Source organism: Heterodontus francisci, chromosome 10, assembly GCF_036365525.1.
Source record: "Heterodontus francisci isolate sHetFra1 chromosome 10, sHetFra1.hap1, whole genome shotgun sequence".
In the NCBI taxonomy this organism is placed as follows: Eukaryota; Metazoa; Chordata; class Chondrichthyes; order Heterodontiformes; family Heterodontidae; genus Heterodontus; species Heterodontus francisci.
In genome coordinates this window covers 16,085,623-17,173,142 of record NC_090380.1, presented here as the reverse complement: position 1 = coordinate 17,173,142, position 1,087,520 = coordinate 16,085,623, and the positions used below count along the sequence as shown (strand labels likewise).

Here is a 1,087,520-nt window from a genome sequence, read left to right as displayed (position 1 = left end):
ATTCCTTGACCTTGCAACAATCCTCATTAGTGAATCAAGACAACATTTTAACTAATCTGTCCCATATCCTGCTGAAGTATATGGACTATTTAGTACTGCACAAAGGAGTTTACGACTCACACAGTCATCATAGGACTAAAATTCCTTTTGAGCAGTATAATTTGTTCAGATTCATCAGTCTTCATCCTCTTCCTCATAATTCTGTTTGTCATGAGTAATTTTGAGGACCCTGCCTCTTCACCAGGCAGGGCAGTTCACCACCATAATATTTCAGATCACACCTGAAGAAGCTGTTCCTTGGGCATTCCTGGGATTCATTCACCCATTATTTTTGTTCCAATTTTGTTCTGCTGCAATATCCTGATCTGCTAAAAATGCTTTCATCCTCATTCTGCCTGTCTTCAATCCCTCCATTGTATTGATGCCCGTGTTGGTTATCTGGACTATTTGAAAATCTGGCAATCATTGAGACTTCTGTTCATTGTGTCACTTCGGAATGTCTCATTTGTTCCATGAAGGCTTAAAGAAATGAGTGTTTCCCCAGGATTTTTTTTTAAAGCAGCAGACATTTGATTCATATGGCCTCATTCTCCAAGAACAGACCACCAATTACAGCCAGTTGTCTGTCCAAATGAGAACCTTAGCACAATCCAGTAATTTAAATGCTCGCCCTTATCCAGGGACTCCCAAATTGAATTTTGTCAATCTTTCATACAATCGGTTGAAGTTCATGATACATCCCTCCGTGGAATGGCCGTCTGTTTTCTGAAATCTTCAGATTTGGACCATGCCTCATAAGCATTTAATAGATCATCTTGTAGAATTCAGCTAAGGATGATGACAAAAGGCCCAAACCTTCATCACTGTCCAATGGACAAAGACACATCTCACAAAATATTTTACTTCTAATGTTACATCATGTAGAAAGCGACAGTGCCAAGGTCATACCTTGTTTTTTTGTTAGGAATGTAATCTGTGTCCACATATCCATTCCATTCTTCTACTGGTCATTTGGTTCAGACTCCAAGAATATTGGAGGGTAACCATACCCTGATAATTTATACTTGCTTTCTGCCATTCTCCACAGTGGCCACTAGGATTTTAGTTTCCTATCTGGACATTATTTTTCTTCAGCTTCTACTAATCTTTGCCTTTAGGCAACTCTCCTCTGCTACCATGTTCTATGACAGAAAGGATAGAACTGAAGCCCATCTTAACACTTTATAAATTTACATTCTGAGATACACATTACAGACATGCTCCTCCTAAGCTAGCCCCTACAGTTTCAGTCTGTTCTTATTTGGAAGAACACAAGTGAATCCCCAGTTAATGCCTACCACCTGTGCATACTATTAAACACAATTAATACATCAACAATACTGCAATAAAATTTATAAGCAAACAGTACAACAGTAGTGCAATTTTTGTTTAGAGTACATGCTAGTTCACTCAGCCCTCCTCTTCTGGTCTATTTGAGCTAAAGAAAGGTTATTCGATTCAAAAGAAGATTGCAGACCTGTGCAGAGACCAATTCATACCCTCCTGCCAAAGGAAGTATAGTAATCAATACTGCAGACTCAAGTTCATTTATCAAGATAGAATATGTTACATTGATCTTTTGATATAGTAATCATTTATCTGCATCTTTTCTATCAAACACTATGATTCTGGATTCCTTGTATAGTACATTTGGCAGGCAAACAAAAATCCCTATCATATTATATTCCATCTTTTGTAACAGTATTATATAACTAAGCTTTTGGTCAGGGAATTTTTTTTCGCCTGTCAGATTTATTTTGGCAAGATGAAATACCACAAAGGATATATTTTGAATATGGATCCTGCACTCATCATGGGTAATAGCTTAGCTTGAAGGGTCAGGGAAAATCACATGCTGGGAATGACTGAGTGTAATGTATCCAGGTTTTCTGACAATACAAACCTAGGTGGGAAAGTAAGCTGTGAGGAGGAAACAAAGAGTCTGCAAAGGGATACAGACCTGTTAAAGTGATTGGCCAAGATGGATAAAGTGGGGAAAGGTGAAGTTATTTGCTTTGGTAGGAAGAGTAGAAAACAGAATTTTTTTTAAATAGTGAGAAACTATTAAATGTTGATGTTCAAAGAAATTTGGGCATCCTTGTATATGACACACAGAAAGTTAACATACAGGCACAGCAAGCATTCAGGAAGGCAAATGGTATGTTGGCCTTTATTGCAAAGGGCTTGGAGTTCAAGAGTGGGGAAGTCCTGCTGCAATTGTACAGGGCTTTGGTGAGATCACATCAGGAGTACTGTGTACAGTTTTGGTCTCTGTATCTAAGGAAGGATATACTTGCCTTAGATGGGGTTCAACAAAGGTTCACAAGATTGATTCCTGGGATAAGAGAGTTATCCTATGAGGAGAGCTTGAGTGGAACGGGACTATACTCTCTGGAGTTTAGAAGAATGAGGTGATCGCAAAAAAACAAGGGGCTTGACAGGATAAATGTTGAAAGGTTGCTTCCTCTAGCTAGAGTCTAGAACTGGGCCGCATAGTCTCAGGATAAGGGACTGACCATTTAGTACTGAGATGAGGAGAAATTTCTTCACTCAGGGGTTTGTAAATCCTTAGAATTCTTAACCCGAGGGCCACGGATGCTCATTGAGTATATTCAAGGCTGAAATCGATCGACTTTTGGACTCTAAGAATATCAAGGGTCATGGGGATTGGACGGGAAAGTGAAGTAGAATATCAGCCATGATCTTATTGAATGGCAGAGTAGGCTCAAGGGACCAAATGGTCTACTCCTGCTCTTATTTCTTATATTGTGTTATCAACTCACTGCTCAAATAAAATCACCCTCAAACACTCTGTCCTTGCAAATTTCCACCCCACCTCCAATCTCCCTCTCCTCTCCAGAGTCCTTGAATGTGTTGATGCCTCTCAAAATTCTGCCCACCTTTCCTGCATCTCACTGTTTGCATTGCTCCCATCAGGTTTCTGCCCCTGTCACAGCACTGAAATGGCCCTCAAAACCACAAATGATATCCTCTCTGACCATGACTGTGCTATACTATCCAATGCCCAATCTCCCTTGCATGCTTCCACTCTTACCTGACACTAAGTTAGGAGGCACAATAAATTTACGTAGGCGGAAGCACAACTGTAACTAGAACATCTCCTGCAATGGCTACTCTTCACACCTCCGTACCATTACCTTCAGGCCTCTCAAGGTTCTGTCATTGGCCCCCCAACACTGCCTATTGTAATAACATTACCTGCAAACAGGGTGTCAGCTTCACATATACATGCTGACATCCAGCTCTATCTCTTCACCACTGCCTCTGTGTTGTCAAACTGTTTGCCTGACATTCAGGCTGGATGAACAGTAATTTCCTTCAGATAAACACTAGGATGTCAGAAGCATTGCTTTGGGCATCCAGCACAAACTCTATTCCCCTCATCACCAATCCATCTCCTGCTCTGGCCACCCTCACCAGCTGAACTAGACTGTTCGCAAAATTGCTGTTCTACTTAAACCCAAGCTATGTTTCTAACACCTACTCCATTTTCTCCATCACAAAGGGCGCCTATTTACACATCTGTAGCACTGCCCGCCTCCATCTATTCATGAAACCCTCATTCATACCGGTCACCTCTAGACTTCACCTTCTCAATGCTTTTTGGGCTGGCATCCCTGCTTCATAACCTTCAGCTCATGCAAAGTTCTGCTGCTCATACCAAATCCCACTTACCCACTACACCAGTCCTTGTTGACCTACATTGGCTCCTGGTCCCCATAAGTCTCAAATTTAATATTCTCACTCCCATCTTTAAATTGTTTTGTGGCTTTGCCCCTCCTCTTCTTTGTAACTCCCTCCAGACCTAAAGTCACCCCCTCTTCAACTCTCCATTCCTCTAAACTTGTGCATACTACCTCCATTAGCCCCACTTTTGGTGGTTGTGCATTCAGCTGCCTGGGTACAATGCTCTGGAATCCCCTGCCTATCCACCTCTCTCTCCTCTTTAAGATGCTCCTTAAAATCCACCTCTTTGTCCAAGGCTTTGTTACGCCAGAACCTTATGCCTCACTGACCTATGTACATCCCTGGTCTCCTGAAGTACAAACCATATTTATGAAGTCTGTTCTTGTAATTTAACTCTAAGCCCTCTTACAATTCTAGTGAATCTACATTGTTACCCCCTCCAAGGCCAATTAATCTTTCCTGAGGTGCAATGCCCAAAACTGAATGCAGTTGTCAGGGTGGGGTCTGACCAGGCTCTGTACAACAGAAGCATTACTTACTCACTTTTGTATTCCTACATTCCGGAGTTTCCATTATTCTTTTTGATTACTTTTTGTACCTGTACATTAGGTTTTAGTGGTGTGTATGTGGACACCTAAATCCCTTTACTCCACCACAGCTCATCATTGCGAAAATATTCGGATTTGTTTTGTCGGTCTCTGATCCAAAGTGAATGACCTCACCCACTCCATCTGCCAGTTTTGCTTACTCAGTTCTGCTTCCACCTGCATAAATTTGCTGTGCCTAACTTCGTGTCATCTGAAAACTCGGATATGCAACTCTCTATTCCTTTATCCAAGTCATTAATATACATGATGAAAAGCTGTGACCTCAGTACAGATCCCTGGGGACCACCACTTGATACAGCCCACCAGTGGACGTCCCCTGTCTCCTACCACCCAACCAATTACCGATATGTCACAAGGTTTCCTCCAATTCCACGCACTCTCATTTTTCCTAATAATCTTTTGGGTGGAACCTCATCAAATACATCCTGGAAGCTCATATTGACAACATCCATAGACACACTCCTAGTCACCATACTAGTGACCATCTCAAAAAATTGAACTAGATTAACAATGAGGTTATACTTGCCAAGTGCTCACTGACTCTGGCCTTGATATTGGCAGGGGCGGGTTTGGTAAGCAGGAGTGGGGCAGTGGTGGAGTTTTGTTTGTAGTCCAGGTTTCCCAGCGTGATGTGGAATTTTAACTGGTGAGTGGTTGGGTGGCTGTTCCGATCCAAGGGAAGGAGGTAACCTTCCTGGGGTGGGGCGGAAGCATGCAGCACTGCCAGCCTCATTAAGATATTTAAATAGTCATCCACCTCCTGGGAGCAGGTTGACTGCCTGCCCCTTGCTCCATGTCCATTAAATCTGGAAGTGGGTGGGTTTGAGATTTTTAAAAAATGTAACATCTCACCGGATATCAACCCACCTGACTTTTGAGGGTTAAAATTCATCCCTCTGTCTCTGATGACGGATTCCAGTAACTTTCCTACAACTAATGTTAAACTGAAGTGTCTGTAGTTACTCAATTTCTTCCTCACTTGTTCTTAAATAACGGAGTGACATTTTCAATTTCCCAATTCAAGGCACAATTCTTGAATCTACACAGCTTTGGAGAATTAAGACCAACACATCCGCAATTTACTCACAGGTTTCCTTTAATACCCTGGGGTGGGAAACAGCAAGTCCTGGAAACTTGTCTATCTTAAACCCCATTATCTTCATCATTACCATTTTTTAAAAACTTAATTTAAACCCAATAAGTACCTTCCTTTGGCTTAGTTTTAGGTTCCCTTGAACTACTGGCATTGTGTCCTCTTTCTCTACAGTGAAGATGGATACAAAGCATTCATTTAACAAGTCTGCCATTTTTATATCATCTCATGCTTCCAAGGCTGCCTCCTTGTACCCACTGTGCCAAGTGCTTTCAGCCACCTGCGCCCCTCCAAGTCACAAATCATTTATCCTTTCCCAACCTCCTCTGCCCATCTAGATCACTCCTGGGAGAGGAGGAGAGATGTAAACGATACAGAATGCAAGACAAGTGGAGGGGCAATTACAGGGAGAGAGAGAAAGAGAGACAGACACACAAATTTGATGTTTGCTTTTCCTTGAGCAATGCCTTAATAAATTAACTAATACTTTAAGAAATGTTCTGTTAACTACAGAGCAGTGGTGTGCATCCTCTGCCTTCTTTCAGTTCTCATTCCAAACTGAAATTACATAGTTTATATTTGCATCAATTTCATATAAAAGACAGAAGTCATATCTCACTCTAAGAATACAACTGGGGAATCCATCAGGTCAGTATGACCTGCATTTCTATTTGTTTTTTCCATTTTACAGAGAAAATTCATTACCAATTGGGATGCCTTTTAATTACCAGTTGCAAAGAAGAGAGTAGTAACTTTTGATGCGCGGTGTTCATTTAGTTCGTGTTTTGAAGTTGATTCTTACTGCTTTAAACAAACAGAATGGAGCATTGATCGTAATTTAATTTGACTCTATAACAGTCAAAAGTCTCCACTGCTTCCAATTGTATCTTGCTGACGGAGCATGAATCGGTAGTGTGAGATATATTTTGCTTTTTATTTTAAATAAATTGAAGCAAATATTAAACTATTTGAAAATGAGCAACACAAATGGAAATGCGAGGGTGAATTTTTTTTTTTTTTTTTTTACAGACTCCATTGAGAAATCCTAAAATAGTCTACATCTGAGGCCTGAAGCTTCTTTTGCAACAGTGTAAGGCCAGATTCCTTGCAATGCTAAATAAACTAAAAATATAGCGAGATTAGCAAAAGTCAGACAATTTTTGATTATATATACACATATATGTATCTATGTATTCAAAAGTCATAGAATGGTTACAGTACAGAAGGAGGCCATTTGGCCTGTTGTATCTGTGCCGGCTCTCTGCAAGAGCAACTTAGTTAGTCCTGCTGCCCTGCCTTTTCCCTGTACTGCTGCAAATATTTTCACGTCAGATAATTATCCAATTCCCTTTTTAAAGCCATGATTGAACCTGCCTCCATCACACTCTCAGGCAGTGCGATCCAGATCATAACCAGTCGCTGCGTGAAAAAGTTTTTCCTCATGTTGCATTGCTTCTTTTGCTAATCACCTTAAATCAGTGTCCTCTGATTCTTCATCCTTCCACCAATGGGAACAGTTTCTCCCTGACTACTCTGCCTGGACCCCTCATGATTTTGAACACCTCTATCAAATCTCCTCTTAATCTTCTCTTCTCCAAGGAGAACACACCAGCTTCCCCAATCTATCCATGTAACTGAAGAGATAGGGTAGATGCAAAAAGGATGTTGCCCCTGGATTTGGGAGGGGAGGGGGGGGGGGGGGAAAGATAGGGATGGGGGTTGGGAGGTCTTGAACCAGGGGACACAGTCTCAAAATAAAAGAGGTAGGCCATTTAGGACAGAAATGAGGAGGAATTTCTTCACTCAGAGGGTGGTGAATCCTTGGAATTCACTACCCCAGAGGGCTGTGGAGGCTCAGTCATTGAGTGCATCCAAAACAAAGATCGATAGATTTCTAGATATCAAAGATATCAAGGGATATGGGGAGAGTGTAGGAAAATGGAATTCATGTAGATGAGCCATGATCTAGTTGAATGGCCTACTCCTGCTCCTATTTCCCATGTTCCCTCATCCCTGGAACCATTCTCATGAATCTTTTTTGCACTCTTTCTAATGCCTTCATATTCTTCCTAAAGTGTGGTACCCAGAACTGGGCCCAACACTCCAGTTGAGGCCGAATCAGAGTTTTATGCAGGTTATCATAACTTCCTTGTTTTTAAACTCTATGCCCCTACTTCGAAAGCCCAGGACCCCATATGTTTTATTAACTGCTTTCTCAATCTGCCCTGCCACCTTCAATGATTTTCAACAGAGGCCCACTGCTTCTGCACTCCCTTTAGAACTGTACCCTTTATTTTATATTGCCCCTCCTAATTCTTCCTTTCAAAATGAATCACTTCACACTTCTCTGCATTAACTTTCATCTGCCACTTGTCCACCCATTCCACCAGTTTGTCTATGCCTCGAAGATTACCACTATCCTCCCCACAGTTCAAAATCTTTAAATTGGTAGTACCATCATGCCCCAGTATATTGAAATTAATGAGAAATGCTGTAATAACAATGCCTGTAATTCTTGCCTTCTTCACAGCTGGTGCTTATTCATTAGGTTACTTTCACCTGTCACTGATATAAAAGCCAACTGCAAGTCCAATATGAAATTGGCCCTGATACCCTTTCTTTGATGTCTCATGAATCAGTGTCCTCTGATTCTTCATCCTTCCACCAATGGGAACAGTTTCTCCAAGTAACTGAAGCTCTTCTGTGTAAAGTACTAGCAAGACCCAAGTCAGTCAAATGGATATTATGTATTTAAAAACAACTATTTGTGGGCGAGGGAGGAAAATGCACATAAATTTTGCAACTGCTGCTGCGTTATCTGGTAGAAATCTGCTTGCGTGCATGTGGACTATCTCCACAGGGTATATGGATTTTTCATGCTCCTCTTTCTAAACAGTACAGCAGAAATGCAAAGAATGGACTTCATTTCTGTTGATGCTCTGAATAGAACAGACTGATGACTACAAAAACACATCAATCACAATTTGTTACCCTTAGGGGGGGGCAAACAAAAATCAGATACCTTAAACTGCAGCAATATTTTTAAAAATACAACATTTGTAGTTTCTCTCAGGACCATAAAAGTCAACTCATTCTCAATTTGGAGTGTTAATCAAACAAATATAATATTTGGTCTTCCACCACCCAGATAAAGTTATTCACCAGGACTGCACTATAGCACATCAAAAGTGATAATTGTAGTGTGACATTAGCCATACCTTTAGCGTTGTTGATGGCTGCCCGACAGGTTTCATTCACCTTTGCAAACAAATCTGCACCAGCCAAGCGCTTGGATATTCCAGCTCGTAGCAGGATTGCACCAGGAGTGAACTTTAACAGAGCAGCTCCAGGCTCCCTGGGCTCTTTGGGCTGCTTGGGCAACAGACTTGACCAATCGACATCAATCACATCCATAGGATCTACAAGACAAGTATTTTTCCTTCAGTTTACTTTGTAACACATCTTTCGGAATCGAATGACAAAACACCAACACAAAATAACTCCAAAAAGCATGTATGGTGTTGTTAAAGCAGCAAATGAGGATCGTCATTCAACAGACCTGGTCATGCCTCAGAAAGCCGTAGCCAGCATTTGAAATTTTTACACGTTATCAAAAAGGTTTAGAATAGTCAGTTCAAACACAGAGCGCTCCTGGCATCTCCAGAAATCTCAATTCACACACAGAGCTTGTATCTACATCTTTATACTAGTTAAAACACAGTAGTGCTGGTTTGTACTTAAAATACTCCAGTTCCATCTAGAGAACTACAATAATGTACATCTATAACAAGACAATTACTCCCTACTTCTATTCACTATTTTGGAGGTTTCTTTTAACATTAATTTTACAATTGGCAATTTATATGCTTACTTTTGTCCTATTAGGAATGCAATATATGATTGCTTGGTTAGAGGTGTCATATTTGGGCTTCATAAAAAGGTCACATCTTACAACTGTCTTTTGAAGTTATGAAGCCTAGTAGACATTAGTGACTTTGACATCCAACAGTACAGCACTAGAGTTCTCTATAAGTATTAGTGGCAATATATTGAGCTGAACTGAGAACTGGCAGAACGCAGACAGATTTGGATCTGTGTGGAGACTGGTCAACTGTGGTGTCTCACAGAGATCGGTATTGGGACCGCTGCACTATTTTTATTAATGATCTAGATGTAGGTGTTGGAGGCACATTCTGTGAATTTGCAGATGATACTAAGATCTATGCAAGTGTCAGGCCTGTAGACCCCGCCCATCTGCTTTAGGTGGATCTTAATGTGTTGGGAGATTGGGCTCATGACTGGTAAATGGTATTTAACTTGAATATGTGCAGTGTTACGAATGTGGGCAGAGTGAATGCTCAACATTCATACATACCTGAGGGTAATACATTAAAGAAAGTGGAGAGAGAGACAGACAGATCTGGGCATTCTAGTGCATTCACCTTTGAGGGTACATGAGAGATGCCGTGAAGTGATAGCTAAAGCAAATAGGGCGTCGGGGTGCATTCACAGGATGACGGAGTATAAGACGAGGCATACTATTTTGCCTGTCTACAAGACCTTGGTCAGGCCTCACTTGGAAAACTGTATCCAGTTTTGAACCCCTCACTTGGTTGGTGATATTAGGCAGGATTTTATCCTGCACTTGGAGATGGGAATAGAGGCTTCGGGGGACACAAAATGGCATAGGGTGGCATCAGATAATGTGCCAGACGTTGTCCATGCCTCTTGCAGCTCCTTGCCTCCTAGCAGGCTTGGGGGTGGGGACGCGATTTGCCGAATTCCTTCCAGAGAGAGTTGGATCAGTTTCTGGTTGAGGCAGACATTATTTCTTACAAACGGTAGGTACTGTAGAGAATTCAGGGCCAGAGTGATTTCCTGGAACAATCTCGATCACCTAGGTCGGAGAGGAATTTCCCAGATATTCCCCCACCCCCCCCCCCCCTCCACACCACATGTTAGCCTGGGTTTTTATCTGATTTCCTACCTCTATGAGATCACATGGTTTCGGGTGGGGTGGGTGCGTATATATTGTACTACAGAAGGTATTGCAATTGTGTGGGACAGACTGGATAGACCAGACTGTCTTTATCAGTCCAGTATTGTTTGTATCTTGGTATTTTTACTGGCATCTTCCACATATCACTGAAATCATAACTGCAGAGGAGTGAACTTCTGGTGAATTCTAAACTGATCCACATAGTGTTTAGTAAAATATGAGGATTGCTTTACATGCTAGTTTTACAGATATTATGCATTCCAGTATTCTTGAGATTAGCACAAGAAATAGTGATGAAATGGATTAAATAATCTTTAGTTATCATACAAGAGTTCTTTCTTGCTGATAACAATGGGCATGTTTAATCATTCAGTGATGAAAAAATTTGTGCCCAAATTCCATTAGAAATGAAGAATGGATACAACAGAGAAGCTGAACTCAAAAACATTGGTTTTGCATTGGTTACATGCAACATAACCAGGAAACAAGCATGGTGAAGTTGGTTAAATAAGAGGTTAAGCTACAGGGCACACTGCTATGTTGGGATGACTTTCTCTATTTAAGGTCTATGATTCCACCTCAGCTCCTGAAGGTAAAGGTGGGGATTGATTCCACATGCCCCGGAAACCCTCTGGTATCTCCTTCAAATGGATGTTGGCAGGCTGTCTGACTACTGTGGGCAAGTCCAATCTTATTCGAAACTAATACTTACAGAAATGTATTTTCCAGCGGAGGTAACTGGACATTTTTCAGGGATAACTAGATTGACAATGCACACCCCCAGCGCCCAGGCTACCTAGGCCAACTGTTGCATCCATACTACCGCCCCTGCTGAAATCCACTAATTCAGTGTAGCCAGTGTAAAATAGAATAGGTTAACAGCTTGGTGTAAGTAAAGAGAATCATGCAATCGTCCCTAGAGCATTAGCCTAGGTCTCTGGATTACTAGCCTGCACTGAAGGTGGTGAGTGAGTGCATTACCTAAAGGGTTGAAATTATGTTGAATACGAAAGACCTTAGATTGAAGAGACACTGAATAAAAATCAGTATGCTGGGAAATTAATCCATTATCATACTGTACGAAGGATCCTACATTTTATTACTTACTGGCAGCATGCAGTTCTACAGAAACAATAGTAGGATGTGTAACAGGTTGTGGCATTACCCACTTTCAGCAGTTTTGCAATGGTTAAATTGAACAATTAGAGGAAGAATGCATGTGCCAAGAAATAAGCACTATACAAACAGCTGGATAAGATTCATAAGCAGCACAGCATCACTCAAATGAAGAGTGCTCACAAGAAGAAAGGAAATTCTGACAAACGCATCAACTACCAGAGAGCAGTTCCCAAGACATCAAGGTCTTGAGCTCCAGTCCCCTGATAACATTGTATAATTGCTTTGTCTGGTGAACAGTCAATGAAATTGTTATGCAAATATTATTTCAAAATAATGTCTGGCTGGGCAGTAACCAATAAGTTGAATCCAAAAATCTAAAATATGACACTCTAGGATATTGCCAATGTATCCTGTTTCTCATGTCTCAAATAGATTTTTTGTCTGAAAGGAATTTCAAGTAATTTGACCTGCAGGTCCATGTAATTATTCTCAGCCAGGTATACAAGGAAAGCTTGGTTGGGCTCTCCACCCTAATTGAGAAGCTAGATGACTGATGCCAAAAACTGCGAAACAAAGTGAGGCAAACTTGCAAAGATTGAATGAACTATTAAACTGATGTAATTTAACACCAACAGTGTAAACTGCTAACTGAAGATCCTTTTCTTGCTGGTGTAAACCACAATTGCTCACAAGATGGTGAAACCAAAACAGAGAGTCTAGAGTGAATCCCTATGTACTCTATGGGCCAGGGCAATATTATGGTTTGTAAGTTTGCTGTGAGGAGACCTGGCTTAAAAGGTTTGGTGCCCAATACAATCTTATTTTGCACTGAGATAAATTGTGCACAAGAAAGAGAATATTCAAATTTAGATTTTGTAAATACATGCCCCTTTAATTTCTTAACCATATGCAATTATTATTTAAACATTACAAAATAAACATTACAAAACCTACTGTACAAAAACAATGCAGGTTTTTAAAGGGTTACCTGATACTTTTTCTTCATCCTGGTTCTCTTCCCTTTTTCCTGCATCATCTGCCAGTATTTCATCCAGCTCATCATCACTAATTGGTTCATATTCTTCACAAGCCCCTGATACAGAGGACTGTGCATCATCTACCTTGCCATCTTGCTCACCTGCAAATGCAAAAAATATGCTGTGGCTGAACCAATGGAATAAGCAGGAAACTTCAGATACTCACTCTCCTTACCCCTACCCCAAATAATTTAAAAACAATAGACCATTTTGGTGGTGTCCATTACTTCTTAGGATACAGTTTTACTATAACTACTTATCAGATTGATAGTTACAAGGTCCAGTTGCAGCTGGTAGCACCTTCACAGAGACGGCTGGTTCCAAGAGAGACCCACGAGCACGTCCTTAATATGCAGTGCTGCTCCCCGCTGTTACGTTTTTAATTTAAGAACGTGGACACTAATGTCCACAATTTCCGTCCATTTAAATAAGTTCTGGGTAAAACATTAAACGCCCAAAAGGTCCAACGGATCTTCTCAACACTTTGTACGCCTTGTCCGACACCCTACTGGAGCAATACTCCATGCTGTCTGAAACTTAAACTGCATGTGACAGTCTCCCAGCACCCTCCTCTGCAATCAGAATGGGAACTGACTCTGGAGTTACATTGCAACTTAAAGTACTGCTGTGAAGAACAGCAAATGTTGTGTGGCAACATTTTAGTTTTACTTGTTCAAAAGATGTGGCCTTTGCCGGCAAGGCCAGCTTTTACTGCTCATCCCTAATTGCCCATGAAGGTGGTGGTGGTGATCTACTACAGTTCATGTGGTGTGGGTATACCCACAGTGCTGTTAGGTAGGATTTCCAGGATTTTGACCCAGCATGAAGGAATGGTGATATATTTCCAAGTCAGGATAGTGGATGACTTGGAGGGGAACTTGCAGGTGGTGGTATTCCCATGCACTTGCTGCACTTAGCCTTCTAGGTACTGGAGGTCTTGGGTTTGGAAGGTGCTATCGAAGAAGCCTTGGCGAGTTGCTGCAGTGCAAATTGTAGATGGTACACACAGCAGCCAGGGTGTGCCGGTGGTGAGAGTGAACGCTTGTGGTGGATGGGGTACCAATCAATTGAGCTGCTTGGTCCTGGATGGTGTCAAGCTTTTAAGTGTTGTTGGAGCTGCACTCATCCAAGCAAGCCTTGTCCTGTCGATGGAAAGGCTTTATGGAGTCAGGTGGTGAGTTGCTCACTGCAGAATTCCCAGCCTCTGACCTGCTCCTGTAGCCACACAATTTACGTTTTTATTATTCATTCATGAGATGTGGGCATCACTGGCCAGGCCAGCATTTATTGCCCATCCCTAATTGCCCTTGAGCTGCCTTCTTGAACTGCTGCAGTCCATGGGAGGTAGGTATACCCACAGTACTGTCAGGGAGGGAGTTCCAGGATTTTAACCAAGCGACAGTGAAGGAACGGTAATATAGTTCCAAGTCAGGATGGTGTGTGACTTGGACGGGAACTTGCAGGTGGTGATGTTACCATGCATCTGCTGCTCTTGTCCTTCGAGGTGGTAGAGGTCGCGGGTTTGGAAGGTGCTGTCTAATGGAGCCTTGGTGCGTTGCTGCAGTGCATCTTGTAGATGGTACACACTGCTGCCACTGTGTCGGTGGTGGAGGGAGTGAATGTTTGTGAATGGTGTGCCAATCAAGCGGGCTGCTTTGTTCTGGATGGTGTCGAGCTTCTTGAGTGTTATTGGAGCACCCATCCAGGCAAGTGGAGAGTATTCCATGACACTCCTGACTTGTGCCTTGTAGATGGTGGACAGGCTTTGGGGAGTCAGGTGAGTTACTCGCCGCAGGATTCCTAGCCTCTGACCTGCTCTTGTTGCCACGGTATTTATATGGCTACTCCAGTTCAGTTTCTGGTCAATGGTAGCCCATAGGATGTTGATAGTGGGGGATTCAGCGATGGTAATGCCATTGAATGTCAAGGGGAGATGGTTAGATTCTCTCTTGCTGGAGATGGTCATTGCCTGGCACCTGTGTGGCGCAAATGTTACTTGCCACTTATAAGCCCAAGCCTAGATATTGCCCAGGTCTTGCTGCGTTCCTACACGGACTGCTTCAGTATTTGAGGAGTTGCGAATGGTGCTGAACATTGTGCAATCATCAGCGAACATCCCCACTTCTGACCTTATGATTGAAGGAAGGTCATTGATGAAGCAGCTGAAGATGGTTGTGCCTAGGACACTACCCTGAGGAACTCCTGCAGTGATGTCCTGGAGCTCAGATGATAGACCTCCAACAACCACAGCCATCTTCCTTTTCACTATGTGGCCAGTCCAGTTAAATTGCTGGTGAATAGTGATTCCCAGGATGTTGATGGTTGGGGATTCAGTGATGATAATCCCTCTGAAAGTCAAGGGAAGGTGGTTAGACTCTCTCTTGTTGGAAAAGGCCATTACCTAGCACTTGTGTAGCTCAAATGTTACTTGCCACTTATCAGCCCAAGCCCGAATGTTGTCCAGATCTTGTTGCATGCAAACTCCTTCAGTATCTGAAAGTTGCAAATGGAACTAAACACCGTGCAATCATCAGCGAACACCCACAATCTAATTCTTGCATACTGACCTAATGATGAAGGGTAAATCATTGATGAAGCAGCTGAAGATGGTTGGGACTAGGACACTACTCTGAGCAACTCCTGCAGTGATGTCCTGGAGCTCAGATGATTGTCCTCCAATAACCACAACCATATTCCTTTGTGCTAGGTATGACTCCAACCAGTGGAGAGATTTCTCTGATTCCCACTGACTTCAACTTTGCTAGGCTCCTTGATGCCACACTTGATCAAATGCTGCCTTGATGTCAAAGACAGTCACTCTCTCTCCTCACCTCTGGAAAGCAGTTCTTTTGTCGACGTTTGGACCAAGACTGTAAGGAGGTCTGGAGTGGACTGATCCTGGCAGAACCAAAACTAAGCATCGTTGAGCAAGTTATTGGTAAATGCTGCTTGATAGCACTGTTGACGATACCTTCCATCACTTTGCTGATGATTCAAAGTAGACTGATGGGGCAATAAATCGTCTGGATTGAATTTGTTCTGTTTTTTGTGGACTGGACATACCTGGGCAATTTTCCACATTGTCGGGTAGATGCCAGTGTTGTAGCTGTACTGGAACAGCTTGGCTAGGGGCACAGCTAGTCTTGGAACACAAGTCTTTAGCACTGCAGCCTGGATGTTCTCAGGGCCTTTAGCCTTTGCTGTATCCAGTGCGCTCAGCTGTTTCTGGATATCATGTAAAGTGAATCTAATTGGTTGAAGCCCTGCATCTGTAATAGTGGGGACCTCAGAAGGCAGAGATGGATCACCCACTCAGCACTTCTGGCTGAAGATAGTTGCAAATACATCAGCCTGGCCTTTTGCAGTAGTGTGCTGGACTCCCCCATCATTGAGGATGTTAGTTGTTTAATTGTCCATCACCATTCATGACTGGATGTGGCAGGTCTGCACAGCTTTGATCTTTTTCAGTACAAAAGAGATGCACTCTCTCTCAGGTAATATAGCTTTCCTAACATAAAATAAATCATAACAGCATGAGAAAGAGAGAGTTATGTGTCACTTCATTGTGGTTCTTGGACTGAAATTCTGCTCATGGGTCTCTGCAGCCCCATTCAAACCTCTCGTGATACAAACCAATTTAGTTTATAAGCAACATGACCAAATTCTTCCTCCCCCATTTCATCACACACTCCCCACAAATGGTTGATGGCAATAGTGTTGACATTTCAAAAACTCGGATTCTACAGCGCTTCAGAACATTGCGAGGACACAAAAGGTACTATGTAAATGCAAGCCGCTACTTCTTTAAGCAGCTACTTCAAAATCAGTTTAATAACCAGGGAGTTGCGTAGCTGCACAATGAACATTAGAGCCTAAGAAATAGGCACAGGAGGAGGCCATATGGCACTTCAAGCCTGCTCCACCACCTCGACTCCAACTATCCCCACATGCCTTAATTCCCTCAGCACCCAAAAATCTATTCACGTCTATCTTGAATATACTCAACGACTGAGCATCCACAGCTCTCTGGGGTGGAGAATTCCAAAGATTCACAAACCCTTATAACATCAGCGTACTTTGACCACTAACTCCATTTCACCTGAAGACGATGCTTGCTCTTGCAAAGTATGTGTGATGCAATGAAAGATGTCTCAGTTGGTAGCACTCTCGCTTGAGTCAGAAGGTTCTAGGTTCAAGTCTCGCTCCAGAAACTTGAGTGTAAAAATTAAGGCTGATACTCCAGGGCATTACCAAGGGAGTGCTGCACAATCGGAGGGGTCACCTTTTAGGTGATACTTTAAACCGAGGTCCTGTCTGTTCTCTCTCAGGTTAACGTAAAAGATCCCATGGTACTAACTTGATTGAGTTTTTTTGAGGAAGTAACAAGGAGGATTGATGAGAGTAGTGCAGTTGATGTGGTCAACATGGATTTTTGCAAGGCTTATGGCGGACTGGCTAAAAAAAATAAAAGGATCCAGGGAAATGTAGCAAGCTGGATACAAAATTGGCTCAGCGGCAGGAAACAGAGAGCAATTGTTGATGGGTGCTTCTGCGACTGGAAGGCTTTTTCCAGTGGCGTTCTGTAGGGCTCAGTACTAGGTCTCCTGCTTTTTGTGATATATGTTAACTATTTGGACATAAATGTAGGGGGAATGATCAGGTTTGCAGACAACACAAAAATTGGCCACGTGGTTGATAGTGAAGAGGATGGCTGCCAACTGCACGACGATATCAATAGACTGGTCAGGCCACAATTTGAGTACTGTGTGCAGTTCTAGTCACCTCATTACAGAAAGGATGTAATTGCACGAGAGAGGGTACAGAGGAGATTTATTAGGATGTTGCCAGGACTGGAAAATTGCAGTTATGAGGAGATTGGATAGGCTGGGGTTGTTCTTGGAATAGAGGAGGCTGACGGGAGATTTGAGTGAAATGTACAAAATTGTGTGGAGCCTGGATAGAGTGGATGGGAAAGGCCTATTTACTTTGCAGAGTGGTCAGTGACTAGGGGGCATAGATTTAAAGTAATTGGTAGAAGGATTGGAGGAGGGATGAGGAAAACATTTTTCACCTAGAGGGTGGTGGGGGTCTGGAGCTCACTGCCTGAAAGGGTGGTACAGGCAGAAAATCTCATCTCATTTAAGAGGTGCCTGGATCTACACCTGAAGTGCTGTAACCTGCAGGGCTACGGACCAAATGCTGGCAAGTGGGATTAGGCTGGGTGGCTGTTTTAATTTGGCTGGCGCAGACACAATGGGCCAAATGGCCTCCTCCTGTGCCATAAACTTTCTATGATTCTATGAGCAGAGGAGTTCTCTCCTGTCCTTGCCAATATTTATCCATCACTAAAAACAGATCAGCTGATCACTATCACATTGCTGTTTGTGGGAGCTTGCTGTGTACAAATTGACTGCTGCAATTCCTACATTATAACTGTGACTACACTTAAAAAGAGGTTGTAAAGTACTTTGGGATGTCCAGAGGTCGTGAAAGGCACTATAGAAATGCAAGATTTTCTTCTTTTTAAATTAGGTCGAGGACATGATTAATTGACAGAGGTGATGATAATGATGGAAGGCTAATGGCAGCGATATAAGAACAATTAGATAAAAAGGTATGTTCAGAGGACTTGTGAATGTTTGTGAAAAAAGCAAAGGGGGAGGGAAGCCTGGAAAATATGGCATAGTAGAGAAGCTCCCATGGCCAGGAACGCATTAGAGAAAAAATGCAGGTTGACTCCAAGAGAACGAACCACCCTGCCATCTGTGTATCAATAATGGATCCCATTCTAAGTCCCATCAACCAGTAACTTTGATGCACTTACTCTACATAACCAGCACCTACTGTCTGAGAGAAAATAGGGCATGTAGTTAAGGTCTGAAGTTGTTCAAGTGAATGTTAAGGCCAAAGGATTGCGACGTGCCCAGCAGAAAGCCAAGGTGCTGTTTAGCGAGCTTGCATGGAACTTCACTGTAACAGTGCAGGAGACTAATGATAGGGAATTTACAATGGGATTGGGACATAGAATTAAAATGACAGGCAACTGGAAGCTGAGGGTCACACTTGTGGACAGAACGGAAATGCTCAGCAACATAATTACCCAATCTGTGTTTGGTCAATCGAATGTAAAAGAGACTGTGCAGAGAGTAGCAAATATAGTATACCAGGTTGGAGAAAGTAAATTATCTTGCCTGGAAAGATTATTTGGGGTAAGGAAAGTGATGTCGCATCTCTTGTGCTTGCATAGGAAGGTACCAGGGATGGAAAAGCAGGTGTTGGGGTTGATGGAGAAGTGAACCAGGGTGTCACAGAGGGAATGGCCCTTTCGGAATACTGAATGGGAAGGGGAGGGGTATTTGTGTTTGGTGGTGAGATCGTACTGGATGCGATGCAAATGGCTGAGGATGTGTCGAACATGGAGTGGAAGGCAAGGGCAAGGGGGACCCCATTATGGTTTGGGAGGGACGAGACAGGTTGAGTGCGGAATTGAGGGAAATGGGACACTGTCAAGAGCCCTGTCCAGCACAGTGGAGAGAAATATTTGGCTGAGAATACAAGCCAGTGTTCCAGGGCCAAAGTTGCTTCCACTTTATCTGATTTTTCAGGTGCCCCCTCCTCTCTATCATCCTGCTGCAAACATCCCCACATCATCTGAGCACATCTTTTCTTTCTCTAATTTTTCTCAGGATCACCACTTTTTGTCTTAGCAGGGTTATCAACTCAGTCCTTTAATCATCTCCTGTCTTCCACCTAATCATACACCACCTATTTTTCTTCCCTCCCCAAAATCTCCACCTACTCACCTTTCCCTGGCTTTGTTCCTCTTTATAAACTGTTTAGCTGCAACATGTTGCACTTCTCATGAAATGTCATCAACCCAAAACATTAACCCAGCTTTTACTCACCATAGATGCTGCCTGACCTGTTCAATCTTAGCAGCATTTTCCATTTTTATCTCACATTTCCAGCACTTGCAGAATTTTGCTTGCACCTCACAGTGCAGCACTCCCTCAGTACTACAATGAATTGTCAGCCTGGATTATGTGCTCAAGCTTCTGGAACCCACAACTTTCTGACTCAAGAGGCAAGAGTGCTACCATTGAGCAAAGACTGGCACCTAGTGGCCAATAAGAAATGAGACAGGACTGTCCTTGCTCCCCCATCACCTCTTTGCTCAGATTATAGATGTAATGACAATAGGTTGAAGTACAAATCCAGGTGACAGGTGATCTGTATCACCACCACCTGTTATCTTCTGAAAGAACTTCAACCTGCTCCCAAGCCACAAAAATTCTACTTTGTGAGAAATCTGCATGCATATCAGATATGGGCAGCGGATATTTTAGGTGCAAAAGCAACATTCAGACTCTTGACTGTGCATAAAAGGAATTCCTTCTCTGCCATGCCCTCCAAACTCACTGAAATGCAGCTACCAGCCTAGACTGCTCCTGGCTAATCCACCTTCCTTACCTATTCCAAATACGACAAGTCAGCACCCTAATACAACAGTTCTACAATATCTACGGATGCGTTTCCAAATTCCTGCAGACCGGCAATTGAGCACTAGTGCGCCTTAGTCTTCCGTAACACTTCAAATTAAAGGGAGAAATTGTAGACTGAAACAATTTTCCCAGCCCTATGGTGACGGGCTGGCAACATGGTGGGGGAAGGCATCGGATGGGGAAGCCCAGCTTCTTACTGCCACCACAGCATATTAGAATCATAGAAAGCTTACGGCACAGAACGAGGCCTCTTGGCCCATTGTGTCTGTGCCGGCCGAAAAACGATCCACCCATTCTAATCCCACCTTCCAGCATTTGGTCCATAGCCCTGCAGATTACGGCACTTGAGGTGCATATCCAGACTCCTTTTGAACGAGTTGAGGGTCTCTGCCTCAACTACCCTTTCAGGCATTGAGTTCCAGAACCCCTCTGGGTGAAAAAGTTTTTCCCTCCCCTTTAATTTTTCTGCCAATCACTTTAAATCTATGCCCCCTCGTCACTGACCTCCCTGCTAAGGTGAATAGGTCCTTCACCTCCACTCGATCCAGGCCCCTCAAAATTTTGTACATTTCAATCAGATCTCCTATCAGCCTTCTCTGTTCCAGAGAGAACAATCCCAGCCTTTCTAATCTTTCCTCATAGCTGCATTTTTCCAGTCCTGGCAACATCCTCATAAATCTCCTCTGTACCTCGAAGTCAATAAAAACAGCACTGTGGGTGTACCTACCCCACATGGTTCAAGAAGGCAGCTCACCACCACCTTCTCAAGGGCAATTAGGGATGGGGAATAATTGCTGGCCTGGCCAGCGATGCCCACATCCCATGAATAAATAAAAACACCCCTCTCTAATGCAATTACATCCTTTCTGTAATGAGGTGTCCAGAACTGCATACAGTACTCAAGTTGTGGTCTAACCAATGAATTATACAGTTCCAGCATAACCTCCCTGCTCTTATATTCTATACCTTGTCTAATAAAGGAAAGGATTCCATATGCCTTCTTAACCACCTTGTCGACCTGTCCTGCTACCTTCAGGGATCAGTGGACATTCAACTCCAAGGTCTCTCTACTTCCTCTACACTTCTCATTATTTTCCCATTAATCATGCATTCCTTCGCCTTGTTTGACCTCCCCAAATGCATCACCTCACACTTCTCCAAGTTGAATTCCATTTGCCATTTTTCTGTCCATCTGATCAGACCATCAATATCTTCCTGCAGCCTACAGCTACCTTCCTCGCTATCTACCACAAGGCCAATCTTTGTATCGTCTGCAAACTTCTTGATCATACCCCCTACATTTACGCCCAAATCGTTAATCTATAACCACAAAAAGCAGGGAACCCAGTACTGGGCCTTGCAGAACGCCACTGGAAACAGCCCTCCAGTTGCAATAACACCAATTTTGTATCCACCTTGCTGCATTTCCCTGGATCCAATGGGATTTTATTTTTTTAACCAGTCTGCCATGTGGGACCTTGTAAAAAGCCTTGCTAAAATGCACAGAGATCACATCAACTGCACTACCCTCATCAATCTTCCTTGCTACTTCTTCAAAAAATTCGATCAAGTTGGTCAGACAAGATCATCCCTCAACAAATCCATGCTGACTATCTTTGATTTATCTGTGCCTTTCTAAGTGACAGTTTATCCTGTCTCTCAGAATAGATTCCAATAATTTGCCCAACTACTGAGGTTAGACTGATTGGCCTGTAATTATTCGGTCTATCCCGCGCTCACTTTTTAAACAGAGGTACGTTAGTAGTTCTCCAATCCTCCAGCACCACAACTACAACCATTGAGGACCTAATAATGAAGGTCAGACCTTCTGCTATTTCCTCTCTTGCTTCTTTTAACAGCCTGGGGTACATTTCATCTGGCCCTGGTGATTTATCAATTTTCAAGGATGATAATCCCATTACCTCCTCTCTCTCTGTGTTTATCACATCCAATACTTCACACTCCTCCTCCTTAACTACAATATCTGCATCATCCCTAAAGTACTACCAATGGCATGAACCTCGGTGGCGTGGCTGCCCACTGGATGGCCAATTAAAGCAATTAATTGCCCAATTAAGGGCTACCTTCCACCCCCACTGTCATTTTACCGGTACTGGGAGGGGCCCCCACCATGTGGGGAAGCTGCCAGGTCAACTTGGCAGGCTCCCAGTGGGTTTCTGGTTGGGGAGGGCCTCGTTGGTGGGTGCTTCATGGCCCATGGAGGGGCTAGCTGACAGCAATGGCCACTGCTGGAATAATCACCCTAACCGCCGGGGCCTGCCTGCCTGGCCCTGGCTTCCTCAAAATAACTTCTGTCTTCGAGCACGTATCGGTCTTGAGGCACAATCTCCTGTGTGCTGCAACCTCAGCTGTGGCCACCACTAATGGTGGCGCTGCCAAGGCTGCTGGTCCTCTGACTGGGCCGACAGCTCTGGGAGAACAGGCCACCATCCTCAACTGGACCGCAGTACTGGCAGTGGCCTCTTAATTGGCCGCCATTGGCAAAATGCTTCCTCAGGGTCCCATTGCCTGCAGACAGAGATGGCTTCCGCTTTAGGCCCTGGCAGCAGGATTTGATCCCCTTCGAAAAAATTCAGCCAATGTTCTCAAAACAAAACCGGAGTCAATTTGCACTACACTGATGCAATAGGGCACTCCAAGAAACATTTATCGTAAGTAATTTCATAAACTGTGATGGGAAGGGTATCACCAGACTTGAATAAGTTCTCATCATGGTCAAATTGTGTCTTTGTAACAATTAGCTGACAAATTCCACTCACCCAAAATACATGTTTCAGTACTTCCCAGACCCAGTGACATTTCTTCAACTCCCAAAGCAAACCAACCCCGCTTAGAATGATACCATCTCATGCCCAAGGATTTCCACAGGGATAACTTTCCACATTCACTGGACTTGCTTCTGCAATAGCAAAGACCATATAAAACAAGAAGAAAATCTGGAAAATATGACCTAGACGGTCAGATAACAGGAGAAACGGAAAGCGTTTGAGATATAGAATCATTACCACTACATGTAGCAACATGCAGGAGAGCCAAGTCAAATAAGTCTCAAAAATAAAAACAGAAAATGCTGGAAATAATCAGCATGTCTGGCAGCATCTGTGGAGAGAGAAGCAGAGTTAACGTTTCAGCTCTGTGACCTTTTTTTCATCAGAATGGACACAGACCTGAAACGTTAACTCTGTTTCTCTCTCTACAGAGGCTGCCAGACATGCTGAGTATTTCTAGCACTTCTTGTTTTTATTTCAGATTTCCAGCATCTGCAGTTTTTTGCTTTTATTTTATACAAATAAGTTTCAATCCTGTCAGCCAGGTAAGAGCTGGAGGAACTGAAACCAGACATGTGCGCAACCTTTGGTCCCATCCCTAGATCCAAATATTCCAGTTGGCAATTCAGGGCACCACAATCCTTCTGATCACATCAAATCCACTTCCCTGCCCATGGCTTATAACAACATAAGAAACAGCAGCAGGAGTTGGCCATTCAGCTCTTCGAGCCTGCTGCGCCATTCAATAAGATTATGGCCAATCTTCTACATCGATTCCATTTTCCCGCCCATATCCCTAGATTCCCTTAGTATTCATAAATCTACCATCCTCTGTCTTAAATATACTCAATGACAGAGCATCCACAGCTCTGAGGGGTGGAGAATTCCAAAGATTCACAACCCTTTGAGTAACGAGATTTATACTTATCTCAGTCATAAATGGCTGACCCCTTATTCTGAGACTGTGACCCCTAGGTCTCGACTCTCCCAGCCAGGGGAAACATTTTCTCATCATCTACTCTGTCAAGTCCTCCAAGAATTTTATGTTTCAATGAGATCACCCCTCAATTTTCTAAACATAGGGAATACAGACCTTGTCCACTTAATGTCTCCTCATAAGACAAATGCCTCATCCCAGGAATCAGTCTAGTGAAACTTCATTGCACTTCCTGTAAGGAAAGTCCTTGAGTAAGAGAACCAAAACTGTACACAGTAATCCAGGTGGGGTCTCACTAGGGCCCTATATAATTGCAGTAAGACTTCTTTGCTCTTATATTGCAATACCTAATAAAGAGTAACATACTATTTTTGTTTTCCTAACTGCTTGCTGAACTGCATGTTAATTTTGTTATTTGTGTACAAGGACACCCAGGTCCCTCTAAATACTAACATTTCCTAGTCTCATCTTTTAATATATTCTGGTTTTCCATTTTCCCTACCAAAGTGGATAACTTCACACTTCTCCAAATTATATTCCATTCGGCACATTCTTTCCCACTCACTTAACCTGTCTATATCCCTTTTCAGCCTCTTTGTGTCCTTACTTTCCCACCTAGCTTTGTATCCTGGTTGACTAACCTCACACCCACTGCCGAGTGCAACTTTCATTACTGACAGTAGTTAACTTGCTGCAGTGGAGGCACACACATCCCCACTACAAACATGTAAAACACCTATGGATCTAAGCCAATCAAAACAGCACTATTCAGGCTTTGTCTGAGGCTGAAAATATTAAGCCCACTTCCTAGAATCCTACATCACTCCTGCAATACACACACCAAAGGACAGGCAAAGTGGGAGTATCATTTCTCCCAACCTGCCGCAGGTACAAGATAACTAACTCAGCCCAATTATCCACTGCCAGACACCCTGATCCTAAAACATGTAACACCACATACTGTGCCAGATTAACTTCATATTTGTGTCTCCTCACAAACACAATGGCCTACTTCTGCACCTGTTTCTCATGTTCTGATCAGTGGATTTGACATGATCAGAAGGACTGTGGTGCCCTGAACTGCCAGCCGGAATGACAGGATCTAGGGATGAGATCAGAGGTGTGCACGTGTCTGGTTGCAATTTCTCCAGCACTTGTCTGTCAGGCAGGATTGAAAATTATTTGACTTGGCTCTCCTCTACGTTGCTACATGAAGTGGTAATGATGCTATATCTCCAAAACACTTTCCATTTCTCCTGCTATCTGGTGGTTTGATAAAGAAACCAATCCAAAAGCTTTGGAAAACAAAAGTGAAAAAATTGCTCATATTTAACTGTATAGATCATCGAAGTCACAAAACTGTGATCCTCCTGGTCCATCTTGACCTCTCGACAGCTTCTGATATGCATAAACATACCACCCTCCTCCAATGCCTTGCCTACGATGACCAGTTCAGTGGGTCTGCTTGTCCTTTGTTCCATTCTGGCCTATTCAATAACAGCCAGAGCTGCTCCAACAATGGCTAATCTTCCCTCCCCACATTGTTACTTTTGGAGTCCCCAGTGATCTATATTCTTGACCTCCTTCTCTTCCTCATCTAAATGCTGTCCCTTGGCGACATGATCTGAAGACATAGGGATCAGGTTCCACATGTAAAATGACAATGTAGAGCTCTACCTCTCCACTGCCTCTATGGTGTCAGATTCCTGACTGACACGTAATCCCAGATGAGCCACAATTTCCGCCAATTAAACCCTGGGAAAACCAAAGCCATCGTCTTCAGACGGACAAACTTCGTACAATTACTACCGGTTCCATCCTTTTCCTTAGCCAATCTCAATATCTTATTTGGCAGCGAACTGAGCTTCCAACTCCTTAACCTTGTCTGCCTCCGTCCTGCTTCAGCTCATCTGCTGCTGAAATATTCCCAAATGGTTATCACCTCCAGACTCAACTATGCTGCTGCTCCCCTACCTGGCCTCCAATTCTCCACTCTCCATAAACTTCAAAACATCCAAAACCATGCAGAATAGCGTAGAGGCAGCACATAGTCCCACTGACCCTTTACCCTCATGCTGGCTGACCTACATAGGTCCCAGTTCCTCAATGCCTCAGTGCCTCAAGTTTAAAATTCTCATGCTTGTATTTAAATCAACAACTTTATCTACATAGCACCTTTAAATGAATAAAACATCCTAAGGTACTGCACAGGAACATTATAAAGCATAATGCGACACTGAGCCACATAAGGCGATATCAGACAAATGGCCAAAAGCTTGGTAAAAGAGGTAGGTCTTAAGCAGTGTCTTATAGGAAGAAAGAGAGGTAGAGATTCCAAGAGTTTTAGAAAGGTAATTCCAGAGCTTCGGGCCTCAGCAGCTGAAGAGATGGTCACCATTGGTGAAGAAATTAAAATTGGGGATGCTCAAGAGGCCAGAATTAAATGAGCACAGATATCTCATAGGATTGTGGGGCAGGATGAGATTAGAGAAAAGGGAGGGGCGTGGTCATGGAGGGACTTGAAAACAAAGGTGAGAATTTTAAAATCAAGATTTTGCTTGACTGGGAGCCAATGTAAGTCAGCAAGCATAAGGATTATAGGTTAGTAAGACACGGGCAGCAGAGTTTTGAATGGCGTTAAGCTTACGGAAGGTAGAATGTGGGGGGCCAGCCAGGAAAGCATTGTAATAGTCTAGAGGTAACAAAGGTATGGATCAGGGTTTCAGCAGCAGATCAGCTGAGGTAGGGGTGAAGTCACGTGATGTTATGGAGGTGGAAATAGGCGTGGATATGTGGTCGGAAGCTCAGCTTGGGTCAAATATGACACTGGTGTAGCGAACAGTCTGAAAATCTTGAAAATCCTTTCAAGATTCTGTACCTTTCTACCCAGTAACCTTCTCCAGTCCAATAATGCTCAGACAATGTAATGCTTCTCTTACTCTGACCACTTGCGCATCCCCCAATCCATTCGCCTCATTGACAGCTGTGCCTACAGCTGTCTAGGCAGTACACTCTGGAAACTCCTCCCTAAATTTCTCCAATTTTAAAGCCTTCCTTCAAACACCCCCTTTAAACATCCTTTTAGTCACCCCTTCTTCAGCTTGGTGTCTTTTTGTCTGATTATGCTTCTGTGTTGCACCTTGGGGCATTTTCTGCATTAAAGGTGCCATATAAATGCAACTTGTTATGATGCAGTGACTAAACTTTAAAAATATTCACATTTATTTTCCCTCCAATTAATCTTGTAAACACTGGAGCAAAATATAGAGAGGTATTAGCTCTCCTTTGGAACAGCTCAGCACCATATTATCCGTGTTGGTGGGATTTGTTTGTTTCAAGACCAGACCTCCACCAATGCTACTCTATAACCAGTCATTAGAAACTGCACAGAACAAGTTGTTCTCCTAGGCCTCCATTAATCTTAGAACTTTACATCACAGAAGGCAGCTATTCGGCCCACTGTACTTGTGCCTGCTCTTTGAACGAGCCATTCAATTAGCCCCACTCCCCTGCTCTTTTCATAGCCTTTAGCCCCGCAGCTCCCTTTTTCCAGTATTTATCAATTCCATTTTGAAAGCTACTATTGAATCCGTTTCCACCATCCTTTCAGATAGTGCATTTCAGAACCTAATAACTAGCTGCGTAAAAATAATTCTCATCTCACCTCTGGCTCTTTTGAAGATTACCTTCAACCTGTGTCCTCTGGTCAATGACCCTTATGCCAGTGGAAACAGTTTCTCTCTATATGTTCTATCAAAACCCTTCAATATCACTTTAAAACCAGCCAATAGAAGGTGCACGGAACAAGACGATAGATAACTCTCCAACGATTTTCTCTCATATAACTATATAATATATATATATCTTTGATTAGTGCTTGGTTCAGTTCAGAGTTTTACACAAATATTCTCTGTTCTGTAATTAAACTTTACACTTCAAACACTACCTTCAATGCTATCAATGGCTTCATCGACTTGGATCTCTTCATTCTCTGGCTCTTTTACCAGCTCGTTTACATCTCTTTCGCAGCTTATTACAGCTGCAGTTTCGACTTGCTCAAATTGTTTCTCAAGTTCTCTTTCCAGTCTCGGTTCTACTCGGGGCTGTTCCAATATGGAAGCAGCTTCCAGAGTTCGTTCTTTGTCTTTATCGGGCAATTCTGCTGGTGGTTTCTCTCTCTCCTTGTTGATCTCTCTTCTTCGGTCTCTATTTCTATCCCTGGTCTTAACCCAGTCCCGATGTTCCCCATCCCGTTCCCATTCCTTTCTCTCTCGCCTTTCTCGATCTCGGTCATGTTCATTCTCCTGAAGCTTTTCTCTACTCTCAAAGGATCCAGCCCTGGAGCGCCCTTGTCGATCAGATTCAGGGGAGCTTCGTCTAGAACTGTGACTCCTTGAATCCTGACGATCTGTAAAACACATTAAGATCACATTACTCACTCAAATGAAAATAAACTTTTAAAGGTATTTTTTCCATGAAATAGACTTGTATTTATCAAAGGGATGGCACAAGCGACTTTGAACAGCTGCATGACGACACCATCTATTGTCTTTCTCCAATCAATAGCTACAGTCAGTTACACAAGCAGTACATTTGCAGTGAATCCAACATACAAAACAAATCCTTAAATAAACACTGAATTGTAGAATCAAAAAGAAAATTTAGAAAACAAATGACATTGTTACCAAGAGTTCAATCTATTGTGTTTTCAACTGAACAATGCTCTTGCTGTGATACAAAGCTTTTTTAAATTTAACTGGTGCAACATGATACTGTAAAGGTTTTTGCTAAGGGTTGTGGGGATACTGATTGCATGCCCTCCCTTGGCATCTCTGAACATCAAATAAAATGGACAGGTCAACGTTCTAAACGAGTAATGTTCCAACGATAGGGCATGTCAATTTTGAGATCAAGCCTCTAGTGTTATAATGCAGTGCCTATGACAGGTGTTTCAACTTCAGGAAAAGCACAAGCCCAATGAAGAGTTAAACTTGTTATGCACTAGGTCACATACTTAATTCTACAACTAGACACCCTACTGCCTCACATTAATTTTTCTATTTTCCACATTAGCAATCTCACTCAGAGAAGGCAGGTGTAGGAAATCAAAAATTGCCATACTGGCACAGTAAGGAATGTCTTTTGCATGAGAGATCAAACCAAGATCCCTTCTGCTCTCTCTCTGGATGTTAAAGTACTCAGATACTACTTTGAAGAGGAGAGCTCTCCCATGTCCTGGCCAGTATTTATCCCTCAATCAACATCTATGAAATGGATTATCTGATCATTATCCCATCGTATTTGTGGGAGTTTGCGGTGCACAAATTAGCTGCAGTGTTTTCCTACTTTACAACAGCGACTATACTTCAAAAGTACTTAATTGGCTATAAAAGTGCTGTGGTGCAGCCCGAGTTCATGAAAGGCACTATAGAAATACAAGTCTTTGTTTTTGTTGTTCTTCTGAGGTTTGAGGTGAGACATATTTTAGAAAAAGGCAAAGGGAGTTTTTAAACCACGTCCTGATCTGGGAGTATTTCATTTGTGAGATGAAAATGGTTCTTATCCTCAGTGCAAACATTCTCAATTTTGATGAGAAAAAAAAATCAAAGCTAAGTCATTGAAAAAAAAAATCAGCATTTGATTACTGGAATGCTTTTAAAACCATCACCTGTTAAAAATACAAGTAGCTCTGGAAACATTATACAGATGTTTATAATTCCCAGATGAACAAATGTCAAAAAGAGCCAAAAGGTTGATGAAGGAAGATTCTTTATGAAGTTTTGTGAAAACGATTTCTGCTGGTAAATCAGTTCATCAGACTGACCTGTAAGTGCTTTGGGACCGTTTATTACGTTAAAGGCACTATATGAATACAAGTTGTTGTGATGGATCACAATCAATTAATAAAACAAAGAGACCTGTGGAATTTTTTTTTAAAATCACAGAACATCTCCTTTGGAACCTTGCAATAGATCTGGCATTCTCATTTTCAAGAGGAATCCAATATACAATGGGGGAAGAACACTTTGATGCGAGTCAATTTTTAACACAACTTCCATGTTTTTCCCTTTGGCAATTTTCTCTGAAGGCACTAACTCCTTACTAGGATACATGCATTTGCACCGCAACAGGCAGCCTCTGATATCTCGTGCCAACAATCTTTATTAACATGCCAGCCTTCACAGTGAGCAGAAGGTTATTCTAACATGGGAGGGCATCAGAATCTTGCAGGCATGCATTGGAAGATTTTACATTGACCCATGTGCCAAATCAAGGAATAAGCAATGAGATGGATTTATGGCAAAAAGAGCCAGAGGGTTCTGGCCTTCACCAAATTGTCACCAATGAAGAGGAAGTCAGTCTCACCAGGGATGCCTCTTTCCCATACCCCTGCACATAAAACCTACAGTTATTAATGAGTAAGCCAGGTATATGGTAGCAGACCTGGACATCCAGAACATTAAGGTGCTTGGCATGGACAATCTGTTCATCTGATAATGGCTGCTATAAGGTATTATTTGGAGGGTGGATATGAGAAGACATGCCGTGAATGGGCTCCAGAGAGTTGCCGCTGCTGAAGCTTAAACTGGTGGAAATCACCATTCAATACATTGCATGTGTCCATGCTGAGTTTAGGACGGGTGGTAGTTCACTCATACTAAAGCAAATTATACAGCGCTCCGAGCCACTTGTGAGGGGATCCTAATATCTGTTGGTTGCCAAACAAGGCCTCAAACCTACACTTTTAGTTGCCTAATAAGAAATTAATGATAATAGTTTTTTAGTTTTAGTGATACAGCACTGAAACAGGCCCTTCGGCCCACCGAGTCTGTGCCGACCATCAACCACCCATTTATACTAATTCTACACGAATCCCATATTCCTACCACATCCCCACCTGTCCCTATATTTTCCCTACCACCTACCTACAACAGGGGCAATTGCTAATGGCCAATTTTACCTATCAACCTGCAAGTCTTTGGCATGTGGGAGGAAACCGCAGCACCTGGAGGAAACCCACGCAAACACAGGGAGAACTTGCAAACTCCACACAGGCAGTACCCAGAATTGAACCCGGGTCACTGGAGCTGTGAGGCTGCGGTGCTAACCACTGCGCCACTGTGCCGTCCAAAAAGACCCTCTGGCTCTTTTTGCCATAAACCCATCTCATTGCTTATTCCTTGATTTGGCACATGGGTCAACGTAAAATCTTCCAATGCATGCCTACAAGATTCTGATGCCCTCCCATGTTAGAATAACCTTCTGCTCACTGTGAAGGCTTTCTTTGGAAGGGGAGGAGTAAGGTAAGTTATAAATCTTTGCAGTTGAGATGGCTCCAAGATGACACTTCAAATGATGGAAGATTGGAATAGAGTCAACCCTTTGTTGTGGACCCTTATGCCCAATATCTGAAAGAAATGGTTCCGGAGTACTCTTGGCCATGTTGAAGACTGGTCAATCAGCCTTCTCATTAACAGGATCTTAAGTAGTAGCCCTGTCACTGGGGGCTGGAATTCTTCCTACTGACCTCCAGATAACTTTGGACCCCAAAGCCCTAATGGATCAGGTAATCCTGGCTGGACAAGCAGCAGAAACCTTATTCACACTCTCTATTGGCACGGTATGTAGTGTTAGTTGGCTGATGTCCAGTAATACTGCCTGAACATACCTGGGGACCCTAAATCTTGGCTCTCGTCCAAGTACTTCCAAACTCTCTCGACTTACCTTTGGTGTCCCTATGCTGAGTGCTCACTCTGTCAGGTCAGCATTAGCTCTGTCTGGGGCAACTTCTCAGTAGCTTGGTTTGGAAATTCTTAAGCATGGCGATGCGCATCAGACATCCAGCTGAACAAATAGTTTTAATCTTATATTCACACATCCAGCCAGATGTCACAAGATAGTGATCAGAAGCAAGGGGCTTCTTTTTGTACTTTAGTTGGGGTACTGAAGCCAAGTCTAATTTCCTTATGAAGATCAACTAACAGCACTAGGGATGAAACCTGGGACCTTCCTGGTCTATGTGGCTCAGCTGCTTACTGGTTTAACTAAGCTACTGAGATGACAGTTAGTGTTCGATTAAAAACATCACCTATTTATTTTTAATTCCACCTGCAGTATTCTACAGAGTACAGTAGAACCTCTATTATAATGGATAAATAAAGAATGTCCAAAGATTTGGTCTTACACTTACAGTGCAGTGATACCCTAGGGCATGGGAATGAAGATAGATACAATAAAAATGACATAAAATAATGCCAATCCTGACAGGATTGTCTGGTTGGATTTTTATCAATCAGAAGGAAATTGGTATGGGCGTGCAGCAAGGCGGTATCTCAAGCAAAGCTCTGCACCACAAAAAATTCTGGCAGATAATCAAGGGCAATTGCAGTGCGATTAAGTGAAATTCCACTGTTCAATACAATTATTGGTACTTTGAATAAACACTAACATTTGTGCTGTAATAATGGAATAAATTTTTTCCAGTATCAAGTATGATCAATCATTCATTGTATAGGTTGACTCAGGATCCTGGCTATAATAGACTGCACCATCATTAACAGTAAAGCTATCCTAGTTTGGTGCAGGTTTCTTTACATGGAATTTTTTCACTCTGTTGTGACTATTGGATGTAAAAAGATACCAGTCTACTTTGTATACTTCAACTCGTGCATGCTAACATATCAAGGGAGAGTCAAAATCTTACTACCTGAGGAAGTGCTGCGGCTGGGTTCCCCACGTTTGAGCTGATCTATTCGGGATTTCCGTTCACCAGACTCGATATTTCTATACTTCTGTCCATCTCTCGAAGTTCCATGCTGCAGTCTCCTTCCACCACTCTGGTCATCGCCGCTGCGATGGATAGACTCATTGGACGGTGATCGTAAACGACTTGAAGTCCGGCTTCGATTACTGCCAAGGCTGCTGCTTCGTTTGTGCTCGTCAGTTTTACGTGGACGATCATCTGCTGTGGTAGGAGGCTCGATTTTATCCATCTTACTTCTATGGCTTTTCCTTCGAGATTCATCAACACTCTTGTCAGAAATGATACTTTCCTCACGATCTGGCACATCTCCATCTGACCAGTCACTGAAAACCACATCACCTCCTCCCTGGGCATTTCCTTCAACACTCTTCTCAGACACTTCTTCTATAGATTCTTCCTTTAGTGTTACTGGTGGAGTCCTGGGACCCTTCCATTTTTTGGCTTGTGGAACCACTTCTTCATCAGAAGGTTCTGAATCACCTTTAGAGCGCTTTCGCTTTTTATCAATATTTTTCTTCTTTGGAGGTTTCCTGGGTGATAAAACTAAAGTTTCTTCCACTATAGCCTCTGGAATGTATTTTTCTGATACAAAGTCTTCATCTCTTCTATTTCTCTTCTGAGACTTTCGCTGTCCTTTAGTCTTTTTCTTACCATATTCATGTAGTCCTATAGGTACCTCTCTATCCTCAGTAGCATGGTGAGCAGTGCTGTCTGACTCTCTGCTTCGTGAGCTCTCAACAGTGTCTGCAATATGCTCCCTTTGCTTGTCCCCTGAAGTAATCCTCTCTCTCATCATATGGTCTTCCCGCCTCCTTGTGCTTTCCTTTTTATCTGACTTTCTGTCATCCTCTTTCCAGCTGCTTGTTCTGTCTTCAATGACACGTGGTGGACTAAGTGAGCGAGAATCTTGTGGGCGTACAACCTGACTCAATAGCCGGTGCTTTTCACCTGAAACAAAATGCATTTCGTTCAGAAACTGACAGAACATTAAAAAATTAATTCTATAGCTGCATCACCTACTTCTGCTGCATTTGTACACTCCTCCCACAGAATCTTGGGTGTAAAGTTTAATTTTGTTTAATTTATCTTTTTGCCACCACGCTTCTTGCCTCACAGGTCAAAAGGTGTCCTGTGGAAATACCTCAACAGGAAGCAAAATTCAATTTATTGTATCAGCTTATTTTATTATTTTACCGCATTTACATGCACCCCAAAGAACTGCCAGTTGAATTCTGAGAGCTTTTTTAAAAGATTTAATGATTGGTTCCATTGTCAGACACTGCCAGCACTGAGCAGAACTCATAGGGGACACTCTATGGGAAACCACGGGCAGACAGCCTGATTAATTTAAAATAAATACAGAAAGTGCTGGAAATACTCAGCAAGTCTGACAGCATCTGTGGACAGAGAAGCTGTCTAAAAATCAGGCACTACGGGTCTGCAAGTTCCTGACTAACATTCCCAGTGCCTCTTACTTGGTGACTGCACAAGCTGTTCGGCCCAGTCACTAATAAATCCATAAAGAATTCAGCAGAAACTTCTTTACTCAAAGAATGATTAGAAAGAGAACCCGCTGACATGGAGCAGTTGAGACGACTGGCATAGATGCCTTTAAGGGAAAACTGGATAAGTACATGAGGGAGAAAAGAACAGAAGGACATGCAGATTTGGTTAGAGGAAATAGGGTGGGAGGAGACTTGTTTGGAGCATAAATACAAGCATAGACCAATTGGGTTGAATGGCTTATTTCTGCACTGCAAATTCTATGCAATCTGGAGAGTGATAGTGGGCTACAGGCCCTAAAGGGTGCAACCATTAAGATATACAAGAAGAAAATAAGTCAGACTGCTGTACAGGTCTGTGCATCTCAATTTATCCATAGTTGGCAAGACTGAATTGGATTCTTCTTGAAATCCTGCTCCTGTACATAGTGGGAAGGAGGCTTCTGAAATTGCAATGCAGCTTCAGGACTAACGAAGGAATCACAGGCATAATCTCTGTTGCTCACCAAATTTGGAAGGCGCACAATAGACTTTTATATAGGCATTTGTTGATTTGAAAGCTTTCAACATAATCAAGCCAGACTAAAGAATTAGGATGAAACGTTGTCGTCCAGTGAAGCTTGTCGGTTCCAAAACAACTCCATGATGGAACGCATGGCTAAGTGTGCACTGACTCTATCGAAATTGTTCCATTTTGAATGGTGTGAAACAAGACTATGCAGTGGGGCACAAAGAAGAAATGCTGGAAATACTCAGCAGGTCGGGCAGCATCTGTGGAGAGAGAAGCAGAGTTAATGTTTCAGGTCAGTGACTCTTCATCAGAACTGGCAGATATTAGAAATGTAACAGGTTTTAAGCAAGTAAAGCGGGGGTGGGCAAGAGATAACAAAAGAGGCGTTGATAGGACAAGGTCACACAGAATAACTGACCAGAAGGTCACGGAGCAAAGGAAAACGGTATGTTAATGGTGTGCTGAAAGACAAAATGTTAGTGCAGAGAGGGTGTGAATGGACAAAAAACTGAGCAGCCCGGCCTCAAGCACAAACATGAGAAAAACAGTGGGTAGGCACAGTAGAAACAAACAAAACAAGCTAAAATAAAACAAACACATAAAAAAGAAAAAAATAATTAAAAATAAAAAGGGGGGCCCGTCATGCTCTGAAATTACTGAACTCAATGTTCAGTCCGGCAGGCTGTAGTGTGCCTAATCGGTAAATGAGGTGCTGTTCCTCGAGCTTGCGTTGATGTTCACTGGAACACTGCAGCAATCCCAGGACAGAGATATGAGCATGAGAGCAGGGGGGAGTGTTGAAATGGCAAGGAACCAGAAGCTCGGGGTCATGCTCAGGGACTGAACGGAGGTGTTCCACAAAGCAGTCACCCAGTCTGCATTTGATCCCACCAATGTAGAGGAGACCACATTGTGAGCGGCGAATACAGTATACTACATTGAAAGAAGTACAAGTAAATCGTTGCTTCACCTGAAAGGAGTGTTTGGGACCTTGGATAGTGAGGAGAGAGGAGGCAAATGGGCAGGTATTAAACCTCCTGCAATTGCAGGGGAAAGTGCCGTGGGAAGTAGACGAGGTGGTGGGGGTAATGAAGGAGTGGACCAGGGTGTCGCGGAGGGAACGATCCCTTCGGAATGCTAACAGGGGAAGGGAGGGGCAGATGCGTATGGTAGTGGCATCACACTGGAGGTGGCGGAAATGGCGGAGGATGATCTTTTGGATGTGGAGGATGGTGGGGTGTAAAGTGATGTACTGGGGCATTGCTCCATAGATTTTTTTTTTTAAAGTTCTGTTGGATAATGCAACTTGGGAGTTTGAATATAAATTTGCACAACAAGGAAACTCTTCAATCTATCAAGATTGTGAGTGCCAGCTAAGATTGAGATTTAAGAAACAAGGTTTCACCTCCATAAACAATACCGTGGGAGATCAACTGACTTACAATAGTGCAATTTTAAAAAAAAAATTGCTATTAAATTTAATAGACGTTGTTCACTCTGGAAAAACGTCCTGCGTGACTTAATTCATCTGAACCATTTCTAAGCTAATTCTCCCCAGCCGTCACTCAGATACGACGCAGTGGATAAATTCAGCAATACTGCCATATGGCCAATTAATTTCACAGTCAACTGCCAAATGGCAGTTTAAACATTTTTACCCCTGGCAGTGCTTTATTGCACCCTTGCTTCTCCACAACAGCTTTCCATACCCGTGTAGTCACAGGAATGAAGATCTCCATCTGCTGGTCTGGGTCGCAGAGCGAACGTGCAGGCAAGTGGCTCTGTTGTTGTTGACCAACATGCAAAATTATGCTGCATTCAGCTAAGGACAAGGTTTCTGGAGCAAATTCAAAGGCAGGGAAATGATTTATTATTAAAAGTCACGTGTGCAATGAGACAAGGGAATGACTTCAGTTTTATGCATTGTATATAATCTTGCAAAGAAAAACTGGTCCTGATGATGTGCGAGAGATCCCGCATATGTGGACTAAATAAACCCGGGAGATATCAAACACAGAATGGGATTGCCATTGCTGCAGTGTGTCTTCATCCCATTTAACTTGCACGTTGCTATGCAGAGCAAAAAAAAATAAATCACATAAGCACCTCAGGGTGTGGAAAGGAAGAGTGGAAGGCTAGGCTACCTATCGCCATTACTGCACATACAGCCAACTAAAGTTTAGCATTGAGAGAGACCTTAGAGTAGCTCTCTAGCCTGTCTGTGTCAGTGGATAATATGGAAGATAAATGAGTAGGGAAGAGTAGATTTTTTTCATGAATAACAATCTCCAACAAATTAACTTTTACAGTGGCGCAGTGGTTAGCACCGCAGCCTCACAGCTCCAGGGACCCGGGTTCAATTCTAGGTACTGCCTGTGCGGAGTTTGCAAGTTCTCCCTGTGACCGCGTGGGTTTTCGCCGGGTGTTCCGGTTTCTTCCCACAGCCAAAGACTTGCAGGTGATAGGTAAATTGGCCATTGTAAATTGCCCCTAGTTTAGGTAGGTGATAGGGAATATGGGATTACTGTGGGATTAGTATAAATGGGTGGTTGTTGGTCGACACAGACTCGGTGGGCCGAAGGGCCTGTTTCAGTGCTGTATCTCTAAATAAAAATAAAATATAGAATCTCCTGCAATTTCATATCAAGTATTGAAGAGGCTGCAGTGATTAAAGCCTTTCGCTGAACACACCTTCGCGACAATATACAGCTGATTGATTAGTCACCATTTTATAATTTGAAAAAGCTGGTTATGTTAAATGAATACAAGCTAGACTTACTTTTCTCATCGCTACTGTTGTAGGTATCACTATCAGGAGATTCCTCACGGGCACGCTTTGGCAATGGACTGAGGCTGCTTTCAGTTCGAGGACGTTTTCTGGTAGAAAAAAATAAATAAATTCAGCATTACGGATACACTAGATGCATAGCAACTTGTAAGGTCCAGTTGTACAGCCACTCTTGAGTCAATGGGAAGCACTTTAGGGTACATATTGGCACAAAAGTGACTCAGGAGTCAGATCCCAACTCCCACTCCCTAAGGCCCCTCCAAGAAGCTGCATCACACCTGTTTACGCTACAGAAAATTATGTTATTCATAAAATTTGTAAATACTTGGAGCTTAAAACATTAAAAGCCGAGGTTGCAATTTCTATTTATTTCCCCCAAAGTTGCATTTATTAATCCTCTGATTTTCTTCTAGTTCTTAAGATATACTCATGCTGGGGTATGGCTCCTTGGGCACTAGCAACCTTGTGGCACTCTGTTTAAGTTGCTGCTATTCAACAGCAAACATAGACAGTTACAAATAGTGGGATTTGAAGGGATCATCACAGCCAACTGATCTGGTCCTTGCCCACTGATCTACAGACATACATTCCCAGCACAGGTCACCAGGAAGCATTCAAGAGCAGAAAAATGGGTTGATTTTTCCCACGGCCCACTGTAGTACCATAAATACACATTGGTCAAGATCAACCAAATTGTGCAAGTGACTTGTTGATCTTCACAGTGCAGTATCACACCATGTGGTGCACAAATTTGTCTGAAAAAAAAAACAAAGAAAACATTACCGTTTTAACTGAATGTGGTGGGCTGTTTTTACTTTGGTTGTGCAATGTAATAATGTTTCTTGTGAAGATGGACCCTTTAAATATTCAGCTCACGTTTTTCTCAATTTACACTCAAATAAACCTTGCATGTGTATGTTTGAGCATGAATCCATTCATTATCTATTTAAAGCATTACTCAAACAATTTTATAATAAAAGCAAAATACTGCAGATGCTGGAAATCTGAAATAAAAACAAGAATTGCTGGAACCACTCAGCAGGTCTGGCAGCATCTGTGAAAAGAGAAGCAGAGTTAACGTTTCGGGTCAGCGACCCTTCATCGGAACTGACAAATATTAGAAAAGTCACAGGTTATAAGCAAGTGAGGTGGGGGTGGCACTATCCCAGGCCCCAAACACTCCTTTCAGGTGAAGCAGCGATTTACTTGTACTTCTTTCAATGTAGTATACTGTATTCGCTGCTCACAATGTGGTCTCCTCTACATTGGGGAGACCAAGCGCAGACTGGGTGACCGCTTTGCGGAACATCTCCGCTCAGTCCGCAAGCAGGACCCTGAGCTTCCAGTTGCTTGCCATTTCAACACTCCCCACCCTGCTCTCATGCTCACATCTCTGTCCTGGGATTGCTGTAGTGTTCCAGTGAACATCAACGCAAGCTCAAGGAACAGCATCTCATCTACCGATTAGGCACACTACAGCCTGCCGGACGGAACATTGAGTTCAATAATTTCAGAGCATGACAGCCCCCCATTTTACTTTCATTTTTAGTTATTTTTTCTTCCTTTTTTTTTTACATTCTTTTTTACAATCATTTTTTTGCATTTATTTCATTTCATCTTAGTTTGTTCACCCACTGTTTTTTTTCAGGTTTGCACTCGCTGCTGTTCAATATTCAGTGTATTGACACCTAATCTGTACTAATGCTTTGTCTTTCAACACACCATTAACATATTGTTTGCCTTTGCTCCGTGACCTTTTGGTCAGCTATGTGGCCTGGTCCAATCTAGACCTCCTTTGTTATCTCTTGCCCCACCCCCACCTCACTTGCTTATAATCTGTGACTTTTCTAATATTTGTCAGTTCTGATGAAGCATCACTGATCCTAAACGTTAACTCTGCTTCTCTTTTCACAGATGCTGCCAGACCTGCTGAGTGGTTCCAGCATTTCTTGTTTTTAACTCAAACAATTTTAATGTATTAATTTAAACAACCAATTTTTTAAACAAAAATTTTGTGCATAATCTACAGTTAAAGGTTTTCATAACTGCTGGTAAGTCATCCTGACCCTACCATGACATATTATTCTACACTAGCCCATTCACATACAAATTTGGTAAGTCACATTTACACACTCCACATAAAAAGGGCACTGACACGGACACTGACCAATTTATACATGTTATTTCTAACATGCTTGAAGCATCAATCCATAATGCAGATAGAATAAGCATGTTTTTAACCAAGCTCTAATTTGCTCTTGACCGGATTCAGTACCAGTGTTCCATAAAGATTAATTACATACCACAGAAAATGGCAAAACTGATGGAAATTGATCTCAATAGATTTCTATAGGACTTTGCTCCAATAACTCAAACAATCCATCCTGCAGCCTAATTGTGCAGGGCCATCACTAGGTTGATAAGGTATGCAAACTGGTCACACATGGTGTTAAAGCATTAATAAAGGAAGGCAAGAGTGTGAATTTTTCACATGTTCAGTACCCAATGCCTGCCATACAACTGTGGATAGGATGTCTCATGAAAAAAAAGAATGCTCAGCCTCAGTCAAGTTTATACATCTGAACTATTTAGCAGATTGTAAGAATTGCATGTTACATGCTTTTCCTGGTACATTTCCATACAGGAAATAGAGAAAGATGTTTAGTCTGGTGTAAAATTCTGGGGCAACAGATACGGTAACATTGAGAATAATGAAAAAAGATCTACAGAAATTAAACAGTACTTCAACTTTGTTTTGCCCCACTGAAAAGAAACTGGATAACTAGAGGTTCATTAAATGATGCACTGGCGAGTGAGCATTTTTCTGTTTTGCGGAAGATAGTTGTTGATAATTGATTAGAAGATAGTATTCACAAAATTAGCTAAGTTAAGAGGAGAGGGCAATCGATTAATGATCTTCCAGCCTACATTTAGTAATAGCATCAGACTTTGGACTAATTTTTCTTTAATCCCATAATATCACTCCCATGCATTAGTGAATCTACCCTTAAATAAGACTGAATATTTGTTCCGTTATAGCCTATGGATTACATTTGCAAATGTACTTAGAACGAATGTACCTTGTTCTTCTTTCCCCATGACTTTCTCGCAAATCTCGATCCTCTCGTTGATCGTCCTTTTTATCTTTGCGTTCATCTCTTCCTTTATCTTTCTCATCCCAGTCTTTTTGCTTCTCCCTCTCCCGGTCTCTATCTTTAATCTTCTCCCTCTCTCTCTCTTTTTCTCTGTCCCTTTCTCTCTCTCTCTCCCTATCCCGCTCTCTCTCCTTGCCCCTGTCACGCTCTCTCTCTTTTTCTCTCTCTTTTTCTCGATCTCGTTCACGGACTCTTTCGCGTTCCCGCTCTCGATCTAACTCCCTTTCCTTTTCTCGCTCTCTGTCTCTATCTCGATCTTTGTCACGATCTCTTTCGCGTTCTCTTTCCCTTAGCCTATCATCCCTCCTCTCTTCTCTATCTGATCTCCTCTCATCTTTTCTGTCCTCATGGTCATGATCATCAGTCCGCCCTGGATGTCGTGTAGCAGAACTAGCTGTATGCTCTGTAAAATAAAAAGAGTACCTGGATCAGTAAAGAACAACTTATATAGAATTATTGTGCTGTAAACTTTTAGTAAGTGGAGGCAACCATTTGGACCATCATATCTGTGCTGAACTTTTTGAAATACCTATCCATTAGTCCTGCTCCATTGCTCTTTCCACAGAAGCCCTACAAGGTTTTCCTTTTTAAGTATTTATCAAATTCCCTTTTGAAAGTACAACTGTGAAATTTCACATCCATTCTGTCACAGCCCAAAAGTATTGCATCAAAGTCATCTCCAAAGATAATATGCGTTATTTTTTGGCAGTTTTCAAGTATTTTACATGTTTCATGAAGGGTATCCTCCAGGACAGAGTCTAAGACAAAATTTTGGGGAGTAACTACGACAGTTGAGGGCTGAAAACTAAATTTAGGCATAGTCTGTTTTATATAGACCAATTTTTTCTGGAACTACATATCAAAGTCTTAATGTTTAAATTACATGGCCACGTAAACAGTGCATTATAACATTAGAGAGATGTGGTTATGAATTTAATACGTTTCTCTGAGTGTTGCTGGACTCCTGCTAATTTTAGATATTACTCAGCAATCTCCACTCTAACACTATTGTTGCAGGATTATGATTTTAGCCAGTGTTCTTGCTACCAGATTTTCCAGCCAGTCAGGCAGAGAGGAGTTGGTGGGGGGGGGGGGGGGGTGGCGCAGAGTGGCAGGCAAGGGCAAGACAGACATTTTTAATGCAATTTTTCATCCACTGGTAGCCTGACCATTATTTCAGGGATTATTATATATGAAAGAGGGGATAAACATCAGTTGCTCCAACTCATCTGGAGGGAAGTAGGACCCATTGAATTAGACTTTAAAACAAATCACCTTCCAGAGAGATGAAGGTAAAATAGGTCTTGAATGTTAAACAAATCCCAAATACTTGGGGAAATCAAAAACGCAATGTCTGTTTCCACATGTATGGTGACTACACCCAGATTGACTTTGTCACCGCTTTTCACGACCTTTTCCCAATTAAACACTGGGAAGCATGAAGCCATTTTCTCTGGCCCCTAGCTACTGATTCTTTCCCTGTCCCTGGTCACGGTCTCAAGCTGAACCAGACTGTTCACAACCTCAGTGCACTTTTTTTTCAGGGGATGTGGGGATCGCTGGCTTGGCCAGCATTTATAGCCCATCCCTAATTGCCCTCGCGAAGGTGGTGGTGAGCTGCTTTCTTGAACCGCTGCAGTCTTTGGGGTGTAGGTACATCAACAGTGCTGTTAGGGAGTTCCAGGATTTTGATCCAGCAACAGTGAAGGAATGGTGATATAGTTCCAAAACAGGATGATGTGTGGCTTGGAGGGGAACTTACAGGTGTTCCATACATTTGCTGCCCTTGTCCTTCTGGGTGGTAGGGGTCGTGGGTTTGGAAGGTGCTGTCGAAGACTTGGTGAGTTGCTACAGTGCATCTTGTAGATGGTACACACTGCTGCCACCGTGAGCCAGTGGTGGAGGGAGTGAACGTTGAAGGTGGTGGACGGGGTGCCAGTCAAGCGGGCTGCTTTATCCTGGATGGTGTCGAGCTTCTTGAGTGTTGTTGGAGCTGCACCCATCCAGGCAAGGGGAGAGAATTCCATCACATTCCTGACCTGTGCCTTGTAGATGGTGGACAGGCAGTGGGAGTCAGGAGGGGAGTTACTCGCCACAGAATTCCTAGCCTCTGACCTGCTCTTGTAGCCACAGTAATTATGTGACTACTCCAGTTCAGTTTCTGGTCAATGGTAACCCCTCAGGATGTTGATAGTGGAGGATTCAGCGATGGTAATGCCATTGAACATCAATGAGAGATGGTTAAATTCTCTCTTGTTTGAGATGGTCATTGCCTGTCACTTGTGTGGCACATGTTACTTGCAACTTATCAGCCCAAGCCTGGATGTTGTCCAGTTCTTGCTGCATCTGGACACAGGCTGCTTCAGTATCTGAGGAGTTGTGAATGGTGCTGAACATTGTGTAATCAACGAACATGCCCACTTCTGACCTTATGATGGAGGGAAGGTCATTGATGAAGCAGTTGAAGATGTTTGGGTCTATGACACTACCCTGAGGAACTCCTGCAGTGATGTCCTGGGACTGAGATGAGTGACCTCCAACAACCACAACCATCTTCCTTTGCGCTAGGTATGACTCCAACCAGCAGAGAGTTTTCCTCGATTCCTATGGACTTCAGTTTTGCTAGGGCTCCTTGATGCCATACTTGGTCAAATGCTGCCTTTTTATCAAGTGCAGTCACACTCACCTCACCTCTCGCGTTCAGCTCTTTTGTCCATGTTTGGATAAAGGCGACAATGAGGTCAGGGGCTGTGCAGCCCTGACGGAAGCCAAACTGAGTGCCAGCGAGCAGGTGGCAAGTGCCACTTGATAGCACTGTCGACGACCCCTTCCATCACTTTGCTGATGATCGAGAGTAGACGGATAGGTCAATTGGCCAAATTGGATTTGTCCTGCTTTTTGTTTACAGGACATACCTGGACAATTTTCCACATTGTTGTAGTGTTGTAGCTGTACTGGAACAGCTTGACTAGGGGTGCTGTTAGTTCTGGAGCACAAGTCTTCAGTATAATTGCTGGAATGTTGTCAGGGCCCATAGTGTTTGCAGTATCCAGTGCCTTCAGCCGTTACTTGATGTCACATGGAGTGAATCGGATTGGCTGAAGTCTGGCATCTGTGATGATAGTGACCTCAGGAGGAGACCGAGATGGATCATCCACTCAGCACTTCTGGCTGAAGATCGATGCAAATGCTTCAGTCTTGTCTTTTGCACTGATGTGCTGGGCTCCCCCATCATTGAGGATGGGGATATTTGTGAAGCCTCCTCCTCCAGTTTGTTGTTTAATTGTCCACCACCATTCACAACTGGATGGGGCAGGACTGCAGAGCTTAGATCTGATCCATTGGTTGTGGAATCGTTTAGCCCTGACTATCGCATGCTGCTTCTGCTGTTTGGCATGCAAGTAGTCCTGTGTTCTAGCTTCACCAGGCTGACACCTCATTCTTGGGTACGTCTGATGCTGCTCCTGGCATGTCCTCCTGCACTCATTGAACCAGGGATGGTTCCCCCGGCTTGATGGTAATACTGGTGGGGGATATGCCAGGCCATGAGGTTACAGATTGTGGTTGAATACAATTCTACTGCTGTTGATGGCTCACAAGGTCTCATGGATGCCCAGTTTTGAGTTGCTAGATCTGTTTGAAATCTATCCTATTTAGCACGGTGGTAGTGCCACACAACACGATGAAGGCATCCTCAAGGACTGTGCAGTGGTCACTCCTACCAATACTGTCATAGACAGATGCATCTGCGACAGGTAGATTGGTCAGGACAAGGTCAAGTAGGTTCTTCACCACCTGCCGCACACCCAGTCTAGCAGCTATGTCCTTTAGGATTTGGCCAGCTCGGTCAGTAGTGGTGCTACTGAGCCACTGTTGGTGATGGACATTGAAGTCCCCCACCCAGAGTACATCCTGTGCCCTTGCTACCCTCAGTGCTTCTTCCAATTGTGGTGTTCAACATGCAGGAGTACTGATTCACCAGCTGAGGGAGGGCTGTAGGTGGTAATCAGCAGGAGGTATCCTTGCCCATGTTTGACCTGATGCCATGAGACTTCATGGGGTCCGGAGTCGATGTTGAGAATTCCCAGGCCAACACCCTCCCGACTATATACCCACCTCTGGTGGGTCTGTCCTGCCGGTGGAACAGGACATATCTTGGATGGTGATGGCGGTGTCTGGGACATTGCCTGTAAGGTATGATTCCGTGAGTATGACTACGTTAGGCTGTTGCTTGACTAAATAATAGCTCTCCCTATTCTGGCACAAGACCCCGGATGTTAGTAAGGAGGACTTTGCAGGGTCGACAGGGCTGGGTATGCCATTGTCGTTTCCAGTGCCTAAGTCAATGCAGAGTGTTCAGGTCTTGCTGCATCTGAAAACAGACAGCTTCAGGATCTGAGGAGTCCCTATTTGACCATTAGCTGAGCTTCCAACCCCATATCCTCCATATCACGTAGACTGCCTACTTCCACCTCGATTACCCATCTCCACCTTGCCTCAGCCCTTCTGAATTGCCGTAAAGTCTAGAAGGACAAAATTTCAAATTTACTTTCAATATTGAAAATAGGCCATCCTTTTTCAAAATGTAGGACACTGAGAACTTTCAAAAGAAACATTTACAGATCTGAGCTCAAGTTACAGGAAGACTGATTTGCCTTCAACATACCACTGTCACCATCAATTGCTGCCCTTACCTCTTTCGCGATCTCTATTTTCACGTCTATCCCTTTCTGTATGACCACGCCTGTCAAAGGAAGCATCTCTGCTTTGGTCTCGATCATATCGATCTCTGTCTGTGTATCCACTTCTTGTATCCCAGTTTTCATGGTAACTGCTGCTCGTGCTGTGTATGTCAAATTGAGTGCCTCTAGTTGTTCCACGGCTCCCTGCAGAGATCATAGAATTGTTTATTTTGTGATACAAAATGAGCACTTCACCAGAAACTTAGCAGATCCTCTTTATAATGAGGTCTTTGATACTATCACTGAATAAGTATGAGGATGTTTTCTACAGAATCTCGATTAATGAACAGAAAAGGCCTTTCGAAATTTAAGGTCAATTACAAAAATTGACTGCCGTCTCAAGTTGTGAAAATTAGGGTTGAATGTTGTTTTTTACTCAGATTCCATGCTGTCAAACATCTCTAATGCCTAAACAGTAGTTTCATTTCTGATAAAGGCTGTGCGGTATGACAAGCAGAACAATGTAAATTTTTACTCATTTCCCTTTATGTAGGCAAACCCACTGACAAACTACAGGAAGCACAGGTAGCAACACAGATTAGAAGAGATAAGTGAAAATCTGAAGGGAATGTAAATAGATCAATTTGAACAAAATAGCAGAAAGATAGTGTGAAGAGGACCTCTTCATGCTATGGTGCAAATAAAATGGACTCTAACTTGTTAACGAACATCAGGGGGAAAAACTCTACTAGTTGGCCAAGCCATGCTTAATAATGGATTACCTAAAGATTATAACAAATGCAATTGCCAAGTTTAGCAAAGGTCCTCAGTTCTATCAACAAGAGACACTAGAAAAAAAGAACTTGGTTGCATATAGCTCCTTTCACATCCTCAGAACTTCACAAACGATTCACAACCAATTAATTACGTTTGAAGTAATTTGAACATAAACATTATTGGTATAAAGGACCAGTTAATGTTTTGGTGGTGGCGCAGTGGTTAGCACCGCAGCCTCACAGCTCCAGTGACCCGGGTTCAATTCCGGGTACTGCCTGTGTGGAGTTTGCAAGTTCTCCCTGTGTCTGCGTGGGTTTCCTCCGGGTGCTCCGGTTTCCTCCCACATGCCAAAGACTTGCAGGTTGATAGGTAAATTGGCCATTAGAAATTGCCCCTAGTATAGGTAGGTGGTAGGGAAATATAGGGACAGGTGGGGATGTGGTAGGAATATGGGATTAGTGTAGGATTAGTATAAAAATGGGTGGTTGATGGTCGGCACAGACTCGGTGGGCCGAAGGGCCTGTTTCAGTGCTGTATCTCTAAACTAAACTAAATGTTAGCTTTTTATTGCTGCACTGAAGTGTCAGACTAGATTATTTGTTCCAAGCCCTGAAGTGGGGTTTGACTCAGATGCGAATGACACCAATCAGTCAATTTTTAGGTTTTGTAAGTAGCAAATATCTTCCTGCTTAGATTGTTGGCATCATCCACCTACTTTTACCAAGATCATACAATCTCATTCAGGGCAGTAACTTGACATGCAGGTCAGATTCTCTGTTTTCCAGTTTCTAAAATCAGCCATCCACAGCTGCTCTGGATTCTGTGAAACCATTGATCAGTGTGTCAAGGTAATAAGCTCCTTCAATTTAAGGGACGCGCTGCTCACGAGAATGGTGTTACTCTGAATTAATGTACAAGTAAGTCACCCAGATTGTAGTTTCCTACTCTCAATTTCAAGCAGGGGGTACTCTCACTCCCAGTAGTTTTATTCTACATAGAAATATTCAACCTTTTGTTAATTTAAGAGAGGTCAACTTTTACTTTCAGAATTCCACATATTCAAACTCACAGATCCACAGAACCATAGAAAAATTACATCACAGGAGGCCATTCAGCCCGTTGTCTGTCTGCCGGCCAGAAAAAAAACTAGCTGCCCAATCTAATCCCACCTTCCAGCACCTGGCCCATAGCCTTGCCGGTTATAGCACTTTAGGTGCATGTCCAGGTACCTTTTAAAAGAATTGAGGGTTTTTGCCTCCACCACCGTTCCTTGCAATGAACTCCAGACCCCCACCACCCTCTGGGTGAAAAAGTTTTTCTTCATGTCCCCTCTAATCCTTCTAACAATCACCTTAAATCTGTGCCCCCTGGTAACTGACCTCTCCACTAGGGGAAACAGGTCCATCCTGTCAACTCTATATAGGCCTCTCCAACCATTAGATCAAGACCACCAGGAAATATCAGCAAGGGAAGAAAAGGCAAACCAGGCAGGAGAAGTGATGGTTACAAGTCAGGACACTTCAGCGCATGCCATTTGTGGTCAGGTATCTGAAAGAACCTTTGAGGGACAGATGCTGAAAAGATGCCAGATCAGGTCTTGTCCTAGCGGAGCAGTGAATCAGAGCACGTCAGGACTTGAGTGTGCAACTGCGGCCGAGGAGGATGATTCAGGTCAAATAAAACAATCAAGTAAATTTGGACCCAAATCCTAAAGCACAGATTACTGGAATGACAGCTCAATTCATGAGCCAGGATGCGAGGAGATACAAAATTATTGGCACAATGGAAAGTCGTGTTCCAGCCATCAGTGTGAAATTCACTTTAGAAGAAACATTTGTTGCATTCTTTTGGCAACAATTTTTTAAATGACAAGCACATTGGCAAAATTCAACTTATCAGTGTGCACTGTTAATCTGTGAATTATGCATCAATTGTTTGATTATACACAAGTGGACAGTGTTAATTGGAGTCTTACTTGAGCACTTAAAAGCGTCACTTAGTGAGAATGGTGAAGGGTTTTGAATGAGGAGCTGCATGTTTGTAATCCATTTACGTTGTACAATCAATGTGAAACTGAATAAAGAGAGGCTCCATCATTATCCTTCCATAATAAGCTTTCTGGAGTTTAACATGTATGACTTATAAATTAAAACTTACTTACCGATCTCTCACTCAAATTAAGTCACTCATCACTCATCTTCAGTAAGTCATGTATGAGATGATTTTCCTGCTGTTCACCGTCGCGAGCAGAATTGTAAATGTTCTTTGTACACATTTCTGATTTCACTATTGTGACCATCAGAAATCTCCCACCGAACTCTCTTCTCTAGTATTTATTTTGGGTTTTACTATGCTTGCAAAATTGAACTAGAAAAGATTCTGGAAGTCTCCCTCAGGAATTGAGTGCACTAGTGGTAGTAAACCTTGTGTAATGGACCCAGAATTCATAAGACTAAAATAAAAACATTTAAGTCTCACCCTTTTCGGTTAAATCTGATCCTCTCCCTCTCCCCCTGGCTGTCCTTTCATTCCTGCTCTCGCTCCTGGCGTCATTCCTGCTCTCGCTCCTGGCGTCATTCCTGCTCTCGCTCCTGGCGTCATTCCTGCTCTCGCTCCTGGCGTCAGTTCGGGAATTTTCATCTCTGCCATGGCTACGGCTGTAATTGCGGTCTTCATGATACTGTTCATCTTTCCGATGGGAGTCTCTGCTTTCTCTATAGTCATGAGCATCTCGTCCAGAACGTGGTTCTCTCAAATCGCGAGAGTCTTTGCTGTCCCTGTAATCTCGAGTGTCTCTTGTATCACGTGCCTCACGAGATTCCCTGTGCTCTCTGCGTTCACTATTCTCTTTTGTTTCTTTGCGATCTCGACTGTTTCGGGTATCGCGGCTTTCCCTGTGCATTCGCTCATCCCTTTCTTGGAGTGTACCCTGATCCAGTTCATAATCCCGTTGGTCACGACTATCTTTGCTCTCCTTTTCTCGTTCCCGTTTTCCTCTGCTTTCTAAAAAGAAAACCTGTAATTAGTGTTAGAACAAAATGAGCTTTTTAGTTAGGACGAAGTATGTGTTGTGCAAATTAAGCATCCAGATAATTTCAAGTAAATAAAAGCAAAATACTGCAGATGCTGGAAATCTGAAATAAAAACAAAAAGTGCTGGAAATACTCAGCAGGTCTGGCAGCAACTGTGGAGAAAAGCAGAGTTAATGTTTCAGGTCAATGACCTTTCATCAGAACAGATAATTTCAAGTACTGTTGAGAACCTAGTCATTGGTCATAAGACAATTCGGTTCCAAAGAAGGGTCACTGACCCAAAACGTTAACTATGCTTCTCTTTTCACAGATGCTGCCAGACCTGCTGAGTGGTTCCAAGATTCTGAAGGGGTTTGACAGGTAGACACAGAGATTGTTTCCACTGGCTGGGGAATCTAAAACATGGTGCACAGTCCCAGGATAAGGGGACGATTATTTAGGACTGATGAGGAGAAATTTCTTCCCTCGAAGGGTTGTGAATCTTTGGAATTCTCTACCCCAGAGGGTAGTGGATGCTCCATCATTGAATATATTTAAAGGCTGGGATAGACAGATTTTTGGTCTCTCAGGGAATCAAGGGATATGGGAAGCAGGGCAGAAAGGTGCAGTCGAAGCCCAACATCAGCCAGGATCATACTGAATGGTGGAGTAGGCTCAACTAGCCCTGCGAACTACTCCTGCTCCTATTTTGTTATTATGTTGAACCATTCAGTAATTTGATGCAATGAATATCTACAATTCTAGAGATAGCAGGGCAAGGTACTTAATGAAGGGTGAGTACCACTTATTCCTGGAGACAGTGGGGACAAAGAAATCTTCATTGTACTAATTTTTGAATTCAATGAAAGAAAGATTTAACTTTGCGATTTCAGAAATATATTAAAATCTGTTGATTGTGTTTTTTTAAAATATCATAATCTGAGAACCTAATAGGGTATAATTCATTGGAGTAATCCACCGAGTAGCAGTGTCCCCACAAGCTGTCTGCAAAAAATGTGGCCTAACCATCAGTTTCAAGAAAACAATCATGGGACAGGACATCAGAAATGCTCCATCAATCAATATCGGCGACCACACTCTGGAAGTGGTTCAAGAGTTCACCTACCTGGGCTCAACCGTTACCAGCAACCTGTCTCTCGATGCAGAAATCAACAAGCGCATGGGAAAGGTGTCTGCTGCTATGCCCAGACTGGGCAAGAGAGTGTGGGAAAATGGGGCACTGACACGGAACACAAAAGTCCGAGTGTTTAAAGCCTGTGTCCCCAATACCTTGCTCTACGGCAGCAAGGCCTGGACAACGTAGGTCAGCCAAGAGCGATGTCTCAACGCATTCCATCTTCGTTGTCTCTGGAGATAACTTGGCATCAGGTGGCAGGACCGCATCTCCAATGCAGAAGTCCTCGAGGCAGCCAACATCCCCAGCATGTACGCACTACTGAGCCAGTGGCGCTTGAGATGGCTTGGCCATGTGAGCCACATGGAAGATGGCAGGATCCCCAAGACGTATTGTGCAGCGAGCTCGTCACTGGTATCAGACCCACCGGCTGTCCATGTCTCCGCTTTAAAGACTTTGCAAACGCGACATTAAGTCACAAACCTTATTGAGTTTTTCGAGAAGGTGACCAAACAGGTGGATGAGGGTAAAGCCGTGGATGTGGTGTATATGGATTTCAGTAAGGCGTTTGATAAGGTTCCCCACGGTAGGCTATTGCAGAAAATACGGAAGTATGGGGTTGAAGGTGATTTAGAGCTTTGGATCAGAAATTGGCTAGCTGAAAGAAGACAGAGGGTGGTGGTTGATGGCAAATGCTCATCCTGGAGTTTAGTTACTAGTGGTGTACCGCAAGGTTCTGTTTTGGGGCCACTGCTGTTTGTCATTTTTATAAATGACCTGGATGAGGGTGTAGAAGGGTGGGTTAGTAAATTTGCGGATGACACGAAGGTCGGTGGAGTTGTGGATAGTGTCGAAGGGTGTTGTGGGGTACAGAGGGACATAGATAGGCTGCAGAGCTGGGCTGAGAGATGGCAAATGGAGTTTAATGCGGAGAAGTGTGAGGTGATTCACTTTGGAAGGAGTAACAGCAATGCAGAGTACTGGGCTAATGGGAAGATTCTTGGTAGTGTAAATGAGCAGAGAGATCTTGGTGTCCAGGTACATAAATCCCTGAAAGTTGCTACCCAGGTTAATAGGGCTGTTAAGAAGGCATATGGTGTGTTAGCTTTTATTAGTAGGGGGATCGAGTTTCGGAGCCACGAGGTCATGCTGCAGCTGTACAAAACTCTGGTGAGGCCGCACCTTGAGTATTGCGTGCAGTTCTGGTCACCGCATTATAGGAAGGATGTGGAAGCTTTGGAAAGGGTGCAGAGGAGATTTACTAGGATGTTGCCTGGTATGGAAGGAAGGTCTTACGAGGAAAGGCTGAGGGACTTGGGGTTGTTTTCGTTAGAGAGGAGGAGGAGGAGAGGTGACTTAATAGAGACATACAAGATAATCAGAGGGTTAGATAGGGTGGATAGTGAGAGTCTTTTTCCTCGGATGATGATGGCAAACACGAGGGGACATAGCTTTAAGTTGAGGGGTGAAAGATATAGGACAGATGTCAGAGGTAGTTTCTTTACGCAGAGAGTAGTAGGGGCGTGGAACGCCCTGCCTGCAACAGTAGTAGACTCGCCAACTTTAAGGGCATTTAAGTGGTCATTGGATAGACATATGGATGAAAATGGAATAGTGTAGGTCAGATGGTCGGCGCAACATCGAGGGCCGAAGGGCCTGTACTGCGCTGTAATGTTCTAAATTCTAAAGTCTTGCGACATTGACCACAAATCGTGGGAGCCAGTTGCCAGCAATTGCCAGAGCTGGCGGACAGCCAGAAAGGCGGGGCTGAACAGAGGCGAGTCGAAGAGACTGGGCAGTTGGCAGGAAAAGAGACAGCAGTGTAAGGAGAGAGCCAACTGTGAAACAGCCCTGACAACCAACTTTACCTGCACTGCCTGTGGAAGAATCTGTCACTCTAGAATTGGCCTTTATAGCCACACCAGGCGCTGCTCCACAAACCACTGACCACTTCTAGGCACTTACCCATTGTCTCTCGAGACAAGGAGGCCAAAAAAGGAAAGGAATTCATTGTCCACAAATAGCTCAGACTCATTCGAACAATGAAACAAATAGCAGACATAACCAAGGGTAGTTAGTTTACAAAACATTTCTAAAGGGCTGGCACTTGTCGTAAGAATGGGCCTGTTTAGCAGTTCAAGGAGTTTGTCATTAGTATCTCTTTTACAAGTTAAAGAAAGAAAAGATCTGCATTTCTGTAGTCCCTTTCAGATCGCAGGACATCTCTAAGTGCTTTACAGCCAATGAAGTGCTTTGAAGTGGTCACCACTGTAATGTAGAAAACAGGGCAGCCAATTTCTGCACAGCAGGGTCCCACAAACATCACTGTGATAATGATCAGATAATCTGTTTTTGTGATATTGATTGAGGGATAAACATTGGCTGGGCCACCAGAGATAACTCACCTGCACTTTAGTGTCATGGGATCTTCTATATCATTTGAGAGGAAAAACAGTACTTTGGTTCAACATGTCATCTGAAAGAATGGCACCTCCGACAGTGCAGCACTCCCTCAGTACTGCACTAGAGTGTCAGCTTTGAATTTGTACTCAGGTCCGCAGAAGGACTTGAACCTACAACCTTCTGACTCGGAGGTGAGGGTACTATCAACTGAGCCATGGCTAACACCATCACTTAAATGATCACAAAGAATTCAATTAGTATTAATGATGCACTGTGAGAGAACAAGTTAGAAGGAGTAGCTGAGCCAGAGAGTGGCCTGATATCTACATTTGAAATGACATGATGCAGCTTGTGGAGTTGCCATGCAAAAATTAGTCAAGTGCATTTGGATGTGAAAAAAAAATTCTATGACATGAAAGGAGCAATACAGGACAATACAGTTAAAATTTCATGCTGGTTTCAAGGATTGAAAAATTATTATATTGTATACTCATATACTGTATCCCACATCCTGGAAGAAATCTAACTCAACTGCATTGGAATAATTCAATACTAACTGCCTCTACCTCTGGAAAGGCTGGTACTGAAAACTAAAAAAAAGTGGGTATCAGTGGAAATATTATACATAGATATGTAATTGGTTGGCCAATAGAACCCATAGGCTTGGGAGGAACAAGTAACTTTGGACCTCTATTTCTAAAGCTCTCTATTACTGTGGGTTTCTTGCCTCATATCGAATTCTGTTGTAGACTAACTGATCGAGATTGATGGCTATAATTAGCCAACAGCTCCATTATCGTTTTGTGATGTAACTACCAGGATAGAAGAACGAGATTGACCTTAGTCTTTTTTCATCTAGCAATTCCAATGATCCCAAGTCCTCTCCTCTAAGGGCCTGTAACGTACCTGTGATTTGTTCTCACGTTCTTTCTTAATTTTATCAGATGATTGTTTTGATGTTCTGTCTCTCAGTTGACAAATAACCTCCTGGAGATCATCCCCTTGTGTCAGGATTCACTAGAGAAGCATAGAGAGCCTGTTCCATAGATTTACCATTTGCTCACTGAAATAATGTTTCCACAGATTAGTTTTAAAATTACCTCTTTGAAAAGTCCCCTGGTTCGACTGTTTTGGTTAAGGTTAAACTGCTAGTCATGATATTATCTGGTCCATTTAGTATCCTAAGAACAGCAATCAGATCACCTCTTAACCTTTCATCAGTGAGAACATGCTTAATTTACATAATTACTCCTCATAATCCAATCTCTCCACCCCCTCAATCATTCTGGTTGCCTCTCTTCTGTATCCTTTCAATACCTGCAATATCGTTTTAGTACTGAGAGAACCAGAACTGTGCATAGCATTTTAACTGTGCTTGCAATGTTTTATGAAGTGGCAGGATTACCTCACTATTTTTGCTCAATGTTGACTTTTTAATAGATCCCAACATCTGATTTGCTTTACTCACTGTCACTTAGCATTATGCAGATACTAATCAAGAGATTCCATAAAAAATCCTTGTGGGACCCCACTGGTAATATTCTTTAAGGCTGATAGCAATTCCTGCACCACCACCCTATGGGTTCTATTGGCCAACCAATTACATATCTATGTACAATATTTCCACTGATTCCCACTTTTTTTGTTATTTTCAGTACCAGCCTTTCCAGAGGAAATCCAAGTACATCACATCTACTGCCTTACCCCAAACAAACCTCTGTCACATCCTCAAAGAAAACTAGAAAGTTACATTGACAAAACGTCCCCATCATGTATGCATATTGGCTGTCTTTTATGATTTTATTTCTATTCAGATGCTTCATGACCTTATTTTAAATAAGGGTTGCCATAACTTTACCGACAATAGACATAAAACTCACTGCTCTGCAATTTCCTGGGTGCTTTTTGCTACCATTTTGTTTAAAAATAGTGAGTATTATCTGTTTTTCGCCAGTCGCCAGGCACCTCTCCAGCAGTCAATGATTTCTGGAAGATTTGCACCAGAGTTCCTGCAATTTTCCCCTTCCGTTGTTCAGGATCCTCTGATACATCTTATCCAGCCTGAGATTTATTTCCCTTAAGACTGCACAGCTGTTCGGCAACACTCTATCGAGTTCCCTACCCAGATCAAATTAATTACCAGCCTCCTCCTTGGTAAAAAAAACTGAGGCAAAAAATGTATTTAGCACTTTTGCAACCAATGTAATATCAGTTGTCGTGTCCTCATCTCATCTCAGTGACCCCATTCCTCGGTCTTCATTATCTTTTAAAATAACTAAAAAGCTTATTATCCTTCACTTCTCTCACCATATTCAATTCAAAGGTTTTTCCTTTGCCCAATTTCTTCCCTTCCTCTCTACTGGTGGCTCATACGAGAGTATCTTCAGTCTCAAGTCTCACTTCCTGCTTGGGTTCATTGCTTCCTTGATAAGTACTTTGAGATATTCTTTGATTCGGATGGACTACACAAGTAAAAATTGTTGCTCTTCTAGGACGGCCATCCACCTCGCCAGACCCTCCCATTTGTCAGGATGACTTGGTAAGAGAATTGAAAATTCACTCCCAAGTACTTAGTGACAAGAAAAGCTGAGGGCAGTACATCATCCAGCAGAGAAGTGTAGAAGGATAGGATGAGAGGACACATAACAAATAGTGTGGCTTTCACGAAGAACACAACATCAACATAGAATTGGAAATCTTTTGGTACTCCTCTTAATGGGAATGTTTTGACAACCTGTTTAATGATGGATAACATCAGAGTCCAGTTGCCACTCAGAAGAAATAAATACACAAATTAAAAAGGCACAAAAGGAAAGAAAAAAGGTGATAATTTCTCTGGAAACACCATGGAGGCAGGCAAAACTTGAAAGCCCCCAAAAATGGGCGCAGGGATCACGCTGTGTGATTAATCAGTGACCATTCCCTCCAATGTAGGCAGCATGCAAACTTTGCGCTGCCTGCTAATTTAAATGATAGCAGCGTGTAGCCCAGCACTAAACGCACTGTTGAGTGGCTGTTGACCTCAGCAGGGGGCCCAAGTTTGTACTACTAGCACCACTTAACGTCAGACAGCACCTCTTAAATGTCTGCTTTATTTCAATTAAAAAGTAATTCATCCTGCCTTAGGGAATGCACACACCAGGCACAACTTCCACATTGAGAGGTTTGAGATGCTTCAAGGCTGCTGTTGTTGGTCTAACTGGTTTGTAAAAGGTACACAAAGGTCCAACTGCTCCTACTCACTCCTACTACTTTGATAAGAATAGAGCTCACTATGTGGGGAATTGCATATGTGAACCAGTGTCTTACTCTGTGCAGTAGCAGGAGTACTTGTAACAATATATAAAAAAATCAAAGTTTATAGATATGATTCTCTCATCAGTATTCCAGCACACCAGATCTGATGCAACCAATTGGAACTTTTTGTTTTAAAAAAAGGTGTACTTGAACTTTGCTTAATCTTTCTCAAAAGCCATTTGTTTTTACCTTCCCTTTTCTCACGACGTCGCTCTTGCAATGGGGATTTTTCTTGTTCGTGTTTGCCTTTTTCTCTTCCAGAGGACCTATGTCTTATTGGACTCTGCTTTCTCTGCGGAGAAGAAGAACGTGGAGCATATGGTGAAGGGGAACGTCTTCGAGAAGGAGATGCAGCACGACGGTAGGACGGCGAAGTGGATCGTTTGTGGTGTGGGGAAGGGGATCGTCTCGTTCCAGTTGAACCTGACCGTGATGATGGGGAGTGCTGTCTAGATACTGTGGGAGTTTGATGTTGTCTCTGGGAAGAAGGTGATCTGCTAAAAGGGCAACATTTTAAAAGTTAATTCAAATACTTAAAGTATTTTTAAAAAGCCTTGAAATATCAGTGCGATTCTGCAAATATCAGAATAGACTGCAACTTATATTCAACCAATTTACATCCCGGTTCACATTTGGCATTGAAGTTTTCAACAAAGTTTTGAAATGGGAGGCTCCATTCAAGCAGACATCCCTATATATACTAGGTTTTCTGCCAGAACAAATGTTTTCAAGCCTGCTTGTGTCCTTTGTGTTGATGAAAAGATACAAGAAACCAGTGTTTAAACACCTTCATAGTTAATCTTAAGTTTTCTCATTCTGAGTTATTGCTGTATTTATAAGGGGTATAATTGTGAATTTTCACTCACAATGCAATCATTAATGGTGGGGTAATCAGCAAAGATGGGGACGACAGTGTTCCAACCAACATTGGTTGCCAGCAATACTCCATGCTGGCAGTGGTGCCATGTAAAACTGCCCCTTGTAATCTGCTGGGCTGCTTCACTAAGTTTAGAATATAACACATATACTAGTGTATGCGGTTCAATATTTTAAAAGAAAAGAACACAGCAGTACACAGATGTGAGGGCAGGAACCATGAGCATCTATCACTGCTGAGGACCGCGTGACCACAGGCTACGGGATCTATTTAGTCTTCCACTTAAATTAGTCTAGAGACGATGAGCAGTTGTAAATTTCTGAACAACCATAATAACTATAAATCACACATCACAGAACGGTTACACAGCATGGCAGGAAGCTATTTGGCCCATCGTGTCTCTGCTGACTCTCTGATGGAGCAATTCACCGAGAACCTCTCCCCCAGCTTCTCCCCATAAACCTGCACATTCTTCCTTTCCAGAAAACAATCCAAATCCCTCATGGATGCCACGATTGAACCTGTCTCGACCACAATCTCAAGCTGTGCATTCCAGATCCGAACCACTCACTGCGTGAAAAGTTTTTCCTTTTGTCACCATTGCTTCTTTTGACAATCACCTTAAATCTGTGCCCTTTCGTTCTCGATTCTTCCACCAATGGGAACAGTTTTCCCCTATCTACTCTGGCCAGACCCCTCATGATTTTGAATACCTCTAACACAGGGTTATCCAACCTTTTCGCGTGGGAGGGCCACATTACAGTTTTTGTCTTACATCGGTGGCTGGTGAGACAATTTCGGAAAGATAAAGGCATTAAAAATTAATCTTATTAATCAAAACAACAAATGTGCATTTTGTGAAGAAGCTTTGTAATGCGAAGATTAATTTATTGACTTACCTTCTTGTCATTATATTGGACACTGATTTAGTGAGATACCTGGCATTTTTTGCTTACAAGAGTAATCAATATTTGCCCGCACACTTGATGTCGCGATGCAGAGTATTCCAGATAGATATCCATCTTCCAGGAGTGATCTTGATCACTCTCTCTCCCTCTCTGTGCCTCCCTCTGTGTTGTCCTCGCTCTCTGTGCACCCCCCCAAACTCTCTCTTGCGCGCCCCTCGTCTCTCTCTCTCTCCCCCCCACCGCCCCCGTCTCTCTTTCTCCTCCCCCCCACCGCCCCCGTCTCTCTTTCTCCTCCCCCCCACCGCCCCCGTCTCTCTTTCTCCTCCCCCCCACCGCCCCCGTCTCTCTTTCTCCTCCCCCCCACCGCCCCCGTCTCTCTTTCTCCTCCCCCCCACCGCCCCCGTCTCTCTTTCTCCTCCCCCCCACCGCCCCCGTCTCTCTTTCTCCTCCCCCCACCGCCCCCGTCTCTCTTTCTCCTCCCCCACACCGCCCCCGTCTCTCTTTCTCCTCCCCCACACCGCCCCGTCTCTCTTTCTCCTCCCCCCCACCGCCCCCGTCTCTCTTTCTCCTCCCCCCCACCGCCCCCGTCTCTCTTTCTCCTCCCCCCCACCGCCCCCGTCTCTCTTTCTCCTCCCCCCCACCGCCCCCGTCTCTCTTTCTCCTCCCCCCCACCGCCCCCGTCTCTCTTTCTCCTCCCCCCCACCGCCCCCGTCTCTCTTTCTCCTCCCCCCACCGCCCCCGTCTCTCTTTCTCCTCCCCCCACCGCCCCCGTCTCTCTTTCTCCTCCCCCCACCGCCCCCGTCTCTCTTTCTCCTCCCCCCACCGCCCCCGTCTCTCTTTCTCCTCCCCCCACCGCCCCCGTCTCTCTCTCTCTCCTCCCCCCACCGCCCCCGTCTCTCTCTCTCTCCTCCCCCCACCGCCCCCGTCTCTCTCTCTCTCCTCCCCCCACCGCCCCCGTCTCTCTCTCTCTCCTCCCCCCACCGCCCCCGTCTCTCTCTCTCTCCTCCCCCCACCGCCCCCGTCTCTCTCTCTCTCCGCCCCCCACCCGTCTCTCTCTCTCTCCGCCCCCCACCCGTCTCTCTCTCTCTCCGCCCCCCACCCGTCTCTCTCTCTCTCCGCCCCCCACCCGTCTCTCTCTCTCTCCGCCCCCCACCCGTCTCTCTCTCTCTCCGCCCCCCACCCGTCTCTCTCTCTCTCCGCCCCCCACCCGTCTCTCTCTCTCTCCGCCCCCCACCCGTCTCTCTCTCTCTCCGCCCCCCACCCGTCTCTCTCTCTCTCCGCCCCCCACCCGTCTCTCTCTCTCTCCGCCCCCCACCCGTCTCTCTCTCTCTCTCCGCCCCCCACCCGTCTCTCTCTCTCTCCGCCCCCCACCCCACCCGTCTCTCTCTCTCTCCGCCCCCCACCCCACCCGTCTCTCTCTCTCTCCGCCCCCCACCCCACCCGTCTCTCTCTCTCTCCGCCCCCCACCCGTCTCTCTCTCTCTCCGCCCCCCACCCGTCTCTCTCTCTCTCCGCCCCCCACCCGTCTCTCTCTCTCTCCGCCCCCCACCCGTCTCTCTCTCTCTCCGCCCCCCCCTCTCTCTGACAGTTGCAGGGAACAGGAGCGCTCAGCACAGGAACTTTAAGAGTACAACTGGAAACATCATCTGTGTTTGTGGTTCGTCAGTTCTTTTTAAAAACATCGTGCTGTCACTTTCATATTTGACAGCAGGAACAGAGCTTTCCCAACTTTGGACAGATTCAGGATTTTCTGGTGGGTTCCGACTTTTCTTTTTAAAAACCTGCTGGAAAACTCCGAACCTGTCCGAAGTTGGAAAAGCGCTATTCCTACTGTCAGCCGTGAAAGTGACAGTGCAATGTTTTTTAAAAGCCTTTCTGGAAGAAGAAGCCAATGGGAAATTTCTCATCTCTGAAATACATCTGTGGGCTGTATGTTGGACAACCCTGCTTTATCAAGTCTCCTCTCAAACCTCTCTTCTCCCAGGCAAACTGTCCCAACTTCACCAATCTATCTACGGAACTGAAGTTTCTCATCCCTGGAAGCATTCTCGTGAATCTTTTCTGCACCATCTCTAATGCCTTCACATTTTTCCTTAAGTGTGGTGCCCAGAACTGAACGTAATACTCCAGTTGAGCCCAAACCAGCGTTTTATACAAGTTCAATATAACGTCCTTGCTTTTGTACTCTGTGCCCCTATTGTTAAAGCCTAGGATGCTGTGCGCTTTATTAACTGCTCTCTCAGCTTGTCCTGCCATCTTCAATGATTTATACACATACACACTGAGGTCCCTCTGCTCCTGCACCCCCTTTAGAATTATACCCTTTATTTTGTATTGTCTCTCACATTCTTCCTACCAAAATAAATCACTTCACACTCTGCATTAAATTTAATCTCCACTGGTCTGCCCATTCCACCAGCCTGTCTATATCCTTTTGAAGTTCTACACTACCTCCTCACTGTTCACAATACTTAAAAGTTTTGTATCGTCTACAAATTTTGAAACTGTATCCTGGACACCAAGGTATAGGTCATTAATATACATCAGAAAGAGCAGGGGTCCTAATACTGTTCCCTGGGGAACTCCACTATAAACCTTCCTCCAGTCTCAAACAACCATTAACCACTACTCTCTGTTTCCTGTCACTCAACCAATTTCATACCATGTTGCTACCGTCCTGTTTATTCCATGAACTCTAACTTTGCTCACTAGTCTGTTGTGCGGCACTTTATCCAAAGCCTTTTGGAAGTGCACATAAACCACATCAACAGCATTAGCCTCATCAACACACTGTTACCTCTTCAGAAAACGCAAGCAAGTTCATTCAACACAATTTGCCCGTAACAAATCCATGCTTGCTTTGCTTAAGTAACCTGCATTTGTCCAACTGACTATTAATTTTGTCCTGAATTATTGTTTCTGGAAACTTCCCCACCAAGGTTAAACTGACTGGCCTGTAGTTGCTGGGCTTATCTTTACACCCCTTTTTGAACAAGAGTGTAACATTTGAAATTCTTCAGTCCTCCGGCACCACCCGAGTCGATGGAAGACTGGAAAATTATGGCCAGTGCCTCTGTAATTTCCAGTCACTTCCCTCAGTACCTGGTCCTGGTGCCTTAGCCACTTTAAGTACAGACAGCCTACCTAATACATTCTCTTTATAAAGTTTAAGCTCCACAAGTGTCTGAATTATCTCCTCTTTCACCAATACCTGTGCATCTTCTTCCTAGGTAAAGACAAATGCAAAGTATTCATTTAATACCTTAGCTATGCCCCCTACCTCAATGCGTAAATCCCCTTTTTGGTCCCTAATTGGACCCACTCCTCCTTTTAATATTTATATGCCTAGAGGACCTCTGGAATCCTTGTTATGTCAGCCGCCAGCCTCTTTGCATTTCTCTTACTTGATTTTTCATTTACCCTCTGGACCTTCTATATTCAGCCTGGTTCTCAGTTATAATATCCACCTGACATCTGTCATAAGCACACTTTTTCATCTTCACCTTTATCTCTCATTATCCAGGGAGCTCCGGAGTTGTGTGCCCTACCTTTCCCCTTCATGTAAGTATACCTTGACTGTGCCCAAACTATCTCTTCTTTAAAGGCAGTCCATTGTTCAATTACCGTCTTCCCTGCCAACCTGAGTCCAATTTATCTAACCCAGATCCATTCCTACCCCATTGAAATTGGTTTCTCCCACTTAATTATTCTCACTCTAGATTGTTCCTTGTCCTTTTCCATAGCTAACCTAAACCTTATGCTACAATGATCACTATCCCCTAAATGTTCCCTTACTGACACTTGATCCACATGGCCCACCTCATTCCCAAGAACCAGGTCCAGCAATGCCTCCTTTCTCATTGGACTGGAAACATACTGCAGTAGGAAATTCTCCCGAACATGCTATAGGAACGCTTGCCCATCTATGACCTTTACACTGTTTTTTCCCCATGGGATGTGGACGTCGCTGGCAATGTCAGCATTTGTTGCCCATCCCTAATTGCCCTTGATAACGGAGTAACTTGCTAGGCCATTTCAGAGGGCAGTTAAGAGTGAATCACATTACTACGCAGTCTATATTCGGATATAGAAAGTCCCCCATTATAACTATTCTATAATTCTTGCACTTCTGTAATTTACTTGCAAATTTGTTCCTCTATATTTTGTAATTCTAACAAACTTCTAATTAAATTGTCTTTTCGGATAAAACATCAAAAAACAAGGTGTGCGCCATTTGTAATGATATTTTCTGAGTTATCCAGCAACAGGTTGACCACTTTCATCTGAAAAAAGATAGCTAGCCAATAGGCTACCAATGATACTAACTGCATTAATTTTATTTTGTCAAAACTATTTGGAAGGAAAGAGGCGGCATTGATTAACCCTCTCATAAGTTTCTGTATATTGAAGCATCATTCGTCATGTAATATCAACTTCCAAAACAGTTTCCTTGCCTTCTACAGCCTCTTAAACCTGGCAGTTTTGGGAATGTTCCTCTTGTAATCGACAATCTTGTCCATAAGCAGGAGAAAATTTGAAAGGGAACAATTAGCTAAAACTAGGGCCCTATCAAATTCATGGTCAAATTTTGCAAATTTCACGGTCACGGCATTTTAAGAATTGTGAATTTCACCTATTTAAATGGTAAATTTCAGTGTTGCAACAATCCATGAAAATTATCACTTTAAAGCAAAAAAAGACAAAGGAGGTTTCTGGTTTCAAATGGCATTTATTGCATACTCAAAAACTACTGTAAAAAACTGACTATATAAACAGGTCATATTCTTCACACAATTCAGTGGTTGAATGTGAGCATGGAGCAATGTCTCTTTCTTAATTTCCAGTTTCTGATCTGTGAAGACCTGTGTTTAGACACAGCTCTCTCTGCGTCCACAGAGTATATTGGAATTGTCAGACAGTGCCGTGCTAGCCTTGCAAGGTGGGGGAATCTGCATTCCACAGACTTCATCTCCTTGTAATGTGTAGCAAAAAACCTTTGGTAGGTAGGACTGTTGTAGTTTGTTTGCACTTAGCAAGCAACCACCATTTTGCACATTACTTTGAATGAAGACAGCTTTGGATGATTAAGTTTTTCAAATGGTATCTAGTAAAGTGGTATCAGTTAAGTGATGGAAGGTGTCACTGACAGTGCTATCAAGCGGCACTTGCATAGCAATAACCTGCTCAGTGATGCTCAGTTTGGGTTCTCTGCTAGGGCCATTCAGCTCCTGACCGCATTACAGCCTTGGTTCAAACATGGACCACAGAGCTGAACTCAAGGAGGTGAGGTGAGTGTAACTGCCCTTGACATCAAGGCAGCCTTTGACCGAGTATGGCATCAAGGAGCCCTAGCTAAACTGGAGTCAATGGGAATCGGGGGAAAAACTCTCCGCTGGTTGGAGTCGTACCTAGCTCAAAAGAAGATGCTTGTGGTTGTTGGAGGTCAATGATCTCAGGTCCAGGACATCACTGCAGGAGTTCTTCAGGGTAGTGTCCTAGGCCCAACCATCTTCAGCTGCTTCATCAATGACCTTCCTTCAATCATAAGGTCAGAAGTGGGGATGTTCGCTGATGATTGCACAATGTTCAGCACCATTCGCGACTCCTGAGGCTGTCCGTGTAGAAATGCAGCAACATCCAGGCTTGGGCTGCCAGTTAGCAAGTAACAACCGCGCCACACAAGTGCCGGGCAATGACTAACTCAAACAAGAGAGAATCTAACCATTTCCCCTTGACATTAAATGGCATTACGATCGCTCCAATAACACTCAAGAAGCTCAACACCATCCAGAACAAAGCAGCCCGCTTGATTGGCACCCCATCCACAAACATTCATTCCCTCCACCACCGACACACAGTGGAGCTATGCACCACGGTTCCTTAGATAGCATCTTCCAAAACCACAACCTCTTCCATTCAGAAGGACAAGGGCAGCAGATGCATGAGAACATCACCACCTGCAAGTTCCCTTCCAAGTCACACACCATCCTCACTTGGAACTATATCGCTGCTCCTTCACTGTCGCTGGGTCAAACTCCTGGAACTCCCTTCCTAATAGCACTGTGGGTGTATCTACCCTACACAGACTGCAGCGGTTCAAGAAGGCAGCTCACCATCACCTTCTCAAGGGAAATTAGGGATGGGCAATAAATGTTGCCCGAGCTAGTGACGTCACATCTCAAGAACACATGAAAAAAAATGCTGGAGCTTGCAAAAGCATCCATAAATTCCACTGTAACCAACTGAATTTTCTGAGCTCTCTGTCAATTTCTTAAAAAGAGATGAAATCGTTGCTTTTTTTTCTGCATGTTCATTTTCCAGCAGTGTGGTGTCAGATACTCTCTGCTGCGATGGCTTTTGGACTCTAAGTAGTGATGAACCAATGCCTGTCATGTGTGATCAAATGAAACATTGCAGCCTTGATGTGGTGCAGTAATGGTTGTGGCCATTTTAGATTTGCTCATTCTGGAATTCTTACTTGCCTGCTACTCTCAAAACTACACCGGAAGCCCTCCCTCATCTACCAGTGAGTTGAGCCTTTTGTGTCAATCAGTAAAATGCGCAATGTTCACAACATGCCCAGCAATTAACGAGTTGAGCCTTGTGTCAATCAGCAAAAGGCGCGAAGCTCGCAAAGTGGCCAATTTCATGGAGGACCCGAGGTTTCATGGTCCGTGAATTTGGTAGGGCACTAACTATAACTGAGACCATGCTCTATGTCTGAAGGCGCACAAGACAATGGATCTCGTAATTTAATATGGGTGCCTTTTCAATATTCCACTGGGCTAAAGTCCAACCAAAAACTTCCATAGGTTACCAATTGTTAACTTGAAGAATGAATTATGGCCTCTGATCATTGCAAAATGTTGACCCTCCTTCAATTGGTCACTAGTTGCCTAATCCACACACCTGCCAAATACTTCATCTGAAATTAGACCCAAAATTATTCCTTACTTAAATGGAAAAAAATCCCTTCAAAAAATATGTAAATAATTTGACACTTGCATTCTCATCTCAGAAAATTTTAAAATAATTTCTTCAAAAGTTGCATTATCAACATTTCTTAATGACTTTCAGAAAGGAGAAAACAAAATTGAACAAAAATATTATTCTATTGGGGCGGCACAGTGGTTAGCACCGCAGCCTCAGAGCTCCAGCGACCCGGGTTCAATTCTGGGTACTGCCTGTGCGGAGTTTGCAAGTTCTCCCTGTGACTGTGTGGGTTTTCGCCGGGTGCTCCGGTTTCCTCCCACATGCCAAAGACTTGCAGGTTGATAGGTAAATTGGCCATTATAAATTTCCCCTAGTATAGGTAGGTGGTAGGAGAATATAGGGACAGGTGGGGATGTGGTAGGAATATGGAATTAGTGTAGGATTAGTATAAATGGGTGGTTGATGGTCGGCACAGACTCGGTGGGCCGAAGGGCCCGTTTCAGTGCTGTATCTCTAAACTAAACTAATTCACTGAACTGTTTTATCATTGATATAACTATATGCAAAGTTACAACAGTTAAATCCCCAAATTTAATGCTCCTAAAGAATTATTCATATACTTATTACTTGAAATTGAAGATTACCCCCAAATTAATAATTCCCTGCTTAATCAACCATCAAAATAAACTTCCACAACAACATATTAAACAACTAGCAGAGACCCCAAAGCATCTGCAGTGAAATTAGTAGCTTTATTGCATCAGTATTTCTTTGAATTCCCATCCCATGCCACCCCCATTCACATTCCATTCATCCCCATACCATTCCTTTCATCCTATGCCATCCCCATTCCCCATGTCGTCCAGTTTCCACACCCTCCCACAATCTCTCTAGCCAGGGTTATGTTTGTTGTTGGGCTCCCTCACTTTCCGCTGTTTTTTTTCCTCCACCAACACCCTCCCCCACAAGGCTGCAGAAGGCACCCCCCAGTTCCACAATTAACGTTTGGAGGGAGTTTGTGCTTGGAGGTGGGGACAGCATGTGCTCAGCTTCACTTCCCAAACCCTGCGTATTGGGAGGATGAGAGCAGTCGCCGGGGGTGGGGGGGGGTGGAGAGATATGGGACACCTCAACTGACCGTACTGAAAAGGCACCTCGCTTGACTGTACCCGGGGGGGGGGCGGAAGAGAGCTTGACCCTACCCCAGGAACAAAGGGGGTCAGCAACTCGCCTGACCCTATCCCAGGGAGCATTTTTTCTTCCTCCTAGTCAGCAAACACTTCCCTTAAATATCATTTTCACAAATTTGTCATGCATCTCACCCCACTAAGAAAAGATTTCATTTCCACTCCTCACCTCCAACCCAGTAGAAAATGGCGCTGAAAACTAAATGCGGCCCACGAGGATGATGCTCAGATATCACAAAGTTTAATTTAATGCAATAAACAGAATTGGGTTTACAAAGAATTTCAGTTAGCAGCCACTTCCCTGAAACAACATTTTTAAAAACTGTCATGTATCTTACCCTATTAAAAAATTTCATTTCCACTACTCACCCCCATCCAAGTCGAAAATGATGCCAAAAACTACACCCCGGCACTTCCCACCAAATAAACCCACCAACAGACGAACCCAGTTATTGAAACATTTTATTGCAACATTAAGGTAGCAAGTGTACTGAATGCAACAATTTTTGATCCATTTGTTAGAAAACCACCTGGAACCAAGGTTCTAAACGAACAGACACACTCCTTAACCTGAGCAAACAAAACAAGCTGGACAGACTAAAACTGCATAGTATTATAAATTAAAGAATTTAGTCATGCATAATAGTTCAATAGTTTCCAGGTTTTCCAACAAACTCTCTTAACTGAGCACTTATCTATAGGATCTCATCGCCCTGTATATTTGCAGCTTTCATAAAGAATGCTAGCCAGGAAAAATCCCACTATGGCATTAACCAAGGGAGAAACAGCAACACTGGGTAGCAAAGTCAGAGCTAATTCACTCCCAGAGTTGCTTATACCAGAACTATTATTTTCACGATTAAGAAACATCAGAGGACCAAGGCACAGTTTCACAGAGCAGGTGGATACAGGCCCCATTCTGCTCTCTACCACATGGCAATGCATTCGTCAGAGGTCAGGAATCTCCCTCTCTACAAAGAGAGAGAAGGGAAACTCGTTGGACTGCCCCTGCTGAACTGCTATCATTCAGCTCTTGGCTTCTTGGACACAAAGACATGTGACCCAGGGAAGTGCCTTCTAAAAAGGGCACGCAAGTTTAACAAAAAGGTCACCACATTACAGGAAGGACATAACTGCTCTGGAGAGAGTAGAGAAGATTTACAAGAATGTTGCCAGGGCTTGAAAATTGCAGCTATGAGGAAAGATTGGATAGGCTAGGGTTGTTTTCCTTAGAACAGAGGAGGCTGAGGGGTGAGTTATAATTGAGGTGTACAAAATTCTGAGGGGTCTAGATAGAGCAGATAGGAAAGACCCGTTTCCCCTAGTGGAGAGGTCAATTACCTGGAGGCATAGAATTAAGGTGATTGGTGGCAGGATTGGAGGGGACATGAGGAAAAACTTATTCACCCAGAAGGTGGTGGGTGTCTGGAATTCACTGCCCCGGATCGGTGGTGGAGGCAGAAACCCTCAACTCATTTAATAGGTACCGGGACCTGCACCTGAAATGGTGTAACCTGTAAGGCTACGGGCCAGGTGCTGGAAGGTGGGATTAGATTGGGCAGCTAGATTTTCAGCTGGCGCAGACAAGATGGACTGAATGGCCCCTTTCTGTGCCGTAACTTTTCTATGGTTCTTCTCCATCATTTGAAGGTAATTACCATAGCCTCAAAAAATTACAAGTATATTTTCCTCAAAGTTACAATCCCTTTTTTTTCAACTTTGCAGAGTAAAATTATGCCTAGGTTATTATAACACCTGGGAGTTTTTTCACATCCATATGAAAAAAAATTATTACTTGCTACATCTGGAGAAAGCATTCCTTCTTCCAGCAAAATGTTTTTGCCTTGTGTAATCAGTCCTAATTAGGATCTGCTTTGACTGTTGGATCCAGATACACGAAACCAGCAAAACATCTCCTACAACTGAAGAGTAAACTGCAACCCAGCTTTAAATTCTAACTATTCCATACATCATGTATGCATCTATACACAATGCATGCTTTTATACACTAGAATCATCCATTAAAAAACTGTTCTGCTACTTACTAATAAAATATATGTAAGAATTACACCCTTTTTAAATATTAAAGATATTCTATTTCCCTGTAGCCATCATCTTCACTTGCTTCTTGTCATAATTTTGAGGATTCTATACCTGTGACGTGGGGAGAAAGAATGCTTCCGAGAAGAGCAAGATGAAGTTGACTTAGGTGGAGCCGGAGAGGCTGATTTTCTCCTTGCTGGCGGTGGGGAATATTCTCTGGAACGAGAAGAGGTGCTGCCAGACTGTTCCTCGGGGCTTATAGACCTCTTCTGTCTATGTAGGCTAACAGAGTGATCCCTGAAAGTTGAACAAGACAGAGACCTAACCTGCAATGATCTATTATATCATTTCTTCACTCTATTGGCTAAGTGTGGCAAAAGCCATCCACAATCTAAAATATTCAGAATTTGTTAGTTTGTTCCGTATGGGGCACAGCAAAAACATAAATGTATATTTTAAGAAAAACTATTTCATTGATGACTTTTCTAGGAAGAATATTCTTGCACAATTTCACAATTGGATTTGATGAATATATGGTAATGTATTTAACTTTTTTGTATTGTCCTCACCCCATTAATAGATGGCCTTATGGGAAATAGAAAAGGTTTTCAGTGAGAGTACCAAGCACTCCCTAGTAGGTCACACTGATTTGAGAGAGAAAAAAATGACCCCAACTGCACAACTGAGACATTTCACATCGCATTCGAGCCCTTTGAAACGAATTAATTTTGACAATTATTTTGTGGCTCAACATGTCAATTTTGCAGAGTGTTGTAAATTTCTTGCACATTTGGAAAGACCAGATTGCTACATCATCTGTCTGGTCTACTTGAATGCAGATCAATGGTAAAAGGTTAAAATGATAAATTCCTGAGAGATCCATTCATGTAGCTAAATAGAGATTAAATACGGTGCAACATAGTCCAAAATTCATAATTTATAACAAGTTTCTGATTTTAATCTTACATTTTTCTCTGAGCAGGAGTCAAACTATTAATAGATTAACAAGCAATTAAATAGAAAAACAAACTTTTCTAGAAGTAATCCTCATGTTTAATGGGCAGACTGCTCTTGTAAATATCAACTTGATAATTGAAGCAAATTTTTTTTTTAGATTTAGAGATACAGCACTGAAACAGGCCCTTCGGCCCACCGAGTCTGTGCCGACCATTAACCACCCATTTATACTAATCCTACACTAATCCCATATTCCTACCACATCCTCACCTGTCCCTATATTCCCCTACCACCTACCTATACTAGGGGCAATTTATAACGGCCAATTTACCTATCAACCTGCAAGTCTTTTGGCTGTGGGAGGAAACCGGAACACCCGGAGGAAACCCACGCAGACACAGGGAGAACTTGCAAACTCCACACAGGCAGTACCCAGAATTGAACCCGGGTCGCTGGAGCTGTGAGGCTGTGGTGCTAACCACTGCGCCACTGTTATTTAAACACACACTGGGGGACATTTAATTGCAAATGTAAATGGCCTCAAAATGCAATAGTAGATCAATGCATTGATGCTTAATTTTTGGATGTATTTTTCAACTCTAATGTGTCAGTGTTGTTCTGAACTAAAAAGCTTCGAATGGATGAAGTTGCTCAATTTAAGTCCTCATTCATCATCTGAAAAGCGCACTGAGACACACTCAACTGACACTTAAATGCGGCTGCACAGGGCCAAATATAATTAGGAAGAGAGGCTGTTTGGGATAGTATTTGAATCTTTTGGAAAATATATTGCACAGATATGCTAAACATAAAAAACATTTTCAGGGAAAAGAACCTTCATGTTTATGAGTAAAAGGCTTCATTATGATCCTTTAAGCCCTATCTTTTGTTGGCCCGTCCTGGTTTATGGTATCTATTAAATAACACAAAATAATGCATTGAGGTTAAGCTATTAGAAGCTGTGACAGTAATTATAACTAAGATACCATCCCTAATGTAGCTTGTTCAGTATGGTCATACCTAACCATCTGTCATAGCTACTGTGTATTTTGCAAGGAAGGGAAATAATGAAAAATAAGATTAAATTTTATCAAGACATAGTATCACTCACCTGTGTTTTTCTTTTTTCTCTTTATGTCTTTCTAAATCCCTTCCTCTTTCCCTGTCTCGGGTTTTTTCTTCAGATCTTTCCTTTGCCCTTAGCTTTTCTTTATGCTTTTTAGTTACTGGAATTTCTTCAAGAATAGGGGGTGGTGGACTGGGAGTACGTGGGCCTTTCTTTCTACCCTGTTGCACTTTTGAAGATCTTCTGGAAAGGAAGACAGTGAATTGCTTACAACAAAGGCCTCTACTTAGTTAAGTATTAAAAGTACATCTGGCTTACTAGCAAGCTGCCAGTTTCAAAGAAACAAAAACGGCACTTCAGTAAGAACAAATGCAGTTGTGGCAGTGCATGTACCTTAAAATAAATCGTGCCCTGATGTACTGTGTAATAGCTACTTGTTTAGAGAAAGGAAAAAGCCCTTTTCAAGCTTTTGACAAGGTCCCACATGGCAGACTGGCTAAAAAAAAAGCCCATGGGATCCAGGAAAATGTAGCAAGCTGGATACAAAATTGGCTCAGTGGCAGGAAACAAAGGGTAATTGTTGACGGGTGTTTTCATGACCGTAGGGCTGTTTCCAGTGGTGTTCCACGGGGCTCAGTAGTAGGTCTCCTGCTTTTTGTGGTCTATATTAACAATTTGGATGTAAATGTAGGGGCATGATCAAGAAGTTTGCAGACGACAGAATTGGCCACGTGGTTGATAGCGAGAAGGATAGCTGTAGGCTGCAGGAGGATATTGATGGACTGGTCAGATGGGCAGAAAAGTGGCAAATGGAATGCAACCCAGAGAAGTGCGAGTTGATGCATTTGGGGAGGTCAAACAAGGCAAAGGAATATACAATTAATGGGAGAATACCGAGAGGTGTAGAGGAAGTGAGGGGCCTTGGAGTGAATGTCCACAGATTCCTGAAGGTAGCAGGACAGGTTGATAAGGTGGTTAAGAAGGCCTATGGAATCCCTGCCTTTATTAGCTGAGGTATAGAAAATAAGAGCAGGGAGGTTATGCTGGAACTGTATAAATCATGTCACCTCATTACAGAAAGGATGTAATTGCACTAGAGAGGCTATAGAAGTAGAGAGGTGATTTACGAGGATGCTGCCAGAACTGGAAAAATACAGCTATGAGGAAAGATTGGATAGGCTGGGGTTGTTCTCCTTGGAACAGAGAGGCTGAGGGGAGATTTGATTGAAATGTATAAAATTGTAAGGGGCCTGGATAGAGTGAATGTGAAGGGCCTATTTACCTTAGCAGAGAGGTCAGTGACTTGGGAGCATAGAGTTAATGAATTAAAGTTGGTGGAAAGAATAGAGGAGAGATGAGGAAAAAACTTTTTACCGAGAGGGTAGTGAGGGTCTGGAACTCACTACCTGAAAGGCTAGTTGAGGCAGAAAATCTCATCTCATTTAAAAGATGTCTGGATATGCATCTCAGTGCCGTAACTTGCAGGGCTACGGACCAAATGCTGGAAGGTGGGTGGCTCGTTTTTTAGCCAGCACAGGCAATGTGCCAAGTGGCCTCTTTCTGTGCCGTATACTTTCTATGATTCTATTTATACAGTAGCATAGCAGTTATGTAACCAGACTATTAATACCTGGACCAATGATCCAGGACCAGAGTTCAAATCTGACCATGGCAGCTGGGGAATTTAAATTCAGCTAATTACATAAATCTGGAATTAAAAAGCTAGTATCAGCAATGGTGACCACAAATTTATCAGATTGGTGTAAAAACCCATGTTTCATTAATGCCCTTTAGAGAAGGAAATCTACCGTCCTTAACCAGTCTGGCCTGTGAGACTCCAGACCCACAGCAATGTGGTTGACTCTTAACTGACCTTCTCAAGGGCGTTAGGGATGGGCAATAAATGCTGGAATTGCCAGCAATGCCCCATTCTGTGCATTAATTTAAAAAGATCTATAGTATTAAAGCAATGGTTTCAAAGCCAATCTAATATTTTGTTGTCAGCTGTGGCTCATTAGGTAGCACTCTCACCCAAGTCCGAAGATTGTGGGTTCAAGTCTCACTCCAGAACTTGAGCACAAAAATCAAAGCTGAGGGAGTGCTGCATTGTAGGAGGTGCAACATTTCAGATGAGACATTAAACCGCGGCCCCGTCTGTCCTCTCAAGCGGGCGTGCAAGTTCACATGGCACTATTTCTGAGAGCAGCAGGAAAGGATAACAAGGCAAGGGAATAAACAATAAGTGATAGGATACTGAAGTGTAGAGAAACAGAGGGATCTTGCAGTGCGTGTCCAGAGATCTCTGAAGGCGGCTAGACAGGTTGATAAGGTGGTCAAGAAGGCATACGGGACACTTGCCTTTATTAGCCAAGGCATAGAATATAAGAGCTGCGATATTATGCTGGAACTGTATAAAACGCTGGTTAGGCCACAGCTGGAGTACGGGCTCACCGTTCTATAGAAAAGATGTGATTGCACTAGAGAGGGTACACAGAAACATAGAAAATAGGACTAGGCCATTCGGCCCTTCGAACCTGCACCGCCATTCAATACGATCATGGCTGATCATCCAAACTCAGTACCCTGCTCCCACTATCTCCCCATATCCCATGATTCCTTTAGCCTTAAGAACTGTATCCAACTCTTTCTTGAATATATTTAATGATTTGACCTCAACTGCTTTCTGTGGTAGAGAATTCCACAGGTTCACCACTCTCTGGGTGAAGAAATCCTTCATCTCAGTCCTAAATGGCTTACTCCTTACCCTTAGATTGTGACCCTTGATCCTGGACTGCCCGCCATCGGGAACATCCTTCCTGCATCTAATCTGTCCAGTCCTGTTAGAATTTTGTAGGTTTCTATGAGATCCCCTCTCATTCTTCTAAACTCTAGCGCATACAAGCCTAATCGACCCAATCTCTCTTCATACGTCAATCCTGCTATTCCAGGAATCAGTCTGGTGAACCTTCGCTGCACTCCCTCCATAGCAAGAACATCCTTCCTCAGATAAGGAGTTCAAAACTGCACACAATACTCCAGATGTGGTCTCACCAAGGCCTTGTATAATTGCAACAAGACATCCTTGCTCCTGTACTCGAATCCTCTCGCTATGAAGGCCAACATACCATTTGCCTTCTTAACTGCCTTGCAGCTGCATGCTTACTTTCAGCAACTGGTGCACAAGGACACCCAGGTCTCGCTGTACCTCTGTATAGAGGAGATTTATGAGAAGTTGCCTGAACTGGAGAATTTTAGTTATGAGGAAAGATTCCATAGGCTCAGGTTGTTTTCTTTGGAACAGAGGAGGCTGGGGGGACATCTAATTGACGGGCATAAAGTTATGAGGGGTCTAGATAGAGTGGATAGGAAGACACATAGGGCGGCACAATGGCGCAGTGGTTAGCACCGCAGCCTCACAGCTCCAGTGACCCGGGTTCAATTCTGGGTACTGTCTGTGTGGAGTTAGCAAGTTCTCCGTGTCTGCGTGGGTTTTCTCTGGGTGCTCCGGTTTCCTCCCATAGCCAAAACACTTGCAGGTTGGTAGGTAAATTGGCCATTATAAATTGCCCCTAGTATAGGTAGGTGGTAGGGAAATATAGGGACAGTTGGGGATGTGGTAGGAATATGGGATTAGTGTAGGATTAGTATAAATGGGTGGTTGATGGTCGGCACAGACTCGGTGGGCCGAAGGGCCTGTTTCAGTGCTGCATCTCTAAAGCCCCTATTCCTCTTGGTTGAGGGGTCCATAACAAGGGAGCATAGATATCGGGTAAGAGGTTTAGAGAGGATTTGAAGAGTATTGTTTTCACCCAGACAGCAATGGGGATCTGGAACTCACTGCCTGAAAGGGTGTTAGAGGCAGAAACTCTCACTACATTTAAACAATACCTGGATATGCACTACAAGGCTACGGACCAAGAGCTGGAAAGTGGGATGGCTCCCTGTCACCGGTGCAGACACGACGTGCTATAAAGTTCTATGATTCTAGGAATTATCCCTGGCATCCCCATCAATATATATCGCTCAAACAACATCACAAAAAAAAAAAATATCTGGCCATTGTCACAATGCTGATTGTGGGAGCTTGCTGTGTGTAAATTGGCTGCTACATTTCCTACAATGCAACAGTGACTACACTTCAAAGTACTTCATGGCTGTAAAGTACTTTGGGATGTTCTGTGGTTGTGAAGGATGCTATATAAGTGCAAGTCTGTCTTTTTTTCTTGAAAAGAGGAATCTCTACTTGTTTACTTTCTGGGTTTGTCTTAGCCATTTATACAGCATAGTTTTGTGTTTGAGACACACAAAGGAAGGCAATTTGATTTTCAGTTCAGTATTCCAACTATTCCAGTAGTTATACCATAGGCAATTACATCTGTTCATATATACATGGAGGAAGTGCACTGTTGAGGATCTACAGAGGCATGAATAGGGTATTTTGAACAGGGCTGGGGAGGAGAGGAACAAAGGGAAGCACATGGTGATGAGGAATGTACTATGGAGAGGGCAGATTGCTGAATATATGAAAAAGGGATGTGAAGGAATGATTGCGCAGCAGCTGATGGGGATAGTGAAGGACTCCTTACTAACTTACCCCTCAACAGTTCAGCAATATTATGGTGTTGCAAGAGCCAAAACTGCAATGATGGCTGGCAACATCTGATAATCTACGTGATGGTGGAAGCAGCTGCTTGTTGTTTGTGAACCACATGCACAGCTTGCGTTGATACAAAATGATTTTGACTTCACACAGAACAACTGTTTACTGCATTTCGCCATGAAGTCTTTCAAAATGCAGGAGGTAGCCTCACAGAGCTTTGGCTTCACATTATTGCAGTACTGCAGTAAAGCAGCTTTAAAATGTTCATATGTGGTCCATAGGAAGTTGACTATTTACCAGCTTTCAAATTCAGTTGAGAGGAGTGCCATATTCTCTTGCAGTGTAAACTGGGTCCACTGGCCTGCATCACTCCATAAAGGCACAAGTCTCAGACCAGCACCTATAGCAACACCCTAAACACCAGGGAACCGAATAGGGGATTGTACAAATGTAGGAAAATGTAGCCACTGTAACAACAGAGCTGAACTTGAAGTGAATTTCCTTCAAGGGCATTCTACTGTGTGTCAAATATCAATACTGCAATGTGGACTAACTGCAGTTTGATAACTCAATTAGCCAGCCAGAAAGGGTTTCTTCATTGCAATTTCAGCATAACCATAAACTAGGCTTAACTGATTATAAGCAATCGGTAAATAAAGATAACAATGGCACAATTTGCAGTTGTCGTCAATAACTACAATACATCAGAAACCCAAGCAAGTTTATTTTTGTTTGCTGATGACTGATGACCTTTGCCTGCATTCGACGAAGGCCTCCAAGTTAGCGTGGACCGTTTCTCGGATGCTTGTAAGAAAACACTATCAATCTGAAGCAGACAGAAGTTATACACCAGCCTACCCCTGGAAAACCTAACAATATCATTGAAGGACACATGCCGTTTAAAATGAACAGATTCAACAAGCATCATGTGATGTAATGCCTTCCCTGGCGATGAGGTGAACCATAGATTGTTTAAAGCTAGCAGTGCTTTTAGAAGGCTCTGTGTACGGTTGTGTGATTAAAAGGGCATTAAACTGGTGTGAAAACTTAAGGTCTACAAGGCAGTAACTGCAATATCTGTTATATATACACACACACAAAAGCTGGGCCACCGCATCAGAAAACCCAATCATTTCAACCTAGGTTACCTCAGAAAGATTATGAAAATTCAATGGTGCCACAAGATCAATGAGATTCTCAGAACAAATACGCCTGGCACAGAGGCGACGATATTAAAAGGCACAGCTAAGGTGTGCTAGCCACTTATTCTGAATGGCTGATATTGGACTAGCCAAGGAAGTACTTTAGTGTGAGCTGAAGCCCTAGTAGTCAGTTCAAAAAATTATGGATTGCCTGAAGACCAATCTAAATAAATGTGGAATCTTAACTGATACGTAGGAGCATGCTTGTAACAGGAAATTGTGGCAAAAGGTGATTCAAGGTGGCGTGACAAAACTCGAAGCAAGTCGTATCCAGTTCGCCAAGAAAATAAAGAGAGCCCAAAGCAAATGAAGGAAAGATCAGCACTTCAGTCAATGACATCTGATGTCCCATGTGTGGGAAAACATTTATTGCAAAAATCCGACTTTAGTCATGTGAGCATCCACAACCTGTATTAATTAGGAGATGACTCACAGGCTGCCGCCATCACCAGCGACAGACAAGCTACCTGCATCATACCAGACACTAAGCTACTAAAGGTAAAGGATGACAGAAGTCCAGATTTTCATGGGCCCACTGGTGACATAATTTCCAGTTAACAGTATTAATTTGCAAGGACAGCCTCCACTACTTTTTTTAAATGCAAGTGTATTTGAACTTTTAGAAGACTATACATTAAAAAATGGGAGAGAGGTTGTGCTTTGCCACAATCAATTCTGCCACTGTGGTGTAATGATAAACTAGTTTTAAGCTACACAAGTTGATATATTAGTGATTACAGGAACTATGGAACGGAATTTCATTTTGTTAAATTTCAGTTTTACTTCCGAGATCGAACCCCATCTTGTTGGTATGGGGATGAGATACATGAGGGTTTCAAATTGCCCCAGTTTGGAAGAGGAAAGTCAACTGTCTGGAACCCACTGTGACCCAAATCAATGGACGGTTACTCGAACTGTAACATCCCCCCCACTTGTAGTAGTTAGGGTGTACTGATATTTAAAATACACTTTAAAACCATACCAACCTTTGTTGGTCTCCTGCAGGAGATGAAAATCTTGATCCTCTTTTCTCCTTCTTACCAGATAAAGATAACTTTGGACTTGATTTACGCTTAGGAGATTTACTAGCTTTTCTTGGAGATGGGGAGTGCTTACTTCTTACTGGTTCTGGAGAAATCTGTAAAATAGGATTTTTTTTAAAAATCTGATGAGACATTAAAATATGCAAAAAATAAATGAAGCTGAGTGCTGTCCCTTTAAATTATACACGTAGGTATTTATGACACCTGTATTCACCCAAACTGTTTTACCTATGCTGCAAAGTTAGTTGTCATTAATGTGTACCTGCTAACAGGCTTCAGAAAGAAGTCCGTCACACACTTTCAAATATAAATTAACTTTGTGATTGGGAAATTCAGTTACAGACATGATAGCCTTTTTAAAAAACGATTATGCATAAGAAACAAAATTTATAAAACAGTTTAGCAACAGATCACTACTTTCTCTTTTGAAGAAACAGAAGACAGAATTTCTACTATATCTATATACATTTTATATTGTTACAATTTGCTAATTCATTGTTTACTATTAATTTGTTTAATAGTTCAAAATTAGAGTGAGGTGTGATTTTTTATTACTTATTGAAGATTGGAAAGGGATCCTGTAAAGGCATAGGAGTAATTCCAACAGTTTGAAAATAACCACAGATCAGTTTCCTGTTGTGTTAATTTGGGCCCCGAGCCAACATTTACCTAGATTGTAAGACTAGTAAAGATACTCTCAAAGACATAGGGATTGGAACTCACCTAGGAGAATATTCTAAGTTAAGAGAATCAAAACAAAATCTAGAGTAAAAAAAAAGGGGGCATGGGGAAAGGCCCATAAACATAACAATACTGTTTCTAAAAGATAAAAGCGTCAAACTGTCGAACTGTTAATTTAACTGGACAATGCACCAATGCACACCCCGCCTCAATTAATCCTTACGTATGCTCAAAAGATGGATGATCTACCTCATTATTACATCATTGTAAATACAAACAATAAAAAGTTCAAAATTGCTGTAAACATTTTTTTTTCATGTTTAGTACATATGTTCAATTCAGGCTTTGGTAAGAAGAGTTATTCAGCTTTAACTATCAATTGTTAGTATGGCTTGGACCATTATGATGCCTCAATCTTGCTACTGCAAGATTACACGTAATTTTCCTTGCTCACAAACCTCCTTCTTGATGACTATTTCCTCTCTCTTTTCCATATTCTCCTGTTCAAGTTTCATCAGTTCCCGTTGTATTTTCTGCCGCTTCATTTCAAGGGATAGCTCATGATCATAATCATAGTTAACATCTCCATTATCAGAATCTGTAAACACATAGTACTATCATGAAAGAAAACAGCCACACTTGAAAGAAGAACATACTTGGCAAATACTACGTAATTTCTCCACCCCTCTCCCAGGGAATAGGAATACTGAAATCATGAAGCCATAAAGAAACATTTTCAAACAGTCTGCGAGTTTTTAAAGTTTCCCCATTTGTGACCAGATAACTTTGTTCCATTTACTTACAAAAAAAGTGCCCTTGGTTTGGCTACTGGTTAAATGTCCTGACTCAGGTATAAATGTTTAACAGTTCAAAATAAGAATAAGTTATAGCTTAAGTACGACTTCCTGACACTCATATTCTAGTGGGTTGCTTATTCAATTCAACATTCCACTTGCTCTGCTGATAGCATGTCAAGTCACTACAGGACTTCATAGTGGCAAGTGCAATATAATCCTAGGTCTCCAACACTTTTTGGTGCACATTTCATACATACATCTTTGCATTTATATTCATCTGCCTCTCTTTGTCTTAATTACACATTTTACATAACTCATTCAACTCCTCGCCAAAGTTTAGTATCATCTACATATGTAGCTAGTTTACACCAGACTTCTGAATCTAAAGTTGTTTTTATACTGAAGGCTGGGGCAGCACAAGAACAATATAAAAGCAACACAAGTTGTTAATCTAAATTAGAAACAATAAGGGTCCCTCTACCAATCCCTCAAGCACTCCGCTTTCCACCACGAATACCATTCAACAACATTGAACCAATTTCTTATCTATTCCCAAGTTTTATTTTGAATCCCTAACATTGTAAGCTGAAGTAGCCCCTATCTGTGTGGGAATTTGGCAAAACCTTTCACGAGTTTAGCTACGTCACACTGTAGACCTTTCTACAGTATACTTGGGGTGTCACATCACAAAAGTCAATAGGATTAGTCAGGAACTATCTTCTTCTGAACACAAGTTGATGTTTATTTCAGTTAATCATTCAGGAAGGCTCCAGTTTACCTTTGACAATCTATTCCATTGCTTTGTCTGAGAAGTTTGCAGCTGCCTGGCTTGGTCTGGTTATATTTTTAAAATGGATAACATGTTGGCATCAGAGACACCCACAGTACTCAAATGACATCCTCATAATTGTTAGCATCTCAATTGGTCTCATCCTCCATCTTTCAGTGCCTCAGAATAAACCTTATCCTTTCCTTTGGAATTGTGGCCCCAAAAATAGAGGTTCCATCGGACTCCCACCATAATTCTGCAGGGATCCAGCAGAACACATTTTTTAAAAAGGCATGGATCTGGTTGCGCTGGGTTTGCGCCATTTCTGGGATGGTGCTCCAATTACTCCTCATGAGACAAATTCAGTCAGAGGGACAGCGACTCCCTACACCCGGGGTACTCACTTCTTTGGCTTATTTGCAAGCTACTGTAGCACTGGAGGCCAGCGCTGAGCGTGATGAAGCATGCCAGCCTCCAGATAGACAGAAGTGGGCCCCAGCTGGGAGAGTCTAGACCAGGCAAAGCAGACCGAACCCCTCAAAAAGCTTTGTTTTATTTTATTTTAAAATCTTCATTCAGTGCCGAATAAATATAGCAATCGAGGGTATTGGTGGGTGCAATCCCAGGGCCCCCAGGATGGCATTTCAAGAATTTTCAGTGCTTGCGCTATTTAGCTCGACAAGAACCTTCATCTTATTTATGGTGAAGTCGTTCATCTTACTAGAATTATCACTAGTTATGGAGGACAGGTCACTTGCATCTTTCCTGGTATTTTGTAGTATTTTGGGGCGGCGCAGTGGTTAACACTGCAGCCTCACAGCTCCAGCGACCCCGGTTCGATTCTGGGTACTGCCTGTGCGGAGTTTGCAAGTTCGCCCTGTGACCGCGTGGGTTTCCGCTGGGTGCTCCGGTTTCCTCCCACAGCCAAAGACTTGCAGGTTGATAGGTAAATTGGCCATTGTAAATTGCCCCTAGTGTAGGTAGGTGGTAGGGGAATTGAGGGGATGTGGTAGGAATATGGGATTAATGTAGGATTAGTATAAATGGGTGGTTGATGGTCAGCACAGACTTGGTGGGCCGAAGGGCCTGTTTCAGTGCTGTATGTCTAAATAAATAATCATTTGGCTATGTATTCTTGTTCCTCCTCAGTTTTGGACTCATTGGCGTCATTTAGGGTTCTCATTATTCTTCTTGTTATGGTACTGGAAAATCTTTCATACCATTATGTTAAGCAACTGCACTGGATTCACTCCCAGATTCCTCTTTGCCCCTCTGACTACCTTTTTAAAAATGTTTGAGATTTCTTACATTCATCTCAGTGGCCACCCTCACCTACCTTTCTTTCTGCAAGATTTGTGAAATGTATTTTCTTCCTTATTTCATTCTGACCCTTTTTTGATCTTCATCACCTTGTCCTAGGTTATGGTTAAGGCAGTTAAAACCATTGTTTTGTTTCCCAACAGATGGCAGTAGCAGACCATCACAGGATCCACATGGGTGAGCAGCAGAATTGAGTTAGCGAAATATCACAATTTTTAAAATTATTTCCAAGCATAAAATATTTGTAACAATAAACACTATTCTTCCCCCTCAGTCTCACCCTGCAGACACATGCAGTGATCTGGTGGGAAACAGACAAGTGCTAAACATATGGACAGAAATTATTAAAATACTTGAAAAAACTGTTTTCTGTTTTGTCCATTTTGAATGGTCTCCTTGCTTGGTCTGTCTTAGTAGATTTGCTAAATCTACCGATATAGTTAGGCTCATAATCTTAACCTCAGTGATTTAGAAATGCTACATTCACATGCAAGTCTTTTTTGATTATAGAACTAGAATCTAATTTACCATCCCTGCCTGCTTCCCAATCAGCTGGTTCTTCCTCACTTTCTGGGGTACGTTCTTTTGTAATTTTCAGGTTAGCGTCTTCTTTATCTCTGTGTCTGCTCCTTGAGGTCTCCCTCTAAATAAAAGAATGTTTTTCATTATACCACAGAAAAAACAAAATGCATTATTGCAGGCTATTTCCTTCAGTTTACTTTTCTACAATTTAAGCTTTTGCATATAAGTTGATACAAAGAGGTTGTAATAAATTTACAAGCACAAAATTCTAGTACACCATGTTCTCCCCTTTGTATGCAAATCTTATTTTAAACACAAATTTGGGTGGCACAGTGGCGCAGTGGTTAGCACCGCAGCCTCACAGCTCCAGGGACCCGGGTTCAATTCTGGGTACCACCTGTGCGGAGTTTGCAAGTTCTCCCTGTGTCTGCGTGGGTTTTCGCCGGGTGCTCCAGTTTCCTCCCACCATCAAAGACTTGCAGGTTGATAGGTAAATTGGCCATTATAAATTGCCCCTAGTATAGGTAGGTGATAGGGGAATATAGGGACAGGTGGGGATGTGGTAGGAATATGGGATTAGTGTAGGATTAGTATAAATGGGTGGCTGATGGTCGGCACAGACTCGGTGGGCCGAAGGGCCTGTTTCAGTGCTGTATCTCTAAATAAAATAAATAAATTTTTGGACTAATAATTACTATTCAACGATTTCAAACATTTTGACATCTGGAAACAAATGGAATTGCTTTAGTTATTATGAGCTTGCATAGATTCCAAAGTGTAAGATTCCAATGCAATTAAATCTAGTTGCATTGAAACAAAATAGTAAATTAAGTTATTCTACTTGAAATCTATTTGAAAAGACTAAAGCATCATTTTGTACTACCAGCCTTCAACTTGGCTATTAATGGACATCGACAAATATTTACGGTTACAGCCCAAAATGTTCCACTACCAGACACTCTAATAAACTAGAACACTCTCAACAACTTGATTTACATTATTTAGAAACAAAAATTAGTCCCTAAAACCAAGGAGAAAGGTTCAACCTTTACTGGAATATCTGTCAGTTAAATTCATAAATTCTGAAATGGGATCCTTTCTCACCCTTGGAGGCGATGAAGACTCATCCTGGGCTCTCTTCTGTGGCTCAGATTCCACATCTTGCCTTTTGTTCTTCATTCTCTCTCGTAAATCACCAGTTGGCCTTTCTGGAGATCTGCATACCCACAAAATAAAGTAACACACTTTTCTCTGTTGACACAAAGCAGAAATTCCCCTAAGGGTTTCTTGCTTCTATTCAAGTTTAGGTCAAAAACACAGACAAGGGAGCATGCATATCCACAGCATTAGCGACATGCAGAAGATATAAAACAGCCCATGCAATTACCACCTTCAATTTCATTATACAAGGCACAATGTAGATAACTGATAAAAGTAAGCTCATCTTTAACTTAGCAACTGGAATGTCAAGCACATCCAAGCATATTGCTCTGAAGCCATGACTTTTCCAATTAGCTGCTGGGCCACCATTAATTACTGACTACTACTGTAAAATCAAAATTAAGGGGAAAGATAAAGAAACCCATAAATTCAAAAACACTTACAGTTCTATATAGATCTTTTCATCATAAATCACCATTAGTAACATACAGAAAAATTCTTTTCTTGACGTTAGACAAAGTATGGATATATGGAAAGCAGAAGTGTAAAAGCTTTTTGAGAAACTTTGAATACATTGATAAACAGATCTTCAATGCTGCAGCAGTCATTAGTGCCACCAGATCAGTCAGTAGACAACATTTGTTTTGTGCGGTTGCTTGATATTAATGCAGTGTTTTACTAGCAGTTCTACAGCAGCTTTAGCAGCACTTTGTTTAAAATCAAGCCCTAGGTTACACAAACAGTAATCGATTAATTAGTTGAAGGATCTTCAAAATTTTGCATCAGCCTTAGTTGGAAAAACTAAAGCAATTCTGTACTTAAAAAGCTTAATAACTTCCGGACCAAAAGAAATCTCATCAGATCACAGACGATTAGCTAGGCGAGATAGTCCAGGCTGTGGGCTTCTATTTGGTTCATCCAGATTGGGTAGACTTCATGATAATATCCTGACTGTGGCCTTGCAGGCTTTAACAGTAGGGAAACCATGGGATTGTAATCTGGAACCATTCACACATCTCACAGCTAACTATTTTAAGTTTCAATGCATGAAAGTTAAACTGCTGCACCCACAACAGACATCATAGCCCGAATATTATTTTAAAAACTGCACATTTAAAATTTTAAAAATATTTATATTGTACATATCGCATACACATTGGGCTAATAGTAGTTAAGGAATAAAAATCAAATTGTAAGCCTACAACTCATTTGGACCTGTGGCACTGGCGAGGTATTCAGTTGCCCTCACGGATGGGAATAAATTACGTTCCTTTCACATGTGGGACAGGCTCTGCATTCAAGGGCTCAGTCATAAATTTCACTGTCCTCAGGGAAATTATAACTTTATGAGATCATAATTACTATTCTGAAGTCACAGCAATTTCACCGTGACATCATAAAGTACGCGGTAAAGTATTTTCAAAAAATCAAGTTCATCCTGTCATTTCTTCCTGTAAATGATGAGCATGGAAATATAGTAAGTTGACGCTACAAGGAGAAGAACCAATATTTATATAATGTCTTGTCACATCTCTCAGAAATGTCCCAAATGCTTCCCACACAATGCAATGTTTTGGAACTTAGTTATTCATGTCCTTTAGGCCAACCATGCAGCCAAAGGGCAATGCCCCACGAAGAGGATGAGTTCAGGCCCACAATTTCCCAAACTGCCGGTTCTGATCTTAGCTGTGCATTCAATGAAACTACTGGGTTGTAGAGGCCAGCCACTTCTCCACTGAAGGATGGACAAAGTAGGAAGAAAGAGAACTGTGCGGTATAAATACAAACTAGAAAGGGAAAGCATACTTGATTGTTGTGGATAATCTATACTTCACAATTCAAAAAGAGGGTCATTTCCATCATGTAAAACATGGTCTGTTTGGATTGTCTTACCTGCTCACTTAGGTCCTTTTTTCGTTATTCTCTCTATTTATAAAACAAAATCTCCCTTTCTTTAGGGCCCTAACAGAGCAGCCTACATCCACCCAAGAGGATGAGCAAACAACACTGTAATATGGATAGATGTAAAGGAATGTCCCGAGTGCCTTTCAAGCTTGGGACTTCCCTTTGGAGGAGGCTTTCTCGCTTCCACCCTTTGTAAAGTGCTGTAGCACATTTTTCTATGTTAAAGATCCTATATAAATACGTTGTTGAATGTCTAGGCAACATTGGAGATTTTTTTCCAGTGCTATATTTATGTTTCTCACTATTATTAACTCCGTTCTCATTTTTCCATTCAGTTTACTAAAATTTTGGGGCGAGTCAGTTATCTCTCTTGCTTTTCATCTCAAATTGCTTTTTGCTTCACTTATTTCTTATTCTCATCCAGATTTATTGTTTTACATTTTGCAAAATCTGGTCCATCTGTATAATCCAATCACTGGTACTAGTTTTCGACATTCTCACTGTTTTATTGGGACAGAGGGGAAAGCGGATTCCATTCCTGTTACCAACACATGGATGTTGTACAAAGCAACACCTAAAATCAGTGCATCATCGGACAAAGGAGAAAAGAATGTGGACACTTGCCATGAATTTCAGATTAATTCAGAAATGTGTGATGAAGCTGCTTGTTTTAATGTGTCAATAAACCTATTCCGTACTTTGGACTTCGCTCTTAGATGGGCAAGGTTGAACAACCTGCCCCCTGATCTTGTGTGGAGGAAAATTCCTTCTTCAGAGGATTTGAACACATGTGAAAGCAGCAGGGAGAAGAAAATCCCAAAAAGAGTGGGTGCGAGAACACAGCCCTGTTTCACACCACTCAGGATAGGAAAGGGCTCTGATGAGGAGCCACCATGTTGAATTGTGCCTTTCATATTGTCATGGAATGAGGTGATGATATTAAGTAGCTTTGGTGGACATCCAATCTTTTCTAGTAGTCTGAAGAGACCACTCTCTGCTGACGAGGTCAAAGGCTTTGGTGAGATCAATGAAAGCAATGTAGAGGGGCATCTGTTGTTCACGGCATTTCTCCTGTATCTGACGAAGGGAGAACAGCATGTCAATGGTCGATCTCTCTGCACGAAAGCCACACTGTGCCTCAGGGTAGACGCGCTCGGCCAGCTTCTGGAGCCTGTTCAGAGCGACTCGAGCAAAGACCTTCCCCACTATGCTGAGCAGGGAGATTCCACGGTAGTTGTTGCAGTCACCGCGGTCACCTTTATTTTTATAGAGGGTGATGATATTGGCATCGCGCATGTCCTGGGGTACTGCTCCCTCGTCCCAGCACAGGCATAGCAGTTCATGTAGTGCTGAGAGTATAGCAGGCTTGGCACTCTTGATTATTTCAGGGGTAATGCTCATCAGAGAACTCCTCTTTGCTGACGATGCTGCTTGAACATCTCACACTGAAGAGTGCCTGCAGAGTCTCATCGACAGGTTTGCGGCTGCCTGCAATGAATTTGGCCTAACCATCAGCCTCAAGAAAACGAACAGCATGGGGCAGGACGTCAGAAATGCTCCATCCATCAATATTGGCGACCACGCTCTGGAAGTGGTTCAAGAGTTCACCTACCTAGGCTCAACTATCACCAGTAACCTGTCTCTAGATGCAGAAATCAACAAGCGCATGGGTAAGACTTCCACTGCTATGTCCAGACTGGCCAAGAGAGTGTGGGAAAATGGCGCACTGACACAGAACACAAAAGTCCGAGTGTATCAGGCCTGTGTCCTCAGTACCTTGCTCTATGGCAGCGAGGCCTGGACAACGTATGCCAGCCAAGAGCGACGTCTCAATTCATTCCATCTTCGCTGCCTCCGGAGAATACTTGGCATCAGGTGGCAGGACTATATCTCCAACACAGAAATCCTTGAAGAGGCTAACACCCCCAGCTTATACACAATACTGAGTCAGCGGCGCTTGAGATGGCTTGGCCATGTGAGCCGCATGGAAGATGGCAGGATCCCCAAAGACACATTGTACAGCGAGCTCGTCACTGGTATCAGACCCACCGGCCGTCCATGTCTCCGCTATAAAGACGTCTGCAAACGCGACATGAAATCGTGTGACATTGATCACAAGTCGTGGGAGTCAGTTGCCAGCATTCGTCAGAGCTGGCGGGCAGCCATAAAGACAGGGCTAAATTGTGGCGAGTCGAAGAGACTTAGTAGTTGGCAGGAAAAAAGACAGAGGCACAAGGGGAGAGCCAACTGTGCAACAGCCCCGACAAACAAATTTCTCTGCAGCACCTGTGGAAGAGCCTGTCACTCTAGAATTGGCCTTTATAGCCACTCCAGGCGCTGCTTCACAAACCACTGACCACCTCCAGGCGCATATCCATTGTCTCTCGAGATAAGGAGGCCCAAAGAAAACCTATTACGCTCCCACTTAAAATTTGCGATTACTATTCTAATTTCGCATTAACTTCAAAGTTGCTAGTTGCAGCATCTTAAGCGTTCTGTTTATTTTGGGCAGAAACAGTTGTGTTTCCTCACCAGTACGCACTTTAGATTAGAGATACAGCACTGAAACAGGCCCTTCGGCCCACCGAGTCTGTGCCGAACATCAACCACCCATTTATACTAATCCTACACTAATCCCATATTCCTACCAAACATCCCCACCTGTCCCTATATTTCCCTACCACCTACCTATACTAGTGACAATTTATAATGGCCAATTTACTTTCTCAAGGTACACCGAATGCAAGAACAAACATAAGGTGTACTGAATGCAATAAGATATCCTTATTGATGCTGACTTCACGTCCCTTAGGCTTCCATTTCTTCTACAATTTAAAATGCAAGTCTCCAGATATTCCTCTAAATCCTTAATGTTCACTGAGCTTCCTCAAGTAGAAAAAAACCCAAGAAAAGACTGAGGAAGCGCTGGAATGCACTGCCAGCGGTGGTAGTAGAAGCAGATACATTAGGGACATTTAAGCGACTCTTGGATAGGTACATGGATGATAGTAGAATGAAGGGTAGGTAGTTAGTTTGATCTTAGAGTAGGTTAAAGGTTCAGCACAACATCATGGGCCGAAGGGCCTGTACTGTGCTGTACTGTTCTATGTTCTATGTTCTTAAGCAGACCAATTTTTGGAAAGCAGCACTGATGTTTTAACTGTCCTCTTTCTAGCAGTCTTTAAAGCTGCAAAAACAAATCCTACTCAGCAGCCACTGAAGGCTGACTCACTAGAATTATTTTTTTTAATGTCAGTAACAATTTGCATTTATATGGCACCTTTTATGTAGTAAAACATCCCAAGCTGTTTCACAGGAGCGATCAAACAAAATGTGATACTGAGTGACAGAGATATTAGAGCAGGTGACCAAACACTTGGTCAAAAAGCTTATTTTAAGGAGCATCTTAAAGGAAGAGAGAGAGGTGGAGAGGCAGAGAAGTTTAGGGAGGAAATTTCAGAACTTAAAGCCTACACAACTGAACGGTCAGCTGCCAATGGTGAAGCGAAGAAAACTGGGGTGCACAAGAGGCCAGAATTGTAGAAGCACTGATATCTCAGGAGAACTGTTTGCCTGGAGGAGATTACAGAGATAGGGAGGGGTGAGGCCATGGAGGGATTTGAAATTAAGAATGAAAATTTTAAAATTGAGGCATTGCTGGACAAGGAACCAATGTAGGTCAGCAGGCACAGGGGTGATTGGCGAGCTGACATGTTTTACTGCGTATAGTGGGTAAATGACATTTGCACCAAAGCATCTGCTGTAAGCAGTGGGCACAAGAGTTAATAGTTAAAAAGTTGCATTTTCCCTCCATCCTCAACATTGTTCCAAGGTCTGTGGTGCTGAGAATTAATGAGACAGAGCCAACTTTCATTACCAATGAGAGTGATTTTATAAGTGAAACATGGTGCAGTAATCTCTCATGTTCTGAACTTTATCCAAGAAAGGAAAAAGCAGTCAGAACAAAAAGGTTTGGAAGAATGCTATCCTATTTGGAAAATTACAGCTATAAGGCAGTTGGTAAATCTTCCCCTCTTTCATAGAATCAGAGAAACTTACAGCACAGAAGGAGGCCATTCAGCCCAGCGTGTCCACGCCGGCCAACGAGTAGCCATCAGCCTAATCCCACTTTCCAGCTCTTGGTTCATAGCCTTGTAGGTTGTGGCACTTCAAATGCATAACCAAGTATTTTTAAAATGTTATGAGAGTTTCTGCCTCTACCACTCTTTCAGACAGTGAGTTCCAGATCTCCACCATACTCTAGTTGAGACAATTTCCCTTGAATTCCCTCTAAATCTCCCCCTTACCTCTTATCCTAAATCTATGGCCCCTGGTTATGGACCCCTCAACCAGGGAGAAGAGGACCTACCAATCCACTTTACCTAGACCCCCTCAGAATTTTATACACTTCAATTAGGTCTCCCCTCAGCCTCCTCTGTTCCAAAGAAAAAAACCCAGGCCTATCCAATCATTCCTCATAACTAAAATTCTCTAGTCCAGGCAACATCCTCGTAAATCTCCTCTGTACCCTCTCTAGTGCAATCACATCGTTCCTACAGGGCAGTGATCAGAACTGCTCGCAATACTCTAGCTCTGGCCCAACTAGTGTTTTATACAGTTCCAACACAACCTCCAAGCTCTTATATTCTATGCCTTGGCTAATGAAAGCAAGTATCCCGTATGTCTTCTTGACCACTTTATCTACCTGTCCAGCCATCTTCAAGGATCTCTGGACATGCATTCCAAGATCCCTCTGTTCCTCTACAGTTCTTAGTATCCAAACAGTTATTGTGTATTCCCTTGCCTTGTTAGCCTCCCTCATATGCATTAGCTCACACCCCTCCAGATTGAACTCAATTTGCCACTGTTCCGTCCACCTGACAAGTTCATTGATATCTTTCTGCATCTGCAGCTTCCTTCTTCATCATCAACCATACGGCCAATTAATGTATCGTCCGCAAACTCAATTACATCCCCTACATTCAAGTCAAAATCATTCATACACTCCACAAAAGCCAAAAGACTTAGTACTGAGACCTGCGGAACCCCACTGGAAACAGCCTTCCAGTCATAAAAACACCTATTGACCATTACCCTTTGCTTCCTGCCTCTGAGCCAATTTTGGATCCAACTTGCCAGTTTGCCTTGGATCCCATGGACTTTCACTTTTGTGACCAGTCTGCCATGTGGAACTTTACCAAAAGCCTTGCTAAAATCCTTACGGACTACATGAAATGCATTACCCTCATCGACCCTCCTTGTTACATCCTCAAAAAATTAAATCAGGTTAGTCAGACACAACCTTCCCTGAGCAAATCCGTGCTGATTTTCTTTGATTAATCCACATATTGCTAAATGAAGATTTATCCTGTCCCTCAGAAGTTTTTCCAATAATATTTTTACCACCGAGGTTAGGCTGACTCACCTGTAATTACTCAGTCCATTCCTTTCTCCCTTTTAAAACAATGGTACAATGTTAGCAGTCCTCCAGTTCTCTGGCACCATATCTGTAGCTAGAGAGGACTGAAAAATGATGGTCAGAGCCTTCCTTACTTCTTCTCGTTTCCCTTAATTGCCTAGGATACATTTCATCCAGCCTGGGGATTTATCCACTTGCAAAGATGTTGGACCCCTTAATATGTCCTCTTTCGTTACATTAATTTCATACTCCTCCTCCCTGATTGCAACACCTGTATTGTCCCTCTCTTTTGTGAAAAAAGACACAAAGTATTCTCAAGAACCATACCAACATCCTCCACCTCCACACACAGGTTACCCTTATGGTCCCTAATAGACCCTATTCTTCATTGTTAAAGTTATCCTCTTGCTCTTTGTGTTTATAAAATATCTTTGGGTCTGCCTTGATTTTACATGCTGATATTTTTTCACCCCTACACTTTGTTTACTCCTCTAGGTTTTCTGCAGTATTGAGCTCTCAGTATCTGTCAATCTTCCTTTTTTTCCCTTTATTCTCTTCTTTAAGCCCCTTCACATCTATGGGGCTCTGGATTTGTTAATCCCATCCTTTTTCTTTAAGGGAATATACTTGTTCTGAACCCTCACTATCTCTTCCTTCCATGCCTCTCTCTGATCTGGCACTGGTTTACCTTCAAGTAGCTGTTTCCAGTCCACTTTAGCTAAATCACATCTCAGCTTCGTAAAATTAGCTTTTCCCCAATTGAGAATTTTTATTCCCGAACTATCTTTGTCCTTTTCCATAACAACCCTAAATCTAACTGAATTATGATCACTTCCACCAAAGTGCTCCCCGACTACTACCCTTTCTACTTTCCCAGTTTCATTCCCTAAATCTAAGTCCAGAATGCATATTAAGAATTTTGCTTTTTCTGTGCCTTTCACACTAATTCACACTGTGCCTAGTTAGTATTAAGGTAGTTGAAACCTCACTATTACTGCTCTATTGCTTTTGCACTTCTCAGAGACTTGCTTACATATTTGCTCTTCTATCTCCCTCTGACTGTTTGGGGGTCTATAGTACACTCCCAGCAGTGTGATTGCCCCTTTTTAGCATTTGTTGATCCTTCTACTATATCATCCCTCCTCACAGCTAAAATTGTTTCTTTAAATCAATATTGCAACCCCCTTCCTCCTTTTTTTTTTAATCCCCCTCTCTATCTCGTCTGAAAAACTCTGTAACCAGGTATATTCTGCTGCCATTCCTGCCCTTCTTTCAGCCATATCTTAGTAATGGCTACAATATCATACTTCCACGTGTCAATCTGTGCTCTCAGCTGATCTGCCTCATTCCCTAGCCTTCTTGCATAGGAATATATACCACTTAGCACTGCCAAACTCCCTTGTTCTCTATTTTCTAGCCTTTGTTTCCTCTGCCTTTCAACCACGCTTACTAATTTTCTGCCCTTCATTTCCAAATTTTCTTCTCTCTCTTCTGAATCTACTCTCAGGTTCCCATTCCTCTGCCAAGCTACTTTAAACCCTCGCCAGCAGCACTAGCAAAACTCCCTGTGAAGATATCAGTCCTGACCCTGTTGTGGTGCAACCAGTCTGGTTTGTACAGGTCCCCATCTCCCCCAGAAGCATTTCCAATGCCTCAGGAATCTAAACCGTTCCCTCCTGCACCATCCCTCCAGCCACATACTCATCAGCCTATTTCTGAACTTATTAGCACGTGGCACCAGGAGTAATCCAGCAATTTTTTTTTTAACCTTTGAGGTCCTGCTTTTCAATCTCTCTCCTAGCTCCCTAAACTCTGTCTGCAGGACCTCATCCCTCTTTCTGCCTCGGTCATTGGTGCTGATATGGACCATGACCCCTGGCTGTTCACTCTCCCCCCTTAAAATGTCCTGTTGCTACTCAGTGACATCCTTGACCCTGGCACCAGGGAGACAACATACTATCCTGGAGTCCATCTGAGGCCGTAGAAGTGGCCTTTCACTACCGAATCTTACCCCCCTACCATGCTGCTGAGCTACCCATGGTGCTGTGAACTTGGTTCTGCTCACACCCCCCAGAGGAACCATCACTCTGGTTGGACAGTGAGATGCATTCATGGGATCACTGCCCAACCTGCCTGGTCCTCCTTGTCCTTCTGGTGATCACCCATTCCCTCGCTGCCTGCACATTTCTAAGCTGCAGGGTGACTACCCCCAGAAACATGGTATCCATCCATGCAGCTCTCAGCCTCGTGGATGCCCCATGGTGACTTCATCCACCACTCAAGCTCCAAAATTGAGGTGCTCTAGCTAGTGACACTTCCTACACATCTGGTCTTCCAGACTACAAGAAGCATCCAGGATTTCCCACACGGCAAAAGATGTGAATTCCACGGGTCCCTGCCATGCCTTTACTTTCTAGACTATTAACTAGAAATATTTACCAACTACTCACCAATCGGCACCTTCCCTGGTTGTGATTCTACTATTGCTATTTTACAGATGTTGCTTTTATGGTCAGTAATTTCTCGAGAGGCTCTTCCCCTGCTTTAACCCCTTGGTCGCTGCAATGAGTCTCCATCGGGATCTGCCGTCGCCGCTGCTGCCTTACTCTATCCTGCTTTAATTCCTCCATTGCTGCACTCAGTCTCCACCAGGTCCACCGCCATCACTGCTGTCAGCGAGTCCTTTGCCCTTGCCCCGCCGCCACCCCCCACCCCGGCAACAAAGGCAGCAATGATTACAAGCTGGGATAATTGTCTATCCTTAATTATATGAAAAATACTCTTGACAAGGCAAGAAATATTTCATTACATTGCTGGCAGGCATTTCTAACTATTAGAAAAATCCTTGAAAGATATATCCTTGAATGTTGCTGTAACACAAACACCTCAGTTCCAAATGAAGAATTATTCAGGGAACTAAAATCAGATTTCCATGCCATTGCTTTTGATGCGAGTAAAATCTACAGCTTTCCCCAATACTGGCCTCCTGTCTGTCCCCAATTCCTCACTCACCAACTGTCTAGGCCCTAAAGCTCTGGAACTTCGTACCTAAACTTCTCCACCTCGCTCCTCCTGTAAGACCCTCCTTAAAATCTGCCTCTTTGACCAAGCTTATGGTCACCTGTCCTAATGTCTCCTTCTTTGGCTCAATGTCAATTTTTGACTGGTTACACTCCTGTGAAGTACCTTGGGACGTTTTACTGTGTTAAAGGTGCTATATAAATGCAAGCTGTTGTTGTATAGGTCTATAAATGCTTACCACAGAATCACAGAATTGTTACAGCACAAAGAGGCCATTCGGCCCATCGTGTCTGCTCCGGCTCCCCGAATGAGCAATACACCTACTGCCATTCCCTGCCTTCTCCCTGTAAACCTGCACATTCTTCCTTTTCAGATAACTATCTAATTCCCTTTTGAATGCCTTGATTGAACCTGCCTGCGCCACACTCTCAGGCAGTGCATTTCAGATCTTAACCACTTGCTGTGTGAAAAAGTTTTTCCTTGTGTTGCTTTTGCTTCTTTTGCCAATTACTTCAAATCTGTGTCCTCTCGTTCTCAATCCTTTCATGAAAGAACAGTTTCTCTCTATCTACTCTGTCCTGACCCCTCGTGAATTTGAATATCTCTATCAAATTACCTCTCAGCCTTCTCTGCTCCACGGAAAACAGTCCTAACTTCCCCAATCTATCTTCATAACTGAAGTTCCTCATCCCTGGAACCATTCTCGTGATTTGTTTCTGCACTCTCTCCAATGCTTTCATACCTTTCCTAAACTGTGGCGCCCAGAACTGGACGCAATGCTCCAGCTGAGGCTGAACTAGTGCTTTTATAAGTTCAACATAACCTCCTTGCTCTTGTCCCCTTTGCCCCTATTAATAAAGCCCAGGACGCTATATTCTTCATTAACCACTCTCTCAACCCGTCCTTCCACCTTCAATGACTTATGTGCAAATACACTCTGCTCCTGCATCCCCTTTAGAGTTGTACTCTATCATATTGTCTCTCCATGCTCTTCCTACCAAATGAATCACTTTACATTTTTCTGGATTGAATTTCATTTGCCACTTGGCCGCCTATTCCACCAACTTGCTTATGTCCTTTTGAAGCTCTACACTATCCTCCTCACAATGCTTCCAAGTTTTGTATCATCTGCAAATTTTGAAATTGTGCCCTGTACACCAAAATCGAGGTCATTAATATATATCAGGAAGAGCAAGGGTCCCAACACTGACCCCTAGGGAACTCTGCTACAAACCTTCCTCCAGCCCAAAAAAAATCCATTAATCACCACTCTCTGTTTCCTGTCACACAGCTAATTTCATATCAATGTTGCTACTGTCCTTTTTATTCCATGAGCTATAACTTTGCTCACAAGTCTGTTGTGCGGCACTGTATCAAATGCCTTCTGGAAGTCCATGAACATCACATCAACAGCATTGCCCTCATCAACCCTCTGTTACCTCTTCAAAAAATTCCAGCAAGTTAGTTAAACACTATTTTACCTTGACAAATCCGTGCTGGCTTTCCTTAATTAACTCGCATTTGTCCATGTTCCTATTAATTTTGTCCAGAGTTATTATTTCTAGATGTTTCCTCACCACCAAAGTTAAACTGACTGGCCTGTAGACGCTGGGCTTATCTTTACATTTCAACAAGGGTGTAACAATTGCAATTCTCCAGTCCATATGTAATTATGCAGAAGACCAGAAATTCAAGTCAATTTGTGGACTGCAACTTTGGCGACAGCATTGCACTCAACTCACTGGGATAGATGACGCCCTCTCACTCCAGGAGAACATCCACCTGAACCCTTCCCAGACTCCTGGCCACATCTCTCTCAGGTTCTTGATTTCCTGCTACCTCTCTGAGATTCCAATCTCCTATTTATTCCTGGTCAATGTGCAAAGATGGCCACACTTAAACCAGGCTGTGGTATTGAATGAAAGGTGGTTGTGTGGCTGGAAAGTAGAAAGTTCTTCTTAGATTGGAGTAAACTTAGATGGGAGATCGACCATTGACATGCTGTTCTCCCTCCGTCAGCTACAGGAGAAATGCTGCGAACAACAGATGCCCCTCTACGTTGCTTTCATTGATCTCACCAAAGCCTTTGACCTCGTCAGCAGACGTGGTCTCTTCAGACTACTAGAAAAGATCGGATGTCCACCAAAGCTACCAAGTATCATCACCTCATTCCATAACAATATGAAAGGCACAATTCAGCATAGCGGTGCCGCATCAGACCCCTTTCCTATCCTGAGTGGCGTGGAACAGGGCTGTGTTCTCGCACCTACACTGTTTGGGATTTTCTTCTCCCTGCTGCTCTCACACACGTTCAAGTCTTCAGAAAAAGGAATTTTCCTCCACACAAGATCAGGTGGGAGGTTGTTCGAACTTGCCCGCCTAAGAGCGAAGACCAAAGTATGGAAAATCCTCATCAGGGAACTCCTCTTTGCTGACAATGCTGCATTAACATCTCACACTGAAGAGTGTCTACAGAGTCTCATCGACAGGTTTGCGGCTGCCTGCAACGAATTTGGCCTAACCATCAGCCTCAAGACAACGAACATCATGGGACAGGATGTCAGAAATGCTCCATCCATCAATATCGGCGACCACGCTCTGGAAGTGGTTCAAGAGTTCACCTACCTAGGCTCAACTATCACCAGTAACCTGTCTCTCGATGCAGAAATCAACAAGCACATGGGAAAGGCTTCCTCTGCTATGTCCAGACTGGCCAAGAGAGTGTGGGAAAATGGCGCACTGACACGGAACACAAAAGTCCAAGTGTATCAAGGCTGTGTCCTCAGTACCTTGCTCTACGGCAGCGAGGCCTGGACAACGCATATCAGCCAAGAGCGACGTCTCAATTCATTCCATCTTCGCTGCCTCCTCAGAATCCTTGGCATCAGGTGGCAGGATCGCATCTCCAACACAGAAGTCCTCAAGGCGGCCAACATCCCCAGCTTGTACACACTACTGAGTGAGCGGCACTAGAGATGGCTTGGCCATGTGAGCCGCATGGAAGATGACAGGATCCCCAAGGACACATTGTACAGCGAGCTCGCCACTGGTATCAGACCCACCGGCCGTCCATGTCTCCGTTTTAAAGACGTCTGCAAACGCGACGTGAAGTCCTGTGACCTTGATCACAAGTCGTGGGAGTCAGTTGCCAGTGATCGCCAGAGCTGGCGGGCAGCCATAAAGGCGGGGCTAAAGTGTGGCAAGTCGAAGAGACTTAGCAGTTGGCAGGAAAAAAGACACAAGCGCAAGGGGAGAGCCAACTGTGTAACAGCCCCGACAACCAATTTTATCTGCAGCGCCTGTGGAAGAGTCTCGTCACTCTGGTATTGGCCTTTATAGCCACTCCAGGCGCTGCTCCACAAAGGGCGGCACAGTGGCGCAGTGGTTAGCACCGCAGCCTCACAGCTCCAGGGACCCGGGTTCGATTCCAGGTACTGCCTGTGTGGAGTTTGCAAGTTCTCCCTGTGTCTGCGTGGGTTTTCTCCGGGTGCTCCGGTTTCCTCCCACAAGCCAAAAGACTTGCAGGTTGATAGGTAAATTGGCCATTATAAATTGTCACTAGTGTAGGTAGGTGGTAGGGAAATATAGGGACAGGTGGGGATGTTTGGTAGCAATATGGGATTAGTGTAGGATTAGTATAAATGGGTGGTTGATGTTCGGCACAGACTCGGTGGGCCGAAGGGCCTGTTTCAGTGCTGTATCTCTAATCATAATCATAATCAAACCACTGACCATCTCTAGGCGCTTACCCATTGTCTCCCGAGACAAGGAGGCCAAAGAAGAAGAAGGAGGAGTAAACTTAATATTTCATACCATCCAGTCCGTCATTTGTCAAAAGCAATTTGGCTTAAGTAATAGCTATTAGGCCCTGCCTTACTTCAGTACATTCAGTCATGGTGCCAAGCACATGGTCACAAAGTCCAATCAGTGCTTGTTGATTGCAAGAAATCTCAAGTCAAATGCTGAGGATAGATCTTAAATAAATGCGTCTGGAACAGGAGTTGGGGAATTATACGAGCAAGCTGAATATTTTTGAATTTTTTTTTTTAACATTATGCTTGAAGTTTTCTTAAATCTTTGTACTGTTAACTGACTGCGAATAGAGTCCAAAATAATTCAGAACTATTTTCAGCATTTAATTGATTTACCCCCTCTTTTTTGGTAGTTACTACTGATCACTCCATTTTCATTTTTTTTAAATTCAAGACTGAAGGTTCTTGATTACTGATTATTTGCTCCTGAAATTTGAGCCAAATTAGGTGGATGTGTGGCAGACAAAATGAGCACTCGATGTACTTTTTAAAAAATATATAAAAACAGCAGATCTCCTGTAGTGTTGCTCAGGGTGATTTGAAACAAATATTTTATAACAGGGTTATGTATCATATATATTTTAATTATAGTGAGTGATCTTAAAGAAATCTTGCAACAATGTCTACACAACGGTTATTAAAATCATTTCTTTAAATTTTTAAAGATCAGTTATATTTTACCTTCTGTATGTGGCACTATATCCTTTACCTCTGGGTGAGGATCCATGCGTAAACCTACAAGTGTTCCCATATGGACAGTGGCCCGTTTTCATCCAATTACGGCATTGTGTCTAGATAAAAATACAAGGAATTTGTAATTGTACAATTGTTGAGAATAACTTTTAAAAATATATGCGCCCAATACAATAAACATGGATTGTCCTTTTTATAACTTTTATATAAAACCAGTTACAGAAAACAGACTTTCGTTACAGATATTCAAACATTTAGCCCCTTCAGTGTTCAAGTTTTGGTCAAACATTTACAAAATGGGTTGCCATGCCTTTTGGTACAATGTAACATTCACAGAAAATGGAGCACACAACTTACACAAAAATATTCATTGAAAGCCAGTAGCCCAAGATGTCCAATAACATTACTGGACCAAGTTACTGCATATGACTAAATAAATACATTTCTAACACTCGTGTTCAATGATAATGCAAGTTGCGACAAGATTGGGAAATTTATGAACTAAAATTCTATAAAGATAGACGATTACAAAGAATTGATAGAAAATTAATACAGGACGCAATTTCATCAATCTCAATACCAGTTCTCGATTTTCCAAAATGGCTTCCCAGATTTAACAGAATTTACAGTATAGTCCAAAGCTATCAAAAACTGTCAATTATCACTAACCTAGGCAAAGTTCTACTGTACAATGAAAATAAAGTTGAAATTTCTGCCTCACGAATAATAAATTCCTAAAGTAAATAAAACAAACTTTTAGAAGTTGTCTGCAGCCACAGTGGAACACAATTAATTATGCCCATTTGAAATATCAAGAGGTTTGACTATTGTTAATTACCAATTCTGGACAACCCTGGCGTGAAACTTTTATAAATGGACTGAAACAATTTATAACAACGGCCATTTTTTCTACTAATGCTACTATTAGAAACTGGATAAGAGTTCTCCTGGGATTTTGAAAACTAGATAGACATGTTTTCCTCTTGCTCCTGGATCAAGGTTTGTTTTTCTTGGCAGATGCCAATTTTTTTTTATAATTGTTCGCTGTTTTAGTATGTAGAGCTCATCACACAATAAAAAAGCTACTGCTGATGTGAGCAAATTATTAACTTGTTTATTTTAGTGTCATTCTATGCAAGCTAAAAATCTAATGCTTTAACAAAATAGTCAACCCATGGAGATTCAAATTGCTCAGGACCTGCTGACCTATTAAAATATTCTGTTGAGTAACTTCTTATATTTGGATTATTGCACATTTTTGACAGAGGGTACGTTGCTAAACTCGTTTACCTATTAAATGTCCTGGTCTTGCAGATTTTTTAGGAATTCATGGGCATGTTTCTAATTCAACAACTTCAGATTTAAAAACTTAGTTTTATAGGTATACAGTCCATCACCCTCATCTCCTTAATTTAAATTAACTTTTTCTTGTTTTGAACATGAAATGAAAGTGAGTCAGAATGCTGCACCATTCAGGAAAATTAATTTTCATGACTTCTGTCATGTTTGGAAACTAAGAAGCTACGATTCCAAACTCAGCTCTCTTTTTCAACTATGCACTTCAAACCACTGAAGCAAGCCACAGAAATCAAGTAACTTTGTTAATACAGTTCTAAAGATATATTTCAATCCTGACTATTTAATGTAGTTATGAACCAAGTACGTTACGGGTCTCAAAACAGATTTAAGAAAACCTTAGTAACAAACACCATGATGGATCAGAGTTTCTGAAAGCGTATCTTTCACATATTGCAATTTGGACATCTCTGTTGAACATTGTGTAATGCACAGATAGTTTTAAAACTGAGATTAAAAAGCAAATTACTGCAATCACTGGAAATCTGAAATAGAACCAGAAAATGCCAGAACACTCAGCAGATAAGTCAGCATTTGTGGAAAGAACAGACAAGTACACATTTCCTCAGAGGAATCTCCTCATAAAAGGAAAACTCGGCTGTTTATTGCACAAGTGTTTAAAAATATGACGTGTGTTCATTTTACAAACACGATGTAACATTGCAGCTCGATGTTCTGAATTTCTCTAGAAATTTTACTGAGGTTATTGCTCAGTACATATATGCAATGCATAAGTTTCTATGAAGTACATACAGTGTCTATTTTGGTTTGATAGCGAATAAATGATCAAGGATATATGGCAATTATTTCCTTTTATTTAATGAAATGTTACACAATTGGTTATCAACAGGACAATTTACTTTTAAGAGAAAACATGTGGTACACTATACAAGCTTTCCAGCCAATAATGTTTATCCTACTATGAGGAGCAAGTTGAGAGGTCAACCGTCATCTAATTACAAAATCCGATATGCTTGCCAACAGTGGAAGTCAGCTGGAGGAACCTAAACAATGGCTGCAGACAGGGCCAAGTGGTAGAATCAACAGATGCTGCTACTTCATGCTACCTAATGACAACGATTACCTTTTCCCCTTGTTCATGCAGATTACTCTAAGTAGCCTGACTAAAAATATTCCAAATGCGACTGGCAGCTGAGACTCACACTCATTGCTCTCACTATCAATGACAATGACTGATGAGGGATGTTTTCTGAGTGATGTGTTTGATGTGCATTAACACATGACCTGTATGGCCAAGATTTTTAGTCAGCCTTGTTGCGACTCAAATAATTCTGACAATTATACCATAAATATGCACCAATGTATTTATTCAACAATGCTATTGCAAATCTTACAAGAGCATTTTTAATCTCATATTATAAAATTATGGCTAAAGTCTAAATACCTTCTGGGGAAATCATGCCTTACAACGAACGTTAAGCACAGGGTCACAAAATCATCTTTGAAATGAAACTGGTGGTGATATAGGCGATTTCTAACTGAAGTCATACTGTACTGATGAAGAAATGAACCTCACAGACTATAAAATACGTGCACAAGCTGCATCTCATGCATTTTCCGAACGCACAAAGCAGAATATTTTATAAACTGGTGTAATGCATAGGAACATAGAGTAATTGTGAAATAAAAGTATGACTTTATGCTAATTTTAATATTTACATTTTAAATTTTTCAATTATGCTGCTTCAACATCCTTGAGACCATTCTCTTCACTCCACAAAAAATGGTCTACTGTTATAAGTAAGTGGTGTATCCTTAACTCTCTCAAATTAACCCTTTTCTGTTTCTTTTTTTGGAGGGAGACATTTTTCTCAAAACAACAGAAGCAAAAAGGATCATCTAATAAGGCCTGTTGAGTGTATCATGCAGTGGGAATTACTGTACAATATTTTTTCATATTATTTTGAGAAGAGAGAACTGGCAACAGGTAACACAAAATGAGAAGCGTGGAGCATACCACAGCACAGTAATGAACCAGTAGTATCAGTCTAACACTTGAAGTCACAGTGCGAATTCTGTGCTTTACTTCTGGATGCCACAGCCACACATCTGAACAAAGTGCAATGTGAAAACACAGACTGTATTCAAAACAATTGAGCATGAAATGTTTATGAATACATTTCTCTATTCTACCTTAAAAGCTGTACTCCAGGGAACCAGAAACACATTAGGTTTAACTTAATATTTTTAGTAAATTCAGTCATGTGGACACTTAATATTAGGAATTGGAACTGTTTCCCAATTTTGGCACTTAGCGTCATCAAGCACTCCCAGATCTGGTACATCCTAGGATGAGTCTCTGATCTGTTCTAAAAATGTGCTTTAACCCTATCCTCAGAAAACATCTTCTACTAAATTAGTGGAAAGAGTACTTCCTTCACCAAACATTCTTGTTTCCTCTCTAATCAAGGCTGCCAATCCAGTGCCAAATGATTAAGGTTCTGTGTAAGCGTTTCAGTTAAAGCCCAGAGTCAGTAGAGACAGGAGTAAGGGTGCTATTCAGTCAAAGGTGAAAAGACTGAGTTTCCATACACTGCACTATCCAGTTCCCAGATCACTACTCAAGTCACTATTGCCAAGCACATTAATATTTTCAAAACATGGCCCTTAAAAATTGAAGTTGGCGCAATTTTATTTTATTTAAGCTGCTCAGCATATTGTCATAAATACCTTTTCAGAACAATGGCTATCTTATGGAAGGCTGTAGGTTTCTAGTCTATTGAAGTACAGGAGTAAAAATGAACTGTAAATTGTTGTACTATACCTGCAAATGATCAAGACAAAATACACCAAACTAACTAGCTACAGGCAGGCAACTGGCTGTCAGGATGAACAGGAAAAAAATAAATACAAAGGACTGATATATATCACAAGTAAAATAATAAATATTCTAAAAACACTATGCTGATTAAAACTTCATGTTTACATTGCAATCAACTTTAGCATCTGATAAACACTTCTTTGAAATATCCAAATGTTTGAGGCGTTCCCACCAGGTCTACTTACAGACTGTATTAATGTTTGGCTTAGGGTAAGTTACTCTGCAATCCAAGTGTTTACTCGAAGGTTTAGGAGATATTTACCACACAATAAAGCTCATCCAACCTCCTCCGCATGCTTTAACTTGCATTTGATTTTAGCAAATCACTGAACACTCCCTACCCTACCTCTTGGCACTCCACCTTAAAATAAAATATATTTCTCTGATCAATGATCATTTGCATATATAGTTCAGGAGTCCTCTGGCTATTTGTTCTGTGTTGTTTCAGGGCAATAAAGGAAAAACACAAGATATTAAAAATGTAAAAGGGGCCACTGTTCTGGGATATTGTGGAGGCAAATATATAGAAGTGTCACAATGGTAATCAATTTGTTTTAATATTAGCAATGCTTGACACAGTGGCACATGCATTAGAAAGTGAGTTTGAGCATGCCCACCCTCAGCTTGAAAATAGTGTATAGGGAAAATGGAGAAATAAATTTCAAAATGGACCAAAAATAAGGTCAATTCCTTTTCAGAACATGCATCTGAAAATATAAACTAAATCCAAAGGTATTATTAGATTAACAGCACTGCAGTAATTAAATGCAATTGTACCATTTGTTATATTACAGTATTTGTTTCTGTTTGCCCAGAGTATCCTTTTAAGAAAATATTTAGTAGAAATACTGGAAAGTAGAAGCTGTCCCCATTATGAAATACTGACCTCAGCACTTGACCCTGTGCTAGGTCCAAGCCTTTCAAACACACTGGGTCTACGAGACGTGCTCTCAGAAATGGTCTTTGAATTTTCAACAGTAACCTTCCGCCTCACTTTTGACATTCTGATTCATTGGAAGCTAAAAATAAAAAGACAACCATATGAAAGTGTACAGGACAACATCTAGCTTCTTCATTTGCACTTTTAGCTTTAACCATGATAAATGGAAAACCATAATGCTAAATGTAGCTTTGAATTAAGTAGATTATACAACAAAAGATTGTTTCCTGGGAACATGAATTTGGAAATTGAAATACCAGGTTTATAAAAATAGGCTTCCAAGCCTAAAGCAGATGCACAGTCTTGGGGTTTGGTTTATTACACCTGATAGGATTATCTGGCAATAAATTGCAGGATATGTTTATTCAGTGCTCAATTTCTTTAAGAATTCACAGCCATACTTTTCAAAAGATCACAAAAACACAAGACAAATAAGAATAAGTTCAGCCCATGTTAGCTCATCCATTCAGGGAAGCCTACAGTTCCCCCATTACTCTAACCAGCTACCCAGAAGTTCATTTCATATGATAATTACTCTTTGTGAAGAACTTCCTGATATCGGAGCTAAATTTGCCTTACCTTTTAAGGCTTTTCCCTGGTCACTGTGGGGGAGATTTCCATTATATTTGTAAGAAAACATAAAAATGTAAGCATCTTAGGATTAATTTTGCAAGGCCCTGTGACCAGAGTAGGGCTTGATTCGCAGCGAGTGCAGGCCAGAGGACGGGGTTATTGTGTCATAGTTGTGTCTAGCAAGGCTCTGCTCTGACAGCAAAATCTTGTGGTAATGCCTGACTTGTCTGTGTAGAAGATGCCCATCAGTAAGCTGGGCAATAGGGAATTAACACAAGAGGGGGAACATAATAACTATCCCATAGACGTGAATACAGAATATACAGGAAAGTCAACACAAAAACAGGAGCAGGCCATTTTGCCCCTCGAACTTAGTCTGCCATTCTATTAGACCATGGATGATCTGTACCTCAACACTATGGGGGTGAAACTGGATCCACACCAGCAGCACAAAACAGGCTTGCAGTGAATTAGCAGCCAATTTTTCACCATGCCAGAAAACACCACCTGCAAAATACTGTCAAGGTTTTCAATTTCAAACCAAGTAAAAGCGACAATGAGACGTGGAAACAGGTCTCCAAAAGGAGTATGATCCATCGCTCTATGAACTCCAGTGGGAAGATGATCGGGCATGGTGAAGAATCAGCTGCTTTATTCTCTACAAGCTGGTTTCACACTGCTGGCATAGACCAGTTTTCCCTCCTATATATTTGCCTTTTCGCCACACCCCTTAATGTCCTTGCCTAACAAACATCCATCAATATTAGTGTTATGCAGACCCCCACCTGCCAAGAATGAGGCATATTCATTTTGTCTTATGAACATTGATTTTAAACTGTTGCTGAAGTAAAGAAATTACTTGTTTGAAGATCACCAGACACTGGACTGGAAGGATATTTGCATACGAAGACGCTGCAAGTGGAGACAAAGGACCATTCCCTGCTCCAATTAACCCAAATAGATTTTGATCACCAGCCACTGAAGGTGTAAGGAAGTGCATTCCAGGGCCTGCTAAAATGATACAATCCACAAAGCCAGGACTGGTTAAACCAGCTGGTCATAGTGTGTTGGTCATATGACTAACTGGCTGGTCCAGGTTTTTTGCACTACCCACAGGGCAGCTTAAATTCAGAAGGCAGTTATGCAACTGAAGCTGGAACAAGCAAGTCTCTCGCCTGGCTGTCTCTCTCTCGCTTTCTCCCAAGCCACCGGACCCACGGAAGAACACGTACACCTCAAGAGAGGAAAGACTTCAACATCGAAACAAGTTGAAGAGTGCACTGGGCCCCAACTAACAGAGGGATTTACCCGCAACCAAAGACTCTACATTCAACTTAACGGACTGTAAATACCCAACAGATATTGCCTCAAACTGTTCCCCTTTATTCTTTCTACTTTTTCTGTCTCTATCTGCGTGTGCGTTTATCGCATATGCATGTCGCATATTCATAGTCGTTAACCGGATCAGAGTTTAAGATTAATAAACTTCTACCTTTCTTGTTTAAATCTAAAGAAACATGTCTGATTTCTTTGCCTTACAATTGGAGCAGTGAACAAGGATTCACTGAGGAGTGTTTCTAAAATTAAACTCTGTTACGGTTAAACCAGGCAAAGGCTGAAAGGGAACCCCTAGTCCCCTTCTCACCTGGTCGTAACAATTAGTCTTGAAAATTTTAATTGATCTAGCATCCAGAGCCTTTTGGGGGAAGTGTTCCAGATTTCCCCCACCTTTGTATGAAAAAATGCTTTCACACTTAACTGGCCTAGCTCTAATTTTAAGATCATGGCCCCTTGTGCTAGACTCCCCCACTAGAGGATACGGTGCATCTATGTACCCTATCTAATTCCTTTATCATCTTAAAGATCTAAATTAGATCATCTCCCAACCTTCTAAATACAAGGGAATATAAACCAAGTTTATACAACCTGGCCTCATAATTTAACCCTTTAGCCCCAGAATCATTTTGGTGAATATGCACTATATCCTTTCAAGGGGATGCAGTTCTCCAGATGGGGGTCCCACCTACATTCTGTACAACTGAAGCATCACTTCCTCACTTTTGTACTCCGACCCCCTAGAGATAAGAGTCAACATTCCATTAGCCTTTTTGATTACTTTTTGTATCTGTGAACTAACTTTTAGTGGTTTGTGTACATGGACACTCTTCCACAGCTCAAATATCACCAATTTAAAAAACTCAAATTTCTCCCTTAGATCTAAAGTGGAAGACCTCACCTTTCACCACATTGAACTCCATCTGCCACTTTGTGTTGCTTTGTAAATTTTTGCTTCAATTAACAAAATTTATTATGTCTCCCAACTCAGTACCAACTGCAAATTTGAACAAACATGTTTTCCTACTCTGTCTCCTACCTCCCAATAATCTGTGTGGAAATTTATCAAATAACTTCTGCAAGTCCATTTAGATGACTTTCATAGAAACTAACTTATACACCATATGCCACTATATATACATATCTGCTACTGATCTGCTCAAAAAAAGCCAAGTTAATGAGTCAGGCATGATCTCTCCTTCACAAATCCATGTTGGATCTTTTAGATCAGTTCATACTTCCCCAAGTGCTCAATCGCTCTGTTCCTGATGGCAGTTTCCAATAAATTTCTCCAGAAGTATAAAATAGTCCCATCAGGCCACATGATATCATACATGTCTCTCATGATCATGTCATATGTAAAAAGAATGCTTAGTGACACAAGGGATGTCTTCATATATGCAAGACAATGACACAGTGACCATTATAGCTATGGTATTATTTGTGCAAATGACATTCTATTACAGAAAGCAGGGAGGCGGTGGCATAGTGTTATTGTCATTGGACTAGTAACTCAGAGACCAAGGGTATCACTCTGGGGACATGGGTTCGAATCCCACCACGGCAGAAAGTGGAATTTGAATTCAATTAATAAATCCGGAATTAAAAGTTAGTTGAATGATGGCCATAAAACCATTGTCGATTGTCATTAAACATCTGGTTCACTAATGTCCTTTAGGGAAGGAAATCCGCTGTCTTTACCTCGACGGGCCTACATGTGACTCCAGACCCACAGCAATGTGGTTGACTCTTAAATGCCCAGCAAGCCACTCAGTTGTATCAAACTGCTACAAAGTCATCAACAGGGGTTCAAAACGACAGCTCACCACCACCTTCTCAGTATATATCAGCACCCTTAACTGCCCAAGATGATAGTGAGCTGCCCTCTTGAATCGCTGCAGTCCATGTGTTGTAGGTACACCCACAGTGCTGTTAGGTAGAGTACTCCAGGATTTTGACCCAATGACAGTGAAGTAATGGTTATATAGTTCCAAGTCAGGAAGGTGTGTGGCTTAGAGGGAACTTGGAAAGGGGTGGTGTTTCGACGTGCCTGCTGTCCTTGTCCTTCTAAGTGTTAAAGATATCACGGGTTTAGAAGGTGCTGTCGAAGAAGCCTTGGCAAGTTGCTGCAGTTCATCTTGTAGATAGTACGCTGCAGACAGGGTGCACCATTTGTGGAGGAAGTGAATGTTTAAGATGGTAGATGGGGTGCCAATCAAGCCGGCTGCTTTATCCTGCTTATTGTTGAGCTTCTTGAGTGTTGTTGGAGCTGTACTCATCCAGGCATGTGGGGAGTATTCCATCACACTCCTGATTTGTACCTTGTAGATAGTGGAAAGGTTTTGGGGAAGCAGGAGGTGAATAACTTTCCACAGAATACCCAGCCTCTGACCTACACTTGTAGCCACAGTATTTATGTGGCTGGTCCAGTTGAGTTTTTGGCCAATGGTGAACACCAACACTACAATCGCCGCCCTAACCCCCGCCCCAAGGATGTTGATGGTGGGGGTTTGACAATGGTAATGCCATTAAATGTCAAGAGGAGGTGGTTAGACTTTCTCTTGTTGGATATGGTCATTGTGTGGCGCGAATGTTACTTGCTACTTATCAGCCCAAGCCTGATTGTCATCCAGGTCCTGCTGCATGCGGCTATGGATTGCTTCATTATGAGGAGTTGCGAATGGAACTGAACACTATGCAACCATCAGTGAACATCCCCACTTCTGACTCTATGATGGAGGGAAGGTCATTGATGAAGCAGCTGAAGTTGGTTGGGACTGGGACACTGCCCTGAGGACCTCCTGCAGTGATGTCCTGGGGCTGAGATGTTTGGCCTCCAACAACCAAATCCATCTTCCTTTGTGCTAGGTATGTCTCCTGCCACTGAAGACTTTTCTTCTGGACTCCCATTGACTTCAAATTTAGGAGGGCTCCTTGATGCCACACTCAGTAAAATGCTGCCTTGATGTCAAGCACAGTCCCTTTTGTTAAACAGGCAGATGTCCATTCACCAAAATGAGGAAGCCAATGACAGCTGTGGAGCAGAGACTGCTTTTATTGTCCATTCATAGTTCAGTCCAGATATCAGTTCCCACTCTTCCTTCTGGACTCTCTCTCTGTCTAGAGGCAACTCTCCCACTGGGCAAAAACGCAGCCCTTAAATGCAAAACTATAATGAGCATTACCTGCTCTCTGAAAATGAGACCTGCTTAATTAAAGGGACCAGCATTTTCAATATCGCCTGATTCCCTTTCAAGAAAAAAAACATATTTCTGAGTATATATTTTTAAAAATTCAGATTCCCAAACGTTACATAGCGAGACATCCCCCTTCTAGAACCAACATTTCAGTAGCGGCATTCCTCATAGGTGAAACAGTGACTAGCATTTACCCATCTTAGCTTAGAAATTTCTTTCCTTTCCGACATTTGCTTTAAATTGGCTATGTCTATCCTCAGCCTTTATTCATTTACGCTTTTTGCCGAATGTACATTATCCTACAGGGATCGATTATCTATGTAACATTCAATTGGTATTGAATTTTCAGTCTCTCTTTTATATAACATTTCTCCAAGATCTTGGACAAATATAACACCATATCAACAGCATCCGCGAGTGCAAGAGTTTCAGCGGCTATTGTGCTCTTCACCACTCTTATTTTTTTGGCCTCCCATGCCAATGAGCAACTTTTCCCATTCTCTCCCACAAGCAATATCACAAACCCTCCTGCACTGGAAAATCCATCACCAAGGTTTGCATGCAAGGCATCACTAAAAACTATTAATCTCATATTTTTGGGATCACCTAAAGCAGGGAACTTCAGCATACACTTCTCTATTTTTAATTTTTTTAAAGTACTGTTCACCCTCAGGATGTCTTCAACCTTAGGATGTTTCATCACAAGACTAAGTTCTAGCACATCAAAACTTGCATCTGGTCTCGTTTGTGCGGCTAACCAATTGAGCTGTCCGATAAGACTCCTCAACTTTCCATTTCATCCTTGGACACAGCTGTGTCTTTCTGTCCCGACCTGATGCGACCAACTGTGATGGGAGTGACATTTTCCAAGTAAGAATTCTGATGTAAAACTACATCCGACTCACCCTGTTTTACCTCCAAATCCACATATTTAAAAGCCCCAGAAGCTTGACTGCCAATTTTAAATTCCTCCATAATTCGATGAATAACATTCTTTGCAAACTCATTCATACCATCCCACAAAAAATCGTCCACATCTGCCTTCATTTGTGAACAACCTCTCTTCTAACCTATTAGCAGCTACAAGCACTTCACGATCACGGGGACCTCTGCTTCTGACCTCATCCCGAAAAGGTTCTCCACTATCCAGGCTACATCTGCACCTCGTCAGGCTGCGGCCTCTCTCACGTTGAGCTCTCTCTGGACTACCCCCGTCAAAATGTCTACGAGAGGTCCTGTCCACTGTACGAGATCTTTTCCTCCTCCCAGATGTATCTCCTGAATCATTACCTGAACTTGAGCTACGTTTTCTCATTCTCCATTCTTGTACTCCTGCTTGCCAATCCATGGCCTTCACTTCTAGTCCCTCTTCTTGGACACTTAACCAATTTTTGTATTTGCCTATAGACTTCCCTGCCCGTCCAACTATCATAACCTCCCTCCAGTTATCGGATGCTGGTGGCCGGTACACCACCTGGGGAACCTACTTTGGGCAACTGATCTTTGGATGAGATGGCTTCTTTTCGTTCTTCACGATCAGTACGTGCATTGGTATCTATTTCTTGAGCTCTGATATCCTGCCCTTCTGGCTCAAAAATCACACAATTCATGGGTATGCGATGCACATGGTGCCTCATGTTCTCCTTGTTCGAAAATTCATAACACATCCCTATTACCCACAAAGAATGTGCTTTAATGGTTTGATTCCCATGTTGTATTACTAGAATTTTCCAGTCACATCCGATAATTTTTCCCAGACTTTTCCATCCCCTATGCCCTTCTCTCTTATAAACAAGATCGTCAGAACTAAATTCTTCCCCAGACTGTCTTAAGCGATGTATTAATGCTCTCCAAATTTTTTCTGATGCTTCAGCTTTGCTAAACGCTCTCCTGCCAGCATGTAGCGCATTTAGGTGAGCGGAGAAAGCGGTGCTAATAGTCGTTCCCTCCAGGGCCGGAGGATCGCCACATAGTATGGAAGGTAATTTTGGATTATGGCCGTATACAAAGTAGTAAGGGCTATACCGCACCCACCCCCCACCCCCCCCCACCCACCATTTGTAAAGGATTTTTTTGCGTGGACTGCCTATGCCAGGGCCATTTGTAGCTTGCAGTTCGGTTGATCCGCCAGTATTTTGTGTAACATTTCATCAACTATCGCATGATTTCTTTCACACAAGCCATTGCTGAATGGACTTCCTGCAGCAGTGTTCATAACGACAATATTTAAGTTCTCACACATGTCCCAAAACTCGTCATTTGCAAATTCCCCTCCGTTGCATCAGAAATTTTGCTGGCATTCCAAGACCCATACCAACCCACTTTTCATAACTTTATCCACTATTGCCCGTTTGTCCTAGTTGTTTATTACCGTACATATGCTGAACCTAGTTGCCATATCGACAAAATGCAACAGATAAATACCTTGATCTCTGTCCCACACTTTCAGGTCCATAGCCACCACTTCATTAAATTCCCGAGCTAATGGGACACTCACAAACAGGCACGGCGGTGTCTTCCGATATTTAATACATATGTCACGTTGAGATATAATTTGTTCAATAAGGGAGTCGTATTCTTTATCCACAACACCGGCATCCTTTAGTAGTAGTTTTACCTTCTGAGATGAAGGATGGGCAAATTGTCTGCACAACTTCCTGATAATTCTACTCTTCTTAGCCAGACTCTTGTCTCCAGAGCTCAATAATACTTCATGAACTTCTCTGCAAGAAATATTGTTTCCTCAACTGAATACAATAATGTCCCGATCCAGTGAATTGTAAATTTACCGCTTTACCAAAGACAAACGCTTTGTCATTCTCCATGTCCAATCTCATCTTCGCTTTTTTCATCGAAGATTTACTCGGTAACTGCAATATGTCACTGAACCACATCAGTGATGATGAACTGACGTATTCCTGCTATTTCACAGGGGAGGAACACTCTATTTAAAGACACTAACATATTATCGTCTCCAAACCTAAAGCAAGCAGCGCTTTCATATTCTCTAACTTTACTTCTGTCTGCCTTGTCAAGGGATTCCAAGTAACAGTTCAGCCAATTGATTCCACACACAGTTGAGGTACAGCCACTATCTAATATCACAAAATTGAATGAAACAACAACCAAAATGCTCATGGCCCGACTCAACTTTTCAGTCACCAATATGATATTGACATGTCGTTCATCATCATCATTTTCATCATCAGAACCGCCCGTCTCGTAAATTACTTCAAATTTTCGATTCCTAGTTCTAGGACAATTCCTTGCGCAATGATACATAAGACTCACATCGAAAACACCTATTAAACATTCCCGCGCATCTCTAGGATTCATTCGCCTTTGGCGATCATCCCAGTCTTGCCTTCTGTTTTGATCCATAAATCTATCAAAAGCGCGACCCACCGCAAAAGTTCTTTTAGCAACTCTCTCTTCGTACAAGCGCCTGCGAAGGGGCCCCATCGATTTTGAGTGTCAGTAATCATGGAGTCCTCCATTCTCTGCATCACTGCAGAATTTCCAATTTGGAACATGAAGGTAGTTGGAAACGACTGTTTTCCTAAACATTTCTTTAGAGCAGCAGCCATTTGCTCAAAAAGAGAATCTTTACCATGAAACTGAACCCGTCAAAACCAAAAATCTATCCATGAGAGATTTGTGTACAATCTAACAATTTGAACGCAAACACAGACACAGGAATTTCCAGATTGATTTTTTTTAGTCCGCCTTCATAAATTTATCAAAAGTCGACCATGCCTCATAGGCTTCCAACAAATCCATCTCTTTTGTAAATCTTGTCCATAAATTGTATTAGAATTGGCAATCCCTCTTCAGCATCCAAGTCAGTAATGCCCAGTTCCAAAAATACTTTATTGTTAATCTTACTTTTTCCTGGTAAAGACAAAGCCAAGGCCATACCTTGCTTCCTCTTGGTTAGGGAAGTGACCAGAGTCCACATTTCCACTTTATTCTTCCACTGTTCATATGGTCCCAATTCCAAAAAGAACGGTCGGTAATCATAGTTCGTGAGCCTGCCTCAGCCATTTCACCCAGAAAGCCACCGGGGCCTTGCTTTGGTTAGAGAAAGAAACTATATTTTTTCTTTATATTCCCACCTGAAGAGATCGAAGTTAATCCACTGCTACCATGTTAAACAGGCAGATGTCCAGTCACCAAAATGAGGAAGGCAATGACAGTCACTGATCCACAACTGTTTTATTGTCAATTCATAGTTGAGTCCAAATATCAGTTCCCACTCTTCCCTTCTGGACGAACTCTCTGTCCAGAGGCAACTCCCCAACTGGGCCAAATCCCAGCCCTCAAATGCAAAACTATAATGAGTATCACCTGCTCTCTAATTAAACCAGTCTCATTTCAGTGTTAATAAAGGGAGCAGCATTTTCAATATTGTCACCCCCACCTCACCTCTGGAATTCAGCTCTTTTGTCCATGTCTGGACCAAGGCTGTAATGAGGACTGGAGCCCAGTGGGCCTGATAGAACCCAATCTGAGCACTGGTGAGCAGGTTATTGCTAAGTGCCGCTTGGTCGCACTGTCAATGACACCTTCCATCACTTTGCTGATGATTGAGTGTAGACTGTGGAGCAGCAATTGGCCTGAGTGGGTTTGTCCTGCTTTCTGTGGACAGGACATACCAGGGCAATTTTCAGAACTGTAAGGTAAATGCTTTGTCGTAGTTGCACTGGAACAGCTTGGCTAGAGGCGTGGTAAATTCTGAAGCACAAGACTTTAGCACTACAGCCAGGATGTTGTCGGCAGCTATAGCCTTTGCTATATCCGGTGCGCTCAGCTGTTTCTGGATATCAGGTGAAGTGAATTGAACTAACTGAAGACTGGCTTTTGCAACGGTGGGGACCTCAGAAGGAGGCTGAGATGGATTATCCACTCTGCATTCATCTTCAGTCAGAAGTGCCAAGGCTTCAGAGTCTTGTCTTTTGCAATCAGTTGATTGCTCTGCCATCAAGTTTATGGAGCCTCCTCCTCCCTTTAGTTTTTTTTATTCATTCATGGAATGTGTGCGTTGCTGGCTCAGCCAGCATTTATTTCTCATCCCTAATTGCCCTTGAGAAGGTGGTGGTGAGCTGCCTTCTTGAACCGCTGCAGTCCATGTGGGGTAGGTACACCCACAGTGCTGTTAGGAAGGGAGATCCAGAATTTTGACCCAGCGACAGTGAAGGAATGGTGCTATAATTCCAAGTCAGAATGGTGTGTGGCTTGGAGGGGAACTTGTAGGTGGTGGTGTGCCCATGCATCTGCTGCCCTTGTCCTTCTAGTTGGTAGAGGTTGCTGGTTTGGAAGGTGCCAAAGGAGCCTTGGTGCGTTGCTGTTGTTTAATTGTCCACCATTATTTACAACTGAATGCGGCACGACTGCAGAGTTTTGATCTGATCCACTGGTTGTGCGATCACTTAGTTCGGTCTAGCATGCATGCAGTCCTTTGTGGTAGCTTCACGAGGTTGGCACCTCATTTTTAGGTATGCCTGGTGTGGCTCCTACATGCTCTTCTATATTCCACACCGAAACAGGGTTGGTGCCCTGGCTTGGTAAAGTGAGGAATAGGTCCACAATGCCTTTTGGATACCCAGTTTTGAGCTGCTAGATCTGCTCTGAATCTACCCCAATAAGCATGGTTATAGTGCCACACAATACAACGGAGTGTGTCCTCAGTGTGAAAACTGGACTTCGTCTTCACAAGGATTGTGTGATGGTTACTTCTACCGATACAATCATGGACAAATGCATCTAGGACAGGTAGATTAGTGAGGACAAGATCATTTAGGTTCTTCCCCACGTGCTGGTTCTCTCACCACCTGCCACAGGCCCAGTCTAGCAGTTATGTTCTCAGCCAGCTTGGTCAGTATTGGTGTTACCAAGCCACTCTTGGCGATGGACATTGACGTCCCCCACCCAGAGTACATTCTGTGTCCTTGCTACCCTCAGTGCTTTTTCCAAATGGTATTCAACATAGCAGAGAACATTCATCAGCTGAGGGAGGGTAGTAGGTGGTAGTCAGAAGGCAGTTTCCTTGCCCATGTTTGATCTGACGTTCAGTGTGAGCAGAGCTTATTTAGTTTGGGGAGATGGGGTTGAAGAAAACCTACAGAATCACATACAAGCCAAGATGCTTTAATGTTACAAGATATGCTTCCTATGTGATCCTCTGATTTCAAAATTACTTGCAACACTCATGTCAGACCTGCGAGTACTAAGATTACACCCTGATGTTATATAGTTCAAGGTGGCCAATCCACATACAATTCAAATTTGAGAGAAAATGTTTGCAATTGTTCCTGTTGAGGTCTCCCCCCCCCCCCCCCCCCCCCACCCACACTGTTCAAGGGGACATAGAATGAAAATTAACACATCCTTCATTATGCTTCACTGAAATCATAGAGATAATATTGCAGCTGTCATTAATCAATTCTGCCCATAGCATGGTAATATCACAAACTTAAACATTCGCATTCAGCAGTGTTTTAATGGAAGCTTGAGATTGTAATACTATGTTTACCAACTGAAAAATGGGCATCAGAACAAATGCTGATTTTTGGATAGTAAACCTTAGGTTGTGCCTTGACATAAAATATTTTGAGTGATAGAAAACTAAGGCAAAGCACTGGTAATTAAAGATTTGTCAATAGCGACAAGAGCCATAGGAACAATTTGAGATATTGATCTACAAGCCTCACACATGAAGCATAATTGCATTAACGTGCATTGGTTCAGCTTCCCCAAGGGCAGAATGTAATGGAGCTATTCAGGCTGGAAGGAATCAGGCTTGATTTCTGACCTATATGGAGTTTACAGATCTGAAGCTAGCAGCAGTTGGATTGAGCCATGGAGAAGAGATGGAGGTCAGTCAGAATTTCTACTTGATCAGTATCCAGTGATGTCAGCAAGAAAGTGAATGTGTTGACATCTGGGGGATAGGCCTGGGCTTGGCCATGCTGCTGCCTATAGGACAACTACCACCATCCAAGCCATGATGCAACAAGCATACAACCTGTACATTTAGCGTACTTGCATGGATATTCGATAGGAAGAATACCCTAGTCATCCACTCCACACCTGAAGAACAGACATTTAAACAAGACACTGTATAGCAACCACAGCAGTGGAAACAGAACCCAGGAGTTAATGTCTTCAGAAGGGAAGAAAATTGGCAAAAGAAATTTAGGAATGACGGGAAATAGCATTTTGGTTTCAGTTTAATTTTCCTATAGCTTATTAACAATGTGCTGAATAAATTGTCTGGCAAAACTGTTAATGTGTGAAATTGTACAACAAAACTCAGCCAGTACAAATATATCAGTCTCCATAATTAAAATACAAACTGAAGGGGAAAACCTGATAGGATAAACTTGCTCGGTGGAAAACTAACTGACCAACAGAATACTGGAACTTCCTTGCATAAACTAAAATTTCACTCATTTATGCCATTCTGAACTAATATTCAGAAGTGCACAAGGTGGCATGGGGATAACTCACACTCCCTCCAACTGGGGGGGGGGCGGCAGGGGAGGAACGGAGTTAATGACTGAATGGGTATCCTTCCTACCTAATATCCATGCAAGTACTCTAAATGTACATGCTCATGGCCCAAAATTAAAAGTATTTACTTCCTCCCCTCTCACTTCAGCAGCATGCACTGCTCACATTCACAGCTGAAATAGATCGGATATTGGCATGCATTCAGCATGCAATACCAGTAGTGCATTGTTGTAACAAGCATACTTGGGACTTGCATTGCACCCAATACAACCTTTATTTTCACCTAGCCACTATTTCTATGCTTACCTTGGACCACATAAAACTTTATCATCCAAACTTGAGGATTGGAGGTGAAACTTACTGCATTACTCGAGAATTTGGAACCTCACGTGAGGTCTCATTGTGGTATTTTTTTCTTCTGTCATCCTTCCACTGAATAGTGATCATTCTATTGCTCACATGCACAAAAATTCTTCAACACTAAATTCAGACCATGCATGACTAATTTAATTTGAGCTGCTTATGACCCCTTTAACATGCAAAACTTTTTATGTTGTTGCTCTTCCACAAAGAACATCTACTATTCCTCAAGCTAAATTCTTTATTCAATAGCCACATATGTGCTTCAGTCAAAGGCTCTTCTGGCCAATTTGATTTCAGCTGACACCTCCACCCAGATTAACTTGTATATATATTAGTAAACCCTTTTAAGGAAATACCCAGAAATGGTGTCTATATCGCCCCCACTGCACAAGTGCAGTTTGCTGAGGGGTTATCAACAGGGCTGATTGTGATCACCTAAAATGGAGTACAGGATGACATCATTCAATACTTGACATACCAGCAAAGTCTTGGAATCGACCCCATTTATCAAACTGAAGAGATGGCTTTCCAATTCAGACAGTAAACTGTTCAAAATTATTTCATAAAAACTACTAGCAAAGTCATGCTCCTGGTTGACACACAGGGTTGTGAACAGGTTGGGGTGCTCTGGGTCTCTCAACCCATTCCAGATTTTGCTTGAGTATTAGTGCCAGCGAACGGACTATTGCATTGTATTCAGGTCAATCGTTATCAAACAGTGTCTCAATGACTGCAGTAACATTGGCTATCTCTGTCAGCAAAGGCCAAAGTCGCATTAACAAATCAGAAAAATATAAAAGAAACAGAATGCATCCGTAACAATCTTCATCCTTCTCTGGTCTCCAGGTATTCTTCCCAGCACTAGGTTTCATTAGCAATGATTCTGAAAGGATAGAATTCCAATCTCTATCAAGTTACTTGAGGGGATTATACCATTCAAGTTGTGATAGAATCAGTGGTTGCAAAGCATGTTTGTTTAAAGACCCTAACGGAGAGGGAAACTAGAATTGAAACAGAAACTGAAGCTGAAGTTGGAGAAAGAAAGAGAAAAAGAAATGTGAAAATTTGCATTAAACCTTGAATTGAAAAAGGAAAGGCTCAAAGCTGGTGGATGTGAATTGGAGGTAAAAGGTGAGGATGACCACTCCTCAGTTTTGATTTGGCAAAGAATATAAGCTTGGTATCTAAATTTAGTGAAGAGGGAGCAGAAATGTACTTTGTGTTATTTGAGAAAATTGCCATGAATTTGGAGTTGCCCAAGTCATCTTGGACAATGCTGCTAGAGTGTTTTTGTGGGGAAAGCTTTGGAGGTGTAATCATCTCTGTCAGATGAACATGCACAAGACTATGACAGAGTAAAGATGGCTGTTCCCAATGCCTATGAGTTTTTTACCAGAAGCCTACAGAGAGAAATTTAGAAAAAGAAACAGGGCAAACGTATGGAATTTGCTAGAGAAGGAAATGGCATTTGATAGGTGGTATAGATCGATGAAGCTTGCACAAGACTTTCAGAGCCTTAGGGAAGTGATTCTGATGAAAGAATTCAAAAACACTGTCCCTTCAGGAATAAGGTCCCATCTGGAAGAGTATAAAGTTGGTAAAATAACGGATGCCGCAGTGATGCAGATGACTATGAATTGGCCCACAAAAGCAGAAGTCACAGAGCCCAGTTTGGAAATTTTCAGAGACGTTGGAGATAAGAAGCTTGATAAAGGAGCGAGATCTGGTTCTATTGAGAAAGACAGCAAAGGTAGCTTCATCGATCTATACCACCTATCAAATGCCATTTCCTCCTCTGGTTAGCAAAAGAGAAAGCCAGGAGGAAACGTTTGGATCAAGGGGGCAGACATGCTATTTCTGTCATAAGAAAGGACATGTGAAGGCTGAGTGTTGGAAGTGGAAAAACAAACCTGTTGCATGTGTAGTCAAAGGGTGTTCCCCTCGGAAATACTATCTGGTGGGTGATGTTCACGTCAAGCAGGTACTTTCTCCCACACATTCACTGACAGAGTGAATCAGATTGCAGGGACTATAGAAGTTTTCTGTTTAAAGGTGAAGTATCTCCACAGTTGTCTAGTGTAAGCAAGTCAATTGTTATCCTTGGAGATACAGAGGCAGCACAGTCACTACTGTCAGCAGGTGACATGAACTTTTTTCCCCCCGGTAGTTTGCTGAATGCGAAGGTGTTAATCCAAGGGATAGATAGAACTTATTTGTCTGTTCCTTTATATAGAGTTAATTTAAAATGTGACTTGGTCACTGGTCCAGTTACCATCGGTGTTATTCCTAGTTTTCCCATCGAGGGGGTAGATTTCTGCCTAGGAAATGAATTCACCAGGGATAATAGTAGTTCCGGAAAAGCTAGTTGAGGTTGCTGAAACAGGAAGAATTTCCCGGTATATTCCCAGATTGTGTAGTGACTAGATCCCAGGCTTATAGGGTTAAACAAGATGCGAAGGATTCAGTTGTTGATGACAATTCAGGTGTTTGGTTGGTTGAAACCTTTTTCAAGGATTTAGATGGGGATGTTGGTAAAGGCTCCAAGGCTAACAATGGTGAATGGTTTGGAAGATCCTTTTTGAGGCACAACAGGCAGACCTTGACTTAAGAAGCCCATCTCAGACTGCATGTTCTGAGGCAGAGGCTAAAAAGGCACTGAGTGTTATTATATCAAGAATGACGTTCCGATGAGCAAGTGGCCCACTGATGAGGACTGGTCTGTAGTCCATGAAATTGTGTTGCTCCTTGCTACTGCAGTGAAATTTTGAGAATTGCCCATGAGATTCCATTGCAGGTCATTTGGGTATTCTGAAGACTCAGGCTAGGGTAATGATGCATTTTTATTGGTGGAAACCAGCCAGGGATGTGGTAAACTTCTGTAAGACATGTCAGATCACTGGGAACCCACAGCCTTCGATTAAGCCAGCCCCATTAATACTGACACCTGTATTTGATTACTGTTTAATAGGGTTCTTGCGGATTGTGTTGGGCCCTTACCTATAACTAAGTCAGGTCATAAGTATCTCTTAACCATCTTGGATTTCCAGAGGTATTTACAGAGGCAATACCTTTGAACAAGATCACAATGGAAATTGTGATTGAGGGGTTGGTCCTATTTTCCCCTCAGTGTGGGGTGCCAAAAGAAATTCAGTATGACCAGGGGACACATTTCATGAGGTCATGCGTAATTTAAGAGCGAAGCAGCTCAAGTCATCTGCTTATCACCGGCAGTCCCAAGGTGCCCAAACCCTAAAGAGTATGATTAGGGTCTACTGTTTTGAGTATCTCCATGACTGAGATAAAGGGATATCATTTTTGTTATTCACAACCAGGGACACACCAAATGAGTCTGCTGGTTTTAGTTCCTTCAAATTGGTCTATGGGCATGAGGAGAGGGGCCCTCTTAAACTCATTGAGAGCTTTTTGGCACAGGAGGAGGTAGCTACCATCCTGGATTGTGTGTCAGAATTGAGAGGGACTCACAAAAGCTTGTGAATTGGCCAGAGAACATCTCAAGGTTTCTCAGCAGGTGATGAAAACCCAAGCAGATAGAACAATCAAGGCATGTAATTTTCAACCTGGAGATTAAGTGCTAGTTTTGCTGCCTTTGCCTGGTGAATCATTAAAAGCCAGGTTTAGTGGACCCTACTGCATCAAAAGGAAACTCAGTGAGGTGAACTATTTGGTTAGTATCCCAGACAGATGGAAAAGTCAAAGGGTGTGCCATGTGAATAAGCTAAAAAGAGGTACTATAACCGTGAACATAGTTAGCCATTAGGTGTAACACAACTGGTAGAGAATGTAGATACAGATACTGGTGCACATGATGAACCAGATGATGAGTCTGAGACTAAGTGTTCCCAGGTTGAGCCACGTGCAGTGAAGCTAGTGAACACAGAGGTATTAGAGGATCTGGATGAGGTGTTATAGCATCTACATGAGCAATAGAAGAAAGACAGAACTAACATATTGAGGGAGTATAAGCCTGTATACACAGATAAGTCAGGTTGTACTTCTCCGGCAATTCATGAGGTTGATGTAGGAGAAGCTAAGCCAATTAAACAAGACCGCTACTGACTCAATCCCAGTAAATTGGCAAAAGTCAGACAGCAGGTTCAGTACATGTTGAGTAATGATATAATTGAACCAAGTTAAAATAGCTGGAGTTCTTCTGTTGTTTTAGTACCAAAATTAGACAGTTCTCAAAGATTCTGGATAGATTACCAAAAGGTTCATGTGATAACGAAGACGGACTCCTGTGGGGAACTCGGACTTCGTTAGCAAGATTGATTTGTTTAAGGGATATTGTCAAGTCCCCTTGACTGATAAAGCTAAAGACATTTCTGCTTTTGTGACACCAGATGGTCTGTTCCAGTGTAAAGTTATGCCACTTGGTATGAAAAATGCACCAGCTACATTTCAAAGATTAACTAATCAAGTGATTGCCAGGTTGAGTTATTGTATTGTGTACATCAATGACCTTCTGGCGTACACTGACACTTGGCGTGATGTCAGACATTTGAGAGCTCTATTTTAAGGCTGGCCAAGGCTAAACTTGTCACAAACCCGACAAAGAGCAAGTTTGCCACGGCCAAAGTTACTTATTTAGGATATATCATGGGTCAAGGTCAAGTATGATCACGGAGGCCAAGGTTCAGGCAATAATATATTTTCCTGTACCCAAGACAAAGAAAGTCTGCGTGGGTTCGACAGGAAATCGGTCCCTAATTTCAGCAAAAACAATGCAAGTTGGCATCTCTGTTGATATCTGCCGAAAATACATTAGGTTTTGTAGATATGACCCATAGTTAAGGATTCTTCATGTAATTAAGAGATGAGTGTTAGCTTACAAGAGATCTTAGTGATTTTTTTGACTATGTATCAATCTCCTTTTTATTTTAAAATGTGGAACACAGGTCAATCATGTTTTCTCTTCCGCAGTAACAGAACAAGTAATATTACATGAACTGAGCAATTCTCCCCAATGGCTTAGCTGGCTAAGATAATGAACCATAATGGCCAAGAAGGCTTCAGGTTTAATCCCTGGTTTGTACTGAGGTAGTTGGTCTCTACCAGAGCAAAGGTGGGAATGGAGGATTACTGCAACTTGTCTCAAATATATTGAAGTGGGAGGGAGCTATTGAACAAGTTTGCTTTTATGTAGCATCTTTAACATATAAAAATGTCCCATGGTAACACAGGGGCATAAGGTTAACAGATGCTGAACCAAATAAGGAGTGATGAGAAGGGATGATCAAAAGCTTGTTCAAAGAGATGGTTCTTAAAGGATGAGAGGAAGTAGAGGCAAAAGAGTTGAAAGAGAAATTCCAAAGAGCGGGCTTAGATGGCTAAAGGTACGGCTGTCAATGGTGGCGCGATGGAAATGAAGGACAGGGCAGAGTCTGAGGAGATGAGAATATAGGGGCAGGGGTGGGGGGGGGTGGGGGGTGGGGGGGGGGGGGGGGGGGGGGAAAGAGAGAGTTTTGTAGGGCTGGATGAGATTACAGAAATTGGGAAGGCCGAAGCCATGCAGGGATTTATACACGAAGATGAGAATTTAATACTTGGAAGTGTTGTAGGACCGGGATCTAATCTAATTATCAGATTTCCCTGAAACAATGAGCGTGATGGGCAAGCACAACTTGGTGCGGGATACCACAGGCACAGTAGAAATTTGGATGAACTGAAATTTACAGAAGGCGCAGTATGAAAAGCCCAGGAGAACACTTCGAGTAATCAAGTCTGCAGGTGACAAAGGCACAAATGAGAGTTTCAGCAGATGAGATGAGATAGGATGATGTTGTTGTGGAGGTGGAAGCAGGTAGCTTGGCTATTTTTATTCATTCGTTCATGGGATGTGGGTGTCGCTGGTTAGGCCAGCATTTATTGCCCATCCCTAATTATCCTTGAGAAGTTGGTGGTAAGCTGCCTTCTTTAACCGCTGTAGTCTTGGGGTGTAGGTAGGTACAGCAACACTGCTGTTAGGAAGCGAGTTCCAGGATTTTGACCCAGTAATGGTGACATAGTTCCAAGCCAGGATGGTGTGTGGCTTGGATGGGAACTTGCAGGTGGCAGTGTTTCCTTGCATCAAACTTAAGGAAAAAGCATTTAATTGCACAAAGATGAGTGGCAGGTCAGATTGGTCAGAACATAAAGAACGGCAGAGAATGATTAAAAGATTAATCAGGAGAAAGAAATTAGAGTATGAGTCGAAGCTAGCTAGAAATGTAAAAATGGACAGCTAGAGTTTCTACAGGTGTTTAAAAAGGAATAAAGTAAAGTGAGTGTTGGTCCTCTAGAGAGCGAGAATGGTGAGTTAATAGTAAATACTAAGGAAACGGCAGATGAAATGAACAAATATTTTGCTTCTGTCTTCACTATAGAGGGTACAAAAAACATTCCAGTAATAGCTGTAAATCAGGAGGTGGAAGGAAGAGAGGAACTTGGTGAAATTACAATCACTAGGGAAGGGTTACTGAGCAAACTGATGGAGCCGCAGGCTGACAAGTCCCCAGGTCTTGATGGGCTTCATCATAGGGTTTTAAAAGAGGTGTCTAATGAGGTAGTAGATGCGTTGGTCTTAATTTTTTAAAATTTGCTAGATTCTAGAAAGGTTCCATCAGACTGGAAAGTAGCAAATATAACTCCTCTATTCAAGAAGTGGGGGGGGAAGGCAGATAACAGGTAACTATAGGCCAGTTAGATTGACATCTGTCATGGGGATGGTGTTAGAAATGATTAAGGAGGCTATAGCTAGACACTTAAAAAAAAAACTCAAGGTAATCAGGAATAGTCAGCATGGTTTTGTGAAAGGGATATCATGTTTAACCAATTTATGGGAGTTCTTTGAAGGAGTAACATGCGCTGTGGATAAAGGAAAGCCCATTGACGTACTGTATTTGGATTTCCAGAAGGCATCTGACAAGGTGTCACAGAAAAGGTTATGCAAAATAGGTGCTTATGGTACTGGGGGGGGGGCGGGGGGTGGGTAACATATTAGCAAGGATAGAAGATTGGCTGGCTGGCAGAAAACAGAGATTATACATAAATGTGCCCTTTTCTGATTGGTAGGATGTGACAAGTGAAGTCCTGCAGGGATCTGTGCTGGGGCCTTAACTCTTTACAATTTATATCAATGACTTAGATGAGGGGAGCGATGGCATGGTAGCTAAATTTGCAGATGACACAAGGATAGGCATGAAAGTATATTGTGAAGAGGACATAAGGAGGTTGCAAACTGATATAGATAGGTTGAGTGAGTGGGCAAAAATCTGGCAGATGGAGTATAATGTGGCAAAATGTGAAGTTGTTCACTTTGGCAGGAAGAATAAAAAAAAGCAGCGTATTACTTAAACAGAGAACAACTGCAGAGGTGCAGAGGGATCTAGGTGTTCTAGTGCATGAGTCACAAAAAGTCAGTATGCAGGTACAGTAAGTAATAAAGAAGGCTAATGGAATGCTATCCTTTATTACGAGAGGAATTGAAAATAAAAGTAAGGATGCTATGCTTTAGTTATACAGGGCATTGGTGAGACCACATCTCGAATACTGTGTGCAGTTTCGGTTTCCTTATTTAAAGGAAGCATGTAAATATGTTGGAGGCAGTTCAGAGGAGGTTTACTAGATTGATACCTGGAATGAGCGGTTCTTATCAGGAAAGGTTGGACAGACTGGGCTTGTTCTCACTGGAGTTTAGAAGAGTGAGGGGAGACTTGATTTATTTAGAGATACAGCACTGAAACAGGCCCTTCGGCCCACCGAGTCTGTGCCGACCATCAACCACCCATTTATACTAACCCTACAGTAATCCCATATCCCCTACCACCTACCGACACTAGGAGCAATTTACAATGGCCAATTTACCCATCACCTGCAAGTCTTTGGCTGTGGGAGGAAACCGGAGCACCCGGCGAAAACCCACGCGGTCACAGGGAGAACTTGCAAACTCCGCACAGGCAGTACCCAGAATTGAACCCAGGTCCCTGTAGCTGTGAGGCTGTGGTGCTAACCACTGCGCCACCCTTGATTGAAGTATACAAGATCCTGAGCGGTCTTGACAAAGTGGATGTGGAGAGGATGTTTCCTCTTGTGGGTGAGTCTAGAACTAGGGGGCACTGTTTAAAAATTAGGTGTCGCCCTTTTAGGGTAGAGGTGAGAATTTTTTTCTCTCAGAGGATTGTGCGACTCTGCCTCAGAAGGTGGTGGAGGCGGGGACATTGAATATTTTTAAGGCAGAGGTAGATAGATTCTTGCTAGGCAAGGGAATCAAAGGTTATGGGGTAGACGGGAATGTGAAATTCGAGACACAAACAGATCAGCCATGATCTTATCGAATGGCAGAGCAGGCTGGAGGGGCCAAATAGCCTACTTCTGCTCCTAATTCATATGTTCATATCTGCTTCCCTTATCCTTCTAGGTGGCAGACATTTGGAAGGTGCTGTTGAAGAAGCCTTGGTGAGTTACTGCTATGCATCTTGTCAATGGTACACACTGCTGCCACTATGCATTGGTGGTGAAGGGAGTGAATGCTGATGGTGGAGGATGGGGTGCTGATCAAGCAGACTACTTTGTCCTGGATAGTGGTGAGCTTATAGAGTGTTGCTGGCATCCAGGTAAGTGGAGAGTATTGCATCACACTCAAGACTTGTGCCTTGTAGATGGTGGAGAGGCATTGGGCAGACAACAGGTCAGTTACTCACCGCAGAATTCCTAGCTTCTGACCTTCATAGTCAATTAGCTTGCTTAAACACACTTTCTTGGCTCACAGAATGGCCATTCAAAAATCAAAAAATTGCTATCTGCCTTGGAATAGTACCTTAACATGAGTAAGAGTATCCTGAAGAGGAAGGGAGAGAGAGAGAAAACTGTACGGAGAGAAGGGGAAGCCAAGGGGGGAAAATGTCCTCATCATTCTTTCCAGTTAGATCCTTAATGCTACCTCCCTTAAACACAGAATTTGGAAGATGACCACTGGTCCACCCACCTCCAAGGAAGTGCATTTCTGCAGTGATGGGGAGAAATCTGGTAATCTTTTTCTTCTGTCCTTCCTCTCTATTTCCTATTCCTCCTCCACCTAATAGAGCATACTGTTTCAAGGGCCCAACAGAGAACCAGGCAAGAATTCAAAAACTTGACTCTTAGGCCAGCTTTATGAATGATTAGTTCTCTGATTACAAGAACTGCTGGGACTCCTCTCAAATTTCAAACAGGATTGCATACAATATACAGTACAGAAAAAGGCCATTCAGCCCATGCCAGCATTTAGGCTCCACTCGAGCCTCCTCTCATCTTTCCTCATATAAATCTATCATTGTAACCCTCTATTCCCTTCTCCCTCAAATCCTTGCCTTAATTCTTAATGCAGTGAAATTTTATTTAGCATTTAGCCCAAACAGTGATTCAGAATTTAACTGATTGACCATTTAAGGAGATGATGGCACACAGACAAGGAAGACAGCCATTTCAAAATCTATTCTAAACAGAATTGTGTTACAAACAATCCTGGGAAAGTTTCCTAGAGCGGAGCTTGAAAAGTGTTTTAGCGAAGTATATATAAAAGCTTTAAACGCAAGGCAGGCAAAATCATCAAGCAAACTTTTTTAAAAAAAAATTCCCAGCTTTGCCTCACCTAGCTGCAACCTGAACACGACTCCACAAACATTAACAGCCCTGTCGCACTCGCTGAAACACGTCTCAGCACAGCCAATGAGCATCAGCAGGTCACGCATCAGCCCATTATAAATGAGCCCAGTCTTCTTGTTGCTTGACATTCAAATACACTTACAGGATCACTAAATACTGATCAGGAACAGGAGCCCTGGCCAATCCTCCCACTCTCCAGTCCAGGGACACTGAGGCAAACTGTTGCATCACCCCAACAAAGACCAGCCAATCTAGCACAGACCAAACCCAGGAATCCATCAGTCTGCATTGCTCAGTTTCATATTGGGTGACGCATTTACCCAATCAGCCACTGGAGAAGCTTTCCCTTCTGGATGAGATTATTTGCCTGTTTAAAATAAATTTCACAGTACACACATGCATTATACAAAGATACCAGATGAGTGTGAATGGCATACAAATAAAGAAAACCAGAATACAACTTCAAACTAAAGCATGCCATTAAGGCAACAGGGTACCAGTTTAAATTATTGAAAGGCAAACTTAAGACTGGTATCTGGAAGTTCTTCACACAAAGCTTTTCAGGTAAAGCAACAGGCAAAAGCTGGAGAGTCACGAAAAAACTGCTGGATGCTTTCATGGGTTTGGGGCGGAGATGGTGGTCGGAAGAGAAACTATAGGCTCCTGTTAGATGAATAAGCCACAAATGCCTTCCCGGTTCATATTTCTCTTGTGATCTCCACATACATGGTGCCTTACTTCAAACCATAGTTAATTTCTCCAATCTGGCATTTGGCAATTTTTTTTGCCCTCCTTTTCCCACTAGTTTTCTCCCTCGTGAAAGGATCAACTCCTTTTTGAGGTCCTGTTCCACAATATCAGTTGTTCTCCAATGCCTTGCCCAGTTAGTCTTGTCTAGATGTGAATTTAGACTGTGGCTGCAGGCTATTCAGCCACAAAGCCCTCACACCACATGCCCACATATGTATTTCAAGCAGAAGGTGCTGCAGAGCAATTACCCTCATCAGTTTTCTCTTCAGGATGTCAGACCCAATTGTGGAACACTTATCATCACCCAGGCTGAAATCAGCTGGGACCTAGCCTGTGGGGCAAAGCTGTTAAACCATTGGGGAACAACTTTTTAATGTGCCTTATCTTTTCAAAGAACATAAAATGCAAAACTGGAACAAGCCAATGCGTGCAGTAGTGATTGAGGTAAAGATCACTCTTCAAATGGCCACGTGGCACCAAACTCTTCAAACAAGCATGCCAGCATTTCTCCCACTATTTTGAAAATACCCTGTTCATTTTTACATAGAGGTTGAACTATCTTCAGAAGGTCTATCAGAGGGCCATAGTAAATCAAACATTCTCAATTCACAAGCACAAAGGGCAGTGACCTAATTCTGTGCTGTAAGGCACTATGATTGTGAAAAGAAACAACAGTTTTCTTCCTCAAAATTGCAAGTTACATAAACCTGGAAAAGTATAACACCAGATGCACAAAAATTCTTTCTCGCACTGCAAACAGATGGCTGTGATGGCAAGCTTGCCAGAAGTTAAACAAGGAAGCAAAGTTTAGGGGAATACTGTTCATTAAATTACCCACAAAGAAACCCTTGAGTGGGGTATCTATCCTTGAGCAATCATTTCACAATTGTCAATGATGGGAAGCTCTATTGAAAACAGGGATTGCAACTTCAGTTTGGACCAGAGAGCCAAGCTAGAATCACAGGGCCTCAACAAAGTAGACTGCTTCCCCAACTATCAGCTTGATTTTATAGGTTGACATGTTACATAATTTTTTGGGCCAGTTCAAAGTGATGATCCCCAAAGTTTCAAATTGAGTGATTCCAAGGCACGCAAGAACACATGGGAGCAGAAATTCATTTCTGGCAGTAGCACAAAACTGGCGTTATGGTGTTGGCTGCCCATCATATGTCATGACTGCTAAGGAACTGAAAATTGGGCTTGGGCGTACAACAGGTGGCGCGTGTACTATGGCCAATTTTACAAGATACTTTACAGATGAGGGAGGCTATTCAACCCATCTGAATGCATCCTTCCAATACCACCTCCCAGTCACAGCTGCCTGGCAAGGAGGATGAAACGCAGAGATATCATTCTTGTAACTTTGGCCTTTCCAATGGGTATGGAGGGGGAAAACAGCTTGAATAAAAAGCTCCCACCCAGACTTTAGTTCCCCTTTAACGTGCGCTGATGGCTGGCTATGCTCACAAAACATGCTGGATTGTAAAAGCCAATATAGAGTTGGACCCAAATTGCTGTACCGCTGGCAACTCGTCTTCGTCCCTACTGTTCCCCCCGCATTGCCAGGGAGAGCGGGGCCAGTGCCCGAGGGTCTCCAGACGCCCCGCTTCGGGGGAAGGGCCCCAGCGAGCTCCTTGGGCTCTCCACCGGCTGTCAAGCCACTCCGCCACCCACCAAGCGGCCACCGGAGGTCTTTTCGTCGCCTTCTCCGCGGCAGGCGAGCACACAGCCAAGGCCCAGGCTCACAGCCACCCCCTCAGGCCTAAGGGATATCGCGCCCAACCTCCCGCCAGGGCAGCCAGCGGCCTCTGTACGGCGACTAAGCCGGTAAGTGTGGGTACCTGGAGCGGTTGAGGGTGTCGCTGAGTGTCCGGCGGGGTGAGGGTGAGGTCCGGGTCCGGACAGCCGCTGCCTCCCCTCCGCCTCGAGCCCTCGCTGCTGCGCGGTGAGTGGGGCGGCCTGCTAACGTCATCACTCGGCGACAGAGGCTCTCTGCAGTCGCTGAGGTAACCAGCAGTGAAGAAGCTGAAACCTGGAGCTCAAAGAAGCTTTGTGCTAGTAGACATTGCCATTTGTTTCAGTAAATTAACCCTTTTTTAAACATCACGAAAACGCCCCTGAAGAAAGTGAAGGTCTTTCCCCTCATGGAGAAGAAAAAAACAAGATGCACTGCAGCAACACATTATGGCTCCTTAGACAGCACCTTCCAAACCCAGATTCAAGTCCCACTCCAGGACTTGAGCACAAAAATCAAGCTGGCACTCTAGTGCAATACTGAGAGAGTGCCGCACAGTTGGAGCTGCTGTCTTTCAGATGAGATGTTAAACTGAGGCCCCAACTGCCTGTTTTTTAATTCGTTCATGGGATGTGGGCGTCGCTGGCCAGGCCAGCATTTATTGCCCATCCCCAATGTCCTTGAGAAAGTGGTGGTGAGCTGCCTTCTTGAACTACTGCAGTCTATGTGGGGTAGGTACACAATGCTGTTAGGAAGGGAATTCCAGGAATTTGATCCAACGTCAGAGAAGGAACGGCAATATAGTTTCAAGTCCAGATGCTGGGAGACTTGCGGGTGGTGGTTCTCCCATGCATCTGCTGCCCTTGTCCTTCTAGGTGGTGGAGGTTGCGGGTTTGGAAGGTGCTGTCTAAGGAGCCATGATGTGTTGCTGCAGTGCATCTTGTATATGGTACACACTGCTGCTACTGTGCGTCAGTGGTGGAGGGAGTGAATGTTGAAGGTAGTGGATGGGGTGCCAGTCAAGCGGGCTGTTTTGTCCTGGATGGTGTCGGGCTTCTTGAGTGTTGTTGGAGCTGCACCCATCCAGGCAAATGGAGAGTATTCCATCACACTCCTGACTTGTGCTTTCTAGATGCTGGACAGGCTTTGGGAAGTCAGGAGGTGAGTTACTTGCCGCAGAATGCCTCGCCTCTGACCTGCTCTTGTATCCATGGTATTTATATGGCAACTCCAGTTCAGTTTCTGATCAATGGTAACCCCCCTCCCAGGTTGTTGATAGTGGGGGATTCAGCATTCGTTTTGCCATTGAATGTCAAGGGGAGATGGTTAGATTCTGTCTTGTTTGAGATAGTCATTACCTAACACTTTTATGGTGCAAATGTTACTTGCCACTTATCCGCCCAAGCCTGTGTATTGTCCACTTCTTGCTGCATTTCTACACGGACTGATTCAGTATCTGGGGAGTCGCAAATGGTGCTGGACATTGCGCAATCATCAGCGAACATCCCCACTTCTGATCTTATGATTGAAGGTTGATTGATAAAGCAGCTGAAGTTGGTTGGTCCTGAGGAATTCCTGCAGTGATGTCCTGGAGCTGAGATGACACAACCACCTTCCTTTGTGTGAGGTATGACTCCAATCAGCAGAGAGTTTTCCCCCTGATTCCCAATGACTCCAGTTTTGGGCTCCTTAATGCCATACTCAGTGTTACGACCGCAGCGGGAGCAACACACTGTCAATTCAGTCCCGTCACTGCACAGGTCGCAGCATATTATTTTATGGTTTTTCATCCAACCGGAAAACAACCAAATTAAACACTCTAGTAGCCCCCAGAATAAAACAGACTAAACCAGGTATCTTTAGACAACAACAAACTGACTATTTATTAAAAACTAAATCTTAAACACTATTAAGAGAAACCTATGTCTAAAGACCTTATAACTTATTTTAATCTAATTCACACACATATACTCAAAAATAACAGTAGTTAAATGGTTTTAAAAGTGGCGTTTTTAAAAAAATTAGCTGCTTCTTGAGAATAAATAAGTCTTTGTGGGTTACGTTCCTGATGGATGAGGTATTCTAATGTGGAAATAGTCAAAGGCCACTCGAAGTCTTCACGTGGATTTGATGCAGTTGTCTATTCTTAATAGACATTCAAACTCTTTGGTTGCAGCAGGCATCAATAGTTCCTTCAGCAATACAAATGGCTTCTTGAAAAAAGAAGGCTTTTCTTCTTTAGGCAATTAACTCGTCCCATAGCTCCCTGTAGAATTTTTGCTGAGAGAAAATAGACAGCTTTCTTCTCTTCAGTAGTACACCTCCCTGGAGAGTCTCTCAAAACCAATTGGTTCAGACCAGTTTTTGCCAGTTTTACACACTACACAAATTGAAACACTATACCATGTGACCTCTCTCTTGCTGTCGCCAAGGGTAACAAGTGCAGTTGTTGGCACATTGTGCCTTAGTAATTCCAGAACTTTCTCTTCCTTAAAGGTGCACTGTTTTTAACAGAGTCTTAAAGGCACTCACTGTTTTAATCCAAAGAGAATAAAGATACAAGTCCGTGACAACTCCGCCCTTGGCGAAATGAAATGCAATTCTAAAAAATGCATTTCATTACAATGCTAAAAATAAATAGAAACTGGGTAACATTTTTTCACATACATGCATCATTCACTCTACTGATAATTTACAGCATTTTCTTTGTACCATCGCCAACTATATAAGTTAACATGGTTAAATTTGTGACAAACTGTCAGCCATAGCATCATTTTTTCCCAAAGAGTGTACAATTTCTAAAACGATAAGGCTACAACAATAAACTCCATCAAAACATTTTGACTGTACATTTTTTACAAAGGTTTACATTCAGCCCATTGCAACCTTCCAAACATAGTCTCCCAGTTGTTTTATGTTTTCTTTCCAAGTGTACCTATAGTCCATCACCTCAGCCAGCTGAACTGCACAGCTAAGAACACTGGCCACTACTGGGTTCACTGTTCTCTGAGAAGTTTCTCAAGTACCCGTTAACCTGTGTGGTGTCACTTCATACTGAAAAACCCCATCCAGTGTAACAAGAACTGACTTTTCTTATTTTGGGGTGTCTAAAGAATGTGACAGTATCCCTCCATCACATTTGTCTCTTTCAGACACATGGCGCTGCCCACTCTTTCCACACAATCTTCTGAATGAGAAATTGGGTAGGAGACTGCCTTCGCCACCGCACTGAGTTTTCGTGTAGTCTATGCAAATTTGGGCTGATCCACCAGGTATAAGCATCAAGACCACCGGCAAATTCCAGCTGTTCTGACTAGGCTCAACTAAGCTGCCCTCCAGCATGCTTTCGATCTCTGCTTTTATTTGGGCCTGTTTGTCTAGACTCAAGCGGTACGAATGTTGTTTTAAAGGAACGGTTCCTCCTATAGCCACATCATGTGTGGCTAAGGTTGTACATCCCAGCTTATCCCTACAAACTCTCTTTTAAAATGTTGTGAAAAGCCTGGTTCGGTCTTCATGTTATTTTGCCTCGAAGTGGGAAAGCATGTTGTCCAATTTTCCTACCCATTCTGTATTCGCTAATCTGATAGTTGGAGGTTCAATCTGAGAATTTTCTAGGCCTGCTTCTGCCTCATCCTCCCTATACTTTCCCTTCTCAACAGTCCCGATTACCTTACATACCTGTTCTGGCTTATCCTCCTCCCTGCGATAATATTGCTTTAACATACTGATGTGACACAACTGGTTCTTCTTCCGGCGATCAGGGGTGTCAATCAAGTAATCTACCTTACCCACTCTTTTGATCACTCTATATGGGCCACTGAAGCGTGCTTTTAATGGTTCTCCCTGTAATGGTAATAACACTAATACTTCATCCCCTGGTTGAAAATTGAGGGCTTTTGCATTCTTGTCTGCCAATTTTTTCATATTGGCTTGGGATACTTTAAGGTGTTCCTGAGGCACACCGCAAGGTTTTGTGAGCCTTTCCTGGAACACAGATACATAGTCCAGTATTGAAGATTCATTCTTCCAACAGCTTCCAACCTCATAGTCCCGCAACTCCGGACAGCCCGCTTCTACCTCCTTCCCAAAATCCACAAACGGGACTGTCCCGGCAGACCCATTGTGTCAGCCTGCTCCTGCCACACTGAACGTATTTCTTCCTATCTTGACTCTATCTTTTCTCCGCTGGTCCAGTCTCTCCCCACCTACATCCGTGACTCTTCTGACGCCCTAAGTCATTTTGACAATTTCCAGTTTCCTGGCCCCAACCGCCTCCTCTTCACTATGGACGTCCAATCTCTCTACACTTCCATCCCCCACCAGGACGGTTTGAGGGGTCTCCACTTCTTCCTTGAACAGAGGCCCAACCAGTCCCCATCCACCACCACCCTCCTCCGCCTGGCTGAAATTGTTCTCACATTGAACAACTTCTCCTTCAACTCCACTCACGTCCTTCAAGTAAAAGGTGTTGCTATGGGTACCCGCATGGGTCCTAGTTATGCCTGTCTTTTTGTGGGATATGTCGAGCATTCTTTGTTCCAGTCCTACTCAGGCCCCCTCCCCCAACTCTTTTTCCCGTACATTGATGACTGTATCGGTGCCGTTCCCTGCTCCTGCCCCGAACTGGAAAACTTTATCAACTTTGCTTCCAATTTCCACCCTTCTCTCACCTTTACATGGTCCATCTCTGACACTTCCCTTCCCTTCCTCGACTTCTCTGTCTCCATCTCTGGGGATAGGTTGTCTACTAATATCCATTATAAGCCCACCGACTCCCACAGCTACCTCGACGACATGTCTTCACACCCTACCTCCTGTAAGGACTCCATTCCATTCTCCCAGTTTCTCCGTCTCCGATGCATCTGCTGTGATGATGCTACCTTCCATGACAGCGCTTCTGATATGTCTTCCTTTTTTCCTCAACTGAGGATTCCCCCCCACTGTGGTTGACAGGGCCCTCAACCGTGTCCGGCCCATTTCCCACACCTCTACCCTCACCCCCTTCCCCTCTCTCCCAGAACCGTGACAGGGTCCTCACTTTCCACCCCATCAGCCTCCATATCCAAAGGATCATCCTCTGCCATTTCCGTCACCTCCAGCATGATGCCACTACCAAACGCACCTTCCCCTCCCTTCCCCTGTCAGTATTCCGAAGGGATCGTTCCCTCCGCGACACCCTGGTCCACTCCTCCATTACCCCCACCACCTCGTCCCCTTCCCATGGCACCTTCCCCTGCAATCACAGGAGGTGTAATACCTGCCCATTTACCTCCTCTCTCCTCACTATCCCAGGCCCCAAACACTCCTTTCAGGTGAAGCAGCGATTTACTTGTACTTCTTTCAATGTAGTATACTGTATTCGCTGCTCACAATGTGGTCTCCTCTACACTGGGGAGACCAAGCGCAGACTGGGTGACCACTTTGTGGAACACCTCCGCTCAGTCCGCAAGCAGGACCCTGAGCTTCCGGTTGCTTGCCATTTCAACACTGCCCCCTGCTCTCATGCTCACATCTCTACCCTGGGCTTGCTGCAGTGTTCCAGTGAACATCAACGCAAGCTCGAGGAACAGCATCTCATCTACTGATTAGGCACACTACAGCCTGCCGGATTGAACATTGAGTTCAATAATTTCAGAGCATGACTGGCCCCCCATTTTACTTTTATTTTTAGTTATTTTTTATTTTTTATTTTTTTACATTTTATAGAATTTTTTTTTAATGTTTATTTCATTTCATCTTGGTTTGTTCCGTTTGCTTACCCACTGTTTTTTTTCTTGTTTGTACTTGCTGCTGTTCAATCTTCAATCCATTATCACCCTATCTGTACTAATGTGCTTTGTCTTTCAACACACCATTAACATATTGTTTGCCTTTGCTCCATGACCTCCTGGTCAGCTATTCTGTGGCCTTGTCCAATCTACACCTTCTCCTTTGTTATCTCTGGCCCCCGCGCACCCCCCCCCCCCCCCCCCCCCCCGCTTTAGTTGCTTATAACCTTTGACATTTCTAATATTTGCCAGTTCCGAAGAAGGGTCACTGACCCGAAACGTTAACTCCGCTTCTCTGTCTGCAGATGCTGCCAAACCTGCTGAGTATTTCCAGCATTTCTTGTCTTTATTATTATTGAAGATTCATTCCTTTGTTAGAAGCATCTGTCTTTTATGAGGTTTAGAAGACAGCTTACTTCATGTCCATAAAACAATCTGAAAGGACTGAAGCCTGTAGACTTATTCGGTGAGTCTCTGGTGGCAAATAAAAGAAAATCTAGTCCTTTATCCCAGTCATGCGGATATTCGTGACAGTATGTTCTAATCATTGTTTTGAGAGTTTGGTGGTATCTCTCTAAAGCTCCCTGTGACTGTGGGTGATCTGCTGAAGATTTCAACTGTCTAATCCCCAAATTGCCCATGACTTCTTGAAATATCTTAGACATGAAATTATAACCTTGATCTGATTGAACGTCAATTGGTAACCCATATCTCATAAAGAATTGGGTTAACTTTTCTACCGTTTTAACAGTAAATGTCCTCAAAGGAATGGCCTCTGGAAATCAAGTAGGCATATCCATGATAGTAAGTATGTATTGATGTCCTACTTTTGTTTTGGCAAGGGTCCTACACAGTCTACCAATACCCTGTTAATTGGTTCCTCAATCACTGGTATGGGAACTAGTGGTGCCAGTTTTATGGTAGGTTGTGGTTTTCCCACCATTTGGCATGTATGGCACATCCTACAAAATTGTCTCACATCCTTTGTAAGGCCAATAATAATGTTGGCTTATATGTGATTTGGTCTTCCGAATTCCCCTATGTCCTGCAAAAAGAATGTCATGTGCTAACCTTAATAATCCCTGGCGACATTTAGGGGTACACTATTTGTTCAACAACTGTCCAGTCTTCATCTGCAGGTCTATAAGGCGGTCTCCATTTCTTCCCCAAAACCCTGTTGGCCATATAATAGCCTTCTGGAACTCCTTTCGCCTCCGCTTCTGTCAGAGCCATCTGTGCTATTTGGTATATCTCTGGATCAGCTTGCTGTGCTGCAATGAGAGAAGATCTATTAAACATCTCATTTGAGTTATCTAAATCCCCAAATAAGGTTTCAGAGACTTAGCTATCTGTTTGTGGTGCCACTTTTACCTCCGACAATGAATCCTGTTCAGCCATTGCTCGGGTGACTACATACACAGGAAATATTCCTGGAACTTGTTCCTGCAATTGCTCCGTTTCCCTAACTTCACTTGGTTCCTCTGTAATTATAGGAGAAACTGATACCTTTGATCCAGCCAAATAATTTCCTAGGAGTAGATCAATTCCCTCTACTGGCAAACTGTGGACAACTCTACGGTTACCATATTACATCACTTTCTAGGCGTACTTTACATAAAGGTATGGGTATATACTCCCCGACAACTCCATTAACTGAAACTTTAGCATTCAAGGCACTCTCTGGTGGAAATGTTATATCTTTCCCCAGCAAGAATGTTTGGGTTGCTCCTGTATTCCTGAGTATAATGTTAGGTTTTCCTGCCTCACTTAAAGGATATGGAGTTACTTTCCCCTTTGACAAAAATTCATTATTACTTTCGGGTATTTTATTCTTAACCTCGACACTCACTTTCGTTTATGTATCTTGTTTTATAGCTGTCATTAAAGCTGTAGCCTGCTCTACTATACTCTCAATCAGAGTCTTTTCCTCCAGCATTAGCTTTGCGTACCCCAACAAGTCCTATGGGTCTACCTTGCAATTTTCAGCATTCTGACCAAAGATTTGTGACAATGATAACACTTCCTTTCTGGCCTGAGGAGGTGATCCTTGGGCATTCCCAGCTGTTCCTTCTTGTCCCCAGCTACCTGCCTTCCTTTCACTCTTCCACTTTCTATCCTTCTCGGGTTTATGGGAGTGATGGACAAAAGTTTTTGGCTTATTCACAAGCTCAAAATGATCAGCAATTTCCACTGCCTGACTAGCTTTCAAAACTTTCAGGTTTTCTACGAGTTCTCTCTACTGAAGGAATGGAACTTTTAAATTCTTCCAAGGGAATCAACTCTCGAAGGTTCTCATATGTGTTTCCATCTTTAATGCCCATATCCAATGATCAAAATGAATTTGCTTCACCCTCTCAAATTCTCCATACATCTGCTCAGCAAATTCCGAAAATTCTGACAGTAAGCTTCAGGGACTAACTCATATTCAACGAGAATAGCCTTTTTTGCTGTCTCATAATCTGCAGAAGCCTATTCAGGAAGCATGGCATAAACTTGATGAGCTCTGCCTACCAACCTGCTTTGCATGAGGAGTGTCCAGCTTTCCTTCGGCCATTACATCAGTTTGCCTATTTTTTCAAAAGCTATGAAAAATGCCTCTACGTCCCTTTCCTCAAACTTAGGAAGAGCTTGTATAAATTTAAACAGCTTTTCTCTGGGTCTTGACTGAATTCAGATTCTTCCTGACTCAAATTTTCCCCGGAGTCAAAACCACCACATTGTCTTAGTTTCATCTCTCTTAACCTAAATTCCCTCTCTTTCTCCCTTTCCTCTTTTTCTAATTTTAAATGTTGGACTATTACATCAAGTATCACTGCTTTTTTGGCAACTGATTTCAATCTAACCCCAATTTTGCTGCCAATTCTTTTAGTTTATTCTTAGTTAAAGTTATCAAGTCACCGAGGGAAATATTCTCCTTTCCCGGAAACTCTGCTGCAACTGCTAATGCCATTCTGATGGTATAGACCGTACCTTATTACACAAGAAACCTGGTTCCTTTTATTTTTTTCATAATTGGCGTTAGATTTGGACCCCAACAATTGAGTTTCCAATTAATATGATCCCAGACTCGAGAGCAATTAATATGATGCCAGAGGCAAGACCCCAATTTATGTGTTATCGCAGAGACAAGCGATTAATATGATTCCATACGCAAGTCCCCCAATTAACCTGATTCTGATCTCAGACGAGCCACCCAATTAAATAATATGTTACGACTGCAGTGGGAGCAACGCACTGTCAATTCGGTCCTGCCACTCCACGTGTCGCAGCATATTATTTAAAGTTTTCTCACCCAACTGGAAAACAGCCAAATTAAACACTAGTAACCCCGGAATAAAACAGACCAAACCAGGTATCTTTAGACAACAACAAATTAACTATTTATTAAAAACTAAATCTTAAACACTATTAAGCTAAACCCTATGTCTAAAAACCTTATAACTTCTTATTTTAATCTAACTCCCCCATTCACACACATGCACTCAAAAGTAACAGTAGTTAACCGGTTTTAAAAGTGGCGTTTTTAAAAATTAATTGCTTCTTAAGAATAAATAAGTCTTTGTGGGTTACGTTCCTGATGGATGAGGTATTCTAATGTGGAAATAGTCAAAGGCCACTCGAAGTCTTCACGTGGATTTGATGCAGTAGTCTATTCTTAATAGGCATTCAAACTCTTAGGTTGCAGTAGGTATCAACAGTTCCTTCAGCAATACAAATGGCTTCTTGAAAAAAGGCTTTTCTTCTGGCAATTAACTCGTCAATAGCTCCCTGTAGAATTTTTGCTGAGAGAAAATAGACAGCTTCCTTCTCTTCAGTAGCACACCTCGCTGGAGAGTCTCAACAACAAACTGGTTCAGACCAGTTTTTGCCAGTTTTACACACTACACAAATGGAAACATTATACCATGTGACCTCTCTCATGTTGTCGCCTAGGGTAACAAGTGCAGCTGCTGGCACACTGTGCCTTAGTAATTCCAGAACTTTCTCTTCCTTAAATGTGCACTGTTTTTAACAGAGTCTTAAAGGCACACAATATTTTAAACCGAGGAGAAAAAAAGATACAAGTCTGTGACATCGGTCAAATGCTGCCTTGATGTCAAGGACTGTCACTCTCGCCTCATCTCTTGAGTTCAGCTCTTTGGTCCATGTTGGAACCAAGGCTGTAATGAAGTCAGGAACTGAGTGGCCCTGGCGGAACCCAAACTGAGCGTCAAAGAGCAGGTTATTGCTAAGCAAGTGCCGCTTGATAATACTGTCAACGACACTTTCCATCACTCTACTGATCATTGCGAGTAGACTGATGGGGCGGTAATTGGCCGGGTTGGACTTGTCCTGCTTTTTGTGCACAGGACATACCTGGGCAATTTTCAATATTGCCGGATAGATTCCAGCTGTACTGGAACAGCTTGACTAGGGGCGTGGCAAGTTCTAGAACATAGGTCTTCACACCCATTGCTGGAATGTTGTCAGGGCCCATAGCCTTTGCAGTATCCAGTGCCTTCAGTCGTTTCTTGATATTGCTTGGAGTGAATGGAATTGGCTGAAGACTGGTATCTGTGATGCTGGGGACCTCAGGAGGAGGCCGAGATGGATCATTCACTCGGCACTTCTGGCTGAAGATGGATGCAAATGCTTCAGCCTTGTCTTTTGCATTGATATGCTGGCCTCCCCCATTGTTGAGGATGGGGATATTGATGGAGATGCCTCCTCCTGTCAGTTGTTTAATTGTCCACCACCATTCACAATTGGATGTGGCAGGATCGCAGAGCTTAGATCTGATCCGTTGGTTGTGGGATTGCTTAGCTCTGTCTACCATATGCTGTTTACTCAATTTGGTACACAAGTAGTCCTGGGTTGTAGCTTCATCAGGTTGACATCTCATTTTGAGGGATGCCTAGTGCTGCTCCTGGCATGCCCTCCTGCACTCTTCATTGAACCAGGGTTGATCCCCCACCTTTATGGTAGAGTGGGAGATATGCCAGGCCATGAGGTTACAGATTGTGGTTGAGTACAATTCTGCTGCTGCTGTTGGCACACACACCTCACAGATTCCCAGTTTGCGTTTCTAGATCTGTTCACAGCTGTTAGAAAGAAATAGAAGGAATTTTAAAAAACTTTTACTGAAGAGAAGACATGGAAGTGCTTTGTTTTGGTGAGGTGTCCCAAAGTCAAATAATTGGCTGCCGTTAGGATTTTTTCCAGGCGAGGTTGATGAACAGTTTTGTTTGGAGTGGGCAGTCAAAGAAATTCAACTGCAGAAGGCTTCACATAGGTCTTACAGTAGGTGTGCAGCAACAGAGGTGTCAGTTCTCACACACAATCGATGCAAAAGTCTTTTTTAAGATGCAAGGTTTCTGCAAGCAATCAGGATGTCTTCAAAATTACAGGAGGCAACAGTACCACTTCATACAAGCTTTTGCTTTTCAGGAGCAGGGATTCTTTAATAGTTATATGGTTTTTCTTCTGATCTCCTGGCAGGACCATAGGCAGATTCCAACTACCTGCTTTTAATCCAAAAACCAGCATCTTTTAACTGTTCAAAGTAAAACTAAAATTTTTTCCAAGCAAATCTCATGCTAATCATAAATTCTCTATTGCCACAACAAAGGATAGCTCTTAAGTCAAACTTCTTGTGGTTTACATGAAATCACCTGGTTTCCAGTATTTGTTTACTGGTCAAAACCAGGAATCTCTTGTTGCCCTTGCTTTTTTTGAAAAGCATCCATAAAGTTCAGCTATCTCCAGATGTTTCAATGCCCATCAAATCCTTTTTTTAGTTTTCAAAAGTATAGATTCCTAAGTTTTAACACAAATAATGGAAATTCTGTAATAGTATCCTCAATGTGAAAATGGGACTTTGTCTCCACAAGGACTGTGCGGTGGTCACTCCTACCAATACTTTCGTGGACAGATGCATCTGCGGCAGGCAGATTGGTGAGGACGAGGTCAAGTATGATTTTCCCTCTTGTTGGTTCCCTTGCTACCTGCCGCAGACCCAGTCTAGCAGCTATGTTTTTTAGGACTTGGCCAGCTTGGTCATTGTGGTGCTACCGAGCCACTCTTGGTGTTGGACATTGATGTCCCCCACCCAGAGTACATTCTGCGCCCTTGCCACCAGCAATGCTTCCTCCAAGTGGCGTTCACCATGGAGGAGTACTGATTCATCAGCTGAGGGGGGATGGTAGGTGGTAATCAGCAGGAGGTTTCCTTGCCCATGTTTGACCTGATGCCATGAGACTTCATGGGTTGATGTTGAGGACTCCCAGGGCAACTCCCTCCCGACTGTATACCATTGTGCCGCCACCCCTGCTGGGTCTGTACTGCCGGTGGGACAGGACATACCCGTGGATGGTGATGGTAGCGTCTGGAACATTGTCTGTGAGGTATGATTCTGTGAGTATGACTATATCAGGCAGCTGCTTGACTAGTCTTTGGGACATCTCTCCCAATTTCGACACCACCCCCCAGATGTCAGTAAGGAGGACTTTGCAGTGTCGACAGTGCCGTAGAGTTTCTGGTGCCTAGATCAATGCCAGCTGGTCCATCCGGTTTCATTCCTTACTGACTTTGTAGCAGTTTGATACAACTGAGGGGCTTGCTAGGCCGTTTCAGAGGACATTTAAGAGTCAACCACATTGCTGTGGGTCTGGTGTCACATTTAGGCCAGACCAGGTAAGGACAGCAGATTTCCTTCCCTAAAGGACATTATTTATTTATTTTTTACAGAGATACAGCACTGAAACAGGTCCTTCGGCCCATCGAGTCTGTGCCGTCCAACAACCACCCATTTATACCAACCCTACAGTAATCCCATATCAACTACTTACACTAGGGGCAATTTACAACGGCCAATTTACCTATCACCTGCAAGTCTTTTGGCTGTGGGAGGAAACCGGAGCACCCGGCGAAAACCCACGCAGACACAGGGAGAACTTGCAAACTCCGCACAGGCAGTACCCAGAATCGAACTTGGGTCCCTGGAGCTGTGAGGCTGCGGTGCTAACCACTGCGCCACCCCAGTGAACCGGGTGGGTTTTTACGACAATTGACAGTGGTTTCATGGCCATCATTAGACTAGCTTTTTAATTCCAGATCTATTAATTGTTCAGGTGGCCGTAAAAGACCCTGTTGCACTATTTCAAAGAGCACGAACGTTATCCCTTGTATCCTGGCCAATATTTATCCCTCAATCAACATAACAAAAACAGGTTATCCGGTCATTATTACATTACTGTTAGTGGGAGTTTACTGCATGCAAATTGCCTGCTACATTTCTACATTACGACTGACTACACTTCAAAAGTACTTCATTGGTTGTAAAGCACTTTGGGACACTGATGGTCATGAAAAGTGCTATATAAATGCAAGTCCTTTCTGAAAAAGGTGAATCTCATTGAAAATGTGCTCTTCTGTTTGCAAACATATGAGTGTAAGTATATCTGTTACTGATAGACTCTCAGCTAAAGTAAAGCTAAAATGTCTTGTGGGAATACCAACTTGCTCATTCACACAGTGAAGGCTACAAAATACAGTATTTTTATTCAAAAAGGAATTACATTAGTGTAATGAAGGATAAACAGGTCCTCATGTTTTGTTTAAATAATTTATGTAGTTTTATAAATTCATTATCTTATCCTTCCTAATAAGTATATTGGTAAGTTTTATTCTTTATGTCAGCGTTTGTATCAGACAGCCTATATAACTGCAATCACTTCATCTCAGTAAATTAATTGTGTGTGAAATACTTTGAGACATTTCTGAGATGAGTTAATGTGCTGTCTAATTGCAAGGGTTGCTAAATTCAGTTTTATCTTTTTTGTCAATCATGGTTGGTTGGCATCCTTACATCTACAAAAGATGACAAATATACAGCAAACAATCTGTTTAGGTGGGGTGTCTTCTCTTGGTGCAGCTTTGCTGATGGCTGTGAAGAACAATTTTTGAGAGGCAGGTTCTGCCACAAGTGCTACACGTGAAGCTGCCAAGTGACTCTGTAAGTTGTTGTTTTCGATGTTGGCTCCTGTTGCCAAGCTGCTGTAGCCACTGGTTGTCGTGGTAGTGCACACCAGGCCACAGGATGTGTCACATTTCCCTCTTTCACCAGCTAGTGACTCCCGGCTGTGATCACCGACTTTTAGAGCCTTTGTGGAACGCTTACAAGCATCTTGAAGTGGAGCTTTGGGTGCTTCATTGGTTGTCTTGTCCTGGCTACTTCACCATACAGAAGGTCCTTGGATATGCCACTGACGTGTCCGATCCACCAAAGCCGCCTCTGTTGGATTAGTGACAACACACTTGGGAGCTCTGCCTTGGAGAGGACACTGTATTTGTGATTTTGTCCTGCAAGGATATACCCACAATGCACTGTAGACAGCGATGATAGAAATTATTGAGCTTTTCTGGTAGCTGTAAGTTGCCCATGTTTCACAGCCATATAGCAAATCTACTGTGGACATGATCTTCTCCATACACCAGCTACAGGAGAAGTGTAGGGAATAGAGTATACCCTTTACTTTACTTTCGTAGGTCTTATTGAGGCATTCAACACCGTCAGCAAAGCAGGGCTGTACAAGATTTTGGGAAAAATTGGCTGTCCACCAAAACTCCTCAGTCTCATCCGCTCCTTCCATGACAACTGTACAGTCTGATGGCTCCACTTCCAACAGTTTTGGAGTGAAGAATGGAGTGAAACAGGGTTGTGTCATAGCCTCCACTCTGTTTGGCATCTTCTCCATGCTCCTGACCTTCACCTTCCCTGCAGATATGGAAGGAGTCTACTTGCACACTAGGTCAGACAGCAAGCTCTACAACCTATCAAGGCTGAAGGCGAAGACAAAGACCCATCGTGTCCTGATCAGAGAACTCCTCTATGCTGATGATGCTCACACCGAAACTCAGCTACAAAGACTCATGGACTGTCTCTCCCCTGCCTGTAACTTGTTCTCCTTGACTATGAGTCAAGAAAATCATGGTCATCGGACAAGGTGTTGCCTCTCCGCCCCTGATCACACTAAATAACACCCCACTGGAAGTGGTTAGCAAATTCTGCTACCTTGGGTCCACGGTGACAGACAATCTGTCCCATGATGCAGAGCTCGATACACACATAGGGAAAGCAGCTACCACCTTTGGCCGACTTGCGAAATGCTCATGGGATAACACCAAGCTGACCCTTAGGACCAAGCTGATGGTTTAGAAGGCCTGTGTTTTTTTTATTATAACGCTAAGAATAACAGTGTGAGAAATACAACCTTTCCATTTTAGCATAATCTGATTTAATGGCTAATAAGGATGCTTATGAATAGAAATTGAGAGGGTCAACAGAGAGGCTTCAAACAGTCATTTTAGGGAGATGTTTGGACTTCAGATTGTGTCACCACCTAATGAATTGGTAGCTTGTATGGAGGGAGAATTCCTAAAAGCTTCTCAATGTGAGAAGGGGAAAGGTAATGATCTTGACGGAGCTTGATTTCTGAGGCTGCGATAGAATTCTGTTTGAGATAATTATACCCTTAGTATTTCATTGTGTAATTTTTGTCTGTCCGCAAGCAGGAGAAATGTGGTCAGTCAGAAAACTACTAAGGAATCTTGCTGATAATATGGCTCTTACAATGATTTTTGGGTTATCTCAGCATCTTTATCTGAAGTAAAAGCAAAATACTGCAGATGCTGGAAATCTGAAATAAAAACAAGAAATGCTGGAACCACTCAGCAGGTCTGGCAGCATCTGTGGAAAGAGAAGCAGAGTTAACGTTTTGGGTCAGTGACCCTTCTTCGGAACTGTCGGAACTGGAGACAAAAAAACAAAGCATTAATTATCCCTAGCCTTCTAACAGGAAAACATATGCACAATAGAATTGACCAAAAAGTGGGCTCTGGCAATAAGGGTCCTTTGCATATTCATAATTTTCCCATTTTCTGCCTTGGGATGTCTATCTGGCTACACAGATACTGAAGCAGTCCGTGTCCATTTGCAGCAAGACCTGGACAACATTCAGACTTGGGCTGATAAGTGACAAATTACATTCATGCCACACAAGTGCCAGGCAATGACGATCTCCAACAAGAGAGAATCCAACCATCTCCCCTTGACATTCAATGGCATTACCATTGCTGGATCCCCCACTATCAACATTATGGGAGTTACCATTGACCAGAAACTGAACTGGAGTAGCCATATAAATACCACGGCTACAACAGCAGGTCAGAGGCTAGGAATCCTGCAGTGAGCAACTCACCTCCTGACTCCCCAAAGCCTGACTACCATCTAGAAGGCACAAGTCAGGAGTGTAATGAAATACTGTCCACTTTCCTGGATTGGTGCAGCTCCAACAACACTCAAGAATCTCAACACCATCCAGGACAAAGCAGCCTGCTTGATTGGCACCCCATCCACCACCTTCAACATTCACTCCCTCCACCACCGACGCACAGTGGCAGCAGTGTGTACCATCTATGAATTGCACTGCAGCAACTCACCAAGGCTCCTTAGACAGCACCTTCCAAACTCACGACCTTTACAACCAAGAAGGACAATGGCAGCAAATGCATGGGAACAACACCACCTGCAAGTTCCCCTCCAAGCCACACACCATCCTGACTTGGAATTATATCACTGTTCCTTCACTGTCGCTGGGTCAAAATCCTGAACTCCCTAACAGCACTGTGGGTGTACCTACCTCACATGGACTGCAGTGGTTCAAGAAGGCAGCTCACCACCACCTTCTCAAGGGTAATTAGGAATGGGCAATAAATGCTAGCCTAGCCAGCGATGGCCACATCCTGTGAAAGAATTTTTTAAAAGTTATTTTCCGTTTTAAAGGACTTTTCAGTGAATCATAGAATTGTTACAGCACCGAAGAAGGCCATTCGGCCTGTCAAGTCTGCTGTCTCTCTGCGAGCAATTAAGCTAGTCAGACCCCGCTTCCTTTCCCCATAGTCCTGCAATTTTATCTTCAGGTGCTTATCCAATTCCCTTTTGGAAGCCACAATTGAATCTGCCTCCACCACACTCTCAGGCAGTGCATTCCAGATCCTAACCACTTGCTGCATAAAAAAAATTCCTCATATTGCCTTTGGTTCCTTTGCCAATCACCTTATAGCTATGTCCTCTGGTTCTCAGCCCTCCGCCAAAGGCAACAGCTTCTCTCTATCTACTCTGTCTAGATGCCTCGTGATTTTGAACACCTCTATCAAATCTCCTCTCAAATTTCTCTAAAGACAACAGCCCCAGCTTTTCGAATCAGGGAGAGTCCGGATGGCTGTATTTCCTGCCCCGTGCCAGGGTTCGGGACATCTGATTAAGGCTGGAGAGGAACTTACAGTGGGAGGGGGAGAATCCAGTCATCGTGGTCCATGTCAGTACCAACGACATCGGCAGGACAAGGAAAGAGTTTCTGCATAGTCACTATGAGGAACTAGGCGCCAAATTAAGAAGCAGAACCTCAAAGGTAATAATCTCTGGATTATTACCTGAGCCACGTGCAAATTGGCATAGGGCAAATAAAATTAGAGAAATTAATACGTGGTTCAAAGACTGGCATGATAGAAGTGGGTTCCGGTTCGTGGGGCACTGGCAGCAGTACTGGGGAAAGCTGTGGCTGTACCTGTGAGACAGTCTACATCTAAACCATACTGGGGGCGGTGTTCTAGCGAGCCGTATAACTAGGGAAGTAGAGAGGATTTTAAACTGAATAGTGGGGGCAAGGGATCAAATTTGGGAAGATATGGTTAATCAAGGAGTAGCGACAAGGCAAGAGAGAAAGGTATTAATATGGGAAATGATAGACTGTGACAGGAAGGGACAGAGCGTACAAATCTAAGCGTGAATCAACAGATAAGGCTAGAGGTTACAAAAATAATAAAAGGACATACCTAAAGGCTCTGTATCTGAATGCACGTAGCATTCAAACAAAACAGATTAACAGAGCGCAAATAGAAATAAATAAGTACGATCTGATGGCCATTACAGAGACATGGCTGCAGGATGACATAGATTGGGACCTGAATCTTGAAGGGTGCATGGCATTTAGGAAGGACAGGAAGCTAGGAAAAGGTGGAGGGGTAGCTCTGTTAATTAATGATGGTATTAGCGCAATAGAGAGGGATGACCTAAATTCAGGAAACCAGGATGTAGAAGCAGTTTGGGTAGAGATGAGAAATCATACAGGCAAGAAGTCACTTGTGGGAGTGGTGTACAGGCCACCTAACATTAACCACACCGTAGGACAGGGTATAAATGAAGAAATAATGGCAGCTTGTCAGAAAGGTACGGTGATAATTATGGGGGATTTTAACCTACATATAGTCTGGAAAAATCAGATGGGCAGAGGTAGTCTAGATGAGGAGTACATAGAATGTTTTCGGGATAATTTCTTGGAACAGTACGTTCTGGAGCCAACCAGAGAGCAGGCTATACTAGACCTGGTATTGTGCAATGAGATTAATTAATGACCTCATAGCTAAGGCGCCCCTAGGTAGCAGCAATCATAATATGATTGAAATTTACATTCAGTTTGAGGGAGAGAAGAGTGGGTCCAAGACTAGTATTTTAAACTTAAATAAGGGCAATTATGAGGGCATCAAAGCAGAGCTAACTAAAGTGAACTGGCTAAAGTGAACATATATGGGGATATTTCAGAATACACAGAATAGATACATTTCACGAGAAATAAAAATTCCAAGGGTGGGGCCCACCATCCGTGGTTAACTAAAACAATTAAAGATAGTATCAAACTTAAAAGAAAATGTATATAATTGCGCAAAGATGGGAGGCAGGTCAGAAGATTGGACAGAATATTAAAAAAAACAAAGAATGACAAAGATTGAAAAGGAAGGTAAAATTAGAGTACGAGAGAAAGCTAGCTTGAAATATAAAGACAGAGTTTCTATAGATATTTTAAAAAAGAAGAGTTAACAAAGTGAGTGCTGGTCCTATAGAAAGTGAGTCTGGGGAATTAATAATGGATAATAAGGAGATGGCAGATGAATTGAACAGGTATTTTGCATCGGTCTTCACTATTGTGGATACAAGTGACATCCCAGTATTAGCTGTAAGTCAGCAAATGGAAGGGAGGGAGGAACTCCAGTAAATTACAATCACCTAGGAAGTGGTACTGAGTAAATTGTTGGAGCTGTGGACTGACAAGTCCCTGGGTCCTGATGGACTTCATCCTAGGGTGTTAAAAGAAGTGAGATAGTTGATGCGTTAGTTTTAATTTTCCAAAATTCCTTAGATTCAGGAAAGGTTCTGTTAGATTGGAAAAGAGCAAATGTAACTCCTTTATTCAAAAAGGGAGGAAGATAGAAAGCAGGGAACTACAGGCCAGTTAGCTTAACATCTGTCTTAGGGAAAATATTAGAAGTTATGATTAAAGATGTTACAGCAGGGCATTTAGAAAAATTCAAGGTGATTAGGCAGAGTCAACATGGTTTTGTGAAAGGGAAATCATGTTTAGCCAATTTATTGGAGTTCTTTGAGGGAGTTACATGTGCTGTGCAGAAAATAGAAGCTCATGGTGTAGCGGGTAACATATTGGCATGGATAGAAGATTGGCTAGCTAACAGGAAACAGAGAGTAGGCATAAATGGGTCATTTTCTAGTTGGCAAGATGTAATGAGTGGTGTGCCACAGGGATCTGTGCTGGGGCCTCACCTTTTTACAATTTATATAAATGACTTAGATGAAGGGACCTAAGGTATGGTTACTAAATTTGCTGATGACACAAGTTAGGTAGGAAAGTAACTTGTGAAGAGGATATAAGGGGATATAGATTGATTAAATGAGTGGGCAAACACCTGGCAAATAAGGGGGCTACAAAGGGATATAGATAGGTTAAGTGAGTAGGCAAACACCTGGCAAATGGAGTATAATGTTGGAAATTGTCCACTTTGGCAGGAAGAATAAAAAAGAAGCATATTATCGAAATGGTGACAGATTGCAGAGCCCTGAGATGCAGAGGGATCTGGGTGTCCTAGTGCATGAATTGCAAAAGGTCAGTATGCAGGTACAGCACGTAATTAGGAAAGCTAAATGCTAATAGAATGTTATTGTTTATCGAAAGGGAAATTGAATACAAAAGTAGGGAAGTTATGCTTCAGCTATATAGGGCATTGGTGAGACCACATCTGGAGTACTGTGTATAGTACTGTTCTCCTTATTTAAGGAAGGATGTAAATGCACTGGAGGCAGTACAGAGAAGGTTTACTAGACAAATACCTGGAATGGGTGGGCTGTCTTACGAGGAAAGATTGGACAGGCTAGGCTTGTATCTGCTGGAATTTAGAAGAGTAAGAGGCAACTTGATTGAAACATATAACATCCTGAGGGGTCTTGACAGGGTGGATGTGGAAAGGATGTTTCCCCTTGTGGGAGAATCTAGAACTAGGGGTCACTGTTTGAAAATAAGGGGTCACCCATTTAAGACAGAGATGAGAAGAATTTTTTTCTCTGAGGGTCGTGAGTCTTTGGAATTCTCTTCCCCAAAAGGCGCTCGAAGCAGAGTCTTTGAATATTTTTAAGGCAGAGGTAGATAGATTCTTGATAAGCAAGGGGGATGAAAGTTTATCGGGGGTAAGTGGAAATGTGGAGTAATCAGTTCAGCCATGTACTTATTGAATGGCGGAGCAGGCTCGCGGAGCCGAGTGGCCTACTCCTGCTCCTAATTCACATGTTCGTAATCTATCCTCGTAACTAAAGTCCCTCATCACAGAAACCATTCTCATAAATCTTTTCTGCACCCTCTGTAAAACCTTCACATCCTTCCTAAAGTTTGGTGACAAGAATTGGACACAATAGCCCAGTTGAAGCTGAACTAGTTTTTCACAAAGTTTCATCATAACTTCCTTGCTTTTGCACCCTATGCCTCTATTTATAAAGCCCAGGATCCCGTATGCTTTTTTAACCACTTTGGAACCTGCCCTTCTGCCTTCTACAATTTGTGCACATATATCCCCAGGTGTCTCTGTTCCTTCTCCACTTTTAGAATTGTATCCTTTAATTTATATTGCATCTCCTTGTTCTTCCTACCAAAATGTATCACTTCACATTTCTCTGCATTAAATTTCATCTGCCACGTGTTTGCCCATTCCACCAAACCTGTCTGTGTCCTCTTGAATCTATCACTATCCTCCTCACATTTCCAAGTTTTGTGTTGCCTGCAAGTTTTGAAATTGTGCCCTGTACACCCAAGTCTAGGTCATTAATATAATCAAGAAAAGCAGTGGTCCTAGTACTGACCCCTGGGAGCACCACTGTATACCTTCCTCCAGTCCGAGAAACAACCATTCATCACTGCTCTCTGTTTCCTATCACTCAGACAGCTTTGTATCCATGCTGCCACTGTTGCTTTTATTCCCTGGGCTTCAACTTTGCTGACAAGCCTCTTATGTGGCACTTTAACAATCACCTTTTGGAAGACCATATACACCATGATGATGCATTACACTCATCAGCCCTCTCTTACCTTACCAAAAAACTCCATCAAGTCAGTTAAACACGATTTACCTTTAAGGAAAGCCAGCATGGATTTGTTAATTAATTCACCCTTGTCCAAGTGACTGTTAATTTTGTCCCAGATTATCATTTCTAAAAGTTTTCCCACCACCAAGATTAAATTGGCCTGTAGTTGCTGGGTTTATCATTAAAACCTTTTTTGAACAAGCTTGTAACGTATGCAATTCTCCAGTCCTCTGGCACCACCCCGTATCTAAGGAAAATTGGAAGATTATGGCCAGTACCTCCATAAATTCTGCTTTTACTTCCCTTAGCATCCTTAGATGCATCCCATCTGGTCCTGGTGAGTTATCAACTTTATGCACAGCCAGCCTTCCCCATCCAATTTCCTACTCCTTCACTGTGATTTTGGCAACATCTTCTTCCTTGGTAAAGACAGATGCAAAGTACACATTTAATACTTCAGCTATGCCCTCTGCCTCCATGCATAGATCCCCTTTCAGGTCCCTAATCAGTTTCACTCCTCATCTTGCTATCCTTTTAGTATAGGCCTATAGAAGACTTTTGGATTCCCCTTTAAGTTAGCTGTCAGTCTCTTCTTATACTCTCTTTTTCTCTCTCATTTTCTTTTTCAATTCCCCTCTGAACTTTCTATATTCAAGCTGGTTCTCACTTGTATTATCAACTTGACATCAGTCATATGCACCCTTTTTCTGTTTCATCTTACTCTCTGGCTCATTCATCATCCAGGGAGCCCTGGTTTTGGTTGTCCTACCTTTGCCACTCCTGGAATGTACCTTTGACTATACACAGCTTATTTCATCTTTAAAGGCACCTCATTGTTTTGTTACAGTTTTTCCTGCCAATCTTTCATTCTGATCTCTCAACACACTGAAACTGGCCCCCTCCTATTAAGTTTTTTTTACTCTAGAATGCTCCTTGTCTTTTCCATAGCTAACCTAAACCTTATGATACTATGATCACCATTCCCTAAATGTTCCCCTGCTGACATTTGATCCACTTGACCCACCTCATTCCTCAGAACCAGATCCATCAATGCCTCCTTTCTTGTTGGACCAGAAACATACTAATCAAGAAAGGTCTCCTGAACACACTTCAGAAATTCTGATCCCTCTCCGCCCTTCACACTATTACTATTTCAGTCTATATCAGGATAATTAAAGTTTCCCATTAACATTATAGTTCTTGTACTTTTCTGTAATATCCTTGCAAATTTGCTCCTCAATATCTTTCCCACTAGTTAGTGGCCTATAGAATACACCCAGTAGTTTTTAATACCTCTATTGTTTCTTAACTCTAACCAAATAGATTCTGTCCTTGATTGCTCCAGGACATCGGCTCTCTCCAACCCTTTAATATTCTCCTTGATCAATACTGCCACCCCTCCTCCTTTCTTTCCTTCCCTATTTTTATTGAACATCTTGTATCCATGAATATTTAGTACTCAGTCCTGCCCCTTTTTGAGCAACATCATCATATTTCCATGTGGCTGTTTGCACCTGCAGCTCACCAACCTTATTGACCATGTTTTGTGTGTTTACATACATGCACTGTAAACCCGAATTATATATTATTGCATTTTCAGCAATGGTTTTTGTGACTGCATTCCCCCCCCACCCCACACACACACACACACACACACACACACCCTCCCCTGTATCTAAAAAGCTCTCAGGGTGCCAAAGGTACAATTTTCAAATAATGTGTGCTTGTGCAGGAGTGGATATTGTTCACAGAATGGGGAAATTTTCCATGTTGAAGACTTTTTTAAGCCCCCTCTTGGGAAAGAAAACATTCCTTCAACACTTTGCCAATAAATAACTGTCATAAATTCTGGGTCTACCTTAGATACTCAGTGTCACCAGTTTCTTCCATAAGTGGACCCGGTCCCTTATAGTTAAAAGTTTACTTTTATCACCTAACGTCTAGATGTACAATAGCCTAACCAGGGGATACAACTTGTTGCGTGAACTGAATGTCTTGATCCTTGCACATGCCCTTAAGCACTTTTTCCCAATCTTCTGAAAGGTGCAGTGATTAACACTTTAATGAAACAAGGCCAGACATGAATCATTAAAGCTGCTTTATTTTACAGTCAGTAAGTGGACGTATAGAGCAACAGTTATAGCAAATCTCACCTTATTTTAACTTCATTTCGGTTCCTCCTTGATAATGAAGAAAATAATAGAAAATACACCACATTGTTCCAGTTAGCTGTCTCGGTAATACTTTCTTCTGGTCAGCTTACTCTGAGCCTGGTTAGCTTCCCTCAAGGAAAACTGCACTGGCCTTACCTATAAATGTGCGTTTTCCTTTCAATTTGTTTCTTCTGAGGCCAGGAAGCTGAGGGCCATACCTCCAACTTCTTCCTGGTCCAAGGGTTTGCCTGGTGGGCTGGCCAATTAAACTGACTACTGCCCTGTTAGGTGGAGACTCAGCCACACTATGTCCTGCTGTGTGTGCATAAGATCATTTCCTGCCAGGATCCCACATAAAAACATAAATCAGGCTTCCACTATTAGTCTGTTGTTAAATATACTCCAGATATGAATTTTTGGTTTTTCCGATTTCATTTGGCATAATTCATATTGCTTTTCATACAGTAAACCTATGTGCATAGTACAGTTCTTTATTTAAAATATTGTTCTCAATCAGATACAGTAAACTCGTAATTCAAAGTCATTTAAATTCAAATTTTAAGCATAGAATTTCCACATTATGTTATTTGTTGCTAAATTCAAATAATTGGATAATTCAATTAACTTGGTACGAAAACGACTTTGAATTATCAGGCGTAGACTGTAAGCTACACTACTGAAATAGTAAGGCAGTATTATGGATACGAATATCAGAGAGTAGTTGTAACTAGACATTTCCATTGATACTCTTGAGCAGAGATGACTGTGTTCAAACGTTTTGGATGGTATAGTGTAGAATTTCACTCACAGCAGCTGTAGCTTCTTCACAAGTTGGTTTTATTAGGTAAGGTGGAAGTAAAAAGCCATATCTCCCAGTATCACGAAGTTCAAAGGTAAATGAATATTTGATGCCCAAGTCATAAGCCCAGTCATCTGAACACCCAGTAGATAAATCTGTAACAATAATGAGAAAGCGATTTAGAAATCTATTTTGGAAGTACAAATGTTGATTTGCTAGCCATCATTTCTTATGAACCGTCCCCAGTCGAGGAGATCATCTTACAGGTCAATTAATTCATCCAGTGAGTAACTGAGACATACAGATCCCAGGTTCGATTCCTGGTCTGGGTTGAATCAACTAAGTTGACTATGGCAGCAGTGGAAGAATTACAGTTGACCTCAGCTGCTGATTTAGGTGTGGAAAGGTCGGGTGGTATTCCAGCTCCTCCTTGCTCCTTGTCCAGTGACCTCTGCTGGAAGTGCAAGCGTGTGGACATCAGATGAATATTTGGCCTGTCCGTGACTCCCTCTGTCACTGAAATTCATGAGAGCCAATAGGAACTTGTAACTGGTAGGTCATGTCCAACAAACCTAATTGAATTTTTTAAGGAAGCAACTAAAACAGCAGACAGAGGAATGTCTGGATGTAGTTTATTTTGACTTCCAGAGGCATTCAGTAAGGTTACACATAAGCAACTGTTAGCTAAAATTAAGGCTCATGGAAATGTAGGCAAACTACTGACCTATTTAGGAGATTGATTAGGTAGTAGAAGGCATAGAGTCGAAAATAAAGCACATGTACGTGACAGTAAGTAAGTAAGTGACTAGGGGTGTCTGACAAGGATCTGTGCTGGGGCCTCAGCTGTTCACTATATTTATTAATGACTTAGATAACATAATAGAGAGCCATATAATCAAGTTTGGTGATGGCAGTAAAATTGGCAGTGTAGTAAGTAGTGTAGATGGAAGCATAGAACTACAAAGAGACATTGATAGAGGAACTGAATGGGCAAAACTGTGGCAGATGGATTTCAACCCAGGTAAGTATGATGTCATCCATTTTGGACCAAAAAAAGGATAGATCCAAGTATTTTTAAATGGTTAAAAACTAGGAACAGTGGAGGTACAAAGAGATTTAGGGGTATATACACAGATCATTAAAACATAGTTATTTCAGATTTCCAGCATCTGCAGTATTTTGCTTTTATTAAAATATAGTAGTCAGGTACAAAAAAAATCAGAAGGATGAATGGCATGTTAAACTAGAGGGCTAGAATAAAAGGGGATGAAGTTTTGCTACAACTGTACAAAGCCCTAGTTAGACCACATCTGGAGTACTTTGTAGTTTCGGGCACTTTACAAAGGATCTAATAGCCTTAGAAGAATGCAGTACAGATTCACCAGAATGCTACCAGAACTCCAAGGGTTAAATTATGAGGAGAGATAACATAAACTAGCTTGTATTCCTTGGAATATAGAAGGTTGAGGGGTGATCTGATTGACGTTTTTAGGATTTTGGAAGTAATTAATGGAGAAACCTTTCCACTGATGGAGAAGTCTATGACAAAAAGAAACAACTTCCAAATCAGAGCCAAATCATTCAGGAGAGAAGTTAGGGAACACTGCTTCATTTAAAGGGTGATAGAAGTGTGATCCTCTTCCACAAAAAGCAGTAGATGATAGTTCAATTAATAATTTTAACACTGAGATTGATAGATTTTTGCTGGTCAAGAGTATTGAGGGATATGGAGCTGAGGCAGGTAGATGGAGTTAGGATACAGATCAGCCACAATCTAATTGAATTGTGGAACGGGCTTGAGGAGTTGAGTGACCTCCTCATGTTCCTATCTTCATAATAAGGCATTGACATTCATTTTAAGGTTTGTGCATGAACAATGTATTAAAGGCAAGGTTTGGCAGGGGAGAAAAATTGGAAGAGAAAAAGTGATTGTCGTGATTTTTTTATTCATGAGTGTCGCATCCCGAATTGCTCTTGAGAAGATGGTGGTGAATCTGCCCTCAGTTAAGATCACTTGCTGTCAGAAAAAAAGGATGGAAGCTATGATATTTTCAAGCCAGAAGCCCAAGAATGACAAGGTAGGAATCAGGAAGAAATACTGGATGAGGAAAAGGAACTAGAGGCGGATTTAGGAGACAACACCAACACAAATGATGAAAGGTTGTTGACCTGAAACGTTAACTTTGCTTCTCTCTCCACAGATGCTGCCAGACCTGCTGAGTATTTCCCAGCACTTTTTGTTTTTATTTCAGATTTCCAGCATCTGCAGTATTTTGCTTTTATTGTTATACCAACACAAATATAATTGGTGGTCTAAACATTAGTCAGTACATGTATGGAACTTCTGCACATGCTAATTCATAATCTACAACTAACCAATTCTGACACAACCTAACTATTATGACACCACACAAACTAATTAGCAGGGCATGACATCAACACTGACTATGCAGCTAACTACATGGTATCACCCTTATATGTGTTACAGGCTGTCACATCACTGTCCCAGGCAGTTAGAGTCATAGAGTGATACAGCACTGAAACAAGCCCTTCGGCCCACTGAGTCTCTGCCAATCAACAACCACCCATTTATACTAATCCTACATTAATCCCATATTCCCTACCACATCCTCACCATTCTCCTACCACCTACCTACACTAGGGGCAATTTACAATGGCCAATTTACCTATCAACCTGCAAGGCTTTGGCTGTGGGAGGAAACCGGAGTACCCGGCGGAAACCCACGTGGTCACAGGTAGAACTTGCAAACTCCACACAGGCAGTACCCAGAACTGAACCTGGGTCGCTAAAGCTGTGAGGCTGCGGTGCTAACCACTGCGCCGCCCACAGTTAACTACCCAACACCACTAACTACATGACATCGCTGCTGGCAGTACCACTGGTTACATAACATCACCAATGACTGCAACTAGCTATGTGACGTCACTACTGAATGTGACATAATCACCGACACTGTAACTAACTGCATACATCACCACTGACTGTGTAACGAGCTAGATTTGCCCTCTCAGGTGAACAAGATCCCCTACGCTATTCAAAGAAGAGCAGTAAGTTCTCCCCAGTGTCCTGGCCAATATTTATCTCACACTCAACATCACTAAAAATCATGTCATTTTCTCATTGGTCATTCTGGGATTTTGTTCTGTGCAAATTGGCTGCTGCCTTTTCTACATCACATGTGACCACACTTAAATACATACATAACTGCAAAGTGCTTTGTGGCATCCTAAAGTCATGAAAGGTGCTATATAAATGCAATTATTTCTTTCTCTTCAACGATATGACATCACTGTTCGACTACCGACATGACATCTCCTCTGATGGCTGCTAGCGTCGTGACAATCACCGACAGTAAAGTTAACTACAGGACATTAAAAGTGTTGCAGGCTACACAAAATCACCACTGATGGTGCCCTTAACTGCACAACATCACCACTGTCAATGCCCTTAACTGCACAACATCACCACTGACAGTGCCCTTAACTGCACAACATCACCACTGACAGTGCCCTTAACTGCACAACATCACCAGTCAGTGCCCTTAACTGCACAACATCACCAGTCAGTGCCCTTAACTGCACAACATCACCACTGACAGTGCCCTTAACTGCACAACATCACCACTGACAGTGCCCTTAACTGCACAACATCACCACTGATGGTGCACGTGAGGGGAAGCAGTCGTGTAGTGGTAATATCACTTGACTAGTAATCCAGAGGATGAGGCTAATGCTCTGGGGACATGGGTTTGGATCCCACCACGGCAGATGGCGAAATTTGAATTGAATTAATAAATCTGGAATTGAAAAGCTAATCTAATGGTGACCATGAAACCAGTGTCAATTGTTGTAAAAATCCATCTGGTTCACTAATGCCCTTTAGGGAAGAAAATCTGCTGTCCTTACCTGGTCGGGCCTACATGTGACTCCAGACCCAGAGTAACGTGGTTGACTCTGAAATGACCGAGCAAGTCACTCAGTTCAAGGGCAATTAGGGATGGGTAGTGACACTCATGCCCCACAAATGAATTTAAAAAACCACTGACGGTGCCCTTAACTGCACAATGTCATGACTGATGGTGCCCTTAACTTTGTAACATCTGTAGGCAAAAAACTCTTTTTGAATGAATCCACAGAGAAAATGCCCTTCTGAAACAAACTGGGCTGAAAACAGAATCTTTTGTGCAAATTTCAGTCTTTATAAAATAAACCTGCTGAACTGGGAAACGAAAACAAATGCTATCTGGAAAAACACCAGAGATAGTGCAGGCAAGTGAGAGACACTTGTATTTTGAACTCATGAAAAATAGGCCTTGGGAGGATGGTACAACGTCGATAAGATGAAGCTGAGTGTTTCAGCAAAATACAAACATCTTTTTCTTGAAAATTAACTGCAAGGGGCTTCACACAATGGAAAATTTCTGGAGAAAGTGAAAGAAAGATGGACAGCTTGCTGGGCAGGCTCAAATCATATGGTTTAAAGGGCACAGAATTGGGTATTGTGCTTTTAAAAGAAGCTTCATAGGATTGGTGCGATCTGTCTATAAATACAGGTTCAGCCACTGAAAAGGGGTTTAAGAGATTGAACACACAGAGAACTTTACTGCAGTCATAAGAGACCAGCACTGCACTCGAGGGAAGGAGAACCTCAACCGAGTGTTGGAAGCCCAACCGAGCAATGGAAATAGACTGTAATTAATGGGAGCTGGGCACTTTGGGTAACTGTATAACTCGTTGGTAATATATTTGAACATTCCAATGCTAGATATTGTTGAAGCATTCATTTGCTGGGATTAAAGTAACAAAGCAGTTTTGTTTTTTTCTTTTCATTCTCAGCCTGTTAAATCTGTGATTATTTTCTGTAACCATTTTGATTTTTCTCTAATCATTTTAAATCTGCTCGTTCTAAATCTGTAAAGGTGGGTACAAATAAATTAATCCTATTAAGCATAACAACCTTTTGAGTGCGTCATCAATTTGTTCTCTTGAAATTCGTGGGTCAAAACAAACCATAAGCCTGAGTGTTTTGGAAAAGAAGGTTTTACACATCACCATTGACGGTGCAGTTAATGACACAACATCAGCACTGATTGCAGTTAACTACACAACATCTCCACTTAGTGTGCATTTAACCACCACCACCACAACAAGAATAACTTACAGTTAAATGGCACTTTTAACATAGTTAAACATCACAAGATGCTTCGCAAGAGTGTTATCAAACATAATTTGACACTCAGCCACATAAGGAGATATTCAGATAGATGACCGAAATCTTAGACAGGTAGATTTAAAGAAGCACCTTAGAGGAGGAAAGAGAGGCAGAGGGGTTTAAGGAGAGAATTCCAGAGTTTAGGGCCTTGGCAGGTGAAGGCATGGCCATCAATGGTGGAATGATTAAAATAGGGAATACACAAGAGGCTAGAATTGGAGGAGCACAGAGATCTTGAAAGCTTGTAGGGCTGGAGGAGGTTACAGAGATAGGGAGGGATGAAGCTATGGAAGAATTTGAAAGCAAGGATGAGAATTTTAAAATTGAGGCATTGCTGGACCAGGAACCAATGTAGGTGAACAAGCACAGAGTTGATGGGTGAGAAGCCATTGCAGGTGATTCTCTAACAAGACTAGATAGATGGCATCACCACTGACTCTGCCTCTAGCTATTCAGCACCACTCTTGACATAAGGCTGCAATCTGGCAGATTGATTCTTCCATTCAAAGATTTACCAGCTTCTGCTGGACTAGCACTTGAATTTAAAGTTTTTCAGTAATAATATATTTGAGCCACTTCAAGCAATAAATAGTTTCAAGATTTTTTTCAATGACTGGAGATCAATTGAAATCCTTGTGAAATTTGGCATTTCTAGGGTTATTGATAGATTTAATTATCAAAAATGTTATGTTTTTCTGTAGTTTTTCATTTAAATGATCAATAATATTGCTCCGATGTTCTGTTCCCTCTGTGATAAAGCTATGATTTAGACCAGATATTAATGAAACCTTCAGAAACCCCAATAACTCATTTTAAACATCTCAATAAGGAAGTGAGAGATTTACTGTGACAAGGTTCATACCGTTAGAGATTTATACAGCTTCCCCATTATGTTTCTTTGTGCAGGGTCACTACCAATTTTAACAAGGATACCAAAGACTCCAAGTTGGGTATTAAGTGGAATAATCTGAGTAAGGCACTTGATTGTTGAAACTTGATGTGCCTCTCTCCCAGATCGGGACGACATTCATCTCTGACTGCGCTTATTTAAATCAATAGTGTTTCATTGTAAATTGTAATGATTAAAGTTGCTATGATTCAAAGCTATGGGGTAGAAATTTGTTTCAAGCGATGGCGCAAAATGGGCCATATCGATTCAATTGGCCGTTATACGCAGCGCCTGATATTCACTGAATGGGCAGCTGATCCAATATCGCCTGTTTTGCACCATTGCCAGAAATGAGTTTCTACCCCATGTTTATTAGGGTGATTGGCAAAAAAAACAAAGGCGACATGAGGAAATTGAAGACTGAAATGTAGCATTCAGAAGAGAATTGGATAAATACTTGAAGGAACAAAATACAGGGGTATAGGGAAAGTGCAGGGGAGTGAGACTAATTGGATAACTCCACCAAAGAGCCAACACTGGTAAGATGAACCAAACAGCCTCTTTCTGTACTGTATTCTGTATGTTGCAGAATTCCATTTTATGCCTCAAAGAAGAATTCTTAATCATCTGATTGCAATAATATCTGCTTTGGGAACTGCTCTCCTCAATACGTGATCTACTTAACTTTAAAAATGTAATAGCCATACTCACAGATAGTTTTTGCTGAGTTTCCATAATCATAGCTGGCCCCATGCACAGACCTGACAGCAGTGACTGCTTTCCACGCGATGTAATTCTAAAGAACAGGGAAATTCTGTGTCTTAGTTCACCTGCACACTTTTACGCAAATTGGCTGCAGGTTCATGTGCACACATGTGCAATTTTACATGAACATTTAAGTAATCTCTTACCAACTCATTATGATCCCTGGACTTCGACATTGTGTAGGAATACGGAAACATAATCATTTGGGAGTATGAATGGACGGAGATGTAGCACTTGATGTGATTTGATCTCTGTCTGATGAAGCTAGCTACAGCTTTCACCTCTGGCTCAGACTCAGGATAACGTCCACAGTATGTTTCACTGCATGGGTTGCTTGATGCCCCTTGACCTGTACACAAGAGAATAACCAAAATGATTATACAAACGAACTGTTAAATTCTCATCACACACATGTATAAATGGAGGACAGTATGCCATCAGAAGTGAGGCATGAATTGTTTATGCTCTTTTCCTGAACCCTCTAACAGTTTAGATTACTGTACTATCTTAAATCAGTGGCAGACCACTGCTACTATTTATCATATAAGATAGCTTTACCAGGACATTGTTGTGTAAAATGTTTTATTTTTATGAAACAGTGGGTCAAATTGCAGGACTTAATTTGGTTGGTAGTGCAGGTTTCTTGAAATTTTGTGGTACTGTGTGCTCTCAGACTTCAGGAGTATGAGCTCTACTCAGTATTAGTGAATTATTTGAGGGTGTGACTTTCAGAAAAAATGGTTATGTGCGGGAGGTTCTCCAGTGCCATCATTCACAGGAGCCCTGTGACACCGCTCACATGCCAGCCAGAAGACGTATCATAGAATCACAGAATTGTTACAGTGCAGAAGGAGGCCATTCGGCCCATTGTGTCCACTCCGGCTCTCCAAAAGAGCTATTTACTCAGTCCCATTCCCCCGCTTTCTCCCCATAACCCTTCACATTCTTCCTTTTCATATAATTGTCTAATTCCCTTTTGAATGCTTTAATTGAACTTGCCTCCACCACATTCTCAGGCAGCACATTCCAGACCTTAACCACTCGCTGCGTGAAAAAGTTTTTCCTCATGTCACTTTTGCTTCTCTTACTAAATACTTTAAATCTCGTTCTCGATCCTTTCACAAGTGGGGACAGTTTCTCTCTATTAGTCTGTCCAGACCCCTCATGATTTTGAATACCTCTATCAAATCACACCACTGTGGTGAACATTTTGTTATGCTAATATTTCTGTGATCTGTGCAGTTGGTGAGTTCACATCTTCCTGATTGGCCGCCTGCTGTGATGGAACAGCTTCTCCAGTTGTGCGTATGTGTCTGTGGTTGCGATGGTATATCAGGTCATTCTCTTCCACCACATACGATCGAGGTGACAACTGCTCTACACAGGTCCCAAGTTTCCACTTGGGCTGACTTTTGTTGAGAGCGTTGAAGGTTTGTACCCTGACTGGCTCTCCAATGCTCAATTCTGGCAATGGTTCGGCAGTTTTGTCAAAATGACATTTGGCTTTCTGTCATTTCGCCTTGATGTTGTCTGCCCGCTCTGTGGAATCCAAGTGCTCCTTCCCCACAGCCTCCACCTCAGGCGCCTGAGCAGACGACTGCCAGATATTCCTCTTCCTCGCCGCCTGTATGACTAGCATCACCTTGCGACTGGCAAAGCTGTTTTCGTTCCAGTGTCGGCACCTGCTCCTGTAGGCCATCTCCTGGGTTTTCTCTTTTTGCATGTTGAGAGTTACCAGTCCAAGCTTTAGACTTACTTCTGCTAAGATGAGTGGCTTTTGCTTGCTGTCTATGATCTAGAACTCCTGATCTTCATTCTTGTCATTGCATTGGGCTCTCAGAATAACTTGTCCTCTTGGCACTAGTATGGTGCCATCATGTAGCCTCAGCCTTACTTTCGTGGGTTTCATTTTTGGATCACCATGTTGAGCCACTTTGCTCAGGGCTGTGAAGGTCATGATATTGCATGATGCACCAGTGTCTATCTGGCACTTTATGTTGACTTGATATTCTCCTTCTGTAGTCATCATTCTAACTGTCACAAACCATTTATCACTGATTGAACTAATCTGGTGTATGTTGTATAGCGATTCATCAGAATCTTCGGCTGATGTCTCTCCAGTGGCCATCTGTACCTGCTTGTTGTGCTTCCTTCTAACCAAACACTTGCATGCAAAATGATTCAGCTTCTTGCAATGAGAACACTGCTCTCCCCACACTGGACATGCCTTCTTTTCCTGTGCTTGGTGTCCTCTGCAGTATTTGCATCCTGCCCTTTGTCTGTGATCTTACTGTCCGTTCGGCCTGGAATGTCTATCAGCATAATGCAAGGCCTGGTTTGTTCTGCCATGAATATGGTCTAGCTGTTGGTATACAACCTCAGCACTTCTGCACATATCGATCGTTTTCCTGAGAAGAAGTTTCTCCTCTCTCAGTAGATGTGCTCTCACTACGGGATCTGTTATGCCTAATACAATCCTGTCTTTAATTAGATCATCTTTTGGTTGCACAAATTCACAGGATTCTGCGAGCTGTGTTAATACAGTCATAGTCTGGTGTATACTGAGTCTTCATTGAAACTGATGGTAATGGCTGCCTGCTGTCAGAATGCCTCATGGTAGAGGTCACATGACTATGGCAAGCCAGGAGGCACATTGGTACAGTATTGCATTTCTATCCCAAACATAGAAAATAATGATAAAGGCCAATGGAATGCGGTCTTTATATCTAGAGGACTAGAATACAAGGGGTTAGAAGTCATGCTTCAGCTGGACAAAGCCCTGGTTAGGCCAGACCTGGAGTAGTGTGAGTAGCTTTAGGTACCAAATCTTAGGAAAGATATATTGGCGTTGGAGTGAATGCAGTGTAGGTTTACCAAAGCAAGACCTGGACTTCGAGGGTTAAATTATGAGGAGAAATTACGCAAACCAGGGCTGTATTCTCTGGAATTTAGAAGGTTAAGGGGAGATTTGATTGAGGTTGTCAAGATATTATGGTGAACAGATAAGGTACATAGAGAGAAACTATTTCTGCTGGTTGGGGAGTTTAGGACTGGGGGCACAGTCGAAAAATGAAGAGCCAGACATTTCAGAAGTAAAATTAGGAAACACTTCTACACGCAATGGGTGATAGAATGTTTGGAACTCTCCTCCCAAATGGCAATTGATACTAGATCAACTGTAAATTTTAAATCTCAGATTGATAGATTTTTGCTAACCAAATGTATGAAAGGAAATGGGGCAAAGGTGAGTATATCGAGTTACGTCACAGATCATCCATGATCTCACTGAATGGTGGAACAGGTTGCAAGAAATATACAAGTGTGTGGTGTTACAAAATCAGTAGAGACCATTAACTTTAAACAAAAGATATGAACTTCCCAGTGACCAATTAAAGAATCAAATGACAAGATTTCACATTTTAAGATTTTACTATGACAACTAAACTAAAAATCGACATTAACTAAGCAGTACTTAGTGGTAACTAATACACAAAATTACAGTGGAAGATATTTCCCATTAATTTATTAATACACTCAAAAGCCCCACACACTTCTAAGTTACATAGTGTTCCCATAGAAAGGGTTTCCTTGCAATTAAGAGTCCCAAACTCCTCCCAGTTGCAATGGGTTCGATCTCCCAGTCTTTCTTAAAGCCAATGTCCTCTTGGCTCACTTCTTCTGAGCATATTCGACTGGATTTCCATTAATGAGGCAATCTCTGGTGATCCCATTGGTGTTTTCTCCTCCCCAAACCTCAAGCCTTTGAAACGAGCTCAAATCTTAGCAGCCTTTTGTTCTATCAGTGATCTGACAGAAGTTGTTTTCTCAGAAACAGCTCACTGGTCTCTCTCTCTCTCTCTCTCTCTCTCTCTGTTTAGGCTGTGCAGCAGCTGCTGGTCCAAGTTTCTTCCTTTCAGTCTCCAGACCTAGGAAAGCCTGTGGAATTTATCCAGATCAACAGTCAATAGTCATTTGCCTTTTACAATCTTCAAGAGTCCATCTTTTTTCTTATTAGTTCCTGGGATGTGGGTGTCACTGGCCAGGCCAGCATTTATTTTACATTCCTAATTGCCCTTGAGAAGGTGGTGGTGAGCTGCCTTCTTGAACCACTGCAGTCCATGTGGGGTAGGTACACCCAAAGTGCTGTTAGGAAGGGAGTTCCAGAATTTTGGCCCAGCAACAGTGGAGGAACGGCGATATAGTTCCAAGTCAGGATGGTGTGTGGCTTGGAGGGGAACTTGCAAGTGGTGGTGTTCCCATGCATCTGTTGCCCTTGGCCTTCTATGTGGTAGAGGTCACAGTTTTGGAAGGTGCTGTCCAAGGAGCCTTGCTGCGGTGCATCTTGTCGATGGTACACACTGCTGCCACTGTGTGTCGGTGGTGAAGGGAGTGAATGTTTGTAAATGGGATGCCAATCAAGCGGGCTGCTTTGTCCTGGATGGTGTCGTGCTTCTTGAGTGTTTTTGGAGCTGCACCCATCCAGGCAAGTGGAGAGTATTCCATCACACTCCTGACTTGTGCCTTGTAGATGGTGGACAGGCTTTGGTGAGACAAGAGGTGAGTTACTCGCCTCAGGATTCCGAGCCTCTGACCTGCTCTTGCAGCCATGTTATTGATATGGCTACTCCAGTTCAGTTTCTGGTCAATGGTAACCACCAGGATGCTGATAGTGGGGGATTCAGCGATGATAATGCCATTGAATTTCAATGGAAAATGGTTAGATTCTGTCTTGTTGGAGATGGTCATTGCCTGGCACTTGTGTGGCACGAATGTTACATGCCACTTATCAGCCCAAGCCTGGATATTGTCCAGGTCTTGCTGCAATTCTACACGGACTGCTTCAGTATCTGAGGAGTCACAAATGGTGCTGAACATTGTGCAATCATTTGTGAACATCCATGATTGAAGGAAGGTCATTGATGAAGCAGCTGAAGATGGTTGGGCCTAGGACACTACCCTGAGGAACTCCTGCAGTGATGTCCTGGAGCTGAGATGATTGACCTCCAATAACCACAACCATCTTCCTTTGTGCTAGGCACGACTCCAACCAGCGGAGTGTTCTCCCCCTGATTCCCATTAACTCCAGTTTTGTTAGGGCTCCTTGATGCCATACTTGGTCAAATGCTGCCTTGATGTCATGGGCAGTCACTCTCACCTCACTTCTTGAGTTCAGCTCTTTTGCCCCTGTTTGAACCAAGGCTGTAATGAGGTCAGAAGGTGAGTGGCCCTGGCGGAGCCCAAACTGAGCATCACTGAGCAGGTTATTGCTAAGCAAGTGCTGCTTGATAACACTGTCAACCACACCTTCCATCACTTTATTGATCATTGAGAGTAGACTGATGGAGTGGTAATTGGCCGGGTTGGACTTGTCATGCTTTTTGTGTACAGGACGTACATGGGCAATTTTCCACATTTCAGGGTAGATGCCAGTGTTGTCGCTGTACTGGAACAGCTTGACTAGGGGTGCGACAAGTTCTGGAGCACAGGTCTTCAGTACTATTGCTGGAATGCTGTCAGGGCCCATAGCCTTTGCAGTATCCAGTGCCTTCAGTCGTTTCTTGATATCATGAGGAGTGAATCGAATTGGCTGAAGTCTGGCATCTGTGATGCTGGGGACTTCAGGAGGAGACCGAGATGGATCATCAACTCGGCACTTCTGGCTGAAGATCGTTGCAAATGCTTCAGCCTTATCTTTTGCACTGATGTGCTGGGTTCCCCCATCATCGAGGATGGGGTTATTTGTGGAGCCACCACTATGGCCTGGCCATAGCAAAACCACCTGCACCCTCCTTTGTTTCCAGGTATTAACCAATGCAACTTGAATTCGCATATTAGAGCCCACGGCTCCCTGTTTACAATCTGAGAGTCTGACAGAGCAAAACCCATTGTCTTTTAGGTGTTACAACCTAAGCGTCTTTGATCTAGGTTCCTTGTGTCCGTGATAACCAAAACGCCTGGCTTGGCTCTGGGCAGAACACAAAAATCTTCTACAGGCATGCAAATAGTAAGCAGGTATTAGGAGGCAGGTTGGAGCCTATTACGGACAAAGAAGGTGATATGTGCTTCGAGGTGCAAGGCAAGGCTGGAATGAATACTTTGTATCGCTGTTTACTAAGGAAGAGGATGTTGACAAAATATTGGTACAAATGGAGATGGTAGAGGTAATGAAAGGGGTGAAAATTGAGAGGCAGGGAGTACTGGAAAGGCTGGCTTTGCTTAGAGTGGATAAGTCACCTGGTCTGGATGGCTTGCATGTAAGATTGCTAAAGGAAATGGGGGTGGAGATAGCGGAAGGGTTTACCATACTCTTCCAGTCTTCCCTCGAAATGGAGAAAGTGCCAGAGGATTGGGAAGTGGCAATTGTGACATGCTTATTCAAGGGTGTAAGGACATTCCAAGTAACTACAGGCCAGTCAGTTTAACATCAGTGATGGGTAAGATTTTATAAACATTAATCAGGGAAAACAATCAGCAGGTACTGGGAGAGGTTTGAGCTAATTAAGGATAGCCAGCATGGATTTGCAAAGACAGATCATGCTTGACTAGACTAATTTAATTTTTTGATGTAGTAATAGAGATTGATGAAGGGAATGCAATGGATGTTGTCTGTGTGGATTTTAAGAATGTGTTTGACAAAGCACCGCATGAAAGACTGGCTAACAAAATTGAGGCTCATGAAATTGGAGGGTCAGTGTCAGCTTGGATAAAAAATTGGCTTAAGAACAGAAAACAGTGAATCAGGGTAAATGGTTATTTTTCAGATTGGAGAATGGTAGACTGTGATGTTCCCCAAAGGTCAATGCTAAGACCACTGCTTTTCTGATATATATCAATTACTTGGATGGTGGAATTGAGAGTAACGTTTCAAAATTTGCCAATGATACCAAACTTGGAGGTGTGACAAACAGTGATGATGACTCAAATCGACTGCAACAGGACAAATGGAATTTAATACAGAGAAGTGTGAGGTGATGCATTTTGGCAGAAGGGGTGGGGAGAGGCCATATAGACCTTGTTTGGGATACAAATGCAATACTGTACTAATATGCCTCCTGACTTGCCATAGTCATGTGACCTCTACAATGAGGCACTCTTGACTGCAGACAGCCATGACAGTCAGTTTCATTAAAGTCAGAATACACACCAGACTGGTGTCCTGTGAGCTTGTAACATGGTGTCAGAGTGGAGCTGAGATTGAGTGGTGAAGTGATGTTGAAAAGCACAGCTACACAACAAAAGCCACAGGAATGGTCACAATTGCTAAAAGCCGTTAAAAGCCAGAAGAAGCCACAGAAAAGGAACATCTGAAAGCACAGGGTAAGACAATGGCTGCAAATTTTCCTCTGCCTGCGCCGGTCGAAATGAAAGGCGCTATGAAGCAAAACTGGCAGTTTTTCCATTTGCAATGACAAAATTATGAAATTGCGGCAGATTTAAGTGACAAACCAGAACAGCCAAGAGTAACTACATTTCTATCACTATTGGGGAGAGACTGTTACAAAGTATATTCCACCCTAAATCTCTCTGAAGAGCATAAAAAACAGCAGAAATTTTGAAAGCCTTGAAGGCTTTGAACCCCAAGTGAACGTAACCTATGAACAGTATGTGTTCAATATTAGGTTCCAAGATGAAAAAGAGTCCATTGATCAATATGTGACTGCACTAACACAGCTCGCAGAATCCTGCGATTTGTGCAACTAAAAGATGATCTAATTAAAGACAGGGTTGTATTAGGCATAAGATATCCCGCAGGGAGAGCACATCAACTGAGACAGGAGAATCTTACTCTCAGGAAAGAGATCGACATGTGCAGAAGCACAGAGGTTGTAAATCAGCAGTGACAGCAAATGCATGGCAGAACAGACCAGGCCTTGCATTATGCTGATAGACATTCCAGGCCGAAAGGGCAAAAAGATCACTGATCAAGGGCAGGGTGCAAATACTGCAGAGGACATCACGCACAGAAAAAGAAGGCATGTCCAGCTTGGGGAGAGCAGTGTTCTTACTGCAAGAAGCTGAATCATTCTACACACAAGTGTTTGGCTAGAAGGAAGCACAACAAGCAGGTACAGATGGCCACTGGAGAGACATCAGCCGAAGATTCTGACAAAGCACTATACACCATACAATAGGTTGGTTCAGTCAGGTCGATCGGTGATAAATGGTTTGTGACAGTTAGAATGATGATTGCAGAAGGAGAATATCAAGCCAACATAAAGTGCCACATAGACACCTGTGCGTAATGCAACATTATGGCCTTCACAGACCTAAGCAAAGTGGCTCAACATGGTGATCCAAAAATGAAGACCTCAAAGGTAAGGTTGAGGCTACATGCTGGCACCATACTAGTGCCGAGAGGACAAGTTACTCTGAGAGCCCAATGCAATGGCAAGAACAAAGATCTGGAGTTCCAGATCATATACGACAAGCAAAAGCCACTCATTTCAGCCGGAGCAAGTCGAGAGCTTGGACTGGTAACTCTCAACGTGCAAAAAGAGATTTGCAACGCGTCGCAGCACATTAAACCACTGACCGTGGAATAGATCCGAGAGGAGTACAATGATGTATTTACAAGCTTAGGATGTCTCTCTGGAGAATATCATCTCAAAGTCGATGAGAGGGTAAGACCAAAAAGAAAGTTCCAGCGGCCCTCAAGGCTAGCCTGAAAGACAAGAAAGAAGAGCTGGGAAAGTATGGAATCATCAAGAAAGTGACAACTCCTACAGAATGGAATAGCAGCATGGCAGTAGTGAAACAACCTGGAAAGCTGAGAGTATGCATCGACCCAAAGGATCTAAATAAAGTTCTGAAGAGATCTCACTACCCCATACCAACCATCAAAGGAATTTTGCCACAGTTTGCAAAGGCAAAAATCTTCACTACCCTAGATGCAAAGGATGGTTACTGGCAAGTGAAGCTGGACGAAAGCAGCACTTTCTAACTACATTCTGGACGCCGTTCGGGAGATACAGATGGTTACGCATGCCGTGTGGCATTTCCATGGCTCCAGAGGAGTATCAATGCAGACAGCATGAGATAGTTAGTGATCTTCTTGGAGTGGAAGCTATAGTGGATGATCTGCCAGTTTATGGATATGGAGACACAATGGAAGAAGCCATTGCTGACCATGATCAAAATCTAGTCTGACTTCTAGACAGAGCTCGCCAGATGAACCTGAAGCTGAATAAGAACAAATTGCAATTAAAGATGCCCGAGGTCAAGTACACAGGTCATGTACTGACTTCAAAAGGTCTTCATCCGGATCCCGAAAAGGTGAGATCAATAGCAGCAATGGACGACCAACAGATGTAAAAGCAGTTGAACAATTTATTGGATTTGTCAGCTATTTAGCAAAGTTCTTGCCCAATTTGTGGTCAGAGTGTGAACTATTACGCCAACTCACTGCCAAGGACGTGCAGTGGTATTGGGGCACAGAACAAGAAGCAGCGTTCACTAAAATCAAGCAACTAATGGCGGCACTGCTAGTGCTGAAATACTATGACGTAAATGATGAAGTCACTCTGCGGTGTGACGCCAGTGAGGCAGAACTTGGAGCAACCCTAATGCAGCAAGAACAACCAGTTGCATTTGCATCCAGGACATTAATGCAAATAGAACGATGGTACGCTCCGATTGAGAAAGAGTGCCTGGTCATTGTCTTTGCTTGTGAACATTTTCATCAATATCTACTTGGAAGAGACAAAGTGACAGTCGAGTCCGACCACAAGCCACTTCAAAGCATTTTTCTCAAGCCACTACTATCTGCTCCAAAGCATCTGCAAAGAATGTACTCCAGTTACAGAGAGTAACATTCTCTGTGACATACAAGCAAGGGAAACAGATGTACATTGCTGGTATGCTGTCGAGAGCAGCACTCCCTATGAAGAAAGCAGAGGATACTACGATAGAGTGTGAAATCTTCCAGATCCAACGTGAAGCTGCAGCTCGATATGCTCTGGAAGTCATCAACCCAGCAGAAACATTGAATCTGACAGACATGCGCCTTGCTCAAATCAAGCAAACTCCCAATAAGATGCAACTCTCCAAGTGCTGCAAGAAGTAGTGATGAAAGGATGGCCTGACTGTATCAAGGACACTCCTGTGGTCACAGGAGCATATTGGGCATACAGAGATGAACTCACAGCCCAAGATGGCGTCTTGTACAAAGGAAATAGAGTCATTATCCCGAAGGAGATGAGAGGAGAGATGCTAAAGCGCATCCGTGCAAGCCACCAAGGAATTGAGTTGAGTTTGAGGAAGGCAAGAGAAGTGCTCTACTGACCAAACATGAGCAATGAAATCAAGGACCACATCAGCCAGTGTAGTGTGTGTAACGAGTACCAAGCTAAACAAGTGAAAGAGCCGCTGAAGACACATGACATCCCAGACAGACCATGGATGAAGCTGGGAGCAGACCTCTTCACTCTTGCAGGAACTGATTATCCAGTTACCATAGGCTACTGGGAGGTAGATCAGCCGACCTCAAAGACTACTGGTGAGATTGTAGAATGCGGTCATTACGGCATCCCAGACATTGTGATGAGCGACAATGGCCCTCAGTTCACGAGTGATGAATTCAGCCGCTTCATCAAGGATTGGGAAATTCAGCACCTTGGTTCATCTCTACACTATTCCCAGTCAAATGGAAAGGATGAGGGGGCATTGAAATTCGCCCAAGGAATCATAAAGAAATCGAGCAAATCTGGTACAGATGTATACAAGGCAATCCTCAAGTGGAGAAACACACCTACCGAAGGCATGGAAAGTAGTCCGGTACAAAGACTAATGTCACGTCGCACCCAAACTACTGTTCCAATAGCAAAAAAACTACTGAAGCCAGAAGCGGTAACAGGTGTGAGTGACAACATCAAGGTGAAACAGCAGAAAGCCAAATTTCACTTTGACAAAACTGCCAAACCATTGCCAGAATTGAGCATTGGAGAACCAGTCAGGGTACAAACCTTCAGCATTCTCAACAAGAGTCAGTCCAAGTGGCAACTTGGGACCTGCGAAGAGCAGTTGTCACCTCGATTGTATGCAGTGGAAGTGAACAGCTAGATATACCATCACAACCGTAGGCACATACGCACAACTGGAGAAGCTGTTCCATCACAGCAGGCAGCCAATCAGAAAGATGTGAACTCACTGACTGCACAGATCACAGAACAACCATCAGTCCCAGAGGTCCACAGCACCCCAACAATAGAAATGGAACAACAACCGCAGCAACAAGTGACACTGGCTAGAGGAGTAAAATCAACCAAATGATCAACCGACGACAACGTGCACATGTACCATTAAGAGAACGGCACAATTTAATGACTATGTGTGCAATGCATGTGCAGAGACTGACAAGAATGACAAACTACTAATGCATGAGAACAGTTGAAACATAGAAAATAGGAGCAGGAGTAGGACATTTCAGCCCTTTGGGCCTGCTCTGCCATTTAAAAATGATCATGGCTGATCGACTAATTCAGTACCCTGTTCCTGCTTTCTCTCCATATCCCTTTATCCCTTTGGCATTAAGAAATATATCGATCTCCTTCTTGAATATATTTAATGACTTGGCCTTCACTGCCTTCTGCGGTAGAGAATTCCATAGGTTCACCACCCTCTGAGTGAAGAAATTTCTCCTCATCTCGGTTCTAAATGGATATCCCTTATCATGAGACTGTGTTCCCTGGTTCTGGACTCCCCAGCCATCGGGAACATCCTCCCTGCAACTGGCCTGTCTAGTCATGTTACAATTTTATAGGTTTCTATGAGATCCCCTCACTCATTCTTCTAAACTCTAGTGAATTTAGGCCTAGTCAACCCAATCTCCCCCTATACGTCAATCCTGCCATCCCAGGAAACAGCCTCGTAAATCTTCTTTGTACTCCTTCCATGGCAAGAACATCCTTCCTCAGATAAGGAGACCAAAACTGCACACAATACTCCAAGGCCCTGTATAACTGCAGTAAGACATCCTTGCTCCTGTACTCAAATCCTCTTGCAATGAAGGCCAACATACCATTTGCCTTCTTAATTGCTTGCTACACCTGACTGCTTGTTTTCAGCGATTGGTGTACAAGGACACCCATGTCTCGTGGGCACCTCCCCCTTTCCCAATCTATCACTATTCAGATAATAATCTGCCTTTCTGTTTTTACAACCAAAGTGGATAACCTCACATTTATCCACATTATACTGTATCTGCCATGCATTTGCCCACTCACCCAACTTGTCCAAATCACATTGGAGCCTCTTTGCATCCTCCTCACAGCTCACATTCCCCTCCAGCTTTGTTTCGTCTGCAAACTTGGAAATGTTACATTTAGTTCCCTCACCCAAGTCATTCATATATATTGTGACTAGCCGGGGCCAAGCACTGATCCCTGCGGTACCCCACTAGCTACTACTGCCTGCCACCCGGAAAAAGACCTATTTATTCCTACTCTCTGTTTCCTGTCAGTCAACCAACTCTCTATCCATGCCAGTATATTACCCCCAATCACATGTGCTTTAATTTTTCACACTCAACTCTTATGTAGGATCTTATCAAAAGCCTTCTGAAAATCCAAATACACCACATCCACTGGTTCTCTCTTATCTACAGTAGATTTGTTAAGCATGATTTCCCTTTCATAAACCCATGCTGACTTTGTCCAATCCTGTTTATGCTTTCCAGGTGTTCTGCTATCACATCCTTTATAATAGATTCTAGCATTTTCCCCATTACTGATGTAAGGCTAACTGGGCTGTAATTCCTTGTTTTTTCTCTCCCTCCTTTTTTAAACAGTGGGGTTACATTTGCCACCCTCCAATCTGTAGGAACTGCTCCAGAGTCTGTAGAATTCTGGAAGATGACCACCAATGCATCCACTATTTCCAGGGCCACTTCCTTTAGTACTCTGGAATGTAGATTATCAGGCACTGGGGATTTGTCAGCCTTTAACCACATTAATTTCCCCAGCACTATCTTTTTTACTAATACTGATTTCCTTCAGTTCCTCCCTCTCATTAGACCTTTGGTTCCCTAACATTTCAAGAAGTTAATTTGTGTCCTCCTTTGTGAAGACAGAACCAAAGTATGTGTTTAATTGTTCTGCCATTTCTTTGTTCCCCATTATAATTTCCCCCGTTTCTGACTGTAAGGGACATACATTTGTCTTCACTAATCTTTTTCTCTTCACATATTTATAGAAGCTTTTACACTCAATTTTTATGTTCCCCGCAAGTTTACTCTCATACTCTATTTCCCCCCGCTTAATCAAGCTCTTTGCCCTCCTTTGCTAAACTGCTCCCAATCCTCAGACTTGCTGCTTTTTCTGTCAATTTTATATGCCCCCTCTTTGGATCTAATACTATCCCTAATTTCTTTGTAAGCCACAGTTGAGCCACCTTTCCGGTTTTATTTTTCCACCAGACAGGAATGAATAATTGTTGTAATTCATGCACACGTTCTCTAAATATTATCCATTGCCTATCCACCATCAACCCTTTTAGTAAAGTTCCCCAATCTACCATAGCCAACTCGCACCTCATACCTTCGTAGTTTCCTTTATTTAGATTCAGGACCTTAGTTTCGGATTCAACCACTTCACTCTCCATCTTCATGAAGAATTCTATCATGCTCCTCCCCAAGGGACCCCGCACAACAATGTTGTTAATTAGTCCTTTCTCATTGCACAATACCCAGTTTAGGATAGCCTGTTCTCTGGTTGGTTCCTCAACGTATTGCTCTAACAATCCATCACGTACACAATCCAGGAAATCCTCCTCCACAGTATTATTGCTAATTTGGCTTGACCAATCTATATGTAGATGAAAGTCACCCATGATTACAGTTGTACCCTTAGTTGTGTGCATACTTGGGAAACTCACAGTGTAAATGATAATGCATGCAAAAATTTTTTTGTTTTTTTTGTATGAAAAGGGGGATGTTTGGGATAGAAATGCAATTTTGCATTAATGTGCCTCCTGGCTTGCTGTAGTCATGTGACCTCTACCATGAGTCTGCAGGGTTCGAGGAACCTGGGAGTGCATGTGCCTAGATTTTTCAAGGTGGCAGGACATATTGAGAGAGTGGTCAGCAAAGCATATAGGATCTTGGGCTTCATAAAATAAAAGTATTATGTATAAAAGCAGGGATGTTTTGCTGAAACTTTACGAAGCTCTGGTTAGGCCACAACTAGAGTATAGCATCCAGTTCAGGTCACCACTCTTTAGAACGGATGTGAGGTTCCTTGAGAGTGTGCAGAGGAAATTTACCAGAATGGTTCCAGGGATGAAGGATTTTAGCAACAAGGTTAGGTTGGAGAGGCTGGGATTGTTCTTCTTGGAGCAAAGGAGATTGTGGGGAGATTTGATAGAGGTGTACAAAATTATGACAGGTTTGGATAAGGTAAACAAAGAAAAGCTGTTCCCATTATTTAATGGTACAAGGATCAAGAGACATAGATTGAAGGTTTTGGGCAAGAGCTGCAAAGGGAATGTGAGGAATAACTTTTTTACACTTTAAATGGTAATGACCTGGAACTCGCTGCCTACAAGGGCGGTGGAAGCGGAGACAATCAGTGATTTTGAAAGGAGATTGATGGGAACTTGAAGGAAATAAACATGCAGGGCTATGGAGATAGGGGGGGGGGAATTTGGGACTTACTGATTTGCTTTATGGAGAGCCAGCATTGACTTGATGGGCTAAATGGCCTCCTCTGTGCCGCAAATGACTCTCTATGACTCTATGACAGTCTCAGAAAAAGGGGATTGGTCATTGAGGACTGTATTGAGGAGACATTTCTTCACTCAAAGGGTTGTGGAATTTTGGAATTCTCTGCCCCAGAGTGTTGTGGATGCTTAGTCGTTGAGTACATTAAAGAGAAAAGTCAATAGATTTTTGGATACTAAAAGAATCAAAATTAACTAAAGGGATAGTGGGGGAAGGTGGAGTTAAGATAGAAGATCAGCCATGATCTTGTTGAATAGTGGAGCAGGCTCGAGGGCCTGAATGACCTACTGCTCCTATTTCTAATGTTCTCATGTTCTTAAGCTCAACACATTGGGTTTGTCTGTGTCTCGCTTATTCTCACTTTTCCCTTTTCCTTTCTTCACCCCTCCCTAATAGCATCTTTCTTTCTGTTCCTTGGGCCACTGTGCTGCTGCACTAAATGAAGTCAGTTTGTTCTTTGGAGAAAGACTCCTACAAACGTGCGTATCAGGCCATCTTTATTCATATTCTTGATCAGCCATGCTCCTTCTCAAACTTTTCTTCGGCTAAGATTCGCCACATCAAACTTTCTTGGACAAACCTCCAACAGAAAGTTCTCAAAGCCTTTGATGCCAGCTCAATGGTTTAGGGTACTGATAAGTCTGCCAACTCTCTTTCGTCCACTAGATAAATCGCTCTTGCAGAGAGCTGGCAAGGACATGATGGGCCGAAGGGCCTCCTTCTGTGCTGTAACCATTCAATGGTTCTATACCTCTACTTCAGTTTCAATTTGTATCACTCTTTGTTCACTTCTTGCTTTCTTCTTCTGCTTTTCTCTTTATCAATATTATGTTTAATTTTTCTTATTTCTGTCTAATTATTTCCTGATAACACTTTCCACCTCTCAGCATTTAGTTTGGTTTCTCCTCCTAGTATTTAATTTTGTTATAACTTCCTGTATTAGGTTTTCTTTCAATATTCTTCCTGCCAGTATTTTACTTACTCTTTCTGCATATACCTCCCTCTATCAATATTTTATTCTCTCTTGCTAGTACTTTCTGATATTGCTGTAATTTCTTCTCTTCGTGGCCCAGGGCTTCACTCAATCTTCTCCAATTTCGATCACCCAACTCTGGAATCGACCAGCTGGACTGGCACATACTAACGTCAGCGACTAAAACTTCAGTCAATATATTCATGCTAATCAAGTTAGCTGTTGTTGGACCACATCAGCAGCTATACCAATAGACTTGGGCATGAGCTTTAGGCCACTGATTCATCAGCACTGACTCAGTGGCAATGTTTGTCCTAGAAACCTAAGGAAACATAAGAAATAGGAGCAGGAGTAGACCATACGGCCCTTTGAGCCTGCTCTGCCATTCAGTATGATCCTGGCTGATCTTCTGCCTCAACTTCACTTTCCCACCCACTCTCCATGTCCCTTGATTCCTTGAGAGATCAAAAATCTGTCTATCTCAGACTTAGATATTTGCAATGATCCACAACCCTCTGGGGTAGAGAATTCCAAAGATTCACAATCCTTTGAACGAAATTTATTTTTCTCATCTCAGTCCTTATCCTGAGACTGTGTCCCCATGTTATAGATTCTCCAGCCAGGGGAAACAAGCTTTCAGTGTCTATCCTGGTCAAGCGCTTTCAGAATCTTGCATGTTTCAACGAGATCACCTCTCATTCTTCTAAACTCCAGAGAGTATAGACCTAATTTACTCAGCCTTTCATCATAAGACAACCCTCTCATCCCAGGAACCAATCTATTGAACTCTTACTACATTGTCTCCAAAGCAAGTATATCCTTCCTTAAATATGGAAACCAAAACTCTGCACAGTCCTCCAGGTGTAGTCTCATCAAAGCCCTGTAAAATTGTAGCAAGACTTCCTTATTCTTGCACTCCAATCCCCTTGCAACAAAGGCCAACATGCCTAATTGCTTGCTGTACCTGCACGCTAACTTTGTGTTCCTTGTACAGGTCTTTAGAGTAAAGGGTAAGGAGCAAGAGGAATTTCTGAAATGTGTTCAGGAAGGCTTCCTTAATCAGTATGTTCTCAGCCCAACTAGAAAGGAGATTAGGTGCTGGGAAATGAGGTGGGCCAAGTGTCTGTTGGAGAGCACTTGGATAAGAGTGATCATTGTATCATAAGGTTTAGACTAGTAATGCAGAAATGAAAGGAATAGGTAGAATGGTGAGATTGGAAGAGGGCTAATTTCCACGCAATGAGAAGGGATCTAGCCAGGGTAAAATGGCACCAAAGACTGACAGGAAAAGCTGTAATGGAACAATGGGTTATCTTTAAAGAATAGATGCTTCAGATACAGGCTAGGTACATTCCAACAAGAGTGAAAGGTAGGGGAACCAAGAAAAGGGCTCCTTGGTTGACGAGGGAGATAGAGAATAAGATTAAACAAAAAAAGAGTGTAAGATGCATTTTAGATGACTTCATCAAGTGAGAACCAGGCCATATACAATAAGTTGAGAGGGGAGGTGAAGAAGAAAATAAGACTGGCAAAGAGAGAATATGAGAATAGAATGGTAGTCAACATAAAAGGGAACCCAAAAATCTTCTACCGGCATGTAAATAGTAAGTGGGTAATAAGAGGTAGAGTGGGGCCTATTAGGGACAAAGAGGGTAATATATGCTTAGAGGTGCAGGGCCAGGCTAGAATACTTAATGAGTACTTTGTATTGGTGTTTGTTGTATATTGCTATCAGCAATTGGTTGGTCTGGCTTGCATACATTTCTGAGGCTTTGGTTAGTTTAAACAATAACTTATTTAGTACATTACAGGAACTATATACATTTTCACTTAAGCATGTCTAACCATCTGCTGACACGATGCTTCTTCTGTCCTTCGAGTCTCTTACACATGTGATCTCTGACATCATCACAGTGGGAAGTCTTACTCACCCGGTCCCAAACGTTAACCCTTTCAACCCCTTATACTAAAGTGTTTACTAAGGAAGAGGAATCTGACAAAATATCTGTAGAAGCAGAGAGAGCAATGGGTAGGGTAAAAATTGAGAGGGAGCAAGTACTGAAAAGGCTGTCTATGCTTTGAGTAGATAAATTAACTGGTCTGGATGGCTTGCATCCCAGATTGCTAAAGAAAGTGGGGATGGAGATAACAGAAGGGCTTGCCATAAACTTCCAATCTTCCCTGGATATGGGGGAAGTGCCGGAGGATTGGAGAGTGGCAATGTGACATGCTTATTCAAGAAAGGGTGTAAGGACAGGGTGGTGGAAGCGGAGACAACCAATGATTTCAAAAGGAAATTGGATGGCCACTTGAAGGAAATAAACTTGCAGAGCTATGGGAATCGGGTGGGGGAGTGGGACTAACTGGATTGGTCAGCGGAGAGCCAGCATGGACTTGATGGGCCGAATAGCCTCTTTCTGTGCCATATATGACTCTATGACTCAACACTCAAGTTCCTCTGAACATCAACATTTAGAAGTTGCACGCCTTTTAAAAAAAATTCTGCTTTTCTATTCTTACTATCAAAGTGAATAACCTCACACTTTATACTCTATACTCCATCTGCCACCTTGCTGTCCACTCAGTTAACCTGTCTATATCTCTTTGCATCCTCTTGTGTGTCCTTCTCACAGCTTGCATTCTCACCTAGCTTTGTATCATCAACAAACTTAGATACATTACTCTCAGATTCTCTGTCTGTGTCATTAATATAGATTGTAAATAGCTGAGGCCCCAGCACTGTTAGAGGTCCTTAATAATACATTCCAGCATTTTCCCAATGACTGATGTCAGGCTAACTGGCCTGTAGTTCCCTGTTTTCTCTCTCCTTCATTTACTGAATAATGGTGTTCCACTTGCTAACTCCCAATCCACTGTGACTGTTCTAGAATCTAGGGAATTTTGGAAAATTATAATCAGCACATCTACTATCTTTTGCAGCTACCTCTTTTAAAACCTTCAGGTCCTGGGGATTTGTTGGCCTTTAGTCCCTTAAGTTTCTCCAATACTTTTTCTCTGCTGATTTTTGGTTTATTTATTCTTTCATGGGATGTGGCCGTCGCTGGCCAGGCCAACCTTTACTGCCCATCCCTAACTGCCCTTGAGAAGGTGGTGGTGAGCTGCCTTCTTGAACCGCTGCAGTCCATGTGAGGTAGGTACACCCACAGTGCTGTTAGGAAGGGAGTTCCAGGATTTTGACCCAGCAACAGTGATGGAACGGCGATATAGTTCCAAGTCAGGATAGTGTATGACTTGGAGGGGATCTTGCAGGTGGTGGTGTTCCCATGCATCTGCTGCCTTTGTCCTTCTATGTGGTAGAGGTCGTGGGTTTGGAAGGTGCTGTCGAAGGAACCTTGGTGAGTTGCTGCAGTGCATTTTGTAGATGGTATACACTGCTGCATTGTGCGTTGGTGGTGGAGGGAGTGAATGTTGAAGGTGGTGGATGGGGTGCCAGTCAAGCAGGCTGCTTTGTTCTGGATGGTGTCAAGCTTCTTGAGTGTTGTTGGAGCTGCACCCATCCAGGCAAGTGAAGAGTATTTCATCACACTCCTGACTTGTGCCTTGTAGATGTTGGAAAGGCTTTGGGGAGTCAGGAGGTGAGTTACTCGCCACAGAATTCCCAGCCTCTGACCTATTCTTGTAACCACAGTACTTATATGGCTGGTCCAGTTCAATTTCTGGTTAATGGTAACCCGCAGGATGTTGATATTGGGGGATTCAGCGATGGTAATGCCATTGAATGTCAAGGAGAGATGGTTGGATTCTCTCTTGTCGGAGATGGCCATTTCCTGGCAGTTGTGTGGCATGAAACTAACTTGCCACTTATAAGCCCAATCCTGAATGTTGACCAGGTCTTGTTGCATATGGACACGGACTGCTTCAGTATCTGAGGAGTCGCGAATGCTGCTGAACATTGTGCAATCATCAGCGAACATCCCCACTTCTGACCTTATGATTGAAGGAAGGTCATAGATGAAGCAGATGAAGATGTTTGGGCCTAGGACACTACCCTGAGGAACTCCTGCAGTGATGTCCTGGAGCTGAGATGATTGACCTCCAGCAACCACAGCCATCTTCCTTTGTGCTAGGTATGACTCCAACCAGTGGAGAGTTTTCCCCCAATACCTGTTGACTCCAGTTTTTCTAGGGCTCCTTGATACCATACTTGGTCAAATGTTGCCTTGATGTCAAGGGCAGTCACTCTCACATCACCTCTTCAGTTAAGTTCTTTTATCCATGTTTGAACCAAGGCTGTAATGTCAGGAGCTGAGTGGCCCTGGCGAAAACCAAACTGAGCACCAGTGAGCAGGTTATTTCTGAGTAAGTGCCACTTAATGGCACTGTTGGTGACACCTTCCATCACTTTACTGATGATTGAGAGTAGACTGATGGGCGGTAATTGGCCGGGTTGGACTTGTCCTGCTTTTTGTGTACAGGACATACCTGGGCAATTTTCCACATTGTCGGGTGCCAGTGTTGTAGTTGTACTGGAACAGCTTGTCTAGGGGCATGGCAAGATCTGGAACACAAGTCTTAAGTACTATTGCTGGAATATTGTCAGGGCCCATAGCCTTTACAGTGTCCAGTGCCTTCAGTCGTTTCTTGATATCACGTGAGTGATTGGCTGAAGACTGACATCTGTGCTGCTGGGGATCTCAGGATGAGGCCGAGATGAATCATCCACTCAGCACTTTTGGCTCAAGATGGTTGCGAATGCTTCAGCCTTGTCTTTTGCACTGATGTGCTGGGATGGCAGGACTGACGTATGAGGAGAGATTGAGTCGGTTAGGATTATATTCACTGGAGTTCAGAAGAGTGAGGGGGGATCTCATAAAAACCTATAAAATTCTAACAGGACTTGACAGGCTAGATGCAGGAAGGATGTTCCCGATGGGGGAGTCCAGAACCAGGGGTCATAGTCTCAGGATAGGGGGTAAACCTTTCAGGACTGAGATGAGGAGAAATTTCTTCACCCAGAGAGTGGTGAGCCTGTGGAATACGCCAGCACAGAAAGCAGTTGAGGCCAAAACATTGTATGTTTTCAAAAAGGAGTTAGATATAGCTCTTGGGGCTAAAGGGATCAAAGGGTATGGGGGAAAGCGGGAACAGGTTACTGAGTTGGATGATCAACCATGATCATAATGAATGGCGGAGCGGGCTCGAAGGGCCGAATGGCCTACTCCTGCTCCTATTTTCTATGTTTCTAAGTTTCTGTGTTTCTTCGTTTCTATGTTTCTTCTATGCTGGGTTTCCCCATCATTGAGGATGGGGATGTTTGTGGAGATTCCTCCTCCTGTTAGTTGTTTAATTGTCCACCATGTGACCTTGTTAAAGGAGGACAGAAATGGAAATAAGCATATGTTCGAAGTTATAAACTGGAGTTGGAATTTCTGATCAAAATTTCAATTCGTATGGAATTTTGTTTTGTTAAACAAATTTGTGGTTCAGCCCAACCCTGTGTCCAATTTGTCCTTTATAAGATCCTAAAATTAACCCAAAAGTAGTAAAACTTAAGACTATAACTACTATTCACGACTGGATGTGGCAAGACTGCAGAATTTGGATCTGATCTGTTGCTTGTGGGATTGCTTAGCTTTGTCCATTGCATGCTGCTTCTGCTGTTTGGCATGCATGTAATCCTGTGTTGTAGCTTCACCATGGTGACACCTCATTTTTAGGTTTGCCTGGTGCTGCTCCTGGGATGCCTCCTGCACTCTTGAACCAGGGTTGATCCCCCGGCTTGATGGTAATGGTAGAGTGGGGGATATGTCTGGCCATGAGGTTACAGATTATGGTTGAGCACAATTCTGCTGCTGTTGATGGCCCACAGCACCTCTTGGATGCCCAGTTGTGAGTTGCCAGATCTGTTTGAAATCTGTCCCATTTAGCATGGTGATAGTGCCACACAACACGATGCAGGGTATCCTCAGTGTGGAGATGGGACTTTGTCTCCACAAGGACTGTGTGGTGGTCACTCTTATCTATACTGTCATAGACAGTTGCATTGGCAACAGGTAAATTGGTGTGGATGAGGTCAAGTAGGCTTTTCCCTCTTGTTGGCTCCCTCACCACCTGCTGCAGACCCACGGCTGGATTTAGTTCTCTGCCAAACGTCGGGTTCCGTGGCGGCGGGGGGCCTGAAGATGCCTCAAGGAGAGGGCCACCACCACCCCGACGCTGGGAGGGCCCGGCCCGATAACACTGGTGGCGGCGAGTCCTCGTGGCGGCCCTCCCACCGCATGGCGACCGGACCCCAATTTGAATATTTAAATACATTAAAATGAATGAATTAATGACGCTCATGTCACCGCCTGATGTCCCGTTGCGATCATCGGCCCGGTGACCGGCACTTCTGTGCCTTCGGATCCCCGTCTGGAGAAATGAGGCAGCAAACTGGTGGGGAGGGGAGAGAAGATATGTTTATTAGTGCAGGAGGTGCAGGAATGGGGTCAAATTAATGTCATAGGTGTTGGGGATGGTGGGAAGGGTTGGAGTTTAAAGTTGGTGCAGTTTACAGGGGGAAGGTCAGATGGACAAGGTCTGTGTTTTGTGGGGGGCGGGAGGGGAGGGGAAAATAATTAATTTAATTGTTAAGGGGGGTGGTGGGACAGGGGCAAAAGAAATGTATTTATTTATTTTTGTTTACTTTACCTTTAAATATTTAAATTTCCCGGTAGGGCTGACAGCCCTTTAAAACTGACATCAGCGCCTGCACACAGTGCTGGGGACGGGCAGCCCACCCTCTCCATGTGATTGGGGTGGGGCCGTCCCAGCTATTTAAATGAGCTGCTAAATGGAAGATTGCGGCGGCTCCACAACATGAGCAGCCCGCTGTTTTTTCTCCCGCCTCCAACACCGGCAGTGGGCACAGCAAATTCAGCCCCCTGTCTTGCAGCTATGTCCTTCAGGACTGGCCCAGTAGTGGTGCTACCAAGCCACTCTTGGTGATGGACATTGAAGTCCTCCACCCAGAGTACATTCTGTGCCCTTGCCTCCCTCAGTGCTTCCTCCAAGTGGTGTTCAACATGGAGGAGTACTGAGTCATCAGCTGAGGGAAGGCGGTAGGTGGTAATCAGTAGGAGGTTTCCATGCCCATGTTTGACCTGATACCATGAGACTTCATGGGATCCAGAGTCGATGTTGAGGACTCCCAAGGCAACTCCCTTCAGTCTGTATACCACTGTGCCACCACCTCTGGTGGGTCTGTCCTGCCGTGGGACAGGACGTACCCGGGGATGGTGATTGCAGTGTCTGGGACATTGTCTGTAAGGTATGATTCTGTGAGTATGACTATGTCAAGCTGTTGCTTGACTAGTCTGTGGGACAGCTCTCCCAACTTTGGCACAAGGCCCCAGATGTTAGTAAGGAGGACTTTGCAGGGTCGACAGGGCTGGGTTTGCCGTTGTCATTTCTGGTGCCTAGGTCGATGCCAGGTGATCCTTTTAGACTTTTCTCTAGTGTTTTGGTAGAACTGAGTGGCTGCCTAGGCCATTTAAGAGTCAACCACATTGCTGTGGATCTGGAGTCACATGTAGGCCAGACCAGAATTGCCACTCCCCCTCTTTTCTTATCCCCCTCCCTAATGCGTCTGAAAACCTTGTAACCAGGAACGTTGAGCTGCCATTCCTGTCCCTCCTTAAGCCATGTTTCTGTAATAGCTATGATATCATACTGCCACGTGTCAGTCTGTGCCCTCAGCTCATCTGCTTTATTTGCTATACTCCTTGCATTGAAATAGATACCCTTGAGCACTGCCAAACTCTTTTTTTTAATCTTCTAACCTTTGTTTCCTCTGTCTTCCAGACTCTTCCATTAATTTTCTGCCTTCCATTTTCATTTCTGATTTTGTCCCAACTGAGCCCACCCTCAGGTCCCCATCCCCCTGCCCAACTAGTTTAAATCCTCTCCAACAGCACTAGCAAAATGTCCCGCAAGGAACTCAGTCCCATCTCTGTTCAGGTGCAACCCATCCAGCCTGTACAGGTCCCATCTCTCCCAGAGCCGGTCCCAATATCCCAGGAATCTAAAGCCCTCCCTCCTGCACCATCTTTCCAGCCATGCATTCATCTGTCTATTTCTATACTCACTTGCGCATGGCACTGGGAGCAAACCGGAGATGACTACTTTTGAGGTCCTGCTGACTAATTTCTTACCTAGCTCCCTAAATTCTGATTGCAGGACCACATCCCTCTTTCTACCCATGTCGTTGGTTCCGATGTGGACCACGACTGCTGGCTGTTCACCCTCCCCCTTCAGGATTCTCTCCAGACACTCAGTGGCATCCTTGTCCCTGGCACCAAGGGGGCAATACACCATCCTGGATTCATGTCTGTGGCCACAGAAATGCCTGTCTGTTCCCCTGACTATTGAATTACCTATCACTATGACCCTTCCAGTCTTCCCTGTACCCCTTGTGCAGCTGAGCCACCCGTGGTGCCATGGACTTGGCTCTGGCTGCACTCCCCAGGTGAACTATCACTCTCATCAGTAGTCAGAACTGAATACCTGTTGGAGAGTGAGATGCACTCAGGGGTCTCCTGCACTACCTGCCTGTTTCTTTTTGACTGCCTGTCTTCTTGCGTACTCTTAATCTGTGGGGTGACCACATCGATAAACATGCTATTCACCTAGCTCTCATCCTCATGAATGCACTGCAGTGTCGCTAGCTGCTGCTCATGTTCCAAAACCTGCAGCTCAGGCTGCTGCAATTGACGACACTTTCTGCACAAACATTTCTCCAGGGTGCGGGAAGCATTTTGGAGCTCCCACATAGCACAGGAGATGCATTCGACGAGTTTGAGCAGCCCTGCCATGCCTCAAATTATTTATTTACTGCACTAAAAATTGGAAGCTAAATAAACGCAATAAAAATCTTATAAATAGAACAAACAAATGGGTAATCACCTACTGACTACTGATATTTTAGCTTCTACTTAGTAGATAGACTTAAATGTTAGAGAAATATTAAAAATAAAATTCAGCAGAAAAAAAAGAAAATAAGCAAGTAAAAAAGTACCCACCAGATACTCACTGACTAACTCCCTATGCCTCGCCACTCTCTCTCCCCTCTCATGCTGCTCACCCAGCCAATCACCTACTTGCTTCCCTTGACGTCACACTACGATTTTGCTTTCTGATCGTGTGCTCCGCTGTTGGAGATGTGGAAATGTGCTCTTACCAAAACTAATCTTCCTTATCACTATTAATACACCCTACCAAAACTCCTCTTTCCAGGTGTGCTCTGCTGCTGTCTCTTTGCCAGTGGTTCCAACTCTCTTTTTAAACTCCCCTCTCTCGATCTTCCTGGATCATTTTGACTAGATTGCCATCTTTTTCTATAGCATTTCATTCATTAAACCTATTGCTGTGGCTTGTTTGGACTGAATGGTTTCACTTATTACTGGTAATAACTGACCGTGTGGTAAAATGTCTCCTTACAGTTTGCTATGGTAAACGCAGATATTGGTCTCAGTTACCACAGCAAGTGCCAGAATTCTTACACCACTGAAACAGACTTCATGGAGTTCTGAAAATGAGTCATGGATTCACCCAAAGTGAAAGTGAGAACAAACACTATGGATTAAGCTTTATGCTTTGAAATCTTTAAACACCTTACCGCACCAACTTGCATCCCAGTTGCGGTTTAGATCAGTCCCTACACATCGACCCCTTTTGTGTTTGGAAAGGTTCTTCCTCCAGAAGCGGTCCTGAAATATTCAATTCACAACATTTTTTTTTTGTTTTTAATTGTCATTAAGTTATAATCCAGTGACAAAATGGGAAATTCCAAGTTGGGAGATTTTGTAGTAATTTTTAAATGGAGCACCACCTATTCGAATGACAATTAGAAATTGATATGTATATTCCTAGTACCTTTTACACAGTGTTATTATAGTCTTGCTTACCTGCTTTTCAGTCCTATTTTATTTCAAAACCTGTATCACAGAAGTCACACCACTCCAAAGTGGGAGAAGATTCCGACTGAAGTCTTTACAACGCATATTGAAATAGCTTTGGACAGCACGTGAATTTGCAGATTTGGTGGCATCACATCCCGTTAGCATTCATGACTGCCGGGAAGGATATTCTCCATGTCAGAGAGGAACCCTGCAATCTCTCTGTTGGGTCTTCAGTTACACTAAGCCAAATCTAACAGGAAACTGCTCAGGGCTGGTTGCCCCCGGAAAAAAAATGTGGAGTAGTTGTCATTGGCAGCATTTTCGTGGGGCCTTTTTTTGTTGCAATTGAATCCCAATGGATTCATTGACAGAGAAGTATATCCAGTACAGAATAAATGAGAAGCGAAGCCTTATTAGACAGATGTAGTTAGGGGACAGAAGGCAGATCACAATCACCATATCTACAAAATGGTCACATCACAGCAAGGGCCTTCAACAATTTGTCCAAGATTCCAAGAACTACCTCTGGATTGCCGAGGACATCTGTTGTATGTTTATCATTACGCAAGTGAATTGTTAATTTGTTGGGTGTTACCTCTTTGCAGCAATTTTGAGTACAAATCTCATATTGATTAGATTGCTTTGTTATAGAGAATAAGAAGTGTGTGAATATAGATTTCAGAAAGATGCTTGTTTCTTGCCCCTCATGCTCCAGTTGTTAACAAGAGGATGCACTGGCCTGACATTTATTATGCACAATATTCTCAATAGAATTTGCCTGAACAATATGGAAGCTGCCATCTCTATTGTCCAGTAGTCTAGTGGTTATGATGTTGGGCGGGTAATCTAGAGGTTGCGAGATCAAGTTCTACCATGGCAAGTTATGACACTGAGCTAAGTCCAAGCTCACACTATGTGGTTGACTCTTAATATCCTTTTGTATCTTTCAGCATTGATCCAGACAGTTCCTTCATCTTTGCTAGGCCAATATCCTGGAATTCTCTACCTAAGAGCACTCTGAAAGCACCATTGCCATAAACATTGCAGTGGTTCACTCAGGCAGCCCACCAGGTCAAGTAGGGATGGGCAGTAAATGTGGTCTTGCTAGTGTTGCCTACATCCTGGAACAATATTTGAAAAAAGGTGTGCTCCATCATTCTGTTAGACCTCAGACAGTACACTAAAAGTCTCAAGATGGCAATATTTCTAGTAGTTGATAAAACTGCTGTATAGAATGTATGAAGTATTTTAGGGCAAGATTTGGATGTACTGTTTTGACTTTTTTTAAACTGCTGCATATCAGCTGGAACTCAGTGGTAACACTCATGTCTCTGAATCAGAAGGTTATTAGTATAAGTCCTCCTCTAGGGACTTAAGCCCAAAATCTAGTCAATCACTCAATGCAGTACTGAAGGAGTGCTGCAGTGTTGATCGGAGAAACATGTTAAAAAAAAAGAAATGTAGTTGAATTTTTGTTTTTGCTTGATTTGCCAGCATTTGGGAATAAGGGTAGTGAGGGAATTTTGTAACTGCTGCATTTTCATGAAGAGTAAATGGAGATCAACTCTAGTACAGATCATAGAGTCACTTATGGCACTGTAGGAGGCCATTCAGCCCATCAAGTCCATGCCGGCTCTCCACAGAGCTATGCAGTCAGTCCTACTCCCCGGCTTGATCCCCATCAACTGCATTACAACATTATTTCCTACATTACCACAGTGACTACACTTCAAAAGTACTTCATTAATTTTGAAGCATTTTGGGATGTGGTGAGCACGCGAAAGGCACCATATAATTCTAAATTATTTTTGAACGGGTCACTGACCTGAAGCGTTAACTCTTCTTCTCTCCCCAGAGATGCTGCCAGACCTGCTGAGTTTTTCCAGCACGTTCTGTTTTTATTTAAGATTTTGAGGGGGTTTGATAGGGTAGATGCTGAGAGGATGTTTCCCCTCATGCAGAAATCTAGAATGAGGGGGCACAGTTTCAGAATAAGGGGTCTCCCATTTATGACAGAGATGAGGAGGAATTTAAGACAGCATGGTTTTGTGAAGGGGAAGTCGTGTCTCACTAATTTGATTGAGTTTTTTGAGGAAGTGACGAAGATGATTGATGAAGGAAGGGCAGTGGATGTTATCTGTATGGACTTCAGTAAAGCCTTTGACAAGGTCCCGCATGGCAGACTGGTACAAAAGGTGAGGTCACACGGGATCAGAGGTGAGCTGGCAAGATGGATACAGAATTGGCTCGGTCATAGAAGACAGAGGGTAGCAATGGAAGGGTGCTTTTCTGAATGGAGGGATGTGACTAGTGGTGTTCCGCAGGGATCAGTGCTGGGACCTTTGCTGTTTGTAGTATATATAAATGATTTGGAGGAAAATGTAGCTGGTCTGATTAGTAAGTTTGCGGACGACACAAAGGTTGGTGGAGTTGCGGATAGTGATGAGGATTGTCAGAGGATACAGCAGGATATAGATCGGTTGGAGACTTGGGCGGAGAAATGGCAGGTGGAGTTTAATCTGAACAAATGTGAGGTAATGCATTTTGGAAGGTCTAATGCAGGTGGGAAGTATACAGTAAATGGCAGAACCCTTAGGAGTATTGACAGGCAGAGAGATCTGGGCGTACAGGTCCACAGGTCACTGAAAGTGGCAACGCAGGTGGATAAGGTAGTCAAGAAGGCATGCGGCATGCTTGCCTTCATCGGTTGGGGCATAGAGTATAAAAATAGGCAAGTGATACTGCAGCTGTACAGAACTTTAGTTAGGCCACACTTAGAATATTGCGTGCAATTCTGGTCGCCACACTACCAGAAGGACGTGGAGGCTTTGGAGAGGGTACAGAAGGGGTTTACCTGGATGTTGCCAGGTCTGGAGGGCATTAGCTATGAGGAGAGGTTGGATAAACACGGATTGTTTTCACTGGAACGACGGAGGTGGAGGGGCGACATGATAGAGGGTTACAAAGTTATGAGTGGCATGGACAGAGTGGATAGTCAGAAGCTTTTTCCCAGGGTGGAACAGTCAGTTACTAGGGGACATAGGTTTAAGGTGCGAGGGGCAAAGTTTATAGGGGATGTGCGAGGCAAGTTCTTTACACAGAGGGTGGTGAGTGCCTGGAACTTTCTGCCGGGGTAGGTGGTGGAAGCAGATACGATAGCAACCTTTAAGAGGCATCTTGACAAATATATGAATCGGATGGGAATAGAGGGATACGGACCCCGGAAGTGCAGAAGGTTTTAGTTTAGGCAGGCATCAAGATTGGCGCAGGCTTGGAGGGCCGAATGGCCTGTTCCTGTGCTGTACTGTTCTTTGTTCTTTGAATTTCTTCTCCCAGAGAGCAGTGGAGGCTGGGTCATTGAATATATTCAAGGCTGAGTTAGACAGATTTTTGATCGACAAAGGAGTCAAGGGTTATGGGAAGCAGGCAGGAAAGTGGAGTTGAGGCCACAATCAGATCAGCCATGATCTACTGAATGGCGGAGCAGGCTTGAGGGACTGAATGGCCTACTCCTGCACCTATTTCTTATGTTCCTATGTCCCTAATGATTTCCTGAAATATATTTCCACTTGTTTTTTTTCTGTTTAAAGGCTGCAAATTTTTCTCCACATCCACATCCATTTCTGTACTGCAATTGACTGGAACGATACAGTCCGTGGGCAAAGGCCAAAGGGATTCACTACGATTCCATGTCATTCCAACCTTCAAACAAATTATGAGCTTTATTCATTACTTTTTCAGGAATTATTTGTTTCTAATAAGTATTCCTGAAACACATTTAACAAAACAATTAGGTAATCAGCAACTTTTGATTTAAATCTGTTTAAACTTCCTTGCTGATTCCTCTACACTTTTTTTTATTTTTCATGTTGGATTTCCTCTAATTCCTCCTTTATTTTCTTTCTACCTCCCTTTTCCACTCTCCATTCACTGGTGGGTCTATTTAAAACCTTTTACCCAAATCAGACAGCTAACTAGGCTTCAGATTACACAATTACCAGAAAAACTATTTTTAGATCACTTTTTTCTCTCCGCAGTTTCTTCAAATGTAGTGATCACGCAAGTGTAATATTAACATATATTATATTATTATGTTATATTATATGTATTATATTATGTATTATATTAACATAATATTAACAAGTAAATAAAAAAGACTTACAGTTGTCCATGTGTACTCATAGCCATCAACATTCCACACAGGAAGGACATATATTTCAAAAGATTGTAGAATGTTAGTGATCACCTTGTCCCGTGCATCTACAAGCTAAAACATGGCAGACGCATTGACAAAACCATTAACTATATAAAACCAAAGACAGGTGTATGTAAATCTAGAATTTTCACATCTTTACAGTGTGCAAAAAATGGAGCCTGACATTTGTTCTGACAGAATTGTGTGCAATATTATGTAAGCAGGTAGGAACAGGAGCAGACCATTCAGCTCATTGAACCTGCTAGAGTCATAGTGTCGTAGAGTTATACAGCACAGCAACAGGCCCTTCGGCCCACTGTGTCCGTGCCAGCCATCAAGCACCTATCTATTCTAATCCCATTTTCCAGCACTTGGCCTGTAGCCTTGTATGCTATGGCATTTCAAGTGCTCATCTAAATACTTCTTAAATGTTGTGAGGGTTCCTGTCTCTACCACCCCTTCAGGTAGTGTGTTCCAGATTCCAACCACCCTCTGGGTGAAAAGATTTTTCCTCAAATCCCCTCTAAACCTCCTGCCCCTTACCTTAAATCTATGCCCCCTGGTTATTGACACCTCCGCTAGGGGAAAACATTTCTTCCTATCTACCCTATCTATGCCCCTCATAATTTTGTATACTTTAATCAGGTCCCCTCTCAGCCTTCTCTGCTCTAAGGAAAATAACCCTAGCCTAGCCAGTCTCTCTTCATAGCTGAAATGCTCCAGCCCAGGCAACATCCTGGTGAACCTCCTCTGCACCCTCTCCAGTGCAATCACATCCTTCCTATAGTGTGGTGACCAGAACTGTACACAGTACTCCAGCTGTGGCCTAACTAGCCATCTTACTAACCATAGAAGATCTTTTAAATCCCAATTCCCTGCCCCATACCAATACCCTTACTTTCCAAGTAAAGATTTACTTGGGGGCGGGGAGGGGGGGGGGCAAGATGCATCACAGCCTCATGTTTGTATATAATCTGTCTTTGTGACACTCACATATTGTACGAACCACTGACAGAATGCAGGTGCTATCCATTCTCGGCCATGGATACCACAGTCAATCCACAACGCACCTTTCGATTGGACAGTACCGTTGAAGATCTGGAGAAAGAATAGTGACACGGGATGAGGACCTGGCCATTATTAAAGAGGAAAAAAACAGAAATAAAACAGAAAGCACCTTTACCTTTAAGACATAAATTAGACGCTTCTCAGATGATGGCCCAATAAGTATTTTTTGAATGAAGGATGGATATGCTTTCGAAATTTGTGACATCCATAAATAAATCTGTAAATAACATCTAGGCATAAGAGCAAGTAATTAATATAATTTACATTCTCATTTTGTCACAAGTAATTGGTTTGCTATGATGTTATACATCAAAAGGCTAAGTCTGGGAGAGAAAGGGATTCAGCAATTTCTTACCTTTACGATCTTTGTCATCGGTATGTACCAGGAATGTTCATTGTTTCCAATGGCATGTTGGTCATTATTATGTTTGAACGTATCATTGAAATGCAGGGTACAAATAGATTATATCACCTAACCTGGCATTAACAATGTCAGCTTGGCTCAGCTGGTAGCATTCTTGTCTCTGAGTTAGAAGGTTGTGGGTTTAAGTCCCACTCTAGGACTTGTGCATAATCGTACCTTAGAAGGACTTGTGGTCAAACTGTATAGTGCTGTGAGCACCAAAATACAAGGGAGGCAATCAAACACTGGAGGGAAGTGCAGAGTAGAACCATGAGGCTGACCATAGTGTTCGAGTGACTGAGGAAAGACTGGAGAGACTTGTGTCTTCAGCCTGCAAAGGAGGTTCTCTGACAGAGATATGCAAGACAGTTAAGATTATGGTAAAGATTAATCTAGAAAGAACATTAGGGTACAGGCTCAAACTGATAAAAGATAAGTTTATGAAGATTGCAAGACATTCTTCTTCTCCTCACACAAAGAGAGATCAACAAATGGAAAGGACTCCCAGATAAAGTGATAGAGGTGAAAACCTAAGAATAATTTAAGAAACATTTGGATGCAGCAATTTGGGGGACTGTTGGACTGTTTTAGAAAGATGAATTAAGATGGCCTTTGTCGAAAAAATGCCCAGAAATATCCTCAAAGAATGATTTGTAGGAGAAATATCCTGTGAACTGCCTGAAATATGCTCATAACAGAGTTTTACCTTAAAAGTTGCCAACTAATATGGAGTTCAGCTGTTGAACTGAATGCTGGGATGTGGCTGGAAACAAGGTTTTCCGCTAGTCAAACACAGGCTAATCAAGCTATGAAGTTTTAAAGTTCATGACATCATTAAGATTGGTGAATAGAAACCCCGCCAATCACACTGTCCCTGAAAACCACCGATATCCAACAAATGAACATGACCATTTGTCTGATTCCAAAGGCTCACTGTATTAAGTGGGCTGGCTATTTCGGGGTCACCTTGCATCTGCCCGCATCCTCTGCCGTTCGTTCTAAAGCACTATTTGAATGTACGCTGGTGCAAAAGCAATCTAGCTGAATATTTTTATAGAGAACTCGGGACTCACAGATTAATTGTACTCAGTAGATGTATTTCCTCCTATGAATCACCTCCTTATTACTGAGCCAAGTTTTAAAGTTAAAACTAATTTACAGCATCAGTTGGAGCCTGAATCCTACATCTATCAACATCTGGCCTTTGATGGCAGATTCCACTGTTCAGAAATGAGTTCTGGCAAAATGTAAGCCAACCTCTGGGATATGTTAAAACCCAAGGCTACCTGATTCCACAGTCACTGTCAGTATTTATTGGCACCTGAAAGTGCAACACTGCCATAGCCAGACATCAATCCACTCTAACTAGCCTGACACTTTAACCTTTTCCATCACTTTGTACTACCCAACTCTGTCAAACACTTTACTGAGTAGTGATGAGATTCCATTCGTAAAACAATGATACCATTTTCAGAATTACAGTGTGCTAGCTGTTGGCAAGAGTCTCTGCAGAATTAGGGGTGATATGATATCAGCCTTTAATATCTCACCAGTCTTCAACTACTAAACAAGAGTAGACATTTTATAATAAACAGTGTCAGGGTTAAAGAGGTATTAAAACTGTCACTTGTCACTAATCATTGTGCTTCTTTGTATTCTGATAATTTACTATTGTTGAATATTTTAGGGTTAATTCATTGATGTTGTGCTTTCAGTTTTGGATTCATCTCTCTGATTGTGTTCTGTTCAAGCACAGCTCCCTGTTGGAAGAGTGGGATTGGTGAATTTACCTTGTTAAAATAGCTCCATGTTATCGTGTTCCTGTCAATCAGCACATGTGTTTATTCTTCTACTTGATTGTTGGGCGTGCCTGGTGTAATTTGCTTGCTAAAGTAAGAAGCTAAATTTAAACAGGAACATACTGACATCTGAATGGAATTCTCTGAAACCACTTTCCCATCACTGCCTCGTTGCCCACCCATTGCCTCACCTTACCTGGTCTCCAATTTGCTCTAAGATTTGTCTGAAATGGAGAAAAAGATGCTTTTCTGGGTGGAATTGTGATGACTGCTTCAGTCAGTGATGTTGAAATGCCCACCAAAGGTTGAAATAGAGCAGATCTCACAAAGGGAAAGGACAGACTGATCTGAGAAAATAGGAATACACACTTTGTACTGTTGGTGGAGGCATCTTTAGGTAATTTGAACTTTGCACATACACCCTACCCATTCCACTAACTACCACCATCACCGCCAAGCCTAGTGTCTTTGGAACTCCACCTCAGACACAAACTTCATAAGACATCACCATTTGTGTTAGTTCCTGTCATCTCGATTAGCATTAAAAAAACAAAGTGATGGTGAACAAATGAGATCCAATTTCCTCCAATTAATGTCCCTGCCACAGCTGAAGTGATTCTGAAATAAATTTGTCCACAATTGTGTATATTGCATCTGCCTTCGGTGACACAAACGGAGCATGTATTGTGGTGTAAAAACAAAAAGACTGGCAGCATCTGTGGAGAGAGAAGCAATAATTTGTGTTCTGCATGTTTTGTGGTATTGGTTTCTTGTTTTCAATTATGGTACATATGAGGTAATCAGGTTCACTTATAAAGAGGCTACAGCTTATTTTGTTGCACTGTTAGATGTAGTTGTCTGGGTAAGGTATACAATAAGGAGGATTCAAATTATTCAGATAAGATGCAAGTATTTATGAGTTTTGTTTGAATACATTTTTGATTGAAAGCTCTTTTTGAATTTCACAGACTGTCACGCGCACAACAAGTACGGCGATGAAAAAATTAAGGACTAAAACTGTGGAGTTATAAAATTGACTTTGCCTTTTAAAAAATGGACCTGCCTTCTAAAAAGTGAACAATGTGCTCCAAAATGGCCACCGAAGGTAAAAGACTTGGCTTTTGTATATTCAAACTGTCGGGCAGGGACAAAGGAATTTCTTCAAAGCTAACAGGTATCAATAGCATCTATTCTACACCCATCCTGAAATATTCCTGAATTGAATGGGTTCTTCTGAAACAAGGAAGGTGTGAAGTAGCCACATCCTGGATCATTGTCAGAAAAAAATCCCTGTCTCCCAGCAGAGGGGATGTAGCAAATATTTACCTTTAAAAGGAAGCCCTAGAGAGAGAGACACCCAGAAAGAAGCCTCACCAAGAAGCTTATTTCCAGCTAAGAGGCTGGGAGAAATCCAGCAAGACAGAAGGGAAGAGCCCTGCTGTAAATTCTACAGCTTTACTTATGCAACAGTGAAGTAGAAGTGATTCACTGTCTTCAACTGAACTTTCAACCAGGAGAGAAAACTACAAACACCTCAGGCCTGCAACCAACGAGAACTTGACTTCCAAGAGAATTTAACAGGTTTACCGTGACCCCTGAAACCTACCCCACTTATAACCACTTACCCCTTTTCCTCTCTGTCTCTTTGTCTGTGTGTTTGTTTGTGTGCCCGCGTGCGAGCAAATGCATGAGTGGATGCCGTTGAAACAATTTTGGGTTAAGGCATATTGATCAATAAATAATTGATTTTCTGTTTTAAACCTAGAAGAAAACTTGTCTGTTTATTTGACAAATAAAACACCAAAAGGGTTAAACACTAATAACAAAAAACACTTGCTGTGGTCAGGGAGTTGAACAGTGGGAACCACCCACACACCTCACCACGTGGCCGTAACAGAGAGGCATAATTAAATCCAAAGGGATTGTTCCCTTCGCGACACCCAGGTCCACTCCTCCATTACCCCTGACACCTTGTCCCCTTCCTACGGCACCTTCCCATGCAATTGCAGGAGGTGTAATACCTGCCCTTTTACCTCCTCTCTCCTCACTATCCAAGGCCCTAAACACTCCTTTCAGGTGAAGCAGCGATTTGCTTGTACTTCTTTCAATTCAGTATACTGTATTCGCTGCTCACAGTGTAGTCTCCTCTACATTGGGGAGACCAAACACCGATTGGGTGACTGCTTTGCGGAACACCTCCACTCAGTCCGAAAACATGACCCTAAGCTTCTGGTTGCTGGCCCTTTCAACACATGCCCCACTCTCATGTCCACATCTCTGTCCTGGGCCCACTGGAGTGTTCCAATGACCATCAATGCAAGCTCAAGGAACAGCATCTCATTTTCCGATTAGGCACACTACAGCCTACTGGACTGAACATTGAGTTCAATAATTTCAGAGCATAACTGGCCCTTTTTTATTTTTATTGTATTTTATTTTGTTCCTTTTTTTTGTTTTTTACCATGTGCCTTCCTACTGTTTTTTTCATGTTTGTGTTTTTGTCTAGGGCTGCTCATTATTCTGTCATTAACACTCCCTCTGCACTAATGCTTTGTCTTTCGCTACACCATTAGCACACTCTGTTTGCCTTTGCTCCACGACCTCTTTGTCAGTTAATCTCTCTGGCCCTATGTCCTATCACACACCTTCCCTTTTGTTCTCTTTTCCCCCACCCCTGCTTTATTTGCTTAAAATTTATTACATATCTAACCTTTGCCAGTTCTGATGAAAGGTCACCGACTTGAAACATTAACTCTGCTTTTCTCTCTACAGATGCTGTCAGACCTGCTGAGTATTTCCAGCACTTTCTGTTTTTATTTTAGATATCCAGTATCCGCAGTATTTTGCTTTTATGTCAGTGCCTATCCCTGGTCGTAGGAACATAGAAGCAGGAATAGGCCAATCGGCCCATCGAATTTGCTCCGCTATTCAACTTGATCATGGCTGATCTTTATCTCAAAGCCATTTTCCCACACTATCCCCAAATCCTTTGATATCTTTTAATATCTAGAAATACTCTGATCTCTATCTTGAATATACTCAATGACTGAGCCTCCACAGTCTTCTGGGGTAGAGAATTCCAAAGATTCGCCACCCTCTAAGTGAAGGAATTCCTCCTTATCTAGTCCTAAATGGCCCACCTCTTCTTCTGAGACTGTGTCCCCTGGCTCTAGACACCCCCAGCCCAGGGGAACACCCTTCCTGCATCTACCCTGTGAAGCCCTCTAAGAATTTTGTATGCCTCAATGAGATTACCTCTCATTTTTCTAAACTCTAGAGAATATAGGCCCAGTCTCCGCAATCTTTTCCTTTTTTTTATTCTTTCATGGGATGTGGGCGTCGCTGGCCAGGCCAGCATTTATTGCCCATCCCTAATTGCCCTTGAGAAGGTGATGAGTCACCTTCTTGAAATGCTACAGTTCATAAGATGTAGGTACACCCACAGTGCAGTCCATGTGGGGTAGGTATACCCACAGTGCTGTTAGGAAGGGAGTTCCGGGATTCTTACCCAGCGACAGTGAAGGAACGGTGTTATAGTTCCAAGTCAGGATGGTGTGTAGTTTGGAGGGGAACTTGCAGCTGGTGGCGTTCCCATGCATCTTATGCCTTTGTCCTTCTAGGTGGTAGAGGTCACAGGTTTGTAAGGTGCCGTTGCAGGAGCCTTGGTTTGTTGCTGCAGTGCATCTTGTAGATGGTACACACTGCTATCACTGTGCATCGGTGGTGGAGGGAGTGAATGTTGAAGGTAGTGGATGGGGTGCCAGTCAGGCAGGCTGCTTTGTCCTGGATGGTATCGAGCTTCTTGAATGTTGTTGGAGCTGTAAGTGGAGAGTATTCCATCATGCTCTTGGCTTGTGCCTTGTAGATGGTGGACAGGCTTTGGGGAGTCAGGAGGTGAGTTACTCGCCACAGAATTCCCAGCCTCTGTCCTGCTGTTGTAGCCACTGCACTTACATGGCTACTCCAGTTCAGTTTCTGATCGATGAAAGCCTCCAGGATGTTGATATTGGGGAGTTCAGCAACGGTAATGCCATGGAATGTCAAGGGGAGATGGTTGGATTCTCTCTTGTTAGAGATGGTCATAGCCTGGCAGTTTTGTTGTGCGAATGTAACTTACCACTTATCAGCCCAAGCCTGAATGATGTCTGGGTCTTGTTGCATATGGACACAGACTGTTTCAGTATCTGAGGAGTTGTGAATGTTGCTGAACATAGTGCAATCATCAGTGAACATCCCCACTTCTGACCTAATGCTGGAGGGAAGGTCATTGATGAAGCAGCTGAAGATGATTGGGCATAGGACATCACCCTGAGGAATTCCTGTAGTGATTTCCTGGGACTGAGGTGATTGGCCTCCAGCAACCACAACCATCTTCCTTTATGATAGGTATGACTCCAACCAGTGGAGAGTTTCTCCTTGATTCCCATTGATTCCAGTTTTGCTAGGGCTCCTGCCTTCCTTCCTGCTCTCTCCATTGAACCAAAGTTGATCCCCCAGCTTGATGGTAATGGTAGTGTGGGGGATGTGGCAGGCTATAAGGTTTCAGATTGTGGTTGAGTACAGTTCTGCTGTTGCTGATGGCCCACAGCACCTCATGGAGGCCCAAATTTGAGTTGTTAGATCTGTTTGAAATCTATCCCATTCAGCATGGTGGTAGTGCCACATAACATATTGGAGAATATCCCCAGTGTGAGGACGGGACCGTCTCCACAAGAACCATGTGGTGGTCACTCCTACCAGTGCTGTCATGGACAGCTGCATTTGTGACCAGTAGATTGGTGAGGATGAGGTCAAGTATATTTTTCCCTCGTTGACTCCCTCACCACCTGCCGCATACCCAGTCTAGCAGCTATGTACTTTAGGACTCAGCCAGCTCGGTCAGTAGTGAGCCTCTGTTGGTGATGGACATTGAAGTTCCCCACCCAGAGTACATTCTGTGCCCTTGCCACACTCAGTGCTGCATCCAAGTGGTGTTCAACATGGAGCAGTACGGAATAATCAGCTAGTGGGGGTAGGGGTGGGTGCAGTAGATGGTAATCAGCAGGAGGTTTTCGTTCCCATGTTTGACCTGATGGCGTGAGACTTTGATAGCGACGTTTAAGAGACATCTTGACAAATATATGAATAGGAAAGGAATAGAGGGATATGGGCCGTGGAAGTGCAGAAGGTGTTAGTTTAGGCAGGCATCAAGATTGGCGCAGGCTTGGAGGGCCGAATGGCCTGTTCCTGTGCTGTACTGTTCTTTGTTCTTTGTTCATGGGGTCCCGAGTCAATGTTGAGGACTCCCAGTGCAACTCCGTCCTGACTGTGTACCACTGTGCTGCCACCTCTGGTGGGTCTGTACTGCCATTGGACAGGACATACCGGGAATGGTGATTGCGGTGTCTGGGACATTGTCTGTAAGGTATGATTCCATGAATATGACTATGTCAGGCTGTTGCTTGACTAGACTGTGGGATAGATCTCCCAATTTTGGCACAAGCCCCCAGATGTTACTAAGGAGGACTTTGCAGGGTCAACAGGGTGTGCTGTTGTCGTTTCTGTTGCCTATATCGATGCCGGGTCCGTCTGGTTTCATTTCTTTTAGAGTAGGCATGACCAGATTTCCTTCCCTAAAGGACATTAGTGAACCCGATGGGTTTTTATGACAATCGACAATGGTTTCATGGAATTTAAATTTAATTCCACCAGCTGCCATGGTGAACTTTGAACCCATGTCCCCAGAGCATTAGCTTGGGCTTCTGGATTGCTAGTCCAGTGACATTACCATTCCCCACCGCCTCTCCCAATCTCTCAACCAAGGCTCTGTACAACTGAAGCATATCTTCCTTACTTGTTTATTCCACCCCCTTGGTCAGCATTCCTTTAGCCTTTTTGATTACTTTTCTACATGTGCACTATCTTTTCATGATTTGGGTACATGGATACCTACATTTCTTTGCTTCTCCACAGCTCCAAATCCTTCACCATTTGTCTTTCTCAGATCAAAAATAGTTGACTACACTCATTGGACTCTATTGTGCTATAATTTTGCCCACTCACTTAGTCTGTGCATGGCCCTTTATAAATGCTCCCATCAACACAAATTGTTATGCCTCTTAATTTAGTGTCATCTTCAGATTTGTAAATATAACTCTCCATCCTCTTATCTAAGTTATTGTTACATTTTGGGAATAGCTGAGGCCCCAGTATGGATCCCTGGGGAAAACCACTCATTACATCTGCCAATCAAAGAATATTACCTGTACCCCTACGCTTTGTCTCCTACCTCCCAACCATTTATTCATCCATCTCACAAGGTTACCTCTAATTCTGTGTGTCTTCAATAATCTCTAATGTGGAACTTTATCAAATGCCTTCTGCAAGTCCGTTTTGACAACATCCATTAGACACTCTCCTATCTACAATGCTACAATGACCTCCGCAAAAAAAAACGTAACCAGATTAGTCAGACTTGACACTCATTGGTCAACTCAAACTTGTCCAAGTGCTCAGCCTAATGATAGATTCTAGTAAACTTATCTTAAACTGAAGATTTGTAATAACCCGTGTTCCCCCTCTCATTCTAAATAATGATGTGACATTTGCAATTTTCCATTCCAAAGGTGCAATTCCTGATTCTACAGCCCTTTGGAGAATTATGACTAATACATCTGCAGTTTACTTTGGGCTGTAAACCATCAGGTCCTGGAGATTTGTCTATCTTAAGACTCATTATTTTCTGTGAAAATGGATACAAAGTATTCATTTAACGAGCCTGCCTTATTGTCCATTATGCTATCATCTACATCTGTCTTTAAAGGTCCCACATTGTCCTCCACCACTCTCTTTCTCTTAACATATTTATAAGTAAAAGCTTTTAAAAAGTTTTTACCTCTTCCAGTGGATGATACCTTTCATAATATGAAGAAAAGCCACGGGGCAGAAATGCCTCATTTCCAACTTTCTGTTTCTTTATGAGCTGTTGAACGTCCTCAATCATTACCCTAAAAATGATACATATTCCAGTATTGTGGACAAGTGAGATTGCTGGAAAGTAAATGATCAGCCAAATAAAATGAGTAAAAGACACACCGGAGGTAGTAGCAAACTTCAGGGGCTTGTAATGTAGAAAGTGCTATGAGAGCTCCCCTAGTGGGTCAGTTGGTAAGTGCAGTGTATATGCAAATCCAATGGACCATCTGGGGCAGCAGTGGGAGTGCTACCATTGGAACTCAGCACCTCTGGGTCAAGAAGAGGAAAAACACCCAGGGTTCCCACTCCCGATGGCTATCCAATGACCCCTGCTGGAAGGTGTGTGTGTTTGTGGCTGTCAGGTGAGTACAAAATTCAGGCTCAGCTGCCAGAACTCACTTTCTATCCTCACACATGAGGAAAGCTGCAATACCAAAGGGGCTTTGCAACACTTACAGTACTGTATTCTATCTGTGACACCTGCATCATTATAAAAAAAAAAGTGTTTGGCATACCTATAACTAGTGGTTGCTGTAGCCAGCTGAGTTTTCACCTCTTCAATATTAGATGCATTGAAGTAAAGGTGGACTTCTTTGTTGATTCTGATATCATTGATTGAGCTTGGTTGCCACAGAACAGCCTGCAGATAATGAATTCAGGTTGTTACTAACATTTTTGTACAATATCATCAAAACCAGCCTTCACTTAAGTCACTAATTATAACTATACTCAAATTAACTGGAATTTGTATCTCAGAACCGATTTCGGCCAGACTGACCACTGATAAGAACAGGGTAGAATTCCATTGATGTTCCCGATGAGCATGACTCCTTTTAGGGGAACCACCCAAGACTCGGTGTTCTAGAATCCTGCACAATCCTTGCACAATACTAAGTAAAATGTATCCCATGCACCTTAGCTAAAACCGTATTGGAATGTCAATCAATGAAACCCACCTAACATAGTCATTTGATATTCCACTGTTTGTTTTATGGCAAATCCAGTCAACTTGCAGATTGAGGTGAGAAAGATTCCAGAAGTGGTTAGTTCAGAGCACTTGGTTGAGAAAGATGGTGTACTGGCATCACACATAATATGAGGACCCGTCACACATCTACAATGCCTCTATGACTGCTTAGGATAATCTTTGGTCAAGGCCATGATTGGTATCTGTCGCTGAGAATCTATTCATGGTTAAACAAATAATGAGACATTGCCAATCAGACAGAGCCAAAGAATACCTGGTCCGGAACTGGAATTAGAATGAACCCAAACACAAGGGAAACTTACACCTTGCACTTATATTCTTTCACTTGAATGAGGAATAACATTCATTGTTCTGCTCAAAGTATCATACAAAATTTTTGGAGGGAAAGATGAAAAGGTTGTTAAAAGAACATGTGGGATCCTTGGTTTTAGAAATAGAAGCATAGAGTACAATAGCAAGGAAGTTAAGCTAAACCTTTATAAATCACTGGGTAGGGCTTGGCTGGAGTATTGTGTCCAATCCTGGGGAACACACTTCAGGTAGGATGTCAAGGCATTGGAGAGGATGCAGAGAAGATTTACGAGAATGTATCAGAGATGAGGGACTTCAGTTTGTGGGATTGTTCTCCTTAGAGCAGAGAAGATAAAGAGAAGATTTAATAGAGGAAGGGATTTGATAGACTAAGTACAAAGATGCTGGCTCCACTGGCGGTTTGTGGGGGGGGGGGGGGGGTCAGAAAACCAGAGAACACACATTTAATAAAATTGGCCAAAGAACCAGTGGTGAGATGAAGAGTGTTATGAAAGTACTTCCGTTTTTAAAAATATTTTGTGAGGACACGTGTTTTAAAATTGTGGAAATGGATTCCTTTGGAGGATTGAAGAGGTCACATAGATGCTGGACATTTTTTTTTAGATGAGGTCATTGGGAGGACTTTGGGACTTAGTTTAGAAACACACTTACTGTAAGTCACATGTCTTCAGCTCAGTAAACAATAGGAGCATTGGTGACTCGGGGGAGTTGTTTACGGAGAAGTGACTTGTCAAGTTTATGGTGGTCAAGAGTTGGTTTCGTTTTGGATTGTTTTGAGTCAATTGGGGGTCAGCCTGCTAAGAGAGAAGATACCAGTTAATCCTTTCTCCACCTCTCTGAGAAACCCTGAGAATCCAGTTTGATCCCTGATGCCGCATTTCTCCTGGAAAGCCTGCCAGACTAATCCTCGATGTCGCCTGAAGAGAACTGCTCCAAAAAGATCCCAGTGACAGCCATCTATGTGTATTTGGGATGCCAGAATAAAGGGACAACTGATATAATTCCATATCTTTTCCTTTTCCTTCAAGAATTAACAAGTGTTTGGCCAAAATATTTTTTTGTCTTTTTTGTAAAGAGATCTCTGCAGAGAAAACCTCTTTATTTTTTCTTTAACCAGGGTGTGTGTGTGTTAGGCGAATTTAAAAGGGAACTTTTATATTTCAGTCTGTGTGTTAATGTTTTGCATATTTACTGGATAAGTCTTGTTTTGTAATAAGTTAATAATTTTTTTGTTTATTAAGGAAATCTGGTTGGTGAATTTTATTCTGAAATAAAAATAGAGTATATAATTGACTGTATTGGTAACAGGGTAAACATTTAAATATATGTTGTGACCTGTGGAGAAGTGGAACTAGAAAAGACAGTGCACTCCTCCTGCCTCGGTTGTAACAAAAGACTTTTTTTTGCACAGCAAATTGTTATACTCTGGAATGCACTGACTGAAAGGGTGGTGGAAGCAGATTTGGTAGTAACTTTCAAAAGGGAATTGGATGTATACTGGAAAAGAAAAGAATTGCGGGATATGGGGAAAGAGCAGCTACATGGGAATAATTGGATAGCTCTTTCAGAGAGCTGGCACAAGCATGATGGACCAAATGCCCCTCTTCTTTGCTGTATGATTCTACATGTGAGGCCTTAATATTGGAGCCCAGCAGCCTGTTGAGTATATTCTTTTGAGAGAAATTTGCAGCAGAAACTTTCAATACGTCTGGAGCATTGGATTCCCAACATGAGGAAGAGAGGGCTAGGAAAAATGATCTTGAGACCAATGGTCAAAACAGAAGTGAAGCCCAAGATGTAGTGCCATATGGGGCACTGATACAACTAATAAAATGGTAGAATTTAACTTCAGAGCCTGAGTAGTGACATACCACATATGTGGATTTCTCTCCCTGGCAACAGTCTGAGGCTGAACCAGGCTGTTTACACCCTTGGTGTCGTATTAGACCCTGAGGGGAGCTTCCGAACACACATCTATTTCCATCTCCGTAACATCACCTAACTCTGCCCCCTTCCTCAGCTCATCTACTGTTGAAACTCTCAACCATGCCTTTGTTAGCTCCAGACTTGACTATTCCAATGCACTCCTGGCCGGTCTCACGTGTTCTATCCTCCATAAACTTGAGATCATCCAAACCTCTGCTGCCCGTGTCCTAACTCACACCAAGTCCTGTTCACCCATCACTCCTGTGTTCACTGACCTACATTTGCTCCCAGTTAAGCAACACCTCAATTTGAAAATTCTCATCCTTGCTTTCAAATCCCTCCATGGTCTCACCCCTTCCTATCTCTGTAATCTCCTCCAGCCCCACAACCTTCTGAGATATCTACGCTCCTCTAATTCTGGCCTTTGGGAATCCCGATTTTAACCTCTCCAACATTGGTGACCATGCCTTCAGCTGCATAATCTCTGAAATTCCCTGCCTTAACCTCTGCACCTCTCTATCTCTCTTTTCTCCTTTAAAACGCTCCTTAAAATCTACTTCTTTGACCAAACGTTTGCTCATCTGTCCTAACATCTCTTTAATTGGCTTGGTATCAAACTTTATTTAATAATACCCCTGTGAAATGCCTTGGGACCTTTTATTATGTCAAAGTTTCTATATATAAGTACATGTTGTTGATAGTTTATTGTTAGAAAGAAATCCAGATCTTGGATTTATATTGCAACTTTCACAACCTCAGGATATCCCAAAGTGTTGAACAGTCAATGAAGTATTTCTGAAGTGTAGTCATTGTTCTAATTTAGGAAACATGAAAGCCAGTTTGCTCAAAGCAAGCTCTCACAAATCACAATCTGACTATTACCAGCAAATCTGTTTTAATGATGTTGGTTGAGGGGTAAATACTGGCCAGGACACTGGGGTGAACACCCCTGCTCTTCTTCAAATAGTGTCATGGAATCTTTGAGGGCAGGTGGGGCCTCGGTTTAACGTCTCATCTGAAAGACGGCACCTCCGGCTATGCTGCATTCCTGCAGCTCTGGACTGGAGTGTCAGCCTAGGTCGCGTGGAGCATAAGTACCGACATGAACCTGGTGGGCCAAATAGCCTGTTTCTGTTCTGTAAATATTATGTAATGCTATGTAATTTTGTGCACAGGGATATTAATATGGCTTTTTTATTTTCTACTGGTATTGAGCAACAGATATTGAAATAACAGTTTGAAAGGGGGAAGGGGTGAATATGTATTAGGGATAAAATTGTATCAAAGAGGTTGAAAGGAGATGAAAAAGGAATAAAACACGGGTAAGTTTAAAGTGAAGGGTCCAAAGATGTGGTGTGTGCATTACTTCCAGAGATGTTGGGAGCATATATAGAATTAAAGGAAATTTAGCTTCTATAAGTAATTAAAATGATGTGCACAGCAGGAAGATGCTTTTGGAGATGACTAGGGCTCCCCGGGAAGTAACTGGAATTTGCCCAGTGAGGATGGTATCCCAACATAGGTTGGGAGGTGGTTGCTAATCTGATGTTTTGGAGTGTGAAAAGACAAAAATTGGTACTAATTTAACTAGTTTAGATGAGGGAATGTGTAAATAAAGAAGGACTTGCATATCCATAGTGCCTTTTGTGACCTCAGAATGTCCCAAAGTGTTTTACAGCCAATGCAGTACTTTTAAAGTGTAGTCTTTGTTGTAATGTAGGAAACATGGCAACTAATTTGAGCACAACAAGCTCCCACAAACAGCAATGTGATGATGACCAGGTCGTGATTTTAGTGATTTTGGTTGAGGGATAAATAGTGGCCAGTTGGTGAACGTGGAAGAGCAAAATGTTGTGACTGACCAAGAAGTGGAAAAATACTCAAAGACAAAGAGAAGAACGCAATCTTGCTGTATGTGCTCTGGCTACGATCCGATAGGTACGAGTGGAACCAAATGCAGACAATCCCACGAGCTGAACAATGGAGGAAAGGTGCTGGATCTTGATTAAAAGGAAACTAGACAATTAAATGGTCTAAACTGCTATGTTTGAACACTGCTCAAACACATTACATGGAATTCTAAAGGAAATTATTCAGCAATAGGTAAAGTTAATGAACTGTATGAAAACATTGACTAATGCCTAAAAAAGAGGTAACCTTTACCTTATATTGGTTGGATATTTGTTTGATAAATTGAATCTCTTCATCCGACTGGGGCTGAATAGACAAAACCTGATCTCTAAAAAAACAAAAAAATGTGATGTTGAATTAATGATGACTCCTGAAGATAATATACAGACCATTTTTAAATGGATGATTTCACACACTCATTTCATATACAAAAATGAATATTGATCAAATGCTACCAAGATTTATTTGACCCACATAAACAATGTCTGTCAACTGAAAGTACAGCAGTATGGCTGAACCCAAAGCGAATTGCTGCAAGCTGGTTTAATTTCTTCCATGAAAGAGTCCCGAGCAGGAATCAAGGCCAGCTCTGTGACTGCCATTCCAGTTTGATTGATTGGGGTTTGATTATTGTCAACTCCACAAACAAAACAGGCAAATTATCCTAATATGATTTGAAGGTCGGGTAAGATTCCGTAGTTACCTTACTTTCTCTGTTGGTGAAGAGGCGAGTACTGCTCCAGTGAAGGTAAATAACAAACAAGCTAAAATATAAAATGCCATCTTGGGGGGGCACCGGAAATACACAATGTAGAAAGATTTTTGTGTTCTGTTATTTGACGTGGACTATTGATTCACGGGACTCAGTATTTGTACTCTAGTTAAAGTTTAAATAGACTGGAATCCAGTTTACAAACAAAGTTGCTGCCAGAAGCAGGTGGAGATGGATCATTGTTGGGGGCGTGGTGGAAGTAGGCACAAGGGTGACAACACTGGGTTCTGTTTCTTCCTGCTTTATGTAATGGTGTCAGTCAGTACGTGTTCTGTTATTGCCGCTCAGAATTTCTGGCACAAAACAATCTCCCATCACCTACCATCGCCCACCCTGCCCCCATCAAATTATCTCAAGTGATTTGACCCTTCCCAGAATCTGCCTGCTGTGTCCCCAAATAGCTGATTTTAATATATTTAAATGAGGGCCAGTGCAGTGGCAGATCCAGGAGTTCCAGTTTTACACTTGCAATGCAACAGGTTTCAAGTTACATTGCAAAATAAAAGGCTCAACTGTTACCAGGATTGGCAGACGTAGTTATCAGGTGTTGTTGTGGGGTGCTGTTTTCAGTGTTGCCTCCTGTTGTCAAGCTGCTGGAACCACTGATCGTCATGGTGACACTTACTGGCCCACGGGTAATGTTACCATTTCCCTCTGTTGTTGGCTAGTGTCTCCCACATATGAAAATCGATGCTTAGGGCCTTCATGTCAGACTTTCAAGCATCCCTGCAGCAGAGCTTTCGGTGTCCCACTGGTCTTCTGGCTCCAACTACCTCTCCATACAGGATATCCTTGGGAATGCATCCGTCTTCCATTCTACAAACCAGCCCAAGCCAGCAAAGTCGCCCCTGCTTGATGAGTGCTCGCATACTTGAGAGATTTGCCTTTGCGAAGACTGTCACATTCATGATTTGGTCCTTCCATGAGATGCCAAGAATGTGCCGCAGACATCGATGAAAATTGTTGAGCTTCCTTTCTTGGTAGCTGTAAGTCGTCCATGTTTCACAGCCATGCAACAAGGTGCTGAGAACACGGGCCTCATAAAACCAGCAAATTGGTCCTCAGGGTGAGCTTGTTGTTTTTCCAGACACTGTTCATGAGTCAGCCAAAGGTGGTAGATGCTTTCCCTCTCTGTGTGTCGAGTTCTGCATCAGTAGTCAGATTGTCTGTCACTGTGGAAAGAAGGTAGCAGAATGGTTAACCACTTCCAGCGGAATGTTGTTTAATGTGATCAAAGGTGAAGATGTGACATTCTGTCCCATAACCATGGTTTCCTTGATGGTTATAGTAAGGGAAAGCAGGCTACAGGCATGGGAGAGACAATCTTTGAGTCTTTGTAGCTGAGTTTCTGTGTGGGCAACTAGCATGGCATCATTAGCATAGAGCTCTCTGAACAAGACATGCTGTATTTTTGTCTTCACTTTCAACCTGGACAGGCTGTTGAGCTTGCTGTCTGACTTAGTATGCAGGTAAACTCCTTCCATATCTGCAGGGAAGACAAAGGTCAGGAGCATGGAGAAGAAAATAGCAAACAAAGTGGGGGCTAGGACACTGCCCTGTTTCACCCCATTCTACATCCTGAAACTGTTGGAAAAGGAGCAGTTGAACTGTACAGTACTGTGCATGTTGTCATGAAAAGAACAGATAACATTAAGGAGCTTTGGTGGAAAGCCAATTTTCTCCGAAACCTTGTAGTGTCCTGCTCTGCTGACAGTGCCAAAAATGCTTTGGTGAGATCTACAAAAGCAAGATAGAGAGGGTACGTCCGGTTCTCTTGTAGCTGGTGTATGGATAGGATCACATCCACTGCAGGCCTGCCAACATGGAAGCCAAATTGCACTTCTGGAAACACTTGATCTGCAAGTTGATGGAGTCTTTTCAGCATGACCCCAGCAAAAGCCTTCCCAGTGGAGTGTGATGCCCCTGTAGTTTATTTATTTAGAGATACAGCACTGAAACAGGCCCTTCGGCCCACCGAGTCTGTGCCGACCAACAACCACCCATTTATACTAATCCTACATTAACCCCATATTCTCTACCACATCCCCACCATTCTCCTACCACCTCCCTACACTAGGGGCAATTTACAATGGCAATTTACCTATCAACCTGCAAGTCTTTGGCTGTGGGAGGAAACCAGAGCACCCGGCGAAAACCCACGCAGACACTAGGAGAACTTGCAAACTCCGCACAGTTAGTACCCAGAACTGAACCTGGGTCGCTGGAGCTGTGAGGCTGCGGTGCTAACCAATGCGCCACTGTGCCGTTGTTGCAGTCTCCTTTGTCGCCTTTAATTTTGTATAATGTCATGATTTTTACATCATGCATGTCCTGTGTAACGGATGCTACCCTTCAACAGAAAAGGAGGTGGTCATGAAGGTGTGGCAGTAGATGGTCTTTCTGTGCTTAAGGAGTTTGGCTGGAGTTCCATCCTTGCTGGGTGCCTTTCTGCTTTGGAAGGAATCAATGGCTTTTCAAGCTTGACTGATGAGGGTTTTGCATCGAACTCATCCATGACAGGAAGCTGTGGAAGAGCATTAAGCACACACTGTCTGTCTCATGGGATTACTGCTCACAGTAATGTGCAGCCCATCTTTTTGCTTCTGTTAGTGAGAACTTCACTCTCTGCCAATTTTAGAGAGGCAACTTTGATAATGGTAGGATCAAGTGTCCTTTTCATTGGCACAGGCAGTTTGGATTCCTTGACATAGGTTGATGCAGGGTTTATTTATGCAGTGTCTCCCTGTCTTTTGCATGACTGCCTTGGCTACTTTCAAGTCATGCAGTGTCCTGGTTATTGGCTTTATGTTGGGCAACAGATAGGTTTTGCTTTTTTGCTTCAATGATAGATGTCATCTCTGCTGAGTAAATCTCAAACCAGTCTTTGTTACAGGTTCTGCCTTTACCAAATGTTGCTGCTGCTGTGTTATACTCAGCGACTTCCAAGCTTCATCAATATCAACATCGGCCTTTCCTGGTAAGCCTTCAGCAGATATCAACAGCTCGAGGGTCAATGTGAACCACTGGTATTTGGCATCATTTCTTGCACCAAGGATGTTGATGCGTGGCAGGCGGTCAGGTTTAGAGCTGTGAAACTTTCGGGGTATCACCTTCACTCTGCTAATGTGTGGGTATGGAGAATGGTCAGTGTCTCAATGTGCACTGTGGTAGGTGTGGGTATGGAGAATGGTCAGTATCTCAATGTGCACTGTGGTAGGTGTGGGTATGGAGAATGGTCACTGTCACAATGTGCACTGTGGTAGGTGAGGGTATGGAGAATGGTCAGTGTCACAATGTGCACTGTGGTAGGTGTGGGTATGGAGAATGGTCAGTGTCTCAATGTGCACTGTGGTAGGAGTAGGAATGGAGAATGGTCAGTGTCACAATGTGCACTGTGGTAGGTGTGGGTATGGAGAATGGTCAGTGTCTCAATGTGCACTGTGGTAGGAGTAGGAATGGAGAATGGTCAGTGTCACAATGTGCACTGTGGTAGGTGTGGGTATGGAGAACAGTCAGTGTCACAATGTGCACTGTGGTAGGTGTGGGTATGGAGAACGGTCAGTGTCACAAAGTGCACTGTGGTAGGTGAGGGTATGGAGAATGGTCAGTGTCTCAATGGGCACTGTGGTAGGAGTAGGTATGGAGAATGGTCAGTGTCACAATGTGCACTGTGGTAGGTGTGGGTATGGAGAATGGTCAGTGTCACAATGTGCACTGTGGTAGGTGAGGGTATGGAGAATGGTCAGTGTCTCAATGGGCACTGTGGTAGGAGTAGGTATGGGAGAATGGTCAGTGTCACAATGTGCACTGTGGTAGGTGTGGGTATGGAGAACAGCCAGTGTCACAATGTGCACTGTGGTAGGTGTGGGTATGGAGAATGGTCAGTATCTCAATGTGCACTGTGGTAGGTTGTGCGTATGGAGAATGGTCAGTGTCACAATGTGCACTGTGGTAGGTGTAGGGATGGAGAATGGTCAGTGTCACAATGTGCACTGTGGTAGGTTGTGCGTATGGAGAATGGTCAGTGTCACAATGTGCGATGTGTTAGGTGCGGGCATGGAGATCAGTCAGTGTCACAATGTGCACTGTGGTAAGAGTAGGTATGGAGAATGGTCACTGTCACAATGTGCACTGTGGTAGGTGTGGGTATGGAGAATGGTCAGTGTCACAATGTGCACTGTGGTAAGAGTAGGTATGGAGAATGGTCACTGTCACAATGTGCACTGTGGTAGGTTGTGCGTATGGAGAATGGTCAGTGTCACAATGTGCGATGTGTTAGGTGCGGGCATGGAGATCAGTCAGTGTCACAATGTGCACTGTGGTAAGAGTAGGTATGGAGAATGGTCACTGTCACAATGTGCACTGTGGTAGGTGTGGGTATGGAGAATGGTCAGTGTCACAATGTGCACTGTGGTAGGTGTGGGTATGGAGAATGGTCAGTGTCACAATGTGCACTGTGGTAAGAGTAGGTATGGAGAATGGTCACTGTCACAATGTGCACTGTGGTAGGCGTGGGTATGGAGAATGGTCAGTGTCACAATGTGCACTGTGGTAGGTGTGGGTATGGAGAATGGTCAGTGTCACAATGTGCACTGTGGTAGGTGTGGGCATGGAGATCAGTCAGTGTCACAATGTGCACTGTGGTAGGCGTGGGTATGGAGAATGGTCAGTGTCACAATGTGCACTGTGGTAGGCGTGGGTATGGAGAACGGTCAGTGTCACAATGTGCACTGTGGTAGGCGTGGGTATGGAGAATGGTCAGTGTCACAATGTGCACTGTGGTAGGTGTGGGTATGGAGAACGGTCAGTGTCACAATGTGCACTGTGGTAGGTGTGGGTATGGAGAACGGTCAGTGTCACAATGTGCACTGTGGTAGGTGTGGGTATGGAGAACGGTCAGTGTCACAATGTGCACTGTGGTAGGCGTGGGTATGGAGAATGGTCAGTGTCACAATGTGCACTGTGGTAGGCGTGGGTATGGAGAATGGTCAGTGTCACAATGTGCACTGTGGTAGGTGTGGGTATGGAGAACGGTCAGTGTCACAATGTGCACTGTGGTAGGTGTGGGTATGAAGAATGGTCAGTGTCACAATGTGCACTGTGGTAGGTGTGGGTATGAAGAATGGTCAGTGTCACAATGTGCACTGTGGTAGGTGTGGGTATGGAGATCAGTCAGTGTCACAATGTGCACTGTGGTAGGTGTGGGTATGAAGAATGGTCAGTGTCTCAATGTGCACTGTGGTAGGTGTGGGTATGGAGAATGGTCAGTGTCACAATGTGCACTGTGGTAGATGTGGGTATGAAGAATGGTCAGTGTCACAATGTGCACTGTGGTAGGTGTGGGTATGGAGAATGGTCAGTGTCTCAATGTGCACTGTGGTAGGTGTGGGTATGGAGAATGGTCAGTGTCTCAATGTGCACTGTGGTAGGTGTGGGTATGGAGAATGGTCAGTGTCACAATGTGCACTGTGGTAGGTGTGGGTATGAAGAATGGTCAGTGTCTCAATGTGCACTGTGGTAGGTGTGGGTATGGAGAATGGTCAGTGTCACAATGTGCACTGTGGTAGGTGTGGGTATGAAGAATGGTCAGTGTCACAATGTGCACTGTGGTAGGTGAGGGTATGAAGAATGGTCAGTGTCACAATGTGCACTGTGGTAGGTGTGGGTATGAAGAATGGTCAGTGTCACAATGTGCACTGTGGTAGGTGTGGGTATGGAGATCAGTCAGTGTCACAATGTGCACTGTGGTAGGTGTGGGTATGGAGAATGGTCAGTGTCACAATGTGCACTGTGGTAGGTGTGGGTATGGAGAATGGTCAGTGTCACAATGTGCACTGTGGTAGGTGTGGGTATGGAGAATGGTCAGTGTCACAATGTGCACTGTGGTAGGTGTGGGTATGAAGAATGGTCAGTGTCACAATGTGCACTGTGGTAGGTGTGGGTATGGAGATCAGTCAGTGTCACAATGTGCACTGTGGTAGGTGTGGGTATGGAGAATGGTCAGTGTCACAATGTGCACTGTGGTAGGTGTGGGCATGGAGATCAGTCAGTGTCACAATGTGCACTGTGGTAGGCGTGGGTATGGAGAATGGTCAGTGTCACAATGTGCACTGTGGTAGATGTGGGTATGGAGAATGGTCAGTGTCACAATGTGCACTGTGGTAGGTGTGGGTATGGAGAATGGTCAGTGTCACAATGTGCACTGTGGTAGGTGTGGGTATGGAGAACGGTCAGTGTCACAATGTGCACTGTGGTAGGCGTGGGTATGGAGAATGGTCAGTGTCACAATGTGCACTGTGGTAGATGTGGGTATGGAGAATGGTCAGTGTCACAATGTGCACTGTGGTAGGTGTGGGTATGGAGAACGGTCAGTGTCACAATGTGCACTGTGGTAGGCGTGGGTATGGAGAATGGTCAGTGTCACAATGTGCACTGTGGTAGGTGTGGGTATGGAGAATGGTCAGTGTCACAATGTGCACTGTGGTAGGTGTGGGTATGGAGAACGGTCAGTGTCACGATGTGCACTGTGGTAGATGTGGGTATGGAGAACGGTCAGTGTCACAATGTGCACTGTGGTAGGCGTGGGTATGGAGAATGGTCAGTGTCTAAATGTGCACTGTGGTAGGTGTGGATATGGAGAATGGTCAGTGTCTAAATGTGCACTGTGGTAAGAGTAGGTATGGAGAACGGTCAGTGTCACAATGTGCGATGTGTTAGGTGTGGGCATGGAGAACAGTCAGTGTCACAATGTGCACGATGGTAGGTGTGGGTATGGAGAACGGTCAGTGTCACAATGTGCGATGTGTTAGGTGTGGGCATGGAGAACAGTCAGTGTCACAATGTGCACGATGGTAGGTGTGGGTATGGAGAACGGTCAGTGTCACAATGTGCGATGTGTTAGGTGTGGGCATGGAGAACAGTCAGTGTCACAATGTGCACGATGGTAGGTGTGGGTATGGAGAACAGTCAGTGTCACAATGTGCACTGTGGTAGGCGTGGGTATGGAGAATGGTCACTGTCACAATGTGCACTGTGGTAGGTGTGGGCATGGAGATCAGTCAGTGTCACAATGTGCACTGTGGTAGGCGTGGGTATGGAGAATGGTCACTGTCACAATGTGCACTGTGGTAGGTGTGGGTATGGAGAACGGTCAGTGTCACAATGTGCACTGTGGTAGGCGTGGGTATGGAGAATGGTCAGTGTCACAATGTGCACTGTGGTAGGCGTGGGTATGGAGAATGGTCAGTGTCACAATGTGCACTGTGGTAGGCGTGGGTATGGAGAATGGTCAGTGTCACAATGTGCACTGTGGTAGGCGTGGGTATGGAGAATGGTCAGTGTCACAATGTGCACTGTGGTAGATGTGGGTATGGAGAATGGTCAGTGTCACAATGTGCACTGTGGTAGGTGTGGGTATGGAGAACGGTCAGTGTCACGATGTGCACTGTGGTAGATGTGGGTATGGAGAATGGTCAGTGTCACAATGTGCACTGTGGTAGGTGTGGGTATGGAGAACGGTCAGTGTCACAATGTGCACTGTGGTAGGCGTGGGTATGGAGAATGGTCAGTGTCTAAATGTGCACTGTGGTAGGTGTGGATATGGAGAATGGTCAGTGTCTAAATGTGCACTGTGGTAGGTGTGGATATGGAGAATGGTCAGTGTCTAAATGTGCACTGTGGTAGGTGTAGGTATGGAGAATGGTCAGTGTCACAATGTGCACTGTGGTAGGTGTGCGTATGGAGAATGGTCAGTGTCACAATGTGCACTGTGGTAGGTGTAGGTATGGAGAATGGTCAGTGTCACAATGTGCACTGTGGTAGGTGCGGGTATGTAGAACGGTCAGTGTCACAATGTGCGATGTGTTAGGTGTGGGCATGGAGAACAGTCAGTGTCACAATGTGCACGATGGTAGGTGTGGGTATGGAGAACAGTCAGTGTCACAATGTGCACTGTGGTAGGCGTGGGTATGCAGAATGGTCAGTGTCTCAGTGGGCACTGTGGTCGGAGTAGGTATGGAGAATGGTCAGTGTCGCAATGTGCACTTTGGTAGGTGTGGGTATGCAGAACAGTCAGTGTCACAATGTGCACGATGGTAGGTGTGGGTATGGAGAATGGTCAGTGTCTCAATGTGCACTGTGGTAAGAGTAGGTATGGAGAATGGTCACTGTCACAATGTGCACTGTGGTAGGTGTGGGTATGGAGAATGGTCAGTGTCTCAATGTGCACTGTGATAGGTGTGGGTATGGAGAATGGTCAGTGTCACAATGTGCACTGTGGTAGGTGTGGGTATGGAGAATGGTCAGTGTCACAATGTGCACTGTGGTATGTGTGGGTTTGGAGAATGGTCAGTGTCGCAATGTGCACTTTGGTAGGTGTGGGTATGGAGAATGGTCAGTGTCGCAATGTGCACTTTGGTAGGTGTGGGTATGCAGAACAGTCAGTGTCACAATGTGCACGATGGTAGGTGTGGGTATGAAGAATGGTCAGTGTCACAATATGCACTGTGGTGGGCGTGGGTCTGGAGAATGGTCAGTGTCACAATGTGCACTGTTGTAGGTTTGGTATGGTGAATGGTCAGTGTCTCAATGTGCACTGTGGTAGGTGTGGATATGGAGAATGGTCAGTGTCTCAATGTGCACGGTGGTAGGTGTGGGTATGGAGAATGGTCAGTGTCACAATGTGCACTGCGGTAGGTGTGGGTATGGAGAATGGTCAGTATCACAATGTGCACAGTGGTAGGTGTGGGTATGGAGAATGGTCAGTGTCTCAATGTGCACTGTGGTAAGAGTAGGTATGGAGAATGGTCAGTGTCACAATATGCACTATGATAGGTGTGGGTATGGAGAATGGTCATTATTTCAATGTGCACTGTGGTAGGTGTGGGTATGGAGAATGGTCAGTGTCACAATGTGCACTGTGGTAGGTGTGGGTATGGAGAATGGTCAGTGTCACAATGTGCACTGTGGTAGGTGTGGGTATGGAGAACGGTCAGTGTCACAATGTGCACTGTGGTAGGCGTGGGTATGGAGAATGGTCAGTGTCACAATGTGCACTGTGGTAGGTGTGGGTATGGAGAATGGTCAGTGTCACAATGTGCACTGTGGTAGGTGTGGGTATGGAGAACGGTCAGTGTCACAATGTGCACTGTGGTATGTGTGGGTTTGGAGAATGGTCATTATCTCAATGTGCACTGTGGTAGGCGTGGGTATGGAAAATGGTCAGTGTCTCAATGTGCACTGTGATAGGTGTGGGTATGGAGAATGGTCAGTGTCTCAATGTGCACTGTGGTAGGTGTGGGTATGGAGAATGGTCAGTGTCTCAATGTGCACTGTGGTATGTGTGGGTATGGAAAATGGTCAGTGTCTCAATGTGCACTGTGGTAGGTGTGGGTATGGCGAATGGTCAGTGTCACAATGTGCACTGTTGTAGGCATGGGAATGGAGAATGGTCAGTGTCTCAATGTGCACTGTGATAGGTTTGGTATGGTGAATGGTCAGTGTCTCAATGTGCACTGTGGTAGGTGTGGGTATGGAGAATGGTCAGTGTCTCAATGTGCACTGTGGTAGGTGTGCGTATGGAGAATGGTCCGTGTCTCAATGTGCACTGTGGTAGGTGTGGGTATGGAGAATGGTCAGTGTCACACTGTGCACTGTGGTAGGTGTGGGTATGGAGAATGGTCAGTGTCACACTGTGCACTGTGGTAGGTGTGGGTATGGAGAATGTTGGGCAAATTGTATCTTCTGATGATGATCAGGTTAAGTTGGTGCCAATGGCCAGATCTTGGATGATGCCGTGATTCCTGTGGCAATGTTTGCCATGAGAGAAAGTTTCGGTGATGCAGAGTTCATTCTGGACACAAAGCTCAAGAAGTTTTTGTCTGTTGTCATTGATCTTGCCCACCCCATGATGACCAAGGCACGTTGGCCATGAATCTCTGTCCGATCCAACATGTGCATTGAAATCACCTCGCATAAATAACTTCTCACCATATCGAATGTGCTGCAGAACATTGTGTAGAGAGTCACAGAATTGATCTTTGACAAAGACGTTGACATTCAAGGTTGGTGCACAAGTGCAGATGATGTTGACAAGTCCACCATCAGGAAATAAACGCAGAGAGATGAGGCATTCATAAGTCACTACTGGTGCCTCAATTGACCGTGCCACTCTGTTGCTGACTGCAAAGCCTATACCATGTTCTCGTCAGTCTTCTATGCTCTTGTTGTGCCCATTAAAAGGTATGGTTAGCCTCACACTTAAAGCCTGTGTTGGCTAATCGAGTCTCCTGTAGAGCAGCAATGTGGACATCAAGCTTGCATAGCTCACTACCAATCAATGCTGTATTGCCTACACTCACTATAGATCATAGGTCATTGTACATGCCAGGGCTTGTCGTCCTGACGTTCCAGTTTCCAAGCTGGAAAATTTCTCCTTCTTGTTTGTTGGGTACTCGCTTTCCATCTGCTTATTGAGATAAAGATCTCTTATCCTCCTGCACCCAGAGAGAAAGGCAGATGTTGGCAGGTCAGTACCTTACTGGCTAGGGGCTGCCCTGCTTGAGGCAGATGATGTCTGATCAATCGGACATAATGATTCATCTTACCATCGGAGGCGGCCTGCAGTGCTCTTGCTCTACACCAATTGAGTTGGATTTATAACCTGCAGACTGCCACTTCCCGTGTTTGTTTCCTCACTGGTGAGAGTAAGGATGAAGTGAACTCTCCATGAGTTTCCTACATAGCTTCGACATGGTTTTAGAAGGTGCAGACTGGTCGAGCAATGGAACCCAGTGCCTCCCACTCCTCTCGACCTAGTATGCTAATATCCTGAGGAAAGATGAATGTCTATATGACTGAGGCCCAGACAGTTGCAGGAGCAGCTGGAAGGTGCTTGCTTGAGAGGCATCACCAATCACATAATGGGAGTCCACTTCAGATTTCTTGTCGGGTTTACTCCCTTAGCCTTTAACTCGATTGACGACAGCACTAAACCCCTTCAATAAACCCCCCATTTCAGCAGTAACCCCCCTCAACAAACTACCATACCTCAACACTAAATCCCCCTCAACAAACTACCGTACCTCAACACTAAACCCCCCTCAACAAACTACCATACCTCAACATTAAACCCCACTCAACAAACTACCGTACCTCAACATTAAACCCCCCTCAACAAACTACCATACCTCAACACTAAATCCCCCTCAACAAACTACCGGACCTCAACACTAAATCCCCCTCAACAAACTACCGTACCTCAACACTAAACCCCCCTCAACAAACTACCATACCTCAACATTAAACCCCCCTCAACAAACTACCATACCTCAACACTAAATCCCCCTCAACAAACTACCGTACCTCAACACTAAATCCCCCTCAACAAACTACCGTACCTCAACACTAAACCCCCCTCAACAAACTACCATACCTCAACATTAAACCCCCCTCAACAAACTACCATACCTCAACACTAAATCCCCCTCAACAAACTACCGTACCTCAACACTAAACCCCCCTCAACAAACTACCATACCTCAACATTAAACCCCCCTCAACAAACTACCATACCTCAACACTAAACCCCCCTCAACAAACTACCGTACCTCAACATTAAACCCCCCTCAACAAACTACCGTACCTCAACAGTAAACCCCCCTCAACAAACTACCGTACCTCAACATTAAACCCCCCTCAACAAACTACCATACCTCAACAGTAAACCCCCCTCAACAAACTACCGTACCTCAACAGTAAACCCCCCTCAACAAACTACCGTACCTCAACATTAAACCCCCCTCAACAAACTACCGTACCTCAACATTAAACCCCCCTCAACAAACTACCGTACCTCAACACTAAACCCCCCTCAACAAACCACCATACCTCAACACGAAACCCCCCTCAACAAACTACCATACCTCAACACTAAACGCCCCTCAACAAACTACCGTACCTCAACACTAAACCCCCCTCAACAAACTACCGTACCTCAACACTAAACCCCCCTCAACAAACTACCGTACCTCAGTACTAAACCCCCCTCAACAAACTACCGTACCTCAACATTAAACCCCCCTCAACAAACTACCGTACCTCAACACTAAACCCCCCTCAACAAACTACCATACCTCAACATTAAACTCCCCTCAACAAACTACCATACCTCAACATTAAACTCCCCTCAACAAACTACCATACCTCAACACTAAACCCCCCTCAACAAACTACCGTACCTCAACATTAAGCCCCCCTCAACAAACTACCGTACCTCAACACTAAACCCCCCTCAACAAACTACCGTACCTCAACACTAAACCCCCCTCAACAAACTACCGTACCTCAACACTAAACCCCCCTCAACAAACTACCGTACCTCAACATTAAGCCCCCCTCAACAAACTACCGTACCTCAACACTAAACCCCCCTCAACAAACTACCGTACCTCAACATTAAACCCCCCTCAACAAACTACCATACCTCAACATTAAACCCCCCTCAACAAACTACCATACCTCAACATTAAACCCCCCTCAACAAACTACCATACCTCAACACTAAACCCCCTTCAACAAACTACCGTACCTCAACATTAAACCCCCCTCAACAAACTACCGTACCTCAACACTAAACCCCCCTCAACAAACTACCATACCTCAACACTAAACCCCCCTCAACAAACTACCGTACCTCAACATTAAACCCCCCTCAACAAACTACCATACCTCAACACTAAACCCCCCTCAACAAACTACCGTACCTCAACACTAAACCCCCCTCAACAAACTACCGTACCTCAACACTAAACCCCCCTCAACAAACTACCGTACCTCAACACTAAACCCCCCTCAACAAACTACCGTACCTCAACACTAAACCCCCCTCAACAAACTACCGTACCTCAACACTAAACCCCCCTCAACAAACTACCGTACCTCAACACTAAACCCCCCTCAACAAACTACCGTACCTCAACACTAAACCCCCCTCAACAAACTACCATACCTCAACATTAAACCCCCCTCAACAAACTACCATACCTCAACACTAAACCCCCCTCAACAAACTACTGTACCTCAACATTAAACCCCCCTCAACAAACTACCATACCTCAACACTAAACCCCCCTCAACAAACTACCGTACCTCAACACTAAACCCCCCTCAACAAACTACCATACCTCAACACTAAACCCCCCTCAACAAACTACCGTACCTCAACACTAAACCCCCCTCAACAAACTACCGTACCTCAACACTAAACCCCCCTCAACAAACTACCGTACCTCAACACTAAACCCCCCTCAACAAACTACCGTACCTCAACACTAAACCCCCCTCAACAAACTACCGTACCTCAACACTAAACCCCCCTCAACAAACTACCGTACCTCAACACTAAACCCCCCTCAACAAACTACCGTACCTCAACACTAAACCCCCCTCAACAAACTACCATACCTCAACATTAAACCCCCCTCAACAAACTACCATACCTCAACACTAAACCCCCCTCAACAAACTACTGTACCTCAACATTAAACCCCCCTCAACAAACTACCATACCTCAACACTAAACCCCCCTCAACAAACTACCGTACCTCAACACTAAACCCCCCTCAACAAACTACCGTACCTCAACACTAAACCCCCCTCAACAAACTACCGTACCTCAACACTAAACCCCCCTCAACAAACTACCGTATCTCAACATTAAACCCCCCTCAACAAACTACCATACCTCAACACAAAACCCCCCTCAACAAACTACCGTACCTCAACATTAAACCCCCCTCAACAAACTACCATACCTCAACACAAAACCCCCCTCAACAAACTCCACCACCTCAGCTCTAAACCCCCTCAATAATCTCCCCCACCTCAGCAATAAACCCCCTCAATAAACTCCCCCACCTCAGCACTAAACCCCCTCAATAAACTCCCCCACCTCAGCACTAAACCCCCTCAATAAACTCCCCCACCTCAGCTCTAAACCCCCTCAATAATCTCCCCCACCTCAGCACTAAACCCCCACAATAAACCCCCCCACCTCAGCACTAAACCCCCTCAATAATCTCCCCCACCTCAGCACTAAACCCCCACAATAATCTCCCCCACCTCAGCACTAAACCCCCACAATAAACTCCACCACCTCAGCACTAAACCCCCTCAATAAACTCCCCCACCTCAGCACTAAACCCCCTCAATAAACTCCCCCACCTCAGCACTAAACCCCCTCAATAAACTCCCCCACCTCAGCTCTAAACCCCCTCAATAATCTCCCCCACCTCAGCACTAAACCCCCACAATAAACCCCCCCACCTCAGCACTAAACCCCCTCAATAATCTCCCCCACCTCAGCACTAAACCCCCACAATAATCTCCCCCACCTCAGCACTAAACCCCCACAATAAACTCCACCACCTCAGCACTAAACCCCCTCAATAATCTCCCCCACCTCAGCACTAAACCCCCACAATAATCTCCCCCACCTCAGCACTAAACCCCCACAATAAACCCCCCCACCTCAGCACTAAACCCCCTCAATAAACTCCCCCACCTCAGCACTAAACCCCCTCAATAAACTCCCCCACCTCAGCTCTAAACCCCCTCAATAATCTCCCCCACCTCAGCACTAAACCCCCACAATAAACCCCCCCACCTCAGCACTAAACCCCCTCAATAATCTCCCCCACCTCAGCACTAAACCCCCACAATAATCTCCCCCACCTCAGCACTAAACCCCCACAATAAACTCCACCACCTCAGCACTAAACCCCCTCAATAAACTCCCCCACCTCAGCACTAAACCCCCTCAATAAACTCCCCCACCTCAGCTCTAAACCCCCTCAATAATCTCCCCCACCTCAGCACTAAACCCCCACAATAAACCCCCCCACCTCAGCACTAAACCCCCTCAATAATCTCCCCCACCTCAGCACTAAACCCCCACAATAATCTCCCCCACCTCAGCACTAAACCCCCACAATAAACTCCACCACCTCAGCACTAAACCCCCTCAATAAACTCCCCCACCTCAGCACTAAACCCCCTCAATAATCTCCCCCACCTCAGCACTAAACCCCCTCAATTATCTCCCCCACCTCAACAGTAAACCCCCTCAACAATCTCCCCGACCTCAACACTAAACCCCCTCAACAAACTACCATACCTCAGCACTAAACCCCCTCAATAATCTCCCCCATCTCAGCACTAAACCCCCTCAATAATCTCCCTCACCTCAGCACTAAACCCCCTCAATAATCTCCCCCACCTCAACACTAAATCCCCTCAATTATCTCCCCCACCTCAGCACTAAACCCCCTCAATAATCTCCCCCACCTCAACAGTAAACCCCCTCAATAATCTCCCCCATCTCAACACTAAACCCCCTCAATAATCTTCCACACCTCTGCTCTAAACCCCCTCAATAATCTCCCCCACCTCAACACTAAACCCCCTCAATAATCTTCCCCACCTCAACACTAAACCCCCTCAATAATCTTCCCCACCTCAACACTAAACCCCCTCAATAATCTCCCCCACCTCAGCACTAAACCCCCTCAAGAATTTAACCCCCTCAAGAATTTCCCCACCTCAGCACTAAACCCCCTCAAGTATTTCCCCACCTCAGCACTAAACCCCTCAATAAACTCCCCCACCTCAGCACTCCACCCCTCATGCAGTGGTTAGCACCGCAGCCTCACAGCTCCAGCGACCCGGGTTCAATTCTGTGTACTGCCGGTGTGGAGTTTGCAAGTTCTCCCTGTGTCTGCGTGGGTTTCCTCCGGGTGCTCCAGTTTCCTCCCACAGCCAAAAGATTTGCAAGTTGATAGGTAAATTGGCCATTATAAATTGTCCCTCGTATAGGTAGGTGGTAGGGGAATATAGGGACAGGTGAGGATGTGGCAGGAATATGGAATTAGTGTAGGATTAGTATAAATGGATGGTTGATGGTCAGCACAGACCCGTTGGGCCGAAGGGCCTGTTTCAGTGCCGTATCTCTAAAAAAAAATAGACTCCAGCACCTCAGCACTAAACCCCCTCAATAAACACCCCACCTCAGCACTAAATCCCTTCAATAAACCCCCTCAATAAACCCCACAGCTCAATACTAAGCCCCCTCAATGTGCCCACACCAACACTAAACCCCCTCAATAATCTTCCCCACCTCAACACTAAACTCCCTCAATAATCTTCCCCACCTCAACACTAAACCCCCTCAATAATCTCCCCCACCTCAGCACTAAACCCCCTCAATAATCTCCCCCACCTCAACACTAAACCCCCTCAATAATCTCCCCCACCTCAACACTAAACCCCCTCAATAATCTCCTCCACCTCAACACTAAACCCCCTCAATAAACTCCACCACCTCAACACTAAACCCCCTCAATAATCTCCCCCACCTCAGCACTAAACCCCTTCAATAATCTCCCCCACCTCAGCAGTAAACCCCCTCAATTATCTCCCCACCTCAGCACTAAACCCCCTCAATAATCTCCCCCACCTCAGCACTAAACCCCCTCAATAAGCTCCCCCACCTCAGCACTAAACCCCCTCAATAATCTCCCCCACCTCAGCTCTAAACCCCCGCAATAATCTCCCCCACCTCAGCACTAAACCCCCTCAATTATCTCCCCCACCTCAGCACTAAACCCCCTCAATAAGCTCCCCCACCTCAGCACTAAACCCCCTCAATAATCTCCCCCACCTCAGCTCTAAACCCCCGCAATAATCTCCCCCACCTCAGCTCTAAACCCCCTCAATAATCTCCCCCACCTCAGCTCTAAACCCCCGCAATAATCTCCCCACCTCAACACTAAACCCCCTCAATAATCTCCCCCACCTCAGCTCTAAACCCCCTCAATAAACTCCCCCACCTCAGCTCTAAACCCCCGCAATAATCTCCCCCACCTCAGCACTAAACCCCCTCAATAATCTCCCTCACCTCAGCACTAAACCCCTCAATTAACTCCCCCACCTCAGCACTAAACCCCCTCAAGAATTTAACCCCCTCAAGAATTTCCCCACCTCAGCACTAAACCCCCTCAAGAATTTCCCCACCTCAGCAATAAACCCCTCAATAAACTCCCCCACCTCAGCACTCCACCCCTCATGCAGTGGTTAGCACCGCAGCCTCACAGCTCCAGCGACCCGGGTTCAATTCTGTGTACTGCCGGTGTGGAGTTTGCAAGTTCTCCCTGTGTCTGCGTGGGTTTCCTCCGGGTGCTCCAGTTTCCTCCCACAGCCAAAAGATTTGCAAGTTGATAGGTAAATTGGCCATTATAAATTGTCCCTCGTATAGGTAGGTGGTAGGGGAATATAGGGACAGGTGAGGATGTGGCAGGAATATGGAATTAGTGTAGGATTAGTATAAATGGATGGTTGATGGTCGGCACAGACCCGTTGGGCCGAAGGGCCTGTTTCAGTGCCGTATCTCTAAAAAAAAATAGACTCCAGCACCTCAGCACTAAACCCCCTCAATAAACACCCCACCTCAGCACTAAATCCCTTCAATAAACCCCCTCAATAAACCCCACAGCTCAATACTAAGCCCCCTCAATGTGCCCACACCAACACTAAATCCCCTCAATAAACCCCCTCAGTAAACCCCCTCAATAAAAGCCCCACCTCAGCACTAAACCCCCTCAATAAACCCCCACATCAACACTAAACCACCACAATAAACTCCCTCAATAAATCTCCCACCTCAGCACTAAACCCCCTCAATAAACCCCCTCGATAAACTCCCCACCTCAGAACTAAACCCCCTCAATAAAAGCCTCGCTTCAGCACTAAACCCCCTCGTTAAACCCCCTCAATAAAATCCCCACCTCAAGACTGAACCCCCTCAATAAACCCCTCAATAAAAGCACCTCAGCACTAAACCCCCTCAATAAACCCCTCACCTCAACACTAAACCCCCTCAATAATCACCCTCGATTAAACCCCCACCTCAACACTAAACCTCCTCAATAAATCCCTCACCTCAACACCAAACCCCCTCAATAATCACCCTCGATCAACCCCCACATCAACACTAAACCCCCTCAATAAACCTCCTCAATAAACCCCACACCTCAACACTAAACCCCCTCAATGAACACCCTCGATAAACCCCACACCTCAACACTAAACCCCCTCAATGAACCCCTTTAATAAACTCCCCACCTCAACACTAAACCCACTCAATAAACCCCTCACCTCAACACTAAACCCCCCAGCTCAGCACAAAGCCCCCTCAATAAAAGCCCCACCTCAACACTAAACCCCCTCAATAAACCCCCCACCTCAACACTAAACCCCCTCAATAAACCCCCCACCTCAACACTAAACCCCCTCAATAAACCCCCCACCTCAACACTAAACCCCCTCAATAAACCCCCCACCTCAACAGTAAATCCCCTCAATAAACCATCTCGATAAACCCCCCACCTCAACACCTAACCCCCTCAATAAACCCCCTCAATAAACCCACCAGGTCAGCACTAAATCCCCTCAATAAATCCCCCACCTCAGCACACAACCCCCTCAATAAACCCCCCATCTCAGCACTAAACCACCTCAATAAAACCCCCCACCTCAGCACTAAACCCCCTCAGTAAACCCCCCATCTCAGCACTAAACTCCCTCAGTAAACCCCCCATCTCAGCACTAAACTCCCTCAGTAAACCCCCCATCTCAGCACTAAACTCCCTCAGTAAACCCCCCATCTCAGCACTAAACTCCCTCAGTAAACCCCCCATCTCAGCACCAAACCCCCTCAATAAACTGCCCACCTCAGCACTAAACTCCCTCAGTAAACCCCCCATCTCAGCACTAAACTCCCTCAGTAACCCCCCCACCTCAGCACTAAACCCCCTCAAGAATTAACCCCTTGAATATAACCCCCATTTAGCTGCACTAATTCCCAGCAGCCATGGAGTCCTAGCAAAACTGAAGTCAATGGGAATCAGGGGGAAACTCTCCACTGGTTGGAGTCATACCTAGCGCAAAGATGGTTGTGGTTGTTGGAGGTCAATCATCTCAGCTCCAGGACATCACTGCAGGAGTTCCTCAGGGTAGTGTCCTAGGCCCAACCATCTTCAGCTGCTTCATCAATGACCTTCCTTCAATCATAAGGTGAGAAGTGGGGATGTTCGCTGATGATTGCACAATGTTCAGCACCATTTGCAACTCCTCAGATACTGAAGCAGTCCGTGTAGAATTGCAGCAAGACCTGGACAATATCCAGGCTTGGGCTGATAAGTGGCAAGTAACATTCGCGCCACACAAGGGCCAGTCAATGACCATCTCCAACAAGAGAGAATCTAACCATCTCCCCTTAATGTTCAATGGCATTACCATCACTGAATCCCCCACTATCAACATCCTGGGGTTAACATTGACCAGAAACTGAACTGGAGTAGCCATATAAATACCGTGGCTACAAGAGCAGGTCAAAGGTTCGGAATCCTGAGGCGAGTAACTCACTTCCTGACTCCCCAAAGCCTCTCCACCATCGACAAGGCACAAGTCAGGAGTGTGATGGAATACTCTTCACTTGCCTGGATGGGTGCAGCTCCAACAACACTCAAGAAGCTCGACACCATCCGGGACAAAGCAACCTGCTTGATTGGCATGACATCCACCACCTTCAACATTCACTCCCTCCACCACCGATGCACAATGGCAGCAATGCACCAAGGCTCCTTAGACAGCACCTTCCAAACCCGTGACCTCTACCACCTAGAAGCAGCAGATATATGGGAACGCCACCACCTGCAAGTTCCCCTCCAAGCCACACACCATCCTGACTTGGAACTATATCACCGTTCCTTCACTGTCACTGGGTCAAAATCCTGGAACTCCCTTCCTAACAGCACTGTAGATGTACCCACTGACATGGACTGCAGCAGTTCAAGAGGCAGCTCACCACCACCTTCTTGAGGGCAATTAGGGATGGGCAGTGAATGTTGGCCTAGCCAGGGGAGCCTACATCCGAGGAACGAATAAAAAAAAAAGGACATCCATGAGACGCTGTGGGCCGTCAGCAGAAACACAATTGTATTCAACCAGAATTTGTATTCCTACGGCCTGGCATATCCCTCACTCTACCACTACCATCAATCCAGGGGATCAATCCTGGTTCAATGTAGGAGAGCATGCCGGGAGCAGGACCAGCCCTATCTAAAAATGAGGTGCCAACCTGGTGAAGCTGCAACATAGGGCTACATGAAAGCTAAACAGCGTAAGCAGCATGTAATAGAGCAAAGTGATCCCGTAACCAATGGATCAGATCTAAGCTCTGCAGTCCTGCCACATCCAGTCATGAATGGTGGTGGACAATTAAACAACTAACAGGAGGAGATGGCTCCACAAATATCCCCATCCTCAATGATGGCAGAGCCCAGCACATGAATGCAAAAGAAAAGACTGAAACTTTTTAAACCATCTCAGCTAGAATTGCTAAGTGGATCATCCATCTCGGCCTCCTGCTAAAGTCCCCAGCATCACAGATGCCAGTCTTCAGCCAATTCAATTCACTCCATGTGATATCAAGAAAAGGCTGAAGGCACTGGATACTGCAAAGGCTATGCGCCCTGACAAAATTCCGGCAATTGTACTGAAGACCTTTCCTACAGAACTTGCCGTGCCCCTAGCCAAGCTGTTCTAGTACAGCTACAACACTGGCATCTATCCGGCAATGTGGAAAATTGCCCAGGTATGTCCTGTACACAAAAAGCAAAGCAAATCCAACCCAGCCAATTACTGCCCCATCAGTCTACTCTTGATCATCAGTAAAGTGATGGAAGGTGTCATTGACAGTTCTGTCAAATGGCACTTACTCAGCAATAACCTGATCACTGATATAAAAGCAAAATACTGCGGATGCTGGAAATCTGAAATAAAAACAAGAAATGCTGGAACCACTCAGCTGGTCTGGCAGCATCTGTGAAAAGAAAAGCAGAGTTAACGTTTCGGGTCAGTGGCCCTTCTTCGGAACTGATCACTGATCACTGATGCTCAGTTTGGGTTCTGCTAGGGCAACTCGGTTCCAGAACTCATTACAGCCTTGGTCCAAACATGGGCACAAAAGCTGAATTCCAGAGGTTAGGTGAGAAAGACTGCCCTTGACATCAAGGCAGCATTTGATCGAGTGTGGTATCAAGGAACCCTAGCAAAACTAGAGTCAATGGGAATTGGGGGGAAAGCTCTCCACTGGCTGGTAATACCTACCACAAAGGAAGAATGTTGTGGTTGTCGGCGGCAAATCATTGCAGCCCCAGGACATCACTGCAGGAGTTCCTCAGGGGAGTGTCCTAGGCCCAATTATCTTCAGCTACTTCATCAATGACCTTCCCTCCATCATAAGCAGGGATGTTCGCTGATGATTGCTGAGTGTTCAGTACCATTTTGACTCCTCAGATACTGAAGCAGTCCCTGCCCCCATGCAGTAAGACCTGGACAACATTCAGGCTTGGGCTGATAAGTGGCAAGTAAGTGCCAGGCAATGACCAACTCAAACAAGAGTGAATCTAACCATCTCTCCTTGTTGTTCAATGGCATTACCATTGCTGAATCCCCCACTATCAACATCCTTGGGGTTACCATTGACCAGAAGCTTAACTAGACCAGTCATATAAAGACTGTGGCTATAAGAGCAGGTCAGAGGCTGGGAATTCTGTGGTGAGTCACCCACCTCCTGTCTCCTCAAAGCCTGTGCAACATCTACAAGGCACAAGTCAGGAGTGTGATGGAATACTCTCCACTTGCCTGGATGGGTGCAGCTCCAACAACACTCAAGAAGCTCGACACCATCCAGGACAAAGCAACTCGTTTGATTGGCACACCATCCACCACCTTCAACATTCATTCCCTCCACCACCAGTACACAGTAGCAGTGCAGTTTCTCCCACTTGTGAGACTGTTCACCGGTGCCAGCTGAAATCAGTGAAATAGTTTCAGTGGTGCGTATCTTTGAGCATTCTGTTGCGACTGACCGCTCCTGTCAAAGCCCCCAATCAAAATATACGATTCTGATTGTGGTGGGACCAACGCACTGTTAATTCAACCCCGTCGTTCCACAGTTCGGCTAACATATCATTTAAAAACTTTCCAAATTAAAGAAAGACCCACCAAATTGTACCATCTATTAAGCCCCGAATGAGGCTAACCAAACCAGGTGTCTTTAAAACAACAAATTAACTCTTTAATTAATAGAACTAAATTCTTAAACACTATGAAGATATAAAAACATTTAAATAGAAAAAATTAGAGTCCTTGCAAATTTACAGACTGAGATTGCTTGAAGTCCTCACAGTTGTCCGATACAGGAAAAAAGTTTCTTCCACAGTAGAACAGTCCGTAGTCTAAATTCAGTAGGTGATGCTTTCCTTCTCCAGCGAATTTCAACAATTAACAACTTGCAAACACTTTCAATGGAATCAATCTGACTTTAGAGTTTTTTAAGGGATAAAAGATTGTCACAGTCTAACTTCCCTTTCTTCAATTTAAATGACCAGAGATCTCTGTCTTGATGTTTTTACAATTTTGAGAGATAATAATAATCAGACTAAAATCCTCTTCCTTCAGTTTAAACAGTCGAGAGCTCTTTTTTGGGTGTGCTCATCACAGCTCTGTGTCTTCTGTCTGTGTGTTCAAACTGTCTCACTAACTGCCAGTTCAAACTGAATTGTAACAAATGTATCGCATCAGGCTCACTCCCAGTGGCTATGGTAACGAGAATGCAGAACCCTTTGAATTGCAGTCCCCCAATGGCTGTTTCTAAGGCAACGAAAATGCATCTTCCTATAACTCCTGAGGCTTGCCGGCTCTTAAAGCAATACTGATCCCTTGCAAGCCTGAAAGGCAAACCGCATATTCCGAAAGAAAACCTACAGGACCATGACAATTCATCGACAATTTATTCATCAGGACTTTTAATAAAATGGTATGCTATCTGTGAGAGGTTCCATGTCTCTAGGGCTGGCGATCTACTTTGCTGTGAATCTGAATCCATGCCCAATTGTTGCTATGCTTCATCTCTCCACCTCCCTGATCAATTCTCTGCATTTACTCTGCCTCTATTAATGGGTGTATTTTCACTATGTTTAGTATTTTAATGTTACTTCCACCAACATGTCCAGATGAGGTTCACCGCTATCCATCTTCCGCCCATGTGCTGCTGGATTACCAGCTTTACCCTCCTGCAGTCTGTTTCCTGGCCAGGAATTGTTTTTCCTGTGTTATAGTCCATACCTCTTCTGCTTCTGAGCTTATATTGACCAACAAATTCCATACCATTTTTTTCTGCTGTCACTTTCTACAAAATGCCTTCTGTCTCCCTTCATCTCATGCTTCCCGTGTGATCCATTTGCAGCATTCCTGAGCTGCTGACATCTATGATGGCTACTCCAGTTGATACAACAATGCAATTTCTTTACATCCCTGGAGCTCGACAGTTATGACAATTTCAACTGTAAACTGGAGAAGTTTCAACAGGTAATGTGGTCTGCCTGCATACCCGGGAAGTTTTACTATGTTAATGGTGCTGTTTAAATGTAAGTTGTTGTTGTTACACCAGTGGGGAGCCTATTTAAGAATCACAACAACGAATCAGAGGATGCACGCTGCACAACAATGATTATCCATTCACCAGCTGGCTGATGGCTTCCCCACAACCCAGTCACTCAGCACCAGCATTCATATAATGAGATACACGCGACCAGCAAGAAACATCATTGAGCAGCGATTGGGTGCTGAAACAAAGATTTGTTGCCTCAACTGCTGTGGAGGAGTCCCCCAGCATTCCCTGGAGTGCATGTTCCACTCGCTGCTGCCGTGCTGCATGTTCCACAACCTGGAAATCATGAGAGCACAGCCCGTTGTCACAACAGATCTGGCAATAACCTCAGGAAGAGGGAGAGGCAGCATGACCACCATTGCCGGATTTCAGGAGCTATCCACCTTACCGTCATAGGGCTGATTGTGGAAGTGAAAACAATGGTTGCCCACTCGTGTGGGCCACACGTCGCGGAGCTGCTGCGATCCTAAGCGCGGCGGCTCATTTAAATAGCCAGGGTGGGCCCCCCTCCCCGATGATGTGGAGGGGGTGGGCTGTCCATCCCTGGCAATGGTGTCAGCTGCCTGTGCACCTTTATTTAGCCCCTATTCCAGCACTCCCCAATAAACATAAAATTCATTACTTGCCCTCTCGCCCCCAAAACACTTACCTTGTCCACCTGACCTTCCCTCCGCCCACTAAAGTGCAAAAACTTTAGCATCAAATCCTTCTCACCATCCCCCCTACACCAGTGATGTTACTTTGACCCCGTTTCCCCACCCCCGCACTGAGAAACTTACCTCCTCCCCGCTCCCCACAAGCGTTCCACCTCGTTTTCCCGGATGGCGATCCGAATGCGTGGGAGTGCTGGCCAGTGGCAGGAAGATCACAGCGGGACAGACAGCGGTGGTGTAAGTATAATTAATGCAGTCATTTTAATTTATTTGAATATGTAAATGAGGGTCCCATCGTGAGCAGTGGGGTGGCTGCCACGAGGCCTTATCGCCGCCGGCAATATTAGGCCACACCTCCCAGCATCAGGGTACATAGCGGCCCCCTCCTGGAGTCATTTTCCACCCCCCCCGCCACGAAACTCGATGTCGATTGTGGGGGGGAGGTCTGTAAAATCCAACCCACAGAGTCATTCACCAGAGAAGGAGGACATTCAGCCCATTGAGTCCATGCCTGCTCTCTGTAGAATAATCGAGTCAGTCATATTCCCCTGCTTGATCCCCATAGCCGTGCCAGATTATTTCCGCAAGTGCCTACCCAATTTCCTTTTCAAATCATTCATCGTCTCTGCTTCCACCACTCTCGTGGGCAGAGAGTTCCAGGTCATTGCCATTCGCTGTATTAAAATTATCTTCCTCACATCCTCCCTGCATCTCTTGTCCAAAACCTTAAACCTGTGTCCCCTAGTCCTTGTACCATCAGGTAATTAAAGTCCCCCAATATCACCATTCTATAGTTCTTGCACATCTCTGTAATTTCCCTGCAGATTTGCTCCTCTATCTCTTACTATTTGGAGGCCTATACAATACCCCTAGTAACATGGTCATACCCTTTTTGTTCCTCAACTCTAACCAAATGGATTCTGTCCTTGCCCCTTCAAGGACATCTTTCCATTCCAGCACTGCAATGTCTTCCCTAATCAGGACTGCCAACACACCTCCCGCTTTTTCCTTCTCTATCTTTTCTGAACACTTTATGTCCTTGTATGTTAAGCTACATTTCCATTCTTGCCGCTACATATATTCCCATACTGCTATTTGTGTTTGTAGCTCACCAACCTTATTCACCACATTTTGTGCGTTTACACACATGTATTGTAATCCTGTCTTTGCATTTCTCATAGTCCTTCTCAGTCCACTCCCATCTAATACAGAACTACTCCCATCTCTAGTACTGTCTAACACTCACTCTGACCCCACCTAATACTTTCCTATTTCCTTTTCTAGTGCTATCTGTCTCTTCCAATTCTCTGTGCACTTTGGTGTTCCTCCCTTGTATTATCTCCTGGTTCCCACACATCCATATATACTCCTGCTTTATTTATTTCAATATGTAACTGGAATCAATTTAACATTTGGTGCTCTTTTTAAACTGTTCTCCCTCCCACTCATTTACTCTGTTTCATCTTTATGTTTATTAACCCCTTTATTTCACTGTTTACTCAACCCATACTCATAGTTGTTATATCTCAGCTCTGACCTTAAGGCAACTTGCGACCCCTTTTATGCTGATAAGTCCAAAAATCTTGAAAACTTTGATGGCCCTCTCAGTCATCTGCATGGGAACACTTTCAATTAAACTGCCCTGGCAAAAAGGCATAAGTGACTTTCCTTATAGAGAAGTGCACAGCAAATTGGCCATGTGGTTTTCTGGAATGAACCTATGGCACAAATGTTGAGAGCTGTAGTCACTCTCTGTTCCCTACCGGGAGCTGTCCGCAGTATCGACATTGATTGCAAATCTGGCTACAACAGCAAACAGAGCTGCTCCAAAGCTTCCTGAAGGAAGCACACTCTCTGGAAGCAGAGCCCCTAGGAAAGGTCTCAGAAAGTATGCCTGGATAGATGTCTGGGGTGTAGAGCTGCTGCCTTGAGTTGACTCTAGGTAAAGCACTTCTTGTGTAAGTATTGTGATAGTGTATTTGTTAATAGGTTAAATATAATCATTTAAATATATGTTTATGCTGATATTGTTACAAGTGGTTCAATTTTTCTGTTAAATTTTAATGATTTGTGGCAGTCTGGACTGTAAACAGTTACCAGAAGGTAACATCAAATAATTACCCAGCAGGGGTTGTTTTTGACTCAGTGAAGAGAAGTGACATCAAGGTTTATAGTGGTCAGGAGGCTTGATTCTTGTGACATTGGTTTTGGTTTCGCTTTGGACAGTGGGTTGGAATATGGACAATGGTTTGAAAAGACAGTTGGAGAAAACTTGCCAAGGAAGCAGAACTCCAGCTCAGTTTGTTCCATTCTTTGAAAAGCCGACCAGTTTTCCATCTCTTGAGAAGCTGGGAAGCAACTGCCTGAAATTCCTGTTACTGCATTTCCTGAAAAGCCTGCCCAAACTGATCTTCCAAGTCACTTGCAAAGAACTGTTCTAGGAAGATCCCAGTGACAGCTGCCTATACGCATTTGGGACACCAAACCAAAACAAAGGACATCTTTCCATATCTTCTCTTTTCTCTTCAAGAATAAACAAGTATTTAACCCCAGTGTTAGTTGTCTTTTTTCTTGTAATACAGCTCTAAAACTAAAATCCCTTCTGGTTAATGTGTGTGTGTGTGTGTGTGTGTGTGTGTGTGTGTGTGTGTGTGTGTGTGTGTGTGTGTGTGTGTGTGTGTGTGTGTGTGTGTGTGTGTGTGTGTGTGTGTGTGTGTGTGTGTGTGTGTGTGTGTAAGTAAGAGGCTAAGGTAAAAAGGAACTTTAATATTTCAATCTGTGTGTTCATGCTTTGCTACTTTACTGGTTAAGACGTGTTTTATAATAAACTGAGTGTTTTGTTGTTTATTGAGGAAACCTGGTTGTGGTGTTTTGTTCTGGGATAAGAATAGTCTATGATTGACCGTATCAGTAAGTGGGAAAAAAATTTAATTATATGTTGTGACCTGTGGAGAAATGGAATTCGAATGAACAGTGCACTCCTCCCACCTCAGTTGTAACAATATGTATGTCATCACAAGAAGTAATGCAATACCATGGGCTTCAGTTCTCCTGCACAGTTAGTTAGCTCATTAAACTGAAGCAACAAGAAGTCTTCATTAAAGCTCTGTTTTCAAACCTTTAAGCCTGCCCTTCAGCTTCATTTGTATTAGTGTAGAGATAATACAACAGCACAAGCGTGTCAAAGTCACCACACCAACCCCTGTGTAACTGCTCCTCCTCTACCGCCACTGTTATCAACTTTAACCCAACAAGATTTAGTTGTAAAGTTTTTAATGTCTTGCCTCACTAGGTGGTCCCAAATACCAACTTTTGCTCTGGTCTGTCAGCAACTAATGCAAACAGGAACCTGCAGAGTGATCCGTAGATGAAGTAAGGGCTGAGATCTGGCCTTTATGCTTCACCACCCCACCTGTCAATGCAGACACACTGCCAAGAGGTGCCCTCCTCTCTAATTTCTCTGAGCTCCTGTGCGCTGGGCTTGAAGGACTCTGCACTGATCCATGTCACCTTTCTGCTTCACCATACCCACCTGTCAATGCAGACACGCCCTAAGAGGTGTCCTCCAATGCAATTTAGATTAGGTATCAGTTCTGTACCCATTTAAGTAAAGTTATGTGACAAGACAGAACATTTGTGCCTGCACCTCCAATGTAATGGGTTCATGACTACCGAGGTCGCAACTCTTTCTTCTGCACACTTGGTGACTCTTAAAAGAGCCACTGTTGTCCTTGATGCTGAAGCTGGGTTTTAGGCGCGTTCCCCGCGGATGTGGCGGGCCAGCTTGAAGTCTTTGTGCATGATGGTGATTCGCTTGGCATGGATGGCGCACAGTTTGGTGTCCTCAAAGAGCCCCACCAGGTGAATCTCACTGGCCTCCTGCAGGGCCATAACGGCCAAGGTCTAGAAGCACAGTTCTGTCTTGAAGTCCTGAGTAATCTCTCGCACCAAGCACTGGAAAGGCAGTTTACAGATGAGCAGCTTGGTGGATTTCTGATAGTGACAATCTCCCTCAGAGCCACAGCGCCAGGTCTGTAGCGATGAGGCATCTTCATTCTTCCTATGACTGGATTGCTCTTCCAGGCAGCTTTGGTAGCCAGTAGTTTACAAGGAGCTTTCCCTCAAGTCAACTTGCGCACTATCTGCTTGGTCCTGGCCATTTTCTATCGGATCTCATCACAATCTGGGGCACCCGGGCTGTTAATATGGAATCTGCTGTACATCCGCCTTTTTAAGCTCTGTGAGGGATCTCCCATGCAGATCCCAGGATCTAGTTGTCGTTTCCCAGCTCAGTAACTGTTGAACACTCTGAACCGTTGCTCCTCAGAGTGATTGTTCCACAGATTCAGGAAAAAGAACCAGAGCTGTGACTGTTGTCATGCTCATGTGAAGTGGAATGATTGAAAATACAGAATCCAAACTGAGGAGGTATAAAAATGGGCAATGTGCTGTGAAATGGCCACTGGAGGTCAAACAACCTAGCCCTGTATATTCAAACAGTCTTACTGTCTGTTAAGGACAAAAGGATACGTTCCAAGGTAAGGAGTGTCAATTACATCCATCCTGAACACATCAAGAGACATTTATGAATTGAATGGAATGTTCTGAAACAAAGAAAGTGAAAAGTAGCCACATTCTGCACCACTGTTGGTCACCACAGGGAAAGGGATCTATGTCTCCCAAAAGAGGCAACTTGTGAGAGACTTTTACCTTAAAAAGTAGTTCTCTGGAGAGAAAGGGAGAAAGTCAGAACAACATCACAAGAGCCTGTCCTGCTGAGAGCTGTGAGAATTCCAGCAAAAGCCAAAGAAGGAGAACTGCTGTGAATTCTACCCTTCAACTCACTGCAGCAGAGAACTGAGTGTGATCACTAACTCCAGACTGAAGTCTCAACCACCAGAGTAATGTACAAACAACCCTGGCCTGCAACTTTAAAAGAGAAATTGACCTCCAAGAAGATTCAACAAGTTTACTGTGAACCCCGAGCACCTACCTCACTTCAAACCACTTACCCTTTTTCCTCTCTAGCTATCTATTCTTTTTTTGTGTGTGTGTGTGCACACGTGTGAATGTGTGGATGGGTGCAGTTGCAACAATTTCGGGAATGAATATTACTCAATAAATAGTTAATCGGTTTTAAACTTACAAGAAAACCTGTCTCTGTCCATTTATTTGACAAATAAAAGACAAAAGGGGTTTAAACCCTAGTAATTAAAAAGCTTGTTGAAGTCAATGAAGAGGTGAACAGTGGAAACCACCCACATCCCTTACCAACTGGCCCTAACACAGGGTTAACCCACATCTGGTTTTACATTATTAATATTGTTCATACATATCAATATCTTTGATCGATGTGAAATTAAATGGAGTTATTCGCAGACAGAAACACGTTCAGCTATGCATGAACTGTCAGTGCAGGGATGGATAGCCATAGCATTGATCCCAGAATCAGATGTAGTTTCAGAGACAGAGAATGAGGAATGATCCTGAACTCTGAGCAGGTAGTTAGATTTAGCGAGTCCCACACAAAGAAGGGCAGTATTTTTTTATAGTTTAAATTCATTCTCAGATGTGGACATCGCTAGCAAGGACGGCACTGACTGCCCATTCCTAGTTACCCTTGAGAAACTGGTGGTGGTCCTCCTTCTTGCAATCTGTGTGGTGAATGTGCTCCCACAGTGCTCTTGTTCAGCCCAGTGCTCCAGGATTTTGACCCAACTGCATAGCCGTTCCGCTTTTAATCTCTGTAATGTTTTTGCTGCGTTTAATACAACTGAGGAGCCTGTTGGGCCATTTCAGAGGGCAGTTATCAGGTAACTACATTGGTGTTACATACAGTCACATACAGTCCAGACTGGGTAAGGGCAGCAGGCTTTCCTCAATCAGTCACTGGTGGTCAGTAGGCAGGAATTACAGGGCCCCGGTTGGCTGAGCTCAACTGATGTCCTGTCTACTCGCAACTGACCAACCAGAGATGGCTTGTTATTTGAAGAAATCTCATACTCAAGAGTCAGATGGTGACAAGGACAGTAACTAGTGTTGGTTCTGTTCTGTGCTCAATACCCAGAGATGGCTAATTACTAAATAAATCCCACACCCATAGACAGGCTATTTCTGTCTACCTTCCCATACAGGACTGGAGACAGATAAATGCACCATCAGACCTGCACATACTAATATTAGAAGAGACAAAGTCCATCTCACTTGCAACACTGGAGTGTGTTCACAGACACAGTAACAGTCCAATTTTCCATACAGTATGGGAGACACCCCATTGGAGAAGATCTCCTCTAGTATCCCACCTTGACGTGCATTAGGGCCACATTCCCATTTCTGGTTTCTAATTCAGTGCTGGCTCTGAGCTGTTGAAGCCACCAGACTGAGGATTTCTGCCTAAACAAAGCGCTCCCAGGCCGGCAGCAGGGAACAATCAGTTGCCAGTTCCTTTAGGCTGGGAGGACTCTGTGCTGATCTGTGCCATCTTTCCACTTCCCCACACCCACCTGTCAAAGAAGATGCACTGTCAAGGCATGACTTCCCCTCCATGTCCTCTGAGCTCCTGTGTGCTGGGCTTGGAGGACTCTGCGCTGATCCTGCCATCTTTGGTGCGGGCAGCTGCGTACATGCAGGAAGTGTGCCCTCTGCAATTGCTGTGTCACCACATACAGCCATATTAAAAGGCTTATGCCCACAGTGCCACCACTGAGATATCGAGAGATCGACCATTGACATGCTGTTCTCCCTTCGTCAGATACAGGAGAAATGCCGCGAACAACAGATGCCCCTCTACGTTGCTTTCATTGACCTCACCAAAGCCTTTGACCTCGTCAGCAGACGTGGTCTCTTCAGACTACTAGAAAAGATCGGATGTCCACCAAAGCTACTAAGTATCATCACCTCATTCCATGACAATATGAAAGGCACAATTCAGCATACGGTGCCTCATCCGACCCCTTTCCCACCCTGAGTGGCGTGAAACAGGGCTGTGTTCTCGCACCCACACTGTTTGGGATCTTCTTCTCCCTGCTGCTCTCACATGCGTTCAAGTCTTCTGAAGAAGGAATTTTCCTCCACACAGGTTATTCAACCATACCCGTCTAAGAGCGAAGACCAAAGTACGGAAAGTCCTCATCAGGGAACTCCTCTTTGCTGACGATGCTGCATTAACATCTCACACTGAAGAGTGTCTGCAGAGACTCATCGACAGGTTTGCGGCTGCCTGCAATGAATTTAGCCTAAACATCAGCCTCAAGAAAACGAACATCATGGGACAGGATGTCAGAAATGTTCCATCCATCAATATCGGCGACCACGCTCTGGAAGTGGTTCAAGAGTTCACCTACCTAGGCTCAACCATCACCAGTAACCTGTCTCTCGATGCAGAAATCAACAAGTGCATGGGAAAGGTTTCCACTGCTATGTCCAGACTGGCCAAGAGAGTGTGGGAAAATGGCGCACTGACACGGAACACAAAAGTCCGAGTGTATCAAGCCTGTGTCCTCAGTATCTTGCTCTATGGCAGCGAGGCCTGGACAACGTATGTCAGCCAAGAGTGACGTCTCAATTCATTCTATCTTCGCTGCCTCCAGAGAATCCTTGGCATCAGGTGGCAGGACCGTATCTCCAACACAGAAGTCCTCGAGGCGGCCAACATCCCCAGCTTATACACACTACTGAGTCAGCGGCGCTTGAGATGGCTTGGCCATGCGAGCCGCATGGAAGATGGCAGGATCCCCGAGGACACATTGTACAGCGAGCTTGCCACTGGTATCAGACCCACCGGCCGTCCATGTCTCCGCTTTAAAGACATCTGCAAACGCGACATGAAGTCCTGTGACATTGATCACAAGTCGTGCGAGTCAGTTGCCAGTGATCGCCAGAGCTGGCGGGCAGCCATAAAGACAGGGCTAAAGTGTGGCGAGTCGAAGAGACTTAGTAGTTGGCAGGAAAAAAGACAGAAGCTCAAGGGGAGAGCCAACTGTGTAACAGCCCTGACAACCAATTTTATCTGCAGCACCTGTGGAAGAGTCTGTCACTCTAGAATTGGCCTTTATAGCCACTCCAGGCGCTGCTCCACAAACCACTGACCACCTCCAGGTGCGTATCCATTGTCTCTCGAGATAAGGAGGTCAAAGAAAGATGCCCACAGTGCCACCATTGGCAGGAAGTTGTAACTACAGGGTGTCAAGTTTACATCGGCATTTTTGATTCTATAATGTCGATATAGAAATTTACAATGGAGTTATCAAAGTACAGGCAGAATGCATGTCTTTATAATGAGGACTCAATTATGTCTTTACACCCAGGCCCAATTAGTCCCAGGCATTTACCACTCCTTCACTTGTGATGGAGTCCACAGTCTGCTGGACCAGTGGGGGAGCATGTGCAAGCTATTCTCTGAATAGATGAATTGTCATAATGCTCTAATAAAAGCAAAATACTGTTGAAGCGTCACTGATCTGAAACGTTAACTCTGCTTCTCTCTCCACAGATGCTGCCTGACCTGCTGAGTGTTTCCAGCCTTTCTTGTTTTTATGTCATAATGCTCTGTTATGTGCACTGAGCCTGGTTTCAAAGCTTGCTTTTTTTTCTGAGACTGACCCTAACTGAAAGGGAAACTAAAACTGAAACTTCGGGTGTCTGGGGAAACTGATTTTTTTTTATTCATTTGTGGGATGTGGACATTGCTGGCTAGGCCAACATTTATTGCCCATCCTGAATTGCCCTTGAATTGAGTGGCTTTCTTGGCCATTTCAGGGTCAAACACATTGGTGTGGGTCTGGAGTCACATGGAGGCCAGACCAGGTAAAGACAGCAAATTTCCTTTCCGAAAGAATATTAGGGAACCAGATGGGTTTTTCGCAGCAATCAGCAATGGTTTCATGGTCACCATTAGACTAGCTTTTTAATTCCAGATTAATTGAATTCACCTTTCACCATCTGCCATGGTGGGATTCAAACCCATGTTGTGGGTTTTTGGGTCATTAGTCCAGTGGCATTACGACTACACCACCACCTCCCATACATAGTGGAACCAGAGAGAAGGACACAGAGCTATCAGAGCGCAGATCACACAGGAGCAAAGGCCGGATCTAGGAGCTGGCAATAGGCAAATATGCATTGCTGCAGCTGTTTCTGTTATTTAAAGTAACTGATTAACCATATTCGGCCATACAGTGCATAGGGTTGTCATTTAAGGGCTGAAATAAAGGTAATACTGGTGGATCCACATCATCAAGATTAGTGTGAGCAAAGCTGAGGAGTTTCTGTAGATGGGCTTGCTAAGCGGTTTTCCATTTTGGATACTGGTGAGAGCAATGGTTCCTCAGGGGTGTGCAGCCAGAGCAAAGTCCACAGTGGCTCAGTTGCACAGGAGGGGAGGAAGAAGAGTGGAAGAGCAATAGTGATAGGGGATTCAATAGTCAGGGGTTCAGACAGGCATTTCTGAGGCAGTAAACGTGACTCCAGAATAATGTGTTGTCTCCCTGGTACCAGGGTCAAGGATGCCATGGAGCGGCTGCAGGACATCCTGAAGTGATTTATGACTTTAACCCCATATAGGGACTAAACCAAATCAAATGTACATACCTATGAGTCTCCCCTAATTACTTTCAAACTAGACAGATTCCTACAGACACTTGTTTGGGTCTGAAGAACTGAACTAGTCTTCCCTCAAAGAAAGAAAACTAACAGAGAATATTACTATCTTTCAGATAGCCTATTTTAAAAATAATTATAGCTACGTCATACATATCCCAGATATTATAAGGGTCTGGGAAACTCTCTTCAATAAGTATCTCCCCACTAAAGGAGACATAGAGAGGGAGTTCTTGTAGTTGTATACAGAATGCTACATGAGACGATTTATGAACTTTTATATATTTATTAAAGAATTGAACATGCAATACACTTTAAGTGGCTAAGTCTACTACAATAAATCCTTTCCTATCCTGAGTGGCGTGAAACAGGGCTGTGTTCTCGCCCCAACCTTTTTGGGATTTTCTTCTCCCTGCTGCTTTCACATGCGTTCAAGTCTTTTGAAGAAGGAATTTTCCTCCACACAAGATCAGGTGGCAGGTTGTTCAACCTTGCCCGTCTAAGAGCGAAGTCCAAAGTACGGAAAGTCCTCATCAGGGAACTCCTGTTTGCTGACGATGCTGCTTTAACATCTCACACTGAAGAGTGTCTGCAGAGTCTCATCAACAGGTTTGCGGCTGCCTGCAACGAATTTGGCCTAACCATCAGCCTCAAGAAAACGAACATCATGGGGCAGGACGTCAGAAATGCTCCATCCATCAATATTGGCGACCACGCTCTGGAAGTGGTTCAAGAGTTCACCTACCTAGGCTCAACTATCACCAGTAACCTGTCTCTAGATGCAGAAATCAACAAGCGCATGGGAAAGGCTTCCACTGCTATGTCCAGACTGGCCAAGAGAGTGTGGGAAAATGGCGCACTGACACGGAACACAAAAGTCCGAGTGTATCAAGCCCGTGTCCTCAGTACCTTGCTCCTTGCTCTATGGCAGCGAGGCCTGGACAACGTATGTCAGCCAAGAGCGACGTCTCAATTTATTCTATCTTCGCTGCCTCCAGAGAATACTTGGTATCAGGTGGCAGGACCGTATCTCCAACACAGAAGTCCTCGAGGCGGCCAACATCCCCAGCTTATACACACTACCGAGTTAGCGGCGCTTGAGATGGCTTGGCCATGTAAGCCGCATGGAAGATGGCAGGATCCCCAAAGACACATTGTACAGCGAGCTCGCCACTAGTATCAGACCCACCGGCCGTCCATGTCTCTGCTTTAAAGACGTCTGCAAACGCGACATGAAGTCCTGTGACATTGATCACAAGTTGTAGGAGTCAGTTGCCAGTGTTCACCAGAGCTGGCAGGCAGCCATAAAGGCGGGGCTAAAGTGTGGTGAGTCAAAGAGACTTAGCAGTTGGCAAGAAAAAAAACAGAAGTGCAAGGGGAGAGCCAACTGTGTAACAGCCCCGACAAACAAATTTTATCTGCAGCACCTGTGGAAGAGCCTGTCACTCTAGAATTGGCCTTTGTAGCCACTCCAGGCACTGCTCCACAAACCACTGACCACCTCCAGGCGCTTACCCATTGTCTCTCGAGATAAGGAAGCCAAAGAAGATACTACAATATCAAAGATTACTCAGAGATGTAAAACATAATTTTATTTCTAAAATAGAATCCAAAAGTTCAAAGTTTTTTGATTCAGAACTTTCATGTTTATATTATTTCTAATCGATCATCTCATCTTTTGAATGTAGGTGTTACCTTTCTGTGTGTGTTTTTCCTGCTTTTGTTATCCATATATGGTAATATCATTAGCTACTGTTCTCACTTAATTTATTTACTGAAATTTCCCTTCTCTTGAAGATGTGAACTTTTATCTGGTCAAAATGTTTGTAATTGTCTAACTAACTTGATTGAATTTTTCGAGGAGGTGACTAGATGTGTAGATGCAGGTAAAGCAGTTGATGTAGTCTGCATGGAGTTCAGTAAGGCTTTTGAATAAGGTCCCGCATGGAAGATTGGTTAAGAAGGTAAGAGCCCTTGGGATCCAGGGAAATTTGACAAATTGGATCCAAGATTGGCTTAGTGGCAGGAAACAGAGGGATTGTTTTTGTGAGTGGAAGCCTGTGACCAGTGGTGTACCACAGGGATTGGGGCTGGGACCCTTACTGTTTGTCGTGTACATTTAGACGTGAATATAGGAGGTATGATAGGTAAGTTCACAGATGACACAAAAATTGGTGGTGTCGTAAATAGTGAGGAGGAAAGCCTTAGATTACAGGGCGGTATAGATGGGCTGGTAAGATGGGTGGAGTAGTAGCAAATGGAATTTAATCCCGAGAAGTGTGAGGTGATACCTTTTGGGAGGACCAACAAGGCAAGGGAATATATAATGGATGGTTGGACCCTAGGGAGTACAGAGGGTCAGAGGGACCTTGGTGTACTTGTCCATAGATCACTGAAGGCAGCAGCACAGGTAGATAAGGTGGTTAGGAAGGCATATGGGATACCTGCCTTTATTAGCCGTGGCATAGAATATAAGAGCAGGGAGGCTATAATGGAGCTGTATAAAACGCTAGTTAGGCCACAGCTGGAGTACTGTGTACAGTTCTGGGCACCACACTGTAGGAAGGATGTGATTGCACTGGAGAGGGTGCAAAGGAGATTCACCAGGATGTTGCCTGGGCTGGAGCATTTCAGCTATGAAGAGACACTGAAAAGGCTAGGGTTGTTTTCATTAGAGCAGAGAAGGCTGAGGGGAGATATGATTGAGGTATAGAAAATTATGAGGGGCATAGATAGGTTAGATAGGAAGAGACTTTTTCCCTTAGTGGAGGGCCCAATAACCACGGGGCATTGATTTAAGGGAAGGGGAAGGAGGTTTAGAGGGGATTTGAGGAAACATTTTTCACCCAGAGGGTGGTAGGAATCTGGAACACACTGCCTGAAGGGGTGGTAGAGGCAGGAACCCTCACAACATTTAAGAAGTATTTAGATGAGCACTTGAAATGTCATGGTATACAAGGCTACGGGCCAAGTGCTGGAAAATGGGATTAGAATAGATAGGTGCTTGATGGCCAGCACAGACATGATGGGCTGAAGGGCCTGTTTCTGTGCTGTATGACTCTATGAATTGGGTTTACCTGACATCTGCTTTTGTAAGTGCTATTCCATTTTCTGCTTTATCATTTGTAATTGTCCTTTTATGGTACCTTGTTCTATCCTCTAAGTCAGTCTGTCTATATCACTAACACTATCAACTAATTGGGCGGCACAGTGGTGCAGTGGTTAGCACTGCAACCTCACAGCTCCAGCGACCCGGGTTCGATTCTGGGTATTGCCTGTGTGGAGTTTGCAAGTTCTCCCTGTGACCGCGTGGGTTTTCTCCGGGTGCTCCGGTTTCCTCCCACATGCCAAAGACTTGCAGGTTGATAGGTAAATTAGCCATTATAAATTTCCCCTAGTATAGGTAGGTGGTAGGGGAATTGTGGGGTGTGAGGGGGGAATGGGATTAATGTAGGATTAGTATAAATGGGTGGTTGATGGTTGGCACAGACTCGGTGGGCTGAAGGGCCTGTTTCAGTGCTGTATCTCTAAATAAATAATTAAGTTTATAGTTAACAGTATGGACCTCATATAACATGTCTCAGTGTGCTTCATCTTCTAATTCCATTGTAACAGAGACCTTGGAATGGATTTTTTAACTTAAAAGGTGCTTCTGGCTCACATTCTATTGTAACAGGGATGTTTATGGATTTTTAACTCTGCTCTTAAAGGGGAATTTCAGTGAATCTTGAAAACTGACCATTTATTCAATCTTTAATAATGCATTAATTATATCTAAATACTGCCTAATTAAGCCTATTATACCGATGTTTCATCACAATCCTTCTGGGGGAGGGTGAACAGCCAGAGGTCATGGTCCACATTGGTACCAATGACATAGGTATGAAGAGGGATGAGGTCCTGAAAGCTGATTTTAGTGAGCTAGGAAGGAAATTAAAAAGCAGGACCCTCAAAGCAGCAATCTCAGGATTACTCCCAGTGTCATGTTCTAGTGAAAATAGGAATAGGAGGATTCATCGATTGAACACGTGGCTGGAGAATTGGTGTAGGAGGGAGGACATCAGATTTCTGAGGCATTGGGACTGGTTTTGGGGCATTTGAGGCCTGAACAAGATGGACGGGCTACACTTTAACAGGACACGAACTAACATCCTTGCAGGGAGATTTGCTAGTGCTGTTGGGGAGAGTTTAAACTAGCTTGTCAGGGGGATGGGAACCTGAGGGGTAGTTCAAATTGTACGGAAGTAAATCTGGTAACAGGAGGTAGAAAAGTAGCAAGTGACATTAGAAGGCAGGTGAAACAAAGGCGAGCATCAACTAGGCTTAGAATGCAGAATATCAAGAAGACAAGTTTTAGGGCACTCTACCTGAATGCATGCAGCATTCACAACAAGGTTGATGACTTAAAGACCCAAATAGAGGTAAATGGGTATGATCTAATTGCCATAACAGAAACGTGGCTACAGGGTGACCAGGACTAGGACTGAATATTCAAGGATATTTGACATTTAGGAAGGCCAGGCAAAAAGGAAAAGGAGGTGATGTTGCGCTGATAATAAGGGGTGGGATCAGTACATTAGTAAGGGAGGATCTCAGATCAGAAGAACAAAATGTGGAATCTGTTTGGCTGGAGCTAAGAAACAGCAAGGGGCAGCAAACATTGGTAGGAATTGTTTATAGGCCACCAAACAGTAGTGGTAGTATAGGGTATGGCATTAATCGGGAGATTAGAGAAGCACGTAGCATGGAAAATACAGTAATCATGGGTGACTTCAATCTGCATATAGACTGGGTAAACCTAATGAGCACCAATGCTGTGGAGGACGAGTTTCTCGAGTATGTTAGGGATGGTTTTCTAGAGCAGTATGTTGAGGAACCGACGATAGAACAGACTATTTTAGATCTAATATGTAATGAGAAAGGGTTAATTAATAATCTTGTTGTAAAAGAACCTTTAGGGATGAGTGACCATAATATGATAGAATTTTACATTATCTTTGAAAGTGAGGTAGTTCAATCTGAAGCTAGGGTGTTAAATTTGAACAAAGGAAATTATGAAGGTATGAGGGGCAAATTGGTTGAGGTGGATTGGGAAAATACATTAAAAGGTATGACAGTACATAGGCAATGGATAGTCTTTAAATAAATATCACATAGTTTACAGCAACTATACATTCCTTCAAGGCACAAAACTCCCAAAAGTAAAGGCAATCAATCATGAATAACAAAGGAAGTTAAAGATTTTATAAGATTAAAAGAAAAGGCCTATAAAGTTGCCAGAAATAGTAGTAAACCTGAGGTTTGGGAAGATTTCAGAATACAACAAAGGAGGACGAAGAACCTGATAAAGGGAGAATAGAATCTGAATGTAAACTAGCAAAAAATATAAAAATGGACTGTAAAAGCTTCTATCGGTACATAAAAAGGAAATATTTGGCTAAGACGAATGTGGGTGCATTACAGGCAGAGTCAGGAGAATTTATAATGGGGAATAGAGAAATGGCAGAGAAGCTAAGTGATTACTTTGTGTCTGTCTTCACTGAGGAAGATACAAGAAATCTCCCAGCATTAGATATCCAAGGGATTGGGGGAATGAGGAATTGAAGGAAATTAGTATTAGTAAGAAGGTTGTATTGGAGAAATTAATGGGGATGAAGGTTGCTAAGTCCCCAGGACCTGATATTCTACATCCCAGAGTGTTGAAAGAGGTAGCTATGGAGATAGTGGATGCATTGGTGATCATCTTCCAAAATTCTATAGATTCTGGAGCGGTTCCTGCAGATTGGAAGGTAGCAAATGTCACCCCACTATTTAAGAAGGGAGGGAGAGAGAAAACAGGGAATTACAGACCTGTTAGCCTTACATCAGTCATTGGGAAATTGCTAGAATCTATTCTAAAGGATGTGATAAATGGACACTTGGATAATAATGATCTGATTGGGCATAGTCAACATGGATTTATGAATGGGAAATCATGTTTGACGAACCTGTTGGAGTTTTTTGAGGTTGTTACTAACAGAATTGATAGAGGGGAGTTGGTGGATGTGGTATATTTGGATTTTCAAAAAGCCTTTGATAAAGCCCCCCACAGGAGGTTGGTTAGCAAAATTAAAGCACATGGGATAGGAGGTAATATACTGGCATGGATTGGTTCACAGACAGAAAACAGAGAGTAGGAATAGACGGGTCTTTCACGCATTGGCAGGCTGTGACTAGTGGAGTACCACAGGGATCAGTGCTTGGGCCCCAGCTGTTCACAATATATATCAATGATTTGGATGTGGGGACCAAATGTAGAATTTCCAAGTTTGCAAATGACACAAAACTAGGTGGGAATGTGTGTTGTGAGGAAGATGCAAAGCGGCTTCAAGGGGATTTGGAAAGACTTAGTGAGTGGGCAAGAACATGGCAGATGGAATATAATGTGGAAAAATGTGAGGTTATCCACTTTGGTAGGAGGAATAGATGTGCAGAGTATTTCTTAAATGGTAAGAGATTAGAAAGGGTAGATGCACAAAGGGACCTGGGTGTCCTTGTCAAGAAGTCACTGAAAGCTAACATGCAGGTGCAGCAAGCAATTAAGAAGGCTATGGTATGTTAGCCTTTATCGCACGAGGACTTGAGTACAGGAGTAGTGAAGTGTTGTTTCACTTGTATGGAACCTTGCTTAGACTGCACCTGGAGTACTGTGTACAGTTTTGGTCCCCTTACTTTAGGAAGGATATTATTGCCATAGAGGGAGGGCAATGAATGTTCACCAGACTTGTTCCTGGGATGGTGGAACTGTCCTATGAAGACAGATTGAGGAAACTGGGCCTGTATTCTCTAGAGTTTTGAAGAATGAGAGGTGATCTCATTGAAACCTACAAAAATACTTAAAGAGATAGATAGGGTCGATGCAACTAAGATATTTCCCCAGGTTGGGGAGTCTAGAACTAGGGGACACAATTTAAAAGTAAGGGGGAAGCCACTTAGGACAGAGGTGAGGAGAAATTTCTTTACTCGGAGGGCTGTGAATCTTTGGAATTCTCTACCCCAGAGGGTTGTGGAAGTTCAGTCATTGAGTATGTTTAAAGCAGAGATTGACAGATTTCTAAATACCAATGACATAAGGGGATATGAGGATAGTGTGGGAAAAAGGCATTGAAATAGATGATCAGCCATGATCGTATTGAATGGCAGAGCAGGCTCGATGGGCTGAATAACCTGCTGCTGCTCCAATGTGTGCTGTTTTGGTGATGGCCATACCCATGGGGCTTAGGATTGAAGGGAAACTGCTGTCAGATGAGAACTCTTAAATGCCCTCTGAAATGGCCCAGCAAGCCACTCAGTTGTACCTAACCGCTACAAAGTCAATAAAAAGGAATGAAACTGGACAGACCACCCGGCATCGACCGAGGCACCAGAAACAACAACGGCAAACCCAGCCCTGTCGACCCTGCAAAGTCCTCCTGACTAACAACTGGGGGCTTGTGCCAAAGTTGGGAGAGCTGTCCCACAGACTAGTCAAGCAACAGCCTGACATAGTCATACTCACGGAATCATACCTGACAGACATTGTCCCAGACACTGCCATCACCATCCCCGGGTACGTCCTGTCCCACCGGCAGGACAGACCCATAAGAGGTAGTGGCACAGTGGTATACAGCAGGGAGGGAGTTGCCCTGGGAGTCCATAACATCGACTCCGGATCCCATGAAGTCTCATGGCATCAGGTCAAACATGGGCAAGGTAACCTCCTACTGATTACCACCTACCGCCCTCCCTCAGCTGATGAGTCAGTACTCCTCCATGTTGAACACAACTTGGAGGAAGCACTGAGGGTGGCAAGGGCACAAAATGTACTCTGGGTGGGGGACTTCAATGTCCATCACCAAGAGAGGCTCGGTAGCACCACTACTGACCGAGCTGGCCGAGTCCTAAAGGACATAGCTGCTAGACTGGGTCTGCGGCAGGTGGTGAGGGAACCAACACGAGGGAAGAACATACTTGATCTCATCCTCACCAATCTGCCTGCCGCAGATCCTTCTGTCCATGACTGTATTGGGAGGAGTGACCACCGCACAGTGCTTGTGGAGATAAAATCCCGCCTTCACATTGAGGATACCCTCCTTCGTGTTGTGTGGCACTATCACCGTGCTAAATGGGATAGATTTCAAACAGATCTGGCAATGCAAAACTGGGCATCCATGAGGTGCTGTGGGCCATCAGCAGCAGCAGAATTGTACTCAACCACAATCTGTAACCTTATGGCCCGGCATATACCCCACTCTACCATTACCATCAAGCCAGGAGACCAACCCTGGTTCAATGAAGAGTGCAGGAGGGCATGTCAGGAGCAGCACCAGGCATACCTCAAAATGAGGTGTCAACCTGGTGAAGCTACAACCCAGGACTACTTCTGTGCCGAACTGCTTAAGCAGCATGCGATAGACAGAGCTAAGCGATCCCATAACCAACGAATCAGATCTAAGCTCTGCAGTCCTGCCACATCCAGCCGTGAATGGTGGTGGACAATTAAACAACTAACTGGAGGAGGTGGCTCCACATATATCCCCATCCTCAGTGATGGGGGAGCCCAGCACATCAGTGCGAAAGATAAGGCTGAAGCATTTGCAACAATCTTCAGCTAGAAGTGCCGAGTAGATGATCCATCTTGGCCTCCTCCTGAAGTCCCCAGCATCACAGATGCCAGACTTCAGCCAATTCGATTCACTCCTCATGATATCAAGAAACGACTGAAGGCACTGGATACTGCAAAAGCTATGGGCCCTGACAATATTTCGGCAATAGTACTGAAGACCTGTGCTCCAGAACTTGCCGTGCCCCTAGCCAAGCTGTTCCAGTTCAGCTACAACACTGGCATCTACCCTGCAATGTGGGAAATTGCCCAGGTATGTCCTGTACACAAAAAGCAGGACAAGTCCAACCCGGCCAACTACCGCCCCATCAGTCTACTCTCAATCATCAGTAAAGTGATGGAAGGTGTCATCAACAGTGCCATCAAGCGGCACTTGCTTAGCAATAACCTGCTCAGTGACGCTCAGTTTGGGTTCTGCCAGGGCCACTCAGCTCCTGACCTCATTACAGCCTTGGTTCAAACATGGACAAAAGAGCTGAACTCGTGAGGTGAGACATCTAGGCAGCATTTGACCAAGTATGGCATCAAGGAGCCCTTGCAAAACTGGGATCAATGGGAATTAGGGGGAAAACCCTCCGCTGGCTGGAGTCATACCTAGCACAAAGGAAGATGGTTCTGGCTGTTGGAGGTCAATCATCTGAGCTCCAGGACATCACTGCAGGAGTTCCTCAGGGTGGTGTCTTCGGCCCAACCATCTTCAGCTGCTTCATCAATGACCTTCCTTCAATCATAAGGTGAGAAGTGGGGATGTTCGCTGATGATTGCACAATGTTCAGCACCATTCGTGACTCCTCAGATACTGAAGCAGTTCGTGTAGAAATGCAGCAGGACCTGGACAATATCCAGGCTTGGGCTGATAAGTGGCAAGTAACATTCGCGCCACACAAGTGCCAGTCAATGACCATCTCCAACAAGAGAGAATCTAACCATCTCCCCTTGACATTCAACGGCATTACCATCGCTGAATCCCCCACTATCAACATCCTATGGGCTACCATTGACCAGAAACTGAACTGGAGTGGCCATATAAATACTATGGCTACAAGAGCAGGTCAGAGGCTAGGAATGCTGCAGCGAGTAACTCACCTCCTGACTCCCCAAAGCATGTCCACCATCTACAAGTCACAAGTCAGGAATGTGATGGAATACTCTCCACTTGCCTGGATGGGTGCAGCTCCAACAACACTCAAGAAGCTCTACACCATCCAGGACAAAGCAGCCCGCTTGATTGGCACCCCATCTACAAACATTCACTCCCTCTACCACCGACACACAGTGGCAGCAGTGTGTACCATCTACAAGATGCACTGCAGCAATGCACCAAGGCTCCTTAGACAGCACCTTCCAAACCCATGATCTCTACCAACTAGAAGGACAAGGGCAGCAAATACATGGGAACACCACCACCTGCAAGTTCCCCTCCAAGTCACACACCATCCTGACTTGGAACTATATTGCCGTTCCTTCACTGTTGCTGGGTCAAAATCCTGGATCTCCCTTCCTAACAGCACTGTTGGTGTACCTACCCCACATGGACTGCAGCGGTTCAAAAAGGCAGCTCACCACCACCTTCTCAAGGGCAATTAGGGATGGGCAATAAATGCTGGCCTGGCCAGCGATGCCTACATCCCATGAATGAATAAAAAAAATAAAAAATCGGTGACTGTACCTTGGAAAACAGGAGCTGGGCATCTACCTGAGGAAGTTCAGAGCTTTGAAGAACTTTGTAGCTGTAATTGATGCCATATATGCTGAGTGGACTTCCAGTATATCCATTAGATCTATCTACTCTTGTATCTTTACCTTCTGAAGGGGTGCTAGAGGCAGGAACCCTCACAACATTTAAGAAGTATTTAGATGAGCACTTGAAATTAGAATTAGAATTAGAACATTACAGCGCAGTACAGGCCCTTCGGCCCTCGATGTTGCGCCGACCTGTGAAACCATCTGACCTACACTATTCCATTTTCATCCATATGTCTATCCAATGACCACTTAAATGCCCTTAAAGTTGGCGAGTCTACTACTGCTGCAGGCAGGGCGTTCCACGCCCCTACTACTCTCTGAGTAAAGAAACTACCTCTGACATCTGTCCTATATCTATCACCCCTCAACTTAAAGCTATGTCCCCTCGTGTTTGCCATCACCATCCAAGGAAAAAGACTCTCACTATCCACCCTATCTAACCCTCTGATTATCTTATATGTCTCTATTAAGTCACCTCTCCTCCTCCTTCTCTCCAACGAAAACAACCTCAAGTCCCTCAGCTTTTCCTCGTAAGACCTTCCCTCCATACCAGGCAACATCCTAGTAAATCTCCTCTGCACCCTTTCCATAGCTTCCACATCCTTCCTATAATGTGGTGACCAGAACTGCACGCAATACTCCAGGTGCGGTCTCACCAGAGTTTTGTACAGCTGCAGCATGACCTCGTGGCTCCGAAACTCGATCCCCCTACTAATAAAAGCTAACACACCATATGCCTTCTTAACAGCCCTATTAACCTGGGTAGCAACCTTCAGGGATTTATGCACCTGGACACCAAGATCTCTCTGTTCATCTACACTACCAAGAATCTTCCCATTAGCCCAGTACTCTGCATTCCTGTTACTCCTTCCAAAGTGAATCACCTCGCACTTTTCCGCATTAAACTCCATTTGCCATCTCTCAGCCCAGCTCTGCAGCCTATCTATGTCCCTCTGTACCCTACAACATCCTTCGGCACTATCCACAACTCCACCGACCTTAGTGTCACCTGCAAATTTACTAACCCACCCTTCTACACCCTCTTCCAGGTCATTTATAAAAATGACAAACAGCAGTGGCCCCAAAACAGATCCTTGCGGTCCACCACTAGTAACTAAACTCCAGGATGAACATTTGCCATCAACCACCACCCTCTGTCTTCTTTCAGCTAGCCAATTTCTGATCCAAAGCTCTAAATCACCTTCAACCCCATACAAGGCTACGGCCAAGTGCTGGAAAATGGGATTAGAATAGTTACGTGCTTGATGGCCAGCACAGAGACGATGGGCCAAAGGGCTTGTTTCTGTGCTGTATAACTCTGTGACTCTATGACTGAATGTTAGTTAATATGTAATTTGTAATATATATTGACTGTGATTTGTCTGTTAATTCATGTTTAATTTGTTGATTTTGGTTGATTGTTAAAATAAAAATAATAAAAGTGAAATGTCTGTTGTTTTTTTTTATTGGGGTCGTTCAGTAAAGTCGTTTCTTTTGGTTTATTGATCTCCATGGGGATCATAACAGCCTACTTACATGGTGACATTTATGATTTCATCTCGGTCTCTGCTGACTTAAGATACTTTGTTAAATTCCTGCAAGCTCCCTTAATGGGTTTCAGTGGCTGTTGGTTGAGGTTTTGTGACCAGAGAAAACCTTGGTATATAAACACCTTTTCCTTAGAGTAGATTCAGAGAGGAGCCACTCAACTCATACCTAATTTAAGGTCCATTAGTTAGCAAGACAGGCTTAGAAAGCTGGAACTTAATATCTCGCAAAAGCATAGATTTCAAGAGGATATGATTGGTCTTTCCACTAATAAAGGAATACGTTTCTGTTGTGAAACCAGTGGAATAAGTTGGTAGCACGAGCAGTGAATAGAGCTTTGCTTCATGCGTTCAAAAGGAGAGCTGGTTGAGTTCCTGCAAGTGGAAGACATCTTGAGATCTGGAGAGTGACTGGTTTGACCAGGATATTGGTACTGGTCATGGTGATCACTTGGACCCAGTTTGATCATCTACAGGGAGCTGGAGAGGAATTTCACAAAGAATTTTCCTAAGTTGGGGTAAGGTTTCTTTCTTTTTTCACCTCTTCCAGGAGGTGGCGGGGGGGGGGGGCGGGGCGGGGGGTGGGGGGTGGGAGTTGGGACAGTAGGGGAGGGGGACAGCAAAGGGAGGGGTTTTGTTGAGTGTAATTGTGAGAGGAAGTTGCACCCTGTAGGAGAGAATAGATTTGATGGATCAGTTGATCATTTCCTGGTTCTTTTTCATATAGTTGTAACATGCTGGAAAATATTTTCAACATGACTTTGGATTTCTACCATCGAACCGACTATCCACGGATGCTGTGCCATCAGAGCACCTTGCCCACGGGGAATGCAAGTCAGGAAATCATTCCTCCTCATAGCTACAAATGATGCTGTTTGCCATTTAACAGAAGAATAAAACAAGGTAGCTCCACTGCTCGAGTCCTTCATTTCAGCCAGTTTAGCCTGTGCAGTTTGCTTTGTGCAGGGGAATTCTGACTGAATATCTTATTTTATGGCTAGTAGAACCATTGATCTGCCTGTGGGAGCTTTTTGTGTTGTCATGGTGATCTAGCAAAGAGCAGTGGGGGTAATTCCTTCCCTCACCATCTAATCCAGTCAAACGTTCATCCTGACAGCCTTTCTGCAACTTGGGCACAAAAACTCTCAGCTGACGTTTTAATTGTCTTGAGATGCAGCACCATGATGGAAATTAAATTAAACTATGCAGTTAGACATACAAACATTTTACCTGCAGGCAACTGCAGGCTTTGACAGATTTGACAAAAAACAGTGTTAAGAGGAGCAACCTCAGGGCCAGAAACTAATATCAAAATGAACCACGAGTTCACAGACAATTAATTTTCAGCCAGAAGGACCTAGAGCTGTTCACCAAGGATTGCTATTGAATAACGTCTTGGGCACTATTACATTGTTAAACTGTGTAACTTGTGCCTTGAAATAATGCTGAGCAATATTATAATGAATATATAAATGCTTTTCTGTATAAATCCCTTGGTTAGCTTAAATAAAGGTCTTCAATGCATTCATTATTGCATAGCCTGATTTCTACCCCTTAGAGGGTAATCTGTAAATGCTTATCAGTCAGTATCACTGCTTTTCCTCATCCGGTCCTTCCTAATTTATGGCCGGCATGATATAAGGACAACAGAAGGTGGAAAACAGTATCAGAAGTAAACATTCAACAAAGACAAACTTGTATTTACCCAACTTCAACAGAGGGGGAATAAAATCATAAATGATCCAGGAAGGGGCCAGGCCGTGGAGGGTTTTAAACAGCAGAATGACAATTTGCGATTTCAGACCAGAAACCAATTTAAGTCAGCAAGCACATGGATAATGGGCAAGTAGGACTTGATATGAGATTGGATGAGGGCAGCAAAGCTTTGGATGAGCTGGTTTTCAAAGGGTGGAGGATAGGAAGCCAGCCGAGAGTGCATTGGAGTGATCGAGGCTGGAGGTGACCAAGGCATGAATTAGGGTTTCAACAACAGATTAGCTGAGGCAGGATCAGAGATGGGTAATGTTCGAGGTGAAAATGGGCAGTCTTTGTGATGGAGAGGACATGGGGTCAAAAGCTCGACTCAGGGTCAGACAGTTGCTGTGGTTGCGAACAAGCAAGAAATGGGGATCCTGACCCTTATTCAACATTGACCCTGATAATAGTGAAGATACTTATTTCTCTTCATTAGTCCCAACCTCTATCTAGAGAGAATATTGGAAATTTGGGCACTGCTGGGATCTGCAAGGGGAGTAAATTTGGACAATTTCACACTCTGTGCCAGGAGCAAGGTCTCATATACATACACAAAAGGACATTGAGTCAACCAGAGCTGATGCATCTTGGAGCTTCATTTTTAGGGGATGCTGCTGAACCCTTCAACATCCATTCACGTGTCACTCAAAGTCCAGTCTAAATCATGCCCAATCAGATTATCTAGGCTCCAGTACCATTTATTGCATCTTCCATTTAAAAGTATGTCTTTTTCTCTTGTTGTAGTCAGGGAGCATTCTCAGTGTCCCAGAACAAGGTAGCATCTCACATCAGTTTCCATGTCTCTCAGCAACATTGGCAAGCACATCTACACACATCCCTCAGGCTACAGTTAGTCTGAGGAGGAAGCACAGGGTGAGTTGCAGTGCACAGCTGAGAAGGACCAAATGGTGTTGGAAGAATAGGAGCAGGAACCCTCTGCCTCAATAACCATATGGCTACAATCAATGATCCCCAATATTAAATAGGATTTACTGCACAGAAACAGGCTGTACAACCCAACTGGTCTGTGCAGGTGTTTAAGTTCCACACAAGCCTCTTTCCACTCGCCTCAGCATATTCTTCTATTCTTTTCTCAGTCATGCATTTATCTAGCTTCCCCTTGAATGCATTTATGCTAGTTGCCTCAACCATTTCAATGTGGTAGTGAGTTCCACATCCTAACCAGTCTCTGACTAAAGAAGTTTCTCCTGAATTCCTTATTGGATTTATTAGTGACTATCTTACATTTATGACCCCTAGTTTTGGAGTAGCCCACAAATGAAAATATCTTCTCTATGTCTGTTCTATTGAACCCCTTCATAATTTTAAAGAGCTCCATTAGGTTACTCCTCAGCCATGTTCCCTCTAAGCTGTGTGGTCGTGCAAGAACCCAAACGTCTTTGTGCACTACTGGTCTGCCCAGGTCACGGGAAAAAAACCTGACAAAACCACATCGGATCAGAGTCCCTCCATTTTTTCCTGAGCCCGACCACCAGAATGTTTACTTTACCTTCCGACTCCCAATCTGCAGGAAGGTGCAGCATTAGCATGATGACTTCATAGTGACGATCACTCACTCCCTGCGCAGACTCAGAGTTTCCCTCCTTGACATCCTGGACTCCCAGCTCTGGTAGGTATTTTTACTTTTGACACTTACCAGCAGAGCAAAATGCAATTCTTGCTTTGTGTGTCCGACCTGGACCTGGCCCGGCCCGACCCGAGCCCGAAAGCCAGACCCGAAAGAGCGACCCGACCCAACCCGAACCAGACACATCGTCGGGTTTGGGTCAGGTAGCAGGCCTTTATTGAGCGCAAGTTGGCTCCTTTGAGTTACCGTGTGCGCATGGATATGCAAGAAAATTTAAAAGGACCGTGCACTCTAACAAATCCCCCAAAAATTAGAGGCTATGCTGCTCAGCCCGCTCTTTTCTAAACAACCCTATCCCGTTCAATCTTTCCTGATAGATACAACCTCTCAGTTCTAACATCATCCTTGTAAATCTTGTTTGCACCATCTGCAGTGCTTCTATATCCTTTTTGAGACCAGAACTGTGCACAGTACTCCATAGTGTGGTCAACTGTTCTTAGCAAAATGTAGCAATGTGATGAAATTGTACAACTTTGTCATGTTAATGCAATTATTAGTTGTGAAAGGAGGTGCAACTGCTGGCTGTTCTAACCAACACAGTCACATGCTTGATACTTGCGTGCCTAACAGGTTGGCTGATAATACAATTCTGGACGAGAAGCCGTAAGCAAGGAAGTAATTTTTACTGTCCCCTGGCAGCGGTATCCCTATTGTGCATGTTACTTTGAAGCAGAAGTTAACAGTTCTGCAATTGGTTTCCTGCCAATCTAGAGACTGCAGAGATAATCATTGCTGGGTCAGGAATGTGCTAGTGCCCACAGATGCAGGTGTGGGTAGTCTGGCTCTAATGCCTGCTGATCTCCTTGGCACATCCTTTTCTTATCTTGTACTAATCAGCCATGAAATATCGTATTGGGACTGTTTCAGAAAAAACCTCCATTGTTGACTTATCAGTCACCCTGGAACTCTGCCTTGCACTCGCCGTTCTCTCAACTCCCATGGAAGCTTATATTGTAAGAGCTCCTGTTTTCAGCCCTTCCTGTTCTATCGTAGTCTTTGAAATGTGTTGATTACAGCCAGTTTTCTAATGAATCAACAGACAATATTCAGCTATTTAAGGTTCCACATCAACCTTGCCTTCTGTTCTAAAAAAAAAATTAAACTCATTAAAAAAGTATTGACAAAAATGTCAAAAAAGCTAACCAAAATGGCACTGAAAATCTGGTCATTAAAGGTATCAAAGAAAATGCCTGGGCTCCCTTGGAATTACATCACACATGGAGCCTCCCTTAGGCTCAATCCAGATGGGCAAAAGGTGTATCCAATATAATTCTGTCCCAAGTGGACATGCCATGCATGCAAGTGAATTATGCCATGCTTCAGTTAAATGTATTCTAATATTTAAATGAGCCTCCTGCATTGAAAGGTCAGCAGTCAATCACGCATAGGACATGGAAATAGAGTTGGTCTGATGGATCATTGGTCTCCGACTGCCTGTTGTATCACGGCCATACTATATTCTTTACCTGTCTAAGAATATATCAGTCTTTTCCTGAGCTACACAATGTTTATGCCAGGACTTGTCAAGCTGTTTTCACAGTTTCAGTCTCTTTGGGTTGACTGCAGGTACACATGGTGAAGCATAAAAGTAAATAAAAGTAAGGTGGGAGGAGGCTTGCGTGGTAACACTGGCATAGATCTGTTGGGCTGAATGGTCAGTTTCTGTGCTGTAAAATTCTATGTAATTCTATGCAAAAGTAAATGTATTCTGCTATGTCAAAAGAATGAAACTGTATGTCATGCAAACTGATACACCTACATATTTATCTCCAAGGTTCGAACAGGGCTATCCCCTGTAGTCTTTTACCAATAATTGGAATAATTACCCAATAGATAAACTGTGAAATTAACGTAGCTAAATTCAGGATTCTCTCTTGATTTGGTGAGTAACAACAGTGTGGTACTGAGCCATGCAGATGAGGGAACTCACAGGTTTAATGAGCTTTGTAAAACTCTTTCAGTAAGAATGGCATACCAGAGCACTTGACAGTCAGTTAATTACTTTTGAAGGAAAGCACTGACATGTGGCAGCCAGTTTTCACACAGCAAAGTCCCACAAACAGAAAACGAGATAAATGACCAGCGCTTTTTAGTGGTTAGCTGAGGGAGAACAATTCTTCGACTAGTGCTGTGGGATCTTTCACATTCTCCTCAATAAGCAGGCAGGGCCTTGGATTAACATCTCATCTGAAAGATTCCACCTCCGACAGTACAGTATTCCCTCAGCTCCACGCTGAAGTGTGAGCATGGATGATATGTTCACGTTGGGACTTGAGCCCACAATCTTCTGACTCAGGTGACAGTGCTACCACTGAGCCACAGATTGATCCTGTAGCTCCTGCTCTGTTTTAATTGATAGCAGTTAGGGCAGCAGTGAGAATGCTACAATTAGCTAGTGTCCCTGGGCGAGACAGAGGAACAAAAAAATAATCAACCAAGGTTTCCATTTGTGGAGGAAATAGAAAAAAAGTCAAATGATGTGGGTATTCAATTTTCTCTTCCTTTACTTGCAAGAAAGCAAATCATTTTAATTTCATTGGTATTTTTATATGAAGGCATGAATGTCTGGGTGGCAAGTATCTTTAATTAACAGCACCTTATGCTTAAAGCTGGCATTTCAACATGGATTTTACAAAAGAAAAATAGAAAAACACACTCTTTTTGGGTAGAAAAATTAGTTAAGAAAATGAAGTGCAGTAATTTAATTTCTCTAGTATTGCATCTGTGCAGGAAATGAAACAATGCATTAAGGGCCCTTTTGGTTAGTTTACATTCAATATTGTTCAATCATTTCAGGAATTCAGAGAAGGAATGACCAGAGACACATTCTGTATGCACAAATGCATACGTTTATTAGTTTAATAATTAGTTTATAAAGCAGGGCCAATTTCCAGTATTTATTTAGACGATATTACCCAGGGTGGACTGTTGACAGGGTTAATGGACACACAACACATTTGCAGGAAATTCTGCTCTCTGCTATTGTAGCAGAGGTGTTAACCCACTTAAAATGAATGGATCAACACATATGTTGCAACAGACTAAGGAATGTAAGTATTTGTTCCCTATTGTTGCCAAATGGTTTCTGAGCTAATGTGTAGAGATTACACAAACTACAATTAAGATCTGCTTTGATCTGTGTAAAGCACATTCTAACTGCTAAATGTAAGGATTTTTACTGGGGCAATGTGCATGTTGCACCACAGGTTAGCTGCAATCTTAGGTCTGAATTTATCTGTACCAAAAAATGTTGGTTTATTATATCAGCCTGCAATGGAAATGTCATTGACCTGATAAAACAAATGTGCCAGCTTTTTCTGAAGAAAAATGGCATCTGAAAAGACACACCCTGTTATTAACTTAATAATTGTCCACATGAAAGTTAAGTCTAGTAATTAACAACACAAGTATTGTTTTAATGTGACAATTGTTTCTGACCCAGAAAGTGGACAATTTTAAGTGTGCAGAGTCTCATTTCATCAGTTTGCAAAGTGTTCTACAAGATTCTAAAAATGTCAAATTTTAGATTAAAATTTTTAATTTTCTTACATTTTCCTGTGACTTTTTTTATATCTCTCAATCCAATATTTCTTTCCCTCTCCATTTCTCTTTCTGTAACTGGTTTGACATTGAATTCATTTTCCTTCGCAGTCTTTTCCTATTTATTTCCTAATCTTTTCATCTCATTGGTTAAGGAGATTGACACTTTGGCCTGTTCACCAAGGTTCTAGATGCCCTGTTGCTCTCACTGCGTTATCAGCTCGCAACTTTGTGTGCAACAAATTTTAAAAACTAAATGCACATGAAGTTTAACTAACTGGGCATGCAATGAGATGGCATGTTCCAGCAAAATCTGGGTCATTTTACAGAGGGGGCAAATGTCCTCACAGCGTCTTGCACTGCACTGCCATACAGGGGTTTCCTGCAGTGCAGCAAAACAAGCTCCGAGAAAATTTGCCTCCAAATAGTCTCTCTTTGATACTGCTCAAGTGGTATTTGTTGAAATGCGTTAATGGCTTGAGCAATGGTTAAGTACTGTGATTGGTGTTATTTAAGCACCAGTTACAACCCGTTTTGGTTTACTGCAGCAGGTTTAGACAATGCACAGCAGTTCTGTAGCTCAGCATGCATCCTAGTAAGCACTCTACTAAAAGTTTTTTCTTGACAGTGACTGGGGAAAAATGGAACTTCAATCTATTATTTTTTCAGCAGTAGCAAAGCCAGTTAAAATGGTTCTGATAAAACAGGGGCACAGCTAAGCAAATGTTCTACGTTTGAAAGGTGCACCCAGGCTAGGAACTGGTGAAAAAAAAATCAGTTTAACTTGGGTCAGATCTTTCAGACCTTCTTCATTCCTTTTCCCATCAGACATGCAAAAACAGTCATAACCATTTTTGGTTTTACTTCCACTAGATCCTCTGGAAGGGCATAGACTCGAGTTCCAATTTTTCTTGCCATTGAAATGGCGTACCTGGATAAAAGCAACAAAATAAAATGTATTGGGTGAGGCACAAATTTTTAATAAAATCAACTTCATAGTTCCAGTCATATGAGTAAACAGGCTATTTAACGACACTATCTTAAATATTGCTGGCAGATTTGCAACAGTTCTTGTGGATGGTAGCTTGGAAAAGCTACAGAAACTTGACAAGCAGTGCTGAATAAAAAGACAAGTTGTGTTGTTATAGGAACAAATTACCGATGGTACAGTATATTGTAAGGTATCAGAATAAATATATTTATTAAATTTGAGGGACAAGTAGTGCAAATGAAGAAATTGTAGACTTCTGACTATTTTGTTTATTTGCTTCCTCACTTCCTGCTTTTGGTTATGATCAGGCATCAAACAACAACTTGCATTTAAATAACACCTTTAATGTCATACAATGACCCAAGGTATTTCATGGGAATGTAATCAGACTAAAACTGACACCGAGCCACATAGAGAGATATTAGGAATAAAAACAAAAAGTGATGGAAATACTCAGCAGGTCTGGCAGCATCTGTGGAGAGAGAAGCAGAGTTATCATTTCAGGTCCGTCAAACTTTGCTTCTCTCTCCACAGATGCTGCCAGACCTGCTGAGTATTTCTATCACTTTTTGTTTTTATTTCAGATTTCCAGCATCTGCAGTATTTTGCTTTTATTTTATTAGAGAGCTATTAGGACGGTTGACAAAAAGTTTGGTCAAAGAGGCAGGTTTTAAGAAGCCACTTAAAGGAGAGAGAGTTGGAGAGATGGACAGGTTTGCAGGGGAATTCTGGGGTTTCCAGCTGAGGCAGCTGAACACATGTCTTCTAAAGGTGTGGTGAAGGAATTGGGGGTGCTTAAGAGGCCAGCTCTTTTGAGATATTCAGGATCAACACACCACATGTTTCAAAGAAGTTTAAGTGCAACTGATTCCACTTCTTACAACTTCTGTGATAAATTAAAGGGAAAGCAAATAATGTAAATAGATTTGGAGGTTGTGTTTGCGGAGAGAAAAGAGATATAGCAAGAAGGCAACAAGGTGGGATAGAGATCGTTCGAAAAGGGAATGCTTGCTGGGTCTAATGATCCTCAAAATAATATGCTTACATATACAGTTTCTCCAGTGCTAAAATGTATTAACTTCAGTTGAATTTTGTGCAAGCTACAGTCAAAGCCATTAATTTAAGAACATAGGAACAGCAGTAGGCTATTCAGCTACTCAAAAACTGTTCTGCCATTCAGTTAGATCGTAGCTGATCTGTCCCTCAACATTAGCTGTGTTACTGATACCCAGTTCTCCAGGCTCTGTATAACGAAAGTGTCACTTCCTTATTTTTGAATTCTAGCGCTTACTTCATCTGTTTATGCCCATTTGTAACTTCCTTCTCCGATCCACACAACTTACTAAGCCTGCTGAGTGTCATCTGCAAACTTGAGTGAAGGAATGGAGAGTATATCCAAGTAATATACATGGGTGAAGAAACTGAGGCCCCAGTACAGATACCTGTGGAACACCACTTGCCACATCCTACCAATTTGATGATGGCCATGCCATCTGTATAATCACTCATGGTCCTAAAAGTGGTGCCAGTGTTGAGGAATCTGAAACCCTCCCGACTACATCAGCTTCCTGCTACATGTTGACACCCGTAATTTTGCTCTCCCTGCCTGCTCCAGTACATGGCATTGGAAGTACTCCAAATAGGTCTAGACTATAGTCAGTTTGGATACCATGTGCAGTGAAGCTCTGCACTATTCAACACGACTGCAAATTGAGGGATGACCAACTTCATTTGCTGCCTCAGAAAGGGTTACTTTTACAGCTGGCTAAAAATATATAATAAAGAGAAGTTTGAAACTAACCTCAAGCAGCACAACTTACACTTATCTACCACATCTAACATAGTAAAATGTCACAAGGCACTTCACAAGAGTGATATCAATAAAAAAACATTTTGGAATGATCAAAATCTTGATCAAATGGTAGGTTTTAGGAGAAAGTGTTGGAGAGGTTTAGCGAGGAAATTCCAGAACTTAGAGCCTTGACAGCTGAAAACATGGCCACCAATGGTGGACTGATTAAAATCAGGGTGATTTTATGACTGGAGGGCTGTTTCCAGTGGCGTTCCGCAGGTCTCTGTACTGGGTCCCCTGCTTTTAGTGGCATATATTAACAATTTGGACGTAAATGTAGGGGGCATGATCAAGAGGTTTGCAGATGACACAAAGAATGGCCGTCTGGTAGATAGCGAGGAGGATAGCTATAAGGTGCAGGAAGATATTGATGGTCTGGTCAGATGGGCAGAAAAGTGGCAAATGGAATTCAACCCAGAGAAGTGTGAGGTGATGCATTTGAGGAGGTCAAACAAGGCAAAGGAATACATGATTAATGGGAAAATACTGAGAAATGTAGAGGAAGTGAGGGACCTTGGAGTGAATGTCCACAGATCTCTGAAGGTAGCAGCCCAAAGGCATATGGAATCTTTTCCTTTATTAGCTGAGGTATAGAATATAAGAGCAGGGAGGTTATGCTGGAACTGTATAACTCATTGGTTAGGCCATAACTTGAGTATTGTGTGCAGTTCAGGTCACCTCATTACAGAAAGGATGTAATTGCACTAGAGAGGGTAGAGAGGAGATTTATGAGGGTGTTGCCAGGACTGGAAAAATGCAGCTATGAGGAAAAATTCGATAGGCTGGGGTTGTTCTCCTTGGAACAGAGAAGGCGGAGGGGAAATCTGATTGAAATCTACAAAATATTGAGCAGCCTGGATAGAGTGGAGGTGAAGGGTCTATTCACCTTAGCAGAGAGGTCACTGACTAGGGGCATAGATTAAAATGATTGGTAGAAAAATGAGAGAGGTGATGAGGAAAACCTTTTTCACCCAGAGGGTGGTGGGGGTCTGGAACTCACTGCCTGAAAGGGTAGTTGAGGCAGAGACCCTCAACTCATTCAAAAAGAGTCTGGATATGCACCTCAAGTGCTGTAATCTGTAGGGCTATGGACCAAATGCTGGAAGATGGGATTAGAATAGGTGGATCATTTTTCGGCTGGCACAGACACGATGGGCCAAGTGGCCTCTTTCTGTCCCTTAAACTTTCTATGATTCTATGCGCAGGAAGCAGAATTGGAGGAGTGCAGAGACCTCGAAGGCTTGTAGGGCTGGAGAAAGCTGCACAATAGGGAGGGGCAAGGCCATAGAGGAATTTGAAAACAAAGATAAGGATTTTAAAATTGAGATGTTGTTCGGCAGGGAGCCAGTGAAGATCAGCAAGCACAGGGGTAATGGGTGAATGAGATTTGGAACACTTTAAGGTACAGATTGCAGAGTTTTGGATGAGCAGTCTAAAGTGAGGTCCAATTTCACTTACAGTTATATCCTGGAGCTCCACCTGATTAACCAATATGTGTAAGAAACAGAAATATATTCCTGCATTATCCAATGATACTAGTATTACATAGAATTTACAGAGCAGAAATAGACTATTCAACCCAACAGGCATTTATGCGCTACATCAGCCAGAGTCTGTTTCATAGAACATAAAACATAAAACATAGAACAGTACAGCACAGTATAGGCCCTTCGGCCCACGATGTTGTGCCGAACCTTTAACCTACTCTAAGATCAAACTAACTACCTACCCTTCATTCTACTATCATCCATGTACCTATCCAAGAGTCGCTTAAATGCCCCTAACGTATCTGCTTCTACCACCACTGCTGGCAGCGCATTCCACGCACCCACCACTCTCTGTGTAAAGAACCTACCTCTGACATCTCCCCGAAACCTTCCTCCAATCACCTTAAAATTATGCCCCCTGGTGATAGCCCTTTCCGCCCTGGGAAAAAGTCTCTGACTATCCACTCTATCTATGCCTCTCATCATCTTGTACCCCTCTATCAAGTCACCTCTCATCCTTCTTCGCTCCAATGAGAAAAGCCCTAGCTCCCTCAATCTTTCTTCGTAGGACATGCCCTCTAGTCCAGGCAGCATCCTGGTAAATCTCCTCTGCACCCTCTCTAAAGCTTCCACATCCTTCCTATAATGAGGCGACCAGAACTGAACACAATATTCCAAGTGTGGTCGAACCAGGGCCTTATAGAGCTGCGGCATAACCTCGCGGCTCTTAAACTCAATCCCCCTGTTAATGAAAGCCAACACACCATACGCCTTCTTAACAACCCTATCAACTTGGGTGGCAACTTTGAGCGATCTACGGACATGGACCCCAAGATCCCTCTGTTCCTTCACACTACCAAGAATCCTGTCTTTAAGCCTGCATTCCACATTCAAATTCGACCTTCCAAATTGAATCACTTCACACTTTTCCAGGTTGAACTCCATCTGTCACTTCTCAGCCCAGCTCTGCATCCTGTCAATGTCCCGTTGCAACCTACAACAGCCTTCCACACTATCCACAACTCCAGCAACCTTCCTGTCATCGGCAAACTTGCTAACCCAGCCTTCCACTTCCTCATCCAAGTCATTTATAAAAATCACAAAGAGCAGAGGTCCCAGAACAGATCCTTGTGGAACACCACTGGTCACCGAGCTCCATGCTGAATACTTTCCATCTACTACCACCCTCTGACTTCTATGGGCTAGCCAATTTTGTATCCAGAAAGCCAACTTTCCATGAATCCCATGCCTCCTTACTTTCTGAATGAGCCGACCATGGAGAACCTTATCAAACGCCTTGCTAAAATCCATATACACCAGATCCACTGCTCTTCCTTCATCAATGTGCTTTGTCACATCTTCAAAGAATTCAATAAGGCTTGTGAGGCATGACCTGCCCCTCACAAAGCCATGCTGACTGTCTCTAAAACTAGAGGGCATAGATTTAAGGTGAGAGGGAGGAGGCTTAAAGGGGATCAAAGGGGTAAATTTTTCACACAAAGAATAGTGGGTATCTGGAATGAGCTGCCTGAGGTGGTGGTGGAGGCAGGAACAGTAGCGACATTTAAGAGGCATCTGGACAGGTACCTGAATGAGAAAGGCATAGAGGGATATGGAATTAATGCAGGCAGGTGGGATTAGTATAGATAGACAATATGGTTGGCATGGACGCGGTGGGCCGAAGGGCCTGCTTCTATGCTGTATGACTCTATGACCTCACCCTAACATACCCTTCTATTCCTTTCTCCCTCATGTGCTTATGTAGCTTCATCTTAAATGATACTGATAGCATATAGATGCTACTCACTTGGCATTTTGGAGTTTCTCTTCATCGGTCAGGTCTCCAGTCTTCACAAGGTCATACCTGATTGATGCAGGCTGAATGGCATCGATCAGATCCAGTACTGGTATACTTGTGCTAATTTCTTTGTCCTGTATATTGATTAACATATTGAATGACATAGATCATAAAAGCTCTGTACATACTATACACTTTTACAGGACTGGTGGTCTTGCACAGGGAATCAGTAACAATCCCAGACACAGGGACTCCACTATCTCCGACAGACATAGCTGGCATCAAAGCCTACAGCTAGGAATGACACTGACACACAGAAGGGGTTCAGGCACTTCAGATCTGGGCTGCACACTCTCTGCCACATGCAAGTGCATGTGGGATGTCAGCTTCAAATGGTACCCAGATATCTCTCAAACTCTTTCCTTACAAGAAATTACTGCAAACCTTTGTTTCACTCAATCTGATTACTAGACCTGCGTGTTCAGGGGCAAGGGAACAAAATGAAACAAAGGCCGTATATGGTGACACCACTAGGCCAGAATGGAGGTGATTGGATAATTCCCCTTCAATTACACCTGGAAAACGCACTGCTATAAGTGAATGGGGTTGATTTTGAGCACATAATGTGTGTCAAGTAACTGTCCTTCACGCACTGCATTTTGCTGGAGAAATAATCCTACTTTAATCAGGAGACTCTGCTATGAGCTCTTTAAATAGATTCTGCTGTAGTGCATAGTGTTTGTTTAAATTGACTGTTTGCTGAGTAAATAAACTCTCTTTTCTGTAAATCCCACCCTACCTCTAACTTATTGGCTGACACAGTGGTGTCAATACTCATGCTGTTAAACAAAACACTGAGTAAATCAGCATGGAAGCTAGCTGTGAAAGTAAAGCTGACTTGTGTAAGAGTGAGGAAAGTCAGTGCGTTTATTGTATGAGTGTTTGAAGGGCAATTAGGAGACTTAAGTAGGTACTGTGGGTACATTTCAGTATACACAAATGTATATTATATATGACAAATTTGTTTATTTAGTATGTTTCTCATTCATCAATAATTTATTGCATTATCATTTGTGAGCAGAGGGTGAGAGGAATACTATTCCTTTAGGTACTTAGCTTTAAATAAAAAAATTCGATCATTGAGCAATGTCAAGGGAGATCCATGAGTATAATATTAGGGAGGTGGATTACCTTAAAGCTTGTAATAGAGGAACATTTTCCTGATTCGGATAATTTCTGATTCACCCATTTTATAATGATATCATCATTGACCTTTTCTCCATCACCAATCTCCTCCAGCATATTCAATGTGTACCTAGGGGCAAAGAAAATAGTATTACTTTGATCTGGAAATACTAAGCACGTCAGGCAGCATCTGTGGAGAGAGAAGCAGAGTTAACATTTCAGGTCTGTGACCTTTCATCAGAATTGGCAAAGGTTAGAAAAGTACTAGGTTTTAATAAAGTGAAGAGAATAAAAGGGAAGGTGTGTGATAGGGCAGAGGGCAGGAGATATTAAATAACAAAGCTGTCATGAGACAAAGGCAAAGAGAGTGTTAATAGTTGTGGTGAAAGACAAAGTATTAGTCCAGAGAGAGTGTTAATGGCAGAATAATGAGCAGCTCTAGCCACAAGCACATGAAAAACAGGCACATGGTTAAAAAACAAAATAAAATTTTTAAAAAAACATAAAAAAAGGTCAGTCATGCTCTGAAATTGCTGAACTCAATCTTGAGAACAGAAGGCTGTAGTGTGCCTAATCAGAAAATGAGGTGCTGTTCCTTGAGCTTGTGTTGCTGTTCACTGGAACACTGCAGCAGGCCAAGGACAACAATGTTGGCATGACAGCAGGGTGGTGGCGGGGGGGCGGGGGGTGGGGGGGGGGGGGGGGGGGGTGGTGTGTGTGTTGAAATGACAAGCAACCGGAAGCTTGGGGTCATGCTTTTGGACTGAGCAGAGGTGCTCTGCAAAGTGGTCACCCAATCTACATTTGGTCTCCCCAATGTAGAAACGACCACAATCTGAGCAGCGAATGCTGTATACGGAATTGAAAGAAGTACAAGTAAATTGCTGCTTCATCTGGAAGGAGTGCTGGGGGCCTTGGATGGTGAGGAGAGAGGAGATAAAAGGGCAGGTATTACACCTCCTGCGATTGCATGAGAAGGTGCTGTGGGAAGAGGATGAGGTGTCAGGGGTGATGGAGGAGTAGACTAGAGGAAAACCATGGTATCACTAAGGAAACAAATGTATGCTGTGATGAAGGGCTGTGGGGTCTTTTTGGACAGAGAAGTTAAGATGGGTTGAATGGCCTTTGGCATCCAGAAAAATCTCGTAACCAAAGTACAAAGGTACGATGTAAAGACCATATTTCAACAATCCTCCTTCATGGGGATTTGCTGACCATAATTCTTTTTTAAAAATTCTTTCATAAGATGTAAGCATCACTAGTAAAGCCAGCATTTATTGCCCATCTCTAATTGCCCTTGGGAAGGTGGTGGTGAGCTGCCTTCTTGAACCGCTGCAGACCTTGGGGTGTAGGTACACCCACAGTGCTGTCAGGAAGGGAGTATTGGAATTTTCACCCAGTGACAGTGAAGGAACAGCGATATAGGTCCAAATCAGGATGATGAGTGATGCGGAGAGGAACTGTTACCATGCATTTGCTGCCCTTGTCCTTCTAGGTGGTAGAGGTTGGGGGTTTGGAAGGTGCTGTCGAAGGAGGCTTGGCGAGTTGCTGCAGTGCATCTTGTAGATGGTATACACTCCTGCCACTGTGTGCTAGTGGTGGAGGGAGTAGAGTAAGGTGATAGATGGGGTGCTGATCAAGTGGGCTGTTTTGTCCTGGATGGTGTTGAGCTTCTTGAGTGTTGTTGGAGCTGCACTCTTAATTTGTGCCTAGTAGAACAGGCTTTTGGGAGTCAGGAGATGAGTTACCGCAGAACTCCCAGCCTCTGATCTGCTCTTGTAGCCATAGTATTTATATGGCTGGTCCAGTTCAGTTTCTGGTCAATGGCAACCACCAGGATGTTGAGAGTGGGAAATTCAACAATGGTAATGCCATTGAATGTCAAAGGGCAATGGTTAGATTCTCTCTTGTGGGAGATGTTCACTGCCTGGCACTTAAGTGGCAAGTAACATTCGCACCACCCATCAGCTCAAGCCTGAATGTTGTCCAGGTCTTACTGCATGTAGACATGGATTGCGTCCGTATATGAGGAGTTGTGAATGGTGCTAAACACTGTGCAATCATCAGTGAACATCCCTACTTCTGGCCTTATGATGGAGGGAAGGTCATTGATGAAGCAGCTGAAGATGGTTGGGCCTAGGACACTACCCTGAGGAACTCCTGCAGCAATATTCTGTGACTTAGGTGTTTGGCCTCCAACAAGCACCTTTGTACTAGGTATGACTCCAACCAGTGGAGTTTTCTCCTCCTGATTCCCACTGGCTTCAATTTTGCTAGGGCTCCTTGATGTCACACTCAGTCAAATGTTGCCTTGATGTCAAGGGCAGTCATTCTCACCTCACCTCTTGAATTCAGCTCTTTTGTGCATGTATGGACCAAGGCTGTAATGAGGTCTGGAGCCAAGTGGCCCTGACGGAACCCAAACTGAACGTCACTGAGCAGGTTATTGCTGTTTAAGTGCCGCATGATGGCACTGTCAACAACACCTTCCATCACTTTGCTGATGATCAAGAGTAGACTGATGAGGCGGTAGTTGGCTGGATAGAACTTATCCGGCTTTTTGTGGACAGGACATACCTGGGCAGTTCTCCACATTGTTGGGTAGATGCCAGCATTGTAGTTGTACCGGAACAGCTTGGCTATGGGCGCGGCAAGTTCCGGAGCACAAGTCTACTGCCGGGATGTTCTCAAAGTCCATTGCCGTTGCTGTAACCAAGCCTTTGCCCGTTTCTTGATATCGGCTGAAGACTGGCATCTGTGATGCTGGGGACCTCAGCTGGAGGCTGAGATGAGTCATCCACTTGACACTTCTGGCTGAAGATGGTTTCAAATGCTTCAGCCTTGTCTTTTGCACTGATGCGCTGGACTCCCCGATCATTGAGGATGGGGATGTTTGTGCAGCCTTCTCCTCCTGTTAGTTGTTTAATTGTCCACCACCATTCACTGGATGTGGCAGGACTGCAGAGCTTTGATCTGATCCGTTGCTTGTGGGAATGCTTAGCTCTGTCTATTGCATGCTGCTTCTCTTGTTCAGCCTGCATGTAGTCCTGTGCTGTAGCTTCACCGGGTTGGCACCTCATTTTTAGATATACCTGGTGCTGCTCCTGGCATGGTCTCCTGCACTCCTCATTGAACCAGGGTTGATCTTCTGACTTGATGGTAATGGTAGAATGAGGGATATGCTGGGCCATGAGGTTACACATTGTGGTTGAAAACAAATCTGCTACTGCTGATGGTCCACTACACCTCAAGGACAAGGATAGGCACCAACGTGTTGCACTAGGGATATTTGACAAAATTATTGAGTCCGCCACGGACAGGAGGGCAATTAATCTGTATATATCCAATCTGATGCCATCAAAACACAGTCCAATTTAAAATACATTTCTCCCTATAAACAAAATAGCTAAGCATACAAATATCAATGGAGAGCAGCACAACTGTATTAGCTAGCGAGCAAGCAAATTAGTATGCAATTCCAATGCAAATTACATTTGCTGCTAGGTTATTTTAAAACACAAGGTTAAAGGCTTGAAGCAGGGGTGCCCAATCTGTTTGTGTGGGGTGGGGAGTGGCACATCACAATTTTTTCTTACATAGGGAGCCAGTGAGACAGATTCAGAAAGATAAAGATATGAAAAATTTATCTTACTAATAATTAAAACAACAAAGGTGCAATTTTGTGAAGAAGCTTTAAATGAGCAGACTAATTTATTGACTCATTTTCTAGTCACTATGTTGGACACTGATTTAGTGAGAGACCTGGCTTTTTTGCTTGCACAAGTAATCAAAGTTTGTCCGCACACTTGGTGTAGTGACGTGGAGTATTCCGGATGGCTGCGTATGCTGACAATGCAACCACTTGGTGGTGCAGACATGCACATGCGCAAATGCAGGCTCTTCAATTGGAATGTCAGTGTCTGTGACATTCAGGCAGCTGCCAGGATAAAAGATGGCACTGCTCAATTTATCGCAGGAAATGCTTATGGCTAGATCGTTCTAGAAAACTAACCTTACATTAAGTTGGACAGAAGCCTAGTAATATGCTACCTTGTAGTTTCTCTCTAGCACCCCCCCTCTCTCTCTGGCCCTCCCCACCCCCACTCTCGCTTTCCCCTCCCCCCCCACTCGCGCTTTGGCCCTTCCCCTCTCTCTCTCTCTCTCCCTGCCCCCCCTTCTCTCTCTCTAGCCCCCTCTCTCACTCTCTCTGGCCCCTCTCTCACTATCTCTCTCTGCCCCCCCCCACCCCCATCTCCCTCACTCTCTCCCTCTCTGGCACCCCCCTCTCTCTATCTGGACCCCCTCTCTCTCTCCCGCTCTGCCCTCCTCCCTCTCTCTCTCGCTCTACCCTCCTCCCTCTCTCTCTCTCTCTCGCTCTGCCCTCCTCCCTCTCTCTCTCTCTCGCTCTGCCCTCCTCCCTCTCTCTCTTGCTCTGCCCTCCTTCCCATCCCCCTCCCTCTCTCTCTCCCTCTCTCTCTCTCTGATAGTTGCTGTGAGCGGGGACTCTCAGGTTTGTGATTGGTCCGTTTTTAAAAAGTTGCAGCTGATGTGTTTAGAGCGGGGACAAGCGCTTCCAATTTGGACAAGTTTTGGATTTTCTGGCGGGCTTTTTGAAAAAAATCAGAACCCATCCGAAAACCCCCGACTCGTCCGAATTGGATGTGTTGTTCCCGCTCTAAACACGTCAGCTTTGAAACTGACAGCTGTGATTTTTTTTACAAATGGACTCGTTGAAAGAAGAGGTCAATGGGAAATTTCTCGTCCCTCAAATTACCAGCCACAGACAGCAAAAGGTGTTACTACGGACAGTGATGTCCGCGTACGGACACGTTGCTGACCCCTGCTCATGGATGCCCAGTTTTGAGCTGCTAGGTTTGTTTTGAATCTATTCCATTTAGAACGGTGGCAGTGCCGCACAAAGTGATGAATGGTATAAAAACAAGAAATGCTGGAAATACTCAGCGGGTCTGGCAGCATCTGTGGAGAGAGAAGCAGAGTTAACATTTCAGGTCAGTGACCCTTCTTCGGAACTGACCTGAAACGTTAACTCTGCTTCCCTCTCCACAGATGCTGCCAGACCCGCTGAGTATTTCCAGCATTTCTTGTTTTTATTTCAGATTTCCAGCATCCGCAGTATTTTGCTTTTATTATGATGAATGGTATCCTCAGTGTGAAATCGGGTCTTCACCTTCACAAGAATTATGCGGTGGTTGCTCCTACCAATACAGTCATGGACAGATGTATCTGCGACAGGTAGATTGGCGAGGGCAAGGTTAAGCACGTTTTTCCCTCTTGCTGGTTTCCTTGCCATGTGCCGCAGACCCAGTCTGGCAGCTATGTCCTTCAGGACTTGGCCAGCTCAGTCAGTAGTGGTACTACCGAGCCACTCCGCCAACTATGTCCACAAGTGCTGCTTTTATTCAAGAGTAGTGAGCTTGCAGTAAGAAATTTTAGCTAATCAACAAAGCTTTGTGAATGGGTGATAAATAATACGTTTTTACCCAATGGTTGGATTGGAAAGTCTTAAAACATGCATTCCATTTAATGGCATTTCTGTGTGATAAAAATTGTAAAAGTAGAACTGATTGTAACCTTAAGCTAAGAATAGTTTTGTATATAGATATATATATATTTAAAAAAACAGACTTACAATGTTATACTTTGAATGTATTGTCTGATACCAGGTCATATTACCCAGTAAATTATGAAAAGTAGGATATAAGGCACTGGCCTAGATCTTCCACTGTCAGGACGCCTTTATTGTGGCATAAGACGGGCGCTTGGTAGTGGAAAATGAGCTGGAGTTCCATCTTGCCAGATCTTTGTGCCCCAAAGTAATCTCTGGGGGTGGGGTGGTTGGTGGGGGCGGAGAAACAAGACCATCAGCATTGGAAACAAACAGCACACTGCCAGCTCAGGTTGTCTAAAACCCCCAATAGTAATTTGAGTCGAACTCATCAGTTAGACCTCATTTTGGTGCCATCATTGTATTGCCTTTTTGAATCTTACAAGTTAAAATATACTCACCTCCTCATTAACTGCCACAGCAAGGCTAAAGTTAGCATGTGTTTGCCTTCATTCAGATCTTGACCTGCAATCCCAACGAGCGAAAACTTGGCTTTTTTCTTTCCCAGATCAACTGCATAGTTACAGTTTTCCAGCTGTTGGGTAATAAAAGCTACATGTTAATTCTCTGGTTTGATTCATGATCAATAAATGCAGTCCTTTTTTTAAAAAAAAGTTATTTGGTTTTAACCAAAAATGAACCAAATGCCTGTTGGCTCTAGTGATAGAGCTTCAATTCCAGTCTTATCTGTCATTAGTGCTCACTTCAATTCAATGAACAAATCTCACCAGCCTTTTGGAATACTTATGTTTAAGTCATAATTAAGCAGAATAAAAGCTATTCAAGAACAGAAAGACTGATTCACAGCCTTGAACGCAATCACAGAGATCCCTCCTTTAAGATGTTTTCAGTTGAGCTACAGCATTCTGTACTGTACAGTTCCGAGATGCAGGTCCGCATCCATCAATTTCTGCAGTGGGATTTCCTGATTTGGCTGTGGGGAGGCGCTGAGGGGATGCTGCTGGGCGGGGAGGTGCTGAGGGGGTGCTGCTGGGCGGGGAGGTGCTGAGAGGATGCTGCTGGGCGGGGAGGTGCTGAGGGGGTGCTGCTGGGCGGGGAGGCGCTGAGGGGGTGCTGCTGGGCGGGGAGGCGCTGAGGGGGTGCTGCTGGGCGGGGAGGCGCTGAGGGGGTGCTGCTGGGCGGGGAAGGGGGGGGGGTGCAGAACGGGTAGAAGTTGCTCACCAGTCTCGCGCACCCAACGTTGGCCATCTTGACAGATGGTAGATGGAGAGGCCTCTAACCTGTTCTCTTGGGCACATCATGCTGGAAGGCACCACAAATGGAGCTCCATTTAACTATAGAGCAGGCAGTGCTGGAGCCCCATTCCAATATCGGGCTGGATTTTGTGGTCCCAATAGCAGCGAATGCTGTGATGCCCGCTGCTATTGATGGTCATAATGGCACCACAACTTCCACCGTGCGCACAGTTGTGCAGAAAACCAGAAGTTGTGGTGCTCCATAGAGGAGCCTCCCTGATGGTCCTGCTGAGCCTCTCTGTAAAGCAGGGACCCGTACTTCAAAAACGTGGGCTGATTGCCCACAAGTCACACTGATTTTCACTTTTTTTTTTAAACAGCTGATATTAGCAGGCGTAGAGGCGGCTCGGGAGTGGATACACCACTTAGCATCTGTTAACACAATTAAATTATATGCAAAGCTATCAGTGGAAGGGATGACGACTGTGTACTGCGGACTTAAAAAAGGACATTGACACAAAAATAAACAGAGCACTTGTGTTCTTTCACCGTGGTGGAAGATCTCCAACAATTTGCTAAAATAAAAACAGCTGTATCCCTGTAGAAGGATGATGCCAACATATTTGGTGTTAGGAGATAGAGCTCACAATAAATTACTCCAAAATAGAGATGGATGATAACACGACCTTGATTTATACTACACAAAATATTCACCTCAGTGATCATCAGCTAGTTTAATTTTAATCAGCTACCCGTGATTTTGTCAGTTTCATAGAAATTCCACTCACAGCTGAAGGGAGGCAGAGGCCTTCTATGCAATTTTAGTAAAGTGCCTAGCTCTTTGTGAAATGAGTGCAGATTGTAGAAACATAAACACAGCTACTCGAAAGATGATATCGTGCATCATTACATGAATACGGCTTTGATGAAATGCTACTGTAGAAATCTTTAACGAGAAGTGGATGGGGTAAATATGTAATCTCAATGTTGGCTCAGCAAAAGGTACTGAAATAAACTTATTTTTTTACACCTATTAAATCATGTTGGTTTTAAGGGTGAATTTTCATCATGATTGCCAAATTATTTGCATGAAATAAGAACTTTAAAACCATAGGCAAATAAAGTATTGAGATTCAGTGTATGAGTCATACCTCAGTAGAGGTCAGATAAAAATGAAATAGTTCTGAAAGAATACTGTACTTTAAAGTACGCATGAGTTTTTAAATCTCAGGTGTTAAAGAATTATAATTCAATGGAAATTGCATTCATCCTAAGACAGGAGAATGGATTTCTCAGAAACCATTTTACACTTTCAGTCAGGAAAAAGGGATTATTGGTTAGCATTCCACTGGAGATATCAGAATGGAAATGTCATGCTTGGTTTAACAAATAACTATGAAGAATACAAAGAACTATGCATAACATATGAAGAGTTTGCATTATGCTAGTCTGAATGGTTACTTGATTCACTTTTATTGGAGAACAAGACAGTGGCGCAGTGGTTAGCACCGCACAGCTCCAGCGACCCGGGTTCAATTCTGGGTACTGCCTGTGTGGAGTTTGCAAGTTCTCCCTGTGACCGCGTGGGTTTTCGCCGGGTGCTCTGGTTTCCTCCCACAGCCAAAGACTTGCAGGTTGATAGGTAAATTGGTCATTATAAATTGCCCCTAGTATAGGTAGGGGAATTGTGGGGATGTGGTAGGAATATGGGATTAATGTAGGATTAGTATAAATGGGTGGTTGTTGGTCGGCACAGACTCATTGGGCCGAAGGGCCTGGTTCAGTGCTGTATCTCTAAATAAAAAATAAATAAAGACATCCAATTTGGACAATGAAGTCTCAGGCAAATTCCAAATCAACGGATTACAAATTTAGTACTTGTTTTCTTGTATTAGTGGTGTAATAAGGATTTCAATCCTAGTTTTTGCACATCCTTTCTCTACACATGTTTGAAGAGTAGGGGGAAAGAGACATCTTCTGAATCAGTCTGGACAGTTTCAGTGCAGTTCCAGAGTAGAAGAGAGAGAGGGAGATTTGTGAGCTACTAGTTTGAGATGGGGCCTGAATTTATTTTATGGAAGCATCATTTGTTCTTCTCTCTGATCATTTTAGGCATTTCAAGTTTTGAGGTCCACTATGGACAGACAGCTCCTGTTGAAAACCAATGCAGTTTGACCAAGATATTCCCGATGGGGAGTCACTGGGCATTCAAAGTTTATGGCACTGCTTAAAATCATTATAAAACACTCACTTGCCTTTCAGCTGAAAACTGACCATAATGAGCATGACTTCGGCTCAGGAAATCACCAGGGAGGGTGGCTTCACCCAGAATGTGCCTGGCTGCAAGGTCTCGCTGTTCCTCGTGTTGGCAGGCCACACTGCAGCAAGAAGTTGAAGTTCTCACTGCAGCCAACGAACTAGCTAAGTTCGCATTTCTCAGCGCAGTCAGCAGTGAATACTGCCACTTCGCCACTGACTGCAAAATCCAGGCCATCAGTTGGGTTTAATTTCGATCAGAGAAAGTCACCCTTTTTCTGATGTTGAGGAGTCTATTATTTTAACAATATTTACCAAACACGTTGATTTATTTTTAAAGTATTAAATGAGAGGTTAGAAAATTCAAAATAGTAAAAGGATGGTAGAAGCAGATTCACTTGTAACTTTTTAAAAGGGAACTGGCTATATACTTGAAAAGCAAAAAGAAACACTGCAGGGCTATGGGGGAAAAGAACAGGGGAGGGATGAACTGGATAGTTCTTTCAAAGAGCTAGTACAGACATGATCGTCAAAATGGCCTCCTTTTGTGTTGTATGATCCTATGAATTTCTGAATTTCATTACTCAAAGGGCAGTTGGAGTTTCGAGTTCTCAGGCACAGACTGGTAAAGCAGAGTTCGTCAATCCTTTTAGCAGTAAGTTGCTTGAAAAAGAGGAAATATTACAAAGAATGGAAAGTCAGCATGAGAGTGGTATTAGACTAGGTTCAAGTGGAGAAAAAGGGACTAATACAGATTTGATAGGCCAAATGGTCTGTTTATGTGCTGTGGCATTTGATATTGCTTTAGTGCAGGGAAAAATAAAACACACTCACTTACTGCTTATACCCTAATGACCATTAGGATTGTTAGATTTGGGGGAAGGGTTCGCCCCAAATTTGGAAGGAAATTTGGTCTCGAGATGAAATTTTGGGAGAATTTTTCTGAAACATTCTTGGTGATGGGGGAGGTGATATGAACAGCGAATGTCTGCCGTGCATTGTTCAAGAAATCAGTTAGAGTACCTTGGAAATATGTTCCACTTCAAACAAGTCATGTGGCACTGAGTAAGGTATTAGCCAGCTCATAAGTGAACACTTTCATGTATGGCTAGACAGTAGTTCACTTAGAGCTTGTACACCTAGAACCAATAAACCAAGAGACCGTTGCCTTAGATGCTGGGTCATGAAGATCAGCCGACAGTGCAGTCATGTGGATTGGCAGTCAAGAATACTGCATTTTAATTTAATATTTAGCTGCAAGGACTGCATGGAAAACAGAAAGTCTGTCCATCATTCATCAGGCAAAACCAAGCAGTATTTCCCTTTAAGGCGAACTAATTTTTCCTTTGGTACATATACACCCAATTTTGAGCTGCCCACCATTCTCCAGTTCCCACCAATGCACAGCTATTTCTCTCCAAGGAGAATTGTTTTTGTCTCTTCTGTTCTGTGGTTTCAAATAGGTATTTTGACTAAAATCTTTTAGTGTGGTTCACTATTTCACATCATGAGTTTTCAATGGCAGACATTTTTGATACTCCTCAATCCAGGTAATCTAAAGTGCTCTTACTTCTGTTTTAAAAACAGCAAACATCTAAAGCCTATTTCGATTCTGATATATACGGAGGAATCTTAGAAATACAAAGGGAGCAGCAACAGAGGCAATTACCCTGAGGCATCAGGGATCTCAGGTGACCACAGTTATACAGCAAACTGTTAAGTTGTCAGAATCTCAGTATTTCATTGACATGATTGCAGTCAGTCCATACAAAGCTCTTGGCATCCTGCCAAAGATTAGAATCTCATTGAAAACTTACTTTCTTCATGTTCGCACCCAGTTTAGGATAAGGTGGTTTGTTCACCCGACTCCAGTCCACTGGAACCTTGATTTTTTCATAGAGTTGCAGAATCACCAAGGCATCCTCCAGGTCACTGCAACAAAACGGTTTGTAAAGAATTAAATCATTTCCACAGTAACAAATGATTTGCCAATATTGAAATATGAGAGAGCTGCAGTCAAAGAACAAAGAACAGTACAGCACAGGAACAGGCCATTCAGCCCTCCAAGCCTGCGCCGATCTTGATGCCAGCCTAACCTAAAGCCTTCTGCACTTCCGGGCTCCGTATCCCTCTATTCCCATCCTATTCATGTATTTGTCAAGATGCCTCTTTAATGTCGCTGTCATACCTGCTTCCACCACCTACCCCGGCAACAGGTTCCAGGCACTCACCACCCTCTGTGTAAAGAACTTGCCTCGCACATCCCCTCTAAACTTTGCTCCCCTCACCTTAAACCTATGTCCCCTAGTAACTGACTCTTCCACCCTGGGAAAAAACTTCTGACTATCCACTCTGTCCATGCCGCTTGTAACTTTGTAAACCTCTATCATGTCGCCCCTCCACCTCCGTCGTTCCAGTGAAAACAATCCGAGTTTATCCAACCTCTCCTCATAGCTAATGCCCTCCAGACCAGGCAACATCCTGGTAACCTCTTCTGTACCCTCTCCAAAGCCTCCACGTCCTTCTGGTAGTGTGGCGACCAGAATTGCACGCAATATTCTAAGTGTGGCCTAACTAAGGTTCTGTACAGCTGCAGCATGACTTGCCTATTTTTATACTCTATGCCCCGACCAATGAAGGCAAGCATGCCGTATGCCTTCTTGACTACCTTATCCACCTGCGTTGCCACTTGCAGTGATCTGTGGACCTGTACGCCCAGATCTCTCTGCCTGTCAATACTCCTAAGGGTTCTGCCATTTACTGTATACTTCCCACCTGCATTAGACCTTCCAAAATGCATTACCTCACATTTGTCCGGATTAAACTCCATCTGCCATTTCTCCGCCCAAGTCTCCAACCGATCTATATCCTGCTGTATCCTCTGACAATCCTCATCACTGTCCGCAACTCCACCAACCTTTGTGTCGTCCGCAAACTTACTAATCAGACCAGCTACATTTTCCTCCAAATCATTTATATATACTACAAACAGCAAAGGTCCCAGCACTGATCCCTGCGGAACACCACTAGTCACATCCCTCCATTCAGAAAAGCACCCTTCCACTGCTACCCTCTGTCTTCTATGACCGAACCAGTTCTGTATCCATCTTGCCAGCTCCCCTCTGATCCCATGTGACTTCACCTTTTGTATCAGTCTGCCATGAGGGACCTTATCAAAGGCTTTACTGATGTCCACATAGATAACATCCACTGCCCTTCCTTCATCAATCATCTTCGTCACTTCCTCAAAAAACTCAATCAAGTTAGTGAGACATGACCTCCCCTTCACAAAACTATGCTGCCTCTCGCTATTAAGTTCCTGTCCCGAAGAATCCTCTCTAATAATTTCCCTACCACTGACTTAAGGCTCACCGGCCTATAATTTCCTGGATTATCCTCGCTACCCTTCTTAAACAAAGGAACAACATTGGCTATTCTCCAGTCCTCTGGGACCTCACCTGTAGCCAATGAGGATGCAAAGATTTCTGTCAAGGCCCCAGCAATTTCTTCCCTTGCCTCCCTCAATATTCTGGGGTAGATCCCATCAGGCCCTGGGGACTTATCTACCTTAATGCTTTGCAAGACACCCAACACCTCCTCCTTTTTGATAATGAGATGACTGAGACTATCTACACTCCCTTCCCTAGGCTCATCATCCACCAAGTCCTTCTCCTTGGTGAATACTGATGCAAAGTACTCATTTAGTACCTCGCCTATTTCCTCTGGCTCCACACATAGATTCCCTTCTCTGTCCTTGAGTGGGCCAACCCTTTCCCTGGTTACCCTCTTGCTCTTTATATACGTATAAAAAGCCTTGGGATTTTCCTTAATCCTGTTTGCTAATGACTTTTCATAACCCCTTTTAGCCCTCCTGACTCCTTGCTTAAGTTCCTTCCAACTGTCTTTATATTCCTCAAGGGATTTGTCTGTTCCTAGCCTTCCAGCCCTTATGAATGCTTCCTTTTACTTTTTGACGAGGCTCACAATATCCCGCGTTATCCAAGGTTCCCGAAACTTGCCAAACTTATCCTTCTTCCTCACAGGAATATGCTGGTCCTGGATTCTAATCAACTGACGTTTGAAAGACTCCCACATGTCAGATGTTGATTTACCCTCAAACAGCCGCCCCCAATCTAAATTCTTCAGCTCCTGCCTAATATGGTTATAATTAGCCTTCCCCCGAGGACTACTCTTATCCTTATCCACAAGTACCTTAAAACTTATGGAATTATGGTCACTGTTTCCCTACTGAAACTTCGACCACCTGGCCGGGCTCATTCCCCAATACCAGGTCCAGTACGGCCCCATCCCTAGTTGGACTATCTACGTATTGTTTCAAGAAGCCCTCCTGGATGCTCCTTACAAATTCTGCCCCATCCAAGCCCCTAGCACTAAGTGAGTCCCAGTCAATATAGGGGAAGTTAAAATCACCCACCACTACAACCCTGTTACCTTTACATCTTTCCAAAATCTGTCTACATATCTGCTCCTCTACCTCCCGCTGGTTGTTGGGAGGACTGTAGTAAACCCCCAACATCATGACTGCACCCTTCCTATTCCTGAGCTCCACCCATATTGCCTTGCTGCATGACCCCCTCCGAGGTGTCCTCCCGCAGTACAGCTGTGATATTCTCCTTAACCAGTAATGCAACTCCCCCACCCCTTTTACATCTCCCTCTATCCCGCCTGAAGCTTCTAAATCCTGGAACATTTAGCTGCCAATCCTGTCCTTCCATCAACCAAGTCTCTGTAATAGCAACATCATAGAGCTTGGATTAGTACTTGGAACTAAGTTCATCTGCCTTACCTGTTATACTTCTTACATTGAAACAAATGCACTTCAGACCACCAGTCCCGCTGTGCTCCGCAACATCTCCCTGCCTGCTCTTCCTCTTAGTCTTACTGGCCTTATTTACTAGTTCCCCTTCATTTATTTCACTTGCTGTCCTACTGTTCTGGTTCCCACCCCCCTGCCACACAGTCATAAATAACTTATTTGCAGACCAGTCTTCTATATAATGGAAAAAAATATGAATTGAACATTCAAACTGTGTGTTCAAAACAGCTCAGGTTGGAGGTGCAATTATGGATCCTGACTGGACCCAGATCCGTTAACTGTGTTTTCAGATCCAGAGACTGCTTTGGGTTGCATGCAGACCAAGAAATTGCTTTGACGTGTATTCAGACACAGAGACTGGTGCATGTTTTAAAACAGGAAATAGGTGAAATTCACAGAAGGTTGATTGGCATCACAAAGGGGAAAAGACACATTAACCTCATATAGGAACTTTGGTAGTTGGGATCACAGAGGTAGCAGGCTACAACACAATGCTCTTCCCAGAATTCAAACCTGGTGCAAATCAACAACTAATAATTAAATTTTTTTAACATAGTAAACCTGAGAGCAAAGAAAAACATTCAACTGTCAAAATGCACCAACGGGGCATACCTGTATTGGCAGATTTACACAAGCTTGTTTACATGACCCATTCCTTAATCAAAAGTTTAATAGTCTCAACCTGCTACATTTTAAATTGATTTAAAAGACTGGTAAATATTAAATAAATATGTTTGACATGTTCTCACTAATTGCACTAGTATTCATTTATAGGTTAACAGTATTTTTTGGATTAATAGTTTAGAGTCTACCTTTGGAAAGCAGACATTTGGTGCAGTTTGTTTTATATCTAATTGGCTGAGAGAGATTTAGCATACACCCTGAAATCTGATTCATACCCTGCCTGCTAATGTTAAACAATTGTAACTGTGAAAGGGAAGAATTTGATTCAAACAGTGCACTGGTACCATCTAATGGTGGTACTGCAGAATTACAGTACCATAACACAAAGCACTTACTTATTAATTAATTTATGCTTCCACCTCAACTGCAAATTGTACGGTTATGTAAAGATTTCTTAATCTATTAATTCTTCAGGAAGTTTCAAACAGTATTAACATTAAATGCAATTTACTTAATATGCTGTTATCAGTCAGAGATTAACCCATTTCAAATAAACAGGTTAACTAACACCTACCTACAAGTAGCAAAAGGAACCAGTGGAGAATGAGCTACACAGAGCATTCATAACCTGAACTTCAATTGAAAAGCACACCGACTGTGTTCAGTCTGCAACTGATTTCTAGGTGGCAGCTGTGGCTCAGTGGTAGCACTCACCTCGGAGTCAGAAGGTTGTGGGTTCAAGTCTCAACGTAGAGATACGAGGACATTATCCAGGCATATCCACTGCATTGCTGGAGGTGCTGTCTTTGAGATGAGACATTAACCTGAGGTTTGTTTTCCGTCTCAGGTAGATGTAACAGATCCCATGACACTATTAAGAGGAACAGCAAGGAAGTTCTCCCTGGTGTCCTGGCCAACATTTATCCCTCATGCAACATCACTAAAACAGATTATCTGGTTATTATCACACTGCTGTTTGTGGGAGCTTGTTGTGCCCAAATCGGTTGCTGTGCTTCCTAAATTACAATTGTGACTACACTTCAAAAGTATTTCATTGGTTGTAAAGTGCTTTAGGATGTCCTGAAGTTGTACTATTACAATTTATAATGAAGACTGCCTTGGAGCTCTCAGCATGGAAGAAGCTGCAATTGGCTGCACAGCCACACTTGCAAAGTATTCACATGTGATCGAGCTGTATGGCCATGACATTCAATTATTGAGACTGAGGCATGTGCCTCTGGATTCACTTGGTTCGTGTTCTGAGGTGGGCAGTGCAGATGGAGCAGTAAAATCTGAGCATAACGCTGGAGGTGGGGTGGGGGGCAGGGGGGTATTCTCATTCTTTTCAGTTTCCCTCACCTGTACAAATGGTTCACACGAGGAGTCACACCAAGTGAGTTCATCCAGTTTCTAAATGTCCTTTCCTCTCTTGTTTCACCTATAGGTTTAAAAAAAATGGTTAATTTGTCTGAATGATTCATAGAAAGTTATTGAAACAGGTCGGAAGTACAATTAGTTACTGAATCATGCAAATACAGTAGCTATAATTCTTGTGCTGACATTGCGATTAAAGAAAGATGGTGGATAAGGGAGTGTCTATGGACATTGTCTGTATGAACAGGCATTTGATAAGGTTCCACATAAGAAATTAGCAAAGGTTAAAGCACACAGAATTGGAGGGAAGCTTGTGACACAGGAGATAAAAAGTAAGGGTCCCACTCTGATTACATAGGAAGAAATAGGAGCAGGAGTAGACCTTTTGGACCCTCAAGCCTGCTCCACCATTCAATACAATCATGGCTGATCGGCAGGATGTGACGAGTGATGTTCCAGAGGGATCTACTCTGAGGCCTCAGCTTTTACCATATACATTAATGACTTGGATGAAGAAATGAGAGTTGTAATTCAAATTTTCAGATGACACTAAGTTAGGAAACATAGCAAGGAATTTACAAAGGGACATAAGAGTAAGTGAGTGGACAAAACAATGGCAGATGGAGTTAGGTCACATCTTAACCTTCTCAGCTCAAGTGAGAAAAGCCCTCATTTACTCAAAGCTGTTGTTATAACTGTAGCCCTGCCCACCCCCACCCTGCTACCCAACCCCCAATCTCTGATAACATATTCATGTATCTAGGTTGTGTATTTCGCAGGGCATTTCTAACCTTTCTGTAACAGGGTGCCCGAAACTGTGCAGAATACTCCAACGGCAAACAAGATAGAACATTGGCTTCAATTTTTCTTGGCAATATTTACATTAATTTGATAGAACAAATTATGAAAAATTACACACCTTTGTACTGACTGATTCTATGACAGTAATACCATTTCCATGTTTCCACCAATAGCCTGGCCTCTTGGTTGCTGAATTAGCACAAGAGTAAATTTACCAATCGCTGTACTTCCAGTTGGAAGCCTCACTCGAAGGGAGCAGAGGTGTTGGCCAGGCGACAGCATGTAGCGTTGATTCTCTGACCCATACACCCATTAACTCAGGCTCACTGTTGGGAATGCAGATATAGTAAGTTTGTCCTACAACAAGGGGCACCAGAGCAGGAGCTGCTATCTATCAATGGGATCTCAGACTGAACTAACCACATTGTTCATAGTTGGAGGGATTTTGCCCACTCAGAAGCATTTTAATTTTCTCAGAAGCTTACCCTCCAGTAGGCTCCAGTCTATGTCCTGGTTCTCAGGCTTCTGAAGAGCTGGATATTTGTTGAACAAATTTGCAACAAATGCCAAGTTTAGCTTGGGGTTTCCACGAACGACATCTGTTGCTGTGACAAACTGTCTGCAGCCAAGCCTATCGGCCTGTTGAAGCATTGACTCTGCGCGTTTCAGATCATCATTTTCCTGTACAAGTAAATGAAGCAATCAGGAGAACAACTCATCGCCCACCTTCCCCTACGAAAAGTCAACATCTTCGTTAATACTTTAGTGTTAAACTCCCATTGATACTATTTTGGTGCAGTTGTCAATTCATTTAAATGTTAAAAAAGTAAAAACAAGAACTTCTAATCAAACCTGTTAATCAATGTTACACAGAAATAACCCGTTAACTACTGTGTTACACGGAGAAATTAACCTGCTAACTAAGAGTAATTAAACCCATTAACCAATGCATTACATAGGGGAAGTTAAACCCACTAGTCAGTGTGTTACACAACGGAAGTTAAATTCATTAATCAGTCTAGTACATGGAGGAATTACATTTCTATTAACTTCTAATCAATTAACTCATTGATTAATGCAGTAACACTGGAATTAAACCCATTGAGCTAGTATGTTACAAAGTGGAAGTGAAACATGATAACAAGTGTGTTACGCAGGGGAGGTTAAATCCGTTAAGCAGTGTGCTATGCAGAGCAAATAAATTCCCGTTAACTCTTAAGTCGCCTTTAAGTCTTTTAATAGATATAACCGATCTTTGATTAAACTAAATGTTATTTTTCACCATTTTGGAGAAATGTAACATGACAAGATGCATTGTACAAACAGGTCAGGGAAGGCTACAAGTTTTAGTACCTACATTAATACCAGACATATCAACTGGAATCGGAGGTTGTCCCTCTTCATCACCTTTTGGTGCGATTTGATTGAGGAGGTGGTAGTAAGCTTTTGAATCCTGCGGAATTAGTGAGAAGACTTAGAAACTGGCATATTCATTACAAAAATAGGTAGAACACACTGAAAGAATGCTGCTATTACTACATAGTTCTCATTGATTCTGAAAGAAAGTCCAAATCCTGCACGCAAGATACAGGATAAATGAAAATAAGCGAAAGCTAATTTAATTGATCAACTACATTACCTTTAGGCACATTAAATCCACCTAACCCAATACATTAAAAACTATTTGAACAGATACCTTCATCAAGTTACAGAAGTCAGTCAGCTTTTGAGGTCGGCCATATGACAACAGTCCAGAAACACAAGACATCCAAGAGGCAGCATTAAGAATTCAAACAAAGAGTAGAGGAAAGTAAAACTGGACAGGATTTCGCATTCGAGGGAGACACATCAAGGGTAAAACATTCAAGGTACCATTACTGCTAGCTGCAGCACAACAGTAAAGATATGCTTCCAGTCATGTGCTAATTGCCTCCTCTAATAATTGCTACTTGGCAATGCAGACAAATTGTAGTTTCATGAAGCTTCATAGGGTATAGTGGTGCAGTGATGATGTTACTGAATGAATAATCCAGAGATAACAAATTCACTCCCTGCACGGCAGTTTGAGAATTTGACATCAGTTTTAAAGTTTGGAAATCAAAAGTTGGTGTCAGTAAAACTGACCATGAAGCTGTTGGAATGTATTAAAAATACAAATGGTTCACGAATCCTGGAGAGAAGGAAACCTGGCGTCCTTATCCAGTCTGACCTATATGTGGCTCCAGTCCCACACTATTTCAGCTATCTCTTAACTGCCCTGTGAAGTGGGTCCAGCTAACCAATCTGTTGTATCAAACTGCTATTAATGGTTCAAGAAGAGGGCTCACCACAACCTTCTCAGGACAACTAGGGATAGGCAATAAAACCTGGTCCTGCCAGCAATGCCCACATCTCGAGAATGAAGGTGAATAAAAAAGTTTAACTTTGTATCATTTATGGCAATAAAAGTATTTAGCAGTTCTTTTTTCTTTGTAATATTCCCCTTTTATATTATTGACATTTTTCTCCTAGCACTATTTTTATGCAATGTCCAAAATATTTAAAACAATTGATGCTGGACTTGGTTGTAGCAGCCTCGCCTCTTGAGTCAGAGGCTTTGGGTTCAAGCTCCACTCTAGGACTTAAGTAGTAATCCAGGCTGACATTTTAATGTTGAGGGAACGCTGCATCATTGGAAGTGCTGTCTTTCAGATGAGACATTTAGCAGAGTTCAGGTGGTTGCAAGAAATCCCATGGCCCCACTTGAAGAGTAGTAGGGAGGTCTTGCAGTAGCCTGGCCAACAGTATTCACTCAACCAAATCAAAAACAGATTGTCTGGCCATTCATCTCAGTGGCTGTTTGTGGGATCACAAAATGGCTGCGCTTGCCCAGGAGAATAATTCATTTTCTGAGAAGCACTCTGGGACATCCTACAGACATGAAAGTGATTGCATGCAAGATCTTCCACATGAATGGTGAATGCAGCTCAACATATAAATAATAAATTTCTCTTTTTCTTTGCATATTTCTATCAAGGGGTAGATATAACCATGGAGAACTAGAGTTCAATAATTTCAGAGCATGACGGGCCCCCCTTTTTATTTTTAGTTATTATTTCTTTTTTATAATTCATTTGTTTTATTTTAGTTTGTTTCATCATTCATTTTTTTTACCATGTGCCTACCCAGTTTTTTTGATGTTTGTGCTTTGGGCCAGGGCTGTTCATTTTTCTGTCAATTAACTCTCTCTGCACTAACGCTTTGTCTTTCAGCACACCATTAACATACCATTTGCCTTTGCTCCATGACCTTCTGGGCAGTAATTCTCTGTGACCCTCTGTCCTATCAACACCTTGCCTTTTGTTAGCTCTTGCCCCACCCCTGTTTTATTTGCTTAAAACCAAATACATTTCTAATATTTGCCAGTTCTAATGAAGGGTCACTGACCTGAAAAGTTAACTCTGCTTCTCTCTCTCCACAGATGCTGCCAGACCTGCTGAGTATTTCCAGCATTTCTTGTTTTTATTTTAGAACTAGAGGCTCGTTAGATTCATTGTGCCAAGAACTGGGATACTCGGGCTCAAGTCCTAGTTTCTGGTGTCCCTTTGGATGTTGAGCTCCAGTGTAAGGCAGAATGTTAGAAACTGCTCAGCCCCCAGTATCTTACAAAAAAACATAGAAAATAGGAGCAGGAGTAGGCCATTCGGCCCTTCGAGCCTGCTCCGCCATTCATTATGATCATGGCTGATCATCCAACCTGTTCCCGCTTTCGCCCCATACCCTTTGATCCCATTGGACCCAAGAGCTATGTCTAACTCCTTCTTGAAAACATACAATGTTTTGGCCTCAACTGCTTTCTGTGGTAGCGAATTCCACAGGCTCACCATTCTCTGAGTGAAGAAATTTCTCATCTCAGTCCTGAAAGGTTTACCCCTGGTTCTGGAATCCCCCACCATCAGGAACATCCTTCCTGCATCTACCCGGTCAAGTCCTGTTAGAATTTTATAGGTTTCTATGAGATCCCCCCCTCACTCTTCTGAACCTCAGCGAATATAATTCTAACCGACTCAATCTCCCTCTCGTACGTCAGTCCTGCCATCCCAGGAATCAGTCTGGTAAACCTTCGCTCCCTCTATAGCAAGAAAATCCTTCCTCAGATAAGGAGACCAAAACTGCACACAATATTCCAGGTGTGGCCTCACCAAGGCCCTGTATAATTGCAGCAAGACATCCCTGCTCCTGGACTCGAATCCTCTCGCTATGAAGGCCAACATACCATTTGACTTTTTTACCGCCTATTGCACCTGCATGCTTACCTTCAGCAACTGGTGTACGAGAACACCCAGGTCTCGTTGCATATTTCCCTCTCTCAGTTTATAGCCATTCAGATAATAATCTGCCTTCCTGTTTTTGCTCCCAAAGTGGATAACCTCACATTTATCCACATTATACTGCATCTGCCATGCATTATCCCATTCAGTCAACTTATCCAAATCACTCTGAAGCCTCTCTGCATCCTCCTCACAACTCACCCTCCCACTCACTTTTGTGTCATCTGCAAATTTGGAGATATTACATTTATTTCCCTCATCTAAATCATTAATGTATATTGTGAATAGCTGGGTTCCTAGCACCGATCCCTGTAGTACCCCACTAGTCACTGCCTGCCATTCGGAAAAAGACCCGTTTATCCCTACTGTTTGTTTCCTGTCCGCCAACCAATTTTCTATCCATCGCAATACACTACCCCCAATCCCATGTGCTTTAATTTTACACACTAATCTCTTACGTGGGACTTTGTCGAAAGCCTTCTGAACGCCCAAATAAACCACATCCACTGGCTCCCCCTCATCTACTCTACTAGTTACATCCTCAAAGAATTCTAGTAGATTTGTCAAGCATGATTGCCCTTTCATAAATCCATGCTGACTCTGCCCGATTCTACCACCGTTCTCCAAGTGCTCTGCTATAAAATCTTTGATAATAGATTCTAGAACTTTCCCACTACCGATGTTAGGCTAACTGGTTTCTCTCGACCTCCCTTTTTAAATAGTGGGGTTACATTAGCTACCCTCCAATCTGTAGGAACTGTTCCAGAGTCTATAGAATCTTGGAAGAGGACCAACAATGCATCCACTATTTCTACGGCCACTTCCTTAAGTACTCTGGGATGCATACTATCAGGTCCTGGGGATTTATCGGCCTTCAATCCCATCAATTTCCCCAACACCATTTCTCTACTAATACTGATTTCCTTCAGTTCCTCTCTCTCACTAAGCCCTGTGCTCCCAAACATTTCTGGTATGATATTTGTGTCCTCCTTTGTGAAGACAGAACCAAAGTATGCATTTAGTTGGTCAGCCAGTTCTTTGTTCCCCATAATAAATTCCCCTGTTTCTGACTGTAAGGAACCTACATTTGTCTTCACCAATCTTTATCTCTTCACATACCCATAGAAACTTTTACAGTCAATTTTTATGTTCCCCGCAAGCTTGCTCTCGTACTCTATTTTCCCCTTCTTAATCAATCCCTTGGTCCTTCTTTGCTGAATTCTAAACTGCTCCCAATCCTCAGGTCTGTTGTTTTTTCTGGAAAATTTATATGCCTCTTCCTCGGATCTAATGCTATCTCTAATTTCCCTTGTAAGCCATGGTTTGGCTACCTTTCCCGTTTTACTTTCCCTCCAGACAGGGATAAATAATTGTTGCAGTTCATCCATGCGCTCTTTAAATGTTTGCCATTGCCTATCCACCATCATCCCTTTAAGTAACGTTTCCCAATCCATCAAAGCCAACTCGCGCCTCATACTTTCGTAGTTTCCTTTACTAAGATTCAGGACCCTAGTCTCAGAATCAATTACGTCACTCTCCATCTTGATGAAGAATTCTATCATATTATGGTCGCTCATCCCCAAGGGGTCTCGCACCACTAGATTGTCAATTTTTCCTCTCTCATTACACAATACCCAGTCTAGGATGGCCTGTTCTCTAGTTGATTCCTCAACATATTGGTCCAGAAAACCATCCCATATACACTCCAAGAATTCCTCCTCTACAGTATTGTGACTAATTTGATTTCCCCAATCTATATGCAGATTAAAGTCACCCATAATTACAGATGTTCCTTTATCGCATGCATCTCTAATTTCCTGTTTAATGCCATTCCCAACATCACCACTACAGTTTGGGGATATATATACAACTCCCACTTACGTTTTTTGCCCCTTAGTGTTTCGCAGCTCTACCCATAGATTCCACATCATCAGAGTTAATATCTTTTCTCACCATCTTAACAAGGAATGGTACAACACCACCAGCCAGACTGACCAATTCTCCTGGTCAAAGATGCCAAGGGTATAGGAAACCCAGATGTTACATGTTCCTGACAGCATTCTCCCTACTTTGATATAGTAAATTCAAACTCTGCTTTTTTTGTTGTTGTATCTAATAAACCATGAGAGAATGTCTTACATGCAGGCAGGTACAGATGTTTTGCTAACTATCAGAACAGGTTTATCAAAGATTGCATTAAAAACCAAGGGTGAGAAAAGTCCATTCAGCCCAATGCTCTGGTAGCAATTCTCCTGTCTTAGCATCCAAACTGCTTTTTATACATTCTTAATTCTTTAGTGTTGGCTACATGTGTATTCCAAACACTCATTAAGTGAAGAAGTTGTCTTAATATGTTTTACAATGATTTTTCACTAATTAGAACTTCTCTCTGTGCATGTACAATGGTCATGGGTAAGTTTTACCACTCATGGAGCAGAGTCTTACTCAACCAAGTTGGGGCAGTGGGGGAGGGGGGGGGTGGTGGGCGGGTGGTGGTATGGTGGTGCGGTGGGGCCACAGATTGGATAATCAGGCATGTAGGTCGATTCCCAATGATAATCGAGAGAGATTTGGAGGGCAGTGAATCAGAAGTGCTCATCTCCATGTTCAATTTGGTGATCTGCACCCCCGTTGAACAAGGCTCCATGTTAGGAGTGCTAACATAACATTTACTCCATGTTGCTACATTCGGGAAATCATTTTAACATTTGTACTGGGTTTGTCATTTGCCCATACATCTTGAACAATTTCACACAACATTTAGGGAGAAGATATCAGGGAACTGCAGGCAGTAGGGTTTACAGTGATCAGACTTACTTGATTTTCTTCAATGGATGACTAGTTTTTGTTTTAAAAAAAAGGAAAGATGTTACATTTACAGACAGACATTGTCTACTTTAGAAAAGTCTTCTCATGAATCAGCAGTGAGGCACTGCTCTAATGCACCAACGTGGTGCACCACAGAATCAGAATGCTCTCTTCCATCGGCCCCCTCTCCTTTAGGAATTCAGACATCAGCTGATCTGAGGAGGTCATGACAGATAATCTTGAAACCAACATCAGTTAAACAGGTTATCTGATCATCCTTCTCATTAATGTTTATGGGACCATGCTATGTACAAATTCACTATCATGTTTGCCTATATTAAAAAGTATTTCATTGGCTTTAGATGTTTTGGGATGTCTTTGAGGATGTGAAAGCTGCTATATAAATGCAAGTTCTATCCTTTCTAAAGAATTTAGGAGAAAATAATTTATAAAAGTAGGGTGCAATTGAATGATTTCTTTCAAGAACTGCTAAATTATTACAAAGGTTCAGGAAGGGGACTGTTAAAATACTGGTCGCTTTATCTTTTGCAACCAGTGGCAGCACCAAGTGTTGAACAAGTCTTGTATAGCATGGGCCAAGTGCAGAGTGAAAGCTGTCCTACTCTTCCCAGCAACATGGCTTATTACTAATGAGTGGAAGAATAAGCAAAGTATGCCTATGGTAATTGCACTACACCAGTCATCCGGAGAGCCTCTAACAGTCAAGACTGCCTGTGCAGTGAATTCCCCACCTAACACCATCACCACCAGGACTGTAGTGGTTCAGGATGAAGATCCACAATCATCTCCTCAGGAGAATTTGGGATGGGCAATAAATGTGACCTTGCCAGCATCACACACATATCCAGAGAACAAATTAAAAAAAAGTTCAGAGTTGTGGGCTCATATCCTATTAGGAACTGGATGGAGAATTCTCGAATATTTCTTTATACCAATGAGGTAGTTAAATTGCAGCCTTGTAAAAATCATATAAAGCATAATTCTATGAAAGAACATAAGCAGCCACCAGCCTCAATAAAAAATTTGGGTGGATCACATTCCAGTCAATTTAAAACAGCATAGACCATAAAGCCTATCTTCCATCAGCTTCTCTCATATAGTACATGAGATTGAAAAATACTAAACAATTTTCTTCTGAACTTGTCATTTGTACCTTGATATCAGTGCTGAAGTTGTTAACTTTTGGGCAGCCGGCACCTTCCAGATGGTAGTTAGCCCAACGTAGCAGCAGCTCCTCAGGGGACAGTTTCATCAGGTCCTCCAGATCTTCACCCTCCCGGAGCAGGGCAATCAGTGCTGAAAACAAACGCCTCTTGTAAATAACAGTGGCTGCTCCCTGTTACTAATAACTCATCAAGGTCAGCATTCTGTAGTGGTGATTTGATACAGACAAAAAGCAAAAAGGGGGTAACAGTGGTATACTTCCATCATTAATAATTATTGTACAGCATCGATTGCCAGCTCTGCGCGGGGGAGGTGGGGAGCAGAGGCTTATTTGCAGTTAGATAAAAAGTACAACTTCTATGATGTATCAGAACGCAATGTTACAACTGACAACTCTTTTTCCATGAACTCAACTTTGCTGAATGACAACTAGTTTCAAGCAATTACAAAATGATCAATTAAAAAACAGGCTTGGTGAACTGATACCTTGTAATCCCAACTTAATGGAGGTACAAGGGTCACTGATTAGACATTTTACAGGAGGAACTGAATTTGTCACCCAGTCTCTGATTCTTTCCACCCATTAATGCTATTGGTTATTGACCCCGTGCGGGCAGCTTATCAAAAAATCAAGGGAGCACTGCCCACAATTCGCATGAACGGGTGGAAAATCACGCACATTGTGGGACATCAATTTGTGTATTAAAGAGACCCAATGCTATCAATCAGCAGGCCCTTTGAAGATTGAATAGTGGCGTAAACAGGGCAGCAATACACACTCGAGCCGCTACTGCACTGTTCACGCATGGTGACCCAGGTTAAAATCTAACTCTAATTTATTGGTAATGGACATCCTCGTGGATAAAGATGTTATACAGGAGGTTATACAGGCTGTGCTCAAGCTACGTCTGAGAGAACGAAAGAAACATTCACGTAGATTTTTCACCCCTTGACTATGGCTGAGGAGGGAAATTAAAGAAAAGTTTTAATATTCATTCTCAGGGTGGATTCATAGACCAGGAAATTATAGACCTACTGGTCTAACATCCATTGTGGGCAAGTTATTAGAATCTGTCATTAGGGACAAATGGAGTTGGTGTGGCGCAGATTCATTAGAATGATACCAGGGCTAAAAGGTTTGAACTATGAGGGCAGGTTGCATAAATTAGGCTTGTATTCCCTTGAATAAAGAAGATTAAGGGTGAGCTAACTGAGATGTTTAAGACAATTAAAGGAGTTGACAGGATAGATAGCTTGAAACCATTTCCTCTGGTGGGAGAGTCCAGAACAAGGTTTTTGCCGGGTGCTCCAGTTTCCTCACAGCCAAAGACTTGCAGGTAGATAGGTAAATTGGCCATTATAAATTGCCCCTAATATAGGTAGGTGGTAGGGGAATATAGGGACAGGTGGGGATGTGGTAGGAATATGGGATTAGTGTAGGATTAGTATAAATGGGTGGTTGATGGTCAGTACAGACTCGGTGGGCCGAAGGGCCTGTTTCAGTGCTGTATCTCTAAATAAAGTAAATAAATAAAATAAAGGGAGCACAACCTTAAAATTACATCTAGGCCATTCAGAGGTGATGTCAGAAAGTACTTCTTCAAAGGGTAGTGGGAATCTGGAACTCTTCACCACCACGCCCTCACACCCCCCCCAACAAAAGAATTATGTTGAGTCAGGGGGTCAATTGAAAATGTCAAAACTGAGATTGATAGGTTTTTGTTAGGTAAAGGTATTAAGGGTTACGGAACCAAGTTGTTGGAGTTAAGATGCAGATCAGCCATGATTTAAATGAATGGCAGAATAGGCTTAAGAGACTAAATGGCTTACTCTTGCTCCTATGAGCTGAATAATTCTTGCCCTTTCTTCCTCAAGTCTTAATTAATCTTAAAACCAAAAATTGTGAGGGGTCTGATAGCTGCCTATCAAGAGATACAAGCACCTACCTTCATTTTTGCTCAGTTCGATGTCCGCAAACAGGCCAATTTTGATAACCTGCCACAAAAGACCTAACACAAGGTGAGGCTTCCCCTCTTTAAAATCCTCAGCACCGATATTAACAACATGGCACCCAATTGCTGAGGCAGAATTCAAAGCCAGATTCAAATTTTCCTGTAAAAATATGGAAGATTGGAAGCAATGGTAAACATCTGCAAGTGTAATGTTTAGGACAAAACAAAGTCACTGTGATGGCTAGCAATGTATTTGGTGTCAAAGGCAAGCACATCAACTCTGGTGTTAAAATGGCGTGCATGTTTTAACTAATTTAGCCAATGCATGTTGATCCCAGTACCTGTATAGTGAAAGGGGTGAGCTTCTTTTTGTTAATCGTCCTCTCATCGATGGTGTCAGGCACTGACAGATTGATCATTTTACTAGATTAAAATAGAAGTTAAACAAGAATGTTCAAAATGATTAAGATCCATGACAAAGAACCAGTAACCTGCAAAGCAAAGAAAATTGAAACAAACCAACCTCACAATAGGTTACCTTTTCAGAGGCAAGTACGAACAAGAGACAATTTGTTTTTTAAAAAAATCAGATATTAAATGGGATGTATAGTATTATCTTATTCATTCTTCCATTTTGGATCCCACAACACTATGAAGAATTTTCCAGTTATGACAGCAGATATGTGACTTGCTTCTAGGTTTCCATCAGCATCACTTGGATATGCCTCCCTGTTTCTGGATCTAGGAGAATTGATATCTTCATCGACCATGTTAATAGAGTCATAGAGTTATACAGCACAGAAACAGGCCCTTCGGCCCATCGTGTTTGTGCCAGCCATCAAGCACCTAACTATTCTAATCCCATTTTCCAGCACTTGGCCCGTAGCCTTGTATGCTATGGTGGTTCAAGTGCTCATCTAAATACTTCTTAAATGTTGTAAGGGTTCCTGCCTCTACCACCTCTTCAGGCAGTGTGTTCCAGATTCCAACCACCCTCTGAGTGAAAATTTGTTTCCTCAAATCCCCTCTAAACCTCCTGCCCCTTACCTTAAATCTATGCCCCCTGGTTATTGATCCCTCCACTCCTCAATGCCCCTCATAATTTTGTATACCTCAATCACGTCCCCCTCAGCCTTCTCTGCTCTGAGGAAAACAACTCTAGCCTTTTAGTCTCTCTTCATAGCTGAAATGCTCCAGCCCAGGCAACATCCTGGTGAATCTCCTCTGCACCCTCTCCAGTACAATCACATCCTTCCTATAGTGTGGTGCCCTGAACTGCACACAGCACTCCAGCTGTGGCCTAACTAGCATTTTATACAGCTCCATCATAACCTCCCTGCTCTTATATTCTATGCCTCATCTAATAAAGGCAAGTATTCCATATGCCTTCCTAACCACCTTAACTACCTGTACTACTGCCTTCAGTGATCTATGGACAAGCAAGGTCCTTCTGATCCTCTGAACTCCTTAGGGTCCTACCATCCATTGTATATTCCCTTGCCTTGTTAGTCCTCCCAAAATGCATCACCTCACACTTCTCAGGATTAAATTCCATTTGCCACTGCTCCGCCCATCTTACCAGCCCATCTATATCATCCTGTAATCTAAGGCTTTCCTCCTCACTATTTACGACACCACCAATATTCTTTCATTTTCCATGAGGACCTTTTCATCATCAGAAACCTGGCCAAACCCAATTTACTTCCGACAATGACGGTTTCACACTTAATGTATGTTTAATACCCAGTGATATTAGCTCAGCTGCAAACAGCACACTTCCCGAGTCTCCCCCCTGGGAAAAGGGAAACTCCGTTCACCGATGGACCTCTGTCTGAACCTGTAGTGCAGGTCATAGAGAGGAGAGGGGCTCTTTTCATGGCAATCGGAGTTGACTCCATCAAGGTCAGGCATCAAAATATCTAGCACAAAGTTGCTAGAAGTGGAGGTGAATGTTGTATCCTTCTGTCCCTATTGCCAGAACCGATGGGTCAGTCAGGGAACAGCTTCACAACTCACACCAAAATCACAATGCTAAACCAACATTCGGTAAAGGTAGTGGCAAAAGGAGAGATGTGAATTGTGAAACCACCTATGGCAAGCTGCTTTTAGTTGAAGAGTACAATTGCCAATAGCCCCTGACACATATGGGGCAACGGTTGAAATAAATGGCAGGCCTCCAGTTCCCTAAAGACAGGCGACTCCCTGGAAACAGAGAGGTAGGACATTGGTAAGAATTATGGACACTCACCGTCATTCATGCCATGCTTGCAGTGGTATGTATTACTCTATATTTGATTTGGCACCATGTGGCATGAATGTTAGATTACCTTGGAATAAGAAAGTGCTCCTTTGACTCATCTGTGCAGATATAAGGACCCTACATCGGTGTATCTGCCTTAGGCAAAACTATTTGTTAAACCTAAACATTTTGTTAGTTTTATGTTAAGATTGCTTACTATATATTAATGTAGGATTAGCATAAATGGGTGGTTGATGGTCGGCACAGACTCGGTGGGCCGAAGGGCCTGTTTTAGTGCTGTATCTCTCTATGACTCTAATATCAGAGCCAGAAGTGGGATACCACTGAGAGAAAACCCTGCTGTTTTGAGAAGCATCATGTTATCGACAGTTGAACCTTTCTAAGAGTAGCCAACCCTGAGATGGGGGTCCACAGTCCCATGAGGTATGTGCTGGCCTACATATGCTAAGCAGAGGACATCAGTGGCAAGTATTACAGTAACCAGACAGTACAATGATGACACAATGGTGGGCAGATCCGATCAACAAGGATGCACTGATTTGATCCAGTAACGTCAACCAAATTTCATCAAATGTGTCTCCCACATATCCCCTGAAAATGCAGGCATAGCTAGGACCCACATTTGTTCCCATAGTGACACCTTTTACTTGGAGGAAGAGAGTTTTTTTTTTTTAGTTCTTTCACGGGATGTGGGCATCACTGGCTAGGCCAGCATTTATTGCCCGTCCCTAATTGCCCTTGAGAATGTAGTGGTGAGCTGCCTTAGAGTCAGAGTCGTACAGCATAGAAACAGGCCCTACGGCCCACCGTGTCCATGCCGACCATAATGCCTATCTATACTAATCCCACCTGCCTTCATTAATTCCATATCCCTCTATGCCTTGCTCATTCAAGTACCTGTCCAGATGCCTCTTAAATGTCGCTACTGTTCCTGCCTCCACCACCTCCTCAGGCAGCTCATTCCAGATTCCCACTATTCTTTGTGTGAAAAATTTACCCCTTTGATCCCCTTTAAACCTCCTCCCTCTCACCTTAAATCTATGCCCTCTAATTTTAGTCACCCCTACCATGGGCAACAGACTCTGGCCATCTACCCTATCTATGCCTCTCATAATTTTCTATACCTCTATCATGTCCCCTCTCAGCCTCCTTCGCTCCAGGGAAAACAGACCCAGCCTATCCAATCTCTCTTTATAACTCAAGCCCTCCAAACCATGCAACATCCTTGTGAATCTTTTCTGCACCCTCTCTAGCTTAATCACATCTTTCCTGTACTGCCTTCTTGAACCGTTGCAGTCCTTGGGGTGTAGGTACACCCACAGTGCTGTTAGGAAGGGAGTTGCAGGATTTTGACCCAGTGACTGTGAAGGAACGCTGATATAGTTCCAAGTCAAGATAGTGTATGACTTGGAGGGGAACTTGCAGGTGTTGGTGTTCCCATGCATCTGCTGCCCTTGTCCTTCTAGGTGGTAGAGGTCATGGATTTGGAAGGTGCTGTTAAAAGCCTTGGTGAGTTGCTGCAGTGCATCTTGTAGATGGTACACACTGCTGCTACTGTGTGTCTGTGGTGCAGGGAGTGAATGTTGAAGGTGGTGGATGGGGTTCCAATCAAGCCGGCAGCTTTGTCCTGGAAGGTGGCAAGCTTAAGTGTTGTTGGAGCTGCACTCATCGCGGCAAGGGGAGACTATTCCATCACACTCCTGACTTGTGCCTTGTAGATGGTAGAAAGGCTTTGGGGAGTCAGGTGGTGAGTTACTCACTGCAGAATTCCTAGCCTCTGACCTGCTGTTGTAGCCACAGTACTTATATGGCTGGTTCTGTTCAGTGGTAACCCCCAGGATGTTGATAGTGGGGGAATCAGTGTTGGTATTGCCATTGAATGTCAAAGGGAGATGGTTAGATTTTCTCTTGTTGGAGATGGTCATTGCATGCCACTTGGGTGGCACGAATGTAACTAGTCACTTATCAGCCCAAGCCTGAATGTTCTCCAGGTCTTGCTGCACATCAATGCGGACTGCTTCAGTATGAGGAGTTGCAAATGGTGCTGAACATTGTACAGTCATCAGCAAACATCCTCACTCTGACTTTATGATGAAGCAGCTGAAGATGGTTGGGCCTGGGACAGTACCATGAGAAACTCCTGCAGTGATGTCCTTTGTGGTAGGTATGACTCCAACCAGTGGAAAGTTTTCTGGATTCCTGTTGACTCCGGTTGTGCTAGGGCTCCTTGATGCCACACTTGGTCAAATGCTGCCTTGATGTCAAGGGCAGTCACTCTCACCTCACCTCTGGAATTCAGCCCTTTTAGACCTAGGCTGTAATGAGATCAGGAGCTGAGTGGCCCTAGTGGAACCCAAACTGAGCTTCAGTGAGCAGGTTAGTGCTGAGTATGTGCCATTTGATTGCACTGTCGACGACACCTTCCATTACTTTGCTGATGATCAAGAGTGGACTGATAGGGCAGTAATTGGCTGGGTTGGATTTGTCCTCCTTTTTGTATACAAGACATATCTGGGCAATTTTTCACATTGTTGGGTAGACGCCAGTGTTGTAGCTGTACTGAAACAGTCTGGCTAGGGGCGCGGCAAGTTCTGGAGCACAGATCTTCATTACTAATGCCAGAATGTTGTCAGGGCCCATAGCTTTTGCAGTATCCAGTGTCTTCAGCTGTTTCTTCATATCATGTGGATTGAATTGAATTGACTGATATCAAAGGAGAATCAAAGGAGAAGTTGTCAATCAAGAACAAATTGAGCCAGGCGGAGGAGGGTGGTGATGGATGGAGACTGTTTGGAACTCCATTCATAAAGGCATCAGAAGGTCCACCGAATGTCGTGGTGGGGGCTGGAGGTGTGAAAGGATTGGATGTCCATGGTGAAAAGACGACGATCAAGGCCATGAAACTGGAAACTTAGTGGTGGAGGACATCAGAAGAGTCGGGGGTATAAAACAGATGCGAGATAGGAAATAGAAATTGCGCGGGGCAAGAACAGGCTGAAATGATGGTTCTACCAGGGCAGTCCTGGTTGTGGATCTTCGGAAGGAGGTGGAAGATGATTTTGTGGGGTGGGGGACTAAGAGGTTAAAGGTTGAATGAACAGATAACCTGTTTTAATGCTGTTCATTGAGGAAGGAATATTGGCCAGGACACTGAAACACAACTCAAGATTAATACCCATTTGAACAAAATTTCTGGAATTACTCGAGCATATAATATACCTAACTTTCTCTGGTGTCACACTTTGAATATGTAATTAGATCATGCCTGTATAATGTTTATAATATGAAGGAAGATGGCAGAAATAAATATGATTTATTCATTGGAGGCCAATCATCGCAGTCCCGGGACATCACTGCAGGAGTTCCGTATGGCAGGGTCCTAGGCCCAACTATCTTCAGCTGCTTTATCAATTACCTACCTTCCAACTTAAGGTCAGAAATGGGGTTCTTCGCTGATGATTGCACAGTGCTCAGTCCCATTCATAACTCTTCAGATAATGAAGCAGTCCGTGCCCGCATGCAGCAGGACCTAGACAACATTCAGGCTTGGGATAATAAGTGGCAAGTAACATTCATACCGCACAAGTGATAGGCAATGACCATCTCCAACATGAGAGAGCGCCTAATCACCTCCCTTTCATATTCAATGATACTACCATCACTGAGATCTGCATCAACAACCTGGAAGTCACCACTGACCAGACAAGAACTGGAATAGCCACATAAATTGCATGGCTACTACAGCAGGTCAGAGACTGGGTATTTAGCCCTGAGTGGCTCACCTCCTGACTCCCCAAAGCCGCTCTACCACCTACAAGGCACAAGCCAGGAGTGTGATGGAATACTCCAAGTGCCTGGATGGGGGCAGTCCCAACACTTAAGAAACTCAATGCTATTCAGGAAAAAGCAATTCACTTGATTGGCACCCCATCCACTGGCTTAAACATCTACTCTCTCCACCCTTGGCAGAGGTTCAAGGCAGTGGTGCACCACCACCACCTCAAGGGAAAGTAGGGATGTGCAATAAATACTGGCCTCGCCAGTGACACCTACATCCTGAAAATGATAAACATATAAAGCAGTCTGAACTTAGGATTTAAACTGCAAATTGCCTTATCTGTATGGTGTTATTAGTGGATAGTAGATAGAAAGGATGCTCAAAGTGTATCTGAAACCCATGTACAGTGAATTTAATTTTTAAATAAGGGTGGTTAAATGGGTTTATAGCCATTGCTAGGATCTATGTGATATGGAGATGATTTTGAAATAAAGTGTAGGTAGCACAGAATGATGGAAGTTCAATTACCACCATCTCCTTGTCTTAGATACATTGCCTGGGGCAAGTTCCTGGCCTCCACTTGCTGCATTCCCATCAGGAGGAGGTAATATTGATGCAAAAGGTGCTGCCAGTTTATTGCCCTTTGTTGCCTAGCTGGTATCAGAACTGCACTCCCAGCTATGAGGTGGGGTGGGGGTGGGGAGGTGGTGTAGAGGAGAAGAAGAACCCTTTTTAACAGAAATAGATCTTGGAATATAAATGGAGAAATAAAGAGAGCAACGATAGTAGTCAAGCAAGAGGTCCCTGAAGACCAGATGAAGTTGGATATCTGCATAAGGAAGGCTGCATTAAATAAAACAGGAACATAGGAACAGGAGGAGGCCATTCAGTCCCTCAAGCCTGCTCCACTATGGATGATCTTATAAAGCAGTCTGAATTTAGGATTTAATTCCACTTATTTTCCTTTGCTCCATATCTCTCGGTACTCTTGCTTAGTAAAAGTCTATCGATCTCAGACCTGATAATTTCAATGGACCCAGCATCCACAGCTGATTGGCAGAAGAGAATTCCAGATTTCCACTATCTTTGTGTGAAAAACTGTTTCCTGATTTCACTCCCGAATGGCCTGGTTCTAAGTTTAAGGTTATTCCCTCTTGTTTTGGATTCCTCCACCAGAGGAAATAGTTTCGTTGTATCTACTCTATTAAGTTCTTTAATCACCTCTAATCTTCTAAAAATCAGGGGAATACAAGCCTGGTCTATGGAACCTGCCCTCATTATTTAATCCTTTAAGCCCTGGTATCATTTTGGTGGAACTTAGAAGGTTAAGGGGTGATTTGATTGAAGTCCTCAAGATATTAAGGGAAACTGACAGTTTCTCTTTATCTACCCTATTTCTGCTGGTTGGGGAGTCTAGGATTCAGCGGCATAGTCTAAAAGTTAGAGCTAGACCTTTCAGGAATGAAATTAACACTTCTACATGCAAAGGGTGGTAGAAGTTTGGAACTCTCTTCTACAAGCAGCAATTGATGCCAGATTAACTGTTAATTTTAAATCTGAGGTTGTTTGATTTTTGTTACCCAAAGGTATTAAGGGATATGGAGCGAAGGTAGGTGTATGGAGTTTGGTCATAGATCAGCCATGATCTCATTGAAAGGCAGAACAGGTACAAGGAGCTAAATTGCCTACTCTTGTTCCTATGTTCCCATGGTAAATCTGCACTGCACCTCCCTTCCAAGATCAATATAGCCTACCTGAGGTTTGAATGCAACACTCCAGTTGGGGTCTGATCCCCAATTCTGCAAGTAATACATTTGATATTTGAATGTTCACTGAGCAGAGTATATGTTCAGATTCTTCCCACCTATTCTAAAAATCAGTGGTGACTATTATGGCAAATGCTTTTATTTTCTTTTTATTTATTTATTTAGAGATACAGCACTGAAACAGGCCCTTCGGCCCACCGAGTCTGTGCCGACCAACAACCACCCATTTATACTAACCTTACAGTAATCCCTTATTCCCTACCACCTACCTACACTAGGGGCAATTTACAACAGCCAATTTACCTATCACCTGCAAGTCTTTGGCTGTGGGAGGAAACCGGAGCACCCGGGGAAAACCCACGCAGACACAGGGAGAACTTGCAAACTCCACACAGGCAGTACCCAGAATCGAACCCGGGTCCCTGGAGCTGTGAGGCTGCGGTGCTAACCACTGCACCACTGTGCCGCCCATTTATAAAAGTTTAGTCTTCTGTAAAGTGCAGACATAGAATGCAGCAATGGCACTGCTGCCAGTGGTTCCTTGGTGACAGGGGCAACACAGTGGTGGCACAGTGGTTAGCACCGCAGCCTCACAGCTCCAGCAATCCGGGTTCGATTCTGGGTACTGCCAGTGTGGAGTTTGCAAGTTCTCCCTGTGACCGCGTGGGTTTTCGCCGGGTGCTCCGGTTTCCTCCCACAGCCAAAGACTTGCAGGTTGATAAGTAAATTGGCTATTATACATTGCCCCTAGTATAGGTAGGGGAACTGAGGGAAGGTGGGGATGTGATAGGAATATTGGATTAATGTAGGATTAGTATAAATGGGTGGTTGATGGTTGGCACAGACTCAGTGGGCTAAAGGGCCTGTTTCAGTGCTGTATCTCTAAATAAATAAATAAAATAAATAAATTGGCAAAGGCAGGGATGCTGTTGGTGGCAGTGCAGAAACAGGTTTAGGTAAAGGTGCTTTTACTGCAGATAGCCAAACCAGAATAGGCTCTTATCAGTTATAGGACAAATGTCTTATATTCCCCATTCTACTTGGTGAAACAGGGGGCAAAGACTGACAGACTGTTTTAGATCACAGTGACCCTGGCAGGTATTTATGAGGAAAAGCTGAAATACTTACCAAAGGATAATGCCATTCCCAACTGCAGCAAAAAGTTCAGTGTCACTATTGGCATCCATAGGAATCATTTGCTGACAGTCTGGATCCTTCTCCAAAGCCTTGTTGATCCAATTAACAAAGGCATATCTTTCTTCCTCTACAAGTAATAAGATGATACTTGAATGGTAATTTATTGCTCCAAGATGATAGGAAAGGCCTCAGAGTGCTGAAGATTTCTAGACCAATCAATGTCTTCAAAATTTTCTCAAAAGTATCTCTTTGGTTTTCCCCTCCCCTGTACATTATATATAGTACAACGTGCAGTCCACAGTATCTTACAAGACAGTAACATATCAATAATTGAGAGCACAAAATTCATACTGCCAAAATTAAGAGGGACAGACTTTTCAACACTTGTCACAAAACACTTGTTCCTGCTTAAAAACAAGCATCAACAAAGAAATGTGAGCCAATAACATAGTATTTGCAATCAGAGTCCTATACACTTCAGTTAAGGAGCCCTAGTTTTATCACTGATCTGTGCAGCGTACAGGGACTCCAGTTAAATGACTCAATTATGATCGGGGAAATTCCACTTCACCCACGATGTCCTGCATGTGTGCAAGACACAGTGAGGAGGCTACTGATAGCTGCAATCATCAATTCCTGCAATGTTTTAAAAAAAAGCTTCATTACTTTAACCTTTTCTCAGAAATTTGCAAATTTTTTGGCAGTACAGAACTTGAGTACTGCTGAAAACAAACATTTTGTTGAAGCTCTTCGTCTTGCACTCATCAGGACAATTCACAAGAATACTAATGTAAGGGAAAGCAACAAATTTATACTGTATGAGAAGAGAGTGCTGATTGGTTGGCAAGTGGACTCTGATTGGTAGAGGCATTGCCATGGAGAATACACTAGTTTATGGCAACTCTCAGTTAACTGCCAAGCTTTGTTTGAAATTTAAACCAGGCAGCTTGACTTTGATTGGTTAAGGCATTGCCCTGAGGAATGAACCAGCAAGTGGCATTACATATCATTCATATATGAGATGGATTCGAAATCTTTCAGGATTAGATAGCTGCAACATTCACTTAATACTGAATTGGTTTGACGTGCTCTGCAGGTTATTAATTTATATTCACATACCAGAAATATATACATTAGTAAAGATGATAGAGTTAGATTTAAAAAGTAATAACTGTAATAAGTAAAATATTCAGTACACAGGAGTGAGTCTATTAAATGTTAAAGTGGGGTCAGACTGTGCATTTTTATATGCCTAAAGCCTATGAAAGTAGTAGATTTGTGCAGGTCAGAAGGTAAATGCAAGGGAAGGAGGTCCTTTGGCCCACTAACATCATCTATCCAGAATTTAAAACAACAATCTACAGCCATCATCCCACCATCTGGCTGTCTCTTTTCACCTCCACTACTCTGGTCCAGAAGAACATTCCAAATGTTAACCACTCTAAAATGACGTCCTGCCTGACGCCTGTCCTCAATTATTCTTTTGCCAATTTTAATCTATGGTGCTTTATTCTAGTATCCAGGTACAAAAACCTTAGTCTGAAAAGAAACACTCACATGTGCATACATTGCAGAGATGAACAGGTCTGTGATACATATATATCACATGTCACACTAGCCTCAGCTTGTGCAATGTTTCCACATTTCAGACCAAATTCTAGTTCAATGTTATGGAAGCTAATTAAGCCATAGCCGCTAAATAGGATGTTGTTCCTGTGTCCCTGGACCAAAGACCATTAAAATGGAATGTATTTTTCTGAGGCTGCATTTAGACTACACGATCACTACATATAATATAGTACCTATACATATGCATTCTGAACCCTTACTTTAAAAGTAGACTAGGTGTTCAGCATAAAATTATATAGAATACACAGCACAGAAATAGGCCACTCAGCCCAACTAGTCTATGCCTTTGGTTAGGCTGCACATGAGCCTCCTCCCACCCTTCTTCATCTAACCTCAGCACCAAAACCTCCTATTCCTTTCTCATATGTTTATCTAGCTTTCCCTTAAAAGCATCTATCAAAAACATTCCAATCCACTTTGTTGCACCAAACTAGAATGTAGTTTAATTCAAACTATGTGAGATGAACAAGTCACCCTGAAGTACCTGAGTAGGAGTGCTGTGTTCCTTCACTGGATTTTTCAGTCCCATGAACAGCGCAGATTCCCTCCTTCTTTAAGAGTTGCTTTCTGAATGTTTTAGCAACATCACTGCTCTTTAAACCATAGTAAAGCTGTGAAAATGCAAGAGATGAGTATTTATCCACTGTTATTCTTATATTTCAATAGGGGAGCTAAGATTTATCAACATCAAGCAAGTTCTGGCAGTGAGCTTTATAAAAATCAGCAAGACGAACACAGATGATAAATCAATTTGGAGCTAAGACTATGAGGAGCCACTGCCAGTGTGGGGCCTTGTGTTTATGCTTCATCCCAATGAGTGTTATTTGTCAACCATCCATTAAAAAAAAGTATGCAGAGTAACAAGATGGCATGAAAGAAGGCAGCAACAGGTTTACTGCAGCAACAAGTTACCACAATGGATTCAGGAGGTGAAAATGGAATCAAAGGATGTTCTAGCCCAGAAATGGGCCATCAAATCTGGGTGTGTGCTTTTCTCCCTAAACCACTGTCTAATCCTGATCTCCTACTGCTCCCACACCCTCCAATTCCAGCAACCATCTAATTCACTTTGAAAAGAACTTATGAACTTTAATTTAACACAGCTTCTGACAGAGAGCTACACATTCTAAGAAGCTTCCATGTGATGAATTCTTTTCTAACCTCCCTTTAATACCTTCTGTGATTCTTTCTATTTCATGCGCTCGTTACTATCATCAACCAGTGAAAACAACCCATAACCTTCTCATAATACTTCATAATCTTGAAGACATTGATCAGGTCACCCCTTAACTTACCCAACTCTAATGAAGTCCAGTTTATCCTCATAACTGTAACTTCACTCCTTGTTCAACCATAGCAAACCGCTAAGATTCAAAGAATCTGATTTTAGGGAAAAAAATTCCCTGGATAATTCTAGATTAAAATTACGTTTATTTATCTGAGGATTTTTACTTTAAGAACTTTGTCATTTTTCTCTCTCCTCTAAACAGAAACACATTTAAGAACTTATATTTACACCTTTCACATCTTCAGGATGTCCCAAAACACTTCATAACCAAAGAAATATTTTTGAAGTGCAGTTACTGTTATAATACAAAAAATGGCAGCTGCCTTTTTGCAAACAGCAAAATCTCACAAACATAATAGTGATAATGTCCAGATAATGAAGCTGATTATTTTAATACACGATTTATCTAGACAATTTTCTTATATGATGAAAAATTTGTTGAAAGTTTTTACGCTGATTCCCAGTCTTGATCACTCAGAGGAAGGCAGCTCAAATAGTTGTGGAACTCAAGCCCAGAAGGGAAAAAGTCTAATATATTATCTCAAAGGCACAATATTTTAGCAGCAGTATTTTGTTTAGGTATCTGTTACTGACCCCTGTAACAGAATTAACCTGCACTTCAAATGGGTGAAGATTTTTCTTGGGTTATGACCATGGTTCCAGTCTGCAGTTACAGATCGCATCCACCCAAATACACATGCTCCCTCTTTCATTTCCATAGCAATGCCAGATTTAAGTGGGGATGGCCCAAAAACAGCATTGAGGCTCAGTGCTTTTGTTTAATTAGTAAACATGTCTTACACACAAGAATTTCCCAGGTCTGATACTTTGGTCCTGTTCGGAGTTAGTTGATCTCTGCATAGAACTACTCAAATTGGTCTCAGGACCTCTGGGTTATGCAGGGGAAAATGACCAGGGCAGCCATTTCTCATCATTATCTAATGACTCCCACATGGATTGGATGAGAATAGGATCAAGCTGAACTGTGATCCTGCTGTGGGGGGGGGTGGGGGGGGGGGGGGCGCGGGCGGGGAGGGAGAGTGGGGAAGAGCTTTTCAGTTCAGACTCAAATTTAAGTAATGACTATTTGGGCAGGAGAGTGCCTGGTGTTTATGAATCCATGAGCCAGTAAAGGGCCAACATCAAGAAAGGAGGGAAAGGGAGAAAGAGGTTAATTGGTGAGTAAAAGAAGCAAGAAAGGTTTTTACTAAGCTTCCTGCCGCTGTAACAGGGCCAGTTTATTGTTGTCTACCTAAAAGAGGAGGGATCTATCTGCCTGAGGATAAAATGTAGGATTGACTCCTTACTGGCTGATTTTGTTATTGATTGATGTAGCTATTGAAAATGAAGCAAAGTATTCATTTTTAGCAATACGTGTCCAGTATTTTAGAATAAATCACTTATTTAACAAATTTGTAAACAGTATCATGGAACCTAACTTTTTTGAAGAGGTTACAAGAGAATATTTCCAGCCTGCTTCAGAGAGAGAGAAAATGGAAGGGAAAGGGGCCAGGGAGGGATGGTTAAACACCCCTGTGCATTGTGAAAATCTAGTTTTATGTTATTTAATTAGAATTGGAGAGGTGATAGTTACTTGCAAAATAAAGTGCATCTAAATTGATTTAAACTCGAGAGGCAGGAAGATCTTTATTTTATTTTTATTTAGCACTGAAACAGGCCCTTCAGCCCACCGAGACTGTGCCGACCATCAACCACCCATTTATACTAATCCTACACTAATTCCATATTCCTACCACATCCCCACCTGTCCCTATATTTCCCTACCACCTACTTATACTAGGGGCAATTTATAATGGCCAATTTACCTATCAATCTGCAAGTCTTTGGCATGTGGGAGGAAACCGGAGCACCCGGAGGAAACCCACGCAAACACAGGGAGAACTTGCAAACTCCACACAGGCAGTACCCAGAATTGAACCCGGGTCGCTGGAGCTGTGAGGCTGCGGTGCTAACCACTGCGCCGCCCCACTGAATGCTTCCTTCCAGTAGTGGATACATGGCACAAGAAAGTCAGGAGTTTGTAAAGGCCATTCAGACTCCATGTGTCGTTACTCTGCCATCATCTAAATTTCTTCCCCCATCTTCCCTTAAAAAATAATTAAGCAGTGCTATTAATGCTTCTTCTGAACATCCTTTTTCAACAGAGATCGTCAAAGTATCAATTCATCCGAAATAACAACCTCCCCTGAGAGTCTACTCCACATGCTGACTATCTTGCAGAAAAACAAGTTTCCTCTAAACTTTAATCTTGCTTGAATTGTGTATTTTGTACATGCATCCTCTAATGCTATACACTTTCTCCAGGGTAATTAGTTTAGTTCAATCTTATTTATACTTATTATTTTACAGATCCATACCATGCCCTCCGTCAGTCTTTGCTTTGACATAAACAGGTCTATTCCCTTCAGCTTTTCTTCAGATTTAGTCTTCAACCCCAAAGCCTGGAATTATTTTGATTACTTCTCTGAAGCCTTTCTAACACATCTCTAGCTAAAACTGCAGATCATACTCCACATTGGTCTCACCACTAATCAGTAGTGTTAGTACGACTGGTTCTGGTTTGGAACTTAATGCCTCCAAGGGTATTCCAGTAGTCAATCTACCTTATTAATAATTGCTTCAAACTGACCATATACTTTCAAAGGATGATCAAGGTTCATTCGCAAGTCCTTTTCCTTACCAGATCTTAACAGTGAAGATCCTTCTACATTATGCACTCATTAATGGCCCATTTACATATATCAACCATGCTTGGACATAGGAGCACAAGGGAAATGTAGTACAGTCATCTGAATAATACATCCAATGAAACCACTGTGACACAGTTTCTATTGCTGGCTATTTTTTGAGCAAAAGCTGTAAAACCCTCGAGACTTTCTGACCCATATCAGAGAAAAAAGAATCCCTATGAATCTCAAACAGGACTAGCCACTTTGGGACAGATTTCCTACCAAACTCCAGGTAACACAGAGTTCCAGTGAGCTCATGCCCTCTGTAAACACATGATGGTACCTCATTGCAACCCTCAGTCCACAGAAACATCTATGGTGTTCAAAGAGAGTGCTCCAATTCTCAACGATATTGTATTTCTTGAACACTCTGAGCTGAACTTTTGGGGCCCATGAAAATAACGGCGCTGGCTGGCATGTCAGTTTATAGGACACTGTTCCTGGCGTCGGCAATGATAATCAGGGTGGGGGTCAGGGCAGGACAGAAATCCTGCTCTCCTCCCTATTGAGGCCAATTAAATTAGTTAAAAAGCTTGTTAAGAGCTTGTTAGGGGGGAGGATGAAATAATTAAAGGGGCACATGGATTGCAGAAGCTGTCAGTTTCTATTCAGCTGAAGAGAGGCTGGTACAGAGTGGGGAGTCAGTCAAGGCTGCCCCAGGGCATCACCCTGGCACCATAAGAAGGTAGCAGGGCAAAAGGGGACTCTGATTTTGGTAAGGAGGTGTCCTTGGCACTGCATAGGTGGCAGGGAAAGTGGGCACGCAGCATTGAGCACTGAATGGGGTAGTCACTCCCTAGCACAGTAGAGGCAGAAGAGCAGGGAGCAAGGCTGCCAAGGACAATTGGGTGGCCGCCTGCTCAGAAGGAAGGCTGCAGTTGGCAATGGGGGCACTACTGTCAGACTTTGGGTCAGAAGGGCAGAACTCCAGGCATCAGGAGGGCATGGGAGAGGAAAGAGGATCAGGAAGGCAACAGAGGCCAAACCCTCAACACAGGATCTACCACTGAAGACAGAGCTACCTGGGGATGACCAAGATCCAATGCTTGAGGAGACTGTGACTCTCCAGGCAGATGGTCACAGAGATCTGTGCCCTTGTCGCCAAAGATCTTACACCTCACAGCACTGCTCACTATGCCCTGCCAATGGCCGTCAAAGTCACTTGAACTTCTTTGCTGTGGACCTCAGTGGCATCTCAAAAAGCTGTGCACCACTGTATCTTGGTGGTCACTGATGCCCTCTTTGCCAGAGCTGCACAGTACATTCACTTTATGACAGATACCGCATTGCACGGGCAGAGGGAATTGGGTTTCGCCTCCATCGCTGGATTCCCCCAAGTGCAGGACATCATTGATTGCCCCCATATGGCTGTGAAGGCACCCAGTGACTGGCCAGTGAGATTCATCAATAGGAAGGGCTTCCACTCCTTCAACATCCAACTGGACTCCAGCACAATGAGTTTCCTCCGTGTGTGCATGCACTTTCCTTGCAGCTGTCATGACGCCTTCATCCTCAGCCAGTCCAGGCTGCCTCAGATCTTTACTCTGACCCCCATGCGTGGATGGATTCAAGGGGACAAGGGAAATCCCTTGAAACAATGGGTTACTGACCCCTCCATGGGAGGCCCAGACAAAGGCACAGAGGCAATACAGCCTATGCCACCTGCTCAGTAGGACAACCACTGATCAGACCTTCGGGTTTCCGAAGAGGCAATTCCAGTGCCTGGATAGGTCAGGTGGCACCCTCCAATACCCTCCTGCAAGGATTCCGTCATTGTGGTGGTCTGCTGCACTCTCCATTACATAGCCCTCCAGAGAGGTGTGGACCTTGAGGAAATAAGACCATGGAAGGAGACAGCCCACTGGGGGAGGAGCCAGGAACAGGAGTTGGGAGAAGAGGCGGCATAGGGAGATGATGCTGAACAGAGAGATGCCTATGCTCATGACGAGGTGACCGCCTCCTGCCACCCTCTGGGAAGAGGACCTTTCTCCTCTTTCTCATGGCATCCAGCATTAGATCCAGGTCAGCATTGGTGAAGCGAGGAGCAGTCCTGCTTCAGTTGCCAGACCTCTGGCTCCCCTGCAACTTCCCTCTGGTACAGTGGAAGGTTTTGGCATAATCAACTGATCTCTCCCTGTGGACAGCCAGCAGCCTCAATAATGGCTGCCATGGGGAGTCTAAATGAATGCAACACTTCATCCGACCCAGCTCCACTCCTGCTTCCACTGGCTCTAAGTGGACAGGAAACCAGTCTCCATAACAGAGGCTTCCCCACATGAAAATCTTAGTTTTAATCAGCTCCCCACAAGAGGCAGGTTTCTGACACCCCCAAAAACTTGGCGCCTATGTTGTGGAGAGGGGTGGGAGAGAGAGGGGGACGTGGGGGAGAGAGAAAAAAGGAAAAAAAAAAAACTTAACATTCTTAAAATCTCCAACAATTAATACCTGAAGGAATGAAACTCCACATTTGTAACAGCTAATTTGCAGATCCAGAGAGGTTGTTTGACAGTAATTAACACTTGTCACTCTATTAAAAGGGTACTTAGGCTGGAATGGTGAAGACACAACTTTCTGTGGTAAGTTTAATTCATATCTACCATGCAAATACAGCAACTTCATGCCATTCAATGCATTTCAATCGCGTGCCAAACAGCGAGATGCCGTTTTTGCGAAGCTAATGGCGGAATGGCGTAACTCTGATAGCGACTTTTGCACTTTCGCCTTTAACTGTGCAGCCACCTGAAGCTGCTGCACCATTTGCACATAAATAACGGCCAGAACAATTATCCTCACCATTATTTTGATAGCAAAATCTAGCCCAACAAAAAAATGGGTTGACAACTTCATTAAACAGCAAAAGTAATTTCACACCTTTGTAGCTTAATTATCACATAGCGTGATTTCACGCGATTTGGTCTTCAAAACAAACATTTCTGATGTACAATAATATCTTCAATTCATCCTCAGCTCTACTTTGAATTAAACTTTCAAAATTAAGAAAGAATAGGGCAGGGCATATAGAAGCAGACTGTTTGCCATAGTTGAGCTGTCTAGAATGAAGGGCCGTTGGTACAAGATTAAATGTAAGAGATTTAGAACAAATGTCAGAAGAAGCTTCTTTACAATGGTGTAAGGCTGTGGAATTCACATTCAGGATTAGTGGTTGATGCATAAAATGTCAACATTCAAGATTAAATTGCTAAAAGCACGGCCACCAATAGTGGAGTGATTAAAATTGGGGATGTACAAGATGCAAGAAAATTGGAGGGGTGTAGGGCTAGAATAGGTTACAGAGATAGGGAGTAGAAAGGCCATGGAGCGATCTGAAAATAAGAATGAGAATATTAAAATTAACATGTTGCCAAACCGGGAGTCAATGTAAGTAAGTTAGCACAGAGGTGCTACCAGAAGGACGTGGAGGCTTTGGAGAGGGTACAGAAGAGGTTTACCAGGATGTTGCCTGGTCTGGAGGGCATTAGCTATGAGGAGAGGTTGGATAAACTTGGATTGTTTTCACTGGAACAACGGAGGTGGAGGGGCGACATGATAGAGGTTTACAGAGTTATAAGCAGCATGGACAGAGTGGATAGTCAGAAGCTTTTTCCCAGGGTGGAAGAGTCAGTTACTAGGGGAGATAGGTTTAAGGTGAGAGGGGCAAAGTTTAGAGGGGATGTGCGAGGCAAGTTCTTTACACAGAGGGTGGTGAGTGCCTGGAACTTGTTGCCGGGGGAGGTGGTGGAAGCAGGTACCATAGAGACGTTTAAGAGGCATCTTGACAAATACATGAATAGGATGGGAATAGAGGGATACGGACCCCAGAAGTGCAGAAGGTTTTAGTTTAGACAGGCATCAAGATCTGCGCAGGCTTGGAGGGCCGAATGGCCTGTTCCTGTGCTGTACTGTACTGTTCTTTGTTTGTTTCTTTGTTTGAAAGGGACATGGGGTGAGTTAGGGATACAGATAGCAGAGTTTTGGATGAGCTCAAGTTTATGAAGGATACATGGTGGGAAGCTGGAGCAATGGAATAGTCGAGTTGAGAGGTAATGAAGGAGATTAACAATGGTAACAATGTAAGATTCAGCAGCAGATGAGATAAGGCAGGGGTGAAGATAGCAATGTGATAGAAGTGGAAGTAGGTGGTCTTGGTCATGGAAAGAATATGGGGTTGGAAGCATCGCTCAATGTCAAATAAGACACCACGGTTGTGAACAGTCTTGTTCAGCCTCATACAGTTCCCAGGGAAAGGGATGGAGTTCGTGTCTAGGGAACAATGATTGTGGCGAAGACCAAAAACAATGGCTTTGACTTTCCCAATATTTAACTCAAGGAAATTTCTGCTCATCCAGTAGTGGTTGTCAGTCAAGTAGCGTGACAAATCAGAGACAGTGGAAAGGGTCCAGAGAGGTGGTGGTGGTGTTGTAGGTTCTGTGTATTTCTATATAAACCCATTTCTTTGAAATCAAATTCGCTTCAGGCTCGATGACCTTTTTAACCTTATTACTGTATTTCCCATATTCTCGGTCACATTACTATTCCACTCTACACAACATATACACCTTTTCCTTGGTTCGTAATTCAATTTACAGACAAAGTAAGGAAGAAAGTTTTGGAGATTATAACGTCAGAGTTCATGAATTGTACCATACTTTATGTTTCGTATGTTTTAGGTTCAAAAAGTAGTTAATTTTACATTTATGAAATACAGTGTTGCAGTTTGAAGGGAAGTATGACAAACATATAATCACATGCTAAATTCAGACATCTTTTATATTGTAGCAAAGGTTAAATTAAGAATTACTTTCTTGCCTATATCAAACAATATTTGTCCTTCAGATGAAACATTAAACAGAGGCCTGCTTGCCCCCTCAGACAGATGTTAAAGATTCCATGATGCTATTTGGAGAGAAGCAGGCAAGTCCTCCCTGGTGGACTGGTCAATATTTATCTCTCAAACAAAATCACAAATAAAATCTGGTCATTTTCCTATTGCTGCTTGTGGGACCTTGCTGTCCCAAATTTGTTGCCCCATTTCCTACATCACAATAAAGTAGCTACACTTCAAAAGTACTTCATTTGCTGTAAAGCACTTTGTGAGATGTCCTGAGTTCATTCATTCTTTATATTAATTTTATAATGATAGGGATTTAGCAATAATGTTCAGTAACTCAGTCTTCTCAGTCAAAAATAACTCCAAAAGGACACAGAAAGTAACTTACTGCAATAAAGTCATCAAAACTGATCTGGTCCTTTGAACCTTCAGAGGCCATTAGGTTTTCTTTTATTTCTCGTATTTTGTGGCCTGGTAATGGCAGATTGGCTTCTTTAAAGAGGTTCTGGAGTTCATTGTTATCAATGTATCCAGACTTATCGATGTCTGAAAAGAAAAAGGAGGTCCGATTAAAGCTTTCAAAATCCTTTAAATGACAAAAGAACTAATGTCTTTCCCCATCAAGGCCATTCCCACCTTAGTCTGAGTATTAGACATCTGGGAGCAGAGTTTCCGCTTTAGGTGTAATCTGCAATCGGGCGCAAATTGTGTGTTTTGAGAAGTACTCATCAAGTTTCCACTCCAATTTATTGACATATTGCTGAACATAAATGGCACTATTAGTGCAGCCAAATCCTTGACCGTCTGGCAAGTCTCCTCTGCAGCCTTCATCAACTTTGTTTTGAGACAGTTACAAGGATGGTGGTGGGGGCGGGGGGGGCGGGGTTGTTGGTTGGTCAGTTACCAGCATGGAAACATTCATAGAGCATAGTGCAGCTAGATCTTCTATTAGCTGAAGGTAGGTTGGCATGGCCAGCAGAGAGAGTGGTAGCTGCATCTTCAAACTGAGAGCAATGGAATACCAGTGACACGTTCCCACAATATGACTTAACCGGAGGTACAATCAATACACCTTCAGTTCTGTCAGTCTCAGTTGTTCTTCCCGAGTTAACTAGTGTTAGGGTTATGTAATTAGATTACTCACCAATTTTTGAAAATGCAGTTTGAAGCTCTTCCAGCTCTTCATTGGAGATCTGTACTGTATCTGCCATCTTCCTCGAATATCTCTGTACAAGCAAATAAATCTGAAAAAAAAAATTAGAATACGTGGTTTATTACTTTCAGGTTCATATTCAGAAAATGTAATTTCTCTCAACAGTCCTCATTCCTACAATTTACTTTAAATGATCCAGAAAGACTTAACACAAGAAAGCAAATACATTATTTTTCTTTGTCAGTTGATATTATAACCCTGATCTTGGGTCATAACCTTATAATCCTCTCTTTCTGCCTGACAATTTGAAATCACAAGCTGTATAAAACACTAGCTAGGCCACAGCTGGAGTACTGTGTACAGTACTGGTCACCACACTATTGGAAGGATGTGATTCTACTGGTGAGGGAGCAGAGGAGATTCACCAGGATGTTGCCTGAGCTGGAGCATTTCAGCTATGGAGAGAGACTGGATAGGTTAGGGTTGTTTTCCTTAGAGCAGAGAAGGCTGAGGGGGGACCTGATTGAGGTATACAAAATTATGAGGGGCATAGATATGGTAGATGGGAAGAAACTTTTTCCCTTAGCGGAGGGACTAACCAGGGGGCATAGACTTAAGGTAAGGGGCAGGAGATTTCGAGGGGATTTGAGGAAAAATTTTTTCACCCAGAGGGTGGTTGGAATCTGGAACGCATTGCCTGAAGGAGTGGTAGAGGCAGGAACCCTCAACATTTTAGAAGTATTTAGATGAGCACTTGAAATGCCATAGCATACAAGGCTATTGGTCAAGTGCTGGAAAATGGGATTAGTATAGGTGCTTGATGGCCAGCACGGACACGATGGGCCTGTTTCTGTGCTGTATACCTCTATGACTCTACGGTCGTAACAGCAGCAGTGAGAAGTGCATTCCTAAAGCACTTTTCACGTCTTCATCACCCCAAGGCAGTTTACAGCCAATTTGCACACAGCAATGTTTCACAAACAGCAATGAGATAAATGACTCGTTAGTCCGTTTTTGCTGTCGTTGGTTAAGTGATAAATATTAGCCTGGAGATCAGGACAACTCTGCTGTTCTTCTATGAAGAGAGGGATCTTTTACATCCACCTGAATAGACAGAAGTGGTATCCATTCTACACTTCCAAGACAGACTCTTCAACATTGTAGTACTTTGAGTACTGGTACTCAAGTGCCAGCACAGGTCACATGCTGAAGTCCCACAGCAGTGCTTGAAACCCTGACCTCTGACAAAGAGGCAAATCTGCTACAAAATGAGCCAAACTGACATATACACAATTTACATTCCAGTGGCTTAACAACGGACAGAAGTTGTGCAGAAAAGTGCTATACAGTCAGGAGGGAGTCTTCAACATTGCCTCTGGACCTCAAGGTGTCTCATGGCACCAGTCAAACAGACAAGGAGACCTCTTGCTGATTACTGCCTATTGTACTCCCTCAGCCAATGAATCAGTACTTCTCCACTTGTGAGAAGTACTGAGGGTAGCAAGTGCACAGAATAGGTAGGGGACTTCAATGTCTATCTCCAAGAGTGCCATCACTACTGACCAAGCCCTGTAAAACACATCTGCCAGACTGGGCCTGTGGTAGATAGTGAGAGAATTAGCAGGAGGGAAAAATCTATTTGACCTCGTCCTCACCAATCTACCAGTTGCTGGTGCATTTGTCCATGACTGTATTGGTAGGAGTGACCACTGCAAAGTCCTTGTGGAGATGAAGTCCTGTCTTCGCACTGAGGACACCCTCCACTGTGTTCTGTGGCACTACCACCCTGCTAAATGGGATAGATTTAGAACAGATCTAGCAATGCAAAACTGGGCATCCATAAGGCACTGTGGGCCACAGCAACAACAGAAATGTATTCAGCCAAAATCTATAACCTCACGGCCAGACATATTCCTCACTCAACCATTACTGTCAAGCCAGGCGACCAACCATGGTTCAAAGAAGAGTGTAGAAGAGCATTCCAGGAGTAGCACCAGGCATACCTAAAAATTAGGTGTCAGCCTGGTGAAGCTACACAGGACTACATGCATGCTAAACAGTGGAAGCAGCATGCGATAGACAGGATTAAGCAATCCCGCAGGCAATGGATCAGACCAAAGCTCTGCAGTCCTGTCATATCCAGTCATATATGGTGGTGGACAGTTCGAGAATTAATTGGGGGGAGGTGGCTTCACGAACACCCCATCCTCAATGATGGCAGGGCCTACCACTGGAGTGCCAAAGACAAGGTTGAAGCATTTGCAACCATCTTTAGCCAGAAGTGTCAAGTGGATGACTCATCTCTGTCTCTTCCTGAGGTTCCCAGATGACAGTCTTCAGCCAATTCGATTCACTACACGTGATAGCAAGAAATGGCAGAGTTCACTGGCTATGGGCCCCGTCAACATCACGGCTGCAGTATGAAAGACTTGTGCACCAGTACTAGGTGCACCCCTAGCCAAGCTGTTCCAGTAAAGCTACAACAATGGCATCTACTGGCAATGTGCAAAATTGCCCAGGTATGTCCTGCCCACAAAAACAAGACAAATCCAATCCGGTCGATTACCACCTAGCCAGTCTACTCTCAATCAGCAGCAAAGTAATGGAAGATGTCATCAACAGTGCTATCAAGTTAGACTTACTCAGTAATAACCTGCTCACTGATGCTTAGCTTGCACCCAGACCACTCAGCACCAGACCTCATTACATCCTTGGTCCAAACATGGATAATAGAGCAGAATTCCAGAGGTGAGGTGAGGGCGATTGCCTTTGACAGAGCTTGGTATCAAGGAGCCATAGTAAAACTGAAGGTTGTTGGAGCTCAATCATCTCAGTCCCAGGACATCAGTGCAAGAGTTCCTTAGGATAGTGTCCTAGACCCAACCATCTTCAGATGCTTCATCAATGACCTTCCCTCCATTATAATGTCAGAAGTGGGGATGTTCGCTAATGATTGCACAGTGCTCAGTCCCCTTTCTAACTCCCCAGATACTGAAGCAATATTCCATATGCAGCAAGATCTGGACAACATCCAGGCTTGGCCCGATATGTGGCAAATTCATGCCACACAAGTGCCAGGCAATGATCATCTCCAACAAGAGAGAATCTAACCACCTCCCCTTGACATTCAACAGCATTACCATCACCAAATTCCACACAATCAACATTCTGGGGATTACCATTGACCAAAAACTTAGATAGGCCAGTCACATAAGTACTGCTGCTACAAAAGTACATCAGAGGCTGGGAGTTCTGCAGGAAGTGGATCACCTCCTGACTCCCCAAAGCCTTTCTACCACACAAAAGGTACAAGTTAGGAATGTGATGGAATACTCTCCACTTGCTTGGATAAGTGTAGCTCCATTAAAACATCCAGAACAAAGCAGCCCACTTGATTGTTTAAGGTGGTGGTCAGGGTGCCATTCATTCACGCCACCACCAGCACACCATGGCTGCAGAGTGTACCATCTACAAGATGCACTGCAGCTAAATTTAGATTGGGGGCGGCTGTTTCAGGGTAAATTTAGATTGGGGGCGGCTGTTTGAGGGTAAATCAACATCTGACATGTGGGAGTCTTTCAAACGTCAGTTGATTAGAATCCAGGACCGGCATGTTCCTGTGAGGAAGAAGGATAAGTTTGGCAAGTTTCGGGAACCTTGGATAACGAGGGATATTGTGAGCCTAGTCAAAAAGAAAAAGGAAGCATTCATAAGAGCTCGAAGGCTGGGAACAGACGAAGCCCTTGAGGAATATAAAGACAGTAGGAAGGAACTTAAGCAAGGAGTCAGGAGGGCTAAAAAGGATCATGAAAAGTCATTGGCAAACAGGATTAAGGAGAATCCCAAGGCTTTTTATACATATATAAAGAGCAAGAGGGTAACCAGGGAAAGGGTTGGCCCACTCAAGGACAGAGGAGGGAATCTATGTGTGGAGCCAGAGGAAATGGGCGAGGTACTAAATGAGTACTTTGCATCAGTATTCACCAAAGAGAAGGACTTGGTGGATGATCAGTCTAGGGAAGGGAGTGTAGATAGTCTGGGTCATGTCGTTATCAAAAAGGAGGTGGTGTTGGGCATCTTGCAAAGCATTAAGTTAGCTAAGTCCCCAGGGCCTGATGGGATCTGCCCCAGAATAGTGAGGAAGGCAAGGGAAGAAATTGCTGGGTCCTTGACAGAAATCTTTATATCCTCATTGGCTACAGGTGAGGTCCCAGAGGACTGGAGAATAGCCAATGTTGTTCCTTTGTTTAAGAAGTGTAGCAAGGATAATCCAGGAAATTATAGGCCGGTTAGCCTTAGATCAGTGGTAGGGAAATTATTAGAGAGGATTCTTTGGGACAGGATTTACTCCCATTTGGAAACAAATGAACTTATTAGCGAGAGGCAGCATGGTTTTGTGAAGGGGAGGTCGTGTCTCGCTAACTTGATTGAGTTTTTTGAGGAAGTGACAAAGATGATTGATGAAGGGCGGGCAGCGGATGTTGTCTATATGGACTTCAGTAAAGCCTTTGACAAGGTCCCTCATGGCAGACTGGTACAAAAGGTGAAGTCACACGGGATCAGCGGTGAGCTGGCAAGATGGATACAGAACTGGCTCGGTCATTGAAGACAGAGGATAGCGGTGCTTTTCTGAATGGAGGGCTGTGACTAGTGGTGTTCCGCAGGGATCAGTGCTGGGACCTTTGCTGTTTGTAGTATATATATATAAATGATTTGAAGGAAAATGTAGCTGGTCTGATCAGTAAGTTTGCAGACGACACAAAGGTTGGTGGAGTTGCGGATAGTGATGAGGATTGTCAGAGGATACAGCAGGATATAGATCGGTTGGAGACTTGGGCGGAGAAATGGTAGATGGAGTTTAGTCTGGGCAAATGTGAGGTAATGCATTTTGGAAGATCGAATACAGGTGGGAAGTATACAGTAAATGGCAGAACCCTTAGGAGTATTGACAGGCAGAGAGATCTGGGCGTACAGGTCCACAGATCACTGAAAGTGGCAACGCAGGTGGATAAGGTAGTCAAGAAGGCATACGGCATGCTTGCCTTCATCAGTTGGGGCATAGAGTATAAAAATTGGCAAGTCATGCTGCAGCTGTACAGAACTTTAGTTAGGCCACACTTAGAATATTGCGTGCAATTCTGGTCGCCAAACTACCAGAAGGACGTGGAGGCTTTGGAGAGGGTACAGAAGAGGTTTACCAGGATGTTGCCTGGTCTGGAGGGCATTAGCTATGAGGAGAGGTTGGAAAAACCCGGATTGTTTTCACTGGAACGACGGAGGTGGAGGGGCGACATGATAGAGGTTTACAAAGCTATGAGTGGCATGGACAGAGCGGATAGTCAGAAGCTTTTACCCAGGGTGGAAGAGTCAGTTACTAGGGGACATAGGTTTAAGGTGCGAGGGGCAAAGTTTAGAGGGGATGTGCGAGGCAAGTTCTTTACACAGAGGGTGGTGAGTGCCTGGAACTTGCTGCCGGGGGAGGTGGTAGAAGCAGGTATGATAGCGACGTTTAAGAGGCATCTTGACAAATACATGAATAGGATGGGAATACAGGGATACGGACCCCGGAAGTGCAGAAGGTTTTAGTTTAGACAGGCATCATGATCGGCGCAGGCTTGGAGGGCTGAATGGCCTGCTCCTGTGCTGTACTGTTCTTTGTTTTAAGTTCTAAATTGCATAAAGGAGGGGAAAGTGACTAGCTTCAACTTCAAGGCAGCATTTGATCAGGTGTGGCACCAAGGAGCTCTAGTAAACTCGAAGTCAATGTTGATCAAGGGGCAAAAATCAGTGGCTGGAACAGAGGAAGATGTTCCTCCGCCATTTCTGCCACCTCCAGCGTGATACCACTACCAAACGCATCTTTCCCTCCCTTCCCTGTCAGCATTCCAAAGGGATCATTCCCTCTGCGACACCCAGGTCCACTCCTCCATTACCCCCACCATCTTGTCCCCTTCCCACGGCACCTTCCCCTGCAATCGCAGGAGGTGTAATACCTGCCCATTTACCTCCTCTCTCCTCACTATCCAAGGCCCCAAACACTCTTTTCAGGTGAAGCAGCGATTTACTTGTACTTTCAATGTAGTATACTGTATTCGTTGCTCACAATGTGGTCTCCTCTACATTGGTGAGAGCAAACGCAGACTGGGTGACCGCTTTGCAGAACACCTTCGTTCAGTCCGAAAGCATGTCCCCGAGCTTCCGGTTGCTGGTCATTTCAACACTCCCCCCTGCTCTCACGCTTATATCTCTGTCCTGGGATTGCTGCGGTGTTCCAGTGAACATCAACACAAGCTCGAGGAACAGCATCTCATTTACTAATTAGGTGCACTACAGCCTGCCGGACTGAACATTGAGTTCAATAATTTCAGAGCAGGACGGGCCCCCCATTTTTATTTTTATTTATTTTTTCTGTGTTTATTTTATTTTAGTTTGTTTCTACTGTGCCTACCCACTGTTTTTTTCATGTTTGTGCTTGGGGCCAGGCTGCTCAATTTTCTGTTCATTAACACTCTCTCTGTACTAATGCTTTGTCTTTCAGCACATCATTAATATACCATTTGCCTTTGCTCCATGACCTTCTGGTCAGTTATTCCCTGTGACCTTATCCTATCAACACTTTTCTTTTGTTATCTCTTGCCCCACCCCCGCTTTACTTGCTTAAAACCTTTTACATTTCCAATATCTGCCAGTTCTGATGAAAGGTCACCGACCTGAAACATTAACTCTGCTTCTCTCTCCACAGATGCTGCCAGACCTGCTGAATATTTCCAGCATTTCTTGTTTGTGCTTTCGAGGAAGATGTTGTTGTTGGAAGACAATAATCTCAGCCCTTGGACATCATTGCAGGAGTTCCTCAGGGCATCTGTGTAGCCCAACCATCTTCATCAATTCAGCTGTTTCAATGACCTTGGTCAGAAGTGCAGATGTTTGCTGATGATTGCACTGTGTTCAATTCTTCAGATAATGAAGCAGTCCGTGGCCAGATACAGCAAGACCTGGACAACATCTAGGCTTGGGCTGATAAGTGGCAAGTAACATTCATGCCACACAAATACCAGGCAATGACCATTTCCAACAAGACAGAATCTAACAACCTCCCTTTAACATTCAATCGCATTACAATTACCAAATCCACTATCAACATCCTGAACATCACCATGACTACTGCAGCAGATAAGAGGCTGGGTATTCTGCAGCTAGTGGATCACCTCCCAACTCCCAACCGCCTTTCCACCACCTACAAAGTACATATCAGGATTGTTATGGGATACTCTCCACTTGCCCGGATGGGCACACTCAAGACACTCGACACTGTCCAGGACAAAGCAGTTTGTTTGACTGGCACCTCATCCACTAGCTTTAACATCCACTTCCTTCACCATCAGCACACTGTGGACTTTAAGAAAGTGTTTGATAAAGTACCATATAAAAGGCCAGTTAACAAAACTCAGGGTCCTGGAATAGGAGTGTCAGTGTACAATTGGATAAAAAATTGGCTTAAGGACAGAAAACAGCGAGTCATGGTAAATGGTTGTTTTTCAGACAGGAAGATGGTAAACACTGGTGTTCCCCAAGCATCAGTGCTGGGACCACTGCTTTTTTTGCTATATATAAATGACTTGGATCTTGGAATACAAAGTAGAATTTCAAAATTTGCCTATGGTATCAAACCTGGAGGTGTGGCAAACAGTGTGGATGATACAAACTGCCTGCAACAGGACATAGATAGGCTAGCAGAATGGGCAGACAAGTGGCAGATGGAATTTAATACGAAGAAGTGTGAGGTGTTACATTTTGGCAGCCAAGGGATAGGAAGAGGCAATGTAGACTTAATGGCGCAGTTCTAAAGAGTGTGCAGGAACAGAGGGACGTGGGGGTGCATGCGCATCGACCTTTGAAGGTGGCAGGACATATCGAGAGAGTGGTTAGCAAAGCATATAGGATCTTTGGCTTCATAAATAAACACCTGTAATGTAGACAGCTTCCTTTGTAACATTTTCTGAAATATGCTTGCCAATCTCTTGTGGCATGTCCACACAGTAAGTCAAGATCAAGTATTGTATTTAGGTAAAGTGGGTTAGATGATTACATCAAAGTGTACAGATTTAATGCAATTCCCATTTGAAAGCCATGTATCCTCTGATTTAAAAAATATATATATATATTTCTATTCTAAATTTAGGTCCAGAATTATAATAGGAACTGCCCATGTAAACTTGTCACACTTTAATTACATCTTCTTGCCAGTAGTGGAACTGCAGTGCTTCCATTAGGAAGGGAGGGTATATTTGCATCGTAACAAGTATACATAGGCAGTTTCCATTATAAATATGGACATAATTTTCAGAGAAAATGTTGGCATGACGCATGCAGATGTCAGACTTCTAATAAATTAGCTTGTGGCTCCCATTTTGTTCTTGTTTCTAGATCATGGAGACTAAAGATAATTAGCACATTAAGGTATTTTGAGCTTTTGTTAAATGATTCAAAATGCGGCTAATTCTTTCAAGGAATACTTTTCAAATATTGAAGTTGTTGCTCATGATGTGGGTGACTGATTTCTCTACATAGAATACACTATTTCAATTATATGATACATATTTCTGCATACTTTAAATTATGACCGTGCTTCAAGGGCCCTCACAATCTTCGATCTGTTGATGAGCTGGATTATAAATGAACATGAATAGGAAGTTAAAATAGCCACAAGTCACTTTCACACAAATCTGCGACTCGTGGAGTGAGGGTATACTTAATATAGGGCATGATATAGGAAATGTAGCTTCTGTGACACAGCTCAGTATTTGTGATAGCTTATGTATGAGCTATTTTTCCCTGAGTGTTTGCACCTAACCAAAAAATGAGATGTTGTCACACATCTGTCTGCTGTAAATTCCATGTAAGCCTGTGCAAGAAGAACTTGTTTCCAAATTAGACATCACTACCATACTCGCAGCAGCTTTGAAACTGAATTTCTAAATGCTTTATGATTGATAATGCTGCTTCTATTGAAGTGGAATGTGCATTCCCCTGTCCCTCATCCATTAAACACTAGAAAATAAACCCTCGACAGCTGGATAGTAATTTCAATAAAATTGTGCCCGTTAACTTCTGTTACAGCTGTTTTGAGGCATGCAGTTTCAAATACATCAGAGTTCACTAAATGTGGATTCCAGTCTAATATATACTTTAGATTTAATGTAGCACTGGCACCTTTTAATCCCAAAAGTATTGTGCTTGAGCACCAACAGACCAACAAAATATGATTAATTATTTCTTACTCAATTTGTGATTGTATTTGGAGAGTAATTTTATAACAGGCATGTTTCACACTTCCTCAGAAATAAAGTGTTGATTTTACAACAGTTTTTTAATTTTTTAATTCATTCACAGGATGAGAGTGTTGCTGGCAAGGCCAGCATTTATTGGCCGTCACTAGCTGCCCTTGAGAAGACAACATCTACCACATTCCCTTCATCAAAATATTCAATTAGATTAGTCAAGCATGATTTACGTTTTACAAATCTGTGCTAACTATCCTAACATTGGCATCTACCCGGCAATGTGGAAAATTGCCCAGGTTTGTCCTGTACACAAAAAGCAGGACAAGTCCAACCCAGCCAATTACCGCTCCATCAGTCTACTCTCAATCATCAGTAAAGTGATGGAAGGTGTCATCAACAGTGCCATCAAGCAGCACTTGCTTAGCAATAACCTGCTCAGTGACACTCAGTTTGGGTTCCGCCAGGGCCACTCAGCTCCTGACCTCATTACAGCCTTGGTTCAAACATGGACAAAAGAGCTGAACTCAAGAGGTGAGGTGAGAGTGACTGCCTTTGACATCAAGGCAGCATTTGACCGAGTATGGCATCAAGGAGCCCCAGCAAAACTGGAGTCAACGGGAATCAGGGGGAAAACTCTGCTGGTTAAAATCATACCTAGCGCAAATAAGATGGCTGTGGTTGTTGGAGGTCAATCATCTCAGCTCCAGGACATCACTGCAGGAGTTCCTCAGGGTAGTGTCCGAGGCCCAACCATCTTTAGCTGCTTCATCAGTGACCTTCCTTCAATCAGAAGGTCAGAAGTGGAGATGTGCGATGATTGCACAATGTTCAGCACCATTCGCGACTCCTCAAATACTGAAGCAGTCCGTGTAGAAATGCAGCAAGAGCTGGACAATATCCAGGCTTGGCTGATAAGTGGCAAGTAACATTTGTGCCACACAAGTGCCAGGCAATGACCATCTCCAACAAGAGAGAATCTAACCATCTCCCCTTGACATTCAATAGCATTACGATCGCTGAATCCTCCACTATCAACATCCTATGGGCTACCATTGACCAGCAACTGAACTGGAGTAGCCACATCAATACCGTGGCGACAAGAGCAGGTCAGAGGCTAGGAATCCTGCAGCGAGTAACTCACCTCCTGACTCCTCAAAGCCTGTCCACCATCTACAAGGCACAAGTCAGGAGTGTGATGGAATACTCTCCACTTGCCTGGATGGGTGCAGCTCCAACAACACTCAAGAAGCTCGACACCACCCAGAACAAAGCAGCCCACTTGATTGGCACACCATTCACAAACATTCACTCCCTCCACCACCGACGCACAGTGGCAGCAGTGTGTACCATCTACAAGATGCTCTGTAGCAATGCACCAAGGCTCCTTAGACAGCACCTTCCAAACCTGCGACCTCTACCACCTGGAAGGACAAGAGCAGTAGAGGCATGGGAACATCGCCACCTGCAAGTTCCCCTCCAAGTCACACACCATCCTGACTTGGAACTATATCGATGTTCCTTCACTGTGGCTGGGTCAAAATCCTGGAACTCCCTTCCTAACAGCACTGTGGGTGTACCTACCTCACATGGACTGCAGCGGTTCAAGAAGGCAGCTCACCACCACCTTCTCAAGGGCAATTAGGCATGGGCAAATGTTGGCATAGCCAGTGACGCCCGCATCCCATGAATGAATAAAAAAAAATTAACTCAAGCTTCTCCAAGAGTTTTCTCTGATTATTGTTTCTAAAACTTTACCCACCACTGATGTTACATTATCTGGCCTGTAGTTGCTAGGACTGTCCTTACACCCTTTCTTGAATAATGGTGTCACATTTGCCACTCTCCAATCCTCTGGCATCTCCCCTATATCTAGGGAAGATTGGAAGATTATAGCAAGCCCTTCCACTATCCCCACCCCCATTTCTTTTAACAATCTGGGAAGCAAGCCATCCAGACCAGGTGACTTATTTACCCTAAGCAAAGCCAGCTTATCCAGTACCTTCTCCCTCTTAATTTCCCTATCCATGCCTCTACTCTCTCCCCTTCTGCTGATAATTTGTCAGCATCCGCTTCCTGACTAAACACCAATGCCAAGTACTCATTAAGCATATTAGCCTTTCCCTGTGCCTCTAAGCATATATTACCCTCTTTGTCCCTAATAGGCCCCACTCCACCTCTTATTATTTATATTCAGTGGTTCGTCAGCAATTACTTTTACTTCAGTCCTACTACTGGCCCATGCGTGCCTAAAAAAATGGGCAACACGGAGGTGGAAATCAGCTCCACTATTCCATATTAAATGAGAAGGTATTTTGTTAGATTAGATTAGATTAGAGATACAGCACTGAAACAGGCCCTTCGGCCCACCGAGTCTGTGCCGAACATCAACCACCCATTTATACTAATCCTACACTAATCCCATATTCCTACCAAACATCCCCACCTGTCCCTATATTTCCCTACCACCTACCTATACTAGTGACAATTTATAATGGCCAATTTACCTATCAACCTACAAGTCTTTTGGCTTGTGGGAGGAAACCGGAGCACCCGGAGAAGACCCACGCAGACACAGGGAGAACTTGCAAACTCCACACAGGCAGTACCCAGAATCGAACCCGGGTCGCTGGAGCTGTGAGGCTGCGGTGCTAACCACTGCGCCACTGTGCCGCCTGTTGTTTCTAACATCGGGTATTTCCAGGTATATTTTTGCTCTTGAAGTGTATTTATGGAGATACTGCAATCTGTAAACAGGTCTAAAATTCAACTTAACTTGAACAGAAAATAATTTATTGGTTGAAATCGCGATTGACGAGTAACAAACATGTGGCCTCAATTCAGTGCTCAAGGAAAACCAGAAACAGGAAATGACTAATACAGCAGGTTCCATTTTGTGTGGTATCTTAGATACTGAATACCACAGAATGAATCTTAAACACGATAACATGGCCCGGCTTTTATCACAACAACTCAAAGCCTTGAATCCTGGAATAAAGTATAAACTGCAACACGAGTCTCATTTTTTGGGAAGTGAAATCATACAGGTTATGGGGTATTCAGAGTTTTCAAGATTGCACTGTATCTGAAAGCAAACCAAACAGAAACAAGCTGGGCTAAAGTATATGAACTGGCTTTAGCAACATGGGGCAGATTGTATTAATTGAATTTGTGTTAAACTCAAAAAAAAAGTTCAATATTTAACACAAAGTATTTTGTCTAATAGGAACCACTTTCCTTTGTCTATAGGATACAAATTACAGCTAAAGACCCATAAAACCAGAGGTTTATAGCAGAGAAGGTGTGCCTGTTGTGTCTTTGCAAAACTCATCCCACTGCCTTACCCTCTCACCATAGCTCTGCATCTTCCTCTGCTTCAAAATATTTACCTATATTTTTCTAAAAAGAATCCCTGCCTCACTCACTCAGTGTGGCAAAGCAAGCTATGCTCCAATCACCCTCTCTCTAAAGTGATTGAACTTAACCTACCTTTTCACTATTAGTAATGATTGCAAAGTGAGGATTCATCATCATTCACTCCTCAATTAGAGGAAGTGCTCTCGAAATACTAGAGGAGTTCTGATGAAAGGTTAACTCTGCTTTTCTCTCCACAGATGCTGCCTAACCTGCTAAGTATTTCCAGCATTTTCTATTTTTGTTTGTGCTACAGGAAATACTCTTTCCCTGCTTACTCCAGCAAAATCCATCATCATTTTAAAACCCTCTACGGAGTGGTCTTAGCTTGTGTTGCTCCAGTGGAAATAGTTCCAGTAATTTAAGTCATTCAGTGTAGCTATAGTATCCCTAGCATAATATTGGTCCAATCCTTGGGTTAAGTTATATATTAAGTTATAGATGCATTACCAAAAACCCAAGAGACTTTTGTGTTTCAACTATTTGCATGTGAATTTTTCTAAATAACCATTGCCAATCTCCAATAATTAGCAATAGTGTGAATAATGAGTAACAGCAATAAGACATTCTTATGATAAAATGATATATTTTACAACTTTATGCCCTGAAATGTATTGTAGGTTTAGCTCCTCTCTCACCCATTGCTGGATCATGTGTGACATGGACTGGTTCACAAATCAGGATAAGAAAAGCAAACCTGGTGATCACTACTTCTACTGCTCCTCATCTCAGAACTGTTCTAATTTCTTGTTTAGTAGTTCTCCCCACAACTTACCCGAATCACTGCTTCTACTTTACAAGTGCTCAATGCTAAAGTTATGACTCAGCAAGTTGACTTTAAAGTTATTGTCCTCACTTTCAAACTCCTCCATAGCCACATCACACCCTGTCTCAGTGATCTCCTCCTGGCTTGCTTCCTCAAATGCAGCTTCTGCTTGTATAATGCTGGGCTTCTGTTTGTACCCATTCAGCCACCATGCTTCTAACATCATCTTCCACTTTTCTATCTCCATCTCTTTCAAAATCCTTTCCAAAAACCCTACTCTTTGATCTACAACCCTAATCCGGTTCAATTTTCCCCTTTCCCCTATTGCCCATTAATCAACTGTTTTGTCTTCCTCAACTGAAAGCACTTTGAGGCATTATGCAATGCAAGCAGAACTATAGCAATACAAGTAATATCTGTATAAACAGTAGAGCACTGTACCAGAAAGAGATTTAGGATGTGAGTTTGTACACATATGGCTATTTTCTGATCTCAGTAATGTCACTGTGGGGAAATGCCAAGCAGAAGCTGGGGACTATCAGAGGAACAGTCATCTGTAGCCACTCAAAAAACATCTCTCACTGGCTGCTTCTAAGGCATTAGAAGTAGTAGCCTAGAAACAGAACCCCACCCACTTCCCTCAACTGAGTTGCAGACACATGAATAAAAAAGAACTCACTTCAGACGATTTCAGACAGAAACGAAAAAAAGCTCACAAAATATACTTAATTATCTATATTGCTACTTAAACCAACTTACATTTTCAACAGATTCTCTTTTTTTATGTATACTTTTTATTTCACTATTTCCTATCTAATTATCTCACTGCTCATTTATAACCATCGGCATCTACAGTCCTGAACCAAAGATTTACATTCTATTCATTTGGCAAATAATGGAGGTGGTCAAAACTGGAAGATAAAATTCTTGTAATATTCCTAAAAGATTTTCCTCAGAAACAAGCTACAAATAGAGTATGAAATGCTTTTGCAATGTATAACCTATGGTTCCTTAATATTCAGTTCCACAACTTCCCTTCGCAGGGCATCACTTCTGCTTGCTCGATCAGTTCTCGGTAATGTTGTACTATGTCACTAAAACAAATGTTACATATGGGCATTTAATAAAGTACCCAGTTTAGCTTGTCTGTGCAATGAGCAAATTCCAGTATTTCTGTGATTTCACTGCTTCCAAGACGAATTATCGATTGGATTAAAAATAGGCAGCTTATTAGAAAAAAAAACAAGCTGCATCAAACTGAGACTTCTAAGTAAATCTTAGAAATTTGAAGGAAGATTGATTCATTCAGTTCAAATACTCCATCCTTGATTTATATACAGACACAAGTCCAAGAATAAATTCGAAGTGTTTATTACATTGTAATAGTGGCTTTATAGCATAAGTTTGATGCAGTATTTAACAGATTTTAGGACAAATTTTAAAAACTGTATGTACACTTTCTTAGGCGGCACAGTGGTTAGCACCGCAGCCTCACAGCTCCAGCAACCCGGGTTCAATTCTGGGTACTGCCTGTGTGGAGTTTGCAAGTTCTCCCTGTTTCTGCGTGGGTTTTCTCCGGGTGCTCTGGTTTCCTCCCACAAGCCAAAAGACTTGCAGGTTGGTAGGTAAATTGGCCATTATAAATTGCCACTAGTATAGGTAGGTGGTAGGGAAATATGGGGATGTGGTAGGAATATGGGATTAGTGTAGGATTAGTATAAATGGGTGGTTGATTATCGGCACAGACTCAGTGGACCGAAGGGCCTGTTTCAGTGCTGTATCTCTAAACACTAAACATAAACTTGCAAATAAGAATTAAATGATTTTTTTTTAAATCACAAAAATAAACAGGACATCGCATTCGGCAACTGAATCATTTGGAGGTTCTGTGTAACATTTTTTATTTCCACTGAAAGACTGCAATATGTTAAAGTACATGCAATCAGATTCCCGATGCATTAGGTACACCAGGCCTAAAATAGGACACAAGAAAGTGCCTTTAAAATAGTATTATTTTAAAACAGAAAGTACCAATTTTTAATCTAACAAGACCAAAGATAGAAATAAGGTGATGCAGTAACAGAAACTAGCTCTGTACTAATAGCACGTTGCATTCTGTGACCCAATATCATGCTGAGTAACCTTGACAAATATTAACAAAGGTGCATAATTTACCTGACCATGCCAAACACATACTGCAGAAAGAGCACACTAATTGAGCATTACAGATGCCACATTTGTTAATGATTTCCTTTCAAAAATTTCAAACTGACAGTTGAAGGTGGGGCAATTATATACTCACAGCCTGACTATCAATATGTCTGCCTGGTACACAGCCTTACCACAAGCTTCCTGCGCTTTTGCTTTAAGATATAATCACATGCTTACAGCATTGACTGTGCCCAACGCACGTTGACCGATTAATTCCAGCACAGCACACCAAAGCCCAATTTTGGTTCCTTTGCATTGAAAGACAAATTTCTTTCAGCAAGATGCACAAACCCAACACCCATCATTACCTTAGTGAAGCAGAGTGACTTTTTTTTTTACTCTGTGATTGTCTTAAAGGAGTCCTCACTTTCTTCTGTAAGAGAACATAAGCACTGTATGTCAAACAGTTGCATTTAGAGGAAGGAAGTGACTTGAGTTGCGATAAGTAACGTGTCATCCCAAGAGTACAAGATTTGCCTTTATAAGGTAATTCAACAGTGGATATGGTTATCGCATGAACCAACTTACCGCCTGTTTTCAGTCTTCACTTATTTCCACCTGCTTAATCACTCTCCAAAAAGGCTTCATGCTATAATCTCAGATTCCAATCACTTCAACTCCCAGCATCAAATAATCTTGAGGAAAATCCTCCTTTGTATTAATTTAAAATTGGAAAAAACAAACACCCTAGTGATTAGGAAATATCACATTACCGGAAACAAGTAACTAACAGCATCGATAGTTTAGAAGCAAATTAAAGCTGGCAGTTCCACACTCTATGTTCTTGCTTTAATACATGTGTGGCTCATACTTTTCTGGTTAAGTCCTAGAACGATTTTCTGCAACTGAAATTGATTTCAATTTTTGATGAAATGCAATGTATGAATTCAAGTCAATTGATATACAGCTCATCTGCATTGCGACCCTTTACAGATAAACTTAATTATAAATCTTACATCTGTGCACACTTATGTCAATTTTTCCCCATTATAAATTCCTACGTCCACATTTATATCGGAAACTGTCCATGTAATGTTAGCACTCTGCAATTACACACTGCCACCAGTAAAAGCACTGCTTTGAGACCACTAACAGAAAAGTGTGGTTAATGTGATAAGCTCACATAGACAATTTTCATTGATAAAGTGGATACAGGAATTTATAATGAAACTATAAAAGTAAAGGAAGAATATATGACTTTAAAATGGAGACATTTGCACACCCTGATCCCATCCCTCTAACCTGGCCTCACTTGAAGATTGCACTGTGCAATGATATGGGAGATTGAAGAGTTTTGCATATTATTTTGAAGTGCTCCACTTAAATACTCCATAGCATCATGGAATTATGAAGTGGAAATGTCAGGAGCAGAGGGCCAGCCACATGATAATGTAATAGTGTAATGCGAGTTACATGCACTTCCCCAATATAATGGAGAGTTCCCATGATGACCTAGGCCTTGAACTATGCTGTGCAAATATTAGTGCACTTTGTTACGACCTGGTGAGGAATGTGTCTCGGAGTCTTTGGCTGTCTTTACCTGGTCTTATTGTAACAGTGTTTAATTTTAAACATACCGTGTTTTATGAATCCTTGTTCACAGTTTCCAATTATAAGGCAAAGAAATGAGCACAAACAGGCTTTCTTTGGTTTAAAGCAGAAAGATGAAATTTAATAAACCTTAACTTAAACTCTAATAGGGTTCACGCCTACGGATATACGATGTGCCCATGTTAGCATACATACGTGATATAAACATGCAGCTAGGGACAGAAACGAGCAGAGGAAAAGATAAGTAGAACAGTTTGAGGCAATATCTTGTTACTGTTTCTCCAGCTCGCTGTAGTCCTTGATTGAAGATATGAATATAGAACATAGAACATAGAACAGTACAGGTCCTTCGGCCCACGATGTTGTGCCGAACCTTTAATGTACTGCAAGATAGTCTGGTGTATCGTTGGGGCCCAGTCGTCGTCTTAAAACCTTGTTCACGTAGGAAACCTTTATTCTCTCTGAGTTTACGTGTCCTCAATGGTTTCAGTTCCCTGACAGATGAGCAGGCAGACAGGCAGGAAAGGAGATGTTCTCAGTCCATGAGCACACAGCGTTCTCCCTCAAATCCCTCTGTTGGGAGTGCAAATTCAAAAAACACTCTCAAGTTGCCTAGCAGGTTAGTGATGTGACTAGCTCCTTATATGGAACAGTCTCTTCAACATCCTTTGTTGGAAGTTCAACAGCCAGTTAGCCATGTGACTAAAACTGGTCTGACCACTTCTGTGTATTGGAGAAGCAACTGCTGGGTCCCCATTGTTTCAACATTGTCTGGTACTATGTAAATGTCCTTCCAGTCAGGGTTTTCAATTTTTAAGTTTTAATCTTCATGTGGTGAAATAATGTGTGCCTCAGTCTTGGCAGGTGGGGTTTGCCTGACAACTTGTTTATATGAAGTTTCCTCATCAGCTATTCCAATGATAGCATTAACCAGTTTATCAGTAAATGAAGGTCAACATGGTTTCAGAAAGGGTAATTCCTGCTTGACCAACCTATTTAATAAATTGGAATTCCAAGTGGATGTTGGAAGTCATTCTTAGGATATGGGCATTGCTGGCAAGGTTGGCATTTTTTTTGTCCATCTCTAGTTGCTTTTGAGAAGGTAGTCGTGGCCTTTCATCTTGAACTGCAGCAGTCCATGTGAAGGTGCCTGAAATGTTGTTAGGAAGGAAACTCCAGGATTTTGACACAGCACTGAAGGACTGGCAATGCATTTGCAAATCACAATGATGTGAAACTTGGAGGTGACGGTATTCCCACGCACCTGATACCCTTATCCTTCGAGCTGGTGGAGGTTGCAAGTTCGGTCTGTGTTTCCAAAGAAGCTACGGCAACTTGCCACAGTCAACAGAAGAAAATATTGATTGTATAGCCACAGCACAACCATTGAGTAGCTACCGTATGCCAGTGGCCGAGGGATGGATGTTTAGGTGGTGGATGGTTGCTGATCAAATGGACTGCATTTTCCTGAATGCTATCAAGCTTCTTGCATTGTTGAAGCTGCACACATCCAAACGAATAGTGTCCCATCACAATCCTGATTGGTGCCTTGTAGATGATGGAGAAACACCAGGGAGTCAGAAGGTGAGCTCTTCCCTGCAGAATACCCAGCCTCTGATCTGCTCCAGTAGCCACTCATTTATGTGGCTGTTTTAGTGAGTTTCGACTCAATGTTGACTCCATGATGTTCTTAATGGGGGGATTTGGTGATGTGGTTGGGCTCTCTCTTATTAGAGATGGGCATTGCTTGGTGCGAATGTGACTTGCCACTTATCAGCCTTGCTGCATTTGGGCATGGACTGCTTCATTATCTGAGGAATTGATAATGGAGCTAAACATTGAGCAATCATTAGCAAAAAGCCCCACTTTTGACCTCATGATGAAGGAAAAATCATTGATAAAGCAGCTGAAGATCACTGGGCTCAAAATACTGCTCTGACAAACTGCTGCAGTGGATCTGGACTTCAAATACTTTTGCTGAAGTTTCACATAAAAGGCAGCTCCACAAACCTTGGGTGTAACAATCCTTGGGAAAACTTAAAATTAGGTATGCAATTGGCTGAAAGCGTAGGGGCATGCTGTTTTCCTGGAGAGATAAGCTGAGTACAGTGTATCAGGTAATAAGGACTGGAGCAACTACAGTTAATAACTTCTAAAATTGATCTGTATTCCTAACAAAATGCATGTTAGTCTGAAATAAAAACAAGAAATTCTGGAAATACTCAGCAGGCCTGGCAGAATCTGTGGAGAGAGAAGCAGAGTTAACGCTTCAGATCAGTGACCCTTCTTCAGAACTAGCAGATATTAGAAACCTGAAAGTAAGCAAGTAAAGCGGGGGTGGGGCAAGAGATAACCAAGGAGAAGGTGTAGATAGGACAAGGTCACAGAGAATAACCGACCAGAAGGCATTAGAGCAAAGGCAAACAATATGTTAATGGTGTGGTGAAAGACAAAGCATTAATACAGATCGGGTGTTAATGGACTGAAAACTGAACAACCACAAGCAGAAATATGAAAAAAAAACTGTGGGTAGGCAAACTGAACAAACGAAGATAAGATAAAATAAAATAAAATAAACACAAATATTAAAAAAAAGAATAACTAAAAAGTAAAATGGGGGGTCTGTCATGCTCTTAAATTATTGAACTCAATGTTTAGTCCGGCAGGCTGTCGTGTGCCTAATCGGTAAATGAGATGCTGTTCCTCGAGTTTGCTTTGATGTGCACTGGAACACTGCAGCAATCCCAGGACAGAGATGTGAGCATGAGAGCAGGGGGCTGTGTTGAAACGGCAAGTAACCAGAAGCTCAGGGTCATGCTTTCGGACATAGCGGAGGTGTTCTGCAAAGAGGTCACCCAGTCTGCGTTTAGTCTCCCCAATGTACAGCAGACCACATCGTGAGCAGCGAATACAGTATACTACATTGAAAGTACAAGCACACTCCTGAAAGGAGTGTTTGCGGCCTGGGATAGTGAGGAGAGAGGAGGTAAATGGGCACATATTACACCTCCTGCAATTGCAGGGGAAGGTGCCATGGGAAGGGGATGAAGTGGTGGGGGTAATGAAGGAGTGGACCAGGGTGTCGCGGAGGGAACGATCCCTTCAGAATGCTGACAGAGGAAGGGAGGGGAAGATTCATTTGGTAGTGGCATCACGCCAGAGGTGATGGAAATGGCGGATGATGATCCTTTGGGTATGGAGGCTGATGGGGTGGAAAGTGAGGACAAGGGGAACCCTGTCACGGTTCTTGGAGGGAGGGGAAGGGATGAGGGTAGTGGTGTGGGAAATGGGCCGGACACGGTTGAAGGCCCTGTGAACCACAGTGGTGGGGAATCCTCAGTTGAGGCAAAAAGGAAGACATATCAGAAGCGCTGTCACGGAAGGTTGCATCATCAGAGCAGATGCGTCGGAGATGGAGAATCTGGGAGAATGGAATGGAGTCCTACAGGAGGCAGGGTGTGAAGAAGTGTAGTCGAGGTAGCTGTGGGAATCGGTGGGCTTATAATGGATATTAGTAGACAGCCTAGCTCCAGAAATGGAGACAGTGAAGTTGAGGAAGGGAAGGGAAGTGTCGGAGATGGACCATGTAAAGGTGAGAAGGGTGGAAATTAGAAGCAAAGTTGATAAAGTTTTCCAGTTCAGGGCGAGAGCAGGAAACGGCACCAATACAGTCATCAATGTACCGGAAAAAAGAGTTGGGGGAGGGGGCCTGAGTAGGACTGGAACAATGGATGTTTGACATATCCCACAAAAAGACAGGCATAACTAGGACCCATGCGGGTACCCATAGCAACACCTTTTACTTGAAGGAAGTGAATGAAGTTGAAGGAGAAGTTGTTCAATGTGAGAACATTGGAGGAGGGTGGTGGTGGATGGGGACTGGTTGGGCCTCTGTTCAAGGAAGAAGCAGAGAGCCCTTAAAACTGTCTTGGTGGGGATGGAGATGTAGAGAGATTGGATGTCCAGAGTGAAGAGGAGGCGGTTGGGACCAGGAAACTGGAAATTGTCAAAATGACATAGGGCAACAGAACAGTCACGGATGCAGGTGGGAAGAGACTGGACCAGCGAAGAAAAGATAGAGTCAAGATAGGAAGAAATAAGTCTGTTAGTCTGACTTTGGGTGGGGTGGGAGGCAGGTACAATCAAGTGGCAGAATTTTGGCAAATGAAATTCAATACAGGTGTTTCACAATCAAAGAATAGTGTTAAACTGGCTATGGAGGAAGCTGGAGGAAATTCAAGTTTCTAGGGATGGCCTTATCTCATTCTTCTGCCCTTTTGTCCTCTCTCTCCGGATTGAAATTATGCTTTGTCCTTGACCCTCATTTAGGCTTCACATGCTAACTGAAGCAGGAAGATTCATTTTCAGAGGTGTGATCGACCCCTATTTTCACTCTCTCGCAGTCCCCAATCTAGGGGTTTAAAATGCCATATTGCATCTTTGATTTGCCTGGAGATCACAGCGTAGTCAAGTGTCTGTGCTCCTTAGTGATCACCATCTCCTCTATGATATGCCTGACACCAGCAATTTGTCTACAATTGCTTGCTTGTCTGTCTTGCTGACGATGTCTATTTCAAATTAAATTGCACACAGGATGGGTGTCAATCAAACTTCATTTGTGCAGGCCAGACACAGTAATAGCATCAGACATAAATACTTCCACTGTTGCTATGCAAACTTTGGGTCAAAACTCCAAGATGCTGGCATTGAACCCTTCACTTGCTTGGACGAGAGTTCCAGGAAATACTGAGGGAGAGATTCTGAAAACTCAAATGCCTGCTCAGAGATCAATGAGCAACAGGATGAAATGGCCTTTGGCAATGGTCTGCTCTGCAAGCAGACAGTGACTACAGAAAAGTGACCCAGGCACTGATGTAGTTCCGCTAGGATACGTCACAGTCAGCAGGCCTTCAGCATCCTGGCGACTTGCCAACTAGGGGAAAACTTACTGGCTTGGCATATGGACAACAAACATGGTGATGGTCATAGCATGAATGGCAAAAATACATGCCCCAATCATAAAATTAATTCACTATTAACCTATCTTGTAATCCATCCATCTTTCATTGTGAAAGAAAGAAAGCATCAGCTATCCAAAAGCAAAATTCAGTGGCTAATTCCAGTAACATTCCCTGCAGGCAATTCATAGGTTCCATGTGGTATAAAAGATGAGGGTAGTGGTGACATTTGCTGAAATTGTTAGTACACAGCACCTTTTTTTTTAAAAGCATTGATTCTGCAGATGTGGCTGTCACTGGCAAGGCTGGCCTATATTGCCTATCCCTAGTTGCCCTGTGGTGGGATCTTCATTTTGAATCACTGCAGTGCACCAGTTTGATACAACTAAGTGATTGCTAGGCCACTTCAGTGAGCATTTAAGAGTCAACCCCCCACTTTGGTGTGAAACTGGGGTCACATATAGGCCAGATTGGGGTACAACAGCAGGTTTCCTTCTCCACAGTAAATCAGCTGGGTTTTTAATGACAATATGACAGGTCATTTTCCTGAATTCAAGTTCTCAAACTGCAATGATGGGATTTAAACTCAGTTTCTCTGTGATTTTAGTTCAGGTCTTTGGATTACTAATCCACTAACAGAATGGTATCCAAGCAGGTCTTCAGGCTCTGGTGAGCTAGTCTCCTCATGTATTGATACTTCGCCATGAGTGAAGTTGAATCTGTAGTACACCCACTCCCTGGGTGAGGACCTGTTGTATGCCATTCACTGTGTGCTCCTGGACCACCACCTTCTTGACTATGAAATACCGGTCAGCAGTGGTTTTTATATCCATGCTCTCAAGCAAAAAACTCTACACTAATGCACTTTTTAAACTGCTGTTTCTAAAAACTCTTTCCTGAAACTTAGTAAGGACAGGTCTGATTTTGAATAATATAAGCCTGGGAACTACTGTGCCAGTCAGGGCTAATAGTGAGTTACTAAAGGTTATCAGAAATCTCACCTCCTATTAACCATCAATACTACTACATTGAGTAGGATGTGCAAGCTCCCACTCACAAAATGGACTGGCCAATGAAGTGATAGGACTGATTAGGAAACTGGGTAGAAGTGAAATGGGTCCAGCATTCACTCAAACCCCTGAATTGTGCTGTCTTTGGTTTAGCGCTACAACACGGCTATTAATGGCAGCTTCCCAAGCAGTGCCACTTTTGGTCATAGCTGCCTTAAAGCAGGTGGCATAGCTCTTAAAATGTGTGTACCTAAAGCAGATGCTGGAGACAGTGCTTTTCAGTCACTGCCAGATAGCAATGAACCATACTTCATTAGTGGCCTTTCCCTCTTCCTTCTCATATTCGTCCAATAGATCAGGACAGAAAGAAACCCCCAGCGCTGTGAACTTTCTGATTCACAAGTCTGATTATCACTGCTGTAGTTGCCTACCAATTCCTGACATGCACAAACCTGAATGTCCATAATATACAGGCAGAACTGGCATACTGTCATACATTATACGTACAACACTAATTTTATGGTCTGCTTTCCCTCCCCAATTTAACAAACAATACTATCCCAAACTTACATGTTGAGTCTAATGCAATCTATGTGCCATGATGCACCACCAGTTCAAAAGCCCTACAGCAATTTTATGATGGCATTCAGCAGGTGAGAATCAGAACTTGTTTCAAAATTGCTGCCCAATGTTGTATGATTACCATGAAACTCATACATTAAACTGACAGCAATTTCTGCTCACATTGATTATGCATCTGTGGAATACTGCATATTGAAGAACCACAGCAAAGAGACAGTCATTTTGTTCATCCACTTTTCTCTTTCAGGGAGTTGTTGAACAGACACCCCGACTGCCCTCTCAGGTGGATGGTAAAGGTGTCATGGCATCATTTGCAAAATAGCAGGTGAGTTCTCCCCAGATGCTGGCCAATGTTTATCCCTCAACCAACATAACCATAAAACAGATTATCTGGTCATCACATTACTGTTTGTGGGAGCTTTGTGTGCAAATTGGTTGTCATGCTTCCCACATTACTACAGTAACTACACTTCAAAAAGTATCTAATTGGCTGTAAAGTCCAAAGATCATGAAATGCGTTATATACATGCAACTGTTTCTTTCTTTGGAGGTTTAGAATTTCTCAAATCAGTGTTAATGAAAGATACCACTGGTGTCATCATTGCTTAAACACAGGTCTACTCTTTTTGCCCATTACTTTTTCTGTCTTGTGGTATCTAATAACTGGTATCCAAGTAGCATCTATCGCCTCAACATAACTCGTGGACTAACGGTCAAAAACGAGTGAGCTCTGGTCTTGATCATCCAGACCTACTATTCTCTTGGATGTTTCTGTGCCTTCTTACTCTGGAATCAGTCCAAAGGAAAACAGACCTATGCCCCTATTCTATTACTCCCATCGAATTGATATAAATTAGAAGGTTTATTTCTATAGAAAATACTGATGCCACAAAACCAATACTACCTCATGTCAGTGGTACACAATGTTACGAGTAGTTGAGTTGTGACAAACAGTCGTGCAATGAGGTCCAATACTGTAATTTCTTTCCTTAGCATACAAAACCACTTACAAGTGCAGCAGGATTAACAGATGGAGTACAATAAGTGTAAGCATACATTCTAACATTGTACTACCTTTTGGAGCACAGAATGTCAGTCACCTGTCTTAATATCATCATCTTTGGCTTGTTGTCAATTTTTGTCTGATTATGCTCCTGTGAAGTGTCTTGGGATATTTCCGACATGAAAGGCACTTTATGAACACAAGCTGTTGTGTTACTATATTTCTTTCATCTCTTGCCTCTTTCTTCGCAGTCCAACGACAGACAAGAGGATGGAGGCAGGGCTTTCTTCACATTCACAGTGCAACCTATAATTTAATAGAGCACTTTCGCTATGAATGCTCCACTTCTATTCTCTTGGTATCTCTCATTCAGGAGCAAGAACAAAACAGCTGGATTACACAACTGGGAACCTAAGTGGTCTTTGGAATTGAGACTAGTAACTTTTCCAGCCTTGTAATCAGGCTGTCCCAGCCAATGAACAGGGAGGAATATTTTTACTTGGCTGTGGATATAATGCTGGGTAAAAACTGGCCCTATCCTTGCAAATAGCATCACTGGTGTCAGCCTTTGGCTTCCTGGTAACACTCCCACCTGAGTTATCAGGGTTTGAACCTCGCTCCAGACAGTGCCAACGCGTGACACCAGAGTTCTGGGCTGAGATCCAGCAGGAGACACACATCTGACGTGTGACAGTATGGGCTCCAGGGGTTGTGGGAGCCCATAAAATCCTCATGCCACATAGGAGAAATCACCCTATTGAATTAGGTTGGTTATTACGGCTATGGTAGGAACATTCACATTGTGACCTGCAAATCCTTCTCAAGCTTTCCTTGAAGGTTACTACGAAAACATTAGCATCATTACTGAGCAAAAAAGGGAATAGTTGCGATGGCCCATAGCCCAGTAGCACCAATGTGCTGCAGTATGAGGTCTGTATACAGTTAAGTCCCTGATCATCAGAGGAAGTGGTTAAGCACTTCCCCACAAGGATAGAAAGCAGTGAGAACAGATCTTAGACCAGGAGAGTGGTGCTTTGTGCAATGGGTCCTCAGAGGGGAAAAAAAATACTGTAAAAATAGTTTAAGAATACAAATTAAAATAGCTTGCAAACATGCAGCAAGTAGCCCCTTTTGCCAACTATTAGACTCACTTTGCTAACCTCTGCTGGTGTACTGCTACCTCTGAAATTTATTAAGGCAAAGTAAGTTGGGAAATTAAGCAATGCCCAGCAGTGCGCTTTCACAACAGAGACATCATTTTTCATCTTTTAACAATTTGCTACAGACTTACTCCTACAAAATAAATCATGAGCAATAAGAACTAAGAACAAAGAACAAAGAAAATTACAGCACAGGAACAGGCCCTTCGGCCCTCCAAGCCTGCGCCGATCCAGATCCTCTACCTAAACATGTCGCCTATTTTCTAAGGGTCTGTATCTCTTTGCTTCCTGCCCATTCATGTATCTGTCTAGATACATCTTAAAAGACGCTATCGTGTTCGCATCTACCACCTCCGCTGGCAACGCGTTCCAGGCACCCACCACCCTCTGCGTAAAGAACTTTCCACGCATATCCCCCCTAAACTTTTCCCCTCTCACTTTGAACTCGTGACCCCTAGTATTTGAATCCCCCACTCTGGGAAAAAGCTTCTTGCTATCCACCCTGTCTATACCTCTCATGATTTTGTACACCTCAATCAGGTCCCCCCTCAACCTCCGCCTTTCTAATGAAAATAATCCTAATCTACTCAACCTCTCTTCATAGCTAGCACCCTCCATACCAGGCAACATCCTGGTGAACCTCCTCTGCACCCTCTCCAAAGCATCCACATCCTTTTGGTAATGTGGCGACCAGAACTGCACGCAGTATTCCAAATGTGGCCGAACCAAAGTCCCATACAACTGTAACATGACCTGCCAACACTTGTACTCAATACCCCGTCCGATGAAGGAAAGCATGCCGTATGCCTTCTTGACCACTCTATTTACCTGCGTTGCCACCTTCAGGGAACAATGGACCTGAACACCCAAATCTCTCTGTACATCAATTTTCCCCAGGACTTTTCCATTTACTGTATAATTCACTCTTGAATTGGATCTTCCAAAATGCATCACCTCACATTTACCCTGATTGAACTCCATCTGCCATTTCTCTGCCCAACTCTCCAATCTATCTATATTCTGCTGTATTCTCTGACAGTCCCCTTCACTATCTGCTACTCCACCAATCTTAGTGTCGTCTGCAAACTTGCTGATCAGACCACCTATACTTTCCTCCAAATCATTTATGTATATCACAAGCAACAGTGGTCCCAGCACGGATCCCTGTGGAACACCACTGGTCACACGTCTCCATTTTGAGAAACTCCCTTCCACTGCTACTCTCTGTCTCTTGTTGCCCAGCCAGTTCTTTATCCATCTAGCTAGTACACCCTGGATCCCATGCGACTTCACTTTCTCCATCAGCCTACCATGGGGAACCTTATCAAACGCCTTACTGAAGTCCATGTATATGACATCTACAGCCCTTCCCTCATCAATCAACTTTGTCACTTCCTCAAAGAATTCTATTAAGTTGGTAAGACATGACCTTCCCTGCACAAAACCATGTTGCCTATCACTGATAAGCCCATTTTCTTCCAAATGGGAATTGATCCTATCCCTCAGTATCTTCTCCAGCAGCTTTCCTACCACTGACGTCAGGCTCACCGGTCTATAATTACCTGGATTATCCCTGCTACCCTTCTTAAACAAGGGGACAACATTAGCAATTCTCCAGTCCTCCGGGACCTCACCCGTGTTTAAGGATGCTGCAAAGATATCTGTTAAGGCCCCAGCTATTTCCTCTCTCGCTTCCCTCAGTAACCTGGGATAGATCCCATCCGGACCTGGGGACTTGTCCACCTTAATGCCTTTTAGAATACCCAACACTTCCTCCCTCCTTATGCCGACTTGACCTAGAGAATAAGATGTAGGTTGTACAAAAATACAACACGGAGGTTCTGCCTGTGAACAAATGAGGAGACATGTTTTCAGAAACAATTTTCTTTTTGTCAAATTGTTGACACACAAGCAAACGCACCATCATGCTTACAAATCTAAAACCAAGAATGTCACATAAGCAGAGTTTTAGTGGGCTAACAAAGCTCTCTTGCTTGTATAGGTGTCAAACAACAAAGGAGAACCATCTAAACATGTCTTATAGATGACAAACTTAACTTGAATTGAGATTCTATCATTGAACTGAAATCAGAAAGATGAGAGGAACCTATTGCTCTCATCAGGATGATCTCAAAGAACTATCTAAGTTTAAGTTAGTATCACTGTTACGACCAGGTGAGAAAGGTGTCTGGGGGGTCCCGCTCAGCCTTCACCCAGGGTTTAATTTGAAATAGGATACTGTGTTCTTAACTCCCCCTTGGTGAATCCTTGTTCACGGCTTTCCAATTATAGGGCAAAGAAACCAGCACAAACAGGCTCTTAGGCTTAAAGAAGAAAAGTTGAAAGTTATTAAACTTTAAACTCTAATTCGGTTGACGCCTGTGGATACACGACGCGCCCACGCTAGCATGCATACGTGATACACACATGCAAATAGAGACAGAAAAGAGCAGAAATAAAGTGGGAAAGTTTGAGGCAAAATCTAAAGAGTTGCTGTTACAGTTCTTGAAGCTCACTGTGGAGTAATTGATTATAGGTAGATCTTGCTTTTCGTTGGGTCCCAGTATTCTTCTTAAACCTTGTTTGCCATAGGAGACTTTTCTCTCTTGGGGTTCATGTGCCTTCAGTGAGAAAGAGATGGGTGCAGGCAGACAGGAGAGGCTGTGGCGAGCCAGCCAGGAGAGATCTTCTTAGTCCAGGAGCATTCTGCTTTCTGCCCAAATTGTTTGCACAAATCCAAAAAACGCAGGTTGCCCAGCAGGTTAGTCATGTGACTAGCTGGTTTGACCATGTCCGTTTGTGCATTTGGCCATCTTAGCAGTCAACCTGGAATGCGAGCTCCCCCATCTTCAACGCCTGGTGATCAAAAGTCCATTGTGGGTTGAGTGTGTCAGGGAATGGCTGCTTTGTCCTTCCAAACACTGTGTGTTAATATGCAAATGGCTTTCCAGCCAAAATCTGGCAATTTTATAAAGCAAGTCCTTTCTTCACTTCAACAACAGTTTGAAATTTAATGTCCATGTGGCGAAATTAATATGCCTCGTGCTTGGCAGGTGGGGGCCTGTATGACAATCACCAAAACAATTCGGACAGATGCCACTGGCAGTTTTTAATTGACATATTTGAGATGCTCTCCTGAGCAATGTAAAACACACTTGGAAGGAGTTGTCAACACTGCTATCAAGCAGCACTTGCTCACCAAATAACCTTCTCATCGATGCTCATTTTACATTCCGAAAGGGCACTCATCTCCAGGTCTCATTGCAGCCTTAGTCCAAATATGGACAGCAGCTGAATTCCAGAGGCAAGCTAAGAATGAATGCCCCGGATATTGAGGCAGCATTTGATTGACTATGGCACAAAGGTGCCCTCATAAAATTGAAGCCACTGGAAATCAGGAGGAAAACACTCCACTGGCTGAAGTCATACCCAGCACTAAGGCTTGTGGGTGTAGGAGGCCAATAATTTAAGCTCCAGGATACTGCTGCAGGAATTCCTCAGGGAAACATCCTAGGTCCAACTAACCAGCCGCTTCATCAATGACCTTCCTTCCATAAGGTCAGAAGTGGGGATGTTTGCAGTGTTCCGTTCCATTCATAAGTCATCAGTTGATGAAGCAGTCCATGTCCACATGCAGCAAGACCTTAACAACATCCAGGCTTGGGCTGATATGTGGAAATTAACACACTCAAGTGTTAGGCAATGACCATCTCCAACATGAAACAGTCTAATCACCTTCCAATGACATTCAATAGCATTTTCAGCTGGTCAGATCCTGGGTATTCTTCCCAAAGCAGAGACCAGAGCACTATGGGAGAGGACTGAAAAAATATAAACAGTGTGGCGGCGGCAGCAGAGACCAGAGCACCGTGGGACTCAAAAGCAGACTGTCAATCAACAACAAAAAAAAAAATCAATGAATGACACCACAGGACAACAGGTAGGTGATTGGTTGATGAGTATTGCAGCTTTATTTTGCTCTTTAAGTTAGGGAGGTGTGTAAAACACAGACCTATGAATCTGTAATTTATTTCTTTATTAAATTAATAAACTAACAAACTAGGTAAACTTTCTAATATATAATTTTTAATATGTCTATAGTTATTTCTGTTAAGTTTCATCAGTCTAATAAATAGAGGTATGGCAGGGCATCTCAATCCTGTGGAATACACATCCTATGCCATGTGGGAACACCAGGACACTTCACATGTCCTGGGCAACTATAAAGGCAGGAAGTGTCGTCAGCTGGAGCAGCTTGAGCTCTGGGTTTCAGAGCCTGAGTGGCAGTGGCATCATTGCAGTGTATCTATGAGACAGAGTTTCGTCGATAGCACATTTCTGGATGAGGTCACCCAACAGCTACCATGCAGGCAGATAGGGAATGTGAGACCGCCAGGCATTCGAAGAGGACCAGACAGGTAGTGCAGAAGTCCCTGGAGTGCATCTCACTCTCTAACTAGTATTGTTCTGAATACTGGTGAGACTGATGGTTCCACTGGGGATTGCAGGCAGAGTCAAGTCCACAGCAACATGGGTAGCTCAGCTGTACAGGGGAGGAGGAGGAAAATTGGGAAAGCACTACTGAAAGAGGATTCTCTAGTTAAGGGAACAGACAGTGTTTCTGCGGCCATAGATGTGAATCCAGGATGTTATATTGCCTCCCTGGTGTCAGGGTCAAGGATGGCATTGAGCAGCTGCAGAGCTCTCTAAGAGAGAGGGTGAACAGCCAGCAGTCGTGGTCCATATCGGTACCAATGACATAGGTAGGAAGAGAGATGAGGTCCTGCTGGCAGATTTTAAGGAGACAGGAGGACACTAGCAAGCAGGATCTCAAAGGCAGTAATTCAGGATCACTCCCAGTGCCACATACTAAGGAGTATAGAAATAGGAGGATACAGCAGATGAATGCATGGCTGGAGATGCTGCAGGAGGAAGGGCTTTAGATTCCTGCAATAGAGACCAGTTTGAGGGAACTGGGGTCTCTACGGACCAGACGGATTGCACCTCAACAGCGCAAGGACCAACGTCCTCACATGGCGGTTTGCTAGTGCTGTTAGGGAGGGTTTAAACCAACTTGACGGGGGATGGGAACCAGGATATAGCATTGGAAGCATAAACAAGATTCACAAGATTCGAAGAAACAGATAGCACTGGAGTGAGAAATCGTAATAGTCAGACTAAGGGGAAATACAGTAAGAACTAATTCAGTCTTACAATGCATGTATATAAATGCATGGAGCATGGTAAATAAGGTTGGCGAACTGCAAGTGCAAATAACCGCATGGGAATATGATGCATTGCGATAATGGAGCAGGACTGGTTACTAACGATCCCTGGAAACAAGGTGTTCAGGAAAGACAGGGAAGGAAAGAAAGGAGGAGGAGTGGCAATATTGATAAAGGAGAACATTACAGTGCTGGAGAGAGAGTATGTCCTGGAGTGGTCAAAGCCAGAATCTATTTGGTTAGAGATAAGCAAAAACAGAGGTGCCATTACACTACTGGGTGCATTCTATAGGCTACCTTCTAGAGGGAAAGATATAGAGGAGCAAAACTGCAGGGAAATTAGAGATGCAAGAACTGTAGAGTAGTGATAAGGGGAACTTTAATTATCTTAATATAAACTGGGATAGCAAAAGTGTAGAATGCAGAAAGGAAGAAGAATTTCTGAAGTGTTCTCAGGAGAATATTCTTGATCAGTATGTTTCTGGCACAATGAGGAAGGAGAAATTGCTGGATCTGGTTCTGGGAAATGAAGTGGGTCAAATGGATCAACTATCAGTAGGGGACATTTAAGGAAGAGTGATAATAGTATAAGGTTTAGATTAGTTATGGAAAAATACATTAGAGAGAGGATCTGGATCGGCGCAGGCTTGGAGGGCCGAAGGGCCTGTTCCTGTGCTGTAATTATCTTTGTTCTTTGTTCTTTGAGCAAGATAGAGTAAAAATACTTAATTGGAGCAGGGCCAAATTCAGTGGGTTGAGAACGGCTCTGTCCCAGGTAAACTGGAAAGAAATATTGGCATGACCAATGGGCTGCCTTTAAAGAAGAGATAGTTTGGGTACAGTTGAGGTACATTCCAACAGTGGGGAAAGGAAGGGCAACCAAAGCCAGAGCTCCCTGAATGACAAAAGAGATGGAGAGTAAGATGAAGCAGAGAAAGGAGGGGTATGACAGACGTCAGGTTGATAATAGAGGCAAGAACCAGGCTGACTACTGCAGAGGGGCAGTGAGAAAGGAAATTTAAGGGCAGTGAAAAAGGAAATGAGAGGCAAAGAGAGAGTATGAGAAAAGACTGGCAGTTAACATAAAGGGGAAATAGGCATATAAATAGTAAAAAGGTAGTAAGAGGAGGGGTGTGACTGACTAGGGACCAAAAAGGGGAGGCAGATGGCATGGCTGAGGTACTAAGTGAATACTTTGCATCAGTCTTCACCAAGGAAGATCTACCAATGTTATAGTGAACAAGTAAGTAATTGAGATACTGGATGGGCTAAAAATTGATAAAGAGGAGGTATTAGAAAGGCTGGCTGTACTTGAAGTCGATAAGTTACCAGGACCAAGTGAGATGCATCTGAGGATGTTGAGGAAGTAAAGGCAGATATTACGGAGGTACTGGCCATAATTTTCCAATCCTCCTTAGATACAAGGAGGGTGGTGTCAGAGGACTAGAGAATTGCATATGTTCAAAAAAGGATATAAGGATAAACCCTACAACTCCAAGCCAGTCAGTTTAACCTCAGTGGCGGGAAGACTTTTAGAAACAATAATCGCAGACAAAATTAAGTCACTTGGAAAAATGTGGATTAAGTAAGCAAGGTCAGCACAGATTTGATAAGGGCAAATGTGTTTAATAAAGTGCCACATATCAGGCTTACCAGCAAGGTTGAGGGCCAAGAAATAAAAGGGACAGTAGCAGCATGGATACGAAGTTGGCTGAGTGACAGGAAACGAAGAGTAGTGGTGAACAGTTGATTTTCGAACTAGAGCAATTTGCATAGTGGGGTTCCTCAGGGATTGGTATTCGGAATACTCCATTTCTTGATATATATTAATGACCTAGACTTAGGTTTGCAGGGCACAATTTCAAAATTTGCAGATGACACAAAACTTGAAAGTATTGTGAACTGTGAAGAGGATAGTGATAGGCTTCTAGAGGACATTGACAGACTGGTGGAATCAGTGGACATATGGCAGATGAAATCTAATGCCGAGAAATGTGAAGTGATACACTTTGGTAGGAAGACCGAGGAAAGGCAATATTAAAGGGTACAATTCTAAAAGAGGTACAGGAAGAGAGAGACCTGGGGGTATATGTGCACAAACCATTGAAGGTGGTAGGGCAGGTTGAGAAAGTGGTTAAAAAGGCACATAGGATCCTGGGCTTTATAAATCAAGACATAGAGTACAAAAGCAAGGAAGTTATGATGACCTTTTACAAAACACTGGTTCAACCTCAACTAGAGTAGCATGTCCAATTCTCGGACCACACTTTAGGAAGGACGTGAAGGCGTTAGGGAGGGTGCAGAAAAGATTTATGAGAATGACTCTAGGGATGAGGGACTTCAGTTAGAAGGATAGGTTGGAGTTGGGGTTGTTCTCCGTGGAGAAGGTTGAGAGGACATTTGATAGAGGTGTTCAAAATCATTAGGGGTTTGGACAGAGTAGGTACAGAGAAAATGTTGTCTTTGTTGGAGAGGTTGAGAATCAGAGGACACAGATTTATGGTGACTGGCAAAAGAAATAAAGGTGACATGAGAAAACATTTTTTTCCCACAGGGAATGGTTAAGATCTGGAATGCACTGCCTGAATGGGCGGTGGAGACAGATTCAATGTGGCTTTCAAAAGGGAACTGGATAAGCACCTGAAAAAAAAAAATTAAAAAATTGTATGGTTACAGGGAAAGGCTGAGGGGAGTGGGACTAGCTGGATTGCTCTTGCAGAGAGCCAGCATGGACTTGATGGGCTAAATGGCCTCTTTCTGTGCTGTAACCATTCTATGATTCGTTCTATGGTTCTAAGGCTCTCCGCAACCTACAAGGCGTAAGTCAGGAGTGTGGCGCAACACTCCTCATTTGCCTGGATGAGTACAGCTGCAACAACATCCAAGAAGCTTAACACCATCTGGGACAAAGCAGTCCGTTTGAGTGGCAGCCTACCACTGCCTTAACCTCTACCAGCAGTGCACCATGGCTGCAAAGTGTACTATCCACTGGATGCAGTGTAGCAATTCACCAAGTATTCTTCAACAACATCTCTCAAACCCAGGATCTGTACCACCTAGAAGGACAAGGGCAGTAGGCACATGGGAACACCATCACCTCAAGTCACCCACTACCCCAACTTAGACATACATCATCATATACATCATCGCTGGGTCAAAATCCTGGAACTCCCAACCTAGTGGACTGTGGATGTATTATTTGACAGACTGTGGTGTTCAAGAAAGCAGCTCTCCACCACCTTTTCATGGGCAGCTAGGGATGAGAAATAAATGTTGGCTCTTCTGATTGTCGACTTCCTTATTAATCCGTAACAACAAATATACTGCAACTGTCAGCCCATTGCAGGGTTAGATGAGGTGGGTAAAGTATTTTCAGGCATTTGCCCTACTTTTTTGCACTGTGAGGCTACTCCAATACCTAGGATTGAAAGCTTTCAGAACAGCATTATAGCATGCACTGTACAACGGAAAGAGAATGGCATTGAAGAACTTCTCACACCAGCATCCACTTCCGAACATATAATATCCTAATCTGCAAGAAAAATGTGATTAAATTATTTTGCATAAAAATAATGAATATCTCATTCAAAGGACAGAATACTTTAATCCAAACATTGCATTGAAGAACGCAGCATCAGCTCTATTTTCATAGTTATCTAACCAGAATGCATATTCTCACTGCTTGCTTATATTCTCAAGTTGGTAGAACTTAAATCCATGCATAGGGCATTGCCCACTGGCCTCTCACTGTAGCAGTGCAGTCTGTACTGTACTGTACTAGGACAATGTTCAGCTCTAATGGTGACTCCAAGCAGTGGCACGGTGAGCTTGAATTTAAGCCAAGATAGGCTGTCCCATGTGACACATGGAGCCAGCCATCTCACTTTACATGCATTAGATGTTTAAATTATGAGGGCAAGTTTCCTACATTTGGCTGGTATTCCTTTGAGTATAGAAGATTGAGGGGTGATCTGATCGAGGTGTGTTCCTCTTGTGGGAGAATTCAGAATGTGGGCATAATCTTAAAATTAGAGCTAGGCCATTGAGCAGCAAAATTAGGAGGCACTTTTTCCACACAGTGTGAAGTAGAAATCTACAATACAATCCCCCAAAAGACTGTGCCTACTGAGACAATTGGGGTTTCAAGATAGAGATAGATAAATTTTCATTAGGCAAGGCTATCAGGGGATATGGAGCAAAGTTGGGTAAATGGAGTGGAGGAGTCAATCAGCCGTCATCGAATTGAATGCTGGAACAGGCTTGAGGGGCCGAATGGCCTACACTCCTGCTCCTAACTCTCAAATGTGACATTTATAAAGTGGCAACAACTCTGCACTATGTGCAAAATCTTCTATTATAACAATTTGATGTTTTCAAATAGCATTTGTTCTCGTAATGTAACTTTTCCGTTTAGTTTTCCATGAAAACTGCATGTTGTTCTTACTCATTACACTCTAAAGTTGCTGACAGAAGTTGAAATCACCGTCAGTAATACGGCTACGAGCAGGACTATGCAGCTTCAATAGTTTAACTCAACTTTTTTTTATTTGGCTCTCTGACTGGAATAGTTTTGAAAAGGAACGGGACAGCATTGGAAATATTCAAGAGCAAGGCTTAAGTGATGAGGTAGATGAATTTTGCAATGGTCATATTCAGATTACTAAAATGGTAATTTGAGTGTCCACTTTCAGAACTTAAACAGCTGCCTCAGTTATAACTAATTAATCACATTCAAATTCATACCAGATTAATTGAGATTTCTTCAGTTTGGCTTAGTTGAGATACTTGTCTCAGTCAGAAAATTGAGGGTTCAAGTGCCATTCCAGGAATTTGAGTCCATAATCTCGGCTGATAGTTCAATGCAGTACCAAGGAAGTTCTTGATGTTCCAGGTCAACATTCCTCCCTTAATCAAAGTCAAATTAACTGGTCATTCAACTGTTTGCTGTTTGTTGGACCTTGTGGCTGAAAACTAGCTGCTGTCAGACAATGGTGACATGCAAAAAGTAATTAATTGATTGAAGCTTCATGGGACATCCTGAGGGCACAATAAAACTCTATATTAATGCAAGTTCCTTTTTCCACTCAAATGGCTCAAATGTAAATATTTTTGATGATCGGTGCTACCCACAAGTTACTGTTGCTGTCCTCTTCATATCCAAAACCATGGATTCTACCAGACAGTTCAAGGGATCTCAGTTTTCTGTAGTGCTTGTCTCTTTCACCTCTGTCTGCAGATGGTCACCAACTCCTGTCATCTGCTTAAACTCTTGTCTCTCTCGACTATTTGCCTGACTGTGGGCTTGCCACCTTATGGAGTGTGCGATCCAGAGACTTCCCATCCTCCCAGATATTGCGAAGACTTTGCCCTCAAGCTCAGCCACAACACGCTCAAGAACTTCCACCCCTCTGGCACCTTACGCCAACATCCTGGATACCTTGGAGATAGGATATCTTACATTCTTCCCACACCCTTATAGTCATCAATTCTAATCTTACAAAGAGAAACTGTTTACTCATTGACTTCCTTTTGTACAGCATTCAATTCTGGGCACCACAGCTCAGGAAAGATATATTGGAGACTTATCAAAATGATACTCACACATTAATACATTGCCTATTTCCTGACTTGAAAATAAAGTTCTTTTCCAGAATCTTTAAATGGGCCTCCTTTTTTTAAAAACACATTTAAGTATAAGCCTTTGCCTGATGAAATTCTGTCTCTCTTACAAATACAATTGAAAGAACTATCCCAGGGCTGCTACCCATATAAATCCCTTCAACTTACCTTTAGTACTGCATGATAATGTTTAAGGTACAGGCTTTCAAGCTTTGCTCAGAGTCAAACAGGCCACCGAGTTTGCACACTTGAGCAGAGGGGAGCAGAATACAAATGGAGTTACCGGTGGGAGTTCCTCGCAGGAACCATGGCTTCAGTCTTGCTGGTAAGTTTGTGTGAAAGTTTTAAATTCATCCCCAAGTTGATGTCAGATGGAACAGACACACTGGGCGGTGGTGACCATATTGGTCAGGTTGGTGGTGAATAGATAAGAGCTAGCTGTTGTCAGCATATATATGGAAGCTGACTCAGGCCTTCAGGATCAGTGTGTAGATTTTTAAAAAAAGGACTGAAGATGGCAATTTGGGTCACACATTGTATCTGTACTACCTCTTGACGAGAGCAATCCAAAACGAATCCCATAGCCCTGCTTCCTCCCCAGATGCTGTATCGATCCAATTTTCCCTTAGAAGTTGCAAAGACTTCCGCTTCAACCACTCCTTGTTGCAAAGCATTTCATGCTGCAACCACCTTTGCATAAATAACTGTCTCTTAACTCTCTACGCACTGAGAATTTTATATTTACATTTTTACCTATTATCACGGACTTCCCAACCACTATATCCATGCACGGTACAGCAATACAGCAGCAGGACAATCCATCTGATTTTCGTCAATGGGTGCAAAACCGATCTGGTCCCAGCTCTGGGGTAGACCTAATTGCTCCTTTTTGAAAAATATTCATGCACAAAGTTCTTCTTTGCAAATTCACTTGTAATTTTATGATTCAACGGTGAATCGTGCAGTCCTGAACAGAGAGCGACCAAAAACCAGTGATCCTGCAGCTTGCATTTTAATCTAAAAGCCCAGTCGATAAAAAGGAAATCAATTCAGCCCGTAGCCTACCACATCCCCTGCGCTCTGATAACCTTGTTCCAATGTCTCTGCGTTGAATGGATGGAGCATGACATTAGAAAGACGTGTAGTATTCTTTTCTGTAGCCTATACTTTACATTTCAACTTGCATAATTAACGTATGCAGGCGAACAAGAAGTATTTTACGACCACCTATTTATCTTAAATAGCCATTCCCCCGACCCTTGCAGTCATTTAACACGTTCCACAGTAATAGCTCATCAGGTAGCACAAGGAAGAAATGAATTCCCTCCGAACTATCAAGTACCTGCAAGTCTTCCTCTCAGCACCTGCCCACCCACTCACGGGAGTTGGACTCAGCCCCCGGCTCCTGCCCCTGCTGGATGCAAACTGCTGCCGGCCCATTGCGACAAGCCGGTGCCGAGCTGGACGTCTCCCCACAGAGAGCACGTAGTTCATCAATGGGATCAGAGTGACGTCCCAGTCCTCGGCAAGACCCACCCCTCCTGGTCAGACACATACCCCGCACACCCTGCTCCAGTGGCCGGCGGCTCAAGGTAACTTTCTCCCCCCCGCCGCCTCACCCTCACAGACAGGCTTTCCCTGTTTGTTTATGCGGCGCTGCTGGCCCTGACAAGAGCTCGAGCTGCAGCGCCAACGGACTGGGCAGCGCGAGCACGGCGCCCCACAGCGAGGCTGCGACCGTTACTATGGTCGTTGCTAGGGCCGAACCTCCTCTGCGCTGAGCGGCGATGGCGGGTCGGTGAGGGGACCGCCAATCCCCCTCTCTCACCGGTGTAAACCAGACTGAACGGAAAGACAAGTTGCGTCTCGTGTACCATGAGCTTAAGCTGAGCGGGGCCGGGTCTGGCTTGGGCCCGTGGGCGGCCGCCGCACTTCCCAGAATCATTGGCTTCAGTTCGTAGGCAATGATCTGATGTGACACAGTTGCCCACTTAAACCAGCCGAAAGGCACTGAGCTCGCTTTTCACATTTTCTCTTATAGCGTGGGCACTTTATGTTAAATTGCCAACTAGGCTCAGTGAAGCAGTGAAGTTCCACGGTGCTGTCAGGTTCTTAATTCTCGGATGATGGAGTGAGATTGTTTCTCGCCATTAAAAAATAGACAACAAAAAGGATCCGAGTTTTAAGATTGGTTTATTTTGGAAAGCATTTAAACAAGGACTTGCATTTATCTACAGACTTTCACAGCCTCAAGACGGCCCAAATGAAGAGCTTTTTGAAATATAGTCACTGTTGCCATGTAGGAACTGGGGCAGCCAAGGTCCCACACACGGCAATGTGATAATCACCAGATAACCTGTTTTTAGGTGATTTTGAGGAGTAAAAGTTAGCTAGACACTGGGGGAAAACTCCCTTGCTCTTTAAAATAGTGCCATGGGCTCTTCTATGTCCATTGAGTGGGCAAACAGTTTTATGTGTCATCCAACGCCTCCAACAATGTAGCACTCCCTCAGTACAGCATTGGAGTGTCAGTATAGGTTTTGTCTTCAAGAACCTATAATTTTCTGACTTGGGTGAGTGCTACCAATTGAGCCACAGCTGACAACATAAATGGCTTTGTAAACCAATTCTAGAGAGACTTTTAAACCACAAAACAGTCATAAAACCCAGTTGATGGTGGAGCGACAGCAGACCACCTTTCTCTTCTTTGGCAATTCTAACTTGTTGAAACTCATGAACTCACTGCTTGCATATGGATCAGTTTGTGGTTGTTGGTTTCCTCCCATGTGTGGACGTCAATACCATATTTTATTGGGTTGGATTTCAAAGGCTGACAGCACTTCTTTGGCTGATGCTTTGTTCCAAATGAAATAGTTGTTTTGTCAAGTACCTGTAACTCCTTCCAAGCACCTGCCCATCGGCGTGAGCTGAATATTAGTCCCCTGTCCTTCCCCTGGTGTCCTTACTTCTGTACGCAAAATGTTGACAGTCCATTGTGACAAATGGTACAGAGAAGATTTTTAAATGGGGTTCTCATCCCTAATTGTGGGATAAAACCTAGTTTCCAGGACTTGAGCACATAATGTAGTATGATGGAGTTCACGTGTAGACTGCTATCTGAACTTTTGAATGTACTGCTAGGTGCATTGACTTTGGATTCAAAGCTTGTATTTTTTCTGAGACTGTCATTTACTGGAGAAGGAAACTTGAAAGCTTCAGAGTCTGGAGAAGATAGAACTGGTTAGGACCAATTAAAACAAACAGTCATTGGATCAGAGGTGTGACCAGAGACATGTGACTGGAGCTCAGGTTTCAATTTACCAGATTGAAGCGAGTAGCATGTTGTGGTTGTTTTAAAGGGAAAAGCTGCTATAATTGGAATCTGTTTTTCTGGAAGCTGGCCCTTGGCAAATGCAGGTTGCTACAGCTGTTTCTGGTGAGTTAAAGAGTTCCTTAAGGCAACACCATTGGAGCTATGACATCAAGACTGTTGTGAGCAAATCTACTGTAGTTCTGGAAGTTTTGGTGGAGACAGTATCCATGGAGTTCAGGTTGCAGGTGAACTGCTATCGAATGGAAATCAGCGTTTGCATCTTGGAATACAGGATCAGGAGATCAACTTGAAAAGTTCAAAGACCTGAAGGACTTTGTGGCCATAAGTGGTGCCATCTTTGCTGAGAGGACTACCCAAATTACTCGTGAGATCTAACTTTGCTGCATCTGATAATTAATGTGTAATCTTTAATCTGTATAATATAAAATATATATACTGCATTTTAACCTTTAATTCACGTTTTGGTTTTGTTTTGAGTGTTAAAGTGAAATCTTGGCTGCTTGTTTTTTTTTCTAAATTGGAGTCGGTTGGTGATAGGATTCTTTTCGTTTGTGATCTCCTCGGAGATTGTGACACTAGCTTGACACTTCAGGGAAGTAGTAAGGGAATGTTGCTCTGTCCAAGACGTCATTTTTCAGATGAGGTGCTAAACGGAAGCCCTGTCTATGTTCAGGTACATGCAAAAGATTCCATGGTGCTCTAAAGTAGGGCAGGGACTTCTTCATGTTTCCTGGCCAATATTTATCACTCAAACACAACCACCAAAAAATAGACTAACTGGCTAATGCTCATTATTCTCAGTACTGTTTGTGGGACCTTGCTGTGTGCAAATTGGCAGCTGCGTTTGCCTACAAATCAACAGTGACTACACTTGAAAAGTAATTCATTGTAAGGTAGTTTGAGGACTTGAAATGCATTAGTTAAATGCAAGTTCTTTCACTTTGGTGAATGGTTCCACTTAATTGCACATCAGGGTTTCTTTTAAATATCGGAAAGGGCTACAATAAATGAAGGTGAAAAACAGTTACTGAAGGAACAATTCAGGAAAGTCTTCTTTAGGATCTCCTTAACCACTGAACATAACATGCCATATATGCTCTATTTAATGTTAACCTTGGCATTTTGTTTCAATTAACTATTTGTGGTTGAAAAAAACCCCAGCAGGTTTGAACCAGGCGCAACATGTCCAAGCATCCAGAACTTCTTCGCAGACCATTGCCACCAAAAGATGCATTTCCTCCAAAATCCTGTGAACCCAGGAGTAGACCTCCTGGTAAGTACAGTATTTTTATTGGACTTAACATCGGGGTTAATTGCTCTAGTTTGTGGCTATAAAATGTTTAAGACCATTTATTTATTGCTTTGGTCTCAAATAATTTTGTTTCTAGCACATCCATTTGATTTGCAGATGTATTTTTAAATGTTGTGTCATGGTGCCAGCTGTGGTTCATTTGGTACCAATCTTGCCTCTGAGTCAGCAGGTCATGTGTTCAAAGCCTGCTCCAGAGACTAGAGCACAAGAACCTAGCCAGACACTCCAGTGCAGTTATGAAGGAGTGCTGCACTGGCGGAGGTGCCATCTTTCGAATGAGACATTAAACCATAAACCAAGGCTCTGCCTGCCCTCTCAAGCGGACATAAAAGATCTTATGGTAATATTTGGAGCTATCTGTGGTGTATCAGCAATATTAAGCTCCCTGAATGAATGAGTGCGTGGAACTTTGCACCCTGGGCAGCTTGTTTTTAATGTTGAGAGGGAGAGGCTTGGAGTGTCTGCTTTCTGTCAACATTAAAAACATAGAACATAGAACATTACAGCGCAGTACAGGCCCTTCGGCCCTCGATGTTGCGCCGACCTGTGAAACCTGTAAAAAGGCGTTCATAAAGTGGCCAAGTGTCCATGAGCTTTCAAATTGCAGCTTTACACTGGGTCAGAGTTATACTTGAGCACCCAGTGTGAGACAGCATTTTGAAGGGGGTTTTGCACTATTTAGCTTTACTGCATTTGGGAACCAGATCAGGAAAGTGACAATACAACTGCATCCCTTGTTTGTATTAGTCACTTTAATGGAAGACAGTAAATGGCATTAGCATCAGCCATTTATAATTTTGATCTATGAAGATGTGCTTTCAAGAGACCACTGGATACTGAGCATGAGCAGGAGTCCTTCTTGATGTGTCCACTGCAGCCCCCACTCCCTCGTCTTGGGTAGATGAAGTCAGTTGTAGCACATCTAGCACCACTCCAATTGAGGTCAACATGACACAAATTGAAGCGGTTCTTTATGTCTCTGTCCACACCATGTGCTGCATTTACCCATTGATGCACTGGAAGTGCTAATTTGAGTCTCTTTTGGATCTAAGGTTTTAAGTCCAGTCAACTTAGTTGTTTTTTTCTCTGTACTCACTCAACTACATAAATGTCCTTTTCACCATGATCTGAACGCCAAGACTCCCCCACCCCAGACTCCCGAAGTTCCCGACCACAATAGCAGTTCCCTGGCTGCAGCCATGTAGTACAGGCTTGCCCTGCCCAGCAGCCATTCAGCCTTCAATCTGTAAAAAAAAAAGTTCTAATGAGGTTCTGCCATTAAACTCATTGGGGCATCTCTGGGTTTCCCAGCTGTTTATGCATGCCCCTGCTCCCTCCCAATCGCCCTGTAAATATCAGGGCTGATGCGTTTTTGAAAGGCTGGTGTAGGAGGCTTTTAACATATCTGGAACCATAACATCAGGTTCCACGTGTACTCCAATGACACCCAACTGTACCTCACCACCACCTCTCACTACTCTTCAACTGTCTCTAAATTGTCAGACTGCCTGTCCGGCATCCAGTCCTAAATATTGGGAAACCCCTGGCTTCAGTTCCCACCACAAACTCCATTCCTGGCCACGGACTTCATCCCTCTCCCAGGCAACTGTCCGAGGTTGAACAAGACTGTTCGAAACTTTGATGTTGTACTTCACCGCAGTGTGAGCTTCCACACCATATCCACACCATCACCAAGTGGAGTTATTTCCACCTCTATTCCTGCCTCAGCTGATCTGCTGCTGAAGCGCTCATCCATGCCTTTGTTACTCTAGACGTGAGTATTCTGACACACCCGTGGCCAGCCTCCCGTCGCAACTCTCCCTTAACTTATGCTCATCGAAATCTCTGCTGCCCATGTCCTGTTTTGTACCAGTCCAGTTCACAGATCACCTCTGTACCCGCTCACCTATTTTGGTTTCCAGTTAAGTAACGTGTAATTTTAAAATTTTTACCCTTGTTTTCAAATCCCTCCGTGGCCTGGCCTGTCCTATCTCTGTACTCCTCCAGCCCTACAACCCTCGGTGATATCTGACCTCTTGCACAATCCCGATTTTAATCGCTGCACCATTGGTGGCTGTGCCTTCAGCTAGCGAGACCCTAAACTCTGGAATTCCCTCCCTAAACCTCTCTGCCTCTGTCCCTGTCTTTCATCTTTTAAGAAACTTTTTAAAACCTGCCACTTTTTTAGATTAGATTAGAGATACAGCACTGAAACAGGCCCTTCGGCCCACCGAGTCTGTGCCGACCATCAACCACCCATTTATACTAATCCTACACTAATCCCATATTCCTACCAAACATCCCCACCTGTCCCTATATTTCCCTACCACCTACCTATACCAGTGACAATTTATAATGGCCAATTTACCTATCAACCTGCAAGTCGTTTGGCTTGTGGGAGGAAACCGGAGCACCCGGAGAAAACCCACACAGACACAGGGAGAACTTGCAAACTCCACACAGGCAGTACCCAGAATCGAACCCGGGTCCCTGGAGCTGTGAGGCTGCAGTGCTAACCACTGCGCCACTGTGCCGCTGTGCCGCTTTGACCAATGGCCGACTTTTATTCTCAAACCGCTGGTCCAGAACTGGGCATGAGGCATGTTAGGGGCAGGTGCGGCTGGCCACACGCGATTCAGTGGTGGCCAGCCGATTAAGCCTCACGAGCCGTCACCTGATCAATTGCGTGGTCGGTATTGGGCCCGGAGGCAGGGAGCATGGCGTCAGGTGACGCCACGGCAGGTGCTGGCACCATTTTAAAGGACTGCCAGCCTTGCATTGAACTCTGGATTCTGAATGCTTGGAAGAGGAGGAGGTGATAGCAGAAATGAAGGAGGTGGTTGAGAGGAGACCCCGGGTGGCCCTATGCTTCCCTGATACCTCCATCTAGGTGCTTCTGCAGGCTGCAAGGGAGAGGAGGGACATTTTGTTCCTGAGGGATGGGAGGACGAAAGCTGGGAGCCAAACAAAGCAGGTTTTTCTCCAGATCGCAGAGGAGGTCAGCAGCCATGGGGTAACACATGGGGTAAACAGATATCATCGAGGGTTGTAGGGCTGGAGGAGTACAGAGATAGGACAGGCCAGGCCACGGAGGGATTGGAAAACAAGGGTAACACAGGGATTCAGTGCTGCAAGTGTCTCAGCGATCTCATCCTGGCTGCAAAAATGAGTACCTTTTAATGCCTTCATCCTCCTGGGTCTTAAATCTGACAAAGCAGGATGGTGTGTTGGGAGGAGAGGGATCAATCCCCATATGTAGTCAGAGGGCCAGCTCATGCAAGATGTCTGCATGTGGCATGGTGGGGTGGCCCTGAAAGAAGGCTCCCTGTCATAGCGCATTCTCACGAGTTCCCTACAAAGGGGACACATGCAGAAAGTGTCTCTGTGCCCCCGTCAGTGGCAGCTGGACTGCTGCCAGCCTTTGTGTTGGGATTGATCTCGCTTGGGTCCAACATTTCCCTTCCCTCTGTCTCCAGGAGAAGATAGCACATAATTGGAGAGCATGGGCCCAGAACGATGGTGGGCTGCTCAGTCTGCACATTTTAAGGCCATGGAGCTGGCTGAACTGCAAGACTGCTGGAGTGTGGCGAACGGAGAGGCAGTAGCACCTTCCTAAAACAGTAAGTAAGGCCATAAGGCACAAGGCTGCATCTGCAGTGATGGAGCCATGCTACTCATCAGGCATGTGGTGCTCACAGGGGTCTGTAAAGGTATGTGCTATGGTGGGAAGGCAGGCCCTTAACCATCACATGTCTTTGTTCTCTCATGCAGGCTAAGCGGTGTCAAATCCAAATCCGCGGGGGAGCCTGCCACCTCTGAGGGGGAGGAAGGAGCCTCAGAGGGTCTATTGACACCTCCTACTCCTTCACCTTCCATCAGCACAGATACTTGCACCTTCGTGGATTTGTGCTCGAGTCCAGATCTAGGCACACAACCTGGTGAGCACAGCACACATGTGCCTGAGCAGCTTACGGAGGCTGTGACAGCCCAGACCCCTGAGAGTCAGAGGACTGTGGAAGGCCAGGCCCATGCTGAGCCCCAGGCTCATGATGTGCCTCTGGTGTTGGCAGTGTCATGGGAAATGCTGCAGCAAGGGGTTCAGCAACATCTGACAGAGATGCCAGGGGCACACATGTGCCCAAGCATGGACAATGGCCTTGAGCTCGACATTGTTTCTGACTCATGCACGAATGCCGTCCTCCATTGAGAGATTGGTGGTTCTGATGGAGAGCCACACCAAGCAGAGCACTCAGTGTCTGCAGGACCTTTGTGCAGACCGACAAACCCTTGTCCTGGCCATGGTGCAAGGCAGCAGTGGCAAGGCGAGTGGGGGACATGGTATGACTGTATTGGCAGTGCCATGTTTCTTACAAAGATAGATTTGTTAATGGGATACTAGCAAATTTCTTTAACACCCCGAGCTAACTAAATATCAGATTTTGTCACACCGGATGGTCTTTTCCAGTGCAGAGTGATGCCATTTGGGTTAAAAGATGCCCCAGCAACCTTTCAAAGACTGATGAATCAAGTGGTAGCCAGTGTTCCTAACTGTGTAGTGCACCTTGATGCTGTGCTAGTATACAGTGACACTTGGAAGGAGCACTTGAAAGAACCAGAAGCTCTGTTTTAAAAAAAATTACAATCAGCTGATTTAGTAATAAACCTTGCCAAAAGCTAATTCGCAGAAACGAAAGTCACTTACCTCGGGCATATAGTAGGGCAAGGACAAGTGTTGCCAAGAACAGCAAAATTACAAGCATTGGTGGAGTTCCCTATCCCTAAGACTAAGTGAGAAATGAGGTTTTTTGGGATATGTGGTTTCTACAGAAAATTTGTACCAAATTGCAGCATTGTAGCTGCTTCACTAACAGATTTGCTACAGAAAAAGAAAACCAAGGTAGTGTGGTCAGAGGTGTGCCGAGCATCTTTTGAGAGGCTGAAAGCTATTTTGATTAATGAACCGGCGTTGGCTGCTTCAAATTTCACTAAGCCCTTCAAGGGTAGCAATTGATGCTAGTGACCTGGGGGTCGGTGCAGTCCTGTTACAAGATGATGAGTTGCGCATAGAAAGAACAGTGGGATACTTTTCAAAAAAACTAAATTGACGCCAAAAAATTATTCCACAGTGGAAAAAGAAACCTTTGGCCTATTATTGGCTTTTAAACATTTTGAAGTCTATGTCTGGCACGACTACAGAGAGACACTGGAATATACTGATCATAATCCCCAACCCTTATGGAAAACTTTGAAACCCAGAATGCCAGAATATTCCGATGGAGTTTACTGTTGCAGCCCTATCACTTAAAGATTGTCTACATTTTGTAGAAAGTAATATTATCACAGATGCTTTGTAACAAATTTAACTTTGTTTGAGTCATATGACTGCAAAGATGGTACAAAGCAAAATTTTATTAACTCCAGGTAAAGAGTGAATGGTGATGAGTGTGAAAAAATGTGTTTTACAATGTTTTCAACTTTTTTTTTACATTGTAATGAAACACGTTCAAACATGGTGTTTCATTTCTCCAAGGTCGAGGTGTTACGAGATTTCTTCTTTTGTAGAATATGTTTTAAAGAACTTTTGTTGAATTTTGGACATTAGAGTCATAGAGGTATACAGCACAGAAACAGGCCCTTTGGCCCACCGTGTCTGTGCCGGCCATCAAGCCTATCTATTCTAATCACATTTTCCAGCACTTGGCACGTAGCCTTGTATGCTATGGCGTTTCAAGTGCTCGTCTAAATACTTCTTGAATGTTGTGAGGGTTCCTGCCTCTACCACCCCTCAGGCAGTGTGTTCCAGATTCCAACTACCCTCTGGGTGAAAAAATCTTTCCTCAAATCCCCTCTAAACCTCCTGCCCCTTACCTTAAATCTATGCCCCCTGGTTATTGACACCTCCGTTTCTTCCTATCTACCCTATGTATGCCCCTCATAATTTTGTATACCTCAATCATGTCCCCCCTCAGCCTTCTCTCCTCTAAGGAAAACAACTGTAGCCTATCCAGTCTCTCTTCATAGCTGAAACGCTCCAGCCCAGGGAACATCCTGGTGAATCTGCTCTGCACCCTCTCCAGTGCAATCACATCCTTCCTATAGTGTGGCGACCAGAACTGTACACAGTACTCCAACAGTGACCTAACAAGCGTTTTGCACAGCTCCATCATAACCTCTTTGCTCCTATATTCTATGCCTTGTCTAATAAAGCCATATGCCATATGCCTTCCTAACCATCTTGTCTACCTGTGCTGCTGCCTTCAGTGATCTATGGACAAGTACACCAAGGATCCTCTGACCCTCTGTACTTCATATGGTCCTACCATCCATTGTATATTCCCTTGCCTTGATAGACCTCCCAAAATGCATCACTTCACACTTCTCAGGATTAAATTCCATTTGCCACTGCTCCGCCCATCTTCCCAGCCCATCTATATCATCCTGTAATCTAAGGCTTTCCTCATTATTTACAACACCACCAATTTTCGTGTCATCTGCGAACTTACTGATCATACATTCTATGTTCTCTTCTGAATCATTAATGTACACTACAAACAGCAAGGGTACCAGCGCCGATTCCTGTGATGCACCACTGATAACAGGCTTCTAATTGCAAAAAAAACCCTCGACTATCACCCTCTGCCTCCGGCCACCTAGCCGATTCTGGATCCAACTTGCCAAATTACTCTGGATCCCATGGGCTCTTACCTTCTTAACCAATCTCCATGTGGGACTTTGCCAAAAGCCTCACTGAAGTCCATGTAGACTATATCAACTGCTTTACCCTCATCTACACACCCTGTTATCTCCTCAAAAAATTCAATCAAATTGGTTAGCCATGATCTCCCCATGACAAAGCCATGGTATCCTTGATTAATCCCTGCCTCTCCAAGTGGAGATCAATCCTGTCCCTCAGAATTTTTTCCAATAGTTTCCCTACCACTGATGTTAGACTCACTAGACATTGATTCATCTGGAGATTGCTGAACTTTGTGTTTTTTTTAAATAAGGAATGTCAACAGAAGGTTTGGGACTGAATGAAATGTTACAGACTGCAAGGCATCTGTGTCCAATTAACCCAGCAGTGGTTGTGCTTTTGACTTGGGAAAAAATGTTTGCAAAGGAGTGACAGACCAAGATTTATGGTTGTCATGTGACTTGCTTCCGAACAGTTTTGGTTTCATTTTGAACTGTTATTAAAAAGTCAGTTGCTGCATGCTCGACAGGAGAAGACAGCTGATACCTTTCTCGGGAGAAAAAAAAATTCCTGCATTAAGTGTGTTTACTATTTCCTCCTGTATTTGAAGAAATCTTTACTGTTATTGCTGTTATAAGGCCTAAAAGAATCCTTGTTGCTGCTTCCGGTTGTAAAACCTGACTGGAGCTTTCTGTGCTTCTCTTGGAAAGACTACCCAAACTGATCTTCAACATCACCTGGAAGGAACTGTTCTGGGAAGATCCTAGTGACAGCCACTTATTCGCATTTGGGACGCCTAACTAACAAAGGATGCCTTCCCATACCTTTTTAGCCGAAGTGGTTTTATTTTTGTGAACTGTGTGTGTGTTAGGATAAATAAGGGGCTTTGGCATTTCAATTTGTAATTATGTTTTACTTCATTGTTGGTTAAAACTTGGTTTATAATAAACTGACAATTTTGCTGTTTATTGGAGAAACCTGGTTGGTGTACTTTATTCTGGGGAAAAGTAGAGTATATGATTGTTTTGGTAAGTGGGAAACTTTAAATATATATTGTGACCTGTGGAGAAGTGGGCTGAATTAACTGTGCACTCCTCCTGCCTCGGTTATAACAGTTCCCTTCCACTTTGTTCCCTGAACATTCAGCCCCAAACTTTTGGTGATCTGCGCTAATATCTCCTTATGTGGCTTGGTGTCAAATTTTGTTTGAGAAAGCTCCTATGAAGTGGGTCATTTTATTATATTAAAAGTTCTATGTAAATGTAAGTTGTTGTTGTTGCTGTTGTCACTGCTAATAAAGCATCTTGTGATGTATCCTAGCAAAACACTTCCTTTTTTTTTAACTTTCAACAGTATTCAGCTGATGTGCAGTGTTTTCCATGTGTATGATAACATTTACATTTCAGGTTGCTTTAAAAGCTTTACAGTAAACATTCCATCAGAATTTTCCTGAATGTATGTGGTGTCTCTTGTACTGGTTATGTTTATATGTTTAGGTTTCTCATGTGACAGTGTTTTGGTCAGTCATCCGAAACGTTACAATACAATGGTGTAGTAACTTGAAAAAAGACTTTTAAAATTTTTAAACCATTTTACAACCTTTTCAAATATATGTTATAGATACTATTTCAACTAAAAAGGCATCAGCCCCTGATGGTGAATACAAGAAGGAACGTGACTCTACCAACCACCCAGACATTTCTTGCAGATCTTCTGGTCCAAGTGGATTTCCTTCACGGATTTTTATTGCACACAGACAGCATGATCCACATTTTGCAGAGGATGATCTTCAGTACAATATTCCAAATGAGTTCACACTGGAGGATTTTTTTCAGGAACCTAGTGCAACTGTTCCACCTTTGGAGACTAAAACGATAGTTTTATCCCGCTACAACTATAAAAAAATTGTGAAGCTCCTTGCATCTAAGTTATGGAATCAGAACCAGGAAAAAGTGAACATAGTAGAATTGCCTATCGATGATATTCCAGTGGTATTGAGAAGAATCCCTCAGAGACAGCATATTATTGGTATGATATTTCTACAGTTTGGGAAAATTACAGATATAATTCTAGGAATGTCTCACTTACTGTTAGGACCAGATGATGAAGGGGTCTCAAGCTCCCCTTTTGCCCCTTCTCTGGTTTGACCGCAATAGGCGTTTATCCTTTTAACACAGTGAGCACTTGCTCCTGTTCCTCTAATATAATTGTAAATGAACCAATCAGACAGGTTTTATTGAGTTTAAACAAGAAAAATGTGAGTTTATTAACCCTAACACTCTAAACCGATTAAAATTACTAAAATAAGCGACACATCCACGCTCACATTCACACGAGAGGCACACACACATATAGATTATAGAGGATAAAACATAGTTGGGAGGTTGGAGTAAAGTCCGTAATAAATAGAATTTAAATACTGAAGATTAGACCCAGAGTCCTTAGTTGAAGTTGTAGTCCTGATGTCCTCGCTGGGAACACGGTTCGAACTTGTTTCTCAGGTTCCAGAAAGCAGAAGAGGGGCTTTATCCATGTCCCCTGGTTGCTGTGCTGGGCTATGGGTTTGCAGCTGAGACTTCTCTGGAACTTTACTGGAGAGAGAGAGAGATGCTTTCTTGGTGGGTTTCAGTTACAGTTTACCTTCTGAGTCACCACTTGCACATCTCTAGAGGGCCCAAGCAGTCCTGTGATAGGATCACCTGTTTGTGTTGGAATGAGAATCTTTTGGAAGGGTCTTTGAAATGCAAGGTTCTCCTCTCGAGCTGTTTAAACATTCTTGGTGGGCAGGAGGGTTGGCTCTTTCAAAGTCAATGGGTGTCGATGGCTTTTGACGCTCAACATTGACAAGACTATTTCAGATAAGTGAATCAGAGAGCACCTCTATTGTTCTGGTTAGGCTGAGTAATCACATCTGTCTCCAGTCTGATTCTTTAGCTTTTCATGTGTAAATTGTGCATGACCATCTTGGCTGCTCTGTTCTGTTTTTTAAAAGTTATTTGTAACAATTTCAGTAAAAGTCTCAGGCAAAGTTCCACACGATGAAATGAATATTTTCCATTTGGCATGTGGCGTTTCTGTCCCACCTCCGTACCACGCCAAATGAAATATGAAAAATGGAGCATTTCATTATAGGAGATTAAAAAGAGAAAACACAGGAAAACACGCATGCATTTTTTCATTCACTCTCATCCACTCAGAAATCCTAAAATTGTTGCAGCTTGTCTTTTTCTCTCTGTAGCAGTAGTGCTGATTTAAACTGCCCTTTTTCCCTTGAGGTTGTTCTGGCATGGCTAGGTGTTGTACAATGGGTTTAAAGTTTCTTTAGTTTGTAATAAGCTGGGAATGGACATCTCAATAAACATGTGGTTGCTGGGGAAGCTTGGTGTATGCACATTTTCATAATTGTCTAGGGGAAGTTCTCCTTTGTGCACGAGCTTTGACTCCTTAGCTGCTATTTCTGCAACATGTGGTTCTAACCCTTCAGGTTCCAGTACCTTGCTAATGTCTCTCCCCATCGTAATAGTGGATAATAAACAATTTAGAGGTGTCTGATATTTCCTCCGGGCCTTTGTTCTTGCTGGAGTCTGAAGTAGTATTGTTGGATTTGATTAGCCCTAGGTTTGAACTCTGATCCTGGGAGCCTCCAGTGGGTAGATCCACTCTGACCTCACTTTCAGTGTTCTGGTGAGCCATACAAGTGCTTCTCACTTTAGGGCATTTTTGTTCCCCTTTTCTCCTGACTGTGGGAAGGGTCTCTTTGCTAATCTCCCCATGTCCTCTGGGACATTCCTGCTCACAGGTATCTGTCTAGATTCCATTGCATTCTCCTGCAACACATCGACTAGGTGAGACATCACCCTCACTGGCCTGCCTTTTTAGGAACTTTCTTTGTCCCTGCAGGTTTCGGTGAATGCTGTTGGCAGCCCTGGTACGGTGCTCCTGTTATCTGCATTTACGTAGGAGGATATGGGGTCTAATTTTTCCAACATTTTGGGTTTGGCTGACTGGACAGTAGGGGTTTCATTTGGGAATCTTCCCGACCCTCCTTTAATTTGTCCTCACTGTCTTTTTCGTCCCATTCCTCCCTAATTCTCTGCCAGACCTGTGCTTTCTGCCCCCTTTTTGTTCTCAGCAGGGGGTCCCTCACAATTCACCAGCCCTCTGCTGAAGGGTCCTCCAAAAACCAGTATAGGGATTAGGGGTGAAGATGTAACTGCAGGTTGGGGCTTCCCCTCAACCTGGTACATGTGACAAGTTTTACAGTACTCCAGTATATCCTTGTGGAGCCTTGGTCAGCTAAACTGCTGTGTTATGCGGGCTTTGGTTTTTCGTACACCGACATGGACAGCCATTGTAAGTTCATAGGCCATTCTTAATATTTCTCTACGGTACCTCGGTGGCACCACTAACAGATGAACCACTGTCCACTCTTTGTCCTCAGGTCTGTGAGGAGAGCTGCACTTCCTTATCAGCACCTCATTCTTTACACTGTAGCAATCAGGGACTCCCTGTGCTTCACTTTCAGTTTGAACAGCCTGTGCTAACTTCCTTAATACTGGGTCGGCTTGCTGAGCCTCAACTAGGGAAGATTCGTTTAACCCATTCCCTGGGTCCTCTAACTTCCCAGAGAAAGTTTCAGACAACCAGACAGCATGGTCATCTGTCTGTAGTGCCAATTCAGTATCCTCTGAGAGCGCTGGTTTGGCCATGGCCCCAGTCACTACACAATCAGGGGAATTGCAGGGGACCGTATCCTGTCATTTCCCTATCTCTCTGACCACCTTCTGTCTCTCTGCCACTACTGGGGAAGCTACCACCTTCACCCCCGCCAGATCATTACCTAGGAGCAGATCAACCCTGTCCGCAGGCAAACCAGAGACAATCCCCACGGTGACCGGTCCCGAAACTAGGTCACGCTGCAAGTGCATCTGACGTAAAGGTACGGGTGTACAGTGCCCTCCGATACCATTCACGACCATCCTCATATTTACTGTACTCTCTGGGGAAAGGTTATGCCTTTTGCGAGCAAAAGGGATCTGGTGGCCCCTGTATCCCTGAGTGTGACGATGGGCTTGCTTGCCCCATTCGAGGAGTATGGGGTTACTCTCCCTTTAGATGAAAAATCCTGATAACCTTCAGGGATCTTATTAAATTTTCATGCACCCACATGCGTATGTTTCCTGGGTCTTACTGCTGTTGCAATTAAATCCACAGCCTGCTCTGCTGCGCGTTCCATCAGGGTTCCTTCTGCACTGGGTGAGTGTTCTCTGATTAACCCTACAGGCTTTCCCTGTAGTTTCCAGCAGTCAGCTCTGAGGTGACCTGCCTTATTACAATGGAAACACACAACCTCTGGCTCTCATTCCTGCTTTCAGCACTATTTTGTTTGGTTTGAGGAGGGCCCCCTGTGTGTCCAGCTATTCTCTCTCTCTCTCCAGACTGTTTGGGCTCCTATCAACCTCCCACCTCTTATCTTTTTCAGTTTGTGGGGGTGACTAGGGAAGGTTTTTCCTTGGGGAACCGACTTGTATATCAGAGCAAACTCATCAGCTAGAACTGTGGCATGCTGGACCTTTTGTTCCTCTACATGGGTTTTTATACAAAGAGGGCAAGAGTTTTTAAATTCCTTGAGTAGAATAACCACTCTGAGGTTTTCATACGTGGGCTGTACTTTAAGAGGCCTCAACCACAGGTAAGTTTGATCAGCCTGTTTCTGAAGGTTTCGGAATTTATGGTGGTATGCTTCTGGTACTAGCTCATATGTCCTGAGGATAGCATTTTAGTCAATTCATAATTTAATGAACTTTTCATTTGGCAACAGGGAATAAACCTTATGGGCTTTTCCTGTTAGCTTGCTTTGTAGCAGGAGGGTTCAGCTCTTGGCTGGCCATTTTAACTGTCTAGCAAGCTTTTCAAAAGTGTCAAAAAATGCTTCCACATCTCCCTCATTGAACTTTGGGATCAATTGGGAGAAATTTAAGAGCTCAGTTCATGGATCTGAGCTGTGTAGCCTCCGTATTGGCCATGCTTTCACTGGGGGTTACCCTATTGCCCCCCAGCTAATTTAAGCTATCATAACTCCCTTTCCTCCTCTTCCTTCTGGAGCATTTTTCTCTCTCTCTCCCTGTCTTCCAATTCAAGTTTCCTTTGTTGCAGTTGTATCTTAGCTAACTTTATCCTGTCTGAGTCTGACTCCAATCTTGTCTCTGCATCTTCAAGTTCGAGTGAAAAATGGTTGGCCACAAGTCTTCGGAGTTTGGATTTCTTAGCTTTTGCACGGAAAGTAATCCCAAAGTGCCCAGCCATATGTTTCAACTCTTCCATAGATAGGGCCTTTAACTTATCCCAAGTTACTTCACCCTGGCTTGGGAAGGTTGTGACCTCGGATGCGGACATGCTAGTATTCTAGCAACAGAAACCACAAGAATGTTTTTGGGCGGCATAGTGGCGCAGTGGTTAGCACCGCAACCTCACAGCTCCAGCGACCCGGGTTTGGTTCTGGGTACTGCCTGTGCGGAGTTTGCAAGTTCTCCCTGTGACCGCGTGGGTTTCCGCCGGTGCTCCGGTTTCCTCCCACAGCCAAAGACTTGCAGGTTGATGGGTAAATTGGCCATTGTAAATTGCCCATGACGTAGGTAGGTGGTAGGAGAATGGGGACATGTGGTAGGGAATATGGGATTAATGTAGGATTAGTATAAATGGGTGGTTGTTGGTTGGCACAGACTCGGTGGGCCAAAGGGCCTGTTTCAGTGCTGTATCTCTCTCTCTCTATAAAACATGTATTGAAGTTTTTTTTTATTGGGATCAATTTGGTTTCCCACTTCCCACTGAGGGATCTGGGTGTTCTTGTACATGAAACACAAAAGGTTAGCATGCAGGTGCAGCAAGTAATTAGGAAGGCAAATGGAATTTTGGCCTTTATCGCTAGGGGGTTAGAATTTAAAAATAGGGAAGTCTTGTTACAACTGTACAGGATGTTGGTGCGGCATACAATTTTGGTCCCTGTATTTATTCCTTAGACAGCACCTTCCAAACCCGCGACCTCTACCAACTAGAAGGACAAGGGCAGCAAATACGTGGGAACACCACCACCTGCAAGTTCCCCTCCAAGTCACACACCATCCTGACTTGGAACCATATCGCTGTTCCTTGACTGTCACTGGGTCAAAATCCTGGAACTCTCTTCCAAACAGCACTGTGGGTGTACCTACCCCAAACGGACTGCAGCGGTTCAAGAAGGCAGCTCACCACCACCTTCTCAAGGGCAATTAGGGATGGCCAATAAATGCTGGCCTGGCCAGCGACGCCCACATCCCATGAATGAATTAAAAAAAAGGAAGGATATACTAGCATTGGAGGCAGTTAAGAAAAGATTCACTAGGCTGATTCCTGGGATGAAGGGGTTGTTTTATCAAGAACGACTAAACAGGTTAAGCCTTTATTCATTGGAGCTTAGAAGAATGAGAGGTGATCTGATTGAAACATATAAGATTTTAAGGGGGCTTGACAGGGCTGATGTTGAGAATATGTTTCCCCTGGTGGGGGAATCTCGAACACGGGAACATAGTTACAGAATAAGGGGGCACACATTTAAAACTGAGATGCGAAGGAACTTCTTCTCTGAGGGTGGTGATTCTCTGGAATTCTCTACCTCAGAGTTGTGGAGGCTAGGTCACTAGGGAGGAGGTAGATAGATTTTTTGAAATCTCGGGGAGTCGAGCAGTGTGTGGAGCACTCCCGAAAGAGGAGTTGAGGCGTGGACAGATCAGCCGTGATCTTATTGAATGGCGGGGTACGCTTGAGAGGCTGAATGGCCTACTCCTGCTCCTATTTCTTATGTTTCAATTGCTCATTTTTCTGTGGGTACAATGCCGGACTAGAGCCCCCAAATTTCTGTTACGACCAGCTGAGGAAGGGGTCTCAAGCTCCCCTATTGCCCCTTCTCTGGTTTGACCACAACAGGGTTTATCCTTTTAACACACCGATTTAACTTACCACCTCAGTGAGCACTTGCTCCTGTTCCTCTAATATAATTGTGAATGAACCAATCAGACAGGTTTTCTTGAGTTTAAACAAGAAAGATGTATGTTTGTTAACCTTAACACTCTAAACCGATTAAAATTATCGAGGGGGTTACAAAAATAATAAAGGACGAAACTAAAGGCTGTGTATCTGAATGCACGTAGCATTCAAAACAAAACAGATGAACTGAGAGCACAAATAGAAATAAATAAATATGATCTGATAGCCATTACAGAGACATGGCTGCAGGATGACATGGATTGGGACCTGAATATTGAAGGGTACATGGCATTTAGGAAGGACCGGAAGCTAGGAAAAGGTAGAGGGGTGGCTCTGTTAATTAATGATGGTATTAGCGCAATAGAGAGGGATGACCTAAGTTCAGGAAACCAGGATGTAGAAGCAGTTTGGGGAGAGATGAGAAATCATGAATGCAAGAAGTCACTTGTGGGAGTGGTGTATAGGCCACCTAATGTTAACCACACTGTAGGACGGGGTATAAAGGAAGAAATAATGGCAGCCTGTCAGAAAGGTGCAGCGATAATCATGGGGGATTTTAACCTATATATAGACTGGAAAAATCAGATGGGGAGAGGTAGCCTAGATGAGGAGTACATAGAATGTTTTCGGGATAATTTCTTGGAACAGTACGTCCTAGAGCCAACTAGAGAGCAGGCTATGCCAGACCTGGTATTGTGCTATAAGATAGGATTAATGACTTCACAGTTAAAGCAGCCCTAGGTAGCAGCGATTATAATATGATTGAATTTTACATTCATTTTGAGGGAGAGAAGAGTGGGTCCAAGACCAGTATTTTAAACTTAAATAAGGGCAATTATGAGCGCATGAACGCAGAGCTAGATAAAGTAATTAGGTTAAGGGATAGGTCAATAGAGATGCAGTGGCAGACATTTAAGGGGATATTTCAGAATACACAGAATAGATACATTCCAATTAGAAAGAAAAATTCCAAGGTGGGGGAGGGGGGGTGGTGGAGGCGGCGGGGGTGAGAGACCCGCCATCCATGGTTAACTAAAGCAGTTAAAGATAGTATCAAACTTAAGTAAAAAGCATATAATTGTGCAAAGATGGGTGGCAGGTTAGAAGATTGGACAGAATATTAAAAAAAGCAAAGATTGGCTAAAAGATTGATAAGGAAGGTAAAATTAGAGTACGAGAGAAAGCTAGCTAGAAATATAAAGACAGATAGTAGAGTTTCTATAGATATTTAAAAAAGAAAAGAGTTAACAAAGTGGTCCTATAGAAAATGAGTCTGGGGAATTGATCATGGATAATAAGGAGATGGCAGATGAATTGAACAAGTATTTTGCATCGGTCTTCACTATAGAGGATTCAAGTAACATCCCAGAATTAGCTGTAAGTCAGGAAATGGAAGGGAGGGAGGAACTCAAGAAAATTACAATCACCTAGGAAGTGGTACTGAATAAATTGTTGGAGCTGCGGGCTGACAAGTCCCCAGGTCCTAATGGACTTCATCCTAGGGTCTTAAAAGAAGTGGCTTGTGAGATAGTTGATGCGTTGTTTTAATTTTCCAAAATTCTCTAGATTCAGGGATGGTTCCTCTGCACTGGAAAATAGTGAATGTAACTCCTTTATTCAAAAAGGGAGGGAGACAGAAAACAGGAAACTACAGGCCCGTTAGCTTAACATCTATCTTAGGGAAATGTTAGAAGCTATTATTAAAGACATTATGGCAGAGCACTTAGAAAAATTGAAGGTAATCAGGCATAATCAACATGGTTTTGTGAAAGGGAAATCATGATTAACCAATTTATTGGAGTTCTTTGAGAGAGTTACATGTGCTGTGGATGAAGGGGAACCGGTGGATGTATTGTACTGAGATTTCCAGAAGGCATTTGATAAAGGTAATTGCAAAAATTAAAATCCCATGGTGTGGGATGTAACGTACTGGCATGGATAGAGGATTGGCTAGCTAACAGGAAACAGAGAGTAGGCATAAATGGGTCAGTTTCTAGTTGTCAAGATGTAATGAGTGGTGTGTCACAGGGATCTGTGCTAGGGCCTCAACCTTTTACAATTTATATAAATGACTTAGATGAAGAGACTGAAGGTATGGTTGCTAAATTTGCTGATGATACAAAGATAGGTAGGAAATTAGGTTGTGAAGAGGACATAAGGGGGCTACAATGGGATATAGATAGGTTAAGTGAGTGGGCAAAAATCTGGCAGACGGAGTATAATGTGGGAAAATCCGAAGTTGTCCATTTTGGCAGGAAGAATAAAACAGAAGCATATTATCTAAATGGTGAGAGATTGTGAAGCTCGAGATGGAGAGGGATCTGGGTGTCCTAGTGCATGAATCACAACAGGTTAGTATGCAGGTACAGCATGCAATTAGGAAAACTAATAGAATGTTATTATTTATCGTGAGGGGAATTGAATACAAAAGTAGGGTGGTTATGCTTCAGCTATACTGGGCATTGGTGAGACCACATCTGGAGTACTGTGTACAGTACTGGCCTCCTTATTTAAGGAAGGATGCAAATGCGTAAGAAGCAGTTCAAAGAAGGTTTACTCAACTAATACTTGGAACAGGTGGGCTGTATTATGTAGAAAGATTGGACAGGCTAGGCTTGTATTCTCTGGGATTTAGAAGAGTAAGAGGCGACTTGACTGAAACATATAAGATCCTGAGGGGTCTTGACAGTGTGGATGTGGAAAGGATGTTTCCCCTTGTGGGAGAATCTAGAACCAGGGGTCACTGTTTGAAAATAAGGGGTCACCCATTTAAGACAGATGAGGAGAAATTTTTTCTCTGAGAGTCGTGAGTCTTTGGAACTCTCTTCCTCAAAAGGTGGTGAAAGCAGAGTCTTTGAATATGTTTAAGGCAGAGATAGATAGATTCTTGATAAGCAAGGGGGTGAAAGGTTGTCAGGGGTAGGTGGTAATGTGGAGAAATCAGTTCAGCCATGAACTTATTGAATGGTGGAGCAGGCTCAAGGAGCTGAGTGGCCTACTCCTGCTCCTAATTTGTATGTTCGTATGTACTAAAATATGCAACACATCCACGCTCACATTCACACGAGAGGCACACACACAAATAGATTACAGAGGAACAAACAGAGTTGGGAGGTTGGAGTAAAGTCCGTAATAAATGGAATTTAAATATTGAAGATTAGACCCAGAGTCCTTAGTTGAAGTTGTCATCCTGAAGTCCTCGCTGGGCTACACACGTTTCGAGTTTGCTTCTCAGGTTCCGGAAGCAGAAGAGGGGCTTTATCCATGTCCCCTGGTTTCTGGCTGTGCTGGACTGTGGGTTTGCAGCTGAGGCTTCGCTGGAACTTTACTGGAGAGAGGGGGGGAGAGAGAGAGAGATGCTTTCTTGGTGGGTTTTAGTTACAATCTGACTTCTGAGTCACCACTTGCACATCTCCAGAGGGCCTAAGCAGTCATGTGATAGGATCACCTCTTTGTGTTGGAACGAGAATCTTCTGGAAGGATCGTTGAAATGCTAGGTTCTCCTCTCGAGCTGTTCAAACATACTTGGTGGGTGGGGGCGGGGGTGGTGGTTAGCTCTTTCAAAGTCAATGGGTGCCGATGGCTTTTGACAATCAACATTGACAAAGCTATTTCAGATAAGTGAATCAGAGAGCACCCCTATTGTTCTGGCTAGGCTGACTAATCATATCTGTCTCCAGTCTGATTCTTTAGCTTTTCATGTGCAAATCGTGCATGACCATCTTGGCTGCTCTGTTCTGTTTTTTAAAAGTTATTTGTAACAATTTCAATAAAAGTCTCAGGCAAAGTTCCACACGATGAAATGAATATTTTCTATTTGGCATGTGGTGTTTCCGTCACACTTACAAACAGGAAATTCCTGCTAAAAGCTGAGATGACGATCTTTTCAGGGATTTAGAAAGTAGATTTTCCTGATTAACTTCTGAATAATATATTTGGAATTGTAGTAACTAAAGTTGGCTGAAGTATCCCTGCAGTGGGAGGAGGAGGGGACGGGTGCTAATATATTAGCCAGTATTCCTACTCCTCATTGCCATACAGCAACTACTGCTGAAAGTGCATATGTGTGGAGAATAGTTGAGAACAGGAAGATTCGAATCTGCTATGTCCTCTGTAGCAAAATAATGTAACAGCACTCATTTTAAAGATTCAGACAGGATGTATGGCTGGTAAAACAGGTATCCTAGGGAAGAGTCCATGCCTTTTGGACAAGAAGTGAGATGCCAAAATTGGCAGACACAAAGGGAAAAAGAACTTATGGAAGAAATGCAGGAGTAACAATTTTTGAGGGATCCCTCCACTGCTCCCTGCCAAACCCTGGTCATAAATGGTGTTGTCTGAGGAGCTCCAGATACTGGATCTGAGATCACATTATAATGTATATGACACAGTGGATGAAGGCCGAAGAAGGAAGTACTGTAAATTTGGGCCAACGCTAGTGCAACGGGGGGGTGCTGGCAGTGGTTGGTGCATTGGGTGAAAGCAAATGGGGCCTCTGGTGTCAGGGGGTATCAAGTGTCAGGGGATTGGGACAGTAGAAACTGTTGCCAGGGCCTGAAGGTCGGGAATCTTGGGACTGGGAGAAACCACGATTGAAATGGAGCTTGTAATAAACGTTGACTTTTTTTAAATGTAGGCAGTTTATAGCTTTGGTTTTCCACAAGGAGCTAGTTGCCTTGGTGCAAACCAATGTTGCAGCAGGGACCTGAAACAGGTGTTAGGCTCTTTCTTCAATTCATTCATGGGATCAGGCCAACGCAAGTAAGGACAGCATTTATTACCCATCCCTAATTGCCCTTGAGCAGATGGCGGTGGACTGCCTTTTGAATACAATTGAGTGGCTTACTGGGCCTTTTCATCAGACAGTTAAGAGTCAACCACATTGCTGTGGGTCTGGAGTTACATATAGGCCAGACCAAGTAAGGAATGGCATATTTCCTTCCCTAAGGGACATCAGATATATGTAAAGAACCTGTTCTACTTCAGGCATGGGTAAAGGACACTTCTTTGTTCTTGCCCAGCATTATGAGTGGCACATTTTCTGCCTGCCATTTTGGAACCTTAGGAAGCTGTTTTACTCCTGCATGGCACAATTTAACCCCTTTGTGTCCATTCTCCCAGCATAGAAACCTGCCACTAGCCCTGGGGGGGAATGATTAGGTGCCATCAATGGGCTTGAAATCCAATTCAGATGGAGAGACTTGAAAGCTTCTGTCAGTTGTAAGGGTCCCCTGCCAAATGATTATAGGCTGTCAGAGCTGCTAGTTTTGGGCATGGCCGATAGAATCACAGAATTGTTACAGCAGGAAGGGGTTCATTCGGCCCATCGTGTCTGCACCAGCTCTCCGAATGATCAGTTTATCTAGTTCCATTCCCCCACCTTTGCCCCATAACCCTGCACATTCTTTTCATATAACTGTCTAATTCCCTTTTGAATGCCTCAATTGAACCTGCCTGCACCACACTCTCAGGCAGTGCATTCCAGACCTTAACCGCTTGCGTGAAAAAGTTTTTCCTCATGTCGCTTTTGCATCTTTTGCCAATGACTTCAAATCCGTGTCCTCTCATTCTCAATCCTTTCATGAGTGGGAACAGTTTCTCCCTATCTACTCTGTCCAGACCCCTCATGATTTTGAGTAACCCCCATCAAATCTCCTCTCAGCCTTGTTTTTAAGGAAAACAGTCCCAACTTCTCCAGTCTATTTTCATAACTGAAGTTCCTCATCCCTGGAACCATTCTCGTGACTCTTTTTTTGCACTCTCTCCAATGCTTTCACATTTTCCTGGCGTGCGGCGCCCAGAACTGGACGCAGTACTCCAGCTGAGGCTGAACTAGTGTCTTATACAAGTTTAACATAACCTCCTAGCATGAGTTCCCTGTAAATCAGCAGAAATTGGTAATAAATTAGTACTGCCTCAGAGAAACTGTGAGAAAGGTTGGTGTAGGAAATGGAAGGTGAATTGCTTAACAGAATCATAGCAATACCTGGCTTTGAAGTATGGAATTTCTGAAAATGTGATTCTGTTAATGGGTTACTGTGAAAAAGAGGCATTCGCCTTTTTTTGTTCAAACTGCACCTCGGAGAATCGAAGGTGCTCTTCTAGGGATGTTACTAGTTCTGTGCTGGAACCAGCATGTGTGATAATCATTTGTTAATGGTAATTCACTTACCCTTGCTTTTAAATTTGCTCCTGGCAATAAACTTTCTTACACACAGACCCCTTTGTCCACCAACTGCTTTTTAATCTGCAATGAATGCAACGCATACAAATTTATTCAAAGTTACTTTATTTCCACATTGTATTAATTTTATACTTGTACATTTCATACTGGTATCAAAGCACTGGAGGTAGCAGCAGAGTTGCAGTAGTGAGACAAACAAAAAAGGTGGACTGAAAAGCCCTTTATTGAGCGAGGCATTGTTTTAAACTAATCCTGATTTAATTTATGATATGAACAGAATACAGTTTTCACTGTGAAAGTTGTCAATTTCCTGTATTCCTCAGTTGTGAAAAATAATAAAGATGCTACCTTACTATCTCTGTAGATTTAGGCCAACTTTTCTAGTTGAGCTAAGCCAAAGCTAGCTGGTCTACATTTTCTGTTGCCAGGCACAGCTCACATGCTGTGTCCAGGGAAAAGAGAGAACTTTTTTAGGTCTGTGGGGATAATTGGAACGCAGGGTTCGGCCAACAAAACAGGCAAGCAAGATCACCACCCTAATTGAACACCTCCCCTTTGATCCAGGAGCACAACATCTGCCTCAGTCAAAACAACTGTGCAAAGGTAATGAAACAGCATCTGGCCTCTCAGGTGTCACAAGGAAGCCAACATGTCACACAAGCGTGAAATGCCTGAGATTGTACATAACCAACCCAACATTTGTTTACTGATTGAATTGGCACTTTAAACATCAAGATGTGTCACTCACTTCCCAAGAACAAAGTTTTAAAAAACTGACTTGGCAGTGCCCTACCCTGTTCTATGTAGAACTCCTGTACATTAGCCTTTCCTCATTCGTTACCAGAATGAGATCCATCACTACCTTCTCAAGGGCAACTAGGGGTGGGAAACAAATGCTGGCCTTCCCAGTAATTCCCACATCCTAAGCATGCAATACAACAGATTTGCCAGGATAATATCACTAGTGAACTTTCACATTGTAAATCAACATTTGGTATTAGCTTGTACTAATAACTGGGAATTTTATTCTTCCAGAAATGATTGCTGCCTCTAGAAACCAAGAGCATTTCTTAAGATATGGTGCCAGCCCAGAATTGCTCAACTATCCAGGTAATAAAAATATAGAGAAAATATGAGAATTATGCACTAATGGAATGTAAAAGCATAATTACATTAATAGACCATTTGCTATATGATATTTGAAAAATCATCATACTCTGTTCAAGGTAGTCTTATGGAACACATAATACAAAAGAAGTATATCAGCAAATACCACAAAATTACCATTTAAATATAGATACCTCATGGCAGAATGTGACCTATAGAGGATACATAATGAATACATGTAGGATAGTGCTGATATTTAAGAAGTCTTATTTCACAATTCCTTGATTAATAAAGTAGCCAGTTTTAAGAAGACATGTAGATAAGCTGGCTCTCTGTCTTTATTTGCAGATTCTAATTTCTCAAGGTCCATAACTTAGTTCACCTCAGAATCCACATAGTTTCTTAGAGACACTGTCACCATCTCTGGCAGTGAATTGAGTTGCAAAACATCCTATGACATATAAGGTGATAGAAAATAAAGTCATTTGTTGAGTGCTGATATGTATCTGAGGTTTCAACTTAAAATGGAGGGTGCAAGCTGGGATGTAGGGATGGAGGAATTTGCAGAATATAGGATATATTTGCATCATGGACTACTTGTAGGTGAGAATAAGGATTTTGAAGTCAGTTTGACTGAAGTCAATGTGCTGGTGGTCAGTGACAATGGGGTGAAAGTGGGGAAAGTGTTCACAACCATTTTCAACCAGAAGTACCAAGTAGTAGCTCCAAATTGGACCCCTCTTGTGATTCCTACTATCACAGATGCCAGTCTTATTCACTCCACACGATATCAAGAAGTGATAGAGTGCACAAGATGCAACAGAGACTATTGCCCAGGTCCATCCTGTCCACAAATGCAGGACAAATGCAATTGACAGTGCTGTCAAGTAGCACTTACTCACTAACATCCTGGCTGAATTGCTGAAGACTTGTGCTCCAGGACTAGCCCTACTTCTAGCCAAGCTGTTCCAGTACAGGTACAAAACTGGCATCTAGCTGACAAAGTGGAAATTTGCCCAGGAATGTCCTGTCCACAAAAAGCAAACCCAATCCAATTGACAGTGCTATCAATCATCACTCACTCACCAATAACCTACTCATCAATGCTCAATTTGGGTTCTGCCAGGATAAGTCAGCTCCATGGCTGGAATTTTACGCCACCCCAAAGAGCGGGATGGTGGCGGGGCCATGGCTTAAAATGGAGCTGGATGCTCCAGGGGCCCTTCCCGACCCACTCCCGCCTTTGTCGCCGCTTTACGCAGGGCGGTGGGGGTGAAAACGGCTCGCCCGCCCCAAGCCAATCAAGGCCCTTAAGTGGCCACTTAAGGGCCTTTTCCCGCCTCCACGGGGATTTTACCCGTGGCTAGTTGGGCAGCCGAGGACTGGGAAAAGCCGTCTGACAAAAGCAGGTGGCTCTTGAACGTCCCGGGCGAGGCCCTTGTGATTGGGCACCCTGTGCCCGATGGAGGGCCGCCCCCGATGCCCCAACCACCCCCAACACCAACACACCCCCCCTTTCCCCACAATCGACCGCCCTTGCCTCGCCGGGGCCCAACCGATTACCCCCAGCGAGGCAACCAAAACCTACCGTTGCTCCAGGCTCCCCGACATCGTTTCTTGATGCTGGGCTGTAGTCCCAGCAGTGACCACCACTCCCAGTGGCACTGCTGAGACTAAGAGCTCCCGCCCCACTGATTGGCTCTATTAGGCGGGACTTCCTACCTCAAGCGGGTGGAAGTCCAGCATCACACCAATTGAAGCCCAGCGACCTGCAAATTACGGGTTGGATCCCCAGGCGAGGCGGAAACGGGTTCACCACCGACTTTTCAGTCGGTGGCCAGCTCCCATCCGCCTAGGGTTAATATCCCAGCCTATGTCTCATTACAGTCTTACTTCAAACATGGACGAGAGAGCTATATTCCAAAGGTGAGTGTGACTGCCTTTGACATCATGGCAGCATTTGACAGAGTGTGACATCAAGAAGCCCTAGCAAAATTCAAGTCAATGGTAATCAGGGGGGAAACTCTCCACTGGATTGAGTCATACCTAGTACAAAGGAAGGTGGTGTGGTTGTTGGAGACCAATCACCTCAGCACCAGAACATCGCTGCTGGAGTCCTTCGGGCAGTATCTCAGCCATCTTTAGCTGCTTCATCAATGACCTTCCCTCTGTCATAAGGTCAGAAGTGGGAATGTTCACTGCTCAGTTTTCAGTTCTAGTTGCATCCTTGCAGGTAATGAACCAGTCTGTACCCATGTGCAGCAAGACCTAGACAACGTTCAGACTTGGGCTGATAAGTGGGAAGTAACATTCATGCCACACAGGTGCCAGGCAATGACCACCTCCATGGAGAGAAAGTCTAACCACCTCCCTCTGACATTCAACAACATTACCATCATCAAATCCGTCACCTCTCCTTCATGGTATCTGCCGCATAAATACAATGGTTATAAGAATAGGCCAAAGACTGGGTATTCTGCAGTGAGTGGCTGACCTCCTGACTCCCAAAAGCCTTTCTCCCACCTATGAGGCAGAAGTCAGGAGTGTGATAGAATACTCTCCATTTGCCTGGATGATTGCAACTCCAACATCACTCAGAAAGCTCAACACCATTCAGGACAAAGCAGCCCACTTGATTGGCACCCTCTCCAGCACTAGCGCAGTTTGTACCATCTATTAGAATTTGCTGCAGCAACTTGCCAAGGCTTCTTCAACAGCACATCCCACACCCAATGACACCTACCACCTAGAAGGACAATGTGTGCAGACACATAGGAACACCACCACTTGCAAGTTTCTCTCCAATTCACACACCATCCTGACTTGGAAATATATCACTGTTCGTTCAGCGTCGCTGTGTCAAAATCCTGGAACTCCCTATCTCACAGCACAGTGGGTACCTTCACCTCACGGATTGCAGTTTTTCAAGGAGCCAGCTCACCACCACCTTCTCAAGGGCTATTAGGAAAAACAATAAATGCTGGCCTTGCCAGTGGTGCTCACATTTGAGTGATTAAATACAGGAAGAGCAGAGTAATGGATGACAAAAGCAAAATATTGTGGATGCTGTAAATCTGAAATAAAAGCAGAAAATGCATGGAAAACACTCAAGCGGCTTCGCTGGAGAGAGAAACAGGTCAATGATTTGATGAAAGTCTTTGACCCGAAAACGGTAACTCTGTTTTTTGTTTCACAGAGTAATGGGTGAGTTGGAACTTGTATAGGGTTGCACTCTGCCCGGATGTTGTAACGGTTGGATGGGAGTTTTAGAGGCAGGGCAGAGGCAGGAGTTTGATTTATAAGGATTTGTTATGGATTTGGGTAGATTAGTCTATATTTAACAAAGCTGTGGAAGGATTTCCAAGCAAGGACAATTAATTTTTGAAGTCACTGCACTAGACAAGAGAGAGTGAAAATAAGGTCAGTGATGTTGGAGTAATAGGTGAGCAGCATTTGGTGTAGGATAGGATACAGATGATGGATTTCTAAGAATTTATATAAGGTTTAATGAACCTCAGGAGGGTGGCATTGGAAAAGGTTAAGTCTGAAGGCAGGAGTGATTGAGGATATCAATAGAACAGAGATGGAAATATTTGAGATTGAGGTGATCGTGTTAATAGACTTGATCTAAAGTTTGAAGTTGAGCTTGGATCTGACAGGACACCAGAGTTGAGTTTTAGTCTTGCCAATGTTGAGCTGCACAAATATTTGGTTCATCCATGACTAGATCTTAGGCATTTGGACAGTACAGGCATCCAGACAGGCATTCAGACAGTGTAGCTGCACTCATTGAATTATGAGTTGTGTCAGAGATGTAAAGCTGGAAATCACTGTGTGCATATAAAAGCTGATTTTATGTTAAATAATGTTGCTAAAGAGTAGTATATAGAGAAGGAATAGGAGAAAGCCTTGGAAGGAAAGGAGAGATTCCTATAAGTAAGTTGCCACAAGTGGGCCTTTGTACATCAGTAGTTAATATATTTTGTAGAACAGACAGAATGGTTGATCACGGTCAAATTCTAAAAGAAAGGGCAAATGCTGAAGAAGTAAAGGTGATAAGTCGGGATTGGATTGGAGATGAAAACCATGATACGGCCTTGGTGATTTGAGCAGGGAAACATAGTAAAAAATAGAGAGGCAGTTTGATCTTGCTGTGAATCAGCCAGATTTCATTCAAGCCTAGAATGTTAGACATTGAGGATGAGGTCATGGATGGGAAGAGCCACATTTGTAAGGGAGCAGATAATTTTGAAGGGTAATGCAAAGTGAATGAGTAGCAGGAGACCTGTGTGATCAGAGCAGAATGTTGGGGGTGTTGTAGAGGAGTTGGAGAAGTTTGTTCGTGGAGATGAAGGTAAGTGAAGTTCTACCAATAGAGATGCTTGAGGCAATGGGCATTGCTGCTTTAGGAGAACCAATGACATGTATTGCATTCACTGCTTGCAAGTAACCCCTGCAGCAATGTTAAATTTCCAGGAAAATTAGAAAGAAAGTAAGCAACACGGGTTATTTTATTTTAGCAGCTCCATGAATGCATATGCTGTACTTGTGGACAAGTAGCATTGCACCTCTCTAATATTTATTATTGCTTTATATGGTTAAATTAAGCAGATTTTTGACTATTATTTTAAAGTATTGGTGCAAAAGTTGAAATTGTATAGAATGTCAGCTTTTTATATACAGTATCGCTGCATTTTGGTTCAATCCCTCTCTTTAAATCAACCATCATCATATCTCTTCTCAAAAAAAACTCTTGACCCCACCACCCTTGCAAACTACTGCCCATCTCCAACCTCCCTTGAATGTGATGTCGCCTTCAGAATCCGTGCCCATCTTTCCTGGACTTCCATATTTGAATCCCTCCAATTGAGTTTCCACCCCGCCTCAGGACCAAAACGGCTCTTGTCAAAGTCACACATGACATCCTATGTGACTGTGAAAAAGATAAACTATCCTTCCTCATCCATTTCAACCTGTTGGCAGCGTTTGACATGGTTGACCATACCATCCTCCTCTAATGTCTCTCCACTGTTGTCCAATTGGGTAGAACTGCACTCGCCTGGTTCCATTCTTATTTATCTAATCGTATCCAGTGTATGATTTGCAATGATTTCTCTTCCTGCTCCTGTGCCGTTACCTCTGGTGTCCCCCATAGATCTATATTTGTTCCCCTCCTATTTCTCATCTATATGCTGCCCCTTGGCAACATCATCCAAATACATGGTGTTAGTTTCACATGTACACTGATTTCATCCAGCTCTATCTGACCACCATCTCTCTCAACTCCTCCACTGTTTCTAAATTATCAGACTGCTTTTCTAATATCTAGTATTGAATGAGCAGAAATGTCCTCCAATTAAATATTGGGGAGATCAAAGCCATTGTCTTCAGTTCGTGCCACAAACTCCACGCCTAGCTACCAACTCCATCCCTCTCCCTGGCAACTGTCTGAGGCTAGACCAGACTGTCCTCAACCTTGATTTCATATTTGACCCTGCCATGAGCTTCCAACCACATATCTGCCGCATCACTAAGGTAACCTATTTCCATCTCTGTAACATTGCCTGACTCCGCCCCTGCCTCAGCTCATCTGCTGCCAAAACTCTCATTCAAGCCTTTGTCACCTCTGGACTTGACGATTCAAATGCACTCCAGGCCAGTCTCTCACACTCTACCCTCCATAAACTTGAGGTCATCCAAAATTCTGCTGCTGTGTTTTTACTCACACCAAGTCCCATTCACCCATCACTCCTGTGCTTACTGAGCTGCATTAGTTCCTGGTTAAGCAACGCATCAATTTTGAAATGCTCATCCTCGTTTTCAAATCACTTGATGGCCTCATCCCTCTCTATCACTGTAATCTCCTCCAGCCCCACAACCCTCAGAGATCAGCACTGAAGACCTTGCTCCAGAACTTGCCGCACTTCTAGCCAAGCTGTTCCAGTATAGCTACAACACTGGCATCTACCCGGCAATGTGGAAAATTGCCCAGGTATGTCCTGTCCACAAAAGGCAGGACAAGTCCAACCCGGCCAATTACCGCCCCATCAGTCTACTCTCAATCATCAGTAAAGTGATGGAAGGTGTCATCAACAGTGTCATCAAGCGGCACGTGCTTAGCAATAACCTGCTCAGTGATGCTCAGTTTGGGTTCCGACAGGGCCACTCAGCACCTGAGTGCATTACAGCCTTGGTTCAAACATGGACAAAAGAGCTGAACTCAAGAGGTGAGGTGAGAGTGACTGCCCTTGACATCAAGGCAGCATTTGACCGAGTATGGCATCAAGGAGCCCCAGCAAAACTGGAGTCAATGGGAATCAGGGGGAAAGTTCTCTGCTGGTTAGAGTCAGACCTAGCGCAAAGGAAGATGGCTGTGGTTGTTGGAGGTCAATCGTCTGAGCTCCAGGACATCACTGCAGGAGTTCCTCAGGGTAGTGTCCTAGGCCCAACCATCTTCAGCTGCTTCATCAATGACCTTCCTTCAATCATAAGGTGAGAAGTGGGGATGTTCGCTGATGATTGCACAATGTTCAGCACCATTCGCGACTCCTCAAATACTGAAGCAGTCTGTGTAGAAATGCAGCAAGACCTGGACAATATCCAGGCTTGGGCTGATAAGTGGCAAGTAACATTTGTGCCACACAAGTGCCAGTCAATGACCATCTCCAACAAGAGAGAATCTAACCAAATAAAAGCAAAATACTGCGGATGCTGGAAATCTGAAATAAAAACAAGAAATGCTGGAACCACTTAGCAGGTCTGGCAGCATCTGTGGAAAGAGAAGCAGAGTTAACGTTTCGGGTCAGTGACCCTTCTTCGGAACTGACAAATATTAAAAATGAATCTAACCATCTCCCTTTGACATTCAATGGCAAAACCATTGCTGAGTCCCCCACTAGCAACACCCTAGGGGCCACCATTGACCAGAAACTGAACTGGTGTAGCCATATAAATACCGTGGCTACAAGTGCAGGTCAGAGGCTAGGAATCCTGCGACGAGTAACTTGCCTCCTGACTCCCCAAAGCCTGTCCACCATCTACAAGGCACAAGTTAGGAGTGTGATGGAATACTCTCCATTTGCCTGGATGGGTGCAGCTCCAACAACACTCAAGAAGCTCGACATCATCCAGGACAAAGCAGCCCGCTTGATTGGCACACCATCCACAAACATTCACTCTCTCCACCACCGACGCACAGTGGCAGCAGTGTGTACCATCTACAAGATGCACTGCAGCAACGCACCAAGGCTCCTTGGACAGCACCTTCCAAACCCGTGACCTCTACCACCTCGAAGGAAAAGAGCAGCAGATGCATGCGAACATCACCACCTGCAAGTTCCTGTCCAAGTCACACACCATCCTGACTTGGAAGTATATCGCCGTTCCTTCACTGTCGCTGGGTCAAAATCCTGGAACTCCCTTCCTGACAGCACTGTGGGTGTACCTACCTCACATGGACTGTAGCAGTTCAAGAAGGCAGCTCACCACCACCTTCTCAAGGGCAACTAGGGATGGGCAATAAATGCTGGCATAGCCAGTGATGCCCACATCCATGAATGAATAAAAATAACTCATCTAATTTTGGCCTTTTCATTTTCCTTGGTTTTAATCACTCCACCATTGGTGGCCCTGCCTTCAGCTACCTAGGCCCTGAGCTCTGGAATTTCCTCTCTAAACCTCTCCACCTCTGTACCTCTCTTTCTTCCATTAAGATGCTCCTTAAAACATACTTCTTGACCAAGCTTTTGGCCTTCAGCCCTAATATGTCCTCATTTGGCTCTGTCATGTTTTTTATGACATTCCTGTGAAGTGCCTTGGGAAATTTTATTACCTTAAAGGCTCTGTATAAATAGTAGTTGTTTAATTGTCTTCAATATACTAATAAACCTACATTTCAGCATTTACAGGATTTATACTTTTCTGACTTTAGGTGCAGTTCTGAATGTTGAAGGACGTAAAGAATTTCTTGAATCAGCAGACACTGAATCCTCAATTATGGAGGAAGATCCAGAAAGAAGAATAAACCCATATCAATTTCTTATTCTAAGAATCCTAGCAGTAGGAGGTGATTCTTTAAATCTGAGGGTAAGTAGCTTAAATATCTATTCACTTAAAATTTAGCAATTTTCAACAAATGTGCAATTCAGATTTGTACTATTCGAAATTATGTGAATACTGCAAGATTACCAGTTTCAGAACTTCATTGCATGAAATGAATGAGCAATTGATAAATTAGCAATGTGTAACCTGAACCTGGCGGAAGTGCAGCTGACTGGAGAAAAATGAAGGACAATCAAATACGATATTATGAACATAAAAGCATACAAAAATGATGGACTGGAAAAGACCATTGAGCCTGCTCCACACAGTTATAATGCCTTATGCATCGTGATCCACAACATTCCCCACCTATCATCAGCTATGTAATCTCCTGGTAGAGGCAAAATAGATTTTAAAACTTAAGGCCCATTTAGGGGGAAAGAATCTGAATTTCCTCTCCCACTTGCCACATGATCAAAACTAATCCAGAAGACCATACTGATGATGACTTATACTTACTAAGTATTCCACCCATCTTTTGTAAGGTGTGATCTCCATCCCAGTCAGGAACAAGTCTTTTGATGGTATACAGTGTGGCATTCGAGCAGAGAGATCCACCATTGACATGCTGTTCTCCCTTCGCCAGCTACAGGAGAATTGCCGAGAACAACAGATGCCCCTCTACGTTGCTTTCATTGATCTCACCAAAGCCTTTGACCTCGTCGGCAGACGTGGTCTCTTCAGACTAGTAGCAAAGAGCGGATGTCCACTCTTTACTAAGTATCATCACCTCATTCCATGACAATATGAAAGGCACAATTCAGCCTAGCGATGGCTCATCAGACCCCTTTCCTATCCTGAATGGTGTGAAACAGGGCTGTGTTCTTGCACCTACACTGTTTGGGATCTTCTTCTCCCTGCTGCTCTCACATGCATTCAAGTCTTCAGAAGAAGGAATTTTCCTCCACACAAGATCAGATGGCAGGTTGTTCAACCTTGCCCGTCTGAGACCGAAGACCAAAGTACGGAAAGTCCTCATCAGGGAACTCCTCTTTGCTGACGATGCAGCATTAACATCCCACACTGAAGAGTGGCTGCAGAGACTCATCAACAGGATTGCGGCTGCCTGCAATGAATTTGGCCTCACCATCAGCCTCACCATCAGCCTCAAGAAAACGAACATCATGGGACAGGATGTCAGAAATGCTACAGGAGAATATCGGCGACCACGCTCTGGAAGTGGTTCAAGCGTTCACCTACCTAGGCTCAACTATCACCAGTAACCTGTCTCTCGATGCAGAAATCAACAAGCGCATGGGAAAGGCTTCCACTGCTATGGCCAGACTGGCCAAGAGAGTGTGGGAAAATGGCGCACTGACACGGAACACAAAAGTCCGAATGTATCAAGTCTGTGTCCTCAGTACTTTGCTGTACAGCAGCTAGGCCTGGACAACGTATGTCAGCCAAGAGCGACGTCTCAATTCATTCCATCTTCGCTGCTTCCGGAGAATCCTTGGCGTCAGGTGGCAGGACTGTATCTCCAACACAGAAGTCCTCGAGGCGGCCAGCGTCCCCAGCATATACACCCTACTGAGCCAGCGGCGTTGAGATGGCTTGGCCATGTGAGCCGCATGGAAGATGGCAGGATCCCCAAGGACACATTGTACAGCGAGCTCGTCACTGGTATCAGACCCACTGGCCGTCTATGTCTCCGCTTTAAAGACGTCTGCAAACGTGACATGACGTCCTGTAACATTGATCACGTCATGGGAGTCTGTTGCCAGTGATCGCCGGAGCTGGCTGACAGCCATAAAGGCGGGGCTAAAGTGTGGCGAGCCGAAGAGACTTAGCTACTGGCAGGAAAAAAGACAGAAGCACAAGGGGAGAGCCAATTGTGTAACAGCCCCGACAACCAATTTTATCTCCAGCACCAGTGGAAGAGTCTGTCACTCTAGAATTGGCCTTTATAGCCACTCCAGGCGCTGCTTCACAAACCACTGACCACCTCCAGGCGTTTACCCATTGTCTGTCGAGACAAGGAGGCCAAAGAGAGCTCTCCATCCCAGTCAGGAATAAGTCTTTTGATGGTATGCAGTGAATTGGCAATCACGGCAGAAATCAACTACTTTTTCACTTGTCTTCTGGGAGACGAGAAGCACCTAACGTCTAACCCAGACCTGCACATGCATAATTTATATCAATGTCCCTCGGTCCTCCTTAACCTGTCTAATTGAGATAATCCATCAATATGACTACATTTGATCCTTTCATTATTTTAAGCACCGCTATAAGATTGCTGCAGAGTTTTTTTTATCTCTAAAGGAAATAGACCCAATGTCTTAAGCCTATCTGAGTAACGATAGATAGAATTAAGCGATCCCACAACCAGTGGATCAGATCAAAGCTCTGCAGTCTTGCCACATCCAGTCATGAATGATGGTGGACAATTAAACAGCTAACTGAGGAGGAGGCTTCACAAGCATTCCCATCCTCCATGATGGGGGAGACCAGCATGCCACTGCAAAAGACAAGGCTGAAGCATTTGCAACCATCTTCAGCCAGAGGTGTTGAGTTGGTGATCCATCTTGGTGTCCTGTCAAGGTTTCCCAGCATCACAGATGCCAGTCTTCAGCCAATTCGATTCACTTCACGTGATCAAGAAACGCACTGGAGACAGCAAAAGTTATAGGTCTCGACAACGTGCTGGCTGTAGTGTTCAAGACTTGTGCTCCAGAAATAACTACGCCCTAGCCAAGCAGTTCCAGTACAGCTACAAACACTGGTATCTACCTGACAACATGGAAATGGGAATGTCCACAAAAGGCAGGACAAATCCAATCGGGCCAATTACCACCCCATCAGTCTGTTCTCAATTGACGGCAAAGTAATGGAAGATGTCGTTGACAGTGCTATCATACTAAATGCCTGGATGAGTGCGACTCCCAATGATACTCAAGAAGCTTGATACCATCCAGGACAAAGGAATCCACTTGATCGGTAGCCCATCCACCAACTTAAACGTGCACTCCCTCTGAAACCGACGCACAGTGACTGTATCAATTCACCGAAGCTCCTTCAACAGCACGTTCCAAACCCGCAACCTCTACCACCTAGAAGGACAAGGAAAGCAGACGCATCGGAACATCACCACCAGCATGTTTCCCTCCAAGCCACACACCATCCAGACTTGGAAGTATATCGCCATTCCTTCACTGTCACTGGATAAAAATCCCAGAACTCCCTTTCTAAAAGCATTGTGGGTGTACCTACACCCCAAGGACTGCAGCGGTTCAAGAATATAGCTCGTCACCATTTTCTCAAGTGCAATTAGGGCTGGGTAACAAATGCTGGACTAGCCAGCGATGTCCACATCCCATGAAAGAATTTAAAAAGTCACTCAAATTGACTTGATGTCAACAGTGAATTGAAACAAGATTTTTTTTTTTGTTCTTTCATGGGATGTAAGCATCACTGGCAATGCCACCATTTGTTACCCATTCCTAATTGCCTTTGGGAAGGTGATGGTGAGTTGCCTTCATGAACTACTGCAGTCCATGCAATGTAGGTACACCTACAGCACTGTTAGGGAGAGATTTCAAGGATTTTGACCCAGCAACAGTGAAGGAACGTTGACATAGTTCCAAGTCAGGATGGTGTGAGACTTGGAGGGGAACTTGCAGGTGTTGGTGCTCCCATGCGTCTCCTCCCCTTGTTCCTCTATGTGGTGGAGGTCACGGGTTTGGAAGGTGCTGTCGAAGAAGCCTTGGTGAGCTGCTGCAGTGCATCCTGTAAATGGTACATACTGCTGTCACAGTGCACCAATGGCGGAGGGATTGAATGCTGAAGATGGTGGATGGGGTGCTGATACATGTGGGCTGCTTTGTCCTGGATGGTGTCCAGATTCTTGAGTGTTGTTGGAGCTGCACTCATCTAGGCAAGGCAAGTGGAGAGTATTCCATCACACTCCTGACTTGTGCCTTGTAGATGGTGAACAGGCTTTGGGAAGTCAGGAGGTGAGTTACTCGCTGCAGATTTCTCAACCTCTGACCTGCTCTTGTGGACACAGTATTTATATGGCAGTTCAGCTTCTCATCAATGGTAACCCCAGGATGTTGATTGTATGGGATTCAATGATGGTAATGTCATTGAATGTCAAGGGGAGATGGTTGGATTCTCTCTTGTTGGAGATGGTTATTGCTTGGCATTTTTGTGTTGCAAATGTTACTTGCCACTTATCAGCCCAAGACTGAATGTTGTCTAAGTCTTGCTACATATCGACACGGCGAACTTCAGTATCTGAGGCGTTGCGAACGATACTGAACATTATGCAATCATCAGCAAACATCCCCACTTCTGACCTTATGATGGAGGGAAGGTCATTGATGAAGCAGCTGAAGATGGTTGGACAGTGCCCTGAGGAACTCCTTCAGCAATGTCAGCCTAGTAAAGACATATCATATTCCAATCTCTTAAGATACAAACTTTATTCAATATTGACTCCGTTACGACCAGGTGTGAAAGGTGTTTAGGGGTCTGTTACTATCTTCACCTGGTCTTATTGTAACAGAGTTTAATTTTAAGCAGACTGTGTTTTGAGCTCCCCTTTTTGTGAATCCTTGTTCACAGTTTTCCAATTATAAGACAACGAAACCAACTTTCTGTGGTTTAAAGAAGAATGATGAAATTTTATTAAAACTTAAACTTAAGCTCTAGTACAGTTAACTCCGGATATACGAGGTGCCCACGCTAGCATGCACATGCGGTGTACACATGCAAATAGTGACAAAGAAGCGCAGAAGAAAAGATAAATAGAACAGTTTGAGGCAATATCTTGTTACTGTTTCTCGAGCTCGCTGTAGTCCTTGATTGAAGATATGGTCTTGTTTCGTTGGGGCCCAGTATTCTTCGTAAACCTTGTTCACATAGGAGATTTTTTATCTCTGAGTTTACATGTCTTCAATGGTTTCAGTTCCCTGAGAGATGTGCCGGCAGGAGAGGAGAGGTATTCTCAAACCAGGAGCCAGGAGCTTTCTAATCTCGAGTACTGTTTTCTCCCATTTAAAATCTTAAGTTCAAACCTCTGCAACAGCCAGTTAGTCGTGTAACTAAAACTGGTCTGACCACTTCTGTGTATTGGTGAAGCAACTACTTAGTCCCCATTGTTTCAGTACCGTCTGTTACTATACAAATGTCTTTCCAGTCAGGAAATCGCAATTTTTAAGTTTTAATGTTCATGTGGCGAAATCCTGTCTGCCTCAATCTTGGCAAGTGGGGGGTTTGCCTGGCAACTCTTTGAAATTGACTTTTCCTTTTTTCAAAAAAAGTGGACAATGTGCTGCAAAGATGGCTGGTGAAGGTCAAATGAACTGGCCAGTGTATTCAAAAACTGCTTCACTGTCACTTGAAAGGTCAAAAGGATATATTCCAGACCAAGAGATGTTAACTACCCCCATCCTAAAACCATCAAGAGACATTCCTGAATGAAATGGGTTCTTCTGAGACCAAGAAGATGCGAAGTAGCCACTTCATAACAGAATGGTATCCATCCAGACATCAGTAGGTAATCATGGATTCCGCATTCTCATCCATTGTGTGGTTACACCAGGGGAGAAGGCCATGTGTCAACTAACAGAAATGCTATTGTGATGGATTTTGATGTTAAAAGGCAGCTCTTTGGAGAGAGAGAGGGGAGATCACAACAATATCACAGAAAGTGGTCCAGCGAGATGCTGTGGAAAGAGATCCAGCTAAAACCAGGAAGAAGTCATGCTGCTAATTCTGCACTTCAGTTTTCTGCAGCAAAGAACTGAGAGTGACCACCACCTCTAGTCTGAAGTCTTAACCACCAGAAATCTATAACACCTCAACAGGTTCAAGTTGACAAACAACCCAGGCCTGCATCTTTAAAAGAGACTGTCCTTCTTGAGAAGATTCAACAAGTTTACTGTAAACCATGAACACCTACCTCACTTTAAACTACATCCTACCCTTTATCTCTATCTGTCTATTCTTTTGTATGTGTGGGTGAGTGAATGCATGCGTGGGTGAGATTGCGACCATTTTGGGAATTACGTAAAAATAGTTATTTTTTCTAATTTCTAAGAAAACCAGTCATTTGTCCATCTATTTGACCCTAAAAAAATACTCGGACTAATTCATAATTTTAAACAAAATACGATTGTAGTCAGTTGAGAGGTGAATAGTGGGAACCACCCATACCCCTTACCATCTGTCTGTAATATGGATCTGAGATGATTGGCCTCCCAACAACCACAACCCTCCTCCTTTGTACCAGGTATGATTCCATCCAGTGGAGAATTTTCCCCCTGATTCCCATTGACGTCAATTTTGCTAGGGCTCCTTGATGCCACAAATGCTGCCTTGATGTTAAAGGAAGCCACCCTCCCCTCCCCTCAAATTCACTTCTTTTGTCCATATTTGGACCAAGACTGTAATGAGTTCAGGAGTTGAGTTGTCCTGTTGGAACCCAAATTGAGCATCAGTGAGCAGGTTTTTGCCGTATAAGTACCACTTGATAGCATTGTTGCGTCATCTTCCATCACTTTGCTGATGATTGAGAGAAGCCTGATGGGGCAGTAATTAGCTGGATTGGACTTAGCCTGCTTTTTGTGGATAGGATATACCTAGGCAATTCCACATTGTTGGTAGATGCCGGTGTTGTTGCTGTATTGGAACAAGTTGGCTCGGGGACACAGCTAGTTCTGCAGCACAAAGTCTTCAGTACTTCTACTGGGATGTTGTCAGCGCCCATAGCCTTTGCGGTATCCAGTGTCTTCAACCAATTCTTGATATCACGAGGAGTGAATCAAATTTCCAGAAATTGGCATCTGTGATGCTGGGAACCTCAGGAGGAGGCCGAGATGGATCATTCAGACGGCACTTTTGGCTGAGAATGGTTGAAAATGCTTCAGCCTTGTCTTTTGCACTAACGTGCTGGGCTCCCACATCATTGAGGATGGGGCTATTTGTGGGCCTCCTCCTCCTGTTCGTTGTTTAATTGATGTGATGAAAACCCCCACCTGCCAAGAATGAGGCATATTAATTTTGTCATATGAACATTAATTTTTAAACTGTTGCTGAAGTGAAGAAATGGCTTGTTAAAAAGAGATCACCAGACACTTAGCTGGAGGACATTTGTATACTAAGAGACAGTGCTTGGAGAGACAAAAGGATTGCTCACTGATTCAATTAACAGAGATTGGGCTGGGCAGTGGTGATCCACATCCTCCCGGGGTAAGAGAGAGCACTATACCCCACTACCGAGAGCTTTGGAATCCATAAATGCAGGAGTGGTTAAGCCAGCTGGTCATGTGACTAACCGGCTGGTCCAGGCTTTTTGAACTAAACACAGGACAGTTTGAATTGAGTTGGCAGATTGCAACTGAACCTGGAACAAGAGAGCTTCTCTCCTGGCTGGCTCTCTCTCTCTCGCTTTCTCACACGCCCTGGACCCACTGAAGACACGTAAACCTCGAGAGAAAAGACTGCTACATTGAAACATGTTAAAGCATGCACTGGATCCCAACGAACAGCAAGACTTACTGGCAACCAAAGACTCCACATTGAACTCAAAGAACCGTAAATGACTATGAGATATTGCCTCATCCAACTGTTCTCCTTTATTCCTTCTACTTTTTCTGTCTCTATCTGCATGTGTGTTTATCGTGTATGCATGCTGGCGTGGTCGCATTGTGTATTCATAGCTGTTACCCAAATTAGAGTTTAAGATTAATAAACTTCTACCTTTCTTATTTAAATCTAAGAAAACCTGTCTAATTGATTTCTTTGCCTTACAATTGGAAAGCAGTGAACAAGGATTCATTGAGGAGGAGCTTAAACGCAGTACTTTTAAAAATTAAACCCTGTTACGGTTAGACCAGGCAAACACTGAGAGGGAACCCTTAGACCCCCTATCTCACCAGGTCGTAACATTGTCCACCACCATTCACAGCGGGATGTGGAAGGACTGCAGATCTTTGGTCTGAATAATTGGTTATGGGATCGCTTAGCTCTGTCTATTGCATGCTGCTTCTGCTGAGTGGCAGGCAAGTAGTTCTATGTTGTAGCTTCATCAGGTTGACAGCTCATTTTTAGGTATGCCAGGTGCTACTCCTGGCATGCTCTCCTGCACTCTTCATTGAACCAGGGTTGATCCTTTGGCTTGATGGTAATGGTAGAGTGAGGGATATGCCACCCATGAGGTTACAAATTGTGGTCCAATATAATTCTGCTGCTGCCCATGGTTTCCTTGCCCATGTTTGACCTGATGTCATGAGACCTCGTGTGGTCCGAAGGCTGTGAGCCATCAGCAGCAGCAGAATTATATCGGACCACAATTTGTAACCTCATGCTCTTTCCTGATAGCCCTGCAATTTTTTCCCTTTCAAGTATATATCAATTCTCTTTTCAAGTTATTATTGAAACTGTTTCCAACACTTTCAGGGAGTGCATTCCAGATCACAACAACTCGCTGCATAAAAACATTTCTCCTCAACTCCCCCACCCAGTTCATTTGCCAATTATCTTAAATCTGTGTCCTCCGGTTATCAACCCTTCTGCCAGCAGAAACAGTTTCTCCCTATCTACTATCAAAGCCCTTTACAATTTTGAACCCCTCTATTAAATCTCCCTTTAACCTTCTCTGCTCTAAGAAAAACAATTTCATTCTGTGCTCTCCACATTACTGGTAGCATTCTACCAAATTTTCTCTGCACCCTCTCCTAGGAAATGGAGATCTAGTAACTTGCAAGGAACTGAAATTAAACTCTCCCTTCTTGCTGGTACCTATTGGATTAGTTCTTGTGGAAAATATAACCATGCAATCTTCACTTTCCTTTAATCCCGTAACATTGTCAGTGAGAACACATCTTCAAAACTGTTTTTAAAATTGCCACTGTTATCTGTTCTTGTTGCATTTGCTATCTCTTTGGAAGGAATGATGTCTAAATTGGTGCTATGTGGTAAACCTTTTCCATCTAGATTGGCTTCACTCCTTTTCTTCTGGAATAGCAAAACACTGATGGCTGGTACAGTTGTCATCATCGCAGTAACATCTGAAATATCTCTTGTACTGCTGCTTTGAGGCATTCTTCATCTTAACTAAAGTCTCCTTAATAGCTATAGTGGACGATCAGGACAAAACTCAATTTTTATCACCATTTGACTTATGCAGAACTATTCTGAAACTGCAGATTTCCTATAGGCAATGAATTATGCACATAAATTTTGCCCCTGAAAAATCTTACCAACAAAGTTGCATAAGCTTATTATAGTCAAAGGAATGCACCACAAATAGATCTCAGTACCATCTTGCCAGGTGAATCATAGCAATTTATCTTTTTATCCAAACCAGTTGTGGGAAAACAAGCCATTTAGTGGAGGAAAGTCCAGGTTATTCTATATTAACATCTAAGCTTACTTTTTTTTTACTTTAGAATCATATCCACTAGTTCTTCTCTTCAAGTTCTGTACAAAGAATTTCTCTAAATCTACCCTACCAATTCCCTTTAAATATCCTTTAAGCACCAACTCTCTGTGAACGCGAAGATGTTGAGTTCGTAACATCACTTTTTACCATTGTTCTTTCTATACAAATTCTTTGTAGTTGAAATTCAGGTAATCTAACACTCCTGCCAGTTCAGTATTCTTAAACACTGGGTTTCATACCCATCTGAGCTATTTTGTAAGTTTTCATTTTTTTTAACGGCTTTGTTTACACAAATTTGTGGTTAATGATTGGGCATATTGTACTTTAGTTACATTGAACAGTACCAATAATAATGCAGCCTTTCTCCATGTCTTAATTGCTTTGTTCGCTGTATCTTGATGAACTTTAGAGATGCAGCCAATTATCAATTTAAACAATTTTAATAACTGCCAATGTCTGACAAAACATTATGGATATTTTTGAAAAAATTTGTATTTTTATAATTTCAAAAACATGTAATTTTTATTCACTGAATTAATGACAAAAGATATGAAGGCACCTTTTAAGATTTGAAGACTATGATTACCATCTTGTTTAATATCATTACTATATTGTAGGGTCATTTTATTCACCAACTTCCTGATCTGACTGCACTTGTTTCCATGTTAAAGTATCTGAACCTGTCATTCAACAATTTTGAGGACATCCCTGCTGAGGTGAGAAGCCATTCACTAAATAATCTGTTGAGATCATGGGCAGGAATTTTAGGTCTCTTTGGGGACAAGTACAAAGACGGGCAGGTGCAAAAATTAGCGCTGCCAGCCAGCATGCAGATTTTATGCCACCGTTGCCACTGCTGGCAATTTTGCTCAGGACTGTGGGGGGATGGTGGGTCCTAGCAACCTGTCTGATTTGAAATTGAGGCCTTGTTGATGAGCTGTGAGCCCGTTAAGGGCCAGTTTGGAGTTTTGGTGGGGACGCATGGGTTGCTTGCTGGATCAGGGACAGTCCAGGTGCAATGTCATGGTTGGGTGGGCCCATAAAATGGAACATGGCTGAGACGGGCACTCAGCCACTGGCACACAGGTACCTTTGGGTGTGTAGAGGTTACGGAGAGAGTTTCTGTATGTGCTTGGACAGTGGAGGGGGTTGTGACCCTCCTGGCATCATGGGGCCATTAGATTGTGGGGGTGGGGGTGGTGGTGGGGAGTGGGCTACAGAAATTATTGTGAGTGCGGCTGAGCTCAAGCAAGGCAACAGCTGGTGATGGGATTACTGTTCTCAGATATTGGGTCGTGTGACAGCAGCAGAGGCAGAGCCCTGGGCATGAAGATGGCAGGCAGGCAATGGAAGGCATACTCACAGCATAGGGTGTGCTGCTGAAGAAGCTTCCTGGACATGTCGGAGAACTAGTGCTGCAGGAGACTGCGCCTTTTCAGGAAGATTGTCACTGAAATTTGTGCCCTTGTCATGGAAGACCTCACACCGCACAGCACTGCTTGCCATGCCCTGTCGGTAGCTGGCAAAGTCACCGTGACCTTGAACTTGTTCGCCTCTGGCTGCTTCCAAGGATCAGCTGGGGAATTTGGTGGTGACTCTCAAGCGACCGCACATACTTGTATCTCACAGGTCACTGATGCCCTTCTTGCAAAAGCTGGGCAGTACGAACAATTTCAGACAGATGGGGCCTCGCAGGCACAAAGGGCATTGGGATTCGCCTCCATTGCTGGATTCCCGCAGTTGCAGGACACCATCGATTCCACCCGTGTGATCATCAAAACGCCCAGTGAGCAGCCAGAGAGATTCATCAACAGGAAGAGCTTCCACTCCCTCAACGTTTAGCTGGTCTCTGACAACAACAAGAGCTTCTTGCATGCGTGTGCTCGCTATCTTGACAGCTGTCTTAACTCCTTCATCCTTCACCAGTCCATGGTGCTGCAGCTCTTTATTCCAGCCCCCAAACTTCTTGGATGGATTCTAGGGAACCTTTGAAGAGATGGCTACCCACCCCTTTACATAGCCCCAAGACAGAGCCACACAGGTGTTACAACCAAGTCATCTGCTCAGAAAGAACACTATCGAACAGGCCATCAGGCTTCTGAAGACGCAGTTCCAGTGCCTGGACCGATCGGGTGGCGTCCTGTAGTGCACTCCTGCAAAACTCTCGTGCATTGTGATGGTTTGCTGTGCTCTCCATAACATGGCCCTCCAGAGAGGTGTGGACCTTGATGAGGGTGAGGCGCTGGAATGACACAACTCATCGGAGGAAGAGGAGCAGCAGGCGGTAGAAGAAGAGGAGGAAAATGCAGAGCAGAGAGGTGCTCTGGTTGTGCAGGGAGGTGGCAGGGGTCAGTGCAGGACTCAAGGGTCTCCGAAGGATGCTATCAAAGTCAGCGAACATCTGATCTAGGCATGTTTCAGCTGAGCCTTTCTAACCCAGGAGGTCTGTATGCTCTGGAACTCACTTTGAGCTGTTTGTGAGAACTTTTCTGTTGAAGATCCACCCTTATCACAAATGAGTGATGCAGATCTGTCCAGCGGCCTCACAGTCCCCATTCAAAGACCTTTGCTTTCCTCACCACTTCATCCCTCTTTGCAAGATTCACCACTAAAGAATGAAATCTCACATGTCTGGAGTCATGTGTCAATATTTACAGCGTGTTCCAAAAGTTACAAAGTGCACATTTACAAGTGAAACAAGCCCCAATGAACCACTCAGTGCTCTGACTGACACGGTGGCCTCTGTTCTTGGCAGCGGGGGCACCTCCAGAGGCTGCTGCACTGGCGACAATGCTGAGGCAGCCACTGTCACAGGGCTCTGCTGCATAGATGGTTCCTCAGTTAGAGGGGCCTAGGAGGCAGGTGATGATGATGGTGCACCCTGAGGGGAGGCTCCCTCATTCTTATCGGTGACCGCTTCAGCCCTTGGCTGGCACTCCAGATGGCAGGAGGGGAGCACCAGCTGGGAAACAGCTGACATTCACGACATGCATCTGTGCACCACCAGTGCCACTGACCCGACCATGCTATATATCATTGCATGCATCCTATGCATGTCAGTGTGCTGCTCCTGCATCCACTCAGTGCTGTTGCACATGGCTGTCCATGAGGTTGGCCACTCTCTAAATGGAAGAGCTCATACATTCAAAACCCAGAGGCATGGTAACAACACATAAGGTGAATGGACTCCTCCATTTTCAGCCCATGACCTCGCACTGCCTCAGGGAACTCCGACAATTGGGTATGTATCTGCTGATGCTGGTCTAAGTAGAGCCTTCTTTCGTGTGACTCCCGAGGCCCTGCATCTGAACCCAGCTGTCCTCCATTCTCCGAGAGGGACTGCCCACAGTTGCCTCTGCCTCTTTCACCGCCATTTACATACTAGTGCTATGCTCTTTATCCAGTGCCACCCTATCTAAGCACACACAAGGACCTACCATTGTGAGTGTATCTGCACCAATGACGGGTGTGCTTTTAAGATGTGATTATGTTGGTTCTGCTATTTTGCTTTCTTTCAATGGCCCTGATGAAGCAATAGGACTCTCCACAACTGACCATGTGGGAGACACAAGATGGAGTTCATGAGAAATAGACTTTGACAGCAAAAGCCTCTTCAGTTCTAAGGCAACCCAATGCAGCTGATTCTTTGGCATGCTGTCAGATGGGAAGAAGTGTCTCCACCCACTTCATCTACAGATGGCAATATCTTTTCACCCTTCCCTCCAGGTATGTCCATCTCTCCTTCCCCCACTTGATCCTGCGGGCCTCCCTGGTAATTTCCATTGCTCCCTCCTGCACTGATGATGGCAAGCTGGGGCATTCCTCCTCCAGTGTGAGCCCTCTCCCTGACATTATGTGCCCCTTTCTCCTGCAAGGGCAAAAGAGAGAGATAGGGCACTTATGGCCTCTCTGACCAATACCAGTGGCTCATTTACATAAGAAACTGTATGTGTCAGTGTTGCCAGGTCCTCAGCAGCGCTAAGGCTCTGAGCCTTGCTGAGGAGTCAGTAAGTACCATGGGTAAACAGTCCTTCCATGTTCAGGAGCATGCATTGTCAGTCTCCTCAGCTGATGTGTCTGTTTGAGGTTGAAAACCCAGAGGCTCGCTATCAGCATCTGGCATTGCACTCACCTTGCCAGAGTGAAGAAGGCCATTGAACCTTCTGCAGCACTGCACCCAGTTCCTACGCTTTACACTCCTGCTGCTGATAGTTTCAGCCACCTTCAGCCAGGCCTGTTTTGTTTGGCTGAGTTGCCTTCTCCTGCCCACCTCTGGAAAGGGGATCTCTCTCCTCTCTCACACAGCCTCCAGGAGGGCCTCAAGGTCAGTATCAGAGAAGCGAGGGGCAGCCCTGCCCTGGGCATCAGGTCTCTGCCTCTCCTCCTGTTGCCCTGGTGCTTGCATTCCTACTTCCAAATGGCTGCCTCAGTAATGCCTGCGGTGATGCCTGCAAATAGAACTCATAATTACAAAGTCCTGTCTTCATTCCACACCCATGGCCGCTATTTGGCTGCTCAGCCTGCCCTCCAACCAAGTAGTAGCCCGCCTCTGCAAAAATCGTGGGCTTGACTAAATCCCCCCCCCCCCCCACCTGCGGGATCAGGACACAGAAATGATCCTGACATCTAGTTCTCGACCCCAGAGGCAAAATCCTGTCCCATGTGTCTAGATCTAAATCTTAACATTCCTACAGTAAAACCTCTAATGGCCAACAGCCATACCTAAATTATTAATTTGCATCTGGTCACCAAGAATGTTGAGAACATTAATTATGGGAAACAAGTATATAGCATCTTATTACATCCTCAGAATAACACTATACAATCAATGAATTATTTTGAAACTAGACTATTGTTTACCAGATTAAGATTTGCTAGCATAGTAAACCTTCTGTATCCTTACATCCCTTGAACAAATACGCTGATATGTCAAGTAGTTTTCAGTCAGTAGAAATTAAAACAAAGACAATGCTACATAACACCTCAATGAATTTAATTTACCTTTTCCATGATGCTTGTGCTCTCTTTCTCTGCAAACGTAACATGAAGTCCTGTGACATTGACTACAAGTCGTGAGAGTCAGTTGCCAGTGATTGCCAGAGCTGGCAGACAGCCATAAAGGCGGGGCTAAAGTGTGGCAAGTCAAAGAGACTTGGCTGTTGGCGGGAAAAAAGACAGAAGCGCAAGGAGCGAGCCAACTGTGTAACAGCCCTGACAACCAGTTTTATCTGCACCGCCTGTGGAAGAGTCTGTCACTCTAGAATTGGCCTTTATAGCCACTCCAGGCGCTGCTCCGCAAACCACTGACCACCTCGAGACACTTACCCATTGTCTCTCGAGACAAGGAGGCCAAAGAAGAAGAAGAATGCTAATCTGGAGCATTAACTTGCAAATTGCATAGCTACCAGAAGGTGATATGAGATATTTCTGTCACTGGAAGTTACCTGATATGTGGAAGATTTAGAAAATAAGAAATTAGTTAACTGTCACATTAAAAATTTCACAGCATTTTTGGCTTCACGGCAAGACTACGGTTGTAGTGTACGTGGACCCTTTAAAACAATTTTATATTATCCAGCTCTCTTTCAAAGCTTTGCTTAAATTTGAGTGGACAGAAGTATGTTTTTTGACATTTGCATATCGATGAGATAAGCCTTCTGGTTGCTGTTATTTCTGCTTGGATTTACTTTGGCAGTTTACAGGAAATGTTGAAGAATGAATTACATGAAGTGAAATTTATCAAGCATGGAAAAACAAAATGGCTACAGCATTTTTGTGTTCCTTTTCTTATTGCTTTATCTCTTTGTATCAACTTGTAGTATCTCTCTCTAATGTTCTACCTGGCTTCTCATGCTCATTCTTCCTAGTGTCTGAGATTTTTTTTAATGCTTTACTTTATAGGTTGACTATCATCCAGTCACTAAATGTTAATATGTTGCCTGCAAGTGTTGCTGTACTTCAGAACATTTTAAATACATGAATAAGTTTTCATGTTTACTCTGATCTTTCCTTAAGATTTACAGATTCTCCCGCCTTGAAATGCTGAATTTAAGAGACAATCCTATAAAAGAGATTTCTTCTGATATTGCGAAACTGACGAACCTGAGAATCTTTAATATTTCTTTCTGCCTGGTTTCAGTTCTGCCAGCTGGGTAAGGTGGTCTTGTAGAGCCTAATAGCAACTTTTTAGAGTGCACAAATCTTGAAACGGTCATTGTAAAAAATGAATTCCGAGCATGTGATTTAAATTGTGAAATGTTTAGGTGACATTAGACTTTCCAAATCCACGTTCACAAGCACCAAGCCAATGCCATTTTTGTAGCACAAAAAGAGTAGATTTTATAAACTTGAGCTGCTGGCATAGAGTAATGCAAGCTGGAAAGTCATATTGGTAATCTGTGAGTTCCCCAGTATTGTCTATCCATGATGCAGCATTTAGAGTCATAGTCATTTTTGGCATAGAGGAAGGCCATTCGGCCTATCACGTCCATGCCGGCTCTCCACGGAGCAATCCACTCAGTCCCACTCCCCCGCCTGACCCCCCCCCTCCCCTCCCCCCACCTCCCTGGTCCTGCAAGTTTATTTCCTTCAAGTGCCCATCCAATTTCCTTTTGAAATCATTGATCGTCTCCACTTCCAGCACCTTCGTGGAGGGAGTTCAAGGTCATTACCACCCGCTGCATAAAAAAGTTCTTCCACACATTTCCCCTGCATCTCTTACCCAAAACCTTCAATATGTATCCTCTAGTCCTTGTACCATCAGTTAATGGGAACAGATTTTCCTTGTCTAACTTATCTAAGCCTGTCATAATCTTGTACACCTCTACCAAATCTCCCCTCAATCTCCTTTGCTCCAGGGAGAACAACCCCAGCTTTTCCAACCTAACCTTGTAACTAAAATCCCCCATCCTTGGAACCATTCTGGTAAATCTCCTCTTCACTGTCTCAAAGACCCTCACATCTTTCCTAAAGTGTGGTAAACAGAACTGGATGCAATGTTGTAGTTGTGGCCTAACCAGAGCTTTATAAAGGTTCAGCATAACCTCCCTACTTTTGTAATCAATACCTTTATTTATGAAGCCCAAGATACCATATGCTTTGCTATCCACTCTCTCAATATGTCCTGCCACCTTCAAAGTTTGATGCACATGTACCCCAGGTCCCTCTGTTCCTGCACACTCTTTAGCACTGTGCCGTTAAGTCTATATTGCCTTATCCTATCCCATCACTTCACACTTCTCTCTATTAAATTCTATCTGCCATCTGCCAGCCTGTTATGTCCTGTTGCAGGTGGTTCATATCATCCACACTGTTTGCCACTCCTCCAAGATTGGTATCATTGTCAAATTTTGAAATTCTACTCTATATTACAAGATCCAAGTCATTTATACATAGCAAAAAATGCACTGATCCTAGCATCAGCCCTTGCGGAACACCACTGTCTACCATCCTCCAGTCTGAAAAATAACCATTTACTATGACTTGCTGTTTTCTGTCCTTAAGCCAATATTTTTTATCCAATTGGACACTGACCCTCCTATTCCATGAGGCTCAGTTTTGTTAACCGGCCTTTTATGTGGTACTTTATCAAACATTTTCTTAAAATCCATATCATCAACATCCACAGCATTCCCTTCATCAACCTTCTCTGTTACCTCATCAAAAATTCTATTAGATTAGTCAAGCATGATCTGTCTTTTACAAATCTGTGCTGGCTATCCCTAATTAACTCTAACTTTTCCAAGTACCCGTTTATCTGTTGATTTTTTTTCCCCGATTATTGTTTCCAAAAACTTAGCCATCACTGATGTTAAATTGACTGGCCTGTAGTTGCTAGGACTGTCCTTACACCTTGAATAAGGGTGTCACGTTTTCCACTCTGCAATCCTCTGGCACCTCTCCCATATAGGGAAGATTGGAATATTATGGCAGGCCCTTTCGCTATCTCCATCCCCACTTCCTTTAGTAACCCGGGATGCAAGTCATCTGGACCAGGTAATTTGTCATACCCTAAGCATAGCCAGCCTTTCCAGTACCTCCTCTCTCTCAATGTTTACCCTATCCATTGCCTCTACTCTTTCTGCTTCTACTGATATTTTGTCGGATTCCTCTTTCTTCATAAACACCTATACAAAATGCTCATTAAGTATTCTAGCCTTGCCCTGTGCTTCTAAGCATATGTTACCCTCTTAGTCAATAATGTTGACAGCCATTCTATTCTCATTTTCTCCTTGCCGGTCTTATCTTCCTCTGCAACTCCTCCCTCAACTTATTGCATTTGGCCTGGTTCTCTTTGTCCCTCGAATAGCTTTTTAATTGCTCCAAAAATCTCCTGTTCCAATTACTTACCAGTACTTCATTTTTCCTCCATTCTCTGCAAAACATGCCTGTTTCTATTTACATATTAAAAAAGATACTTTTCTTCTATGTTACTTTCCATGTTTGATTTGTAATTTTTGCTGAAGCTGTCATTGGCATCGTGCTGTACCAGCAAGCTCTTAATAGCCATTGAATCTCTTGAGCAGACCCTAATCACTGTGATTGTGGATACACTGTCTAAACCCATCGTCAAAACACTTAATAAATATCACACTTGAGCATCAGCAACACAAAGATAAAGTTCATCCCAAACAACTCCATTAGCTCAATTTTTAATTTAATGGATTAGACTAAAAGTACTGGAAAAATATTTCATCTTTGAATTCTCTTTTTCACATCTCATAATTGTTATTTGTAAGTCTTATGCCTGTTTGTCATATGGTATTGTTTATTGGGTGTGCTGCAGTCTGGACATTGTTGTTCCACAGAAGCAGGCTGAAAACTACAGCTCCCATGATGCATCTCTCTCGCACAACATTTTTTATTTTTTATTTTGTTTTGAGATACAGCACTAATCCCATATTCCTACCACATCCTCACCTGTCCCTATATTCCCCTACCACCTACCTATACTAGGGGCAATTTATAATGGCCAATTTACCTATCAACCTGCAAGTCTTTTGGCTGTGGGAGGAAACCGGAGCACCCGGAGGAAACCCATGCAGACACAGGGAGAACTTGCAAACTCCACACAGGCAGTACCCAGAATTGAACCCGGGTCGCTGGAGCTGTGAGGCTGCAGTGCTAACCACTGCACCACTGTGCCACCCTATGGTGGGATAGGGCTCATACATTATACTCCCTGGTTAGGAGCAGATCAAACCATTCTTCCAGCATTGTTACCTCTATAATGTGGAAGTCATATTAACAGGGACGGCCTGTGGTGAAACTGTTTTGGCTCATGGCTGGGGCTGCATTGATGAATCAGCCACAGGGCCCAGGCAGGCAACTGTCAACAGGGTCTAAATTTTTCCAAACCAGTTAAAGGATCTAGTTCTATCTGCTTGTCATATGACATGTATTATTGTAGGACACTCTGAGTATTGTAATTTCACAGACGTAGGATTAAATCTACCTCTGCCTGCCACACATGTGTAATTTGGTAACAGCTCGAATCTCCAGCAACTAGGCTCAGGTGAAATTTCCAACACTAGGACTGAAGCCAACGTTGAACCCCAGGCCTCAGAGAGGAGGGTGAACCTCTGTGGAGAAATGTTATGGTTAAGTTTAGCAATTTCAAAGTTGTGTAATTTGTACGTGATTAATGTTGACATTCCAGCAAGTGCTCACAATAGCTGTTGTGACAATCCTATTAATTTGAACTCAGCAAGAGTCACTGCTTAGCTGGCTGGTGGACACTTTTTGTGGGTACACAGGGAGTTGTTTTGAGTAAAAATTGACACTTTTTAAAAATGAGGCCCAGATACAAAAGAGAGTCTGGCTTTAGACCATACAATAAGGCAGGGAGACAGTGAAAAGCTGCAGAGAATAGGTTCCGTTCCATCAATAAAGGACAGAATGCAGAAGAGTTATTCTATTTGAAGTAAGAGACGACCCACCAAAGCAGAATAGCATTATCCTTTATTTTGTATCTTTGCATGAACATATGTTATACCAGTTAAAATAAAGTAATCCGATCATATCACATTCTCCCTACATTTCATCTTACAGTGCAAAAAGCAGCATACAATTGAAATTTGGCCAAATCTAATGCTAACTCAGTCCACCTTCAGAGAAGTTGAAGACACAGATATCCAGTCCGGAAAGCAAGTGGGTTCAGATGTTACTCTTAGCGTTTTGCTACCATACAAATAGATATAGAGAAGTATAGGTTGAATCCTGTAGTAATAAGACGTTCAGACCACTTAAGGGGTGACTGGTAGCACTGATCCCAAGCAGATATCTATGACAGACCTAAATTTGTTAAATAATTATTTGAGCCAATAATGACTTTGTGCCCTGCAGATGTGTGTTGTCTTTGAGGGATGTAATGGTACAGACATGCACAAGACATAGAATGCTTAATTAAATCACGCTTATGAGTACTAGATTTAGCACAGTTATGGAAAAAAGACAAAGACAGCCCAAGAGTAAATATTTTCAATTGGAGAAAGGCCAATTTTACTAAGTTGAGATGTGATTTGGCAAAAGTGGACTGGAAGCAGCTACTTGAAGGTAAACCAGTATCAGAGCTGTGGAAGGTTTTCAAGGAGGAGATAGAGAAGGTTCAGAGCAGATATGTTTCCACAAAGAAAAAAGTAGGACTCCCAAATCTAGCCTCTACCCGCCAGATGTCAAATAGCATACAGAGTAAGCTAAGGCAAAAAAGGGAAACTTATGGCAGATGTCGAGAGTTCAATACTGTAGAAGGCCTAAAGAAGTATAGAAAGTGCAGGAGTTAATTTAAAAAGGAAATTAGGAAAGCAAAAAGAGACATGAAAAAATATTGGCAAGTAAACTTAGAAAGAACACAAAAATATTTTATTACTACATAAAGAGCAAGAGGATAACTAAGGAAAGATAGGCTGAATAGAGACCAAAAATGTTAATTGTGTGTGGAGGCAGAAGTGTTGGGCATGGCTCATAATGAATATTTTGCATTTGTCTTCACAAAAAGGGGGGATGATGCAGACATTGTTGTTAAAGTGGGGGAGCGTGAAATATTAGATGGGATGAACATAGTGAGGGAGGAAATATTAAGGGTCCTTGAAATTGGATAAATCACCAGGCCTGGATGACATGTATCCCAGGCTTCTAAGAGAAGCAAGAGAAGAAATAATGGAGGCTCTGACCATCTTTTTCTAATCCTCTCTGGCTACAGAGAGGTGGGCAAATTATTGGAAAAAATTATGAGGGCCCTATAAATCATCATTTAAAAAGGCACCGATTAAACAAAGATTAATCAGTCAGCATGGGTTTGTTAAGGGAAGGTGTTATGAAAGTGCTTCTGTTTTTGTTAAATATGTTTTTGAAGAATTCATAGTCAAACTGAAGAAAATGTTGGACCAGTTTTTTTTTGCAAGAGGGTCATAAAGAGGACACTGAAAGGACTTGTTTGACAACAGCATTTACCGGTTGTCACGTGACTCAAGTTAAAAATAGAACAGAAACCCTGGTAACTGGGGAAGATATGTGCAGCAAAGTTATAGGTCAGAAGGTGGGCTTTCTGTTTCCGGTTGTACTTTTGAATTGTTTTGAGTTGGGAAAGAACTGTTTAAAAAGGGGATGGAATTTTTAAAAATCAGCCTGAAGGGCAGAACCCCAGCTCAGCTCAGCTCAGCCTGTAGGTGAAGAGAAGAATTAAAAAGGGAGAAAACTTCCAAGGAGAGGAGAGAACTTCCAAGGCAGGAGAGAATACCACAACCCAGGTCAACTTTCCAGCACACCTCTAAAAGACCCTCTGTCAACTCCTGTCTTTGAAGAAAAGCCTGCTAAATTAATTCTACACGCTGCCTGAAAAGAATTGTTCTAAAAGATCCCAGTAACCTCGGAGGCCAGACTGTATGCCAGTTTTGGAACACAACATATCTCATAGGTGGGAATTATACAGTAAATGGCAGAACCCTTAGGAGTATTGACAGGCAGAGAGATCTGCGCGTACAGGTCCACAGGTCACTGAAAGTGGCAACGCAGGTGGATAAGGTAGTCAAGAAGGCATACGGCATGCTTGCCTTCATTGGTCGGGGCATAGAGTATAAAAATTGGCAAGTCATGTTGCAGCTGTACAGAACTTTAGTTAGGCCACACTTAGAATATTGCGTGCAATTCTGGTCGCCACACTACCAGAAGGACGTGGAGGCTTTGGAGAGCGTACAGAAGAGGTTTACCAGGATGTTGCCTGGTCTGGAGGGCATTAGCTATGAGGGGAGGTTGGAAAAACTCGGATTGTTTTCACTGGAACGACGGAGGTGGAGGGGTGACATGATAGAGGTTTACAAAGTTATAAGCGGCATGGACAGAGTGGATAGTCAGAAGCTTTTTCCCAGGGTGGAAGAGTCAGTTACTAGGGGACATAGGTTTAAGGTGAGAGGGGCAAAGTTTAGAGGGGATGTGCGAGGCAAGTTTTTTTACACAGAGGGTGGTGAGTCCCTGGAACTTGCTGCCAGGGGAGGTGGTGGAAGCAGATACGATAGCGATGTTTAAGAGACATCTTGACAAATACATGAATAGGATGGGAATAGAGGGATACGGCCCCGGAAGTGCAGTAGGTGTTAGTTTAGGCAGGCATCAAGATCGGCGCAGGCATGGAGGGCCGAATGGCCTGTTCCTGTGCTGTACTGTTCTTTGTTCTTTGTTCATCTGCTTTTTCTTCAAGAATGAGCAAGTATTCAGCCTAAGTATATTTTTTTGTCTGTTGTTTTGTAACAGAGCTCTAAACAACAATCCCTTTTATTTTTCCACTTAACCAGGATGTGTGAGGGGCTAAAAAGGGAACTTTAATATTTCAATCTGTGTGTTTATGTTTTACTTCATTACTGGTTAAGAGTTGTTTTATAATAAACTGATAATTTTGTTGTTTATTAAAGAAACCTGGTTGGTGTGTTTTCTTCACAGAAAAATACAGTATATGATTGACTGTATTGGTAAGTGGGAAAATTTAAATATATGTTATGAGCTGTGGAGAAGTGGGACTAGAATGAACAGTGCACTCTTCCTGCCTCAATCGTAACAAAGGTCATGTCTGACGAACATGCTTTTTGAGGTGATAACAAGGAGGGTCAAGGAGGGTAGCACGTTTGATATAGTTTACATACATTTTAACCAGGCTTCAGACAAGGTCCCGCATGGCAGAATAGTAAAAATTCATAGGATCCAAGAGTAAGTAGCATGTTGGATCCAAAATTGGCTCAGTGGCAGGAAGCAAATGCTAATGTTTGTTTGGTGTTTTTTGTGACAACAAGGCTGTTTCCATTGGGGTTCTGCAGGGCTCAGTACTGGGTCCCTTACTTTTCATGATATATAAATTGGCTGTGTTGTTGATAGTGAGGAGAAAAGCTGTAGAGTGCGGGAAGATATCAATGGACTGTGGATCTGGAATCACATGTAGGCCAGACTTGGTAAGGACAGCTGATTTCATTCCCTAAAGGGCATTAGTGAACCAGATGGGTTTTATAATAAAGAAATAGTTCTAGTTTCCCAACTCTTAGCTTAAATTGCTGCCTTAAGTTAAAGAGCAAAAAATATAGTAATGCTTACCATATATCACCTGCCTACTGTCCTGTGATATCACTCCTTGATTATTTTTGCTTTCTGTCTTCGCTCTCGTTCCTTTTATCCCCACTGCTCTCGATCACTGGTTCTGCTCTCTCTGTGTGCTCTCTCTCTCTCTCTCTCTCTGCATTCCCGCTCCTTTTAACTTTCCCGTCTCTGTCACTGTTCCCACTCTGTCTCGCTCTTTGCTTCCATTCCTTTTATTCCCACTGCTCCCGGTCACTGGTTCTGCTGTCTCTGTGCTCTCTCTCTCTCTTTGCTCCCGCTCCTTTTAACCTTCCTGTCTCTATCACTGTTCTCACTCTCTGTGTGCTCGCTCTGTCTCTCTGCTCCTGCTCCTTTTATCCCCAGCACTCTTGGTCACTGGTCCCGCTGTCACTGTGCTCTCTCTCCCTCTGCTCCCGCTCCTTTTATTCCTGCCACTCTTGGTCAGTGGTCGTGCACTAGCTGTGTGCTCTCTCTCTCTCCACTCCCACTTCTTTTATCCCCACCGTTCTTAGTCACTGGTTCTGCTCCGGCTGTACTGTTTCTCTGTCTCTCTGCTCTTGCTTCTTTTATCCCCACTTCTCTCAGTCATGGTCCTGCTCTTGCTGTGGGCTCTCTGTTTCCAGTACCACTCCTTTTATCCTCGCTGTTCTCAAGTCACAGGTTCTGCTCACGCTGGGCTCTCTTCCTCTGCTCCCATTCTTTTTATCACTGCTGCTATCTCACTTTACTCCTGCTCCATTTATGTCACTGGTCCTGCTTTCACTGTGCTAACTGTATTTCATTTTATCTTGCCAGAGAGAAGCAGGTGGAGTGAGCTTGCAGCTTCACTAGGATTGCAGGCTTTCTCATGGTGCAGGATGCCATTGACTGTGCACACATCACATTGAGGGCACTGCATGTCAACTCTGCCCTGTACTGCAACTGAAAGGGTCCCCACTCCTTCAATGTTCAGTTGGTGTGCAACCATAGACAACAAATCATGCAGTAAATGCCTGGTATCCTGGCAACAGTTATGATGCCTTCATTCTGCAACAGTCCACTGTTCCAGCTGCATTTGAGCCACCAAGGCAAACAAAGGCTATCTGTTGACCATGTGGCTAATGTCTTCAGTGCGCAATCCATGGACATGTGCACAGCTTGTATACGATGAAAGCCATGCTGCCAACCAAAATGTGATAGAACAGACCATTGGGGTGCTGAAACAATGCTTCAGCTGCCTGTACTGCTCTGGGGGAGTCCTGCAGTACTCAGGAGATGAAAATGCCAAGCTTCATTGTGGTCTGCATGCTACACAACCTCTCCATCATAAGGGAACAGCCCTTGTCATCATCTATATAGTGAACAGCTCAGGAGCAAGAGTGTGGGGAGGAGGAAGATGAAGAGAGGAGGAAACCTAAACAGCCCTTTTCTGCCTGGGTTGTCTGTGAAGAGCTCATCTAAGTGCGACACTAGTAGTCACAATCCCAGTTCCCCATTCATCAACAGTCTCTCAACCTTACCTTCCTTCTGTTATCCCAACATAATGTCAGCTTGGCCACAATGCAAAAATAAAAGCCTCTACAAATTAAGCAGTCCACCAAATTTATAAATAGTTTCATATTGCACACCCTTGTGCATTCCCTTCCAAGCGCTTTTGCCTGTCCCAGTGCTTCTACACGTCACTGGTGGAAAGCTGCTGAATTCAGTGGAGGAGTCTATCAATGGCCTGGGAGGACAACCTCAAGCAGCTCTGGGCCTTGAAGGCCCTGCTGTGGACTGCACCACCTTGGCATGCGCGACAGCAGTCTGGGCTGGCTGGCAGACAGGCAACAGCAAGAGCACTTGCAAAGTGGCAACAGTGGGAGGACGAATGCTTTTTTCCTTAGAAAGGACAGCAAGTTCGTCCTCCATGGAGCCACTGCCACTCCCTCAGAGCAGCACCTCAAAATTTCTAGTAATCTGTTGGAGGACAGAATACTGGACTGCTGAGACACGTGGCAAACCCTTTTGCACATTATAAGTCACAGTCATGATGGCAGCAGTCTGACCTTGCATGACTTCAGTCTGACCTTTCACTGAGGCACTCAAACTTCTTATGGCAGCTGCTTCTGCTTTTTTGAAAGCTGAGACATAGCCATCAGGAATTGCATCATGGTTGCATCTACAAGTGTGCTGATGGAGTTGGCCACCAGTACCATGCTATAAAGGATGGTCTCCAAGCTCTGCACGAAGTCATGTGCAAGTTGGTGCTGATCGCCTCCATGTTGCTTGACATTGACCTCAGGCTTTCTGGCAGGCTCCCCAATGCACCAAGCATTTTGTTGTGCATGCCCATCAGCCTTCTTCTGAATGCTGCTCCATCAAAATGCTCACCTGAGTCTTCTGCAGCAGAACTCATGTGCAACCTTGCCCTCCAGCAAGCTGACACTTGCACCATCCTTTCCCGCTGCCCTGGCTGCAGCCCACTCATGCAGCCCCCACCTCTATGCTATCCTCTAAATTACATGCAGTGTCACTATCTGACCAGGTCAGTGCAAGTGCAGAATCATGCCTTGCTGTTCCTGTACAGATTGCACTTCTTGGATATCTGAAAGCAGAAAGGCACAAGGGTAAGGTTGTGGTGTGGGAAGGGTGGAAAGAAAGAGGTACATGATTACACCATCAGCAGATCGTATATTGGAAGATGAAGAGGAGGTGAAATATGAGAAGGAGGATTAGATATGAGGATACCATCACCTTCAATGGTTTGTGCGCCTCTGCTGGCCACAGCCTCAGCAATTGGTGTCCCAATAATGACTAACACCCTCTCTTCCATGGGGGTCAGGATATGCAAGCACTCCTCTATCCTTCTGGTTAGCTGCTGCTGCCTTCGGTTGTGCGTCACCTTGACCTGCAAGAGAAGGGAAGTGGGTCAGTTAGTGTCATGCTATCTATTTGGCTGTCGTGGCTGTCAAGGTTGAATACCTGGCTGTATGTGCTTACTGTGAGATGTGGGTGTGAGGCTTGCAGTAGTACTAAATATATGAGGGGTGTGGTGTAGCATGCAAATGTCAGGTATGCTTCCTGATTGATAGAGATTGTTGGTAGGTGAGTGACGGAGTGGTGTTGAATTGAACAGTGTCTGAGCTAGTGATGCAGTTGGTAAAATATGGCATTCCATGACCCAGACCACTCATGTAATGTCATTGAAGCTCTTGCAGCACTGCATTCAGGTCCTTAGGGCTTGACTCTGGGCATTGCCTGCTTCAACTATCTATTCACATGGCCATTTGACTGTCTGAAGGTTCTCCTGGCCCTCTGAAGACGCAGGACATCTCTCCACCTTTGTACCTTCTCCATCAAGACCTCCAGTGCAGGGTTGGAAAACCTTGCAATCTGCTTTCTTTCAGGTTGTCCAGGTTAGAAACAGTTGTACAACAACAACTTATATTTATATCGTGCCTTTAACCTAATAAAAAGTCCCAAGGTGCTTTACAGGAGCATTATAAAACAAAGTATAACACCAAGCCACAAAAGGAGATATGAGGTCAGAATACCAAAAGCTTGGTCAAAGAGGTAAATTTTCAGGAGTGTTTTGAAGGAGGAAAGCGTGGTGGAAAGGCAGAGAGGTGTAGGGAGGGTATTCCAGAGCTTTGGGCTTAGGTAATTGAAGGCGCAGCCACCAGTGATGGAGCGATTAAAATCAGGGAAAGTTGTAGAACAACTTCCAGCATTAGAACAACTTCCAGCATTTGCTGCATCCAAAATGCACCTCCACTTTAAAAGGCGAGGACTAGCTTTAACTGGTGCTAGCCTGTCTTGATTTAGGGCCTCCTGTTGATGCAAGCAATACATATGAACATACAAACTAGGAGCAAGAGTAGGCCATTTGGTCCCTCGAGCCTGCTTCGCCATTCCATTAGATCATGATTGATCGTTCTGTGGAGTCAACTCCACTTTCCTGCCTACCCCGATAGCCTTTGATTCCCTTGTTTGTCAAGAATCTCTATCTCTGCCTTAAAAACATTCAATGACCCTGCTTCCACCGCTCTCTGGGGAAGAGAGTTCCATAGACTCACGACTCTCTGAGAGAAAAAAATTCTCATCTCTGTCCTAAATGGGAGACCGCTTATTTTTGAACTGTGACCCCTAGTTTTAGTCTCTCCCAGAAAGGGAAACATCCTTTCCACATCCACCCTGTCAAGTCCTCTCAGGATCTTATATGTTTCAATAAGATCACCTCCCATCCTTCTAAACTCCAATGAATATGGACCCAACCTGTCCAACCTTTCCTGATAAGATAACCCTCTCATCCCAGCAATTAGTCGAGTGTACCTCTCTGAGCCGCTTCTAATGCAATTATATCCTTTCTTAAGTAAAGAGGCCAAAACTGTACACAGTACTCTAGATGTGGTCTCACCAATGCCCTGTACACTGTAACAAAACATCTCTACTTTTATATTCCATTCCCCTTGCAATAAACGACAACATTGCATTGCCTTCTTAATCACTTGCTGTACCTGCATACTAACCTTTATGTATTAGAACACCCAGATCCCTCTGCATTTCAGAGTTCTGCAATCTCTCTCCATTTAAATAATATGTACTTTTCTATTCTTCCGGCCAAAGTGGACAAGTTCACATTTGCCCATATTATATTCCATCTGGCAGATCTTTGCCCACTCATGTAACCTATCTATAATCCCTTTGAAGACTCCCTATGCCCTCTTCACAACTTACTCTACTACCTAGCTTCGTGGCATCAGCAAATTTAGCAACCATAATTCTGTCCCTTCATCCAAGTCATTGATGTAGATTGTAAAATGTTGAGGCCCCAGCACTGATCCCTGTGGCAGACCACTAGTTACAGCTTGCCAACCCAAAAATGACCCATTTATGCCTACTCTCTGTTTCCTGTTAGCTAAGCAATCCTCTATCCATGCTAATATGATATACCTTATACCATGGGCTGTTATTTTGTTTAGTAACCTTTGACGCGGCACCTTGTCAAATGCCTTCTAGAAATCCAAATAACGACATCCACAGGTTCCCCTTTATCCTCGTTGCTTGTTATTTTCTCAAAGAACTCTAATAAATTAGTCAAACACGATTTTCCTTTCACAAAATCATGTTGACTTTGTTTGATTGCATTGAGATTTTCTAAATGACTGCTATAACCTTAATAACAGATTCCATCATCTTCCCTATGACAGATATTAAGCTAACTGGCCTGTAGTTTCCTGCTTTCTGTCTGCCTCCTTTCTTGAATAGTGAATATACAAACATACGAATTAGGAGCAGGAGTAGGCCACTCGGTCTTTCGAGATTGCTCTGCCATTCAATAAATTCATGGCTGAACTGATTACTCCACATTTCTACCTACCCCGATAACCTTTCACCCCCCCTTGCTTATCAAGGATCTATCTACCACTGCCTTAAAAATATTCAAAGACTTTGCTTCCACTGCCTTTTGAGAAGAGAATTCCAAAGACTCGTGACCCTCTGAGAGAAAAACATTCTCTTCATCTCTGTCTTAAATGGGTGACCCCTTATTTTTAAACAGTGACCCCTCGTTCTAGATTTCACAAAGGAAAACATCCTTTCCACATCCACCCTGTCTTCTAAATTCCAGCAGATACAAGCCCAGCCTGTCCAATCTTTCCTCGTAAGACAGCCCGCCCGTTCCAAGTATTAGTCTAGTAAACCACCTCTGTACTGCCTCCAATGCATTTACATCCTTCCTTAAATAAGGAGACTAGTACTGTACACAGTACTCCAGATGTGGTCTGACCAATGCCCTGTATAACTGAAGCATAACTTCCCTACTTTTGTATTCAATTCCCCTCGCGATAAACAATAATATTCTATTAGCTTTCCTAATTACGTGCTGTACCTGCATACTAACCTTTTGCGATTCATGCACTAGGACACCCAGATCCCTCTGCATTTCAGAGCTCTGCAATCTTTCACCATTTAGAGAATATGCTTTTTTATCCTTCCTGCCAAAGTGGACAATTTCCCACTTTCCCACTTTCCCACATTATACTCCATTTGCCAGGTCTTTGCCCACTCACTTAACCTATCATGTCCGTTTGTAGCCCCCTTATGTTCTCTTCACAAGTTACTTTCCTACCTATCTTAGTGAAGTTACATTTGCTATTTTCCATTCTGATGGAAACTTTCCAGAACCTAGGGAATTTTAGAAAATTAAAACCAATGCATCCACTATCTCAGCAGCCACTTCATTTAAGACCCTAGGATGAAGTCCATCAGGACCTGAGGACTTGCCAGCTTTTAGTTCTAATAATTTTCTCAGTACCCTTTCCTTGGTAATGGTAATTGTTTTACTTTCCTCCCTCCCTTTCTACTCTTGAATAACAATTATTTCTGGGAAGTTATTTGTATTATCTACAATGAAGACAGATGCAAAAAATCTGTTTAATTCCTCTGCCGTTCCCATATTTTCCATTACTAACTCCCAGGCACACTCTCTAGAGGACTAACACTCACTTTACTTACGCTTTTACTTTTTGAATACCTGTAGAAACGCTTACAAATAGTTTTATATTTCTAGCTCGCTTTCTCTCATACTCTAATTTCTATTTCATTCTTTGCTGTTTTTTATATTCTGTCCAATCTTCTGACCTGCCAGTTCTCTTTGCTGAATTGTATGCTTTTTCTTTCAATTTGATACAATCTTTAACTTTCTTAGGTAGCTATGGATGGTGTGTCCTTCCCCTGGGGTCCTTCTTTCTCAGTGCGGTTAGCGCTGTCTGCATGTAATCAGCAGGCAGCACGAAGTTGGCATGCAGGCTGCATCACATTGTTTGAGCACAGGTTAATTGCACATCATGATCCCTGTGCCCATTTTTGGGGCTATTGAATTTAGCCCTCACTGTTTCCCCTGGCTGGTAAGTCAGAGGCCGGAATTTTACGTCCCCCCTCCCCCCCACAAAGAGCAGGATTGTGGCGGGGGGTGGGCAGGGTGGTGTAAAATGGAGCAGGAGGCTCGGGGGGCCCTTCCCGACCTGCTGCTGCCTCCACCGCCATTTTCGCAGGGCGGAGGTAGTGACAAATGGCCCGCCCACGCCATGCAAGGCCCTTAAGTGGCCAGTTAACGACCACGTAAGGGCTTCCCTCCACCACGGGGATTCTACCCTTGGCTGGCGGGTGGCCAGGCCCGAGAAAAAACGCCTGACAAAAGCAGGTGGCTTTCTGAGGGCCTGGAGTGGGGGGGCCCTCCTGATCTGGCACCCTGTGCCCGATGGAGGGCTGCCCCTGAAGCCTCAACCAGGCCCAACACGCTCCCTCCCCCCCCACCGTCCCCCCCAATTGACCACCCTTGCCTTGACGGGGTCCAACCGATTGCCCCGAGCGAGGCCCCGAAAACTTACTGGTTGTCTGTGGCTCCCCGACATCTTCCGTCTTCAGCTGGGTTGCAGTCCCAGCAGTGGCTACCGCTCCCGGTGGTGTTGCTGGGACAGAGAGCTGCTGTCCGGCAGCTCTGTTAGGTGGGACCTCCTGTCTCAATGAGGTGGAAGTCCCACCTCAGACCAATTAAGGGCCTGGGAACCGCAAAATGCAGCCTGGATCCCCAGGCCAGGTGGAGGCCGGATCGTCACCGACTTTTCAGTTGGACAGAAGCTGTCCACCGAGGGTAAAATTCCAGCTATAGAATCATTACAGCACAGGAGATGGCCATTTTACCCATTGAGTACATACGGCTCTTTGTGGAGTATTCTAGTCAGTCCCATTCCCCTGCTCTATTCCTGTAGCCCTGCAAGATTATTTCCCTCATGTGCTCAACCAATTTCCATTGGAAATTGTTTGTCGTCTTTGCTTCCATCACCCAAACTCCTAACCTCTATCACCTAGAAGGACAAGGGCAGAAGATGCATAGGAACACCACCAACTTCCCCTCCAAGCCACACACCATCCTGACTTGGAACTATATCGCCATTCCTTCACTGTCACTGGGCCAAAGTCCTGGAACTCCCTTCTTACCAGCACTGTTGGTGTACCTGCACCCGAAGAACTGCAGCGGTTCAAGAAAGTGGGTCAGCACAACCTTCCCAAGGGCAATTAGGGATGGATAATAAATGCTGGTCCAGCCGGCGATGTCCACAACCCACGAATGAATAAGAAAAGGCTGCGTTAGCTGACAGCTGGCGAAGTACTGGCACATGCACAAATGCAGCTTCATCGATAGAAACATCACTGGCTGCAACGTCTCAGGCAGCTGCCAGTAATAAAAATGGCACTACTCAATTTAATACAAAAAAGAATTGAACCTAAACTCCCTCACCCCGCAATGGATGCGATTGGTGCCCCACATCCCCCCCACTCCCAACAGTACCCTTTCGTGATTGCCACATCTGTTCCCCGCTCCCTCCTGTGGTTACCGCCTCAATTGCTGCATTCCGTTTTCCACTCCCTCCCGCACTCGCCTTCTTGGCACTCCATCTCGCCTCTCCCGACTGCTTGTCCCTCCACCCAGGCGTTCTCTCCTATGCCCGATTGATTGCCGTTCCCTCACGCCACTCACTTCCTGCCTCACCACCCAGAGAAGCGGTGGGTTGGGGAGGGGTGGCGGGGCAGCGTGCGGGGTGCTAGAGACAAGGCGGGAAGCGAGCGGGGGGATGGAGTGGCGACCATTCGGGCGCAGGAGGGAACAGCGGGATGGAGGGCCGAGATGCAGCAGCGAGCAGGCGGGCGCGGGACAGAACGGTAAGAGGGAACGGGGAAGAGAACCAGAAATTGAAGCCGCTTTCCAAAACGCATGCTGGAGGCTGACGTCTCTTTGCGTGATGACATATCGCGTGCATGTACACATTAGTGCTGGCCAAGCTGGCAAATCTCGGGTGCATTTTGTGCATACACAAGGATGAATATGTTTCACACAAGTGCGCAGTTCAGACTGCAGTGATGATGTTGGAGTTTGGCTGCATTATCAGGAGACACTCCGTAAAAAAAAAAGTTATCCAGTAGCCATTGTGGTAACACTTCAAGTGGTACAGGCAAAGGCACACGGAATGCACAAAGGCGATTAGAATATGGTGTGATTTGATTTATAAATTTGTTTGCAATGATTATTTTGTGGTCACTTTTAGTTTGCATTGTGGCCAAGAGAACGATGTATTGGTCAGCGACAGAGGGAAGATGAGGATTGTGGGATTGTTGGTAAATGGGGAATTGGAGTTGCGGTTATTCGTATCACACTCGAATTAGTTCTTCACAGGCAGAAAGGGACTTTCTAGATTGGCGCCTCCCTTCCTCTTGCTCCTCCTCTTCCTCCTCTTCATCCTCTTCATCATGCTTCTCCTCCTCAGTTACTAGCCGAATAGTTTATGATGGGAATATTGTGCACTATGCAGCAGACCATCACGAATCCTCAGACTCGCTCAGCTGAGTACTGCAGAGCTCCTCCAGAGCAATCCAGGCAGCGGAGGAGTTGTTTTAGCATGCTGAATGGTCTGTTTTATCTCATTTCTTGCGGCAGCATGACTCTCATTGTATGCATGCTGCGCACATGTGTGGGTTGTGAAGCGGAGTCATGAGTCATGTGGTCAGCAGACAATTCACCTCAATCAGTAGCCATCCTTTGATTTTTTTTTTATTCATTCATGGGATGTGGGCATCACTGGCTATGCCAGCATTCATTGCCCATCCCTAATTGCCCTTGAGAAGGTGGTGGTGAGCTGCCTTCTTGAACCACTGCAGTCCATTTGGGGTAGGTAGACCCACAATGCTGTTAGGAAGGGAGTTCCAGGATTTTGACCCAGCGACAGTGAAGGAACGGCGATATAGTCCCAAGTCAGGATGGTGTGTGACTTGGAGGGGAACTTGCAGGTGGTGGTGTTCCCATGTATTTGCTGCCCTTGTCCTTCTAGTTGGTAGAGGTCGCAGGTCACACTGCTGCTACTGTGTGTCGGTGGTGTTGAGCTTCTTGAGTGTTGTTGGAGCTGCACCCATCCAGGCAAGTGGAGAGTATTCCATCACACTCCTGACTTGTGCCTTGTAGATGGTGGATAGGCTTTGGGGAGTCAGGAGGTGAGTTACACGCCTCAGGATTCCTAGCCTCTGACCTGCTCTTGTAGCCACGGTATTTATATGGCTTCTCCAGTTCAGTTTCTGGTCAATGGTTGCCCCTGGGATGTTGATAGTGGGGGATTCAGCGATGGTAATGCCGTTGAATGTCAAGGGGAGATGGTTTGATTCTCTCATGTTGGAGATGGTCATTGCCTGGCACTTGTGTGGCGCGAATGTTACTTGCCACTTATCAGCCCAAGCCTGGATATTGTCCAGGTCTTGCTGCATTTCTACACAGACTGCTTCAGTATCTGAGGAGTCACGAATGGTGCTGAACATTGTGCAATCATCAGCAAACATCCCCACTTCTGACCTAATGATTAAAGGAAGGTCATAGATGAAGTGGCTGAAGATGGTTAGGCCTAGGACACTACCCTGAGGAACTCCTGCAGTGATGTCCTGGAGCTCAGATGATTGACCTCCAACACTTCGGATAAACATTAGCTGTGCATATGCTATCACCTTCACCAATACAGCGTACAGCTTGATTCATGGCAGAAATGGTCACGGTGGATGCTATCATGGCCCCTGAATGGCATTCGTAGCATCCAAGCAATGGGGCACAACCAAGCCTAAATTTGTGCCCTCAATCTTTTGGGGAGAGCTGGTAATAGTATTTGCGGTGCCAACCCTCCTGGATTGTCAAGAATGGAATATGAATGTCCCGGGCGTTGCTGCTAGCCATATAGGAGAAAAGTAGAGATATGTGTCTGTAGTTTGCACTGGAGGACTTCTTTTGCATTCACACCGGCATGCTCCCAATTCTTAAAACTTCTCACACAAACCACAAGCAAAGACACTCAATTAGAGTGAACCCAGCCATTATAATGTAAATGTAATAACATTTGAAAACAGCTGCCAAGTGTGACATGACTGGATGCCACGTGATCATACATCACACATTCAAACGTCCAGAGTTGGCAACCATATTCCAATTAGAGAATCAGGAATTCTGTGTATTTTTAAATGTAAGGAATAAAGCAGAAAATACATGTTGTTTGCTGACATAATTTCAGAAAATAATTGACAATATTACAATATTTTATTTTTTATTTGCAAGAGGCCCCAAGGTCCAATAGTGAATAGCTTTTTTTTGTACTGTTACGACTGAGGCGGGAGGAGTGCACTGTTAATTCGATCCCATCTTTCCACAGGTGACAAAATATCGCTAAATTTTCCAACTTCCCGAAACAGCCAATTTGATACTCCATTTGTCCCTAGAATAAAGCACACCAACCAGGTTTCTTCAATAAACAAAATTATCTGTTTATTATAAAACCAAGTCTTAACCAACAATGAAGTAAATATATATGCGAATCAAAATATTAAAGCCCCGTATTATTACCCTAGCCCTCACACACACACACACACACACACACACACATACATCCAAAAACTGGTTAACTGTGGAAAAAAAGGGATTTCTATTTACTGCTGTTTCAAAGGAATAAAAAAATAACTTATACTGAAGCGAAGAGATGGAAGTCCTTTGGTTTGGCGAGGTGTTCCAAAGTCGAATAGTTGCTACCACTCAATGTCTTTCCAGACGAGGTTGATGAACAGTCTATTTTGGTAGGTGTTGAAAGAAATTCAACTGCAGAAGCTTCACATAGATCTTCCATCAGGTGTGCAGCAACAGGTGTCAGTTCTCACACACATTTGATGCAAACGTTCTTTTTAAAGATGCAAGGTTTCTGCAAGCGTTCAGGGTTTCTTAAAAACTGCAGGGGACAAGAGTCCCACTTCATACAGGGTTTTGCTTTTCCCTAGCAGGGATTCTTCAGAGAGAGGTAATAGTTATCTGTTTTTTCTTCTGATCTCCTGGCAGGTCCCTATGCAGATTCCAACTGCTTGTTTTTAGTCCAAAAACCAGCATCTTTTAACAGTTCAAAGTGAAACTAACTTTTTTCAAGCAAGTCTCATGCTAAGTCATAAATTCTCTCTTGTCACAACAAAGGGTAGCTCTTAGATCAAAAACCCCTGCAATGTCTACTGGAAATCAGATGCTTTCCAGAGCAACTTGTTTACAAGACAACCTTCTTTGAAAAAAAATCACCAAAGGTCAAACTCTTCACTGTTAAAAATACAGATTCCAAGTTTCAACAACAAATATATAGAAATTCCATAACAATACAATTTGTTGGACACTCTGCAATCAATATTTTGATACTTTGTTATTTGTGAGGAAGTATTTCCACAACAACAACTTATATTTACATAGCACCTTTAAAGTAGTCAAATATTTCAAGGCACTGCATAGGAGTGTTATCAAGCAAAATTTGACACCAAGCCACGTAAGGAGATATTGGGACAAGTGACCAAAAGCTTGGTCAAAGGGACAGTTTTTAAAGAAAGTCTTAAAGGAGGAGAGAGAGATAGAGAATTGGAAATTTGGGGAGGGAATTCCAGAGCTTAGAACCAAGGCATTAGATGACAGAGCAGCAAATGGAGGAACAATGAAAATCAAGGATGCAGATGAGGGCAGAATTGGATGAGCGAAGAGATCAACACAGAAATTTGGTCCAGTTTTAGTTCATCGTAAAATTTCAAGCACTCCAATTTGTAGATATCAAAGAAATGGTATTGAATTAAGCTTTGTGACAACTGAAAAGTAAAAATTGTTCCTTGCTTAGGCAGAATGTGCAGTGCTCATACAGGCTACATAATACTGTAGTTCCAGTCCAGCAATCTTTTTAGAGTCTTTGGTAACTCGATTAATCTTAAAAAGATATATATTTTTTTAAACAGGCTATTCCTCTTACCAAATCTCCAGTCTCTGAACGTTGCCTACAACAAGATTCCTTTTATTTCCAATGACATTAGAAACCTAAGGTTCGTGATGATTTTTTTATCATTAACATAGCACCTTTTACCATCTTGGTATTTTCAGTGATATATCAATACAGGTTAGCTTTCAGTAAAGAATCTGATTCTGAATTATTTTGAAAACCATTAACATTTCATTTATATTTACATAAACGATTTGGACACAGGAATCGGAAGTACAACTTCAAAAGTTAAAGGTGACACCAAATTGGGGGATATACTTAATATTGAGGAAGGTAGTGACAAAATACAAGAAGACATCAATAAACTTGCAGAATGCGTGTGTGAATGGCAAATTAATTTCAATATAGATAAGTGTGGTCGTGCATTTTGGGAGGAGAAATAAGGAGGTCACATACTTGTTGCAAAATAAGAGTCTTAATTAAGTAGAGGAGCAAAGGAATTTGAAGTACAGATTCACAAATTATTAAAAGTGGAATACAGGTTAACAAGGTTATGAAAAAGACACTGGGGTTCATTTCTGGAGGAATAGAATTGAAAAATAGAGAAGTTGTGTTAAACTTATATATAACCTTGGTTAGTCTGCACAGAGTACTGTGCACAATTCTGATCTCCATGTTATGAAAATATAGAGGCATAACAGAAGGTGCAAAAAAAATTTACTAGGATGATGCCAGAACTGAAAAGCTATAACTATCAGGAAAGACTGAGCAGACTATAGCAATTTTCGCTATGAAAGAGTGGCCTAACAGAGGTCTTTAAAATTATGAAGGTGTTTGATAGGGTAGATATAGAGATATTTCCACTTGTGGGGAAGTTCAAAATGGTCATAAATATAAGATGATCATGAACAAGTTTTATAAGGAATTCAGGAGAAATTTTTTTACCCAAAGAGTAGTTAAAATGTGGAACTTGCTACCACAGCATAGAATCATAGAATGACACAGTACAAAAGGAGACTGATCAGACAATTGTGCCTATGTTAGCTCTTTGGTAGAGCTATCTAATTAATCCCACACCCCTGCTCTTTCCTCATAGTCTGTATTTATTTTCCCTTCAAGAACTTATCCAATTTTGTTTTGTATGTTACTATTAAATCTGCTTCTGCCACTCTTTCAGGCAGTATGTTCCAGAGTACAACTCATTGTGTATAAGAAGTGTTTCCTCATATCACTCCTGGTTCTTTCACCAATCCTGTTAAAGCTGTGTCCTCTGGTTACCGAACCTTCTTCCACTGGAAACAATTTATCTTTATTTACTGTATTAAAACCATTCATGATTCTGAACACATCTATCAAATCTCCTCCTACCCTTCTCTGCTCTAAGGAGAACAACCCCAGCTTCTTCAGTCACTCCACATAACCAAAGTCCCTCATCCCTGATATCTTCCTAGTAAATCTCTTCTGCACCCTCGCCAAGACATCTTTCCTGAAGTGCAGTGCCCAGAACTGAGCACAATACTCCAGCTGAGGCCTAACCAGTGTTTTATAAAAGTTTAGCACAACTTCCTCTATTAATAAAGCTGAGGATCCCATATGCTTTTTTAAGTGTCATACAGGCCCCCACCTGCCAAGAATGAGGCACACATATTTCGCCACATGAACATTGATTTTTAAACTGTTACTGGAATAAAGAAAGAAATTGTTTTAAAAAAACCCACCAGACCCTTGACTGGAAAGACATTTGCATAGTAACAGGCAGTACTTGGAAAGGACAAAGGGGCTTCTCCCTGCTCCAATTTAATCCACAATATACTTTTGATTACCAGGCGTTGAAGTTGGAGAGGCGAGCGTTCCTGGTTAACTACTAAGATGGCCAAATACACAAACCGATGTAGTCAGACCAGTTTAAACACATTACTAACTGGCTGTTGGAGTTTTTTTGAATTTGAACTTGCCACAGAGTTTTAAAACTCAGAAAGCTGTTTGCTCCTGGACTGAAAAGCCCTTTCTCCTGTCTGCTCTCATCTCGCTCTCACCAGCTTCGGAAACCATTGAAGACATATGAACCCCAAGAGAGAAAAGTCTCCTATAGTGGACAAGGTTTAAGAAGAATACTGGACCCCAACGAAAAGCAAGACTGCCTACAATCAAGGACCCTACAGCGAGCTCAAAGCACAGTAAAAAAAACCCTCTTCAGAGATTGCCTCAAACCTCTCCACTATTTTTCTTCTGCTGTTTTCTGTCTCTATTCGCATGTACGTATCACGTATGCATGTTAGCGAGGTGCGCAGCGTGTATTCTTAGGCATTAACTGAATTAGAGTTTAATAGTTGGAAAGCGGTGAACAAGGATTCACCAAGGGAGAGCTCAAAACACAGTGTGTTTAAAAATTAAATCCTGTTACAATAAGACCAGGTGAAGGCTGAAAGAGACCCCTAGACACCTTTCTCACCTGGTCGTAACATAACAATCTTCTCAACTTCTTCTGTCACCTTCAAAGATTTCTGTACATCCACCCCAAGGTCTCGCTTTTCCTGCACCCCCTTTAAAATTGTACCATTTAGTTCCTATTGCTTCTCCTCAATCTTCCAACCAAAATTTATCACTTTGTACTTCTCTGTTAAATTTGATTTGTCAGGTATCTGCCCAGTTCATCAATCTATGTCCTCCTGATGTTTGGTATTACCCTCCCCATTGCTTATTACTTTTCCAAGTTTCATATCACCTGCGACCTTTGAAATTATGCCCTGTTGTTGCCCCTCTTATTTACTTTTTCAGTTCTCTATATTTTCTGTACTCAGCTTGATTCTGTACCATATTCTGAACATTACAATTGTCATAAGCCTCTTTTATCTGTCTAATTTTAATCTTTATATTGTTATGACCAGGTGAGAAATGTGTCTAGGGGTCTTTTGCTGTCTTTACCTGGTCCTATTGTAACAGGGTTTTATTTTTAAACACACTTGTTTTGAGCTCCCCCCTTTTGTGAATCCTTGTGCACAGCTTTCCAATTATAAGGCAAATAAACCAACACACCAGATTTTCTCAGGTATAAAGGAGAAACATGAAGTTTATTAAAACTTAAACTCTAATACAGTTAACGCCTACGGATATACGACGCACCCACGCTAGCATGCACACGCAATATACACATGCAAATAGGGACAGAAAAAAGGAGAGGAAAATATAGTAGAGAGGGGTTTGAGGCAATATCAGAAGAGTTTCTTGTTTACTGTGCTTCATTTGATTGTAGGTAATCTTGCTGTTCGTCGGGGCCCAGTGTTCTTCTTAAACCTTGTTCACTTAGGAGAGTTTTCGCTCTTTTAGGTTCACTTGTTTTCAATGGATTCCAAAGCTGGTGAGAAACGAGATGAAAGAAGACAGGAGAGAGGTCTTCTCAAACCAGGAGCCAGGAGCTTTCTGAATTCAAATCCCTTGTTGGAAGTTCAAATCTCAACAGCCAGTTAGTCATGTGACTAAATGTGGTCTGACCACTTCTTATGTGTTTGTGAATTCTGCTATCTTAGCAGTCAACTTGGAATGCTAGCTCCTCCCATCTTCAGCGTCTGATAATCAATAGTCCATTGTTGGTTGAATGGGTCAGGGCATGGTCCTTGTTCCAACTCTGCTAGTTACTATGCAAATGTCTTTCCAGTCAGGGGCTTGCAATTTTAAGTTTTAATGTTCATGTGGTGAAATCATGTGTGTCTCAGTCTTAGCAAGCGGGGGGTTTGCCTGACAATATCTTTAGTCATCCAGGGAGCTCCAGCTTTGGATGCCCTTTCATTCCCTCTCATGGGAATATTTCTGCTCTGTATCCAAACCATCTCTTTGAAGGCCTTCATTGTTCAATTACTGCTTTGCCTACCAATTGTATTAGATCGCTTTTCAACTTGTCGAAATTCTTCTGCAGTCAAGTATTTTTATGTATGATTGTGCCTTGTCCTTTTCCATAAGTATTTTAAATCTGATGATATTATGATCATTGGTCTCCAAACATACTCCCATTGAAACATGTTGCACTTGCCCCTCTTCATTACCCAGAACTAGCTTCAGCACTGCTTCCTTTCTTGTTGGGCTGGAAACATACTGATCAAGAAAGTTCCCTTTTACACATTTCAGGAATTCCTTCCTCTTTCCCTGTTTATATTAGAATAATTGAAGTCCTTCATTATCACTACATAGTTCTTACATCTTTCTGTAATTTGCCTGTAAATTTGCTCCTCTATCTCCTTCCCACTATTTGATGGCCTATAATATACACTGAGTAATGTGCAGTGTTGTGCTGTGTTCTTACGTCTTCATTAAAGATAACTGTAGGCGTAATATTCAGATTCAACACAAACATTATTTATTGTCTTATACATTGCATGATCTAGGTACAGATCTTTTCCTTGCCAGTGTATGTCTCTGCTCTTGATAAAGCCATGTGCTGAATGAGTCTCTCAAAATGATGTCTTCTCCTTATATTTATATCTGATGATGTCATCAGTTGCATCAGTGGCCTTGTCATTTAAAGGTACAGTTTCTTAAAGGTGAAGTCACCACTGCACTACAATACACAGTGTACTAGCACCTCTATTGTTCCTTAACTTGAACCAAATATACTCTGTCTTTGACCCTTCAACTACATCCTTCTCCAGTGCTATAATGGTTTTTATGATCAATACTGCCACCCCACCCCCTTGTTTTCCTTCCCTATCTATCCTCAATACCTTGTAGCCAGAAATACTAAGTTCCCAGTTCTCCTCTCCTATGAGTCAGGTCTTTCTTATTGCCACTATATCCTAGTCCCCTGATAACTTGTCCCTGCAGCTCACCAACCTTATTTACCATGTTACGAGCATTTACGTACATGCACTTCAAACCCATCTTAGATTGCCTCATATGATATAGTTGAGGCGCATAGATGTATTTAAGGGGAAGTTAGATAAGTACATGAGGGAGAAAGAAACAGAAGGTTATACTGATAGGGTAAGGTGAAGTAGGGTTGGAGGAGGCTCGTGTAGGAGCATAAATACTGGCATAAACCAGTTGATCTGGATAGTCTGTTTCTGCGCTGTAAATTCAATGTAATTTAATGAGGTGAGGTCAGAGTGACTGCCTTCAATGTAATTTAATGAGGTGAGGTCAGAGTGACTGCCTTGACATCAAGGCAGCATTTGACCGAATACGGCATCAAGGAGCCCTAGCAAAACTGGAGTCAATGGGAATTGGGGAAAACTCTCCGCTGGTTGGAGTCAAACTAGCGCAAAAGAAGATGGTTGTGGTTCTTGGAGGTCAATCATCTCAGCTTCAGGACATCACTGCAGGAGTTCCTCAGGGTATTGTCCTAGGCCTAGCCATCTTCAGCCACTTCATCTATGACCTTCCTTTAATCATAAGGTCAGAACTGTGATGTTTGCTGATGATTGCACAATGTTCAGCATCATTCACAACTCCTCAGATACTGAAGCAGTCCAAGTAGAAATGCAGCAAGACCTGGACAATATCCAGGCTTGCACTGATAAGTGGCAAGTAACATTCGTGTCACACAAGTGCCAGGCAATGACCATCTTCAACAAGAGAGAATCTAACCATCTCCCCTTGACATTCAATGGCATTACGAATGCTGAATTCCCCACTATCAACATTCTGGGTTGACCAGAAACTGAACTGGAGTAGTCATATCAATATCATGGCTACAAGAGCAGATCAGAGGCTGGGAATCCTGTGGCGAGTAACTCACCTCCTGACTCCCCAATGCCTGTCCACCATCTACAAGGCGCACTCATGTCAGGAGTGTGATGGAATACTCTCTTCTTGCCTGGATGGGTGCAGTTCCAACAACACTCAAGAAGATCAACACCATCCAGGACAAAGCAGACCACTTGATTGGCACCCCATTCACAAACATTCACTCCCTCCACCACCGACACACAGTGGCAGCAGTGTGTACCATCTACAAGATGCACTGCAACAATGCACCAAGGCTCGTTAGACAGCACCTTCAAACCAGCGACCTCTAACACCTAGAAGGATAAGAGCAGCAAATGCATGGGAACATCACCACCTGCAAGTTCCCCTCAAGGCCACACACCATCCTGACTTGGAACTATATCACCGTTCCTTCACTGTCGCTAGGTCAAAATCCTGGAACTCCCTTCCTATTAGCACTGTAAATGTACCTACCCCACATAGACTGCAGCGGCTCAAGAAGGCAGCTCATCACCATCATCTCAAGGGCAATTGGGGATGGCCAATAAATACTGGCTTAGCCAGCAATGCCCACATCCCATGAGCGAATAATAAAAAAAAAATTGGGCCATCTGTTTCTAAGATATAATGATGATGTAAAGTTTTTTTTCCTTGTGGATTTACTGCATAGTAAAGATTTTTTTCAAATTCTTTCAGGGGTTGTGAGCGTTGCTGGCAAAGCCAGCATTTGTTGCCCCTCCCTAATTGCCCTTGAGAAGGTGGTGGTGAGCTGCCTTCTTGAACTGCTGCAGTCCATGTGGTGTAGATGTACCCACTGTGCTGTTAGGCCATCCGGTTTTATTCCTTTGTGACTTTTTTGTAGCAGTTTAATACAACTGTGGCACAGTGGCGCATTGGCTAGCACCGCAGCCTCACAGCTCCAGGGACCCGGGTTCGATTCTGGGTACTGCCTGTGTGGAGTTTGCAAGTTCTCCCTGTGACTGCGTGGGTTTTCGCCGGGTGCTCTGGTTTCCTCCCACAGCCAAAAGACTTGCAGGTTGATAGGTAAATTGGCCATTGTAAATTGCCCCTAGTGTAGGTAGGTGGTAGGGAATATGGGATTACTGCAGGGTTAGAATAAATGGGTGGTTGTTGGTCGGCACAGACTCGAAGGGCCTATTTCAGTGCTGTATTTCTTCAAAAAAAAACTGAGTGGCTTGCTAGGCCACATCAGAAGGCAGTTAAGAGTCAACTACGTTGCTATGGATCTGGAGTCACATGTAAGGTAGACTGCATAAGGACAGCAAGTTTCTTTCCCTAAAGGACATTAATGAACCAGATATGTTTTTACAACAATCCAGTGGTTTCACGATCACCATTACTGATAGTAGCTTTTTATTCCAGATTTATTAATTAATTGATATAGTGACTAAAAGTCAGCTTATCCGCTGCATTTAAACAATCAAATCTCACTGTAGTAAAGATCAAGTATTTTCAGTATATGACTGATTCACTTTTCATGTGTTTTTTAAGTTAATTGTGCTTCAGGTTATTTCTTTGAATATAGTGAATTTACACATCTGTTATTGGTTCCATAGACTATATTAATTTTAATTGGTGACTTTTACATTGATCTAATAAAGAAGATAGAGTATTAATTTTATTAATTATAACTTTCCTTTTCTTGATGAAACTCCTGTTATGCAGAAAACTTCAATATTTAAATGTTGAAGGAAATGAGCTGATAACATTGCCATGTGGCCTCCTCCAACTCCAGCTAAAGCATGTGCGAGTGGCAAATAATTACATGCATCCTTTGTTTTGGGAAAAAAACGCTCGGAACCAACCACAACAACTGACTCATCTAGCTGCTCTTACTTTCTCCAAGAACCACTTGAGTCAGCAGTACACAAATATTACTAAGGAGGTGCAAGATATCCTGAACAAGTAAGTATCTTTACACTAGACTGAGATAATAGGTTCAGTTTTCACTTGCACTGTCCAATTCTAGTACCGAGGCTTTCACAGATATACCTGATACACATTACAGGGCAATGGTGCCTGTTATTATGCAGGCTTCTCCCATTCCTTTTCTCTTGCCCAACATGAAAGTCAGTTCCCTTAGACAGACCCACATGCAGCTTATGAACTGAAGCTGGATATTGAATGCAGAGTAATCTGGGATAGTATTTCCTGGGCGAATGATAAATCAATTCATTATCTCTCAATTACATGTAGCATCCACATTACTTTAGAAAATGATTACTATCAGTCACACCAGACACTTTGATACAGGTTTATTCACAGACAGTCATTTGCAGCAGAAAGCAGTAACAACAGTGAAGCCAATCCAACTAATAGAGCAGCTTCCAACCAGCTCATGAAAGAGGTAACCAGATAAACCAGTTAAGTTTCTTTGGATGTTTTTCCTTGATGATTTTTCAAACAAAAGATAAGCATTTCTGGGAAGGGGAGTCACTACTCAATTCCTGCTTGTTCTAGTTTCTCAAAATTACATAAGCATTCCTACCATCACATCATGTTCCTCTCCCTGCACACCCCAACCACCTCACTGCCACTCCCTCCATCTGTTGTGGTTAGTTCAAAACCATGAATAATTGGTATATTAAAGGTGCTTGATTTTTATGCACACAACGCACATTGAAATACAATCTTAGCTTTTGATATATCAATCCTTTCTTAAAATGTGATTTATTCTAACTTTCCACATTTTATAGTCAGTGTTTCACTATAGGTATCACACATCTATATTTGCAGATGGAAATTAACAAGGATTTCAGTTGTCACTTATGTTTGATACTTTGCTGGTATAGCTCAAACCCTACTATACATTGAAGGAAACAAAGATAGTGACCCAAAATGATATCAAATGAAAGCAACCTATCTGTATCAAGTTCTATCATACTTATCAACAACTGATGCTGAAGGGGAATCGGTGAGAATTTCTGATCAAAAATCCCCAACCTCAGAGCTGGATTTTCCTGGCTGGGTTGGAATCCTGATGCCGGCCTCAATTCAACGTCAGAAACCCCAAAGTGGCTGCTGCAGGACGTTGGTCACAATCTTCCTGGAGGCGACCAATTAAGGAACTGCCTCTGGGAGCCCCATCCAATTAAGGATGATGGTCGGACCAGGGAACCGGCAGGCCCAATAGGAGGGCAAGGTGGGTGCTGCTGAGGCAGGCAGGAGATCGCAAGTATTATGAAATGGTCATAAAATAAGTGTGACCACAGCTGTCAAGCCATCATTGTGGAGGTGAAGCCCTTCCACATGATGGCCTGTGGCGCGCTGACCCCTGTGGCTAGGGGTGTGAGGGGGAATTTAAAGGAGATGGATCCCGATGGCGTCACTACCTTACCCCCAAGTGAGGATGCAATTGGGCATAATTGGTTACCTCCCACTGCTGAGTGGGTAGCCAGTGCCAGTCAGAACGGCAGAATCGCTCGGTCCCTATGTGAGAATCTATAATTTTGCTCCTAGTCTTGCCTCAATGAGACCCAGACGGGATTGGGAAAATTCAGCACACAGTGTACAGCAGAGTTGGATCCCTGACAAGTACAAGTTGGGAGTACTAAATCAGGGAAGAAGAGAACTTTCATGAACTGGTGGATGAAAGGAGAAGAAATATTTTAATGGCAAACCAATTTCCTTTTGGGAGAGCCTATCAACATCCCCAGTCTCCCTTTGTTCCAGCAACTTCAGCCTTTTTTCCTGCAGAATGACAAAAATACGCTCAACATTTGTGAATTAATTATTAGGGTCCTGACTTTATATTGAAACATATTACACTTTAAACCAAAAATTCCATGTTGGCAAATAGTCAAACTTCTTGAAACATAGTATATCTGCTGCACTTTGGAAAGGTCCTTTGAGTGTGAGGCCTCTGGATTGCCTGGAAAGACTGGTTTCCTGCTTCTATGCAATACATATAACTGTGTCATCTGTGGCCCAGTTGGTAGCATCCTCACCTCTGAGTTACAGGTTGTGGGTTTAGGTCCTGTTCCTACTCTTATAGATAGAAATCGAGGCTGGCACTCCAGTGTAGTAAGACCACAATGTTGGAGGCGCTGTCTTTTGGATGAGATGTTAAACCGAGACCGTACCTACCCTTTTAGGTGGACGTAAAAGATCCTGTGGCACTAATTTGAAGAAGAGCAGGGACGTTATCTCCAGTGATAATAAAAACAGAAAGAGCTGAAAATACTCAGCAGGTCTGGCAGCATATGTGGAGAGAGGAACAGAGTTAATGTTTCAGATTTCTAGCATCTGCAGTATTTTGCTTTTTTAGAGTTATCCCCAGTGTCCTGGCCACCATTTATCCCTCAATCAACATTATAAAAACAGATTACAAAAGCACATTATCTGGTCACTGTCACATTGCTGTTTGTGGGAACTTGCTGTGTGTAAATTGGCTACCATGTTTCCTACATTACAACAATGACTACACTTCAAAAGCACCTCATTGACTGCAAAGAATTTTGGGACATCCTGAGGTCATGTAAGATGCTGTATCAATGCAAGTCTTCCTTACCATGGCTTCCGATCACCTCAAGCTTTTATTTAAGCAGTTTCATATGTGTAAAATTTGAAAACTCTTAATATACCACAGAAGTCCACAGGCTGCATGGAAACCTGCACAAGAGACATGCCACTCCTATGCCTCATACCCTTGAACCTTTATTCCAGCCATGATTCCATGTTTCATGCAGCATGGTCTGTCTGTGTTGCCTGACTGGCTCTCAGTTGCCTGCCTGGGCCCTGTGGCTGATTCATCAATGCAGCCCCAGCCATGAGCCGAAACAGTTTCACCACAGGCCGTCCCTGTTAATATGACTTCCACATTATAGAGGTAACAATACTGGAAGAATGGTTTGATCTGCTCCTAACCAGGGAGTATAATGTATGAGCCCTATCCCACCATAGGGTGGCACAGTGGCGCAGTGGTTAGCACTGCAGCCTCACAGCTCCAGCGACCCGGGTTCAATTCTGGGTACTGTCTGTGTGGAGTTTGCAAGTTCTCCCTGTGTCTGCGTGGGTTTCCTCCGGGTGCTCCGGTTTCCTCCCACAGCCAAAAGACTTGCAGGTTGATAGGTAAATTGGCCATTATAAATTGCCCCTAGTATAGGTAGGTGGTAGGGGAATAAAGGGACAGGTGAGGATGTGGCAGGAATATGGGATTAGTGTAGGATTAGTATAAATGGGTGGTTAATGGTCGGCACAGACTCGGTGGGCCGAAGGGCCTGTTTCAGTGCTGTATCTCAAAATAAAATAAAATAAATAAATAAAGTATATCCTCCCCTGTCTAGATAACATAATGCCAGCTTCCCTCAAGTTTGCATTGTCCATGTTTTGGGAAAGACTCCGCTTTTTGAAGCTGTTAGTCAGCTTTTGCTCATTTCTAGATTTCAGCATGCCTACTTGTTTGCAAATTTTTCACATTTGTCAACAAACAGATCTGTAGAAATCCCAGGTATGGAGCTTTCCCCCCATTGTTGTGACCGTGTAGTTGTTCTGTTATCTGTGCCATTCCTGACCTGGGTGCTTGATGCATACTCTGGATGTAAAATATGGAAAAATGTTTGATCTGTAGTACAGATATCCCTTTCCTTGATGAACACCAAGTTCATCAAATAAGTAGCACCAAAAAGAGTAGCAGCGTACAAAAATAGTTTTCTCTCATTGAACTGAATATTGTATCAGTCTCTTTTGTAGTCCTTGGGATTTTTTTGGAACTGTTTTCTTTGATTAAAATTGTATTTGTACAATAGTTTATAAAAGATGCAGTGTGTAGTTGCATTTCTATTTAGAACAGTTCCAGTATGCTTCAGGTCTGTGACCTTTCATCAGAACAGACCTGAAACATTAACTCTGTTTCTCTCTCCACAGATGCTACCTGATCTGATTATTTCCAGAACGTTCTGTTTTTATTTCAGATTCTCAGCATCTGCAGTATTTTGCTTTTACTTTAGTTCAAATATGCTGTCCATCTTTGTTCCTCAATCAACTAGCTAACTGACAAAAATGTGAAAAGGAATCAACACAGAAAGTGATGATGGAAAGAATACATAATATAAAACAAGGCATGTACTGCAATATGCCTAGCACAGCTGCAGAATTATATATCTAACTCTAGTGAATAAAGGAATACTTCCTTTGTAGTATAGTGTTGTAATGGTTAATACCGAAGACCGTGCGAGAGACCCGCCCACTGTATGAGCGATGATGTAACAGTCACATGAGATAGACTTGAGAAAAAGAAGGTATAGCAGCGAAGGATGCTAGCTTAGGTGGCTTGCGGAGAGTGTATATAGTAATTGTAGATTGTAAAGAATTGTTCGTTAACCTTTCCCAGAGTCTAAGCCTTTTTCTAGAACGCCATGCAACGCTACTATTACAATTACAACCAACCCCAATATGGTGGCAGTGCTAAATCAGTGGATTCTACGACCACCAAGGTAGTTATCTGAATCTTTATGGATAACTTCGCGATACATGGAATTCTGGATGAAATATTATCAGACAATAGACCACAGTTCACGAATGAATGTTTCACCCAGTTTGCCATGAAGATGGGCTTTCAGCATCTTATGAGCTCACCGAGGTATCCACTGTCCAATGACGAGGCAGAACAAGGTGGGAGAACCATAAAATCTTTACTCTAGAAAAATGAAGATCTTCCTATCTCACTCCTAGTTTATCATTCAACACCACTGCTGTGTGGATTATAACCACCAGAATGACTAATGGGAAGTAAGTTAAGAACATAGCTTCCAGCATTGCCTCAACAATTAATGCCTAGATTGAAGACACAAGACTAAGGGTAAGTTCGAGAAAGAGAAAACTCCTACAAGGAACAAGCCTGGAATTACAATAAGAGATTTTGAGCGAGAATCTTAGCCAAATTAAACAATGGTCAAAAAGTTTGGATACGTGACCTGGAATGAGAAGGCACAGTAATCCATAGACATGAGGACAATCAGCGATTGAATGTTATATAAACGAATGAAGGGAACATACGAAGGAATTGGAGGAAAATCATTCCTATTCCTCAAAAGCAACAGCCAGTAATCCATCTGCAAGATCCAGATGAAGAGGAACAAACCCAAACCGAACAGAATACTACAACCCATAGAAATGAAAAACCTAGTCAACAACCCAGACTTCCTATGATGACTACTGATCGTCCCAGACAGATTACAACCAGACAGATCAGGAAGAGTTGTCAAACCTCCGATGAGACTGAATCTGCAAAGTGAGAGACTTGGGAGGAGAGAGAGTAATAGAGAAGTCATAAATGTATATATATTTGGAAAAATGTTGGATGAAGATTTGGGGGGAGATGTAGTATTAGGTTGTAAATGGTTAATACTGAAGACAGTGAGAGAGACCACTCCCACTGTACGAGCAAGGATGTAACAGGAGACAGGCTTGAGAAGAAGGTATAGCTGCATGAAAGGTGCTAGCTTAGGTGGCTTGTGGCAAGTGTCTATAGTAACTATAAATAATAAAGAGTTGTTAGTTAACCTTTACCGGCGTCTAAGACTTTCTCTAGAATGCCCTACAACGCTACTGATACAAATACAACTAAACCCAACAGCCTCCAAAAAATGTGTTTGGAAAATCTTATTTATTGAGAGGAAACTGAGGAATAGTTCCCCATTATTTTTATGATGGTGCCATACACAAGTGAAAGCAAAACCCACATCTTTGAACCAATTTACATTTGCATTTCATTGTATTCTAATTTTTTTTTTTATTTTGTGCATTAGTGCTACTATATGTGACTGCTGCAAAGGACCTCTGTATGGTCCAGGACTTCATCTGATCCAACCACAAAAGACAATCTTTAATACTGAAAGCCTCCCATTCCTATTTCATGCCTGTTCGCCATCTTGCTATAAATGGTTCGTGTCCAAGGCCCACTGAACTCATCTATATTCACTAAGCTTTGTTCGACTGAATAAAGAAGTTAATGAGGACCAAGTGTTGTTGTACAGCATGTTTCATTTAATATTCCAGCCTTTGTGAAAGCATACTCCTGGTAAGCACTTATGATTTCAACTATTGAAAATGTTGTTTGGTGCTTGTACTTTAAGCAGTCATTAAATAATTTCCTGTGCACATTTGTTACTAAATTAATTCAATAATGTATGTAATTTAAACTCAGCAACACTTTAAAAGTGTTGATCTGCTTTGAGTTGTTGTCAACTCATGAAAGCTCATGTGGCTTAGCTGCTTAGAAGTTTTTAAAGGGGTGGTCAGTGTTTTAAAATGTGAAAGTACATAATCTTGACTATAGATACAAAAATACTTAACAATTACCACCTTCAAACTGGTAATCTTTGAAATAAACCCACAGAAGGTGATGATGAGCAACCTGTGCTTCCATTTATACTGAGAATTTAAAAAAAACATTGTTCACGTTTTCTTAGTGCTAAATTCAACATGTGTCTTGCCTCAGGTGATAATAGTATTTGAGGTTTGTTTTTCCAAATGAAGTGAACACAAGCTGGAAGGTGAATTTTAGATTTTTTTTTTGGAAACAGTCTTCTTGGAAAACTTTATCAAGTGTTTCTTTACTTCAGCGAAAGTTTGGCTCAGAGACACAGAGGGTTGATTATAGTATGTATGCGTTATTTTGTTTATAATGAGTATTTGAAAGAGAATGATCTTGTTATCCAGAAAGAATTATGCAGCTATGCTACCTATTTATCCAGCTAGAGTGGGCACAGGAAATACATCATTTATTTTCCAGGAATTAATCAAAAAATACTTGCGTCACAGACCCTTGTCAGATGTCTTGAGTATCTTTATCCAGTCTATTCTTCAAGTGGAGATGTGCATTGCTTCCCTACATCCATAACTCTTTATAAAGACGTAACCTGATACAAGGCTGGCAAGCGCTATTGGAGATCTGCTGAATCGAAATGGGACATTTAACGAGTACAAACATCATACTCCAGATTTCACACTTTGTTACAGATGCAAAACAATCTTAAAATGTTGGGTACTTTTGTGATGCAGCTGATGAACGCATTCCGATCTCCAAAATTCCCTGACCACACAACAATTAAATGCTGATTGGTCTGAGCTTTGTTTAACATCAACAATAATTGGACTGTGTGGCTTTTAAAAAACATAGTTCCAATATAGCAGAATAAGATATTGTGCATTACAGTAACACTAGTTGCATGCATTCCTGGAGATTTGATCATGTAAATCTTGATCACACAATATCATAATTACTTTGTGCAAATTCTGTTATGTTTACCTTAGTTGAGTGTCTCAGCATCAAGGGTTGAATAAAATGTTTCAGTCCTTTTGTTTTATAGAATTCAAAGATTTCAGTGAGATGAATTACAACGTAATTTATAAATCAAAGAAAATCTTTTCCTGAGCTATCTTCCAATGTTCCAAATCCTTCTACCCTGAGTTTCTCTCTCAGTTTTTGGTTTCCCTTAACCTTCCCTACTTTTCCCTCATGACCTTTATGCTCCATCACCTCACTGCTGCCAACTTTTACCTTGTCCATTAGCTTGGTCTCGCCACTGTCCTGCTTTTCAATTAATTGCACCTATGTGACACATCTGGCACATAGCAGTTACTATAATCATAGAATGGTTACAGCACAAAAGGAGGCTATTTGGCCTGTCGTGTCCATGCTGTCTCTCTGTAAGAGCTACTCCGCTAATCCCACTCTCCTGCCTTTTCCCCATAGCCCTGTAAATTTCCTCTCCAGATAATTATCCGATTCCCTTTTGAAAGCCATGATTGAATCTGCTTCCACCACACTGTCAGGCAGTGCATTCCAGATCCTAACAACTTGTTGTATGACAAGGTTTTTCCCAATATCGCCATTGCCTCTTTTGCCAATCACCTTAAATCAGTGTATTCTGGTTCTCGACCCTTCCGCCAATGGGAACATTTTCACCCTATCTACTCTGTCCAGATCTCTCATGATTTTGAACATGGCCATCAAATCTTCTCTCAAACTTCTCTTCTCTAAAGAGAGCAGCTTCAGCTTCGCCAATCTATCCTTGTAACTGAAGTCTCTCATCTCCAGACTATTCTCATAAATCTTTTCTACACCCTCTCCAGTGCTTTCTCATCCTTCCGAAAGTTTGATGCCCAGAATTGAACACCATACTCCAGTTGAAGCTGAACCAGTGTTTTATAAAGGTTCATCATAACCTCCTTGCTTTTGTACTCTATGCCTCTATTTATAAAGCCCAGGATGAGCCTTATTAACCACTTTCTCAACCTACCCTGCTACCTTTAATGATTTGTGCACGTATACCCCCAGGTCTGTCTGCTCCTGCACTTCCTTTAGAATTGTATCTTTTATTTTATATTGCCTTTCCTTGTTCTTCCTACCAAAATGTATTACTTCACACTTCTCTGCATCAAATTTCATCTGCCACATGTCCGCTAATTCCACCAACTTGTTAATGTCCTCTTGAAGTTTAGCCCTATTCTCTTCACAGCTTACAATATTTCCAAGTTTTATGTCATCTGCAAATTTTGAAATTGTGTCCTGTGCACCCAAGTCTAGCTCATTAATATAGATCAGGAAATGCAGTGGTATTATTACTGACCCCTGGGAAACCCCACTATATACCTTCCTTCAGTTCAAAAAACAACCGTTCACCCCTTTTGTTTCCTGTCACTCAGCCAAGTTCATATCCATTTTGCCACTGTCATAGAAACATAGAAAATAGGAGCAGGAGTAAGTCATTCGGCCCTTCAAGCCAGCTCCGCCATTCATTATGATCATGGCTGATCATTCAACTCAGTAGCCTGTTCCTGCTTTCGCCCCATACCCTTTGATCCCTTTAGACCCAAGAGCTATATCTAACTCCTTCTTGAAAACAAACAATGTTTTGGCCTCAACTGCTTTCTGTGGTAGCGTATTCCACAGGCTCACCACTCTCTGGGTGAAGAAATTTCTCCTCATCTCAGTCCTGAAAGGTTTACCCCATATCCTTAGACTATGACCCCTGGTTCTGGACTCCCCCACCATCGGGAACATCCTTCCTGCATCTAGCCTGTCAAGTCCTGTTAGAATTTTATAGGTTTCTATGAGATCCCCCCTCACTCTTCTGAACTGCAGCGAATATAATCCTAACCAACTCAATCTCTCCTCATACGTCAGTCCCGCCATCCCAGGAATCAGTCTGGTAAACCTTCGCTGCACTCCCTCTATAGCAAGAACATCCTTTCTCAGATAAGGAGACCAAAACTGCACACAATATTCCAGGTGTGACCTCACCAAGGCTCTGCATAATTGCAGCAACACATCCCTGCTCCTGTACTCGAATCCTCTCGCTATGAAGGCCAACATACCATTTGCCTTTTTTACCACCTGTTGCACCTGCATGCTTACCTTCAGTGACTGGTGTACGAGAGCACCCAGGTCTCGTTGCATATTCCCCTCTCTCAGTTTATAGCCGTTCAAATAATAATCTGCTTTCCTGTTTTTGCTACCAAAGTGGATAACCTCACATTTATCCGCATTATACTGCATCTGCCATGCATTAGCCCACTCACTCAACTTGTCCAAATCACCCTGAAGCCTCTCTGCATCCTCCTCACAACTCACCCTCCCACCCAGTTTTGTGTCATCTGCAAATTTGGAGATATTACATTTAATTCCCTTTTATTCCACTTTGCTATTATGTGGCACTTTATCAAACGCCTTTTGAAAGTTCATGTACACTTCATCAACCGAATTACCCTCATCAATCCTCTCTGTTACCTCACCAAAACCTGAAACAAGTTAGTTAATCACAATTTGCGCTTAACAAATCCTTGCTGCCTTTCCTTAATTGATCCACATTTGTCCAAGTGACTGTTAACTTTGTCCCAGATTATTGTAAAGCTTTCTCACCACCACAGTTAACTTGAGTGGCCTGTCATTGCTGGGTTTATCCTTACACCCTTTTTTAAACAAGGGGGTGTAATATTTGCAATTCTTTAGTCCTATGGCACCACCCTGTATCTAAGGAGGATTGCTAGACTGTGGCCAATGCTTCCGCAATTTCCACCCTTACTTCCCTCAGTATCGTCGGATGCATCTGATCTGGTCCTTGTGACTTATCAACTTTAAGTACAGCCACCTTTTTTCATAATTCTTCTATCAAGATTTAGCCTATCAAGTGTCTCAACTACCTCCTCTTTCACTATGACTTTGGCGGCATCTTTTTCCCTGGTAAAGACTGATGCAAAATAGTCTATTAGTACCTCACCCATGCCCTCTGCCTACACGTGTAAATCCCCTTTTAGGTCCCTAATTGGCTCTACTCCTGTTTTCACCACCCTTTTACACTTTAAATGCCTACAGGAAACTTTTGTATTCCCTTTTATGTTAGCTGACAATCACTTCTCATACTCTCTCTTTGCTTCTCTTTGTTTTTCACTTCCCCTCTAAACTTTCTGTATTCAGCTGGTTCTTACTTGTATTATCAACCTAACATCTGTCATAACGCACTTTTTACTGCTTCATCTTACTCTCTATCTTTTGTCACTCAGGGAACTCAGGCTTACTTTGTCTTATCTTTCCTCCTCCTGCGAATGTACCTTGACTGTACCCAAACTATCTCCTCCTAAAAGGCAGCCCATTCTTCTGTTACATTTTTACCTGCCAGTCTTTGATTTCAATTTACTTGGGCAAGATCTGGTCTCAATCCATTGAAATTGGTCCTCCCACAATTAGTTATTTTTATTCTGGATTGCTGTTTGTCTCATTCCATAGCTAACCTAAACCTTATGATGCTATGATCGCTGTCCCCTAAATGTCCCCTACTGACACTTGATCCACAGATCCAGCAATGCCTGCTTCCTTGTTGGACTAGAAACATACTGATGTAGAAAATTCTTCTGACCTCAGTTTTGAAACTCTTCCCCTCTCTGCCCTTTACACTATTACTATCCCAGTCTAATTAGGATAATTAAAGTCCCCCATTCTAACTACTCTATAGTTTTTGCACCTCTCTAATTTCCTTGCAATTTTTTTCTATCTTTCTCACTAGTTGGAGGCCTATAGAATACACCTAGTGTGATGGTACCTCTATTGTTTCTTAGCTGTAACCAAATAGACTCTTGTTTTGACTCCTTTAGGACATCCTCTCTCTCTCTCCAGTACTGTGTTATCCTTAAGCAATACTGCCACCCCACCTCCTTTCTTTCCTTTCCTATCTTTCCTGAACACCTTGCATCCAGGAATATTTAGTACCAGTCCTGCCCTTTTTTGAGCCAGGTTTCTGTTATCGCCACAATATCATACTGCCATGTGGCTACCGGTGGCTGCAGTTCACCACCTTATTTACCACATGCTATGCATTCACATACATGCACAGTAAATCTAATTTAGACCTTATTGCATTCCCTTTTACTCTGATCCCACCTAATGCCTTACTATGTCTTAATCTAGTGCTGTCTGTTTCTCCCAATTATTTGTGCACCTTGTTTTTTTCTCCCTAATGTTACCTCCAGGTTCCCACTCCCCTGGAAAGTTAATTTAAACCCTCCCCAATAGCACTGGAAAACCGACCCGCAGAGATATTGGCCTGGCTGTGTTCAGGTGCAACCTGTCCAGCCTGTACAGGTCCTATCTCCCCAAGAACCAGTTCCAATGCCGCAGGAATCTAAAGCACTCCCTCCTGCACCATATCTCCAGCCATGCATTCATCTGCTGTATTTTCCTATTTTTATAATCACAAGCGTGTGGCACCAGGAGTAATTTGGAGATTACTACCTCTGTGGTCCTGCTTGCTCGTTTCTTTCCTAGCTCCCTACAATCTGCTTGAATGACCTCATCCCTTTGACTACCTATGTTGCTGGTTCTGATATGGACCATGACCGCTGGCTATTCGCCCTCCCCTCCACCAAAGTGGTTTGCAGCTCCCCAGGAATCCTGCACTACCTGCTTGGTCCTCCTTGACTGTCTGGTGATCATCCATTCCCTCTTTGCTTGCAAACCCTTAAGCTGTGGGAGGAATACATCCAGAAATGTGCTAGCCACGAAACTCAACCTCATGGATGCACCACAGTGATGCCAGCTGCCGCTCAAGTTCCAAAGCACGGAGCTTGAAGTACTCCAGTTAATGACACTTCCTGCACATGTAGTTGTCCAGGACATAAGGAGGATCCTGAAGTTCCCACATGGAACAGGATGCGCACTCCACGGGACCAAGATGCCCTGCCATGCCTCTATTTATTAGGCTTTTAACTGACTTAACCGAAATAAACTTCAGACTTAAATAAACAGACTCACCAGCTATTCACCAATCAGCTGCTTCCCTTGTGCTGACATCTATTTTATGGGACATTAAAAAATGTTTTACTTATTTGTAGTTTTATTAGTTTAACTTGTTAAGCTATACATTTAATACAGTACCTGAAAGTTTCCCAGTCCTAGTTTAAACCACTGTATAAGTTCAGAGAAAAAAATACCTAATTTTTTTTATTTAGAGATACAGCACTGAACCAGGCCCTTCGGCCCACCAAGTCTGTGCCGACCAACAACCACCCATTTATACTAACCCTACAGTAATCCCATATTCCCTACCACCTACCTACACGAGGGGCAATTTACAATGGCCAATTTATCTATCACCTGCAAGTCTTTGGCTGTGGGAGGAAACCGGAGCACCCAGCGAAAACCCACATGGTCACAGGGAGAACTTGCAAACTCCACACAGGCAATACCCAGAATCGACCCCGGGTCCCTGAAGCTGTGAGGCTGCGATGCTAACACTGCGCCACTGTGCCGCCCAAACTAATGCTCAACAACCAATCATCTACCTGCAGTCCTGCGATGTCAATTCTTGACATTTTTTGATGGTTTGTTTTCTCAGTGCTCTCTCTCTGCTGTGCACTTGGGTGCCCACTGTTCTTGCAGTGCTCCCCTTTCTCTGTCCACTGTGCTCTCTGGCTGCCTGCTGTTCTCGCAGTGATAGATTTAACATTGACATGTTTCTTCTGGAAGAAAACCACAACCTGCCATTAAACCAGCACCTCTAATTCCCATACCAGTTTTTGGGAAACCATTTAGTAGGGTGTTGGTAGACTGTGTAGGGCCTTTACCAAAAACAAAAGCAGGACTATCAATATATACTCACTGTCATGGATCTGGCCACTCGGTTCCCAGAGGCCATTCCTTTGAGAACAATTTCTGCTCAGGTAGTTATAGAGAAGTTAACCCAGTTCTTCACTAGATATGGATTACTGATTGAGATTCAGTCAGTTCAAGGTTCCAATTTTATGTCTAAAATTTTCCAGGAAGTTATGAATAATTTGAGTATAACACAGTTAAAGTCTTCAGCATACCACCCACAGACCCAAAAGTGCCATCGGACCCTCAAAACGATGATCAGGGCATACTGTCATGAATATCCCCATGACTGAGATAAAGGGTTGGAATTTCTTTTGTTTGCCACTCGGGATTCTAATGAGTCTACCGGTTTTAGTTCTTTTGAATTAGTTTATGGACATGAGGTAAGAGGTCCTCTGAAACTAATCAAAGGAAAGTTTTTAGAACAGAGAGACAAATCTTCTTTGTAAGATTATGTGACTGTGTTCTGGGAGCAGCTCACAAGAGCCTGCAAAGTGGCTCAGGAACACCTAAAAGCTTCCCAAACAACCATGAAGAAATGGGCAGACAAGCATGCCAAGACCTGAACATTTCAACCAGGGGTTGAGGTGTTAGTATTACTGTCTTTACAGGGCAAACCGCTGAAAGCTTGGTTCAGTGGACCATATAAAGTTGTCAAAAGGATTGGTAAAGTAAATTATTTGATTGACATCCCAGATCGCCAGAAGAATCAGCTGTGGTCACATCAATATCAGCACAGGTATGTCTGGTAAAAGGGGCAGTGAAGGATGAAAGGTGTAGTGAGGATGAGGCAGAAGGAGGCCTAGACAATTCTCAAATTGAACTTCCTACTATCTGGTTAGCTAATAGTGAATCGTTAGGGAGATTAGACACAATGCTTTCATATTTAGAGGCAGAATATTGTCGATACTGAACAAGACTACTCATAGCATTTAAAGGAGTCTTTACGGACAAATTTGGATGTACAACTTTAGCCATATATGTGTAAGTTCGAATCAATGTTTGGGACATTTACTTCCGAGTAGTCAGTGATCACTTCGGGTACAAGGCTTATTAAGTGGATGCACAAGTAGTATAACAAAATGGTACTTAGCAAGGCAGTAGTCACACTCTGTTCTTAGGAATACCAGCTCCAGACTCTCCAGTTGATTTGGGTGCTGTCTCCTGCTCTGTTCTTGTTGCTGCTGCATTCTTGTTGACCATAGTCTATCTTCTCTTCTCTTGGTTGCTGGTTAAGTGTTACAAGGCTTTTCTTCTTATACCTTTTTGAATCCAGCCTTGTGCTGTATTAGGTAACTGATTAGTTTACCTTTGAGTAGGGTGAAACCTCATCTTAACCAAGCTGATTAGTTTACCGTTATTTTATTATTGTCCATTATTGTAAACTTGTATGTCCCTCATGCATGGCGTTTTTGTTTACTAAGCAGGAGACCCTTGTCTTATTATAGAGTTCGGCAGACAAAAATGCTTATCCAAGCTTCCAGGCAGCCAAAGGTTAGAATACTTCCTGACCTAAGCTTCTATAGCAGCTTGACATTTCTTTCCACCGTCCTCCATACATCGGAATGTTACATTATTTAAAAATTATGTCTCGCTTCTTGGCATTTTCCAAATTCAAACTTCTGTACCAACCTACACATGAGGTGGATATAGAGGAATCCTTTTCTATTAAACAGCATCCTTATCATTTAAGTCCAGAGAAACAAACCCAGGTGAAAGCAGAAATCCAATACATGCTGGAAAACCACCTCATTGAAACAAGTCAAAGCAGCTAAAGTTCCCCAGTCGTGTTAAACCTGATGGTTCAACTAGATTTTGTATAGTCAACAGAAAGCTTAATGCAGTAACAAAGGCAGAGCCCTACCCAATTCCTCGCCTTGAAGACTATATTGACAGAGTTGGAAGTGCCACGTTTCTTACCAAAATAGATTTGTTAAAGGGATACTGGCAGGTTCCTTTAGCACCATGAGCTAAAAAAATATTGGCCTTTGTCACACCAGATGGTCTTTTCCAATGTCGAGTGATGCCATTCGGGCTAAAAAATACCCCAGCCACTTTTCAGAGATTAATGAACTAAGTGGTAGCCAGTGTTCCTAACCTTGATGATGTGCTGGTATACAGTTATACTTGAAAGGACCACTTGGAACAACTAGAAGCTCTGTTTAGAAAATTATAGTCAGCTGATTTGGTGATAAACCTAGTCAAAAGTGGATTTGCAAAAGTGCAGTAACCTACCTGGGGCATATAGTAGGGCAAGGTCAAGTGCTGCTAAGAACAGCAAAAGTACAAGCATTAGTAGAGTTCCCTACCCATAAGATTAAGCAATAAATCATGAGGTTTTTGGGAATGTGTGATTTCTATCGCAAGTTTGTACCAAATTTTAGTACGATAGCTGCTTCACTGATGGATTTGCTTCAAAAAAAGAATACCAAGGTAGTGTGGTCAGGGGAGCACCATGCATCTTTTGAGAGGCTGAAAGCCATTTTGATGAATGAACCAGTGTTGGCTGCCCCACATTTCACTAAGCCCTTCAAGGTAGCAATTGGTGTTAGTGACCTGGAGGTTGGTGTAGTCCTGTTACAAGAAGATACATCAGGCATAGAAAAGCTAGTGGGATATTTTTTGAAAAAAATTAAATCAACACCAAAAGAGATACTCAGCAGTGGAAAAAGAAATCCTATACTTATTACTAGCTCTTAAACATAAACAGATGGCGGCGTCCAGGGCGGTGGACGCGTAAGGCTGGGAGAGGAATTCACCGCAGAGAGAGGGTGAATGGCTAGCAATCCGGGAAAGGAATGCTGATGTAGACGCTGCCAGTGGTTGCCAAGCTTGGCCAACTGGACAGGAAGGCCACATGACTGTGTTCGGGAGCCCGTCCATGGCGGCAATCAGGAAGAAGAGCGGCCACATGGTCCTGGCAGCGGCTCCCGCTCACTCGCCGACTCCCCGCTGTTTCCACACAAACTTTCCCCACAACTCTGGCTCGGCTCCCGGATCCCGATCCCAGTAGCAGTACATCATTGTAAAAGAACAATGATGGGAGCTGATGAAATGTTTTATTACCCACATCCTCTCCCCCCCGCTCCCAGCTCACCCCCCTCGCACCCCCTTCCCAGCTCCCCCTCGCACCATCTTCCCCCCGCACCCCCTTCACCCCTCTCCCCTACCCCCTGCAGCCACCTTCCCAGCTCCCCCTCGCACTCCCTTCCCTCCACCCCTTCCCACCGCACTCCTCCTCCTCGTACCCCCCCCCCCCGCACCCCCTTCCCCCCACCTCCTCCCACCGGCATCCACCTACCCCTCTGTAGGGGCCCTAACAACCCCATTGCCTTGTGGGCATCTCGGGAGAGACCAAGGCTAAGGGAGTAAACCCTAACAGAAAATCCGGAGTGGAACCCCGAAGGCGGTCATGTGTCACCTTTGGCATGTTTCCGGCAGTTCCTGCAGCCATACTGGTGCCAAACGTCGTGCTCTGCACTCCTTTGGACCCCACCAGGAAGGCCGAAAGGGGGGTTTTGATGCTTGGGCAACTCACAACCTCCATACATCCGCCCAGGCATGTGCCATGGAGAGGTCACTCCATTGTCACCTCACAGCGACCAAATCAACACGGAAGGCAGCAGTTACAGGTTATAAGTCCAGTTCAATTGGCGTAGAGATTGGGCGCCACGGGTTGCCTTTGTCAGTGGGAGAGGTCATCGTGTCTCACTGGACAGCTACTGCCTGCCTCAAACCGGGCAGTCCCCCGGTCAGTAAGGTTCTGTCCCGCCACAGTCCACCTGCTTCAATGGGTGCTTGGAGCTCAGGGTCATTGCCCGACAAGTGGACTGTAACACCGCACCAAACAGCACGACCAAAAAAGGAAAGAAGGTACCAGCCCTTCATTTTGCAAGCTGGAACATCAGAACTATGTGTCCTGGCCTGTCGGAAGACCTTACACAAATCAACGATTCTCAGAAGACCGCCATCATTAACAACAAGCTCAGTAGACTCAATGTGGACATTGCAGCACTTCAGGAGACACACCTCCCTGCGAGCAGATCTCTAAGAGAGCAAGACTACACCTTCTTCTGGCAGGGTAGGGATCCTGAAGAACCAAGACAGCATGGAGTGGGCTTCGCCATCAGAAATTCTTTGCTCAGCATGATAGAGCCACCCTCAAATGGCTCGGAACGCATACTGTCCATCCGACTGTTCACCGCCTCTGGTCTAGTACACCTACTCAGCACCTATGCTCCAACACTCTGCTCCCCACCTGAAGCTAAAGACCAGTTCTACGAGGAACTCCATAATATCATTAGTAGCATCCCCAACACCGAACACCTGTTCCTGCTGGGGGACTTTAATGCCAGGGTTGGGGCCGACCATGACTCATGGCCCTCCTGCCTTGGGCGCTATGGCATTGGAAGGATAAAAGAGAATGGACAGAGACTGCTTGAGTTGTGTACCTATCATAACCTCTGCATCACCAACTCATTCTTTCACACTAAACCCTGTCACCAGGTTTCTTGGAGGCACCCAAGATCATGTCGTTGGCACCAGCTGGACCTCATCGTCACAAGGCGAGCCTCTTTAAACAGCATTCAAATCACACGCAGCTTCCACAGTGCGGACTGCGAAACCGACCACTCCCTGGTGTGCAGCAAGGTTAGCCTCAAACCAAAGAAGCTGCATCACTCCAAACTGAAGGGCCGCCCGCGCATCAACACTAGCAGAATTTCTCATCCACAGTTGTTATGTAAGTTTCTAAATTCACTTGAAAAAGCCCTTCAAAACACTCCCACAGGGGATGCAGGGACCAAGTGGGCCCACATCAGAGATGCCATCTATGACTCAGCAATGACAACCTATGGCAAACATGTGAAGCAGAATGCAGACTGGTTTCAATCTCACATTGAAGAGCTGGAATCTGTCATAGCCGCTAAGCGCATTGCACTGCTGAACTACAAGAAAGCCCCCAGCGAGTTAACATCCGTAGCACTGAAAGCAGCCAGAAGCACTGCACAAAGAACAGCCAGGCGCTGCGCAAATGACAACTGGCAACACCTATGCAGTCATATTCAGCTGGCCTCTGACACCGGAAATATCAGAGGAATGTATGATGGCATTAAGAGAGCTTTTGGGCCAACCATCAAGAAGATTGCCCCCCTCAAATCTAAATCAGGGAACACAATCTCTGACCAACGCAAGCAAATGGACCGCTGGTTGGAACACTACCTAGAACTGTACTCCAGGGAAAATGTTGTCACTGAAACCGCCTTCAATGCAGCCCAGTCTCTGCCAGTCATGGATGAGCTGGACGTACAGCCAACAAAATCGGAACTCAGTGATGCCATTGATTCTCTAGCCAGCGGAAAAGCCCCTGGGAAGACGGCATTACCCCTGAAATCATCAAGAGTGCCAAGGCTGCTATACTTTCAGCACTGTACGAACTGCTTTGCCTGTGCTGGATGCCTACCTAGGCTCAACTATCACCAGTAACCTGTCTCTCGATGCAGAATTCAACAAGCGCATGGGAAAGGCTTCCTCTGCTATGTCCAGACTAGCCAAGAGAGTGTGGGAAAATGGCGCACTGACACAGAACACAAAAGTCCAAGTGTATCAAGCCTGTGTCCTCAGTAAAAGCAAAATACTGCGGATGCTGGAAATCTGAAACAAAAACAAGAAATGCTGGATTCACTCAGCAGGTCTGGCAGCATCTGTGGAAAGAGAAGCAGAGTTAACGTTTCGGGTCAGTGACCCTTCTTCGGTTCCGAAGAAGGGTCACTGACCCGAAACGTTAACTCTGCTTCTCTTTCCACAGATGCTGCCAGACCTGCTGAGTGAATCCAGCATTTCTTGTTTCTGTGTCCTCAGTACCTTGCTCTACTGCAGCGAGGCCTGGACAACGTACGTCAGCCAAGAGCGACGTCTCAATTCATTCCATCTTCGCTGCCTCCGGAGAATCCTTGGCATCAGGTGACAGGATCGTATCTCCAACACAGAAGTCCTCGAGGTGGCCAACATCCCCAGCATATACACCCTACTAAGCCAGCGGCGCCTGAGGTGGCTTGGCCATGTGAGCCGCATGGAAGATGGCAGGATCCCCAAAGACACATTGTACAGCGAGCTCGTCACTGGTACCAGACCCACCGGCTGTCCATGTCTCCACTTTAAAGACGTCGGCAAACGCGACATGAAGTCCTGTGACATTGATCACAAGTCGTGGGAGTCAGTTGCCAGCGATCGCCAGAGCTGGCGGGCAACCATAAAGGCGGGGCTAAAGCGTGGCGAGTCAAAGAGACTTAGCAGTTGGCAGGAAAAAAGACAGAAGCGCAAGGAGAGAGCCAACTGTGTAACAGCCCCGACAACCAATTTTATCTGCAGCACCTGTGGAAGAGTCTGTCACTCTGGAATTGGCCTTTATAGCCACTCCAGGCGCTGCTTCACAAACCACTGACCACCTCCAGGCGCTTACCCATTGTCTCTCGAGACAAGGAGGCCAAAGAGAAGAGGAGAAACATATTGAAATCTATGTCTGCATGACTACAGAGAGACACTGATATATACTGATCATAACTTCTTAGCCTTTGTGGAAAAATTCAAAAACCAGAATGCCAGACTGTTTCGATGGAGTTTACTATTGCAGCCCTATCACTTAAAGATTATCCACATTGTGGGGAAAATAATGTAATTATTGATGCATTGTCTAGAATTTAACTTTGCTCTGAGTTATCTGAGTTAAAAGATGGTACAAAGCAGAACTGAATTAGTTACAGGTGAAGGAGTGAATGGGAATGAATGTGTAAATGTGTTTTAATATTTTTCATCTGTTTTTTCCCACATTTTGTAAGTATATTTAAAAATGGTGTTTCATTTCTCCAGGGATGGAGATGTAATGAAGGTGCTCCATTCTTAAGATGTTTTGAGGACTTGTGATAAGGATTGTGGACATTGGTTCATTTGAAAAACTGAAAGGATTCCATGGATGTGGTTCTTTCTACAAGGGTCACTGGGAAGACACTTGAGGTTCTGTTTGAAAACAAACATGCACTGGATGTCACATAGTTGAAGCTAAATAAACAACAGGACCCTTCGAGACTTGGGGGAGACGTTTACAGAGAAGTGACATGTCAAGATTTATGGTGGTCAGGAGGTTTTGACTTTCTGGATGGGATGTGGACTGTTTTGAATGTCAGTTGGGTTAGTAGCCTGCTGAAAGAAACACCCAGCTTATCTTTCTCCACCTCTTTCAGAAACTCTGCAAAAATCCAGTGTGTGATAGCTAAAACCCCTGATGCCACTTTTCTTCTGAGAAGCTCCTGAAAGCCTGCCAAATTAATTCTCGACGCTGCCTGAATAAAACAGCTTCAGTAAAGATCCCAGTGACCCATCTACGTGTACTCGGACACCAGACTGTATGCCATTTGGGACACAACATATCTTATCCCTTCAAGAATTAACAAGTATTTGATCAAAGTATTTTTTTTGCCTCTTTTTTTGCAAAAGACTTCTGCAGAGAAAATTTCTTTTTTTTGTCTAACCTGCGTATGTGAGTGTGTGTGTGTGTGTGTGTGTGTGTGTGTGTGTGTGTGTGTGTGTGTGTGTGTGTGTGTGTGTGTGTGTGTGTGTGTGTGTTGGGTTTCTAGAAGGGAATATCTATTTACATTCATATTTCAAACTGTGTTAATGCTTTGCATCTTTACTGGATAAGTCTTGTTTTATAATAAACTGATAATTTTGTTATTAAATAAATCTGGTTAGTGTATTTTTTTTCTTCTTCTTTGGCCCCCCCCACCCCCGTCTCAAGAGACAATGGGTAAGTGCCGAGAGGTGGTAAGTGGTTTGTGGAGCAGCGCCTGGAGTGGCTATAAAATCCAATTCTAGAGTGACAGACTGGTGTATTTTATTCTGTGATAAAGAGTAGAGTATATGATTGACCAGATCAGTAACTGGGTAAACATTTAAATATATATTGTGACCTATGGAGTGCACTCCTTCCGCCTCTCTCATAACAACTGGCATGCAAAATTAAATGGAAAAGATTGAATGAGTCACACAATTGTCAGTCCGTACTGCAACTAGACAAAATTAACTGCGGTGTACAGCTTTTTGTAAGATATGTTGAATGGACCATAAAGTTGACAGACAGTGCACGATTATGTAATTCAAACAGGAAACTCATGCAAGTTGATCAGGAGACTGACAAGTGATGTAACCTCTATTTTTGTGAGATATAAAGAACTCATTCCATCATCTTTTAAAAACTTTCAAGTTATTTTAGTAAATGCTGTTAATGTTTATGATTTAATCCTGTTGACTTTAGAGAAAGCCATTTATGACATTTTTCATGGTTTGTATTTGACACAGTACATGCAGAAATAGGATAGAAGCTATGAAGGTTCTGGAAATTTTGCATCATACCATGCATTAATTTTTGTGCATTTGCCACACAGTAGAATTGAAGTTCTGCTATTAAATAATCACAACTATAAATCATTATTGCATCATATTGTTTATATAAATAACTATTATACAAATAACTAAAGGCATAAGACTACTTACAATCTATGCCACCAGCAATACAGGCCTACCAGAGGTGGCGACATGGTGGTATATAGTGGTAGTGGTCTAAAGTGGTAGTGGTCCTGTGAGTCCTCAATATTGACTGGATCCCACAAACTCTCTGGCAGATATATCTTTCAGACTAGGCCTGTGGCAGGTGATGAGAACCAACCCGAGGGAAAAACCTACTTGACCTTGTCCTCACCAATCTATCTATTGGAAATACATGATAGTATTGGGAGGAGTGACCACCGCACAGTCCTTGTGGAGATGAAGTGCCCCTCTTCAAACTCCATTGGGTTGTGTGGCACGAGAATCATAGCGTCACAGAGTTATACAGCACAGAAACAGGCCCTTCGGCCCTTCGGCCCATCGTTTCCATGCCAGCCATCAAGCACCTATCTATTCTAATCCCATTTTCCAACACTTGGCCCATAGCCTTGTATGCTGTGGCGTTTCAAGTGCTCATCTAGATACTTCTTAACTGTTGTGAGGGTTCCTGCCTCTACCACCCTTTCAGGCAGTGTGTTCCAGATTCCAACCATCCTCTGGGTGAAAAGGTTTTTCATCAAATCCCCTCTAAATCTCCTGCCCCTTACTTTAAATTTATGCCCCCTGGTTATTGACAACTCTGCTAAGGGAAAAGGTTTCCTCCTATTTATGCCCCTCATAATTTTGTATACCTCAATCAGGTCTCCCCTCAGCCTTCTCCGCTCTAAGGAAAACAACCCTAGCCTATCCAGTCTCTCTTCATAGCTGAAATGCTCCAGCCCAGGCAACATCCTGGTGAATCTGCTCTGCACCCTCTCCAGTGCAATCACATTCTTCCTATAGTGTGGCGACCAGAACTGTACACAATACTCCAGCTGTGGCCTAACAAGCATTTTACGCAGCTACATCATAACCTCCCTGCTCTTATATTCTGTGCCTCAGCTAATAAAGGAAAGTATCCCATATGCCTTCCTAACCACCCTATCTACCTGTGCTGCTGCCTTCAGTGGTCTATGGACAAGTACACCACAGACCCTCTGATCCTCAGTACTTCCTAGGGTCCTACCGGGGAGGCTGTGGCATAGTGGTATTATCATTGGACTAGTAATCCAGAGACCCAGGGTATTTTTTTTTTATTCATTCAGAGATGTGGGCGTCGCTGACCAGGCCAGCATTTATTGCCCATCCCTTATTGCCCTTGAGAAGATGGTAGTGAGCTGCCTCACATGGACATCAGCGGTTCAAGAAGGCAGCTCACCACCACCTTCTCAAGGGCAATTAGTAATGGGTAAAAAATGCTGGCATAGCCAGTGACGCCCACATCCCATGAATAAAAAAAAACACCCATTGTATATTCCCTTGCCTTCTTAGTCTTCCCAAAATGCATCACCTCACACTTCTCAGGATTAAATTCCATTTGCCACTGCTCAGCCCATCTCGCCAGCCCATCTATATCGTCCTGTGATCTAAGGCTTTCCTCCTCACTATTTACGACACCACCAATTTTCATGTCATCTGCGAACTTACTGATCATACCTCCTATATTCACGTCTAAATCATTAATGTACACTGCAAACAGCAAGGGTTCCAGCACCGATCCCTGCGGTACACTACTGGTCACAGGCTTCCAATCACAAAAATAACCCTTGACAATCACTCTCTGACCTCCTACCATTGTGCTAAATGAGATAGAAACATTGAAAATAGGAGCAGGAGTAGGCCATTCGGCCCTTCAGGCCTGTTCTGCCATTCAAAAAAGGTCATGGCTGATCGTCTGATTCAGTACCCTGTTCTTGCTTTTCCCCCATATCCCTTGATCCTTTTGGCATTAAGAAATATATCGATCTCCTTCTTGACTATATTTAATGATTTGGCCTCCACTGCCTTCTGCGGTAGAGAATTCCACAGGTTCACCACCCTCTGAGTGAAGAAATTTCTCCTCATCTTGGTTCTAAATGGCATACCCCGTATCCTGAGACTGTGTTCCCTGGTTCTGGATTCCCTAGCCATCGGGAACATCCTCCCTGCATCTAGCCTGTCTAGTCCTGTCAGAACTTTATAGGTTTCTATGAGATCCCCTCTCATTCTTCTAAACTCTGGTGAATATCGGCCTAGTCGACCCAGTCTCTCCTCATACGTCAATCCTGCCATCCCAGGAATCAGCCTAGTAAATCTTCTTTGCACTCCCTCCATGGCAAGAACATCCTTCCTCGGATAAAGAGACCAAAACTGCACACAATACTCCAGATGTGGTCTCACTAAGGCCCTGTATAACTGCAGTAAGACATCTTTGCTCCTGTACTCAAATCCTCTTGCAATGAAGGCCAACATACCATTCGCCTTCCTAATTGCTTGCTGCACCTGAATGCTTGCTTTCAGCGACTGGTGTACAAGGACACCCAGGTCTCGTTACACCTCCCTCTTTCCCAATCTATCACCATTCAGACAATAATCTGCCTTTCTGTTTTTACAACCAAAATGGATAACCTCACATTTATCCACAATATACTGCATCTGCCATGCATTTGCCCACTCACCCAACTTGTCCAAATCACATTGGAGCCTCTGTGCATCCTCCTCAGTGCTCACTTTACCCCCCAGCTTTGTGTCATCTGCAAAATTGGAAATGTTACATTAATGACCCAAGTCATTAATATAGATTGTGAATAACTGGGGCCCAAGCACTGATCTCTGCGGTATCCCACTAGTCACTGCCTGCCACCCGGAAAAAGACCGGTTTATTCCTACTGTCTGTTTCCTGTCTGTCAACCGATTCTCAATCCATGCCAGTATATTACCCCCAATCCCATGTGCTTTAATTTTGCACACTGACCTCTTATGTGGGACCTTGTCAAAAGCTTTTTGAAAATCCAAATACATCACATCCACTGGTTCTCCCTTATCTATTCCACTAAAAACTGTCCTCAAAAAACTCCAGTAGATTTGTTAAGCATGATTTCCCTTTCGTAAACCCATGCTGACTTTGCCCAATCACGTCAGATAGACTCAGAACAGATCTAGCAGCTCAAAACTGGGCATCCACAAGGTGCTGTGGACCATCAGCAGCAGCAGAATTGTACTCTAGTGCAATCTATAACCTCATGGCTGGCATCTTCATCACTCTATCATTACCATCAAGTCAGGGGATCAATCCTGGTTCAATGAGAAGTGTAGGCGAGCATGTCAGGAGCAGCACCAGGCAAATCTAAAAATGAGCTACCTACCTGGTGAAGCTACAACACAGAACTACACGCATGCTAAACAGCATCAGCATGCGATGGACAGAGTAAAGCAATCCTACAATCAACAGATCAGAACAAAGTCTTGCCACATCCAGTCATGAACGGTGGCAGACAATTAAAAAAACTAACAGGAAGAGGAGGCTCTGATCTGTCTTTTAGATCCAAAATTAATGACTTCCTACTTCCCCGCAATGATCTCCATCTGCCACAATTTTGCCCATTCACTCATCAAAGTCTCTTAGCAACTGATGAAAGGTCACAGACCTGAAACATTGACTCTGCTTCTCTCTCCACTGATGCTGCCTGACTTGCTGAGTATTATCTCTTAGCAACTTTCTGCTCCCACTACATTACTTACTGTGCCACCGAACTTAGTGTAATCAGCAAACTTGGAGTTGTAGCTTTCTATTCCTTCATCCAAACCTTTGAAAACTGAGACCCCAGTACAGATCCCACTAGTTACATCTTGCCAATTGGAATACATACCCAATATCCCTGCTCTGTCTTCTCTCTCCTAACTAATTTCTTACCCAGGTCATGATTGGCTCCAACTCCATGTGCCAAATGTCTCTTATGTGGAACCTTATCGAATGCCTTCTGGAAATCAATATAAACATCCAGAGATACTCCCTTATCTATCATGTTATTTGATTAATTAGACATGATTTACCTTTAACAAATTCATGCTGGCTCTGTCTGATCAGTTCATATCAAGGGACATGAAACAAAAGTGGGGAAATGGAGTTGACGCACAGATCACCCATGATCTAATTGAGTGCTAAAACAGGTTCAAGAGGTTGAAAGGCCTACTCCTGTTCTTGTGTCCTCCAGAAGACAAATAATGCTGTTTATAGTGGATATTTCTGAGGAAAGACTTGGCTGTGAAGGTTAGCAAGTTCTTACATTTGTATGGTCCAGAAATTATATTGTTTGTGTTAGCATACAAACACTTAACATGCTCATCTGAAATTCCCCTCTCTGCTATACGGAGATGTTAAACTAATTATTAAATTAAAACTGCTGGCAGTAGGTACCGAACATGTCAAGTATTTATATGCTAATACCCCTCATGTAGTTTCAGGGCTTTGTATTGGGTCAATTATGGTGAAAATTGTCAGTGTTGGAGCATTTTTCCTAACTTATGTCAGCATGAAGCATGCTCAGGTCAGATGCAAGACAAGCCAAGTAGAGTATAAAGCTATTCTTCCCCAAACCAGAATGCCATCCTCTTACGGACTAGTCTTCTCCTAGGGGTCCTGGGAATATTTTTACACTCAAGTATAGGGTGTCTGACATAGTGCTGATTGCAAAATGAAATTTTCTCTACAATAAAAACAGAAAATGCTAGAAATACTCGGCAGATCTGGCAGCATATGTGGAGAGAGAGAAAAAAACAGAGTTAATGGGCTGAATTTTACACCCTCCCAAACAGCGGGATGGTGGCGGGGGGGGTGGGGGGGGGTGGTGGTGGCGCAAAATGGAACCAGAGGCTCCGGGATCCCTTCCCGACCCACTCCCCCCTCCGCCGCCACTTTACACAGGACGGCGACAGTGAAAATGGCCCACCTGCCCCAAGTCAATCAAGCCCCTTAAGTGGCCACTTAAGGGCCTTCGCCCGCCTCCATGGGGATTTTACTCGTGGCTAGTCGGACAGCCAGGCCTGAGAAAAGCCACTTATTAAAAGCAGGCAGCTTTCTGACGTCCTGGGGGGGCCCTCATGATTGGACACCTTGTGCCCGAAGGAGGGCCACCCCTGGTGCCCAACCACCCCCAACACCCCCCGTCTCCCCAATCGCCCACCCTTGCCTCGCCGCGGCCCGCCTGATCACCCCCAGCGAGGCAACCAAAACTTACCTGCATTCCAGGGTCCCCAACATCTTTTTGAAGCTGGGCTGTAGTCCCAGCAGTGGCCACTGCTCCCGGTGACACTGCTGTGACAGTTAGCTGCCGGCCCGCGGACTGGCCGGCAGCTCTATTAGTTGGGACTTCCTACCTCAAGTCCCACCTCACACCACTTAGTTCCCAGTGACCTGCAAAATACGGGTCGGATCTCGAGGCGAGGCGGAAGCGGGTTCGCCCCCGACTTTTCAGTTGGTGGCCAGTTCTCATCCGCCCAGAGTTAAATCCCGGCCAATGTTTCAACTCGAAGCATTAACTCGGTTTCTCTCTCCATAGATGCTGCCTGACCTGAGTATTTGCAGCATTTACAATTGTTATAGCCAGATGGTAAAGGACATGGGCGGTGTCACTGTTCACCTCTCAACTGACCACTGCAAGTGTTTTTGTTACAAGGGCTTTACTTGTCAAATAAACAGACAGTGACAGGCTTTCTTGTAGGTTTAAAACAGAAGATTAACTATTTATTGAACAATATTATTCCCGAAATAGTTGCAAACGCACCCACACAGACATTCACTCGTGCACACACACACATACTTTAGCAAGATGAGGCATCTCGCTCACTTTTGGCATGTCTGTTTGGGAACTTTCCTTGTCCCTATTTAAATCTTTATATATGGTTTCTGCTAGCCATACCGCTGGTCCTTTTCATTCAACCTCTGCTGCTTTTACATCAAGTCCTTTAAATTCCTCTGACTCTATTTTGGCCTCTTTAAATTCTCCTGGCTCCATCTAGGCCCCTTTAAATTCTACTGGCTCTATTGCCTCCTGTGGGATTTTTGGGACTTCCTCAGCCCTCTGCAGCTGTGCAGAATTTTGTTTGTTCCCCTCAGTTTCTCCAGTCTCCTTGGACTGCTCTGGACCGTCTGGATACAATACTGTGCCTCCTGCCAAATCATTGCCCAGCAATAGGTCAACACCCTGCACTGGTAAACGCAGAATGACCCCAACTGTCACTACCCCGGTGACCAACTTACTCTGTAGGCAAACTTTAAAGGAACCTTCAAGCATTGCCAGTCAGCCCCTTTACCAATAATGTGGTATTTATTCTGCTTTTGGGTGGCATTTTTGTCATCTTTGCTACGACTAGTGTTGAAAACAACTGGTATCCCTGAGGATGGTTATCTCTTTGCTTGGTGCCTGGAATACAAAAGGAGTCATTTTTCCTTTTTGCAAAATGTTTTTGTTTGTGTTCTGTTCCTGGGTTATTTTGGAGCACATGCTCATTAGCTTCATAGCTATGGACACAGTCTTGACTGTAGTGCTCCCTGTTGGGTTTTTTTTGGAATACCAACAATCTGCCTTGACATGTCCAGATTTACCATACTGGAAACACATTGGGCATGCCCTTACTGGTTTATCATCTGGGTTCTTTCAAAAGTTGGAGACTGATCTGGTTTTCCTTCCCTACTCTACTTTTCTCTCTAGCCCATTTCTGCTTCATCTGCATCCCTCCTATCTCTCCCTAGCCTGTAAGAGTTATTGGACCCAAATTTATTTCTGAGTTAGGGGTCTGTGTATTAACTCAGTCATCAGCCATTTTTGCTGCTTATAACTGCTTGTAACTCTTTGCTTTTCAATATGGTTTCTTATTTTAGCTGGGATGCTATTTTTAAATTCTTCCAGCAACATCACTTCTTTCAAATTTTCATATGAGGGTTCTGGCGTGAGTGATCGTATTCAGTGATTGAAAGCCATATGTTTAATTCTTTCAAATTCAATGTAATTCTGGGTGGGTTTTTTCCTAGTGTGTCTGAATTTCTGTCACTAGGCTTTGGGTACTAACTCATATGCAGTTAGAATTAGTGTTTAAGTTTGTTCATAGTCAGAGAAACTCTCTTCTGATAAGAGAAAAAGCTTCATGAGCCCTACCCACAAACTCACCTTGTAAGAGGAGAGTCCAAAATTCTTTTGGCCATTTTAGCCTGGTAGCTATTTTCTCAAAGAAGATAAAATATGTCTCATCCTCCTCCTCATTAAATTTTGGCACTCGTCTTGAGTGTCTCAGTACATCAAACTTATGCTCCGAATTGGAGATAATGTTTGAGTGGCTGGCAGCATTTTCATCTTGCACTCATTGCCTCTCGAACTCAAACTGTTCCGCCTCTCTTTCCTCTTTTTACTACTGAAAATGCATCTCCTCCCTTTTCAACCGAATTTTAGTTAGAATTATTTTTTCAGTCTCCGATTCCATGTTTTCTTTTTCTGGTACAGGGATAAGTTTAAAATAGCAAGACTCTTCATTTCAGGTTTCTTTGTTTTTTTGTTTAAAAGTGACTTCCACCTCTGTAGCTAGGGTTTTAAAATCTTCAATGTTTTGGTGATTTATCATAGGATACGGCTCCCTGCTCTACAAACTCCTTAGCATTACAGGTGACCATGTCTTTTGTTTCTAGCGTTGTAGAGGAAAAACAGAATACAAGAAAACCTGTTTAACCTCTAAAATTGTGGAAAGTAAACAATTTTCCTCTTGTTTTCAAATATTTCACTTATCTGATGGTTTAGATGCTAGCTTCGAGCCCCTATTTATTATTACCAGGTGGTTGGTTCCCGCTGTTCACCTCCTAACTGACCACAGCAAGTGTTTTTGTTGCTCGGGTTTTAACCATTTGTGCTTTATGTGTCATATAAACACAGTGACAGGTTTTCTTGTAGGTTTAAAACTGAAGATTAACTATTTACTGAACAATATGCATTCCCGAAATGGTCTCAACTGCACCCATGTGTGTATTCAATTGTGTGTGCACACACCCACACAAGAATAGATAGACAGGGAGGAAAAGGGCAAGTGGTTTGAAATGAGGTAGGTATTTGGGGTGCACTGTAAACCTTCTTAGAGGACAGTTTCTCTTTTAAACTTGCAGGCGTGGGTTGTTTGTAGATTTTCTGGTGGTTGAGACTTCAGTTAGGAGGCAGTGGTCAATTTCAGTTCTGTGCTTCTTCTTTGGCCTCCTTATCTCGAGAGACAATGGATAAGCGCCTGGAGGTGGTCAGTGGTTTGTGAAGCAGCGCCTGGAGTGGCTATAAAGGCCAATTCTAGAGTGACAGGCTCTTCCACAGGTGCTGCAGAGAAATTTGTTTGTCGGGGCTGTTGCACAGTTGGCTCTCCCCTTGTGCCTCTGTCTTTTTTCCTGCCAACTACTAAGTCTCTTCGACTCGCCACATTTTAGCCCCGTCTTGATGGCTGCCCGCCAGCTCTGGCGAACGCTGGCAACTGACTCCCACAACTTGTGATCAATGTCACAGGATTTCATGTCGCGTTTGCAGACGTCTTTAAAGCGGAGACCTGGATGGCCGGTGGGTCTGATATCAGTGGCGAGCTCGCTGTACAATGTGTCTTTGGGGATCCTGCCATCTTCCATGCGGCTCACATGGCCAAGCCATCTCAAGCGCCGCTGACTCAGTAGTGTGTACAAGCTGGGGATGTTGGCCGCCTCGAGGACTTCTGTGTTGGAGATACGGTCCTGCCACCTGATGCCAAGTATTCTCCGGAGGCAGCGAAGATGGAATGAATTGAGACATCGCTCTTGGCTGACATACGTTGTCCAGGCCTCGCTGCCATAGAGCAAGGTACTGAGGACACAGGCCTGATACACTTGGACTTTTGTGTTCCGTGTCAGTGCGCCATTTTCCCACACTCTCTTGGCCAGTCTGGACATAGCAGTGGAAGCCTTTCCCATGCGCTTGTTGATTTCTGCATCTAGAGACAGGTTACTGGTGATAGTTGAGCCTAGGTAGGTGAACTCTTGAACCACTTCCAGAGCGTGGTCGCCAATATTGATGGATGGAGCATTTCTGACGTCCTGCCCCATGATGTTCGTTTTCTTGAGGCTGATGGTTAGGCCAAATTCATTGCAGGCAGCCGCAAACCTGTCGATGAGACTCTGCAGGCACTCTTCAGTGTGAGATGTTAAAGCAGCATCGTCAGCAAAGAGGAATTCCCTGATGAGGACTTTCCGTACTTTGGATTTCGCTCTTAGATGGGCAAGGTTGAACAACCTGCCCCCTGATCTTGTGTGGAGGAAAATTCCTTCTTCAGAGGACTTGAACGCATGTGAAAGCAGCAGGGAGAAGAAAATCCCAAAAAGTGTGGTGCGAGAATGCAGCCCTGTTTCACGTCACTCAGGATAGGAAAAGGCTCTGATGAGGAGCCACCATGTTGAATTGTGCCTTTCATATTGTCATGGAATGAGGTGATGATACTTAGTAGCTTTGGTGGGCATCCTATCTTTTCTAGTAGTCTGAAGAGACCACGTCTGCTGACAAGGTCAAAGGCTTTGGTGAGATCAATGAAAGCAATGTAGAGGGGCATCTGTTGTTCACGGCATTTCTCCTGTCGCTGACGAAGGGAGAACAGCATGTCAATGGTCGATCTCTCTGCACGAAAGCCACACTGTGCCTCAGGGTAGACGCGCTCGGCCAGCTTCTGGAGCCTGTTCAGAGCGACTCGAGCAAAGACTTTCCCCACTATGCTGAGCAGGGAGATTCCACGGTAGTTGTTGCAGTCACCTTTGTTTTTATAGAGGGTGATGATATTGGCATCGCGCATGTCCTGTGGTACTGCTCCCTCGTCCCAGCACAGGCATAGCAGTTCATGTAGTGCTGAGAGTATAGCAGGCTTGGCACTCTTGTTTATTTCAGGGGTAATGCTGTCCTTCCCAGGGGCTTTTCCGCTGGCTAGAGAATCAATGACATCACTGAGTTCCGATTTGGTTGGCTGCATGTCCAGCTCAACCATGACTGGTAGAGGCTGGGCTGCATTGAGGGCAGTCTCAGTGACAGCATTCTCCCTGGAGTACAGTTCTAGGTAGTGCTCAACCCAGCGGTCCATTTGTTTGTGTTGGTCAGTGATTATGTCCCCTGATTTAGATTTGAGGGGGGCGATCTTCTTGATGGTTGGCCCAAGAGCTCTCTTCATGCCATCATACATTCCTCTGATGTTTCCGGTGTCTGAGGCCAGCTGAATATGACTGCATAGGTGTTGCCAGTAGTCGTTTGCGCAGCGCCTGGCTGTTCTTTGTGCAGTGCTTCTGGCTGCTTTAAGTGCTGCGGATGTTAAATCGCTGGGGGCTTTCTTGTAGTTCAACAGTGCAATGCGCTTAGCGGCTATGACAGGTTCCAGCTCTTCATTATGAGATTGAAACCAGTCTGCATTTCTCTTCGCACTTTTGCCGTAGGTGGTCAAAGCTGACTCATAGATGGCGTCTCTGATGTGGGCCCACTTGGTCTCAGCATCCCCTGTGGGAGTGTTTTGAAGGGCTGTTACAAGTGAATTTAGAAATTTTTGTAACAGCTGTGATCAATTTAGGAGGCAGTGGTCAATTTCAGTTCTGCGCTACACCAAGTTAAAGTGTGGAATTTGCAGCAGGGCTCCTTTTGTTTTTTGCTGGATCTCTCTCAGCTGGACAGGCTTTTTGTGATGGTGTTGCGATCTCTCCCCTCTCTCTAACGAACTACTTTAAAAAAAGTTTAAAAATCTTTCACATTTGCCTCTGCTGGGAGATGCATGGTCCCCTCCCTGTGGTGACCAACAATAGACCAGGATGTGAATATTTCATCCCTTCTTTGTTTCAGAAAACCAATTCAAGAATGTCTCTTGATGGGTGTAATTCACACCTCTTTGGTCTTGGACTATGAGAGAGTTTGAATATACAGCCCTGTCAGCCTGACCTTAAGCAGCCATTTTTCAACAAATTGTCCAGTTTTTAAAGGAAAAGTAATGTTTTTTTTATATAACTCTTCAGTTTGGTTCTGTGCTGTGGATAAGAGACCTCGTAAACATACTGTACTAGGATTTCCAGAAGGCATTTTACACGGTGCCGCATAGTAGGAGCTCATGGTGTAGTGGGTAACATATTAGCATGGATAGAAGATTGGCTCACTGGCAGAAAACAGAGTATGCATTAATGGATCCTTTTCTGAAGTAGGATGTTACGAGTGGAGTCCCACAGGGATCTCAGCTTTTTCCAATTTATATCAATGACTTACAGGAGGAGAATGATGATATGGCAGCTAAATTTGCAGATGACACAAAGATAGGTAGGAAAGTATGCTGTGAAGAGGATATAAGGAGGTTGCAGACTGATGGAAATAGGTTGAGCGAGTGGGCAAAAATCTGGCAGATGGAGTATAAGCTGATGTGGCAGATGTGAGAAAATGTGAAGTTATTCAGTTTGGCAGGAAGAATAAAAAAAATGGAGTATTACTTAAATGGAGAACGACTGCAGAATTCTGAGGTACAGAGGGATCTAGGTGTTCTGGTGCAGGAGTCACAAAAAGTTAGTATGCAGGTACAGCAGATAATAAAGGCAGCTAATGAAACTATCCTTTATTATAAGAGAAATTGAAAATCAAAGTAACAATGTTATGCTTCGGTTATACAGGGCATTGGTGAGACCACATCTCGAACACTGTGTGTAGTTTTGGTTTCCTTATTTAAGGAAAGATGTGAATGCGTTGGAGGCAGTTCAGAGGAGGTTTACTAGATTGAAATTTGGAATGAGCAGGTTGTCTTGAGGAAAGGTTGGACAGATGGGCTTGTTTTCACTGGAGTTTAGAAGAGTGAGGGGGAGACTTGATTGAAGCTTGTAACGTCCTGAACTGTCTTGACAAGGTGGGTATGGAGATGATGTTTCCTCTTGTGGGTGAGCCCAGAACTAGGGGGCCACAGGCGTCACCCTTTTAGGACAGAGAAGATAAGTTTTTTTCTCTGAGGGCTGTGCGACTTTGGAACTCTCTGCCTCAGAAAGTGGTGGAGGCGGGGTCATTGAATATTTTTAAGTTGGAGGTAGATTCTCATTAGGCAAGGGAATAAAGGATTGTCGGGGGCAGATGGAGTGTGGAATTCGAAACACAAACAGATCAGCCAAGATCTTATCGAATGGCAGAGCAGGCTCGTGGGATCAAATGGCCTACCTCTGCTCCCAATTCACAGGTTCGTATCGCTGCACTAGTGACTTTTTATTTCAGATTTTCCAGCATCTGCAGTATTTTGCTTTTATTAGATTTTCTCTAGTGGTGCACAACTATATTTTGAGTGCCTATTTTGCTCTACTGTATGATGCTACCACATACATACATCAAAGGTTGTAATCTCTAGATTACTCCAGGGGCCACATGCTAGTGAGTATAGGAATAGGAGGATAGAGATGATGAATGGTGCAAGAGGGAGGGCTTTAGATTCCTGGAGCACGGGATCTTTTTCTGGTGAAGGCAGGACCTGCACAAGTTGGACAGGTTGTACCTGAACCGTAACAGGACTAATATCCTTGCTGGGAGGTTTGCTAGAACTGTTGGGGAGGGTTTAAAGTAATTTGGCAGGGGGATGGGATACAGAGTGAAGGTACAGTAGGGGGTGATGCACAGCCAAATATAGAAGAGAAACTAAGTCAGTCTGGAAAGCAGAGCAAATATAGACCTGTTAAGGCACAAGTGAATAATGCAAGGCTGGATTGCATCTATTTTAATGCAGGAGTCTTACTAGTAAGACAAATGAATTGAGGGTGTTGATTAACACATGGGATTATGATATTATTGCTATCAGAGATATGGTTGAGGGAAGGGCAGGACTGGCATCTCAATATTCCAGGGTATAGAATCTTCAGCATGACAGAGGGTGTAACAAGAGGAGGTGGCATTGCACTGTTGATCAAGGAGTCAACTACTGCAGTAAAGAGGGATGATATCTTAGAAAGTTCCTCAAATGAGGCCATATGGGTAGAACTTAAAAACAAAAAGGGGGCAATTACTTGGCTGAGAGTGTACTACAGGCCTCCACAGAAACAAAGAGTCACGGAGAGATAGAGGAAGATATGTAAGCAAATCTCAGAGGTGTTATAATAGTAGGGAATTTCAATTTCCCCAATGTTAACTGCGATAGCCTTAGTGTAAAAGGCGAAAATCTTAAAATGTATACAGGAAAGCTTTTTGAACCAGCACGTAGAAAGTCAGATGAGACGGGGCGGTACTGGACCTAATCCGAGGGAATGAAGCCAGACAAGTGGTAGAAGTGTCAGTGGGGAGCATTTTGGGGATAGTGACCATAACTCTAAGATTTAAGGTCATTAAGGACAAAAAGAGGGACTGGAATTAAAAGTAGAGAGTTGGGGGTGGGGTTGGGGGGGGGGGGGGGGTGGGAGGGGGGAGGCAGATTTCAATATGATAGAATAGGATCTGGCCAAAACGGACAGGGAGCAGCTACGTGCAAGAAAGTCTACGTCAGTCTAGTAGAAGTCATTCAAAAAGGAAACAGTGAGTTCAGAGTCAACATTTTTCCATAAAGGTGAAGGATAGGACCAACAGGTACAGGGAACCCTGGATGTCAAGGGATATAGAAGATTGGATCAGGAAAAAAAAAAAGAAAAAAAAAAGAGGCTTATGGCAGATTCAGAGCATTGAAAACAGCAGAGGTCCTAGAGAAGTATAGAAAATGTAGCGGCGGGTACTTAAAAAAGGTAATGAGGAGAGCGAAGAGGGGACATGAGGCGGGCAAGATAAAGGAAAATCTCAAGGTGTTTTATAAGTACATTAGGAGCAAGAGGATAACCAGGGAATGAGTAGGGCCCATTAGGGACCAAAGTGGCAATGTGTGTGGGGAGCCAGAGGATATAGGTGAGGTTTTAAATGATTACTTTTCATCTGTGTTCACTATGGAGGATGATGCAAGTGCAGAGAAAGGGAGGAAGTATTAGCTGTTTTAGTAGGCTTAAAAGTGGATAAATCCCCAGGCCCAGATGAGATGTGGCCCAGGCTGTTATGTGAGGCAAGGGAGGAGATAGCAGGAGCTCTGACACAAATTTTCAAATCCTCTCTGGCCACAGCAGAGGTACCAGAGAACTGGAGGACAGCGAATGCGGTGCCATTATTCAAGGATAGCAGGGATAAACCAGGAAATTACAGGCCGGTGATTCTAACATCAGTGGTAGGGAAATTATTGGAAAAAATTGAGGGACAGGATTAATCAAAGGATAGTCAGCACAGCTTTGTCAGGGAGAGATCATGTCTAACAAACTTGATTGTATTTTTCAAGGAAGTGACTAGATGCGTAGATGAGGGCAAAGCAGTTGATGTATTCTACATGGACTTCAGAAAGGCTTTTGATAAGGTCCCGCCAGGGAGATTGGTTAAGGTGGTAAGAGCCCATGGGATCCAGGGCAATTTGGCAAATTGGATCCAGAATTGGCTTAGTGGCAGGAAGCAGAGGGTGATGGTCGAGGGTTGTTTTTGAGAGTGGAAGCCTGTGACTAGTGGTGTACCACAGGGATAGGTGCTGGGACCCTTGCTGTTTGTAGTGTACATTAATAATTTAGATGTAAATATAGGAGGTATGATCAGTAAGTTTGCAAACACAAAAATTGGTGGTGTCGTAAATAGTGAGGAGGAAAGCCTTAGATTACAGGATGATATAGATGGGCTGGTAAAATGGACGTAGCTGTGGCAAATGAAATTTAATCCTGAGAAGTGTGAGGTGATGCATTTTGGGAGGACCAACAAGGCAAGGGAATATACAATGGATGGTAGGACCCCGAAGAAGTAGAGGGACTATGGTGTACTTGTCCATAGTGCACTGAAAGGCAGCAGTACAGGTAGATAAGATGGTTAGGAAAGAATACTCGTATTCTATGCCTCAGCTAATAAAGGCAAGACCAGGGAGGTTATGATGAAGCTGTATAAAATGCTGGTTAGGCCACAGCTGGAGTACTGTGTCCAATTCTGATCACCACACCGTAGGCAGGATGTGATTACACTGGAGAGGGTGCCGAGCAGATTCACCAGGATGTTGCCTGGGTTGGAGCATTTCAGCTATGACAAGAGACTGGATAGGCTAGGGTTGTTCTCCTTAGAGCAAAGAGAGAGGGTGGACTAATTGAGGTATACAAAATTATGAGGGGCATAGAGAAAAAAAAAAGTTTCTTCCGATCTACCCTTAGTGGAGGTGTCAATAACCAGGGGGCATAGATTTAAGGTAAGGGACAGGAGGTTTAGAGGAGATTGGAGGAAAATTGTTTTCAGCCAGTGGGTGGTTGGAATCTGGAACACTGCCTGAAGGGGTGGTAGTCAGGAACCCTCAGAATATTTATTTAGATGAACACTTGAAATGCCATAGCATACAAGGCTACAGGCCAGGTGCTGGAAAATGGGATTAGAATAGATAGGTGCTTGATGACCAGCACAGACATGACTGGCCAAAGGGCCTGTTTCTGTGCTGTATAACTCTTGTGACTATTAAGTAGGATTACACTCAATATCATACACAACATAAGATAATCAATTGGTCAAACTGACTGTCCAGTTAGTTAGCTGACTGGACCAGAATGCAAGATGATAGCAGTTCTAGAATTATTTGCAGCCATCTCTTCCAATAATTGCCTTAATTTAGGTTTTGCTTGGGTGATTTCAAAAAACCTTCAACTATGACAAAATATGAACGAACCACGATTAAGATTGTACACAGATCTGCAGCTAAGCAGAGGCATTTAAAAAAAAAAATCAAAGTTCAGCCGGACAGAGTTTAGGATCCTAATGTTTAATGCAAAATGCAATCTAAACACAATCTCAATCTTAGGCAGTTGCTGATGCTTTCTCGTGTAAGAGCATTTCTGCTTAGAACTTGTCATTCCTAGCAGTGGCATAATTCAAGGCTGATTGCCAGAGGATTGGGTTCAAGTGCATTTAACTTGGTGACTTTGGTGATGCCACTCATTATGGTAGTGAGTGAAGTGAAAGACAGACATTGTTCTAATGGGTTGGTAATAGCAATTGTAATGTGACACAAACCCAAGGTCAGAGTAGTTTGTAGGAATTGGTTACCCTGATAAACAGATGAAGCTTTGATACAAACATGTTGAAGTAGTTTTATTTTATTGCACTACTTATACACAAGCAAAATTGATTTTTGAAAATACAAGTGCAAAAAGATTATACAAAAAAAAACAACTTGTGCCCAAAAAGTGACTACAAGTACAAATACTAGGGTCTCAATTTATAACAGAAAGGGGCTTGTTCACAATATACAATAAACTACAATTTTAAAAATTGCATTAATCTCTGCTAAATGTGGTTCGAAGACAAACATTAATCTTGGAATGGGAGAATATTTAATCTAAGATACTCTTCCCCTTTCCCCACCCACGCTATTGTGTCAACAAGCCTCTGAGGATATAACTGGCCAAGTGCAAGTATAATGTGCAACTCTGGGCAGCTATCTATTCAACTATTTAGGGTTGAACAGTGTTAAGCCCTCATCTTATCTAAATAGACATTTTTTTTTAAATTTTTTTTTTTTTTAAATAAAAGTCAACAGCTAATGGTCTGGAATGTTGAGTCCAGGCCATTTTAGTGACCCTTTCATTATTCTGCTGAGGCCAGCAACAAGCTTAATATGAATATGGACTGAACCTGAAATTTAATTGGTTTGTTTGGCTGAGTATTGTATGAAGAGTGCATTTACCACTCTCCCCACCACCCCCTATGCAAGGAATCAGGATCTTTTATTAAATTATTCAATACTATTATTCTAAATTTCTAGCAGGAAATGTTTCTCCCCCCCCCAACTTTTCTTCACTTCCTCCCAAGACAATTGCAATGTCTGCCTGGCTCAGCACTACCAGATGACATTTACCCCTACATCATCATGGGAACTATATTACATAACCCCACCAGGACATTAGTTCTGAATGGCCCTGTAATAGTTCCTACTTTTTTTTTTTTTTTAATTCTTTCTCCCATTTTGTTTCTCAATTTGAGGTTGGGATAATATGGATCGGTGTCTTAAATTTCAAGTGCTATTTATCACGACTTCTTCAGTTCCCCTCCCGACAAAATAAATGGTGTATAAAAGCAAGACAGGAAATGTGAAGACATTATCCACTTTATGGCACCATGTAAAACACACTGGCAGCACTACCACCCGAGTGCAACCAACATTACAGCCAAATATCGTGGATAAATAAAAGGTACTGCAAAGTCTTTTACACAACTCCACATCAGGTATCCCAGCTTGGTTGCTCAAGATTATAAATGGGTTCACCAATCCACAGACAACTGCTGTTATAGTGAGTTGCCCAAACTCTTGGATGCTGGTCCAAGTGCAGGAATGCCATTGAGGGGGGAGTGGGGGGAAAAAGAGGGGGCTGGGAACATTTAATTACGGGCTTCCATTTTGCACTGTAAACAGCACCCAGGACTGAAAAAAAAAACTGGCAATCCTTACTAGAATAGCAGGTACAGACTAGGTATCACATCCAAGACAACTTTTGTGGCAAGAATACCTAATGCTTACATGGTTTCTGGACAAGCACAAGCAAAAGATAACATACTCCTATACTGGTGCAGACATTTTAAAAAGGGCTGCTGGATGTATGGAAGTTGCTTTGCAAGTCACACAATGGAATGAATGAGAGAACAGGATACACTGACTGAAATGATGGTTGGATTCAGTATCAGTTATGGAGGAGCCACTGGAGATTTAATTTTACACCAAGAAAATAAAACAGGCTGTCCAGCTTTATTGGTGATAAAATTTACCTCCATGCATTGACTTTGGAATTAGTTACAGTCAGTACTGATACCACGTGCTGGTATCAAATTGTCTACTACTGCGAACTCAACTATGGGGAAGATCAGTTTCCAAAAGTGGTTGAGTTCTATACATTAGAAAATATGTTGCAAAAATCAGGCCATGTTTTGAAGAAATCATGCTCAAAATATGGCCAAAGGCTGTAAGGGAAATGTACACAAAATTCCAAAAGTTTGAGATATAATGAAGTTCAGTACAGTAATTATACCCAATAATAATGCAATTAAGTTTTGCAAACTAATTGTGAATGGAGGGAGAGAAACCTGCACTATGGTAGTGGAGCCATCATGTAGTATTCTGGTAAAGATGAGACAAGAGTCATTGAGTCACAGCCGATGCAAGTATAGGTTACAACACAATGACATCATACAAAAATGTTATCTAGTTTGCATCAAACACTGATGAACCAAATTCTTGCCCATATAAAAGACAATCCCTTGAAATCATGCTGTGGGAATATTAAATTTACAAACATTTAATAAGCTCAAATAAAATTCCTCTATTCTGCCATTTTAATGGAGGAACAAACCCATTTTAAATAGAACATCCCCATTAAAATGGTAGATAAAGCAATTTCACAAATATTTGTAGTTAAAATTTACAAAGCATAATTTCAAGATTGCTTTATTTAAAAACAAAGTTATACTTGGGAGTTGAAGGGACAAACATTTTACATTGAAACTTCCTCAGAATGATGTTCCTTTTTTAAAAAATCCCCAACTTAAGTGGTTGGTAAATTTTTTTTTCTTCTTTTAACCACAACAAAAAGACAGTTGCCCTTTAACTGCAAAAAATACAAATCTAAAACGCTTCAGTCAGGCCAAAGCAATTGTCAAATCCAATAGCTCTGACACACGTTAATGTGTCTGCAGAATTTCAGTGGACAACAAGGACATCATATGGTTACAGAATATTTACAAAATGCAGTTATGCTGCATTTATATTAGGTTTCCTTAAAATACATTTAAATGTCTTTAAAAAAGTTTGAGTTTATACTTTTTTTTCCATATAAATAAGTGAAAGAAACCTAGACACTTGCAAGTGCAGGGTTTGAAATAGCTTTCACTATTTCAATACCCTAAACTGGAAGATAACACATTCAATGGCAATTTTGTCAAGTGGAGTACAAACTTGACTAGTGTAGCTTTTCCTTTTAATCAATATTTTCTAACAAAAAAAGGTAGATTGTGCTTTTTTTGGAGCACATGACCAGTTTAAGGGGGAGGTATGAAGGGTTTGTTTGAACTTTCTCATTTCCATTAAATATTCCAAAACTACTCAGAAAATAAATTTTGTAAAAGAACCATGCCTTATACCTCACTCTCAAAGTTAGATCAACAGCTGAGCAATGGAGAGACTCTACATGTTAGATTGTTCTGTGCTAAGTGCTCTAATGATGCCTATGGCATTAACTGGTGCCAAAGTAACACCTTCACTTCTCAATCCTGACAATCTACTAGTGGCAGCCCAGGACCTCCATACTGGAGAGAATAGGTACAACATTAACGCAGCAGGGAGAAGAGCCAACCATGTTGGCAACATTTTTAGCATCCAGTAATTTTAGGGACATCTGAGCAGTGATAAATTGACTCATACTTCACTTTAATAAAATATAGAAATGTTTTGTTGAGAGGACAAATTAATGGTTTTTTAAACTTTCCACTGCTAGGTTTGGAAATTATTCACGTTTCCTCATCAAAAAAATGAGGTGTGCAAAAGCAGGGTGGAATACCTAAATTGGAATTTACATAAATACTTAGCTGCTTCACACCACTGCATAAAATACTTTATTACAACATGCATTTTTTTTTTAAATGAAGGTCCTAAAGCTTCTACACAAAGTAAAGAAAAAATAAAACCTCGCATTAAGTCCTAACTTCACAAAAGTTAGAAGGGTAAATTCCTCAGACTTTGGAAAAATCTTCATGGTTATTGCTAATTACATTTAATTTTCATTTCACAACAAAATAACCTTCCCCTAGTACTGAAAAACTAAATACTTGTCGTAGGGAATGTTCCCCATGGTAACATTGTGAAGCTACACCACCTGAGAAGTTTTGCGTTCATTGCTAGACAGTTCAAAAAAAGGCGGCGTTCCAGACGTCGTTACATTGTTCAATTTTTAAAAAAACATGGAAGCTGGCATCACATTGTTGCTTTTTAAAACTGAAATCTGCTCACTGAGGATTTCCACCTTGATACCTAGCCTGTTAAGAGTGTTGCTTAGTCTGTTGGCTGCTGGAAAGCCAGGAGCAGCTCCTTCCGTGCATGAATCCTTGCACACTTTGGACACTGTTCAGTTTTGAAGCACTTTTTATGAAAGCACGCTTTGCATACTGGCGTTTGGAATGAAAAAAAAGTTAGTTGATTTGTCAATTAAGAAGTACAAATATTCACAAGGATATGTAAATATTCCTTATTAAAATATAGAGGGGATTGGGGAAGAGAAAATGGATGAGATTGCTCCAAATTGTATGTACATTACAGCAAGAATATCATGCATCTTTAATGTAGAAATGACAAATTGCTTTACAGAGGAGCCTTTCAAAAAAAATGCTTGCACAGCCAAAGAAGGTGGTGACCAAAAGCTTAAACAAAAAAAAAGTTAGTTTCAAGGATGGACTGGAGGTAAGAGAATTGGAAAAGTTTTGGAGGAATACGGTGAACAGTTAAAGAAATCTAAGGCTGGTATTTAATCAGCTAAAAAAGTTAATGGAAAAGAGAATAGACAACAGTGGTAGGAATGGGAAAGTTTCCGTTATCTGAAGATTCAGAGGACCAAATACTTTAGCACCATTGAAAAATGCTCAACGGCAGGTTAGAAAAGGGATTTTCAGGGTCAGAATAAACTACCTGAAGTATGAGCAAAAGTTTTTGGTGTTACTCGTGCCTTACATCAACATGGAAGCACTGATATCTGTAATACACTCCCAACTTGAATACAAGTCAGAGGAATTCATAATGAAATGGTACAGTGCACTGGTCAGACCACACCCTGAATACTGTATTCAGTTCTGGTTGAGACTTTCAAGCACTGGAGGCAGTACAGAGAAGAGCCAAAAGGCTGATCAGATTTATTTGAAAGGATCGGAAAGAGAGACAGCCTTATACAAGATAGCGTGTGGAAAAGGTCAATCCAAATCACTATTTCACAGTGAAAGTAGGACAAAGGGACAGATTTCAACTAATAAAATTAGGTTCTTTTTTATGCAGAGAGCAATCAACGCTTGGAGTGGACTTCTGGGCAGAGTGTTGGAAGGAAAAAAATCCCTGGTATCATTCAGAATATGTTCAATGCAGCAATGACTGGGGGTGGGGCAGAGAGAAACACAGGTGCACAGACAGACATTTTCTCAGTAATGAATGGTGTTCAGCGATTAAGCTACCTTATGCACATTGTAGGTGCTTCATTTTGCTAATTATATTTATGTATGATATTGAATACAGCAAGCTGATTTAAATCAAAAATGTCATGCATGATGGATTTAAATACATTTGCAAAGTTGGAGTAGCAAGACGACACTCTATGGTAAAACATCTAGCCTGTGCGCACATTTTCAGGAGGGGGGTTGCAGTGCTAAGTTTATGCAATATCACTAATCATGTCTAGTGCTTCTGAATTTATTCATTTTGATAAATTCTTCAATTACAAGTTTAACAAAAACTTAGCTATCCCTTGACTAGCACAGCAAGTCTGCACTGCAGAGTCTTTGAAGAATGTCATGCCAGGGATAAAATCTGTTCTTAAACAGTGCAAGGTTGGTCATTCCCCTGCATACTTATGGTTTGGGTAGCATGTTCTCCCTTCACCTCCAGGTATTGGATTGAATTCTTTCCTCCTCCAATTACTGGTCTCATCTCAGCCAGCTGAGAAAGTATTTTTATATATAAAAAAATTGGTGTAAAGCTGCAAATCGGAAGCATGAACACAGTGGAAATACATAGGTCAGACAGCATGTACAAGATGGAAAACTAGTTAATGTTTCAAATATGTGCCCTTGAACAAGATGAATACTCAGTGTTGACTTGTCTTTTCTCCTTACAGATATAAAGAGATGTGTTAGCAGCATTTTCTTTGATGAAAAAGGTTCTGTGGTTGGCCATGGTCAATCCAGCACAAGGTAAATTAGAACCCATTTGATTGGTATAGGAAATGGAATCATGGAGTATGTTACAATGGAGGATAAACAGAAATGGAGACTCAAGAGGTTGGGATTAACTTGCATGACTGGGGAAGATTAGATGAAGTTTTCTTAAGGACTGGGCATTGTATACAGAAGTATTTTATATTGATGTGAGGTGCCCAGAAAAACAGCCACTTGAAATAGTACTCACCACAACATTGTTTGCATTGGTCTATCTGAAAGGGGAAGAGAATATCTCTATTCCTGCAAAATTCACAGATAAAGCCCTTGGCCATACACAACTACAGGGAAAAAAAAAAAAACACATTTAAAAGCATGCAGCATCTTCACATTAACAAACGTTCAATCCAATCCATCTACGTATGAACTTAAACCACCGATTGATAGATTGCAATGGGATTCTAAACCTTAAAAATGGCAACATTAAAAAAAAAAGATGGTTGCTGAATTTCTACAGCACAACAGTAGCAGTTAAGCACTGGTACTAGACTCCATGAGGATTCAATAAATCATTTCCTGTCCACTCAAAGCCTGAGCATTTCTCCCTCAATATTTAAGACTAAGACTATATTTTGTAGCTGATGTGGATGAGGAAGGAGAAGGGGAATAAAGAAGTTTATGAAGAATAAATTCAGTGGTACAGTTGAAGAATCATGAGCACTGGAGGGATGGGCAAAATTATTCAAGACTTTCCGGTGTCAGGACCAAGGCTGGAGGAGTGCACTGTCTTTTCCAGTTCCACTTCTCCACAGGTCGCATCTATTTAAATATTTACCCTGTTACCAATACAGCCAATCATACTTTAAAAAAAAAAAAAATCCTAGAACACCAACCAGGTTTCTTTAATAAAGAAAATCAGATTATAAAACAAGACTTAACCAGTAATGAAGCAAAGCATTAACTCACCAAATAAAATATGAAAGTTCCCTTTTAAAAATTCCCCAACTACACAGGGGAAAAATACAGAAATTCACTCTGCAGAAGTCTGTTGCAAAACCACCCCCTCCCAAAAAAAAAAACCAGTGGCGAAATATTTTATAAAAAAAAATAGATATGAAGGTCAGTTTTCTTTGGTCTAGCATCCAGAGATACGTCACTTGGTTTGTTTCAGAAGCTGTCCAGAATTATTCTAGGAGGCTTTCTAGGAGAAATGTGGCAAAGGTTTTTTTGCCAGCATATACTTGAATCACAGGAGCTTTATGATAACAGGAGGGGGGTTTCAGTGCTAAGTTTATGCCCCCCCCCCCCAACAGGCCATGCCACTTCCCTCTTCTCGGTCACTCGTTCCAACGTTCAATCGTTCCTCACCGCTCCGCCCGAAGCAGCGGGGTGGGGTGATGGGGCAATGTAGGAGCGAGTGGCCGAGAGGAGGGAAGGGTGTGGCCCACAGCCTAGAGCTAGTGTCTGGAGGGATGAGAGGGGGCGGGAAGAGGGGTGTGAGCCACCGGAGAGCAGCACCGATGAGACTTTAAACAGCGCAATGTTCTAAGAGTATCAAACATGTCCATTGTGTGCTGCCATGGGTTGAAGTTGTTTTTCTGTGATAAATTGAGCAGCAGTTTTTCATCCTGGCAGCTGCCCAAATGTCACAGACAATGACGTTCCAGTGGAATGGCTGCATTTGCGCATGTGCTAGTACAGTGCCAACTAGTGGTTGTGTCAGCAAACAGCCCAAAAAAAACACATCCATAGAATCTTCAGTTTTAAGACAAGTTCTCAAAAAAATTTAAAATAGAAGCACTTTTGTACCACTGGTCTGTATTGCACTCTACAAAAAAGAACATCTCCCAGATTGAAAAAGTTGCTATTTTCAATTAAATAGGAATAAATAGGTCAAGCACCATCCTGTCTGAATATTCTGATGGTTCAAAGAGTTTGAGATAGCAGATGGGAACCTTCAGTTACCATTTTAGACTCCATTTAAGTAGTGCAGAATCTTCAATGAGCCAAAATGAATATGAAGTGCTTAGACATTCTTTTTCATGAAGAATGCTGTACAAGTCCAAATTGTGGTATGCATTTTCCCGAGCCAAAGCTCGAGTTCCTATCTGAAAAGGACAAGCAACTTGCATTTATACACCTTCCACGACCTCCGGATATCCTAATGCACTTCACAGCCAACAAATTATGTTTGAAGTGCAGTCACCATTTTGTAGGCAACCACAGCAATTTGTGCACTGTAAGGTAGCAATGGGAAGTGACCAGATAATCTGTTTTAGTTATGATGGTTGAAAGAGGAATATCCAGGAGAATTCTCCCACTGTTTAAAATAGTGCCACAGGATGCTCATCTAAAGAGTTTTAATTTAACCCTCATCTGAAAGACAGTACCCCACAATGGTGCAGGATAGTTACAGCACTGCACTGTAGTGTCAGCCTAGATGGTGTTCAGGTTGGGTGGAGTTTGAACTCATGACCTTCAGAGACAGAGTGATATCTCCTAGGCAAGGGGTGGACAGTCAGAATAAAAATATCAGCTTTTCAGAAAAAGACTTCATCTGGTTTTACCTCACAATTTTCCACATGAGCAAGGACATTTTTCAGAGTATCTTTCAGGCCCGGAACCAGCAGGCCTTGTTTCACCATCATCAGATCATTTAGTGAGTAAAGGTGCAGCTCCTCAGTTAGATGGGATTGTATCTGCCAGAACTCTATCATTGCTCTGTCAAAATTTAATCAGAGACAGATCAAGGTCAGAAATGTACATCAAAGGCAGCTTTTTAAAATTAGCAACAGCAAGTCATTCTGACAATGGTGGAGGCCTAGCATGTCTGGAAGATAAACCATTGCATAGTACTACCTGTTCATTTGAAGATGATTTTAAAATGGCACATGTATTTTCAGCAGAGCCTTTTGCAAATATTATGCTTGAATTTACATTGCTAGCATTCTAGATTTACTGCACTTTGAAAACCATTGCTTCATGAACAGGTCTGCTCTGACTTGGAAAAGAGACAAAATATGAAGAAATAAAAAAAAGGAAAAGGGAAACAGGAATGCATTATGTTGTTGGATGAGAGTGGCAAGCACCTGTGAAACTATACTTAGTAAGGAGTTGATGGCTTCAGGTGAAATGAAAAAAAAATTGGTGAAAATATATGAGGGTTCAACTACCCAGACTAGCAAGGATGAACTTGGAAGATTCAGAAAGAAATAGCTCAAAATTCACCCAACTTGGAACATGATTGAGATTACTGCTGAGGTGGGGATACCCAAACTTACACAATGTAGGGTCAGTAAAACATTGCAGCATGGATTCTTGCAATATGATGCAAAACAGTCATCTGCCTTCCTGAAACTTAATGAAGATCCTATTTTGTGCAATAGTTTTGAATTGACCAAAAAAAAAAAACCTTATTGCAACATCTGTTACTGTGAGAGTGAGCACACTACATTTGACGATCACTTGTTTAGTGGATTATATTGCCTGGAGTGCATCAGCAAACCTCTATACATCAACAGTTGCCAAGTTTGCAGTGCATTGCAGGAATTAAATGGCTGCTGAGTATGATAGTGTCCAATAATCCATACAGATAGCCAATAAACTGAAGGAGCCTGATGTGTTTCCCTTTAAGATCACTTCCTGCAAATTGCTACATGTGCAGTCCAACTCATTCTAACTAGTGATTTGGTGGTGGGGGCAGGGGGAAGAACGGAGACAGACGCATTCTTTCAAAATTACCAAATGTCTCAGTGCTTTAGTGTCAAGCAAGTACTTTTTGAAATGTTGTCACTGTAAAAAAGGCAGCCAGCTTACACACAGCAGACTCCCACAAACAAACAGTTATGTGATCAAATAATCTGTTTCTGTGATGTTGAGGGATAAATATTGGCTAGAACACCAGGGGTAACACTCCTGTTCTACAAAAAAAAAGTGCTATGGGATCTTTGACATCCAGCTGAGCAGACAGGGCTTCTGTTTAGTATCTATCCACTGGAGTGTCAGATTGGATTTTGTGCTCAAGTCCTAGAGTGGGACTTGAACCCACATCTTTCTGACTTAGAGGCAAGTGTGCTACAAACTTAGCCACTACTGACATGTATAAATAGGCAAATAATTAAGTGAACTCTACCCACGCAGCTACACTATTTTACAGGGGTGGGTAGGTACCTTTCAGCCAATCTGCAGGTTCTTAGCAGCTTCTTGATGCGAATCAACTGTTCTTGAATTTCCTGATGGAAAAAAAAAGTATTACTGCATTGCCACCTACCGATATGAATTAGTACCTACAACAAAAAAAAAAAAAAATGGATACAGCAATAAACATTCAAGAGCTAGCTTGTTAGTTTTTCAGGAAACTTTATGGCCTTGTTAAAGCTAACCAAGTGCACAGTTACACATTGTGAGCAGTTTATGGTTATATTATTACTAACAGACAGGCCAGAAATTTATGTGGCCCCCAAGGCAGGGGGTTACCGAGCGTCTCGATGGGTGGTGGGATGGAGGAGGGAGGTGGTGGTGGGGGGGGGGGGGGGGGGGGGGGGGGGAGACAAAAAAAAAAAAAAAAAAAAAAAAAGGAGGACGGAGGGCCCGTCTCCTTCCTGTCACCAAGCAATCTTAGAGGCCAGGATAGGCGGACGACAGCCTTCCCGCCCAGAGGCCAACTGAGGCCCTTAAAGTGGCCTATTGACAGCCAGTTAAGGGCCTCTTCCCGCTGCCCTTGGGATCTTTCCAGTGGCAGGGAGGGGGGACCTCTACCACGTGGGGAGGTTGCATTATAAAACAAGGCACCCTCCATATGGGAAATTTGTGGCCCACAGAGGACCCCCACTGGGAACCACTTTACCCCCCAGGATCTTCCCCCACCACCCCTCCTCTCTCTTTCCCCCCCCCCCCCCCCCCCCAAAGACTGCACGACCATGTCCCCTAGCACCCCCTCCTCACTTAGCAGAGATCTGAGGTTCCAGCACTGGGCCTGGGCCTGAGGCCTCTGCAGTACCGGCAATGGCCACTGCTAGCGGTGGCACTGCAGGTCTTGGAGGCAGAATCCTCGTCTTTAAAAAAAGTACGGGGGTCCTGGCTCCTGAAACTTAAAGTAAAAGACCTGAGGATCGCTTCAAGGGGGTGCGAAAAGTCCAAGGCGGGGTTCCCCCCCACCTTTTCTGCATGGCATTGGGAGCCCCAGCTCCAGCACAAAATTCAGCCCGCACGGTGTACAAAAGGTCAACACGGTTAGAGCGCACTAGAACTTCAGCAGTATTGCCATCACTTAGTAGGACAAGGAACAGCAGATACATGGGAACATTGCCAAGTCATGCACCACCCCAACTTGGAAATATATCACCGTTCCTTTATCGCTGCTGAGAGAAAACTTGAATTCCCCAACAGCATCAAGTACCTTCACCACACAGACTGCAGTAATTCAAGATGATAACTCATTAAACCACCTTCAGGGGCAACTTAAGATGGCCATAAATGCCAACCTTGCCAGTTATACCCATATTCCAGAATAGAAGTTAAACAGACAAGAGTTCCTATTCCTTTATTAACACCCATTTCTAACTTAGAGATTCTAGTCATTCAACCTCTACCACACAAGCACAGATAGCCACACATATACCTTGGCTTTTTTCAGTTCCTTTACTTTGCTGTAAAGAGATTTGTTGATGTAGAATATGTTGAATAGTGGATCATGCCATATACTTTCCAACAGCTGTTTGGAGAAATGGCAGACAGGACGTTTACCAAAATCCCACTTCATTAGGATTCGGCCAGGGATTGGGGATTCCTCATTGTGGTGACAGCACTCACAGAAGTACTTCCCCAAATACTCACAGTAACGGAGCTTTTTGATGTATTCTGCAGAGGGAAGAGAAATATTTCAGAATGGAACACTTTGAATATTTGTTGAATTCCAATGCATAAATCTTCTACTGCATGAAAAAACTGCTGCAGGTATATTGTCCAAAGTGGGACAATAATGTTTAGTAACAGCTGCACTGCAAGCAGAGAACCAAGATGATACTGCCTTACAAGAAGTGAAGCAGCAGGACACGGACAGGAAAATAAGACCATCTGCTGATTGCAGCATGTCGCGCCATTCTGGTCTCAAACATTGCTGCAATGCCAAAATTAGTGGAGTTACACTGTAGGTCTCAGATGGAGTCATGCAAAACCCCCATGTTGTAGCACAGGACCTCCACTACAACTAGGACATTAAAGAGACAACAGGCCCACAGATACCAAATATGGTCAGACCTGTGGCCTGTTAAATATTTTCAAGAAACAATATTTCTAAGTGCTCCAAAGATATATTTGCACAAACAAATTACTGAAAAGACACTGACCAATCTCTGGATTACTCCTGGTATCACATGCATAGGCAGATAGAAATAAAGAGGATAGAACAGATGAATGTGTAGCTAGACAAATGGTGCAGGAGGGAGGGCTTTAGATTCCTGTGACATTAGGGCTTCTACAGGCTGCACCTGAACAGAGCCGGGAACAAGGTCTAAATTAGGTTTAGAGAGCATATGTGTGCACAGTGTTAAATAAGATTGGTGAGCTGCAGGCACACAGATATCTAAGTGGCAACATGACATCATGGGGATAACAGACCTGACACAAAAAGGAGCAGGACTAGTTACCTAATATGCCTGGATACAGTGTTCAGCAAAGATAGGAAAGAAAAGAAAGGAGAGGTGACAGTATTAAGGAGGTTACAGTGCTCGAGCAAAAACTGATGTCCTGGAGGGGTCAAGGACAGTAATCTTTGGTTGGAGCTAAGAAAAAAAAAAAAGAGGTACCATTACACAACTGGGTATATTCTATAGGCCTCCAACTAGTGGGAAAGAGATCTAGGAACAAATTGCAAAGCAATTAGAGAGGTACAAAAACTATAGAGTAGTGTTAATGGGGAGACTTCAATTATAGACTGGGATAGTAATAATGTAAAGGGCAAAGCAAGGGGTGGGGGAAGAGAAGGGAAGAATTTCTGAAGTGTGTTCAGGAAATTTTTTTTTTATCAGTATGAACCAGAAACAGAGGAAGGAGGCATTGCTGGATCTGGTTCTAGGTCAAACACATCAAGTGTCAATAGCAGAACATTTAGCAGGTAGTGATCACAGTATCATAGGTTTAGATTAGCTATAGAAAAAAAAAAAGCAATCTAGAGTAAAAATACTTAATTGGAGGAGGGCCAATTTCAGTAGGACAAGAATAGATCTGGCCCAGATAAATTGAAATCAAAGATTGGCAGGCAAAATTCGAAGAACAATACACTGCCTTGAAAGGAGAAGATAGGAAAGTATTTTGACTGTACCCAAACTATGAGGGGGAAAAACCCCCCCAAAAAGCCAGAGCTCCTTGGATGATGAAAGAGATGAAAGAAGAGAGAAAGATGAAGCAGAATAAGGGTGCATATGACAGATGTCAGGTTGATGATGCAAGTAGAAACCAGGTTGAATATATAAAGTAGAGGAGGGGAAAGTAGAAAAAAAAAAAAGGGGGTTCCGGTCAGGTAGCAGGCCTTTAACTGAGACTTTAGGTGTGCAGGGCACAATTTCAAAATTTGCAGATGACACAAAACTTGAAAATATTATGAACTATGTGGAGGATAGTGTAGAACGTTAAAAGGACAGACAGGCTGGTGAAATGGGTGGGCACATGACAGATGAAATTTAGTGCAGAGTAGTGTGAACTGAATCCTTTTGACAGGAAGAACAAGGACAGACAATATAAAATAAAGGGTACAATTCTAAATGGATGCAGCAGCAGAGGGAACGGGGGCTATATATGCACAAATCATTGAAGGTGGCAAGGCAGGTTGACAAAGCAGTTAAAGCATACAGGATCCTGGGCTTTAAATGTAGAGGCAGCGTACTTTTTAATTCATTCGTGCGATGTGGGTGTCACTGGCTAGACCACATTTATTGCTCATCCTTAATTGCCCTCGAGAAGGTGGTGGTGAGCTGCCTTGAACTGCTGCAGTCCATGTGGGGTAGGTACACCCAGTGCTTTTAAGAAGGGAGCTCCAGGATTTTGACCCAGCACCGAAGTTATGGTGAATCTTCATAAAATACTGGTTTGACTTCAACTAGAATATTGTGTCCAATTCTGGGCACCACATTTTCAGAAGCACTTGAAGGCATTGGAGAGGGCTCGTAAAGATTTACGAGAATGGTTTCAGTTACGAGGATAGACTGGAGAAGTTGAGGCTACTCTCTAGAGAAAAAGGAAATTGACAAGATTCAATAGAGATGTTCAAAATCGTGAGGGGTCTAGACAGAGTAGTGAGGGAAATGGTTCAGTGGCAGCCAGTTTTAAAAAGGTGATTGGCAAAAGGAACCAAAAAAGGTGATAAAGTTTTTTTTTTAAAAAAAATATTAAACACAGCAAGTGGTTAGGATTAGGATTTGGAATGCACAGCTTAAGAGCATGGTGGAGGCAGATTCAAATCACGATTTTCAAAAGGGTATTGGATAATTGTCTGAAGAGAAAATTTGTAGAGCTACAGGAGAAAAAGGTGAGGAGTGGGACTAGCCAAGATGCTGTTGCAAAGAGCCAGCACAGACACAACAGGACAAATACCCTCCCTCTGTGCTGTAACCATTCGACAATTCTACTAAGTTGTTAACTCCTGATAACTACTAGCTACTATAAGCTTGCTTTCCCTTTTTCCTCCAGAAGGTGGTGATGTGTACACTGGTACACATTCACAGCCACCGACTGCATTCTACCTTCTCCAAAAGGCGCTCTCAGATACAAGCTTGATCAAAGAACAGCAACAGGATATTTACTGATAAAGGGCATCACAGTTGAGCATCACCAGATCTGCACATGCATACAGCCAGCAAGTTTTCCTGGCCGATTTTCCTCCTTTTAATTTGGTTTGAATGGCTCAGTTCCACAACTTGCAGTACAATTACTTGAATTATCAGAAGAGCTTCAATGGATTTTAAATATTATCTGCCCCATTCTCCTAGATTACCCTCATTTTATATGCTTTCATCGTATTACACTATGTCCAAACTAGAGACGACTGCAACGCTGTCTGATAAACCAGCTATGAAGGAACTGAGACTGACTTGGATGGATGCCCCTCCCTGCAGGGGGAAGTGCCTTTCCCTATGCAGGGCTAATAACAGCCACAAAACAAAAATCAAACTCGGGGGAAAAAAATTAAAATGGTCAATCACTTCAGCTTCATGGCACTGTTTTTATTCAGTCCTTAATTAAAATCATTGCATTGAAAGCTTCAGATTGCTGGAGCCATTTTCTCCCACCATTTCTGTTCAAATGCTTTATTTGCCATAGAGGGAGTGCAACAGAGGCTCTTTTCACCAGACTAATCACTGGGATGGCAGGATTGTCTTATGAGGAGAGATTGAGGAAACTGGGCCTGTATTCATTCTTTGAAACTCTTGAATGAGAGGTGATTTCATTGAAACTTAAAACTCTTGCAGGGCATGACAGGGTGGATGCATATAGGATGTTGCCCCTGGTTGTGTCTAATACCAGGGACAGAGTCACAGAATAATGGGTAGGCCATTTAAGATCGCGATGAGGAGGAATTGCTTTACTCCGTGCGTGAGTCTTTGGAATTCTCTATCAGAGGGCTGTGGAAACAAATTATTGAGCATCAAGACAGAAAATAAATAGATATCTAGATACTAATGACAAAGAGAAAATGGGGATAGCACAGGAAAGTGACATTGAGGTAGATTAACTGAATGGCAGAGCAGGCTTGATGAGCTAAATGGCCTACTCAGAAGTTAAGTTCCAAATTGACAATGGCTCAATAGCTGATTGTGAAGAACATTTGGCCATTATGCAGTTACCCCAAAATATAGATCCCCCAAAAAAACTTTGAAACCTTTAATTTGTTGTAAAAACATGGTTTTCATGGTGTTGAGGTAGCAGTACAGCACTTGCCTCATGACAGACCAAAGCATTGAGACAACCAACTGCACAGGTTTGATTTAAAAAAAAACTGCCTCTTTTTCCACAAAGTGATTGTGCTAAAAAGCATTTAAAAAGGCAGTCAAAAGACTAATAGAATATTTGCCTTGATCCCAAGGTTGGGAAGTTATGCTTCAGTTGTACGGAGCCTCGGTCAGATTCCATCTGGAGAACGGCATTTAGCTCTGGGCATATTTTAGGATATGTTGGCTGGAAAAGGGATGCAGCAGAGAGATACCAGGGCTTAGCAAGTTAAATTCTGGACGACAACTTGCATCAACTTGGCTTGTGTTCCTGTGAATTTTGAAGGTTGAGGGGTGATCTAATCCAGCGCTCTTCAAACTGGGGTCTACAGAGACCTTTCGGGGTTCCCTGATGCAGGGCTGACCCACAGGTGGGCAGCATGGGCAACCTCCCATGGCACCGTGGTCATGAGTAAACTGTGGCCAGAGGCCCTGGGCTCCTACTGCTCTGTGCTTGCCCTAGGCTCTTGCCAAAAAGAGTGCAGTGAGGAACAGGCATACCCATCTCACCATTATCTGTGTAAATACCCATTTTCTTAACAGCATTAAAACACTTTATATGCAACACTTTCACATAATACATATTATATAGTTGCTGGGGGTGGGGTGGCCTCTTAATCCATTTGAAAAGGGGTCCTTCAACCAAAAAAAAAAGTGCACATTTGGGAATCACTGATCTAATCAAGGTATTTTAATAACAGGATTCAAATAGGATAGATATGGAGAAAGTTTTTCCTCTGGTATAGGAAAAAAGAACAAGAGAACGCAAATTAGAGTTAAGCCATTTAGAATTGAAATCAGGAAACTCTTTCCAGATTTCCATTACCCTTTGTGTGGGGGAGAATGTGCTCCCTCAAGAGGCTGTGGATATGGAGTAAATTGATATTTTTAAGATGGGATTGACAGATTTTATTAAATAAGTACAAAGGGATACCAATCAAAAAGTATAGTAAATAGACTCATGACAAAGATTACAGCATGTGGAGTGAGGGGGATAAGTAGCAGAATGAATAGAAAACTGGCTACAAAAAGGTAAAAAGGTAGTTACTCAGACTGATGGAAGATGGAAAGTGACATTCCTCAGGCATCAGTGCAAGAACCACTGCTTTAGATTTAGATTTAAGATACAGCACTGAAACAGGCCCTTCGGCCCACCGAGTCTGTGCCGAACATCAACCACCCATTTATACTAATCCTGCACTAATCCCATATTCCGACCAAACATCCCCACCTGTCCCTATATATTTCCCTACCACCTACCTATACTAGGGGCAATCTATAATGGCCAATTTACCTATCAACCTGCAAGTCTTTTGGCTTGTGGGAGGAAACCGGAGCACCCGGAGAAAACCCACGCAGACACAGGGAGAACTTGCAAACTCCACACAGGCAGTACCCGGAATCGAACTCGGGTCCCTGGAGCTGTGAGGCTGCGGTGCTAACCACTGCGCTGCCCTTGATGCTGTTCATCATTTCACAAGACTTAAAAATCCAAAGTACAGTATCAAAATTTGTGGACGTCACCAAATTGGTAGTGGAGCGAGTGGCAGAGTTAATATGGAGGAGGACTGTGACAAAATACAAAACAAGGTTAATAAACATGCAAATGGCAAATGAACTTCAATATAGATAGGTGCAATTGGTAGAAAAAGATCTGTATTTATAAAGTGCCTTTCACAAACCAGACATCTCAAAGCGCTTTATGAAGTGCAAATGTAGTACTTCTGAAGGGTTGTCACTGTTGTAATGCAGGAATGTGGTACAGTCAGCTCCCACAAAGCAACAATGTGATAATGACCAGATAATCTTTTGGGATGCCGATTGAGGGATCAATATCACATTGCTTGGACACAAAGGATAACTCCCCTGCTGTTCTTCAATATATAGAGTTAGGATTAGCACCTCCGAAACTGCAGCACTCCCTCAGTACTACACTGGATTGTCAGCCTGGATTTTTGTGCTCAAGTCTGGAGTGGGACTTGAACCCACAGCCTTCTGACTCAGAGGTGAGAGTGCAACCAACTGAGCTATGGCAGGCAAGAACAAGGCCACACACCACCCCTACGTTTGACTTGCAGGCTACAGTTGATGTCAGCTATGCTACTAAATGTATGGTGCCGAGTCTGCACATTTTTGAAAAGTCGCACAGGAGTACAAAATCAAATCAGCAGCACAGTTTAGTGTCACATTTTTGTGACCAAATGAATATGCAGAGGATTCCTAAAGTCAAAAGGAGGCCACACTTGCATCATTCGATGCTGCTACTTACTGTCTTCAATTGGAGTTCCACAACCAGCACACTTAGAATTCTGAGCAGCTACAATAGTTTCTCTCCTGCAATTGCAAACATTAAAAAAAAAGCATTTAATACGATTGACAAAAAGCACTTCTGATTCTTGCTTTGATCTAAAAATAAATTTGCTAAATAACTTTACTTGTGAACAGATGTACCTTATACAAGCTAGGGAAAGGAAGCCAATTTCAGGTGGACACAGTTTCCAGGTTAATTCAAATACAGCATACCTAGCACAAAAGGAAGATGGTTTGTGGTTGTTGGAGGCCAAATCAGCTCAGCCCCAGGAGTTCCTTAGGGTAGTGTCCTGGATCCAACCATCTTCAGCTGCTTCAAATGACTTGCCCTCCATCATTAGGTTGGAAGTGAGGGTGTTCACTAATGATTGTTATGGATTGGTACTGAATATCATACATTCGCAACTCCTCAGGTACTGAAGCAGTCCATGTCCATATGCAGCAAGACCTGGACAACATCCAGGCTTGGGCTAATAAATGGCCAGTAACATTCACACCACACAAGTGCCAGACTATGACCATATCCAACAAGAGAAATCTAACCATCTCTCCTCAACATTCAACAGTATCACTGAATCCCACCACTAACATTTTGGGGGGGTCGGTTACCATTCATAAGTAACAGCACTGGAGCAGCCATATAAATACTGTGGCTACAGGAGCAGGTCAGATACTGGGAATTCTGCAGCAAGTAACTCACCTTCCGACTCCTCAAAGCCTGTCCACAATTTGCAAGACACAAGTCAGGAGTGTGATAGAATACTCTCCACTTGCCTGGATGGGTGAAGCTCCAGCAATTCAAGAAGCTTGACACCATCCATGACAAAGCAGCCTGCTTGATCAACACCCCATCCACTATCGTAAACATTCACTCCCTCCATCATCTCATAGCAGCAGCAGCGTGTACCATATACAAGATGCAGTGCAGCAACTCACCATGCCTCCTTTGACAGCACCTTCCAAACCCTTAACTTCTTGCACCTAGAAGGACAAGGGCAGCAGACATATGGAAACACCACCTGCAAGCTCCTCTCCAAGCCACACACCATCCTGACTTGGGACTATAATAGCCGTTCCTTCACTGTGTCAAAATCCTGGAACTCCCTTCCTTAACAGCACTGTGGGTGTACCCGTACCAGATGGACTGCAGCGATTCAGGAAGGCAGCTCACCAACACCTTCTGAAGGGCAATTAGGGATGGCAAATGCTGGCCTTGCCAGTGACACTCAACCCATGAAATGAATAAAAAGTTCAGAGTTTTATTATTGTAGATAGGAGGCCACCAGTCCTTAAACAGCTGATTGGACAACTACTCTTCACTAATCCTCTCCTAGAGGAGCTGAATTTTTAGTAAGATTGATTTCTCATTCAAAGGCTTAGGCATCAAGATCTTAACGTTATCAAACTTTGAAACAATAGGGGGCAGGATCTGATTCATACCTTTTCAAGAGCATAGTGAAGCTGTCACAGTACATTTTCTGGAAAATTGCCCAGGAATGTCCTATTCACAAAAAGCAGGGCAGATCTGACCAATTTGTGCCCCAGTCTACTCTTGATCAAAGTGATGGAAGGTGTTGTCAGTGCTATCAAGCAGCACTTACTCATCTATAACCTGCTCACTGATGTTCCGCCAGGGCCACTCAGCTCCAGATCACATTTCAGCCTTAGCCCAAACAGATTTAAAAAAAAAAGCTGAATTCCAGAAGTGAGGTATGAGTGACAAAACAGCATTTGACCGAGTGACGTATCAAGGAGCCCTAGCAAAATTGAAGTCAGTGGGAAATCGGGAAAAAACGCTACACTAGTTGAAGGCCAATCTTCAGCCCAGGACATTGGTACAGGAATTCTTCAGGGTAGTGTTGTAGCCTCAACCATCTTCAGCTGCTCAATGGCCTTCCCTCCAGTGCAAGGTCAGAAGTGAGAATGTTTGCTGATAATACAGTATTCAGTACCATTTGCAACTCCTCAGGTACAGAGTAGTCTATACTCACATGCAGCAAGACCTGGACAACATTTCAAGTTTGGGCTAAGATTTCAAACAGATCTAGCAACTCAAACTGGGCACCCATGAGGTGCTGTGGGCCATCAGCAGAACTGTATTCAACCACAATCTGTAACCTCATGGCCTGGCATATCCCCCACTCTACCATTACCATCAAGCTGGGGGACCAACCCTGATTATGTGAATGTCAAACAGCAGACACAGCATGCAATAGACAGGGCTAAGCGATCTCACAACCAACGGAGTGTGTAACGGAGCCACTCATCTCATGATTCCTCAAAGCCTGTTCATTTGCAAGACACAAGTCAGGTGTGTAATGGATAACTCTCCACTTGCCTACATGGGTACAGCTCCAACACAAGAAGCTCTACACCACTTGATTGGAACCCCATCCACCACCAATGCACATTGGCTGCAGTGTGTACCATGTACAAGATGCACTGCAGCAACTCACCAAGGCTCCTTAGACAGCACCTTCCAAACCCTCAACCTCTACCACCTAGAGTGGTAGATCGTAGCTGTGCAGTCCTGCCACATCCAGTCATGAATGGTGATGAACAATTAAATAAACAGGAAGAGATGGCTCCACCAATATCCCCATGCTCAATGACAGGGGAGCCCAGCACATCAATGTGAAAAGACAAGGCTGAAGCATTTGCATTCATCTTCAGCTAGAAGTGCCAAGTGGATGATCCATCTTGGCCTCCTCCGGAGGTCCCCAACACAGATGTCAGTTTTCAGCTAATCCAAGTCACTCCACGTGACATCAAGAAATGGCTGAAGGCATTGGATACTGCCAAGGCTATGGGCCCTGACAACATCCCAGCAATTGTACTGAAGACTTGTGCTCCAGAACTAGCTGCACCCCTAGCCAAGCTGTTCTACTACTGCTACAACACTGGCATCTACCTGGCAATGTGGAAAATTGCTCAAGCATGTCCTGTACACAAAAAAGCAGACCCAATTATCCAACCCAATTATTGCCCTATCAGTCTATTCTCGATCAGCAAAGCAATGGAAGGGGTAGTTGACAGTGTTATCAAGCAATACTTGCTTGCAATAACCTGCTCTCTGATGCTCAGTTTGGGTTCTGCCAGGGCCACTCAGCTTCTGACCTCATTACAGCCTTGGTCAAAACATAAACACAAGAGCTGAACTCCAGAGGCGAGGAGAGTGTGACTGCCCTTGACATCAAGGCATTTGACTGAATATAGCATCAAGGAGCTCTAGCACAACTGGAGTCGATGGGAAGAGGAAAACTCTCCACTGATTAGAGTCATACCTAGCACAAAGATGGTTGACATTGTTGGAGGTCTCAGTCCCAGGACATCACTGCAAGAGTTCCTCAGGGTAGTGTCCAAGATCCACACATCTTCAACTGCTTCATTAAAAAGGACCTTCCCTCCATAATAAAGGTCAGAAGTGGGGTTGTTCACTGATGACTGTATAATGTTCAACATCATTCGCGACTCCTCAGATAATGAAGTAGCCCATGTCCAGAAGCAGCAAGACCTAAACATCCAGACTTGGGCTGGTAAGTGGCAAGTAACGTTCGTGCCATATAAGTGCAAGGCAATGACCATCTTCAGCAAGAGAATTTAACCATCTCTCCTTGAGATTCAAAGGCATTCTTCTTTGGCCTCCTTATCTCAAGAGACAATGGGTAAGCGCCTGGAGGTGGTCAGTAGTGTGTGGAGCAGCGCCTGGAGTGGCTATAAAGGCCAATTCTAGAGTGACAGGCTCTTCCACAGGTGCTGCAGAGAAATTTGATTGTCAGGGCTGTTACACAGTTATACCATCACTGAATCCCCCACTAACATCCAGGGGGTTACCATTGAACAGAAACTGAACTAGAATAGCCATATTAATACTGTATAAATAGGTAGCAAGAGATGTCAGAGGCTGGGAACTCTGTGGTAACTCACCACCTGACTCCTCAAAGCCTGTTCACCATCTGCAAGGCACAAGTCAGGAATGTGATGGAATACTCTCCACTTGCCTGGATGGGTGCATTTCCAACACAAGAAGCTGGAGAGCACTTGACTGGAACCCCATCTACCACCTTCAACATTCACTCTGTCCACCACCAATGCACAGTGGTAGCAGTGTGTATCATGTACAAGAGGCACTGTAGCAACTCACCAAGACTCCTTTGACAGCACCTTCCAAACCCTCTACCTCTACCACCTAGAAGGACAAGGGCAATAGATGCATGGGACCACCACTACATGCAAGTTCCCCTCCAAGCCACACACCATCCTGACTTGGAACTACATTCCTTCACTGCTGCTGCGTCAAAATCCTCAAACTCCTTTCCTAACAGTACTGTTGGTGTACCTACACACCAAGGACTGCAGCAGTTCAAGGCAGCAGCTCACCACCATCCTTTCAAGGGCAATTAGTGATGGGCAATAAATGTTGATCTGGCCAGCAATGCCCACATCCCATGAAGGAGTTAAAAAAAAAAGTGGCAAACATTCATGCCACACAAGTACAAGATAATGACCATTCCCAACAAGAGAAGCTAACCATCTCACCTTCAACAGCATCACCGTCACTGAATTCTGCACCAACATCCTGGAGGTTACCAGTGACCAGAAATTTAACTGGACCAGTCATATAAATACTGTTGCTACAAGAGCAGGTCAGAGGTTGGGAATTCTGCAGCGAGTATCTCACCTCCTGACTTCCCAAAGCCTGTCCACCGTCTACAAAAGGTAGAAGTCGGAGGAGCATGATGGAATACTCTCCACTTGCCTGGATGCGTGCAGCTCCAACACTACTCAGGAAGCTAGACACCATCCAGGACAAAGCAGCCTGCTTGACCAGTGCCTCAACGACCATCAGTGCACAGTGTGCACCATCTACAATATGCACTGTAGCAACTTGCCAAGGTTCCTTTGACAGCACCTTCCATACCTACAACCTCTACCATCTGGAAGGACAGGAGGAATAGACACATGGGAACACCACCTGCAAGTTCCCTTCCAAGTCACATACCATCCTGACTTCGAACTACATTACCGTTGCTTCACTGTCACTGGGCTGACTATCTGGAAGTCCCCCTCTAACAGTACTGTGGGTGTACCTACACCACATGGACTGCAGCAGTTCAAGGAGGCAGCTCATCAACTTCAAGGGCAATTGGGAATGGGAAATAAATTCTGGCCTTGCTAACACCCACATCCCATGAATGAATATTAAAGTTTATGCACTACAGCACTGGTTCAAATTCGGATTCTGGGATCCCAAATTTATCAAGGCTCAGCATTCTACAATTAAATCTGGTTTTCCCCCAACTAGTCATAGATTTCTGAATTGCATCGGAGTCTAAAATTGCCAATTTAGAGAAACTGAGTGGAACACCATTAGCACTAGGAGCTGACTCTCCCAATCCAAAATGAATGGTCCTTTTTCACTGGTAAAAAAAGATATTTTGCAGTACACCAGTTGGTGGTTTGGACAATCAGAATGCAGTGCAGATATGTATCCCTATCATCCTGCAACCCAAGTCCCCAAGCAGTGCACACTTTCCATTGTGAGTGACTGCAAACCTGTAACAGAATGGAGTAAGGCAGGAATGAATGGGTTACAGGAGCTTTTCCTTGTTTTGTTAACCAAAAATGTAAACAGTACACATGAGATTGAAGGTACATGAAATATTAAAGAAACATTGTACAGGACCTGCACTACTCCTTGAAGTGCACGGTTATACAGAGATGCACAAACTGAATTGTTAGATTGAAATCTTGAAAGGTCTGCAGTGCTCCCCACAAAACACTGCTCACCCTGCCTAAAAGCACAGTAAATAACCTTACATCATGCTTGACAGCAAGCGGAGCTTCAAGTCTCTCTAGGAACAGAGTCCACTTATTTCAACCTCAATATAACTATCCTTGCTCCTATCACCATCATCTAGGAATTTTTCTCCTCATATCAAAAGCTATCTTGAAACCTCTATTAGGTCACCTCTTAATCTTCTCTGTTCCAAGGAGAACAGCCCTAACTTTTCCAACTTCTCCTCGTTACAGAAACTGAAGTCCTTCATTCCTGTTAACATCCTGGTAAACCTCCTCAGAACCCCGAGGCCTTTACATCTTTCCTGAAGTGTGGTGTCCACAATTACCCACGAGACTCAACCAGTGACTTGAAAAGTTCTAGCATGCTCTCAGATCTTATATTCTACTCTATTTATAAACCCAAGTAACCCATATGCTTTAACCATCTCAATTTGCCCTGCACCTTCAAAAGGATGTGTGTATATAGATACACAGGTGCCTCTGCTCATCTACACTTTTCAATGTCATGCCATTGATAGGTAAATGTCTTTCATATTAAATTGTAAATTTGAGTTAATTAAATACAGCAATTTGCAGGCAGGAAAGCTGCCAGATGTTGATAAAAAATTTACCAGTTCACTAATGTAATTGAGGGGAGAGAATCTGTGGCCTAGCCCATACACAATTCCAGACCCACAATATGCAATTGACTCAATACCCTCTGAAATAGCAAGCACCAATTTCTGAGGGGAGTCAAGAGTGGAAAACAAATGTAGGCTTTCCAACATCATCCACATTCAGTCATAATATAAAAGACTATAATCCAACATCCACATAATGCTTGGATGAGACAGAACCATACTAAATGAGTGTCACTCTTATTTCAGAGTTCCAGTTTTCTTTTAAAAATATATTTCAATCCCAGACTACAAGTCTCATTAGTAACCCAAGCAAACTAATGCTGAATACTAGTAAAAGATAAATCTGCCAATTAATAAGTAATACTTCAGCAAGATGTTTAGCCCACTTAGCCATTCTTCAGTTAAGAACAATTACTAGTCTTCAGAATGAACAAGGAGCTTTAAATAAATTTACCCATTACTGAAAATGAATTTTACTAGATTAAAAAACAATTTGACATTAAGCGTAATGTTTTAAACCTCTTTCCACAAAGTTATTTAAACCAATTAACAAAATTACCTCTCAACTGATGTTTTACTCCACCATGTGCAAGCAATGCTTGCATTACTTGTGCTGGAAGCTATATCTGACTTTACGTACCTCTGTGGTACATGGATGAAGAACAGAATTTGAAAGCGAGGTGGGGCCCAGTCTGCAGTTCCCCTCAATCGGGAGTTTAGCTTGAAGTCTGCCGTTAAATCCACTGATTCTTCAGCACCAGGCAAAGTGCCCTTCAGAGGAAGAAACTGGGGCAGGAGGAGTGGAAGAAAAAACATTAACTACATCAATCTTAAAAAAAGGTGGAATCTGTCCTATGCAGTAGGCTAGTCCATCAGGATGGTCTATACCTTCAACATTAATTAATCTTTCAGTTTACAGATACTATCAGATATGTTGCAGACTGCCAGCATTTTCTGTTTGCAACAGCGATGGGATCTTGGTCAGGTGCCTGCTGAGATTAACCGGGCTTAGTATTTGGGATCACTGTTGGCTTCAGCTTATTCATGCTGCTAGCTCTTATATCCACATTTTTAACAAAAATTCATTTCATCCAACATCAGTGCCGCTTGTATGGTCATCTTATAAACTACAAAAGTGCCAGCAACAATGGACCGAGCAATGTCAAACTGTGCAGTGAGTTTTGCCATTAGTGTGAATCAAAAATCAGGCCCAGCATGGAAGTTACTCCAAAATCTGCACCACAGGCTGCTGGCTAGATTTGGCAAACTCCACATAGCAACAAGTAAGGACAGGCTGGAGAGTTTGCTTTGGTGCAATTCTGACCAGAAATCAATAGAATTAATGCCAGCCTACACCATACAATATATTCTACTTCATTTTTAAGAGTATAGGTCTACAAAAGCAGAAATTTTAACAAGGGAAAAAAAGTTAGACAACTTGGAAGTTTAAAAAAATGCAAAGTATGGACTACAGTGCAACTGGTTTAAGAATGGGTCTACTGGGCCATTGAAAACAGACCCCTGGAAGAAGCAGTCAATGAAGTACGTTTGAAGTAGTGCTCCTGTACACAACACTCCCCATATTGTTCAGGTCATGAAGGGCTTCATTTGTGCAGTAACTTTAATTAAAAAACCCACAACAGCACAAGGGGAGGAGGAGGAGCTGGAAAATTTCAGAATTCGGGAAGTACACAGCAGGTCAAGACACAATCAGAATAAGGGTCCACACTTGTTCTCACTATGGATGCTACCAACATTTTCCATTTCAATTTCCATCATCTGCTTTTGTAACTTTTTGTTCATCTTAAAACAAGTCAGCTGTGGCTCAGTTATTAGCAATCCTGCCTTGATGTCAGAAGGTTGTGGGTTCAAGTTGCACTCTAGAGAAACTGGAGCACATTATCTAGGCTAACACACCAATGCAGTGCTGAGGAAGTGCCACACTGTCAGAGGTGCCATCTTTTTGGATGAGACACTAAAATGGCAGCCTTGTCTGCCCACAGGTGAATGTAAAAGATCCTACGGCATGAATTTGAAGAGGAGCTAGGGAGTTCCCCTGGCCACTATTTATGCCTCAACCAACATTTTAAAAAATTGCTGTTTGTGGGACCATGCTGTACACAAATTGGCTATGTTTCCTACAGTACAACACTGACTGCAATTCAGAAGCACTTCATTGATTGCAAGTGCTTTGTGTTGTCCTATCATGAACGATGCTTTCTAAAACAAGTCTCTTTCAAATGACCCTTGACTCAAACTCTATGTCTGACAAATCATTTACACACTGCAACGAGGAGAGGGTAGAAAGAACTGACTAGAGTCCCACTGTCGCTAACTGATTACCCAGTTAAGCAATGGAAGACATGTAGGATTGAGATTCTCCCCCCCGCCCCCCTCCCAAAGGTCACATTCTTACGTGCCTTCCATTACTATGCAGTTGAGTGCATGTCCACCAGTTAATTTGCAAAACAGGTGGCAGTGCAGCTGGTGACCAACAATTTACATGCGTACGATGCCATTATTGCAGAAACAAAACAAAAATATCAAGGCCTTACACTTAAAATATTCACCAAGCAGAAGAATTAGGAATGATCAAAAACCACAAAGAGGGGAGTTTTGAGGAGAGTTCTAACAGCAGGGAGAGAAGTGGTGATGCTTTAAAGGTTTTAGGCAAGGTGTTCCAGACAGTAGGGCTGAAATAGGCAATGACTCTACCAAAGGTGGAGAGAAGGCTAGAGGGGAAAGGGTCAGGAGGTCAGAGTCACAGACCAAAGAATTCAGCTGAGACATATGGCTACAGCAGATTGCACAGGTAGAATTGGGCAAGGTTGTTTGGAGTCAGAGAGGAAGATTTGTGAATAAGGATCACACTAGAAATGGGGACAAATGATCTTACTTCAGTCAGAAGGATGAGGATTCTGGTTCCACTTCAGACGAGAGCTCAGTCCAGGCTGACACTCCAGTGCAGACCTGAGGGAGCTTTGCACTGTCAGAAGTGCCTTTAATGTTGAGACATTAAACCAAAGTCCCATCTGCCCTCTAAGTCAATGCAAATGACCCACGACACTGTCCTGGGCAATATTAATCACTCAAACAAATTATCTGTTCATCACATTGCTATTTGTGGAGCCTTACTGTACACAAATTGGCTACTGCATTTACAACATTTAAAAATAGTGACTACACTTAAGATACTTCATGGCTGTGAAGTGCACTGGGATGGGTCATGAAAGGGACTTTTTCCTTCTGGGTTTGTTTTCAAAAGTAAAAAAAATTATTCACATTAGCCAATGCTCAATTGGAATATCCCATTCAGTATTCCAAGGAAGAACATTCCAACCTATGAGCTACATACTTTATCCAGCACCTTCTCCACTGTGTCAAGGTGATGTACTTCAGTCTCCAGGGGCAACCATGTCATCCTGAATGATTTAAATAGTCGGCGAGCTAAATATTCAGCAGATAAACAGTGCCTGAAACCAAACAAAAAAAACATTGGTATTTTAAACATTTGGCTATAGCACTGCAAACAGGATGGTTAGGATGCAACAGTTTTTGCAATTGGAAGCCTGTGACCAGTGATGTACTGCAGGGATCGGTGCTGGGACCCTTGCCTTGCTGTTTGTAGTGTACATTAATGATTTACATGTGAATATAGGAGGTATGATCAGTAAGTTCACAGATGACATGAAAATTGGTGGGGTTGTAAATAGTGAGGAGGAAAGCCTTAGATTACACGACGATATAGATGGGCTGGTAAGATGGGCAGAGCAGTGGCAAATGGAATTTAATCCTGAGAAGTGTGAGGTGATACATTTTGGGAAGACTAACAAGGCGAGGGAATATACAATGGATGGTAGGACCCTAGGAAGTACAGAGGGTCAGAGGGACCTTGATGTACTTGTCCATAGATCACTGAAGGCAGCAGCACAGGTAGATAAGGCGGTTAGGAAGGCATATGGGGTACTTGTATTCTATGCCTTGGCTAATAAAGGCAAGAGCAGGGAGGTTATGATGGAGTTGTATAAAACACTAGTTAGGCCACAGCTGGAGTACTGTGTACAGTTCTGGTCACCACACTATAGGAAGGATGAGAGTGCACTGGACAGGGTGCAGAGGAGATTCACCAGGATGTTGCCTGGGCTGGAGCATTTCAGCTATGAAGAGACTGGATAGGCTAGGGTCATTTTCCTTAGAGCAGAGAAAGCAGAGGGGGGACCTGATTGAGGTATGCAAAATTATGAGGCGCATAGATAGGGTAGATAGGAAGAAATGTTCCCTTAGCGAAGGAATCAATAACCAGGGGGCACAGATTTAAGGTAATGGGCAAGAGGTTTAGAGGGGATTTGAGGAAACACATTTTCACTCAGAGGGTGGTTGGAATCTGGAACACACTGCATGAAGGGTGGTAGAGGCAGGAACCCTCAACATTTAAGAAGTATTTAGATGAGCACTTGAAACACCATAGCATGCAAGGCTACAGGCCAAGTGCTGGAAAATAGGATTAGAATAGATTAGGTGCTTGATGGCCGGCATAGATACGATGGGCCGAAGGCCTGTTTCTGTGCTGTGTAACTATGACCATCAGACAAGGTTGTGCAGTAACAATTAAAAAGTACCAGGGCCTTGTGTGTAAATTAGCTGCTTTGTTTACCTAGTAATTACTACATGGGGCATTTCTGAAATGTGATGAGCTGCTCAATAAATTCTCACAGGAAAGGAGAATGAAAATATTGTTTGATCAAATAACAGGTAAAACTCAAGCCAAATCTAGCCTTCTGGAGAGGAAAAGTTTGAGATATGCAATAGAACAGATGTTCTAAAATGCTCAGATCAGGCCCCACTAAAACTTTTTGTACCTTGTTAGAATTATGTTCCCAAGGAGCCCTGGAAATATTCTTCTTTCCCTTTTCAGAATGTGTAAGTTTTAGACACAGTTGGTATATTTTCCATAAATTTGCATTTAAACTCAATTAACACTTCTTGTCCTCCAACTGACTTAAAAGAATTTCCACAAATGGAGAATGGCAGCAGTTTAAAAAGGTAGCAGAGTTGGTGGCATCCAGACTTGTACTATAGCAGGAGTCAACATTTCGATGTTAGAGTCTTTTCTCGAGGTTTACCTGTTTTCAGCGGGTCCGGAGGCTTGTGACAAAGCAAGAGTGCACCAGCTAGGAGAGAGGCTGTCTTGTTCCAGGTTCAGTTAAACTCTGCTGTGTATCTTCAAGCTGTCTTGTGTGTAATTCAGAAAGCCTGGACCAGCCAGTCAGTCATGTGACCTGGTTTAACCACTTCTGCATTTGTGGATTCTATCATCTCAGCAGTCCCTGGAATGTGACTTTCCTTACACCTTCAATGTCTGGTGATCAAAATCCATTTGGACCAGGGAGTAGTTCTTTGTCTCCCCAAGCACTCTTCGTCTTTAAGCATACAAATATCCTTCCAGCCAAGTGTCTGGTGCTGTCTTGTAAAACAAGTCATTTCTTCACTCCAGCAACAGTTTAAAAATTGATAAAATTAATATGCCTCATTCTTGGCAGATGGGTGTCTTCACGACACCTTTACACCCAGCGAAATGAAATGCAACTTTAAAAAAAAGATTAAAAAGGGACTAGAGAAGACAAATGCAGGAAAATACACATGCATCTCTCATTCAGAAAACCTAACAGTTGTTATAGCCTGTCTTTTCTTGGTAGAAGTGCTGCTTGAAACTGCCCTTTTTGGCATCCCAATAAACATGTAGTTTTTGGTGAAGTTTTTCAGTTTGCACATTTCCATGACTGTCTCGGGTGTCTTTGTTCTTGTTGAGGTCTGCAGGGGGAGGGTTAGATTTAATTAGTCCTAAGTTGAGTTCTGCTCAGGGGTGGTGGCAGTGGGCAATTCCACTCAATGCTCTTTGTGCTTTGATGAGTCATGCAAGGGCTTTTCACCTTAGGGGATGGCTGGCTGGCTCCCTTTTTCCTGTGGGAGAGGATTATTTGCCAATCTTCCCTTTGTCCTCTGGGACACTCCTGCTTGCAGGCATTTACCCAGATTCTACTACACTCCCTTGCAGTACTTGGACGAGTTGAGGCATCACCCTCAGTTTCTGCCCTCGAGGACTTTGTCTCTGCAGTTTCCTGTAAACGCTGTTAGCCACTCTGGTGGTGTGCTTCTAGTGTCTGCATTTACATAGGAGGATTTGGGGTCTAACTTTTCAAATATTTCAGGGTTGGCTGACCAGATAATAGGGGTTTCCATTTGGGATTCCTCCCAGACTTCCTTTAACCTGTCCTCCTGGCCCCTTTTCTTTTTAACCTTTTGCCAGCCTTGTGCCTGCCTCTCCCCTTTTGTTCTTGGGAAGATTCCCTTACAGTTCACCAACCCTCTGCTGGGGGCAGTGGGGGGTGCCCTCCAAACACCAATATAGGACTTCGGGGTGCAGATTTCACTGTAGGTTGGAGTTTCCCCTCAACCTGGGCACATGGAGTACTGCAGGAGTTGCCCCACCATATTGGAGTAGTTTTGGTCAGTCAAACTGCTGTCTTATGTGGGCTTTGGTTTTTCATATACCAACCTGTACAGCCACTGTAATCTCATGGCCATTCTTAATATTTCTCTCTGGTACCTCTGCGGCACCACTAAGTGATGAACCGCTGTCCACTCCTTGTTCTCAGGTCTGAGAGAACTCCATTTCCTCATCAATACCTTATTCTTTAAATCATAGCAATCAGGGACTCCCTCTGCTTCAATTTCAGTCTGGGCAGCCTATGCCAACGCAATACTGGGTCAGCTAACTGATCCTCAACTAGGGAAGATCCATTTACCTCATTCCCTGGGTCTAACTTTCCAAAGAAAGTCTCGGACAGAGACCTCATGGTCATCTGCCTGCAGTGCCAATTCAGTCTCCTCTGGGGAAGCTGACTTGATCATGGCCTGATCCACTACATATTCAAGGAAACTGCAGGGGACCGTTTCCTGCCACTGCCCTGTCTCCGACCTCCTGCGGTCTCTCACTATTGGAAAAGCTACCACCTTTGTCCTTGCCAAATCATTACCTAAGAGCAAGTCAACCTTGTTCATAGGCAAGCTCAGGACAATCCCCATGGTTCCAAAACTAGGCCACACTCCAAGTGCACCCAGTATAAAAGGTACAGGCATACACTGCCCCCCCCAATATCATTCACCATTCTGGTGTTTACTGCACTCTCTGGGGGCAAGGTCAGGCCTTTTCCCTGTAAAAGGGATCTAGTGGCCTATGTCCTTGAGAATTACTGTGGGCTTGCTTGCCCCACTCAAGGAGTACAGTTTACTCTCCCTTCAGACACAAAATCCTGATAACATTCAGGAATTGTATTAAATTTTCTTTCACTTGCAGCCGTAAGCTTCCTGGGTCTCACTCTTACTGCAGTTAAAGCCACAGCTGGTTTTGCTGTGCTTTCCATCAGGTTACTGTCTTCACTGAGCAGGTGTGCCCTGATTAACCCTACAGGTTTTCTCTTTAGATTCCAGCAGTTAGCTCTTAAAATGCCCTGCTTTATTACAATAGAAGCACACAAGTCTCATTGCTACTTGCAGCACCTTCCTTTTTGGTTGGAGGGGGCCCCCCTCCCCCATATGTCTCCTGCTTTTCTTTCCCTCCCAGGACTGCTTGGGCTTTTGTTAACTTCCCACAAACTCAACCAGCACTGCAGCTTGCCAGCCTTTATGAACCTTCTGTTCCTCTACATGTGTTTTTATGGAGAGTGGGAGTGTGTTTTTAAAATTCCTCTAGCAATATTACTAAGATTTTCATAGCACTTTAAGAGCCCTTAGCTACTGGTCAAAAGCCAGCTGCTTATTTTGATCAAACTCCAGGTAAGTTTGATCAACTTGCTTCGAGGGTTCTAAACTTCTGGTGATAGTACCAGAAGCCTAACTCATATGCCCCGAGGATAGCATTTTTTGTCAGTCCATAATTGGATGAACTCTCATCTGGCAACATGGAATAAACTTCATGGGCTTTTCCAGTTAGCTTGCTTCATAGCAAGAGAGTCCAAGCCTCAGCTGGCCATTAACTGCCTTGCCAGTTTTCAAAAGACAAAAAACACTTTCACGTCTCCCTTATTGACTTTTGGGGCCTGTTGGGAGAGTTTTTAAACAATTCTGTACCCAACCCTGAATTGCACTCCTCCATATTGGCCATGCTTTTACTGGGGTTACTCGGTCATCCCCTAGTTAACTCAAGTCATCTCAGCTCCCTTTCTTTGCATTCTTTCTGGAATGTTCTTTCTTTCTCTCGCCCCCCCTTACTTAGTCTCTCTTTTTTCTTCTTTCCCTGTCTAATTCAAGTTTCCTCTGTTCCAATTGTATCTTTGCTAGCAATGCCATGTCTGGGTCTTCGTCTAACCCTGTTCCTGCTTCAGATTCAGGGGAAAAATGGTTGGCCACTAGCCTTAGGTTTCAGACTTCCTAGCCTTGCCACGTACAGTGATCCCAAGCTGCTCAGTCATTTTTCTCAACTCCTCCATAGACAGTGCTTTTAACTTATCCCAAGTTACTTCACCCTGGCTTGAGGAGCTACTAGCTTCAGTCGCAGACATGTTAGTATTCAATCACAAGAAAACCTATATTGAAATCTTCTTTATTTGGGATCACTGACTTCCCACCTCCAATTTCCTCGTTTGTTTATGGGTCAAATCCAGGACGCTAGCCCCCAAATCTCTGTTACGACCAAGAGATGGGGTCTAGGGGTTCCTTTCAGCCTTTGTCTGGTCGAACAGCAACAGGGTTTAATTTTAGAAACACCATGTTTTTAGCTCCCCCTCAGTGAATCCTTGTTCACCTCTTTCCAATTATAAGGCAAAGAAATCAGACAGGCTTTCTTAGATTTAAACAAGAAAGGTGGAAGTTCATTAATGGGCGGCACAGTGGTTAGCACTGCAGCCTCACAGCTGCAGGGACCCGGGTTCGATTCTGGGTACTGCCTGTGTGGAGTTTGCAAGTTCTCCTTGTGTCTGCGTGGGTTTTCTCCGGGTGCTCCGGTTTCCTCCCACAAACCAAAGACTTGCAGGTTGGTAGGTAAATTGGCCATTATAAATTGTCACTAGTATAGGTAGGTGGTAGGGAAATATAGGGACAGGTGGGGATGTTTGGTAGGAATATGGGATTAGTGTAGGATTAGTATAAATGGGTGGTTGATGGTCAGCACAGACTCGGTGGGCCGAAGGGCCTGTTTCAGTGCTGTATCTCTAATCTAATCTAATCTTAAACTCCAATTCAGTTAACGACTACGCGACGAGACCATGCAATAAAAAACACATGCAGATAGAGACAGAAAAAAGTAGAAGGAAGTAAGGGGGAAAAGTTTGAGACAATATCTGGTAGTTACAGTCCTTTGAGTTTGATGTTGAGTCTTTGGTTGTCAGTAAGTCTTGCTGTTTGTTGGAGCCCAGTGCACGCTTCAACTTGTTTCGATGTCAGAGTCTTTAAGGTTTGCGTCTCTTCAATGGGTCTGGAGGCTTGTGAGAAAGAGAGAGAGCATCAGCCAGGAGAGGCTGTCCTGTTCCAGGTTCAGTTACACTCTGCCATCTGTGTCTAATTCAAAATGCCTAGACCAGCTGATTAGTCATGTGACCAGCTGGTTTAACCAATTCTGCTTTTGTGGATTCTATCATCTCAGCAAATCCTGGAATGCAAGCTTCCTTACACCTTTTATGTCTAATCAAAATCCATTTGGGTTAACTGGACCAGGGAGTAGTTCTTTGCAAGCATGGTCTCTTAGCGTGCAAATGTCCTTCCAGCCAAGAGTCTGGTGTTGTCTTGTAACAAGAAGTCATTTCTTCACTCCAGCAACAGTTTAAAAATTAATGGGCATGACAAAATTAATATGCCTCAATTTCAAAATTTGCAGATGATATGAAACTTGGAAACATTTTGAAGTTCTGCACTATCCCCCTCACAGTTCGCAAGGACATAGTTTGTGGAAGGGGTGGACAAGTGGCAGATGAAATTTAATGTAGAGAAATGTGAAGAGATTTGTTTTGGTAGGAAGAACACAGAAAATATGAAAAAGGTGCAAATCCAAAAAGGAAGCAGAGGGACCTTGGTATATGTATGCATGCATGCATGAATCATTGACTGTGGCAAGACAGGTTGTGAGAGCAGTTAATCGACCATACAGCATCCTAGGCTTCATTAATAGAGGCATAGAATACAAAAAGCAAGCAAGTTATATTAAACGTGCATAAAACACTGGTTCAGCCTCAGGTGGAGTATTGTGTCCAGTTCTGGACAGCACACAGTAGGAAAGGCTTTAGAGTGTGCAGAAAGATTCACAAGAATGGTTTCAAGGATGAGGGACTTCTGTTCTGAAAATAGACTGGAGAAGTTGGGACTGTTTTCCTCAAAGGAAAGGAGATTTGATAGAGCTACTCAAAATCATGACGGGTCTGGGCAGAGTAGATAGGGGAAAAAAAAAACTTCCCACTGGTGACAGAATCGAGAACAAGAGGGCACAGATTTAAGGCAATAGGCAAAAGCAATAATGGTGACATGAGGAAAACTTTTTCACGCAACGAGTGGTTAGGATCTGGAATGCGCTGCTTGAGAGGTTAAAATCAAGGCATTCAAGAGGGAATTGGATTGTTATCTGAAAAAAGAATGTGCAGGACTACAGGGAGAAGATGGGGTAAATTGGCACTAGATAAATTGCTCTTTTGGAGAGCCCGTGCAGATGAGATGAGCTAAATGGCTGCCTCCTGTGCTGTAACAATTCTGTGATCAGTTTGAAAAACATTTGTGCCATAATTTGCTTGAAGCGTGAACTGACAATGGCACAGTGAAGTCAATGGAGCATCTGGGACTTTGGTGAAAAGTGGTTGAGGTGGAAAACTGTTGGTCCCAAGGAAATTTAAGAATGAAGGTAAACCTACAAGGAATAGTGAATTAAAGTAAATCAGGTACAGAAAGAGATAGAGAGGAGAAAAAGATTGTGAGTGAGTGAGAAAGAAAATGAGAAGAAAGGTTTAAATTTTAATATCAATTGTTCTCTTTCTGGGCCAGAAAGTAAGCATGGCATTACAGGAATACTAGTACCAGCCCTAACTTTCTGCACCAAGTTTAAATGGCAATTAACATGCAAATGCAGTTATTTCTTGAAACGTTCAGGCAGGAGGTTGACGGCAAGTTGCCATTTTATAGCAAGGCCAACACCTTGTGGCGTTTTGCAATTCACAGGATTGGTCTTCCTCGCCACAGGTTGGACAAATTACACACCAATAATGCATCTGTATTAAAATCTCACCTATTCTTCCACAAAAAGATCTCAAATACACTCAAAGAAATTGTAGTCTTTGGTACTCGAACTGCAGTGTTTCCCCCAGTCTGGAAATTAAAGTCTCCCATCATTACCATTTGTTTGCAACAAGCTTCTGATCCCAGCATGCAATTTAAGCTTCACAATTCTCATCACCAGTGTCCAGACTGCAGGCTTAAAAAAAGGGCAGCAGTTCATATTTATTACAATGGCTTAAAATGTGGCTGGCCAGAGAAGGAAAATGCAAGGAAGTGTCAAACACTATAAAAGTGAGAAAACCTTTACCTTTCTATTGACTTTAATGGACCATCTGAACCAAAAACAAGGTCATCAAATTCTGTAATAAAAAATTATCCACAAAAGTAAGCGAATACGAAACAGTACAGCATTGTTTTCTATCCCTCCCCAAATGGAAGGGAAAAATGTTTGACCTAGCTTAAATAGAGACTGTAATGGTTTAATACACAAACCACCACATACTAAAACATGATCTGTCATAACAAATTAATGGGTCTGTAATGTTAGTTTGTAGCAAAAAATGTGAATGAAAACAAGAGGTACTTCACGAGGGCCTCCTAAGTCCATTTGAAATCAACTTACTCCATTGATTTCTGTTGCCACTATCGGGAGTGATAGCATAAGTCAGTGATCTATCACAATAAACTCACCCTGGGAACACAATCAGCAGCTACAGCTCAGCATCCCGTCATCCATGGTACATGCCTTACATAACACTACTTGCATCACAAAATGTTTCCAATTTTGCAAAAAGATCTTTAGAAGGCCTTGGCAAATTGCTATTACTCAACTGTTACAGATAAAAGATGAATGGCTGACCAGGTCATTTTTTAGGCTGCTTTTATACAAGTGGTCAGCTAACTGCAGACTCAGGGGTGTCCCTCCACAGAATAATCAACACCAGAATCCAGAGCTAGAAGCACTGTAGATCCAATACTGTTAGTTTGATTACTGGCCTTGTTCACATTATGCAGGTGCAGTGGTAAGAGACCACAAGTCGGCAGTTAGCTACACATTTATAATGTAAACACCTCTACACTATAAAGCTGGTCCCATGCACTTGTTCTGTGTTTACATACAATAACAGAGTCCAGAGACCAGCTTCACAATTAAAGTACAGAAGTTGAAAGTACAATACACAAGTTGCTCTCCTAAAAAACAGGAGGCTCCTCCCTCCAAATAATTTGGTAATTATCCCCATTTTCCTAATAGAAGTAAAGCATTTAAAACCTAGTTCTATTCTGACACCTGTACCTATTATCACAAAATCATCATAGGCATCAGCACCAACAACAGCATCACCATTTTGTCTGTCCTCATACAGGGACGTGGAACCAACATCAGAAGACTCATCCAACTGGGTAGCAGAACCACCTGTAAAATAGAAAAACAGGCCAATAGAACCCAACCGATACACCATTTTTCAAAGTCTCTGCCTTGATCACACTAAACACTGCCCCTCTTACTTTGGGTCCACAGTGACAGACAATCTGTCCCTTGATGCAGAGCTTAATACACGCATAGGGAAAGCAGCTACCACCTTTGGCCAACTTACAAAATGCACATGACCACCAAGCTGACCCTTAGGACCAAGCTTGTGTTCTCAACACCTTGCTCTATGGCTGTGAAACATGGGCGACTTACAGCTACTGGGAAAAGCAGCTCAATAATTTCCATCTTGGTTGTCTGCAGCTCATTATAGGTATAACCTGGCAGGACAAAAATCACAAATGTGGCAGTCCTCTCAAAAGGCAGAGTTCCCAAGTGTGTCAGCACTAATCAAACAGGCAGCTTCAGTGGAACACAGTCACATACCCAAGGACCTTCTATATGCAGAGGTAGCTGGGGCCAGACAACTAGTGGGGCACCCAAAGCTCCGCTTCAAGATGCTTGCAAGCATAACATGAAGGCCCTAAATGTTAACTATTGCACTTGGGAATCACTAGTTGGTAAAAGAGGGAAATGGCAACACATTCTGTGGACTGGTGTGCACTACCATGATGACCAATTGCTACAGCAGCTTGGCAACAGGCACCAACGTCAAAACAACTCATCACTTGGCAGCTTCATGTGCAGCACGTGTGGCAGAACCTGCCTCTCAAGGATTGACCTACAGTCAACAAAGGTGCACCAAGAGAAGACACCCCGCTTAAATGGATTGTTTGCTGCGTGTCCATCATCATTTGTAGATTGAAGGAGGGCAACCAATTAATACATTATCTTATTGAACTCCAGAAGCAAGTGCTCACCAGATGTTCAGTTGTCTGGAAGGTTGGAGAATTTACAGAATAAATTGTGGACGACGACCATTTGGCTAGGTGAAAGAAAGTGGGAGGAGGAGAAAAACAGGATCCCAGACAAGACAAGTACTAGGAGAGAATGCAGTCAGATTGGCATGGACACAAAAACCTAGAGACATGAACCAAAAACTAGGAATAGGCAGATGAGACAAACCTAAAAAAGGGAGCGCTAGAAGCATTAGCAATAAGATGCCGTTGGGACTAGGAAGGAACTCTGATATGGGGGTGGGGGAAGTAATCAGGATGACTAAAATCACATGGATGGAAATACATACAACATTCAGGTACAGAGACTGTTAAATAAAGCGTAGACAATAAGTTAGTGGAGGCCTGTAGATCAGAGAATACTGGAAGGAAAAATGTAGTGACTGATTGGAGGTAGAAATCTACAAAGTGAGTTATTTGGAGTAGACAAATACTAAAAGTCAAAGCTGTCAGAGGGTGGGATGCTGTAAATTACAGGAGAGAGAAAATTTTCGCCATGAAGAGATAGGAAGGTTATGAGAGTTATTTTAATGGAGAACTTTACAGAAACTCACTCAATTATAAACTGGCAGTACTGAAGTTGATCAGACTTGGCAGAGTCAAAGCCAGTTAGAACCCTGAAAGGAATAAAACATGCAGGAGTGACAACCCAAGTGGACTGTAGCAAGCCTATGGCATGAGAAAATTAGTCCAAAATGCTCCTGACGAAAGTTCCAGATGAAAGGATATTAAACTCAAAAAAGTAGTGGGGGATTCAGAATAAACCTTGGGACTGGAACACACACAAAAAAAATTTCGGTCAATGTTCACTAGATTAGTTCCGAGTTTGAAAGTTATCAAGATAGACAAAGAGAGCTGGAATTCCATACTTGGTAAGCATTGCATAGTTTGCGATGAGACTGACCAGGGGGAAAATAGCTAAATAAATTTGTAGTATTCACCATCTTACAGAAGAACCATTTCTACAGGTACAACAGATCTTCAAATGTTGGATTATTTTGCTTTACCACAGAGATCACCAACCTATTCGGTGAAGGTGATATGATTTGAAATATACCAGCAAGGCTCCAAGTTGATTTTGCTGACCATCATTGTGCTTGGTTTATTCATCCTGTGCATTATATTTTGTGACTGTCATTTTGGATTTGTATAAAAATAAAACTGAACAAGTGCCATCCATTTTGATTCTAATGAAGTTCGCCTAGCAATAACAAGACAGCTCAATACTTACATTCATAACCACTGTCCACCGAGTTTACGGAGTCAGAATGTGCTTCTCTAATACAAGTGCTCATATTATCTACTGGGGTCTGGATAATTGCCAGGCTACAATCTTCTCCCAGCTCTGCTTGTTCATACATGTTGCATTTCACATTCTCTAGTGCAGCAATTACCATATCAGCAACAACAAGGTGCGTGTTCTCCTGTAAACAGAAGCAGTGACTTCTTTATTGAATGCATGAGTGGCCGAGTCTAAATGATAAACTTAATCCTTAACCCTATTGCACCCTCCCCCAAACCACAACCGCTGCAAAAACCAAATGCTATTTCAACTTGATCAGCATTAAAAAAAGTTGCAAGTTAGTGCTGGGGAAAGGAGGATTTCCCATTTCAGCGACCCAATGTCAGCATTAAGTACATCTTCCTACCCTTTACTTGACTCCATATGAAAAGGTTGAAACTGCTTACTAACAGGAAAAGTCAGTGAATGGTTGAAGTAGAAAATGGTATAACTTAATCTTCTACATGAAGGAAGTGTCTGTTCTCATCATGAAAGAGAGCAGTCCTAGCCCTCAGGAGCTTTCTTACAAGTACAGGAAGGAAATGGCCATATTTTAATACATGGTAATGGTGGTTGGGATTGACATGCCAAAGTCAGCTTAGAATAGCAGAACAAGGAGCCAAGTAGTCTCATTGGTGTCAAACACAGGACTTTGAATTTCCATGTGTCCAAGACTCAGATTATCCCTGAATTACCAATCTTCCGACACTGAATCTAATTAGACTGATGTTCAGAAATGCTCCGAGAAAATTTGAAAAAAGTGGTAATTGAAAAAAATTCAACAAGCATTTAAAAAGACACACACCTACTTGCTCATATCCAGAAAAGGACAGGGAGTCCTACAGGTTTGCCTGGCTGTCATTTATAACAGCAAACATACCTTAGATGTGCTGAAACCCAACACTCTGCACAAATGTTTCCCTGGTAATTTGAGCAAGTGGCATAAGGGTAGCGCATAGAACTGGGGAAACCGGTCATGAGAGCCTCTTTTTTTTTTGCTGGTCCAACCCCAATTCCCCTCAAGCCATCCTCTCTCCTCCATTTTCCTTCACCGGTGTCCCTTTACATTTCCTTTCCCAATACTTATCTATTGAATTTTTACAGCACAAACTTTTCCTGTCTTACTTCAGCTCACCCGATCAATAATTCTTTTTATTCTTTTACTCATACTTATGTAGCTGGGAAATAAATATTCCAGGGTACACAATATTTCACAAAGACAGAATAGCAAAAAAAAAAAGGAAGGGTAGCACTGATGGTAAAGAATGACAATATGGACGAGAGAAAGGATCTGGCCTCAGAAGATCAGGAAGTAGGATCAGTACGGGTGGAAACCCATCTGGTTCACTAATGTCCTTTAGGGAAAGAAATCTGCTTGTCCTTACCTGGTCTGGCCTACATGTGACTCCATACCCACAGCAAGCCACTCAGTTGTACCTAACCACTACGAAGTCAATAAAAAAAGGAATGAAACTGGACAGACCACCCAGCATCGACCTAGGCACCGGAAACGACAATGGCAAACCTAGCCCTATCAACCCTGCAAAGTCCTCCTTACTAACAACTGGGGGCTTGTGCCAAAGTTGAGAGCGCTGTCCCACAGACTAGTCAAGCAACAACCTGACATAATCATACCTTACAGACAATGTCCCAGACACTGCCATCACCATCCCCGGGTATGTCTTGACCCACCAGCAGGACAGACCCACCAGAGATGGCGGCACAGTGGTATACAGTAGGGAGGGAGTTGCCCTGGGAGTCCTCAACATTGACTCTGGACCCCATGAAGTCTCATGGCATCAGGTCAAACATGGGCAAGGTAACCTCCTACTGATTATCACCTACCGCCCTCCCTCAGCTGATGACTCAGTACTCCATGTTGAACAGCACTTGGAGGAAGCACCGAGGATGGCAAGGGCACAAAATGTACTCTGGGTGGAGGACTTCAATGTCAATCACCATGAGTGGCTCGGTAGCACCACAGGACATAGCTGCTAGACTGGGTCTGCAGCAGGTGGTGGGGGAACCAACACAAGGGAAAAAACATACTTGCCCTCGTCCTCACCAATCTGTCTGCCACAGATGCTTCGGTCCATGACTGTATTGGGAGGAGTGACCACCGCACAGTCCTTGTGGAGACAATGTCCCACCTTCACATTGAGGATACCGTCCATCGTGTTGTGTGGCACTATCACCGTGCTAAATGGGATAGATTTTGAACAGATCTAACAATGCAAAACTGGGCATCCATGAGGCACTGTGGGCAATCAGCAGCAGAATTGTACTCAATCACAATATGTAACCTCATGGCCCAGCATATCCCCCACTCTACCATTACCATAAAGCCAGGAGACCAACCCTGGTTCAAAGAGGAGTGCAGGAGGGCATGCCAGGAGCAGCACCAGGCATACCTCAAAATGAGGTGTCAACCTGGTGAAGCTACAACACAGGACTACTTGCATGCCAAACTGCATAAGCAGCATGCGATAGACAGAGCTAAGCGATCCCATAACCAACAGATCAGATTTATGCTCTGCAGTCCTGCCACATCCAGCCGTGAATGGTGGTGGACAATTAAACAACTAACAGGAGGAGGTGGCTCCACAAATATCCCCATCCTCAGTGATGGGGGAGCCCAGCACATCAGTGTGAAAGATAAGGCTGAAGCATTTGCAACAATCTTCAGCCAGAAGTGCCGAGTTGATGATCCATCTCAGCCTCCTCCAGAAGTTCCCAGCATCATAGATGCCAGACTTCAGCCAATTCGATTCACTCTGCATGATATCAAGAAACGACTGAGGGCACTGGATACTGCAAAAGCTATGGGCCCTGACAATATTCTGGCAATAGCACTTAAGACCTGTGCTCCAGAACTTGCCACGCCCCTAGCCAAGCTGTTCCAGTACAGCTACAACACCGGCATCTATCCTGCAACATGGAAAATTGCCCAGGTTTGTCCTATGCACAAAAAGCAGGACAAGTCCAACCCGGCCAATTGCCACCATATCAGCCTAAATCTCAATCATCAGTAAAGTGATGGAAGGTATCAACTGTCGCTGGGTCAAAATCCTGGAACTCCCTTCCTGACAGCACTGTGGGTGTACCTACCTCACATGGACTGTAGTGGTTCAAGAAGGCAGCTCACCACCACCTTCTCAAGGGCAATTAGGGATGGGCAATAAATGCTGGCATAGCCAATGATGCCAACATCCAAGGAAGTTAAGGATTGTATAAGATTAAAAGAAAAGGCCTATACAGTTGCCAGAAATAGTAGTAAATGTGAGGATTGGGAGGATTTTGGAATACAGCAAAGGAGGACCAAGAAATTGATAAAAGGGAGAATAAAATATGAATGTAAACTAGCAAAAAAAACAAAAAAGTCTGTTAAAGCTTCTATAGATATGTAAAAAGGAAATGTTTGGCTAAGACAAATGTGGGTGCATTACAGGCAGAGTCAGGAGAATTTACAAATGGACAATAGAGAAATGGCAGAGAAGCCAAATGATTATGTCTGTCTTCACGGAGGAAGATACAAGAAATCTCCCAGAACAAGAAATCCAAGGGACTAGGGAGAATGAGGAATTGAAGAAAATTAGTATTAGTAAAAAGATTGTATTGGAGAAATTAATGGGGCTGAAGGTTGATAAGTCCCCAGGACCTGGTATTCTACATCCCAGGGTGTAGAAAGTAGCTGCTATGGAGATATTGGATGCATTGATCATCTTCCAAAATTCTATAGATTCTGGAATGGTTCCTGCAGTTTGGAAGGTCAGAAATGTCATCCCACTATTTAAGAAGGGAAGGGAGAAAGAAGAAAAAAAATAGGGAACTAAGACCTGTTGGCCTTACATCAGTAGTAGGGAAAATGCTGGAATCTATTCTAAAGGATGTAATAAATGGACACTTGGATCATAATGATCTGATTGGGCATAGTCAACATGGTATGAATGGGAAATCATTTGACAAACCTGTTTAAAGGTTTTTTTTTTTTTTGAGTAGGTTACCAACAGAATTGATAAAGGGGAGTCAGTGGACTTGGTATACTTGGATTTTCAGAAGGCTTTTGATAAAGTCCCCACAGAAAGTTGGTTGGTAAAATTAAAGCACATGGGATTGGAGGCAACATACTGGCATGGATTAAGGATTTGTTAACAGGCAGAAAACAGTAGGAATGCATGTTGTGAGGAAGATGCAAAGCAGCTTCAAGGGGTTTTGGACAAACTAAGTGAATGGGCAAGAACATGGCAGATGGAATATGATGTGGAAAAATGTGAAGTTATTCACTTTGGTCAGAGTAATAGATGTGCTAATGTGCATTTCTTAAATGGTAAGAGATTAGAAAGTGTAGATGTACAAAGGGACCTGGGTATCCTGGTCAAGAAGTCACTGAAAGCTAACATGCAGGTGCAGCAAGCCATTAAGGAAGCTAATGGTATGTTAGCCTCTATTGCAAGAGGATTGGAGTACAGGAGTTGCAAAGTCTTGTTTCAATTGTATAGAACCTTGGTTAGACCACACCTGGAGCACTGTGTCCAGTTTTGGTCCCCTTACCTTAGGGATGATATTATTGCCATAGAAGGAGTGCAACGAAGGCTCACCAGACTAGTTCCTGGGATGGCAGGACTGTCCTATGGAGAGATTGGGGAAACTGGGCCTGTATTCTCTAGAGTTTCAAAGAATGAGAGGTGATCTCATTGAAACCTACAAAATATTTAAAAGGTATAGACAGGATAGATGCAGGCAAGATGTTTCCCCTGGTTGGGGAGTCCCAAACCAGAGGACACAATTTCAAAATAAAGGGGGAAGCCACTTAGGAATGAGATGAGGAGAAATTTCTTTACTCAGAAGGTTGTGAATCTTTGGAATTCTTTACCCCAGAGGGCTGTGGAAGCTCAATTATTAAGTATGTTTAAAGCGGAGATTGACATAATTCTAAATACCAATGATTTAAAGGGATATGGGGATAGTGTGGGAAAAAGGCATTGAAGTGGATGATCAGCCATGATCGTATTGAATGGTGGAGAAGGCTCAATGGGCTGAATGGCCAACTCCTGTTCCTGTTCGACAAATTTTAGGTGTTTTTGAGGATGTACCTAGTAGGGTAGATAAAGGGGAAATCAGTAGATGCAGTATACCTGGATTTCCAAAAGTAATTTAATAAGGTGCCACACAAGGCCAAAAGGCAAGATAAGGGCTCATGGAGTTGGGGGTAATATATTAGCATGGATAGAGGATTGGTTAATGAACAGAAAGCAATGAGTGGGCATAAATGGGGCATTTTCAAGTTGGCAGGCAGTAAATAGCAGAGTGCTGCAAGGATCAGTGCTGGGGCCTCAGCTATTTACAATCTGTATTCATTGCTGTGTCTCTTCATCCAAGTCATGTATCTGGGTTTGCTGATGACACAAAAGTAGGTGGAAAGGTAAGCTATAGGAGAGGACACAGAGGCTGCAGAGATATAGACAAGTTAAGTGGATGGGCAGCGAGATGGCAGATGGAGTGCACGATAGTGAAGTGTGAAGTTGTTCACTTTGGTCGCAAGAATAGAAAAGTAGAATTTTCTTTTGAAAAAGTGCAAAACTTGTGCCGATGATCAAAGAGACTGTGTGCTTGTACAAGTAATGCAAAAAGCCAACATGCAGGTAGAGCAAGAAATTAGAAAGGAAAATGGCATGTTGGCCTTTATTGCAAGGGGTTTATAGAGTACAGGCTAAGGAAGTATTGCTGCAATTGTACAGGGTTTTGAGGAGACCATATCTGGAGTACTGTGTGCAGTTTTGGTTTCCACTTTTAAGAAAGGATATACTTGCATTGGAGGTAGTGCAACAAAGGTTCATTGGATTGGTCTCTGGGATGAGGGGGTTGTCCTATGATGAGCGAATAAATTGGACTTGTATTCTCGGAGTTAAGAAGAATGAGAGATGATCTTATTAAAACATACAAGATTCTAAAGCAGCCAGATAGGATCTAGACAGATTATTTCTGCTGGTTAGGGAATCTAAAACACAGGGGCACAGTCTCAGGATAAGGGGTCAATTATTCAAGACTGAGATGAGTAGAAATTACTTCACTCAAAGGGTTGTGAATCTTTGGAATTCTCTACCCCAGAGGGTTGTGGATGCTCTATCATTGAATACATTTAAGGCTGGGATAGTTAGATTTTTGGTCTCAGGGAATCAAGGGATATGGTGAGCGGGCAGGAAAGTGAAGTTGAATCCGAAGATCAGCCATGATTGTTTTAAATGGCAGAGCAGGCTTGATGGGCCGTATTGGCCTACTCCTGTTTCTTCTGTTCTCCTTAAATGTACCTATGCTATTTTCCACAACTACTCCATATAGTAGCGAGTTCCACATTCCCAGCAATCTCTAAGTAAAGAAATTCCTTGAATTTCTTAGTGACTCATTTATGGTCCCTAATTTTGAACTCCCTACAAATGGAAACATCCTCACTACATCTACCCCATCAACTCCATTATTTTAAAGTTCTCTCTCCGGTCACTTCTCAGTCATCTCCTTTCTGGAGAAAGAACCCCAATCTATTCAGTCTGATTGTTTTAAAGTTAACCAATTCCTTTCTTTAGTTTCTGCTTCTAGCCATTTGTTCTGTGTTCCAGTAACTTTGAAAGAATCTTCCTTAGTCCTTTGCTCCTCTTGTGGCAATTCTGTATCCACTTCCCAAGTTCTGATTAGCCAATTACATAATCTTTTGAATTCTAAAATTAATAGAAATAGACCATTGGCCCTTTTATTTACCATCTCAACTTTCATATTTAAAACTTCAGATCCACCCATATAACTGGCTGTTCCTGTGAAAAAAAAAAGCTTATTTGCTCTTTTGGTGATAAGGGGCAAAGACATGGGATTGTTATTTATTTTGGGCCTTTCCAAACTTTCATCTCTTAATCCTAGTGTCATTCTCGGAACCGACATCCTTTCTATAACGAGTGCCCAGAAATGCAGACAATACTCAAATACTAGTCTAAAACGTCTTCAAATTTAAATCACTTATTTTCTTTTATATTGTATTCCTGATATGCAAAACCCAGAAACCCATTTGCTTTTTGATTTTTTCTATCCACCTTTAAAGATACACACGAGTATCCCTACACAGTTCAGTTAATCCCTCAAATTTGGAATGTACTCCATTTCTTTATATTGAACTGCATTTACCCATATGGTAACCCATGTGTCTGCCTGCAGTCACAGATCACCATCCGTCATCAGCACATGTCTACAGTTTAAAAATGAGGAAGTCCCAGCACAGATACCAGTGCTGCTAAAACAGAATTGGCAGCCTACAAATTTACTGCTTTAAATATAAAACAATTGACATAATACTTGTATTCCTTTCATCAATTCTTAGTATTGTCAGATTAATTCTGGCACAGGAATCCCAAATAAAACTAGCTCGATTGCACCAAAGTGAAGGTTCGAAAGACAGAAAGGACTGGTTAATAAAAGGAAAGATAAACTTTCTGAAAGTAGAACTAAAAATGAAACCACAGTTTTGTGGAATATATTCTTACCTTTTCCTGAGTTCTGCTTGCATTGAAACTAGGATTGGAGAGATAACTTGTGTATACAATAGTTTCTGGTCTGTTAGGCAGGCAATAATGTGCTTTCTCTGTGGAAAGACAATGATTTTATATTAAATTGCAAAATTGGGGTAGGGGAGAAATTGAAGGTAAATTAAGCATTGTTTGCCGTGAACCACTTTAAAAAACACAACATACTATATTTACTAAAATTAGTTGCAACTACAGTGCACTAATTCACAATTCCAGACAACATCCCAACACAACTCAGCTGACAATTAGTAAATTCATAACCCCATGCATAAACTGCCAGTTTTCCTGTCACCCATGTCCAAATGCAGATTAGAAAACATGAAGGACTACTGTACCTGCCCTCCCTTCATCACTTACAACAGTTGAGATTTGGAACCTAGGGCAGATGTCGGTAGGCACAATTCTTTCACTGCCCATTACAGCTCCCTCCCAAAAATAAGGAGTTTGTCTTAGGTCATTCAGTATCACGTATGAGATGCGACAGCTGGCTTAATAAAAATAGTTTAAAAAAATCTGACAGCAGCCCACTTACTGCTCCCCTGGTATGAGGGTGAGCCACTTGCAGGAAAGCAGTGATATCAGGTCGATGAAAACCTTCAAAACATCTCAGTACTAGATATTACATAGCGTGGCCACAAAGGCGACAGCAGAACTCGTGCAAATTCTGTTCAATCCAATGAAGAGGTGAGCCAGTTCCAGTAGTTTGGGGCTCATAACTATTAAATATCTGGAGTATTTATACCTGCATTAACCTGTTCAAGCTTTGTAAATAAGAAAGTGGTGTAAATAGCACTTTAAGAGAATTAACACCTACAATCTTCAACCTAACTTCAAGAAATTCAGGTGCTTATTGAATATTAAATCCCACAAGGAGGTCTAATGGGCATTTGAAGTCCCTGCAATATTGCGAACATGAAAAAAAATAGGCCCAGTCTACCTTGGGAGAACCTTCAAGGCATTTCAAAAAAAGGTGCTATACTGGAGGCCATATTATAAAAAGGAATCAAGGATATTACATAACAAATCACTGCAGCTGCATTGCAGAGAGGATGAAAATGTAATAAGACACTGGAAGATTACATACTGCATGCAATTATTTACATACAATCTACAGCACACAAACAGGCCATTCAACCCAATTGGGTTATGCTGTTCATACTCCACATCTGCCATTTCCTACAGCCCTCTATTTCTTTCTTTAATGTGCAACAAGGAAAGAGTGGCCTCACATTTCACTGTTGAATTTCAGTAGCCATTTATCTGTCCACTCTGGAAGTCTGATTGTTGCACATTTTGGTGCAATTCTCATTAGGTATAACCCCCAATTTGGTATTGTTCATGCTCACATCTTTTACCTGAATGCTCAGGAGAGCGCACCAGTGATGAACTGCTGCTGTATAAACCATCTTTGGATGTTGTCATCGGAATCCTAACCCCAATTGGGTTATGCTGTTCATACTCCACATCTGCCATTTCCTACAGCCCTCTATTTCTTTCTTTAATGTGCAACAAGGAAAGAGTGGCCTCACATTTCACTGTTGAATTTCAGTAGCTATTTATCTGTCCACTCTGGAAGTCTGATTGTTGCACATTTTGGTGCAATTCTCATTAGGTATAACCCCCAATTTGGTATTGTTCATGCTCACATCTTTTACCTGAATGCTCAGGAGAGCGCACCAGTGATGAACTGCTGCTGTATAAACCATCTTTGGATGTTGTCATCGGAATCCTAACACCTCGCTGTTGTTCATCATTACCTCGGTTATGACCTTCCCAAATCTTCTTTGGATCTTCATCTTGGAAGACAGTCAATGAAGAAAGCCTTGTATTAGCCGTACAGCTCTCTGTAGAGAATGGCTTGAAGCCATCAAAGGTTTCCAACACAGAGATCAGGATTTCTTTGATGGCTTCTGGACTGCTCGAGTGCCGTCCTGAACTCACTGCAGTCTGGCCCATCACTGCTGGCCTGGAATATTCATCTGACATAAAGAAGAAACAAGGTTCAGCTGAATTCTGCTGGTGGTTTAAATGAATAATCGGGTTAAAATCAACAAGGAGCAGTACAATAGCAACAACCCACTGTTCAATTGCAGCGTGGTTTCCACAATACAAGGGTCAATGTTATTGAGGATATCTGGTCTCCACTTGTACTTGACCCGTGTTACATTTGTTAAAGGCTTGAGGTTTGGGATTAGCATCCCGTGACAGGGGGAGCTTAATTCTGCAGAAAGGATGCAGACACCAAGTAGGAGTCTGGTGCTATAATAAAAGCAAAATACTGCAGATGCTGGAAATCTGAAATAAAAACAAGAAATGCTGGCAATACTCAGCAGGTCTGGCAGCATCTGTGCAGAGAGAAGCAGAGTTAACGTTTCAGGTCAGACCCTTCTTCAGAACTGATGGGGTGGGGCACCCATCAAGGGTCACTACTCAACGTATGGACCCCCTCCCACCCATATCTTGCTGTGAGGCAGTCACAAGGAATATTATTTTTTTTAAATATTTCAATAAAAATCTTAAGTACTAGATTATAAATCTATTTTCATATGGTTCTACTGGGTAGGTCCAATATTGACATCTATACCACCTCCAGCCCCTCAATCTTCATTCCCCACAGCTGAAAACAAATCTATCCATCTCCCCAAACTTTTGAGCAACTCCCTATCATTATACTGGTGCCTCAATCAACCAGTTCAAAAATTGCCTCGTTTTGGACACCCTCATCTGTACTAGATGAGTCAGTTCCTCATTCACACAAGTCCTATTCAGCCCCCTCCCCCACCTTCCTCATCTCAAATTCAAGGGCAATATTCCTCCCCTTCACCACCACATCCCTTTCTGGCCACTAGTTCTAGGTGATTGAACTGCACAACTTCACTGTTCTGCTGTACCTGGAGCATTGCTCCAATCCCACATCTTGCCCATGAACAAGACTGTATTTATTCCAGTTGTTTTTGTTCCTTTTTCATACTCATGCCCATTATTTAAAGGCTCAAATCTTACAAAATCACCCTCTGAAGCTTCATTCTACTTAAGACTTTGCTGTCCACATCCTATCCCATACAAAGTTTCATTCCCCCATCACCCCAATTCCTGAGTTTATACCCTCAGATATTCAGAACTACTGTGCTTCTTCAGTCCCTCCACTCTACACTTATGGCTGGAGACTTCACCACCCTCTTCTGCACTAATATCCTCAATCTTCTACACCATGCCAAGCTTCTCTCCATCTTTAAATGTCTTTTCAAAACCTATTTATTTCATCATGCCTTTGGACATCTGCCAAGCTCCTGCTCAATCTTACCATGTTAAAATGTTACACATGAAAATGGTTCCAATTACCAGTACAGGAAACACTTGTACAATGACACCCATACTGTTCTATTGAGACAAATTCTACTTAAACTAAGCTGTGACCAGTGTCCTGGCGCATTGAATAACTAAAGGTGGTAGATAGGGCTTTAAAATAATAAAGGGGATAGGTGGGGTTTAGGCAAGGGCAAAATTTACAAATTTTTTTTTAAAAAAGGAGAAAAAAGGTCAAAGATGTAGAACATTGTATTGATTGGGCAAAATCAAGTAGAGTGTTAAACTTGGTCCTTTCCTGTCACAATGAGCACCAAATAAGACCAGTGAAAAAAATTAGTTAAAATTAAAGATGCTATATCTCAGTGTACAAAGCATTTATAACAAGATAACTGAATGAAAAATAAATGGTTTGGACCAATAGCCATTACTGAGACATGGTTATAGGGTGACCAAGGTTAGACAAATATTGCAAGGTAATTGACTTTTAGAAAAGATGAGAAAAAGGTGGTGGTTGTGGCAGTAGGTTGGAGTGGGGCTGTCAGAGAGATACAGCACCAAAACAGGCCCTTCAGCCCACCAAGTCTGTGCCAACCATCAACCACCCATTTATACTAATCCTACATTAATCCCATATTCCCTACCACATCTCCACCTTCCCTCAATTCTCCTACCACCTACCTACACTAGGGGCAATTTACAATGGCCAATTTACCTATCAACCTGCAAGTCTTTGGCTGTGGGTGGAAACCGGAGCACCAAGGGGAAACCCACACGGTCAAAGGGAGAACTTGCAAACTCTGCACAGGCAGTACCCAGAATCGAACCCGGGTTGCTAGAGCTGAGAGGCTGCGGTGCTAACCACTACACCACTGTGCCACCCCGTGTGGGTAACAAGCCCAGATAGCAAGAGATAAGGACAGCAGGGAGAAAGGATCTTAGCCCCAAAAATCATTGCACGTGGAGCCAAGAAATAACAGCAGAAAATACTGGTTGGAGTAGTTTATAAGCCTCTTAAAAAGAATCACAGTATTGGACAGTCTGTCTAGAAGTTAAAGTAGCATAAAACAGGGGCAATGCAGTAATTATGGGGTATTTAATCTTAGATTGGGCAAGACAAATTGGCAAAAGTAGCTTGGGGGAAATCTTAGAGTAAAGGATCCTCTGGGAAAGAGGGATCCTAATATAACATGATTTGAAATTCTGAGTGTGATGTGAAGTCCAAAACTAAAATCTTAAAATTTAGACAGAGTTAATTATAGAGAGATACGAGTGGCAAACTGAGGTGGATTGGGAATTAGATTAAAAGATATGACGGTAGATAAACAATGGCAAACATTTTAAAAAATTTGTAATTCTCAATGAATACATATTTCTTTAAGGAACAGAAATTCCACTGGAAAAGTGATACAGCAATGGCTAAAGAGAGGTTAGGGATAGTATTAGATTAAAGGGGCCTTACTAATGTTGCCAAAGAGTAGTAGGATTGGGAGATTTTTTTTCTTTATAAATACAGCAAAATGATGACCAAGACATTTATAAAAGACAAGTGAAAATAGAATACGAGTTCCTTGCAAGAGCTTCTGACAAGTATGCAAACAGGAAAATAGTAAAAGTAAACACTGTCCCTTAGAGACAGACAGGAGAAATGAGAAATAAAGAAATTTCAGAGATATTAAACAAATATTTTGTATCTGTCTTTATAGAAGATGACAAATTATATACCAGAAATTGTAGGGAACCAAGGGTCTAATGAGTGAGGAAATTAAAGTAATAATTAAACAAAAAGTACTAGAGAAATTAATGGGGTTGAAAGCTGACAAATCCCTTAGATTTAAAAAAAAAAAGAGGTGCCTAGAGACAATAGATTCAGCAATTTAGATTTCTTGATTTTGATCTTGCAGAATTTGCTAGATTCAAGAATGGTTCCCATGGATTGGAAGGTGGAAATGTAACCCTGCTGTTCAAGAAAAAACAAAAAGTTACCAGCCAGTTAATATGAGTGTCATCAGGAAAACACTGGAAATCGATTAAGGAAATGATAACAGGGAACTTGAAAAAAAAATTACACAGACACCACAAATTTATGAAAGGGGAAATCATGTTTGACCAATTAGTTATTTTGTGTGTGTAATTAGCAGGGCAGATAAGGGGAAAACCACTGGATGTAGTAGATTTGGATTTCCAGAAGGCCTTCAGATGTCTCAAGATTAGGACTCAGAATTGGGGTAATATATTAGCATGGATTGCAGATTGATTAATGGACAGAAAGCAGAATCGGAATAAATCATTTTTGGGAGAGCAAAATTGCAATATTTGCCTTTATTGCAAGGGGGTTAGAGTATTTAAAGAGTAAATAAGTCTTTCTACAATTATATAGAGTCTACACCTGGATTATGTAGTTTTGGTCTCCTTACCCAAAGAAGGATATGCTTACCCCAGAAGGGGGTGCAATGAAAGTTCACCAAATTGATTCTTGGGATGAGGGGGCTACACTGTGAGGAGGGATTGAGCAGAATTGTCAATGTTCTTTGGAGTTTAGAAGAAACACACAAGATCTCAAGTAGCCTCGACAGGGTAGACCCTGGTAGGAGAGTCTAAAACAAGGGGTCAGAGTCTCAGGATAAAGGAGTCAGCCATTTAAGACTGAGATGAAAAGAATTTCTTCATTCAGGGCTGCAAATCTTTGGAATTCTCTACCCCAGAGGGCTCATTTGTTGAGTATATTCAAGGCGGAGATCAATAAATTTTTGGGTACTAATGGAATCAAGGGATATGGGGATAAGGGGATAAGCAGGCAAGTGGAGTTAATGTAGATGATCAGCCATGATCTTCTTGAATGGCAGAGTAGGCTCAAGGGGCTATATGGTCTACTCCTGCTATTTCTTAGATTATCCAGGACAAAGTTAAAGGAAACACAGAGGTAGAAGTAGGCAAAGAGTACATAAATAATTACGTATAACAACTGCTACACTAACCATATAGTGACTAAGTTCCTTCTCTTATACTCTCGCTAATGGCAGTAGCAGCAGAGTCCTCAGAGATCAACAATGCTAAGAGTGCTTTGCTATCCAAATTCAGTTGGCTGACCTCAATTTTCCCTGGACCTGATGGCTTAGTGTTTGTAGCTGTCCGAGAATCGGGCAAAATGCTGTCTCGAGGAAAGAGCGTTTGTGCCTGCAACAGCACTGACATCACTGTTTAGAGTGCTGCCTTTGATGGTTTCCCTGCCTCCAAGACAGCCTCGTAAAGTAAATGGGGTGCAGTAATTTAACACAGGAGGAGGTTCATAGAAACTAGAGTGTTCAGTTAGGCTCAACTGTTGATACTGCATCATGTTCAGGTTGCAGGAGCTTTGATTTCACCCTGCTTCAAATGTATTGGGATAAGAGGGGAAACTGGAGAGATTTCAGCAATGAAATAAAAGTTAATTCCTGTTCAAGGACCTGTGATTTGAGACATAGGGAATGGATACATTTGCACAGGTCAACTAAAACAAAAAAGTGTCAATATTCAGAACTTATCAAATTTAAATAGATTACTATCAAAAGATTTAGTCAGTAAGCTCCAGATAGAGAAATCTGAAGTTCTGGATATTTCCCAACCTTTCCCCATCAGCAGGTTGGACTAAATTCAATGATTTATGGAGAAACAGAACAGTCCATATATGAACAACCAGTTTAAACACAATTCTGTTTTGGCACCACAAAAACAGACAGCTGATTTTAATGATTAAATCCCAACAAGAGCGTCCAAGCTTTTTGTCTGTGTACCATATAGGTGCATTGGAGCCTCAAATGGGTCATGCAAGTTTAAATGTTGTACATTCCCATTAAAAATCACATCCATCTCAAGTTGCTAATTCCAACAACTATTGCTGGTCTAATGTTAGGATCTATCCACCAAGACACAACAGTGGCAAGAGCAGCCCTTACCAAACATCCCAGAAAATCCAAACAGAACACCAAACAAAAGTAATCCAGAGGACTGAGTTGACTGGGCTTCATGAGGACTGGGTTGCTAGAAGTCAGGGGCTGCAGTTTAAACACCCTCATCCTACCCAATTATATTAAATATCTAAGGCAGTACAGCTAAAGTGTCAGTAAGAGGTCAGAAATCACAAGAGAACTGAGTCACATTGATTTGTTTCAACTTGAGCGGGTGGCTTGAGTGTTAAAATTCCCAACTTAAAGTTCATCATCTGGGTCATGAGCAAACTGGAACTTAAAAGTAAGAAGTTCTGAGAGTATGGTAGCACACAGAGGGCATTTTAAAAGCATCTTGAAGAGATATATCTTAAGACACAATAATGTTTGCCTTGGAACACCACCTCCATTCTCCATCCATACACAACTGAAAGAATCCATAGATGGTCCTGCTCGGTGCTAATTTAGCTGGTTTCAGCTAGCACGGCAGTGGGGGTGTGCACTACAATTCATCACTAGTACATGCGAGATTGTGTAACTAGCTCAGAGTTAGGCTCAGGCTGACTGTCAGGGTTGAATAGCTTGTTGACATGCATTGAACAAACAAGCACTTGGACACAGTACCAGATGATACCCAGTACCTATGGAACCAGTTCCAACAAACTAATGACTTCAAGAAATAAAACTACTCCTTGATGTGGAAATAATTCTCACTTAAACCAAATGAATGCTATTGCTAGCCTTATATAGCAAAGTTGCAAAAATGGTTAAACTTCCTCAATTATACAATGTCTTTTTCGTCACTCAAGGATGATGCCTGGTTCTAGCACTACTTCCTGCTGTGATTGTTCTACTTGTATCAGTTATAGGTACTGATCAGATCATAGGAAGGCAGCCAGAAAAAGCAGGGATCTTCCTGAGGTAAGTACACTCCATCTCACAGCATTGTAGGCCCAGTAAAATCTAGGCCTGTTAGTCAGAGTAAGCCTATTTCAATAAACATAGGGAATCACTCCAAGCTTTTACATTCCATTAAGAAATGAATGCAGTCTCTACATTAGACAACAGGTCCCAACACAACCATGAGTAAAAAGCAAAGAGAGATCCCACACTCCCAGACAAAAATAGCTACATTGGTGATATTGCAACAACTTAATGTCACTCCAGTTAGTTAAGAAAAGTCTTAAATAGAAATAATGGGAAAGAGACAGCATAAAAAATCCTGAGCTATTTTTCCATTCAACAATGCTTAGGCCAAGATGCTCAAAGTAAACATATGCAAAGAACAAATACCTGATAATATTGACGTACACGGCAACTGGGGCAGAGAAGATGAAGTGTTCAGATTGAATCCTGAAGCAGATACATTCTTTACCTTAGACACAGCCAATAGATTACTCTCCCTTGCCAGCTGTGTTAGAAATACAGAAAACAGGTTAAGACTGCCACAGTACCAATTATCCAATCAAAGTTATATCAGTAAAAAACACAATGAGGTCTGAACTGGGGAAGCAGAATCTCAGCCTATCTGAACTTAAGATAGTCATTGTGTGGAAATGAAACAATCTGATTGGCATAAAAGAAGGTGGAGGGAGGCATTCATCAACCATTTAATGTGGACTAATTCTCCTGAAAGAAACAGGCTTGAGTTTTTAAAGGGACACTGTCTATCTGGAAAAATGTTTGCTAAATATCCTTTCTTTGTTTGCCAACAAATCCCAGATTACTGGGATGTGTTTCTTCCAATCACTTGGGTACAACATCTTGGGGAACCTTCTAGTTCTTCTCATCCCAAAGTAACGGATCTGCCCAAAAAACTTTTAAATGAAAATAGTGCCCCTTTAAGACAATCCAGAAGGGACAATTTTAAGTGATTTCCCCCTCTCCAATTTATTATTCTAACATGGATCCTTTATTGAACACTCCATTTCACAAACTGGTTTTATATAATTCTTTACCCATTATCCTCTTTCTGTAAAGTTCTGACTAAACCATTTACAATGTTAAACTTCAGTCTCATCATGGATAGAAACTAAGGGTAATGTCAGATGTCAAATTTATTATATTGCAATCACACCAAGACCCAATGTAATCAGCCAAGTTCAGCAATGGAGTACAAATAAATATGACATTGTATTGCTTCCTTGTGTACAATCTCATTCTGACAAAATAATTCCAAGCTTCCCCCAAAAATCAAGGCCAAAGCCTTGTCTTTAAAGCAAGACTATGGAACAAATTCTCCTCCTTTCCCCCATTTAGACCCAACTCTGTTTTTCTTTTCTTACTCTTTCGTCCCCACTCAACAGACTCAGGAGAAGCCAGGCTTGCTGCATTGAGGCGTTCTCAGTTAGCAATATTGCAACCCATCTTTACCCTAGTCACAGGGGAAACAGCAAAATGCAGACACTTAAGACCAATTGTTGCCATCCTGCAGGCTGACAGGACAAGCTTTCATCACCAGTGGAATGTCTCCGGTAGGAATGAGCCTTTGTTTTGACATCTGGCTTACATGTCCATCAGGCAAGTGTACATGACTGGCATCAGATATCATGACCTCCATGGTATCGCTCTTCCAGTCTGGCACTAGCCATGTGGTGGCAGAAAACAGAAATAATATCAGCAGAGTCAAACGTCTATTGACTTTCCTGGGCGCCTACACATTTCCTGATCACTGGATTGTATGATCTTTAACCCTCGGGCTCAGTCCAACAGACAGATATGCAATTGCAACCTTCCAATTGACTGCTGTTGTGGAACCTGAGGTGGATGAAATAACAGCAGCTGTCTCGAGTATTTTAAAATTAATTCTTCACAAGTGGCTTTGTGATATAAACAAGGTATAAAAACTCGAAGGGGAACAGTACTTAACTAAAATGTCAACCAAATTGTGAAGGGAGTTGTATTTGCTCAGACTGGAAACTTTTGCTGACTTCAAGAGCAGACAGGAAGCTTGGCATAGGTGATTGGCAGTAACAGCACTTGAAAAATAAACAGGAGCAATCAGTACCCTTCTCAGTTAGAAGGCTGAGCTGAGTAAAGACAAGTTAAAGCTTTGTGAGTGACGGGTTTCTGTACAAATCTGAACCTAATCTTTCTCAAAGAGATGCACTGCTTTTCTTCAAATAGTGCCAGGTGATCTATCCATTTGAACAAGCAGACCTTGGTTTAACATTGCATACAAATGACAGCAGTGCTGACCATGCAGCACTGAAGTGTCAGCCTAGATTGCGTACTCAAATCTTAGCGTGAGCCTTGACTCTGCAACTTTTTGATACAGAGTGTTACCAACTTAGCCAAGTTGGCACTTACACCAAGATATATTTTGACCAATTAGTTTACATCAGGGGTTTGGTGACTATACAGTACAAAGCCACTGATTTGTGATTTTCATGATAAAATGAACAGAACCCCAGAATGGTAAAATCCCATAACTCTGTACTAAAAACGGAATTTGGCTTCTTCAATTGCCACAAACCAATGGGTCTAATTTATCAGCAGAGAAAACCGTAGACCAGTATCATCAAAACAAGGCTACAATTCTTTGACTGCCCTGTAATGAAAATGGAGTTTAACTTATCCATAAAACAGAAACAAAACAGGAGTGAAACTCGTGCCCTCTGTCCAGACTGGTACTCATGCTGTCATAGTGTGATCATACCAGAATGTTTCATGTCTATGTGCATGCTGCAGATTCTCCTGCCTGTGTTCTGATGAAGTGCTCAAGAGCTTCCTAACGCTAAGCTCACACTAGATGCTTTTTTTTTAAGAAATAAAAACAAGAAATGCTGGAAATACTCAGCAGGTCTGACAGCATCTGTGGAGAGAGAAGCAGTGTCAACGCCTCAGGTCAGTGACCCTTCATCAGAACTAGCAAATATTAGAAATGTAAAAGGTTTTGGGCAAGTAAAGTGGGGATGGGGGCAAGAGATAACAACCTTTTTTTTAGCCTTTCCACAGTCATTTCCTGAACTTGCTACTCACTCCCACAAACAAAACCCTAGTCCTTGAAAGAAAGAAAATAAAACAAATAACATAAAAAAATTAAATGCACAACATGAAATATGTAGATTATGATTTGTGATCAAATGTAAGGTTCATATTACATGGAATTACATAGAATTTATAGCAGGGGAAGAAGACCATCTAGTCTGTGCTGTATGTTGTTGCTGTAGTAGTAGTGTGGCTAGGGTATTATTGCTAAAAACTTGCAGTCTGAATAAGGTCAACTAATAACTCTTTTATTATTTATACATCTCCTCTCCCCAAGCCTCTCTAGCTAGCATCCTTTGTGCTGTTATTCTCTGCTTCCCAAAGCCCATTACCATGTGACTATTACATCGCCCCCCCCCCCCCCACTACAGTGGGAGGGGTTGCCCTCACTGTCTCCAACATTAACCCTTTAAGATCCTTATACAGCATCTCCCCCCAAGTCTTTATCCATACATTTTCTTTAACATAAAGACATTCTTGACTTTACCTACTAACCTTTCTCCCCTCAAGTCTCTGACTTCACAGATTTAATCTGTTAGGAGGTTTTACGACTCTCCCTGATCTTGTTCTAGTCTGACTGGGATGATCAGTAGTCTTCCTGGTAAGTCTGGGTCACTGACTTGGTTGATTTTTACTAAGGATTATAGTCTCCTGTTTGTTCTGGGTTTCTTCATCATCATCTGGGTCTTCCAAATAAATGATTGTTGCTTCTGGGGAATAAGGATAATATTTCTGCTATTTCTATATACATACCACATATGATCTCTGGTAGTTTCCGTCTCTGTGGATTACAGTACCTTCCCTTCCTAGGTCTTATATTCATACTCTTTGGCCTTCATTCAGTTTTGGTAAGTCTATGGCACGAAATCTTTTGTTGTAATTTTGAGTTTGTTGCTTTCTATAAGAGTTTTCCCAGTCTCTTACTCTCCCATAGTCCCGAACATCCAATCCAGAGCAATCTTTTCAGGCAACACTGGAAGTTGTGTTCTTATCATCCTGCCCATCGGTAACTCTGCAGATGATAGTCCACACTTCAACAGTGTAGATCGATAAATTAGAAATGAGGTTGGAAGATCTTTATTCCTCTTCAATAAGGACTTTATGGTTCTTACACCTCTTTTCATTTCACCATTCGACTGTGGATAATCTGGTGAACTTGTGAGATGTTGAAATCCCGTTCTTGTCTCAAAATGCGTGAAATATTCATTTGCAAACCGGTCCGTTGTTTGACAGTACTTTGTCAGGGATATCATGTGTCACAAGGATGTCTTGTAGAACTCTTATAACTGCTTCTGTTGTTGCTGAATATAACTTTCTCACTTCCCTCCACCTTAAGAAATAATAATGATGATTATGTAGGTCTTTCCGTTGAAAACATGAATAAATCCATACCTGGACGGTGCCAAGGTCTGGTTGGAAATTGAGTAATTATCAGAAGTTCTCGTTGTTCTGGTCTTTGTATTGCACAGATCTGGCAGTTCTGGATCACTTTTTCAATGTCTTTGGATCTTCCTGGCCACCACACTGATGATTGTGCCCTTGCTCTGCAGTTCATTATTCCCATGTGGCCTTGAAGTAGACGTTCCAAGATATCTGATCTAAGTGAACTGGGAATGATTAGTCTGTCATTATAAACCAGCAAACCGTCGATGATTGTGAAGTATTTTCTATATTCATCGTAAGTTTTCATTGTCTTCCCACCAGGATGTTCTTGTAGCCACCCTTATGTGCAATACTGCCTTACCTGTAGCTGTTTGACTTCATCAAACTTCTTGATCCGGTGCAGTTCTAAGCACGCTTTTCTGCTTAACAGGGAAAATTCTTGGTTTTGCAGGATGTATAGGGTTTTCATAATTTATCTCCCTCTATATTGGAGAGTTGCTTGACGTTTACCTTTCCCTTTCAGTTGGGTCCCGCCTGGATCATGCAACTGTGCGTCCGCCGGTTGTAGGCAATGTCTCATCAACCATGTCTCTTGGTCTGACAGAACTGTGACACTAGCACTTGTGTCAAATTTGAAATTCTTTAACTGTCCATTTACATAAATGTCCGCCGTCCAAATCCTTGATCTGGGTCATTAATTTCTCCTAGGAAATCTCCTGGTTCTTTTTCTGCTGGAGGTTACATCATCATCACTTCAGTGGGAGGGGTTGCTCTCACTGTCTCCAACATTAACCCTTTCAGGTTCTTATACGACAGTCTGTACCAGAGTTTATATTTCATACGAGCTTCCTCCCACCTTACTTCATCTCACCCTATCAACATATCCTTCTATTCCTCTCTACTTCAAGGCATCTACACTGGTTGCCTCAGGTATTCCATGTGGTAATATGTTCCACATTCTCAGTACTCTCTGGGTAAAGAAGTTTCTCCTGAATTTTTGGGGGATTTATTAGTGAATATCTTATATTTATGACCCCTAGTTTTGGACTTTTTACGAGTGGAAACATCTTCTCTACATCTACCCTGTCAAACCCCTTCATCACTTTAAAGACCTCCATTAGGTCACCCCTCAGCCTTCCCTTTCCTAGGGAAGAGACCCAGTCCGTTCAGCCTTTTCTGATGGTTGTATCCTCTTCATTTTGGTATCATCATTGTGTTACAAACAGGTAGTTAATCTTTTTTTCACTAAACATATTTCTCTGTTTTTTTTAACCACCTGTTCATAAACAATATAGTGATTGAATTTTTCCCTCCCTTAAACCCTAAAAATAAATGACCACAGCAACAACACAGTTAAATCAAAGAATTAGGGTTTATTAACATACTCTTAAACTCGGGAAGGGGTTTAACTTCGCCATGCATGCTTACAAACATACAAGGAAAGATTAAAGGCATAAAAAAGCAAGCACATTTACTAAATAGAACTATAAACTAACTTGAATATCAGTTAAAACTAGTGTCCATTTAAATTATCAAGAAATCCAAAAATTGGAGATCACCGACTGGAAATGCTGAATGGGGAGAAACTGTTGGAAATATCTCTTCTCTTACAAATTTCTTCTTCTTTGCACTCTCAAAGGTAAATGGGGGTAGCTAAATTTACTGAAGTCACTTTTTGCTTAGATGGAGAGGAAGCTAGCAGAAAGCAGGTTTTCTTGCTATTTTTGCAGACTGTCTTTAATTTTCTTCGCTGTTTGCAGTCTGTCTTCTTTAATTTTCTGGCTTCTTGCAGACTGTGTCTTAGAGAGAGGTGTGCAGCTTCAGGCAGCTGTGCTAATCTGAATCAAGGCAGCTGTCATTTCTGAACAAGCTGTACCTTCAGTCGCTACAGTTTCAAATCCAGGCAGGCTGGATAGTATGGTACCTGAACAAGCTGTACCACATGATCTTCCTCCTCCATTTTACCAAGTGGAACACAGCTAAAACTTAACATGCTGTATAAAATGGCAGTTGGCAATAATACTCAAATGCACAAAACACAATTTACAGTGGGTTCTTATCTATTCATGATACTTGTAAATCTGTTTTGCACCTTCTCCAGTGCCTCTATATACTTTTTGTAATATGGAGATCAGATCATGCAAATGTGGTCTAACCAAGTTTCCCTACAAGATTAACATAAATTCCCTGCTTTTCTTTCCCCTAGAAATTTATTCCCCTGGAAATGAAACCTTGGACTTTGCTTGCATTTGTTTTATGGCTTTGTTAACCTGTGTTGCTACTTTTAATGATTTGTGCAAGTGTACCCCAAAGATTCCTTTGCTGCTCTAACCTATTTAAACTCTTATTTTCCATGTGGCCTCATTATCCTTCTTACCAAATTGCACCACCTCACACTTATCTATATGAAAATTAATCTGCCATTTATTCACTCATTCTATAAGTTTTTTTACATCTTTTATTTTGCTGCAATCTTCCCCTGCAACCCCAAACTGGTGTCATTCATCAAATTTTGAAATTGTACTTCCAATTCCTGAGCACAAATCATTCCTGTAAATGATGAACAGCAGTGTTCCCAGCGCCAATCCCTGTGGAACACCATTTCCCACCTTTTGCCAGTCTGAATAACTGCCTTTAACCCCTACCTGATGAAAGGTCACCGATCTGAAATGTTACATCTGTTTCTCTCTCCATAGATGCTGCCTGACCTGCTGAGTATTTCTGTTTTTATTTAACCCCTACCCACTGTTTTCTGCTTTGTAGTCAGCTAGGTATTCATACGCTGCATATGCCGACTCAACATGCTCTGAGCTTAGTCATGAGTCTACTATGTGTACCTTATCGAAGGCCTTTTGAAAGTCCAAGTATATTACATCTACTACATTATCCGTACTCACCAATAACCTACTCACCGATGCTCCATTTTGGTTCCACCAGAACCACTTAGCTCTGGACCTCATTACAACCTTGGTCCAAACATGGACACAAGAGTTGCATTCCAGAGATGAGGTGAGAGCGACTGCCTTGACCGAGTGTGGCACCAAAGAGGCCTAGTAAAATTGAAGTCAATGGGAATCCAGGGAGAAAACTCTTTCCTGGAGGAGTCATACCTAGCTCAATGGCAGGCAGTTGTGAATGTTGGAAGTCAATCTTCTCACCTCCAGGACATCAGTGCAGGACTTACTCAAGGTAGCACCCAAGGCCAAAACGTATTCAGCTGCATTATCAATTACTTTCCGTCCATTATAAGGTCAGAAGTTGGACAGTTTATAGATGATTGCACAGTGTTCAACTTCCTTTGCAATCCCTTAGATAATGAAGTAGTCCATGCTTGCATACAGCAAGGCCCGGACAACATTCAGTTTTAGGAGTACCTTCACCACATGAACTGCATTGAACTTGTGAACTTCTCAGGGGAACCAGGGCTGGGCAATAAATGCCAGCCTTGCCAGTGATGCTCACATCCCCAGAGTAATTTTTTTTTTAAATGCTGTATTAAAGGGTCAAATGATGAAAGAGAAAGACAACATGAAAACAAGCAGTAATTGAAAAGGGTGGGTGAACTGGAGCCCCTTAAAAAGCAGGCAGCTGATATGAAAAATATGGGTGCATTGCGCATGTTACATCACTTGTTAAGTGAGAGGTCCTACTGGTGGCATGAGGCCTCAGAAAGATCCACCCTGCATTCCCAAACATATCCCTGATCAAATAATGAGATGGTGCAACATCCAAATATTTTACCAGATGAGACCACTTGCAAGTAAGCTGCACAATGACCCTCTGCCTTTCATTCTAGCCTAGCTTCAGTTTGCAAGCATTAATCTAGTCATTAATTCTAGTGAGTACATTATTGTACCTCCAGTCCCAATCTTTGTTTCATGGATGTGGAACTGACATTTCGATAGATTGCGAAATTGCTTTCTCTTTTAATTTCCACTCAATTCCACCAAAATCATGGCACTGTGTGACTGCCGTGCTCAATGCATAACAGGACAAATCGGAGACTTGTTCTAACTGACAAGCCAAAACTGTTTGAGATTAGGCTGCTCTGAAGAGCACAGAACCTGACCAGAGTGGCCTTTCCTCAAGTTTTGCCTTAACACAAACAGGTGGACACCTCTGTTAATATAACAGATAGAAACGCTGAATATGAGCGGTACTTTTGCAAGGCTCTGACCCATCAGCGAGGCACAATGCTGGGAGCAATGGCATCCAAAGTTATCCAATATAAATTTTTATAAGCCCAACAATTTGGTTTTATCTTCACTGAATTCATCACAAAAGGATTATTCAATGTGTGATTAGCATTTGATGAAACCCAGTGTTGTAGAACAAACTAAATTGGTCTGAATGGGATCACTTTCATTCTTCTAAACATTGCACTGTTCCAAAGCAAATATATTGTTATGCTGAAAATAGTAGTGGTTTTAAGTCATTACCTTCATTGATACTCAGGGTGTGTCCTCACCTTCATACACATGTTCTGTGGAAATAGAAATAATCCACTTTTAGACAGTTGGTTGGGCAATGGAATGATTGATGAAGTTGAAATGGTCCTAAATGTGTATCAAAATCAGACAGTCATCACTAACCAGGACAAATAGAAACAATATGAAGTCATTTTCTTAACCTAATGCTCCTAACACAACATTTACACAGTAGTGGGATGGGTTAAAGCTGTTTTCAGAGGAAGGAGATGCAGTAACAGATTTGATTGCAGCTCTTCTGGCCAGCCCCCAGACAGGGGAACGGGTTTAAAAAAAAAACCCAGTTTCTCTGAAGTAGATGAAAAAGCATGAGCGTCAGTGTTTGCTGAACACAACTGCTGGAGAAACCATTAGAAGACCTCTAGTGCCAGCCGTGGCTGAGTGATAGCACTCTTGCTGTGAGTCAGAAAAGTTGAAACCTTACGCCAAAGACTGAGTATATAACATAAAAGCAAAATACTGTGGATGCTGGAAATCAGCAGGTCTGGCAGCATCTGTGGAGAGAGAAGCAGAGTTAACATTTCAGTCAGTGACCCTTCTTCAGAACCGGCAAATATTAGAAATGTAAAAGGTTATAAGCAAGTAAAGCGGGGGTGGGGCAAGAGATAACAAAGGAGAAGGTGTAGATAGGACAAGGTCACAGAATAGCTGAGTATATAACCTAAGCTGACACTGCAGTGCAGTACTGAGGGAGCGCTGCACTGTCAGAAGTACTGTCTTTCGGACAAGACTTTAAACAAAGATCCTGTCTGCCCTCTCAGGTGGATGCAAAAGATCCCATGGCACTATTTTGAAGAAGAACAGGGGAGTTATCCCCGGTGTCCTGGCCAATGTTTATCTCTCAATCTATATTACAAAAACACACTATCTGGTCATTATCATATCGCTGTTTGTGGGAGCTTGCTGTGCACAAATTAACTACCACGTTTCCCACATTACAACAGTGATTACATTTCAAAAGCTCTTCATTGGCTGTAAAATGTTTTGAGACGTCCTGTGGTTCTGAAAGGCACTATATAAATACATGTCTTTCTTTTTTATTATCTGTTAAGCTGTACTGATAGAACAATGTGAATTTGATCACAGCTGTTGTTCTGTATGTTCATCTTAGTGTGAATGAAACAGCTTAATGATTCAAATCAGGCCTCATCTTACCTAGTAACTCAGTGCTCCTTTCGAGAGATTGAAGCAGCATTTGTATGAAAGTTACAATTATCCAGTCCGGATCACAAGCAGTTTGTTATTCTGTCTTGGGTTACGCTATGAATAGATACGGGGCTCTGAGTCAACTCCAATGAAAGTAAGATGTTCAGAGCACTTATGGAGTGAACCCAAGAAGCAAATTTGTCGTGACCAACATGGACAATATCTGGCCTATAAGCCTTAAAAATCAGTCTCATGAGGACAGATAACTCAAGTTCTGTTTACATTTCTATGCCTTACTACTCCTGTTGGAATTTATTGGGGGCTAACTTGGATAGCCTCTGAAAACAGGCTTAATTAACCCACACCCATTGATTTCAATGCAGGCAGCATGCCAATTTCATGCTGCCTGCTTACACTTGCATTTCAGCTCCTCGCGAGATGGAAAACTGGCAGACTTTTCCCAAACTACTGGAACAAACTGAGTTGGGGTGGTTTGTTCTTCTTGGCAAGTTTTCTCCAACTGTGTTTTCAAACATTGTCCATATCCCAATGCACTGTCCAAAGCGAAACCATAAACAATGTCACAAAAGACAAGCCTGCTGACCCCTATAAATCCTGACCTGTCACTTCTCCACAAACATCTTTCCCCAAGTCAAAAGCAACCCCTGCTGTGTAATTATCTGCACTCAGGTACTTTCCAGTAATTGTCTGTTTTCAAAAACCTTCTGGTAGCCTACCTTAAAAAAAAGCACACAGTTCTAGCATTCTATGGAATCTTTTCAGTTTTGAAACACAATCTTTAAAATGTACGAAAGAAAATGGAAGCACTTATAACAATGATCTCTGTGTCCAGCCAGCGCTAAGTGCACTGCTGTTTGGTTGGATGCATCAGCAGGGAGTCAATATCATGAGTGGCTGCCACCACTGAAAGTAAGCCTGCATTGTTTAAAGCTAACCTGCACTCCTTAAAGGGGAGGTGCATTATGGCTAGACCAGGTACTGGGAGTTGTGGTCGAAAAGAATCTGACCAGGGAAACAACGAAGCATGGCACAAGAAGGGAGAGAGTGGGCTCCAAAGATTTCCAATGCTGCACTGGAGGTCCTGGTGGAGAAAGTGGAAAGGAGGCGAGATGTCCTGTATCTGCAGGGAGCCTGGAGGCCTTTCAGACACATTATCAAAAGGCAATGGGAACAGATAGCCATGGAAGTAAATACGAGGGTCAAGCCCTGACGACCTGGTTGCAGTGCTGCAAGAAATTCAATGACCTCATACAAGTGGTCAAGGTCAGTGAATGTATCTTCAAATGGCATATCCTACCAACTGAATCACTAGTTTCAGGCACTGCTCAAATCCCTGCACTCCAATCGCTCACCAACAATCTCTAACAATCAGGACTCATACCTAACATGCATAGCCTCACCTCACACTCACAACACTTAGCACTGCTGCAAGGCTCACACCTACATCTCACAGCTTGAACACATTGTCAGCGGCACAGTGGCGCAGTGGTTAGCACCGCAGCCTCACAGCTCCAGCGACCCGGGTCCAATTCTGGGTACTGCCTGTGTGGAGTTTGCAAGTTCTCCCTGTGTCTGCGTGGGTTTCCTCCGGGTGCTCCGGTTTCCTCCCACATGCCAAAGACTTGCAGGTTGATAGGTAAATTGGCCATTAGCAATTGCCCCTAATATAGGTAGGTGGTAGGGAAATATAGGGACAGGTGGGGATGTGGTAGGAATATGGGATTAGTGTAGGATTAGTATAAAATGGGTGGTTGATGGTCGGCACAGACTCGGTGGGCCGAAGGGCCTGTTTCAGTGCTGTATCTCTAAACTAAAACTAAAACTATTCAACATGAAAGCCACATGCATGACACTCACTGACACACTTCCCTTTCTCTTGCAGGACAAGGTGGTGCACCACTGGAGGCAACAGGAGCTAACCAGAGGGGTTAGGCATGCCTGCATGTCCTAATCCCCATTGAGGAGATGGCGCCAGCTATTATTGTAGGGCTAAGAGTATGGCCAAAGCACAAAAGGTCTGAAAATTAGTGGTCAAAGACAAAAAAGTCAGAATTTCTTTTTTCAAGGAATCATGTAATTTTGGCACTGTTAGTGATCTGTAATGAATGCAAGTGCCACTTCAAATGTATAGTTTTCCTTTGTTTACCTTTGATTAATGTCAAGACTGTGGACCAACTCATTTATATAAAATCACCAAAGTGACCTCAGCATTCCAACATTTCAGCATTGAATACAGTTAGTCGGCACAATTTTAGCTGGTTAAACTCCAGCAGTACCCCTGCATGTACTCAAGCAATCCTAAAAGCTTAGTTAAGAAGAATATTGCTCCACAGAGAGTGCCTTATTAGGCAGAAACCATGAGGTACATGTAGATTATGCATTAGTTTGAACGGGAGACTCAAACATGGTGATGGATTGCCATGTGCCAAAGACAGGCGATTCCATCCAGAAAAATGTCACAAAAGTGGTAAACCTACTTTAGGTACACAGACAATAGTCATCCACCAAACCTCAATTGCACCAAAAACTGTCTCAATAGAAATCAAAAGGAGGCACTGGAATATTATAGGTCGGGTTGTTTCAAGTTAAGGAAAGCTCCCAATTGAGTAAACTTCCAGATTTTAAAGCTTCTCTGCAAAACTGAGAATACTACTATAACGATTTGCAAGGTGAGTACTAATTAGGAACTGCTGCTTCCGACCTTCAGGGTAGCATTGTGGTTTTCCGGGGAGCTTTTAAAAAAAAATTGGAACTGTCCGACGGTCGGAAGCAGCAGTTCCCATTCTCAGCATCATCAGCTGCGAAACGGACAGTTGCTTTTTTTTTAAAGCCAGTCTGGTCAGATAGGAAAAAGCCAATGATGGATTTCCCACGTTAGGATTTTGGAATTCTGCCATTTGCGGAAATTTCTCATCCCTGTTATTGGGATGGTGATTGCTGAGGCTGTGGCCCACGTCCAGGCTGAAACCATTGAAGATGGCAGTATTCTCATCCTTAATTGTCCTTCTTATATCCCACTTCCCCCTCGCCCCACATTCTCTTCTGATTTACAAAATGCAGATGGTGTAAGCATGCACCTGTTACTTTACCCCCACCTCCCTTCAACACAACTCTACCATTGTGCCTTTTACCTTTCAGATACCCAAGAGCTGCAACATGCCCAGGCAGTGAAGAAACACCAAGAAGACAGTGATGATAGGTGCACAGCACCATCATTTGATTTCACACTTGCAGCCAACAGCTCAGATACTGACACTGCATACATCTTAGAGGATAGCTTAGAGACATGATCTGCATGTGGTGAGACACTGGCATGATTACACTACAGCCAGGGCAAGAGGCAAGGATAAGTCAGGTGCCAGCTTGCTGGAGGGCGAGGTCACACATGAGTTCCTCTGCAGAGGACTCCATCAAGACCTTCGATGGGGCAATGTACAAAAGAAGGCTGATGGGTATGCAGAATAAAATGCATTGGGAAGCCTGCTAGAAAGCCTGTGGTCAATGTTAAGGAGCATAGAGGCATCCAGCGCCACCTTGGCACAGGGCTTTGTGCAGAGCTTGGAGCCCTTTCCAGTATCAAACTTGTTGCCAGCTCCGTTTGCACATTTGTGGATTCAATCAAGAAGCAGCATCTGACAACTGATGTCCCAGGTTCTATTGCAGTCACCCTAAGTCTGGGTGCTGCAGCGGAATCTCAGACTGCTTTTTCTAATTCATTTCCGGGATGTGGGTGTTGCTGGCTAGACCAACATTTATTGCCCATTGCTAATTGCCCTTGAGAAGGTGGTGGTGAGCTGCCTTCTTGAACCTCTGCAGTCCATGTGGCGTAGGTACACCCGCAGAGCTGTTAGGGAGTTCCAGGATTTTGACCCAGCAACAGTGAAGGAACGGCAATATAGTTCCAAGTCAGGATGATGTGTGGTTTGGAGGGGAACGTGCCGGTGGTGGTGCTCCCATGCATCTGCTGCCCTTGTCCTTCTAGGCGGTAGAGGTCGTGGGTTTGGAAGGTGCTGTCGAAGGAGCCTTGGTGAATTGCTGCAGTGCGTCATGTAGATGGTACATATTGCTGCAACTGTGCATCAGTGGTGGAGGGAGTGAATGTTTAAGGTGGTTGATGCTGTGCCAATCAAATGGGCTGCTTTGTCCTGGACGGTGTCGAGTTTCTTGTGTGGTACTGGAGCTGGACCCATGCAGACAAGTGGAGAGTATTCCATCACACTCCTGACTTGCACCTTGTAGATGGTGGACAGGCTTTGTGGAGACAGGAAGTGAGTTATTCACCCCAGAATTTCCAGTCTTTGACTGTTCTTGTAGTCACTGTATTTATGTGGCTGGTCCAGTTCATTTCTAGTAAATGGCGACGCCCCCACAGGATGTTGATGGTGGCAGAATGGTGGTGGTAATGCCATTGAATGTAAAGGGGTGATGGTTGGACTTTCTCTGTCGGAGATGGTCATTGTTTGGCACTAGTGTGGCAGGAATGTTGCTTGCCATTTACCAGCCCAAGCCTGAATGTTGCCCAGGATTGTTGTATGCAGGCATGGACTGCTTCAGTATCTGAGGGGTTGTGAATAGAACTGGACACAATGCAACCATGCAGGCTCAGACTGCTGACATCATGGCTGTGGATTACAGTGTGAAAATTGGCTTGCAGGGTCTCAGAGCAGTCCAGTAGTCTGTCGTCCAACAGATTACTGCGTACAGAGATACCAGCCCAGGAGAGTGGCAGTGGCTCCATGGAGCACAAAGCTCAGAAGCCAACATTCCTCCTCCCACCCCTGTTACAATTCAAATAGCCAGGTGGTGAAGGATAGAACTGGAGACCAATCTTTGACTTTATAAGCTTTTATTTTCAGAGATACACTTTCCAAACATGCACCTCCAAAACCAACCACCATGGTTTCAGTCTGCTCCTTTATATAGGTGTGCAAGTGAATCACCTGTTAATGCCCACTGCCTGAATACAATTAAACATAATTTACAATTATGTACAATTGACACCTCAGCTAATCCACCAGTGCCCTTGCTGTTGCCTGTCAGGCAGCCGCCATGACAAGATGGTGCAGTCTGCAGCTGGGCTTTCTAGGCCCAGAGCTGCTTCAGGTCATCCTCCAAGGCCAAGGTTGTCACCCCCAGTGAAAGTTAATAGTGTTCCACCAGCCATGCTGCAGCCACTGGGGTAGCACTGGATAAAAGCAGCAGAACAGGTAAAAGCACGTGGAAGACAGGCACTAAGGGAGTGCACAAGGGTGATTAGTTAACTTTTGTGTACTATATGATTCATTTTATTTATAAATTTATTTTGGAATGTGTATTTTGTGATGGTTTTTATTTTGGTATTGTGATGGTCAGTGACAGAGGGAAGGTAAGATGCGGGACTGTTGGTGAATGGGAAATGGGTTGGGGGTTACAACATTCGCATTCAGATGAGTTCTGCACAGACAGCCCAGGCAGAAAGGGACCATCTAGGTTGCCTCCTCTCTCCATCTTCCTCCTCCTCCTCCTCTTCCTCCTGCTCCTCCTCCTCCTCCACATGCTGTTTCTCCTTGGCTGCTCACTGGATAGCTGGTGGCAAGGACTTGGCGAGATTGTGCAACAGACCACAACAAATCTTTACAGCCACTCTACTCTTCCGGGCAGTTGAAGCATTGTTTCAGCACATCAATGTGGCAACATTGCTTTCATTCTATGCATGCTTCAAAGATGTGTGTAGATATGCTCTGGAGACACCGGTCGCATTGTCAGTGGATAGCCCTTGTTGCCCAATAGCCACCCTTTGGTTTGCCATGGTGGCTTAAATGCGCTGGCAAAGTGGACTGCCACAGAATGAAAGCATCATGACCGCTGCCAGGATACCAACCTGTATGATTTTCTGCCTATGATTACACACCTGCTGCTCTTTGAGGGAGTAGAAACCCTTTTGGTTGCGGTGTAGGGCAAAGTTGACATGTGGACCTGCAAGGTAATGTGTGTGCAGTCAATGGCACTCTGCACCATGGGGAAGCCTGCAATACTAGTGAATATGTGTGCTTGATCTGCCTGCTTCTCTCTGGCAAAACAAAATGAAATGTAGTTAATTCTGAATAAATGCAGAGTGTCAGTGACCTCCCAACATTGGATGCCAAACTGCAAGATGTTGCTAATATGTCTACTTCCGACCAGGAAGAAGCCAGAGGCATAAATGTTCATGGCCCATGGTCACCTTCACATCTACTGGCAATGCTGTCCTCAGCCTGCTCTGAGGTTGCAGTGGTGGCTGCAGTAGGTGGCAGATTTCAGTGAGGACGCCCTTACTGAAGCACAGATGTTGTACACAAATGTCGCACACATTGTTCCTCACCGAAGTTCAGGTAGGAGAGTTGCTCCCTGAGCACCCTGGGTGGATATAGCCTCCTACTGAGAGCCCTTTCCCCCCTCCTCCTCTTCCATCTTCCAGCAGCTTGTCCTGTTCTGTGTGGCTCCTGTTCATTCTCTGTGTCATGCTGTAGTCCAAGGGAAAGGGCAACTACTGTCCCCATGTCTGGGAGCAACTGGCTTGTGCAGAAGCCTTGAAGTCAGCAAAACTCCTTGAGCACCTGCCACACCACTCCATGTAGACATTAGCAACTTGAAACACCTGTAGAAGCACCAAACACTTGAGAATCAAAGTAAAGCCAGAAGAAATCAACCAATGTTCATGTAGTTGATGATCCGTATTAAGGCCACGTGGTGAGAGGTTTGGGTGGAATATGCCTTATCCTGAAATTGTCCCAACCGCACCCACTCATGCATTCACTCGCATACATCCACACAAGAGACAGATAGAGAGGAAAAAGGGTGAGTGTTTGTAAGTGAGGTAGGTTTCAGGGGTCACGGTAAACTTGTTGAATTCTCTTGGAAGTCAAGTTCTCATTGGTTGCAGGCTTGAGGTGTTTGTAGTTTTCTCTCCTGGTTGAAAGTTCAGTTGAAGACAGTTGATCACTTCTACTTCACTGTTGCATAAGTAAAGCTGTAGAATTTACAGCAGGGCTCTTCCCTTCTGTTTTGCTGGATTTATCCCAGCCTCTTAGCTGGAAATAAGCTTCTTGGTGAGGCTTCTTTCTGAGTGACTCCCTCTCTCTCTTCATGGGAGCTACAAATCAGGTCAAAAATGGGTCACATCTTTGTCTCTATTGGGACATGTGGAGATCCCTCCCTGTTTAACCAACAATGGCCTAGGATGTGGCTGCTTCACATCTTCTTTGTTTCAGAAGAACCCATTCAATTCAAAAGTGTCTCTTGATGCGTTCAGGATGAGGATAATCCAGCTTTAGTTGCCTGCTTTGTTTCAGAAGAACCCATTCAAGTCAGGAATGTTTCAAGATAGGTGTAATTGACCCCTCCCAGCTCCAAAGGTATTCCTTTGTCCCTGTCAGACAGTTTGAATATACAAAGGCCAGGTCGCTATTTTTAGCAGCATTTTTAAAAAAGGTAAAGTTAATTTTTATAACACTTCAGTTTTAGTCTGTATTTTTTCATCGTCACACTTCTTGTACGCATAACATCCCTTTAAATAGGGCTGGTGGGGGTCCTTCTTGCTACTGAAGGTGTGTTCCACTGTGTGAGGTTAAGAAAGGGCATCAGCTGGAGCATTAGCTCCAAACTGGCACCGCTGGCATCAAATCAGGATTACACTCTAATTGACTTCATGATCAGCCTGCTTTGTACATTTCCAGTGGTCATTCACTGCACACGCACTAACCTCACCATTGTGATGTCTGGCGCAGCTCGCCCCAAAAGGGTGTGCACATACTGCAGATGACATTTTGGATGCCATATGGCACACAGACAATGAGTGCTACCGATCCAAATTTCAGGCCAACAGTTCCTTCAGCCTGTCCACAGTGAAAACATCAACATTGCCAGCAAAGCATGACTACAAGTACCTTAAATGGGGGGGATTATCTTTTTTGCAAGCTGAGTTTGTAAAGCCTTTTAATCATTTACATGACACATGATGCAGTAATGATGTAAACAGCATCAATGCATCACCTTGTGCACTGGCATTCAGATAGAAAGGATCCCTGGCGCTTCTCCCTCCCAAACCATAAAAGTCAACACCAAGCTTTCTGACAAAGGCACTCACCCTTTAAATAAAGAAATGCTGTTTTTAATTTGACTGTTAGTTATTGGAAGCATCATGAGATGAGCTGGTAAACATATTAGGTATATCACTCGATCGAGTTCTTTGGACTTTCTGACCATGTGCTGAGGAGTCTAACTACTGTTACTGAATAAAGATAAGATGCCATTGCTACACTCACCTTAGGATCCTGCATATCTTCACCATTCCGGTCTGCTGCTGCCACACACTAAAAGATCATGGCACCTCATCGTGGGGCAATGTCTAGAAGGAGGAAATAGAGCAACTGCTATGATTCAGCAAAACGGTCAGATTAGATAATGTCAACTAAATCCAAATGAAATGTGTTCAGAATTGTCACAAGGACACAAAAGAACAGGTGTGTAAGTAACCTGCCGAGATCTGTTTTGCTACAGGCATCCCATTATCTTTCATTCTACAAGATGAAAGGCCGTAATGTTTGGAAAACAGGCTGAACCTAAACTTTATTTGTAGGCCACACCTAGGCAGGTGTATTCCTGTGTATCATATTTCTAGTTCATTACCCTCAAGCCTTTAATAGATCTGCTTTTTAAAAATGTTGTTCTTGGTATGTGGGCGTCGCTGGAAAGGCTAGCGTTTATTGCCCTACACCACATGGACTGCAGCTGTTCAAGGAGGTTGGCAATTAGGAGGTAGGGCAATAAATACTGGACTTGCCAGCGATGCCCACATTCCAAAAATTAATTTTTGAAAAAGCAGATCTATTAAAGGCTCATTGATAATGCTTCTGAAATCTAAGGAAGTAAAATAGGGAAAGGAAGCACTTGGCTGGAGTGAAAGTCTTTGAATTACAAACATGAAAATGAACAATGATAGACAGGAAAAAACCCATTGGTCTATCCAGCCTGTCCCACGCATCTGCGATACCTTGTGTATCACAATATATGGACCCCACACCCCATCTGGACACCATGTAAGGTCCTGGGACACCGCTGTCATTTGTGTCAAAGTACTAATTCATCAGTCAATGGAACAGAGTAACATTCGCATGTAAATGATATAGGATTCTTGTTTGCAGCAACTGAAAGGTAGGTGGGACTGATTGCAGAAGATGCACCAGCAGGTCGATGGGGATGATCCAATTTAAATTGGGATTAATCCAGGGAGGATTAGGGCATCATCTTGCTTCATAAAAGCCTGCAAGCGGCCAACTCAAAAACACTCAGAGACTGGGAAAGGCAATCCATGAAAACAGTAGTCAAAGCTCACAGAATGGGGTGCCTTGTACCTCAGTGCCTTATCATGTTCCTGTCATGTTCCTGAATTATCTTCATACTTTGGTCTAGTTGGAGGATGAAAACTAGGATTGACACACAGCTTTGCATAAAGTGAAAGTGATAAAGGCTGCACAAGACAGCGATTGAGAAAGTGCTGCTTTTTCTGTGGTAGGAGGTAATACTAAGATTAAAACTTTACTTACAGAGCAAATGCAGGACGTTTTGCAGTGTCTTTCAGGTGAGACATTAAATCAAGGCCCTGTCTGTCCTCTCAGGTGGACGTAAAAAAACATTGCATAAAATTGTTGAGTGGAGGGAGAGGAGAAATGAGTGTTAATAGAAAGTCCTGAGAGGAATCTGTTGCATTATCAGTGAGAAACCTTTCCTTCCAATTCTGGTTTATTTCCTTCAGTCAACTCAAAAATAAGTATTATTATTTTGAGTGAAAAGGGAATCGAACAAAACTGTACCCAATTGTTTGAAGATGAACTAAGGCTTCTTTAATAATGGTATCTAGTAGGGTCTGGGGCTGCTACTTCCCAATATAGGCGTCTCACAACCACAGCCTGAGTAAACTTTCCAGGATCACTCAGGCTGGCAGACCAGAAGCCACCAGCCTTGGTGAATCCCTGCAAGCTTGACCTTGGGTGGCAGCCGCTGCAAACAACCCATGCGTCAGGAGCGGGCACCTCCAGCATGGGTCTGAGTGACAAACACAAGCAGATTGCTGTGGTCCATGCTTCCAATGAATTCTGGGCCAGTCTGTGCAGCTGCTGCTCCCTGTGCTCACTGACCTACATTGGCTTCCAGTCTGACAACGCCTTGATTTTAAAATTCTCATCCTTGTTCTCAAATCCCTCCATGGCCTCGCCCCTCCCTATCTCTGTAATCTCCTCCAGACCCACAAGCCTCCAAGATACCTGCATTCCTCCAATTGTGGCCTCTTGTGCATCCCCGAATGTAATTGCTGCACCATTGGCATCCATGCCTTCAGCTGCCTAGGCCCTGAGCTCCGGAATACACTCCCGACACCTCTCTGCCTCTCTTACCTTCTATAAAAGTCACTCCTTAAAACCTACCTGTTTGACCAAGCTTTTGGTCATCTGCCCTAATATCTCTTTATATGGCTCAGTGTCAAATTTTGCTTGATTACTCTCCTGTGTATTGCCTTGAGGCATTTGGCTACTTTAAAGGAGCTATACAAATGTAAGCTGTTGTTGTTTTTGTGCTTTAGCGAGGTGAAGGTGCCAATATCACTGAACTGGGCATGGGGAGTGGAAGAGCATTCTGCTCCAAATGCCCTTTCTGAAAAAGAAATTGTCACATTGTTGACCCTGACATTAAGGGTTGAGTATGTTCATACTCAAATCATTGATATTACTGGGATCAATAGTGGTTACAAATTACTTTCAGATGTTGGTCAAAAGATTGCAGATTTCCCTGCAAGTGATTTATAGCCATGTGGAGAGGATCAGTTCACTCTGATTGAAGCACTTTGCCTATGTAACCAAGTCTAGATTGGCCATTTCCTTTGTTCAAAAGATCAAATTAATTTTCTCGATCCATTTGGTTGTTCTCTTGAACCACAAAAATTGGTTTGTTCCAGAGCAAAGATTCAGGTGGTTGATACCAAAGTATGAAGTGTTTGTACTTTCACAAGACTGCCTGGATATTCACGACTATGTTTGTGATATCTGTTTCTCACTGTTAATTGGATATATTGATGAAGTGCTTTTGAGTTTGTTTAGGAACCTGTGTATCAAGGTGTTACCAGAAGAGATTAAAAGCAGATCGTTTGAAGCCACACAGGAGTTCTAAATAGCCCATGCCATGATTGAGGGGAGAAGCTACACAGGGAGGAGGGTTTGGGACTGGAGTCTGAGGGGGCTAGGAGGTATCGGCCTGAGGAAACAGGAGGCAGTGGTTGACTTATCACATGGGTAATTCCAGCCTTAAAAGATAAGAAAGTTCATCAGCTCCTTCAGTAAATGAAAGAACTTGCATTTATGTAGTGCCTTATCTTATCCTCAGAGTCCCAAAGCACTTCATAACTGACAGATTACTGCAATTATTGTTGTATAGGCAAACATAGCAATGAACCTGTGCACAGCAAGATCCCACAACAATAAATGAGATGAATGGCCTGTTTTAGTGGTTTGACAGCTTTATTGTGTTAATCATATTGATGTACATATATTAGTCATACTGTAGCCCAAAGACAGAAGAAAATGCAACAATATTTATATGCCAAGTTTACACTGCTGCAGCTAAATCATCTGCACAGGGTCAGATTGCCCTGGTTGCCACAACAATTATGCTCCTTGTGCCTTAGTCAGTGAATAGTTCCTGAAAGCTGCATATCCTCTTTTAAACTGACACAGAATGGTGGCACGTCTAGAGAACTGATTGCAGAAACCATGTATAACATAACGAGGAGTACTTGTTTTGTGTAACGTTTACAGAATCACCAACTTCTCTCAGTGCTCCTTCCTCATTTCACACTCCAGATACATGGGGTGAAATTTTAACTCATTCAAAACACAGCGGGTGGTAATGACCTGGAACTTGCTGCCTACAAAGGTGGTGGAAGCGGAGACAATCAAAGACTTCAAGGGGAAATTAGATGGCCACTTGAAGGAAATAGACTTGCAGGGCTATTGGGATTGAGTGGGGGAGTGGGGCTGACTGAGTATTTCCATACAGAGCCGGCATGGACTCGATGTGCCGAATGGCTTCCTTCCATGCCGTAAATTACTCCATGACAGCGTTAAAATCAGGCCTATGCTGTCTGTTCTACTACTCCCTATCCTGATTCTAATTGCTTCTCTCCCTTTCAATAGCTATCTCACATGTCTGCATTCTCCTTTGTAAATCACTCTCTGCAGGACAAGACAGTGCACAACACAGAGTCAAAGAGAAAGACCAGCTGAACCTCTCAGAGCTCGAGCAGCAGGTGGTGGGAATAGGGAGTGCTGTACTCCCTCAGCACTGGAGTGCTAGCCAAGGTTTTGTTCTCAAGTCTCTGGAGTGGATTTTAACTCACAAACTGTGACTCAGAGACGACACTGTTACCACTGGGTAAGGACCAGCTTTAGATTGATGCATGGAAACAACCACCTTCCCCAAGCATTCTCTGAGAGGGCAAGAAATAGCCATATAGTATATGCAGGTTGGAGATTCCTTCTGACACTGCTTAGTTAAACCCCAGGCACTGTGGACTCGAACTATTCACTTCTAGGAAATACCAAATTATATTTCTGTGGCAAAGTGCTACTGACCGGAGGTCTGCAGATACGAACCATTAAACAAATTTTACTTTTCTTACCGTCTAGTAACTTAAATTTGCCATCAGTGTAAGCAGGACACTCACTCACATAGAGAACTGCAGGTCAAAACTTCTCTGCCATTGTTTAATATTTGCAAACAGGCACAGCACAGCCAGTGCAGACTTGCTTAATTCAACATGTAAAAAGAAAATAAAACTATTACCTCTTAGTTGCATTCCAAATTATCTCCTTTAGTGCCAAAAAGCCAGTATGAAACGGTCAATTGAGTAACAAATGATAGGTTTATATTTGTTACTTCTCTTCACCTTCAGTACTAGCAGTCAGTGTGTGTTCCTGAAACTCGAAACAATTACATCACTGTGGGTTGATCGGCCAACTGGAGTTTTCAGTTAAACTTGTACTTCCTGAATATAGATTCCTCATCACATGCAAGTGGGTAATTTAAATATTCATGATTATTCTGCGGCACAGAAGCAGCTTCTTCGTTTTCAGTTTGACCTCTGAACTGTTTGATCCCAAAACACTTACCTGTTTTGCAAGTAGTTTTTAAAGAAAAATCAACTTCATTCGACTCCGACAAAAAAATATTTTTGCACTGAACACGTTTTTCAGCAAGCAAGATATCTTCTTCTTCTTTGGCCTCCTTGTCTCGGGAGACAATGAGTAAGCGCCTGGAGGTGGTCAGTGGTTTGTGGAGCAGCGCCTGGAGTGGCCATAAAGGCCAATACTAGAGTGACAGACTCTTCCACAGGTGCTGCAGAAAAAATTGGTTGTCGGGGCTGTTACACAGTTGGCTCTCCCCTTGCGCTTCTGTCTTTTTTCCTGCCAACTGCTAAGTCTCTTCGACTCGCCACACTTTAGCCCCATCTTTATGGCTGTCCGCCAGCTCTGGCGATCGCTGGCAACTGACTCCCACGACTTGTGATCAATGTTACAGGATTTCATGTCGCATTTGCAGACGTCTTTAAAGCGGAGACATGGACGGCCGGTGGGTCTGATACCAGTGGCGTGCTCGCTGTACAATGTGTCCTTGGGGATCCTGCCACCTTCCATGCGGCTCACATGGCCAAGCCATCTCAAGCACCGCTGGCTCAGTAGTGTGTATAAGCTGGGGATGTTGGCCGCCTCTAGGACTTCTGTGTTGGAGATGTGGTCCTGCCACCTGATGCCAAGGATTCTCCGGATGCAGCGAAGATGGAATGAATTGAGACGTCGAACTTGGCTGACATACGTTGTCCAGGCCTCGCTGCCGTAGAGCAAGTTACTGAGGACACAGGCCTGATACACTCGGACTTTTGTGTTCCGTGTCAGTGCGCCATTTTCCCACACTCTCTTGACCAGTCTGGACATAGCAGTGGAAGCCTTTCCCATGCGCTTGTTGATTTCTGCATCGAGAGACAGGTTACTGGTGATAGTTGAGCCTGGGTAGGTGAACTCTTGAACCACTTCCAGAGCGTGGTCGCTGATATTGATGGATGGAGCATTTCTGACATCCTGTCCCATGATGTTTGTTTTCTTGAGGCTGATGGTGAGGCCAAATTCATTGCAGGCAGCCGCAAACCTGTCGATGAGACTCTGCAGGCACTCTTCAGCAAGCAAGATATATATAGTGTGATTTTAAATACTATCAGATCTCCAGTGGTATTATTCACGATGAGTCAGAGGTTATGGAGTTGAGGGAGTGATTGTCAGTGGGAGGTGAAAGTAAAAGAATTTGGGAAGGAATTTGTAAGTGATCATCCCAGTGACAGTGAAGAAAGTGTTTTTTCATTGCTTTTGGAAACCAGACAACTTTCCTATACCCAGTGTAGGTAAATAAATAAAAACACAAAATCTGGGCCGTCACTTCAGTGCAGTACTGAGGGAACTGTCAGGGGTGCCATCTTTCAGATGAGACGTTAAACTGAGGCCCAGTCCTCCCCCTCAAGTGGATGTAAAAGATCCAATGGCACTATTTCGAAGAAGAGTAGGAGAGTTCTTCCCAGTGTCCTGCCTAATATTTATCCCTCAATCAACATTACAAAAACAGATTATCTGGTCATTATCACATTGCCGCTTGTGGGAGCTTGCTGTGCGCAAATTGGCTGCCGTGTTTCCTGCACAGACAACACTTCAAAAGTACTTCATTGGTTGGGACATCGTGAGGTTGCAGAAGGCACTCTATAAATGCAAGTTTTTTTTCCTTACTTATATGCCTCCTTCCATACCAAATATTCCTACAATACTCGGTGTACTTAGTGAACTCAAGTCTCAGGCTTCTCAGACAGGCACAAGCCTCTAACAGAAAACATTGATCCAGGCATTTCAAAAACAGAAAATCAGATTGTGTACGCACCTTTACTGAACAAGTTTGATGTAATTTTTATGATATAAACCTAACAGGTGAAGGAGAAAGGAAATGAATGAATAAATAAAAGAAATGGAATGGACGTCACGCCACTATGGGAGAATTAGGACAGGTGACTGAAAGCTTGGTCAAAAGGACTGAGTATGTTTTTAAAAGTGGAGGGCAGAGGTAAAGGGGCAGGGGGTTTAGTGGGGTGGCGGTGGGGCTCTGCTGTGGGGAGGCAGTGGCATAGCGGTTATGTCTAGTAACCCAGGCTGCTGCTCTGGGGATATGGGTTTGAATCCCACCATGGCAGCTGGTGAAATTTGAATTTAATGAATCTGGAAATTAAAAAGCTAGTCTAATAGTGACCATTGTCAATTTTTGTAAAACTCCATCTGGTTCATTAATGTCCTTTAGGGAAAGAAATCTGCTGTCCTTACCTGGTCTGGCTTACATGTGACTCCCCACAGCAATGTGGTTGACTCTTAAAATGACCTCTGAAATGGCCTATTAAGCCACTCAGTCAGTTCAAGGGCAATAAATGCTGGCCTAGCCAGCAATACCCACATCCCACAAATGAATTTTTAAAAAATCCAGAGAATAGGCTGAAGGAAGCTGATGGCTTTTCCACCAATAGTGGGCAAAGAGAGGGGTATGCAGTAAACATCAGACTCAAAAGACCAAAGTGTGAGTGTGCAGATGTTACATAACGTTGGAAAAGTAGGATGGGGTAAGGAGAGAGTTGAAGATGTTAAGCCAGGTAACACAAAATGGCTGACTGTTGCTTGGGTGCTACACTACAGCCATTATGACACAGAAGAAGGCCATTCAGCCCATCAAGTCCATGCCAGCTCTCTGTAGAGCAATCCATTCAGTCCCATCCCTGTAGCCCTGCAAGTTTATTTTCCTCAAGTGCCCATTCAATTTCCTTTTGAAATCATTCATCATCTCCACCTCCACCACCCCTCGTGGGCAGCGAGTTCCAGGTTATTACCACCTGCTACGTAAAAAAAGTTCTTCCTCACATCCCCCCTGCATCTATTGCCCAAAACCTTTAATCTGTAAGCCTGATAATGTAGTATTCCATTGAAATAAAACCAAATCGTGCTGGAAATACTCAGCAGGTCTGGCAGCATCTGTGGAGAAAGAAGCAAAGTTAACTTTTCAGGCCAGTGACCTTTCATCAGAACTCAGTATTCACCAGAACTTAGTATTCCATTGACCCTGTATCATATTGACTTTTTGGCACTAGAGGAGATAGTCCTTGCACCAGCAGCTAATGGGAACAGCTTTTCTTTGTCTATCTAAACCTGTCATAATCTTGTACACCTCAAATGTCCCCTCAATCTCCTTTGCTCAAAGGAGATCAATCCCAGCTTCTCCAACCTAACCTTGTAGCTCAAATCCCCCATTTCTGGAACCATTCTGGTAAATGTCCTCTGTAACCTGCCAAGGGCCCTTATGTCCTTCCTAAAGTGTGGTGAGCAGAACTGGATGCAATACTCTAGTTGTGGCCTAATCAAAGCTTTATGAAGGTTCAGTATAACTTCCCTGCTTTTGTACTCAATACCTCTACTCATGCAGCCCAAAGTCCCATATACTCTCTCACTATGACCTATCATCTTCAAAAATCTATATATGTGAACATCCTTTGAGCCTGTAAACTCTTTAGAACTGCCATTTAGTCTATATTGCTTCTCCCTCTCCCATCTGCCAAAATGCATCACCTCACACTTCTCTGTATTAAATTCCATCTGCCACCTGTCTGTCAATCTGCGAGCCTATCTATGTTCTGTTGCAGTTGATATGTATCATCCTCACTGCCACACCTCCAAGTTTGGGATCATTGGCAAGTTCTGAAATTTTACTCTGTATTCCAATATACAATATCCAAGTCATTTATATATAATCAAAAAAGCAGTGGTCAAAGCATTGACCCTTGGGGAACACCATTATCTACAAACCTCCAGTCTGAAAAACAACCATTTACCACGACTCACTGTTTTCTGTCCTTAAGCCAATTTTTTATCCAAGCTGACACTGATCCGTCTATTCCATTAGCATCAATTTTATTAACCAGCCTTTTATGTGGTACTTTGTTAAACACTTTCTTAAAATCCATATAGACAACATCCTATGCTTTCCCTTCATCACCCTTCCCTGTTACTTTATCAAAAAATTAAATCAGATTAGTCAAGTACGATCTGCCTTTTACAAATCCGTGCTGCTCTCCTTAGTTAACTCAAACCTCTCCAAGTGCCTATCAGTTTTTTCCCTGATTATTGTTTCTAAAAACCTACCCACCACTGATGTTAAACTGACTGGCCTGCAGTTACTAGAAATGTCCTTACACCTTTTCTTGAATAAGAGTGTTACATTTGCCACTCTCCCCTCTAGCACCTCCCCTGTATCTAGGGAAGATTGGAAGATTATGGCAAGCCCTTCTGCTATCTCGACTCCCACTTCCTTCAGCAACATGGGATGCAAGGCATCCAGACCAGGCGACTTATCCACTTTAAGTATAGCCAGCCTTTCCAGTACATCCTGCCTATCAATTTTTAGCCCATCCATTACCACTACCATCTCTGCTTGTACGTATATTTTGTCAGCATCCTCTTTCTTAGTAATCACAAATATAAAATACTCATTAAGTGTTCTAATCCTGCCCTGTGCCTCTCAGTACATATCACCTTCTTTGTCCCTATTAGGCCCACTCCACATCTTACTACCCACTTACTATTTACATGCTGGTAGAAGATCTTTGAGTTCCCTTTTATGTTGACTGCCATTCTATTCTCATATTTTGTCTTTGCTAGTCTTATTTTCCTCTTCACTTCTCCTCTCAACTTATTCCATTTGGTCTGGTTCTCTCTTAACTCACCTGACATGCATTATACACCTGCTTTTTTTGTTTCATCATATTCTCCACCTCCCTTGTTGTTCAAGGAGCCCTGGCTTTGGTTCCCCTACCTTTTGCCCTTGTTGGAATGTACCTAGCCTGTACCTGAAACAACTCCTCCTTAAAGATCATCCCTTGTTCTGTTACAGTTTTTCCTGTCAATCTCTGGTTCGATTTTACCCTGGCTAGATCCCCTCTCATCACATTGAAGTTGACCCTTTTCCAATTTAGGACTTCTACATTAGATTGTTCCTTGCTCTTCTCCATTGCTAGTCTAAACTTTATGATACAATGATAACTCTTATCCAAGTGCTGCCCCACAGACATTTGGTTCACCTGGTCCACCTCATTCCGCAACACCAGATCCAACAATGCCTCCGTCCTACTTGCACCGAAAATATACTGGTCAAGGAAGTTCTCCTGAACACATTTCAAAAATCCCCCCCGCCCTTCTTACCCTTTACTCTTACAATATCCCAATTGATATTTGGGTAATTAAAGTCCCCCAATATCACTACTCTCTGTGATTTCCCTGCAGATTTTGTCTTCTCTCTCTCTCTTTCTCTCTCTCACTTCTTAGATGCCTGTAGAATACCCCCAGTGGCGTGATCATACCTTATGTGGCCTTATAACTCCAAAGTGGCCTCTGGGGTGGGGTACACACATTTGTGGGAGTGAAACATGCTGAGCCCCATTTTGGTGAGGGTGTTAGATTTAGATTTAGAGATACAGCACTGAAACAGGCCCTTCGGCCCACCGAGTCTGTGCCGACCAACAACCACCCATTTATACTAATCCTACACTAATCCCATATTCCTATCACATCCCCACCTGTCCCTATATATTTCCCTACCACCTACCTATACTAGGGGCAATTTATAATGGCCAATTAACCTATCAACCTGCAAGTCTTTGGCATGTGGGAGGAAACCGGAGCACCCGGAGGAAACCCACGCAGACACAGGGAGAACTTGCAAACTCCGCACAGGCAGTACCCAGAATCGAACCCGGGTCCCTGGAGCTGTGAGGCTGCAGTGCTCACCACTGCGCCGTTAGTGCAGTGAATGTCTGCCAGAAGTATGTAGAACAGGCAGATCATGATGCCAATCAGCATGGAACACTGATTTGACTCCAGCTCTGCCATATTGTAACTCAACACTCCAGCTAACACTCTCTCTTATCCTCGCACAGGTGAACATGCATTCAGCAGCAAGAAAGAAAAACCCCCAACCCCAATCTCACTAGCACCATTCAAAGGGATCATCAATTACTTACAGCTTAGTTGCTGGTTAATTTCTTCTGGCTGTTGCTGTGATTCTCCAAGTATTTGGTGCTTTCTAGAGTTTTTTAAAGTTGCAGAAGTCCACAGAGAGTGGTGTGTCAGGTGCTGAAGGAGTTTTGCTGACTTCAAGGATTCTGTAGAATCTAGTTGCTCCCAGACATGGGTGCACTTGTAGGAATTTTTCTTGGAATACAGCATGACTGGGAAAATGAACAGAGGCCATGCAGAGGCAGGACGAGCTGCTGGAAGTGGGAGGAGGAGGCGGAGAAGGGCTCTCAGCAGAACACCATATCCACCCAGGGTCTTCAGGGAGCAATTCTCCTACCTGAACCTCAGTGAAATATTCACCCTTCAATAAGGACATCCTCACTGAAATTTGCCACCTGCAACCTCAGAGCAGGGCAAGGACAGAATTGCCAGTGGCTCTGAAGGTGATTGTGATGCTGAACTTTTATGCCTCCCGCCACTACTCAACCCGACCCGAGCCCAACCTGACCATCCCTTTACTTACCTTCCTGACACCGAACCTGCAAGAAGCTGCAGCGCATGCGCAATTACGTCATAGTGACGTTAGTCGCTCTGCGCAGACTCAGTTTCGTCCCGGACTCCCAGCTCAGGTAAGCTTTTTATTTTTAATACTTACCAGCAGAGCACTTACTGTGTGTGTCCGGCCGGACCTACACTCAGCCCGACTTGACCCGAGCCCCAAAGCTGGCCCCGGAAGATGGGCCCGACCCGACCCGAGCCTGACAAATGTCGTCGGATCCCGTCGGGTTTGGGTCGAGTAGCAGGCTTCTATCACACGTTACCTTCCCTCTATCACTGATAATCACAATGTCTGCTTGGACACAATGCAAAAATAAAAGCCACTATAAAATAAACATTCTAAACCAAATTTATTAATAAAATCATCCCATATTGCATACAAACATCAACTAATCGCATTTGTGCATCCCCTTAGTGTCTGTCTTCTGTGTGTCTTTACCTGTCCTAGTGCTCCTACCCAGTGTTACCCCAGTGGCTGCAGCATGGCTGGTGGAAGGCTGCTGACTTTCAGTGGATGAAACTGCAGATGGCCTTGGAGGACAACTTTGAGCAGTTCTAGGTCTAAGAAGGCCTGGTTGTGGAGAGCACCACCTTGGCATGGGCGCCATCAATCTTGGCTGGTTGGCTGACAGGCAACAGCAAGGGCCCTGGTGGAGTGGCAGTGGTAGGAGGATGAATGCTGTCATCCAGAGAGAGAACAGCAAGTTTGTGCTCCATGGAGCCACTGCCACTCACCCCAGAGTGGCACCTCAGTCATCCTAATAATCTTGGAGGGGTATGACGTTCTGCAAATCTCTTTCTACACTGCAGTCATCGGCTATGATGTGAACAGTCTGAGCTTGCATGGCAACAAGCTGACCTTGCAGGACTTCAGTCCGAGCTTCCACTGCAGCACTCAGCCTTCTGGTGGAAGCTGTTTGTGCTGCAGTGAAAGCTGAAGTAGTGGTCATCAGACGTTGCATCATGGTTGGGTTGTAGGTGCGCTGATGTATTTGGTCACCACTGCTATGCTGGAAAGGATGGGCTGCAAGCTACGCACAAAGCCCTGTGCTAAGTATGGTGCTGAACTTCTTCCTGCTCCTTGACATTGAATGCAGTTTTTCTGCTTCCACCAGAAGGCTGAGTGCTGCAGTGGAAGCTCGGACTGAAGTCCTGCAAGGTCAGCTTGTTGCCATGCAAGCTCAGACTGTTCACATCATAGCTGATGATTGCAGTGTAGAAAGAGATTTGCAGAATGTCATACCCCTCCAGTTTTTCTGGCAGGCTTTCCGATGCACCAAGCATTTCCAAATGCATAATCATTAGCATATTAGCATTCTTCTATATGCCGTCCCATTGAAGTGCTCGTCTGAGTCCTCTTTGTGACCTCATGTGAAATCTTGCCCTCTGACAAGCAGATACCTGCACTATCCTTGCCCCTGCCCTGGCTTAGTCCCATTTATACCCAGCGTCCCGCCTCTAAACCCTCCTCTAAGGTATGCACTGGTGGCTGCAAGTGTGAAATTTTATGATCTCAGTAGAGACTGCTAACTTAAAAACAAAAGATATAAACTTCCCCGTGACTAATCAAAAAATTACACAAGCTTTTATGCTTTAAGACTTTTACTATAACAAATAAACTAAAAATCAACAATGACAAAACAGTTCTTAGTAGGTAACTAATACACTAAATTATGGAGAAAGGTATTTCCAGTTAACTTATTAACACACTCGAAAACCTCACACCACTTTCATACATTACATAGTGTTCTCAACACAAAGGTATCTTTACAGTTAAAAGTCCTAAACTCCTTCCAGTTGGAAGGTTGGATCTCCCAGTGTCCTTCTCAAAGCCAACGTCTTTCTCACTCACTTCTTCCGAGCACATTCGACTGGATTTCTGTATTAAGGCAATCTCTGGTTCCCAGTTGGTATTTTCTCCTCCGCAAAACTCAAGCCTTCGAACTTTGTTCAAATCTTAGCCACCTTCTGCTGTATCGGTGATCTGAGAGAAGCTGTTTCCCCAGAAAACAGCCACTGTCCCTCCCTCTCTCTCTCTCTCTCTGGGATGTACAGCAGATTGCTGGACTTCATTTCTTCCTATTCAGATCCCCAGACCTCCTGAATTCATCCAGATAAAAAGTTAATAGTTGTTTGCATTTAACAATTCTCAGAGACCATAGCAAAACCACTGTCCTTTGTTTCCAGGTGTTAAAAATAGCAACTCTAATCTGCATTTTAGAGTCTCTGGTTCCCTGTTTGTGATCTGTGAGTCTGGGAGAGTGAAACCATTGTCATTTAGGTGTTACAACCTTGCACCCTGCTTTCAAAAGCGCCTTTGATCTGGGTTCCTTGTAGTCATGTTAACCGAAACTCCTGGCAGATTTTGTATGAGGTCGCATGTCTCCTCCGAATGTTCATTTTACACTGTATTGAAGATCACAGTTTTTGAAACATAACCGTACTACAAAGTCCAGCATTTAAAACAGAAATCAAGTGTTGGTACTCTGCGTTAATTATCACTGTTTTCTTGCTGTTCCTCCACTGCCTGGCCAGGTTGCACCTCTTGGGTATCTGAAAAGAAAAAGGCACAAGAATAAGTTTAGGGACGGGATGCTGGGTATAAGTGGGACTCAGCCAGGGCAGGGGCAAGGATAGTGCAGGTGTCAGCTTGTCAGAGGGCAAGATTTCACATGAGATCACAAAGAGGACTCAGACGAGCACTTCAATGGGGCGTTGTGTGTGGGTTTACACCATCTTCAGTTTATATTTCAGAGGACAGTGTAGGATGAGGGGGAAGAGAGATGTGAGAAGGAGGATTACATATGAGGATACCGTCTTTATGGATGGTTTCAGCCCCACTGTTGGTCACAGCCTCAACAATGGCCATTCCAATATTGGCCAGCATTGTCTCCTCTGTTGGAATAAGGGTATGCCTGTCCCCTACCAGTTAGTTCCTGTGCACCACCTTGTACTGCAAGAGAGAAGGATGTGTGTCAGCAAGTGTGATGTGGCTATTATGATTGAACAGCTGGTAGTGTGTGCAAACTGTGAGATATGGATTTGAGACTTGCAGCAGCGCTAAGTGTGTGAAGGTGCAGTGAAGCATATCAATGTTAGGAATGAATCTTGATTGATAGAGATTGTTAATAGATTCGTGATAAGGGTTTTGTGCATTGACAGGTGTCTGAGACTAATGGTGCAGTTAGTTGGAATTGGCACTTGAAGATGAATTCACTGGCTTTGACCACTCATGTAAGGTCGGGCGGCACAGTGGCGCAGTGGTTAGCACCGCAGCCTCACAGCTCCAGCGACCCGGGTTCAATTCTGGGTACTGCCTGTGTGGAGTTTGCAAGTTCTCCCTGTGTCTGCGTGGGTTTCCTCCGGGTGCTCCGGTTTCCTCCCACATGCCAAAGACTTGCAGGTTGATATAATTGGCCATTATAAATTGCCCCTAGTATAGGTAGGTGGTAGGGAAATATAGGGACAGGTGGGGATGTGGTAGGAATATGGGACTAGTGTAGGATTAGTATAAATGGGTGGTTGATGGTCGGCACAGACTCGGTGGGCCGAAGGGCCTGTTTCAGTGCTGTATCTCTAAACTAAACTAAACCTCTTACTGCATCCAGGTCCTTGGGGCTTGACTGCTGTCATTGATGGCCACAGCTATCTGCTCCCACTGCCTTTTGAGCACATATTTGGAGAACCTCCTGGCTCCTATAGACACAGGACATCTCTCTGACTTGGAGAAAGAAAGCGAGGTTATCTTTGCTCTCCAGGATGATCTTGGAGTGGTAGATGGTTTAGTAGTGGAGGGAAAGGGATGTTTCCATGTTCCCTTGTGGTTCAGTATCTAAGCATTTGGCTAATTTGCAGAAATCACATTATAGTTTGAAGGCCATATTCCTGATAGCTTTGGATTGTTCCCCTATAGGTTTGGATTGTTCCCCTCCCCTTCACCACTGCTTAGCCTAGAACATATAAAAGAAAACATGGGCCACCCATCCTCTGATCAGGTCAGCCCATCCATACACCCATAGCACGTTCATTTTCTTTCTTTCTCTCTCCTTTCTCTATTCCTATCTCTCTCATTCTCTCTCTCCCAGTCTCTTTCTCAGACACAGGCACACACACTGATTTCCTCTACTTAGCTTCTCTGTTGAAAGAATTTTGTATTAAGTTAGTTTGGAACAGAATGGTTGTTATTTGTTACCCTCTGTCACACTACTGCAAGTTGTATTCTTTTTCCCGCCACATTTCTTCTGTTGATATCCATGTATCAGCAAGATAGCTTCGGTGCAGGGTGAGGGGTGGTGGTGGTAGTAGTCAGGAGGAGAGGGAAGGAATAACTGGTGTGCAAGAGTAATAATTATAACAGAGGGATCAGAAGATGGTGTACATAAAGTATTATTTTGACTGGAAAAAGGCACACAAGAAAGTGCTGTGGTCCTGAATTAGAAACTTTTAGTTCCTCTTTACACAGCACAAGGTCATCAACACATTAGCCACCTGGTAATGTGTTATAGCTACCAATTCCACGCTGGTAGCCCCTAATTATTCTCCTTTTGACAGTCAGTCTGACTTCAGGGACACTAATAAGCATCGAAATGACTGAACAGTTCTCCGAAATTTCAATCGGTACTCTTGAATGTGCTCAACCCACTACCTACCCAAAACAAACGAGCAAATTATATGAATCACAGGTACTTTTAAACTCTTATCCATTAACTTCCAATTCAGGCATCAATTACCCCAATCCTTTGCTGAGTGATACTTCCTTTATGAAATGTGCGAGGACTGATCTACTAGTACTGGATCAAATCAGTTCTATATGTGTAACAACTTGGTACAAAGCTCACTAGAATGGCAATCTGCTAATTGTCCTCGATTTCCAGGGTCAGGCCATTTACAAAAGTGACTCGTCGCTCCACTTGTGGGTGTGATCAGGATGCAGGGAACACTAGTGGTGGGAGTGGAAGATTGCATGTAAGTGAACTACAATGGAATGCAGTCAATTAAAGGAAAGGGCCAGAATAAAAGGTCATGAATTCTTATAGTCTTTGGAAAGATTCAGGAAGCATCACAAGCCAATGACAGTCTTTGCTAACATTGAAGTAAAGAGGGCTATGAGATAGGACAAAATAAAGAGTAAGGAAACCCAAGATGCAGACAAGTGATTGAGCAGCCCAATAGCCAACTTTCTGTTTGAAGGTTACTGAAGTTTAGGGTAGCACTGCATGAGGTGGTTGTGAATATGGTGGCCCTGTTTACCACTCCAGGGTACCCGTTCCCACAAGTCAGCATTGTAACATGTTGGACATCCTGGATAGTTAAGGTTAATAACCAAATTTCTTGCATCTTAGAGCAAAAGACTTTCCAAGTCAAGATAGCAGCGAGTGCCACTGGAGAAAGCATGGCAGATCTTCTGCCTTTAATGTCTGAGCATTATCTACAATAACAACAATATAGTACCTTTAACATAATAAAATGTCCCAAAGTGCTTTACTGAGCCACAGAAGGAGATATTAGGTCAGATGACCAAAAGCTTGGTCAAAAAGATAGGTTTCAAGGAATGTCTTAAAAGAGAAAGGTGAGGTCGAGAGGTGGAGAGGTGTAGGGAGGGTATGCCAGAGCTTGGCACCTAGACAATTGAAGGAACGGTCAGGAATGGGGGAGCGACTAAAATCAGGGATGTTCAAGAGGCCAGAATTAGAGGAGTGCAGATATCCTGGAAGGTTGTGAACTGGAGGAGATTAGAGCGATGGGGAGGGGTGAGGCCATGGAGAGATTTGAAAGCAATCATGAAAATTTTAAAATCTAGACGTTTCTTGACCAGGACCCAAGCAGCAAGCCCAGGAGTCATAGGTGAACAGGACTTGGTGCGAGTTAAGACACGGGCAACAGAGTTTTGGATGACCTCAAGTTTATGGAGAGTAGAATGTGGAAGACCAGCCAGGAATGCATTAGAATAGTTAAGTCTAGAGGTAACAAAGCCATGAATGAAGGTTTCAGCAGCAGGTGAAGACACTGAGACTAGGATGCTTTGGTGGAGACTATTTATTGCTTGCCATAGAGCTTATTTCTCCACTCCTAACACCCATCCAATGCTGGATGGCTCTTTTTATATATACATCTGAGTACAATTAACTAAACACCCAACACCTGTTCACCCTGTTACCTTCAACTACAAGGTATTGAATATTCATTAACAGAACTTATTAGACACTAACAAATTCCCCTCTTTTATATGTACGTATTTATTTTAAAGAAAACAAAAAAAGAGAGACAAAATAATGATACATTCTTCTTTATTTTACATTATACCATCAAACGTCAACAGCACCAGCCATTAACATAGTGTATATTTCCCCTTTATTTAACAAAAAAGCTTGTTTAAGGAAATAACGAAGCTCTTAACAAAAAAAATTTCACGTTTTCCTAACTCATCATAACACAAGATGGCCCTCTGCGAGGACATCCAACCATTTATTTGAACAAGCACCTCTCTTCGTAAAACAATCCGACAACTGATGACTTGCGTCGACCCATTTTATTTTGGAAATTTCTTTTCAAACATTTCTTTTATACTTGCAAGATCAATCCTCAACCTCTTTTCCATGACAGTTTTTGTCAAATGGACATTGTCCCAGAGAGAATGGTTATCTATATAGTATTCTATAGGAAAATGTTTCTCTGATTGCCCCTTTTATAAGAGTTCCTTTTAAATACTTGATAAATATATACCCCATATCTATTGCTTCTATCAGTGCAAGTGTCTCAGCAGCTAAGGTGCTTTTAACTGTCCTCTATATTTCCTTCGATTCCCAGGCTAATGCACAACATTTATCATTTCTTCCCACCAAAAATATAATGTACTCTGCTGCACTCGGATAACCATCGGGAAGATTAACATGTGAGGGGTCACTAAAAATGACCAATTTCATTTCTTCTGAGTCACCCAAGGCTGCAAACTTGAGTGTACATTTATCTAAACTCAATCTCTTCAATGTCTTATTTACTTTCAGCACTTCCCCAACAGTAACATGTTTCAGCATGGTGCTCAATTCTAACACATCATAGCAAGCATCTGGCCTAGTTTATTTGCACAACCAGTTTAATTGCCCGATTAAGCACCTTAACTGGTCTACTTCTTCCTTGGTTGCTGAGTCTTCCTTTTGTGAGGATCTATCCCGATTTATTAGGATCCTATTAACATTCTCTAGATAAGACTGTTGATTTCGGGTTACTCCCAACTTAGTCTGCCTAATATTCAACCCTATATATTTAAAAGCTTCGGAAGCCCGACTTCCAATTTTAAATTCCTGCAGAACTTTATCTATCACAGATTTCTCAAATCTCACAGATCCACCCCACAGAAAATTGTCCATGTGCATCAAGAAAATGCCTGTTAGTTTTTCTTCATAGTACCAATAAAACATTGGCGGATCCGCTTATAGCTGAATACAACCAGCTTCTAGAAGGTCGGACCTAACTGAAAAACTGGGATTGCTGCAGTGTTCCAGCGAATATCAACGCAAGCTCGAGGAACAGCATCTCATTTACCGATTAGGCACACTATAGCTGCTGGACTGAACATTGAGTTCAATAATTTCAGAGCATGACAGGCACCCCCCCCCCTTTTTATGTTTAGTTATTTTTTATTTTTTCTTTTGTTATTTTATTTTAGTTTTTTTAGGTTGGTTAGTTTGTTTCAACTGTGCCTACCCACTGTTTCTGTTTTTTAATTTTTTTTTAAATGTTTGTGCTTGGAGTGCTTTGAAATGCTGTTAGTATTGTGTCCTCCACCTTTAGTGTCACCACTGAGGAGCTCATTTGCACTTTGAAAGCAGCTGGAAAGGAATGTTTTCCCCAAAATTTTTTCAGGGCGTCAGACATCTGATTAAAAAGCATATCTCTTTGAATTTAACTCCAGTTAATAAATTAATACCATGGGCCTATCCATGTTCGATATCCTAGTACAATCCAACAATTTGAAGGCAAGTACTGATTTAGGAATTTTCAAGTAGAATCCAAGTAGAAGCAGAGTCTTTGAATATTTTTTAAGGCAGAGGTAGATAGATTCTTGATAAGCAAGGGGGTGGAAGGTTATCAGGGTAGGTGGAAATGTGGAGTAATCAGTTCAGCTGTCCACTTATTGAATGGCGGAGCAGGCTCGAAGGGCCAAGTGGCCTACTCCTGCTCCTAATTCATATGTTCGTATATATCGCTGCAATCTTGCATATAGTCGGTTAAACTCCATATTCTTCTATGGAAAAACCATCCATTTCCAAATTTATTGAAGTCCGACCATGCCTCACAGACACTCAGTAAGTCATCTTTCATATAAATTTTATCCATACATTTTAAGAGATTGTCCAAACCTTCCTCATTGCCCAAATAAGCCTTTAGCTCCGAGAACACTTTGCCCCAATCTTGCTTCTGGCAGGAAGTGAAAGTGCAAGGGCTATTCCTTGCTTCCTTTTAGGTAAAGATGTAACCCGTGTCCATAGATCAACTTTATTCTTCGATTTATCGTAAGGTTCAGCTTCACAAAACAGTGGTGGAAAATCATATCCCAACACATTACACCTGGTTTTAGTCACCTTTCTTCAAAAAAAACCTCTGACTACAGCCATCTCAACAAAAAACTCCAATTCTAATCTCCTGTCTGAAGGTCTCCAACCTTCACTTTCAGGCAACCATCCTCTGCTACCAATGTTAGAGAAACTTCCAAGCCTGTTTGTGAAGAAGACACTGAGACTAGGATGCTTTAGTGGAGACTGTTTATTGCTTGCCACAGAGCTTACTTCTGCACTCCTAACAATCTCCAGCCAGTGCTGGCTCTTCTTTATATACACATCCGTGTACAATTAATGAATCAACATCCAGCACCTATTTAACATCCATTAGCAGAACGTATTGGACACTAACAACTGAAACAGGGCAAAATCAGGTGATGTTATGGAGGTGGAAATAGGCAGTCTTAGTGATGAGGTCGGAAGCTCACCTCAGGGTTAAATGTGACACCAAGGTTGCGAACAGACTTTAGCCTGGGAGAGGAATGGAGTTGGTAGCTAGGGAACGGAGTTCGCAGTGGGGACTGAAAATGGTGGCTTCAATATTCCCAATATTTAATTTGGGGCAATTTATGCCCATCCAGTACTGGATGTCGGATAAGCAGTCTCATAGCTTAGCAATAGTGGAGGAGTCAAGAGAGTTGGTGGTGAGGTAGAGCTAGGTGCTGACAGCATACGTAGGAAAACTAACGCTGTGCTTTCAGATGATGTCACCAAGGGGCAGCATGTAGGTGAGAAACAGGAGGAGGCCAAGGATAGATCCTTGGGGAACACCAGAAGTAACGGTGCAGGAACAGGGAGAGAAGCCATTGCAAGTGATTCTCTGGCTACGATTAGATAAATAAGAATGGAACCAGGTGAGAGCAGTCCCACCCAACCGGACAATAGTGGAGAGGCATTGAGGGATGATGGTGTGATCATAGAATCATAGAATATTTAAGACACAGAAAGAGGCCACTTGGCCCATCGTGTCTGTGCTGGCTGAAAAACAACCCACCTATTCTAATCCCACCTTCCAGCATTTGGTCCGTAGTCCTGCAGGTTACGGCACTTGAGGTGCATATCCAGACTCCTTTTGAATGAGTTGAGGGTCTCTGCCTCAACTACCCTTTCAGGCAGTGAGTTCCAGACCCCCACCACCCTCTGGGTGAAAAAGGTTTTCTTCATCTCCCCTCTAATTTTTCTACCAATCACTTTAAATCTATGCCCGCTCATCACTGACCCCTCTGCTAAGGTTAATAGACCCTTCACCTCTACTCTATTCAGGCCCCTCAAAATTTTGTACATTTCGATCAGATCGCCCCTCAGCCTTCTCTGTTCCAAGGAGAGCAACCCCAGCCTATCCAATCTTTCCTCATAGCTGCACTTTTCTAGTCCTGGCAAAATCCTTGTAAATCTCCTCTGTACTCTCTCTGGTACAATTACATCCTTTCTGTAATGAGGTGACCTGAACTGCACACAATACTCAAGTTCTGGCCTAACCAATGAGTTATACAGTTCCAGCATAACCTCCCTGCTCTTGTATTCTGTACCTCAGCTAATAAAGGAAAGGATTCCATATGTCTTCTTAACCACCTTATCGACCTGTCCAGCTACCTTCAGGGATCTGTGGACGTTCACTCCAAGGTCCCGTACTTCCTCTACACATCCCATTAGTCGTGTATTCCTTTGCCTTGTTTGCCATCCCCAAATGCATCATTTCACACTTCTCTGGGTTAAATTCTATTTGCCACTTTTCTGCCCATCTGACCAGACCATCAATATTTTCCTGCAGCCGACAGCTATCCTCCTCGCTATCCATCACACGGCCAATCTTTGTGTCATCTGCAAACTTCTTGATCATGCCCCCTACATTTATGTCCAACTTGTTAATATATACCACAAAAAGCAGGGGACCCAGTACTGAGTCCTACCAAATGTCACTGGAAACAGCCCTCCAGTCGCTAAAACAGCCATCAACAATTACCCTTTGTTTCCTGCCACTGAGCCAGTTTTGTATCCACCTTGCTGCATTTCCCTGGATCCCATGGGATTTTATTTTTTTAACTAGTCTGCCACGCGGGACCTTGTCAAAAGCCTTGCTAAAATCCACGTAGACCACATCAACTGCACTACCCTCATCTATTTTCCTTGTTACTTCTTCAAAAATTCAATGAAGTTGTTCAAACAAGATCTTCCCTTAACAAATCCATGCTGACTATCCTTGATTAACCTGTGCCTTTCCAAGTAACAGTTTATCCTGTCTCTCAGAATAGATTCCAATAATTTGCCCACTTCTGAGGTTAGACTGACTGGCCTGTAATTATTTGGTCTATCCTTCACTTCTGTTTTTAAACAGAGGTACAACATTTGCAGTTCCCCAATCCTCCGGCAGCACATCTGTATCCAGTGAGGACTGGAAAATGATGGTCAGACCGTCTGCTATTTCCTCTCTTGCTTCTTTTAACAGCCTAGGGTGAATTTCATCTGACCTTGGTGATTTATCAACTTTCAAGGATGCTTATCCCATTAATACTTCCTCTCTCTCTATGTTTATCACATTCAATACTTCACACTCCTCCTTAAGTACAATATCTGCATTGTCCCCCTCTTTTGTGAAGATAGACGCAAAGTATTCATTAAGAACAATATCAACATCTTCCATCCCTACACAGAGGTTACCTTTTTGGTCTTTTATGGGCCCTACTCTCTCCTTAGTTATCCTCTTACTCTTAATGTATTGATAAAACATCTTTGGGTTCACCTTGATTTTGTTTGCCAATATTCCTTCATGCCCTCTCTTTGCTTTCCTAATTTCCTTTTTGATTTCACCCCTCCACTTTCTATACTCCTCTCGGCTTTCTGTCGTATTGAGTTCTCGGTGTCAGACATAAGCTTTCCTTTTCTGTCTTATCTTACCCTGTAAGCTCCTTGACATCCATGGGGCTGTAGATTTGGCTGTCTAACCCTTTTTCTTTGTGGGAACATGTTTGCTCTGAACCCCTTGAATCTCCCCTTTGAATGCCTCCCACTGTTCTGACACTGATTTACCTTCAAGTAGCTGTTTCCAGTCCACTTTCTCTAAATCACTCCTCAGTTTAGTAAAATTGGCCTTGCCCCAATTAAGAACTCTAACTCCTGTTCTATCTCTGTCCTTTTCCATTATTATGTTAAAACTGACTGAATTATGATCACTACCACCAAAATACTCTCCCACTGCTATTCCTTCCACCTGCCCATCTTCATTTCCTATAACTAAGTCTAAAACATGTCAAAGGCTGCAGACAGTTTAAGAAGGACAAGGGATAGTTTACCTTTGTTGCAGTCACATAGGATGTCTTTAATGAGAAATGCTTGTAAATAAAACTCCTGAAAGGATTTGAGGACAGTTAGGTCATGGAGCTTTCTTTGAGAGGGAATATCTTTCAACTAAACAACTAGGATTATTTATGTAAATAGACCATCTGGAATTTTACACCTCCCCAGGAATGGACTGGGAGGTGGGGGGGGGAGCGTAAAATTGTGTGTGGGGTGGGGGGGGGGGGCAATGCTGTTCCCATCACCTACCTGCCCCCACTGCTATTTTACCAGTGACAGGGGAGGTGACAAATGGCCCGCCTGCCAAGGCCAATTAAGGCCCTTAAGTGGTCAATTAATTGCTTTTAAGGGCCTCCTCCCACCTTCACTGGTATTTTACCAGCGGTGGACGGGCACCTGAGGAGGCTGTCCAGTAATACCTGATGCCCTCCCTGTGGACTGGGGGAGACTCTCCTGATTGGGCACCCTGTACCCCACAGAGGCACCCTTCCCCCAGCAGCAAGGGCTGCCCCCACTAAAGCTATCCCCCTACCCTAGACTCCAGCCCTACCCCTCTCACCAGGGCCAAGCTGATTGTCCCCAGTGAGGCCCGCACCCCACTTACCTTCCTGAACTGCAATGTCCTTGTCCTCTTCTTGCTGGATGCAGTCCCAGTAGTGGCCACCGTTCACAGTGGAGCTGCCAGAACTGATGAGCTGCTGGCCCTCTGATTGGATGGCAGCTCTTGGAGGCGGGAATTCCAGCCTCAGAGGGGCAGAAGTCCCGACTGAGGCCAATTAAGGGCCTGGGCCATGCAGAATAGCAGCAAAAGTAGCAAGACTTCTTTATTCCTATACTTCAATCCCCTTGCAATAAAGGCCAATGTGCTATTTGCCTTCTTAATTCCTTGCTGTACCTGTATGCTAACTTTCTGTGTTCCTTGTACAAGCACACCCAAGTCTCTTTGAACATCAACACTTACAAGTTTCACACCTTTAAAAAAATATACTGCTTTGCTATTCTTGCGACCAAAGTGAATACCCTCACACTTCTCTACATTATACTTCATCTGCCATCTAGTTGCCCACTCACCTAATCTGTCTATATCTCTTTGTAGCCTCTCTGTGTCCTCCACACAGCTTACCTTTCCACTTACCTTTGCATCATCAGCAAACTTAGATACGTTACTCTTTGTCTCTTCATCTAAGTTATTAACATAGATAGTAAATAGCTGAGGCCCTAGCACTGATCCTTGCTGTTCACTATTCACTGCCTGCCAATTGAAAATGCCCCGTTTATGCGCGCTCTTTGCTTCCTGTCTCTTAATCAATCCACTATCCATGTTAAAATATTACCTCCAACTCCACAAGCCCTTATCATGCCTATTAACATTTTGTCTGAAACCTTATTGAATACCTTTTGGAAATATAGAGAAAGAACATCTACTGGTTAACCTTTATCAACCTTACTAGCTACATCTTCAAAAAAACTCTCATAAATTTATCAAACGGGATTTCCCTTCAGTAAAACCGTGTTGACTTGTTCTAATCATACTATGTTTTTGGAACTGTATTGTTAGGATTTCCTTGCTAATAGATTCCAGCATTTTTCCAACACCTGACAACAGTCTTTCCCCCTCCATCACCCTCAAAACCTGACAACAGTCCTTCCTCCTCTGTCACCCTCAACACCTGACAACAGTCTCACCCCTCCATCACCCTCAACACCTGACAACAGTCTCACCCCTCCATCATCCTCAACACCTGACAATAGTCTCAACACTCCATCACCCTCAACACCTGACAACAGTCTCACCCCTCCATCACCCTCAACACCTGACAACAGTCTCGTCCCTCCATCACCCTCAACACCTGACAAAAGTCTCACCCCTCCATCACCCACAATACCTGACAACAGTCTCACCCCTCCATCACCCTCAACACCTGACAAAAGTCTCACCCCTCCATCACCCTCAACACCTGACAACAGTCTCACCCCTCCATCACCCTCAACACCTGACAACAGTCCTTTCCCCTCCATCACTCTCAACACCTGACAACAGTCCCACCCCCTCCATCACCCTCAACACCTGACAACAGTCCTTTCCTCTCTGTCATCCCCAACACCTGACAATAGTCCCTTCTCCTCCATCACCCTCTACAGTTGACAACAGTCCTTTCCCCTCCATCACCCTCAACACCTGACAACAGTCCTTTCCCCTCCTTCTCCCTCAACACCTGACAACAGTCCTTTCCCCTCCTTCTCCCTCAACACCTGACAACAGTCCCTTCCCCTCCTTCTCCCTCAACACCTGACAACAGTCCTTTCTCCTCCTTCTCCCTCAACACCTGACAACAGTCCTTTCCCCTCCTTCTCCCTCAACACCTGACAACAGTCCTTTCCCCTCCTTCTCCCTCAACACCTGACAACAGTCCTTTCCCCTCCTTCTCCCTCAACACCTGACAACAGTCCTTTCCCCTCCTTCTCCCTCAACACCTGACAACAGTCCTTTCCCCTCCATCACCCTCAACACCTGACAACAGTCCTTTCCCCGCCATCACCCTCAACACTTGACAACAGTCCCTCCCGCTCCATCACCCTCAACACCTGACAACAGTCCCTTCCCCTCCATCACCCTCAACACCTGACAACAGTCCCACCCCCTCCATCACCCTCAACACCTGACAACATTCCCTTCCCCTCCATCAGCCTCAACACCTGACATCTGTCCCACCCCCTCCATCACCCTCAACACCTGACAACAGTCTGTTCCTCTCCGTCTCAACACCTGAAAACAGTCCCTTTCCCTCCATCACCCTCAACACCTGACAACAGTCCTTTCGCCGCCGTCTCCCTCAACACCTGACAACAGTCCTTTCGCCGCCGTCTCCCTCAACACCTGACAACAGTCCTTTCGCCGCCGTCTCCCTCAACACCTGACAACAGTCCCTTTCGCCGCCGTCTCCCTCAACACCTGACAACAGTCCTTTCCCCTCCATCTCCCTCAACACCTGACAGCAGTCCCTCTCCCTCCATCACCCTCAACACCTGACAACAGTCCCTCCCCCTCCATCACTCTCAACACCTGACAGCAGTCCCTCCTGCTCCATTACTCTCAACACCTGACAACAGTCCCTCTCCCTCCATTACCCTCAACACCTGACAGCAGTCCCTCCCCCTCCATTACCCTCAACACCTGACAACAGTCCCTCCCCCTCCATTACTCTCAACACCTGACAGCAGTCCCTCTCCCTCCATCACCCTCAACAACTGACGACAGTCCTTCCTCCTCAGTCTCCCTCAACACCTGACGGCAGTCCCTACCCCTCCATCATCCTCAACACCTGACAAACAGTCTTTCCCGCTCAACATCGCTTTCATCTGCCGACAATCGCAAGGACACACTGTCACTCCTCTCTTTCTCATTCCAAACATACTCACCTCTTCCTTTGCTCTCTTCACAATACATACTAACACTTTTCTCATCGCCCATCCAGCACTTTCACAACCACTAACTCTTTCCAGGACTCCATTCTCACCACATTCCATGCTCTCATTTCCGTTTATCCCAAGTGAATTCTCATCAATCTTGTGTCTTCTCTAGTTCTCGGCTCATGCTCTTTGTGCACAGACTCTACACATTTTTCAACAAACTCACTCTTTCCTTCTGCAGACTAAGAGAGCAGATATTGTCAGCAAGAGGAACAAGACCAGGGGAGCAGTGTGTGATATAATAGCCTTCACCCAAACAGAGCAGGAACCCTGGACATTAGTGGCTCGAGAAAAGCCATTAGCACCAGGGAAGTCGAGGCTGACAGTTTATCTGTGCAGGGTATCTGCAGATTACTTTTTAACTCTTCATTCACCTCAGCAAATATTCAGCCAGCTTCACAACTTCAAACTACTTTCTGAAGACTCACCTGCTAAATGTCCACCTCTTAGTAACTCATGCCTATTTTCTTTTTCCTCTAAGGCCTTCTCAACACCTGAATCCTGTAGAAGAAGACACCTCAGAGACGGACAGTCTTCTTAAGGAGGCACTGTAACACCCTGCATCCCTCCCAGGCACCAGCTCATACATTGAAACTCTGAGTGAGTTAAACAGTGAGTCAGAGGGGTTTGCATATGCTGAAGCTCCCAGCATGAATAAGCAGCAGTTGGTCATGTTGGCTGGAGCAGCCTGGGAGACAGTTTATGGGAGGGTTTCCAGTTCAGTTGAGGAGGACAGTTCAGTGCCCCAGCAATGAAAAGTAAATGTATTCATGAGGCCTCCGCCTGCCTCTGTCAGAAAAAGGCTCTCACAGTAGCAGTCAATGTCACTGGCTTTTGCAACTTTGGTGGAAACTCAAACAGCTGCCACCCAGACTTGGGCCTCCACATTGCAGAGGCAGATGTCCACCTTAGACAGATTGATGGAGTGAATGGATTGCAGCTTTCAAGCAGTCCCTCATTTTTTGCAGGCTGCTGTCTCACAGATGATTGGAAGGGATGAGCCCCGCACTGGGAACTGTGTCTGTTACTTTCACTTAGTCTGATCAGCCTGCCTGATCTGTCATTAACCTCTCAACCAATATCTACCATGATGAAAGCACATCAGCTGGCCCAAAAAAGAAAGTAAAAGCCCATTGGATCCAAGGCAAAGTGGCAAGTTGGATCCAAAATTGGCTCAGAGGCAGGAAGCAAAAGGTAATGGTTGATGGGCATTTTTGTGGTTGGAAGACTGTTTCTAGTGGGGTTCTGCAGGGCTCAGTACCAGGTCCCTTACTTTTTGTGGTATATATCAATGATTTGGACTTGAATATAGGGGATGTGGTTAAGAAGTTTGCAGACAATACAAAAGTTGGCCATGTGGTTGATAATGAAGAAAACTGTAAACTGCAGGAAGATAACAATGGACTAGTCAGGTGGGCAGAACAGTGGCAAATGGAGTTCAATCTGGAGAAGTCTGAGGTAATGCATTTGAGGAAGGCTAACAATGTAAGGACATGCACAATAAATGGTAGGATACTGAGAAGCATGGAGGAACAGAGGGAACCTAGAGTGCATATCCACAGATCCCTGAAGGTGGCTGGACAGGCAGATAAAAGATGATCACGAAGGCATACAGGATACTTACCTTTATTTGTCAAGGCACAGAACATCAGACTTGGGAGGTTGTGCTGGAACTGTATAAAACACTGGTTAGTTCACGGCAAACAATGGCACACCGTCCTGTGATCCAATTACCTGCAGGTGAGTGCCTCTTAGTGGCCCTGAAGAGACCAATCCCATGAGATTTTACTGGCAGGTTAGGTGCTGTGTGGGACTTTGGTGATTTTACGTTAAAATAGCGTCAAGCTCTAATTGTATCGTAGGCTCCCAATTTCTTTGTATTCATGATTCCCCCCACTAGCCTTTCTTAGAAATAGAGAGAAAATCAGGGAGAGATGTGGGGTGGAATCTACTCGATCTCACTGCAGTGAGTTTGGAAGTGGGAATGAGAGTAAAATCTGAAGATAGCACGTTGGATTGGCTCCCTGACGTGTTCACACCACTGAGCTGTCATGCCAGAGGCGGGATCACTGGCAGCGGCTACCTACCCAGTAGCAACGAGTAGCCAATTAGGGCTGCTTTAGGGACCAATTGCGAGAAAAATGCCACCAATGCCGGGACCTTCTCAATGTCGGACGGGGCCCCTGCTGAGGCTGAAGTCGGCAGGTATCTGCAAGCAGCCACCTGGCAGCAGGTCATGGGGGCCTTCAACGCCTCCTCTAAATCCCCCATGCCACTGCCGTGGGGATCAGAGGGTCACATCCATGGCCACAAGCAGCCCTGTCGTGGGGTGGGGGTGGGGTGTTACCCCTCCACCGTGATGGCCTCACAGCTGTGGTCACTCTTCATTTTTAAATTTTCATAAGGCTTCAGAGAGCACTCCATATTGAGGTGCTGTTGCTTGTCCCTTAAATGCTTCAGCAGTACCCACCTCCCCCAGTAGGCCCACAGGCTGTCCACAGCTTCAGGCCCTCTGAGTGGGCCTCCTGCCTCGGGAACTTGGCCACTTCCCATAAGTTCACAATGCCGTACAGCCTGCTGAAAGTATCAGGGTCAGGACCTGCTTTTGGTCCCGATGGCAGAAAAATTTGAGAGGTGGTAAGATTCGACCCAGAGAGAGAAACGTTGCAGTTGCAGGGGGGAGGCAGTGACATAGTGGAATTGTCACTGGACTAGTAACCCAGAGACCCAGGGTATTGTTCTGGGGACATGGGTTCAAATCCCACCACAGCAGAAGGTGGAATTTGAATTTGATTAATAAATCTGGAATTAAAAAGCTAGTCTAATGATGGCCATGAAACCATTGTCAATTGTTATAAAAACCCATCTGGTTCACTAATGTCCTTTAGGGGAGGAAATCTGCTGGCCTTACCTGGTCTGGCCTACATGTGACTCCAGGCCCACAGCAATGTGGTTAACTCTTACATGCCCTCTGAAATGGCCCAGCAAGCCACTCAGTTGTACCTAACCGCTACGAAGTCAATAAAAAGGAATGAAACCGGATGGACCACCTGGCATTGACCTAGGCAGCGGAAACGACAACGGCAAACCCAGCCCTGTCGACCTGGCAGAGTCCTCCTTACTAACATCTGGGGACTTGTGCCAAAGTTGGGAGAGCTGTCCCATAGACTAGTCAAGCAACAGCCTGACATAGTCATACTCACAGAATCATACCCGACAGACAATGGCTCAGACACTGTCATCACCATGCCCGGGTATGTCCTGTCCCACCGGCAGGACAGACCCAGCAGAGGTGGTGGCACAGTGGTATACAGTAGGGAGGGAGTTGCCCTGGGAGTCCTCAACATCGACTCTGGACTCCATGAAGTCTCATGGCATCAGGTCAAACATGGGCAAGGAAACCTCCTGCTGATTATCACCTACCTCCCTCCCTCAGCTGATGAGTCAGTACTCCACCATGTTGAACAGCACTTGGAGGAAGCACTGAGGGTGGCAAGGGCACAGAATGTACTCTGGGTGGGGGACTTCAATGTCCATCACCAAGAGTGGCTCGGTAGCACCACTGCTGGCTGAGTCCTAAAGGATATATCTGCTAGACTGGGTAGCAGTCTGCAGCAGGTAGTGAGGGAACCAGCACGAGGGGAAAACGTACTTGAGCTCATCTTCACCAATCTGCCTGTCGCAGATACATCTGTCCATGACAGTATTGGTAGGAGTGACCACCACACAGTTGTTGTGGAGACGAAGTCCTGCCTTCACAGTGAGGATACCCTCCTCCGTGTTGTGTGGCACTACCACCGTGCTAAATGGGATAGATTTCGAACAGATCTAGCAATGCAAAACTGGGCATCCAAGAGGCAATGTGGGCCATCAGCAGCAGCAGCAGAATTGTACTCAACCACAATCTGTAACCTCATGGCCCGGCATATCCCCCACTCTACCATTACGATCAAGCCAGGAGACCAACCCTGGTTCAATGAAGAGTGCAGGAGGGCAGGCCAGGGGCAGCACCAGGCATACCTCAAAATGTGGTGTCAACCTGGTGAAGCTACGACACAGGACCATCTGCATGCAAAACTGTGTAAGCAGCATGCGATAGACAGAGCTAAGCGATCCCATAACCAACGGATCAGATCTAAGCTCTGCAGTCCTGCCACATCTAGCCGTGAATGGTGGTGGACAATTAAACAACTAACTGGAGGAGGTGGCTCCACAAATATCCCCATCCTTAATGATGGGGGAGCCCAGCACATCAGTGCGAAAGATAAGGCTAAAGCATTTGCAACAATCTTCAGCCAGAAGTGCCGAATTGATGATCCATCTCGGCCTCTTCCTGAAGTCCCCAGCATCACAGATGCCAGACTTCAGCCAATTTGATTCACTCCGCGTGATATCAAGAAACGACTGCCCTTGAAATCAAGAGAGCATTTGACCGAGTATGGCATCAAGGAGCCCTAGCAAAACTGAGGTCAATGGGAATCAGGGGGAAAACCCTCCTCTGGCTGGAGTCATACCTAGTGCAAAGGAAGATGGTTGTGGTTGTTGGAGGTCAATCATCTGAGCTCCAGGACATCACTGCAGGAATTCTTCAGGGTAATGTCCTATGCCCAACCATCAACAGCTGCTTCATCAATGACCTTCCTTCAATCATAAGGTCAGAAGTGGGGATGTTCGCTGATGATTGCACAATGTTCAGCACCATTTGTGTCTCCTCAGATACTGAAGCAGTCTGTGTAGAAATGCAGCAAGACCTGGACAGTATCCAGGCTTGGGCTGATAACTGGCAAGTAACATTCGTGCCACACAAGTGCCAGGCAATGACCATCTCCAACAAGAGAGAATCTAACCATCTCCCCTTGACATTCAATGGCAATACCATCGCTGAATCCCCCACTATCAACATCCTAGGGGCTGCCATTAACCAGAAACTGAACTGCAGTAGCTGTATAAATATCGTGGCTACAAGAGCAGGTCTGAGGCTAGGAATCCTGCAGCGAGTAACTCACCTCCTGACTCCCCAAAGCCTGTCCACCATCTACAAGGCACAATTCAGGAGTCTGATGGAATACTCTCCACTTGCCTGGATGGGTGCAGCTCCAACAACACTCAAGAAGCTTGACACCATCCTGGACAAAGCAGCCTGCTTGATTGGCACACCATCCACAAACATTCACTCCCTTCACCACCGACACACAGTGGCAGCAGTGTGTACCATCTACAAGATGCACTGCAGCAACGCACCAAGGCTCCATTAGACAGCACCTTCCAAACCCGCGACCTCTACCAACTAGAAGGACAAGGACAGCAAATGCATGGGAACACTACCACCTTGCAAGTTCCCCTCCAAGCCACACACCATCCTGACTTGGAACTATATCGCCGTTCCTTCACTGTCGCTGGGTCAAAATCCTGGAACTCCCTTCCTAACAGCACTGTGGGTGTACCTATCCCAGATGAACTGCAGCAGTGCAAGAAGGCAGCTCACCACCACCTTCTCAAGGGCAATTAGGGATGGGCAATAAATGCTGGACTGGCCAGCGACGCCCACATCCCATGAATGAATAGAAGAAAAAGTTACACATGGTGCCCAGGAGGAGGTCCTGTCTCCCCAGTGTTCCCTGCAGTTACAGGCAGTGCCCAGCAGATGGCGGTGTCTCCTTGCAATTACAGACAGTGCGACTATAGAGTCATTTACATTACAGAAGGAGGCCATTCGGCCCATCAAATCCATGCCAGCTCTCTGTAGAGTAATCTAATCAGTCCCATTCCCCAACTCTATATCTTGAGACCTGCAAGATTATTTCCCTGAAGTGCTCATCCAATTTCCTTTTGGAATCTTTGATCATCTCTGCTTTCACCACCCTCATAGACAGCGAGTTCCAGGACATTACCACTCGCTGTGTAAAAAGGTTTTTCCTCACATTCCCCCTGCATCTATTGTCCAGAACCTTCAATCTGTGTCCCCCAGTTCTTGAACTATCAGCTAATGGGAACAGATTTTCTTTGTCTACCTTATCTAAACTTGTCTTAATCTTGTACACCTCTATCAAATCTCCCCGCAATCTCCTTTGCTCCAAGGAGAACAACCCCAGATTCTCCAGCCTAACCTTGCAGCTAAAATCCTTTATCTGTGGAACCATTCTGGTAAATCTCCTCTGCATCCTCTCAAGGACCTTCACATCCTTCCTAAAGTGTGGTGACCAGAATTGGATCCAATACTGTAGTTGTGGTCTAACCAAAGCTTTATAAAGGTTCAGAATAACTTCCCTGCTTTTGTACTCAATGCCTCTGTTTATGAAGCCCAATGTCCCATATTCTTTGCTAACTACTCTCTGAATATGGTCCTGCCACCTTCAAAGATCTATGCACATGAACCTCTGTCCCTAAACCCATTAGGACTATGCCATTTAGTCTATATTGCCTCTCCCTATACCTTCTGTCAAACTGCATCACTTCACATTCTCTGTATTAAATTCCATTTGCTGCTTGTCTGTCCATTCTGCTAGGCTAACTACATCCTGTTGCAGTCAATTGATATCATCCTCACTGTCTGCCACACCTCCAAGTTTGGTATCATTGGAAAATTTTGAAATGTTACTCTGTATTCCAAGCTCCAAGTCATTTATATAGATCAATAAAGCAGCAGTGGTCCTAGCACTTACCCTTGGGGAACACCACCGTCTACCATCCTCCAGTCTGAAAAACAACCATTTACCATGATTTGCTATTGTCTGTCCTTACGCCAATTTGTTAACCAATTGGACATTGACCCTCCTATTCCATGAGCCTTGGTTTTGTCAACTAGCCTTTTATGTGGTACTTTATCAAATGCTTTCTTAAAATCCATATGGACAACATCTATTGCTTTCCCTTCATCAACCTTCTCTGTTACTTCATCAAAAAATTCAATTGGATTAGTCAGGCATGATCTGCCTTTTACAAATACATGCTGGCTCTCCTTAATTAACTCAAACCTCTCCAAGTGCCTGTTGCATTTTGTTCCCTGATTATTGTTTCTAAAACCTTACCCACCACTGATATTAAACTAACTGGCCTGTGGTTACTAGGACTGTCCTTACACCCTGTCTTGAATAAGTGTGTCACATTTGTCGCTCCTCTATCCTCTGGTACCTCTAGGCAAGATTGGAAGCTTATGGCCAGCTCTTCTGCTATCTCCATCCCCACTTCCTTTAGCAACCTGGGAGGCGAGCCATCTGGGGCAGGTGACTTATCCACCCTATCCAAAGCCAGCTGTTTTAGTACCTCCCCCTCTCTCAATTTTCACCCCATCTATTACCTCTACCATCTCCACTTCAACCGGTATTTTCTCAGATTCCTCTTCCTTCGTACACACCGATACAAAGTACTCATTAAGTATTCTAGCCTTGACCTGTGCCTCTAAGCATATATTGCCCTCTTTGTCCCTAATAGGCCCCACCCCACCTCTTACTACTTGCTTAATATTTACACGCCGTTAGAGGATTTTTGGGTTCCCTTTCATGTTAACTGCCATTGTATTCTCATATTCTCTCTTTGCCAGTCTTACTTTCCTCTTCACCTCTTCATGTATTGTATTTGGCCTGGCTGTCCACCTGACATGCAGCACACTGCCTCTCTCTGCCTCACCACACTCTCCATCTCTGTGACCTCCAAGGAGCCCAGCACTGGCTCTCCCACCCCGCCACCCTGCTCTCTGGCCACTCGCTCCTCACTGCCACCCCGCCAACCCGCTCACTGGTCACTCGCTCCTCACTGCCACCCTGCTCTCTGGCCACTCGCTCCTCACTGCCACCCTGCCAACCCGCTCACCGGTCACTCGCTCCTCACTGCCACCCCACCACCCTGATCTCCGGCCATTCGCTCCTCACTGCCACCCCACCACCCTGATCTCCGGTCACTCGCTCCTCACTGCCATCCCACCACCCTGATCTCCGGCCATTCGCTCCTCACTGCCACCCCACCACCCTGATCTCCGGTCACTCGCTCACTGCCACCCCACCACCCTGCTCTCCGGCCACTCGCTCCTCACTGCCACCCCACCACCCTGCTCTCTGGCCATTCGCTCCTCACTGCCACCCCACCACCCTGATCTCCGGTCACTTGCTCCTAACTGCCACCCCACCGCCACCCCACCGCCCTGATCTCCGGTCACTCGCTCCTCACTGCCACCCCACCACCCTGATCTCCGGTCACTCGCTCCTCACTGCCACCCCACCACCCTGATCTCCGGTCACTCGCTCCTCACTGCCACCCCACCACCCTGATCTCCGGTCACTCGCTCCTCACTGCCACCCCACCACCCTGCTCTCTGGTCACTCGCTCCTTACTGCCACCCCACCAGCCTGATCTCCGGTCACTCGCTCCTCACTGCCACCCCACCACCCTGATCTCCGGTCACTCGCTCCTCACTGCCACCCCACCACCCTGATCTCCGGTCACTCGCTCCTCACTGCCACCCCACCACCCTGATCTCCGGTCACTCGCTCCTCACTGCCACCCCACCACCCTGCTCTCTGGTCACTCGCTCCTTACTGCCACCCCACCAGCCTGATCTCCGGTCACTCGCTCCTCACTGCCACCCCACCACCCTGCTCTCTGGCCATTCGCTCCTCACTGCCACCCCACCACCCTGATCTCCGGTCACTTGCTCCTAACTGCCACCCCACCGCCACCCCACCGCCCTGATCTCCGGTCACTCGCTCCTCACTGCCACCCCACCACCCTGATCTCCGGTCACTCGCTCCTCACTGCCACCCCACCACCCTGATCTCCGGTCACTCGCTCCTCACTGCCACCCCACCACCCTGATCTCCGGTCACTCGCTCCTCACTGCCACCCCACCACCCTGCTCTCTGGTCACTCGCTCCTTACTGCCACCCCACCAGCCTGATCTCCGGTCACTCGCTCCTCACTGCCACCCCACCACCCTGATCTCCGGTCACTCGCTCCTCACTGCCACCCCACCACCCTGATCTCCGGTCACTCGCTCCTCACTGCCACCCCACCACCCTGATCTCCGGTCACTCGCTCCTCACTGCCACCCCACCACCCTGCTCTCTGGTCACTCGCTCCTTACTGCCACCCCACCAGCCTGATCTCCGGTCACTCGCTCCTCACTGCCACCCCACCACCCTGCTCTCCGGCCATTCGTTCCTCACTGCCACCCCACCACCCTGATCTCCGGTCACTCGCTCCTCACTGCCACCCCACCACTCTGCTCTCCGGCCATTCGCTCCTCACTGACACCCCACCACCCTGCTCTCTGGCCATTCGCTCCTCACTGCCACCCCTGCCGAGAGTAGGGAAGCAGCGTGGCCTGGAGCTAGAGTCTGGAGGGATGGGGGGGAAGTGGGCAGTGAGCGGTCAGAGAGCGGGGTAAGGTGGTGAGAGCTGAGACAGAGAGAGATCTGCATCATCAGTTGCAGGCTGACCTGGAAGTCTCATTTTATCTCGAACGATCCTCCTGGGAGACAGATGGTGCAGTCTCATCTGTCACTGATACTATATCAGAAGCAGACACATTATTGTTCCTAGACTCCGGGAAACAGAGAGTGAAGTGAACAATGCTCCAAATTTAACACTCTTTGCCCTGTTGAACTCTCTGAAATCTTTCAGCTCACACCACTCGCTATGTCTCTCAGTGAGGGACAGTTTCAATGTGATGACATTAATCTGGGACTGTTCGAGCAGCCGGAGATCGGGAAGGGGTGGGGGGATGGGGGGAAGCAAGCAGCAGTATCAAAGCAGAGTTCTGTCTTTGTCAATAAAAATGAAAACAGTTGAGCAGGAGACATACAAGAAATGATACAAATGAAGCAATGGCAGGAGGGAGCGGGAGACTGTTGGGGGTGAGATGGAGGTGGCGATGGCAATATTTGAGGGGATTTTTGGGTTGAAGTTTTTTGTGATAAATTGAGCAGTGCCATCTTTAATCTTGGCAGCTGCCTGAGATGTCTGTCAGGCAAACCCCCCACCTGCCAAGATTGAGGCACACATTATTTCGCCGCATGAACATTAAAACTTAAAAATGCAAGCCCCTGACTGGAAAGACATTTTGTATAGTTACAGATGGTGTTGAAACAATGGGGACCAGTAGTTGCTTCCCCAATACACAGAAGTGGTCAGACCAGTTTTAGTCACATGACTAACTGACTGTTGCGGAGGTTTGAACTGAGAGTTTTAAACTGGAGACAACAGTACTTGAGATCAGAAAGCTCCTGGCTCCTGGTTTGAGAAGATCTCTCTCTTGTCTGCCCTCATCTCGCTCTCACCAGCTTTGGAAACCATTGAAGACACGTAAACTCAAAGAGATAAAAAGTCTCCTACTTGAACAAAGTTTAAAAGGAACACTGGGCCCCAACGAAATGCAAGACCATATTTTCAATCAAGGACTACAACGAACTCGAGAAACGTAACAAGATATTGCCTCAAACTGTTCTATTTATCTTTTCTTCTGCTCTTTTCTGTCCCTATTTGCATGTGGGTATCGCGTGTGCATGCTAGGCCTTAACCGTATTAGAGTTTAAGTTTAAAGTTTAGTAAATTTCATCTTTCTTCTTTAAACCAAAGAAAGTCTGTTTGTGCTTATTTCTTTGCCTTATAATTGGAAAGTTGTGAACAAGGATTCAGAAAGGGGGAGCTCAAAACACAGTGTGTTTAAAATTAAACCCTGTTACAATAACACCTGCCAGCAAACGCAGCCTTATTGTTTAACACATTTCGATCACTGCCTGACTGTCCCGTGGGAGTTTCCTACACACCTCCAAATGAGCACCGATTAAATGTTGAAGTTGGCGGGTTCGTGTCGGGTTTCCGACACACCGAGATTTTTAGCTGCCCCCAACCCCACATGCATTGACACCCACTGCTCTCTTACATGTTAAAATTCCCATCTTCATGTCAGCATCGATGTATTGGAGAAGTTAGGAGTCTTTCAAAGGGACACTGGTAGGATTGGAGGTGCCTTGGATGATTTTGACATTACATCTGATGGGGAGGCCAATCAATGTCCACGGCAGTGATGACATGCTGTGGTGGGATCATCAGGTGCACAGGGAGGAGGGTGCACAGGGAGAAGGGTGCACAGGAGGGAGGTGCACAGGAAGCAAGGTGCACAGGGAGGAGGGTGCACAGGGAGGAGGGTGCACAGGAAGGAGGGTGCACAGGGAGGAGGGTGCACAGGAGGGAGGTGCACAGGAAGCAAGGTGCACAGGGAGGAGGGTGCACAGGGAGGAAGGTGCACAGGAAGCAAGGTGCACAGGGAGGAGGGTGCACAGGAGGGAGGTGCACAGGGAGGAGGGTACACAGGAGGGAGAAGGGTTGAGGTCACAGGAGGCATTACACCCTCACAAGATCCATGAACTGAGGGGTTTACAGAGATGTTTAGTTTAGAGATACAGCACTGAAACAGGCCCTTCGGCCCACCAAGTCTGTGCCGACCATCAACCACCCATTTATACTAATCCTACACTAATTCCATATTCCTACCACATCCCCACCTGTCCCTATATTTCCCTACCACCTACCTATACTAGGGGCAATTTATAATGGCCAATTAACCTATCAACCTGCAAGTCTTTGGCATGTGGGAGGAAACCGGAGCACCCGGAGGAAACCCACGCAGACACAGGGAGAACTTGCAAACTCCACACAGGCAGTACCCAGAATTGAACCCGGGTCGCTGGAGCTGTGAGGCTGCGGTGCTAACCACTGCGCCACTGTGCCGCCCTATCGAGGGTCTAGCAGTCGGCTGCACATAAATACATAAGGCAGGTTAGGGATAGGTTTTTTGCCAGGGCTGGAAGTTATGTAACCTTCCCCTGTGATGACAATAGCCAGAATGATTGGACTCTCAGATTCTCCTCTCTGGCTGGATTCCCCCAGATACAGGATGCCACCGACTGCGCACACATGACAATCTGAGCACTACCACAACAACCAGGAGTTTTTATAAACTGCGAGAGATGTTATTCCATCGTATGAAGCTGGTGTGAAACCACAAGAAGAGGTTCATGCAGGTGTGCTCCAGATTCCCTGGGAGCTGTCATGATTCATTCATACTGAGGCAGTCCAACATCCCAGACCTACTTGCTCCATGAAGCAGACTTAAGGATTGGCTCATAGAAAATAAATGGGAGATGAGGAAGTGCATAGAAAGTGAAGGATGGGTCTGTTGAAAGCTCAGTGAGTGGGAGGAGTGATGATGTAGGTAGATTTGGATTGTTAGATTTTCGTTTAAATTGACATTTTTTTCTATATTGTATCCACTGTAATGACTAACGAGGTCAAGAAAGCCATTTTATGTGACCAAAGAAGCCATTTTGTGTTCATTACTAACTTTTGTATCTTGTATTAATTAATAAGTAGCTACCTATCATGAAACAGATGATTGTAAGAGTGTTGAACATTGATTGAGTTGTAATTAATGAATCAATAATCATTTAAAAAAGAATGGGGTTTCATTTAACGTTTGTTAAATCTATTACTGTGTGTTTCTGTGTCTGTGTGGAAAAGAGTAGTTCCAGCTAAATGTATTCAAACAACGGACCTTTCTGGGATCCCTGATAAAGCCCATGGTATGGTACATTGTGACCTTCAAGAGTGTAGATTTAATGAATAGGAAACTTGTTTAAGATCAGATTGGGAGACAGTGTGAAACCACTCCATTGTACTCATGTCTGAGATTCTAAGGCCAGGTGGCTGTTAGTGGAAGACATCATTAAGAACCAATTATATGTACCTAACAACAGTTAGGACCAGTTATTATTTTACAAACGCCTGACTCTGAGGTGGTGTGATGGCCATCCAGGGGTTAAAAGTAGGGGTCTTGTAAGGTTTCACTGGGCTGGAACACTAGAAGACCTCGGAGGTAAAGGTACAGATCATCAGCTAAATTCTCCACCTGACAAGGGATCTAGGCTGAACAAAGAACACTGTCTCACCCTGCTACCAAGTTCGACCAGTCTGCACACCTGCTACAGCTATAACGATATAATTCCCAAGTTTGTTAAATATCATTTACATCCAATTGTTAAGTATTGTTTTACTCCCAATAAACTTTCTGGATAGATTAATCAGGTAGCCTGTTGCCTTAATTGGTTAAAGTCTTTCCTCAAGAGATTGTCCACAATGGACTGAGAGCCACAGGAAATAGTGGGAGCAAAGCAGGGCATAAAGAGGCCAGGAGAGAGAAAGAGTTCACTGAGAGCGGAGTGGCTAGAAACAGCATGAGTGGGGCATAAAGAGCCCAGGAGAGAGAGAGTTCACTGAGAGCAGAGCAGTTATAAACAGTGGGAGAAGAGCAGAGCTACTGCTGCTGATGTTGCTGCTGCTGCTGCTGCCTGTCTAGGTTCAGAGCCCGCATTTGGAAAGAAACATCGAGGTGTGATATCACAGGAAAGGAGGTAGGTGATTGCCTGGTGAGTATTTTCTTGTTATCTTATCTAAACTAGGGAATAAACTGGTGTGTCTTATCTTTTTTAAGGTAAGGTTTATTACTACTAGCAAGGTGTATTAAGTATTGATAGGCTTTATCAGTATTAATAAGGTTTATTACAAGTAGTAAGATTTATTAGTATCAGTAAATGTTTATTAGCAGTAGCAAGGTTATTAACTAACAGATAAAGGAATGGCAGGGCTGCTTCAACCTCTAGAGAGCACATCCTGTGCAATGTGGGACATTTCCTGTGTCCTGGATAACCATATGTGCAGGAAATGTTGTCAGTTGCAGCAGTTTGAGCTCCGGGTTTCGGAATTTGAGCAGCAGCTGGCATCACTGTGGTGCATTGTGAGGATGAGAGCTGCATGGATAGCACATTTATAGATGTGGATACCCCACAGTTTAAGAGTATGCAGGGAGAGAGGGAATGAGCGAGCACGAGACAGTAAAGAAGAAACAGGAGGTACTGCAGGAGACTCCTGAGTGCATCTCACTCTCCAACTGGTATTCAGTTCTGAGTACTGAGGAAAGTGATAGTTCATTTAGGGAGTGCAGCCAGAGCCATATCCATGGCCCCACAGGTGGCTCAGCTGTACAAGGCAGCACAAAGAAGACTGGAAGAACAATAGTGATAGGGGATTAGATAGTCAGGGGAACAGGCAGGTGTTACAGTGATCACAGACGTAAATCCAGGATGGTGTGTGGCTTTCCTGGTGCCAGGGTCAAGGATGTCAGTGAACGGCTGTAGAGCAACCTGAGGGTGGAGGGTGAACAGCCAGCAGTCGAGGTCCACATTGGGACCAATAACATAGATAGGGAGAGGGATGTGGTCCTGCAGAAAGAGTTAAGTGAGCTAGGTAAGAAAATAGCAAGCAGGACCTCAAAAGTAGTAATCTCCAGATTACTCCCAGTACCACGTGCAAGTGAGTACAGAAATAGGAAGATAGTGCAGATGAATGCATGGCTGGAAAGATGGTGCAGGAGGGAGCGCTTTAGATTCCTGGGACATTGAGACCAGTTCTGGAGAAGGTGGGACCTGTACAGGCCAGATGGGTTGCAACTGAATAGAGCTGGGTCAAATTTCCTTGTGGGATGATTTACTATTGCTATTGGGGAGAGTTTAAACTGGAGGTCTGCAAAGGATACCCGACGCAAGCCTGAATTCCAGACCCGGAAGTCCGACCCCACCCGACCCGAACCCGACACATGTCGTCAGGACCCGTCAAGGTCGGGTCGGGTGGCAGACCTTTGCATCAGTACGGTAAAGGCCTGCTACCCGACCTGACCCCAACGGGATCCGATGGCATGTATCGGGTTCGGGTCGGGTCGGGCTCCCGGGTCCAGCAATCGGACTTGGGTCGGGTTTCCTTTGCACACCTCTAGTTTACACTAATTTGGCAGGGGTGTGGGAACCAGGAGGAAATGCCAGAAAGAAATACCAAAGTGCACAGAATACTAGGACAGATAGATAACACTAGAGTAGAGAATAGTAAGTTATTAGGTGGGATCAGAGTAAGGGAGAAAGTAATAAAGTCTAAATCAGGAATAATATGCATGTATGTGAATGCACGGAGTGTGGTTAATAAGATTGGTGAGTTACAGGTGCAGATTGACATGTGGAAATATGATGCTGTGGCTGTAACAGAGACCTGGCTCAAAGAACGGCAGGACTGGGTGTTAAATATTCCTGGATACAAGGTGTTCAGGGAAGATAGGAAAGGCAAAAAAGGGAGAGGGGTGGTGGTATTGATTAAGGAGAGCACTGCAGTGCTGGAGAAAAAGGATATAATAGAGAGGTTGAGGTCAGAAGCTATTTGGCTACAGCTAAGGAACAAAAAAGGTGCAGTTACGTTGCTCGGTGTTGTCTGTGGGCCATCAAATAGTGGGAAGGACGTGGAGGAACAAATTTGCAAGGAAGTTACAGAGAGATGCAAAAATTATAGGGTAGTTATCATTATCCAAACATAGACTGGGATAGTAGTAGTGTAAAGGACAGTGAGAGGCAAGAGTTCCTAGAGTGTGTTCAGGAAATTTTTCTACAGCAGTATTTTTCTAGTCCAATGAGAAAGGAGGCACTGCTGGACCTGATTCTTGGGAATGAGCTGGGCCAAGTGGATCAAGTATCAGTAGGAGAACATTTAGGAGACAGTGATTATTGTATCATAAGGTTTAGGCTGACTATGGAAAAGGACAAAGAACAATCCAGAGTAAGAATAATAGTCACATGGACAAATGTGAGTTAATTAAGGAAAGCCAGCATGGATTTCTTAAGGGAAAATCATGTTTAACTAACTTGCTGGAGTTTTTTGAGGAGGTAACAGAGAAGGTTGATGAGGGCAATGCTGCTGATATGGTGTACATGGACTTTCAAAAGACATCCAATACAGCGCCACACAACAAACTTGTATGCAAACTTGTAGCTCATGGAATAATAGACAGTAGCAACATGGTTATGAAATTGGCTGAGTGGCAGGAAACAAAGAGCAGTGGTTAATAGATGTTTTTCGGGCTGGAGGAAGGTTTGTGGTGGAGTTCCCCAGGGATCAGTGTTGGGACCCTTGCTTTTCCTGATATGTATTAATGACCTAGACCTTGGTGTACAGGGCACAATTTCTAAGTTTGCAAATGATATGAAACTTGGAAACATAGTGAACTGTGAGGAGGATAGACATAGAATCATAGAATCAGAGAAATTTTACGGCATAGAAAGAGGCCACTTGGTCCATCGTGTCTGTGCCGGCTGAAATACGAGAAACACAGTCCAATCCCACCTTCCAGCATTTCGTCCATAGCTCTGCAGGTTACGGTACTTGAGGTGCATATCCAGACACCTTTTAAATGAGATGAGATTTTCTGCCTCTACTATGCTTTCAGGCAGTGAGTTCCAGACCCCCATCACCCTCTGAGTGAAAACCTTTTCCTCAACTCCCCTCTAATTTTTCTACCAGTCACTTTAAATCTATGTCCCCTAGTCGCTGACCTCTCTGCTAAGATGAATAGGCCCTTGAACTCCACTCTATCCAGGCCCATCAAAATTTTGTACATTTCAATCAGATTTCCCCTCAGCCTTCTCTGTTTCAAGGGATACAACCCCAGCCTATCGAATGTTTCCTCATAGCTGCATTTTTCCAATCCCGGCAACATCCTCATAAATCTCCTCTGTACCCTCTCTAGTTCAATTACATCCTTTTTGTAATGAAGTCACCAGAACTGCACACAGTACTTATGTTGTGACCTAACTAATGATTTATACAGTTCCAACATAACCTCCCTGCTCTTATATTCTATACCTCGGCTAATAAAGGAAAGGATTCCATAGGCCTTCTTAACCACATTATCAATCTGTCCTGCTACCTTCAGAGATCTGTGGACATTCACTCCAAGATCCCTCACTTCCTCTACACGTCTCAGTATTCTCCCATTAGTCATGTATTCCTTTGCCTTGTTTGACCTCCTCCAATGTATCACCTCACACTTCTCTGGGTTGAATTCCATTTGCCACTTTTCTGCCCACCTGACCAGTCCATCAATATCTTCCTGCAGCCTACAGCTATGCTCCTCGCTATCTACCACACAGCCAATCTTTGTGTTGTCTGCAAACGTCTTGATCATGCCCCCTACATTGACATCCAAATCATTAATATATACCACAAAAAGAAGGGGACCCAGTACAGGATAGAGTGGAAATTCAAAAGGACATTGACAAATTGGTGGAATGGGCAGACAAATGTGAATTGTGGCAGGGAGAACATGGAGAGACAATATAAAATAAAGGGTACAATTCTAAACGGGGTGCAGGAGTAGAGAGACCTGTGTCTATATGTGCATAAGTCATTGAAGGTGGTAGGACAGGTAGAGAGAGTGGTTAATAAAGCATACAATATCCCAGGCTTTATTAGTAGGGGCATAGAGTACAAGAGCAAAGAAGTTATGTTGAACTTAAATAAGGCACTAGTTCGGCCTTAGCTGGAGTATTGCTTCCAGTTCTGGGAGCCGTGCTTTAGGAAGGATGTGAAAGCATTAGAGAGGGTGCAGAAAAGATTTATGAGAATGATTCCAGGGATGATGAACTTTAGTTATGAAGATAGATTGGAGAAGTTGGGACTGTTTTCCTTGGAGAAGAGAAGGTGATTTGATAAAGATATTCAAAATTATGAGGGGTCTGGACAGAGTAGATAGAGAGACACTGTTCCCACTTGTGAAAGGATCGAGAATGAGAGGGCACAGATTTAAAGTATTTGTTAAAAGAAGCAACAGTGACATGAGGAAAATCTTCCTCACACAGCAAGTGGTTAAGGTCTGGAATACGCTGCCTGAGAAAGTGGTGGAGGCAGGTTCAATTGAAGCATTCAAAAGGGAATTCGACAGTTATATGAAAAGGAAGAACGTGCAGGGTTATGGGAGAAGGTGGGGGAATGGCACTAGCTGACGTGCTTGTTCAGAGGGCCGGTGCAGACATGATGAGCTGAATGGCCTCCTTCTGTGCTGTAACAATTTTCTGATTCTGTGACTTTCCAGACCAAAAAGATAAAGATCTTCATTCTGACAAAGTGATGGTGAACGCTTAGCAAGACACTGAAGGGGAGGATGGTGCTTAAAGCACAGTAAAGCTGACCTGGTAACATAATTAAACTGCTTTCTACACTGCATCCATGGCCTGTGCACAATGTTCCTGCTGCTCACCTCCTCAGCTACCTCTAACCGTGCCACCTTAGTGAGAGCTGCAAGTTTCTTCTACCCCTTGTTGGGGAAAGTCTGTTCCTCTTATTCCTGTCTGCACCCAGCAATAATTCCAGTGATGCATCATTGAATCTGGGTGCTGCCCTTGTTCTATGTCCAATATCCATTACAAACACCTCCTGGCTCCTCCAATTTCCATCTGTGCACTGTCCCTTTAAATAGAGCTGAGATTACATCATGTGATCTTTGCCCGCCATCTTTATTCATGACCATACGTGAGTCTGTGGATCTGGATTATCCTTGCTACCCTTCTTAAACAAAGGAACAACATTGGCTATTCTCCAGTCCTCTGGGACCTCACCTGTAGCCAATGAGGATGCAAAGATTTCTGTCAAGGCCCCAGCAATTTCCTCCCTTGCCTCCCTCAGTATTCTGGGGTAGATCCCATCAGGCCCTGGGGACTTATCTACCTTAATGCTTTGAAAGACACCCAACACCTCCTCCTTTTTGATAAAAGTTGAGGAATCTCCTGTGGCTAGTCCCCTGCTTTGGATATTGTTAGGGGGAATGGCCTCTCAGGGGAAAGCAGCAATAGCCCAATTCGTTGCAGCATGGTTGGCTCTGTTGCACAGGGGAGGAGTAAAAAGTGTGGGAATGCAATAGTTATAGGTGATTCAATTGTAAGAGGAATAGGTAGGCGTTTCTGTGGCCGCAAACAAGACTCCAGGATGGTATGTTGCCTCCCTGGTGCTCGGGTCAAGGATGTCTCAGAGCTGTTACAGGACATTCTGAAGGAGGAGATTGAACAGCCAGTGGTCGTGGTACACATTGGTACAAACGACATAGGTAAAAAAAGGATGAAGTCCTAAAAGCAGAATAAAGGGAGCTAGGAAGTAAGTTGAAAAGGAGGGCCTCAAAGGTAGTGATCTCAGGATTACTACCCAGGGGAATAATAAGGGTAATAAGAAAAGTGATAGGCAGAGAAATCAAGGGCCAGAATCAAACATGGCCACAGAAAAAGACAAGCCTTAAGGCTTTGTGCCTTAATGCACGGAGCATTTGCAATGAAGTGGATGAATTAATCGCGCAAATAGATGTAAACAGGATTACGCAGACATGGCTGCAAGGTGACCAGGGATGGGAAATGAACATCCAGGGGTATTCAGTATTTAGGAAGGACAGACAAAAAGCAAAAGGCGGTGGAGTTGCATTGCTGATTAAAAAGGAAATTAACGCAATAGTGAGGAAAGATATTAGCTCTGACGATGTGGAATCTGTATGGGTAGAGCTGAGAAACACGAAGGGGCAAAAAATGTTAGTGGGGGTTGTATATAGACCCCCAAACTGTACTGGTGATGTTGGGAATGGCATTAAAGAGGAAATTAGAGACGCATGCGATAAAGGAACATCTGTAATTATGGGTGACTTCGATCAGCATATAGATTGGGCAAATCAAATTACTCATAATACTGTAGAGGAGGAATTCTTGGAGTGTATATGGGATGTTTTTCTGGACCAATACGAGAGAACAGGCCATCCTACACTGGATAATTTGTAATGAGAGAGGAATAATTGACAATCCAGTGGTGTGAGGCCTCTTGAGGATGAGCGACCATAATATGATAAAATTCTTCATCAAGATGGAGAGTGACGTAGTTGATTCTGAGACTAGGGTCCTGAATCTTAATAAAGGAAACTACGAAGGTATGAGGCGCGAGTTGGCTATGATGGATTGGGAAACGTTACTTGAAGGGATGATGGTGGATAGGCAATGGCAAACATTCAAAGAGCGCATGGACAAACTGCAACAATTGTTTATCCCTACCTGGCGCAAAAGTAAAATGGGAAAGGTAGCCAAACCATGGCTTACAAGTGAAATTAGAGATAGCATTAGATCCAAGGAAGAGGCATATATATTTGCCAGGAAAAACAACAGACCTGAAGACTGGGAGCAGTTTAGAATTCAGCAAAGGAGGGCCAAGGGATTGATTAAGAAGGGGAAAATAGAGTACGAGAGCAAGCTTGCGGGGAACATAAAAACTGACTGTAAAAGTTTTATAGGTATGTGAAGAGAAAAAGATTGGTGAAGACAAATGTAGGACCCTTACAGTCAGAAACAGGGAATTTATTATGGGGAATAAAGAAATGGCAGACCAACTAAATGCATACTTTGGTTCTGTCTTCACAAAGGAGGACACAAATATCATACCAGAAATGTTGGGGAACACAGGGCTTAATGAGAGAGAGGAACTGAAAGAAATCAGTATTAGTAAAGAAATGGTGTTGGGGAAATTGATGGGATTGAAGGCCAATAAATCCCCATGGCCTGATGGTCTGCATCCCAGAGTACTTAAGGAAAACGCCCTCGAAATAGTGGATGCATTGATGGTCATCTTCCAAGATTCTATAGACTCTGGAACAGTTCCTACAGATTGGAGGGTAGCTAATGTAACCCCACTATTTAAAAAGGGAGGTCGAGAGAAAGCAGGGAATTATAGACCAGTCAGCCTGATGTCGGTAGTGGGGAAAATTCTGGAGTCCATTATCAAAGATTTTATAGCAGAGCACTTGGAGGACAGTGGTAGAATCGGGCAGAGTCAGCATGGATTTACGAAAGGGAAATCATGCTTGACAAATCTACTAGAATTCTTCGAGGATGTAACTATAGAGTTGATGAGGGGGAGCCAGTGGATGTGGTTTATTTGGACTTTCAGAAGGCTTTCGACAAAGTCCCACATAAGAGATTAGCATGTAAAATTAAAGCACATGGGATTGGGGGTAGTGTATTGTGATGGATAGAAAATTAGTTGGCAGACAGGAAACAAAGAGTAGGGATAAATGCGTCTTTTTCCGAATGGCAGGCAGTGACTAGTGGGGTACTACAGGGATCGGTGCAAGGAACCCAGCTATTCACAATATACATTAATGATTTAGATGAGGGAACCAAATGTAATATTTCCAAATTTGCAGATGACACAAAACTGGGTGGGAGGGTGAGTTGTGAGTAGGATGCAGAGAGGCTTCAGGGTGATTTGGACAAGTTGAGTGAGTGGGCTAACACATGGCAGATGCAGTATAATGTGGATAAATGTGATGTTATCCACTTTGGTAGCAAAAACAGGAAGGCATATTATTATCTGAAGAGCTATAAACTGAGAGAGGGGAATATACAGTGAGAACTGGGTGTTCCTGTACACCAGTCACTGAAGGTAAGCATGCAGGTGCAACAGGCAGTAAAAAAGGCAAATGGTATGTTGGCCTTCATAGCGAGAGGATTCCAGTACAGGAGCAGGGATGTCTTGCTGCAATTATACAGGGCTTTGGTGAGGCCACACCTGGAATATTGTGTGCAGTTGTGGTCTCCTTATGTGAAGAAGGATGTTCTTGCTATAGAGGGAGTGCAGCAAACGTTTACCAGATAGATCCCTGGGATGGTGGGACTGACGTATGAGGAGAGATTGAGTTGATTAGGATTATATTCGCTGAAGTTCAGAAGAGTGAGGAGGGATCTCATAGAAACCTATAAAATTCTAACAGGATTTTACAGGGTAGATGCAGGAAGGATGTTCCCGATGGTGGGGGAGTCCAGAACCAGGGCTCATAGTCTAAGGATATGGGGTAAACCTTTCTGGACTGAGATGAGGAGAAATTTCTTCACCCAGAGAGTGATGAGCCTGTGGAATTCACTACCACAGAAAGCAGTTGAGGCCAAAACATTGTATGTTTTCAAGCAGGAGTTAGATATAGCTCTTGGGTCTAAAGGGATCAAAGGCTATGGGGCAAAAGTGGGAACAGGCTACCGAGTTGAATGATCAGCCATGATCATAATGAATGGTGGAGCAGGCTCGAAGGGCCAGATGGCCTGCTCCTGCTCCTATTTTTTATGTATCTATGAAAGTCTTGAGATTCTCTAGCCACCATATGAGCATTTGAGTGCCTTTCCCAGAACTTTCACACATATTCTAGGAGGGAGGTTTCCTCCTCTTGTGCCAGAAATCTCTCTTTAATGAGTTTAAGAGGGCCCCTAACATCATGCCCATAGACCAATTCAAAGGGACTGAAACCAGTAGATTCACTTGGCATGTCCCCAGTCACAAATAACAAAAATGATATCCCTTTATCCCAATCCTGGGATATTCAAGACACTAGACTCATTAGGTTTTGGTGATAGATCTCCAAAGCACCTTGGACTGTGGGTGATAAGCAGATGACTTGAGCTGCTTCACTCCTCCTAAATTACCCATAACCTCCTGAAATACACCTGACATGAATTTTGACTCCTGGTCAGACTGAATTTCTTTTGGCAACCCATACCTAGTAAAAAACTGGACCAACCCCTCATCACAACTTTCACTGTGATCACCTTCAATGGTACTGCCTCTGGAAATCGAGTTAATAAATCCATGATGGTCAGGAGATACCTATGTCTTAAGCAAGGGTCAAACACAATTTACAAGAACCCCTACTAAATGGTTTATCGAACACAGTTATCGGTATTAATGGGGTTGCCTTAATGGAAGGCTGTGGCTTACCAACCATCTGACAAGTGTGACATGTCTTACAGAAGTTAACCACATCCCTGTGCAGCTTCAGCCAGTAGCAGGGGTCAGAAACATGTCCGTACGTGGACACCAGCATCCATGGTAAAAATTTTAAAGTCCGTGACTGGTAATTTCAGGAATGAGAAATTTCCCATTGGTTTCTTCTTTCCAGACAAGACCGACATTAAAAAAAAAATCACAGCTGTCAGTTTCACAGCTGGCAGGTGTTTAGTTTGGCAAAAACGGCTTCTGAACTTAGGACAGGTTCGGGGTTTTCCAGCGGGTTCCAATTTGTTAAAAAATTCTTCCATCAGAATCACTTTCCTCAGGCTCTCAAGTCTTGTGCAGTCTTCATCGATCTATACCACCTATCAAACCCCATTTCCTTCTCTCTAGCAAATTCCACATATGTCTGGCCATCTTTACATTTTAAATTCCTGAATTTCTGTCTGTAGGACTCTGGTGCCAACTCACAGGCATTGAGAATGGTAGAATTTACTTTGTCATAGTCCCGTGAGTGCTCTTCTCAAAGTGATGAATACACTTCTGAAGCTTTGCCTATGAAAACAGTCTGTAGGAGAATTGGCCAAGGTGATTTAGGCCAATTCAGATTTGTGGCAACTTTTCCAAAGGACACAAAGTACATTTCTACTCCACCCACCCTCCCAAACTAAATTTAGGTACCAAGTGAAAATGTTTTCTCTCAGAGGGTCGTGAGTCTTTGGAATTCTCTTCCTCAAAAGGCAGTGGACGCAGAGTCTTTGAATATTTTTAAGGCAGAGGTAGATAGATTCTTGATAGGCAAAGGGGTGGAAGGTTATCGGGGGTAGGCGGAAATGTGAAGTAATCAGTTCAGCCATGAACTAATTGAATGGTGGAGCAGGCTCAAGGGGTCGAGTGGCCAACTCCTGCACCTAATTCATATATTCGTAACATTCTTTGCCCACTCAAAACTATGTGGAGTTTGCTTTGGGTCATCCTCGGCTTTCACCTCCAATGCATATTCACTGACGTTGAGCTTTTCCATATCGAATTCTAATTTCTGCCTTTCCCTTCCTCTTTGAATTCAAGATTTTTTCTTTTTGCTTTCTTTTTTCTAATTCAAGTTTTTGCATTCTTCTTTTCATTCCAATTTCATCTTCCCAATTTTGAATTGAATTTTGGCTAGTTTTACTTCAAAATGAACAGAAATATCCTTTTCTTTCTCAAGCTTCAAGTGAGAAGCCAATTCTTCAATGATTTCCATCTTCCTAGCCTGATTCTAAGCTGACCCCTAGGTTTCCTGCTATAGCCTTCAAACTATCTTTTGTCAACCATTCCAAGGCATTAAGAGACAAATCCTCTTTCTCCACAAAGGCCTGAGCATCAAAGGTACTCAAGTTGAATTCCTACTTGTCACAGATTTGTATTATTTTTCTTCTCAGATTAAACCAATGTGCCTTTAAGTCTCTGTTAAAATCAGTGCACCTTTAAGACAGGGAGAAAAGTTTTAGATTTCTCGGGCACAGGGTGCCACAGCTGCATTGTGTTACCTAGACCACAACAGGAGTGAGAGGTCACATGGTATAATGTTTCAATTTGACTGTGTGTAAGACTGGCAAAAAACAGTCTGAAACAGTTCTGTTTTGAGAGACTTTCCAGCAAGGTGTGCTACTGAAGACCTGTCTATTTTTCTCAGTAAAAATTCTACAGGGAACTATGGGCCGAGTTGATTGCCTGTTGAGAAGGAAAAAAAGCCCTTTCTTTTAAGAGACTGTTTGTATTGCTGAAGTTAGTAAAACTCCTTTTCTTTACTTCCAAGCCAGGAAGTATTTGCTTCAAGTTTAAATCTCTCTTGACTGTATTTTCTGGAATTCACCGGTGTTTGATGCCTGCTGCAGTCAAAAAGTTGAATGTCTATCAAAACAGACTGCTTCGTCAAATCCACGTGAAGATTTTGAGTAGCCTATGTTTATTTTCACATTAGAATTCCTCATCCATCAGGAATGTAACCCACAAAGACTTCTTTATTTATTCTTAAGAAACTTTTTTAAAAACACCACTTTTAAAAACGGTTAACTACTGTCATTTTTGAGTCACAGAGTCATAGAGTTATACAGCACAGAAACAGGCCCTTCGACCCATCGTGTCTGTGCTGGCCATCAAGCACCTAACTATTGTAGTCCCATTTTCTAGCACTTGGCCCGTAGCCTTGTATGCGATGGCGTTTCAAGTGCTCATCTAAATACTTCTTAAATGTTGTGAAGGTTCCTGCCTCTATCACCTCTTCAGGCAGTGTATTCCAGATTCCAAACACCCTCTGGGTGAAAGGTTTTTTCCTCAAATCCTCTCTAAACCTCCTGCCCCTTACCTTAAATCTATGCCCCCTGGTTATTGGCCCCACTGCAAAGGGAAAAAGTCTCTTCCTATCAAATCTATCAATGCCCCTCATAATTTTGTGTACCTCAATCATGTCCCCCCTCATCCTTCTCTGTTCTAATGCAAACAACCCTCGCCTTTTCAGTCTCTCTTCATAGCTGAAATGCTCCAGCCCAACAAACATCCTGGTGAATCTCCTCTGCACCCTCTCCAGGGCAATCACATCCTTCCTATAGTGTGGTGCCCAAAACTGTACACAGTACTCCAACTGTGGCCTGACTAGCGTTTTATACATCTCCATCATAACCTCCCTGCTCTTATATTCTGTGCCTTGGCTAATAAAGGCAAGTATCCCATATGCCTTCCTAACCACCTTATCTACCTGTGCTGCTGCCTTCAGTGAACTATGGACAAGTACGCCAAGGTCCCTCTGGCTTTCTGTACTTCCTAGGGTCCTACCATCCATTATATATTCCCTTGCCTTATTAATCCTCCCAAAATGCATCACCTCACACTTGAGGATCAAATTCCATTTGCCACTGTTCAGTCCATTATATCGTCCTGTAATCTAAAGCTTTCCTCCTCACTATTTACGACACCACCAATTTTCATGTCATCTGTGAACTTATTTATCATACCTCCTATATTCATGTCTAAATCATTAATGTACACTACAAACAGCAAGGGTCCCAGCACTGATCCCTGTGGTACACCACTGGTCACAGGCTTCCACTCTCAAAAAACAACCCTCGACCATCACCCTCTGCCTCCTGCCACCAAGCCAATTTTGGATCCAATTTGCCAAATTGCCCTGGATCCCATGGGCTGTTACCTTCTTAACCAATCTCCCATGCGGGACCTTATCAAAAGCCTTACTGAAGTCCATGTAGAATACATCAACTGCTTTACCTTCATCTACACATCTGGTCACCTCCTCGAAAAATTCAATCAAGTTAGTTAGACACGATCTCCCCCTGACAAAGCTATGCTGACTATCCCTGATTATTCCCTGCCTCTCCAAGTGGAGATTAATCCTGTCCCTCAGAATCTTTTCCAATAGTTTCCCAACCACTGATGTTAGACTCACCAGCCTGTAATTAGCTGGTTTATCCCTGCTACTCTTCTTGAATAAAGGTACCACATTGGCTGTCCTCTAGTCTTCTGGCACCTCTCCCGTGGCCAGAGAGGATCTGAAAATTTGTGTCAGAGCCACTGCTATCACCTCCCTCGCCTCACATAACAGCCTGGGATACATCTCATCTGGGCCTGGGGATTTATCCATTTTAAAGCCCGCTAAAATATCTAATACTTCCTCCCTTTCAATGTTAATATGTTGAAGTATATCACAATCCCCCTCCCTGATCTCTACACCTACAACATCATTCTCCACAGTGAACACAGATGAAAAGTAATAATTTAAAACCTCACCTATGTCCTCCGGCTCCACACACAGATTGCCACTTTGGTCCCTAATGGGCCCTACTCTTTCCCTGGTTATCCTTTTGCCCTTAATATACTTATAAAACGCCTTAGGATTTTCCTTTATCTTGCCCACCAGTGTTTTTTCATGTCCCCTCTTCACTCTCCTAAGTACTTTTTTTAAGTACCCCCCTACACTTTCTATACTACTCTAATACCTCCACTGTTTTCAGTGTTCTGAATCTGCCATAAGCCTCCTTTTTTTTCCTGATCCAATACTCTATATTCCTTGACATCCAGGCTTCCCTGGGCTTGATGGTCCTACCCTTCACCTTAACGGGTACATGTTGGCTCTGAATCCTCACTATTTCCTCTTTGAATGACTCCACCTGGCCTAATGTAGTCTTTCTGACAAGTTGCTACTCCCAGTCCACTTTGGCCAGATCCTGTTTTATCAAATTGAAATCAGCCTTCCCCCAATTCAGTACCTTTATTTCTGGCCCGTCTTTGTCCTTTTCCATAACTACCTTAAATCTTACAGAGTTATGGTCACTATCCCTGAAATGCTCCCCTACTGATACTTCTACCACTTGTCCAGTTTCATTCCCTGGGATTAGGTCCAGTACTGCGCCTTCTCTTGTAGGACTTTCTACGTACTGGCTCAAAAAGCTCTCCTGTATGCATTTTAAAAATTCCTCCCCCTTTAAGCCTTTTGCACTAAGACTATCCCAGTTGATATTAGGTAAGTTGAAATCCCCTACTATTATTACCCTATTATTTTTACACCTCTGAGATTTGCTTACATATCTGTTCCTCTATCTCTTCCTCCGAGTGTGTGCGCGCGAATGGGGGAGTTAGATTAAAATAAGAAGTTACAAGGTCTTTAGACATAGGTTTACCTTAATCGTGTTTAAGATTTCATTTTAATAACTAGTTAATTAGTTGTTGTCTAAAGACACCTGGTTTGGTCTGTTTTATTCTGGGGGTTACTAGAGTGTTTAATTTGGCTGTTTTCCAGTTGGGTGGGGAAAACTTTAATAATGTGCTGCGACCTGTGGACTGAGTGCGTTGCTCCTGCTTCGGTCGTAACATACTGAGTACAGCAAAAGTAAATTTGAAATATTGCTTGCTTAAACTCTGGAAAATTCCAGTGTACCCATTTCATAGCCTACTTTGGATTGATCGCAGATGAGTCCCCAATTTTGTCATGATCCCCATGGAGACCAACAAACCGAAAGGATTGAATTTACTGGACAACCCTAATTAAAAAAACAAATGGACAAGATTTCATGTTTACAACTTTTACTTCAACAGTTAAACCAAAATCGACATAAATTGAACATGAATTACAAGACAAATCACAGTCAAGATTTTACAACTTAGATTCACTATCAGATACAGCAAAGCTGGATCTCATGGATTTACTGGGCAGTCCGCTCAGCATATATGGCACCAAATTACAGTCACACAGTTTTCAAAACTCTAAAATTCCTCAAGTAGATCTCCAGATCCCGTCTTTGAAGATGCAGCCACCAATTCCCCTTTAATCCCAAATGCCACTGGTATAGTCTTCACCTAAAATTGCATCCTTCTCCAGCACCATCTTAGTTCTCCTCAAAATAGCCCTGATGGCATAGATCCACCTGTATTCCCTTTATCTGTGCCCTTCAGTGACAAGCCTGTATGGCCGCGTCTGGTTACTCAATTCCTCTAAATAACAGACACTGCTCCTAGATCCAGTCTTCACCTTCTTCAACCTGTCTGCAAAATGCATCTTCCTGCCATCTGCATTTGGATGGCTATGTACCTTTTTAAAAATCTGGTGCCAACCAGTCTTAGTTCCCCCAGAAACCTGAAGTTTTCTTGGTCTCAATTTCTGTTGGCCCAGTCTGTTTCAAAAAAGAAACTATCTTTGCAATCAGGATCAGTGCACCTAACAGAACATTCAACAAGCCATCTGTTCAGCGGACAGCTAACACATGCTCCCCAAAGGGTCCTGCAGACTGTAGATTCCATGGCAGAACTGAGAATACATCATGTGTTTTTTGCTTGCCATCTTTTTTCATGACCATATGTGATTCCCTAGATCTCGGGGTGTGCAGAAAGTTGGGCAATGTGTGTCAGGAAGTGAGGAAAGGCCAGACTCAAACTGAAACTTTTTGACACTCCCTAGTGTCCAGAGTCCTTTTTTTTATTTGTTAATAGGATGTGGGCGGCGCTGGCTAGGCCAGCATTTATTTCACATCCCTAATTGCCCTTGAACTGAGTGGCTTGCTAGGCCATTTCAGAGGGGATTTAAGAGTCAACCACATTGCTGTGGGTCTGGAGTCACATGTGGGCCAGACCAGGTAAGGGCAGCAGATTTCCTTCCCTAAAGGGCATTAGTGAAGCAGATGGGTTTTTACAACAATTGACAGTGGTTTCATGGTCAGAATTAGACTAACTTTTTTTTCAAATTCCAGATTTTATTAATTGAATTCAAATTTCACCATCTGCCATGGTGGGATTCGAACCCAAGCCCCCAAAACATTAGCCTGGGCCTCTGAATTACTAGTCCAGTGACATTACTACTATGCTACCACCTTCTGTGTAGCTCTTTACTCTTAGTTGTTCTTAAATATTTGTGTCTTACTGTTATGTCTGTGGACCCATTCTGCCCAGTCTGTCTGTTCATTGAATGTAATACACTATTATTTAAAAAGAATCTTCATCCTTCTGCTTCTATATAAATGCAAGTTTTTTACAGTTGAATGTACAAGAGCATTGCATAGAACAAGTTCGCAGAGCCCTTGTCCCAATAACACTGTCAGATTAACCTGACATAATCAGTTCTGCATGTTACACAGAAACTCAAAGTCAAGCTCCCAACTTTTTAAAAATTATTTTGAGGCTGTGTTTCAGTAATTCAGACAACTCAGCCTTCAAACTGAAAAAACAAAATGTACTTATTCTGATTGGATGTTCAAGTTCTGTGCAGCATTTCGATCTACCTTTCACCCCATTATTAAGCCTGCTGACAGGTTTCAGGAAAGGGCACGTTTGCTTTCCAGTTGGAATTACCTCTTTCCTATTGCATGGGGTAGAGTTTCCACTCCAGGTACAATCTGGAAATTGCAGCCGAAATGCACTTGATTAGGTTACACTTCAACTTTACATTAAAATTGATTGGCATCATCACAAACGTAAAATTGTCCATAAACCAGAGCAATCGAGCAGGTTAACAATGTAATTGTTTCATTTTCCCCTTTCCATTAAAAGGTAAGTGGTTTTGGAGTTAATTCACTTCTGTTTACAATACCCCAATCTTTTGAGTTGGTTTGGCCAATTCTCTCGGAATTGAGCTGATATAACTAGTGGAAACAAGTGGAAACTCGAGCCCTAGATCTTGTTTTTAACTGGCTGAGCAGATGGTTCTATTGAAAAATGAAATACTGCTAAGCCATTTGTTGCCTGAAACTTGAGTGTATATTGCACAGACATCAGTTTCCAACAATTAGCAGGTTCCAAACTTGTCCTGAGCTCTTTGCAGGCCTCAACCTTTCAATCCAGGAGGTCATTCATTAGCTTCTCCAATCAGCCTGTTGGCAAGTTCAGGGAGACAGACCAGAAGAGAACAGAGAAGGATGTTCACAGAGAATTGACCCTTCAGTATCCTGAAGAAAAAGACTTTGACTATTCTGAGCTTCAAGATGTATGTCTAGCTAAGATTGTAAGCTGCTCTATCTGTATGACAGCTGTGTTTTAATGTTAATAAAACCAATTGTTAGAAAAGTTTAAAGAGAGTGACTGCCCTTGACATCAAGGCAGCATTTGACCGAGTATGGCATCAAGGAGCCCTAGCAAAACTGGAGTCAATGGGAATCGGGGGAAAACTCTCCGCTGGCTGGAGTCATACCTAACGCAAAGGAAGATGGTTGTGGTTGTTGGAGGTCAATCATCTGAGCTCCAGGACATCACTGCAGGAGTTCCTCAGGGTAGTGTCCTAGGCCCAACCATCTTCAGCTGCTTCATCAATGACCTTCCTTCAATCATAAGGTCAGAAATGGGGATGTTCGCTGATGATTGCACAATGTTCAGCACCATTCGCGACTCCTCAGATACTGAAGCAGTCCGTGTCCATATGCAGCAAGACCTGGACAATATCCAGGCTTGGGCTGATAAGTGGCAAGTAACATTCACACCACACAAGTGCCAGGCAATGACCATCTCCAACAAGAGAGAATCTAATCATCTCCCCTTGACATTCAATGGCATTACAATTGCTGAACCCAACCCCCCACCCCCCCCCCCCCCCCTCCCCCCACCACTACCAACATTCTAGGGGCTACCATTGACCAGAAACTGAACTGGAGTAACCATATAAATACCGTGGCTACAAGAGCAGGTCAGAGGTTAGGAATCCTGCGGCGAATAACTCATCTCCTGACTCCCCAAAGCCTGTCCACCATCTACAAGGCACAAGTCAGCAGTGTGATGGAATACTCTCCATTTGCCTGGATGGGTGCAGCTCCAACACTCTATAAACTCGACACCATCCGGGACAAAGCAGCCCGCTTGATTGGCACCCCATCTACAAACATTCACTCCCTCCACCACCAACGCACAGTGGCAGCAGATACTGAAGATACCTTGTAGATACCATCTACAAGATGCACTGCAGCAATGCACCAAGGCTCCTTAGACAGCACCTTCCAAACCTGCGACCTCTACCAACTAGGAGGACAAGGGCAGAAAATGCATGGGAACACCACCACCTGCAAATTCCCCTCCTAGTCACACACCATCCTGACTTGGAACTATATCACCGTTCCTTCACTGTCGCTGGGTCAAAATCCTAGAACTCCCTTCCCAACAGCACTGTGGGTGTACCTACCTCACATGGACTGCAGCGGTTCAAGAAGGCAGCTCACCACCACCTTCTCAAGGGCAATTAGGGATTGGCAATAAATGCTGGCCTAGCCAATGATACCCACATCTATGAATGAATTTTTTAAAATTACCCTAAAGAATGAAAAGACAGTTCAAGAAAACCCTATTGCACCTAAGACTCTGGCCCATATGGGCCTCAGGGGATGCCTCTGGCTAAGTGACATTTCACTGCTCCACCTTACAAGGATAGATTGGTTTGGGCAAAGCCAGGCAGTACTGATGCCACCTTGCAATTGGCAGTGGCCCATCTTTCTATAAAATAATCCTGTCTCCAGGATTTGAGGTGGAGCTGGCAGGGGTCTCACTTTGTACTGCCGTCAGGTGAAAGCTGGCCTCACAAATTTCTGCATCATTCTTATCACTGCACTGAAATCAAACCATTCCAACTTAGCAAGAAGCAAAGTAACTGCAAATTTAAAAGCAAAAACAGAAAATGCAGGAAACCCTCAGCAGGTCAGTCAGTGTTTTTGGAAAGAATGGACAAGTTAATGTTCAAGGTGTGGACTGCGTGCTAATGATGGATTTGCAGCTGAAAGGCTAACTCGTCAATCCCCAGAAAGCATTGCAAAGCTTTTCATTGTAAAGAATGTTACCTGTGTCTTCGTGCTCACCTCTGGGTCAGGAGGTTGTGGCTGACACTCAAGTGCAGTGCTGAGGGAATGTTGCACTGTCAGAGCTGTTGTCTTTTAATGAAATGTTAAACCAAGGTATTCTCTGCCCTCAGGTGGATGTAAAATATCTCATTGCACTATTTTGAAGAAGAGTTGGGATGTTCTCCTTGGCATGCTGGCCAAAGTTTATCCCTCAAGTACAGTGATAGAATAGAATCATAGAATAGTACAGCAGAGAAGGAAGCCACTTAGCCCATCGAGTCTGTGCCAGATGTCCTTTTAGTCCCACACTCTGTTCTTCCTCCATATCACTGAAATTTTTTTTGATGTCCTGGGGCAGAGCAGCACCGATCCCTGGGACACTTCACTCAATATATCTCCCAACACCGATCCCTGGTACACTGCGCTCAGTACATCTCCTCAGGTCTGATCCCTGGGACTTTCCACTCAACTCATTTCCCTAAACAGCGAACCCTGGGACACACCAATCAGAATCTCCCAGCATCGATCCATTACATATCCCCAGTATTCATTCCTTGGCACTTCTATGAGTCTTTCTCCAAGTACCAATCCCTGTGACAATCCACTTACTACATCTCCCTCAGCACCGTTTCCTGGGACACTCCCCTCAGTACACCTGCTAACACTGATCGCTATGATACTCCACTCTGTAAAGCTCTCAGTACTGATCCCTGGGACACTGTACTCAGTACATCTCAATCACTGATCCCTAGGTAAACCCACTCAGTATGTCTCCCAGCTCTGAAACCTGAAACTCCTGCTTAGTTATCATCCTCAACACTGATTCTTGGAACACTTGGAATTCTTTGGACAGTCCACTCTAGACATCTTCCTGGCACCAATTCCTGCGACAGTCAACTTAGTACATTTTCCAGCACTAATCACTGAGACACTCCATTCAGTACACCATCCAGCACTGATCTCTGGGACACTCCATAAAGTACATTTCTACAACACCGATCCCTCAGACACTGCACTCTGTAAATCTCCTAACACCAATCCCTCAGACACTGCATTCAGTACATCTTCTAACATCAATCCCTGGATCACTCCACTCAGTACCTCTCTCCTGCATTGATCCCTGGGAGACTCCATTCAGTACAGCTTCCAGCACCGAGCCCTTGGACTCTCTGTTTAGCAAACATCACTGCATCAATCCCTGGCTCATTCCACTCAGTGCATCGCCTAACACTGAGCCCTGGGTCAGCCCAATCGGTTAATCACCCAGCACAAATTCCAGGGATACTCTCCCTAGTATATATTCCCATCACCTATCAGTGGGACAATGCACTCAGTACATCCCCTAACACCAATACCTGGGACAGCCCATTCAGTACATTTCTACATCACTGATCCCTAGGATACACATCACAGTACATTGCCCAGCACTGATCCCTGAGCCACTACTCAGTAAACCTCCTAACATCTATGCATGGGTAACCATCACCCCCAGCAGTGACCCTAGGAACACTTGCATCAGTACATCTGCCAGTACAAACCCTGGGACACCCCACTAGTGCAGAGATGCCTGGGACGCACGACTCATTACATCTCTCCACATCAATCCCTTGGACACTCCACTCAGTATATGTGCCTGCACCAATCCCTGGGACACTGCACTCTAGACATCTCCCCCTGTACCAATTCCTGCAATACTTGACAGTTCATCTTCCAACATCGATCCCTAGGACACTCCACTGAATACATTTTATTTATTTATTTAGAGATACAGCACTGAAACAGGCCCTTCGGCCCACCGAGTCTGTGCCGACCATCAACCACCTATTTATACTAATCCTGCACTAATCCCATATCCCTACCTGTCCCAAGATTCCCCTACCACCTACCTACACTAGGGGCAATTTATAATGGCCAATTTACCTGTCAACCTTCAAGTCTTTGGCTGTGGGAGGAAACTGGAGCACCCGGCGAAAACCCACGCAGAACTTGCAAACTCTGCACAGGCAGTACCCAGACTTGAACCAGGGTCGCTGGAGCTGTGAGGCTGCGGTGCGAACCACTGCGCCGCCCTATTCTCTGCAACAATCCCTAGGATACCTCAATTAGTACATCTCTCTGTAAGGAATTCTCCTTTAATTATTTAAATTGCTCGAGTGTGCAATCCAAATGCACGTTTATTACTCTGACACAAAAATAACATAATTAGTAAGGTTACACAATAAACTCATGCTTTCTTGCAGACCCAAGATGACCATGCTCAGCCTCTGTAGGTGTTTTTCTTCTGACTGCCCATGTGCTCTCCCTATAAAAGCCTTCATTGTTCTAGGGGAACCCTACTTATCCCTCCCACTGAAGTCTAGAACCTCTCCTCTGGGATGATGTCACCTGATACTCTCTCTGTACAAACCTCCAGGCTATGATATAATGGCTGTTTCTATACAAGCAGGAACAGGAGACATCCTGGCGATTTATCCATTAGACTTCCCTCCCACTTCCCCCGTGCACCCCGCCCCCCCCAAACTTGATTGTTAGAGCCAGCTGCAATGTTCACACCTATTCTAGCATGATGAGGTCTTAGGATGTGAACAACTTATAATAGGTGAACTTGACTCAAAGCTGAGAATGATTTGATTAGGAAGTATAACAAAGCAGATTCTAACGTTCACCCTTAATGAACCTTGTTTTTAAATTCTGGTTCATTTAATTTTAATTGTGTTAACCTACTAGCTGATAACTTTGAGTCTACAAAAATTACAAAGTGGCAACATTTATGAAGAATTTTACAGATAATGCTGAATGTGTGGAATTCCTGCCTGCTCATGGGGACATTCCTAAAGGCCCACATAAATAGACAAAGTTTGCCGGATCTGCAGTTGATTCTCAAACTCCACGTATTCACATTAAAGTAACAATCAGAACAATTGTCAAAACAAACTGAACAATTAAGAAAACATAACACAGCATATGTGCCCATACAAATGACATAAGGGGATATGAGGAAAGTGTGGGAAAAAGGCATTGAAGCGTAGAAGTGGATGATCAGCCATGAGGGTATTGAATGACAGAGCAGGCTCAATGGGCTGAATGGCCTACTCCTGCTCCTATGTTCCAGATGGATTGTCCCACATTGTACTTCATCACTCAACTTAGGTTCTTTGCAGGGAAAAAAGTTATATGGCCACGTTTTCTGGATTTCTTGATGCTGCTGGAAGTGTCCAATTATTTTCTCTCCGTGAAGAAGCTGATGACAGCAATCTGTAGCCCTCCAAAGTTCTTTGTGAGTAACCTGGATTCTTCAATCAGTTGGTATCTCTTCACTTTTCTACCTAATCTGCTCCTCTACTTCCTGGCCCAGTTTTGCTGCAATTGCTTAGAGTCACACAGTCACAGTTTTACAGCATAGAAACAGGCTCTTAGGCCCATCGTGTCTGTGCCAGCCATCAAGCACCGAACTATTCTAATCCCATTTTCCAGCACTTGGCCCATAGCCTTGTATGCTATGGCGTTTCAAGTGCTCATCTAAATGCTTCTTAAATGTTGTGAGTGTTCCTGCCTCTACCACCACCACCTCTTCAGGCAGCACCTTCCAGAGTCCAACCACCCTCTGAATGAAAAAATGTATCCTCAAATCCCCTCTAAACCTCCTGCCCCTTACCTTAAATCTATGCCCCCTGGTTATTGACCCCTCTGCTAAGGGAAAAAGTTTCTTCCTATCTAACCTATCAGTGCCCCTCATAATTTTGTATACCTCAATCATGTCCCCCCTCAGCCTTCTCTGCTCTAAGGAAAGCAACTCTAGCCTTTTCAGTCTCTCCTCATAGCTGAAATTCTCCAGCCCAGGCAACATCCTGGTAGATCTCGTCTGCACCCTCTCCAGGGCAATCACATCCTTCCTATAGTGTGGTGTCCAGAACTGTACACAGTACTCCAACTGTGGCCTAACTAGTGTTTTATACAGCTCCATCATATCCTCCCTGCTCTTATATTCTGTGCCTCGGCTAATAAAGGCAAGTATCCCAAATGCCTTCCTAATCACCTTATCTACCTGTGCTGCTGCCTTCAGTGCTCTATGGACAAGTACACCAAGGTCCCTCTAACCCTCTGTACTTCCTAGGGTCCTACCATCCATTGTATATTCCGTTGCCTTGTTAGTCCTCCCAAAATGCATCACCTCACACTTGAGGGTTAAATTCCATTTGCCACTGCTCTGCCCATCTTACCAGCCCATCTGTATCATCCTGTAATCTAAGGCTTTCCTCCTCACTATTTACGATACCACCAATTTTCATGTCCTCTGGGAACTTACTGATCATACCTCCTATATTCACATCTAAATCATTAATGTACTCTACAAACAGCAAGGGTCCCAGCACCAATCCCTGCGGTACACCACTGGTCACAGGCTTCCACTCACAAAAACAACCCTCGACCATCACCCTCTGCCTCCTGCCACCAAGCCAATTTTGGATCCAATTTGCCAAATTGCCCTGGATCCCATGGGCAAGACCAATCTTAACCAATCTTCCATGTGGAACCTTATCAAAAGCCTTACTGAAGCCCATGTAGACTACATCAACTGCTTTACCTTCATCTACACATCTAGTCACCTCCTCGAAAAATTCAATCTAGTTAGACACGATCTGCCCCTGACAAAGCCATGCGCACTATCCCTAATTAATCTCTGCCTCTCCAAGTGGAGATTAATCCTTTCCCTCAGAATTTTTTCCAATAGTTTCCCTACCACTGAAGCTAGACCTGTAATTACCTGATTTATCCCGGCTACCCTTCTTGAATAATGGTACCACATTCGCTGTCCTCCAATCCTCTGGTACCTTTCCTGTGGCCAGAGAGGATTTGAAAATTTGTGTCAGAGCCCCTGCTATCTCCTCCCTTGCCTCACATAATAGCCTGGGATACATCTCATCTGGGCCTGGGGATTTATCCACTTTTAAGCCTACTAAAACAGCTAATACTTCCTCCTTATCAATGTTAATATGTTCAAGTATATCACAATCCCCCTCCCTGATCTCTACACCTACATAGTCCTTCTCCATAGTGAACACAGATGAAAAGTAATCATTTAAAACCTCACCTACATCCTCCTGCTCCACACACAGATGGCCACTGTGGTCCCAAATGGGCCCTACTCTTTCCCTGGTTATCCTCTTGCCCTTCATATACTTATAAAATGCCTTGAGATTTTCCTTTATCTTGCCAGCCAGTGTTTTTTCATGTCCCCGCTTCGCTCTCTTAATTATTTTTTTTTTTTTTTAAGTACCCCCCCCTACACTTTCTATACTCCTCTAGTGCCTCCACTGTTTTCAGTGCTCTGAATCTGCCATAAGCCTTTTTTTCCCCTGATCAAATACTCTATATCCCTTGACATCCAGGGTTCCCTGGACTTGTTGGTCCTACCCTTCACCTTAACGGGTACATGTTGGCTCTGAACTCTCACTATTTCCTCTTTGAATGAATCCCACTGGTCTGATGTAGACTTTCCTACAAGTAGCTGCTCCCAGTCCACTTTGGCCAGATCCTGTTTTATCATATTGAAATCGGCCTTCCCCCAATTCAGTATCTTTATTTCTGGTCTATCCTTGTCCTTTTCCATAACTACCTTAAATCTTACCGAAATGCTTCCCCACTGACACTTCAACCACTTGTTCGGCTTTATTTGCTAGGATTAGGTCCAGTACTGCCCCTTCTCTTGTAAGACTTTCTACGTACTGGCTCAAAAAGCTCTCCTGTATGCATTTTAAGAATTCCTCCCCCTTTAAGCCTTTTGCACTAAGACTATCCCAGTTGATATTGGGGAAGGTGAAATCCCCTACTATTACTCCCCTATTATTTTTACACCTCTTTGAGATTTGCCTACATGCCTGCTCCTCTATCGCTTCCTGACTGTTTGGAGGCCTGTAGTACACTCCCAGCCAAGTGATTGCCCCCTTTTTGTTTTTAAATTCTACCCATATGGCCTCATTTGAGGAACCTTCTAAGATATCATCCCTTTAGCCTAGTATTTCACTTCTTCGACTTTCTCATCAGCTTCTTGTATGTCTGCCTTCTCCATTTACTGCTTCTCATCACTTCATTTGCCATTCTTCACCCACTGTCAGAGGTTCTGCTTTGACTTCCTCTTCAATGTTTGCCTCTAACTGCACAAATCCCAATTTGTTGGCTCCGTTACTGGGCTTCTAGTGTGCTTGAATGAACAGAGGTATTTCTTTAACAGCATCATTCTGTGATTCCTTTGGAGAGGTGTCTCACTCAAATATCCTCTCTTCCATTTCTGGGTCTTCACTCTTCAATTCTTCAGTAATGAGTTTGCAAATCTCTTTCTGCACTTCCTTATCTTTGGCTCTGTACCTAGAAATCATAGAAAATTTACAACACCGAAGGATGCTATTCAGCCCGTCATATCTGTGCTAGTTGACAAACAGCTATCCAGCCTAATCCTATCTTCCTGCACCAGGTCCATAGTCCCTGCAAGTCATGACTCTTCAAGTAGACATCCAAGGAATTTTTAAATGTGGTGAGAGTTTCTGCCTCTACCACCCTTACAGGCAGAATGTTCCAGGTCCCCACCACCCTCTGGGTGAAAAAATGTTTCCTCTTTTCCCATCTAATCCTTCTACCAATTACTTTAAATATATGCCCCTGTTTGTTTCCTCTGCTATGATAAATTGGTCATCCCTATTTAACTCTATCTTGGCTCCTTATCATTTTATACACCTCAATTAAGTCATCTCGACAGCATCCTGAGTTTATTTTCACTTTGTCTGACTTCTACATGTCCTTTACTGACAAAGACTCCTTACAAGCACAGAGCTAACAGCAGTTTTGCATGGCTATTGCCCCGAAACTCTATCCTCTTCCTTTTCCATTTCCACATTTTCTTCCTGGTTTCAAACTCCTCTTCTGCTAAGGCTTGAAGTTTGCATTTCACGCTGCTTAGCTGTGTCTGGCTGACAATTCTTGTGCTCCTCTGGTTCACTGCCATTGTGTCCAAGACAACTGTGTACAGTGTTGAGTCCTGAATGCGACTTCTCCAGCCTGGATTGCTGGCTGGCAGCACACAGTGATTTCCTCTAAACAGGCTTTTGGAGTCTCTTCACCCTTTCCAATTCTGTACCTGGGACTTCAGTGTACTATATCTCAGAGAATTCAGTTTCCTTATTTTCCTTTGGATCAAAGTTTCCACCCATGCAACCTTCTCCCTGTGAGAGCCTTTTGCAAGAAATAGCTAGCTTCTTCCAGCAGCCAGTCTCTGGTAATTTCTATATAGCACTGACATCTGGTGGTCTCTTTAGAAATTTTTCCATCAAAACCTCGCTGTTTTCATAGAGTCAAAGATTAACAAGTCTCTAACGTAGCTGCCTTCTGGTGGGTTGGGGGGGGAGGGGGCCTCGAAATTTCCACAGCTGATGGCGTCATTGGAGCTCCATTACTACACCTAGCTGGTTGACTGGGAGTTTCTTACACTGTCTCGGACATACTGCTCGTACATGGAGTACATTGCAAGGTATCAATACAGGGCTGTGTTTTAGGCTCCTCATCCAGCTGTGCTTCTCCCTTCGTGGGCTCACAGAAACTCTGCTGTGCAGAGTCTGCCTCCTGATGACCATCTTTCTCACATCTGGGTAATCTCTCTTGAAGCACATGTATGAGTCACCCCAGTATCAACCAACAACATTTGGGATATATCTGCCACACTTGCAGTTACATGAGGCCTACCGTAGGGATCTGAGTACAACTTTCTCACAGATCCCCATACCGGCATGGCCGCTGATTGTCATTAGAATGCTTGGGGCATTACTTGTGCCATATCCCATAGACCCAGCTGGCTTGCTAGGCTCCCTTCATTAATTCCTATTTTTCCACAATCTTCTTGCGCAAACACGCCACCTCATTAGTTCCTCTTCCCACTGGGCCTTTCCTCTGTGACTGGTCCCTTTTTGGACATTCCCTGTAAAGATGGCCCATTTGTCCACAACTCCAACACCCTGGACATGACCCAACCTGGATTTTAGGGGAATGTTGGACAGGGAGCCAAATTTTGGTTGCCCCTCATTCCTCCATGGTAGGGGGCAGGGGATGTTCATTAGAGGGTTGTATTGAATGGACCTTTGCCTTTTGGGATTTTACTTGTTCCCAGTTCCACTTCATCCATTCTGTAAGCCACTCCTCATTGTGGTTATCATTGGTGGGAATGTAAACATCACTAATTGCATTATATCTTTCATGCACAGCCCCAATCAGGTATTGAATCCACTACCTCACTTTAAACCTATCATCAGTATTGCAATCATGCCTGGGAAAGGCTGCCTGATAGTGATTCCATAATTGGTCTTGTTAGGAAAGTGATTCTTTTTTGTCAAAAATACTCTTAAAGGAATTTATGGTTAAGCTGAATAATTGTTGGACCAAGTTTTTTTTTAAAATAGGAAGCCATCAAGAGGACTCTGAGGGAGTTGGATTAGCAACAGTGTTGCAGGTTCTCACATGGCTCCTGTAGGAAATGGAGCAGAAACCCTGGTAACAAGGGCAGAAAAGTGACAGGCACTCCTTTGCTTGGACAAGCGCAGAAGCAGCAGAGCAGCTGGGATGGGCAGAAGAACTGACAAGCTTTTTGGTTGTCAGTCATTGTGTGTTTACCTTCTGGAAGGAAATAAAGTCTGCTGCTGAAGAGTCAAAAAAGGACAGAGGACCACAACCCAGCTCGCATTCCAGAAACTCCCAAGAAAAGACCTTGTGAAGTCCATTGTGTCGATTCATCTTGTTTCCTGTACTTGAAGGAAGCCTGCTAAAAATATTTCTCAATGTCGCCTGAAAGAACTGTTCTGGAAGATTCTAGTGACCTGCCTGGAGATTGGACTGTGTGCCAGTTTGGTGCAGCGTGCCTCATCTGCTATTTTTTTCAGGGTGGGCAAGTGATTGGCCTGAGTGTTTTTTTTCTGAAATAGAGCACTGATCCAAAAATCCCTTTTATTTATTTTTTTGGTTAACCGGTATATATGTGTGTGTATATGTAAAGAGACTAAGGTAAAAAGGGACTTTTAAAATTTAATGATGGGTTTTTAAAAATTTGATCTGTGTGATATTGTTTTACTTCATTACTAGTTAAAATTTGTTTTAGAATAAACTGTTAATTTTGTAATAAAAACAGAAGGCTGAATTTTACCAGCCCCTCGACACTATGGGTTGTGGCGGGCAGGCCTGTAAATCGCTAGCAGAAGCGGCCTTGACCCATGATGCCGAGAAGGCCCCGCCGGATGTTAGTGGTGGCGGCAAGGCCTCAGTGCGGCCGCCTTCATTAAAATATTGAAATTAGATAAATTGAAATGCAAATTAACAAACTGCTGACGGCGGCTGTCCCACACAGATTTTATAGCCAAGCGGCCGCAACTCGCATGCCTTCATAACTCCATTGGAGTTCCGAGGCAAGACACTGGTGGGGAGGGGGAGGAACAAAATTATCAGGGCGATGGGGGGTGGTGGGGGGGGTGCGGGCTAGTAGGAAAAACTATACTATTGGTTGTGGGGATGGTGGGAAGGGGTTGAAGGGTAAAAGTGAAGAGGTTGGGAGGGAAAGCTGGGGTTGGGAATAAAGTTCATGTTGTTTATATTTCCCGGAAAACAAACACTGGGGAGGTGGGTGGGAAAGGGCCTCCAGCATTTATTTAAATTTTTACAATCACTGTACAACAATATCATTAAAAAAATTTAAATCACTTCTAAGGGCTTGAGGCCCTTTAAAAATGATGCCTGCACAGTGGCACCGGACGCCGTTGCCAGGGTCATGGCGGCCGCCCCCTCTATGTCATCGGGGGCAGCCGCTCCACCCCCTCTTTTTAAATGAGCCCCCGCGTGTAATATCACAGGGGCTGTGCAGTGGTACGTTCGTGTCGGGAGGCTGCCAGCTGAATAGAATTCAGCCCAGAAAGTGCTGGAAGTACTCAGCAGGTCGGGCAGCATCTGTGGAGAGAGAAGCAGAGTTAACGTTTCAAGTCTGTGACCTTAGTTGTTCAGTAAAGAAACCTGGTTAGTGTGTTCTATTCTGGGGCAAATAGTGTATTTGATTGCCTATTTCAATAAGTGGGAACGTTTTTTTAAAAGTATGTTGTGCCCTGTGGAGAAGTGGGACTGAATTAACAGTGCATTCCTCCTTCCTCGGTCGTAACATATTTAATTGGGGGCTCTCTTTTGCTGGGATAAATCCAATGCTGATGACATACAATTGTAAGTAGGGTAATAATAATTGCAAAAGGGGAAAAAAGAACCGGGTTTCTTATGCAATAGAGTAAAGTTTAAACCACCAGAATGTATTTAACAGTTGCTGCAAATTTTCTGGGGAAGGAGGATGTATCCCTCAGTGATTTGAGATAATTAACCAAGGTTAAACTAAAGGACTTGGCAGACCTGTTGGCATTAAAGTTAAAATGAAATGCTAAGAAAGCAGACAAAATTGAGGTAATAGTACACCATATGAAATTGGAAGAAGAAGGAAAAAGCAAATCCAAGGGTAGTGCAGTTGAATTAGTTAAAATTCCGTTACAAATTTAAAAAAAATTGAGCAGGAAAAAGAATTGGCAATGAAAAGACTTAAACTTGAGGAAAAGGAAAGGGAATGAGAAAGAGAAAGGGAATACCAAATTAGAAAGCTGGAACTAAGTCAAAAGAATGGTCTTGACTTCAATGAAAATTCTGGTGGGGAAAGATCTGTCTCCAGTTCAGCACACAGTGGAGAGCTGCTTAAATTTGTACAAGCCCTTCCAAAATTTGAGGAAATGGACGTAGAGGCATTTTTCATTGCTTTTGAAAAGATAGCCAAACAGATGAAATGGCCAAAGGAAAGCTGGATGCTGCTTATGCAAACTAGGTTGATGGGCAGAGCTCATGAAGATTATGCCATGCTTTCTGAAGAGGCTTCTGCAGATTATGAGATGGCAAAAAAGGCTATCCTCGCTGCATATGAGTTAGTCCCTGAAGCTTACCGACAGAAATTTCAGAACTTCTGGAGATTGGCGGGGCAGACTTATAAAGAATTTGAGAGGGAAAAACAGATTAATTTTGATCATTGGATTCGGGCACAAAAGGTGGAAGCCAGGTATGAGAACCTTAGGGAACTAATTCTCCTGGAAAAATGTAAAAAAACGTTCCTTCCATTAGTAAGAACCCATGTAGAGAATCAGATGGTTTTAACGACCAGACAAGCAACGGAAATTGATGATTATAAACTTGTGTATAAGCCCAAACCCTTTGTCCGTCACCCCCACAAACCCGAAAAGGATAGAAGGTGGAAGAGCAAAAGGAAGGCAAGTAGCTGGGACAAGAAAGGATAGCTAGGAACACCTTGGAACGCTCAGGCCAGAAAGAAAGATGCTGGGAGTGGAAGTGAGGTTCGCAAGCCTAAATGTTACCACTGTCACAAGGTGGGACAGCTTTGTGCAGAATGCTGGAAGTTGTGGGGAAAACCCATACAACTTATTGTGGTATGCAAAGCCAATGCAGAGAAAGGGGCTCTGACACAGCCCTGTATTGATACCTTGCAATGTACTCCATGTACGAGCAGTATGTCCGAGACAGTGTAAGAAACTCCCAGTTGATAAAGGAGAACCGGTAGATGTAGTGTATTTAGATTTCCAGAAGGCATTCGATAAGGTGCCACATAAAAGATAATTGCACAAGATAGGAGCTCACAGTATTGGGGGTAATGTATTTGCATGAATTGAGGATTGGTTAAATCACAGAAGACAGAGAGTCGGGATTAATGGGTCTTTTTCAGGTTGGAATGATATAACTAGTGGAGTGCCACAAGGATCAGTCCTAGGACCTCGATTACTTACTATCTATATTAATGACTTGGAGGAGGGGGCAGAGTGTAATATATCCAAATTTGCTGATGATACAAAAATAGGTGGGAGGGCATGTTGTGATGAGAATGTAAGGAATCTGCAAGGGGATATAGATAGGTTGAGTGAGTGGGAAAAAACTTGGCAGATGGAGTTTAATGTAGGAAAGTGTGAGGTCACACACTTTGGTAGGAAGAATTAAAAGGCAGACTATTATTTAAATGGAGAGAGACTTCAAAAAGGTGCAGCACAGAGGGATCTGGGTGTTCTTGTGCATGAAACACAAAAAGTTAGCATGCAGGTGTAGCAAGTAACTAAGAAGGCAAATGGAATTTTGGCCTTTATTGCTAGGAGGTTGGAGCTTAAAAATAGGGAAGTCTTGTTACAACTGTACAGCGTGTTGGTGAGGCCGCATCTGGAGTACTGTGTACAGTTTTGGTCCCCGTATTTAAGAAAGGATATACTGGCATTGCAGGCAGTTCAAAGGAAATTCACTAAGCTGATTCCTGGGATAAAGGGGTTGACTTATCAAGAATGGCTAAACAGGTTAGGCCTTTATTCATTAGAGTTTAGAAGAATGAGGGGTGATCTTATTGAAACGTATATGATTCTGAAGGCGCTTGACAGGGTAGATGTTGAGAAGATGTTTCCACTAGTGGTTGAATCTCGAACTAGGGGACACAGTTACAGAATAAGGGGATGCTCATTTAAAACTGAGATGCGGGGGAATTTGTTCTCTCAGAGGGTAGTGAATGTCTGGAATTCTCTACCCCAGAGAGTTGTGGAGGCTAGATCACTGAAAGTATTTAAAGAGGAGGTAGATAGATGTTTAAAATATCGGAGCTGGGACGAAAGAGGAGTTAACGTCTGGGGCAGATCAACCATGATCTTATTGAATGGCAGGGCAGGCTTGAGGGGCCGAATGGCTGCTCCTATTGCTTACGTTATGTCCTTAAACTGATGGGGCTGCAGGCTGACAAGTCTCTGCATCCTGATGGGCTTCATCCTAGGGTCTTAAAAGAGGTGGATAATGAGGTAGTAGATGCATTAGTATAAATCTTAAAAAATTCACTAGATTCTGGAAAGGTTCCATCAGATTGGAAAGTGGCAAAATATAACTCCTCTATTCAAGAAGGTTTGTGTGGGGGGGGGGGGCGGGTGGCAGCATGGAGAGGCAGAAAACAGGTAACTATAGGCCAGTTAGCCTGAGGTCTGTTATGGGGAAAGTGTTACAATCGATCATTAAGGAGGCTATAACTGGGCACTTAGAAAAACGCAAGGTAGTCGGGAATAGTCAGCATGGTTTTGTAAAAGAGAAATCATGTGTAGCCAACTTATTGGAGTTCTTTGAAGGATTAACATGCGCTGTGGATAAAGGGGAGCCCGTTGACATACTGTACTTGGATTTCCACAAGGCATTTGACAAGGTGCCACATAAAAGGTTATTGCACAAAGTCGGAGCTCATGGTGTAGGGGTAACATGTTAGCATGGATAGAAGATTGGCTGGCTGGCAGAAAACAGAAAGTATGCATAAATGGGTCCTTTTCTGATTGGCAGGAGGTGGCGAGTGGAGGCTCACAGGCGTCTGTGCTGGGGCCTCAACTTTTTACAATTTATATCAATGACTTAGATGAGGGGAGCGATGGCATGGTAGTTAAATTTTCAAATGACACAAAGATAGGTAGGAAAGTATGTTGCGAAGAGGACATAAGGAGGATGCAGATTGATATAGATAGGTTGAGTGAGTGGGCAAAAATCCAGCAGATGGAGTATAATGTGGGAAAATGTGAAGTTGTTCACTTTGGCAGGAAGAATAAAAAAGCAGAGTATTTCTTAAATGGGGAACTACTACAGAATTACGAGGTGCAGAGGGATCTAGATGTTCCAGTGCATGAGTCACAAAAAGTTAGTATGCAGGTACAACAAGTAATTTTTTTTTTATTTAGAGATACAGCACTGAAACAGGCCCTTCGGCCCACCGAGTCTGTGCCGACCATCAACCACCCATTTATACTAATCCTACACTAATCCCATATTCCTACCACATCCCCACCTGTCCCTATATTTCCCTACCACCTACCTATACTAGGGGCAATTTATAATGGCCAATTTACCTACCAACCTGCAAGTCTTTTGGCTGTGGGAGGAAACCGGAGCACCCGGAGAAAACCCACGCAGACACAGGGAGAACTTGCAAACTCCACACAGGCAGTACCCAGAATTGAACCCGGGTCGCTGGAGCTGTGAGGTTGCAGTGCTAACCACTGCGCCACCCAATAAAGAAGGCTAATGGAATGCTATCCTTTATTACGAGAGGAATTGAAAATAAAAGTAAGGATGTTATGCTTCAGTTATACAGAGCATTGGTGAGACCACATCTCGAATACTGTGTTCAGTTTGGTCTCCTTATTTAAGGAAAGATGTAAATATGTTGGAGGCGGTTCAGAGGAGGTTTACTAGATTGATACCTGGAATGAGTGAGTTGTCTTATGAGAAAAGGTTGGACAGACTGGGCTTATTTTCACTGGAGTTTAGAAGAGTAGGGGAGACTTGATTGAGTATATAAGATCCTAAACAGTCTTGACAAGGTGGATGTGGAAAGGATCTTCCCTCTTGTGGGTAAGTCCAGAACAAGGAGGCAGTGTTTTAAAATTAGGGGTTGCCCTTTTAGGACAGAGACAAGGAGAATTTTTTTCTCTCAGAGGATTGTGCGACTTTGGAATTCTCTGCCTCAGAAGGTGGTGGAGGCGGGGTCATTGAATATTTTTAAGGCGGTGGTAGATGGATTCTTGTTAGGCAAGGGAATCAAAGATTATCGGGGGTAGATGGGAATGTGGAATTCGAGACAGAAACAGATCAGCAATGATCTTATTGAATGGTGGAGCAGGCTTGATTGGCTGATTGGCCTACTTCTGCTCTTAATTCGTACAGTCGCATGGTATGGTTGTATGGACCTAATGCCTGCAACGGTAACTGTAGGAGTTGTCCATAGTTTGCCAGTAGGCAGAGTTGGCCTACTCCTGTGGTTTGTTTGGAGAAAAAGTAGTAGCTTCACCAGTAGTCATGGAAAAACCAAGTGAAGTTGAAGAGACAGAACAGTTACAAGAAAAGGTTCCAGGAATCCGAGCAATGGCTAAACAAGTTCCATTATCAGAGGTAAAATTGGTACCACAGACAGATAGCTGAATATCGGAAACTTTCTTTGGGGATTTGGATAATCCAAAGGAAATATTTAATAAATCTTCTCTGATCACAGCTCAGCAAGCTGATAGAGTTGAAGAAAGTGGCACAATTTTTTTTTTTTATTATTCATTCATGGGATGTGGGTGTCGCTGGCCAGGCCAGCATTTATTGCCCATCCCTAATTGCCCTAACTGAGTGGCTTGCTAGGCCATTTCAGAGGGCATGTAAGAGTCAACCACATTGCTGTGGGTCTGGAGTCACATGTAGGCCAGACCAGTTAAGGACAGCAGATTTCCTTCCCTAAAGGACATTAGTGAACCAGATGGGTTTTTACAATAATCGACAATGGTTTCATGGCCATCATTAGACTAGCTTTTTAATTCCAGATTTATTAATTGAATTCAAATTCCACATTCTGCTGTGGTGAGATTTGAACCCATGTCCACAGAGCAATACCCTGGGTCTCTGGTTTAACTAGTCCAGTGACAATACCACTACGCCACCGCCTCCCATGTCTGTAACAGAAGCTGAGGCAAAAGGAGTTCCAGAAGGCTATTATATTGAAAATGGGGTTCTGATGAGGAAGTGGAGACCTCCTCACAGACCTGCAGGCGAAGACTGGACGGTTGTTCATCAGATAGTGGTACCGCCAAAGTATCACCAGGAACTATTATGGTTAGCACATGAAATTCCTCTGGTGGTGCATGTGGGGATCTGGATGAGCAAAACACATATAAGTCAACATTTTTACGGGCAGGTCTTTCCAAGGACATGGTGCAGTTTTGTAAAACGTGCCTTACGTGCCAGATTGTGGGAAAACCACAACCTGCCATAAAACCGGCACTTCTAATTCCCATACCAGTTATCGGGGAACCATATAGTAGGGTGTTGGTAGACTGTGTAGGACCTTTACCAAAAACAAAAGCAGGACACCAATATACACTCACTATCATGGATATGGTTACTGGGTTCGCAGAGGCGATTCCCTTGAGGACAATTTCTGCTAGGGTAGTGGTAGAAAAGTTAACCTAGTTCTTCACTAGATATGGATTACTGATTGAGGTTCAGACATATCAAGGTTCCAATTTCAAGTCTAAAATTTTTCAGGAAGTTATGGGTAACTTAGGTATAACACAGTTAAAGTCTTCAGCATACCACCACAGACACAGGAAACTTTAGAAAGGTACCATCAGACTCTGTCATCAATCTCCCCATGATTGGGATAAAGGGCTAGAATTTCTTTTGTTGCCACTAGAGATTCACCTAATGAATCTACAGGCTTTAGTCCTTTTGAATTAGTTTATGGACATGAGATAAGAAGTCCTCTAAAACAGATTAAAAAAAGATTTTTGGAAGAGAGGGATGAATCCTGTGTGCTAGATTATGTATCTGTGTTCCAGGAATGGCTCACGAGAGCTTGCAAAGTGACTCAGGAACAGCTTAAAGCTTCCCAAACAACTATGCAAAAATGGGCAGACAAGCATGCTAAGACCCAAATGTTTTGGCCAGGGGATGAAGTGTTGTTATTGATGCCATTACAGGGTGAACCATTGAAGGCACAGTTCAGTGGTCCATATAAAATTGTCATGACAATTGGTGAAATAAATTATTTGATTGACACCCCAGATCGTCAGAAAAAGAATCGGCTGTGTCATACCAATATGTTGAAACAATATCATCGCCGGGAGGAATATAAGCAAGCACAGATAGGTCAGGTAGCAGGGACAGTGAAGGATGAAAGGGATAGTAAGGATGAGGCAGAAGGAGGCCTAGACAATTCTCAAATTGAACCCCCTACTATCCAGTTAGCTAATACTGAATTGTTAGGGAGATTGGACACTATGCTTTCATATTTAGATGCAAAAAAACAATAAGACCTAACAGGCTACTCACAGCATTTAAAAGAGTCTGTAGGAATAAGCCAGAATGTACTACCTTAGCCACACATGATGTGGATGTTGGGGACTCCGTTCCTATAAAACAACATCCTTACCGCTTAAATCTGGAGGAACAGGCCCAAGTAAAAACAGAAATCCAATACATGCTGGAAAACCACCAAATCTAACCCAGTCAAAGCAGCTGCAGTTCACCAGTAGTATTAGTGCCTAAATCAACCAGCTTTGCATAGACTACAGAAAAGTTAATGCACTAACCTCATGGCCCAGCATATCCCCCACTCTACCATTACCATCAAGCCAGGGGAGCAACTCTGGTATAATGAGGAGGGCATGCCAGGAGCTGCACCAGGCATACCTCAAAATGAGGTGTCAACCTGGAGAAGCTGCAACCCAGGACTGCTTGCGTGCCAAACAGCATAAGCAGCATCCAATGGATAGAACTAAGCGATCTCATAACCAACACATCTAAGCTCTCAGTCCTGTCACATCCAGTCATGAATGGTGGTGGACAATCAAACAACTGACTGGAGGAGGTGGCTGTACAAATATCCCCATCCTCAATGATGGGGGAGCCCAGCACATCAGTGCGAAAGATAAGGCTAAAGCATTTGCAACAATCTTCAGCCAGAAATGCCAAGTTGATGATCTATCTCAGCATCACAGATGCCAGTCTTCAGCCAATTTGATTCACTCCACATGATATCAAGAAATGACTGAATGCATTGGATACTGCAAAGGCTATGAGCCCTGACAACATTCCGGCAATAGTACTGAAGACCTGTGCTCCAGAACTTGTTGTGCCCCTAGCCACGCTGTTCCAGTACAGCTACAACACTGGCATCTACCCAGCAATGTGGAAAATTGCCCAGGTATGTACTGTACATAAAAAGCAGGACAAGTCCATCCTGGCCAATTACCGCCCCATCAGTCTACTCTCAATCATCAGTAAAGTGATGGAAGGCTTCATCAACAGTGCTGTCAAGTGGCACTTGCTTAGCAATAACCTGCCCACTGATGCTCAGTTTGGGGTCCGCCAGGGCCATTCAGCTCCTGACCTCATCACAGCCTTGATTCACACATGGACAAAAGAGCTGAACACAAGAGGTGAGGTGAGAGCGACTGCCCATGACATCAAGGTAGCATTTGACTGGGTATGGCATCAAAGGAGCCCTAGCAAAACCGGAGTCAATAGGAATCAGGGGGAAAGCTCTCCACTGGTTGGAATCGTACCTAATGCAAAGGAAGATGGTTGTGGTTGTTGGAGGTCAATCATCTGAGCTCCAGGACATCACTGCAGGAGTTCCTAAGGGTAGTGTCCTAGGCCCAACCATCTTCAGCTGCTTCATCAATGACATTCCTTCAATCATAAGGTCAGAAGTGGGGATGTTCGCTGATGATTGCACAATGTTCAGCACCATTCACGACTCTTCAGATATTGAAGCAGCCCGGGTAGAAATGCAGCAAGACCTGGACAATATCCAGGCTTGGGCTGATAAGTGGCAAGTAACATTCGTGCCACACAAGTGCCAGGCAATGACCATCTTCAACAAGAGAGAAAACTCCCCTTGACATTCAATAGCATTATGTTATGACCGACCGCTCCAGTCAAAGTTCCCAATCAAAATATACGCTTCTGATTGTGGTGGGAGAAACGCAATGTTAATTCAATCCCGTCCCTCCACAGATCGCCTAACAGATCATTTTAAATTTTCTAAATTGAAGAAAGATCCAGATATTGTACCATCTATTAACCCCCGAATGAGGCTAATCAAATCAGGTGTCTTTAAATCAACAAATTAACTGTTTAATTAGAAAACTAAATTCTTAAACACTATGAAGCTATAAACAACATTTAAAATAGAAAAAAAATTAGAGTCCTTGCAAATTTACAGTTCAATGTTTCTTGAAGTCCTCACAGCCGTCCGATGGGGTAAAAAGGTTCTTCCACAGAAGAACAGTCCGTAATCTAATTCCAGCAGTAAGTGATGCTTTCTTTCTTTCAGCGAATTTCAACAATTAACGACTTGTAAACACTTTTTAAATTAATCAATTTGGCTTTAGAGTTTTTGAGGGATAAAAGACTGTCACAGTCTAACTTCCCTTCCTTCAGTTTAAATTACCAGAGATCTCTGTTTTGGCTCGACGTTTTTAGAATTTTGAGACATAATAATAATTAAACAGACTAAATTCTCTTCCTTCAGTTTAAATGGCTGAGAGCTCTTTTTCAGATGCTAACACCAGCTGTCTATCTGTGTTCCCTGTTAGAACAGTCTGTATTCAATTAAAAAGCCAGTTCAAAATTGAATTGTATCAAATGTATTGATTGATGCTCAGTCCCAGTGGCTGTATCCAAGGGAATGAGAATGCACCCTTTGAATCGCAGTCTCCAAATGGCTGTGTCCAACGGCAACCAAAATGCATTTTCTCTAACTCCTGAAGCTTGCTGGTTCTTAAAGCAGTCTTTTCCAGCCTTAAAGACACACCGCATATTCCCGAAAAGAACAACTACAGGATCATGACAATTACGATTGCTGAATCTCCCACTATCAACATCCTGGGGGTTACCATTGACTAGAAACTGAACTGGAGTAGACACATAAATACCATGGTTACAAGAGCAGGTCAAAGGCTAGGAATCCTGCAGTGAGTAACTCACCTCCTGACTCCCCAAAACTTGTCTATCATCTGCAAGGCACAAGTCAGGAGTGTGATGGAATACTCTCCAATTGCCTGAATGGGTGCAGCTCCAACAACACTCAAGAAGCTCAATATCACCCAGGACAAAGCAGCCCACTTGATTGACCCCCCATCCACAAATATTCACTCCCTTAACCACCAATGCACAGTGGCAGCAGTATGTACCATCTACAAGATGCACTGCAGCAATGCACCAAGGCTCCTTAGACAACACCTTCCAAACCCGCAACCTCTATCACCTAGGACAAGAGCAGCAGAAGCATGGGAACACCACCGCTTGCAAGTTCCCCTCCAAGCCATACATCATCCTGACTTGGAACTTGTTATATATGTATATATTGTTATACTATCTGTAAAGTGTTAGGAACTAATTAGCTAGGAACTAGTTGTTATGTGTAAGTGCTCCACTAGCAGGCCACATTCACAGCTGCACTGGGGAGTCATGTTATGAGTAACACCAAGAACCAGTTGTTCCAGGTTCTACAGTACAAAGCATGGTGCTGTAATAAACCAGACGGACTCCAGCCTTTTCCAAGATTAAAGTATGATTCCTTCCAACATCTGGGAACCAGAAACAACATAAAGACAAAACATGGTGGCAGCGAGTGTCTGTGAGTAAACCTACAACAGTTTTAAAAGCATCAGATAGAGAAAAGTGGCCCAAATTAGTGCCAGAGAGACAGAAAAATTGAGTGACTCATGCGAAAACTATTTTAAAAAAATCGAAATGTCAGCCGGGACAGGAATGAATGCACTGCTACAGCCCATCATGAATTGGGGAGCTGATGATGTCATAAAGGCATTTGAGAAGCTTAAACAAAACTGCAATGTGACATTCAATAGTTTCCTAAAGAGGGTCAGCTATATCCTTCTGTGGGCTGGAGATAAAGGATTACATTTATTTAACAGCTGGAACCTAAGCGAAGAGGACAGCAGAAACCCAGACAAAATTTTTGAAAGATTCAGCACCCACCTCCAACCAAAATCAAATCATTGGATATACCGATATGAATTTCAAGGCCTCAGACAGGAACTAGGTGAACCTATTGACAATTTTGTAGCAAGATTGAAAAATGCAATCAGAAAATGTAAATTTAAGGGCACGGATGAACAGCTGATAGATCAGCTCATTTGGGGTACTGGACATCCTGAAGTACAGAAAGCTCTAATCGGACAGGCCAAGCTCACAATATCACTGGCTGTAGACACTGCCAGAGCACATGAAGCCACAAGCAGACAGATGAAGACTCTGACCTCCCAAATGGCTAGCCTTCAGTTAAGCCAAGAGATAGGCAGTAGGGTCGATGCAGTGAAACAACAACTAAAGAATGCATACCAAACAGAGAGAAAGATGTGCAGGAGCTGTGGACGACTACATAAATTGACAAATAGAAGGAAATGTCCCACATATGGATCAATCTGCAGAGCTTGCGGAAAGACCAATCACTGGGAAAAGATGTGCAGAACAAGGCAAGGTGGTAGACAAGTCATCAGAGCCAGAGTAACAGGGTGAAGGAATAGTGAAAGAAACCAAAACATCCATACCCTGGAAGATGGCGATGGGTTTGAGAACACGATAGACATAGGAACCATAGCATTGCACGAAATGTCTGGATGTGACAGTTCCCAGAGAAAAGAAATTCACACAACCATTCAGATCAGGAAGAGGCTGAGAAATAAGCCCACAACAATAAATCTGAAGGTGAAGGTTGATACTGGAGTGCAGAGTAACATCGTCCCGCTCAAACTATACCAGCAGATCTTTCCTGAAAATTTGAAGAAAAAGAGTTATCCAAGGAAAGGTGCTCTGAAACCAAACAACGTCATGCTAACAGCATACAGGGGAACTGAGATTTGACAGCTAGGAACAACCCAATCAGAGAGACACACAAAGGAAAACATGTTAACTGTATGTTCTACGTCACAGAAGCAGATGGTCCAGCTATCCTGGGGTTGAACAGTTGTGAAGAGCTGCAGATTATCTCAGTAAACCATAAGGTGAAGGAGGCAATACTGAGAGTTGAAAACAGTACACCCGTTAAAAAGTGCCCTCCGATAAGAAGCAAAGAAGATCTGGTGCAAGTGTACCCAAAGTGTTTTGATGAGACGGTTGGATGCTTCGAAGATTTTGAGTATCACATCACTATTGACCCAGAGATGAAACCAGTGATTCATCTCCCACATAAAGTACCAGTAGAACTAAATGGAAACCTTGAAAGAGAGCTCCATGAAATGGAAGAAAAGAAGGCGATTGCCAGAGTCACAGAGCCTACAGATTGGGTAAATTCCATGGTGGTGAGAGAGAAACCAAATGGATGGCTAAGAATGTGCCTCGATCCCAAAGATCTTAACGAAGCAATAAAAAGGGATCACTACCCTATTCCAACATTGGAAGAAATCACACCAGCACTGGCAAGGGCAAATGTTATCAGCGAGCTTGATGCCAGAAATGGCTACTGGAATGTGAAGCTAGACACAGAATCTTCACTGTTGACATCATTCAACACACCCTTTGGACGGTACAAATTCCTGCGTCTACCCTTTGGCCTCAAAGTGAGCCAGGATGTGTTCCAACAGAAAGTAGACGAGACATGCAGGGGATGCAAAGGAGCAGTCGGCATAGCTGATGATATCCAGATATATGGTGTAGATGGAAAAGATCATGACAACCATCTATATGAAGCCATGGAGATAACCAGGAAAGCTGGGATTAAGCTAAACGGAGACAAATGCATTGTGAAAGTGACAGAATGCCAGTTCTTCAGAATGGTGTACACAGCTGATGGAGTTAAGCCGAGCTCTGAAAGAATCTCAGCCATCTCTGGGATGGAAGGCCCAAGAGATAAGAGAGAGTTGAGAAGTTTCCTTGGTTTGATAAATGAGCTCCTTTATTCCGCACATGTCGCAACACACGGCAAACCTACAGGAGCTGATGAAAGAAATGTAGAGTACCAGTGGTCTGAGTCACATGACAGGAGTATCAACAAACTCAAAAAGTTAGTATGCAAGGAGACAAATCTGCCATACTACCTTTCACTCTACAAGTAGACGCTTCCACAAAAGGACTGGGAGCAGCTCTGGTACAAGTGGGAAAGCCAATAGCATTTGCATCCAAAGCTCTGACATCAGCTGAGACACGATATGCCAACATTGAGGGAGAGCATTTGGCAGTCATAGAGAGATACAGCACTGAAACAGGCCCTTTGGCCCACCGAGTCTGTGCCGACCAACAACCACCCATTTATACTAATGCTACATTTAATCCCATATTCTCTACCACATCCCCACATCCCCTCAATATTCCTACCACCTACCTACACTAGGGGAAATTTACAATAGCCAATTTACCTATCAACCTGCAAGTCTTTGGCTGTGGGAGGAAACCGGAGCACCCAGCGGAAACCCACACGGTTACAGGGAGAACTTGCAAACTCTGCACAGGCAGCACCCAGAACTGAACCCAAATCGCTGGAGCTGTGAGGCTGCAGTGCTAACCATTACGCCACTGTGCTGCCCCCACTGCGCTACTGTGCCGCCACTGTGTCGTGTATGGATGTGAGAAATTCCACACATATCTCTATGGGAGGAAGTTCACAGTGGGGAGTGATCATCGTCCACTGGAGCAGATCTAAAAGACAAATCTATGTAAAGCACCAGCAAGACTGTAGAGGTTACTCTTGAGACTTCAGAGTTATGATTTCACTCTGAAATATAAACCAGGAAGAGAAATGGTGCTGGCAGACACCCTATCTCAGTTGTCACCACAGGAGAAACATGAGATAGAAGATCTGGGCATAAAGATTCATCACCTAGTTAACATAACACCACCGAAACTGAGTCAAATTAGAGATGAGTCCAGCAAAGACAAGGAGTTACAGATGCTATCTCAGCAAGTGATCCAGGCATGGCCTGATAGGATACAGTACACACAGCCAGCAATACGGCAGTACTGATCTATCAGAGATGCCATCTCACTAGAGATGGTGTTCTGCTGGCCGGATCCAGAATAATCATACCCAAAACAATGCAGGAAGACTTTCTTCAAAAGATACACCAAGGCCATATGGAATGGAGAAATGTAAGCTCAGAGACAAATCAGCTGTGTACTGGATAGGCATACACAAAGATATTGAAAATATGGTGTCTACATGCAATGTATGCCAGAAGTACAGAAACTCGCACCAGAAAGAGATGATGATAGCTACTGAAGTACCACCCAGACCATGGCCATACTGTAGGAGTCGATTTATTCAAAAATAATCAAGAATGGTATCTCATAGTTGCAGACTACTACTCAAAATTCCCTTTTATCCAGAAGAGGAAAGACTTGAGAGCCACAACAATAATCTCAGCAGTACGAGTTCTGTTCGCTGAGCAAGGGATTCCTGATTCATGACAATGGCACCCAATTTACATCCAGAGAATTTAAGGAATTTGCTGAACAGTATGGGTTCAACACCATCACCTCATCGCCACACTACCCACGGGGACACGGATTTATAGAAAGACACATCCAGACGGTCAAAAGAACACTTGTGAAATGCCAAGAGACGAAGGAAGACCCAAACCTGACCTTATTGTCACTCCAATTCACACCTCTCAAGGCTGACATGAAATCACCTACAGAGCTGTAAAATGGAAGAAAATATTAGACAACTCTGCCAAGCAAAATACATCCTTCAAGTGACCAGGAGGAAGTGAGACAACAACTTACTGAAGCACAGGTAAGAGAGCAACACTTCAACAAATATGCTAAATCCCTACCCGAGCTGTTGAAAGGACAAACTGTACACGTACAGGATCTAATCATTAAAACGTGGAGCCCAGCAAAAGTTGTTAGTGAAGCTGAGACTCCTAGACCATATATCATTGAGACAGAAACCAGTAACCAAATGAGAGGGAACAGAATCCATTTTTGACCTACACCTGAGCTGGAACAACAGAAAAGACCATCAACAACACCAGAAACATCACTATCCAGCGAGACAACATTAACAACATCACCAGCAAGTGACACGACATCGGCTGTACAGTGTGCCAACTCACCAATGAGAGCAAAAAATGCCAAATCTACAGGATGGAGGCACAACATCTTACCACCCAAGCGATACCGTGAATAATGTTTTTTAAAACACATGCTATAAAACACTCTAAAAAGGGTTCAGATTATTTCCACAAGTCGGCTGATAATCTTTTTAATTAATAGTGACAGTTATATTGATATAGGGGCATTAAGTTTTAAAGAGTGATGTTATATATGTATACATTGTTATACTATCTGCAAAGTGTTAGGAACTAATTAGCTAGGAACTAGTTGTTATGTGTAAGTGTTCCAGTAGGGGGCCACATTCACAGCTGCACTGGGGAGTCATGTTATGTGTAACACAAGAACCAGTTGTTCCAGGTTCTACAGTACAAAGCATGGTGAAATTTGACTGACTCCAGCCTTTTCCAAGAGTAAAGAACAAAGAACAGTAGAGCACAGGAACAGGTCATTTGGCCCTCCAAGCCTGCGCCGATCATGATGCCTGTCTAAACTAAAACCTTCTGCACCTCCGGGATCCGTATCCCTCTATTCCCATCCTATTCATGTATTTGTCAAAATGCCTCTTAAACGTCACTATCATACCTGCTTCCACCACCTCCCCCGGCAGCAAGTTCCAGGCACTCTGTGTAAAGAACTTGCCTCGCACATCCCCTCTAAACTTTGCCCCTCTCACTTTAAACCTATGTCCCCTAGTAACTGACTCTTCCACCCTGGGAAAAAGCTTTTGACTATCCACTCTGTCCATGTCACTCATAACTTTGTAAACCTCTATCAGATCACCCCCCACCTCCATCATTCCAGTGAAAACAATCCAAGTTTATCCAACCTCTCCTCATAGCTAATACCCTCCAGACCAGGAAACATCCTGGTAAACCTCTTCTGTACCCTCTCCAAAGCCTCCACGTCCTTCTGGTAGAGTGGCAACCAGAATTGTACGCAATATTCCAAGTGTGGCCTAACTAAGGTTCTGTACAGCTACAGCATGACTTGCCAATTTTTATACTCTATGCCCCGACCGATGAAGGCAAGCATGCCGTATGCCTTCTTGACTAAAGTGTGATTCTTTCCAACATCTGGGAACCAGAAACAACAAAGACGAAACAGAACTATATCGCCGTTCCTTCACTGTCGTTGGGTCAAAATCCTGGGACTCCCTTCCTAACAGCGCTGTTGGTGTACCTACCCCACATGTACTGCAGCAGTTCAAGAAGGCAGCTCACCACCACCTTCTCAAGGGCAATTAGGGATAGGCAATAAAAGCTGGCCTAGCCAGAGACGCCCACATCCCATGAACGAATATAAAAAAAGGCAGACTCCTTCACAATTCCTCACTTGGAAGACTCTATTGAGAGAGTGAGTAGTGCCATGTTTCTTACAAAAATAGATATGTTGAAGGGATATTGGCAAGTTCATTTAACACCCCGAGCTAAAGATATATTGGTTTTTGTCACACCAGATGGTCTTTACTAGTGCCTAGTGATGCCATTCGGGCTAAAAAAAATTCCCCAGCAACCTCTCAAAGACTAATGAACCAAGTGGTAGCCAGTGTTCCTAACTGTGTAGTTTACCTTGATGTGCTGGTCTATAGTGACACTTAGAAGGACCACTTGGAACAACTAGAAACTCTGTTCAAAAAATTACAAACAGCTGATTTAGTAATAAACCTTGCTAAAAAATGAATTTGTGAAAGCGAGAGTGACCTACCTCGGGCATGTAGTAGGGCAAGGACAAGTATTACCAAGAACTGTGAAAGTACAAGCATTGGCGGAGTTCCCTACCCCTAAGGCGAAGTGAGAAATTGTGAGGTTTTTGGAGATGTGTGGTTTCTATATAAAGTTTATACCAAATTTTAGCTCCGTAGCTGCTCTGACAGATTTACTACAGACAGATTTACTACAGAAAAAGAAAACCAAGGTAGTATGGTCAGGGGAGTGCCAAGCATCCTTTGAAAGGCTGAAAGCCATTTTAATTAATGAATCAGTGTTGGCTGCTCCAATTTCACTAAACCCTTCAAGGCAATTGATGCTAGTGACTTGGGCGTCGCTGCAGTCCTGTTTCAAGACGATGAATCAGGGATAGAAACGCCAGGGGGATACTTTTCCAAAAAGCGAAATCAACATCATAAAAGAAATTCCACAGTGGAAAAAGAAACCTTAGGTCTATTATAGGCTCTTAAACATTTTGAAGTCTATGTCCACTACAATTACAGAGAGACACTGGTATAAACTGCTTAGAACCCCCTAAACTTTGTGGGAATATTTAACAAATTAAAATGCCAGACTATTTCGATTAAGTTTACTGTTACAACCTTACCACTTAAAGATTACCCACATTGAGGATAAAAATATTATTGCAGATGCTTTATCAAGAATCTAACTTTGTTCAACTTATTTGAATGAAAACAGGGTACAGAGTATAATTTTGACTACAAGAACAGAATGAATGAGTATGAGTGTGAAAGTGTGTTTTCTATTTTCCCACACTTCATAATGAAACACATTTAAAAATGGCGTTTCATTCCTCCAAGGGTAGAGGTGTTATGAAATTGATTCTTTTTTGTTAAAAATATTTTTAAGGGAATTTATGGTTAAGCTGAATAAATGTTGGACCAGATTTCTTTTAGAAAAGAAAGCCATCAAGAGCACACGGAGGGAGCCGGATTGGCAACAGTGTTGCAGGTTGTCACATGGCTCAAGTAGGAGATGAAGCAGTAACCCTGGTAATGGGCAGAAAACTGACTAGTGCTCCTTTGATTGGACAAGCCCAGTAATAGCAGAGCACCTGGGATGAGCAGAAAAACTGAAAACCTTTCTGGTTGTCAGTCAGTGTGTGTATGTTTTACCTTCTGGAAGGAAATAAAGTTTGCTGCTGAAGTGTCAAAAAAGAACAGAGGACCACAACCCAGCTCACTTTCCGGAAACTCCCAAGAAAAGATCTTGAGAAGTCCACTGTGTCGATTCATCTTGTTTCCTGTATTTGAAGGAAACCTGCTAAAAATATTTCTCAACATCACCTGAAAGAACTGTTCTGGAAGATTCTAGTGACCTGTCTGCGTGTGCTCAGAGATTGGACTGTGTGCCAGTTTGATGCAGCATATCTCATCTGCAATTTCCTCAGGGGTGAGCAAGTGATCTGCCTGGGTGTGTTTTTTTCTGTAATAGAGCTCTGATCCAAAAATCCCATTTTTATTTTTTCAGTTAACCGGTGTATATGTCTGTGTGAGTGTGAAGCGACTTTAAAATTTGGTTAAGGTAGAAGGGGAACTTTTAAAATTTAATGTTGGATTTTTAAAAATTTGATCTGTGAGATATTTTACTTCATTACTAGTTAAGACTTGTTTTAGAATAAACTGTTAATGTTGTTGTTCAGTAAAGAAACCTGGTTAGTGTGTTCTATTCTGGGGAAAATAGTGTAATCTAACTGACTGTTTCAATAAGTTGGAATTTTTTTAAAAAATACGTTGTGACCTGTGGAGAAGTGGGACTGAATTAACAGTGCACACCTCCTGCCTGGGTCATAACAGTCTGCAAACACATTCAGCGCTCACTAGCAGTTTAGGGCATTGCGGTCAGATGTTGATTCATGGCTTTTCATACTGCCTCTTTTACCACTCTCCGGTGCCTTCCTTAATTGAGGTAGGAAAAGACTCAGGCACATCTCAATGGCACACATGGAGTACCAATTTCACTCTCTCTCCCTCATCACAATTTTGTAAATTAGCTATTTGTTCTATTGCAGTTACACTGGAACTCGGATTCTCGCTAGGTTTAATCTGTGGGATATTCTGAGATATCTCCTTTAATTGCAGAGCATCAAATGGTACTGTGGTGGTTCCCATGTCCTCTCCCCTGCATTTTTCTTTGTTACCTTAAGGACATCATCACCCCTCTTACCTCTAAGCCCATGTCGCCACTGGCCTCATCCAGGTCGTCCTGTGCTTCTCTTCTACATTCATATTCCCTCCCAGACCCTGCGAGATTGTTGCATTCTTTTTCTCCCACTGGACATTCCTATTCCTAAACCCATCACCCCAATACAGCAAACATAAGATCCTATTGTTATTTCAATTGATCTTTCAATTATCAAGTCTGATTTCAACGTACCTTTTTTTTATTCTTTCAGTGGATATGGGTGTCGCTGGCTAGACCAGCACTTAGTGCCCATCCCTAATTGCCCTTGAGAAGATGTTAGGGAGCCGCCTTCTTGAACCACTGCAGTCCATGTGGCATAGGTACACCCACAGTGCTACTAGAAAGGGAGTTCCAGGATGTTGACCCAGCGACAGTAAAGGAATGGCAAGATACAGTTCCAAGGCAAGATGGTGTGTGACTGGAGGGAAACTTGAAGGTGGTGATGTTCCCATGCATCTGCTGCCCTTGCCCTTCTAAGTGGTAGAGGTCATGGGTTTGGAAGATGCTGTCGAAGGAGCCTTGGTGAGTCGCTGCAGTGCATCTTGTAGATGGTACACACTGCTACCACTGTGCTTCGGTGGTGGAGGGAGTGAATGTTGAATGTGGTGGATGGGGTGCCAAGGAAGTGGGCTGCTTTGTCTTGGAGATATTGAGCTTCTTGAGTGTTGTTGGAGCTCCACTCATCCAGGCAATTGGAGAGTATTCCATCACAATCCTGAGTTGTGACTTCATGGATGTCTCCCTTTACAGCAACTTTCTGGGTCTCCACTTGTTGCTTAAGAACACCTCTTAAGGCAGCACCCAGCTCATTGGTTTTCCTTTGATATCGTTCTACTAGTCCCTTCTTTTCTCCCAGCTCTCCCTCATGCTGTATTAATTTTCTGATCTTATCACTAATCCTAATCCATAAATAAGATAGTGATCCAGACAGAGACTCACAAGGCTACCTTTTGTCCTCTAACTTCTTCTTAACCTTATTCAACCTACTCCTATTTATCTCATCCTATCATTTTTGCCCTTTTAATTCGGCTATTTTTCTACCTATCTCATAGAATAATAAGGCTTTTCAATCACGCTGTTTAATTTTCTTTTCCTTTTGTAACCTTTTATGTAATTCTGATATCTGTCCAAGACTGTTACGCAGATACCAATGATCTGCATGCTGCTATCTTCTTGTCTACACATTTCTAAATAATACTGACCAGTTCTTACACCATGGTACCTAACTCCAGTACTCAACTTGTCACCAAGAGACCATCCACTAATTTCTTTAGTCGTAAATATATAGTCCACCAATCTATTTCACTCAGTCGTAAACTTAACTCCTTCAAATAACCCAAGGGACAATCCACCAATTTAATGCATTTAGTCGCATACCATACCACTCCCATTGGAACCATGCCTAGCAATACAACTTGTCTTTTTTTCAACACTAACTCGAGGCCACCCAGGGAGGCCAATAAGTAAGGAACTTTCTTTTGATTGGAGAAATGAATCCTCACTGTTCAGGCTCGAGCGTGTTATCCAAATACAAATTTATTACTCAGACACAAAAATACAGTAATTACGGTCACACAATAAACTCATACCATCTGGTTTCCGGCAGACCTGAGGTGATCAGGATCAGCTTGTTCTGAGCTGTCCCCAGAAGGGCCCTTACTGTTCTAGGGAAACTCTATTTATCCCTCCAACTAAAGTCCAGAACAGGGTTGTCCAATGTTTTCGTGTGGGGGGCCACATTACAATTTTTCTCTTACATGGGGGCCAGTGAGAAAATTTCAGAAAGTAAGATAAATTTTTAATGCAATCAAAACAACAAATGTACATTTTTGTGAAAAAGTTTTAAATGAGAAGACAAATTTACTGGCTTACTTTCTCATCACTATGTTGGACACCTATTTAGTGAGATAGCTGGTATTTGTTTGCTTGCACAAATAATTAATATGCGTACACTTGTTGTAGTGATGCGGAGTATTCTGAATAGATGTCGGTCTGCCGTGATCTTGATCACTCTCTCTCCCTACTTCAGCTATACTGGGCATTGGTGAGACCACATCTGGAGTACTGTGTACAGTACTGGTCTCCTTATTGAAGGAAGGATGTAAATGCATTGGAGGCAGTGCAGAGAAGGTTTACTAGACTAACACCTGGAATGGGCGGGCTGTCTTACGAGGAAAGATTGGATAAGCTAGGTTTGTATCCGCTGGAATTTAAAAGAGTAAGAGGTGACTTGATTGAAACATACAAGATTCTGGGGGGGTCTTGACAGGGTGGATGTGGAAAGGATGTTTCCCCTTGTGGGAGAATCTAGAACTAGGGGGTCACTGTTTAAAAATAAGGGGTCACCCATTTAAGACAGAGATGATGAACAATTTTTCTCTGAGGGTCGTGAGTCTTTGGAATTCTCTTCCTCAAAAGACGGTGGAAGCAGAGTCTTTGAATATTTTTAAGGCAGAAGTAGATAGATTCTTGATAAGCAAGGGGGTGGAAGTTTATCGGGGGTAGGCAGAAATGTGGAGTAATCAGTTCAGCCAAGAACTTATTGAATGACGAAGCAGGCTCGAAGTGCCGAGTGGCCTACTCCTGCTCCTAATTCGTATGTTCATATGTCCCTGTGTCCCCCCTCTGTGTGCCCCCTCTGCGTTGTTTCCCCCTCACCCCATATCCCCGTCTTTGTCCCCCACCCCCCTCTCTTTGACAGTTGCAGAGAGTGGGAATGTTTAGCAGATGGTTCGTCAGTTTTTTTCCAAAAAAGCTGCTGACATTGGGAATGGCTGTTTCCCAACTTCGGAGATTTTTTTTTTTAAAGCTGGCCAGAAATTGCCAGATCTGTCTGAAGTTGGGAAATGGTTGTTCCTGATGTCAGCTGTGAAACTGACTTGGAAATTTTTTTTAAAAGCCGGTCTGCAAGAAGAAGTCAATGGAAAATTTTTCATCTCCAGTCACGGACCCCTAGCGAGGATGAGGAACAGCCCAGTAAAATTTACATCTACTGGCCAGATGGAAACCTTTGGCGGGCCAGATCCTAGCCCGCGGGCAATATGGAGGTCCATCTGGCCCAGAACCTTCTCCTTTGATGTCAAATCACGCTACCTGATGCTCAGTAATATGTCCTCCATAAAAAAAACCCACGCTATGATATAATGGCTGTTTCTATAGTACAAAGGAACAGAAGACTGAAGGAATCTGGCCATAATAAGGGGTATAAGGTTAAAAGAGTTACTTTCCCGAGAATTAGGGATTAAAAAATAAAGGCAGAGTTTATCTGCTTGAAACATTAGAAGTAATTCAAAAACATGCCCCTGTGGTCAAAGATGCAGCATAATTGACTTTTCTTAGAACACAATGGCAGGTTCTGAAAAACAGAAATGAGCTCATAAAAGTCATGAACATCGTCACCTCAGTAAGGCAGTGATAATACAAATTTCAGAAATAATCATTGTAAGTTACCACAGTTTAACAATGGACAACAGGATTTTCTACAGATGAACCTAAATCACCTGTCAACTGAATCCGGGAAACTGAGTTATAATCTTCAAACCCAATTATGTGAATAGGAAGTTTACCACCATTTGCAACTTCCAACATCCTGCTGGCTCTAAGGATTTGTTGACCAGCATCTCTGCTGACAGCTTCCTGCTGGCTCAGCCTTTTCTTAGAAATTAAACAATGTGGATTGGAACTAGAAATTAACAGTTATACGGTGGACAAAACTACTTGCAAAGAGGTAATACATCTATACATAAAAAATTAGTTATGCGTCTTAGAAACAGCATAAATATTGGAACCACACAGTGGATCTTTAGAATCATTGGATTCACTCCAGTGTTTCTCATGGTAAAGTTACAGGATATTGTGGTGTAGCGACAATAGCTCTCCCCTTAATCGGGATAGAGAAATCTTGCTAAATTCTGTAGCTTTGAACTTGGGGATTTAAGGTAAATGGTACTTTAAATGTTGCTGGATATCTTAGATATTTTACTGTAACAATAATCATTGGATTCTCTAGTACGAACAAGATTATACTTTCTCTTCCTAGAACTATTAATGTTGCGATTGACTTTCCCATCAACTGAAAGTGGCAACGCAGGTGGATAAGGTAATCAAGAAGGCATACGGCATGCTTGCCTTCATCGGTCGGGGCATAGAGTATAAAAGTTGGCAAGTCATGTTGCAGCTGTACAGAACCTTAGTTAGGCCACACTTAGAATATTGCGTGCAATTCTGGTTGCCACACTACCAGAAGGACGTGGAGGCTTTGGAGAGGGTACAGAGGAGGTTTACCAAGATGTTGCCTGGTCTAGAGGGCATTAGCGATGAGGAGAGGTTGGATAAACTCTGATTGTTTTCACTGGAACGACGGAGGTGGAGGCGCGACATGATAGAGGTTTACAAAGTTATGAGCGGCATGGACAGAGTGGATAGTCAGAAGCTTTTTCCCATGGTGGAAGAGTCAGTTACTAGGGGACATAGGTTTAAGGTGCGAGGGGCAAAGTTTAGAGGGGATGTGCGAGGCAAGTTTTTTTTTTTACACAGAGGGTGGTGAGTGCCTGGAACTTGCTGCCAGGGGAGGTGGTGGAAGCAGATACGATAGCGACGTTTAAGAGACATCTTGACAAATATATGAATAGGAATAGAACAGAGGGATATGGGCCCCGGAAGTGCAGAAGGTGTTAGTTTCGGCAGGCATCAAGATCGGCACAGGCTTGGAGGGCCGAATGGCCTGTTCCTGTGCTGTACTGTTCTTTGTTCTTGTTTGTTTCTTTAATAAACTTCTATATAATTCAGAAATTATGCTGTCTGATATAGTCTTCTGTATCCCAACTTGAGAACCCATCTTCATACACCCTACACTGTAGAGGTACATTACTGAGGAGTATGTTACTGGATTATTATAATCTGGCTGAAACCTGTTACAAAAGCTATCTGGAGAATGGTAATAACTGGTTGATTTCCTTTCGGGAGAGTTAGATCAGTTCTTCAAACCAATTCAAGTGTCTGTGAAATCTGTCTTTCTCAACCGTAAGTGAGAGTGATCATCTGAGGAGTACGCCTGATCTGGGATAATCCCAAAAAGGTGCTACGATTATAATCCACTTCAAGATATCTTGGATACTTATCCATTAGACTTCCTGCCCCACCATTGTTGCAGCCAAACTGTGATGTTCACACCTATTCTAGTTTGACAAGGTCTCAGGATGTGAACAACTTAAAATGGATGACTTGGCTCAAAGCTGAGAATGATTTGATTAAGAAGTATAACAAAGCAGATTCTAACACGGTCCCCCTATTTATTGAATCCCCTACAACTACCACATTACACTTCCCCTCCTCCTCCTCTCCCCGCTCCCCCCCTCCCACCCCCACTTTGGACAGCTTTCTGCTCCAAGGTACCATGGTCCACATTCTTGCTGTTCTTCTGACAGTCTTTATCCTTATCCTCCCAGGCAGCAAGAACATTGTACTCCAAATGAAAAAAAGTTTTTATGGGAACATCTATGGGTCCTAGCTACACAGCACTTTTTGTGGGATATGTGCAATATTTTTTGTTCTAGTCCTACATAGGCCCCTTCCCTCACATCTTCATTGAATAATTATGTATACTCCACACTAGCCTATGTGACTCCTTCAGAAGCCATGCTGTAACTGTTTTCGAGTCTCTCCCACATAATCTCTTACATCCTCATGGTGGACGGTAATCTTTACATGCTCAAGATTAACCTTGATACCCTTATACTACAAGTTCTTTTTCCAGTACATTGATGACTGTATCAGTGTTGTTTACTTCTCTCGCCTGAACTGGAAAACCTATTCAACTTTGCTTCTAATCTCCACCCTTCGCTTGCTTTCACATGGTCTATCTCCAACTCTTCCTTTCCTGACTTCACTATTTCTATTTCTGGATATAGTCTATCAACTGACATTCACTATAAGTCCTCTGATTCGCACAGCTGCTGCAACTACACTTTCTCACACCCTGCTTCCTGGAAGGACCATTCCATCCTTGCCACTTTCTACGTCTTCATCGCATCTGTTCAGGTTATGCAACCTTCCATACTAGCCTTTTTGGTATGTCTTTCTTTTTCCTCAACTGAGGATTCCACCCCCCGACCCCACCACCATGGCTGATGAGTCCCTTGACTGTGTCCATTCTATTTCACTGACTTTTGCTCTCACCCCTCACCATCCCTCCCCGAACCATAATAGGGTTTCCCTTAACCTCACTTCCCACTTTTCCAGTCTTTATTCACCATATCATCCTTTCATTTCCATCGCCTCCAGTGAGATGCTACTGCCAAAATTGTCTTCCCTACCCCTCCCCTTTCAACATTCTGAAGGTACTGTTCTCTCAGTAACATTCTGGCCTCTCCTCAGTCACTCCTTCTCTTTCCTACGGCAACTTTCCAAGCAAGTGTCTTCTTTCTTTGGCCTCCTTATCTCGAGAGACAATGGGTAAGCGCCTGGAGGTGGTCAGTGGTGTGTGGCGCAGCGCCTGGAGTGGCTATAAAGGCCAATTCTAGAATGACAGGCTCTTCCACAGGTGCTGCAGAAAAATTTGTTTGTCGGGGCTGTTACACAGTTGGCTCTCACCTTGCGCCTCTGTCTTTTTTCCTGCCAACTGCTAAGTCTCTTCGACTCGCCACACTTTAGCCCCGCCTTTATGGCTGCCCGCCAGCTCTGGCGATCACTGGCAACTGACTCCCACGACTTGTGGTCAATGTCACAGGACTTCATGTCGCGTTTGCAGACGTCTTTAAAGTGGAGACATGGACAGCTGGTGGGTCTGATACCAGTGGCGAGCTCGCTGTACAATGTGTCTTTGGGGATCCTGGCATCTTCCATGCGGCTCACATGGCCAAGCCATCTCAAGCGCCGCTGACTCAGTAGTGTGTATAAGCTGGGGATGCTGGCCGCCTCGAAAACTTCTGCGTTGGAGATACGGTCCTGCCACCTGATGCCAAGTATTTTCCGGAGGCAGCGAAGATGGAATGAATTGAGCCGTCGCTCTTGGCTGACATACGTTGTCCAGGCCTCGCTGCCATAGAGCAAGGTACTGAGGACACAGGCTTGATACACTCGGACTTTTGTGTTCCATGTCAGTGCGCCATTTTCCCACACTCTCTTGGCCAGTCTGGACATAGCAGTGGAAGACTTTCCCATGCACTTGTTGATTTCTGCATCTAGAGACAGGTTACTGGTGATAGTTGAGCCTAGGTAGGTGAACTCTTGAACCACTTCCAGAGCGTGGTCGCCAATATTGATGGATGGAACATTTCTGACGTCCTGCCCCATGATGTTCATTTTCTTGAGGCTGATGGTTAGGCCGAATTCATTGCAGGCAGCCGCAAACCTGTCGATCAGGCACTCTTCAGTGTGAGATGTTAAAGCAGCATCGTCAGCAAAGAGGAGTTCCCTGATGAGGACTTTCCGTACTTAGGACTTCGCTCTTAGACGGGCAAGGTTGAACAACCTGCCCCCTGATCTTGTGTGGAGGAAAATTCCTTCTTCAGAAGACTTGAACGCATGTGAAAGCAGCAGGGAGAAGAAAATCCCAAAAAGTGTGGGTGCGAGAACACAGCCCTGTTTCACGCCACTCAGGATAGGAAAGGGGTCTGATGAGGTGCCGCCATGTTGAATTGTGCCTTTCATATTGTCATGGAATGAGGTGATGATACTTAGTAGCTTTGGTGGACATCCAATCTTTTCTAGTAGTCTGAAGAGACCACGTCTGCTGACTAGGTCAAAGGCTTTGGTGAGATCAATGAAAGCAATGTAGAGGGGCATCTGTTGTTCGCAGCATTTCTCCTGTATCTGACGAAGGGAGAACAGCATGTCAACAGTCGATCTCTCTGCACGAAAGCCACACTGTGCCTCAGGGTAGACGCGCTCGGCCAGCTTCTGGAGCCTGTTTAGAGGGTCTCGAGCAAAGACTTTTCCCACTATGCTGAGAAGGGAGATTCCACGGTAGTTGTTGCAGTCACCGCGGTCACCTTTGTTTTTATAGAGGGTGATGATATTGGCATCGTGCATGTCCTGAGGTACTGCTCCCTCGTCCCAGCACAGGCATAGCAGTTCATGTAGTGCTGAGAGTATAGCAGGCTTGGCACTCTTGATTATTTCAGGGGTAATGCTGTCCTTCCCAGGGGCTTTTCCGCTGGCTAGAGAATCAATGGCATCACTGAGTTCCGATTTTGTTGGCTGTATGTCCAGCTCATCCATGACTGGTAGAGGCTGGGCTGCATTGAGGGCAGTCTCAGTGACAACATTCTCCCTGGAGTACAGTACTAGGTAGTGCTCAACCCAGCGGTCCATTTGTTTGCGTTGGTCAGTGATTATGCCCCGATTTAGATTTGAGGGGGGTGATCTTCTTGATGGTTGGCCCAAAAGCTCTCTTCATGCCATCATACATTCCTCTGATGTTTCCGGTGTCGGAGGCCAGCTGAATATGACTGCATAGGTGTTGCCAGTAGTCATTTGCGCAGCGCCTGGCTGTTCTTTGTGCAGTGCTTCTGGCTGCTTTAAGTGCTACGGATGTTAACTCGCTGGGGGCTTTCTTGTAGTTCATCAGTGCAATGCGCTTAGTGGCTATGACAGGTTCCAGCTCTTCATTATGAGATTGAAAGCAGTCTGCATTTCTCTTTGCACGTTTGCCGTAGGTGGTCAAAGCTGACTCATAGATGGCGTCTCTGATGTGGGCCCACTTGGTCTCTGCATCCCCTGTGGGAGTGTTTTGAAGGGCTGTTACAAGTGAATTTAGAAATTTTTGTAACAGCTGTGGATGAGAAAAACTTTCCAAGCAAGTGTAGAAGATGTAAAACCTTCCCTTTTACCTCCTCCCTTCTCATTGTCCAAGGCTCCAAACACTCCATCCAAGTGAAACAGCAATTTGTGTGTACTTCTTTCAATTTATTATACTGTATTTGTTGCTCACAATAAATCTGCTCTGCATTGGGAAGACCAAATGCAGGCTGGATGGCTGCTTTGCAGAACACCTCCTTTCAGTCCACAAGCACGACCCCGAGCCACCAGTCACCTGTCATTTTAATTCTTCACCTTGCTTCCACTCTAGCCTCTCTGTCCTTTGCCTACTGTAGTCTTCCAATGAAGCTCAATGCAAACTCAAGGAAAAGCACCTCATTTTTTGCCTGGGCACTTTACAGCCTTCTGGACTTAACATTGAGTTCAACAATTTCAGATCATAACCTCTGCTTCCATTTTTTTTCCATTTATTTTTGCTGTTTTTTCTCTCATTTCCTTATTTCCTTTTCTTTGCTTTTGGATGGCAACTATTCAAGATCCTGCCATTCATACCTCATCCAGACACATATTTTGGTCTACTCCTGCGCCTATTTCCTATGCTCTTTTTTACTTTACTTGTTCCATTACCATGCCCTTTGGCCTTACACCATGAAACCTTTTATCATTTAAGCTCTCCTGTCCTCTACGCAACAGACAAGAACATTACAGCACAGGAACAGGCCATTTGGCCCTCCAAGCCTGCGCCGATCTTGATGCCTGCTGAAACGAACACCTTCTGCACTTCCGGGGCCCATATCCCTCTATTCCCTTCCTATTCATATATTTGTCAAGATGGCTCTTAAACGTCGCTATCGTATCTGCTTCCACCACCTCCCCTGGCAGCAAGTTCCAGGCACTCACCACCCTCTGTGTAAAAAACTTGCCTCGCACATCCCCTCTAAACTTTGCCCCTCGCACCTTAAACCTATGTCCCCTAGTAACTGACTCTTCCACCCTGGGAAAAAGCTTCTGACTATCCACTCTGTCCATGCTGCTCATAACTTTGTAAACCTCTATCATGTCGCCCCTCCACCTCCGTCGTTCCAGTGAAAACAATCAGAGTTTTTCCAACCTCTCCTCATAGCTAATGCCCTCTAGACCAGGCAACATTCTGGTAAATCTCCTCTGTACCCTCTCCAAAGCCTCCACGTCCTTCTGGTAGTGTGGCGACCAGAATTGCACGCAATATTCTAAGTGTGGCCGAACTAAAGTTCTGTACAGCTGCAACATGACTTGCCAATTTTTATACTCTATGCCCCGACCGATGAGGGCAAGCATGCCGTATGACTTCTTGACTACCTTATCCACCTGCGTTGCCACTTTCAGTGACCTGTGGACCTGTATGCCCAGATCTCTCTGCCTGTCAATACTCCTAAGGGTTCTGCCGTTTACTGTCTGCCTCCCACCTGCATTAGACCTTCCAAAATGCATCACTTCACATTTGTCCGGATTAAACTCCATCTGCCATTTCTCCGCCCAAGTCTCCAACCGATCTATATCCTGCTGTATCCTCTGACAATCCTCATCATTATCCGCAACTCCACCAACCTTTGTGTCGTCCGCAAACTTACTAATCAGACCAGCTACATTTTCCTCCAAATCATTTATATATACTACAAACAGCAAAGGTCCCAGCACTGATCCCTGCGGAACACCACTAGTCACATCCCTTCAGTCAGAAAAACACCCATCCACTGTTACCCTCTGTCTTCTGTGACTGAGCCAGTTCTGTATCCATCTTGCCAGCTCACCTCTGATCCCTTTCCTTCGGTTCTCCTTCCCCACCCTCCCCCCTTTTTACTTGCTTAAAACCTATTTGTATCTCGAACTTTTCCCAGTTCTGATGAAAGGTCACAGACTTCAAATATTAATTTGGTTTCTCTTTCCACAGATGCCGCCAGACCTTCTGAGTGTTTACAGCATTTCTGGTTTTATTTTAGATTTCCAGCATCACAGTATTTTGCTTTTGTTGTATTAGTGCTTACTTCTGTGTTGTCTGAATGAGATCTACTCTCAGTGACTCGGTACGTAAAAACTCATCTGCCTCCTGTTATCCCACTCACTTCCCTTTCATTTGTTTTCAAATGATTATCTGCTGCTGCTTTATACTCCCAGGGCCACTCACTCTCTCTTTCTCCTGCTCATGTACATAAGACTTTGTGTCGGAATGTGTGTCTATTGGAATATTTGTCTGCAGGAGTGTGTGTTTGTGTAGACTGTGCACACGTAGGCATGTGTTGGAGTGTGTGAGAGCCTGTTTCTGTAAAGTATACCTTTGTTTGTAGTTTGCATTTCTTGGGCCAATTGAAATACTATTATGTTGAGAAAATTGATGCTTTGCCTTTGCATTGCAGTTTTCAAGTTGATGAATAGGTTGGGTTGTTGAAGGTGTTAACCAATTGGCACAGCTTTCTGCCGGTATGAATCAGCTGTAGAGGTGTTGCTCTGCTCAGATTATTACAGACCACAAGCCTGAATACTTATGCAGCAATAATGATTATGTGAGACCAAGCAATTCGACCATTAGTAAATGATTTGGAATAGAGTTAATAAACTGTGCTCCAGCAAGAATGGGAGGAGAAACTGTGTGGCGTGCAAGATCTGAATATTAAGTTTGTTTGCCAAGTTCCTTTTTATTGAGATTTAATTTTATAGAATGCTATCCTTGTAAATAGTGGCTGATGTAGAATTTAAGAATAGAGAACCATTACACAACAATGGAAATCAGTTACAATTGCTCCCTTTATTGTACTCATGCTTCCATACACACAATACAGAAGGACACATCTAGGACAGGTTCTAAAGTACATGAACGCCACCATAAAAATGGGCAGAGGGTGCTGTGTAAAGTGCCATGAAATGTGCTGCAGTGCATCATCTAAAGTGACTTATTCTAAGAGGTGCAAGAAGTAAACACTGCTACTATTAGGTCAAAAGTTGCACTAAAATATCAGTCCCAGTAAAATCCAACAAGGCAGTGGAAACAGTCGTGACATCAGGCACCATGAAGACCATCAACACTCATCTGAAACTGATGCAGCTGGTGGTGAAAGTGACACCAAGCATCTGTTTGCATTCATTGGGTGAGGGGAAACAGGCAGAATTCTTTCCTGTGCTAATAATACCCAAGTAATCCAGAGCTTCTGGAAAGCATTACAACGGCCAAGAACATCATGTGTCCCTCAAAATATATCCAAACGCCAGGGCTCATGGGTACTGTAAAGAATGCTGTATCTGTAAAGTACCCATTCCTTACACAAGGTCATTTATACAAACAGGCCAAATGTTTTGTTTATCAATTGACATTTGCAGCATTCTTCCCAGCTCTTTAGTGCAGTGTGTCAGTAAACAAATGGAATGGCCTCACAGTAAGTTACAGAGCAGCTGGACAAACACAGGGTGTTCCAACAGACATAGGAATGAACAAGGTATTAGAAAAAAAATCACTAATAAAGCAGCTATCAAATGGTCATATAAATGCTCTGAAGTACTTCACCCGAAAGTGACGGATTCAAAGTTGAAAATGTTGTACTGGAGCTTAAAGGTCAGATTCTCTCACAGCAGTGACTAAGAAGAGAAGTCCTACTATTCAGCTGTTGATTGAGCATTAAGTCCAATGACCAAATGCATGTGATGACTACATGCATTGAGAAGCATCTGAAAAGCACAGTCAAATGCTGAGTTATATCTTTATAAAGTGCAGCTCAATATCCCTGCCAGTTGCTCTGAAATGTGCATATCCAAAGCTCCTGATAAAGTACCTTCACTTTGGTACTTTTGTGCTGTTATCACTGTTGTTGCCTCATTGTGTGATGGCAATTTTTTTCCCCATCTGGTCTTGCATTGCTCAGAATTGTCCTCATTATGAAATTGCACTGTTATAATGTCCCACTCCAAATCGCTAAGGCATTGGCATGGGCCTACGTCTTCATTATTTCATTGCTGGTTCATTAGAAAACGATCATGGTACCTCAGTGATTAACTTCACACAGTGTGCAGCCTTCGGCAGGAATGAAGAGGTGTCTCTCGGCAGATTCTTGAGCCTTGCCCTCCCCATTCTCAAGGTCTCACAGTAACAGTTCAACAGATATCAGCAGTAACCTTCATTCCAAGGAATGCTTCAGCAAAAAGTTAAAACAACTGCTGGCACTGATTACAGGTCCAGGACAAGAAAGAAGATAAGGCAGGACGAAGATGCTATCAGATGACCTTCTACTTCAAGGCTGGTTAGTTTAGAAAGAGGGAGAATTTCCAGAAAAAGTGCCACCAATTTTAAACATCAAGGAGAGTCATTAGCCCTTAATATCTATGATGCTGGTGTTACTGGCAGTGCAATGTTCAGTGTAGCTTGATGAGGAGCTCAAGGTACTTGAAGCACTGGCCGACTCTGGATTGGAAAAGAGAGTGAAAGACAAATGAATAATATTCCATGTGCCAAAAAAATGAGTCAGCCCCTCAAATATCAAAGAACAGGAAACAAAGCCTTTCTTACTCTGATACGGAGAACTGAACATTCTAGCAAGCACTGAACAGCAGGGAGACTTTCCGATTGTTTACGTCCAATTAAAGGGCATAAAGAACAGTAACTAACTAGAAAAATATAAAGCAATTCATTATATCACATTTCTACCCATTTAGTGTCCAATTTTCCATTCTGGTTTTGTACTGATGCCACAATCGTGGGCCAGACTGCAGTTAGTGATATTAGGAGCAGTGGGTCAGTAAGAACAAAGAACAGTACAGCACAGGAACAGGTCATTTGGCCCTCCAAGCCTGCGCCGATCTTGATGCCTGCCTAAATTAAAACCTTCTGCACTTCCGGGGACCGTATCCCTCTATTCCCATCCTATTCATGTATTTGTCAAGATGCCTCTTAAACGTAGCCATCGTACCTGCTTCCACCACCTCCCCTGGCAGCAAGTTCCAGGCACTCACCACCCTCTGTGTAATGAACTTGCCTCGCACATCCCCTCTAATCTTTGCCCCTCTCACCTTAAACCTATGTTCCCTAGTAACTGACTCTTCCACCCTGGGAAAAAGCTTCTGACTATCCACTCTGTCCATGCCGCTCATAACTTTGTAAACCTCTATCATGTCGCCCCGTCACCTCTGTCGTTCCAGTGAAAACAATCCGAGTTTATCCAACCTCTCCTCATAGCTAATGCCCTCCAGACCAGGCAACATTCTGGTAAACCTCTTCTGTACCCTCTCCAAAGCCTCCATGTCCTTCTGGTAGTGTGACAACCAGAATTGTACGCAATATTCCAAGTGTGGCCTAACTAAAGTTCTGTACAGCTGCAGCATGACTTGCCAATTTTTATACTCTATGCCCTGACCAATGAAGGCAAGCATGCCGTATGACTTCTTGACTACCTTATCCACCTGCATTGCCACTTTCAGTGACCTGTGCACCTGTACGCCCAGATCTATCTGCCTGTCAATCCTCTGAAGGGTTCTGACATTTACTGTATACTTCCCACCTGCATTAGATCTTCCAAAATGCATTACCTCACATTTGTCCGGATTAAACTGCATCTGCCATTTCTCCGCCCAAGTCTCCAATCGATCTATATCCTGCTGTATCCTCTGACAATCCTCATCACTATCCGCAACTCCACCAACCTTTGTGTCGTCCGCAAACTTACTAATCAGACCAGCTACATTTTCCTCCAAATCATTTATATATACTACAAACAGCAAAGGTCCCAGCACAGATCCCTGCGGAACACCACTAGTCACATCCCTCCATTCAGAAAAGCACCCTTCCACTGCTACCCTCTGTCTTCTATGACCGAGCCAGTTCTGTATCCATCTTGCCAGCTCACCTCTGATCCCGTGTGACTTCACCTTTTGTACCAGTCTGCCATGAGGGACCTTGTCAAAGGCTTTACTAAAGTCCATGTAGATAACATCCACTGCCCTGCCTTCATCAATCATCTTTGTCACTTCCTCAAAAAACTCAATCAAATTAGTGAGACACGACCTCCCCTTCACAAAACCATGCTGTCTCTCGCTAATAAGTTCGTTTGTTTCCAAATGGGAGTAAATCCTGTCCCGAAGAATCCTCTCTAATAATTTCCCTACCACTGACGTAAGGCTCACCGGCCTATAATTTCCTGGATTATCCTTGCTACCCTTCATAAACAAAGGAACAACATTGGCTATTCTCCAGTCCCCTGGGACCTCACCTGTAGCCAATGAGGATGCAAAGATTTCTGTCAAGGCCCCAGTAATTTCTTCCCTCACCTCCCTCAGTATTCTGGGGTAGATCCCATCAGGCCCTGGGGACTTATCTATCTTAATGCTTTGCAAGACACCCAACACCACCTCCTTTTTGATAATGAGATGACTGAGACTATCTACACTCCCTTCCCTAGGCTCATCATCCACCAAGTCCTTCTCTTTGGTGAATACTGATGCAAAGTACTCATTTAGTACCTCGCCCATTTCCTCTGGCTCCACACATAGATTCCCTTCTCTGTCCTTGAGTGGGCCAACCCTTTCCCTAAACTAACGGGATTACAGTTCACTAACAGTGTGAAAGATCAGGACAGTAATGGGGTAGAGGTTAGCACCCTAATGTGGTGGGAAATACATTAAAAGGGGTGGGAGAGCAAAATAATAGGATGGGCAACATGCCAATGGAGAGGGCAACATGCAAATAGAGGAGCAACATGCCAATGGGGTAGGCAACAAACCAATTGGGAGCACTTAAATAACCAATGATGCGGTCAGAAAGAAATAATTGGTTAAGTGTTAATAATCCAGTCCCTCAACTAACAGCCAGAGGCCTCTCATTTGCTTTCTCACCTGAACTACTTATCGATTGGGAAGAGCTGGAATCTCCGATCAGTGTCTGCAGGTTTGAAGCTGGGACCCAGCCCTCTTTATTTGTGTTAAGGTTTCTGACAAGCCTGAGAGCAAAATAAAATTTGCATCAGCATTTCCCCAGTTCCTTACATAGCAGCAAGGGAACACTAATCAATAAGAGAAACTAATGCGGGTTAACAAAAGTGCAAACTAAGCACTGGGATTAATTTCTAGAGGAACAGAATTCAAAAGCAGAGAAGCTATATTAAACTTGTATAGAATCTTGGATAGACCACACAAAAAGAGTACTGTGCACAATTCTGATATTATAAAAAGGTATAGAAGCACTAGAGAAGGTGCAAAAATAGATTTACAAGGATGATAACAGAACTGAGAGGATACATCTATGAGAAAACACTGAACAGGCTGGAGTACTTTCCTCCAGAGATGAGGTACACTGCAAAGAACAACCAGATAGAGGTTTTTTAAATTATGAAGGGGCATGATAGGGTCGCAGTAGAAAAGATGTTTTCATTTGTCATAGAGTCATAGAGAGATACAGCACCGACACATGCCCTTCGGCCCAACGAGTCTGCGCCGACCATCAACCACCCATTTATACTAATCCTACATTGATCCCATTTTTCCTCTCATATCCCCACCTTCCCTCAATTCTCCTACCACCTACCAACACCAGGGGCAGTTTTTACAATGTCCAATTTATCTATCAACCCACAAGTCTTTGGTGTGTTGGAGGAAACCGGAGCACCCGGAGGAAACCCACGCGGTCACAGGGAGAACTTGCAAACTCCACACATGCAGTACCCAGAACCGAACCTGGGTCGCTGGAGCTGTGAGGCTGCGGTGCTAGCCACTGCGGGGAAGTTCAAAAGCAAAGGCTATAAATATAAGATAGTCATCAATAAGGAATTCAGGAGGAACTCGCTACCAAATGCGAATATCATAGATTCGATTAAGGGGAAAGTAGGTAAGTACATGAGGGAGAAAGGAATAGAAGGATATGCTGATAGGGTTGAATGAAGGAGGGTAGGAGGAGGCCCATGTGTAGCATAAACATCGGCATAGCATTGCTGGGCCAAATAGCCTGTTTCTGTGCTGTAATTTCTATGTCATTTATATAATTTTATGCAATTCTTTGCAGTGTGGTACCTCATTCATTAAAGTTGTCTATTTATACTTTGCAGGTAAACATAGTGACCTTGAATTTCCTCTGAAATTTCTGGTGCATGCACTGTGTAAATTCTTTGAGAGTATGGCAAATTAAAGCGAGAACTGGAGACACTGGTCATAGCCAGAGCTTCAAGGTTCCAGTGGTGTCTGCTTGGGGTAGAATCTCTGTTTGCCACAGATAGGATCCCTGACATCAGGGGAGGGCATTCCCAAGCTGGGAATTTCTTTGAGTTTCTCCTGGTAAGCCAGGAGAAACAAGGTGACCTGCCTGGTGGGTGTGGAGCTTAACTGCAGTCCATGATTGATGGATGTGGAACTTAACTGGCGTCCAGGCCTGGTGCATATGGAGCTTAGCAAGGGTCCAGGTCTGGAGCCACTGCTGGCAAGGAGCCAACTAACCCTTTAATATAGCAATTGAGGTTGGAGCTGCTGCAAAGCCTAGAGTGGCCATCTACTACTGATTGTCCAACCCCACTTCCGCAGCTCAAGTGGGCACTCAAGATGTGTCTATAGTGGTGAAACATCCACCTGGCCCTGGATACATTGGCCTCTCCATGCCAGAGATTCCCAGAGGGCAGATCCTGTCACTTGTACCAGGATTGATATCCTGTGGAGTTTTGGACACATTACTATCTTTATAGCTTTCAGCCCGTCAAAAAAATGGATTGGTTAGGGTTGCATGGGAAGTAAAAATGCAAACTTTCCCAAACCTGAACCCAAACTACTTCAAACACACCCATTTCCACTTTTAACAATGGTAGGATAGGTAACGGAACCACTCCCAGGAGACAGGTCACTGATTTAAATATTTTAATAAGGCTGCATGCTTCCCCTGTTCCATCTTTAGTGCTGGTCAGCCAAGTTTCCCAGGCCCCAGGAAACCGGGAGCTAAAGGGAGGTGACGGCTGCTGCATGGAAACGATAAGTGCTTTTTGCGACCACAGCTTGTGGGCATAAAGGAGCAGGAGTGCTTCTCACTAGAGCCCAAACTAACCTGTTAACTTCCTTAGTGATCTGACCCATCCCCCACTCCCACAATCCGATGCCCTCCTCGGGCTCCCCCATTGATGTCCCCCCCAACCCCTGGTCTCTCCCTTCCTCCTCTCTGCATCTCAGCTGCAGGCCTCTCCGTCAGACAGCCAGTCTCTCAACATGGCTGGCTGCAGCTGGGATACAAATTTCATAAATAATCAGGTCCTACCATTACGTTCAACAGAACTGACCATTCCCTTCCACTCCCTACCTGTTAATATCAGGGCCAAACACTCTCAGCACCGAATACATCAAAATCATCCACCATCACCAAGCAATGTGAAGAAAGTTTTGCTGTTATCTAGTGTCTTTGAGTAATGCTTTGTTTAAATTTAGGATCAGAGTTAATTTTGTGCGGATATTGTACGAAAACAGAGCATCAGTACCCTCTAACTTGTACTGTTGCAAAGTGTACAGCAGGTTAATATAATGCACCAAATAGTCTGTTAACATACCATTGTCCCTCCTGGCCCTCTTGGACCAGTTGTAACAGATCACCAGTGTGTGCAGTCAGTTCATCTCCACCTGACTTCCCATAATCTGCTATTACTGTGTACTTTCCAGGGAGCTGCAAGGAGAAGAAAAAAACCTGGAGCTGAGTCACATCCTGTCATTATTAATGAGAGCAACAATCAGACTTTTCTTATGACAGCTTTCACTGGAGCATGTAATAGGGAGTGGTTGAGGGACAGATCATTGATTTCTTGAAGAAAAATTGAATATGTATTTGAAACAAGAGGAGCATACAGGTGTATGGAAGGAGAACAAGAGAGGGATTGCAGTAATGAGTGAGCACAGACATGATGGTCCAAATGGCCACCTGTGCTGTAACTTTCTACTTTCTGTAGGCAACCTTTCCTGTCAAACCAGGTAATGTGCGACAAGGGCCCCAAATAAAAGACCATTTAATCACAAAAAAATTTCAAGCTTGCATAATTAGTATAGTAAGTGAAGCAGCTGTTATTGAAGAGAAGTGAGGCTGTGGAGGTGACTTGCCCATCATACAACAGTGAATACACTTCAAAGGTAATTCAATGGCTGTGTTGCGATGTGGGATGTCCTGAACCATGCTGCATATTTGCAGGCTTTCTCAGGTTTAATCAGAGAAACCAGTACAGATGGGAGAAAAAATATACAGGAATTTACACTAAATAGAGAAAATCAAATTGTTTTAATTTTATGAACTGAAAACGGAAGGCTCCAGAGAACTTTGAACAGGCTTACGGTGCATCTGGATGCAGTTTGTAGAGAGATTTAATGAGATCACAAAACAATTATCCTGTAGTTCCAGGCATTTCATCATCAATAAAACCAACACATCATATTATTAAAAAACATTCATTTACAGAATGACTTCACCAAAGAATTGCTTTTATCCAGTGATCCAATCGGATATCTTGGAAAGGGTTTTTTTCAATCAAGGAGTATATAGGAACTGAAACAGGGAGTATAAGAATATTAACTAAAAACAGGGAATTTGGGAATCTAAGGAACTAGACACTTTAAACAGAAACATTTTGTAAACTATGTTTTTTCAGAGCCCAAGTTCTCTATTGCATTTAAAATGCACTAGAAACGGTTTTCAATCCCATTGATAAGCTTATCCCAACACCACAGACCGCCCCCCCGCCCCCGACAATATATCTGAACAACTTTCTACCATGGGTTTACAAGCTAAATCTCTTTTCCTGCACAGCTGAACCAGATGCTAGTTCCTGGTCTAGTTGCCTAGCTTCCCGCACAACCCATTATCTTCACATTATTACAGATAGATCAACCTTTATCTTTTGACTATACTTTACTCTATTTTGATCTGAAATCTGTAGCACTTCAAGTGAACAAAATGTTGCACCTGCATACAATTTACTGCTTTCTCATCTCTCTCAGAAGCCTGTGCGGTGTTCTGTAAAAGTGGGAAACAAACTAATACACGCAGCCCCCGCAAAAAATTCTTGTTGACTTTCCATGGGACATTTTAAAAGTGCAGCAAAAACAATGACAACTACGAATGCTGTCAATCGTTGGAGATCCTCAATTTCCTAATCCAGGGTTGCTGCAACTGTGGGATGGTTGTTGGCCTCAATCAGCTCAAAGAGCTACTACTGACCAGACAAGGGAGCCAGTAATAATAATAAAGTGCACGGGGTACTCACTACCCAGAGAATCAGAAGGGGGAATACTGAAGCCTAGAATGTGCTTAGTGTTCAGCACTCAATGCAGACAGCAGCAGCAAAGATGTCTGGGAACTATATGCAAAGGAAGTGCTCACCCATTAATTGCAGCTAGAGCTTGTACCTACCAACTTTAGACTAGTTTCCTCCTCACAATCTGATGAATTGAGTTGGTCATCAGCGCTGGACCATCCATCATTGTTTTCTTCTGCTGCGTCAAGTGAATGTGACATTTTGGTCCAACCTGCAGTGTAAATACATTTATTAACTAGAGGATTTAAAAGATGCAAACTGAAAAAAATAGGGCAACAATATCATTTAACATAGAATGTTAAACATTTAAGACTTGTAAAGTTCATTCTGGGGATGTGGGCATCACTGGCAAGGCTTGCATTTATTGCCCATTCCTATTTTCCCCTGAGAATCACAGAATCCTACAGCATAAAAGGAGCCATTCAGCCCATCACGCTTGTGCCGGCTCTTTGACAGACCTATACAATTAGTCCCACTCCCCTGCTCCTTCTCCATAGCCTTGCAAATTTTTCCCATTAAGTATTTATTCAATTCCCTTGTGAAAGTTTCTATTGAATCTGCTTCACCACCCTTTCAGGCAATGCATTCTAGATCATAACTCACTACATCATCTTAATAACATATTTATGTAATGCCTTTAAAATAATAAAATGCCCCAATGTGCTTCACAGGAGCATTATAAAACATAATAAGATGTTGAGCCACATAAGGAGATATTAGGTCAGATGACCAAAAGCTTGGTCAAATATGTAGGTTTTAAGGAGTGTCTTAAAGGAGGAAAGTGAGGTAAAGAAGTAGAGAGGCAGACAGGTGTAGGGAGAGCATTCCAGAGTTTATGGCCCAGGCAACTGAAGGCGTGGCCATCAATTATGGAGCGATTAAAATTAGGGATGCTCAAGAGGTCAGAATTAGAGGAGCATAGAGGTTTGTGGAGTGGGTGGAGCTTACAGAGATAGACAGGGAATGAGGCCATGGAGGAATTTGAAAACAAGGATGAAAATATTAAAATCAAGACATTGCTTGACCGGGAGCCAATGTAAGTCAGCACAGGGTGATAAGGGAATGGGACTTCATGTGAGTTAAGACACGGGCAGCAGAGTTTCAGATAACCTCAAGTTTACAGAGAGTAGAAAGTAGGAGACCAGCCAGGGATGCATTGCAATAGTCAAGTCGAGTGGTAACAAAGGCATGAATGAAGTTTCAGCAGCAGATGAGTTCAAGGGAGGGAACAACGATATCCTGGAGCATATCAACATTACAAAGGAGGAGGTGTTGGAGGTTTTGAAGTGCAGTAAGATGGATAAATCCCCAGGGCCTGACCAGGTGTATCCTAGGATGCTATGGGAAGCAAGGGAGGAGATTGCTGGGGCCCTGGTAGAGATTTTTGTATCATCGTTAGACAAGGGTAGGTACCGGAAGACTGGAGGATAGCTAATGTTGTGCCTTTATTTAAGAAGGGCAGCAGGGATAAGCCAGGAAACTACAGGCCGGTGAGCCTTACATCAGTGGTGGCAAAGTTATTGGAAGGGATTCTGAGAGACAGGATTTATATGCATTTGGAAAGGCAAGGTCTGATTAGGGATAGTCAGCATGGCTTTGTGCGTGGGAAATCATGTCTCACGTTTTTGATTGAGTTTTTTGAGGAGGTGACCAAGAGGATTGATGAGGGCAGAAGGATGGATGTTGTCTACATGGACTTTAGCAAGGCCTTTGACAAGGTCCTGCATAGTAGGCTGGTCCAGAAGGTTCAAACACATGGGATCCAGGGTGAGCTAGCCAATAGGATACAAAATTGGCTTGGTGATAGGCAGCAGAGGGTGATAGTGGAGGGTTGTTTTTCAGATTGGAGGCCAGTGACCAGCGGTTTTCCACAGGGATCGGTGCTGGGCCCTCTGTTGTTTGTCATATATATTAATGACTTGGATGTGAATGTTGGGGGCATGATTAGTAAGTTTGCAGATGACACCAAAATTGGTGGTATAGTGGACAATGAAGAAGGTTTTCTAAGGTTACAACAGGATATAGATCAACTGGGAAAGTGGGCAAGGGATTGGCAAATGGAATTTAATGCAGGCAAGTGCGAGGTGATGTATTTTGGGAAATTAAACCAGGGCAGGACATATAGTGAATGGCAGGGCCCTGGGGAGTGTTGTTGAGCAAAGAGACCTTGGGGTGCAAGTACATAGTTCCCTGAAAGTGGCAACACAGCTAAACAGGGTGGTGAAGAAGGCGTATGGCATGCTTGCCCGCATCGGCCAGGGAGTGAGTACAAGACGTCATGTTACAGTTGTAGATAATGTTGGTTAGGCCGCATTTGGAGTACTGTGTGCAGTTCTGGTCGCCGCACTACAGGAAAGATGTGATTAAGCTAGAGAGGGTGCAGAAAAGATTCACAAGGATGTTGCCTGGTTTGGAGGGCTTGAGTTATAAAGAGAGATTGGATAGGCTGGGTCTGTTTTCCCTGGAGCGAAGGAGGTTGTGAGGGGACAAGATAGAAATATCTAAAATTATGAGAGGCATAGATAGGGTAGATAGCCAGAGTCTGTTTCCCATGGTAGGGGTGACTAAAACTAGAGGGCATAGATTTAAGGTGAGAGGGAGGAAGTTTAAAGGGGATCAAAGGGATAAATTTTTCACACAAAAATAGTGGGTATCTGGAAAGAGCTGCCAGAGGAAGTGGTGGAGGCAGGAACAGTAGCAACATTTAAGAGACATCTGGACAGGTACTTGAATGAGCAAAGCACAGAGGGATATGGAATTAATGCAGACAGGTGGGATTAGTATAGATAGGCATTATGGTCGGCATGGATGCGGTGGGTCGAAGGGCCTGTTTCTATGCTGTACGACTCTCCGACTCTATGAGCGGAGACGGGCAAAGTCAGGCGAAGTTATGGCGATGCAAACAGGCAGTCTCAGCGATGGTACAAATGTGTGGTTAGAAGCTCGTCTCGGGGTCAAATGTAGCACCAAGGTTGCAAACAGACTGGTTGAATCCAGACTGCTGCCGGGTGTGGGGGGGGATGGAGTCAGTAGCTAGGGAACGGAGTTTGGAGCGGGAACCGAAAACAATGGCTTCAGTCTTCCCAATGTTTAATTGGAGGAAATTGCTGCTCATCCAGTACAGTATGTTGGATAAGCAGTCTGATAATTTAGCAATAGTGGAAGAGGCTCATCTCCTCTCTCCCCTGGCATTTTTGCCAATTATCTTAAATCGGTATTCTCAGTTGTCCCGCCAGCAGAAAGTATCATCCGATCTCCTGTCAAACCCCCTCAATTTTAAAACACTCTATTAAATCTCCCCTTCTCTGCTCTAAGGAGAACAATTCCAGCTTCTCTCATCTCTCCACATAATTTAATTCCTCATCCCTGGCACCATTCTGGTAAATTTACTCTGAGCCCTCTGCAAGGCCTTGACATCCTTTCTAATAAGGGTGGTGCCGAGAATTGAATCCAATACTCCAGCTGAGGCCTAGTCAGTGTGTTATAAAGATTTAGCATGAGTTTGTTGCTTTTGCAGTCTGTACATCTAATAAAGTTAAGGATCCTATATGATTTATTAACAGCCTTATCTTAAGTTGTCCTGCCAAAGATTTTTGTATGTGAACGCCGAGGTCTGTGTGTCTTCATGCCTTTAAAATTGTACATTTCAGGATTTTCTGACCATTTTTCCCCGAAAGGATTGGGAAAGGGCTCCTTTTAAATTTTGGGCTTTAAAGCAGAGTCTATTCACATAAAATTAAAAAATGGCAAAGACATAATAGGTGGTTCAAATGCTTAGACTGCCTTGGCAGTTGATAAAACACATCATACCCAATTTGTTGTGAAGTCTTTATTCTTTCTGGCACAGGGTGATCCAAAGAGAGGCAGATCCTGTGTCAGGTCACATTGTACCCTTTTCCTTTCATCAGCTATCATACGATCCCATTCCCTTTTATATATCACACCTTGGCACACTGTACTCTTCCCTTTCATCATATTAGCACACTGTACTCTTCCCTTTCATCATATTAGCACACTGTACCCTTCCCTTTCATCATATTAGCACACTGTACCCATCCATTTCATCATATAGCACATTGTATCCATCCCTTTCATCATATAGCACACTGTATGCTTCTCTTTCATCTAACAGAACACTGTACCCATCCCTTTCATCATATAGCACATTGTATCTTTCCCCTTTATCATATAGCAGACTGGACCCTTCCCTGTCAACATGTAGCACACTGTACCTATAGTGTGCTGGATTGAACTGGCTGATAGTATTGTGATAACTAAGCATTTGTATCCTTCTTTCGGCTGCTCTCTCTGTTGGGAGGTGTAAATAAAGTTTCAACATGACTACTCCCAGTCAAGACATCATGTAGACTTACTCTGTGAATACACCACAGAAACACGGCAACGAGGTGGGATTGAATTTTTTTTTACATTCATTCAAGAGTTTAAAGTATGAAGAACATTGTGACACACCTTTTGGAACTCCCAAGTCAATTTCGAGGAAGGTTAGATGATTTGAAAGATTGCATTGGTTGTGTCTGCAATTCGTGTTCAAGTACAACTCTGTGAGTCACCATGGTATGTAATTGAAAAAATGGCATCAAAGACATATTTTGGGACAATGGGGGAATTCAACCCCAACAAAGAGGACTGGTGTATTTGTGACTGAAGGTTTCACATTTGACTGCAAGCTAATAGAGGATCAGAATAAAGTGGAGATTTTCCTCACCATGATGGGGCCAGAAGCTTTTGGGGTGGTGTTTAACCAATGTTGCCCATGCCACCCCAGTAGTCTGGACTATTTGGAAATTAATGAGATTCTGGACTGGCATGACGAAGAATGAAATTGCACTGTGAATTGTATTTTGTGGAAGGAAGCAGTTGCCAAGTGAGTCTACTGCAGATTATATTCTTGAATTAAAGAAACCTTCTCTCGAGACTGTAGTTATGGCACGAACTCAGAAGTCAACATTAGAGGCACATTCATTGGAGGTCTAGAGAACAGTAAAATCCAGGCCAAGCTTTTGAGTAGAGGCAATTAGCCGACGTAAAAGGAAGCCTATGAGGAGGCCACAACCATGGAAATGGCAGGCAGAGATAGTGGCAGATTGCAAGGAAGTGATTTTCCTGAGCCAATAAAAAGGACCACCCGGCATCGACCGAGGCACCGGAAACGACAAGGGCAAACCCAGCCCTGTCGACCCTGCAAAGTCCTCCTTACTAACATCTGGGGGCTTGTGCCAAAGTTGGGAGAGCTGTCCCACAAAGTAGTCAAGCAACAGCCTGACATGGACATACTCACAGAATCATACCTTACAGACAACGTCCCAGACACCACCATCACCATTCCCGGGTATGTCCTGTCTCACCAGCAGGACAGACCCAGCAGAGGTGGCGGCACAATGGTATACAGTGGGGAGGGGGTTGCCCTGGGAGGCCTCAAATCAACTCCAGACCCAATGAAGTCTCATGGTATCAGGTCAAACATGGGCAAGGAAACCTCTTGCTGATTACCAACTACTGCCCTCCCTCAGCTGATGGGTCAGTACTCCTCCATGTTGAACACCACTTGGAGGAAGCACTGAGGATGGCAAGGGCACAGAATGTACTCTGGGAGGGGGACGTCAATGTCCATCACCAAGAGTGGCTCGGTAGCACCACTACTGACCGAGCTGGCATAGTTCTAAAGGACATAGCTACTAGACTGGATCTGCGGCAAGTGGTGAGGGAACCAAGAGAGAAGAACATACTTGACCTCGTCCTCACCAATCTGCCTGCTGCAGATTCTTCTGTCCATGACAGTATTGGTAGGAGTGACCACCACACAATCCTTGTGGAGACGAAGTCCCACCTTCACATTGAGGATACCGTCCATCATGTTGTGTGGCACTATCACCGTGCTAAATGGGATAGATTTTGAACAGATCTAGCAATGCAAAACTGGGCATCCATGAAGAGTTGTGGGCCATCAGCAGCAGCAGAATTGTACTCAACCACAATCTGTAACCTCATGGCCTGGCATATCCCCCACTCTACCATTACCATCAATCCAGGAAACCAACCCTGGTTCAAGGAAGAATGCAGGAGGGCATGCCAGGAGCAGCACCAGGCATACCTCAAAATGAGGTATCAACCTGGTGAAGCTACAACAGAGGACTACTTGCGTGCCAAACTGCGTAAGCAGTATGCAATAGACAAAGAGGTGGGGGAGTGGCATTGTTAATCAGGGATAGTATCACAGCTGCAGAAAGGGAGGTCGTCGAGGAGGGTTTGTCTAACGAGTCATTATGGGTGGAAGTCAGAAACAGGAAAGGAGCAGTCACTTTGTTGGGAGTTTTCTATAGACCTCCCAATAGCAACAGAGACATGGAGGAACAGATTGGGAGGCAGATTTTGGAAAGGTGCAGAAGTAACAGGGTTGTTGTCATGTGTGACTTCAACTTCCCTAATATACATTGGAACTTCCTTAGTGTAAATAGTTTGGATGGAGCAGTTTTTGTCAGGTGTGTCCAGGAAGGTTTCCTGACTCAATATGTAGATAGGCCGACTAGAGGGGAGACTATGTTGGACTTGGTGCTTGGCAACGAACCAGGCCAGGTGGCAGATCTCTTGGTGGGAGAGCATTTTGGTGATAGTGATCACAACTCCCTGACCTTTACTATAGTCATGGAGAGGGACAGGAGCAGACGGGATGGGAAAATATTTAATTGGGGGAGGGGGAATTACAATGCTATTAGGCAGGAACTGGGGAGCATAAATTGGGAACAGATGTTCTCAGGAAAATGCACAACAGAAATGTGGAGGTTGTTTAGGGAGCACTTGCTGTGACTGCTGGATAGGTTTGTCCCGATGAGGCAGGGAAGGGATGGTCGGGTGAAGGAACCTTGGATGACAAGAGATGTGGAACAGCTAGTCAAGAGGAAGAAGGAAGCTTACTTAAGGTTGAGGAAGCAAGGATCAGACAGGGCTCTAGAGGGTTGCAAGGTAGCCATGAAGGAACTGAAGAATGGACTTAGGAGAGCTAGAAGGGGACATGAAAAAGTCTTGGCGGGTAGGATTAAGGAAAATCCCAAGGCGTTCTACACTTATGTGAGGAACAAGAGGATGGTCAGAGTGAGGGTAGGGCCGATCAGGGATAGTGGAGAGAACTTGTGCCAGGAGTCGGAGGAGGTAGGGGAGGTCCTAAATGAATACTTTGCTTCAGTATTCACTAGTGAGAGGGACCTGGTCGTTTGTGAGGACAGCGTGGAACAGGCTGATATGCTCGAACAGGTTGAGGTTAAGAGGGAGGATGTGCTGGAAATTTTGAATGATATGAGGACAGATAAGTCCCCGGGGCCAGACGGGATATACCCAAGGATATTACGGGAAGCGAGGGAAGAGATTGCTGCGCCTTTGGCGATGATCTTTGCGTCTTGACTGTCCACTGGAGTAGTACCGGATGATTGGAGGGTGGCAAATGTTGTTCCCTTGTTCAAGAAAGGGAATAGGGATAACCCTGGGAATTATAGACCAGTCAGTCTTACGTCGGTACTGGGCAAATTATTGGAGAGGATTCTGAGAGACAAGATTTATGATTATTTGGAAAAGCATCGTTTGATTAGAGATAGTCAACATGGCTTTGTGAGGGGCAGGTCATGCCTCACAAGCCTTATTGAATTCTTTGAAGATGTGACAAAACACATGGATGAAGGAAGAGCAGTGGATGTGGTGTTTATGGATTTTAGCAAGGCGTTTGATAAGGTTCCCCATGGTAGGCTCATTCAGAAAGTAAGGAGGCATGGGATTCAGGGAAAGTTGGCTGTCTGGATACAAAATTGGCTGGCCCATAGAAGTCAGAGGGTGGTAGTAGATGGAAAGTATTCAGCATGGAGCTCGGTGACCAGTGGTGTTCCACAAGGATCTGTTCTGGGACCTCTGCGGTTTGTGATTTTTATAAATGACTTGGATGAGGAAGTGGAAGGCTGGGTTAGCAAGTTTGCCGATGACACGAAGGTTGCTGGAGTTGTGGATAGTGTGGAAGGCTGTTCTAGGTTGCAACGGGACATTGACAGGATGCAGAACTGGGCTGAGAAGTGGCAGATGGAGTTCAACCTGGAAAAGTGTGAAGTGATTCATTTTGGAAGGTCGAATTTGAATGCGGAATACAGGCTTAAAGACAGGATTCTTGGTAGTGTGGAGGAACAGAGGGATCTTGGGGTCCATGTCCATAGATCGCTCAAAGTTGCCACCCAAGTTGATAGGGTTGTTAAGAAGGCGTATGGTGTGTTGGCTTTCATTAACAGGGGGATTGAGTTTAAGAGCCGCGAGGTTATGCTGCAGCTGTATAAGGCCCTGGTTCGACCACACTTGGAATATTGTGTTCAGTTCTGGTCGCCTCATTTTCGGAAGGATGTGGAAGCTTTAGAGAGGGTGCAGAGGAGATTTACCAGGATGCTGCCTGGACTGGAGGGCATGTCCTACGAAGAAAGATTGAGGGAGCTAGGGCTTTTCTCATTGGAGCGAAGAAGGATGAGAGGTGACTTGACAGAGGGGCACAAGATGATGAGAGGCATAGATAGAGTAGATAGCCAGAGACTTTTTCCCAGGGTGGAAAGGGCCATCACCACAGGGGGCATAATTTTAAGGTGATTGGAGGAAGGTTTCGGGGAGATGTCAGAGGTAGGTTCTTTACACAGAGAGTGGTGGGTGCGTGGAATGCGCTGCCAGCGGTGGTGGTAGAAGCAGATCCATTAGGGGCATTTAAGCAACTTTTGGATAGGTACATGGATAATAGTAGAATGAAGGGTAGGTAGTTAGTTTGATCTTAGAGTAGGTTAAAGGTTCGGCACAACATCGTAGGCCGAAAGGCCTGTACTGTGCTGTACTGTTCTATGTTCTATCCCATAACCAACGGATCACATCTAAGCTCTGCAGTCCTGCTACATACAGTCGTGAATGGTGGTGGACAATTAAACAACTAACTGGAGGTGGTGGCTTCACAAATATCCCCATCCTCAAATGATGGGGGGGCCCAGCATATCAGTGCGAAAGATAAGACTGATGAATTTGCAACAATCTTCAGCCAGAAGTGCCGAGTTGATGATCCATCTCGGTCTCCTCCTGAAGTTCCCAGCATCACAGATGCCGGACTTCAGCCAATTTGATTCACTCCGCATGATATCAAGAAACGACTGAAGGCACTGGATACTGCAAAGGCTATGGGCCCTGACAATATTCCGGCAGTAGTACTGAAGACCTGTGCTCCAGAACTTGCCACAACCCTAGCCAAGCTGTTCCAGTACAGCTACAACACTGGCATCTACCCGACAATATGGAAAATTGCCCAGCTATGTCCTGTGCACAAAAAGCAGGACAAGTCCAATCCGGCCAATTACCGCCCCATCAGTCTACTATCAATCATCAGTAAAGTGATGGAAGGTGTCATCAACAGTGCCATCAAGCAGCACTTGCTTAGCAATAACCTGCTCAGTGATGCTCAGTTTGGGTTCCGCCAGGGCCACTCAGCTCCTGATCTCGTTACAGCCTTGGTTCAAACATGGACAAAACAGCTGAACTCAAGAAGTGAAGGGAGAGTGACTGCCCTTGACATCAAGGCAGCATTTGACTGAACATGGCATCAAGGAGCCCTAGCAAAACGGGAGTCAATGGGAATCAGGGGGAAAACTCTCCGCTGGTTGGAGTCATACCTAACAAAAAGGAAGATGGTTGTGGTTGTTGGAGGTCAATCATTTCAGCTCCAGGACATCACTGCAGGAGTTCCTCAGGGTAGTGTCCTAGGCCTAACCATCTTCAGCTGCTTCATCAATGACCTTCCTTCAATCATAAGATCAGAATTGGGGATGTTAGCTGATGATTGCACAATGTTCAGCACCATTCACAACTCCTCAGATACTCAAGCAGTCCGTGTCGAAATGCGACAAGACCTGGACAATATCCAGGCTTGGGATGTTAAGTGGCAAGTAACATTCATTCCACACAAGTGCCAGGCAATGACCATCTCCAACAAGAGAGAATCTAACCATCTCCTCTTGACATTCAATGGCATTACCATCGCTGAATCCCACACTATCAACAGACTAGGAGCTCCCATTGATCAAAAACTGAACTAGAGTAGCCATATAAATACCGTGGCTACAAGAGCAGGTCAGAGGCTAGGAATCCTACAGCGAGTAACATCTCCTGCCTCCCCAAAGCCTGCCCACCATCAACAAGGCACAAGTCAGGAGTGTGATGGAATACTCTCCACTTGCCTGGATGGGTGCAGCTCCAACAACACTCAAGAAGCTCGACACAATCCAGGACAAAGCAGCCCGCTTGATTGGCACCCCATCTACAAACATTCAATTCCTCCACCACCGACGCACAGTGGCAGCAGTGTGTACCATCTACCACCTACAAGATGCATTGCAGCAACACACCAAGGATTCTTAGACAGCACCTTCCAAACCCGCGACCTCTACCAACTAGAAGGACAAGGGCAGCAAATGCATGGGAACACCACCACTTGCAAGTTCCCCTCTAAGTCACACACCATCCTGACTTGGAGCTATATTGCCATTCCTTCACTGTCGCTGGGTCAAAATCCTGGAACTCCCTTTCTCACAGTACTGTGGGTGTACCTACCCCATAGGGACTGCAGCGATTCAAGAAGGCAGCTCACCAACACCTTCACAAGGGCAATTAGGGATGGGCAACAAATGCTGGCCTAGCCAGCGACGCCCACATCCCATGAATGAATTAAAAAAAACATTTTAAGTGAAAAGTTCAATTTAAGTTCTTCTGAAGATACTGACATGAAAGGAAGGCTGCTGTCCTTGAGGCTGCAAGCACAGAATGGGGGACTTTTGAGTTCCGCGGCATTCCTGACGGCAGGACCGGAAGTTGTCATAACTTCCGCTGCAATTCCCATTTCTCACGCAATTTTGTATGTAAATTAGCCATGCAGCGACAGACACTGGGGGATACGTGGGATCATGACGGGGGGGGGTGGGCGGCCTTTATTGGTGGAACCCACCATCACTATCCCAAGCAGCATGATCGCCATAGATATAAAACATTCTGGATGGAGGTAGCAGAGGAGATCTTGAACTGTGGGGTCACTTGTCGAACATGGGTGCAGTGCTGCAAGCGTATCAATAACTTGCTCAGATCAGTGAGGGCAAGTGGTCCTGGTGAAGCTGTTCCATTGTTTTCTTCCATAGCTCCATGTCTTTAAGCAGAGAGTATGCAAGGAACACAGTGCAATGCGAGAGCACCTTGGTGCCATTCAATAAATGAAGATTGGCATTGTTTATGTGATTCTAAGTGTCGTGCGGAAGCCAATGCAGAATGAGTGATGTTGATGCATGTATGCAATGGTTGTGATGCATTATTTGCCATGTCATTAAATCTGCTCTGTCTGCTGCAGGATAAACAAAATCACAACCAGCGCAAGCGCGCAAAGATGAGCGGAGAGATTCCCTGACATAAAGCTGCTGACCACGGCTGAGGAGTAGGAGATCGGAAGAGAGGAGGGAGGCAGGGCGAGTGGAGACAGCGAGACAGGAGCCACAAGGCGTAAGGATGAAGTGGCTTCTCTGTTCTTGCATATGTGGAAACTGAAGGAAATTGTGTGAACTCATGTGAAGCATATGCTTAAAGTGCCTCTGTTTGTGTATCCACTGCAGGTGCCCAAACTCAAGAAGCAGAACGCCACGTGCCCCAAGAATCCTCCTCCGGAGAGGAAGATGAAGCCAATGTCCTAGAGGGTGCACTGTTTCCTGCCTCTTCTTCCACCTCCGCCAGGAGAGACATCCACACAGTCCGCGGGGGGAGGGGGGGCGTTTATGATTAGAATCAAGGTCACAAGCTGGTGGTCATGACATAGGCACGTCCCAGTAGCTGAGGAAGCATGCGTCAGCAGGGACCCCTGGCAATTGGAGGACTGCTGGGGAGCAGGCCCCATGCTCAATGATCCTCTGTTTGTAGCTACAAGATGCGCAGCAAAACTATGTGGAAAGTATGTCGTGTATGCCTGAGGTCATGCATGGCTTTGCGCATGCCTGGAGGAGTCCACGCAAGTCATGACGTCTGCCATGTCCCGGACATCTGAGCGTATGGCTTCCTCAGTCAAAAATCTGGCAAGCTCCGTGGCGAGTCTGTTTCAGCACTCGATCCATATACAATATGACCTGCACTCCATCGCTGTTGCCTTTGGCTTTATGCAGCAGAGTATAAGTAAGAGGGGGATGAGAAACCTGGACCTTCCTCCAGGTGCTCCTTCCCCTCAGGTAGACAGGCACTTGCCATCATGCACACAGATGGAGGAGGAGCGTGTGCCAGCTGCCCCAGGGCCTTTCTCTCAGGACATTCCTCGGGTAAGTGGCATCTCATCCTCCACATCGACATTGACCCCCTTACCTCCAGCAGGCGAGCCAACAGGGGATACTAAATCCCCCTTGCTCCAGACTCCCAGTAGGATAGAGCCATCAATGCCCCGTTCCTCCAGAGGACTCCCACCACGGTCATCCACAGCAACGGGGCAATGCACTGAGCAGATTGCCTCCACCTCAGCTGCCAATGCCGGGGTAGCACCGAGACATAGTGGGAGTAAAAGGAAATTGAAAGAGTTTTGAGCGTGAAGGTAGCATGGCTGCTGTACATATTGTGACAACAGAAAAGATTAATCAATACATTTTTATTTCATGCAAAATTTGATCCACTCTCAGTAATGTTTTGCTTGGTTACAGATGAATACAAAGATGTTTTTTGGAGGCCTATGGCAGGAACGCAATGATGTTTGCAAAGCATCTCAGGAAATGTCAAGTGTTCATATCTCATTGGAATTTGAACCTCCAGTTTTCAGTGATGGCTGTTTCCCTATTGATGACTTTTTCCATTGTCATGCCTTACTTTTGTTTTGTACGGTCATAACTTAACACTGCTTGCAGCGGTGTGTATTTGTATTCATTGTAGCCCGTAGATGATTTCAAATGCCAATCACATCAAAGCACAGCCACGCTTCATTAAGATTGCAATGATGAATAAGACCTCATGCAAAAGGGAATTTCTGTAGGGAACTGTTGTTTTTCCTCCCATCGTTCCTTGATGATGTGGTTTATTGCTGGCTGAAAAGTGCATAAATGAGGTTCTCCCTGATGTTCCTTACCGGTCTTTCCACGACCCTCATATCGATGATGCATCGTCGTCATTGTTGTCCTCCTCCTCCTCACCCTCTTCATAGTCATCCTCATCTGGAGAGGATGGGTGTTCGTCCACCTACAGAATGTTGCCACGTCTAATTGCAAGGTTGTGCAACGCACAGCAGACAACAATTATTCATGACACCCTCTGTGGCACATACTGAAGAACCCCCTCCAGACAGGTCAAGGCAATGGAATTGCATTTTCAGCATGCCAATGGTGTGTTCGATGATGGCTCTGTATGTGATGATGTGGTGATGCATGTGCAGCATTGTACCTCTCTGCAGCAACACTTGGGGGATGACGTACTGGTGTCATCAATCATGTACAAAGAGGGTAACACCCTGGTCACCCAGAATCTAACCGTCCACTTTAGCTGGTTCCTCAAAAACTGCTGGCAGCTGGGAGTTCCTCAAAATGTATGAGTCATGACAGCTCCCTGGGAAATGCGCGCAAACATGCATGATTCTTCTCTGGTCGCAAACTAGTTACATGTTTAAAGAGAGAAAGCAGGCTAGTCCCAGGGAGTTCTAATGGCCACGGTCGATCACCCCTTGCACTCTAGGGAACCCAGTGATGGTGCCGAAGGCTGCAGACCTTGCTGCTTGACTGTCCTAGTCCACAGATTAGAAGATGAAATTATTGGCACGTCACAAAAGGGCATTGTCACCTCTTTGATGCAACATGTCACCTGTGGATCCCTGGAAGGAGCTGCTGGAAAAAAAATTGAATGCAGCAATCACCTTGAGGACAACTGGCATGGGAATCCCACCGAAGCCAAGCGGCTGCAGGTCATGCTGCAGGATCCTACAAATTTCTGTGACCATTTCACATGACATTCTTGGGCGTCTCTGGCATTTCCTCTCTGACGTCTGTAGGTAATTTGTCCTTGTCCTGAGGATGTAATGCTGTGCCAGTGCCTATATTCAATAAGGCCGTTCCTGGATGTTATCATTCGGAGCATCCTCACCTTCCTGTTCTGCCGGTCGCTGGCACTCAGACATCATGAGTTGAGGGAAAAGAGCCCTCATTAGTCTCTCCCTTTGCTCTTCTTCCCCTGGTACTAGACAAATTGGGTGTATGAGACCCATGTCGCTGCAGCTATTCTGAACAATAAATAAACAGGAGCGTGGCGATTCTGCCCTCTGTTGTCAGTGAGCTGAAACACTGAGGCAATGAACAGCTCCCTTATAACAGCCTTCAAATTGCAGTCAGATAGAAGACACACCCACTGTTGTTTGCCTCCACCCACTCTCCTTGAGTGTCCATGTGATTTCCATTATCGTGGGAAAATTAAACACGTGTAATTCAGGGAAAGTCCCCCACCTTCCAACCTCCTACTGCAACCTTCCAGCTTGAGCCCATCACCCACCCAATGTTACCGTTACCCTTCCCTCCCTTACCATTGAGCCACTCCTCATTACCATGCACAGTGTAATCATCAATGCATTCATGTCATCCCTTCCCCCGTTCCTATCAACATGCAGACTCTTACCCTTTAACCTCCTCACATCAAACTGACCATTGTTGCCAAGTCCCATTCCACTCCATATGAAGCTGTTGAACACCCACCCATTCGTCTTGACCGTCCCCAGCTACAGAATCTATTTGTCCCCATTGACTGTGACAATTCCCTCTGTTGGCCATTACCCTCAATTTGCCCCACAGCTCCCCAATGTTGACAGCACTCATCCCTCCCTTTAGGCTCTTGCCAAATATCTTCACACAGTACTGATAGAATCCAGCCACCTCCCCCGCAGCTGACAATATGCATCTTCATCAACAATTTAACACCCTGGACACTCCACTCCATCCTCCCCTGCTCCTCGATACAGCTGATCACTCCACAATTCCTCCCTGACTACCCAACCCTGCTTCTCCATGCACCCGATCAGCTCCACCCTGCCTTCCCTAACTACCGTCCCCTGCTCCTCCATGCACCTGATTGCCCCATCCTTTCCCCCCTCAACTACCCAGCCCTGCTCCTCCATGTAGCTCCCAATCATGCCTTCGCCGCTATCCCCTGACAAGATTCACCCTTGCTGGTGTCGGCCTGGAGGCAGACATCCATTCAAATGCTGCTGTTAGTTTAGCGAATAAGTTAGAGAGAGAAAAGCAAAGACCAGAGACTCAATTGCACAAATCTGACTGCTGCAATTGTGAATGGTGTGGCATGGGAATATCGCTCAACGTTCACTTAATCTGGAAGGTAGGGCTAAATTGTAACAATGCATATGAGCATTAAGTATTTGTGTCATTTAAATGAACGCAAAGCTGCAATCTGCCACCATGCTGGGGAACCCCTGAACACCGCAAGCCCGCCACCAACTTAATTTCTCTAAAATATCCCACCATTGGGAATCCAAAAAAAAACTCCCTAATTCTACCACCCCACATGCCACCAAATCCGCCGCGGCGAACAGCATACAATTCCCCCCCAGGGTCTTTGAGTAAGACTAATCAATCAATTTCACAGTCCCAACCATTATGTAGAGTTGGTAGCCAAAGTCCAAGTTCAGGGTTGACACTGTCTGAGATGTTGGGAGAGCAGAGTCAAGCCAATGGAAATGGAAGAAGATATCCATATAGAAACAGAAAGAAGCCAGATAGGTTAATTGAAAGTATGTAGGAAGGAGGAAGGAATAAGTTAATCTCTTCATTATTTTTTGTCAGATGATAATTATGTTGTTAAAGACATACTGATGTTAAGGAAAACTTTTTAAGATACAAGTTACTCTGGAAGGATTGGTTATATATGTTTTAATTGGAATTACAGTAACAAGCATGCAATTAAACCTGTTAAATTTCAGAGTAATGTTATTGTATTCTGGGAAATCATGTACGAGTACCATATTACATTCTCATGTATAAGTTTTGTTTTTAAAATGGGGAGGGAGTGTAGCGTACTGTATTGAACTCGCTTATTGTACCGTGATAGCTAAGCATTGGTATACTGCTATACTGCTTCTCTGTTGCAGTCTATGTTGGGAGCTGTAAATAAAGTTTCAACATGACTGTTCCCAGTAAAGACCTCATATAGATTTACTCGCCGAATACACAGCACAATGTACTCTTCCCTTTTATCATATTAGCATACTGTACCCTTCCCTTTTATCATATAGCACATTGCAACCCTCCCTTTCATATCAGCACATTGTACCCTTCCATTTCATCATATAGCACATTGTACCATTCCCTTTCATCATATAGCACACTGTAACCCTCCCTATCATATAGCACATTGTACTCTTCCTTATATAGCAGATCATATCCTTCTCTTTTGTAAGATTATTAGGTTACTTAAAAGTTACGAACCAGAATACTAAATGTTAAAATCTAGCTATTATAAACTAACAACTGACTTATTATTAACTAACATTTAGCTTCGGTCGAACCTTTTTTGTAGTATGTTAAAGTAGGAAAACGTAGGAATAGGGGAGAGTATAGACCTGATGTCAAGGTAGAGGGATTCTGGGAGATTATGTCAAGTTTTAAAAAGCTTACTTGCAGCAAAGAAAAACCTGAGAGCAGACAGTGAAAACAGCTTCTGTGAATACAAAATGTAGATTTATCTCCCAATGCGATAAGAGACTACGGAATGTAAAAGCACGGAGATAAAGTCGTCAACAAAAAGGATCTTAGCTACGCAAATTTGAAGGGTTAGCAACAACGAAAGAACGATTCTAAGCTAAGAAAGGCATCCTTTAACACTAGGCTAAAGTTGATTGTGGAAAGGGAGGGTGAGTTGGAAAGCAGCCAGGTTAAAAGATATCTTTTCTGTGGCTCTACACGGCTGAGAAAATTTTGAACAAGAGTTGAGAGACAGAAAACTTGAAGACTAAAGCTGTAATAGAAACTCGTCTTATGCTCCAGCCGTCTAGTTCCAGGTAGTATAATCTGTGATAGACTGTTAATCATTACCCGAGTTTGTGACTATAGCTTACCTGAAAACTTAATAAACTTCTCTTTACCTTTACCTCAATAAAGTCCATTCACATTAAAGCTTTGTAGCCACGTTTGTTTCTGCCTTAGAAAGGGGCATTAAACCCCCACAAGCTTATCTTATCTAATCTTACACTTTTATCATATAGCACGTCGTACCCTTTCCCTTCATCATCCAGCACGTCGTACCCTTTCCTTTCATCATCTCGCGCATCATACCCTTTCCTTTCATCATCTCGCGCAACGTACCCTTCCCTTGCATCATCTCCCTTTCATCATGTAGCACATAGTTCCCCTCCCTTTCATCATATAGCACATTGTATACCTCCGTTTCATCAAATAGCACGCTGTACCCTTCCTTTTCGTCATAGAATGAACAAACAAAACAGATTATACCCTTCCTATTTACCGCAAGTGTTAATTGCAGCTCAGTGGGTAGCAGACTCACTTCTGAGTCGGGAGGTTGTAGTTTCAAGTCCCACTCCAGGGGCTGAATTTTATTCAGACACCGCATGCCACGGTGGCGCCCTTTAAACAAAGCGACATACCCGCATTCAATGGCCACCGCCGAGCCCCCACGATATTACGTACGGGGCCTCATTTAAATACAGGAAGGAGAGTGGCCGCCCCCGATGACGTAGAAGGGGCAGCCACCACGTCCCTGGCAATAGCATCCGGCACCATTCTTAAAGAGCCTCAAGCCCTTACAATTAATTTTTAAAAGGGAAAACATTAGTGATTCAAAAGAAAAGAAAATTAAGTGATGGAGGCCCTTCCCCAAACCCTCCCCCATGGTCATTTCATTGCCCGAAATGACCCTCAATTGATTTTTCAAATACCCAAACATCCCCCCCAACCTTCAATCTTTAGTCCTTCAATCTCTTCCCACCATCCCCACATCCAATAAAAATGGATTTCCCCACTCCTCCACCCCTCCCACCCTGAAAATTTTTATTACTCCCCCCTCCCCACCATGCAGAGTTCCCAAGGCGCACAAAGGCCTGGCAGGTAAGTTCATTTGAATATATTTAATGGCAACCAACATATGGAGATGAAGGCCCGCCGCCAGGCAGCCGGTGGGGGGGGGGGGGGGGGCACATCAAGGTCCCCCCACTGCCAGTAATATGCAACGGGCCCTTCTCGACATTGCGGGTCGAGGCGGGCCTCTCCTCACAGAATTTTACCAGCCCCCCCCATGGCGCTGGGGGACTGGTAAAATTCACCCCCAGGACTTGAGCAATAAATTACGGCTGACACACCAGTGCAGTACTGAGGGAACGGTGCACTGTCAGAGGTGGCGTTCTTCGGATGAGAAATTAATCCGAGGCCCTGTCTGCCCTGTCAGGGAAGGTAAAAGATCCCATGACACCGATTTGAAGAAGAGCAGTGGAGCTATCCCCGGTGTGCTGGTCATTATTTATCCCTCAATCAATATCACAAAGCAGTTTGCAGGAGCTTGCTCTATGCAAACTGGCTGTTGTGTTTCCCTCATTACAACAGCGACTACACTTAAAAAGTAGTTCATTGGCTGTAAAGCATTTTGGGGCATACTGTGGTGATGAAAGGTGCTCTATAAATGCAAGTCTTTCTTTTGATATCAAATCATACCCTTCCTTGTATCATATATCACACTGTACCTTTCCCTTTTTCTTGTTTCTTTGGTGAGGTCACTGAAATATTATGATTTTCAGGGCTCACAATCTCAGCTCTTTTCACTTTCTGTGGGCTTCGCAAGGGACTGGCAAGAGAGTAAAATAGAGTACATAAAAATTGTAACCAAGTAAAAGGCAACGAGCAGTAAACACATTAATTTTTTCAAAAGAGGATCTTGTTTAAAAACAGATTATACATGACTGAACTAATAACAGCTAGATTTTGTGGAATAAAATTCCCTTATTTCCGAATGTTACCCAATTAGTCATGATGCACAATTTAAGACAGGAACCAAGGAGAGGTTAAGAGAGAACAGATACAAGTGAGAGATAGGAGAGGCATGACCTCCTTGCCATAAAGGGTGGAGTTACACACAAAGAAAAATAAAGCTGCTTAGAAAGGATAAAACAAAGAAGGAAAGAGATAGATGCCAAGTAGTTAGTCCATTTGAATTATGTAAGTAGGGATTAAAAAATGCAAGTAGACTCTGACACATAAAAAGTAAGATTTTTTAAAAAAAGGGACAGTCAGAAACAAGTGTAATCATAAGCTAAACAGGATGTGGGCAGCAAGTTTAAAGAATTTTAAATGTGACATCAAATAGCAATGAACCAAGAGTAAACTATTGCATATTTCCAACTTAGTCAATATAAAGAGCAACGTCAAAATGTGCAAGGCATCTGCATCAGAAAAATGTTTTTCTTTCCATACAAGTCAACTGTTAAAAGCAGGAGTTTTGAGAGCCATACTAAGCATGACTACAAAATAAAACTGCTGACATTTTCCCACAACAGTAATAGACTTGATTAATTTACTTTACTAATTATATAACTATAACTCAAGAGGACTAATTCAGTGACCTGTATTCCTATCCAGTGAGATGCAAAGCCTGCTTGAACATACATTGTGCTGTTAAGTCTTAACATTGAATCTCATTGTTTTCACAAAAGAAGCGAATTGTACCAAACCATATGTGACACAGCCTCCTAGTGTGCAGAAAATAGCACTGCTTTGTGACAATGTTTAATGAGCATAAACCTTTTACTGCCTCATGTAATCAAAGTTTCCAGTGGATATTAGTTACATAATATTGCATATGAACATCAGACTACATTAAAGTACATTTGGTGTAGCATATGGAATACTTGCCTGATATTGATGGGTAAAGCTAAAGGAGCCACAGAAATATGCTCTAACTTTTGATGCTGGTTAGAAGCTGGAAAAGAAAATGCTTTATAGTAAACATCTTCAACAAAACAAATTTCAACAAATACTGGACCAAAATCTTGTCATAAACTACCCGTAAAGCTGGACATCAGTCAAAGGTACAAATAGAACAAACTGGGAATGGGACAGCTGTAATCAAGTAGAATGAAAATTACCTGCTGAAGGATGGTAAATTATGGATGTTGCACAGGTGGCATGGTTACAAACATTCTCTGGTGTACCAGACTGCAGCTTCAATGGGAAGCATTGGCCACAGCATTTTGTGTAAGATGAGGATGTACACTGAATCACAGGGATGCCAGTTCTTTCAGATCATCCTCAGCTAAAAGCCTCGATATGTACTTGGAATAGTTTAAAGATGTCATATCCAGTGGGAGTGGAGGAGATGAACTTTAGAGTAACAAGCATTATACCAGTGTTAGACAGTGAGTTAGAGAGATAATATGTGGATTGAGTAAAGCACAGCTTGCCTTTGGAGCAGGCACTGAGGGGAAGGAACATAGCAGCAGGCCATTCAGCCCCTCGAGCCTCAAGGCGAATTGTGATTTGAGCAGAAATACAAATGTATTGCACAGTGACAAATGACACAGGTCACTCGGCACAATTCCTTCTTGTAGTTCACAGACAGACTGCCGCTCTCTCCAATCTGTCGTGAACTTCACCAGAAAGATGTTCCCAGAACACAGAAGATTTGTATTTCTGGGAGGAATGATGGGTTTCTGTAGTGTGTAATGGTTTAATGTAGTATAATGAATAAAGATTACAAATGGAACTATTTACTGAGCTCACAGAACTGAGATGAATGTGAGAAATTAAAGGGATATCCAGCTCTCAATCTCTGATATCCATGTGGCAAGGCACAACTGCACTCCCACTATAATTGTAGTATCGGTACTGGATGGTTTTACATAGCACTAATGCTGCAGTGAGAGTATAAATGTAGCCTGAATGCAAATCAGGGCCAGATCTGATACCAGAACAATGAGGTGTCATGCTAGGCCCCCACCTGCCAAGAATGAGACACATTAATTTTGTCATGAACATTGATTTTAAACTGTTACTGGAGTGAAGAAAGGACTTGTTAAACAGATCAGCCATGGCTGGAAAAGGCATTTGCATTTTAACAGACGGTGCTTGGAAGTATAAAGGACCATTCCCTGACACATTCAACCCACAATGAACCTTGAACACCAGATATTGTAAGAGGAGTATTCCAGAGACTGCTAAGGTGATACAATCCAAGACGTGGTCAGACCAGTTAGTCACATGACTAACCTGCTTGGCAACCTACAATCAAGGACTCTACAGTGAGCTCGAAGAACCGTAACAAACACTCTTCATATATTGCCTCAAGTTTTTCCACTTCATTTTTTTTCTGTCTCTATTTGCATGTGTGTATTGCGTATGCATAGTAGCGTGGGGCACGTTGTCTATCCATAGGCGTTAACCAAACTAGAGTTTAAGTTTAATAAATTTCAAATTTCTTCTTTAAACCTAGAAAGCCTGTTTGTGCTGGCTTCTTTGCCTTATAATTGGAAAGTGGTGAACAAAGATTCACCAAGAGGAAGCTAAAAACATGGTGTGTTTAAAATTAAACCCTGTTACATTAAGATTAGGTGAAGGCTGAGACGGACCCCTAGACACCTTTCTCACCTGGTTGTAACAGAGGAAACAAGACTCTCAAAGGAGATAGTCTCACTCCACTTCATTCTTTTAGAAGTTTAGAACATTACAGCGCAGTACAGGCCCTTCGGCCCTCGATTTTGCGCCGACCTGTGAAACCATCTGACCTACACTATTCCATTTTCATCCATATGTCTATCCAATGACCACTAAAATGCTCTTAAAGTTGGAGAGTCTACTACTGTTGCAGGCAGGGCGTTCCACACCCCTACTACTCTGAGTAAAGAAACTACCTCTCACATCTGTCCTATTTCTATCACCCCTCAACTTAAAGCTATGTCCCCTCGTGTTTGCCATCACCATCCGAGGAAAAAGACTCTCACTATCCACCCTATCTAACCCTCTGATTATCTTATGTGTCTCTATTAAGTCACCTCTCCTCCTCCTTCTCTCCAACGAAAACAACCTCAAGTCCCTCAGCCTTTCCTCGTAAGACCTTCCCTCCATACCAGGCAACATCCTAGTAAATCTCCTCTGCACCCTTTCCAAAGCTTCCTCATCCTTCCTATAATGCGGTGACCAGAACTGCACGCAATACTCCAGGTGCGGTCTCACCAGAGTTTTGTACAGCTGCAGCATGACCTCATGGCTCCGAAACTCGATCCCCCTACTATTAAAAGCTAACACACCATATGCCTTCTTAACAGCCCTATTAACCTGGGTAGCAACTTTCAGGGATTTATGTACCTGGACACCAAGATCTCTCTGCTCATCTACACTACCAAGAATCTTCCCATTAGCCCAGTACTCTGCATTCCTGTTACTCCTTCCAAAGTGAATCACCTCACACTTTTCCACATTAAACTCCATTTGCCATCTCTCAGCCCAGCTCTGCAGCCTATCTATGTCCCTCTGTACCCTACAACATCCTTCGGCACTATCCACAACTCCACCGACCTTCGTGTCATCCGCAAATTTACTAACCCACCCTTCTACACCCTCTTCCAGGTCATTTATAAAAATGACAAACAGCAGTGGCCCCAAAACAGATCCTTGCGGTACACCACTAGTAACTAAACTCCAGGATGAACATTTGCCATCAACCACCACCCTCTGTCTTCTTTCAGCTAGCCAATTTCTGATCCAAAGCTCTAAATCACCTTCAACCCCATACTTCCATATTTTCTGCAATAGCCTACCGTGGGGAACCTTATCAAACGCCTTACTGAAATCCATATACACCACATCCACTGCTCTACCCTCATCCACCTGTTAGGTCATCTTCTCGAAAAACTCAATAAGGTTTGTGAGGCACGACCTACCCTTCACAAAACCGTGCTGACGATCGCTAATGAACTTATTCTTTTCAAGATGATTATAAATCCTGTCTCTTATAACCTTTTCCAACATTTTACTCACAACCGAAGTAAGGCTCACAGGTCTATAATTACCAGGGCTGTCTCTACTCCCCTTCTTGAACAAGGGGACAACATTAGCTATCCTCCAGTCTTCCGGCACTATTCCTGTCGACAATGACGACATAAAGATCAAGGACAAAGGCTCTGCAATCTCCTCTCTGGCTTCCCAGAGAATCCTAGGATAAATCCCATCTGGCCCAGGGGACTTATCTATTTTCACACTTTCCAAAATTGCTAACACCTCCTCCTTGTGAACCTCAATCCCATCTAGCCTAGTAGTCTGAATCTCAGTATTCTCCTCGACAACATTTTGGAGTCAGTTTGGGCCTGAGTTACCATTCAAATTTCATTATTGGTCTGAGACAAATACCAATGATCTAGAAAGGCTTCACACTAATGTTAACCTTGTGTTGTGAATGTAATATTAAACAAATATTTGTATATTAATAAAGCTTTAATTTGGAGTTTAATATCATGCATATATCATTCAACAATGCACCATGTAAAGAAATAAAATGCTCAATAAATTGATAAATAAACTAACAGTGGTATACAACTGGCTGCAGTGAACACGGGTTCTGTCAAGGCCATGCACTATTTCCTGCACCATTTTCCTTTATTCACTGCACCTAGTTGATCCAATAGCCCCAATTGTAGGAACAAGATGATCTGTCACATGATGTTTTAAATCCGATGACCGATACCTAATTGGGCTCTCTAATGCCACAGCACTCAATGCTATTCATTGAAAAAGAACAGTCACAGTATGGGAATGGATGGGAACTGTACCATGCTTTATCTCTTCCTATCAAAGTCTGATGCACCATCTAATGTAGCAAATAAAAAAAACTTACAACTCCTTAATATCAGCAGTCAACCACAAGACAGATTTCTGGGGCTCCAACTGATCTAGGCTTTGTAGCTTCTGTTATGGGATCGCCCAGATTTCTAAAGCTCTGCATTTTCTCACATTTTTAAGAAAGGAAAATCATACACTCTAAATCAGATTCCCCCATAATCCTTATTTTTACAGAAATACACAACCACCCTCCTATCACAGGAGGACATTATCCATAGGTAACTTGCTCATGCTGTTTCACAAATGGTCCTTACCTCTACGAGCTTCCAGTTGACTTGTTAAGACTTTTCTTATTTCATTTACCCATATGTTTTTAACTTCTTGTGTTGTTGCCTAAACAGAGATAAACAAGTACATCATACATTTATCAGATAGGTACTGTGATTGCAGAGAACTTCTGGGTTATCGGACCCAAGTTTCTGCCCTCTCTCTCTTGTTGCATGGCAGTAGCTGAACTGCTTAGCTGTGTAGAGAAAGCAACACCACCAAGATCAAGGTGAAAGCTGACAACTGTGCTTTCATCTCTAAATGTCTGAAATATTAAAATGACAGTCTTATCACTATTTGATATGTATTTAATTGTTCACTTATTCCTACCTATGGGTGGATCCTTTGGTAAGATGTATTCAGTAACTTTACCATCACCGGATCTACCACTATCCCTCCATCCTCAAGGACTGAAAGCACCAAACTTTGTTGGTTAAATACAACAGCACCAGAATTCCATGGGGGTTCAGACCCAACTGTAACTATACCGTCGGGGGAAACCAAGCATCCAAGATTGGGCAAAGTCAGTTACCTTGGTTCTTCACCATCACTGGAACTTTATTTAATGCCTAGTAACCCTTTATCCCATGCTTTTAAGGCAATTAACATGCTGGGACAATGTCACAAGTTCCTGCTCCTGAGCCTCGGTTGAGTCCAACGAACTAGTGGCTAGTATACTGAAAAAGATGATATATTAGCTTCCACAAGGGTGCATGTGGGCCAAACTGGCATGCAGCCTGGCAGGTGGCCCAGACTCCTAAACTGGAGGGATTTGGTCAATGCCCAGATTGTCACGAACAGGCATGTGGCTGGTTGAATTTCCACTGGCATAAGGTAGGCAGGAACTAAAGATATGGCCCAAAGTGGACCCGAATGCCCCATGCAAATGCCATGCCTCCTCTGGCAGGGGGCAGAATTAAAAAATATCAGTGGGTATGACCTGGGCAAAAAAATCGACAGGATTCCAACCTGTGGAAATTTGAGGCCAATGAGCTTTTCATTTATCAACCGAATGCTTTGAATAGTGAAGGAATGGTGCTATTCCTGTGCGGCAACAATGCTGCATCTTTCCAAAGAACAGTAATTGGATGCAGATGATTTAAATGATTAAACAGTTCGATTTGCCTTTTAATGTCTAAATGATTCCTAAATCCTTGGCTCACACTTACCTGCACAATATAAACTTCTTCCCTTGCATTGTACCAAATTTCAAACTTCTTATTATCTCCTTTAACATTCTCAGTGATACCAACAGTGGTCATCTGTAAAATGAAAGAAGTCATGTATCAATGTTTCTGCAAACACCAAGGCCACATTATGAAGGAGCATTGGAATGCACAGTGCTGGTATAGAAAAAAAGAGACCTATCTAACTGGTCACAGTGTTCAAGATATATCATATCCCATTATTCTACACCAGATTTAAGGTGATTGGTAGAAGGATTAGAGGGGACATGAGGAAAAACTTTTTCACCGAGAGGGTGGTGGGTGGCTGGAATTCACTGCCAGGAATGGTGGAGGCAGAAACCCTCAATTCTTTTAAAAGGTAGCTGGACATGTATCTGAAGAGCTGTAACCTGCAAGGCTATGGACCAGGTGCTGGAAGGTGGGATTAGATTGGGCGGCTAGTTTTTTCAGCCTGCACGGACATGAAGGGCTGAATTGCCTCCTTCTGCGCCATAATTTTTCCATGATTCTACCACACGGACTACAGTGGTTCAAGGCGGCGGCTCACCACCACCTTCTCAGGGGCAATTAGGGATGGGCAATAAATGCTAGCTTTGCCAGCAACGATCAAATACCATGAATAATAAAACAAAATGTTCAATTTGGACTGCCCTTCACACACACTCTCTTCTAAGTTTGAGGCTGTTCTCATGTTAAAATGTTTTTGTTTATATACCATACTAGAACATAAATTAAATATCTTTATGTGGACATTTTTAACAACAGCTTTCAAGACAATCTGAAGTCTTCAGATTACCTATGATGATGTAGGACCTAATACTAATTTGCTGCCAAGTTCTAATACTTCAACACTTTCAAGAGGATGTGGAAACCTAAGGTATCCAAATCTTTGATCTTGGCAATGCTGATATTCCAGAGGCTAATTATTGCTTTCAAATCATTTCTACAGGAATGTACATTATGATCTAGTAGGTTCTGGATCCTGTTAAACAGAAGTGGGGAGGGGGTGGGTTGCAGTTATATGCTAATGTCTCCACACTTGGTATCACCTCCATCTCCAAGTTAGAAGAGGTGGGTTCAAACCCTAATCTAAAATTTAAATAAATAATCCAAGTTGATACTTCAGTGCAGTACTGAGGGAGCACTGCACTGTTGGAGGTGCCATCTTTCAAATAAGATATTCAACTAAAGTCCCATCTACCCTCTCAGATGGACGATCCACATCACTATTTAAAAAGCAAGGCATTCTTTTTGTGTCCTGTCCAATATTTATTTCTAAAACATCACGAAATAGATTATGTGTTCATCATCACACTGCTGTTTTTGGGACCTTGCTGTATGCATACTGGCTGCTGTGTTTCTTGCATTACAAAAGTGACTAGATTTCAAAATTGCTTAATTCACTGTACAATGCCTTGGCACTTCCTGAGATCATCAAAGGTTCTACACAAATGCAAATTAAAAAAAAAAAAATACAACATACAGAATAGGGATACTGGCAAATTTAAAATTGGTAACTAGTTTGATTTCACATTGACTTCATGCTCCATTTTAATGAGTTTATTTGTGATTTGCTGCATTTTAAGGTTTTAGTTCTGAATGCGCACACAAACCTATTTAAAGTTCCAACGAATACACAGTGCATTGTGGTGAAAGGTTGAGCAAATTTGGTGAAAGGTTGAGCAGATTGAGAGCTGCACTGACTAAGCCTAGTTATGGAAGCATAAGCAAGGACCGTCTCACAGGGAGAGAAATGTTACCCAGATTGCTTTGTTCAATATTAACTGGACATTACTTACATGCAAGGATTGTTTATAACTGTAGGAAGGGGCTTTCTCATATCCTTCCCCACTTTCTTCTCTTCTCTTGCAGAAAAGCAATGCTTTCTCATGGAGGAACAGGTGTCTCTGCATTGGTTTGAATCGTGCTAGGTCCTTGACTTTTGCGTGACCCTTCTTATGGTCTATCCACACGTTGAACGAACCTTGCATTAAAAGCTTGCCAAGTTCATTTAAATTGCCCTATAAGAGAAGAGGAATCACAAGCCTATGATTAAAAATTCAAATGATCCAAATGTAGTGGTTTTATGATCCAGTTGATGTGACCATCTTCATATCCTCAAACTTTTATTCCTCCTGCATGGTACAGGTACAATGGGGTTTGTCAGTGACCCCATACACTTCGAGATGGTCAGAAGACCCCATCTCTGACCAGCGCTTGCTTCAAATGAGGCTCCCTGCCTGAAGGTTGAGATTGACCCCAATAATTGTACAGTACAAAGGAACAGCACAAAACCACTTCTATGGTGTATAAATCAGAGTTTGGCTCCAATGAATTTGATTACCCCACATATGCAATTATTTGTAGATTAGCTTGACTTCATCAAATGTTCGAGATCTGGTTATACTGGCCTTCATGCATGTCACAGCTTGTCAATCAATTCTGAGGTAAGAATCACTTGCTGATCTTGAAGGAATTAAATTTGTGGCAATTTTGCCATATGAATAAAGTAGCACAATGAGAAAATATGCCTGCCTAACGCTCATCTAACAATGTGTTTGATGGATCATTACAAGAATTTCCTATCACACTTAGAAAAAATAGAAGCACTGTTTAATTAACTCATCTTATGTGCCCAGTTTTCAGGAACTCCCATGTAGAGGCCTACTTTAGGTCGGGAAAACGAACCCAACCCGAATCCGACCGAACCACTGTGGACCCGAGCCCCTCCACTTTTGCCCCAAGCTCGACCCAACACGAGCCCACCCCGACTCGACCTGACCCAGCCATCCGTTCAATTACCTCCCGACTCGGAACCTCCACAAAGCTGCCGCGCATGCGTGATGAAGTCATAGTGACGTCACTCGCTCACTGTGCAGACTCAGTTTCAACCGGGACTCCCAGCTCAGGTAAGTTTTTTATTTTTAATACTTACCGGCACAACATTGATCCTGTGTGTCCGGCCCGACTCGACCTGGACTCGGCCCGACCCGAGCCGAGCCCAAAAGCCGGAGCCTGACGATGGACCCGACCCGAACCAGACACATATTGTTGGGTCCCGTCGGGTTCGGGTCGGGTAGCAGGCCTCTACTCCCATGTACAGGGTAAACTGCAGTTAGCAGAGTAACCCATGAACAATGCAAAACACAGCTAACAGACTAACTCATGCACAGTACAAACCACAGCTTTTTTTTTTATTCTCTCAATGTGAGCATTGCTGGCAAGGCCAGCATCTATTGCCCATCCTTAATTGTCCTTGAGAAGGTGGTGGTGAGCTGTCTTCTTGAACCGCTTCAGTCCATCTGCTGTAGGTACACCCACAGTGCTGTTCGGGAGGGAGTTCCAGGTTTTTGACCCAGCAATGTTGATGGAACGGCAATATAGGTCCAAGTCAGGATGGTGTGTGGCTTGGAGGGGAATTTGCATGTGATGATATTCCCATGCAACTGCTGCCCTTGTCCTTCTGGGTGGTAGAGGTCGCAGGTTTCGAAGGTGCTGTTGAAGGGGACTCGGGGGAGTTGCTGCAGTGCATTTTGTAGATGGTACATACTACTGCTACTGTGCGTCGGTGGTGGAGGGAGTGAATGTTGCGGGTGTTCCTATGTACCTCTGCCTTTGCTTGTTGGTAAGCCAGTTCCTTTTGCTTTGAGTTTGGGTCATTCTGTCAGGCACAGAAAGTCTTGCACTTGCAATCAATTAGATTGTTGACACCTTGATGATTTTCATCAAACCAGTCCTGATGCTTTCTGACAGAAAATCCAAGTGTATCTTTGCAGGCATTGATGATATTGGACTGAAGGACATCCCAAGCGCTGTGGACAATCTTCATCTGCTCGATTGAAGTTTTAAAGTTTTTCTTTAAGGCATTGTTGGAATTGATCTCTTTTGATTAGACCCTTCACAGCTTCAGCGTTGATCTTTCGTGGACACCTCTTCTGTTGCATGTGTCATTTGGGAGCCAATTTGATGGACATGATTGAAGACATGCTAGCTGACTGACCCATGTACAGTGTAAACCACAGCTAGCAGACTGACCCATGTACAGTGTAAACCACAGCTAGCAGACTGACCCATGTACAGAATAAACCACAGCTAGCAGACTGACCCATGTACAGAATAAACCAGAGCTAGCAGACTGACCCATGTACAGAATAAACCACAGCTAGCAGACTGACCCATGTACAGTATAAACCACAGCTAGCTGACTGACCCATGTACAGTGTAAACCACAGCTAGCAGACTGACCCATGTACAGAATAAACCACAGCTAGCTGACTGACCCATGTACAGTGTAAACCACAGCTAGCAGACTGACCCATGTACAGAATAAACCACAGCAAGCAGACTGACCCATGTACAGAATAAACCAGAGCTAGCAGACTGACCCATGTACAGTATAAACCACAGCTAGCAGACTGACCCATGTACAGAATAAACCACAGCTAGCAGACTGACCGATGTACAGAATAAACCAGAGCTAGCAGACTGACCCATGTACAGTATAAAGCACAGCTAGCAGACTGACCCATGTACAGAATAAACCACAGCTAGCAGACTGACCCATGGACAGAATAAACCAGAGCTAGCAGACTGACCCATGTACAGTATAAAGCACAGCCAGCAGACTGACCCATGTACAGTATAAACCACAGCTAGCTGACTGACCCGTGTACAGTATAAACCACAGCTAGCTGACTGACCCATGTACAGTATAAACAACAGCTAGCTGACTGACCCATGTACAGTATAAACCACAGCTAGCAGACTGACCCGTGTACAGTATAAACCACAACCAGCCGACTGACCCATGTACAGAATAAACCACAGCTAGCTGACTGACCCACGTACAGTATAAAACAGTTAGCAGACTGATGTACAATATAAACAGGAGCTAGCTGACTGACCCATGTACAGTATAAACCACAGCTAGCAGACTGACCCACGTACAGTATAAAACAGTTAGCAGACTGATGTACAATATAAACAGGAGCGAGCTGACTGACCCATGTACAGAATAAACCACAGCTAGCAGACTGATCCGTGTACAGTATAAACCACAGCTAGCAGACTGACCCGTGTACAGTATAAAACACAGCTAGCTGACTGACCCGTGTACAGTATAAACCACAGCGAGCAGACTGACCCACGTACAGTATAAAACAGTTAGCAGACTGATGTACAATATAAACAGGAGCGAGCTGACTGACCCATGTACAGAATAAACCACAGCTAGCTGACTGACCAGTGTACAGTATAAACCACAGCTAGCAGACTGACCCGTGTACAATATAAACCACAGCTAGCTGACTGACCCGTGTACAGTATAAACCACAGCTAGCAGACTGACCAGCGTACAGTATAAACCACAACCAGCCGACTGACCCGTGTACAGTATAAACCACAGCTAGCAGACAGAACCATGTACAGAATAAACCACAGCTAGCAGACTGACCCACGTACAGTATAAAACAGTTAGCAGACTGACCCATGTACAGTATAAACAGGAGCTAGTTGACAGACCCATGTACAGTATAAACCACAGCTAGCAGACTGACCCACGTACAGTATAAAACAGTTAGCAGACTGATGTACAATATAAACAGGAGCTAGTTGACAGACCCATGTACAGTATAAACCACAGCTAGCAGACTGACCCATGTACAGTATAAACCACAGCTAGCAGACTGACCCACGTACAGTATAAAACAGTTAGCAGACTGACCCGTGTACAGTATAAACCACAGCTAGCTGACAGACCCATGTACAGTAGAAACCACAGCTAGCAGACTGACCCGTGTACAGTATAAACCACAGCTAGCTGACTGACCCGTGTACAGTATAAACCACAGCTAGCTGACTGACCCGTGTACAGAATAAACCACAGCTAGCAGACTGACCCACGTACAGTATAAACCACAGCGAGCTGACTGACCCACGTACAGTATAAAACACAGCTAGCTGACTGACCCACGTACAGTACAAACCACAGCTAGCTGACTGACCCATGCACAGTACAAACCACAGCTAGCAGACTGACTCGTGTACAGTATAAACCACAGCTAGCAGACTGACCCGTGTACAGTACAAACCACAGCTAGCAGACTGACCCATGTACAGAATAAACCACAGCTAGCAGACTGACCCATGTACAGAATAAACCACAGCTAGCAGACTGACCCACGTACAGAATAAACCACAGCTAGCAGACTGACCCACGTACAGAATAAACCACAGCTAGCTGACTGACCCATGTACAGAATAAACCACAGCTAGCAGACTGACCCACGTACAGTATAAAACAGTTAGCAGACTGATGTACAATATAAACAGGAGCTAGTTGACAGACCCATGTACAGTATAAACCACAGCTAGCAGACTGACCCGTGTACAGTATAAACCACAGCTAGCAGACTGACCCGTGTACAGTAGAAACCACAGCTAGCAGACTGACCCGTGTACAGTATAAACCACAGCTAGCTGACTGACCCGTGTACAGAATAAACCACAGCTAGCTGACTGACCAGTGTACAGAATAAACCACAGCTAGCAGACTGACCCACGTACAGTATAAACCACAGCTAGCAGACTGACCCACGTACAGTACAAACCACAGCTAGCTGACTGACCCATGTACAGTACAAACCACAGCTAGCAGACTGACTCGTGTACAGTATAAACCACAGCGAGCAGACTGACCCGTGTACAGTACAAACCACAGTTAGCAGACTGACCCATGTACAGTACAAACCACAGCTAGCTGACTGACCCATGTACAGTACAAACCACAGCTAGCTGACTGACCCATGTACAGTACAAACCACAGCTAGCTGACTGACCCATGTACAGTACAAACCACAGCTAGCAGACTGACCCATGTACAGTACAAACCACAGCTAGCTGACTGACCCATGTACAGTACAAACCACAGCTAGCTGACTGACCCATGGACAGTACAAACCACAGCTAGCTGACTGACCCATGGACAGCACAAACCACAGCTAGCTGACTGACCCATGGACAGTACAAACCACAGCTAGCAGACTGACCCATGTACAGAATAAACCACAGCTAGCAGACTGACCCATGTACAGTATAAACCAAAGCTAGCAGACTGACCCATGTACAGTACAAACCACAGCTAGCAGACTGACCCGTGTACAGAATCAACCACAACCAGCCGACTGACCCATGTACAGAATAAACCACAGCTAGCAGACTGACCAATGTACAGGATAAACCAAAGCTAGCAGACTGACCCATGTACAGTACAAACCACAGCTAGCAGACTGACCCGTGTACAGTATAAACCACAACCAGCCGACTGACCCATGTACCGAATAAACCACAGCTAGCAGACTGACCCACGTACAGAATAAAACAGTTGGCAGACTGATGTACAATATAAACAGGAGCTAGTTGACAGACCCATGTACAGCATAAACCACAGCTAGCAGACTGACCCGTGTAAAGTATAAACCACAGCTAGCAGACTGACCCGTGTACAGTATAAACCACAGCCAGCAGACTGACCCGTGTACAGTATAAACCACAGCTAGCAGACTGACCCACGTACAGAATAAACCACAGCTAGCAGACTGACCCACGTACAGAATAAACCACAGCTAGCAGACTGACCCACGTACAGAATAAACCACAGCTAGCAGACTGACCCACGTACAGAATAAAGCACAGCTAGCAGACTGACCCATGTACAGTATAAACCAGAGCTAGCAGACTGACCCATGTACAGTACAAACCACAGCTAGCAGATTGACCCGTGTACAGTATAAACCACAACTAGCCGACTGACCCATGTACAGAATAAACCACAACCAGCCGACTGACCCATGTACAGAATAAACCACAGCTAGCAGACTGACCCATGTACAGAATAAACCACAGCTAGCTGACTGACCCATGTACAGAATAAACCACAGCTAGCAGACTGACCCATGTACAGTATAAACCACAACCAGCCGACTGACCCATGTACAGAATAAACCACAGCTAGCTGACTGACCCACGTACAGTATAAAACAGTTAGCAGACTGATGTACAATATAAACAGGAGCTAGCTGACTGACCCATGTACAGTATAAACCACAGCTAGCAGACTGACCCACGTACAGTATAAAACAGTTAGCAGACTGATGTACAATATAAACAGGAGCGAGCTGACTGACCCATGTACAGTATAAACCACAGCTAGCTGACTGACCCGTGTACAGTATAAACCACAGCTAGCAGACTGACCCGTGTACAGTATAAACCACAGCTAGCAGACTGACCAGTGTACAGTATAAACCAGAACCAGCCGACTGACCCGTGTACAGTATAAACCACAGCTAGCAGACTGAACCATGTACAGAATAAACCACAGCTAGCAGACTGACCCATGTACAGTATAAACCACAGCTAGCAGACTGACCCACGTACAGTATAAAACAGTTAGCAGACTGATGTACAATATAAACAGGAGCTAGTTGACAGACCCATGTACAGTATAAACCACAGCTAGCAGACTGACCCATGTACAGTATAAACCACAGCTAGCAGACTGACCCACGTACAGTATAAAACAGTTAGCAGACTGATGTACAATATAAACAGGAGCTAGTTGACAGACCCATGTACAGTATAAACCACAGCTAGCAGACTGACCCATGTACAGTATAAACCACAGCTAGCAGACTGACCCACGTACAGTACAAACCACAGCTAGCAGACTGACCCATGTACAGTACAAACCACAGCAAGCTGACTGACCCATGTACAGTACAAACCACAGCTAGCTGACTGACCCATGTACAGTACAAACCACAGCTTGCTGACTGACCCATGTGCAGAATAAACCACAGCTAGCAGACTGACCCATGTACAGTACAAACCACAGCTAGCTGACTGACCCATGTACAGTACAAACCACAGCGAGCTGACTGACCCATGGACAGTACAAACCACAGCTAGCTGACTGACCCATGGACAGTACAAACCACAGCTAGCAGACTGACCCATGTACAGAATAAACCACAGCGAGCAGAATGACCCATGTACAGTATAAACCAAAGCTAGCAGACTGACCCATGTACAGTACAAACCACAGCTAGCAGACTGACCCGTGTACAGTATAAAACACAGCTAGCTGACTGACCCGTGTACAGTATAAACCACAGCGAGCAGACTGACCCACGTACAGTATAAAACAGTTAGCAGACTGATGTACAATATAAACAGGAGCGAGCTGACTGACCCATGTACAGAATAAACCACAGCTAGCTGACTGACCCGTGTACAGTATAAACCACAGCTAGCAGACTGACCAGTGTACAGTATAAACCACAACCAGCCGACTGACCCGTGTACAGTATAAACCACAGCTAGCAGACAGAACCATGTACAGAATAAACCACAGCTAGCAGACTGACCCACGTACAGTATAAAACAGTTAGCAGACTGACCCATGTACAGTATAAACAGGAGCTAGTTGACAGACCCATGTACAGTATAAACCACAGCTAGCAGACTGACCCACGTACAGTATAAAACAGTTAGCAGACTGACCCACGTACAGTATAAAACAGTTAGCAGACTGACCCGTGTACAGTATAAACCACAGCTAGCTGACAGACCCATGTACAGTAGAAACCACAGCTAGCAGACTGACCCGTGTACAGTATAAACCACAGCTAGCTGACTGACCCGTGTACAGTATAAACCACAGCTAGCTGACTGACCCGTGTACAGAATAAACCACAGCTAGCAGACTGACCCACGTACAGTATAAACCACAGCGAGCTGACTGACCCACGTACAGTATAAAACACAGCTAGCTGACTGACCCACGTACAGTACAAACCACAGCTAGCTGACTGACCCATGCACAGTACAAACCACAGCTAGCAGAGTGACTCGTGTACAGTATAAACCACAGCTAGCAGACTGACCCGTGTACAGTACAAACCACAGCTAGCAGACTGACCCATGTACAGAATAAACCACAGCTAGCAGACTGACCCATGTACAGAATAAACCACAGCTAGCAGACTGACCCACGTACAGAATAAACCACAGCTAGCAGACTGACCCACGTACAGAATAAACCACAGCTAGCTGACTGACCCATGTACAGAATAAACCACAGCTAGCAGACTGACCCACGTACAGTATAAAACAGTTAGCAGACTGATGTACAATATAAACAGGAGCTAGTTGACAGACCCATGTACAGTATAAACCACAGCTAGCAGACTGACCCGTGTACAGTATAAACCACAGCTAGCAGACTGACCCGTGTACAGTATAAACCACAGCTAGCTGACTGACCCGTGTACAGAATAAACCACAGCTAGCTGACTGACCCGTGTCCAGTACAAACCACAGCTAGCAGACTGACTCGTGTACAGTATAAACCACAGCGAGCAGACTGACCCGTGTACAGTACAAACCACAGCTAGCAGACTGACCCATGTACAGTACAAACCACAGCTAGCTGACTGACCCATGTACAGTACAAACCACAGCTAGCTGACTGACCCATGTACAGTACAAACCACAGCTAGCTGACTGACCCATGTACAGTACAAACCACAGCTAGCAGACTGACCCATGTACAGTACAAACCACAGCTAGCTGACTGACCCATGTACAGTACAAACCACAGCTAGCTGACTGACCCATGTACAGTACAAACCACAGCTAGCTGACTGACCCATGGACAGTACAAACCACAGCTAGCTGACTGACCCATGGACAGCACAAACCACAGCTAGCTGACTGACCCATGGACAGTACAAACCACAGCTAGCAGACTGACCCATGTACAGAATAAACCACAGCTAGCAGACTGACCCATGTACAGTATAAACCAAAGCTAGCAGACTGACCCATGTACAGTACAAACCACAGCTAGCAGACTGACCCGTGTACAGTATAAACCACAGCTAGCAGACTGACCCACGTACAGTATAAAACAGTTAGCAGACTGATGTACAATATAAACAGGAGCTAGTTGACAGACCCATGTACAGTATAAACCACAGCTAGCAGACTGACCCATGTACAGTATAAACCACAGCTAGCAGACTGACCCACGTACAGTATAAAACAGTTAGCAGACTGACCCATGTACAGTATAAACCAAAGCTAGCAGACTGACCCATGTACAGTACAAACCACAGCTAGCAGACTGACCCGTGTACAGTATAAACCACAACCAGCCGACTGACCCATGTACAGAATCAACCACAACCAGCCGACTGACCCATGTACAGAATAAACCACAGCTAGCAGACTGACCAATGTACAGTATAAACCAAAGCTAGCAGACTGACCCATGTACAGTACAAACCACAGCTAGCAGACTGACCCGTGTACAGTATAAACCACAACCAGCCGACTGACCCATGTACCGAATAAACCACAGCTAGCAGACTGACCCACGTACAGAATAAAACAGTTGGCAGACTGATGTACAATATAAACAGGAGCTAGTTGACAGACCCATGTACAGCATAAACCACAGCTAGCAGACTGACCCGTGTACAGTATAAACCACAGCTAGCAGACTGACCCGTGTACAGTATAAACCACAACCAGCCGACTGACCCATGTACAGAATAAACCACAACCAGCCGACTGACCCATGTACAGAATAAACCACAGCTAGCAGACTGACCCATGTACAGAATAAACCACAGCTAGCTGACTGACCCATGTACAGAATAAACCACAGCTAGCAGACTGACCCATGTACAGTATAAACCACAACCAGCCGACTGACCCATGTACAGAATAAACCACAGCTAGCTGACTGACCCACGTACAGTATAAAACAGTTAGCAGACTGATGTACAATATAAACAGGAGCTAGCTGACTGACCCATGTACAGTATAAACCACAGCTAGCAGACTGACCCACGTACAGTATAAAACAGTTAGCAGACTGATGTACAATATAAACAGGAGCGAGCTGACTGACCCATGTACAGTATAAACCACAGCTAGCTGACTGACCCGTGTACAGTATAAACCACAGCTAGCAGACTGACCAGTGTACAGTATAAACCAGAACCAGCCGACAGACCCGTGTACAGTATAAACCACAGCTAGCAGACAGAACCATGTACAGAATAAACCACAGCTAGCAGACTGACCCATGTACAGTATAAACCACAGCTAGCAGACTGACCCACGTACAGTATAAAACAGTTAGCAGACTGATGTACAATATAAACAGGAGCTAGTTGACAGACCCATGTACAGTATAAACCACAGCTAGCAGACTGACCCATGTACAGTATAAACCACAGCTAGCAGACTGACCCACGTACAGTATAAAACAGTTAGCAGAATGATGTACAATATAAACAGGAGCTAGTTGACAGACCCATGTACAGTATAAACCACAGCTAGCAGACTGACCCACGTACAGTACAAACCACAGCTAGCAGACTGACCCATGTACAGTACAAACCACAGCAAGCTGACTGACCCATGTACAGTACAAACCACAGCTAGCTGACTGACCCATGTACAGTACAAACCACAGCTAGCTGACTGACCCATGTGCAGAATAAACCACAGCTAGCAGACTGACCCATGTACAGTACAAACCACAGCGAGCTGACTGACCCATGTACAGTACAAACCACAGCTAGCAGACTGACCCACGTACAGTATAAACCACAGCTAGCAGACTGACCCACGTACAGTATAAACCACAGCTAGCAGACTGATGTACAATATAAACAGGAGCTAGTTGACTGACCCATGTACAGTATAAACCACAGCTAGCAGACTGACCCGTGTACAGTATAAACCACAGCTAGCAGACTGACCCATGTACAGTATAAAACAGTTAGCAGACTGATGTACAATATAAACAGGAGCTAGTTGACAGACCCATGTACAGAATAAACCACAGCTAGCAGACTGACCCATGTACCGTATAAACCAGAGCTAGCAGACTGACCCATGTACAGTATAAAACAGAGCTAGCAGACTGACCCATGTACAGTATAAACCACAGCTAGCAGACTGACCCATGTACCGTATGAACCAGAGCTAGCAGACTGACCCATGTACAGTATAAACCACAGCTAGCAGACTGACCCGTGTACAGTATAAACCACAGCTAGCAGACTGACCCACGTACAGTATAAACCACAGCTAGCAGACTGACCCACGTACAGTATAAACCACAGCTAGCAGACTGATGTACAATATAAACAGGAGCTAGTTGACAGACCCATGTCCAGTATAAACCACAGCTAGCAGACTGACCCACGTACAGTATAAACCACAGCTAGCAGACTGACCCACTTAGTTTAAAACAGTTAGCAGACTGATGTACAATATAAACAGGAGCTAGTTGACAGACCCATGCACAGTATAAACCACAGCTAGCAGACTGACCCATGTACAGTATAAACCACAGCTAGCAGACTGACCCGTGTACAGAATAAACCACAGCTAGCAGACTGACCCATGTACAGAATAAACCACAGCTAGCAGACTGACCCATGTCCCGTATAAACCAGAGCTAGCAGACTGACCCGTGTACAGTATAAACCACAGCTAGCAGACTGACCCGTGTACAGTATAAACCACAGCTAGCTGACTGACCCATGTACAGTATAAACCACAGCTAGCAGACTGACCCATGTACAGTATAAACCACAGCTAGCAGACTGACCCGTGTACAGAATAAACCACAGCTAGCAGACTGACCCATGTACCGTATAAACCAGAGCTAGCAGACTGACCCGTGTACAGTATAAACCACAGCTAGCAGACTGACCCATGTGCAGAATAAACCACAGCTAGCAGACTGACCCATGTGCAGAATAAACCACAGCTAGCAGACTGACCCATGTACAGTATAAACCACAGCTAGCAGACTGACCCATGTGCAGAATAAATCACAGCTGGCAGACTGACCCATGTGCAGAATAAACCACAGCTAGCAGACTGACCCATGTACAGTACAAACCACAGCTAGCAGACTGACCCATGCACAGTATAAACCAGAGCTAGCTGACTGACCCATGTGCAGTATAAACCACAGCTAGCAGACTGACCCATGTACAGAATAAACCAGAGCTAGCTGACTGACCCATGTACAGTATAAACCACAGCTAGCAGACTGATGTACAATATAAATAGGAGCCAGCTGACTGACCCATGTACAGTATAAACCACAGCTAGCTGACTGACCCATGTACAGTATAAACCACAGCTAGCAGACTGACCCATGTACAGAATAAACCACAGCTAGCAGACTGACCCACGTACAGTATAAAACAGTTAGCAGACTGATGTACAATATAAACCACAGCTAGCAGACTGACCCATGTACAGTATAAACCACAGCTAGCAGACTGACCCACGTACAGTATAAAACAGTTAGCAGACTGACCCACGTACAGTATAAAACAGTTAGCAGACTGATGTACAATATAAACAGGAGCTAGTTGACAGACCCATGTACAGTATAAACCACAGCTAGCAGACTGACCCATGTACAGAATAAACCACAGCTAGCAGACTGACCCATGTACAGTATAAACCACAGCTAGCAGACTGACCCATGTACAGTATAAACCACAGCTAGCAGACTGACCCATGTACAGAATAAACCACAACCAGCAGACTGACCCATGTACAGTATAAACCACAGCTAGCAGACTGACCCATGTACAGAATAAACCACAGCTAGCAGACTGACCCATGTACAGTATAAACCACAGCTAGCAGACTGACCCACGTACAGTATAAAACAGTTAGCAGTCTGATGTACAATATAAACAGGAGCTAGTTGACTGACCCATGTACAGTATAAACCACAGCTAGCAGACTGACCCATGTGCAGTATAAACCACAGCTAGCAGACTGACCCATGTACAGTATAAACCACAGCTAGCAGACTGATCCATGTACAGTATAAACCACAGCTAGCAGACCGCTTCATGTACACTATAAACCACAGCTAGCAGACTGACCCATGTACAGTATAAACCACAGCTAGCAGACTGACCCATGTACAGTACAAACCACAGCTAGCAGACTGATCCATGTACAGTATAAACCACAGCTAGCTGACTGACGCATGTACCATATAAACCACAGCTAGCAGACTGACCCATGTACAGAATAAACCACAGCTAGCTGACTGACCCATGTACAGTATAAACCACAGCTAGCTGACTGACCCATGTACAGTATAAACCACAGCTAGCAGACTGACCCACGTACAGTATAAACCACAGCTAGCTGACTGACCCATGTACAGTATAAACCACAGCTAGCAGACTGACCCATGTACAGAATAAACCACAGCTAGCAGACTGACCCATGTACAGTATAAACCACAGCTAGCAGACTGACCCATGTACAGTATAAACCACAGCTAGCAGACTGACCCACGTACAGTATAAAACAGTTAGCAGTCTGATGTACAATATAAACAGGAGCTAGTTGACTGACCCATGTACAGTATAAACCACAGCGAGCAGACTGACCCATGTACAGTATAAACCACAGCTAGCAGACTGATCCATGTACAGTATAAACCACAGCTCGCTGACTGACGCATGTACCATATAAACCACAGCTAGCAGACTGACCCATGCACAGAATAAACCACAGCTAGCTGACTGACCCATGTACCGTATAAACCACAGCTAGCTGACTGACCCATGTACAGAATAAACCACAACTAGCAGACTGACCCATGTACAGAATAAACCACAGCTAGCTAACTGACCCATGTACAGAATAAACCACAGCTAGCAGACTGACCCACGTACAGTATAAACCACAGCTAGCTGACTGACCCACGTACAGTATCAAACACAGCTAGCTGACTGACCCACGTACAGTACAAACCACAGCTAGCTGACTGACCCATGCACAGTATAAACCACAGCTAGCAGACTGACTCGTGTACAGTATAAACCACAGCTAGCAGACTGACCCGTGTACAGTACAAACCACAGCTAGCAGACTGACCCATGTACAGAATAAACCACAGCTAGCAGACTGACCCACGTACAGAATAAACCACAGCTAGCAGACTGACCCGTGTACAGTACAAACCACAGCTAGCAGACTGACCCATGTACAGTACAAACCACAGCTAGCTGACTGACCCATGTACAGTACAAACCACAGCTAGCTGACTGACCCATGTACAGTACAAACCACAGCTAGCTGACTGACCCATGTACAGAATAAACCACAGCTAGCAGACTGACCCATGTACAGTACAAACCACAGCTAGCAGACTGACCCATGTACAGTACAAACCACAGCTAGCTGACTGACCCATGGACAGTACAAACCACAGCTAGCTGACTGACCCATGGACAGTACAAACCACAGCTAGCAGACTGACCCATGTACAGAATAAACCACAGCTAGCAGAATGACCCATGTACAGTATAAACCAAAGCTAGCAGACTGACCCATGTACAGTACAAACCACAGCTAGCAGACTGACCCGTGTACAGTATAAACCACAACCAGCCGACTGACCCATGTACAGAATAAACCACAACCAGCCGACTGACCCATGTACAGAATAAACCACAGCTAGCAGACTGACCAATGTACAGTATAAAGCAAAGCTAGCAGACTGACCCTTGTACAGTACAAACCACAGCTAGCAGACTGACCCGTGTACAGTATAAACCACAACCAGCCGACTGACCCATGTACCGAATAAACCACAGCTCGCAGACTGACCCACGTACAGAATAAACCACAGCGAGCTGACTGACCCACGTACAGTATAAAACAGTTAGCAGACTGATGTACAATATAAACAGGAGCTAGTTGACAGACCCATGTACAGCATAAACCACAGCTAGCAGACTGATCCATGTACAGTATAAACCACAGCTAGCAGACCGCTTCATGTACACTATAAACCACAGCTAGCAGACTGACCCATGTACAGTATAAACCACAGCTAGCAGACTGACCCATGTACAGTATAAACCACAGCTAGCAGACTGATCCATGTACAGTATAAACCACAGCTAGCTGACTGACACATGTACCATATAAACCACAGCTAGCAGACTGACCCATGTACAGAATAAACCACAGCTAGCTGACTGACCCATGTACAGTATAAACCACAGCTAGCTGACTGACCCATGTACAGTATAAACCACAGCTAGCAGACTGACCCACGTACAGTATAAACCACAGCTAGCTGACTGACCCATGTACAGTATAAACCACAGCTAGCAGACTGACCCATGTACAGAATAAACCACAGCTAGCAGACTGACCCATGTACAGTATAAACCACAGCTAGCAGACTGACCCATGTACAGTATAAACCACAGCTAGCAGACTGACCCACGTACAGTATAAAACAGTTAGCAGTCTGATGTACAATATAAACCGGAGCTAGTTGACTGACCCATGTACAGTATAAACCACAGCTAGCAGACCGCTTCATGTACACTATAAACCACAGCTAGCAGACTGACCCATGTACAGTATAAACCACAGCGAGCAGACTGACCCATGTACAGTATAAACCACAGCTAGCAGACTGATCCATGTACAGTATAAACCACAGCTAGCTGACTGACGCATGTACCATATAAACCACAGCTAGCAGACTGACGCATGTACCATATAAACCACAGCTAGCAGACTGACCCATGCACAGAATAAACCACAGCTAGCTGACTGACCCATGTACCGTATAAACCACAGCTAGCTGACTGACTCATGTACAGAATAAACCACAACTAGCAGACTGACCCATGTACAGAATAAACCACAGCTAGCTAACTGACCCATGTACAGAATAAACCACAACCAGCCGACTGACCCGTGTACAGTATAAACCACAGCTAGCAGACTGACCCATGTACAGTACAAACCACAGCTAGCAGACTGACCCACGTACAGTATAAACCACAGCTAGCTGACTGACCCACGTACAGTATCAAACACAGCTAGCTGACTGACCCACGTACAGTACAAACCACAGCTAGCTGACTGACCCATGCACAGTATAAACCACAGCTAGCAGACTGACTCGTGTACAGTATAAACCACAGCTAGCAGACTGACCCGTGTACAGTACAAACCACAGCTAGCAGACTGACCCATGTACAGAATAAACCACAGCTAGCAGACTGACCCATGTACAGAATAAACCACAGCTAGCAGACTGACCCACGTACAGAATAAACCACAGCTAGCAGACTGACCCGTGTACAGTACAAACCACAGCTAGCAGACTGACCCATGTACAGTACAAACCACAGCTAGCTGACTGACCCATGTACAGTACAAACCACAGCTAGCTGACTGACCCATGTACAGAATAAACCACAGCTAGCAGACTGACCCATGTACAGTACAAACCACAGCTAGCTGACTGACCCATGTACAGTACAAACCACAGCTAGCTGACTGACCCATGGACAGTACAAACCACAGCTAGCAGACTGACCCATGTACAGAATAAACCACAGCTAGCAGAATGACCCATGTACAGTATAAACCAAAGCTAGCAGACTGACCCATGTACAGTACAAACCACAGCTAGCAGACTGACCCGTGTACAGAATAAACCACAACCAGCCGACTGACCCATGTACAGAATAAACCACAGCTAGCAGACTGACTAATGTACAGTATAAACCAAAGCTAGCAGACTGACCCATGTACAGTACAAACCACAGCTAGCAGACTGACCCGTGTACAGTATAAACCACAACCAGCCGACTGACCCATGTACCGAATAAACCACAGCTCGCAGACTGACCCACGTACAGAATAAACCACAGCGAGCTGACTGACCCACGTACAGTATAAAACAGTTAGCAGACTGATGTACAATATAAACAGGAGCTAGTTGACAGACCCATGTACAGCATAAACCACAGCTAGCAGACTGACCCGTGTACAGTATAAACCACAGCTAGCAGACTGACCCGTGTACAGTATAAACCACAACCAGCTGACTGACCCGTGTACAGAATAAACCACAGCTAGCAGACTGACCCACGTACAGAATAAACCACAGCTAGCAGACTGACCCACGTACAGAATAAACCACAGCTAGCAGACTGACCCACGTACAGAATAAACCACAGCTAGCAGACTGACCCATGTACAGTATAAACCAGAGCTAGCAGACTGACCCATGTACAGTACAAACCACAGCTAGCAGACTGACCCGTGTACAGTATAAACCACAACCAGCCGACTGACCCGTGTACAGAATAAACCACAACCAGCCGACTGACCCATGTACAGAATAAACCACAGCTAGCAGACTGACCCATGTACAGAATAAACCACAGCTAGCTGACTGACCCATGTACAGAATAAACCACAGCTAGCAGACTGACCCACGTACAGTATAAAACAGTTAGCAGACTGATGTACAATATAAACAGGAGCTAGTTGACAGACCCATGTACAGTATAAACCACAGCTTGCAGACTGACCCGTGTACAGTATAAACCACAGCTAGCAGACTGACCCACGTACAGTATAAACCACAGCTAGCAGACTGACCCACGTACAGTATAAAACAGTTAGCAGACTGATGTACAATATAAACAGGAGCTAGTTGACAGACCCATGTACAGTATACACCACAGCTAGCAGACTGACCCATGTACAGAATAAACCACAGCTAGCAGACTGACCCATGTACAGTATAAACCACAGCTAGCAGACTGACCCATGTACAGTATAAACCACAGCTAGCAGACTGACCCGTGTACAGAATAAACCACAGCTAGCAGACTGACCCACGTACAGTATAAACCACAGCTAGCAGACTGACCCACGTACAGTATAAACCACAGCTAGCAGACTGACCCATGTACAGTATAAAACAGTTAGCAGACTGATGTACAATATAAACAGGAGCTAGTTGACAGACCCATGTACAGTATAAACCACAGCTAGCAGACTGATCCATGTACAGTATAAACCACAGCTAGCAGACTGACCCATGTACAGTATAAACCACAGCTAGCAGACTGACCCATGTACAGTATAAACCACAGCTAGCAGACTGACCCGTGTACAGAATAAACCACAGCTAGCAGACTGACCCATGTACCGTATAAACCAGAGCTAGCAGACTGACCCATGTACAGAATAAACCACAGCTAGCAGACTGACCCATGTACAGTATAAACCACAGCTAGCAGACTGACCCATGTACAGAATAAACCACAGCTAGCAGACTGACCCGTGTACAGTATAAACCACAGCTAGCAGACTGACCCATGTACAGTATAAACCAGAGCTAGCAGACTGACCCGTGTACAGTATAAACCACAGCTAGCAGACTGACCCATGTGCAGAATAAACCACAGCTAGCAGACTGACCCATGTACAGTACAAACCACAGCGAGCAGACTGACCCATGTACAGTATAAACCACAGCTAGCAGACTGACCCATGTGCAGAATAAACCACAGCTAGCAGACTGACCCATGTACAGTATAAACCACAGCTAGCAGACTGACCCATGTGCAGAATAAACCACAGCTAGCAGACTAACCCATGTGCAGAATAAACCAGAGCTAGCAGACTGACCCATGTACAGTACAAACCACAGCTAGCAGACTGACCCATGTACAGTATAAACCACAGCTAGCTGACTGACCCATGTACAGAATAAACCAGAGCTAGCTGACTGACCCATGTGCACTATCAACCACAGCTAGCAGACTGACCCATGTCCAGTATAAACCACAGCTAGCAGACTGATGTACAATATAAATAGGAGCCAGCTGACTGACCCATGTACAGTATAAACCACAGCTAGCTGACTGACCCATGTACAGTATAAACCACAGCTAGCAGACTGACCCATGTACAGAATAAACCACAGCTAGCAGACTGACCCACGTACAGTATAAAACAGTTAGCAGACTGATGTACAATATAAACAGGAGCTAGTTGACAGACCCATGTACAGAATAAACCACAGCTAGCAGACTGACCCATGTACAGTATAAACCACAGCTAGCAGACTGACCCACGTACAGTATAAAACAGTTAGCAGACTGATGTACAATATAAACAGGAGCTAGTTGACAGACCCATGTACAGTATAAACCACAGCTAGCAGACTGACCCGTGTACAGAATAAACCACAACCAGCAGACTGACCCATGTACAGTATAAACCACAGCTAGCAGACAGACCCATGTACAGCATAAACCACAGCTAGCAGACTGACCCGTGTACAGTATAAACCACAGCTAGCAGACTGACCCGTGTACAGTATAAACCACAACCAGCTGACTGACCCGTGTACAGAATAAACCACAGCTAGCAGACTGACCCACGTACAGAATAAACCACAGCTAGCAGACTGACCCACGTACAGAATAAACCACAGCTAGCAGACTGACCCACGTACAGAATAAACCACAGCTAGCAGACTGACCCATGTACAGTATAAACCAGAGCTAGCAGACTGACCCATGTACAGTACAAACCACAGCTAGCTGACTGACCCATGTACAGTACAAACCACAGCTAGCTGACTGACCCATGTACAGAATAAACCACAGCTAGCAGACTGACCCATGTACAGTACAAACCACAGCTAGCTGACTGACCCATGTACAGTACAAACCACAGCTAGCTGACTGACCCATGGACAGTACAAACCACAGCTAGCAGACTGACCCATGTACAGAATAAACCACAGCTAGCAGAATGACCCATGTACAGTATAAACCAAAGCTAGCAGACTGACCCATGTACAGTACAAACCACAGCTAGCAGACTGACCCATGTACAGAATAAACCACAACCAGCCGACTGACCCATGTACAGAATAAACCACAGCTAGCAGACTGACTAATGTACAGTATAAACCAAAGCTAGCAGACTGACCCATGTACAGTACAAACCACAGCTAGCAGACTGACCCGTGTACAGTATAAACCACAACCAGCCGACTGACCCATGTACCGAATAAACCACAGCTCGCAGACTGACCCACGTACAGAATAAACCACAGCGAGCTGACTGACCCACGTACAGTATAAAACAGTTAGCAGACTGATGTACAATATAAACAGGAGCTAGTTGACAGACCCATGTACAGCATAAACCACAGCTAGCAGACTGACCCGTGTACAGTATAAACCACAGCTAGCAGACTGACCCGTGTACAGTATAAACCACAACCAGCTGACTGACCCGTGTACAGAATAAACCACAGCTAGCAGACTGACCCACGTACAGAATAAACCACAGCTAGCAGACTGACCCACGTACAGAATAAACCACAGCTAGCAGACTGACCCACGTACAGAATAAACCACAGCTAGCAGACTGACCCATGTACAGTATAAACCAGAGCTAGCAGACTGACCCATGTACAGTACAAACCACAGCTAGCAGACTGACCCGTGTACAGTATAAACCACAACCAGCCGACTGACCCGTGTACAGAATAAACCACAACCAGCCGACTGACCCATGTACAGAATAAACCACAGCTAGCAGACTGACCCATGTACAGAATAAACCACAGCTAGCTGACTGACCCATGTACAGAATAAACCACAGCTAGCAGACTGACCCACGTACAGTATAAAACAGTTAGCAGACTGATGTACAATATAAACAGGAGCTAGTTGACAGACCCATGTACAGTATAAACCACAGCTTGCAGACTGACCCGTGTACAGTATAAACCACAGCTAGCAGACTGACCCACATACAGTATAAACCACAGCTAGCAGACTGACCCACGTACAGTATAAAACAGTTAGCAGACTGATGTACAATATAAACAGGAGCTAGTTGACAGACCCATGTACAGTATACACCACAGCTAGCTGACTGACCCATGTACAGAATAAACCACAGCTAGCAGACTGACCCACGTACAGTATAAAACAATTAGCAGACTGATGTACAATATAAACAGGAGCTAGTTGACAGACCCATGTACAGTATAAACCACAGCTTGCAGACTGACCCGTGTACAGTATAAACCACAGCTAGCAGACTGACCCACGTACAGTATAAACCACAGCTAGCAGACTGACCCACGTACAGTATAAAACAGTTAGCAGACTGATGTACAATATAAACAGGAGCTAGTTGACAGACCCATGTACAGTATACACCACAGCTAGCAGACTGACCCATGTACAGAATAAACCACAGCTAGCAGACTGACCCATGTACAGTATAAACCACAGCTAGCAGACTGACCCATGTACAGTATAAACCACAGCTAGCTGACTGACCCATGTACCGTATAAACCAGAGCTAGCAGACTGACCCATGTACAGTATAAACCACAGCTAGCAGACTGACCCGCGTACAGTATAAACCACAGCTAGCAGACTGACCCACGTACAGTATAAACCACAGCTAGCAGACTGACCCACGTACAGTATAAACCACAGCTAGCAGACTGACCCATGTACAGTATAAAACAGTTAGCAGACTGATGTACAATATAAACAGGAGCTAGTTGACAGACCCATGTACAGTATAAACCACAGCTAGCAGACTGATCCATGTACAGTATAAACCACAGCTAGCAGACTGACCCATGTACAGTATAAACCACAGCTAGCAGACTGACCCATGTACAGTATAAACCACAGCTAGCAGACTGACCCGTGTACAGAATAAACCAGAGCTAGCAGACTGACCCATGTACCGTATAAACCAGAGCTAGCAGACTGACCCATGTACAGAATAAACCACAGCTAGCAGACTGACCCATGTACAGTATAAACCACAGCTAGCAGACTGACCCATGTACAGAATAAACCACAGCTAGCAGACTGACCCGTGTACAGTATAAACCACAGCTAGCAGACTGACCCATGTACAGTATAAACCAGAGCTAGCAGACTGACCCGTGTACAGTATAAACCACAGCTAGCAGACTGACCCATGTACAGAATAAACCACAGCTAGCAGACTGACCCATGTACAGTACAAACCACAGCGAGCAGACTGACCCATGTACAGTATAAACCACAGCTAGCAGACTGACCCATGTGCAGAATAAACCACAGCTAGCAGACTGACCCATGTGCAGAATAAACCACAGCTAGCAGACTGACCCATGTGCAGAATAAACCACAGCTAGCAGACTAACCCATGTGCAGAATAAACCAGAGCTAGCAGACTGACCCATGTACAGTACAAACCACAGCTAGCAGACTGACCCATGTACAGTATAAACCACAGCTAGCTGACTGACCCATGTACAGAATAAACCAGAGCTAGCTGACTGACCCATGTGCACTATAAACCACAGCTAGCAGACTGACCCATGTACAGTATAAACCACAGCTAGCAGACTGATGTACAATATAAATAGGAGCCAGCTGACTGACCCATGTACAGTATAAACCACAGCTAGCTGACTGACCCATGTACAGTATAAACCACAGCTAGCAGACTGACCCATGTACAGAATAAACCACAGCTAGCAGACTGACCCACGTACAGTATAAAACAGTTAGCAGACTGATGTACAATATAAACAGGAGCTAGTTGACAGACCCATGTACAGAATAAACCACAGCTAGCAGACTGACCCATGTACAGTATAAACCACAGCTAGCAGACTGACCCACGTACAGTATAAAACAGTTAGCAGACTGATGTACAATATAAACAGGAGCTAGTTGACAGACCCATGTACAGTATAAACCACAGCTAGCAGACTGACCCGTGTACAGAATAAACCACAACCAGCAGACTGACCCATGTACAGTATAAACTACAGCTCGCAGACTGACCCATGTACAGAATAAACCACAGCTAGCAGACTGACCCATGTACAGAATAAACCACAGCTAGCAGACTGACCCATGTACAGAATAAACCACAGCTAGCAGACTGACCCATGTACAGAATAAACCACAACTAGCAGACTGACCCATGTACAGAATAAACCACAGCTAGCTAACTGACCCAGGTACAGAATAAACCACAGCTAGCTGACTGACCCATGTACAGAATAAACCACAACCAGCCGACTGACCCGTGTACAGTATAAACCACAGCTAGCAGACTGACCCATGTACAGTACAAACCACAGCTAGCAGACTGACCCGTGTACAGAATAAACCACAGCTAGCTGACTGACCCACGTACAGAATAAACCACAGCTAGCAGACTGACCCACGTACAGTATAAACCACAGCTAGCAGACTGACCCACATACAGTATAAAACAGTTAGCAGACTGATGTACAATATAAACAGGAGCTAGTTGACAGACCCATGTACAGTATAAACCACAGCTAGCAGACTGACCCATGTACAGTATAAACCACAGCTAGCAGACTGACCCACATACAGTATAAAACAGTTAGCAGACTGATGTACAATATAAACAGGAGCTAGTTGACAGACCCATGTACAGTATAAACCACAGCTAGCAGACTGACCCACGTACAGTATAAAACAGTTAGCAGACTGATGTACAATATAAACAGGAGCTAGTTAGCAGACTGATGTACAATATAAACAGGAGCTAGTTGACAGACCCATGTCCAGTATAAACCACAGCTAGCAGACTGACCCATGTACAGTACAAACCACAGCTAGCAGACTGACCCACGTACAGTATAAAACAGTTAGCAGACTGATGTACAATATAAACAGGAGCTAGCAGACTGACCCATGTACAGTATAAACCACAGCTAGCAGACTGACCCATGTACAGTATAAACCACAGCTAGCAGAGTGACCCATGTACAGTATAAACCACAGCTAGCAGACTGACCCATGTACAGTATAAACCACAGCTAGCAGACTGACCCATGTACAGTATAAACCACAGCTAGCAGACTGACCCATGTACAGTATAAACCACAGCTAGCAGACTGACCCAGGTACAGTATAAACCACAGCTAGCAGACTGACCCAGGTACAGTATAAACCACATCTCGCAGACTGATCCACGTACAGTGTAAATCACAGCTAGCAGACTGACCCAGGTCGCATCAACCACAACTAGCAGACTGACCCAGGTTGTATGAACCACAGCTAGCAAACTGACCCATGAACTGTGTAACTCACACCTGGCAGACTGGCTTACGCTGAACAAATCTGTCCAGTTTTTCTGATGTTCTCTGTACCCTCGCCATTCCTTGATGGAACAACCAATACTCCAATTTAAAGTAGCAATCTTAAGCCAACCAAACCTGGCTGCCTGCTGTCTTCAGAAAAAAGATGCTTTAGTTAAGATCCCCTAATTGCTCTTCCTGCCTTAAGTCCCGAAATTCCCTCTTTGTCCATTTACATAAGTATCTTGACTGGTGTCCAGGATCCAGGTCGATTAATTCTAACTCCTCGTCCCTCTTGGACCCTATTTCTTTTCCCATCCCATTCCTATTGCCTCTGCTCTCAGAACTTTTCCCCACCACCCTCCATCTTGGCCTACCCCATCCAACATCAATCTTCTAACTTCTTGCCACCATCTCATGCTTGAAAATATCTGCACTATTCCCAAGGCACTGGCCAAAGGGTCCATCAAGGTTCCTCCTTACAAGGAGCAATCCCAACTGCTCCATCCTTCTTTCTCACCAACTTTCCCACCCAGCATGCCAGCTGGAGCTAATCTCATCAACATCCTACCTAAAATGCTCACTACCCCCTTGGTTGGTCAGCTGGTGGATCAGCAGTCTTGGCATTTTACTCCAGATTTTCTGCTTCTTGTGAGCAAGGGCCTGGCCATCCTTGCCCTTATTGTAAATGATTTCAATGACTTCTTGGCTATTAATAACTTAGCTCATACAAAATATTCCTAAACTTGATAAAATATTGCAATTAACCATAACCAGCCAGTGTGTAATCTGACATACTAGTCAGGAAATAAACCATTTGGTAGTTGATTTCTAATTGCACAAAACCTCATGCAGATAGTGTTAAAGGAAGAGCATCTAGGATGTCAGTGTGTGTGACGTGTGTGGCATCATGTCATCACGTAGCTCTCAATGAGGTCAGCTTGCGACTTACCTCATATCCTGTGATGGCGATCTGGTGCATAGAGTCATTCACAGCTTTCAGAATTCCCAAGATAGCTGCCAGTGCTTCCTGCAGATCCTCAGCTCCCTCAGAGTTCTTGCTGTATTTCAGTAACTCCTGTTAAACCAGACACACTCATCAATTCTTTAAATAAAACACAATTTTGAGATACTGGTGGACAATCAGCCTGTTTGTATAAAGAAAATCCCTAGTTGTCCTGTTCAAGTCTTCCCATGAAGGGCTTAAACTATTAAAGATAAAGGCTCCTTGTGATTTTCCAGGTTGTACACTGAATTTGAAAGTTATAGCGGCTCATTATCAGTGGACAAAAAAGTAGTCGATGTAGAATAAGGGTTTGAAAGGGTTAATGTCTGGGACAGTGAGAGTAACACCTCCCAAGAGATTACATGTGAAGGGGACTCAAGAAGCAGCAGCATGACCAGCGGAATTAGGCATGTTTAAAGTAAAGTGTATATAATTCCTGAAATGTAATAAACAGTTATGGTTCAACTCTGAAGGCTCAGAAATCTCTGCGAGCTAGTCTAAACCAAACATACAATATGGTGAACAGCAGTGGTTCTTGTCATACAACTTTGGAAAAAAAAGTTGAAGAGTCATAGAAATTTACAGCACAGTAGGAGGCTAACTGGCCCATTGTGTCCACACCAGCTGACAAGTAATCCCACTTTCCAGCTCTTGGTCTACAGCCTTGTAGGTTATGAGACTTCAAGTCATATCCAAGTACTTTTTAAATGTTGAGGGTTTCTGCCTGAATCACCCTTTCAGGCAGTGAGTCTCAGAACCCCACCACCCTCTGGGTGAATAAATTTCCCCTCAAATCCCCTCTAAACCTCCTACCTCTTACCCTAAATCTATGCCCCCGGTTATGGGGTTTCTTATCCACTCCATCTAAACCCCTCATAATTATATACAGTTCAAGTAGGTCTCTCCTCAACCTCCTCTGTTCCAAAAAAAACAAACCCTAGCCTATCCAATCTTTCCTCATAACTAAAATCCTCCAGTCCAGGCAACATCCTCGTAAGTCCCTTCTGTAGTGCAATCATATTTTTCCTCCATTGCAGTGATCAGAACTGCACACAGTACTCCAGCTGTGGCCTTATCTAGAGTTTTATACAGTTGCAGCATAATCTCTCGGCTCTTATATTCTATGCCTCAGCTCATCATGTATGCCTGAGAAAAGTGGCACCAAAACAGCAGAACTCAAGAAGAGGCTGTGAGGAGCTCCAGAGCTGCTGCATGGACAAAGTAGAGGCACAGAGTTGCAGAGGCATTCAGGCTGCACCACAGAGGAGTGTTGGTCTGTGAGAAAAAATCCCGGTCCAGCGATCGCAGGCGTCGATGCGGAGAACCAAGCAATAGTTGGGGATCTGGTGAGCAACCCTTAAAGAGGATAGAATTTTTTTTTCCTAAAGGCACACTAGACAAGCAGCACAGGAAAAACTAAATTTCTAGCAAAGGCGAATCACAGGTAGGCACCATTACAAGCAGCAAACGCAAAGCAGAAAAGAAAATAAGCGGCTTCAAATACTTGATAGAGGAAGGGAGTGAAGAGATTATTCAAATAACACTTGTTACGATCAGGTAGGAGTGACCACCGCACAGTCATTGTGGAGACAAAGGCCCGCCTTCACATTGAGGATACCGTCCTTCGTGTTGTGTGGCACTACCACCGTGCTAAATGGGATAGATTTCAAACAGATCTAGCAATGCAAAACTGGGCATCCATGAGGCGCTGTGGGCCATCAGCAGCAGCAGAATTGTACTCAACCACAATCTGTAACCTCATGGCCCAGCATATCCCCCACTCTACCATTACTGTCAAGCCAGGAGACCAACCCTGGTTCAATGAAGAGTGCAGGAGGGCATGCCAGGAGCAGCACCAGGCATACCTCAAAATGAGGTGTCAACCTGGTAAAGCTACAACCCAGGACTATCTGCATGCCAAACTGCATAAGCAGCATGCGATAGACAGCGCTAAACGATCCCATAACCAACGAATCAGATCTAAGCTCTGCAGTCCTGCCACATCCAGCCATGAATGGTGGTGGACAATTAAACAACAAACTTGAGGAGGTGACTCCACAAGTATCCCCATCCTCAATGATGGGGGAGCCCAGCACATCAGTGCGAAAGATAAGGCTGAAGCATTTGCAACAATTCTGTTATTGGAGATGGATCAGCCCAAGCCTGGATATTTTCCAGGTCTTGCTGCATATGCACACAGACTCAGTATCTGAGGAGTTGCAAATGGTGCTGAACATAGTGCAATCATCAGCAAACATCCCCACTTCTGACCTTATGATTGAAGAAAATTCATTGATGAAGCAGCTAAAGATGGTTGGGCCTAGGACACTACCTTGAGGAACTCCTGCAACTGAGATGATTGACCTTCAATAACCACAACCATCTTCCTTTGTGCTAGGTATGACTCCAACCAGTGAGAGTTTCCCCCCGATTCCCATTGACTCCAGCTTTGCTAGGGATCCTTGATGTCCTACTCAGTCACTCACCCCTCACGTCGAGTTCAGCTCTTTTGTCCATGTTTGAACCAAGGCTGTAATGAGGTCAGGAGCTGAGTGATGCTGACGGAACCCAAACTGAGCGTCACTGAGCCGGTTATTGCTAAGCAAGTGCTGCTTGATAGCACTGTCGATGACACCTGCCATCACTTTACTGATGATCAAGTCTCAACTGATGGGGCGATAATTGTTGGACTTGTCCTGCTTTTTGTGTACAGGACATACCTGGGCAATTTTCCACATTTCAGGTAGATGCTAGTGTTGTAGCTGTACTGGAACAGCTTGGCTAGGGACGCGGCACATTCTGGAGCACAAATCTTCAGTACTATTGCTGAAATGTTGTCAGGGCCCATAGTCTTTGCAGTATCCAGTGCCTTCAGTCATTTCTTGATACCACGTGGAGTGAATCGAAGATGGCTGAAGTCTGGCATTTGTGATGCTCGGGACTTCAGGAGGAGGCCGAGATGGATCATCAACTTGGCATTTCTGGCTGAAGATTGTTGCAAATGCTTCAGCCTTATCTTTTGCACTGATGTGCTGGGCTCCCTCATCATTGAGGATGTGGACATTTGTGGAGTGACCTGCTCCAGTCAGTTGCTTAATTGTCCACCACCATTCACAGCTGGATGCAGCAGGACTGCAGAGCTTAGATCTGATCCGTTGGTTATAGGATCACTTAGCTCTGTTTATCGTATGCTGCTTACACTATTTGGCACGCAGGTAGTCCTGGGTTGTGGCTTCACCAGGTTGACACCTCATTTTGCGGTATGCCTGGTGCTGCTCCTGGCAGGCCCACCCGCACTCTTCATTTTTTCCATACTTTGTCATGAAACACATATCAAAATGGCATTTCATTCCTCCAAGAATGGGGGTGTTATGAAATTGCTTCTATTTTTGTTATTTATTTGAGGACTCGTATTTTAGAATTATTAGAATTTATTTGGGAAAACTGAAAAGATTTCATGGATGTGTTTTTTTTTTAAACCAGGGTCACAGAGGTCTTGGTTGAAAACAAACCTTGACTGGATGTCTCATGCCTTCAGGTCAATAAACAACAGGAACCTTGGTGACATGGGGAAGATATTTACAGAGAAGCAACATGTCAAGATTTATGGTGGTCAGGAGGTTCGCTTTTGGGATATTGTTTCAGTTCAGTTGGGGTGTGGACTGTGTCGAAAGTAGTTGGACATCAACCTGCCAAGAGAGAAACACCCAGCTCGTCTCTGCGAAACCCTGCCTATCAAGTGTGATATCTGAAGCCCCTGATGCTGTCTTTCTCCTGGAAAGCTCATCAGATTAATTCTCAACATCGCCTGAAACGAACTGCTCCATAAAAGACCCCAGCAACCTGGCTACGTGTACTCGGACACCAGACTATGTGCCATTTTTGGGACACCAAATATCTCATCCTTTTTCTTCAAGAATTAGCAAGTATTTGGCCAAAATACTCTCTTTTTTTTTAATGACCTCTGCAGAGAGAATTTCTTTTGTGTGTGTATGTATATGTGTGCACGCGTGCATGTGTTGGGTATTTAAAAAGGAACTTTCATATTTCAATCTGCGTGTTAATGCTTTGCTGGATAAGTCTTGTTTTATCACAAACTGATCATTTTGTTGTTTATTAAAGAAATCTGGTCGGTGTATTTTATTCTGGATAAAGAATAGAGTATATGATTGACCGTATCGGTAACTGGGTAAACATTTAAATATATGTTGTGGCCTGTGGAGAAGTAGAACTAGAAAATACAGTGCACTCCTCCTGCCTCGGTCATAGCATCATGGACAAAATATCATTTACTCACCAAAGCTAGTGACAAAATTAGATAAACACAGTTACAAATAAAGAGCGCCCTTCATTTTCGCCAATAAGGAGATTCACTTATGTCCTTATCTCAGTCTATCACTGTTGATTCCGATTCAGCTCTGACAAGGTAATTATTAACAAAAAGCTTTTCTGCAAAAGGTTGAGTAGTTGTTACTGCATGTATTATTCAATTACAAAATGTTTAATCACTATCTGAAAGATTGTACTCCAGACTAACCAACTTAGGTCCAAGCCTAATCTCTCACTGTTAGCAAAGGTGCACTTATTACGTAATGTAATTATATGATACAGCCCGCTTTCAAATGACAGTGGCCACTCAGGTTATCTGACATCAAACTGGATAGTAAATGATGCACATTGCTGTTACTGATCTTTGACATACTTGTAAACCTTGTCCTTTAATCCAATTTACAGCAAAAAAAAATAAGTTAATGATTTTCAAACAAACAGTCATTGAAACATAATAAATTTTTAATAAAAGCAAAATACTGCGGATGCTGGAAATCTGAAATAAAAACAAGAAATGCTGGAACCACTCAGCAGGTCTGGCAGCATCTGTGGAAAGAGAAGCAGAGTTAACGTTTAGGATCAGTGATCCTTCTTCGGAACTGACAAATATTAAAAATGTCACAGGTTATAAGCAAGTGAGGCGGGGGTGGGGCAAGAGATAACAAAGGAGAAGGTGCAGATTGGACGAGGCCACATAGCTGACCAAAAGGTCATGGAACAAAGGCAAACAATATGTTAACGGTGTGTTGAAAGACAAAGCATTAGTACAGAATAGGTGTTAACGGACTGAATATTGAACAGCAGCAAGTGCAAACATGAAAAAAAACAGTGGGTAAGCAAACTGAACAAACTAAGATGAAATGAAATAAATGCAAAAAAAAGGTTGTAAAAAATGTAAAAAAGAAAAGAAAAAAGAAAAAACAACTAAAAATGAAAGTAAAATGGGGGGCTGTCATGCTCTGAAATTATTGAACTCAATGTTCAGTCCAGCAGGCTGTAGTGTGCCTAATCCGTAGATGAGATGCTGTTCCTCGAGCTTGCGTTGATGTCCACTGGAACACTGCAGCAATCCCAGGACAGAGATGTGAGTGTGAGAGCAGGGGGGAGTGTTGAAATGGCAAGCAACCGGAAGCTCAGGGTCCTGCTTGCGGACTGAGCGGAGGTGTTGCGCAAAATGGTCACCCAGTCTGCGCAGCGAATACAGTATACTACATTGAAAGAAGTACAAGTAAATCGCTGCTTCACCTGAAAGGAGTGTTCGGGGCCTGGGATAGTGAGGAGAGAGGAGGCAAATAGGCAGGTATTACACCTCCTGCAATTGCAGGGGAAGGTGCCATGGGACGGGGACGAGGTGGTGGGTGTAATGGAGGAGTGGACCAGGGTGTCGCGGAGGGAACGATCCCTTCGGAATGCTGACAGGGGAAGGTAGGGGAAGATGTGTTTGGTAGTGGCATCACGCTGGAGGTGACCTGCTGAGTGGTTCCAGCATTTCTTGTTTTTATAATAAATTTTTTAATATGTCTTCCCCGACAGTTTTTAAAACTGCAAATGTAGCATGGATTTGGTTAAGGAATCGTAGACTGTTCATCATAGATTAAGGTTTTTTAAAGCAACATCCTGTTTTCACCAATATTACTCAGTCCCAATATACTCTACTCTTGCATTCATGAGGAACATACAATGCTGACTTCTGGAGAGTCCCTGGATTTTCTTGCCTGTTTTCCCCTTAATACAAGTTCTGGAACAATGTGATTCCAAATGGATAGCAGCAGAATGGTGATATTTATATAGAAAAAAAAGTCCAGTAACTTTCAACATGTTACTGAGTTTGTGTCTCAAGTAAAAGTAATGTGTGCCAGAGCTGAGAAATGGAGACATTCTCTCAGTGACTTTTGCCAATTTAAAATGAGTTTACATAACATAAGCCTTTAAACTTGTATTTTAAAATAACCTAGCTGATAAGTTATTTTAAAACACAAGGCTAAAGGCTTGGAGCAGGGGTGTCCAACCTTTTTGTGTGTTGTGTGTTGGGGGGGGGGGGGTGGGGGGGGAGGGGGATGGCAGAGAACACATCACAATTTTTGTCTTACATAGGAGCCCAGTGAAAGTGAATTTCAGAAAGATAAAGGTATTAATATTTATTTTACTATTCATCAAAACAACAAATGTGCATTTTTGAGAAGCTTTAAATGAGGAGACAAATTTATTGACTTACTTTCTCATCACTATGTTGGACACTGATTTAGTGAGATACCTGGCATTTTTTCTTTGCTTGTACAAGTAGCCAATATCTGCCTGCACACTCGTGTAGTAATGCGGAATATTCCGGATAGATGTCAATCTATCAGGAGTGATGTTGATTGCTTTCTCTCCCTCCTCTCTCGATGTCTGTCTATCTCTCTCTTCTCCGTGTCATTCCCACCCTCCCCCCTCTCTATCATCCCCGCGTTCTCTGTCCCCGTATTTGATAAATTTATTAGAGTTTTTTCAGAATGTAACTATTAGGGAAGATTCGATAAGGTACCACACAAAAGACCAACACAAGATAAGGGTGCATGGAGTTGGGGGTAATATATTAGCATGGATAGAGGATTGGTTAATGGACAGGAAGCACAGATTAGGGATAAACAGGGCATTTTCTGGTTGACAGGCTGTAACTAGAAGAGAGCTGTAAGGGTCAGTGCTGGGGCCGCAGATATTTACAATCTATATTAATGGTTTAGATAAAGAGACTGAGTAATGTGTCTAAGTTTGCTGACAATGCAGAGCTAGGTGGGAATGTAAGCTGTGAGGACAAAGAGATATGGACACGTTAAGTAGTGGGCAACAAGGTGGCAGATGGGGTATGATGTGAAAAAGTGTGAGGTTATTCACTTTGGTAGTAAGAACAGAAAAACAGAATATTTTTTAAAAGGCGTGAAACTTGTAAATGTTGATGTGCACAGGAACTTGCATGTACGTGTACAAGGAACATAGAAGGTCAGCATGATGGTACAGCATGCAATTAGGAAGCAATTATTGCCTTTATTACAAGGGGATTGGAGTACAAGAATAAGGATGCCTTGCTACAATTGTACAGGACTTTGGTGAGACCAGACCTGGAGTAGTGTGTGCAGATTTGATCCCCATATTTAAGGAAGGATATACTTGCATTGGAGACAGTACAGCGAAGGTTCACTAGATTGGTTCCTGGGATAACAGAGTTGTCCTGTGATGAGAGGCTAAGTAAATTGGGTCTATATTCTCTGGAGTTTAGAAGAATGAGAAGTGATCTCATAGAAATATACATGATTCTGAAGGACTGACAGGGTAGACACCGAGAGGTTGTTTCCCCTGGCTAGGGAATCTAGAACACAGGAGCATGGTCTCAGGATATGAAGTCGATCTTTTAGGACTGAGATGAAGAGCGACGTCTTCACTTAAAGGGTTGTGAATCTTTGGAATTCTTTACTGCTGAGGGCTGTGGATGCTTCATCATTGAGAATATTCAAGGAGGAGATGGATTTTGGTCACTCGGAATCAAGGGTTTTGGGAAGCGGGTAGGAAAGTGGAGTTGTAGCAGATGATCAGCCATGATCCTGTTGAATGGCGGAGCACGTTTGAGGGGCCGTATGGTCTACTCCTGCTCCTAGTTCTTAGGCATCAGCACCTTTTGCTCAATGCCACTTCGAATATTTTCTTCTTGAAGTTCTTTTCTGCTTGGTGCTATTGCTGGGCCTTACCTTCAGCAGTAACTGGTACTTCGTTATCCGCTGCACAGGCTTCAACAAATAGGAATCCAAGCCCAGCTTGTGTTCCAACTTTTTCTGACATTCCTGAAACACAGTATGTTTTACACAAGAAATAGGAAGATGAACAAATTTTGTGGTTTAAGCTTTGCTATTGAACAAATGTACCATCTAGAAATCTGCATCAAAATGTCCTGCCACAAAAAAAATCATACAAAAATGCTAATGCAATGTCAATTGCACTGACCACTCTGCGGAACTTCTTTAAGTATGCAACACAATATCAGAAAGCCTTTCATAGATCACACATGAGCAGGGAGACCATTCAGACCCTTTAATCCACCCTTCCAAAGAAACCCAAGTACAGCATCTAACTGCCTCTTGAATATTCAGGTTTTTTGCCTCCCCCTCCTACCCAGAGCGCATTCCAGGTATTGATCACTGTATGAAGAATTGCTTCCTGACATCAGTTCTGAATTTACCTATGCCCAGCTTTTCCTCCCATTTTCCCTTCTCCTGTGGTTCTGGTTTGACTGGAAATCACTCAGCATCTGATATCCCTCTAAGGTCCTCTCTTGACAAGGATGATAATTCCAAGTTTTACTAACCTTTCCTCTTAACTCAGTCCCTCCGACACTAGGGATCAGTCACCACTTCCTGGAGTTGGATAATTCCCTCGTGCCTCGGTGACAAGAACAGAAAACTGAAGGTAAAAACTTACCTGTACAGACTGTTTTCAATACAATGCAGACTGATCCGAGCACAGTACAGAATGATCCGAGTGCCGTATGGACTGACCTGAGCACTGTACAGACTGACCTGAGCGCAGTACAGAGTGAGCTGAGCGCAGTACAGAGTGACTTGGTCACTGTACAGATTGACCTGAGCACTGTACAGCTTCAGCATAATGACCTTACAGCTGTACTGAACTGATTTGAGAATAAAGCTTAGCTTTCTTTGCTCAGCTAAATTGCTGCTCTGTAATTCATGGACATGCTCGTGTGCAGTCTACAATCACTCCCCGATCCCTGTCAGCCTCTAACTGGTTTGACACTTTCCATGAAGTAGGTGTGTCCCCCCAACCTCTATTCCAATGGGTAGAAACTTGCAAGTTTCTGTCTTGACTGTCACTTGCTATTATCCTGCCCACGTGCAAGATTTGTTCAGGTCCTCCTTTAGTTCCTCCACTACCACTCCCATAGAAATATTCAATGTGAAACCTTTCTAGTGTGAGTGCAGAATTACTCTATCGATTGTGGTGATAAATAAAAGGTGGCTGCACTAGCTTAAGGCAGAGATTAACCAGGATAATACTTAGAAATGGGCAGGAATTGACTGAAAGACAGAAAGCAGTGGGTACAAATTAGCGCAAACTTAACCACGTTACTTTCCGTATCTGAATCTATGTCACTGATGCAGATTAGGAACAGTAGGGGTCTTGACACTGAGTATGGCACCCCAGCCTGACACCACTTAGACCTGCTGTTTCCTTTCTTTCAGATATTCCTGTCCAGCTCTAATATTTTTCCTGTGTAGCCTCTGTCTTACACTGGTGCAGCCATCTTTCACAGGTCACTGCAATCAATTGAGGTTCTCTATATTATGGTCAGCACAACTTGGAAAGATCTTCTTCATATTTCTACATTGAGTACTGCAATCGAACATTTATAAAATATGCATTTATAGTCTCTTCTTTACAGCCAAGGTTCCGCACTTTTGTTCTACTCAATTGTAATGAATTAGTCAGAGTGTGGGTAGTTTGCCAGTCTACCCCATTGGTGGAATCTCTTGCCTACAGGCAGTGCACAAGGCAACTCAACAACATGGAGCTAACAATATTCCAACTGGAGTTTCAATACACCCAGCTAGTGGGAAAGGCTCCCCATCTGCTGCATATACTTGTTAAATTGCCCCTTATACAAGAACAAAGGCAGTAATCTATGCCAATGCTCTCCTGACCAGTCTCCCACCATGTACGCTCCATAAAGTTGAGCTCATCCAAAACTCTGCTGCCCGTGACCTTACACGCACCAAGTTCCATTCACCATCACCTCTGTGCTCAGTGATCTACACAGGCTCCTGGTCCAGCAACTCCGATTTTAAAATTCTCATCCTTGTTTTCAAATCCCTCCATGGCCTCGCCCCTCCCTATGTCTATGCTCTTCCAATTCTAGCCTCTTGCGCAAACCACTTTCTTCAATTTATCAAAGGTGGCCATGTCTTCAGCTGCCGATGCCCTATACTCTGGAATTCACTCCCTAAACTTCTCTGCCTCTCTACCGCTTTTTCTTTCTTCTAAGGCGCTTGTTAAAACCTCCCCCTTCAACCAATCTTTAGGTCACCTGTCCTAATACGTCCTTATGGCTCGGTGTCGAATTTTGTCTGATAACATTCCTGTGAAGCAACTTGGGATATTTTACTAAATTAAAGACACTATATAAATGCAAATTGTTGTTTTTGTTTGGGTTAAAAACTTGCTGGATGCATCAGTTGAGAAAGAGGAGTTCATGAAGGGTCATGACAGTTAGGAACATAGGACTTAAGAGCAGGAGTAGGCCATTCAGTCCTTTAAGCCTGCTCCACCATTCAATAAGATCATGGCTGATTTGGTTGTGGTCTCAACTCCACTTTCCTGGCTGCCCTCCATAACCCTGGACTCCTTTGTCTATCAAAAATCTATCTAACACAGCCTTGAACAAATTTAATGACCCAGTCTCCACTGCTTTCTGGGAAAGATAATTCCCACAGACTAACAACCCTCTGAGAAAAGATTTCTCCTCATCTCCATCTTAAAAGGGAGTCCTCTTATTCTTAAACTGTGTCCCCTATTCCTGGTCTCCCCCTCAAGAGAAAACATCCACTCTATCAAGTGCCCTCAGGATCTTATACGTTTCAATAAGATCATCTCTCATTCTTCTAAACTCCAACGGGTATAGGCCCAACCTGTTCAACCTTTCTTCATAAGATAAGCGCCTCATCCCCAGAATTAGTCAAATGAACCTTCTCTGAACTGGTTCGAATGCAATTATATCCTTTTTCAAATAAGGAGACCAAAACTAAACACAGGACTCCAGATGTGGTCTCATCAGGGTCCTATGCAGCTGCAGTAAAACATCCTTACATTTATACTCGATTCCCCTTGCAATAAACACCAACATTCCATTTGCTTTCCTAATCACTTGCTGTTCCTGCACACTAACCTTTTGTGATTCATGTACCAGGACACCCAGATCCCTCTGTACCACCGAGTTCTGCAATCTCTCTCCCATTAAATAGTATACAGCTTTTCTATTCTTCCTGCCAAAGTGGAGAAGTTCACATTTTCCCACATTATACTCCATGTGCCAAATTTTTGCCCCCTCACTTAATGTCTATATCCTTTTGTAGACTCTTGACCTCCTCCGCAACTTAATTTCCTTCCTATTTTGGTGTCATCGGCAAATTTAGCTACCATACATTCGATCCCTTCATCCAAGTCATTGATATAAATTGTAAATAGTTGAGGCCCCAGCACTGATCCCTATGGTACTACACTAGTTACAGCTTGCCAATCTGAAGACGACTCATTTATTCCTATGCTTTCTGTTAGCTAACCAGTCCTTTATCCACGCTAATATGTTACCCACTACACCATGTGCTCTTATCTTGTGTAGTAGCCTTTGGTGTGGCACCTTATCAAATGCCTTTTGGAAATCTAAGTACACCACATCTACAGGTTCCCATTTATCTGCCAAAGTGGACCTCATCTCCTCTGGAGATCTTCCCCCTACAGCTTCCAACCTCATAGTCCCGCAACCCCGGACAGCCCGCTTCTACCTCCTTCCCAAAATCCACAAACGGGACTGTCCCGGCAGAACCATTGTGTCAGCCTGCTCCTGCCCCACTGAACTTATTTCTTCCTATCTTGACTGTATCTTTTCTCCGCTGGTCCAGTCTCTTCCCACCTACATCCATGACTCTTCTGATGCCCTACGTCATTTTGACAATTTCCAGTTTCCTGGTCCCAACCGCCTCCTCTTCACTATGGACGTCCAATCGCTATACACCTCCATCCCCCACCAGGATGGTTTGAGGGCTCTCCGCTTCTTGCTGGAACAGAGGCCCAACCAGTCCCCATCCACCACCAACCTCCTCCGCCTGGCCGAACTTGTTCTCACATTGAACAACTTCTCCTTCAACTCCACGCACTTCTTTCAAGTAAAATGTGTCGCTATGGGTACCCGCATGGGTCCTAGTTATGCCTGTCTTTTTGTGGGATATGTCGTGCATTCTTTGTTCCAGTCCTACTCAGGCCCCCTCCCCCAACCCTTCTTCCGGTACATTGATGACTGTATCGATGCTGTTTCCTGCTCCCGTCCCGAACTGGAAAACTTTATCAACTTTGCTTCCAATTTCCACCCTTCTCTCACCATTACATGGTCCATCTCTGACACTTCCCTTCCCTTCCTCGACTTCTCTGTCTCCATCTCTGGGGATAGGTTGTCTACTAATATCCATTATAAGCCCACCGACTCCCACAGCTACCTGGACTATACTTCTTCACACCGTACCTCCTGTAAGGACTCCATTCCATTCTCCCAGTTTCTCCGTCTTCGACGCATCTGCTCTGAAGATGCTACCTTCCATGACGGTGCTTCTGGTATGACCTCCTTTTCCCTCAACCAAGGAATCCCCCCCACTGTTGTTGACAGGGCCCTCAACCGTGTCCGGCCCATTTCCCGTACCTCTGCCCTCAACCCTTCCCCTCCCTCCCAGAACCGTGACAGGGTTCCCCTTGTCCTCACTTTCCACCCCATCAGCCTCCATATCCAAAGGATTGTCCTCCGCCATTTCCGCCACCTCCAGCGTGATGCCACTACCAAACGCATCTTCCCCTACCTTCCCCTGTCAGCATTCCGAAGGGATCGTTCCCTCCGCGACACCCTGGTCCACTCCTCCATTACACCCACCACCGCGTCCCCGTCCCATGGCACCTTCTCCTGCAATCGCAGGAGGTGTAATACCTGCCCATTTGCCTCCTCTCTCCTCACTATCCCAGGCCCCAAACACTCCTTTCAGGTGAAGCAGCGATTTACCTGTACTTCTTTCAATGTAGGATATTGTATTCGCTGCTCACAATGTGGTCTCCTCTACATTGGGAAGACCAAGCGCAGACTGGGTGACCGTTTTGCGCAACACCTCCGCTCAGTCCGCAAGCAGGACCCTGAGCTTCTGGCTGCTTGCCATTTCAACACTCCCCCCTGCTCTTATGCTCACATCACTGTCCTGGGATTGCTGCAGTGTTCCAGTGAACATCAACGCAAGCTCGAGGAACAGCATCTCATCTACCAATTGGGCACACGACAGCCTGCCGGACTGAACATTGAGTTCAGTAATTTCAGAGCATGACAGCCCCCCATTTTACTTTCATTTTTAGTTGTTTTTTCTTTTTTTTTTAAACATTTTTTACAACATTTTTTTGCATTTATTTCATTTCATCTTAGTTTGTTCAGTTTGCTTACTCACTTTTGTTTCATGTTTGCACTTGCTGCTGTTCAATATTCAGTCCGTTAACACCTTTTCTGTACTAATGCTTTGTCTTTCAACACATTAACATATTGTTTGCCTTTGCTCCATGACCTTTTGGTAGCAATGTGGCCTTGTCCAATCTGCACCTTCTCCGTTGTTATCTCTTGCCCCACCCCCACCCCTCACTTGCTTATAATCTGTGACTTTTCTAATATTTGTCAGTTCCGAAGAAGGGTCACTGACCCGAAACGTTAACTCTGCTTCTCTTCCCACAGATGCTGCCAGACCTGCTGAGTGATTCCAGCATTTCTTGTTTTTATTTCAGATTTCCAGCATCCGCAGTATTTTGCGTTCATTATTCCCCTTTATTTATCTTGCTTGTTAGTTCCTCGAAGAACTCTAATAGATTAGATAAGCACAAATTCCCATTCACAAAACCATATTGACTCTGATCCCATTGTGGTTTTCGAAGTATTCTGCTGTAAATTCTTTAATAATGGATTCTAGTAATTTCCTTATGACAGATGTCAAGCTAACTGAGCTAGAGTTTCCTGCTTTCTCTCCCCTTCTTTCTTGAATAAAGGTGTTACAATTGCTATTTTCCAATCTGCTGGGACTCTTCCAGAATCGAGGAATTTTAGAAAATTACAACTAAAGCCTCGACCATCTCTGCAGCCAACTCTTTTAAGATCTTAGGATGCAGACCATCTGGTTCTGGGGACTTGTCAGCCTTTAGGTCTAAGTTTTCCCAGCACCTTTGCCCTGGTGATGGTAGTTGTTCTATGTTCCTCCCTCCCTTTCACCTCTTGACTTTCAAGTATCTTTGGTAGGTTTTCTAAGTCTTCTACAGTGAAAACTGACACAAAATAGCTGTTCGACGCCTCCACCATTTCCTTGTTTTCCATCAATTCCCCAGACTCAGTCCCTGCAGGACCAACACTAGCTTTAGTTACTCTTTTCCTATGTAAATACTTGTAGAAACTCTTACTATCTGTTTTGATATTGCCAGCTAGTTTTCTCTGATACTCTACTTTCTCCCTAATTATTTTTTTTCACCATTCTTTGCTGGTTCTTAAAATCTGTCCAATCTTCTGACCTACCATGAATCTTGGCAGATTTGTATAGTGTTTCTTTTAATTTGATATTTTATTTATAAATAATTTGATATTATCCTTAACTTCCTTATTTAGTCACGGATGATGCATTCTTCTCAAAGAATCTTTCTTTCTCACCGGGATAAATCTTTGCTGAGAGTTTTTCAATACTCCTTAAAAGTCTGCCACTATATCTACTCTCCTACCTTTTAACCTAGTTTCTCAGTTCACTTTAACTAGCTCTGCCTTCATACCCTTGAAATTATCTTGATTGCGGTTTAAAACACAAGTCTTAAACCCACACTTCTCCCCTTCAAACTGAACATGAAGTACTATCATGTAATGATCACCGTCACCTCCTTTACCATGAGGTTATTGATTCATCCTGCATCATTGTACATTACCAGGTCTAGAATAGCCAGCTCCCTAGTTGGCTGTCGAACATACTGCTCTAAGAAATTGTCCCGAATACACTCATGTGCCAGACTACCTTTACCAATTTGATTTGCCCAATCTACATGTAGATTGAAATCACCCATGACTATTGTCACCCATGACAACCTTTCTACACATCCCATTTATTTCTTCCTGTATACTCTGCCCTACAGTGTAGCAACTGTTAGGGGGCCTATAAACAAGTGCGCTCTTACCTTTCCTATTTCTTATCTCTACCCAAACTGATTAGCGTCATAAGAATTTTACAGCACAGAAACAGGCCCTTCAGCCCAACGCGCCTGCACCGACCATCAAGCACCCGTCCTAACTAACCCCATTTCCTAGCACTTGGCCCATAGCCTTGTATGTTATGGCATTTCAAGTGCTCATCTAAACACTTCTTGAATGTCGTGAGTGTTCCTGCCTCTACCACCTCTTCAAGCAGTGTGTTCCAGATTCCAACCATCCTCTGGGTGAAAAATTCTTCCTCAACTTCCCTCTAAACCTCCTGCCCCTTACCTTAAATCTATGCCCTCTAGCTATTGACCCCTCCGCTAAGGGAAAAAGTTTCTTCCTATCTATCCTATCAATGCCCCTCATAATTTTGTATCCCTCAATCAGGTCCCCCCTCAGCCTTCTCCGCTCCAAGGAAAACAACCCCAGCCTATCCAGTCTGTCTTCATAACGGAAATGCTCCAGCCCAGGCAACATCCTGGTGAATCTCCTCTGCACCCTCTCCACTGCAATCACATCCTTCCTATAGTGTACACAGAACTGTACACAGTACTCCAGCTGTGGCCTAACCAGCGTTTTATACAGCTCCATCATAACCTCACTGCTCTTGTATTCTATGCCTTGGCTAATAAAGGCAAATATCCCGTATGCCTTCCTAACCGCCTTATCTACCTGTGCTGCTGCCTTCAGTGATCTATGGACAAGCACCCCAAGGTCCATCTGACCCTCTGTACTCCCTCGGGTCCTACCATCCATTGTATATTATATCAAGATTCTACATCTTGCTCTTCCAGGCTAAGGTCATTTCTCACTACTGTACTAATGGCATCTTTAATTAACAAAGCTACCCCACCACTTTTTCCTAGCTTCCTGTCTTTTTAAAATGTTGAATACCCTTCAATTTTCAGGTCCCAGCCTTGGTTACCTTGCAACCTAGTCTCTAACGGTTATCAGGTCAATCAACCATCAGAACTTCAGGATTCTAGCCCTGATCCGATATAATTCTGCAACTTCTCATCCATTTCTCCTTAACCTTTACAGATTTAATCTCCCTTTTCTCTCTCCACATACATTGAAAGCAGTTGCACCATCACCTCTCTCAATTGTAAAAATCCCTTTAATCTGGCTCCACGCTGTCTGCAGTAAAGAGGCTATAGGCATCCTCTATAACTATGGCTGAGGTGCATTATTTGTCCTAATCCTCCTTGACATTTCTATGCCATTTGATTGTACTGTAAACAAAAACATGTCCCTTATAAAGAGTTCCTGTAAAGGTCATTCTGCATATGACATGCCCCCTTTACGTTTACAGACAGGGACCAGTTGTACTGAGCCCCATTGCAGAACATAGAAACCAGTTGCTTTATCAGTTGAAAGATGGAGGATGAGCTCTCCTTCATTATTTTGTAAACCTGGCTGCTCTAATCTGGGGACAGCACTTTCTCTGGTAGTCTCTTAGGTGAATCCACATTAATATGGCTACCTTCATGCCACACAAATGCAAGGTAATGACCATCTCTGACAAGAGACAGCCTAACCATCTCCCCTCGACATTCAAAGGCAATAACATCGATGAATTCCCCCACCATGAACATCCTGCAGCTTGGGGGTGGGAGCGGGGATGATGGGCACTGTCAACCAGAAACTTAACAGGACATAAATACTGTGGCTACAAGTGCAGATCAGAGGCTGGGCATTCTGCAGCAAGTAACTCACCTCCTGATTCCCCAAAGCCTGTCCACCATCTACAAAGCACAAGTCAGGAGTGCAATGGAATACTCTCGTCATGCCTGGATGAGTGCAGCTCCAATAACACTCAAGAGGCTCAACACCATCCAGGACAAAGCAGCCCATTTGGCACCCTATCGAACACCTTAAACATTCACTCCCTCCACTACCAGCGCACAATGGCAGCAGCATGTACAATCTACAAGAAAAATCAATAGCTTCTTTGACAGCACCCACTAAACCCATGACATCTACCAACTGGAAGAATAAGGGCAGCAGGTGCATGGGATCACACCAACTGACTTGTAAATATATTGCCATTCCTTCATAGTCACTGGGTTAAAATCCGTGAACAGCACTGTGGGTTTACCGATACAACACAAAGTGCAGCAGTTCAAGAAGGCAGCACACCACCACCTACTCAAGGACAATTATGGATAGACAATAAATATTAGCATTGCCAGCGACACCAAAATCTCATGAATGAATAATATGGTCATCCAGCCCCTGCAGCCACTTCAATAACGGAGTGCAGTCAACAGAGGCAGGCTCTGTTGTATTCCTGTGCTAATTATGGCCCTACCAAATTCACAATCAAATTTTACAAATCTCACAGTCGCAGCATTTTAGGAATTGTGAATTTCATGATTTCACATATTTAAATCATAAATTTCATGGTGTCACAACAAACCATGAAAATGGTCTATTTAAAACAAAACAATACAAGGGAGATTTCTGATTTCAAATGGCATTTATTGTATACTCAAACTATTGTAAAATGTTGACTATAAACAGGTTTCATTCATAACTCACTGAAGTCAGTGGTTGAATGTGAGCACGGAGCAGCCTGCAACTGTCTCTTCATTCACTGTCTCTGCGCTATGAACACCCGTCCGTGTTTAGACAGGGTTCTCTCCATGACTACAGAATTTGTTGGAATTGTCAGACAGCGCCATGCTAACCTTGCAAAGTGGGGGATTCTGCTTTCCACAGAGTTCCAAAACTGCAACACAGGCAGAGCACAATCTGCTTCCTTTGGAATGCTTTTACATGCAGAAATCTTCAGCCTACAGTTCTGGTCAAAGCCAGGAATTGCAAACTAGTGCAAATCCACCGTAACAGGTGCATTTGTGCAAGGTCAAAGATATGCAGAGCTTTCAGGAACGCTGAAGGTTGTTGAAACCTCTATGCCGCTATTTCTTCACTGCTTGACTCTTCCCATAGCAGTAATATTGTTTGACCTTCTTTGCCATGCAAGAAAACACCTGTTGAGCACAGGCATTTAATTCAGGGTCAGAGTGTGCTTCAGCCCAGAACAGTACATCTATTACTTTATTGTAAGCTTTATGGATTGTGATGTGTTGAGATTCAAACCAAGTGATTAAATCCATCAGTCGTGTAGCAGTTTGGCAACAAACTGAACCTCCTGATTAAGTTGGGCATCATTTAGAAGGGCTACAATGCCTGCTAAAACCTACGCTTTCAGTGTCAGTATGAGCTCTTCTGAGACTAAGTCCGAGTAATATTTCAGGTCAGCTGCATGACACTGCACTGCCCAAAAACAAGAATTCCAACATGTAATTACTGGCTCTGAAGGAAGGGTGATGTTTTGTTCTCCACTTTCAGCCACATCTGCAATGTGTTGCTTGTATGAAAGCTGCAGCTAGGGCAGTGTTTGAAAATCTTTTTAATGTAGCTGACCAGTTTGTTGACTTTACCAAACTTGCATTTCCACAGCTCACTAACAAGAGAAATTATGGAGTCGGGGCAGAATTTTATGCTCTCCTCTGCGGCAACTTTGGAGGCAGGGAGAGCATATAATCGGACGGTATGGTGGTGGGGATACCCCGCCACCTTCCTGCCTCAACCCAAATTAAGTCCAGGGCGGGAAGGGTTGTGAATGACCTTATGGCCCTACCGCCAACTGAGGCCCTTAAGTGGGCAATTAATGCCCAATTAACGGCCTCATCCCACCACAGCCGGAATTAGCCCAGCAACAGGCAGACCTGTTGCCGCATGGGAAGCGCACTAAACAAACCCATGCGGGTTGCTTGCCGGTTCCTGTGGGGGGGGGGGGGGCGGGGAGGATCTCTCATTCAAAGGCACCTAGTACAAGATCGAGGACTGCTGAGAGCCAGCCCCTGCCCTTGCTGCCAACCTCTCCACGCCCCTCTCCCTCGCGACCCCACCCCGCCAAACTCTCTCGCCAACACTCAACTGTGGCCTGGTTCCAGCACCTCGGGTGAGTCCATTATTAGCAGCAGCCATCACCTCCATGGTGGCGCTGCTCAGTTGAAGAGCTGCTGGCCTCTGACCGACAGCTCTCAACAGGCGGGACTTCTGTCGCCAGGGTCCTTCATCCTGGGAAAGGCCCACCATTGTTCAGTTAAGTGCCTAATTTGAACACTTGATTTGGCGGGTCTTCCCCAGGGGACGCAACACAGCGCTCTCGCCAGCGCTTTAGCGGGTAGCTGAGGCCCACATCGCCCAAACAAAATCCCGGCCTACATGTGCATTACATGTAACAGACAGCATTAGGCATTACATCTTAAAGCACGGATCTGAAAAGTGTTGTCATGTAAGTTGCATTGTCACTAATGAAAGCAGACACTTTGTTGAAGTAGGCACCATATTTTGAAATGGTTTTGAATATCACTTGGGAAACTGTGGTGTATTGAACAGTTACAAAGTAAACACAGTCTGCGAGCACACTGCTGTTTGTTTTCCTGATTGATTTTATGTCTGGTAAGGCCGAATATGTAGAAATAAAGCATGCAGCATGTGGTTGTTTTGCTCGTCAACAGACTCATCACAAATAATTGCAAAAGACTCATATGCATTAATCTAAGCCTTCATCTCCTCATAATGTGTAGCCAAAACCTTCGGTAGGTACTCCTGTCGTAGTTTATTTACACTTGGTAAGCAGCCACCATTTTGCACATTAGGGTGATCGGGTTTTGCCAATAGTATTTTGGTGCTTGCAAGTGCATCCACAAGTCCATTGCAACCAGCTGACTATTTTCTGAGCTCTTTGTCAACTTCTTAAAAAAAAAGAGATGAAATCGTTGCTTTATTAGCTTGTTTGTTTTCCAGCAGTGCAGTGTCGGATGCTCTCTTTCTGCTGTGATGAGTTTTGGGCTCTAAGTGGCACCGATCTATTGCCTGCCAAGTATGATCTAACAAAGCTTAGCAGCTTGTACAAAACAGTATTCCACCATCAGCATGCAGAATTTGACTTCTAAATTCTTTCACCCAACATGCTGCAGTAATGGTTGTGGCCATTTTTGATTTGCTCATTCTGGCATTCTCACTTGTCAGCTAATATTTGAGACTGCTTCATTCAAAACTGGACTGGAAGCCCTCCCTTATCTACCAATCAGCGAAGTGAGCCTTGTGTCAATGAATATGTCAATATGAACTGTGTCAATTTCTATCCTAGCGGAGAGGTCAATTAACGGGGGCACAGATGTAAGGTGATTGGTAGAAGGAATAGAGGGGACATAAGGAAAAACTTTTTCACCCAGAGGGTAGTAGATGTCTGGAATTCACTGCCTGGATCAGTGGTGGAGGAAGAAACCCTCAACTCATTTAAAAGGTACCTGGACCTGCACCTGAAGTGCTGTAACCGGTAAGGCTTTGGACCAGGTGCTGGAAGGTGGGATTAGACTGGGCGGCTAGTTTTTTCAGCTGGCGCAGACACGATGGGCTGAATGGCTTCTTTCTGTGCCATAACTTTTCTATGGTTCTAATAAAACGTGCAAAGTTCACAAAATGGCCAAGATTTCACAGAGGACCCATTCTTCACAGTTGTGAATTTGGTGGGGCCCTAGTGGTAAGGAAGCTCCTGAAATGAGCAATAGGTTGGGTAAATGCAACCTTTAGAAGATTGCAGCAGCTTGATGGGAAGGCCCCCAGAATTACTGAGTTGTAGTTAGGGGATAGCACAGTCCACCAACACACCTTGCCAATCATCTTAACTATCTTTACAGTCTTAGCAGTTTAATAATAAATAAATAAGTAGCACAGTAGGAGAATGAAAGGATGAGTCAGTTATAAGAGATAAAAGTACCTGGAAGAAGATGCAGTCTGAACACTGTCTCCACAGGCTTTCTGAGCGGGGTTTATTTCGACAGTAACACTCGTAAATCTGAAGGTCTTCCATCTACAAATACAAACAATCTTATTTCAAGATTTTCATCACTTCAAAGATTGTTAACTGTTGGAAATTTACTGTCACCACAATTAGTTTACTACCTGGCTAATGACTGGTGATATTTTTCCAAGAAGCACCCTCATCAACAACAGGGGTAGGCACACCTACAATTTCTGGAACAGAATCCTGAACCTCTGGAGCAGAATGATCTTATCTTTTTTTTTAAAACAGGTGCTGTACCACATAATTCACTCCCATCATTCCCTTCAGTACAGGAAATTATCAAGTTCATCGCAACTCTGACTGTCATATTTCTATCAATCATTTATGGTTGCAAACAAGTAGCATAGGTAGAAAAAGGCCTAGAAAATTATTACTTTAGAGACTTTTAACTTCTAAACACTATGTATTAGTAATCCAGAATGCAAACATGTATATTCCATTTACTGCACAATCGATAATATTACTCAGCTTTTGTCTGTCCTGGTGGTTTAGGTTGGTCAGGTTAGGGAGCTCAACTGCTGGTGGGCTTATTTGGTGGGCGGTGCCTGATGCATGCGGAACACACGGAGGACAGAAGTGCATGATGCACGTGCAGCTGCCAACAGCTGGTGGTGGTGGCGGTTGGTGAGAGTTAAAACAGCGGAAGAAAAGGGCAGCCCAACAACAAAGTTACCCTTCCTGGAGGGATTGTTTCCATGAGGGCTAGAATGCGATTGATGGGAAGGATGGGGATGGCAAGAGTGAATTGGAGATGGCATAGGAGGGATGGAAGGAATGGGATGGGAATGCCATGGGATGGGGATGGCTGAGATGATGGAATTGATCAAGTGTGGCAAAATGGCAGGGACAATCATTTGATACAACTCATTATTCGAAAGCTATTATTTGTGCTAAAAACGAGGATTTACTAGATTTGAATAAAAATGTTTTAAAAAAGCAGTCAGATGAATTAAAAGAATACATCAACAGTAATTCTATACATGAAGAAAATGATAACAGTCTATACCTTTCAGAGTTTCTGCACAGTTTAACTCCAATGGGCATACCATGCACAAACTTGGAGTCAAGGAAGGAGCAATTATAATGTTACTACAAAACTTGAATCCTAAACAAGGACTTTGTCACGGAACAAGATTGGTAGTTAGGAAGCTGTTTTCTTCAATGATAGATGTGGAAAATTATAACAGGCAGATTTCAAGGAAATCGAGCGTTTATTCCTTGAATAATATTGAGCCCATTAGATGTAAAACTGCCTTTTCAACTCAGGAGAAAACAGTTCCCAATTAGACTTTCATATTCTATGATTATAAACAAGTCACAAGGACAGATTCTTAACAAAATTCATATTTATATTCCTAGGCATGTTTTTGCACATGGACAGCTTTATGTAGCTCCTTCTAGAGTGAGATTAGATTAGATTAGATTAGAGATACAGCACTGAAACAGGCCCTTCGGCCCACCAAGTCTGTGCCGAACATCAACCATCCATTTATACTAATCCTACACTAATCCCATATTCCTACCAAACATCCCCACCTGTCCCTATATTTCCCTACCACCTACCTATACTAGTGACAATTTATAATGGCCAATTTACCTATCAACCTGCAAGTCTTTTGGCTTGTGGGAGGAAACCGGAGCACCCGGAGAAAACCCACGCAGACACAGGGAGAACTTGCAAACTCCACACAGGCAGTACCCGGAATCGAACCGTTTTGATTATGTTAAAGTCTTTGGTGAAAGAATAACTAGAAATCCTGTATTTAAGGAAATGTTGTTGATATAAAGAAACTAATTTGACTGCAAATGTTTTACAGGTCTCTGCTGGGACCAGCAATAATCCACAGTTTATACAGAATTCATTTGGGGCCTACAGCTTAGTATCCTGGCCAACGCTTATCCCTCAACCAATATTGAGAGAGGTTATCTGGTGATTTATCTTATTGCTGTTTGTAGGATCATGCATTTCCTACATTACAGCAGTAACAACACTTCAGAATTATTTCATTGGCTATAAAGGACTTTATGAATGCACGTTGTTGTTGTCCTATAGTTTTTGGTACAGAAAATCATCCCAAGATACTTGATAAGTGCATAATCAGACAATGATTGACACTGAGCTAAAGAAGGTGATATTAAGGCTGGTGACCAAAAGCTTAGTCAAAGAGGCAGGTTTTGAGAAGGGTTTGAAAGGAGGAGAGCGAGTGAGAGAGAAGTGGAAAGGTTTAGGGAGGGAATTCCAGAACATGAGGCCTAAATGACTGAAGACCTGGCCACCAATGATGGGGCAACAGGAGTGGTGGATGCACAAGAGGCCAGAATTGGGGGAACACAAAGTTTTTGGAAGGTTGTGCAGCTGGGAGAGGTTACAGAGATGGAGAGGGCTGAGGCCATGGAGGAATTTGAATGGGAGGATGAGAATTATAAATTGAAGGCGCTGGGTTATTAGGAGCCAATGTAGATCAGGGAGCACAGGGACGATGGATGAGCAGGATGTGGCGAGAGTTAGGATGCGGGCAGCAAGCTTTGGATGAGCTGAAATTTATGGAGGCTAGAAGATGCAAGACCAGCCAGGACAGCATCGGAATAGTCGAGTCTGGAAATGACAAAAGCATGGTTGAGGGTTGCAGCAGCACATGACCTGAGGTAGGGGTGGAGGTGAGTAATGTTACTGAGGTGGAAGTAGGCAGTCTTTGTGATGGTTAGGATATGCGACATGGATATACCTAGATTGTGGACAGTCTGCTTCAACCGGAGACAGTGGCCTTTACTTGGTGCTACGGAGAAAGTAGTAGAGTCTGAGTAAGCTGTGGCCAGAACAAACCTTGGGCCATGAGCCTCAGAAGAGTAAGAGGGGCAGAGCCCTAGGATTTTTAGGCTGTCCCCTGTGGAGAGGGTCTGGCAAGCTTAGTGCTTCAGCCTACAGTGGCACAAGCATGAAATCATAGATAAGGGACACTAAGAAGCTTCCCGCTTCATTTTCCTTGATGATTGCCTACTGGGAAAGACAATCAAGCCTTGCACCTGCCTCTTTGTCTCCGATCCAGGATTAGAAACATTGAAAAAGGCAAATTGCAAGGCCGTGGAGTACCCAAAGAGGGACAAGCCTTTCCTCCTCCGTATATCTTTGATCCTGGAGGCCTTCTGGATTCCGTTTTTGGACAGCAGGTGAACATTATTGTAGTGGCTGAACTTTCATCCCACAGAGAGTGTCACCCTGCAGAGGGGTACACACAACTTGTATTTATGTAGCACCTTTAACATAATAAAACATCCTAAGGTGCTTTGCAGAGGAATTATAAAATAAAATATGATACCGAGCCACATAAGGCTAAAGATATTGGGGCAGATGACCAAAAACATGCTCAAAGAAGGAGGTTTTAAGAAGTTTCTTACAGAAAGAAAAAAAGGTAGAGAGCTGGATAGGTTTAGAGTGGGAATCCCAGAGCTAGAGCCCAGGCAACTGAAGGCACAGCCACCATTGGGTATACTCAAGAGGTTAGAACTAGAGCAGTGCAGATATTTCAGAGGGTTGTAGGGCTCAAGGAGGTTACAGAGATGGTGAGGGGCCAGGCCACGGACAGATTTGAAAACAGGGATGAGAATTTTAAAATCAAGGCATTGTTTAACTGGAAGTAGTGTAGGGGTGATGGGTGAATGTCATTTAGTGAGAGTTAGGACATGGGCAGCAGTGTTTGGGATGACCTCAAGTTTATGAAGGGTAGAATGCGGGAGACCAGTCAGGAGTGTGAAAGAATAGTCAAGTCTAAAGGTAACATAGACATGGATACAGTGGGAATGGGAGAGTAGGAATGGAAATGGGCCCAATGTCCCTGCAGATGCACTTGTAGTTTAGAGTAATGTTTCAAAATTGAGAGATCAATCAATAGTATCCATGGTTGAAGTTGTGCTCTACAATAGCAGCTTCTAGCCATCTGGGAGCAGTCCTGTGCCTGGCAGTGACAGTGCACTGAACATTGATGCAATACAGCATTACTCAAACTAACTTTACATACCCGCTCCAGGAAACATCGTCCCACCAACTCCGGACAGTCTAAGTAATTTTCCAGGTCCCTCAGGAATATCCTAAATAGAAAGAAGAAAATGCACCTTCTCAGGTTGGCTTTTCCAATTCTCTGAAAATAAGGGCCCTTGAATTGAATGCAGGGTGATGTGGAGCACCCACTGATTCTGGATGCTCCTGGTCAACCTCGTCAGATCAGTACATCGATGTCCACTACTTACAAGGCAGCTGATATCAAAGGAGAAGGAGCCAGGGCTGGGACTCTACATTGAAATTTCTCCATTTCCCCAGCTCAGAAAGAAAGATGTATATTTGTATAGTGCCTTTCATGGAAGATATACTAAAGCACTTTGCAGCCAATAAAATATTTCTGAAGTGCAGTCATTGTTGCAATGTAGGAACCATAGCAGCCAGTTTGCATACAGCAAACTGCCATAAACAGCAATGACGTGAATGACCAGTTTGTTTTAGTGATGGAGTTTGAAGGATAAATATTGGCCAGGACACTGCTGAGAACTTCCCATCTCTTTAATTCGTGCCCTGAGACCTTTCAAACCCAGAGGGTAGACAGGCCATTCGTTTAATGCCTCATCTGAAAGATGGCACCTCCACTAGTCAGCACTTCCTCAGTACTGCATGAGCAGTATCAGTTTAGATTTTGTGCTCAGGTTCTGGAGTGGAGCTTGAGCCCACAACCTTCTAACTCAGAGGCAAGTGCGCTATCGCTGTGTTGTGGATGACATCATGCAAGTGTTACTGCTGGTTGATAGTCTGAGAGAGACTAGATACACCTGCCTCCAGTTGGGTGCAAGTGGGCCCACTGGGAAGAGGTCCAAGCAAGGGGAGTGACCTAGATCTCTGAAGAACGATGGACTGGCCATCAGGGGTGCCGAATGGAGTTGGGGGCACCAAATCTTCTGGCTAAATGAGCAGGTAGGCACTGGAGATGCACCCACTGGGTGTTTGGATGCTCACCCAGTTTAATGCAAATGAGATGCCCTCCCACTGACCCCACAAATCCCAGAAGTTCATCCATTTCAAAGCAACACTCAGTTAGTGCAGAGGTGATGGGCCGAATGGCCTCCTTCTGCGCTGTAACAATTCTGTGATATAACGTTTATACCTGCTATGGAAGTCATAGATTTCAGGCATGTTTCCGAACAGCACATCTTTCTTCTTCTGCAGAACCACTGGGATGAACGGAATCATCAAGGGGTTTTCCATCTCGGCAGCATACCCCTGGAGTTTAAGAAACAGTGGGATTAAAACCAAACCAGTTCTGGCACTGACCAGTGGAAGAGACATCATGCCAAGGACCACTGACAAGTAGAATCTCCTCAGGCTACTGACACAGTTCCACTTTGGCACTGGTGTGAAAGTTATGTCGGGGATACTGGGGATTTACTTTAGCCTTCCTTGGGACCAGGATTACAGGCAAGTTTAACTTGAATAGGAAGTGATTCGAAAGATACACTACATCCTATATTTACCGGCGAGAATTTTTTGCACAAGCCACATTGCAATTAAGGTGTTTGCTAAGCCATGAGAATGGGATTTTACTCTCTATATAGCTGCTGCTTTTGTCTGCATTATGAACGCGGGACTTTGTAGTATTATGTTTTAAAACTGTAATCTATAATACAGTATAAAAAGGATTCAGAGAAGACATGTGACCTCACACCAAGTCTGCCCGGATTCAAGCCAGGGGTCTTGATTACTATGAACATAAGGAACCCGGATCAAAGACCCTTTTGAAAGCAGGGTGCAAGGCTGTAATGCCTGAAAGACAATGGGTTTCGTTCTCTGATCGTAAACAGGGAACTGGGGCTCTAAACTGCAAATTGGAGTTGCAATTGCCAACACCTGGAAACAAAGAAAGGCCCAGGTGATTTCACTATGGCCAGACTATGGATTCTGAATATGATAAAAGGCAAATGCCTAGTGACATTTGCTCTGGATAAAGTCAACAGGCTTTCCTAAGTTGGACAGACTGTAAGGAAGAAAGGAAGATATGAAGACCAGTAGCGGCAGCCTTAGAAGTGAGGGGGAGAAAACAACTGCTCTCAGAAAACTGATCCAGTGGAAGACTTCTAAGATTTGAATCCAGTTCAAAAGCTCGAGGTTTGTGGAGGAAAAAAGATCAACAAGTTCACCAGAGATTGCCTTATTAACAGAAGGCCAGTCGAGTGTGCTCAGAATAATTGAACAAAGAGGATATTGGCTTTGTTAAGGACACTGGGAGATCCAACCCATTGTGACTGAGAGGAGTTTGGGACTTTTAACTGCAGGAAATCTTTTTTGCTGAGAACACTGTGCAATGTATAAATGTGGTGTGGGGTTTTCAAGTGTGTTAATAAGTTAATGGGAAATACCTTTCTCTTTAATTTAGTTTATTAGCTACCATACTGTTTAGTTAATGTTGATTTTTAGTTTAGCGGTTATTGTAAAAGTCTTAAAACATGAAATCTTGTCAATGTAATCCTTCAATTGGTCTGCGGAGTTCATATCTTTTGTTTTAAAGTTAATGGTCTCTACTGAGGTCATAACATTCTAACATTCTGTGAACTATTTTACAAGAGGCCAGCGTTCAAAAAACAAAGACTTTCTGATATAATCGTATACACTGACTGTAGAATGAGTTCTGTGATTTTTTGAAAGCACAGAGTTGTAGCAAACCTTGGTACATGCCAGTTATGAGTGCCAACTTCACTCGACACTTTCATTATTAAATAAACCACTGAACTACACATCTCTCCTTATTGTTCCTGAAACAGGCAACAATAATGAAGCGCCCCATCATCTGCAAAGGCGGCAGAGAAAGCTTTCATTTTCCTCCAACAATCAAAAATGAATCAATTACTCACAGACACACTTCATAAGTAAATTCATCTCTGCCACCCACAGGGAGAAGAAATCTCTCAGAATGAAAATAAATCGAACCTCAACAATAATGAAACTCAGGAAATTGTTCTTTCTTTAGCTCCATGAAATGTTAACCTTTTCCCTCAAACTACATCTACCTTGACAACATTTCCTCACACCCTGCTTCCTTTAAGGACTCTTCCATTCTCCAGTTTCTCCGTCTCTGTAGCATTTGTTCTGATATCATCTTCCAGACCTGTAATTCCTTTATCCTTAAGCATGGTTGACAAGGCCCTAGACTGTGTTCCTTCCATTCTGCTCTTACCCCTTCCCCCACCCAGAATAATGATTGAGATCCGATTGTCCTCACCTTCCACATCACCAGCCTCCACATTCAATGGATCAACCTCTGCCATTTCTACCACCTCCAGCATGATCTCACCAAACAGATCTTCCTTTCTTTCAGCATTCCAAAGGGGCCATTCCGTCCAAGATATCCCAGTCCACTCCTCAATCACACCAAACACTCTCTCTCCTTCAAATGCAAGTGCAGGAGATGCAAGACCTGCCCTTTTACCTCTTCCCTTTCCACTGCTCAGGGCCCCAAACATTTCTTTCAGGTAAAACAGTGATTTACTTGTACTTTTTTCAATGTGGTATACAGTATTTGCTGCTCACAATGCAATCTGCTCTACGTTAGGAAGACCAAACGGAGATTGGGTGACCACTTTACAGAACACCTCCATTTAGTCTGCAAGTATAACCCTGAACTTCCAGTCGCCTGTCATTTTAAATCTCAGCTTCACTCCCACCTTGACATATTGTTGGTCTCTACTATTTCAATAAAGCTCAATGTAAGCTCAAGGAACAGCATGTCACATTTTGATTAGGCACTTTACAACCTTCTGAACTCAACCCAGAATTCAACAATTTCAGATCAAAACCACTACTCACATTTTTTTTCTAAACAGCTGTTAGTAATGATTCTGCTATTCCTATTTGCACATCCTTGAGACCAGGGTTGTCCAACATATGGCCCGCGAGCCAGGAGCTGGCCCGCCAAAGTTTTCCATCCAGCCCACGGGTGTAAACTGTACCCAAGGCCATTCCTCATCCTCACCGTAACTAAAGATGAGAAATTTCCCATTGCCTTCTTTTTGCAGAGCGGTCTTTTTAAAAACATCGCAAGTCAGTTTCACAGCTGAGGGGGGAGGGGAAAGGGTGAGGGAGGGGAAAGAGGGAGAAGGGAAGGGAGTCATGGGAGTGTATTTTTCTCTGTTTTTAAAAACTGGGAGGTGGGGTCTGTGTGCCTTCAAGGCTGAGAGAAGATTTTATTTTCTCTGGGAACAGTGTGTGCGAGCCTGTTCCTGGGCAACAGCAGGAGAGAATGAGGTCACACGCTGTATTGTATCAGTTTGACTGTGTGTAAGAACTGGCTAGAACCAGTTTGATCTGGCAGACCAGCGAAGGGTGCTCTCTCCCTGAAGGAAAGATTTGTCTCTCTCAGCAGAAAATCTGCATTAGGCGAAACACAGCCTATTGGCCAAAGAGGAAAATACCTGTGGAAAGGAACCTTTGCATTGTTGGAGGTAGCAAATTCCTTTTTACTTCCAGTTTCTAAGAAGTCTCTGTCTCAGGAGTGGCTTTCTGTTAACTTTTGTGTTTCTGGGAGTTCTGGAATTCTCAGTAAAGTTTCTACTGTTAGACTGCTAATTCAAAATACAAATAGTCCTGTTGCTATACTCCTTGTTGAAAGATCTATGTGAAGCCTGCTGTAGCTGAACAGCCTTGAACGCCTATCCATTACAGACTTTTTACCAAATTCGACTGGAGATTTCAAATGGCATTTGACTATTCGATTCTGGGACACCTCACCCCACCAGGAATGTAACCCACCAGGACTTACAACCCAGTTATTTATTTATTCCTAAGAAACAGCTCTAACTTAAAACATCATTTTTAAAACCAGTTAACCGTGGGTTTTTGAATGTATGTGTGTGTGCATGAGGGTTAGGAGGAATAAGAAGTTAGAAAGTCTTTTTAGTCATAGATTTATGTCAATATTGTTTAAGATTTAGTTTATTAATAAATAGTTGATTTGTTGTTGTTTAAAGATACCTGGTTTGGTGCGTTTTATTCTGGGGGTTAATAAAGTGTTTAATTTGGCTAATTTCTGTTAGGTGGGAAATTTTAATAATATGCTGTAACCTGTGGAGTAGTGGGACTGAATTGACAGTGCTTTACTCCCACCTGGGTTGTAACAGGGGGCAGAGAGAGAGAGAGAGAGAGGGGGATAGAGAGAAAGTGATCAAGAAAGTAAGTCAATAAATTAGTCCTCTCATTTAAAGCTTAACAAAAAATGTACATTTGTTGCTGTTTTGATTAATAGTAAGATAAATTTTAATGCCTTTATCTTTCCGAAATGGTCTCACCGGCCCCCCCATTTAAGCCAAAATTTGTAATGTGGCCCCCCCCAACGCAAAAAGGTTGGACAACCCTGCCCTAGACCCATCTTTTGTTTCTTTACTTGTCCCATTACCATGCCCTTTTGCCTTGCACTATCATAGAATCATAGAATATTTACAGCACAGGAGGCCACCACTCGGCCCATCGTGTCCGTGCGACTCTCCAAGAGCAACTCAGGTAGCCCCACATCCCTGTTCTTTCCCTCTAGCCGTGAAAACTGTTTCCTCTTCAGGTGCTTATCCAATTCCCTTTTGAAAACCATGAATGAATCCGTCTCCTCCACACACTCAGGCAGTGCGTTCCCAATCCTAACACTCACAGTGCAACATGGTTTTTCTTCATGTCACTGTTGGTTCTTTTGCAAACTACCTTAAATCAGTGCCTCTGGTTCTCAAACCTTCTGCCAACGGGAGCAGTTTCTCTCCATTTACTTTGTCCTTGATTTTGTGCTCTATGCCTCTATTTATAAAGGCCAGGATAATGCATGCCTATTCAACCACTTTCTCAAGGACCTCACATCTACTCCAAAGTATGCTGACCAGAACTGGATACAATACCCTAGTTGTGCCCTGAACAGAGCTTTATAAAGGTTTAGCATAGCTTCCCTGCTTTTATACTCAATACCCCTATTGCTCTCTCAATATGTCCTACCAGTTTCAAAGATCTGTGTACATGAACTCCCACATCTGTGTCCCTGCACACTCTTTAGAACTGTGCCATTAAGTTTATATTGCCTCTCCCTATTCCTACTACCAAAATGCATCATCTCACACTTCTCTGTATCAAATCCATCTGCCACATGTCAACCCATTCTGTTAGCCTGTCTATGTCCTGTTGTAGTTGATTTGTATCATCCTCACTGTATGCCAAACCTCAAAATTTGATATAATTGGCAATTTTTTATATTTTTACTCTATTCCAATATCCAAGTCATTTACATACGTTAAAAAGCACTGACCCTTGGCAAACAGCACTGTCTACCATCCTCCTGTCTGTAAAACAACCATTTACCACGACTTGCTGAGCCCCTCCAATTCTGGCCTCTTGCGCATCCACTATTTTCATCGTTCTATCATCATTCACAGTTGTGCCTTCAGCTGCCTAGGTCCTAAGTTCTGGAATTCCCTTCCGAAAACTCTCCACCTTTCTACTCTCTCCTTTTTTTTCCCAAAGATGCTCCTTAAAACCTACCTCTTTAACCAATCTTTTGCCCAACTGGCCTAATATCCACTTATGTGGCTTGTTGCCAACTTTTTTTTTCATAATGGCTCCTATAAAGTAGCTTGGAATTTTTTACAATGTTAAATGTGCTATATAAATGCAAACTGTTGTTATTGATGACACATAATAAGACGGATAATAAAGCAGGCTTATTGCTTTATTGCGACTGTCACTGTTCAGTTAGAACAAACCAAATGAGACAAAGTATAGCAATGCTCATCACAAAATGACTTACCTCCAGCACACAAAGCAGTTCTTCTACATAGGCTCGCTCAGTTTCAATCAGCTCATTCATTACATGGCTGTGAAATAAAAAGGAAATAAATAATCTCATCACCTTATCGTGCTAAAATAAGTATGCCGAGAAAGCAAAATCAGGATAAATCTGCAGTCCCAATGAAACAATGCTCACTGTTTGCCGGCAGAACAGTGACTTCACATCAAGCACTAATTCATTGTTTGTGAGGCATTGTGGCATGCACTGTGAGAGTGATCAGACACTAAGTGTACGAGCTTCTATACATACTATTTGATGAAAAATAATTCTAAAATTCTAGCAGGTAAGAAAGCACATTGCTTGTGTAAGAGGACCCTTGTATTTATTTTCAAATATTACTTTTTAAAAGATTTAGCTTTAAAACACAACTTAAACGAAAGGCTTACATTTCTATGGCACCTTTTATGACCTCAAGACATCCCAAATTGCTTTACAGCCAATGAAGTGCATTTTGAAGTGCAATCACTGTTGTCATGTAGGAAACATGGTACTCAATTTAAGCACAGCAGCTCCCACAAACAGCAATGTGATAATGGCCTTATAATCATTTTAGGTGATGCTGATTTAGGGGTAAATATTGACCAGAACACTGGGGACAACTTCCCCGATTTTCTTTGAAAATAATGCCATCTACCCGAGTGAGCAGACAGGGCCGTGATTTAACATTTCATTCGAAAGAGGGCACATCTGACAGTGAACCACTTCCTCAGTACTGCACTGGAACGTCAGCATCGATTTTTGTGCTCAAGTCTCAACAGTTGGATTTGAAACCACAACTTTCGGACTCAGCAAATTCACAAATTGGCTGCTGCACTTCCTACATTACAACACTGACTACACTTCAAAAGTACTTCTTGACTGTAATGTGCTTTGGGACGTTCTGAGGTCATGAAAGGCGCTATGTAAATATATATCTTCCATTTCTTTCCACACCTGTTTGTCCAGTGTTGATGTTCATGCAGAACACGCCAGAAGCTCATGTAAATGTCCAATCATGTAACTGAAGGGGTTGCTGCACCTGTACTCAAAACCCTTCGTGTTATGCTGTGCATACTTAGCTCCAATTCTAAACTCGCAGGAATTACTATTATTCCATTAATTTTTTGGCTCTAACTGAACTCAAAGTAATGGGTGTGAGATTCAGCACTTCTCTCTCTCTTCACGTTTGCTAGAAACAGAGAAGATCAAACAGGACAGGGGATCACAGGGAGGTCAGACGGCACCCTAAGGGGACCGCATACACCCGCCTTTAACCTAACAACTCTCTCATCAGATCCAGACTCAGCTACCTCGTAATGTTAAAGCTTGAGGCAGCCACTGCAAAGGCTCAATGGGGGAAGGCCACTGTATAAGATCCTCCTGCCATAGTATACTGAGCACAGTGGCGCAGTGGTTAGCACTGCAGCCTCACAGCTCCAGGGACCCGGGCTCGATTCTGGGTACTGCCTGTGTGGAGTTTGCAAGTTCTCCCTGTGTCTGCGTGGGTTTTCTCCGGGTGCTCCGGTTTCCTCCCACAAGCCAAAAGACTTGCAGGGTGATAGGTAAATTGGCCATTATAAATTGTCACTAGTATAGGTAGGTGGTAGGGAAATATAGGGACAGGTGGGGATGTTCGGTAGGAATATGGGATTAGTGTAGGATTAGTATAAATGGGTGGTTGATGGTCGGCACAGACTCGGTGGGCCGAAGGGCCTGTTTCAGTGCTGTATCTCTAATCTAATCTAATCTAACCCATGCAATACCCGTCAGGCTGTATACAACAAAAATGCTTTTTCTATGTAATGCAAATGTACATTGCATATAAAATGGAATGGCAAGAGTTCGGAGGCACCTCATTTTTTTTATTCATTCATGGGATGTGGGTGTCGTTGGCTAGGCCAGCATTTATTGCCCATCCCTAATTTTCCTGGAGAAGGTGGTGGTGAGCTTCTGCCTTGAACCGCTGCTGTCCATGTGAGGTAGGTACACCCACAGTGCTGTTAGGACGGGAGTTCCAGAATTTTGGCCCAGCGGCATGAAGGAACGGCGATATAGTTCCAAGTCAGGATGGTGTGTGACTTGGAGGGGAACTTGCAGGTGGTGGTGTTCCCATGCATTGCTGTCCTTGTCATTCTAGTTGGTAGAGGTCGTGGGTTTGGAAGATGCTGACTAAGGAGCCTCGGTGCATTGCTGCAGTGCATCTTGTAAATGGTACACACTGCTGCCACTGTGCGTTGATGGTGGAGGGAGTGAATGTTTGTAGATGGGGTGCCAATCACGCGGGCTGCTTTGTCCTGGATGGTGTCGAGCTTCTTGAGTGTTGGAGCTACACCCATCCAGGCAAGTGGAGAGTATTCCGTCACACTCCTGACTTGTGCCTTGTAGATGGAAGACAGGCTTTGGGGAGTCAGGAAGTGAATTACTCGCCGCAGGATTCCCAGCCTCAGACCTGCTCTTGTAGCCACAGTATTTATATGACTACTCCAGTTCAAGTAGCAGAAATGGTTGGTAAAGATAATGTGGTTGATAGAGTATGCACAGACTGTCAAAAAGCATTTGCTGAAGTTTCACATAATAGGCTTGGAGCAAAGCTGAAGCTCATGGAACCAAGGGGATAGTGGCAGCACGGATACGAAGTTGATGGAGTGACAAGAAACAGTAGTGGTGAACAGTTGTTTTTCAGACTGGATGGTTCCCCAGGGGCCAGTATTAGGACCACTGCTTCCTTGATTATTAAAACTTAGTATTGGGTATACAGGGCATAATTTAAAAATTTGCAGATGACACAAAAAACTTAGAAGTATGATGAACTGTAGGAGGAATGTGATAGACTTCAAGGAAAACAGACAGGTTGGTTAAATGGGGAGACACTTGACAGATGCAATTTAACAGAGAAATGTGAGGTGATACATGTTCGTAGGAAGAACAAGGAGAGGTAACATAAAATTAAGGGTACAATTCTAAAGGGGGTACAGGAACAGAGAGGTGGCACAGAAGGTTGGGGAAGTGGTTAAAAAGGCATATGGGATACTGAGCTTTATAAATAGAGGTATGGAGTACAAAGGCAGGCAAGTTATGATGAACCTTTATAAAACAATGGTTCAGTCTGAACTGGAGTATTGTGTCCAATTCTGGGTATGGCATTTTAGGAAAGATGTGAAGACTTTAGTGAGGGTGCAGAAAAGATTTATGAGAATGGTTCCAGGAATGAGGGACTTCAGTTAGGTGAATAGATTGGAGAAGTTGGGGTTGTTCTTCTTAGAGAAGGTTGAGAGGAGATTTTATTGAGGTGTTCAAAATTATCAGGGGTCTAGACAGAGTAGCTAGAGAAAAATGGTTCCCATTGGCAGAAGGGTCGAGAACCAGAATTCATGGATTTAAAGTGATTGGCAAAACAATGAAAGCTTACATGAGGAAAACCTGTTTTATGAAGTGACAGGTTACCCTCTGTAATTCACTGCCTGAGTGTATGGTAGAAGCAGATTCATTCATGACTTTCAATGGGGAATTGGATAAGCACCTGAATGAAAGATTTGCAGGGCTACAGGGAAAGGGCCGGGGACTGGGACTAGCTAAAGTACTCTTGGCGGCATGGGCAGCCATGATCTTATTGAATGGCGGTTGCAGGCTCGAGGGGCCGGACGGCCTACTCCTGCTCCTAGTTCTTATGATCTTATGATGATAGGCTGAATGGCCTCTTTCTGTGCTCTAACCATTCTATGATTTTATTCTATATGCCTTGACAAATCAGAGGGTGCCTAAGAGTACAGTCTCAATCATTTTTAAAATTTGTTCTTGGGATGTGAGCATCACTGGCAAAGCCATCATTTATTGCTCATCCCTAACTGCCCTCAAGAAGGTGGTGGTGAGCTGCCTTCTTGAACCGCTGCAGTCCATATGGTATAGATACACCACAGTGTGGTTAGGAAGAGAGTTCCAAGATTTTGATCCAGCGACCGTGAAGGAACAGCAATATAGTTCCAAGACAGGAAGGGAACGTGCAGGTGGCGGTGTTCCCATGCACCTGCTGCGCTTGTCCTTCTAGATGTTGCAGTTGGAAGTTGCTGTTGAAGGAGGCTTGCAGTGCATCTTGTAGATGGTACACACTGCTGCCACTATTCGCTAGTGGTAGAGGGAGTGATGTTTAAGGTGGTGGATGGGATGTCAATCAAGTAGACTGCTTTGCCTTGGATGGAGTCGATCTGCAGAAGTGTTGTCAGTGCTGCACTCATCCAGGTAAGTGGAGAGCATTCCATCACACTCCTGACTCTTGCTTTGTAAATGTTGGACAAGTTTTGGAAAGTCAAGAGGTGAGTTACTTGCCACAGAATTTCCAACCTCTGTCCTGCTCTGGGAGAGAAGCATCAGGGTAGGAGAGCATTTAAAAAGCATGCCAGAACCTCAGAGATTCGAAGAGAAGCAGCGGGGGAGGAGATGTTCGGAGGCAAATCACATCAAAAAGTGACATCACAATCAACAGAGAGCGCGTGCAAACAGAAAGCTGGCCGGGGTGAGCATACCAGTAAGCTTTTAACTTAATCTAAGTTAATCAAATATAAAATAAAACTTGATCGATTCATTATTATAAAAACTAAAGCAGATTTTATAATTTACCATAATATATATATATATATTATATACTACATATGTGTGTGTAACAGGAAGTGTTATAAGAGTATAAACACAGAGGATTAGAAGTATTAATTACAATTGATTGTTTAAACAGGTACTTTCAATTTAATTTAAATCAGACATAGCAAACATCCAAATTAATAAATTAAATAGAATAGAGATGGCTGCGCAGGCAATGTGTTGCAGCTGTAGTGTGTGGGAGCTGGTGGACGCCAGTGCGATCCACGGTGGTCACATCTGCAGCAAATGTTGGCTGCTCGAGGACTTTCAGCTCAGAGTTGATGAGCTGGAGTCCAAGCTGCGGACACTGCGACACATCAGGGAGGCGAGAGTTACCTGGACACTGTTTCAGGAGACAGTCACACCCTTAGATTAATTACATCAAATTTGGATGGTGGTCAGGGACAGGAGGGTGACTGCGAGTGAGGCAGGTATGGGGATCCAGAATTTATCTTTGGAGGAGCCTCAGACAGTGCCCTTATCCAATAGGTACGAGGTTCTTGCTCCTGGTGTGGATAAGGGCACAGGCTGCATGGAGGATGACCAAACTGACCACAGCACCATGGTTCAGAGTGCCATTCAAGTGGCGGGAGAAAAGAGAAATGTAGTAGTAATAATAGGGGATAGCATAGTTAGGGGAATAGATACTGTTCTCTGCAGCAAAGACAGGGAGTCCTGAAGGCTGTGTTGCCTACCTAGTGCCAAGGTTAAGGGCATCTCTTCTAGGCTGGAAAGAAACTTGAAGTGGGAGGGGAAGGGTCCAGTTGTCGCAGTCCACGTAGGTACCAACGACAAAGGTAGGACTAGGAAAGAGGTTCTGCTGAGGGACTACGAGCAGCTCGGGGATAAATTAAAAAGCAGAACCACAAAGGTAATAACCTCTGGATTACTACCTGAGCCACGTGCAAATTGGCATAGGATAAATAAGATTAGAGAGGTAAACGCGTGGCTCAAAGATTGGTGTGGGAGAAATGGGTTCTGATTCATGGGGCACTGATACCAGTACTAGGTAAGGAGAGAGCTGTTCCGTTGGAACAGGTTTCATTTGAACCATGCTGGGACCAGTGTCCTGGTGAATCGTACAACTAGGGTTGTAGATAGGACTTTAAACCAATTAGTGGGGGGGAGGGTTCATTGAAGGGAAGTTTAAAAATTCAAAAAGAAACGAGAGAGCAGAGGTGCAGGGTCATGAAGAGGAGAATGGTAATCAAAGCATGACAGGAAGAGGAAGAAAATATAAGAATAGTGCAGCAGAAATTAGAAACAGAATGAATAATAATGGTAAAAAGTCAAAGCTTAAGGCTCTTTATCTGAAAGCTCGCAGCATTTGTAACAAGATAGATGAGTTGACAGCACAAATAGAAATTAACGAGCATGACTTGATAGCTATTACAGAGACGTGGTTGCAGCTTGACCAAGACTGGGAACTCAATATTCAAGGGTATTCAACGTTCCTGAAAAATAGGCGAAAAGGAAAAGGAGGTGGGGTAGCTTTGTTAATAAAGAAAGGTATCAGCGTGGTGGTGAGTAGTGATATAGGTGCAATATATCGTGATGTGGAATCAGTTTGGGTAGAAATAAGGAATAGCAAGGGGAAGAAGTCATGGGTGGGAGTCATCTATAGGCCCCCGAAGAGTTGCCTCACTGTAGGACAAAATATAAATCTGCAAATAATGGAGGAGTGTAAGAAGGGCACTACAATTGTCATGGGTGATTTAATCTGCATATTGACTGGACAATCAGATTGGCAGATTTAATTTGCATATTGACTGGACAATCAGATTGGCAGATTTAATTTGCATATTGACTGGACAATCAGATTGGCAGAGGTAAAATGGAAGACGAATTTGTAGAGGGCATCAGGGATTGTTACTTAAAGCAATACGTTGCCGAACCTACCCAGGAACAGGCTATTTTAGATCCAGTAATGTGTAATGAGGTAGGATTAGTAAGAGATATCGTAGTTAAGGATCCTCTAGCGGGTAGCGATCACAACAAGGTAGAATTTCAGATTCAGTTTGAGGGCGAGTAACTCGGGTCTCAAACCAGTGTCCTCAACTTAAACAAGGGCAATTACGGAGATATGAAGAAAGAGTTGTCTAAAGCGGGCTGGGAAAATAGACTAAGGGGAAGGTCAGTGGATGAGCAATGGCAGACATTTAAGCAGACATTTCAGAATGCTCAGCAAAAATTTATCCAGGTCAAAAAGGATTTGATGAGAAGGATGAACCACCCATGGTTAACAAAGGCAGTCAAGGAGAGTATCCAATCAAAAACTAAGGCATACAAAATGGTGAAAACTAGTGGTCGGCCAGCGGATTAGGAATTCTTTTAGTAACCAGCAGCGGATGACTAAAAAGCTAATAAAGAGGGAGAAAATTGATTAAAGTAAATTGGCAAGAAATATAAAAACAGCAAAAGCTTTTACAGTATATAAAAAGAGAGTAGCTGAAGTGAGCATGGGACCCTTGGAAGATACGATTGGAGAATTGAAAACGGGGAACACGGAAATGGCAGATAATTTAAACCAATATTTTGCATCGGTCTTCACGGTGGAGGACACTATAAACATCCCACGGATATTAGATAAGCAAGAAGCTAATGGGAGGAAAGATCTTGTAACAGTCTCTTATCGAGGGACAAAGTATTTGACAAACTAATGGGACTAAAGGCAGACAAGTCGCCAGGACCTGATGGCCTACATCCAAGAGTTTTAAAGGAGGTGGCTGCAGAGATAGTGGAGGCATTGGTCGAAATATTCCAGAACTCACTGGATTCCGGGTGGGTCCCAGCGGATTGGAAAATCGCTAATGTGATGCCCATGTTCAAGAAGGGAGGGAGACGAAAAGCAGGAAACTATAGGTCAGTCGGCCTAACATCGATCATTGGGAAAATGCTAGAGTCCATTATTAAGGAAGAAATAGCAGGACATTTAGAAAAGCTTAACGCTATCCAACAAAGTCAACATGGTTTTGTGAAAGGGAAATCATGTTTGACAAATTTGCTAGAGTTCTTTGAGGATATAACAAGCAGAGTCGATAAAGGGGAACTGGTAGATGCAGTGTATTTGGATTTCCAGAAGGCATTCGAAGGTGCCACATAAAAGATTATTGCACAAGATAGGAGCTCACGGTATTGGGGGTAATGTATTAACATGGATTGAGGATTGGTTAACTCATAGAAGTGAGAGTTGGGATTAATGGGTCTTTTTCAGGTTGGAAATTCGTAACTAGTGGAGTGCCACAAGAATCAGTCCTAGGACCTCAATTATTTACTATCTATATTAATGACTGTCACTCCAGAATTGGCCTTTATAGCCACTCCAGGCGCTGCTTCACAAACCACTGACCACCTCCAGGCGCATATCCATTGTCTCTCGAGATAAGGAGGCCCAAAAGAAAAAGAAGAATATTAATGACTTGGAGGGGGAACAGAGTGTAATATATCCAAATTTGCTGAGGATACAAAAATAGGTGGGAGGGCATGTTGTGATGAGGACATAAGGAATCTGCCAGGGGATATAGATAGGTTGAGTGAGTGGGCAAAAACTTGGCAGATGAAGTTTAATGTAGGAAAGTGTGAGGTCATGCACTTTGGTAGGAAGAATCAAAAGGCAGACTATTATTTAAATGGAGAGAGACTTCAAAAAAGTGCAGCACAGAGGGATCTGGGTGTTCTTGTGCATGAAACACAAAAAGTTAGCATTTAGGTGCAGCAAGTAATTAAGAAGGCAAATGGAATTTTGGCCTTTATTTCTAGGGGATTGGAGTTTAAAAATCGGGAAATGTCGTTCCAACTGTACAGGGTGTTGGCGAGGCCGCACCTGGAGTACTGTGTACAGTTTTGGTCCCCGTATTTAAGAAAGGATATACTGGCATTGCAGGCAGTTCAAAAGAGATTCACTAGGCTGATTCCTAGGATGAAGGGGTTGATTCATCAAGAACGGCTAAACAGGTTAGGCCTTTATTCATTAGAGTTTAGAAGAATGAGGGGTGATTGTATTGAAACATACAAGATTCTGAGGGGGCTTGACAAGGTAGACGTTGGGATGATGTTTTTACTAGTGGGGGAATCTCAAACTAGGGGACATAGTTACAGAATAAGGGGACACGCATTTAAAACGGAGATGCAAAGGAATTTCTTCTCAGAGGGTAGTGAATATCTGGAATTCTCTACCCCAGAGAGTTGTGGAGGCTAGATCACTGAAAGTATTTAAAGAGGAGGTAGATAGAGTTTTGAAATATCAGGGAGTTGAAGGCTATGAGGAGCTGGCATGAAAGAGTTGAGGTCTGGGGCCTACTCCTGCTTCTATTTCTTATGCTCTTGTAGCCCAGTATTTATATGGCTAGTCCAGTTAAGTTTCTGGTCAATGACAACTGCAAGGATGTCGGTCTCTGTCACCTTTTAGAATGTTTGACCATTTTTACACAGAAAGGATCTTGGCAGATTTAGATTAAAAATATTACACTTTTAAATTAAATCCTGAATTCAAGAGATTCAAATGAGCACAGCAATCAGAGGATGGGAAGTAATGGATCAGTCTGTGGAATGTTGCTACTTGCATACCACTTCAAAGAGAAACAATAAGAGCTAGATTTTCTTTTGAGTTTTAGGGGCATTAAACCCAGGAATTCTCTTCCACAAAAGCTGCCATTCGTTTTTAATATCTAACCAATGCCCACTCTGTTGTATTTCAACAGGCTCAAGCGGGTATGGCTAACCCTCCCACTCCTTTCTTCTAAACTCCGCCCAAACTCTACTCTGGTCAACACCACTGCCACACAGATGGTGTCACAAGCAGCACAGTGCCATCGCTGAAGCAGGTGTCACATTGAGGGGGCCAGATAGTTCACATGTTGGTGTTGCTTTGTCTGCATATCAATATTAGCAGTTGTACTCTGGCGGGTTGTCAACTTTTTTTCTGCCCTGTGTAGTCTGCACTGAAATTAGTTTGGCGTGGACTGCAGACACAGATTTCCCAACGGGAATCCCTCTATTCCTATATATTAAGGACTAGATTGAAGACCATCAGAATGAGGCATCACAGGCGATGTTTATTTGCTTTGCACAAAGACTCACTCAGTAGGGTCTATGGCCCAAGGTCTGACTTTGACTTTCCTGACCATCAATGCCTCAGAAGTCTGTGCTTCCTCCCCTAGACACTATTGGTACAGTTTATCAATTGCTGGGTGAAGATCTACAGCCCACTTCCACCAAGAGAGACTGTATCAGCCCAAGTCACCACAGATTCCGACAGGTGCAAGGAGCATGTGGCACTCAAAGCTCTATGGCAACCCGCTTAATTTTAAGAACACGACAGGCTTTCATCATGCAGGTAGTGCAGTGCCACTCACCTTATCCTGCACATTTATATCTGCTCCTTAGGAAGCTGTCATTATGTGACAATCTACCGCAACAGCCCTGATAACTCAAATCCATGCATCAGGGCTGTCCCTGCAGTCATGGGTACTCTAGTAAGGTTTCCACAGAAAAAGGGATGATAGATATAATGAGGCCCATGGCATTATATGAAGGGCACTCAAGCAAACTATAAACATGATGCAGTCTCATTTTAGTTGCCTGAATGAATCAGGTGGAGCTGTACATCACAACCTAGTGAGAGTTTCCAGAATCACTGTGACTTGCTGCATAATACATAACATTTGGATGAATAAAAGGCTTGCTGCTTCCAGAGCTGATGGACATGATGACGGAGACAGATAGAGGAAACTTCGTCCTCTTAGCATAGCACAGGAATTATCCATGCCAGCCATGGCTCGGAGGTGTCACTCTTGAATCCGAGTCAGAAGGCAGAGAGTTTATCCCACTCCACTGACTTGAGAACATAATCTCGGCTCACAGTCCAGTGCACTACTCAGTGTGCACTGCAATGTCAAAGGTGCTGTCTTTCAGATGGGATGCAAAACAGAGGCCCTGTCTGCCCTCTCAGGAAGATGTAAATGATCCCATGGTACTAATTCGAAGAGCAGGTGAGTTCTCCTGAACGTCCTAGCCAATATTTATCTCTCAACCAGCAGCACTAAGCAGATTATCTGTTATTTATCTCTGCTGTTTGCAGCATGTTGCTCTGCGCTAATTGATTTCTACTTTTCCTACATTACAGTGACTTCAAAAGTACTTCTTGGGCTGTAAAGTGCCTTGTGACATCCAGATATGCTACATAAATGTAAGTTTTCTTTACTCAGGAAGGAAAGCACAGGACAAACAGCAGCCAGAAAACATATTGCCCAGTGCTTTCAAATAATAAAAGACAGGACACCTAATAAAGTCACTTCACAACTACCTGTTCTTTTCCCAACATCCTCACAAAGTCTTTAAGTGTCAGACTTCTGCTTACTTCTTTCATAAGACAAAAATCTGCATTTCTCTGCCACCATTCAAGTTCAAAGTTTCCAAACATACACTGAGACAAATTCGGAACTGATGACATGTCTACTTTGCAGAACAGCATTCACCAATAGGTGACACAAAATCTAATCAATCCATCTACTTCTATGAGCTTCTTCCTGAGATGAGGTTAAGCGGTGTGTTATGGACAGCAGGTAAGGGGTGCAGGTGGTTCTCACTGTTCACCTCTCAACTGACCACAATTGTATTTTGTTTAAAATGATGAGTCAGCCTGAATGTTTTACTTGCCAAATAAACAGATAGCGACAGTCTTCTATTTTAAACCTACAAGAAAACCTAACCATTCAGTGAACAATATTCATTCACTTAAGACTTTACAACACCACTCATGCACACATTCACTCTCACATGCACTGTCAAGAGAAGATGATAGATGGTAAAAGTTAAGAGGTCAAGGTGGGATAGGTGTTTGTGGTTTACGGTAAAGTTGTTGAATCTTCTCGGAAGGACTGTATCTTTTAAAGTTATAGGCCTGGGTTAGTTGTAGTCTTGAATTTGTTGAGGTTATGTAGATTTCCAGTGGTTAAGATTTCAAACTGGAGGCGGCGGTCACTTTCAGTTCTCTGCTGCACCAGGTTGAAGTGTAGAAACAGCAGCATGGCTTCTTCTTGTTTAGGCTGGATCTTTTCACAGCCCTTGGCTGGACCACAGAAGGAAGTTAAAAGCAAAATACTGTGGATGCTGCAAATCTGAAATAAAAACAAGAAATGCTGGAAATACTCAGCAGGTCTGGCAGCATCTGTGGAGAGAGAAGCAGAGTTAACGTTTCAGGTCAGTGACCCTTCTTCGGAACTCACCAGTGGACTTCAACTCACAGAAGGAAGTTGTTGTGAAAAATCTCTCTCTCCAGAGGGTTGCTTTTAAGGTCAAAATCCATCAAATTAGAATATTGTTCATTGACACATGGTCCTCTATCCTCATGTGACCACACAATGGACCAGGATGTGGAATCCATGGCCATCCATTGAAGTCTTGATGGGTATAATGTTGTTATGATGTGTCTACTTCACACTTTCTTTGCTTCAGAAGAACCCATTCAATTCAGAAATGTCTCTTGATGGTTTCAGGATGGGAGCAATTGACACCTCTTAGTCTGGAATATATCCTTTTGTCCTTTCAAGACAGTTTGAATATCCAGGCCAAGTTAGCTGACCTTCGGTGGCCATCTCGCAGCACAGTGACCACTTTTTTTTTTAAAGGAAAAGTCAATCTCAAAGATTCCACATTGAATAAAGTTCATATCTTAAAAGTAGGAATATATGTTTTTACTGGGCATGACAGATGGGTGATGGGGGCTGATTTCCCCAGAGCCATAGGATGTCCAAGGTCCACTCAGCTCAGTAAGCAGATATCAGAGAAATCAGCTTCCTGTAGGACATCTCCTGCACCAGTGGACTTCAAGGAGTGGGTATAGATGTTGCTTTCTGTGATAAGTGGCAGTGACTATGCTTTCTGAAGATCCTCTCCAATGTTGGTTCATGAGGGAGCTTCAAACATGGACCCGATACCCCTTGCCACTGCAGAGTGGCAACGGGTGTCAGGTCCATGTTTGAAGCTCCCTCATGAACCATCATTGGAGGGGATCTTCAGAAAGCATAGTCACTGCCACCCATCACAGAAAGCAACATCTATACCCACTCCTTGAAGTCCACTGGCGCATTGTGCACAGATGTCATCACAGGCCTAATGCTGCCAATTAAATCTTGGAATTCCTGTTAAAGAGCAGTGTTCAGGGTGATCTGCAAGTCAGCTCTTTGGTAGCCGTCATGCTAGATGCTGCTCCTGGTGCCTTCTGCTGCAGAAACCTCCTGGATTATCTCTCTTTAGATTATGAGAAATTTGATACCACTGTTTCTTCCTGTAAGGTGTCGCAGATGGATGTAGTGAACTCCTCCCACTTTTCCAACATTGCGATCATACGTGCGGAAATTGTCTTCATTGCCTGCAGGAGATTGATGCTTCCTAATCATCGGTCTATTGGAGACTGGGTTTTTGTAATCTGGGTTCCTAAGCTCCTTAGCGGAGTGTGGCAATTTCTGCACCCTCCATGGAGGAATGGCACACTCTGTCTCTGTTCTACTCCCAGGTCTTCATGCACACAAGTTCTTCTAAACCCCAATAAATTATAGTCCCAACCTGCTCTATGTTTCCTCTCAAGACAACCCCTTCATTCCAGGAATCAGCCTTGTGAACCTTTTCTGAATTGCTTCCAATGCAAGTATATCCATCCTTGCACAAGGAGACGAAAACTGCACAAAGTACTCTAGGTGCAGTCTCACCAATGCCCTGTACAGTTAGAACATAGAACAGTACAGTACAGGCCCTTTGGCCCACGATGTTGTGCCGAACCTTTAACCTACTCTAGGATCAAACTACCTACATACCCTTCATACTACTATCATCCATGTACCTATCCAAGAGTCGCTTAAATGTCCCTAATGTATCTGCTTCTACTACCACCGTTGGCAGTGCATTCCACGCACCCACCACTCTCTGTGTAAAGAACCTACCTCTGACATCTCCCCGAAACCTTCCTCCAATCACCTTAAAATTATGCCCCCTGGTGATAGCCCTTTCCACCCTGGGAAAAAGTCTCTGGCTATCCACTCTATGCCTCTCATCATCTTGTACCCCTCTATCAAGTCACCTCTCATCCTTCTTCGCTCCAATGAGAAAAGCCCTAGCTCCCTCAACCTTTCTTCATAAGACATGCCCTCCAGTCCAGGCAGCATCCTGGTAAATCTCCTCTGCACTCTCTCTAAAGCTTCCACATCCTTCCTATAATGAGGCGACCAGAACTGAACACAATATTCCAAGTGTGGTCTAACCAGGGCTTTATAGAGCTGCAGCATAACCTCGCGGCTCTTAAACTCAATCCCCCTGTTAATGAAAGCCAACACACCATACGCTTTCTTAACAACCCTATCAACTTGGGTGGCAACTTTGAGCGATCTATGGACATGGACCCCAAGATCCCTCTGTTCCTCCACACTACCTCTGCTGGTTTCTAAAATTTTCCCAATCTTCTGGTCTACCACTAGTCTTTGCAGCATTATACGCCTTTTCTTTCAATTTGATACCATCCTTAACTTCCTTAGTTAGCCACAGATGGTGCATCCTTCTCATAGAATCTTTCTTTCTGCATGGAATAGAACTTTGAGGGCTATGAAATATCTCCTTAAATGTCTGCCACTGCATCTCTACTGTCTTTCCTTTTAACTTATTTTCCCAGTCCACTTTAGTCAACTCTGTCTTCATATCCTTGTAATTGCCTTTATTTACACTAGTTTCAGACACAAAATTCTCACCCTAAAACTGAATGTGAAATTATATCATGATATGATCACTCTTGCCTAGAGGTCCTTTACTTTGAGGTTATTTATTAATCCTGCCTCATTACACTTTACCAGGTCTAAAATAGCTTATTAGTTGGTTCCAGAATGTATTGTTATAAAAAAAACTGTCCCTAATACATTCCACGAACTCATCCTCCAGGCTATCTTTGCCAATTTGATTAGTCCAATCTATAAAATGATTAAAATTGCCCATGATTATTATAGTACCTTTCCTATAAGACCCTTTTATTTCTTGATTTACATTATGTCCTACAGTGTAGCTGTTAGGGGCCTATAAACTACTTCCACCAGTAACTTCTTTCCTTTGCTATTCCTTATCTCCACTCAAACTGATTCTGCATCTTGATCTTCCAAGTCATCATTTTCTCACTACTGTACAGATCTTAGCCTTTATTAACAGAGCTACCCCACTTCCTTTTCCTTTCTTCCTATCTTTCCGAAATTACAAATACCCTTGAATATCAGTTCCTAGCCTTGGTCACCTTGCAACCACATCTCTATAAAGGCCATCATATCATACCCATTTATTTCTATTTGTGCTATCAATTCATCATCTTGTTACGAATGTTGCATGCATTCAGATAAAGAGCCTTTAATTCTGTCTTTTCACCATTTTTCCCTACTCTTACCTTATTTGCTGGTGCACTTTTATGTTTGTATGTTCTTCCCCTTCCTGTCACATTCTGGTTATCATTACCTGTATCACTACCCTGCACTATTGTCTTGTCTTTTCTGATTAACTTTCTAAATTTCCCCTCACCTGAACCCTCCCTCTCCACTATTTATATTAAAGCCCTCTCTACAGCCCTAGTTACACCATTCACCAGGACAATGGTTCCAGCAGGGTTCAGGTGAAGGCCATTCCAACGGTACAGTTCCCTCTTTTCGCAGTACTGGTGCTAGTGCCCCCTTAATCGAAACCCATCTCTCCCACACTAATCTTTCAGCCATGCATTCAACTCTGATCTTATTTACCCTATGCCAATTTGATTGTGGCTGAAGTAGTAACCCAGAGATTATTACTTCTGTGGTTCTGTTTTTTAGTTTAGCCCCGAGCTGCTCATACTTCCTCTTTCTTAGTCCTAACTATGTCATTGAAACCCACATGGACCATGACAACTGGATCCTTCCCTCTCAGTTGAAGTTCCTCTCCAGCCCCAGGGAATGTCTTTAACCCTGGCACTAGGAAAGCAACACAGCCTTTGGGATTCTTGCTCTCAGCTGCAGAGAACAGTATCTACCCCCTCCCTAAATATATTGTCCCCTACCACTACTACATCCTTTTTTTATAAAAGCAAAATACTGCAGATGCTGGAAATCTGAAATAAGAACAAGAAATGCTGGAAATACTCAGCAGATCTGGCAGCATCTGTGCAGAGAGAAGCTGAATTAACATTTCAGGTCAGTGACCCTTCTTACGTCCTGAAGAAGGGTCTCTGACCTGAAACGTTAACTCTGCTTCGCTCTGCACAGATGCTGCCAGACCTGCTGAGTACATCCTTTTTTTTTTTAAAACTTCCCCCACTTGAACGGCCAGGTGCACCACTGTGCTGTGGTTGGTTTGCTCATCCACCCTGCAGTCCCTGCTCTAATCCTCACAAGCTGCAGGAACCTTGAACCTGTTGGACAAGTGCAAGGGCTGAACCTCCTCCAATTCTACAGCAGGTAGGTGATTGGTTGGTGAGTATTAGGTTTCTTAATTTAAAAAAATACTAGGGCAGTGGTTGAAACTATGACCGGGATGCTATGTAGTACTATATTCAATTTATAGCTTAACAAGTTAAATAAATGCATAAGGTTTCAACCGGGCTAAGCATAACTGGAAGGGAATTAGTTTTAAGACTATTACCACAGAGCAGGTCCCGAGGCATTAATTAAAATTTATGTAAGGTAGTAAATAGATTCAAAAAAAGGGATACAGATTTTTTTCTTAGATTGTGGATGGGCAGCTGAGACCTGTCGCTTGCAATTCCAGCGTTATGTGAGAACGTCAGGACACTTCACTTGTCTTGAGGTGGGGGGGGGGGGGTGCGGGGTGGGGGTGGAAACCATGTTTATAGGAAGCGTCTCCAGTTGCTTGAGCTCAACACCAGGATTTCCGAGCTGGGGGCAGCTCGAGTCACTGCGGAGCATCAGGGAGGATGAGAGCTTCCTGTATTATATGTTCTATAAGGTGGTCACCTCACAGGTTGCGAGAGTTCAGGATAGTAGCTAGTAGATGGGTGGCCATCCCATGCAAAGAATAAAAAAGTAACAAATTTGGCATAAAAATGGTGAAGACTGGGCAAGGATAGACAATGTTCAGAAAAGGCAGGGAAGGAACAAAGGGAGGTGGGGTAGCAGTACTGATTAAGGAAAACATTATTGTGTAGGAAAGAGAGGATATCCTACATCCAGAGAGAAGACTCGGAGGATGGAGTTCCGGATCGGTAAGGAAAAAACCTTACCTCGGGGATTCGCGGCCTACATCCAGGGAGAAGACTCGGAGGACGTAGGTTACCTCGGGTGGTAAAAAAACTGAAAAAAAACCTGAAAAAGTGACATCACAGGAAACCCAATTGGCTGGTAGGGAATCTGTACTGAATTTGAAAATAATACATTGATTAAAATCCTAATTAACTAATTAATTAAGTAGAGGAGTAACTAAATCGGAGGGAGGAGATTACTGTATTTCTTTTTTTTTCTTCTTTGGCCTCCTTATCCCGAGAGACAATGGATAAGCGCCTGGAGGTGGTCAGTGGTTTGTGAAGCAGCGCCTGGAGTGGCTATAAAGGCCAATTCTAGAGAGACAGGCTCTTCCACAGGTGCTGCAGAAAAATTTGTTTGTCGGGGCTGTTACACAGTTGGCTCTCCCCTTGCGCCTCTGTCTTTTTTCCTGCCAACTACTAAGTCTCTTCGACTCGCCACACTTTAGCCCCGTCTTTATGGCTGCCCGCCAGCTCTGGCGAACGCTGGCAACTGACTCCCACGACTTGTGAGCAATATCACAGGATTTCATGTCGCGTTTGCAGACGTCTTTAAAGCGGAGACATGGACAGCCGGTAGGTCTGATACCAGTGGCGAGCTCACTGTACAATGTGTCCTTGGGGATCCTGCCATCTTCCATGCGGCTCACGTGGCCAAGCCATCTCAAGCGCCGCTGACTCAGTAGTGTGTATAAGCTGGGGATGTTGGCCGCCTTGAGGATTTCTGTGTTGGAGATACGGTCCTGCCAACATGATGCCAAGTATTCTCCGGAGGCAGCGAAGATGGAATAAATTGAGACGTCGCTCTTGGCTGACATACGTTGTCCAGGCCTCGCTGCCATAGAGCAAGGTACTGAGGACACAGGCTTGATACACTCGGACTTTTGTGTTCCGTGTCAGTGCGCCATTTTCCCACTCTCTCTTGGCCAGTCTGGACATAGCAGTGGAAGCCTTTCCCATGCGCTTGTTGATTTCTGCATCGAGAGACAGGTTACTGGTGATAGTTGAGCCTAGGTAGGTGAACTCTTGAACCACTTCCAGAGCGTGGTCGCCAATATTGATGGATGGAGCATTTCTGACGTCCTGCCCCATGATGTTCGTTTTCTTGAGGCTGATGGTTAGGCCAAATTCATTGCAGGCAGCCGCAAACCTGTCGATGAGACTCTGCAGGTTTTAATATTTATAGTAGAAATCTAGCACTAGGGACCATATAGTTAATTGTAACTTGATTTAGTAAGGATTTGATAAGTATTTATTTTTAATTAATTTATTAATTAGTACTAGAAATGTCAGTTAAAGGGGTGAAGTGCTTCACCTGTGAGATGTGGGAGGTCCGTGACGCTTCCAGCGTTCCGGACGACGACATCTGCAGGAAGTGTACCCAGTTGCAGCTCCTCACAGACCGCATGGATCCGTTGGAGCAGCAACTGGATGCACTTAGGAGCATGCAGGTGGCAGAAAGTGTCATAGACAGGAGTTTTAGAGATGTGGTTACACCCAAGGTGCAGGCAGACAGATGGGTGACTGCTAGAAGGGACAGGCAGTCAGTGCAGGAATCTCCTGTGGCCATCCCCCTCTCTAACAAGTATACCGTTTTGGATACTGTTGGGGGAGGATGGCCTATCAGATGAAAACAACAGAAGCAGCCAGAGCAGTGGCACCACGGCTGGCTCTGTTGTTCAGCAGGGAGGGGCAAAGCGCAGAAGAGCAATAGTTAAAGGGGACTCTATAGTCAGTGGCACAGATAGGCACTTCTGTGGACGTGAGAGACTCCAGGAGAGTATGTTGCCTCCCTGGTGCCAGGGTCAAGGATGTCTCTGAACGGACAGGGGGCATTTTGAAGGGGGAGGGTGAACAGCCAGCGGTTGTGGTACACATTGGTACTAACGACACAGGCAGGAAGAGTGACGAGGTCCTGCAGGGGGAGTTTAGGGAGTTAGGTAGAAAGTTACAGGACAGGATCTCTAGGGTTGTAATCTCGGGATTACTCCCTGTGCCACGTGCCAGTGAGGCTAGAAATAGGAAAATAATGCAGCTAAACACGTGGCTGAACAGCTGGTGTAGGAGGGAGGGTTTCAGATATCTGGATCATTGGGATCTCTTCCGGGACAGGTGGGACCTGTACAAGAAGGACGGGTTGCATCTAAACTGGAGGGGCACAAATATCCTGGCTGCGAGGTTTGCTAGCGTCACTCAGGAGGGTTTAAACTAGTGTGGCGGGGGGGTGGGAACCAGAGCAGTAGGACAGCAGGTGAAATAACTGAGGGGGAACTAGTAAATAAGGCCAGTAAGACTAAGAGGAAGAGCAGGCAGGGAGATGTTGCAGAGCACAGCGGGACTGGTGGTCTGAAGTGCATTTGTTTCAATGCGAGAAGTATAACAGGTAAGGCAGATGAACTTAAGAGCTTGGATTAATACTTGGAACTATGATGTTGTTGCTATTAGAGACTTGGTTGAGGGAAGGACAGGATTGGCAGCTAAATGTTCCGGGATTTAGAAGCTTCAGGCGGGATACAGAGGGATGTAAAAGGGATGGGGGAGTTGCATTACTGGTTAAGGAGAATATCACAGCTGTACTGCGGGAGGACACCTCGGAGAGGTCATGCAGCGAGGTAATATAGGTAGAGCTCAGGAATAGGAAGGGTGCAGTCACGATGGGGGGGTTTACTACAGGCCTCCCAACAGCCAGGTAGAGAGGTAGAGGAGCAAATATGTAGACAGATTTTGGAAAGATTTAGAAGCAACAGGGTTGTAGTGGTGGGTGATTTTAACTTCCCCTATATCACTTAGTGCTAGGGGCTTGGATGGGGCAGAATTTGTAAGGAGCATCCAGGAGGGCTTCTTGAAACAATATGTAGATAGTCCAACTAGGGAAGGGGCCGTACTGGACCTGGTATTGGGTAATGAGCCCGGCCAGGTGGTTGAAGTCTCAGTAGGGGAGCATTTCGGGAACAGTGACCACAATTCCGTAAGTTTTAAGGTACTAGTGGATAAGGATAAGAGTAGTCCTCGAGTGAACATGCTAAATTGGGGGAAGACTAATTATAACAATATTAGGCAGGAACTGTACTCCAGGGAGAATGTTGTCACACCGTCCTCAATGCAGCCCAGCCTCTGCCAGTCATGGATGAGCTGGACGTACAGCCAACAAAATCGGAACTCAGTAATGCCATTGATTCTCTAACCAACGGAAAAGCCCCTGGGAAGGACGGCATTATGCCTGAAATAATTAAGAGTGCTAAGCCTGCTATACTCTCAGCACTCTACGAACTGCTTTACCTGTGCTGAGGTAAGGGAGCAGTACCACAGGACATGCGCGATGCCAATATCATCACCCTCTATAAAAACAAAAGGTGACCGCGGTGACTGCAACAACTAGCGTGGAATCTCCCTGCTCAGCATAGTAGGGAAAGTCTTCGCTCGAGTCGCTTTAAATAGGCTCCAGAAGCTGGCCAAGCATGTCTACCCTGAGGCACAATATGGCTTTCGAGCAGAGAGATCGACTATTGACATGCTGTTCTCCCTTCGTCACCTACAGGAGAAATGCCGCGAACAACAGATGCCCCTCTACGTTGCTTTCATTGATCTCACCAAAGCCTTTGACCTCGTCAGCAGACGTGGTCTCTTCAGACTACTAGAAAAGATCGGATGTCCACCAAAGCTACTAAATATCATCACCTCATTCTATGACAATATGAAAGGCACAATTCAGCATAGCGGTGCCTCATCAGACCCCTTTCCTATCCTGAGTGGCGTGAAACAGGGCTGTGTTCTCGCACCTACACTGTTTGGGATTTTCTTCTCCCTGCTGCTCTCACATGCGTTCAAGTCTTCAGAAGAAGGAATTTTCCTCCACACAAGATCAGGTGGCAGGTTGTTCAACCTTGCGCGTCTAAGAGTGAAGACCAAAGTACGGAAAGTCCTCATCAGGGAACTTCTCTTTGCTGACGATGCTGCATTAACATCTCACACTGAAGAGTGTCAGCAGAATCTCATCGACAGGTTTGCAGCTGCCTGCAACGAATTTGGCCGAACCATCAGCCTCAAGAAAACGACCATCATGGGTCAGGACGTCAGAAATGCTCCATCCATCAATATCGGCGACCACGCTCTGGAAGTGGTTCAAGAGTTCACCTACCTAGGCTCAACTATCACCAGTAACCTGTCTCTCGATGCAGAAATCAACAAGCGCATGGGAAAGGCTTCCATTGCTATGTCCAGACTGGCCAAGAGAGTGTGGGAAAATGGCGCACTGACACGGAACACAAAAGTCCGAGTGTATCAAGCCTGTGTCCTCAGTACCTTGCTCTACGGCAGCGAGGCCTGGACATTGTATGTCAGCTAAGTACGACGTCTTAATTCATTCCATCTTCGCTGCCTCTGGAGATTCCTTGGCATCAGGTGACAGGACCGTATCTCCAACACAGAAATCCTCAAGGCGGCCAACATCCCCAGCTTATACACACTACTGAGTCAGCGGCGCTTGAGATGGCTTGGCCATGTGAGCCGCATGGAAGATGGCAGGATCCCCAAGGACACATTGTACAGCGGGCTCGCCACTGGTATCAGACCCACCAGCCGTCCATGTCTCCGCTTTAAAGACATCTGCAAACAGGACATGAAGTCCTGTGACATTGATCACAAGTCGTGGGAGTCAGTTGCCAGCGATCGCTAGAGCTGCCATAAAGGCGGGGCTAAAGTGTGGCGAGTCGAAGAGACTTAGCAGTTGGCAGGAAAAAAGACAGAAGCGCAAGGGGAGAGCCAACTGCGAAACAGCCCTGACAACCAATTTTATCTGCAGCACCTGTGGAAGAGTCTGTCACTCTAGTATTGGCCTTTATAACCACTCCAGGCGCTGCTCCACAAACCACTGACCACCTCCAGGCGCTTACCCATTGTCTCCCGAGACAAGGAGGCCAAAGAGGAGGCAGGAACTGAAGAATTTAGATTGGGGGCGGCGGTTTGAGGGTAAATCAACATCTGACATGTGGGAGTCTTTCAAACGTCAGTTGATTAGAATCCAGGACCGGCATGTTCCTGTGAGGAAGAAGGATAAGTTTCAGGAACCTTGGATAACGAGGGATATTGTGAGCCTAGTCAAAAAGAAAAAGGAATCATTCGTAAGGGCTCGAAGGCTAGGAACAGACGAAGCCCTTGAGGAATATAAAGAAAGTAGGAAGGAACTTAAGCAAGGAGTCAGGAGGACTAAAAGGGGTCATGAAAAGTCATTGGCAAACAGGATTAAGGAGAATCCCATGGCTTTTTATACGTATATAAACAGCAAGAGGGTAGCCAGGGAAATGGTTGGCCCACTCAAGGACAGAGGAGGGAATCTATGCGGGGAGCCAGAGGAAATGGGCGAGGTACTAAATGAGTACTTTGCATCAGTATTCACCAAAGAGAAGGACTTGGTGGATGATGAGTCTAGGGAAGGGAGTGTAGATAGTCTGGGTCATGTTGTTATCAAAAAGGAGGTGGTGTTGGGTGTCTTGCAAAGCATTAAGGTAGATAAGTCCCCAGGGCCTGATGGGATCTACCCTAGAATACTGAGGGAGGCAAGGGAGGAAATTGCTGGGGCCTTGATAGAAATCTTTGTATCCTCATTGGCTACAGGTGAGGTCCCAGAGCACTGGAGAATAGCCAATGTTGTTCCTTTGTTAAAGAAGGGTAGCAGGGATAATCCAGGAAATTATAGGCCGGTGAGCCTTACGTCAGTGGTAGGGAAATTATTAGAGAGGATTCTTCGGGACAGGATTTACTCCCACCTGGAAACAAATCAACTTATTAGCGAGAGGCAGAGTGGTTTTGTGAAGGTGAGGTCGTGTCTCACTAACTTGATTGAGTTTTTTGAGGAAGTGACGAAGATGATTGATGAAGGAAGGGTAGCAGATGTTGTCTATATGGACTTCAGTAAAGCCTTTGACAAGGTCCCTCATGGCAGACTGGTACAAAAGGTGAAGTCACATGGGATCAGAGGTGAGCTGGCAAGATGGATACAGAACTTGCTGGGTCATAGAAGACAGAGGGTAGCAGTGGAAGGGTGCTTTTCTGAATGGAGGGCTGTGACTAGTGGTGTTCCGCAGGGATCAGTGCTGGGACCGTTGCTCTTTGTAGTATATATAAATGATTTGGAGGAAAATGTAGCTGGTCTGATTAGTAAGTTTGCGGACGACACAAAGGTTAGTGGAGTTGCGGATAGTGATGAGGATTGTCAGAGGATACAGCAAGATTTAGATCGGTTGGAGACTTGGGCGGAGAAATGGCAGATGGAGTTTAATCTGGACAAATGTGAGGTAATGCATTTTGGAAGATCTAATACAGGTGGGAAGTATACAGTAAATGGCAGAACCCTTAGGAGTATTGACAGGCAGAGAGATCTGGGCATACAGGTCCACAGGTCACTGAAAGTGGCAATGCATGTGGATAAGGTAGTCAAGAAGGCATACAGCATGCTTGCCTTCATCGATCGGGGCACAGAGTATAAAAACTGGCAGGTCATGTTGCAGTTGCACAGAACTTTAGTTAGGCCACACTTAGAATATTGAATGCAATTCTGGTCGCCACACTACCAGAAGGACGTGGAGGCTTTGGAGAGGGTACAGAGGAGGTTTACCAGGATGTTGCCTGGTCTGGAGGGTATTAGCTATGAGGAGAGGTTGGATAAATCCGGATTGTTTTCACTGGAACGACAGAGGTGGAGGGGCGACCTGATAGAGGTTTACAAAGTTATGGCATGGACAGAGTGGATAGTCAGAAGCATTTTCCCAGGGTGGAAGAGTCAGTTACTAAGGGACATACTTTTAAGGTGCGAGGGGCAAAGTTTAGAGGGGATGTGCGAGGCAAGTTCTTTACACAGAGGGTGGTGAGTGCCTGGAACTTGCTGCCAGGGGCGGTGGTGGAAGCAGGTAAGATAGCGACGTTTAAGAGGCATCTTGACAAATACATGAATAGGATGGGAATAAAGGGATACGGTCCCCGGAAGCACAGAAGGTTTTAGGTTAGACAGGCATCAAGATCGGCGCAGGCCTGGAGGGCCGAATGGCCTGTTCCTGTGCTGTACTGTTCTTTGTACTTGAGGGAGCAAAGACAGAATCCATTCAGTTAGAGTTGAGAAGCAAAAACTATAGGATCACAGTACTGGGGGTATTCCATAGGCTTCCAAATAGCGAGATATATATATATATATATATATATATATATGCACACAGAGAACAAATCTGCAGGTAAATCAAAGATGTGCAAGAACTATAGATTGGTGATACTGAGGGATTTTAATTACCCAAATATCAATGTTAGAGGGGGAAAAATTTCTGAAATGTGTTTTGGAGTACTTCCTTCACCAGTATGCTCTCAGTCCAATCAGGAAAGAGACATTGCTGGATCTGGTGCTGGGGAATGAGGTGAGGCAAGTGGACCAAGTGTCCTTGGGAGAACACTTGGGTAAAAATGATCATCGTTAGTTTTCGATTAGTAATGGAGAACAGCAAGGAACAACTAAAGTAGAATTTCTAAACTGGAAGAGAATTACTTCAATGGAATGAGAGGGGATCTGGCCAGGGCAAAATGGAACCAAAGATTAACAGGAAAAACTTCTAACAGAACAATGGATGATCTTTAATGAGATGCTGTTTCACGTGCAGGCTAGGTACATTCCAACAAGGACGAAAGGTAAAGGAACCAAAGCGAGGGCTCCTTGGATGATAAGGGAGATAGAGAATATGATGAAACAAAAGCAAAAGGGTGTCAGGTGAATTCTTCAAGCGAGAACCAGGCCAAATATAATAAGTTGAGAGGGGAAGTGCAGAAGAAAATATTTCTGGCAAAGAGAGAATATGAAAATAGAATGGCAGTTAACAAAGTGGAACCCCAAAATCTTCTACCGGCATGTAAATAGTAAGCAGGTAGCGTGAAGTAGGGTGGGTCCTATTAGGGACAAAGAAGGTGATATATGGTCAGAGGCACGGGGCAGGGCTACAATACTTATGAGTACCGTCTATCGGTGTTTACGAAGAAGATGCTAACAAAATATCAGTAGAACAGAGATAGTCACGGTAATGGACAGGATATAAATTGATAGGAAGGATATATTGGAAAGGCTGGCTATGCTTAGAGTGGATAAGTCGCCTGGTCTGGATGGCTTGCATCCCAGATTGCTAAAGGAAGTGCGAGTGGCGATCGCGGAAGGGCTTGCCATAATCTTCCAATCTTCCCTAGATATGGGGGAGGTGCCAGAGTACTGGAGAATGGCAAATGTGACACCCTTATTCAAGAAAGGGTATAAGGACATTCCTAGTAACTACAGGCAGGCCATTTTAATATCTGTGGTGGGTAAGGTTTTAGAAAGAATAATCAGGGAAAAATCAACAGATATTTGGAGAGGTTTGAGTTAATTAAGGATAGCCAGCATAGATTTGTGAAAGGCAAGTCATGCTTCACTAATCTAATTGAATTTTTTGATGAAGTAACAAAGAAGGTTAATACACGATTAATGGGAAAATACTGAGAAGTGTAGAGGAAGTGAGGAACCTTGGAGTGGACGTCCACAGATCCCTGAAGGTAGCAGGACAGGTCGATAAGGTGGTTTAGAAGGCATATGGAATCCTTTCTTTTATTAGCCGAGGTGTAGAATATAAGAGCAGGGAGGTTATGCTGGAACTGTATAACTCATTGGTTAGGCCACAACTTGAGTACTGTGTGCAGTTCTGGTCACCTCATTACAGAAAGGATGTCATTGCACTAGAAAGGGTACAGAGGAGATTTACGAGGATGTTGCCAGGACTGGAAAAATGCAACTATGAGGAAAGATTGGATAGGCTGGGGTTGTTCGCCTTGGAACAGAGAAGGCTGAGGGGAGATCTGATTGAAATGTACAACATTTTGAGGGGCCTGGATAGAGTGGAGGTGAAAGGTCTATTTACCTTAGCAGAGGGGTCAGTGACGAAGGGACATAGATTTAAAGTGATTGGTAGAAAAATTAGAGGGGAGATGAGGAAAAACCTATAACCCAGAGGGTGGTGGGGTTCTGAAACTCACTGCCTGTAAGGGTAGTTCAGGCAGAAACCCACAACTCATACAAAAGGAGTCGGAATACGCACCTTAAGTGCCGTAATCTGCAGGGCTACAGACCAAATGCTGGAAAGTGGGATTAGAATGGGTGGATCGTCTTTTGGCTGGCACAGATACGATGAGCCAAGTGACCTCTTTCTGTGCCATAAACTTGCTATGATTCTAAGGTTGGTGTAAGGAAAACAGTGGATGTTGTTTACATGGATTTTAACAAAGTGTTTGACAAAGTACCACATAAAAGGCTGGTTAACAAAACTGAGATTCATAGAATAGGAAGGTGAGTGTCAGCTTGGATAAAAAATTGGCTCAAGGATAGAAAACAGCAAGTTGTCATAAATGGTTGTTTTTCAGACTGGAGGATGGTAGACAGTGATGTTCCCCAAGGGTCAGTGCTGGGACCACTGCTTTAACTCTTTGAATACAGAATTAAATTACAAAATTTGCCGATGATACCAAATGTGGAGGTGCAGCAGACAGTGAGGATGATACCAATCGACTGCAATAGGACATTGATAGGCTAGCAGAATGGGCAGACAAGTGGCAGATGGAATTTAATACAGGGATAGGGAAAGGCAATAAAGACGAAATGGCACAGTTCTGAAGAATGTGCAGGAAATCAGAGGGACCTGGGGATTCGTGTGCATGGATCTTTGAAGGCGGCAGGACATATTGAGAGAGTGGTTAGCAAATCATCTGGGATCGTGGGCTTCATAAATAGAGGCATTGAGTACAAAAGCAGGGAAATTATGCTGAACCTATATAAAGCTCTATTTATGCCCCAGAGTATTGGTCACCACACTTTCGGAAGGATGTGAGGGTCCTTGAAAGAATGCAGAGGAGTTTTACCAGAATGGTTCCAGGGATGAGGGATTTTTGCTATGAGGTTAGGTTGGAGAAGCTGGGGTTGTTTGCCTTGGAGAAAAGGAGATTGAGGGGAGATTTGGTAGAGGCATACAAGATTATGACAGGTTTAGATAAGGTAGACAAAGAAAAGCTGTTCTCATTAACTGATGGTACAAGGACTAGGGGACACAGGTTTAAAGTTTTGAGCAAAAGATGCAAGGGGAATGTGAGGAAGAATTTTTTTAATGCTGTGGGTAATGACCTGGAACTTGCTGCCTATGAAGGTGGTGGAAGCAGAGACGATCAAATGATTTCAATAGGAAATTGCATGGACACTTGAAGGAAATAAACTTGCAGGGCTATGGGGTTAGAGCAGGAGAATGGGGCTGATTGGCCGCTTTCTGTGCTGAATGACTATGACTTCACGGAAATCAATGGTGCCACCAGTATTTCAAAGGCCAGAACAGCTGGACGAATACCCTGAATAGCCAAGGGTATCCACTGGTACTGTGTCTGCTCACCCATTGAGACATAGACCCAAGGACAAGGCCTGAAGAAAGGTGTAATGAAGCACACACTGTTGCCAGGGTCTTGATGGAATAGACCAATGAGACCAGTCAGGGGAAGCACTGCAATCCAGCTTGACCAGGGTATCCAAATTATTGTTGTCTGGTGCCCAAAGGGCCTTGCCACGGAGCAGGCGGAAGAGAATAAATTACAGGAACCATGAAGATTTGCAGCAGCCGGGAAGACCGAGTCCTTCAAATCTGTACATAGAAACATAGAAAATAGGAGTAGGCCATTCGGCCCTTCTAGTCTGCTCCGCCATTCATTATGATCATGGCTGATCATCCAATTCAGTAACTTGTTCCCGCTTTCTCCCCATACCCTTTGATCCCTTTAGACCCAAGAGCTATATCTAACTCCTTCTTGAAAACATACAACGGTTTGGCCTCAACTTCTTTCTGTGGTAGCGAATTCCACAGGCTCATCACTCTCTGGGTGAAGAAATTTCTCCTCATCTCAGTCCTCAAAGGTTTACCCCACAACCTTAGACTATGACCCCTGGTTCTGGACTCCCCCATCATCAGGAACATCCTTCCTGTATCTACCCTGTCAAGTCCTGTTAGAATGTTATAGGTTTCTATGAGATCCCCCCTCACTCTTTTGAACTCCAGCAAATATAATTGTAACCGACTCAATCTCTCCTCATACGTCAGTCCCACCATCCCAGGAATCAGTCTGGTAAACCTTCGCTGCACTCCCTCTCTAGCAAGAACATCCTTCCTCAGATAAGGAGACCAAAACTGCACACAATATTCCAGGTGTGGCCTCACAAAGGCCCTGTATAATTGCAGCAAGACATCCCTGCTCCTGTACTCGAATCCTCTTGCTATGAAGGCCAACATACCATTTGCCTTTTTTACCGCCTGTTGCACCTGCATGCTTACCTTCAGCAACAGGTGGACGAGAACACCCAGGTCTCATTGCATATTCCCCTCTTCAGTTTAGTCGTTCAGATAATAATCTGCCTTCCTGTTTTTGCTACCAAAGTGGATAACTTCACATTTCTCCACATTATACTGCATCTGCTATGCATTTGCCCACTCACTCAACTTGTCCAAATCACCCTGAAGCCTCTCTGCATCCTCCTCACAACTCAGCCTCCCACCCAGTTTTGTGTCATCTGCAAATTTGGAAATATTACATTTAGTTCTCTCATCTAAATCATTAATATATATTTGTGAATAGCTGGGTTCCTAGCACCGAACCCTGCGGTACTCCACTAGTCACTGCCTGCCATTCGGAAAAAGACCCATTTATCCCTACTCTTTGTTGCCTGTCTGCCTACCAATTTTCTATCCATCGCAATACATTACCCCCAATCCGCTTTAATTTTACACGCGAATCTCTTATGTGGGACTTTGTCGAAAGCCTTCGGAAAGTCCAAATAAACCACATCCACTAGCTCCCCATCAACTCTGCTAGTAACATCCTCGAAGAATTCTAGTAGATTTGTCAAGCATGATTTACCTTTCGTAAATCCATGCTGACTCTGCCTGATTCTACCACTGTTCTCCAAGTGCTCTGCTATAAAATTTTTGATAACGGACTCTAGAATTTTCCCCACTACCGACGTCAGGCTGACTGGTCTATAATTCCCTGCTTTCTCTCTACCTCCCTTGTTAAATAGTGGGGTTACATTAGCTACCCTCCAATCTGTAGGAACTGTTCCAGAGTCTATACAATCTTGGAAGATGACCACCAATGCATCCACTATTTCTAGGGCCACTCCTTAAGTACTCTGGGATGCATATCATCAGGCCCTGAGGATTTATCACCTTCAATCCCATGAATTTCCCCAACACCATTTCTCTACTAATACTGATTTCCTTCAGTTCCTCTCTCTCACCAAGTCCTTTGCTTTGCTAGAGCAATCCAAAATTATTCCTATTGCATTACTTTCTCCCTATAGGCCGGTACCTTCCTCTGCCTCAAATATTTATTCCAGTTTTCCTTAAAAGATGCAATGGTCTCTGCCTCATCCACTCCTATGGTAAAGAATTTTCTACTAACCTCTCTCTCCACTCTTTCAATGACAATTTTGAATTTATGACTCAATATTACAAACTCCCCAATAGACGAATTAATTAGCCTTTCTCTATTTACTACATCAAAACTTAATTGAACAAAATCTCTGTTACTTATCCTCTTAACATTCTCTGCTCAGTGGAAATATTTCCCCCTATTTTAAGTTTCTCCTCATAAGTATAGTTTCCCATAGTAGATGATCATCCTGGTGAATCTAATGCAGTCCTTCAAATAATGGGCCTCTCAAAACTGCACACAATATTAAATGTGGCCTACTCAATGTTTTATACAAGTTCATTATTTCTTCACTCTTGTATTCTATGCATCTATTGATAAAACTCAAAATCTTGTTAAGCCTTTTTATAGCTGGATCTATCCGTACTCACTCGCAGGAAATTATGTATTTGAACTCCTAGGTCTCTCTCTTTACCCATATCCTTTATCCTGTTTGTCCTTTCTATTGAAGGTACCTTTCCATTCCCTTTTCCTCCCAAAATAAATTACCCCACACTTTTCCACATTAATTTGCATTTGCAAATTCCATTAGCCTGCCTGTGTCTTTCTGAAATCTTATATGCTCCTAAATACATTTGTCAGCAAGTTTCAAAATTGTGCTACTTTAACCCAAGTTTAAACCATCTTTACATACCCAGAACAAAAGTGGAGCCAGCACTGCTCCCTGGGGTACACACTTACAATCCTTCTCCAACCTAATACCTATTTACCCTAAAATAAAAGCAAAATACTGCAGATGCTGGAAATCTGAAATAAAAACAAGAAATGCTGGAAATATTCAGCAGGTCTGGCAGCATCTATGGAGAGAAAAGCAGAGTTAATATTTCAGGTCAGTGACCCTTCATCTGCTCAGTATTTCCAGCATTTCTTGTTTTTATTTCAGATTTACCCTATTTGTTTGATAGCAACCAACTTGCTTTCCACACTTCTATATTCCCTCAACTATATGCCTGAATTTTTGTGAGAAACCTTCTTGAATGTCTTCTCAAAAATGGTTGTGGATGTTGGAAATCAATCATGAAAGCCCTGGGACACTGCTGCAGGAGTCTTTGGGGAAGCATCATTTGCTAAACCATTTTCAGCGGCTTCACTAGACACCTTCTCTTCATCATAAGGTCAGGAGTGGGGCTGTTCATTGATCGTGCCATAGATTTCAGCTCTCTTCGCAATGCCTTTGCTAATAAAGCAGCCCATGCCAGCTTACAGAAAGACCTGGACAGCATTCAAGCTTGGGTTGACAAATGGCAGGTAATGGTCATGCCACACAAGTGCCACATAATAACAAGAGAAAGCTCAATCATCATCTACTCCCTCACCATCACTGACCAGAAGCTCAATTTGATTAGCCATATCAATGTGGCTACAAGAGCAAGACAGAGGCTGGGCACTCTGCAATAAATGGTTCATTTTTGGTCTCTCAAAACCTGTCTGCTATCTATAAGGCTTAAATCAGCAGTGTGATGGAATTCTCACTATTCACCTGGATGGATGGAACAGCAAAACTCAAGAAGCTTGGCATCACCTAGGACAGAGCTTGATCAGTGCCCTCTGCTACTGAACTCAATTTTCAACCTCTCCACCCCTAATGCACTGTAGCTGCAGCATGCAGGATCCACAGGATGCACCGTGACAATTCACCAAAGTCACCTCAACGAAATCTCTAATTTCTGTGACCTCTACCACCGAGAAAGATAACAATAATGTCATGGGAATATATCAACTCCAAGTCTCTCTCCATCCTGATGTGGACGTATCTTGCCACTCCATCATCATTGGTTCAATATTCTAGAATTCCCTACCCAACACCATCATGGGAGCACCATCACCACTAGGACTACAGGTTCAAGGACAGGACCCACAACCATCGTTTCAAGGCAACTATGGATGGAATATAAAGGTGGTCTTGCCAATGATGCCCACATTCCAAGAACTAACCAACTAACTGGACCCTCTTCAAAAAAAAATTGCCTAATTTCCCTTTAACAAACCATGTTGGTTTTCCTTAATTAAACCTTGCATTTCTAAATGCTCACTAATTTTATCTCTAATTATGGATTCTAAAGAATTTGACAGAAAATTAACTGGCTTATAGTTGCTGTGTTTATTCTTCACTCCCTTCTTGAATAAAGGTTTTACACTGGCTGCTCTCCAGTCCAATGCTGTCGTATGTCTAAAGTAGCTTCTTTCAACAACTGAGGATACAGCCAAAAGGACTTGGTGACAAATCCACCTTTGAGTTCTTCTTAAATCTTTACTTTCCGGCTCTGTGATGTAATCATTTGTGAATGCTGCCATCACATCCCTTTTTCTCCCTCCTGGATATGTTGTAACAAGGAATATTCAGCTCGTAGTTCTGCATTATCATAGGAATATAGGAATCTGGCGCAGGAGCAGGCCATCGACCCCTCGAGCCTGCTCCGTCATTCAACTAGATCATGGCTGATCTACCGCAATGCCATTTTCCCGCACTATCCCCATATCCTTTGATATCTTTCATATCCAGAAATCTATCGAGCTCTATCTTGAACATACTCAATGACTGAGCCTCCACAGCCCTCTGGGATAGAGAATTCCAAAGATTCACCACCCTCAGTGAAGAAATTCCTCAACATCTTAGTCTTAAATGGCCTACCTCTTATTCTGAGGCTGTGTCCTCTGGTTCTGGAGAACCCAGCCAGGGGAAACATCCTTCCTGTATCAACCCTGTAAGAATTTTATATGTTTCAATGAGATCGCCTCTCATTCTTCCAAACTCTAGAGCATATAAGCCCAGTCTCCTCAATCTCTCCTCATATGACAATGCTGTCAAAGCCAAGTCTCTGCTAATCCTATTATATTTTACCTTTCCATAGGAACTTGTATCTCTATCTTACAATATACTTTGTGCTTTTGTATACAAGTGATGGACAATATGTCAATGCTGGCTATAGGCCAAAGATAGACAGAGTTTAGGGGCAGGTTATAGGCCAGGGAGCGACAGAGTTTAGGGGCAGGTTATAGACCAGAGAGGGAGAGTGTTTTCTTTCATTTTTTACATCATTACACTATGTCTTTTAATAGTAGTTGCTGCTCTCACCTCCGTAACACTGCAAGGTTCTCCTCATCATCAGAAGAGGAACATTTCCTTCCCTCACCAAGCTCATTAATCTCAATCTGCAGAGAGAAGGAAAATCTTAAAATACCATCAGAATTCAGCATAGCTACTGCAACATCAGTAAATATAGGAGACGTGGGCAATAGTATCACATTAAAATCACCCAATGCCTCAAAGAGCACTGTCTAATGAAGTCTTCAGGCAGATACCAATCAGGACCTACAAATATTTCAAGATTGCGTTCAGTAAGATTAATGTGGTGCCAACTGATCAGTCTGTCAGCAGGTAGTGTATGAAGGGAAAATTGCTTTCTCTTAGTTAAGTGGTTATACTTTCTTCCCCCCCCCCCCCCCCCACCCCACCGTAAGCACTAATCTGCCATTTGTGGTACCCAGCATATTTAATAGTAGATATGGTTTTATTTTCACACACTGAATTTCTATCAATCATTTTCACCAACCATTGCATTATGCCCATAAATTTCAGGCTTGTTAAATAAACTTAATATGAAACTTACTCAGCAAACCTCAGTATATATTACTCTAAGCAGTCATATTCAAAGTAGCATACAGAATTCCACAAGCTTTCACAAGTTAACATATGGGTTAATTTTCGTGCAGAATGTATATCCGGCGACAGGAAAAGGGTTGGGGGGGAGGGGGGGAAAACGTACTGTGCACCTGCCAGAAGAAGTTGACATGGCATCTGTGTTATATTCATGGTTCAGCCTCATTTAAATTAATTTGGCGAACTGTCAAGTGCAAAATGCGATCCACTTGGGCACCTCAGCGATTAAGAGTGTGGAAAATCTGGCAGGGCAGCCACTGCTCTAGAGTAGTCCAATAAAGGGAAGGTGCTTTGTATGATGAGGGACAACAGCCATCAGGATTGGGTTGCAGCTGCAAAATGATCCTAAACAGTAGCCAGCGGAGGAGGCAGCGGAGGAGGTGCTGATTGATAGGTGACCAACAGGAAGGAGACAAAAAGAGAGAGGTAGTAGAAAATACCAATGGCATCAACATTTCCCCCCAGCAAGCTGATGTGACCAAGGTAAGACTCACTATCACATCTCATTCACTTCACAGCCCTGCAGGATCCAACTTTACCAGCAGATGCAGTCCTCTTCCTCACTCCCCATGGTCTCCTGCAGTCAGTAGGGAACACCACTGCCCCTCCTTTATGCATGCATTCACACCCTCAATGTCTGCCACTGAGCTCACAATCCTCTCCTTCACAGCCACTGGGTTTGATTTTGTAGGTGGGAAATGGGAGCTGAACCTGCCCCAGGGGGAAACAGTCACTCATTGGAATTTTGACAGGGTTGCCTCTTAATTGGCATGGAAGCTCCCTGTCCAATTAAGGGTGGCACGTGGTCTATCAAAGCTGGAGGGCCACAGACCCTCCAACTTTACAGGAGCAGCCAGCTGCAGTTAAAAGTAACACCTGAGAAGGCAATTCAACATGAAGATGCCTTCTCAGCAACCTTTTTAAAATTTAAACAAACAATAGAGAAAGAAGCCAGGCCACCACAGTTGGGGGGAACCCCACTACAAGGTGGCCTTCGGCTGCACACCCACCCAGGCAGGCAAGCAGGGCCTGTGGGCCTGCCTGGACTGCTGGTACCCTGGTCTGCATTGGGAAACTGGAGGCAGACTGGAAAATCCTAATTGGCCTCCTCAACTAACCTGTAATGAGGCTCTTAATGAGGCTAATTGGCTGCCCGCCTAATGGCCAATGCCAGGAGTGGGATCAGGAAACCAGCACACTGACTGATTCTGGTATTTTCAGGTCCCCCCCCACTTCTGTTCTTGACCTCAGCAGGGCCCAAAAATCTTGCCCACCCTTTCTGCTACTTCTTCTCACCATGCATATTATGTATGCTGCCTCATACATCTTGAAAACTCAAACTGGGCACAGATTAACCTACTGCCACTCTTGTTGCAGGAGAAGCTGGCACACACAACAGGAGGGAGACTACCAGCACAGAAGGATATGCTGATGCTGATGCCAATGGAAGAGGGCATCCTCCCTTCCTTTTCTCTTTCTACTTAACCCCCTCAGTCACACACAGACACACACAAGATTGGCAGGACAACCTTATGGTTGTGATATCAATGATCTGCTCTTGCTTGCCATTGCCACTGTATGCTAATTTTTCTCCTTCTCTGCTTTATCTAAGTCCATCTGATGATGCACAGTCACCTTCTCATCCTTCCAAGCACCAGCAGGGAAATTAGCACTCCACATAACATAAATATTAAGTTAGAGGGATCTTTACTGGGGAATTCATTTGAGTGCAAATGAGCAGGGCACAGGAGTAGGTACAGGTGAAAAGGTTGGCCTCGGAAACAGCTCTGCAGATGATCAGCCTGTACCTTAGTTCTGCTAAGGAGGACAGAGATGTAGACTTTAAGGGCCCAGCCTTTAAAAGAAAAGTCCTTTCTGTGCACCAGAAATTGTTGATTGTATAGGACTTCCTGCCAGGGAGTGTCTGCAAGATGTTGGAGAGTTACTACCAGCTTGTGTGAGGTTCTGGTGCATGTCATCAACATTCTGAAGTCCATCTTGAAGTGCGTAGGAGTCTGTAGCACCAGTCAGAGATGCTCTTACAAGGCTCTGGTTTCATCAATCTGTTTCCCCTTGGACAAACTGGGAGGCAAATGAATACGGGCTGCCCCTTGGTGACATCATCCAAAAGCACAGTGTCAGTTTTCACAAGCAGGCTGACAACGCCCAGCTTTACCTCACCACCACCTCTCTTGACTTGACTCCACCGTTGCAAGACTATCAGACTGCTTAGCTGACATCCAGTACTGGATGAGCAGAAATTTGCTCCAATTAAATAGCGGGAAGATCGAAGCCGTTGTTTCGGTCCCTGCTTCACTCTGTTCCCTACTGACCCCACTGCTCTCCTAGGCAACAGTCTGAGATTAAGCCAGTCTGTTCACAACCTTATGGACACATCTGAATCAGAGATGAGTGTCCAATTTCATGTTCGTGCCAATACTAAGACCACCTATTTCCATCTGCGTCATATCGCCCAACTTCGTCCCTGTCTCAGCTCATTTGCTGCAAAAACCCTCAATCATGCCTTAATTACCTCTAGACTTGACTATTCCAATGTACTTCTGGCTGGTCTCCCACATTCAACCCTTCATAAACTTGAAGTCATCCAAAACTCTGCTGCCCCAACTTAACTCGCACCAAGTCCCATTCAGCCATCACCCCTGTGCTCACTGGCCTACACTGACTCCCAGTTAAGCAATGTCTTGATTTTAAAATTCTCACCCTTGTTTACAAATTCCTCCATATCCTCACTCGTCCCTATCTCTGTCATCTCCTCCAGCCCCACAAACCTCTGAGATATCTGCATTCCTCTAATTCTGGCCTCTTGAGCATCCCGATTTTAATTGCACCACCATTGGTGGGTGCGTCTTCAGTTGCCTAGGCCCTAAGCTCTGGAATACCCTCCCGACAGCTATCGGCCTCTCTACTTCACTTTCCTCCTTTATGATGCTCCTGTAAGAGCATCTCTGACTGGTGCTACACACTTCAAAGATGGACTTAAGAATGTCTAGGACATGCACCTGTTTGACCAAGCTTTTGGTTATCTGTCAGTCACCAACAGTGCCATCAAGCGGCACTTGCTTAGCAATAACCTGCTCAGTGATGCTCAGTTTGAGTACTGCTAGGGCCACGCAGCTCCTGACCTCATTACAGCCTTGGTTCAAACATGGACAAAACAGCTGAACTCAAAAGATGAGGGGAGACTGACTGCCCTTGACATCAAGGCGGTATTTGATAGAGTACTGGAGTCAATGGGAATCAGGGGGAAAACTCTCCACTGGTTGGAGTCATACCTAGCTCAAAGGAAGATGGTTGTGGTTGTTGTAGGACAATCATCTGAGCTCCAGGATATCACTGCAGGAGTTCCTCAGAGTAGTGTCCCAAGCCCAACCATCTTCAGTTGCTTCATCAATGACCTTCCTTCAAACATAAGGTCAGAAGTGGGGATGTTCACTGATGATTGCACAATGTTCAGTACCATTGGCGACTCCTCAGATATTGAAGCAGTTCGTGTCCATATGCAGCAAGACCTGGGTAATATCCAGGCTTGGGCTGATAAGTGGCAAGTAACATTCGTGCCACACAAGTGTCAGGCAACGATTATCTCAAACAAGAGAGAATCTAACCATCTCCCCTTGACATTCAATTGCATTACGATCGCAGAATCCCCCATTATCAACATCCTGGGGGTTACCATTGACCAGAAACTGAACTGGAGTAGCCATATAAATACCGTGGCTACAAGAGCAGGTCAGAGGCTAGGAATCCTGCAGCAAGTAATTCCCGACTCCCCAAAGCTTGTCCACCATCTACAAGGCACAAGTCAGGAATGTGATGGAATACTCTCCACTTGCTTGGATGGCTGCAGCTTCAACAACACTCGAGAAGCTCGACACCATCCAGGACAAAGCAGCCCACTTGATTGGCACCCCATCTACAAACATTCACTCCCTCCAACACCAACACACAGTGGCAGCAGTGTGTACTATCTACAAGATGCACTGCAGCAACGCACCAAGGCTCCTTCGACAGCACCTTCCAAACCCACAACCGCAACCTACTAGAAGGACAAGGGCAGCAAATGCATGCGAACATCACCACCTGCAAGTTCCCCTCCAAGGCATACACCATCCTGACTTGGAACTATATTGCCATTCCTTCACTGTCACTGAGTCAAAATTCTGGAACTCCCTCCCTAATAGCACTGTGGGTGTACCTACCTCACATGGACTGCAGTGATTCAAGGCAGCAGCTCACCACCACCTTCTCGAGGGCAAAAAGGGATGGGCAATAAATGCAGGCCTAGCCAGCGATGCCCACATCCCTTTAATGAATAAAAAAAATCTTGTAGAAATACTGCATTAGGTAAAAGAGCACTTAAGAAAGGCACTGGCGACTCACACAGGGTTATCATTAGTGTATAGCTATTTCTATCAGACAGCAAATTCATAATCCTTTTTGAAATCTGTGTACAAACTCTTCTCATAGTAGCTGGTGACCGTTCAATGTTAATTGACATGAATAGCTTTATTGGCCTTCAGGCAGATGTAGTTTATGTGAGCGTGGATGGACTGGAACAGATATTGGACATGACTGTTAAGGCAGCGGTGCAGGAATTGTTCAACTAAAGTGCTCTGCAATGTGTTTTGGCTACAGGTGACCATTGGACCCCTCCCACTTCCTAACCACAGTATACATCATCAGTGTCCTCTCCTTTATCATGGTTAAGTTCCTCATCCAATGGTGGTTCCACATGTTGCTCCTGTTGCACAGCAAAGTTATGCAGCATACAGCAAACCATCATCATATAGGTTACATCTTGTGACGATATGAGTACAGGAGTAACGATGTCTTGCTGCAATTGTATAGAGCTTTGGTGAGACCGCATCTGGAGCATTGTGTACAGTTCTGGGCTCCCTACCTAAAGAAGGATATACCTGCATGAAGGGAATGCAACAAACATTCATTAGGCTAATTCCTGAGATGGCAGGATTGTCCTATGAGGAGAGGTTGAGGAGGCTGGGCCTGTATTCTCTAGAGTTTAGAAGAATGAGAGGTGATCTCATTGAAACATACAAAATTCTTACATGGCTCGACAGGGTAGATCCAGGAAGTATGTTTCCCCTTGGCTGCGCGCGGCAGGGGGCGGGAAGGTCTACAATCAGGGAACACAGTCTCCGAATAAGGGGTAGGCTATTTAGGACTGAGATGAGATGGAATTTCTTCACTCAGAGGGTGGTGAATCTTTGGAATTCTCTAGCCCAGAGGGCTGTGGAGCTCAGACACTATGTTCAAGACAGAGGTCAATAGATCTCTAGATATTTAAAGGCATCCAGGGATATGGGGATAGTGTGGGAAAATAGCATTGAGGTAGATCAGCCATGATCTAGTCGCATGACAGGACAGGTTCAAGGGACCAAATGGCCTACTCCTGCTCCTATTTCATACATTCCTATTTAAGCCACTACACAAGATTTGTGCAAACAGTGGAATAGTTGTCAAGGGCGGCACAGTGGCGCAGTGGTTAGCACCGCAGCCTCACAGTTCCAGCGACCCGGGTTCAATTCTGGGTACTGCCTGTGTGGAGTTTGCAAGTTCTCCCTGTGTCTGCGTGGGTTTCCTCCGGGTGATCCGGTTTCCTCCCACATGCCAAAAGACTTGCAGGTTGATAGGTAAATTGGCCATTATAAAATTGCCCCCAGTATAGGTAGGTGGTAGGGAATATAGGGACGGATGTGGTAGGAATATAGGATTAGTATAAATGGGTGGTTAATGGTCGGCACAGACTCGGTGGGCCGAAGGGCCTGTTTCAGTGCTGTATCTCTAAATAAATAAATAAAAAGGACTCTGTTATGACCAAGGCGGGAGCAGTGCACTGTCTTTTCTAGTTCCACTTCTCCACAGGTCATAACATATATTTTAAATGTTTACCCAGTTACCGATATGGTCAATCATATACTCTACTCTTTATCCCAGAATAAAATACACCAACCAGGTTTCTTTAATTAACAAAATTATCAGTTTATTGTAAAACAAGACTTATCCAGTAACAAAGCAAAACATTAACACAGATTGAAATATGAAAGTTCCCTTTTTAAATACCCCCAACACACATATACACACATGCGCACATAGGAAAAAAATAAAGATATTCCCTCTGCAGAGGTCTTCTACAAAAAAAGGATAAAAAGGAATACTTTGGCTAAATACTTACTAATTCTTGAAGAAAAAAAAAGATATGAGTGTCAGTTGTCCCTTTTGGTCTGGTTTCCGGGCACACTGAGATGGGTCACTGGGATCTTTTCAGAAGCAGTTCATTCTGAAGATGCCAAGAAATAGTCTAGTCTGGTATGCTTTCCAAGAGAAATGTGGCATCAGGGGTTTCAGTTATCACACTCTGAATTCAGCGTTTTTCCAAAGAGGTAGAGAAAGAGGAGCTGACACATTGGATTTCTGCCCGTCTCTTATAGAGGCGCAGGAAAGATGATCTGGGGGTTTCTTTTTAGCAGGTTACAAAACCAACTTGTTTCAACACTCTCCACACCCCAACTAAACCAAAACAATATCTAAGAAATGAAACCACCTCCTGACCCTCATAAATCTTGACGTGTCACTTCTCTGTAAACATCTGCCCCAAGTCACCAAGGTTTCTGTTGTTTTTTGAGCTTAACGTATGTGATATCCAGTAAAGGTGGTTTTCAAACATAACATCTCAAGTGCCCTTTCAATGAACTTTCAACAAAAAACAAAGTTCAACATCTATGAAATCTTCAGCCTTCCAAAATGAATCCATTTGCACAACTTAAATAGGAGTCCTCAAAAAATATTTAACAAATAAAAGCACTTTCATAAGAATTCCGATGGTCTGTTCTATGAGGGCTCATGGATATGACTCCAGTGCAGTTTGGGCATTGAGCATGGATACCTGAGAGAAGTCATCAGCCAAGCATGCAGGAGATGGCTCTTGTCTCTCAGCAGCTCAGAAGCCTTTAACATGCAGCACAGGGGAAACGAGTGGGGTGATGGAGGATTGCCAAAATATAAAAGGCTGGCACTGACATGCTGCTGGTAATAACACACCAATTGCCCATCAATAAAGTGAAAGCCATTGCAATTCATAAAGGCAGTGGGATTATCTGAGGAAGTTCACAGAACAGGATTGCAATCGATGACACTCTGGATTTGGGAAATTGTTACAACCTGTCCAAACCCCTGAGCCCTAATCTATTGCTTTTAGATGTCCATGGATAAATTGATGAAAGTATTTTCTCCAGGAAACCTGCTTAATACAAACATGGACTGCCAATTGACTGATGTTGCCTGGAAGGAGTCTGAGAAAAATAAGTTCGGCTTACAGTGATATTGACTACAACAGGCAGTGCTGTACTATGTGTGGCAATTGATTGCAGGAACTGCTGCAGAAGGTCAACCACCTCCATCAGTGTCTGCCTAGAGAAGTACAGCCTCCTTATATACTGCTCCAGAGATCTGCAGGTATGCTGTCCTGAGGATTCCTGTGTGCATATCTCCTATTTGCTCCTTCCTACTGTTGTTGCCATTCTCCACCTCCTTTTTCCAGAGCAGAATCCCCGAAAGAACAATTCAGGGCACCACACTTCGGAGAAGATATGAAGGCTTTAGAGAGAACACAGAAAAGATTTACGAGAATGGTTCCAGTGCCGAGGGAGTTGAGTTACGAGGAGAGATTGAAGAAGCTGGGGTTGTTCTCCTTAGAGAAGAGAATGCGGAGAGAAGATTTGATACAGGTGTTAAAAATCATGAGGAATCTAGACAGAATAGATAGAAAGAAACTGATCCCATTGGTAGAAGGGTCAAGAACCAGAGGACACCAATATAAGGTGAATGGCAAAAAGAACCAACAACAACGTGGGAAAAACTGTGAGTAATTAGGATCTGGGATGTACTGCCTGAATGTGGTGGAGGCTGATTCAATCATGGCTTTCAAAAGGGAATTGGATAAGTCTTTGAAGAGAAAAAAATTGCGGGGCTACGGAGAAAGGACAGGGGAGTGAGGCTAGCTGAGTTGTTCTTGCAGAGAACAGTCACGTGAACAGGATGAATGGCCTCCTTCTGTGCTGTAACCATTCTATGATTCTAACTACAAATTGTTGAAGAAGCAAAAACAATCACTATTTAATACAAGCAAAATGCCTCCCTAAACTTTTTACTGCTTTACCTGAGAATAGTTGAGGACGTCTACACATTGCTGAAAACGATTGCCTCCAAACTTGTACCAGCTATGGTTTGTGGAATAGAGCAGGAACAAGCAATGCAGACTGAGACAGTGCAGGTATTTTGGGTTATACCTACCTCATTTTCCCATAATTAGCATATGTTAAAGAGGTTTCTGCCTGCTTCTGCTGAGGACATTTGATTGCATAGATTGAGATCCAACTGAAAATTGGAATTTTGTTGTGGGGGGGGTGGGGGGGGGGTGGTGCGGATGGTTAGGGAAATTGGCAGTAGGTCAAAGCCACTGTTTGGTGCTTGAACTGTACATCCAATGCTTCAGTTCAAACGTGTCACTGGGACCACAAAAATCACCCACTATATATTAAGATTCTAACCCAATTCCCCTACTTTATTTCGCTTGGTGACAAAGTAAATCATTTGCCATGATCATCTTCAACAGATGGAGAATGAGACTTGCCTCCAAATTTAGTATGGCTATCATCCATTCTCTAAATTGTTAGGTAGGTGGTAACATTCAAGAAGGATAATGTATCTTCCCAGTTTTTCACTTCCATGAAAATCTTTCAACACATGGATTTACATAAAACGTCCAGCTGGGAGCTAATGGAGACAAAGTGCGATGACTGGCCATGCAACTCTTGGGATGTGACCATAGTCAACTACTTAGAGATGGGTAAATGCCAAACATTGCTAATTAAATTACATTACAGATTTGGACCAGTGGCACATAGCTTATAGCTAAAAACTCTTATTGCTTAGGAAATTTAGATGCAAAAATGGTTGTACCTTTGAAAGACTTCTGCTTTTTTGAAACAGATTAATCTGAGTCACATTTGCTTTGTGACTGGAATTGGGGTCATGTTCTTTCTTGTGATCTGAAAGATAAAAATAAAAGTCAAATCAAAGTTAGGGCTGTTCCTGCAAAAAACACATTTCCAATGAGTACCAATTTGTTGCGGTCAGCAACAGTACAGCCAACCTGGGTAACTATCCACCGGTACAGCCAACCTGGGCAACCATCCATCGGTACAACTAAACTGTGCAACTATCCATTGGTACTGCCAACCTAGGTAACTATCCATCAGTACAACTAAACTGTAACTATCCATCAGTACAGCCAACCTGGGTAACTATCCATTGGTACTGCCAACCTAGGTAACTATCCATCAGTACAACTAAACTGTAACTATCCATCAGTACAGCCAACCTGGGTAACTGTCCATCGGTACAGCCAACCAAGGTAACTATCCACTCTAACAACTAAACTGGGTAACTGTCCATTGGTACAGCCAATCACCCAAAGGTACTGCTGATCTGGATAATTTCCCAATGGTACATTAATCTGCATAACCAACAGAATGGCAAACATGGGTCACTCTACTGGGACAATCAAGCTAGGAAATTTGGTCATGAAGAGATAACAGTGGTGATTAATGTGCTATCAAATATTTCATTGACTCAAAGTCTCATGCCAAAAGATAGAAAAGGTTTTATATTGAAACAGCCAAACAATACCAGTCTTGGGGATGGGGTTGGGAGATCTTGGAACTCCTTCAGGTCGAGGAGCCACTGGTTGTACTGGACGGGTTTGTTTTGCAGCCAGCTTCTTGAGGCTTATGCGCCGTTTTTCAAACATGTCCTCCATCCCCTCTTGTTTCTGGAAGATTTTTAGAACATGCGTCTGCAAAATGAATGATGAGACATTACATTTTCAATAGGACAACAATCCTTGCCTCAAGTGTTATATTCTTCTGCCTCACCTGGAATGTTCTGGTGTGCAAGGATTTCTGTCACACTCCCTCATCTGAAATGACCAAGTGTACACTATTCTTTCCTGTATACTATTCCTTATTGCTTATTATTACCTTCTGCATACATTTCTTCATTGTTTCTTGCCTCCTGTACATTATACTCTATTACATACTATTTCACACGGATATAAATTATCTGGCAATAATGAAAGGTATTCAGTCAGAAGTTACAGCTCATCGGATTTAACAGTTCAGTCAGAGATATTAATCTACTAATTTTAAATGCTGCAACTGCTTCAGGAGATTTGAATTCCTTCAGTTTTCTCTTGAAATAGTCCGATGAGGGGGAATTCCAGGCGGGGTTTGACATTTTCTTCATGTATTTGTGAAGGGAGAGCCCCTCAGAACACAACAGAGATCCAAATGTATCAGGGCCTCACTGTTTCAGGTATTTCTCACTTGGCTTGAAATGAGTAGAGCCTTTAACCACCCTTTTAAGGCAAATAACGTGGTAGGGGTGTGGGTGAGGGAGCAGGGACTACTTGTGCTGGGAGTTCTCATTACTGTGGTTTACAGTGAGTTGCTGTATCTATGGAGGTTGGTTTGTCCATGTAGTACAAGGGTCTGAAAGGGTTAATGCTTGAGTGTTAGAGTAACCCCACCCACTGCAGTGATGATGATGTAATAGTGACATGGGTATTAGGCTTGGAAGGGGCTAGAACGGGGTTGCCCAACATAGTGCCAGTATCTGACCTGCGGATGTATTTCGGAAAAAGAGAAATTTTCCACTGGCTTTTTCTTCCAGACTGGCTTTTTTTTAAAATTGCAAGTGAGTTTCACAGCTGACAGGTGCTGACGTCGGGAACAGTGGTTTCAGAACTTCAAACAGATTCATGGTTTTCCAGCATGTTCTGACTTTTATTTTTAAAAGGCTGCCAGAAAACCCAAAATATGTCCGAAAGTTAGGAAACTGCTATTCCCGCTCTCATGTGGCACCTGTCAGCACGACTTTAAAAAAATAACTGACCAACCAGAAATCTACTGTGCTGAGCACTCTCGCTCCCTGCAACTGTCAGGGAAGGTTGGCGCACAGAGCCAGAGGCCGGGGGAAGGGGGTGCACAGAGCCACAGGCTGGGTTGGGTTAGCATGAGAAAATGTGTCCTAGGGTTGTGCTGTTTGACCCACCTGACCCAACAAGCTTTGAAGAAGGTCAGCGCTGGAGGGTGCTCATGGGTGTACCCTGGGCCTAACTGCAGGGATTGCATCCCAAGGGATCTGAGTGACAGGATGGTTAATGTCACAATCATTCAGAAACTTAGGTACCAAATATCTTTGGTTAAACACAACCAACATAATTCACAGGTGTAAAATGAGTCAGTGTCACCTGGTCTCCTCGGTAACATGCCTCAATACTTACTCTCCAATACTTTCAGATAATTACCATGAGTTCACCTCCAAGAATAGCTCCATACTCGTCGCTGATCTTACTAAGATCCTCCAGCTTCTGGCCGGTGGCTGTGTCCAAGTATCTCTCGATCTCCTGAAGGGCCGCCTCTGCCCCATCCTGGGACTGACACTTATCAACTGGTTGTGAGGCGAGCAGATAAATCCCAGAATCACACCAGTGCATGGCCTGTGGGAAAGAGGAAGGGAGTACAATCTGTACAGGCACAGTGAGATATCACAGTCAACTGGTTTGGTAGAGATATCTCTCATTCATTTACACAGAACGTAAGAAATAGGAGCAGAAGTTCAGCTCCTCAAGCCATTCAATATAATCATGGCTAATCTACCACCTCGACTCCACTTTTTTGCCCACTCTCCACATTCCTCAGTTTCCTGAGAGATCAAAAATCTGTCAATCTCCATCTTGAAAATACTCAACATCAGAGCATCCACAACCCTCTGGCATAGACAATTTCAAAGATTTACAGCCCTTTGAGTGAAGAAATTTCTCATCTCAGCAGTAAATGATCGACCCCTTATCCTGAGACTATGTCCCCAAGTTCTGGATTCCCCAGCTAGGGGAATCAACCTTCGAGTGTCCACCCCATCAAGCGCCTTTAGAATCTTGTCTGTTTCAAAGAGATCACCTTTCATTCTTCTAAACTCCAGAGAGCATAGGCCCAATTTATTCAGTCTCTCATCATAACCCTTTCATCCCAGGAACTAATCTAGTGAATCTTCTCGGTACCATCTCCACAGCAAGTATATCCTTCTTTAGATATGGATACCAAAACTGCACACAGTACTCCAGGAGTGCTCTCAACAGAGCACTATACAATTGTAGTAAGACTTCCTTATTCTTGTACTCCAAACCTCTTGCAATAAAGAACACAATAACAACTATCTAGCAGGAGACATGCCAACCATCAAACCATAAAAATTAGATTTTATAAGATCATGGCATGACATTAAGTGAAAAAGCACAAGATAAATTTATCATGAGTTACTTGCTACCTCCGGGGTCATTTAGAATATTGTTATGCACACAAATACTGAAATAATTCTAAGCTCCTTGCTTATGAAAATCACAGTGTAAGGCTTCACATTATTTTGAAGAGCATGCTTCTTTGAAGTACAAGGAATTGAGTTCACAATCAAAGAGAATGTTTCCAAGTCTGCCTATATTTAGTATGCGTGTGTCCTCTTCTACCAAGCTGAATCCCTCTCTAGTAAGTGGATAATCATTAATGGCCCAGATTTTGATGTAGTAGGGCTGTCATGATGCTTTTTTGGAAGCGGGGGGGGGGGGGGTGGGATCTGTGGTGTGTCTTTAAGTCAGCAAAGGATCAGTACTGCTTTAAGAACAAGCAAGCCTCAGGAGTTATCGAGAAGGTACATTCTGGTTGCTGTTGGATACTACCCTACAGAGAGGGAACCAACCAATTTCAACAGGTGCATCCTGGTTGCCTTGCACACAGCCACTCAGAGATGGAGGTTAAATATACAATATTGTGATTAACTTTTGAAACCAGCTGAAAAACTGGCTTTTGACAGACACAGTCACACAGACAGCTGGGCCAGCATGTACTGAAGGAAATAGGAGAGCTCTCACTCAGTTTATTTAAACCCTATTTATTATACTCTCAGAATTCTGAAATGTCAGGCCAGGTTAATTATTTTAAAAGAAAACAATCTGTTGATCAAGGGTCATCATTGGAAAAGGAACAGTGAACACTTCGGCTGCTGAACTGGACTGCTGGGTTTCCTATGGTTGAGGAACTTGTTTTTTTTTCCCATCGGATGGCTGCAAGGAATTCAAGCAATCTTGGACAGTTCCACATTGGAAGATTCCACTTCGGCAGGAGCGTAAATCTGCAAGGACACTAATTTTTCCTATTTTAAATGTTGTTTTTATCTGAGTAGTGTCTAAGAATTTAGTCTTTTTCTAATAAACAGTTAATTTGTTGGTCTAAAGACACCTGGTTTGGTTCACCTCATTCAGGGGTTAATAGATGGTTCAATTTGACTGTGACTTTCTTTAGTTTGGAAAGTTTAAAGTTATATGTTAGGCAAGCTGTGGAGGGACAGGACTGAATTGACAGTGCCGAATTGACAGTGCCTTTTTCCCACCACAATCAGAATCATATATTTTGATTGGGGGCTTTGTCTTGAGCGGTCGGTCATAACAGGGCATCTAACAGCATCTGCTGTCAATTAGTTCTGCAAATTCAGGTTTTGGAATTGTTTGCATGGCAAGTGCTATAAGTGCGAGCTGGTAACATTTCAACAAGGGAAATAGCACATCTGGGATCTGAGTGAACTGGTCAATCAACTGTGTATAGCCTTAACCAATCAGATTGAAGGATTGTAAAACTAACAGTGCAAGGACTGAGGAAGAATTGTAAATTAGAGTGAATAAATCATTGGATTAAGGGAGAGAGAAAAAAAGACAAAGGAAAAGTAAAAGAGAAGTTTTAATTTAAAGATTTACCTTTTAAAATCACTTTTCAGTGCCAGAGAGGTTGATTGGCAGTAATTAACATTCATCATATTGTTACTAGGGTATTAAAATCTTGTCTAGTCCAGATTAAAGTTCCTGTAATGAGTTTACCCAGCAAATACAGCAACTTCACACCAAACAGTGCATTTCAATGACGAGGAAGTCAGAACAATGCCTTTTTGCAAAGCTGGTGGAGCACAACTCTGACAGCAACTTTTGGATATTTGAGTTTAACTGCACTTCTGTCCCTCACTTAAAGTTTCTGGACCATTTATACATAAATAACGGAGAGCGCCATTAGCCTCACCATTATTTTGATAGAAAAATCTGAACCAATTTCTTTAATTAGTTGTTCAGAGCTGTGCAAAGTCTGCCAAAGGTCAGAAGCCACTACTAATGTCCAGTTTGGGGACAAGCAATGCTTCTCATAATGTAGGTTCCTCCAGACAGCCATCTTATTGTCTGCTAGGGTCATGTGATGATAGTTGTGTCAATGCTATGAAGTGTACAATATCAGAAGTACTATTTGAAAAGTATACTTAAAAACAATTAAAATACATTAGAAGTACATAAAATTGGCTGAGTGACAGTAGACAAATAGTGGTTAATGGATGTTTTTCGGGTTGGAGGAAGGTTTGTAGTGGAGTTCCCCAGGGATCAGTGTTGGGACCCTTGCTCTTCCTGATACATATTAATGACCTACAAATTGGTGTACAGGGCATAATTTCTAAGTTTGCAGATGATACGTAACTTGAAAGCATTGTGAACTGTGAGGACGATAGTGTAGAACTTCAAAAGGACATAGACAAGTTGGTGGAATGGGCAGACAGGTGGCAGATGAAGTTCAATGCAGAGAAATGTGAAGTGATTCATTTTGGTAGGAAGAACATGGACAGACAATACAAAAAAGGGTAGAAAGTGGGTGCAGGAGCAGAGGGACCCAGGTGTATATGTGCGTAAGTCAATGAAGGTGGCAGAACAGGTTGAGAGAGCGGTTAATAAAGCATACAGTATCCTGGGTTTTATTAATAGGGCATATAGTACAAGAGCAAGGAAGTTATGTTGAACTTGTATAAGACACTGGTTCAGCCTCAGCTAGGGAATTGCATCCAGTTCTGGCACCGCACTTGAAGAAAGTTGTGAGGGCATTGGAGAGAGTACAGAAAAGATTCACGAGAATGGTTCCAGGGATGAGGAATTTCAGTTATGAAGATTGATTGGAGAAGTTAGGACTGTTTTCCTTGGAGAAAAGAAGGTTGAAGGGTGATTTGATAGAGGTATTCAAAATCATGAGGTACTTGGACAGAGTAGATAGAGAGAAAATGTTTCCACTCGTGAAAGGATCGAGAACGAGAGGGCACAGATTTAAAGTATTTGGTAAGAGAAGCAAAAGTGACATGAGGAAAAACATTTTCACGCAGCGAGTGGTTAAGGTCTGGAATGTGCTGCCTGAAAACGTGGTAGAGGCAGGTTCAATTGAAGAATTCAAAAGGGAATTAGACAGTTATAAGAAAAGCAAGAGTGTGCGGGGTTACAGGGCGAAGGCGGAGGAATGGAACTGAGAGAATTGCTCTTTCAGAGAGCCGGTGCGGATACGGTGGGCTGAATGGCCACCTGCTGCATTGCAACGATTCTGTGAAACCATAAAACTAATTTACTTAAATTGTGTAGGTATATATCACATTAAGTACCTAAAAACTAATATACATATCATAACTGAAGTACACCTTAGCTTTGTCTTCCAGCTCCTGGCCTGTAGTGTAGAGGAGCTCCTATACTCCAACCAAATTTACTTCTCTGCTTCCAAAGAGCTCTAGGTTTTTCTTAATTATAAATATTATAAAATCAAATTATATAAAATTAAGGAAGAAAGTAGGACTTTAAAACGGGGCTCATTGCATGCTTGCCCTGGCTAAATTATGCCCACCTGGCTGAATTAGCCCCCTTCCTCCAACCTGTTTCAGCAGGCACGACTGATCAACCTGCGCATTATATAAATAAAATACCGACAATAGTGCATACATATCCTAACTAAACTACTTAAAGTAGGTGTACACATCGATAAAATTTGTATCTTATATTTGCATGTGTCACTTGACTTTATGTTGTCATATTTTTTGAGATGTTTTTCACTCAAATTTCTATTTCCACATTTAGAATGGATTTTCCCTTGTCACGCTGATTGTGTATTTGTGGGTGATGGTGGAGCAGCTTCCTCGGCTATTTATGCCAGTTCAGCTGTCATTCTGACTTTTTTAACCTTCCACAGGATGAGAATTGATCACTTTGACTTGAGCTTCCTTTATTTTTAAATAATATTTAAAATTCAATACCTAGACATACGAATTTTATAACTAAAACATTTAACAATTGGCTGTCTCCCGCTCAGCTTCATCATGCAGTGTTCGTGACCCACTGTTATGCTTCCTATGATACCTGGAACATCAACAGCATCCCATTCAATCTCCTGGTTGTCTTTTTCAACTGACTGGATGCCATTTGCTGCCAGTTTTGTTTCCTGCAAGACATCTTCCCCAAACAAAGCCCCCTCCCCCTTCTCTCCATCTCCTTTAGTAGAAGGAAGGGGGAACAGAGATATAAGCTATTAGCCAACTACCTGACAAAAGTTGCTGCCCAGTCACCAGATAGTCAGTGTGAAGGTTCAGGGCAATTCAGAAACAATGGTTTCTAATACAGCTCTTCTCACGTAACTGTGATACGCTTAAAATGGAAACAGACAGCTACAATGCCACTTACAAGCGTAACTGGTAATGCATGGACAAGTTGACACTTCTGAAATATTTTTTCCATAGACAGAGCTTGACAGTGAATTTTTAAAATGGGATGTTGTGACATACTCAGCACTTTTCATATATATTACATAATTAATGCAATTAAAATAGTGTACACTTATAACAAATTCTTAAAGCAGCGTAAGTATATATAATTGAAGTAGATAACTGGAACAAGCAGCTTGATGAAGGAATATTAGCCCAGCTATGGTCATTAGAATTAATTCACCTGTAGTACTTGCGAATGGTGAGGCTGCGCCAACCACTCTATTATCTACTCACGCCCAGCTGGTATCCTCTGTTTCTCTGATTACAAACTGATTACTGCTTGGTAACTCTATTTGCTCCTCTGTTAGTTCCTTTCCATTAGGAGTTCAACTATCTTGAGACAAGGGCTCCTTTTACATTGCAGCCAGACCCTCTGGAGAAAAGTAGGACAGAGTCTCTATCCTGCACGGAATTATCATGGCAGGCCCCAGCATTCCATACAATGGTAGTGATGCTCACAGTAACAAAGAACACCACAACTGTTTGTGTAATGACACCACAAAGTGTGCTGCCTCATCATCAGCAATTCCCAGCATCAGTAAAGGGAGGAGGATTCAATGAAAAACAGACCTGCAAAGCTGCAAGTCTAAGAAAATTAGCAAGTTCACACTAAGGTGCTCACTTGACTGTGGGCAGAGTATTTTAAAAACAATACAAAATGACTAACGATAACTGTGATGATAACCTGTGGGGTGTCTAGGGTTTAAGCCTCTTTAGTGATAGCTACATATAAGATTGTGAATAACTTAGCTATGACGAAACGTAACTATTAGAACTGGTTCTTAAGAGCATAAAAAAATCAGAGCAGGAGTAGGCCATTCAGCCCTTCAAGCCTGCTTTGTCATTCACTAAGATCCTGGCTGATCCTCCACCTCAGCTACACCTTCCTGCACACTCCTCAAATCCCTTGATTGCCTTAGAATCCAAAAATCAATTGATCTTGGACTTGAATATACTCAATGACTGAACATCCCAGCTCTTTGGGGTAAGAATTTGAATTCTCCTCATCTCAATCCAAAATGGCCAATACCTTATTCTGAAACTGTGCCCCTATGTTCTAGATTCCCCAGCCAGGGGTAACATCCTCCCAGCATCAACACTGTCATGCCCTTTAAGAATTTTATATGTTTCAATGAGATGACCTTTCATTCTTCTAGTGAATTCAAAAGTTACCCACTTTTTACAAAAAAAGATTGGAAGGCCATCACTGGATTTCAGCTGTAGTCCCAGCATCATCATCCATAATCATGAATGTAACCCACATCATCAGGAATGAAGAATGCTGACTTCAAAAGGCTGAAAACCGAAGTGGCTCAGAACCCTAATCCCCTCCCTTCTTCAACCATCGAGAAAAGTCTCAGTCTACCTATCTGGTTAGATTAAATTAGGAATTTATCCGTACTTAGATTATCTCTTCAGTATGTGCATCTGGTCATGAGGTGTGTCAGGAATGTGCACTTTGATTTGGGTCCTTTTATTTCTAACCTGCATAATGAACATAAACTGTTTAAGGATATTTGCCATAAACAAACCCAGCAGTGAGGCTCCATGCCTGAAGCACTCACTTGCACAATATGCCCAGAAAACCCATGTTTGAATTGCATACTTATCCCAATTCTAGATTGCTCAGCAGTACTTTTACCTGTTCCAGCCTCTTGTGCAATTCCATTGATTGATTAAGCAGTTCCTTTTTGTTTTTTATTCCGTTCACTAGGTTGTCACATACATCTCTCAGCTCAATGCATTTGGGCAATAGTGAATCCACAGCATAGTGATTGTCCTCTATCAGCTGATCTCCCTGGACTGCCAAGGCTGCAGCTCTCTCCAATACTTCCTGTTACAACACAAACAACATGCTTTCCAAAAGACAATAATTTTGCTGTTTTTCTATAAATAATTGATTTTCTATCATTCAGAAAGCTTGAGTGAGCTTTGCTTAATCAAAGTCAGACAGAAGTTGGCATGATGTAATTTGTACACATTCATTGGGATATTTAACAAAAAATCTAAGCATTAATACATTTCACCTATTTGACATTAACTCCTGGCCCCATCTTCATTTTCACAAAGTAATCCTACCATTGAGGGCTCAGGAGAATTACCCCTTTGGCAATCCTTAAATACTTTGATTCTTTGTTAGCAAGCTCACAGGGACAGTCTAATTGGTCATCAAGATAAAGCCTTGCTCAGGTATAAAATTAAAACCCGATCTGGGCCAGAGTCCTTCAATTTTTTTTTTAAATGCACCACCCGAAAATAACATTTTTGAAACAGAAAAAGATCATAGACTAAAACAAAAACGATACGAAACAAAATAGTACAGTCCAGCCCGACCCGGCCGGAGCCTGAATGCTGGACGCTGAATACAGACCCAACCCGAACCCGACAAATGTAGTCAAGTTTGGTCGGGTTTGGGCCGGGTAGCCAGGCTTTAGATCAAGACCATTTTATCTGGGTTATTTTATCTCAAACCTAACTAGAATAAGAAACAGTGCAGCAAATCTGAAGAAAAATATCGAAAACAGTGGAAATACTCAATAGGTCAGTGTGCGTCTGTAAAAAGACAAGACGTTGCGTTCTACACCTGACTGGTTCGACTGCCTCTTCTCTATGGACATTGATTCACCTGCTGTGAATTTCCAGTATTTTCTGTCTTTATTTAAATTACTTTATAACACTATCTAAAATACCTTCCAACAAATGTCTAGATTAAATTGTACACCATCTAGATTACATTGTCACAATATCAAGATTATGTTATAACTGTCTAGAATACATTCTAACAGTATCTAGAATATATTGCAACACTATCTAAATTACTTTATAGCACTATTTAGAATATATCCTAATAGTAACTACAAGACATGTAACACTGCAAAATGCATTTCAATAATAGCCCTTAACTTGTTCAAGTGAGGTCACCAGATAGTGCCCTTTAGAACGGACCCCATTTGAGTATGGGGTCAGTCGAAGGGCACCTTATTTGCATGGCAGGCAAGCAAGTATAAGCATGACTTCAGGCACAACCTTGACACCCACCTGCCTCGTACCAATAGAAACGTATCCTCACTCCATGTCGGGGAATTGCCTAGCCCTCGCTCTTTCCTCCCGACCCCAACACTATCAGCCCATGAGCAAGGGGCCAGTTCATGACATTTTTTCTCTAATCCCTTCCCCTTCAGCGATTCAAGCTGATGGCCTGACCTGGATCCCACAGGTAGTGCCCAAATATGCCACTGTGAAGGGCAGAAAATCTCAAATTACACACTTCCACCTGTGGATCGTAGTAGGAACTCCCAGTTTAAGCAGTCCAGCACCAACTGCCAGCACTCTGCTGGATCTTTGCTGCAGTCTCTGCTACCTGCCCCACCACAGATCAAACATTTGCCTTGTTATAACAGAATGTAGCAACTCATAAGACACAACAGAAAGTTTCAGCAACAGTGTACCTGGTTTGACCAGGCCACCATCATCCCTGAGGACCGCTGCCAGAATTGTGGTGGCACATGAATGAATTATTAACACAATTCAACGACAATATATGAATAGCATAAGAAAAATATTTAGACTGCTTTCTAACTCAAACCAGGCGGCATTTTATAGAATCATTGAATGGTTGCAGCACATGAAGGAAGCCATTCAGCCTGCCCTGTCTGTGCTGGCTCTCTGAAGGAGCAAATCAGCTCGTGCCACTTCTCTGCCTTCTTCCCATAGCCCTGCACATTGTTCCTTTTCAGATAATCATCCAATTCCCTCTTGAATGCTTCGACTGAACCTCCTTCACCACAGTATCAGGCAGTGCATTCCAGATCCTAACCATTTGCTGTATGAAAAATTTTTCCTCATGTCGCCTTTGCTTCTTTTGCCAATTAGCTTAAATCTGTGCCCTCTGGTTTTCACTCTCGATCCTTCCACCACTGGGAACAGTTTCTCTCTATTTACTCTGTCCAGATTCCCCCCACGCCCCCATGATTTCAAATGCCTCTACTAAATCTCTTCTTAACCTTCTCCCCTCCAAGAAAACCAGTCATACTTCTCCAATCTATCTATCTATATAACTGAAGTTCCTCATCCCTGGAACCATTCTTGTAAATCTTTTCTGCACCCTCTCCAATGTCTTCACATCCTTCCTAAACTGCAGTGCCCAGAGCTGGACGCAATACTCCCGCTGAGGCTGAAACAGTATTTTATACAAACTTAACTTAACTTCCTTGCTCTTGTTCTCTATGCCCCTATTGATAAAGCCTAGGATCCCATATGTTTTATTAACCGCGCTCTCAACTTGTCCTGCCATCGTCAATGATTTACGTACGTATACAGCCAGGTTCCTCTGGTCCTGTACCCCTTTAGAATGGCACTGTTATTTTATGTTGTATCTCCATGTTCCTTCTACCAAAATGAATCACTTCACACTTCTTTACACTAAATTTCATCTGCCACTTGTCCACCCATTCCACCAACCTATGTCCTTTTGAAGTGCTACACTATTCTCCTCACAGTTCAAAATGTTTCCAAGTTTTGTATCATTTGCAAATTTTGAAAATTGTGCCTTGTGCTCCAAGGCCTACATCATTTATATCAGAAAGAGCAGGGGTCCTATACTGTCCCCTGCAGAACTCCACTATAAACCTTCCTCCAGTCTGATAAACAACCATTAACCGTTCCGATGAAGGGTCACTGACCCGAAACGTTAACTCTGCTTCTCTTTCCACAGATGCTGCCAGACCTGCTGAGTGATTCCAGCATTTCTTGTTTTTATTTCAGATTTCCAGCTTCCGCAGTATTTTGCTTTTATAACCATTAACCATTACTCTGTTTCCTGTCACTCAGCCAATTTTGTATCCACGTTGCTACTGTCCTGTTTATTCCATGGGCTCTTTTCTTTTTTCTTTCTTTTGGGCCTCCTTATCTCGAGAGACAATGGATACGCGCCTGGAGGTGGTCAGTGGTTTGTGAAGCAGCGCCTGGAGTGGCTATAAAGGCCAATTCTGGAGTGACAGGCTCTTCCACAGGTGCTGCAGAGAAATTTGTTTGTTGGGGCTGTTGCACAGTTGGCTCTCCCCTTGCGCCTCTGTCTTTTTTCCTGCCAACTACTAAGTCTGTTGCGTGGCACTTTATCAAATGCCTTTTGAAAGTCCATGTACACCACATCAACAGCATTACCCTCATCAACCCTCTCTGTTACCTCATGAAAAAATTCAGGCAAGTTAGTTAAACACTATTTGCCCTTAACAAATTTGTGCTAGCTTTCCTTAATTAACCCAAATTTGTCCAAGTGACAATAAATTTTGTCCTGAATTACCATTTCTAGAAGCTTTCCCACCACCAAGATTAAATTGACTGGACTGTAGTTGCTGAGCTGAGCTTTACACATTTTTATTTTTAACTAGGATGTTACTTTTGCAATTCTCCAGTCCTTTAGCACCACCCGAGTGTAAGGAAGATTGGAAAGTTTGGCCAGTGCCTTCGCACTTTCCACTCTCCCTTCCCTTAGTATTCCTGGATGCATCTCATCTAATCCTGGTGCCTTACCAACTTTAAGTACAGACAACCTATCCAATACCTCCTCCTTAGCAATTTTAAACCCTCTCTCAACTACATCCTCTTTCACCATGACCTGTGTAGTATCTTTTTTCCTGGTAAAGTATTCATTTAATACCTCAGCCATACCCCCCTGCCTCCATGCATAAATCCCCTTTTTGGTCCTCAATTGGCCTCTCTCCTCCTTTTACCATTCTTTTACTATTTAAATGCCTATGGAAGACATTTGGATTCCCTTTTATGTTAGCTGTCAGTCTTTTCTCATGCTCTTGTTTTTGTTTTCTGAACCTTCTAAATTCAGCCTGGTTCTCAGTTGTATTATCCACATGACATCTGTCATAAGCACACATTTTTGTCTTCATCTTAATCTATATCTCTCTTGTCATCCAGCAAGCTCTGGATTTGTTTGCCCTACCTTTCCCCTTCACAGGAATATACTTTGACTGTGCCCAAACTATCTCCTCATTAAAGGCCTGCCAACCTTTGATTCCAATGTGTCTGGGTCAGATCCATTCTTTCCCCATTGAAGTTGGCTTTCCCCCAGTTAATTATTCTCACTCTGGATTGTTTCCTGTCCTTTTCCATAACCAACCTAAAGCTTGTGCTAAAATGATCAAGGTCCCCTAAATGTACCCCTACTTACACTTGATCCACTTGGCCCACTACATTCCCAAGAACCAGGTCTAGCATTGCTTCATTTCTTGTTGGACTGGAAACATACTGCTGTAGAAAATTTTCCTGACCAGACTCTAGGAACTCTTGCCCCTTACTGCCCTTTACACTACTACTATCCCATTCTATATTTGGATAATTAAAGTCCCCCATTATATAAATTCTATAATTTTTCAACCTCTCTAACTTCCTTACAAATTTGTTCCTCTACAGCTTTCCCACCAGAACCATATAACCATTGACAAATTACGGCACAGAAGGAGGCCATTCAGCCCATCGTGTCCGTGCCGACCGAGACGAAAAACAAAAATAGAAACTAGCCGCCGAATCTAATCCCACCTTCCGGCACCTGGTTCATAGCCTTGCAGCACTTCAGGTGCATGTCCAGGTAGCTTTTAAAAGAATTGAGGGTTTCTGCCTCCACCACCATTCCTGGCAGTGAATTCCATTCACTCACCACCCTCTGGTGAAAAGGTTTTTCCTCATGTCCCCTCTAATCCTTCTACCAATCACCTTAATTCTGTGCCCCCTGGTAATTGATCTCTCTGCTAGGGGAAACAGGTCCTTCCTGTCTACTCTATCTAGGCCCCTCATAATTTTGTACACCTCAATTAAGTCACGCCTCAGCCTCCTCTGTTATAAGGAAAACAACCCTAGCCTATCCAATCTTTCTTCATAGCTGCAACTTTCAAACCTTAGCAACATTCTTGTAAATCTCCTCTGTACTGTCTCCAGAGCAATTATGTCCTTTCTGTAATGCGGTGACCAGAACTGTACGCAATACTCCAACTGTGGCCTAACCAGTATTTTATACAGTTCCAGCATTACATCCCTGCTTTTGAATTCTATACCTTGGCCAATAAAGGACAGCATTCCATATGTTTTCTTCACCACTCTAACTACCTTCAGGGACATGTGGACATGCATGCCAATGTTGCTCACTTCTTCTACCCCTCTCAATATCCTCCCGTTTATTGTGTATTCCGTCACTTTATTTGCCCTCCCCAAAAGCATTACCTCACACTTATCTGGATTGAATTCCATTTGATACTTTTCATCCCACTCAACCAAACCATTGATATCATTCTGGAGTCGACAGCTATCCTCTTCACTATCAACTACATGACCAATTTTTGTGTCATCAGCAAATTTCCCAATCATGCCTCCCACATTCAAGTCCAAATCATTAATATATACCACAAACAGCAAGTGACCCAACACTGAACCCTGCAGAACCCCACTGGAAACAGCTTTCCATTCACAAAAACGTCCGTCAACTACTACCCTTTGTCTCCTGTCACTGAGCCAATTCTGGATCCCACCTGCCACATTGCCTTTGGGATACAGGGCATTCATTTTACTGAGCAGTCTGCCATGTGGGACCTTGTCAAATGCCTTACTAAAGTCCATGTCCACCACATCCACTGCACTACCCTCATCAATCCTTCTTGTTACTTCCTCAAAGAACTTAATTAAGTTAATGCCTTCCATTAACAAATCCATGCTGTCTATTCCTGATTAATCCATGCTTAAGTGGCAGTTTATCCTGTCCCTCAATAGATTCTAACAATTTACCCACCACTAAGGTCAGACTGACCGGCCTATAATTATTTGGCCTATCCTTCGCACCCTTTTTAAACAATGGTACAACATTCGCAGACCTCCAATCGTCTGGTACCTCTCCTGTACCAAGTGAAGATTTGAAGATAATCCTCAGCACATCCGCTATTTCCTCCCTGGCTTCCTTTAACAATCTGGGATGCAATCCACCCAGCCCTGGCAATTTATCCACTTTCAAGGATGTCAGACCCTCTAGTACTTCCTCTCTCATTATGCTTATCGTATCTAATATTTCACACTCTTCCTCTTTAACTACAATGTCGACATCCACCTTCTCCATTGTGAAGGCAGAGACAAAAAACTCATTAAGAACCCTACCCACATCTTCTACATCCACGCATAAATTCCCTTGTACATCTCTGATAGGCCCTACCCTTTCCTTAGTTACCCTCTTGCTCTTAATGTACTGATAAAACACCTTTGGGTTTTCCTCGATTTTATTTGCCAATAATTTTTCATGTCCTCTCTCTGCTTTTCTAATTTCCTTTTTTTACTTCACCCCTGCATTTTCTATACCCCTCTAGGCTTTCTAAAGTATTAAGATTTTTGTGATAGTCATATGCTTTCTTTTTCAGCTTTAACTTACCCTGTACACTTCTAGATAACCAGGGGGCTCTAGATTTGTCCATACCACCCTTTATCTTAGTGGGGACGTGCCTACACTGTGCCTGTAGTATCTCGCTTTTGAATGCCTCCCACTGGTTTGCCACTAATTTTCCCTCAAGTAGCTGTATCCAGTCCACTTTCACCTGGTCACCTCTCAGTTTCTTAAAATTCGCCTTCCCAATTTAGAACTTTTACTCCTATTTTATCTTTGTCCTTTTCCATGATTATGCCAAAACTTACTGTATTATGGTCACTATCTCCAAAATGTTCATCCACTGTTACTTCCTCCACTTGCCATCTTCATTACCGAAGACTAAATCTAGAATTGCGCCCCCTCTCGTTGGGCTTGTTGCTGGCTAAAAAAGTTCTCTTGAATGCAGTTCAAGAATTTTGTGCCCTCTGTGCCCTTCACACTATTTGCATCCCAGTTGATATTGGGGTAGTTGAAATCCCCAACAATTATTGTCCTAAAGATTTTACACTCAGAAATTTGCCTACACATTTGTTCTTCTACCTCCCTCTCACTATTTGGGGGTCTATAGTACACTCCCAGTAGCATGGCTGCCCCTTTATTTCTGAGCTCCACCCATATGGCCTCGTCTGATGATTTATTTAGCATACCATTCTTCCTCAAGGCTGTTATTGATTCCTTAACTAATAATGCTACACCTCCTCCTTTTTTTTTAATCTCCCTCTCTATCCCGCCTGAAAACTCTATATCCAGGGATGTTGAGCTGCCATTCTTGCCCCTCTCTGAGCCAAGTTTCCGTTATAGCAACGATATTGTGATGCCACGTGTCTATCGGTGCCCTCAGCTCATCGGCTTTATTTACTATACTCCTTGCATTGAAATAAATACCCTTTAACACTGCCAAATTCCTGTGCTGTACATTTTTTAACCTTTGCTTCTTCGGTCTTTCAGAGTCGCTCGCTAATTCTCTGTCTCCTGTTCCCTGCCCTGAAATTGTCCTATCTAACACTGCGCTCAGGCTCCCATCCCCTGCCAAGCTAGTTTAAACCATCCCCAACAGCACGAGCAAACCTTCCTGAAAGGATATTTGTCCCAGTCCTGTTCAGGTGCAGACCATCTGGATTGTACAGGTCCCACCTTCCCCAGAACCAGTCCCGATACCCCAGAAATCTGAAGCCTTCCAGCCACACATTCATCTGGTGTATTTTCCTACTACTATACTGACTAGCTCGTGGCCTTGGGAGTAATCCGGAGTTTATTACCTTGGAGGTCTTGCTTGCTAATGTCATTCCTAACTCCCTAAACTCAGCCTACAGGATCTCATCCCTCTTCCTATTGCGTTGGTACCAATGTGGACCACGACCTCTGGCTGTGCACCCTCCCCCTCCAGAATGCCCTGTAGCTACTCGGTGATATCCATGACCCTTGCACCAGGGAGGCAACATACTATCCTGGAATCATGTCTGCGACCACAGAAACACCCATCACTTCCCCCAACTATGGAATCCCCTATCACTATTGCCCTCTTGTCCTTTCTCCTTCCTCCCTGCACAGTTGAGCCACCCATGGTGCTCTGGTCATGACTCTCGCTGCACTCTCCAGAGGAACTCTTTCTTCCATCGGTACTCAGAACTGAATACCGGTTAGAAAGTGGGATGCTCTCTGGGGACTCCTGCACTACCTGCCTCGACCTTCTTGTCTGTCTGGCAGCCACCCAGATCCTCTCTGCCTGTGTTCTCTTAACATCCTGAAACGTGCTATCCACGTAGTTCTCTGCCTCATGGATGCGCCACAGTGACTCCAGCCACCGCTCAAGTTCCAAAACCCGGAGCTCAAGTTTCTGCAGCTGGTGACATTTGCTGCAGATGAGTTTGTCAAGGACACATGGTGGGTCCACGACTTCTCGCATACCGCAGGAGGCACATTCCATTTGGCTGAGCTGCCCTGCTATTACATAGCTTTGCAAATTAACTATTGCTAATGTAATAAATGGAATAACGTACCAATCAGCTTCTGCCCCTGTACTGTGCTGAAAAGGCAGAAAAGAAAGAGACCAAGAGCACCTCCTTCCCCGCGTCAGTGAAATCACACACACACACACTCACTGTCTAAATGACACTAATTTAAAAAAACACACCTTAGTAGTACTAACCTGATCACATATAAGGTAGGTTTTTAAAAAAAACTTTCCCTCCTCTGATTTTTTAAGCTATTTACAGGCACTAACAGTTGTTACTTACCCAATCAGCTTACAGATTTCCCGTGATGTCACTGTACGTCTTTTTTTCCTCTTTCGAAGCTCAGCATGCGCCGACACAGACAGAGCCGCTGACTGCCGCTGCTCCAGTCCAAGGTAGGTAAGGGCCTCAAGCCCCACTCTTTATTTCTACAGGCCCCACTCCAGATCCGCCTCTGCTCCGGTCCAAGGTAGGTGTAGGCCTCGAGTTCACTCTTTATTTCACGGGTCCCGCTCCAGATCCACCTCCTCCCAGGTCCGCGTGCTGACTGCCGCTGCTCCGGTCCACTAGTTGTTGGCCTATAGGCTACACCAAGCAATGTAATTGCACCTTTTTTTGTTCATTAGCTGTATCCAAATAGATTCTGTCCTTGACCCCTCTGGGACATCCTGTCTCTCCAGCACTGCAATGTTCTCCTTAATCAATACTGCCACCCTCCTTCTTTCCTTCCTTTCTTATCTTTCCTGAACACCTTGTATCCAGGAATATTTAATACAGAGTCCTGCTCTTCTTTGAGCCAGATCTCCATTATAGCTACATCATTTTCTACGTGGCTCTCTGCGTCTGCAACTCACCAATCTTATTTGCCACACTTCGCGCATTCACACACATGCACAGTAAACCTAATTTAGACTTACTTTATCACTTTCCCCTTTGCTCTGACCACCACCAAATAACTTATTATTTCCTACTCTAGTGCTATCTGCCTCTCCCAGTATTCTGTGCACCCTGGTATTCCTCTCTAGTATTACCTCCTGGTTCCCACACCTGTCAAGTTAGTTTAAACCCTACCCAACAGCACAAGCAAATCACCCCATAAGGGAATTCGTCCCAGCTGTTTAGGTGCAGCCCGTCTGGCCTGTAGAGGTCCATTTTCCTCCAGAGTTGACCCCAATGTCCCAGGAATCTATACCCCTCCCTCCTGCACCAACTTTCCAGCCATGCATTTATCTGCTTTATCCTCCTATTTCTATACTCACTTGCACGTGATACTGGGAGTAATTGGGAGATTACTATTTTTGAGGTCCTGCTTGTTAATTTTCTGTCTTGCTCCCTAAACTTTACCAACCAGACCACCTTCCAACACCAACCAGACTGCCTTCTAGACATTAACTAGACTAATAATAACAGCAACCAGACTGCCTTCTATCATGACCCAAACTGCATTCCAACACGAACCAAACTGCCTTCTAACGTTAACCACAATACCTTAACGGTAACCAGTCTGCATTGGCTACAGATGCAAATAGCCAGTTGGGAATATGATGCGCTAGCATCACTCCATCCACATCCTGGGGATTAACATTGACCAGAAATTTAACTGGACCAGCCATATAAATACAGTGGCAACAACAGCAGGTCAGAGGCTGGGAATTTTGTGGCAAGTAACTCACTTCCTGACTCCCTAAACCCTGTCCACCATTGATAAGGCACAAGTCAAGAGTGTGATGGAATACTCTCCATTTGCCTGGATGAGTGAACTCCAAGAACACTCAAGAAGCTCGACACATCCAGGACAAAGCAGCCCACATGATTGGCACCCCATCCACCACCTTCAACATTCACTTCTCCACCACTGGCACCAGTGTGTACCAAATACAAGATTCACTCCAGCACCTCGACAAGCCTCCTTTGACAGTGCCTTCCAAACCCGTGTCCTCTACCACCTAGAAGAACAAGGATAGCAGACACATGGGACCACCACCACCTGCAAGTCCCCCTCCAAACCACACACCATCCTGACTTGGAAACATATTGCCGTTCCTTCACGGTCACTGGTCAAAATCCTGTAACTTCCTCACAACTGAAACTGTGGGTGCAGCTCACCACCACATACTCAAGGCAACAAATGCTGGCCTTGCAAGCGACGCCCACATCCCATGAAAGAATTTTTAAAAACTGAGACATGGCCTATAGAAGGGGGAATTGGAAGCTTAATATTGCTGGGTACAAGGGATTCAGGAACGATAGGAAAGGAAAGAATTGGTCAGGCGGGATCTTCCTCTTCTAAATCAATACTTAGAATGATAGAAAGATACAGCGCAGAAGATGGCCGATCAGCCAAAATGCCTGTGCCAGCTCTTTCAAAGAGCTATCCATTTAGTCCCAATCCACTGCTCTTTTCACATAGCCCCACAAATCTTTCCTTTTCAAGTACATATCCAATTCCCTTTCTCAAAGTTATTGTGAGTCTACTTCAACCACCCTTTTAGGCAGTGTATTCCAGATCATGATAACTCACTGCATAAAAGAATTTCTCCCCGTCTCTCATCTGGTTCTTTTGCCTATTATCTTAAATCTGTATTCTCTGCTTATCGAGCCTCGTGCCAGTGAGAAAAATTTCTCCTTTATTTACTATCAAAACTTAAGAGTATGCAAGGAGAGGGGGAATGGGTAACCGTCACACAGTCAAGAAGAAACAGGCAGGTAGTGCAGGAGAACTCCCCCAAGTGCATCTGACTCTCCAACCGATATTCAGTTCTGAATACTGTGGAAGGTGATGGTTCATCTGGAAAGTGCAGCCAGAGACAAGTCCATGGCACCACAGCTGGCTCAGCTGCACAGGGAATACTAGAAAAGCAATAGTGATAGGAGATTCAATAGTCAGGGAGACAGGCGTTTGTTGCCACAGAATCCAGGATGGTATGTTGCCTCCCTGCTCCCAGGGTCAAGGATGCAGAGCACCCTGAGGGAGAGGGTGAATAGCCAGGAGTCGTGGTCCACATTGGTAACAACATAGGTAGGAAGAGGGATGTAGTCCTGCAGAAGGAGTTTAGTGAGCTAAACCCAATTGTTATTGCAATTGGGGAAGGTTTAAACTAGCTTGGCGGGGGCATGGGAACCAGGAGATAATACAAGAGGGAGGGGGAACACCAAGGTGCACAGAGAACTGGAAGAGACAGATAGCATTAGAGTGGAAAATAAAGTATTAGGTGGGGTCAGAGTGAGAGTGTTAGACAGTACTAGAGAAGGCAGTAGTTCCATATTAAATGGGAGTGGACTAAGAAGGACTATGAATAATGCAAAGACAGGATTAGAAGATGTGTGTAAATGCACAAAGTGTGGTGAATAAGGTTGGTGAACTACAAGCATAAATAGCAGTATGGGAATATGATGTAGTGGCTTAAAAATGGCAGGGACTGGGTGCTTAATATACAAGGACATAAAGTGTTCAGAAAAGATAGAGAAGGAAAAAGCGGGAGGTGTGTTGGCAGTCCTGATTAGGGAAGACATTGCAGTGCTGGAATGGAAAGATGGCCTTGAAGGGGCAAGGACAGAATCCATCTGGTTACAGCTGAGGAAAAAAAAGGGTATGATCATGTTACTAGGGGTATTGTATAGGCCTCCAAATAGTAAGAGATAGAGGAGCAAATCTGCAGGGAAATTACAGCATGGTGATATTGGGGGACTTTAATTACCCAAATATCGATTGGGATAATTTTAGAGTAAAGGGTAAGGAGGGGGAAGAATTTCTGAAATGTGTTCAGGAGAACTTCCTTGATCAGTATGTTCTCAGTCCGACTAGAAAAGAGGCATTGTTGGATCTGGTGCTGGGAAATGAGGTAGGCCAAGTGGACCAAGTGTCTGTGGGGGTGCACTTGGGTATGAGTGATCATCGCATCACAAGGTTTAGACGAGTAATGCAGAAAAGCAAAGAACAAAATAAGGTAGAATGTCTAGTTTGGAAAAGGGCTAATTTCAATGCAATGAGTAGGGATCTAGCCAGGATAGAATGAAATCGAAGACTGACAGGAAGAGCTGTATCAGAACAATGGGTTATCTTTATGGAAGAAAGAGATGCTTCAGGTACAGACTAGGAACATTCCGACAAGGGTGAAAGGTAGGGGAACTAAGAACAGGGCTCCTTGGATGACGAGGGAGGTAGAGATTTTGATGAAACAATAAAAAGGATGTATGATGCATGCCAGGTGAGCTCATCAAGTGAGAACCAGGCCAGAAAGTTGAGAGGGGAGGCAAAGAGGAAAATAAGACTGGCAAAGAGAGAACATGAGAATAGAATGGCAGTCAACATAAAAGGGAACCTAAAGATCTTCTACCAGCACATAAATAGTAAGAAATGGAGTGGGGCCTATTAGGGACAGAGGGTAATATATGCTTGGAGGTGTGGGGCAAGGTTAATATACTTGATGAGTACTTTGCATCAGTGTTCACTAAGGAATTGGAATCTGACAAAATGTCAGAAGAAGTGGGGAGAGTGGAGGCAATGGATAGGATAAAAATTGAGAGGGGGAGGTATTATAAAGGCTGGCTACGCTTAGAATAGAAAAGTCATCTAGTCCTGATGGCTTGCATCCCAGGTTGTTAAAAGGAAGTTGGGATAAAGGTAGGAGGGTTGACATAAACTTCCAATCTTCCCTAGATATGGGGAAGGTGCCAGAGGATTGAAGGATGGCAAATGTGACACCCTTAATCAAGAAAGGGTGTAAGGACAGTCCTAGCAACAACAGGCCAGTTAGATTATCAGTGGTGGGTAAGGTTTTAGAAAGAATAATCAGGGAAAATATCAACAGACACTTGGAGAGGTTTAAGTTAATTAAGAATAGCCAGCATGGATTTGTAAAAGGGCAGATCATGCTTGATTAATCTAACTGAACTTTTTGATGAAGTAACACAGAAGGTTGATGAAGGGAATGCAATGGATACTATTTATATGGATTTTAAGAAAGCATTTGATAAGGTACCACATAAAAGGCTGGTTAATAAAATTGAGGTTCATGGAATAGGAGAGTCTGTGTTCAATTGGATAAAAAATTAGCTTAAGGAAAGAAAACAGCGTGTCGTAGTAAATGATTGCTTTCCAGATTGGAAGATAGTAGACAGTGGTGTTCCCCAAGGGTCAGTGCTGGGACCACTGTTTTTATTTTGCTGTATATAAATGACTGTATGTAATTGATTCCCATATCCTGGATAACCACGTGTGCAGGAAGTGCTGTCAACTACAGCAGCTTGAGCTCCGGGTTTTGTAACTTGAGCGGAAGCTGGTGACACTGTGGTGCATTCGTGAGGATGAGAATTACGTGGATAGCACATTTATAGATGTGGCCAGCTTAAGAGAATGCAGGGAGAGAGGGAATGGGTGACTGCCAGGCAGTCAAGAATAATCAGACAGATCGTGCAGGAGACCCCTGAATGCATCTCACTCTCCAACAGGTATTCAGTTCTGAATACTGAGGAAAGTGATGCTTCTCCTGGGGAGTGCAGCCAGAGCCAAGTCCACAGCACCACGGGTGGCTCAGCTGCACAGGGGGATACAGCGAAGACTGGAAGAGCCATAGTGATAGGTAATTCAATAGTCAGGGGAACAGACAGGCGTTTCTGTGGCCACAGACGTGAATCCAGGATGATGTGTTGCCTTCCTGGTACCAGGGTCAAGGATGTCACTGAGCAGCTGCAGAGCATCCTGAAGGGGGAGGGTGAACAGCCAGCAGTCGTGGTCCACATCGGAACCAATGACATAGGTAGAAAGAGGGATGTGGTCCTGCAGTCAGAATTTAGGGAGCTAGGTAAGAAATTAGCAAGCAGGACCTCAAAGGTAGTCATCTCCAGATTACTCCCAGTACCACGCGCAAGTGAGTATAGAAATAGAAGGATAAGATGGAGCAGGAGGGAGGGTTTTAGATTCCTGGGACATTGGGACCTGCTCTGGGGGAGATGGGACCTGTAAAGGCCGGACGGGTTGCACCTGAACAGAGACGGGACTGAGTTCCTTGCGGGACGTTTTGTTAGTGCTCTTGGGGAGGGTTTAGACTAGATTGGCAGCAGGATGGGGACTTGAGGGTAGACTCAGTTAGGACAAAATCAGAAATGAAAATGAAAGGCAGAAACATAATAAATGAGTCTGGAAGACAGAGGAAACAAAGGTTAGAAAATAAGAGAGAGAGTTTGGTAGCGCTCAAGGGTATCTATTTCAATGCAAGGAGTATAGCAGATAAAGCAGTTGAGCTGAGGGCACAGATAGACACATGGCAGTATGATTGATATCACAGCTATTACAGAAACATGGCTTAAGGAGGGACAGGAATGGCAGCTCAACATTCCTGGTTGCAGGGTTTTCAGATGCAATAGGGAGGGGGATAAGAAAGGAGGGGGGAGTGGCAATTTTGGACAAATAAACTATTACAGCTGTTAGGAGGGATGATATGTTGGAAGGTTCATCAAATGAGGCCATACGGATTGAGCTAAGGAACAAAATAAGAGGCAATCACACAGCTGGGAGCGTACTATAGACCCCTAAACAGTCAGAGGGAGATAGAAGAACAGATACGAATATTAACTGGGATAGTTTGTGTGAAAGGAATTGAGGGAGCAGAATTCTTGAGGTGCAGTCAGGAGGACTTTTTTGGCCAATATGTAGCAAGTCCAACAAGAGAGGGCGCAGTTTTAGACTTAGTTTTAGAAAATGAAGATGGACCAGTGGAAGGAATGGCTGAGGGACAGCATTTTGGTGGTAGTGATCATAATTCAGTCAGTTTTAACATAATTATGAAAAAGGAGAGAGAGAGAACAGGAATTAGAGTTCTCAATTGGGGCAAGGCCCCAACTGAGGAGTGATTTAGCGAAAGTGGACTGGAAACAGCTACTTGAGGATAAATCAGTGTCAGCACAGTGGGAGGCATTAAAAGGAGAAATTCAAGGAGTTCAGAGTAAACATGTTCACAAAGAAAAAAAAGGGTGAGATGGCCAAATCTAGAGCCCTATGGATGTCAAGGAGCTCACAGGGTAAGATAAGGCAGACAAGGAAAGCTTATGTCCGACACCGAGAACTCAATAGTACAGAAAGCCGAGAAGGGTATAGAAAGTGGAGATGTGAAATCAAAAAGGAAATTAGGAATGGAAAGAGAGGGCATGAAAGAATATTGGCAAGCAAAATCAAGGTGAACCCAAAAGACTTTTTATCAATACATTAAGAGTAAGAGGATAATTAAGGAGAGAGTAGAGCCATAAAAGACCAAAAAGGTAACCTATGTGTAGGGGGTGGAAGATGTTGGTATTGTTCTTAATGAATACTTTGCATCTGTCTTCACAAAAGAGGGTGAACGATGCAGATAATGTAGTTAAGGAGGAGGAGTGTAAAGTATTTAATGTGATAAACATAGGGAGAAAGGAAGTATTAATGGGATTAGCATACTTGAAAGTTGATAAATCACCAGGGCCAGATGAAATGTACCTCAGGCTGTTAAAAGAAGCAAGAGAGGAAATAGTAGAAGGTCTGACCATCATTTTCCAGTCCTCACTGGATACAGGTGTGGTGCCGGAGGATTGGAGAACTGCTAACGTTGTACCTCTGTTTAAAAAGGTATTAAATGAATACTTTTCATCTGTCAAAGGGGTGGAAGGTTATCGGGGGTAGGTGGAAATGTGGAGCAATCAGTTCAGCCATGAACTTATTGAATGGCAGAGCAGGCTCGAAGGGCCAATTAGCCTACTCCTGCTCCTAATTTCTTTGTTCATACGTCTTTACCAAGGAAGTAGATGCAACCCAGGCAACGTTGAAAGAGGAGGCAAGTCAGACACTAGAGAGGTTTAAAATTGATAAAGTAGTAGTACTGGATAGGCTGTCTGTACTTAAGGTGGATAAAGCACCAAGGCCGGATGAGATGCAACCAAGCATACCGAGGTAAGTGAGGGTGGAAATCGCAGAGGCACTGGCCATAATTCTTCAGTCTTCCTTAGATGTAGGGGTGGTGCTAGAGGACTGGAGAATTGCAAACATTACACCCTTGTTCAAAAAAGGGTGTAAAGATAAGCCCAGCAACTTCAGTGGTGGGAAAACTTCTAAAAAAAATAATTCGGGACAAAATCAATAGTCACATGGACAAATGTGAGTTAATTAAGGAAAGCCAGCATGGATTTCTTAAGGGAAAATTCTGTCTAACTAACTTGGAGTTTTTTGAGGAGATAACAGAGAGGGTTGACGAGGGCAATGCTGTTGATGTGGTGTACATGGACTTTCAAAAGGCATTTGATACAGTGCCATGCAACAGACTTGAGAGCAAACTTGTAGCTCATGGAATAAAAGGGACGGTAACAACATGGATACAAAATTGGCTGAGTGACAGGAAACAAAGAGCAGTGGTTAATGGATGTTTTTCGGATTGGAGGAAGGTTTGTAGTGGAGTTCCCCAGGGATCAGTGTTGGCACCCTTGCTTTCCTTAATATACATTAATGACCTAGACCTTGGTGTACAGGGCACAATTTCAAAGTTTGCAGACGATACAAAACTTGGAAGCACTGTGAACTGTGAGGAGGATAGCGTAGAACTTCAAAAGAACATAGACAAGTTGGTACAGTTGGCAGATGAAGTTCAATGCAGAGAAATGTGAAGTGACTCATTTTGGTAGGAAGAACATGGAGGTGTGATATAGAATAAAGGCTACAATTTAAAAGTGGGTGCAGGAACAGAGGGACCTAGGTGTATATGTGCATAACTCATTGAAGGTGGCAGGACAAGTTGAGAGAGCAGTTAATAAAGCATACAGTATCCTGGGTTTTTATTATTGGGGCATAGAGTACAGTTATGTTGAACTTTTATAAGAGACTAGTTCGGCCTCAGCTGGAGTATTGTGTTTAGTTTGGAGATACAGCACTGAAACAGGCCCTTCGGCCCACCGAGTCTGTGCCGACCATCAACCACCCATTTTATACTAATCCTACACTAATCCCATATTCCTACCACATCCCCACCTGTCCCTATATTTCCCTACCACCTACCTATACTAGGGGCAATTTATAATGGCCAATTTACTACCAACCTGCAAGTCTTTTGGCTTGTGGGAGGAAACCGGAGCACCCGGAGAAAACCCACACAGACAAAGGGAGAACTTGCAAACTCCACACAGACAGTACCCGGAATTGAACCTGGGTCGCTTGAGCTGTGAGGCTGCAGTGCTAACCACTGCGCCACTGTGCCACCCAGTTCTGGGCGCCGCACTTGAGGAAAGACATGAGGGCACTGGAGAGAGTACAGAAGAGATTCACGAGAATGGTTCCAGGGATGAGGAACTTCAGTTATGAAGATTGACTGGAGAAGTTAGGACTGTTTTCCTCGAAGAGAAGGCTGAGAGGTGATTTGATAGAGGTATTCAAAATCATGAGGGGTCTGGACAGAGTAGATAGAGAGAAACTGTTCCCACTCGGGAAAGGATCGAGAACGAGAGGGCACAGAATTAAAGTATTTGGTAAGAGAAACAAAAGTGACATGAGGAAAATCCTTTTCCACGCAGTGAGTGGTTAAAGTCGGGAATGCGCTGCCTGAGAATGCAGTGCAGGCAGGTTCAATTGAAGCATTCGTAAGGGAATTAGACAGTTATATGAAAAGGAAGAATGTGCAGGGTTATGGGGAGAAGGGAGGGGAATGGAACTGAGGGAATTGCTCTTTCAGAGAGCTGGTGTGGACACAATGGGCCGAATGACCTCCTTCTGCGCTGTAACGATTCTGTCATTCTCCGAAAAGGAAGCGAGAGATAGAATGAATAATCACAGGCCAGTCTGTCTAACCTCAGTAGTGGGCAAATTATTGGAATCTATTCTAGGAGACAGGATAAACTGTCCCTTAGAAAGGCACAGGTTAATCAACGATATTCAACATGGATTTGTTAAGGGAAGATCTTGTTTGACCAGCTTGATTGAATTTTTTTGAAGTAACAAGGACAATAGATGAGGGTGGTGCAGTTGATCTACATGGATTTTAGCAATGCTTTTGACAAGGTCCCACATGGCAGACTGGTTAAAAAAATAAAATCCCATGGGATCCAGGGAAATGCAGAACACAAAATTGGCTCGGTGGCAGGAAACAAAGGGTAATTGTTGACAGGTGATTTTGCGACTGCGGTTTCGAGTGGTGTGCCGCAGGGCTCACTACTGGGTCCCCTGCTTTTTGTGGTATACACCAAAAATTTGGATGTAAATGTAGGGGCCATGATCAAGAAGTTTGCAGACGACACAAAGATTAGTCGTGCGGTAGATAACGAGGAGAATAGCTGTAGGCTGCAGGAAAATATTGATGGTCTGGTCAGATGGGAAGAAAAGTGGCAAATGGAATTCAACCCTGAGACGTTTGAGTTGATGCATTTGGAGAGGTCAAACAAGGCAAAGAAATACACGATTAATGGGAAAATACTGAGAAGTATGGAGGAAGTGAGGGACCTTGGAGTGAATGTTCACAGATCCCTGAAGGTAGCAGGACAGATCGATAAGGTGGTTAAGGAATCTTTTCCTTTATTAGCTGAGCTATAGAATACAACAACAGGGAGGTTATGCTGAAACTGTATAACTCATTGGCTATGCCACAACTTGTGCAGTTCTGGTCACCTCATTACAGAAAGGATGTAATTGCACGAGAGAGATTTATGAGGATGTTGCCAGGACTGGAAAAATGCAGCTATGCTGGGGTTGTTCTTCCTGGAACAGAGAAGGCTGAGGGGAGATCGGATTGGAATGTACAACATTTTGAGTGGTCTGGATAGAGTGGAGGTGAAGGGCCTATTCACCTTAGCAGAGAGGTCAGTGACCAGGCGACATAGATTTAAAATGATTGGTAGAAAAATTAGAGGGGAGAGGAGGAAAAATTCTTTCACCCAGAGGGCGGTGGGCATCTGGAACTCACTGCCTGAAAGGGTAGTTGAGGCAGAAGCCGTCAATTTATGCAAAAGGAGTCTGGATATGCACTCCAAGTGCCGTAATCTGCAGGGCTATGGACCAAATGCTGGAAGGTGGGATTAGAATGGGTGGATTGTATTTCCGCCAGCACAAACATGATGAGCCAAGTGGCCTCTTTCTGTGCCTTAAACTTTCTATGACTTGGATCTTGCAATACACTGTAGAAACTCAAAATTTGCCAATGCCACCAAATGTGGAGGTGTGGCAAACTGTGAGGATGATATGAACCACCTGCAACAAGACATAGATAGGCTAGCAGATGTAGACAGATTGCAGATGTAATTTAATACTGACAGGTGTGTGGTGATGCATTTTGGCAGAAGGAATAGGGAGAGGCAATATATACTTCATGGCACAGTTCTAAAGAGTGTGCAGGAACAGAGGGACCCGAGGATGCAGTTGCATCAATCTTTGAAGGTGGCAGGACATATTGAGAGAGTGGTTAGTAAAGCATATAGGATCTTGTGCTTCATGAATAGAGGCATTGAGTACAAAAACAAGGAGGTTATGCTCAACCTTTATAAAGCTCTGGTTAGGCCCCAACTGGAGTATTGCTTCAGGTTCTGGTCACCACACTTCAGGAAAGATGTTCGGCTCCTTGAGAAAGTGCAGAGGAGATTTACCAGAATGGTTCCAGGGATGGAGGATTTTAATTATGACGTCCGGTTGGAAAAGATGGTTTTGTTTTTCTTAGAGGAGATTGAGAGGAGATTTAATAGAAGCTTACAAGATTATGACAGGTTTAGATAAGTTAGACAAAGAAAAACTGTTCCCATTAACAAATGGTACAAGGACAAGTGGACACAGATTGAAAGATTTGGGGAAGAGTTGCAGGGGTAATATGAGGAAGCACTTTTTACACAGTGGGTTGTAATGACCTGGAACTCACTGCCCACAAGGGTGGTGGAAACTGAGCCCAATGACTTCAAGAGGAAGTAGGATGCCCACCTGACAGAAATAGACTTGCAGGGCTATGGGGATCGAGCTGGAGTGTGGGACTGACTACAGAGCCATTTGGAGAGCCGGCATGGACTTGATGGGTCGAATGGCCTCCTTCTGTGCTGTATATGACTCTAAAACCACTCATTCCTTTGAATATCTTTATTAACTTTGCCCTTAAGCTCCCCTTAACAGTCTATATAAGCCAATCATTAGCTTTTTATGGTGGCAGTCACTATTGTTTGGTATTTAGTGGCCATTTGTACCCTGGAAATGAATGGGTTGTCAGAGGGTTGGTGGGGTCGATTAGGGACCAAAATGAAGATCTATTGCTGCAGGCAAAAGGCATTATGAAGATACTGAATGAGTACTTTGTATTGCTATTTACCAAGTAAGAGGACTTTGCTAAAGCTACATTAAACAAAAAGAGGTTGTTGGCATACTGTATGATATAAAAATGGACTTCCAAAAAGGGTATTGATAAAGCGCCACATAATAGACTTGCCAGCAAAGGTGAAGCCCATGGAATAAAAGGGAAAGTGGCAGGATGGATACAACGTTGGCTGAGTGACAGGAAACAGAGTAGTGGTGAATGGTTTTTTCGGACTGGAGGAAGGTACACATTGGGGTTCCCCAGGGTTCATTACAAAGACCCTTTTATTGACATATATTAATGACCTAGACTTGGGTGTGCAGGGCACAATTTCAAAATCTGCAGATGACACAATACTTGGAAGAATTGTGAATTGTGAGGAGGATAGTGATAGACTTCAAGAAGGCATAGACAGGCTGGTGGAATGGGTGGACAAGTGGCAGATGAAAGTTAATGCAGAGTAGTGTAAAGTGACACGTTTTGGTAAGAACATGGAGAGGCAATATCAAATAAAGGGTACAATTCTAAAGGGGTTGCAGGAACAAAGAGACCTGGGGCTATATGCGCACAAATTATTGAAGGTGACAGGGCAGGTTGACAAAGTGGGTGAAATAGCACACGAGATCTCGGACTTTATAAACAAAGGCCTAGAGTACAAAAGCAAGGAAGTTACGAAGAACCTTTATAAAACACTAGTCTGGTCTCAATTAGAGTATTGTGTCTTGTTTGGGGCACCACACTTTAAGAAGGATGTGAAAGCATTTGGAGGGGGTGCAGAAAGGAGTTACTAGAATGCTTTCAGGCATGAGAGACTCCTGTTACGTGGATAGATTGGTGAAGCTGGGGCTGTTCTCCTTAAAGAGAAGGTTGAGTGGAGATTTTCTAAAGGTGTTCAAAATCAAGAGGGGTCTGGACAGAGCTGATAGGGAGAAACTGTCTCCATTGGCGGAAGGGTCTAGAACCAGAGGGTACTGATATAAGATGATTGGCAAAAGAGCCAGAGGCAACACGAGAGAAAACCTTTTTATGAAGTTAGTGGTTAGGATATGGAATGCACTGCCTGAGACTGTGGTGGAGGCAGATTCAATCCTTTCTCTCAAAAGGAATTGGATAATAACCTGAAGAGAAAAAAATGTGCAGGGCTATGGGGAAAAGATGGAGAAGTGGGAATGAGAGCTGGCGCGGACACGATGGGCCGAATGGCCTCCTTCTGTGCTCTTATGATTCTATGTTTCAAAAACAGATAAAGAGAAGATAGCAGAAAGTAGGTAACCAAGTCCGGATTGGGTGCACCCAAGGTTGCTGAGGGAAATAAGGGTAGAAATTGCGGAGGTTTTGGCAACAATCTTCCAATGCTCATTAGATAAAGGGGTTGTGCCCGAAGACAATAGAGAATTGGAAATGCTAGACCCTTGTTCAGAAAAGGGAAGAAGGATAAACCTGACAACCACAGACCAGTCAGTTTAATGTTGAAGAAGCTTTTAGAAACAATAATCCAGGAGAAAATTTAAAGGCACTTGGACAAGCATGGACCAATATAGGAGAGTCAGTATAGCTTTGTTATGGGCAAATTGGGTTTGATTGAGTTTTTTGATGAGGTAACAGAGAGGGTGGATGAGGGCTATGCAATTGATGTAGTGTATATGGGATTTCAAAAGGCATTTGATAAAGTACCACATAGCAAAATTAAAGGCCATGGAATAAAAGTGACAGTAGGAGCATGGAAACAAAATTGGCTAAGGGATAGAAAAGAAAGTTGTGGTGAATGTCTGTTTTTCAGATTGGATGGAGGTGTATTGTGGTGTCTTCCTGGAGTTCAGCACTCGGGCCACTGCTACTTTTGCAATACCTTAATAACTTGGACTTGGGATGGGGGCAGAAAACAGGGTACAATTTCAAAATCTGTAGCTGACGCGAAACTTGGAAATGTAATAAACAGTGAGGAAGATAGCAGTAAACTTCAAGAGGACATAGCAGGCTGGTACATTGGCAGACACATGGCTGGTGAAATTTAACACAGAAAAGTGTGAGGTGATGCATTTTGGTAGGAAGAATGAGGAAAAACAATACAAACTAAGTGGCACAATTTTAAAGGGGGTGCAAGAAGAAAGAAAACTGGAGGTGTTTGTGCACAAATCTCTGAAGGTGGCAGGACAGGCAAACAAAGTAGTTAAGATATAGGCTTCTGGGCTTTATAAATAGAGACATGGAGTATAAAAATCCAGAAATTATGCTAAACCTTTATAAAAGACTAGTTCTGTCCCAGCTGGAGTATTGTGACCAATTCTGGGCACTGCATTTTAGGAAGAGCGTGAAGGCTTTGGATGAAATGAAGAGATTTACTAGAATGGTTCCAAGGGTAAATGATGACAGTTATGTGGATAAACTGCAGGAATTGAGGTGTAGAGAAGGCCAAAAGGAAATTTGAAAAAGAGGTTTAAAATCTTGAAGGGTTTAAATAAAGTAAATAAAGAGAAACCAGTTTTCAAATGGTTGAAGGGTAATAACCAGGAGGTATATGGCAAAAGAATTAGAGGCAACATGAGAAAAAACTTTTTTTTTTTTTTTTACACAATCCGTGATTAAGATTTAGAATGAACTGCCTGATAGGGTGGCGGATATAGATTCACTAGTAGCTTACAAAAAAGAATTGGAGAAATATTCGAAGGAGAAAATATTGCAGGAATAACGGGAAAAATCAGGGGAGGGGGGGGGGAAAAACTAACTGCATTGCTCTTCAAAGAGATGGTGTAAACTCAATGGACAGTTCTATGATTCTAAAGTCTGCTAACAGTAACCAGACCGCATTATCATTGCTGATAACATTTGCATTTATATGGTGTCTTTCATGACCTTTGACACCCCAAAGTACTTTACAGCCAATGGAGTAATTTTGAAATGGAGTCACAGTTGTAATGTAGGAAATGCAGTAGCTAATTTTGCATAAAGCATGATTCCACATACAGCAATCAGATAATGACCATATAATCTGTTTCAAGTGTTAGTTGAGAGAAAAATATTGACCAGGACACTGAGGAGAACTTCTCTGCTAGAACATAGAACTGTACAGCACAGTACAAGCCCTTCGGCCAACGATGTTGTGCCGAACCTTTAACCTACTCTAAGATCAAACTAACTACCTACCCTTCATTCTACTATCATCCATGTACCTATCCAAGAGTCGCTTAAATGCCCCTAATGGATCTGCTTCTACCACCACCGCTGGCAGCGCATTCCACGCACCCACCACTCTCTGTGTAAAGAACCTACCTCTGACATCTCCCCGAAACCTTCCTCCAATCACCTTAAAATTATGCCCCCTGGTGATAGCCCTTTCCACCCTGGGAAAAAGTCTCTGGCTATCCACTCTATCTATGCCTCTCATCATCTTGTGCCCCTCTATCAAGTCACCTCTCATCCTTCTTCGCTCCAATGAGAAAAGCCCTAGCTCCCTCAATCTTTCTTCGTAGGACATGCCCTCCAGTCCTGGCAGCATCCTGGTAAATCTCCTCTGCACCCTCTCTAAAGCTTCCACATCCTTCCGAAAATGAGGCGACCAGAACTGAACACAATATTCCAAGTGTGGTCTAACCAGGGCCTTATACAGCTGCAGCATAACCTCGCGGCTCTTAAACTCAATCCCCGTTAATGAAAGCCAACACACCGTACGCCTTCTTAACAACCCTATCAACTTGGATGGCAACTTTGAGCGATCTATGGACATGGACCCAAAGATCCCTCTGTTCCTCCACATTACCAGGAATCCTGTCTTTAAGCCTGTATTCCGCATTCAAATTCGACCTTCCAAAATGAATCACTTCACACTTTTCCAGGTTGAACTCCATCTGCCACTTCTCAGCCCAGTTCTGCATCCTGTCAATGTCCCGTTGCAACCTACAACAGCCTTCCACACTATCCACAACTCCAGCAACCTTTGTGTCATCGGCAAACTTGCTAACCCAGCCTTCCACTTCCTCATCCAAGTCATTTATAAAAATCACAAACCGCAGAGGTCCCAGAACAGATCCTTGTGGAACACCACTGGTCACCGAGCTCCATGCTTAATACTTTCCATCTACTACCACCCTCTGACTTCTATGGGCCAGCCAATTTTGTATCCAGACAGCCAACTTTCCCTGAATCCCATGCCTCCTTACTTTCTGAATGAGCCTACCATGGGGAACCTTATCAAACGCCTTGCTAAAATCCATATACACCACATCCACTGCTCTTCCTTCATCAATGTGTTTTATCACATCTTCAAAGAATTCAATAAGGCTTGTGAGGCATGACCTGCCCCTCACAAAGCCATGTTGACTATCTCTAATCAAACGATGCTTTTCCAAATAATCATAAATCTTGTCTCTCAGAATCCTCTCCAATAATTTGCCCAGTACCGACGTAAGACTGACTGGTCTATAATTCCCAGGGTTATCCCTATTCCCTTTCTTGAACAAGGGAACAACATTTGCCACCCTCCAATCATCCGGTACTACTCCAGTGGACAGTGAAGACGCAAAGATCATCGCCAAAGGTGCAGCAATCTCTTCCTTCGCTTCCCGCAATATCCTTGGGTATATCCCGTCTGGCCCCGGGGACTTATCTGTCCTCATATCATTCAAAATTTCCAGCACATCCTCCCTCTTAACCTCAACCTGTTCGAGCATATCAGCCTGTTCCACACTGTCCTCACAAACGACCAGGTCCCTCTCACTAGTGAATACTGAAGCAAAGTATTCATTAAGGACCTCCCCTACCTCCTCCGACTCCTGGCGCAAGTTCCCTCCACTATCCCTGATGGGCCCTACCCTCACTCTGGCCATCCTCTTGTTCCTCACATAAGTGTAGAACGCCTTGGGATTTTCCTTAATCCTACCCGCCAAGACTTTTTCATGTCCTCTTCTAGCTCTCCTAAGTCCATTCTTCAGTTCCTTCATGGCTACCTTGTAACCCTCTAGAGCCCTGTCTGATCCTTGCTTCCTCAACCTTAAGTAAGCTTCCTTCTTCCTCTTGACTAGCTGTTCCACATCTCTTGTCATCCAAGGTTCCTTCACCCTACCATCCCTTCCCTGCCTCATCGGGACAAACCTATCCAGCAGTCGCAGCAAGTGCTCCCTAAACAACCTCCACATTTCTGTCGTGCATTTCCCTGAGAACATCTGTTCCCAATTTATGCTCCCCAGTTCCTGCCTAAAAAAAAAGTGCCATGGAATCTTTACATCCACCTGAGAAGGCAGACATATTCTCTGTTTAACCTCTCAGCTGCAAGACAGCACCTCCAACAATGCAGCATTCCCTTAGAACTGCACTGGAGTGCCAGTCCAGATTATGTGCTCAAGTCTGTGCAGTGCAGCTTGAACCCATGGCCTTCAAACAAGTAACCTTGCGACTGATGTCAAAGACAACACTAAAGGTTCTCACAAATATATTAAGAGAAAGAGGGTGGCTAAGAGTAATGTGGGTCCCTTAATGGCAAACGCAAGTGATTTTGTAATTGGAAATCAGAAAATGGCAGACTTACTAAATATTTACTTTATCAGTTTTCACCATGTAAGAAGTGGTTGAAATACTACAGATACAAGAAAAAAAAAATTAAGAGGAACTAACTAGATTCAATACGAGCAAAAAAAAAGTGATGGAGAGACTAGTAAGAGTAAGGATAGTCAAGTCTCCAGGACCTGATGGCTTGTCCCCAGGGTTTTAAAAGAAATGTGTTAGTTATGATTTTCCAAAACACTCTCAATTCAGAAATTGTCCCATTGGATTGGAAAATTGCCAATATCTCTCGATTATTTAAGAAGGGTGAGAGAAATAAATAAGAAACTTAGCCTAACATCTGTTGTGGTGAAGCTGCTAGAATCTGTTATCAGGGACAGAGTGATTTAAGCATTTGGACAAATATGAACTGATCAGAGAGAGCCAGCATGGATTTGTAAATGGTAAGTTATGTCTAATTAACCTGTTTTGAATATTTTGAGGAGTTAACTAACATGGTTGATAAGGGAGTGTCTATGGATGTTATCTGTATGAACTTCCAGAAGGCATTTGATAAGGTTCCACATAAGAGACTGTTAACAAAAATTACAGTGCATGGAAACCAAAGCAACCTATTGTCTTAAATAGGAAATTGGTTCGGAGACAGAGAGTCAGGATAATAGGCATGGAATCAAATTGGCAAGATGTGACTAGTGGTATCCTCCAGGGATTGGGCCAGGGCCTCAACTTCTCACTATATTCCTTCATCCAAGTCATTTACAAATAGACAGCCATATATCCAAGTTTGCTGATGATACTAAGTTAGATAGCACAATAAATAGTGTAGAAAAGAGTAGAAAATTGTAAAGGGACTTTGATTGGACAGGCGGGCAAAACTGTGGCAGATGGAGTTCTATGTGGGGGAAGTGTGAGATCAACCACTTTGGACACAAGAAAGATCAATTAGAGAACTTTACAAATGGTGAAGCTAGGAACTGGATAAGCACAAAGATTTAAGGGCACAAGTACAGAAAGTGCAAAACACTACTGGATAGATACAAAATATAATTAAGGCAGCTAACAGAATATTAGCCTTTATCTCAAGGGGGCTGGAAGTTATGCGAGACCCCACCTGGAGTACTGCATTTAGTTCTGAGTACTGCATCTCAGGAGGGATAGATTAGCCTTGGAGGGGGTGCAACACAGATTCACCAGAGTGATACTGGGTGAAAAGGGTTAAATTGAGGACATGTTGCATAGACTAGGCTTGTATTCTCTTGAATATGGAGATGAATGAATAATCTAATTGAGGTATTGAAAGTGATTAAAGGTGTTGATAGAATAGATAGAAAGAAACTATTTCCTTTGGTAGGAGAATCCAGAACAAGGGAGCATTCAATTCCCTTTTTACAAACAGGAAAATAATAAATACCCTTCCCTTGGCTAGCAGGCTCACTAATACTTGCTTTTGTCATTCCAGCATTGAAGCAGACTTGAATGGCACTAGCCTTGCAATAAACTGCCTAGTCCTTTCTTGCCTTTCTCTCAGAAGATTGATTGACCTGTGCCCTTTTGACAAGAAATAAGGTGGGAGGCCACTCCTCACTTTTTCTCACAAACAAACAGTGGTTTATCAATTAGGCAGCTCCCTGCTCTTTGGATTCTCAGCAGACAACCCTATCTTGGGTTTTGCTTATCTACCTTTCCCAATATTTGATGGAAATGCCTGAGCATACGATCAAAGGAGCCAGGAGCAGAAGTAGGCCATTCAACCTGTCGAGCCTGCTCTGCCATTTAACAAGATCATGGCTGATCTATTTCGATCTCCAATTCTACACTGCCATCTACCCCCAATAATCTTTGATTCTCTTGCCTAACAAGAATCTATCTATCTATCTATCTATCTATTTATCTCCGCCTTAAAAATATGCAATGACCCCGCCTCCACCACCTTCTGAGGTAGAAAATTCCAAAGATGCACAACCCTCAGAAAAATTTCTCCTCGCCTCGGTCCTAAAAGGGCAACCCCTAATTTTAAAACAGTGCCCCCTAGTTCTGGACTTACCCACAAGAGGAAGCATCCATTCCACATCCACCTTGTCAAGATCATTCTATCAATTCTATCAACACCTTTAATCACTTTCAACACCTCAACTTCAAACAATTCTCCCCTAACTCTTCCAAACGCCAGTGAAAACAAGCCCAGTCTGTCCAACCTTTCCTCATAAGCCAACCCACTCATTCCAGGTATCAATCTAGTAAACCTCCTCTGAACCGCCTCCAATGCATTTATATTCTTCCTTAAATAAAGAGAACAAAATTGCACACAGTATTCAAGATGTGGATATTCCAATGCCCTGTATAACTGAAGCATAACATGCTTACTTTTATTTTCAATTCCTCTCATAATAAAGGATAGCATTCCATTAGCCTTTTTTATTACTTGCTGTACCTGCATACTAACCTTTTGTGACTCATGCTCTAGAACACCTAGATCCCTCTGCATCTCGGAATTCTGCAGTCATTATCCATTTAAGTAATACTCTGCTTTTTTTATTCTTCCTGCCAAAGTGAACAACTTCACATTTTCCCACATTATACTCCATCAGACAGATTTTTGCCCACTCACTCAACCTATTTATATTGGCGTGCAACCTCCTTATGAGCCCTTCACAACATACTTTCCTACCTATCTTTGTATCATCTGCTAATTTAGCTACCATGCCATCGCTTCCCTTATCTAAGTTATTGATATAAATTGTAAAAAGTTGAGGCCCCAGCACAGACCCCTGCGGGACTCCACTCGTTACATCCTGCCAATCAGAAAAGGACCCATTTATGTATACTCCCTGTTTTCTGCCAGCCAGCCAATCTTCTACCCATGCTAATATGTTACCCCCTACACCATGAGCTCCTACTTTGTGCAATAACCTTTTAAATGAGATCATGAATTAGTTAGTGTATCTGATGGTTGTGGAACACGGCTTTAATGCCTTGTTCATTCATTTAACAAATACCACTATCTCAGTGGCTACAGTGCACAGCTAAAGTGAGAATATTAACTGAGCAAACACACTTTAGTAAAGAAGACCACTTAAATGTAACTCACTTCCAAATCCTTCCCATGGAAAAATGGTCAAACGACCATGAAATACAATTTCTAAATTACATTTTAACAGGATTCAGACTGTATTATAACAATTACCCGAGACTTTTCTTCAAAGATGCAAAGGTCCCTGACAATATGGCCCACATGGGATGAACTGTTTCCAATATCTCTGAAGGTACTGTATCGTTCAGTTACAATATCCAAAGCAGTCTTTACCTAAAAAAAAACAAGGAAATAAGAGATCCATTAAACGTTACAAGTACTTCAAATATGACATAGGTTTGGATGGTCATTGTATTTTGATATTGGATATCTCCAATTATGACACTTCGATTCCAGCTTGCATGCTGAAAATTTAACTTTTGATGTTTTGCCAGTGTTTGCTGTAAGCATTGGCTGATGCAACTTTATTCCTCAGATGGCAGATGTCCAAGGTGTGACCTGCTCACCATAATCTGGCCAGTGAGCTCCTTTTACCCAACTCGTGAAGTCTATCTGGGTTTCTTTCTTGACTGCATGCAAGAGGACATTTCCCTGGGTCTGCACCCAGGTGAACTGGATCACTTGGGAGCAGTAAATATCAGCAAATCAGCCTAGAGTCCTTCTGGCATAATGCAGGACACACTAACTACAACTTTTATTTATGTAATGCCTTAACTTTAACATCGAAACAGGTCCTAATGCGCTTCGCAGAAGAGTAATTAAACAAGCTGAGACAAAGTGGACAATATTAGAAGAGGTGGCCAAAAGATTGGTCAAAAAGCTGTGCTTTCAGGAAGGTCTTTTTAAAAAAAGAGAGATGGAGAGGTAAAAAGATTTTAGGGAGGGAAATGGCTAAATGCATAGCTACCAATAATGAGCCACAGTTATGCCTAAGAATTTAGAGTTACAGGAATGGAGAGTTCAGGAGACATTGTAGGGCTAGAGGAGGTTATAGAGATAGAGAAGTGTGAGGCCTTGAACCACAAGGGTCAAATTGTTAAATCTGAGGTTGGTGTGTGGGTGGGGGGGTGGGGGGGGGGGTGGTTGGTGCAGGCAGCCAGGAGCTAATGTTGGCCAGTGAGCACAAGCATGATGGGTGAGCAGAACTTGGTGTACATTTGGTTATGGGCAGCAGAGTTTTGGATGAACAGAAGTTTACAGAAATGGGAGAAGGGAGAGCAGAGTCCAGAGGCGAAAAAGGCAGCATTGAGAATTTCAGCATTCAGGTAAGTTTTTCATTTAATTTAACTGACTCAGCATAGTGTAAGACTTAATTAATTTATAAGTATATAAAGTAAAACGGTTTTTAAAAAAACTAAAGACCAGTGGGAAATTTAAGTAACAAATTAAAATCTAATTATATAAGAGAGAGATGCAGGGCCAGGTGATGTGTTGTACCTGCATGATGTGGGAGCTGGTGGATCACATTGTGGTTCCTGGTGAACACGTCTGTAGCAAGTGCTGGCTGCTCGAGGAACTCCGGCTCAGAGTTGATAAGCTGGAGTCTGAGCTTCAGACACTGCGACACATCAGGGAGGGGAGAGTTACCTGGACGCTGTGTTTCAGGAGTCAGTCACATCCCTTAGATTAACTACCTTATATTCAGCCAGTGGTCAGGGACAGGTGGGTGTAACTATGAATGAAGCAGGTAGAGGGACCCAGGAGGTAGTGCTGCAGGAGTCTCAGCCATTGTCCTTGTCCAACAGATTCGAGATTCTTGCTCCCTGTGTAGACGAGAGCAGGGACTGTAGGGAGGATGAGCAAACTGACCACAGCACCGTGGTACAGGGAGCTTTTCAAGTAGGGGGAGAAAAGAGAAATGTAGTCGTAATCGGGGATAGTATAGTTAGGGGCATAGACACTGTTCTCTGTGGCCAGGATCGAGAGTCCCGAAGGCTCTGTTGCCTACCTGGTGCCAGGGTTCGGGATATCTCATCTGGGTTGCAGAGGAACTTGGAGTGGGAGGGGAAGATCCAGTTGTCGTGGTCTACGTAGGTACCAACGATATAGGTAGAACAAGGTTAGAGGATCTGCTGAGGGAATATGAGCAGCTAGGGGCTAAATTAAAAAGCAGAACCAAAAAGGTAATAATCTCCGGATTACTACCTGAGCCACGAGCAAATTGGCAAAGGGTCAATAAGATGAAAGAGGTAAATGCGTGGCTCAAAGATTGGTGTGGGAGAAATGGATTCAAATTCATGGGACATTGGCACCAGTACTAGGGAAGGAGGGAGCTGTTCCGATGGGATGGGCTCCACCTGAATCATGCTGGGACCAGATTCCTGGTGAATCGCATAATAGGGCTTTAAACTAAATAGCTGGGGGGGTGGGGGGGGGGTGGGAGGGGGGGTTCAGTTGCATGGAAAAACAGGAATTTAAAGGATAAGGTAGGAGTGCAGGTTTGTGGTGAGGCTGATTGTTACCAAACTGCAAGAAGTATACTGATTAAACCAGGAGAGAGAAATAATAAGCAGGCGAATAAAGCATCAGTGCTGAGGGGCAGATTAGGGGGTATAGCCCAAATAAGAGTTCTATATACAAATGCACGGAGTATAAGGAATAAACTAGATGAGCTGCAGGTGCAAATTCAAATGGAAAATTATGATGTAGTGGCCATTGCGGAGATGTGGCTGCAGGATGGCCGGGACTGGGAACTAAATATACCTGGTTATAAAGTTTACAGGAGGGACAGGGAAAATAGCAGAGGGGATGGAGTAGCTTTACTGATTAGAAATAATATCACCTCATTGGTGAGGGAGGATAAAATGAGGGGAAAGCATCCAGTGGAGACCTTATGGGTGGAATTGAGGAACAGAAAAGGATCTAAAACTGTAATAGGTGTTGCGTATAGACCCCCTGGTAGCAGTTCTGAGATGTTAGATTGTATAAATGCACAAATTAGGCAAGTGTGTAACAAAGGCAGAGTAGTATTAATGGGGGATTTTAACTTACACATAGATTGGGAAAGGCAGATTAGCACCTGTCAGAAAGGTAGTGAATTTCTGGAATGTGTCTGGGATAGTTTCCTACAGCAATATGTCCTAGATGTAACAAGGCGACACGCAATATTAAATTTAGTTATGAGTAATGAGCCAAATTTAATTAGTAGCCTAACTGTGCATGAACATTTATCAAATAATGATCACAACATGATCGAATTCAAGGTAGCGTTTGAAAGTGAAAAGAACGAATCTGCTACAAGAATTTTAGACTTGGGTAAGGCTGACTTTACTGGGATGAGACAGAGACTGCCCACAGTAAACTGGGTAGATCTGTTCATGGGTCAAACAACTGAAGAACAGTGGAGAATATTTAAAGAAACATTTAACGAAATACAGAGCGAGTATGTACCCGAGAGGAAAAAGCTCCACTTCACAGAAAAAACAGCCATGGACAACTAAAGAGATTAGGGATAGCATAAAACAAAAAGAAAGGGCTTACAAAAATGCAAAAAACAGCACAGATCCGGCCGAATAGGATCGATATAAAGACCAGCAAAGGGTCACAAAGCAGCTTATAAGAGCTACTAAAAGAGATTATGAAAGGAAACTTGCAAGGGACATCAAAATCAATAAGAGATTTTATAGTTGCATAAAGGGAAAGCGGGTGGTCAAGAGCAATGTAGGCCCACTAAAAGCTGAAAATGGAGATATTGTCATTGATAATGAGGAAATGGCAGACATGTTGAACAACTACTTTGCCTCAGTATTTACAGTTGAAAAGGAGGATAACTTGCCGGAAGTCCCGAAAAAATTAATAGCCGATAGGGGACAGGGATTTAATACTGATATTTTACTTGCGTTAATTGTAACAAGGAAATTAATGGAACCAAAGAGTGAGAAATCCCCAGGACCTGACTGTTTCCATCCGAGGGTGTTAAAGGAAGTATGGGACACATTGTAGATGCCCTAACTATAGTCTTTCAGAGTTCCCTAGATTCAGGACTGGTCCCTCTGGATTGGAAAGTTGCACATGTAACTCCACATTTTAAGAAGGGTGAAAGGAGGAACCAAGGAAATTACAGACCAGTTAGCCTGACATCTGTGGTGGGCAAGTTGTTGGAGTCTATAATCAAGGATAGGGTGACTGAACACCTAGAAAATTTTCAGTTAATCAGGGACAGTCAGCATAGATTCATGACGGGAAGGTCATGCCTGACAAATCTCATTGAATATTTTGAAGAGGTGACTAAGGTAGTGGACAGGGGAATGTCTATGGATGTTATTTATATGGACTTCCAGAGGGCATTTGATAATGTCCCACATAAGAGACTGTTAACTAGGGTAGAAGCCCATGGAGTTGAGGGCAAATTATTGACATGGTTAGGAAGTTGGTTGGTAGGTGACAGAGAGTGGGGATAATGGGTAAGCACTCTGATTGGCAGGATGTGACGAGTGGTGTCCCGCAGGGATCTGTGTTGGGACCTCAATTATTCACATTATTCATTAACGACTTGGATGATGGCATAGTAAGTCATATATCCAAATTTGCTGATGATACAAAGTTAGGCGGCATTGTAGACAGTCTAGATGATAGCATAGAATTGCAAAGAGATATTGACAGACTAGGTGAGTGGGCACAACTGTGGCAGATGGATTTAATGTGGGCAAGTGTGAGATTATCCATTTTGGACCAAAAAAGGATACAGCAGGGTAATTTCTAAATGGGAAGAGGTTAAGTACAGTGGATGTCCAAAGAGACTTGGGGGTTCAGGTGCATAGATCTTTAAAATGCCACGAGCAAGTGCAGAAAGTAATCAAAAAGGCCAATGGAATGCTAGCCTTTATATCTAGAGGATTGGAGTATAAAGACACAGAGGTTATGCTGCAGCTGTACAAAACCCTGGTTAGACCCCCCCTTGGTGTACTGTGAGCAGTTCTGGGCACCACGCCTCAGGAAGGATATATTGGCTTTGGAGGGAGTGCAATGTACGTCGACAAGAATGATATTTGGACTACAGGGGTTAAGTTACAAGGAGAGATTACACAAATTAAGCCTGTTTTTGCTAGAATTTAAAAGGTTAAGGGGTGATCTGATCAAAGTCTTCAAGATATTAACAGGAAAAGACAGGCTAGATAAAGATAAACTATTTCCACTGGTTGGAGATTCTAAAACTAGGGGGCATAGTCTAAAAATTAGGATCAGACCGTTCAGGAGAGATGTTCGGAAGCACTTCACGCAAAGGGTGGTAGAGGTTTGGAACTCTCTCCCACAAACAGCAGTTGAAGCTAGAACAGTTGTTAATTTTAAATCTGAGATAGATAGATTTTTGTTAAGCAAAGATATTAAGGGATATGGGCAAAGGCAGGTATATGGAATTAGGCCACGGATCAGCCATGATCTCATTGAATGGCGGGAGAGGCTCGAGGGGCTGAATGGCCTACTCCTATTCCTATCTTCCTATGTTCCTATGTTCAGCAGCAAATGGACTAAGGCAGGATTGGAGGGGCAGGTGTTAAGGATGTTAAAAAAAGCAGTATTTGTGACGGACTGAATGTGGGATTGAAAGCTCATTTTGAGATTAAATAGGATACTGAAGCTATGAATAGTCAGAGACCTTTTGTGTGAAGTGCTTCCTGACATCACCCCTGAGCAGCCTAGCTCCAATTTTAAGGTTATGCACTTTTGTTCTGGACTTCCCCACCAAAGGAAATAGTTTCTCTCTACCAACCCTATCAAATGCTTTAATCGTCTTAAGCACCTCAATTAGATGACCTTTAATCTTCTATACTCAAGGGAATTAGTGGTATGAAATACACAATTCAAAGCAAAACTCCAAAGCAGGATCCTTTATTATGAAGAAAGTGGAAAGTGTTCAGATTTTCCACGCCAGAAGGAATGCAACCTGGGTGTCAAAAGGTCCTCCTTAACTGGGGTGATCGATGCAGTAAAGAAGTAAATACTTAGGATGAGTTTCTAACTGCTTTCCTTTGGGTTCAGCTGTGGGTAAAGGAACATAGAGGGAAAAGAAGGGGATGTGAACAATCTTATGGTCCCCTCTGTATATTTCAGTGGCGTGTACACGATGTTCAAGAGAGGATCATTGGAAATGTGAAAGTTGTTTCCTACATAGCATTATGCCAGTTTTGTCTCCCTCTTTTACCCGAGTTACTGTTCACATTGAATTGTCATGCAAGGGTTTCTGGCCGTCTCCTTCTACTGGGCCTGGACCAAGCAAATGTTACAACCTTTTTTGAACAAAAGTGTAAGGATAAACTGAGCTAAAGCCTGGCCACCCGACCTGAACCTGACCAAACCCGACTATGTGTCGGGTTCGGGTCGGATCTGTATTCCATGTCCAGCATACAGGCTCAGGTCCGATCGGGCTGGACTGTACTGTTTTGTTTCGTATTATTTTCATTTTAATCCACAAATCTTTTCTGTTTCAATAATATGTTTGGTATTTTCAGGTCGGGTCGGACATTTAAAAAAATTAAAAGGTTTTGGGCCTGGGTCGGGTTTTAATTTTGCACCCGAACCAGGCTTTAAACTGAGCAACTACAGGTTAGTCAGTTTTACGTCGGTGTTGGGAAAACTTTTAAAAATGATAATCCAGGACAGAAGTATTTAAGGAAAGCTACCAAGGATTTGTTAAAGAAAAATCATGTTTAACAAACTGGATTCTGAGCACCGCAATGTAGAAAGGATGTGAAGGCTTTAGAGAGGGTGCAGAAAAGAGTTATATGAATGGCTCCAGGGATGAGAGACTTCAGTTACGTGGATAGATCAGAGAAGCTGGGGTTGTTCTCCTTCGAGAAGGTTGAGAGGAAAGTTATTATAAGTGTTCAAAATAATGAGGGTTCTGGAAAGAGTAGTTAGGGAGAAACTGTTCCCATTGGCGGAAGGGTCGAGAACCAGAAGACACCAATTTAAGGTGGTTGGCAAAAACTCCAACAGCAACATGAGGAAAAACTTCTTTACGCAGCAAGTGGTTAGGATTTGGAATGCATCGCCTGAGAGTGTGATGGAGGCTGATTCAATTGTGGCTTTCAAAAGATAATTGGATAAGCACCTGAAGAGAAAAAAATTGCAGGGCTATGGGAAAAGGGCAGGGGAGTTGCACTTGTAGAGTGCCGGCAAGAACAAGATGGGGTGAATGGCCTCCTTCTGTGCTGCAATCATTATATAATTTTATGTTCTTCATCAACCTTCTTTCCTAAGTGCCCAAAGCTGTGTTTTCCTTTTGCCAAATTTCAGACAGTGCCACCTCAACTGCAGAGTTAGTAAATCTAGGTACTTGGACCCCTGAAGAGCCACCAGCTTGGGACACTGGAGCAAGTCAAATTGTTAAGATACATAAATGGCTGCCGTGCCCCGATAAGCTGCTGCAATAAGACCAGATTCCCCTCTCCTCCCCAATATCAGGCTCTCAATAAAGAGCACAAGTAGTACTGGGTGCCCACCAGCAATATCAAACTGCAGTTAACCAACTAAAATAGATCAGGGTCACAGCATTAGGAGGAAATTCCAGTTAGAAATAGGGCATAGAGGAACATACTGTGCCCAGTGTATTGTCCCAAGCTCAACCTGACACAACTATTCCAAGTTTCTTTAGTTGTCTACAAAGCTTGAAGGAGAAGCCAAGCTACTTTTGAACATACACGACTGATTAGTTATGTGTATGACAGTTATTTTTGAATGTGGTTGACAGTCATTTAAATCTTGGAAGTCGCGGTAATTGTTTTCCAAAAGAAGAGATAGCTGTTCCAACTGGCAAGTCAGTTTGGGACTGACAAGTGACAAATGTTTATATTAGCAAAGCTCCTGCATTGGGAAAAAATACAAAAGGAGGAAATAAACCCTACTACAGAATAGCTTAGTATTTAGTTTGCAACTGTTTATTGATGAGTTGGGTAAAAGGATTTCTACTGTAAATATACTGATGGGCATTAAATTACTTAGTCACATGTTCATCAGCTGTTAAACGTATTAGATAATTTAAACCTAAAATGTGGTCTAACATAGTGATGCTCCGTTTCTTATTGAAGATGGGAGGGAGTTCAGACAGAAGCATAGGATAATTGCAGTAACTAAAATAATAAACATAAATGTTTTTTCCGTTCATTCTGTTTGTTATCCTGGACATATTATTGGAAATTTACGTCAACATCAAGAGCAGTGAAGCTACAGTCGTAACCTCAGATGTAGGATCCAGAATTCATCACTATAAAATTCTTTGAATAAATAAATGCTTGAACTAAAGAAAAGATAACCTGATGGTATTACAAAACATACAAAACCACAATGACTTAGTATAATCACTGTTTGGGCTTTACAGATAAAAAAGATAGCCACATCAGAAAACAAATGTCACAATGGTTGGAATTTTGTTAACATCTGCAGAATTGGCAAAGAAGAAAAAACTTTTATACTGTAGTAAGAAGCCAGAGGAGAGTAACAAAAGTCTATCTCCTTATAATGATATCAATCAGGCCTGCATCCAAATATAAAAAAAGGAAAAATGAGGTAAAGTCAACAGGAAAGCATGAAGGCACTGAGTAGAGTAACTTACCACCAAGTGTTGAAATTTACACACAAGTGGACAAGGAAGAATCTTTCTGATAGACTCTCCACCTCTTCCAGAACAGCAGCTTGATCACCCCCACATTCTGTACCATATTCCACAATTGTAAGTATTATCTTGAAGCTGTATATTGTCATTTGGCAATTGAATACAGTGCTTAGTAATCTCGATAGCAGTTTCTGAGGTTGCTGTCTCTGCTCAGGGCCAGAACAAGCACTGAGGTTACAAATAATACAAGCAAGATTTGAATCTTACACAAGGAGTTGGGACTCATCTGAGAGTGTGATTGAAGATGCAGAAGCAAAAACGATCTAGAACACAGGTAGAACAACTTCAATGTAATAGTCCTGTCAAATTAACAGGAATGAACATTACAGAGATACATTAACACCACCAAATTACTAGAGAAAGTCACTCCTGGGAGTGTCTCACACCTGTCTTGTACTAAGTTTGGTTTGAATGCTGTGACTCTCATTCTCACCTGCATTCTCATCACTCTCAGCATTACCATTACCTCCTCTTCTAATTACTCTGTCTTTTCCTTCTGTCCTTCACAATGTTCTCCAGTCACGTCTCTACAAGATTTCTTCACTGCTCTGACTTTGACTCTCTTCTTATTCCTGGTTTCCTCTGCAGCTCCTCCTTTAGCTACAATGCTCTCATCTTCTGAAATACCTCCCTGCAGCATATTTCTTACTTCCATTCTTTTCCCCTTCAAATGCTCCCAAAGACCCTTCTCTTCATCTGTGCTTTCACCTCAATCAACTGCTCCCTTCCCTCTCTCCCTCATGCTGATTTCTCTCTAGTGTCACTTTGCAAAATGTGTTGTTAAATTACTTACAATGGCACTTTTAAATTCCCAACTGTCTAGCCTTTGGCCCTCCATTCAACACAACATTTTTGACCAACATTCTGCTCAATCGTACCCACACCTCCACCTTTGCCCTTTTCCCCATTAAAACCATTACTATCACCCTGGTCATTCCTCCTGGTACAGCCCTCATCTCTCTCCCTTAAAGTCCAAGGGACGCAAACTTGAACATTTAAGGTAGGAACTGGTTTAGCCATTCATTGCCAATCTGGTTGGACCACATAAAGCACTATCAAATCCTGCTCTCCTCAGCCAAAGTTTCTCACTAATCCCAGATCATCCTAGAATGCAAAGATAATCTTCAGCTTCTTTTCTCTACCGCAAACTACCTTCTTAAACTCCTCTCCTTTTCTTCCTCCATCCTCACTTGCTACTAGTGCAAGGACTTCTCTGTCACAAAGATTGAGACCATCTGTTCAGCTTCCTCTGCCACTTCTCTCCCTTCCCATATCTTACCAAACCAAGCTTCCCCTAAGGTTCTTTCTACACTAGTCTTGAAATAGCATCTTTCTCTACTTTCCTATCGCTCCTTATGCATTCTCCAAACTCAAGTTATCCACAAGACTCAAATTCAAGACTCCCACCAAGCTGTTGACCACCAACTTTCCTTCATGCCCCTTCTCTTCAGGTACTGACCCCCACCCCTTTATAATATTCCATCATTACCCCACCCCAAATAACCCATTCTTGATCTCTCTGTCCTTGCAAACTACTGCTACATCTCTAACCTCCCTTTTCCCCTCAAGTCCTTGAACATGATGCTGCATCCCAAATGCATGTACATTTTTCCTGCAACTCCATGCTTGCTTCACTCCAATCAGGTTTCTGTCCCCACCACAGCACTAAATTGGCCCTTATCAAAATCGCAAATTACATCCCATATGACCTTGACTGTGGTAAAATATCCCTTCTCATTCTTGTCAACCTGTCTGCAGACCTTGACACAATTGAACTGACCACCCTCCCCTTCATTGCTGTCCAGCAGGGTGGAACTGCCCCAGCCTGATTCTATTCTTATCCATCCAGTCATAGCCAGAGAATCACCTGAAATTGCTTCTCTTCCCACTCTGTTACCTCCAGAACCCCCAGAATCTAACCCTGGCCTCGTCCTATTTCTCATGTAAATGCTGTCTCTCAGCAACATGATCTGAAAACACCAGGTTCCACATGTATGGTGAAACAGCCAGCTCCAACTCACCTGACCCTCCGCTGTCTCTAAATTATCAGGCTGCTCGTCTGACATCGAATATCGTATAGCGGACAGTAGCTGTTCCAATGCTCTCCTGGTTGGCCTCCCACCTTGCACCTCCCATAAACTTGAGCTCATCTAAAACTCTGCTGACCACATCCTAACTTGCACTAAGACCCATTCATCCATCAACCTTGTGCTTGCTGACTTATACTGACTCCCAGTCTAGTAATGCCTCGACTTTAAAATTCTCATCCTGGATTTCAAATCCCTCTATGGCCTCGCCCCTCCCTATCTCTGTTGCCTCTTCCAGCTGTACAGCTCTGCAAGCTCTGTTTTAGCCTCTTGCGCATATCCAATCTTCACTGCCATTGGCAGCCATGCCTTCAACTGCCTAGACCCCAAGTTCTGGAATTCCCTCTCTAAAGCCCGCCACCTCCCTCTCTCCTTCTTTACAACACTACCTAAAATCTACCTATTTGATCAATCATTAGGTCCCCTGTCCAAATATCTCGATGTGGATTGGTGTCAAATGCAGTTTGATAATGCTCCTGTGAGGTGCCTGCTAATTGTATATCAATTGTGTTTAATTATATGCAGATGGAGGGCATTAATTGGGGTTTCGCTTGAGCACATATAAAGAGACACTTGCTAAAACTGTGGTATGGTTGAGTTAGGAGGTGTATGCTTGTAATGTTTCACTCTACAAATAAATGTAAGACTAAGTAAAAATTGGCTCCAGTACCATCCTTCACCAGCTGGCTTTCCAAAATAGAACTGTGTCTTGGGATGCTTTACTACAGAAAGGCACTATAAATTTAAGTTGTTGTTGTTGCTGATGTTTCTATATGAGGATCATCACAGAATTGCAGGTCGCTTATTTCATGTAATGGCTTTTTAAACCATCAATTTGGAAATCCAATCGAAGAATTTAAACTGCAAATGTGCATCATTCACAATATGCTAACATTCTCACTGTACAGCTTGGTTTATTCCAACTGGCAAAATCAATCTGAGAAGGAATCTTTTAATTCATTCATGGGATGTCGGCATGCTGACAAGTCCAGCATTCGTTTCCCATCCCCAATTGCCCTTTACAACTGAATGCCTTGCAAGGCCATTTCAGAAGGCAGTTAAGAGTCAACCACATTGCTGTGGGTCTGGAGTCACATGTAGGCCAGCCAGACCAGGTGAGGACAGCAGATTTCATTCCCTAAAAGGACATCAGTGAACCAGTTGGGTTTTTAACGCAATCATGGCACGATTACGGCGACTAGCTTTAATTGAATTTATTAATTGATTGAATTTAAATTCCACCAGCTGCTGTGGTGAGACTTGAACCCAGGGCATTACGAGTTCTTTGACATTACCACTATGCTACCATCTCATATTAGGGAAGATGCCTCAAGTGTTCACCCTTGGATCTTTCAGCAGCACTCCCAAATTCAGACATCAGACATTACACCCAGTAATCAGTGGTGATAACTTTTTTGGTGCAAGAGTGAAAACAAATACTAAGTGGGTGCTGTATTAATGAGACATGCCTGTTTGAAACTCTGGCTTTAGCTCGCAATTTTGGGACTAACTGATAATTGCCATTATTTAAACCTGCCTGGAAGCATTAAAACAGACAGCTGCAGATTTCGCATTCAAGCGCTGATTAAAAGCAATTTTCGTGGAGTAGTACATGTAGCCTTCATACACTCACTTTCACTAAAGGTGTGGATTGTGCTGGTTGACACACAACAGCATATTTCAGGATGGCTGAAGGACCAAGGGAGAGGGCTGACAGGTTTTCTGACAGGGCACTGAAGGTCCTGGTGGAGAAGGGATGTCCTGTACCCATGGTGGCTGGGGTTGCTGAAGGAGACCACCTCACCCTCCTGCCCCTCTCGCCTGCAACAGCTGCAGTTTTGCCACCTGGCTCATGCCCTCCACCAGACCATGGGGGCCCCTAGCAAGATGCCCATGACCAAGCACTCATTTTCTCTTGGTGACTCGTATAAGGTTTCCAACAAGGTAGAGTAGCGCAGCATTCATTTTCTTTAGGTGAAGTCCTCAAAGAATTTCCAGAATAAGTGTTGATGAAATCGTGACAAAGTGTACAGAAAGTTTTCAATGCATCTCTAAAGTCCTCTCCAAACATCCAGCAAGTGGACAGTTAAAGCTGAGCATAGTTTTACGTAGCACTCAAAATCCTCAGCAATAATTTGTTTACTCCTGTTCAACCGATCGCTGTCAGGAGAGGATGTTAAATGAAGCGCTAGCCACAAAAATGCTGTGCAGTGTCTTTAATAAAAGCTAGCAGGCGGATCATTAACAATCCTCTGACTGGTCGTTCTTAGCACGCGCTTCAACTCCTTTACCAAGATGGCATCTTGCACTAAAGACAGTTGCAGCTCAAGACCCCATCTTGGCCACCTTGGAGGTTCTTTAGCACAATACTATTGGAGGAGAACACATTAAGTTTTGAATTGGTCTATGCAGTACAACTCTGATTAATGGTGTGATTATGGATTCATTGAAATTCTGTTTGCGATAGCAATCTGGGTTGTAAATGTTAAAAAGATTAAGGGCTGATTTGAAGAGGTGCAGAGCTGCAAGCACTTTCGCTGGACACTCTGAATAGCCTGTGTTCAATAGGCTATTTCATGAGTAGAGACATGCCGTCTGATACATGGAATTATCACTCTGCTGCACACACATCACATTTTTGTGGAGGTGGTCTTTGCATCTACCCAACTCACGTGGAGGAGGTGGGAGGGGACGGCTCAGCACTCACCTCTCGGAAATCTTGCTCAAAGTGTCGGAGCTGCAGGCACTGCTCAAGCTTCAGCTGGTGCTTATTCCAAAACTCATCAAAGGCTATTTCCGTCTCGTTTAATTGAGCAAGCAACCTGCAACCAGAAGAAAAAGATATGACCCAGGCCTTGCATTATCTACTGAATAGTAATAAGAAATAACCATTATTAAATACCAGCTTGTGAATCTTTCTATAGAACTAGGTGGGTTGCATTGTGTTAAGAAATGTATTTAAATAAATGCGGACACATCCCCACTTTCATTTGTTATCTAAGTCATAAACTAACTAGAGGGAACACTCACGCTGAAAAGCTGTGCTTCCTGAGATATAACATCGCTATTCACATTTCTGTTTCTCATCAATCATGGAGTGGCTTTCCAGACAGAAAGCCAGAAACTGAAGAATTACTACAGTGTTATTCACTTTTGAAACCCAAGGAGGGCTTGTCACAATGTGTGACTGGTCCATCCCAGAAATCTTACTGATTACCATTGCAGTGATATTAAAAGCACTGTTTCCTTTCAACCAGAATGGGATCCTCTCAATCACAATCTCACTGTCATTGTAAAACAGAAGCACTGCTATCCTGTCAGAGGTACAGTGGGAGTGCATTGAAAGGCCTCATCTTTTCAGAGCCATAGGGTTTCAACTTTAATAGCATGGGGCGAGTTGAAGGGTGGGAGGAGACTCATGTGGAACATAAATTCCAGTATGGACCAGTTGGGCCAAATAGCCTGCTCTGTTCAGTAATATCACAAATAAAAAGCTGCAAATATCAGAAATCTGAAACCAAAAGAGAAAACACTGGAAGCACATAGTATCTGTGGAGAGAACAGACAGGTTTTGGTTTGGGTCAGAGCCCTGATAAAACCCAGTTCAGATGGAGCACGAACATTCACCTTTCTCTCTTTACAAATGCTAACTAATCTGTTGTGTGTTTCCAGCAGTTTCTGTTTCAGGATCAGAAAACAATCTGCTGTGATTTTTTAATCACTAAACAGATCAGTTCTGTGTTGGTTGTGGGCAATTTACTGCCTTGTGAAACTGGCAATATTAAGGATGAAACAGCACATATGGCCCTTTCACTGCACTCCTGTTCTACCTCCAATGGTATTGCAGTGAAAGACCCCCAAACTAGGTCAGGATCCAGGCACATTGGTCCAGGCTGCTGTTGTTAGCTGTCAAGGCCCTTATTTGGAATCATCCTTCTCAGACATGGCGTGCAATGTCAGAAGAGCAGTGGCAATCTATGTCCTAGAAAGTAATGGCAATGAATTGGTCTTGACATGCGCTGTGTACATCACACAGCTCACCTCTCCACAGTGGCCTGATTATTCAAATCGTCGCTGTTCAATTTATGATCTGGATTCGTGCCAACTGGTTCCTGAACACTGGAGAGGAGGGAGCAGCCGTGCCTTCGTGCCTGATTTATATCATCCTTCGGGAGGAGAGAGGGAAAAAAAACAATTAAAACTGATGGGTAAAATCAGAATTCCGGCTTAAGCTACAGGATTTGAATATTTGCTAACTGAGGAAAAGAAATGTTTCTGATTTCACTCCTCACTCTCAAGTTGAAGTCAGTGTGAAGATTTTTATTCATTCATTCATGGGATGTCGGTTAAGCTGGCATTTATTGCCCATCCCTAATTGCCCTCGAGAAGGTGGTAGTGAGCCACCTTCTTGAACCGCTGCAATCCACGTGGGGTAGGTACACCCAGAGCGCTGTTAGGAAGGAAGTTCCAGGATTTTGAGCCAGCGACATTGAAGGAACAGGATGGTGTGAGACCTGGAGGGGAACTTGCAGGTGGTGGCACTCCCATGCTCCTGCTGCCCTGGTCCTTCTAGGTGGTCCAGGTTGTGGGTTTGGAAGGTGCTGTCCAAGGAGCCTTACTGCGTTGCTGCCAGTGCATCTTGTAGATGGTACACACTGCTGCTACTGTGCGTCGGTGGTGAAGGGAGTGAATGTTTATGGATGGGGTGCCAATCAAGACAGTAATGAGGTTAGGAGCTGAGTGGGCCTGGCGGAACCCAAACTGAGTGTCACTGAGCAGGTCTGCTTGATAGCACTGTCTATGCCACCTTCCATCATTTGTTGTTGATTTCATTCCTCACACTTATGGTGAAGTCCGTGTGAAGATTTATTCCTGATTTCATTCCCCACTCAGGGTGAAGTTAGTGTTAAGGTTTTCAGCTGATATTGGGATACCTGAAATTAGCTCACCTTCAGGACCAAGACCCACAACCCTCATGTGAGAACTTCTGGAAATACCCACAACTTACTTGTTTCAATAACTGCACGGCTTCCAACCCAAAGGTTTGGTAGAAACATCATGGCAGGAATAGGCTTGGAGTCTGGAAAGGGGGAGGGAGAGGGGATCTACTACTTGCTTCTCTACCTTCAATGAAAACCATGTTCTGTGTGTTCCACAACTACAAAGGTGCAAGAACGATTGAGTCGTGATACTGGGGGACTTTAATTATCCAAATATCAATTGGGATAATGTTAGAGTAAAGGGTAAAGAGGAGGAGGAATTTCTGAAATGTGTTCAGGAGAACTTCCTTGACCAATATGTTCTCGGTCCAACTAGGAAGGAGGCATTACTGGATCTGGTGCTGGGGAATGAGGTAAGCAAAGTAGACCAAATGTCTATGGAAACACTTGGGTAAGAGTGATCATTGTATCATAAACGTTTAGACTAATAATGGAGAAGAGCAAAAAACAAATCTAAAGTAATACATCTGATTTGGAAGATGGCTAACTTTAATGGGATGAAGGGGAATCTAATCAGGGTAACATAGAACCAAAGATTGACAGAAAAATTTGTAACAAAACAATGAATGATCTTTAAGGAGATGTTTCAGGTACAGGCTAGGTATATTCCAACAAGGACGAACGGTAAGGGAACCAAAGCCAGGGCTCCTTGAATGACCAGTGAGACAGAAAATATGATGAAACAAAAAATAAAAAAGAGGGTTTATGATGCATGTCGGGTGAATTCTTCAAGCGAGAACCAGGCCAAATACAATAAGGTAAGAGGGGAAGTGAAGAGGAAAATAAGACTGTCAAAGAGAGAATATAATGGCAGTTAACATAAAGGGAACCCAAAAATCTTCTTCCGGCATGTAAATAGTAAGCAGGTAGTAAGGGGTGGGGTGGGGCCTATTAGGGACAAAAGGGTGATATATGCTTAGGGACAAAGGGCAAGGCTAGATGACAATGAGTACTTTGCATCGGTATTTACTAAGGAAGAGAATGCTGACAAAATATCAGTAGAAGTGGAGATGGTAAAGGTAATGGATGAGGTGAAAATTAATAGGCAGGATGTACAGGAAAAGCTGGCTATTGTTACGACCAACTGCTCCAGTCAAAGCCCCCAAAGAAAATATATGATTCTGATTGTGGTGGGAGAAGTGCACTGTTAATTCAATCCCATCCCTCCAAAGATCGTCTAGCATATCATTTTAAACTTTCCAAATTAAAGAAAGACCCAGCCAAATTGTACCATCTATTAACCCCCAAACAAGGCTAACCAAACCAGGTGTCTTTAAATCAACATATTAACTGTTTAATTAGAAAAACTAAATTCTTAAACACTAAGATATAAACAACATTTATAATTGAAAAATTAGAGTCCTTGCATATAACGCTCCTGCCGAAGTGAAATCTTCCAATGTGGAATGGTCCAAGGTTGCTCGAAGTCTTCAAAGACATCCGATGGGGGAAAAAGAAAAGGTTCTTCAAAAGTAGAACAGTCCATAATCTAATTCAGCAGTAAGTGATGCTTTCCCTCTCCAGTGATGAATTTCAACAATTAACAACTTGCAAACACTTATTAATGAATCAATTTGGCTTTAGATTTTTTGAGGGATAAAAGTTTGTCACAGTCTAACTTCCTTTCCTTCAGCTTAAATTATCAGAGATCTCTGTTCTGTTCCTGCTGGTCCAGCTGTCTGCCTGTGTGAGTTAGAACAGTCCGCTTCCACTACAAGCCAGTTCAAAATTAAATTGTAACATTGTATCTCTCGATCTCTGGTCCTGAGTGGCTGTATCCGAGGCAACAAGAATGCATTCTTTGACTCAGACTTTGGAGCTTGCTGCCTTAAAGTAGTGCAGCTCCTTTACCAGCCTTGAACGCACACCACATTCTTCCCGAACAAAAACCTACAGGATCACAACACTATGCTTAAAGTGAATAAGTTGTCTGGTCTGGATGGCTTGCATTCCAAATTGCAAAAGGAAGTGGGAGTGGAGATAGGAGAAGGGCTTGCAATAATCTTCCAATCTCCCCTAGATACAGGAGAGGTGGCAGAGGATGAGAGAGTAACAAATGGGGAAAATGGTGGCCTAGTGGTAATGTCACTGAACTAGTAATCAAGAGGCCCGGGCTAGTGTCCTGGGGATGTGGGTTCAAATCCCACCATTACAGCTGGTGGAATTTAAATTCAGTTAGTTAATAAATTCAAGTAATTCATAAAAATCTGGAATTGAAAGCTAGTCTCAGTAATGGTGCCATGAAACTATCCATTGTCCTTCACTTGTGTCCTTTAGGGAAGGAAATTTGCCATCCTTAGTCTAGCCTACATGTAACTCCAGACCCAGAGCAAAGTTGTTGACTCTTAACTGCCTTCTGAAATGGCCTAGCAAGCCACTCAGTTGTCAAGGGCAATTAGGGACGGGTAATAAGTGGTCTTGCCAGTGACTCCCACATCCCATGAAAGAATAAAAAAGACATCCTTATTCAAGGGCGTAAGGACATTCATAGTAAATAAAGGCTGTCAGTTTAACATCTGTGGTGGGTACTGTTTTAGAACCATTAAGCAGGGAATGAAAAAAACAACAGGCAATTGGAGAGGTTTGCATTAATTAGGGAGAGCTAGCATGGATTTGTGAAAGGCAGATCCTGCTTGTCTAATCTAATTAATAATTTGATGAAGTAACGGAGAAGGTTGATGAAGGAGGTTGTCAAATGGATTTTTAAAGAGAGCCTTTGACAAATGATACAACCAAGGCGGGAGGAGTGCACTGTTTATTCTAGTTCCACTTCGCCACAGTTCACAACATATTTTTAAATTTTCCCACTTACCGATATGATCAATCATATACTCTATTTTTTCCAGAATAAAACACACTAACCAGGTTTCATTAACAAACAACAAAATTATCAGTTTATTATAAAACAAGTCTTACCCAGTAATGAAGTAAAGCATGAACACACAGATTGAAATTTTAAAGTTCCCTTTTTAACTTAGCCCCTCACACTCACACACATACATACACCAGTAAACTGGAAAAATAAAAGGGATTTTTGTTCAGAGCTCTGTTACAGACAAAAAAACACTTGGGTAGAATACTTGCTCATTCTTGAAGAAAACAGCTGATGAGATATGTTGTGTTCCAAAACTGGCATACAGTCTAGCCTTCAAGTACACGTAGACAGGTTACTGGGATCTTTTAGAACAGTTCTTTTCAGGCGGCATTGAGAATTAATTTAGCAGGCTTTTCTTCAAAGACAGGAGACAAGATGAGTTGACACAGTGGACTTCTCAGTGTCTTTTAGAGAGGTGCTGGAAAGCTGAGCTGGGTTGTGGTCTTCTCTCCTTTCTTGGGAATTCTCTTCTTCTGCAGGCTTGACTCTTTAAACATTCAGCAAGAATCTTGTCTCTTTCTCCATGACACTTCTTCAGCAGGCTTGTCCTATCAAGGGGGGCGCGCGACTGTCACTCCTCTGCACACATCTGTCCCAGTTACCAGGGTTTCTGTGCTATTTTTAAATTGAGTCATGTGACAACCAATAAACTTTTTTGCCAAACCCGTTTTTAGTGTCCTCTTGGGAAAAAAAAAAACTGATCAACATTTCTTCAGTTTGATTATGAATTCCTCAAAAAAATATTTTAACAAAACAGAATCACTTTCAGAACACAAAGCACCACATAAAAGGCTGGTTAACAAAATTGAAGCTCATGGAATAGGAGGGTCAGTGTCAGCTTCAATAAAAAAATTGGCTTAAGGAAAGGAAACAGTGAGTCGTAGTAAATGGTTGTTTTTCAAACTGGAGGACATGAGACAGACAATGGTATTGCCCAAGGTTCAGTGCTGGGACCACAGTTTTTGTTTGCTATATATAAATGACTTGGATTTTGGAATACAGAGTAAAATTTCAAAATGGGCTGATGATATCAAACTTGGAGGTGTGGCAGACAGTAAGGATACCAATCAAATGCAAACAGGACATAGATAGGCTAGCAGAATATGCAGACAACTGGCAGATAGAATTTAATACAGAGAGGTGTGAGGTGATGCATTTTGGCAGAAGGGATAGGAAGAGACAATATAGACTAAATGGCAAACCTCTAAAGAGTGTGTGGAGAGAGAGTCCTGGAGGTGCATGTGCATAGATCTTTGAAGGCAGCAGGACATATTGAGAGAGTAGTTAGCAAAGCATATGGACTCTTGGGCTTCCTAAATAGAGGTATTGAGTACAAATGCAGGGAAGTTATACTGAACCTTTATAAAGCTCTGGTTAGGCCACAACTGGAGTACTGCATCCAGTTCTATTCACCACACTTTAGGATGGATCTGAGGGTCCTTGAGAGGGTGCAGAAGGAGATTTACAAGAATGGTTCCAGGGATGAGGGATTTTTAGCTACAAGGTTAGGTTGGAGAAGCTGGGGTTGTTCTCCTCGGAGCAAAGGAGATTGAGAGCATATTTGATAGAGGTGTACATGACTATGACAGGTTTAGATAGCGTGGACAAAAAAAACTGTTCTCATTAGCTGATAGTACAAGAAGTAGGGGACACTAATTTAAGGTTTTGGGCAAGAGATGTAAGGGGGATGTGAGGAAGAACTTTATTTATGCAAGCGCTAATAACCTGGAACTCGCTGCCTACGAGGGTGGGGGAAGCGGAGATGATGAATGACTTCAAAAGGAAATTGGAATGGCACTTGAGGGAAATAAAGAAACTAGAAAGATAAAGCAGGGGAATGGGATGGATTGAATTGCTCTACAGAAGGCCGGCATGGACCCAATGGGCCGACTGGCCTCCTTCTGTGCAGTTCTGACTCTATGTCATTCGCAAGTCCACTAATTCCACCCAACAATGTGAGCATATGGGAAATCATGGGATTCAGAAGTGACTCTTGTTATGCAGTCCCTTCACAGTACATTATACAGTCCATCACAATACACTACATGGTCCCTTTACAGTACATTATTTAGTTACGTAGTCCCTTCACCATACGTATGCATTACAGCATGTTATGCAGTTATACAGTCCCCTTACCATACAAACACACTACCCTTATTGTTTTCTGTACATTACCTTCATTTTGTCTCGCTTTTCCTTGTGTACTGTTAAAAGACCCAAAGTTGTTGTCACATCATTTGGCAGTTCAGTTTCAGCTAATTCTGTTCCAAAGGCCTGTAGCATTTGTGCAGTTTCCTTCACCGTGACAGCAAAACTCTCAATCCCCTAATGCACAGGACATAGTAAACATGTATTATCATGAATTAGTCTAAATATGGTAGATAGGATAGTATAAGCTTGAAAGGAGGCACCAAGTCGATAACCCACAATGAAAATGTGACTCAGATTAAATTGTTCCTTTACCCTAACTGCTCAAAATTGTGGCACCAATATCACATGCATGAAACATTAGAATTCTCTTGCATGTTTGAGGCACTGATTGTTTTATGGATTTGTGGTCAGTAGAGCTGAAGACATGCCCCTGTTAGTACATGCCACTGTGGTCAACTTGCTTCAATATTGTATTGAAGCAGTGTAGAGTTCAAGTGGAGGATCATGTGCATTACAAGTTGTCCGATAGACAAACTTCCATCAATGCTCCCCACAGTCACTGCTTAGGGACAAAAGCAACATGGTGAGGTTTAGAAGTTCAATATTGAGTTTCCAATGAAGGACACCAGACCAAGTGTCACTGTCTTGAAAATGTGGTTCAAAACCAGAAAACTGTTGAAAAACTGTGCAGGTGCTGAAAGCTATTCAAACGTTTCTTTTTGACAACAGAAAAAAAAAGTTACAGGTGAAGGAAGAAAGAGCCAAAAAATCTTACAACTATGTTAATCATGAAAGGAAGATCAAAAAATGTGTGGATCCATTGAAGGATAAATTGGGCAAAATTGCCACAGGTGAGATTGTAACAGATGGCTGAATGGATTTTTAACATCACCTTCCACAAAGCATGACTATAGACGAGGTCCAGTCACAGTAAACATACTAAGCAGCCTAATAGAAGTCAGATGAGAGTGCATTAGGCAGAAACAGGAAGCTTTAAATATCCACACAACTCTTGGGCCTGATGAGGTTCATCCTGGAAACCTCAAGGAACTAAAAAGAGGAAATTAGTGATGCTTTGGTTGCTATTTTAATCAGAGCTCCGAAAGTATTGGAGAGGTACCCAAGAGAATCAAGCGTAGGCAAAGGAAAAGGTCAGGCCTATGTCCAAACGGTGTTCCCCTGGGATTTCCTGGGGATTTCCCATGGGCCATAACCAAATTGCTACCTGTCACACAGGCAGGCTCAGAGTAATTCATTTAATGAGACAGGAGGGAACATTTTGGCCTCCCATTTCATTTTTCTGTGGTTGTGCCACTGGGCACCCCACTGCATGACTGTTCAATGAAACCTGGCTCTTTGGCCGACCCCAAAAGCCCTGTCAAGCAAGACTTCCACAAAACTCCCAGGGACAGGCTTCGGAAAGGCAGAAATATTCTATTTTTAAATTTTAAGACCACCTTTCAGTAGAATTCTGGGCTTCAGGCTGCCAATCTCCATCAGAGTTCAAATCTGAACTGAACCTATTTTCATACGCTGGTATGTTCTCTTCCTCTCAAGCAGAGGAATCCTCAACTGCACTGCACCCATCCGGGTGCCTGCTGGGTGTCTAGGGAAGAAAATCTACTCTTTATTTATTGTTAAGTAACACCAGAAGTCACTCAAACCTGACTTTTTTTTTTAATTCAGTGGATTCTTTAAAACAAATTGCAAAAGGAACATTTGGTATGATGCTTCAGTAAATGTAAATAGTTAAATGGCAATTAGGCAATCAACAACCATAGAATCACAGAAGGAGTCCAGTTAGCCCACCATATCTGTGCTGGCTCTTTGCTAGATCAATTTAAAACTTAACCCACTGCCCCACACTCCCCCATAGCTATGTATTTTTTTTTTGCTTTAAGCATTTATCTGAATTTTCCTTTAGATGAAACAATGTTGCCTGCCTCAACCACTTCTGGTGGTAAAGCATTCCATGTTTCAACAAGTCTCTGTGTAAAGAATTTCTTCTTAAATCCCTTTCCTCACTCTAATCAATAATTTTAGACTGACTACCCCTTTTTCTCCTCAGTAACTAAAATTACTCTTGTCCAAGCTAAGGGCTTAAATAAAACAAAAACGTGATATCAAGAAACGAATGAAGGCACTGGAAAGGCTGTGGGTCCTGACAACATTCCGCAAATAGTACTGAACGCATGTGCCCCAGAACTAGCTGCACCCCTAGCCAAGCTGTTCCAGTACAGCTACAACACTGGCATCGACTCGGCAATGTGGAAGGTTGCCCAGGTATGTCCTGTACACAAAAAAAAAAAGGACAAATCCAACCCAGCCAATTACCTCCCCATCAGTCTACTCTCGATCATCAGTAAAGTGATGGAATGTTCATCGACAGTGCCATCAAGCAGCACTTGCTTAGCAATAACCTGCGCAGTAACGCTCTCACCCACAGCTGTTACAAAAATTTCCAAATTCACTTGTAACAGCCCTTCAAAACACTCCCACAGGGGATGCTGAGACCAAGTGGGCCCACATCAGAGACGCCATCTATGAGTCAGCTTTGACCACCTACGGCAAAAGTGCGAAGAGAAATGCAGACTGGTTTCAATCTCATAATGAAGAGCTGGAACCTGTCACAGCCGCTAAGCGCATTGCACTGTTGAACTACAAGAAAGCCCCCAGCGATTTAACATCCGCAGCACTTAAAGCAGCCAGAAGTACTGCACAAATAACAGCTAGGCGTTGCGCAAACGACTACTGGCAACACCTATGCAGTCATATTCAGCTGGCCTCAGACACCGGAAACATCAGAGGAATGTATGATGGCATTAAGAGAGCTTTTGGGCCAACCATCAAGAAGATCGCCCCCCTCAAATCTAAATCGGGGGACATAATCACTGACCAACGCAAACAGATGGACCGCTGGGTTGAGCACTACCTAGAACTGTACTCCAGGGAGAATGCTGTCACTGAGACTGCCCTCAATGCAGCCCAGCCTCTACCAGTCATGGATGAGCTGGACATACAGCCAACCAAATCGGAACTCAGTGATGCCATTGATTCCCTAGCCAGCGGAAAAGCCCCTGGGAAGGACAGCATTACCCCTGAAATAATCAAGAGTGCCAAGCCTGCTATACTCTCAGCACTACATGAACTGCTATGCCTGTGCTGGGACGAGGGAGCAGTACCCCAGGACATGCGCGATGCCAATATCATCACCCTCTATAAAAACAAAGGTGACCGCGGTGACTGCAACAACTACCGTGGAATCTCCCTGCTCAGCATAGTGGGGAAAGTCTTTGCTCGAGTCGCTCTGAACAGGCTCCAGAAGCTGGCCGAGCGCGTCTACCCTGAGGCACAGTGTGGCTTTCGTGCAGAGAGATCGACCATTGACATGCTGTTCTCCCTTCGTCAGATACAGGAGAAATGCCGTGAACAACAGATGCCCCTCTACATTGCTTTCATTGATCTCACCAAAGCCTTTGACCTCGTCAGCAGACGTGGTCTCTTCAGACTACTAGAAAAGATCGGATGTCCACCAAAGCTACTAAGTATCATCACCTCATTCCATGACAATATGAAAGGCACAATTCAAAATGGTGTCTCCTCATCAGAGCCCTTTCCTATCCTGAGTGGTGTGAAACAGGGCTGTGTTCTCGCACCCACACTTTTTGGGATTTTCTTCTCCCTGCTGCTTTCACATGCGTTCAAATCCTTTGAAGAAGGAATTTTCCTCCACACAAGATCAGGGGGCAGGTTGTTCAACCTTGCCCGTCTAAGAGCGAAGTCCAAAGTACGGAAAGTCCTCATCAGAGAACTCCTCTTTGCTGACGATGCTGCTTTAACATCTCACACTGAAGAATGCCTGCAGAGTCTCATCGACAGGTTTGCGGCTGCCTGCAATGAATTTGGCCTAACCATCAGCCTCAAGAAAATGAACATCATGGGGCAGGACATCAGAAATGCTCCATCCATCAATATTGGCGACCACGCTCTGGAAGTGGTTCAAGAGTTCACCTACCTAGGCTCAACTATCACCAGTAACCTGTCTCTAGATGCAGAAATCAACAAGCGCATGGGTAAGGCTTCCACTGCTATGTCCAGACTGGCCAAGAGAGTGTGGGAAAATGGCGCACTGACACGGAACACAAAAGTCCGAGTGTATCAGGCCTGTGTCCTCAGTACTTTGCTCTACGGCAGCGAGGCCTGGACAACGTATGCCAGCCAAGAGCGACGTCTCAATTTATTCCATCTTCGCTGCCTTCGAAGAATACTTGGCATCAGGTGGCAGGACTATATCTCCAACACAGAAGTCCTTGAAGCGGCCAACACCCCCAGCTTATACACACTACTGAGTCAGCGGCGCTTGAGATGGCTTGGCCATGTGAGCCGCATGGAAGATGGCAGGATCCCCAAAGACACATTGTACAGCGAGCTCGCCACTGGTATCAGACCCACCGGCCGTCCATGTCTCCGCTATAAAGACGTCTGCAAACGCGACATGAAATCCTGTGACATTGATCACAAGTCGTGGGAGTCAGTTGCCAGCATTCGCCAGAGCTGGCGGGCAGCCATAAAGACAGGGCTAAATTGTGGCGAGTCGAAGAGACTTAGTAGTTGGCAGGAAAAAAGACAGAGGCGCAAGGGGAGAGCCAACTGTGCAACAGCCCCGACAAACAAATTTCTCTGCAGCACCTGTGGAAGAGCCTGTTACTCCAGAATTGGCCTTTATAGCCACTCCAGGCGCTGCTTCACAAACCACTGACCACCTCCAGGCGCGTATCCATTGTCTCTCGAGATAAGGAGGCCCAAAGGAAGTATAAATGGGTGATTGTTGGTCGGCACAGACTCGGTGGGCCGAAGGGCCTGTTTCAGTGCTGTATCTCTAAAAAAAAATATCTACCAGAGATCTTGGAGGACCAGAACCTGCTTCCAGCAATGTCAGAGAGAAGCAGCATTTGACTGGGTACGGCATTAAGGAGCCCTAGCAAAACAGGAGTCAATGGGAATCAGGGGGAAAACTTCACTGGTTGGAGTCATACCTAGTGCAAAGGAAGATGGTTGTGGTTGTTGGAGGTCGATCATCTCAGCTCCAGGACATCACTGCAGGAGTTCCACAAGGTAGTGTCCTAGGCCCAACAATCTTCAGCTGTTTCATCAATGACCTTCTTTCAACCATAAGGTCAGAAGTAGGGATGTTCGCTGATGATTGCACGATGTTCAGCACTACTCGCTACTCCTCAAATACTGAAGCAGTCCGTGTAGAAATGCAGCAAGACCTGGACAATATCCAGGCTTGGGCTGATAAGTGGCAAGTAACATTTGCGCCAGACAGGTGCCAGGCAATGGCCATCTCCAGCAAGGGAGAATCTAACCATCTCCCCTTGACATTCAATGGCATTACCATTGCTGAATCCCCCACTATCAACATTCTGGGGGTTACCATTGATCAGAAACTGAACTGCTGTAGCCATATAAATACCATGGCTACAAAAGCAGGTCAGAGGCAAGCAATCCTGCGGTGAGTAACTCACCTCCTGACTCCCCAAAGCCTGTCCACCATCTACAAGGCACAAGTCAAAGTTGCGATGGAATACTCTCCACTTAACTTGACGGGTGCAGCTCCAACACTACTCAAGAAGCGTGACACCATCCAAGACAAAGCAGTCTGCTTGATTGACACCCCATCCACTCCCTACACCACCAATGCACAATGACAGCAGTGAGGACCATCTATAAGATGCACTGCAGCAACACCCCAAGGATCCTTAGACAGCACCTTCCAAACCCACAACCTCTACCACCTAGGAGGACAAGAGCAGCAGATGCATGGGAACACCACCACCTGCAAGTACCCCTCAAAGCCACACACCATCCTGACTTAGAACTATATCACCATTCCTTTACTATCGCTGGGTCAAAATCCTGGAACTCCCTTCGTTACAGTACTGTCTGTGTACCTACCCCACATGGACTGCAGCGGTTCAAGAAGGCAGCTCAATACCACCTTCTCAAGGGCAATTAGAGATGGGAAATAAATGTTGGCCTAGCCAGTGATGCCCACATCCCTTGAACAAATAAAAAAAAAATCCACTTATTTCATAATAACATGATTACATTTATCTACTACATTGTCCTTTTTTTGTGATTGTTAACAGTTTCATTAAAATTTTCACTTGGAGGCCTCAGCTACTCCGAAAGCCTGGGCTTCCAGTGATATTTTTGTCCAGCACGGTGACTCAGTAACTCATTTTGGATTGTGCAATTGTCCTGTATACCCAATTTCCCAGGATGCACCAGTAGTGAGATTAGCACTTCTACCCTCATGCCTTCCTCTCCCTCCCAGAACCGCAACAGGGTTTCCCTGGTCTTCATTTCCACACTCCCCCAGCAGCCTCCACATCCAGAGGATCACCCTCCGCCATTTCCGCCACTACCAAACGCATCTGCCCCTCCCCTCCTGTCAGCACTCCGAAGGGTTCCCTCCGCAACATCCTGGTTCACTCCTCCATTACCCCCGACCCCTCATCCCATTCCCATGGCACCTTCGCAAGCAATCACAGCAGGTTTAATACCTGCCTTTTACCTCCTCTCTCCTCACTATCCAAGGCCCAAACACTGCTTTCAGGTGAAGCAGTGATTACTTGTACTTCTTTCAATTTAGTATACTGTATTCGCTGCTCACAATGCAGTCTCCTCTACATTGAGACGACCAAAAACAGATTGGGTGGCCACTTTGCGGAACACCTCCGCTCAGTCCGAAAGTATGACCCTAAGCTTCTGGTTGCTTGCCATTTCAACACACCCCCTTTGCTCTTACACCAACATTTCTGTCTTTCGCCTGCTCCAGTGTTCCAGTGAACATCAACACAAGCTCAAGGAGCAGCACCTGATCTTTTGATTAGGCACTCTCCAGCCTTGTGGACTTAACATTGAGTTCAATAACTTTAGAGCATGACTGGCCTTTTTTTTATATTTTATTTTTGAACCATGTGCTTGCTTTTCATGCAGTCAAAGCTGCTCATTATTCTGCTATCAACATTCTCTCTGGACTAATGTTTTGTCAATCACCACAAGCATTAGCACACACTTTGCCTTTGTCCCAGGGAGAGCATTGTTATTTAATTTCCCTCTGCCCTATCAAACATCTTCCCCTTTGTGCTCTTTACCCACCGCGACCCCCCACCCCACTTCACTTGCTTAAAACCTAATTCTTTTCTAACCTTTGCCAGTTCTGATGAAAGGTCACTGACCTGAAACGTTAACTTTGCTTCTCTCTCCACAGATGCTGCCAGATCTGCTAAGTATTTCCAGCACTTAGTTTTGTCTGAGATTAGCTTTCCTCAACTTTAACTTACTGTTCGGTTGTTGTTCTTTAAATAATTTTGAAGCATAAGAGGACATCTCAAAAGGTTAATTCAGAGAGTGTACTTTCATAAAGAAGTTGAGTATGAGTAGGAAAATCCAAAAAAAACTGAGTGGACTAATTACAGACCTTATGGTAGCTTTAGATTTGTATTCTATAAACTTCAGGAAATAAATTAGAGAGGGGGAATAGGGATGAAGAGTTTCTTTATTCAATTTTCAAAATATCAGCTGATTTTGAAGCCAACTAACTGATTTTGTTGACAGTTAGAAAGGTTAATGCTAATGGTTACACATGTAAGAGATAAAGGCAGACAGTTTCTTTCCTCATCCTAATTTTATTAATGTTGAATTTTGAAAGCAGATACAGCCTGTTTGAGGGGAATAGAAAGGGAGCAGAGAAATGGTTAAGGGCGAAGGGGCTTCTGACATCTCACGTTTCCCGCTTGGGGGAAAGTGAGTAGGAGGGGGCAGAATTATCAGGGTGAGGTAAGAGACAAGAATAAGGATTGGAGAAGTTATAGGTAGTGAGGATGCAATGATGTGCCTAAGTGTCACACTTAATTCCTGAATTCCTGTCATATTCTCTTGACCATACTTTGTTCAGAACACCCCTATTGTCACAAAACACTGTGCCAGATTTTGCAGAAAAATAATGGTGCCTGAATGACACATAGCATTAAAGTGCAAATCAGCTAGCTTTTTGTAGAAAGGAGGGGCTTTCCCATGAATTGTAAATAGCTACAAGTTGCAGTGATTTTCATCACCCCATTGTTAGCTTTGCAAAAAAGCATTTTTAATGCCACTAAACTTCCTTGTGATTTTCATGAAGTTGCTGCATTTGCACATTAATTGCCCATTAAGCTCGCCACAGGAAGGTAAGTCTAGTTATTAACAGCATAAGTATCATTTTAACAATATGATAGCTGTTTATGACTACCAATCAACCCTCTGGTCCAGAAAATGAACAATTATAAATGTGGAGTTCCATTCCTTCAGGTTGTGAATCGGTTTAGGATATTTTTTTTTAAACTCTGTCTTTTCCTTTCTGTCTCTTTTCTCTTAATCCAATCTTTCCCTCTCATTTCCTTTTTTGTACTTGATTTGACATTGAAATCACCCACTCTAATTCACCCTCCTTCTCAGTGTTCCTCTGTTTCTTTTTCAATCTTAAATATATTGGTTAAGGAGATACACTGATTCCATTATTCACCAAGGTCCCAGATGTCTTGGCCATGCCATTATCAACTTTGTGGCATAAAAATTTTTTTAAACGTAAACGTGCACAAATAAGCCTATAATGGTACATGCCAGGACATGTCCTGCTCCAGAAAAATCAGGCCTATTGTATCCTCCAACTTGCGATAAACAATACAATGAGAGGTCCGCTAGTATACAAGAAAGTTGTTCGCTACTCACTGTCCGATGACAGAACCATTGACTGTGCGAATACTCCAGGGTACCTCCAAGTTCCTGGGTCAGCTGAGTTTTGTCGATATAACTATGTAATTCTGTTACTGAATTCAGCATTATGACCTGTAAGAGAAGAGCCTCATAAATCCACTGAGCCTCTAACACACTGCAAAATCAAAGGTTTCTTAGCTGGAATAAATCAATTAAACTTCTGCTACACAAACACTCAGAATTTTTCAGAAAATGGCAAGTAGTTGATAAAACTAAATGAAGTAAACTGGCTGATTTGTGTTTACCCAGAATACAAGTATTACCACTATAAGCTTTTAGTTTGTATGTTGATCATTTGGTCATTTATACAAATATGCCAGATTCCTGGACTTTCCTGTTTTGGCAAAGTTACTATCAGAATGACAATGGGCAGGTAGGGCCTCCTATCACCACCTCCTATTGCCCAGTCACCACTTCTAAGTCACATGTGAATCTACACTAACCTGGAAGCTGTGCTTACAGAAAATGACTAGTCTGAAAATCAGTCCAACAGCTCTCCAGCAAAAATTCCTGCTCCAGACTAACCAACTCCATTGTGGCATCATGCTTATTCAAGTGTCCAGACACAGCCACATTGGTATATAAATAGTGAGAGAGAGGTGGTTTATCACAGTGACATATTTAGCAACAGTGAGCAAAGGGGCAGTGAGTGGAAGAGGTGGAGCCAGCCAGACCTCTCTGGAGCACAGGGCTCAGAAGAGATAAATAATCAAGGAGCATTAATAGCATGTGCAGTCAGTGAAGATGGTTTCTAATGCACATGGTGGAGATGCTGGATGGAAGATTCCACTACCTGCATCTGAATCCCTGCCAGTCCATGCAGAACCCCGTGGAAAGTATTGCAGATGATGTGTGCAGCAATAAGGAATCAGGGGGTGGTTCTTGTGGCACTTGAGGCTTCTGGACTGACAGCAACAACTGTTTTCATAGATTCCTTGCAAGACATCATGAAGAGTGTTATAGCTCTGGGTTTTCAATTATTAATTGAGATTATTGAGTCTGTTCTCATGTCAACTATTAGCCCAACTGTACCTGTATCCAGTACCAGTGGGCTGCCAGCAGTGGTAAAAGATGCCACTGTATCGCAGGATAACGACCCTGAGCACTTTCCTTCTGTTCCCTCTGGTGCCAATGTACGGAGCTTTGTGCCAGGGTCTGGTGACTCTTGTAATTGCAAGAGATGCATAGCTGGAAGCAGGACCTTCAACAGTAGCAGCATCACCGAAATGAGTGTCACCTCTACCCTCAAAGGCTCCAATGGAAATATTCCAGATACCTGCCTCTCAACTTCCTGGCACTCAATGAGCACCAAGCAGAAGAGCAGCTTAGGAATATGTGTCAGTAAAAAAGCTAGAATATGGGGCAGACACAGTGGTAAACAGTAATAGTAGTCTTTTGTGATTCATTCTAATTATGAAACATGAGATTTGTCAGTGAGGTTGTGTGATTCAACAGGAGTATGATGCTGCTTATGGTAATATTGTAATAGAATGACTTCCCCCTCAAACAACTAAACTTTTATTGCATTGGGGAATAATGTTCACAGCAGGGCAATCAAGGAGCATCACTCAATGTTTCAAGTCTAATATGAAAGACATGATTAATCTTTATTGGAAACAGATGCTGATTATTTCCTGCAGTTCATCTTGACTGACTAGCAATGGGTTTCTCTGAGGCACCTCCTCTGTATCCAGCCTCCTGCTGGTCAGGTGATGGAGAGTCTTTTCCTCCAGGCAACAGGGAATAATTATTCCAAGATCCTTGCTGGGTTCTGCTGCAGAGATCTTCCAGACCTAAGATACCTGAAGCAGGTCTTTAACTTACTGATTCTTCAACTCTAATAATTCAGATGGATTCTTGGGCCTGGTTATACCCGCTCACTGCCGGAAAGGAATTTGCAAAGATAGGGAATGCCAAGGCCATACGGGGATTTAAATACAACAAGAATTTTAAATTGAAGAGCTAATATAGATCAGCAAGGACAGGGTGATGGTCGAGTGGAATGTGAGGGGATGGAACACAGGAAGCAGAGACTTAGATGCACTGAAGTTTACAGGGCATAGAGAATGGGACAGTAGTGGCCAGGAGCACATTGGAATCATTGTGTCTGGAAGTGAGAAAGGTGTGATGAGGGTTTCAGTGGAAGGAAGTTGAGGTCAGGATACCACGGTCACACATAGACAACGTCTTCCTAACTTTGCTAAGGGCACTTTCGGTGTTGTGGAAGGGGCGAACCCGATTGGAGGGATTCAAATAGGGTGTTATGCAAGAGATGGACCAGATCTTGGAGGCGACAAAATGTTTAAGGACTTGAGGGGAAAGAAAGGTAGGAGATGGGGCACCAGTATACAAAGAGTCAAGTAGGTTTTTAAGGAGTGAGCGACGCCACGGATTTTGAAAGTAGGGAGGACAGTACCTGAGAAGGAAGAACAGTTTATAATGTCAGCTAGGATGAGAACCAGTGAACTTGGGTGGTCAGCAGCTAGGTGAAAATGGAGTCAAGGGAAAAGGATGTCGGTATCGCGATTGAGTTGAGCCATAGATGGAGATGGGTGAGAAAATCAGGAATGATACAGGTTCAGTGCTAGAATGCAGGTCTGGGAGGAAGTTTGGATTGGTTAGTAAGGGGAAAGAGGGGAAAGAAGCAAAGGCAGCTAAAATGGTCTCGACACTGGCCGGCCAGACAGTAATATTATTCATTAATAAGGCTGACCAAACAGTTGCATGAAATTGGCCAGTCCCATGATATATCAAGAGACAAGCAGTCACATTTATTCCATATGAAAACTGCTGGATGGCTTATTTTATTTCAAAATACTTTGAAATTTGTAGGTCAGGCTATCTCGACCGGAAATGTATTTTCTAATTATTCACATGTGTCTGCTGTACCTGTTATTCCTACAGATGGCCTGTGATAGGGTTTTATAATGACATCCTGTAATGTTATCTGCCACAGTTAGTATGCATTTTCACCTCAAAGCCACCATGTGGTGGCACAGCAATTTTCTGCTGCTTTGCACACATTGATTTAATTGCCAAGATGATCTGTCAGTCTGTGGCTATCTTTACTAATTTTTCCTGCAGTAATAGGTCATAACTATGGTGACAATGCACTCTCACTGCCCACATTGGAAACCTCTTGTTTCACGTGTTGTACAGAAGTGTGACGCATCTTGAATTGACATCAGCCTGCAGTACTGAAACCTATTTAGCTCTGTGATCATTTTTCACCTTACATGATATATTAATGGGACTGGCCAGTCACATTACATAAGAAGAAGTCTGGCTAAACAGACACATTGTATTAATAAGGGTGACAAGTCACATCATATAAGGGTGGTCAGTTACATTATTTATCAATGAAACAGGCCAAATAGTCACATTATACATTAATATGGGTGATCCAACAGTCTTGTTATATATTTCTAAGACTGGCAAAGCAGTCACATAAATATTAATAAGGCTTGTCAGTCACAATACATATTAATATGGATGACCAAGTAGCATCATCGTAAATGTGTACAGCTTGCCAAACAGTATATATGACATAAAAACAAGAAATGCTGGAAATACTCAGCAGGTCTGGCAGCATCTGTGGAGAGAGAAGCAGAGTTAACGTTTCAGGTCAGTGACCCTTCTTCAGAACTGGCAAATATTAGAAATGTGAAAGGTTTTAAGCAAGTAAAGCGGGGTGTGGCAAGAGATAACAAAGGAGAAGGTGTAGATAGGACAAGGTCAGAGAATAACCGACCAGAAGGTCATGGAGCAAAGGCAAACAATATGTTCATGGTGTGTTGAAAGACAAAGCGTTAGTACAGGTAGGGTGTTAACGGACTGAAAACCGAACAGCCGCACATATAAACATGCAAAAAAAAAGTGGGTAAGCAAACTGAACAAACGAAGATGAAATAAAACAAAAAAATATAAAAAAGAAAATAAACTAAAAATAAAAGTAAAATGGGGGCCCGTCCTGCTCTGAAATGACTGAACTCAATATTCAGTCCGGCAGGCTGTAGTGTGCCTAATCAGTAAATGAGATGCTGTTCCTCGAGCTTGCGTTGATGTTCACTGGAACATTGCAGCAATCCCAGGACAGAGATGTAAGCGAGAGAGGGGGGGTGGGGGCTGTGCGGGGAGTGTTGAAATGGCAAGCAACCGGAAGCTCGGGGTCATGCTTTCGGACTGAGCGGAGGTGTTCCGCAAAGCGGTCACCCAGTCTGCGTTTGGTGTCCCCAATGTAGTGGAGACCACATTGTGAACGATGAATACAGTATACTACATTGAAAGAAGTACAAGTAAATCGCTGCTTCACCTTCTCTGTTTCCATCTCTGGAGATAGGCTGTCGACTAATATCCATTATAAGCCCACCGACTCCCACAGCTACCTTGACTACACTTAGTTTTAGTTTTAGAGATACAGCACTGATACAGGCCCTTCGGCCCACCGAGTCTGTGCCAACCATCAACCACCCATTTATACTAATCCTACACTAATCCCATATTCCTACCACATCCCCACCTGTCCCTATATTTCCCTACCACCTACCTATACTAGGGGCAATTTATAATGGCCAATTAACCTATCAACCTGCAAGTCTTTGGCATGTGGGAGGAAACCGGAGCACCCGGAGGAAACCCACGCAGACACAGGGAGAACTTGCAAACTCCACACAGGCAGTACCCAGAATTGAACCTGGGTCGCTGGAGCTGTAAGGCTGCAGTGCTAACCACTGCGCCACTGTGCCGCCCCTTCTTCACACCCTGCCTCCTGCAAGGACTCCATTCCATTCTTCCAGTTTCTCCATCTCCAACGCGTCTGCTCTGATGATGCTACCTTCCATGACAGCACTTCTGATAAGTCTTCCTTTTTCCACAACCAAGATTCCCCCCACTGTGGTTGACAGGGCCCTCAACCGTGTCCGGCCCATTTCCCACACCTCTACCCTCACCCCTTCCCCTCCCTCCCAGAACCGCGACAGGGTTCCCCTTGTCATCACTTCCCACCCCATCAGCCTCCATATCCAAAGGATCATCCTCCACCATTTCCGCTACTCCAGCGTGATGCCACTACCAAACGCATCTTCCCCTCCCTTCCCGTCAGCATTTCGAAGGGATCGTTCCCTCTGTGACACCCTGGTCCACTCCTCCATTACTCCCACCACATCGTCCCCTTCCCACGGCACCTTCCCCTGCAATCGCAGGAGGTGTAATAACTTCCCAATTACCACCTCCTCTCCTCACTATCCCAGGCCCCAAACACTTTCAGGTGAAGCAGCGATTTACTTGTGCTTCTTTCAATGTAGTATACTGTATTCGCTGCTCACAATGTGGTCTCCTCTACACTGGGGAGACCAAACGCAGACTGGGTGACGGCTTTGCAGAACACAGTCGTTCAGTCCGAAAGCATGACCCCGAGCTTCCGGTTGCTTGCCATTTCAACACTCCCCCCTGCTCTCATGCTCCCATCTCTGTCCTGGGATTGCTGCAGTGTTCCAGTGAACATCAACGCAAGCTCGAGCAACAGCATCTCATTTACTGATTAGGCACACTACAGCCTGCCGGACTGAATATTGAGTTCAATAATTTCAGAGCATGACAGGCCCCCCATTTCACTTTTATTTTTAGTTATTTTTTTCTTTTTTTTTTGTTTATTTCATTTTATTTCATCTTAGTTTGTTCAGTTTGCTTACTCACTGTTTTTTTTTCATGTTTGTACTTGCAGCTGTTCAGTTTTCAGTCCGTTAACACCCTATCTGTACTAACGCTTTGTCTTTTAACACACCATGAACATATTGTTTGCCTTTGCTCCATGACCTTCTGGTTGGTTGTTCTCTGTGACCTTGTCCTATCTACACCTTCTCCTTTGTTATCTCTTGCCCCACCCCCGCTCTACTTGCTTAAAATCTTTCACATTTCTAATATTTGCCAGTTCTGAAGAAGGGTCACTGACCTGAAACTTTAACTCTGCTTCTCTCTCCACAGACGCTGCCAAACCTAAGTATTTCCAGCATTTCTTGTTTTCATCTCAGATATCCAGCATCCGCAGTATTTTGCTTTTATATTGGTATATATTACTCACAGGTTTACATAGGCAGTTTCCATTATAAATGTGGACTTAAGTATTTCTCATGGGCAAGAAGGACAGAATGTGTGCCTTTCAAATAGAGATTGAATGATGTCTGCACACCCTGGCCCAATACTTCACCTGCAGTCTAACCCCACTTCTGAAGACTACATTTAGTCTCGAGTACATGGGTGATTGACTAATGATATATTAAAAATTAATATCTGCTTGCACTCCTGCCAACTTTTTACATTACAAACTCCTATGGCCACATTTAGAATGGAAATTATCTATGTAAACCTTGTAGATTCACCATCCTCAAAGCAGAGATGCAGCAATACCACCTCTGGCAGGAGGGTATAATTACATTATATTAATATGAAAGTAAGCATTGTGGTCTCAAGTTTTAACCCCTCCCGTTTACCTTTTTACAAATTCAAATCAGGCCTTTGACAATGCTCTGACAAAAGGCAGGAGATGGCCGAATTAACATTTAGAAGTCACAGCCTGATAAACTTAATTGTAGGTCAAGGGGAGTCTGCACTGTGACAGCAAATCTGGAACGTGAGGTGCCAACTGCCCAAGGTAAGTACTGAAGACCAGCTTCTTTTAGCACTACTTGAAGGGCCAGGAGGAGCAGTAGTGCTCCCCACAGGCCTCAGAAGGAATCCAACCCCAGCCCTAGTCTTCTATCTGCCCCGATCACAGCCCGGAGCCTGCTAGCTATCATCTCCACTGGTCCCCGGCCTCAGCCTCCTGCAGATACTTATTGCTCACACCGCTGGCCAAGCAGTCAATCTATCAGGCTGTCAGAAGGGAGTCAGCACAAAATGATTGAAATGAGGCCCTGCCATTAAGAATCCCCAGGCTTCACCACACCCTTCCCATCTCCCCTTAATAATCGGGTCCATTGACTTTCAATTGGGGACTGAATTATGTCTGCATAATTATCCACGACTTCTAACCACGTTTCACCTAAAGACTACACTTTGTCTTAACTTCTCTTGTACAACACCATGCAGGATCAACTGGGCATCAGATTAAGGCTGGTCAAAGCAAAATCCTTTGGTAATATTTTGGATTTTTTGGGGGGTTAACATCAAGTTATTTGAAATCTCACTTACCGGTACCTTCAACTTAAAATCATCTTGATTAAATCTCAGGATAATGTCAGAGATGGCTCTCTGAAAGATCCCTGAAGGTCGAAGGACAAGAACCAATTGAAGATTTCCAGGGAATGACCCCTAGAATGAGAGAGAAAACAGAGTACCAATCTAATTCCCAAAAAGTTCCACCAGAAAATGGAGTCATGTTTGCAGAAGATAATAGTGGTGAATAGGTAAAATGCCTAATACTGGCACACTGACTATCTCAGTCTATTAATTGGTAACAGGTTAGTTAGGAAACTAATTCAATGGTTGAAGAGTATAGCAGCACTGAGTTTCTCAGCGTGCACAGAACAGAGAAAAGAAATAACACATTTATATAGCATCTTTCATGTACTTAGTATGCCAATACAGCCAATTAAGTACTTTCAAAGAATAAACACATATAATATAGGGAAATGAGTAGCCTATTTGCACACAGTAAGATCCCACAAACAGCAATGAAATAAATGACCAATGTGTTTTGATGATGTTGGAACAGGGATAAATGCTGACTATGGCACCAGAGAATTCACCTGCTCTTTTCAAAATAATGCTGTAGGAGCATTTACATTCACCTGAACAGAAAAAAGGAAAATGGTCGAAATACACAGAACATCAATCAACACTTGGAAAGAGAAAATGCAGGTTAACATTTTGGCAGGAACCCTTTATCAGCTGTTACATGTGCCAATTAGGAGCAGGAACGCTGCATTAGATTGATGGTGTAACAAGATGGAACAGCAGTAGCTGGTAAATAAGCTCTCGGCCATGCAACTGCAAAGCATCGTGTTCATGCAACAAACATGTTCAACAATTTCAGCAGTGCAGTTTCCTTAAAAAAAAAAAGACAACCCTCCCAAATTCTCTCTGCCCAACTCTCATTCCCTGAAGATTCTGAATCCTTCCCCTGGATACTAACTACAGGCAATCTCCCTCTCTGCACCACCGCCAGACCCCCAATCCCCTTCCACCGCCCAGGGATAGGCACCAACATGTTGTAGCATGGACATTTGACAAAATTATTGACTCAGTCAGACATGGGGGAAATTAATTTGTATATAAAGTATATAGCCAACCTAATGCCACCAAAACACAGTCCGATTTAAAACCCATTTCTCCCTATTTAATCAGTACCTGGTATTGTTTTTGCTTGCACAAGTAGTCAATGGCTGCCCATCCACTTGATGTAGCAATGCAGAGAATCTGGATAAATATCCATCTGTCAGATGTGATCTTGATCTCTTTCTCCCTTTTCTGTGTCAATTCCTATCCCGTGTCCGTCTCTCTTCCCCTCCCTCTCCCCCGTGAGTTTGTCTCTCTTCCCCTCCCTCTCCCCCGTGAGTTCACCTCTCTTCCCCTCCCTCTCCCCGTGTTCATTTATCTTCCCTTCTCTCTTCCCCTCTTTCCTCCGTGTGTCCATCCATCTCCCCTCTCTCCCCTCCCATTTCTCTCTCATCCCATCTCTGTATCCATCTCTCTCTTTCCCCCTCTCCGATAGTTGCAGAGAGTGGGAACTCTCCCCAGAGCTGCTTTGTGATTGGTCAGTTTGTTTAAAAAATTCACAGCTGTCAGTTTCTCAGCTGACAGGTGCTGGGAGCGAGAACAGCGGCTTCCGAACACAGGGCAAGTTCGGGGGTTTTGGTGGGCTTTTCAAAAAAAAAATAAAAAAAATCGGAACCTGCTGGAAAACCCTGAACTTGTCCTGAATTCAGAAGCTGCTGTTCCTGCTTTAAGAGCCTGTCAGCTGTGAAACTGGCAGCTCTGAGTATTCTTAAAGTCAAACTGGTTTGGAAATAAGAAGCCAATGGGAAATTTCCTATCCCTGAAATTACCAGTCATGGACCTCAAAATCTTTTACCACTGACATTGGTGACCGTGTACGGACACGTTGTCAACCCCTGCCACCACCCTTGAGTCTTAATGGTGAGTGTTGACAAGTATGTGACTGTGGGGACACTACAACTAAACCTGGTCCTGGTCTCCACCAAGATCCACACATGAACATTTTCAATGTGCCAAGGTGTGGGAACTGTTGACTTAGAAAGCCCCTGCTCCAGTCCTGATCCTCTGTCAGGCCACTCAGGATTGAGATCAGGCAGCACTATTTCACAAAGAAGGTAGTGGAAATCTGGTACACACTCTCCCAAAAGGCGGTGGATGCTGAACGTCAACTGAAAATTTCAAAACGGAGATTGATAGATTTTTGTTAAGTAAGGTATCAAGGGGTATGGAGGTAAGGCATGTAAATGGAGCCACGATACAGATCAATGATGATCTAATTGAATGTCAGAATGACCTGCTCCTGTTCCTATGTCGATAGATTTTTTATGGGTGGGCAGAGATTTGGTCATCCTTGAAATTTTAGCACTGGGCTGGGACTTAGCAGATCCAGGTCCTGAAGGAATTTGAAGCCAGTTGAACAGGGCCTCTGCTAAAGTTAACATTAGAAGTCCACTGGAACGGGCAAGAAATTTTGAACTGAGCGGCTTCTATATTTTGGTAGGGGGGAGTAGAAATCAATTGTGCATTTTCCTGATATTCATATACTACACAATAACATTCAGAGCAATGAATGAAAGCCAGAGATCTCCCAAGATGTAAATCCTTTGTGTTCGATGCTTTGCTCCCCCAAAATACAAAATGTATAGGAAGTGTATTTTTACATTTCCAATATCACAAAAACATTTCATAAATTACTCAGTGCATTCCAGCTGTAAAACACAGAAATGCTTCAGCAATTCAGCCCACGTATTTAATGTCATATATCAATGAGGTTTAGATTTAAACAGTGAATATAACAGATAGCAATGACTAAAATGAATGGGAGAGCAAACACTTTTTATTACTGTTGATGACTGCACATGATCTAAATATCAAGAAATCTTTTTTTAAAAAGGATTAATTTTTGGCATGTCCTAACACTAAAAAGAATTAGAACATAGTCGCTGCCTTACAAATATAAAAGTAAAATCAGTGGTCCTGCCCTCCCAATAGGGAGAATTTGTGCCAAAGTGTGCCCAGTTTCTGAGCCATACTTCCTTTGAGAGTGGGAGCAGTGAATTTATCCTGTACTTTCTCAGCATCACTGGAAATCTGACTCTTGAAATCAGCTCAATGTGCACCAAAAAGGTTCCCCCTCACTAAGGGCGAAAAAGCACATTGTGTTTCATCTCACGCTGAACTGATGTGTCACTGGTGACTGTGCTTCAATTTACATGTTTGTCATTCAGCAGCTGCCTTAAAGGTACGACACTGCTCATAAGGAGGAGGCTCCTGAAATCTGGGTTACAATGATACTCACTGTGATTCGCAGCAGCGATGCTTTCACAGAGGACCATTTGTCTTGTCTCCTGTCTACGAGCAGAATAAATCCAATGTCACCATCTTGAAGGCTAAATAAGAAAAGTTCAGGAATTAAATTGAAACTAAAAACTGCAGCTTCTCTCTCATAATTTTGCCAAACACAAGCCCCTAGGCGCGCTGACCCTTCCAATGAACAGGCCACCTGCATGCAGACTTCCTTCACAGACGTTAATTCTGATTGTGATCGCTGGATTCAAAGCCACCACTCCAATCATTAGTGAGGAAAAAAAAACACTGCCAAATTCAACCAGAACCAAAAAGTCACAAGACAAGATCAGAGCACACGTTCTTTGACACTATCAAGTGTCATGCATCACGCTTTACGAGAGATTGTCAATTATAGTCTTTAGAAAGACCCAAGAAATTTCTCACATCAGGCCTGTTAATTCCATTACAAAATGAAATTGCAGCATTTCCCAAGAGGAGAGGCAGGAATACATTCACTGTTCACAGCAGATTAACTGTAGACAGAGGTAGCACAAGCTGTGGGGCAGTGATCTGTCAGAAACAGCTTCACGTTTCTGCTTCATTCAACACACATTGTCACACACAGTACCAAAGGAAGGAGCCTGCAAACCCCAGTCCTTGCAAATCGGAGCCAATTGTACAATGCCAGCAGCTGGCTTCAAGCCAATCACAATTGAGATGTAAAGGAGAAAGGCCAGCATATAACCAGCAAGCAAATATTTCTATGCTAATACTATCACACTGAGCCAAAATGCACACCTCAAATATGACCTCTCCTTTGGATTATTTTGTTGCAAATTATGGGTGCAGAACAAATCAACAGCAGCTGAGCCCAGCCACTGCAGAATTTTTTCAATACTAAAATCCTCTTCTCTATCTTTAGATTTGCCAGATTACTTGGGCAATGCTTGAGGAGCTGAGCAGAAATGCTTTCCTCACTCTTCCCATTTCAAAATTAAAACAGAAAAACTGTTTTAATTACACGGCAAGAAAATCAGAGTCATAGAATGATACAGCACACAAGGAGGCCATTTGGTCCATCATGCCCGTGCCAGCTTTTTAATATAGCTATCCAATTAGTCCCACTCCCCTGCTCTTTCCCTATAGCCCTGTAAGTTACTTCTCCTCCTCGTATTTATCCAATTACCTTTTAAAAGTTACAATTGGAGCTTCTACCACCCTTTCAGACACTGCATCCCAGATTATAACAACTCACTGCATAATGCTCCCTTCCTCAAATCCCCTCTGATTCTTCTGCCAATTATCTTAAATCTGTGCCCGCTGGATACCGACCCTCCAGCTAGTAAAAACAGTTTCAACTCATTTGCTCTATTAAAACCCTACTTTATTATGACCATCTCTATTAAATTTCCCTCTAAGGAAAACAATCCCAGGTTCTTAAGTCAGTTAAGTCCATGCAACTATAAGTCTCCTATACCTGGTGCCATTTTGATAAATCTCCTCTTCATCTACTCCAAGGCCTTGACATCCTTCCATAAATGGTTCCCAGTGATTTATAAAGGTGTGGCATAACTTTTTTGCTTTTGTACTCTATGCTTCTATTCTTAAAGCTAAGGATCCTATATGTTTTTAACAGCTTTATTAACTTGCCCTGCCATTTTCAAGTAGTTATGTATGTAAACTTCCAGGTCTCTCTGTTCCTGCATCCCCTTTAAATTCTACGAGAACTCCACAGAAAATTTCAAAATTACTGAATTGAACATTGCCATTACTCGTTTTTAATCTGGAGGCTGCCCACAGCAACCATTTACCCCACTAGTTCTGGTTTCCCAGGGAATCTCCAGACATATTTGACATCCCTTTATTCTAAAACAAAGGGCCCTTCAGAAAGTATGTTGAAAGATCCAACAACAACAAACCGAAACACTACCAGAAAACCCTTTCTCATAAAATACACCTTAGTCATATGTTAGCATTCCTATGATCGGTGATTTCAGAGGTTGAAGACCACACACAAACACTTGTTTTGCTCATGCAATGTTTCTACGAGTGTTTTTGGCATGGAGATGCCAATCTGTTAAAATAAATAAGTTCACTCCTTCACATGATAGTCTTAGCAATTAATGAAACTCCTCACACACACTGTATTAGGGAGTCTCTAGCTCCTTTCTGTCTGTGAATGGGAAAGGAAAAAAGAACACAGAGACACAAGCAGTCAACTGAGTTTTTAAAAAACAGAACGACATGAGAACAGTAAGTTTCAGCAAAGGCTGCAAGCTCGCAATGCAAAAGCGTCATTTGAAGTTACTTAGTTTTAAGTCGTGATGACCCACTAATGTGGGGAAATGTAACACAACCATTTTTTGCATTCTTTTCAATTGCAAAGAAAAGTTGTACTTTTTTTTATTCATTCATGGGATGTGGGCGTCGCTGGCTAGGCCAGCATTTATTGCCCATCTCTAATTGCCCTTGAGAAGGAGGTGGTGAGCTGCCTTCTTGAACCGCTGCAGTTCATGTGAGGTAGGTACACCCACAGTGCTGTTAGGAAGGGAGTTCCAGGATTTTGACCCAGCGACAGTGAAGGAACGGAGATATAGTTCCAAATCAGGATGGTGTGGGACTTGGACGGGAACTTGCAGGTGGTGATGTTCCCATACATCTGCTGCTCTTGTCCTTCAAGGTGGTAGAGGTACGGGGTTTGGAAGGTACTAAGGAGCCTTGGTGCATTGCTGCAGTGCATCTTGTAGATAGTACACACAGCTGCCACTGTGCATCAGTGATGGAGGGAGTGAATGTTTGTGGATGGGGTGCCAATCAAGCGGGCTGCTTTGTCCTGGACGGTGTCAAGCTTCTTGAGTGTTGTTGGAGCTGCACCCATCCAGGCAAGTGGAGAGTATTCCATCACACTTCTGACTTGTGCCTTGTAGATGGTGGACAGGCTTTGGGGAGTCAGGAGGTGAGTTACTCGCTCCAGGATTCCTAGCCTCTGACCTGCTCTTGTAGCTACGGTATTTATATGGCTACTCCAGTTCAGTTTCTGGTCAATGGTAGCCCCTAGGATGTTGATAGTGGGGGACTCAGCAATGGTAATGCCATTGAATGTCAAGGGGAGATGGTTAGATTCTCTCTTCTTGGAGATTGTCATTGCCTGGCACTTGTATGGCACGAATGTTACTTGCCACTTATCAACCCAAGCCTGGATATTGTCCAGGTCTTGCTGCATTTCTACACTGACTGCTTCAGTATTTGAGGAGTCACGAATGGTGCTGAACATTGTTTGCTGATGATTGCACATCCCCACTTCTGACCTTATGATTGAAGGAAGGTCATTGATGAAGCAGCTGAAGATGGTTGGGCCTAGGACACTACCCTGAGGAACTCCTGCAGTGATGTCCTGGAGCTGAGATGATTGACCTCCAATAACCACAACCATCTTCCTTTGCACTAGGCATGACTCCAACCAGCAGAGAGTTTTCCCCGATTCCCATTGACTCCAGTTTTGCTAGGGTTCCTTGATGTCATACTCGGTCAAATGCTGCCTTGATGTCAAGGGCAGTCACTCTCACCTCACCTCTTGAGTTCAGCTCTTTTGTCCATGTTTGGACCAAGGCTGTAATGAGGTCAGCAGCTGAGTGGCCCTGGTAGAACCCAAAATGAGCATCACTGAGCAGGTTATTGTTAAGCAAGTGCTACTTGATGGCACTATTGATGACACCTTCCATCACTTTTCTGACTAACATCTGGGGGCTTGTGCCAAAGTTGGAGAGCTGTCCCACAGACTAGTCAAGCAACAGCCTGACATAGTCACACTCACGGAATCAGACCTTACAATGTCGCAGACACTGCCATCACCATCCCTGGGTATGTCCTATCCCACCGGCAGGGCAGATCCAGCAGAGGTGGTGGCACATTGGTATACAGTCAGGAAGGAGTTGCCCTTGGAATCCTCAACATCGACTCCAGACCCCATGAAGTCTCATGGCATCAGATCAAACATGGGCATGGAAACCTGCTGGTGATTACCACCTACCGCCCACCCTCAGCTGATGAGTCAGTACTCCTCCACGTTGAATACCACTTGGAGGAAGCACGGATGGTGGCAAGGGCACAGAATGTACTCTGAATGGGGGACTTCAATGTCCATCACCAAAAGCGGCTCAGTAGCACCACTACCGACTGAGCCCTAAAGGACATAGCTGACAGACTGGGTATGTGGCAGGTGGTGAGGGAACCAACAAGAGGGAAAAACATACTTGACCTCGTCCTAACCAATCTGCCTGCCACAGACGCATCTGTCCATGACAGTATTGGTAAGAGTGACCATCGCACAGTCCTTGTGGAGACGATGTCCCGCCTTCACATTGAGAATACCTTCCATCGTGTTAAATGGGATAGATTCTGAACAGATCTGACAATGCAAAACTGGGCATCCATGAGACGCTGTAGGCCATCAGCAGCAGCAGAATTGTACTCAACCACAATTGGCTTACAAGGGAAATTCGAGATAGCATTAGATCCAAGGAAGAGGCACATAAATTTGCCAGGAAAAACAACAGACCTGAGGATTAGGAGCAGTTTAGAATTCAGCAAAGGAGGACCAAAAGATTGATTAAGAAGGGGAAAATAGAGTACGAGAGCAAGCTTGCAGGGAACATAAAAATTGACTGTAAAAGTTTCTATAGGCATGTGAAGAGAAAAAGACTGGTGAAGACAAATGTAGGTCCCTTACTGTCAGAAACAGGGAATTTATTATGGGGAACAAAGAAATGGCTGACCAACTAAATGCATACTTTGGTTCCGTCTTCACAAAGGAGGACAGAAATATCATACCAGAAATGTTGGGGAACACAGGGCTTAGTGAGAGAGAGGAACAGAAGGAAATCAGAATTAGTAGAGAAATGGTGTTGGGGAAATTGATGGGATTGAAGGCCGATAAATCCCCAGGGCCTGATGGTATGCATCCCAGAGTACTTAAGGAAGTGGCCCTAGAAATAGTGGATGCATTGGTGGTCATCTTCCAAGATTCTATAGACTCTGGAACAGTTCCTACAGATTGGAGGGTAGCTAATGTAACCCCACTATTTAACAAGGGAGGTAGAGAGAAAACAGGGAATTATAGACCAGTCAGCCTGACGTCGGTAGTGGGAAAAATTCGATAGTCCATTATCAAAGATTTTATAGCAGAGCACTTGGAGAACAGTGGTAGAATCGCACAGAATCAGCATGGATTTACGAAAGGTAAATCATGCTTGACAAATTTAACAGAATTCTTCAAGGATGTAACTAGTAGAGTTAATGAGGGGGAGCCAGTGGATGTGGTTTATTTGGACTTTCAGAAGGCTTTCAACAAAGTCCCACATAAGAGATTCGCGTGTAAAATTAAAGCACATGGGATTGGGGGTAGTGTATTGCGATGTATAGAGAATTGATTGGCGAACAGGAAAAAGAGTAGGGATAAATTGGTCTTTTTCCGAATGGCTGGCAGTGACTGGTGGGGAATCGCAGGGATCGGTGCTAGGAACCCAAGCTATTGAGAATATACATTAATGATTTAGATGAGAGAACTAAACGTAATATCGCCAAATTTGCAGATGACAAAACTGAGTGGGAGGGTGAGTTGTGAGAAGGATGCAGAGAGGCTTCAGGATGATTTGGACAAGTTGAGTGAGTGGGCAAATGCATGGCAGATGCAGTATAATATGGATAAATGTGAGGTTATCCACTTTGGTAGCAAAAACAGGAAGGCAAATTATTATCTGAACGGCTATAAACTGAAGAGGGGAATATGCAGCGAGACCTGGGTGTTCTCGTACACCAGTCGCTGAAGGTAAGCATGCAGGTGCAACAGGCGGTAAAAAAGGTAAATGGTATGTTGGCCTTCATAGCGAGAGTACAGGAGCAGGGATGTCTTGCTGCAATTATACAGGGCCTTGGTGAGGCCACACTTGGAATATTGTGTGCAGTTTTGGTCTCCTTATCTGAGGAAGGATGTTCCTGCTATAGAGGGTGTGCAGCGAAGGTTTACCAGACTGATTCCTGGGACGGCGGGACTGACATATGAGGAGAGATTAAGTCGGTTAGGATTATATTCGCTGGAGTTCAGAAGAGTGAGGGGGGGAATCTCATAGAAACATATAAAATTCTAACAGGACTTGACAGGGTAGATGCAGGAAGGATGTTCCCGATGGTGGGGGAGTCCAAAACCAGGGGTCATAGTCTAAGGATACAGGGTAAACCTTTCAGGACTGAGATGAGGGGAAATTTCTTCACCCAGAGAATGGTGAGCCTGTGGAATTCGCTACCACAGAAAGCAGTTGAGGCAAAAACATTGAATGTTTTCAAGAAGGAGTTAGATATAGCTCTTGGGTCTAAAGGGATCAAAGGGTATGGGGCGAAAGCCGGAACAGGCTACTGAGTTGGATGATCAGCCATGATCATAATGAATGGCGGAGCAGGCTCGAAGGGCCAAATAGCCTAATCCTGCTCCTACTTTCTACGTTTCTATGTTTCTATGTAATTTCATGGCCCGGCATATTCCCCACTCTACCATTACCATCAAGCCAGGAGACCAACCCTTTTTCAATGTAGAGTGCAGGAGGGCATGTCAGGAGCAGCACCAGGTATACCTCAAAATGGAGGTATCAACCTGGAGAAGCTACAACACAGGACTACTTGCATGCCAAGCTGCACAAGCAGCATGCGATTGACAGAGCTAAGCAACCCCGACGGATCAGATCTAAGCTCTGCAGTCCTGCCACATCCAGCCATGAATGGTGGTGGACAATTAAACAACGAACAGGAGGAGGTGGCTCAACAAATATCCCCATCCTCAATGATGAGGGAGCCCAGCATATCAGTGCAAAAGATAAGGCGGAAGCATTTGCAACAATCTTCAGACAGAAGTGCCGATGATGATCCGTCTCGGCTTCCTCCTGAAGTCCCCCGCATCACAGATGCCAGACTTCAGCCAATCCAATTCACTCCGTGTGATATCAAGAAACGACTGAAGGCACTGGATACTGCAAAGGCTATGGGTCCTGACAATATTCTGGCAATAGTACTGAAGACCTGTGCTCCAGAACTTGCCGCGCCCATAGCCAAGCTGTTCCAGTACAGCTACAACACTGGCATCTACCCGGCAATGTGGAAAATTGCCCAGGAATGTCCTGTACACAAACAGCAGGACAAGTCCAACCCGGCCAATTACTGCCCCATCAGTCTACTATCAATCATCAGTAAAGTGATGGATGGTGTCAACAGTGCCATCATGCGGCACTTTCTTAATAACCTGCTCAATGACGCTCAGTTTGGGTTCTACCAGGGCCACTCCGCTCCTGACCTCATTACAGCCTTGGTTCAAACATGGACAAAAGAGTTGAACTCAAGAGGTGAGGTGAGCATGACTGCCCTTGACATCAAGGCAGCATTTGAACGAGTATGGCATCAAGGAGCCCGAACAAAACTGGAGTCAATGGGAATCGGGGAAAACTCTCTGCTGGTTGGAGTCATGCCTAGTGCAAAGGAAGATGGTTGTGGTTGTTGGAAGTCAATCATCTCAGTCCCAGGACATCACTGCAGGAGTTCCTCAGGGTAGTGTCCTAGGCCCAAACATCTTCAGCTGCTTCATCAATGACCTTCCTTCAATCATAAGGTCAGAAGTGGGGATGTTCGCTGATGATTGCACAATGTTCAGCACCATTTGCAACTCCTCAAATACTGAAGCAGTCAGTGTAGAAATGCAGCAAGACCTGGCCAATATCCAGGCTTGGGCTGGGAAGTGGCAAGTAACATTCGTGCCAGGCAATGACAATCTCCAACAAGAGAGAATCTAACCATCTCCCCTGGACATCGCTGAATCCCCCACTAACATCCTAGAGGCTACCATTGACCAGAACCTGTACAGGAGTAGCCACATAAATACTGTGGCTACAAGAGCAGGTCCGAGGCTAGGAATCCTGCGGCGAGTATCTCATCTCCTGCCTCCCCAAAGCCTGTCCACCATCTACAAGGCACAAGTTAGGAATGTGATGGAATACTCTCCACTTGCCTGGATGGGTGCAGCTCCAACAGTCAAGAAGCTCGACATCATCCAGGACAAAGCAGCCCGCTTGATTGGCACCCCATCCACAAACATTCACTCCCTCCAGCACCGATGCACAGTGGCAGCAGTGAGTACCAACTATAAGATGCACGGCAGCAACACAGCAAGGCTCCTTCGACAGCACCTTCCAAACCCGCAACCTCTATCAACTAGGAGGACAAGGGCAGCCACCTGCAAGTTCCCCTCCAAGTCACACACCATCCTGGGTCAAAATCCTGTAACGTCCTTCCTAACAGCACTGTGGGTGTACCTACCTCACATGGACTGCAACAGTTCAAGGCGGTAGCTCACCACCACCTTCTCAAGGGCAATTAGGGTTCAGCAATAAATGCTGGCCTAGCCAGCGATGCCCACATTCCATGATTGAATAAAAAAAGCCCACATACATTCAGTCCTCACAACTGACTCTCGCTCACTCACCCCACTCCTCCCATGGCCCATGTACACTGAGTGCTACCTGCTCACCTCCTCCTGCAGTACGCTTTAGTGCCATATCATAGATTCTATTACTCCTCTTGAAACATATTAAAATCCTATTGAACATCCACAATTAGCCACAATATTCCTGAAATCGCTTCAATGGTAATTCGTATGATTAAGACAAGTTGCATTGACTAGTAAACAAACACCATTGTGATGCATTTCAGTGTTTGATGAGTTTTGTTAATAGCTTCACAATCTCGGAAAGCACTGGTGAATGGCCAATATTCACATCCAGATCCTTTCCAACTATGTGCTAGGTCTCCAGTTTGATGATTTGGTTCAAACATGCAGCGTCATATATTCGCACCCACATTGATCAATCTGGCTTTCACCGGTCCATTGACCTCTATCATTTATATCTCTGAGCCACAAAACATGGAATTATTAGCAAAATTTAAATAGCATATACTCCTCTCTGGTTGGCAATTGGGGTTCCCCTGACACATTTCTCGTGGTTACGATTGATAACACTTTTCATAAGCAGATGGATCTCTTGTAAACTAAAACCCATTACTTCACTCTCCATTATGTATGGCTTAGCAGTTCAGGTCTGATATTTATGGCTGATTGCCTACAGGAGAATGCCTGGGATATTCCCATGTGATCATATCACCTCACCTTAGAACTTAGCAAATCTTCTTCTTCTTTGGCCTCCTTGTCTCGGGAGACAATGGGTAAGCGCCTGGAGGTGGTCAGTGGTTTGTGGAGCAGCGCCTGGAGTGGCTATAAAGGCCAATACTAGATTGACAGACTCTTCCACAGGTGTTGCAGAAAAAAAAAAAATTGGTTGTCGGGGCTGTTACACAGTTGGCTCTCCCCTTGCGCCTCTGTCTTTTTTCCTGCCAACTGCTAAGTCTCTTCGACTCGCCACACTTTAGCCCCGCCTTTATGGCTGCCTGCCAGCTCTGGCAATCGCTGGCAACTGACTCCCACGACTTGTGATCAATGTCACAGGACTTTATGTCGCGTTTGCAGACGTCTTTAAAGCGGAGACATGGACGGCCGGTAGGTCTGTTACCAGTGGCGAGCTCGCTGTACAATGTGTCCTTGGGGATCCTGCCATCTTCCATGCGGCTCACATGGCCAAGCCATCTCAAGCGCCGCTGGCTCAGTAGTGTGTATAAGCTGGGGATGTTGGCCGCCTCAAGGACTTCTGCGTTGGAGATGCGGTCCTGCCACCTGATGCCAAAGATTCTCCGGAGGCAGCGAAGATGGAATGAATTGAGACGTCGTTCTTGGCTGACATATGTTGTCCAGGCCTCGCTGCCGTAGAGCAAGGTACTGAGGACACAGGCTTGATACACTCGGACTTTTGTGTTCCGTGTCAGTGAGCCATTTTCCCACACTCTCTTGGCCAGTCTGGACATAGCAGTGGAAGCCTTTCCCATGCACTTGTTGATTTCTGCATCGAGGGACAGGTTACTGGTGATAGTTGAGCATACCACAACACTAAACCACTGTGTGTAGCCTCAACAATGTGCAAGTATATTTTTAGATTCATGCATTTACAGAAATGAATGGACATTCCTATTTCAATATTCTCACCTTCAAATCGTCCATGAACCATGCAAGACCACTGCAGAGTTCTCTGCAATGGACCGTGACCAGGGAGCTCGGCAGCATGTGGGGAATGGAAAGTGACTAGGGAGTTCGGCAGTGTGTGTGGGGAACGGACGGTAACCAGGGAGCTCTACATGGTGTATCCAAGTATGAAAGTAAAGATCTCAAGGGACAGAGTATTAAAATAATCTGATTTCCAATGAGGAAAAAATGAAAACTTGGCTGTTATAGGGTCCCTGCAGGAATTCATTAGACATTTTCATGTGCCTCATCCATCAGTAACAAAAGGATATCTGCTAGGTGGTGGCAACGCAATCGAAATACAAGTGAAAGCCACAGTTCAGTCAGTATCAGTAACAGCACCGAGTCTGCAGTGTGCAGACTACCTGAGATCAGGGAACTAAAAGTAAATGACCCCCCGAACTTAGTGGAGGGTGGGGAACAACAGGTAAAGGGCAAGAATCAGGGATACTAACTCCTGTCAGTAATTTGAATCACTAGACGCGTTCTGGAAAATCTGAAATTGTTAGATTACGCAGAGATGAAAAGGCCTTGCTATTAGCAGTCAGCTGACAAATGTCATCTCTCACAGAACACCTTCAGATGCAGCACTACCTACAGAACCCAGCATTGCTGTGCACACTTCAGTATCGGTGTACTCCTTCCCTTTAGAACACCTCCTCCACTTCACCTCCAACCTGCGCACAGTGCTCACCTGAAAGGCCAGATAGGGAAGCAAGCATGAAGTTTAAAAAAGCGTAGTTGTGGGGAAGAGATTTACAGACAGACACTGAAGCAAAACGCATTAGCACCACACAGACCATACCCCACACAAGATTCTCAAAACCAACAACAACTTGCATTTATATAGCGATTTTAATATAGCAAATCGTCCAAAGGTCCTTCACAGGAGGGTTGCCAAACAAAATTGGAAGATAACAGGACAGGTGACTAAAAGCTTTGTCAAAAAGGTAAATTTTAAAGGAACAATTTAAAGGCAGAGAGATTTAAGGAGGGAATTCCAGGAGATTTTGTCCTAGGCAACAAAAAGGCACACAGTCACCAATTGGGGCGTCCAAACACAGATTGGGTGATCACTTTGCGGAACACATCTGCTCAGTCCACAAACGTGATCCTGAGCTTCCAATCACCCATCATTTTAATTTAATCCAGTCCACTCCAACTCTGACCTTTCTGTCCTCATCCTCCTACAATGTTTCAATGAAGCTCACCATAAGCTCAGGAAGCAGCACCTCATCTTTCAATTTGGCACCAAACAGCCTTCCAGACTCGACACTCACGTCAACAATTTCAGATCATAACAGCCACTTCTTTTCACTGGACAGCAGCTGTTGGTGGTCAGTCTGGTATTGCAATTTAAACCACTTTACGTTTAGCTTTTGTTTCTTTACTTATTCCATTACCACCTCTTTTGCTTTGCACCATCACTTTTGTCATTTAATCTCTCCTGCATTCCACCTCATTACAGGTCTTCACTTTAGTTCTTTCCTCCCTCCGCAGCTCTCCCTGTCTTGCTTAAAAACTGTTACAATTCTAAGCACTTCCAGTTCCGATGAAGGGTCCCCAACCTCAAATGTCTCTCTCCACAGATGCTGCCAGACTTGCAGAGTGTTTCCAGAATTTTCTGTTTTTATAACAATTTAAATTGTTGAGTCTCATTCCTATAGGTAGCAAATTGTTGTTGCAAGCACCTCAAAGCCATTTATTTTTAAAACTGGGGTTCCTGTTCTGACAACACACTGACTCACCCAATCACAGTGATTGATTTGAAGCCTGTCGTTCAGCCTTCTGTCTTCTACAGCTGGAGGGGAGTTATGTTTTTCTTCTTTACACGGTTTGAGCCAGTGTTTCTTCAAACTTTCTCTCTTTTAGCTGTAGGTAGTTTTAAAAGCTGTTTTCCCTGTGGTCTTCAATCTTGGATTCTATCTTCTCACCACAGCTGCCACAATGTAATGAGAGGCTTTATGTTGTCTGATGCAACATAAATGAGATGTGTGGAGTTCAGTTGATTGAAGATCTCAAACAGGTTTATTTACACCTATTATACAGAGTACAGGGCTAACTATTTACAGAAGCTGCCGCTCCGTGTTATAGTTACGGAGTGAGACTGGCACATAGTCACGATTGCATCCTGGTACTCAGCTCATTAGCATAAGATCTTAAAGGGACATCACTCTTAAAGGCAATCACACACTCTCAATACAATCTTTCCCTCTTTTTATTTCTCCTCTTAAACCTGATTTGACTAATTCACCATTTCCCTCTCAGTACTTGATCTGCTATTTTTCCCACAATCCTTAAATTTAATTGATTAAGGAAGTAGACGTTTGGGCCTGTTATTCATTGAGGTCCCAGATGCCCCATTGCCATTGCTACACCATTATCAGCTTGTACTTCCAGCAAGTAATGATGCAAAAAGATTGAGCTGAAGGTTGCAAGAAAAAGTCTAATGAAAAACATACACAGTGAGGTGCCCCACTCCAGCAAGATCCAACCCACTGTTACTTCTATGTATGCTCGAAAACACTCGTTGAGTCTCACCTGGGAATACTGGTCAAATAGGTTACAACAGTTTGGAACTCCTCCTCAGGGATGGCAGTGAAATTAGGATATTCGGGAAAGGTTATAATCGGACAACCATCTTCTCCTCGACCACCTGAAAAGAATAATAAGGTTAATACATCATTGCTTTTACATAGCCTCCAGGCAGCTAAGTTAAATAGTTCAAAAATGTAGCGAGACTTTCTTTGCCAAAACAAGTCTTTGAAATCTGCCCTGTCAGGTGGATGTAAAGGATTCTTTTGTGCGTTGTTGTAGCATAGTTAGGGCATTATTGATAAAGTCTCGGAGTGTGGATGAGGTCAACTAATAAATTATTTACACATCTCTATTTACACTCTCCCCAAGCCTCTCTAGCTAGCATCCTTCGTGCTGCTACCCTCTTCTTCCAAAGTCCATTACCATGTGACTGTTACATCACCACTACAGTGGGAGGGGCTACTCTCACTGTCTCCAACATTAACCCTTTCAGGTCCTTATACTACAGCTCCCCTCCAAGTCTTTATCCATAGATTTTCTTTAACATATATACATTTTTGACTTTACCTACTACCCTTTCTCCTCCCCAAGTCTCTGACTTCACAGGTTTAGTCTGTTATGAGGTTTCACGGCTCTTCCTGATCTTGTTCTAGTCTGACTGGGTTGATCAGTAGTCTTCCTTGTAAGTCTGGATCGAAGATTTGGTTGATCTTTACTAAGGATTGCAGTATTCTGTTTGCTTTGGGTTTCTTCATCATCATTTGGGTCTTCAAAATGAATGATTGACTGTTGCTTCTGGGGAATAGGGATAATATTTCTATTTCTACATATGTTCCCTTCTGTTGTGCATACTACATACGATCTCTGGTAGTTTTCATCTCTGTGGATTACAGTACCTTCCCTTTCTATGTCACATATCCATAATCTTTGGCCTTCAGTCAGTTTCTAGCACAAAACCTTTTGTTGCAATTTCAAGTTTTCCTGGTTTCTTACTCTCTCTCGTAGTCCAGAACATCCAATCCAGAGCAATTTTTTCAGGCAACACAGGAAGTTGTGTTTAGTTTAGTTTAGAGATACAGTACTGAAACAGGCCCTTCGGCCCACCAAGTCTGTGCCAACCATCAACCACCCATTTATACTAATCCTACACTAATTCCATATTCCTACCACATCCCCACCTGTCCCTATATTTCCCTACCTATACTAGGGGCAATTTATAATGGCCAATTTACCTATCAACCTGCAAGTCTTTTGGCATGTGGGAAGAAACCGGAGCACCCGGAGGAAACCCACGCAGACACAGGGAGGACTTGCAAACTCCACACAGGCAGTACCCAGAATTGAACCCGGGTCGCTGGAGCTGTGAGGCTGCAGTGCTAACCACTGTGCCACTGTGCCGCCCCAAACGTGTTCTTATCATCCTGCCCATCAGTAACTCTGCAGATGATAGTCCACACTTCAACAGTGTAGATTGATAAATTAGAAAAGTGAGGTTGGAAGGTCTTCATTCTTCTTCAACAAGGACTACATTTTTTACACCTCTTTTTGCTTCACCATTTGATTGTGGATGTTGTGGTGAACTTGAGATGTTGAAATCCCATTCTTGTCGTAAACGGTGTGAAATATTCATTTGCAAACTGCGGTCCGTTATTTGACAATACTTCCTCAGGGATACCATTTGTCACAAAGATGTCTTGTAGAACTCTTATAACTGCTTCTGTTGCTGTTGAATATAACCTTCTCACTTGTATCTACCTTGAGAAGCAACCAATGATAATTCTGCAGAATTTTCCATTGAACATGAATGATTCCATACCTAGGACATTACCAAGGTCTGGTCAGATATTGAGTAGTTTTTTTTTTATTCATTTGAGGGACGTGGGCATCGCTGGCTTGGCCAGCATTTATTTCCCATCCATTATTGAACTGAGTGGCTTGCTAGGCCAGTTCAGAGGGCATTTAAGAGTGAAACACATTGCTGTGGCTCTGGAGTCACCTGTAGGCCAGGCCAGATAAGGACAGCAGATTTCCTTCCCTAAAGGTCATTAATGAACCAGATGGGCTTTTACAACAATGGTTTCATGGTCATCATTAGACTAGCTTTTAATTCCAGATTTATTAATTGAATTCAAATTTCACCATCTGCCATGATGGGATTCGAACGCATGATCCCAGGGCACTAGCCTGGGCTTTAGATTACTCGTCCAATGACATTACCATTACGTCACCACCTCCCCATTATCAGATATTCTAGTCTTTGTATTGCACAGATCTGGCAGTTCTGGATCACATTTTCGATGTCTTTGGATATTCCTGGCCACCACACTGATTATTATGCCCTTGCTCTGCACTTTGTTATTACCATGTGGCCTTGATGTAGACGTTCCAAGATATCCAATCTAAGTGAACTGGGAATGACTAGTCTGTCATTATAATCCAGCAAATCGTTCAGGATAATGAAGTATTTTCTATATCCATAGAAAATTTTCATTGCTTTCCCACTAGGATGTTCTTGTGGCTACCCTTGTGTGCAATACTGCCTTATAGGAATACATTCTTCATCACCTTTTTGGACATGACAAATTTCTTGCCAGTGTTGTGCAGTATATTGCGAATATGACTACCTCATCCACAAATTTCACATGTTGTGTTGGATGGTCGACTGTCGCTCTCAATAGCGCATCAGCGGACGTTTGCCTCTACAGTCACCTACATACAGTCGCCTACATATATCTTAATCAATCTTAAATGAAATTTTTGGATTCTTGGATGCATTTTTGCAATCTCCTTTTCATGTAACAAAGATACCAAAGGTTTATGGTCTGTCTCAATGACAACAGCGACAACACTAGCATCTACCCGGCAATGTGGAAAATTGCACAGGTATGTCCTGTACACAAAAAGCAGGACAAATCCAATGTGGCTAATTACCACCCCAACATTCTACTCCCAATCACCAGCAAAGTGATGGAAGGGGTTGTGGACACTGCTATCAAGTTGCACTTGCTCAGCAATAACCTGCTCACTGACGCTCAGTTTGGGTTCTGCCAGGGCCACTCAGCTGCTGACCTCATTATAGCCTTGGGCCAAACATGGACAAAAGAGCTGAACTCCAGAGGTGAGGCGAGCGTGACTGCCCTTGACATCAAGGCAGCATTTGACCGAGTATGGCATCAAGGAGCCCTAGCAAAACTGGTATCAAGGGAAAAACTCTCCACTGGTTGGAGTCATACCTAGCACAAAGGAAGATGGTTGTGGTTGTTGGAAGTCAATCATCTCAGTCCCAGGACATCACTGCAGGTATTCATCAGGGCAGTGTCCTATGCCCAACCATCTTCAGCTGCTTCATCAATGACCTTCCTTCAATCATAAGGTCAGAAGCAGGGATGTTCGCTAATGATTGCACAACGTTCAGCACCATTCACGACTCCTCAGAAACTGAAGCAGTCTGTGCAGAAATGCAGCAAGACCTGGACAATATCCAGGCTCAGGCTGATAAGTGGCAAGTAACATTCGTGCCACCCAAGTGGCAGACAATGACCATCTTCAACAAGAGAATCTAACCATCTCCACTTGACATTCAATGGCATTACCATCGCTAAATCCCCCACTAACACCCTGGGGGTTACCATTGACCAGAAACCGAATTGGACCAGCCACATAAATGCTGTGGCTACAAGAGCAGGTCAGAGACTGGGAATTTTGTGGCAAGTAACTCACCTCCTGACTCCCCAATGCCTGTTCACCATCTACAAGGCACAAGTCAAGAGTGTGATGGAATACTCTCCACTAGCCTGGATGGGTACAGCTCCAACAATACTCAAGAAGTTCGACACCATCCAAGACAAAGCAGCCAGTTGATTGGCACCCCAAACACCACATTCAACATTCATTCCCTCCACCACCGACGCACAGTGGCAGCAGCGTGTACCATCTACAAGATGCACTGCAGCAACTCACCAAAGCTCCTTCGACAGCACCTTTCAAACTCGCGACCTCTACCACCACCTAGAAGGACAAGGGCAGCAGATGCATGGGAACACTATCACCTGCAAGTTCCTCTCCAAGCCACACACCATCCTGACTTGGAACAATTACCGCCATTCCTTCATTGTTGCTGGGTCAAAATCCTGGAACTCCCTTGTTAATACTGTTGGTGTACCTACACCCCAAGGACTGCAGTGGTTCAAGAAGGCATCGCACCACCACCTTTTCAAGGGAAAGTAGGGATGGGCAATAAATGCTGGCCTTGCCAGTGACGCCCACATCCCACGAACGAATCAAAAGAACTTTCAATCCAACAATATAAATCAGAAAATATCTCACATTCTCATGGGACGGCAAATGCTCCTTTTCCAATTACAGCATACCTTGTCTCTGTCTCAGATGTGTAGTATATTGGTCTACTGGAACCATCAGGTTGCTTCTGGAAAAAGGACTTCCCCTATTTCCATGGAGGAGGCATCTGCAGCTACCGTTGTTGGTAGCTTCGGGTTATAGTGTGCCAAGATGTCCAGTGATTTGAGCATTTCTTTAATCTTCCAGATGCTTGTTCTTGATGTGAACTTCAACACCACACTTGATCTTTTTTGAGAAGCTGTCTTAGCGGTTCTGTTACCTGTACTAACTGAGGTAGAGGCTTGCTACCCGACCTGAACCCGACATGTGTCAGGTTCGGGTCGGGTGAGGCCCATCTTCCGGGGCCAGCCACACACAGTAAGTGGTCTGCTGGTAAGTATTTATTAAAAAAAAAAAAAAAAAAAAAAAAAAAAACTTACTTGAGCTAGGAGTCTGGGACGAAATGGAGTCTGCGCAGTGAGCAAGTGACGTCACCATGACATCTTGCGCATGCGCTGCAGCTTCTTGCAGGTTCGATGTCAGGAAGGTAAGCAAAGGGATGGTTGGGTCAGGCTCGGGTTGGGCCGAGTAGTGGCGGGTTCGGGTCGGGTTCTTTTCCCGACCTAAAGCAGGCCTCTAAACTGAGGTAGAATATTTGGCAGACTGTTTCACCATGCCAAGGAATCTTTGGGGCTGCTGAATGGAAGTAGGAGTAGGGAATTCTGTAATGGCTCGTGTCTTCTGTGGGTCTGCCATGATACTTTTACTGCTTACCATGTGTCCCAAGAAACGAATTGATGACTTGGAGAATTCGCAATTCTCGTTCAGTGTTTACCCTGCTTCTTGAAGTCATTGTAGAACTGCTTGAACTATTTGGTCAAGTTCCTCTACTGACTGCCCATGTATCAGGATGTCATCCATGTGACACATAACTCCTCTGAGACCTTCTAAGATGTTTGACATAGACCTTTGGAAGATCTCTGGTGCGGAAGTTATCCCAAATGGTTACCAACTGAAACAAAACCATATGAATGGTGTTATAAATGTGGTTAGTAATCTTTAGGTCTCATCTAATGGAACCTGCCAAAATCCAGTATTGGCATCAAATTTGGTTAACATGGGAGACAATTTTGCCAAGCTGTTATCCACTGTGGACATTGGATGAATTTCACACACCACTGCTTTGTTAAGCTACATTAAATCCACACAGATACAAAGTGCACCATTTTGTCTTGGGACTGGAACCACAGCCGAACACTGCCCCATAGGTTTCAGAACAGGAGAAATGACTCCCATCCTGGTCATCTCTTCCAACTGGTCTTGAGCTTGGTTCATCAATGTGTGAGGTATCTTTCTGGGTGCAAAGATACACACTGGTCTGGCATCTTCTTTAAGTGTGATTCTATACTCTGTCTTGAGTCTTCCAAGACCTGTGAAGAGATTTGGGTAGGTAGTCTGTTTGAAAGTGACTGTTTACCTGTGGCTGTTTGACTTCATCAATCTTCTTTATCAGATGCAGTTCTAAGTACGCTTTTCTGCTTAGGAGAGAAAATTCTTGGTTTTGCAAGACATATAGGGTTTCCATAGTTTGTCTCTCTCTATACTGGAGAGTTGCTTGAAGCTTACCCTTCAGTTGGGTCCCACCTGGATCATGCAACTGTGTGTCCGCCGGTTGTAGGCAATGTTTTGTCAATCATGGCTCTTGGTTTGACAGAACTGTGACACTAGCACCTGTGCCCAATTTGAAATTTGTTAGATGTCTATTTACAAGAATGTCCGCCATCCAAAATCCTTGATTTGGGTCATTAATTTCACCTGGGAAATGTCCTGGCTCCTTGTCTGCTGGAAGTTAATGCACTTCATTTACCTCTCTGTGTGAAGGTTTCTTGCTTTGCATGAAGAAGTCTTGCTCTGGCACATTTTCCTAGATTGGTCTGTCTTTTCCGGTCGAGTGTGAGGTCATCCTTCGACTGCAAGAGATCTGATAAAGACTCAGCTATTCCGCCAACTATTCGGTCCCTCGGAACTATTGAGTTCCGCCTTCAATTCTCCATCGTCACATTCCTTAGGCAATCTGTACAGATCATTTATAAAAGAATCTACAGATTCACCTATCTTCTGGACTCGCTTGTTAAATTTTGCTCTTTCCAGAATTTTGTTACTACAGTAAATTGAAATATTTGTCCAAGGCCTGTAGCACATCCTCAGATTTATCAGAAGCCTCAATTATTCCATGCCTCACAATCACATCATCCACAATTGCACCCATAGAGTATAAGGATGTACTTATTTGTTATGCTTCTGATATAGTTTGCAGCTGGGAAGCAATCCTAAATCGCGGAAATCTTTTTCTCCATAAAGACCAATTCTGCACCTGACTGGGTCCTTCCTGATTGTGGAAGATTTCAGGCATTCTAAATTTCAAATCCATTTTGTTTCCCTAGGCTTCATTAGACTTTTCAGGTTGTTTCCCCTTTCGTTTAAATCATTTTGGCTTTAATGGAGGTGCTCACGCTCTTTTTGGCGGTTTCCTGTGCTTTGAGCATTCCCGCACTTTCTACGGTCTGGTTAAATTCTGCCTGCTGACTCCCAAGTTGCCTTTTCGCTTAAGATCGACCTCACTCCCCACTTTTTCCAGCCCAGTGTGCCATTATCCAACAATTACCTTTTTAAAAATCTCTCACCTGATTCTGGACCATCACCTAGCACCGTGACTCGGAACCTGATCATTGGACCTGGATGTTTCGTAGCAGACCACCATGCTTTTGTGTAGCCTGAATGCCTGCACGGCTGACTCAGACGGTCTGCATCTTCGTCTGCTACGGAGCACTCTGGAGCTCTTTGTAGTCCCCTGATGTGATCTGCTGTTCTCTTGGTGCTACTTCACGAGGTAAGGTGTTTTCAGTACTTTCTGGTCGTTTTAACTGATGCCACCATGTTATGTATTGTTGTTGTAATTGTAGCGTAGCTAGAGCATTACTGATAAAGTCTCGGAGTCTGGATAAGGTCAACTAATAAATTATTTACATATTTCTATTTATACTCTCCACAAGGCTCTCTAGCTAGTATCCTTCGTGCTGCTACTCTCTTCTTCCAAAGTCCATTACCATGTCACTATTACATCACCACTACAGTGGGAGGAGTTGCTTTCACTGTCTCCAACATTAGTATAAGGACCTAAAAGGGTTACAGATTCCACAATACTATTTCGAAGAGGAGCAGGGTTGTTCTCCCTGGTGTCCTAGCCAATATTTAACCTTCAACCATCAATAAAGTGGAATATCTAGTCATTATAGCATTGCTGTTTCTGGGAGCTTACTGTGCACAAATTGACTGCTGTCATTCCTACATTACAATATGACTACACTTCAAAAGTATTCCATTCATTGTAAAAAAAAAAACCTTGGGATATCCTCAGATCATAAAATAGCACTACATTAATGCAAGTCTATCAACTGGATAAATTCCCTTTTCTCCTGGAAGGATGAGATATTTTAACTATGATATTTTAAATAGAAAATATAATGTATTTGACAGACATCTATCCAACATTAAGGTTGCAGCTCACTCCATGATTAGGAATCTAATCATGGATACATCAACTCACTTTTATGTTCAACAACACACAGCAAGCACTCTACATCAAGAATGCTGAGATACTCTTTCATCTGCCCCTGCACTAAGCCTCTGTGAGCCAGCTAGGGTAGGGAAAGTTATGTGGATTGCAGGCCTAATGTTCTGTTGCAGCGTCTCACTGAAGCTGCACTTTTCATCATTTACATGCTGCTCAACCGACAGTGTGTTTGAAATCTATAAAGAAGCCATGTATTTTTTTGACCTTGTCTAACAAATTTCTTTTCTGAATTGGAAACAATGTACTGAACAAACCCTGGGAGCGTGTGAAAGGACGGCCTGTGGGAAATGACTACAGACAACAGAATATCATCTAGTCAAGTGGACCTGACTGTCTCTAAAATGGGTTTGAAAGTTATAACACTCATTGCATTTCACAAGTAGTAATGGTTCTTTCACAGATGCTGTGGGTACTTTCCCTGATACTGCATGGTAACAAACTGGCCTTCAAAGCAGAACAGTAAACAAACTGCAGACAGTTTTGAACACGTAGAACAGAACAGTGCAGTTACACGAGAACTAAACCAGATACTGTAGTTACACATGGGAACTGAAATATGCTTTGCAGTTACACACCTGAACTGAACTAGACACTACAGTTACACATATGAACCGAACCAGGACTTGTAGTCACACACGAGCTGAACCATGTACTGTAGTCACACACATGAACTGAATCAGGCTCCACACTTCCGCAAGACAGATCGAACCAGGCTCTACAGTTCCACACGACGAACCAAGTCAAAAGTTACACATGGGAACTGTAGCAGGCTCTGCAGTTACGCACATGAATGGAATCACACTGCAGTTACACACATGAACTGAACCAGCCAATATACTTACACATCTGAGCTGAACCAAACAGTGCGGTTGCACATGGGAACTGAGGCCAGCTCTGCAGCTACACATGGGAACTGACCCAAGCACTGCAGGTACACATGTGAACTGAAACAGGCAATATAGTTACACGGTTTGTTATGACTGAGGCGGGAGGAGTGCAATGTTTATTCTATTAAAACTGCTCCACAGATCAGGACATATATTTAAATTTTTCCACTTAACGATATGGTCAATCATATACTCTATTTTTTCCAGAATAAAACACACTAACCAGGTTTCTTTAATGAACAAAATTATCAGTTTATTATAAAACAAGACTTAGCCAGTGATGAAGTAAAGCATAAACACAGATTGAAATATTAAAGTTCCCTTTCTACCTTAGCTCCTCACACTCACATACATCCATCAGTTAACTGAAAAATAAAAGGGATTTTTGTTCAGAGCTCTGCTACAGACAAAAAAAAACACTTGGGCTGAATACTTGCTCATTCTTGAAGAAACAGCAGATGAGATATGTTGTGTTCTAAAACTGGCATACAGTCTGGCCTCTGTTTATGCTTTACTTCATTACTGGCTAAGTCTTGTTTTATAATAAACTGATAATTTTGTTGTTCATTAAAGAAACCTGGTAGATGGGTCACTGGGATCTTTTAGAACAGTTTTATTCAAGCGGCATGGGAAATTAATTTAGCAGGCCTTTCTTCAAAGACGGGAGACGAGATGAGTTAACAGTGGATTTCTCAGGGTCTTTTAGAGGGGTGCTGGAAAGTTGAGCTGGGTTGTGGTCTTCTCTCATTCCTTGGGAATTCTCTTCTCTCCTTGGAAGTCCTCTCCCTTTTTCTAAGAGATGGAACAGGCTGAGCTGAGCTTCTGTTCTTCAGTTTTATTTTTTCAAAACTACAACCCCTTTTCAACAGTTCATTCTCAACTCTAAACAAGTCAAAAGTGAAGCTGGAAACAAAGTCTACCTTCTGACCTATCACTTCTCTGCACATATCTTCCCCAGTTACCAGGGTATTTTTAACATGAGTCATGTGACAACCAGTAAATGTTGTCAAACAAGTCCTTTCAGTGTCCTCTTAATGACCCTCTTGGAAAAAACTGGTCCAACATTTCTTCAGTTTGATCATGAATTCCTCAAAAATAAATTTAACAAAAACAGAAGCACTTTCATAACAGTTTGCAACCATCTTCATCCAGAAGTGCTAAGTGGATGATCCATCTCGGCCTCCTCCTGAGGTCCCCACCGTCACAGACACCAGGCTTCAGACAATTCAATTCACTCCACGATATCAAGAATTGGCTAAAGACACTGGAAAGAGCAAAGGCTGTGGGGCCCAGACAACATCCCGGCAGTAGTACTGATGACTTGGGCTCCAGAACTAGCTGTGCCCCTAGCCAAGCTGTGCCAGTACAGCTACAAAACTGGCATCTACCTGGCAATGTGGAAAGGTGCCCAGGAATGTCCTGTACACAAAAAGCAGAATAAATCCAATCCAGCCAATTACCACCCATCAGTCAACTCACAATCACCAGCAAAGCATTTACTCACAACATGCTCACCAATGCGTAGTTTGGGTTCTGCCAGGGCGACTCAGCTCCTGACCTCATTACAGCCTTGGTCACACAAAGAAACTGACCCTGACGCTGGAGTCATGCATGGGAACTGATCCTGGCTCTAGAGTCACACATAGTATTAGGTATCCTGGTTGTCTTCTGGTTCCCATAAGTTAGAAATAACCACAATTTAAACTTGGAAAGGCAGGAGTTCTTTGTTTTAATCATTCAGCTTCCATGCTGCCTTGGCTGGTGTCCTGTTACACATCACATGAATGTCTAGTGCAGCCGTGACTGTTGCCCACTGGAACACTTACACAACAATTAGTTCCTAGCTAATTCATTCTTAGCACTTTACAGATGTTATATTTGGTGATACTATTCCCCCTTTCTTTAAAAACATAATGCCTATATATCAATATAACTGTCCCAGTCATTAACTTTTTCTACACTAAAGATCAACCGACTTTTGGAAATAATCTGAACCCCCTTTATAGAGTCTTTTATAGAGTGCATTCTTTTCTAAAACTATTATTCACAGTATCACTTAGGTGGCAAGATGCTGTGCCTCAATCTTGTAGATTTGGCATTCGTTGCCCTCAGTGGCACACTGCACAGGCGATGCTGTGCTTATTGTTCCTGGTGTTGTAGGAGTTGGGCTTGCTATTGCTAATGTGTCATTTGCTGGTGACGTTGTTAACTTTGCCACACTAGATAGTGATGCTTCCGGTGTTATTGATGGTCTTTACTGCGTTTCCAGTTCAGGTGTAGGTCGAGTATGGATTCTGTTCCTTCTCATTTGCTTACCGGTTTCAGTCTCAATGATGTATGACCTTGGAGTCTCAGCTTCACCAATAACTTTTGCTGGGCTCCAGATTTTCATGATTGGATCCTGTACATGTGCTGTTTGTTCTTTCAACATCTCAGGTATGGATTTAGCATTCTTGTCAAAGTATTGATCTCCTCTTACCTGTGCTTCAGTGAGTTGTTGTCTCACATCCTCCTGGTCACTTGAAGGATGTATTTTGCTTGGCCGAGTAGTCTTATATTTTCTTCCATTCAACAACTCTGGAGGTGATTTCAATGTCAGCCTTGAGAGGTGTGGATCAGAGTGACAATAAGGCCTGGCTTGGGTCTTCCTTCATCACTTGGTATTTCGCAAGGGTTCTTTTGACCGTCTGGACGCGTCTTTCTACAAACCCATGTCCCTGTTGGTAGTGTGGTGTTGAACCCATACTGGTCAATAAATTCCTTAAATTCTCTGGAAGTGAATTAGGTACCATTGTTACTTATTACTCTTTCAGGAATCCCTTGGTCAGTGAACAGAACTCATACTGCTGAGATGATTGTTGCGGCTCTCAAATCTTTCATCTTCCAAATAAAAAAAAGGGAACTTTGAGTAGTAGTCTATGACTATGAGATACTATACTTGATTGCGAGTGAATAAATCGGCTCCTACAGTATGGCCATGGTCTGGGTGGCACTTCAGTAGCTGTCATCTTTCTGCCGGGTGTTTCTGTACTTCTGGCAAACATTGCATGTAGACAGCACATGTTCGATGTATTTGCACATGCCTATCCAGTACACAGCTGATCTGGCTCTGAGCTTACACTTCTCCATTCCCATGTGGCCTCCATGTATCTTTTAGAGAAGTTCTCTCTGCATGGTTTTGGGTATGATTATTCTGGATCTGGCTAGCAAAACTCCATCTTCGAGTGAGATGTCAACTCTGATAGACCAGTACTGTTGTATTGCTGGCTGTGTTGCTGTATCTTATCAGGCCATCCCTGGATCATTTGCTGAGACAGCAGCTGTAACTCCTGGTCTTTGCTGGTCTCCTCTCTAATTTGACTCGGTTTCAGTGGTGTTACATTCACTAGGTGATGAATCTTTATACCTAGATCTTCTATCGTGTGTTTCTCCTGTAGTAACAACTGAGATACTAAGAGCAATATTTCTCTCCCTGGCTTGTACTTCAGAGTGATATCGTCACTCTGAAGCCTCAAGAGTAACCTCTACAGTCTTGCTGGTGCTTTACATCGATTTTTCTTGTAGATCTGCTCCAGTGGACGACGATCACTACGAACGTTTTCACATAGAGATGTGTGTGGAACTTCTCACATCCATACAAGACTGCCAAAAGCTCTTTCTATGATGGCATTTCTGGTCTCAGCTGATGTTAGAGCTTTGGATGCAAATGCTATTGGCTTTCCCACTTGTACTAGGGTTGTTCCCAGTCGTTTTGTGGCAGCATCTACATGGAGAGTTACAGGTTTCTTTCTGTTGTCGTATGTCAGACTTGTCTCCTTGCATATTACCTTTTGGAGTTTGTTGAAACTCCTGCTGTGTGACAGATACTCTGCATCTCCCACAGGTTTGCTATGTGTTCCGACATGTACAGTATGAAGGAGCTCATGTATTGGATCAAGCCAAGGAAACTTCTCAATTCTCTTACCTCTTGGGACTTCCATCCCAGAGATGCCGGAGATTCTTTCAGGACTCAGCTTGACTCAGTCAGGTGAGTACACCATTCTGAAGAACTGGCATTCTGTCGCTTTCACAATGCATTTGTCTGCATTTGGTTTGATCCCAGCTTTCCTGGTTCACTCCATGGCTTCATGTGAATGGTTGTCATGTTCTTTTCCATCAACGCCATATATCTGGATATCATCTACTATGCCAGCTGTTCCTTTGCATACCCTGTATGTCTCGTTCACTTTCCGCTGGAACACATCCGGGCTCACTTTAAGGACAAAAGGTGGACGCAGGAATTTGTACTGTCCAAAGGGTGTGTTGAATGTGGTCAACAGCGAAGATTCTGTATTTAGCTTCACATTGCAAAGTTTTCAGCAAGCTTGATGCCAGTGTCATTTCTGGCATCAAGCTTGCTGAAAACTCTGGCCCCTGCCAGTGCTGTTGTGATCTCTTCCAGTGTTGGAACAGGGTAGTGATCCCTCTTTATTGCTTGGTTAAGATCTTTGGGATCCAGTCAAATTCTTAGCTGTCCATTTGGCTTCTCTCAACACGACAGAATTTACCCAATCTGTAGGCTCTGACTCTGGCAACCACCTACTTTTCTTTCATTTCTCAGAGCTCTCTTTCAAGCTTTCTTTTTAGTTTTATTGGTACTTTACATGGGGGATGAATCACTGGTTTCATTGATGGGTCAATAGTGATGTGATACAAAAATTCTTCAAAACATCCAACTGTCTCATTAAAACGTTCTGGGTACATTTGTACCAGATCTTCTTTGCTTCTGATCGGAGGGCGCTTTTCCGTGGGTGTACTATCTTCAAACTTCAGTGTCGACTCCTTCACATCACAGTTTACTGAGATTATCTGCAGCTCTTCGCAACTGCTCAACCCCAGGATAGCAGACCATTTGTTTCAGTAATGTAGAACATACAGTTAACATCTTTTCCTTTGTGCGTCCCTCCGATTTGGGTTGTTCCTAGCTGTTGAATTTCAGTTCCCCCATATGCTATTAGCATGATGTTATTCAGTTTCAGAGCATATTTGGAAAGATATTCTGTTATAGTCTGAGCGGGATGATGTTACTCTGTGCCACAGTATCAATCTCCACCTTCAGAGTTATCATTGTGGGCTTATTTCACAACCTCTTCCTGATCTGAATGGTCGTGTGAATTTCTTTTCTTTGGGAACTGTCACATCCAGACATTTCATGCAATTGTACGGTTCCTATGTCTATCATGTTCTCAAACCCATCGTCATCTTCCATGAATTTTTTGGTTTCTTTTCCTACTCATTCGCCCTGTTACTCTGGCAACTCGTCTACCACCTCTTCCCATGTTCTGCACATCTTTTCCCAGCGATTAGTCCTTCCCCAAGCTCTGCAGATTGATCCATATGCCAGGACATTTCCTTCTGTCTGTGTAATCGTGTGGTCGTCCACAGCTCCTGCGCGTCTTCCTCTGTTTGGTGTACATTCTTTGTTGTTGTTTCACTGCATCAACCCTGCTGCCTTTCTCTTGGCTTAACTGAAGGCTAGCTGTTTGGGTAGCGAGTGCCTTCATCTGCTCTGGCAGTGTCTACAGCCTGCAATATTGTGAGCTTGTCCTTTCCAATTAGAGCTTTCTGTACTTCAGGATGTACAGAATTCCAAATGAGCTGATCTTATAGCCCTTCATCTGTGTCCTTAAATTTACATTTTCTGGCTGCATTTATCAATCATGTTATAAAATTGTCAATAGGCTTACCTAGTTCCTGTCCGAGGCCTCAAAATTCATATTGGTATATCCGATGATTTGGTTTTGGCTGGAGATGGGTGCTGAATCTTTCAAAAATTTTGTCTGGGTTTCTGCTGTCCTGCTCACTCAGCTCCTAGCTGTTAAATAGATTTAATCCTTTATCTCCTGCCCACAGAGGAATATAGCTACCCCTCTCCTCTTCACTGGCCCTTTTTAGGAAACTATTGAATGTCAATCTGCACTTCTGTTGAAACTTCTCAAATGCCTCTTTGACATCATCAGCTTCATAAGTCATTATGGACTGTAGCTATGCATTTACTGCTGTTCTAGCCAACATTTTGTATTTTGTTTTCACACAATTCAGTTTTTCTTTCTCTCTCTCACTGGCACTACTTTGGGTCAGTTTTCTCAATCAAATTCAGCATTAAATTAATTTAAAATGGTTTAGGTTTACTCACAGACCCTCACTGCCACCATAATATGTCTCATGGTTCCCATATTTTAGAAGTAATGACACTTTAGACTTTGAAAGGCTGGAGTTCTGTTTTAAATCATTTAATTTCCATACTGCCTGGTAAAGGACTGCTCTAGGCTGGTGTCCTGTTATACAACACATGACTCTCTAGTGCAGCTGTGAATGTGGCCCCCTGGAACACCTACACATAACAATTAGTTCATAGCTAATTAGTTCCTAGCACTTTACAGATAGTATAACAATAAAGAAGCCAGATCAGTCAATCAGCATAGTCTCACGCGGAAGCCGTACCAGGCAGCGTCGTTACATGTGAACTGAAGCAGACACTGCAATTACACACAGGAACAGAAACAGTGTAGTTCCCAGTCTGAACTGAACCAGGTACTGTAGTTTGCACTGCAGCTATACACGTGAACTAAGCCAGACACTACAGCTACGCACGTGAACTGAGCCAGACACTGAAGTTACACATAGGCAAGGAAAGCAATCCCCAGAGATTAGAGTATACTGTAATTGAACCCAAAAATATAAGTGTAATTTTACAGAAAAACTAAAACTGATCACTTTACCAACCTTGGTATCGATTTTGTTTCCAAACCCTGACAAATGTAACAAAAGGTAGATGCAAATGAGGCTGTTCATGTACTCACAACTGAGAAAATCCTCTGTATCCGAAGAAAACAGCTGCAACCCAGTCTCAAAGGGAATTAAAATCTAAATAATTGTCATGTGATGTGCCAAGTCAGGTATGAAACTAGTGTCTATTTGGGTCATTGTTCATTGTTAATATATTTATTAAAATAGTAGATACAGAACATGTATATAAACACAGGCATCTTCATTACTCATATCACACAACCAACTCCCATATTGGGTTTGAGCAGAATCAGTCATATTGTGCGATTAGAAAAGCAATGATTTAGCTTAGAGCTGGTACTGGAGAAGAGAAGGTTAAGAGATTTGAAAGAGGTATTCAAAATCATGAGGGGTCTGGACAGGGAAGATAGGGAAAAATTGTTCCCATTGGTGGAGGGATCGAGAACAAGAGGGCACAGATTTAAAGGTATTTGGCAAAAGAATCAATAGCGACATGAGGAAAAACATTTTCACGTAAGTTCTGGAATGCACTGTCCGAGAGTGTGGTGGAGGCAGGTTCAATCGAGGCATTCAAGGGGGAATTGGATTGTTGTCTGAAAAGTAAGAATGTGCAGGACTACGGGGAGAAGGCAGGGGAGTCGTGCTAGGTAAACTGCTCTTTCAGAGAGCTGGTGCAGACATGATGGGCTGAATGGCCTCCTTCTGTGCTACAACACTTCTGTGATTCTGTTATCTTAAGGGCCCAATTTTAACCAACTCAAAACCCTATTCACTTACTGAGTTAAAATTGGGCCTTAAAACTACTGTCAGCAGAGACTCCATCCTGGAGTAGTTTGCATTACTCATGCCTGGCGATGATGCTGTGAAGTGGCACAGAAGGCAACCCACCATACAGGCATCTCACCACCACAACTCTCCTCATGCATCACCCACTCCACTTCAGCAGCAGCTACAAACTTAAACCTCCATCACTTTTTTCCCTGTCATTTTTAAATCCTCTACCCCTTCAGGCTACTAATGGCTCAGGTACCTTTTGAGGCTCTTGATTTTCTCAAAATGTTTTAATAAAAATGTCAAACACAGCAATAAAAAGCGACATAGTGGCGCAGTGGTTAGCACCGCAGCCTCACAGCTCCAGCGACCCGGGTTCAATTCTGGGTACTGCCTGTGCGGAGTTTGCAAGTTCTCCCTGTGTCTGCGTGGGTTTCCTCCGGGTGCTCCGGTTTCCTCCCACTGCCAAAAGACTTGCAGGTTGATAGGTAAATTGACCATTATAAATTGCCCCTAGTATAGGTAGGTGGTAGGGGAATATAGGGACAGGTGAGGATGTGGTAGGAATATGGGATTAGTGTAGGATTAGTATAAATGGGTGGTTAATGTTCGGCACAGACTCGGTGGGCTGAAGGGCCTGTTTCAGTGCTGTATCTCTAAATCTAAAAAATCAAACTGAAAGCCCATCAAGCCTGCAGTAATACTAATCTACTGATAAAGCCACTTCAATTTCAGCGATCACATTATTACCACCAGCAATTCAAACACCAGCATCACAACTGCCAGCCATTATAAATGGCATGATTTGGAAAGTCTCTGCTTCAGCACAAGTCCTTAATGGCGACCAAACCGTTTCTACACAGTTTGGTGTAGCTATTCACCCCAGCCCTCTTGCTCATTTGATTTTCACAATTTTGGTAGACACATGCCCAGACCTTGTATTCCTGGTTGTGGGAGTCTCATTCCCAGTAGTATTTCTATGGGTCCCCCCCATTCAGGAGACACTCCCATTGGTGTCATTACAACAGGAAGAGGATCCATCACAAATGATGGGGTGTTCCTCAACCTATTGATAGTGGGTCTCCAAAGCCTGAAGTGTAGGGACAGGCTCTTCAAAGGATTTCTGTCCCTTGATTGTGGTATTTATGTTGTATTGTCCCTGCCTTTAAAGTTTGACAAAGAGAATTTCCTCTCTCACCACATGTATTCTTCAGAGTGTGCACCATATGCTGGCAATAGTTATGCAAGTGAGCTTACATCAGCCAATTGTGTACTATTAGCACATCTCCTATAGACAAGGCACAAGAAAATGAGCTGAAAAAAAAAGTTGTCCTTTGACTCTGCCCCCTTGAAGCATGCTACCATGAAGAATCAGTGTCTATCCATCAGTAGCCTTGTAATCTCCTGGGAGAGACCAAAAATACTGACTGACCACAGGACAAAAATTGGCCCCCATGGGTCACAATCCCAAGGAGGGGATTGGGGCCTTCATCTTAGCCACACTTAGAAACAAAACTTCTCATATTATAAATGGTGAAATGCTTTCAGTGTGACTGACTGGTTAAGCCAAATGAATGAAATACATGATTAAACTAATGGATTTTGAAGCTACCCTCAAACCCAATGACAGTTTAGTTGCTGTGCGATTTAGAACTGCTTCTGGGGACGGCATCTGCATACATATAAATATAGACAGTAACCAAGACAACCAAGGCATCCCTGAGTTACCATGCAGGTCTGACACCAGCTCCACTGACCCAGTAGGCATGGTTTCTACTGCATAAAGTTAAAAATGGGTATGCACCATTGTAGTCCCTTCACATTCTAGGAATGTATGTAGCATTGATTTAAGGTTCAGAGATCAATTATTATGCTAAACCTTATCTGGAGGGGCCAATTTTCCTCTGCTTTATACCTGGGGTGTGCTTATCTCTCAGGCACAAAGCAGAGGAAAGAAAACACAGGGACTCATTACATTGTCCTCTTCGCACGAACATGCTTACTTTTACAGTTTCCTGAGGGAACCCTAACACCTGGGGCAGACATAAGAATTTAAATAGCGTGAAAATAGGGCATGGGTGGCATCCCCACAGCTCCTTTTCCTATATTTTTCCTAGGCACCTACAGTAAGTGGGCCTTAGTGCCTCTGCCCAGCCACCTCAGATCGAAGATCAAGCATCCTTTGTTTCAGAAGCAAATGATCTTTGGGGCTACAGACTTTGTGGCTGCTGTTTTGGGACAGCAGCCATGAGACCAACAGCAATGCCGCTGTTTGTAAGCTTCTGAAGCCAGGAACAGTAGTAGGTTGTCCTTTCCCATTTGTAGATGAAGGCTCTTGTCAAGGGTGGGGTGAGGGGAGGTCCCATGCCAGGGAACATCACACCTATGAAGGTGACCTGAACTCAACTTACATAGGCCAGTTCTGGTCAGGACAGGCCAGGAAGTAGGGAAACCAGCCCCTTTCAAAGACATCAAATCTGAAACTGTAGCTGCAGAGGTCTTTCTCCTTGAAGTGTCTGCAGAAGAAAGAATGGTGAGGAGCTCAAATAACCATTTATCTGTCAAGTTATCCAAAATTCACTAAATATGAATGAATAATAGAATGGATCAATGAGGAACAAGTCACCAGCAGAAAGCTGAGCAATCAAATCCCTCAGTTGTTCTTCAAAGCCAATCAATAGCAACTACTTACTTTTGCTTTTAAGTAGAAAAATGTCCCACTCGGTTTCTATACTGCAACATTAGCTACATTGGACAACAGCAGGTTGTTTTAATTGCACTATTTTTGGGGGATAAAATTCAGGCTTCACAAATTTAGCAGCAGGACAAAGCGGAGACCATTACAATTGTAAAACAGTCAGGAATGCAGTAGTGTGACTCTGGTTAGGGATTTTTTTATTATCCGTTCATGAGATTTGGGCATCACTGGCAAAGGCAGCTTTTATTGCCCATCCCTAATTGCCCTTCAAAAAGGTGGTGGTGAGCCATCTTGTTGGACTTTTGATGTCCATGTGGTGTAGATACACCCACAGTGCTGTTAGGAAGGGAGTTCCAGGACTTTAACCCAGCTTTAGAGCATTAAGTGTAGGTAAATTGTTGTAGCTCTTTATGGACCATTCAGAGGCACTTCAATCCTTCCTAATCGCAATCTGTGATTGAGTAAAATGTTGCACACCAGGGATGACCATAATTCGGGGTGAGGGGGAATTGACATTGTACAAAAATGTACATTGATCATGGCTGAGAATTAATTTACATTACAATCCCCTGTGAAATGAGCATCATAGGTCTTTGTGCGCAAATTGTCCGCCACATTTCCTATATTACAACAGAGACTACACTTCAAAAGTACTTCATTGGACATCTCAAAGTGCTTTAAAGCCAGTGGTCATGAAACAGGGATATGAGCAGTGGGCAGGAAAATGGAGTTGATGTAGATCATCAGTGATAATTGCATTGAATAGCAGAGATGGCTCAAGGGCCCAAAAGTTCTACTCCTGCTTCTATTTGTTATATTCTTTTGAAAGGTGCTATATGAAAGTCTTTCTTTCTTTAGCCTTGCACAGAGAGTTACTACAACCTGCAGAATTGTATATTCCTTCATCAAAACAGTTTTGACCATTCACTCCGTTACAGCAGACTGATTATTAACAGTCCTGCTGAATGGACGAGCTATGATAGGCCAAATGGCCTCACTCATTCATAACCATCTTGTGACCCTGCCAAGAATCCTTCACATTGTCCCTGGCCGCCTCCCAGTGCTAACGGTGTTCTTTGTTCAGAGTCCATGTGGTGTTCCAGCAAATTACTTATTGATGCTGTTGAAATATTCACAGCAAGATTTAAAGGAGGCCTCCAAAACCTGCAGTGGGCAGCTGGGCACCTAAATTTATTTTATTTAGAACCATTACAGCCAACATACAGTACGACTTTGATCCCAGGCTGATCCACTTTTGAATCATAAGTTTGTTTTTGGTCTACGGCCTCATCCAGCCACTTCGCATATTGTGACTGCAGCATCGGGTCTGGTCATTCAAACCACTTTTAACATTTATTTTCATTTAATTACAGGAACTGGAAATGTTCCATGGTTCAAGATACCCAGTACAGTTACAATATAACTATTCAGACAAGGCAGGCCAGGAAATTCAGAGGCTACAATGGAGCAATCACACAAGTTGATTTCAGTGTCATTTTAGTGATGGTGCAGAAAAAAAATCGGGGAATTCTTGAATTGCTTATTATTCTCATGTTGAGGACCTCGCATGGACTTTCTGCATCAATGCAGAGGATATGTATAGCAATATCTACAAACTTGGCATCCTAGGGATGTGAGGCTGAAAGGAGAAGGCAGCTATGGGTTCCTAGCTGCGCTCCTGATCAGTCCTGGCTGTGGGCATATTTCAGAGTCCATAAGATATTTTTAGTCAAGTTTCTGCATTGTGTTGATCAGGAGGGAGATCAGAACCTTCCCCTGAAATGTTTTTACAAATGTTTGAGTTACAATCCAAAATGCAACCTGTCAAAAGGAAAGAAAAACAGAATTACATTTACACACTATCCTAACTCAGAAATATATCACTGTTCCTTCACTGTCGCTGGGTCAAAATCCTAGAACTCCCTTCCTAACAGCACTATGGGTGTATCTACCCCACACGGACTTTGTTTTTTATTCTTTCATGGGATTGTGCGTCGCTAGCAAGGCCAGCATTTGTTGCCTATCCCTAATTCCTTGACAGTTGAGTGGCTTACTGTTTTTCTCTGGTTCTATGGTTCTTCATGATTTCAAAACAACAGGTAAGAGTCAACCAAATTACTGTGGGTCAAATATAGGCCAGACCAGGTAACGACAGCAGATTTCCTTCCCTAAAGGACATTAGTGAATGAGATGGGTTTTTACGACAATTGATGATAGTTTCGTAGCACCATTACTGATACGAAATTTCAATTCTAGATTTTTATTAATTTAAATAATATATTATATTTATAAGAGTGGTTCAAGAAAGCAGCTCACCACCACCTTCTCAAGGGCAATTAGGGATGGGCAACAAAAGCTGGTCTTGCCAGCATCACCCACATCCCATGAATAAATTAAAAAAGATTATATAGCACTTTTCATGACCTTAGGAAGTCGAAAGTGCTTTACAGACAATGAAGTATTTTTAAAAAGAGTAGTCACTGTTATAATGTAGGAAACGTGGCAGAGAATTTGTGCACAGCAACCTCCCACTAACAGCAATGTGATGGTCAATCTGTTTCAATGATGTTGGTCAAGGGATGAATATTGTCCAGACACAGGGGAGAACTCCCCAGCTCTTTGAAATATTGCTATAGGATCTTTTACAGCCACCTATGAGGGCAGACAGGGCCTCGATTTGACGCCTCATGCAAAAGATGACACTCTCAGTACCACTCTGGAGTGTTAGCTTCTATTATGTGCTTCAGCCTCTGAAGTGGGCCTTGAACCAATATTAGACTTTACAATCAAAGTCACATCTTAAAACAATGGTCCCAATATTAATCTGAAGGCAGCTTCTGAGCAGATGGAAGTAATTGTGTGGGGGAAATCTAGGAGTCAACTGAACAGATTAGAATCTGCAATCTCAACTCAACTGGACCAATGTTGACCTTTGAGTTTCGCTGCTCCAGGCTGTGCAGTGGACGTGATGCGCACCCGCATAAGCTAATCTCAGCTGTATTTAAAGGGACAATCCACGAATGGAAATTGAAGGCGTTCATGATGGATGGTGGACATAGAGCAAGGGCAGCACCAAGATTCAATCATGCCTTGCTGGATTTACTGCTGGGTGCAGTAATAAGCAGGAGGGACAGACCTTTTCCCAACAATGGGAAGAAGAAACTTGCAGCTCTCACTAAGGCAGCATGGTTAGAGGTAGCAGAGGAGGTGAACTGCAGGAACATTGTGCATGGGCCATGGATGCAGTGTAGAAAGCAGTTTAATGACATAATCAGATAAGGAAAAGTGAGTGCATTTGCTGCTTCACCTACATTCTGTGCTTTAAGCACTGTCCTCCCTTTCACTCTCTTGCTAAGAATTCTGCATCACATCACTCCTCCCATTCACTCAGCTTTCAGGAGCACCCATCCTTCACTTTCTACGCATTTCATCACCTCCCCATTTATCCACCTGCTGGTGCCACCCACCCCAATCCTTTGCAATTTGATACAGCTGTCTCAGTCACCCGCACTGAATTCATTGCATCCATTGGGTGAATACCTGACCGTCACTCACTCAGGTCTAAACACAAGGGAGAGGGACAGGACTAGAGGTGGACTGGCATAAATAATCCAGATCATTGGTGAAGAAAAAGCCCTGGATTTAAAATGGCATATCTGTGTCCCTCTCAGTTGGAGATGCAGAAACAGGGAGCTCGCAGATAGCCATTGACAGAATTACAAATATCTCTGTCACACACATGCTGACTTTATTTCATCAATGACTGCACTACGAGAAGACTGAATCTGGTGGGTCAAGATTGTGACAGTCTTCCAGGGTCTTCATGCATACAGCAAGCATCACAGGCCATCCGAGAGGTCAATTCCTCAGAGGAGCTCATTCCTTCTGAGAATGCATCATCACAGGACTTACAGCTATGCACCAGCGCAGATACTTGCACTCCAGTGGCTCCATTTAAAGTTAGTTGAGTTTTCACCGAGCGATTCATACCTCAAGTGAGCATGAGCAGACACTGGTGGCAGGGACATGTGTGGAGAGCCCATGTCAGGGTCGGGGTTTTGAGGTGGCCGGGGGGGGGGGGGGGGGGGGGAGAAGAGGGGCGGGGGGGGGGAGGCACGGAGGGGTAGTGTAATGCTGTCCAAGCTCTGCTCAGCTGAACAGAGATGCTGAACCCCACAGTCTTTCATTGAGAAAAGCAATGCTGAAGGTTCATCCACCCAGTGAGGTACTGACAAACATGCCATCCACACTCTCCACAATACAGTATCACTAGTGGATTGGTTGTGCAGCAATTGAAAAAATGTTTGCCGTAAGAACTAGGAGCAGGAGTCAGCAATTCAGGCCCTCGAGCCTGCTCCGCCATTCAATGCGAACATGGCTGATCTCATCTTGGCCTCAACTCCACTCTCCTGCTCATTCTCCATAACCCTTCAACCCACTTCTAAATTAAAAATCTGTCCATCTCCTCCTTAAATTTACCCAATGTCCCAGCATCCACCGCACTCTGGGGTAGTGAATTCCACAGATTCACAACCCTTTGAGAGAAGTAATTTCTCCTCATCTCTGTTTTAAACCTGCTACCCCTTATCCTAAAACTATGACCTCTCGTTCTAGATTGCCCCACAAGAGGAAACATCCTCTCTACGTCGACTTTGTCAATCCCCTTAATCATCTTATATACCTCAATTAGATCTCTCATTCTTCTAAACTCTATAGAGTAAAGGCCTAAACTGCTCAATCTCTCTTCATAAGACAAGACCCCATCTCTGGAATCAATCTAGTGAACCTCCTCTGAACTGCCTTCAATGCAACTACATCTTTTCTCAAGTAAGGGAACCAAAACTGCACATAATACTCCAGGTGCAGTCTTACTAATGCCTTGTACAGTTGCAGCAGCACTTCCCTACTTTTATACTCTATTCCTTTAGCAATAAATGCCAAAATTCCATTTGCCTTCCTTATCACCTGCAAACTAGTTTTCTGCGATTCATGCACGAGGACCCCCAGATCCCTCTGCACCGAAGCACTCTGAAGTTTCTCTTCATTTAGATACTAATTTGCCTTTCTATTCTTCTGACCAAAATGGATAACCTCACACTTATCCACGTTAAAATCCATCTGCCAAATTTTGGCCCATTTATCTAATCTATCCATATCCATTTGTAGATTTATTCCTTTATTGCAACTTACTGTCCCACCTATTTTAGTGTCATCTGCAAATTTGGCTATAGTACCTTCTACCCCTACATCCAAGTCATTAACATAGATTGTAAATAGTTGAGGCCCGAGGACCAAACCCTGTGGCACCCCACTAGTTACATCTTGCCAACCAGAAAAATACCCATTTATCCTGACTCTCTGTTTTCTGTTGGTTAGCCAATCCTCTATCCAAGCTAATAAATTGCGCCTAACCCCATGTGAACTTAGCTTGTGTATTAACCTTTGGTGCAGCACCTTATCAAATGCCTTCTGGAAGTCCAGATAAACTACATCTACAGGATCCCCATTATCCGCTTTGCTTGTCACAGCTTCGAAGAACTCTAGCAAATTAGTCAAACACGATTTACCCTTCATAAAATCATGCTGACTGATGGATTGCGTTTTGACTTTCTAAATGTCCTGTTATTACTTCCTTAATAGTTTAGTTTAGTTTAGAGATACAGCACTGAAACAGGCCCTTCGGCCCACCGAGTCTGTGCCGAACATCAACCACCCATTTATACTAATCCTACACTAATCCCATATTCATATCACATCCCCACCTGTCCCTATATATTTCCCTACCACCTACCTATACTAGGGGCAATTTATAATGGCCAATTAACCTACAAGTGGTTTCTAACAATTTCCCAACAACAGACAAACTAACTGGTCTATAGTTTCCTACATTCTGCCTTCCTCCCTTTTTGAATAAGGGAGTTACATGAGCTTTTTCCCAATCCACTGGAACCTTTCCCGTATCCAGAGAATTTTGGATTATAACCCCTGGATCCACTATCTCCACTGCCACTTCCTTTAAGACCCTAGGATGTAGGCCATCAGGCCCTGGGGACTTGTCTGCCTTCAACCCCAATAGTTTTCTCAGTACTTATTCCCTAGTGGTGATGATTGTTCCAAGTTCCTCCCTTTCTATAACCTCTGCAATACCTGGTACTATTGGAGTGAGTGGCCGCCTTAATGTACCTTCAAAGCTCTCAAATGTAGGCCTTGCAGAATTTGGATGCCATCTTTTCTGCTGTCTTAAGCAGGATGACAGCTACTTTATCTATGGTCTTACAATGCACCAGATTACCCGCGGTCCCCTTCCCTGTAATATTACCTGTTCCTTTGGTATGTGAACTATTGAGATTCACAGGACTCAAAGTAATATCCAAAGAAAATGTGGGTTATTATAACCTAACTAGAACCATACATGTGGATACATAGCTACTACAGGAGCCACAACAATTCACATCTTACTGGGGCAGGCTCACAACTCCCTCGTCATGTGTGACACAATATCACTTCCTCTGGTGATCTTCACTTTCAACTTCTCAATGTCATCCCACAACACTGCCCCCCACCCCAAACATGTCACCCCATCTCATGGCCAAGTCTGTCTCTGCACAGGTGCAGATGGAGCAGTCTTTGGTGGGACTCTCAGACTCCAAAACCCAAGGGAGAAGGCCAACAGCATCTTAGCAATCAGGTAGGGATCTGAGCAGCCAGCCTCTACTTCTGCTGAAGCCACACAGGATGCATCACATCAAAGTGGTAAGAAGACAAGTTGAAGAAATTGTAATTCTCCAAGGGTATGCACACAGCAGTTTGACAGATTCTTATGTCAACTTTCTTTTTTACATCATGTCACATAAAATTTATTCATTAGCATACATCCACATCTTTCCAATTATTGCATCCTGAGTGCCAACTCATCTCTTTCACTTGTTTCATGATGAATGGGACCCGCAGGGCAAATGTGCAACAGAGGGATAAGAGGCTTAAGGACTCTTGAGTGCAAAGGGAAGGGTTGTCCTCGTGGTGGAAGCAGACTGCAGGATTTCATTTGTTGGAATTCACACTAGGTGAACCATCACAATTATTTTTTATTTGTTCATGGGATATGGGAGTCCCTGGCAGTAATCTAAGTGGCTGGTCTAGCATTGGGTGCCCTACCTTCATCCTCTTACTCCTCCTGCTCTGCTCTCAGTTTTCCTCATCCAAAGATGAGTGGCAAGACCCTTTGATCTCCTCCACCTGCATTCCTTTCTACTGTGCTATGTTGTGCAGGATACAGCATACGATCACCCTGGACACTCTTGCTGGCAAGTACTGAAGAGAACCTCCAAACCTATCAAGGCACCTGAAGCACATCTCCGACATTCCGATGGGTTGCCCAATGACACACTTGGTGGTCATGTGGCTTTCGTTCTAGTGCTCTTGCGTCTCCTTTGTGGGGTTCCTCACAGGTGTCACAAGTCAAGTTTGAAGTGGGTGACCCTCATCTCCTACAAGCCAACACTCATTATTCTTCCTGGAATAAAAGGTTTTGGGATGTTGGTCTGTTGCAGTATGAATGAATTATGATAGTTCCCAGGAAATCTGGTACAGTGAAGCATGAACCTCTTCTTGGGGTTTCAAACCAGCTGAAGGAATAATATCCCTACTTCATAAAAATTCCTTGCTGTGGTAGCAGTGCTCAGATTGTCATGTCTGTGCTGTCGATAGCATCCTGTACCTGGGTGAATTCAGCCCTGGAAAACAAACCATAAGTCGACTAGAAGATCTTGGATGTGTCACCGTTACAAGCCATGGAAGAATCCAGAGGTGAAAACGTTGAAGACGGTGGTCACTTATGCTGCCACAGTTAATGTGGGGCCACTCGGTCCAGCAGAGAGCAGATCTTCATGTAGAAGGCTGCAGTTATCTGCCACCACTTGACACAACCACCTCAGCCTGCAGAAGTACTACTCTTCTGAAAAGGTCAAGGAAGCTGAGCTCCTATCTGTAAACCCAATGAATGGTAATGCCTCCTGTGACCTCAGCTCCTCTCCTGTTCACCTCTCTCCTGAGCCTGTCTCTCTTGTGCACCTGTCTGCATCTGCACATACCTACTGTGCACATGTATCCTGTACAACACCCACTGTGTCTCTCCCGCCTGTGCATGTGTTGATCCCATTACAGCACATCATTGCTGCTGTGGATAGTGATGCTCTTCCTCTTCTGATCTGCTGTCAAACACATCCAAGGCACCTCCCATACTGATCTTATCAATTTGAAATCCTCAAAAAGGTTAAAAAAAAAGTTGTATCCACACAAGTTAAAAACAATTCCAAAACACCTCATTAATGTCTCTTTAATGACTTTAATTGCACCAATAAATGCTTGCCTGCACCCAATTATGAAATCCCCAACTGCGCATTAATGTTTCTTGCCGTTCCTTCGCTGTCGTTGGGTCAAAATCCTGGAACTCCCTTCCTAATAGCACTGTGGGTGTACCTACCCCACATGGACTGCAGCTGTTCAAGAAGGCTGCTCACCACCACCCTTGAGGGAAATTAGGGATGGGCAATAAATGCTGGCCTGGCCAGCGACACCCACATCTCATGAAACGAATTTTTAAAAATCCACTCCCAACACCCGTTCTTAAGGGTTATACAAACATTAGGAGTATGAATTAGGAGCAGGAGTACGCCATTCAGCCCCTTGAGCCTGCTCCACCATTTGATAAGATCATGGCTGATCTGATTGCAGCTTCAACTCTACTTTCATCTCCCTGCTGTAACCTTCAACTCCCTTGTCAAATCAAGCATCCATCTAAATCAGCCTTAAAAATATTCAATAACCCTGCCCCCAATGAGTGTGTAACCTACCAAGTCCCACACCACTGCTCTCATCACAGATCATCAACACATACAGTATTTCATCTTAACCCTAGTCCCATATATTACACAAGCTGTTATCTAGATCTATTCAAACATGCTTCAATTATTTATCTGTAGGACAAAGAGGAAAGTGTGAAGCTGCTTGTGCCCATTGTCTTTTGCTCCAGAACAGCGATTATTTTAAAATGCAGTTTGACAAAAGCATAGTTATGGCAAGGTATATCTTAAATTTGGATGACCATTACCAACTGGGGAGAACTTCCCTTCTCTTCAAATAGTGGCATGGAATCTTTTACCTGAGAGGGCAGACTCCCATAGCCTAGGAGAAGAGGTGTTTTTTTTTTAAGCATATTCTCCCTGTGAAGGAGTTGGGGGGTCACTAAATCAAAACCTAAAACCAAACACTGCCACAGTTCAAAACCTGGTGCATCATATTTGCACAACTTTCCAAACAAGGCCATGTTGTTGACTACACATTTTCTTTAATCCATTTCAAAAAGATTCATTAGAGATTGGAATGCTTTCCCACAGTGACTACTAAGGTATAGACTACAAGATCATTTCAAATTACTTGGAGTAGGAAGAATATAAAAGGCTGGGGAAAGAAAAAGAAATTAGATTCGGTGGCTAGGTCTAGTGGAACAGTCAGCACTGAGAAAAACACAATAAGCTGAATAGCCTCTTTCTTGTTTCAGCCTTGACTCAGTGTCACTCTCACTTCTGAATTGGAAGGTTTAAACCCAAGTCCAGACACTTGAGCAAATAATCTGGGCTGAAACTTCAGAGGTGCTGTCTTTCAGGTGGATGTAAAAGATCCCATGCCACTATTCGAAGAGAAGGGGCGTTCTCCCCAGTTGTCCTGGCTAAAAATATCCTTCAGCAAAAATCACTAAAAACATAGTGGGGGTTATTTTGCTCAAAGGGTGAAAACAGGTGCTAAATTGGTGCTGTTCTATTAAGATATGCCTGTTTGAAAGTCTGGTTACCATAATTTGAATTTTCCTGGATGTGCTAAACCAGATAGATGCAATTTTCGTGCAGCAGCCTATGTGGGCTTCTCACGCTCACTTCAACTGAACGTGTGGAGTATACTGGTCAGCACACAGTGAGTCGCTGCAGGATGGTTGATAGACTAAGTGAGAGGGCACACAGATTCTCAGACATGGCACTGGAGATCCTGGTGGAGGAGGTCCAGATGGGGAGGGGTGGCCTGTATCCACAGAAAGGAAAGACACCTCTTCACCCTCCAGTTTCTCTCTTCTGCAGCAGCTAGTGCTGCTCTGCCCAGCCTCATGCCTTCCTCCCCATTCTTCATTTGGACCAGGAAGATAGCAAGATACCCTTTCCCTTGCTGACTCCTATAACTGTCCAATAAGGTGGAGTAGCACAGCACTTACTCTTTTTAGGTAAAGTCCTTAGAGAATTAGAACAATAAATGTTGCCAGAGTGGTGCTGAAGTCTTGGTAAAGTGTCCCAGAAAGTTTCCCAGTATGTTTCAGAGATCCTCTTCAAACCTCCAGCAGCAAGTGAATGAAAACGTGAGTATCCCTTTAAGTAGCTCGAGACTCTCCACAACATGATGTTTAATCCCAATTCGGAGAAGGCATTTTTTCTTTGGCCTCTTTGTCTCGAGAGACAATGGGTAAGTGCCTAGAGGTGGTCAGTGGTTTGTGGAGCAGCGCCTGGCTATAAAAGGACAATTCTAGAGTGACAGACTCTTCCACGGGTGCTGCAGATAAAATTGGTTGGGGCTGTTACACAGTTGGCTCTCTCCTTGCAATTCTGTCTTTTTTCCTGCCAACTGCTAGGTCTCTTCAGCTCGCCACTCTTTAGCCCCGTCTTTATGGCTGTCTGCCAGCTCTGGCAATCACTGGCAACTGACTCCCACGACTTGTGATCAATGTCACAGGACTTCATGTTGCCTTTGCAGACATGGACGGCCAGTGACGAGCTCGCTGTACAATGCGTCCTTGGGGATCCTGCCATCTTCCATGTGGCTCTCATGGCCAAGCCATCTCAAGCGTCGCTGGCTTAGTAGGGTATATATGCTGGGAATGTTGGCCGCCTGTGTTGAAGATACGGTCCTGCCACCTGATGCTAAGGATTCTTTGGAGGCAGCGCAGATGGAATGAATTGAGGCATCGCTCTTGGTTGACATACATTGTCCAGAACTCGCTGCCATAGAGCAAGGTACTGAGGACACAGGCTTGAAACACTCGGACTTTTTTGTTCCGTGTCAGTGCGCCATTTTCCTACACCCTCGGCCAGTATGGACATAACAGCGGACGCCTTGCCCATGCGCTTGTTGATTTCTGCATCGAGAGACAGGTTACTGGTGATAATTGAGCCTAGGTAGGTGAACTCTTGAACCACTTTCAGTGCGTGGTCGCCGATATTGATGGATGGAGCATTTGACGTCCTGTCCCATGATGTTCATTTTCTTGAGGCTGACGGTTAGGCCAAATTCGCTGCAGGCAGCCGCAGTCCTGTCGATAAGTCTCTGCAGACACTCTTCGGTGTGGGATGTTAATGCAGCATCGTCAGCAAAGAGGAGTTCCCTGATGAGAACTTTCCGTACTTTGTTCTTCGCTCTTAGACGGGCATGGTTGAACAACCTGCCATCTGTTCTTGTGTGGAGGAAAATTCCTTCTTCTGAAGACTTGAACGCATGTGACAGCAGCAGGGAGAAGATCCCAAACAGTGTGGGTGCGAGAACACAGCCCTGTTTCACGCCACTCAGGATAGGAAAGGGTTCTGATGAGGCACCGCAATGCTGAACTGTGCCTTTTATATTGTCATGAAAATGAGATGATGATACTTAGTAGCTTTGGTGGATTTCCGATCTTTGCTAGTAAACTGAAGTGACCACGTCTGCTGACGAGCTCAAAGCCTTTGGTGAGATCTATGAAAGCAACGTCGAGGGGCATCTGTTGTTCGCGGCATTTCTCCTGTAGCTGGCGAAGGGAGAACAGCACGTCAATGGTGGATCTCTGCTCGAAAGCCACACTGTGCCTCCAAGTAGACACGCTCAGCCAGCTTCTGGAGTCTGTTTAAAACGACTTGAGCGAAGACTTTCCCCACTATGCTGAGCAGGGATATTCCACGGTAGTTGTTGCAGTCACCGCGGTCACCCTTGTTTTTTTTATTTAGAGATACAGCACTGAAACAGGCCCTTCGGCCCACCAAGTCTGTGCCGACCATCAACCACCCATTTATCCTAATCCTACACTAATTCCATATTCCTACCACATCCCCACCTGTCCCATATTTCCCTACCACCTACCTATACTAAGGTAAATTGACCATTATAAATTGCCCCATCAACCTGCAAGTCTTTTGTTCTTATAGAGGATGATGATATTGGTATCATGTATGCCCTGTGGTACTGCTCCCTCATCCCAGCACAGGCAGAGCAGTAACTTAGGATAGGCACTAACCACCAAAATGCCATGCAGCCTCCTTAATGAGTGTTAGCAGGCATTTTAAGTGGCAATCAGCCCCTTAATAAATATCCAAGTGGCTATTCCGAACACAGGCTTCAACTCCTTTATGAAGATGTTCTCTTGCGCTAAATCACCATTTCAGCTCAACACCTCATCTTGGCCACCTCAGAGACTCAGGTGCCTGAACATACTGCTGAAAATCAGCCCCATTATCTGGTCATTTATCTCATTGCTGTTTGTGAGATCTTGCTCTGTGCAAACTGCTTGCTGCATTTCCTACATTACAACAGTAACTGTGCTTCTAAAATACTTTATTGGCTGTGAGGAGCTTTGGGACAGCCTGAGGACATGAAAGGTGCTATATAAATGCAAGCTCATGCTTTCTTTCTGTGCCGTGGTTTCTGTACAAGTGAATATCAGGTGAAAGCTGCAGGAATGATAAAAAGCCCAGAACTTCCCTGCACTGCACACAAAAAATTCTCCTAAAATTCTGCAAACGATGCTACAGGGGGTCAATTAAGAGATAAGTATATGCATTATCACTGTACAGAATGCACTGTACAATGGGATTATCCATATTGCAATGCATTGCTTTGTTTGTGCATTCTTTAACTGGAATATAAAGGGGCCAGAATTTGCTGCCAATTAATTGGTAATTAAACTTGCCTCAAAGTTAGGACTAGTACTTAACAGCATAAGTACAAGTTTCATGATGAGATTTGTGTGCCTGCAATGCCAATCAACCCTCTCCAGCCCTGAAAGGGAACAACTGAAACTGCACAGTCTCACTCGTACAGCTAGTAAACGGAGAGATTTTGAAAATGTAAAATTAAAATTGTCATTTTTTTTCTTACTTTTCCTGTTTCATTTTCCTCTCTCCCTATCTTAATGCATTCATTCTTTCCCCCTCTTTGGCCTCGATATTAACCATCCTCAGGGTAAGAACATAAGAATTACTAGGAGTAGGCCTTCAAGCCTGCTCTACCATTCAATAGGATCATAACTGAGTTTTGACCTCAATTACGCTTTCCTGCCTGATCCACATCTCCCTCGATTCCCCTAGAATCCAAAAATCTCTCTCAGCCTTGAATATACTCAAGGACTGAGCATCCACAGCACTCTGAGGTACAGAATTCCAAAGATTCACAACCCTCTGAATGAATAAACTCCTCCTCACTAGTCTTAAATGATCAACCCCTTATCCTGAGACTATGCCCCCTAGTTCTAGAATCTCCAGCCAGGGGAAACAATCTCTTAGCAGCAACCCTGTCAAGCCCTCTCTGAAACCTATAAGATGCTATGAGATTTCCTCTCATTCCTCTAAACTTGAGTACAGGCCCAATCTACTCAACCTCTCTTCACAGGACAACCCTTTCATTCCAGGGATCAATCTAGTGAACTTTTGCTGCACACTTTAAGAAGGATGTGACGATCCTGAGGAGATTTATCAGAATGGTTCCAGGGATGACTGATTTTATTTACAAGGTTAGGTGAACATAGAAAATAGGAGCAGGAGTAGGCCATTCAGCCCTTCAAGCTTGCTCCGCCATTCATTATGATCATGGTTGATCATCCAACTCAGTAACCTGTTCCCGCTTTCCCCCCATATCCTTTGATCCCTTTAGACCCAACAGCTATATCTAATTCCTTCTTGAAAACATACAATGTTCTGGCCTCAACTGCTTTCTGTGGTAGCAAATTCCATAGGCTCACCACTCTCTGGGTGAAGAAATTTCTCCTCATCTCAGTCCTCAAAGGTTTACCCCATATCCTTAGACTATGACCTCTGGTTCTGGACTCCCCCACCATCGGGAACATCCTTCCTGCATCTACCCTGTCAAGTCCGGTTAGAATTTTATAGGTTTCCATGAGATCCCCCCTTCACTCTTCTGAACTCCAGCAAATATAATCCTAACCGACTTAATCTCTCCTCATACGTCAGTCCAACCATCCCAGGAATCAGTCTGAACAAAGAAAATTACAGCAAAGGAGCAGGCCCTTCGGCCCTCCAAGCCTGCGCCGATCCAGATCCTCTATCTAAACATGTCGCCTATTTTCTAAGGGTCTGTATCTCTTTTCTTCCTGCCCATTCATGTATCTGTCTAGATACATCTTAAAAGACGCCATCGTGCCCGCATCTACCACCTCCGCTGGCAACACGTTCCAGGCACCCACCACCCTCTGCGTAAAGAACTTTCCCCCCTAAACTTTTCCCCTTTCACTTTGAACTCGTGTCCTCTCGTAATTGAATCCCCCACTCTGGGAAAAAGCCTCTTGCTATCCACCCTGTCAATACCTCTCATGATTTTGTACACCTCAATCAAGTCCCCCCTCAACCTCCGTCTTTCTAATGAAAATAATCCTAATCTACTCAACCTCTCTTCATAGCTAGCGCCCTCCATACCAGGCAACATCCTGGTGAACCTCCTCTGCACCCTCTCCAAAGCATCCACATCCTTTTGGTAATGTGGCGACCAGAACTGCACGCAGTATTCCAAATGTGGCCGAACCAAAGTCCTATACAACTGTAACATGACCTGCCAACTCTTGTACTCAATACCCCGTCCGATGAAGGAAAGCATGCCGTATGCCTTCTTGACCACTCTATTTACCTGCGTTGCCACCTTCAGGGAACAGTGGACCTGAACCCCCAAATCTCTCTGGACATCAATTTTCCCCAGGACTTTTCCATTTTCTGTATAGTTCACTCTTGAATTGGATCTTCCAAAATGCATCACCTCGCATTTGCCCTGATTGAACTCCATCTGCCATTTCTCTGCCCAACTCTCCAATCTATCTATATTCTGCTGTATTCTCTGACAGTCCCCTTCACTATCTGCTACTCCACCAATCTTAGTGTCGTCTGCAAACTTGCTAATCAGTCCACCGATACTTTCCTCCAAATCATTAAAGTATATCACAAACAACAGTGGTCCTAGCACGGATCCCTGTGGAACACCACTGGTCACACGTCTCCATTTTGAGAAACTCCCTTCTACTGCTACTCTCTGTCTCCTGTTGCCCAGCCAGTTCTTTATCCATCTAGCTAGTACACCTTGGACCCCATGCGCCTTCACTTTCTCCATCAGCCTGCCATGGGGAACCTTATCAAACGCCTTACTGAAGTCCATGTATATGACATCGACAGCCCTTCCCTCATCAATCAACTTTGTCACTTCCTCAAAGAATTCTATTAAGTTGGTAAGACATGACCTTCCCTGCACAAAACCATGTTGCTCATCACTGATAAGCCCATTTTCTTCCAAATGGGAATAGATCCTATCCCTCAGTATCTTCTCCAGCAGCTTCCCTACCACTGACGTCAGGCTCACCAGTCTATAATTACCTGGATTATCCCTGCTACCCTTCTTAAACAAGGGGACAACATTAGCAATTCTCCAGTCCTCCGGGACCTCACCCGTGTTTAAACCGGTAAACTGGTAAACCTTCGCTACACTCCCTCTTTAGCAAGAACATCCTTCCTCAGATAAGGAGACCAAAACGGCACACAATATTCCAGGTGTGGCCTCACCAAGGCCCTGTATAATTGCAGCAAGACATCCCTGCTCCTGTACTCAAATCGTCTTGCTATGAAAGCCAACACACCATTTGCCTTTTTTACTGCCTTTTGCACCTGCATGCTTACCTTCAGCGACTGGTGTACGAGAACACCCAGGTCTCGTTGCATATTCCCCTCTCAGTTTATGGCCGTTCAGATAATAATCTGCCTTCCTGTTTTTGCTACCAAAGTGGATAACCTCATTTATCCACATTATACTCCATCTGCCATGCATTTGCCCACTCACTCAACTTGTCTAAATCACCCTGAAGACTCTCTGCATCCTCCTCACAACTCACCCTCCCTTTTTTGTCATCTGCAAATTTGGAGATATTGCGTTTAGTTCCCTAATCTAAATCATTAATATATATTGTGAATAGCTGGTTGGTTGAATAGGTTGGAGAAGCTGGGGTTGCTCTCTTTGGAGCAAAGGAGATTGAGGGGAGATTTGATAGAGGTTCACAAGATGACAGGTTTGAATAGGGTAGACAAAGAATAACTATTCCCATTAGAAGATGGTACAAGGTCTAGGGGACACCAGATTTAAGGTTTTGGGCAACAGATGCAGAGGGAATGCGAGGAAGAATTTTTTTTTAATGCAGCAAGTAGTATTGACCTGGAACTCGCAGTCTAGGAGGGTGGTAGAAGCAGAGACAATGAATGATTTCAAAAGGAAATTGGACAGGCACCTGAGGGAAATAAACTTACAGGGCTGTAGGGATATAGCCGGGGAGTGGGACTGATTGAATTGCTCTGTGGAGAGCTGGCATGGACTCAATGGGCTGAATGGCCTCCTCCTGTGCCATTAAGACTCTAAGACTATGACCCCCCTCCAAGGCACATATCCTTCCTTAGATAAGGAGACCAAAACTCTGCAGTTGTCCAGGTGTGGTCTCAACAAAGCCCTCTACTATGTAGCAAGACTTCCTTACTCTTGTATTCTAATCCCCTTGAAATAAGTCGGAGTTAAGGCCACAATCAGATCTGCCATAATCTTCTTGAATGGTGGAGCAGACTCAAGGGGCCGAATGGCCTACTCCTGCTCCTATTTATGATTTTATGATCTTATAACATGCCATTTGCCTTCCCAGTTGTTTGCTGTACCTGTATTCTAACTTCCTGTGTTGCACGTACAATGACATCCAAACCTCTGCAGACATCAACATTTAAAAGTTTCTCCCCATTTAAAAAAACGGCTTTTCTATTCTTCCTACCCAAAGTGAATAACCTCACATTTTCCCACATTATACTCCATCTGGCAGCTTTTTGTGCACTTACTTAACCCGTCTATATCCCTTTGTAGCCTCCGTGTCCTCCTCATAACTCACTGTCCCACCTAGCTTTGTATCATCAGCAAGCATGAATACATTACTATCAGTACCTTCATCTAAGTCATTAATACAGATTGTAAAAAAACTGAGGCCCCAGCACTGATCCTTGCAGCACTCCACTAGTTACAGCCTGCCAATTTGAAAATGTCCCCTCCATCCCTACTGTCTGCTTTCTGTATGTTAACCAATCTTCCATCCATGGTAATATATTATCCCCAACCCCATGAGCCCTTATCTTGTGTAATACCTTTTATGTGGTACCCTGTTGAATTCCTTTTGGAAATTCAAATATACTACATCCACTGGTTCCCCTCATCTACTCTGTTAGCTATACCCTCAAAAAACATAATAAATTTGTCAGACACGATTTCCCTTTCATAAAAGCATGTTGACTGCCCAATCATATGATGATTTTCTAAGTGCCTTGTTAACCATTGAATACATTCCAGCATTTTCCCAACAACCGATGACAGGCTAACCAGCCTGCAGTTCATTATTTTTTCACTCCCTCCTTTCTTGAACAAAGATGTTACATTTGCTACCAAAAGGAAATTTTGGAATATCACAAGCAGTGCATCCACTATCTCTAAGGCCACCTCTTTCAGAGCCCTAGAATGTAGGTCATCAGTTCCAGGGATTTGTCAGCTTTTAGTCCCTTTTCTCTAGTACTTTTCCTCTACCGATATGAATTACTTTAAGTTTCTCAAATAGCAGATGTCAGGGTTAAAAATTAAAGAATAGGGGAACATATCCCCAACCTGCTAAATTTGCTTCTGTTGCAGTTTTTAAAGGATTCACGGTGCTCGAGTGCCCCACCATGGAGAGTGGCACATCTCATTAATTTAATTAAATTAGGCTCCCACTCTACAGTTGGGATCCGAATTTAAATTTTACAGATGCTGCGCAGGTTTCCTAGCATCCTTTGGCGTCCTCTCTGCCAACATGGATTCCAGTTCCGAAGAAGGGTCACTGACCCGAAACGTTAACTCTGCTTCTCTTTCCACAGATGCTGCCAGACCTGCTGAGTGAATCCAGCATTTCTTGTTTTTGGATTCTCGTTGGCCCTTGTCACAATCACCGACGTCCTCCCCCAGCTCTGATCTCTCCCTCCCTCCCGCTAAGCCCCGATTTCTTGTTCCTTCCCTCCCTCCTTATGAATGCCAGGAACCATCCCAACTATGGTCTCCAGTTGCTGTTGCTCAAGGAAGAGTCCCAGAAATGAATCTGGAATTCAAGGACAATACTGCATGGTTGGCAACCCTACAACTGCAAAGGGTATCTCAGGAGCTACAGCAATACTTGTTCTATTCCCTTTTGAAAGGATCAGTGAAGTGGTGGGAACAGTGTTAGTGGCCGGAATGGCAGCAGCTAAATGACATGCAAATCACATTAAGTTGTTTAAATAATGTTTTACAGTCATGAGAAATTTGTATAAATATTTTGATTGGAGCCTCGTCTGCACAAGGGAATGGAGGTAGAAATGGCAATGGTTTGTGAATTTTGAGGCTGCTGAATTCAAGGCTACTGATAGCAACATGGTTTGTTAATCAATCAACTGGTCAACAGCATAATAACTTGTATTTATATAGGAACATAGAAACAGGAGTAAACCATTTAGCCCCTCAAGCCTAATCTGTCATTCAGTGAGATCATGACTGATCACTGACCTAACTCAATATAACCCCCTTTGCTACTTATTCTTTAAAATTTTTGGTTAACAAAAATCTATCAATCTCAGTTTTAAAAAAACAATTGACTCAGTATCAATTGCCTTTTGCAGAAGAGTGTTCCAAACTTCTGCCACCCTTTTTGTGTAGAAATGCTTCCTAACTAGACTCCTGAAAGGCCGGCTATAAATTTTAGATAATACCAGCTAGCCCTAGACTCTCCAACCAGCAGCAATGATTTTCCACACAAGACTTTCTCTCTATTTACCCTATCAGTTGGCCAGCCTCCTGTCATCGGGGCAGATGCGCTGATAAACAGCGGCGGGCAAGGGAAATCGGACGGTTCTGAGGGAAAGTTCCACTCCGTCCTGCTCGAGTGATGCAGCACCTGGAGCGGGGATGGAAGCACCATGGGATTTCAAGCTGTTCTCAATCCTCCTGCAGAGTGTCTTCTCCTTCTTCTTCTGCAGCGAGTTCGCCCAAACTGGAGCAGCGACGACATGAGGGTGACCATCTTCAAAATCCTCATCGGCTGGCTGGTCTGCAGCCTGTTGGCTATTCACATGGCCTGGAAGTTTTATCGGACCACAGTCAATGACATGTACTACAGGCAAGGTGCATGAACGTTTTGGAGGTTGGGGAGGGGGTCACTTTCTAATTTTACAATACTCTGACCGAGTCAGTGTTCCTGGCATCAAGTTCGAGCTGCTGCGAATGAAAGCTTAGGGGTTCTTAACTTTGAGGAACAAGTGACCAGAAACATTAACAAAGTGCATTGCTTAAGTTTCTGTGTTGCTGCTCGCATGTAAAGAGGCTGCTCTGGATTGGATCATGTCCTATTTGACTCTTTTCACCAGTGGAATTTGTTGTGAGACTTGACCCTCTTTTTAAAAAGAGTATTTTCAATGGCTTGTAATCTCCATCTCCCCTCCCTTTTCTGAAGATGGTGATTTGTGTACAGGTCTAAGAACATTGCTAAACTTTGCTAACATCATTGCTAACAACCTTGTGGGCGTCTCGGAAGAGACCAAGGCTAAGGGAATAAACACGAACAAAAAATCCAGAGCGGAACCCCGAAGGCGACCATGTGTCACCTTTGGCATGTTTCCAGCAGTTCCTGCAGCCATACCGGTGCCAAACGTCGTGCTCTGCACTTCTTTGGACCCCACCAGGAAGGCCGAGACAGGGGTTTTGACGCTTGGGCAACTCACAACCTCCATACATCTGCCCAGGTATGCGCCACAGAGAGGTCACTCCATAGTCACCTCACAGCGACCAAAACAACACAGAAGGCAGCACTTACGGGTTATAAGTCTAGCTCAATTAGCGTAGAGATTGGGCGCCACGGGTTGCCTTTGTCGGTGGGAGAGGTCATCGCATCTCACTGGACAGCTACCGCCTGCCTCAAACCGGGCAGCCCCCAGTCAGTAAGATTCTGCCCGCCACAGTCCACCTGCTTCATTGGGTGCTTGGAGTTCAGGGTCATTGCCTGCAAAGTGGGCTGCAACACCACCACCAAACAGCACGACACAAAAAAGGAAAGCAGGTACCAGCCCTTCGTTTTGCAAGCTGGAATGACAGAACTATGGGTCCTGGCCTGTCGGAAGACCTTACACAAATCAACGATTCTTGGAAGACCACCATCATTAACAACGAGCTCAGCAGACTCAATGTGGACATTGCAGCACTTCAGGAGACACGCCTCCCTGCGAGCAGATCTCTAAGAGAGCAAGACGACACCTTCTTCTGGCAGGGTAGGGATCCTGAAGAGCCAAGACAGCATGGAGTGGGCTTCGCCATCAGAAACTCTTTGCGCAGCATGATAGAGCCACCTTCAAATGGCTCAGAACGCATACTGTCCATCCGACTGCTCACCGCCTCTGGTCCAGTACACCTACTCAGCATCTGTGCTCCAACACTCTGCTCCCCACATGAAGCTAAAGACCAGTTCTATGAGGAACTCCATAATATCATTAGCAGCATCCCCAATACCGAACATCTATTCCTGCTGGGGGACTTCAATGACAGGGTTGGGGCCGACCATGACTCATGGCCCTCCTCCCTTGGGCGCTATGGCATTAGAAGGATGAATGAGAATGGACAGAGACTGCTTGAGTTGTGTTCCCATCACAACCTCTGCATCACCAACTCGTTCTTTCATACTAAGCCCTGTCACCAGGTTTCTTGGAGGCACCCAAGATCACGCCATTGGCACCAGCTGGACCTCATCGTCACAAGGCGAGCCTCTTTAAACAGCATTCAAATCACACGCAGCTTCCACAGTGCGGACTGTGACACCAACCATTCCCTGGTGTGTAAGGTTAGAATCAAACCAAAGAAGCTGCATCACTCCAAGCAGAAGGGCTGCCCGCGCATCAACACTAACAGAATTTCTTATCCACGGCTGTTACATAAGTTTCTAAATTCACTTGAAAAAGCCCTTTAAAACACTCCTACAGGGGATGCAGAGACTAAGTGGGCCCACATCAGAGACGCCATCTATTACTCACCAATGACCACCTATGGCAAACGTGTGAAGCAGAATGCAGACTTGTTTCAATCTCACTTTGAAGAGCTGGTCACAGGCTTTGGTGAGATCTATGAAAGCAACGTCGCGGGGCATCTGTTGTTCGCGGCATTTCTCCTGCAGCTGGTGAAGGGAGAACAGCATGTCAATGGTGGATCTCTCTGCTCGAAAGCCACACTGTGCCTCCGGGTAGACACGCTTAACCAGCTTCTGGAGCCTGTTTAAAGCAAAGACTTTCCCCACTATGCTGAGCAGGGAGATTCCACGGTAGTTGTTGCAGTCACCGCGGCCACCCTTGTTCTTATAGAGGGTGATGATATTGGCATCGCGCATGTCCTGTGGTACTGCTCCCTCGTCCCAGCACAGGCAAAGCAGTTCATAGAGTGCTGAGAGTATAGCAGGCTTGGCACTCTTGATTATTTCAGGGGTAATGCCGTCCTTTCCAGGGGCTTTTCCACTGGCTAGAGAATCAATGGCATCACTGAGTTCCGATTTTGTTGGCTGTTCGTCCAGCTCATCCATGACTGGCAGAGACCGGGCTGCATTGAGGGTGGTCTCAGTGACAACATTTTCCCTGGAGTACAGTTCTAGGTAGTGCTCCACCCTGCGGTCCATTTGCTTGCGTTGGTCAGTGATCCTGTCCCCTGATTTAGATTTGAGGGGGGCGATCTTCTTGATGGTTGGCCCAAAAGCTCTCTTGATGCCATCATACATTCCTCTGATGTTTCCGGTGTCGGAGGCCAGCTGAATATGACTGCATAGGTGTTGCCAGTAGTCATTTGAGCAGCCTGGCTGTTCTTTTGTGCAGCACTTCTAGCGGCTTTAAGTGCTTCAGATGTTAACTCGCTGGGGGCTTTCTTGTAGTTCAACAGTGCAATACGCTTAGCGGCTATGACAGGTTCCAGCTCTTCAAAGTGAGATTGAAACCAATCTGCGTTCTGCTTCACACGTTTGCCATAGGTGGTCATTGGTGAGTCATGAGATGGTGCCTCTGATGTGGGCCCACCTAGTCTCTGCATTCCCTGTAGGAGTGTTTTGAAGGGCTTTTTCAAGTGAATTTAGAAACTTATCTAACAGCTGTGGATAAGAAATTCTGCTAATGTTGATGAGCGGGCGGCCCTTCTGCTTGGAGTGATGTAGCTTCTTTGGTTTGAGTCTAACCTTGCTGCAGACCAGGGAGGGTCGGTGTCACAGTCCGAACTGTGGAAGCTGCGCGTGATTTGAACGCTGTTTAAAGAGGCTCGCCTTGTGACGATGAGGTCCAGCTGGTGCCAATGACGTGATCTTGGGTGCCTCCAAGAAACCTGGTGACAGGATTTAGTATGAAAGAACGAGTTGGTGATGCAGAGATTGTGATAGGTTCACAACTCAAGCAGTCTCTGTCCTTCTCATTCATCCTTCCAATGCCATAGCGCCCAAGGGAGGAGGGCCATGAGTCATGGTCAGCCCCAACCCTGGCATCAAAGTCCCCCAGCAGGAATAGATGTTCGGGATTGGGGATGCTACTAATGATATTATGGAGTTCCTCATAGAACTGGTCTTTAACTTCAGATGGGGAGCAGAGTGTTGGAGCACAGATGCTGAGTAGGTGTACTGGACCAGAGGCGGTGAGCAATCGGATGGACAGTATGCGTTCTGAGCCATTTGAAGGTGGCTCGATCATGCTGAGCAAAGAGTTTCTGATGGCGAAGCCCACTCCACGCTGTCTTGGTTCTTCACGATCCATACCCTGCCAGAAGAAGGTGTAGTCTTGCTCCCTTAGAGATCCGCTCGCAGGGAGGCATGTCACCTGAAGTGCTGCAATGTCCACATTGAGTCTACTGAGCTTATTGTTAATGATGGTGGTCTTCCGAGAATTGTTGATTTGTGTAGGGTCTTCTGACAAGCCAGGACACATAGTTCTGACATTCTCGCTTGCAAAACAAAGGGCTGCTACCTTCTTTCCTTTCTTTGTCGTGCTGTTTGGTGCGGTGTTACAGTCCACTTGTTGGGCAGTGACCTTGAGCTCCAAGCACCCATTGAAGCAGGTAGATTGAGGCGGGACAGAACCTTACTGACCAGGGGCTGCCCGGTTTGAGGCAGGTGGTAGCTGTCCAGTGAGATGCGATGACCTCTCCCACCAACAAAGGCAACCTGTGGCGCCCAATCTCTACGCCAATTGAGCTGGACTTACAACCCGTAACTGCCGCCTTCCGTGTTGTTGTGGTCACTGTGAGGCGAAGGGGAGCTGGAAAGGGGTGTTACGACGGCGTCCCCCACAAATACAGCCTCAGTCTTGTCGGCTGCCAGACCTTCGAAGATCTTTGAGATCAGGATTGGCTGCAATATTCTTATCTTTTCCCCATAAAACCCTAGGAGGGAAAGCATCTGGTCCTGGGAATTTGTCACTCTATAATGCCAATATTTTCTTAATTACTGTTATTTAGTTTACTTTAATTTTGGTGAGTCCCTGTCTCTGATTCAATATTAGTTTCCTTGGGATGTCTGGCATGCTCTCCTCTTGCTCTACTGTAAATACTGATGCGTAGGAAAATAGGACATAGGAAGGTAAGTATTCAACGTATCCATTTCCTTATTTTACGGACAAGATCACCATTATCAGTTTTCAAGGGGCCCACATTGCTCCTGACCACCATCTTTTACCAAATACAATTGTAAAAGTTTGTATTAATTTTGATATTCCTTGCAAGTTTTTGATTCTCTCTTTTTGTAGCTCTTATTATCTGTTTTGTCACCTTTTGCTGCTCTTTGTATCAGAGTTACCGGGTTTGTGCTTTTCTTTGCATTTTTTATGCTTTTTCTTTTATTTTTAAGTTGTGGTGCAGTGGTTAGCACCGGGGCCTCACAGCTCCAGCGACCCGGGTTCAATTCTGGGTACTGCCTGTGTGGAGTTTGCAAGTTCTCCCTGTGTCTGTGTGGGTTTCCTCCGGGTGCTCCGGTTTCCTCCCACAGCCAAAAGACTTGCGGGTTGATAGGTAAATTGGCCATTATAAATTGCCTCTAGTATAGGTAGGTGGTAGGGTAATATAGGGACAGGTGGGGATGTGGTAGGAATATGGGATTAGTGTAGGATTAGTATAAATGGGTGGTTAATGGTCGGCACAGACTCGGTGGGCCGAAGGGCCTGTTTCAGTGCTGTATCTCTAAATCTAAATCTATCACGAGCCATGGCTTTTGTTTTGGCAAGTACAGCTCTTGCATTTTTGGGGTTTAAACTGGTTCTGTACCAGGTTAAATTCTTTTTTGAACACCTCCCACTGATCTTCTGTTGTTTTACCCATTAACTGTCCAGCTACTCCTCCCTCTCCCTTATGTGACAGAGCGACTCCAACTCTCACTCCAACTCAGTGACTGAGCCAGAGAAATTCAAGATGGAGACATTGACTGCTGACATGTTCACTTGGGACAGTTTCGCTCTCCACAAACCCCCACACAACTAGACACACAACCTAAGCCATATCTTAGTCTATGTCTTTGGTGTCACCCATGGCTCAGTTGGTAGCGCTCCTACCTCTGAGTCAGAAGGTTGTGGGTTCAAGTCCCATTTCAGCACTGGAGCATAAAAATCCAAGCTGATACTTTGTGCTGCACTGTCAGAGATGCCATCTTTCAAGGCCCCGTCTGCCCTCTCATGATGAAAGTAAAACATCCCATAGTACTATTACGAGGAGGAACAGAGGAGTTATCCCTGGTGCCCTGACCAATAACAGATGGTCTTGTTATTGTAATAGTGCTGTTTGAGAAAGCTTTCTGTGCACAAATTGGCTGTCACATTTCCGGTGACTGCACTTAAAAGAAGTATTTCATCGGCTGAATATTTCAATGGCTGTAAGTTGCTTTGGGACTTCCTGGTCATGAATAAATACAAGTCTGTCTTTATTTTATATCTACTTTTTAATCTGTTGTAAGTTTGCTTTTACACAGTAACTTGCAATAAGCACTGAAGCTCTGGACAACATTTTAAATACTTACTGCCTCAAGCTTATATGTATCACTACAAATATTGAACGCAAAAGCAGCACCTTCTTCCCCCTCTGAACCAAATTCCCACCAACACCAAATTCACACTCTACTTACGATGCACTCCATTTATGCCAACTCTGTGCAACCACTCTGTGCGTCAGCAGATAACTGCTTACTTTTATACACTTTTACAAGCTGCACCCAAGTTATTGTGCCTTTAGTTTAGAAAAATAATCCAAGGTGCTTCACAGAGGCGGAATCAGATAGAAATGGAGGCCAAGCCAAACGAGATATTACGAGGAGTGACCAAAGGCTGGTTCAAACAGGTGAGCTTTAAAAGTCTTCTAGGAGAATAGGGTGTTGGAATGGGTGATGTTTAGGGAGGGAATTCTAGAGCATGGAACCGAGGCAGCTGAAGCCAATGCTCTCGATAGTGGGATGGAGGGACGCACAAGGCCAGAGTTGGCAGAATAAAGTGGATGCACGCTTGCAAAAGATTAGAGGAAGAGAGAGAGTGAGGCCATATAAAAAATTTAAACATAAGGAAGTGCATTTTAACTTTGAGGAATTGGGCGATCAGGAGCCAATGTAGGTCAGTGCTGACGGGGATGATTAGAGATACAGCACTGAAACAGGCCCTTCGGCCCACCGAGTCTGTGCCGAACATCAACCACCCATTTCTGCTAATCCTACACTAATCCCATATTCCTACCAAACATCCCCACCTGTCCCTATATTTCCCTACCACCTACCTATACTAGTGACAATTTATAATGGCCAATTTACCTATCAACCTGCAAGTCTTTTGGCTTGTGGGAGGAAACCGGAGCACTCGGAGAAAACCCACGCAGACACAGGGAGAACTTACAAACTCCACACAGGCAGTACCCGGAATGATGGATCAGCAGAACTTGATGTGGGATAGGATACAGAAAATCAATAGCTATCTGGATACTAATGACATCAAGGGATATGGAGATAGCATGGGAAAGTGGCGTTGAGGTAGATGATCAGCCATGATCTAACTGAATGGCGGAGAAAGCTTAATGGGCTGAATGGCTTACACCTGTTCCTATGTTCCAGAAATCAGAGTTTTGGGTCAAGATAATATTCACAGAGGCTGATGTGTGAGAAGACTGCCAGGAGGGTATTGGATTTGCCAATTCTGGAGGTAATAAAGCTATGTAGGGAGGACTTAGCAGCAGAAAGAGAAAGGATGAAGATGGGAAATGTTAGAGGTAGAAGTAGGCAGTTTTTCTTCTGAAGTCAATGAGGTCAGAAGCTCAGCTTGGGTTGACTAGGATGCTAAAATTGTGTACAGTCTGGTTTAGCCTGACACAGTAATCCTGAAGAAAGATGGCATCAGTAACAAGGGCTCAGAGTTTGCGACAGGGACCGAAAATAACGATTTTAGGCTTCTCAATGTTTAATTGGAGGAAATTGGGGACTATGCAAGCCCAGGTGTCATATTACATCACAGAAAGAAGAGCTGGTATGGGAAGAAATGGTGAAGAGGTAAAGATGGGTATCACTGGAGTATATGTGGAAGCTGATCACAAGTCTGTGGATGATATTGCCGAGGAGCAATATGTAGATGAGGAAGAGGAGGAGCCAAGAAGGTTCCTTAGGGGATTCTACAGGTAATGGTGGAGGGAAAGAGAAGTCATTGCAGGGGAAGCTATGGCTACAATTGGATTGGTAAGAATGGAGCCAATTGAGGGATAATTCCACCGAGCTGGAAAGCCAAGGAGAGGTTTTGAAAGAAAGTTGCGTAATCGACTGTTAAAGAATAAAGACAAGTCCTAGAAGGTTGAGGAAGGTTATCGAACCATTATCGCAGCAATAGGCAACGTCATTTGTGTTTGATTATGGTGGGCCTGTTGCAGCAGCAAGGTGGAAACCTGATTGGAGAGATTCAAACAGAGAATGATGGGCATGGTTCTGCAAGGCAACAATATACTCGAGGAATAAAAACAAGAAATGCTGGAAATACTAAGCAGGTCTGGCAGCATCTATGGAGAGAGAAGCAGAGTTAATGTTTCAGGTCAGTGACCCTTCATCAATGAAGGCCCCAAACACTCCTTTCAGGTGAAGCAACGATTTACTTGTACTTCTTTTAATTTAGTAGTCTGTATTCGCTGCTCAAAGTGCGGTCTCCTCTACATTGGCGAGATCAAACGCAGACTGGGTGACCGCTTTGCGGAACACCTCCGCTCAGTCGATATGCACGACCCCGAGCTTCCGGCTGCTCGCCATTTCAACACCCCCCACCCCCTCTCTAATCTCTGTCCTGGGATTGCTGCAGTGTTCCAGTGAATATCAATGCAAGCTCGAGGAACAGCATCTCATTTACTGATTAGGCATGCTACAATAATTTCAGAGCATGACGGGCCCCCTTTTTTATTTTTATTGTTTATTTTATTCTAGTTTGTTTAGTTTGTTTCTACTGTGCCTACCCACTGTTTTTTTTAATATTTATGCTTTGAACCAGGGCTATTTATTTTACAGTCAATTGACACCCTCTCTGTACTAATGCTTTGTCTTTCACCACACCATTAACATACTGTTTGCCTTTGCTCCATGACATTCTGGTCAGTTATTCTCTGTGACCTTGTCCTATCAACACCTTTTTTGTTATCTCTTGCCCCACCCCCGCTTTACTTGCTTAAAACCTTTTACATTTCTAATATTTGTCAGTTCTGAAGACAGGTCACTGACCTGAAACATTAACTCTGCTTCTCTCTCCACAGATGCTGCCAGACCACCTAAGTATTTCCAGCATTTCTTGTTTTTATTTCAGATTTCTAGCATCTGCAGTATTTTGCTTTTATTAATATACTCAAGGACTTGAGATGAAAGGGATACTGGAGATGGAGTGGTTGTTTGCATACACAGGTGGTCAAGGGTGATTTTTTTTTGAGAAGGGAGCTGAGATGGCAATTTTGAAAGGGCTGGGGTGGGGTGCAGTGACTCGCTGTTCAAAATTCAGCTAGTATGCAGGTCAGGAAGGGAAGTTGAGTAGTCAGCACTTTAATAGCAATGGGGTCAAGGGAACACAAGATAAGTTTCACTGACAAGATAAGCTCGGAGAAGACATGGCAACAAATGGTGTAAGAAACCTAGGGTGGGGTTTGGCTCAATGGAGGGAACAGCAGAGGCAGATAAACAGATGGTCTCAGTTTTGGTAGTAAAAAAATTCATGAGCTTCTTGCACTTGTTTTTAGATGTGAGAGCAGAGGGGACAGGGGAACGAAGTTAAAGAAGGATTTGTAGTGGAGAAAAGAAGCTGATGATCCTGGAATCATGAGTCATTTTGGCAGAGGCCGGATGGCACTTGATATCATCCAGTCAGATCTGGTGATGCACAGCGGCACAGTGGTTAGCACCGCAGCCTCACAGCTCCAGCAACCCGGGTTCAATTCTGGGTACTGCCTGTGTGAAGTTTGCAAGTTCTCCCTGTGTCTGTGTGGGTTTCCTCCAGGTGCTCCAGTTTCCTCCCACATGCCAAAGACTTGCAGGTTAATAGGTAAATTGGCCATTATAAATTGCCCCTAGTATAGGTAGGTGGTAGGGAAATATAGGGACAGATGGGGATGTCGTAGGAATATGGAATCAGTATAGGATTAGTATAAATGGGTGGTTGATGGTGGGCCGAAGGGCCTGTTTCAGTGCTGTATCTCTAAATAATAAAAAATAAAAAATAAATAAGTTGTGCACTTCTTGGAATTGAGGGACTGAAGATGGGCCCATTCCAAGGGAAGCTAGGCTGGGACATTGTAAAGGTTTTGCTGAGAATAAAAGGCATCAAAAGTGGAGGTGAGGGAATAGTTGAACAAAATCGGCAGCTGCAGAAGTACTATAGTGAAAGAAGGGTGAAAGGCTAGGTAGTTGTAAGTTCAAGATCACAGTTATAAATTTTTCCAGCAGTGGATGCAGAAGAAAGTGAGATTGAAAGGTGTACTGGGTTGCGGGTGGTGCAGTCAGACATGGTCTTCTCAGGTGATTGAGACCATGGGAGTAGAGAAACCAGGAGATGGCAAGGTCAAGGGAATGACCATGAAGACACATAGTAGAGTTGTACAGAAGGGTTTCGGGAGGACAGTGAATTTAGACAATAGGGGGCTAGGGGAGGTGATATGGAAATTGAAAACAGCAAGGATAAGGAGTCACTCAGTACAGAGGCTGTGGAAGAAAAAGGAGACAGATATTGCAAGATGGGGCTCGAGGGGGGAGTGGAGTGGTAGACAATAAAGGATTTAGATGAGAGGGCAAGGAACAAGGTAAAGTGTTCGGAGGGAAATATGCCAAAAGGGGAGACTTTGATAGGGGGCAAGTTTCAGGATATTAATGTAATCACCCACAATAAGGTAGTGGATGGCAAGAGTTTTGTTCACAAGTGAATGAATATTCTGGAGGGAAATTTGGAGATGGGCCATGATTGCTGAACAGCTGACACAGCCAATGTGGACAGGAGTGGGTGTGGCGAGCAGGATGAAAATAAGATTGGCCCCAAAGTTCACTGGGCAGGATGATCAGTGAGATAGAGAGAGGAGGTTAAAACAGGCAGTTGGGTTTCTGCTCGTGAAGAGGCAACAAGTGCCTCGATGGGCCCATCAGGGAATATTGAGAGAGGTACAGAGGATAGCTGCACACTTATCCGAAGAGTATTCAAGCCTGGGATGGTGCAGTAGATTAAGCAGACAGAGTAATAGTGAAGGGTTCCGAAGAAGGGTCACTGACCCGAAACGTTAACTCTGCTTCTCTTTCCACAGATGCTGCCAGACCTGCTGAGTGATTCCAGCATTTCTTGTTTTTGTTTCAGATTTCCAGCATCCGCAGGATTTTGCTTTTATAATAGTGAAGGGTTGTTGCAAGGATGAGATGACAAAGTACTGCAGAAAGGAATGAAAGGTGGCATGTCTGGGTGACAGAAAGGAAAGAAAATACGAGAGAAAGACCAAGCAGAAAAAGGAGAGATAGAAGCAATGGAGTTGAGTGGGGATTGGCAGCCAAAATGCGCAAGTGATGAATGGACACAAGGAATTCAGGTTACATTAGCATGGCAGGGATTAGGAAAGACATGTCAGTTATAGGCAGAAGATAGGGAGATGATATGAAGGAGCCCAAAGTTGAACTTGAAAGCCCTGTGTCGGGATGGAGTTGATCTGTACATTGTATGAAGTCCAAATTCAGAGGCAATTATGAATATGGAGTGGATCCAGGAGCTGTTGGAGTGGCAAGGTATCAGCTGGTGGAGGTTATGCAGTAGAATCAAGGCATATGCTGATCCAGGGATTTAGCAGAAATGCATATAGTGACCCGAATTCTCTGCATTATAAACTTCTATACAATTCCATGTAATTTTTTTTCACCAACAGCCAGATATGTTGGGGGAGGAAGGAAAGAGTGAATGTGGCGGGGTGTGGGGGCAGGAACAGGAGGAGAAGCAATGCGCAGCAGCGGCTCCAATACCAGCAAAGGAGTGAGACACAGCAAGGTTGGAACTTGAAAGGATCAAAAGCAATGATTACAATTTCGACCAATAGAATGCAAGTCTACAGATGCTGTGTTGTGGCTTTCCAATGCACTGACAGACCTCAGTTACAACATAATAACAACAACTTGCATTTATAAACTACCTTTAATGCAGTAAAATGTCCTAAGGTACTTCACAGGAGTAGTATCAAACAAAATTTAACACTGAAGCACATAAGGAACTATTAGGGAAGATGACCAAAAGCTTAGTCAAAGAGGTAGGTTTTAAGGAGTGTCTTAAAGGAGGAAAGAGAGATAAAGATAGAGAAGCAGAGAGGTATCGGGAGGGATGTTCAGAGCCTAGGGCCCTGGCAGCGGAAAACATGGCCACCAAAGGTGGAGCAATTAAAATCAGGGATGCACAAGAAACCAGAACTGCAGCAGTGCAGATACTTCATAGGGGTTGTATGGTTGGAGGAGATTGCAGAGATAGGGATGAACACAATCATGGAGGGATTTGAAAACAAGGGTGAGCATTTTAAAATTGAGATGTTGCTTAACCGAGCCAATATAGATCAGTAAACACAAGGATGATAAATGAATAGGATTTGGAGTGAATTCCAACACAGGCAGCAGAGTTTTGGATGACCTCAAGTTTATGGAGGGTGAAAAATGGGAGGCCGGCCTGGACAGCATTGGAATAGTCAAGTCTAGAAGTAACAAAAACATGGATCCTGTTCAATACTCAATATCACAAACATGCTAATGTGGTTCTCATGTTCAGAAAGAGTGTGACAAAACAAACAAACAGTCAGGCAACCACAGGTCCATTAGGCTTACTGCCATTCCATGCAAAACAAATGGAACTGACACACCCATTCAACTGTACAACAATAACCTTGTTAACAGCATAGAGTTAATTCAGAAGATGATTCTGTCTGACCAACCTCTTTGACTTCTTTGAGGAATTTACAAATCAAGTGGACTACAGGAACCTATGACAGAGATGGATACACAGGAACTATTTCTCCCAGTGGGGAATCCAGGACAAGGGGAGCACAATCTTAAAATTAGAGCTAGGTAATTAAGATGTAAAATTAGAAATTACTTCTTCATACAGTAGGAAATGGAAATCTGGAACTCTTTCCCCAAAACACTTTGGATGCTGGGTCAATTGGAGCTTTCAAGACTGAGATCAATACATTTGTTTTAGGAAATGTATCAAGGGGTATGGAACAAAAGCTGGTAAATGGAGTTGAGCTACAGATCAGCCAACTCAAAGGGCTGAAGGTCTATTCCCATTCCTAATATTCCACTGACTAATCAGTTAGTGAGGAAAATAAAGGATAAAATGTAAATATGGAAATAAGATACATCTATCTTGCAATCATTACTCCATGTGCAAAATGTCACCCGAATTTAAACAGATTAATTTGTTTAACAAATATCTCACCAATGGTTATTTGAATATCAACTGTACTCAGCAATGCCTTCCAGTGAAACAGGCTGACAATGCGCAGGAGTTAATGGTCAGTCAATGTAATGATTGATCACAGGAACGATCCCTTATATATACACTTCATAAAACTCAGAGCTTCAATTTCAAACCTTTATATTCTCCATCACAGTTCACTGCGGTATTTTACTAACAGGTACATTCAAGAGTTCACCTACCTAGGCTCAACTATCACCAGTAACCTGTCTCTAGATGCAGAAATCAACAAGCGCATGGGTAAGGCTTCCACTGCTATGTTCAGACTGGCCAAGAGAGTGTGGGAAAATGGCGCACTGACACGGAACACAAAAGTCCGAGTGTATCAGGCCTGTGTCCTCAGTACCTTGCTCTACGGCAGCGAGGCCTGGACAACGTATGCCAGCCAAGAGCGACGTCTCAATTCATTCCATCTTCGCTGCCTTCGGAGAATACTTGGCATCAGGTGGCAGGACTATATCTCCAACACAGAAGTCCTTGAAGCGGCCAACATCCCCAGCTTATACACACTACTGAGTCAGCGGCACTTGAGATGGCTTGGCCATGTGAGCCGCATGGAAGATGGCAGGATCCCCAAAGACACATTGTACAGCGAGCTCGCCACTGGTATCAGACCCACCGGCCGTCCATGTCTCCGTTATAAAGACGTCTGCAAACGCGACATGAAATCGTGTGACGTTGATCACAAGTCGTGGGAGTCAGTTGCCAGCATTCGCCAGAGCTGGCGGGCAGCCATAAAGACAGGGCTAAATTGTGGCGAGTCGAAGAGACTTAGTAGTTGGCAGGAAAAAAGACAGAGGCGCAAGGGGAGAGCCAACTGTGCAACAGCCCCAACAAACAAATTTCTCTGCAGCACCTGTGGAAGAGCCTGTCACTCCAGAATTGGCCTTTATAGCCACTCCAGGTGCTGCTTCACAAACCACTGACCACTTCCAGGCGCGTATCCATTGTCTCTCGAGATAAGGAGGCCCAAAAGAAGACATTCCAGATACCTCTTAAAAAAAATATACAGGTTTCATCAATAGATAATGCTGTCCATGTAATGGCCAAATCAACAAATCCTAACTAATAAATGTTCAGGAGACAAAAAAGTGTAGAAAAGAGTTTCAGCAACATTGGGGCTGAGGTAAGGATAGAGATGGGCAATGATACAGGGAAGAAAACTTTGTGATGAATAAAATTTGGTCTTAAACTCAGCTTAGCTTGAAATCCAACAGGACACAAAAGTTTCACAGTCTGATTCATCTTAAGGTGATTGGCTGGTGATGGGACAGAAACCAGCGTCAAAGGGAACAAAGTTTGTTGCAGGGATCTGTTTCAAAGTAATAAAAAGTCTCAAAGCTTCAAAGATTTTCCAAACCAGAAACACACATTTGCAAAGTCATGTTTAATAGAGGAATTTGTGTATTTATGGACTTTTTTTTGGAGTAGGCAGTTTCTGACAATAGAGTTGTTTATCATCACTCTCCCCCTCAGAACTGATGAACCATTTCTGATAATTGAGAAGTTTATATTGGGGATAGAATTGCTTAACATTAATTGCAGATTTTCCATTAACAGACATGAAAAATCACTACTCATTAAATTCATCAACTGCAAGTGTATAACTAAGGTTAAACAATTCTGTCCCCAATGTAAGCTTGTCAATTAAGATTAGACAAAAGATAATTCACCCGTATTTGAAGTGCCACTTTTGTGTACCTGGCTGAATGAATGTTAAGCCAGCAGTGAGACACTGACAGCAAAAGGAACTCTCCCAAGTGGCGTAATTAAAGGGCCCACCATAATATTCAGGTTTTGACTTCTGTTCTGGGGGTTTTATTTTATATATAGATTCAATGGTTGTGGGTGTCAATGGCAAGGCCAGCATTTACTGCCCATCCCAATTGCCTTGAAGGTGGTGGTGTGCCACCTTCTTGAATACATCTGAGTGGCTTGCTGGACCATTTCAGAGGGCAGTTAAGAGTAAACCACATGGCTGTGGGTCTGGAGTCACATGTTGGCCAGACCAGGTAAGGACGGCAGATTTCCTTCCCATAAGGCCAGTGAACCAAATGGGTTTTTAATGACAATCAGGTAGTTTCATGGTCACTAGATATTTATTGCAAATTGGTTTAATTATTGAATTTAGATGTAGTAAATAAAAGGTGCCAGGTATTAGTCTGGCTCTGAATTCTGTCCCGAAGTGTAGTAATTAAAGGCCCGTAGTACTCTCTTCCACTAAATTCTGCCCTTGTGAGCAGTGTGTAAAAGGTCCACAATACTGAACTCCGTCTTCATGTGCAGCCATTAAGGAGCCCACAATGCTGGTCTAGAATTTTGGATTTTATGAATGCTTAAGCTAGCTTAGAACCTCACCATTGCACATCCTCCCCACAATTTTCTGTCTTTGGGTATAATAGTGTCCAAACACGAAATCAGAACAAGCCAGATCCCTGATTCTTTACATCTCTATTTCTCCTGTCACCTCAGACAATGGAAAATTCCACACTATTAGACCAGTTTATGGAGAATAACTGCAGATTTATCTACAAATAAAATATAAATGTAACAAAGGCACATCATAATTCTAAACGGCACAATAATATGAAAGGTGGAATAACTCCTTGCATGTTTTAATGTACCTTTTACAAAAGCTGCCTTTTAAAGCTTCTTACAATGTAGCAGTTCCATGGGGTGAATGAGCCAAACCTATTTTTTTTTTTACATTAACCCTAATTTAAACTATCACAAAAAGTTTACACAAGTATCGAATACCTAGATAGCCTGCTGTTTCCCCATCTGAATTGTTTTCCACTGACAAATTCACCTCTTATACCAATACTTCTCAAGTGCTGTTAATCAAACACGATTATCAGAATAATGCAGTTTTGCTCACACTACTGCAGCTCCAGCATAAGTTAAGAAGATTCTTCAGAAGCTTCTCCACAGATCCCATCATTTCTGGGATTACCTGCTGGGAACGACTGGGACAAAAATATATCCACCCATGTTGTAGTCATATGGAACAGGACAAAAATACATTATCCAACCTACTTTCCAACATTTGTGGCACTATAAAACTGGGTGTAAGGAACAGCTGTTCATCCCTGGCATGCAGTGCTGTACGACAAAGTGGCCCTTGAAATGTATTAGGTGGAAGGGTCCATGCAATCAAACACGGAGTGACCAATTGTGTACATGTAGGTCCATCTTTTTAAATTTTGAACTTTTTTTCAAAATTTTAACAGGGGACACAAAGCAAGGCCTATCACAGCCAATCTGGATTCCCTTTCATACACACTTCCCTCACAAATTGATCCTATCAACAATGTAGATTTCTTTTACTATTGCAGAAAATCGAGGTTGTATTTCGAGCACTGATCAGCAATAGCCTTGTTGTATACAATTCAATTCACCTCTACGACAGCCTTTATCTTAACTGCTTCTTAATCAAAAATCAAGATTTCTTCATCTTACAATCCAATATATTCAGTTTTCCATTTTGTACAGCCTCTGTTTTAAACCCCAGCTTTCTGAAACTACACAAACTCAAAACAGAAATTGTGATTTTGTTTTCCAAATTAATCACTTAATAACTGGCTTTTCTAAGTCAACTTGTTGTTGCTACATCATAATATTTACATGTTGTGCCTCCCTATCCTGGAACACAGAAAGGAACTGTAATTTGAGTTTAGTACCACATATCTCAATGGGACAAAGACACCATGAGGAAGTGCTAGGTGGAGGACACAAGAACTCTTACCTGATCGAATGGCAAATTGTTTGGCCAGCTGTTCAGTGATATCAGCAGCGTATACAGGACTGACTTGCTGCATGATTTCATCTGTAAAATGAAACAAAACAACAATGATTTATAAATTTAAGTGAGATTTAGAAAATCTGATGTTTTTTCACCCAGAATCATTAATTATACAAATATTGCATTATACTGTAGTCTTTGATCATTACAGATGTATAATGCAATATTAGCATTATATAATTACATAGAATATACAGCACAAAAAGATCATTCAGTTCAACCAATCCGTGCTAGTGTTTATGCTTCATGTGACCCTCCTCCCACCTTAGTCATCTAATATCAGCATAACCCCGTATTACCTCTTTCTCATATGCTTATCGAGCCTCCTTTTAAATGCTACTCATTGCTACTGTTTGCCTCAACTACTCCCTGTGGTATTGAGTTCCACACTCTCACCACTCTTTGGGTAAAGATGTTGCTTCTGAATTCCCTATTTAATTTCTTGGTGCCCATCTCATATTGTTGGCCTCTTATTTTGCTTGTCCTCACATGGAAATGAAGTGATCTATGGCTTTAACCCGTTATAGGGACTAAACCAAATGAGGAGTATATCCCTATGAATCTCCTTTAATTAAGTTCAAACCAGACAAATTCTTATAGACACTTATTTGGATCCAAAGAATTGAACTAGCTTTCCCTCAAAGAAAACTAACAGAATATTATCATCTTTTGGATAGCCTATTTTTAATAAGTATGGCTAAGTCATAAATATCCCAGATATAAGAGTCTGGGAAACTCATCTCTCCACCTAAAGACAGGCAGAGAGGGTAGGTAGGGGGGTTCTTGTAGCTCTATACAGAATGCTACAGGAGACAATTTATTATCTTTTATATATTTATTAAAAGAATTTAACATGCAATACATTTTAAGTGGATAAGTATATCACAATATCAAATATTACTGAGATGTAACACAATCTTATTTCTAGCACAGAATCCAAAGGTTTAACCTCGCTAATGTTACAGCAAAATAGCTTAGAATATCCATCAAAATTTAAAGCAAACTTTTACCTTAAATCCCCTGAGTAAACCATGGAGTGAGAAGTATTGTTTGAGGAATCCAATATTTCTAATTTTTTTACTTCAGATAGCCTCATGTTTATATTGTTTCTAAGGTGTCATATGACCTTTTAGCATATAGGTGTTACCTTTGTGTGTGTGTTTTTCTTGCTTTCAAGATCCATATTTGGTAGTATTAACTAACATCTCCACTTAATGTTTTACTGGAATTCCCCTGCTCTTGAAGTTGTGAGCATTTATCTGGTCAAAATGTTTATAATTATATTTACTTGACCTCTTGTTCCTGTAAGTCCATTTTTTGTTTTATTATCTATAGTTGTGTTTTATGGTAGGTTGAACCTTCTTTGTGGGTCAATCTGCCTACATTTACCAATACCATCAATTAATTAAATTTATGGCTACTTTTTACTAATGTCACACAGGATATTTCAATGAGTGTGTTTATCTTCCAAGTCCCTGGCCACAGAAATTCTATTCTAACATGAAGCTTGAAAGACCTTGAATTTTTAGCTCTACATTAAAGGGGAATGTTAGGGAGTCTTGAAAACTGACCATTTATTCAATCTTTAAAATTCTAAAAGGTATATTAACTATATCCAAATTCTATCTAATTAAGCCTATTATACCTATGTTCCATCACAGAAACACCCTATCTGTATTTACTCCATCAAAACCTTTCATAATATTAGGTCATCCTTCAACCTTGTTGTTTTAGAAGAGACCCAGCTTGTTCATCCTTTTATGATAAGAACTGCCTCACTGTTCTGGTATCAACCTTGTAAATCTTTTTTGCATCCTCTCCAGTGTGTTATGGCCACATAGCGTGGGATGTGGGTGGTTCCCACTGTTCAACTCCCACCTGACCGCAGCAAGTTTTTTTGTTATTAGGGTTTTAATCCCTTTGTGTTTTATTTGGCAAATAGACAGCAACAGGTTTTCTTGTAGGTTTAAAACAGAAGATTAATTATTTATTGAGCAATATGCCTTATCCTGAAATTGTCACAACTGCACCCACTCAAGCATTCACTCATATACACACACACACACACACTCAAAAGACAGAGAGAGAGGGAAAGGGATATGTAGTTTGAAGTGAGGTAGAGTTTTGGGGTTCGAGATAAACCTGTTGAATTCTGAGGTCACTTTCTCTTTAGTTGCAGACATGAGGTGTTTGTAGATTTCCAAGAAAGTTCAATTTGAAAACAAAGGATTACTTCCAGTCCACTGCTGCACAAGTTGAAAAAAAAAAGGTAGAATTCGCAGCAGGATGCCTTCCTTTCTAGGTTGCTAGATTTTCTCCCAGCTCTCAGCTGGACAAACATTGGTGATGCTTCTTCCTGGGTCTCTCCTCTCTCCCTTCAGAGATCTACCTTCAAAGCTAAAAGTCACTCACATCTCGCCTCTCTGGGGAGACAGATCTTCCTTCCTGTGGTGACTGTCAATAGCCCAGGATGTGGCTACTTTACACCCTCTATGTCTCAGAAGAGCCCATTCATTTCAAAAATGTCTCGATGTGTTCAGGATGGATGTAATTCACATCTCTTGTTTTGAATGTATTCTTTTGTCCTTGCCAGAAAGTTTTAATATACAAAGGCAGAGTCTTTGGACCTGTGGCAGCCATTTTTTAAACACATTGTTCACTTTGTTTTTAAAAAGAAAAGTCAATTTTTTTTTTTAAGTAACTCTTCAGGTTGAGTTCTTGTAGTTTCAATCTCTGCACTTTACATGGGCATCACAATTGTCTCTATATCCTTTTTACAATAGGTCAACCAGAACTTTACAAAGGACTCAAAATGTGGTTTAACTAAGGTTTATTACAAGTTTAGCATAACCTCTCTAATTTTCAATTCTCTCTCTCTCCAGAACTAACCCCCAGTGTTGGATTTACTTTTGTTATGGCTTCATTAACCTGCGTCATGACTTATAGCGAGTTGTGTATTTGTAATATGTGACCCTTTTGTTTTTCTTACCAAAATTTAATACCAAATTCCTACCTATGTTGAAATTAAATTTGCCAATATCTGTCCACTCTGCAAGCGTATTAATGTCTTCTTGGAATTTGTTTCAGTCCTCCTTGGTGTTGACTATTCTTCCCAATCTATTGTCCACAAATTTAGAAATTGTGGTTTTGATTCTAAAGTCTACATTGTTATTCACTATTTGTATTAAACAGTGATCGCAGCACTGATCCTACCTTTTGCCACTCTGAATACCTGCCCTTTACCCCAACCTCTGCCTTGTGTCTTTTAGCCAGTTAGTTATCCAATCTGCTAATTGTCACCTGAGTCGACATGCTCTTCAATTTGGTGACACAGCAAAATAAAAGTACAATTTCTCTCTTTCACCTTGGGTATAAACTGGGAGTGGGACTTGTATGCGAGAAGAAATCATCCATATCCACAACCTGATTAAAACTAACATGGTACTTTGGGTTACTGATGTGGGGTGAAGCCGGGAGAGAGAAGACAGCAGAGTTGTGCAGAGGGATAGGAGCGGTATGAAAATTATAAGAGCAGAGATGTTAAGCAAAAGGGGGATGAGAAGTGGAGAGATGTGAAGAGTCAAGGAGGGAATGATATGAAGTGAAGAGAAGAGGAATTAAGAGAAAAGGGTGAGCAGAAATGTGAAGAGGTGCAAGGAGGGGAGAGGTACAAGATACAACATGAAGAGGATGAGGAGAGGTATGGAGTGAAGAGAGTGAGAATGATTATGTATGTAGAGGGTGAGAATAGAGTGTGCTGATAACTGGAGAGGTGTAAAGAGGGGAGAGTCAGTTTAAAGGGAGTGAGGAGAGATGCGAGAGGAGGAACAGGCAGAGGAGAAACTTGTTGAGAAGGAAAGGTGTGGTGAACAGGGTGAGGAGAGGGGTGTCAGGCACGTGTATAGAGAGATATGTAGAGGATGAAAATGGAGAGTTGTGAAAAGGCACAAGGACGGGAGACGTGTGAGGAAGAGTATGGCATGAAAAGAAGAGGGTAAAGAGAGATGCGCAAAGGACAAAGAGCAGAAGGCATATGTGGACAGTAGGTAGTTGGGGAGGATAGATTGTTTCAAAAACAATGTATGGGATATGTATATCATAGAAGGTACCTGTAAGAGGTATTACTTGTATTTATTTACACAACAGATTAATATTGAAATGCCCCAAAGCTTCACATGATGATTATTTTTTTGAATAGTTCCTAGACAATGCACCTGCCCCCATCCATGCAGCAGCAACATCTCCCAAACAACACTTGGATAAAATGATGAGTTAACCTGTTTTTGGTGGTGTGGGTTAAGGGGTGAATATTGGCTGGGACTCTCTGCTCTTCTTCAAAATAATTCCCTAGTGTCCACCCACACAGAAAATCTCATCTGCAAGAGTTATCTGCACTTAGATTATGAGTTCATAACCTGGTATGGGATAATTGTTGCATCAATAAAGATTATCAGCAGCTATTAGGCATGACACAGTGCACTGGTCTAAGTGCTGCCCATTGACCATTATTAGAACTGTGTTCTTGGAAGAACCTGTTTGGTGAATGACATGTCTCTATTGAAACAACCATGAAGTATAGCTACATTATCAGCTGTATGGAAATCAAGTGATTTTTGGCTCATGTGAATGGCAGGCTGACATCATAGGTCTGGAAATATGGCAAATAGCCACATAATTTCCAAAACACTATACTCTCAAAATAGTTTTTTAAAAAAAGAAACTAAAGCACAATTGCTACAACAGACCATAAAGCATGCTAAGTATGGTATTACATCGGGGGTGTAAATGCTATTCAAACATCCCAAAGTCATAAAGGTACAGAGAAATAAGTTTTGCAAAAGCAAGTACTCAAAATCACAAGGTAAACACAAATGAGGAGGAAAAGCATTCCACCCATTTTAACTCTTCCATCCAGCAGAAGATGGCAAACTCCACCCTGATCCAAATGTCTCAAGGATTCCAGGGGTTTTGCACGTTGTACCCTACCCAGATTCAATTCAGATGTTTAACACGGTGCTAATATTTCCACACAATTTGTGTCACATTTTAGTCAGTCAGTCAGAGGCATTTTTACAGGAATTAAAACATAATATGCTGGAAATACTCAGCAGGTCTAGCAGCATCTGTAGAGGGAGAAACAGAGTTAACACTTCAGGCTGATAACCTTTCAATTGAACCAGTTCTGATGAAAGGTCATCGACCTTAAACATAAACTCTTTCCCTCTCCACAGATGCTGCCAGACCTGCTGAGTATTTCCAGCATTTTCTGTTCTTATTTCAAATTTCCAGCATCTACAGTATTTTGCTTCCATATTTACAAGACCTTGGTCTTTTTGTGTAAATAAATGACAGCATTAGGGTGGATCTGATTAAATATTTTTCTGTCTGAATCTAATTTACCCTTAATCCTATCCAACATTCTGTGATATACTGGCTTGTGCTTCTGAATTTTTGATATATGCTCTTGGTGTGAAAACCCTGTGGCAGGAACATTCAATCATCAGATCCACCCTAATGCTGTCATTTATTTACACAAAAAGACCAAGGTCTTGTTAATATGGAAGCAAAATACTGAGGATGCTGGAAATCTGAAATAAGAACAGAAAATGCTGGAAATACTCAACAGGTCTGGCAGCATCTATGGAGATAGAGAGAAACACAGTTAATGTTTCAGGTTGATGACCTTTCATCAGAACTGGTTTAATTGACAGATTATCAACCTGAAACATTAACTCTGTTTCTCTCTCCACAGATGCTGCCAGACCTGCTGAGTACTTCCAGCTTCTGTTCATGTAAGGCTATCAATTCGTGGGAGATTTGCAACCTATGATGTATCTCTTCCTCACCACAAATTGCTGGTTTATTTACACATTAATAACACAGTGCGCAATAATTCGCTGCTATTTTCCGCGCAAATTTGGGCCATCATTTTTTTAAATAAGGGACACTATCTCCTTTACGTACACATTTACTATTCATATAGCCAGATCACTGTCCCTCTATTAAATAGAATGCATGGTCTCGGTACCAGTTTCAAAATGAATAGAAGCACATTAAAAGATCTCCATTTCTGTAAAAAGCTCTTTCAACAAGATCTCAAGTAAATATGGGACAGTACATTCCTTATTATTCATTAACGAGTTGCTATTTCAATTGTGTTGCTATCGATAACATGGCTCCCCATGCTCACCATTGCACTCCAGCGTTCAGGTCCTGAAGTTCTCATCAGCCACTCAAATCCTACAGAGAAGTGCAAGTTACTGCGACAAACGATCTAGTGGAATTCTGTTATTTATCCAGCTGTTCAGTGGTACTACGATTTGCAAAGCAACTCATTCCTTCTTCCCATAACACAAGGGTTATTACTGGTTTCCAATGTCGGCAGAATCAATGTCAAGCATTCTCATAAATTTGAAGCTGCCGTTCATTCTGTTTAAAAAATAAAGCTCAAATACAAGAGCAGCGAATACGCAGGCTTCCTTCCTGCCTTACATTAATCAATCTAAATTTAAACAAACCGTATGCTGAGGAATTTAAAGATGATGACAAGTCTGCTTCGTGGGATTCATCTCAACCAGCAGCCTGCGACAACAGCTGCAGTTTACACACACAGGCAATGCATCTTCTACGTATCAAGCAGTCGGGCTGTGAACTTACATCCACAGAAATGGTCTGTCATGGCATGCAAATTAGTTTGTGCTTCCCTTTTTGAATGTGAACACAGCACACGGGATTTACTATCCACTCCGAGGCCTATTTCATTGCTTTCTGCAGTGATGCCAGCTCACTGCATGGGATCAAGAAAATAACTTACATTTTAATACCACCTTTCACAAGATGCCCCAAAGTGTTTTACAGCTAATAAAGTACTTTTGAAATGTAGTCGCTGTTGTAATGAAGGAAATACGACAGCCAATTTCGGCATAGCAAGGTCCCACAAATAAGATAACGATCAGACAGACAATCTGTTTTAGTGACCAGGGATAAATATTTACCCAGGACACTGGACAGAACTCCCTTGCTCTTCAAATAGCACCATGGGATCTTTGACACCCACCTGAGAGGGCAAATGGAGCCTCAGATTAACATTGCATATGAAAGTTCAGATCCATAGCGCCACTGGAGATGTGCTATGGAGGACGACAGCCCTCCTAGTGGGACGTACTGCACTGCAAGCTGCTTCAGGTGCCCCAACTCAGTAGGACACTTGCATGCACCAGAAGCTTCTGAAATGGTGCTATCACAATGCCACTCAGCCCTACTGACAAATATGGACTACACAGGTCCATTGTATGCAATGGCTTGTTGGTCACAAAGGCCAAGTGTTTAGCTGCAAGAGGGGCCCAGCACTAGTGTTACTTAAAGAGGCAGGCACCCAACTTGCTGGTAAGGTAATCTGGAAAAAGTTCTACGATTGCAAAGTGTCTGGAAGCACTATGCGTATTTTGAGATGCTGCGGTGAGTTCCTGGATTTGGCAGAGAGTCTTGCGGCATCCTTACAGGGAGGACAATTTCATGACCTGCCCACACAAACGCTGCAAAAAGGTACAGGGCTGCAGCTGCAGTGCCTCTGGGTCTGCAGGATGACAGGGAGATGAAGCATAGGCTACAGAGAATGAAAACTCAGCAGGATGCCCTCTCCCACGTTGGAGTTGAGAAGGGGTCATAAAGCACAATTGTCATTGTCAACGTTTCCAATGACGCCAGATGCCACAGGGTCTCTCACAGCTGGCCCCATGGCGCAAGAAACCATCTCCTTCATTGGGCTCAGGAACTACAGGTGTCCTTGTATGTCACTTGTTATGGTCTATTCCTTTCTATTGTGTACAATCTTGTCCTGCAAGAGGGGGAAGAATGTCAATAATTGTGTTGCAATGTGTTTGGGTGATGTGCCTACCACAGCTGAATAGCTGATGACCAGTGAAAGCAGCAAGAGCTGGGTGTGAGGTTTGTATTATTGGGTTGTGCATGAGGGGGAGTTGGAGTATGTGAATGTTAGGTGTGAATCTTAAGTGCCAGGGGGTGCTAATAGCAAGTGATGGGAGTGCGATGCATTGTGTAGCGCAAGACAAGAGTGGTGGATTGGAGATATCATTTGAAGATACATTCATTGACCTTGACCACAGGTGCAAGGTCACCGGGCAGTGTGTTTTGAGAGAGGGAGGAGGAGAGCCAGCGATGCATTGACTTTGAATGAAATTCTTTTTGTGGTACCCGAATGTCTTATCAAAGTGGCTGCTGCCAGATCCTCAGGCCCAGATGCTGTGAATGGACTTCCCTGACCACCTGTTCCCAGCCCCCCTCAGAGTGGTCCTTATAAGGCCTTCTTGTCCCACACAGTACCATGGCATTTCTCCTCCTGTCCACCTCCATCATTAAGGTCTCCAGTGCCATATCCGTGAATCTGGAGCCCTCTCTCTGCCCTAGTGTTCTTTTTTCCTTGTTTAGAACTGCAGCAATAGTATGTAGCACCAGCCTTGTCCATTTGAGTGCAGCTTCCCTTTAAAAAAAAAATGACTGACTGCATCATGTGCTATTAGAAAGCTATCAACGTGGGGCTCCACTCGGCCCAATCCTACAATCATTTAAATGAGGAAGCAGCCACCAAATTTGTGAGCTGCCTACCTCCTCCGTAACAGACGGACAGGTCATGACCGCCCCCCCCCCCCCCCACCCCCCACCCCCATTCAAAAAAGTGAAAACCAATTTCTAGCCCATAATATTTTTACAACTATATGTGAATTTCACAGAACAGCAGATCAATGAGCGCAGTCATTCAATGAATATTTGTTGCTGTGGCATGATTGAATGCAAACAGGGAATGTGACTAAGATACAACCTTGAGCAATAGATCAACAACACACACTTCTACAGCAATCCTCCTGTACAGAGATACATCCTTTAGCACCTTATAGTGTGATGGATAGTAAGTAGATAATGAATGACAGGAAGAAAGGGTCAAATACAGGAGGGACAAAAGCACTGCAACAATGAAAGATCTTAAGAAGGCATAAATGAAGTGACAAGGGGAATCTGCTAAGGAAGGAGAGCCTTCCTGATGTTAGTGCAAAGCAGCCTTTAATGGTGGAATAAGCAAAGAGAAATGGCCAGTGTCACAGAAGCAAAGGGTACCTGCAGGGACGTACAGTTGGAGGAAATTTTAAAGAAAGGGAGCAGAAAGGCTGTAGATGAATCTGAAGATAAAGGGCAAGGAACTTGAAGTTAATTTTTCAGGGCCAGTGGAGGCTACTAAGTCACTGGGATTTATGAGGCTTGTTGTGAGGTGTTAGTATTTAGGGCAGAGGCAAGATGACTAGTAAGGAGAGTTTTGAAAAAAATCTAGCCTTGGGTGATAAAGGTAAGGATTAGGGCTTCAGCAGCAACGAAGAATGGTATGGACAGTGCTGGGCAAAGTTTCCGAAGAAAAGGAAGAGGTCTTCATGACTGAGAATTTAAGTGGAAAGCTGAATTTGGGGTTGAGAGGAATGAAGTGGGGGAGGGATCAGGTGAAGGGAAATATAGAAATCTAAAGAGAAAAGTTCAGGCAATAGAACAGTGTTACCATTTTGGTAAAGAAAAGTAGTATGAGACGGGAAGGAGCAGAATGTTTAACAGTAATAGTTCATCATCGAATATGGTCCATGCAAAGAATAATGATAAGAAAATAAAACTAAAGACTCTTTATCTGAATGCATGCAGCATTCATATCAAGGGGTTGAAGAACTAGCAGCACAGAGAGAGATAAATGGGTTTGGTCTAATCGCCATTAGAGAGACATGGTTGTAAAGTGACCAAAGGTGAGAAAATAAATATTCCTGGGTACTTAACATTTCAAAAAGACAGGTAACATGGAAAAGGAGTTGGAGTAGCCCTGATAGCAAAGGATGACATAAGGACAGCAGTAAGAAAGGATCTTGGCTCAGAAAATCAAGAGGTAGAATCAAATGAGTGGAAATTAGGAATATCAAAGGTTAAAAAACACTGGTGGGGGTAGTTTATAGGCCCCCAACAGTAGTTATACCATTGGACAGAACATGAATCAAGAAATAACTAGAGCTTTTAAAAAAGGCAATGTTGTAATCATGAGTGACCTTAATCTTCATATAGACTGGACAAATCAAATTTCAAAGCTACTCTGGAAGACGAGTTTATAAAATGCTTTCGCAACAGCTTGCTAGAACACCACCTTGCAGACCAACTAGGGATAAAGCTATTTTAAATCTTGTAATTTGTAATCAGGCAGCATTGATTAGTAATCTCATGGTAAAACATCTTCTGGCAAAGAGTGATCATAATGAAACTGAATTCCATACTGGAGTCCAAAACAAGATTCCTAACCTTAAACAAAATCAATAACATATGAGGGGAGAGCTGACTAAGGTTGATTGGGTAAATAGACTGAAAAGGTATGGTGGTAAATAAACAATGGGAAACATTTAAAGAAATGATTCAAAATGTTCAACAAAATTACATTGCATTAAAAAATTCATCAAGCAAGATTTATCCGTGGCTTACTAGGGAAGTTAAGGAAGTTAAAGAAGCAGCTCTCTCATGTTGCAAAGAATAGTAGTAAGCCTGAGAATTGAGCGAATTTTAGAAATCAGCAAAGGGAGACCAAGAGTTGATAAAAAGGGGGAAAAATGGAATACGATGAAAGCAAACTGACCAGGCATATAAAAACAGTTTGAAAGAGCTTTTACAAGTATATAAAAAGGAGAGTCGATAAAGTAAACATTGTTCCTTACAAGCAGATACAGGAGAAATTAGTCTGGGGAATGAGGAAATGGCAGATAAGTGGAACAGATAGTGTGTCTGTTTTCACAATGGAAGACACAAAATTACATACCAGAAATAGAGGGTAACCAAGCAGTGAATTTCAAGCAATTAATAAATCAGCAGAGAAAAAGTATTAAGGGGCTAAAAGCTAACAAATATCCAGGACATGATGGCCTACATCCTAAGGTTCCAAAAGAGTTTGAACAGATAGTGGATGCACTGGTTATGATTTTTAAAAATTCCCTCAATTCTCGAATGATCCCAGAAGATTAGAAGTTAGCAAATGTAGCACCGCAATTCAAGAAAGAAGGGAGAGAAAATAGGAAACGACCAGACATCAGTCGTCAGGAAAATGCTAAAATCTATTACTAAGGAAGACTTAACAATGCACCAGGAAAATCATAGTTTGATCAGACAGAGTCTACAAGGTTTTACAAAGGGGAAATAGTGTTCAACAAATCTTTAGAGTTTATGGAGAATGTAACTAGTAGGCAGATAAAGGGGAACCAGTAGATGTAGTGTACTTTGTTACAACCGAGGTGGGAGGAGTGCACTGTCTTTTTTAGTTCCACTTCTCCACAGGTCACAACATCTATTTAAATGTTTACCCAGTTATTGATACAGCCAATCATATACTCTTTTTGTTTATCCCAGAACAAAATACACCAACCAGGTTTCTTTAATAAACAACAAAATTATCAGTTTATTCTAAAACAAAACTTAACCAGTAACAAAGCAAGGCATTAACAGATTAAAATATGAAATTTCCCTTTCTAAAAATTCCCCAACTACATTCAAACACACACCGAACAAAATACAGAAATTCACTCTACAGAGGTCTGTTACAAAAAAACAGACAAAAAATAAACTACTTTGGCCAATTACATGCTAAGTATGACGAAAAAAGAAGATATGGAAAGAAGTCAGTTGTCCCTTGTTTTTGGTCTAGCATCTGGGTATACAGAGACGGGTCACTGGGATCGTTTCAGAAGCAGTCCATTCTGAAGATGTCGAGAATTATTCTAGCAGGCTTTCCAGGAGAAATGTGGCAAAGTTTTTTATGCCAGCACACACTGGAATCATAGGACTTTTTCCAGCTTCTCGGGAGCTATATGGCACCAGGGATTTTTTTCCTCTCCCACACTGAATCTCAACAGGATCTCTTCAAAAAGGTAGAGAAGGCGGTGAGCTGGGTGATTTTTTTTTTTCCTTAGCAGGAAAACACCAACTATCTTCAAAAAGTTCACACTCCAACTAAAACTGAAAACAATGTTCAAAGCCCAAACAGAAAGTCGACCTCCTGACCTCCACAAAGCTTGACATATGGCTCTTCTGCAACCATTTTTCCCCAGGTCACCACTTGGTTAAAAAAAAAACACACACATCAATGGAATCTTTTCAGTTTTAACACAAGTCCTCAAAAAAATAAAATATTTTAAAAATGGAAGCAGAATTTCCAAAAGGCATTTGATGAGGTGCCACACAAAAGGTTAATATGCAACATCAGGGCTCAGTTAGGGATAATATATTAACATAGGAGGATTGGTTAATGAACAGGAAGCAGAGAGTAGGATAAATGGGGCATTTTCAAGCTGTAACTTGTGGAGTGCTGCAAGGATCAGTGCTGGGGCCTCAGCTATTTACAATCTATTCACCATGAATCAAATGAAGAGACAGACAGTAATATATCTAAGTTTGCTGACAATACAAGGCCAGATGGAAATTTAAACTGTCATAACACAAAAAGGCTGCAAAGAGATATAGACAAGTTAAGTGAGTGGGAAACAAGCTGCTAGATTGGAAGTATAATGTGGGGAAATGTGAGGTTATTCACTTTGGTGGCAAGAATATTTTTTTCAAAGTCGTGAAATTTGTAAATGTTTTTGATTTTCAGACACTTGGGTGTACTCGTACAGCAACATAGAAAGTTAGCATGCTGGTAGAATAAGCAATTAGGAAGGCAAATTGCATGTTGGCCTTTATTACAAGGGGATTAGAGTACAAGAATAAGGAAGTCTTGCTACAATTGTATAGGGTTTTGGTGAGACCACAGTTGGAGTACTGTATCTAGTCTCCATATCAATGGAAGGATGTACATGTCTAGGGAGGTGTTACAGCAAAGGTTCACGAGAATGAGCTCGTTACCCTATGATGAGAAGCGGAGTAAATTGGGCCTGTATGTTCTAGAGTTTAGAAGAATGAGAGGTGATCTGATTGAAACATACAAGATTCTGAAGGGGCTTGAGAGGGTAGAAATAGCAGGTTGGTTTACCCTAGCTGGGGAACCTAGAACATGGTGGCACAGTCTCAGGATAAGGGGTCAATCATTTAGATGAAATCAAGGGTGAAATTACTTCACAGAGGGTTGTATATCTTAGGAATGCTCTATCCCAGAGAGTTGGGGGATGCTCCATTGTTGAGTGTATTCAAGCTTGGGATAGATGTTTGGTCTCTCAGGAAATTAAGGAATTTGAGGGGTGGGCAGGAGGTCAACCATGAGTGTACTGAATGGCGAGCAGGTTCAAGGAACCATATTGTCTACTCCTGCTCCTATTTATGTTCTTATGCTCCAATGGTCAGTACCAAGGGCAGTAATGAGATTAAGGAAGAAGAGAAGATTGTTAGAGATTTTGATTATTGTAGTATTTCAAACAATTTCAAAATTTGAAGATAATACGAAACTTGGAAACATTGTGAGCTGTGTGGAGCACAGTATAGAACTCCAAAAGGATGTAGACAAGCTGGCAGAATGGGCAGACAGGTGGCACATGATATTCAATGCAGAGAAATGTGAAGTGATTCATTTTGGTAGGATGAACATGTACAGACAATGGGCTGGATTTTACAATCGGCGGTTGGGAGCTGGCCATGGTCTTTAACTTTCCGAGGCGGGACTTCCACCTGCTTGAGGGGGGAGGTCCCGCCTCTGAGCTGCCGGCCAATCAGCGGTCTGGCAGCTTACTCCCAGCAGCGCCACCAGGAGCAGTGGCCACTGCTGGGACTGCAGCCCAGCCGAGGACATGGAGCCAGGACCAAGGTAAGTTTGGTTTGCCTAGCCGGGCAGATCGGTTGTGGCCCGGTGAGGCAAGGGTGGTCATTTGGGGGGGGTAAAAAAAGGGGAGAGTCTTGTATCCTGGGGTTGGTTGGGGAAGTAGGGGTGGCCCTCAAATCAGGCACCCTGTGCCCAATTGTCAGGACCCCCATCCCGATGCACTGAAAGGTCGGCAAGTATCACTGGGCGGCCTTTCTCGTCTACCGGGCGCCGGCTTGCCACGTGGAGACGGGAAAAGGCCCTTAAGTGCCTGTTAAGTGGCCACTTAAGGGCCTTGATTGGCCTGGGGTGGGTGACCCATTTCTCACCGCTCCCTCCTCCCCACCGCGGACCATGTAAAGTGGGGCAGAGGCGGGTGCAGGTCGGGAAGACCTCCTGCTCAATTTTATGCCACCCACCCCCCACAATCCTGCTTGCTGGAGTGGTGCAAAATTCCAGACAATATAAAATAAAGGGTACAATTGTAAAGTGGGTGCAGGAGCAGAGGGATCCGAGTGTATATGTGCACAGGTCATTGAAGCTGGCAGGACAGGTTGAGTGTGGTTAATAAAGCATACCGTATCCTGGGCTTTATTAATAGGGGCCTAGAGTAAAACAGCAAGGAAGTTATGTTGAACTTGTATAAGACACTAGTTCAGCCTCAGCTGGAATATTGCATCCAGTTCTGGATGCCGCACTTTAGTAAGGATGTGAGGGAATTGGAGGGAGTACAGAAAAGATCCACAAGAATGGTCCCAGGGATGAGGAATTTCAGTTATGAAAATAGATGGGAGAAGTTAGGACTGTTTTCCTTGAAGAGAAGGCTGAGAAGTGATTTGATAGAGGTATTCAAAATCATGAGGGGTCTGGACAGAGTAGGGAGAGAGAAACTGTTCTCACTTGTGAAAGGGTCGAGAACGAAAGGGCACAGATTTAACGTATTTGGTAAGAGAAGCAAAAGTGACATGAGGAAAAACTTTAGCGCAGCGAGTGGTTAATGCACTGCCTGAGAGTGTGGTGGAGGCAGGTTCAATTGAAGCAGTCAAAAAGGGAATTAGACTGCTTTGTGAAAGGGAAGAATGTGCAAGATTACAGGTAGAAGGCGGGAGAATGGAACGGAGTGAACTGCTCTTTTGGAGAGCCAATGCAGACACGATGGGCCAAATGGCCTCCTTGTGCACTAACAATTCTGTGATTCTGTATCATTGTTGTGGCTTTGGCACAAGCTGAAGTTGGAGGGTTTTGAATGGGCAGTGCTGAAAGAAGTGTGATCTTTGTTGTAAAGCAAAGATGCAGAATTAGAGAACAGTTACAACAGAGAGAGAGAGACCATTTGGCTTGTCGTGTCAATGCCAGCTCTCTGGAAGATCAACTCAACTAGTTCTACTCCCCCAGTTTTTCCACATAGCCTTGTATGTTTTTACTCTTCAGTTAATTATCCAATACCCTTTTAAAAGCCACGACTGAATCGGTCTTCACCTCACTCTCAGGCAGTGCATTTCAGATCCTAACTATTCACTGCGTAAAAAGGTTTTTCCTCATGCCACCTCTGATTCTTTTGCCATTCACCTTGAATCGACGTCCTCTGGTTCTAGATCATTCTGCCAATGGAGACAGTTTCTCCTTATCTACTCTGTTCAGGCCCCTCGTGCTTTTGGGCACCTCTATCAAATCCCCTCTCAACCAGAACAGCCCCAGCTTTGCCAATCTATCCTTGTAACTGAAGTCCCACATCTGTGGAACCATTCTTGTAAATCTTTTCTAATACCTTCTCTAATGCCTTCACATCCTTCCTAAAATGTGGTGCCCAGAATTACACACAATACTCCAGTTGAGACCAAACCAATGTTTATAAAGGTTCACCATAACCTCTTTGCTTCTGTACTCTAACTATTTATAAAGCCCAGGATCCTGTATGTCTTATTAACTGCTTTGTCAACATGCCCTGTCAACTTCAATGATTTGTGCACAAATACCCCCGATCCCTCTGCTCCTATGCTTCCTTTAGAATTGCAACTTTTATTTTATATTGCCTCTCCTCATTTTTCCTCCCAAAATGTATCACTTCACACTTTTCTGCATTAAATTTTATCTGCCACTGCCCACCCATTCCACCAACATCTCTGTCCTTTTGAAGTCCATCACCATCCTCCTTCCAGTTCACAATACTTGTAAGTTTTGAGTCATCTGCAAATATTGAAATTGTGCCCTACACATACAAGTCTAGGTCACTACTATAGATTAAAAAGCAGTATTTTCAATGTCGATCCATGGGGAACCCAACTGTGTATCTTCCTCCAGTCGGAAAAAAACTGTTCACCACTACTCTGAGTTTCCTGTTACTCAGCCAGCTTCATATCCATGCTGTCATTGTTCCTTTTATTCCATGGGCTTCAACTTTGCTGACAAGTCTGTTATGTGGCACTTTACCAAACACTTTTTGGAAGTCCACTGACACCACATCAACTGCATTACACTCATCAACCCTCACTGTTACTTCATCAAAAAACTCAGTCAAATTAGTTAAACACAACTGTCCTTAACAAATCCATGCTGATTTTCATTTATTAATCTACATTTGATCAAGTGACTGTTAACTTTGTCCTAGATCGTTTCTAAAAGCCATCCCACCACCAAGGTTAAACTGGTTCGACTGTGGTTGCTAGGCTTAGCCTTACACCCTTTGCTGAACAAGGACGTAACATTTGCAATTCTTCAGTCATCTGGCACCACATCTGCATCTAAGGAGAATTAGAAAATTATGGCCAGTGCCTCTGCAATTTCCACCCTTACTCTTCTCTGTATCCTCGGAGGCATCCCATCCAGTCCTGGCGACTTATCAACTTTAAGTACAGCCAGCCTATCGAATACCTCCTCTTGGTCACTTTTTTGCTCATCCAGTGTCTCAACTACCTCCTCTTTCACTATGATTTGGGCAGCATTTTCTTCCTTGGTAAAGACCAATGCAAAGTACTCATTTGGTAACTTGGCTATGCCCTCTGCCTCCATGCGCAAATCTCCTTTTTGGTACCAAATCAGCCCCACTCCTCCTTTTACCACCTCGTTACTATTTATACGCCTATAGAAGACTTCTGGATTCCTTTTAGGTCAGTTGTCAGTCTCTACTCATTCTCTCATTTTGCTTCTAGCTTTAACTTCCCCTCTGAACTGTCGATATTCAGTCACTTGTATCATCAACCTGACATCGGTCATACACATCCTTTTTTTGCTTCATCTTACTCTCCATCATCCAGGGAGCTCTGGCTTCATTAGTCCTACCATTCCACCTCATGGCAATGTAACACAACTGTACCCGAACCATCTCGTCCTTAAAGGCAGCCCACTGTTCAGTTAGTTTTGCCTGCCAATCTTTGATTCCAATTTACGTATGCCATTTTCACTCCACTGAAATTGGACCTCATACAATTAATTATTGTTTACACTGGATTGCTCCTTGTCCTTCTCCATAGCTAACCTAAACCATATGGTACCATGATCACTGTCTCCTAAATGTTCCCCCTACTGACACTTGATCCACTTGGCCTACCTCATTCCCCAGAACCAGATCTAGAAAATTCTCCTAAACACACTTCAGAAACTCTTCCAACTCTCTGCCCTTTCCACTATTACTATCTTAGTCTATATTAAGATAATTTTGCCCCCATTATAACTACTCGATAGTTTTTACACTTGCAAATTTGTGCCTCTATATCTTAACCACTAGTTAGAGGCTGATAGAATGTCAGAGTTATACAGCACAGAAACAGGCCCTTTGGCCCATTGTGTCTGTGCCAGCCATCAAGCACCTAACTATTCTAATCCCATTTTCCAGCACTTGGCCCGTAGCCTTGTATGTTGTGGCGTTTCAAGTGCTCATCTAAATACTTAAATGTTGAGGGTTCCTGCCTCTACCACCTCTTCAGGCAGTGTGCTCCAGATTCCAACCACCCTCTGGGTGAAAAGTGATTCATCAAATCCCCTCTAAACCTCCTGCCTCTTACCCTAAATCTATGCTCCCTGGTTCTTGACCCCTCTGCTAAGGGAAAAAGCTTCTTCCTATCTAACCAATCAATGCCCCTCATAATTTTGCATACCTCAATCATGTCCCCCACCTCAGCCTTCTCTGCTCTAAAGGAAAATAACCCTAGCCTTTTCAGTCTCTCTTCATAGCTGAAATGCTCCAGCCCAGGCAACATCCTGGTGAATTTCCTCCACACCCTCTCCAGTGCAATCACATCCTTCCTATAGTGTGGTGCCAGAACTATACACATTACTCCTCCAGCTGTGGCCTAACTAGCGTTTTATACAGCTCCATCATAACCTCCCTACTCTTATATTCTATGCCTCGGCTGATGAAGACAAGTATCCCATATGCCTTCCTAACCACCTTATCTACCTGTGCTGCTGCCTTCGGTGATCTATGGACAAGTATACCAAGGTCCCTCTGACCCTCTCTACTTCCTAGGGGTTCTACCATCCATTGTATATTCCCTTGCCTTGTTAGTCCTCCCAAAATGCATCACCTCACACTTCTCAGGATTGAATTCCATTTGCCACTGCTCTGCCCATCTTACCAGCCCATCTATATCGTCCTGTAATCTAAGGCTTTCCTCCTCACTATTTACGACACCACCAAATTTCATGTTATATGCAAGCTTACAGATCATACTTCCTATATTCACATCTAAATCATTAATGTACACTACAAATAGCAAGGGTCCCAGCACCGATCCCTGTGGTACACCACTGGTCACAGCCTTCCATTTGCAAAAACAACACTCAACCATCACCCTCTGCCTCCTGCCACTGAGCCAATTTTGGATCCAATTTGCCAAATTGCCCTGCATCCCATGAGCTCTTACCTTCTTAACCAATCTCCCATGTGGGACCATATCAAAAGCCTTACTGAAGTACATGTAGACTATATCAACTGTTTTACCCTCATCTACACATCTAGTCACCTCCTCGAAAAATTCAATCAGGTTATGTTAATATTCAATCAATGTGATGAAACATAGGTATAATAGTCTTAATTAGGTAGAATTTAGATATAATTAATAAATTATACCTTTTAGAATTAAAGATTGAATAAATGGTTAGTTTTCAAGACTCACTGAAATTCCCCTTTAAGGGTAAAGTTCAGAAAATTCATAAAAGCTCACAACTACAAGAGCAGGGGATTTCTAGAAAAACATTGGGCTGGATTTTACGTCGGGTGGACGGGAGCTGGCCACTGACGTAAAAGTCCTAAGGGAGGTTGGGGAAGTGGGGGCGTCCCTCAAATCGGGCACCCTGCACCCGATCATCAGCAACCCCCCCCCCCCGACCCACCCCGCAATCGGTGTGCTGAGAGGCCAAGTTTCACCGGGTGGCCTTTCATGTCTCCAGGATGCCCACTTGCCACGGGTAAAATCTCCATGGAGGCTGACGAAGGCTCTTAAGTGGCCGTTACAGAACATAAAACAAAGGGTATGAGTTGAAGGTAGGAGTAGTGTTCCACAAGCGTTAATGCTGGGACCAGTTTTGGTCACCATTTACATAAAGAATTGGACTCATGAATCACAAGACTATTTCAGAATTTGCGACCGACACCAAATTGGAGGCTGTAGTTAATACAGAGAAGGATGCAACAAAATATAAAATATTGATAAACTTGCAGAATCAGCATATAAATGGGCAAATGAACTTCAATATAGATAAGTATGAGCTGATACATTTTGAGGGGAAGAATAAAAGGCCACATACTCCTTGGAAAATGTGTCTAAATGGGGCAGAGGGGTACAGATATACAAATGACTAAAAATAGTGACAAATTAATCAGGCCATAAAGAAAGCAAACAAAAAGTACTGCACTTCATTTCTAGAGGGATAGAATTGAAAAGCAGAGACATGTTGTAAGTAACCTTGGTTAGATCACACTTGTACTGGGTATAGGTCCGGTCTCCATAATATTATAAAAAATACACTGAAGATGTAAAAAAAATTACTAGGATGATACCAGAACTGCGAGGTTATACCTAACAGGAACGATTAAACAGGTGAACTGATTGCAGCTTGCGAGGGAGACACGAACCAGAACGAGAGCGAGAAAAAAGGACGGACGGAAACAGACTTGCATTTGTATAGTGCTTTTCATGACCTCAGGACATCCCAAAGCGCTTTACAGCCAATGAAGTATTTTTGAAGTGTAATCACTGTTGTGATATAAGCAGCGCAGCAGCCACTTTGCACGCAGCAAACTCCCACAAACAGCAACATAATGACGAGATATCTGTTTCTGGTGATGTTCATTGAGGGATAAATATTGGCCAGGATACCAGGGATAACTTCCTTCCTCTTCTTCAAAATAGTGCCATGGCATCTTTTACATCCACCTAAGGTGGTAGAAGGGGCCATGGTTTAATGTTTCATTGTAAGATGGCACTTGCAGCGTACAGCATTCCTTCAATACTACACCGAAATGTCAACTTTGATTTTTGTGCTCAGGTCTTGGAGTGGGACTTGAACCTACAACCTTCTGACTCAGGGGCAAGGCTGCTCTGAGATTATAAAAAATGATAGCCATTCATAAATCCAAAAGGGAATTCAGATGAAACCTCTTTACCTAGTAAGTGGTTAGAATGTACAACTTGTTACTACAAGGAGTAAGTGAGGTGACTTGCATATAAACATTTATGTGGAAGCTGGGTAAGCATGCAAGGGAGAAAGGAATAGGGTACATTAATGGTGTGAGAAGAAGAGTGGGAGGAGGCTCACGTGGAGCACAAACACCTGCATGGACCTGTTGGGCAAAATGGCTTGTTTCTGTGCTGTAAATACTAACAACACATTAACAACCTGGTGCATCCTATTAATACATGACCACAGAGTACCACAATAGCACATTACCAAGGTACAATGCATAAATTCACAATAAAGCATATTAAAATACTCTGTGCAAAGTTAATGGTCTACAATATTACAAAGTAACTCTCAACAATGTTGCCATACTTTCATACAATAATCCCCTATGTTGTGTCAAATTAATGGACCACCATGACATATCACATTAATACTGTTATGAAAGTGCTACTATTTTAAAAAAAAAAATTGAGAACTCATTTTAGAATTATGGATGTTGGTTCATTTAGGAAAAAAATCCATGGATTTTTTTTTTAAACAAGGGTCACTGAGAGGCCTTGTTTGAAAACAAACCTTTACTGGATGTCACATGCCTTAAGCTCAATAAATAACAGGAACCTTGGTGACTTGGGCAAGATGCTTACAGAGAAGTGACATGTCAAGATGTATGGTGGTCAGGAGGTTACGCTTTTGGGATATTGTTTTGGTTCAGTTGAGGTGTGGACTGTTTTGAAGACAGTTGGGTTGTAGCCTGCTGAAAAGTAACACCCACCTCCTCTTTCTCTACCTCTTTGAAAAAGCCTTGCGAATCCAGTGTGAGAGCTAAAACCCCTGATGCAGCACTTCCCCAGAGAAGCACCTGAAAAGCCTGCCAGATTACTTTTCAATGCCGCCAAAAAAGAACTGCTCCAGAAAAGATCCCAGGAACCCATCTACGTGTACTTGGATGCCAGACTGCATGCCATTTTTGGGACACAACCTATCTCATCTTTTTTCTTCAAGAATTAGCAAGTATTTGGCCAAAGTATTCATTTTGTCCTTGTTTTGTAAAGACCTCTGCAGTGAGAGAAATTATTTATTTTTGGGGAGAGGGGGAGAGGGTTGGATATTTAAAAAGAGAACTTTCATATTTCATTGTGTTAATGCTTTGCTTTGTTACTGGATAAGTTTTGTTTTATAATAAATTGATAATTTTGTTTTTTTATTAAAGAAACCTGGTTGGTGAATTTTATTCTGTGATAAAAGAGTAGAGTATATGATTGACTGTATCGGTAACTGGGTAAGCATTTAAACATATGTTGTGACCTGTGGAGAAGTGGAACTAGAGAAAGACAGTGCACTCCTCCCACTTCGGTCGTTACAACTACTATAATGTATCTGTAATTCATTATAATTGTTATCCTGTACATTCCAGCTGGTTGATTTAGATTAGGTCTAGTTGCCCTAAAGTGTTAATCTTTCGAACAATTCACCAACCACATGCTGTGAAAATTGAGATTATAGTACATAGAAGGAGATTATTATTACCATGTTCTTGATCCAATGATAGTATGGCCAAATACTGGACAGTAAAAGGAAACTTTTAGTCCTCATGCACATTGTGTCTGTCTATTGAAGAGATACTGAACCCAAATGAATTATCTCATGCAGATCTAAATTCTATAAATTTCAAATATGCTTGACAGTATCAAACACATTGGCCAAAAAGTCGGTGACGAGCCCACCTCTGCCGGGCCTGGGGAGCCATGTCGGGATTTTACGCTCCCCAACCCTTAATTGGACTTGGCCGGGACTTCCACCTTCTTGAGGCAGGAAGTTCTGCTGAATGGAGCTGCCGGCCGCTGATTGGCCGGCAGCTCATAGCCCCAGCAGCACTACCGGGAGAGATGGCCACTGCTGGGACTGCACCCAGCCGCAGCAGGACTGCGGATGCCGGCACAGGAAAATAAGATAAGTATTTGGGGTCTCGCCAGGGACGATCAGCCAGGCCCCATCAAGGCAAGGGGCAGTCAGTTGTGGGAGGTGAGAAAAAAAGGGATTTATTTCAGTGGGGCACAGGGTGTCCAATCAGAAGGCACCACTCCCCCCATGGCCCACAAGGAGGCCATGTTTTACCTGGCAGCCTTCTGGGGACCTGAGGCTCCTGCCAGCCGCTGGTAAAATACCAGCGGCAGCAGGAGGAGACCCTTAAGTGGCAGTTAATTTGTCACTTAAGGACCTTGATTGACATGGGGCAGGCAGCTGTTTCTTGTCGCCGCCGCCCCTGGTAAAATTGCAGCGGAGTGTGAAGTAAGGAACAGCACCCCCCACTCAATTTTACACCCCTCCCCCCCACCCCGTTCTTCCGGCCTTTGACTCACAAAATACTTCCGGTTACAGCTGTCTGTACCAGTTTCAATGATAGCACATGTACCCAGATACTGTTTTCAATTGTAACTGAATTTCCAGTATTACTTTTGATTATAATTAAGACTTTCCCAGGTACTGCTTTCAATTATAATTGACCATCCCAGCTAGTAATTTAATTATATCTGCCTGTTCTCATACTACTTTCAATTATGGCTCACCATCAGCAACTATTTTCAATTATAGGCGATTTCTTCAGATGCTACATTTAAATCACAGCTGTCTGTCATAGTTATTACTGTAACTAACTATATGAGGTAGTACTTTCAATTCTATCCAACTGTCCCAGTTAGCGCAATCTCCCAGCTATGCTTTCAATTATACTTGATTTTCCCCAAATGCTACTTTCAATTATGTGTTCTCACAGATACTACCATCAGTTATATATGAATACACCAAAAACTATATTCACTTCTAACTAACTGTCCCAGTCACTACTTTCAGCTACAGCTCATTCTCCCAGGCACTGCTTTCAATTACATCTGTCTACAACAGTTACTACTTTCAATTAAATAAATAACCTGAATTTATATGGTGCCTTTAGCTTCCTCAAGGAGGTCCCAAAGCACTTTACAGTCAAATAAATACTTCTAAAGTCTAGTCACTGGTGCGTAATAGGCAATGTTCCACGAACACTTGGGAAGAATAATGAGTACATCTGTTTTTGGTGGTGTTGGTTAAGAGTTAAATGTTAGTTGGGACAACTAACTCCTCCTCTTCAGAGTGATAGACAGGACTGACAGCGCCTCCAATGGTGCAGCACTCCCTCAGTACTGCACTGGTGTCAACTTTTTTTTTAAATGCTCAAGGCTCTGGGGATTGAACCCACAACCTCTTAACTCAGAGCCAAGACGAACAACTGACTGTCCCAGTTACTGCATGCAATTATACTTGACTAACCCAAAAACTTTTAAAATCATAGATGTACTTTGGACAATCAGATGTCATTTGTAGCAGACTATCCAGTGACAGCTGTGGCTCAGTTGGTAGTGCTCTTGCACAAGAGTCACATAGTCATGGGTTCAAATCCCACTCCAGAGACGTAAGCACAAAATCTAGGCTGTCATGCCAGCGCAGTACTAAGGGAGTACTGCACTGTTGAAGCTGCTGTCTTTTGAATGAGCCATTAACTAGAGGCATTGACTGCTCCGTTAACTGGATGCAAAATAACCCATGGCACAATTTTGAAGAGCAAGGGAGTTATCTCCGATGTCCTGGCCATATTTACTCCTCAAATCAACATCACAAAAACAGAATATCTGCTCATTATAACCTTGCTGTTTGTGGGAACATGCTGTGTGCAAACTGACTTCCGTGTTCCCTACACTGCAACAGTGACTACACATCAAAAGAACTTCACTGGCTGTAAAGCATTTTGGCATTTCCTGTAGTCAGGAAAGACAATATAAAAATACAAGTCTACCTTTTGTTTATTTCCATCTGACAATCCCAAGGTACTCCTTTCAATTATAATCGGATTGTTCCAAGTACAAAGTTCCATTATATCTGACTATCACAGGGATGACTTTTATTTGAGATTGGGATGGCGCAGTGGTTAGCACCGCAGCCTCACAGCTCCAGTGACCCGGGTTCAGTTCTGGGTACTGCCAGTTCTGGTATACAGAGTTTGCAAGTTCTTCCTGTGACCGCGTGGGTTTCCACTGGATGCTCCAGTTTCCTCCCACAGCCAAAGACTTGCAGGTTGATAGGTAAATTGGCCTTTGTAAATTGCCCCTAGTGTAGGCAGGTGGTAGGGAATATGGGATTAACGTAGGATTAGTATAAAATGGCTGGTTGTTGGTCGGCACAGACTCGGTGGGCCGAAGGGCCTGTTTCAGTGCTGTGTCTCTCTATGTCTATTGTTACAACTATGGCCAATTCACTGATAACTGACTTCCACATTTACCATTTTCAATTACAGCAGACTTCCCAAGGACTAACGTCTTCACATAATTCTCAGATTCCTTTTCCAATTATATCCCAGGTACTTCTTGAAACTATGAACGTTCATTAATTACACATTATGACATTAGATATAACATCCAATTATATATGAGCCTCCCAGGCACAGCATATAATTATAACTGTAACTTGTAAAATGTTGGTAATACTCAACTGTCCCAGGTATTACCATGTTATATTCAATTCTGTTGGGTATCGCTGCAGGGTCCACCCGACGGGCCCAGGAAAGGCCCTCCGGTATTCCCAACTGTCCCCAGTGTTACTCGGTGTTATACCCGACTGTCCCAGTTGTTACTCTCCATTACATTAGCCCGCTAGCACTATCAAACCTCCCGGCAAGGAGAGTGTGTTGGGCAGGGTTTAAACTAGCTTGGCAGGGGAGTGGGAACCTGAGAGTAGACTCAGATGGGGCAAAATCAGAAATGGAAGACAGAAAATTGAGTGAGTCTAGAAGCCAGAGGAAACAAAAGGATAGCATTTTTTTTTTTTTAAGTTTGACAGTGCTCAAGGGTATATACTTCAAGGCAAGGAGTATAGCAAATAAAGTAGATGAGCTGAGGGCACAGATAGACACGTGGCAAAATGATATTATAGCTATTAGAGAAACAGGAATGGCAGCTCAACGTTCTCGGTTAGAAAGTTTTCAGACGAGAGAGGGGGGGATGGTAATTTTGGTTAGAGAAGCAATTGCAGCTGTGAGGAGGGATGATATGTTAGAAGGATCATCAATTGAGGCCATATGGATTGAGCTTATGAACAAAAAAGGGCAGTCACACTACTGGAAGTGGACTATACATCCCCAAACAGTCAGAGGAAGATAGAAGAGCAAGTATGTAGACAAATCTGAGCTACAAAAACAGTAGGGCACTAATAGTAGGGGATTTTAACTACCCCAATATTAACTGGGATAGTTTTTAGTGTGAAAAAAATGGAGAACACAGAATTCTTAAGGCGCATTTAGGAGAACTTTTTTGACCAGTACATAGCAAGTCCAACAAGAGAGGGCACGGTTCTGGACTTGGTTTTTAGGTAATTGAGCTGGGCAGGTGGAAGGAGTGGCAGTGGGAGAGCATTTTGGTGGTGGTGGTGATCATAAATCAGTTGGTTTTAACAGAATTATGGAAAAGGACAGAGATAGAACAAGAGTTCAAGTTCTAAATTGGGCTAAGGCTAATTTTACTAAGCTAGAAATGATTTAGCATAAGTGGACTGGAAACAGCTACTTGTAGGTAAAGCAGTGTCAGAGCATTGGGAGGCATTAAAAAAGGGGAGATTCAGGGGGTTCAGAGAAAACATGTTCCCACAAAAAAAAAGGGTAGGATGGCCATATCTAGGCCCCTCTGGATGTCAAGGAGATTACAGGGTATGATAAGGTAGAAAAGAGAAGCTTGTTAGTCACTGAGAGCTAAATGCTACAGAAAGCCGAGAGGAGCATAGAAAGTGGAGGGGTGAAATCAAAAAAAGGAAATTAGGAAAGCAAAGAGAAGGCATGAAAGAATATTTGCAAGTAAAATCAATGAAAACCCAAAGATGTTTTATCAATACATTACGAGTAAAATAATAACTAAGGAAAGAGTAGAGCCCATAAAAGACCGAAAAGGTAGCCCAAGCATGGTGGCGGAAGATGTGGGTATGGTTCTTAATAACTACTATGCGTCTGTCTTCACAAAAAGAGGGGGACAATGCAGACATTGTAGTTAAGGAAGGGGAGTGTGAATTATTGGATGTGATAAACATAGGGAGAGAGGAAGTGTTAAGGGGATTAGCATCCTTGAAAGCGTATAAATCACCAGGGCCAGATGAAATAAACGAAGCCAGGGAGGAAATAGCAGGAGGTCTGACCATCCTTTTCCAATCCTCACTGGATGCAGGCGTAGTGCCAGAGGATTTGAGGTTGCTTAACTGTACCTTTGTTTTAAAAGGAAGAGAGGGATAGACTGAATAATTACAGGTCAGTCAGTCTCACCTTGGTAGTGTGCAAATTATTGGAAACAATTCTGAGAGTTAGGATAAACTGTTGCTTAGAAAGGCACAGATCAATCAAGGATAGTTAGCATGGATTTGTTAAGGGAAGATCATGTCTGACGAACTTGATTGAATTTTTTGAGGAAGTAACAGGAAGGATGATGAGGGTAGTGCAGTTGATGTGGTCTGCATGAATTTTAGCAAGGCTTTTGACAAGGTCCCACATGGCAGACTGGTTAAAAAAATTAAAAGCCCATGGGATCCAGGGGAATGTAGCAAGCTGGATACACAACTGGCTCAGTGGCAGGAAACAAAGTAATTGTTGACAGATGTTTTTGCGACTGGAAGGCTATTTTCAGTGGCGTCTGCAGGGTCCCCTGCTTTTTGTGGTATATATCAACGATTTGGATGTAAATGTAGAGGGATTGATCAAGAAGTTTGCAGACAACACAAAAATTGGCCATGTGGTCGTTAGTGAGGAGGCTAGCTGTAGACTGCATGAAGGTATCAATGGACTGGTCAGGTAGGCAGAAAAGTGACAAATAGAATTTAACCCAGAGAAGTGTGAGGCGATGCATTTGAGAAGGTCAAACAAGGCAAATGAATATACAATAAATGGGAGGATACTAGGAGGTGTAGAGGAAGTGAGGGACCTTGGAGTGAATGTCCACAGATCCCTGAAAGTGGCAAGACAGGTTGATAAGGTGGTTAAGAAAGCATATGGGATCTTTTCTTTTATTAGCCAAGGCATAAAATATAAGAGTCGGGAGGTTATGCTGGAACTATATACAACATTAGTTAAGCCGTAACTTGGGTACTGTGTGCAGTTCTGGTCACCTCATTACAGAAATTATGTAACTGCACTAGAGAGGGTACAGAGGAGATTTACAAGGATGTTACATAGGAACAGGAGTAGGCCATTCAGCTCCTCGAGCCTGTCCCGCCATTCAATGAGATCATGGCTGATCTGCGGCCTAACTTTATATACCTGCCTTTGGCCCATATCCCTTAATATCTTTGCTTAACAAAAATCTATCTACCTCAGATTTCAGAGGATTTATATCTAGAGGATTAGAGTATAAAGACACAGAGGTTATGCTGCAGCTGTACAAAACCCTGGTTAGTCCCCACTTGGAGTACTGTGAGCAGTTCTGGTCACCACACCTTAGGGAGGATATATTGGCCTTGGAGGGAGTGCAACGTAGGTTTACAAGAATGATACCTGGACTACAGGGGTTAAGTTACGAGGAGATATTACACAAATTAGGCCTGTTTTCACTAGAATTTAGAAGGTTATGGTATGGGGCGGCACAGTGGCGCAGTGGTTAGCACCGCAGCCTCACAGCTCCAGGGACCCGGGTTCGATTCTGGGTACTGCCTGTGCGGAGTTTGCAAGTTTTCCCTGTGACCGCGTGGGTTTTCGCCGGGTCCTCCGGTTTCCTCCCATTGCCTAAGACTTGCAGGTGATAGGTAAATTGGCCATTGTAAATTGCCCCTAGTATAGGTAGGTGGTAGGGAATATGGGATTACTGTAGGATTAGTATAAATGGGCGGTTCTTGGTCGGCACAGACTCGGTGGGCCGAAGGGCCTGTTTCAGTGCTGTATCTCTAAATAAAATTTTAAAAATAAATAAAAAAATTTAAAATTAACAACTGTTCTAGCTTCAACTGCTGTTTGTGGGAGAGAGTTCCAAACCTCTACCACCCTTTGTGTGAAGAAGTACTCTCCTGAATGGTCTGGTCCTAATTTTTAGACTATGCCCCCTAGTTTTAGAATCTCCAACCAGTGGAAATAGTTTATCTTTATCTAGCCTGTCTTTTCCTGTTAATATCTTGAAGACTTTGATCAGATCACCCCATAACCTTCTAAATTCTAGTGAAAACAGGCCTAATTTGTGTAATCTCTCCTCGTAACTTAACCCCTGTAGTCCAGATATCATTCTTGTAAACCTACGTTGCACTCCCTCCAAGGCCAATATATCCTCCCTAAGGTGTGGTGCCCAGAACTGCTCACAGTACTCCAAGTGGGGTCTAACCAGGGTTTTGTACAGCTGCAGCATAACCTCTGTGTCTTTATACTCCAATCCTCTAGATATAAAGGCTAGCATTCCATTAGCCTTTTTGATTATTTTCTGCACTTGCTTGTGGCATTTTAAAGATCTGTGCACCTGAACCCCCAAGTCTCTTTGGACGTCCACTTAACTACTCTTCCCATTTAGCAAGTGCTCTGCTCTATCCTTTTTTGGTCCAAAATGGATAACCTCACACTTGCCCGCATTAAAATCCATCTGCTACAGTTTTGCCCACTCACCTAGTCTGTCAATATCTCTTTGCAATTTTATGCTATCATCTAGACTGTCTACAATGCCGCCTAACTTTGTATCATCAGCAAATTTGGATATATGAGTTACTATGCCATCATCTGAGTCGTTAATGAATAATGTGAATAATTGAGGACCCAACATAGATCCCTGTGGGACACCACTAGTTACATCCTGCCAATCAGAGTACTTACCCATTATCCCCACTCTCTGTCGCCTACCACTCAACCAACTTTCTAACCATGTCAATAACTTGCCCTCAACTCCATGGGCTTCTACCTTAGTTAAGCGTCTCTTATGTTGCCAGGACTTGAAAATTGCAACTAAAAGGAAAGATTAAATTGAGTGGAGTTGTTCTCCTTGGAACAGAGGAAGCTGAGGGGAGATTTGATTGAGATGTACAAAATTGTTTAAGGGTCTGGATAGAGTGGATGGGAAGGGCCTAAGTACGTTAGTAGAGAGGTCAGTGACTAGGGGGCAAATATGTAAAGTGATTGGTAGAAGGATTACAGGGGAGATGAGGATTTTTTTTTCACCTAGAGAGGGATGGGAGTCTGCAGCTCACTGCCTGAAAGGGTGGTAGAGGAAGAAAACCTCACCTCATTTAAAAAGATGCTTGGATGTGCACCTGAAGTGCCATAACCTGCAGGGCTATGGACCAAATACTGGAAAAGTGGGATTAGGCTGGGAGGCTCTTTTTTTTTTTCCTACCAGCACAGACATGATGGGCCAGGTGGCCTCTTTCTGCGCCATAAGCTTTCTATGATTCTATGACTGTCCCAGGTATCACTCTCCGTTATACCCAACTGCCCCGGGATTAGTTTCTGCTACACTCAACTGTCCCAGTTACCCGTTTCCATTATAACTGACTGCCCCAGGTACTTTCAATAATATCCAAGAGTCTTAATTACCACATTAAGAGTGCAGTGTCCAGTTTTGGTCCTCTGATAAGGTGGATGATATATATGACGTGAAACAGTTTCAGAGCAGGGTCACTAGATTGAGTACGAATTTAACAGTCTGCAGTTACTAGGATTGGCTAAGTGCAAAGAGGATTTTTACTTCAAAAAAGTGGACATTTTGAGGAAATTTGATTCAGATTTATAATGAAAGGATTACACTGATGTCATCTGGTTACTCTAGCTGAAAAGGTTAGAGAGTTACACAGCACAGAACTAAATTAGATGTTGAGATACTTCTTTTACCAGGTATCTGTGCAATCATGGGGAATTGCAAGGTCATCCACTTTGGATTGAAGATACAGCAAAGTATTTTCTAAATCATGAGGAGCTAAGAACTTTGGAGGAACACTGAAATTTAGGGGTCCATATATAGAATTCACTAAGCACTAGAGGGCAGGTACAAAAAATAATTAAAATCGCTAATGGATTATTAGTCCTCATCTCAATGGGCTGAAATACAGAGTGGAATTTGTGCTCAGTTATATAAATCTCGAGAAAGGCCACAACTGATATCTTGCACTCAGCTGTGGGCACCACACCTCAAAAGGATATATTAGCCTTGGAGGGGATGCAATGTAGATTCATCAGACTATTACCAGAGCTAAAAACGTTAAATTAGGAGGACAGGCTGCGTTAACAAGACTTGCATTCCCTCGTGTATAGAAGATTAAGGGATGAAATAATTGAGAAATTTAAGATAATTAAAGGATTGGATAGGGTAGATCAAGTGATCGGAGGGGAATTTCCTTGATGTTTTTAACTTGTGGTTTTTCCTCCGTGTTTATGCTTCCCCCAGAAGATTGTGTGGGCCTGTGTAGCAGCAGGGAATGTGGATGATGTAAATTGTATGGAATTCTATCATACAGCCCAACAGATTGATGCAGGTGTTTATGAACCATATGAGGAGGAATAAAGTGCATATAGGAGTGAGTGTGTTTGAAAGTACTATAGAAGGAAGTAGTACCATATTTGATAAGAGAAGACTAAGAAGGAGTATGAAGAATACAAAGACAGATTTACAATGCATGTATGTAAACGGTAAAAGTTTGGTGAAAAAGGCTGGTACGCGACAAGTACAAATAGCCGTGTGGGAATATGATGTAGTGGCAACAACAGAAATGTGGCTTAAAAGTGCTGGGGACTGGATGCTAAATATTCAAAGATACAAACTGATCATCAAAAATAGGGAAGGAAGAAAGGGAGGTGGGGTGGCAGTATTGATTAGGTAAGACATTGTAGTGTTGAAAAGAGAGGATGAGCTTGAGGAGACAGACAGAATCCATTTGGTTAGAGTTGAGAAGGAAAAAGGGTATGATCATGCTACAGGAGTATTCTAACAGCCTCCAAACAGAGTGAGAGAGCAAGACAGGGAAATTGCAGAGATGTGCAAAAATTATAAAGTGGTATTACTGGGGGACTTTAATTATCCAAATATCGATTGGGATAATGTTAGATTAAAGGGAAAGGAATTTCTGAAATGTATTCAGGATGAGGTGGAGCAAGAGGTTGTGGGGGAACACTTGGGTAAGAGTGATTATTGCATCATAACATTTAGATTAGTAATGGAGAAGAGTGAAATAAAACACAATCTAAAGTAGAACTTCTAAATTGGAAGATGGCTAACTTCAAGGGGATGAAGGGAAATCTAGCAAGGGTAAAATGGAACAATGGGTAATCTTTAAGGGGGAGCTGTTTCACGTACAAGTTAGGTACATTCCAACAAGGACGAAAGGAAGGTGAACCAAAGCGAGGGCTCCTTGGATAATGAGGGAGATAGAGATTATGAAGAACCAAAAAAAAAGGTACATGATGCATGTCAAGTGAATTCTTTAACAGAGAACCAGGCCAAATGCAATAACTTGAGAGGGGAAGCGAAGGGGAAAGCAAGACTGGGAAAGGCAGAATGTGAGAATAAAATGGCAGTTAACATAAAAGGGAACCACAAAATCTTCCAACGGCATGTAAATAATAAGTGGGTAGTAAGATGTGCAGTGTGGCCTGTTAGGGACAAACAGGATGATAGTGCTTAGAGGAAAATGGTAAGGCTAGAATACTTAGAGTACTTTGTATTGGTTTTATTAAGGGAGAGGATGCTGACAAAAATAAAAATCGGTAGAAGCGGAGATGGTAGAGGTAATGGATGGGGTGAAAATTGATAGGAAGGATGTACTGGAATGTCTGGCTATGCTTAGGAACATAGGAACAGGAGTAGGCCATTTAGCCCATCAAGGCTGCTCTTCCATTCAATTAGATCATGGCTGATCTACCTCAACACCACTTTCTCATGCGATCTCCATTTCCTTTGACGTCATTTGTCTCCAGAAATCTATTGATTTCTGTCTTGCACATGCTCAGTGATTGAGTTTCTACAGCCCTCTGGGTAGAGAATTCCTAAGATTCACCACCATCTGAGTGAAGAAATTCTCCCTCATCTCAGTCTTAAATGGCCTACCCCTTATTCTGAGATTATGTCCCCTGGTTCTAGACTCACCAGCCGCAGGAAACAGCCTATCAACATCCACCCTGTCACACCCTGTACGAATTTTGTAAGTTTCAATGAGATCACCTCTCATTCTTCAAAACTCTAGAGAATGCAGGCCCAGTTTCTTCAATCTCTGCTCACAAGACAATTTCACCATCCCAGGGATTAGTCTGGTGAACCTTCATTGCAATCCCTCTATGGTATGTATATCCTTCCTAAGATAAGGAGACCAAAACTGCACACAATACTCCAGCTGTGGTCTCACCAAGGCGCTATACATTTGCAGCAAGGCATCTTTACTTCTGTACTCAAATCCCCTTGTGATGAAGGTCAACATACCATTTGCCTTCCTAATTGCTTGCTGCACCGGCATGCTAGCTTTTAGTGACTCATGAGCAAGGACACCCAGGTCCCTTTGGACACCAACACTTCCCAACCTATCACCATTTAAGAAATATTGCGTCTTTGTTTTTTCTACCAAAGTGGATAACTACACACTTATTCACATTATATTCTCTCTGCCATATTCTTGCCCATTCATTTAGCCTGTCCAAGTCCGCTTGAAGCCTCCTTGCATCTTCCTCACAACTTACATTCCCACCTAGTTTTGTGTCATCAGTAAATTTGGGAATATTACACTTGGCTTCCACATCCAAATCATTCATATAGATTGGGAACAGCTGTAGCCCCAGCACTGATCCTTGCAGTACCCCACTAGTAACAGTCTGTCATCTTGAGAATGACCCATTTATTCCTACTCCCTGCTTTTTGGCTTTAACCAATTCTCAGTCCATACTAGTATATTACCTCCAATCCCATGTGCTCTAACTTTGCTTACCAGCCTCCTGTGTGGGACCTTAACAAAAATCCTTCTGAAAATCCAAAAACGCCACATCCACTGGTTCTCCTTTATCTATGCTACAAGTAGCATCCTCAAAAAAACTCCAACAGGTTTGTCAAACATGATTTCCTTTTCATAAATCCATGTTGATTCTGCCCAATTTTATTATTTTCCAAGTGTCCAGTAATCAAATCATTTATAATAGATTCTAACATTTTACCTACTACTGATGTCAAACTAACAGGTCTGCAGTTCTCCATTATCCCTCCCCCTCCCTTCTTAAATAGTTGGGTTACATTTGCTACTTTCCAGTCTGCAGGAACCTATCCAGAATCTGTAGAATTTTGAAAGATAACCACCGATGCATCCACTATCTCTATAGCCACCCCCTTCAACACTCTGGGATGTAGCCCATCTGGTCCAGAGGATTTATCAACATTCAACGCATTAACTACATCTTTACTAATTTCCTTCAGTTCCTCAGTTTCACAAGGCCCTTGTTTACCTAGTATTTCTGGGAGATTTTCTGTAACTTTTTCTGTGAAGACAGTCACAAAGTAATTGTTTAGTTTCTCTGCCATTTCTCTGTTCTCCATGAGACGTTTTCCTATCTCCACCTGTAATGGGCCCATATTTGTCCTAGCTAATCTTTTCCTTTTCACATACCTAAAGAAGCTTTTACAGTCTGCTTTTAGAGTGGATAGGTTATGTGGTCAGGATGGCTTGCATCCCAGGTTGCTAGAAGAAGTGGGAGGGGAGATAGCAGGAGGGCTTGTCATAATCTTCCAACCTTCCTGAGATAATGGGGCCAGGGTGGCAGGTACCAGGGGATTGGAGAGTGGAAAATGTTGCACCCTTGCTTGAAAAAGGGTGTAAGGACATTGAGTAACTACAGGCTGGCGAGTTCAACATCAGTGCTGGTTAAGGTTTTAGAAAGAAAGAATGATCAGGGAAAACATCAACAGGTACTTGGAGCAGTGAGTAGTTGAGGAAAGCCAGGACGGATTTGTGAAAAGCAAATTTAGATTAGTCAAGCACATCGAATTTTTTGATAAAGTAAAAGGGAAGGTTGATGAACAAAGAGCAATTTTTTTTTATTCTTTCATGGGATGTGAGCGTCTGACAAGGCAAAAGTTTATTGCCCATCCCGAATTGCCTTTGAGAAGGTGGTGGTGAGCCGCCTTCTTGAACCGCTACAGTCCATCTGGTGTAGGTGCACCCACAATGCTGATAGGAAGGGAATTCCAGGATTTGATCCAGTGACAGTGAAGGAACAGTGATATCATTCCAAGTCAGTGTACGACTTGGAACAGAGCTTGCAGGTGGCGATATTCCTATGCATCTGCTGCCCTCGTCCTTGTAGCTGCTGGAGGTGGTGGATTTGGCAGGTGCTGTTGAAGCAGCCTTGGCAGGTTGCTGCAGTACACCTTGTAGATAGTACATGCTGCTGCAGTGGCAGAGGGAGTGAATGTTGAAGGCCATGGATGGGATGCTGATCAAACGGGCTGCTTTGTCCTGGATGGTGTCGAGCTTCTTGAGTGTTGTTAGAACTGCACCCATCCAGGCAAGTGGAGAGTATTCCATCACACTCCTAACTTGTGCCTTGTAGATGGTGGACAGGCTTTGGAGAGTCAGGTGGTGAGTTACCTGCTGCAGAATCCCCAATCTCTGACCTACACTTGCATGGTTGGTCCACTTAAGTTTCTGGTCAATTGTAACCCCAGGATGTTGATGGTGGGGGAATTCAGCAATAGTAATGTCATTGAATGTCAAGGGAGATGATTAGATTCTCTGTTGCTGGAAATGATCATTGATGCCACACAACGGCCAGGCAATGTTATTTGCTACTTATCAGCAGTATTGCTGCATGCGGACATGCACTGCTTCGGTATCTGAGGAGCTGTGAACAGTAGTGAACACTCTGCCATTTTTGACCTTATGATGGAGGGAAGGTTATTGAAGCAGCTGAAGATGGTTGGGCCTAAGACACTACCCACTACCCTGAGGAACTCCAGCAGCAATGTCCTGCAGCTTAGATGGCCTCCAGCAACCATAACCATCTTCTTTTGTGTAAAGTTTGACTCCACCCAGTGGAGTTTTCTCCCGATTCCTACTGACTCCAGTTTTACTAGGGCTTCTTGAAGGCACACTAAGTCAAATGCTGCCTTGATGTCAATGTCAGTCACTTTCTCAGCACCAATGGAATTCAGCTATTTTGTCCATGCTTGGACCAAGGCTGTAATGAGGTCTGGCAGGAGGTGATGTTCCCATGCTCAGGTTTCCCATCAAGCCACACACCATCCTGACTTGGAACTATAATCACTGTTCCTTCATGGTCACTGGGTCAAAATCCTAGAACTCCCATCCTAACAGCACTGTGGGTGTACCTACACCACATGGACTGCAGCAGTTCAAGGTGGTGGATCACCAAGATCAATTAGGGATGGACAATAAATGCTGGGCTAGCCAGCAACACCCACATCCCATGAAAGAATAAAAAAAAGCCAAGTGACCCTGGTAGAACCCAAACTGAGCGTCAGTGAGCAGGTTATGGCAGTGTAAGTGCCACTTTATAGCACTGTCGCTGTCACCTTCCATCACTTTGCTGATGATCAAGTGTAGACTGATGGGGCAGTAATTAGCTGAATTTGATTTGTCCTGCTTTTTATGGACAATTAGGGTGACGCAGTGGTTAGCACCGCAGCCTCACAGCTCCAGCGACCCGGGTTCAATTCTGGGTACTGCCTATGCGGAGTTTGCAAGTTCTCCCTGTGACTGCTTGGGTTTTCGCCGGGTGCTCCGGTTTCCTCCCACAGCCAAAGACTTGCAAGTTGATAGGTAAATTGGCCATTATAAATTGCCCCTAGTATAGGTAGGTGGTAGGAGAATGGTGGGGATGTGGTAGGAATATGGGATTAATGTAGGATTAGTATAAAATGGATGGTTGATAGTCGGCACAGGCTCAGTGGACCGAAGGGCCTGTTTCAGTGCTGTATCAATAAATAAATTTTCCACATTATTGATCAGATATCTGTGTTGTAGCTGTACCCAAACAGCTTGGCTAGTTGTGCGGCTAGTTCTGCAGCACAAGTCTTCAATACTACAACCAGTATGTTGTCAGGACCCGTAGCCTTTGCAGTATCCAGTGCCTTCAGCTGTTCCTCGACATCACTTTGAGTGAATTGAATTGTCTGAAGACTGACATCTATGATGTTGGGGATCTCAGGAGGAAGCAGAGATTGATCATCCACTTGGCACTTCTGACCGATGATTGCGAATGCTTCAGCCTTGTCTTTTGCGCTGACGTGCTAGGTTCCTCCATCATTGAGGATGGGGATGTTGTGGAGCCTCCTTCTCCGGATAGTTGTTTAATTGCCCACCAGCATTCACAACTGGATGTGGCAGCTTTGATCGGATCGGTTGGTTTTGAGGTTGCTTAGCTCGGTCTGTCACATGCTGCTTCCAGTGTTCAGCATGCATGTAGTCCTGTGTTGCTGCTTCACCAAGCTGACACCTCATTTTTAGGTATGCCTGGTGCTGCTCCTAGCATACTCTCCTGCAATGCTCCTTGAACCAGGGTTGATCCCCTGGCTTGATAGTAATGGTAGAGTGAGGGATATGCCTGGCTATGAGGTTAGATTGTGTTTGAATATAATTGTGCTGCTGTTGATGGCAGTGCCTCATGGTGCTACTAGATCTGTTCTGAATCTATCCTGTTTAGCATGGTGATAGTGCCACACAACACAATGGATGGTATTCTCAGTGCGAAGACAGGACGTCGTCTCCACAAGGACTGTGCGATGGTCACTCCTACCAATAGGGTCATGGGCAGATGCAACTACGACAGATAGATTGTTAGGGGTGAGTACAAGCAGCTTTTTACCCCCCTTGCGAGTTCTCTCACCACCTGCTGCAGGCCAATCCAGCAGCAATGTCCTTCAGGACTCAGCCAGCTTAGTCAGTAGTGGTACTACCGGGCCACTCTTGGTGATGGCCATTTAATTCCCCCACCCAGAGTATGTTCTGTTCTCTTGCTACACTCAGTGCTTCTTCCAAGTGGTGGTCAACATGGAGTACTGATTCATCAACTGAGGCAGGGCAGTAGGTGGCAATCAGCAGGAGGCTTCCTTGCCCATGTTTGACCTGATGCCATGAGATTGCGGCCCAGAGTCCATGTTGAGGACTCCCAGGACCATTCCCTCCCAATTGTATACCACTGTGCCACCACCTCTGGTGGGTCTGGCCTGCTGGTGACATCGGACATACCCAGGGATAGTGATGGAGGAGTCTGGGACATTGTTAGGAAGGTATGATTCAGTGAGTACCACCATGTCAGGCTTGACTGGTTTGTGGGACAGTTCTCCTAATTTTGGCACAATGTTAATAAGAAGGACTTTACAGGGTCTACTGGGCGGGGTGTGCCATTGTCATTTTCAGTGCCTGAGTTGATGCCGGGTGGTCTGTCCAGTTATATTCTTTTTCGACTTTCCTGTAGCCACTTGGGACAACGGAGAATCTTGCAATGCCATTTCAGAGGGCAGTTCAGAGTCAACCACATTGCTGTGCGTCTGCAGTCAGATGTAAGCCAGACCAGGTAATGAAATATTTCCTTCCCTATTAGGGCACGAGTGAACCAGATGGGTTTTAACGACAATCCGGTAGTTTCATGGTCACCATTACTGACACTGGCTTGTAGTTCCAGATTTGTTATTTAATTGAATTTAAATGCCACCAGCTGCTGTGATGGGATCGTACTCATGTCCCCAGATCTTTAGCTGGGGCCAGTTACCACTACACCACTGTGCCCTTAGATTTTAAGGAAGCATTTGACAAAGTAACACATAAAAGGCTGCTTAATAAAATTGCAGCTCATGGAATTGGAGGGTCAGTGTCCAACTGGATAAAAAAATTAGTTCAAGGAAAGAAAGCAAATCACAGTAAATGGTCGTTTTTCAGACTGGATGATGATAGTGATGTTCCCCAAGGGTTAGTGTTGGGACTACTGCTTTTCTGATATATAAACAAAGTGACTGCTGACAGCGCAGCCCAGCATCGACATCAGAGTGCTCCCAGCTTCACACATACTCAGAATGGACTCTTGCTGTCAGCATGGGGCTGAGCATGCACAGCCTACATCAGCACCCAGCTTGCCAAGACAAATTTGAGTATGCGCATGAAAATGTCATCACGTACTGCAACGTCTGCTCGCCCCCCGCATCACCTCTTCTCCACCTTCGGCCACTTGCTCCCTGCCTTGTCACTTCTCCCCCATCGGCTCTGCCACTGCTCCCCACTTCCTCCCGTGATTGACAACTCTCTTCCCCGCACAGGGGGGAGGGTGGCAGGGAGGAGAGAGACACACAGACCAGAAAGGCAGGGAGGGGAGGGAGACTACGAGCAGGAGCAAGCTGGGAGCAGAAGCAGGAGGGAGCGGGGAGCGAGTGGCCGGGGGAAAAAAAAAGTGTTGAGGCGGGGAGCAAGCGGTGAGCAGGCGGGTGCTGGAGGCAGTGGCGAAGAGCAGCGCAATGGCAGGAGGGAGCAGGATACTGTTGGGGGTGGGATGGAAGCAGCAATCGCAGCCACTGTGGGGATTTTGGTTTCTTTTGTTTCTGTGATAAATTGAGCAGCACCATCTTTACTACTGGCAGCAGACAGAAAATGTCAGTGACTTTTCAGTGCATGAAAATATTTCAAAATTTGCCAATTATACCAAACTTGGAGGTGTGGCAGACATGGAGGATGATACCAATCAACTGCAACAGGACTTAGATAGACTCACAGAATGGGCAGACAAGTGGCAAATTTAATTTAATACAGAGAAGTGTGTGAGGCGATGCATTTTGGGAGAAGGGATAGACTGATGCAACACAGACTTAATGGCACACTTTTAAAAAGAGTGTACAGGGACTGGGGGTTCATATGCATTGATCTTTGAAAGGTGGCAGGATATATTGGGAGTAGTTTGCAAAGCATATGGGATCTTGGGCTTCATAAATAGAGATACGAGTATAAAAGCAGGGAAGTTATGCTGTGCCTTTATAAAGCTCAAGTTAGGCCACAACTAGAGTACTGTATCCAGTTCTGGTCACCATACTTTAGGAAGGATGTGAGGGACCTGAGATTTACCAGAATGGTTCCAGGAATGGGGGATTTTAGCTACAAAAGATTAGGCTGAAAAAGCAGGGTTTGTCCTCTTTCGAGAAAAGGAAATTGAGGGGAAATTTAAGAGAGAGATGTACAAGATTATGACAGGTTTGATTTTGACAGATTTAGATAAAAGGACATAAAAAGACATTTCTGCCTACAAGGGTGGCAGAAGACGAGCAATGGTTTCAAAAAAAAAAAAAAAACTGGATGGGCACTTGAGGGAAATAAACTTGCAGGGCTATGGGGATAGAGTGGGGAATGGGACTGATTGGATTGCTCTACAGAGAGCTGGCTTGGACTCAATGGGCCAAATGACCTCCTTCTGAGATGTAATGACTATGACTCTTTAAGCCTCCTCACAAATAAGCTCATCTTACTCTATCAACATATTGCCCTCATGTACCATACCCAAACTTTCTTTGAAATGTTTCTATGCTCTTCACCTCAACCACTTCATGTGATAGTCAGTTCCACATTGTCACCACTCGAGTAAAAAAAAAAATCACAGAATTGTCACAGCACAGAAGAAGGTTGCCATTTGGCCCATCATGTTTGCGCTCGCTCTCAAGAGCAATTTGCCTAGCTCCACTCCCGCGCCTTCTCCCCATAGCCCTGCACATTCTTCCTTTTCAGAAAACAATTCCCTCTTGAATTCCTCGATTGAACCTGCCTCCATCACACCCTCAGGTAATGCATTCCAGATCCTAACCACTCGCTGCATGAAAAAGCTTTTCCTCATGCTGCCACTGCTTCTTTTGCCAATTATCTTAAATCTGTGCCCTCTTGTTCTTGATCCTTCCACCAATGGAACGGTTTTTCCTCCATTTACCCTGTCCAGGCCCCTATGATTTTGAACACCTCTATCTAACCTCCTCTCAACCTTCTCTTCTCTAAGAGAAAAAGAGTCCCAGCTTCTCCAATCTATCCACCTTACGGAGATTCCTCATCATTGGAACCATTCTTGGTAATCTTTTCTGCACCTTCTCGAATGCCTTTACATTTTTCATAAAGCGTGGGCCCAGAATGGGGCACAATACTCCTGTTGAGGCCAAACCAGTGTTTTATACAAGTTTAACATAACTTCTTTGCTTTTGTACTCTTCACCCATATTAATGAAGCTTAGGATGCTGTATGCTCTATTAACCATTCTATCAACCTGTCCTGCCATGTTCAGTGATTTATGCACAGATATAGCCAAGTCACTCTGCTCCTGCACCCACTTTAGAATTGTACCATTTTATATGCTCTGTGTTCTTCCTACTATAAACGAATCATGTCATGCTTGTCTGCACTAACTTTCATCTGCCACATGTCCGCCCATTCCACCAACCTGTCTATGTCCTTTTGAAATTCTCCACTAGCCTCCTCACAGTTCACAATGTTTCTAAGTTTTGGATCATCCACAAATTTTGAAATTGTACCCTGAATACCAAGGTCTAGGTCATTAATATACATCAAGAACGGCAAGGGTCCCAACACCAACCCTTGGGGAACTCCACTACAAACCTCCTCCAGTCTGAAAAACATCCATTAATCACTTTGCTGTTTCCTGTTGCTCAGCCAATTTCGTATCCATGTTTTTACTGTCCCTTTTATTCCATGAGCTATAACTTTGCTGTCAACAAGTCTATCGTGTGACACTTTATCAGATGTTTTTTGTAAGTCCACATACACCACATTAACAGTATTACCCTGATCAATCTTCTGTGTTACTTCATCAAAAAATTCCAGTTAAACACAATTTTCCCTTCACAAATCCTTGCTGGTTTTCCCTAATTAACTCTGCATTTGCCCAAGTGACTATTAATATTGTCCAGAATTATCATTTCTAAAGCTTCCCCACCAAAGTTAAACTGATTGGCCCGTAGTTGCTGGACTTATATTTACACACTTTTTTGAAAAAGGGTGTAAAATTTGCAATTCTCCAGGCGTCTCTTGAATTCTCTATAGAATAGTCACCAATAAATCCAATACTTATGACCCCTAGTTTTGGAAGATTCACAAGGATGATATCAGATCTGAGAGGGTATTACCTTCAGGAAAGACTAAACAGGCAGTGGCTCTTTTCTCTAGAAGAGAGAAGTCTGAGCGGGGACGTTGAAAATTATGAAGGGTTTTGATAGGGTAGGTGTTAAGATATGTCCCCTTTTATTCCATGAGCTATAACTTGTGTAAATAAATGCTTATGGGGGTGGACAAAGATTGGCTCCAGTTATATCCTTCACCAGCTGGCTTTCAGCAGTATCGCATCTAAATCATTTTTGTAACATTAACAAAACTGTGTACAGTACTCCAAGAGTGGTCAATATAAGTTTAACATAACTTCTCTGCTTTTGAATCTTCTTCCTCCAGAAATGACCTCCAGTGCTTAGTTTGCACTTTTTAATGGCTGTTTAACTTGCATTGCTACTTTTAATGATTTGTGAATCTGTACCCATAGATCTCTTTTCATATATTCCCAATTCAGACTCTTAGCCTCCCAGGAATATCTAGCCTTCTCATTCCTTCTATGAAAATGCAACACCTCACACTTATCTGCATTGAAATTATTTTGCCATTTACATGTCCATTCTGCAAATTTGGTAGGGTGTAGATGCTAACCATGCCAGGCTGAATGGATCAGCTGGTCCTTACCCATCTCTCTTTTTCATACATACATTTCTACATCCATTATTAGACATGACTTTTCCTGGTAGCATTTTCAAATATCACTTACTGTTTCAATTACAATTTTCAATTGTTTTAGGTTAAGTTAAGGGATTTTTGAATTTGTTTCCTTCGCACAAGGATTTGGGAATGAGTTACATTTAAGCACCATGTTTAGGAACAAACAGGTTTTTTTTAAAAAGCACTTGCAGCAGGCATTGAAAATGTAGATTAGAACCAGATGAGACAATTTTATGGTACAAGCAGATACAATGAGGGTAAATAGTCTTATCCCAGGCCCATTGAGCCAGGATGGCCACAATTCATTTTGAGAAGGTTGTGTTAGGGTGGGGAAAAAGAGAAATTGGACACGGAGACCAGAATGTATGATTAACCCACATCCGTTTGTTGCAATATAGGCAGCAAGAAAACTTTGTGCTGCCTGCTCATTTATGTGATTGCAGGGTGAAGCCAGTGCTTCAGAAGCATGTTGAGTGCTTGCCTAAATAGGGGGCATAAAATCTTGAGATTCTAGCACGAGTTCAAGCCGGTTTGCGCTAATTAAAGTGAGCCTCCACCTCTTAAAAGGGGAGGTGCATTTTGGCTATAGCAGATGCTGGAATTCATTGCAGAATAACTTTGACCTGGGAAAGACACAAGAGTGGCACAGCATAGCACAGACTTACCTGGCAGGGGAGAAACCATGATCAGTGGCCTTTGATCCGGTCCTGGGTATTTTTTGAGCAAAATGGCTATAACCAATTCTAGAGCTTCAGGCCAGGGAGTGCGCAACACTGTTCGAGTGGCTGTGAAGGATAAGGAAGGAGGTGCACCGGTTGACCGTACCTTCTTCATCAAGAGAATCCTCATTGATTGCTGCGGATTCCAAGCTACAGATATCTTCTGCCTGCAGGACTTCCCCAGCAGTGGATATTTCAACATGACTTTTAAGAACGTGGCAGGATGCATCAAGTTCCTGAAGATTTCCTTCTTGAACACCAAGACGCCGCTGTCCATTCTCAGTGGATCCGCTCTTCACGCTGCTGTCACAACGTGACCGGGTGGTGAATATTCACTTCTACAACCCCCATGTTTCTGTCGCGGATGTACTCACCTTCCTAGCCAGGTACATCGAGGTGGTCGGCAGCAGCACTGATGTCAGGGACCCGTTTGGGATTTGGACAAGTAAGCGGCAGGTCAAGGTGACCATGAAGGTCGATGCCAACGGAGCCATCATCCACCCTCCCTCCAGCTTCGCTATCGGCGGGGGGGGGGGGTGGGGGAAAGTCGAAGCTTCTTAGTCTATGCGGGGTAACTCAGAGTTCGTCGCACCTGTGGCAACTCTGGTCACGTGGCAGCTAACTGCAGTAGTCGTCTGCAAGACCTGCAGGAAGGAAGGCCATCAGACCAAGGACTGTAAGCAGAGTAAGTGTTGCAACCTGTGCAGTGAGGCAGACCGCCTCTACAAAACCTGCCCCAAACGTTGCCTCAGCTATGCTCAGGCGGCAAGGCCCAAGGAAAGGCCGGGAGAAGGAACAACGAATGTGTCTGGTGCTGGGAAGGAGACAAGCAACCCTCTCCGCAGCAAGGAAAGTCTACCTGAGAAGGAGAAGAAAGGGGAGGCAGATGAAACCAGCGACCCACATCTACCCTGTGCCCGGAAACCCCTCCTCTACAGACAGAATCAATGGAGGAGAAGGCAGCTGATGGACAAACAAGTCAGTGGAAAGTGGTACAAAAAGAAAACCACAAAGAAAAATCTGCCTAAAGTGGAACAGGTCACCACCCAAACCAGTGGCAAGAGGAGGCTACCGTCTGAGACAGACTACAGCAGCTCCTCTTCCGACACTTCCTCGTTTAGTGAACGACGGCACCTACAAAAGCAGCAGCAAAACTCAAAAGGAGCTGGAAGATGAAGCCCCCCCAGCCCCCGGCACTGAAAGTTGTGATGGGCCCAGCGTGCCCCAAACCCTTGCGACATGCCCAGCGCATCCCAGCTCCAGGACACCGAGAGCAACAACATGTCAGGCGCACTCCAGCTCCAGGAAGCCAGGAGCAGTGATATTTGCGAGGAGGAAACAGCAGAGGACAGCCCAATCCTTGCTGTCTACAAGACCCCCCAGATGTCACCCCAGTGGAACAAATCCTGCATGAGAAACCAGGAGGGGTTTCTGAGCCCAACAAACGTGAAACAGCTTGTGTACACCACGGATATGCAGGAACATACCAAAGGACTGGGTCTAGCAAGAACAAATGGTGTGGGAAGCAACAACTAACTTAAAAATGGGTATAAGGATTGTTTCAATTAATGTGCGTAACATTAAATCCTCTACGCTATGTGTGCCAACCTTGGACTACCTGACCAAGGTCAAAACCTAGAGCCTTGGTGAGTTGCTGCAGTGCTTCTTGTATACAGCATGTACCATATACAAGATGCACTACAGCTCCAAGGCTACTTCGACAGCATCTTCCAAACCCACAACCTCTACCAACTAGAAGGGCAGCAGAAGCATGGGAACACCACCACCTGCAAATTCCCCTCCAAGCCACACACCATTCTGACTAGGAACTATATAGCAGTTCCTTCACTGTCACTGTCAAATGCCACATTCCACTAACTGCACTGTCGTCACACAATGGTCAATGCACCACAGCCCTACTCACCTACCAGCATTCACAACTCATATCTCACATTCATAACTTCACCGCACCCTCACACCATTAGCACTGCTGCAAGCCTCATACCCACATATCACACCTTACACACACTGCCAGCTATTCAACCATGTCAAGCACATCACTCAAACACACTGGGGAATTTTAAGTATAAAAGGCAAAGCAAGGCTGGGTCGTTTGGGTGTTTAAAGTGGTGAAAGTCAGAATTCTGACACCAACCCACCTTCAACCCTCTCACTTCCAGTTTTAATGGAGGCAGGACAGGTGGCAGGTGACCAACCCACCCCAAGAAGGCAGGGGTTGGCACTTTAAATACTGTAAGAGGCTGCATTATACAACTTTTTGAATTTAAATATGGACGGTCGGATTTCCCAATCATTGGGAAACCCGGCAGCTAAACCCAGCCAAGGACTGTCAGTTCTAGGAGGTAAGTGCCTTTCCACTTAACTGCTGTACCCAGCTTGCATGCCTAGGCAATCCCCATGTTTGGGCACCCGCACTCAGACATTCCAGACAAGGCCTCCCGCCTCCCCCCGCAGTGCCGTAGGCCTCCAAGCTCCTCCCATCACCCCCAGGCCTCCAATTTCCTCCCCTCCACCTCACCCCAGCCTGGCCTCTTTGCCCTCCAACCTCCCTTACACCGAGGCCTCCGACCACCCTCCCACTGGGACCTCCGAATTCCCCCACCCCCCCTACATCTAACTCTACCTTGGGATTAGCACCATCCTTCCCCCACCCCCAGGGCATGGACCTACCATGGACAACCTCCTCTAGACTGCTCACCAATCACGTTCACCTCCGAGTGGGGAACCTGTCAGTGACATCTCACATACAGGTTGGAGTTAAAATTCCACAGCATGAAGAGGAATCCCAACTTCTGGGTGAGGGACATGTCAGGTAAATTAAAATCCGGACCACTACCACACTGATACATTTTCCTTCCTCTTACAGGAAGAGGTCACACATAACCAAAAGCAGCAGCACCTAAACAGATGGGAGACAGGCACAGCTGCATGTCCTCGCCCTGATGGAGATGATGCTCACCATCATTGGAGTGGCCATGACTGAGGCAGTAGCGAGGCTGACAAATCCTCTTCTTCACATCCCACAATCTCTTGATTCCCAAGCAGTTGATGATTTAGGCATCTAGTCATTGCTTTCTCCCTCTTCCCTCACCACAACCCTACTGCTGTGTCTTTATCCTTTCTGATATTCAAGCACTGTCACTTGGCCAGGCAGTGGTGCAGCAGTGCAAACTGCAATAGGAAGAGGAGATGATGAAACACTGTCCCTCAATTCCACATCAGTAGTGACCAGCTCAGATACTGGCGTTGAATACTTTAGAGGGGAGCAGAGAGGCAGGATCTGCGCTTGGTGAGTTATCAGGCACGAGTAGCCTGCAGCCAGGCCTGGGGAAGGGGTCACACAGATCCTGGTTCCACAGAGGACAAGGTCACACACATGTTCTGCTGCGGAGGATTCAGATGTAAAGGAAAAGGCTGATGGGTATGCACAATTAAATATTTGGCACAGGGCAGGCCTGCCAGAAAGCCTATCAAGCAACATGGAGGAGTCCAGCACTGAGTTGGGGTAGGGCTTTGTGCAAAGTTTGTGACCTAGCTTTTCCAGTGTGGAACTCCATGAGAATGCTTGCAGATCTAGCAACTCAAAACTGGGTATCCATGAGACACTGTGGACCGTCAGCAGCAGAATTGTAGCCAACTACAATCTGTAACCTCACGGCTTGGCATAATCACTGACTCAACCGTTGCCATCAAGCCAGAGGACCAACCGTGGTTCAATAAAAAGAGTGTTGGAGAGTATGCCAGGAGCAGCACAAGGCATACCTAAAAATGAGGTGCCAGTCTGATGAAGCTATGACAGAACTACATGCATGCTAAACAGCAGCACGTGTTAGACAGAGCAAAATGATCCCACAACCAACAGATCAGATCAAAGCTCTGCAGTCCTGGCATAGTTGTGAATGGTGATGGACAATTAAGCAACTAACCAGTGGAGGTGGCTCCAAAAACATCCCCATTCTCAATAATGGGGAGCCTAGCACATCAGTGCAAAAGACAAGGCTAAAGCATTTGCAACCATCTTCAGCCAGAGGTGCTGAGTGGATTATCCATCTCTGTCTCCTTGAGGTCTCCACCATCATAGATGCCGTCTTAAGACGATTCGATTCATTTCACGTGATGTCAAAGAACAACTGAAGACACTAAATTCGGTAAAGGCTATTGGTCCTGACAACATCCCAGCTGTGGTACTGAAGACCTGTTCCAGTACAGCCACAACACAGGCATTTACCCAACAATATGGAAAATTGCCCAGGTAGGTCCTGTACAGAAAAAGCAGGACATATCCAATCCAGCCAATTACTGACCCAATAGTCTACTCTCATTCATCAAAGTGATTGAAGGGGTCATCGACAGTGCTATCAAGTGGCACTTAGTCAGCAACAGTCTGCTCAGTTTGAATTCCACCAGGGCCACTCAGCTCCAGACCTCATTACAGCCTTGGTCAAACATGGACAAAAAAGCTCAATTCAAGAGGTGAGTGATTGCCCTCGACATCAAGGTAGGACTTGACTGAGTGAGACATCAATGAGCCCTAGTAAAATTGAAGTCAATGGGAATCAGGGGGAAAAGCACTCCACTGGTTGGAGTCATACCTAGCAAAAAGGAAGATGGTTGTGGTTGTTGGAGGTCAATCATCTCAGCTGCAGGAGATCACTGCAGGAGTTCTTCAGGGTAGTGTCCTAGGCCCAACCATCTTCAGCTGCTTCATCAATGACATTCCCTCCAACATAATGCCAGAAATAGGGATGTCCGCTGATGATTGCACAATAGTCAGTACCACTCGCAACTCCTCAGATAGTGAAGCAGTCTGTGCCAGCATGCAGCAAGACCTGGACAACAATCAGGCTCGGGCTGTTCAGTGGCAGCTGACATATGTGCCACACAAGTGCCAGGCAATGACCATCTCAAACAAGAGAATCTAACCAACTCCCCTTGACATTCAACAGCATTGTCATTGACCAGAAACTTAACTGTACTAGCCATATAAATACTGTGACCACAGGAGTAGCTCAAAGGCAGGGAATTCTGCGGTGAGTAACTCATGTCCTGACTCCCCAAAGCCTGACCACCATCTACAAGGCACAAGTCAAGAGTGTGATGGAATACTTTCCACTTGCCTGGATGGGTGCAGTTGGGTAGGCGGTGGCATAGTGGTATTGTCACTGGACTGGAAGCAACTGGGCTGAGCAGAAGCCTTGAAGTCAGAACAAAGGCCTTCACCACATGCAACATCACTTCCTGCAAACTTCACCGACTTTAAATATTATAAACCACCAAACACTTCTACAAACTCAGCAAGAGACAGTCGAAATCAATCAGCAAATCACCCAGAAGGTAGTTGATGGTCCCTTGCTGGTGGTGCAGTCCCATACAGGTCACACCAGAAGTGCACATAAGGCATGGATGTTATCTTGCTCCCAAAACAGCGCCCATAGCACCAAATCACAGGCGCTATGGAGCCAAATTTTGTGGCCTAAGTGTTTTATTTAAGCCCGCATTCTGGGGGGGGGGGGGGGGGCCTGGGGGGGTTGGAGAAAGAGGTAACAGGTTTTACTGACAAGGCTATACTTTCAGGGATCCTTTCTATATTTTGTAATTTGAAAAATGTGTCCTAAAGTGTCTGAACGGGGAAAGAAGCTAGAGAGATAGCCATCCCACTGCCTACAAACCCAGAGAAAAGGACAGTGAGACAGTCACCCATCATGATCTGGGGAGCAAGTCTGGTCTCATAAAGGGAATTGCCAATCTCAAGCCCAGGGCTGGCCACGATCAGAAGCCAACCAAGAAAAAGTTAAGCTCACCTGCTAATAGTGAGAGTGGCATGTATTTTATTATTAATCTTGTTGAGCGTTCTGTAGTTAGATGAATGTAGGTAAGATTATAATTATATGATAGCAAGTGAATGTACAGGATATCTATAAAACAAAGCAGCTCGATGATTTATATCTGGCTTTATCATACTAAAGGCTTTCACTCCACCTTCAGAAAGACTAGAAAATGCACATCTGAGCACATGTGAAATACATAGCATCCAGTTCTGTTCCCAAGTTATGCTTTTCCCCAGGGTTATGCATCATATAATTAGAGATTGAGCAGTACAGACATGCTCCTGAGCATAAGACAGTTGCACTATTTATGGGTGTGATCAGCACTGATGTACCTGAGATTGTGGCCTGCAGTTTCCACCTGACTGCAATCTTTTCCTCGGTGCACTTCCACTTCGCCAATATTGGCGTAACTAGTGCAAAAGATCGTGAAATTTTAAGTGCAAAATGCATTCAGCGCAATTGAGTTTCTGCAATCTTTTGCGCTAGTTTTAAAAACATTGTGCTATAACTGACCCTGCCTACAAAACTGACCACTGAACTAATCACCACTGGGATTTTTGTTAATTGCATCCAGTTGCAGGCCTTCGATGAGGCTTTAAAAATTAAGCTGGAATTTTGAAGTAAAGCGTGGCTACCCGACCCTAACCCAACCAGACCCAATGACATATGTCAGGTTCAGGTCGGGTCGGGCTGGACGTGAACAGTGCTGCCTTGCTCCAGGAAGCAATCTTCAAATGAACATTCAGGATGTCAAGGCAGGAAATGTGCAGTCCAAACTCCATACTCTGCAGTAAAGCCTGGCTACCCGACCAAACCTGACTACATGTGTCGGGTTCAGGTCAGGCATTTAAAAAAATTAAAGTACTCGGGCCCGGTTCGGGTTGGCTGTTGTCAGGTCGGGTTTTAATTTTATACCCAAACCGGGCTTTACTTTAAGGCACAAGGACATTAATAGACATGTTTTAAAAAGGGGCTTGAAATAAATGTTTATTTAAAATTTACCAAGAAACTCACTACGGTAAAGCAATAAAACCTGAAAATAGTTTTGTATTTTTAAGTCATTTTCAGTCATTTAAAATCAGGTTACTCAGAGGTGAATGGTCACTGATTTGTTTTTTTGCAATGTTCCATTTTCAACTGCATTAATCAAACTTTACCAAGTTATTACTCTTTCAAAAGATGAAGGTACATTTTTAGAGCAATTTTTTTTTAAAATTACGTTTTAAAATCCTGCCATTTTTTCTGGTTCATGGCAGACTTTACATTTGTCATTAAGCAAATAAGTCTGAGCCCAAAGCAGAAACTCTACCCCCAAGGATTATATCTAAGGGAGACTCAAAACTTGTAACACAGGTAATACTTTCAATAATAGCAGACTGTCCAAATGCTGCTTTCAGGTTACAAGAAAGACAGTCCCCTCCCAGATCCGATTTATTTGTCCCTATTCAAAGTCTAACTGGTCAGGCCATTTATGAACCGTGACTACAAAAACGTCACACAAGCCAAAATACTTTCCTAATTCTCCAGGAAACAGCTGGGAGATGGTGGTTAAATATATACACACACACACACAGAAAGCACATCACATCCTGAGCTGATCATGTGATACTTCAATTTTCCTCATTTAATATAAAAGCTAGAAATTTGGAAACATTAATGCAATTTCTATATATTAAGACAATAGCTTTGATTATTAATTTGTATTTCTAAATGACCTTTTGTACCTTTTTAATACAGATGGACATGATTCGTCGCACTATCAGCGATCTTTGGAAATTGGCAGAAGCGATCAACAGAGGAAAATTACCCTACTGTCAGGGATGCAATTACAGGATTGATAAGGTCATTACTTACTTTGTGATTTTTAACTCCAGTTTTAGTGAGCGAACAGAACCATACCTCCACCAGACAAAGTTAAACCTGTGATTACTGACCTTTGAAGCACCATCAGTTCCTGCGATACTTAACACCAGCAGTTATTCTATCTCAGTGTAACAGAGAGAGAAGCTGCTCCTCCAAAACACACCTGTCATTTTCTTCAGATGCGGCCACATTTCAGTAATATTCTTAAACACGGAAATTGGAATACTGCTCATTGTGGCAACATCACAAGATAAACTGCCGATCTAGGAGTGTGGCGACGCATCCCATCATTGAGCCTATATGCGGATAGCAACCAGACCGATGTCTCACCCTCTATAACACTTAAGAGGATGTTGCACAAAACACGGAGCAGCGTCCGGGTAGGATCTCTCAGGGCTTGTCTGAAAGCGGCGGAATTTCACACATAATTATGAGAGTCCGCTGATATATGTTAGCAGCTAATAATTTAACAAGCCAAATGTGCTCACAATTTCAAGACTTTAAGGATAATATTAAGTAATAAAATAAACAGATAAAAGACAGTGTGCATTTTTGCCGATAGTTTGAAACCTCCTGAAGGGCCCCTTACAGGCAGATTTAATAGAGTCAGGTGATACTGTTCTGCCTGAATAGAGTAACAGCCAATGTGTCTTCCAATTGTGAATTCAAACGCCGTCACCTTCTAGTAAGGTACAACCTGAAATCCATTGCTAAGACCTCAAAAGAAACTAACCAGACCAGTAGAACTGAAAATATTAAACAGCCCTATCAATTTCCTTATGATCAGCCTGTATTTCTTGCATTCTTTTTAGATTGGGGGATAGAATGACAGCAGTTTTTACACTATCAGCCTGTAAAACTCTGTTTTAGCATAAAATGAGAATTTTGCAAAATAATACATGGAACCTAATCATGCAACATACTGCAAATAAAATAAAGGTATGAAACTGAACATTATTCATTACCATAGCTACGTTTTCCTACATTGCAATAGTTACCACACTTCCAAAAGTATTTCATTAGCTATAAAATGTTTTGGGATGTCCTGAAATTATGAAATGTGCTGTATAAATACAAGTTTTATTTTTTTCTTTGTTTTTTCTTCCTTCTTTCTTTTACCCTTCCGAAGAAGGGTCACTGACCCGAAACGTTAACTCTGCTTCTCTTTCCACAGATGCTGCCAGACCTGCTGAGTGAATCCAGCATTTCTTGTTTTTGTTTCAGATTTCCAGCATCCGCAGTATTTTGCTTTTATTCTTTTATCATTCTTGTGTTCAAGACTGAAACATAGAAACTAGGAGCAGAAGTAGGCCATTCGGCCCTTCGAGCCTGCTCCACCATTCATTATGATCATGGCTGATCATCCAACTCAGTAACCTGTTCCCGCTTTCCCCCCATATCCTTTGATCCCTTTAGGCCCAAGAGCTATATCGAACTCCTTCTCGAAAACATACAATGTTTTGGCTTCAACTGCTTTCTGTGGTAGCGAATGTCAGAGGCTCACCACTCTCTGGGTGAAGAAATTTCTCCTCATCTCAGTCCTGAAAGGTTTACCCCGTATCCTTAGACTATGACCCCTGGTTCTGGACTCCCCCACCATCGGGAACATCCTTCCTGCATCTACCCTGTCAAGTCCTGTTAGAATTTTATAGGTTCCTATGAGATCCCCCTCACTCTCCTGAACTCCAATGAATATAATCCTAACCAACTCAGTCTCTCCTCATATGTCAGTCCCGCCATCCCAGGAATCAGTATGGTAAACCAGTATGGGCAGCACAGTGGCGCAGTGGTTAGCACCGCAGCCTCACAGCTCCAGGGACCCGGGTTCGATTCTGGGTACTGCCTGTGTGGAGTTTGCAAGTTCTCCCTGTGTCTGCGTGGGTTTTCGCCGGGTGCTCCGGTTTCCTCCCACATCCAAAGACTTGCAGGTGATAGGTAAATTGGCCATTGTAAATTGCCCCTAGTGTAGGGAGGTGATAGGGAATATGGGATTACTGTAGGGTTAGTATAAATGGGTGGCTGTTGGTCAGCACAGACTCGGTGGGCCGAAGGGCCTGTTTCAGTGCTATATCTCTAAATAAAATTAAAATAAATAAACCTCCGCTGCACTCCCTCTATAGCAAGAACATCCTTCCCCAGATAAGGAGACCAAAACTGCACACAAATTCCAGGTGTGGCCTCACCAAGGCCCTGTATAATTGCAGCACGACATCCTTGCTCCTGTACTCGAATCCTCTCGCTAAGAAGGCCAACATACCATTTGTCATTTTTACCACCTTTTGCACCTGCATGCTTACCGTCAGCGACTGGTGTACGAGAACACCCAGGTCTCATTGCATATTTCCCTCTCTCAGTTTCTAGCCGTTCAGATAATAATTTGCCTTCCTGTTTTTGCTACCAAAGTGGATAACCTCACATTTATCCACATTATACAGCATCTGCCATGCATTAGCCCAATCACTCAACTTGTCCAAATCACCCTGAAGCCTCTCTGCATCCTCCTCACAACTCACCCTCCCACCCAGTTTTGTGTCATCTGCAAATTTGGAGATATTACATTTAGTTCCTTCATCTAAATCATTAATATATATTTTGAATAACTGGGGTCCTAGCACCGATCCCTGCAGTACCCCACTAGTCACTGCCTGCCATTCGGAAAAAGACCCGTTTATTCCTACTCTTTGTTTCCTGTCTGCCAACCAATTTTCTATCCATCGCAATACACTACCCCATATCCCATGCGCTTTTATTTTAAATGCTAACCTCTTATGTGGGACTTTGTCGAAAGCCTTATGAAAGTCCAAATAAACCACATCCACTGGCTCCCCATCATCAACTCTACTAGTTACATCCTCGAAGAATTCTCGTACATTTGTCAAACATGATTTCCCTTTCGTAAATCTATGCTGACTCTGTCCGATTCTACCACTGTTCTCCAAGTGCTCTGCTATAAAATCTTTGATAATGGACTCTAAAATTTTCCCCACTACCGACATCAAGCTGACTGGTCTATAATTCCCTGCTTTCTCTCTACCTCCCTTTTTAAATAGTGGGGTTACATTAGCTACCCTCCAATCTGTAGGAACTGTTCCAGAGTCTATAGAATCTTGGAAGATGACCACCAATGCATTCACTATTTCTAGGGCCACTTCCTTAAGTACTCTGGGATGTAAATTATCAGGCCCTGGGGATTTATTGGCCTTCAGTCCCATCAATTTCCCCAACACCATTTCTCTACTAATACTGATTTCCTTCAGTTCCTCTCTCTCACTAAACCCTGTATTCCCCAACACTTCTGGTATGATAGTTGTGTCCTCCTTTGTGAAGACGGAACCAAAGTATGCATTTAGTTGGTCAGCTATTTCTTTGTTCCCCATAATAAATTCCCCTGTTTCTGACTGTAAGGGACCTACATTTCTTTTCACCAATCTTCTTCTCTTCACATACCTATAGGAACTTTTACAGTCAGTTTTTATGTTCCCTGCAAGCTTGCTCTTGTACTCTATTTTCCCCTTCTTAATCAATCCCTTGGTCCTCCTTTGCTGAATTCCAAACTGCTCCCAATCCTCCGGTCTGTTGTTCTTTCTGGCGAATTTATATACCTCTTCCTTGGATCTAATGCTATTTCTAATTTCCCTTGTAAGCCATGGTTTGGCTACCTTTCCCATTTTACTTTTGTGCCAGAAAGGGATAAACAATTGTTGCAGTTCATCCATGCGCTCTTTGAATGTTTGACATTGCCTATCCACCATCATCCCTTTAAGTTACATTTCCCAATCCATCATAGCCAACTCGCGCCTCATACCTTCGTAGTTTCCTTTATTAAGATTCTGGGCCCTAGTCTCAGAATCAACTATGTCACTCTCCATCTCAATGAAGAATTCTATCATATTAGGGTCTCGCACAACTAGATTGTCAATTATTCCTCTCTCATTACACAATATCCAGTCTAGGATGTCCTGGTGTGATCCTGGAAGGATGGTGTGATTCATGGTGGATTTAAATAATGGAATTGCCAAAACGCTGCTAGAAGCAATAATCAGCTGCTGCGCCCAGTAGTACAGTCTTTGCCCTGACCATATGAAGGAACAAAAATTACTTAGTTGGTGCTTGCATTTTCCCAATTTCTTGAAAAGGCTGAAACTGCTTTGATGGCTTGCAAAGAGCAGAAAGAAGACCAGACTATTGAGTCTACAGACCTTAAATAAAACATGGCCATCTCTGATAACTATCTACTTTGCATTTGAATTTCTACCTTTGGAGATAGTGGCCAAAAGCATCACTTTCTACTGAAGATCCAGCCTCCAACGAGGCAACAATCTCAGCGTCAGATGGTCGCTGACTTCTGAGTTGTGGCTGAGAATGAATCCGATCTCGCTCATCTGGGGCCTCTTGCAATGACCTACTGAAGTGTGTAGGGTTGGTGGGACGGCCCGTTATTTAAATACCTGTGCCATTTGCCCACAGCACTAGAGGCGTGCACACACCCGACAGATGGGAAAGCCCAGTGCCTGCTGCTCTCTGGGGGTTGGGATTAAGATCAAATAAAAGCGATTGGAAAAACCAACAGCTTTCTTGGGGGACCGGCTGTGACCCAGAACCAAAGCTCCAAGATGGGCCAAACTTTGAGCAAAGAACCAAGTTATCCAGTTGTGTAACTGTTATATTATTTTCAGACTTCTGTACCAGACAGGATACAGAGAGTAGGATAATGGACAGGTATTCGAACTGGCAGGATGTGACTAGCGGTGTCTCTCAAGGATCTGTGTTGGGCCTCAACTATTCACTATATTTATTGTTCTGATGAAGGGTCACTGACCTGAAATGTTAACTCTGCTTCTCTCTCCACAGATGCTGCCAGACCTGCTGAGTATTTCCAGCATTTCTTGTTTTTATTACACGATATTTATGAATGACTTAAGAAAGTGGAATAAAAAGCCTCATATCCAAACTTGCTGATGACAAAGATAGGCAGCACTGTAAGCAGTGTAGATGGAAGCGTACAATTACAAAGATATTAATAGATTAAGCAAAACTGTGGCAAATGGATTTCAATATAGGCAAGTGTAAGGTCATCTGCTTTGAACATAAAAAGGATAGAACAGAGTACTTTCTAAATGGTGAAAAGCTGGAAGCAGTGGGGACTCAAAAGAGACTGAGAAGTCAATGTACATAGATCATTAAAATGTCACAAAGAGGTACAAAAAGTAATCAAAAAGACGAATGGAATGCTGGTCTTTATATCTAGTGTACTAGAATACAATGGGGTAGACATCATGCTACAGGTATACAAAGCCCTGGTTGCACCATATCTGGAGTACAGTGAGCAGTTCTGAGCACCACACCTCAGGGAGGATATATTGGCCTCGGGTGGAGTGCAGCGTACATTTACCAGAATGATACCTGGAGTCCACGGGTTAAATGACGAGGAGAAATTACACAAACTAGGATTGTATTCCTTGGAACTAAGAAGATTAATGAATGATATAATTGAAGTTTTTAAGATATTAAGGGGCCCAAAAACCTGGAATAGTGGCGCAGCAGCTGATAATTTAAATAGCTGTTTTGTAGTACAGAACTTGAGTATTGCCGAAAATAGAGACAATTTGTCGAAGCTGTTTGTCTTGCACCCGTCAGGACAATTCGCATAAATACCAATGTCAGGGAAAGCAACAACTTTATACTGTATGGGAAGAGAGTGCTGATTGGTTGGCAAGTGAACTCTGATTAGTCGAGGCATTGCCATGGAACATGCACCAGTTAAAGGTGACTGACAGCTAACTGTCAAACTTTGTTTGAAATTTAAACCTGGCAGCTTGACTCTGATTGGTCAAGGCATTGCCCTAAGCAATGAACCAGCAAATGGCTGTCACTTATTTTGTTTAGCTGAAACAGGCGCAATGTGTGTACATGTTCTTTCTGACTGCAAAGAACAGGGCCATGTGTATTACTATATGTAGCTTTCAGTACATGCAAAGGCGCCAAACTGTGAGCTCTACTAATAATCTTAAATTGGTTCTCAGCGTAATTCTTAGTACACTGAGGATTATTTAGCAAACGTTGTCCAATCGCAGAATCACATCTAATGTTGGACACTGTGTTTTGAGTTTTGCAAGCACGGGCTGGTTGGGTATGGTTTGTACCTTGACCGTTATGAACAGCGGAAGGGGGAATGTTGTTTAATTTTTAATTTAGAGATACAGCACTGAAACAGGCCCTTCAGCCCACCGAGTCTGTGCCGACCATTAACCACCCATTTATACTAATCCTACACTAATCCCATATTCCTACCACATCCGCACCTGTCCCTATATTCCCCTACCACCTACCTATACTAGGGGCAATTTATGATGGCCAATTTACCTATCAACCTGCAAGTCTTTTGGCTTTGATACAATCCACCAGTCTTTGGGACGTACTGCCTATATACCTAGTATCACACTGACATTGAAATTCACACATCACTCATTTGTATGATAGGCAGGACGTCTTTTTGGCTTGACGGCAGCATCCAGTTAGTGCTGAACACCACACATGTTGCTACTGCATAGTAGCAGCGTGAAACAGGTAGCTTAACATGTTGTTCAAATTTATAGGATACCTTCCCCTTGCAGGGGAATCTGAGGTAGACTGGGCACTTTATAGGGCCGAAAATGACAGCCTTAGGCCTGTTCATAAGTTTGCACAGCAAGAAACGATGTGATGGGGGCCACTGTCATGCAGGATGCCTTTGATTCGCCATATTTCAGCATCAAGCTTGCATGGTGAGCAAATGGCCTGGGCCCTATTTATGAGGTTGCCAATAAGGCCAATCTTATAGCGCGTGGAACTGTAAGAATCCTAACGTGTGTATTGACTAGTGTAGGTAGGTTTGCAAGAGACCGTGGAAAAGAACCCTTTAGCAGATTTCTAAACTAGTATGTCAAGGAAAGGGAGCTCATTTGACTACTCCATTTCAAAGGTGAATTTGAGTGTAGGATGGAGCCCATTAACACGTGTAAGGAAATTCAATGCCAGTGTGATGCTAGGTATATAGGCTGTTTGTCCCAAAGACTGACGGATCATATCAAACAACATGTCCCTTCCGCTGTTCGCAACAGTCAATGTACAGGCCATGCTTGCAAAACCCGAAACACAGAGTCCAACATTAGATGTGATTCCTCGATAGGACAACATTTACTAAATAATCCTCAGTGTGCTAAGAATTACACTGAGAACTAATTTAAGATTGTCAGTAGGGCTCACAGTGTGGCGCATTTGCACGTACTGGAAGCTATATATATTAATACACAGGGCCCTGTTTTTTGCAGATTGAAAGAACATGTACACACATTGCGCCTGTTTCAGCTAAACAAAATAAGTGACAGCCATTCGCTGTTCATTCCTCAGGGCAATGCCTTGACCAATCAGAGTCAGGCTGCCTGGTTTAAATTTCAAACAAAGCTTGACAGTTAACTGTCAATCACCATAAACTGGTGCATTGTCCATGGCAATGCCTCTACCAATCAGAGTTCACTTGCCAACCAATCAGCAATCTCTTCTCATACAGTATGAAGTTGCAAGATGAAAAGCCTTGTCTCTATGTCCCTATTTTCAGCAATATTCAATTTAAATTCAGTTAATTAAATAAATTCAGAATAAAACGCTAGTCGCAGTAATGGTGATCATGAAACTACCAGATCGTCGGTAAAACCTATTTGGTACACGCACACACACACACGCACACCACTTAACTGGCAAAAGTGATTATCTTTTTAGAGCCCTGTTGCAATAAAAGACAACAAAGAATACATTGGCCAAATACTTGCTAATTCTTGAAGAAAAAAAAGAGAAGATATGGAAAGATGTCAGTTTTCCTTTTTTTTGATATGGCGTCCCAAATACGCATACATGGCTGTCACTGGGGTCATTCTCTGGAGCAGTTTGTTCAGGCGGCATCGGGGATTTATCCGGCAGGTTTTTCCAGCATCTCAGGAGAAATGCGGCAACAGGGGTTTCAAGCAGGCCTTTCAGGACGAATGTAGCGTCAATTTCTTTATTTCTTACACTCGTTTCTAAGAGCTTCTCAAAGACATGGAAAAGCTGGCAGCCTTTTCAAAGACATGGAAAAGATTGAGCTGGGGTGACGACTCTCCTGGCTGGTTTTTAAAACGCCAACTCAAAACACTTACCTGGGAGCGGAGTGGTGACTGGCGGACCTGCGAGGAAGCTGGTCTGGAGCGGCGGCTATAAATAAAGAGTGGGGCTCAAGGCCCTTACTTACCTGGGAGCGGTGCGGTGACTGGCGGACCTGTGAGAAAGCTGCTTCGGAGCGGCAGTTATAAATAAAGAGTGGGGCTCAAGGCCCTTACTTACCTGGGAGCGGAGCGGTGACTGGCGGACCTGTGAGGAAGCTGATTCGGAGCGGCAGTTATAAATAAAGAGTGGGGCTCAAGGCCCTTACTTACCTGGGAGCGGAGCGGTGACTGGCGGACCTGTGAGGAAGCTGATTCGGAGCGGCAGTTATAAATCAAGAGTGGGGCTCAAGGCCCTTACTTACCTGGGAGCGGAGCGGTGACTGGCGGACCTGTGAGGAAGCTGATTCGGAGCGGCAGTTATAAATAAAAAGTGGGGCTCAAGGCCCTTACTTACCTGGGAGCAGAGTGGTGACTGGCGGACCTGTGAGGAAGCTGATTCGGAGCGGCAGTTATAATTAAAGAGTGGGGCTCAAGGCCCTTACTTACCTGGGAGCGGAGCGGCGACTGGCGGACCTGTGAGGAAGCTGATTTGGAGCAGCGGTTATAAATAAAGGATGGGGCTCAAGGCGCCTACTTACCTGTGAGCAGAGCAGCGACTGGCGGACCTGTGAGGAAGCTGATCCGGAGTGGCGGCTATAAATAAAGAGCGGGGTTCATGGCGCTTACTTACCTGGGAGCGCAGCAGCGACTGGCGGACCTGCGAGGAAACTGATCCGGAGTGGCGGCAGGCTCCCTGTGTCTCTTGGCGCACGCTGAGACTCGAAAGAGGAAGAAAAAGACTTACAGTGACATCACGGGAAATCTGCAAGGTGATTGGTTGGGTAAGTAACAGCAGTTAATCAATTTAAATAGCTTAAAAAAAAATTAGGGGAAAGATTTTTTTTTAAAAGACCTCAAGTGATAAAGTAAGTACTACTAGTGTGTTTTTTTTTAAATTAGTGTAATATAGATTGTACTGGGTAGTGTTTGGAGTAGAACAAGGCCCCTCGTGTAATTAGTATTTTTTTAAAAGGGAGTAACTAATTAATCTAAAGGTAAGCCATAGCAGGAGAGTTTGCACCCGTGATATGCTCCTCCTGAGCTATGTGGGAAATCAGGGACGCTTCCAGTGTCCCTGACTACCATGTGTGCAGGAAGTGTATCCAGCTGCAGCTACTGGCTACCCACATTATGGAAATGAAGCTGTGGGTGGATTCACTGTGGAGCATCCGCGATGCTGAGAACGTCATGGATAGCACATTTAGTGAGATGGTCGCACCGCAGGTAATGGCTGCACAGGCAGAAAAGGGATGGGTGACCACCAGGCAGAGTAGTAGCCGCAGGCAGGTAGTGCAGGAGTCCCCTGTGTCCATCCCCCTCTCAAACAGATATGCCGCTTTGGATACTGTTGGGGATGGCCTCCCAGGGGAAACCAGCAACAGCCAAGTTCATGGCACCACAGATGGCTTTGCTGCACAGCAGGGAAGGAAAAGTGGAAGAGCTATAGTGATAGGGGATTCTATCATGACGGGTACAGATAGGGGTTTCTGTGGCCACAAACACGACTCCAGGATGGTATGTTGCCTCCCTGGTGCTAGGGTCAAGGATGTCACGGAGCGGCTGCAGGACATTCTGAAGGGGAAAGGTGAACACTCAGAGGTCGTAGTGCACATTGGTACATTGGCACATAGGTAAAAAGAGGGAGGAGGTCCTGCAACAAGAATTTAGGGAGCTAGGTAGCAGATTAAAAAGCAGGACCTCAAAGTTCGTAATCTCTGGATTACTCCCAGTGCCACATGCTAGTGAGTATAGGAATAGGAGGATAGAGCAGATGAATGCGTGGCTGAAGAAATGATGCAGGAGGGAGGGCTTTAGTTTCTTGGATCACTGGGTATGTTTCTGGCAAAGGTGGGACCTGTACAAGTTGGACGGGTTGCCCCTGAACCGGAACGGGACCAACATCCTTGCTGGGAGGTTTGCTTGTGCTGCTGGGCGGGGGGTTTTAACTAATTTGGCAGGGAAATGGGATACAGAGTGGAGGTACAGTAGGGGGTGATGCTCAGTCAAGTATAGAAGAGAAACTGAGTCAGTCTGGAAGGCAGAGCAAATATAGACCTGTTAAGGCACAAGAGAAAAACGCAAGGCTGGATTGCATCTATTTTAATGCAAGGAGTCTTATTAGTAAGACAGATGAATTGAGGGCGTTGATTAGCACATGGGATTATGATATTGTTGCTATCACAGAGACATGGTTGAGGGAGGGGCAGGACTGGCAGCTCAATACTCCAGGGTATAGAATCTTCAGGCATGACAGGGGAGGGGATAAAAGAGGAGGTGGCATTGCACTGTTGATCAAGGAGTCAATTACTGCAGTAAGGAGGGATGACATCTTACAGGGTTCTTCAAATGAGGGCATAAGGGTAGAACTTAAAAACAAAAAGAGGGCCATCACTTGGCTGGGAGTGTACTACAGGCCTCCAAACAATCAGGGAGAGACAGAGGAGCAGATATGTAGGCAAATCTCAGAGAGGTATAAAAATAATAGGATAATAATAGTAGAGGATTTCAACTTACCTAACATCAACTGGGATAGTCTTAGTGTAAAGGCAGAATTCTTAAAATGCATACAGGAGTGCTTTTTGAGCCAGTACGTAGAAAGTCCTACAAGGGAAGGGGCGGTACTGGACCTAATCCCAGGGAATGAAGTTGGACAAGTGGTAGAAGTGTCAGTGGGGGAGCATTTTAGGGATTGTGACCATAACTCTGTAAGATTTAAGGTAGTTATGGAAAAGGATAAAGACAGGCCGGAAATGAAGGTACTGAATTGGGGGAAGGTCGATTTCAATATGATAAAACAGGATCTGGCCAGAGTGGATTGGGAGCATGTACTTGTAGGAAAGTCTACATTAGACCAGTGGGAGTCATTGAAAGAGGAAATAGTGAGGATTCAGAGCCAACATGTACCCGTTAATGTGAAGGGTAGGACCAACAAGTCCAGGGAACCCTGGATGTCAAGGGATATAGAGGATTGGATCGGGGAAAAAAAGGAGGCTTAGGGCAGATTCGGAGCACTGAAAACAGCGGAGGTACTAGAGGAGTATAGGAAGTGTAGGGGGGGTACTAAAAAAAGGAATTAGGAGAGCGAAGAGGGGACATGAAAAAACACTGGCGGGCAAGATAAAGGAAAATCCTAAGGCGTTTTATAAGTATATTAAGTGCTACAGGATAACCAGGGAAAGAGTGGGGCCCATTAGGGACCAAAAGTGGCAAACTGTGTGTGGAGCCAGAGGACATAGGTGAGGTTTTAAATGATTACTTTTCATTGGTGTTCACTATGGAGAAGGATGATGTAGCTGTAGAGATCAGGGAAGGGGATTGTGATATACTTGAACATACTAGCATTGAAAGGGAGGAAGTATTAGCTGTTTTAGCGGGCTTCAAAGTGGATAAATCCCCAGGCCCAGATGAGATGTATCCCAGGCTGTTACGTGAAGCAAGGGAGGAAATAACAGAGGCTCTGACACAAATTTTCAAATCTTCTCTGGCCACAGGAGAGGTACCAGAGGATTGGAAGTCAGCGAATGTGGTGCCATTATTCAAAAAAGGTAGCAGGGATAAACCAGGTAATTACAGGCTGGTGAGTCTAACTTCAGTGGTTGGGAAAATATTGGAAAAAATTCTGAGGGACAGGATTAATCTCCACTTGGAGAGGCAGGGATTAATCAGGGATAGTCAGCATGGCTTTGTCAGGGGGAGATCGTTTCTAACTAACTTGATTGAATTTTTCGAGGAGGTGACTAGATGTGTAGATGAAGGTAAAGCAGTTGATGTATTCTACATGGACTTCAGTAAGGCTTTTGATAAGGTCCCGCATGGGAGATTGGTTAAGAAGGTAAGAGCCCATGGAATCCAGGGCAATTTGGCAAAGTGGATCCAAAACTGGCTTAGTGGCAGGAGACAGAGGGTGATGGTCGAGGGTTGTTTTTGCAAATGGAAGCCTGTGACCAGTGGTGTACCACAGGGATCGGTGCTGGGACCCTTGCTGTTTGTAGTATACATTAATGAGTTAGATGTGAATATAGGAGGTATGATAAGTAAGTTTGCAGATGACACGAAAATTGGTGGTGTCGTAAATAGTGAGGAGGAAAGCCTTAGATTACAGGACAATATAGATGGGCTGGTAAGATGGGCAGAGCAGTGACAAATGAAATTTAATCCTGAGAAGTGTGAGGTGATGCATTTTAGGAAGACCAACAAGGCAAGGGAATATACAATAGATGGTAGGACCCCAGGAAGTACAGAAGGTCAGAGGGATCTTGGTATACTTGTCTATAGATCACCGAAGGCAGAAGCACAGGTAGATAAGGTGGTTAGGAAGGCATATGGGATACTTGCCTTTATCAGCCGAGGCACAGAATATAAGAGCAGGGAGGTTATGATGGAGCTGTATAAAATGCTAGTTAGGCCACAGCTGGAGTACTGTATACAGGTCTGGGCACCACACTATAGGAAGGATGTGATTGCACTGGAGAGGGTGCAGAGGAGATTCACCAGGATGTTGCCTGGGCTAGAGCATTTCAGCTATGGAGAGAGACTGAAAAGGCTAGGGTTGTTTTCCTTAGAACAGAGAAGGCTGAGGGGGGACATGATTGAGCTATACAAAATTATGAGGGGCATTGATAGGTTAGATAGGAAGAAACTTTTTCCCTTAGCGGAGGGGTCAATAACCAGGGGGCATAGATTTAAGGTAAGGGGCAGGAGGTTTAGAGGGGATTTGAGGAATCACTTTTTCACCCAGAGGGTGGGTGGAATCTGGAATGCACTGCATGAAGAGGAGGTAGAGGCAAGAACCCTCACAACATTTAAGAAGTATTTAGATGAGCACTTGAAATGCCATAGCATACAAGGCTACGGGCCAAGTGCTGGAAAATGGGATTACAATAGTTAGGTGCTTGATGGCCAGCACAGACACGATGGGCCAAAGGGCCTGTTTTTGTGCTATATAACTCTATGACTGTCCAGACCCCAACTGCCAGTCCAAAGGGAAAGCATGTTGTTTGCAAACAAGACCTCTCAGTCCTTTCAATGACCCCAGTAAAAAAAAATCTAGGGACTTTTATAATGGGAGATTTTAATTATCCAAACATAGACTGGAATAGTAGTGTAAAGGGCAGTGAGGGGTAAGAGTTCCTAGAGTGTGTTCAGGAAAATTTTCTACAGCAGTATGTTGCTAGTCCAATAAGAAAGGAGGCACTGCTAGACCTAATTCTTGGGAATGAGGTGGGCCAAGTGGATCAAGTATCAATAGGACAGCATTTAGGAGACAGTGATCATTGTATCATAAGGTTTAGACTAACTATAAAAAAGGATAAAGAACAATCCAGAGTAAGAATAAATAACTGGGGAAAAGACAACTTCAGTGGGGTAAGAATGGAGCTGGGGCGAAAAAATTGGAGTCAAAAGTTGGCAGGAAAACCAACAGCTGAACAATGGGCTACCTTCAAAGATGAGATCATTTGGGCACAATCAAGGTGTGTTCCCTCGAAGGGGAAAAGTAGGGCAAACAAATCCAGAGCTCCATGGATGACAAAAGAGGTAGAGATTAAGATAAAGAAGAAAAAGTGTGCTTATGACAGATGCCAGGTAGAAAATACTATTGAGAACCAGGTTGAATATAGAAGGTCCAGAGGGGAAGTGAAAAAGCGAATAAGAGAAGCAAAGAGAGAGCATGAAAAGACACTGACAGCTACATTAAAGGAAATCCCAAAGTTTTCCATAGACATATAAATAGTAAAGGGGTGGTAAAAGGAGATGTGGGCCGCTTAAGGACCAAAAAGAGGATTTACGCATGGAGGCCGAGGGCATAGCTGAGGTATTAAATAAATACTTTGCATCTGTCTTGATCAAGGAGAAAATGCAATCCAGGCAGTGGTGAAAGAGGAGGTAATTTAGACACAAGAAGGGTTTAAAATTGATAAAGAGGATGTATTAGATAGGCTGTCTGTACTTAAAGTGGATAAAGCACCAAGACCAGATGAGACGCATTCAAGGATACTGAGGGAATTGAGAGTGGAAATCGCGGAGGTACTGACCATAATTTTTCTGTCTTCATTAGACTCAGGGGTGGTGCCATAGGACTGCAGAATTGCAAATGTTATACTCTTGTTCAAAAAAGGGTGTAAAGATAAGCCCAGCAACTGAAGGCCAGTCAGTTCTGAAGAAAGATCACTGATCTGAAACGTTAACTTTGTTTTTCTCTCCACAGATGCTGCCAGACCTACTGAGTATATTCCAGCATTTTTTGTTTTTATTTCCGATTTTCAGCATCTGCAGTATTTAACTTCGGTGGTGGGGAAACTGCTAGAAAAAATAATTCGGGACAAATTTAATGGTCACATGGACAAATGCAAGTTAATTAAGGATAGCCAGCATGGATTTATTGAGGGAAAATCATATTTAACTAACTTGCTGGAGTTTTTTGAGGAGGTGACAGAGAGGGGTGATGAGGGCAATGCAGTTGATGTGGTGTACATGGATTTTCAGAAGGCGTTTGATACAGTGCCACACAACAGACTTGTGAAAAAACTTATAGCTCATGGAATAAAAGGGACTGTAGCAACATGGATGTGAAACTGGCTGAGTAACAGGAAACAAATAGTAGTGGTTAATGGATGTTTTTCGTGCTGGAGGAAGGTTTGTAGTGGAGTTACCCAGGGGTCAGTGTTGGGACCCTTTATTTTCCTGATACATATTAATGACGAGGACTTTGGTGTACAGGGCATAATTTCTAAGCTTGCAGATGATACGAAACTTGGAAGTATTGTGAACCGTGAAGAGGATAGTATAGAACTCCAAAAGGACATAGACAAGTTGGTGGAATGGCCAGACAGGTGGCAGATGAAGTTCAATGCAGAGAAATGTGAAGTGATTCATTTTGGTAGGAAGAACATGAAGAGACAATATAAAATAAAGGGTACGATTCTCAAGGGAGTGCAGGCGCAGAGGCACCTGGGTATCTATGTGCATAAGTCATTGAAGGTGGCAGGACAGGTTGAGAGCGCAGTTAATAAAGCATACAGTATCCTGGGATTTATTAATAGGGGCATAATGTACAAGAGCAAGGAGATTATGTTGAACTTGGAGTTTGCGTCCAGTTCTGGGCACCACACTTTAGGAAAGATGCGAGGGCATTGGAGGGAGTACAAAAAAGATTCATGAGAATGGTTCCAGGGATGAAGTACTTCAGTTATGAAGATAGATTGGAGAAGTTAGGACTGTTTTCCTTGGAGAATAGGATGCTGAGAGGTAATTTGATAGAGGTATTCAATATCATGTGGGGTCTGGACAGAGTAGATAGGGAGAAACTGTTCCCACTCGTGAAAGGATCGAGAATGAGAGGGCACAGATTTAAAATATTTGGTAAGAGAAGCAAAAGTGTATGAGGAAAAACTTTTTCACACAGCGAGTAGTTAAGATCTGGAATGCTCTGCCTGCGTGTGTGGCATAGGCAGGTTCAATTGAAGCATTCAAAAGGGAACTGTTATATGAAAAGGAGATTGTGCAGGGTTACGGGCAGAAGGCAGGGGAATGGAACTGAGTGATTTGCTCTTTTGGAGAGCCAGTGCAGACACGATAGGCCGAATGGCCTCCTTCTGCACTGTAACAATTCTGTGATTCTGTATCCTTTTTAGTTTTCCCAAATAAAACACAAGTCCTCACAGCTTAAAAAATTGGAAGTACTTCCGTAACACCTTCACCCTTGGAGGAATGAAATACCATTTTTAAATGTATTTCATTGCAAAGTATGGGAAAAATAGAAGATGAAAAAATATTAAAACAGTTCCACACTCATTCTCACTTATTCTTTACCTGTAGCTAGTACAGTTCGGCTTTGTACCATCTTTGCACCCAGATAACTCAAGTTAAATCCTAGACAAAATCTGCAATCACATTATTTTGTCCTGCAATGTGGATAATCTTTTAGTGATAAGCTTGCAACAGTAAACTCCATCGGAATAGTCTGGCATTCTGGTACTTGAATTTTTCCACAAAGGCTAGGAGGTTATGATCAGTAATAGACCAGTTTCTCTCTGTAGTCATGGCGGACATCGACTTTAAAATGCTTAAGAGCTAGTAATAAGCCGAGGGTTTCTTTTTCCACTGTTACAACCGGGTGAGAAAGAGGTCTAGGGTTCCCTTTCAGCCTTCACCTGGTCTTACTGTAACAGGGTTTACACTTTAAACACACTGGCCGGAATTTTACCCTAGGTGGACGAACCCGCTTCCGCTCCGCCTGGGGATCCGACCCGTATTTGCGGGTCCCCAGGCTTCAACTGGTGTGAGGTGGAACTTCCACCCACTTGAGGTAGAAAGTCCCGCCTAGTAGAGCTGCTGGCCAATCAGCAGGCCGGCGGCTCTTAGTCCCAGCAGCGCCACCGGGAGCAGTGGCCACTGCTGGACTGCAACCCAGCATGAATTGAAGGTGCCTGGGAGCCGGGAAGGCAGGTTAAGTTTTGGTTACCTCGCCAGGGGTAATCGGTCAGGCCCCGGCGAGGCAAAGGTGGTCATTTGGGGGGAAGGGGGGCATGTTGGGTCTTGGGGGTGATTGAGGTAGCGGGGGCGGCCGTCGAGATCATGAGGGCTACCCCAGGACGCTGGGAAGCCGACTGGTTTTGTTAGGCAGCTTCTCCCAGCTCCAGGACGCCTGCTTGCCATGTGTAAAATCCGCGTGGAGGCGGCCACTTAAGGGCCTTGATTGGCCTGGGGCGGGCGGGCCATTTTACGCCGCCGCCGCCCTGTGTAAAGTGGTGGTGGAAGCGGGAGCAGATCGGGAAGGTCTCCCAGTGCCTCTCACTCCATTTTACGCCACCCAACCCCACCCCCCCCTCACCCCCGGCCACCATCCCACTCGTCAGGGAGGCATAAAATTCCGCGCACCGTGTTTTTAGCTCCGCCTTGATGAATCCTTGTTGACCGCTTTCTAATTATAAGGCAAAGAAACCAGCACAACAGGCTTTCTCAGGTGTAAAGAAAAAAAGTGAAATTTTATTAAACTTAAACTCCAATTCAGTTAATGCCTGCAGATACACGACACGCCCACGATAGCAGATAGAGACAGAAAAGAGAAGAAAATAAAGTGGAAAGGTTTGAGGCGTAGATCTTGCTTTTCGTTGGGGTCCAGTATTTTTCTTAACCCTTGTTCGCTGTAGGACACTTTCCCCTCTTGGGTTCATGTGTCTTCAGTGGATTCAGAGGCTTGTAAGAAAGAGATGGGAGCAGGCAGACAGGAGAGGCTGTGACAAGACAGGCAGGAGAGATCTTCTCAGTCCAGGAGCATTCAGCTTTCTGCCCAAACTGTTTGTACAAATTCAAAAAACTCAGGCTGCCCAGTAGGTTAGTCATGTGACTAGCTGGTTTGACCATGTGCGTTTGTGTATTCGGCCATTTTAGCAGTCAATCTGGAATGTGAGCTCCCCCAGCTTCAATGTCTGGTGATCAAAAACCCATTGTGGGTTGAATGTCAGGGAATGGCTGCTTTGTCCTTCCAAACACTGTCTGTTAATATGCAAATGTCTTTTCCAGCCATGGCTGATCTGTTCAACAAGTCCTCCCCTCACTCCAGTAACAGTTTAAAAATCAATGTTCATGACAAAGTTAAAGTGCCTCATTCTTGGCAGGTGGGGGCCTGGCATGACACCACTGTTGAATATCTTTTGTGGTGTCGATTTAGCTTTTTGGAAAAGTATCCTACTGGCCTTTCTATGCCTGATTCATTGTCTTGTAACAGGACTGCACTGACCCCAGGTCACTAGCATCAATTGCTACCTTGAAGCGATTAGTGAAATTTGGAGCCAACACTGGTTCATTAATCAAAATGGCTTTCAGCCTCTCAAGACGCTTGGCACTCCCCTGACCAGACTACTTTGGTTTTCTTCTTCTGTAGCAAATCTGTCAGTGGAGCAGCTATAGTGCTGAAATTTGGTACAAACCTGTGGTAGAAACCACACATATCCAAGAACCTCATGATTTCCCGCTTAGTCCGCTGTACTTGGCAACGCTTGTCCTTACCCTACTATATGCCCGAGGTCAGTTCCTCTGGCTTTATCACTAAATCCGCCAACTGTAATTTTCTAAACAGAGTTTCTAGTTGTTCCAAGTGGTCCTTCCAAGTGTCACTGTATACCAGCACATCTTCAAGGTAAACCACACAGTTTAGGAACACTGGCTACCACTTGGTTCATTAGTCTCTGAAAAGTGGCTGGGGCATTTTTTAGCCAGAATTGCATCACTCGGCATTGAAAAAGACCGTCTGGTTTGACAAAGGCTGATTTTTTTTAGTTCAGGGTGTTAAAGGAACCTGTCAGTATCCCTTTAACAAATCTATTTTTATAAATAATGTGGCACTGCCCACTCTGTCAATACAGTCTTCCAAGTGAGGAACTGGGTAGGAGTCTGTCTTTGTTACTGCATTAACCTTTCTGCAGTCTAGGCAGAATCTAGTTGAATTGTCAGGTTTAGGAATTAACATCACTGGGGGACTCCAGCTGCTTTGACTGGGTTCAGATAGGTGCTTTTCCAGCATGTATTGGATTTCTGCTTTCACCTGGGTCTGTTTCTCTGGACTTAAGTGATAAGGATGCTGTTTTATAGGAAATAATTCCCCTATATCTACATCTAAATGCTGTGAGTAGCCTAGTTAGAAGCTGGTAGTTGGCTGCCTTCTTGAATTCCTGGAGTTGCTATGGTGAATGTGCTTCCAAGAAGGCGTTAGACAGGGAATTCTTGGATTTTAACCCAGAGACGACAAAGGAACAATGGTAAATGTCCAAATTGTGATGGTGTGAGACTTGGAGAGAAACTTACATAGCACTGCTATGACATTGCTCCACATGTCTTTCTCATCAGAAGTCAGCCTGAGGAATTGCTGCAGTGCACCCTGTAGATTGTACATACTGCAAATACTGCAGTGAATGTTGACATCAGAGGCAGTTGCACTTATCAAGCAGACTTTCTTGTTAGTACTCAACCCAACCATGCAAGTATTCTGACTCACTCTTACGTTCAGCCTTCTGGAGGGCTTGAAGAGGTCAGGAGGCGAGCACCAGTCAGAGTTCCCAGTCTCATTCCACAATTGTTCACTCCACCCCATTACTCAGAATTTACTATCCGCTTGCCATTCTTGTCCATTCAGCAGTAAAGCTCCACACATCTCCAATTTCTACCTTCATCTTTCCTCCCTCAAGTTTCAGATCACCCCATCACCCAGCCTAAACTGCCCTCCTCATCCTATCCTCACCCGACTATTATATATGAAATAGTAACTTTGTTTCTCTCTCCACAGATGCTGACTGGCTTTCTGCATATTTCCAGCCATTTCTGTTTTTATTTCAGATTTTCAGTATCTGCAGTATTTTGTTCTTCCTATTATAAATTCAAACTTTACATTTACATTACAAACTTCAATACAATCTCAAGCCCTTTGAAAACAACTTTTCCATTGAGTCACTAAGTCCCGACTTCCTGAACATTTTCACACACCAAAATAAACACAGCCTTCTGGCAAATATCATTTTCTACATTTTTATTGTATACAAGTCGATCTTCCATGGCATTGTATTGTCTAAACCAAGGGTAGTCCTCAGGTGAAGAGATGTTAAGAGGGTCGGGAATACTCAGACTGGGGCATGCAGACAGAATTGAACTCCCATTTTAAAGTTCAGATTTATAATATAAACTTCCTCTGTTCATTTGTTATGCTGTAATTACACCTCCCGCCTGTAGCAGTTCACTAGTGGGGTTCCCAGTCAGGGTGACGCTCTTCTTTTTGCCCAGTCTTATTTATTTATTTAGAGATACAGCACTGAAACAGGCCCTTCAGCCCACTGAGCCTGTGCCGACCAACAACCACCCATTTATACTAACCCTACAGTAATCCCATATTCCCTACCACCTACCTACACTAGAGGCAATTTACAACAGCCAATTTACCTATCACCAGTTCTTGTGGATTTTTCCCTCTGACACCACTTTATAAAAGCAGCAGCCCCCTAGTCTAAGGCTGATAGCTGTCAAAACATTTGCACTGTATTCCTGAAGTGGATGGCTCATTCTGTTGCTGCTACACCACTGCTGATCTGTCACTCATTTTTCGGTCATTATCACAATTTTGGATTCTGCCCTCAAAGTCAGACCACATTCTCTAGGCTAATGCTCCACCCCACTGGACTAAGACCATTCTATACAGATAAGTACATGGACTGTATTCTATGCAATGGATGCAGACAAACTAGATTTATCCAGTATTTATATGTTGCCTTTGCTCAACCATGAGCACAGCATCCTCTTGCAACACTTCTCTGCCATTGTCCAGCTTGGTGGGGGGGGAGGGGGGGTGGCGGGGGGTGGCGGTGGTGGTGGGCGGGAAATGGCTGTCACCTGGTTCCATTCTTCCCTATCTAATCATAGCCAAAGTATCACTTGCAATGGCTTCTCTTCCCACTCCTTTATCAGTACCGCTGGTGTCTGCCAAGGATTTGAATTGCTCCATCATTGGTGGCCATGCCTTCAGCTGCCTAGGCCCCCTAAGCTCTGCAATTCCCTCCCTAAAGTTTCCACCTCCCTACCTCAATTTCATCCTTTAAGACATCCTTAAAACCTACCTCTTTGACTAAGCTTTTGGGCATCTGATCCAATATCATCTTATGTGGTTCAGTGTCATATTTTGTTTTATAAAGCTCCTGTGAAGTTTCTTGGGACACTAAAGACACTAGATAAATACAGGTTGTTGTTTATATTACTGATGGGTGTCTCAGTTTGTAGCTACTTAAAAAAGATCAGTTCCTGCACAAAATAGTTCTGGCACAATCATGATAAGTGGTCCACATCCTGGCTCACAGTGGGCAAACCATTATAATCCATCACCTGACCTTTCACGTTGGCTTGAGATTCCATATATATTTTTGGCCTTCTCCCCTCCCTCCACTTCTTCTATTCGGTCTCTCATGGGACCCTTGTTCAAAGAGAAAGATAAATCAAACACCACTAACTACAGACCCATTGGTCTTACTTAAACTTGCTATAAAATAATGGAATCAATTATTAGCACTAAATTTGAGGATTATCTGTACTATAATAGCCCTGTAATCAGCTACCAAACATGGATTCAGAGGAGAAGCTCCTACCTGACCAACCTCCTTGATCTCTTTGAAGTAACAGGCCAAGTGGATAATCTACTGGCAAATCTTTATTGCCAAATACCTAATCATAAAATATCACAATCCAATGTTGTGTCAACTGGATACTGTAACTCTACAAGTGGTCCCATGTACAAACTGAAGAACTCTCTCATGTTATTCTTTGGCCTACTTGTCTCGAAAGACAATGGGTAAGCGCCTAGAGGTGATCAGTGGTTCGTGGAGCAGTGCCTGGAGTGGCTATAAAGGCCAATTCTAGAGCGACAGACTCTTCCACAGGCGCTGCAAATAAAATTGATTGTCGGGGCTGTTACATAGTTGGATCTCTCCTTGCACTTCTGTCTTTTTTCCTGCCCACTGCTAAGTCTCTTCGACTTGCCACTCTTTAGCCCCGCCTTTATGGCTGTCCGCCAGCTCTGGTGATCACTGGCAACTGACTCCCACGACATGTGGTCAATGTCACAGGACTTCATGTCCTGTTTGCAGACGTCATTAAAGTGGAGACATGGACGGCCAGTGGGTCTGATACCAGTGACGAGCTCGCTGTACAATGCATCCTTGGGGATCCTGCCATCTTCCATGCGGCTCATGTGGCGAAGCCATCTCAAGCGCCGCTGGCTCAGTAGGGTGTATGTGCTGGAGATGTTGGCCACCTCGTGGACTTCTGCGTTGGAGTTACGGTCCTGCGACCTGATGCCAAGGATTCTCCGGAGGCAGCGAAGATGGAATGAGTTGCGACGTCGCTCTTGGCTGACATACATTGTCCAGGCTTTGCTGCCGTAGAGCAAGGTACTGAGGACACAGGATTGAAACTCTCGGACTTTTGTATTCCGTGTCAGTGCGCCATTTTCCCACACCCTCTTGGCCAGTCTGGACATAGCAACAGACACCTTTCCCATGCGCTTCTTGATTTCTGCATCAAGAGACAGGTTACTGGTGATAGTTGAGCCATGGAGAGGTCACTCCATAGTTGCCTCACAGCAACCAAAACAACACAGCAGTTACGAGTTATAAGTCCAGCTCAATTGGCGTAGAGATTGGGCACCACGGGTTGCCTTTGTTGGTGGGAGAGGTCATCGCATCTCACTGGACAGCTGCCGCCTGCCTCAAACTGGGCAGCCCCCGATCAGAAAGGTTCTGTAGCGTCACAGTCCACCTGCTTCAATGGGTGCTTGGAGCTCAGGGTCATTGCCCGACAAGTGGACCGTAACACCGCACCAAACAGCACAATAAAAAAAGCAAAGAAGGTACCAGCCCTTCGTTTTGTAAGCTGGAACGTCAGAACTATGTGTCCTGGCCTGTCAGAAGACCTTACACAAATCAACGATTCTCGGAAGACCGCCATCACTAACAACAAGCTCAGTAGACTCAATGTGGACATTGCAGCACTTCAGGAGACGCGCATCCCTGCGCGCGGACCTCTAAGAGAGCAAGACTACACCTTCTACTGGCAGGGTTGGAATCCGAAGAACCAAGACAGCATGAAGTGGGCATTGCCATCAGAAACTCTTTGCTCAGCATGATAGAGCCACCATCAAATGGCTCGGAACGCATACTCATGTTATTCGGTCAATTATAAATCAGCAGGCCAATATATTTTCTTGGTATGAATGAACAGAGTAACCAATAGTGATTTTTGACTTAGCATGTAATGCTCCTCATAAAAAAAGAAAACAAAGCATACCACATTACCCCTATTAGCAAGCTAAATACACTTCCAGATAAGCGCCCTCATAGAATCTTACCCTACATGTAAGGTAAGAACTCTCTCTGTTTGACTGCCTTATCAGCTCTCATAGACTGTCAGTGCACTTTTCCCATGTGACCTTACTAGCTGAACAGCAAGTCATAGGTTTGACCTCTGACCTGCTCCATACTCAGGATTTGGCCAGTTGAGTTACCAATCAAATTAGATACCACCTTGCTTGGAATCAGTTTCCCTTACAGCATCCCCCAATGGACAAACACGAATGAAGCCACAACAAAATATTACAGCCAATTTCCTCCAAGAAATGTGTTCATGAATCTCATTGTCTCAAATTAATGTAATATAGGAGAAACACGACCTTGGTTTCACTGGGTCGAATACCTGAGTGCTGAATTTTAACCCACATTTTAAAATGCTATATATTCGCTGTGTTAATCTCAATTAAATTTAATAGCAATATCTTACTCAAATTGATCCCAAGACCTCCTATGTTAAATCGTCAAAAAACTCCTGAGACACAGAACTCAGTATATTCCTCTCTCCATTCATAAGAACATTTTTTAAATTTTTCACAGGATGTGGGTGTCACTGACTAGGCCAGAATTTGTTGCCCATCCCGAATTGCCCTTGAGAACGAGATGGTGAGCTGAGTTCTTGAATGGCTGCAGTCCATGTGATGTAGGTGTTGTTAGAAAGGGAATTGTAGGATTTTGACCCAGTGACAGTGATGGAACGGTGATATAGTTCCAAGTCAGGATGGTGCATGGCTTGGAGGGAAACTTGCAGATGGTGTTCCCATGCATCTGCTGCCCTTGACCTTCTAGGTGGTAGAGGTCGCAGGTTTGGAAGGTGCTGTTGAAACAGCCTTGGTGCGTTGCTGCAGTGCATTTTGTATATGGTACACACTGCTATCACTGTGCATCGGTGGTGGAGGGAGTGAATGTCGAAGTTGGCGGATGAGGTGCCAATCAAGCGGGCTGCTTTGTCCTAGATTATGTTGAGCTTCTTGAGTGTTGTTGGAGCTACACTCATTCAGGCAAGTGAAGTGTATTCCATCACACTCCTGACTTGAGCCTTGTAGATGGTGGACAGGCTTTGAGGTGTCAGGAAGTGAGTTACTCGCCACAGAATTCTCAGCCTCTGACCTGCTCTTGTGGCCACAGTATTTATATGGCTAGTACAGTTCAGTTGCTGGTCAAGGATAACCCCCCCAGAATGTTGATAGTGGGGGATTCCGTGACGGTAATGTAATTGAATGTCAAGGAGAGATAGTTGGATTCTCTCTTGTTTGAGATGGTCATTGCCTGGCACTTGTGTGACGCGAATGTTACTTGCCACCTATCAGCATAAGCCTGAATGTTGTCCAGGTCTTCCTGCATATGGACACGGACTGCTTCAGTATCTGAGGAGTCGCAAATGGTGCTAAACATTGTGCAATCATCAGCGAACATGCCAGCTTCTGATCTTATGTTGGAGTGAATGTCATTAATGAAACAGTTGAAGATGGTTGGCCCTAGGACACTACCCTGAGGAACTCCTGCAGTGATGTCCTGGGACTGAGATGATTGACCTCCAACAACCATAATCCTCTTCCTTTGATTGGAGAGTTTACCCCTGATTCCTATTGACTCCAGTTTTGCTAGGGCTCCTTGATGCCACACTTGGTCAAATGCTGCCTTGATGTCAAGGGCAGTCGCTCTCACCTCACCTCAGGAGTTCAGCTCTTTTGGCCATGTTTAGTCCAAAGCTCTAATGAGGTCAGGAGCTGAGTGGCTCTGGCAGAACCCAAACTGAGCATCAGTGAACAGGTTATTGCTGAGTAAGTGCTGCTTGATTGCACTGTCGAAGATACCTTCCATCACTTTGCTGATGATTGAGAGTAGACTGATAGGGCAGTAATTGGCCAGGTTGGATTTGCTCTGCTTTTGGTGTACAGGACGTAGCTGGGCAATTTTCCACATTGTCAAGTAGTTGCCGGTGTTGTAGCTGTACTGGAACAGCTTGACTAGGTGCGCATCTAGTTCTGGAGTGCAAGTCTTCACTGATATTGCCAGAATGTTGTCAGGGCCCATTGCCTCTGCAGTATCCAGTGCCTTCAGCTGTTTATTGACATCACGTCGAGTGAATCAAATTGGCTGAAGACTGGCATCTATGATGCTGAGGACCTCAGGAGGAGATCGTGATGGATCCACTCGGCACTTCTGGCTGAAGATGGTTGCAAATGCTTCAGCCTTGTCTTTTGCACTGATGTGCTGGGCTCCCGCATCATTGAGGATGGGGATATTTGTGGAGCTCCTCCACCAGTCAGTTGATTAATTGTCCACCACCATTCACAAGTGGATGTGGCAAGACTGTAGAGCTTAGATCTGAACCGTTGGTTATGGCATCGATTAGCTCTGTCTATCACATGTGATTCAACCAAGGTGGGAAGAGTACACTCTTTTTTTCCAGTTCCACTTCGCCACAGGTCATAGCATATATTTAAATGTTTACCCAGTTACCAAAACGATCAATCAGAGACTCTATTTTATCCCAGAATAAAATACACCAACCAGCTTTCTTTAATAAACAACAAAGAACAAAGAACAGTACAGCACAGGAACAGGCCATTCGGCCCTCCAAGCCTGCGCCGATCTTGATGCCTGTCTAAACTAAAACCTTCTGCACTTCGTGGAACCGTATCCCTCTATTCCCATCCTATTCATGTATTTGTCAAGATGCCTCTTAAACGTCGCTATCGTACCTGCTTCCACCACCTCCCCCGGCAGCAAGTTCCAGGCACTCACCACCCTCTGTGTAAAGAACTTGCCTCGCACATCCCCTCTAAACTTTGCCCCTCACATCTTAAACCTATGTCCCCTAGTAACTGACTCTTCCACCCTGGGAAAAAGCTTCTGACTATCCACTCTGTCCATGCCATTCATAACTTTGTAAACTTCTATCATGTCGCCCCTCCACTTCCGTCGTTCCAGTGTAAACAATCCGAGTTTATCTAACCTTTCCTCATAGCTAATGCCCTCCAGACCAGGCAACATCCTGGTAAACCTCTTCTGTACCCTCTCCAAAGCCTCCACGTCCTTCTGATAGTGTGGCGACCAGAATTACATGCAATATTCTAAGTATGGCCTAACTAAAGTTCTGTACAGCTGCAGCATGACTTGCCAAATTTTATACTCTATGCCCCGACCGATGAAGGCAAGCATGCCGTATGCCTTCTTGACTACCTTATCCACCTGCGTTGCTACTTTCAGTGACCTGTGGACCTGTACGCCCAGATCTCTCTGCCTGTCAATACTCCTAAGGGTTCTGCCATTTTCTGTATACTTCCCACCTGTATTAGATCTTCCAAAATGCATTACCTCACATTTTTCCAGATTAAACTCCATCTGCCATTTCTCCGCCCAAGTTTCCAATCGTTCTATATCCTGCTGTATCCTCTGACAATCCTCATCACTATCCGCAACTCCACCAACCTTAGTGTCGTCCGCAAACTTACTAATCAGACCAGCTACATTTTCCTCCAAATCATTTATATATTCTACAAACAGCAAAGGTCCCAGCACAGTTCCCTGCAGAACACCACTAGTCACATCTCTCCATTCAGAAAAGCATCCTTCCACTGCTACCCTCTGTCTTCTATGACCCAGCCAGTTCTGTATCCATCTTGCCAGCTCACCTCTGATCCCGTGTGACTTCAGCTTTTGTACCAGTCTGCCATAAGGGACCTCGTCAAAGGCTTTACTGAAGTCCATAGAAACAACATCCACTGCCCTTCCTTCGTCAATCACCTTCGTCACTTCCTCAAAAAACTCAATCAAGTTAGTGAGACACGACCTCCCCTTCACAAAACCATGCTGCCTCTCGCTAATAAGTTCATTTGTTTCCAAATGGGAGTAAATCCTGTCCCGAAGAATCCTCTCTAATAATTTCCCTACCACTGACGTAAGGCTCACCAGCCTATAATTTCCTGGATTATCCTTGCTACCCTTCTTAAACAAAGGAACAACATTGGCTATTCTCCAGTCCTCTGGGACCTCACCTGTAGCCAATGAGGATACAAAGATTTCTGTCAAGGTCAACAAAATTATCCGTTTATTATAAAACAAGACATAACTAGTAATGAAACAAAGCACTAACACAGCGTGAAATATGAAAGTTCTCTTTTTACCTTAGCCCCACACACACACACACACACATACACACACAGGTTAACTGAAAAGCATAGAGATTTTCTTTTTAGAGCTCTCTTATAAAAAAAGACAAAATGAATACATTGGCCAAATACTTGCTAATTCTTGAAGAAAAGAATTCATATGGAAATATGACAGTTGTCCCTTTTTTGGTTTGCTGTCCCATATATGCGTTGACGGCTGTCACTGGGATCTTTCTCTGGAGCAGTTCGTTCAGGCGGCGTTGAGGATTTACGCGGCAGGTTTTTTGCAGGGTCTCAGGAGAAATGCGGTAACAGAGGTTTCAAGCAGGCTTTTCAGGATGAATGCAGCATCAATCTCTCTATTTCTTACACTCACTTCTAAGAGCTTCTCAAAGAGATGGAAAAGCTGGTAGGCTTCTCAAAGAGATGGAAAAGGCTGAGCTGGGGTGACTGCTCTCCTGACTGTTTTTTAAAATTCCAACTGCCATCCAAAGTGAAACCAAAACAATATCTCGAGTAAGCCTCCTGATCCCTATAAATCTTGAAATGTCACTTCTCTGTAAACATCTCCCCCAAGTCAAAAAGCCCTTGGTGGGTAGTTATCTGAAGACAGGCGATTTCCAGTACATGTTGTTTTCAAACAAGACCTCTCAGTCCTATAAGTGACCCCAGTGAAAAAAATATCCATGGAATCTTTTTCAGTTTTCCCACATAAAACATAAGTTCAGAAGTGTTCGCTGATGATTGCACAATGTTCAGCACCATTCACGACTCCTCAGAAACTGAAGCAGTCTGTGTCCAGGTGCAGCAAGACCTGGACAACACCCAGGCTTGGGCTGATAAATGGCAAGTAATATCTGTGCCACACAAGTGCCAGGCAATGACCATCTCAAACAAGAGAGAATCTAACCATCTCCCCTTGATGTTCAATGGCATTACCTTGCTGAATCCCCCACTATCAACATTCTGGGGGGTTACCATTGACCAGAAACTGAACTGGACCAGCCACATAAATGTTGTGGCGACAAGAGCAGGTCAGAGGCTAGGAATTCTACATTGAGTAACTCATCTTCTGTCTCCCCAATGCCTGTTCACCATCTACAAGGCACAAGTCAGGAGTGTGATGGAATAAATACAAAAAATGCTGGAAATACTCAGCAGGTCTGGCAGCATCTGTGGAGAGAGAAGCAGGGTTAACATTTCAGGTCCTTTCCTCAGAACTGGCAAAGGTTAGAAATGTAATAGGTTTTATGCAAATAAAGCGGGGGTAGGGCAAGAGATAACAAAAGGGAAGGTGTTGATAGGACAGAGGATCACAGAGAATAACTGACCAGAAGGTCATGGAGCAAAGGCAAAAGGTCTGTCACTGGTGAAAGACAAAGCGTTAGTGCAGAGAGGGTGTTAAATGACAGCATAATGAACAGCCCTGGCCAAAAGCACAAACATGAAAAAAAAGTGGGCAGGCACATGGTAAAATTGAATGATGGAACAAACTAAATAAAAATAAAAATAATAATAATAAAGAAAAAAGAAAAAATACAACAGAAGTAAAAAAGTGGGGCCTCGCATGCTCTGAAATTATTGAACTCAATGTTCAGTCTGGTAGGTTGTAGCATGCCTAATCGGTAAATGAGATGCTGTTCCTTGAGCTTGCGTTGATGTTCACTGGAATACTGCAGCAAGCCCAGGACAGAGATGTGGGCATGAAAACAGGGGGGGTGTTGAAATGGCAAGCAACAGGAGGCTCGGGGTCATGTTTTCGGACTGAGCGAAGGTGTTCTGGAAAGCAGTCACCCAATCTGTGTTTGGTCTCCCCAATGTAGATGAGACTGCATTGTGAGCAGCGAATACAGTATACTAAATTGAAAGAAGTACAAGTAAACCACTGCTTCACCTGAAAGGAGTGTTTGGAGCCTTGGATAGTGAGGAGAGAGGAGGTAAAAGGGCAGATATTACACCTCCTGCGATTGCATGGGAATGTGTGATGGAATACTCTCCACTTGCTTGGATGGGTGCAACTCCAATAACACTCCAGAAGCTTGACTCCATCCAGGACAAATCAGTCTGCTTGATTGGCACCCATCCACCACCTTCAACAATCACTCCCTTCACCACCGATGCACACTGGCAGCAGTGTGGACCGTCTATAAAATGCACTGCAGCAACTCACTGAGGCTTCTTCGACAGCACCTTCCAAACCCGTGACCTCTACGACCTAGAAGGACAAGGGCAACAGATGGATGGGAACAGATGGATAGGGCGGCACAGTGGCGCAGTGGTTAGCACCGCAGCCTCACAGCTCCAGGGACCCGGGTTCGATTCCGGGTACTGCCTGTGTGGAGTTTGCAAGTTCTCCCTGTGTCTGCGTGGGTTTTCTCCGGGTGCTCCGGTTTCCTCCCACAAGCGAAAAGACTTGCAGGTTGATAGGTAAATTGGCCATTATAAATTGTCACTAGTATAGGTAGGTGGTAGGGAAATATAGGGACAGGTCGGGATGTTTGGTAGGAATATGGGATTAGTGTAGGATTAGTATAAATGGGTGGTTGATGTTCGGCACAGACTCGGTGGGCCGAAGGGCCTGTTTCAGTGCTGTATCTCTAATCTAAAACCACCTGCAAGTTCCTCGCCAAGCCACAGACCATCCTGACTGGGAACTATATCACCGTTCCTTCATTGTTGCTGGGTCAAAATCCTGGAACTCCCTTCCGAACAGCACTGTTTGTGTACCTACACCCCAAGCACTGCAGCGGTTCAAGAAGGCAGCTGACCACCAGCTTCTCAAAGGCAATTAGGGATGGGCAATAAATTCTGGTCTAGCCAGCAACGCCCGCATTCCATGAACAAATAAAAAATAAATTGGGAGGTGAACAATGGGAGCCACCCACAATCCCTACCACCTGCCGGTAACAATGCCAGTAAAATAAATACAAATTGTTGACTTATGCTGCTACCTCCATTGTTCCTCTGATGCCCAGCTCCCCTGCATTTATTTCTACGAAGATCAGGTTAAAAAAAAACTGTATTTTATAACACTGCTTTACCTGTACAGTGGTTTTCACTTTGGAGGGAAGAGAAAGTGAGAGGAGATAGAGAAAGAGAGAATGAGAGTGAGAGATCAGATACACAAGGAAGGAGAAATTAGAATGAGAAAGTTTAAATGTGCATGCAGGAAACTCTTCGGGTCTTCTCCCATTCTGCCACCATAACTTCAGCGGAAACCTAGTTCAAACGTGTAAACAGGTTTCCTCTGCTAAAGTTATAGCGGCAGAGCGGGACAAACGCAAGGAAATTCCCAGTATCTGGATGGGGTAGAGATAGAAGTGCAGAAACACAGGGAGGGAAAGTGATATAGAGAGAAATTGCACAGGGAGGGGAGGAGATAGAGAGAGTGCAGATACAAAAGGAGGGGAGGGGATAGAGAGAGAGAGAAAGTGCAGATACACAGGGAGTCGAGGGGATGGAGAGAGAGAGAGCAGATACATAGGAAGGGGAGGGAATAGAGAGAGAGTGCAGGATACACTGGGAAGAGAGAGAATGGAGAGAGAAAGTACAGATACACAGGGAAGGGAGGCAATAGAGATAGACCTCTTGGATATAAGTGAAGGAGAGATAAGAGATTTCAGGCACAGGGTTCTTCAGTCAAAGAGCTGGCAGGGCTTAAACCTGGCACTCGCTCGTCAAGTTCTGCACTTTCACTGAACTGTAGAGGATGTTGCTGCAATTAGAGCATGTTAGACATAAATACATTTGCGTACAGACATGACAAGAACCCTAGCAATGTTCAAATTTACTGCCTTTACTCTTCCATTCTGAATACCACCCTATTTAATTTCTCAGTTACAACCACAACAGGATGCAAGTATTTAATCTTCCAGAAATTTAGGCAGATCAGATTATGTTAATTTATTTTTAATAAAGGAAATTAAAAATTGACAGCAAAATCAAATAATTTGCATGTTTCTCCAGACACAAACTTGATTGGCAACCATTTGGGTCATTAAGAAATCATTCAAACTGAAATGATATATGAAACAAATTCTGCAGCCAAGCAGGACCATCCAGGTGGTCTGAGCTGCGAAACACCATTCAATAAAGAGTAACAAAGTTTCAGATTAATTTTTCCTGTACTTTAGTACAATTGCTGGCATTGTATTTACACATACTTAATTTTATAAATATTCAGAAAGCTCATAAATCACAAGGAAACAGGTAACAGGACACAGTTCAGTCTGAATTTGCCTCCAAAATTCTGGGAATTTTCATGGATTTTGTTAAATCTACAGAAGGAAACACAAATTACAACTAGTCATTTAGGCAGAGTTGTATTTGAATCTACAACAGAAACAACTTATACTATTATTTATCTTAAAAGCACATCCTAAGGCAATTCCTAACCAAAAGTAAGAAAAAACAGACACCGATCTGGAGAGTTTAGGATATACAACCAAAGACTTGTCAAAGTGTTTGTTTTCAGAAGGCTTTTAATCGGTGAAGAAAGAAGTAGAGAGGTTTCGGAAGGGAGTTCCAGAGAGTAAAATCAAGGTGGCTGAGAGCTCTACCACCAATGGTGGGGCAGTGCAGCGAGGGCACATAACGGAAGGCTGAGTCAGAGGAACAGTATTAAGGAGGGCATATAAGTCCAGAGAAGTTTGCAAAGATAGATGGAATGAGATTGTGGGGTGTGATGATGATGATGATTTTAAACTCAATGTACTGGGAGACAGGGAATACAGAAGAGGTCAGCAAAAGCAGGGGGGTTAGACATGTAGAATTTGTGTGGTAGAGTTCTAGTCAAGTTGAAGTTTGTGAAAGAGAGTACTAAAAGTAGCCCACTGGAGGAGGGGATTGGAAATGCTGCTTAGTAGGGAGTCATTGATGGCCCCCTCTAAAAATGCAAACAGACAAGTAGATCAATTCCTTTACAGGGACGGACACAATTGTCAAAATGGCCTCCTCCTGTGCTGTAACCATTCTATGATTCTATGATATAGATGGGACAATCAAAGAAGGCAAGTTAAGGCTTACAGGGACTGCCAGGCAAGGACCCCAGGCTAGAGATCCTGATGGGTCACATTTCCAGCCTTTAACTGACCTATATGCTGGATCATCCCAGTATCCAGATCAGTGGGTATTAGGAGAATAAGGAAAAGGACATTTCAGGTGGGGGAGATCCCTCCCCTGGTTCCACCCCTTCTGATATTGTCGGCAAAATTTGTGGAGAATGTAGGCTGCACCTGTCCCAGACCCTGTTGGAAATTGCTGGTCTGTGCTGGGAACTGGATTCTCCAGGATCCAACCAAATTTCCTGTGGCTACTCCACTCCTGGCTGACTTATGCTGGAGTGCTCCTCTGACCCAGGGAAAATTTGGGGTTAGAGTCATGGTTAATGGATTTTTACAGACTGGAGGGAGCTCAGGAAGGAAATTATTGGCCTTGGAGAGCAGACAGCACAGGTTAACCAGAAAGATACGAGGGCTAAAAGGATTACATTTTGAAGAAAGGCTGCATTGACTAGGCTTGTATTCCCTCAAGTATATGAGACTAAGGGGTGATCTAATCAAGGTATTTAAGATGATTAAAGGATATGATAGAGTAGATAGAACCAAACTTTTTCACCTGGTAAGGGAGTCCAGAACAAACTTAAGCCATTCAGGGGTGATGTCACAAAGCATTTCTTCACACAAAGGGTCAAAATCCTGGAACTCCCTTCCTAACAGCACCTCACATGGTTTAAGAAGGCAGCTCACCATCACCTTCTCAAGGGCAATTAGGGATGGGCAATAAATGCTGGCCTCGCCGGCGACGCCCACATCCCATGAATGAATTTAAAAAACAAAGGATTGTGGAAATCTGGAACTCCCTCCCGCAAAATGTTATTGCAGTAGGTCAACTTAAGGGACATGAAACCAAAGCAGATAAATGGAGTTGATGGACAGATCAGCCTTGATCTAACTGAATGGCAGAACAGGCTCAAGGGGCTGAATGGCCAACTCCTGTTCCTATGTGTTTCTCAGGGGTTATTGGTGGAATATATTTAGAAAAATAAACAATCTAAACTTGAGTATGGGGCACAATATCAGAATTTACAGATGACACAAAAACAGGGATTGTATTTAACTGTGAAGAGGACTGTGAATTACTTCAGGAGGATGTGATGGGTTAGTAGATTGGATAGATAAATGTCAGATTAAATTTACTAGAAAATGGAAGGCAGAATAATGACAGGAAATATGCACAAATGATAAATCTTCAATAGAAGAGCAGGGAGTCTTAGGGTTTCAGATATACAAATCGAACATAGGAACATACGAATTAGGAGCCTCGGCCACTCAGCCCCTCGAATCTGCTCTGCCATTCAACAAGATCATGGCTGATCTAATTGTAACCTCAACTCTACATTTCTGCCTGCCTCCAATAACCTTTCACCCCTTTGCTTCTCAAGAATCTATCTGCCTCTGCCTTAAACATATTCAAAGACTCTGCTTTCACTGCCTTTTAAGGAAGAGAATATCAAAGACTCACGACCCTCAGAGAAAATATTTCTCCTCATCTGTCTTGAATGGGTGATCCCTTATTTTTAAACAGTGACCCCTCGTTCTAGATTCTCCCACAAGAGGAAACATCCTTTCCACATCCACCCTGCTAAGACCCCTTATAATCTTATATGTTTCAAACAAGTCGCTTCTTACTCTTCTAAACTCCAGCGGATAAAAGCCTAATCTGCCCAACCTTTCCTTATAAGACAACCCGCCCAATCCAGGTATTAGTCCAGTAAACCTTCTCTGAACTGCTTCCAACGCATTTACACCCTTCCTTAAATTCCTTCCTTCCTTCCTTTTGGCCTCCTTGTCTCGAAAGACAATGGGTAAGCGCCTAGAGGTGGTCAGTGGTTTGTGGAGCAGCGCCTGGAGTGGCTATAAAGGCCAATTCTAGAGTGACAGACTCTTCCACAGGTGCTGCAGGTAAAGTTGGTTTGTCAGGACTGTTTCACAGTTGGCTCTCTCCTTACACTGCTGTCTTTTTTCCTGCCAACTGCTGAGTCTCTTCAACTCACCTCTCTTCAGCTCCGGCTTTAGGGCTGTCCACCAACTCTGGCGATCACTGGCAACTACCTCCCACAACTTGTGGTCAATGTCGCAAGACTTCGTGACGCGTTTGCAAATGTCTTTAAAGCGGGGACATGGACGGCCGGTGGGTCAGATACCAGTGACGAGCTCGCTGTACAATACATCCTTGGGGATCCTGCCATCTTCCATGCGGCTCACATAGCCAAGCCATCTCAAGTACCGCTGGCTCAGTAGGGCATACATGCTGGGGATGTTGGCCACCTCGAGGACTTCTGTGTTGGAGATATGGTCCTGCCACCTGATGCCAAGAATGGAATGAGTTGAGACGTCGCTCTTGGCTGACATACGTTGTCCAGGCCTCACTGCTGTAGAGCAAGGTATTGAGGACACAGGATTGAAACACTCGGACTTTTGTGTTCCGTGTCAGTGCGCCATTTTCCCACACCCTCTTGGCCAGTCTAGACATAGCAGCAGATGCCTTTCCCATGCGCTTGTTGATTTCTGCATCGAGAGACACGTTGCTTCTGATGGTTGAGCCAGGTAGGTGAACTTTGAACCACAGAATGTGGTCACCGATATTGATGGATGGAGCATTTCTGGCGTCCTGTCCCATGATGTTCGTTTTCTTGAAACTGATGGTTAGGCCAAATTCATTGCAGGCAGCCGCTAGCCTGTCGATGACTCTCTGCAGCCACATTTCCGTGTGGGATTTTCATGCAGCATTGTCAGCAAAGAGGAGTTCCCTGATGAGGACTTTCCGTACTTTGGTCTTCGCTCTAATATGGGCAAGGTTGAACAACCTGCCATCTGATCTTGTGTGGAGGAAAATTCCTTCTTCTGAAGACTTAAATGCATGAGAGAGCAGCAGTGAGAAGAAGATCCCAAACAGTGTGGGTGTGAGAACACAGCCATGTTTCACACCACTCAGGATAGGAAAGGGATCTGATGAGGCACCATTATGCTGAATTATCATGGAACGAGGTGATGATGCTTAGTAGCTTTGGTGGACATCCGATATTTGCTAGCAGTCCGAAGAAACCACGTCTGCTGACAAGGTCAAAGGCTTTGATGAGATCTATGAAGGCAACGTAGAGGGGCATCCGTTGTTTGCGGCATTTCTGCTGTAGCTGGCAAGGGGAGAACAGCATATCAATAGTGGGTCTCTCTGCTCGAAAGCCGCACTGTGCCTCAGGGTAGGCACGCGTAGCCAGCTTCTGGAGTCTGCTTGAAATGACTTGAGTGAAGGCTTTTCCCACTGTGCTGAGCAGGGACATTCCATGGTAGATGTTGCAGTCACTGCGTTCACCCTTGTTCTTATAGAGGGTGATGATATTGGCATCGCGCATGTCCTGCGGTACTGCTCCCTCATCCCAGCATGGTCAAAGCAGTTCATGGAGTGCTGAGAGTATAGCAGGCTTGGCACATTTGATTATTTCAGGGGTAATGTCGTCCTTTCCAGGGACTTTTCCGTTAGCTAGAGAATCGCTGGCGTTACTGAGCTCCAATTTTGTTGGCTGTTCGTCCAGCTTGTCCATGACTTGCAGAGACTGGGCTGCATTGAGGGTGGTATCAGTGACATCATTTTCCCTGGAGTACAGTCCTAGGTAGTGCTCCACCCAGCAGTCCATTTGCTTGTTTGGGTCAGTGATCGTTTTCCCTGATTTAGACTTGAGGGGGGGGCGATCTTCTTGATGGTTGGCCCAAAAGCTCTCTTAATGCCGTCATACATTCCTCTGATGTTTCCGGTGTCGGAGGCCAGCTGAATATGACTGCATAGATGTTGCCAGTAGTTGTTTGCACAGCGCCTGGTTGTTCTTTGCGCGGTGTTTCTGGCGGCTTTAAGTGTTAAGGATGTTAACTTGCTGGGGGCTTTCTTGTAGTTCAGCAGTGCAGTGCGCTTGGCAGCTATGACTGGTTCCATCTCTTCAAAGTGAGCTTGAAACCAGTCTGCATTCTGCTTCTCACGTTTGCCAAAGGTGGTCATTGCTGAGTCATAGATGGCGTCTCTGGTGTGGGCCCACTTGGTCTCTGCATCCCCTGCAGGAGCGTTTTGAAGGGGTTTTTCAAGCAAATTGAGAAACTTTTGTGACAGCTGTGGATAAGAAATTCTGGTCGTGTTGATGTGCGGGCGGCCATTCTGCTTGGAGTGATATAACTTCTTTGGTTTGAGTCTAACTTTGCTGCACACCAGGGAGCGGTCGGTGTCGCAGTCCACACCGTGGAAGCTGCGTGTGATTTGAACACTGTTTATGGAGGCTCGTCTTGTGACGATGAGGTCCAGCTGGTGCCAACAACCTGATCTTGGGTGTCTCCATGAAACCTGGTGACAGGGTTTAGTTTGAAAGAACGAGTTGGTGATGCAGAGGTTGTGGCAGGTACACAACCAATACTGTACACAATAGTCCAGATGTTGGTCTCACCAATGCCCTGTATAACTGAAGCATAACCTCCCAACTTTTGTATTCAAATTCCCTCAGAATAAATGATAACATTGTATTAGCTTTCCTAATTACTTGCTGTACCTGCATACTAACCTTTTGCGATTCATGCACTAGGACACACCTGCATCTTAGAGCTCTGCACCCTCTCACCATTTAGCTTCTTTTTTAGTCTTCCTGCCAAAATGGACAATTTCACATTTTCCTACATTATACTCCATTTGCCAGATCTTTTCTCACTCACTTAACCTATCTATATCGCTTGTAGCCTCCTTATGTCCTCTTCACAACTTACTTTCCTACCTATCTTTGAGTTATCAGCTAATTTGGCAACCATACCTTCGGTCCCTTCATCCAAGTCATTTATATAAATTATAAAAACTTGAGGCCACAGAACTGATCCCTGTAGCACGCCACTCATTATCTCTTGCCAACCAGAAAATGACCCATTTATGCATACTCTCTGTTTCCTGTCAGCTAGTCAATCTTCTATCCATGCCAAAATGTCATCCCCTGCACCATGAGCTTTTATTTTCCGCAATAACGTTTGAAGTGGCACCTTATCAAATGCCCTCTGGAAATCCAAGTACAGTACATCTACTGGTTCCCCTTTAGCCACAGCACATGTTACTTCTTCAAAGAACTCCAGTAAATTGGTTAACCATAATTTCCCTTTCACAAAACCATGTTGACTCTGCCAGATTACCTTGAATTTTTCTAAGTGCTCTGCTATAACGTCTTTAATAATAGCTTCCAACACTTTCCCTATGACAGATGTTAAGCTAACTGGCCTGTAGTTTCCTGCTTTCTGTCTCCCATCCTTTTTGAATAAAGGAGTTACATTGACTACTTTCCAATCTAATGGAACCTTCCCCAAATCTAGGGAATTTTGGAAAATTAAAACCAATGCACCAACTATCTCACTCGCCACTTCCTTTAAGAATGAAGTCCATCAGGACCCGGGGACTTGTCAGCCCGCAGCTCCAACAATTTGCTCAGTACTACTTCCCTGGTGATTGTAATTTTCTTGAGTTCCTCCGTCCCTTCCATTTCCTGACTTACAGCTATTTCTGGGATGTTACTTGTATCTCGTATGGAGACGTTCGATGTAAAATACTTGTTCAATTCATCTGTCACCTCCTTATTTCCCTTATTAATTCCCCAGACTCACTTTCCATTGGACCAACACTCACTTTGTTAACTCTTTTCTTTCTTCAATATCTATAGAAACTCTTACTATCCGTTTTTATATGTCTAGCCAGCTTTCTCTTGTACTCTAAATTTTCCCTCATTATTAATCTTTTAGTTGTTCTTTGTTGCTTTTTATATTCTGTCCAATCTTCTGACTTGCCACGCATCTTTGCACAATTATACGCTTTTTCTTTAAGTTTGATACTATCTTTAACTTTTTTAGTTAACCACTGATGGTGGGTCCTCCCCTTGGAATTTTTCTTTCGCATTGGAATGTATCCATTCTGTGTATTCTGAAATATCCCCTTAAATGTCTGCCACTGCATCTCTATTGACCTTTCCCTTAACCTACTTTGCAAGTTGACTTTTGCTAGCTCTGCTTTCATGCCCTCATAATTGCCCTTATTTAAGTCTAAGATATTAGTCTCAGACCCACTCTTCTCTCCTTTAAACCGAATGTAAAATTCAATCATATTATGATCGCTGTTGCCTAGGCGTGCCTTCACTGTGAGGTCATGAATTAATCCTATTTCATTGTACCAGGTCTAGCATAGCCTGCTCTCTGGTTGGCTCCAGAACATGCTGTTCTAAGAAACTATCCTGAAAACATTTTATGAACTCCTCATCTAGGCTACCTTTGCCCATCTGATTTTTCCAGTCTATATGTAGATTAAAATCCCCCATGATTATCGCCATATCTTGTCATAATGGATGACAAGCATCCATTATTTCTTCCTTTATAGCCCATCCTACCATGTGGTTACTGTTAGATGACCTGAACACCACTCCCACAAGTAACTTCTTGCCGTTATCATTTCTCGTCTCGACCCAAACCGCTTCTACATCCTGGTTTCCTAAACTTAGGTCATCCCTCTCTATTGTGCTAATACCATCATCAATTAACAGAGCCACCCCTCCACCTTTTCCTAGGCTTCCTGTCCTTCCTAAATGTCAGGTACCCTTTAATATTCAGGTCCCCATCTATGTCATTCTGCAGCCATGTTTCTATAAAGGCTATTAGAGCATACTTAATTATTTGTATTTGTGCTTTCAGTTCATCTGTTTTGTTTCGAAGGCTACGTGCATTCAGATACAGAACCTTTATTTTATTTTTTTATTTAGAGATACAGCACTGAAACAGGCCCTTCGGCCCACCGAGTCTGTGCCGACCAACAACCATCCATTTATACTAACCCTACAGTAATCCCATATTCCTAGGGGCAATTTACAATGGCCAATTTACCTATCAACCTGCAAGTCTTTGGCTGTGGGAGGAAACCGGAGCACCCGGCGAAAACCCACGCGGTCACAGGGAGAACTTGCAAACTCCGCATAGGCAGTACCCAGAACTGAACCCAGGTCCCTGGAGCTGTGAGGCTGCGGTGCTAACCACTGCGCCACTGTGCCGCCCTTTAGTTTTGTCCTTTTATTATTTTTGCACCCTCTAGCCTTGTCTGTTGATTTACTCCTAGATTTGTACTCACTGTCCCTTCCTGTCAAGGTCTGTTTATCTTTTCCCATATTTATACCTTTCTCTCTCGCCTTGTCTCTACTCTTTGATTTACCACATCTTCCCAAGTTTGATCATGGGCTCAATCTTAGTGACTTGGAAGTAGAGAGGCTACAGGAATACTCTGTCAGAGCAATGGTAGAATATTCATCATAGTATTCATAAGGGAGCTGGACAAATATTTGAAAAAGAAAAATTGTCAAAAGGAAATGGGGAAAGGGCAGTGTAATCAGAATAAGTGAATATATCTTTCAGACAGACAGCACAGGTCAAATCAGCTGAATAGCTTCCTATCACGCTGTATAATTCTATGATTCTGTAATACCTAACTTCAGCTCTCCAACACCATTACCAACTATATCTCATATAGTCTAACAGCTTGTGTGATATCAAACAATGTATAAGGCACAACTTCCTCCAACTAAACACCTGCAAGGCCACAGGCATCTTATTCTCAGCAATATTTACCCACAGTAGCCCAGAATCCTATATCCCTCCTTTGCTGTTCACTCAAACTAAATCCAATAATATGTAACTTTGACATCAATTTAGTCTTTACTAAACTTAAAATTCCACCTACAGCTCATCACCAAGACTGCCAATTTCCACATCCACAATAATCGTTGGCTGCAACCCTATCCCACCCCCGTTGCTGCTGAAACCCTCATCCAGGCTTAACTTCTCGAAGTCCTTCATTATTAGCCTCCATCCTACACAAACTCCAATTCATCCAGGTCTCTGAGCCCACATCATATTCAATATTAATTCTTGCTCAGCTATCATTCCAATCCTTGGGAATCACCATTAGCCCTTCAACCAAACTTCAAATTTCACATCTCCACTTCCAAATTACTCCATGGACTTGATTCACACAAATCCCACGTAGGCTATTCACAGATCAGTTGAATTTAGCCTACAGTGCATCCACCCACTCAACTTTCAATATTCACAGAATCACGGAATCACAGAATTGTTACAGTGCAGAAGGAGGCCATTTGGCCCATCACGTCTGCACTGGCTCTCCGAGAGTGCAATTTCCTCAGTTCCATTCCCTGCCTTCTCCCTATAACCCTGCACATTCTTCCTTTTCATATAACTGTCTAATTCCGTTTTGAATGCTTCAATTGAACCTGCCTCCGCCACACTCTCAGGCAGAGCATTCCAGATCTTAACCACTCGCTGTGTGAAAAAGATTTTCCTCATGTCACTTTTGCTTCTCTTACCAATACTTTAAATCTGTGCCCTCTCGTTCTCGATCCTTTCACAAGTGGGAACAGTTTCTCTCTATCTACTCTGTCCAGACCCCTCATGATTTTGAATACCTCTATCAAATCATCTCTCAACCTTTCTCTACTCCAAGGAAAACAGTCCTAAACTTCTCCAATCTATCTTCAGAACTGAAATTCCTCATCCTTGGAACCATTCTCATGAGTCTTTTCTGTACTCTCCCCAGTGCCCTCGTGGTATACCTTTCAGCCATCGTGGCCTTGTTCTCTGAAACTCTTTCCCTGACCCAAGGGACTCACCCGAACCCAGGATAGATGGGCATTCCCGGACATGATGGCTATCAGGTCAGCCTATGGTTGGGTCACAGAGCTTGGCAGGAAATAGTTGATTCCATGAATCTCAGCAGCACTGTGCAGGGGATGCCTGCACCCAAAGGTAGCTTGTGCTAACTAAATCCCAATGGTCAAAGATAACAAATTTTGATGCTCATTCTCTGAGGAGGCCTTATATGAGCCCAGTAGAAATGAAAAGTGGACAGCAGGAAACTCATTCCTCTTCTCATTCCTCTTCTCATTCCTCTTCTCATTCCTCTTATCTTCACAAAAGGCAGAAGAAGGATGCTTGAGAGAGAGAAAGTGAGAGAGAAAGAAGGAACCAATGCCAGAATCTTCAACCTTCTGCACTGTCTATGGAAACTGGCACACTCCATTATGCATTCAGATAAGTTAACATGGACCAATACAAATACTGTGTATCTGAGAGGAATTGACACTGAATGATTCTCAAATCACAAGGAAGCCAAGGAACAACATATTAGAGATGCACATGTTGTAGCTGAAGAGGCATAGGAGGCGTCAGACCCTGCTTCACGAGCATTTGTACAATTATCTCCATGAAAAGGCTTTCCAAAGGGGCAATACAAGATACCTTCTCTGCAATGCAGAACATATTAGAGTAAGCAGCAGCTCCAGGAACTTTATTGCACGTTAGCAGGACACTGAGGCCTCCTCACACATAGCTGCATGGATATATTGAAGAATGATCTTCTGTGATCATACTGGTGGCTGGGTGGTACGTGTCTCTAGATCTCCTGTGGTGCTGGCTAATGAGCCCATATTGTCTGTTGTTCCTCATCCGGATCCACCAACAAATAAATCATAAAGAGAGCACTGCCCATAGGGAAAATATTTTGCAGCCTTTTCTTCATTTTAGGAAAAGACCACATCTTTAAAATGGGTGGTATCACATCTAAACTATGGAATGGACCACATCCACACCATGGGATGAACCACATCTATACAATTAAAACTACAGGGATGATAAGAGTTCATTTACTGCACTTACACACTGCAGTGACTGCTATTGCAGTAACTGAATTCTCTACTTACACAAATACACACATGAGTGCAGTGAATGTTACTGCACCAAATTATCTTTATACTTACACACACATTCTGCAGTGACTGCAGTTATGCAATAAAAGACAGTTTACACTCTATTAAATGGATTTTCACAAATTCATTCATGGGATGTGGGAGACGTTGGCTAGGACAGCATTTATTACTCATCCCTAAATTCCCTTGAGAAGGTGGTGGTGAGCCGCCTTCTGGAACCGCTGCAGTCCATGTGGGGTAGGTACACCCACAGTGTTGTTAGGAAAGGAGTTCCAGGATTTTGACCCAGCGACAGTGAAGGAACGGTATTATAGTTCCAAGTCAGGATGCTGTGTGGCTTGGAGGGGAACTTGCAAGTGGTGGTGTTCCCATGCAACTGCTGCTCTTGTCCTTCTAGGTGGTAGAGGTTGTGGGTTCAGACAGTGCTGTCTAAGGAGCCTTGGTGCATTGCTGCAGTGCATCTTGTAGATGGTACACACTATTGCCACTATGCGTCGATGGTGGAGGGAGTGAATGTTTGTGGACGGGGTGCCAATCTGGCAGGCTGCTCTGTCCTGGATGGTGTCGAGCTTCTTGAGTGTTGTTGATGCTGCACTCATCCAGGCAAGTGGAGAGTATTCCATCACATTCCTGATTTATGCCTTGTAGATGGTAGACAGGCATTGGGGAGTCAGGAGGTGAGTTACTCGTCGCAGGATTCCTAGCCTCTGACCTGCTCTTGTAGTCACGGTATTTATATGGCTACACCAGTTCAGTTTCCGGTCGATGGTAACCCCCAGGATGTTGATAGTGGGGGATTCAGCGATGGTAATGCCATTGAATGTCAAGCGGAGATTGTTAGATTCTCTTTTGTTTGAGATAGTTATTGCCTGGCCCTAGTATGGCGCAAATGTTACTTGCCACTTATCAGCCCAAGCCTGGATATTGTCTAGGTCTTGCTGCATTTCTACACAGGCTGCTTCAGTATCTGAGGATCCACGAATGGTGCTGAACATTGTGCAATCATCAGCGAACAACCCCACTTCTGACCTTATGATTGAAGGAAGGTCATTGATGAAGCATGTACATCAATAAATGAAGTCTCTAATTGCATCCACACACACATTTTGCAGTGACTGTAACTGTAGTAAATTAATTCTCTACTTTCGCACACACAAACACACATTTGCAGTGATGGTTACTTCAATAAATGAACTCTGCTTACACACAGACGCATGTGCAACACACACAAAGCAGGCTGAACCAGCATCCCCTTAGTTTCTTGTATGGAATATGTGGCATGATTACTGCTCTATAAAGCACTGTCATATTGAAAGTTGGACATTGAAATATATGCCAATAATTAAATACAAATAAATACAATATCTGCTACTTTCAATATGCACCGGTGATTTCAGAGTATCTGTTATACTTCCCTTTAAACATTAATATTTGTTTTATATGAAACACTGAAGTATAAACTACTCATCTTTGTATTTGTTTTTTGTCCATCCACCTTTTAACTATTACATCCCTTTTCACTGTCATTACATTAAAATACATGCAGAGGCAAAATACAAATCTACAGTGTTCTGAAACAGAAAATGTCAATATTCCAAAGCAGAAGGGCCTAACTAGACAGCCCAACTCTAGTTTCACTTCTAAAAACAGCAAACATTTTTCTCAGTTTTTAGATGTGGACAAACCTGCTACATATTTCCAGCATTTTGTGATTTTCACATCTCCATTGTCCTTACACAGTGGAGGCCAATGATACAAACTATTCTATGTCACAATCACAGCCCAAAAGGTTAAAAATGGATCTTCACAATTTTGTCCAGCTCACTTCATCGTTATTACTTTTCTTGTGGTGAGTGGGAGCTAAATGGTTTCATCACGATCCACAAAATGCAACATTCTACTATTACATTATTTTATTAAATTACTAAGTTCTTGAATTTTCTTAAACTGATATGTCTGCTACTATCAAAATATCTTTTACTTAAATCCTTAAGCCTGTAGCAGCAAAGCAGTTAATGCTGAATGGAGAATGATGTCAGTGTCCTACCAGACCACATGAGACAATCACATCATTAAAAAGGAATAACATTTAGGACTAAATTTTGTCTGTATCGCTGTAACAGTTAAGGAGAGTTTCCATTGGGATATTGACATGATTGTATCGTTAGAAAGATGAAATCAATGATACAGAAAATGAACACTGCAGGAATAGCAGCCTGACACTAGGAGATGGAAGCAGAGAAAGAAAAGGCAAACAATGTCAATTTGGTTAAACTTTATGTAATTTGATGAAGAGCTCACCAGACCATCTCCCTTTTTTGTACCTCTTCGTGCTTGCTTCGGAAGTGAGCTAAGCACTGCTACGGTCACGTTATAAAGGATCAGGCCGATTGGAGTGAAGTTCTTGACATAAACCTCATGTCCTTCCTTCAAAAATTCTTGCAGAGACATGCAAGCATCAGACTGAGAAATCCCCGCAGTATAATAGTTGTTTATTAAATGATCTTCATCTGTGTCACAAGAGGCTGGCCAGCAGAAGCAAAGATCTTCTGAGATAATCTGAGTAGAGGAGAGCTTTCAAGGACAAATCTGCAATAGAAGAAAAGTAGAGTAAATCCTGGAGCACCAGCGCGATTAGTGCAAATCTCCTTCCTGCAAGCAAATGGCATTCCGCAGAGCAGATAACCATTGTTCCTTTTTGTCAGTCAGTAGAGGCGGATGTTTTGGTGCTATTTACATTTTGTGCTAGATGCAGCACTTCAAAGTGTATGACACTGCAAGAATTCTTAATAGTTTGCAGTATGTAGTGATGGAGTTCACTAAATCCCATAGGAGAATCATTTTCTCCATAAAGTTTATCACAAAAAAATCAGCGTTGGTTTCCTGTCCCTTCAGTTAATAGACGGAATGTGGTTTCTTCATATACTATGTATGGATCACAACGGCAGAAAGTGTGGACCTCAATAAGATAAAAAGAATCCAGATTTAGTATGTTTAGGATGTTTGTTGTGATTCTAAGACTTAAATCAAATGGCAATGCTGAATGTGTAGATAAGCAATAGATGATTTGTAACACAAACAGAAACTAAATAATGGTCCCAGCTGAGGGATGGGCATCTTGTTTGCCAGTACTTGTGCATTATTAAATGCTTGAGTTGATTATGATATGACTCACCACTGCTGCAGCATCCTAGTCTCAGCAGTATACAGGACTGATGACCTCAAGACGACGGTCATTTAATGAACTGCTCAAATTAGCACGGAGATAGCTTTAGTATATTGCTGATTCATCTTCTACTGCCTAATTCTTGCTGTAAAAATAATGTTGTATCCAGTTAGCAAATCAGGACCAGTCAATGTCATACAAGTACTTTAATACATTCAGATGCTTGAGGTATTCTGATTTTAGTTCCACTTAAGCTGTCAGTTCCAGTTTCTAAAATTTATCTGCTTTCTAAAAGTGCTGGCCTAGCCAGCGACGCCCACATCCCACAACTGAATTAAAAAAAACACATTTTCTGGTTTCTTTCATCAAAGATACTGCTTGGAACGTGTCAACGGGTCTGGTCATCAAAATAAACTTCAAAACTGAAAGAGGGAGGAAGGAACCAAGAAATCTCATTAGTTGCTTTAGACATTCACACAGAAGCTAGTTAGTTTTAGGAGCAGCAGTTAACATAGATATTATTAGCTAGTAGTGCATTTCTAATTAGACGTACTGCATGAAAATCACTTTGATGATGGATTTGCAGAAATCACATTTCTAGAAGGGTTTAGGCTTGTAATTACTCAAATCTCTCATGATAACAATTACGAGGAAGTTTATCATAGCACAATCCTGCAGCGAAGTTCAACATAACAGATTTTATTTCAGGTTTCCAGCATCCGCAACATAACAAATGCTGAGCTCCAAGAAGGATTTTCTTTGGGCAACCCTTTTTATCAAACACTCTGCAGATTAAAGTCAAAGATCAATTTCTCCTAGACTAACATTAATGGTATCACAGCTTCAACAGCATGTTAGATATGGAAACCACCGATTAAAGAAGCATAAAAATTACAGCACAGAAATAGGTCTTCCATATCTGTGGTAGTGATAGTTTTTTACCTGAAGCTATCAGCTTTATTCTTATTTCCCTGTCCTTTCCTCAATCCTTTTACATTTTTTCTTGTCACAATTTCATTCGAACTACTTATACCTTATTAAGAATCTTACATCTGCATGCACTTCCTGTCTGCACCATTGTTCTTATATTTTTGTAACAATTTTGTGTCAATTTTTTCGCCATTATAAATTCCTCTGTTCACTGTTATAATGGGCTCCGACTATGTAAATTTGTCACAACTTGTAAATGCACAATTAAACCACTGGATGGCTTTGTGAACCCAATTCCTGAGCAGTTTCTGCTGTTCAGATGCCAAGCAGGATTTTGACTTTTGGGTCAAGACCCCAACGTCGGAGTCAAATTGATGGCTGGATTTTATGGGCCCCTCCCGAGGCAGGGTCAGAGGTGAGGAGGCCCATGGAATTGCGACAGGAGTTGGGAGGCGGAGGGTCTGTCACCGCCCTGTCGCTAAGCAATTGTGCTAGGGTGACAACGGCCTACCTGCCCAGAAGCCAATTGAGGACCTTAAGTGGCCTATTAACGACCACTTAAGGGCATCTTCCCCCACCGCCATGGGTATTTAACTAGCAGTAGAGGGGGGGTGCCTGCGCCATGCAGGGAGGTCACCTTGTAATACGAGGTGCTCTCCCAGGGGGCTTGAGAAGGGTCCCTCCTCTGTGGGCAATCTGTGACCCACGGAGGACCCCCACCTGCAAAACCTCCACCTCCATGGACACCCCTCCCCCTGCACTTCACGCCAAGGCCTTCCCCAAACCACCTCCCTCCCCAGGGCTTTCAAGACTGACCTTAGCGATACCACCTCTCTTACCTGAGGTCCAGGGTTCCAGCACTAGGCCTGGGTCCAAGGCCGCTGCAATACTGGCAGTGGCCACTGCTCCCGGCTGTGCTGCTGATACTGCTGGGGGAGGGATCCCTGTCTTTAAATGGACGATGATCCCAGCACTGGAAACTTCGCTTCAGGATCAACGGAGGATGGCACTGGGATCCCTCCACCTTTTTGGACCAGCACCGGGAGCCCCACCGGCTGCACAAAATCCAGCCCTATCTGGGGACCAGTCACCCGGCAGTGATTTTCCCTGAAGAGGGCGGGCTCACCAGTCTTTCGAAGCTGGAGGGCCAATAGGAGGCCCTCCAACTCGAAAGGAGCTGCAACCTACCATTTCAGGTAAGAGAGAGAAAGGACACCTCCTTCAGCACCACGCTCAGCCGAGTTCCCAACACTGCAGGGGCTCCATGCTGACTGAAAAATTCCAAGCAGCCTCTGTAAATGGCTAATTAGGACCAATTAACTTCCCTTAATTGGCTACTTGGTGCTTGTGGGCAGGTACCCCTTCCAATCCCTATCCAGCATTCAGGAAAATAGCCCGCGAGTGGGATGGTGCTAGCAAATTGACATACCAGTTGGTGGCATGAACTTTTGCACCGCCCACCTCCCTAATTGCCCCCGTGGGGGGGGGGTGGAAATACTGCACACCATTTTGATTTTTTTTATAGCGAATGATTTTATCTGTTTTAGGTATTGCTGTCTTTTTCCTGAGAATTGCACCTCCCATTCCACTGTGCCTCACCCACTGTTGAAAGCCATTTAAATAATTTCAGAGGATTGATATAGAATATTCTCAAATATATTTATTAATTTTTATGTTGGCGACCTGCTTACACCTGATATTCCATACTGCAGCAACCCATTCTCAGTCAGCACTGCTGGTGCCCTGACTGGATGGTCTGTGACCTCTGTGCAAATTACATTCTTTGTTAAAGTCGACAGCTTCTTCTCAGCTGCTACTACTACCCACCCCTGCAATGCAATATCAAACCAAGTCAGACAGCCTGTAATATAGACAGAAGACATTTTTTAGATTTTTAATTGAGGTTGCTCTGATATCTACAATATGTCAACGCAGAACGGATCAGAGACACCAGCAGCAGCAGAGGATAAAAGAGAGAGAGAGTGGGGGAGGAGAAACACAGACCTGATCAGAGACCACCAACAGTGGCAGCAGAGGATAAGAGAGACAGAGCGCAGGTGGAACAGCACGGACCTGATCAGAGATACCAGCAGCGGCAGCAGAGGATAAAGGAAAGAGGGAGAGAGAAGGGGAACAACGCAGATCTGATCAGAGACACAAGCAGCAGAGGATAAAAGAAAGAGAGCAGGGGAACAGCACAGGCTTGATCAGAGACACCAGCAGCAGCAGCAGAGGATAAAAGAGAGAGAGAGAGTGGGGGAGGAAAAACACGGACCTGATCAGAGATACCAAGAGTGGTGGCAGCGGATAAAGGAAAGAGGAAGAGAGCAGGGGAACAACGCAGGCCTGATCAGAGACACCAGCAGCGGCAGAAGAGGATAAAACAGAGAGAAAGCGAGAGCAGGGGAACACCACGGACCTGATCAGAGACACCAGCAGTGACGGCAGAGGATAAGAGAGAGAACGGGAGAGTGTGTTTGGGAGGAAAAGCACAGACCTGATTGTTGTATTTCCAGAAAAGCAAGGAGTCACATCAGAGGACAGCAGGTAGCTGATTGGTTGGTATTAGTTTTTTTTTAAAAACGGGGGCAGTGGTTTAATCTAGGACCAGGACTCTAAACTACAGTATTAACTTTATAGCTTAACTATTTATTAAGAGGACGGGCTCAGAGCAAGTCTAGAGGCATGAATTAAAATTAATAGTTTATACAAGGCATTAACTAGATTCTAAAAGAGCGAATAAAGATTTTTCTTCAAGATGGATGGGCAGCTGAGACCTGTTGCTTGCAATTCCTGCCTCATGTGGGAATTTCAGGACACTTTGTGTGTCTTGGGGGACCATGTGTGTGGGAAGTGTCTTCAGCTGCTTGAGTTCGACCCCAGGATTTCTGAGCTCGAGGGTCAGATGGAATCAATGAGGAGCATCAGGGAGGATGAGCGTTTCCTATACTGTACATTCCAAGAGATGGTCACCCTATAAGCTATGAGATTACAGGATACTAGATGGGTGGCCATCTGGAAGAGTAGAAAGAGGCAGGAGGTGCAGGAATCTTTGGAGTGTCTATCACTCTCAAACCGGTACTCAGCTCTGGAGATTGCTGAGATTGACAACAGCTTGAAGGAATGCAGTCCAGACAATGACACCAATGGGCAAGGAACTGCAAAGAAGGGAACAGCAAAGAGTAGAAATTCAGATATTATAAGAGATTCCATAGTTAGGGGCAGACAGGCATTTCTGTAACTGACCTCATGAGTCCCACATGGTGTGTTGCCTCTGTGGTGCCAGGGTAAAGGGCATCACGGAGAGGGTGCAGAATATTCTGCACAGGGAAAGCAATGAGCCAGAAGTTGTACTCGTTGGTACCAACGACATAGAGGCAGCTGTTATTGAGGTCCTATGATCAGATTTTCAGGGGCTGGGGTGGCACAGTGGTGCAGTGCCTAACATCGCAGCCTCAGCTCCAGCGACCCGGGGTCAGTTCTGGGTACTGTCTGTGCGGAGTTTGCAAGTTCTCCCTGTGACCGCGTGGGTTTCCTCTGGGTGCTCCAGTTTCCTCCCACATACCAAAGACTTGCGGGTTAATAGGTAAATTGGCCATTGCAAAAAATTGCCCCTAGTGTAAGTAGGTGGTATGAGAATTGAGGGAAAGTGGGGATGTGAAAGGGAAAAATGGGATTAATATAGGATTAGTATAAATGGGTGGTTGATGGTCAGCACAGACTCGGTGGGCCAAAGGGCCTGTTTCAGTGCTGTATCTCTCTATGACTCTAGGGAGGAAGTTAAAAAGTAGGGCCTTGAAGGCAGTTATTTCTGAATTACTCCCAGTGCCATGTGTGAGCAAGGGTAGAAATAAGAAGATAGGGAGGATCAATGCATGGCTTGAGGCATGGTGCAGGAGGGAGGGCTTCAGATTCCTGGACCTTGAGACCAGATCTGGGGCAGGAGGCACCTGCTCAAAAGTAACAGGTTGCACCTCAACAGGACTGGGACCAATGTCCTTGTGGGGAGTTTCACTAGTGTGGTTGGGGAGGGATTAAACTAAATTGGCAGGGGTTTGGGCACCAGTATATAGAAGTAAAAGAGGAATAAGGTGCACAAAGGATAGTGCTCAATAGTTCTTTCTTTCTTTTGGGCCTCCTTATCTCGAGAGACAATGGATACGCGCCTGGAGGTGGTCAGTGGTTTGTGAAGCAGCGCCTGGAGTGGCTATAAAGGCCAATTCTGGAGTGACAGGCTCTTCCACAGGTGCTGCAGAGAAATTTGTTTGTTGGGGCTGTTGCACAGTTGGCTCTCCCCTTGCGCCTCTGTCTTTTTTCCTGCCAACTACTAAGTCTCTTCGACTCGCCACAATTTAGCCCTGTCTTTATGGCTGCCCGCCAGCTCAATAGTACTAGAGAAGGAAGTAGTACAATATTAGATAGAAGCAGACTAAAAAGGACTATATGGAATATAAAGTCAAGTCTACAATACATGTATGTACACATCCAAAGTGTGGTGAATAAGGTTGTGAGCTATAAGCACAAATAGCCGTGTTTGAATATGATGTAGAAGTTCTAAATTGGAATGTGATGGAAACATGGCTTAAAAATGGTGAGGATTTGATGCTTAATATTCAAGGATACAAAGTGTTTAGAAAAGATAGGGAAGGAAAAAAGGGAGGTGGGGTAGCAGTACTGATTACTGTTGGAATGCAAGTATAACCTTGAGGGGGCAAAGACAGAATCCATTTGGATAGAGTTAAGAAGCAAAAAAGGGGATGATCACATTACTGGGGGTATTCTGTAGGCCTCCAAATAGTGAGAGAGATAGAGGAGCAAATCTGTAAGGAAATCACAGAGATGTGCAAGAACTATAGAGTAATGATATTGGGGGACTTTAATTACCCAAATATCGATTGGGAAAATGTTAGAGTAAAGGATAAGGAGGGGAAAAATTTCTGAAATGTGTTCAGGAAAACTTTTTTTATTCTTTCCATGGGATGTGGGCATTGCTGGCAAGGCCAGCATTTGTTGCCCATCGCTAAATGCCCTTGACAACTGGGCCATTTCAGAGGGTAGTTAAGAGTCAACTACATTGCTGTGGGTGTGGAGTCACATGTAGGCCAAATCAGGTAAGGTGGCAGATTTCCTTCCCTCCTTGACCAGTATGTTCTCAGTCCAACTAGGAAGGTGGCATTGCTGGATCTGGTGCTAGGGAACGAAGTGGGCCAGGCGTCTGTGGGGGAGCACTTGGGTAAGAGAGATCAGTGTATCATAAGGCTCAGGTTAGCAATGGAGAAGAGCAAGAAACAATCTAAAGTAAAAGTTCTAAATTGGAAGAGGGCTAATTTCAATGGGAGGAGAGCGTATCTAGCCAGAATGAAATGGAACCACAGATTGACAGGAAAAAGTGGAATGGGTGATTTTTAAGGAGGAGATGTTTCAGGTACAGGCCAGCCATATGCAAACAAGGGAAAAAGGTTAGGGAACCAAAGCCAGGGCTCCTTCAATGATGAGAGAGATAGAGTCTATGATGAAACAAAAAGAGGGTATATAATGCACTCTTCAAGTGAGAACTAGGCCAAATTCTATCAGTTGAAAGGGGAAAAGAAGTGGAAAATAAAACTAGCAAAGAGAGAAAATGAAAACAGAATGGCAGCTAACATAGAAGGGAACCCAAAAATCTTCTACCAACATGTAACTAGTTAGCAGGTAGTCAGAGGCGTGATGGGGCCTATTAGGAACAAAGAGGGTGATATATGCTTCAAGGCACAGTGCAAGGCTAGGATACTTAATGAATACTTTGTATCGGCATTTACTAAGGAAGAGGATGCTGACAAAATATCAGTAGAAGCAGAGCTGTTGAGGTAATGGATGGGGTCTAAACTGATAGGAAGAATGTACTGAAAAGGCTGGCTATGCTCAGAGTGGATAAGTTGTCTGGTCCGGACAGCTTGCATCCCAGGTTGCTAAAAGAAGTAGGAGCCAAGATAGTGGAAGGGCTTGCCATAATCCTCCAATCTTCTCCAGATACGGGGAGGTACCAGAGGATTGGAGAGTGGCAAATGTGACACCCTTATTCAAGAAAAGATGTAAGGACGTAAACAATAATCAGGGGGAAAAAATCAACAATCACTTGGAGAGTCTGAGTTAATTAAGGAGAGCCAGCACGGATTTGTAAAAGGCAGATCGTAATTGACCAACCTAACTGATTTATTTTGATGAAGTAACAGAGAAAGTTGATGAAGGGAAAGCAATGGATGTTTATATGGATCTTAAGAAAGTGTCTGACAAAGTACCACATAAAAGCCTGGTTAATAAAAGTGAGGCTCTTGGAATAGGAGGGTGAGTGACAGTTTGGATAAATATTTGCTTAAGGACAGAAAACAGCGAATCTTGGTAAATGGTTGTTTTTCAGACTGGAGGATGGTAGAGTGTTCCCCAAGGGTCAGTGCTAGGACCACTGCTTTTTTGATATGTATAAATGACTTGGATCTTGGAATACAGAGTAAAGTTTCAAAATTTGCCAATGATACCAAACTTGGACGTGTGGCAGACAATCGACTGCAACAGGACATAGGCAGGCTGGCAGAATGGGCAGCCAAGTGGCAAATGGAATTTAATACAGAGAAGTATGATGTGATGCATTTTGCCCATAAGGGATAGGGAGAGGCGATGCAGACTTAATTGCATAGTTCAAAAGATTGTACAGGGACAGAGGGACCTGGGGGTTCATCTTTGAAAGTGGCAGGGCATATTAAGAGAGTAGTTAGCAAAGCATATGGGATCTTGATCTTCATAAATAGAGGTATTGAGTACAAAAGCAGGGAAGTTATGCTGAATATTTATCAAGCTCTGGTTAGGCCACAACTAGAGTATTACATCCAGTTCTGATCACCACACTTCAGGAAGGATGTAAGAGTCCTTGAGAGGGTGCAGTGGAGATTTACCAGAATGGTTCCAGGGATGAGGGATTTTAGTTACAAAGTTAGGTTGGAGAAGCTGGGGTTGTTCTCCTTGAAGCAAAGAAACACATGGGGAATGTGAGGAAGAACATTTTTATGCAGTGAGTGGTAATGACCTGGAACTCGCTGCCTGCGAGGGTGCTGGAAGTGGAGACTGTTATGAAAGTGCTTCCATTTTTTTTGAGGACTTGTGTTTAAAACTGAAAAGATTCCATGGATGTGTTTTTTTACAAGGGTCACTGAGAGGTCTTGTTTGAAAACAACCTTTACTGGAAGTCACATGCCTTAAGCTCAATAAACAACAGAAACCTTGGTGACTTAGGGAAGATGTTTACAAGAGAAATGACAGGTCAAGATTTATGGTGGTCAGGGGACTGCTTTTGGGATATTGTTTTGACTTTCTGGTTGGGTTGTGGACTGTTTTGAGTTAGTTGGAGGTCAGCCTGCCAAGAGAGAAACACACAGCTCATCTCTTTCTTCACTTCTCTGAAATGCCCTGAGGGTTCAATGTGTGTCAAAGCTACAACCCCTGATGCGGCATTTCTCCTGGAAAACCTGCCAGACTATTTCTCGACATCTCCAGAAAGAACTGCTCCAGAAAAGTTCCCAGTGACCTACTACGTATTCTCGGACACCAGACAGAATGCCATTTTGGGTTGCAACATATCTCATCCATTTTCTTCCAGAATTAACAAGTATTTAGCCAAAGTATTCTTTCCTTGTCTTTTTTTTTTGTAAAAGAGCTCTGCAGAGAAAATTTCTTTATTTTTCTTTAACCAGTGTGTGTGTGAGGGAATGTGTGTATGTGGGGTGGGGGGGGGGGGGGGGGAGTGGTATTTAAAAAGGGAACTTTCATATTTCAATGTGTGTGTTAATGCTTTGCTTCATTACTGGATAAGTCTTGTTTTTTATAATAAACTGATAATTTTGTTGTTTATTAAAGAAGCCTGGTTGGTGTATTTTATTCCGGGATAAAGAGTCGAGTATATGATTGATCGTATCAGTAATTGGGTAAACATTTAAAATATATGTTGTGACTTCTGCAGCAGTGGAACTAGGAAAGACAGTGAACTCCTCCCATCTCATTCATTAACAAAACAATGAATGATTTCAACAGGAAATTGGATGGGCACTTGAAGGAAATAAATTTGAAGGCTATGGGGATAGAACGAGGGAATGAGACTGATTGCTCTACAGACAGTCGGCATGGACCTGATGGGCCAAATAGCCTCCTTCTGTGCCATAATAATGCTATGATCCTTTGACAAAATACGTATTTGGCAATAGTATGACTGAATATATCCATTGTGTTTTGTGTTTGTAATACCTTCACTACAGTTTTATACTTGAAGGCTTCAACTGCCACCAAAATCCTGGGTTTAAACTTGATTTATGTCTGGAGTTTGATTCCAATAACTAAATTTAGATTATGCAGTCTGAGTACATGTGATGTTCTAATTTTCCAAGATACATTCAATCAGTTCTACTGATGGCACCTTTATTTTGCTCTAACACTTTCCACTCAGTAGTTTTTCCTCATAGAATTTTAAAGACACAGTTATAAAATAGTGACACAAGTTTGAATGTTACTGGGTTTTTTAAAAACATACCTAGTGCAAAGGAAGATGGTTGTGGTTGTTGGAGGTCAATCATCTCAGCTCCAGGACATCACTGCAGGAGTTCCTCAGGCTGGTGTCCTAGGTCCAACCATCTTCAGCTGCTTCATCAATGACCTTCCTTCAATCATAAGGTCAGAAATGGGGATGTTCGCTGATGATTGCTCAATGTTCAGCACCATTCACAACTCCTCAGATACTGAAGCAATCTGTGTCCAGATGCAGCATGACCTGGACGATATCCAGGCTTGGGCTGATAAGTGGCAAGTAACATTCGCACTACACAAGTGCCAGGTCATGACTATCTCAAACAAGAGAGAATCTTACCATCTCCCCTTGACATTCAATGGCATTACCATCACTGAATCCCCCACTATCAACATCCTGGGGGTTACCATTGACCAAAAACTGAACTGGAGTAGTCATATAAATACCATGGCTACAAGAGCAGGTCAGAGACTAAGAATCCTGGAGCGAGTAACTCACCTCCTGACTCCCCAAAGCCTGTCCACCATCTACAAGGCACAAGTCAGGAGTGTGATGGAATACTCTCCACTTGCCTGGATGGGTACAGCTCCAACAACACTTAAGAAGCTCAACACCATCCAGGACAAAGCAACCCACTTGATTGGCACCCCATCCACCACCTTCAACATTCACTCCCTCCACACCGATGCACAGTGGCAGTAGTGTATACCATCTAGAAGCTACGCTGCAGCAACGCACTAAGGCTCCTTAGACAGCACTTTCCAAACCCACGACCTCTACCACCTAGAAGGACAAGGGCAGCAGATGCATGGGAACACCACCACCTGCAAGTTCCCCTCCAAGCCACACACCATCCTGACTTGGAATTATATCGCCGCTCCTTCACTGTTGCTGGGTCAAAATCCTGGAACTCCCTTCCTAACAATACTGTGGGTGTACCTATCTCACAGAGACTGCAGCGGTTCAAGATGGTGGCTCACCATCACCTTCTCAAGGTCAATTAGGGATGGGCAATAAATGCTGGCCTAGCCAGCGACGCCCACATCCCCCAAACGAATAAAAAAAAAGTGAAGGGGGACAAGTAAGATAGAATGCATCTTTATTCATTTAATGTTGTTGGGTTTAGTTGTATTTGTATTAGTAGTGTTGTAGGGCGTCTAGAGAAAGTCTTAGACTCCGGTAAAGGTTAACTAACAATTCTTATTATTTACAGTTACTGTACACAGTCTCCACAAGCCACCTAAGCTAGCAACCTTCATGCTGCTATACCTTCTTCTTCCTCAAGCCTATCTCACGTAGCTGTTACATCATCGCTCGTGCAATGGGAGGGGTCTTTCCCACTGTCTTTGGTATTAACTCTTTACATCCTTATACTGCATATCCCCCAGGGCTTTATCCAACATTTTTCCAAACATATACATATATTGGAGGTTTGACAACTCTCCCCAATCTGGTTGTAATCTGTGTGGGACGATCGGTAGTCTTTGTAGGAAGTCTGGGTTGCTGATTTGGTATTCGTTTCTGTGGGTTGTAGTATTCCGTTCAGTTTGGGTTTGTTCATCTTCATCTGGATCTTGCACATGTATTACTGGCTGTTGCTTTTGCGGAATAGGAATGATATTCCGTCAATTCCTTTGTATGTTCCCTTTATTCGTTTGTATAACATATGATCGCTGATAGTCCTCATGTTTATGGATTACTGTACCTTCTCGTTCCAGGTCACATATCCAAACTTTTTGACCATTGTTTAATTTGGGTAAGCTTCTCACTCGAAATATCCTATTGAAATTCCAGGTGTGTTTCCTTATGTAAGAGTTTTCTCTTTCTGGAAATTTCTCATCGTCTTGAGTCTTCAGGCATTAATTGTTGAGGCAATACTGGAAGCTGTGTTTTTAACTTCCTTACCATGAGTAATTCTGCTGGTGATAATCCACATAGCAGTGGTGAATGATAAACTAGGAGTGAAATAGGTAGATCTTCATTTTTCTTGATTAAAGATTTTGTGGTTCTCATACCTCGTTCTGCCTTGCCATTGGACTGTGGATACCTCGATGAGCTCCTAAAATGCTGAAAGCCCATTTTCACAGCAAACTGGGTAAAACATTCGTTCACGATCTGTGGTCCGTTGTCTGATAATATTTCATCCGGAATCCCATGTGTTACAAAGATATCCAGAAGGATTCTGATAACTACCTTGGTAGTCGTAGAATGTAATTATCAGACTTCGATCCACCTTGAAAAGTAGTCAATAATGATGATAATTAACTTCCCACCAAACCGGAATAAATCCATGCCTCGCCTTTGCCAAGGTCTAGTTGGAAACCGGGTAGCCAACAACGGTTCGTGCTGTTTTGGCCTCTGTATCATGCATGTCTGATAGTTGTTGATCATGGTCTCGATATCCTTAGATATCCCAGGCTACCATACCAAAAATTGTGTCCTCGCTCTGCACTTGTTTATGCTCAAATGGCCTTGGTGTAATCGATCTAAGATATCGGATCTCATTGAAGTAAGAATAACAATTCTGTTATTGTAAATGACTAAGTCGTCAATTATGGTAAAGTATTTCCTATACTCATGGAATATCTTTATTGTTCTCCCTCTGGACTTTCTTGTGGCCACCCATGTGTACAATATTGTCTAATGCAAATGCTCTCTTCGTCATTCTTCTGTGCTTGTCGTATTTCACGCAACTTCTGTGCGCTTGCTGGCCAACTTTGTGCTGTGTGTTGCAAGTATGACTCTATGTCACGTATGAAATTCACATCTTCCTGTGATGGATGATCTATGGTTGCCCTCAATAGCACATTGGCTAACAATTGGAAAGAATTGTTTAGCTTTGTTTGCTTGACTTTGGCTACCTTTTCAATCAACTGTAGTTCCAAACATCCATTTCTGCTCAGTGAAGAAAATTCTGGATTGTGGAAGACATATAAGGTTATACATACCAGTTATCTTCCTTTCTGCTGAATAGTATCTTGGAGTTTGCCTTTTATCACAGTTGTGTCCCTCCTGGACCATGCAACTGTGCATCTGTCAGTTGATGGTAATGTCTCTTCTCCCAAGGCTCTTGGTCAGACAATACTGTGACGTTAGCCCCTGTGTCAAGCTTAAAATTCATGAAGTGTCCATTCACCTAGATGTCTGCTGTCCAGAAATCTTTGTCTGGATTACTGATTTCTCCCAAGAACCCTCTTGGTTCTTTCTCTTGTGGATATTGCTGTACTTGATTCACTGCTCTTTGCATGAAGATCTTCTGCTTTGTACCTTTAAGCGAAGAAATTTTGCTGTGGCACATCTTCCCATAGTGTCCAGTTTTACCACAATTAAAAGACTCAGCTTTACTTGCTGGGCACAGCTCTCGTCTGTGGGTCTTCTTAGAACATAAGAACATAAGAAATAGGAGCAAGAGTAGGCCATTCAACCCCTCAAGCCTGCCCCACCATTCAATAAAATCATGGCTGATCTGCCCCAGACCTCAACTCCTCTTTCATGCCAGCACCTCATAGCCCTCAACGCCCCGAAATTTCAAAAATCCATCTACCTCCTCTTCAAATACTTTCAGTGATCTAACCTCCACAACTCTCTGGGGTAGAGAATTCCAGACATTCACTACCCTCTGAGAGAAGAAATTCCTTCACATCTCAGTTTTAAATGCGTGTCCCCTTATTCTGTAACTATGTTCCCTAGTTCGAGATTCCCCCACTAGTAGAAACATCTTCTCAACATCTACCCTGTCAAGCCCCCTCAGAATCTTGTACCTTTCAATAAGATCACCCCTCATTCTTCTAAACTCTAATGAATAAAGGCCTAACCTGTTTAGACGTTCTTGATAAGTCAACCCCTTCTGCCCAGGAATCAGCCTTTCGAACTGCCTCCAATGCCAGTATATCCTTTCTTAAATACAGGAACCAAAACTGTACACAGTACTCCAGGTGCTGCCTCACCAACACCCTGTACAGTTGTAACAAGACTCCACTATTTTTAAACTCCAACCCCCTAGCAATAAAGGCCAAAATTCCATTTGCCTTCTTAATTACTTGCTGCACCTGCATGCGAACTTTTTGTGTTTCATGCACAAGAACATCCAGATCCCTCTCTGCTGCACTTTTTTGAAGTCTCTCTCCATTTAAATAATAGTCTGCCTTTTGATTTTTCCTACCAAAGTGCATGACGTCACACTTTCCTACATTAAACTCCATCTGCCAAGTTTTTGCCCAATCACTCAACCTATCTATATCCCCTTGCAGATTCCATATGTCCTCATCACAACACGCCCTCCCACCTATCGTCAGCAAATTTGGATATAATACAATCTGTTCCCTCCTCCAAGTCATTAATATAGATAGTAATATATAACATTCAATAAGATCTTGGCTGCACAATGTTGGTAAGGTTTTCTTATTTCATGCACCTTCTCATCTGTATGGTTTTTTCTGTTCCTCAAAGTGTTTCCCTGGCTTTGGCTTCACCAGTTGGACAGGCATTGGACTCCTTCTCATCCACGTTTATCTTCAGCTTGTAGGATGTTCCTATTCTGTTTGTGAACTTCAGCCTGTCTTACAATTTGAAAGGCCTTTTTCAGTGTAAGGTCTTCCTTGGATTGCAACAGGTCTGAAAAGGATTCATTCGCTATGCTTCTGTGCCTCCTGTACTTCTGTGCTTTGACTCACCACAGCTGCGGAGCTTTTCACAGCTTCTTCTGTAGGTAAGTAATTTTCTTACTGTACCGGGCCAGTATTTATCTTTAAATTTCTCTGTTGTTCTCCTGCTGTTTCTTCCAAAGGTAAGATCTTCAAATTCTCCCGGTCGCTTTCATGCTGTTTTAGCGTTGTTTTAACACTGCCACCATATTGGGGTACATCTTTCAAGATGGCTCCTGGGCTGGAAGCTCCCTTGCTGTTCAACTCTATCCATGGCCATCTGCTCCCATCCCTAACGTTTTCTCCCCCAATCTGCCCTCTTAAACTGTTTAAATTCCCCTGGCTCTTTAAATCAGTTCATTTTAGCCCAATCGAAAAGTTAACAGTTAGTTTAGTGTATGTTACCTGGGCCCACTGCCCTCCCCCAGCCACACCTGCTCTTTGTTTTCTCAATGAAATTGATCCGGATGAAACTGACGAGAACAGCTGCCGATACTTTAATCTCCGATCCTGCTGTCTTCACAGTCCAGAGTGTCTGCAGCCACGGCATGCGGTAAGTCCATTGAGGTGAAGAAGGAGCTGCGGGACCCGAGAGAAGTCCTGTGAAAAGGTGCCCCGAACACCCAAAACATCCACGAACGGCCCCCCCGGCCGCAACTTCAAAGCGCCCGCGGGAGATGGCTCGGAGAGCATCTGCAGCGCACTGTCGGCAATGCTGCATGCCTTTATTTAAACCACTGCAAAAAAAAAACCCTTAGCAAATGTAATCACCTCTAAGTCTGCCAAATGATGCTTCACCTCCCGAAGGACGTGGATGAGCTTTCCGGACGTCGATGGTGGGCACTGAGGAAATGGCTTATTACCTGCACCAGATTCCACCCCCCCCTCCCCCCCCCCCCCCCTTTACCCCCCTTCCACCCCCCCCCCCCCACCCCCGTCCCCTTCCCTGCTCCACCCTCTCAGCTCACCCCCTCACAACCCCGTCCCAGCCCGCCCCCCCCCCGCACCATCTTCACCCCGCACCCCCTTCCCCTGCACCCCCCCCACCCCCTCCCTCTACCCCTCCCCCTTGCATCCCCTCCTCCCACCGGCACCATCCTACACCTGTGTAGGGGCCCCAACAACCCCACTGCCTTGTGGGCGTCTCGGGAGAGACCAAGGCTAAGGGAGTAAACCCTAACAGAAAATCCGGAGCGGAACCCCGTAGGCGGTCATGTGTCACCTTTGGCATGTTTCCGGCAGTTCCTGCAGCCATACTGGTGCCAAACGTCGTGTCCTGCACTCCTTTGGACCCCACCAGAAAGGCCGAGAGGGGGGTTTTGACGACTGGGCAACTCTCAACCTCCATAAATTTGCCCAGGCATGCGCCATGGAGAGGTCACTCCATAGTTGCCTCACAGCGACTGAAACAACACGGAAGGCAGCAGTTACGGGTTATAAGTCCAGATAAATTGGCGTAGAAACTGGGCGCCACGGGTTGCCTTTGTCGGTGGGAGAGGTCATTGCACCTCACTGGACAGCTACCGCCTGCCTCAAACCGGGCAGCCCCCGGTCAATAAGGTTCTGTCCCGCCACAGTCTGCCTGCTTCAATGGGTGCTTGGAGCTCAGGGTCATTGCCCGAAAGGTGGACTGATACACCGCACCAAACAACATGAAAAAAGGAAAGAAGGTATCAGCCCTTCACTTTGCAAGCTGGAACGTCAGAACTATGTGTCCTGGCCTGTCGGAAGACCTTACACAAATCAACGATTCTCGGAAGACCGCCATCATTAACAACGAGCTCAGTAGACTCAATGTGGACATTGCAGCACTTCAGGAGACTCGCCTCCCCGCGAGTGGCTCTCTAGCAGAGCAAGACTACACCTTCTTCTGGCAGGGCAGGGATCCTGAAGAACCAAGACAGCATGGAGTGGGCTTCGCCATCAGAAACTCCTTGCTCAGCATGATAGAGCCTCCCTCAAATGGCTCGGAACGCATACTGTCCATCCGACTGCTCACCACCTCTGGTCCAGTACACCTACTCAGCATCTATGCTCCAACACTCTGTTCCGCACCTGAAGCTAAAGACCAGTTCTATGAACAACTCCATAACATCATTAGCAGCATCCCCAACACCGAACACCTATTCCTGCTGGGGGACTTTAATGCCAGGGTTGGGGCCGACCATGACTCATGGCCCTCCTGCCTTGGGCGCTATGGCGTTGGAAGGATGAATGAGAACGGGCAGAGACTGCTTGAGTTGTGTACCTATCATAACCTCTGCATCACCAACTCGTTCTTTCACACTAAACCCTGTCACCAGGTTTCATGGAGGCACCCAAGATCACGTCGTTGGCACCAGCTAGACCTCATTGTCACAAGGCGAGCCGCCTTAAACAGTGTTCAAATCACACGCAGCTTCCACAGTGCGGACTGCGACACCGACCACTCCCTGGTGTGCAGCAAGGTTAGACTCAGACCAAAGAAGTTGCATCATTCCAAGCAGAAGGGCCACCCGCGCATCAACACGAGCAGAATTTCTCACCCACAGCTGTTACAAAAATTTCTAAATTCACTTGTAACAGCCCTTCAAAACACTCCCACAGGGGATGCTGAGACCAAGTGGGCCCACATCAGAGACGCCATCTATGAGTCAGCTTTGACCACCTACGGCAAAAGTGCGAAGAGAAATGCAGACTGGTTTCAATCTCATAATGAAGAGCTGGAACCTGTCATAGCCGCTAAGCGCATTGCACTTTTGAACTACAAGAAAGCCCCCAGCGATTTAACATCCGCAGCACTTAAAGCAGCCAGAAGTACTGCACAAAGAACAGCTAGGCGTTGCGCAAACGACTACTGGCAACACCTATGCAGTCATATTCAGCTGGCCTCAGACACCGGAAACATCAGAGGAATGTATGATGGCATGAAGAGAGCTCTTGGGCCAACCATCAAGAAGATCACCCCCCTCAAATCTAAATCGGGGGACATAATCACTGACCAACGCAAACAGATGGACCGCTGGGTTGAGCACTACCTAGAACTGTACTCCAGGGAGAATGCTGTCACTGAGACTGCCCTCAATGCAGCCCAGCCTCTACCAGTCATGGATGAGCTGGACATACAGCCAACCAAATCGGAACTCAGTGATGCCATTGATTCCCTAGCCAGCGGAAAAGCCCCTGGGAAGGACAGCATTACCCCTGAAATAATCAAGAGTGCCAAGCCTGCTATACTCTCAGCACTACATGAACTGCTATGCCTGTGCTGGGACGAGGGAGCAGTACCCCAGGACATGCGCGATGCCAACATCATCACCCTCTATAAAAACAAAGGTGACCGCGGTGACTGCAACAACTACCGTGGAATCTCCCTGCTCAGCATAGTGGGGAAAGTCTTTGCTCGAGTCGCTCTGAACAGGCTCCAGAAGCTGGCCGAGCGCGTCTACCCTGAGGCACAGTGTGGCTTTCGTGCAGAGAGATCGACTATTGACATGCTGTTCTCCCTTCGTCAGATACAGGAGAAATGCCGTGAACAACAGATGCCCCTCTACATTGCTTTCATTGATCTCACCAAAGCCTTTGACCTCGTCAGCAGACGTGGTCTCTTCAGACTACTAGAAAAGATCGGATGTCCACCAAAGCTACTAAGTATCATCACCTCATTCCATGACAATATGAAAGGCACAATTCAACATGGTGGCTCCTCATCAGAGCCCTTTCCTATCCTGAGTGGTGTGAAACAGGGCTGTGTTCTCGCACCCACACTTTTTGGGATTTTCTTCTCCCTGCTGCTTTCACATGCGTTCAAATCCTCTGAAGAAGGAATTTTCCTCCACACAAGATCAGGGGGCAGGTTGTTCAACCTTGCCCGTCTAAGAGCGAAGTCCAAAGTACGGAAAGTCCTCATCAGAGAACTCCTCTTTGCTGACGATGCTGCTTTAACATCTCACACTGAAGAATGCCTGCAGAGTCTCATCGACAGGTTTGCGTCTGCCTGCAATGAATTTGGCCTAACCATCAGCCTCAAGAAAACGAACATCATGGGGCAGGATGTCAGAAATGCTCCATCCATCAATATTGGCGACCACGCTCTGGAAGTGGTTCAAGAGTTCACCTACCTAGGCTCAACTATCACCAGTAACCTGTCTCTAGATGCAGAAATCAACAAGCACATGGGTAAGGCTTCCACTGCTATGTCCAGACTGGCCAAGAGAGTGTGGGAAAATGGCGCACTGACACGGAACACAAAAGTCCGAGTGTATCAGGCCTGTGCCCTCAGTACCTTGCTCTACGGCAGCGAGGCCTGGACAACGTATGCCAGCCAAGAGCGACGTCTCAATTCATTCCATCTTCGCTGCCTTCGGAGAATACTTGGCATCAGGTGGCAGGACTATATCTCCAACACAGAAGTCCTTGAAGCGGCCAACACCCCCAGCTTATACACACTACTGAGTCAGCGGCGCTTGAGATGGCTTGGCCATGTGAGCCGCATGGAAGATGGCAGGATCCCCAAAGACACATTGTACAGCGAGCTCGCCACTGGTATCAGACCCACCGGCCGTCCATGTCTCCGTTATAAAGACGTCTGCAAACGCGACATGAAATCGTGTGACATTGATCACAAGTCGTGGGAGTCAGTTGCCAGTATTCGCCAGAGCTGGCGGGCAGCCATAAAGACAGGGCTAAATTGTGGCGAGTCGAAGAGACTTAGTAGTTGGCAGGAAAAAAGACAGAGGCGCAAGGGGAGAGCCAACTGTGCAACAGCCCCAACAAACAAATTTCTCTGCAGCACCTGTGGAAGAGCCTGTCACTCCAGAATTGGCCTTTATAGCCACTCCAGGCGCTGCTTCACAAACCACTGACCACCTCCAGGCGCATATCCATTGTCTCTCGAGATAAGGAGGCCCAAAGAAAAAAAAATATTGGGGTTAGTTGTATTTTTAGTCGTAGTATTGTAGGGCATTCTAAAGAAAGTCTTAGACTCCGATAAAAGTTAACTAACAACTCTTTATTATTTACAGTTACTATATACACTCTCCGCAAGCCACCTAAACTAGCTGTCCAAAGACAAAGAGACCCTCCACAAGATAACTGGAAATCTTATCTTTGTAGGGCCAGAAGATATGGGAGAGCTTCATCTACATAAGGGACGTCCAGGCCTCCCATGTCTTGGGTTCCTCCTGCACCTAGCCCACGCCTTTCCTTCCACCACACTATCCTGCAGCCCCGCCTTCTCCCCAGGACTTACCTTCGTGCTGCATACCTTCTTTCGGTGTCAGCTACCCACATTTCCGCTCTCACTCGCTAAATTTCTCTCTACAATCTTAGGCCACGTCTTGCCCCAGGACAACTAATATTAATTTCCTGAGAAACTCACAGCTGAACCACCCTTGTGCTTCTTCATGTTGAAATTTCTGAGCTGGTTCAGCTGTGCCAGAGTCAAAAAGAAAGAAGAAAAGTGGCTGAGAGAGAGGACAGGTGAGGGCAAAAAGGATATGCATCAGGTCTCAAGTGTTAACAGTGCGTGGGCTTCATTTTCTGGCCCTATGACTTACGTCTGCACCATCTGTGGCGAGGACTATCACTTGACAACTGGACTCAGCCACTCATGATGTTGCAGTGTGACAAAGTAACTGGATTGCTTAGGTGCCAACAGCTTTTTTATTTAGATGATTTTCATATATGTGGAGAACTAGGGGTTGCATCAATTCCGAGCTTAAAAGCAAGACAAACTTGTGATCAGATTCCAGCTTACAGCATACTCCATCTGTATCTGTATCTGTCAGTTTCTGTATTTAAACCATCTGAACCATTACATTAGATTCAAGCTTTAACTCTATCCTGGTTATTGAGAATCTGAATATTCTTCTTTCTTTCTTCTTTCTTTCTTCTTTTGGGCCTCCTTATCTCGAGAGACAATGGATACGCGCCTGGAGGTGGTCAGTGGTTTGTGAAGCAGCGCCTGGAGTGGCTATAAAGGCCAATTCTGGAGTGACAGGCTCTTCCACAGGTGCTGCAGAGAAATTTGTTTGTTGGGGCTGTTGCACAATTGGCTCTCCCCTTGCGCCTCTGTCTTTTTTCCTGCCAACTACTAAGTCTCTTCGACTCGCCACAATTTAGCCCTGTCTTTATGGCTGCCCGCCAGCTCTGGCGAATGCTGGCAACTGACTCCCACGACTTGTGATCAATGTCACACGATTTCATGTCGCGTTTGCAGACGTCTTTATAACGGAGACATGGACGGCCGGTGGGTCTGATACCAGTGGCGAGCTCGCTGTACAATGTGTCTTTGGGGATCCTGCCATCTTCCATGCGGCTCACATGGCCAAGCCATCTCAAGCGCCGCTGACTCAGTAGTGTGTATAAGCTGGGGGTGTTGGCCGCTTCAAGGACTTCTGTGTTGGAGATATAGTCCTGCCACCTGATGCCAAGTATTCTCCGAAGGCAGCGAAGATGGAATGAATTGAGACGTCGCTCTTGGCTGGCATACGTTGTCCAGGCCTCGCTGCCGTAGAGCAAGATTCAAGCTTTAACTCTATCCTGGTTATTGAGAATCTGAATATAAATCATTTGAATCCATTGGTCCAGACTGTAACTCACTCCTGGGTGACCTATTATTCTATATACAACCATTCTAATCTCTTCATCACATTCCAGCTTAGATCGCTTCAGGGTACTATTATAGGAGAATACAAAGCATCCAAACATTTTGATGATATTCCAGCCTGAAACTGACTCTCTTGTGTTCATTATTCTATACAAAACCATCCAAATCTCTTGATCAGACTCCAATTTTTATCACACTCCGGTGAATCCACTATTTATATAGAAATTGTCTGAACCAGTCCATGAGATTTCAGACTGCTATACACATCATTACCTATATAATTCTTTTGAACCTCTCAACTAGATTCCAGTCTGTAACTCAATCTGACATGTCCCACCCCAGAAGGAAGAAAACATACCCACCACCCCCAGACCAGGGGCAGAAAGCCACTACCACCACCAAATCCCGAGGACATAAACATTGCTGCTAATCATTTATTCTGCTGCTTCCTTGCTTCCCCTTGTCTAATTATCAAATCTCCCCCAAAGTTCCCTCCTACCCTAGTCCTGAACCTGCATCTTAATATCTAGTTTCTTTCCTAACCCACCACATGTCCTCTCCGACCTCATCTTGCCCAACTCTTGCTCCCTTGATCACATTCCCGCTAAAATGTTAACCACTCAACTTTCCTTTATGGACTCATTCTAGCTGATATTGTATATGATTCCCTCACATCAGTAGATCTCCCTGTCCTTGCAGAGCTACCACTGAACCTCCATTCTCCCTTTCTTCTCCAAAGTCCTTGAATGTGTTGTTGGCTGCCAAATCCATGAACATCTCTCCTCAACTCCATTTTTAAATCTCTCCAATCAGGTTACTGTCCTTCCTTCTGACTGGAATAAATGTTTGCTGAGTGATATGAAATATCTGCTTAAAAGTCTGCCACTGTTCGTCAACTGACTTCCCCTGTAGTCTATCTTCCCAGCCCGCTTTAGACAATTCTTTCTTCATACCTCTGTAATTGCCCTTGTTTAAGTTGAAGACACTGGTTTGAGACCCGAGTTGCTCACCCTCAAACTGAATTTGAAATTCTACCATGTTATGATCGCTTCCCCCTAAAGGATCCTTAACTATGAGATCTCTTATTAATCCTACCTCACTACACAATACCAAATCTAAAATAGCCTGTTCCCTGGTAGGTTCTGCAACATTTGCTCTAAGTAACAATCCCTGAGGCACTCTACAAATTTGTCTTCCATGCTACCCTTGCCAATTTGATTTATCCAGTCTATATGCAGATTAAAGTCACCCATGGTAATTGCAGTGCCCTTCTTACAGCCTCCATTATTTCCTGATTAATATCTTGTCCTACAGAGAGGCAATTCTTTGGGGGCCAGAGACCACTCCCACCCGTGATTTCTTTCCCTTGCTATTCCTTATTTCCACCCAAACTGATTCTACATCACGATCATCATTACTCACAACTGCACTGATCCCTTCCTTTAACAGCAAAGCTGCCCCACCTCCTTTTCCTTTCTGCATCATCCACATCCACTGGTTCTCCTCTATCTATGCTATAAGTAACATCCTCAAAAAACTCCAACAGGATGGTCAAACATGATTTCCCTTTCATAAATCCATGTTAACTCTGCCCAATCATATCATGATTTTCTACGTGTCTATTTATCACATCTTTTATAATAGATTCTAATATTTCCCCTGCTACAGGCATCAAACTAACAGGTCTATAGTTCCCCGTTTTCTCTCTCCCTCCTTTCTTAAATAGTGGGGTTCCATTTGCTACTTTCCAGTCTGCAGGAACCTTTCCAGAATCTATAGAATACTGAAAGATAAAATACAGGACTCAGTTAACCTACCTGCAGATGTCGGAGTGAAACTGTCAGAGAAGGCTGCGGCTGCCCAGAGAGGCCTATATAACCTTCTTAATGATGAATTGCGACTAATGGGTTTTGGTGGTCACCCTATGCCTGTGGCCCTCAAAGTCACTGTGGCCCTAAACTTTTATGCATTGGCGTTATTCCAAGAATCCACCGGCGACATGTGCCCGCTGCATCAAAGAGGTGACCAATGCCATGTTCAAGAGGGCCGGCAACTATATGCATTACCAGACAGACCCTGAGAGTCAGGCCAAGAGGGACTTCGGATTTGGGCCATTGCGGGACTTAAACAGGTGCAAGGGGTAATTGACCTCAGGCATTTGGCCATGAAGGCTTCAACAGACCAACCAGCAGCCTCCATCAACAGGAAGGGGTTCCATTTAATCAATGTGCGACTGGTTTGTAACCGCCAAAAGCGTTTTCTACAAGTGTGTGCCCGTTTCCCGGAAAGCTGCCACAACTCATACATGCTTTGCCAGACCCAGATGCCAGAGCTTTTCACTCCCCCCCATTCACCTTCAGGGGTGGATTCTGGGATAAGGGCTACCCCTTGAAAACATGGTTTCTAATGCCAGTGAGGAACCCTCACAATGATGTGGAGGAGAGGTACAATCTTTACCACGGCTCCACCCGTGTGACCATCGTACAGGCCAGTGGCCTGCTGAAGATGAGGTTCCGATGCCTCAATAGATCTTCAGCATACCCCAGAGAGGGTTGTATATATTGTGGTGGTCTGTTGTGCTCTACATAATATTGCATTACAAATAGGGCAGGCCTTGCATGAGGAAGACATGCGTGAGCATCAGACATCCTCTGATGAAGAGGCCCCAAAGATCAGACATGACCAAGCAGCAATGGAAGATCAGAACACAGTGATGGAGGCCCAACACGGTGAGCAATGTGCAAGAGAGGCAAGGGACAACCTTATAATGACGTTTTTTCAACATCCCTGATATCAAATAAATATGAATGTCAAATATACTCACCATCATGTACGTAGTCTCCCATCTCCGTACTCTCTCTCTCTCCTGAATGAACGGCAGCAACAATGTGAGCCAGTGCCCATATGACTTCATTCGTGCAATAAAACCTCATGATCATTGCCATGATAATGATGTCAGTGGTCACATTGCTAAAGCTGTAAGGCTTATGATAGGATTTCAAGAGTCACAATTAAGGCATGTTGGAATGTGCTTTTCAAACAATGAAGGCTGATGACTGGCACAAAATAATATTTAATTATAGTTAACATGACACACATACTCATGTGTGTCTAGGATTATTTTTAGTACATTTGCAGGTGCTGCTGTGCAGTGAAACCCTGTGCTAGCAGCTGGACTGGAGGCAGGCTGCTGATCAGGATGCCCCTTGGCCTGAGATGACTTCAACGGTCGTCCTCTAGGAGCCTGAGGCCAGGAAGTCCCCGGCTACCTGAAGGAGTCCTGTAGGACTGTCCTCAGGTGTCGCGGCTGCTGGAGCTGAACTCATTGGTGGAGGGGCTGAGGAGCTGGTGTCCACACTCGAAATGTCCTGAGGCCTCAGATGTGGAGCGCATCCTCTCCTCCTCTGTCTCAAGGACCGTTGGAACCTACCTGCTCACCAGAGAAGGACTAGAAGCGGGTAAACTCTCCAGGTTCCTGGAGAGACTTCTCTCGCCCGCCAACTGTTAATTTGAACTCATGACCAAGGCGAGGGTTTGCAGGTCATGGTGCATCTACAGAATGTGGTTCTCCAATAGGGTTGCCAACCTCTCAATAGATAAAGACATGCACTCATATGCCTGTGACATGGCAACAGACATGGTATAGATGGACTCCCCCACCATCTGCTCAAGGTTATGCCTGGCCTCTGGCATCTCCACTAGATGTTGCCTTACCTCTACCTGCAGCACAAGCATGCAATGTGCTGTCGACACCAGAGGCTCATCATCAGCCTGGGGCTCAGCATGGGTCTGTCCACCCACAATCCTCTGATTGTCAGCTGTCTCAGCCTCAGCCAGCTGTTCGGGCGCATGTATGATGCTCTCATCAGCTTGTGGCATTAGAATCAGGGTCAATCAGTTACGCACTGAGGTGAACGTATCTACGCTGCTGGAAGGTGCAGGAGAGTCATGAGACAGTGCATCCTCTGAGTGCTCCTCATCCTCAGAGGTTGTCATCAGTCTCTCGCTGCCTGCAGTCACCGGCGAGCAGCGACCTGCAAGATAAAATTTAAACAACAAACATTTGTGGGTTAGGGTACACATTTCCCATTAAGGACTGCACGGCATAGGTCATTCAATATGAATACTGTATATTTCTCTGATTGTTGATAATCACCCTCTTCAGCTGGCACCCTTCGCTCCACGTCTGAGATGGCACGTTCATCTTGGCTATCAGCTAGTTCCAGCATCTCCTCTTCGGCCTCAGTTAAAGGCCGTGGGTAGGGTACCCCACCACTGGTCCTGGCCGCCTCCCTCCTATTGTGGGCCCTCCTCCTGAAAGAGCAAGAATGCAGAGATTGAGCATTTCCAAATGTCTCAACATCATGGCAATACTAGCATGGGCCACTCACCAACACCTGGGGGATGTCTCGTCGTTCTTACTGACTCAACCTGTCATGGGTCTCACTTGTGTTGAGGTAGAAATGAGGGAGACTTGTTTCACATAAGCAGTCAGCCATCTGCCAACCATCTGCCAAGACCTGCCAGTCTTTAGAATGGTACTGGCCTTGTGTGGCATAACATAGAAAATAGGAGCAGGAGTAGGCCATTCAGCCCTTCGAGCCTGCTCCGCCATTCATTATGATCATGGCTGATCATCCAACTCCGTAACCTGTTCCTGCTTTCCCCCCATATCCTTTGATCCCTTTAGACCCAAGAGCTATATCTAACTCCTTCTTGAAAACATACAATGTTTTGGCCTCAACTGCTTTCTGTGGTAGCGAATTCATAGGTTCACCATTCTCTGGGTGAAGAAATTTCTCCTCATCTCAGTCCTGAAAGGTTTGTGGACAACCAGATCACATCAAACAATTTCAAAATGTGCCATTTACCTTTGCTGAATGCAAGAGGTCATTGACCTTCTTCTTGCACTGGACCCAGTTGCAATGGGTGACCCCACAGCTACTGATCTCTGTGATCTCTGTCCCGGCTTGCTTGATCAGGCACGAGGATCTCTTCTTCCATAACTGGGGAAAAGGATCTTCGCCTTTCCCTTGCAGCCTGGAAGAGAATCAGCAGGGAGGCATCACTGAACCATGGTCAAATATTGCTCTGGCATCTGACATGGTTGCCCAGCAGCTTGCTTGTTGATTGAGAGACTTAATTCAAAACACAGAGGTATTGCTTTAATACACTGCTGCTCATTTCTCAGAGAGACCACAGGCAGGGCTGGCAGCCTTTCAAAGATGGCACCAGCACCTGCTCCAACATCAGGCGATGCCATAAACAGCATCTCCATTGCTGTCCCGCTACGTGACTAGGGGGACGGACATCTCCATTATGCAAAATGGCTGCCCGCTGCATAATCATGGCGGCTGATGTCACTTGCGGGACCTTTGCCATTTTGCAAGTGGAATCAAAAAATCCAGCCCAGTGTTGGGCTCTGATCCCCATTTGACCCTGATGTCGGGGTTCCGAAGCCCACAGGAAAAATCTTGTCCCTTGTGTTAAAATCACTTTCTGGGCTTGTTCCTTCTTATCTTTGTAATTGCCTTCTACCCTCCACCCCACAGAACTCTGTATTCTTTCGACTTTGGCCTGTTATGCATCTACCATTGGCGGCTGTGTCTTTAAACACCTAGGACCTCCATTAACCTCTCCGCCTCTCTACCTCTTTCTCCTCCCTTAATGTGCTCCTTAAAACCCAGCTATTTGACCAAGGTTTTGATCACCCCTCCTAATGTCTTCGTTTTCAGCTGGGCTGTCTAATTATGCTTCTGTGAAGCACTTTGGGATGTTTTGCTACATTAAAGGCATGCAAGCTGTTCTTGTCATCCTGCTGTGAACCAACATCCAGTTCCAGGCTTTGGCCGCCAAGTGTATGTGCAGGGCTGTATATGCACATCTTTCTCTTCCATCTGTAACCTTCCTCTCACCTCCATATTGAATTTATTTCAGTGCAAGGGAAGATACTAAGTATAATAAAAAGTCATGTAAAAAATTATTCACCCTTAATTTCTCCTCCTCCAGATGTATCCCCCCTCATTGTCCATTTCCCCTTTCCTAATGTGGACACAGTATAAAGGCGGATGTTTTTTATGCTAGAAACTTTCTTTGGCCATACCCGCCTTCTTTTCTGTGAGATGTTTTACTGATTTCTGTACACCACCCCACCGTCAGATATCTTCCTGACATCTCTTCCTGCCAGATGTTCTGCACCCCTTGGAACACAGACAACTTTTCACCTCTCCCCCAATTCAGGTAATTTTCCTGCTTTTGCTCCCCCGCCCCTTTTCATTCCTGGTTCTCCTCCTTGTTACTGAGTGAAATCAAATTGAGGGTTTTGGATCATTTCTTTATAGAACTAGTCAATCACTCACTCCTCTCCACACTCTCCTCCTCCCCAATCCTCTACTTTCCTGCTTTTAGCACTCTCTCCACCTACCTCTCCCCTCCCCTCTTTCTTTAGTCCATTTATCTTCCTGCCTTCTAATTCTGCTGGACCCCTTGTGCAATGGTGTGGGTAATTGACTAGTGCTATAAAGAAATGATCCAAAACCCTCAATTTGATTCCGCTCAGTAACCATTAACTATCTGTTAATCCCTTTGGAAAACATTTAAATCCATTAATTACAACACAGTTTATGGATGTACTTAATCAGCTGCCCAGAAATGATCCCTTTGCACCTGCTCTTCCCACTGCCTCAATCCCTCGAACACCTCCCAAACCATGCTTGAAGCAGCCAAAGTGGGATCCGTGCAGCTGCTACAAGAGATTCCTACATCTGAAGCAGAAATCTCAACCTTCACCAGAGATCTCTTGTGGATAACCCCTCCCCACTCCTGAACCTGAATCATCCACCAGCATTCACCCCTTGAGGGAAAATTAAGCTGTAGACAGCACCCCACTCCTGCTGAGGCAAACTCCCTTTTGCTACTGTCACCTCTCCTAACATTGCCTCTTCCTTCATGCCTTCGCCCACTTCCTTGTTCACTGCCCCTTCTCCCTACTTCATATCCACCAGTCTACTCCTTCTGCTCTACTCCCTTTACACTCTTCCCCATCTTCCTTCCTCTCGTCTCTACCATTCTCCTTCCTCCTGTCTCTTCTCCCTGATATGTTGAAAGGGTCAGAAGTAAGATGAGAGGAGGCTCGTGTTGAGCAAATACACCGTTGTGGACTTGTTGGGCCAATTGGCCTGCTTCTGTGCTGCAAATTTCTATGTAACTCCATTCTTCTCCTCCCTCATCTCTCACTTCCGCCTTTCTACTCTCCTTACCCTCATAATGCCTCTCCTCTCCATCTTCTCTTCCCTCATCTTTTCTCTTCCCTCATCTTTTCTCTCCCTGCCTTCTCCTGTCTCTCTGCCCTCTCCTCTCCTCTTCCTCTACTCCTCAAGTTCATGGGAGACCGACTCGTCAATTGTAGGTATGTCCTGTAATCTTTTCATTCAATTGCCTTTTGTCAACACTATCTGTGTAGTTTTCCAGATAAATTATGTCCTCATCTGGCAACACATGCCCTGTCATGATTTAACAGTTTTAAATTCATGTAGCAGTCTGTGAGTCTAATTGTATGCTCAAGACATCAGATGGCATTATGGAACAGATTTGTTAATGTTAGAATTTTTTTATATCTGCCATTTTACCAGCAATTTATAAAAATAATTTAAACAAAATGAAATAACTTGATTAAATTTATCCAATGATTTGTTCTTTAATGCCTTCATTAAAGTTTATGTTTAAAAGCCTCAATTTATCTCAAAAGCCTGGGCTTCAACTGGATTTCTTTATCTAACAACAGCTCAGAGACAGCTTTCAATCTCATCTGTGCACTCTGAGCATGTACAGTTTGTAGAATTTCCCATCATTCAATCTGTGCATCAACAAGAGTTAACAGATAAATGAGTTATCCCTCATCTTTGGAGCATTTAAGACTTATTTGCATTTTTTAGATTCGTTCACGGGGTGTGGGCACTTTGGCAAAGCCAGCATTTATTCATTTATTGCCCATCCTTAATTGTCGTCATGAAGGTGGTGGTGAATTGTCTTCTTGAACGACTGCAGTCCATGTGGTGAAGGTACTCCCATAGTGCTGTTAGGTAGGGAGTTCCAAGATTTTTGCGCAGTGATAATGAAGGAATGGCAATACAGAATCATAGAATCATAGATTGGTTGCAGCACAGGAGGCTATTCAGCCAGTCATGTCCATGCCAGCCCTCTGCAAGAGCAACACAGCTAGTCTCACTCCCCAATGATTCTCCCGCAGCTGTGCACATCTTTTCTCTTCAGATAATTATCCAGTACCCTTTTGGAAGCTATGACTGAATCTGCCTCCACCACACTCTCAGGTGCTGCACTCCAGATCCTAACCACTCGCTGCATAAAATAATTTTCCTCATGTCACCTTTGGTTCTTTTGCATTCACCTTAAATCAGTGTCCTGATTCTTGACTCTTCCACTAATGGGAATTTCTCCCTATCTACCCTGTCCAGACGCTTCTTGATCTATCTTTCAGACTTAATTTTTTACGTTGAATACTGCTTAATATATATTTATTTCTAAATATAACCCTTTGATTAGGTTCCTGGAGAGCTTGTGCCCAAATTTCAGATAGGCATTCCCAGCAGGCAAAGCTGAAGCTGAAAAGCTGAATCCATGTTTTGAACTATTGCTCTATTCAAAAATCCCATCCAGGCTTGTTTTAACTTAACTGCTGCCTTAGTGTCTCTGTACTGGAGATAAATCCATATTCAAATGTCTTGCTGTAGATTACAGGCAGTTACTTGAAGAAAATGTCCAATGCCTTTCAGCAGCCATACTGCTTTACCATCCTCTCCACCACCTACCCTTCTACTGTAATAAATACATAAGAATATTAAATAATTTAGGGGGGATGGCAGAAGATCACACACTTACCGATAAGCTTCTCCCCAAAACTTCCTTCCCATGAATAACATAATGCTCTGCCCACCAGGCCTCTGTGTCAGAATAAAGTCAGGCAGTGCATGGGCACTCCAATCTGCTCCCTCTCTTTCTCTCTTGCCATATCAGCCTGTGCTTCTGACTGGTTCTTGCTCTTCATTCCTAGGCCTGCATTTAAAGCCTGGGCAACCGAAATTTTCCCAGCACAATCCTAAAGCACCCTACCCCAACCAAACCCAAGCTACCCCAACCCCATTGTAAACTCCACCAACCCTATTGTTAGTTACCCAACCAATCCCAAACCACCCGAACCCCATTGTAAGCGACATCACCCGACTATCAACCACCCCAACCAACCCCAAACTACCCCAACCAATCTCAAACTATCCTAACCCAATCCCAACTATCCCAACCCAAAGCCAAACTATCCCAACCCAATTCAAAACTACGCAATCCCGCCATAAACTACCCCAACCAATTCCAAACTATCCTAACCCAATCCAAACTACCCCAACCCAATCCAAGCTACCCGAATCCCATCATAAACTACCCCAACCCATTTGTAAACTACCCCAGCTCCATTGTAAACTACCCCAACCCAATCCAAACTACCTCAACCCCATTGTAGATTACCCCAAACCACCCCATCCCAATCCCAAACTACCTCAACTCCATCGTAAACTACCCCAACCCGATCATAAACTACCCAATCAATCCCGAACTACGCCAAACCAATCTCAAACTATCCCAATCCTATCGTAAACTACCCCAACCTAATCCAAACCACCCCATCCCAATCTATCCAACCCCATCCAAACTACTCCATCATAAACTACCAACCCCAACAAAGCCCAAACCACCACAACCCACCATCCTCACACTCAGCACTCTCCCCTGTCACACCATTCCCCAATCTCCCCTCAAATTTCCAAGGAGACAACATTAATAGAAGATCACTCCCCAACTCCCACCCGAATCAGTCCCTTCCCCGGGCTGCCTCCAATCCCTCCCCGATCAACAGGGAAGCTTCGAGCACACGGGGCGCGAGGCCCCGCCCACAGTCCGCGCGCTCCGCCCGTTGGTTTTGAACTGGAGCAGCGGCACCTTTGGAGAGCACGTGCCAAATTGGGGGGGGGGGGGGTGCGGTGTATCCACGTGCCTGTTCGCAAGTGTTACGCACGTGACCCTGTTGGCCCTCCCTGGCGCCTGGAGATCTCTGCGGAGCGGCACGTGCCAGCCCCAGTATTAAGGCTAACGAACGAACAGGGGAAGGGGTGAATGAGGAGGAGAGGGTCAGTAAGACAAACAGGAGGGAGGGCTATTTCTGTACTGGGAGGAAAAAGGTATGGGCGATCTGGTTGAATCAGGCATTGGTTAACCTGGAAGGTGATAGAGGGTCTTGACCCACTGCAGCCCTTGTGGTGAAGCTGCTGCCTCAATGGTGTTTGGTAGGGATTTTCCAGGGATATATGTGCAAATCAGGATGGTGTGTGACTTGGAGGTGATGATGCCCCCACAACATTGCTGTTCTTGTCCTTCTGGGTGGTAGAGGGCACAGGGATGGAGATGCTGTCTAGGTGTCCTTGGTGAGTTGCTGCAGTGCATCCTGCATATCATACACACTGCAGTCACAGTGGGCCTGGTGTTATGATCCTGTAGCCTTTTTTTTCCGGGAAGAATGTGGTGTGCCTTTAAGGCTGGAAAAAGAGTTGTACTGCTTAAGGCAGCAAGCTCTAAAGACTGAATCAGAGAATGCATTCTCATTGCCTTGGATATAGCCATTCGGAGACTCTGATTCAAAGGGTGCATTTTCGTTGCCTTGGATACAGCCACTTGGACTGAGCATGAGAGATACATTTGTTACAATTTAATTTTGAACTGGCTAAGCACAAACAGCCTGTTCTAAGAGAGGGACACTGACAGACAGCTGTGTGTTAGCACCTGAAAGAAGAACTCTCAGCCCATTTAAACTGAAGGAAGAGAATTTAGTCTTCATTTATTATTCTCCCTCAAAGTTCTAAAAAGTCAAGCCAAAACAGAGATCTCTGATAATTTAAACTGAAGGAAGGGAAGTTACATGTGCTGTGGATAAAGGGGATGTATGCATTTGATAAGGTTATTGCAGAAAATAAAAGCTCATGGTGTAGGGGATAGCATATTGGCATGGATAGAAGATTGGTTAGCTAACAGCAAACAGAGAGTAGGCATAAATGTATCGTTTTCTGGTTGGCAAGATGTAATGATTGGTGTGCCACAGGGATCTGTGCTGGGGCCTCAACTTTTTACAATTTATATAAATGAATTAGAAGAAGGGACCGAAGGTATGGTTGCTAAATTTGCTGATGACACAAAGAAAGGTGGGAAAGTAACTTGTGAAGAGGACATAAGGAGGCTACAAAGGGATATAGATAGGTTAAGTGAGTGGGCAAAGACCTGGCAAATGGAGTATAATGCGGGAAAGTGTGAAATTGTCCACTGTGGCAGGAAGAATAAAAAAGAAGCATATTATCTAAATGGTGAGAAATTGCAGAGCTCTGAGACGCAGAGGGATCTGGGTGTCCCAGTGCACGAATCGCAAAAGGTTAGTATGCAGGTCCAGGGTTCAAATGAAGGCACTAACATTGCTTTGTGAGATCTCACACTTGAACCTCACCCAACAGGGAGGGTTTCTATCCTTATGTATGGATGTGTGAAACAACATGTGAAGGATCCAGTATATCAACACAAGATATGCTGGATGTTGGTATGATGCATTCATCCTTCAGAAATCATCCCTCCCTGGGTTCTTCAATGAAAAGAAATCATGTCAACAAATGACTTGTGGGTGATGAGGCAAACCCCCTGCACCCAAGGATAATAACTCCACTGAGAGTTGCACAAACAGTAGCAACAGAAGAGCACTAATGAGGCACATACATCAACACGTGTTGTTATGCAGAGGACCAGAGCAGACTTAAAGATTCAAGATAGTCAGGCGGAGTCAACATGGTTTTGTGAAAGGGAAATCATGTCTAACCAATTTATTGGAGTTCTTTGAAGAAGTAACATGTGCTGTGGATAAAGGTGAACCAGTGGATGTACTCGACTTAGATTTCCAGAAGACATTTGATAAAGTGCCACATTAAAGGTTATTGCAGAAAATGAAAGCTCATGCTGTAGGGGGTAGTAACATATTGACATGGATATAAGATTAGCTGGCTAACAGGAGACAGAGAATAGGCATAAATGGGTCATTTTCTGGTTGGCAAGTTGTAACAAGTGTGTGCTACAGGGATCAGTGCTGGGGCCTCAACTTTTTACAATTTGTATAAAAGACTTGGATGAAGGGACCAAAGGTATGGTTGCTAAATTTGCTGATGACACAAAGATAGGTAGGAAAGTAAGTTGTGACAAGGATGTAAGGAAGCTGCAAAGGGATATAGATAGGCTAAGTGAGTGGAAAAAGATCTGGAAAATAAAGTATAATGTGCAAAAATGTGAAATTGTCCATTTTGGTAGGAAGAATAAAAATGAAACACATTATCTAAATGGTGAAAGATTACAGAGCTGTGAGATGCAGAGGGATCTGGGTGTCCTAGTACATGAATCACAAAAGGTTCAGCAAGTAATTAGGAAAGCTAATAGAATGTTATGGTTTATCGTGAGGGGAATTGAATACAAAAGTAGGGAGTTTATGCTTCAGCTATACAGGGCATTGGTGAGACCACATATGGAGTACTGTGTACAGTACTGGTCTCCTTATTTAAGGAAGGATGTAAATGCGTTGGAGGCAGTCCAGAGAAGGTTTACTAGACTAATACCTGGAATGGGTGGGCTGTCTTATGGGGAAAATTGGACAGGCTAGGCATGTACCCGCTGGAATTTAGAAGAGTAAGAGGCGACTTGATTGAAACATAGAAGATCCTGAGGGGTCTTGACAGGGTGGATGTGGAAAGGATGTTTCCCCTTGTGGGAGAATCTTGAACTAGGGGTCACTGTTTAAAAATAAGGGGTGGCCCAATTAAGACAGAGATGAGGAGAATTTTTTTTCTCTCAGAGGGTCGTGAGTCTTTGGAATTCTCTTCCTCAAAAGGCAGTGGTAGCAGATTGTTTGAATATTTTTAAGGCAAAGGTAGATAGATTCTTGATAAGCAAGGGGGTGGAAGGTTATCGGGGGTAGGTGGAAATGTGGAGTAATCAGTTCAGCCAAGAACTTATTGAATGGCGGAGCAGTCTCAAAGGGTCGAGTGGCCTACTCCTGCTCCTAATTCGTATGGTCATAGGTATGTTCGTAAGTTAGACTGTGACAGTCTTTAATCCCTCAAAGATTCTAAAGCCAGATTGATTCCATTGAAAGTGGTTGCGAGTTGTTGATCTACTGTGCTCATCACTGGAAGAAAGAGGATCTTGAAACTTCAGGTGTTGGATTGTTTTCCTTTCCTCATCGTCCCTGGAAGAGTGCACATGGACTTTAGGCAGAGGATTGTTCATCGGGAAGTATAACTTTGCAAGGATTCTATTTTTTTCTATTTTTAAATGTTGTTTATATCTTCGTAGTGTTTAAGAATTCAATTTTTCTAATTAAACAGTTAATTTGTTGATTTAAAGACACCTGGTTTGGTTAGCCTCATTCGGGGGTTAATAGATGGCACAATTTGGCTGGGTCTTTCTTTAATTTGGAAAGTTTAAGATGATACGTTAGGCGATCTGTGGAGGGACGGATTGAATTAACAGTGCATTTCTCCCACCACAATCAGAATTGTATATTTTAATTGGGGGCTTTGACTTGAAGCGGTCGGTCGTAACACATTAATTTGGGGCTCGCTCGAGATTTGAATCATATATTAATTGGGTTTCTCATCTGGGATTTGAATCATATCTTAATTGGGAGCTCGCTCGCAGTTGAATCATACTTAATTCGGTGGCTCATGTCTGGGAACAGAATCAGACTAATTTAGAGGACTCGCATTTGAAATCATAGTAATTACTCATATCTGGGATAACATATTTAAATTGGGTTCCTGCATTTGGCATCATATTAATTGCTCTCACTTCTGAGATCATAGCAATTGGAAACTCAATTGTTGGGATCTAAATCTGACACCAATTACAAAGACATTAAAAGAATTAGGTCTCTTGTATAATAAGGTATCGTCTATAGCATTGTTATGGAATTAGTGGTTGTAGCAGAATATTTGGGAAAGCAGAATGTTTCCCTGAGTGACTTGATAACTTTAACTAAGAATAAATTAGAAGAATTGGCAGCAAAATTGGGTTAGAATTGAAATCAAGTGCCAAAAAAGCAGAGATAATTGACAGACTAGCTGAAAATCTGGAATTAGTAGAAGAAGCTGATGATGCTGATGAAGATGAAGGGCAATATGAGGAACAAGAAAGGGAATACGAGAGACATGAAGGTGGTAGGTTCAAGAATGATGCAGTGGTATTGGCTAGAATTCAGTTAGAAATGAAAAAACTTGAGGCAGAAAAAGAATTAAGAAAACTTGAATTGGAAAGAGAGGAAAAGGAAAAAGAAAAAGCAATAGCAATAAGAAAACTTGAATTGGAAAAAGAGGAATGGGAGATAGAGAGTGTATTTCGGAGAGAAAGAGAAAAAGAAGAGAGGGCATTTAAGTGAATAAAAGATGGAACTAAGACAAAAGGGTAGTCTTGAATCCAGGGAAAATTCGGGTCAGGAAGAATCTGAGTTTCGATCAGGACCCAGCAAGAAGTTGTTTAAATTTATACAGGCTCTTCCTAAGTTCTAGGAAAGGGACACAGAGACATTTTTCATATCTTTTTAAAAAATAGCCAAGCAGATAAAATGGCCGAAAGAAAGCTGGATGTTGCTCATGCAGGGCAGGCTGGTAGGCAGAACTCATGAAGCTTATGCCATGCTTTCTGAAGAGGCTTCTGCAGATTATGAGATGGCAAAAAAGGCTATTCTCACTGCGTATGAGTTAGTCCCTGAAGCTTACAGTCAGAAGTTTAGGAACGTACGGATTGGCTGGGCAGACATATTTAGAATTTGGAAGGGTGAAGCAAATGAATTCTGACCGTTGGATGCAGGCATGAAAGGTAGAAACCACATATGAGAACCTTCGAGAATTAATTCTCTTAGAAGATTTTAAAAACTCCATTCCTTTAGTAGTGAGAACTCATAGATAACCTGAAAGTTTTGAAAGCTCGGCAAGCAGCAGAGATTGCTGATGATTTTGAGCTTGTGAATAAGCCAATCTATTTTGTCCATCACCCCCATAAACCCAAGAAGGATATAAAGTGGGAGAGTTAAAGGAAGGCAGGTCGCCAGGGACAAGAAGGAACAGCTGGCAATGCCCCAGGATCACCTCCTCAGGTCAGAAAGGAAGGTGCTGTGGGTAGAGGTGAGGTTCACAAGCCAAAGTGTTACCATTGCAACAAAACCGGTCATCATTGTTCAGAGTGTTAAAAATTGCAAGGTAAACCCATAGGACTTGTTGGGGTTTGCAGAAGTTAGTGCAGAGGAAAAGACTCTTCCTGAGAGTGTAGCAGACCAGGCTACACTATAGCTTTAACGACAGATGTGAATGTGAAACCAGACACGAGAACTAAAAGGCGTGAAGAGGTTAAGAATAAAATATCTGAGTGTTATAATGAATTTTTCTCAAAGGGGAAAGTAACTCCATATCCCTTAAGTGAGGCAGGAAAACCTATCATTATACTCAGGAATACAGGAGCAACCCAAACACTCTTACTGGGGAAAGATATAAGGTTTCCAGCAGAGAGCGCCTTGAATGCGAAAGTTTTAGTTAATGGAATTTGCGGGGAGTGTATACCCATACCTTTGTATAAAGTATGCTTACAGAGTGACTTAATATCTGGGATAGTAACGTATGTGTTGTCCACATTTACCAATAAAGGGAATTGTTCTACTCCTAGGAAATGATTTGGCTAGATCAAAAGTATCAGTTTCTCCTATAGTTACAGAGGAACCAAGTGAAATTAAGGAAACGGAGCAATTACAGGAACAAGTTCCGGGAATATTTCCTGCGGGTGTAGTGACCCGAGCAATAGCTAAACAGAATCCATTGTTGAGGTAAAAGGGGCATCACAAATAGGTAGCCAAGTATCTGAAACTTTATTTGGTGATTTAGATAATCCAAATGAGCTGTTTAACAGATCTTCTATCATTTCATCACATCAAGCTGATCCAGAGATATGCCGAATAGCACAGACGGCTCTGTAAGAAGCTGAGGCGAAAGGAGTTCCGGAAGGCTATTATATGGCAAACAGGGTTTTGAGGAGGAAACGCAGACCGCCTCATAGGCCTGTTGACAAAGACTGGACAGTTGTTGAACAAATAGTGGTACCACCTAAATATCAACAAGGATTATTAAGGTTATCACACAATATTTCTTTTGCAGGACATAGGGGAATTCGGAAGACCAAAACACACATAAGCAAACATTATTACTGGCCAGGTCTTACAAAGGATGTGAGACAATTTTCTAAAGGAAAAATCTTCACGCATAGAGCTGTTAATAAAGTTGAACACTCTCCATCAGAAGGAACCTAATCATGCATTCTGGACTGCAGATATATAGAAACATAGAAAATAGGAGCAGGAGTAGGCCCTTCGACCCTGCTCCGCCATTCATTATGGATGATCAGCCATGATCATAATGAATGGCGGAGCAGGCTAGAAGGGGCGAATGGCCAACTCCTGTTCCTGTTTTCTATGTTTTTATGATCATGGCTGATCATCCAACTCAGTAACCTGTTCCCGCTTTCGCCCCATAGCCTTTGATCCCTTTAAACCCAAGAGCTGTATCTAACTCCTTCTTGAAAACATACAATGTTTTTGCCTCAACTGTTTCCTGTAGTAGCGAATTCCACAGGCTCACCACTCTCTGGGTGAAGAAATTTCTCCTCATCTCAGTCCTGAATGGTTTACCTCGTATCCTTAGACTCTGACCCCTGGTTCTGGACTCCCCCACCATTGGGAACATCCTTCCTGCATCTACCCTGTCAAGTCGTGTTAAAATTTTATAGGTTTCTGTGAGATCCCCCCCTCACTCTGCTGAACTCCAGCGAATATAATTCTAATCGACTCAATCTCTCCTCATACTTCAGTCCCGCCATCCCAGGAATCAGTCTGGTAAACCTTTGTTGCACTCCCACTATAGCACAAACATCCTTCCTCAGATAAGGAGACCAAAACTGCACACAATATTCCAGGTGTGGCCTCACTGAGGCCCTGTGTAATTGCAGTAAGACATCCCTGCTCCTGTACTAAAATCCTCTCGCTATGAAGGCCAACATACCATTTGTCATTTTTACCGCCTGTTGGACCTGCATGCTTACCTTCAGCGACTGATGTACGAGAACACCCAGGTCTCGTTGCATTTTGCCCTCCTCAGTTCATAGCTGCTCAGATAATAATCTGCCTTCCTTATTTTGCTACCAAAGTGGATAACCTCACATTTATCCACATTATACTGTATCTGCCAGGCATTTGCCCACTCACTCAACTTGTCCAAATCACCCTGAAGCCTCTCTGCATCCTCCTCACAACTCACCCTCCCACCCAGTTTTGTGTCACCTGCAAATTTGGAGATATTACATTTCGTTCCCTCATCTAAATCATTAATATATATTGTGAATAGCTGGGTTCCTTGCACCGATCCCTGTGGTACCCCACTAGTCACTGCCAGCCATTCGGAGAAAGACCTATTTATCCCTGCTCTTTGTTTCCTGTCTGCCAACCAATTTTCTATCCATCGCAATGCACTACCCCCAATCCCATGCGCTTTAATTTTACACGCTAATTTCTTATGTGGGACTTTGTCGAAAACCTTTGGAAAGTCCAAATAAACCACATCCTCTGGCTCCTCATCATCAACTCTACTAGTTACATCCTCAAAGAATTCTAGTAGATACGTCAAGCATGATTTCCCTTTCATAAATCCATGCTGACTCTGCCCGATTCTACCACCGTTCTCCAAGTTCTCTGCTACAAAATCTTTGATAACGTACTCTAGAATTTTCCCCACTACCGACATCAAGCTGACTGGTCTATAATTCCCTGCTTTCTCTCTACCTCCCTTTTTAAATAGTGGGTTTACATTAGCTACCCTCCAATCTGGAGGAACTGTTCCAGAGTCTATAGAATCTTGGAAGATGACCACCAATGCTTCCACTATTTCTCGGGCCACTTCCTTAAGTACTCTGGGATGCAGACCATCGGGCCCTGTAGATGTATCGGCCTTCAATCTCATCAATTTGCCCAACACCATTTCTCTACTAATACTGATTTCCTTCAGTTCCTCCCTCTCACTAAACCCTGTGTTCCCCAACATTTCTGGTATGATATTTGTGTCCTCCTTTGTGAAGACAGAACCAATGTATGCATTTAGTTGGTCAGCCATTTCTTTGTTCCCCATAATAAATTCTCCTGTTTCTGTCTGTAAGGGACCTACATTTGTCTTCACTAATCTTTTTCTCTTCACATAGCTATAGAAACTTTTACAGTCAGTTTTTATGTTCCCCGCAAGCTTGCTCTCGTACTCTATTTTCCTCTTCTTAATCAATCCCTTGGCCCTCCTTTGTTGAATTCTAAACTGCTCCCAATCCTCCAGTCTGTTGTTTTTTTCTGGTGAATTTATATGCCTCTTCCTTGAATCTAACGCCAACTCACAGACACTTCTTCCTACCTCCCTCTGGACCATGACCCCACCACCGAACATCAAGTCACCGTCCAAAGGACTGTCACTGACCTCATCTCCTCTGGAGATCTTCCCCCTACAGCTTCTGACCTCATAGTCCTGCAACCCCAGACTGCCCATTTCTACCTCCTTCCCAAAATCCACAAACGGGACTATCCCGGCAGACCCATTGTGTCAGCCTGCTCCTGCCCCATTGAACTTATTTCTTCCTATCTTGACTGTATCTTTTCTTCGCTGGTCCAGTCTCTTCCCACCTACATCCGTGACTCTTCTGATGCCCTTCATCATTTTGACAATTTCCAGTTTCTTGGCCCCAGCCGCCTCCTCTTCACTATGGACATCCAATCGCTCCACACCTCCGTCCCCCATGAGGATGGTTTGAGGGCTCTCCGCTTCTTCCCTGAACAGAGGCCCAACCAGTCCCCATCCACCACCACCCTCCTCCGCCTGGCTGAACTTGTTCTCACATTGAACAACTTCTCCTTCAACTCCATGCACTTCCTTCAAGTAAAAGGTGTCGCTATGGGTACCCGCATGGGTCCTAGTTATGCCTGTCTTTTTGTGGGATATGTCGAGCATTCTTTGTTCCAGTCCTACTCAGGCCTCTTCCCCCAACTCTTTTTCTGGTACATTGATGACTGTATCAGTGCCATTTCCTGCTCCCGCCCCGAACTGGAAAACTTTATCAACTTTGCTTCAAATTTATACCCTTCTCTCACCTTTACATGGTCCATCTCTGACACTTCCCTTCCCTTCCTTGACTTCTCTGTCTCCATCTCTGGGGATAGGTTGTCTACTAATATCCATTATAAGCCCACCGACTCCCACAGATACCTCAACTACACTTCTTCACACCCTACCTCCTGTAAGGACTCCATTCCATTCTCCCAGTTTCTCCGTCTTCGACGCATCTGCTCTGATGATGCTACCTTCCATGACGGTGCTTCTGGTATGACCTTTTTCCTCAACCGAGGATTCCCCCCACTGTTGTTGATAGGGCCCTCAACCGTGTCCGGCCCATTTCCCGTACCTCTGCCCTCACCCCTTCCCCTCCCTCCCAGAACCGTGACAGGGTTCCCCTTGTCCTCACTTTCCACCCCATCAGCCTCCATATCCAAAGGATCATCCTCCGCCATTTCCGCCACCTCCAGCGTGATGCCACTACCAAACGCCACTTCCCCTGTCAGCATTCCGAAGGGATCGTTCCCTCCGCGACACCCTGGTCCACTCCTCCATACCACCCACCACCTCGTCCCCGTCCCATGGCACCTTCCCCTGCAATCGCAGGAGGTGTAATACCTGCCCATTTACCTCCTCTCTCCTCACTATCCCAGGCCCCAAACACTCCTTTCAGGTGATGCAGCGATTTACTTGTACTTCTTTCAATGTAGTATACTGTATTCGCTGCTCACAATGTGGTCTCCTCTACATTGGGGAGACCAAGCGCAGACTGGGTGACCGCTTTGCGGAACACCTCCGCTCAGTCCGCAAGCAGGACCCTGAGCTTCCGGTTGCTTGCCATTTCAACACTCCCCCCTACTCTCATGCTCACATCTCTGTCCTGGGATTGCTGCAGTGTTCCAATGAACATCAACGCAAGCTCAAGGAACAGCATCTCATCTACCGATTAGGCACACTACAGCCTGCCGGACTGAAAATTGAGTTCAATAATTTCAGAGCATGACAGCCCCCCATTTTACTTTCATTTTTAGTTGTTTTTTCTTTTTTACATTTTTTACAACCTTTTTTTACATTTATTTCATTTCACAATGGCGCAGTGGTTAGCACCGCAGCCTCACAGCTCCAGCGACCTGGGTTCAATTCTGGGTACTGCCTGTGTGGAGTTTGCAAGTTCTCCCTGTGTCTGCGTGGGTTTCCTCCGGGTGCTCCGGTTTCCTCCCACAGCCAAAAGACTTGCAGGTTGATAGGTAAATTGGCCATTATAAATTGTCACTAGTATAGGTAGGTGGTAGGGAAATGTAGGGACAGATGAGGATGTGATAGGAATATGGGATTAGTGTAGGATTAGTATAAATAGGTGGTTAATGGTCGGCACAGACTCGGTGGGCCGAAGGGCCTGTTTCAGTGCTGTATCTCTAAACCTAAAAAATCTTAGTTTGTTCAGTTTGCTTACCCACTGTTTTTTTTCATGTTTGCACTTGCTGCTGTTCAATATTCAGTCCGTTAACACCTTTTCTGTACTAATGCTTTGTCTTTCAACTTACCATTAACATATTGTTTGCCTTTGGTCCGTGACCTTTTGGTCAGCTATGTGGCCTTGTCCAATCTACACCTTCTCCTTTGTTATCTCTTGCCCCACCCCCGCCTCACTTGCTTATAACCTGTGACATTTTTAATATTTATTTGTCAGTTCTGAAGAAGGGTCACTGACCCAAAACGCTAAGTCTGCTTCTCTTTCCACAGATGCTGCCAGACCTGCTGAGTGGTTCCAGCATTTCTTGTTTTTATTTCAGATTTCCAGCATCCGCAGTATTTTGCTTTAATGCTATCTTTAATTTCCCTTGTAAGCCATGGTTTGGCTACATTTCCTGTTTTACTTTCGCGTCAGACAGAAGTAAACAATTGTTGCAGTTCATCCATGCACTCTTTGAATGTTTGCCATTGCCTTTTCACGGTCGTCCCTTTAAGTAACATTTCCCAATCCATCATAGCCAACTCGCACCTCATACCCTCGTAGTTTCCTTTACCAAGATTCAGGACCCTCGTCTCAGAATCAACTTTGTCACTCTCCATCTTGATGAAGAATTCTATCATATTATGGTCGCTCATCCCCAAGAGGTCTCGCACAACTAGATTGTCAATTATTCCTCTCTCATTACACAATAGCCATTCTAGGATGGCCAGTTCTCTAGTTGGTTCCTCAACATATTGGTCCAGAAAACCATCCCGAATACACTCCATGAATTCCTCCTCTACGGTATTGTGACTAATTTGATTTGCCCAATCTATATGCAGATTAAACTCACCCACAATTACAGATATTCCTTTATCGCATGTGTCTCTAATTTCCTGCTTAATGCCATTCCCAACATCACCACTACAGTTTGGGAGTCTATATACAACCCCCACTAACGTTTTTTGTCCCTTAGTGTTTCTCAGCTCTACCCATACAGATTCCACCTCGTCAGAGCTAATATCTTTCTTCATTATTGCGTTAATTTCCTCTTTAACCAGCAATGCAACTCCACCATCTTTTGTTTTTTGTCTGGCCTTCCTAAATACTGAATACCCTGGATGTTCATTTCCCATCCCTGGTCACCTTGCAGCCATGTCTCCATAATCCTGACCATATCATACCTGTTTACATCTATTTGCGTGATTAAGTCATCCACTTTATTGCGAATGCTCCACGTGTTAAGGCACAAAGCCTTAAGGCTTGTATTTTTATCATTACTTGACCCCTTCCCACTATTTTTCACTGTGGCCCTGTTTGATTCTGGCCCTTGATTTCTCTGCCTATCACTTTTCTTATTCCCCTTACTGTCTTTTGTTCTTGTCTTTGATCCCCCCTCCTCTGACTCCTTTCAAAGGTTCCCATCCACCTGCCATTTTAGTTTAAACCTTCCCCAACCACTCTAGCAAACACTCCCCCAAGGACATCAGTCCCAGTCCTGCCCAGGTGTAACCCGTCCAGTTTGTACTGGTACCACCTCCCTCAGAACCGGTCCCAATGTCCCAGGAATCTAAAACCCTCCCCCTCACACCATCTCTTCAGCCACGTATTCATCCGATATATCCTGCTATTTCTACTCTGACTAGCACGTGACACTGGTAGTAATCCTGAAATCACTACCTTGAGGTCCTACTTTTCACCTCACTTCCTAACTCCCTATATTCTGCTCTTAGGACCCCATCCTTTTTTTTACCTATGTCGTTTGTACCAATGTGTACCACGACCATTGGCTGTTCAGCTTCCCCCTTCAGAATGTCCTGTAACCGCTCTGAGACATCCTTGACCCGAGCACCAGCGAGGCAACATACCATCCTGGAGTCTCTTTTGCGGCCACAGAAACACCTATCTATTCCCTTTACAATTGAATCCCCTATAACTATTGCACTCCCACACTTTTTACTCCTCCCCTGTGCAGCAGAGCCAACCGTGGTGTAACGAATTGTGCTTTTTTCTGAGAGGCCATTCCCCCCAACAGTACCCAAAGCAGTATATCTGATTTTCAGGGGAATAGCCACAAGAGATTCCTGCACTGCCTGCTTAGTCCTCTTGCTCTGCCCGGTGTTCACCCATTCCCTTCCTGCCTGTGGAGTCTGAGCCTGCAGTGTGATCATCTCTCTATATGTGCTATCCACGATACTCTCCGCCTCTTGGATGCCCCACAGTGTCCCCAGCTGCCTCTCCAGCTCTGAAACCCGGGCTTCCAGGAGCTGCAGCTGGAGACACTTCCTGCACACATGCTGGTCCCGGGCGCTGGAATTGTTCCTGGCTTCCCACATAGAGCATGAGGAGCACACCACGGCTTTGAGCTCTCCTGCTATGACTTAACCCTTTAAATTAAACCTTTTGGAATCTCTTAATATTAAATAATATCAATTACTCTCGGGCCCTTCTTCCCTGGTCCTCGTTACTGTAGAACTCCCTAAAAACACTACTTACTATATATGAAAATAAACTGTAGACATTTCTTACCTTAGATACTTACCCAGCTATTTAGAGCTATTGCCTAACAGCAGTGACGCACCAACCAATCACCTTGTAGCTTTCCTATGATGTCACTGTTGGTTTTTTTTTCAAAACTCTAGCATCAATGGACATATCACCAACTTTAAAGTGGACACTGGAGCAAGTGTAACAGTTTTATCAGACAACGAACCGTGGTTACCAACAGAAACTCAGTTACACGGTCCAGAGGGATTGAACCAGAAGTCAAGGGAAAGTTACAGACAACACTCCAGCATAAGGGAATGCAGATATTGAAAACACTACATTCTACAGAATCAAGAATTTTCTCTTTTAAGTAGAAGAGCTTGTATAGACCTTCATCTTCTCAGGAAAGTGGAAGAAGTTAAGCAGCAAGAAACCAGGAGTCACTTCCAAAAAGACTTACCAAAATTATTTACTGGTCTAGGAAGACTTAAGACCAAATATAATATTACTTTGTGGAAAGATGCTAAACCTGTATGCCTTTTCATGCCTAGGAAGATAGCACACCCACTAATGAAGCAAGTTCAATGTGGATTAGCACCATCAGAACTGTTGCTGGGAAGGAAGCTCAAAACACAACTTTCCATCATACCCAAAAAATTACTTCCATGGCTAGAAGTCCAGGATTATCAGAGATTTCAAGACAGAGAAAAATCTTTTCGAAAACAACAAGCGTATAACTACAACAGCAGATATTGTACCAGGAAAGCAACAAAGTTGATGGAAGAAAAAAGGGTATGGGTACGAGACCAAGGCAGAGAAGGAGTAATCGTCGAGAGAGATGAGAATAAACAGAGATCTTATTTAGTATATACTTCAGAAGGTACTATAAGAAACAGGAGAAATCTTAATTCTATTCATCAAAGCTGTCAATTAGTCATACATTTGGAAGAACCAGATGTTGAACTTGAAATTCAGAAAGCATCGGGTACGACAAACCTCAATGAAGGCCATCCAGGTCAAGAAACAAGAGTTCAGAGAAAGACTACTGATCTTCTGAGTCTGACATCAACACAATCAGGGAGAATTGTGAAGCCTCCTGACAGATTGTATCTGTGATGTCAGAGACTTGGGGGAGATGGTTTAGTAAATTAAAGTAAAAATAAATGTATTAAAAAAAATGGACAAAGACTTGGGGGGAGATGTGTAAGGGTTTGAAAGGGTTAATGGCTGGGACAGTGTGAGTAACACCTCCTACTTTGATGTACGAGATCACATGAGAGAGGGAGATGTGACGAGAAGCAGCAGCATGGCATCAGGGGAGATTAAGACAAACTTCAGCAAAGCTGTATATACTTCTTTAATATGTAATAAACTAGTTATTGTTAAAACTTACTGAAGACTCAGTAATCTCTCCTGCCAGACTAACCAAACATTCAACAATCATGAATGTGCTAATAAAAAAAATCATTTTGTGATTTCATGTTCTTAATTTCCTTTCTGATAACTTCTTTACACTAAGAGGTTAACTCATTCCATCAGTAGTTTAACTATATCCTAATAGGGGTTGATAGTGTAAATGTTAATCTAATTTTGACTGGATTATGTGAGACAGTTCATGTGAGACAAATTTATATATCTGGTACTTTCCAAATGTGGAAGATGGGTTATTTGACAAGGTGTTTAGGTACCAAGTTGAGGCGAAGGATAGAGTGTTGGCAAAAGTGGCTAGTGTGGAAGAGGAGGGGGCCAAGTTTGAATCCTTGGGAGACTAGGTAAGAAGAGTGGCACTAAGCTGGACAACGACAAATGGCTTTCTTTCCAGGCTCCTTGGAGCAGCAGCATTGAAGGACCAGAGCATTAATAAGCATTTGAGTACTGATGCAGTTCCTTATTATCAATGTCACAATAAATATCAGTTTTCCAGCAATGACCACATCCCAAAAATGAATTTAAAAAGCAATATCATAGGAACAGAACTCAGCTTCAAGTCACAGCCATCCAGACATTGATGCATATCACTGTCCCTTGATTATCAATGGATCCAATTCCTGGAATTCTATACCAAACACTCTTATGAGAACATCATCACCCTAATTACTACAATGGAGAAGGTCCTCCATCTTCTCAAAGCAACAAGCGATGGATAATAAATGCAGCCTTGCCACCATTGCCTATATCTCTAGAACATTTTCTTCAAAATAAAGTTTATGCTTGTGAAAGGAATTTAACTTATGAAGGAAGGTTCAGGAATTCGGGATTTTTTTTGAGGTGCCCTCACAGAAGTTTTCAAGATCACAAAACAGAACTGACAAAATTGAGCCAGACAAGTTCTTCATTAAGGTGACGGGTTCAAATACCATGGGACAGAAGCTAAAAATGAGTAAGGAGGATGAAGCCAGTCCAGGATAAGCTACAAAATTATAGGACAGTCAGTTTTAATTCAGTTGTTCATAAATTACTAGTGTCTACAATGTGGGATGAAATTCCTGAGTCAATAAATGGACTGAAAATTGCAGGCAATGCACCATTTTTTTTTTACTGTTCATTGATAATGAGTGTTGTTCCCTACCACCAGTAAAAATTACTCCCAACATGAAATAGAGCATAAGGATTTAAATAGAGACATCGTCTAGGTGGAAGTGTTTAGAACTAGAGGACGTTGATTTAAGGTGTTTGGCAAAAGATGCAATGGCGACTTGAGGAAAGACTTCTTTACGCAGCAATTGGTTAGGATCTGGAATTCACTGCCTGAGAGTGTGGTGAAGGCAGATTCAATTGTGGCTTTTCAAAGGGAATTGGATAAGCACCTAAAGAGAAAAAAATTGCTGAGCTACAGGGAAAGGGCGGGTGTGTGGGACGAGCTGAGTCGCTCTTGCAGAGAGTCAGCATGGGCACGACCGGCTGAATGGCCTCCTGTGCTGTAACCATTCTATGATTCTATGAATCCCTTTGGTTTGATCTGAGTAACAGCAAGAGATCAGTCACACATGGTACTGGGAGTATATTGTAGACTGCCAAACAATGGAAAGAAAATTGAATTTGTAGACACATTAATTAATAATAGACTTGTAACTAGATTTTAATTGTCCAAAAATTATAATTTGTTTCATAAATATATTTTGTTTAAATCCTTATTTTGAATATAGAAATGTTAGTAATTGAGAAAAAAATAGTAAATGAAATAAATTGTTCAAAAGGAAGGATACAATGGCAAGTAGTATGAGAGAAATCTGGTTCAATCTGAGACAGTGGCTGAGGAGGGGGATGGAATTGGTTGTGAGCGTATGGAGTTTGAGCCAGGGACCGAAGACAATGGCTTTGTTTTCCCAATCTTGAACTGAAACAATTTGCAGCTCATCAAGTCAGGATGTCAGAAGAGCAGCTTGACGATACAGAGACAGTGGAGTAGCCAAGAGAGGTGGTGGAGAGGTTGAATTGGATGTCATCAGTGTACATGTGGAACCTAGCCTGGCATCATTGATGATATTGCCATGGAGCTACATGCAGATAAGGAAGAGGAGGGGGCCAAGTTTGAATCCTTGGGAGACTAGACAAGAAGAGTGCCACTAAGTTGGACAATGATAAAGAGACATTGTCAATGGCCTCAATGATTAAGGACAAGGAAGGATATTATACCATGCTCACTATCACAGAGAATGTCATTTATAATTTTGGTTAATGCCATTTCACTGCTATGACAGGGGTGCAAACCTGACATGGAATTGTGGCAAAGTTGGACACGGATTTGAGAGATGATTACCAATGTTACATTTAAAATTCAGCTGCTGTACATGGCCCTTTTTTTTTTAGTGTGGACACACACATTATTTATCCCAGAACAAGGCTTATGTGGTACCATTCAGGCTATTGCATGGCCATGCACCCATGAAGCTTAGCGAGAACATGGTGATTGCATGTTCAAGGACTGGTGATGAAAGGGAAACGTGGAGATAAGTAGTAGTTTGCAAGGAGAGAAGGGTCAAGATGTTTTTTTTGAGAAGGAGTTTGTAGTACAATGTACATAAGCTGTTGCTGTGTAGATTATGGATATAGACCATAAGCATCATCACAGGATGTGATGTCATGAATCTATACCTCGTACTGCTCAGTGTTCATGTAGATACCCTAGTAAGAAGACCCCTGTAAACAAACTCCTGTTACTTTGACCCAAAATCTACTTTGCTTATTCAATATTAATAGCACACAGGCAAGATAGTACATGGTGGCAGTGGTAAAAATGACTTTTGCAGCAGAAGAAAACAGAAGAGGTCAAAAACTTGGAAGAAACATGGAAAAGTCGATACCAATACCAGAAAGCTCCCAGTGAACAGCAAGGCCCAACCAGGCCGAAGCGTGGCCGAAATGGATTCGAAGGTTCAACAGGTACTGTTCCACATCGGGTTTAATAGCATGGCCAGAAAAAGAACAGGTTAGTGTTTTGCTTTACGCCATGGGAGACAATGCTGATGATATTCTGACTACCCTGGGGTTCAACGAAAGTGAAACCCCATATGGCAAGGTGATTAAAGCATTGCAAGGATACTTTCAGATCAGAAAAAATTTAATCGTGGAGAGAACTAAGTTCAATAAGCACGCCCAAAAAGTTGGTGAAAGTTTTGATTCATTTATTAATGATCTGTATAAAGTAGCTGAACATTGTGACTATGGGAGTCTGCGAGAGGAACTGATTTGGGACAGAATAGTAGTCGGGGTTATACACAAAGCACTGTCAGACCAGCTTCAGTCGGAAGAGGATTTGACTTTGAAAAAAGCCATTTCATTGAGCAGGCAGGCAACAGTAAGAAAGAGTAATTGACTACTAGTTCAAAGGGTCAGGGGAGTCCAGCCTTGAATATTCTAGAATGAATGGGTCCGTTGAGAAAACAGAGAGTAATGGCGCCAGAAAGCCCAAGAGGCAGGAAAGACCCCTATAGGCAACAACATTGAATTGTCTGGAGCGGCATTTTCTGGTGCAAGTGAAAGGGGTACTTTCAGCAGGTCTGTCACAGCAGAAAACAAATGCTGCAGAGTGGTAAAGAGGTAGAAGTAATAAAAGAGGGTCAAACAATAGAAGTGCAGGGGGAAAAAAGAGATTGTTGGGAAGCAGAAATTTTAGTGGGAGAATATAAAACCAGTTTCAAATTAGATACAGGAGCTACAGTTTCTATTGCTACAACCGCGGCAGGAACAACACACTATCAATTCAGTCCCGTCACTCCACAGGTCGCAGCATATTATTTAAGCTTTCATACCCAATCGGAATAACAGCCAAATTAAACAGTCTAGTAATCCCAGAATGAAACAGACCAAACCAGGTATCTTTAGACAACAACAAATTAACTATTTAATAAATAAAAAGCTAAATCTTAACAATATTAAGATAAACCTATGTCTAAAGACCTTATAACTTCTTATTTTAATCTAACTCCCCATTCACACACATACATTCAAAAATTAACAGTTAACCAGATTTAAAAAGTGGAGTTTTTAAAAATTAGCTGCCTCTTAAGAATAAAAAAAAGAAAGTCTTTGTAGGTTACATTCCTGATGGATGAGGTCTTCTAATGTGAATTTAATGAAAATAGTCCTTCAGAAGTTAGGCATTCAACTCTTCGGCTGCAACAAACAATTAAACAATTCTTTGAATGAGCACAGAAATTCAAATGGTATCTTGAAAAAGAAGGCTTTTCTTCTTTACTCAGGGAATTATCTTGACTTGTAGTTCATTGTAGAAACTCTGCTGAGAGAGAATAGAACAGCTCCTTTTCTCTTCAGCTCACCTCGCTGGAAAGTTTCTCAGAACTAATTGTTTACAGCTGGTTTCTGCCAGTTCCACACACAACCAAGTGGATACATTGTATCATGTGACCTCTCCCTCTCTCTCCTGCTGTTGCCCAGGGTAACAGAAAATGCAGCTAGCACACTGTGTCTTAGAAATTCCAGAATTTTCTCTCCCGTAAAAGTGCACTGTTTTAAATAAAGTTTTAAAGGTACACACACTGCTTTTTAATCTGAGGAGAAAAAATAATTACAGGTCTGTGACACTATCCTGTCTGATCAAACACCTGAGGAAAGAAAGGCTTAGAAAACCAAAAACAAATTATACAGGCCAGGAGGGATTCAGTTGAATGTTGTGGGAGAAATACAGATAACTTTAACACACAGAAACAACACCATCCTGGAAATGCTATATGTTATTAGGAACCAAGTCTGTTCGCTCCTTAGTAAGAAAGCTTGCCTAGTTTTACAGAGCAGTTATGCAGGGTGGAAGAAATTAAGGGACAGGAAAAACAGCTCTGCGATTTTAGAGCTGAATTCCCCAAGTTATTCGAAGGCTTAGGGAAGTTAAAAACATAGTATCATATTACTCTCAACAAAGAGGCAGAACCGGCATGTTTGTTTACACCGAGAAAGGTCCCACACCCACCTTAGAAAAGGTGAAGAAAGAAATTGATGCCATGCTAAACCAATGAGTTATCTTTGCAGTGACAAAACCTCTAGGTGGTGCTCTGGGATGGTTCCAGTAAGGAAACCAAACAGGTCTAATACCCAACTCAATAAATCGGTAAAGGGAGAGCTTCATCCGATGGCGTCAGCTGACGACAGCTTTGCCAAATTGGGAAAAAGCTCCATATTCAAAAAGTTGGAAGCAAATAGCGGGTTCTGGCAGTTGCCTTTAGATGAGGAATCTCAATTGTTAAGCACCTTTATCACGCCATGCAGCAGATTCTGCTTCAACAGATTGCCATTCGGTATTGCGTCGGCACCAGAGATATTCCAGCGGATGATGTCAACAATCCTAGAAGGCTTGGAGGGGATCATCTGCCACACAGGTGATGTTCTGATTCATGGAGCAAACCAAAAAGAGCACAATGCAAGGGTAAGTATTACACAGATTACAAGAGGCAGGACTCACATTAAATGACAAGTGCGTATTCTCATAGTCGACAGTGAGGTTCCTTGGTCACATAACTGATGGATCTGGAATCACGATAGAGCCACAGAAGATGAAGGCAATAAGGGATTTCCCAGAGCCAAAGAATATAACAGATCTACAGCGATTTGTGGGTATGGTTAGCCAGGTGAGGAAATTTCTACCAAATCTAGCAACTATTAATGAACCTCTATGACAAGTGCTAAAGAACGACAATGCCTGATACTGGGAAGATGGCCAGGAAGATTCTTCCCAGAAGATCAAAGAAATGTTGACTTACCCAGAGGTTTTGGCATGCTATGATCCGGAACGAATGACCATTATTGCAGCAGATGCATTATTAACAGGATTAGGTGCAGTCCTGTTCCAAGTTCAAAAAGATGGATGACACAGGCCGGTGTACACTACCTCTCATTCGCTGTCAGGGACAGAACAAAGGTACACAATGATTGAAAAAGAAGCATTAGCAGCAACATGGCCTTGCGAAAAATATTCGGACTACGGACTGGGTCTTAAGGTCAAGATCAAAACTGACCACAAGCCACTAGAAACGTTGCTTTATTTCGAGGAGTTAGCAAAATTACCCCCAAGGGTGCAGAAATTTCAACTGTGACTTATGCAATATGACACAACAACTGACTATGTCCCAGGGAAGCATCAGGTAACAGCTGATGCATTATTGAGCACGTCAAGCGACCCAGCTGAACTAGGAGATGTCTCATTCTTGGAGGAAGTGGAAGTCTTTGCTTTAGCTATAACTGAAGATTTACCAGAAACTGCTCAAAGGTTATGCCAAATTAGAAACCTACAGAACGAGGAGGAAGTCTGCGAAAAAGTAAGACAGCTTTGTCAAGAAGGTTGGCCAGAATATATGCCAAATAACCTAATCCTGAGAAAGTATTATGAGCAACGAAGTCATCTTACTATTGTCGACAACTTACTCATCTATGATGAAAGACTATGATGAAAGGGCTTTAAGATTAGACATCCTCGAGAAACTACAGCAAGGGCACTTAGGAATCACCAAGTATCGAGCACGAATGAGGAACTCGTTATGGTGGCTAGAGTTTGCAAGGAGATTGAAGTCATGATTTCCAATTGTATTACATGTGCTACTACCAGACAGGATTCTAGAGAGCCACTGTTGTCTTCTTTGTTTCCGTCCCGACCAGGGGAGCGCCTGGGAATGGATATAAAGTGAAGATTCTCCTCATTGTCGTCGATTATTATTCTAGATGGGTTGAAGTCAAACCAATACATAGCCAGAGTTCTGAAGCCATAATCAAATCACTAAAAGAGATTTTCGCCACACATGGCTTCCAGACCCAGTGATCTCTAATAATGCTTCACAATTCAGGAATGAGGACTTCCAGCAGTTCATAGAAACATATGTTACAAGTTCACCGAGGTAACCTCCCCCACACTCCCCCCCCCCCCCCCCCCCACCCAATACACACCACCTCCAGGGCAATGGAGAAGCAGAGAGAGGTGTTTGAACCATGAAAATGCTACTGAAAAAAATGAGGATTTTCAGCTAGCACTGTTAAATTACCTATCAACACCTCAACAGAATGGGCTGGCTCCATGTGAGTTGCTAATGGGTAGGAGGTTGAGGACCCAACTACCCACACTCCCAAGCACCCTTCAGCCACGAATCGGCGCAGAGGACCGGGAAAGGGTGAGGGAGGCAGACGAGAAAGAAAGGTCATCCCAAATTGTAAAGGGTATGAGGGGGAGACATGACAGAAACCAAAGAAAGCTATGGGCTCAGAGTTAGGGGTAGTTCAGGAGGTTTGGCTTAATGGGCATATGCAATGGGGGTGGCAGCAAAGGCAGCTGAATGGATGGTTTCAGCCTCAGTGACAGAGATAGCCAGGAGATCCTTGAATGTTTTTGGGAGTTGAGGATGAAGCAGCAGGGCAGAGAGGTTTAAAAAGGTATTGGAGGGAAGAAGTAGGGGGTTATCTTTGCTCTCCAGGTGATCCTGGGGTTGTGCAGACAACAGCAAGGCCAGCTCACACTTGATATTATCCAGGCAGATATTACAATAGATGGTGAATCAATTGTGTGCCAAATATGCTTAAGTGTGCATCCCTTCAACTTGAGGGAGAAGAGATGGGGGGCAGTGACGAGGTTGGGAGAGAGTAAGGGTTTTACTGAGGAGAAAGGCAGATCGAGAGGAGTGGTTGAGCAGATTGACAGCCGCAGAAGTATTGTGCTAAATGGAGGGCAAAAGGCGAGACAGTTGATAGTGAAGTTACGTAGAATGTACAGCATAGAAACAAGCCAATTGACTGGTATTTATGCTGCACATGAACCTACCCTGACTTTACATCATCTCATCCTATTACCATATGCTTCTATTCTTTTATCCCTCATGTACTTATTGAGATTTTCTCTGAAATGCATCTATGCTATTTGCCTCAACCACTTCATGTGGTAGTACGTCCACATTCTCACCGCTCAAGTAAAGACATTTCTCCTGAATTCCTTACTAGATTTATTAGTGACTATCTTATACTTATGGATCCGAGTTTTGAACTCCCGTACCTATAAATGGAAATATTCAGATAGAAATTTGTCTTAGGTGGTGGCGCAAAACAGGTGGTATAGAATAGGCTCCCCATTATAAGCAGAGACTGATATTTAATTTCATTGAATGCCAGTCCAATATCACCCATTATGCACCATGCCGGAGACAATATCTATCTCACTATCTCTACATCTACCTGATTGAACTCCTTCATAATATTAAAGACCTCTATTAGGTCACATCTCAGTCTTTTATCTCGAGAAAAGTGCCCCTACCTGTTCAATGTTTCCTGATAGTTGTACCCTCTCAGTTCTGGTATCATCCTTGGAGATCTTATCTGCATCTTCTCCACTGCGCCTGTATCTTTTTAGTAATATGGAGACCATATCTATGTACAGTACTCAGTGTGGTCTAACCAAAGTTCAATATAAGTTTAACATAACTTCACTGCTTTTGCAGTTTGTTCCTCTAGCAATGAACCCTAGTGCTTTGTTTGCACATTTTATATTTCATGTTATGGCTTGTGGTTCACTGGTGTTGCTATTTCTAATGATTTGTGAATCGGTACCCCTGACCTCTTTGCCCCATTTAGACTCTTATTTTCCAGGGAGTAGGTTACCTAATTTGCCATTTACTAGGCAATTCTGTAAGCTTATTATAGAGTCATAACGGCACAGAAGGAGGTCATTCAGCCCATCGAGTCCATACTCTCTGCATACTCACTATCAAATCAGTCTCATATCCCCATAGTCCTGTAAGTTTATTTCTCTTAAGTGCTCATCCAATTTCATTTTTAAATCATTCATTTCCATTTCCAACACCGTCGTAGGCTGCAAGTTCCAGGTCATTACCATTCATTGCGTAAAAAAGTTCTTCCTCACATTCCCCCCACAACTCCTGCCTAAAACCTTAAATCTGTGTTTATCCAATCCTTGCAGCATCAACAATGGGAACAGCTTTCTTTATCTACCTTGTCCAAACTGTCATAATCTTGCACACCTCTATCAAATCTCCCCTCAATCTTCTTTGCTCCAAAAACAACCCCAGCTTCTCCAACGTAACCTTGTAGCTAAAATCCCTCAGCCCTGGAACTATTCTGATAAATCTCCTCTGCACCCAGTCATGAACCCTCACATCCTTCCTAAAGTGTGGTGACCAGAATTGGAAGCAATACTCTAGTTGTAGCCTAACCAGATCTTTATAAAGGTTCGGCATAACTTCCCTGCTTTTGTACTTAATACTTTTATTTATGAAGCCCACAATTCCATATGCTTTGTTAACTTCTCTCTCAGTATGTCCTGCCACCTTCAAAGCTCTATGCACATGAACCACCAGGTCTCTCTGTCCCTGTACACTCTTTAGAATTGTACCATTTAGTCCATATTGCCTTTCCCTATCCCTTTGCCAAAATGAATCATATCACATTTCTCTATATTAAATTCCATCTGCCACATGTCTGCCCATTTTGCTAGCCTATCTATGTCCTGTTGCAGTTGATTGGTATCATCCTCACTGTTTGCCGCACCTCCAAGTTTGGTATCATCGGCAAATTTTAAAATTTAATTCTGTATTCCAATATCCCAATATTCCAATGTCTCATATTTTGTTGCAGTCCTCGTCAGTATTAAATATAACCCCCAATTTGGTGTCATCCACAAATTTTGATATGGTACTTCCAATTCCAGTATCCAGATCCTTTATGTAAGTGATAAATAGCAGTGGTCCGAGTACCAATTCTTATGTAACACCACTTCTCACCATCCACCAGTCTAAGTAATTACCTTTAACCCCTACTCTCTGTTTCCAGTTTTGTCGTAGATTTGCTATCTATCTGCTACTTTTCCCACTTCCACATAGTCTGATCTTAGTGATGAGTCTACTATGTGCGGTACTTTTTCAAAGGACCTTTGAAAGACCATGTATATCACATCCACTGTCTACCATTGTCTACTCTTTCTGATACTTCTTCAAAGATTTAGTAAGGTTGCCACACATGACCTTCCATTTAGAAATCCATTTCTGGATGATTTTCTATTATATCTTTGTGTAAAGCTTCTAATATCTTGCCGACCACCAACATTAAGCTAACTGGTCTATAGTTCCTTGGTCTTGTCTATCTCTTTTGAATATAGGAATAACATTAGCTTTCCAGCAGTCATCTGGCACTATTCCATTATCTGCTGAATATTTATATATCTAGTCCATTGAGGTGAAGAAGGAGCTGCGGGACCCGAGAGAAGTCCTGTGAAAAGGTGCCCCGAACACCCAAAACATCCACGAAGGGCCCCCCCGGCCGCAACTTCAAAGCGCCCGCGGGAGATGGCTCGGAGAGCATCTGCAGCGCACTGTCGGCAATGCTGCATGCCTTTATTTAAACCACTGCAAAAAAAAAAAACCCTTAGCAAATGTAATCACCTCTAAGTCTGCCAAATGATGCTTCACCTCCCGAAGGACGTGGATGAGCCTTCCGGACGTCGATGGTGGGCACTGAGGAAATGGCTTATTACCTGCACCAGATTCCACCCCCCCTCCCCCCCCCCTTTACCCCCCTTCCACCCCCCCCACCCCCGTCCCCTTCCCTGCTCCACCCTCTCAGCTCACCCCCTCACAACCCCGTCCCAGCCCGCCCCCCCCTCGCACCATCTTCACCCCGCACCCCCTTCCCCTGCATCCCCCCCTCCTCCCTCTACCCCTCCCCCTTGCATCCCCTCCTCCCACCGGCACCATCCTACACCTGTGTAGGGGCCCCAACAACCCCACTGCTTTGTGGGTGTCTCGGGAGAGACCAAGGCTAAGGGAGTAAACCCTAACAGAAAATCCGGAGCGGAACCCCGTAGGCGGTCATGTGTCACCTTTGGCATGTTTCCGGCAGTTCCTGCAGCCATACTGGTGCCAAACGTCGTGTCCTGCACTCCTTTGGACCCCACCAGAAAGGCCGAGAGGGGGGTTTTGACGACTGGGCAACTCTCAACCTCCATAAATTTGCCCAGGCATGCGCCATGGAGAGGTCACTCCATAGTTGCCTCACAGCGACTGAAACAACACGGAAGGCAGCAGTTACGGGTTATAAGTCCAGATAAATTGGCGTAGAAACTGGGCGCCACGGGTTGCCTTTGTCGGTGGGAGAGGTCATTGCACCTCACTGGACAGCTACCGCCCGCCTCAAACCGGGCAGCCCCCGGTCAATAAGGTTCTGTCCCGCCACAGTCTGCCTGCTTCAATGGGTGCTTGGAGCTCAGGGTCATTGCCCGAAAGGTGGACTGATACACCGCACCAAACAACATGAAAAAAGGAAAGAAGGTACCAGCCCTTCGCTTTGCAAGCTGGAACGTCAGAACTATGTGTCCTGGCCTGTCGGAAGACCTTACACAAATCAACGATTCTCGGAAGACCGCCATCATTAACAACGAGCTCAGTAGACTCAATGTGGACATTGCAGCACTTCAGGAGACTCGCCTCCCCGCGAGTGGCTCTCTAGCAGAGCAAGACTACACCTTCTTCTGGCAGGGCAGGGATCCTGAAGAACCAAGACAGCATGGAGTGGGCTTCGCCATCAGAAACTCCTTGCTCAGCATGATAGAGCCTCCCTCAAATGGCTCGGAACGCATACTGTCCATCCGACTGCTCACCACCTCTGGTCCAGTACACCTACTCAGCATCTATGCTCCAACACTCTGTTCCGCACCTGAAGCTAAAGACCAGTTCTATGAACAACTCCATAACATCATTAGCAGCATCCCCAACACCGAACACCTATTCCTGCTGGGGGACTTTAATGCAAGGGTTGGGGCCGACCATGACTCATGGCCCTCCTGCCTTGGGCGCTATGGCGTTGGAAGGATGAATGAGAACGGGCAGAGACTGCTTGAGTTGTGTACCTATCATAACCTCTGCATCACCAACTCGTTCTTTCACACTAAACCCTGTCACCAGGTTTCATGGAGGCACCCAAGATCACGTCGTTGGCACCAGCTAGACCTCATTGTCACAAGGCGAGCCGCCTTAAACAGTGTTCAAATCACACGCAGCTTCCACAGTGCGGACTGCGACACCGACCACTCCCTGGTGTGCAGCAAGGTTAGACTCAGACCAAAGAAGTTGCATCATTCCAAGCAGAAGGGCCACCCGCGCATCAACACGAGCAGAATTTCTCACCCACAGCTGTTACAAAAATTTCTAAATTCACTTGTAACAGCCCTTCAAAACACTCCCACAGGGGATGCTGAGACCAAGTGGGCCCACATCAGAGACGCCATCTATGAGTCAGCTTTGACCACCTACGGCAAAAGTGCGAAGAGAAATGCAGACTGGTTTCAATCTCATAATGAAGAGCTGGAACCTGTCATAGCCGCTAAGCGCATTGCACTTTTGAACTACAAGAAAGCCCCCAGCGATTTAACATCCGCAGCACTTAAAGCAGCCAGAAGTACTGCACAAAGAACAGCTAGGCGTTGCGCAAACGACTACTGGCAACACCTATGCAGTCATATTCAGCTGGCCTCAGACACCGGAAACATCAGAGGAATGTATGATGGCATGAAGAGAGCTCTTGGGCCAACCATCAAGAAGATCACCCCCCTCAAATCTAAATCGGGGGACATAATCACTGACCAACGCAAACAGATGGACCGCTGGGTTGAGCACTACCTAGAACTGTACTCCAGGGAGAATGCTGTCACTGAGACTGCCCTCAATGCAGCCCAGCCTCTACCAGTCATGGATGAGCTGGACATACAGCCAACCAAATCGGAACTCAGTGATGCCATTGATTCCCTAGCCAGCGGAAAAGCCCCTGGGAAGGACAGCATTACCCCTGAAATAATCAAGAGTGCCAAGCCTGCTATACTCTCAGCACTACATGAACTGCTATGCCTGTGCTGGGACGAGGGAGCAGTACCCCAGGACATGCGCGATGCCAACATCATCACCCTCTATAAAAACAAAGGTGACCGCGGTGACTGCAACAACTACCGTGGAATCTCCCTGCTCAGCATAGTGGGGAAAGTCTTTGCTCGAGTCGCTCTGAACAGGCTCCAGAAGCTGGCCGAGCGCGTCTACCCTGAGGCACAGTGTGGCTTTCGTGCAGAGAGATCGACTATTGACATGCTGTTCTCCCTTCGTCAGATACAGGAGAAATGCCGTGAACAGCAGATGCCCCTCTACATTGCTTTCATTGATCTCACCAAAGCCTTTGACCTCGTCAGCAGACGTGGTCTCTTCAGACTACTAGAAAAGATCGGATGTCCACCAAAGCTACTAAGTATCATCACCTCATTCCATGACAATATGAAAGGCACAATTCAACATGGTGGCTCCTCATCAGAGCCCTTTCCTATCCTGAGTGGTGTGAAACAGGGCTGTGTTCTCGCACCCACACTTTTTGGGATTTTCTTCTCCCTGCTGCTTTCACATGCGTTCAAATCCTCTGAAGAAGGAATTTTCCTCCACACAAGATCAGGGGGCAGGTTGTTCAACCTTGCCCGTCTAAGAGCGAAGTCCAAAGTACGGAAAGTCCTCATCAGAGAACTCCTCTTTGCTGACGATGCTGCTTTAACATCTCACACTGAAGAATGCCTGCAGAGTCTCATCGACAGGTTTGCGTCTGCCTGCAATGAATTTGGCCTAACCATCAGCCTCAAGAAAACGAACATCATGGGGCAGGATGTCAGAAATGCTCCATCCATCAATATTGGCGACCACGCTCTGGAAGTGGTTCAAGAGTTCACCTACCTAGGCTCAACTATCACCAGTAACCTGTCTCTAGATGCAGAAATCAACAAGCGCATGGGTAAGGCTTCCACTGCTATGTCCAGACTGGCCAAGAGAGTGTGGGAAAATGGTGCACTGACACGGAACACAAAAGTCCGAGTGTATCAGGCCTGTGTCCTCAGTACCTTGCTCTACGGCAGCGAGGCCTGGACAACGTATGCCAGCCAAGAGCGACGTCTCAATTCATTCCATCTTCGCTGCCTTCGGAGAATACTTGGCATCAGGTGGCAGGACTATATCTCCAACACAGAAGTCCTTGAAGCGGCCAACATCCCCAGCTTATACACACTACTGAGTCAGCGGCGCTTGAGATGGCTTGGCCATGTGAGCCGCATGGAAGATGGCAGGATCCCCAAAGACACATTGTACAGCGAGCTCGCCACTGGTATCAGACCCACCGGCCGTCCATGTCTCCGTTATAAAGACGTCTGCAAACGCGACATGAAATCGTGTGACATTGATCACAAGTCGTGGGAGTCAGTTGCCAGCATTCGCCAGAGCTGGCGGGCAGCCATAAAGACAGGGCTAAATTGTGGCGAGTCGAAGAGACTTAGTAGTTGGCAGGAAAAAAGACAGAGGCGCAAGGGGAGAGCCAACTGTGCAACAGCCCCAACAAACAAATTTCTCTGCAGCACCTGTGGAAGAGCCTGTTACTCCAGAATTGGCCTTTATAGCCACTCCAGGCGCTGCTTCACAAACCACTGACCACCTCCAGGCGCGTATCCATTGTCTCTCGAGATAAGGAGGCCCAAAAGAAAAGAAAGAACACACACAAACAAACACACACACACATACGAGCATGGCTCTGCCTTTTCTTTCCTAGCTTCTTTGAGTATGCATGGATACAATCTTTCTAAGTTTATTAAGCTTATCAGGTGTCTTCCTCCTTTTTATCTTAAATATCTAGATATCCTTTTAAATTACTCCTTCTAATATTATGTATTATGTCCTCCTTACTACTCTCCCTGGTACAAATTGAGGCAAAGTAACTGTTCAATATTTTTGCCATTTCACTGTCAGTACCTGTGAGCTTATCTTGTGTAGCCCTTAGTGGCCCTATCCCTATTTTAATTTTCCTTTTGTTATTTATGTTTCTATAGTATATTTTACTATTCTTTGATGATATTGTGATTCCTCTTTTACTTCCTAATTGTTCTTTTGGCATCTTTCCTAACTTTTTGTATTCCTTTTTGTCATCCTCTCCTTTATTGTCTATGTATACCATTTTCTTTCATTTCAACTTTACCATTATCTCTTTATTCATTATGACATTTCATTATTGGAAATTTGTCCTTAGTTAGTAAATATTTATCCTGAGCTCTATTGACAATGTTTTCAAATATATCCCATTGCTATTCTATCTCTGTGTTGGTAAATATTTCTTACAGTTTAACTTCTCTAGTTCCATCCTTAACCCCTCATAATTAGCTTCCTTCCAATCTATTATTCTGATTTACTTATGGCCCTCTCAATCACTATTTTATTGTGTTTTGATTGCTATTGCCTAGATGTTCTCCTACCATTCCTTCTCTTATCTGCTCTGGTTCATTTCACAATACCAGATCCAGCAGGGATTCCTCTCTTGTTGGGCTTCTTACATACTGTACAAGAAAGAAGTCCCGTAGAATTATAGAATGGCTACACACAGAAGGAGGTCATTCGCCCCATTGTGTCTGTGCTGGCTTTCTGCAAGAGCAACTCACCTAGTCCCAATCCTCTGCCTTTTCCCTGTAGCCCTGCAATTTTTTTCTCTTCAGATAATTATCCAATTCCCTTTTGAAAGCCACAAATAAATCTGCCTCCATCACACACTCATGCAATATATTCCAGATCCTAACCACTTACTGTGTAAATTTTTTTTCCTCATGTCGCCGTTGCTTCTCTTGCCAAACATCTTAAATCTGTGTCTTCTGGTTCTTCCGCCTTCCACCAACAGAAACAGTTTTTCCCTATCTACTCTGTCCAGACCCGTCATCATTTTGAACACCTCTATCAAATCTCTCAACCTTCTCCAAGGAGAACATCCCCAGCTTCTTCAATCTATCCACTTAACTGAAGTTCCTGGAACCATTCTTGTGAATCTTTTCTGAACCCCTCTAATGCCTTCACACCCTCCCTAAAGTGTGGTACCCAGAACTGGATACAATATTCCAGTTAAGGTCGAACCAGTGTTTTATACGGGTTCATCATAATTTCCTTGTTCTTGTACTCTTTGCCCCTATTTATAAAGCCCGGGACCCCTTATGCTTTATTAACCACTTTCTCAACCTGCCCTGCAACCTTCAATGATTTGTGCACATTTACCCTCAGGTGCTCTGCTCCTACACCCCCTTTAATTTATATTGCCTCTCCTCGTTCTTCCTACCAAAATTAATCACCACGCTTTTCTGCAGTAAGTTTAATCTGCAACGTGTCCACCCTTCCATGAGTCTGTATATGTCCCCTTAAAGTTTATCACTATCCTCCTCACAGTTCACAATACTTCCAAGTTTTGTGTCATCTGCAAATTGTGAAATTATTCCTTGTACCCCCAAGTCTACGACATTAATATATATCAAGAAAAACAGGGGTCCAAAGTTCTGGGGAACCCCACTATATACCTTCCTCCAGTCCAAAAAACACAACTATTCTCAATTTCCTGCTATTCAGCCAATTTTGTATCCATGCTGTTACTGTCCCTTTTATTCCATGCTCTCTCGTTTTACTGACAAGCCTGTCATGTGGCACTGCAAAACTTCCATTCCCTTTTCCCTTTCCCTTGCTTTTCTTAACAGTTTATTTGGCATGGGTTGAAATTTCCCATAATTATTATTCATCTTTTACTTACTTCTTTTACCAGGGGTCACAATTTAAGGATAAGGGGGAAGCCATTTAGGACTGAGATGAGAAGGGATTTCTTCACCCAGAGAGTAGTGAACCTGTGGAATTCATTACCACTGAAAGCAGTTGAGGCCAAATCATTAAATATGTTCAAGAAAGAGTTAGATATAGTTCTTAGGGCTAAAGGAATCAAGGGATATGGGGAGAAAGTGGGAACAGGGTACTGAGTTTGGACGATCAACCATAATCGTATTGAATGACGGTGCAGGCTTGAAGGGCTGAATGGCCTACTCCTGCTCCTATTTTCTATGTTTCTAAGTTTCATAGATTTGCTTACATATTTTGCCCTCCAGTCCCCTCCCACTATTAGGTGGTCTGTGGTATACTCCTATTAATGTGATCAATCCCTTTATCTCAATCCCATATGGATCGTAATGTTGGTTATATTCTTTTTCTGCTGCCATTAAGTTATCTCTACTTAGTACAGCTAGCCTTCCCGCTCTTCCTTTCCTATAGTTTCTAAATACCTTATATCCTGTAGTACTTAACTGGCAATCTGTGCGTTATGTAGCCATTTCAGTTATCCCAACTACATCTGGTTATTGATGCGGATGCTATGCACACTGCTGTACAGACAATTTAATTTATTTTTATTAATCCTTTCTCTTTCTTTTATTTATAATTGTTATTTTATGCTTATGTTCCATAACTTTACCTGTTCCTTACTGTCTATGCTACCCTATTCTTTTCCTTGGTGTGACATTTACTCTCATCTTCAAGATGCTATTATTTGTCCCAAATCACTCGCCTAATCTCACTTGTTTAAAGTCCTATCCACAGCTCTATTTATCCTTTCCACTACAATAGTCCATTACAGTGTCAGCCATGGCTATGTGAGTAACACTCTCACCTCTGAGTCAGAATCATAGAATGGTAACAGCACAGAAGGAGGTTATTCGTCCAATTGTGTTTGTGCAAGAGCAACTCAGCTAGTCCCACTGCCCCACCCTTTCCCCGTGGACCTGCAATTTTTTTTTCTTTTAGATGCTTATCGAATTCCTTCTTGAAAGCCATGATTAAACCACCACACTCTCAGGCAGTGCATTCCAGATCCTAACCAGTCACTGCGTAAGACAGTTTTTCCTTCATTCACTGTTGGCTCTTTTGCCAATCAACTTAAATCAATGTCCTCTGGTTCTCAACATTTCCACCAATGGAAACAATTTCTTCTTATATGTCCAGACCCCTCATGATTTTGAACACCTCTACCATACCACCTCTCAACCTTCTCTAAGTAGAACAACCATAGTTTCTCCAATCTAGCCACACAACTGAAGTCCCTCATTCCTGGAACCATTCTCATAAATCTTTTCTGCAGAAACTCTAAAGCTTCACATCCTTCCTAAAATGCAGTGCCCAGAATTGGACACAATATTCCATTTGAGGGTGAACCAGTGTTTTATAAAGGTTCATCATAACTTCCTTGCTCTTGTACTCTATACCTCTATTTATGAAGTCCAGGATGCCATATACCTTTTAACCATTTCTTAACCTGCCCTGCTACCTTCAACGATTTGTGCACATATACCCCCAGGTCCCTCTGTTCCTGCACTCTCTTTAGAATTATATCCTTCATTTTATATTGCCTCTCCTTGTTCTTCCTACCAAACTGTAACACTTCACACTTCCCTGCATTAAATTACATCTGCCATGTTTCCACCCATTCCACCGGCCGATGTCCTCTGGAAGTCCTATCCTCCTCACAGTTCTCCTCACTATATTTCCAGGTTTTGTGGCATCTGCAAATTTCTAAATTGTGCCCTTTCCATCCAAGTCTAGGTCATTAATATAGATCAAGAAAAGAAGGGGTCCTAGTACAGAACCTAAGGGAACTAAGATTAGTACAGAGGAGTCAGTATGAAGGGGAAGCAGTGGCAGAACTCAGGAAAACTAATTTCAGTATAGAGGGTAAGTATTAAGGTATGGATCTAAGATAAAGAACTAGTACAATTAAATTGTGTTTAAAATATAAAGTTTGTTTTTAAAGTCTTAAGTTTTATTTCTGATAAATTTAGCTACTAGTCCAATAAACAGTCCTGTCAGAAGCACATCCTGCTCCATGTGGGAACTCCAGGTGGGAACTCCAGGTGGGAACTCCAGGACACTTCCCCTGTCCTGGACAACCACATGTGCAGGAAATGATGTCAGCTGGAGGAGCTCGAGCTCTGGGTTTCAGAGGTTGAGCAGCAGCTGGAGCCACTGCGGTGCATCCATGAGAGTAAGAGTTTCGTGGATAGCATGTTTCTAGAGGTGATAACCCCGCAGCTTAAGGGTGTGCTGGCAGAGAGGGAATGGTGACTGTCAGACAGTGAAGCAGGACAAGGTAGGTAGCGCAGGAGACCCTGAGTGCATCTCGCTCTCCCACCAGTACTCAGTTCTGAATACTGGTGAGGATGATTGTTCCTCTGGGGAGTGCAGGAAGAGACAAGTCCACGCCACCACAGGTGGCTCAGCTGTACAGGGTGGCAGGAGGAGGATTGGGAAAGCTGTAGTGATAGGGGATTCTATAGTTAGCAGAACAGACAGGCATTTCAGCGGCCACAGACATGATTCCAGGATGGGATGTTGCCTCCCTGGTGCCATGGTCAAGGATGTTACTGAGTGGCTGCACTTCACTGAGGGAGGAACAGCCAGAGCTCGTGGTCCTTATCAGTACTAATGACATAGGCAGAAAGAGGGATGAAGTCCTGCAAGCAGATTTTAGGGAGCTAGGACAAGGAGTACCTCAAAGGTAGTAATATCTGGATTATTCCCGGTGCCATGGGCTAATGAGTAAAGAACTAGGGGGATAGAGCAGTTGAATATGTGGCCGGAGAGCAAAATTTTGCTGCACAGGTGGGATGCCACCTGCCCAGATCGAATCTGTCTTCTCTCAAGCCAGGCTGATCCCGCTACGTCCCATCTCTTCCTTGGCTCCATCCTTGCTCACCCATAGCTGAATCTGCCCCCTCCTATCCTTTTCCAGGCTCTTCCCTTGCCTCAGCAATAGTGAACCCTGTCCCCTCCTAACCCTTTCCTGACTCTGTCCTTGTTTCATCCAAAGCCAACACCTTCCCCCCTTCCATCCCTTCCCTCACTCTGTTCTTTTCCTATGTTCTTTTCCTAGCTCAGACAGGCTCTTTGCTGCCCACCCTGCCTCTGCCCTCTTCCAGCTTCATTGTCCTTACTCCAACCCTATCCAGCTATCCCTATCTATCCTCTTTGCTCCATAACTATCTGCCTCCCTCATTAGCCAGCTTCCCAGTATGTGCCAGACTCCTGTTGTCCTCCTCTGCTCTATTGATTCCCCAGGTCATCAGCTAAGTATCATTCCAAGTCCTGCCCCACCATTCCTATGTCTTTTTTCCAGTTCCTCGTAGCTCCTTACACTGACCCTCACCCACCCCTGACCAGTTTTCCCATAATCCTGTCCCCTCCACAGCTAAGCTTGCCCTCTTCTCTCCCTCACTAACATGTAACGCCATGCCTGGGTTCCCATAAATCAAACAAGTATTACTTATACAAAATCAAAATACTGTGGATGCGGAAATGATGACATAATAATAGAAAATGCTGGACATATACAGCAGGTGAGGCAGAGCAGCTAGCCTAATCGGGTGATTAATAGGCAGCGGCAGGCAGGGTGTTGTATTCAAGCTCAGCCTCCTCAGTGATTGACAGTTATTGAAGCAGTCAACAGGGCTTTGTTTTCAGGCCCTCATCCCTTAATGTTGGCATGTAGCAATGGACGAGGTGATTGACAGGCAACAGTGGGTGGGATAATTGACAGGTGACAATGGGAGTGATGATTGACAGGTGACAGTTGGCAGGGTGATTGACAGGCGACTGTTGGAGGGGTGATTGACAGGCGACAGTTGGAGGGGTGATAGACAGGTGACAGTTGGTGGGATAATTGACAGGTGATAATGGGAGTGATGACTGACAAGTGACAGTGGGAGTAGTGATTGACAGGTGACAGTGGGCAGGGTGATTGATAGGTGACGGTGAGTGAGGTGATTGACAGGTGACGGTGGGTGAGGTGATTGACAGGTGGCAGTGGGGGGTGACTGACAAGTGACAGTGGGCGGGGTGATTGATGGGAGACATGGCGGGGTAATCAACAGGTGACTGTGGGAGTGATGATTGACAGGTGACAGTGGGAAGGGTGATCAACAGGTAACAGTGGGAGGAGTGATTGACAGGTGACAGTGGGTGTGGTGATTGACAGGTGACAGTGGGTGGAGTGATTGACAGGTGACAGTAGGAGTGATGATTGACAGGTGACAGTGGAAATAGTGATTGACAGGTGACAGGAGGTGAGGTGATTGACAGATGACAGTGGGTGAGGTGATTGACAGGTGACAATGGGAGTAGTAATTGACAGATGACAGTGAGGGGGGATTGACAGGTGACAGTGGAGATGGTGATTGACAGGTGACAGTGGGTGGGGTGACTGACAGGTGACAATAGGAGTGATGATTGACAGGTGACAGTGGAAATGGTGATTGACAGGTGACAGGAGGTGAGGTGATTGACAGATGACAGTGGGTGAGGTGATTGACAGGTGACAATGGGAGTAGTGATTGATGGGTGACAGTGGGGGGGATTGACAGGTGATAGTGGGAAGGGTGATTGACAGGTAACAGTGGGACGGCAGAGTGACGGGGAGCTGAGCTGGGTGATTGACACGCGACAGTGGGCGGGGTGATTGACAGGTGACAGTGGGAGTAGTGATTGACAGGTGACAGTGGGTGGGGTGATTGACAGGTGACAGAGGCTGGGCTGATTGACAGGGGAGCTGGGCTGGGTGATTGACAGGTGACAGTGGGTGGGGCGATTGACAGGTGGCAGTGGGGAGGGTGATTGACAGGTGACAGTAGGTGTTGTGATTGACAGGTGGCAGTGGGCGGGGTGATTGACAGGTGGCAGAGGTTTGGGTGATTGACAGATGACAGTGGGTGTTGTGATTGACAGTTGACACTGGGCATGGTGATTGACAGGTGGCTGTGGGGTAGGGTGATTGACAGGTGACAGAGGGTGGGGTGATTGACAGGTGAAAGTGGGTGAGGTGATTGACAGGTGGCAGTGGGCAGGGTGATTGGCAGGTGGCAGTGGGTGTGGTGGTTGACAGGTTTCAGTGGGCAGTGTGATTGACAGGTAACAGTTGGTGCAGTGTTTGAGAGGTGGCAGTGGGGCGGGGTGCTTGACAGGTGACAGTGGGGCGGGGTGATTGACAGGTGATATTGGGATTGTTGATTGACAGGTGACAGTGGGTGGGTTGATTAACAGGTGACAGTGGGTGGGTTGAGTGACAGGTGACAGTGGGTGTTGTGATTAACAGGTGACAGTGGGCGGGGTGATTGACAGGTGACAGTAGGCACAGTGATTGACAGGCGGCAGTGGGGCGGGGAGATTGACAGGTGACAGTGGGCACGGTGATTGACAGGTGGCAGAGGTTTGGGTGATTGACAGGTGACAGTGGGCGGGGTGATTGACGGGTGACAGCGGGCAGGGTGATTGAGAGGTGACAGTGGGCGGGATGATTGAGAGGTGGCAGTGGGGCGGGGTGATAGGTGACAGAGAGTGGGGTGTTTGACAGATGACAGTGGGTGGGGTGATTGACACGTGACAGTGGGCGGGGAGATTGAGAAGTGGCGGAGGGTGTGGTGATTTTTTTTTATTCATTCAGGGATGTGGGCAACGCTGGCCAGGCCAGCATTTATTGCCCATTCCTAAATGCCTTTCAGAAGGTGGCGGTGAGCTGCCTTCTTGAACTGCTGCAGTCCATTTGGGGTAGGTACACCAACAGTGCTGTTAGGAAGGGAGTTCCAGGATTTTGACCCAGCGACAGTGAAGGAACGGCGATATAGATCCAAGTCAGGATGGTGTGTGACTTGGAGGGGAGCTTGCAGGTGGCGGTGTTCCCATGAATTTGCTGCCCTTCTCCTTCTAGTTGGTAGAGGTCGCGGGTTTGGTAGGTGCTGTCTAAGGAGCCTTGGTGCATTGCTACAGTGCATCTTGTAGATGGTACATACTGCTGCCACTGTGCGTCGGTGGTGCAGGGAGTGAAAGTTTGTAGATGGAGTGCCAATCAAGCGGGCTGCTTTGTCCTGGACAGTGTCGAGCTTCTTGAGTGTTGTTGGAGCTGCACCCATCCAGGCAAGTGGAGAGTATTCCATCACACTCCTGACTTGTGCCTTGTAGATGGTGGACAGGCTTTGGGGAGTCAGGAGGTGAGTTACTCGCCTCAGGATTCCCAGCCTCTGACCTGCACTTGTAGCCATGGTATTTATATGGCTATTTCAGTTCAGTTTCTGGTCAATGTGGCCCCTAGGATGTTAATAGTGGGGGATTCAGCGATGGTAATGCCGTTGAATGTCAAGGGGAGATGGTTAGATTCTCTTTTGTTGGAGATGGTCATTGCCTGGCACTTGTGTGGCGCAAATGTTACTTGCCACTTATCAGCCCAAGCCTGGATATTGTCCAGATCTTGCTGCATTTCTACACGGACTGCTTCAGTATCTGATTGACACGTGGCAGTGGGCGGGGTGATTGACATGTGACAGTGGGTGTGGTGATTGACACATGACAGTGGGGAAGTGTGATTGATAGCTGAGAGTGGGTGGGGTGATTGACAGGTGATAGTGAGCGGGGTGATTGACAGGTGACAGTGGGTGGGGTGATTGACACGTGGCAGTGGGCAGGGTGATTGACAGGTGACAGTAGGTGTTGTGATTGACAGGTGGCAGTGGGCGGGGTGATTGACAGGTGGCAGAGGTTTGGGTGATTGACAGGTGACAGTGGGTGTTGTGATTGACAGGTGACAGTGGGCATGGTGATTGACAGGTGACAGAGGTTGGGATGATTGACAGGTGACAGTGGGTGTTATGATTGACAGTTGACAGTGGGCTGGGATGATTGACAGGTGGCAGTGGGAGCGGTGATTGAGAGGTGGCTGTGGGGCGGGATGATTGACAGGTGACAGTGGGCGGGGGGATTGAGAGGTGAGAGATGGCGCAGTTATTGATAGGTGGCAGTGGGCGGGGTGATTGACATGTGACAGTGGATGTGGTGATTGACACATGACAGTGGGGAAGGGTGATTGATAGCTGAGAGTGGGTGGGGTGATTGACAGGTGATAGTGAGCAGGGTGATTTACTGGTGACAGTGGGTGGGGTGACCGACAGGTGACAGTGGGCAGGGTGATTGACAGGTGACAGTGGGCGGGGTGATTGACAGGTGACAGTGGGTGTTGTGATTGACAGGTGATGGTGGGCGGAGTGCTTGACACGTGGCAGTGGGCACAGTGATTGACAGGTGACAGTAGGTGTTGTGTTTGACAGGTGGCAGTGGGCGGGGTGATTGACAGGTGGCAGAGGTTTGGGTGATTGACAGATGACAGTGAGTGTTGTGATTGACAGTTGACAGTGGGCATGGTGATTGACAGGTGGCAGTGGGGTGGGGTGATTGACAGGTGACAGAGGGTGGGGTGATTGACAGGTGAAAGTGGGTGGGGTGATTGACAGGTGACAGTGGGTGGGGTGATTGACAGGTGACAGTGGGTGTTGTAATTGACAGGTGGCAGTGGGCAGGGTGATTGGCAGGTGGCAGTGGGTGCAGTGTTTGAGAGGTGGCAGTGGGGCGGGGTGCTTGACAGGTGACAGTGGGGTGGGGTGATTGACAGGTGATAGTGGGATTGTTGATTGACAGGTGACAGTGGGTGGGTTGATTAACAGGTGACAGTGGGTGGGTTGAGTGACAGGTGACAGTGGGTGTTGTGATTAACAGGTGACAGTGGGCGGGGTGATTGACAGGTGACAGTAGGCACAGTGATTGACAGGCGGCAGTGGGGCGGGGAGATTGACAGGTGACAGTGGGCGCGGTGATTGACAGGTGGCAGAGGTTTGGGTGATTGACAGGTGACAGTGGGCGGGGTGATTGACTGGTGACAGTGGGCGCGGTGATTGAGAGGTGGCAGTGGGGTGGGGTGATTGACAGGTGACAGAGGGTGGGGTGATTGACAGGTGACAGTGGGGTGGGGAGATTGAGAGGTGACGGTGGGCGGGATGATTGAGAGGTGGAAGTGGGACGGGGTGACAGGTGACAGTGGGTGGGGTGATTGACAGGTGACAGTGGGTGGGGTGATTGAGAAGTGACAGTGGGCAGGGTGATTGACATGTGACTGTGGGCGGGGTGATTGACAGGTGACAGTGAGCGGGGTGATTTACTGGTGACAGTGGGTGGGGTGACTGACAGGTGACAGTGGGCAGGGTGATTGACGGGTGACAGCGGGCAGGGTGATTGAGAGGTGACAATGGGCGGGATGATTGAGAGGTGGTAGTGGGGCGGGGTGATAGGTGACAGAGGGTGGGGTGTTTGACAGGTGACAGTGGGTGGGGTGATTGACAGGTGACAGTGGGCGGGGAAATTGAGAAGTGACAGTGGGCGGGGTGATTGACATGTGACAGTGGGTGGGGTGATTGACAGGTGATAGTGAGTGGGGTGATTTACTGATGACAGTGCATGGGGTGACCGGCAGGTGACAGTGGGTGGGGTGCTTGACAGGTGGCAGAGGGCAGGGTGATTGACAGGTGACAGTGGGTGTTGTGATTGACAGGTGACAGTGGGCAGTGTGATTGACAGGTGACAGAGGTTGGGATGATTGACAGGTGACAGTGGGTGTTATGATTGACAGTTGACAGTGGGCAGGGTGATTGACAGGTGGCAGTGGGGTGGGGTGATTGACAGGTGACAGTGGGCGGGGTGATTGAAAAGGTGACTGTGGGGGTGGGGTGATTGACAGGTGGCAGTGGGAGGAGTGATTGACAGGTGACAGTGTGTGTGGTTATTGAGAGGTGGCAGTGGGCGCCGTGACTGAGAGGTGGCAGTGGGGCAGGGGGATTGACAGGTGACAGAGGGTGGGGTGATTGACAGGGGACAGTGGGGTGGGGAGATTGAAAGGTGACAGTGGGCGGGACATTTGAGAGGTGGCAGTGGGGCGGGGTGATGACAGGTGACAGAGGGTGGGGTGATTGACAGGTGACAGTGGGCGGGGTGATTATCAGGTGATAGTGGGCGCAGAGACTGACAGGTGACAATGGGCAGGGTGATTGACATGTGGCAGTGGGGCATGGTGATTGTCAGGTGACAGTGGGCGGGGCTTTTGACAGGTGACAGTGGCAATGGTGATTGTTCGGTAACTGTGGGCAGGGTGATTGAGAGGTGACAGAGCGTGTGGTGATTGACAGGTGACTAGGGTTGGGTGATTGACAGATGACAGTGGGGTGGGGTGATCGAGAGGTAACAGTGGGTCTGGTGATTGACAGGTGACAGTGGGTGTGGTGATTGACAGGTGACGGTGGGGTGGGGTGATCGAGATGTGACAGTGGGGTGGGGTGATCGAGAGGTGACAGTGGGTCTGGTGATTGACAGGTGACAGTGGGTGTGGTGATTGACAGGTGACAGTGGGGTGGGGTGATCGGCAGGTGACAGTGGGGTGGGTGATCGACAGGTGACAGTTGGTCTGGTGATTGACAGGTGACATTCGGGCACGATGATTGACAGGTGATAGTGGGTGGGATGATTGACAGGTGACAGTGGGCGGGGTGAGTGACAGATGAAAGTGGGAAGGTGATTGACAGGTGACAGTGGCCGGGGTGATGACAGGTGTTGTGGGTGGGATGATTGACAGGTGGCAGTGAGCGGGGTGATCGAGAGGTGACAGTGGGGTGGGATGATCGAGAGGTGAGAGTGGGGTGGGGTGATCGAGAGGTGACAGTGGGTCTGGTGATTGACAGGTGACAATGGGGCACGGTGATTGACAGGTGACAGTGGGCGGAGTGATTGACAGGTGAAAGTGGCTGTGGTGATGACAGGTGGTGTGGGTGGGATGATCGACAGGTGGCAGTGGACGGGGTGATTTAACAGGTGACAGTGGGCGGGGTGATTGAGAGGTGGCTGTGGGTGGGGTGATTGACAGGTGACAGTGGGTGGGTTGATTGACAGGTGGCAGTGGACAGGGTGATTGACAGGTGAAAGTGGGAGAGCTGATTGAGAGGTGACAGTGGGTGGGGTGATTGAGAGATGGCTGTGGGGTGGGGTGATTGACAGGTTACTGTGGGCGGGGTGAGTGACAGGTGACAGTGGGCCGCGTGATTGATAGATGACAGTGGGGCACGGTTTTTGACAGGTGACAGTGGGTGGGGTGATTGACAGGTGACTGTCGGAGGTGTGATTGACAGGTGACATTTGGAGGGGTGATTGACAGGTGCCTGTGGGAGGGGTGATTGACAGGTGACTGCGGGTGGGATGATTGCGAGGTGACAGATGGCGCAGTGATTAATAGGTGGCAGTGGGGAGGGGTGATTGAGAGGTGACAGTGGGCGAGGTGATTGACGGGTGACTGTGGATGTGGTGATTGACACATGACAGTGGGGCGGGGTGATTGATAGGTGACAGTGGGTGGGGTGATTGACAGGTGACAGTGGGAGGGGTGATGGACAGGTGTCAGTGGGTGTTGTGATTGACAGGTGACAGTGGGCGGGGTGCTTGACACGTGGCATTGGGCGGGGTGATTGACAGGTGACAGTGGGTGTTGTGATTGACAGGTGGCAGTGGGCAGGGTGATTGACAGGTGGCAGAGGTTGGGGTGATTGACAGGTGACAGTGGGTGTTGTGATTGACAGGTGACAGTGGGCAGGGTGATTGACAGGTGGCAGTGGGGTGGGGTGATTGACAGGTGGCAGAGGTTGGGGTGATTGACAGGTGACAGTGGGTGGGGTGATTGACAGGTGACTGTGGGTGTTATGATTGACAGGTGACAGTGGGCAGGGTGATTGACAGGTGACTGTGGGGGTGGGTGATTGAATGGTGGCAGTGGGAGGGGTGATTGAGAGGTGGCAGTGGGGTGGGGTGATTGGCCGGTGACAGAGGGTGGGGTGATTGACAGGTGACGGTGGGGTGGGGAGATTGAGAGGTGACAGTGGGCGGGATGATTGAGAGGTGGCAGTGGGGTGGGGTGATTGACAGGTGACAGAGAGTGGGGTGATTGACAGGTGACAGTGGGTGGGGTGATTGACAGGTGACTGTGGGTGTTATGATTGTCAGGTGATTGTGGGCGCAGTGATTGACAGGTGACAATGGGCAGGGTGATTGACATTTGGCTGTGGGGCATGGTGATTGTTCGGT

At 43.7% G+C, this 1,087,520-nt stretch overlaps 7 protein-coding genes and 1 long non-coding RNA gene across 29 annotated transcripts in view; 2 read left to right on the top strand and 6 right to left on the bottom strand.

Moving 5' to 3' along the window:
* LOC137374283 (RNA-binding protein 25-like) overlaps positions 1-285 on the top strand; it is a gene marked incomplete at its 5' end in the record, with an annotated part of 3,746 nt that extends 3,461 nt beyond the window's left edge. Inside the window, one exon of the mRNA XM_068040087.1 lies at positions 170-285. Within this exon, the coding sequence (XP_067896188.1) occupies positions 170-285 (116 nt within the window). The remainder of the gene's footprint in view (positions 1-169) is intronic.
* Positions 1-127,276, bottom strand: part of zc3h13 (zinc finger CCCH-type containing 13) — a 150,498-nt gene extending 23,222 nt beyond the window's left edge. Inside the window, exons 1-18 of one of the 8 annotated variants that reach the window (XM_068040171.1) lie at positions 127,123-127,276; positions 101,856-101,988; positions 96,760-96,869; positions 81,865-81,976; positions 80,767-80,881; positions 77,811-77,950; positions 76,615-76,766; positions 69,872-70,069; positions 67,915-68,124; positions 56,046-56,353; positions 48,489-49,013; positions 45,246-45,437; positions 40,477-40,954; positions 37,388-37,485; positions 32,539-33,543; positions 27,778-28,239; positions 12,555-12,704; positions 8,667-8,867 (exon numbers count right to left, since the gene is read on the bottom strand). In XM_068040171.1, the coding sequence (XP_067896272.1) occupies positions 8,667-8,867; positions 12,555-12,704; positions 27,778-28,239; positions 32,539-33,543; positions 37,388-37,485; positions 40,477-40,954; positions 45,246-45,437; positions 48,489-49,013; positions 56,046-56,353; positions 67,915-68,124; positions 69,872-70,069; positions 76,615-76,766; positions 77,811-77,950; positions 80,767-80,881; positions 81,865-81,976; positions 96,760-96,869; positions 101,856-101,972 (4,573 nt within the window). In that variant the 5' untranslated portion in view covers positions 101,973-101,988; positions 127,123-127,276. Of the gene's footprint in view, positions 1-8,666; positions 8,868-12,554; positions 12,705-27,777; positions 28,240-32,538; positions 33,544-37,387; positions 37,486-40,476; positions 40,955-45,245; positions 45,438-48,488; positions 49,014-56,045; positions 56,354-67,914; positions 68,125-69,871; positions 70,070-76,614; positions 76,767-77,810; positions 77,951-80,766; positions 80,882-81,864; positions 82,012-96,759; positions 96,870-101,855; positions 101,989-127,122 lie in introns of those variants that run through there. The other 7 variants (XM_068040172.1, XM_068040173.1, XM_068040174.1 and 4 more) reach the window with 7 other exon arrangements.
* A 23,055-nt stretch (positions 127,277-150,331) lies between these two features.
* Positions 150,332-204,046, bottom strand: cpb2 (carboxypeptidase B2 (plasma)). The gene is made up of 11 exons (XM_068040181.1): positions 203,931-204,046; positions 203,480-203,555; positions 198,606-198,730; positions 198,011-198,122; positions 189,050-189,151; positions 188,860-188,964; positions 187,834-187,938; positions 183,389-183,479; positions 158,233-158,435; positions 158,033-158,117; positions 150,332-151,354 (listed from the first exon to the last, which is right to left on the bottom strand). The coding sequence occupies exons 1-11, from the start codon at positions 204,008-204,010 to the stop codon at positions 151,170-151,172; spliced, it is 1,269 nt and encodes a 422-aa protein (XP_067896282.1). The 5' UTR covers positions 204,011-204,046; the 3' UTR covers positions 150,332-151,169.
* Positions 204,047-255,070: 51,024 nt separating this feature from the next.
* On the bottom strand, positions 255,071-327,671 carry LOC137374314 (plastin-2-like). Its single transcript, XM_068040170.1, has 16 exons — positions 327,547-327,671; positions 311,558-311,657; positions 310,802-310,959; positions 302,032-302,158; positions 299,910-300,045; positions 291,319-291,400; positions 290,972-291,137; positions 289,015-289,157; positions 282,080-282,175; positions 281,208-281,403; positions 279,907-279,985; positions 274,904-275,018; positions 270,036-270,169; positions 264,015-264,138; positions 262,833-262,957; positions 255,071-257,626 (listed from the first exon to the last, which is right to left on the bottom strand). Exons 2-16 carry the CDS (start codon positions 311,622-311,624, stop codon positions 257,494-257,496), a joined length of 1,881 nt encoding a protein of 626 aa, XP_067896271.1. The 5' UTR covers positions 311,625-311,657; positions 327,547-327,671; the 3' UTR covers positions 255,071-257,493.
* Positions 327,672-341,488: 13,817 nt separating this feature from the next.
* On the bottom strand, positions 341,489-349,896 carry LOC137374313 (uncharacterized). The gene is made up of 3 exons (XR_010975782.1): positions 349,689-349,896; positions 347,471-347,764; positions 341,489-346,259 (listed from the first exon to the last, which is right to left on the bottom strand). It is a non-coding gene; the product is annotated as an uncharacterized lncRNA (long non-coding RNA).
* Positions 349,774-475,909, top strand: LOC137374312 (leucine-rich repeat-containing protein 63-like). 7 transcript variants are annotated; one of them, XM_068040168.1, is made up of 10 exons: positions 349,774-349,938; positions 352,842-352,953; positions 361,307-361,714; positions 374,928-375,002; positions 382,930-383,084; positions 393,105-393,203; positions 398,503-398,639; positions 418,861-418,944; positions 426,225-426,464; positions 475,857-475,909. In XM_068040168.1, exons 2-10 carry the CDS (start codon positions 352,863-352,865, stop codon positions 475,900-475,902), a joined length of 1,335 nt encoding a protein of 444 aa, XP_067896269.1. In that variant the 5' UTR covers positions 349,774-349,938; positions 352,842-352,862; the 3' UTR covers positions 475,903-475,909. The 7 variants fall into 7 exon arrangements, with proteins under 7 accessions (XP_067896269.1, XP_067896265.1, XP_067896264.1 ...); XM_068040164.1 differs by lacking the exon at positions 475,857-475,909 and adding an exon at positions 432,308-432,647 and having other exon boundaries at positions 352,845-352,953; XM_068040163.1 differs by lacking the exon at positions 475,857-475,909 and adding an exon at positions 432,308-432,647.
* Positions 464,199-542,433, bottom strand: LOC137374310 (protein associated with UVRAG as autophagy enhancer-like). Of its 4 annotated transcripts, none has more exons than XM_068040159.1 (17): positions 542,243-542,433; positions 537,676-537,758; positions 528,179-528,222; positions 519,660-519,777; positions 512,892-513,113; positions 511,093-511,190; positions 503,516-503,708; positions 501,254-501,373; positions 500,267-500,318; positions 492,062-492,179; positions 489,347-489,492; positions 482,244-482,308; positions 475,612-475,850; positions 474,162-474,223; positions 472,559-472,712; positions 470,242-470,332; positions 464,199-468,242 (listed from the first exon to the last, which is right to left on the bottom strand). In XM_068040159.1, the coding sequence occupies exons 3-17, from the start codon at positions 528,182-528,184 to the stop codon at positions 468,130-468,132; spliced, it is 1,797 nt and encodes a 598-aa protein (XP_067896260.1). In that variant the 5' UTR covers positions 528,185-528,222; positions 537,676-537,758; positions 542,243-542,433; the 3' UTR covers positions 464,199-468,129. The 4 variants fall into 4 exon arrangements, with proteins under 4 accessions (XP_067896260.1, XP_067896261.1, XP_067896262.1 ...); XM_068040160.1 differs by having other exon boundaries at positions 501,302-501,373; XM_068040162.1 differs by lacking the exon at positions 472,559-472,712 and having other exon boundaries at positions 468,154-468,242.
* A 7,999-nt stretch (positions 542,434-550,432) lies between these two features.
* Positions 550,433-969,419, bottom strand: mcf2la (mcf.2 cell line derived transforming sequence-like a). 6 transcript variants are annotated; one of them, XM_068040153.1, is made up of 31 exons: positions 969,129-969,418; positions 967,527-967,604; positions 918,389-918,469; positions 863,209-863,323; positions 850,513-850,603; positions 847,188-847,307; positions 839,955-840,071; positions 831,201-831,350; positions 825,192-825,316; positions 823,858-823,972; positions 810,606-810,725; positions 780,928-781,119; positions 773,941-774,132; positions 772,263-772,428; positions 771,534-771,622; positions 761,949-762,025; positions 729,454-729,520; positions 723,793-723,908; positions 722,662-722,731; positions 718,559-718,651; positions 705,485-705,577; positions 697,380-697,505; positions 672,159-672,380; positions 670,342-670,434; positions 669,160-669,238; positions 664,928-664,994; positions 663,763-663,863; positions 645,098-645,213; positions 643,254-643,366; positions 640,576-640,679; positions 636,495-638,152 (listed from the first exon to the last, which is right to left on the bottom strand). In XM_068040153.1, exons 3-31 carry the CDS (start codon positions 918,459-918,461, stop codon positions 638,058-638,060), a joined length of 3,297 nt encoding a protein of 1,098 aa, XP_067896254.1. In that variant the 5' UTR covers positions 918,462-918,469; positions 967,527-967,604; positions 969,129-969,418; the 3' UTR covers positions 636,495-638,057. The 6 variants fall into 6 exon arrangements, with proteins under 6 accessions (XP_067896256.1, XP_067896257.1, XP_067896254.1 ...); XM_068040155.1 differs by lacking the exons at positions 636,495-638,152; positions 967,527-967,604 and adding an exon at positions 550,433-551,649 and having other exon boundaries at positions 969,129-969,419; XM_068040156.1 differs by lacking the exons at positions 636,495-638,152; positions 967,527-967,604 and adding an exon at positions 600,879-602,743 and having other exon boundaries at positions 969,129-969,419.
* Between the last annotated feature and the right edge of the window lie 118,101 nt (positions 969,420-1,087,520).

Excerpts from the sequence above, each read along its gene's own strand:
- cpb2 (XM_068040181.1), bottom strand. The coding sequence starts at position 204,010 with ATGGCATTTTATATTTTAGCTTGTTTGTTATTTACCTTCACTGGAGCA. Across the intron at positions 189,152-198,010 it reads GGTATCATCCACTGGAAGAG|ATTTATTTATGGATGTCACA; the intron begins GTAAAAACTTTT and ends TGTTATTTACAG. Across the intron at positions 188,965-189,049 it reads GTCTAATTTATGTCTTAAAG|ATCTTCAACGGTACTGTCCA; the intron begins GTAAAGGTGCTT and ends TTCTTTCTCCAG.
- LOC137374314 (XM_068040170.1), bottom strand. The coding sequence starts at position 311,624 with ATGGCAGATACAGTACAGATCTCCAATGAAGAGCTGGAAGAGCTTCAA. Across the intron at positions 282,176-289,014 it reads ACTTCAGCACTGATATCAAG|GATTCAAAAGCTTACTACCA; the intron begins GTACAAATGACA and ends CTAATTCCGCAG. Across the intron at positions 279,986-281,207 it reads AGACTGGAGCCTACTGGAGG|GTGAAACAAGAGAGGAAAGG; the intron begins GTAAGCTTCTGA and ends TTAAACCTATAG.
- LOC137374312 (XM_068040164.1), top strand. The coding sequence starts at position 352,863 with ATGTCCAAGCATCCAGAACTTCTTCGCAGACCATTGCCACCAAAAGAT. Across the intron at positions 375,003-382,929 it reads AGAATTGCTCAACTATCCAG|GTGCAGTTCTGAATGTTGAA; the intron begins GTAATAAAAATA and ends TTCTGACTTTAG. Across the intron at positions 383,085-393,104 it reads GTGATTCTTTAAATCTGAGG|GGTCATTTTATTCACCAACT; the intron begins GTAAGTAGCTTA and ends ACTATATTGTAG.
- LOC137374310 (XM_068040159.1), bottom strand. Across the intron at positions 470,333-472,558 it reads CTCATGTGGAAAATTGTGAG|TTGTGTATGGCCAAGGGCTT; the intron begins GTAAAACCAGAT and ends TTTTCCCTGTAG. Across the intron at positions 468,243-470,241 it reads CCAATGCAAACAATGTTGTG|TATGCAAAGCGTGCTTTCAT; the intron begins GTGAGTACTATT and ends TCCAAACGCCAG.
- mcf2la (XM_068040153.1), bottom strand. The coding sequence starts at position 918,461 with ATGCAGCAAGTCAGTCCTGTATACGCTGCTGATATCACTGAACAGCTG. Across the intron at positions 810,726-823,857 it reads TTGAGCAAGATTTCCGAGAG|GTAAAGACTGCTTTGGATAT; the intron begins GTGAGTGCTGAG and ends GTTTTTTTTTAG. Across the intron at positions 762,026-771,533 it reads AAAGCAGAAGTCTTTCAAAG|ATTGAGATTAATGAGCTTGG; the intron begins GTACAACCATTT and ends TTCTCTCTGCAG.